At 43.8% G+C, this 1153433-nt stretch overlaps 5 protein-coding genes and 1 long non-coding RNA gene across 11 annotated transcripts in view; 4 read left to right on the top strand and 2 right to left on the bottom strand.

Annotated features, from left to right (window-relative positions):
• SCAF8 (SR-related CTD associated factor 8) overlaps window positions 1-13866 on the top strand; it is a 238204-nt gene extending 224338 nt beyond the window's left edge. The window contains exons 21-23 of the transcript XR_005778450.1: window positions 11253-11343; window positions 12006-12263; window positions 12390-13866. The gene's annotated coding sequence lies outside the window, so the exon portion shown is untranslated. The remainder of the gene's footprint in view (window positions 1-11252; window positions 11344-12005; window positions 12264-12389) is intronic.
• A 210730-nt stretch (window positions 13867-224596) lies between these two features.
• On the top strand, window positions 224597-633623 carry TIAM2 (TIAM Rac1 associated GEF 2). 5 transcript variants are annotated; one of them, XM_040429382.1, is made up of 28 exons: window positions 224597-224718; window positions 328237-328320; window positions 427996-428080; window positions 432857-434042; window positions 434811-435246; window positions 443375-443547; window positions 449708-449932; window positions 486960-487145; window positions 492715-492861; window positions 493458-493529; window positions 524399-524563; window positions 534860-534964; window positions 538999-539077; window positions 542659-542751; window positions 553144-553404; window positions 569018-569124; window positions 599568-599747; window positions 602099-602167; window positions 603014-603139; window positions 609183-609291; window positions 610772-610951; window positions 615764-615882; window positions 615958-616066; window positions 621195-621253; window positions 622855-622960; window positions 625168-625255; window positions 628921-629075; window positions 631571-633623. In XM_040429382.1, exons 3-28 carry the CDS (start codon window positions 428073-428075, stop codon window positions 632233-632235), a joined length of 5208 nt encoding a protein of 1735 aa, XP_040285316.1. In that variant the 5' UTR covers window positions 224597-224718; window positions 328237-328320; window positions 427996-428072; the 3' UTR covers window positions 632236-633623. The 5 variants fall into 5 exon arrangements, with proteins under 5 accessions (XP_040285316.1, XP_040285318.1, XP_040285317.1 ...); XM_040429384.1 differs by lacking the exons at window positions 224597-224718; window positions 328237-328320 and adding an exon at window positions 390094-390146; XM_040429383.1 differs by lacking the exons at window positions 224597-224718; window positions 328237-328320 and adding an exon at window positions 406026-406275.
• LOC120998640 lies at window positions 598876-624310 on the bottom strand. Its single transcript, XR_005778449.1, has 3 exons — window positions 624280-624310; window positions 620670-620672; window positions 598876-598969 (listed from the first exon to the last, which is right to left on the bottom strand). It is a non-coding gene; the product is annotated as an uncharacterized LOC120998640 (long non-coding RNA).
• A 786-nt stretch (window positions 633624-634409) lies between the features above and the next one.
• Window positions 634410-787969, bottom strand: TFB1M (transcription factor B1, mitochondrial). 2 transcript variants are annotated; one of them, XM_040429381.1, is made up of 8 exons: window positions 787854-787969; window positions 775845-775980; window positions 773246-773397; window positions 741541-741649; window positions 722333-722484; window positions 715838-715957; window positions 646115-646242; window positions 634410-635078 (listed from the first exon to the last, which is right to left on the bottom strand). In XM_040429381.1, exons 2-8 carry the CDS (start codon window positions 775957-775959, stop codon window positions 634835-634837), a joined length of 1020 nt encoding a protein of 339 aa, XP_040285315.1. In that variant the 5' UTR covers window positions 775960-775980; window positions 787854-787969; the 3' UTR covers window positions 634410-634834. The 2 variants fall into 2 exon arrangements, with proteins under 2 accessions (XP_040285315.1, XP_040285314.1); XM_040429380.1 differs by having other exon boundaries at window positions 787900-787969.
• Window positions 696357-697022, top strand: CLDN20 (claudin 20). Its single transcript, XM_040427517.1, has one exon. It carries the CDS (start codon window positions 696357-696359, stop codon window positions 697020-697022), a length of 666 nt encoding a protein of 221 aa, XP_040283451.1.
• A 241075-nt stretch (window positions 787970-1029044) lies between the features above and the next one.
• NOX3 (NADPH oxidase 3) lies at window positions 1029045-1152162 on the top strand. The gene is made up of 13 exons (XM_040427287.1): window positions 1029045-1029086; window positions 1033736-1033831; window positions 1060476-1060586; window positions 1060684-1060768; window positions 1072231-1072376; window positions 1075534-1075715; window positions 1118319-1118448; window positions 1132899-1132991; window positions 1134247-1134500; window positions 1136692-1136854; window positions 1138410-1138556; window positions 1144859-1144983; window positions 1152036-1152162. The coding sequence occupies exons 1-13, from the start codon at window positions 1029045-1029047 to the stop codon at window positions 1152160-1152162; spliced, it is 1701 nt and encodes a 566-aa protein (XP_040283221.1).
• Window positions 1152163-1153433: the final 1271 nt, after the last annotated feature.

Below are 1153433 nucleotides of genomic sequence, written 5' to 3'. Positions count from 1 at the left end.
AAATCCAATAAGTGTATATTTATTGGTTTGCGCAAAAGTTATAGCGTTTACAAACTATGGTACAAAAATGTGAATTTCCGCATTTTGAAGCAGCTCTGACTTTCTGAGCACCTGTCATGTTTCTTGAGGTGCTAGAATGCCAGGATAGTATAAATACCCCCCAAATGACCCCATTTTAGAAAGAAGACACCCAAAAGTATTCGCGGAGGGGCATGATGAGTTCATGTATGATTTAATTTTTTTTCACAAGTTAGCGGAAAATGACACTTTCTGAGGAAAATAAATAAATAATAAAGTTTCCATTTCTGCTAACTTCTGGCAAAAAAAATAAAAATCTCCCACAGACTCACTATGCCCCTCACACTGAATACCTTGGGGTGTCTACTTTCCAAAATGGGGTCATTTGTGGGGTGTGTTTACTGTTCTGGCATTTTGAGCGGGGCTAAATTGTGAGCAACCCTGTAAAGCCTAAAGGTACTCGTTGGACTTTCGGCCCCTTTACGCACCTAGGCTGCAAAAAAGTGTCATACACGTGGAATCGCCGTACTCATAAGAAGTAGGGCAATGTGTTTTGGGGTGTATTTTTACATATACCCATGCTGGGTGAGAGAAATATCTCTGTAAATTGTAAATGACAACTTTTTCCATTTTTTTATACAAAGTTGTCAATTTACAGAGATATTTCTCTCACCCAGCATGGGTATATGTAAAAATACACCCCAAAACACATTGCCCTACTTCTCCTGAGTACGGCGATACCACATGAGTGACACTTTTTTGCAGCCAAGATGCGCAACGGCACGGTCGTGTGCATGAGGCCTTATATTGAGCATACAAGAAAATAAAAAATGAACGGCACAGATTTCTTCATTCGCATCGATCAATGTGGATGAAAAAATCTGCCAAAAAATGTGCAAAAAAAAAAACCTGCGATCGCTAATAAAGATCCAAAAAGCTCAAAAGTGATCTTTAGAGCACCGCAGCGATTTTACGGTGTTTTTGCAGTGATCAGAAAAAATATATTTCTGTCACTGTGGTGGGGCGGACTGAACGCAAGTGTGCGCACAAGATCAGGCCTGATCGGGCGAACACTGCCTTTTTTGTAGAGCCTAAGGTGACCCTAATGTACTGATATAGATCTGATTGCGATCAGTCTTGATCACTTACAGATACTATATAGTACTAGTGCTGATTAGCGACAGCGATGACGCTATTCAGCGACTGCGGTGCGGTGGGCTGGGCGCTAACTACCTAACAAGTAGCTAACTAACTGGCGGTGATAAGGGACCCTTAGGCCCCATTTACACGTCCGCAATTCTGTTCCGCATTTTGCGGAACGGAATTGCGGACCCATTAATTTCTATGGGGACAGACTTTGTCCCGCTCGGATCCGGAATTGCGGACAAGAAAAGGCATTTTCTATATAGTTCTGGCAATGTGCGGATCCACAAAATGTGTAAAGCACATTGCCGGTGTCCGTGTTTTGCGGATCCGTGGATCCGCAAAACACATACGGACGTCTGAATGGAGCCTTACAGGGGGGTGATCAATGACAGGGGGGTGATCAGGGAGTCTATATGGGGTGATCAGGGGTTAATAAGTGACAGGGGGGGTGTAGTGTAGTGTGGTGCTTGGTGCTACTTACAGAGCTGCCTGTGTCCTCTGGTGGTCGATCCAAGCAAAAGGGACCACCAGAGGACCAGGTAGCAGGTATATCAGACGCTGTTAACAAAACAGCGTCTAATATACCTTTCTGATGTTAAAAAAATCGCATCTACAGCCTGCCAGCGAATGATCGCTGCTGGCAGGCTGTAGTTCAACTTGTTTACTTTGCGATCAAGCGCGCGTTCACAGGAAATCTCGGGTCTCACGGCATATCAGTGTTACGGCGTATCGGCGTTACGTGTGCGGCAAGTGGTTAAGGTATTAAAGAGGTTTTCAAAGTCTTTTATACTGATGACTTATGCTCTGGATAGGTCTGCAGATCAGCCGTTTGGGAAGGCATCGGCGCTCACCAAGCACAGTACCATACATTGTATAGCCCCTCTGCTTGATATCTCAACTCAGCCCCTTTCACTTCAATAAAAACTGCATTTACTATGCCCGTTTTAGTGTACATGCTGTATTACTAAAAACCCTTACCTCGTCATCCGAGAATCAGAATGTGGGTAGTAGTTCAAACAGCAGTTGCAGCATCAGTTGTCCTGCCAGTAGTAGTAGTAGTAGGCTCCAATTTTCCCTCAATTCATATTAGTGGCAGGGGAGTCTTCCGGTAGATGACTTTTTTTAAAAGCGACAGCATTTTGACTGCCATGAGGAGGACGTTTAAGCGGAGGCAGAGGGGCCCATGCATTGGTAGTGGTCTTGGTAGTAGTAGTGGCACTTGTAGCCATTGTGGTGGTAGTAGGTGCAGTGGTAGCAAAAGAGGCACTCGGGGTGAATACAGAGCAGGGAATCGGAAGGGGGGCCATGGAGCCCAGGATGATATATCACAGTCTGATAAAAGTGGCAAGGAAGCTGACCACTATGATGACGATTGTGTTTTATACCTGAGAGCCGGATCAGGGTGATGAGGAGGAGGAGACTTGGTGGTTTACTATGGTGCAGGCTGAAAATGTACCAGATCTAAGTTAAGCTGGGCTGCCGCAAGCTCTGTGCCGGTATCTTCCGTATAGCGTTTTTCTTCCATCAGACTGGCACACAAAGCCACATCTGTGTGTAAGGTTTGCAGGATTAAATAAGCGCCGGGTGTTCAAACACAAACATAGGTACCAGGGCTCTATTGCAGCACATGAGGCGGCATCACCAGATCCAGTGGGAAAATCGAGCATTCCCAATCTGTCCTCCTACTCCTGGTCTTCTTTATGGCAGTCAGGCCACATGCCCAAGCAGTACAGTGTCTTGGTCATCATCATCACTGCTTTTTTTCCTACTCAGACTTCTACTCCTCCTTGTCCTATTCTACATAGTGAGACAATCATAACTGTATGTGTAGCCATGAGAAAACTATTTTTGACACGCCATTAGCTTGTGTGCAAGCTGTATTCCTACCTGGCAAAGTTGCTGGAGGTGCAGTTGAGAATTTTTACCCCCAGTTGAATGAATAGATATACCATTTATCTCTGGCTATTTATGTCTATCCTCATAATGCTATTACCGTTGTCTAACTACCTACCATCATATTCTGTACCGTATGCCTGCTGCTTGCATTGCCTCCGCTTCTACTCCCTGCTAATCCCTCTACTGCTACTTCCATTATCCCTGCTGCCACTACCATTACCCCCACACAGTCGCCACTACTAAGACTACTACCCGAACACTGCTGCACACACTTCTACTTGCCGCCTTGTCTGTTCCATGCTGTTCTACTACTGATGGTGCTACTGTTACACCCTTTCCACATACACATTGTACTGCTGCTCCCAAATAAAAGGAAGAATTTTTCCAGGCTGGTTCAACTTCAGAACAAGCCACAGTTTCTTCTGACAATTAATTAGGTTTCTAATATTAAAAAGCATAACAGGCATGACGGGCAGTGTGTTTTTAAATATGCTGTTTGTTAACACTGTCAACCATGCGTTTACCCATAGCTATATACTGTATGTCAGTGTCTCTCTGACGTTATCTGCTATTGCTCTCGTTGCGTTAAAGAGCTTAAAGAGGACCTGTCACCTCTCCTGACATTCCTGTTAAATAGCTTCATGCATTCCCCATGTAATAATAATTATGGAACATCTGTTCTTATGGCTGTATGTTGTGTCATTCCTTTATTATTTCTACTAAAAGTTATGAATGAATTGGTAGCAGTCTGAAGTAAGGGTACAGAGGGGAGGTAACCAGTTGGGGGGGGTACCTGCACAGCCTGAAAATGGCAGCACTGATTGGATAGAGTGATTCTGTGCAGGTACACACCCCAACTGGTTACCACCCCTCTGTACCCTTACTGCAGACTGCTAGCAATTTATCCATAACTTCTAGTAGAAATAATACAGGAATCGCACAACATTAAGCCATAAGACTAGATGCTCCAGAATTGTTATTACATGGGGAATGCATGAAGCTATTAAAACAGGCATGTCAAAAGTGGTGACATTTCTCAAAAAAAAATAAAGCAAAAGAGAACAAGATATAAATAATCCTTAGAAGAGCTCCGAGTGTCATATAGCCATTTTTAAGCCAATCAAAGCACATTTGATTTGTGTTGAATCAATTCGACCATGAATTGAATTTTTGGGAAAATGCATCGAATCAGACACAAAACAAAGTTCAAGAAGTTCGCTCATCTCTAATATAGTATATTTAGTTAGTCTCCAGCAAGATGCAAACGTTTGTCTTTTAGGACTGGTGGCAAATTTACCATTAGACGCTCATCGTAAAATAGCTGTTGGTCATCTATTTTATATTGCCTGTAAACTCATAGCCTGTCACTGGATTCAACCAATTTGCCCTAGTAGAAGGGAATTCATAGATAAAGTAAATACCTTGTTAATGTATGACTGAATATTATATAAAAAACGAGGGGCTTATGCTAAACCCAGGTATGACCGCCAACATTTGACACTTCATTCATTACATTCAGTACTGTAAGATCTGGTCAGTTTCCAATTTTCATCTTTTTTATATCTAATCTGTGAGTCTAAATGGCTGTTGTGACATATCTTTTTTAAGATCCTCAAGCAGAAATTAAGATCAACATTACACTTTCTTGTTTTTGGATACTGTGATCTCCTTATGTTCCCTTTTATATGACAAGAGATGCTAGCTCTTATACATATTTTCTTTTAAACTGGAGAGGGGAGGGAGGGGGAGGTTTGGGAGTTGGGTTATGTTTGTATTTTCATGCTTTAAATGTTAACCTTTTGAGGACATGGCGATTTCTCGGTTTTCATTTCATTTCCCAGAGCCATAATTTTTTAACATTTTCCATTAGTATACACGTTTGAAGGCTTGTTGTACTTTCTAATGTCACATTTTAATATTTCATATGATGTAGTAAGAAGCTGGAAAAAGCTGGACAGGATAGGTCATCAATATCAGATCGGCGGGGGTCCGACTCCCGGCATCCCCGCCGATCAGCTGTATGAGGAGACATCGCAAGCAGTGCTGTATGTCTATGGGACAGCAGTAGCAGACAGGAAGAGAGAAAGGAGATGGCCTGTGAAAAAGCCCGGACAACCCCTTTAATACCCAAAAAAATAAAAGACTTTAGAAAAAATATTTTTTTCTTTGCATCACCGTATTCTGACCCCTAACATTTTTTTTATATTTCCATCTCCAGAGCAGTGTAAGGGCTCATTGTTTGTGGGGTGATCTGTCGATTTTCTTAATACCATTTTGGAGTGTGTATGACTTTTTGATCACCTTTTTATAAAATTTTTAGGGGAGGTGAAGCAACAAAAAAATTGCATATCAGCTATTTTTTTTTTTTTTTCCGTTATGGCATTTACTGTATGGCATGAATACGTTTATATTTTAATAATTATAGCATTTTGGGATGTGACAGTGCATATTATCTTTATTTTTTTTATTGTTTATTTGTATTTGTATTATGGGGAAACGAGGTGATTTGAATTTTTATATTTTTTTTATATTTTAAAAAACTTTTAAACTTTTTTATGCTCCCTGCAGGACCTGAATGCGCAATACACTAATGTGATTTAATACATTAGTGTATGAGAAATTCTGTATATTCCAATGCAGTACTGCCACCTGCAGGCCTACACTGGAATGTACCTATGATAGTCCTGGTAGCCACATACAGGCTCCGGCCCATCACTACCAAAGAATGGCCTACCTGATTTTAGAGCATTTTTAAAGAGATGGCATCCGCCATTAGTTCACATGTACACTGGCTCCTATCTAATGTAGATTTGAATTTCTTCTGCCAGAAGATGCGCCAAATGTATTAAGAGACCTGTTCACCAAGAGGCTTTAGACCTTGACTGCCATATGAAACACTAGTCTTAGTGTATCTGCCACACTGTGTCTTGCTTGTAGGCAGATTTGGCAAGACACAGAGACCTGCCCAGGCTAATTTTATATTTTTATTTGGTTTCATGCCACTGTGGTTGGCATGACTAATAATAAGACATTAAGTGCCTTGACTGTAGTGATCTCTGTCAGGTTGTAAAACAGGGCTACCTCAGGTGGTGGCATGCATTAGAGAGAGCATATCATTTCATGAATTACCATCTTGTTGATTCTGACACCTATCAATTGTGTGAAGTGTTCTTCTAGAATGTCCTGCCTTCTGTTTGGGTCCTTTGTTTTGTGCGTTTATAGTTATTATTTATTCATAATGATAAGAATAATCTTTTTTTGCCAACATATTTCACAATGCTTTACAATCAAGGGGTTTATATACAAACAGAGTCATAAATAACATAGCAACAAACAAGTCAATAATTAAAACAAGAGGAATGAGGGCCCTGCTCATAAGAGCTTACAACTAATGAGGAGATAGAGGTGACACAAAAGGTAAAAAGTGCTTGTTTTGTACAATGGTCCGACCATCTTAACAAAGGGTTGTTGAGATAAAGCTGCATGAGCCAGTCACCAACAGTGCTGCTGAGTACATGGAGTGTGGTGGATACTGATGTATGATGGATCAGGTTCTGTAGAATGAGGTTGAGAGGAAGGGGGTGAATAGAGGAGAGTTAGATTAGGGGATGTAATAGGCCACCCTAAAAAGATGTGTTTTTAGGGAGTGACTTAGGGTCCATTCACGCATCCGTTGTTTCTTTCCTGATCTGTTCCGTTTTTTGCGGAACAGATCTGGACCAGATCTGTACCCATTCATTTTCAATGGGTCCTGAAAAAAAATCTGACATTGAGCTGTCCGATTTTTTTCAGGACCCATTGAAAATGAATGGGTACAGATCTGGTCCAGATCTGTTCCGCAAAAAACGGAACAGATCAGGAAAGAAACAACGGACGTGTGAATGGAGCCTAAAACTGTGGATGTGGATATTCCAGAGAACTGATGCAGCTCTGGAGAAGTCAATACATCATTTTCAAAGTGTAGAGCATAGGTAGGATAGTAGACAAGAATGAAGGAGGAGATGTAGTGGGGTGCAGAACCTGCGAAGAACTTTGTTGGTGAAAATGAGCTAGTTCAAATTTCATTCTGTACTGTATGGGTAAGCAATGCAATTGACTGGCTGAGGCGGGAGGCATCCGAGTAGCAATTACACAGATAGATGAACCTGGCTGCTGCATTCAGCATAGATTCAAGAGGGGAACGTCTGGTGAGGAGGAGACCAATTAATAATGGGTTACAGTAATTGAGACGAGAATGGATCAGGGGCAACAATGATAGTTTTGTTGCTTCCATAGTAAGAAAGGGCAGATAATAGAGATGTTTTTGAGGTGCAGACGACATGAGTGGTTAAGCAATTGGATATATAGGGGGTGTGAAGGATAGACAGTATTAAACATAACACCAAGACAGTGGTTATGCTAGAAGTGATAGTGGCGCTACACAGTGAGAGTGAGATATCAGGTTTAAGTATGTTGGTAGATGGAGAAAACATAAGTAGTTCCATTTTTGAAAGATTGTTCAGGTAGAGAGAGGACATGTTTCTTATTACCCAGTTCCTTTAAAATCTTACATCTTACAACTCTTTTCAGCGTCCTTTAATCTAGTAATGAATCTAGTAATGAATCTGAGTAAGATTGTTACACCAGTGGCATAGCTATAGGGATTTGAAAAGTTGCCATTGAAATCAGGCCCAATCTTCTAAGCCCACCTATATGTTTCCCTGATATAAGAAGACAGTTCTGCGGTGTATAATGCAACTTTCATAATTATGTAATACTGTACATACTTGTGCATCTCAATAAATTAGAATATTATCGAAAAGTAAATTATTTCAGTAATTCAATTCAAAAGTGAAAGTCATATATTTTATAGGATCATTGCAGAGTGATTAATTCAAGTGTTTATTTCTTTTACTGTTGATGATTATGGCTTACAGCTAAGGAAAAGCCAAAAGTCAGAGTCTCAGAAAATTAGAAGTTCAATATTGTAGACTCATGGTGTCACACTAATCAACACAAAACACCTGCAAAGGTTTCTTACGCCTTTAAATTGTCCCTCAGTCTGGTTAAGTAGGTTTACACAATCATGGGGAAGACTGCTAACTTGACAGTTGTTCGAAGACAGTCATTGACACCCTCCACAAGGAGGGAAGCCACAAAAGGTCATTGTGGTAAAAAAGTGTGGTAGAAAAAGGTGTACAAGCAACAGGGATACCACAGCCTTGAAAGGATTGTCAAGAAAGGATTCACAAGGAGTGGACAGCGACTGGAGTCAGTGCTTCAAAAACCACCACAAACAGACATATCCAGGACTGGGCTACAACTGTTGCATTCCTTGTGTCAAAACACACTTGACCCTAGAGACCAAGTCAAAAGCGTCTTACCTGGGCTTTTTTCATTTCATTGGAAATCAAGGTCCCAGAATCTGGAGGAAAAGTGGAGAGGCACACAATCAAGTTGCTTGAGGTCCAGTGTGAAGTTTCCACAGTCAGTGACTAGTTTGGGAGCCATGTCATCTGCTGGTGTTGGTCCACTGTTATATTAAATCCAAAATCAGCACAGCTGTCTACTAGGAAATTTTAGAGCACTTAATGCCTCCTCTGCTGACAAGCTTTATGGAGAGGCTGATTTCATCTTCCAGCAGGACTTGGCAACTGCCACACTGCCAAAAGTACAATACCTGGTTTAATACCACAGTATCACTATGCTTGATTGGTCAACAAACTCGCCAGACCTAAATCCCATAGAGAATCTATGGAGTATTGAAAAGAAAAAAGAGAGACACCAGACCAAACAATGCAAACGAGCTGAAGGCCGCTATCAAATCAACCTGGACTTTCTAACATCTCCTGTAGCCATAGACTGGTTGCCTCCATGGTAGGCTGCATTGATGCAGTATTCATGCAAAAGGGAGCCCCAAACACAAGATGATTGAGGCATATACTGTGCAAACTTTTCAGTAGACCAACATTTCAGTATTAAAATATTTTTTTTTAATTGGTCATATATAACCTAAAAAATTATCTGAGATATCATTATTTTAGGTTTTCGTTAGCTGTAAGCCATAATCATCAACATTAAAAGAAATAAACACTTGAAGTACACTGTCTGTAATGGATCTCTATAATGAGTTTCACATTTTGAAATTAAATTACTGAAATAATTAACTTGATGATATTCTATTTTATTGATATGCATCTGTAGCTTTATGCAGGTATATCAATATAGAGATGCATAATTACAGGGTGTTTACCATAATGTATAGTGATGGACATATCGCTAGCATATGTCATCACTTTATGATGTGCAGGAGTCTTTCCAATGGACCCTCACTAACCCTAAGAATAAAGGGGGCCATTGTGTCAGTTTCCTATGGCTCTCACTTTCTTCTGGGATTCGCCTCCCTACCTATCCCTTGGTTGAACTTGATGGACGTATGTCTTTTTTAAACCGTATTAACTATGAGTGAGGCTGTTTCTGCACCATATGCATGGATTGCTGCAAGTCCCATTCATATGATTGGGGACAGCCGCAGAGGTTTTTGAAACAAATCTACTTTGCATGAACTTACTCTTCAAAACCATGTGCCATAAATGTATAGGCTGTTGTAAGACTGGTACATCTTCCTTAACAGGTTAAGGCTCATTCACACGTCCGCAATTTCGTTCTGCATTTTGCGGAACGGAATTGCGGACCCATTCATTCCTATGGGGCAGCATGATGCGCTGCCGGACACGGAATTGCGGATCCGCACTTCGGTGTCCGCACTTCCGTTCCGCAAAAAAAATAGAAACATGTCCTATTCTTGTCTGCAATTGCGGACAAGAACAGGCATATTCTATTAGTGCCGGCAATGTGCGCTCCGCAAAATGCGGAACGCACATTGCCACTTTCCGTGTTTAGCGGATCCGTGTAATCCGCAAAACACGTTGCGGACGTTGTGAATGGAGCCTAAGAGTTTTCCCATTTTATAAAGTGATGGCATATCTATGGGGATCTGACATTTAGGAACACCATCAATACTGGTGTAGCACTGCATTTCCTTTACTGTTTTTCCCTACAAAGCAATGGTTGGCCCTACAAATGGACCGGCTGCAGTTCCTTGCACAGTTGGGATCACTGTAATGGATCGGGGTAATGGACCCCTACCATTTTTTAAGTGCACTTTAATATAAATAAATGAATACACTATGGGGCACATTTTAGTTGCTGGTCCTAATAACCCCCAGCGCTGGCGGCGGATCGCAGAAGTTATGTAGGAGGCCACCGGCCTCTACAAACGTTGGCGTATCCACTGCCGATTCTAAATGTAAGACGGCTTCCTTGCTGTCTTACTTTAGACATTTTCTACGCCTAAGGCTACATGCACACGAACGTTGTTTGTTTCCGTGTCCGTTCCGTTTTTTTTTGCAGATAGGATGCAGACCTATTCATTTCAATGGGTCGGCAAAAAATGCGGACAGCACACCGTATGTCCGTTCCGTAGCCCCGCAAAAAAAATAGAACATGTCCTATTCTTATAAGTTTTAGGCATTGTTACAATGATTCCGCAAAAAAAAAAAAACGGATGGCATACGGATGTCATCTGTAGTTTTTTTTTTTGCGGATCCGCAACTTGCGGACCGCAAAACACATACTGTTGTGTGCATGTAGCCTAAACCAGACCACCATGCCCCCTTTTTTAGTCCTGGCGTGAGCAGGGAAGAAGTCACAGATTCTGCCACAACATGGTTTGCGACAGGATCTGCGTCAGATATGCACCACAAAAGTGGTATATATCTGTTTGTAAATGACCCCCTATGGTCTTATTTTACTATAGTAATTTAAAGGGTCTCTGAGTTTTGTAAAACTAGAAAGATGGAGGGGGCACTCAGCACTCCAACTCCCTTTGATATGATCAAAAAGTTTTATGAAAACTCAGTGACCCTTTATACTCCTAAAAGGCAAGTATTTGTCATCAGACAAATACTTTTCTTGCACAAGTCAAAAGGAAAAATAAAATATTGCAAGTTGAATTAAAATACTGTTTAGTGAAGGTGAGGATAATGTTTTCCATACAAAGTTCTTTAGTTGAAGGTTGGTTCAAGTAATATAATAAAGCTTTCCAGTCCCTTTAATCATTTGAAATCTGATGAAGCAAATATGTATACTTATATATATCTCATTCCACATGATTCGTTGTTAAAATGGAATGTGTTCTTTCTCCATATTAGGTGGTATTTGTTTCTTGGAAGACAGAAGGAAAATTGTGGAATGAGAGTCAACACCAACATGGCTGAGATAAACCATGGTCACGTTGATCATGTAAGTCTGTAATGACCTCTGTTTTTTATTGATCTCATAAATTATAACTTTGATATGCAACATGGAATAATATAATATCAGAATGATTGCACTGGGTGACAGTACTGTACAATTTTGTAATTCTCAAGACAGCTTGAGTAAATGTAAAGTAAGCCAGCCTTTGTGAGTACATCTTATGTATTTCAGGAAGTCAGTATGCTGATAAGTCATGGCATTTCAAATCTGGAGGAGTCATAACATACTGTATTTTATTGCAAGCAAATACTTTTACTTGTAATTATATATCTATAGTTATGATGATATATCTTAGGCTTCGTTCACAATCACCGTTTAGGGCTTTCCGTTATTTTTTGTATCCGTTCAAAATACTGAAAAGGAATGCAAACAGATACCAACGGAAAGCATCTTTTCCGTTATTTTAACAGATTGATGAAACGGATCCGTTAAAAAACGGACACAATGCATCTGTTTGCTTTCCGTTATTTTCTGTTATTTGTTGTTTTGTAACGGATACTTATTTTTTTTTGTTACCTCCCTCTTTTTGCTGTGTATATATATATATATGGATATTTCTGAGTAGAATATTAGTTGTGGCTTTTCTATTCAAAGCAGAAAATGCTGCCGGCTGATCTCTTGTTTTCATTGGATTATTTTATCATAAGGATGCAATGGAGACAAATGGAAAGACAAGCACGCTGAAAAAGATATTGGGTTCATCCAATTACCTCAGCACGATTCACAAGAGGCGTATTCTCCACTTTATATCAAGATCTTCGCTGTCAATCTGAAAAATGTTTGGATTATCTACGGATGAGTGTGTCAAGCTTTGATGAGCTTGTGCAGAAACTTCACCTACGTAGAAGGAATACCAAATTCAGACTAAGTGTGTCACCCGAAGAATGCTTAATGGTTATCCTAAGGTAAATTTTTCTATTCCAATTTACATTCGCTTTGCTGAGGTTTGATATGATGTACCAAATTTTGTAGAAAATATGGTACTTGGAGCAAACAAAGAGAACTTAAAATTATCTTTCTTTATATTTTAGGTTTCCTTGCCACTGGAGAAAGTCTATCAAGTCTTCACTTTCAGTTCCGTCTGGGTAAATCAACCATTTCCTACATAGTACAAGACACGTGTAAAGCAATATGGGATCTGCTTCATGGTGATTACATTCCACACCCAACAACACAACAGTGGAATGAAATAGCGGCAAAATTTGATGATAACTCAATTTCCCAACTGCCTTAGAGCAGTTCATGGTAAACATGTTCGGATTTTAAAACCTCCGGGAAGTGGTTCATTGTATTTTAACTATAAAAAATATTGATCAGTAATTTTGATGGCCATCACGGATGCGCAGTACAAATTTGTGGCAGTGGATATTGGAGCCTACGGCCGGACCAACGACTCTAAAGTCTTTAAAAACTGTAATATGGGTCGTAGAGTATACTCCGGTAACTTTGGTTTCCCCAATCCGCATCCTTTACCAGGAACAACTGAACCTAATATGCCATTTGTGTTGGTTGGCGATGAGGCCTTCCAAATGTCTGGTAATCTGCTGAGACCGTATGCAAATCGTGGACTAAATGATCGTAAAAGAATCTTTAACTACAGACTCACAAGGGGACGGCGTATGGTCGAATGTGCGTTTGGGATACTGACCAACTGATGGAGAATATTCACCAGACCTATTCAATTGAAAACAGACTGTATTGATGATGTTATTAAAGCCTGCGTCATACTTCATAACTATTGCCTAACACATGAACCGTTGAATATTGACTCCGTGCCCTCAGTGTCTGACACTACACAAGAAAATGCCACTGGTCCACGTTCAACCACAGCTGTTAACCGTATGCGGGACAGCTTTGCCCAATATTTTATGTCCCCTGCTGGTTCTGTTCCTTTGCAGGAACAAATGATATAAATACGTACAGTAACAAATTCTTGTAATAATTTTTTTGGTAATGACAATGATGGAGATTTCTCAAACTGGTTTAAAGTAGAAATGGCTTGGTTACCCATAGCAACCAATCAGATTCCAACTTTCAGTTTTTCGCATCTACTTTGGAAAATGAAAGGTGGAATCTGATTGGTTTCTATGGGTAACCAAGTCATTTCTTCTTTACACCAGTTCGAGAGATCTCCCCCAATGTATGTATGTAGCAGAGTACAATTGGTGAGTTTTCACATGCTTTATGGCTGTGATTGAGTTACTCTGCTGCATCTGTATATGTGAATATCACGTCAGCTATGTTCCTCATTATGGTTGTTGTGGAGAGGGGTGTCACCTGGGAAAAAATAATGCACCATGTGTCAGCATTATGGTGTTTTAGGACTGTTGCACAAAAGCAAGTTGATTTGGTGAATCCTCCATTCTGGTCTGTAGGAGAGCAAGGCATTATCGCTATTGATAATCCTATGTGCCTCTGCATTATTTTTACTTAGGGTCAATTTACACGTCCGCAATTTCGTTCCGCATTTTGCGGAACGGAATTGCTGACCCATTCATTTTCTATGGGGCCGCATGAAAAAAATAGAACATGTCCTATTCTGTCCGCAATAGCGGACAAGAATAGGCATATTCTATTAGTGCCGGCGATGTGCGGTCTGCAAAATGCAGAACGCACACTGCCGGTTTCCGTGTTTTGCGGATCAATCGTGATAATGATGTGCACTCCGGCAAGACAAGCTGTGTCCAGAACGGAGGATTACGTTTGCGATTAACAAAATGGACTTGTTAAAGCCATGATTTTATAATGGTGTGTGTATGTCTCTGCATCACCTGACTCTGACAAATTATTTTGACGCCATTATGTCAGTACAGTCTGAAGGTGTCAGGTCCTTGTGACATATATATCGATCTTTAAAAGTTTGTTAATTTTTGTCAATGTGAGAAAGTCTATAATGTTTTGTTTTTAATTGTTGGGGGAAAAAACACAACTTGATGGTTTTTCTAAAATAAATGTTCTTTTATAGTTGAAGTATATTAAAGAACTGTAATAAAACTTTATTGTAAAAAAATAATTATTTAAGAATATCATATAACAGTCCCCAACTTGGGCAAACATCATTGGTACTGCCCAATGTGGGCATAATATAGAACTGCCTTGCAGAGCCTTTCTTCTATTTTTTATTGGCAACATTATTGCGCATGATCACTGCTGGACCCTCTGTCAGTGTTGTGATTTTCCAAAAGGGCACTCATGAATTAATCACCCGAGGTTGGGGAGTGTGCAGAGACTCAGATTCAGAAATGGGAGAAAAATGGGGTGAATGGAAGGTAAAAGGAGTTAAAAAAGAGTCAGGAGGAGGAAAGAAGAATGCACATTATCCACAGAATAGGATGGGGTACTGGAACTGGAGGGGGGATTGGATTGGGAAGTGGAGAGAGAAGTGGAAGGAGGATACGATATGGGTGGGTCGGAATAGGATGGGGCATAAGACTGTGGTTGGGGAAAGGAAGGCTGTGACAGTTGGTAGCATTGGGATGGGGGATAGGATTGGGAAGGGGGATAGGAATGTGGTGGGGGGAAAGGAGGGTTGTAGGGGTAGGACCGGGATGGGGGCGGTGCACAAAATTGTGCGAGTCAATGCCATCTGACATTGACAATTTTTTTCCAGAGACAGATGATCCATCCATGGAGAGAGAGTTAAAAGGAAACTCTGATGCGGAGTAAGAAGATCCGGCCGCCACGCCCCCTCCAGCTGCCAGATGTGAGTGAGAAGCTCCTCCTTATTCCGAATCATATTTTCCTCCACTCTTTTTAATGTGTCTCTCACTATGTGAGCGAGATCTTTTATCTTTGCGAATATTCTCCTACCTGTTCCCCGCCTCCTACGTACTCCCGCAAAAGCACTTTCAAAGTGATGTGTGGCAGTTTTCGTAGGGGCAGAGGGACCAGGTAGGGGATCTTCTGTCTCTGGAACAAGATTGTCCATGACAGAAGGTCCAGCAGCCTGTTCTAGTTCTTCTTCTTGGGGCCGAAGAGTGCTTGAATGAGTCCTAGAAAGAAGAAACATTTTTTAACTTTTTTGCCATTCCGAAATGGAATCCCAAAAATATGAAACTATTGGAATACTTACTGCCTCAACTTGCGTTTCTTGCCCTGGAGCCACTAGGAACTGATCTTTCCGCGTGGAGGTCCCGGATAAATCTGTCCCGCATGGATCTCCATGGACGGTTATGATCTCTCCTAGTTACTGTTGAGCGAACTTGTGTTTTAAGTACTTTAGACGCCGAACTTAAAACACAAGTTCGCTCAACACTACTCCTAGTACATTAAAACGCTTATTAAGTAAATGTGCAAATAATAATCACAGGTTCTGTTTTTTGTCATTTAACTCACCACAAGCCTGTTTTTCCCTTTTGCTCATTTGGTCCCAGTTTTCCAGAAGGGCCCGAAATATTTTGTCCACATGCGCTGGGTAGCTACGTGGTCAGCGTGAAGCCGCTGGGACTGGTCCCACAGTGCAGGTCTCTCCTCCACTAAATAAATGAGGAGTTCCTGGTCGAATGTGATGTTTGGTTGAGTATCATCATCAGAGAGGCTTCTAGAACCCTACAGTGATAGTTATTAAAGAAGTTATTGAGCTGTGATGGGCAACCTCCGGCACTCCAGCTATGGTGAAACTAAGACTTCCAGGATGCACACTTTATTAGCTGTTCTAAGAACAACATACAAAACAATGGAGAGTTTAAAAAAGTGAATAAAGCTCAAAATCTTTCTAATAGCTTTTATTTCTATACACACATGCATTGGGAACACTACACATTCTATTTCAAATCAAAACATGAAGAAAAATATATCAAATTTGTATTGTTCCTCTAAAGAAATTGAAGAAAAATTAATATTAGACTGTTCAAAAAAATAGCAGTGTTTGTATTCTTCTTTACAAACTCAAACATTCACTATATAAACTAAAAAATGTTTGAAGATTTTGCTTTCCTTTGAATCACTAAACTAATATTTAGTCGTATAACCACTGTTTCTGAGAACTGCTGTACATCTGTGTTGCATGGAGTCAACTAACTTCTGGCACCTGTGAACAGGTATTCCAGCCCAGGATGATTGGACTACAATCCACAGTTTTTCTCTATTTCTTAGTTTTGCCTCTGAATTTTTGATGTCACCCCACAAGTTTTCTATTGGATCAAGATCTGGGGATTGGGCTGCCCACTCCATAACGTCAATCTTGTTGGTCTGGAACCAAGATGTTGCACGTTTACTGGTGTGTTTGGGGTCGTTGTCTTGTTGGAACACCCATTTCAAGGGCATTTCCTCTTCAGCATAAGGCAGCATGACCTCTTTAAGTATTCTGATGTATTCAAACTGATCCATGATCCCTGGTATGCGATAAATAGGCCCAACACCTTAGTATGAGAAACATCCCCCTATCATGATGCTTGCGCCACCATGCTTCACTGTCTTCACAGTGTACTGTGGCTTGAATTCAGTGTTTGGGGGTAATCTGACAAACTGTCTCCGGCCACTAGACCCAAAAAGAACAATCTTACTTTCATCAGTCCACAAAATGTTGCGCCATTTCTCTTTAGGCCAGTCAATGTGCTCTTTGGCAAATTGTAACCTCTTCAGCACATGTGTTTTTTTTAACAGCGGGACTTTGTGGGGGCTTCTTGCAGATAGCTTGGCTTCACATAGGTGTCTTCTAATTGTAACAGTACTCACAGGTATCTTTAGACCTTCTTGAATCTTTCTGGAGCTGATTGTTGGCTAAGTCCTTGCCACTTTACCATTCGAATGGATAGAAGAATAGCCAGTTTTTCGCTTTCTTCCACGTCTTTCAGGTTTTGGTTGCTGTTTTAGAGTAAATCTTTTTTATTGGTGTTTTCAATGGTTGGCAAATTGAGCCATAATTCGCAAAATTAGAAAGCATAACAATATACGCCTATACAATAGGCTTGCTGATGAGACATTTGGATACATCAATGGTTTGCATTTTGCATAATAGTATAAAAGTAGGGTCCGCAACATTTGGACCTTAATATCAAAATGTAAAAGTTAAAGGAGGGAGAGGGAAGACCGGGGAGGGAAAGAGGGGGAAGTGAGGTAGTCCAATCTCAGTTTGTCTTGATTCAAAGGGCCCTTTCTACTTTGTTCATATTGCTACACTCAAATTTCAATCCAGGCCTAGGGATCTTCTATTGTTCAGGATGAGTAATTAGAGTTATTGAGCCATGGGCTCCAAGTGAGTAGCCTAGACTTCAGGGGTAGAATCGTGGAAGGTATTAAACTTTCATACCTACAAGACTTGTTAATCTCTAGAATAACCTCTGCTATAGTTGGTGAAACTGTTTGTTTCCAGTAGCGTGTGATAACCAATTTAGTGCTAAGTAGGATGTGTCCAACTAGGTTCCTGCATTCAGGGGGGATTTGTGTATGCCTAAAAACAAAAGAGCCAGTTCGGGACGGGGGTCAACAACCTGAGAGGTTATCTCCGTGATCAGATCAAAAACACTGCGCCAGTATGGGGTAAGTATGGGGCATGTCCATAAGATATGGAGTAATGAGCCTCTAGCTCCGCATTCCCTCCAGCAGTTGGGGGAGGATGATTGGTTGCTGTTTTAAAGCATTTGTGATCATTTTAGCTCCGCAGCCTATCATTTTCTGCACTTCTTTATATGTTTTTCTCTCTCCAATCAACTTTTTAATCAAGGTACGCTGTTCTTCTGACTAATGTCTGGAACGACCCATTTTCCTCAGAATTTCATAGAGAAATGCACTGTAACCAGCATGTACAACATTTGCTGCCTTCCTTCCTTAAATTAGGGCAATAATTGCCACCTGTTTTTAAAAGAATGAATGACCTCACTCATTGAACTCTACACTGCTATTATTTTGAACATGCCCCTTTCAATAAGTGATTGATTTACAGAGAATCAGCAGCATGCATGTCATGACTGTTGGGTCTGTTTCTATTACTCTACGACACCTGCTAGTAAATTATTTGCCATGTAGAAATATAATTTCTACCAAAAACAGTGATTGATCAGGTTAGTGATGTCTGACTGCTATTATTTTGAACACAACTGTATACTCACAGTCCCACGTCGACCACTGCCCTGACCATCAGGAGCCGATCTCTTCCTGCGACCCCTAGCAACTGAGACACTCGTTCGTGATGCTTGATGAGCAGCAGATTGTGTGTTATCCTAAAGCAGTGCTTCTCAAATAGTGGGGCGCGCCCCCCAGGGGGGGCGCCAGGCTCCGTAAAGGGGGGCTCGTTCAGGGCCAGCCTTTGGGGTGTGCGGGCTGTGCGGCCGCACAGGGCGCCATAGCAACAGGGGCGCCGGGCGGCCGACAGCTCGCAGTGTAATATGCGGCAGGGAGATGAGCGCTTCCATTGTGGAAGCGCTCATCTCCCGTCTGATCAGAGGCCGGCGCTGGACGCGATGTACGGAGCGGGGGCCGGGGGAGGGACTGGGAGGAGGAGCTGGGGGCCGGCAATAGCGGTGGGGCGGTGCGGTCACTGTACTATAGCCCCGCCCCAACGCTCCCTCCGGTATACTAATATAAAATGTATTATTGAATTAAAAGTTATTAAACATGCCCCCCTCACTCCTAATAGTACCGTATATCCAAATTCCTTCTGTATAATGCCGGCAGGCAGGCCGGGCGGCCGGCGCGTCCCCTCAGTGATGTCACGTGCCTGCGCCGCCTGCTTTATGAATGAAGCAGGCGGCGCAGACAAGTGACGTCACTGAGGGACGCGCCGGCCCGCCTGCCGGCATTATACAGAAGAAATTCGGATATACGGTACTATTAGGAGTGAGGGGGGCATGTTTAATAACTTTAAACGGCGGCGGCGGGCACACGGAATCTGTGGATGGCACAGTTAAGGGGTGGGGGTCTGTGGATGGCACTGTTATGGGCTGGGGGGGCACTGTGGATGGCACTGTTATGGGGTGGGGGGTCTGTGGATGGCACATATATAACAGTGCCAGCCACAGATCCCCCTGTAACAGTGCCAGCCACAGATCCCCCCCATAAGTGTCCGTCATCCACAGATCCCACCATAAGTGTCCGTCATCCACAGATCCCCCATAAGTGTCCGTCATCCACAGATCCCCCCCATAAGTGTCCGTCATCCACAGATCACCCCATAAGTGTGTGTCCGTACCACATTTCTTTATTTTTTTATTCTCTTATACGTTAATAAGGATACAGTGTTATGCAGAGGTGTACTTATAACAATTTTATAGACAAATGATACTATTTACAGTCGCGCGGGGGGCGCGAAATGTTTTCTTCTTCCTAGGGGGGGCATGACAGAAAATAATTGAGAAGCACTGTCCTAAAGTGAACAAAAATGGGTAAAAATGATTATGCCATCAACTTTATTAACTTCCCATTGAAAATATAATATACCTGGGTTGGCTCCAGAGGCTGTGTACCGCTGATTTCCTCTACTGCAGTTCCAGACTGTGTTTGGCTTGACTCCTAAAATAAAAAGTTTTTTTTTCAATTAGGGAACTATTAAAACGCATTTACTGAGTATGGTATGTCACATTTTTTAAATACATACTGTCTCCATTTCAGAAGCTTGAATCACCCCCATGGCATCTCCTGAACCGCTAGATGGTGATTGCTCCTGAAATATTGTGTGAAAAAAAATAGCTTGTAGAAATTATATATATATATATATATATATTATAAAAGAAAAGAGAAAGGAAGAAAGAAAAAATAACAGCAGCACTGCAAATCCCACAATGGTTCCTGGACATGGAACGGTGAATAAAGTGGAAAAATGAAGGCATCACTCCGGTCTTCAGGTGAAAAGGTGAATTTTATTACACCCAACTGCTATATAAACAGTGCTGCCCATAATTATTCATACCCCTGTCAAATTTTGACTTAAAGTTACTTTTATTCAACCAGCAAGCAATTTTTTGACGGGAAATGATATACCGTATTTTTCGCTTTATAAGACGCACCTGATGATAAGACGCACCTAGATTTTTGAGGAGGAAAATAAGAAAAAAAAATTTTTAACCAAAAGGTGTGCTTTTGGAGGGGTTTTGAACTAATGGTGGTCTGTGGATGACGCACTGTTATGGGGGGACCTGTGGATGACGCACTGTTATGGGGGGACCTGTGGATGACGCACTGTTATGGGGGGACCTGTGGATGACGCACTGTTATGGGGGGACCTGTGGATGACACTGTTATGGGGGGACATGTGGATGACGCACTGTTATGGGGGATCTGTGGATGACGCACTGTTATGAGAGGGATGTGTGGATGATACACTACTACGGGGGATGTAGCATCATATATAGCATCTTATGTAATGGGGGTCACTATTCACACAGGGACAATATACTGTGACACATATGATACTGTGACCAGCATAAGATGATCTTATGCTGGTCACAGTATCATATGTGTCACAGTATTTTGTCCCTGTGCGAATAGTGACCCCCATTACACCACAGGGCACACAGTAGATTTTATATGTAAAATCTTTTAATGGCTCTGCTTCCTTCTATAACAGTACTCACTATAAAAGCAGCAGTCTGGCCAGCACGTGACGTCACTCACTCAGTCAGTCACGCTCCTGCCAGCTTCATTAATGAAGTGGGAGGAGCATGACCGAGTGAGTGACGTCACGCGCCGGCTGGACCGCTGCTTTCATAGTGAGTACTGGTATAGAAGAAAGCAGAGTGTAATGAAGCCGTTTTCATATGTAAAGTCTATAATCTTCAAGCAGTATCTCTGCTTTAAACTAGGGCAATCCTCTGTAGTAGTACAACTCACTATGAAAGCGGCAGGCAGGGCGGCAGCGTAACCTCGCGATTCTCACTCATTCACGCTCCTCCCACTTCCTTCCCATGAATGAAGTGGGAGGAGCGTGAATGAGTGAGCATCGCGAGGTTACGCTGCCGCCCTGCCTGCCCCTTTCATAGTGAGTTGTACTGCTACAGAGGATTGCCCTAGTTTAAAGCAGAGATACTGCTTGAAGATTATAGACTGTACATGTGATAATTGCCGTGAGCGGGGTCCGATGTATTACAGTACAGTTACTGCACCGGGCCCCGCCGCGAGTGTTGCCAGCCTCCGTCCCCTCCTCCCACCCCTCTGATACATCGCGGCTTGCGATGTATCAGCGTGACCAAAGTAAACATGGCAGTGTTCGCTTTATAAGACGCACTGCCATCTCCCCCCCACTTTTGGGGGGGGGGGGGAAAGTGCGTCTTATAAAGCGAAAAATACGGTAGGTGTCTCCCAAAAGATAAGACGATGTACAAGAGGCATTATTGTAGGGGAAAAAAATTCTCAGCTTTTATTTACTGTACATTTGAGCAAAAAGTGTCCAGTCCAAAATTATTCATACCCTTCTCAATAATCAATAGAAAAGCCTTTATTGGCTATTACAGCATTCAAACGCTTCCTATAATTGCAGACAAGCTTTTTAAATTTCTCCACAGGTATTTTTGCCCATTCATCTTTAGCAATGAGCTCCAAATCTTCCAGGTTGGAGGGTCTTCTTGCTATCACACTGATCTTTAGCTCCCTCCACAGATTCTCAATTGGATTCAAGTCTTGACTCTGGCTGGGCCACTCCAAAACGTTAATGTTGTTGTCTGCTAACTATTTCTTCACCACTTTTGCTGTGTGTTTTGGGTCATTGTCATGCTGAAATGTCCACTGGTGCCCAAGGCCAAGTTTCTCTGCAGACTGCCTGATGTTGTCATTGAGAATCCTCATGTTATGCTCTTTTTTCATGATGCCGTTTTCTGTGATTAGGTTCCCTGGTCCATTGGCTGAAAAACACCCCCAAAGCATTAGGTTCCCACCACTATGTTTGACAGTGGGGAGGGTGTTCTTTGGGTTCAAGGCTTCTCCTTTTTTACGGCAAATGAAGGAAACATCCTTGTGACCAAACAATTTTTTTTTTGTTTAATCTGACCATAACACAGAAGACCAGAAGTCTTTTTCTTTGTCCAGATGAGCTTTTGCAAAGGCCAAGTGAGCTTTTGTGTGCCTGGTCTGCATCCGTGGAACCCAGCAGTGTGCAGTGTTCGTTGGATTGTCTGCCTTGAGACATTGCCACCAGCAGAGCCCAGATTCACCAGGATGGCCTTGGTGGTGATCCTTGGATTCTTTTTCACCTCTCTAACTATCCTCCTGGCCTGCACAGGTGTCACTTTTGGCTTCCGACCACGTCCTCTGAGATTTTCCACAGAGCGGAACATCTTGTATTTTTTGCTCAAATGTAAATAAAAGCTGAGAAATGTTTTTTTTCCCACAATAATGCCTCTTGTACATCGTCTTATTATCTTTTGGGAGACACCTATGTCATTTCCCGTCAAAACATTACTTGCTGGTTGAATATGCCAGGGCGGCACTGTATATATATATATATATATATATATATATATATAATGAGAGAGAAAAAGAGAGATATGGTTTTCATTTACCACAATCTCCACTGAGGTGTACTGCTGTCACTGCTGTTGTTTGACATTTCTGGAAAACAATAGGAATACATGATTTGGTTTTTATAAATACACATAAATTGACATAAATTTTTCAACATCTGTCATCTTGAAAAAGAAAGAATACAGACCAGTTCCCGTAATAGGAACATTGCACTAGCTAGATAGCTTACTATATTTGAACCATGTACTGTAAGACACTCTCCTGTTCTGCGATCCACTGGGGCCCCCAGGGGTCCTTGTGGGGCTCGGCATACGGGGGACCCCGTTGGAGTAGCGGGACATGTCACACATGTGCCTGGGGAGTCTTTGGTTCCGACTCCTTTGCGGGCAGACGCGATAGTGCGTCCGCATGGTCGCTGGAGGGGAAGACCGCCGGGGTCTCGGAGGCAGATTGACCGGACTGGTGGCTGCACGCAGCGGCCGGTCCTGTCTCCGGCATCACCTGCGGGTTCCGTTCCGACATCCGTGCCGATGCGATCGTGTATTCATGCTGGGCCGCTCGAGCGTCTGCATGCACGCTCGAGAGGAGGTTCGCAAAAGGATACACGGCCAAACGTACGCACATCTTATTCGTTACGCCGGCAGCTGACGGGGAAAATACCTGTACGTAAATTGGTCCAACAGAGGATGAACATCTCTGCTGTGAATCTCAATAAGATCCATGCACAACTGGCAACAGTCGGGGACGAGCTTAAACTCCTCCTTCAGGGAGTTCAGGGGTTGCCCGACCCAACTCCAGCAGAACGCCCAGTGGAACCCAATATACCTCTACCTGAGTTTTTTTCAGGAAATCGACAGGAGTTTCTCAACTTCCGTGATTCCTGCCGCTTATATTTTGAACTGCGCCCTACATTTTCAGGTAATACCAAGCAGAAAATCGGCATAGTTATGTCTCTTATGAGGAAGGACCCGCAACGTTGGGCCTTTAACCTCCCGGCGGGAGATCCTGTATTTGGCTCAGTAGAAGCCTTCTTTCATGCCATGAGTGTATTTCATGATGATCCGGACCGCACTCCTACTGCTAAGACCCAGCTAGAACACCTCCAACAAGGACGACGCCCATCGGAAGAATTTGCCGCAGAATTCCGACGCTGGGCCTCTTTTACCAATTGGGGGATGCCGCTCTCCGGCACCGATTCCGGTTGGGACTCTCTGACTCTGTCAGAGACTTGCTATTATCTCTACCATCCCCACCATCACTAGATGTGGCAATCCAGCAAGCAATCGACGCTGATCGTCGAATTCGGGAACGTCGTCTGGAGCGGGCTTCTCACCCCCTATCATCCAGCCCATCTCCAAGACCCAGTAAACCGGCTGAGGAACCCATGAAACTGGGGTCCTCTCGTCTTACCCCTACTGAGAGGGCTCGTCGTTAAAACGAGGGTCTTTGTCTATATTGTGGAGGAGTTGGTCACCAGCTAAAGAAATGCCCATTACTCCTGCCGGGACAAAGCCTAGTGGGAATCGAGGAGAATCCACTAGGTACTCTGCTGCCTCCTCTTAACAGAAGTCGGTTTCTCATACTCATTTCTATTGAGTGGCAAGGGAGGGACCATCCTATTTCTGCCCTACTTGACTCGGGAGCTGCCTGAAATTTTGTCGACTCTTCCTTAGTTTGACAGCTACAGATTCCAGTCTACAAGCCGGAAGCAGCCATTTCTGTCACCGCTGTGGACGGGTCTCCCTTTTCAAGAAGGCCGGTCGTTGTGGATGACACCCGGGTTGCAGGTAACAGTGGGGGCTGGTCACCGAGAGGTCTTAAACCTTTTAACCCTGGACATGCCACCCACTCCTGTGATTTTGGGTCTCCCCTGGCTGAGACTTCATAATCCAGTAGTGGACTGGCGCTCCGGACAAATTTGCAAGTGGAGTTCTGATTGCTTCACTAGGTGCTTTTGTCCAGTGTTGCCACTTGCATCCACAGAAGTGCTGATTGCGTTACCTACCTCTACCAAGATGTCTCTGTTCAGGTGCGTGGGGGGCAGTGACCCAAGACTCCTCTCTGGCAGGGGCCTCCACTGACTCACTAGTGGTGGACCAATGGTTCCAGGATAGCTAACCCATTTGGTTGTTGGCGCGGCGGAATCTTCGTAGTGTGGTGGCACAACAGAAAAGATTTGCTGATCGGCATCGCACTGCAGAGCAAGAGTTTATGGTAGGAGATCCAGTGTGGATCTCCACCCGGAACATTCCCTTGCGCCAACCGCCTGCCAAGTTGGGGCCTAGATTCATTGGTCCATACCCGTTCACACAGAAGATCAACCGGGTTACTTACAAGGTTGCTCTTCCTCCGTCAATTCAAGGAGTAAATACCTTCCATGTTTCACTGCTCAAATCAGCAGCAGAGTCAGCTCCCTTCATCCGAACTTCATCTCCGGTGGAGGTTCAAGGGGAGCCTGAATTCGAGGTCCATAAGATTTTGGACTCCCGTTTTGTCTAGAGGTCTCTCCAGTATTTAATGGACTAGAAGGGTTATGGAGTGGGTGTCTTCCGTATCCGTTCCGTTTTTGCTGAACCATCTATTGAAAATGTTATGCCCAGCCCAATTTTTTCTATGTAATCACTGTATACTGTATATGGCATACGGAAAAACGGAACGGAAACAAAAAACGGAACAACGGATCTGTAAAAAACGGACCACAAAACACTGAAAAAGCCATACTGTCGTGTGCATGAGCCCAAAGATGGATGCTGGGATGGTCAGCTGATGGTCACATGATCTTTTTTCCATCACTAGAGAACTTTTGCAGACAGAAGGTAATTTGATTTGAGCATGCTCAGAAAGAAAAACAGAACATAAAAACGAATTGCATAACGGATCACATACAAAGCAATCCATTACAATCCATCAGTCATTGACTGTAATGCAAAAAAAACGGATCCATCACCAATCCATTATTGTAAACGGGAGCAAAAGTCCTGCATGTAGGATATTTTTTTTCGTCTAAGAAAAACGCAAAACGGACGGAATGAAGCGAAATGGAGTGAAATTGACACTTTCTTACTTTAATAGAAGTGAATGAGATTTTAAACTGACCCGTTTATTTCCGTTTTATTCATCCTTTGAATGGATGAATAGAACGGAAATCCTAACGTGATGTGAACAAGCCCTTAAGGTGAATAGGAACTAGCTGTACCATTAAAGTCAATTGGGAGAGTAGAGCTATAATTTGACCTGCTCGTATAAGCAATGTGTTAACTTCACACAGCTGATCAGCAGGGTGCCGTCCTGCCTTTCAAACATGCTTATGTAACAAAACTAAGAAAATAGCTAAACCAGCCTCACATCTACTAGCAACTAGCTCTTTCAGGACAAAACCCTTTATCAGAGCAAAGCTAACAGGAATAACTTTTTAACTTGCAAGGCCTTAGGGGAAACATCTGGGTGGGTACTATTTCTATGATGTGATGACTATTGTAGGCTCGACAACTTGTCTTGATTTCTGGGGAAAATATATGCAAATTATCATGTCTAACATCTGCTGGCATCCCATAGGCTTAGGAAAGGTAATTTGAATATCTTTCCCAGAAACACAGAGGGGCATTGCCTGGCCTACAATACTGCGCACATGTAGTCCACATACTAGGGTCTCTCCATAATGAGTAAGAATACCCCTTAGACAATGCATATATATTGTTAAGAAATACAGAGGTCTCCCATCCTCTCCCCCTCTCGTGTCACATAACATAACTATGCCTTTATTATGAATATCCAGTCCTCTAATACTGAGAAATGCTTCTTTTCCATTTGTGTGCAGTTAAAGTCTTCAGTGCACCATGAGTGTGGCCACTCCATTCTGTGAATCTGGTTTCGTCTTATCTCAGGTACAGTCAACTAAACAAGAGAGGAGGTGCTAGGCAGTATTGCTGGCAGAGCAATGGTGCACCAAATGGACTCATTCCCCCCACGGTGCACCAAAAACCTTATTTGCTTAAAAATAAAAATAAACATTCAAGGATTAGAGGACCAGATTTTCAGAAGAAATGTATGGTATGCTTACTTTGAAACTGATTTTAAAGGTAACAGACAGGGCTGGGCAGGAAATAGAATGCATATGCAGACAACACCTGTTTATTATAAAAATGACTTAGGATACACACATACAGGCTACAGTATCTCACAAAAGTGAGTACACCCTTCACATTTTTGTAAATATTTTATTATATCTTTTCATGGGACAACACTGAAGAGATGATACAATATAAAGTGTACAGCTTGTATAACAGTGTAAATTTGGTGTGTCCTCAAAATAACACAACGCACAGCCATTAATGTCTAAACTGCTGGCAACAAAAGTGAGCACCATTAAGTGAAAATGGCCAAATTGTGCCAAATTAGCCATTTTCCCTCCCCGGTGTCATGTGACTCGTTAATGTTACAAGGTCTCAGGTGTGAAAGGGGAGCAGGTGTGTTAAATTAGGTGTTGTCGCTCTCACACTCTCTCGTACTGGTCACTGGAAGTTCAACATGGCACCTCATGGCAAAGAACTCTCTGAGGATCTGAAAAAAAGAATTGTTGCTCTACATAAAGATGGCCTAGGCTATAAGAAGATTGCCAATACACTGAGTATGAGCTGCAGCATGGTGGCCAAGACCATACAGTGGTTTAACAAGACAGGTTCCACTCAAAACAGGCCTCGCTATAGTCAACCAAAGAAGTTGAGTGCACGTGCTCATTGTCATATCCAGAGGTTGTCTTTTAAAAATAAACATATGAGTGCTGCCAGCATTGCTGCAGGTGTTACAGGGGTGGGGGGTGAGCCTGTCAGTGCTGAGACCATACGCCGCACACTGCATCAAATTGGACTGCATGGCTGTCGTCCCAGAAGGACAAGAGAGCACGCAAACAGTTTGCTGAAGACAAGCAGACTAAGGACATGGATTACTGGAACCATGTCCTGTGGTCTGATGAGACCAAGATAAACTTATTTGGTTGAGATGGTCTCAATTGTGTGTGGAAGCTACAAAGTGCCTACAGTCAAGCATGGTGGTGGGAGTGTCATGGTTTGCAGCTGCATGAGTGCTGCCGGCTGTGGGGAGCTACAGTTCATTGAGGGAACCATGAATGTGACATAAAGAAGCAGAGCATGATCCCCTCTCTTCAGAAACTGGGCCGCAGGTCAGTATTCCAACATGATAACGACCCCAAACACACCTGCAAGATGACCACTGTCTTGCTAAATAAACTGAGGGTAAACGTGTTGGACTGGCCAAGCATGTCTCCAGACCTAAATCATATTGAGCATCTGTGGGGCATCCTCAAACGGAAGGTAGATGAGCGCAAGGTCTCGAACATCCACCAGCTCTGTGATGTCGTCATGGAGGAGTGGAAGAGGATTCCAGTGGCAACCTGTGAAGCTCTAGTGAACTCCATGCCCAAGGTAGTTAAGGCAGTGCTGGAAAATAATGGTGGCCACACAATTTGACCATTTTTTACTTAGGGGTGTATTCACTTTTGTTGCCAGTGGTTTAGAGATTAATGGCTGTGTGTTGAGTTATTTTGAGGGCACATCAAATTTAGGCTACTTTCACACTGGCGTTTTGTTTCCATTTGTGAGATCCCTTCAGGGCTCTCACAAGCGGTCCAAAACAGATCAGTTTTGCCCTAATGCCTCAGTTTGCCTCTCTTCCGTCTCCATTCCGCTTTGGAGGCGGACACCAAAACGCTGCTTGCAGTGTTTTGGTGTCCGTCTGACGAAACTGAGCCAAACAGATCCGTTCTGACACACAATGTAAGTTTTCTATGACACAATCTGGCACAATAGAAAACGGATCCGTCCTCCATTGACTTTCAATAGTGTTCAAGACGGATCCGTCTTGGCTATGTTAAAGGGAATACAAACGGACCCGTTCTGAACGGATGCAGACAGTTGTATTATCTGAACAGATCCGTCTGTGCAGATCCATGACGGATCCGCACCAAACGTGAGTGTGAAAGTTGCCTAACACTGTTGTACAAGCTGTACCCTGACTACCTTACATTGTATCAAAGTGTCATATCTTCAGTGTTGTCCCATGAAAAGATACAATAATATATTTACAAAAATGTGAGATACTTGTATGTGATGATAATGGCAGTGTCCCTTTGAGACAGACCAGATTGTGACAAATGTATTTAGAGTTCCATGCCTTTTAATAAATTTGGCATATTTTGCTTCAACAAACATCCGTTTAAGACTGACGTAAGAAACAATCGCTTTAATAAATTTCCCACTGTGTGTAAAACCAGCCTTACATTTAATCTTTATTTCCTCCAACAGGTGAACTTCTGATGGCCAAATACTAAATATAGCTACAAGAAACTTGCCAACCAAAACTGTTCTTATGAACTTTCAACTAAGGTTCTTCTTCTGTTCTTACCTACCATAATGCCATTTTCATCCACGATTTTATGTTCTCAGTAAGAATTAACATTATGCCTCCCCAGCAGTACTAACTTTTGACCTGTAGATGGCACTGTTTCTAATGTTGTCTAAGAGAAGCAGTGAGAATTGTGCACTTCACACCCACGTTTTACTTTGCAAAAGTGAAGCATACAAAAATCTGTTGCATGCCGATACTTTTAAAAATAACACTGTTAACATTTTCTAAATAGTAAGCAATACTATAAAGAGCATCTCATTTATAACTAATAGTGGTGGGCCCACAGATGAAAGAACTATTTCTCTGGTATACTGCATATATACTGGCTGAAATAGCCATACGGTAGTGTGAAAGAGGTCTAAGAGTCCAGTCCACTTAAGGCCTCTTTCACACTACCGTATGGCTATTTCAGTGTTTTGCGGTCCGTTTTTCACGGATCCGTTCTTCAGTTTTTTTGTTTACGTTATGTTTCCGTTCCGTTTTTCCGTTCCGTTTGTCCGTATGGCATAAACAGTATACAGTAATTACATCGAAAAAATTGGGCTGGGCATAACATTTTCAATAGATGGTTCCGCAAAAACGGAACGGATACGGAAGACATACGGATGCATTTCCGTATGTGTTCTGTTTTTTTGCGGACCCATTGACTTGAATAGAGCCACGGAACGTGATTTGCGGGCAATAATAGGACATGTTCTATCTTTCAACGGAACGGAAAAACGGAAACGGAATGCATATGGAGTACATTCAGGTTTTTTTGCGGAACCATTGAAATTAATGGTTCCCTATACGGACCGTATACGGAATGCAAAAAACGCCCCGCAAAACTGAAAAAAAACCGGTAGTGTGAAAGAGGCCTTAGGCTGCATGATTCTGATAGTCAGTCACATGGCACAAAGAATAGAGTGGAGGTTGATAAATCAGGAATAAAGGGGGTCCTTTATGAACAGATATACACCACTTTTGTGGTGTATATCTGGAGCAGATTCGGTCGCACTCCATATTGCTGCAGAATCTGCGACTTCTTCCCCACTCACGCCAGGTCTAAAAAAGGGGACGGGTCGGTATGTTATACCTTTTTTTTTACTGTATTAAAAGGTGTAGTTTTATATTTTTTGTGTCTTTAAACATGGCGCCCACTCGCACGTGCAGCCGGCACCATAGCTGTTGGGTTTCTGCTGACCCACAGCACATATATGTGATCAGCCATAAGGCTGATCGCATAAATTTTCCACCTCAGATGCAGTGGTCAAATGTGACCACGGCATATGATCAGTCCGGAAGCGGAAACTGTGCACTCCCGCTTCGGGAACAGCGTTCCCCGGCTAAGAACAGGGAACCTGTTACACTGCATTAATAGCACGAATTCTCAAGCAGTCTTCAGAAGCTATTAGATGAATATACCAATACAGGCCATATATACAGGCTACTAGGAGGCAGTACTGTATTGTTATATTGAAAATGAAGTGTTCAATGATGGCTATATAGCCATCACAGAACACAATGGGCAATCTAATGATTGCCAGTTATAGTCACCCAGGGGGACTTAAAAAAAAGTAATATAAAAAGTTAAAAAATCAAATCACCCCCCTTTCCTTAAAATAAAAATACAATTATAATGTAACTATATTAATGCATTACGACAAATGGCTTAAAGGGGTTATCCCATGACTAATGTAAAAAATGAAAAACAGACATCATATAGTACATGACAATTTATTTATAACAAAGCTAGAACCAGCCCTGTACCTTACATGGAAAAAACAGCAGGTGGCGCTATACAGATATATTTTACTGAATAACTCAGTGGTTATGGTACATTTTTATTTACATGCAATTACAAAAGTATTCAGATACAGGTGCTGTTTTAAAAACTGTAGAATATTTTTCGTGGGACAACCCCTTAAACAGAAAAAAATTAAAACAGCCAATTTACCATTTTTTTGTCACTTCAACTCCCCAAGAATTTTTTATAAAAAGTGATCAAAAACTCTCACACACTTCAAAATGGTATCACTGAAAAGTACAGATTGCCCCGGAAAATATAAGCCCTCATAAAGCTATGTGAACGAAAAAATAAAAAAGTTAGGACTATGGGAAGCCGAGGAGTGAAAAACAAAAATGGAAAATCGCAATGTCCTCTTAAGGTTAATATTGTTGCTTTATTTGATGACAAGGTCTTACAAGGCAAACATCCTTTAGGTGACATCTTTGGAAACTGCAGCAATAAGATGTAAGGTTATTAGTAATACGGCATAATTTGTTATTTAGAGCAATTAATGAAGAAATGCAAATTGCATTTTACCCCCTAACGGTTAATGGTGTGAAATAATAAATCAGAACTGGAAGGAAATCCTGGGAGCTCATCAAAAGGGATTAGGGCTTCATATCGATCTGTACCTGCTTTGGTATTTTTTAAGCTCATAGCACAAGTATCCCCTTTACACAGCAGGAGCATCTTCTGAAAATCAATCCTGGGGCGGGTCATGTAGCTCCAGCCAGTCAGCAGAGGAGTTAGTGCTTATGGGAGGTGAGATTGAATAGAATTATTTTTCTTCTCCTGGCACATGCGTGGGCACCGTACTCCACACTGTGTTCTGACTCATGTACGACGCAATCTCCATTTTCTTTCTTTGACACTTACTGTATAATCATTTACTTCTAAATGACTAGTTTGAAAAGATCCTCCAACCTAATATGACTGTGTGACGGATTCTTCTCAAGCTGTTATTTATAGGTTATTTTGTTCCTGTATAATAAATTGAGTAAAGATCCCTGAGCATGGATTATTTTTGCAATTATAAGCCTGAATATACTGTATTTATGGCAAATATGTTTGTGATCCAGATGATTTAAAGGTTGAACACCTCAGAAGGTTTTTTTATCATCACATTTTACTCAGTTTGGGCTAAAAATCTTTTTTTTTTTTTCACTTGGTCTTAATTTAAAAGGCATCTGTCAGCAGATTTGTACCTATGTGTCACGGCGGACAGGATATAGAAACACAGATAAATAAACAAACAAGTTTCTAGGCGAGAAGCTGGGGATCAAGGTCACCTCCTGATAAATCCCTGCCAGCTCTCCCTATACTGCTAAGCCCACGTTCAGACCCTTAAGGTGGGAATAACGTGTCCTCGTGCCTGCGCTGAGAATACCCTAAAAATCCCTAAGATGATGAAAGGGGGAATAGAGGCAGCCTGCTCCCTCCGAACCTGGAGGGGCAGGCGTCTCTCTAACAGCCTAGACAGCAAACCACAAGAGAACAAAAAACCAACTTATCTTTTGAGCAGGAACAGCCAATCCTTCCTTCCTTGCAAACACAGAGCCAGACAGAGGCTATAACCCGCAGGGAACACTGGGAGTGGGTGTGATTTAAACTGAAACCAACGACCCCACCCAGTGCACCTAAAGGGAGGCGGATCTAGCTTGACTCCAAAACAAAACAAAAGGCTAGACACGTGCTGCTAATCTGGCAGACCTCCGCACATAGCCTGAGCAGGGCATGACACTATGAAACTGGATGACCTGTTGGATGTGCGCTTGGCAGCTGAAGGCATCTGTGTTGGTCCCATGTTCATATGTTCCCTCACTGCATAGAAAAATGATGTTTTAATATATGCAAGTGAGCCTCTGGGGGTTACCCCTTTGTTGCCATTACACCTAGAGGCTTCACTTTTTCCACCCTCTCCAATTTGATTGACAGTGCCAGACAGTGAAAACATCATCACGTCTGGCCCTGTCAATCAAAGTGGAGAAGGCGCAGCATTTGCAGAGAGAGCAGAGCCTCTAGGTGTAACGTCAAAGCCCCTGTTGCTCCTAGAGGCTCATTTGCATATATATAAAAAAAATCTCAGTAATGTAGACACATATGAACATGGGACCAACACAGATGTTTTCAGCTGCCAAGAGCATGTGCAAAAGCTTTCATAGGTACAAATCTGCTGACAGATGCCCTTTAAAAATTTCAAACGTTTTTGTTCTAAAGCCTTTACAGAGGCCAAAGCATCTACACTTTCTGTGTACCTGCAACCTAGCCTGCTTTCTGTGTTACAGATAATGCACAGGAAGCTGCTCTAATGGCTCCATGCATAGCCCTTATCTCATACACCTCATAAATACTCATCATAGCAAAAATTCTTATTGTACAGTGTGTAGGTGGAGTGATATTTAGAGGGTATTGTGGGTTTTGTATAGTGTTATTATTGTATTAGTAGTGTTGTAGTTTTTGTGTATATACAGTGCTGCCCATAATTATTCATACCCCTGGCAAATTTGGACTTAAAGTAACTTTTTTCAACCAGCAAGTAATTTTTTGATGGGAAATGACATTGGTGTCTCCCAAAAGATAATAAGACGATGTACAAGAGGCATTATTGTGGAAAAATAACATTTCTCAGCTTTTATTTACATTTGAGCAAAAAATACAAGATGTTCCGCACTGTGGAAAATCTCAGAGGACGAAGCCAAAAGTGACACCTGTGCTGGCCAGGAGGATAGTTAGAGAGGTGAAAAAGAATCCAAGGATCACCACCAAGGCCATCCTGGTGAATCTGGGCTCTGCTGGTGGCAATGTCTCAAGGGAGACAATCCAACGGACACTGCACAATACAGACCAAGGAGGACGCCATTTCTCCAGATAAGCACATCCAGATAAGCACATTTTGCAAAAGCTCATCTGGACAAAGAAGACTTCTGGTCTTCTGTAGAGTTGAGTGGACATCTGGATGTTCTGGTTCAACGGGTTCGGCCGAACTTCATAAAAAAGTTCGAGTTTGGAACCCGAACTTGATCCCGAACCCCATTGAAGTCAATGGGGGCCTGAACTTTTGAGCACTAAAATGGCTGTAAAAATGTCATGGAAAGGGCTAGAGGGCTGCAAATGTCATCAAAGTGTGGTTAAGAGCACGGAGAGTGCTCTGCAAACAAATGTGGATAGGGAAATGACTTTAAATAACATAAAATACGTAAAAATAAAAAATAATAATCTTGATCTAGGAGGACAAGGTCCATATGGAGTAAGAACTTGAGGAGGCGGTGGATGTGGCGGTGTAGGTGGAAGTGGCAGTGGAGGAGGAGGCGATAGCCTACGCTGCTTTTTGGTTTAATTTTTATTTAATTTTTTTTAAATTAGGGTACACCCCAAAACATTGGGAAATATAACCCTCCAGTTGTGCTAAACACACGTTCAGACATTACACTGGCTGCAGGGCAGGGCAACACCTCCAAGGGGTAAAGGGCAAGCTCAGGCCATGTGCCCAATTTGGAGACCCAGAAGTTGCAGGGGCTGACCCCTGTCAGTCAGTTTGTGTAGGCGTGTGCATACTTACTGCCCCACCATGTCGCACGTCCCCGTGATGTTCACGATCCAATTTGATATCTGCTCTATCAACTTTCGATGTTCTTTTATGCGCCTACCATGGTGATCACGGGTTGCGGGGAATCAGGGTTCCAGGCCGGAGAGGGAGTGTGAAAAAGAGAGACCACATCCAAGGGAGGATTACTTTTTTCAAATTCAAAATTATAGTGCGGAAATATGGGACAAAGTATTAGGCCCCTTTCACACGGGCGAGTATTCCCGACCGACCCATTCATTTCTATGGGGCTGTTCACATGAGCGGTGATTTTCACGCATCACTTATGCGTTGCGTGAAAATCGCAGCATGCTCTATATTCTGCGTTTTTCACGCAACGCAGGCCCCATAGAAGTGAATGGGGTTGCGTGAAAATCGCAAGCATCCGCAAGCAAGTGTGGATGCGGTGCGATTTTCACGCATGGTTGATAGGTGACAGTCTAGTCACTGTATTATTTTCCCTTATAACATGGTTATAAGGGAAAATAATAGCATTCTGAATACAGAATGCAAAGTAAAACAGCGCTGGAGGGGTTAAAAAAAATAAAAAATAATTTAACTCACCTTAATCCACTTGATCGCGATGTCGCCATCTCCTTCTGTCCCCTTTAACTGAATAGGACCTGTGGTGAGCATTAATTATAGTTCAAGGACCTTTGATGACATCACTCCGGTCATCACATGGGACGTCACATGATCTTTTACCATGGTGAATCACCATGGTAAAAGATCATGTGACGTACCATGTGATGACCGGAATGACGTCACTACAGGTCCTGTTGCTGCACAGAGTTTAGATGAAGCCAGAAGGAGATGCCGGGCCACGAACAAGTGGACTAAGGTGAGTTAAATTTTATTTATTTATTTTTTAACCCCTCCAGCGATGTTTTACTATGTATTCTGTATTTAGAATGCTATTATTTTCCCTTATAACCATGTTATAAGGGAAAATAATACAATCTACAGAACACCTAACCCAAACCCGAACTTCTGTGAAGAAGTTCGGGTTTGGGTACCAAACACGCGCGATTTTTCTCACGCGAGTGCAAAACGCATTACAATGTTTTGCACTCGCGCGGAAAAATCGCGGGTGTTCCCGCAACGCACCCGCACATTTTCCCACAACGCCCGTGTGAAAGGGGCCTTAAAGCGTAAAAGTGGGACAACTTTTTAAAGTTTAAGCATTGAATGAAAGGATGTGTCGCGCAACAATTAATGAAGAATTTCTTAAATTTTATTCCCTGTCAACTATGCAGAGCAGGAGTTTCTATCAGGCACATTTGAAAAATGTCACCTGACAATGTAATTGACGATTTATAAAAATTTATGTTCCTGTCACCTATGTAGAGGTGCCCCAGTGACATCCACCCTCCATTTGGATATCTTCTCTATCAATTTTCGATGTTTTTTTCTGAGCCTACCATGTTGATTACGGTTATCGGCGAATCAGGGTTCCACGCCGGAGAGGGAGTGTGAGAAAAGAGACCAAATTTAAGGGAGATAAATTTATAAAAAAATAATTGGATCGAGCGGAAATATGGGAAAAGTTATTGAGGCGCAAATGTAGGACAAATTACAGAAGCCCAAATGTGGGCCAAAAGAGTAAAGCGGAAATATGGGAAAAGTTATTGAGGCGCAAATGTGGGACAAAATACAAAAGCCCAAATGTGGGCCAAAAGAGTAAAGCGGAAATATGGGAAAAGTTATTGAGGCGCAAATGTGGGACAAATTACAGAAGCCCAAATGTGGGCCAAAAGAGTAAAGCGGAAATATGGGAAAAGATATTGAGGCGCAAATTGGGACAAATTACAGAAGCCCAAATGTGGGCCAAAAGAGTAAAGCGGAAATATGGGAAAAGTTATTGAGGCGCAAATGTGGGACAAATTACAGAAGCCCAAATCTGGGCCAAAAGAGTAAAGCGGAAATGTGGGACAAAGTATTGAAGCGCAAATGTTGGCCAAAAGAGTAAAGCGGAAATGTGGGACAAATTATTGAAGCGCAAATGTGGTACAACTTGTTAAAGTTTAAGCATTGAATCAAAGGAGGTGGCGCGCATCAATTAAAGAAGAATTTCTGAAATTTTATTCCTTGTCACCTATGCAGAGCAGGGGTTTATTCACGTCTAAAATTGTATAATGTCAACCCAAGAATGTAACAGAAAAATTACAGAAATGTATTAACCTGTCTACTTGGTAGAGCAGGGGTCTATGACAGAAAAAAATTGTTTATTGTCACCCGAAAATGTAAAAGAAAAATTATTGAAATTTATTAAGCTGTCAACTAGGTAGAGGAGGGGTATATTACACCCAAAAATTTGTGAATTTCACCCAAAAATGTAACAGACAAATATATATATTTTTTTACCTGTCTACTCGGTATAGCAGTGGTACATCACACCCAAAAATTGTTGAATTGCCACCGAAAATGTAACTGACCATTAATATTTTTTTTTTTACCGGTCTAATCGGTATAGCAGTGGTAGATCACACCCAAATATTGTTGAATTTCAACCGAAAATGTAACAATTTTTTATTTATTTTTTTACCGGTCTAATAGGTATAGCAGTGGTAGATCACACCCAAAAATTGGTGAATTTCACCAGAAAATGTAACTGATAGTTGTTGTTTTTTTTACCTGTCTATTAGGTATAGCAGTGGTACTTCACACCCAAAAATTGGTGAATTTCACCAGAAAATGTAACTGACAATTTATTTTTATTTTTTTTTACCAGTCTACTAGGTATAGCAATGGTACTTCACACCCACAAATTGGTGAATTTCATCCGAAAAATGTAACTGACAAATTTTTATTTTATTTTTTTACCGGTCTAAAAGGTATAGCAGTGGTACATCACACCCAAAAATTTGTGAATTTCACCAGAAACTGTAAATGACAATTTATATATTTTTTTACCTGTCTACTAGGTATACCAGTGGTACGTCACACCCAAAAATTTGTGAATTTCACCAGAAAATGTAACTAACAAATATTTTTTATTTTTACCGGTCTACTAGGTATAGCAGAAATTTATTAACCTGTCTACTTGGTAGAGCAGGGGTCTATGACAGAAAAAAATTGTTTATTGTCACCCGAAAATGTAAAAGAAAAATTATTGAAATTTATTAAGCTGTCAACTAGGTAGAGGAGGGGTATATTACACCCAAAAATTTGTGAATTTCACCCAAAAATGTAACAGACAAATATATATATTTTTTTGTGTACCTGGCGTTTGTGGGTGCAGGAACCCACCCTCGGAGCCACTTGGGAATGACTGGCCGGAAACCGTACAAAATGATCCCTCTTCCTCCTCCTCCTTCTGTGTCACATCCTCTTCCATCATCGTCAGCAGCGTTTTTTCAAGGAGGCATAGAAGTGGGATAGTTATGCTAAGAACGGCGTTGGTGGAGTACTCAAGGAACACAGGTCTCGCATGGAGGCCCAGTCATTGGTGGTGAAGTGGTGCTGTTCCGCGGAGCGACTCACCCGTGCGTGCTGCAGCTGAAACTCCACTATCGCCTGCTGCTGCTCCCATAGTCTGGCCAGCATGTGCAAGGTGGAGTTCCACCTTGTGGGCACGTCGCATATGAGGCGGTGAGCGGGAAGGCCGAAGTTACGCTGCAGTGCTGACAGCAGGGTGAGAAGGCTGAAAGCGCGCACAGACGGCCCGCACTTTATGCAGCAGCTCTGACATATCGGGGTAATTTTTAAGGTATCTCTGCACCACCAAATGCGCCAGGCAAGGGATGTGCGTCAAACCGGCTAGTCCCAGAGCTGCTACGAGATTTCGCCCATTATCGCACACCACCAGGCCGGGCTTGAGGCTGACTGGCACAAACCACTCATCGGTCTGTTGTTCAAGGCCCATCCACAGCTCCTGCGCGGTGTGGGGTTTGTCCCCCAAACAGATATGTTTTAAAACTGCCTGCTGTCGTTTACCCCTGGCTGTGCTGAACTTGGTGGTGAAGGTGTTACGCTGACCGGATGAGGAGCTGGTAGAGGATGGGGAAGCAGAGTAGGAGGAGGAAGCAACAGGAGGCAAACTGAAGCGCCCTGCAATCCTCGGTGGTGGAAGGACATAGGGTTGTTGCGGGTATCGAAATTTCGATACCCAATCGATACTTTTGTCCCGGTATCGATACGATACCGGGATTTCCGTTTTTTCGATACTGGGCTGCGCTTCTGCGCAGTCTAGTATCTCTGAACATGAGCGCGCTGCTATCGGCGCGCTCATGTTCTCTCAGCAGCACGGGTAGAAGGAAGCAGTCCTCCCTCCCCCTGTGCTGCTGCCGCTGCCACCAATGAGAAGAGAGGGGCGGAGGAGGGGCGGCAATGAGAAGAGAGGGGCGGAGGAGGGGCGGCAATGAGAAGAGAGGGGCGGAGGAGGGGCAGGCGCACTGCGCCACCAATGATAGGATTACTATCGGAGCGATGGGAGGAGACATCAGCTTCACTAGTGGGCGTTCCTTCTTCCTGCGCTGCGATTGGACAGCGCTACAGCCAGGGAGAAGGAACGCCCACTAGTGAAGCTGATGTCTCCTCCCATCGCTCCGATAGTAATCAGCAGCATGTGGAGCAGGAGAGGAGACAGTAATGGGGCACTGCGGGCGAACGGAGCGGCGCCCAGGACTAAATGGTGAGTGCTGAGACATCGCTGGGCGCCGCTCTGTGTGGCCTAATAGTGAAAGTCTGGACTCATATACAGTAGTCAGTCTTTAACACATACAGGAGGCGGGTGCCGGCAGCAGAATCGCATTGCCGGCACCCTGCCCCTGACAGGGAGCTGCGATCAGCGGCAGTTAACTGCCGCTGATCTGCTAGTACCCGCCTCCTGTATAAAGGGGTAAAATCATTGGTGGTGCAGTGTGCCCCCCCCCCCTCAATCCCCCCATCCCATTAAAATCATTGGTGGCACAGTGCGCCGGCCCCTCTCAACCCTCCAGTATTAAAATCATTGGTGGCAGTGGCCACAGGGACCTCTCCACTCCCCCTCATTGGTGGTGCAGTGGCAGCTTCTGATCGGAGCCCCAGCTGTGTAAGCCTGGGGCTCCGATCGGTTACCATGGCAGCCAGGACGCTACAGAAGCCCTGGTTGCCATGGTAACATCCCTGATGCTGTGTGCACAAAGCACAGAGCAGCAGGGACAGTGTGGAGTCCTATTCACCCTGATAGAGATCTATCAGGGTGAATAGGAAAAGGGATGAAAGATCCCAGGTTCTAGCCCCTAAGGGGGGAAATAGTTATTAAATAAAAAGTGAAAAAAAAAAAACACTAAAATATGAAGTATAAATCACCCCCCTTTTCCCAATTTCACATATAAAATATATAAATAAACATATTACATCGCCACGTCAGAAAAGTCCAAACTATTAAAATATAAAAAAAAAATCTAGGTGGTGAATGCCGGAACAGAAAAAATAAAATAAAAACTGCGCGATTCGCCATTTTTAAAAATGAGGAATGCACGTGGCTTTTTTTGTTTATTTTTTTCGCGTGGTATCGAATGGTATCGAGTATCGCAATACTTTTTCATGGTATCGAAACCGAATCAAAAATTTGGTATCGCAACAACTCTAGAAGGACATGCTCCAAACTGCTATCCACCTCAGGCCCAGCCGCCACTGCATTTACCCAGTGTGCTGTTATGGAGATATAACGTCCCTGACCGTGCTTACTGGTCCACGTATCCATAGTGGGGTGCACCTTGCCACAGATGGCGTTGTGCAGTGCACACCGGATTTTGTCCCCTACTTGTTTGAGCAGGGAAGGGATGGCTCGCCTGGAAAAGTAGTGATGGCTGGGACAGCCACCGCCATAAGGCCTTTTAAACTATCTGTCTCCACCAGACGGAATAATAGCATTTCAAAGGCTAGTAATTTAGGAATGCTGGCATTCAGGGCTAGGGATCGCCGGTGGGTAGGGGGGTACTTCCTCTTCCTCTCCAGTGTTTGGGAGATGGAGAGCTGAACGCTTCCGTGGGACATTGTGGAGATGCTTGGTGACCAAGGTGGTGGTGTTGCTGGAAGATCCTCTGTTTGCGGGGTGGGAGGTGGCACTGTCACTCCAGAGGTAACTGAAGAGGCCGAGACTGCAGAAGAAGAGGAAGCAGGAACAGCCAGAGATCTTTCTTGGTTTTTGAGGTGTCTACTCCACTGCAGCTCGTGCTTAGCACTTAAATGCCTGGTCATGCAGTTTGTGCTCAGGTTGAGAACGTTTATGCCTCGCTTCAGGCTCTGATTGGACAGCGTGCAAACCACTCCTGTCTTGTCGTCAGTACATTGTCTGAAGAACTGCCACACCAGGGAACTCCTTGGAGCTGGCTTTGGTGTGCTCGGTCCCTTGCTGCGGTGGGCATTAGCAGGCGTACTGTCTAGAGGACGGCGCTCCGCTTTTGCACCCTGCTCCCTCTTCTGCTGTGCTGGTGGCTCTGTGCGACCACCGCCTCTTTCTCCAAACTACATAGGTCACTCGCATGGATTCCTTTATCGCTTTCCGTTATAACATGGTTATAATGGAAAATAACGGAATGCCCAGACAGAATGCAAAACAGAAGCCTTTAAAAGGCATTCCGTTTGCTTTCCGTCCTAATAGAAGTCTATGGGAAAGCATAACGGATCCGTCTGGGTCCCGTTATGCAAGACGGAAAACAAAGTCCTGTCGACAGGACTTTGTTTTCCGTCTTGCATAGTGGGACCCAGACGGATCAGTTTTGATTCCCATAGACTTTTATTAGGACGGAGAGCAAACGTAATGCCTTTTAAAGGCTTCTGTTTTGCATTCCATCATAATACAAGTCTATGGCCAGAAGAACGGATCCGTCCTTCCATCCTATGGATTCCGTTATTTTCCGTTATAACCATGTTATGACGGAAAGTCATAATGGAATCCCCAACACTAGTGTGAACCCACCCTTACTTAACCATGGGAAAAAACATATATGCATATTACATTAAGCACTTTATATGCAGCCTTCTGAAATAAAGAATTCTAAAGTAGGTGTTTTTCCACTGTTGATAAAGTTTGCTCTATTTTCATGGTTGCTTTCAAAGTTTCCACTAACACTTTCTTGAGGTGAAATGCAGCAAAAGCCAGAAGAACCTTTTTTTCTGAACCTGATCCTCCACCAAACGCTCTATTGCACTCATACACCCAGGAGCACTACAGATATTGGCTGGTGACTGGCTCATGCAGCTCTCCTTTTTTCCCAAGACGGCTGGACCATCATACAAAACAAGCACTTTTACCTTTTGTGTTACCGCTATCTCCTCAGATTATAAGCTCTCGTAAGCAGGGCCCTAATTTCTCTTGTTCTAATTGTTGACTTGTCTGTTAATATGCTATTTATGACTTGAATAAACTGACCGTTATAAGCACTTGCGGAAAAATACACATATTTGGTATCTTCGCATCTGTAATGACCTGCTCTATAACAAAAACACATGATCTATCCTGTCAGATGAACCCTGTAAAAACCATGAAATAAAAACTGTGCCAGTACCAGCCATTTTTGGTTACTTTGTTTAACAAAAAGCATAATATTGAGCGATCAAATATCATATGTATACAAAAATAGTACCAATAAAACTGTCACCTTATCCTTGAGTTTCCAAAATGGGGTTATGTTTTGGGAGTTTCTACTGTAGAGGTGCATCAGGGGGTCTTCCAAAGAGACATGGCAACTTGTAACAAAAATTATCCCAGTGAAATCTGCCCTCCAAAACCATATGGTGCTCTTTCCTTTCTTAGCCCTGCGTTGTGCCCATACAGCAGTTTATGAACACATACGGGTTGTTTCTGTAAACTGCATAATCAGGGTAATAAATATTGAGTTTTGTTTGCTTGTTAACCCTTGCTGTGTTACAGGAAAAATTGATTAACGTAGAAAATCTGCAAAAAAAAAGGGAAATTTCACCTCCATTTTCATTTAATTCTGTGGAACACCTGAAGGGTTAACAAAGTCATTTATGGGCGGTTTCTACTATTTAAGCCCCACAAAGTGACTTCATAACTGAACTGGTCCTTAAAGGGAGTTTTGGAAATTTTCTTAAAAATTTAAGAAAAAGCTTCTAAAATTCTAAGGCCTCTTTCAGACGGGCGTTGCGGGAAAATGCGCGGGTGAGTTACGGGAACACTCGTGAGTTTTCCGCGCGAGTGCAAAACATTGTAATGCGTTTTGCACTCGCGTGAGAAAAATCACGCATGTTTGGTACCCAAACCCGAACTTCTTCACAGAAGTTCGGGCTTGGTATCGGTGTTCTGTAGATTGTATTATTTTCCCTTATAACATGGTTATAAGGGAAAATAATAGCATTCTGAATACAGAATGCATAGTAAAATAGCGCTGGAGGGGTTAAAAAAGAAAAGAAAAAATAATTTAACTCACCTTAATCCACTTGATCGCGGAGGCCGGAATCTCCTTCTGTCTCCTTTGCTGATCAGGACCTGTGGTGAGCATTCATTACAGGAAAATGACCTGTGGTGACGTCACTCCGGTCATCACATGATCCATCACATGATCCATCACCATGGTAAAAGATCATGTGATGGATCATGTGATGACCGGAGTGACGTCACCACAGGTCATTTTCCTGTAATGAATGCTCACCACAGGTCCTGTTCAGCAAAGGAGACAGAAGGAGATGCCGGCATCCGCGATCAAGTGGATTAAGGTGAGTTAAATAATTTATTTATTTTTTTTAACCCCTCCAGCGCTATTTTACTATGCATTCTGTATTCAGAATGCTATTATTTTCCCTTATAACCATGTTATAAGGGAAAATAATAAAGATCGGGTCTCCATCCCGATCGTCTCCTAGCAACCGTGCGTGAAAATCGTACCGCATGCGCACTTGCTTGCAGATGCTTGCGATTTTCACGCAACCCCATTCACTTCTATGGGGCCTGCGTTACGTGAAAAACGCAGAATATAGAGCATTCTGCGATTTTCACGCAACGCACAAGTGATGCGTGAAAATCACCGCTCATGTGAACAGCCCCATAGAAATCAATGGGTCGGTATTCAGTGCGGGTCCAATGCGTTCAACTCACGCATGGCATCCGCGCGGAATACTCGCCCGTGTGAAAGGGGCCTAAGCCTTCTAACATCCTAAAATATATTCAAATTTAAAAAATTGTAAATTTTTTCAAATTTTCTGTAAATTTTTATTTTTTTTTATAAATAAAGGTAAAACATATTGATTACAGTTGAGCAAAGCGAGCTTCAGATGATTAATCCGAAGCGGCTTTGTTCAAAACTTCGGAATAATACTGTACGGAGATTGGTCTCCATAAAGTATTAAGAATGTATGGGCTCCGATGAGCCGAAGTTAGTTATTCACGAAGTTGCGCGTGACTTCATTGAATAACATCGATAGTTGATTTTTAAAGTGGAAAACCACTTTAAAACTTGAAACGAAACTCGGATTCAGTTCCAACTAGTACCTCGGGCCCAGTTATGCAACTGCTGCTGTCTACTTGTTCATCATGTATGCTGTCTACTTGTTCATCATGTACCATATTGTACTGCAGCTGCTCCCTCTGCTGCCACTACTAGTTCCCCTAAATGGTTGTACATCTCCTACCTTATCCATGAGGTTCTACACTGCACTATACTGCTGCTGCTGCTCCCAAACAATGGGGAATTTATGGGCGCTTATTCAGAACAAGCCACTGCTTTTTCTGATACTACCATGTGTGTATAAACATTGGCAAGCATCTTCCCCCAATAAGGGATAATGTTTGGAATGTTTTTCATTTTAAAAAGCATAACAAATGCAATGATACAGTATGTTTTTAATTAGGGTGTTTGTTAAGACTGTTAACCTTGTATTTACCCATAGCTATAAAAGTCACTTCCACTCTGACATTATTAACTATTCCTGTCATTGCATTAAAGAGCTTGGGAGGGGGCAGGAGAAAAAGAAAGAGAAAGTTTGATAAAATTTAAAAAGAGAGAAAGGCAAGAGAGAAAAATGTCATAGGAGACCTCAGAGTGTCATATACCACTTTTCAGGCCAATCTGAGTACTTTTGACTTGTCTGCAGCTTGTTTCAAAACAAGACATATATTTTGTTGGCATTCAAAAAATTTAAACTTATATGGCCTACTAATTCTAAATTAGTAGAAACATTTTTTCCTCAAAGCCTTAGTGCTGATCAGGAAGTGTGATATGTGTTACATGCATCACACCACAGCCACTCTGAGGGTTATTTAATGTTGATTGTGAGTTTGGCGAGCACAATATTTTACAAAATGTAATAAAACCAAGCAATGTAACAATCTATAATGTGATGAAGCCATTCGCTTCTATGCACTTGAATTTGATTTTATGGTTTGATAATAAAGTACTGAAAAAATGAATTTGGTTCTGGTTTTCTGATCTGCTATAAAACTTTTTTTTTAAATCAAGTTAATAAATTATTGAAACACTAGATAAAGTGCTACACAGTAGCCCAGCTAGCCCAGTTCACTCTATTTTAGCAGTTTTTAGACATATGCAACTACTTTGGCATACAGTTTCATATGGTCTTATATAGTTAAGCGTGCATTTTTGTAGGGAAAATATACATACTGTATATACTACTTAGAGATATTTGGCTTGTGGGCAAAATTTTAGGGTGAATCTAAAAAGCACTGTAACCTGAATTTAATGTGACCTTCTCTAAACTTCTGAATGCACATGTCCAACTGTTCAATGTTTCAGTACTTTTTGCACAACTTGCTGTTCTCTAACAAGGAGCATAACAGCAAAATTCACAACAGGTGTTTGATCCATGAATCGCTGAATAAATTTCCTGGTTCAATTAGAATTGGTATTTAAACAGTCCTCCTCATCATGCTGGGTCTGATGAAGCACACTGCCCCCGCCCTCCCCAGTCTCCAGACAATGATTGACAGTTTTCTGTCCTATGCACAACCGGAAAACTATTCAGTCAGTTATCATCCAAAGGCAGGGGACAGTGTGGGCAGAGTTCTCCATCGGACTCATCTCTTTTGTAGTGCTGGCTCGCTGCTGGCTTTAGTAGGTCAGTACTATAACACTTCTGACTGTCATTGTAGGAGTAACAGAACTCTGAGGGCAGCGTACGAGAGCTCATAGGTTCCGTTTAAGCCAATCAGTTCATCATAGAGAGGATGTGATTGGCTTATTTAAACACATTATAACACCAGGAAGGACAGTTAACGCCCAAAAATTGCAACAGCCAACAGAGAGAAGGAGCTTGAGACATCATGCCACAGCCTGCACCATCATAAAATAGGCTGCGTAAAGTAAACTTCACATCTTGAAATGGATTCTAAAGAGTACATAGGCATATATACTTTATTTTATTTGGGCTAAGAAAACTAATGTAAAACTGCTTTATATTTAAAATACACACTACTACAACTATTTGGATAATTACAGAGATGGTGAAAAGGAGCCTATGAATTATTATTAATATACTGTATATAACTTAGCATTATTGATTTTATTGACACTGGTCCATAATGCAAGGGCAGTACACAGTAATAACCCTTCTGGATACCAGCTGATATGCTAGTGCTTCTAATTGTTTTTATCATATGTTTTTGTGACGATACCGCACCTCGCAGCCCCACCTGATGTCACACTACTTCGGGATCACGTGGTACAGTTTTGTCCCTGGGTATCAAGACGTAATGTTACGCCCTCCCTGGGAGTACGTAAGGTCAGCTTGGCACAGTTTACACAGACACCTCCTGTACACACGGACACATGGAAGTACGGGAAGTGAGAGAGGGTGGTCGACACAACCTTCGGCGTGGCGCAACACTCGCTCACAAGCCTGACAAGCTGAGAGGGTCCTTTTACTGCCCCAGTGAAACAGAGCCCTTGCAGCCTGGTAGACTGCCATCAGTTCCTCATTCGATTTAAGCCTGGTACGTTAACAGGATTATATCGGTTCAGAACCAACACGAGTAGCGTATAACATTATGCCGAGAAACAGATGTGGGTATTCGTGATCGAGATACTGTCACGGATGATGTTGCAGATAGCTGGAAGTTATGGATAAACATCCGACTGGCTTGATCCCAAACTAAGGAGCATAAAGGTGACCCCTATAAAACCCTAAGAGCTCACCCTGACTGCTAAGCACATACAAGGGTCTCAGAGGTAGACGATTGCATGCCCTCGTACCTAGACTGTGTGACACCTGAAAACCCTATAATAGTGAGGGGACACGACCACCGGCTCCCTGCACTTAATACGGAGGGAGTCAGGGTCACCTAGAATCAAGCCAGCAAGGAAACACAATACATGAAAGGACTTATCTGAACAAGCAGTAACAGAAGACTCCAGCAGTGAACACATCAATCCAGGAAGTAGTATAAACCGCAAAGCGAGGCAGTATGGGAGGGAATATAAAGGGAGGCAATTAGTGTAAATAGGTGACAGCGGGGAGAAGGAAAGGAGATGACAAAGTGAAACCAAAACAAAGAACATCATGCAAGAGGTACAGAAGAACGTCTGCCAGAGCTTCTCAGAGAGCTGGCGGTGACAGTACCCCTCCCTCTACGAGTGGACTCTGGACACTCAGAGCCCACCTTCTCAGGATGGGACCTATGGAAAGCCCTGATGAGATGAGTGGCCTTAATGTCCGCCACTGGGACCCACATCCTCTCCTCAGGACCATAACCTTCCCAATGAACGAGGTACTGGAGAGAACCGTGGATAATGCGAGAATCCACAATTCTAGAGACCTGAAATTCAATATTACCATCAACAACAATCGGAGGAGGAGGCAAAGAGGAGGGTACAGTGGGTTAGACATAAGGTTTTAATAGGGACCTGTGAAAAACATTATGGATCTTCCAAGTCTGAGGAAGATCAAGACGTAAGGCAACGGAATTGATGACGGACAAGATCTTGTAAGGCCCAATAAACTTAGGACCCAACTTCCAGGAGGGAACCTTCAGTTTGATATTCTTTGTAGACAACCACACCAGATCACCCACATTCAGGTCCGGACCAGGCACACGTCTCTTATCCGCCACACGCTTATATCTCTCACTCATCCTCTTCAGATTACCCTGAATCTTTTGCCAAATAAATGACAAAGACGAGGAAAATCTCTCCTCATCAGGTAAACCAGAAGACCCCTCTCCAGAGAATGTCCAAAACTGCGGGTGAAACCCATATGCACCAAAAAATGGTGACATATCAGAGGACTCCTGGCGACGGTTATTTAAAGCAAACTCAGCAAGGGACAAAAAGAATACCAATCCTCCTGATTCTCTGCCACAAAACAGCGCAGATATGTCTCCAGATTCTGATTGACGCGTTCGGTCTGACCATTCGACTGCGGGTGAAAAGCAGAAGAGAACGACAACTGAACCCCCAAGCTAGAAAAGAAGGCCTTCCAGAATCTGTAAACAAATTGCGTGCCCCTATCAGAAACGATGTCTGAAGGAATGCCATGCAATTTGACAATGTGATCAACAAATGCTTGCGCCAGCGTCTTAGCATTGGGTAACCCAGGAAAGGGAATGAAATGCACCATTTTGCTAAAACAGTCCACTACTACTAGAATCACAGTCTTCCCCGAGGAACGAGGCAGGTCCGTAAGGAAATCCATGGACAGATGCGTCCAAGGACGGGAAGGAATGGGTAATGGGAGGAGAGAACCCGATGGCCGTGAATGAGGGACCTTGGCACGAGCGCAGGTCTCGCAGGCTGCCACAAAACCCTCAACCGTCTTACGAAGAACCGGCCACCAGAATCTCCGAGCAATGAGATCCACTGTGGCTCTACTCACCGGGTGCCCAGCAAGGACAGTATCGTGGTGCTCCTTAAAAACCTTCATATACAAAAAATATATACCTCAATGCACCAGGTGCATATGTGCAGAGATATGTCACACCTCCTATAAACTTATTTACCATATGTGGACTGAGTATATATAAAATTTAACTTTTACTGTAATTTCACTTAAAAACGTTGGTGGTAGCAGTGAGACAAAGACAAAATAAACATACATACACATAAACACTTATTTTGCCACCTTGTAAGACCACGGTAAAGTAATACTGGGTGGGTCTTACCCCGTCCTGTAGGTACACGGTCAGGGTTGGTGGGTGGCGGCAATGCTCCAATGTGGTCACAGGCACTGGTGTCCAGTTGTTAGGTTGATATGGCAATCTGGATACTCCTATAATGCCCTGGTCTAGAGACCTCCCTATATGGATGGTCAAGGGCTATCCTCATAGACCTGCCTCAACGACACGGAGCACCCGCCCCGACAGGGGCGACCCCATACGGAACCTGTCCCTAAATGGGGCCTATTCCCTAAAGGTCCCTTACTGTATGGCCCTACATGCCATGTTTCGTTCCATAAAATGGAGCTCATCAGGGGCTCATTGAAATCAGAATGTTTCTACAGAAAATACACAAAAAGAAATATGCATAGCGTGGTCACTACCATGCCCCTATTTAGATACACATTTAGACAGCATTAGGTATGTAGTCTCAAACTTACTGTTTCAGTAGAGAGTTGCTTGTAAATACAAAGTGGTGTGGACGGTCAGTGGTACGCGTCCCTGCCGGGGTATGGAGAAGTGTCCCCAGTACTACCCTCGCCTCACCTCACTGCTGAATGCCGGCAGTGTGAGAACACAGCCCATTCAGCCGCCTAACCTTTTAAAATCAGCGCCTCCAGCTGTTTCCGCCCTCCTGCTCCACCTTCCTCCGGTGGAACGCACATGGAACGCACGCTACCACCAACGTTTTTAAGTGAAATTACAGTAAAAGTTACATTTTATATATACTCCTTAAAAACCTTGTGTCGTAAAGCGAGAGGCACAAACAACCTCCCAGGAGGACAAAGATCAGGAGCCTCTGCCTGGGCTGCCTGAACCTCTGCCTCCAAATCAGGATAAAGAGCCGAGACGACCACCCCTTCAGCCAAAATGGGACCCGTGTCTTCAAAGTACCCCCCTCCTGGAAAACAACGTGACAGGGCATCAGCCTTCACATTTTTAACCCCAGGGCGGAACGTGACAACAAAATTTAACCTAGAAAAGAATAAAGAACATCTGGCCTGTCTCGGGTTCAAACGCTTGGCTGATTCCAAGTAGGCCAGATTCTTATGGTCGGTAAACACAGTAATAGGGTGTCTGGCTCCCTCTAGCCAATGGCTCCATTCCTCAAAAGCTAATTTGATGGCCAACAACTCCCTATCTCCCACATCGTAATTTCTCTTTGCGGAAGAGAGTTTCCTTGAGAAAAAGGCACATGGTCGCCATTTGGCAGGAGAGGGACCCTGAGATAAGACCGCACCCACATCCTCCTCAGAAGCGTCCACCTCAACAATGAAAGGTAGAGAGACATCAGGTTGTACCAAAATGGGAGCGGAAGCAAAACTCTCTTTGATACTAGAAAAGGCCTTAAGCGCATCTACCGACCAGGAGGAAAAATCTACCCCCTTTTTAGTCATATCAGTGAGTGGCTTAACAACAGAGGAATAATTCAAAATGAACTTTCTGTAATAATTGGCAAAACCCAAAAACCGCATCAGCGCCTTCTGATTCTCAGGAAGCTCCCAATCAAGCACAGCACGGACCTTCTCAGGGTCCATGCGAAAACCAGAAGCGGAGAGAAGAAAACCAAGAAATTGAATCTCCAGAACCGCAAACACACATTTTTCCAGTTTAGCATACAATTTATTCGCCCGCAGAATGAGCAAGACCTGACGTAGGTGGTCCCTATGAGTTTTGAAATCAGGAGAAAAAAATCTAAATGTCATCTAGATACACCAGTACAAAATTCCCCATTAAATGATAAAAAATGCTGTTCACAAAATGTTGGACGACGGCCGGAGCATTCATCAAACCAAAAGGCATAACCAAATTCTCGAAATGACCCTTAGGGGTATTGAAGGCCGTCTTCCATTCGTCCCCTTCCCTGACCCTGACTAGGTTGTGTGCCCCTCTTAAATCCAACTTAGAAAAAACTTTAGCCCCAACAATATGGTTAAACAGGTCCGGGATCAGAGGAACCGGATATGGGTCACGAATTGTGATACAGTTCAGCTCCCTGAAATCCAGACAAGGTCTTAAAGAACCATCTTTTTTCTTAACAAAAAAAAAAACAGCGGCAACAAGTGACTTCGAGGGTCGGATGTGTCGCTTTCTCAGGCTCTTTCAAGTTGGGAGAGATTGTATAAACGTGATTTTGGCAGCCTGGTGCCTGGGATGAGATTAATAGGGCAATCGGGAGAAAAGATGGTACAGTCTTGGTAGAAACCTCTGAAAGAGACGCCATGAGGCAATTCTCTCTGCAAAAGTCACTCCAGCCATTTATTTGCCTTGCTTGCCAATCAATGGTGGGGTTATGTTTAGTGAGCCAGGGTAGCCCCAACACTAGAGGAGTAGGTAATCCGCTTAGGACGAAACATGACATATCCTCAACATGAGCATCACCCACAGTCAAACGGATATTGTGAACTATGCCCTTTAACGATTTTTGAGAAAGTGGAGCGGAATCGATAGCAAAAACAGGTATATCCTTTTCCAAAGTGCATACCTGGAAACCATGTGTTATAGCAAATTGATTATCAATGAGATTGACTGCTGCTCCACTATCTACAAAAATCTCACAAACAATGTTCTTGCTATCTAGCGCCACCCTGGCAGGTAGGACAAAACGGGAACTACAAGCAAACGTCAAACCTTCAATTTCCGCATCAACCTTGCCAATAGTAGCAAATGGAAAGTTTTTAGAGGGTTTTTTTCTTTTTGTTTCTTTATTACCCTCAGAAAACTCCCTGTATCTCCTAGAGGGGCAAACATTAGCCAAATGATTTATACCCCCACAACAGAAACAAACCCTCCTCTGAGAGCTGAATCCTCTACTATCAGAGGCAAGCAAACCCAGCTGCATGGCCTCCTACTCAGAGGGGATTGAGAGAGACTGAGGCCCCTGCGCACTGAATGAGACCGCCCCACTGTCCTTGGACTAAATATGACTGGAAGGAGTGGTCTCTCCTCTCTCTCTAAGACGCCTGTCAATACGAACAGCTAGAGACATGACAGACTCCAAGGAGGCAGGTCTCTCATGAAAAGCAAATGCATCTTTCAATCCCTCCGAAAGACCATGGCAAAATTGACTTCGGAGTGCAGCATTATTCCAACCAGTATCAGCTGCCCATCTCCGAAATTCAGAACAATATATCTCTGCGGACTGTTTACCCTGGCATAAAAGACGCAGTTTAGATTCAGCCAGAGCAATACGATCTGGGTCATCATATATCTGCCCCAGGGCTACAAAAAATTCATCCACCGATCGGAGGGGCCGTGCTCCCCACCGGCAGCGAAAAGGCCCAAGACTGAGCGTTATCCCTGTGCAGCAAGATGATGATCCCCACCCTCTGCTCCTCATCACCAGAGGAATGGGGAAGTAAGAGAAAATGGAGTTTGCAAGCCTCTCTAAAGCGAACAAAATTCTCACTACCCCCAGAGAACGTATCCGGAAGCGAGATCTTAGGCTCGGAAAACAAACTCCATGAACGCAAGCAGAACCAGTCACCTGAAACTGAGACACAGTTTTACGGAGATCTGCTACCTCCAGTGAAAGACCCTGCATTCGGTCAATCAAGGCTGAAACCGGATCCATGCTTAAGACGGTAATGGCGGTTTATAATGTCACGGATGATGTTGCAGATAGCTGGAAGTTATGGATAAACATCCGACTGGCTTGATCCCAAACTAAGGAGCATAAAGGTGACCCCTATAAAACCCTAAGAGCTCACCCTGACTGCTAAGCACATACAAGGGTCTCAGAGGTAGACGATTGCATGCCCTCGTACCTAGACTGTTTGACACCTGAAAACCCTATAATAGTGAGGGGACACGACCACCGACTCCCTGCACTTAATACGGAGGGAGTCAGGGTCACCTAGAATCAAGCCAGAAAGGAAACACAATACATGAAAGGACTTATCTGAACAAGCAGTAACAGAAGTCTCCAGAAGTGAACACATCAATCCAGGAAGTAGTATAAACTGCAAAGTGAGGCAGTATGGGAGGGAATATAAAGGGAGGCAATTAGTGTAAATAGGTGACAGCTGGGAGAAGGAAAGGAGATGACAAAGTGAAACCAAAACAAAGAACATCATGCAAGAGGTACAGAAGAACGTCTGCCAGACCTTCTCAGAGAGCTGGCGGTGACAGATACAGAACAGTGCAAGATTAATTTATATATTTAACTTCCTTAACTACCTCCTGACCGCCTAACGCACGGATGCGTCCTGGAGGCGGTCGATTCATTCCTCCTAGACTCATCCGTGCGTCATCTCGCGAGATGCGAGATTTCGGTTAGAGCCGGCCCGCGCATGCGCATTGCGGGCCGGCAAAAGTTCAAGGAGTATTTCGTCAGCAACCTGCCAGCCAATGATCGTTGCTGGCAGGTTGCTGATTTTTAAAAAATCTAATCACAAGCCATCTAACACCTTATATTTATAAATATAAGGTGTTAAATGGCTTCTCTGCTCCTCTGCTGGTCCTTTTGGTCGGTTGGTTCCAGCAGAGGAGCAGACATCACAGTGAGTACCCACCAACACCACACTTAGCCCCAGATCACCCCCCATCACCCCAATCAACCCCTTGATCACCCCTGTCAATAACCTAGTGAAAGGGAAAAAAGTGATCAGTGTAAACTGTCACTTTTTTTTATCCCACTGGTATTGACTGATAGGTTTTAGGATAGTTTAGGCCCCTTGGTTAGGTAGTTAGCGTCAGTTAGCGCCCAGCCCACCGCACCGCAGTCACTTATTCGCTGATTAGTATCGCTAATCAGCTTTTGTACTTTTATAGTATCTGTAAGTGATCAAAACTGATCACAGTCAGATCTATAATTGTATTAGTGTCACCTTAGTTCACCCTCCACCCAAAACGCAGTGTTTGCCCAATCAGGCCTGATCGGTCGCCCACACGTGCGTTCACCCACGCCCGCCCCTCCGCAGTGCCAAATTTTTTATTTTTTTTTGATCACTGCACAATCACTTTACAAGCGCTGCGGCGATAAAAAAAAATCTGTTTTGATATTTTTTATCAATCGCAGCGGCCTCCGGTACTTCGCTAGCCTCCCATTTGTAAGACAGGCTTGCTTTTTTTCTTGGGTAGTCTCAGGGAATACCCCTAAATTTAGTAGTCCAAATGTCAAACAGGGGGTATTCTTCTGAAGAGGCCTACAGGATTCTGACCCAGTCGGATGAGGAATGGGAACCCTCATCTGATGAATCTAGCGGGTCAGAATATGAACCTGTAGAAAGCAGTGGCAGTCTGACCCAAAGTTCGGACGAGGAGGTTGAGGTCCCTGATAGCACCAGGCGTACCCGGCCCCGTGTCGCTAGACCACAGGTTGCGCAGGATCCGTTTCAAGGGCAGCAGAGTGGGGCTGGCGCTGTCGGATTACGTGGTGAGGCATACACCAGAAGCGCAGCCCATCCTGGACCTAGTACCAGCACTGCCGTACAACATGGTGAAGTGGCGAGCACCAGAAGGGCAGTTGAAGCTGGTACGGTGGCAGTTGCAATAGTTACCCCGTCGCAGCCACCGCACAGACAGGCCCGTAGAGCCCCTAGAGTCCCTAAGGTGCTGGCAAACCCTGATTGGCAGTCCCCAACTTCAACCGCACCTGTAGTTCCCAATTTCACCGCCCAGTCTGGAGTTCGGGTTGAGACAGCTCAGATCGGTTCGGCACTGGGATTTTTTGAGCTGTTCTTGACTGCGGAGCTCTTGGACTTAGTCGTGGCAGAAACAAATCGGTATGCCACTCAATTTATAGCCGCCAACCCGGGAAGCTTTTATGCCCAGCCTTTCCGGTGGAAACCAGTCCAAGTTTCCGAAATTAAAATTTTTCTGGGCCTTCTCCTCAACATGGGTCTAACCAAAAAGCATGAATTGCGGTCATATTGGTCCACGAACCCAATTCATCACATGCCCATGTTCTCTGCTGCTATGTCCAGGACACAATTTGAGACCATCCTGCGTTTCCTGCACTTTAGCGACAACACCACCTCCCGTCCCAGATCCACCCAGCTTTTGACCGGCTCCACAAAATTCGGCCCCTCATAGACCACTTCAACAACAAATTTGCAGATTTGTATACCCCTGAGCAAAACATCTGCGTAGACGAGTCCCTTATACATTTTACCGGGCGCCTTGGCTTCAAACAATACATCCCAAGCAAGCGCGCCCGGTATGGGGTCAAATTGTATAAGCTCTGTGAAAGGGCCACAGGCTATACCCACAAATTTCGGATCTATGAGGGAAAAGATCAGACCCTGGAGCCGGTCGGTTGCCTTGACTACCTGGGGAGCAGTGGGAAGACAGTCTGGGACTTGGTGTCACCCTTATTTGGCAAGGGGTACCATCTTTATGTGGACAATTTTTACACAAGTGTGCCCCTCTTCAGGCATTTGTTCCTAGAACAGATTGGCTTCTGTGGCACCGCGCGACCTAGTCGCCGGGGCTTCCCCCAAAGGCTCGTTATTACCCGTCTTGCAAGGGGGGAGAGGGCTGCCTTGTGTAACGAAGAACTGCTCGCGGTGAAATGGAGAGACAAGCGTGATGTTTACATGCTCTCCTCCATTCACGCAGACACGACAATACAAATTGAACGGGCAACCAGTGTCATTGAAAAGCCCCTCTCAGTCCACGACTATAACCTTCACATGGGAGGGGTGGACTTCAATGACCAGATGTTGGCTCCCTATTTAGTTTCCCGACGCACTAGACGCTGGTATAAGAAGGTGTCTGTATATTTGATTCAATTGGCTGCATATAATAGTTTTGTTCTCTACAGTAAGGCTGGGAGAACAGGATCCTTCCTCAAATTTCAGGAAGAGATCATCGAGAACCTCCTGTATCCAGGAGGTTCCGTGGCCCCATCCACCAGTGTAGTGAGCCGTCTACACGAGCGATATTTCCCCAATGTCGTTGCTGGCACCTCAACCCAACCGTCACCCCGAAAAAGATGTTGTGTCTCTAGCAGGAGTGGAATAAGGCGTGACACCCGCTATTTCTGTCCTGACTGCCCTGACCACCCTACCCTATGCTTAGGGGAGTGTTTCCGGAAGTACCACACACAGGTACACTTAGCATAGGGATTGCATCTCACAGGACAGGCACACAGGGCTATTAGGGCCCTTACACTCACAGCTGCTGCAAACCTCTCCTTTCACCTGGGATAAAGTGCATAATGTACTTTGCCACATCTTTGGGCGATTTGCGCTTTGCACATTGTCCCATGGGGAAGGAGAGGTTTGTCCTATAAAGGTAAAAAAAAATCACCGGTAAGCAAAAAAGTTAACGTTCAGTTCAAAAAGTAAAATAAAGTTTATATGTTCCGTTCAAATTTTATTATAAAGTTAATAAATTCATTGCGTTGCGGCCTGTTTTTTTCTTTTTTGTTTTGTTTTTTTTACCTTCCAGGTGGACCAACCGATCGACTAGCTGCAGCACTGATGTGCATTCTGACAGAAGCATTGCGCTGCTGTCAGATTACACAAAAGTCGGTGTATGCGGCGCTGCAAGATGAGATTTCTCCTCTGCAGTAAAAGATACGTTTGCCGAGGCATATGAGCTGAGGAGGCAGTGGTGTTCATATACTTTGGCAAACACTTTGTATATAAAAAATAAATAAAAAAATCCCGGCAATGATTTATTCATCCGCATCGATTGATGTGAATGGAGAAATCTGGTTTGCCAGGGCATACGAGCTAAGTGGGTATGGATGTTGGGCGGAGCTCCTATGTCCTGGCAGATGCCTTTCCCCTCCTTTTTTTTTTTGGGCAGAGATTTCTTCATCCACATTGATCGATGCGAATGAAGAAATCTGTGCCGTTCATTTTTTCTTTCAGACCAGAGGCTGAACGGAAAAAAATAATATCATTACCCGTATGCTTAATATAAGGAGAATAGCAGAAACTCCTAATGCTGGCCATACATGTAATGATTGCGGAGACCCTCAAATGCCAGGGCAGTACAAACACCCCACAAATGACCCCATTTTGGAAAGAAGACACCCAAAGGTATTCGCTGAGGGGCATATTGAGTCCATGAATGATTGAAATTAGCGGAAAGGGAGACTTTGTGAGAAAAAAAAAATCAATTTCCGCAAACTTGTGGCAAAAAAAAAATAATTTCTATGAACTCGCCATGCCCCTCATTGAATACCTTGGGGTGTCTTCTTTCCAAAATGGGGTCACATGTGGGGTATTTATACTGCCCTGGCACTTTAGTGGCCCTAAAGCATGAGAAGAAGTCTGGGATCCAAATGTCTAAAAATGCCCTCCTAAAAGGAATTTGGGCCCCTTTGCGCATCTAGGCTGCAAAAAAGTGTCATACATCTGGTATTGCCGTACTCAGGAGAAGTTGGGGAATGTGTTTTGGGGTGTCATTTTACATATACCCATGCTGGGTGAGAGAAATATCTCGGTCAAATGCCAACTTTGCATAAAAAAATGGGAAAAGTTGTCTTTTGCCGAGATATTTATCTCACCCAGCATGGGTATATGTAAAATGACACCCCAAAACACATTGCCCAACTTCTCCTGAGTACGGCGATACCAGATGTGTGACACTTTTTTGCAGCCTAGGTGGGCAAAGGGGCCTAAATTCCAATGAGTACCTTTTAGGATTTCACAGGTAATTTTTTACACATTTTGATTTCAAACTACTTACCACACATTAGGGCCCCTAAATTGCCAGGGCAGTATAACTACCCCACAAGTGACCCCATTTTGGAAAGAAGACACCCAAGGTATTCCGTGAGAGGCATGGCGAGTTCCTAGAATTTTCTATTTTTTGTCACAAGTTAGCGGAAAATCATGATTTTTATATTTTATTTTTTTCTTACAAAGTCTCATATTCCACTAACTTCTGACAAAAAATAAAAACTTCCATGAACTCACTATGCCCGAAATACCTTGGGGTGTCTTCTTTCCAAAATGGGGTCACTTGTAGGGTAGTTATACTGCCCTGGCATTCTAGGGGCCCTAATGTGTGGTAAGTAGTTTGAAATCAAAATGTGTAAAAAATGACCTGTGAAATCCTAAAGGTGCTCTTTGGAATGTGGGCCCCTTTGCCCACCTAGGCTGCAAAAAAGTGTCACACATCTGGTATCACCGTACTCAGGAGAAGTTGGGGAATGTGTTTTGGGGTGTCATTTTACATATACCCATGCTGGGTGAGAGAAATATCTCGGTCAAATGCCAACTTTGTATAAAAAAATGGGAAAAGTTGTCTTTTGCTGAGATATTTATCTCACCCAGCATGGGTATATGTAAAATGACACCCCAAAACACATTGCCCAACTTCTCCTGAGTACGGCGATACCACATGTGTGACACTTTTTTGCAGCCTAGGTGGGCAAAGGGGCCCACATTCCAAAGAGCACCTTTCAGATTTCACAGGTCATTTTTTGCACATTTTGATTTCAAACTACTTACCACACATTAGGGCCCCTAAATTGCCAGGGCAGTATAACTACCCCACAAGTGACCCCATTTTGGAAAGAAGACACCCCAAGGTATTTCGTGATGGGCATAGTGAGTTCATGGAAGTTTTTATTTTTTGTCACAAGTTAGTGGAATATGAGACTTTGTAAGAAAAAATAAAAATAATCATAATTTTCCGCTAACTTGTGACAAAAAATAAAAAGTTCTATGAACTCACTATGCCCATCAGCGAATACCTTAGGGTGTCTACTTTCCGAAATGGGGTCATTTGTGGGGTGTTTGTACTGTCTGGCCATTGTAGAACCTCAGGAAACATGACAGGTGCTCAGAAAGTCAGAGCTGCTTCAAAAAGCGGAAATTCACATTTTTGTACCATAGTTTGTAAACGCTATAACTTTTACCCAAACCATTTTTTTTTTTACCCAAACATTTTTTTTTTAGCAAAGACATGTAGAACAATAAATTTAGAGAAAAATTTATATATGGATGTCTTTTTTAAAAAAAAATTTACAACTGAAAGTGAAAAATGTAATTTTTTTGCAAAAATTTCGTTAAATTTCGATTAATAACAAAAAAAAGTCAAAATGTCAGCAGCAATGAAATACCACCAAATGAAAGCTCTATTAGTGAGAAGAAAAGGAGATAAAATTCATTTGGGTGGTAAGTTGCATGACCGAGCAATAAACGGTGAAAGTAGTGTAGTGCAGAAGTGTAAAAAGTGGCCTGGTCATTAAGGGTTTTTAAGCTAGGGGGGCTGAAGTGGTTAATGGAACACTAGACACAACACTATATACACACAGATATATACAAAGATCAGATGTGCAAATATAGATTGTGGTACAATCAGTTAGCAAATGAAAGTCAGTTACCGGATATGTAGGTGGTTCTTGAAAGCTGTAGTCACATGGGGGCAGTGATGTCAGCAGAGTTTCCCAATGTCCATCTAAACACGTTACAGAACGTGACCCCCTTCAGAGAAAGACTATGGCCTCTCCCCTGCACGGACACTTTAACCCTTAGCCAGTCATGCCCCTCCCTCTCCCTGGGAGGATTACACTTCCCCTTCCTGGTCCTGGTAGCCAAAAATCCACAAAACCCATTATGGGTCATAGCTCCACACCAGAAGGTCCTAGGGAAATGGTTCTGGGACCAACAGATCCAGCTGGGTTCTGGGTGCAATTTGAGACCAAACATGGCACCGTTATTTGGTTCCTACTAGGATTTCTCTGTATCCCCCTTCCCTCTGCTTTGCATGCAAATGAAGGCCGGGGGAACGTACGTCTTGGTCCCAGGGTCGCAGAGACGTAAACGTTTTCTGTATGTGATGGACGGTTAGTTCATAATTACTTATGAACTGCCGTTTCCAGGATGTCTACAGAATTTTCCTTGTTGTTGGCCAAGTCAGCCCCCCACAGGCATTTATCCTGCCAGAGAAGCTGAACTGCCAGTGTGGCTGAGTGGGGTGTGAAATGTAAACAGGTGGCCGGGCTTTGAAACAGGGCCACCTGTGGAGCATGATTTCCTTTGCCCACCCCTGCAGCAAATAACTCCACATATTTCTCACAGTTGATTTTAATTATTTTATTTTTAAGTTTATTTTTTATTTGTTTATACCACTAAGGGTCCATTCACATGACAGTATTTCTGGGTCCGCATCCGTTCCGCAATTTTGCGGAACAGGTGCAGACCTATTCATTTCAATAGGGCCGCAAAAGATATGGACAGCACACAGTGTGCTATCTGCATCCGTAGTTCTGTGGCCCCGCAAAAAAGATAGAACACTTCCTATTCTTGTATGCAGACAAGAATAGGCATTTCTATTATAGTGCCGACCACAAAACACCTACGGTCATGTGAATAGACCCTAATACAGTGTATACATAATATTTTGTTTAGCAGAAAACTTACTAATTGACAACACAGTGTGTTTTACCCGTCTATATAATAAAATAGAACTACTTGGTGAATACTGTGTAAAGCATTGAATGCCATGTAGCTCACTGTATGATATAAACTGTTGCTGATATGCTAAGCAACTTCCATCCACATTCTGTTTATCCAGCTCTTTTCTTCCTCACTGCTGCTCCTGTAAGCAGTGGCTGTGGCTCTTACATCTAACATCAATGTATGGCTGTGTGGCCACCCCCTGCCTGTCCATCTAGCATTGCATTCTCCGGTCCTTTTTTCTACTGCGCAGGCTCCACAACAAGCCTTCAGCGTCTCCATGAACAAGGGCTTGCACAGTGCACATGCCCCTGACACTTCACTGGTCAGCTGCGCACATATGATGTGACTCTGTAGGCAGAGAAGAATGTTTACGCTGTTCAGGCGCCGATCGTCTTTTATGCAGCCTGCACAGTAGAAAAAAGGGCGGGAGGGCTCAATGTCAGATGGACCACATTGGTAAAACACACTACAGCCACTGTTTACAGAAGCGTCAGGGAGGAAGAAAAGAGCTGGATAAATAGAATATGGATGGAAGTTGCTTAGCACATCATCAGCAGTGACCATCATACAATGAGTTACAAGTAAACTCTGCAAAGTGGCCAACCCCTTTAATTATATAGTTCTGGTGGTATACAACTTATTTGCGCACTTGACTTCACAGATTCTATATCCACAGAATATGTAATGCAGTAAGGGATTATGTGTACCATAATGTTGGAGGGGGCATTGTGCTTCTTAAATAATTTTGGACAAATAGGTACCCTTTTAAGTCACATACAGAGGCATAGCTTAAGAGGGTGCAAAGATAACATCAATTTTCTGGTGTCTGGGTGGGCCCAAAGGCCACCAAAATAAAACATTAGTATTATAAATGCATGCACATGGTGGGCTATCGCAGATTTTGCTTTGAGACCCAGAAATGTATATTTCTTGCCACACAGTCTCATGTGACCGTGTACCTACCACGAGTGGTATTATGGAACATGGTTCCAGCATTAAAAACAAGGAGCCATGAATCATATATGACTCATAAATGGCAAAGAAAAGAATGTAAAGCATGTAACATATCTAAATGTAGAGACTAAGGGCTGTATTACACTAACAGATCATCCAACAGATTTTCTGACCAATCATTGGTCAGATGGCCGTTTACACACAAAGATCTTTTGTTATACACACCAACTATTCCCTTACGTCCTACCAGCAGCACAGATGGGGTTACCTGCCCCCCGTGGACTGGTAGGACCGGCGGAATTTTTAATGAGCCCAAGAGTAACCAATGAAAGAACTCCAGCTCCCTTAAAAGGAGGGGTTCACCCCCCAGCCCACCGTGTTTTTCTCTGTCCTTTGGACAGGTGGACTGGCGAGTTTTCCTCTCCCTTTGGGGAGTTTGGAGACGCTTCTGACTCTATCAGAGTTATCCTTTGTCTCCTTTTCTTTTAAACATAGAAGCGCTTATATTTGCGCTTTATTTTTTATAATTTTTCCCCCAGTTGATCGCGCTGCGGTACCTGGGGGCATGCTTGCCTCATCTATGGCTCCCCTCCTGCGATGTGACTCTGCGGCGCTCCGCTGCCGGAGTGGCATGGGCGCCGCCATGACCGGAAGTGACGCGCAGCCCAACCACGGCGTCACTTCCGGTCTCTCGGCCCGGCCGTCGGCATCCTCGGTCAAACAAACTGAGGATGCCGGCCGGGTTCTATTCCACAGGGGGGGATGTGATGGTTCTCCCCTCACTTAGGCATAAGTTTTTTTTAAAGAAAAAACAGGATAATTCAGCAGTATCGTTTAGGAGGAGGGTTGTCATAGGAAACCACTCCCCTAGGCGGAGCTTCTCTATTTAAGCTCCCTAAGTTCCTTCAGTCGGTCTCTGGCTGCGCTGCTTGATAAGCTAGCTCCAGAGTCTCCTGTGCCGACTGAGAATTTCTGCTATTTACTGAATTTTCAGATTCTAATATTTCTATTGCCTGTCTTCAGGGCCGTCTTTAATATTGATTGGACCCTGGGCAAAGATTTACTTGGGCCCCCTGGATCCCGCTTTCCCACACCCTAGCATGCAATCACACCCTCCACCACAATACACACACAAAAAATCCACACATCTGGTAGAGTACAGTGAATGACTGTAAATACTTCCAGTTCTGAAGACTCCAGCGGCTCAGGGTCAGTGCTCTAGGCAGCTGGGTTCAGGCTGGAAGTGGGCACCGCTCTGCAGGAAGGAGACCGGGGCTCGGATCACCCTAGTGTTCCAGTGCACCCCAGCACCCCACAGTATGCAGTATAGCACCCTATAGTATACAGAAACCCACAGTATGCAGTATAGCACCCTATAGTATACAGCACCACACAGTATGCAGTTTAGCACCCCACACTATACAGTACCCCACAGTATATAGTAGAGCAGTATAGCAGCCCACAGTATACAGCACCCCACAGTATACAACACCCCAAACAATACACGATACAGCCCCCCACACTATACAGTACAGCAGTATAGCACTCCACACTATACCGCACCCTCTGTATACATTATACAGACCCCCACAGTATACAGTACAGCAGTATAGCCCCCCCACACTATACAGGCCCCCACACTATACAGCCCCCCACAGTATACAGGCCCCCACAGTATACAGGCCCCCCACAGTATACAGTCCCCCCCCCATAGTACACAGGCCCCCCACACAGTATACAGGCCCCCACACAGTATACAGGCCCCCACAGTATACAGCCCACCACACAGTATACAGCCCACCACACAGTATACAGCCCACCACAGTATACAGTCCCACACAGTATACAGCCCACCACACAGTATACAGCCCACCACACAGTATACAGCCCACCACACAGTATACAGGCCCCCACACAGTATACAGTCCCACACAGTATACAGTCCCACACAGTATACAGTCCCACACAGTATACAGCCCCCCACAGTATACAGCACCCCACTATACAGTAGTTTACAGTATATTAACATAACAGCCCCTGTCACCTTTTTCTGATGTAATCTTCACACAAAAAAGCTCCACAGTTAACTTCTGCAACACTCCACAGGACCTGTGATTACCTCATAGCCATGTGACCAGTAATTGCTAGGTTACTGGTCACATGGTGATGATGTCATTAAGGTCCTAAATCACAACTTTAACACAGTACGATCTTGATGCCTGGAATCCTGGTAGAGCTGACAGCCTGACACCCGGGGCAGTGGCTAGCAGGGCTCAAGAGGCAGCTGCCTTGGGCCCCCCAGGAGCAACTGGGCCCGGGGCAGCTGCCCCTTTTGCCCCTTGGTAAAGACGGCCCTGCCTGTCTTACTCCTCTGGTTCGTGCCGTTACACATGTGTTAAACTCCCCTTGAGTTTTAGGGATGTTTTAATCCTCTCTTTTCGTTTCAGCTATGGCTTCTCCTAGAGATTCAGACCAGCAGCGAAAATCGGCGGCCAAGAGGAAACACCTGGCCTGCTATGATTGCAATACGCCTTTAGACGATTCTTGCCCCTATTCCAGGTGCGACAGTTGCCGTTCCGGCTCTACTAAGGAACCCACGATGCAGGACATGTACCAGTGGGCCAAGACGTATGTGGATGATTCCATCAAGGGGGTCGTAAGCCTGCTGAATGAGAGACTACCTGGCTCCTCCCAGATGCCCATGGATGTTGCCGACCCTACCGTCAGACCCACCCCCCTTTCTGTGGGGTCATCTTCCTCTGAGGAGGAAGAATCTACTTCATGTTTTTTCCCTCCCGAAAAAACATAGAAGCTATTGAAGTCCATCAGGTCGGGGGACCATGATGTTGACATAGGGGAGTCCTCCGATCCCGCCTGTCGGACTCAGCGAGTCTTTAAGGCGGATGAGACCCTCCTTTCTGTGATGCGCACAGAATGGAAAAAACCGGAGAAAGGTCCAGTCCTCACCCGGAGATTCAAACAGATGTTTCTGATAACTAAACCCTTAGTGGAATCATGGGGTTCCATTCCTAAGGTGGACATGGCTATAGCCAAGTTGTCCAGGCGCACCCTAGTTCCAGCAGACGATGGGTCTAGCCTGCAGGACCCTCTAGATAGGAGGACAGCGTGCACCCTGAGAAGGAGCTACTCGGCGGCCACAGCTTCGGCCTCAACTTCTATCGCAGCCACAGAGGTTACTTACTTCTTACGGTCCAGGCTGAACCAGATTCAGACCGATGTTGACCAAAGTGTCTCCCGGGACGACATCCTGGCCGCGTTTAAATCCATAAATCTGGCCATGGATTTCCTATGTGATACATCCCAATTACAGCTGAAATTGTCAGCCAAGACAATGGCTCTAGTGTCAGCTGCCAGGAGACCTCTATGGCTAAAGCCCTGGAATGCGGATAACGCTTCCAAATATAATCTCTGTGGGCTCCCTTTCGAACCAAACCGTTTACTCGGTTCGGAACTAGACACCATCATGGAGGGACTCTCCGATAAAAAGGGAAAGAGTCTCCCCCAACAGCCGTTTCGGACCCGAGGCAGACAAGATCGTGGAGGCAGATCCGGACAGCAGGCTAAACGTAGAGATTGGGGGGGGGGGGCAGTCTAGAAGATTTTCTAGACGCTCCCGAAAACCCACCAAGGAGTCAAAACCCTCCTAACTTTGGGCCTCTCTGAGGCTCTTGGATTAACCCTGCTACCCCTGTCGTTACGCCTCTGGTTTTTCCCGTAAACCTCCCTCACCTTCCAGAATGAGGGGGTCGTCTTTCTGTTGCAAACCTATGGGCCCAGTAGATCTTGGATCCCTGGGTCCAAAGCATAGTAGCTTCGGGCTATCTAATAGACCTCGTTTCTCTCCCCCTAGAAAGATTCATCGCCACGCGCAGTTTTTTGCCGGCCAGACAAAAAGAAAAAATAAATCTTAGAGTCCTATATCCAGGACTACCTTTCCAAGGGAAACCTGGAGGAGGTACCGGCAGGGGAGAAGGGTCTAGGGATTTATTCTCCAGTATTTCTGGTACCCAAAAGGACAGGAGATCTTCGGATGATCATAGATTTGAGATTCCTCAATCGTTTCGTAAGGAGAACCAGGTTCCGCATGGAAACCATAAGGTCAGTCAGCCGCCTCCTCAATCCTGGGGATGTGATGGCTACTCTGGACCTCAAGGATGTTTACCTCCACATCCCGATCCATCCTTCCTCCTGGAAATTTCTCAGGATCGCGGTCCAGATGTCAGGAGTGTGCAGGCATTTTCAGTTTGCCGCCCTTCCCTTCGGAATCTCATCTGCCCCCCCTGATCTTCACCAAAGTGGTAGTATCGGTAGTGGCAGTTTTGAGACTCCAGGGTCTGACCATTGTCCCTTACCTGGACGACTGGCTTCTTCTAGCCCCCTCAGTCCCTCTACTTTCCCATCATCTTCATGTCGCAATTTCCTTTCTGCTCCGCCTAGGCTGGATTATCAACTGGCAGAAGTCGAACGTGAGCCCTTCAACTTCTATCCATTATCTAGGATTCATAATCGACTCTCTGGAGATGTCCCTCCAGTTGACGCCAGAAAGAAGAACGCGGATTCAGGACCTGGAAGGTTCCTTTATGTACCACGACGAGTCTCTATACGGACCCTCATGAAGATGGTGGGGCTCATATCAGCGGCTGCGGATGCAGTCCCTTGGGCTTTATGGCACCTCCGACCTCTTCAGTCGGAGGTCTTAAACAAATTGAACGGCAGCCCTACGGGGCTAGATTCCCTGTGCTCCCTATCCAACCAAACCCGAAATTCCCTCAGGTGGCGGTTCCATCTACCAGAAGGGAAGTCTATGACCCAACCAGTTTGGCTCATATTGACCACGGACGCATCCCTTGTAGGCTGGGGCGCCCATTTAGACGGATCCCCAGTTCGGGGATCCTGGTCTCCTCAGGAGCTGCATCTTTCTTCGAATCTCCGCGAGATGCGTGCTATCCGGCTAGCCCTCCTTCACTTCGCCCCTCAGATTCGGGGCAAAGCAGTGAAAGTCCAGTCAGACAACATGACTGCTGTGCTTTATATAAACAAGCAGGGAGGCACAAGATCCTTACCCCTTCTTTCAGAGATTGGGGTAATTCTGCGGTGGGCAGAGCTGAACCTATCCCATCTATACGCCACTCACATCCGAGGCTCCCTCAACGTCATCGCGGACCTCCTAAGTCGCGGCTTACCGACCATGGAATGGTCACTGCATCCGGAGATCTGCAAACAGTTAGTCCTCTGATGGGGATGCCAGAGGTAGATCTCATGGCAACCAGGTTCAACGCCAAGGTACAGAGGTTCTGTTCCCTATACAGGGAGGACAACCCCCTGGCGATAGATGCTCTGACAATACAGTGGAGGTTCAGGCTGGCATACATCTTCCCTCCTTTTTCCATGATTCCGAGGGTATTGATGAAAATCCGTCAGGATCAGGCCTCGGTAATAGCCATCATACCATTTTGGCCCAGGAGATCCTGGTTTACCCAGCTCATTCAGATGAGTCGGGGACAATATTGGAGACTCCCCCCGGAGCAGACCCTGGTGTCGTGGGACACTCATCTCTGCCCAGATCTGCACAGATTCAACCTGACAGCCTGGAGGTTGACCAGTCCCTTCCCAGAGTGCATGGGCTCTCTGAGTCGGTCCTGAGAACTTTATCGCATTCCAGAGCAGAGTCTACCAAGAAGGCCTACTCCCGGATCATGAGGATCTTCACCTCCTGGTGTAGCTCCAACCAGGTGGCGTCTGCAGATCCGCCCCTCACAGCGATCTTACAATTCCTTCAGGATGGGATAGACAGAGGTCTGTCCCCCTCTACCCTGAAGGTCCAAGTTTTTTTGCCATCTCGGCCTGTCTCAACAGGCCATATTCTCGGGACCCGCTCATCAAACGCTTCCTTAAGGGAGCGGAAAGATTGAAGCCTACAATACTGAAACCCGTTCCTCAATGGGATTTGTCAGTTGTTCTCAGGGGGTTAGCATCCCCCCCCTTTGAACCTTTGGAGGAGACAAGCTTTAAGTTTTTAACTCTTAAGGTGGTTTTTCTCCTGGCTATTACTTAGCCAAAAGAATTTCTAAGCTGCAAGTTTTTCCGCTTTGCACTCATATATTATTTTTATATAGGACAGAGTCCTTCTAAGATATCTACCTTAATTTTAGACCTAAGGTTCCAACCTTTCAAAATATCAATCAGGTAATTTCTCTACCTGTATTATTCTCCTCCTCCTCTGATGTTCCAGTCAGACATCCACTGGACATATCGAGATGCCTCCAGATCTATGTGGATAGATCCAGAGAATTCAGGATAGATGAGAACCTCTTCTTCCTGTTTGCCGGTAAGTTTAAAGGCCGTATGGCGTCTAAACTACTATTAGTCGCTGGTCAAGGAAACCATTAGGGAAGCTTTCACCTCCCAATCCTTAAATCCTCCGGAGTGTGTAAGGGCCCATTCTATTAGGGCCGCAGCTACCTCTGTCGCGGAGAGAAGTCTTCTCCCCCTAGAGTTGATCTTTAAGGCGGTTTTTCCTGGAGCTCTGAAATCAACCTTCATCTCTCATTATAGAATAGATGCTAAGGTAGCAGAGTTTTCGGCCTTTGGGCAGACAGTTCTTATTTTCTGCCAGGCATGAGGACCCTTCCTAGGGGATTCTTCTTGCTATCTCCCCATCTGTGCTGCTGGTAGGACGTAAGGGAATCGTTAATTTCTAACGATAATTTGTTTTCCCTTAGTCCTAACAGCAGCACACAAATTTCCCACCCTAAAGTACTTTCTTGTTATAGACACGGTGGGCTGGGGGGTGAACCCCTCCCTTTAAGGGCGCTGGAGTTCTTTCATTGGTTACTCTTGGGCTCATTAAAAATTCTGCCGGTCCTACCAGTCCACGGGGGGCAGTTAACCCCATCTGTGCTGCTGTTAGGACTAAGGGAAAACAAATTATCGTTAGAAATTAACGATTGGTCTGATTGGACAGAAAATGGTCACATAATCTGTTGGTGTAATACAGCCCTAAAGGATTTGCTGATTTTTTAACATGTCAAAAGATTTGGATTGCCCCATGAACGAGGCAATCGGAGGCAGTATTACACTGCCAGATGATCGCTAACAAGCACTACTACGAACACTTTTTAGCAATCATCTGCCGAAAAATACACCCTTAAGCTACAAACTGTAAGAAAACACTAACATCTACGTACAAACTCCTTACCCCATATTCTGAAACCTAGAAAATATTGTTCAGAAGTCTCCAAACAATATGTTAATTGACATTATCTTTATTTCAAGCGTACTAGTCTTCTCTATAAATAGCCCAAAAAGAAAATAACACATTTACTTTGTTTTCACAGATGGTTTTAAGCTTACATTGTTATTTTTTATTTTTTTTACATGTTATTGACAGTACACGATTTGTTTGTATATGGTAGAATGCAAATAAAATGCAATACTTCAAATGACATGAAGTTCTCACTTCTTCTATGAGACCATTTTCATCACCTCAGTTCCAAATTCCTGAAAAAGAAGCAAAATGTACTTTCAAACTCAAAAGAAAACACAGACTGCACATCCTCATGCTACGCATTGATTTAATTGTTTCTCAGCATAATTTAGAAACTGTACACAAGGCATTTTGCATACTTTTTGATCAAAATGCTCAGGCCCACCCACCACATCAAGGTGGCCTCTTTCAAGTTGGTCCCTACAATAAATTGGCATAGCACCCCATGGTGACCAGTGTCCACCACCGCTACAAAACCGCACCTGCAGGCAGCACAGCCCAACAGCATCCCCGCTGTCAGGCTAATCCCAATTTGGCACTGGAGCACAGCACCACAGCAATAATAGCCACTATGTAGCTCTGCACCATGTGAACAGAACTCAAATACTCACCTTTCCATATGGTCTTCAAAACTGAACTGGGACCAAGTAGGTATTAGCCCTTGTGCAGTCTCCTACTAATTAAAACTTGAGTGGTAATACCATGAGAAAATAAATTGCAAGGCCAAATTAGAATAGGCCATCTTCACCTGGTAAGTGGGTCTATGCAATTTGATCAAAACATATACAAAGTGTCCTGTTTTTTTGTTTATAACTAGCAACAGATTGGAGCAATACATGATATGTGGATATGTAAGCCATGACTTTTTTCTACAGATTGCCATATTTGCAGTTCTATCCCCCCATTTTTTGTTTTTCATGACCTGACGCTCATTAGACAACAAAAATAGAGAAAACGGCGGCCTCAAAACAACCACCGCACGTTCACGTCATCAAAAACAGTATAGAGGTGCTCAAGCCCTCATAGAAATTGCAATGTTCACTAATATAGAAAATGAAAAGGGCGGCACTCACCACTCTTGTGTTGTAAAAACAGTCCTTTAATCTTGAAAGGCAATTTTAAGGGTAAAAGGCAGGGGCGGTACGCATACATCCCACACACATAAGCCGCGACGGTTGTCATGGACACATGTCACAAACAAACCCTGGTGCACATATTTAAAACCAATAACTGTTGCAATATTAAATCAAAGTAGAGTGCAAACTTACAGAAAAACACTCAAATCATTTCTATCATTAAGTCCTAACTTCCCTAGTGCTTCTGTACGTAGAATCCATCTGGCTTCCTTCTGCAGCAATAGACGATGTCTATCGCCCCCTACTGGAGGATTAGGGACTAATTCAATGCCAGCCAACTTAGTCTTACAACTTCCATCATGTACTTCCCTCATATGTTTAATGAATCTAGGGCATCCTTTTCCTGATTGTACGGAATTAATATGCTCCCTAACTCTCTCGAACAGACATCTAATAGTTTTCCGTATATAAAAGTGGCCACAGCTGCATGTAAGTAAATACACTACAAATGTACTCCTGCATGTGAGGAAATCCTTAACTCTGTGTTGCACACCTCCAAAATCTAGTAATTTATTCTGAGAGCTAAACGAACAAAAGGAGCAGTTCCCACATTTAAAATTCCCCTTCGGTCTACTATCACATAGCCAATTCCTTTTCGTCGCCTCTATAAAGCGGCTTCTGACCAACTTATCCTTAATAGTATGGCTCTTCCTGAATGTCACTAATGGTTTATCACCGTAATCAGTAAAGCAGGCATCCCTCCTAAGAATATCCCAGTGTTTATAAATGGCCCTACGCATATCATTCGCCATTGGCCTAAATTTAAAGGAGAACACAAATCTCTTATGGGATTTTTCACCCTTAATCACATTCTGTCCTTTTCTTTTTTGGCATTTAGTATTGTGAGAAAGTAAATAAAGCTGGGGAAAACTCCCAGCCTTCTGCATAGCAGTGTCTAACATCTTCACGGGATTGCCCCTCTTCATAAGGCGTTCCTTTAATTGAACAGCCTGTTCATCAAAACCCTCTTTAGTACTGTTAATGCGTCTCAGCCTAATAAATTGTCCATAAGGGACAGATATTTTAACATTAACAGGATGAAAGCTGTCGTGGTGTAGCAAAGAGTTAGTCGCCGTGGGCTTGCGAAAACCCCTAGTGACCAACTCACCGCCTACCACCTCAACAGCCACATCCAAAAATTCAAGGCTATCACCTCCATATTTGAGGGTGAAGAACATACCCATACTATTGTTTTCATTCAGGAAAGTAACAAAATCTACACATTCGGCCTCAGTACCTGACCAGACCATGAAGATGTCGTCCACATAAAGTAAAAACAGTTTAATATCACAAAGATGTGGATTACTAGTAGAGAATATGTGACGATCCTCTAACCTAGCCAGATAAAAGTTGGCGAAAGTATATGATACGGGAGTACCCATAGCGGTACCGCACTTTTGCCGATACCACTGATTCCCGAACTTAAAAGCTTTGTTGATTAAGATAAACAAAAGTGCCTCTTTTATAAAATCACAAAATAAAGTGCTCTTACCTATGTTCTCCAAGATGTCGAGAACAGCTGCAACACCCGCCCCATGCGGGATACGGATGTACAGGCTCTCAGCATCTAAGGAAACTAAACTGAAACCCTTCTGCCAATAAAAAACACCCAATAACAGGAGAAAATCGTTGGTATCCCGTAGATAAGCAGGGGCGCTCGCCAAAAGAGGCCTCAATAACCAATCAATGTACTTAGAAAGGGGTTCCGTCACTGAGCCAATACAATAGGGCGGCCGGGAGGTTGGCTCAGTGACTTATGGATCTTAGGCAAAAAATACCAACAAGGTTTAGGGGGAAAAAATGGTATGAGTTTCTCGGCTCTTTTGCTAGAAATGAAATCCTTCATAACATACTTCTGTAATAGACTCCTAAGCTGTTGTTGTATACCTGGTAAAGGGTCCTCCCGTATCATCTCATAGGTCTTTTTATCCTTGAGTTGTCTATGGGCCTCCAATATGTAATAATCTCTGGTCATCAGAACCACGTCTCCTCTCTTATCGGCAGGCTTCACCACCATGTCATTATAGGACCTAATCCAATTTAAAGCAAATTTTTCCTCCTTACTGATATTATCAGAAACATATGGGGATAGTAAAGCCTTTATGTCCTTCAGGAAGGTACAGATCAATCTCAAAACCCACAGGGTCGAATTGCTCAACGAGGCTGTAACCAAGCCCTATATTGAGGGCTGAGATACTGCCCGGAGGCAAATCGTATCCCGTGAGGTTAATCACAACGTTATCTTCTATATCAGGTGTCACTGTCTCCAAGAGACGATTTTCTGATTGCCTTTTGTTTCTCTCCGGCCCCTTCTGACATTTCGTCTAAAGGGCTTGGAGACTGTGCTGCATTAACAGGATCAATATGATTGCCTGAATCATCGGATGGGCTAGAATCTGAATCCGTAGTCCAGTATTCACTCCTGGTACGGTTACGATACCTCTTCTTAAAGTGCTTCCTTCTATTCCAGTCAAACACATATCATAATCCTGCCTATCTCTAAAAAATGTGTCCTTTTTACTTTCTTTAGCTTCTGCTTGCGTAACAACCAACTTCTTATTTAGCTTATCAAAATTTAACAATTGGGAATCAGTTAGCTTTGTTTGTAACCCTTTACCGGGTATAAAACAACAGCTTAGGAGTCTATTACAGAAGTATGTTATGAAGGATTTCATTTACTAGCAAAAGAGCCGAGAAACTCATACCACTTTTTCCCACTAAACCTTGTTGGTATTTTTTGCCTAAAGTCCATAAGTCATTGAGCCAACCTCCCGGCCGCCCTATTGTGGCGGGCATTGGCTCAGTGACGGAACCACTTTCTAAGTACATTGATTGGTTACTGAGGCCTCTTTTGGCGAGCGCCCCTGGGATACCAACGATTTTCTCCTGTCATTGGGCGATTTTCATTGGCAGGAGGGTTTCAGTTTGGTTTCCTTAGACTCTGAGAGCCTGTACACCCGTATCCCACATGTTGGAGAACGTAGGTAAGAGCACTTTGTTTTGTGATTTTATAAAAGAGGCACTTTTGTTTATCTTAACAAAAGTTTTTAAGTTTGGGAATCAGTGGTATCGGCAAAAGTGCGGTACCGCTATGGGTACTCCCGTATCATATACTTTCGCCAACTTTTATCTGGCTAGGTTAGAGGATCGTCACATATTTTCTACTAGTAATCCACATCTTTGTGATATTAAACTGTTTTTACGTTATGTGGACGACATCTTCATGGTCTGGTCAGGTACTGAGGCCGAATGTGTAGATTTAGTTACTTTCCTGAATGAAAACAATAGTATGGGTATGTTCTTCACCCTCAAATATGGAGGTGATAGCCTTGAATTTTTGGATGTGGCTGTTGAGGTGGTGGGCGGTGAGTTGGTCACTAGGGGTTTTCGCAAGCCCACGGCGACTAACTCTTTGCTACACCACGACAGCTTTCATCCTGTTAATGTTAAAATATCTGTCCCTTATGGACAATTTATTAGGCTGAGACGCATTACCAGTACTAAAGAGGGTTTTGATGAACAGGCTGTTCAATTAAAGGAACGCCTTATGTGTAGATTTAGTTACTTTCCTGAATGAAAACAATAGTATGGGTATGTTCTTCCCCCTAAAATATGGAGGTGATAGCCTTGAATTTTCATCCTGTTAATGTTAAAAGATCTGTCTCTTATGGACAATTTATTAGGCTGAGACGCATTAACAGTACTAAAAAGGGTTTTGATGAACAGGCCGTTCAATTAAAGGAACGCCTTATGAAGAGGGGCTATCCCGTGAAGATGTTAGACACTGCTATGCAGAAGGCTGGGAGTTTTCCCCAGCTTGATTTACTTTCTCACAATACTAAATGCCAAAAAAGAAAAGGACAGAATGTGATTAAGGGTGAGAAATCCCATAAGAGATTTGTATTCTCCTTTAAATTTAGGCCAATGGCGAATGATATACCTAGGGCCATTTATAAACACTGGGATATCCTTAGGAGGGATGCCTGATTTGCTGATTATGGTGATAAACCATTAGTGACATTCAGAAAGAGCCATACTATTAAGGATAAGTTGGTCAGAAGCCGCTTCATAGAGATGACGAAAAGGAATTGGCTACGTGATAGTAGACTGAAGGGGAATTTAAAATGTGGGAACATCTCCTTTTGTTCGTTTAGCTCTCAGAATAAAGTACTCGATTTTGGAGGTGTGCAACACAGAGATAAAGGGGTTCTGCACTTTGTTTAAACTGATGATCTATCCTCTGGATAGATCATCAGCTTCTGATCGGCGGTGGTCCGACACCCGGGACCCCCGCCGATCAGCTGTTTGAGAAGGCATGGGCGCTCCAGCAGCGCCGCGGTCTTATCACTGTTTACCGCTGGCCGAGTGACGTCACGACTTGTATCAACTGGCCTGGGTGGGGCTAAGCACCATTCAAGGGAACAGAGCTTAGCCGCGCCCAGGCCAGTAATACTAGTCGTGACGTCACTGGGCCTGCGGTAAACAGCTGATCGGCGGGGGTCCCGGGTGTCGGACCCACGCCGATCAGAAGCTGATGATCTATCCAGAAGATAGATCATCAGTTTAAACAAAGTGCAGAACCCCTTTAAGGATTTCATCACATGCAGGAGTACATTTGTAGTGTATTTACTTACATGCAGCTGTGGCCTTTTTTATATACGGAAAACTATTAGATGTCTGTTCGAGAGAGTTAGGGAGCATATTCATTCCGTACAATCAGGAAAAGGATGCCCTAGATTCATAAAACGTATGAGGGAAGTACATGATGGAAGTTGTAAGACTCTGAAGTTTGCTGGCATTGAATTAGTCCCTAATCCACCAGTAGGGGGCGATATACATCGTCTATTGCTGCAGAAGGAAGCCAGATGGATTCTACGTACAGAAGCAGTGGAGAAGTTAGGACTTAATGATAGAAATGATTTGAGCGTTTTTCTGTAAGTTTGCACTCTACTTTGTTTTAATATTGCAACAAAGTTGTTGGTTTTAAATATGTGCACCAGGGTTTGTTTGTGACATGTGTCCATGGCAACCATACCCAGGTTGTTAAAAAGACAGCGCGAGAGTATGTGCTGACGTCGCCGCTTATGTGTGTGGGATGTATGCGTATTGCCCCTGCCTGTTACCCTGAAAATTGTCTTTCAAGATTAAAGGACTGTTTTTACAACACAACAGTGATAAGTTTCTGCCCTATTCATTTCTTTATTAGTGGACACTGCCTCTCATTAGACCCAGGTGTTTTTGATTAGCAGGAGATTGCATAAATATTAATACCTACTTGGTCTCAGTTTGGTTTCTGAGACCGTATGGAAAGGTGAGCTTTTGAGATCTGCCATCATGGGACAGTGCTGCACGGTGGCTGTTGTTGGTGTGACGATTTGTTCATGGGGCCCAGTACTAAATGGGCCTAGCCTGATATCAAGGGTGTTGTTGGACTGCTGGGTATCACCACCTCCTGGTACTGTGTTTCAGCAGCGGTGGTTACCATGTGGTGCTGCCCCAAATTAGAGTAGGGACCCACTCAAAAGAAGTCACCTTGATGTGGTAAGCGGGCCTATGTATTTTGATCAAATTATATACAAAATTCTTTGTGTACATGTTTATAAATTATGCTAAGCAAAAGATTAGTGCATGATATCTGTGAGCCTTCTCTTTTTTTTCTACAGATTGGCAAAGAAAAGTTTATATATCTGCAGTTTCTGCTTCATGTGAAGTCAATGCTATGGGCTAAAGTGAAACCATAGGAAGTCTTGATGTTTCAGATTTTCCAGCAGAATTTTCTGCCGCGTGTGAAGGAACTCTAGAAGGTTTAATCTCAGTGATTAAACCTTTAGCTTCATGAGCTCTAAAACAAATGCTGTTGCCTGGTGGTCACCAAGGTAAGTGGTTCATGCAACTTCATGGGCCAAGAGTGCAGGCAGTTTCTATTTTGAGTGGAAGAAGTTTGATCCAGCTCTCATATATAAAGAATTAAAATCCAACTTTAAAGGGTTGTATTAAAGGGGTTCTCCGAGAATCCTTTTTCAGATGGCCAGGTCGGGTGAAAATGTTAAAAAAATATATCACCTGTCACTGGCATCCCGGATACAGTGCAGAGCTCTCTTCTACTCTGCTTCTGGTTTCCGCTGGACTGAAAATGTGATGTGCTGGGTACATGCACGTGACCTCTGCCGACCAATAAATAGCCTTATATAATTTTGCATCTTTGGAAAACATGTTTGACAGTACTGCTGTCTGTGCAGTATACACGTGAGATATTTATTAAAGGGGTTCTCCGGGAATTAAGAAAATTAAAATACTTAAATATTATTTGATTATAAATATATTCCCAAAAACCTTTAATTAGTTATAATAGCTCGTTTTGTCCGGGGAGCAATCATTAGGAAAAATAAAATGGCCGCCACCCTACTAGTCCACACAAAACCTATCGTAATTACACAGGAGGACAAGTTAAAGAGCTGCGCCATCTTTCTCTCTTGTCCAGGATTATGATCCTGAATACAGTTTAATATTATCTTCAGATGAATCTCTGTAGGAATGAAGTTCATTAGGAGACATGAAGTACAGAGAGGATAGTGGGGGTGTAGATAATGAGCAGCACTTGTATGCAGTCTCCATTACCTCACATTACCACAATCTGTCCTGTCCGTCCTCTCTGTACTTCTTGTCTCCTCATGAACTCCATTCCTACAGAAATTTAGCTGAAGATCTTATCATCTGTATTCAGGATAATAATTCCTCACAAGCAGAGCAGAGAGGAGGATGAGGCAGCTCTTTACCTCAGTGTTGTAAGGTAACTTGCCCTGCTGTGTGATTAGGACAGGTTTTGTATGTGCTGATAGGATGGCGGCCATTTTATTTCTCCTAATGATTGCTCCCTAGACAAAATGAACCATTATAACTAATGAAATGTATTTGGGAATATATTTATACTAATATAAAGTAATATTTAAGTATTTTCATTTTCTTAATTCCCGGAGAACCCCTTTAAGCAAAATGCAGAAGTAAGCCAACCGATAGGTAGTGTAAAGGTAGATAAAGGAGGAGTTATTATTTTTATACAGCAAAATTGGAATACATAATTCTAAATTTTTGGTGTAAGTGTTGTTTTTCGCCAACAATTGTGACTAGAGAAAGCAGCAGCTCTCTCTGCAGGCTAATTCACTTAAAGGCGGTGTCCTATAGAAAATATTCTACATTGTTCAAACCAGCGCATGGATCTGAATACTTTTTTCTTTTGTGAGATAAGCCACCTAGAAGTCTCTGACAGCAGCCTTCCTCTCTCCCCCATGAAATACACATACATTTTGAGCCAAGCCTAATGTGCATGTGTATAGGGAAACTAGGAGGGAGCAAGAAGAGACAGCTGATCACTCAGCCAATAGCTATTGAATGTTTATGGCCACCCTAAAATTTTGGTAATTCCTGCAAATTTTGCAAAACCCGCTACTGCCCCAGGTGCCGTTCACTGAGGAAACAATTTTGCACCTGTTTTGCAGGTGCCTCTTCACATGGAGTGTGTTGGATCTCACATCTCCCCTATATTTCAGTGTGCCTCTCCATCTCTCTGCATTTGCTGTCTAAAAGACAAACTAATTGATGTCCATAGCAACCAATCACAGCACAGATTTTATTTTTGCCCATATCAGCCAATCACAGCAAAGGTTTTATTTTACCACAGCACTTCCTACCATACTGTAGACCTAGGTTTTCCAACCTGCGGCTGTCCAACTGTTGCAAAACTACAACTCCCATCATACCCCAATTTCCCATACAAAAGGCACTTACTAATTCTAATTTGTCAACAGAACTGCCTCCTTCTATGGTTTCTCTTGACTGTTCTACCCGCTTTTACTCTGCATATCAGGGGATACAACCACAGTTGCAGTCTATCAGTGGGGGCCGCTTGCCCAATGCAGGGAACTCTTCCTGCATATGTGGTGGCTGGAATTGAGGGAACGTGCATTGAGATGCATGCACACCAACTCCCTTTCCGGCCACCTCGCATCTGGGTGTTAAGTTTCTGTTTCTGTAGAACAGTGTCAAGGCAAGAACAGTAGCCCTGGAGCTGTACTACACTGTTCCTTTCCTGACTGTGTTGATTCTGCTAATAAAAATACTTCAATAGCAGCAGTGGGAACACACAGGTCCAGGTCAGCAGCACAATGATGTCATCAAATGAACGCTGGACTGTGCTGTCAATCAGAAGAAAGAGATCCACCTCCAGCAGAGGCAGGAAGAGAAGACCACCCGCAGCTGAATCTGTGAGGAGAAACAATTCCTTTAAGCTAAAACTTGATCTAATTTTTATGGTGAATGAATTGCCAAAAACTTGCCATAATCGCAAAGGTTAAACAGGCCAATGTCTATATATAGAGCTCAGAGTTGCAGAGATAAACAAAGATCCATATGTCATACCTGTGTGCAGTTTCCCTTTATCTACAAAGTTCCTTCATGGAGTTCATGAAATATACCGTAAGTGCCATTAATGTGTCTTTATACCAAGAAAATATATTGGAAATATGCTCTTAGTGACCAGTGTATGGCTCACATGTCAGTATTGGAGATAATGTTGTTCCTGGCCATTTAACTTCTCTAATGCCATAGTCAATAGTGACTGTGGCATTTGATAGGTAAGACAGAGGGAGTGTGCTGCAGGGATTAAAAAAAAGGTAAAGTAAAGATTAGCTGAAGAAAGTTTTAAAAATATTTTTAATCAACATATAAAAATGTAAAAAAAAGTAAAAATTTGTATCACCTCATCCAAAAATGAAAATGTCATGTTATTTATCATGTGAACGCTTTTTTTTACCTTGTCTCCCAAAAAACAGATGAGCAAAAATCACATTTATGCAAAAATGATGTAAAAAAATGCAGCTCACTCCACAGAAATGAGCACTCCATTGGTAGAAAAATGTAAAAGTTACTTTTTTTTAAAAGTAGCAAAACATAACGAATTTATATAAATTTGATATTGCTGTAACAGTATTGACCCACGGAATAAAGTTAAAGAGAAAGTTCAGTCCCAAAATTAAAATAGTTTTTTTTGCTCCTAACACCCCTCACAATGCATACAGTGCTGTGAAAAAGTATTTGCCCCCTTACAGATTTAGGGCAAATGTACACGAACGTATGTATTTTTCGGTCTGCAAAAAATACGTATGACATCCGTGTGTATTCCGTATTTTGCGGAATGGAACAGCTGGCCCTTCATAGAACAGTACTATCCTTGTCCATAATGCGGACAATAATAGAACATGTTCTATTTTTTTGTCGGAACGGAAAGACGGACTTACAGATACCGAATGCACACGGAGTAACTTTCATTTTTTTGGAGGACCCATTAAAGTGAATAGTTCTGCATACGGTCCGCAAAAAAACGGAATGGACACAGAAAGAAAATACGTTTGTGTGCATGAGCCCTTATTTTGTTTTTGCACATTTGTCACACTTGAATGTTTCAGATTATTAAACAAATTTGAATATCAGATGATAACCTTAATAAATGCAAAAATTAAGTTAAAGCTATCCAAACCAATCTGGCCCTATGTGAAAAAGTAATTGCACCCTAAACCTAATAAATGGTTGTGCCTTCCTGAGTCCCTTGGCAGCAACAACTGCAATCAAGCGTTTGTCATCTCACATCTCTTTGGAGGAATTTTGGCCCACTCTCCTTTGCAGAATTCAGCCACATTGGAGGGTTTTCCAGCATGAACGGCCTGTTTAAGGTCATGCCACAGTATCTCAATCTAATTTAAGTCCGGGCTTTGTCTAGGCCACTCCAAAACCTTTATTTTTTCAGCCGTTCAGAGCTGGTGTTCTTCGGATCATTGTCATGCTGCAGAAGCCAAGTACACTTCAGCTTAAAGGGGTTGTCCTGGTTCAGAGCTGAACCCGAACATATCCCCTTCTTCACCCAGGCAGCCCCTCTGAGATGAAATTGCGCAGGGCAAGGGCTTTTTCAACAGATCCAGTTACATACCGGCAAGGGCTTTTTCAGCAGATCCAGTTACATACCGGACTCGGCTAGGCGGAGGATTAGCAGTGTAAGTTTGCAAACAAAAAGTAACGGAGCATTTCATGCTCATCTCAGAGGGGCTGTCTGGGTGAAGAAGGGGATATGTCTGGGTTCTGAACCTAGACAAACCCTTTAGTTTCAAAACATATTTATTGGTTTGATGGCAAGGGTGGAGAAAGTGTACATGGTATATAAGCGTACAGAATGGATGATCATAGTTCTCCAGTAATATTGAATAATTATCAAACATAGTTTAAAGTACAAAGTAATAAAACAACATATGTAGGACAGTAGGAACCCTTTCTACGTCATGAGTTACAAGAATAAAACAGTACAGAGTAAAAAGGGTTCAGCTCTTGTGACTCTCCCAGTCAGAAGTAATAGAAGGAATAAGGGGGATGGGAACAATCAGGTGAGTCTTCCAGGCCCTAAAGCAACTATTTAGAGGGATAGGAAATACTGTAAGTTAGGAGAGTTGGTACAGTTTAACCAGGGGTTTGATATTTGTGAGCAATGTTCCCTAGTATAATTCAAAGTGGCATTTCATTTTTCGTATAAGGCAATGCGGTTAACTCTGAGGATAACCGCTGATACCGAGAGGGAGACCGCCACCTGGAAGTAACATGAATCCTTGCAGACATCAGGGTGTATTGTAGAAGCTTATAGGCAGTGTTGTTGAATGTTGACGGTTTAAGGCCTAGCAGATATACAGGTGCCGACAAGGGGAGGTCCTTCCCGAACACCTCAAATAGTCCTCTTTTGGTGTTGGTTCAAAACCGTCTCACTATGGGACAAATCCACCAAACATGAAGGGTGATACTGGTTTCTTGGCAACCTCTAAAGCATAAAGGAGAGACCATTGGATAAATGAGGTGTTATCTAGAGGGCACCATATAGACTCTATGAAGTATCTTTAAAGAAGTCTCCATTAAGGTAACCTGCAATTTCACTTACTGATCATCGTACAACACCCATGCCACTGCTCCAATGTGAGGGCCTCCCCTAGATTCATCTCTCAGCCATGCATAAAGGCCAACTTGGTATCAGAAAGTGGTGAATTCAGGGTAGAATAAAGTAGGGAGAGAGTATCCCTCTCTAAAGCTCTATATTTGCAGAGCCTTTCAAACACTGTGAAGTCTATTTTGCTGTTTGTTAAGACCTGGGAAGATAGAAAATGTAATTGTAATTCTAAAGAGTTCAGAAGCTGGAGGGGAGAAAGTGGAAAGGAAATATGCTCTGGACATGAGTTTAGAGTTGATTAAGAGGTCACCAACAGAGCGTAGCTTAGTATGTTTCCACCAAACAAACGCTGATGGTGATAATCCAGGTGGGAAGAGAGGATTTCTGAATATAGGGAGCATTGGGAAGATAGGGCTTTGCAATCTATATTTAAATCAAACTTTTCTCCATAGTTGTAGCATAAGGTAGGGGATTTTTGCTGAAGGGTCAACTATTCCTAAGGCGATATAAGGTGACCAAATCAACGCTAGCGGGGACACTAGCATCAACAAATCTGATTTCAGTAGGACCCATTGCAGAGGTTTAGGGAGTGGATGGAATGATACTATTTTCGTATTTTCGTATTTACGTATTTTCCGGCATATAAGACGCCTGGGCGCATAAGATGACCCCCAACTTTTCCATTTAAAATATAGTGTTTGGGCTATACTCGCCGTATAAGACTACCCCTGCCTGCCCAGCCCTCCCTGTCTCCAAGACGATCTTCTCCAGTCCAGGGAACTGACCATGGCAGCCAGGGCTTCAGTAGTGTCCTGGCTGCCATGGTAACCTATCTTTTTCTTTTCACATTCCCAGTTTCCCACATAGGAACTACTAGGGGCTGGGAAAAGATGGTGGGTCCATTGCCATGGGGGATCCATGGACGGCACTGTTATGGAGGGGATCTGTGGATGGCACTGTTATGGAGGGGATCTGTGGATGGTACTGTTATGGAGGGGATCTGTGGATGACACTGTTAATGGGGGGGGGGGGGCTGTGGATGGCACTGTTATGGGGAAGGGGATCTGTTGATGGCACTGTTATAGGGAGGGGGATCTGTGGATGGCACTGTTATGGGGAGGTGTCACGGATGATGTTGCAGATAGCTGGAAGTTATGGATAAACATCCGACTGGCTTGATCCCAAACTAAGGAGCATAAACCCTAAGAGCTCACCCTGACTGCTAAGCACATACAAGGGTCTCAGAGGTAGACGATTGCATGCCCTCGTACCTAGACTGTGTGACACCTGAAAACCCTATAATAGTGAGGGGACACGACCACCGGCTCCCTGCACTTAATATGGAGGGAGTCAGGGTCACCTAGAATCAAGCCAGAAAGGAAACACAATACATGAAAGGACTTATCTGAACAAGCAGTAACAGAAGTCTCCAGCAGGGAACACATCAATCCAGGAAGTAGTATAAACCGCAAAGTGAGGCAGTATGGGAGGGAATATAAAGGGAGGCAATTAGTGTAAATAGGTGACAGCTGGGAGAAGGAAAGGAAATTACAAAGTGAAACCAAAACAAAGAACATCATGCAAGAGGTACAGAAGAACGTCTGCCAGACCTTCTCAGAGAGCTGGCGGTGACAGGAGGGGGATCTCTGGATGGCACTGTTATTGGGGGGGGGGGGTCTGTGGATGGCACTGTTATGGAGGGGATCTGTGGATGGCACTGTTATGGGGAGGGGGATCTTTGGATGGCACTGTTATTGGGGGGATCTGTGGATGGCACTGTTATGGGAGGGGGATCTGTGGATGGCACTGTTATGGGGAGGGGGATCTGTGGATGGCACTGTTATGGGGAGGGGGGTCTGTGGATGGCACTGTTATGGGGAGGGGGATCTGTGGATGGCACTGTTATGGGGAGGGGGATCAGTGGATGACACTGTTATGGGGGGATCTATGGATGACACTATATAGCATCTTATGCTATATGTGTCATCCACAGATCCCCCTCCCTATAACAGTGTCATCCACAGATCCCCCTCCCTATAACAGTGCCATCCACAGATCCCCCTCCCTGCCGCTCACAGGAGTATACATTTATAAACTGTAATCCGTAGCTTTAACTTTAAATCAGCGCTCATCTCTTTAGTACCTTACTCTCAGCTCCGGTAACAGGCAGTGCGAGCGGCGCTCACTCACTGACGTCAGACGCCAGCGCCTCCTAGTGGGAGGCGCAGGCGCATGACGTCAGTGAGTGAGCGCCGCTCACACTGCCTGTTACCGGAGCTGAGAGTAAGGTAGTAAAGAGATGAGCACTATTTTAAAGTTAACGTTATGGATTACAGTTTATAAATGTATACTCCTGTGAGCAGCGGGGCCCTGTATATTCTAACCCCCAGGCAAGCGTCCCCATCACAATGGGAACGTCTGGGGGTTAGAATATACCATCGGATCTGAGTTTTCACGATCTCACTGAGATCGTGAAAAACTCAGATCTAATGGTATATTCTAACCCCAAGGCAAGCGTCCCCGTCACCAGGGGAATGCCTGGGGGTTAGAATATACAGGGCCCCGCTGCTCACAGGAGTATACATTTATAAACTGTAATCCATAACGTTAACTTTAAAATAGTGCTCATCTCTTTACTACCTTACTCTCAGCTCCGGTAACAGGCAGTGTGAGCGGCGCTCACTCACTGACATCAGACGCCAGCGCCTCCTAGTGGGAGGCGCAGGCGCATGACGTCAGTGAGTGAGCGCCGCTCACACTGCCTGTTACCGGAGCTGAGAGTAAGGTAGTAAAGAGATGAGCACTATTTTAAAGTTAACGTTATGGATTACAGTTTATAAATGTATACTCCTGTGAGCAGCGGGGCCCTGTATATTCTAACCCCCAGGCAAGCGTCCCCATCACAATGGGAACGTCTGGGGGTTAGAATATACCATCGGATCTGAGTTTTCACGATCTCACTGAGATCGTGAAAAACTCAGATCTAATGGTATATTCTAACCCCAAGGCAAGCGTCCCCGTCACCAGGGGAATGCCTGGGGGTTAGAATATACCATCCGATCTGAGTATACCAGGCGTATAAGACGACCCCCGACTTTTGAAAATAATTTCTAGTGTTAGAAAGTCGTCTTATACGCCGGAAAATACGGTAATTGTGATAGTCTAGCTGCTAGATAATACTTATATAGATGGGGCACTGAGATCCCACCTACCCTCTTAAGCAAGTGCATAATATGTCTGGCTATTCGAGGTCTCCTATATGCCCATAAAAAGCTAAAGATTTAATTCTGTAATGATTTAAGGGCAGAACCTGTAACTGGTACAGGAAGGGAACGAAAGAGATATAATATCCTAGGCAAAGTGACCATTTTAATAGTGTGTATTCTGCCTATCCACAAGAGAGTAGGGAAATTCCAGGTAAGCAGTTCCTGGCAGAGTCTAGGGATGAAATGGGCGTAATTCCATCTGAAAGTGGTATCAAGAGTTTTCGGCAAATTAATCCCTAAATAAGGAAGATAAAGATCCCTGTTTTTAAAACCGAAGTTGAGTGTGATTAAGTCTCGAACAGAAAAGTGTGTGTTACAGTGTAAAATCTCTGATTTAGTAGCATTTATCCGAAGGCCAGAGAAACGACCAAATATAATCAGACAGTCCAATAAATTAGGTAATGTAGTTAAGGGGTGCGTAATAGTAAGAAGCATATCATCTGCAAAGAGACTTACTTTGTATTTGCGGGGGCAAGTCTTTACCTCCATTATATTTGGATTGGTGCAGATCATTATGGCCAGCGGTTTAATAGCCAAAGCAAAAAGGGCAGAGGAGAGGGGGCAACCCTGATGCATGCCTCGACTGATGCGAATAGGAATCGGATAAATTGTGGGCAATTTAAGGAAGGCAGTGGGAGTTGTATAAAGAGTTTGTATAGAGCGCAAAAAGGCTCCTGAGATACCCATAGTGGTCATAACCTGGTAAAGGTAAGACCAAGAAAGGCTATCAAAAGCCTTTTCAATGTCTAAGGCAAACAGTGAGATAGGCTGAGATTTTGTATTAGCCCACTGGATAACATTACATACCTTCCTTACATTATCTGGTGTTTGTCTACCCGGGATAAATCCCACTTGATCAGAATGTATCAAAGCAGGGAGGTAGCGATTGAGGCGTTTAGCTAATATAGAAGTAAAAACTTAATGTCTACGTTGAGAAGAGAGACGGGATGGTAACTCGCAGGACTCAAGGGATCCTTATCGGGTTTAGGGATCACTGTAATTTAGGCAGTGAGCATATCTAAGGGCAATGCACCCCCTTGGAGGATATGATTGCACAGGCTTTTAAATTGGGGTGCCAAAATATCTTTAAACATCCGGTCCTGGTTATTTATCATTTTTAAGGGACATTTTTGCTGCATCTATTTCCCCGCCGTAAAATCTTGATTAATAAAATCCACTTCAGACGAGGATATGGTCGGGATAGGTAAAGTCGTAAGAAAAGAAGTGAGGTCTGTGGTAGGAGGGTCCATAGGTGGGGAGTATAGCTTCTGATAAAAAGCATGGAATTGTTGGTAGATTTTAGCAGGACTAGAAGTGACCTGCCCCATTGCATCTTTAATTTGATATACCATGTTAAGACGTTGCCGGGCTCTTAATTTAGCTGCTAGCATTTTGTCCAGTTTATTAACTAACTTGTAAAACTTTGCCTGAGTCCACCTCAGGACTTTCTCAGTGCGGTGCAGAAGGGTGGCATCAAGCTGAAGCTTCTAATTGCTTTAATTGAGATACAGGGAGGGTTGTCTTTGATTAGCTAGTTCTAAACGAAACAGTTTAGACTCCAGGTCCGACTGAACCCTAGAAAGCTCTTTCTTCAGTTTAGATGCTTCAGCTATGATGACCCCTCGGATGACTGCTTTATGGGCAGCGCAGTTAACTGCAGGGGTGGTATGAGGGTAGACACTAATACTGAAGTATTCCCTGAGTGCTGCAGATATATGGTTGGTTATAAAAGGATCTGTGAAGAGTAATTCATTCAATCTCCAGGTGAAGGGACACCTAGAGGGAGAATCTAAGTTAAATTCTGACAATACCAAGTCATGATCTGACCAGGTGCAGGAAACATTTCTGGCATATAAAATATGTGGGAGGAGTCATGTGGAGGCTAATATTCAGTCTATCCTGGTGTAATGGTGGTGTGCAGGTGAAAAGTAAGTGTAGCCGCGTTGTGCTCCCTCCAACAGTCAGCAGTATCCAGCCCTTGCATAACCTGTTGTATATAATTCTTGACTTAGAAGACAATTTATCCACCACAGCAGATGACCTGTCTAGTCGGGCATTGAATGTCATGTTAAAATCACAGCATCAGACAATTAATGAAGAGTAGTACTGTTCAAGTAAAAGGTGCGAAAGAAAGAGACAGGCTGACTGTTAGGGGCATAAGAGTTAACTAAACATAAAGGAGTATTGTATAAGGAGCCTACCACAATAATATATCGTCCATCAGGGTCGATAATAGTGTATTCAATCTGGAAGGGCAAGGAGTTCTTAATAAAGATAGCAACGCCCCTGCTGTTAGTGGGTAACGGTGCGTGAGCCAACATGGCATATCAGTTATGGAAATACCTTGGACATGAGATCGGACTAAAATGAGATTACTGAATGCAAATAATATCGGGTTTAAGCCGGTCATATTGAAGGAAAGCCTTACATCTCTTTAAGTGACAAGGTAGCGCATGGGCCCTGAAACAGGGAATCATATCCAGAGCATAATAAAAGACAAAAAGGAAAGCAATAGGAGGAGAAAAAGAAGAAGACCATGAGAGCCTGTCGAGAGCCACGCATCAGTTTCATAAGAAAGAAGTCATTAACTCGCAAAGACAAACATAACAGAACTACTTGAACATTAACAGTCAGGAGCCACTCGTCAAACAAAATGTGTCAACGTCGTGTCCTGAAACACTTAAAGCGTGGGGGGATCATGGAATCCAGATAGGTGGCAATCATTAGAAAGATTTGAAAAGTGTAAAATAGGGAGGGGAGGGAGTCATAAATAAATAATAAGAATTAAAAAGTAAATAGAGCAAAAAATTTTAAGGAAGGAGAGGGAAAAAAAAAAGAAGGGGGGGGGGGCAAGAGGAGGTAAAGAGGGGAGGCCCCACACACACACACAGCATCCCAGGAGAGCCGTGAACAGAGTCTCAAAGCATGATAGAGCAAAACATATTATGCTTACTAAAGAATGTGGTGGGTGATGTGGATCCTCCATTATATACCCGGAAAGTATATTCAAGTGAAGAACAACAACCATATTATGGCTAAGTCGTTAATTCTAGGGGGACCCCAGCATCCGCCATGCATCTGCATCTACAAAGCCATATGTGAAGTCAAAAACCCTAGGTATATTGCCCCTAAGTGTATTAAACAATAAAAAAAGCAAAGTGACCTATCTGCATAGGAATGTGAGGTGACCCCAGTCGCCCAGGAGGCAGTCCCGGAACGGGCATCTCTAAGTACTAAGTATACCTATCGCTAACCCATCCTGCGCTACAGGGCAAGGGGTCACCTCATGAACAGGATTTAAAGAAGCTCAAAAATCAATGCACACTGAAGGCACAGGTAAGACGGTAAACCCCATTCCCCAACCAGTAACAGTGGATCGGGTGTAAAATATTCACCTATCACCACCTCAAGTCGCAACCTGTGGTAAAAGGGAACACTGTCATAACCGATCATCAGCATAAAAGACACGGATTAAAGAAACAAAACCCTGACAATCTCTTAACCACAATTTTGAAGTCAAATCAGTCAGTCGGCATAAATATACAGTTCTGCAGGGTCAGAACCTTCTTTGTAACTACAGGGAAGTTTATCTTCTCCGTCGATCCTTCAGAATGCTAAGAATGCCCGAAAGGGCTCGGAGGGTGTCCAGGAGGCTCTGGTAGAGCAGGAGGCTGCCTACAGACTTTCCATGATCTCATTGGTCGTTGCGGTAAAGGAGCAGAAGCGGCAGGCTGATCAAATGGGATGCCTTCCCGTTGCAGCATTTCAAAACCTTCCTTGGGATCCTTGACCGTGTAATCATGGTTTCCAATCTTGCAGGTTACATGGAAAGGAAAGCCCCATCAATAGCGTATTTGAGCTCTTTGAAGAGCCATAGTCAGTGGTTGCATTGCTTTTCATTTTTCCAATGTGGCTGGAGCTAAATCAGCGAACAGTTGTACGGAAGAGTCGACCCCTGGAAGGGCCTGTAAATTGCGAGCCGCTGCTAGAAGTTTATCCCGCATCTCAGGGTAGTACAGCTTCAATATAATGTCTCGAGGAACATTAGGATTCCTTGGACGTCCCAGAGCTCTGGGAACCTGATCCATCCTAAACATGTTAGTGTCACAATGTAGGGGGAGGGGAGGAACATAGAATGACAACAGAAGGAAAATGACCAGAAACTAGGCCTCATGGCTAGGGAAAGGGAAATGGTCACCACCTAAAAAAAAACTAAACATAGCCCTGACTCCTGTCAGTATGAATAGACCCTGAATAGCCCTAGGAGTAGTGACAGGGTCTGAGACCACTGGTTCCATCCCAGATGAACGAACCAACATCTCCCTGAGGCCTAGTAAACAACGAGCAAATGGGAACAACAAAATACAAAGGGAAGTACACTTATCTTCAATATAAAATAGATGAGCAGGAACTCAGATGAGGACCACACACCAGCTCTTCCAACTCCAGGTAGAGAATATCAACCACATGGTATGAAGTGTGAGTCCAGACTAAATAGAGGAGCAGTAATGACCACAAAACACCTGAGACAAGAGGTGTGGTCATTACTGTAACGTATCCGCTTCCGTTTATGGACGCTTCCTAGCTTGCGCCAAGGACCACAAGCACCGCACTGGACACCACGACCACCGCAGACTCCACAACCGCCGTAGCTTAACTGGAGCCGCACCGTCTTCCTTCCACCCTGAAAGAATCTCCAGCATTCAGGACCGTGTGGGAAAGATCTCTCCTCCAGGGAATATGCAGAGCATAGCAATCCCCAGCGTGATGCAGAAATTCCCTCCAATAACGAGACAAGGCTGCATTTTGAAGGGTTAGCAAAACATGAACTTCCTGTACTTCACGTACAGCCTCTTTTATTCACAAACCAAAAACATAGTACTGCCCACAGGGGTTTGAAATACAACCAATCAATATATTACAACACATCCCCACAAAATCCTCCCCTCTGTCCGTGATAGAATTACCTCACACTGGGTTGATGCAATCATCACAGACAGACGAATACATAATATCCTCTGTCCTGGAGACAACCGAGAAGTAATTCAATTATCTCTCAGGACAAAGGACATCGCCAATACACATGTGCAGACAACAGGACGGGAATCCCCACCCAAACACACAAAATCCTCCCTTTCTGTCTGTGATATAATTATGGATTAACATAACTATCACAGACAGTAAAAATACCGTTTTTAAACATACACTGTAACTTTAAAACCATACATTCCATCTCCATAAAAATTACATATTTAAACTCAGCTTACATCAAACATAAACACTTCCAAAAATCACACAAATCCCTCCAGCGGATTAAAAGTTTAGTGGAAGTCCTTTATGACCGACTGCAAGCACAATTTCCTGCCCAAAACAGTTCCATAGATTCTTTAGTATACACCGCTGACCGCGTTCGGTCCTAAGAACAGTCCAGACATGCGGCATAGTTCTGTTCTTGAAGGGTAATATGTCCCGGGGCCATAGTCGTAGGGCAGGAGGCTAGCCATCAGTCCTCTACAATGCCCAGTGGCAAATGGCAGTTTGTCACACATCTCCCCTTTGGGGGGAAGACTAACCAGGCACCTGACCTTCTGTCGGTCAGTGCCTCCGTTAGTCGATCCACCAACCCACAGTAACCAGATGCCCGAGTAGCCCACCCACAACAAACAGGTACAAGGGTGACCCACCCACAAGAAACAGTTACTGCACCTGGGTATTTTGCTGTGGTGATGGGGCAACATGCTGTGGGGACTTGAGGGAGGGCAGAGGCCGACTGCACTCTGCCCAGCTGCCAGCTCTTCTGCTGGGGTGCTGAGACCATAGTCCGGCTCAGTAGCCAGAGGAACATGGGAGTCAGCAGGGGTTAACATCGCCTCTGTTAACCCTGAGGCCACGTTAGGAGTTAACTGGGGAGGGGAATTTGTACTTACCCCCTCCTCCTGTTGTCCTGGTGAGGGTAGTGGGGGATTTGGACAGGCTGTCCAGCATCCCGGTAGGTCAGGCGCAGAGACCACGGTCCCATCTGTGCCGTCTGGGCGATTGGTGTCTCCCCTTGTTAGGGTAAGCTGCCGCTGGGGAGAGAGGGTGCTGCGCTCCTCTCCCTGTAACACAGGCTGCCGCTGGGGAGGAAGGACGACACCTTCAGCTCCCTGGGGTACACACTGCCGCTGGGGGGGAAGGACGACACCTTCGGCCCCCTGGGGTACACACTGCCGCTGGGGAGGAAGGACGACACCTTCAGCTCCCTGGGGTTCACACTGCCGCTGGGGGGGAAGGACGACACCTTCGGCCCCCTGGGGTACACACTGCCGCTGGGGGGGAGGGACGACACCTTCGGCCCCCTGGGGTACACACTGCCGCTGGGGGGGATGGACGACACCTTCGGCCCCCTGGGGTACACACTGCCGCTGGGGGGAAGGACGACACCTTCGGCCCCCTGGGGTTCACACTGCCGCTGGGGGGGATGGACGACACCTTCGGCCCCCTGGGGTTCACACTGCCGCTGGGGAGGAAGGACGACACCTTCAGCTCCATGGGGTTCACACTGCCGCTGGGGGGGAAGGACGACACCTTCGGCCCCCTGGGGTACACACTGCCGCTGGGGGGGAAGGACGACACCTTCGGCCCCCTGGGGTACACACTGCCGCTGGGGGGGATGGACGACACCTTCGGCCCCCTGGGGTACACACTGCCGCTGGGGGGGAAGGACGACACCTTCGGCCCCCTGGGGTTCACACTGCCGCTGGGGGGGTGGACGACACCTTCGGCCCCCTGGGGTTCACACTGCCGCTGGGGAGGAAGGACGACACCTTCAGCTCCCTGGGGTTCACACTGCCGCTGGGGGGGAAGGACAACACCTTCGGCCCCCTGGGGTACACACTGCCGCTGGGGAGGAAGGACGACACCTTCAGCTCCATGGGGTTCACACTGCCGCTGGGGGGGAAGGACGACACCTTCGGCCCCCTGGGGTACACACTGCCGCTGGGGGGGAAGGACGACACCTTCGGCCCCCTGGGGTACACTCTGCCGCTGGGGAGGGAGGACGACACCTTCAGCTCCCTGGGGTACACACTGCAGCTGTGGGGGAAGGACGACACCTCCGGCCCCCTGGGGTACACACTGCCGCTGGGGGGGAAGGACGACACCTTCGGCCCCCTGTAACTCACGTTTTTGCTGGGGCACAGGGACGGAATACTTCGCCATCTCTGCCCGATATTCTGCTTCCTGCTGCAGATACTCCGCCAGTTCTCTCCTCACTTCCGGTACCAGTTCCTCTGTTAGGTGGGGCCCGTAGATAGCCAACCGCCTCTTCAGCATAGCGTCAAACCGTACGTGGCTATACCAATACTCCAGTTTTGCTTGGTGTTCCCAGGATGCTGCTCCTCGCACTAGGGAAGCCATCCCACCGCTTGCCACCAATGTAACGGATCCGCTTCCGTTTATGGACGCTTCCTAGCTTGCGCCAAGGACCACAAGCACCGCACTGGACACCACGACCACCGCAAACTCCACAACCGCCGTAGCTTAACTGGAGCCGCACCGTCTTCCTTCCACCCTGAATGAATCTCCAGCATTCAGGACCGTGTGGGAAAGATCTCTCCTCCAGGGAATATGCAGAGCATAGCAATCCCCAGCGTGATGCAGCAATTCCCTCCAATAACGAGACAAGGCTGCGTTTTGAAGGGTTAGCAAAACATGAACTCACTGTACTTCACGTACAGCCTCTTTTATTCACAAACCAAAAACATAGTACTGCCCACAGGGGTTTGAAATACAACCAATCAATATATTACAACACATCCCCACAAAATCCTCCCCTCTGTCCGTGATAGAATTACCTCACACTGGGTTGATGCAATCATCACAGACAGACGAATACATAATATCCTCTGTCCTAGAGACAACCGAGAAGTAATTCAATTATCTCTCAGGACAAAGGACATCGCCAATACACATGTGCAGACAACAGGACGGGAATCCCCACCCAAACACACAAAATCCTCCCTTTCTGTCTGTGATATAATTATGGATTAACATAACTATAACAGACAGTAAAAATACCGTTTTTAAACATACACTGTAACTTTAAAACCATACATTCCATCTCCATAAAAATTACATATTTAAACTCAGCTTACATCAAACATAAACACTTCCAAAAATCACACAAATCCCTCCAGCGGATTAAAAGTTTAGTGGAAGTCCTTTATGACCGACCGCAAGCACAATTTCCTGCCCAAAACAGTTCCATAGATTCTTTAGTATACACCGCTGACCGCGTTCGGTCCTAAGAACAGTCCAGACACGCGGCATAGTTCTGTTCTTGAAGGGTAATATGTCCCGGGGCCATAGTCGTAGGGCAGGAGGCTAGCCATCAGTCCTCTACAATGCCCAGTGGCAAATGGCAGTTTGTCACAATTACCAACAACAACACTGCAACAAATAAGCTGTCAGATAACCTAACGTGCAGCCAGTCTCTCAGACCTTCTAACCTCTGTCACAGGAGGGACCGTGACAGTACCCCCCTTCTACGGGTGACCTCCGGACACCCTGGACCGACCTTATCTGGATGAGCCCAGTGCAAGGCTTTCATATGGGGACTGGCATTAACGTCGGCCGCTGAAACCCGCATTCTCTCCTTTGGACTGTAAGCCTTCCAGTGAACGAGATACTGGAGGGATCTATGAAGAATTTGTCCACTATCCTGGCGATCTGAAATTCAAGATCGTCATGACAGGAGCGGAAGGCAAGGGGGACGGTTCAGCAGGTTCAACATATATCTTAAGCAATGATTTGTTGAAAACATTATGAATTTTTAAAGCCTGCAGAAGTTCAAGGAGAAAGGCTACTGTGTTAATAATGGCAGAGATCTTATATGGACCAATAAATCTTGGACCCAACTTCCAAGAAGGTACCTTCAACTTAATGTTTCTTGTGGACAGCCACAAAGAATCGGCCACTGTCAGGTCCGGACCACTTATACGTCTCTTGTCAGCCATCTGCTTATACTTGTTGCCCCTTTTTATTTATTATTATTATTTTTAATTTTCCGCCAAATAGATGACAAAGAAGAGGAAAATCTTTCCTCTTCAGGTATACCAGAAGTCTCAGTACCAGAAAATGTGCCAAACTGCGGATGGAACACATATGCCCCAAAAAACAGCGACTTATCAGTGGACTCCTGCCTACAGTTATTTATGGCAAACTTGTCCAAAGACAAAAATGAAGACCACTCCTCCTGATTCTCTGAGACAAAACATCTCAAATAAGTCTCAAGATTCTGGTTAGTGCGTTCAGTCTGTCCGTTCGACTGAGGATGAAAGGCCAAAGAGAAGGACAATTGTACCCCCAGGCGAGTACAGAACACCTTCCAGAATCTGGAAACAAACTAAGTCCCCCTATCAGACACCACATCAGGGGGAATACCATGTAGCTTCATGATGTTATCGACAAACACTTGTGCGAGAGTTTTAGCATTAGGTAGACCTGATAATGCTATAAAGTGCGACATCTTGCTGAAGCAATCAACAACCACTAAAATCACAGTCTATCCTGAGGAATTCGTCAGATCTGTGATAAAGTCCATGGACTGTGATAAAGTCCAGGCAGAGAATATCAACCGCATGGTATGAAGTGTGAGTCCAGACTAAATAGAAGAGCAGTAATGACCACAAGCTACACTTGAGAAAAGAGGTGTGGTCATTACCAACAACAACACTGCAACAAGTGAAAACAGATAGGCTGTCAGATAACCTAATGTGCAGCCAGTCAGTCTCTCAGATCTTCTAACCTCTGTCACAGGAGGGACCATGACAGTTAGAGTCCACTTGGGGCAGTAATGCCTGGAAAAGATTGAGAACTGTGGGGTGTAGTGCAGTAATGGATTCTGGCATACCTTTGATCTTGAGGTTGGCTCTGTGGTTACGGCTTTCCAGGTCTTCCAATTTATATTCCAGCGCCTCCAGTCTTTGTGCATGTTCATCCAGGCGGGAGTTATCAACTTCCATGGCATCCGCTACCTCATCCATCCTCTCTTCCAAATCAGAGACTCAGGAACCCAGGTCCTGGATTTGCTTAGTGATGTCTGCCACTACTTTGGATAATTCGGGAGTAAAAAGGGATTTAATGTTTGCATAGAGATCAGATGGGTCAAAGGCTGGAGCTAGAGAATCTGTTGCAGGTTTAGGTTCAGAGGGCAGCAGCTAGCTAGTACTGCCCATTGGGGGTCAGGACGTTCCATATGCGATGGCTGTGTGGTGTGGAAGAGGTCTGGAAGGGTTTGCAAGGAGGAAAAGTGCCCTTGCGATTTCTTTTTTTGTGACCTTGCAGGCATGTTTTGCTCAGGTGCTTAGAATAGATATGTATTTAGGCCATAGGTAAAAAAATAAAATAAATGTTAACGGAAACCAAAGGAAGAAAAGGGAACAATGCAAAAAACAATCATGCCGCGGATGGGTGGGGTATGTCAGCAGGAGTTAGACACCATAGTCCTTATTTCCACAAAATATGCAATATTGCAGAATAGGACCTGCAGGTGGTGCTCTAGGTCCCAGAAAATGGCAGAGATAATAGTGACCTCAGCTAGGGGTTAAAAAGAGAATAGCTGTACCTTTATGTCCAGGCAAGTCTACTTTTGTCAGAAGGTGCTGCCTATGCTCCTTTGGCAAGACGATTGCCCCCTCTACATAAAGTGAGCTCAAGATATACAGCAGTGTCCAGTAGGGAGTTCTGGTCCAGGGGCTGTAGAGGTAGGAATGTGCCTCCAGATAATGGCTTTCCCTTTCGTCCTAACCAGCAGCACAAATGGGGATTTGCCCCTGTGAAGCTGGTCAGGACAGGCAGAATTTTTATTGAACAAAAATCTCTGCCAAGTATCATTAATTAATTAATTGATGTCACCCCTATATAACCCGCCCCCTGTCTGGACGGGGTTGCTTTTTTTCTGTCCTGTGGACTGTGAATGGACAGGCTAAACTCCTTTCAGGAGTTCTCCCCTTGTAGGGTTGAGTTATTAGTTTGTTTTACATTGTTATTTGTTTTACAGGTCCGCTGCCTGCTGCTGCAGACGATGGATCCCGGCCTGGATAATGAGGACCGTCCGCTTCAGATGTCTTTTCTTTCCCCCTTCCCCCTTTTCCCTTTCCGGCGCTTATATAGCCTTACCCTGCGCTTTCGTAAGCCCGGAAGTGCCTCATTTGCATCACTTCCGGTCTCGGACGCCGTTCGTGCGCTCCAATAATAATAAAACTAGAGGCTGAGTCCACTGGGGTTTCTTACACTCAGCTGCACAGGGTATTACGTTGCAGGTACTCTTAGTCTGATAAAAATCAAACAGATTATCAGTACCTCAGAGGGCTGGGACGGGGGGAGGGGAGCGTGCCCTACAGCCTTATTTAAACCACTAGGTGCTAGAGGTCAGAGTTGCACTCAGTCTTGTGTGCAACTGACGTGTGGATCGAGTGGTGTTTTTTGTCTCTCTCCAGCATGTCGACCAATCCAGATCCCTCTATGCCCTCTCTTGGTAAGGTGGAGGTCATCTTTTGTCCTAAGCGAGGTGAATTGCACCTATATTAACTGTATTATTATTATTATTCCTAGGGAAGTCTACGCACAAGCAGAGACATCTGGCTTGTTCTAACTGTAGCACCCCCTTACCTGATGGATATGAGTTCCACCGCTGTCCAGGTTGTCGACCCAGACCTGCGAATCCAGAACCTACTATGGTGGAGATGTTCTCCTGGATGAAAGAATTCATGGACACCTCCGTCGCGCAGATAAAAGGCGCGGTTTCTAATAAGAGACCTAGAGAGGGGCCAGTCCCCATGTTAGAAGAAGTCATCTCCTTAGAAGATAATTCTTCCACTGAAGATGAGGACGCGCCATTTCTCTTCCCGGGCCGAAAAAACTCAGAGGTTACTTCGCTCCATCAGGTCAATGTTAAGCATGGGGAAGCTCCACAATCCACCTCTAGGGGGCCAAGGGCTTTCAAAATGGATGATTCTTTGAAAAAAATGATGGCCTTTGAAAAAAATGATGGCCTTTGAAAAAAATGATGGCCCCGGAAAAAGGTCCGGTCCTGACAAAAAGATTTAAATTAATGTTTCCTCTGCAGGAGGAAGATTCGCAGGGTTGGTTTCCACCTCCTAAAGTGGATATGGCAATATCTAAGCTCTCTAGGAGAACTTTAGTTCCCTCTGACGATGGAAGTAATTTAAAAGACCCCCTAGACAGACGAGCTGAATGTTCGCTTAGACGTAACTACACTGCTGCTGCCGCCTCTGCCTCTGTGGCTATTGCCGGCAGTGAAGTTTCAAATTTGATCCGCGCCCGCACACTTAGAATCCAGTCTGATCTGGATTCTGGGGATGCCAGAGATGATATACTGGACCAGTTCAAGACCCTTTTGTTAGGGATAGATTTTTTAGCTGATGCATCCCAGCAGCAGCTAAAATTAGCTGCTAAATCTATGGCACTTTCTTCGGCCAGCAGACGTCCCCTTTGGCTGAAACCATGGGCAGCAGACAAGACGTCAAAATTTAACCTCTGCTCCCTTCCCTATGAGCCAGGCAGGCTGTTCGGTTCTGAGCTGGATCGCTTAATGGAGGACCTCGCTGATAAAAAAGGGAAGTCCGTTCCTCAGCAGTCCTTTCGGGGTCGAGTAAAAGAGGTAGACCATCAAGGTTCCAGAGGGGAGACAGGACCCAGAGGCGCCCTGAAGGAAATAAAAGAGGCAGAGGCTGCGGTCGTGGAAACCGCAGGGCTGAACCATGACCCTCAGCAGCCCGACGGCTTCCCGTCCCCACCCAATGTTCCAGCCCCAAACCCTCAGTTCTTTCCTCCAGTTGGAGGTCGTTTAAGTTTATTTAAAAATTTTTGGAATCAAAAAATTCCAGACCCATGGGTGTTAGAAGCCATAACATCAGGGTACAAGATCGACTTTATTTCCCTACCTCAGGAGAGGTTCATCCTGACGAGGGTTTTGACTCCCACCAGGCAGTTAGTCCTGGAGGATTCGGTACGGAGTACGTACAAAAGGGGGCACTGGAGGAACTTCCTCCGCACGAGCAAGGTCGGGGAGTTTATTCTCCCATATTTCTGGTCCCAAAGCCATCTGGGGATTGGCGTATGATCATCGACCTACGCTATTTAAACAGTTTTATCAGAAAGAAGCGTTTTCAGATGGAAACCATTCGTTCAGTTCTAAACATCCTGAACCCAGGAGATATGATGGTGACGATAGATCTGAAGGATGCTTACCTTCATGTTCCCATCTATCCAGCGCACAAAAAATAGCTCAGAGTTGCGGTGACCATAGGCGGTGTAGTGAAGCACTACCAATTTGCTGTGTTGCCCTTCGGCATCTCCTCTGCCCCGCACACCTTTACAAAGGTGGCGGCTCCTGTTGTCGCGCATTTAAGGCTTCTAGGGTTAGAGGTCGTCCCCTATTTAGATGACTGGCTGCTAAAAGCCGCCTCCGCAGCCGTCTTGCAGGCTCACCTCTAGCAAGCTCTCCACACTCTGCAGACTCTAGGTTGGCTTATAAACTGGGACAAGTCACAGTTGATCTCATCCACCACGAGAACATTCCTAGGGTTTGTGATCAACTCACAGCGCATGATCCTGTTCCTGTCGCCAAAGAGGAAAGACAGAGTAATAAAAGCGTTTTCTACTTCCACCCAGACGGGTGTCTATCAGGGTTCTCATGAGGATGTTAGGCCACATGTCAGCATCTGCGGAGGCAGTTCCGTGGGCCCTATGGCATCTATGCCCACTTCAGGACGAAGTGTTAACGGTTTGGAGTCGCAAGCCAAAGGACTTGGACCGGATGCACTCCCTGTCTGTAAAAACCTGTTCTTCACTCAAGTGGTGGAGGAACCTAACAGATGGGAGGTCCTTGATCCAACCTCGCTGGATTACATTGATCACAGACGCCTCCCTTCTAGGTTGGGGAGCCCATCTGGAGGACAATCCAGTACAAGGTACCTGGAGTCCTCAGGAGAGACTCCTCTCTTCCAATTTGAGGGAGTTGAGAGTGGTCAGACTAGTCCTCAATCATGTTGCTCCTCTCATCCGCAGTCAAATGGTGAGAGTCCGGACCAACAACACAACAGTGGTGGCTTACCTAAACATACAGGGAGGAACAAGATCCCAGACACTCCTGAGGGAGGTGGGTCTAATTCTCGCTTAGGCAGAGACCAACCTATCGCACTTAGTGGCAGTTCATATCAGAGGAGACCTCAATGTGGTGGCAGATCGCCTAAGTTGGGGCCTTCCCATTCCAGGGGAATGGTCATTGAACGAGAACATCTTTTTCAGGATTGTCCAGCGTTGCGGTACTCCAGAGATCGATCTGATGGCAACTCCATTGGACGCCAAGGTGAACAGGTTCTGCTCCCTTTACAAAGAGGACAACCCTGTAGCAATAGATGCTCTGTCCATAACTTGGAGGTTCAGGCTGGCTTATGTGTTCCCTCCAATTTCCATGATACCAAGGGTATTGATGAAGATCAAGCAAGACCAGACCTCAGTAATATCCATCATACCATTCTGGCCTAAGAGGTCTTGGTTCACCCAGCTCTTGCAGATGAGCCAGGGCACATATTGGAGACTTCCCCTAATACAGGACCTAGTGTATCAGGACACAGGTCCCTGTCTAGATCTGAGGAGGCTCAGTCTGACAGCCTGGAGATTGACAGGTCCCTTCTAGATGCTAGAAGGTTATCTGCAGAGGTCTTGAGAACAATCTCACACTCCCGGGCGGAGTCCACAAACAGGAAATACTCCAGGATATACAAAATCTTCATTCTATGGTGTACTGAGAGAGAGGTAGTTCCCTCAGATCCTCCTCTCTCTGCGATCCTACAGTTTCTTCAAGATGGTCTAGACAAGGGTCCAAGCCCATCTACGCTCAGAGCTCACGTCTCTGCTTTGTCGGCATGTATTGGTAAGCCAATTTCTCAAGACCCCCTAATCAGGAGGTTCCTTAAAGGAGCTCAGAGACTTAAACATAGCATCCTGAGACCGACCCCTGAGTGGGATCTAGCAATAGTGCTAAAGGGGTTGTGTGTTCCCCCCTTTGAGTCATTAGAGGAGGTAGACGTGAGATTCCTATCTCTCAAAGTCACCTTTCTATTAGCCATTACCTCGGCTAAAAGAATTGGGGAACTTCAAGCTCTAGGAGCGGCAGAGCCATACCTAACTTTCCTCCAGGACAGGGTCCTGTTGAGGTTTCTGCCAACCTTTCTGCCGAAGGTGCCTTCATTTGCAAATATTAACCAGACGGTAACATTACCAAAGTTTTCCCCTGCTCCAACGTCTCCAGAGGAGGAGAAGTTACTCACCCTGGACATTCTAAGGGTTCTAAAAATATATTTGCACAGAACACTGGACTTCAGAAGATCTGAGAATCTCCTTGTAACCTACTCAGGGAAAAACAGAGGGCTTAAGGCCTCCAAGCCTACTTTGAGTAGATCGATCAAGGACACTATTCGTTTGACCTTTCTATCACAAAATCTGTCACCGCCGTCATTTGTATCTGCCCATTCGACCAGGGCAGTATCCACGTCGTATGCTGAAAGGAAGTTAATTCCATTGGACCAGATTTGCGCTGCCGCCTCTTGGAGTTCCCAAAACACCTTTATCTCTCACTACCGTATAGATTCAAGGCGAGCTGAAGGAGCTGCCTTTGGACACTCCGTTCTAAGTGCTGCGCTCCCTTAGACTGAGAGAAATTATTTGTTGGTATATATGTTCACACGTAGAGTTTTGCCCTCCCGGATTTGTGTAAAGTCCTTGCTACTTCCCCACTTGTGCTGCTGGTTAGGACAAAAGGGAAGCATCAATTTTGACGTAAATTTGTTTTCCCTTAGTCCTAACAGCAGCACACAAATTTCCCACCCTTTTGGTTGTGTGGATTACTTGTTAAGAGATCAACCCCGTCCAGACAGGGGGCGGGTTATATAGGGGTGACATCAATTAATTAATTAATGATACTTGGCAGAGATTTTTGTTCAATAAAAATTCTGCCTGTCCTGACCAGCTTCACAGGGGCAAATCCCCACTTGTGCTGCTGTTAGGACTAAGGGAAAACAAATTTACGTCAAAATTGACGCATCCCCTATCAAGGGCTGTGGGTCCAGGCGGCCTGGGCACTAAAACGCCGGCTGAGCGCACATTTTCACCTCCTCAAGGGGACACACAGAGCAGCGGTCCGCTAGGGTTAAATCTAATATGAAGTGGCCAGGCCGGATGCAAGCGGGAAGCCGCGTCAGTACTTCAGGGAGGCGCCGCTCCACACCACTAGGCCTTACCTCTCCAGGGACCAAGAACAGGGGACCGGATGAGCGGTCCAGGGCTTCCAGAGGTTGTCACACAGAGAGGTGTCCAATGGAGATGAGCCACTGCCGGATAGGCATAGATAGCGATCGGCAACACAGAGCCCTCAGGATCTGCGTCCTTCAACCATGCCCGCTAGCCACGTCCCCCCAGACAAACCCTTTAAGGTCATAAACTGATGGCCAGACATTCTCCTACAGGATTTTCTGGTAGAGAGCAGATGTCATGGTTCCATCAATTACAGCAAGTTGTGCAGGTCCAGAAGCAGCAAAGCAGCACCAGACCATCACACTGCCACCAGTATGTTTGACTTTCACAATGATGTTGTTTTTCAGAAATGCTGTGTTAGTTTTACACCAGATGTAAGGGGATGCACACCTTTCAAAAAGTCCCACTTTTGTTTTGTCAGTCCACAAAATATTTTCCCAACAGGCTTGGGGATTATTAAGATGCTTTTTTTGGCAAATGTGAGATGGGCCTTTGTGTTCCAGTGGTTTCTGTCTTGGAACTCTCCCATGGATACCATTTTTGCCCATTTTCTTTCTTATTGTTGAATCATGAACATTGACCTTAATTGAGGCAAGTGAGGCCCGCAGTGCTTTAGATGTTGTTCAAGGATCTTTTGTCACCTCCTGGATGAGTTGTCGATGTAATTTTGATAGGCAGGCCACTCCTGGGAAGGTTCACCACTGTTCCATGTTTTCTCCATTTGTGGATAATAGCTCTCACTGTGGTTTACTGGAGTCCCAAAGCCTTAGAAATGGCTTTGTAACCTTTTCCAGACTAATAGATGTCAATGAATTTCTTTTTCATCTGTTCTTGAAATTCTTCAGAAATTGTGGTCTTCAGAGCGAAATTACCGGCATTCGGTAGGAAGCAGGAATTTTTTATTACCACGTTCACTATGCAATAAAACTGACTTGGGCTATTCATTTTCCAGGTCAGTACAAATCTGGCGATAGCATATACTGTATGTATAGTTTTTCGTTAGTGGGGGGAAAAAAACTTTGGAAAAAATTATTATAATTTTTTCATTGTAATATCCTGCCGCCATAACCTTTTTATATTTGTAATACCATTTTGGGGTGTGTATAACTTTTTGATCATCACTTTTTATTCTAATTTTTGGGGAGATAAAGTGCTGAAAAAATGGTGAATAAGCGTATGGGCTTACTTTTTTTTATATTTTAATAGTACGAGCATTTTCATCCATGATGTTATTTTTATTATTATTTATTTTGATTTTGCAGAAAAGGGGCAATTTGAATTTTTTTATAATTTTTTTTCTTTTTTAACATTTATTTATTTATTTTTTACTTTTTATTAGGTCCCCAAGTGGACCACAACTTACAATAATCAGATTGCAACTTGTACAGAATAATGGAAAATGGTCCATTATTCTGTTCAGAAATTACTATATCCCAGTTCAGTGTTGCCCATGAACTGGGACAGGGCGCTTTCCCTGATCTCCACCAGGTTAAAACGCGCCAGGCCCGGAAGTGCACACTTCCGGGTTTTAGCCTCCTCAGTCACTGTTCACATTTGACCACGGCATCTGAGGAGTTAAATGTCCGTGGTTGGCACTACTTCTGATCACGGACATTAGCTGTGGTTGCCTGCTGTATGAAACAGCAGGCACCCAGCAGCTATGGCGCTTGCTCATCTCCAGAGCGGACGCAAACTTTAAAGACACAACTACAGTGGATGTTGGGAAGGGGTTAAATACTAAATGTTGCTGTAGCTTCCACAGTATTTCACCTATTATTATAAGGGCTTATGTATTAAATATACACCGTATATATAAATATATATATATATTGTCAGGGATAGCTTTCTTTCAGGGGATCATCCTCACAGATACGGCTTCAGGACACCAGGGTTAAGGTCCAAACAATGCATTTATTGTGGCACACCAGCAAAAGCAGTACAACAAAATAATAAATACTCGCCCGTCCAGGCTCTAACTAATACATTAATAACGTGTCCCTGTCTCACCTTGTGTAACACAGTTCACACCCGTGATGAGATGCAGCTTTCCCAGCTCAACCTCCAGCAGCCTCCACGATGCTCCCACACCAGTATCTCTTGGGGGATAGTGGTCTCTCAGCCCTCCCGGCTCAGACAACACAGAACCACTCCAGCTTTCTGTGTGCAAGAACCCCCCCCCTTTTTCACTCTGAGGATTCCTTTATCCCATGTGATTACTGCACCTGGTCTTGCTTCAGACCTGATGATTGTGGGGAAGACACAGCAAATCCTGCCATATATCTCCCCTAGCAACCATGAGGCCTGTCACTGCCTCACATACCCCCGTCCTCTGTTCAAACCCATGGGGATTAACTGTCACGACTATGTTCATGGTCGTGACTCTTAGAGTTGCATGCAGTTGCCAGCGGTCAGTTTGGTTGTTCACCGCAGGTGAGGGCTGTGAGTTGTTTGCCTCACGTGTGGTTGCCGCTGGCAACATAATGTTGTTGGCAGTGTAGCAGCCTGAGCTGACTGCTGGGCTGCTCACTGTCTATGCATGCGGTTGCCTCTGGCAACTTGTCTAGTGTATGTGTGCATTTTCCTTGTTTGGTGTGCACGGGGTTTAGTTGTGTGTGCATTTCCCCTTTAAGTGGCTTCACTACCCTGTCTGGTGTTGGAAGGGTTAACTCCCATCCTAGTGTGTGTGAGTGGGTGTGGCTGCTTGGGCTATTTAGCTTCCGCTGAATGCCTGAAGGAGGGGGGTACTCCAGCCATGCTGTATGCTGGAGTCATCCTCCTGGTCTTCTTATGCCATATGTCCAGTGAGGGCCACCCTTTTGGTCATAAGTAAATGTCATGATGTTAAGCTTATGTTCCGCTGCAGTCTCACCTTAGTGCAGCTATGGTGTCCTGATTTCCTGTGTGATTTGTTGATGTGTGCTGTGTCCTTTTATGTTGGTGTGGACATCAGCACTTGTGCACGGGTTCCAGTCAGTGTGTCTGTGGCAGGTAGGGTGGAACTGGTTTAACTTACCTGCCATATCCATATGCTGTATATGTTCCCTTCTCCTTGCAGCTTGGCCAGTTGGGACTCCTGTTCGTCCGTGATGTGGAGGAACAGGTTGTCTTACTCTGCTCCTAGTCCAGGAATTTTCTGAGGGCTAGTAGGGACCTGAGGTTCCGGGGTATGAGCCCTCCTACCATCTGGGTTGACTCATACGGTTAGGAGTCAGGGTCAGAATTAGGGACGTTTTAGGAGGTGACCTGCTCCCTGATCCTGTCGTCCTGGCCTAGCAGCTTCCTTATTCCTTTAACATCGCTCGGTGGGGGGTTTTCCCCACTCTCCGCCATGACATTAACACCTGCACAACCACAGGATGTCTGTGAGAGGGCATCCACCTTACCTACATTCTTCCCTTTGTTTTGCCATACCCAGGCCAACAAAGCTCGGTTTGTCACGAATACTTGCTTTCTACCTACTAGATCGTGTTTAAGGGACTCCTCCGTCTTCTCTTTGCTGGAGGATTTCTTCCTAGGTCTGCGGCCTGTCAGGAAATCTTTTATTGCCTGGGCACAGCTTTCAGAGACCTCTGCTTCTTCAGCGGCTTTTTCCACTTCGGCAGACTCTCCTCTGATCTCGGCAGTGTTTGAGGATTTCTTCCACTAAAATACATTGGCCTTAGCTTCTTCAGCCTTTATCTTTTTGGAGTCTCCATTGACTTTGTTAGCCTTCTCATTCTTCTCAGACATGGCATCATATACGCGCACTCTTAACTCCACCTCCTCTTTCCCACCGAGGTTAGAGGTACCGGGGACCCCGGGGTCTTTAACAGACTCTTTGTCTTCTGGCATTCCCTCCAGAGGGTCAGCCAGGGCCTTGTTCTCCATTCGTGCAAGCTCCAGGAGAGCCCTCCCACCATAGTAGACAGCATCTGCAGGCTGGTCGTCTGTCTCCTCGTATTTCTTCCCCAGAAGGCTGCCGACTTCCTGGAAAGCATTGATGACAGAGCGGATGTCTTTCATGGCCAGCTCCTGGCCACTCACTGCTATAAATCTTTTGTCTTCTGCATCATTATCAGCCCCATCAACTTGTTCAGCAGAGATAACTTCCATCAGGCCGGCACCGCAGTGCCACCATCTCCAGACCATTCTCAACAGGCTCTGGCCTGGACTTCTTGGCATCTTTCAGAGGACTCTCCCCTTCAGGTTTCTCATTTTCCTTTGATTGAGCAAACATGTCATCTCGAGAATCTCTTGCCTCTAACTCTTCAGGCTGAGTCCTCATTTCTTCCACCTGCTGCTCGAGAGTACACTTAGACTTCTCCAACTCATGGACGTTCTTCTCGATGTCATCCTTTGAGCTTATAATATCTTCCAACTCTGCTCTAAGGTGTTTTTCCAGTCCTTCACCTTTACTTCGCTCCTCAGGCGCTTCCTCAAGGACCCCTGCCAGAGAGATAGCCTTATTTTCCTTCCCTTGAACATTGGCAGACACAGGAGTACCCCATTTTCTTTTGGCAACCCTGTGAGAGTTCCACTCAGGGACTCTCCAAGCCCTTTGTCGATGTCTACTGTAGTCCTTTGTGTTTTTCTGGAGTCTTCTCCTGGGGATCAGGCAGTAGACCATTCCGTTCACTCATCTCTTTCTGGGTCTCCTTCTTTGACCCCTCTGAAACCTTCCTCAGTTGCTCTGTGAAGACAGCTAGTCCCTTCTCTATTGTATCTAGGGACGGTGTGGAGAGAGAGAATTATCCTCCTCATTGCAGCTGTACTGCTGATAAAGTAGCCCTAAATTAGAGCATTTGAGATACACTCTAGTGCTCCAAATCAATGTACCCCCAGGGGGTTAATATCCACGCGTGGTTGAGAGACTGGACACTGACACAGAAACTGGTCAAAGAAATCTCTAATTTATTACAGAAAGTAAGTGGTATATGTATCTTCAGAAAAGGGCAGTACTTTCTGAGGCCCAGTGTAAAGGGGGAATATTAATCACCAATATTTATGCAAATATCGATAATTAATATTCATAAATGGGAGGAGCCATCTAGTGATAACTCCGCTCATTTATGCCTTTATAAAATAATAACAATACCTTCGCTATGCTTCACACTGATCACTATGCTAGCTGCATGCGCCTTACTAAACTAACTATCGCCAATAACCACACGCCACACAGATAGTTATAAACCAAACACAGTATTTATTACTAACAATACACTACACAGCCCAATCCCAAATTCCACCCCACACACTATCTATATAATATAATAATACATTTATACACACAAATATCAATAACCTACCCGCCTGACTAATCACTGTCCCTATGGGTTACAAGGAGTTAAACACAAGGGTGGCTCTGCAGGGGATTAATACCTGCAGGCCAAGGGACACAGGGTTATGAGTTATCAGGGCAGCGGTAGCAGGGATAAGGCATTGAAGGGGTTAATGGTCAGGACTCTGCAGGGACAGGGCATTGTAGAGGTTAATGCTCTGCAGGGATTTATTCACACACTATATGTCACAGTCTAATATTTGCTTATAATTATATATATCTATTTCAATGGAATAGATATATATATTTATAGCAGCACACAACAATATAAGTAACAATACACTATTACGGTACTAACTACACTAACACATTCCCATATTCCACCCATAAACTAACTAGACAATTCACACATACAAGTATATAACAATCCCACCCGTCTGTCCTGTACACTGTCCCTACGGGGTATGACAAAGGGTTATAAGGATTTGTTTGCAGAGCAGAAGCATGCTCTACAAAGGAACCAAGGCAGGGAAACAGGGGTTATTCAGGGTTCAGGGGTCTATGGGGGGTGAACCAGGGGAGAGCAGGCACACAGGGAACCAGGGGTAACCAGGGGAGACCAGGGGTGTCTGTACTCACTGTACCTACGGGGTTAACGGGGGCACTGCAAGGGAGTGCAGGCCACAGACACTATAGATTCAGCACTGCAAGGGTTACTTGCAAGTGAGTGCTGAGGTTTACCAGGGGTACAGCAGGGATCAGGGACACAGCAGGGAGTGGGGGTAATCAGGGGTACTAATAGGGCCACAGGATCAGGGGTACAAACAAGGATGCAAGGGTTTGGGGGTTACAGGACCAGGGGTGATACTTAGGCCTTATCCAGATGGTCATCATGGAGCTCCTCTCTCCTATGCGTCTCTGAATCTAGTCTGGTTGCAAGAGAGCGCACCTCTGGCCGGTTCGGGGTTTTATAGCCCAAAAGCAACCCCCTCCTCCTTCCTCAGGGATGTGACATCATAGTGTCACTGTGACGTATGCCTGCCTACAATCCCCAGAGTCCCCCCCCCCCCCTAGTCCCAAAGATGCTGGGAGTAGTAGGATGGAGTTTTAGCCATGGGCAGAGGTGTGGAAAAACAGGTTCTCAGGTTCTTGATGTCTGGTTAGAAGGTCGCCTCACAAACGGTGCCAAAGCGTCTGATTGCTTTGGGCCTGAACAAAAGGGGACTAGATGCTAATCAGCTGTTATCCTACAGGCTATAACAACTCTGTAGATAACAGTTGGAATTGCATATATGCATATATATATCCACAGATGCTTGGGGGCTCATCTATAAACACATACAAAACCGGGGGTATGAATGGGCAGCAATAAGCCCACATACATACTGTCATGCTGACATAAGTGTATATACATAGACACGTGTGCAAATATATACACACATATCTATATATACACACACCCTCGCATATATCTGGGGCATACAGGGGACATATATAAGAGGGCACATATATATACTAATATAAGGGGGCACAGCTTCCAGGGACCACATATTTCCCACAGGGGCCACCATGAGCCCCTGGGGATCACCATGGGCAGACGTGCGCAGATGCTGGGCACATCTGCGCACATCACCCCATGATGCGGTGGTTAATGTATGCATATATATACCATACATGCCCGCACGTGTTTGCAGGCATGCATGGATATATATGCATACGTCTCAACCGCTCCTCAACAATCCCCCTGTTGTTGGAATATAATACGACAATATAATGGGGGAACGGGTTGAGATATGTTTGCCCCCCTTCAACCCCATCTTTGGTGGAAGTTCAGGAAGAACTGTAGTGCACACTGATCTTTAGGTACTTAGACATCCCCAATCCAGCTTCCTCCGACCTGCCCTTCTGTCTTTACAAGGCAGGTCAGACTCTCAAGCGGCGATGTCACAGTACCTAAATTCTACTGCGGAGAACACCTCCGCCACACTACACCTCTAGCCCTTCCCTTAAGAACCTCACCGTTCCAGGGTTCAAGGTGGCAAATGAATGATGCCTGTCCCTATCGTGACCTAACCTTATCCCCATTCACACAAAACACATGTCACATCCCTCCCAACACCACCAAATTCCATTAAATGTGTGTACCCATAGAGACTCATGCAACCTTGCATATCTCTACACCTCCAAAGACACAGGTAGGTCGCAGACCCCTGTGTCAATGGGAAACGACTATAGGATGCAAATGTGTACAGCCAAATTATAACTCACCGCAATGCGTTGGGCGAGTTTCTATAGGCTGTCACACATTTGTACCTAGAGTGTCTATGGGTACACAATCAACCAACAAACATAATCAATATATATACAATACAATGTGCTATGGGGTTTCAGGGTAGTACATGTTATACGTTCCGAACCCTCATAGGAAACAAAGTGTCCATAAAATATTTGGCTACAGGACAAAGTTGGAGTTATGTCCTGAGCCTCCTCCTCTGGATAGTTCTGTAAAGTTCTGTCTGGTTCTGGTGTATTTGGTCAGTAAGTCCCTTGACCCTCCGATTACGATGACCAGAACCAGAAGAAGTTTCACTGGGTGAAACAATTGAATAAGTTCTTCCACCCGAACGTCTCCCAAGTCTTCCTCCAGAGCCTAAATAATGCTCCCGCTGGATTGTGGCAGTCTTCTATAACACCTCTAGGCAGAGGTCGCTTTGTTGCCAAAATCCAGTGGGATCCTCTGGAGCTTTCACAACAGTGTCAGGGGGAATAGCTGGTCTCTTCTGTGGCATCTCCTGAGTTTTTCTTCCGCTCCATATAAAATCACACCTATGGCAGAAGAAAATACCAGGCGCTCCCAGGGGAATTTCTCCCCTAACAGTGCAATTAATGTGAAAATTTCCAGCACCAATACCTTTGACCCATGGGTAGAGAAAGGTATTGAGCTGCCCTTTATCTCACAGGACCCCTCGTTATCCCAACACTGGTGTCTGAACACCCTACCTTCAGAGGATTGCATCCTCTGCTGCACATCCCTCTGCACCAACAGATAAGGATGGCCACCCTACTAGGTTGGGATGACTGGAGTTCTGTGGACAAAGCACCATCTTGTTATTGATGGCACCGCATCCCTGTCCACTCACGTGTACCCAGGCTGATTTCCCCCTGTGATCCCGCCTTGTGGAGGCCCGCAGAACCAATGGCATAGTCATGCCCTGGCTCCCCAGGACCCCACAACACAAGAACACAGTCCACACTCTGCTGCCAAACACTCTGCGTCCAATCCCTATCAGAGCTGTGCTACCTGACCGGACTAGAATTAAGTGCGCAGCACAACATTATACCAATGTTGTCTGTCCGCCCCAGTCCCCAGCGCAACACAGTCCTACCGAAAACCTTGAGCAAAACAGTGTTGTCTGTATCGATCTGAGACCCTGGCTGCCCAGAATAATATCACATCATCCTTTGTGTAGGATTTCCCGTGTGAAATTATCTGCTCGCAAGCCTATACGTTCTCGATCCACAGTATAACACTGTTCCACTGCAATGGGACACAGAATGAAACAGACAGCAGATGGGACTTACACCACTACATAAATCAGCATGGTAGAACACATCCGCAGACAAGGACTACCACCATCAACATCAAGAAAAACTCAAACAGATAACAAAAACACACAACATGGACATACACAGGGAACAAACGGTGTAACAAATCGTACAGGGGTGTCAAATGTTGCCTAGCCTAGCCTGGTCACTCTGACCCCTCAGCAGCTGGTGATGCTGCGAGAGGTAACCCCGTTATGGCCAGTCTGACTAGACCCTACTGCACAATTTGTTATCTGGCTGATACTGTTGGACACATTGCAATTACCTGCACAAGGGCAATTCCTTGCAATGTGTCCTTTGTTCCCACACCTGAAACACGTGACTTGGTTTCCTGTCCTGTGTGTTATGTTCCCATCTGTTTCGCAGTGTCTCGCTATGTGACCTAGGCCACCACATGCAAAACATCTGATGTTTGCTCTGCATGGCCCAGGTCCATCTACACTGCATCCGTGCTCCCTTCTCCTGAATTGTTCCATCCTCAGGGACGCACTCTTCACCACAGTTCTTTTTCCCAAAGTCAGGGAAAAATCTCTGTTAGTCTGGACCGGCTTGACCTGATGATCAGACCGGTCACAGACTACTCTCCCCCCTTGTGGCCCTGCACAGGGCAACGTTTTGGGAGATTCCGACCCTGGCTTTACGGAAAAAGAAAGGGCCGGCACCAACTTGGTGATAACCTGTTGCATGCCAGACATTAGCTGGGACCTTACAGCAACCTGAGCTTTCAATTTGGCTACCGTCACGTCAGTAGAGGCAGCCCGCTCCTTGAAGGCTTTGACTTCAGTATAAGACTGAGTCAACTTAGCCTCAATTTCCTCCTTCTGCCTCTGCAGCTCTACCAACTGTGACTCTATCCTAGCCACCTGCGCATCTCGGTCAACAGTAGACTGCACATTCTCTGCCAGCTGCGCCTGCAATGTCGAAACCTGGTCCGAATTACTGGCACAGCACTGGCAGTGAATGGCCGGAGGAATTGTCTCCGTTGACCGAGACACCAGCGCAACTTCCTTTGGCTTACAGATGCTAGCCTCAAACGTATGAACGAGTTTGGCTAGCATCCGAAGCCGTTTGGTGGCCTTGTTCAAAACCGTCCGTTTGTTAACACAAAGCTTGTCGTAACTACAAGCCTGTGCTAACAAATCGGACCACAGCATTTCTGCTGACTTGTATGTAGTGGGGAGGATGGGGTTAAATGTGCTGTGTTTGCTCAAGTGTTGCAGTGTGGGGAAGTCCATACTCACCGTTTGATGAGTGTCCATCTTCTCCTTGGCGCCGTACCTCGCAGCTGCTTTGAAGAAGTCCATTTTCCCGGATCGCCTCTTCCCGACCAGCCTGACTTGTACGCCGCTCCCACGAAGATGGATCTCCTTCAGTGACGTGTGCTCTTCTCCCTTGCAATTACTTGAGCGATGCTTGTTGGTGCTGTACTTTTCCGTGTCTTCTTACCCCAGCAACGGTGACCGTGTAAAGCAAATACAAAAATATTAGTAACACAGAACAATTATAGATTCTCTGCAAAAGATTTTGTTTTATTTCTGGTACTCTAAGGGAAGTATCGCTTCTCCTGTACGAATTATCGGGTCCTAGACGCTCAGACACTCCGCTGACCGCGTCTCTCCTGCCCGCTAATTCACAGTACTAGCGACCCTCAACCTTAAGACCAAAAATAAGCGCAAAATCCACGCAGTGGGCCTGGCTCGCCAATGTAAAGGGGGAATATTAATCACCAATATTTATGCAAATATCGATAATTAATATTCATAAATGGGAGGAGCCATCTAGTGATAACTCCGCCCAATTATGCCTTTATAAAATAATAACAATACCTTCGCTATGCTTCACACTGATCACTATGCTAGCTGCATGCGCCTTACTAAACTAACTATCGCCAATAACCACACGCCACACAGATAGTTATAAACCAAACACAGTATTTATTACTAACAATACACTACACAGCCCAATCCCAAATTCCACCCCACACACTATCTATATAATATAATAATACATTTATACACACAAATATCAATAACCTACCCGCCTGACTAATCACTGTCCCTATGGGTTACAAGGAGTTAAACACAAGGGTGGCTCTGCAGGGGATTAATACCTGCAGGCCAAGGGACACAGGGTTATGAGTTATCAGGGCAGTGGTAGCAGGGATAAGGCATTGAAGGGGTTAATGGTCAGGACTCTGCAGGGACAGGGCATTGTAGAGGTTAATGCTCTGCAGGGATTTATTCACACACTATATGTCACAGTCTAATATTTGCTTATAATTATATATATCTATTTCAATGGAATAGATATATATATTTATAGCAGCACACAACAATATAAGTAACAATACACTATTACGGTACTAACTACACTAACACATTCCCATATTCCACCCATAAACTAACTAGACAATTCACACATACAAGTATATAACAATCCCACCCGTCTGTCCTGTACACTGTCCCTACGGGGTATGACAAAGGGTTATAAGGATTTGTTTGCAGAAGCATGCTCTACAAAGGAACCAAGGCAGGGAAACAGGGGTTATTCAGGGTTCAGGGGTCTATGGGGGGTGAACCAGGGGAGAGCAGGCACACAGGGAACCAGGGGTAACCAGGGGAGACCAGGGGTGTCTGTACTCACTGTCCCTACGGGGTTAACGGGGGCACTGCAAGGGAGTGCAGGCCACAGACACTATAGATTCAGCACTGCAAGGGTTACTTGCAAGTGAGTGCTGAGGTTTACCAGGGGTACAGCAGGGATCAGGGACACAGCAGGGAGTGGGGGTAATCAGGGGTACTAATAGGGCCACAGGATCAGGGGTACAAACAAGGATGCAAGGGTTTGGGGGTTACAGGACCAGGGGTGATACTTAGGCCTTATCCAGATGGTCATCATGGAGCTCCTCTCTCCTATGCGTCTCTGAATCTAGTCTGGTTGCAAGAGAGCGCACCTCTGGCCGGTTCGGGGTTTTATAGCCCAAAAGCAACCCCCTCCTCCTTCCTCAGGGATGTGACATCATAGTGTCACTGTGACGTATGCCTGCCTACAATCCCCAGAGTCCCCCCCCCCCTAGTCCCAAAGATGCTGGGAGTAGTGGGATGGAGTTTTAGCCATGGGCAGAGGTGTGGAAAAACAGGTTCTCAGGTTCTTGATGTCTGGTTAGAAGGTCCCCTCACAAACGGTGCCAAAGCGTCTGATTGCTTTGGGCCTGAACAAAAGGGGACTAGATGCTAATCAGCTGTTATCCTACAGGCTATAACAACTCTGTAGATAACAGTTGGAATTGCATATATGCATATATATATCCACAGATGCTTGGGGGCTCATCTATAAACACATACAAAACCGGGGGTATGAATGGGCAGCAATAAGCCCACATACATACTGTCATGCTGACATAAGTGTATATACATAGACACGTGTGCAAATACATACACACATATCTATATATACACACACCCTCGCATATATCTGGGGCATACAGGGGACATATATAAGAGGGCACATATATATACTAATATAAGGGGGCACAGCTTCCAGGGACCACATATTTCCCACAGGGGCCACCATGAGCCCCTGGGGATCACCATGGGCAGACGTGCGCAGATGCTGGGCACATCTGCGCACATCACCCCATGATGCGGTGGTTAATGTATGCATATATATACCATACATGCCCGCACGTGTTTGCAGGCATGCATGGATATATATGCATACGTCTCAACCGCTCCTCAACACCCAGGCATTGGCTCAAAAGGAAGAAGAGATAAGAGAGAGGAGATAACACCCTGGCATCTGCGCACTGGGCACTACTTTGGAATGTGAACTAATGTAAACATCTGGTTACCGTCGCCATTTTGTAATGGAGTTTATCCTAACAATAATACTGCATACTTCATATGTGACACTTCAAAGAGGTGCTTCTCTATAGGCAGTGAATAATATATACATATCATCAAGCCATATGATTGGCTTATGCATTCCTTCACACTCTATATACCTCCCTTGGGACACCTGTACAAGGATGAGAAAACAGACACTTCTCACAGCACAGCTCTTTGCCCCCCCCCCCCTCCCTCTCTTCTCCAGCCTTGAAACAAAGAGGGGGGTGGGAAGCACTTGAAAAAGAAAAAGTTAACTCATTACAGTCCTAGAGATACAAAATATAGAAAAAAATTCACACATCTTTAACAGTCCCCCCTTGAATTTCATTCACTCCCTAAACCTAAACATCTGTCCCAATGCTCCGACATCCTCTTCACCAGCTTCCACGACAAGCCATTCCTAGCGAACAGCCTCCCGTGACACTGGATTTGAGCACGGGGAAGTCAGATGATCTTTCCCTAACTGGCGTTGACATTATATGGGGGAGACTGGAGGTCATCAGTGCTTCTGATTTGACTGGACCGAAGTTTTCATACAATTTTCCTTATTCTTTTGAGTCATGATCAACAGTCACACAAGGGAAAACAAGTCTCAACACTTCCTTGAAATCAATCCAATTATGCTTTTCTTTGAGCTTCACTGTGCTTGTGGTCAACAACACCATCAAACCAGGGTTTTAGGACTTTTCTAACGTGTCTTTTACTACCACCCAATCTCCAGACACAAGTGGGTGGGTTCCTGGTACTTTATCAAGACCTGGAAGTGAAGCAAAAACTCGAAAATGTACTTTAGTCAAATGCTTGTACAAAACTGATCACATAATCTGTCAGACAACCATGTTGCATCTGGAGCTGCTCTGGGAAATAAAATCCTATCCTAGGGGCTGACCCAAAAAGGACCTTATAGGGACAAAGGCCTGTCTCACGGTTAGGCGTATACCTTACTAAAAGAGGGCTACCAGCAGGCACTGTATTAAGGCTTTTGAATCTTTAACTTAGTGTCCCATTCAGTTCCTTTTCCCTACTCTACTGCTGCTTTGTGGATGGTACAAAGCATGTAAGGCCTGTCCTACACCCAAAACCTTCATCATCTCCTGCATCACTTCACCTGTGAAGTGAACACCTGTGTCACTTTCAATGATCTAAAGTACCCCATACCTGCCCACAACTTTGGCCATAATCTTCTTTACTTCTTTGGGTACGGTTTTGGCCATCCTGAAAACAAGTCATCACATATCAATACATACTCATACATGCCCACCTTGGGTAGTTGAAGGTAGTCTGCAAACATTGAAACAGATACAAAAAGCAAGACGTGTTTCTTGGGTACCTTAACCACCATGCCCACGTTGTTCTGGGCACAAATCATTTATTCTTGAGTATGTCTGACTGTAACAGTGCTGAACCCTGAGGCGTACCATATGCTACGTACTAAATCACACATAGCAGTTTTTGTCTGGTGCATCACTCCATGATTTGCCTGTGCCATCGTGGAGTAGAGGGACCTGGGAAGGCAAAGTTTCCCTTCTTATTTGTAGTCCCCCCTTTTCCATCCACCAGTCCCTTTGCTCCTTCCCCATCTGGTTCTGTAAGGTCTTAAGAACTTTCGGGAGACAGGAGGAGTTATTTCAGGGACGTGAACTGTGGCCACTTAAGACAGGGGTCTACTTAGGTAATTTGGCAGCCATTTTTGCCGTCTGATCTGCCGTGGCTTTCCCCTTTGCCTTCTCTGCATCTGTTTACAGTGGCCTTTCGTTGCTATCATCACCTCTCATGTTAGTGACAAGAGGGCTTCCATCAGAGACCTCACTGCTTCCCCATTTTCGATGGGTTTACCTGAAGCGATCAAGGAGTCTCTGGCTTTCCATATGGGCCCATAGTCATGGACTATCCCAAAAGCACATTTGGAATCAGTGTAAATGTTGGCTGTTTTTCCATCTGCATATCTGCAAGCCATCTTCAAAGTCTTTTAGCTCCACTTCTTGAGCAGACATGTGTGGTCGTTCACGTTTAATCACCACTGCCCAACCTGTGTAGTACCTGCCATCCTGACCATACCTCGATCCATCCACAAAGAGCACATGATCTAGATTACCTAATGGCTGATTTACCAAATCCCACTACCTCTTGTGACATCATCTGCAAACAGTCAGGAGCCTCTTCCTTTGAATCTGGAAGAAAAGGTTAAAGTGCGGTGCCCTAACTCTTCCCTCCCCCCTTGATCCAGAGGCAACAGGGTGGCTGGGTCCAAAGTATTACACCTTTGGAGAGCAACATTGTCAGGCAACAAAATGGAACACTGCATTCTCAAATAACGGGCAACAAAACAATCATTTGGATTGTACGTTCATGAGGATAGATGTAATATCACCATCACTTTGTGGTTCAGAACTATCTCAGAGCTTTCATCAAGCATAGCTAGTACAACTACTACAGCTCTGATGCAGAAAGGGGCACCTCTGGCCACGGGATCAAGTCTGACTGAATAATATGCTACGGGGCGTTATTGCTGGCCATGCAGTTGGGTGAGGACAGCTGAGTCATGGCCACTCACTTCATAACAATACAATCTAAATGTAATAATCTGACAGGCCCAGGGTGGGGGAACACAAAATTGCCAGCTCTAGGCATAAAAAGCATCTACCACCTCATCTGTGAGGCGGTAGGGACTAAAGGACAAATCAATCACAGTGGAGTGAGTAGGGGTAATGAGCCAACAAGGTGTGTGTGTGTGTGTGTTGGGCACGATGTGGGTGTTAGAAACTGTGGCTTCATTAACGGCATGTAGGTCATGTACCATCCAATGGTGAGTGGTTTTGCTTTTCTCAGCTTCTGGGAGTACTGATACAAACATGGACCAGGGAATTTTATCACTAATGGCCAACAAACAAAGTTCCTGGTCATTGAGGGCACCTGTAAGCTTCACAGTGCCGTCCTCCTGATATGAGATACCAGAATGTACTTTTGCAAGCAAATCTGCACCCAGGAGGCAACAAGGTGCTTTACCACTGACCAGCAAACAGGCAAGCGCATCTTGGTTAGGGGCAAATACACTGCGTGCAGAATTATTAGGCAAATGAGTATTTTGACCACATCATCCTCTTTATGCATGTTGTCTTACTCCAAGCTGTATAGGCTCGAAAGCCTACTACCAATTAAGCATATTAGGTGATGTGCATCTCTGTAATGAGAAGGGGTGTGGTCTAATGACATCAACACCCTATATTAGGTGTGCATAATTATTAGGCAACTTCCTTTCCTTTGGCAAAATGGGTCAAAAGAAGGACTTGACAGGCTCAGAAAAGTCAAAAATAGTGAGATATCTTGCAGAGGGATGCAGCACTCTTAAAATTGCAAAGCTTCTGAAGCGTGATCATCGAACAATCAAGCGTTTCATTCAAAATAGTCAACAGGGTCGCAAGAAGCGTGTGGAAAAACCAAGGCGCAAAATAACTGCCCATGAACTGAGAAAAGTCAAGCGTGCAGCTGCCAAGATGCCACTTGCCACCAGTTTGGCCATATTTCAGAGCTGCAACATCACTGGAGTGCCCAAAAGCACAAGGTGTGCAATACTCAGAGACATGGCCAAGGTAAGAAAGGCTGAAAGACGACCACCACTGAACAAGACACACAAGCTGAAACGTCAAGACTGGGCCAAGAAATATCTCAAGACTGATTTTTCTAAGGTTTTATGGACTGATAAAATGAGAGTGAGTCTTGATGGGCCAGATGGATGGGCCCGTGGCTGGATTGGTAAAGGGCAGAGAGCTCCAGTCCGACTCAGACGCCAGCAAGGTGGAGTACTGGTTTGGGCTGGTATCATCAAAGATGAGCTTGTGGGGCCTTTTCGGGTTGAGGATGGAGTCAAGCTCAACTCCCAGTCCTACTGCCAGTTTCTGGAAGACACCTTCTTCAAGCAGTGGTACAGGAAGAAGTCTGCATCCTTCAAGAAAAACATGATTTTCATGCAGGACAATGCTCCATCACACGCGTCCAAGTACTCCACAGCGTGGCTGGCAAGAAAGGGTATAAAAGAAGAAAATCTAATGACATGGCCTCCTTGTTCACCTGATCTGAACCCCATTGAGAACCTGTGGTCCATCATCAAATGTGAGATTTACAAGGAGGGAAAACAGTACACCTCTCTGAACAGTGTCTGGGAGGCTGTGGTTGCTGCTGCACGCAATGTTGATGGTGAACAGATCAAAACACTGACAGAATCCATGGATGGCAGGCTTTTGAGTGTCCTTGCAAGGAAAGGTGGCTATATTGGTCACTGATTTGTTTTTGTTTTGTTTTTGAATGTCAGAAATGTATATTTGTGAATGTTGAGATGTTATATTGGTTTCACTGGTAAAAATAAATAATTGAAATGGGTATATATTTGTTTTTTGTTTAGTTGCCTAATAATTATGCACAGTAATAGTCACCTGCACACACAGATATCCCCCTAAAATAGCTAAAACTAAAAACAAACTAAAAACTACTTCCAAAAATATTCACCTTTGATATTAATGAGTTTTTTGGGTTCATTGAGAACATGGTTGTTGTTCAATAATAAAATTAATCCTCAAAAATACAACTTGCCTAATAATTCTGCACTCCCTGTATAATATGGATGGTTTCTGTTGAAAAGTGAGCGTACTACTTTCCCATCCACTTCTACCCAAAGACTGGTGTCCTTGGAGAGTAAATCAGGGGAGGCCATGTTTGCTGTGCACAACTGTCTTGGCTGCTCCAGTATCAATCAAAAATGGGACTACTTCTTTATCACCCAGAGTGAGGGATATCATTGGGCCAGACTGAATCTGCTAAAAATGTTTAAAAGTAGAGCCGATACTGGATTTCCTGTTTACTAATCTTGATCTAACTCCTTGATCTAACTCCCCCCCCCCCCACCTCACCTATCTTTGTGTTTTCCTTATGACAAAAAAACATGGGTGTCTGTGGGGACGGACAGTGATCTGGGCATGGTCAACATAGAATACAATCCTCTCGTGTGGTGTGGACGAGGAGTACCACACACAGCACAACACTCTCTCTTCTGGGATCTGGGTCCCACAGACTCTGCAGGCCCATCTCCCAGGACCATTATAGGGTGGCAGACTAACTTTTTCCTCACTTCAATGAGGCGTTTGACATCAGGGCTGAAGCAATGCCAAAGGAACACTACCTATGGTTGGCACCACTGAACCACCCAATGCTGCTTAATGTTACTCTGCATTTTGGCTTACAGAAGTATCCAACTTTCCCTATCGTGGAATTAATAGACTGGAAAACAGGACTTCTCATCTTCCATGGGAGTGTCTTATAACTAGGGGATGGTCACAAGGGCTGTCGTTGTCTGTAATGTCCACCCCTATCCTCCTCCCTCCGCTCTGAGTCATCTAAGTCCACCCCTTTCAGTCGGACGCTGTGGTCCTCCTTTTGTCCGTCAGTAGTGTCCCAGCTATCCATAAGAACAGAGCTCTGATGTTAAGCACAACACTTAACATGTAACACGTAACTTCAAACATTGAAACAAACAGATCTGACAATACAGACATGAACACACAAAGGGCCCATAAGAAACTTTTCATTGACTTCAATAAAAAAAAAAAATGTACAGCTCAATCAAAACTGTTGGCACCAATAAAAAAACTAAAATCTTCCAAGAAAAAATAAAAAAAATAAAATCCTCAATGCGCATATTATTTAAAAAAACAAATATCGTACTCCATACACATTCACATTTTCATGTACTCATTTTCACAAACAGCTCATAACCACGCCCTTATACATAAAATATGAATTGCATTCACAGCACTGCTAAAAACATCCATCAGTCTTCACACATTTTCGACTCAACTACAACTCAAAGCCACACCCATTCACATTCCACTGAATCATTTGTCTTCCAACCCTGCCACATAGTTTGCTTTGTTTCATCCCAAAACTTGCAGCACAGACAAACACAGCTTTCCTGGAAACAGATAGCCACACCACACCCAGAATTGCTGATGGTCTGTCGCTGTTGTGCTGTGTTTTCCAATGTCTTCTGGTCTTCACTCTGTGATTAATGAACTCTTATAAGAAGACAATATACATGTTATAATCATACAGTCATTTTGTTAAAAGCTGGATTCCCACATTACACTGTTTGGGAAAGAAGAAAGAAAATTATTGAACAATTCTTCGTCTTGTATAATATATTACACATCACTTACTCTGATTCCCTCCCCCCTACTCCTTTGCCCGTTTCTCTTATCTCAGGAATGTTTCTGTGTGAAGGCAGGGGGCAGTGAATCTCTGTAGCTCACACTAGGTACTTTCTCAACCGCAGTATTTCAGACTGACACACACACAAAACAGAGGAGTGATCAGCACCTTTAACCCTTTCCTCCGCAGACAAAGGATTCACCCTCCCCTCTGGTTGGCTCAAAATCTGACTATCACGTCTGACTAGTCATCTGGGACTCCCCGCACGTCTCAGGCGGCTCTGTCGCATCTTCCTGGGGTCAGGTCAGGTGGAGAATATCTACACAGTCTTCCCTGTTAAGGGTCATGAGGCTCCACGAGTCTTCCTGGCCATGTCAGCCGGAGTTTAGTTTGTCCCACACCTCGGCGCTACAGCGCCCACTTCCAAACCAGGAGGTTACTGTCCCCTCCCTTTGTCTGTGGTCTTACCGTCTGTGCTCAACTCACTCCTCAGATAAATCACAGACACACACAAAACATATACACATCAGAGTGATCTATAAATTCAGAATATTGGTTCTATAGACTCCAAGCTTTCAGCATTACAGCCGACTACTATACTTACATCGGTACCACCTCACAGCAGACTGAGCTATCTGAGCATGACAAAGTAAATAGCAGAAAGGCAGATGAGATAAAAAAAAGTTTTCTCACCTTTCTTTTGAGGCTGCGGTCCTCTCCCCTCTGCCGTTCGTCAAGCTCAGGGCTCGTCTGGTCAGCTGTTGGATGCTACCTTCGCTCAGAGTCCCATCTGGGGTGCCATTTAATAAAGTAGCCCTAAATTAGAGCATTTGAGATACACTCTGGTGCTCCAAATCAATGTACCCCTAGGGGGTTAATATCCACGCGTGGTTGAGAGACTGGACACTGACACAGAAGCTGGTCAAAGCAATCTCTAATTTATTACAGAAAGTAAGTGGTATATGTATCTTCAGAAAAGGGCAGTACTTTCTGAGGCCCAGGCATTATTCCATAGGCTCAAAAGGAAGAAGAGATAAGAGAGAGGAGATAACACCCTGGCATCTGCGCACTAGGCACTACTTTGGAATGTGAACTAATGTAAACATCTGGTTACCGTCGCCATTTTGTAATGGCGTTTATCCTAACAATAATACTGCATACGTCATATGTGACACTTCAAAGAGGTGCTTCTCTATAGGCAGTGAATAATATATACATATCATCAAGCCATATGATTGGCTTATGCATTCCTTCACACTCTATATACCTCCCTTGGGACACCTGTACAAGGATGAGAAAACAGACACTTCTCACAGCACAGCTCTTTGCCCCCCTCCCTCTCTTCTCCAGCCTTGAAACAAAGAGGAGGATGGGAAGCACTTGAAAAAGAAAAAGTTAACTCATTACAGTCATAGAGATACAAAATATAGAATAAAATTCACACATCTTTAACACTGCAATCTCAGACACTAGGCTGACTTCTCCCCACTTAACTCTCGCCTCGTCAGGTATAACTGTCGTCTGGTCGCTACTAGTAACCACCTTAGTTTTGCAGGACCTTGACAAGGTAGCTTGACTTTCTGAGTTGCCATCGGTCACAGCACATACGTCACATTTACCGCTAGTGTCATTATTAATCCTGACGTCTGGGGGCACCGATGAGCTAATCCCCACCTGGGACACTTCCTTAGTAACCATAAAACACTGTGAAGACTGCATATCCACCACTGGTAGAGTGCAGTACACCCTCTAGCCCTACCATATTTCCTTACACATTAACCAAACATTGAGTTGGAGCTGTGCTTCGCTCCACACTACTTATATGCAATTCTTCAAATCTCTTGATCAAGTCATATAGTTCTTCATGAAAAATAGCAGATGAAGAAAATATAGCTTCATCATCATTTACATTTTTACCACCAGGGGGCGCTTCTCCCCTGACACAATCTGCAAAGGAAAAGGCATGTTATCAGCATCACATATTTCACATGACATCCCACTTTCATTATGCATTTACGCCAATTTGGCACAATCACCTTGCACCTTATCCGCACCATTGTTTCTAATGGTCCCTTCACTTAAAGGATTAGGTACTAGTTCTGCAGGAATTTCGTCACTGACTGCAGAAGTGTGTCCACTTCCCCACAAGTCACAGAACAACGGGAAATCACAGCCCAACATTCCCTCATGTATGAGTGTATTTGCATCACCAACTTCATAAGTCTCGGTTTTCACTGGAGTCTCACACATAGTGACAGCCCCCGGATAGTTCATGCTATCCCCACGAATGTCCCACACATAGTTCCCAGCCACCTGGCTGGCAGGTACCAGGATCACCTGGCTCTCTGCGTCCAACACCGCCTGAAGGTCACACATTTGTGTAGCAGTCTCTAGTCCTGGTGTTTTTACACCGACTGGTTCAGCAGATATCGACTGCTGCCGGCTCATACCACAACTCAGGGCTTCTGTGGTATTTGGGCACTGGTCAGCAACATGCCCAACCTTCAGAGCCCCATTCACTGTCACTTTGTCTGCTATACAAGTTATAACTGGAACGCTCTTACCCAATGTCGTCACGGGTGCAGTCGCCTCGGAAGATGAGGGAGCTCCAGGTACCTCTCTATCCAGTTCATTGTCTTTCTCCTGGATCCTGGGAACCGTCCACCCAGGATCGTATGCAGACTCCACAACAGCCGCAGCAACTTCCGATTTCGCAATCCTGCTTCCTCTTATGCGGGCTAGCATGGGATCTTTGAGATTTGCCATCCCCCAGTAACTTCTGGTAACTGATGACACCGGTAAAGCTGTCACTTTCTCCAGGTAGTGGTTGCTGCTATCAACGTCATTACGGCATACACACTGACAGGGAACATATTCACTCCGGAATGACACACTGCTCTCCCTCTCACTTGGTTCCAGTTGTTTGCCCTTAGCAACGGCCCACATCTTTGTCTCTGGAACTCCAACCGCAGAACTTGAAGCATTCTCTCCGCTCCATAGCTGCAAAAACAACGGAAAGTCTTTGCCTAGTATGAATTCCTCCCTCAGGGTCTCACATATCATTAGCTCCCATTGTACAGAGCCACAGTCCATTACAAAGGGCAGGGCCACCTTGGTATCTGTTTTTGGCCCCATCTCCAGAAATTCCAGAACTTCGGGCATGACCCGAGACACTTGTTGGCTGGAGTCTAGCGTGACCCACGCCGGGAGTCCCCTAATCACCATCTCGCTGGATCTCTCCCATGGGCTCCACCAGCCGCAGCCGTTTCCACCGGTCAGTCTCTCTCACTGGGCTTCTGGCCCTTTAAATCCACACAGCTTTTGTTTGCAGCACAGCAGTATACAGCAGCACCTGCTCTTGTCGTTGCCCCTAGCAACACTTTGCTTTTTTAACATGGACACTGCCCTTGTTGGTGCCCGCAGGTGCCCTGAGTGCACGCATCCTCCACCAATTGTCAAGGATAGCTTTCTTTCAGGGGATCATCCTCACAGATACGGCTTCAGGACACCAGGGTTAAGGTCCAAACAGTGCATTCATTGTTGCACACCAGCAAAAGCAACAAAATAATAAACACTCGCCCAACCAGGCTCTAACTAATACATTAATAACGTGTCCCCGTCTTACCTTGTGTAACACAGTTCACACCAATGATGAGATGCGGCCTCCAGCAGCCTCCACACTGCTCCCACACCAGTATCTCTTGGGGGATAGTGGTCTCTCAGCCCTCCCGGCTCAGACCACACAGAACCACTCCAGCCTTCTGTGTGCAAGCCCCCCCCCCCCCCCCCCTTTCACTCTGAGGATCCCTTTATCCCCTGGTGATAACTGCACCTGGTCTTGCTTCAGATCTGGTGATTGTGGGGAAGACATAGAAAATCCTGCCATATATCTCCTCTAACAACCATGAGGCCTGTCACTGCCTCACAATATACAGTATATATATTGTGGGGACTCACTCTGGTAGACAGGATTAGCGGACGCAGTATAGAGGCAACAAGTTCTTTGGATCAAACAGTTCAGTGTTTTATTCTCACTTAAGTGACAAAACATGCAGTCATATTCAAACAAAAAAGTCACTTTGAGGGGTTGGTGGTAATTCACACCATGCGGCAATTCTTCCTCAAAGAGTCCTTGCTCATAGCAGCACCAACCTGTTTTCAAACCAAACAGGTAGCAAGCCTTCATCCAGACACAAGGCTCCCAGATCCCAAAACAGAGACCTCGCTTCTGAGCCTAGCTGCCTATTTAAGGACAGCCAGGTGCTGCCAAAACCCAGACCGGCATTTAAAATCCGGTCCGGTATTTGACCTCACCTGGCTGTAAATCAGACCAGCAGCACATGCTGGGAGGAAAATACCTGTTTTCCCAGACCAAACCTCTCACTGTGTCACAATATATATAAAATCCCCTTTCCGACATGCACCTGCTTGCCTGTCACTGACAGCCGGTCCTCTGCTGTATCCGCTGGAATTGCTAGAATCGCAGATGCCGGCAGATTAACCCATTAGATGCTGAACCACATCTATGAGTTTTCCAGAGGGAGTTGGCTCCCTCTCACCCCATAGGGTCCCCACGCTGCAATGGCAGACCAATGACTTACACCGGCCTCGGGCCTGCCAGCTACAGAGGCCCATAAAGCCCAGCCCCTAGGCACACTGTCAGTGTAATACTGACAGACTTAATGAAGTACTATATTATACTGCATATTATACTACATTGAACCATGGATCAAACCCTGAAAAGTTGAACTCCCATTGTGGGACAAAAATAAAAATGTAAAAAAAAAGTGTTTTTTAAAAACAAAAATAAAATTTAAGCAAAAAAAAAAAAAGAAGGACCCTTTCTCCTCAAAACATAGAAACATAGAATGTGTCTGCAGATAAGAACCATTTAGCCCATCTAGTCTGCTCAATATACTGAATACTATGAATAGCCCCTGGCCCTATCTTATATGAAGGATGGCCTTATGCCTATCCCATGCATGCTTAAACTCCTCCACTGTATTTGCAGCTACCACTTCTGCAGGAAGGCTATTCCATGAATCCACTACTCTCTCAGTAAAGTAATACTTCCTGATATTACTTTTAAACCTTTGCCCCTCTAATTTAAAACTATGTCCTCTTGTAGCAGTTTTTCTTCTTTTAAATATTCTCTCCTCTTTTACCTTGTTGATTTCCTTTATGTATTTAAAAGTTTCTATCATATCCCCTCTGTCTCGTCTTTCTACCAAGCTATACATGTTAAGGTCCTTTAATCTTTCCTGGTGAGTTTTAACCTGCAATCGATGTACTAGTTTAGTAGCTCTTCTCTGTACTCTCTCCAAAGTATCAATATCCTTCTGGAGATATTGTCTCCAGTACTGAGCACAATACTCCAAATGAGGTCTCACTAGTGCTCTGTAGAGCGGCATGAGCACCTCCCTCTTCCTACTGGCAATTCCTCTCCCTATACACCCAAGCATTCTGCTAGCATTTCCTGCTGCTCTATGACATTGTCTGCCTACCTTTAAGTCTTCTGAAATAATAACCCCTAAATCCCTTTCCTCAGATACTGAGGTTAGGACTGTATCACTGATTGTATATTCTGCTCTTGGGTTTTTACGCCCCAGGTGCATTATCTTACACTTATTAACATAAAATTTTAGTTGCCAGATTTTTGACCATTCCTCTAGTTTTCCTAAATCCTTTTCCATTCGGTGTATCCCTCCAGGAACATCAACCCTGTTACAAATCTTTGTGTCATCAGCAAAAAGACACACCTTACCATCGAGCCCTTCTGCAATTTCACTGATATTAAACAATATGGGTCCCAGAACAGATCCCTGAGGTATCCCACTGGTAACAAGACCATGGTCTAAATATACTCCATTGACTACAACCCTCTGTTGTCTGTCCCTCAGCCACTGCCTAATCCATTCAAAAAATGACCCTTCCCCCTATGTACAATAAAAATATATAATGTCTTGGGGGAACCCTAAATTCCACCCGCGCCTATCTCTGCCTACTTGCACGACCACCCTAAGTGGCAGACCACGACTGGTCAACGGTCCCTGCTTATTTCCATGCTGGGGCTTACCAGGGAAAAGCAGAGGGAAAAAACAATGAATAAAGCGACAGGGAGTCAAACGTACCAGATCAAACCAAGAGAGAACAATGAAGCCAAATCAGAAAGCAGATCACTAAACAATACAAAGCCAAGGTCATAAATGAGCGACCACATCCAGGTCCAAATATGTCAGGCAGAAGCAAGTCCAAGAAACAAGCCAGGTTAGACCAGGAGATTCAGAAAAGCCAAATCAAAATCCAAGAACCAGGGTCAATCCACAAGCGCTGGTGAGGTTTATAGAACCAATGTGACCAGCAGATTGCCTGTTTAAATACCCCACCCTTCCTTGTAACGTCATACACTGCCTGGTCAAGTGATATGCCTGGCGCCACGTGACCTGACGTGGGAGATCAGACTGTCGGCAGGTACGAGTAGAATCTGCTGGAGCTGGTAGTAACATATAAGGTTTCGCCACGTCCCTCTCTATAAAAATATCACATAATCTACACCGTCAGTTGAATAACGTAAAAAAATAAATACAAACAGTACCAAAATAGCCATTTTTTGGTCACATTGCCTTACAATAAGTGTAATAGTAAGTGCTCAAAAAATACTATGGATCATAAAATGGTTTCCAACTCATGCTGCAAAAATTGAGCCCCTACACAAGATGATCAGCAGAAAAGTAAACAAAATATGGCTGTCAGAAAATGGTGACACAAAAACAAGATTTAAAGAAAAACTGCTTTTATTGTGTAAGATTGCTCATTAACCACCTCAGCCCCCAGTGCTTAAACACCCTGAAAGACCAGGCCACTTTTTACACTTCTGACCTACACTACTTTCACCGTTTATTGCTCGGTCATGCAACTTACCACCCAAATGAATTTTACCTCCTTTTCTTCTCACTAATAGAGCTTTCATTTGGTGGTATTTCATTGCTGCTGACATTTTTACTTTTTTTGTTATTAATCGAAATTTAACGATTTTTTTGCAAAAAAATGACATTTTTCACTTTCAGTTGTAAAATTTTGCAAAAAAAACGAGATCCATATAGAAATTTTGCTCTAAATTTATAGTTCTACATGTCTTTAATAAAAAAAAAATGTTTGGGTAAAAAAAAAATGGTTTGGGTAAAAGTTATAGCGTTTACAAACTATGGTACAAAAATCTGAATTTCCGCTTTTTGAAGCAGCTCTGACTTTCTGAGCACCTGTCATGTTTCCTGAGGTTCTACAATGGCCAGACAGTACAAACACCCCACAAATGACCCCATTTCGGAAAGTACACACCCTAAGGTATTCGCTGATGGGCATAGTGAGTTCATAGAACTTTTTATTTTTTGTCACAAGTTAGCGGAAAATGATGATTTTTTTTTTTTCTTACAAAGTCTCATATTCCACTAACTTGTGACAAAAAATAAAAACTTCTATGAACTCACTATGCCCATCACGAAATACCTTGGGGTCTCTTCTTTCCAAAATGGGGTCACTTGTGGGGTAGTTATACTGCCCTGGCATTTTAGGGGCCCAAATGTGTGGTAAGGAGTTTGAAATCAAATTCTGTAAAAAATGACCTGTGAAATCCGAAAGGTGCTCTTTGGAATATGGGCCCCTTTGCCCACCTAGGCTGCAAAAAAGTGTCACACATCTGGTATCTCCGTACTCAGGAGAAGGTGGGGAATGTGTTTTGGGGTGTCTTTTTACATATACCCATGCTGGGTGAGATAAATATCTTGGTCAAATGCCAACTTTGTATAAAAAAATGGGAAAAGTTGTCTTTTGCCAAGATATTTCTCTCACCCAGCATGGGTATATGTAAAATGACACCCCAAAACACATTCCCCACCTTCTCCTGAGTACGGCAATACCAGATGTGTGACACTTTTTGCAGCCTAGGTGGGCAAAGGGGCCCATATTCCAAAGAGCACCTTTCGGATTTCACAGGTCATTTTTTACAGAATTTGATTTCAAACTCCTTACCACACATTTGGGCCCCTAGAATGCCAGGGCAGTATAACTACCCCACAAGTGACCCCATTTTGGAAAGAAGACACCCCAAGGCATTCCGTGAGGGGCATGGCAAGTTCCTAGAATTTTTTATTTTTTGTCACAAGTTAGTGGAAAATGATGATTTTTTTTTTTTTCATACAAAGTCTCATATTCCACTAACTTGTGACAAAAAATAAAAACTTCCATGAACTCACTATGCCCATCAGCGAATACCTTGGGGTCTCTTCTTTCCAAAATGGGGTCACTTGTGGGGTAGTTATACTGCCCTGGCATTCTAGGGGCCCAAATGTGTGGTAAGGAGTTTGAAATCAAATTCTGTAAAAAATGACCTGTGAAATCCGAAAGGTGCTCTTTGGAATATGGGCCCCTTTGCCCACCTAGGCTGCAAAAAAGTGTCACACATCTGGTATCTCCGTACTCAGGAGAAGGTGGGGAATGTGTTTTGGGGTGTCATTTTACATATACCCATGCTGGGTGAGATAAATATCTTGGTCAAATGCCAACTTTGTATAAAAAAATGGGAAAAGTTGTCTTTTGCCAAGATATTTCTCTCACCCAGCATGGGTATATGTAAAATGACACCCCAAAACACATTCCCCACCTTCTCCTGAGTACGGAGATACCAGATGTGTGACACTTTTTTGCAGCCTAGGTGGGCAAAGGGGCCCATATTCCAAAGAGCACCTTTCGGATTTCACAGGTCATTTTTTACAGAATTTGATTTCAAACTCCTTAACACACATTTGGGCCCCTAGAATGCCAGGGCAGTATAACTACCCCACAAGTGACCCCATTTTGGAAAGAAGAGACCCCAAGGTATTCGCTGATGGGCATAGTGAGTTCATGGAAGTTTTTATTTTTTGTCACAAGTTAGTGGAATATGAGACTTTGTATGAAAAAAAAAAAAAAAAAAAATCAGCATTTTCCACTAACTTGTGACAAAAAATAAAAAATTCTAGGAACTCGCCATGCCCCTCACGGAATACCTTGGGGTGTCTTCTTTCCAAAATGGGGTCACTTGTGGGGTAGTTATACTGCCCTGGCATTTTCCAGGGGCCCTAATGTGTGGTAAGTAGGTAAATGACCTGTGAAATCCTAAAGGTGCTCTTTGGAATGTGGGCCCCTTTGCCCACCTAGGCTGCAAAAAAGTGTCACACATGTGGTATCGCCGTATTCAGGAGAAGTTGGGGAATGTGTTTTGGGGTGTCATTTTACATATACCCTTGCTGGGTGAGAGAAATATCTTGGCAAAAGACAACTTTTCCCATTTTTTTATACAAAGTTGGCATTTGACCAAGATATTTCTCTCACCCAGCATGGGTATATGTAAAATGACACCAGAAAACACATTCCCCACCTTCTCCTGAGTACGGCGATACCAGATGTGTGACACTTTTTTGCAGCCTAGATGCGCAAAGGGGCCCAAATTCCTTTTAGGAGGGCATTTTTAGACATTTGGATACCAGACTTCTTCTCACGCTTTGGGGCCCCTAGAATGCCAGGGCAGTATAAATACCCCACATGTGACCCCATTTTGGAAAGAAGACACCCCAAGGTATTCAATGAGGGGCATGGCGAGTTCATAGAAATTTTTTTTTTTTGGCACAAGTTAGCGGAAATTGATATTTTTAATTTTTTTCTCACAAAGTCTCCCGTTCCGCTAACTTGGGACAAAAATTTCAATCTTTCATGGACTCAATATGCCCCTCACGGAATACCTGGGGGTGTCTTCTTTCCGAAATGGGGTCACATGTGGGGTATTTATACTGCCCTGGCATTCTAGGGGCCCTAAAGCGTGAGAAGAAGTCTGGAATATAAATGTCTAAAATGGTGAGTTCATGTGAGATTTTATTTTTTGACACAAGTTTGTTGCGTTTTGCGGATCCGATCCATCTATCAGTGGATCCGTAAAAATCATGCGGACGTCTGAATGGAGCTTTACAGGGGGGTAATCAATGACAGGGGGGTAATCAATGACAGGGGGGTGATCAGGGAGTCTATATGGGGTGATCACCACAGTCATTGATCACGCCCCTGTAAGGCTTCATTCAGACATCCGTATGCGTTTTGCGGATCCGATCCATCTATCAGTGCATCCGTAAAAATCATGCGGACATCTGAATGGAGCTTTACAAGGGGGTAATCAATGACAGGGGAGTGATCAGGGAGTCTATATGGGGTGATCACCACAGTCATTGATCACGCCCCTGTAAGGCTTCATTCAGACGTCCGTATGCGTTTTGCGGATCCGATCCATCTATCAGTGGATCCGTAAAAATCATGCGGACGTCTGAATGGAGCTTTACAGGGGGGTAATCAATGACAGGGGGGTAATCAATGACAGAGGGGTGATCAGGGAGTCTATATGGGGTGATCACCACAGTCATTGATCACGCCCCTGTAAGGCTTCATTCAGACGTCCGTATGCGTTTTGCGGATCCGATCCATCTATCAGTGCATCCGTAAAAATCATGCGGACATCTGAATGGAGCTTTACAGGGGGTTGATCAATGACAGGGGGGTGATCACCACAGTCATTGATCATGCCCCTGTAAGGCTTCATTCAGACGTCCGGATGCGTTTTGCGGATCGGATCCATCTATCAGTGCATCCGTAAAAATCATGCGGACATCTGAATGGCGCTTTACAGGGGGGTGATCAGGGAGTCTATATGGGGTGATCACCACAGTCATTGATCATGCCCCTGTAAGGCTTCATTCAGACGTCCGGATGCGTTTTGCGGATCCGATCCATCTATCAGTGGATCCGTAAAAATCATGCGGACGTCTGAATGGAGCTTTACAGGGGGGTAATCAATGACAGGGGGGTAATCAATGACAGAGGGGTGATCAGGGAGTCTATATGGGGTGATCACCACAGTCATTGATCACGCCCCTGTAAGGCTTCATTCAGACGTCCGTATGCGTTTTGCGGATCCGATCCATCTATCAGTGCATCCGTAAAAATCATGCGGACATCTGAATGGAGCTTTACAGGGGGTTGATCAATGACAGGGGGGTGATCACCACAGTCATTGATCATGCCCCTGTAAGGCTTCATTCAGACGTCCGGATGCGTTTTGCGGATCGGATCCATCTATCAGTGCATCCGTAAAAATCATGCGGACATCTGAATGGCGCTTTACAGGGGGGTGATCAGGGAGTCTATATGGGGTGATCACCACAGTCATTGATCATGCCCCTGTAAGGCTTCATTCAGACGTCCGGATGCGTTTTGCGGATCCGATCCATCTATCAGTGCATCCGTAAAAATCATGCGGACATCTGAATGGAGCTTTACAGGGGGGTAATCAATGACAGGGGGGTGATCACCACAGTCATTGATCATGCCCCTGTAAGGCTTCATTCAGACGTCCGGATGCGTTTTGCGGATCGGATCCATCTATCAGTGCATCCGTAAAAATCATGCGGACATCTGAATGGAGCTTTACAGGGGGGTGATCAGGGAGTCTATATGGGGTGATCACCACAGTCATTGATCATGCCCCTGTAAGGCTTCATTCAGACGTCCGGATGCGTTTTGCGGATCGGATCCATCTATCAGTGCATCCGTAAAAATCATGCGGACATCTGAATGGAGCTTTACAGGGGGGTGATCAGGGAGTCTATATGGGGTGATCACCACAGTCATTGATCATGCCCCTGTAAGGCTTCATTCAGACGTCCGGATGCGTTTTGCGGATCCGATCCATCTATCAGTGGATCCGTAAAAATCATGCGGACGTCTGAATGGAGCTTTACAGGGGGGTAATCAATGACAGGGGGGTAATCAATGACAGGGGGTGATCAGGGAGTCTATATGGGGTGATCACCACAGTCATTGATCATGCCCCTGTAAGGCTTCATTCAGACGTCCGGATGCGTTTTGCGGATCCGATCCATCTATCAGTGGATCCGTAAAAATCATGCGGACATCTGAATGGAGCTTTACAGGGGGGTGATCAATGACAGGGGGGTAATCAATGACAGGGGGGTGATCAGGGAGTCTATATGGGGTGATCAGGGGTGATCAGGGGCTAATAAGGGGTTAATAAGTGACGGGGGGGGGGGGGTGTAGTGTAGTGTAGTAGTGCTTGGTGCTACTTTACTGAGCTACCTGTGTCCTCTGGTGGTCGATCCAAACAAAGGGGACCACCAGAGGACCAGGTAGCAGGTATATTAGACGCTGTTATCAAAACAGCGTCTAATATACCTGTTAGGGGTTAAAAAAAACACATCTCCAGCCTGCCAGCGAACGATCGCCGCTGGCAGGCTGGAGATCAACTCTCTTACCTTCCGTTCCTGTGAGCGCGCGCGCCTGTGTGCGCGCGTTCACAGGAAATCTCGGCCATCGCGAGATGACGCGTATATGCGTGACTGTGCGCAGCGCTGCCACCTCCGGAACGCGATCCTGCGTTAGGCGGTCCGGAGGTGGTTAAAGAAGTTGTCCGGTCCCAAAATCAAAATTATTTTTTGTGCTCCTAACACCACTCCCTATGCATAAATATGCTCCAAATACCTGTTTTTCATGTCTGTGCTTTCCTTCTGCCTGTCTGGGCATCAGACTATAATGGAAGATCTGTTTATTTTTTCTGCTTCCTATTTTGTTAAATATATAATTTTATTAATAAAAAAAAAAGCCTGGGTACATTGCACAGTGATGAGTAACCGACTGGACATGCCCCCTACAGTGTTCAGTCTGCAGGAGCTACACCCACTATAACTCCTGTGGCCATGTTACTACAGCTTTCATGAATCCTGCTAGTCTACTTCTCACCTAGTGTCTAAATCACATCACTGACAGTTTATAGGCTCTTCCCTCTTGTTTTGTGCGATAAAGAGTTTGAATCAGCAAGCACATCCAAACATATCTGTATCTAATCTGATCATGTATGATACAGCATGTTGTTTAAGATAAAGCAGCAGTGTCCAGCTCTCAGGTCGAGAGGTCAATTGACCAATTCAGCACGGATCTGGGTGGTATTCACAACCTGCAGTAATTCCAGAAACAGACGTAGGATCCAGCGAATAAAATAAAACAATTATTTATTTCTTCCTTTAAAAGCCTGTTTATTTTGTTCTAAAAGCATGTACAGTGATCCCTCAAGATACAATACCCTCAGGGTACAATATTTTCAACATACAATGGTATTTTCTGACCCATCGTAAGTTGAAACTAACTGCAACTTATCTGGTAAAATAGCTGTATTAGTTACTACTTAGCAGCTATTCCTGACTAATATATGGAAGGACTTGTTTTATTTGTCTTAGTTATCTGCTTATTTTTCTTAAATCTCCATTTTCTCTTACCTTGGATTACATTTTGGTGCTTTGGAACAGATTACTCAACTTACAATGGTCTCAATATACAATGGTCATCTGGGAACCAATTAATATTGTAACTTTAGGTACCACTGTACAAAAGTCCCTCCTGTACATAAGATCTGACACATTTTGACCTGTACAGGTCTTAATCATAGATCAAGTAAAATGAAATGAGAAGCATGGCTAGGAATGGCTAGCTATTGAAAAATAAATTTAAAAAAAGGCAGCATGTTGTGCCTGATACTGCCTGCTGAGCTGTGTATCTGATCCTATCTTGTACTATACTGTCTGGTGTGGTGTGCATCAAATCTATCAAGTACAATCAGGGACGTACATAGAAATCATTGGGCCCCATAGCAAGAATCTGAATTGGGCCCCCCTAACTCTGCCCACTACCCACCCTGGCCCATCCCACCACCTGTCCTGGCTCCTCCCCTGTCACACCCCCGTTGTATTCTTACTGACCAGAGAATGAAGGGCACAGGTCAGTTTTACCACAAAGGGAACACCATAGGAACAAACCCGTAAAATGGTAAAGGAATATTTTAAAAAATTTTATTCCACCCCATTTGGAATTTTTGGCTGCTTCCCCCTACATTGTATGCCAAGTACAACTTGTACCTCAAAAAATAAGCCCTCATATGGATATGTGAACGGAAAAATAAAACGTTATGGCTCAAGGAAGATAGGAAAGAAAAATGAAAAAATGAAAAAACCTCCAGTATCTCAATGGTTAAAAGGGTTATCCACCCCTATTATGCCTCCCAAAATGCAACAGTTCTTCACCCTTATGGCCCCAGACATCTGAGAGTGTTAAAAACTGGATTCCTCTTCAGGCACGCTTTCCCCCAGCAGAGATTGGGGAAAGCACCCTGTTCTAAAAATAAGCCATAGCCTGTACCAGGCTTCCAGGCTCATTGTTAGTATATCCCAGTTTAGTAGAAAAAAACAGACTGAAAGGCTCAAAATATCTGGATATAGTATGGAATCAAGGCCGGCGTCAGCACCCGGCATACTCGGGCAAGTGCCGGGGCCCACAGCACAGCTGCCAGAAGAGCAGATGGAAGCGCTCATTGCTGGAGCGCAGGGATCTGGGTACTGTCACTCACCGCTCAGCTACCTGCGGTCCTCTCCTCCTTCAGACCGCGCAATGAATGGTGAAGCAGGAAGACTTCTTCCTGCTTCACCAGTGTTGCTACACTTGCGGTTGCCCGCGGCAACGTGTTGCTGTGTGTGCATGCGGTGGCAGTGATTCGGCCTTCTGGGTGATTGCCGGGACATGGTTGCCACGCATGCTGTTGCCGGTGGTAACATGTGGATTGGTATGCTTGTGTGTGCACTTCCCCTTTAAGTGGCTTCCTTCCCTTGTCTGGTGTTGGAAGGGTTAACTCCCTTCCTAGTGTTTTGTTAACACTGGGTTTATGTGTGTGTGGGTGTGGCTGCTTGGGCTATTTAGCCTCTGCTGGATGCCTGAAGCTGAGGGCTACTCCAGCCATGGTGTATGCTGGAGCTATCCTCCTGGTCTTCATATTCCATCTGTCCAGTAAGGGCCACCCTTGTGGTCATAGATATTTTTATGGTGTCTCACATTTATTGCAGCTATGGTTGTCCTGGGTTCCTGTGTGGTTGTGGTGTGTGCTTTGTCCTTTTAATGTTGGTGTGGACACTAGCACTTGTGCACGGGTTCCAGTCAGTGTGTCTGTGGCAGGTAAGTGTGTTACTAGTCTCGCTTACCTGCCATCTCTATAGCTGTATGTGTTCCCCTCTCCTTGCAGCTAGGCGTTTAGAGACTCCTGTTCCTCCGTGTTGTGGAGGAACAGGTCGTCTTTACCCTGCTCCTAGTCCAGGGATTTCTTGAGGGTTAGTAGGGCCCTAAAGGTTCCGGAGTATGAGCCCTCCTACCATCTGGGTTGGCGCTCATACGGTTGGAGCTAGGGAGAGGATTAGGGATGCAATAGGAGGTGACCTGCTCCCTGATCCCGGCGTCCTGGCCTAGCAGCTAGCCTTTTTCCCTTTGATACCGCACGGTGGGGGGTTTTCCCCACTCCCCACTGTGACAGGTAAGTAGTTACTGTGTTTTTTTGTTTTTAATACAGAGGGGGCACAGAGGACTTTAATACCATGGAGGGGGCACAGAGGTCTTTATTACTATGGAGGGGGCACAGAGGTCTTTATTACTATGGAGGGGGCACAGAAGTCTGTATTACTATGGAGGGGGCACAGAAGTCTTTATTACTATGGAGGGGGCACAGATGTCTTTATTACTATGGAGGGGGCACAGATGTCTTTATTACTATGGAGGGGGCACAGAGGTCTTTATTACTATGGAGGGGGCACAGAGGACTTTATTACTATGGAGGGTGCACAGAGGTCTTTATTACTATGGAGGGGGAACAGAGGGCATTTCTATTATGGAGGGGGCACAGAGGGCATTACTACTCTGGAAGCGGCACAGGTGGCATTACTAATGTGAAGGGGGCATAATGGTAGTTTCTACTATGAAGGGGGCACAGAGACAGAGGAAATTATTACTGTGAAGGGGGCACATTGGGCATTATTACTGTGAAGGGGGCACAGTGGGCATTATTACTGTGAAGGGGGCACAATGGGGATTTCTACTATGAAGGGGGCACAATGGGGATTATTACTATGAAAGGGCACAAAGGGGATTATTACTATGAAGGGGCACAATGGGGATTATTACTGTGAAGGGGGCACAGATAGGGCATTACAACTGTGAAAGGGTCAAAGAGAGGGCATAACTACTGGGAGAAGGTACAATGTGGGCATAACAACTGTGAGGGGGCACACATCTGTACAAAAGTACTGTGAAGGTTGTACAATAAGGGCAATACAACAATTTTTTTTTAAGTATGGGGGGTGCTAGAGAAAGAAACCGCCCCAGGTGTCAAACACCGTAGGCACACCACCGAAGCAGGGAACTATTTGCTCCCCGCTCCACCATTGAGCCGCCAGCGCTCCACAGCAGCAGCAGCACAATGTCCTCACACATCGTTCTGCTGATCTGTGTAGGAGTAGGAGTGGGGCAGGCTGGGGATCAGCCTCTGCTCCTCCTACACAGCAGCGCGATGTGTCACAGTATCCTGCTGCTGCTAATGGGGAGTGCAGATCATTGGAGGAGCCAGGCGACTGGGACGAAGAGTATTTATTGTTCACTTCCTGTGAAGGGGGCACTGGCACATATTTTGGCATATCCATTGTAAGAGAGCACATATCTTGGCATATCTACTGTGAGGAGGCACATATCTTGGCATATCTACTATGAAGGGGGTATATCTTGGCATATCTACTGTGAGTGGGCACATATCTGTGAGTAGACCTGAGGGACTGAAACACTGGGTAGAAAATAAAAGTAGGCACATAAGGACTGATTCACATGTATCCGCTCTGTAGCATGCTCTGTGTAAGGTATTTAATCTATAATACATGCAGTTTTATTTCTGTAAGCACAGTGCAAAATGCCACAAGGGGGCCCACTGGGACTTTATAGCCCAAGGGATCACATGAACCTGGAGCCGGCCCTGTATCGAATAAAAAAATGACAAAACATTAGCAAACAAATTACTATACAAATTTATAAAAAAAACTGTTTAAATCATAACTGGCTAAAATAGATTAGTACACACAGTTAATAACACATACCAACCGGATTCCAAAAAAGTTGGGACACTATACAAATCGTGAATAAAAACTGAATGCAATGATGTGGAGGTGCCAACTTCTAATATTTTATTCAGAATAGAACATAAATCACGGAACAAAATTTTAAACTGAGAAAATGTACCATTTTAAGGGAAAAATATGTTGAATCAGAATTTCATGGTGTCAACAAATCCCCAAAAAGTTGGGACAAGGCCATTTTCACCACTGTGTGGCATCTCCCCTTCTTCTTACAACACTCAACAGACGTCTGGGGACCGAGGAGACCAGTTTCTCAAGTTTAGAAATAGGAATGCTCTCCCATTCTTGTCTAATACAGGCCTCTAACTGTTCAATCGTCTTGGGCCTTCTTTGTTGCACCTTCCTCTTTATGATGCGCCAAATGTTCTCTATAGGTGAAAGATCTGGACTGCAGACTGGCCATTTCAGTACCCGGATCCTTCTCCTACGCAGCCATGATGTTGTGATTGATGCAGAATGTGGTCTGGCATTATCTTGTTAAAAAATGCAGGGTCTTCCCTGAAAGAGATGACGTCTGGATGGGAGCATATGTTGTTCTAGAACCTGAATATATTTTTCTGCATTGATGGTGCCTTTCCAGACATGCAAGCTGCCCATGCCACACGCACTCATGCAACCCCATACCATCAGAGATGCAGGCTTCTGAACTGAGCGTTGATAACAACTTGGGTTGTCCTTGTCCTCTTTGGTCCGGATGACATGGCGTCCCAGATTTCCAAAAAGAACTTCGAATCGTGACTCGTCTGACCACAGAACAGTCTTCCATTTTGCCACACTCCATTTTAAATGATCCCTGGCCCAGTGAAAACGCCTGAGCTTGTGGATCTTGCTTAGAAATGGCTTCTTCTTTGCACTGTAGAGTTTCAGCTGGCAACAGCAGATGGCACGGTGGATTGTGTTCACTGACAATGGTTTCTGGAAGTATTCCTGAGCCCATTCTGTGATTTCCTTTACAGTAGCATTCCTGTTTGTGGTGCAGTGTCGTTTAAGGGCCCGGAGATCACGGGCATCCAGTATGGTTTTACGGCCTTGACCCTTACGCACAGAGATTGTTCCAGATTCTCTGAATCTTCGGATGATGTTATGCACAGTTGATGATGATAGATGCAAAGTCCTTATCCACCTTTCTGATATTGCTCCACTATCTTTCTGCGCAACATTGTGGGAATTGGTGATCCTCTACCCATCTTGGCTTCTGAGAGACACTGCCACTCTGAGAAGCTCTTTTTATACCCAATCATGTTGCCAATTGACCTAATTATTGTTAATTGGTCTTCCAGCTCTTCGTTATGCTCAAATTTACTTTTTCCAGCCTCTTATTGCTACTTGTCCCAACTTTTTTGGGATTTGTTGACACCGTGAAAATTGGAATCAACGTATTTTTCCTTTAAAATGATACATTTACTCGGATTAAACGTTTGATCTGTCATCTACGTTCTATTACAAATAAAAATATTGACATTTGCCATCTCCACATCATTGCATTCAGTTTTTATTAACAATTTGTTTAGTGTCCCAACTTTTTTGGAATCCGGTTTGTAATTGATAAAATAATTAGTACATACGGTAATTAATAACACATAATTAATAGCACCTGCATAAGAACATCCTCATACATTAGATAAACATTTTCAATACTTCATAAATTTGTCCATAGGCAATTGAAGGTCCAGTTAATATTATCATTTAGGTTAGTACTGTAATTTGAGATATGATGATACAATCAGAGTACTTTATCATATGATAATCTTGTTGTAAACAATGTCCAGCTCACCTGCTGTCTCTATCCCTTGTATCAACTTCCTGGATGCACGGAAACCTTGGTAAGACCGTGAAATAGTAGAAATAAAGCGATGGATCCAGCATCGAAGTTAGTAAATATCGTTTGTTCGAAACTCGTAGACGTTCATTTGGAACACTGAGGTGATGCTGTCACTGTATGGATTTGTACTATACTGAATAAAGGAACCCACGATATTTACTAACTTCGATGCTGGATCCATGGCTTTATTTCTACTTTATCATATGTTGCTAATCATGGTTTCAAAAGAAACATGATTGCAGCAATTTGTTGAAAGCGAAAGAACAATGGAATGTTCATATAATCGTAACACTTGTTGAATATGGTGATAGCAGGTTGTTGGAAAAAAGGACCGCAGCATCAATCTGTCAGCAAATCATGTTTTAGTCATATATACAGTACAGACCAAAGGTTTGGACACACCTTCTCATTCAAAGAGTTTTCTTTATTTTCATGACTATGAAGGCATCAAAACTATGAATTAACACATGTGGAATTATATACATAACAAACAAGTGTGAAACAACTGAAAATATGTCATATTCTAGGTTCTTCAAAGTAGCCACCTTTTGCTTTGATTACTGCTTTGCACACTCTTGGCATTCTCTTGATGAGCTTCAAGATGTAGTCCCCTGAAATGGTCTTCCAACAGTCTTGAAGGAGTTCCCAGAGATGCTTAGCACTTGTTGGCCCTTTTGCCTTCACTCTGCGGTCCAGCTCACCCCAAACCATCTCGATTGGGTTCAGGTCCGGTGACTGTGGAGGCCAGGTCATCTGGCGCAGCACCCCATCACTCTCCTTCATGGTCAAATGGCCCTTACTTTCAAAGTTTTCCCAATTTTTCGGCTGATTGACTGCCCTTCATTTCTTAAAGTAATGATGGCCACTCGTTTTTCTTTACTTAGCTGCTTTTTTCTTGCCATAATACAAATTCTAACAGTCTATTCAGTAGGACTATCAGCTGTGTATCCACCTGACTTCTCCTCAACGCAACTGATGGTCCCAACCCCATTTATAAGGCAAGAAATCCCACTTATTAAACCTGACAGGGCACACCTGTGAAGTGAAAACCATTTCAGGGGACTACCTCTTGAAGCTCATCAAGAGAATGCCAAGAGTGTGCAAAGCAGTAATCAAAGCAAAAGGTGGCTACTTTGAAGAACCTAGAATATGACATATTTTCAGTTGTTTCACACTTGTTTGTTATATATATAATTCCACATGTGTTAATTCATAGTTTTGATGCCATCAGTGTAAATCTACAATTTTCATAGTCATGAAAATAAAGAAAACTCTTTGAATGAGAAGGTGTGTCCAAGCTTTTGGTCTGTACTGTAGATTGGAAATGTTAAAGTGGCCACTTAATAAAAAGTCACCAGGTGATAGGTTAAAAGATAGGTTCCATTCTCAATATAGAAAGACTGAACAGATTATAAAGAAACATTGGTCCCATCTATTAAAAGATAAAATTTGGGGGCCCATCTTACCATCATTCCCACTTATCACTTATACTAGAGCTCCCAATCTAGGGATCAAAATTGCCCCTACTACAAAAGGAAGTATTGTACATAACTGACTATCCTTAATGGGTTTTTATAGATGCGGCAGATGCAGCAACTATAAGACTACCAATTTTCCTAGAAAAACTCAACCCATAACAACTTTAGATTTGTTATTAAAGACATGTTAACTTGTGATACAACAGATGTGATTTATATGTTGGAGTGTCCATGCCACAAACAATATATAGGACGCACAAAAAGACAGTTGAAGGTAAGGATAGCGGAACATAATAATAACATTAAGAAAGGATATGAATTACATACAGTATCTAAGCATTTCAAAGACTATCACAATCAGGATCCATCACAATTACAGTACGTAGCACTTGAAAAATAAAAAGATCTTGGAGAGGGGACAACCATATGGCAAACATGTCAAGGGCAGAATCAAGAATTTGATTCATTACAACCAAAGGGTTTAAATGAAGATAAATAAATAGCATAGAAGATCGCGTTGCTTTCAAACACCACCTCCTTCCTCAGCAAGGGGTTAAAATGGAAAAGACACGAAGGCAGGTGGGCGATTTCTGTGCATGGCTTGTCTGTGACTTTTATGCTTTTAACAAGTTTACGCTTGAGTGTCGACCAAAGGAGGGATACTATTGTGTGAGATCTGGTGATCCCTACCTTCGTGTCTTTTCCATTTTAACCCCTTGCTGAGGAAGGAGGTGGTGTTTGAAAGCTGCGCGATCTTCTATGCTATTTATTTATTGGATTCTGTGATATCTACCCACATCACATCGGAGATCTGCAGCGCAAACATGGTGGTGGCCTTCCTGGGGACAGGACATCACTGTCTGGCTGCATATGAGCACAGTGCTCTCTTCTCCCTGGTAGGCCACCATCCCCCAATTACCATCTTATTATATTTTCTTATTATTTTTTATTTTTTTTATTATTATTTTTTCCTATTATCATTTTTTCTTATTATTATTTTTTCTTCTTCCTATTTTTTCCTACTTTTGTCTTCTCTACTTTGTGTCATTACTATGTTATATTTTTTACATGTTATATTTTTTATTATATATATATATATATATACAAGGTGGGCCATTTATATGGATACACGTTAATAAAATGGGAATGGTTGGTGAAATTAACTTCCTGTTTGTGGCACATTAGTATATGTGAGGGGGGAAACTTTTCAAGATGGGTGGTGACCATGGCGGCCATTTGAAGTCGGCCATTTTGAATCCAACTTTTGTTTTTTCAATAGGAAGAGGGTCATGTGACACATCAAACTTATTGGGAATTTCACAAGAAAAACAATGGTGTGCTTGGTTTAAAACGTAACTTTATTCTTTCATGAGTTATTTACAAGTTTCTGACCATTTATAAAATGTGTTCAATGTGCTGCCCATTGTGTTGGATTGTCAATGCAACCCTCTTCTCCCACTCTTCACACACTGATAGCAACACCGCAGGAGAAATGCTAGCACAGGCTTCCAGTATCCGTAGTTTCAGGTGCTGCACATCTCGTATCTTCACAGCATAGACAATTGCCTTCAGATGACCCCAAAGATAAAAGTCTAAGGGGGTCAGATCGGGAGACCTTGGGGGCCATTCAACTGGCCCACGACGACCAATCAACTTTCCAGGAAACTGTTCATCTAGGAATGCTCGGACCTGACACCCATAATGTGGTGGTGCACCATATTGCTGGAAAAACTTAGGGAACGTGCCAGCTTCAGTGCATAAAGAGGGAAACACATCATCATGTAGCAATTTCGCATGTCCAGTGGCCTTGAGGTTTCCATTGATGAAGAATGGCCCCACTCTCTTTGTACCCCATATACCACACCATACCATAGATTTTTTTCCAACAGTCTTAGAGGGATCTATCCAATGTGGGTTAGTGTCAGACCAATTGCGGTGGTTTTGTTTGTTAACTTCACCATTCACATAAAAGTTTGGCTCATCAGAAGCACAGAGGTTAAGAAATGATAAGCTCAGAGTCCTGTCTACAAATGCTCGCAGTTTAGGTAAAAAAATCAATGAACTTGGGTCAATAATGGCATCTGAGAATGTAGATTTAGTGGCTGTTACGGAGACATGGTTTAATGAAAGAAATGACTGGGACATAACCATACCAGGGTACTCTTTATACAGAAGAGACAGAGAAGGCAAGAAAGGAGGAGGAGTGGCCCTGTATGTGAAAGATAGCATTAAATCTAACCTAATACAAGTTGGTGAGGCCAACATAGAGTCAGTTTGGGTTACGTTGCAGTTTGCTAACCATGCAGTAACTCGTGTAGGTGTGATATATAGACCACCTGGTCAAGTTAAAGAACTAGATGATCTACTAGTTGAAGAAATAGCTAAAATGACAATGAAAGGAGAAGTTATCATTATGGGAGATTTCAATCTTCCAGATATAAACTGGAAAACCAAAATAGCAAGTTCTACCAGGAGTACAGATATTCTAAATTCCCTACTGGGGTTATCTCTACAACAAGTGGTTGAAGAGCCAACCCGGAGGGAGGCCATTTTGGATTTGGTATTCACAAATGGGGATTCGGTATATGATGTCATTGTAGGCGAAACCTTGGGATCTAGTGATCACCAGTCAGTGTGGTTTAATATTATAAGAACTGTGAAAGAGTCCCACCACACAAAAACTAAAGTTTTAGATTTTAGAAAAACAGACTTTTCAAAAATGAAATTAGTCATAAATGAGTCCTTATCAGACTGGAACGGATTACATGGAGTCCAGGAGAAATGGGACTACTTAAAAGGTGCATTATTGAAGGCAACAGAAAATTGCATTAGACTTGTCAGTAAAAGCAAAAAAAGAAAGAGACCACTGTGGTACTCAGCAGAAGTGGCCCAAATCATTAAAAATAAAAAGCTAGCATTTTGTAATTATAAAAAAACCCAGAGCAATGAAGATAAGGAAATCTACAAGATTAGGCAGAAAGAGGCCAAGCAAGTTATAAGAACTTCTAAAGCGCAGGCAGAAGAAAAACTAGCTCAGTCTATGAAAAAAGGGGATAAGACATTCTTCAGATATATAAATGAAAAAAGGAAATTAAAACAAGGAATAACCAAATTAAAAACAAAGGACGGAAGGTATGTAGAAGAGAATAAAGGGCTAGCCGACTGCCTTAATGAATACTTCTGTTCAGTTTTTACAAAAGAAAAAGAAGGAGAAGGACCTCCACTAGAAAGGATGACTAATAAATCGTTTGATGCATGTGTCTTTACAGAGGAAGATGTTCTAAGTTTGCTGTCTAAAGTGAAGACAAATAAGTCACAGGGGCCTGATGAGATACACCCAAAATTTTTAAAAGAGCTTAGTGGCGAGCTGGCAAAACCGTTAACAGATTTATTTAACCAATCATTAGTAACAGGAGTCGTCCCAGAAGATTGGAAATTGGCAAATGTCGTGCCCATTCACAAGAAAGGTAGTAGGGAGGAATCGAGCAACTATAGACCAGTGAGTCTGACATCAATAGCAGGCAAATTAATGGAAACCCTATTAAAGGATAGGATTGTGGAACATCTAAAATCCCATGGATTGCAAGATGAAAAACAACATGGGTTTACTTCAGGGAGATCATGTCAAACAAATCTTATAGATTTTTTTGACTGGGTGACTAAAATAATAGACGGTAGAGGTGCAGTAGACATCGCATATCTAGATTTTAGTAAGGCTTTTGACACTGTCCCACATAGAAGACTTATCAATAAACTGCAGTCATTGAGCATGGACTCCCATATTGTTGAGTAGATTAGGCAGTGGCTGAGTGACAGACAGCAGAGGGTTTCAATGGAGAACATTCAAAACAAGGTCATGTTACCAGTGGGGTTCCACAGGGATCTGTACTGGGACCAATTTTGTTTAATATCTTCATAAGTGATATTGCAAAAGGCCTCGATGGTAAGGTTTGTCTTTTTGCTGATGACACAAAGATATGTAACAGGGTTGATGTTCCTGGAGGGAAACGCCAAATGGAAAAGGATTTAGGAAAACTAGAAGAATGGTCAGAACTCTGGCAACTCAAATTTAATGTGGATAAGTGCAAGATAATGCACCTGGGGCGTAAAAACCCAAGGGTAGAATATAGAATATTTGACACAGTCCTGACCTCAGTATCTGAGGAAAGGGATTTAGGAGTAATTATTTCAGAAGACTTAAAGGTGGGAAGACAATGTAATAGGGCAGCACGAAATGCCAGAAGAATGCTTGGATGTATAGGGAGAGGTATAAGCAGTAGAAAGAGTGAAGTGCTTATGCCGCTGTACAGAACACTGGTGAGACCTCACTTGGAGTATTATGCGCAGTATTGGAGGCCATATCTCCAGAAGGATATAGATACTCTAGAGAGAGTTCAGAGAAGAGCTACTAAACTAGTACATGGATTGCAGGATAAAACTTACCAGGAAAGGTTAAAGGACCTTAATATGTATAGCTTGGAAGAAAAAAGAGACAGAGGGGATATGATAGAAACTTTTAAATACATAAAGGGAATAAACTCGGTAAAGGAGGAGAGCATATTTAAAAGAAGAAAAACTACCACAAGAGGACACAGTTTTAAATTAGAGGGGCATAGGTTTAAAAGTAATATAAGGAAGTATTACTTTACTGAGAGAGTAGTGGATGCATGGAATAGCCTTCCTGCAGAAGTGGTAGCTGCAAATACAGTGAAGGAGTTTAAGCATGCATGGGATAGGCATAAGGCTATCCTTCATATAAGATAGGGCCAGGGACTATTAATAGGATTCAGATATATTGGGCAGACTAGATGGGCCAAATGGTTCTTATCTGCCGACACATTCTATGTTTCTATGTTTCATCACTGAACAAAATTTTCTGCATAAACTGAGGGTCCTGTTCCAATTTTTGTTTTGCCCATTCTGCAAATTCAGTGCACCGATCTGGGTCATCATCGGTGAGATGCTGCAGTAGCTGGAGTTTCTAAGGGTGCCATTTGTGAGTAGCTAATATCCGCCGAAGGGATGTTCGACTAATGCCACTCTCCAGTGACATGCGGCGAGTGCTACGCTGTGGGCTCTTGCTGAATGAAGCTAGGACAGCCACTGATGTTTCTTCATTAGAGACAGATTTCATGCGTCCACATTTTGGCAAATCCAACACTGAACCAGTTTCACAAAACTTAGCAAGCAGTTTGCTAACTGTAGCATGGGAGATGGGTGGTCTCGTAGGGTGTCTTGCATTGAAATCTGCTGCAATGACCCGGTTACTGCGTTCACCAGACATCAACACAATTTCTATCCACTCCTCACGTGTTAACCTCGGCGACATGTCAATGGCTGTAAACAAAGAGAAACTTGTAAATAACTCATTGTTTTTCTTGTGAAATTCCCAATAAGTTTGATGTGTCACATGACCCTCTTCCTATTGAAAAAAACAAAAGTTGGATTCAAAATGGCCGACTTCAAAATGGCCGCCATGGTCACCAACCATCTTGAAAAGTTTCCCCCCTCACATATACTAATGTGCCACAAACAGGAAGTTAATATCACCAACCATTCCCATTTTATTAAGGTGTATCCATATAAATGGCCCACCCTGTATATATATATATATACACTGTGTGCAGAATTATTAGGCAAATGAGTATTTTGACCACATCATCCTCTTTATGCATGTTGTCTTACTCCAAGCTGTATAGGCTCGAAAGCCTACTACCAATTAAGCATATTAGGTGATGTGCATCTCTGTAATGAGAAGGGGTGTGGTCTAATGACATCAACACCCTATATTAGGTGTGCATAATTATTAGGCAACTTCCTTTCCTTTGGCAAAATGGGTCAAAAGAAGGACTTGACAGGCTCAGAAAAGTCAAAAATAGTGAGATATCTTGCAGAGGGATGCAGCACTCTTAAAATTGCAAAGCTTCTGAAGCGTGATCATCGAACAATCAAGCGTTTCATTCAAAATAGTCAACAGGGTCGCAAGAAGCGCGTGGAAAAACCAAGGCGCAAAATAACTGCCCATGAACTGAGAAAAGTCAAGCGTGCAGCTGCCAAGATGCCACTTGCCACCAGTTTGGCCATATTTCAGAGCTGCAACATCACTGGAGTGCCCAAAAGCACAAGGTGTGCAATACTCAGAGACATGGCCAAGGTAAGAAAGGCTGAAAGACGACCACCACTGAACAAGACACACAAGCTGAAACGTCAAGACTGGGCCAAGAAATATCTCAAGACTGATTTTTCTAAGGTTTTATGGACTGATGAAATGAGAGTGAGTCTTGATGGGCCCGTGGCTGGATTGGTAAAGGGCAGAGAGCTCCAGTCCGACTCAGACGCCAGCAAGGTGGAGGTGGAGTACTGGTTTGGGCTGGTATCATCAAAGATGAGCTTGTAGGGCCTTTTCGGGTTGAGGATGGAGTCAAGCTCAACTCCCAGTCCTACTGCCAGTTTCTGGAAGACACCTTCTTCAAGCAGTGGTACAGGAAGAAGTCTGCATCCTTCAAGAAAAACATGATTTTCATGCAGGACAATGCTCCATCACACGCGTCCAAGTACTCCACAGCGTGGCTGGCAAGAAAGGGTATAAAAGAAGAAAATCTAATGACATGGCCTCCTTGTTCACCTGATCTGAACCCCATTGAGAACCTGTGGTCCATCATCAAATGTGAGATTTACAAGGAGGGAAAACAGTACACCTCTCTGAACAGTGTCTGGGAGGCTGTGGTTGCTGCTGCACGCAATGTTGATGGTGAACAGATCAAAACACTGACAGAATCCATGGATGGCAGGCTTTTGAGTGTCCTTGCAAAGAAAGGTGGCTATATTGGTCACTGATTTGTTTTTGTTTTGTTTTTGAATGTCAGAAATGTATATTTGTGAATGTTGAGATGTTATATTGGTTTCACTGGTAAAAATAAATAATTGAAATGGGTATATATTTGTTTTTTGTTAAGTTGCCTAATAATTATGCACAGTAATAGTCACCTGCACACACAGATATCCCCCTAAAATAGCTAAAACTAAAAACAAACTAAAAACTACTTCCAAAAATATTCAGCTTTGATATTAATGAGTTTTTTGGGTTCATTGAGAACATGGTTGTTGTTCAATAATAAAATTAATCCTCAAAAATACAACTTGCCTAATAATTCTGCACTCCCTGTATATATATATATATATATATAAAAACATGTATTCAGCTGACTATCCTATCATAGAATTATTGTTAATGTTTGTTACATTTATAAATACTTATGATACTATATAAAGATTTTGGAGCCCAATTCTATAAAAAACGCATTGAAAGAGCATATGCGTTTTATGTGCGATTCTCTCAAGAAAAGCACTATTGGTTATATGTTAGATCTGCAAGTATTGAAGAAAACAAAGAATGATGGTTTTTTTTTAATTCATATTGCATATACATGGTCTGTTAAAATGCATCAGGAGAATTTTTGTTATTATTAAGCTATATTTTTCATTATTTCTTTATTATAATAATTTTTATCATTATTATAAAAAAAAAAACACGTACTCAGCTAACAACTTTATTATAGAGTTATTACTGGTGTTTGCTACATTTATAAACACTTGTGACACTATATAAAGATTTTGGAGCCCAATTTAAAAAAGAAAAAACGCCATGAAAGCGCATTGAAAACGCATATGCGTTTTTTGTACAATTCTCTCAAGAAAAGCATTATTGGCTATATGTTAGATCTGCAAGTATTGAAGAAAATAATTAATTATGTTTTTTGACCTATATTGCACATAGTTTGTTAAAAAATACATTATGAGAATATATATGTGTTGTGGTTTGACTATATAAACATATATGGCAGGGCTGGCCAATCTGCGGCTCTCCAGCTGTTGTAAGACTACAATTCCCACCATGCCCTGCTGTAGGCTGATATTTGACAGTCTGGGCATGCTGGGAGTTGTAGTTTTGCAACAGCTGGAGAGCTGCAGGTTGGCCATCCCTGATATATGGGAAACAAAATGATCCATTAAAGGAATCCAGACCACTTTTTTTAAAAAATACAGAGTTTATTTAATATTCATCGCCCCTCCAATAGATGGGCTCCCTTATAAATAGCCACATCTACCAAATCACTGCTAACCACTGAGGAAGGAGTGTGACACTCCAAAACTCGTCTGGATCCGAAAAAGCAGTGTGACAGTAAAGCCTCTTTCACACGGGCGTTGCGGGAAAATGTGCGGGTGCGTTGCGGGAACACCCACGATTTTTCCGCACGAGTGCAAAACATTGTAATGCGTTTTGCACTCGCGTGGGAAAAATCGCGCGTGTGTGGTACCCAAACCCGAACTTCTTCACAGAAGTTCGGGCTTGGGATCGGTGTTCTGTGGATTGTATTATTTTCCCTAATAACATGGTTATAAGGGAAAATAATAGCATTCTGAATACAGAATGCATAGTAAAACAGCGCTGGAGGGGTTAAAATAGATAAATAAATAATTTAACTCACCTTAGTCCACTTGCTCGCGTTGCCGGCATCTCCTTCTGTCTCCTTTGTTGAATAGGACCTGTGGTGAGCATTAAATACAGGAACAGGACCTTTGATGACGTCATCCCGGTCATCACATGATCCATCACCATGGTAAAAGATCATGTGATGGATCATGTGATGACCGGAATGACGTCACCAAAGGTCCTGTTGCTGCACAGAGATCAGATGAAGACAGAAGGAGATGCCGGGCTACACGATCAAGTGGACTAAGGTGAGTTAAATTATATATATATTTTTTTTAACCCCTCCAGCGCTGTTTTACTATGCATTCTGTATTCAGAATGCTATTATTTTCCCTTATAACCATGTTATAAGGGAAAATAATAATGATCGGGTCTCCATCCCGATCGTCTCCTAGCAACCGTGCGTGAAAATCGCACCGCATCCGCACTTGCTTGCGGATGCTTGCGATTTTCACGCAAGCCCATTCATTTCTATGGGGCCTGCGTTACGTGAAAAACGCACAAAGAGGAGCATGCTGCGATTTTCACGCAACGCACAAGTGATGCGTGAAAATCACCGCTCATGTGAACAGTCCCATAGAAATGAATGGGTCGGTATTTAGTGCGGGTGCAATGCGTTAACCTCCTGCATCGCATCCGCGCGGAATACTCGCCCGTGTGAAAGGGGCCTAAGGCAAACGCCTGACAGCTAGAGGTCTGATCCTGCGATAGAAACCATCATTATGTGCCGGGAATAAGCAAGACGCTCTACGCCAGGGGTGGCCAACCTCACAGACACAAAGAGCCCAAAAAAAAAAAAACGTATGACTGCCAGGAGCCACAAGTTATACATTTACACACGAGTCACCATTTTTTCGCCCTACAAGATCCACCTAGGTTTCATCTGATCTGAGGTCTGATAAAAAATATTTTTTTATTTTTCTTTAGCAGAGAAAAAAAATTAAAAATATATTTTTCATCAGACCTTAGATAAGACTCCTAAATCAGATACCCAATCCTATTCTGACCTAAAATAAGATCCCCAAACCTCATCAGACCTCCAAATCAGACCTCCAAAATAAAACTCCCAATGCTCTGATCAGACAAAACAAATCAGACTCCCAGTGTCAGACCCTCAGTGCTCAGATCTAACCCCCCACGCTCAGACCTGACCAACCCATGCTCAAACAAGACCCCCTAGGCTCAAATCTCAACCCCCATTCTCAGATCCCCCCTCCATGCTCAGATCAGACCCCCATGCTCAGCTCAGGACCCCCCCATGCTCAGATCAGAACCCCATTGCCCAGATCAGGACACCCCCCCATGCTCAGATCAGAACCTCCCATGCTTAGATCAGACCCCCATGCTCAGTTCTATAATAAAAAAATAAAATATAAATCTCTTCCCTCTCCTGATCAGGCACTGGGCTCCTGCTCGGGCACCTGCTACTCTGCAGGTCTGACACGCTCTCCACTGTGACCTGATGAGCACAACGTCAGGTCGTAGTGTGTGTTTCCGCGTACTACGTTCTCACACTGTGTGCATCAGGACGTAGTGGAGAGTGAGCTGAAGCTGCAAAGTAGTAACAGTGCCCGATCAGGGAAAGAGATCTGAGCATGGGGTGGAGAGTGAGCCGCTGACTGCTTCCCGGCTCCATAGCTAGAGCCGCACTTGAAGAAGCAAAGAGCCGCATGCGGCTCAAGAGCCACAGGTTGGCCACCCCTGCTCTACGCTTTAATTTCAGGCTGTTCCGAAGTTCCAATTACGTGGGATGCAACGTGGGACGCCATGTGATAGACTACGTGAGACGCCGGCGTCTCCTTCATCCAGCCAGGCACCACTCCATATATCTAAAGCTGAGACGGGCACCCCAGTCAGAAAGGAGGGGTAATGTAAACTATGCCGCCGGTTTAATATATTCTTATTTTCTTTTAACCTATCACCTGGTGACTATGTGTTATTAACTGTGTGTACTAATCTATTTTTAGCCAGTTCTGATTTAAACAATTTTTTTATAAATTTGTATAGAAATATTTTTGCAAAATTTTTGTCATCTTTTTATTCCATACTATATCCACATATTTTGAGTGCCTTTTCAGTCAGTTTTAAAAAAAAAAAAATTCTGCCCCGGCATTGGGCGTTGCCGTTGAAAGTGAGCACCTGGTATATGTTGTGAGGTGAGTGAGCCACTACAAAATTACAATTATTGCATATCCCAGTTTAGCCCACTAGATGGTAGTACTGAACTGTAATATAGTGATTTCTATACAGGCTAATGGAGCAATTTACATCTGATGATTGTAAGTTGTGGTCCACTTGGGGGACCTAACAAAAAGTAAAAAAAAAAGTTTTGAAAATATAAAAAAAAACCATAAAATTTTAAATCACCCCCATTCCCCAAAATAAAAAGAAACCAAAAAAATAGCATTATGGGCATCGCCAAATACGAAAACTCCCAAACTCTTAAAATATTTTAAATAAAAAGTTAGCCCATATGGTGAATGGTGTAACAGAATATTTTTTTTTTTAAATCCCGAATTGCGTTTTTTTTTTTATCTCTTTATCTAGCAATAAGTGATCAAGTTATACACACCCCAAAAAGGTATTTTTAAAAATGACAGATCGTCCCATAAAAATATAGCCCCACATACATCTCCGTAGACATAACTATTAAAAAGTTATGAGGGTCAGAATATCGCGATGAAAAGAAAAATATTTTTTATGAAGTGAGTCCTGTGTATTTAAGTTTTATTTAGACTCTATTTTTAAAATGTTTCTGTGGGAATTTGAACTTACAACCATCTGCATTAAAGGCAAGAACCTTAACTACTGAACTATAGAGCTTAATGCTAACTCATTGCTAAAAAACCTCATAGAAGTTCCTCTTGTATGACAAATGTTTTTGAGGTTTTTCAGTAATGACTTAGCATTGAGCTCTATAGCCCAGTCGCTAAGGTTCTTGTCTTTAACCCCTTAAGGACCGGGCTCATTTTCACCTTCAGGACCAGGCCATTTTTTGCAAATCTGACCACTGTCTCTTTATGTGGTGATAACTTTAAAACGCTTTGACTTATTCAGGCCATTCTCAGATTGTTTTTTTCGTCACATATTGTACTTCATGACACTGGTAAAATGGAGTAAAAAAAAATTCATTTTTATTTATAAAAAAAATACCAAATTTGCCAAACATTTTGAAAAATTTGCAAATTTCCAAGTTTCAATTTCATTACTTCTATAATACATATTAATACCTACAAAAATAGTTATTACTTTACATTTCCCATATGTCTTTTTCATGTTAGGATCATTTTGGGAATGACATTTTATTTATTTATTTTTGGGGGACGTTACAAGGCTTAGAAGTTTAGAAGTAAATCTTGAAATTTCTCAGAAATTTTCAAAAACCAACTTTTTAAGGACCAGTTCAGGTCTGAAGTCACTTTGTGAAGCTTACATGATAGAAACTACCCAAAAATGACCCCATTCTAGAAACTACACCCCTCAAGGTATTCAAAACTGATTTTACAAATGTCGTTAACCCTTTAGGTGTTCCACAAGAATTAATGGAAAATAGAGATACAATTTCAAAATTTCACTTTTTTGGCAGATTTTCCATTTTAATATTTTTTTTCCAGTTACAAAGCAAGGGTTAACAGCCAAACAAAACTCATTATGGCCCTGATTCTGTAGTTTACAGAAACACCCCATATGTGGTCGTAAACTGCTGTACGGGCACACGGCAGGGCGCTGAAGGAAAGGAATGCCATACGGTTTTTGGAAGGCAGATTTTGCTAGACTGTTTTTTTTTGACACCATGTCCCATTTGAAGCCCCCCTGACGCACCCCTAGAGTAGAAACTCCAAAAAAGTGACCCCATTTTAGAAACTACTGGATAGGATGGAAGTTTTGTTGGTACTAGTTTAGGGTACATATGATTTTTGTTTGCTCTATATTACACTTTTTATGAGGCAAGGTAACAGGAAATAGCTTTTTTGGCACCGTTTTTTTTTTGTTATTTACAACATTCATCTGACAGGTTAGATCATGTGGTATTTTTATAGAGCAGGTTGTCACGGACGCGGCGATACCTAATATGTATACAATTTTTTTATTTATGTAAGTTTTACACAATGCTTTCATTTTTGAAACAAAAAAAATCATGTTTTAGTGTCTCCATAGTCTGAGAGCCATAGTTTTTTCAGTTTTTGGGCGATTATCTTAGGTAGGGTCTCATTTTTTGTGGGATGAGATGACGGTTTAATTAGCACTATCTTGAGGTGCATATGATCGCTTGCTATTACACTTTTTGTGACGTAAGATGACAAAAAATTGTTTATTTAGCACAGTTTTTCTTTTTTCTTTTTTACGGTGTTCATCTGAGGGGTTAGGTTATGTGATATTATTATAGAGCTGGTCGATGCGGATGTGGCGATACCTAATATGTATACTTTTCTTTTATTTATGTAAGTTTTACACAATAATATCATTTTTGAAACAAAAAAAATCATGTTATAGTGTCTCCATAGTCTGAGACCCATAGTTTATTTATTTTTTGGGCCATTGTTTCATGTAGGGGCTCATTTTTTTCAGGATGAGGTGACGGTTTGATTGGTACTGTTTTGGCGTACATGTGACTTTTTTGATCACTTTTATTACCTTTTTTAGGAAGTAAGGTGGGCAAAATTTCAATTTCCTCATAGTTTTTATTTTTTTATTTTTATGGCGTTCACCGTGCGGGAAAAGTAACATGACCGTTTTATAGATCAGGTCGTTACGGACGCGGCGATACCTAATATGTGTAGTGTATTTAATTTTTTTAATTTTTATTCAGTGATAAATGTGTTTTTTTTATCTTTACTTTTTTCACTTTTTTTAACATTTTTTTGACCCAGACCCACTTGGTTCTTGAAGATCCAGTGGGTCTGATGTCTGTATAATACAGTACAGTACACTATATAGTGTATTGTACTGTATTTTACTTACACTTTGTCTGAACAGATCAATGCCTTTAGCACAGATCTGTTCAGCACCATGGACAGCAGGATGCCTGAGAAGGCGTCCTGTTGCCATGGGAACCTCACCCGTCTGCCACAACTGAGCAGACGGGGAAGGAGGGGGCTCCCTCCCTCTGTGACACCATCATGTCTGGGGGCTGCAAAGGCACAGCAGCCCCCCGATGGGAGAGGGAGGGAGCTCCCTGACTGTTAACCTTTTCCATACAGCGGTCCGTATGGACCGCGGTATGTAAAGGGTTGAACGCCTGACATCACAGCACAGATGTCAGCCGTTTATACCAGAGTGTCAGCAATGTGCTCTGCCTCCCGCACCGCCCGCACCGCCTGCAAAACCCCCCCTCCGCCTGCACCACCCGCTGGCATAAAATCATTCAGGGGCGCAGGGGGGTGAAAAAATCTTTTATTTTGGCATTTTAAAGTTTCTGATCCACCGCGGGGATCAGAAACTGCAGAAAGCGCTGCAAACCACAGGTCTGAATTGACCTGCGGTTTGCTGCGATCGCCGATACGGGGGGGTTACATGACCCCCCGGTGTTGTGACAGGATGCCCGCTGAATGATTTCAGCGGGCATCCTGTTCCGATTAACCCCCGCCACGCTGCAATTGCTTTTTAAACCCATGACGTACCGGTACGTCAAGTGTCCTTAAGGACTCGGGAAACATGCCGTAATGGTACGTCATGTGTCCTTAAGGGGTTAATGTAGATGGTTGTGAGTTCAAATCCTCACAGAAACCTTTCAAAAATAGAGTCTAAATTAGACTTGTATACGCAGGGTGTCCCCAAAGCATAGTGACCATGCTTGGGAATACCCCTTTCATGTTCATAACACTGACTCCATATATGGAGTCAGAGCAGGGACGCCTAAGCCGTGAAATTCCCAACTCAGGGGCCCTGACTGAGCATAGGGGAAGCAAGCAGTGCCTGGAACAGAAGAAAAGTGGGCGGGGCTTTCCTTGTGCTCTGGGCCCCAAAGCAGCTGCGTGGTCCGCCTATATTGGCAGTACGCTACTGCGTTCAATATGTGTGCATGATACACAGCCTGTTGTGACAGCTTGCTGAAGTGTATATCTAATCCCATCTTATATGATACTGCCTGCTGAAATGTGTATCTAATCCTATCTTGCATGATACTGCCTGTTGAGCTGTGTATCTAAATGCTGCAAAGTACCGTATCCATTTTACGGTCTGCAAGTCACCGATCTGCTAAATAAGTATACTATCCGTGCGCAATCCACAATTTTTTGCATTCCCAATGAGTTCTATGGATTTGAGGTCTGCATTTTGAGGACCAGAATAGGACATGTTCTATCTTTTGTGACGTGGAAAAGACATGGACGTCATCACATCCATATGTCAGTTCTATTTGCAGACCACAAAACGGATATGGTTGTGTGCATGAGGCCTAATCTTTTTTGGTCCTGCGTGCTGCAGTGTTTATCTTGGCCTATCATGTGTGATACACCGTGTGATATACGACCATGATCAGCCCAGGGAACACGATCCGCGTGCACGCCGCATCTCCCAGGCCGACTGCACTCACTTGACCTCAACTGACTGTATGACAGTAATTTATGGTACAGTCGGTTTCTAGGGACATGTGTCATTTGCATGAGCCCTATAACTTATACTGAGCCCCCATAACAATGTCATCCACCGCTACCCCATAACAGTGACATCCACAGTGTCCCCATAACAGTGTCATCCACCGCGCCCCCCATAATAGTGACATCCACAGAGTCCCCATAAACAGTGACAGCCACAGAGATACCTATAACAGTGTAACAGTGACATCCACAGCATTCCCCATACCAATGACATCCAAAGCGCCCCCATAACAGTGACATCCACAGTGCTCCCATAACAGTGACATCCACAGTGTCCCCATAACAGTGACATCTACAGCGCCGCTATAACAATGACATCTACAGCACCTCCATAACAGGGACATCTACTGAGACCCCAATGTTCCATCCACAGTGCCCCTATTGCCATCCACAGTGCACCCAGTGAGACCCATAGCATAGCAATCAGCCTTTGTGGCTGATGGCTATGCAGTCACCAATGCACAGTATTTACATTGTGCTGTGCATGAGTCAATACAGGCTTCACACAGAAGCCTGTACACTGTAAAAATAGGTGGCCAGAGGTCCCACGCATGTGCACTTACATTCAGCCTAGTGCACTTACTGTATGTGGGGAGTGAAGACGTCCGGCAGGAGCTTTCTCTTGTAGGAGGTGGTGACGTCATTTGTGACGAACCGTCTCCTGCTGAAGAAAGGAAGAGAAGAAGATGAAGTTTTACCAGAAGACCAGAAAACCCGACAGGAGCAGTCACGTCACCGGGAGTCGGATGTTGAAATGGGCTGCACTGTGGAAGATGAGTATCAGACCAATATTCTTCCCTCCACAGGTTAGAATTATGCTGCAGAATTTAGGTTAGCCCGGAGAACCCCTTTAATTTCTGCAAAACACCTGTGGTGTAAAAATGCTCACTCCACCCCTTGATAAATAACCTGAGGAGTCTAGTTTCTGTAACACCCCAGAGTTGTGTTACGACACGCCTCTACCCTGCTACTGTCTCCTACGAGCCTTTACCTTGTCATCTGATATGATTTTGCTCATGTCTTAACAACTGTGCATTTAAAACTATGTTAAATGTGACTTTCCTTGTAATTTTCCATGTTGGTAAGGAACTAGTTACAGTTTAGTGTATCTAGGTTGGAATGGTTCATTCCATCCTAGCTCCCTCTCTGTGGAGGTGTGTACTGTTCCCACATCCTGCACCTTGGGGGGAGAAGGAAGTTAGGTTCAGTGTAGCCCACCCCCTGCTAGGGGTAGGGTGTGTGTGTAAGGAGATCCCCTGCATAGGGAAGAAAGCCAAGATCTCGTCTCGGCTGAGACATTGGTCAAATACCAAGACTTAGCCCTCCAGTCTCAGCTGGATGACAAGAAAGCAGACAACCTCCAGAGTTCCAGGACAAAAGCATTCCCTGAGAGCCTCTCTGAGAGTCACGTCCAGAGACCTAGGAGAAGCCATATTCCTCCTCAGCTAGTCTGTCCCCACAAAGCAGAAGGTACAGTTCAAAGCAGAAGCATTTATTCCTGCCAACCATTGCCAAAACCTGCTGGGACCAAAGTCCAAAGCTGTATTCTGTTTGGATTCAAGTTATCCTCAGTAAAGAAAAGTTTGAACTTCACCTAAAGGTCTGGACATAATTTCTGCTGCAAAATTCCTCTATTACTCCTATTATCACTACACTCAATTTATTGCAAGTGAGCCAGGAGTCCAGCCGTACCCAGGTAGGAGGAAAAGGGTTGAGCGGCACTCCTTGGTAAAGAGTGGGCGGTGCTCAAATATTTGATGTACCCAGGTAGGAGACACCGTTGACACCATTATCACCACCATACAATCACCACCATACAGAGACATTATAGGCCACTATACCACTCTGGCATTCCTAACCTGGGACGTGCGTTATAACACATCTTGCATGATGTATGCAGTCCTGGAACAGCCGTTCCAGGGTGAATTTCTTTGTTCAAGATGTGAGCAAATTACCCGTTTGGAATCGCTAATCGAGTCTCTAAATGGGCAAGTTGCAACACTGAGAGGCATTGACAATTTGCAAAAAAGTTTGCTTCTCACCGAGCAAGCACTCTTTGGGGTAGATGAGGGAGAGGGTGACAGAGAGGAGGCTGAGGAAAGTGAGGTAGCTAGCTGGGTAACATTTAGAAAGCGGGGTAGAGGGAAGAGTGCCAGGGAGGCTAGCCCTGATCTGACACACCCCAACAAGTTTGCACGTTTGGCAGATGAGGGGGATGTCAGTCCAGGGACGGCACTGCCGCAGCCGGACACTTCCTCTGCCAGTCAGGGGAATGTCAGCTCCGGTAAGCAGGGGACCAGGAGAGCAGGGCAGGCCAGACAGTTGCTGGTAGTGGGAGACTCAATTATTAGGGGAACAGATAGGGAAATCTGTCACAAAGACCGTGATCGCCGAACAGTGTGCTGTCTTCCTGGCGCTAGAGTTCGACATATCGCGGATCGGGTTGACAGATTACTGGGAGGGGCTGGAGAAGATCCAGCGGTCATGGTCCATATCGGAACCAATGACAAAGTTAGGGGTAGGTGGAGAGTCCTTAAAAATGATTTCAGGGATTTAGGGCAAAAGCTTAGGGCAAGGACCTCAAAGGTAGTATTTTCCGAAATACTACCGGTACCACGGGCCACACAAGAAAGGCAGCGGGAGATTAGGGAAATTAACAAGTGGCTCAAGAATTGGTGTAGGATGGAGGGGTTTGGGTTCCTGGAGAACTGGGCCGACTTCGCTGTCGGCTACAGCCTCTATCGTAGGGACGGGCTGCACCTCAATGGGGAAGGAGCAGCTGTGTTGGGGAAGAAGATGGCTAGAAGGTTGGAGGAGTGTTTAAACTAGGGACTGGGGGGGAGGGTAATTACACTATAGAAGGGGAAGATAGTGCAGATAGAGACCGGGGGCAAGGTAGTGGGACTGGGGGAGAAATGGAAGGAGGGACAAGAACAGTTCAGAAGGAAAGGTGTAGGGTAAAAAATATACATAAACCTCTCATATGTATGTATACTAATGCCAGAAGTCTGACTAATAAAACTGGTGAACTGGAATTAGTGATGTGTGAGGAGGACTATGACATAGTGGGAATAACTGAGACATGGCTGGATGATAGCTATGACTGGGCAGTTAATGTACAAGGTTACAGTCTGTTCAGAAAGGATCGTCAAAACCGGAGAGGTGGAGGGGTCTGCCTTTATGTAAAATCTTGTCTAAAGCCCACACTCCGTGAAGATATAAGTGAGGGACATGAACATGTGGAGTCACTGTGGGTAGAGATACATGGAGCTAAAAACAACAATAAATTACTAATAGGAGTCTACTATAAACCACCTAATATACCAGAGTCCACAGAAAATCTACTACTAAACGAGATAGACAAGGCGGCAAATCATAATGAGGTGGTTATTATGGGGGACTTCAACTACCCAGATATAGACTGGGAAACTGAAACTTGTATATCTCATAAAGGAAACAGATTCTTGGCAATAACCAAAGACCATTATCTCTCCCAACTGGTTCAGGACCCGACTAGAGGGACGGCCATACTGGACTTAATATTAACCAATAGACCTGACAGAACAACAGACGTGCAGGTTGGGGGACACCTGGGAAATAGTGACCATAAAGTAATAACCTTCCAATTATCATTCAAAAGAGCGTTTCTACAGGGATAAACAAAAATACCAAACTTCAAAAAAGCTAAATTTAGCCAACTAAGAGAGGCCATAGGCCTAACTAACTGGGACAAAGTCCTCAAAAATAAAAATACAGCCAAAAAATGGGATAGCTTTAAAAACATCCTAAAATCTCATTGTGATAGGTACATACCGTATGGGAATAAAAGGTTAAGGAACAAAAAGAAACCAATGTGGATAAACAGAACTGTAAAGAAAGCAATAAATGACAAAAAGAAAGCATATAAAACCCTAAAACAGGAGGGTAGCACGGAAGCACTGAAAAACTATAAGGAAAAAAACAGAACATGTAAAAAACAAATAAAAGCGGCCAAACTAGAGACCGAGAGATTAATTGCCAAACAGAGTAAAACTAACCCTAAAATGTTCTTCAATTATATAAATGTTAAAAAGTATAAATCTGAAGGTGTCGGCCCTTTAAAGAGTAATGAGGGGGGAGTCGCAGAGAGCGACGAGGAGAAAGCAAAGCTGTTAAATATTTTTTTCTCCAATGTATTCACTGAGGAAAATAAACTGTCAGATGAAATGCTGAATGCTGAAATAAATTCGCCATTAAAAGTGTCCTGTCTGACCCAGGAAGAAGTACAACAGCGACTTAAAAAGATCAAAATAGACAAATCGCCAGGACCGGATGGCATACACCCCCGTATCCTAAGGGAATTAAGTAATGTCATAGCCAGACCCTTATTTCTGATATTTGCGGACTCTGTACTGACAGGGAATGTCCCACAGGATTGGCGCATGGCAAATGTGGTGCCAATATTCAAAAAGGGTCCAAAAACAGAGCCTGGAAACTATAGGCCGGTAAGTTTAACATCTGTTGTGGGTAAACTGTTTGAAGGTTTTCTGAGAGATGCTATGTTAGAGCATCTTATGGGAAATAAGCAAATAACGCCATATCAGCATGGCTTCGTGAGGGATCGGTCATGTCAAACTAATTTAATCAGTTTCTATGAGGAGGTAAGTACTAGACTTGACAGCGGCGAATCAATGGATGTCGTGTATCTGGACTTCTCCAAAGCATTTGACACTGTACCTCATAAAAGGTTAGTATATAAAATGAGAATGCTCGGACTCGGAGAAAACGTCTGTAAGTGGGTAAGTAACTGGCTCAATGATAGAAAACAGAGGGTGGTTATTAACGGTACATACTCAGATTGGGTCACTGTCACTAGTGGAGTACCTCAGGGGTCAGTATTGGGCCCTATTCTCTTCAATATATTTATTAATGATCTTGTAGAAGGCTTGCATAGTAAAATATCAATTTTCGCAGATGACACTAAACTGTGTAAAGTAATTAACACTGAAGAGGACAGTATACTACTACAGAGGGATCTGGATAGATTGGAGGCTTGGGCAGATAAGTGGCAGATGAGGTTTAACACTGAGAAATGTAAAGTTATGCACATGGGAAGGAATAATGCAAGTCACCCGTACATACTAAATGGTAAAACACTCGGTAACACTGACATGGAAAAGGATCTAGGAATTTTAATAAACAGCAAACTAAGCTGCAAAAAACAGTGTCAGGCAGCGGCTGCCAAGGCCAATAAGATAATGGGTTGCATCAAAAGGGGCATAGATGCCCGTGATGAGAACATATTCCTACTACTTTACAAATCACTGGTCAGACCACACATGGAGTACTGTGTACAGTTCTGGGCTCCTGTAAACAAGGCAGACATAGCAGAGCTGGAGAGGGTCCAGAGGAGGGCAACTAAAGTAATAACTGGAATGGGGCAACTACAGTACCCTGAAAGATTATCAAAATTAGGGTTATTCACGTTAGAAAAAAGACGACTGAGGGGAGATCTAATTACTATGTATAAATATATCAGGGGGCAGTACAGAGATCTATCCCATCAGCTATTTATCCCCAGGACTGTGACTGTGACGAGGGGACATCCTCTGCGTTTGGAGGAAAGAAGGTTTGTACACAAACATAGAAAAGGGTTCTTTACGGTAAGAGCAGTGAGACTATGGAACTCTCTGCCTGAGGAGGTGGTGATGGTGAGTACAATAAAGGAATTCAAGAGGGGCCTGGATGTATTCTGGAGTGTAATAATATTACAGGCTATAGCTACTAGAGAGGGGTCGTTGATCCAGGGAGTTATTCTGATTGCCTGATTGGAGTCGGGAAGGAATTTTTTATTCCCCTAAAGTGAGGAAAATTGGCTTCTACCTCACAGGGTTTTTTTTTTTTTGCCTTCCTCTGGATCAACTTGTAGGATGACAGGCCGAACTGGATGGACAAATGTCTTTTTTTCGGCCTTATGTACTATGTTACTATGTTACTATGTTACCTTGGGAGGTCCCTGTGATAGTACACTGCGCACGCTGGAATTGGCGTCACAAACAAATACAGACTATTATCCACCCATATCCTGGCCCACTGCATAAGTGGCGTCAGTGTTACCCCATATCCTGCTCATTGCATTTCCAAAATAGGGGTACTGTTACGGGGATTCCACAGTACAGGCATCTCAGGGGCTTTACAAGTGTGATGAGCAAATGAAAATCTTTCCAGCAGAATCTACGCTCCAAAAACCATATGGCACTCCTTTCCTTCTGAGCCCATGTGCCCATACAGCAGTTTCCATCCATGTTTATGGCATTAATGTACCCAGTAGAACCCACCTATCTATTCAGGTTGTGTGGTGTGATGGCACCAGCTGGGTATAACATACTGGGCACTGTGATGTCATATCTGTGGAAAAAGTTGCAATTTTCATTTTGCACGGTTGCAAAATATCTGTGGTGTCAAAATGCTCACTCCACCCCTCCATAAATACCTTGAGGGGTGTAGTTCCCAAAATGGGGTCACTTAGGGCTTCCATTTATTATTTCGTAAATCACCACATTGGACCTCAAATGTGCATCGTGTCCATTTACTCCTGAGCCTTCTTGTATGTCCAAGCAAAAGATTAGGGCCACATGTAGCATGTTTCTAAAACCAGGAAGCACAGTATAATAATAAGAGGGCTTGCTTTTCACACTGGTATATGGACACTGAGATGGCATAGTTGTGTAAAAATTGCAATTTCCACTTTGCACCATCTGTGTGAATTAGGATAACACATGTGAGGTCAAAATGTTCACTACACCCCTTGGTAAATACTGTAAGGGTTGTGGTTTCTAAAATGAGGCCAATTCTTGTTAGAAATTGCATAACAAATTGTAGGGTCCTTTCTCTCCTGTTACACCTTGCGAAAATGAAGAATCTAGGGCTACAACAACATTTTATTGGAAAAAAATAAATTTTTCATATTAACAGCCAAGTATTTCTAAATTCTGATCCACAGCCATTATGACCACAAATGGGGCGTTGGGTGTTCAGGAGAAAAAATTAGGGATTTTTAAAAAATAAACTAGAAAAGCTACAATTTCTGGGGAAATTGTGTGAAGTGTTCTTGCCTCCACCAGTAGTCTACAACTGGAGTGGGTGGAGTAACTGGGTGGAGTGGCTTGAGTAACTGTTGTGTGGTTGGAGTGGCTGGAGTAACTGTGGAAAGGTTGGACTGGGCAGAGTAACTTTATGGAGTGGGCAGAGTAACTGTGTGGAGTGTTTGGAGTGAATAAAGATAGTAAACATTACAATAACCAATTGATTGATCAGATTTAAAAAGTGCACATGGCAAGCTTGATAGAGTGAGAAATGCATTTCAACTTTTATTTATTTATATAGCACATTTAATTGCAATATTGTTGCCCAAAGTGCTTCACAGTTACATTAAAACATACATTTATAAAAACATTAGCAGCCGATTTGTGTAGGTGGGCTTGAAAATGAGGGAGTGGTGGCAGTTTAGAAATCATGTCCTGATTTTTCAGCTCACACTCAAGCTTTTGTCACTCAGCTGGCTACTCACACACCTGGATTCCTATGGCACCTCACTCTACAGCAAGGGCAGAGAATAGCGGTTAAAAACAAACTGCTCCAACTTGCTCACTTCACTGGCGGTTGCCATCTTCAAACGGTTGTAGTTTAAAATTATAAATCCTACAGCGAAGAGCTTTATATTGTGAGAATTACAAGACCCAGACCTACATTTTGATGTTTCTAAAATATTACAAATGAAGGCACAGTCGCAGATTAGAAATTGCCCTTTAAATTTGAGGTGGCTAGAGTGGAGTTTCAATGAATGTCAATGGGTGGCATGAGTTGCAAACAAATGGTCATATTGTGAAAACTATCAGGACTATGGCTTAGCCGTGGACATTTTTTGTGGCAGCGGGGATAGCTGAACGTTTGGATATAAGATTTGTGTAGAAGGGCTTGAAAATGAGGGAGTGGTCCTGATTTTTCAGCTTACACTCTAGCTTTTGTCAGCTCCCACTCTAGTTTTGAACATTCCGCCATTCATTCCTATGGGACCAATTTCGCCAAAAAAACTTGCAATATTTTGTTAACCATTCTGTGAAACGTTCCACAAAGTAATAGGACACCAATTGGGAACAATCCGCACGTTTCGGTATATTACTGTCTATGTAGTGTAAAAACTGTAGGAGGAGTTAGGGTGGTAAATTTGGCTATAATAATAAGAATATATATGTGAGATAACAGTAAGTGTTCTTGCCATGCAAGAACACTTAAAAAATGTAAAACATGTAGACTCAAATTTACAAATAACGTGAAGTATGATGTGTCACGAGAAAACATTTTCAGAATCGCTTGGATAAGTAAAGGCATTCCAAAGTTATTACCACATAAAATGACATGTCAGATTTGCAAAATTTGACCGTGTCCTGAAGGGGTTAATGTTCCTGATAGTATTTAAAATGTCATATCGTTGTCATATATAAAATGTTGTCACCATGTTGTAAGGGCTATGAGACCAAGCAGGAGAGTGATGGAATGCTGCATCAGATGACATGGCTTCCACAATCACCCGACCTTAACCCAATTGAGATGGTTTGGGATAAGTTTGTTATGCAAGCAGGTGTGGACCCACTGCACCACTGACTGGCTATACTCTGGAGGGGTGTGACTAAACAACTACCTGGTCTTTACTAGAGCCTCTGATGGTGAGGATAGACTTGGGCCATTAGGGTGGTTACCAGGTGCCACTCCAGAGCAGTCCCTGAGTCAATGGCAGCTTACCAGGCTGTCAGAGATACTGGTGCAAGCACCGAATGGAAGGACGTGTTCAGGAAGTCCGAAGTCACGGCAGGCAGCAATCAAGCAAAGTCCATAAATGAAGTCCAAGGTCAGAGGCAGTCAGCAAACAAGCAAAATCCGTTAAATCAAGATGCAGGTTCCGGTACACAGAAAAGCAGAAACTAACAAAACGCCTTCACACTAGGAACTAGACAAGTTAGTGACCAAGATTGCTCAGGCGCCTTCCTGGGGCAGGAAGCGCCTTTAAATACTTCCTGCAACCCAGCAATAGGCTGAGGAGATAGAGGGCGTGTATGTGCTGCTTCACAAGGGAGGAGAGACACGCCCAGTACAGGACTCGAGCAGGAAGTAAGCTCTGGTATGGAGCGCAGATACAACAGTTTAGCTATCTGCTGCCCAAGCTTGTCAGCAGGGTGCACGGCAGCAGGAGGGAAAGAGGGAGCCTGGCGCCTGTGCCTGTGGGTAGGAGCAGCGACGCATGCACGGACTGCTGGGCTAACAAAGTTGGATTGCAGAGCACCTCTGGAAACTCCTTCAAGACTGTTAGAAAACCATTACATGCGACTACCTCATAAAGGTGAACCAAGACTACTTTGAAGAATCTAAAATATGCTGGCTTGTTTAACACTTTTTTGTTTACTATTCAATTCAGTTTCTTTATTGTTCATGTTTTCTTTCTTTCAAATTTCTTTTTATTGATTAAGTAGATCAATAAATAAACAATACAAACATATTAGGGGCAACATACCCCTGGATCATAAAGCGGTATACAAATGAAAATGAGCAAAAATATACAGCCATAACAGATTCATCATTACAAACACAGATATGTGCTGCAAGACCTAGCGAGGAGAGAGAGGGGTGACCATATCTCCAATATGCGAGAGACATATAAACAAACAAATGGGGAAGGACCCTCCAAGAGACTATTAGAATAGCTGATGTGCTGATGTAATTCATCCATGGGGAGGGGTGTCTCACGAGTTATCCAACCATTTGGCCCAGGTGACCATAAACTTATCATGAGACAAAGTCTCCCAGCTAGATAACTCTTCGAATCTACAGATTTCCTGTACTTTGTCCCTCCACATTTGCACAGTTGGAGCATGTGTGGAGAGCCATTTCAGTGGAATAAGGAGCTTGACCGCGGCTATAAGGTGGGAGAGCAAGGAGTGTTTTCTAAGGGGACAACTAAGGCTTGGTAAATTCAGAAGGACAGCTGTGGCTGATAGAGTTATGTTGGTAGAGCAGATTTTCCTGATCTCACTCTCCACTCCATCCCAAAATGGGCGGATGTTAGGGCAAGACCACCAAACATGCAGAGCTGTGCCTTTTTCTGCAGAGCATCTCCAGCAATCGGCGGACACCTCTGGAAACATCTTATTTAACAGATCTGGGGTGCGATACCATTTAGTTACTATTTTAAAAGCGTTTTCCTGTATTGATATGCATCGTGAGAAACCGTGTGAGTGGCTAAGGATCCTATCCGCATCTGAATCCGAGAGGTGTATGCCAAGGTCAGATTCCCACTGGTTGATGTAGGGAGGTTTTCTGGTATTTCGAGGTTCTAGTATTTTATTATAAAGACAAGAGAGCAGCTTGTTTCTAGGATTGGGAGACTGCAAAATGACATCATACCAGGAGGGAGTATAATCTCTCCGAGCTTTGCCCAAGTATTCCAAACAAATTTTACTGAAGTGAAGGTAATGTAAGTGCGACCATTTGTATACCCCATAGGCCTCTTTTAACTGTTCTAATTCCGGTTGTACATTATCCTTAAGTACATCCCCCACAGCTGCGTTCCGGAAACTAGGCCATAGATTAAAGTCGTCCCTATAGCCAGCCTGAAGGCAATATGGGACCAATCGGATAGGCGTGAAAGGAGAGGGACCTACAGGAAGCGACAGTAGAGAGGAGAATTTTGTCCAGGCCTTAAGCACCCTTATAAAAGTAGGATTTGATGGGTTGCTTCCAATGGCATCTGACGACGGGTTTGCCCATAGTCTAGCAAGTTCTGAGGGATCCCATGAGTTGTTAACTATTTGGCAGCCTAGTTTGCAAGGGTAAGGATTCAGGATTTCTGAGTGCAAGCGGATCAGATGAGCCAAGTAATAGTTTTTGATATCTGGGAGGCCAAAACCACCCCTAGAGATCTGTTGGGACAGGAGGCTATAAGATAACCGAGGCCTATATTTCCTCCATACAAAGGCTGAGAAATTTTTTTGTGCCAGGGACAAATATGAATTAGGGAGAGAGATCGACAGGGTCTGAAAAAGATAAAGTAGTCTAGGAAGGACATAAGTCTTTAGGAGGTTCTTTCTACCTATCCAGGACAGAAAGGGGATTTTTAGGTCCTCTAGTTGTGCTTTAATATCTGTAAGTAGAGGAGTATAATTTAAGCCAAACCATTGATTGGGTGTGGACGAGATATTGACCCCTAGGTATTTATTGTGCGAGGAAGACCAATGGAAGGGAAATGAACCGGACAAGGTAGCGATGGTGTTATTCGGTAGATTAATACCTATGGCCGAGCATTTTGGGAGATTTATTTTAAAATTCGACAAGTGACCGAATTCCTCTAATAATTTCAGAATCTCTGGGAAAGCTGTGGTGGGATCATTCAAAATCAGCAGCATGTCGTCGGCAAAGGCCGCCACGTTGTGATGCGTGCCGCCAATTTTGACCCCCGTGATGGCATTGTTCTGTCTAATTGCTTGCATAAGGGTCTCTAAGCAGAGTATGAAGAGGGAAGGGGACAGCGGACACCCCTGTCTAGTGCCAGTTGATATATTAAAGTAAGGGGATAATACACCATTGACCCTCACTCTAGCATGAGGGACCGAGTACAAGGACATCACAGCCTTCACAAATGTCGAGTGAAAACCGAACTTGTGTAGAGTGGCTTCCATAAACCCCCAGTCCACCCTATCAAACGCCTTTTCGGCATCCGTGCTCAAAAGGGTCAGACTGTTCCTATGTCTCAAAGTATGTTGTATTAACATCTGTACTCTAAAAGTGCTGTTCCTGCACTCACGCCCCCCTACAAAACCGGTTTGGTCAGGAGAGATAATATTTTTTAAGAATGGTGCAATTCTATGTGCCAGAAGTTTGGCCCAAAGTTTAGTGTCGGTATTTAGAAGGGAAATGGGTCTATAGCTAGAAGGGACCTCTGGGTCTTTATTTGGTTTTGGAAGGACCACAATATGAGCTTCCAGTGCCTGCTTTGCCGGAGGGGCGCCTTCAAGCAATGAGTTAAAGTAAGTCGTAAGGTGGGGACATAGTATATGGAAGAATTTCTTGTAGTAAACGATCGGTAGGCCGTCAGGGCCTGGACTTTTACCTAAAGGGGTAGAATTAAGAATTTTTTGGATCTCTACCAATGTGATAGGGGTGGTTAGAGATTCGTTATCTACTTGCGACAGTGTAGGTAAATGGAGCGATGCCAAGAAGTTTTTAGTGAGGGCTTCCCGGTTAGCAGTGGAGGGTTCACTTTTACGCAAGTTATATAGAGCGGTATAGTATGAGTTAAATATTTTGGCTATGCTTGGGGTGTCCGATACCATCAGACCTTTCTCAGTACGCATTTTGGCAATGTAAGATTGTGCGTTCCTCTTTTTAATAAGGGCAGACATCAATTTGTTTCCCCTATTTTCCATGTGCATACTGTTTGTGCCTGATTTTTAGATAGGCCTTAGCCGCTTTGGCATTTAAAAGGTCCTTCAATTCCCTTCTAAGAACTATTAAAGCCTCTAAATCTGTGTCTGACATGGATTTCTTATGAGCTTGTTCTAGTAAAGAGATTTTGGAAAGTAGGGAACACAGGAGTGCCTCACGTTTCTTTTTCAAATGAGAGCCCAAAGCTATGAATTCTCCCCTCACAACGGCTTTGTGGGCTTCCCATATGGAAGCCGAAGAGGTCTCAGCTACAGTATTAAGTGTAAAATATTCCGACAGCTTCTTCCCAAATGAGTCCGTGTCAGTGTGAGAATTGAGAAGGGTAGGGTTAAGAGACCATATCCACTCCCTGTTAGTAGACCCAGGGACATTGAAGGATAGGGATACTGGGGGCATGGTCTGAGACTGTGAGATTGTGTATTTCAGCTTTACCAACCTGGGGCAATAACCAATCAGAGATGATAAGTAATCGAGGCGTTGGTAGGACTTATGGGATGCGAATAAAAAGGAATATTCCTTTCTGTCAGCATATATGGATCTCCAGACGTCACTCAAACCCATGGTTCTAAGCTTGTTAAGAATCCCCTTAGCACCCGAGGAGACCGCGGATCTGCTAGTGGAGGGCACCAAAGGGGGATGTAAGGATAAATTGAAGTCCCCTCCTATAATCAGCATACTGGAGGTAAAATTGATATTTTTATGCAATATCTTAGATAACCATTTAGAGGTGTTGTTGTTAGGGGCGTATAGATTACATAGGTGGCCTCTACCCCACCCAATTAGCCTTTCAGAGAGTAGATACCTCCCCTCGGATCCGCAATCTCCCGCCATTACACACAAGGGGACACTTTTGTGTACCACCAATACTGACGCCTCTGGATGACGCAGAAGGTTACATGAGTGATACCAGGTTTGAAAAGGAGGATCGAGCAAGGTTAGGAACCTGACCTTTCCTGAAATGCCGTCTCCTGCAACATGACTATTTCTGCTTTACCTGACCTCAAGATCTGAAGAACACAGCTTCTCTTAATAGGATTATTGCACCCATTCACATTGAAGGTGGTCACATTTAGGTTTAGAGCTAGTTATGATCCAACTTAAAGAACCAAACAATAAATGAAGGGAGCCTTTCATAACTTAAAGCTCCGTAGGTGCGCAGCTCCAGCTTGCGCAAGAATATATGTGAAAAGAACAGTAACCAAAACATCGGTAAGATTCTGAAGTGAGTGATCACATCATACGGTGTGTAAACGTTCCGGGGAACGTGACATGTGGGGGAGGGTTTCAACAAACTCATAACCTAATCTGCCCAAGCTGCACATAATTTAGGCAAATAAGTAGAAAACTTAATAACATTTCTATGGTCTAATTCCACTTAATCACTATAGCAGGCACGAGGAGGGGAGGGGGTAAAAAAGAGGGTAAAGATAAAGATAAGGCATTACAGGTATGGAATGAATAGGCACAGGGAAAGAGGATAAAGGAGGCTGAAGTTGTAGGATGGCGGCCGACAACCACTACTGTATAATGGGCCCCTTCAGAGGCAACAGTAGTTACTAACCGCCATAATCAGAAATAAGTATAATCATGCAATGATCATATGTAAGGAGATGGTGACTCCAGACATGCAATCAAGCGAACTGCGGCAGTCAGCAGGGTGCACGGCAGCAGGAGGAAAGAGGGAGCCTGGCGCCTGTGCCTGTGGGTAGGAGCAGCGACGCATGCACGGACTGCTGGGCTAACAAAGTTGGATTGCAGAGCACCTCTGGAAACTCCTTCAAGACTGTTAGAAAACCATTACATGCGACTACCTCATAAAGGTGAACCAAGACTACTTTGAAGAATCTAAAATATGCTGGCTTGTTTAACACTTTTTTTGTTTACTATTCAATTCAGTTTCTTTATTGTTCATGTTTTCTTTCTTTCAAATTTCTTTTTATTGATTAAGTAGATCAATAAATAAACAATACAAACATATTAGGGGCAACATACCCCTGGATCATAAAGCGGTATACAAATGAAAATGAGCAAAAATATACAGCCATAACAGATTCATCATTACAAACACAGATATGTGCTGCAAGACCTAGTGAGGAGAGAGAGGGGTGACCATATCTCCAATATGCGAGAGACATATAAACAAACAAATGGGGAAGGACCCTCCAAGAGACTATTAGAATAGATGATGTGCTGATGTAATTCATCCATGGGGAGGGGGTGTCTCACGAGTTATCCAACCATTTGGCCCAGGTGACCATAAACTTATCATGAGACAAAGTCTCCCAGCTAGATAACTCTTCGTATCTACAGATTTCCTGTACTTTGTCCCTCCACATTTGCACAGTTGGAGCATGTGTGGAGAGCCATTTCAGTGGAATAAGGAGCTTGACCGCGGCTATAAGGTGGGAGAGGCAAGGAGTGTTTTCTAAGGGGACAACTAAGGCTTGGTAATTCAGAAGGACAGCTGTGGCTGATAGAGTTATGTTGGTAGAGAAGATTTTCCTGATCTCACTCTCCACTCCATCCCAAATGGGCGGATGTTAGGGCAAGACCACCAAACATGCAGAGCTGTGCCTTTTTCTGCAGAGCATCTCCAGCAATCGGCGGACACCTCTGGAAACATCTTATTTAACAGATCTGGGGTGCGATACCATTTAGTTACTATTTTAAAAGCGTTTTCTCTGTATTGATATGCATCGTGAGAAACCGTTGGAGTGGCTAAGGATCCTATCCGCATCTGAATCCGAGATGTGTATGCCAAGGTCAGATTCCCACTGGTTGATGTAGGGAGGTTTCTGGTATTTCGAGGTTCTAGTATTTTATTATAAAGACAAGAGAGCAGCTTGTTTCTAGATTGGGAGACTGCAAAATGGACCATAATACCAGGAGGGAGTATAATCTCTCCGAGCTTTGCCAAGTATTCCAAACAAATTTTACTGAAGTGAAGGTAATGTAAGTGCGGACCATTTGTATACCCCATAGGCCTCTTTTAACTGTTCTAATTCCGGTTGTACATTATCCTTAAGTACATCCCCACAGCTGCGTTCCGGAAACTAGGCCATAGATTAAAGTCGTCCCTATAGCCAGCCTGAAGGCAATATGGGACCAATCGGATAGGCGTGAAAGGAGAGGGACCTACAGGAAGCGACAGTAGAGAGGAGAATTTTGTCCAGGCCTTAAGCACCCTTATAAAAGTAGGATTTGATGGGTTGCTTCCAATGGCATCTGACGACGGGTTTGCCCATAGTCTAGCAAGTTCTGAGGGATCCCATGAGTTGTTAACTATTTGGCAGCCTAGTTTGCAAGGGTAAGGATTCAGGATTTCTGAGTGCAAGCGGATCAGATGAGCCAAGTAATAGTTTTTGATATCTGGGAGGCCAAAACCACCCCTAGAGATCTGTTGGGACAGGAGGCTATAAGATAACCGAGGCCTATATTTCCTCCATACAAAGGCTGAGAAATTTTTTTGTGCCAGGGACAAATATGAATTAGGGAGAGAGATCGACAGGGTCTGAAAAAGATAAAGTAGTCTAGGAAGGACATAAGTCTTTAGGAGGTTCTTTCTACCTATCCAGGACAGAAAGGGGATTTTTAGGTCCTCTAGTTGTGCTTTAATATCTGTAAGTAGAGGAGTATAATTTAAGCCAAACCATTGATTGGGTGTGGACGAGATATTGACCCCTAGGTATTTATTGTGCGAGGAAGACCAATGGAAGGGAAATGAACCGGACAAGGTAGCGATGGTGTTATTCGGTAGATTAATACCTATGGCCGAGCATTTTGGAGAGATTTATTTTAAAATTCGACAAGTGACCGAATTCCTCTAATAATTTCAGAATCTCTGGGAAAGCTGTGGTGGGATCATTCAAAATCAGCAGCATGTCGTCGGCAAAGGCCGCCACGTTGTGATGCGTGCCGCCAATTTTGACCCCCGTGATGGCATTGTTCTGTCTAATTGCTTGCATAAGGGTCTCTAAGCAGAGTATGAAGAGGGAAGGGGACAGCGGACACCCCTGTCTAGTGCCAGTTGATATATTAAAGTAAGGGATAATACACCATTGACCCTCACTCTAGCATGAGGGACCGAGTACAAGGACATCACAGCCTTCACAAATGTCGAGTGAAAACCGAACTTGTGTAGAGTGGCTTCCATAAACCCCCAGTCCACCCTATCAAACGCCTTTTCGGCATCCGTGCTCAAAAGGGTCAGACTGTTCCTATGTCTCAAAGTATGTTGTATTAACATCTGTACTCTAAAAGTGCTGTTCCTGCACTCACGCCCCCCTACAAAACCGGTTTGGTCAGGAGAGATAATATTTTTTAAGAATGGTGCAATTCTATGTGCCAGAAGTTTGGCCCAAAGTTTAGTGTCGGTATTTAGAAGGGAAATGGGTCTATAGCTAGAAGGGACCTCTGGGTCTTTATTTGGTTTTGGAAGGACCACAATATGAGCTTCCAGTGCCTGCTTTGCCGGAGGGGCGCCTTCAAGCAATGAGTTAAAGTAAGTCGTAAGGTGGGGACATAGTATATGGAAGAATTTCTTGTAGTAAACGATCGGTAGGCCGTCAGGGCCTGGACTTTTACCTAAAGGGGTAGAATTAAGAATTTTTTTGGATCTCTACCAATGTGATAGGGGTGGTTAGAGATTCGTTTTCTACTTGCGACAGTGTAGGTAAATGGAGCGATGCCAAGAAGTTTTTAGTGAGGGCTTCCCGGTTAGCAGTGGAGGGTTCACTTTTACGCAAGTTATATAGAGCGGTATAGTATGAGTTAAATATTTTGGCTATGCTTGGGGTGTCCGATACCATCAGACCTTTCTCAGTACGCATTTTGGCAATGTAAGATTGTGCGTTCCTCTTTTTAATAAGGGCAGACATCAATTTGTTTCCCCTATTTCCATGTGCATACTGTTTGTGCCTGATTTTTAGATAGGCCTTAGCCGCTTTGGCATTTAAAAGGTCCTTCAATTCCCTTCTAAGAACTATTAAAGCCTCTAAATCTGTGTCTGACATGGATTTCTTATGAGCTTGTTCTAGTAAAGAGATTTTGGAAAGTAGGGAACACAGGAGTGCCTCACGTTTCTTTTTCAAATGAGAGCCCAAAGCTATGAATTCTCCCCTCACAACGGCTTTGTGGGCTTCCATATGGGAAGCCGAAGAGGTCTCAGCTACAGTATTAAGTGTAAAATATTCCGACAGCTTCTTCCCAAATGAGTCCGTGTCAGTGTGAGAATTGAGAAGGGTAGGGTTAAGAGACCATATCCACTCCCTGTTAGTAGACCCAGGGACATTGAAGGATAGGGATACTGGGGCATGGTCTGAGACTGTGAGATTGTGTATTTCAGCTTTACCAACCTGGGGCAATAACCAATCAGAGATGAATAAGTAATCGAGGCGTTGGTAGGACTTATGGGGATGCGAATAAAAGGAATATTCCTTTCTGTCAGCATGAATGGATCTCCAGACGTCACTCAAACCCATGGTTCTAAGCTTGTTAAGAATCCCCTTAGCACCCCGGAGGAGACCGCGGATCTGCGAGTGGAGGCATCCAAAGGGGGATGTAAGGATAAATTGAAGTCCCCTCCTATAATCAGCATACTGGAGGTAAAAATTGATATTTTATGCAATATCTTAGATAACCATTTAGAGGTGTTGTTGTTAGGGGCGTATAGATTACATAAGGTGGCCTCTACCCCACCCAATTTGCCTTTCAGGAGTAGATACCTCCCCTCGGGATCCGCAATCTCCGCCATTACACACAAGGGGACACTTTTGTGTACACCAATACTGACGCCTCTGGATGACGCAGAAGCGTTACATGAGTGATACCAGGTTTGAAAAGAGGATCGAGCAAGGTTAGGAACCTGACCTTTCCTGAAATGCGTCTCCTGCAACATGACTATTTCTGCTTTACCTGACCTCAAGATCTGAAGAACACAGCTTCTCTTAATAGGATTATTGCACCCATTCACATTGAAGGTGGTCACATTTAGGTTTAGAGCTAGTTATGATCCAACTTAAAGAACCAAACAATAAATGAAGGAGCCTTTCATAACTAAAGCTCCGTAGGTGCGCAGCTCCAGCTTGCGCAAGAATATATGTGAAAAGAACAGTAACCTAAACATCGGTAAGATTCTGAAGTGAGTGAACACATCATACGGAGTGTAAACGTTCCGGGGAACGTGACATGTGGGGGAGGGATTTCAACAAACTCATAACCCTAATCTGCCCAAGCTGCACATAATTTAGGCAAATAAGTAGAAAACTTAATAACATTTCTATGGTCTAATTCCACTTAATCACTATAGCAGGCACGAGGAGGGGAGGGGGTAAAAAAGAGGGTAAAGATAAAGATAAGGCATTACAGGTATGGAATGAATAGGCACAGGGAAAGAGGATAAAGGAGGCTGAAGTTGTAGGATGGCGGCCGACAACCACTACTGTATAATGGGCCCCTTCAGAGGCAACAGTAGTTACTAACCGCCATAATCAGAAATAAGTATAATCATGCAATGATCATATGTAAGGAGATGGTGACTCCAGACATGCAATCAAGCGAACTGCGGCAGTCAGTCGTTGGTGACCATATTTGAGGGCTTACGCCTGTTGGGTCTTTGCCTCTGGACGGTGGTCCACGGAGCGGGAAGCGGAGGAGGGTCGCCATCTTGTTGGACAGGTAGCCATGACGGGATGTCCATAGGGGGAATCCGAAGGGCTCCCCACAATTCTTGCAAATCTTCAGGAGCGCGAATGGTAAGCCTTTTGTTCCCAGATGTGATTAAGATACCAAACGGGTATAGCCACCGATAGGGGATCTTAGCGGAGCGAAGTGCCTCTGTAAGGGGTCTCAGCATCCGTCTTTTCTGGAGGGTGGAGGGCGCCACGTCTTGGTACAGCTGGACAACGGAGTCCGCTATCTTCACCTCCGGTAAGCTCCTGGCTTTTTCAAGTATAGCCTCCGTGTCTCGGAAGCTCAATAGGCCACAGATGATATCTCTCGGGCCCTCTGTGGGAGGGGGCTTTGGGCGTAGGGCTCTGTGCACCCGTTCCACCACTATGGATTTGGCTCTGTCGGACCCCCACAGGTAAGCAAATAGATCTTGCATGGTGGCAAAAAGGTTTTCCTTGTCCTGTGCTTCAGGAAGGCCGCGGATCCTTATATTTTTTCTGCGGCTGCGATTCTCCTGATCCTCGATCATTAGGAGAGCGGTGTTAAGTGCAGCCCTGTGTGAGTCCAGGCTACTAGCTGTGGAAGCTGCGTAGGAGTGTAAAACGTCCTGTGATTGTTCAAGGGCCTCTACCCTGTTGCCTATTTGGCGAATATCAATCTTAATAGAAGATAGGTCTGCTGCAATTGGGGCCAGCGCCCTGTGAAGCGCCGAATCAAAGTATTCCTTTGAGAGAGGACAATTATCGCTTACCCCCTGGCTGCATCGGGGATCGGGATCCATACTGAGGGATCTTCGTCCGCTCCTTCATCCTGCTGGCGGTGATGTCCCTTCTCATATAGCGCCATCTTGTCCACACATGTGGGGAGCTGAGGCGATCGCTTGTTAAGGTATTTCTCCATCTTTTTACTGGGCGCAGGAGCCGTTAGGGCGCTTGCAGTATCACCCGATCCAGGTTTAGGCTGAATTTTAACCATCTCTCGGGAATTAGAGTGCTTTAGGCGCTAATAAACAGCTTGGCAGCGGGAGCGCTTCTCTCAAGCAGCCGCCATCAAGCGCGGTCAGACTCCGCCCCCCATTGTTCATGTTTTCAATATGAATTTACAATGTAGAAAAAAAAATGAAAATCCAAAGGTGTGTCCAAACTTTTGACTGTTACTGTATGCAAGGGTGGACTGACTCTACTGCAATGATTCCTGATGGGCCAATAATCAGTGGGCCACCTGACGCCACTGCACAGCTGTCAGTCAGGTACATAATGATTTGGTGCACCCAGCGTTAATTAATGCTGAGGGGACCAGGCACTTAAGTACCAGGCCAGTGGCTGCAGGTCTCCCTCCTGGATTCAACTGTATCGTGGACCTGAGGATGGAGATATAGTTGTATACTGCCACAGGGCATGGGGACCAAGGTTTCCCTCCCCCGCCATTCACCCTCATAAGTAGGGTAGGTCTGAGGCCTATGAGGCAGTACATCGACACAGGCAGTCGCAATTACTGGCAATTAATTCCCTCACTTTTCTACTCTTACTGCCTATTACTCTCAAAAGAGAATAAACACAAATGAGTTTACACCTGAGGCTGAGACTGCATTTTTGTCCATCAAGCAGGCCTTCTTGTCTACTTTGATTCTGCACCATCCAGATGTCTCTAACAAGTTCTTCCTGGAGGTGGAGGAAATTATTCCATTGAAGGCAGATAACTGCTTGCTATCAAGATGGCTCTGGAGGAGTGGCATCACCTCCTGGAGGGCACCTGTCATCCTATTATCATTTACACAGATCATAAGAATCTCATGTATTTCCATACTACCCGTTGACTTAATTTTTGCCAAGCCCCGATGGTCACTACTTTTTGCTTGATTTGGTTTTGTCTTACACTTCTGCTCATATAAACTACAAATTGGCGTGGTAATGAAAAGCAGGAAGTGCTCAACCCCATATGCAGTGGCGCATCTATACAATAGACATCCTACACAGGATAGCAAATGTGTTGATGTGATAAACAATAAAACAAAATATCAATAACTTTTACAAAGACAGGTGCACTCTGCGGTCTTACTAAACCCTCTTACTGATGTAAAATTGAGAGATTAGCCAACATATCCTACAGCTACTGGGATCCTAACTTGCTTTCCAGACCTTGTCGATTCCACATACCAGGACAGTAATCTTGTAAATACTATTACACATACTATGCCTGCCTTGACCTCGGCCAGTCCCTGTTTACGGTTTTGCCTGATCACTTGATGCTGTTCACTGATGTCTCTTGATCCCCATATGTCAACCATCACTGGAACAGAGACTACACCAAGAAGTAGTGGCCCGGTGGTTGCCTTGGTGTGGAGTCCAGATCCCTATATAGGGGCTAAAAGGTAAAGACCTGGGGATGGAGATGAACACATTTCTTTAAATTTGTTTGAGGTCTGATTCTAATGAATCGGTAAATTTTTTTATCCAGGGCCAAATCGATTTCGCCCTAATCAATAGTGCACTATTTGGACTTAAAATTGGTATATGACACTCTGAGATCTAGGACTCCTATTTTTTTATTTCTTGTCTGCATGTTTTACATTTTTTTTCTCTCTCTCTCAATCTCCCTCATCTTTTAAGCTCTTTAATGTATTGACAGCAATATTAAATTATTTCAGTGACACTGACATATATAGCCATGAGTAAATGCATGGTTGATGGTGTTAAACAGCCATTTAAAGAGTTTACAAACACACTGCACCATTGCATTTGTTATGCTTTTTAAAAATATAAACCATTCCATTATCCATTATTGGGGACAGATGTCGGCCAGTGTTTATACACACAGAGTAGTACCAGAAAAAGCAATAGCTTGTTCTGAACAAATGCCCCAAAATTATCCCTTTTTTGCAGCAGCAGTAGCATGGCAGTGCGGAACCTCATAGACAAGGCAGGAGATACGCAGCTGTTTACGGGTGGTAGTAGTAGTAGTGGCACCAGGGGGAGTAGCAGCTGCAGCACAGTATGGAACACAATGAACAGGCAGACAATGGCAGTTTCATCATGAGCCAGCAATAAATAGCTACTGTTAGTAATGGCAAATCTATATATTGTAACCAGCCGGAGATGTGTGGAAATCTTCCTCAGATCTATGTGCTAGATTCATTTTGACAAAGGTAGTGTTTTGGACACTTACGTAGAACAATTTTGCCTGCTTAATTGTGACAATTCTACCGAACTTGGTGAATATCCCCTCTGACAGTACACTAGAGGCTATACAAGACAGTACACTGATATCAAACTGGGCCAGTTTCCGCCACTGTTCCAATCTACCTTCCCAGAAGTCCCTGAGGTCAGGGAACAGGGTATGTGCTAAAGAAAGAGCACAATCATTTAGAAAATGAGACAATTTTAAAGAGTTTTTTAATTTAAAAAAAAGGGACAGCTGACCAGAAGTATGAATATCCTAGAGCATAATAAAATTTTAATGTAGGTGCAGAACTGCATGAAATTTGGAGAACGAGATAATCTTAACGGATAGTTGGCAAGAAGTACTAATGCCATAGAGCACAATAAAATTTGGGTGAAGGCATGGAAATGCATTACATTCAGAAAACGGGACAATTTTAATGGACAGCTGGCAAAACGTTCTAATGCCATAGAGCAGAATAACATTTTGGTGAAGGCATGGAACTGCACATTTGGAAAAGGAGACAATTTTAACAAACAGCTTTGCAGAAGTACTAATGCCATGCAGCAGAAATCCATTTTTATGAAGTTGCGGAACTGCACGACATTTGGAAAACGTGCCAAGTTTAACGGGCAGCTGGCTAGAAGTACTAAATACTCCAAAGACATACTGATAAGGACCTTAGATTGTGAACCCCATTGGGGAAAGTTGGATGCTAATGTCTGTAAAGTGCTGCGGACTATAGTAGCGCTATATACAGTGAGGTCCATAAATATTGGGACATCAACACAATTTTAAAATTTTTGGCTCTCTATACACCACCACAAATGGATTTGAAATGAAACTAGCAAGATGTGCTTTAACTACAGACTGTCAGCTTTAATTTGAGGGTATTTACATCCAAATCAGGTGAACGGTGTAGGAATTACAACAGTTTGCATATTTGCATCCCACTTGTTAAGAAACCAAAAGTAATGGTACATAATAATAATCATAAATCAAACTTTTTAATACTTGGTTGCAATTTATTTGCAGTCAATTACAGCCTGAAGTCTGGAACGCATAGACATCACCAGAAGCTGGTTTTCATCCCTGGTGATGCTCTGCCAGGCCTCTACTGCAACTGTCTTCAGCTCCTGCTTGTTCTTGGGGCATTTTCCCTTCAGCTTTGTCTTCAGCAAGTGAAATGCATGCTCAATTGGATTCAGGTCAGGTGATTGACTTGGCCATTGCATAACATTCCACTTCTTTCCCTTAAAAACCCTTTGGTTACTTTTGCAGTATGATTTGGGTCATTGTCCATATGCACTGTGAAGCGCCGTCCAGTGAGTTCTGAAGCATTTGGCTGAATATGAGCAGATAATATTGCCCGAAACACTTCAGAATTCATCCTGCTGCTTTTGTCAGCAGTCACATCATCAATAAATACAAGAGAACCAGTTCCATTGGCAGCCATACATGCCCATGCCATGACACTACCACCACCATGCTTCACTGATGAGTTGGTATGCTTAGGATCATGAGCAGTTCCTTTCCTTCTCTATACTCTTCTCTTCCCATCACTCTGTTACAAGTTGATCTTGGTCTCATCTGTCCATAGGATGTTGTTCCAGAACTGTGAAGGCTTTTTTAGATGTCGTTTGGCAAACTCTAATCTGGCCTTCCTGTTTTTGAGGCTCACCAATGGTTTACATCTTGTGGTGAACCCTCTGTATTCACTCTGGTGAAGTCTTCTCTTGATTGTTGACTTTGACACATATACTCCTACCTCCTGGAGAGTGTTCCTTATCTGGCCAACTGTTGTGAAGGGTGTTTTTTTCACCAGGGAAAGAATTCTTCGGTCATCCACCACAGTTGATTTCCGTGGTCTTCCAGCTCTTTTGGTGTTGCTGAGCTCACCGGTACGTTCCTTCTTTTTAAGAATGTTCCAAACAGTTGTTTTGGCCACGCCTAATGTTTTAGCTATCTCTCTGATGGGTTTGTTTTGTTTTTTTCAGCCTAATGATGGCTTGCTTCACTGATAGTGACAGCTCTTTGGATCTCATCTTGAGAGTTGACAGCAACAGATTCCAAATGCAAATAGCACAGTTGAAATGAGCTCTGGACCTTTTATCTGCTCATTGTAATTGGGATAATGAGGGAATAACACACATTACAAAAATATTAGAATTGTGTCGATGTCCCAATATTTATGGACCTTACTGTCAGTGCATAAAATAAATAAATAAATAAATAAGGCCTTTAGAAAAAGAGACAATTTTAATGGACAGCTGACCAGACGTACTAATGCCATAAAGCATAATTACATTTGGGTGAAGGAGCAGAACTGCAAGAAATTTTTCACAATTAAGTGGGATGGCAGCAAATGCACAGCCAACAACTTAGACAGGTGGTAGTTCGGCTTGCACACAGGATAATTGCTGGTTGTGAATAATTTTCTCATGGCAACACATTCCGTTATAAATGTCTTGATGGAGTGGAGAAGGAGTCTTAGCAGGAGAAGAAGTAGCTGATGACGATGACAAGGACTCTGTATTGCTTGGGGATACGGCCTGGCTGCCACAAAGAAGACCAGGAGAAGGAGGACTGTCTTGTTCCGTATGCTGGCCAGTTCTATTATCCCACTAGATCTGGTGATACTGCTTCATGTGTTGCAATAGAACTCTGGTACCTATATTTGTGTTTGAATGCCCACGGTTCATTTTCATCCTGCAGATCTTGCACATTGCAGTGGTTTTATGTGCCTGTGGAGAAAAGGTGACGTTAAAATAATAAAGAAAGGTTATCCAGGGCGCTCACTGGATAGGCAAAAGTGTATATAAAAAATTATTAAATACAAGGAACAAGGTAACACGTTTCAAAGAAGGTCTCCCTTCATCAGAACCATGCAAAATCAGTTTGGTGCTCAATTTAGGCTACTTTCACATTAGCGTTTTTTGCGGATCTGTCATGGATCTGAAAAAACGCTTCCGTTACAATAATACAACCGCATGCATCCGTCATGAATGGATCCGGTTGTATTATGTCGTATATAGCCATGACGGATCCGTCATGAACACCATTGAAAGTCAATGGGGGACAGATCAGTTTTCTATTGTGTCAGAGAAAACAGATTCGTCCCCAGTGACTTACATTGCAGCGTTATTCTGTCTGCGATAGGGGTACAACCAAACGGAACGGAATGCATTTTAGTGCATTCCGTTTCGTTCAGTTCAGTTTTGTCCCCTTTGACAATGAATGGGGACAAATCTCAAGCGTTTTCTTCCGCTATTGAGATTCTATGATGGATCTCAATAGCGGAATTGAAAACGCTAGTGTGAAAGTAGCCTTATACTACTAATGCAGGAAATACAAAAACAAGAAATACAAGAACAGAAAATGCAACAACATAAGAGATTACACTAAAAACAGCAATCAATCCCATTAACATGTGTTTGGGTTGGTATTTGGAAAGTTGGAAATCAATGAGCTAACGTTATTTAACCCCTTAAGGACCAGGCTCATTTTCACCTTAAGGACCAGGCCATTTTTTGCAAATCTGACCAGTGTCACTTTATGTGTGAATAACTAAAACTCTTTTACTTAGGCCTCTTTCACACTACCGTTTTTTGTTTTTTTTCAGTTTTTCGGGCCGTTTTTGGCGTTCCGTATACGGAACCATTCATTTCAATGGTTTTGCAAAAAAAACGGAATGTACTCCGTATGCATTCCGTTTCCGTATTTCCGTTTTTCAGTTTTTCCGTTCCTTTGAAAGATAGAACATGTCCTATTGCCCGCAAATCACGTTCCGTGGCTCCATTCAAGTCAATGGGTCCGCAAAAAAAACGGAACACATACGGAAATGCATCCGTATGTCTTCCGTATCCGTCCCGTTTTTGCGGAACCATCTATTCAAAATGTTAAGCCCAGCCCTAAAATGTAATTACTGTATACGCCATATGGAAAAACGGAACGGAAACACAACGGAAACAAAAAAAACGGAACAACGGATCTGTGAAAAACGGACCGCAAAACACTGAAATAGCCATACGGTAGTGGGAAAGAGGCCTTATCCAGACCATTCTGAGATTGTTTTTTCGTCACATATTGTGCTTTATGACACTAGTAAAATGGAGTCCCAAAAATTCCTTTTTATTTATAAAAAAAATTCCAAATTTACCAAAAATGTGCACATTTCCAAGTTTCAATATCTCTACTTCTATTATACATAGTAATACCTCCAAAAATAGTTATTAATTTACATTCCCCATATGTCTACTTCATGTTTGGATCATTTTGGGAATGCCATTTTATCTTTTGGGGATGTTATAAAGCTTAGAAGTTTAGAAGCAAATCTTGAAATTTTTCTGAAATTTTCCAAAACCCACTTTTTAAGGACCAGTTCAGGTCTGAAGTCACTTTGTGAGGCTTACATAATAGAAACCACCAAAAAATGACCCCATTTTACAAAATACACCCCTCAAGGTATTCAAAACTGATTTTACAAACTTTGTTAACCCTTTAAGTGTTCCACAAGAGTTATTGGCAAATAGAGATGAAATTTCAGAATTTCTATTTTTTGGCAAATTTTCCATTTTAATCCATTTTTTCAAGTAACAAAGCAAGGGTTAACAACCAAACAAAACTCAATATTTATGGCCCTGATTTTGTAGTTTACAAAAACACCCCATATGTAATCGTAAACTGCTGTATGGGCACACGGCAAGGCGCATAAGGAAAAGAATGCCATATGGTTTTTGAAAGGCAGATTTTGCTGGACTGTTTTTTTGACACCATGTCCCAGTTGAAGCCCCCTGATGCACCCCTAGAGTAGAAACTCCAAAAAAGTGACCCCATTTTAGAAACGGCACCCCTCAAGATATACAAAACATATTTTTCTAACTTTGTTAACCCTTTAGGTGTTCCACAAGAATTAATGGAAAATAGAGATGACATTTCAGAATTTCACTTTTTTGGCAGATTTTCCATTTTAATAAATTTTTTCCAGTTACAAAGCAAGGGTTAACAGCCAATCAAAACTCAATATTTATGGCCCTGATCTTGTAGTTTACAGAAACACCCCATATGTGGTCGTAAACTGCTGTACGGGCACACGGCAGTACGGGCTCACTGAGATAATTTTAAGCTGCCATGTCACCTTTGAAGACCCCCTGATGCACCCCTAGAGTAGAAACTCCAAAAAAGTGACCCTATTTTGGAAACTACGGGATAGGGTGGCAGTTTTTTTGTTACTATTTTAGGGTACATATTGAAGGGTTAAATAAAGCAAGCCATATGCTATGTAGTGAGGAGTTTTATAAAGAAATGCTATTTGATCTGTACCAAGGACAGCAGTCAAGTATGTTTGCAAAAGTCTATATAGGGAATTGTTTGTACTCAGCAACCTTGTATATGTAAACCACACCTGTTAATGATTGTTAGAATGAATGTATATAAGACTGAGAGAACACAGATAAAATCAGAGTTATTTGTAGTGACACTAGAAGCGTGTATCTGTGTCTCTTTGAAATATACTCTCTGGACGTCCGAAGGGAAAGCAGGGTGCAGAAGAAAGACCCTTTCAGCTGGGGGCTCGAGTCCGGGATAGAACATACAGGAATTCGGTAAGTATGGAAAATCCCTGCCTTCAGGATTGGGAGATTTCGATGCTTTCCAAAAATTCACTGTTGTTTCTATTTTGAATCCACTTCAGATACACTGAAAGGAATAGTATCTATCTTTAGGCAAGATAGAATAGTGGCCAAGTCTAAAAGATAAATTCTTTTGGTAAGCATTTAATAGCGCAATCCTTTCGGTAAGAATTAATCTATCTTTTGGCAAGGTAGACTTTTATATAGACTAATGGCAGATAGAGCAATCCTTTTGGGAAGGATTTAGAAAACAGGAATTCTTTTGGCAAGAATTCAAATATTGTCTGCACCCTGGTCTCTCTTGTCACCCCATGTCTGCCGCTTCTTATCTGTCGCTTTCTTGTGCTCTCTGTTATGTTATGATGTTATGAAACATTAAGTAATTTTATTTTATGCTGAAGGTAAGCAGCCAATGATATTGTAAAAAATGTACTAACTTTATTGTGTTTGTCCTGGAGAACCGTAAGACGCCCCACCACTCTGGCGAGGGGAAACCCGCTAACCCAGAAACTGGTGAAAGCAAGTGACGGTTTTTAAGGGATAATACTAATAGGCAGTTGAGAAGGAAGTTGAGCACAGACATAAGTCCTCTACCCAGTTGACAGGACTTGTCAGAGCCTTCACGGTTCAATACAGCCAGTCCTGGAAAGAGTTCTGCACTGCTTCCGTCTCAATTAAATTATAAAAAATGAGTGCAAAGCAAGGAAAAGTCTCTCCACCCCCTCCGCATGTGGGAAAAACATGCAAGGATTATGTAGCCCGGGTCTGTGGGACTAATCATTATTTAGTTACTCCCTAGGTGGGTTATATGGCAGGATGGACAGAGGGGATGAAGAGTATAAATCCGTTCCCTTGGGAAGGGGCTAATGACACCTTCCATATGGACATGGTAAAAGGGTTATGTTTGGGTGACATTGAAGCTTACCCATATTATGGGCCAGACCCTCAGTGGGACATGCAGTATATGAAGTTAGGAGGGGAAAATTGGCTTACTAATGCACCATATTGGTATGACAGATCAAATAAAAAGGTTAAGAAACAGAAGGGAGAGAACCAGGAGGGATATAAAAAGAAACATGAGTTAGAAAAAGAATTGACAAGGGGTTCACTTCAGAAGCCCCCTCCTCCCTATTTAGCAAATATCCCAAAGATATATCCATCTCTCAAAAGATGATTTAGATCTACTGGCAGCGTATACTGCTGCTAACATTCAACCACCTACAGCTCCCCAGCTCCCGCAGCCGCCTCCGCAGTTGCCCCAACCTATGCCTGATCAAAGTGGTCAGGATCCAGCGGCTGGTGCTGTTGGTGATGGGGATGTCATATCTCCCATGCGCCTTAGATCACAAAAGTATTTTCCCAAACCTGAACATATACCTCTTCCTGACATTGACCCCGAGGAACAGTTCCCTTTTATGACTGTAGGGGATATCTTGTTAAAGAAACCTCTTGATGTAGATGATATTAATAAGATTGTCAAGCACTGCCCTAAACCCTCTTCATCTTCATCTGGGACATTTCATTATTTGAAGAGAGCTTGTAAAGGGAGATGTCTGACACAGGAGGATATGCGCCTTATAATAGATGGGATAGGGATTGGAGCAAGGTTCCCTCTATAAGCACTATAGAGCCCCCGAATACCCCGGCTGGAAATTATAAATTAAATACTGAGGCGGGCATAGACACAATGTGGGAAGAAATTAAGTGTGAAATGGAGAGGTGTTTTCAGACTAGGTCCTCGCTGCCGACTGCTGTAGCCTGTAAACAAAAATCAGGAGAGTCTGTTATAGACTTTTGGAAAAGGTTTAATGAAGTTTGGACTCTGGAGGCAGGAATGAGTATTCAGGATAATATGCATTCTATGCTCATTCAGACTTTCCTTACCAATCTACAGCCATATCTCCAGCTTACTGTTAAACGAATGATCTCCGAATGGCCTAGTCTTAATAGAGATCTATTCCAAAATAAGTTAATGGAAAAAGATGCGGCTGGTTGTTTTGAAATGGTGAGACCTAAAGAGGCCCGTTTCCAAACTCAGGATAGGAATTGTCCCACGAATCAGCCCAATAAGGGAAGGGGTAGAGGGCAATACTCTGGGAAAGGGGGGTATAATATAAATCGTCCTGCAGGTTGCTTTAATTGTGGTAAGACTGACCACTGGATCAGTCGATGCCCTTACCCACTCAGACAACATGCCCCAAATGATACCCAAGCTCAAGGCTCCCAAAGATATCCACAAGTTCAGATCCGAGATCTTCCCCCACCACTGCCACAGCCCCAGAATAATACCCCTCGCTTTCCTGTAGCCTGGGGGCAGCAGACATCACAATGAGGATGCCCGGGGGACAGTATCCCAGCACTCACTCTCATCACAAACCACTATAAGGAATCACCACTGATAGTGTTAACCATAGAGGGAAGTCCACTCCCTTTTCTTGTAGACTCTGGTGCTACTAGTAGTACTATATGTGAGGATTATTATAGCGGTCCAAGAGAGAATGCTGAGCCCTCTGTGGGAATTAATGGGATACTGACCAGATCTTACAAAACTCCTCCTCTCTCGATCCAACATCCATACAATCACCAGTCAATGTTCACACACAGTTTTAGGATCATTCCAAATTGTCCTGTGAATTTATTAGGGAGAGATTTGTTTGTTCTGTTGACGTTGCAGTTGGGGATTAGCAAGACGGGACACCTACATGTCACATCCTCAGTTATGCCCATTCATGTACCAAAGGGTAATTGTTTTCTATACAGGGAGTGCAGAATTATTAGGCAAATGAGTATTTTGACCACATCATCCTCTTTATGCATGTTGTCTTACTCCAAGCTGTATAGGCTCGAAAGCCTACTACCAATTAAGCATATTAGGTGATGTGCATCTCTGTAATGAGAAGGGGTGTGGTCTAATGACATCAACACCCTATATTAGGTGTGCATAATTATTAGGCAACTTCCTTTCCTTTGGCAAAATGGGTCAAAAGAAGGACTTGACAGGCTCAGAAAAGTCAAAAATAGTGAGATATCTTGCAGAGGGATGCAGCGCTCTTAAAATTGCAAAGCTTCTGAAGCGTGATCATCGAACAATCAAGCGTTTCATTCAAAATAGTCAACAGGGTCGCAAGAAGCGTGTGGAAAAACCAAGGCGCAAAATAACCGCCCATGAACTGAGAAAAGTCAAGCGTGCAGCTGCCAAGATGCCACTTGCCACCAGTTTGGCCATATTTCAGAGCTGCAACATCACTGGAGTGCCCAAAAGCACAAGGTGTGCAATACTCAGAGACATGGCCAAGGTAAGAAAGGCTGAAAGACGACCACCACTGAACAAGACACACAAGCTGAAACGTCAAGACTGGGCCAAGAAATATCTCAAGACTGATTTTTCTAAGGTTTTATGGACTGATGAAATGAGAGTGAGTCTTGATGGGCCAGATGGATGGGCCCGTGGCTGGATTGGTAAAGGGCAGAGAGCTCCAGTCCGACTCAGACGCCAGCAAGGTGGAGGTGGAGTACTGGTTTGGGCTGGTATCATCAAAGATGAGCTTGTGGGGCCTTTTCGGGTTGAGGATGGAGTCAAGCTCAACTCCCAGTCCTACTGCCAGTTTCTGGAAGACACCTTCTTCAAGCAGTGGTACAGGAAGAAGTCTGCATCCTTCAAGAAAAACATGATTTTCATGCAGGACAATGCTCCATCACACGCGTCCAAGTACTCCACAGCGTGGCTGGCAAGAAAGGGTATAAAAGAAGAAAATCTAATGACATGGCCTCCTTGTTCACCTGATCTGAACCCCATTGAGAACCTGTGGTCCATCATCAAATGTGAGATTTACAAGGAGGGAAAACAGTACACCTCTCTGAACAGTGTCTGGGAGGCTGTGGTTGCTGCTGCACGCAATGTTGATGGTGAACAGATCAAAACACTGACAGAATCCATGGATGGCAGGCTTTTGAGTGTCCTTGCAAAGAAAGGTGGCTATATTGGTCACTGATTTGTTTTTGTTTTGTTTTTGAATGTCAGAAGTGTATATTTGTGAATGTTGAGATGTTATATTGGTTTCACTGGTAAAAATAAATAATTGAAATGGGTATATATTTGTTTTTTGTTAAGTTGCCTAATAATTATGCACAGTAATAGTCACCTGCACACACAGATATCCCCCTAAAATAGCTAAAACTAAAAACAAACTAAAAACTACTTCCAAAAATATTCAGCTTTGATATTAATGAGTTTTTTGGGTTCACTGAGAACATGGTTGTTGTACAATAATAAAATTAATCCTCAAAAATACAACTTGCCTAATAATTCTGCACTCCCTGTATGTGGAATGCCAACTACAGGATCCGCTACTTGATCAGGTTCCTCCTAAAGTTTGGGCAAATACTGACCAAGATGTTGGCCTTATCTCTTGTACACCATATAAGGCAATGCTTAAGCCCGGCGCTGCACCTGTTTATATTAAACAATACACCCTTTCCCCAGAAAAAGAAAAGGGGATTGAGTCTATGTTGATGGAATTCCTAGAGGCAGGGGTAATTGAGGAAATTATTTCCCCCTATAATACACCTAGTGAGAAAGGCTGACAATACCTTTAGGTTTGTCCAGGATCTTAGAGCGGTAAATGCACAGATCATACCCATAGCCCCTGTGGTTACAGACGTACCATCTCTGCTATCAGCTATTCCTGCCCATGCAGAGTTTTTCTCTGTTATTGATTTAAAGAATGCATTTTCTTCTGTCCCAGTGGACAAGGAGACAGACCACTCTTTGCTTTCACATGTAAATTTCGCCAGTATACTCGGTGTAGAATGCCTCAGGATTATGTAGACTCCCCAGTAGTCTACTCCATTGTCCTGTAAGCTACACTGCGCCCTTGGACTGCCCCTCATGGTTCTGTCCTTCTACAATATGTGGACGATCTCCTGATATGTAGTTCTACTCGGGAGGCTTGCCAGGCAGATTGTGTTAGTTTATTACTGTGGTTATGCGAATGTGGTCACAAAGTTTCTAGGAAAAAATTACAATGGTGTATGGACAGTGTTGAATACTTGGGCTTTGTTCTCAGTAAAGGTGAGAGGAGAATCAGCCATGCCAGAATTACTGCCGTACTGGGTCTGCCCCGCCCACAAACCAAAAAAGACATGTTAACCTTTCTTGGCATGATTGGTTACTGCCGCCAATGGATTGCTGATTGTTCCTACTATGATAATATTCTGAGACAAGCCACTCATACTGATATGCCTGACTTCATTACATGGTCTGATGAAATGTTACAAGCTTTTAGTCATTTGAAATGTGCAATGGTTTCAAGTCCTGGTTTGGGCCTACCCGACTATGGCGTGATGTTTCACTTATTTGCCAGGGACAATTGTAAAACCATGGCGGGAGTCCTGGCGCAAGACCATGGAGGCAAATTCCGCCCTGTTGCCTTTTTCTCAAAGGTGGTTCCCGTACAGGTTCAGGGCATGCCTGCGTGTCTCAGGAGTTTGGCAGCTTGCGCTATGGTCGCTGAGATGGCTACGCCTGTCACCCTAGGTCATCCTACCACTCTGCATACCTCACACAATGTTCAGGCCCTGTTGAAGAACATACATACTCAACATATGTCAGCACAAAGACTGAGTGGATATGAAGTTTTGTTGCTCTCTAATCCTCAACTTCATATCAAATACTCAGCCCCCACATTCGGTCCAATGGCTATACTGAATGCCCTACTGGGATACAAGGGAGAGCAGGATGATTTGCCTCCTCCCCATGTCTGTACTGAGCTTATACATGAACATACCTCACCTAGGCCTGACTTACAGTCCACATCCATTGAAGGAGCACCTGATGTTTTTGTGGATGGATCCTGTTCCCGCCCTAATGACAACACTTATCATGCAGGATACGCTGTGGTTCAACTCCCTGATGTCATTCTGGAATCAAATCCTATACCTGTTCAGTCAGCCCAAGCAGCTGAACTGATTGCCCTCACTAGAGCTTGTTGTCTTTTTGAGGGAAGAGATGTAAATATATACACAGATTCCAAATATGCCTTTGGGGTTGTCCATGATCATGGGGTAATCTGGCAGAGAAGAGGCTTCATAGCTGCAGATGGGAAGCAAACCTCACATTCCACCCTAGTACATGATCTCCTGGCCGCCATCCAATTACCACGCAAAGTTGCTATTATCCATTGCAGGGCACATACTGGTCTCCAAACGCTCATGGCTAAAGGGAATGCCCTGGCTGATCAGGCAGCAAAAGTAGCTGCCATTAGAAAGCCAGCGACTGTTCAAATGCCCTCCCTAGTTCCAGAAATTACCCTCACTGACAATCTATTGCTCAGCCTCCAGGATTTGGCTACCAGTAGTGACAAGATGGAATGGCAGTCGGTAGGTGCAGTACAAGACCCTGATACGGGTCTTATCTGCAAAGAGGGGAAACCATGTATCCCAGTTGCAAGCGCCCCAATTTTAATTGCACAATATCACGGTCTTGGCCATAGGGAAGCACAGGCAACCACTGACCTCATTCGGAGAGATTTTTTTATACCACATCTTAGGTCAAAGGTACAATCTTATGTTTCACGGTGTATTATATGTCTCAGAAACAACCCAAATAATTCAAAGAAGGACCAACACCAGCATCTGAATTACCCAACTTCGCCATTCACTCACTTACAAATTGACTTTACCCATATCCCAAAGACAGGAAGTAAGCAGGAGTATGCCCTTGTAATTGTGGATATGTTCTCTAGATGGCCGGAGGTTTTTCCCACTACCAATGAAACCGCACAAACTGTGGTAAAAAATCTTGTTACAAGAGATCATCCCCAGATGGGGGTGTCCTGTTCAAATTAACTCAGATAATGGCCCAGCTTTTGCACCTCCCGTATCACCCAGAGAGTTCCGGAGTAGTAGAAATAATGAATCGAACAAGTAAAGAAAAGATAAGGAAAATTACTGGAGGCACATTCACTAATTGGAAAAAGTTCTTGCCTATAGCCCTAGCAGAAATTAGGATGCAGCCTAAAAAGAATACTGGCTACTCACCATTTGAGGTCCTAATGGGAAGACCCTTCCCCACTCCTTGGGGTCCAAAAGCCCCCATAATAGAACAAGGGGATCTAGAAGTAGTACAGGCAGAATATGTGAGGAAACTTGTAGAAACTTTAGATCAAATTGAACAAAATGTTGCTTATGCCTCTCCTTTCTCTCCAATGGAACCTACGCATCCTTTCCAACCAGGAGATGTGGTGATAGTCCAGCGCCTGGCAAAAGGACGAAAACAGATTGAGTTCCCGTTTGGACCAACCCACCCGAGTGGTAGCAGTCACCAGAACAGCGATTCTCACAGAAGAGGCTCCAATCTGGATTCACGTTAGCAGGATAAAAAGGGTCCCAGAGGCTTCCTCTCCGGTGACGAATAAAGACAAAGAGGGTGAAGCAGGTGTGAAATCCCTGAACAAAGAGGGGAGCTCAGAAAAAGTTCCCCTGAAAAGTGCCTTGCCACAGGCTGAAGATGATGACACCACAATATTCTGGGAGATTTGTTTGTCTGCTGATAATTATTAGTCTTTGTGTTTTCTTGCCAGTCGGGCTTATTACTACATGTATTTATCACCCAGAGGAGAGGAGTTTCTTCTATGGTGCACTAAATAATCAGACAGTACATAAAAGAGCTCAGGAACAAGATCCCTTTGCTTCTGGCCCCTTTTATTCTGAACAGAACAGTATAGTTAGGATGGCAAATGCCCTAAATGTTAGTTCATTGTGCCTTAAAGACTTGCAGAGCCCACAGGATCTTGTACAAACATGTGTTATTGCTGTGCCTACACCCGATGAATCCCTCCTTGAAGTTTGGTCAATGGCTAACAATACACAATTATTCCCTTGTATGACCTCTGTGGGGAGTGCCAGAAATTAGGAGATAGCTGGGATAATATTAGGATAATTACTATCAATGTGACTGCTGCAGAGGCCTGTTTCACTTTTTCCCAGGATAAGACTTTATATTGTGATGGTAGAGACATAAAAAGTGGATTACCTAAGAATAGTGTATATGATTACATTGATGACACCTGTAAAAAGGATAGTAGGCTTGCTAGCTCCCTGAATAATTCCATGAGTTGTAATAAAACCATTGTGACTCCTAGTATTATCTATAATTTAATGCTCCCTAAGGGATGGTTTTTGTCTTGTGGTAACAGCACTTACAATTACATTCCTGCTAACGTTATTGGAGGTCCCTGTGCGTTAGCCAGGCTGACTCTGGCCCTTCCCAGTCAACCCCCTATCAGGAGAGCTCACAGATCGGTTACCAAGACTTTATCAGAAGACTGTGACTCTACTTTACCCCTTCTCAGCCGTGCAGAATATACAAGTTTGGGTGCCTCTATATTAGGAGTGCCAGGACTGGCTATATATAATGCTCGTACTATAAATTCTATTGCATGCGCCTTGGCTAAATCTCTGAATCATACCTCTATCGCTTTATCAGACATACTTTTAGATTTACAAGGCATAAGAGGAGCAGTGCTAGAAACTAAGTTTGCTGTAGATTATCTGTTACTTAAACATAATACAGGATGTCAAGATTTCAAAGGAATGTGTTGCTTTAATCTATCTGACCATTCCAGATCAATCCAGTCCCATATTCAAGCGTTACATGAAATTGCTAATAATATTAAGAAGGATGTTGATTCATCCTCCTGGTGGGACTGGTTATTGAGCTGGGTGCCAGATTTGAGTTGGTTAAGAACATTATTTATCAGCTTTATAATCATAATTGCTTCCTTGATTATCATATGCTGTTGTATTCAATGTATTTTTTCTCTCATTCAGATGTTTTATGCAATGTGTCCAAAACCCACAGATCCTGGACAACCATATGCTACTTACCTCTCTTTGAGAGAAAGAAGATAAGTCATATTCATGACTTAAGAGGGGATTGAAGGGTTAAATAAAGCAAGCCATATGCTATGTAGTGAGGAGTTTTATAAAGAAATGCTTTTTGATATGTACCAAGGACATCAGTCAAGTATGTTTGCAATAGCATATATAGGGAATTGTTTGTACTCAGCAACCTTGTATATGTAAACCACACCTGTTAATGATTGTTAGAATAAATGTATATAAGACTGAGAGAACACAGATAAAATCAGAGTTATTTGTAGTGACACTAGAAGTGTGTATCTGTGTCTCTTTAAAAAATATACTCTCCGGACGTCCGAAGGGAAAGCAGGGTGCAGAAGAAAGACCCTTTCACATATGATTTTTGGTTGCTCTATATTACACCTTTTGTGAGGCAAGGTAACAAGAAATAGCTGTTTTGGCACCGTTCTTATTTTTTATTTACAACATTCATCTGACAGGTTAGATCATGTGGTATTTTAATGGAGCAGGTTGTCACAGATGCAACAATACCAAATATGACAACTTTTTTGGGTTGTTTGTTTCAGTTTTACATTTCAGTTTTAAAATTATTCTTTAGTGTCTCCACATTCTGAAAGCCATAGTTGTAATTATTTTTTTGGGCGACTGTCTTGTGTAGGGGCTAATTTTTTTTGGGATTAGATGACGGTTTGATTGGCACTATTTTGGGGTGCGTATTACTTTTTGATCGCTTGCTATTACACTTTTTGTGATGTAAGATGACAAAAAAATAGCTTTTTTTACATTATTTTTTTTTTTTACGGTATTCACCTGAGGAGTTAGGTCATGTGATATTTTTATAGAGCAGGTTATTACAGACGCGGCGTTACCTAATATATCTGCTTTTTTTTTCTTTAAGTTTTACACAATGATTTCATTTTTGAAACAAAAAAAATCATGTTTTAGTATCTCTATAGTCTGAGAGCCATAGTTTTTTCAGTTTTTGAGCGATTATCTTGGATAGGGTATGATTTTTGCGGGATGAGATGACGGTTTGATTGCCACTATTTTGGGGTGCGTATGACTTTTTGATCACTTGCTATTACACTTTGTTATGTAAGGTGACAAAAAATGGCTTTTTTTACACCGTGTTCACCTGAGGGGTTAGGTCATGTGATATTGTTATAGAGCAGGTTCTTACGGACGCGGCGATACCTAATATCTATACTTTTTTTTATTTACTTTTTATTTTTGTTTTACACAATAACAGCTTTTTTTTTTTTAAATGATGTTTTAGTGTCTCCATATTCTGAGCCATAGTTTTTTTATTTTTTTTGGGCGATTGTCTTAGGGGGTTAGGGGCTCATTTTTTGTGGGATGAGGTAACGGTTAGATTGGTACTATTTTGGCGGGCATACACCTTTTTGATCGCTTGCTGTTGTACTTTTAGTGATGTAAGGTGCCAAAAAAATTGTTTATTTAGCACAGTTTATATTTTAATTTTTTTACGGTGTTCATCTGAGGGGTTAGATAATGTGATATGTTTATAGAGCCGGTCGATACGGACGCAGCGATACCTAATATGTCTACTTTTCTTTTTTTCCCTATTTTTTTTACTTTATTTGGGGAAAATTTTTTGGGGGGAAAACTTTATTTTTTCGACTTTTTTTCACTTTCTTTTTTATCCCACTTTGGGACTTCAACTTTTGATGGTCTGATCCACTTTACAATGCATTCCAATACTTCTGTATTGGAATGCATTGGCTGTATGTGTAATACAGTGTGTATTACTCATACAGCTTCCTGCCTGTGAGATCCAGGGGGCTGGATCTCACAGGCTCTTCACCGGAAGGCAGCCCCGATGCCTAAGGAAGGCATCGCGCTGCCTTCCATGCCATCGGGTCCCAATTACAGCAGCACGGGGACCCGATGGCAGCGCCGATCACCGCCGGAATGACCTGTAAACGCTGCAAACCACAAGTCTGAATTGACCTGCGGTTTGCAGCGATCGCCGTCACGGGGGGGTCACAGGACCCCCCTTGACATTGTCACAGGGTGCCTGCTGAATGATTTCAGCAGGCACTCTGTTCCAATCACCGCCTGCCGCGCGGCGGTGATTGGAAATACACAGGGCGTACAGGTATGCCCTGTGTCCTTAAGGACTCGGACATCAGGGCGTACCTGTATGCCCTGTGTCCCTAAGAGGTTAAGTAGATAGAAATGATAAAAATGTAAAATACAGGGAGGATGTGATAAAAAGACAGGAAGTGATGTAATGGAGAGGGGAAGTAATTAAAATGATGGAGTGGAAGAGCAAGTAATAATGAAACCGTGAAGACAAGTGAGAAGCACCAGTGAGTGAAATAGTGATACAAGGGAGTGAAAGGCAAATAGGGGACTAGAAGGAACTCAGAGAAAGTTTTATTAGAAAGTGTACATACATATATGATCATACATGTGTTTTCATAAATGTATACACATATAAAACAATACATATTAACATGCATATATACACAGATAAAACAAAGTAAAAACAACAAGAGACAATATTATGTAGAGAGTGTGAACACAAATAAATGGAATCTAGCCAGCAGTGAAGTGCAGTCCAAGTAACCAAACAGTGAGACAAAAAGCCTGATGGTGAAAATAAAATAAAGGTACTGGTTGAAAAACAGTAAATTAAAAGACATATTATTTCTTTTTAAGTAAAAAGTGGAAAAGAAAAGAAAAATTACCCCGAGCAAAAAGAACCAGAGGGTGGAAATGTGAGGAAATATGTGCAAAGAACACAAACAACAAAAGGAGACCTACTGAATAATAAAACATGGACAGACTAAATAAATATTTTTGGTTTTGATATGGTGAAAAATGGCAAGAAAGCTATATGTGCAGAATAGGATCAAATTAATCCACATAAATAGGTAAGAAAAAAAGTCCAGGACAAATCCAAGTGAGAGAGAGGGGAATTCCAGGACAAATCCAAGTGAGGGAGAGGGGGTTCCAATGAGGGGAACTGAAATATAAATTAATATTTTAAATACGACCATTTTAATACAAAGATTAAATAATTCAATCAAAACCACAAATAAAAAACACATAAAAGGGCTACAAGGCAGTTTTGGCTCTCGACATGTCGCATGACCAAAGATTGCAGGAACATGCTACATTACCACCAGTGAAAGTAAATAGGTTTGCATCGCAACACACAAGTTGCCATGACCCGACAGTTGCGAGAAATCTCAAAATGCTGGATTTCCTGGAACTATTGGGTCACTCCAACTTTTGAATGCAATAGAAAATTGTGTTAGTGCAAAAATTAAGAAATGCTCATATGCTGGGTATTACAGGAATAATTCTAAAATACTGCTACCCGTTGTTTCTGTTGAACAGCCTTCCTGTGTTCACGTCAGTAAATTTGTCAAAGTAGACACACGTCTTGCCTTTCTCAGCACAGAGTTCCCTGGTGTTGTGAGCGGCTGCTTCTGAAGCTGTACCATCTTCTCTGTGTCAGCAGAATCACAGAGACAGAGTTACAGTAATTGCTGAGGTGGACACAGAAAGGCTGCTCAATAAAAACATTATTCTAACATTATTCCTGGAATATCTGGGAATTTTGCAATACTGGGCTGGATTTAACTATAAACAATATTTAATGATACAATATTGTGCAAAATTCTGAAAGGTAAAAATGCTTTGAAAAATAGTAATGGAGGACATTCTCGGGGAGCGTTATCACGGTTGGACGCACTGTAGGGGGCAGTATTACTATGGGGGCACAAATTTTTCTTCAGGATAGTATTAGGGGGCACAGCGAGCAGCAGGATAACACTGTGGGGACTCCAGGTTGGGGGATGATGATAGAAAAGTGAGGAAGCTAAGATGTCTGTGTGTCACACTCTGCAGAGACGAGGTGGCTAAAAGAAGTTGCATGGACCAAATGGAGAAGATGATAAGAAGATCTAAATCGGAGGAGACGTGACCTGGAGGCACTGGATGTGAGAGGTATGTGCTGCTGTATAGCAAGTACAGTTAAATGCGGCGTGTGGGGGAAGTGTTGGGGGGGGCGACTTAGAGAACTGGGCCATATTCACTGGGGCTTGGGTCCTGGATCTTTTCAGACCCTAGCAACACCCCTGGTGGTTAGTTCCCCAAGATGTTTGAAACAACTTCCCTGCCAAGTTCCTTCAAAAACTGTGTGCAAGTGTACCAAGAAGAATTGTTGCTTTTTTTGAAGGAACAGAGTGATCACACCAAATATTGATCTGATTAAGATTTCTATTGTTCATTCACTTTGCATTTTGTTAATTGCTAAAATAAACTACAACCTCAATTGCAAAAAAGATAGGACGCTGTGTAAAGCATAAATATAAATAAAAACAATGCAATGATTTGCAAATCTCAAAGACCCTTATTTCCATATTTTATTTACAATAGTTCATAAAACGCATATCAGATGTTGAAAGTGTGACATTTTACCATTTAGTAATAGGCAAATTCATTTGCCGTATTTGTGGGAGGGGAGGCTGATTGACGGCCCTACTTAGGCTCACCTGTGTCCTCAGGCTGACATCGGCTCAGCGATTTTCTGTTTCTGGGTCGGTGGCAGGGCGAGTGCGGCGGCATCGTGCGGCGTTTTTTATGTCAATGGAGTGTGCAGCGGAGGAAGTGGTAGTCATATCGGGGGAACCACTGCAGTTGAGGTAGGATTGGGGCTTGACGGAGGGAGGGGGGATGCATGTGACGATCCGGGGCGAGCAACGTAAAGGAGGGGAGTTGGTTGATCAGCAGGATTCAGGCATCGTTAGCAGAGCAGGTGGTGCGGGAAGGGGAAAAAAATGGGGGTGCCTTGTTCACAGCAGTCACGCTCCAGGCGCGTACCTTTCTGTTGGGGGACCGGGTTCAGTAGTTGGCCCGCTAACAACCAGCGGGCGACGCGGGGCATGCGCACTGGGTTGGTCTGCCGTGCTGGATTTCATGTGTTCGCGCAGCAGGGGACTGCGCAGCACATGCGCACTGGGGGGTGGTGTTCAGGGCATGCGCTCTGGGCCCTCCATCGGTGCCGGATTCAAGTGTCCATGCAGCAGGGGACCGAGCAGCGCAGGTGTACAGGGGGTGGATAAAAAAAATAAAAGGGGGGGAAGAAAATTTTATCAAATCAATAAGATAGAATTAGTTAGATTTTGGGGAACACGCAGTGGATAATGCCATGTATTTATTACATGGTCCAATAAATAGGGCATGGGTCCAACCGCCAGCAGCAGAAGATACGGCATGTTTTATAGTTTATCTATAAGAATCAAGTGTAAAAAAAAAATGTCATGTCACAAGCGGTGTCCCACATTTCAATACACATTCATGATGGATTGTTTCAACTTATACAGGGCAAGTTGGCGGTTGTTCTGACTGCTGATCCAACGGCAGGGGCACGGTTCTCAGTTACAGTTCGGCTCCTGACGAATTGGGAGTAGGAGTTAGTCGGTCTGCCAGGACAAGGCAGCAGCGCTTAGAATTACGTTAAATCGGGTGTGTATTACTGCACCTACTTACTGGGCGAGTGATAAAAAATAAATAAAAAAATCACCATTAAGAAAATACCTTCTTTGTCCATAGTACGGTTGTGTCCGTGGGTGCTGTGGTCGGACAGTTTAGTGTTGTGTCACGGATACGACTGGTCAGACGGTAGGTATGGTCTTGTTGGGTCAATATTGGGGGGCACTAGGTTGCACCTAGATGCGCCAGGGTTGTTCAAACCTGTAACGGCTATAGGCACGGTATTACGAAGTCTGTCTCGACTACAGGCACGATGTTTAAGTCCTGTCACGACTACAGGCACGTTATTATAAACTCTGTCACGACGATAGGCACGATGTTTTAGGCCCGTCAGGACTACAGGCATGAGATCACGTAGTCGGTCACGACTACAGGCACGGTTATAGGCATGATATCACGAGGTTGATCACGACTAACAGGCACCGGAGTACGACAGTTCGGTCATGTCTACCACTAGTAATGGATGGGATACAGGCATGATATAGAACAGTCACATTACAACTACAGGCATGCTTCGGGAGCTTCACACGTCATAGGCACCAGGTGGCTTGTGTCTGTTAGACGTGTCAATTCTAGGGGGCTGCTTCAGTTGGTTACTTTGTCACTTGTCTTGTGTTAGTTGCACGATGTCACATGACTCGGACATCGAGGGTACATCTTCATTTCAAGGAAGTATGGATCTACAGTCTTTACGGGGCACTGTTCCTTCAATAAGGTTGTGGACTATTCCCAAGCTAATGGCGGAATTGTTGAAGAGAGGAATTCCTTTCACAGCAACAGCTAGGAAAGCGGAACTTTACCGCCTACTCTCTTTGAAGTCGCCAGGTCCTACTCAGGACGTAGTGTCCATAAACCCTATACAGACTTCCCTGACCCAGCTGCATGCAGTCATCAATTTTATGGCCACGTCCATTTCAGATGTCCAGGCTAGGCTGGAGATGGTGGAAAATAGGGGTGTGGCATCTAGTTTAGTGGTGCCAAGACCTTCAGTGGCCTCAACATCTCAATCTAGTGTTGCTGGTGGTTTAATTAATATTCCCAGTATAGCACCATCACATTTCATCCCAACCAACATTCGCCAGGACATCCTCGAGGGTAAGGATGTTAATTTAGTATCATTACTTATAGCAACGCACGAGGTTCCTGATAATAAGACGATAGCCTGTGGGGAAGTGTCCATTATTCTAAAATCCAAAGATGTCAAACTCAATAGGAAGCTAAGTGTTGCAGAATTTGTCCTAGCGTTTAGTTTATTTCGGGATGTTGTCTGTTCTGTTAGCCCACATAGGAGGGAGGAGTTGGATATTTATTTATATAAGGTAGTGGATTTAGGTTATAAATACGGTGGTACGGTGTTTTAGGATTATCACCGTTCATTTCCAGCCAAGGCAGCGGCCACTCTGGCGCAGTTCCAACACGTCATTGACTGGTCGAACGTCGATACGGAGCTGTTCTGCCACCACTTCGCGGGCCTTAGAGCCCCGGCGTGTGCCACGTGTAGTTTCTACTCGCATACAACTGAATGGTGTTCCAGTCTTAATGTACCGACAGAGACCTCACAGTCTAGGAACATTTCGGGTCCATCGACTAGCAATAGCAGGATTGTTTCAGGGGTGGATAAATTGGGCCGACCAATTAAATATCTGGGTAGGTCACAAGTGTATAATAATTTAAATTTCTCCGCGTGTCACTACAGTCAGTGTAGGTTGTTACACTTGTGTTCGATTTGTTTTAGGGCTCATCCCCGTGTGGCTTGTCCTCAGAGGAATAACCACATGGTATGACTAGGCGTGGTAGACGCTGAACTGCTTAATTCTTATTTAAGAGACCATCCGGAGCCCGGCTGGGTTAAATATGTGGTGGATGGCTTGATTAATGGTTTTCATACGGGTCTAGTTGCACTACCTCAGTTTTCTTATGAGTGTAAGAACCTGCTGTCGGCCCTTGAAGACCCAGGGTCAGTCTCGGAGCTAATACAGACCGAATTAGAGAAGGGGCATTTGATAGGTCCATTTAGTCAGCCCCCCTTTGACTATTGGAGGGTAAACCCTGTGGAGGTGGTAACCAGGAAATTCTCCAATAAAAAAAAGGTACATTTACGATTTGTCAGCACCACATTCCTTACCTATATCTAGTCTGAACTCCTTGATACCATCAGAGGAGTTCTCTATGAAGTGTGGCATGCCAGAACTGCAGGGGCTACACGTGAGGTGCACGGTGGGCCGATGAGGGGCCAGTAATAATATAGTTCATCGGTTTACTCATGGTTAGCAGAAAGCCTCTCTGGGCCAGCAGCACAGTGATGAGGAAGACAGCACGAAATCCTCCGGGGCACACTCTGTGGTAGGGAGGCACCAGCCTAGATGGAGGTTGAGGTGCCCTTGATGGCAGTGGTGTTTAGGGTGCTTGTGGAGGCTGGGTCCCTTGGTGGTATTTGTCGTGACGCCAGTACCGTTAATGGTGGTACAACCAGTTGTAGTGGTAATATTGAAGAATGAAGTAGACAGTGGTAGGACACAACTCACAACTTTTACTGTGGTTGGTGAGGTTGAGTAATTTGGTGAGGTTGCCTGTGGCCAAATAATCCTTCAACTGAATTCCCAAAGGTCTTTGATGCCCGGGTAGTGGCTATTATCCTTTGGTCCTAAGTCTTTCCTTTCTTTGTCCCTTCTTGGACTAGACTTTTTCCTGAGCAGATGTGCTTGATCTCCACTCTCTCAAAACTAACTACAGACTGACCACAGATAAGACCTGAGCTGGGCTGGATATCCCAGAGTAGTGCTATCCCCATCTAGTGGTGGGATGTATAAAGCACACTTGACCAGCCTATGAACAGGGATACAACAGGAGATGTAATGCAAAATGACATGCAACACAGTAATGCAATTTTACAATAATTTTGCAGTTCCCACATGTCCTGAGTGGGACGCTGCATACACCCATGGTAAAACATGAGTCGACCTCAACACATTTTTGACTCGATGTTGTATCTTCCTGTAAGATATAAAAGAAGGGAAAAGCATGCATGCATAGGAAATAATACCATAACTCCATTCTTGTACTCCTTGTATCTGAAAGTAAAATGGGTTAGGCAAACATATCTCAGGCAACAACGAAATGTGACAAAAGGTGACAAATGGGGTTGCAATTTATCCTCTGAAGACTGGTGATGTAATGGCAAAACCAGGATAGTCCATAATGAGGTGGAAAAAGGAAAAAACCAAAAATAACATCTCAGGAGGCTCACAGGGTATGAGTCCGTTTCCTGGGCACAGGAAAATGTCAAAAGAGCATATTATGGAGGCTCAGGTGCGTGAAAGTCTATCTCCGGGTGCAGGCTTGAACGTTTCAAAATGGATGAAAAGGTAAACAGTCCCTTAAAAAGTCCTTTAAGGAAATAAAACATAATAAAAAACGTAGATCAGTCTCTTTATTAAATTCTGCAACTCCAGACAATGTAAGGATATGCTCAACGATGAAGCGGCAGAGCTGGAAGTTGTCTTCTCGGCTGCCGGGGCAGGAAATCTCTATAACGGACAGGTGGTTGTCCTCTTGTAATCCTGTCGGATCTATGAAGCGGCTGAGACGCTACAGGCCTTGTTTCAAGGGAACTTGGTGTTTCCTGAGCTGTAGTAGTTACTTCCTGAGTTAACTCTTCCGGTTGAAGTGCGGTTGTGTTGGTCTTGGCAGGCACTAAGATATTAAGCCATGGAGTTAAGAACCATTGTAACGGATCAGAGTCTAATAACGTTTTTCCAAAAAACTGTATTGATTCCTCTGAATCAAATGATTTTACAGGCTCTGGTTCTACGAATTGAGTTTCCTCTTGAACAGCTTCTTCTTGAAGAGTTTCTCCTTGAGTATCTTGCTTGAGACACAACTTAAGGCGATTTCGATGCACTACACGTGATTTGTCGTCTTGGGTGATCTCATAAGTATCAGTCTCTGGATTGAGAATAACGGTAATGGTGTAAAGATCTCTCTCCCATTTGCTATCTAATTTGCTGGTACGATGGTTGTTTTTAACCACACACGATCACCAACTTTGAGAGGTTCTGCTTTGGCAGATTGGTTATAATCTTTCTGTTGTTTTTCATGAGCATGTTCCATGCGTTGTTGAACAATTTCTTGTGCATCAATCAAACGTCTTTGGTGCTCACTCACCCAATCAGTTATTGGTAGAGGGTTGATTGCATCAGGCACTTGTACGCCCAAAGTATGATCAGCAGGTAGTGTACCTTGTCGGCCAAACATAAGATAATAGGGTGTATACCCAGTAGAACAATGAATCGTGTTATTGTAGGTGTACATCAATTGAGGCAGTAGAGTAGGCCAATTATTATTATTATTTATTATTAAAGCGCCATTCATTCCATAGTGCTGTACATATGAGAAGAGGTATACATACATAATACAGACAATTGCACTAATCATGAACAAGACGAGTTACAAACTGGTTCAGAAGGAGAGAGGGCCCTGCCCGTGAGGGCTTACAATCTACATGGTATGGGAGAAGGACACAGTAGGTGTGGGTGAAGTTGGTCATGGCGGTATGGAGGCAGCAGGGTCACTGGTTGTAGGCTTGTCTGAAGAGGTGGGTTTTCAGGTTTCTTTTGAAGGATTCCACTGTAGGTGAGAGTCTGATATGTTGGGGTAGCGAGTTCCAGAGTATGGGGGATGCACGGGAGAAATCTTGGAGTCGATTGTGGGAAGAGGCGATAAGAGGAGAGGAGAGAAGGAGGTCTTGTGAGGATCGGAGAGTGCGTGTGGGGGTGTATCGGGAAAGTAGCTCAGAGATGTAGGGAGGGGACAGGTTATGGAAGGCCTTGTATGTATTTGTTAGTACTTTGAAGTGAATTCGCTGGGCAATGGGGAGCCAGTGAAGGGATTGGCAGAGGGGAGAGCAGAGGAGTAATAGGGTGAGAGGTGGATTAGTCGGGCAGCAGAGTTGAGGATAGATTGGAGGGGTGCGAGAGTGCTAGATGGAAGGCCACAGAGAAGAGTGTTGCAGTAGTCTAGGCAGGAGATGATGAGGGCATGTACAAGCATTTTTCGCAGATTCAAAGTTAAGGAAAGCACGGATGCGGGAGATGTTTTTGAGTTAGAGGCGGCAGGTGGTGGAAAGTGCTTGGATGTGCGGTCTGAAGGAGACGGCAGAATCCAAGGTCACTCCAAGGCAGCGGACTTGGTTGACAGGGGAGAGTGTACAGCCATTGATCATGATAGATAGGTCTGTTGGGGGGGTTGAGCAAGATGGGGGAAAGAGGATGAATTCTGTTTTATCCATGTTAAGTTTTAGAAAGCGAGAGGAGAAGAAGGATGATATAGAAGATAGACATTGTGGGATTCTGGATAGTAAGGTGGTGATGTCTGGACCAGAGAGGTAGATTTGTGTGTCGTCAGCGTAGGAGTGATACTGAAAGCCATGGGACTCTATGAGCTGTCCCAGGCCAAAAGTGTAGCTAGAGAAGAGCAGGGGTCCTAGGACAGAGCCTTGCGGGACACCAACAGAGAGGGAATGAGACGAGGAGGTGGTGCAGGAGTGGGAGACGCTAAACGTCCGGTCTGTGAGGTATGATGTGATCCAGGAGAGGGCCAGGTCAGTGATGCCAAGAGATGAGAGAGTTTGCAAAAGAAGGGAGTGGTCAACAGTGTCGAAGGCAGAGGACAGGTCAAGGAGAAGGAGGACAGAGTATTGTTTCTTGGTTTTGGCTGTCAGTAGGTCATTGGTGACTTTGGTGAGGGCAGTCTCAGTCGAATGGTGGGGTCTGAAGCCAGATTGTAGGTGGTCAAAGAGGTAGCAGGAGGAAAGGTGAGAGGACAGTTCAAAATGGACATGTTGTTCAAGGAGCTTTGAGGCATATGGAAGCAGTGATATGGGGCGATAACTGGACAAGGAAGATGGGTCAAGTGAAGGATTTTTAAGGATGGGTGTAATGGTAGCGTGTTTAAAAGCAGAGGGGAAGACACCAGAGGTTAGTGATAGTTTGAAGAGATGAGTTAGGGCTGGGATAAACACTGTGGTGAGGTTAGGGATGAGGTGGGATGGGATTGGGTCAAGTGCACAGGTGGTGAGATGTGATCTGGAGAGTAGAGTGGAGAGTTTTTCTTCTGTAATGGTGGAGAAGCGGGTTTTGGGAGAAGAGGACCGAGCAGTTGTGTAGAGGGTCTGTGGGGACTGTGTAGTGAAGCTTTCTCTGATGTTGACTATCTTTTGTTTGAAATATTTGGCAAAGTCCTCAGCTGAGAAGAGAGGAGAGGGTGGGGGACTGAGAAGGGAGTTAAAAGTGTTAAAAAGTTGTTTAGGGTTGTGGGCCAGGGAAGATATGAGAGATGAGAAGTAGGCCTGTTTTGCATCAGCAAGTGAGGATTTGAATATGAGGAGGGATTGCTTGTATGCGGTGAAATTATCTTTTGAATGGGATTTCTTCCATCGCCGTTCAGCAGCCCTGGAAGCTTTTCTGAGTTTTTTGGTGAGGTTGGTGTGCCAGGGTTGTGTGTCAATTTTTCGGGTTTTGTTGTGTGTGAGGGGGGCAACAGTGTCCAGAGCTGTAATTATTGTGGTGTTATATAGGGTGGTAGCAGCATCTGTGTCTTGGAGGGAACAGATGGTAGAGAGTGGGAGAAGAGAGTCAGAAAGCAAGCGAAAGTCTAGATGTTTAAGGTTCCTGCGGTGGTGTGCTAGTGTGTGGACCGGGGAAGCAGCAGAAGAGACCAATGAAGAGAAGGTGAGTAGGTTGTGGTCGGATATGGGGAGAGGTGAATTAGAAAGGTTAGATAGGGAGCAGAGGCGGGTAAAGATAAGATCTAAAGTGTGACCATCTCTGTGGGTGGGAACTGAAGACCACTGTGATAGGCCGAAGGAGGAAGAGAGCGATAGGAGTTTAGAGGCGGCTGAGTGGCAGGTGTCAATAGGGATGTTGAAGTCACCCATGATGATAGTGGGGATGTCGGCAGAAAGAAAGTGTAGTAGCCAGGTGTTAAAGTGGTCAAGAAAGATGGTGGCTGGGCCTGGGGGGCGGTAAATGACGGCTAATTGGAGGTTGGAGGGAGAGTAGATGTGAACAGAGTGTACTTCAAATGAGGTGAGCGTAATGGAGGGTGGCAGTGGAGTTGGGCTGTAGGAGCAGGTCACTTCTTGTAGAAGGTGGTACCGCTCTTAACATCTCAATTAAAGTTTGGTTAATTTTTTCGCAAAGCCCATTCCCTTGGGGATGGTAGGCTGTGGTCCTAATTTTCTGGCAGTTGTGAAATGTGCACAGTTCTTTAAAGAGTTGCGACTCAAAGGCAGATCCCTGATCTGTAAGGATTCTTTCTGGGCATCCATACGGCAACAAGAAATGTTTCCAGAAGGCATCTGCAGTTGTTCTAGCGGTCAAGTCCTTGACGGGTACGGCTACAACAAACTTAGTATAATGATCAATGATGGTCATAGCGTATGTGTAACCTGAGCATCTTGGTTCCAGCTTCACATGGTCAATTGCAACTATTTCTAGCGGTGTTCGGCTTGCAATGGGATGTAAGGGTGCTTTTTGGTCATGTTTCTCATTTCTTCCAACAGCACAGGTGGAACACTCTCGACACCACTTTTCAATGTCTCCTCTCATTCCGATCCAGTAGAATCTTCTACGGATGGTGGCTTCTGTTTTCTGCATGCCAAAGTGTCCTGATTGATCATGGTACGTCTCAAGAATTATTCTTGCATCTCGGCATGGTATTAAGATTTGGTACAGACGAACCCAGGTAATTGGATCTAAAGTCCTTCTTAATAGTAGGCCCTTCTGTAGAAAGAGGTGTTTTCTGTGTTCCCATAGTTTTGATAATTCTGGATCAGCATTCCTCCTGCGGATTCTTTCTGGTGTTCTTCCGCTGGTGAAGAAATCTTGCAGTTCACCCAACATTCTGCTTTCATTTTGCAGCTTGATCCATCTTTCTTTGTCCACTTGAGATTTTGGATCCACTTGTTGTTGAAGGTTAAGGACATTTTTCTCTTTGATGGTGATGATGTCTTGGTGGGCAACATTTTTGTAGAGGGATGGCATTTCTACCTCTTCCCAAACATCTTCTTGTGTAGTAGGGTCTTCTTGGGTCGGCAGACGGGATAGTGCATCCGCATTTTCATTTGCTTTTCCTGTTCTGTATTTCACTGTGAAATTGTAGTTAGCAAGGAGTGAGGCCCATCTTTGTTCTAATGCTCCCAACTTGGCGGTGTTAAGATGCGCTAGCGGGTTGTTATCTGTGAAGGCCACGAATGGTGTTGTGGCAAGGTAATCTTAAAATTTCTCTGTAACAGCCCTCACTAGTGCGAGGAATTCCAATTTGAAGGAACTATAGTTTTGGTCGTTTCTAGCGTAGGAAATCTTTCTTTACCTTCTTGTATTTGCGACAAGACAGCTCCCAGGCCTTTAATACTGGCATCTTTGTAAAGATGAAATGGCTGGATAGCCTAAGATTGGTGGTTCTGTTAACTACTTCTTCAGGAGCTGGAAGGGAATTTCTCTTTCGGTGTTCCATTCAACGGGTATCTGAGATTTCTGATACCTTTTAGGATGTCCTCTTAGAAGTTCTAATATTGGTTCTGCAATTTGGGCAAAGTGAGGAATGAAGCGCCTGTAATATCCTGTGAAACTGAGGAAGCTTCTCACTTCTTTCACCGTAGTAGGAGTAGGCCAATTTCGGACTGCGGCTATCTTCTCTGGATATGGTTTAACACCTTCAGAGCTGACAATATGCCCCAAGTATTTGACTTCTGGCTTCAGTAGATAACACTTAGATGGTTTGACTTTGAGTCCATGTTTAATGAGGACTTGAAAAACTTCGGCCCAGACAACGCTCCATTAATCTTTTAAAAGTTCCGGGCGCATTGGAAAGTCCAAAAGGCATGCAGTTGAACTCAAGGGGTGGTAAATGCAGTCTTCTCACGATCTTCAGGTGCCATTGGTACTTGCCAGTATCCACTGGTTAAATCAAGAGTAGAGAAGTAGGCTGAAGATCTTAAAGCTGTCAAGGATTCCTCTATGTGTGGTAAAGGGTAAGCATCTTCGTGAGTTATCTGGTTAATTTTTCTGTAATCCACACAGAATCTGATGTTACCGTCTTTTTTACGGACAAGGACTAGCGGTGCAGCCCATGGGCTATGGCTGTCTTTGATGATATTGGAGTCCTTCATCTCTTGGATCATTTGCTTTACGGATTGGTACATAGTTGGTGGTATAGGCCGATACCTTTCCTTGATCGGTGGGTGTGAACCTGTAAGGATGGAGTGCTTTATATCTACTTCTCCGTAGTCTGTAGAATGCTTACTGAAGGCACGGTGATGCTCCTTCACAATTTTCAGTACTCCCTCAAATTTGTGTTCTGGCGTTGAAGCATCTCCCACAAGAAGTTCTTTCCACCAGGGGGTGCTTAAATTTTGGTCCTGTGGGTGTTGTTTCTTGGTAAGTTGCTCCTTGGTATCGGTAGCCACACTGATGACATCTTGAAACGTAACTTGGATTAGCTATGGAATGGGACGGTATTTTGTTAGTGTTACACTGCTATCACTCAAGTTTAGGAGACAAATGGGCACTTTACCTTCAGAGACGGTTACTAGGCTTCTTGCAGCTCTAACTAGAGGATGGTCTTCCAAAACAACCGGCTCTACCAGGGCTTGGTAGTCTTGACCCTGAATTGCGACTATAGCTCGGCACCACAAGAGGGTTTCGGTATTGGGCTTGAGAATCACAGGTTGATTATCTCGGATGCGGACACAGCAGATTTCTCCTTTTTCGTTGGCGAATCTCTGTTGCGCATTTAGTACACAGATGGTTTGTTGGATCACTTTCCTAGACGCAGGAGAGGCAGTAGGCACTGACTGGTGCAAGGCTTCCAGCATCTCACCATAACAGTTCCTGAGGACATAAATAGAAAAACAGGCCAGCACTACTCACTGTTATTACAATAATTCTAATACGTGGTGGTGCCTGCAGCGTTGAATCCTGGTCCTGGGATTCCCGTAGTAGCCAAAGAATGTATACAATAAGCCACGGCACTCCAAAGGGATCCAATCGATTTCTTTATTACACCTTGTGCAGCAACGTTTCAACCTAATGGTCTTTATCAAGCTCCCAATACACAGATAACAAAGTGAACTTTAAATACAATCCCATGGCCCCACATTGGTTATTGCTAAGCCCTACCCATTAACCCCCTCATTACTTCCTAAAAACATTCACATATTGCTAACTCCATAATCAATCCCTGATGACATACTTTTATCAGCCCCATCGCCATGCTGTAGGAGACTCCGTCCAGCCCTCATCACTTCATGTGCATGCCGATGTTCTCCCGCTGTTCCATGAGGCCTCGGCGTCCCTAGATCCAATCTGCGCAGGCGCGACATCATCTGCGCAGGCGCGTCATCATCACTTCCGCCCTCTCAAGCGCACTTCCGCCAGGCTATGCCCTGCTTTCCGACCACATGACCCTGTCGCTCCAGTGACGCGGTGTCACATGATCATGCGTCGCTATCTTCATGTCACTAGGCGCTGGGGCTCAGTTATATTAGATTTTAGAGCAAACCTACAGGTAGAGGCTCCCGATTGGATGAAATGGGCTGCCTGGTGCACACCATAGAAAAAAACTAATATTTTTAACCATTTATCAAATCATTATAATACACAGGTTACTTCAGTGAAGAAGCTGCAACCATAAGGTCCATCATTACATCCTTATTTAGGGGTGCTTTCATCCCAACTCGAGAAGCTACAGAGTGAATAACATGGCGTTTATTCAAAGGCTGTTCATGCAGGTTTTCCATCATTCATCCGGTGGCTGGTATATAGGGCAAGTGTTCCAGGGGTGATAAGCCCTCAGTCCACTAGCCCATCCAGTCCCATGTTGACACTCATTCTACAGAGAGGTTGGAATGGGAATATATGGAGTTACCCTCCTTTAGGGAAGGTCTCCATCAACCTCTCACAACCTCACAATTTTTATGGTTAATCCCGCTATATCATTATTCAGCTCCGACACCATTTCACTCTATTGTCCTTTTAAATTAGGTAGATAGATTCTCAAGTTATACAAAATATCAAAAACTGGGCCCTTCCGGTTGCAGTCTCTATACACTATATAAATTATATATAAATTATATTATATCTGGTGCAGACCTTAACAGCCTCACATCTCCATCAGGAGATCCACATAGCAAGTTCCCCTACTCCCTCGTCAGCTATAGAACTTTCTTTTAGAGGCATCGTGAAGGCCAAAAAGACGGTTCTCCCACAGAATGCGTGTTTTCTCCATCTAGGGAAAGAAAAAAATAAAATAAACTAATACCATAAAAATGGAGATGCAAACAGAATAAGGGTTAAATATTATACATATATATAGGCTGTAGGAGAGTACCTGGGGTGGTCGTAAACGGGAGGTACGTGCCAGCGGGGGTCCTGGCCCCGCTGGAGTAAGAGCCGGAAAAGTGCATTTTGCAGCGGTTACGCTGTTAACAACGGATCCGGGCCGGCTCTTATTGGGAGCAGGCAGATATGCGGGCGGGTGCCTGTCTCCCCACGGTCCAGGCCAGGTTTTGCAGGGAAGGGTTAAAACCTGACCAGCAACAAGGGTGTGGTGCACAGTGTGGAGCTTGTGGGTTCTCTGGCTGTGAGAGTGAGGAGTGGAGGTGAGCTGGGCTGCGTGCTGAGGGCTGTAAAGGAGTGTGCAGGGACCCGCAGCTGGCTGAAGGGGGAGGTGTTGGCTCGTCTTGGGGTTAATACCTATGTGCGTGCCCATCGAGTCTACCAGTGGGCCTTCTCTGAGTCCCGGCCTGCTCGGTCCCAGGCCTATGACCTGTTACACCTAGTAAAAAAATGGCTGCAGCCTGAGACATTGAGCCCCTCGCAGATGGTGGAACGGGTGGTGGTCGATCGTTTGGTGCGGACCCTGCCAAGGGCCATACAGCGCTGGGTTGGTCAGGGAGACCCCGGCAACCTGGATCAGTTAGTAAGCCTAGTCGAGAGGTATGTGGCGACCCAGGACTTGGTGCGGGACTCAACGCAGGTACGGGAATCCCGTCAGGCTCCCTCTCAGGCTAGGGATCCGGGAAAAGGGTCCCAACCACAAAGGGGGGGGAAGGCTAGTCCTGCTCCAGGGAAGAGAGACCGGGGAGGGACCACGGGGATTCAATGTTGGCACTGCCACGGCCTGGGACATAGGACAGTTCGCTGCCCTATGTCCCAGGCCGTGGCAGTGCCAACATTGAATCCCCGTGGTCCCTCCCCGGTCTCTCTTCCCTGGAGTAGGACTAGCCTTCCCCCCCCTTTGTGGTTGGGACCCTTTTCCCGGATCCCTAGCCTGAGAGGGAGCCTGACGGGATTCCCGTACCTGCGTTGAGTCCCGCACCAAGTCCTGGGTCGCCACATACCTCTCGACTAGGCTTACTAACTGATCCAGGTTGCCGGGGTCTCCCTGACCAACCCAGCGCTGTATGGCCCTTGGCAGGGTCCGCACCAAACGATCGACCACCACCCGTTCCACCATCTGCGAGGGGCTCAATGTCTCAGGCTGCAGCCATTTTTTTACTAGGTGTAACAGGTCATAGGCCTGGGACCGAGCAGGCTGGGACTCAGAGAAGGCCCACTGGTAGACTCGATGGGCACGCACATAGGTATTAACCCCAAGACGAGCCAACACCTCCCCCTTCAGCCAGCTGCGGGTCCCTGCACACTCCTTTACAGGCCTCAGCACGCAGCCCAGCTCACCTCCACTCCTCACTCTCACAGCCAGAGAACCCACAAGCTCCACACTGTGCACCACACCCTTGTTGCTGGTCAGGTTTTAACCCTTCCCTGCAAAACCTGGCCTGGACCGTGGGGAGACAGGCACCCGCCCGCATATCTGCCTGCTCCCAATAAGAGCCGGCCCGGATCCGTTGTTAACAGCGTAACTGCTGCAAAATGCACTTTTCCGGCTCTTACTCCAGCGGGGCCAGGACCCCCGCTGGCACGTACCTCCCGTTTACGACCACCCCAGGTACTCTCCTACAAGGCATATTAAAAAACACGGCTACTAAGCCTAATGTTTAAATCATATCAGCGCACATCCTGATCGCGAGTTCAGAAGAGGGAACCAACCTTAAATTCCCTGTTCAAGCCTTTCGGCTCCATTGTCTCCAACTCGTAGATCCATCTTAGTTCCTCCTGTTTAAGCAGCTTCTCCCTATCTCCACCCCTCCTCAAAACTGGAACACTATCAATGATCCTATATCTCAATTGAGAGACATTATATCTATATTTCCAAAAGTGTTCAGGTACTGGTAACTCAGCTTCATCTTCACATTCCTGGTTTTGCTGATTCTCTTTTTCTTTTTTAGCTAACAGCTTACGTATTGTGTACCGATGCTGATTTATCCTGTTTTTACAGGGCTGTGTCGTCTCTCCAATATAGAGAAGGCCACACGGGCACTGTAAGCTGTAGATAACAAAATCTGTGTTACACGTATAGTGTCCTCTAATGTCATATTTCTTCCCCGTTCAAGGGTGGCAGAAGGAGTCACCCTTGATTAGGCTGCCGCAATTGCAGCAGCCCAAGCAAGGGTAACACCCCCTTCTACCAACCTCTTTTTTCTTAACTTTTACATCCGCTGATGTTAGGCTATCTTTAAGATTTCTGGGCCTCTTGTATGACATCAGCGGGGGGGATTGGAATTCAATTATCTTTGGGAAGGAATCTGTTAGTATATGCCAGTTATGTCTCAATATGCCAGAGATACGATTACTCATTTTACTATAAGTTGACACAAATGGGATCCTACTTATTTTTTGTTCTTCCCTCTTTGTTGTTATAGTTAATAGTTGCTGTCGATCACCATTCCTGGCTTTTTCCAAGTGCCTATCTATCAAATTTTTGGGGTATTTCCTATCCCTGAATCTTTGTCCCATTTTTTTCAATCTATCATCAACCAAATTCTCTTCTGACACTATTCTTCTTGCTCGTAAGAACTGACTAAAAGGCAAGGATTCCACTGACCTCCTAGGATGTGCACTATCAAAGCATAACATGCTTTTCCTGTCCGTTGGCTTAATAAAGAGGTCGGTTTCCAATTTACCTTCCCTTACATAAACCAACGTATCTAGGAATTGTAAAGATTCCGCTGAGTACACTTTTGTGAATTTCAGTTGATCATGTAACTGATTAATATATTCATGAAATTCATGCAGTTTTTCTTCCGTGCCATTCCATATTAGGAAAATATCGTCTATATACCGCATCCACCCCCTCACATTACTGTAGAAGGTGGATGGGTATATAGACGTCTCCTCTATGTTTGACATGTATATATTTGCATATGTCGGGGCCACGTTGGACCCCATCGCGGTGCCCCGACATTGCTCGTAAAATACATCCTCAAACAAAAAATAATTATGATACAGTAAAATTTCAAGTAGGGAGATTAAAAAGGATTTTGTATCAGACCCAAAGTCCGACCTCTCTAGGGCCCATTTAATGGCCTCCAATCCCAGTTCATGTTCAATACTGGTATAGAAGCTGGTTACATCAAATGAAACCAGTAAGTCTCCCTCTTGAAATTCTAGTGCATCAATTTTTAACAAAAAATCTGTAGTGTCCCTCACATAGGATCTGGCCTCCATTGCATAAGATCTTAAGACTTTATCGAGAAAAGTTGCTGCATTGGAGAAGACTTACCCCATTCCCGACACTATGGGGCATCCTGGGGGGTCTATCAACCCTTTATGTATCTTAGGGAGGGTATACAAGAGAGGAGTCACCGGGTTCTGTGGCACAAGATAAGTATGTAAATTGGCATCAATCAGGTCATTTGCGAAAGCGTTATCCGCCAATAACCTGATCTTGCGCATAATATTCCATTTTGGATCTTGACTTAGAGGTTTATATACTTCCTTATCATTCACTTGTCTCATCACCTCCATTTTATACTTCTGTGTCCATCCCCTTCTCGAGTTGGGATGAAAGCACCCCTAAATAAGGATGTAATGATGGACCTTATGGTTGCAGCTTCTTCACTGAAGTAACCTGTGTATTATAATGATTTGATAAATGGTTAAAAATATTAGTTTTTTTCTATGGTGTGCACCAGGCAGCCCACATCATCCAATTGGGAGCCTCTACCTGTAGGTTTGCTCTAAAATCTAATATAACTGAGCCCCAGCGCCTAGTGACATGAAGATAGCGACGCATGATCATGTGACACCGCGTCACTGGAGCGACAGGGTCATGTGGTCGGAAAGCAGGGCATAGCCTGGCGGAAGTGCGCTTGAGAGGGCGGAAGTGATGATGACGCGCCTGCGCAGATGATGTCGCGCCTGCGCAGATTGGATCTAGGGACGCCGAGGCCTCAAGGAACAGCGGGAGAACATCGGCATGCACATGAAGTGATGAGGGCTGGACGGAGTCTCCTACAGCATGGCGATGGGGCTGATAAAAGTATGTCATCAGGGATTGATTATGGAGTTAGCAATATGTGAATGTTTTTAGGAAGTAATGAGGGGGTTAATGGGTAGGGCTTAACCAATGTGGGGCCATGGGATCGTATTTAAAGTTCACTTTGTTATCTGTGTATTGGGAACTTGATAAAGACCATTAGGTTGAAACGTTGCTGCACAAGGTGTAATAAAGAAATCGATTGGATCCCTTTGGAGTTCCTGAGGACATTCATTCCTAGGACTATTGGAGGGTTATTGTTATTTTCTTTGACTTGTACCCCAATAATACCTTGTCGAGATAGTGTAGTTCCTCCTACTTGAATGGTAGGTTCCCAATAACCATGTATTGGCACGGGTTTGCCGTTACTGGCTATAAGACTCAGCCAGGATTCTGGGGGCTGGGTAAGCTGATTTTGGTCCCAGTATTTTTCAAATGCTGCTTGTTGAATGGTAGTGACTTGGGATCCTGTGTCAACTAGGGCAACAAAAGGAACTCCATTTATTTGAAGTGCTACTTCTGGACAGGATCCTTCGTATCTTGGCATCCAATAGGGATCTTCTGGACCTATTGAGTTACCTCCCGAGGGGTGGTCCTTGGCCTCGGGGGTCACCCGTTTAACTGCCAGCAGGTTGCTTCAGTATGGGCTGGCTTGTGACAGTATGTGCTGGCTTGTGACAGTATGTGCAGATAGGCCACTTAGGGGTACTGGTGCGGTCAGGAGGGCGTCCACCCGAATTTCTGGAATAAGTCTCTTTACAGTCAGGAGAGAAGAGCCTTCTGGACACAGGTTTCTCATCCTCCAGCAATAATGTTTTTTCCCACTGTTCCAACTTTTGGTGAACTTTCTCCAGGCTTTTAGTCAGGAATTGGACTTTAAAGTCTAAGAAGGCAGCACTTGGATGCTGGGCGGCTAGCATTCTTAGCTGGCTCTTTAAATTGCAAAGCTTCTGAAGCGTGATCATCGAACAATCAAGCGTTTCATTCAAAATAGTCAACAGGGTCGCAAGAAGCGTGTGGAAAAACCAAGGCGCAAAATAACTGCCCATGAACTGAGAAAAGTCAAGCGTGCAGCTGCCAAGATGCCACTTGCCACCAGTTTGGCCATATTTCAGAGCTGCAACATCACTGGAGTGCCCAAAAGCACAAGGTGTGCAATAGTCAGAGACATGGCCAAGGTAAGAAAGGCTGAAAGATGACCACCACTGAACAAGACACACAAGCTGAAACGTCAAGACTGGGCCAAGAAATATCTCAAGACAGATTTTTCTAAGGTTTTATGGACTGATGAAATGAGAGTGAGTCTTGATGGGCCAGATGGATGGGCCCGTGGCTGGATTGGTAAAGGGCAGAGAGCTCCAGTCCGACTCAGACGCCAGCAAGGTGGAGGTGGAGTACTGGTTTGGGCTGGTATCATCAAAGATGAGCTTGTAGGGCCTTTTCGGGTTGAGGATGGAGTCAAGCTCAACTCCCAGTCCTCCTGCCAGTTTCTGGAAGACACCTTCTTCAAGCAGTGGTACAGGAAGAAGTCTGCATCCTTCAAGAAAAACATGATTTTCATGCAGGACAATGCTCCATCACACGCGTCCAAGTACTCCACAGCGTGGCTGGCAAGAAAGGGTATAAAAGAAGAAAATCTAATGACATGGCCTCCTTGTTCACCTGATCTGAACCCCATTGAGAACCTGTGGTCCATCATCAAATGTGAGATTTACAAGGAGGGAAAACAGTACACCTCTCTGAACAGTGTCTGGGAGGCTGTGGTTGCTGCTGCACGCAATGTTGATGGTGAACAGATCAAAACACTGACAGAATCCATGGATGGCAGGCTTTTGAGTGTCCTTGCAAAGAAAGGTGGCTATATTGGTCACTGATTTGTTTTTGTTTTGTTTTTGAATGTCAGAAATGTATATTTGTGAATGTTGAGATGTTATATTGGTTTCACTGGTAAAAATAAATAATTGAAATGGGTATATATTTGTTTTTTGTTAAGTTGCCTAATAATTATGCACAGTAATAGTCACCTGCACACACAGATATCCCCCTAAAATAGCTAAAACTTAAAACAAACTAAAAACTACTTCCAAAAATATTCAGCTTTGATATTAATGAGTTTTTTGGGTTCATTGAGAACATGGTTGTTGTTCAATAATAAAATTAATCCTCAAAAATACAACTTGCCTAATAATTCTGCACTCCCTGTAGAACAACTGTAGTTGTAGACACTTTTTACGCTGCGTTGCTATGGGCAACCGCTATCTTGCGGGTGTATGGCCCTTTAAGAAACTTGGTGCCGGCTGAGTGCAGTGTTTGAACAGCACTTGTTTGGATCTCTGACGGCGCTCCTTATAATTAGTAGGGGTAAATCGGAGTACTCACAGGTTGCGATTACTACTTGGGGGACGGCAAGCAATGAGATCCTTTCCTCTCCGTTAGTTCGCATGTGAAAACTCGTGATTTTTTGGGTATGCGCACGTCACACACTCCTCCCGTGCGCGGTGTCTCACTTTGATGCGGCTGCAAACAGAGGAGGCGGCACTGCGTTTGCATATAGGGTCGGCCTCCCAGAATTGACACAGCAAAAGGTAGGAAGGATTGGCCGGACAATTTTGCATAAATGGGCGGCACTAGGTTTTCCCGCTCTTTAGGGGGTGTCACTAACTTATCCACAGTGATGGCGCAGTATTTTTTTCAAACAAGAAGGCCTCCGGCGGCCATCTTAAGTGCATAGAAACAGTCCATTCAATAGCACACAAATATCAGACTCTCACTTTTGACACTGCGATTTTTATGCTGATGACTGGTATAACACTTCCATGCAACTTCCAAACAGTTTAAACAGTTCAGTGGCCCAATACAGCGTGCAATAAGTAAAAGTCTCTCAATGAAGCAAAGGGGCTTATTCTCATGCGACAGTCTTCCAAATAAGGCGCAGGGGTTGAAATCCTGTTCGTGACGCCATAATTAAAGATGTGGCGTGCCAGAACCGCAGGGGCTAAACGTGAGGTGCACGGTGGGCCGATGAAGGGCCAGTAATAATACAGTTCATCAGTTTACTCACGGTTAGCAGAAAGCCTCCCTGGGCCAGCCGCACAGTGATGAGGAAGACAGCACGAAATCCTCCAGGGCACACTCTCTGGTAGGGAAGCACCAGCCTAGATGGAGGTTGAGGTGCCCTTGATGGCAGTGGTGTTTAGGGTGCTTGTGGCGGCTGGGTCCCTTGGTAGTATTTGTCGTGACACCAGTACCGTTAATGGTGGTACAACCAGTTGTAGTGGTAATATTGAAGAATGAAGCAGACAGTGGTAGGATACAACTCACAACTTTTACTGTGGTTGGTTTTAGTTGCGGCATATACATCCAGACAGAATACAGTCTTTTGATATTTAGAGGAATTCTGTTGATCCACTGTTAATAGGGTTGGCTAGGTTCTGACTTTGCTTCAAGGTCCCTTTTGAACCAGAGTAATTTGGTGAGGTTGCCTGTGGCCAAATAATCCTTCACTTGACTTCCCAAAGGTCTTTGATGCCCGGGTAGTGGCTATTATCCTTTGGTCCTAAGTCTTTCCTTTCTTTGTCCCTTCTTGGACTAGACTTTTTCCTGAGCAGATGTGCTTGATCTCCACTCTCTCAAAACTAACTACAGAATGACCACAGATAATACCTGAGCTGGGCTGGATATCCCAGAGTAGTGCTATCCCCATCTAGTGGTGGGATGTATAAAGAACACTTGACCAGCCTATGAACAGGGATACAACAGGAGATGTAATGCAAAATGACATGCAACACAGTAATGCAATTTTACAATAATTTTGCAGTTCCCACGTGTCCTGAGTGGGACGCTGCAGAAGTACTCTTCCATTGACAAGGCTATCCAGGTGATACTTATCTTAGGTAAAGGCACATGGTTGTCAAAAGCAGACATTACAGACATTACCTTTAAATTGCTTCCCTTACAGCCCGAGTTATGGCAGTGGCACGGTATCAGGTGGAAAGGTCAGTATTTTTTTTCTGATAAGTTGACCTCCGGTTCAAAATCCAGTCCGTGGTTGTTTGACCAATTTGCTAAGGCCCTACGCTGGATTTTGGCAAATAGATTCCATGCTAACCATGTCATTCATTACTTGGGTGATTTTTTGTTAATTGAACCCCCGTCACAAGCCCCTCGGGATTTGCACATATTACGTACCGTATTCAGAGATCTCAGAGTACCATGACACCGCATAAGATAGAAGGCCCTAGTACTTCAATTACCTTCTTGGGTCTACAGCTGGATTCAGTAAAGATGCAGGCCAGTCTTCCGCAAAATAAATTGTGCAGAATCAGAGAGGTGGTACACAGGTTAGCACATGTTAGGGTCACCACGAGGCCGAACCTCCAGTCCCTTCTGGGTATGTTGAATTTTGCCATGCGTATTATTCCTTAAGGGAGAACGTTTATTTCTAGGCTGCTAAAAACTGCTTCCATCAGCCCCAGATCAAGACCATTTAGATCAACAAGCGACGGTCGATTTACTGATGTGGGACACCTTTTTGACACAGTGGAATGGTATTTCCTTATTTGTACCTGCAGTGTCAAATCAGTCCCCCTTGGTATATACAGATGCGGCTTCGTCAGTAGGGTACGCTGCCATATGGGGAAGGCACTGGTTGGCTAGTCATTGGCCACCTGAGGTAGCGAACATTCCGGGGTTTGGTCAGTCATCCACTTTATTTGAGATCTATACCATAGTGGGGGCAGCGCAGGTCTGGGGAAGGCAATGAAGAAACCACACAGTCTTGTTTTTGACAGATAATGCTGTTACTGCAGCCATTCTTATGAAGGGCAGATCAAGTTCCATAGAGATAATGTCGTTTGTTAGAAAGTTTGTTTGGCTGGCACTACAGCATGGTTTTCATTTTATTTGTACACATATTAGTGGTGTAAAGAATGTAGCAGCAAATGCTCTTTCCTGGCTTAACTTTCAGCTCTTCTTCCAGGTATTTCCAGAGGCAGACTCCTTGCCGACTCCAACTCCTCATCACAGTCAACTGGTGATGGATTAGCATTACACCTCGCTACAGCTAGGAGTCTTGTTGCTAGGTCATTGTCTAGCAACACGCTTAAAGTATATGAGACTGCTTGGGGTTTGTTCAACAAGTTTAAGGAAATTTATCCACCTGGTGGCACGGGGCACATATCCTACTTGATGGCTTTTGTTGCTTTTTGCCACTCTCACCTCAAGTTAGCACATAGTACCATCAAAGTATATCTTGCTGGCATACAGCTCTACTGTTATGTCCAACACCCCGATCAGCCATCTATGTTTGCAGCACATCCTATCAAAGCCTTGTTGAAAGGTATTCAGAAGGCGACAGCTAAAAGCCATCTTACTAGACAGTCGTTATCAGGGAGGATGTTTAGATCTTTGTCTGACTTATTGCAGAACAAGCCCTTCGGCCATAGCACTAGCCTGTTGATTAAAACGGCCATGTATTTGAGTTTTTACGGGTTCCTCAGGCCTAGCGAGTTTACACGTTCCGTTTCATCTAAGGCTACTTTCACACCTGCGTTAGGTGCGGATCTGTCTGGTTTCTGCACAGACGGATCCGCACCTATAATGCAAACGCTTGTATCCGTTCAGAACATTTGCATTACCATGAACAAAAAATAAAAATTGTACCATATTGTGTCAGTAAAAACGGATCCGTCCCCGTTGACTTACATTGTCAGTCAGGACGGATCGGTTTGGCTCCGCATCGTCAGGCGGACATCAAAACGCTGCAAGCTGCGTTTTGGTGTCTGCTTCCAGAGCGGAATGGAGGCTGAACGGATGCATTCTGAACGGATCCTTATCCATTCAGAATGCATTGGGGCTAAATTGATCAATTTTAGGCCGCTTGTGAGAGCCCTGAACGGATCTCACAAGCGGACCCAGAAACGCCAGTGTGAAAGTAGCCTAAGGCGTTCTTAAGTAAAGGACAACTTGTGTAGAGCAACACTTATGTCTTGATCTTAAGCTCTTCAAAAACAGCTCAGCCTGGGGAACTGGTAGAGGTGAAGTATTTTCCCATGGGGAACAGTTGGTGTCCAGTCAGGGTTGTTCATGAATGGTTGCAGTTAGTCAGGGCTGCTTCAGCAGACTTGCCGTTGTTGGCCTCCAATGCTGCCCCCCTTAGTACTCAGACCTTCATGAAATATATCCGAGTACTGTTAGTGAATACGGGGGTCAATCCTAAGTCGTTCACGGGCCACTCCTTCAGAATTGGAGCAGCCTCTAAAAACAACGTCCCAGCGCATGTTATTAAGAGATTGGGTAGATGGAAATCATCTTGCTATGTACGATACATTCCAGACCCTCATAATGAGATGTCTCTTGCTTTTCAGATGTTGGTGATCAGTGCAGTTTCTAGGTAAAATTTCTCTCAGGGCGAGTGTCAAAAAAACTCCCCCCTTTCCCCCAATAAAACTGCTCGATGAAATCATATCAGAAGAGTACTTGCAACCGTCTCACCATATTATTATTATATTTTTTTATGCTTAACACAAGATTTATTGAGAGCAAAAGAAAATCATAAATTACTGCTTAAACTGCTAAAAGTCGCAGGCAGAGTGGTACAGGAGAACTGCAGTATAAAGGAAGGCAATACCCTTAGAAGAGTAGTCATGAAATACAATCAATAATGTACAAAACTAAAAAACTGTCATGTTAGCATTTAATAACTAATTAAAACCCAATCACAGCAGGTTTCAACTAGCACACGCAAGTAAATGTACAAAAACCAAGTAAGGCTACTTTCACACCTGCGTTCAGGTGTCCGCTCGTGAGCTCCGTTTGAAGGGGCTCACGAGCGGTCCTGAACGCAGCCGTCCGGCCCCAATGCATTCTAAGTGGAGGCGGATCCACTGAGAATGCATCCGCCTGCCAGCGCACAGCCTCCGCTCCGCTCAGTGAGCGGACACCTGAACGCTGCTTGCAGCGTTCGGGTGTCCGCCTGGCCGTGCGTAGGCGAGCGGATCCGTCCAGACTTATAATGGAAGTCAATGGGGACGGATCCGCTTGAAGATGACACCATATGGCTCAATCTTCAAGCGGATCCGTTCCCCATTGACTTTCAATGTAAAGTCTGAACGGATTCGCTCAGGCTACTTTCAGACTTAGAAAATTTTCTAAGTAATAATGCAGACGGATCCGTTCTGAACGGATGCAAACGTCTGCATTATCGGAGCGGATCCGTCTGATGAAACATCAGACGGATCCGCTCCGAACGCTAGTGTGAAAGTAGCCTAACATATAAAACCAGATTCAAAGCATAGATGGCAAGGCGGATTACTGTATACTGTACATAAAATGTATGGAGGTTACACCTCTGTGCCATGCTGTACAATAAACAGTATAACCCCTACACAGTGTAGAGGTATACTGTATATTGTGTGGCACAGTATGCTATATGTGTAAAACATAAACATACTCCACATGAAAACTTACAATTACTTGGCTTGGCCCTTGGGGATCTCGGACACCACTTCAACACTTGGCTGGGGGGCTCGGCGGAGCTGATGTTGTGCTTTATCCTAATGAGAAAGATTTCATAATAAGGATTTGGAGAAGGGGCAGAGGGATAGCAGAGCAGGGAGAGTCTGGTGCTCCTACTAGGGGGTCATACCATGGGGGAGTAATAAAGCACACCATAATGCCCCCCCCAGTAGAAATAATTCTCCTTATAATGTGCAAAACATACCCCCTTGTAATGCCCCCAGTTGAGCTAATGTTCCCATAATGTGCCAATATAAAATACCCCTTCTCAGTGCCCCCGTAAATGACCCCATAGTGCTCCTCTCCCCCCTTCCCCATAGAACCCACCATAATGTGTCCCAATAGCCCCCCTTATGTGCCAGTAGCTCCCCTTATGTGCCAGTAGCCCCCTTATGTGCCAGTAGCCCCCCTTATGTGCCAGTAGCCTCCTATCATGTGACAATAGCCCCCCCAATGTGCCAGTATCAAGTGCCTCTCTCCTTTCCACCCACCCCGCATGTGCCAGTATCATAGTGCCATCTCCCCCCCATGTGCCAGTATTAAGTGCCTCTCTCCTTCCCCCCATATGTGCCAGTATCAAGTGCCTCTCTCCTTCCCCCCCCCATGTGCCAGTATCATAGTGCCAACCCCCCCATGTGCCAGTATCAGGTGCCAACCCCCCTCCCCCCATGAGGCAGTAACAGTCGGGTATTTAAAAAAAAAATAAACACTTCTACTTACCTCCATGTCAGCGATGCGATGCAGCCTCTTCCGGCATTAGTCCCGCGCTGTATGTCCATATATGGTGTCAGTGCTTGTGTATTTCAGAAAAGTTTCTGCTGGGACTCAAACCCACGACCTTCTGTATCAGAGGCAAGGCACTTAACCACACAGCTATAAGAGCTGCATAGCCCCTGACTGAAAAAATATGAGACTTCTACTGTAGACTCGTTTATAGCTTTGATAACTAGTGTACATCCATACACATGACAGCTGCCCCAGCGCACTCAGCTCTGCTATATCTCTATATGACAGCTGCCCCAGCACACTCAGCTCTGCTACATCTATACACATGACAGCTGCCCCAGCACACTCAGCTCTGCTATATATCTATCTACTGTATAGTAATACTTAGAGATATATAGATATAGCAGGCTGAGTGTGCAGGGGCAGCTGTCATGTGTATAGTTGTAGCAGAGCTGGGTGTGCTGGGGCAGCTGTCATATATAGAGATATAGTAGAGCTGAGTGTGCTGGGGCAGCTGTCATGTGTATTAGATGTAGCAGAGCTGGGTGTGCTGGGGCAGCTATCATATATAGAGATATAGCAGGGCTGAGTGTGCTGGGGCAGCTGTCATATAGAGATATAGCAGTGCTGGGTGTGTTGGGTCAGCTGTCATGTGTATAGATGTACACTGGCTATAACAGCTATAACAGAGTCTACAGTAGAAGTCTTATATTTTTTCAGTCAGTGGCTATGCAGCTCTTATAACTGTGTCGGTAAGTGCTTTCCCTCTGATACAGAAGGTCGTGAGTTCAAATCCCAGCAGATACATCTCTCCCTCTCCTGAGGACGGCAATACAGATGACTATGCCTGGGATTCGTCCTATTGGAATCTTGTAAATGAGAAGCGTGCAAGTTGTGACACAGGCAGGGCGTCTATAAAAGTAGTAAGGGCGCTGCCGGAAGGTGAGAGAAGGCCGCCGCCGTCCTGCATGTTGTTACAGTGTGTGGTGTTTGTGGCAGTTGCTACACCGGCCAAGGAGCCTCCTCGCTGTCGGTGCTGCCAGTGCCCCCCTTCTGACAGCGCCCCGGGCGTCCAAGAAACGGCCCTGTTGGTGATGTAACAGCGTGTTGATATAAATATTTTTCTGAATCTATGGTCTGTTTATTTTTGCCCCCTTTAGGCGGCCCTACTCCGGCAGTTGTGGCATAACTCTACTGCTAAACGTAGCTAGGGTAAGATAGCGTAGGTACTTTCTGATAGCCGATCTGAGCACAAATGAAAAAAGTTGGGACAGGGGAAACAAAAGGCTGAAAAAGTAAGTGGTACTAAAAAAAACAACTGGAGGAGCAATAGGCAACTAACTCACATGACTGGGTATAAAAAGAGCATGTTAGAGAGGCAGAGTCTCTCAGAAGCAAAGTCGGGCAGAGGTTCACCAATCTGCAAAAAACTACATCTAAAAATTGTGGAACAATTTCAGAAAAATGTTCCACAACAGTTCGGGTTCGTACCATACTTTGTGAGTTCGGGTAACCGAACCCGATCCTGGACCTTTTCACTGAAGTTCGGGTTCGGAGTTTGGGTGATTTTATTATTTCCCATTATAACATGGTTCAGAACCAAGTTTTAAAATCGTTTTCAAGTTGAAAAATAAAATCCTGAAGTTACACACCAAAGTCCCGCGAGCCTTCGGTGATAACCAATTTCTCTCGCGGGAGCCTATACGTTTTAATTGCTACATGCAAAGAGGCCATATGTTAACATGATCCAGAAATGTCACTGTCTTCCCTGAGTCAAAATGGAAAACTGTTCTGTGGTCAGATGAATCAAAATTTGAAATTCTCTTTGGAAACCACAGACTCCGTGTTCTGTGGACTGAAGAGAAGAGGGACTTTTTATCAGCTTGTTATCAGCACACAGTTCAAAAGCCTGCATCTGTGTTGGTATGGGGTTGCATTAGTGCCTATGGCGTGGGCAGCTTACACATCTGGAAAGGGGCTATCAATGTTAAAGGGCTTCTCCGGACTATTAATATTGATGACCTATCCTCAGGATAGAGCATCAATATAAGATCAGCGGGGGTCTGACACCACAGCACATGTGCACTGTGTGCGCCGTCTCCCCATACAGCTGATTGGCAGGGGTGCCAGGTGTTGGACCCCCACCGATCTGATATAGATGACCTATCCTGAGGATAGGTCCTCAATAGAAAAAGCCTGGACAACCCCTTTAATTAGCAGAGATTTTCAGACCCATTTTGGTGAAAAAAATGATGGACATTTGCTTTAAGTTTTGGCCACAGTGGCAAATTATGCAACAAAACATGGGGATTTTGGTGTGGAAACACTGTGGATCTGCATTACGAAAGGAAAATCCCTACCGCCTAATAGCAACCAATTTATGTGATGAGCAGAGAGAGCTCCGGATCCTGGATCTGAAGTCGCTTCGCTGAAAACTTCTGATTAATGCTGTACAGAGATCTGTCTCTGTACAGCATTAAAATGTACGCCCTCCGATGAGTCAGTTATTCACGAAGTCTCAGCTTTGGTTCCAAGGTCCCAGTCAGAACCAAAGCTGAGTTCGGATCCAAGTTTTAAAGTCTCTTGCGAGACTTCGCGACTAACTGACTTTGCCGTACATTTTAATGCTGAGCGGAGACAGATCTCGCTCAACGCATCACCTCTTTTCAAAGTATGTACAGATCCTGCTGCGGACACTTTCCACATCATGTGCATGGGATTTATGAAAATATCACGTTTTGCCCCATGGCTCTCGATTGTGCCTCAAACTACTGTATAGCGGCCATTATCTGGAAACCTTGCCTTAACAATGTCATCAGCTTCACATCTCTCCTTTTAGCTTTATGTTATTTTAATAGGTGATCTGCTTAGAAGTTATCAGAGGTCCTTTACCATTACTTTCAGTCACTATTTCAGTACTGTGGAAGGCATGTGGAGATGTAAGGACAATGAAAAGAATCATAAAAAAACACTCATTGACAAAAAATAACACACCAAGAAGCTCCCAGCTTCACCGTTTTATATAACTCTGTGTCCTTAGAACACAGATACAGTTGAAATCGGGATGTACCGCAGCCCCCCCAGGACCCTGGGACAGTCCTGCTGGATCCGGGATGGTGGGGAGATTATAGGGATATTCCCGTTATGAGAAGTTATCCCCATCCACAGCATAGGGCAGGGATCAGCAACCTAACAACAGCTGGAGTGTCAGATAGGGGATAGATCGATGGGTGTCCTAGGGCTGGAACTCCTCCTGATCATGAGAACAGGGACCCTGTATGCCTGGGACACCATCAAATGAACAGAGCTGCAGATCGGGCATGTTTGGTCGGTCTGTATGGTTAAGGGCCACACCATCATTAACAATGCAGCGCAATCCTTTCAATTAGATCGCACCGCAGCTCATACAGCCAAAATTTGCTGTGGGTCCCAGTCATTTCTAGTTATGCCACTGATACAGGCGATACTCGACAACACAGCGGCTCCGTCACAACCACAACATAATTGCGATATGTGGTCGTACAAAAGGCTAGATGTAGCCTCGGCGCCCTGGGCTAGACGTAGCCTCGGCGCCCTGGGCTAGGTGTAGCCTCGGCGCCCTGGGCTAGGTGTAGCCTCGGCGCCCTGGGCTAGGTGTAGCCTCGGTGCCCTGAACTAGATGTAGCCTCGGCGCCCTGGGCTAGATGTAGCCTCAACGCCCTGGGCTAGGTGTAGCCTCGGCGCCCTGAACTAGATGTAGCCTCGGCGCCCTGGGCTAGATGTAGCCTCAACGCCCTGGGCTAGGTGTAGCCTCGGTGCCCTGAACTAGATGTAGCCTCGGCGCCCTGGGCTAGGTGTAGCCTCGGCGCCCTGGGCTAGATGTAGCCTCAACGCCCTGGGCTAGGTGTAGCCTCGGTGCCCTGGGCTAGATGTAGCCTCGGCGCCCTGGGCTAGGTGTGGCCTCAACGCCCTGGTCTCATTGTTCAGTGACATGAGCTGCTTACAGATTTACCACAGAGTGGCTGTATGGTACAGTAGAAGGCAATGTCCTAGGGGGAGAAGAGTGAATGTCTAGGAGCAGGGAGGCCTACACAGAGCTCCATATGTAAAGCCCCTATGTGACACACTGCCCACCATCCCAGCCGCGGCGCACACTGTATGCAAATGACTAAGCTCTCAGCGGCTGCGGATTGGTAGATGGGCTTTGTGGAGGCGTGGCTATGCAGGAGGTGTACAATGTCCCCTAGTAGACATTACGCGGACTCAGAGAAGAGAGCGCCGTATGTAATAGAGAGCGGCTTTCTCCATAGAGCGCCGTGTACACTGTATAATATAATATAATAGAGAGCGGCGTTCTCCATAGAGTGCCGTGCACCGCGGGAAACTTTCTGCATCTGCCGGATTGTAGAGGTAAGTGGAGATGCTTCTGAATATGGAGATCCAGAGCCGTATAGTCGGGGGTCTCCTGTGGCGCCTGTGTACATGCAGCAGAGCTCAGTTTGTCATGTGGCACATTCATTGCCCGTAGGTTGTGAACAGGACTGCAGGTAATTGTCATGAAGAAGAAACCATGCAGCTGTAAAGAGTTGAGCCCTTCAGCTCTGCTACATCTGTACATGTAGGTAGCCATGATTGATGCTGTCGTGTTGTTGCACTGCTGGAATGTGTGTATGTTATGGGATTTCTTGTCCTGCCTGGCTCCAGGTTGCTGATCCAGGGGGGCTCTGGGGGGGTTACAATTATTTGGATTAGATGTTTTCATGGCTCTGGTGCCTGGAGTCTGCTCTATAAATGACAGCTGTTGCAGATCTGAACATTGCAGGCAGTGGGGGACTCTACACATGCAGCTTTCAAAGCCAGGAGTGGACTCTTTCCTGTAAAATCCACTCAAAAACTGCATGCTAATGACACATGTGAAGCCCCCCATGCCGATCCCCAGGGCGCTGCAGTTATTGCGGTGTGTGGTATATCGGGTCTGGTGCCAGATCTCAGTCCTGAGGTATACTGGTGGATTTATTCTCTCTAGATCATCAGTGCTCCCATTCAGTGCCCAATAAAACCGGTGCCGACAAGTTGCTTTAGGTTAGGACTACACGGCGACATGTATCGCAGAAAAGTCGCCGAGTATTATTTATACCGCATCCGAGTTGTATTTCTGTGCGACACCATTGACTATCATTGTGAAGAATGTCACAGTGTAGTTGTACCTTTTTTGTTGCGCGACTCATGCCGTGCAGCCTTAGTCCTTTTATGTCATTCCATGCCATGTATTCTTCTGAATCGGCCACAGACGCTGCATGTGCTTTAAGGTATGTATGAGCGGCACCTAAACATCATCGTACCAGTGATTTGCTGGGTAGTCATACAATGAGAATCTGGTAGCGGCATCCAATGTTGTCCGCAATGTGGAATGTACAGTATCTGACGTAGCACTGATCCTAATAACGAAACATTGTTAGTAGGGATGAGCGAACTTGTCTTTTGAAGTTCAGCGTACAGGTTTGGGTTATCAAAGAATCCTGCTTTGGATTCCGCTACCACGGACCATAATGCAATTCTATGACGGCATTCACCACTGAAGTCTATAAGAGGCATTCCGAAATAATGGAAGTCTATGCTGGCCATAGACTATGCCGACTATGATTTTTCCATAACCCGAACCTGTACGCCGAACCTGAAAACACAAGTTCGCTCATCACTGTACATGAGCCCTTGTACTGAATCACTCATTGTTAGGGGTGCACCTAGGTATAATCTGTGGCAAACATTAGGCCTCGTGCACACAGCCGCTTGTATTACAGACCCCACAATACTGACACCTTCTGCGTGCGCTCCGCATTTTTCTCACTCCCATCAATAGAAATTACTAGTATTGTCTGCAGTGAGGACCTGAACATGTCATTCTCTGTAATTTGTGCAACGGCCACATGGATCTACAAAAAAAGTCAGATGTGTGATTGGCCCCATAGGAATTAGTGGGTCAGTGTACTATCAGAACATGTGAGTAGCACACAAACGAAAAGTATGCATGTGTGCATGAGGCCTAAGAGCAGTAACCAGCGGATCTCCCAGGAATATATTCTAGGACGTTGTGTTAAAGGGCTTATCTCCCTTCAGCAAGAGAAAGTTAAAAGGGTTATGGAACCCCTCTAATGACCCCACCCCCCAATGCCCTGGCCCCTCATATAGGTTATACTTACCCACTCCCCGTCACCCATGTCGCTTCTGCTTTCCGCACAGCTGCCGCTGCATCTCCCCGGCGAGCAGATCAAAACATCTGGCGCATGGGGGGATTGGGGAATCAGCAGTAGTAGGAAGTGACGGGGACGAGCCTCCCTAGCATCACGTGTGACGCTAAGGAGGCTTGTACCCGTTGCGGCCTGCTATTGGCTGCTCCCCCATCGCCAGATGCCGGCCCCCAGCCCCTGTATTGGGGGTCATTCACACTGCAGGGACACTGTTATGGGGGGGATCTGTGGGTGGCACATAGCATAGGATGCTATATATGTGTAAACCACAGATCCCCCCCATAGCAGTGTCATCCACAGATCCCCCCCATAGCCGTGTCATCCACAGATGCCCCCATCACAATGCCATCCAGAGATCCCCATAACAGTGCCATCCAGAGATCCCCAATAATAGTGCCATCCACAGATCCCCCGTAACAGTGCCAACCACAGATCCCCCGTAACAGTGCCAACCACAGATCCTCTCCATAGCAGTGTCATCCACAGATCCCCCCCATAACAGTGTGTCATCCACAGATCCCCCATAATAGTGTCATCCACAGACCACCATTAGTTCAAAATCCACCAAAAGCACACCTTTTGGTTCAAATTTTTTTTCTTCTTTTTTTCCTCCTCAAAATCCTATGGGCAGAAAAATATGGTATATTACCTTATATTATTGCTGCTGACTATGGTGTTCTTTAAAAAGTGCCTGTTTGTTCAGTGTTCGGAAAATCTTATTTTAATGAACACATGTTCTTATATCTATTCTATTTTATTTATCTGTTCTGTGCAGTGCTATTAAGAAAATGGCAAGTTTTGTATTTTGTTCTTTTGCAGTAATGCAAATATGTTATTTACTTTAGTAAAATATGTTTTATTTTGAAAAACACTGTGCATTTCAGTTCTTGAGTTGAGCATAACTACATTTCAGCATTATCAGTAATTTGTGTGTGATTTTGCCTTGAAAATCCAAGCAAATAGACCTCTAGCACAATTCCCTTAAAATATCACATCGCATATCGTTATCGCAATTTTTAGGGCCCTAATCGCAATTGCACAAAATTCCCATATTGTGCAGCCCTAGTGTCAATACCTTCCAACCATCTCAGATCCAGCAGAACATTCCCGAATTTCGGCTTCTGTCCCGTGGTCTTGGGATGGCTGCTACATGTCCCGACTTCAACTCTATTTGTGTTCACAGGTTGCAGATACAGTTAAACGCAATGGTGAAGCAGGGAGCTGACAGCCATTCCACTACACCATTCCAATGCCAGTGGTTCAGTGCAGCCAGGTGCAATACAGTGACATCATCATGCCTGCTGTGCTGATACACAGAGGAGGGGATTTATCAAACTGTTGTAAAGGAAATTGGCTTAGTTGCCCATAGCAACCAATCAGATTCCATTTTCCAAAGGAGCTGTAAAAAGTGTAGACCAGAGATTAGGACCAGAGCAGTCCTGCTCTGGAAACATAGAATAGGTGAATATTCAAGCTAAGGGGGCATCACTTATGGGGGTCTCATACTGTGCATAGTGTGGCACTTATGGGTCCTCCTACTGTGTATGTGTGGGAGACACTTATGATGTCCTCATTCTGTGTTATGGGGACACTTATGGGAGCCTAAGACTGTGTGTGGGGCACTTATGGTGTCCTCATGCTGTGTTATGGGGGCCTCACACCATGTAGGGACACTTATAGGAGCCTTAGGCCTCTTTCACACGGGCGATGCGGGTGCGTTGCGGGAAAATGCACGATTTTTCCCTGCGAGTGCAAGGCGTTTTAATGAGTTTTGCACGCGAGTGAGAAAAATCGGCATGTTTGGTACCCAGACCACTAGGGAAGAAAAAGGGTCACCACCTATAAAACCCTGCTCCTGGCCCTAACTCCTATCCGTATGGGCACCTCTCACAGGTGCCCATACACAGGAACCTAGAAAACCCTGGTGGCCCTCAGATGCCCTAATAGTAATGACAGGGCAGAGACAACCCTGGTGAAGGAACCAGCGTCTCGCTGAGGCCTAGTAAACAACAAAGGTGGGGGGGAATACAAAACACAACAAGCGGAACACTTAACTTCTGAGGCTGATGGATGATGGACGAACAGGACTTCACCACGAACCACACTCCAGCTCTTCCAAAAACCAAATGAAGCTATCCAGAGCAAGGAGTGATGGGTAAAGTCAGACTAAATAGGGGGAGGTGAAGGTCACATGATCCACACCTGAACAGGGGGTGTGGACATACCAGCAACACACAGACAAAGTGAAACCAAAAGAGGCTGTCAGATAACTAATGTGCAGATAATCTTTCAGACCTTGTCAAACCTGTCACCGGCGTGACAGTACCCCCCTTCTACGGGTGACCTCCGGGCACCCAGGACAGACCTTATCAGGATGAGCTCTGTGGAATGCTCTCACCAGACGGCTAGCATTAACATCGGTCGCTGGAACACACATCCTCTCCTCTGGTCCGTACCCTCTCCAATGAACGAGATACTGGAGGGATCTCCGGAGAACTCGGGAGTCCACAATCCTGCTTATCTGAAATTCTAAATTGCCATCCACCATGACAGGAGCGGGAGGCAAGGAGGACGGTTCAACAGGTTCAACACATTTCTTTAACAACGATTTATGAAATACGTTATGGATTTTCAATGCCTGAGGAAGTTTAAGACGGAAGGCTACAGGGTTAACAATGGCAGTGATCTTATATGGACCAATAAATCTTGGTGCCAACTTCCAAGAAGATGCCTTAAGTTTAATGTTTCTTGTAGACAGCCACACAGAATCACCCACTCTAAGGTCCGGACTACTCATACGTCTCCTGTCAGCCACACGCTTATACCTGTTGCCCATCTTTTCCAGGTTATTTTGGATTTTCCGCCAAATAGAAGACAAAGAAGAGGAAAATCGTTCCTCCTCAGGAATGCCGGAATTATGAGCACCAGAAAATGTACCAAACTGTGGATGGAACCCATATGCCCCAAAAACGGGCGACTTATTAGTGGATTCCTGTCTACGGTTATTTATAGCAAACTCAGCTAATGACAAAAATGAAGACCACTGTTCCTGATTCTCTGAAACAAAACATCTCAAGTGAGTCTCCAGATTCTGATTAGTGCGCTCCGTCTGTCCATTCGACTGAGGATGAAAAGCCAAAGAGAAGTACAATTGTACACCCAGACGAGTACAGAACGCTCTCCAGAATCTGGAAACAAACTGAGTCCCTCTATCGGACACCACATCAGAGGGAATACCATGTAGTTTCACGATGTTATCGACAAACACCTGCGCAAGAGTTTTAGCATTGGGTAGACTAGGTAATGCAATAAAGTGTGCCATTTTACTAAAACGATCGACAACCACTAGAATCACTGTCTTTCCCGAAGAATTCGGTAAAATCCGTGATAAAATCCATGGACAAATGGGTCCAAGGTCTGGACGGAATGGGTAATGGAAGCAGAGATCCGGAAGGCCAAGTATGTGTCACCTTAGCACGTGCACAGGTACCACAGGCTGACACATAGTCCTCAATACACTTACGCAACCCCGGCCACCAGAATCTGTGAGAGATGAGATCGACAGTCGATCTGCTCCCAGGGTGCCCAGTAAGCACCGTACAGTGATGTTCCTCGAACACCTTGTGAAGTAATTCGGAGGGAACAAACAATTTCCCCTGAGGACAAGAGTCCGGAGCATCCTCCTGTGCCTCCAACACCCTGGCCTCGAGATCAGGATAAATAGCGGATATAACTACCCCTTCAGATAAAATGGGACTAGGATCATTAGACTCACCCCCCCAGGAAAGCTACGTGACAAAGCATCTGCTTTGACGTTCTTAACCCCAGGGCGATAAGTGACGATGAAGTTAAATCTGGTGAAAAACAAAGACCATCTGGCCTGCCTTGGGTTCAGTCGCTTAGCCGACTCCAAGTAGGCCAGAGTCTTGTGATCCGTAATTACCGTAATAGGATGAATTGCTCCTTCCAACCAATGCCGCCATTCCTCGAACGCCAACTTAATGGCACGCAATTCCCTATTCCCCACATCATAATTCCTTTGAGCAGTCGAGAGTTTTTGAAGAAAAAAAATGCTCCTACCCCAACCTCAGACGCGTCAACCTCAACAATAAATGGCTGAGACACGTCCGGTTGCACCAGAATTGGGGCCGAAGCAAAACATTCTTTCAAAGCAGAAAAGGCCTGTAATGCTGCATCAGACCAGATAGAAATATCAGCACCCTTCCTAGTCATGTCTGTTAAAGGTTTAACCACCGATGAATAGTTCAAGATAAATTTACGGTAGTAGTTGGTAAACCCCAAAAACTGCATAAGCGCTTTCAGTCCAACAGGGAACGGACCTTCTCTGGATCCATACAAAAACCTGAGGATGAGAGCAGGTAACCCAGAAATTGCACTTCCTGTACAGCAAATACACACTTTTCTATCTTAGCATACAACTTATTCTCTCTTAGAATCTGTAACACCTGTCTCACATGATCCTGATGAGTCTCCATATTAGGCGAATAAATTAGTATGTCATCAAGGTATACAACGACAGACCTCCCCACCAGATGATGAAAGATGTCATTGACAAAGTGTTGAAAAACCGCAGGAGCATTGGTTAACCCAAAGGGCATGACCAGGTTTTCAAAATGACCCTCAGGGGTATTAAATGCGGTCTTCCACTCATCCCCCTCCTTGATCCTTACCAGATTATATGCCCCCCTCAGATCCAAATTAGAGAACACCTTGGCACTGACAATTTGACTAAACAAATCCAGAATCAAAGGAAGGGGGTAAGGATCACGGACGGTAATGCGATTGAGCTCACGGAAGTCCAGACATGGTCTCAGGGTACCATCCTTTTTCTTTACAAAGAAAAATCCAGCAGCCACTGGGGACTTGGATGGTCTAATATGTCCCTTTGCCAAACTCTCGGTGATATATTCTCGCATAGCCTTTCTTTCGGGTACCGAAAGATTATACAACCGAGATTTGGGCAATTTAGCTCCGGGAATAAGATTGACGGGACAGTCATACTCCCGGTGCGGAGGCAACTCCTGATTACCACTCTCAGAGAAAACATCAGAAAATTCTGAAATGAACGAGGGTACAGTTTTAGTGGTAACCATAGAGAACGATGCATTAAGACAGTTGTCCATGCAAAAATCACTCCAATCGAGAATCTGTCTTGCTTGCCAATCGATGTTAGGGTTATGTTTGCATAACCATGGTAAGCCCAACACCGACGGAGCAGGCAGACCCTCCAACACATAGCAGGAGATAGATTCCTGATGCAAATCACCCACTCTTAAATGAATGTCATTCACTACCTGCGACAGGCATTTTTGGGTGAGAGGTGCTGAGTCAATTGCAAAGACAGAAATACTATTCTCTAATGCATTAGTAGTCGACCCGTGAATGCGTACAAACTGTCCATCAATCAAGTTAACTCCTGCCCCACTGTCGATAAATGCTTCGATTTTCACAGTTTTGGACTCTAGCGCCACCTTGGCAGACAGGAGAAAATGGGTACTACCAGTAAAAGACAAATGTAGATTTTCTTGCTCCCCATCCACACTACCAATAGTAATTTGGGGATTAAACGTTTTTTTTCTTTTTGTTTACACCTTGATGCTGCAAGTACGGACAGATATTCACAAAATGTCCCTTCTTGCCACAACAAAAGCAGACTCCTTTCACATGACCCAAGCTTTTGCCAATAGTTCCAGGAGTAGCTCCTCCTAACTGCATAGGCTCATCACAAGGCACAACCCCCCGTGTCTCTCCACCATAAGTGTCAAAGGAAGCAGTACCCTTATTGGACAGTACGTCCTGAAGGTGAGGACCCCTAGATCTCTCCCTCAGGCGTCTGACAAGACGTACAGCAAGGGACATAGCTGCTTCCAATGAATCAGGATTTTCATGAAAAGCCAATGCGTCCTGCAGTCTCTCAGAGAGACCCTGGCAGAATTGGCTACGGAGAGCAGAATCGTTCCACTCTGTATCCGTAGCCCATCTCCTAAATTCTGAGCAATAGGTCTCCGCAGAACGTTCTCCCTGCCGCAAACCCCGTAACTTGGTCTCGGCCTGAGAGATCCGATCCGGGTCATCATAGATAAGACCCAAGGCTCTAAAGAATTCATCTACCGACCGGAGGGACGGTGATCCGGTCGGCAGAGAAAAAGCCCAAGATTGGGCGTCCTCTTTTAGCAATGAAATAATCATACCCACACGTTGACACTCATCCCCAGAAGAGTATGTACGCAGCCTAAAGTATAATTTACATGACTCCCTGAACCGGATGAAATTGTCACTACCCCCGGAAAACCTGTCCGGGAGAGCTACCTTTGGTTCAGGGCAGGCCTGGAACCCACCACCGGAACCAGCACCTGTGGACTCTGAATCTGCAAAACCATCGCACGGAGGTCTGCTACCTCCAAAGTCAAATTTTGTAGCTGTTTGACCAGTGCAGTCATAGCATCCATAGCTGCACAGATCAGAACAAAAAAAAAAATGGCGGTATTGGCTTTGGATAATGTCACAGATGTTATAGGGGAGAACAAAAGACAACAGGAAGGAAGGGAAAAGACACTAGGCCTCACCGCTAGGGAAGGAAAAGGGTCACCACCTATAAAACCCTGCTCCTGGCCCTAACTCCTATTCGTATGGGCACCTCTCGATGGTAGAGATGCCAATACACAGGAACCTAGAAAACCCTGGTGGCCCTCAGATGCCCTAATAGTAATGACAGGGCAGAGACAACCCGCTCCTTCCCTGGTGAAGGAACCAGCGTCTCACTGAGGCCTTGTAAACAACAAAGGTGGGGGGGGGAATACAAAACACAACAAGCGGAACACTTAACTTCTGAGGCTGATGGATGATGGACGAACAGGACTTCACCACGAACCACACTCCAGCTCTTCCAAAAACCAAATGAAGCTATCCAGAGCAAGGAGTGATGGGTAAAGTCAGACTAAATAGGGGGAGGTGAAGGTCACATGATCCACACCTGAACAGGGGGTGTGGACATACCAGCAACACACAGACAAAGTGAAACCAAAAGAGGCTGTCAGATAACCAATGTGCAGATAATCTTTCAGACCTTCTCAGCGTGACAACATGGTTATAAGGGGAAAAAAATAGCACCTCATCTACTTGTTCGCGCAGCCCGGCTTGTGTTCTTTCTTCTTCTTTGAGGACCTGGGAGAAAAGGACCTTTGGTGACGTCACTACGCTCATCACATGATACATCACCATGGTGATGGATCATGTGATGGACCATGTGATGAGCGCAGTGACGTCACCAAAGGTCCTTTTCCTCCCAGGTCATCAAAGAAGAAGACAGAAGACGAGCCGGGCACCACGAACAAGTGAATGAGGTGAGTTTAATTATTATATATATTTTTTTTTAACCCCTCCATCCCTAATTTACTTAGCATTCTGTATTAAGAATGCTATTATTTTCCCTTATAACCATGTTATAAGGGAAAATAATAATGATTGGGTCCCCATCCCGATCGTCACCTAGCAACCATGCGTGAAAATCGCACCGCATCCACACTTGCTTGCGGATGCTTGCGATTTTCACGCAGCCCCATTCACTTCTATGGGGCCTGCGTTGCGTGAAAAACGAACAATATAGAGCATGCTGCGATTTTCACGCAACGCACAAGTGATGCGTGAAAATCACCGCTCTTGTGCACAACCCCATAGAAATGAATAGGTCCGGATTCAGTGCGGGTGCAATGCATTTACCTCACGCATTGCACCCACGCGGAAAACTTGCCCATGTGAAAGAGGTCTAAGACTGTGTGTGGGGGACTTATAGGGGACTCATACTATATGTGGAGGGCACCTATGGGGCCTCATACTGTGTTGGGGGCACTTATGGGGCTCCTCATACTGTGTGTGAGGGGCACTGACGGGGGCTGCGCAGTGGTTTTCTTCTCGGCGATTCTTTGCATATTTGCCGGGTTGCAGCCGGATATTCATTATAGTTTAATGGGGCTGGACGGCAACGCTGCCAATATCGGATCCAGAGAGACCGGGCAGGCTGTCCTTGCCGGAACAGTCTGCTGAATCTCACACTGCTAGTGTAAAACTAGCCTTAATGTAGAAAAAAAATGTCTGCTATGTGCACCGTTGATATTGTCCCTCCTTGGGCTTTTCAAAAGTTGGGAGGTGTAGTATTACATAGTCTGCATTCACTGCACGTGGAGCGGACTCCAGAGCCATAATTGTATGACATATGTTGCTAAGGAATTAAAATCCACACCAGGTCAATTTACGTTGCAGATTTTTTCCTGTAGCGCGTGGATGACTTTTCTTCAAATATTACTACTTGGCTGGTGCTGTAAAGTGCTGTGGATTTGCTGCATGCAGATGTGCAACTTTTCTGTCCTTCTGGATGGACCATAAAACTGTTGCATGAAGTGTCGGTGTAGTCCATAACTGCCAGTCATATTCTAATTTTCAAAAACGGAATGGATACGGAAGACATACGGAGTACATTCCTTATGTGTTCCGTTTTTTTGGCGGACCCATTGACTTGAATGGAGCCACGGAATGTGATTTGCGGGCAATAATAGGACATGTTCTATCTTGGAACGGAAAAACGGAAACGGAATGCACACTGAGATACTTCTTTTTTTTTGCTGACCCGTTGAAATGAATGATTCAGTATAAGTAACGCATACTGAACTAAAAAAACGGCCAGTATACTGAACACAAAAAACGTTTGTGTGCATGAGCCCTAACACTAATCTCATTAGCAATCCGCTGGCCTTCAGCTGCGGCTCAGCCCTGACCGTGGCGGCCACTGGTTGGGAACATCACTCTCAGTACTTAGGACGTATTCCCTATCTTGTCAGTATTAGCTTTTGGCTAGACTAAGGGTACATTCACACTAGTGCTAATGTTTTGGCTTGGCACCATTGCCACCTTGTGTGAAAATCCACATTAACTAACAGCATGGAGATTTGTTCCGTACTTCACTTCACTGTTGGAGGGCACAAGCATTGTATTTTGTAGTCCCATAGAAGTGAATGGAATTTAGGTCACACCTGCGCACAACCACTTCATTCTCATGGGGCACTCCAGGGGTCACAACCTTTAGTGATCAGATACCCCTCCTTTGTCCTGTCGAAAGTGCCCCTTTAACCCCTTCAGCCACCGTGACGTATCGGTATGTCACTGTGGTGCAGAGGATGTATGGAGCGGGCCTCTGCAGTGGGGCCGCTCCATACGCCGCATTTGCCCACTGTATTTTACAGCCAGCACCTGGCCGCTCCTGTCATTTGACCCCTCAGGTACCGCAACTGTGAGGAAAGGCAGAGGGATGAGTTACATATTAAACCCCTTTAATAGTGCGCAGCCAGTTCTGTGCCTGGCAGAACTCTCACTGAATGTCGGTGGGGCCTCTGGAAAAAGGGGAGACCTTCTGGTCTCCTGAAAGGGTTCTGCAGAAACCTGGAGACCAGCCCTACGTGTGGCGCCAGGATGCTGCATCCTCAGACACACATTGAGGGACAGGACTGTGCTGGAGGAGGCACCTACCGTATATACGCCGCACTTTCAGCCTTCCTGGGTCAGTCTTAGCAGAGATGACAAGTACCGTATTTTTCTCCCTATAAGACGCACCGGCCCATAAGACGCACCTAGGTTTTTGAGGAGGAAAATAAGAAAAAAAATATTCTAAACCAAAAGGTGTGCTTTTGGTAGGTTTTGAACTAATGGTGGTATGTGGATGACACTATTATGGGGGATCTGTGGATGACGCACTGTTATGGGGGTCTGTGGTGGACACACTGTTATGGGGGTCTGGGGATGGCACTGTTATGGGGGCTTCTGGGGATGGCACTCTTATGGGGGCATCTGGGGATGGCACTCTTATGGGGGCATCTGGGGACGGCACTGTTATGGGGGCATCTGGGGATGGCACTGTTATGGGGGCATCTTGGGATGGCACTGTTATGGGGGCATCTGGGGATGGCACTATTATGGGGGCATCATAAAGCAGGCGGAGCAGGCGCGTGACGTAGTGAGTTACGCTGCCGGCTCCCGCCCACTCGCCCGGCCTCCTGCCTGCTATGCAAGTTAGTAGTAAGTACCGTACTACAGCCTGGATAGGAGTTGAATTAACATTGCCTATATGATTACTACAGTGAGCGGCGCGGCCGGCATGTGTATCAGCGGGAGGGAGGAGGGACTGGGGGCCGGCATCTTGTTTTTGTTGGCAGCATGGCCCGGTGCAGTCACTGTGCTCTACTACACCGGGCCCTGCTGCCAACCAAAAAAAAAAGATGCCGGCCCCCAGTCCCTCCTCCCTCCCGCTGATACACACGCCGGCCGCGCTGTGTGGCAGCGTTGTATCACTATAAAATTGCAGCATTCGCCCCATAAGACGCAGTGCTCCCCCCCACACTTTTGGGGGGGAAAAGGTGCGTCTTATAGGGCGAAAAATACGGTATTCCTTTTACTGTAATTTCAATGTCTCTTGTCATTAGTTTATTTTTGGGTTGTAATCCCTTTTGTCATATTATAACAGCGGCATGTACTGTACAGTTCAGTGTCTTCTCTGATGTGCTAGCAGGAAGCTATACAAATACCACTTATTACTAGGTGTTGACACTAACACCACAGTGGGCGAATCACCCTGAACACATTGTTCAGAAACGGCTGAAGGACATTTAATATCATGTAAAACTGAAGCAAGGCTGGAACGTGCTTGTGAAGACATAATTATAAGACACTGCACTGAGGTGCTGTACAGCTAGGTCCATAAATGACTGAAAATCTGCAACGTTTCTGCAGAAAAAACACCATCTGGTCCATGTGTTGGGGTTGGATTTCATTGTGGAAATGCTGCTGACTTAATGCCGATTTCAACCTTTAAAAACTGCTCCACATGCCAATTTCCACTGCAGATTTTATTCTTCAGCGTGTGGATGAGAATTGCTTAAAGGGGTTATCTGTTAATTAATATTAATAATCTATCCGTCAGTATAGGTCATCAATATCAGATCGGTGGGGGTCTGACACCCAGGACCCCCACCGATAAGCTGTTAGAAAAGACCCGCACCCTGTGAGCTCCGCTGCCTGTTCCTAAGCCATATGATGTCACCGCACAACGGTCTCATAGAAGTGAATGGGGCTGAGCTGTAGTACCAAGCACAGCCGATGTACTGTGTACGGCGCTGTACTTGGAGAGATACTCGGAGCCGCCTGTAGTCACCAGAGCTCCTGTGAGGTCCATGTAACAGCTGATCTGCAAGGGTGCCAGGATGGTGACCTATCAATTTCTGGGTAACCCCTTTAAAACTTATTCACTTTGCTGGTACTTTACAATGCTGTGGATTTGCTGTGTGAAAATCCACAAAGGTAAATCCGCAGCATTACAGAATTTTCAGTCTCATATACAGTGCGAACGTTTTCTGCATGGAAATTTACCTGTGTTGTGGATTTTGAAATCCGCAGCGTGACAAAGGTTTGTGCAGATTATACCCTTTGCAATGTAAAGCATGAGATCTGTAGCAAATCCGTAGGTAAGCCATGCAGATTTTGGTGTGAAAACACATGAAAATCTGGCTAAAATATACTGCCGTGTGCATGTACCCTAGAAGAGTGTCTAATATACAGCATACATGTGCCTGAAGGAACCTGTAAGACACAATCTAAGAAAAAGACTAAGGGGCACTGTCTATGTTTAGAAGGTAGTTTTGTGAGATACAATCGGTTAGATTTACTAATCCTGTCTAATATGTAGATGTGTAAAGGCTGTGGAGTCTGAGTCGAGGAGTCGGAGGCAATTTTGGGTACCTGGAGTCGGAGTCGGCAAAAAATGAACCGACTCCGACTCCTACTAGATTTAAATAGGAATAAAAAATAAAAAAAGCAAGTTTAAATGTCCCAATTCGCAAAAAGTTATAATTACCGTATATACTCGAGTATAAGACGAGTTTTTTGGCACATATTTTCGTGCTCAAAAAGCCTCCTCGTCTTATACTCGAGTCTAGTCTAGCTCCGGTAATACAGGCAGTGCGGGGGGCGGCGCTCACTCACTGACGTCACGCGCATGCGCCGCCTAGTGGGAGAAGGCGCGTGACGTCAGTGAGTGAGCGCCGCTCCCCGCACTGCCTGTATTACCGGAGCAAAGACAAAGTAAGAATACTGTGAGCGTCGGGGAGGGGGATCTGTGTATGGCACTGTAGGGGGATCTGTGTATGGCACTGTAGGGGGATCTGTGTATGGCACTGTAGGGGGATCTTTGTATGGCACTGTAGGGGGATCTGTGGATGGCACTGTAGGGAGATCTGTGGATGGCACTGTAGGGGGATCTGTGGATGGCACTGTAGGGAGATCTGTGGATGGCACTGTAGGGGGATCTGTGGATGGCACTGTAGGGGGATCTGTGGATGGCACTGTAGGGGGATCTGTGGATGGCACTGTAGGGGGATCTGTGGATGGCACTGTAGGGGGATCTGTGGATGGCACTGTAGGGAGATCTGTGGATGGCACTGTAGGGGGGTCTGTGGATGGCACTGTTTAGGGGGGAGATCTGTGGATGGCTCCCTGTATTTAATGCAGAGTGTGTGTGTATATAATGCACACACTCTGCATTAAATACAGGGAGTCACCCTCTTGCAGATGTGTGTATATAATGTAGAGTGTGTGCATTATATACACATACACTCTGCATTATAGCTGCATTTCCCACCCTAGTCTTATACTCGAGTCAATAATTTTTCCCATTTTTTGGGGGTAAAATTAGGGGCTCGGCTTATACTCGGGTCGGCTTATACTCGAGTATATACGGTAGTTACCGTAATTTTCGCCCTATAAGAAGCACCTGCCCATAAGACGCACCTAGGTTTTTGAGGAGGAAAATAAGAAAAAAAAAATTTGAACCAAAAGGTGTGCTTTTGGTGGGTTTTGAACTAATGGTGGTCTGTGGGGGCATCTGTGGATGGCACTGTTATGGGGGCATCTGTGGATGGCACTGTTATGGGGGCATCTGTGGATGGCACTGTTATCGGGGCATCTGTGGATGGCACTGTTATGGGGGCATCTGTGGACAGCACTGTTATGGAGGCATCTGTGGATGGCACTGTTATGGGGGCATCTGTGGATTGCACTGTTATGGGGGCATCTGTGGATGGCACTGTTATGGGGGCATCTGTGGATGGCACTGTTATGGGGGCATCTGTGGGTGGCACTGTTATGGGGGATCATTGTGTGGATGACATGACATATATATAGCATCTTATCTTATGTGTCATCTACAGATCCCCCCCCATAACAGTGTCCCTGTGTAGTGAATGGGGGCCGGCATCTGTTTCTGTAATGGTAGCGGGGCCCGTTGCCTGCTTCATTCATAAAGTAGGCGGAGCAGGCACGTGACATAGTGAGCTACGCTACGAGCGCCCACCCGGCCTCCTGACTGCCAAGAAGTTAGTAGTAAGTAGTACAGCGCTAGATTTAAGATGATTGGAATACTTTAACAATACCCACAAGTTAGATATGATTACCATATACTACAGTGAGCGGGGCCCGGTGTAGTAGAATACAGTGACTGCACTGGGCCCCACTGCCATTACAGAAACAGATACCGACCCCCAGCCCCTCCTCCCTTTCAGCCTATTCACCGGACGGTCGCAGCATTCGCCCCATAAGACGCACTGCTATTTTCCCCCCCACTTTTGCAAAAAATACGGTACTTCTCTACTGAAGGAATAAAGGCCAATGCATGCAGTGCGTCAAGTTACCGCAAAACGAACACGTTAAGTGACCGTGAAGAAGCATGCTTTTCATATGCTTCACTATATGGCACGCAACGCACAGTTAAGGAGCGGCAATACTTATACTTTCCATAATGTTGTGTTCCTCTGTTACAGGGAACGCAACGCCCATGGTTAACCTAGCCTCTCACTGATAACTGATCAAGTAAATATGTTTTTTGCAGGACTAGACACTTGTATAAGTGAAGGGAATTGATGGTCAATAGTTCAAGACAGAAGCTGTAAACCATTTGAAAGACTGCTGTCACTCAGCTAAGGCTATAAAAACTTGTAAACTCAGATTGTTAGCTTAAACTTTAAACATGACTATGGGATTCTACTAGGGAAATCATGTTTTACAATAAATGCCCCTTCCCCTGCCCCTTTCTGGATCCTCCCACCGCCCTATCTTCAGCAGAAGATCAGCACACAAAGGAGAAGGCAGCAGCTTCCTAGCCAGTAGTTCTGTGGTAATGACATGTATGTTGCCTTTCTTTCCTTCAAGGAATGTATAAAATACATTTGCATATTAAATACAGAGGAGTTGGGGAGTCGGAGTCGGAAGTACCAAAAACTGAGGAGTCGGAGTTGGAGTCGGAGCATTTATCTACCGACTCCACAGCCCTGAGTCACTGTAAACTTAAAGGGAACCTGTCACCGGGATTTTGTGTATAGAGCTGAGGACATGGGTTGCTAGATGGCTGCTAGCACATCCGCAATACCCAGTCCCCATAACTCTGTGTGCTTTTATTGTGTAAAAAAAAACGATTTGATACATATGCAAATTAACATAAAAGAGTCATATCTTACTTGTGTGACCAGAGAAGAGTCATATTTTCAAGCTCTGACTCATCTCAGATTAATTTGCATATGTATCAAATCGTTTTTTTTTCCACAATAAAAGCACACAGAGCTATGGGGACTGGGTATTGCGGATGTGCTAGCGGCCATCTAGCAACCCATGTCCTCAGCTCTATACACAAAATCCCGGTGACAGGTTCCCTTAAGCAAAGATGCACCAGATTTATCACAGTGGCTCGTGCCGGATGGTAAGTTTGGTGCATGGATAGACACCTTTGTCTAACTTGAAATCAACTAGGGGTTGGCTAAATGTGCGACATAATGTTGTGCCGACACATGTTCGCCTGTGAGGCCGTGCCTCTTTTTTGAGTCATGTCCTTTTTCACTAAGTCACCCTCTTAGCATGCTAGCTTTTCTAAAACTAGATGTGCCAGATTGTGCCATATTTTGCCACCTTTTGAAACAAGGTATAGGCATTTTAGAGTTCGTCTTTTAACGTGTACTTAGTCGCCCAAGGTTTCCAAGCACAGTAAAATTCGTATGGCCTCTACTACAGTGTGCTTGCCTTTCACAGAGAACGCGAAAATGTATAGATTTCTGTATATTGAATCCACATCTCAGTTTGAATCTTTTTTTCAATCCATTTTTTTGCAATGAATTTCCTAGCATTGAAAAGGAGTTTTACCATAAGAAGCATGTTACTGCCATGTCTTATAAATAGCCCACAACAGACGTATCTTGGGGTCTAGTCCTTATCCTAATACAGGGTGGGCCACGTCTCCTTGTGTGGTTTGTACAGGATAATCAGACCTCATCCATCGCAAAGTTTTTGCACTGTACCCTGTACAAACCACACAAGAGAAACAGGGTTCTGGTTTTTTTTTGTGGTCCACTATGTTTATTACCAATGATATTGTAGGACAGAGGCAAATAATTTTTTTTGCCATTTTTCCCATTTTTTATGAGTACAGATGTCATGGGCCTATAGTGAATTAGGAGATTTTGCATGCCTTTTTTTGAGTTGTGCTTGTGCATTTATAGTGACAGAATGTCTCATGTTCAATGTCGAGCGCCTTTTTGCCTTAGCCATCTCTGTAGTGTTAGCTCAGCTCCCCGTACCTGCGATTCTGTCCCAACACGCAGGTACAGGCGCTAGGCTTCTTCACTCCTCCCTGCTGACAGGCGCGGGCAGCGGGGTTCTTAGCCGTGGTCTGCACTCCTGCCACCAGCATCTCCCTTCCTTGTGTGTATTTAGGGTATGTGCAGGCGTGTCTCTCTCACTTTGTGAGGCAGCCTGCGCAGGCCCTCTATCTTCCCTGCCTATAGCTGGTCTGCAGGAGGTATTTATAGGCGCCTCCTTCTACAGGAAGGCGCCTGAGCAACTTAGGTTCCTAGCTTATCTAGTTTACTGTTTGTGCAAAGGTGTTCTGTTAGTCCTGGTCTTTCTGTGTACTGGACTTTGGATTTCGTATTATGGCCTTTGCTTGATTGCCGCCTGTCTCCATCTGATCAGTCTCTGGCCTCCCAGCATCCACTGGGTGTATTTTGTCACCTGGAGGTCAGTCCAGTGGGTTCACACTCTGGTCCCGATTCCCTTGTATTTCGATTCCCCTCTGAGGTTTCACCTGGTACTCCCCTTTGGAAAGTCTCTTCTCACCACCAGAGGTACTGTGTGAAGAACGAGGGGTGTGCTCAGACATTTCCCTCAGAGGGAGTTGGTCACATGGAGCCGCTGGTCATAATATATAGGAGTTGAAAAACACCTGAAAATTCTGTTTAAACGTGGCAATAAAAGACTATGAAAAAATCCTAAAACTGTACTGTATTTTTTCCACCAAAGAAAGAGAAATGCAATAATGAGGGAAATTGTCAGCTTTGCAGGAATCTATTGTTGCACAATATTTGATGCACTTTGTGCATCTTTAACCCTTTGAGTGCCAGGCCACTTTTCACCTTAAAGGGGTTGTCTCATCATGGACCTGCACCTATATCGAGAGCCCTGCAAGGTGGTTCTGAAGGACTCTGCTCCAGCCACAAACAAGCTGGCTCCCCATAGAAGTGAATGGGAGCGTACCGCGCATGCGCGGCCCCCGCTCTTATTCATTTCTCTGGGGCCGACGGTAATAGCCGAGTTAGCGCTCAGCTGTTTTTGCTGGCCCCATAGAAAATGAATGGAGGCCGGCTGCGCATGCGCAGTGCGCCCACCTTCACTTGCGGGGCTCCGTTATAGATATAGGTGAGGGTCCCATCGGTGGGACCCGCGCCTATAAGACAATGGGGGCATATTCTAGCGATATGCTCCCATTGTCCATGATGAGACAATCCCTTTAAATCCCAGGCCGATTTTTGCTAATCTGACGTGTCATCATTTTATGTGGTAATAACTTTGGAACGCTTTTATTTATCGAAGCCATTCTGAGATTGTTTTCTAGTGACACATTGTACTTCATGACAGTGGTAAATTTGAGTCGATATATTTCACCTTTATTTATAAAATAATCCAAAATTTACCAAACATTTGGAAAAATTCACAATTTTCTAAATTAGAATTTCTCTACTTTTAAGGCCTCATGCACACGGCCGTTGTTTTGGTCCGCATCCGAGCCGCCGTTTTGGCGGCTCGGATGTGGACCCATTCACTTCAATGAGGACGCAAAAGATGCATCCGTTGCTCCATTCCGTGGTCCACAAAAAAAAATAACCTGGCCTATACTTGTCCGCGCTTTGTGGACAAGAATAGGCAGTTATATTGAAATTGCGGAGCGCACACGGAAGCCATCCACGATTTGCGGACCGCAAAACACACAACGGTCGTGTGCATGTGGCGTAAGACAGATAGTAATACCTCATAAAATGGTTATCAATCAACATTCCCTATATGTCTACTTTATGTTGGCATAATTTAGTAAATGTCATTTTATTTTTTTAGGATGTTAGAAGGCTTAGAAGTTTAGAAGCTATTTTTCTAATTTTCAATAAAATTTCCAAAACCATTTTTTTAAGCACCGATTCAGTTATAAAGTGATTTTGAGGGGCTTACGTAATGGAAACTACCCATAAATGACCCCATTTTATAAACTACACCCCTCAAATTATTCAAAACTGATGTTGCAAACTTTGTACCCCTACAGTAGAAACCCTGAAAAAGTGATGCCATTTTGGAAACTACACCCCTTAAAAAATATATTAAGGGGTGTACTGAGCACTTTAATCCCCTAACTGTTTTACGGAATTTGGAAACTTGGCTGTAAAAATAAAAAGTTTCATTTCTTCCAATAAAATGACGCTTAGCCCCAAATTTTTTATTTTCACAAGGGGTAACAGGAGAAAAAGCACCCCATAATTTGTTACCCATTTTCTCCTGAATGCGGCAACACCCCATATGTGGTGGTAAACATGGGGCACATGGCAGGACTCAGAATGGAAGGCGCGCCATATGGCTTTTGCAGGACAGATTTTGATGGATAGGTTTTTATTTTTTAAGTGATTGTCTTATGTGGGGGCTTATTTTTTGCAGGATGAGGTGATGCTTTGATTGGTACCATTTTGGGGTACATATGACTTTTTGATTGCTTGGCATTAGGGTACTTTCACACTTGCGGCAGAGGATTGCAGCAGGCAGTTCCTGCCGGATCCATCAAAACGTATGCAAACTGATGCCATTTGTCAGATGGATCAGGATCCTGATCCGTATGACAAATGCATTGAAATGCCGGATCCGTCTCTCTGATGTCATCTGGAAAAACGGTCCGGCATATATATATTTTTTTTTTACATTTTTGGCTGTCTGAGCATGCGCAGACTGCAATGCCAGATCCGTTTTGCCGGAACACTCGGGGCCTTCATTAATGCATTTCGGCAAGTGTTCCGGAATTTTGGACGGAGATAAAACCGCAGCATGCTGCGGTATTATCTCCGTCCTGAAAAGGCAAAAAGACTGAACTGAAGACATCCTAATGCATCCTCAACAGATTGCTCTCCATTTAAAATGCATTAGGATAAAACTGATCAGTTCTTTTCCGGTATTGAGCCCCTAGGACGGAACTCAATGTCAGAAAAGAATAACGCTAGTGTGAAAGTGCTCTTAAACTTTTTGTGAGGCAAGGTGAAAAAAATTGGCTGTTTTGGCATAGTTTTTTTTATAGCATTCACCTGAGGGGGCATATAAGGTGATATTTTTATAGAGCAGGTTGTTACGGACGCGCGATACCTAATATGTCTATCATTTTTATTTTTGTTAAGTTTAAGGGTCCATTCACACGTCCGCAGAATGGGTCCGCATCCGTTCTGCAAATTGCGGAACGGGTGCGGACCCATTCATTCTCTATGGGGCAGGAATGGATGCGGACAGCACACAGTGTGCTGTCCGCATCCGCATTTCCTAAGCGCGCCCCCGATCTTCCGGTCCGTGGCTCTGGAACAAAATAGAACATGTCCTATTCTTGTCCGCATTTGCGGACAAGAATAGGCAGTTCTATGGGGGTGCCGGCCGGGTGTATTGTGGATCTGCTATTTGCGGATCCGGAATACACTACGGACGTGTGAATGGACCCTTACACAGTGAAATCATTTTTCAACAGAAAAAAATCTTATTTTTGTGTTGCCATTTTCTGAGAGCCCTATTTTTTTTTTTTTTTTAGGGGATTGTCTTAGGTAGGGGCTCATTTTTTGCGGGATGAGATGATGGTTTGATTGGTACTATTTTGGGGTACATAAGACTTTTTGATCGCTTGGTATTACACTTTTTGTGAGGCAAGGTGACCAGAAAATTGCTTTTTTTTAAACAGTTTTTTTATTTATTTTTTACAGCGTTTACCTGACGGGGTGGATCATATGATATTTTTATACAGCTGGTCAATACAGATGCGGCGATAATATGACAACTTTTTTTTTTTCTATTTTTTACAATTTTTTTATACTTTATTTTGGGTAAAGGGCGCTTTTTTTTCACTGAAATTTTCTTTTTTTTTTTTTTTAACTTAATTTTTTGAACTTCTGTTTTTCACTTCTTTTTTTTTGTCCCACTCTTTTGGGGGTCTGATCCTCTGTACAATGCATTACAATACTTCTGTATTGTAATGCATTGGCTGTAAGTGTATTACTCACTGTAATACACTAATACACTTACAGCTTCCTGCCTGTGAGATCCAGGGGGCTGGATCTCACAGGCTCACACGGAAGGCAGCCACGATACCTAAGGAAGGCATCTGGCTGCCTTCCCTGCCATCAGGTACCAGTTACAGCAGCAGGATACCGCACGTGCCGCGGTCAATGCTGACCGCGGCAGTGCATGGGTTAATGGGCCAGCATCTGTGTTTTAACTGATGTCGGCGCATACAGCATGGGTCCGGCTATCAGTGACTGCCGGACCCTTGCAGCTAATCAGGCGGGCACAGCTCCTGTGCCCACCCGATCAGAGCGCCGTAGCTGTACAGCGCTGGGATTTATGTCCCTGTTTCCAGCGCCGCACATGTATGGAGCTGGTATCCTACGGGTTAAAGGGAACCTGTCATATTTAAAATGCAGTGTAATTGGACAGCAGCATGTTATAGACCAGAAGGAGCTGAGCAGACTGATGTATAGTTTTTTGGGGAAAGATTCAGTAAAACTTGTATATCAGTCATTTAAATTTCTGCTCATTCTTGGCTTTGAAGTCAAGGAGGAGGTCCTGTCAGTGATTGACAGCCTTCCATCTATGATTGTGTATACAGAGATAGCTGTCAGTCACTGACAGGACCGCCTCCTTGATTTCAAAATACTAGTGAAAGGTTGACATTGTGGAGGTAGTCCTTTGGAGTGCAGGGTTTGATAACTCTCCATTATGTGTGAAGGATGCCTACATTTGGCTATTCCAATAAAATTCAAACCCAACATGCAGCAACTCTATGGTCTTCAGACACTTCAGATAAAAGATCTACAAATCTACAAATGTGTCTGTTTTCCTGTTTCAAGAACGCAAGACACTATAGAAGTATGCTCATCCAAAATCCTTCATGGAGCCTCTTTGCTTTGTCCTTCTGGCATGTTCTTGTAGCATCCACTATGGTGCTCCCCCACCTCAAGTGTGAGATCCATAACAGCCTTGCTTGCCCAACAGTAAGTTGCACTATGTTCTCCAGCAAGCAGATAGGATAAGTTTAGTGCTCCTCTAACACAACTCTCATCCTCTTTTTTTCCTCCTAATTTTCTTCTCATGTGAAACCTCGGTGTGGTTTTTTAAACAAGAATGCGAGCAATAACAATCCTAACCTCAAAATTGTAAGTCTGAGCTGAACTGGAAAGGCACTAGCTGTGTGTCAGTGCTGCCGCTACACAAAAGAATAGCTCCACTCGAATAGAGGAAACACGTCAGCATAAGCAGCAGGCTCCTCGGCTGATTGCGGGAATGGGAAATAAGACTGCATTCTTTAGAGTCAGCAGTAAGAACTTGAGCTGTGCTTAGTGTCTGTACAAAGGAAATTCCATCTTCACATGTAGTGGGTAATAGAGGACTGGAGCAGTTCAGCCTAATTAGACAGCTAGATTCTGCCTTCAGCACCTTGAAATGAAGGAACTGGCTGGATATTCCATTCAAGACTTTTCTCCGTAGGTATAATTTAAGCTACATGTTTCCAGCCTAGTGCCTTAATAAGCATGTGGCATTGTGCTCCACCATCTTGCTTGGTTCTATATTTGCAAAGTGCAAGCCATTAAAATAAAGTATGGTGTGCTCCGAACGTGCCACTTTGTATGAACTAGACAGGTGTCAAATTTTCTAATATTTTAGCAGTAGCAAAGTTGACATGGGTAGAAGTGAAAGCAAAAATTCTTACCGTTCCAAATTAAATTATACCTCTCATTATTTTAAAGTCATGCCAATTCTCAATTACACATTCTGGCTTTGGGGTGACTTTATTTTGCTGGGATTTTTGCATATCTACTGCAAAATAATACATTGCTTTAAAATACCCGATGTTGACGAGGGTCACATGGCCGCTGCAGCCAATGACTGGCAATGTCACTGGGTCACGTGATTGTTAGCCATTGGCTGCAGCAGCCATGTGACCCATGCCAAACAGTGACAACGTAGACACCCGGTGATCCGAGACCTGCAAAGCCTGAGGGGGAGCGATGGAGCCGGTTAATATGATTCCCACCCCAAGTCTGGCTGTCCTGGGGGGGGGGGGGTCTGGAGAAAATGCCCCCCAGGGGTGAACAACTCCTTTAAGACTTCAAGCACTGGATCTGAGTTTGAAACCAGCCAAGTGGTGTTTTTAGTATAAAATGAGTGATTCCAGTTCTGACTGATTTACAGAGTAGGAAAATGGACATTATTTTGTGGGACTGCTGGATCACAATTTAATATTTTGTCTGTTTGCTTTGCAGTATTGTACCTTTACCATATTGCTTATTGGATGACAAGTTTTCTTTTATCACATTGTTCTCTTGTGAATGTTTGTTCCAGGTCTTTGAACTGGAAAAATGGGATAAAATGATTGAAATGATGTCAGAGGCCGTCTCATCCCACAATCTATCTGCACTGTAGAAAATAGAATCCATTGTATACTCAGTTGAACAACTTTTCCCAGCTCATGCAAGTTGTAGGAATGACTGCCTATTATTAGCATCATCAAACTAGCAGATATGCAGATCTTGACGTAGGAGGTGTGGAAAGTATCTCCCATTTACAAATCTTTCACTCACTGAATGTTAAGGAACTGCAAGGAAAAGGAATTGCAACAGACACATCTACTCAAGGAGAGGAATGGGTAATATCAGGAGTCTAGGGCCCTAGAACGACTTTTACTGGTGGGTCCAAGGCACCTCAGTCCTACACTGGTGGCCCTGATGAAGTGCTGTGTCACAATGTACTCCCTCAGGCTTTTGCTCTCTGGGGATCGGTACAGTGGAATTATAGTACTGAAGAACATAAGTCTTTTTTACTAAGTGCAACATAGAACTTGAAATACATACAGTAGCAGCAATTCTTCTCTGGCACCAGCAAGGATATGGAGATAGGTTGGTGATACTGGCCTAGTGGTTGTTTGGTGATGGGTGGCTTGGCTGTAGGTGATGGGTGGCTCACCTTATAGCAGTGTCTGTAGATGCAGATGTAGCAGTTAACTCTACTGTCTGGAATCTCATGGCTTTACTTGAGGACAGTTTGGAGTAGTTCTCTCTGGAGAAATCTGTAACAGGAGCAGGAGCACTGCAGTCAGCTTCCTCTCCATTCTGTTGCTTCTCAGCAACTCCCCCTCTTGGGAGGGAGCAAGACCAGCCCACTCCTACTAAGCGGGGAGGAACAGGGTGGTTAACCTTGTTCCTTCCAACCTTTGCCAACCTTTTCGTGCTGGTAGTAAGGGACAGGAGCACACAGTGAAATGCATAACATGGCAATATAAACAATTTATAGTATCCCCAAGTATGGGGCACTACGCTTTTCATATTACTTACTATGGCGTGTTTAACGAAGTCCTCATGCGCAAAAAATATGGATGACATCCCTGTGCATTCCGTATTTTGCGGAATGGAACAGCTGACCCCTAATAGAACAGTCCTATCCTTGTCCGTAATGCGGACAATAATAGGACATGTTTTATTTATTTTTTCAGAACGGAAATACGGACATACGGAAACGGAATGCACACGGAGTACCTTCCGTTTTTTAATGGCGGACCCGTTGAAATAAATGGTTCCGCATATGGTTCACAAAAAAAACGGAACGGACACGGAATGAAAATATGTTCATGTACATGAGGCCAAACAAAGGACTTACCATGCACATAAACTCCCTTTAGTAATGGGGTTTTCCAAAAGAATGTACACATCCCTGCCATTTCCAGTGCTGCTGCTCCAATCTTCTCCAATCCACCACTATGTCAGTGATGTCACCTTTTTGACTGTAGCGATGGTGTGTCTGTATACCTGAACACCGCTGGAGCCAGTCACTGATATACAGCTCAAGACTGTTGAAGCCAGTGATTGGCTATAGCAAAAGTACCACTTGTGTGCCCTGCCTTACAACCTCCATTGGATTCTAGGTGTATGGTGCAATGTTATTTGGAGAGAATTTCTCTGTAGATGTGTGTTGTCCGATGGAGCATATAATTATTTTTCCCCCCCTCTAATTCATAGAGAATCTTACAAAATAAAACTTTGTATTCGTACATATGAAATTGGAAGCATGTGGCAATACAGTAGAGGGCTGATGCACCTCTGTGGAAACCCTATCAGAGGGTTTTACAAGACAGCTATAATACAACCTTGTGCATGAGCCCTAAGGTTCAAACCACAACCAAAGTAGTGTTGCAGGATCAGAATACAGTGGCAGCTCATTTATTATATGTAGCTGATCAGGGTTGATGCCTCCAGCAGCAAAAATGATCCACTTGTATGAGGAGAACCTGTCGTGAAACTGTGTTTGTCATACTAAGAAACCTTGAGCACCAATGGAGCTGGCAGTGGTTAGCACTGGTAGCAAGTCAGATTGGCGGTGATACTTAGGACAAATGTACATGGTCTAAGGACTGGGGTAGTGATAAAAATAAACTGAAACAACAGTTACACATTAAGAAACATAAACCAGAAATGTATGGGTAAGAAAGAGGAATTATGCGTAAGAAAGAGGGAGAAAAAGAGAAAAGGATAAGGACGATGCATTAGTGTAATCCTTTGGAGGAGCTGCTGCTATAAAGATCGAAGAGAGGTCCAGCACTGTTAGGCTAGTTTCACCCCAGCGCTAGGAATCCGGCAGGCTGTTATGGCAGGGAACTGTCTGCATTTTGGCATTACTGGGAGCTTGAACGTCACTGTCTGGCCCCATTAACTATAATGGGGGCTGGCGAAGATACGGCTGCAACCCAGAAAATATGCTGAGAAGAAAACAGCTTAAAGGGATTGTCCGGTTAAGAGCTGAACCTGGACATGACCCCTTCTTCCCCCATTCAGCCCCTCAAAGTTGAGCATCGGAGCATGCTCTCACTTGCTCTGCACTGTATAGCCCTGGGCTATACTAGGTGAAGGCTTCTGTCTAGCAGTGAGCCCGGTGACATCACAGGTACTAATGGGCAGTCTTTAGCGCTGCTCTCTAGCTAGGGCAGCGCTAAAGACCGCCCATTCCACCTAGCAGTGTAAAATGGTAAACAAATGGCATGAAAACAGCATGAAATTCTCCGATGCTCAAATCAGAGGGGCTGAGTGGTGGAAGAAGGGGTTATGTCCGGGTTTAACTCTGAACCTGGACAACCCCTTTAATTTAAAAGCAGTACCCATTGAATAGCTAATGTTTCCAGACAATGTGCATATGTAAGTTTAGTATTTGTCCATGTAGCTTATAAGAAGGGTTAGAGTCGAAGCTAATCTCAAACTTTTTCCATGAATTTCCCTGCCTACTTACTCAAATTTCATTAATGGCAGCCTTTGCATAAAGTGTCTTGAACATGAAACTTAAATTTGTTTATAAGCGTATTCATATGTTTTTATAGATTCTGATATCGTCTTCTACATTGGACTTGTTTGTGTTCCTGCCAAACAAGGGAGGAGACCAGTGACAAATGTAAAGCTACCTAAGATGGGAATACGGCCTGCATTTCAACCCTCGTCTTTTCTGCATCCTGTTTCAGTTGCCATAACACAGAGAGACTGAAAGCTAGCCTTGTCTAACCGCAGAGAGTAACATCACTACTGGGCGTGTATAATAGCTCTGGAAAAGTGTGCCTGTTATTAAAATTCCATAACATCTATCAGCCAAACTTCAACCCAGAAAACAATTCCAGTGCTGAACATATGTATATTATTATAGCATAATCACGTGTTTCCTGCCAGGTCTTACTCTGTTACATACTGTAATGTTCTAGGATTTATCAAGAATGTTTTTTCCAGGCAAAATATGTTGGCCGGCCTAAAACCCTGACGTGCTATTCAAAGCCCTGCAGAGTTTAACAGTCTCTGATAGCGTTTAATCAGAGTCGCATGGTGCGTCAGGACAGCAGTAGCTGAATTAAAAGCATTCATCAAGTTTTTGTCCACTAAAATGCCTAACAGGCTTTAATTAGGACACTTTGTAAGAAAATGATATAGTGTTACAATACAGTCTACTTGTTACAGTGTTACATAGCAACAAATTTAGCATAAAGCGCCAGAATAATCCTAAATTGTCTATAGAACAGCAAGTAGCAAGCAGAAAAGTACTACTCTATTAGGAAACGGTGGCTACAATAAAAACAACACTGCTTAGATTTTGTATTCTTAAAATAGGAAATAGGACTCGACCTTCACGTAAAAAACATAGAAAGTGAAGACGAGCACTGTGTAGCCTGGGGTGACTATTGTGACTACAGAGGATTGGAACCTCCTCATGTCTGTTGACTCTATGTTGTGTCATTCCTTTATTATTTCTTTTAGAATTTATGAATGAATTGCTAGAAGTTTGCAATGAATGTTTAGCTTGGTGTTACCAGTAGGGGGTGTGGCCCTGCACAGTCTGACACTGGCAGCACTGATTGGATAATATTAAACTGTGCTGGGCCACACCCCCAACTGAGAACACCCAGCTGGACCTTCATTGCGGATTGCTAACAACTCATTCATAACTTCTAGAAGGAATACTAAAGGAATGACAGAATTTTTATTACATGGGGGATTCAAGAAGTTGCTAAAACAGACATGTCAGTAGAGGTTGCGGGTCCTTTTTAAATGGGTTGGCCAGTTTACATTACTAGGTGCACGTGTGCTGTGCATGCAGCTATTGATAAGCTTTATTAAACCTTCAACACTGATGGTTTGATAAGACTAATTCATATTTACATGTAGATCCGCTCATCTGCTTCCAGTTGCTTCTGTCCAAACACGGCCGCTGATGGGGATTCCGTCAATCAGCAGCCTCCATTCACTTACATTGAACAGTAGAACTAGTGGATGCTCGGTCCTGTTCCACAGATTAAAGCGGTTATTCTCATGAGTAAGGTAAAAAATGAAAATCAGATATAATGCATGAAAGTATGTTTGTAACAAGCTTAGAACCAGCCCTGAACCTCCCATGGATCCAGAGATATTCCCATTCATTGCTCTGCTAGATTACTTAAAGAGGACCTTTCATCGGTCCAAACATTGCAAGATAATTATCAGGCTACATAGAGCGGCGCCCAGGAATCTCACTGCACTTACTATTATCCCTGGGCACCGCTCCGTTCGCCCGCTGTGTCCTCCGGTATCTTCACTGAATTGGTTCGACTAGGCGGAGTCTGCCTGTTTCACACCCTGGGTGTTCCTTCTCCCAGGCTGTAGCGCTGTCCAATCGCAGAAAAAAAACCTCCCAGGGTGAAACAGGGCAGACTTCACCTAGTCGAACCAATTCAGTGAAGATACCGGAGGACACAGCGGCCGAATGGAGCGGCGCCCAGGGATAATAGTAAGTGCAGTGAGATCCCCGGGGGCCGCTCTATGTAGCCTGATAATTATCTTGCAATGTTTGGACTGATGAAAGGTCCTCTTTAAAGCTCTCAGCTCAGTTGTGTGAAATTTCTCAGGGGGCATATCCTTTCTACTGCAGCTGATAGAAGTTGATCGATGGAACTAAGCATTTATTTCAACCTCAGTGAGCTGGATAGAGAATTTTGAAAAAGTGCAAAACAGCAGGGTGGCACTGTACAGATAGATTTCAGTGAATAACTCTGTGGCTATAGGAAATATGTGCAATAACAAAAATATTCAGATCCAGGTGCTGGTTTGAAAAATGTAGAATATTTTTTGTGGGGTAACTCCTTTAAGTGAATGTAGGCTGCTGAAGGATGTACCCTTTCATTAGTTGCCATGTTTTAACCACCTCAGCTCCCCTAGCTTAAACCCCCTTAATGACCAGACCACTTTTTACAATTCTGCACTACACTACTTTCACGGTTTAATGCTCGGTCATACAACTTACCACCCAAATAAATTTTACCTCCTTTTCTTCTCACTAATAAAGCTTTCATTTGGTGGTATTTCACTGCTGCTGACATTTTAACTTTTTTTGATATTAATCAAAATTGACCGAAATCTTTGCAAAAAAATGACATTTTTCACTTTCTGTTGTAATTGTTTTTAAATAAAAACACATTTCTATATAAATTCTTTTCTAAATGTATTGTTCTACATGTCTTTGATAAAAAAAAAATGCAGAGATATTTCTCTCACCCAGCATGGGTATATGTAAAAATACACCCCAAAACGCATTGCCCTACTTCTCTTGAGTACGGCGATACCACATGTGTGACACTTTTTTGCAGCCTAGGTGCGCAAAGGCGCCCAAATTCCAAAGAGTACTCTTTAGGAGGGCATTTTTTAGACATATGGATTCCAGACTTCTTCTCACGCTTTAGGGCCCCTAAAATGCCAGGGCAGTATAAATACCCCACATGTGACCCCCATTTCGGAAAGAAGACACCCCAAGGTATTCTGTGATGGGCATGGCGAGTTCATAGAAGATTTTTTTATTTGGCACAAGTTAGCGGAAATTGATATTTTTTTGTTTATTCTCACAAAGTCCTCCTTTCCCGCTAACTTGGGACAAAAGTTCAATCTTTCATGGACTCAATATGCCCTCAGCGAATACCTTGGGGTGTCTTCTTTCCAAAAATTGGGTTATTTTGAGGGGTGTTTGTACTGGCCTGGCATTTGAGGGTCTCCACAATCATTACATGTATGGCCAGCATTAGGAGTTTCTGCTATTCTCCTTATATTGAGCATACGGGTAATGAGATTATTTTTTTTCGTTCAGCCTCTGGGCTGAAAGAAAAAATGAATGGCACAGATTTCTTCATTCGCATCGATCAATGTGTGATGAAAAAATCTCTGCCAAAAAAATGTGCAAACCCGATTTCTCTATTCACATCAATCGATGTGGATGAATAAATCATTGCCGGAATTTATTATAATTTTTTTTTATATACAAAGTGTTTGCCAAAGCATATGACACTGCCCCTCAGCTCATAAGCCTCGGCAAACGTATCTTTTTTACTGCAGGAGGAGAAATCTCGTCTTGCAGCTCCGCATACACCGACTTTTGTGTAATCTGACAGCAGCACAATGCTTCTTGTCAGAATGCACATCAGTGCTGCAGCTGGTTCATCGGTTGGTCCACCTAGAAGGTAAAAAAACAAAACAAAAAAAACAGGCCGCAACGCAAAAAATTTATTAACATTAACTTTATATAACATTTGAAACAGAACATTAACTTTTATAAACTTTATTGAACTTTTGGAACATGAACTTTTTTGCTTACCTGTGATTTCTTTTTTGTTTTTTGTTTTTTTACCTTTATAGGACAAACCTCTCCTTCCCCATGGGACAATGTGCAAAGCGCAAATCGCCCAGAGATGTGGCGAAGTACATTATGCACTTTGTCCCAGGTGAAAGGAGAGGTTTGCAGCAGCTCTGTGTGAAAGGGCCCTAAGACCCCTGTGTTGCCTGTCCTGTGTCACGCATTCCCTATACTAAGTGTACCTGTGTGTGGTACTTCCGGAAACACTCCCCTAAGCATAGGGGCAGGGTGGTTAGGGCAGTCAGGACAGAAATAGCGGGTGTCACGCCTTATTCTACTCCTGCTATAGACACAACATTTTTTTTAGGGGTGGCGCTTGGTTTGAGGTACCAGCAACGACATTGGGGAAATGTCGCTCGTGTAGACGGCTCACTACACTGGTGGATGGGGCCACGGAACCTCCTGGATACAGGAGGTTCTCGATGATCTCTTCCTGAAATTTGAGGAAGGATCCTGTTCTCCCAGCCTTACTGTAGAGAACAAAACTATTGGTTACTAGCCAATTGAATTAGGTATACAGACACCTTCTTATACCAGCGTCTGGTCCTGCGGGGAGAGTAAATATGGAGCCAACATCTGGTCATTGAAGTCCAACCCCACCCATTAGCAAATTATAGTTGTGGACACAGAGGGGCTTTTCAATGACTCCAGTTGCTCGTTCAATTTGGATTGTCGTGTCTGCGTGAATGGAGGAGAGGGATGTAAACGTCACGCTTGTCTCTCCATTTCAACCGCGAGCAGTTCTTCGTTACACAAGGCAGCCCTCTCCCTCCTTGCAAGCCGGGTGGGTAACGAGCCGTTGGGGGAAGCCCGGGCGACTAGGTCGCGCGGTGCCTACAGCAGCCAATCTGTTTTAGAAACAAATGCCTGAAGAGGGGCACACTTGTGTAGAAAGTGTCCACATAAAGTGGTACCCCCCCCTTGCCAAATAAGGGTGACACCAAGTCCCAGACTGTCTTCCACTGCTCCCCAGGTAGGGCAACCGACCGGGCTCCAGGGTCTGATCTTTACCCTCATAGACACGAAATTTGTGCGTATAGGCCTGTGGCCCTTTCACAGAGCTTATGCAATTTGACCCCATACCGGGCGCGCTTGCTTGGGATGTATTGTTGAGCCAAGGCGCCGGTAAAATTTATCAGGGACTCGTCTATGCAGATGTTGTTTGCTCAGGGGTATACAAATCTGCAAATTTGGTGTTAAAGTGGTCTATGAGGCGCCAAATTTTGTGGAGCCGGTCAAAAGCTGGATGGATTCTGGGACGAGAGGTGCTATTATCACTAAAGTGCAGGAAACGCAGGATGGTCTCAAATCGTGTCCTGGGACATGGCAGCAGAGAACATGGGTATGTGATGAATTGGGTTCGTGGACCAATATGACTGCAATTCATGCTTTTTTGTCAGGCCCATGTTGAGGAGAAGGCCCAGAAACAGTTTTAGATTCGAAAACTTGGACGGGTTTCCACCGGAAAGACTGGGCATAAAAGCTTCCCCGGGTTGGCGGCTATAAATTGAAGTGGCAAACCGGTTTGTTTCTGCCACGACTAAGTCTAAGAGCTCCGCAGTGAAGAACAGCTCAAAAAACCCCCAGTGCCGATCCGATCTGAGCTGTCTTCAACCCGAACTCCAGACTGGGCGGTGAAAGGGGGAACTACTGGTGCGGCTGAAGATGGGGGCTGCCAATCAGGGTTTGCCAGCACCTCAGGGACTCTGGGGGTTCTACGGGCCTGTCTGTGCGGTGGCTGGCGACGGGGGAACTACTGCACATGCCACCGTACCAGCTTCAACTGCCCTTCTGGTGCTCGCAATTTCACCATGTTCTACGGCAGTGCTGGTACTAGGTCCAGGATGGGCTGCGCTGCTGGTGTATGCCTCACCACGTAATCCGACAGCGCCAGCCCCACTCTGTTGCCCTTGAAGACGGATCCTGCGCAACCTGTGGTCTAGCAAACACGGGGCCGGGTACGCCTGGTGGTATCAGGGACCTCAAACCTCATCGTCCGAAACTTTGGGTCAGACTGCCCACTGCTTTCTACAGGTTCGTATTCTGACCCGCTGGATTCGTCAGATGAGGGTCCCATTCCTCATCCGACTGGGTCAGAAATCCTGTAGGCCTCTTCAGAAGAATACCCATTCCTTGCCATTTGGTCAACTAAATTTAGGGGGTATTCCTGAGACACCCAAGAAAAAAAGCAAGACTGTCTTACAAATGGGAGGCTAGCGAAGTACAGGAAGCCGCTGCGATTGATAAAAAATATCAAAAACTGATTTTTTTTATCGCCGCGCGCTTGTGTAGTGAATGTGCAGTGATAAAAAAAAAATTACATTTTTGTCAATGCGGCGGGGCGGGGCGTGGGTGAACGCACGTGTGGGGCGACCGATCAGGCCTGATCGGGCAAACACTGCTTTTTGGGTGGAGGGCGAGCTAAGGTGACACTAATACTATTATAGATCTGACTGTGATCAGTTCTGATCACTTACAGATACTATAAAAGTACAATGCTGATTAGCGATACGCTAATCAGCGAATCCAGTGACTGCGGTGGGCTTGGGCGCTAACTGAAGCTAACTTACAAAGGAGGGCCTAAACTAATCTAAACCCTAACAGTCAATACATGGTGGAAAAAAATAAGTGACAGTTTACACTGATCACTTTTTTAGCCTTCACTAGTGATTGACAGGGGTGATCAAGGGGTTAATTGGGTGATGGGGGGGGGGGGGGTGATCTGGGGCTAAATGTGTTGTGCTTGGGTGTACTCACAGTGATATGTGCTCTCTGCTGGGACCAACCGACGGAAAGGACCCAGCAGAGAGCACAGGGAACTCCTTTCCCCCCCAGGTACTGACTTACTATTTGTACCCCTTTAGCCGGCTGTCACTGTGGCAGAGCGCATTCAGGGCCGGGGGCAGATCTTCACAGCAATGGGACTGGGCCTGGACTGGTGACGCTGCTGGATCAAGTAGCAGGCCTGGACTGGTCAGTCTGGTCACAGTGACGCCTGCTGGCAGAGGACCAGGGTCGGGCACAAGCTAGTTTGGTGCCCCAGGCAGATTGGGGGAATGGCGTCCCCTTTGTAGAAAACTACCTTTCTTGCTAATAAAATTAATTTTACATTTTACAAAGAACCTCATAATACACACATCAGCTGCTGCAGAACCTCCTAATACACACATCAGCTGCTGCAGAACCTCCTAATACACACATCAGCTGCTGCAGACCCCTAATACACACATAAGCTGCTTCAGAACCTCCTAATAACAGCATCAGCTACTGCAGAAGCACAAAACACTCACCTCAGCTTCTGTAGAACCACCGAATACACACATCAGCTGCTTCAGAACCTCCTAATACACTCATCAGCTGCTTGCAGAACCTCATAATACACACCTCAGCTAGTGCAGAACCACATAACACCTCAGCTTGTTGCAGAACCTCCTAATACACACATCAGCTGCTGCAGAACCTCCTAATACACACATAAGCTGCTTCAGAACCTCCTAATACACACATCAGCTACTGCAGAAGCACAAAACACTCACCTCAGCTTCTGTAGAACCACCGAATACACACATCAGCTGCTTCAGAACCTCCTAATACACACATCAGCTGCTGCAGAACCTCCTAATACACACATCAGCTGCTGCAGAACCTCATAATACACACCTCAACTACTGCAGAACCACTTAACACTCACCTCAGCTGCTGCAGAACCTCATAATACATACCTCAGCTGCTGAAGAACATGATAATCTGATGCTACAGAACACAAGTCTTTGATCACATCTGTGTTTGGGGCCTCAGTCGCAGATCAGGTCATAAACACTGGACACAATTTTGCAGCCTGCCAGGCTCTATGATGGAATCCCGTCAGATCTCATCATAGTCAGCAGGATCCATCAGGTTTTGTCGCCCATTATGTGCCAGATCTAGCATACCTGGGATTTTCATTGTTAGCCTCCTACTAGGGGAACAACGAAAGTCACTAGCGCGGTTGCATTGTACTCATTTTGAGCTAAAAAAATAATTTTTTGATCTTTAATTAAAAATAAGGGTAAGTTAACAATTTTTTCCGAAAAAAACCCTTTTAAGAAAAATACATTGTGAGCCACAGTGAAGACGGGGAACTGATTGTGAGTATTAGTGCCCGAGCAATATGATAGAGTATGTCAGTAACCAAAAATCTCTCTATTTTGCTTTCTTTTCATTGATTTATGTACTTTTACTGATTTACATATATACCTTTTAACTTGATGACATTTTTAATAGAAGACCTTCATCCTCCTTGACTACCTCAGAATAACTCCCACATGCTTGTGCATTATTAGTCATTTATTTTAATCCCTTGCAGCCTAGCTGGTGATGCAACAGCATGAGATTTATACAAAGCCCTGAACTACACAGAATAGGTTTGGTGGTAAAGGGAACCTCTCATGTTGAACATGCATTCTGATCTGCCAGCAGTGTGTTAAGAGCAGATTGATGCATAGTATTTGTAGAAAAAGATTCAGTATCATTTTTAAATTGCTGATTGAAATACCTAGCTTTTTTGTATGTCTAGGAGTCCAGTGGGACGGTCCTGTTAGTGACTGTTACCTCGGTGTACTCCTAAACAAAGAAATAGCAGCTACACTGAATTTTCCATCAAAACTATATATAATCTGCTCAGCTCCTTCTCCTCTATAACATTCTGTTAAACCACATTTTCAGTTCTCCTTTAAAGGCTTATTCTCATCTCAGACAATGGGGGCATATCGCTAGGATATGCCCCCCATTGTCTCATAGGTGAAACATGCCCCCATTGGTCTCATTGCGCAACCGCCTTCCATCGTTTTCTATAGTGCCATTGAAAATAGACGAGGGCTGGCTTGGCTATTTTCATCGTGGCCCATCAAAGTAAATGGGACCGGTGGCCGATCATGCTGGATTGGTCTGGATTGGAGCATATGCTGTTCTAAAATTTTTATATACTGTTTAGCATTGATAGTGCCTTTCCAGATATGTATGCTGCCCACATCATTGGCACTAACTTAGCCTGATACCATCAGAGATTGCCTTTCAACTGTGTGCTGATAACCATCTGCATGGTCCTTCTCCACTCTTGAGTCCACAGAACACGGCGTCCGTGGTTTCCAAAAGGGATTTTCAATTTTGATTCATCTGAAAAGTTTTCAATTTTGCCACAGTCCATTTTAAATTGGCCCAGAGAAGTGATGCCATCTCTGGATCATGTTGACATATGGCTTCTTCTTTGCATGATTACTACTTTAACTTGCATTTTAGGATTCACATACAATGAATTCTGGAGGTGTTCCTGAGTACACAAAAGTGATCCTTTGCACACATGGATTTCTCCAGATTCTCTGAATCTTTTGATGATATTATGATACTGTAGATGGTGGAGTATTCAAAGTCCTCAACATAAAGTTGTAATTTTATGTTGAGGAACATTTTTATAAAATTATTTCACAATTTTTAGGACAAAGTTTTTTTGCAGTTTGGTGAACCTCCTCCCATCTTTGCTCCTGAGAGACTCGACCTCTCTCTAACATGCTCTTTTTATACCAAGTCATGTACTTTGTAACAAATTTCTCCTCTACTGGTTTTTTAATACCACTGACTTTTCCAACCATTTGTTGCCCCATCCCAACTTATTTTTAAATGACTCATGCCATGAACTTCTAATTTTTTTTTCAGGAAATGGTAAAATGTCTCACTTGCAGTATCTGATGTTTTCTATGATCTATTGTGAATAAAATATAGATCTATGAGATTTGCAAATCATTGCATTCTGTTTTTATTTACATTTAGTCCCAACTTTTTTTTGCTATTGGGCTTGTACTTATTACATCTAAGGCCATTTTCACACAGTCAGTGTTTGATCAGGTGATTTCCTTCAGTGACGGTGAACTAAAACCAAGATTGGAGCCTTCACAGAGATGAGGTGTAATGGAAAGATTTGTTCCTGTTCTGCGTTTTTGACCTGAACCTGGTTTTGGCTCACAATCACTGATGGACATCACTGACCAAACACTCTGTGAAAATGGGCTAATTCAGAGTTGTAAAAGAACAGATCTTAGTACAAATATACCAACCGTATATATATGGGGAACAGGCATCTGCTAGTCCGGTTCAATGTCTTGTGTGCAGCTCTGTCTGTTCATCCATGGACTAACTCCATATGGGGAACATGCATTCGTGAGATGGCTTCTGGGTTCTCCTGAGAGAGGACATCTAGTCTATGTGCAGATCTGCCTGTGACCGCTATGTGTCGTTCCGCATGGGGTCCAGGCATCTGCTTGTCTGCCTGTTTGGACAGCTACCCTGTGACCGCCATGTGTTGTTCCGCATGGGGTCCAGGGATCTGCTTGTTTGCCTTTGTGGCAGCTCTGCATGTGACCGCCATGCATCTGTTCCGCATGGAGTCCAGGCATCTTCTTGTCTGCCTGTGTGAGCAGCTTTGCCTGTGACCACCATGCATCCGTTCCGCATGGAGTCCAGGCATCTGCTTGTGTTCTGGTTCCTGTTGTCTTGTCTGAACTGTGTCTTGTGCGGTTATTTGGGTTTCAGTTCGTGTGCCTGGGTTCCAGTCCTTGTTTTGTATGGCCCGCTTGTGCTTGCACCATTAGTCTCTGCAGGTAAGTGGCCAAGTGCACTGGGACCATCCTGGAGGTGCGACCAGTAAGCCCTCGGCTAAGTTCATCCCCACCTTCAGGGGGCTCTGTGAAGGCATGTTACTGTAATGGGACAACCATTGGCTTGCAGGCTAAATATATATCGTTTTTTTTGGCAGGGTAGTTATTTGACATATGTATCCCAGGGGCTATTGCCTGTAAAACTCCAGCTGGATTTTCAATATTAAATATTGTTTATATAGTTGTTATCATAATAATTGTCCCTAGTTTCAGACAAGTGTAATACCAAGGATCGTATGAGCCGAACTAACAGCATTATAGATCCCTGTCATGCTTTTATCTCCCTGTCATGACCCCCGGTGTAGCATGAGCACAAAAATGCACCCAGATTACGCTTGTCCGAAACCAGCCTTAAAGGGGTTGTCTTACTTCAGCAAATGGCATTTATCATGCAGAGAAAGTTAATACAAGCCACTTACTATGTGTTGTGATGTTATCATTGTCCATAGTGCCTCCTTTGCTGGCTTGATTCATTTTTCCATCACATTGTACATTTGCTCGTTTCCATGGTTACGACCACTCTGTTATCCAGCAGCAGTGGCCGTGCTTGCAACCTATAAGAAAAAGCATGGCCTCTCTTTTAGCCGGGACTGGGTGAGCACATATAGGCTGGTGCTTTTTGCTATAGTGGACAAAAATGAATCCAACCAGCAAAGGAGGCAATATGGACAATCACAATACATTAGTAAGTGCCTTGTATTGTTTACATGATAAATGCCATTTAATGAATATATGTTAATCCTGAAGTTTTTATACTGAAAATCATATTCCTATTTAATTTTTTCGTTTAAAAAAACCGTCAAATTTTAGGGCGAAACAGTTCATAGGTTCTTTTGTAAGAAATAATTAAGGTTGGTTTTTGTTGCTTTCTAAAATAATTTCTCAGTAATAACATTGAAATGTGGACTTGTGTGTAGAATTCTTTGTTAGCGTTTTTTAAGCAGTGATTCCTAATGACATAAGTAAACCTGCCTAATGACATACATCTTGATTGTAAATGCTGTAATACAAAAGACTAATTATCTGTATTTCATATGTAAATTTTAATCTCTCACTTCTGTCTTTTTGGTTCATAGCCTTCTCTTATTATTATTCATTCTTTTGCTTTCACTAAAACCACTCTATTTTAGCAGTACATGCATTTCATTTCCTCTCTATTTTTATCACTAATTTTCCATTCACTGCAAATAAAGATATCTGCTTTAGCGCTTGAAGTACAGAAGGCAGAGAGATATAGGTTTTGTTTTTTGGGGGTGAATTAGTTTTTAGGAAATCCACAGTATGTCCAATTGTTTGTGCAGATTTTCATTGCAGATTTCACCCTTTGTGAGGAGAGAGAGTAGACGCGTTCATAGGGAGGACCATAATGCAGGAGGTGCATTGTAATTGCACAGGGGCTTACCTCAATAGGTTGTGCAGAAGGCACAACACTCTGCAAGGCGGAAAGAAGAGGCCGATTTGTAGCTTGGGTACCAGAGGAGGAAAAGAAGAAGGTCCGGGCGCTGCTCGTATTGGAAGGTACGTGACAGAACGATAAATGTTTATGTATCTTTTATTAGGATGTCAATGGCACGTTTTGGAGCTCCTTCTTCAGATTACACCCAATACAGATTATATAAAAAGTAGTTATATTTAAGGCTCTCTGCACACAAACGTGTGCGCCCCGTGGCCGTGCTGCGGGCCGCAATGCACGAACACCCACCCTGGGGCAGCCGCAGCGGATCGCGGACCCCATTCACTTTAATGGGTCTGCGATCCGTCCGTTCCGCAAAAAGATAGGACATGCTCTATCTTTTTGCGGAACGGAAGTACGGGACGAAACCTCACGGAAGCACTCCGTGTGCTTCTGTAGGGTTCCGTTCCGTGCTTCCGTTCCGCACCATTCCGCATCTCTGGACCCATTGAAGTAAATAGGACCGCATCCGTTATGGGGAATGCACACGGAACGGTGCCCGTGTATTGCGGATTCGCAAATGCGGTCCGCAATACGGCCACGGAGCGCACACGTTCGTGTGCTATAAGCCTAAGAGTAAAAAGACCTCCAAAAGCAACAGGGTGGGGAAGGAGGAGGGAGGGGCAGAGAGGGACAAGAGATGGACAGGACGTAACGGTAAGTAAAACAGAATTAACCCTTGCATAGGCCTATAAGTTACAAACTATGTTTGCAATTAAAAGGCAATATTTTAATAATACAAGCAAAAAGCAATATAAGCTAAAAAAAAAAGGGGTTTAAAGGTTAATGTAGACAAAATTAGTTAACATAAAACATGGATTAGAAGAAGGAGCCTGTTTGGATCCAAAACGTGTCATTGACATCCTAATAAAAGATACATATACATTTATCGTTGTGTCACATACCTTCCAATACGAGCAGTGCGTGGACTTTCTTCTTTTTTCTCCTCTAGTACCCATCATTTCACCCTTTGCAATTCATAGATTGAGATCTGGGGCAAAGCCCCATCCAAATTTGTGACAAAATATGCAAATAACACATGCAGATTTCCCCAGACTGTGGAGAAAAGGATGTGGATCACACATCCACTTGCTATGCATTGATCTATTACTTCTCAGCATAATTTAATATACATTATAAACACCTTCCCTGAGACACCTCATGTATGTTTTGATCAAAATGCACGTCAAGCTGGCATCTGCTGAGTGGGTCCCTACTGTAACTTGGCACAGTGCTACATGGCTATCACTGCTGCTATAACACAGCACCTGCAGGCGGTGAGACCCAGCAGCCCAACAGCACCACTGCTGTCAGGCTAAGCTCCACTAGCCCACGTACACAGTATCACAGTAGCAACAGCCATCATGCAGCACAACACATGCAGAACTTGGTGCAGAAAAACTGCAAAAAACACCTGAAAAACCAAGTGAAAATCCACATAAATTACACTGCTGCGTGCACACATACTTAGGGCGCCTTCAGAATTTTTTTTTCCAGAAATTTCGGTGACTTAAAGTTTTATTCATTTGAATAGGACTTGTGGAAATCCATGTTTGCCATTCAGATGAATGGAACTAATTTTCATTTGCAGAAATATCTTCAACGAAATCTGCCTTCTAGTGCATCAAGTCATATACATTAAGCTTTCATTGCTTTTTGATGGCCACTATTGTACGTGTTTGGGATCAGTCCAGACCTGTTACAAAGATCATAACATCCTGTAATATGGAAGCAGTGACACAGAGTGTGGTGCTATAGTCACATCATATCTGGTGTGTGCTAGTTGAGGGTATATGGCAGGAAAATCTTCCAGTGTATACCTCGACAATAGGCACATGCCTGTCCATAGGTTGGGCAGGACCATTACAAATGGTTCAGACGAATGGAGTATCTTAATGTGGTGTACTTTTTATATGAGCCTGTACCATGCATAATGGTTATGTTTTTTTTTTTTTTAGGTGTATGCTTATTGTACTATAGACTGATTTAGAATCTTTTTATCCCGATCAGTAGAGTAAGACAAGCTGCAAATATATAAAGTTATTGTGCATTTAGTGCTACGGGCTGACTAACTTTTTGAGGAATGCTGTGTCTAGTTGTATTCCCTCCCTGTCCTCTGAAAAACTAGACAGTCACCTAAATCGGTCTGACAAGCTCCTAAATTCTATATAAGTTTGTTCCTCTTGCCAGACAGAGTGTGATTAACATGTTAAACTATCTGAATCTTGGCAGCGAACAGAAATTTAAATGAGTTGTTCAATAAATATTTTAGATGGAAATTATGAGCACAACAAATTTATAGGGGGGATTGCTAAATTGCTTTGAAGCAAAAATGGTACATAGGCAAGATGGGGTTTATTTTAACCAAATAAAAAAACTTAAAAATAACATTTTTGGTTTGATGTCTTTTTATATAAAAAGACATGAAACACAGATTTTTTTCCTTGCTTTGTATGGTTTTATTCTCAGTAATTTACAACAATAATTGTCAATCTTAGGCTTTGTTCACATCATATTTGGGCTCAGTGTTTAAAAGGTAACTCTGCACCCTCAGAAAACGTTTCATATGTTATAGGGACATATCAAAAGTTTTGATCAGTGGCAGTCTGAGCGTTGAGACCACCACAATCTCTAAAATGAGGGAGCAGAAGATCTCTTTTAACAAGCTGTCTCCTCCATGCACGAATGGGTCCATAGACTTTCTATTGCATCCATCTTGCTTCTTTTCCTGCATCGAGGAGAGAGAACGTGCTAAGCAAGCTCTTCTTTGTCCTTGTTCTAGAGATCGTTGCGGGTCTCAGCGCTCAGACCCTCACGATCAAAACTTTTTGATATGTCCCTATAACATATCTAAAGTTTTCTGAAAGCACAGTGACCCTATAATGTATATTGCTGATGTACCTATATATTTTATGGGAAAAGCACATTGCAAAACTTTTGCCTTGCTGATATGTTGATATACGTTTTTCAGCTGTATTGAAAAGCATGGAAGACTTTGCTTTTTAATACAGTAGAATTGACAATGGAAGGAGTGGGCACTGTACAAACATGCCCAAATGCGGTATGAACAGACCTTTTTAAAGTGTACCTAATCTTTCAACAACTTATCCCACATAAGATAAGCCCTCATATGGCTATATGAACGGAAAATTAAAAATGCTATAGTTATTGGAATGTGTGGAGGAAAAAACTAAAATGGGCCCAGTACTTAAGGGGTTAAGACATTTCATAAAGCACCAAGCTTTCTGGATTGTCCCAGCAGTAGGTATACCGCAAAAATAGTTCATAGAGCACCAAGGTGTACCAGGGCATGTACCAGGGCATGTTCCAGGGCAACCAACAGATCCTGTGTAAAGGGGAACTCTAAAGACTGATGTTTCAGGGTTATTACCTCACATCAGTGCAGAGCATAGAGATTGACTTAACTGGATGAGAGGCCTTAGTCGGGATTCAGGGAGTACTATTTTTCCTTGTGGAGTGTAGTAGGCGTAAGGTATAATAGGCCATGCAATGCATACAAGGGAAAAATATATGCATAATAATTCTCTTACCAAAAGAAAAGAACGCTGTGTCTCTGGTACCACCAAATAGAAGGTAGCTATTCTATAAGTCAGTGTTCAGCCTTTTAAACAGGACTTGTGACATAATTTAGGATTATAGCTAAAAGGTCATTGACCTATAAGATAGCTACCTTCCATCTGGTGGCACCAGAGGCACAGCTTTCTTTTGTTTCAGGAAAGAGAACTCATTTACATACTGCAAAAAAGTATTGCATGCAGTACTTTTTTGCAGTGCGGAGGCACAGTCAGAAACACCACGACAGCACTCCGTAGTGCTTCCGTGGGGTTCTGATCCATGCTTCCGCACCGCATCTCCGGGTTTGCGACCTATTCAAGTGAAAGCGAGCCGCAATACGGCCACGGCAGGGCAACGGCCGTGTGCATGAGCCCTAAATCTCATGCTGTTATTATTAGCTTGAATATATCTATGGAAATCCTCAAACTGTGCTTCAGATCCAGACCACACCATACAGATGTCATCAGTAAATCTCACAAATAATTTGATGCACCTGGCAAATGGATTACAAGGATTAGAGATATACTGTTCCTCAAAATAGACCAAAAAGATACTAGGAATGATGTCCTTAGGTTTTGCAAACTCCAAAATGTGTTTTCATAATGTTTTTTCTTTAAGCAATGCTGCTAATAAAACCCCACTCTGGGGAGTGTATGGCTTATGGTGGTCCTATGGACAGATACTTCCATCTCTGCTGTGGAGCTCCTTCATCGTTATCATTGGTGTCCCTGATAAATGTCCTCCATGCCTGGTCTGTGAGTTTTGGTGGTTGACCTTCTCTTGTCAGGTTTATAGCGGTGCACCTTGGAATGTTTAACATTTGGGAATTTATTTTAACACAAATCTGGTCGATAATTCTCCACAACTTTGTCTCAAACCTGTTTGGAGAGCTTCTTGGATGTTGGATGTTGTTTCCTCAGGGGCCATTCAGAATAGCTGTATGTATACTCAGATCATGTCACAATTTAAATATACACAGAGGGGCCTTATTCAACTAACTAAGTGACTTATGAAATTAATTGGTTGGACCAGACCTTATTTAAGAGTTGCATAGCAAAGGGGATGTACAGTCAGGTCCATAAATATTGGGACATCGACACAATTCTAACATTTTTGGCTCTATAACACCACCACAATGGATTTGAAATGAAACGAACAAGATGTGCTTTAACTGCAGACCGTCAGCTTTAATTTGAGGGTATTTACATCAAAATCAGGTGAACGGTGTAGGAATTACAACAGTTTGCATATGTGCCTCCCACTTGTTAAGGAACCAAAAGTAATGGGACAATTGGCTTCTCAGCTGTTCCATGGCCAGGTGTGTGTTATTCCCTCATTATCCCAATTACAATGAGCAGATAAAAGGTCCCAGAGTTCATTTGAAGTGTGCTATTTGCATTTGGAACCTGTTGCTGTCAACCCTCAAGATGAGATCCAAAGAGCTGTCACTATCAGTGAAGCAAGCCATCATTAGGCTGAAAAAACAAAACAAGCCCATCAGAGAGATAGCAAAAACATTAGGCGTGGCCAAAACAACTGTTTGGAACATTCTTAAAAAGAAGGAACGCACCGGTGAGCTCAGCAACACCAAAAGACCCGGAAGACCGCGGAAAACAACTGTGGTGGATGACCGAAAAATTCTTTCCCTGGTGAAGAAAACACCCTTCACAACAGTTGGCCAGATCAAGAACACTCTCCAGGAGGTAGGTGTATGTGTGTCAAAGTCAACAATCAAGAGAATACTTCATCATAATGAATACAGAGGGGTTCACCACAAGATGTAAACCATTGGTGAGCCTCAAAAACAGGAAGGCCAGATTAGAGTTTGCCAAATGACATCTAAAAAAGGCCTTCACAGTTCTGGAACAACATCCTATGGACAGATGAGACCAAGATCAACTTGTACATGAGTGATGGGAAGAGAAGAGTATGGAGAAGGAAAGGAACTGCTCATGATCCTAAGCATACCACCTCATCAGTGAAGCATGGTGGTGGTAGTGTCATGGCGTGGGCATGTATGGCTGCCAATGGAACTGGGTCTCTTGTATTTATTGATGATGTGACTGCTGACAAAAGCAGCAGGATGAATTCTGAAGTGTTTTGGGCAATATTATCTGCTCATATTCAGCCAAATGCTTCAGAACTCATTGGACGGGGCGCTTCACAGTGCAGATGGACAATGACCCAAAGCATACTGCAAAAACAACCAAAGAGTTTTTTAAGGGAAAGAAGTGGAATGTTATGCAATGGCCAAGTCAATCACCTGACCTGAATCCGATTGAGCATGCATTTCACTTGCTGAAGACAAAACTGAAGGGAAAATGCCTCAAGAACAAGCAGGAACTGAAGACAGTTGCAATAGAGGCCTGTCAGAGCATCACCAGGGATGAAACCCAGCATCTGGTGATGTCTATGAGTTCCAGACTTAAATGACACTGACAGGCCCTATAAACATATTTAGTTATTCCTATGCAGCCATAGATCTATTAAAGTGTATTCCAATGATATAAGAGTACCCCCTGTCCGCATTGTAAACCATGTAAAAACAACTTTATATTGATCTGTCAATGACATTTCTTTATGCCCAAGGGGCGTTTTTTTCACATTTCTTTATGCCCAAGGAGCGTTTTTTCTCCTACCTTCGTGCCCAGCCGCGCCTCAACTGTCGATTCCTAGCGCCGCCCAGCTCATTATTATTCACTGCGCTGGGCGGCTCTTACATTCCCCGATCCTGTCAGTTCCCGCACATGCCCAATAGATACTTATGGGCATCGGCCTCAATCGGACCATCTGCGCATGCGCCGGCACCCTCCCAAGCCTGTAATTGAATCCAGCGCTCTTCTCTCGGGTGACAGGATCGGGGAATGTAAGAGCCGCCCAGCGCAGTGAATAATAATGAGCTGGGCGGCGCTAGGAATCGACAGTTGAGGCGCGGCTTGGCACGAAGGTAGGAGAAAAAACGCCCCTTGGGCATAAAGAAATGTGATTGACAGATCAATATAAAGTTGTTTTTACATGGTTTACAATGCGGACAGCGGGGACTCTTATATCATTGGAATACACTTTAATAGATCTATGACTGCATAGGAATAACTAAATATGTTTATAGGGCCTGTCAGTGTCCCTTTAAGGCTGTAATTGACTGCAAAGGATTTGCAAACCAAGTATTAAAAAGTGAAAGTTTGATTTATGATTATTATTCTGTCCCATTACTTTTGGTTCCTTAACAAGTGGGAGGCACAGTTCACCTGATTTGGATGTAAATACCCTCAAATTAAAGCTGACAGTCTGCATTGTGGTGGTGTATAGAGCCAAAAATGTTAGAATTGTGTCCATGTCCCAATATTTATGGACCTGATTGTATGTACATGGACTCATGACTTTCCTGTATGTACCGCATAACCCAAAAGTAGGGGAAAATTGACAGTCTGTTATGGAAGTGGCCATCAGCATACAGAAGGCAAGGGGAGCGCTGCACTGGCTCTACTTACCCTCCCTGTTCTTCCTCCAGGACCCACTCTGGACGCAGTGCGCATAGGTGCACACTATGACCTGAGACTGTACAACGTCAGGTCACAGTGCAGCCCCGGATGGAAGAAGACCAGAGAGGGTGATGGAGCTTGGGGGTCTGATTCTGCAGTCTGATCTGAGGTCTGATGAAGAATGGCGGTTTGATTTGGGGGTCTAATGAAGATTGGAGGTCTGATGAAAAATATGTTTTTTCTTATTTTCCTCTTCTACATCCTTGGTGCATCTTATAGTCCGGTGCGTCTTATAGTTTGAAAAATAAGGTATTTATTTTTAAATTAAGGATTTTTTTTTTATTCTACACCCTGTACAGAATTATTAGGCAAATGAGTATTTTGACCACATCATCCTCTTTATGCATGTTGTCTTACTCCAAGCTGTATAGGCTCGAAAGCCTACTACCAATTAAGCATATTAGGTGATGTGCATCTCTGTAATGAGAAGGGGTGTGGTCTAATGACATCAACACCTATATTAGGTGTGCATAATTATTAGGCAACTTCCTTTCCTTTGGCAAAATGGGTCAAAAGAAGGACTTGACAGGCTCAGAAAAGTCAAATAGTGAGATATCTTGCAGAGGGATGCAGCAATCTTAAAATTGCAAAGCTTCTGAAGCGTGATCATCGAACAATCAAGCGTTTCATTCAAAATAGTCAACAGGGTCGCAAGAAGCGTGTGGAAAAACCAAGGCGCAAAATAACTGCCCATGAACTGAGAAAAGTCAAGCGTGCAGCTGCAAGATGCCACTTGCCACCAGTTTGGCCATATTTCAGAGCTGCAACATCACTGGAGTGCCCAAAAGCACAAGGTGTGCAATACTCAGAGACATGGCCAAGGTAAGAAAGGCTGAAAGACGACCACCACTGAACAAGACACACAAGCTGAAACGTCAAGACTGGGCCAAGAAATATCTCAAGACTGATTTTTCTAAGGTTTTATGGACTGATGAAATGAGAGTGAGTCTTGATGGGCCAGATGGATGGGCCCGTGGCTGGATTGGTAAAGGGCAGAGAGCTCCAGTCCGACTCAGACGCCAGCAAGGTGGAGGTGGAGTACTGGTTTGGGCTGGTATCATCAAAGATGAGCTCAACTCCCAGTCCTACTGCCAGTTTCTGGAAGACGCCTTCTTCAAGCAGTGGTACAGGAAGAAGTCTGCATCCTTCAAGAAAAACATGATTTTCATGCAGGACAATGCTCCATCACACACGTCCAAGTACTCCACAGCGTGGCTGGCAAGAAAGGGTATAAAAGAAGAAAATCTAATGACATGGCCTCCTTGTTCACCTGATCTGAACCCCATTGAGAACCTGTGGTCCATCATCAAATGTGAGATTTACAAGGAGGGAAAACAGTACACCTCTCTGAACAGTGTCTGGGAGGCTGTGGTTGCTGCTGCACGCAATGTTGATGGTGAACAGATCAAAACACTGACAGAATCCATGGATGGCAGGCTTTTGAGTGTCCTTGCAAAGAAAGGTGGCTATATTGGTCATTGATTTGTTTTTGTTTTTGAATGTCAGAAATGTATATTTGTGAATGTTGAGATGTTATATTGGTTTCACTGGTAAAAATAAATAATTGAAATGGGTATATATTTGTTTTTTTGTTAAGTTGCCTAATAATTATGCACAGTAATAGTCCCCTGCACACACAGATATCCCCCTAAAATAGCTAAAACTAAAAACAAACTAAAAACTACTTCCAAAAATATTCAGCTTTGATATTAATGAGTTTTTTGGGTTCATTGAGAACATGGTTGTTGTTCAATAATAAAATTAATCCTCAAAAAATACAACTTGCCTAATAATTCTGCACTCCCTGTATTACATACAATCTAAATTGCAACCCATTTTAATTTCCGGTTATTAAGCCCACAAATTAAGGCCAAACAACATGAAGAAAGGGTGTATGTGCAAAATGTTAGAATTTTTTTTTTTTTATACCAATTCTTGCCTGGGGAAACTTTTTTTTTATGTATCCTGGACAAGGCATTTAATTATATCTGAAATGATACTGTTATCATGGTTTTCATGATAGTATAGATCCGTACTAACGCTAGCCCAAGTGTGCCGCCAAAAGTCCGCCACCATGTGCCACCATGGTGATGGATCATGTGATGGACCATGTGATGAACGCAGTGACATCATCAAAGGTCCTATTCCTCAAAGAAGAAGACAGAAGAGATGCCGGCTGCGCGAACAAGTGGATTAAGGTGAGTTAAATTATTTTTTATTTTTTTTTAAACCCTCCAGCCCTATTTTACTTAGCATTCTGTATTCTGAATGCTATTTTTTTCCCTTATAAACCATGTCTATAAGGGAAAACTAATACAATTCTACACAAACTTGAACCCAAACATGAAATTCTGTGAAGAAGTTAGGGTCTGGGTACCACAGTCAGTTTTTTATCATGCGCGTGCAAAACACATTAGCACCAGCGCGATAAATAAACTGACAACGGAACGCAATCGCAGTCAAAACTGACTGCTATGGGGTACCTACTCGTGCGCTTTGCCGCATCGCATCCGGACCTTATCCAGGACTACGCTCGTGTGAATGAGGCCTAAAACAATCAGTCTGCTTCAGATTGGGTTGTCCTCCATTGGAAAGCAGTTCCATTGATTATGGTTACTTTTCTTTATAATTACATAGATCTCTATTAAAACCATTTATTTCTCCTTCGTGAAATGATGTGTACAGGGCTGCATGTGAACAGCACAAAACCAAGCCGTGATTACAACAATAATAATCATACATTTAAAGGGGTTGTCTCATTTCAGCAAATGGCATTTATTATGTAGAGAAAGTTAATGCAAGACACTTAATGTATTGCTGGCTTGACTAATTTTTCCATCACATTATACACTGCTTGTTTCCATGGTTACAACCGCCCTCAGGGCTCCAGACTAAAAAAAAATATCAAGCAGCCATTGGCTCCTAACCTGAAAAATATAGGAGCCAAATTAAAATTTTTAGTCGCCAAATTTAAAATTCATATAATTACGGTATAATAAAAAACAAAAAACAAACACACGTCTTACCTAGGGTTGTCACGATACCAAAATTTTTACTTGATTTCGATACCATAAAAAAGTATTGCGATACTCGATACCACGTAAAAAAAATAAAACACCAAAAAAGCCACGTGCATTCCACATTTTATGGAACGCCTGGACATAATAGAACAGTCACCATCCTAATTTTGTCGGGACAAGGTGACAAAAAATGGCAAATTGCACGTCACCGCACTAGGAGATACTTTTAAATATTTTATAGTTCGCGTGGCGATATGTAATATTTATTTATTGTTTATATATTTTATATGTAAAATTGGCAAGGGGGGTGATTTTAACTTAATATTTTTTTATTTATTTTTTAACCTTTTACTTTTTATTTAATAACTATTTCCCCCCTTAGTGGCTTATAACCTGGGATCTTTTTATCCCTTGTCTATTCACCCCGATAGAGCTCTATCAGGGGTGAATAGGACTGTTACACTCCCCTGCTGCTCTGTGCATAGTACACACAGCAGCAGGGAGCTGAACATGGCAGCCAGGGCTTCAGTAGCGTCCTGGCTGCCATGGTAACCGATCGGACCCAGAGATTTCACTGCTGGGGCTCCGATCAAAAGCTGCCACTAATGAGGAGGGGGGAGGGAACCCTGTGGCCACTGCCACCAATGATTATAATAGTTATAATACTGGGGGGGTGCACTGTGCCACCAATGATTCTACTTTATAATACTAAGGGGGTGCGGGTGCCTCACCTGAGGGGTTAATTGTGGCGGATCGCAGCACGCAGCCATAGAGGCCGGGTGCCAGGTATGGGATATGGCCGGCACCCGCAGCATGCGTTTGTATTCAGGCATAAACTACGTATATTCATTGGTGGCGCAGTGGTCACAGCCCCTCCCCTCCTCCTCACTTCTGTCAGCCCATTGGTGGCAGCGGCACAGGGGGGAGGGACTGTCTCTTTCTCCCCTGTGCTGTTGAGAAGAACATGGCACGCGCTGACAGCAGCGCGTGCATGTCAGTTCCTGTGTGTGTGAGGCAGAGCAGCGGAGGGTCTAGGCGCAAATGGCGACAAGACTACAAAGTCTTGTCGCCATTTAGCAATTCTAAGTCGCATTGGCGACCATTTTGGTCGCCATCTGGAGCCCTGGCCCTGCAATCCAGCACACTATAGGAAAAAGTGCTGGCCTATGTGCTCTCTTATGGTCCCTGCCACCAGAGATGCTTACGCTTTTTCTCTAGTGTGCAAGCACAGCCACTACTGATGGAATGCTGGGTGGTCAGAACCATGGAAAGTATATAATTTGATGTGGGAAAATTAATCCAGCCAGCAAAGGAAGCAATATTGACAATCACAATACATTAGCAAGTGTCTTGTATTAACTCTCTCTAGATGATAAATGCCATTTGCTGAAGTGAGACAACCCCTTTAAGCATAAGAGACACTTGGTCCTCTTAGCAGCTACGATATGTGCAGGATGGGGACCAGATGAAGTATAACTCACTAGGGAAAGATGCACAAACATATGTATTACGCATTTAACACTTTGCATATGTGTACATTGGGGAGATGTATAAATAACCGGCCCGCTCTTGTTTCCATTTTAGGTCTATTTCCTTTTTTTAAAAGTGATGTCATATAGAATCACTATAGCACTGAAGCCCATGTGTTGTGTATTTCTATGTATACAAGCAGAGATGTAGCTAAAGGGGGATGCCAGAGATAGCCGTACGCACATTGGTTCCTAGTGCCTGAGTGGGCTACTTTATAGGTGGACAATAGTTTTATAAATTGCACTGGTGGAGTTGGCGCTGTTAGGCCCCTTACACACGAGCGAGTTTTCAGCGCGGATGCGATGCGGGAGGTGAACGCATTGCACCCCGCACTGAATACTGACCCATTAATTTCTATGGGCCTGTTCACATGAGACGGTGATTTTCACGCTATACTTGTGCGTTGCGTGAAAATCGCAGCATGCTCCTCTTTGTGCGTTTTTCACATATGCAGGCCCATAGAAATGAATGGGGTTGCGTGAAAATCGCAAGCATCCGCAAGCAAGTGCGGAATGCCTGTTGCGATTTTCACGCCGGTTGCTAGGGAGACGATCGGGATGGAGACCCGATCATTATTAATTTTCACTTATAACATTATTATAGTAAAACAGCGCTGGAGGGGTTAAAAAAAATAAAAAATTATTTAACTTACCTTAGTCACATTGATCGCGTAGCCGGCACCTCTTTCTGTCTCCTTTGTTGAATAGGACCTGTGGTGAGCATTAAATACAGGAACAGGACCTTTGATGACGTCACTCGGTCATCACATGATCCAACACATGATCTTTTACCATGGTGATGGATCTTGTGATGAACGGAGTGATGTCATCAAAGGTCCTTGACCGGTAATGGACGCTCACCGCTGGTCCTGTTCAGCAAAGGAGACAGAAGGAGATGCCGGCATCGCGATCAAGTGGACTAAGGTGAGTTAATTTTTTTATTTTTTTTTCTAACCCCTCCAGCGACTGTTTACTAAGGATTCTGTATTCAGAATGTATTATTTTCCCTTCTACCCCATGTTATAAGGAGAAATAATACAATCTACAGAACACCGATCCCAAGCCCGAACTTTCCTGCTGAAGAAGTTCGGGTTTGGGATACCAAACATGCGCGATTTTTCTCACGCGAGTGCAAAAGCACATTACAATGTTTTACACTCGCGCGGATAAATCGCGGGTGTTCCAGTAACGCACCCGCCACATTTTTCCCGCAACGCCGTGTGAAAGAGGCCTTAGAGTTTTGTGTTGGGGCATGGGAGCTTAACCCTTAGTACCACACACATTTTTTTATAAAATTGCATTCCAAGAACATATAACTTTTTAGTTTTTTCATCAATGTACTTGTATGAGGTCTTATTTTTTGCAGGACAAGTTATAGTTTTTAATGCACCATTTTAAGTACATGTAATGATTGATTAAAGCAAGCTGTTTAGCTAAAACCCCAGTAAAAAGGTTGTTAGTGTTCACTAAGGGTTAAAGGGATTGTGCAACTTTTGAGAGTTTTGGCAAACCCTCTCTCCCTGAGCAGACTGCAAAGAGAAGCATAGTTACCTGCATCCCAGCACTGGCTCCTTCACCACATGGCCTTCACTGCTCCTCTGCACTCCTGTATTTAAACTTCCGTCACCTTTTGTCATGATGACAAGAGGAGCAGGTCACCGATGCGGCCAGCGATTGGCTGCAGTGGCCAGTTTAAACAGGAAATTTACATAGAGGGATTGCAGCAGAGCAGCCGAGTGTGGGGAGCAAAGGAGCAAGGACCCAGCGCCATGAAGAAGTTAGGCCTCTTTCACACGGCGCGAATTTTCCACGCAGGTGCAATGGTGAGGCGGAACGCATTGCACCGCACTGAATCCGGACCCATTCATTCTATGGGGCTGTGCACATGAGCGGTGATTTTCACGCATCACTTGTGCGTTGCGTGAAAATCGCCAGCATGCTCTACTTTGGCGTTTTTATCACGCAATTCAGGCCCCATAGAAGTGAATAGAGGGGGCCGTGAAATTTGCAAGCCTCCGCAAGCAAGTGCGGGTGCGATGTGTTTTTCACTGATGGCTGATAAGAGATGTTGTTTGTAAACCTTCAGTTTTTTATCATCCGCGATAAAAACATCAAAACGCATTGCACCCTGCGCGGAAAAAAACTGAACAACTGAACGCAATCGCAGACCCAAACTGACTGAACTTGCTTGCAAAATTGTGCGAGGTTTTACTGAACGCACCCTGAACGCATACCAGAGCCAATCCGTCAGGCTCGTGTGAAAGAGGCCTTAAGTATGCTTCGCTTTACAGGTCTGCGCAGGAGGGGGAGTTGCCAAAGGTGCACAAGCCCTTTTCTGTATATAAGAACGTGTGAATATCACAAACACAAACTGGGGTGAAGTTATGGAAATTTTTATATAAAGAAAAACTTTTGATTTCATGCTTAGTGAGTTATCGTCAGGGACTGTCTGCAGATCTATATTTTACCAATTTTTAGGACTCTGTGAATACTTACTATATACATTTTACTTTTTTACCCCCAGCAGAATTTAAAGATATTGTCCAGGACTAGGAAAAAGATAACTGATTTCCTCCAAAGCTAGCACCACACCTGTTTGTTGGTTGTGTGTGGTATTACAGCTCAGCCTCACTTCAAAGAGCTGAGCTGCCAATACCAGGCACAAACAATGGTGCTGTTATTTGTCTGGTTGCCACGAACATCATGGTTAACGATTTGTGGGTCCAAGAACAAAAGCTTTTACGGTTAGGATTGACAACACAAGAATTTTGGCGCACAATTAGGCTACATTCAAATGGCCATTTTTGACAGGCACAGACCGACAGCCCCGTATCATTGAAGGGGACCGTTGTTTTAATGGCCATTTCACAGAAAAGTAGCAGTGAAAAAAATGGCAGTTAAAAAAGGACAGTTTTGCTGCTTTTAAGGCCTCTTTCACACTACCGTTTTTTTTTTCCGTTTTGCGGTCCGTTTTTTGCGGTCCGTATACGGTCCGTATACGGAACCATTCATTTCAATGGTTCCGCAAAAAAAAACGGAATGTGTTCTGTATGCATTCCGTTTCCGTATTTCCGTTTTTCCGTTCCGTTGAAAGATAGAACATGTCCTATATTTGGCCGCAAATCACGTTCCGTGGCTCCATTAAAGTCAATGGGTCCGCAAAAAAAACGGAACACATACGGAAATGCATCCGTATGTCTTCCGTTTCCGTTCCGTTTCCGTTCCGTTTTTTCTGAACCATCTATTGAAAATATTATGCCCAGCCCAATTTTTTCAATGTAATTACTGTATACTGTATATGCCATACGGAAAAACGGAACGGAACGACGGAACGGAAACGGAAACACAACAGAACCAAAAAACGGAACAACGGATCCGTTAAAAACGGAACGCAAAACACTGAAATGGACATACTGTAGTGTGAAAGAGGCCTAATGGACATTTTTCACTGTCATGTGAATGTAGCCTAAGGCAAACAGATCCATCCGTCAAACAGAGCAGCCTGCTGGATTTCACTGGATCCCGTATTGCTCCATTGACTGTAACAAGTTCTGGCGGCGATCTGACCGTTATCTAGCATAAGGGTCCATTCACATGTCCGTATGAATGGGTCTGCATCTGTTCTGCAATTTTGCGGAACGGGTGCGGACCCATTCAGTTCAATGGGGCCGCAAAAAATGTGGACAGCACACCACTGTGCTGTATGCATCCATAGTTCCATTCCGCGACACCCTCAAAAAAGATAGCGCCGTCTATTTTTGTCTGCAGCCACGGACAAGAATAGGCATTTCTATCACAGGACCGGCCATGTGCGGAACGCAAAACACTTGTGGACGTGTGAAAGGACCCTAAGGCTTCATGCACACGGCCTTTGCCCAGCCGTGCCCATATTGCGGGTCCACAATCCGGTAGGTGCTTCCGCTGGGTTTCTGCCCGTGCCTCCGCACCACAGAAAAAATAGTGCGTGCACTGCTTTTATGCGGTGCGGACAGAACACTGACCCATTCAAGTTGAATGGGTCTGGATCCATCTTCAGAATCCGCATGGATGTTGACCACAAACTGTCAGGCCTTTTTTTGTCCGTCCGACACCCGGCATTTTTGCCAGATCAGGCAGCCGGATCTGCTTGAAGGAGATGTGAATGAGGCCTAATATAGATGTTGTGCCCGCAGTACCTGCTGGAGAACCTTCATTAAATACTGTCACTTGCTCCTGGGTTTGTCTTACTCCTAAAGTCTGCACTGATCTCTATTAGAAGATATCCAGAAAAGGTGGGTACATCAACAATTCTTTAGGTATGGCTCTAGATAAATATTTGTTATAATAGATCTTAGTGCTGATTTCTATCATTTACTGTTAACCAGAAACAATAATATTTCATAGGCCGCGTTTCAAGCTTTTCACCTTATATGGAAGGTTGCCTGTAACGTATCATGCCAGAAGTAGTATTTGCTGTTGCTGTCACATTCCTTGAAGCTAGAAGTTCTCGAATAGCTATGATCTCATGCTAAACATGTAGAGATTCCATTCAGTATATCTTTTTGGCGCAGACTATCCATTTCAATAGGAGTGAAAACATTGTTGTGATACATTTATGGTTATTATGCTGTTTTTTATCGCAACTTTCTATATTGTTTCACGCTATTTAAAACTTATTCTAAAGATTACATACAAAAGAAACCTAGGATTTGGATTTATATAGAGAGGATGAAATGAGGTACAAGGCTTGTACTGACAGAATACAGCTGCCATAACAACTATGCTTAGATGGTCTGGAGGGCCTACAGAAACATGTTCACTAGATCACATTGTAAGGCCATCATGCACATGACCTTATGTGTTTTGCGGTCCGCAAATTGTGGATCCGCAATACACAGAAGGCGTCCGTGTGCGTTCGCAATTTGCGGAACGGCACGGACAGCCCATTGATATAAATGCCTATTCTTGTCTGCAAAACTGACAAGAATAGGACAGGTTATATTTTTTTTTGGACCACGGAACGTGAAGCAACGGATCGCGGACAGCACACGGAGTGCTCTTCGCATCTTTTGCGGCCCCATTGAAGTTATGGGTTTGCATCCAAGCCGCAAAAAACTGCGGCATCGGATGCGGACCAAAACAACGGCGTGTGCACGAGGCTAAAGCTGTCTGCTGTTTTGGAATTACATGCAGATTCAGATTTCTCACTTCAGCAAAAAAAATTATATACATTTTCTGTTCCATGTAAGGTTTCAAAAGTGTGAAACTAGCCAAAAGGCCGAAGATGTGCACAAGTTATTTTTGCGTTTGTAGCAGATGTGTAACCACTGAAGCATTTTCAATAGATTTACAATAGAAGATTAAAGGGGTTTTCTGGTTCTTTTATATCGAATGCCTATCCCCAGAATAGGCCATCAATATTTGATCAGTGGGGGTAGAATACCCCACACCCCTGCTGATCAGCTGTTCTACAGTAGCTCTGGTGCCAGAACTGCATAGCTTTATCCATTGTGTAGTAGACAGAGGTTGTTACTGTAGCGCTACTCCAATTAAGTGACTTTCAGATCTGGAGTTACTGCAGAACAGCAGATTGGTAGGGTTGGGGGGTTTCGTATCCCCACCTGTCACGTACGCACCCGCGTCTGGCAACTAGGGATGGGTCTGCCAGGGGACAGACTATCTCCAAGCTCTCACTCTGCGTACACCATACACTCAGGCCGCAAAGTGAGTGTAGATCACCCCCAAACACGCACAGACCCAACACCCCAAACACCAGCTGCCACCACGTAAGTCGGAAACGATGCCCCATCCACTTATATACGTTGTGCTCACAAGCAATCACACAGTCACAAAAAATAGTGCAGTGCTTACAAAAACAGCTGTAAAATGAGACAAAGTAAAAATAACGTACACACAGTAAAAGTAAAATAAATGGGTAAAAACAGTAATTAGAACTTACTGCCCCCGGGAGAAGAGAAAGAAATGGCTACCCGCCAGCTCGGCTGTGACTCCTGCACGGTGTAACAACTGAAATATGTCCATGCACCATTTTTATAGAACCAGGATTGGTTTCCAGTTTCCGGTCGGCCCAGTCATTGACTAACCAAATCCCAGTTCTTCCATTAGGGGGCAATTAATATTGAAATCTCTTTGTTTTAAAGTTTTCAAATCTCCATCCAAATTGAGTCCCCTTCCTCAGGTATCCGGTTTAGCAGGGGGGAGCAGATGCTTCTTTGAAGTTAGTTTCTTGCAGCCAGAGGTGTTAGATACGACGGGATGATGAGGAGAACTGTCCATCTGCTTCTCTTGTAGCAGAGGCATAGCCTGCCCGACTTCACCCTTCTGGGATAGAATGGAGGCTTCAAAGCAGTCAGCCATTTAGCGAATGACCCTTCTATCCAGCAGAAATCACACCTTATACAACAGAAGCACAACAGATATAATTCTATAATAGCTACTACAAACAGGGGCGTCGTTAGGTCAAAACATTCGGGGCTGGGGGTTGTGCCACAAATTTAAATGTATCACACCCAACAGATATCACTGTTATATCATTTCCCCCCAAATACAACTATTTATCAAAACTACCTTATTCTAAAGTTATTAGATTACCATTGCACTCTGTGGCCAATCTGTTTCTATATTCAGTTAGTAGGTTACATCCTGCATTGGAGACTTGTAATACCGGATGCTCAAGCGTCATTGGTAAGAATGAGTGATGTGGCTAGAGTCACATGATCTTCTGATGTCAGGACTTCTCTCACTACGACAAGGCATGAAGGAACAGTAGACACATGACAAACCAATAAGTAAGATTCAAGCATGGGGGATAGGAGAAAACTGCAAATAAGGTACCGTATTTTTCGTCCTATAAGGCGCACCGGCCCATAAGACGCACATTGGTTTTAGAGGAGGACAATAATAATACAAATATGTTTCATTACACCTCAGGTCAGATCACCAATGTTAATCATACCTAAGCTGACAGCCCCAATCAGACCCCCAATGTTAATAAGACCCCAATCAGACCTCAGATAAGAGCCCCATGCCTTTCATCAGCCTCCATGCCTCTCATCAGCCCCCATATCAGCCTCTATGCCTCTCATTAGCCGCCATATCAGCCCCTATGCCTCTTATCACCCCCATATCAGCCCCATGCCTCTCATCAGCCCCTATGCCTCTCATCAGCCCCCATATCAGTCCTTATGCATCTTATTAGCCCCCATTATCAGCCTTATGCTTCTTATTAGCCCCCATTATCAGCCTTATGCCTCTTATTAGTCCCATTATCAGCCTTATACCTCTTATTATCACCCATTATCAGCCTTATGCTTCTTATTAATCCCCATTATCAGCCTTATGCCTCTTATTAGCCCCCATTATCAGCCTTATGCCTCTTATTAGCCCCCATTATCAGCCTTATGCCTCTTATTAGCCCCCATTATCAGCCTTATACCTCTTATTACCCCCCATTATCAGCCTTATGCCTCTTATTAGCCCCTTTTAACAGCCTTATGCCTCTTATTAGCCCCCATTATCAGCCTTATTCCTCTTATTAGCTCCCATTATCAGCCTTATGCTTCTTATTAATCCCCATTATCAGCCTTATACCTCTTATTACCCCCCATTATCAGCCTTATGTTATGCCTCTTATTAGCCCCCATTATGCCTCTCATCACCCCCATTGCCTCAGCCCCAAGCAATCTTATGTTTTATAAAATAAAAAAGACACTCACCTCTCCTGCTCCTGGACACCTCCGCTCCCCACCGCCTGCGATCTGCTTCCTCCTGCTGTCGGCTGTGCTGGGAACTGGAGCGCACAGCGTGAGGTCACAGAGCGCCCTCACGCTGTGCGCAGCCACTGCACAGGCGCCAGCGGAGGACCAGGAAGCGGTAAGTACAGAGCCTTCACCGCTTCCTGGTCCTCCGGTACTAATGAGCGCTTCAATAATTGAAGCGCTCATTAGTATTCGCCTCATAAGACGCAGGGGCATTTCCCCCCCACTTTTGGGCGGGGGGGGGGGAAATGCATCCTATGGGGCGAAAAATACAGTAGATTTGAAAAAAAGTTCAGTTTTGGAAGCCAAAATCAAGAGTGGCTCATAAAAGGAGAGAAAGTATGAAGAACAAATTATACTTATCCTCTTTTATGAATTCATTCCTAGTTTTGAATGTGTAGCCGTACCCTAATAATGATAATTCACCCCTTTTCACTTCACAGGGGGTTGTATGAAAGGCGAGCACTGATCAACTTGTGTATGGTTGACCGATACTCATTATTGACATGTGTAGGAAGATACTTAGTTGTATTTTAGGGATAGATTAGCTCTCAGAATTCATTTTGTGATTTTGATATTTCAGTTTATACTCTTCCTTTAGTCAAAGGGGTTGTAAGCTGAGATATGACACCTCCAGAAAAAAACTGCTACTCTTAACCCCATAAGGTTTTACTTTTTATTTAATGGTAAGTCACAGTTTGAGCTCTCTGCAGCACCAGCATGAACAGTTTTAAAGCCCAGACCTTAAATGAAGCTGCTCTGTCTACCTCTAACTCAGCAGGAAGTCACAGCATGATCAGAAACACCAATCATCAGCTAATCAGCCATCTTTACAGAAAGTCCTTGCTCTCATCACTTCCCAGGGCACACAAGCTTTTGCAGGTGACAGCCTTTTCTGTGCTCAGGACAGATGCGGTTTGACTTCTATAGGGTGCTTTACAATGTATTTACAATGTATCCTTCCTTTCCGAAAGAGGGATTTTTATTTGGATATGCATAATATACATAGGGGACAATTTGGGCATGATGCATATAAAGAGTTATGTGACAAAGTAAAAATAATGGGGCATTTATAATTAGAATATTACAACAGCACCACTCAGTAAGCATAATCATACTAATAATAGTAGAAGCACTTCTCCACTAAGTCACTGATGCAACTACAATTAGGCTTGACAAGTGCTTCATGATGACGAGCTAAATACATCAAATGAATTAACGTAGTTTACTGGAAAGAAAGGATCAAAAGGTCTAGGATCTCTGGAAGAAATCATCATAGCTGCCAAATGTATGAATGTAACCAACATGTCTCTAACTATTGGCATAGACGCTTACTGTAAACTGTTATTTTGGTAGACTGAGAGCTATCTATGGAAACCAAAACAGAATCTCTGTGTGCTGGATATAGACTCTCTTTTTATAAAGAGAATATGACCTAAGAGGGACACACAAAACTGGGCTGCATGTTGCCACAATTTGTTCCGCTGGGAGGATCAGGAAAGCACATTGAGAACCAAACCTTCTGTTACTGAAGAATTCTGAAGTGTGAACAGTAGCCACACATTTAGTTTCAGTTTAGAGTTAAGCAGGATCAGAGTTGTCAATATGCTAGTTCAGATGCTGCTTCAAAGAAGGAGGTATCAATGGCAATTATAGTACCTATTATGTCCAAAATGCTATTTTATATGTGGGAATGATCTTATAATAAATAGAAAGGCTGCAGGATACTTCAGTGATCTACATACATAACTTGCTTTGTCTTAATGATCATTTTTTTTAGTTATAATCCATGTTATATTACAATAGATTACGTTAAAGGTGTTAATTTAAATGGTATTCTCATCACATAATTTTATGACATGCCACTCATGTGTGCTATAACACTATGGCCCCTTTCACACGGGCGAGTATTCCGCGCGGATGCGATGCGTGAGTTGAACGCATTGCACCCGCACTGAATCCTGACCCATTCATTTCTATGGGGCTGTGCACACGAGCGGTGATTTTCACTCATCACTTGTGCGTTGCTTGAAAATCGCAGCATGCTCCTCTTTGTGCGTTTTTCACGTAACGCAGGCCCCATAGAAATGAATGGGGTTGCTTGAAAATCGCAAGCATCCACAAGCAAGTGCGGATGCGGTGCGATTTTCGCGCACGGTCGCTAGGTGACGATCGGGATGGGGACCCGATCATTATTATTTTCCCTTATAACATGGTTATAAGGGAAAATAATAGCATTCTGAATACAGAATGCTTAGTAAAATAGGGTTGGAGGGGTTAAAAAAATATATTTATAATTTAACTCACCTTAATCCACTTGCTCGCGCAGCCCGGCTTCTCTTCTGTCTTCATCTGTGCTGTGAGCAATAGGACCTTTGATGACATCACTACGCTCATCACATGATCCATCACCATGGTGATGGATCATGTGATGGACCATGTGATGAACGCAGTGACGTCATCAAAGGTCCTATTGCTCACAGATGAAGACGGAAGAGATGCCAGCTGCGCGAACAAGTGGATTAAGGTGAGTTAAAAAATTTTTTTTTTTTTTTTAACCCCTCCAGCCCTATTGTACTATGCATTCTGTATTCAGAATGCTATTATTTTTCCTTATAACCATGTTATAAGGGGAAATAATACGATCTACACTACAATTAACCCAAACCTGAACTTCTGTAAAGAAGTTCAGGTCTGGGTACCACAGTCGGTTTTTTATCACGCGCGTGCAAAACACATTGCACCCGCGCGATAAAAACTGAACATCGGAACGCAATCGCAGTCAAAACTGACTGCAATTGCGTTCCTACTCGCGCGGGTTTGCCGCAATGCACCGGGACGCATCCGGACCTAATCCGGACACGCCCGTGTGAAAGAGGCCTAATAGATGGGGGACAAACCTATTGAACCCACACTGACCCTCAAAGAGTATTGCTGTGCTCCTAGCAGTTTCCTGCACAGCAGATGTTTGAGAGAGTCACTGTAGAGGGACTTCAGCACTGAACTGTGACCCCTTATTTCTGAGGATTGGTGGGGACATGGCCGTAGCATTCCTACTGATCAACAAACGATGGTATGTTCTAGCAACAGATGCCTATATATATATAAATTTCCAAGGGCAGATTTCACTGGGATAATCTTAAATTGCCATATGACATTTAAAGTCCCCCTGATGCACCCCTGGATTAGAAGCTCAAAAAAATGACCCCATTTTGGAAATTATGGCATAAGGTGACAGTTTTATTGGTATTATTTTGGGGTACATATGATTTTTGATTGCTCTATATTACACTTTTTGTGAGGCAGGATAACCAAAATGGCTGTTCCTGGCACAGTTTTTATTTTTTGTTTTTTACGGTGTTCACCTGACAGGTTAGATTATGTCATATTTTTATAGAGCAGGTTGTTACGGAAGCGACAATATCAAATATGTCTACTTTCATTTTTCTTTTGTTTCAGTTTTACATAATAAAGCATTTATAAAAAAAAATCATGCTTTTGTGTCTTCTTTTTCTGAAAGCCATATATATATATTTTTTTAGGCGATTATCTTATGTTGGGGCTCAGTTTTTGCGGCATGAGGTGACGGTTTGACTAGTACTATTTTGGGGTACATACAACTTTTTGATTGTTTGGTATTACACTTTTTGTGATGCACGTTTTTTATTTAATTTTTGTTTACGGGGTTCACTTGACAGGGTAAATCATGTTATATTTTTGTAGAGCAGATTGTTATGGACGCGGCGATACTTAATTTGTCTATTTTTTATATTTATTTTGGTTTTACACAATAAAAGCATTTTTCAAAGAAAAATAATCATGTTTTTGTCTCCATTTTCTGAAAGCCATATCTTTTTCATATTTTGGGCGATTGTCTTAGGTAGGTCTCCCTTTTTGTGGGATAAGATGATGGTTTGATTGGTAACATTTTTGGTCACATAAGAATTTTGATCACTTAGTGATGTAAAGGTGATAAAAAAATGGCTTTTTGGCACATTTTTTTATTTTTTTTACGGAGTTCACCAGACGGGTTGGATCATGTGAAATTATTAAAGAGCAAGTCGTTACGGATGCGGCGATACCTAATATGTCTGTTTTTTTTTAAATATATATTTTGGTTTTACACAATAAAAGCATTTTTGAAACAAAAAAAAATTATGTTTTAGTGTCTCCATTTTCTAAAAGCCATATCTTTTTTTATTTTTTGGGCAATTGTCTTATGTAGGCTCTCATTTTTTGCAGGATGAGATGACCGTTTGATTGGTATTATTTTGGGGTACCTATGACTTTTTGATCACTCGGTATTAGACTTTTTTTTATGTAAGGTGACAACAAATGGCCTTTCTTGGCACAGTTTTTATTAAAAAATGTTTATGGCGTTCACCAGACGGGGTGGATCATGTGATATTTTTTATAGAGCTGGTCGTTATGGACGCGGCGATACCTAATATGTCTGTTTTTTTTTTTTACTTTTTTATGTGTCTTTTTTATGGGAAAAGGGATTTTTTTTTTAACTTGAAACTTTACTTTTTTTTATTGTTGAAAACACTTTTATTTCACTTTTTTTTTTTTGTCCCACAATGGGACTTCAACATTACAGGTTCTGATCCCTGTTTCTATGCAGTACAATACATCTGTACCGTATTGCATTGACTATCAGTGTATTACACAGTGTAATACACTGATAGTTTGCCTATGAGACCATCCTGGGTCCCTAAGCCTTTGAAAGGCTTGGGGCTGCCATGGCAACCACCGGGCCCCCGCCAACGCAGCGCGGGGGGCCCGATGGATCAGGAGAGGGGAGCGCGAACCTCCTATATGCCGCGGTTAATCCACCGGTAGCAGCCGAGCCCCTGCTGCTGATCGTGGCACCACACATGGGGCAGAGGAAGGACTGCAGGACGAGAATGCTCATCCTGGGGCGAAAAGTAACGGCCATTTAAGACGAGCATTCTCGTCCTAGGTCTTTAACCTGTTAATATTAATAGTAAGAATTATAATAGGTTAGAATTATTTTTATAAAGTGATTATACTAATAGACATTATTTTTACAGCGGCTCAGTGATTAACACTGTTAACTTGCAGCACTGGGTCCTAGGTTCTCCCCATGTTTTCATGGGTTTCCCCTGGGTACTCCTGTTTCCTCTCCAAAGACATACTGATAGGGAACTTAGATTGTGAGCCCTATTGGGGACAGCGTGATACTAATGTCTGTAAAGCGCTGGCAGAATCTAGTAGTGAGTAAAAAAAATAATATAAACACATAATAAAATAATACAAAAGAAAGATCCCGCTTTCCAGGCATATACAGATGTAGCAGAATTAAACATGAGTGTGATATCACGTCTGACTGTGATATCATGACACAAAAGCCATTGAAAGCCACTGAAAAAGTTAATTAACATCTTTTGTGTAATTCATTTTATAGCAGTAACTTATTTTTTTGTATTTATTTATAGAGTTTTATATTACAATCATGCAATGTACCGTTAACATGAGAAACAGTTGCCCATAGGTAAGGCAAAAAACTAAATATTAGAGTGATGTATAATCATCCATCCAATCAAAAAGGCAATAAATAAAAAAAAGGAAAAGAACAGAGAAACTGCTCTCTCCACTTCTTATCACATACACTGACATATCTGGTAAAAGGGTAATCCAGTAAGACCTCAAAATCCATAAGTAGCATCAAATGGTTCCCATGTATCCCAGATCTTGTGAGAAAGTGCTATAAGATATTCCATAATCTAAAGGAATATAAATCTGAGCGTGATGGTGAGTTCGATCGTTTCCAGAATAAGGCGATGAGACATTTAGCTGCTGTTAAGATGTGGAGGAGCAGCCTGGCACCAGAACTCCCCAGACCTGGCAGCGGCACCTTAAGAATAAGAGTAGAAGGATCTAAAGGGATCGGTCGATGGAGTAGGGAACCTAGCAATAAATAGCAGTAACTTTGTAATGCCGTAAACTCAAACCAGTCATAATTCCTTATCTGGTGATTCTGTTCCTGCAACCACCAGTGATCAAGCTGGAGAAAAAGAAAGGGTGTATATAAAATTCAATGCTGTGACATTTAACATATTTGCAAAATACGGTATGTCATCCCTTAATGTAAAGTTAATTGTTGTCTTTGAAAAACTCACATGAGATGAGTGTGTCCAGCTTTCCCTTTGTTCCTTTATGTCAAACTGTCCTGATGAATAGCGATTTTCAGCTTACATGTTTACCAGTGAATGAAAGGCTGCATACTGAGTGCAGTGTTTATGCATAGCAAGATGGAAATTTGCTTTGTTTTTCGGTTAAAAGAGAAAAGGCCGAGCATAAGAAATACATCTGAAGTTTCACAGCTGCTGCTCAGAACAAGTCCCTGAACTCTGTTATTCTTTTATGTCTGAGAGCATGTTAGTGTTCTAGCTGGTCCTATTATTAACTGAACGTCTGAGGGGCCTTTTGATAAAAGCAAGCGATTACCCTTACTCCTTCACATTAGGTGCTTGCTGAGCTGAAAATGCAGAATAAATGTAGACTTTAGAACACATACAGTACTGAGTTGACACCACATTTCTGTACATCTAGTCTCCAGAACTTAAAAAAAGTGAATTAAGTGAAGTTCAAACTCTTTCACACAACAGGGTTTTAGTCAGTATTTTGCATCAGTATTTGGCCTCATGCACACGACCGTTGTTTTATTCCGTGTCCGTTGTTCCGGACGCGGAGGCACACAAGATTGTCGTCCGCGCGTCCGCGTCCGTTTTTTTCCTATCATTTGCATGGCAAACTTGACTTAGACTTTTTTTTTTACTTTCCTTCATGTCTGGTGATCCTCCAAAAATAAAGGATGACACACGGAAACAAAAACGGATCACGGAACAACGGAACCCCATTTTGCGGAACGGAACACAACAACGGTCGTGTGCATGAGGCCTTTCATAAGTCACAGGAAGAATTGGGTCCAACACAATTGGCTCCATCTGTGTGAGGCTTTGAACCCATGTTTTGGCTTACAAATACCAATGCAATGCACTGACCACTAATATGTTAAGTGACCTTTGAATAAGATAGGCTACAGTATATCATCAATGTTCCCTATTTTTAGAAAACCTGCCGCCCAGTATCCTTCAACAAGCTACCGCCAACACATTGTGCATCACTCTTTGCAGACGTGCTATGGTTTGCAGTTTTCACTACAGTGGATCACAGAAGGATGAGCCCTAGTGTCGTTTAATGGAGCAAATCCTTATACTGACATGCAACATATTTCTTCTGTTGAAAATAATGCCAGAAATCCAAGAAGAGACGTCCCCTGCACGACTGAGGCCAGTGATTGGCTGCAGCGGTGACCTGTGCACAGAACATAACTGCTGCAGCCAAGAGAATGGAAGAAACATGATAGAAAACAAACGAATGTCCATTCTTTTGTTATTTTAGGCCATTTACAGGGGTTGCCCAAGTTTTTTCTATAACTCCGATAACCCCTTTAAAGTGACCATCCTGGCCCAGCTGGTGTGAAAATAATGTAGATGTATAAACATACAGTACATTTTATCATAATACAGTTGTGACATTTAGCAAATGGCAGATACAAGTATTTGCTCTTGGCCATAGTTATGGCAACCGGATTGAAAATGTCTATTGTATACATTGCTGACAACTCACAGAACGAGAATCTGATGTACAATATAAACAGGGCCTCATTTTTCAAAATTGGCTACAAGGTGTTGTCCATAGCCACCCATCAGATCTCCGCTTTCATTTCTTGAACTGCTCTTGAAAAGTTAAAGCTGTGCTCTGGCCGGTTGCTAAGGGCAACAAACTCAATTTTACTGTTTAATTTCCTGACTAAACAGCCTTATTGATAAAACATAAAAAACAAACCAGGTTTAGAACCCACAACCCCTTTTATATCTACTGCAACTGATTGACTTCTGAATGAGCAGTGCAAGTTTTCACAAAAAAATCTGACTGTTAATGAGTTTATGTCAAAATTCTGGCGGACAAGGCTTCCCCTTAAAGGGAACCTGTCAGCTCTACTACGCTACCCTCACTGAGCATTTCCAAATGTTCATTGTGTTACACTAAACATATAAATTACCCTTTTAATTTCATTTGCAGACGAATTCAATAAGTATTATGCATTTTTGTACTTCTCGCCTTTTATGCAAATTAACATAAAAGAGTCATATCTTACTTGTGTGACCAGAGAAGAGTCATATTTTCAAGTTCTAACTCATCTCAGGTTAATTTGCATATGTATCAAATCGTTTTTTTTACACAATAAAAGCACACAGAGCTATTGTGTAGTGCGGATGTGCTAGAGGCCATCTAGCAACCCATGTCCTCAGCTCTATACACAAAATCCTGGTGACAGGTTCCCTTTAATATGGTAGTATGCCAAAATAGGGGGACTGGTGGGTGGAGAACCCTCCAGGTCTCACCTATTTCTGAATAAAACCCTTTTGGGCGCCAGTAGTGGTTGATTGATAATGGTGGTTTAGCAAGTTAAGTATGTAATAGGTTTTGCATCAGCTTTATATTTGTAAAAAAGGAGTGAAGGTAAAGGGATGTGTATAGAGATATCAATGTTGTAGGATAAAAATGTATAAATATACACACACATATGTAAAAAATCTGCATAAGAGATCAAATGATTGGGCACATATATAAATATATCAATTCTGCTGAAAGGATAAAAAGGATAAAAATTGTACACATAGGTAGGATCACTGCATACCGTCTCGAGTGCCTGAGAGGACCATGTTCTGCAGTATCGTACACAATATAGTGTGGTACAGTTTAGGCAAATCAAATAGGTAAAACAATTTTTGTTTAAAAGGATACCAATATATATATTAATGTGGTATCGTGGGTAAATTACTCACTTCACGAGGGGGGGCGGTTTACAGGATAAGCATAATACACCTGTAAACCGAGTACCCCCCCAGCCTGGATCGCTTCTAGAGTTTTAACGGATAAAGGCAGCCAATCACCACGGGTTGCTCCTCTTCAAAGGTCTTTATAGCATGTACATATATATCCGTGCTCAATGCGTTTCTGGACAGGCATGTACCATCATCAGGAGCAATAGTGTCCCTGTGAATGGTCACAGGTATTTATACCCTAAATGTCCTATAGAAATGTTTGTTTAAAAATGGCCACTAATTGGCAGATGGGTGGCAAAAAAACAAAAAACCGGCGCCAAAATTGTATTGGGGGACCGCCCATGTGTGGTAAAGGGCGTTTCTAGCCGATCTGTGCGGCCCCGGCCGGAAGGGGGAGTGTCCCGGTTGCGCTTTTTTCACATGACCGGAAGTTGGTGCGTTCCAAGCTGGAGCGCATTGTAGCTTCCGGGCGTAGCGGCGCCTGAAGTAATATCGGGGGACCGCCCATGTGAGCTAGAGGGCGTCTCTCGCCGATCTGTGTAGCCGGCCGGAAGGAGGAGTGTGTCCCGGCTGCGCTTTTGCGCATGACCGGAAGTTGGTTGCCTTCCAAGCTGGAACGCATCGTGGCGTCCGTTCTGGTGATGGTTTCCTTGATGTCTTTCTAGGGGCGTGCATATATCCGGAAGTTCGGCTTTGCGTTCCAAGCTGGAACGCATATGGGGCTTCCAGTTTTAGCGATCTTTACTTTCTCTACTTTTTTATAAATAAATAAGGAAATATTCCAAAAATATTTTAAAAAGTATTAAAAAAAATATTTTAAAAAGTTGAGAGATATAAATATAAAAAAAGTGGTGAAAGTGAAAATAAAAATGGGAATGGTTCTGATGATGAGGTCGTTTCACCTCAGGGTACAATGGGTTCGAGTTTTAATGGTCCGAGGACATATTTGTTTAATATTTTAATAAATTAATAAATGAATGTGAAATCAGTTTGCTCTATTTGTGTTGTTTTTTCTTAATATCCTGTGTGCATATATATATGTATATATAAGCAGATATATGTGTGTGTATATTCATATGTATATTCTCTTCATGTGTGGTCAGCTTTCATCGCTCTATGCTAGACCTTTTTCTTTTTATTGTGTTTACATACTCTGTTTCATGTTTTATATAGGGATTTTTATATTTATAATACTTCAGTGTTTTGATCTGAATACGTTAAGCAATTTAAAATTGGTGGGAAATGAATGTTAGTTGGGCAGTGTGGGGTCGGTGGCGGGTGGTATTGTTGGGTCTGGCTATTTTGATGAATTTTATATTTAGTAGTAGTTGTTGATTAGTAGTTGGCGTGTTCCAGTGTTTCGTTTAAGGCCAAATAGAGTGAGGTGTGTTCAGTTTAAAAATCCAGAACATTTTCCTCTCCTACAGAGTTGTTGGTAGGAAGGGGTTTGCTCTAGGGGGATAACCTTTAAAGGGGATTGCCTTCGTGCGCTAGTGTAAAGTGGCGTAAGACGCTGTGTGTCGTGATTTTTCTTTTATGTTTGATCTGTGTTCATTCATTCGCTCTCTCAGGGTTTGTGTCGTGCGGCCAACGTAATAGATGTTGCAGGGGCATTGGGAGTAAGTAAATGACGTTCCTTAAGAGATACGTCATCACGCTCCCATCCCTACCTCAAAGACTCAGCACACCTTATCCAGAGCCTAAAGAAAGTCACGTGCAAGAAGATTTCATCTGGGCCACGCTGGATGTAACATCCACTATACAGCAACATCATACACTCATTAGGCCTCAATGCTACAAATATATATTTGGATAAACGATACAGTCATGACACCAACCCAAAAAGAATTCATCCTGAGATCCATAGAATTCATATTAGACCACAACTATTTACATACAAAAGACAATTTCTTACATCCAAACCAAAGGAACAGCTATGGGCACCCTCATATGCAAATTTATTCATGGGGGCTTTCGAGGACCAACATGGTCTACTAAAGCACCCACAACATCAAATTTTACAAGAGATACATAGATGATATCATCTTCATCTGGCAAGAAGTAATAATGACCTCAAAACATTCGTACAGACCCTCAATCAAAACAATTGGAACATCAAACTCACACTAGAATCAGACCCGACTAACGCAGTTTTCCTAGACCTCCACCTCAACAGTGAAAACAACATTATCTCCACTAGTACACACTTCAAAAACGTAGACGCCCAATAGCTTCCTAGATTTTAACAGCTGTCACTACCATAAATGGAAACTAACATTACCGTTTTAGACAGATGAAAAGAATAAGACGCAAATGCACAATCACGGACACCATGAAAACACAAATAGAAACCCTAAGCCAAAGATTCCTACAAAAGAATTACCCCCCACAACTCATCAAAAATTATTCGAAAAAGAAAATCTCACAAATAGACCAGAAAGAAAGCCTTCAACCAAGAATAAAAGTAACCAAAGAAACTCCCTTCATAACCAGGATTAATCACCAGATACAATAAAAACCACCAAATAATTAGACAAATTTTAACTAAACACTGGTCAGTTATTACTAAAAGACCCCATATTAGGCAAAGAAATTCCGAAAACACCAAGACTTACCTTTCCGAAGAGCCAAAACCCTTAAAAACTTTCTAGCCCCATCATGCCCAAACAAACCACACCCCAAAAAACGACGACACAGACAAAAATTAATAAACAAACATCAGAATTCAAGGGATCTTTAAAATGCGGCGTGAAAAAAATGCAAAATCGCTTCCAGATGATTAAAACAGCAAACAGAGAGATAGACATTCCACACCCCATAGGCAAAATCTCATTCCTACACCAATGACCTGTGCCAGTAGAAACGTCATGTACTTACTTCCAATGCCCCTGCAACATCTATTACGTTGGACCGCACGACAAAAACCCTGGAGAGAGTGAATGGAACGAACCACAGATCAAACATAAAAAGAAAAATCACGACACACAGCGTCTCACGCCACTTTACACTAGCGCTCAAAGGCAATCCCCTAGATTTAAAGTTATCCCACTAGAGCAAACCCCTTCCTACCAACAAAACTCTGTAGGAAGGAAATGTTCTGGATTTTTTAACTGAACACCCTCACTACCATTTGGCCTTAATGAAACCACTGGAACACGCCAACTACTAATCAACAACTACTACTAAATATAAATTCATCAAAATAGCCAGACCCAACAATACCCCCCCCGCCACACCCCCCACACTGCCCAACTAACATTCATTTCCCACCTATTTTAATTGCTTGACGTATTCAGATCAAAACACCGAAGTATTATATATATATAAAAATCCCTAAATAACCTGAAACAGAGTATGTAAACACAAAAAAAGAAAAAGGTCTAGCATAGAGCGATGAAAGCTGACCACACATGAAGAAAATATAAATACAAATATACACACAACATATATCTGCTTATATATACATTATATTATATATGCAACACAGGAATTAAAGAAAAAACAACACAAATAGAGCAAAACCTGATTTCACATTCATTTATTTATTTATTTATTTATTAATTAAAATATTAACCACTTAAGGACCACAGGTTTTATACCCCCCTTAGTGACCAGGCCCTTTTTTACAAATCGGCACTCCACAACTTTAGCGGTTTATTGCTCGGTCATGCAACTTACCACCCAAATGAATTTTTACCTCCTTTTCTTCTCACTAAATAGAGCTTTTATTTGGTGGTATTTCATTGCTGCTGACATTTTTACTTTTTTTGTTATTAATCGAAAATTTAACGATTTTTTTGCAAAAAAATGACATTTTTCACTTTCAGTTGTAAAATTTTGCAAAAAAAAACGACGACATCCATATAATAAAATTTTGCTCTAAATTTATTGTTTCTACATGTCTTTGATAAAAAAAAATGTTTGGGTAAAAAAAAATGGTTTGGGTAAAAAGTTATAGCGGTTACAAACTATGGTACAAAAATGTGAATTTCCGCTTTTTGAAGCAGCTCTGACTTTCTGAGCACCTGTCATGTTTTCTGAGGTTCTACAATGCCCAGACAGTACAAACTCCCCACAAATGACCCCCATTTCGGAAGATACTCACCCTAAGGTATTCGCTGATGGCATAGTGAGTTCATAGAACTTTTTATTTTTTGTCACAAGTTTAGCGGAAAATGATGATTTATTTTTATTTATTTTTTTTCCTTACAAAGTCTCATATTCCACTAACTTGTGACAAAAAATAAAAACTTCCATGAACTCACTATGCCCATCAGCGAATACCTTGGGGTGTCTTCTTTCCAAAATGGGGTCACTTGTGGGGTAGTTATACTGCCCTGGCATTCTAGGGGCCCAAATGTGTGGTAAGGAGTTTGAAATCAAATTCTGTAAAAAATGACCAGTGAAATCCGAAAGGTGCTCTTTGGAATATGGGCCCCTTTGCCCACCTAGGCTGCAAAAAAGTGTCACACATCTGGTATCTCCGTACTCAGGAGAAGTTGGGGAATGTGTTTTGGGGTGTCATTTTACATATACCCATGCTGGGTGAGAGAAATATCTTGGCAAAAGACAACTTTTCCCTTTTTTTATACAAAGTTGGCATTTGACCAAGATATTTATCTCACCCAGCATGGGTATATGTAAAAAGACACCCCAAAACACATTCCTCAACTTCTCCTGAATACAGAGATACCAGATGTGTGACACTTTTTTGCAGCCTAGGTGGGCAAAGGGGCCCACATTCCAAGGAGCACCTTTCGGATTTCACTGGTCATTTTTTACAGAATTTGATTTCAAACTCCTTACCACACATTTGGGCCCCTAGAATGCCAGGGCAGTATAACTACCCCACAAGTGACCCCATTTTGGAAAGAAGACACCCCAAGGTATTCCATGAAGGGCATGGCGAGTTCCTAGAATTTTTTATTTTTTGTCACAAGTTAGTGGAAAATGATGATTTTTTTTTTTTTTCTTACAAAGTCTCATATTCCACTAACTTGTGACAAAAAATAAAAACTTCCATGAACTCACTATGCCCATCAGCGAATACCTTGGGGTGTCTTCTTTCCAAAATGGGGTCACTTGTGGGGTAGTTATACTGCCCTGGCATTCTAGGGGCCCAAATGTGTGGTAAGGAGTTTGAAATCAAATTCTGTAAAAAATGACCAGTGAAATCCGAAAGGTGCTCTTTAGAATGTGGGCCCCTTTGCCCACCTAGGCTGCAAAAAAGTGTCACACATCTGGTATCTCCGTATTCAGGAGAAGTTGGGGAATGTGTTTTGGGGTGTCATTTTACATATACCCATGCTGGGTGAGAGAAATATCTTGGCAAAAGACAACTTTTCCCATTTTTTTATACAAAGTTGGCATTTGACCAAGATATTTATCTCACCCAGCATGGGTATATGTAAAATGACACCCCAAAAATGACACTTTTTTGCAGCCTAGATGCGCCCAAAGGGGCCCACATTCCTTTTAGGAGGGCATTTTTAGACATTTGGATCCCAGACTTCTTCTCACGCTTTACGGCCCCTAAAATGCCAGGGCAGTATAAATACCCCACATGTGACCCCATTTTGGAAAGAAGACACCCCAAGGTATTCAATGAGGGGCATGGCGAGTTCAAAGAAATTATTTTTTTTTTGGCACAAGTTAGCGGAAATTGATTTTTTTCGTTTTTTCTCACAAAGTCTCCCTTTCCGCTAACTTGGGACAAAAATTTCAATCTTTCCTGGACTCAATATGCCCCTTAGCGAATACCTTGGGGTGTCTTCTTTCCAAAATGGGGTCATTTGTGGGGTGTTTGTACTGCCCTGGCATTTGAGGGTCTCCGCAATCATTACATGTATGGCCAGCATTAGGAGTTTCTGCTATTCTCCTTATATTGAGCATACGGGTAATGAGATTTTTTTTTTCCGTTCAGCCTCTGGGCTGAAAGAAAAAATGAACGGCACAGATTTCTTCATTCGCATCGATCAATGTGGATGAAAAAATCTCTGCCAAAAAAAGAAAAAGGAGGGGAAAGGCGTCTGCCAGGACATAGGAGCTCCGCCCAACATCCATACCCACTTAGCTCGTATGCCCTGGCAAACCAGATTTATCCATTCACATCAATCGATGTGGATAAATAAATCATTGCCGGGATTTTTTAATTTTTTTTATATATACAAAGTGTTTGCCAAAGTATATGAACACCGCCGCCTCCTCAGCTCATATGCCTCGGCAAACGTATCTTTTACTGCAGAGGAGAAATCTTGTCTTGCAGCGCCGCATACACTGACTTGTGTGTAATCTGACAGCAGCGCAATGCTTCTGTCAGAATGCACATCAGTGCTGCAGCTAGTCGATCGCTTGGTCCACCTAGAAGGTCAAAAAAAAACAAAAAAAAAAACAGGCCGCAACGCAATAAATTTATTAACATTAACTTTTATAAACTTTTGAAACAGAACAATAACTTTTTTGCTTACCGGTGATTTTTTATTTTTTTTTACCTTTATAGGACAAACCTCTCCTTCCCCATGGGACAATGTGCAAAGCGCAAATCGCCCAGAGATGTGGCAAAGTACATTATGCACTTTGTCCCAGATGAAAGGAGAGGTTTGTGGCAGCTCTGTGTGAAAGGGCCTTAATAGCCCTGTGTGCCTGTCCTGTGTCACGCGATCCCTACACTAATAGTGTACCTGAGTGTGGAACTTGCGGAAACACTCCCCTATGCATAGGGCAGGCTGGTCAGGACAGTCAGGACAAAAAACGGTGGTGTCACGCCTTATTCCAGCCCTGCTGCAGACACGACATCTTTTTCTTGGGGAACGTTGAGTTGGGGTACCAGGATAGACAGACGGGAAGTGTCTGCCATGTAGCAGGCTCACTACATCAGGGCCTTGGGGCACGGACCCTCCTGGATACAGGAGTTCCGAAATGATCTCTTCCTGGAATTTTAGGAAGGATCCTGTTCTCCCAGCCTTACTGTAGAGAACAAAACTATTATACATCGCCAATTGAATTAAATATACAGACACCTTTTTATACCAGCGTCTGGTGCGTCAGGAAACTAAATAGGGAGCCAACATCTGGTCATTGAAGTCCACCCCTCCCATGTGAAGGTTATAGTCATGGACAGAGAGGGGTTTCACAATGACTCCAGTTGCCCGTTCAATTTGGACAGTCATGTCTGCGTGAATGGTGGACAGAAGGTAAACACCCCTCTTGTCCCTCCACTTCACCGCGAGCAGTTCTTGGTCACACAAGGCAGCCCTCTCCCCCCGTGCAAGTCGGGTACTAACGAGCCGTTGGGGGAAGCCCCGGCGACTAGGTCGCGCGGTGCCACAGCATTGAATTCCGACTAGATGTAAGTGCCGAAAGAGGGCCACACTTGAGTAAAAATTGTCCACGTATAAGTGGTACCCCTTGTGGAGTAAGGGTGACACCAAGTCCCAAACAATCTTGCCACTGCTCCCCAGGTAGTCAGGACATCCGACCGGCTCCAGTTTTGAGTCTTTTCCCTCATAGACCCTAAAACGATATGTATAGCCTGTGGCCCTTTCACAGAGCTTATACAGTTTGACCCCATAACGGGCGCGCTTGCTGGGGATGTACTGTTTTATGCCAAGGCGCCCGGTAAAATGTACTAGGGACTCGTCTATGCAGATGTTTTGATTAGGGGTATACGCATCTGCAAATCTGGATGACAAATGGTCTATGAGGGGCCGAATTTTGTGGAGCCGGTCATAAGCATGGAACGCACCAACTTCCGGTCATGCGCAAAAGCGCAGCCGGACACACTCCTCCTTCCGGCCGGATACACAGATCGGCGAGAGACGCCCTCTATCTCACATGGGCGGTCCCCCAATATACTTCAGGCGCCGCTACGCCCGGAAGCTACAATTTGCTCCAGCTTGGAACGCACCAACTTCCAGTCATGCGAAAAAAGCGCAGCCGGACACTAACCCTTCCGGCCGGCCGCACAGATCGGCTAGAAACGCCCTTTACCACACATGGGCGGTCCCCCAATACAATTTTGGCGCCGTTTTTTCGTTTTTTTGGCGCCCTTCTGCCAATTAGTGGCCATTTTAACAAACATTTCAATAGGACATTTAGGGTATAAATACCTGTGACCATACACATGGACACTATTGCTCCTGATGATGGTACGTGCCTGTCTCGAAACGCATTGAGCCGGATATATATGTACATGCAATAAAGACCTTTGAAGAGAAGCACCCGTGTGATTGGCTGCCTTCATCCGTTAAAACTCTAGAAGCGATCCAGGCTGGGGGGGTACTCGGTTTACAGGTGTATTATGCTTATCCTGGTAAACCGGCCCCCTCGTGAAGTGAGTAATTTACCCACGATACCACATTAATATATGTATTGGTATCCTTTTAAACAAAAATTGTTTTACCTATTTGATTTGCCTAAACTGTACCACACTATATTGTGTACGATACTGCAGAACACGGTCTCTCAGGCACTCGAGACGGTATGCAGTGATCCTACCTATGTGTACAATTTTTATCCTTTTTATCCTTTCAGCAGAATTGATATATTTATATATGTGCACAATCATTTGATCTCTTATGCAGATTTTTTACATATGTGTGTGTATATTTATACATTTTTATCCTACACATTGATATCTCTATACACATCCCTTTACCTTCACTCCTTTTTTACAAATATAAAGCTGATGCAAAACCTATTACATACTTAACTTGCTAAACCACCATTATCAATCAACCACTACTGGCGCCCAAAAGGGTTTTATTCAGAAATAGGTGAGACCTGGAGGGTTCTCCACCCACCAGTCCCCCTATTTTGGCATACTACCATATTCTATACAGGCAGACACCTTTGTCCACCTGTCTAAAACCGGAGCAGCCTCTAGTACCTAGCACCCAACTTTCTTTCCACCCCACTCCTATAAACCCGAGGCGCCTCAAGTTTTTCAGATCTAGTGGAATTCCCTCCAATAGATCTGTCTGACCCTCATACTTTCTTTCTCTCTCTTATACCCAGGTTCCCTTTAAGCCATGCCCTCACATATTACTGTGAAGTTAGGTGTTGTGATGGTTTACAGATTTGATATACATTTTTTTAGTCCTGGTCCCCAATACTTTATTCTGCTTTATATATATTTAGGCTATTATGGTAGCCTTATTACTGTGCTACTGGTGACCACTTGTTGATATAGAGATTCAATTGATAATATGCATTTGCACTTTGCTGTGCTATTGGTAACTATCGGTTGATATGAAGATTTAATTGACAAACATGTACTTGCACTTTAGACCTGCTGGGTGTTATATGTACGTATATATATGTAGCAGGGAAATGATGAAAATGGAGATTTGATCAAATCCCTAAGATGAAAATGTTGATTTGATTAAATCCCTAAGGGACATGATCAATTCACGGAAGGTGATGTTCCCTAAAGAAAGTAAGTGATTTGATCATCAAATCCCTTAACTGTTTTAGTGAAAAGTTTAATATTTGTAACGGGGTTCCGAAGGTGCACTCGGTCTCCCATTAGCCGCAGACCTGCTGCTTAGCTTCAGGAGCGAGGATCTGTGTTTGACCTCGTTCCCAGGGCGGCTTTGCTAGCTGGGAGGCCCCCTGCTCCTAAGTCTGCCTTGAGCGCTGAGCTGATCACTCGGTGCTCGACTGGTTGGTCTGTCGGTCATGTGACGCTGGCCACGTCACATGACCCTCACTCCCCACTATAAATACAGGCAGCCTGCTGGCCACAGGTTGCCTGTTAATTTAGGTTCCACCTGTGATTTGGTCTTTCCTGGCGTACTTACCTCCTGCTGAATTCCTGACGATCCTCTGCCTGCTCCTTGTATACTTTGCTGCTCTCCTGATATTCTGACCCCGGCCTCCTCCTGACGATCCTCCGCTGACTCCTTTGGTACTTCACGACTCTCCTGGTATTTATGACCCCGGCTTCTCCTGACAATTCTCTGCTTGCTCCATTTGTAATTTGTAGCTTTCCTGGTATTGACTCGGTCCATTCACGTTCTGTTGTTTGTCTGTCTGTCATCCCTGCACTTATTCTAAGCTAGGGATTGCTGTCCAGTTTTCCCCTGTCATTAGGACTCGCGAGGCAAGTAGGCAGGGCCAGGGGTAAGGGTGGAGCGCAGTGGTCACTTCCCTCCCCCCTGTGTGTGTGTGTACGCGACTGTTACAGATTAACAGGCCCAATAACCACTGTATAATGAATCCTCTGGTGACCCTGACTGACCATGTCTCTAATCTGACGCAGATGGTGCAGGAGTTAGGGGAAAAACTCAGTTCTTTTGAGTTAGGGCAAGGTTCTTCCACTCCTCAGGCTTCCAGTCCGCATTTTGAGCCCCAGATTAAGCTCCCAGAACCCTTTTCTGGAGACCGGAAGAAGTTTCTCTCTTTTAAGGAGAATTGCAAACTTTACTTCCGTTTGTGCCCCGTGTCCTCTGGCCCCGAGAGTCAACGCGTGGGCATTATCATTTCCCAACTACAGGGTGATCCCCAGGACTGGGCGTTCTCTTTACCTGCTGGCGCCAGTTGTTTATCTTCTGTGGAGGGGTTCTTTCAGGCCCTGGGTACCCTCTATGATGAACCAGTAGCCGAGACGGCTCTAAAGGCACTGGTTCAGGGCAATCTACCTGCGGAGGATTATTTCACCCAATTCAGAAGGTGGTGTGTCCCCTCAAGATGAAACGAATCAGCCCTGAAGAGGTAGTTCAGGTCAGGTCTGTCTGATAATTTAAAGGATCTTCTGGTCAGTTATCAACTTCCAGAGACCTTAGAGGAGATGATGACCCTTGTTGTCTGACTTGACCGACGGGTTAGAGTGAGACGACAGGAACAACAGTTCTCTTCCCAGATGGTGGTCCAGCCAGAAGCCTATCCCAAAGACAATGCTGAGGTCTCCACCGAGGAACCTATGCAGGTTGGCATGACCCGAGGGAATCTTCGCCGCAGACGTGAAGAATGCTTTTACTGTGGAGATCCTGACCATTGGATCAACCAGTGTCCTAAGAAGGTCCTCTCTGTCAAGCCTCCTAAGGCAAGGCAACCTAAAGACCAGGTACACCCTAAATGTAAGATTTTGGTACCCATTACGATTTCTCTGGGAGTAGATAAATGGCTGGGTAAGGCCTTTATTGATTCTGGCTCAGCGGCCAGCTTTATTGACTGAGTATGCTGTAAGATTGGGTATTCCAATGTTTGCTTTACCAACTCCTATCCATGTCATGGCTATTGATGCTACTCCTCTTATTGGTGGTACGGTGAGCTCATGTACCTCGGAGATTTCTCTAACCGTGGGTGTGTGCCACTCAGAGAGATGTTCCCTTTTAGTCCTGGAGAACCTACCGGCTGAGGTGGTACTAGGGTTGCCTTGGCTCCGACTACATAACCCCACTATAGATTGGTCCAATGGGGAGTTGGTGAGATGGGGGCCTAAGTGTGACTCGTGCTTGTCCGTGGTACAGGCTGGGGTCTCAGTAAAGTCTGATACTTTACCCACTATTGTTAGGGAATATTCTGATGTATTCTCGTCGCCAACCCCGGAGGTTCTACCCCCCCATAGACCTTATGATTGTACTATAGAGCTAGTAGAGGGGGCCAAGTTTCCTAAGGGGCGAATTTATAATCTTTCTAAGCCCGAACGCAAGGCCATGGAAGATTATATTAAGGAGAGCCTTGGTAAAGGGCATATTAGACCTTCTGTCTCTCCTATGGGGGCGGGGTTTTTCTTCGTTAAGAAAAAAGATGGTGGTCTTAGGCCATGTATCGATTACCGGAGATTAAATAAAATCACTGTCCAGAATAGATACTCCCTCCCATTGATCCCGGATTTATTTAACCAGGTTCTGGGGCAACCTGGTTTTCCAAAATTGACCTGAAAGGGGCATACAATCTAATCCGAATCAAGGAGGGAGACGAATGGAAGACGGCGTTCAATACTCCGGTAGGACACTTTAAATATCAGGTGATGCGTTTTGGACTCAGCAATGCCCCAGCTGTGTTCCAAAACTTCATGAATGACATTCTTAGGGAGTTCTTAGGTAAATTTGTTATTGTCTATCTTGACGACATTTTGATATTCTCTCCTGACTTCGAATCCCATGTGTCTCATGTTAAACAAGTATTAGAGGTGTTGAGGGAGAATCAGCTATCCGCTAAGCAAGAGAAATGTGTCTTTGGTGTACAGGAGATTCTGTTTCTAGGGCATGTTCTGACTCCTCACGCCTTCAAGATGGATCCTGGTAAGGTACTAGCAATTAAGGAATGGGTAAGACCTTCATCCTTAAAGGCCTTACAACGGTTCTTCGGTTTCGCCAATTACTATCGTAAATTTATTATGAATTTTTCCGTAATTGCTAAACCGTTGACCGACCTTACTAAGAAAGGGGCGGATTTGGAGAATTGGTCTACTGAGGCCATTTCTTCATTTGAAAAATTAAAAAAGGCATTCAGTAGCGCTCCCATTCTGATCCAGCCTGATCAGGAGAAACCTTTTATTGTGGAGGTGGATGCGTCCGAGGACGGCGCAGGAGCAGTCCTTTCACAAGGTCCTGCTAGCCTCACTAACCTGAGACCATGTGCCTTCTTCTCCAGGAAATTCTCTCCCACGGAGAGAAACTAAGACATAGGGAATAGGGAGCTGCTGGCCATTAAATGGGCATTTGAGGAGTGGAGGCATTTTCTGGAGGGGGCAAGGCATTGTGTAACTGTTGTCACTGACCATATAAGATCACGGAGGTGATTAACCCAGTATAATTTAGGTTGGAGCTGCCCGAGTCATTCCACATTCATAATGTGTTCCATAAATCTCTGCTTAAAAAATATTTTGAACCGGTAGTACCATCGAAAGCCTTGCCTCTGCCGGTTCTTGTTAATGATGCTGTCGAGTATGTGGTGTCTAAAATAGTGGATGTCAGGAAGGTGCGTAATTCCTTGCAGTACCTGATTCACTGGAAGGGGTATGGACCTAAAGAGAGATCTGGGGTACCTGCCAGGGAGGTTCATGCTCCTAGACTTGTTCGAAAATTTCATTTAGAACACCCTGAAAGGCCATCGCATGAAGTCTTGGGTCCAGTGGCCCCTCGTAAAAGGGGGGGTACTGTAACGGGGTTCCGAAGGTGCACTCGTTCTCCCATTAGCCGCAGACCTGCTGCTTAGCTTCAGGAGCGAGGATCTGTGTTTGACCTCGTTCCCAGGGCGGCTTTGCTAGCTGGGAGGCCCCCTGCTCCTAAGTCTGCCTTGAGCGCCGAGCTGATCACTCGGTGCTCGACTGGTTGGTCTGTCGGTCATGTGACGCTGGCCACGTCACATGACCCTCACTCCCCACTATAAATACAGGCAGCCTGCTGGCCACAGGTTGCCTGTTAATTTAGGTTCCACCTGTGATTTGGTCTTTCCTGGCGTACTTACCTCCTGCTGAATTCCTGACGATCCTCTGCCTGCTCCTTGTATACTTTGCTGCTCTCCTGGTATTCTGACCCCGGCCTCCTCCTGACGATCCTCTGCTGACTCCTTTGGTACTTCACGACTCTCCTGGTATTTATGACCCCGGCTTCTCCTGACAATTCTCTGCTTGCTCCATTTGTACTTTGTAGCTTTCCTGGTATTGACTCGGTCCGTTCACGTTCTGTTGTTTGTCTGTCTGTCATCCCTGCACTTATTCTAAGCTAGGGATTGCCGTCTAGTTGTCCCCTGTCATTAGGACTCACGAGGCAAGTAGGCAGGGCCAGGGGTAAGGGTGGAGCGCAGTGGTCACTTCCCTCCCCCCTGTGTGTGTGTGTGTGTACGCGACCGTTACAATATTTTTGATAATATAATAATAATATGAAATAATATTGTTTAGATATTGAAAGTATTTATTGAGTAAACCATGCATTAATAAATGTAGAGTAGGTAATACAACAATAGTCATTGAAACACAAATTAATAAAGAAAGTAACTGATTTGATCAAATCCCTTAACTGTTTTAGTGAAAACTATTCCACTAAATAGGGTACATAAGTAGAATGGTCACAGAAGTAAATTACCCTTAAAACATTACCTTTATTAAATACTATAATAAAATAGATATTTCCTCAAAAAAGTGATGTGTATATATATACAGATATAAAGAAAAATCCGCCTGAATAGGCGTGATTTAGTGATCAATCCAAAATACCTCTAACATTGATAAACAGTTACATAGAGGTAAATGTGAATAAGTAGGAGGATGCAGGGCACCAATTACATAACATAATAAACAGATACCGTATCATAGGGGTTAATACCCTTTAGTAACAGAACGGCTAAAAATACATAACAGAATTGATATAACTGTTAGCAGCCATGTGCTAGTTACTCACGGTACCCAGGTATGATATAGTGGTGATCGCAGATGAAAGGATGTTAGTAGTCGATGATTGGAAATTCCTTTTCACCTTGATGCCGGCGACAACTGAAATGATGCTGAGGTGGTATAGTTGAAGCCAGCTGAGTGGAGGTCAGGGAAGGTATAACCCTAAATATCCCTAGGGGTCTCCCTACCTAACTGTGGAGCACCCGCCCCGAAAAGGGCGACCCCACTCAATCGACGGCTCACCCTAATGTGCCCTGGATGCCCCTAAAGACCACATTAGTAATGCTAAAAGTCGTCCCGACGCGTTTCCCCAACAGGTCGCGAAGGTTCCGCAGGGGACAAGTAATTATCTGGTGGTCGATATGATTGAAATCGATGATCTGCAACTAGTAAATCAAGAAAAATTCGAGTACATTACCACTCCACGCCGAATTGGATTTTCCTTTGTCCTGCAAGGACCTTACGCGGTGTCCCACGTGGTCTCTTGCTTTATCACGTGGCATCCCACGTGATTCTGGCGGGGCAGTGCGTCACTCAAACCGAGATTTTTGATACTGTAGGTTCTTTTGGTTTCAAAGTTTCAGAAGGGATGCGATTGTAAATCTTCGCTTGATGTAATTAGTTACGAATAACTTCGATATTAAAAGGTTGTCCCAGTCTTTATAATCCTCACTGTTTCTTTGGAGCAACACTAGGAGATGTCGCGCTCATCCACAGGAAGCCAGGAGCCCGGACCTCGCCCTGAACCTTAGGCGCACAACGGATCCCAATAAAAAGAAAGACGGTCCAGCTTCACTGAAAAATACTTGAGGCTTTATTTAATCCCGTGCAGATAAAAACCAACATACAGCAATGCAGAAAATCGACCGGTTTCGGATCACTGTAGATGTGGATCCTTAGTAGATCCTTCTGCATTGCTGTATGTTGGTTTTTATCTGCACGGGATTAAATAAAGCCTCAAGTATTTTTCAGTGAAGCTGGACCGTCTTTCTTTTTATTGGGATTCACTGTTTCTTTATACCAAACGCTTTTCGGGGTAAATTCTTGCCCCTTCCTCAGTGGTTAGTAGTGATGTACTGGGAACAAGTGAGGGTTTATATATGGTGTTTTCTTAGAAGGAGGTGTTTCCTAAGTCATATTGGGTCTTTTCTAAGTCCTGGACTGGATATTTTGTTCTAGGTATATGGAGTTCAATGATGATAATATAGTTTTGTTTGTAATTATCATCACTGGATACATTATATAGTATAATGTCCGTAAATATTCAATTTGATATACAATTCAGGATATTCGATTTAATATACGATTTAAAATAGCAAAAAAGTTGCTAAATAAATCGATGTGGTTTGCATGCGGCTTCTGTGCGATTTTTCCATTTCTTGTTTTTATAGGTGTTATTCATTGTGATCCTTGTACTATTATTGATTATTTCGATGTTCCAGTATGTGTTGTCTAAATTCTAATTTATTCCTAAGAATTTATACTTTATGATGTGTTATTCGGTTTACTTTATTTCATGTGTACCTTGAACTGAAATTATAATCAATTTTGATTCAATAATCGTGAGATACATCAATGCACTTGGTATGCGATTTCTGTGCGATTTTTTTGTTTTTGTCGTTTTTGTAAATTTTTCGTTTTCATCATTATAGTGTTGGTATCTGTTTAATCATTCCAACTCATATTATCTGAATTGTGGTTAGTGTTCCTGTGTATTTCGATGATTGATTTTGTTCTATTCAGTATTTTCATAAAGGGGTGAATCTCTTTTTGTGTTTAACCATAAGTTCGTGTCTATATATTCTTCTAATAAGTTTTCATATACACAGCATGACCGGTTTGGCATTGGGTCAGTAATGATGTGGGGTGGTATTTCTTTCGAGGGCCGCACAGCCCTCCATGTGCTCGCCAGAGGCAGCCTGACTGCCATTAGGTACCGAGATGAGATCCTCAGACCCCTTGTGAGACCATATGCTGGTGCGGTTGGCCCTGGGTTCCTCCTAATGCAAGACTATGCTAGACCTCATGTGGCTGGAGTGTGTCAGCAGTTCCTGCAAGACGAAGGCATTGATGCTATGGACTGACCCGCCGTTCCCCAGACCTGAATCCAATTGAGCACATCTGGGACATCATGTCTCGCTCTATCCACCAACGTCACGTTGCACCACAGACTGTCCAGGAGTTGGTGTCACGGAACCATGAACCAGACGTACAACAAGAGATAAGTGAAAATAAGAAGGCTTTATTGAAAATAAAGCTGTAAAGCAAAAGTCCAAACGAATGGTGAAACCGAAGCAGAGTCTTAGAGAGGCCAGAGATCAGGAACCAGAAGGGTAGTCAGACGAAGCCAGGATCAGGAACCAGCAGGGTAGTCAGACGAAGCCAGGATCAGGAACCAGCAGGGTAGTCAGACGAAGCCAGGATCAGGAACCAGCAGGGTAGTCAGACGAAGCCAGGATCAGGAACCAGAAGCAGCAGCAGTCTTAGAAGCATGTGAACACAGGAGGACCAAGCAAGGAACTGAAGCCACAGACCTCCTATATATATGAGCTAGGCATCCAGCTCCTCCCAGTGGAAAGGAGGAGCCGCAGGGTGGAAGCCGCAGGGTGGAAGGCTACAAGAAACCCAGAAACCAAGATGGCCGCCAGCACATGTCAAACGAAGGAGAACGGTTTCTGAGGGAAGCGTGCGTGGAAGGCTCGGAGCAAGGCAGGAGCATGGACATCTGCGGAGGGAACCCAGGAACGCTCCTCTGGACCATAAACACGCCAATGGACCAAAAACTGCACCCGACCGCGGACCAGGCGTGAGTCCAGGATATTGCTCACCTCATACTCCTCATGATTGCCCACTCGGACCGGACGAGGCCGAGGAACCGAGGAAGTGAAACGATTACACACCAGTGGCTTCAACAGGGAGACATGAAACACGTTAGAGATCCGCATGCCAGGAGGAAGCGCAAGGGCATAGGCTACCGGGTTTACCCTGCGAAGCACTCGGAAGGGACCAACAAAGCGAGGCGCCAGCTTGGGAGTGGGCACTCGAAGGTTGAGGTTGCGGGTGGACAACCATACACGGTCTCCGACCTGGTAGGAAGGAGCAGGCGCTCGTCTGCGATCAGCCTGGAGTCTCTGGCGCTGCGCAGAGGCCTCAAGGGACTTCTGGATCTGTACCCAAGAAGCACGTAGGACGGAAAGGTGATCCTCCACAGCCGGAATATCCTGGGGAGAGAATACCTCCGGTAACACGGCAGGTTGGAACCCATAATTGGCCATGAAGGGAGACGTCCCAGAGGAAGAGTTCACCGCCGTGTTCCTGGCAAACTCAGCCCAAGGCAGAAGGTCAACCCAATTGTCTTGGTGATCGGAGACATAGCAACGAAGGAATTGCTCCAAGGCCTGATTGGATCGTTCTGCGGCCCCATTGGACTGAAGGTGGTAGGCCGAGGAGAAGGAGAGATGAATCCCCAACTGGGAGCAAAAGGCGCGCCAGAACCTGGACACAAACTGACTCCCCCGATCCGACACAATCTCCTTGGGCAAACCGTGCAACCGGAAGACCTCCCTGGCAAAAATCGTGGCCAACTCTTGTGCAGAGGGTAACTTCTTGAGAGGAACACAGTGGCACATTTTGGAAAACCGATCCACAATCATGAGAATGACCGTATGGCCTCGGGATGCAGGGAGGTCCACAATGAAATCCATCCCCAGGTGTGACCATGGGCGCTCCCCGGTGGCTATGGGTTGCAGAAGGCCCAACGGAAGGTGCCGAGGGGACTTACTCTGGGCACAAACGGAGCATGCCGCTACATATGCGGCGATGTCGGAACGTAGGGAAGGCCACCAGAACAGACGTGAAACAGCCCAGGACTGCTGATTCTTTCCAGGATGCCCCGCGGTCTTGGAGTTATGGTAGGTTCGCAACAACCGAGTGCGCAACTCCTCAGGCACAAAACATCTGCCGTTGGGTCTCCCAGAGGGAGCACCAGATTGAGCCTCCAAAATCTGCTCACCCAGGGGAGAGGTCAGGCTGGTGCGAATGGCGGCCAGGATCTGATTCGGAGGTATGACCGAAGTCGTAATCGACTCCTCCCTGGACAGCTCGGAGTACTGCCGTGATAGGGCATCTGCCCTGATGTTCTTGGAACCGGGTAGGTAGGAGACCACGTAATTAAAACGTGACAAGAACAGAGCCCATCTGGCCTGACGTGGTGTCAATCCCTTGGCCTCAGAAAGGTAGGTCAGATTCTTATGGTCCGTCAGGATGAGAACCGGAACCACCGAACCCTCGAGCAAGTGCCTCCATTCTTTAAGGGCCTGCACGATGGCCAATAACTCCCTGTCACCAATCTGATAGTTGCACTCCGCGGAAGACAGTTTCCGGGAGTAAAACCCACAAGGAAGCAGAGGACCCTCTGGTGTTCTACGCTGAGACAGAAGGGCGCCTACTCCCGTCTCAGACGCGTCCACCTCGAGGACAAAGGGCAACCCAGCGTTGGGATGCGACAGAATCGGAGCCGACACAAAAGCGGACTTTAGGGCCTCAAAAGCTCGGATGGCCTCGAGCGGCCAGACCTGGGAATTACTGCCCTTCCTGGTCAGATCCGTGAGAGGCTTGGCCAGCATGGAAAAGTCCCTGATGAACTTCCGATAATAATTGGCGAAGCCCAAAAAGCGCTGCAGGGAACGAAGACCACTGGGCTGGGGCCACTGTAAGACAGCCGAAACCTTCTCAGGATCCATGGAGAACCCCTCAGCGGAAATGATGTAACCTAAGAAGGTTACCTGGGATCGGTGAAATTCGCATTTCTCAAGCTTACCGAACAGCTTGTTCTCTCGTAACCGTTGCAACACTCGTCTGACATCCAGAATGTGGGCCTCCATGGATTCAGAATATACCAAGATGTCATCCAAATAGACCACCACACACTGCTGCAACAGGTCACGGAAAACATCGTTGATGAATTCCTGAAAGACTGCGGGCGCATTGCACAACCCAAAGGGCATAACCAAGGATTCATAATGACCGGTCCTGGTGTTAAACGCGGTCTTCCACTCATCGCCCGCCTTGATCCTTACCAGGTTATATGCCGCCCTCAGGTCGAGTTTGGTAAAGACCGTGGCCCCTTTAAGGCGATCGAACAGCTCGGAAATCAAGGGTATCGGGTAAGCGTTCTTGATCGTGATGCGATTGAGATCCCTGTAATCGATGCAAGGCCTCAACTCACCGCCCTGCTTTTTCACAAAGAAAAATCCAGCCCCTGCCGGGGACGAGGATTTGCGAATGTGTCCGCGTGAAAGCGCCTCCCTCACGTACTCCTCCATGGCCTCATTCTCCGCTACCGACAGTGGATAGACTTTGCCACGAGGAGGAACGGCACCAGGTTGTAACTCTATGGCACAATCGTATGGGCGGTGCGGAGGTAGGGCAACCGCGCGCACCTTATCGAATACATCCCGGTACTCCTCGTATTCAGGAGGCAACAGAGAGTCCGAGGAAGTACACAGCAACTTGACAGACCCATGGATGCAACTAGCCCCACACTGCGATGACCACGAGAGGATCTCGGCCGATCTCCAATCGAAAGTCGGATTATGCTTCTGGAGCCAGGGGTAGCCCAAGACCACCGAGTAGTGTGGAGACGAAATAACCTGGAGGCAGACCGACTCTCTGTGAACGGCACCAATGGCTATCCCCACTGGAAGGGTCTCATGAGTCACGTGTGACGACAGAAGGGGTCTGCCGTCTATCGCCTCAAGAGATAGTGGGGAACCTCGAGCCTGCAGAGGAATGGAATTGGCGGCAGCGAACACATTATCAATGAACAAACCACCAGCACCAGAGTCCACCAACGCCTGGGTCGTCACCGAGCCCCCGACCCAGGAGAGGACAACAGTGATCAGTGGTTTGTCAACACGGGAAACCGGGGACGAGGAGACTCCACCCAAGATCTGCCCCCGACAGGATCTCAGGTACGAGCGTTTCCCGGACGGTTCGGACATGCCAACCGAAAATGCCCACCGAGACCACAGTACATGCATCGACCCTCGCGTCTCCGGAGTACCCTCTCCCCCTCGGACAGGCGAGCAAACCCCAGCTGCATGGGTTCACCCCCAGACAAGTCATCCCCAGGAGGCGTGGGAGGAGAGGGAAGCACGGGTGGGACAGCAAACGTAGGCGCCAATCTGTTAGAAGACCTCCGCAGGCTCTCCTTAAAGGAAGGTCTCTACCTGAGTCTGGTGTCAATCAAAATCAGGAAAGAAATAAGAGACTCGAGCTCCACTGGTAGGTCCTTAGCTGCAACCTCATCCTTCAAGGCATCCGAGAGACCATGAGAGAAAGCAGCGACCAGAGCCTCATTATTCCAGCCCACCTCTGCTGCCAGGGTACGAAACTCAATGGCGTATTCAGCTACAGATCGTGAACCCTGTCTGATGGACATAAGGAGCTTCGCAGCAGAGGCAGCACGAGCCGGCACATCGAATACCTTCCGAAGAGAAGCAACAAAACCGGAAAACTCGGCAACCACCGGATTGTTGTTCTCCCATAAAGGGCTGGCCCAGGCCAAGGCCTTGTCCGAGAGCAGCGAGATCAAGAAGCCCACCTTTGATCTCTCAGTAGGAAAGGCATATGGCAGCAACTCGAAATAAATGCCCACCTGGTTAAGGAAACCTCGGCACTGAGTTGGCTCTCCCCCAAAGCGCTGTGGAAGAGGGGCAGAACCGGTCATACCCCGAAACACCGCAGGCGCAACAACAGGTGTAGACTCTGACGCAACAACCGGAGCGGCAGTAGGAGCGACAACCGACCCATCGGCAACGGGAGCGAAATGAGCCGTGCGTTCAAGCAGGGTTTGCAACGCCACAGCGAACCGACCCAACAGGTGATCCTGCTGATCAAGTCTGGCAACCAGCATGGGTAGCGAGGATGGCCCTGTACCGTCAGAACTCATGGCTTGGTCCTAATGTCACGGAACCATGAACCAGACGTACAACAAGAGATAAGTGAAAATAAGAAGGCTTTATTGAAAATAAAGCTGTAAAGCAAAAGTCCAAACGAATGGTGAAACCGAAGCAGAGTCTTAGAGAGGCCAGAGATCAGGAACCAGAAGGGTAGTCAGACGAAGCCAGGATCAGGAACCAGCAGGGTAGTCAGACGAAGCCAGGATCAGGAACCAGCAGGGTAGTCAGACGAAGCCAGGATCAGGAACCAGCAGGGTAGTCAGACGAAGCCAGGATCAGGAACCAGAAGCAGCAGCAGTCTTAGAAGCATGTGAACACAGGAGGACCAAGCAAGGAACTGAAGCCACAGACCTCCTATATATATGAGCTAGGCATCCAGCTCCTCCCAGTGGGAAGGAGGAGCCGCAGGGTGGAAGGCTACAAGAAACCCAGAAACCAAGATGGCCGCCAGCACATGTCAAACGAAGGAGAACAGCAAGAAGGTAAGACCATGACAGTTGGCAGATGCTTTAGTCCAGGTCTGGGAGTAGATCCCTCAGGAGACCGTCCGCCACCTCATCAGGAGCATACATAGGCGTTGTAGGGAGGCCATACAGGCACGTGGAGGCCACACACACTACTGAGCCTCATTTTGACTTGTTTTAAGGACATTACATCAAAGCTGGATCAGCCTGTAGTGTGTTTTTCCACTTTAATTTTGAGTGTGACTCCAAATCCAGACCTCCATGGGTTGAAAAATCTGATTTCCATTTTTATTTTTGTGTGATTTTGTTGTCAGCACATTCAACTATGTAAAGAACAAAGTATTTCAGAAGAATATTTAATTAACTCAGATCTAGGATGTGTTATTTTTGTGTTCCCTTTATTTTTTTCAGCAGTGTATATGTATATATATAAATAAAAAGCTCCTGGGCAGCACCACCAAACCAAAGTACAGTCGGAGTGCCAGCGGTTAAAGCGGTGGTCCTACCACCTGTACATCCAATAAAAAATAAGAATACCGCGGCACTTCCAATAAAGTGACATGTGCTTTATTCACCAATAAGGCGCAACGTTTCTGTTCACTCCATGGAAACTTTTTCAAGCAGTGATAAGCATGTAACGAGGCGCTGAAGGCGCACTCGCTCTCCCATCAGCCGCAGACCTGCTGCTTAGCTTCGGGAACGAGGATCTGTTTTCGGCCTCGTTCCCAGGGCGGCTTTGCTAGCTGGGAGGCTCCCTGCTTCTAGGTCTGCCTTGAGCGCCGAGCTGATCACTTAGTGCTCGACTTGTCTGTCTGCCGGTCATGTGACGCTGGCCACGTCACATGACCCTCACTCCCCACTATAAATACAGGCAACCTGCTGGCTACAGGTTGCCTGTGATTTTGGTCCCTTAGGCTGTGTATTATTATTGTTATTTAGCTTACCTTTGGATTTGACTCGATCTGCTTCCCGACACCTCTTCTGCCTGCTCCCTGAACTTTGACACTACCTCTCGGATTTTGACCTCGGCTTGCTTTTGGATTTTGTTTTTGCCTCTTCTCTTGTACTGACGTGACCTCCTGGACTGACCCCGGCTAGTTGACCCGCCTCGCCCTTCCGTTTTTGGTGGTACCTTGCTTGTTCCACCTCTCTGTCTGATCGTGTGCTACCTCTCATTGGCTGTCCGCTTCCCTGCTGTCTCTATCTCTCTGCTTGCACTTACTCAGGTCAGGGACTGTTGCCCAGTTGCGCCCCGTCACCTAGGGCGGGTGGTGCAAGTATACAGGGACAGGGGACCGGGTGGCAGCTCAGTGGGTGCACCTCTGCTCTATGTTTATACCCGTGACGCTACACCGTGACAGCACATGTCACTTTATTGGAAGTGCTGCGGTATTCTTATTTTTTATTGGATGTACAGGTGGTAGGATCACCGCCTTAACCGCTGGCACTCCGACTGTACTTTGGTTTGGTGGTGCTGCCCAGGAGCTTTTTATTTATATATATATATAGTCCAAAAAGATCACAGGGCAGCACTCCCAGCTTCAGGTGATGTAGGTGCCAGCATATTGACCTTGGTCCTAAGGTCCAAACACAATCCAAATAAGTATAACGCAGCACTCTTTAGATAAAAAAGTGTGAAAAAATGTGATATTTATTCAACACATGTTGATAAAGGCAACGTTTCAGCTCTCTCACAGAGCCATTCTTATCTAAGGAGTGCTGCGTTATACTTATTTGGATTATATATATATATATATATAGAAAGAGAAGAAAATCCAGCGGGAGCACCATTAACGGTGTGGGTGCAACGTCCGGCACAGGGCAACGGCAATACCCCAAGTATTGTAGAGATGAAAGAAGTCGGACTGCACTCCAAAAAATAGTGAAATACACGGTTTTATTCACCCATAGTATGGCAAACTTGCGACGTTTCGGCTCACAAGAGCCTTCCTCAAGCTAGGCTTGAGGAAGGCTCTTGTGAGCCGAAACGTCGCAAGTTTGCCATACTATGGGTGAATAAAACCGTGTATTTCACTATTTTTTGGAGTGCAGTCCGACTTCTTTCATCTCTATATATATATATATATATATACACTCACCTAAAGAATTATTAGGAACACCTGTTCTATTTCTCATTAATGCAATTATCTAGTCAACCAATCACATGGCAGTTGCTTCAATGCATTTAGGGGGGTGGTCCTGGTCAAGACAATCTCCTGAACTCCAAACTGAATGTCAGAATGGGAAAGAAAGGGGATTTAAGCAATTTTGAGCGTGGCATGGTTGTTGGTGCCAGAAGGGCGGTCTGAGTATTTCACAATCTGCTCAGTTACTGGAATTTTCACGCACAACCATTTCTAGGGTTTACAAAGAATGGTGTGAAAAGGGAAAAACATCCAGTATGCGGCAGTCCTGTGGGCAAAAATGCCTTTTGGATGCTAGAGGTCAGAGGAGAATGGGCCGACTGATTAGATAGAAGAGCAACGTTGACTGAAATAACCACTCGTTACAAGCGAGGTATGCAGCAAAGCATTTGTGAAGCCACAACACGCACAACCTTGAGGCGGATGGGCTACAACAGCAGAAGACCCCACCGGATACCACTCATCTCCACTACAAATAGGAAAAAGAGGCTACAATTTGCACGAGCTCACCAAAATTGGACTGTTGAAGACTGGAAAAATGTTGCCTGGTCTGATGAATCTCAATTTCTGTTGAGACATTCAAATGGTAGAGTCCGAATTTTTCGTAAACAGAATGAGACCATGTATCCATCCTCTGATGGCTACTTACAGCAGGATAATGCACCATGTCACAAAGCTCGAATCATTTCAAATTGGTTTCTTGAAACATGACAATGAGTTCACTGTACTAAAATGGCCCCCACAGTCACCAGATCTCAACCCAATAGAGCATCTTTGGGATGTGGTGGAACGGGAGCTTCGTGCCCTGGATGTGCATCCCTCAAATCTCCATCAACTGCAAGATGCTATCCTATCAATATGGGCCAACATTTCTAAAGAATACTCAGGGCTCCAGATGGCGACCAAAATGGTCGCCAATGCGACTTAGAATTTACAAATGGCGACAAGACTTTTTAGTCTTGTCGCCATTTGCGACTAGACCTGCCGCCGCAGCTCTGCTCAATTCAGCGGCGGGCACAGGAGATGATAGTTCTCAGCAGCGCAGGAGGAGTCTCTCCCTCCCCCCTGTGCTGCTGCCCCCGCCGCTGCCAATAAGAAGAGGCAGGAGGAGGAGGGGAGGGGCTGTGGCCACTGCTCCACCAATGAAGAAAACTGACCTGTAATGCAAATACAGGAGGCGGGTGCCGGAATCAAATAGCCGGCACCCGACCTCTGTGACAGGGAGCTGCGATCAGCTGCAGTTGAGTTAACCCTTCAGGTGCGGTACCTGAGGGGTTAATTGTAGCTGATCGCAGCCCCCTGTCACAAAGGTCGGGTGCCGGCTATTTGATTCCGGCACCCGCCTCCTGTATTTGTATAAGAAACGTTGGTGGCACAGTGCCCCCCCCCCCCCCCCCCCAGTATAATAAACATTGTTGGCTCAGTGGGAAGTGCCAATGAGGGTTAAAAATAATAGAAGAAAATTAACTCACCTCCTCCAGTTGATCGCGTAGCTGCCGGTCTCCTGTTCTTACTTCTTTCTTCAGGATCTGTGGTGACGTCACTGAGCTCATCACATGGCCCATTACCATGGTGATGGATCATGTGATGAGCACAGTGATGTCACCACAGGTCCTGAAGAAAGAAGTAAGAACAGGAGACCGGCAGCTACGCGATCAACTGGAGGAGGTGAGTAAATTATTTTTTTATTTTTTAACCCTCATTGGCACTGCCCACTGCGCCACCAATGTTTATTATATTGGGGGGGGGCACACTGCGCCACCAATGTTTATTATATTGAGGGGGGGCGCACTGCGCCACAAATGTTTATTATACTGGGGTGATGGGGGGGCACACTGCGCCACCAATGTTTATTATTTTGAGGGGGGGCGCACTGTGCCACCAATGTTTATTATATTGGGGGGGCACACTGCGCCACCAATGTTTATTATATTGAGGGGGGGTGCACTGCGCCACCAATGTTTATTATTTTGAGGGGGGGCACACTGCGCCACCAATGTTTATTATATTGAGGGGGGCACACTGCGCCACCAATGTTTATTATACTGGGGTGATGGGGGGGCGCACTGCGCCACCAATGTTTATTATACTGGGGTGATGGGGGGGCGCACTGCGCCACCAATGTTTATTATACTGGGGTGATGGGGGGGCGCACTGCGCCACCAATGTTTATTATACTGGGGTGATGGGGGGGCGCACTGCGCCACCAATGTTTATTATATTGGGGTGATGGGGGGGGCGCACTGCGCCACCAATGTTTATTATACTGGGGTGTTGGAGGGGCGCACTGCGCCACCAATGTTTATTATATTGGGGGGGCACACTGCGCCACCAATGTTTATTATATTGACCTTCTACTATACATTCTGTATTCAGAATGCTATTATTTTCCCTTATAACCATGTTATAAGGGAAAATAATACAGTGAATAGACTTTCATCCTAGGAACCATGCGTGAAAATCGCACCGCATCCGCACTTGCTTGCGATTTTCACACAGCCCCATTAACTTCTATGGGGCCTGCGTTGCGTGAAAAACGCACAACAGAGCATGCTGCGATTTTCACGCAACGCACAAGTGATGTGTGAAAATCACTGCTCATGTGCACAGCCCCATAGAAGTGAATGGGTCCGGATTTAGTGCGGGTGCATTCCGGTATTTTGAATGCCGGATCTGGCACTAATACATTCCTATGGGGAAAAATGCTGGATCCGGCATTCAGGCAAATCTTCATTTTTTTTTCGCCGGAGATAAAACCGTAGCATGCTGCGGTTTTATCTTTTGCCTGATCAGTCAAAATGACTGAACTGAAGACGTCCTGATGCATCCTGAACGGATTACTCTCCATTCAGAATGCATGGGGATAAAACTGATCAGTTCTTTTCTGGTATAGAGCCCCTAGGACGGAACTCAGTGCCGGAAAAGAAAACCGCTAGTGTGAAAGTACCCTAAAATATTAAGTTTAAATCCCCCCTTTCCCAATTTTACATATAAAATATATAAACAATAAATAAATAAACATATTACATAGCGCTGTCCAAACGATTAAATTATTCAAAAATATCTCCTATGCGGTGAGCATTCGCCATTTTTTAGTCACCTTGTCACCCCAAAAAATAGCATAGGACTGTTCTATTATGGGCCGAATGTTTCATAAAATGCGAAATGCACCCAGCTTTTTTTGGTGTTTTTTTTTTTTTTGCGCGGTATTGAGTATCGCAATACTTTTTTATGGTGACGAAAGCGAATCAAAATTTTGGTTTCAAAACAACCCTACGCCGATCTGATCGGCGTAGCGTTGTCACGATACCAAAATTTTGATTCAGTTTCGATTTGGCGACTAAAAATTTGATTTGGCTCCTAAATTTTTCAGTTCAGGAGCCAATGGCTACTAGGTATTTTTTTTAGGCTGGAGCACTGGTACTATCAGCACCTTGTTGAATCAATGCCACATAGAATTAAGGCAGTTCTGAAGGCAAAAGGGGGTCCAACACCGTATTAGTATGGTGTTCCTAATAATTCTTTAGGTGAGTGTGTATATATATATATATATATATATATATTTTGTTTTTTTTAATTTATTTTTTTACTCACATTTCCACTAATCCACAGTCACTTATCAAGCAAGCGGCAAAAATGTCTAAGAAACCTAATAAATCTGGCACATGGAATTCTGGTGCATTTTCATAAAAAAATCTACTCTACTATCCTATTTGCTTTTGTGTCCACCATCTACAGAAAATATAGAGGAAGCTGTATCATTCACTATAACACTTCTTCCCAACAAATGGGGGACACAAGAATCCTCTTCCTTGGATCCGGGGTATCTCAGCAATCAGACTCCTTCCGTTTAAACTGTTATGGCACAGAGCAAAGTTGTAATGATAGTGAATGTGATCGTAGAGCTTTGTGCTGTACACTCTGGATCCAGGAGCCACAAGATGACCACCTGAGGGCTGTTAGTGCTCCCAGGCCGCCAGATGGCCACCACTGTCATGCATAAGATCAAAATCTTCTTATTGCCTCTAAAAATCAAGACCAACCTTTATTTCAGTACAAGCCCTTAAATCATGCTGTTAAATATCTCTATTGTATTGTCCTATGGTATATTCAGATGCTAGACTGAAAAATATCCAGACAAAGAGACGAAAATCCAGAACTTTGATGCTTGTCAGATCTTCATCCATTAGCGTGGGGTAGAATGTATGTTATATGACACACTGCAAGCACTTAACATGACTCAATGAACTATGATGTAAAAGTACAAGGATTTGATTTTGCTCAAGTACGGCAGTATATAATCTGAGAGTCTGGGCTGCAGGCCTGCTGAATAAAACATGCAGAGTACAGAAAATTCCTGCACTTAAATAGATTAACATAATGTTCAAGTTTTTGATCCAATGCATATGTAAAGAGTGGTAACTATTTATGGTCCTTTAACCCCTTTCTGACATGGAGATTTTCCATTTTTGCTTTTCAGTTTTTTACTCTTTGCCTTCCCAGAGCCATAACTTTTTTTATTTTTCCGTTCATGTAGCCATATGAGGGCTTGTTTTTTGTGAGACAAGTTGTTTTTTTCTAATGCCTACATTTATTATTGCATACGTGCATATGATGTAGTGGGAAGCTGGAAAAAAATTCTAAATGTGGTGGAATGGGGAAAAAAATGCAATTCCGCCACAGTTTTATTGAGTTTTGTTTTTATGGCGTTCACTATGTGGTAAAACTGACCTGTTCCCTTCATTCTCTGCTTCAGTACGATTACGGCAATACCACATTGATATAGTTTTTTTTGTGTGTTTATACAGAAAAAAAATTAGATTTTTATTTTTTTTCATCTCCATATTCTGACCCCCATAACTTTTTATAGTTACTTCTACAGAGCCGTGTGAGGGCTCATTTTTGTTCGGGACAATCTGTAGTTTTTATTGATACTATTTTGGGTATTTTTTTCTGTTACGCCATTCACTGTATAGGAAAAATGTTTTTACATTTTAATAGTAGGGGCGTTTTCAGACACAAAGATACCTATGATGTTTATTTTTTTGATTATTTTAATTTTGGGGAAAGGGATTTTGGACTTGAATTTTTATATTTTTATTTTTTAGGCTCCCAAGTGGACCACAACATGCAACCATTAGATTGCAATTTATATAAAGTAATCAAATATTATCCATTACGGTATACAAAGATCAATATATTCCAATACAGTGCTGCCACCTGCAGTTCTGAATTGGAATATACACATCATTTTATAGACAATCATCTTGGTTATCTCATACATAAATTGGACTTACAACTATTTAGCATATGATTAGTTATGCAGATTCATGTCATGTAACTACATTATTACTGTTTTGCTCCTGGTGGTAGTACAATTGTTTTCTTCTTGTATACTACAAGTTACGACCGGTTCTCACATTCCCTAATAGCTCCGTTTGTTATTAGGTTGATCCCCAAGCGAAAGGTCACAGGTTTGAATCTAGGAGCAGCCATGAAGAAGATTTCCCAAGAAAAGAGAAACAGCATCATCCAACTCATAAATAGCTGTGTCTTGACCCAGAAAATTGCCAAACTGCATCATGCGAATGCCATGACAATTGGAAGAATATGAAATGAAGTACGTCCATCCATTCCAAAGCCAAGAGGTGGATGTCTAGGCAAAATATCGGCTCATCACAATGTCTGTCCGTTCTGATGTGACAATCACGGCAGTGGAGGTAGCTCGTATGCTTCGTAATAGCGAGCTCACAGATGTCCATGCAAGCACCATGTGAAGCGCATTACACAAGTCTGGAGTGGTGGCCCAAAAAAAGGCGAAAAAGCCTCAACTTCAATATCGTCATAAGAAGCATTGGCTTGAGTTTGCAAAAAAGTACGAACAGTGGACAGTACAAGATTGGAAATTGGTGATTTGGAGTGATGAGATGAAAGTCAATAGACTGGGCTCTGATGCGTGCAAATGGGTCGGGAAGAAACAAGGGAAAAGGGGGCTTATGGATTGAGAAATTGAAGAAACTGTAAAGTTTGGTGGAGGAAGCCTGATGATATGGGGTTGTTTCACAGCCAAAGGCATTGAATACTTGACAGGGATCAATTGTGGTCTCAATGCTGAGCTATATGTGAGTATCCTACAAGATGAGTTACTTCATACACTCGAGTACTATGAGTATGAAAAGGACGACATAGTGTTCCAGCAGGACAATGACCCGACTTATACGTGGAGATTGTCGAAGAAATGGTTCAATGACAATGAAATAGAGGTGCTGGATTGGCCCCGACAGTCCCCAGACCTCAACCCAATCGAACACTTGTGGGTAGAGTTGAAGAAAAAGCTGTATTCTTACCCAAGTGAGTCGACCAGTATACACCAATATTGGAAACATGTAAAAGAGACCTGGGAACAGATTTTGGTCGAGGCATGCTTGAATCTGATCGACAGCATGCTCAGAAGGACTCTGGCAGTGTTGAAAGCCAAAGGTGAATTACAAAATACTAACAAAATAATAAAATTAAAATTTAGAATTTTAAGAGCAAAACAGTAACAATGCAGTTACATGACAAGAATCTGTATAACTAATCATATACTGAATAGTTGCAAGTCCAATTTATGTATGAAATAGCCAAGATGATCATCTATAAAACAATGGTAGTCTTACGTTTGAAGCTGTAGTGGATGGTGAGATATGGAGCCTGAAAGTCAAAAGTTTAAAACATTGTTACCCTTTTGCTCATCAGTATACCAGTACTAAGCCTAGAAGCCTAGTACAGGCTCTGGCTTATAACTACAATAGAACACCTTCTCCGATCTCAGCCCAGGGGAGGCGTTCTTGCCCGGCAAAAGCGCTTCTAGGTTTTCGGTCTTTCAGATGCCATGGTCACATTTGACCACGGCATTTGAGGGGTTAAATGTCCACAATCAGCATTACCAGGTGTCTACTGTGTGAAACAGCAGGCACCCGGTAGCTATGGCGCTCGCTCCGCTCCAGAGTGGGCAATTCGGCGTACATGTACAGTGGACCCAACATTCGGCATACATGTACAGTGGATGTTGGGAAGGGCTTAATACAATACTCCCAACTTTTGAAAATTGCAGGGGGACAATATGTGCGGCGCACACAATATTTTTAATGCTAGGCCACGCCTCTAACTCCGCCCAAAGCATAACTATACATACCTAGTCCTCTTATTCCCCCACATAGTAATTATTTTTCTTTGTGCCAGTAGTAACACTGTGCCCCTTCACATTAGTCATGCCCACACTGTGCCCCCTTTACAGCAGTCATGCCCACATTATGCCCCCTTCACAGTAGTAATGGTCACATGTTCCCCTTTCACACTAGTAATGCTCACATGTGCCCCTTCACAGTAGTAATTCCCACATTGTGCCTCTCATAGTAGTTATGCCCACGTTCGCCCTTCACAGTAGTCATGCCCAAATTGTGACCCCTACACAGTAGTTATGCCTGCATGTGCCCCCTTCACAGTAGTTATGCCCCCATGTGCCCCCTTTACAATAGTCATGCCCAAATTGTGCCCCTTTCATAGCAGTAATGCTCACTTGTGCCCCTTCACAGTAGCTTTGTCCAGATGTGCCCTCCTTTATAGTAGCTATGCCCAGATGTGCCCCTTCATATTAGCTATTCCCAGATGTGCCCCTTCATAGTAGCCATGCCCAGATGTGCCCCCTTCATAGCTTTGTCCAAATGTGCCCCATTCACTGTAATTATACCCAGATGTGCCCCCTTCACAGAAGCTATGCCCAGATATGTGCTCTCTTCATAGTAACCTTGCCCAGATTTACCCCCTTCAAAATAAATAGGCCAACATGTGCCCCCTTCATAGTAGCTTTGCCCAGATGATGTGCCCCCTTCAAAATAGCTATGCCCACATGTGCCTCCTTCATAGTGGCTTTCCCCAGATGTGCTCCCTTCATAATAGTTATGCCCACATGTGTATTTTCCTTATGAATCAGCAGCAGGTGGGAGGAGAAAGCCAAGAGCTCCTGAATATAGGGACTTGTTCAGCATGCGCTGGAGCTGTTTAGCACAAGATTTTAGCAAAATGGCCAATTAATGAGTCAATTAAAGAAAGTGACCCAACATTTTGCTAAGGAGACTTGTCCTGGTTTACACTGCCCTTAGTTGGGACACCATAACCTTGGTGACAGATTCCCTTTAGGCCTCATGCACACGACCGTTGTGTGCATCCGTGGCCGTTGTGCCGTTTTCCGTTTTTTTTCGCGGACCCATTGACTTTCAATGGGTCCGTGGAAAAAACGGAAAATGCACCGTTTGGCAGCCGCATCCGTGAGCCGTGTTTCCTGGCCGTGAAAAAAATATGACCTGTCCTATTTTTTTCACGGCCAACGGTTCACGGACCCATTCAAGTCAATGGGTCCGTGAAAGAACACGGATGCACACAAGATTGGCATCCGTGTCTGTGATCCGTGGCCGTAGGTTAGTTTTTATACAGACGGATCCGAAGATCCGTCTGCATAAAAGCTTTTTCAAAGCTGAGTTTTCACTTCGTGAAAACTCAGAACCGACAGTATATTTCTAACACAGAAGCGTTCCCATGGTGATGGGACGCTTCTAGTTAGAATACACTACAAACTGTGTACAAGACTGCCCCCTGCTGCCTGGCAGCATCCGATCTCTTACAGGGGGCCGTGATCAGCACAATAAACCCCTTCAGGTGCGGCACCTGAAGGGGTTAATTGTGCTGATCACGGCCCCCTGTAAGAGATCAGGGCTGCCAGGCAGCAGGGGGCAGACCCTCCCCCCCTCCCCACTTTGAATATCATTGGTGGCCAGTGCGGGCCCCCCCCCTCCCTCTATTGTAATAATTCGTTGGTGGCACAGTGTGCGCCCCCCCCCTCCCCTCTATTGTAATAATTCGTTGGTGGCACAGTGTGCGCCCCCCCCCCTCCCTCCCTCTATTGTAATAATTAGTTGGTGGCACAGTGTGCGCCCCCCATCGGCCCCCCCTCCCTCTACAGCATTAACAACATTGGTGGCCAGTGTGCGGCCTCCCATCTCCCCCCCCCTAACCCCCCCATCATTGGTGGCAGCGGAGTTCCGATCGGAGTCCCAGTTTAATCGCTGGGGCTCCGATCGGTAACCATGGCAACCGGGACGCTACTACAGTCCTGGTTGCCATGGTTACTTAGCAATAGTACAATAGTAGAAGATTCATACTTACCTGCTGCTGGCTGCTGCTGCGATGTTCGTGTCCGGCCGGAGCTCCACCTACTGGTAAGTGATAGGTCTGTGCGGCGCATTGCTAAATGAACTGTCACTTACTAGTAGGAGGAGCTCCCGCCCGGACACGAACATCGCAGCTCCCAGGTAAGTATGATCTTTTACTATTGTACTATTGCTAGTAACCCGCTGCCACCAATGATCGGGGGGGGGGGGGGGAGATGGGAGGCCGCACACTGGCCACCAATGTTGTTAATGCTATAGAGGGAGGGGGGGCCAATGGGGGGCGCACACTGTGCCACCAACGATTTATTACAATAGAGGGAGGAAGGGGGGGGGGCGCACACTGTGCCACCAACGAATTATTACAATAGAGGGAGGAAGGGGGGGGCACACTGTGCCACCAACGATTTATTACAATAGAGGGAGGAAGGGGGGGGGGCGCACACTGTGCCACCAACGAATTATTACAATAGAGGGAGGAAGGGGGGGGGCGCACACTGTGCCACCAACGAATTATTACAATAGAGGGAGGAAGGGGGGGGGGCGCACACTGTGCCACCAACGAATTATTACAATAGAGGGAGGAAGGGGGGGGCACACTGTGCCACCAACGAATTATTACAATAGAGGGAGGAAGGGGCGGGCACACTGTGCCACCAACGAATTATTACAATAGAGGGAGGAGGGGGGGGGGTCTGCCCCCTGCTGCCTGGCAGCCCTGATCTCTTACAGGGGGATATGATAGTACAATTAACCCTTCAGGTGCGGCACCTGAGGGGTTAATTGTGCTGATCACGGCCCCCTGTAAGAGATCGGATGCTGCTAGGCAGGCAGGGGGCAGTCAATGTACACAGTTTGTAGTATATTCTAACTAGAAGCGTCCCCATCACCATGGAACGCCTCTGTGTTAGAATATACTGTCGGAAATGAGGTTTCACGATCTAACTCATATCCGACAGTATATATCTAACATAGAGGCGTTCCCATGGTGTGGGGGGACGCTTCAAGTTAAAATATACCATCGGATTGGAGAAAACTCCGATCTGATGGTATAAAAGGGACTCCAGACTTTACATTGAAAGTCAATGGGGACGGATCCGTTTGAAAATGGCACCATATTGTGTCAACGTCAAACGGATCCTCCCCATTGACTTGCATTGTAATTCAGGACGGATCCGTTTGGCTCCGCACGGCCAGGCGGACACCAAAATGACTTTTTTTTTCATGTCCGTGGATCCTCCAAAAATCAAGGAAGACCCACGGACTAAAAAACGGTCACGGATCACGGTAAAACGGAACCCCGTTTTGCGGACCGCAAAAAAATACGGTCGTGTGCATGAGGCCTTAATGGTTGAAAACGTCTGCTTTCCTTTAAAAACAGCGCTACAGCTGTCCACAGGTTCTGTGTGGTATTGCAGCTTAGTTCAGTTGAAATAAATGGGGCTGAGCTGCAATATCACACACAACCACTATTTTTAGAAGAAAGCAGGCTTTTCTAATTGTATACAGCCCATTTAAATTCCAGACACAGCTATACAAATTACTGTATTTTATATGTAAAATTGGGAAATGGTTGATTTGACTTTATCTATTTTTAGTCCTGCTTGGGGACTTGAACATGAAATAGCTGGATCGCTTGTACCATACCCTGCATTACTTAAGTATTAATAATAATCTTTAGTTATATAGCGCCAACTTATTCCACATCGCTACACAATCGTGGCATTCATGTGGCATTCATGTACAAACAAAACCATACATAACATAGCAACAAACAAGTAAACTATTAAAACAAGAAGAGTGAGGGCTCTGCTCACAAGAGCTTACAATCTATGAGGAGATAAAGGTGATACATAAGGTTAAAAGTGCTTGTTTAGTACAATGTCAGGCCATCTTAACACAATAGGGATGTAGTTATAAGACTGCATGAGCCAATTACCAGCCACCATCTCTAATGCATAGGGTGTGGATATTTGATGATGGATCAGGTTCAGAAGAATGTTGATGAAAGGGTGGTGAATGAAGAAGAGTTAGATTAGGGGATGTGATAAGCCAACCTAAAAAGATGAGTTTTTAGGGAGCTCCTTTAAACTGTGAATGTTGTGAATTAACCTAATTGCTTAGCATAGGGCATTCCAGAGAACTGGTGCAGCTTGGAAGAAGTCTTGAAGATGGGAGTAAGAGGTTCGGATTATGGCAGAGAGCATGGTTAGGGTGTTAGACAGAGATGAGGGAGGAGATGTTGAGGGGTAGTGCACTGTGCAGAGCTATGTAGTCTCTGGTGATTGTGACAACTTCCTATTAAGCCCTTCCATAGCCAGGGCTTAACAGGAAGACTACTATGGCAGGCATGGCAGCCTTGACAGCCTGCCATGACAACAGATTGGTAACTCCTGATTTAGCTGCAGGGGGAGGGGGTATTTGTCATCTGCATCAAACTAATTGAGTGTTCTCAATACAGTACATATTACCAAACTTGGTTACTGTAATCCAGACAGGAATACAGGAGATCTAAAATACTTTTTCCGATAACTTTAAATACATGCAACCATTTAAACGGTTTAAAATTGCCCAAAGTTTGTTAAAGGGGTGTGAGATCATTTTCAGTAAGGGGGGGTTCGCAGTCGCATTATAAATTTCATTATAATAGAGTTATAGTCCTAAAGTCCTGTTGTCATGAATAACGTAACTGTTATATGTGCCTATAGAGATGTATTAGGACAGAGCAAAAGTGAATGCCTCTTAAAGGTTTCCGTTTTGCTTTCCGTCCTAACATTCCGTTATAATGGAACCCTATAATGGAATTTATAATGTGAATGTGAACCCACCCCTACTTGCGTGTAAAATATGTAACAGTTATCATTACAAGGGCTTATAATTCTAATCGATCTATCCATCCACCTGTCTCCATTTGAAAGTACATTATCTATCTATCTATCTATCTATCTATCTATCTATCTATCTATCTATCTATCTATCTATTAGTCTATCTATCTATCTATCTATCTATCTATCTATCTATCTATCTATCTATCTATCTATCTATCTATCTATCAGATATCAGGTATTTAATCACTGAAGAAAATATTATGCTGTTATCATTTCATGATATAACTTGATAGAGTTAAGCTGAAGGGTTAAACATTGTTTTCTATTTTGCTCCACCAAATTCTGTGGACCTCAAATTTGCTAACTGAAGCTTGAAAATCTTGAAGACCCTTTGAATTCTTGCATCTGCTACTGATGTGCTTCATTCTTTCTCATCTTCTTGTTTTTCAGACCTACAGTAGATTGGAAGAGTTAGCAGAGACTACATGTTTAAGTGCAATATGCTGTGCCTTTCAGAAGAGGAGGCTACAGTCTGTAAGTATATACAATACGACTGTCTCTTTTATTATTAGTTTCCTGGGAGTTAAGTGTTTTGTTGCTTCACATTTACTTTGTATTTATTATGGTTTAGTGATAAAACTGTGATTTTACAAAACTCCATTTCATGATACAGTGGAAAATACCATGACTCTTCAAATCTACTGTAAGGGTGGTTCACATGCACAAAGCTTCTATTTTAGTGCATTTTTTGGGTCCAAGTCATTTTTCCAAACTGCTGCTTGCCAGACTTTTTTAGGCTTTCCAATAGGCTTCTCTATAGAACTTGACGCCTGAAAGAAACACACACCAAAAACTGCAGAACTGTTCACAAAAAAATAAATAAAAAACCCTATGTGTGACAGCAGCTATTGGGTCATGAGATTTGTTTTACCGTTATGCCATAGAAACCATACTGCATGCATTTTTACTGGCCCCTTTTCTTAAAACAAATGTGTGGATAGCATGTTTTTTCAGGCATTCTTTCCCTATAGAGAAGGAGATAATAAAATGCCATAGCTTCAACATGCTGCATTGGAAAAAAAAAAAAAGACAGGTGACACACTAATTAGAAAAAAACAACAACACCATTAGACAAAAAACAAAAAAAAAAAAACATGTCTTCAGCATAAAAAAAAAAACCCCAAAAAATTGTGAAAAAAACCCCACCAGAAATTACCCATGTGTGAATGCACTCTACGGGCCCCTACACACATGAATTTAACGTCTCTTGCACATGAACGTATTTTCATTCTGTGTTGGTTCCGTTTTTTTGCGTACCGTATACAGAACAATTCATTTCAATGGGTCCGCAAAAAAAATGTAAAGGTTCCGTTTCCGTATTTCCGTTCCGCAAAAAAATAGAACATTACGGACAAGGATAGTACTGTTCAATTAGGGGTCAGCTGTTCCGTTCCGCTAAATATGGATTGCACACGGATGTCATCCGTATTTTTTGAGGATCCATTTTTTGCGGACCGCAAAATACATACGGTCGTGGGCAAGAGGCCTAAATGGTAAAAAAAAAAAAACACAGAAAGCTTACATTGTTTCTTTCCAAACCATGTGTGTTTTTATGGTTTTCTTTTTACTTTTTTCAAAACAAATGTGTGAATGGTGTGTTTTTTCAGGCATTTTTTTTCTTTATAGAGAAGAAGGTAAAAAACACCTGAATAAAAATACAAGGCTTCAACATGCTGCTTTTTCAAAACAACTTCAGACAGACAAAAAAAGCCAATAGCCAAAAAATGACTGTATGTTTCCAGACATTCAGCTGACATCTGGATCTGGTATTTTTTCAGGAAAAAACACGGGTAAAAAAGACCACAAAAAACACAACAGTGCTGAAAAATTCACAAGATACCTATGTGCGAATCCAGGCTATGTTCACACATGACTGAAAAGATGTGGATTTGCCATTGTGGATTTTCATGTGGCAAATCCGGAGCACTGTACAGTACCAGCAGTGTGGATGACATTATAAGAAATGGCATGCACATGCTCTCCAAGAAAACCACAACCTAAAATTATGCTGTGGATCTCCACCTTGGATTTTATTCTGTGGAATGGAGAGTGTGAAATTCACAGCTATTTCCACAGCAAGAACTGCATGTAATACATTTGTTTTTTGCCATGGTTTAGGGTACTTTCACACTTGGGGCAGAGAAACTGCCTGCCGGATCCGTCAAAACGTATGCAAACTGATGGCATTTGTCAGACGGATCAGGATCCTGATCCGTCTGACAAATGCATTGAAATGCCGGATCCGTCTCTCCGGTGCCATCCGGAAAAACTGAGCCAGCATTTATTTATTTTCACATTTTTTGTGGTCTGAGCATGCGCAGACCGCTATGCTGGATCCGTTTTGCCAGAACACTCGGGGCCGGATCCGGCATTAATGCAGTCCTGGGCTTTTTCTCTGCCGACCGGTTCACCATCGGTGGATGAATTTTTTAGAGCCTTGGGCTTGATTTATGATGACCCAGACCCGGTCTCTATAGCTGAATCTAAGCTGCGTAGTTTGTTACAGGGAGAACGTACTGCGGAGTCGTATTGTGCAGAATTTAGAAGATGGGCAACTGACTCGGGGTGGAATGATCCTGCACTCTGGAGTCAGTTTTGTCAGGGGCTATCTGAGAGGTTGAAAGATGCCCTTGCTTTTCATCAGTATCCCGATTCATTGGAGATGGCCATGTCTTTGGCAGTGCGGCTTGATAGACGTCTTTGAGAGAGGTATAAGATTCCTCTCGAGCGGGGGGTCCTGTCTGTAAGTGGATCCGTCCCACCTAGTCCCCGGGGTAATATGACTTTTGAATCTGGGGCAGGAGAGGAGCCTATGCAGTTGGGCCAGGTTTCCTTTCGCTCAGGTGATAGGGATTTTAGGAAGCTGAATAAGCTATGTTACTTCTGTGGAAAAAAAGGTCATTTTGTTTGTGCGTGTCCTTTTGTTAAACCTCAAAGCGGTAATGAAAAACTGCGGAGGTATTCACATAAAGAGAAAAAAAGACTTCCCTGACTCTTGGTAGTGTGAATGGGGAGTCTGAGCATGCAAATATGCATTCTCCCTGCAATACCCGTTTCCTCCTGTCCTGCCGTGGTGGCGCTAGACTCAGGAAATTTTGATTTTGAGGTATTTGTTGACAGTGGTGCGGGGGGTAAACCTTATTGATTTTCAGTTCCTCCAAAATCTTGGTTTTAGAACTAGCACTTTAGATAAAGAGATACCACTGTTTGCTATTGATTTCTCCCCTCTCTCACAAAAGAGTCTTACTCATATCGTTCATGACATTCAGTTAAGGGTGGGTGATTCACATGTTGAGTCCATTTCTTATTTTGTTATGAAGGGCTTGCCTGCTCTGATGGTTCTGGGTTTACAGTGGTTGATAAAGCATAACCCTACTATTGACTGTCAAACAAGACAAATCAGTAGCTGGAATGAATTTTGTCTGCCTTTGTGCTTCTATCTCAGGGGTGTCAACTACTGTCCTACCTCAGTTTCTCTCTGAATTTGCGGACGTATTCTCGGAGGGTGGAGCCCAAGAGCTGCCTCCCCATCGAGAATATGATTGTCCGGTCAATCTAATCCCTGGAGCTAACCTGCCAAAATCTCGACTATACAACCTTTCCCAACCCAAAAGAGAAGCTATGCGGAAGTATATTGAAGAGAGTTTGGCAAAGGGACATATTAGGCCATCTAAGTCCCCTGTGGCCCGCTGGCTTCTTTTTCGTAAAAAAGAAAGACGGATCACTTAGGACCGTGTTTAGATTTCCGGGAATTGAATCTCATTACGGTCCGTGATCCGTATCCCCTTCCTTTGATTTCTGATCTATTTGATCAAATTGTCGGAGCCAAGGTGTTCTCCAAGTTGGATTTAAAAGGAGCTTATATTCTGATCAGAATTAAGGAAGGAGATGAGTGGAGAACGGCCTTCAATACACCCGAAGGTCATTTCGAGAATCTTGTCATGCCCTTTGGTTTAACTAATGCGCCAGCGGTCTTTCAGCGATTTGTTAATTATATTTTCCATCATTAAGTGGGAAGGTTCATTGTTATTTACCTTGATGATATACTAATTTGCTCACCCGATTTGGAGACCCATCAGGATCACGTGAGACAGGTGTTGTCGATCCTTCGGGAGAATAAATTGTATGCAAAATTTGAAAAATTTGTATTTGCTGTCCAGGAGCTACCGTTTTTAGGATACCTGCTTTCTGACTCTGGTTTTCGTATGGACCCCGAAAAGGTCCGGGCGATACTGGAATGGGACCGGCCTGAGAATCAGAAAGCAATGATGCGGCTTTTGGGTTTTACCAATTACTACAGAAAATTCATCTTGAATTATTCCACCATTGTAAAACCTTTGACAGCTTGTGAGACCTGTGCACGTGCGGAAGGTGGCTCACACCGGCTATAGGATCCCTTCTTCCTTTATCCATCCCATCTCGTCCTTGGACGGATTTGTCCATGGACTTTATTACCGATACCGAGTGGGTAGATGGCCCACTTTGTACTGTTGCCTAGCTTGCCCAATGCCAAAACTCTTGCTCAGGTTTTTATTGATAACATTGTGAAACTACATGGCATTCCCTCTGATGTGGTGTCTGATAGGGGGACGCAATTTGTTTCCAGGTTTTGGAGGGCGTTCTGCTCTAGTCTGGGAATTCAACTGTCTTTTTCTTCGGCTTTTCATCCCCAGTCGAATGGTCAGACAGAGCGCACTAACCAAAACCTGGAGACCTGTTTGAGGTGTTTTGTTGCCGAGAACCAGGATGACTTGTCATCGTTCTTGTCTCTAGCCGAATTTGCCTTGAATAACCGTAGACAGGAGTCCACTGATAAGTCGCCATTTTTTGGCGCATATGGTTTTTACCCACAGTTTGGTACTTTTTCTGGGACTGGATCCTCTGGGATGCCAGGAGAGGAGAGATTCTCTTCCGCCTTGTCATCTATCAGGCGGAAGATTCAAGTTAATTTGGAAAAGATGGGTGAAAGATATAAACGGATGGCTGACAGGAGACGTATGACTCGTCTGGAACTGTGTGTGGGTGATTCGGTGTGGTTGTCCACTAGAAACATTAAGCTGAAGGTACCATCTTGGAAATTGGGTCCAAGATTTATTGGCACTTACAAAATCTCTGCGATTGTTAACCCGGTGGCGTTTCGTCTGGATCTTCCGCAGACCTGGAAGATCCATAATGTGTTTCACAGGTCTTTATTAAAGAAATATGTGGAACCTGTGGAACCATCTCCATTACCACCTCCCCCTGTCCTGGTGGATGGCAATTTGGAGTTTGAAATCTCTAAGATTCTCGACTCACGTGTTCTTCGGGGTTCCCTCCAGTACCTGGTGCACTGGAAGGGATACGGTCCCGAGGAAAGAATGTGGGTTTCGGCTGCTGATGTCAGTGCTAGCTGCCTGGTGAGGGCCTTTCACAGGGCACACCCGAATAAAGTTGGTCCGGGGCGTCCGGAGGTCACCTGTAGAAGGGGGGGTACTGTCACGCCTTGACCGTGAATGTGCGGAGGTCTGTCAGACTGGCTGCACATGTCTGAATCTCTGTTTGTTTTGTTTTGGTTTGAGCTGGATTCCACCTTCCCTCAGGTGGTACTGGGTTTCATTGTTAGTGAGGCTATTTATCCCTCCTTCCCGCAGTGGCCTGTGCGAGTTATAGTTCTTTCCTGGGAGCTCTTGATTTGTGGTGGATCGTCTGCTCCAGCTTTGCTCAAGATAAGTCCTCTCCTTTATTTACCTTTGTGTGTTTTATCTAGGCCTCTAGGGAGACGCTTGCTTCCTCCTGGTTTGAAGAAGCAGGTTGCCTCTTCCCTTTTCCCTGCTGCTTAGGGTTTGCCCAGGGTGTTTAGGTTTAGGCACGAGGGCATGTGCATATCCATCCTAAGGGTATGCACATGGGCACAGCAGTTTAGGGAAAGCTTTTAGGGATCGCTAGGAAGTGATCCTTTTCTCCCTAGCTTTTGGGCCTAGTCGCTTGTTCTGTTTCTTTTCCCGTGTTTGGTTATTTCCCCGCTTACCTATCTATCGTGACACTGAGTTATTTTCATCAATGAATTTTTATTTGTATTTTTGTATGGAAGAACATCAATTACACCAAAGGTTGTACGAACCCTTCAGCACATTTACAGAGCCACATTGGCAGTACTGATATTGGTTCGTGACATAGAAATAAAGATAAGTAAATATGACAAATAACACAAAGTTCCTAGCAAATATACCACAATGACATGTTGAATTGCACTACTCATGTGCGTATACAGAGAACGGCAATTTTAACCCCCAGGTTCTCCTCACTACAAGAGGTAAAAAAGGAAGTGGGTCAGCATAAGGGCTAGACAGCCACAATAACCATGAATTATGCACTGACACTCTGTGTTGTACCGTATAGGCAAACACAAACTCACAATGCATATGAAAATTCACCAATCTAACTACCTCTTTGATTAAAGGGTTTCTATCACTTCGTATCACATATTTAGGTGTCAGACACTAGCGATCCGCTAGTGTCTGCTCTAGCAAACCATCCTAATATGATAGGTTTTGGGGCAGCCGTTTCGCTAAAATAACAACTTATATCTATATGCTAATGAGCCTCTAGGTGCTATGGGGGCGTCATTAGCACCTAGAGGCTCCGTCTACCTTCATAAACTGCCGCCGCCCAGCGCGTCCCTCCAGCCCGCCCATCTCCTGCTGAATGCGATCCTCTCCGTGCGCGTCTCTGTTCGGCGCATGCGCAGTGAATGTCTGACCGCTTCCCTGCTCAGACATCTCCACTGCGCCTGTTCCTCGGAGCACTATGATGTCATCGGCGCAGGCGCAGTGGAGATGTCTGAGCAGGGAAGCGGTCAGACATTCACTGCGCATGCGCCGAACAGAGACGCGCATGGAGAGGATCGCATTCAGCAGGAGATGGGCGGGCTGGAGGGACGCGCTGGGCGGCGGCAGTTTATGAAGGTAGACGGAGCCTCTAGGTGCTAATGACGCCCCCATAGCACCTAGAGGCTCATTAGCATATAGATATAAGTTGTTATTTTAGCGAAACGGCTGCCCCAAAACCTATCATATTAGGATGGTTTGTTAGAGCAGACACTAGCGGATCGCTAGTGTCTGACACCTAAATATGTGATACGAAGTGATAGAAACCCTTTAAAGGGGAGTTTGCTTCCTTCCATTGACGTGCTATCACCTTTTTTGAGGCGTTAAGGATATGGGCTACAGTGCCCCTAGCAGAGTGAGGTAAGTCCGCTAATCCAACATTTAAAATGGCTAATTCAAGTTGTAGTATTCCCTTTGTCCCCGTCACCTCATCAAGGACATTAGACACTGAGTTCCAGAAATGAGTAAGTGAAAGACAGAGCCACCACATATGATATGGAGTGTCTACTTGACCACATCCCCTCCAACATAGGGGGGAATACCCCAGTATGATGTGGGATAGTCTATTTGGTGTTAGATACCATCGTAGTTGGACTTTTGTGTTCTGCTCTGTGTGGTTAATGCATCTCGAACATTTCATTGACCAGTGCATGGCATCTGTCCACGAGTCTAAGGTGAATTCTTTCTCCATTTCGACCTTCCACTTACCAGTCATGAAAGGTTTTTTGTAGCCTTTACGTAAGAAGCGCATACCAGACTGAAAGACTGGAGCAAGAAGGAGTGCCTACTTTAAGTAGGTCGCAGAGTGTACCATCGTCTTCTCCCCCTGCCCGAAATGGGAGAGAGGAGAGAAAATGGCGAATCTACAGGTACTGGTAGAATCGAGAGTTTGGCAAGTCGTAGGTGGAATGTAGCGATTCAAAAGGCTTCAAGAGGGTTTGGTCAAATAGGCACCGCAGAGTATCAATCCCACAATTCAGCCAATTTGTAAGCAATAGTGTAGGAATATGGTATTCCAAAACGGAGATAGGAAAGAGACCATAATCTAGGGGGAAGGGAGTTTTAAGCTTAAACAGTTGTGCCCAGGCGGAGAGGGTAGTTTGAATAGTACCCAGGGCCAGAGGGAAGGTAAGGGGCTTTAGCAGGTATGCTGCTAATAGTGCTCTCTGGGAACCTCTTTTTACGAAGTGTGCTTTGATTTGCAGCCACTGATGAAGTGTGGATGGGGACCACCATACCATGGCCTGGTCTAACAAATTGGCTAAGTAGTATTTGTTTAGATCTGGAACGCCCAATACCCCCTTACGCAATGAGGGATAAAGCGTTCTCCTGCTAACTCTGGGTCGGGATTTGCTCCAAATAAAACCCAGCATATCCTACTGTATGCGTCCAATGAGCTTTTTCAGGATTTTAAGGGGGATACATCTGAACATGTTCAGGATTTTTGGGAGGATTAGCATCTTGACTGTGTTTATTTTTGCTATCCATGATAGCTGTACTTTGCTATATTTTGAATAATCTTTTTGAAGTTCAGCTCTTAAGTTCTTAAAGTTGAGGGGAACGATCTCAGATATTGAACCAGTTAAATCCACTCCTAGATACTTAATTGATTCATTAGCCCAATTAAATGAGTGCTGTTTGCTGATTTCATGCCTCACCTTGTCCGGTACATTGATGGGTAAAACATTAGTTTTAGTAATATTGAGTTTGTAATATGATACCAAGGAGTATTGGTGAAGTATTTCAGTTGCCGCGTTCAGTGAGTTAAGCGTATTTGTCAGTGTTAGGATGACATCATCGGCATATAGTCCGATGCAATGGGAACGCTTATGTCACGGCTGAGGATGGGGAAAACCCTCAGCCGTGCGATGCCACGAGATGTTAGTGGCTGCTCGGCCAGGACAACAGAATAAGGGAGCAGGTCACCTTCTAATGCATCCCTAATCTGACCCTAACTCCTAGCTGCATGAGCCGACCTTGAAGGTAGGAGGGCTCATGCTCAGGAACCTCGGATCCCTACTCGCCCTCCGCCGATCCCTGAACTAGGAGCTGGGTAGACCACCTGTTCCTCCTGGATACGGAGAAACAGGAGTCTAAACTGGCCGGGCTGCAAGGGGAACAGAAACAGACATATGGCAATGGCAGGTAAGTGCAACTAGTACCACACCTACCTGCCACACACACAGAGCCTGGAACCCAAGTATAAGTGCTGCTGTCCACAACAACACAAGAGACAGAGCACACACCACACAGGAACCCAGGAAACCATACGCTGCAATAAATAAGCATAACACAAACACATCTTCATAACATCGTGTATCACAATTTATGACCACAAGGGTGGCCCTCACTGGCAGGTGGTATAAAAGTAGGAGGATGACTCCAGCAGACCATGGCTGAAGTACCCCTCTGACTACTGCTCTCAGCAGAGGCTATATAGGCCCAAGTAGCCACACTCACACAGACACACCCAGTGCTCACATACTAGGAAGGGAATTAACCCTTCTCACACCAGGGAAGGGAAAACAGCCACTTAAAGGGGACGTGCACATATAAATAAACTCGTGCACAACAAACAGACAAAGTGCATACACAAAACTACACGTTGCCAAAGACAACCGCATGCATGGACAGCGAGCCGTTCAGCAACCAGCTCAGGCTGCTCCACTGCCCAACAACCACAAGTTGCCAGCGGCAACCACAAATGAGGCAAGATACTAGCCCTCACCTGTGGTTGACAACAATACCAGACCGCGGGCAAATGCATGCGGCTCCCAAGGAGTCACGACCATGGTCGTGACAGCTTACCTACCAATATCCCTGAGATCTGGCTACATGTGTGGATTTTTTCCGCCAGAGGTTCCATAACTAGTGCAAAGACCAGGGGTGACAATGGGCACCCCTGTCTAGTGCCATTAGTAATCGAGAAAGATTCTGATGAGAACCCTGATGCCAAGACTTTCGCGGATGGGGATGAATATAGTCCTAATATAGCTTGTAGAATATGCCCATGGAAACCAAATTTCTTAAGAACCTGGTCCAGGAACCCCCAGTGCACTCTGTCAAACAATTTTTCGGCGTCCAAGGAGACAAAGATCGAAGGGGCCCTGGACCATTCTGCAATTTGGATTAAATTAATCATTTTCCTAGTGCCATCCCTGCATTGCCTACCTGGCACAAATCCAACTTGGTCAGGGCCAACCAATGAGGGTAATACACTATTCAGGTGGGAGGCTAAAATCTTTGCGAACAATTTGAGGTCTGCGTTTACCATTTGGCATTAGGGGGTTTCTCGGTTTTGGGCAAAGTCACCACTGTGGCTCCCAAGATTTGAGATGGGATATTTCCAGATACTAAGAAACCGTTATACAGCTTGGTCAGGTGGGGGAGCAGAATGGAATAAAAGGTTTGATAATATTCCGCTGGGAAGCCGTCCGGTCCAGGAGATTTATTAGATGGGGTGGATTTGATGGTAGCTAGGATTTCCTTAGAGGTGATTGGTCTGTTTAGGATGCTTAAATCATCTGCTGACAGTTTGGGGAGAGAAAGGGAATCTAAAAAAGATGATATAGCTTCTGAAGTGGGCTGTATAGTGTCACTATCAAGTCGTAAATTATACAGGGAGGAATAATATGATGCGAACGCATTAGCTATTTCTTGAGGGTGAGTGTACATAGTATTAGCATGTTTTAGGCTAACTATTCTAGCTTCAGCCTTCCTACAGTTTAATCTGCGTGCCAGTAGAGTGCCTGCTCTATTGCCTGTGTGATAGAAATGGGCCTGTAAGAGTTTCATACCTATTTCTTGGCGGTATAAGAGTGAGGTTCTCAGGGCGGATCTGCATTCTTGGAGGAAGGCTAAAGTCTGGGGGTTATTAAGAAATGTATGGTTTTTTTCTGCTTCTTGCAATATGCCTTTTTCCTATTTCTGTTCAGTTTCACAGCAGACTGTAGTATGATCCCTCTCATATATGCTTTATGCGTGAGCCATAAGGTATTAACATTAATATCAGGGGAGTCGTTGAATTGTATGAACTCTTGTAAGTTAGCAGAAAACCTCTTGACTCTTTCAGGGCATTTGAGTAGGTATGGGTTCATTCTCCACTGTGGCTGAGGGGGACTAGGGAGGTTGTCCTCAATAATTATGCTCACAGGTGCATGATCTGACCACGTCGCTCCACCAATGTCAGACCTCAAGACCCTGTGCAGAAGACTTCTCGACACTAATATGTAGTCGATGCGAGACTGAGATAAGTACGCAGTTGATATGAATGTGCAGTCATGCTCGTCACTGTGCTGGTAACGCCAGATATCATGGAAGGGTGACTCATGGAACGTTGTTTTGAGGTCTATATGGCGACTATCATTTGCAGATCTATAATCTAAGTCTGAGTTGACCGGGACATTAAAGTCCCCTCCTATAATTACATCGCCCACAGCTACTTTTTGTACTTTGTTAAACAGTCTTCTGCAGAAGGCTACCTGTCCGACATTGGGAGCGTATACAGACACCAACGTGAAGGGTTTATTATCCAGTGCACATATCAGAATAACATATCTCCCTCTCAAATCAGTTATACAATCCTTTAAAGAGAAAGTAAGTGTAGATCTTATACCAATAAATACTCCTGCCTTCCTTTGTGTGAGAGTGATACAGTACAGGAAAATTCCTGTGTGTACATCTGTGAGCATCTTTTTCTAATAGATGCGATTCTTGTATGAAAACTACATCACATTTAGATTTGAGGATTTCTGACCATAGCTGTGTGCGCTTGTATGGATAGTTTAGCCCCCGAATGTTAAATGAGAAAACTTTTATCCCCAGGTTAAATAGCTATAAATACCCTGTGTAGTGCATTGTCGCACTATAGTGTGACAGAAATGTGAGATCAAGCTATATACCCTGTAGAGCACATTCATGGCATTTGCAGGAACAAACTTAAAAACAAAACATAAAACATTTAAAATGAACTGAAAAATTACGGAACATGTTGAGGTCATCATGGCCGAAACAGCCTAACCGAAAATTAGGGGTCAAAACGACCAGGGTAAGTCCGGTTGGGACAGAGAAACAAAAGCTCCCTGCCGCAGACCAACACTGAATTCTTACAATTAGATGCACCCGACTAATGGGAGACTCACTCATCAGGCAGTGTCCCAATCTGGAGGAATCTTGTCCGGGCGTGATGTGTTGTCCTTCACCAGCTGGGAGTCCTCGGTAATGAGGCCCCATTCAAGCAGTCGGCGAGATGCTTCTTGCGGCGTGTGGAGGACCTGCAGTGTTCCTTTGTAGGTAACTAGCACCTTTACTGGGAAGACCCAGCGGTATTTCATTTGGCGCTGTCTCAGCACTGCAGTGATCGGAGCAAATTCTTTTTGTTCAGCGAGCGTTGCTGCGGAGAGATTCGTATAGACAGATATGCCCTTGAAAAGATGAGATGGGGTAGGGTTTTGTCTCAGATCCCTCAGAAATGCTTCTTTGATAGCGTAAAAATTGATCCTTGCGATAACATCACGAGGCAGGGATGCGTCCAAACCCTTTGGCTTGGGTACTCTGTGAATACGGTCAATTATCAAGTCCCTTTCTGTGGACTCTGGAAGTGCTGCTTTAATAAGCTGTTGGAGAAGAGGTTCGAGTTCCCCTGATTCTGCCGATTCCGGGATCCCTCGGATCCGGATATTGTTGCAGCGATGTCTATCTTCCAGATCATGTAGCTTGATGAGGTGCGTAGGTTGTCAAGCATAGACCGCATAATGTCTGCTGTGAGGTGGTTAGCTTCATAGGCTTCCCGCTCGGATCCATGTCTGTCTGCGGAGTTGTGTGGGGATGGTAATGGCGTTCCCGCCGGGGAGGCCAGTGAGCTCGTTGGCGGTGAGGCTCCCTATTTGGCCTGTCTCTGTTTGCCCCGATTTACCAAAAAACTCGGTTAGTTTCGCTGGAGCAGGATGCCTCCTCACCTTCCCCATGCCTGGCATTCAGCGTGGCAATTCAAATCGCTGATTTAGTTGTCAGGAGTAAGTGCTGTGAGCCGCTATAGTGTTTTAGTCCGGAGCAGAAGCGCTATGTGACCAGCACCATCAATGTGCAGGCCACACCCCCGTAACACTGAGTTATGTAAAAAAAATGCAGTTATGTAAATCTGATGGCCAGCAATATATCCATAAGGTAAGCAAGTTTTAGGCAAAAAAAAATCAATTTCCTCATTTCCCTAGTTGTCTTCTGGCCATTTGTTTACCTACAATAATAACAATCTTTGAGGTTTTCCTTATGAATATTTGTGGGCCGCAACAAAGACTGCTGCCCCTCCCCCTGCTCTGCAAAGGAAGTGAATAAAAGTGCTGCCTTGATTGAAATGTCTAACTCTTGGGATACTTTTGTTGTATGTGTAGTATGTGAAGTCCCAGCTGTACAGTACAATGACATTGCTGATACACACAGGATCTTCCCCCTACCTGTTCTTGTCCAGTGCTCTGCAGAACTCCTCCAGCCTGTCAGCTCTGTGTCTGCAGGATGAAGAAGGAGGATTATGTGCCCACCATTGGTCTCTTCACTGCCTGCAGCTGCACAGCAAAGCCTCCAGCCCTGAGTCTGTGCTGGTGATAGTAGAAAGGGTTAAACTTTGCAAAAGAATTCAGTAGAGGGGAGACACAGGGCAGACAGGGGCTCGGCCAGTGCAGGGGGTGGAGTGTCCAGCACAGTGACGTTCTGTTCACAGAGGCAGACCTTCTCTTCTGGGTCCCTCAGGCTTGTGCACGGAACAACATCATAGCAGGAAAAGAAGCTGACATCACAGGTTATGAGTAGCGATGAGCGAATCAAAGTTGACCAAGTGGAATTCGATCCGAATTTCAGGAAAAATTCGATTCGCACCGAATCCGAATTTCCTCACACTTCGTGGTAACGAATCACATTTTTTCCTAAAATGGCTGCTGCTTGTGTTAGGACATGGAGCAAAGAACTCTGGGAACAAGGGATCACCCACAATGCCATGCATGCAGCCAATCAGCAGCCAGCCCCTGTGATGTCACAGCCCTATAAATAGCCTTAGCCATTTTGGATTCTGCCATTTTCCAGTGTGCTTGGTGCAGGGAGAGACGTCTAGGGGCAGTCTAGGAAAGACTTTATTGTGCTGAAAAAACGATTTACAAGTTCAGGGAAAGATTAGTCTAAGTGTAGGGAAAGGATAGGGAGGAATTATTCTGCTGTTTTTAGGTTTGCAATAGATGATACCCCTGTAATTCCAGCAAACCTTGCTTATTATTGGGTTGCAAGTGCTGTGAGATAAAGCCATTAACAGGGTGTATTACTAGGAAATATTTGTACGTCTTATTAGCCCTTGTGCAGTTATATGTTTTTAAGCCTTTTTTGGGGTTTATTAGTGAAAAAAAATGGCTTATTTGCTGTTGTGTGTTGAAGTGACAAAATTGCAGCCTTTTAGTGGAAAAAAAAACTTACTTGACATTCAGCGGTGCAGTTATATGTTACAAAGCCTTTTTTGTGGTGTATTAGTGGGAAAAAAATGGCTTATTTGCCATTGTGCTGTGAAATGACAAAATTACTGCCTTTTTGGGGTGTATTAGTGGAAAAAACGTGTTATTAGCTATTCAGCCGTGCAGTTATACACTCACCTAAAGAATTATTAGGAACACCTTTTCTATTTCTCATTAATGCAATTATCTAGTCAACCAATCACATGGCAGTTGCTTCAATGCATTTAGGGGTGTGGTCCTGGTCAAGACAATCTCCTGAACTCCAAACTGAATGTCAGATTGGGAAAGAAAGGTGATTTAAGCAATTTTGAGCGTGGCATGGTTGTTGGTGCCAGATGGGCCGGTCTGAGTATTTCACAATCTGCTCAGTTACTGGGATTTTCACGCACAACCATTTCTAGGGTTTACAAAGAATGGTGTGAAAAGGGAAAAACATCCAGTATGCGGCAGTCCTGTGGGCGAAAATGCCTTGTGGATGCTAGAGGTCAGAGGAGAATGGGCCGACTGATTCAAGCTGATAGAAGAGCAACGTTGACTGAAATAACCACTCGCTACAACCGAGGTATGCAGCAAAGCATTTGTGAAGCCGCAACACGCACAACCTTGAGGCGGATGGGCTACAACAGCAGAAGACCCCACCGGGTACCACTCATCTCAACTACAAATAGGAAAAAGAGACTACAATTTGCACGAGCTCACCAAAATTGGACTGTTGAAGACTGGAAAAATGTTGCCTGGTCTGATGAGTCTCGATTTCTGTTGAGACATTCAAATGGTAGAGTCCGAATTTGGCGTAAACAGAATGAGAACATGTATCCATCATGCCTTGTTACCACTGTGCAGGCTGGTGGTGGTGGTGTAATGGTGTGGGGGATGTTTTCTGGGCACACTTTAGGCCCCTTAGTGCCAATTGGGCATCGTTTAAATGCCAAGGGCTACCTGAGCATTGTTTCTGACCATGTCCATCCCTTCATGACCACCATGTACCCATCCTCCGATGGCTACTTCCAGCAGGATAATGCACCATGTGACAAAGCTCAAATCATTTCAAATTGGTTTCTTGAAAATGACAATGAGTTCACTGTACTAAAATGGCCCCCACAGTCATCAGATCTCAACCCAATAGAGCATCTTTGGGATGTGGTGGAACGGGAGCTTCGTGCCCTGGATGTGCATCCCTCAAATTTCCATCAACTGCAAGATGCTATCCTATCAATATGGGCCAACATTTCTAAAGAATGCTATCAGCACCTTGTTGAATCAATGCCACGTAGAATTAAGGCAGTTCTGAAGGCAACACCGTATTAGTATGGTGTTCCTAATACTTCTTTAGGTGAGTGTATGTTCTAAAGCCTTTTTTCCGGTGTATTAGGGGAAAAAAAAAGGGCTGATTAGCCTTTTGTCACGTTCGGTTGTGGGAGGGAAATATCACACCGAACATAGGAGGGAAAGGGGTGAGGGAATAAGGCCTGGAAACTAGGGAAAAGAGATGGACACCTCCTAGTAAAACCCTAATTAAAGTCCTGACTAACTACCAGTATGAACAGACCCCAGAGGTAGGTGAGTTCATACACCGCAATACCCAGTGTCCTAACTGACCCTATAGGACCCTGGTATTAATGTGAGGACTGAGCCAACCTGTTCCTCCAAGAGAAGGACGAACAGGAGTCTCCCTCAGGCGTTAATACAAATGACAGGAAAATGCAACTCACAAAATAACCCAAACAAAATACAAAAGGGAAAGAAAACATCTAACTTCTAGTGGCTATGGAAGCACGAGGAACTCAGCCGAGATCCACACACCAGCTATCCACAACTCCAACAGAAGCTATAAACCGCATAGCATAGTGGGAGAAACAACAATAAATAGAGAAGGTTAAATGACCATTGTGGCGAAACCAACCTCGCCACTGGGTTTCGGAGGGGCCTGGCTACCAGCCTCTTGCCTTAGGATTATGGCCCATACTAACTTTAAAGGAGAAGACAGACCGGCCGCACAGCTTAAATCTGTCTTTGGAATTGTATTTTATGTTATGTGAGGGTATCCCTCAATAAAGAGTGCCTGTTTTATCCTTCATCATGTTGAGGCTGGTGTTTGGGTAACTGATCAACACTGGGGGATTGCTATACGCTGAAGATTTGCTATACTCCCCTGGCTTTACTACTAGCTCTTGTAAGAGCTGTTCCTGCTCTCTGGTTTTAGGAGAGGTTCACCCACTGGAGCCTGGAGCCTTGTCGTAGGTCCAGGATGGGTAGGAGACATTGAGATCTCAACCAAGCTTCGGCGGTTCGTGGGGTCTGCAGTGCGTACGGTGTCAAGTGGAGTGCTTGGAGTCCTCGGAAAGCACTAGGAGCAACTATCAACGGAGGTACCCGGTCGGGATGCCAGGAGATCCGTTACAACCATAATAGCCACACCTGGGGAAAGAAGGTGTGGCAAGCACCAGAAACAACACAGATGTCATTTGATCCAAATGGAAAATATGTCAGATCAAACCACGTGTTGCCAGTCTCACTGATCTCCTGCCATCTGTTGCGGGAACGTCCGTGACACCTTTGTGCAGTGAAGGGACAAAATTTCAGCCTTTTTTTGGGTGTATTACATTTTTGGGGTGTATTAGTGGAACAAAAGTGGCATCAGCCATTCAGTGGTGCATTTATATGTTCTGAACCCTTTTTTCTGGAGTAATAGTGGTAAAAAAAAGGTGGTATTTGCTGTTCATCAGTGCAGTTTTATGTTCTGAGGCCTTTTTTCGGGTGTACTAGTGGTAAAAAAAAGTATTATTTGCCGTTCAGTGGTGCAGTTATATGTTCTAAATGCCTTTTTTGGGGTGTATTAGTGGAAAAAAATGCTTGTTAGTCGTTGTGCGGTGAAGTGACAAAAATTACAGCCTTTTTTGGGGTGTATTAGTGGAAAATAAGTGTTATTAGCCGTTCAGCGGTGCAGTTATATGTTCTGAAGCCTTTTTGGGGGTGTATTAGTGGAAAAAAGAGCTTATTAGCCTTTGTGAGCTGAAGTGAGAAAATTACAGCCATTTTTGGGGTGTATTAGTGGGAAAAAGTAGAATTAGCAATGCCGCGGTTGCAGTTATATGCTTCTGAAGCCTTTTTGGGGTGTATTAGTGGTAAAAAAATGTCTTATTTGCCATTCAGCGGTGCAGTTATTTGTTCTGAAGCCTTTTTGGGGTGTATTAGTGGGGAAAAAAAGTCTTATTTGCGTTCAGCGGCAGGGCTGTGGAGTCGGTGAAGATAAATGGTCCGACTCTGACTCCGATCTCAGTTTTTGGTACTTCGACTCGACTCCCCGATCCTCTGTATTTATTCCTGAAGTAAAGAAAGGAAAATACATGTCATTACCACAGAACATACTGGCTAGGAAGCTGCTGCCTTCTCCTTTGTGTGCTGATCTTCTGCTGAAGATAGGGCAGTGGGAGGATCCGGAAGGGGCCAGGGGAAGGGGCATTTATTTTAAAACATGATTTCCTAGTAGAATCCCATAGTCATGTTTAAAGTTTAAGCTAACAATCTGAGTTTACAAGTTTTTATAGCCTTAGCTGAATGACAGCAGTTTTTCAAATAGTTTACAGCTTCAGTCTTGAACTATTGACTACCCATTCCCTTCAGTAATACAAGTGTCTCTAGTCCTGCAAAAAACATTTTTACTTAATCGGTTATCAGTGAGAGGCTAGGTTAACCATGGGCGTTGCGTTCCCTGTAACAGCGGAACACAACACAATGGAAAGTATAGGTATTGCGCTCCTTAACTGTGCGTTGCGTGCCCATATAGTGAAGATATGAAAAGCATGCTTCTTTTATGGTCACTTAACGTGTTCGTTTTGCGGTAACGTGACGTACTGCATGCATTTGCCTTTATTCTTACAGAGAGAAGTAACGTAGTTTTCGCAAACGTGGGGGAAAAAATAGCAGTGCGTCTTATGGGGGCGAATGCTTGCGACCGTCGGTGAATAGGCTGAAAGGGAGGAGGGGCTGGGGGCCTGCATCTGTTTCTGTAATGGCAGCGGGGCCCGGTGCAGTCACTGTATTCTACTACACCGGGCCCCGCTTACTGTAGTATACGGTAATCATATCTAACTTGTGGGTATTGTTAAAGTATTCCAATCATCTTAAATCTAGCGCTGTACTACTCTACTACTAACTTCTTGGCAGTAGGAGCCGGAATGGGCGCTCGTAGTGTAGCTCACTACGTCACGCGCCTGCTCTGCCCACTTTATGAATGAAGCAGGCACCGGGCCCCGCTGCCATTACAGAAACAGATGCCGGCCCCCATTCACTACACAGGGACACTGTTATGGGGGGGATCTGTGGATGACACATAAGATAAGATGCTATATATGTGTCATCCACAGATGCCCCCACAATGATCCCCCATAACAGTGCCACCCACATATGCCCCCATAACAGTGCCACCCACAGATGCCCCCATAACAGTGCCATCCACAGATGCCCCCATAACAGTGCCATCCACAGATGCCCCCATAACAGTGCCATCCACAGATGCCCAAATAACAGTGCCATCCACAGATGCCTCCATAACAGTGCCATCCACAGATGCCTTCATAACAGTGCCATCCACAGATGCCCCCATAACAGTGCCATCCACAGATCCCCATAGGACGACAATAAGTCGTACGCTCCATAGAGTTGGGCTTTATGGCAGAGTGGCCAGAAGAAAGTCATTACTTTCAGCAAAAAACAAAAAGGCATGTTGTGAGTTTGGGAAAATGCATGTGGGAGACTCACAAAATGTATGGAGGAAGGTGCTCTAGTCTGATGAGACTAAAATTGAACTTTTCAGCCATCAAAGAAAACACTATGTCTGGAGCAAACCCAACACATCACATCACCCAAAGAACACCATCCCCACAGTGAAACATGGTGGTGGCAGCATCATGCTGTGGGAATGTTTTTCAGCAGCCGGGACTGGGAAACTGGTCAGAGTTGAGGGAAAGATGGATGGTGCTAAATACAGAGATATTCTTGAGCAAAACCTGTACCACTCTGTGCGTTATTTGAGGCTAGGACGGAGGTTCACCTTCCAGCAGGACAATGACCCAAACACGCTGCTAAAGCAACACTTGAGTGATTTAAGGGGAAACATGTAAATGTGTTGGAATGGCCTAGTCAAAGCCCAGATCTCAAATCAATAGAAAATCTGTGGTCAGACATAAAGATTGCTGTTTACAAGCGCAAACCATCCAACTTGAAGGAGCTGGAGCAGTTTTGAAAGGAGGAATGGGCAAAAATCCCAGTGGTAAGATGTGGCAAGCTCATAGAGACTTATCCAAAGCGACTTGGAGCTGTGATTGCCGCAAAAGGTGGCTCTACAAAGTATTGACTTTAGGGGGTGAATAGTTATGCACATTAACTTTTTCTGGTATTTTGTCCTATATATTGTTTGCTTCACAATAAAAAAACAAATACAAACATCTTCAAAGTTGTGGGCATGTTCTGTAAATTAAATAAGGCAACTCTTCATACAATCCATGTTTATTCCAGATTGTGAGGCACCAAAATACGAATAAAGTCAAGGGGGGGGGGGGGGGGTGAATACTTTTGCCCGGCACTGTATTTAATTTGCTCTAACATTATGTATCAGACAGAGAAGTGGACAGGCCCTGAACAGGGGACAGGCAGAGGCCTAAATGTTTCTGCCACAGGTGCAGGTCATAGCAGTGTAAGGGGGCATGGCAGAAGGGGTCACTTCGAGAGGTTTAAGCTCCAATTCAGTGGTTCTTGAATGGTTGACTCGGTCATCCACTTTGTTTCAAGTGACATCAGACAACCCCAGCAAGGAGTCGGTGGATTCGTCAAGAACAACCTTTAGTTAGCAGGCCCTGTGTCCTCCCCTGTCCTCAACCTGCCTCTGTCCTCTTCTGTTCCCTCAGCCAGACAAGTATTAAATGCTGTGGGCTCAGCTCCAGTATACAACAAGGACGAGCTACTAGAGGACAATCAGCAGCTACTGGCCAGCCAAGATCTGGAGGAGACATCCGCCGCCTCCTCCGGTAGGCGGGCAAGTATTGATGAGGAGAGTGGCGTGGGAGCTGGTGTTGCGAGCGGTCAAGCTCCTGGCTCAGAGACCATAGAGGAGGACATCAGTGACGTGCAGACAGTACTCAATGATGATGTAGTCGATCGCAATTGGGAGCCGGGTGACGAAGGGTCTTCATCATCATCATCGGGAGAAGAGGGTGGCAACTTGCGCGTGAGGCAGCGGCGGAGTCAGCAAGTCGGTAGCGTGGCCGGGAGTCAGCAGGGTGGCGGCAGTGGGAGGCGGGAGCCAAATGTGCCCGGGGTAGACCACCCGCTTCGCAGGAGCCTACATGCCCTGAAAGTAGTGGCGCAGTGTCACGGATGGTGTTGCAGAAAGCTGGAACTTATAAATAAACATCTTGATCACAAACTAAGGAGCATTTGGGTGAGCCCTTTAAAACCCCTAGAGCTCTCCCTGACTGCTATGCCCATGCAAGGTCTTTATGGTAGCGATTGCATGCCCACGTACCTTATACTGTGGACACCTGAAAAACCCTATAATAGTGAGGGGACACGACCACCGGCTCCTGCACTTAATACGGACGGAGTCAGGGTCACCTAGAATCAAGCCAGTAGGAAACACAAATAAGGAAAAGGACTTATCTGAGGAATCAGCAGTAGCAGCCTCAGCAGTCGAACAACTCATCCAGGAAGAAGTATAAAACCGCAAAGTGAGGCAGTATGGGAGGGAATATAAAGGGAGACAATTAGTGTAAATAGGTGACAGCTGGGAGAAGGAAAGGAGATGACAAAGTGAAACCAAAACAAAGAACCTCATGCAAGAGGTAGAGAAGAACGTCTAACAGACCTTCTCACAGAACTGGCGATGACACGCAGGGGTTCACGAAGGCAGCGGCAGTCAGTCAGTGCGGAGTGTTGGGGGTAAAATCACCCACTCGGCGATGTGGCAGTTTTTTGTTAAGCCGCCAGAGGAGGTGAACATGTCCATTTGCCGAATCTGTGGGCCGAAAGTGAAGCGTGGCCAGGGCACCACGGCCCTGCGTCCACATATGCAGCGTCACCATAAAGTGGCCTGGAAGAACCGTGGCTCCGATGTGGTGCTCCAGCCTGCCGCATCAACCGCTGCATCACCCAGTGGCACGCACCCAATTTCAGGCAGTCAAGGCTCCACCACCTCAGCCGAACTGAGCTGTCTGTCCTTCCCATCATCTTCCGGTCCTGATGCTCCTGCTCCTCGTCCTCCTACTCCTCGTCACGCATTTCATCAGCAGTCGATCACCGAAGCGATTGTCAAGAGACAGCAATACGCGTGTGGTCTTTCAACGGCTCAGAAGCTGAACGTGCTCCTGGCCCAAGTTGCTGGTGCTGCAGGTCCCCCTTTTCTAAGTGGTGGACCTCTGCACCTTCAGAGAACTGATGGCTTGTGCTGAGCCAAGGTGGAGAGTCCCAAGCGTCATTTCTTTGCCAAAAAGGCCGTACCAGCCCTGACACATATGTAGAACAGAAGGTGGGGCAGTCCTTGGGCCGGTCGAATATCTGCCAAAGTGCACGGCAGCGCTGACGTGTGGAGCTGTAACTATGGGCAAGGACAATATATGTCCTTTACGGCCCACTGGGTAAATGTGGTTCCTGCCCAGCCACACCAGCAACTTGGCCAGATGACACTGCTTCCACCTCCACTTTCTCACGCCGTTGGTCTTGTGACAATTTCCCCCTCCTCATCCTTTACCGTGTCCTCAGCCTCCACTACAGGGACAATTCACAGTGCCCCTCCAGCATACCACATGTGCAGGGCACGGCGGTGTCACGCTGTTCTACACCTCGTTTACCTGGGCGAACAGAGTCACACAGGGGAGGAACTTCTCTGTGTCCTTAATCAAGAAATCGAATCCTGGCTTTCTCCGCAACAACTCAAAATCGGAACCATGGTGACCGACAATGGGAAGAGCATGGTGTCTGCATTGCGTCAAGAAAGGCTGAGCCATGCGCCCTGCATGGCGCACGTGTTTAATCTAGTTGTCAAGCGCTTCCAACCTTCTGCAAGACATCCAAAAAATGGCCAGGAAACTTTGCATGCCCTTCAGCCAAGCACACCCTCCTTGAGCTGCAGCGGCAGAACGGCATCCCCCAACATTGCTGATATGCAACGTTTCCACCCGTTGGAATTCCACCCTCCATATGTTGGACCAAGTATATGAACAGAGAGGCCATAAACGATTTCTTGATGATACAGGCGGACAGAGGTACTCCCCTGTGTAACTTCGATGTTAGCCAGTGGCAGCTCATGTGTGACACCTTCCGTTTGCTCAGGCCCTTTGAGGATGCCACGTTATTTGTCAGTCGCCAGGACTACGGGATGAACAATGTCATTCTACTGATTTATATTCTGGAACAGATGCTGGTAAATCTGGCTGGTCAGGGGACTGGAGACGTGGCGCCTTCATCTCACGGCCACATAAGCCCTGTGGGGACTGAACTGGAGGAGGAGGAGGACATTGGAGCACAAGCAATGTATAACGAAATGGGCATTTTTTTTTACACAGGTGACAGGAGAGGAGGAGAAGGAGCAGCCGGAGAAGAAAGAGGGAGATGAGGAAAATGAGGCAGATGACCCAGGCACACCATGGCAGTATGCAGTGCAGATAGAGGCAATGAGTCCCTCCGAGTCACTTGCGCAAATGGTCCGCTACATGCTCACTTGCTTGGGTAGTGACAGCCGAATTGTTACCATTCGGCAGAGGGATGACTTCTGGCTCTCCACCTTGTTGGAACCTCGATACCGGTCCAAAATTGGGGCCTTTTTTACACCAGCTGAGAGGGAAGACAAACTGAACTACTATAGAGACATCCTATGTAGTCAGTTGGCCGCTGCCTATGTGCGCCATAGCCCATCCTCTCGCAGCTCGCAGCTCTGATCGGAGGGGCCTCTGCACTCACGTTCCACTGCTATGGCTGCTGTGGAGGGGCTGCTGGGGTGGGGGGGTAGGAGCAGTACTAGCTCCATCAGCAGCAACTTGAGTCTAGAGTCGCTGATGAGCAGTTTTCTTTACCCGCCTAGTGAAGAAACTACTCACCAGCAGCTAGACCTGGAGCAGAAGCTGAACCAGCAGGTGGTGGCAAACTTGGATAGCACCCTGCCATCCCACATTGAAGATCCGCTGGACTACTGGGCAGCTAAATTGGTCGAGTTTGCCCTGGAAAAGCTGTCCTGTCCGGCCAGTAGTGTGGCATCGGAGTGGGTGTTTATTGCAGTTGGGGCCATAGTTACCCCAATGAGAACTAGCCTATCCTCCCAAAATGTGGAGAGACTGACCTTTGTCAAGATGAATCAGGCGTGTATCAGCCAGGATTTCCACCCACCAATGCCTGATGCATCAGATTATGCTGCCTCACCTAAACCTTGACAAAAGAGACCGGTTTCTGGCTACCTGCCTCAGCTTATATTCTGATGCTGCCACCCGCCTGATGCTATACACATCTGATGCCAAGTGCTCCTTCTTACACCCACCATCGTCAGCGAGTACTCTTGTTGCCACCCACCTCCCCACTCTGTCACCTGGTCACTCTGTGGTCTCCTGATGCTGCTGCCACCTCAACACTAAAGTCTCCTCATGCTGCTGTTGCCACCTCCACTCTATGTCATTGTGCCACTCTGTGGTCTCCTCATGCTGCTGCTGCTGCCACCTCCACACTCTGTCATTGTGCCACTCTGTGGCCTCCTCATGCTGCTGCTACCTCCACACTATGTCACCTTGCCACTCTGTGGTCTCCTCATGCTGCTGCCACCTCACCACTCAGGTCTCCCCATGCTGCTGCTGCCACCTCCACACTATGTCATTGTGCCACTCTGTGGCCTCCTCATGCTGCTGCCAACTCACAACTCTGTCTCTGGGCCACTGTGTGGTCTCCTCATGCTGCTGCTTCCACCTCCACACTCTTTCATTGTGCCACTCTGTGGCCTCCTCATGCTGCTGCTGCCACCTCCACATTCTTTAATTGTGCTACTCTGTGGTCTCTTCATGCTGATATCACCTTGCCACTCTGTGGTCTCCTCATGCTGCTGCCACCTCCACACTCTGTCATTGTGCCACTCTGTGGCCTCCTCATGCTGCTGCTGCCACCTCCACATTCTTTAATTGTGCTACTCTGTGGTCTCTTCATGCTGATATCACCTTGCCACTCTGTGGTCTCCTCATGCTGCTGCCACCCCCACACTATGTCATTGTGCCACTCTGTGGCCTACTCATGCTGCTTCCAACTCACAACTCTGTCTCTGGGCCACTCTGTGGTCTCCTCATGCTGCTGCTGCCACCTCCACACTCTGTCATTGTGCCACTGCGTGGCCTTCTCATGCTGCTGCTGCTGCCACCTCCACACTCTGTCATTGTGCCACTCTGTCGCACATAGAGAATATTGACCAACTAACCTAGTATACCATATACAAACACCACCGGTCTACCGGTTAGGGGAGTGGACCGGTGGTGTTCGTATATGGTATACTAGGTTGGTCAGTATTCTCTATGTGCCTATTACATTTTTAGTTGCTCTATTGCCTCAGTCAGCCCTTGTGGTGTGTATTATCACCCACATGCTCTGGCATCTGTTGTACAAATATGCATATGGGTTTCATTGTACTATGTATTTTTGAGCCATAGTGGTTTGGTGTAATATACCTCTCTACTAGTGACCAATCATAATTACTGCACTTGCACTTTATAAACATATACCAACAGTCCACCATCGGTCCCCTTGGTTTTTAATACCCTCATGTATTGTGACCTGTGTTAAATGTGCTTTGTGACTTGTGCCAATTATGTCCTTTTGTGATTTTCAATAAAATTATGTTATTTTTTGATTACCTCAGTATTATAAGTGTCTTTGTACTTAATTGACCCATTCCTTTTGGTTGGTTTTCATGATATAGTTAGGGGTGGGTGCTGGACTTTATTTTGGGCTATATATAGGTTTCCTGTTATTATTTTAGTTATTTAGGTAGATGTACCTGATGTACAGCAGGGATCAGCAACCTCTGAGACTACATATGTGGTGAAACTATGACTCCCTATCTGCCTGTTTGCTTGCCCGTTGGCAAAACTCCCATGGAAGTGAGTAGAGACTGCTGGGATTTGTAACTTCACAACAGCTGGAGTGCCAGATGTTGCTGACCCTGGATATGGAGGATGGGGTTAAGAGCGCTGTTTCTATTTTTGCGGTTAACACCACTAGACTAAATTCTGATTGCAGTGTTTACACTAGACTATTTTCTGACTGACTGCAGTGTTTACACTAGACTATGTTCTGACTGCAGTGTTTACACTAGACTATGTTCTGACTGCAGTGTTTACACTAGACTATGTTCTGACTGCAGTGTTTACACTAGACTATGCTCTGATTGACTGCTGTGTTTACTCTAGACTATGTTCTGACTGCAGTGTTTACACTAGACTATGTTCTGACTGCAATGTTTACACTAGACTATGTTCTGACTGCAGTGTTTACACTCGACTAGGGTTGTTTCGGGTATCGAACTTTCAATATCCAGTCTATACTTTTGTCCCGGTATCGATATGATACCGGGATTTGCCTTTTATCAATACTAGGCTGTGCTAATGCACAGCCCAGTTGTAACGGTCGCGTACACACACACACAGGGGGGAGGGAAGTGACCACTGCGCTCCACCCTTACCCCTGGCCCTGCCTACTTGCCTCGCGAGTCCTAATGACAGGGGACAACTGGACGGCAATCCCTAACTTGGAGTAAGTGCAGGGATGACAGACAGACAAACAACAGGACGTGAACGGACCGAGTCAATACCAGGAAAGCTGCAAAGTACAAATGGAGCAAGCAGAGAATTGTCAGGAGAAGCCGGGGTCATAAATACAGGAGAGCAGAGAAGTACAAGAGGAGTCCTAAGAGAGTAGTCAGGTGGGAGCCGAGGTCACAATACCAGGACGGATGCGCAGTACAGGAGGATCAGGCAAAAGGATGGTCAAGGAACAGGATCAGGTAAGTATTCAGCAGTCCAACAAATAGCCAGGAACCTAGTATTTATAGTGGGGAGTGAGGGTCATGTGACGTGGCCAGCGTCACATGACCGACAGACAACCAGTCGAGACAGAGTGATCAGCTCGGCGCTCAGGCAGACTTAGGAGCAAGGAGCCACCAGCTAGTAAAGCGCCCTGGGAATGAGGTCAAACACAGAACCTCATTCCAAAAGCTAAGCAACAGTTCTTGCGGGGCAATGGGGGACCGAGTGGCACCTTCGGAACCCCGTGACAGTACCCCCCCTTTTACGAAGGGCCACCGGACCCAGACTTAGGCGATGGCTTTTCAGGGTGTTCTAAATGAACTTTACGAACAAGTCTAGGAGCATGAACCTCCCTGGCAGGTTACCAAGATCTCTCTCAGGTCCTACCCCTTCCAGTGGATCAGGTACTGCAAGGAATTACGCACCTTCCTGACTCCACTATTTTAGACACCACATACTCGACAGCATCATTACAAGAATGGCGGAGTGTGAGGCTTTTGATGGTACTACCGGTTCAAAATATTTTTAAGCAGAGATTTGTGGAACACATTATGAATGTGGAATGACTCAGGCAGCTCCAACCTAAAAGATACCGGGTTAATCACTTCCGTGATCTTATATGGTCAATAAAACGAGGAGCAAATTTTTTAGAAGTTACTTGAGAGATAGATTCTTGGAGGACAACCATACTTTATCCCCAACCTGAAAGTTTACCCCCCTTGAACGTCTCCTATCGGCCTTGAGTTTTTGAGAACATTGAGCCTTTTCTAGGTTCGATTGAACCCGGCCCCAAACTGTGCACAGTTCGGAGGAGAGTTTATCAGCTTCAGGGTTAGAGGAGGAGACGGACGACCCAGAATGAAACGGGGAATGAAAAACCATGGTTACAAAAGAAAGGGGAGACCCCAGCAGAAGAATTGACACAGTTATTCAGAGCAAATTCAGCCAACGGAAGGAATTTGACCCATAATTGCTGGTCATCAGCAACATACAACCCTCAGGGAATTGTTCACAGACTGATTAAGGCGTTCAGTCTGCCCTTTACTCTCAGGATGGTAGGCGGAAGAAAAGACAAAAAATTTTAATCTTTGACAGAAGGCTCCCGATTTGGACACAAACTACACACCCCTGTCCGAAACAATATTTTCGGGATACATGCAATCGAACAATTTCTTTCACAAAAATAGACGCCAGGGTTTTGGCATTCGGGAGATTAGACAGGGGAATGAAATGGACCATCTTGCTAAAACCTATACACCCATACCCACACTACGTTTACCCTCGCAGCGGTAGGTCAGTTATAAAGTCCATCGAGATATGGGACCAGGGTCTACTGGGAATGGGTAGGGGTCGTAGGTTACCAGCAGGGCAAGTCCTAGGTGTCTTGGACCTGGCACAAACCTCACAGGCTGACACATAGGACTTGACATCCCTAGTTAGAGTGGGCCACAATAAGATCTAGAAACCTAATCCTTAGTGCCCTCAACACCCGGATGTCCACAAAAGGCAGAATCGTGACACTCACCCAACAGCTGGAGACGAAAATTGTCGGGAACAAACAACTTATCTGTTGGGTGGATACGGTGCCAGATGTTGTTCCGACCTAATGCGAGCCGAGATATCCTGGGTAAGAGTGCTAAGAAGATTTTTGCTGGTAGGATGGATTCAGGTGGTACCTCAGTAGGTTGAAAAGCCTGGAAGTCCCGAGATAATGCGTCCGCTTCACATTTTTACTTCCGGCCTGAACGTGATGGAAAAAATCAAAACGAGTAAAAACAGAGCCATCTGGCTTGAGGGATTCAACCTCTTAGCAGACTCGAGAAAAATAAGGTTTTTTATGGTCAGTGACAACAGTTACACAATGCCTTGCCTCAGAAAATGCTCCACTCCTCAAATGCCCCATTTACTGGCCAGCAGCTCCTATTCCCCTAAGTGTAAGTTTCTCTAGTGGGAGAGAATTTCTGGAGAAGAAGGCACATGGTCTCAGATTAGTGAGGCTGGCAGGACCTTGTGAAAGGACTGCTCCTGCGCTGTCCTCGGACGCATCCACCTCCCACAATAAAGGTTTCTCCTGATCAGGCTGGATCAGAATGGGAGCGCTTACTGAATGCCTTTTTTAATTTTCAAATGAAGAAATGGCTCAGTAGACCAATTCTCCAAATCCGCCCCTTTCTTAGTAAGGTCGGTCAACGGTTTAGCAATTACGAAAATTCAAAATAAATTTACGATAGTAATTGGCGAAACCTAAGAACCGTTGTAAGGCCTTTAAGGATGAGGTCTTACCCATTCCTTAATTGCTAGTACCTTACCAGGATCCATCTTGAAGGCGTGAGGAGTCAGAACATGCCTAGAAACAGAATCTCCTGACACCAAAGACACATTTCTCTTGTTTAGCGGATAGCTGATTCTCCCTCAACACCTCCTAATACTTGTCTAACATGAGACACATGGGATTCGAAGTCAGGAGAGAATATCAAATGTCGTCAAGATAGACAATAACAATTACCTAAGAACTCCCTAAGAATGTCATTATGAAGTTTTGGAACACAGCTGGGGCATTGCTGAGTCCAAAAGGCATCACCTGATATTCAAAGTGTCCTACCGGGAGTATTGAACGCCGTCTTCCATTCGTCTCCCTCCTTGATTCGGATTAGATTGTATGCCCCTTTCAGGTCAATTTTGGAAAACCAGGTTGCCCCCAGGACCTGGTTAAATAAATCCGGAATCAATGGGAGGGAGTATCTATTCTGGACAGTGATTTTATTTAATCTCCGGTAATCGATACATGGCCTAAGACCACCATCTTTTTTCTTAACGAAGAAAAACCCCGCCCTTATAGGAGAGACAGAAGGTCTAATATGCCCTTTACCAAGGCTCTCCTTAATATAATCTTCCATGGCCTTGCGTTCGGGCATAGAAAGATTATAAATTCGTCCTTTAGGAAACTTGGCCCCCTCTGCTAGCTCTATGGTACAATCATAAGGTCTATGGGGGGGTAGAACCTCCGGGGTGGGTGATGAGAATACATCAGAATATTCTCTAACAACAGAGGGTAAAGTATCAGACTTTACTGAGACCCCAGCCTGTACCACGGACAGGCACGAGTCACACTTAGGCCCCCATCTCACCAACTCCCCATTGGACCAATCTATAGTGGGGTTATGTAGTCGGAGCCAAGGCAACCCTAGTACCACCTCAGCAGGTAGGTCTCTCCAGGACTAGACGCGAACATCTCTCTGAGTGGCCACACCACGGTTAGAGAAATCTCCGAGGTACATAAGCTCACCGTACCCACAATAGCGATTAGCATCAATAGCCATGACATGGATAGCAGTTGGTAAGGCAAACATAGGAATACCCAATCTAACAGCATACTCAGAGTCAATAAAAGCTAGCCGCTGAGCCAGAATCAATAAAGGCCTTACCGGCCATTTATCTACTCAGAGAAATCGTAATGGGTACCGAAAGCTTACATTTAGAAAAATTCAGGGTGTACCTGGTCTTTAGGTTGCCTTGCCTTAGGAGACTTGACAGAGAGGACCTTCTTGGAAACTGGTTGATCCAATGGTCAGAATCTCCACAGTAAAAGCATTCTCCACGTCTGCGGCGAAGATTCCCTCGGGTCATGCCAACCTGCATGGGTTCCTCGGTGGAGACCTCAGCATTGTCTCTTGGATAGGCTTCTGGCTGGACCACCATCTGGGAAGAGAACTGTTGTTCCTGTCGTCTCTCTCTAACCCGTCGGTCAAATCGGACAACAAGGGTCATCATCTCCTCTAAGGTCTCTGGAAGTTGATAACTGACCAGAAGATCCTTTAATTTATCAGACAGACCTGACCTGAACTGACTCTTCAGGGCTGGTTCGTTCCATCCTGAGGGGACACACCACCTTCTGAATTGGGTGCAATAATCCTCCGCTGGTAAATTGCCCTGAACCAGTGCCTTTAGAGCCATCTCGGCTACTAGAGCCCTGTCTGGTTCATCATAGAGGGTACCTAGGGCCTGAAAGAACCCCTCCACAGAATATAAACAACTGGCGCCAGCAGGTAAAGAGAACGCCCAGTCCTGGGGATCACCCTGTAATCGGGAAATGATAATGCCCACGCGTTGACTCTCGGGGCCAGAGGACACGGGGCGCAAACGGAAGTAAAGTTTGCAACTCTCCTTAAAAGAGAGAAACTTCTTCCTGTCTCCAGAAAAGGTTTCTGGGAGCTTAATCTGGGGCTCAAAATGCGGACTGGAGGCCTGAGGAGTGGAAGAGCCTTGCCCTAACTCAAAAGAGCTGAGTTTTTCCCCTAACTCTGCACCATCTGCGTCAGATTAGAGACATAGATCAGTCAGGGTCACCAGAGGATTTCATAATACCGTGGTTATTGGGCCTGTTAATCTGTAACGGTCGCGTACACACACACACAGGGGGGAGGGAAGTGACCACTGCGCTCCACCCTTACCCTGGCCCTGCCTACTTGCCTCGCGAGTCCTAATGACAGGGGACAAACTGGACGGCAAGCCCTAACTTGGAGTAAGTGCAGGGATGACAGACAGACAAACAAAACAGGACGTGAACGGACCGAGTCAATACCAGGAAAGCTGCAATGTACAAATGGAGCAAGCAGAGAATTGTCAGGAGAAGCCGGGGTCATAAATACAGGAGAGCAGAGAAGTACAAGAGGAGTCCTAAGAGAGTAGTCAGGTGGGAGCCGAGGTCACAATACCAGGACGGATGCGCAGTACAGGAGGATCAGGCAAAAGGATGGTCAAGGAACAGGATCAGGTAAGTATTCAGCAGTCCAACAAATAGCCAGGAACCTAGAAATTAACAGGCAACCTGTAGCCAGCAGGCTGCCTGTATTTATAGTGGGGAGTGAGGGTCATGTGACGTGGCCAGCGTCACATGACCGACAGACCAACCAGTCGAGCACCGAGTGATCAGCTCGGCGCTCAAGGCAGACTTAGGAGCAAGGAGCCAGCCAGCTAGTAAAGCCACCCTGGGAATGAGGTCAAACACAGAACCTCATTCCAAAAGCTAAGCAACAGTTCTGCGGGCAATGGGGGACCGAGTGCACCTTCGGAACCCCGTGAAACCAGTATCAGAGAACATGAGCGCGCTGCTATCAGCGTGGCCATGTTCCCTCAGCAGCACGGGGAGAAGGAAGCAGTCTCTCCTTCCCCCTGTGCTGCTGCTGCGCTGCCCTGATGAGAGCGCAGAGGGGCGGAGGATGGGAGGGGGAGGGGCTGTGGCCACTGCGCCACCAATGATAACTAACGTTTAATACATTACAAATACAAGCGGCAGAAACACATTGCCGGCACCCTGCCTCTGACAGGATGCTGCAATCCGCTGCAACTGAGGGGTTAACTGCTGCTGTTCGCAGCGCCCTGTCAGAGGTCGGGTGCCAGCAATGTGTTTCTGCCGCCAGCTGTATTTGTATATTAAACGTTAATTATCATTGGTGGTGCAGTGCAGGTATATGGTGCAGTCCAAAATATGAAAAAATCTCTCTTATGTGTTGAACACTGTAAAAGAAAAAAAAGAAAAAGAAAAACTGCGCGATTTGCCTTTTTTTTTGTCACCTTGTCCCCCCCAAAAATAGGATAGGACTGTTCTATTATGGGCCGGACATTCCATAAAATGTGGAATGCACGAGGCTGTTTTTGGCGTTTTATTTTTTTCTCGTGGTATCGAATGGTATCGAATATCGCAATACTTTTTTATGGTATCGAAACCGAATCAAAATTTTGGTATCTAAACAACCCTACACTAGACTATGTTCTGACTGACTGCAGTGTTTACACTAGACTATGATCAGACCGACTGCAGTGTTTACACTAGCTTGTGCTCTGACTGCAGTGTTTACACTACACTATGCTGTGACTGACTGCAGTTTTTACACTAGACTATGCTCTAACTGACTGCAGTGTTTACACTAGACTGTGCTCTGACTGACTGCAGTGTTTACACTAGACTATATTCTGACTGCAGTGTTTACACTAGACTATACTCTGATTGCAGTGTTTACACTATGCTGTGACTGACTGCAGTGTTTACACTAAACCTGTGATGGTAACCTCTGACACTTAAGCTTCTGGTAAAACTACAATTCTAATATGCCACTGCTTGACTGTTCTCAGAACCCATAGAAATGAATGGAGCATGCTGGGAGTTGTAGTTTCACCACAGCCAGAGTGCCGGAGGTTAGTCATCACTGTGCTAGACTATGCTCTGACAGACTGCAGTGTTTACACTAGACTATGCTTTGACTGACTGCAGTGTTTACATAGAGTGTTGCGATACCAAATTTTTGCATTCGGTTTCGATACCATGAAAAACTATTGCGGATACTCGATACCATTCGATACCCCACGCGAAAAAAATAAACAAAAAAAGCCACGTGCATTCCTCATTTTTAAAAATGGCGAATCGCGCAGTTTTTATTTTATTTTTTCTGTTCCGGCATTCACCACCTAGATTTTTTTTTTATATTTTAATAGTTTGGACTTTTCTGACGTGGCGATGTAATATGTTTATTTATATATTTTATATGTGAAATTGGGAAAAGGGGGGTGATTTATACTTCATATTTTAGTGTTTTTTTTTTTTTTCACTTTTTATTTAATAACTATTTCCCCCCTTAGGGGCTAGAACCTGGGATCTTTCATCCCTTTTCCTATTCACCCTGATAGATCTCTATCAGGGTGAATAGGACTCCACACTGTCCCTGCTGCTCTGTGCTTTGTGCACACAGCATCAGGGATGTTACCATGGCAACCAGGGCTTCTGTAGCGTCCTGGCTGCCATGGTAACCGATCGGAGCCCCAGGCTTACACAGCTGGGGCTCCGATCAGAAGCTGCCACTGCACCACCAATGAGGGGGAGTGGAGAGGTCCCTGTGGCCACTGCCACCAATGATTTTAATACTGGAGGGTTGAGAGGGGCCGGCGCACTGTGCCACCAATGATTTTAATGGGATGGGGGGATTGAGGGGGGGGCACACTGCACCACCAATGATTTTACCCCTTTATACAGGAGGCGGGTACTAGCAGATCAGCGGCAGTTAACTGCCGCTGATCGCAGCTCCCTGTCAGGGGCAGGGTGCCGGCAATGCGATTCTGCTGCCGGCACCCGCCTCCTGTATGTGTTAAAGACTGACTACTGTATATGAGTCCAGACTTTCACTATTAGGCCACACAGAGCGGCGCCCAGCGATGTCTCAGCACTCACCATTTAGTCCTGGGCGCCGCTCCGTTCGCCCGCAGTGCCCCATTACTGTCTCCTCTCCTGCTCCACATGCTGCTGATTACTATCGGAGCGATGGAGGAGACATCAGCTTCACTAGTGGGCGTTCCTTCTCCCTGGCTGTAGCGCTGTCCAATCGCAGCGCAGGGAAAAGGAACGCCCACTAGTGAAGCTGATGTCTCCTCCCATCGCTCCGATAGTAATCCTATAATTGGGGGCGCAGTGCGCCCGCCCCTCCTCCGCCCCTCTCTTCTCATTGCCGCCCCTCCTCCACCCCCTCTCTTCTCATTGCCGCCCCTCCTCCGCCCCTCTCTTCTCATTGCCGCCCCTCCTCCGCCCCTCTCTTCTCATTGGTGGCAGCGGCAGCAGCACAGGGGGAGGGAGGACAGCTTCCTTCTCCCCGTGCTGCTGAGAGAGAACATGAGCGCGCCGATAGCAGCGCGCTCATGTTCAGAGATACTAGACTGCGCAGAAGCGCAGCCCAGTATCGAAAAAACTGAAATCCCGGTATCGTATCGATACCGGGACAAAAGTATCGATTGGGTATCGAAATTTCGATACCCGCAACAACCCTAGTTTACACTAGACTATGTTCTGACTGACTGCAGTGTTTACACTAGACTATGCTCTGACTGACTGCAATGTTTACACTAGACTATGTTCTGACTGACTGCAGCGTTTACACTAGACTATGCTCTGACTGACTGCAGTGTTTACACTAGACTATGTTCTGACTGACTGCAGTGTTTACACTAGACTATGCTCTGGCTGACTGTAGTATTTACACTAGACTATGCTCTAACTGACTGCAGTGTTCACACTAGACTATTGTCATAGATGAGGTAAAGGAGTAAACACCACACTGACAACCAGGGGGGAAGGGAAAAGTCACTAGGCCTTAACGCTTGGGAAGGGAAAGGGTCACTACCTAAAGAACCCTACACCTGGCCCTGACTCCTAACCGCATTGGCACTGCTTGAAAGTAGAAATGCCCTTGCACAGGAACCTGGAAGCCCTGGAGACCCTGAGGAGCCCTAAAGATATTGGCAGGGCTAAGACAACCTGTTCCTTCCCAGATGAAGGAACAAGTGTCTCCCTGTGGCCTAGTAACAAAAACCAAGGGGAAAAGACAAAATACAAACAAGCTAGACACTAAGCTTCTGTTGTAGAAGGATGAGGAGAAACTCAGGGAGAACCACACTCCAGCTCTTTCCAAAACCAAATGAAGCAATCTACCACATAGTCAGAAGGGAAGGGTCAGACTTTAAAGGGTAGAAGTGATGACCACTAAGCAACAGCTGAGACAAGGGAAGTGGTCATTAACCCTATCAACACTGAATCAAGAGAATTCAAGGAAGCTGTTAGATTCCTCCACGCTCAGCCAGTCTCCTTGATTTCCTGACATCAGTCACCTGAGGGACAGGGACAGTACCCCCCTTCTATGGGTGACCTCTGGGCACCCAGGACCGACCTTATCAGGATTGGCTCGGTGAAAGGCCTTCACCAGACGATTCGCATTAACATCGGCCGCTGGAACCCACATCCTCTTCTCTGGTCCTTCCAGTGGACGAGATACTGGAGGGATCTACGGAGAACTCGGGAGTCCACAATCCTGCTGATTTGAAATTCTAAATTACCGTCCACCATAACAGGAGTGGGAGGCAAGGAGGACGGCTCAACAGGTTCGACACATTTCTTCAACAACTTAGGAAATACATTATAAATTTTCAAAGCCTGAGGAAGTTCAAGACGGAATGCTACAGGGTTAACAATGGCAGTGTTCTTATATGGACCAATAAATCTTGGGCCCAACTTCCAAGAAGGTACCTTAAGCTTAATGTTTCTTGTGGATAGCCATACAGAATCACCGACTCTCAGGTCCGGACTATTCATACGTCTCCTGTCAGCCACACGCTTATACCTGTTGCCCATATTTTTCAGGTTATTTTGAATTTTCTGCCAAATCGAAGACAAAGAAGAGGAAAATCTTTCCTCCTCAGGAATACTGGAAGTTTGAGAACCAGAAAATGTGCCAAACTGCGGATGAAATCCATATGCCCCAAAAAACGGTGACTTATCAGTGGACTCCTGTCTACGGGTATTAATGGCAAATTCAGCTAATGACAAGAATGAAGACCACTAATCCTGGTTCTCCGAAACAAAGCATCTCAAGTAAGTCTCCAGATTCTGATTGGTGCGCTCCGTCTGTCCATTCGACTGAGGATGAAAAGCCGAAGAAAAGGACAATTGTACCCCCAGGCGAGTACAGAATGCTTTCCAGAATCTGGAAACAAACTGAGTCCCCCAATCAGACACCACATCAGAGGGAATGCTATGTAGTTTCACGATGTTATCGACAAACTACCTGTGCAAGAGTTTTGGAATTAGGTAGAGCAGGCAACGCTATAAAATGCGCCATTTTGCTTAACTGATCAACTACCACCACGAACACAGTTTTTCCCAAAGAATTAGGTAAATCAGTGATAATGCGTCCAAGGTCTGGACGGGATGGGTAACTGAAGAAGAGATCCAGAAGGCCGAATATTTGTCACCTTTGCACGTGCAAAGGTACTACCAGTTGACACATAGTCCTCAACACACTTACGCAACTCCGGCCACCAAAATCTGAGCGAGATGAGATCGACAGTGGATCTACTCCCAGGGTGTCCAGCCAAAACAGTACAGTGATGTTCCCAAAATACCTTTTGACGTAACTGAGGGAACAAACAATTTTCCTGGAGGACAAGAGTCCGGTGCATCCTCCTGGGCCTCCAACACCTTAGCCTAAAGATCAGGATATGACTACCCCTTCAGACAAAATAGGACTAGGATCTTTAGAATCAACCCCCCCCCCCCCCAAGGAAAGCTGCGCAACAAAGCATCCACCTTGATGTTCTTAACCCAGGGCGGTAGGTGACAATGAAGTTAAATCTGGACCTTCTGGCCTGTCTTGGATTCAGTCGTTTAACCGACTCAAGGTAAGCCAGATTTTTATGATTAATAATTACCTAATAGGACGAATTGCTCCTTCCATACAATGGAGCCATTCTTCAAAAGCCAACTTAATGGGCAGCAATTCCCTATTACCCACGTCATAATTTCTTTCAACAGTCGAGAGTTTTTTAGAAAAAAAAAAGCACATGGGTGCCATTTACTAGGTGAAGGATCTTGCGACAAAAACTGCTCCCACCCCTACCTCGGATGCGTTAACCTCTACAATGAATGGCTGAGACACGTCCGGTTGCACCAGAATAGGGGCTGAAGCAAAACGTTCCTTCACAGCAGAAAAGGCTTGTAATGCCGCTTCAGACCAAACAGAGAAATCAGCCCCCTTTCTAGTCATGTCTGTTAAAGGTTTAACCACAGTCAAATAGTTCAAGTTGAGTTTACGGTCGTAGTTAGTGAATCCCAAAAAATGCATAAACGCTTTCAGATTATCGGGTCTATCCCAGTCCAACACCGCACAGACTTTCTCAGGATCCGTACGAAAACCTGAGGATGAGAGCAGGTAACCCAGGAATTGCACTTCCTGAAATGCAAATACACATTTTTCCATCTTAGCATACAATTTATACTCTCTTAGGATCTGTAGCACCTGTCTCACGTGATCCTGATGAGTCTCCATGTCAGGAGAACAAATTAGTATGTCATCCAGATATACAACAACAAATCTCCCCACCAGATGATGAAAGATGTCACTGACAAAGTGTTGAAAAACCGCTGGAGCATTGGTTAACCCAAAAGGCATGACCCGATTCTCAAAATGACTCTCAGGCGTATTAAAGGCTGCTTTAAGACGGTTACGGCGGTTTATAATGTCACGGATGATGTTGCAGATAGCTGGAACTTATGAATAAACGTCCGACTGGCTTGATCCCAAACTAAGGAGCATATAGGTGAGCCCTAAAAAACCCTAAGAGCTCTCCCTGACTGCTATGCCCATGCAAGGGTCTCAATGGTAGACAATTGCATGCCCACGTACCTAAGACTGTGTGACACCTGAAAACCATATAATAGTGAGGGGACACGACCACCGGCTCCCTGCACTTAATACGGACGGAGTCAGGGTCACCTAGAATCAAGCCAGAAAGGAAACAAAATACATTAAAAGACTTATCTGTGCAAACAGCAGCAGCAGCTTCCAGCAGTGAACACTTCATCCAGGAAGTAGTATAAACCGCAAAGTGAGGCAGTATGGGAGGGAATATAAAGGGAGACGATTAGTCTAAATAGGTGACACCTGGGAGAAGGAAAGGAGATGACAAAGTGAAAGCAAAACAAAGAACGTCTGTCACGACCATGCTCAGGGTCGTGACTCCTGGACCCGCATGCTGTTGCCGCGGTCTGGTCTTTTTATCAATCACAGGTGAGGGCTGAAGTATGTGGCCTCACGTGTGGTTGCCGCTGGCAACATGATGTTATTCGCAGTATAGCGGCCTGAGCTGTTGCTAGTTAGCTTGCTGTTAAGGACATGCGGTTGCACCTGGCAACCTGTCTTTGTAGGTGTGCCTGTTGTCTGTATGGTGTGCACTGTGACATTTTCCCTTCACTTGTGGTTGCTCGCGGTAACGTGTGGTGTTGTGTGCATGTGGTGGCAGTGTCTCGGCCTTCTGGCTGATTACCAGGACATGGTTGCCATGCATGCCGTTGCCGGCGGTAACAGGTGGAGTGTGGTGTTTATGTGTGTATTTCCCTTTAAGTGATTTCCGTTCTTTGCCTGGTGTAGGAAGGGTTAACTCCCTTCTTAGTGTGTGAACACTGGGTGTGTCTGTGTGTGGGTGTGGCTACTTGGGCTATTTAGCCTCTGCTGGATGCCTGTAGCTGAGGGGTATTTCAGCCATGTTTATGCTGGAGTCATCCTCCTGGTATTATACCATCTATCCAGTGAGGGCCACCCTTGTGGTCATAAGATATGTTTAGACATTGTTGTTCTGTTATTATTATATGTCTAGTGGTGTCTCTATGTTTATTGCGGCTTATGGTTGTCTGGGTTCCTATGTGCTTTGTGTGTGTGCTGTGTCCTTTTGTGTTTGGTGTGGACATTAGCACTTGTGCACGGGTTCCAGTCTCTGTTTCTGTGGCAGGTAGGTGTGGTACTAGTTTCACTACCTGCCATTGCCATATGTCTGTATATGTTTCCCTTCTCCTTGCAGCTTGGCCAGTGAGACTCCTCTTCCTCCGTGTTTAGGAGGAACAGGTCATCTTACCCTGCTCCTAGTCCAGGGTTTTCCTCAGGGCTAGTAGGGACCCCAGGTTCCGGAGTATGAGTCCTCCTACCATCAGGGTTGGCTCATATAGTTAGGAGTCAGGGTCAGAATTAGGGACCCGTTAGGAGGCGACCTGCTCCCTGATCCTGTCATCCTGGCCTATCAGCTACCCTTATTTACGACACCGCACGGCTGAGGGTTTCCCTCACTCTCAGCCGTGACAACGTCATGCCAGAGGTAAAGGACGTCTGCCAGACCTTCTCACAGAACTGGCAGTGACAGTACCCCTCCCTCTACGGGTGGACTCCAGACACTCAGAGACCACCTTCTCAGGATGAGACCTATGGAAAGCCCTGATGAGACGAGTGGCCTTAATGTCCGCCACTGGGACCCACATCCTCTCCTCAGGACCATAACCCTCCCAATGAACGAGGTACTGGAGAGAACCGCGGATAATGTGAGAATTCACAATCCTAGAGACCTGAAATTCAAGATTACCATCAACAACAATCGGAGGCGGAGGCAAAGAGGAGGGTACAGTGGGTTGGACATAAGGTTTTAATAGGGACCTGTGAAAAACATTATGGATCTTCCAAGTCTGAGGAAGATCAAGACGGAAGGCAACGGGATTGATGACGGACAAGATCTTGTAAGGCCCAATAAACTTAGGACCCAACTTCCAGGAGGGAACCTTCAGTTTGATATTCTTTGTAGACAACCACACCAGATCACCCACATTCAGGTCCGGACCAGGCACACGTCTCTTATCCGCCAAACGTTTATATCTCTCACTCATCCTCTTCAGATTACCCTGAATCTTTGCCAAATAAATGACAAAGACAAGGAAAATCTCTCCTCATCAGGTAAACCAGAAGACCCCTCTCCAGAGAATGTCCCAAACTGCGGATGAAACCCATATGCACCGAAAAATGGTGACTTATCAGAGGACTCCTGGCGACGGTTATTTAAAGCAAACTCAGCAAGGGACAAAAAAGAATACCGATCCTCCTGATTCTCCGCCACAAAACAGCGCAGATATGTCTCCAGATTCTGATTGACGCGTTCAGTCTGACCATTCGACTGCGGGTGAAAAGCAGAAGAGAACGACAACCAAAACCCCAAGCGAGAACAGAAGGCCTTCCAGAATCTGGAAACAAATTACGTGCCCCTATCAGAAACGATGTCTGAAGGAATACCATGCAATTTAACAATGTGATCAAAAAACGCTTGCACCAACGTCTTAGCATTGGGTAACCCAGGAAAGGGAATGTAATGCGCCATTTTGCTAAAACTGTCCACTACTACCAGACTCACAGTCTTCGCCGAGGAACGAGGCAGGTCCGTAATGAAGTCCATGGACAGATGCGTCCAAGGACGGGAAGGAATGGGTAACGGGAGGAGAGAACCCGATGGCCGTGAATGAGGAACCTTGGCATGAGCGCAGGTCTCGCAGGCTGCCACAAAACCCTCAACTGTCTTTCAAAGAGCCGCGGCCACCAGAATCTCTGAGCAATGAGATCCACTGTGGCTCTACTCCCCGGGTGCCCAGCAAGGACAGTATCGTGGTGCTCCTTAAAAACCTTGTGTCGTAAAGCGAGAGGCACAAACAACCTCCCAGGAGGACAAAGATCAGGAGCCTCTGCCTTGGCTGCCTGAACCTCTGCCTCCAAATCAGGATAAAGAGCAGAGACGACCACCCCTTCAGCCAAAATGGGACCCGGGTCTTCAAAGTTCCCCCCTCCTGGAAAACAACGTGACAGGACATCCGCCTTCACATTTTTAACCCCAGGGCGGAACGTGACAACAAAATTAAACCTAGAAAAGAACAAGGACCATCTGGCCTGTCTCGGGTTCAGACGCTTGGCCGAATCCAAGTAGGCCAGATTCTTATGGTTGGTAAACACGGTAATAGGGTGTCTGGCTCCCTCTAACCAATGGCGCCATTCCTCAAAAGCTAATTTGATGGCCAACAACTCCCTATCTCCTACATCGTAATTTCTGTCTGCAGAGGAGAGTTTCCTTGAGAAAAAAGCACACGTCGCCATTTGGCAGGAGAGGGACCCTGAGATAAAACCACACCCACTTTAGAAGCGTCCACCTCAACAATAAAAGGTAGAGAGACATCAGGTTGTACCAAAATGGGAGCAGAAGCAAAACTCTCTTTGATACTAGAAAAGGCTTTAAGCACATCTACCGACCACGAGGAAAAATCTACCCCCTTTTTAGTCATATTAGTAAGTGGCTTAACAACAGAGGAATAATATGAACTTTCTGTAATAATTGGCAAAACCCAAAAACCGCATCAGCGCCTTCTGGTTCTCAGGAAGCTCCCAATCAAACACAGCGCGGACCTTCTCAGGGTCCATGCGAAAACCAGAAGCGGAGAGAAGAAAATCAAGAGATTGAATCTCCGGAACCGCAAACACACATTTTTCCAGTTTAGTGTACAATTTATTCTCCCGCAGAATCAGCAAGACCTGACGTAGGTTGTTAAGCCACTTACTAATATGACTAAAAAGGGGGTAGATTTTTCCTCGTGGTCGGTAGATGTGCTTAAAGCCTTTTCTAGTATCAAAGAGAGTTTTGCTTCTGCTCCCATTTTGGTACAACCTGATGTCTCTCTACCTTTTATTGTTGAGGTGGACGCTTCTAAAGTGGGTGTGGTTGAGTCTTGAAATCAGGAGAAAAAATCTAAATGTCATCTAGATACACCAGAACAAATTTCCCTATTAAATAATAAAAAATGCTGTTCACAAAATGTTGGAAGACGGCCGGAGCATTCATCAAACCAAAGGGCATAACCAAATTCTCGAAATGACCCTCAGGTCTTCCATTCGTCACCTTCCATGACCCTGACTAGGTTGTATGCCCCTCTTAAATCCAACTTAGAAAAAATCTTAGCCCCAACAATCTGGTTAAACAGGTCCGGGATCAGAGGAAGCGGATATGGGTCACGAATTGTGATACGGTTCAGCTCCCTGAAATCCAGACAAGGTCTTAAAGGGAGTCTGTCACCATATTTGAGCATATTAGACTGATCAAATAGCGTTATATGTGCCACCCAGAACTTAAAAACGGTACCTTTGTTGTATCTAATGGAGTTTTCTTTCAGCCAAAAATGAACTTTTAAGATTCTGTAAATGCTCCCTCTCAAGTTCCCAGGGCGGCGTCAGAATCGTCCGAGCCCCAGGCAGCACCTCCTCAATGGCTCATAACCCCGCCCTCCATGTGCCTCTGCCCACCCGTTTACTCTCCTCCTCTCTCCTTTTCCACTGCGCTACGAATTTGACCGCGCAGCCGCAGTGGAAAAGGAGAGAGGAGGAGAGTAAACGGGCGGGCAGAGGCACACGGAGGGCGGGGTTATGAGCCGCTGAGGAGGTGCTGCCTGAGGCTCGGACGATTGAGACGCCACCCTGGGAACTTGAGAGGGCGCATTTACAGAATCTTAAAAGTTCATTTTTGGCTGAAAGAAAACTCCATTAGATACAACAAAGGTACCGTTTTTAAGTTCTGGGTGGCAAATATAACGCTATTTGATCAGTCTAATATGCTCAAATGTGGTGACAGACTCCCTTTAAAGAACCATCTTTTTTCTTAAAGGGTTTCTACCACCTCATTTTTACCTTATTAGCTCTCAGACACTAGCGATCTGTTTTGTCTGTGCTGCCTTCCCTGTTTTTTTGTTTGTGCAATAAACTCTTATGTGTCTGTACCTGATTTCCGTTTGTTTATTGCTTGACGACGCGGTGGTCTCTCCTGGGACCTCCAACTCGTGACAGGCGGTTTATAATGTCACGGATGATGTTGCAGATAGCTGGAACTTATGAATAAACATCCGACTGGCTTGATCCCAAACTAAGGAGCATATAGGTGAGCTCTATAAAACCCTAAGAGCTCTCCCTTACTACTATGTCCATGCAAGGGTCTCAATGCTAGACGATTGCATGCCCACGTACCTAAGACTGTGTGACACCTGAAAACGCTATAATAGTGAGGGGACACGACCACCGGCTCCCTGCACTTAATACGGACGGAGTCAGGGTCACCTAGAATCAAGCCAGCAAGGAAACACAATACATTGAAAGACGTATCTGAGCAAACAGCAGCAGCAGCCTCCAGCAGTGAACACTTTATCCAGGAAGTAGTATAAACCGCAAAGTGAGGCAGTATGGGAGGGAATATAAAGGGAGACGATTAGTCTAAATAGGTGACACCTGGGAGAAGGAAAGGAGATGACAAAGTGAAACCAAAACAAAGAACGTCATGTAAGAGGTAGAGAAGGACGTCTGCCAGACCTTCTCACAGAACTGGCGGTGACAGTCCCCCTCTTTGATCCTTACCAAATGATATGCCCCCCTCAGATCCAATTTAGAGAACACTTTGGCAACGACAATTTGATAAAACAAATCCGGAATCAAAGGAAGGGGGTAAGGATCATGGATGGCAATACAGTTGAGCTCACGGAAGTCCAGACATCGTGTAAGGGTACCATCTATTTTTTTTACAAAGAAAAACCGAGCAGCCACTGGGATTTGGATGGTCTGATATGACACTTCGCCAAGCTCTCGGTGATATACTCTCGCATAGCCTTTCTTTTGGGCTCCAAAAGATTATACAACCGAGATTTGGGCAGTTTAGCTCCAGTAATCAGATTCACGGGACAATCATACTCCCGATGTGGGGGTAACTCCTGGTTACCACTCTCAGAAAACACAACAGAAATTTCGGAAATGAACGAGGGTACAGTTTTTGTGGTGACCACAGAGAAAGACGTATTAAGACAGTTGTCCATGCAAAAATCACTGCAATCGAGAATCTGTCTCGCTTGCCAATTGATGGTAGTGTTAGGTTTGCTTAACCATGGTAAGCCCAAAACCATCGGAGCAGGATGACCCTCCAACACATAACATGAGATAGATTCCTAATGGAAATCACCCATTCTTAAATGGATGTCATTTAGCACCTGCCACATTTGGTGTAGGATGGGAAAAGGGCAAATAAAAAAAGAGCCACTCTTAAGGTAACCAGGAGGGACAGAAGGGACTGTTATCCGGTCAGCAGAGAAAAAGCCCACTACTGGGCGTCATCTTTAAGCAAAGAAATGATCATACTCACACATTGACTATCGTTGCCAGAAGAGTATGGACGCAGCTTAAAGTATAATTTACATGACTCCCTGAAACTGATGAAATTGTCACTACCTCCAGAAAATCTGTCCGGGAGAGCGACCTTCAGTTCAGGGCAGTCCTGGTACCCACCACTGGAACCAGCCGCCTCTGGTTTCTGAATCTGTAAGACTGTCGCGCGGAGGTCTGCTACCTCCAAAGACAGCCCCTGCATCTGTTCGACCAGTGCAGACATAGAATCCATAGCTGCACTGACCTGAACAAAAAATGGCGGTAGATTATGTCACAGATGAGGTAAAGGAGTAAACACCACACAGACAACCAGGGGGGAGAGAAAAGCCACTAGGCCTCAACGCTAGGGAAGGGAAAGGGTCACCACTTAAAGAACTCTACTCCTGGCCCTGACTCCTAACCGCATGGGCACCCCTTGAAGGTAGAAATGCCCATACACAGGAACCTGGAAGCCCTGGAGACCCTGAGGAGCCCTAAAGATATTGGCAGGGCTGAGACAACCCGTTCCTTCCCAGATGAAGGAACAAGCGTCTCCCTGAGGCCTAGTAACAACAACCAAGGGGAAAAGACAAAATGCAAACAAGCGAGACACTTAGCTTCTGTTGTAAAAGGATGAGGAGAAACTCAGGGAGAACCACACTCCAGCTCTTTCCAAAACCAAATGAAGCAATCTACCGCATAGTCAAAAGGGTGGGGCCAGACTATAAAGGGTAGAAGTGATGACCACTGAGCAACAGCTGAGACAAGGGAAGTGATCATTAACCCTATCAACACTGAATCAAGAGAATTCAAGGAGGCTGTTAGATTCCTCCACGCTCATCTAGTCTCCTTGATTTCCTGACATTAGTCACCTGAGAGACCGTGACAACTATGTTCTGACTGGAGTGTTTACACTAGACTATGCTCTGACTGACTGCAGTGTTTACACTAGACTATGTTCTGACTGACTGCAGTGTTTACACTAGACTATGTTCTGACTGACTGCAGTGTTTACACTAGACTATGTTCTGACTGACTGCAGTGTTTACACTAGACTATGTTCTGACTGCAGTGTTTACATAAGACTATGTTCTGACTGCAGTGATTTCCTGACATCAGTCACCTGAGGGACCGTGACAACTATGTTCTGACTGCAGTGTTTACACTAGACTATGCTCTGGCTGACTGTAGTGTTTACACTAGACTATGCTCTGACTGACTGCAGTGTTTACACTAGACTATGTTCTGACTGGCTGCAGTGGCTGCACTAGACTATGTTCTGTGGGGCACGAAAACCATGTCTTCTTGCCCAACCATTCACTCTGATAGGCGACAGGCATTTGGCCCGACGCCTGTCTGAGGCAAGTACAGTCGGCACAACGATGTCATCATCATTCTGAGCCACACTATAAGCAGCTTAGGATGCAGTTTGGAAGAGGCCTGTGTCCTGCACAGATGGCTGGACCTGATGAAGTGAGCATTCTTCCCCCGTGTCGCGTAGTCTAAAAAAAGATAATCTTAGGATCCAACTCCCAGCTAACGAGTATTTCCTGGCAGCCAGGTCACGATACCTGATAATCCTATTGCTGTACTATGTGAACTATGGACTGACTGACCGCAGTGGTTACACCAGACAATTTTTTGCGGAACCATTGAAATGAATGGTTCCGTATACGGACTGTATACGGAAAGCAAAAAACGGCCCGCAAAACGGAAAAAAAAAATGGTAGTGTGAAAGAGGCCTAAGGGTCCATTCACACTTCCGCAAATGGGTCCGTTCCGCAATTTTGGATCCATTCATTCTCTACGGGGACGGAATGGATGCGGACAGCACACAGTGTGCTGTCCTCATCCGCATTTGCGGAGCGCGGCCCCGATCTTCGGGTCCGCAGCTCCGCAAAAGATAGAACATGTCCTATTCTTGTCCGCAGCTGCGGACAAGAATAGGCATTTCTATAGGGGTGCTGGGCGGGTGTGTTGCCGATCCGCAATTTGCAGGTCCGCAACACACCATGGACGTCTGAATGGAGCCTAAGTGTTGAATGCAGCACAAAAATGCCCATGCGACGAAATATCTTCGCATAGGTGTTTAAAAAGTCACAAAAATGGGAGGTATAATATTTTGACTCCAAAAGCTGGTTTAAAATATTTGTAATTGACCCCCATTGTGCCTGCTTTAACAATGACTTTCTTGGTGACATTCCCTTTAAAAATACAGATTCCCATGTTTCCAGTCATAGTACTCATTTTCAGTGGTATTTTAGCAGCATTGTGTGAAATGAAGAGTAACTGTGCTCAGTCTTAGGCCTCTAACACACGGCCGTTTTTGTTTTCCGTTTACGGGCCGTGTTTTGCGTTCCTTATACAGTCCGCATATGGAACTATTCATTTCAATGGTTCTGAAAAAAACCTGAATGTACTCCGTATGCATTCCGTTTCCATATTTCCGTTTTTCCGTTCCGTTGAAAGATAGAACATGTCCTATTATTGCCCGCAAATCATGTTCCGTGGCTCCATTCAAGTCAATGGGTCCGCAAAAAAACGGAACGCATACGGATACGCATCCGTATGTCTTACGGATCTGTTGCGTTTTTGTGGAAACATCTATTAAAAATTTTATGCCCAGCTTAATTTTTTCTATGTAATTACTGTATACTGTATATGCCATACGGAAAAACAGAACAGAAACACAACGGAAAAAAAAACTGAACAACGGATCCGTGAAAAACGGACAGCAAAACATTGAAAAAGCCATACGGTCATGTGAAAGAGGCCTAATGCTGATTTACATGATCCATGCTGTTTTCTCTGTACAAGCAGATTGAATACTGGTTGCGTATGAAAATAAATGGCAGTTTACTTCCCCTGACAGGCACGTGACCAGACAGCTTTGTGTGTCACGTCCAGTATCGCTCTCACAGTGCACTGGGATCTTGTAACAGGAATTATTCATAATGTTTTAAACAATTAGGAAATATGTTTTATCAGTGAGCAATTTATTGTGAGAAAACGTTGAGCATTCTGGAAGAATTATTTGACCACTTAGGGTATATGGTACGGTATTAGCATGTTTTCCGCGCTGTTTTTAGTGATTTTTTTTAAGCAGTTTTTGGTGCGAATTTTTACATTTTTATGTTCTTTTTAGGCATCCCATTGGCTTTAATGGGAATTTCCACACAGAATCCACATCAAGAATGAAAATGTTTTTTTTCCTGCAATGTGGATAAATCAACTGAAAAAAATGCAGCCATGCCTACTGTATAAGGTAGCTCCACCTATATTTCCAATCATATAGAATATTAACCTTTATACATATGATCTTCCACATCTGCGGAAATAATGGAAGCTGCAGTTGCTGTAGGTTCCTCCATTCATAATCAGGAGGAATATCACTTCTATGGTCCAGGGGCTGCCACTAAAGCAAATTATTGAAAGGGGTTTTCCGAAATAATTTAACTGATGAATTATTTTCTGCGTCATGAAATATTATTTAATGTATTGGGTAAAACAGCCCTGCAGATTATACACCTGCGCAGAATCCAAGTCTCTAAAATGAAGCTTAGGCAGTGACTTCTCGGGGACTTGGTGTTTATCCCATGTGGGCTAAATGTGTTTTCAGCATGAGCCTTGTGAAGCTATGAGCTGTTGATGGCATTACCAGCAGTAGCTGACTTGTGACAAGAAGATAGCACGGATCTGACCCCCCAGCTATCCACAATCGAGCGCGGTTTAACTGAACATTCACTGGAAATGTGGGCAGTGCCTCCCCGACATCTGTGTGATGGCAGAGAAGAGGGTTGCTGTATAGTAGGTGCATCTTTATTAATGTCCTGTCTATATCTTTCACTATGAAATCACGCCATACTCTGCAGCATGTGCTGTATGTGGAATTAGGCCATTTATGTCTATTTTCTTTTCAAGATACTTTTGCAGCAGAAAAATAAGTGTTTGGTATGTGTATGGTATGTACCAATTATGTTGTACAAACTGGCTGGGCATTGTGCGGCCGCAAGTTACAGGCATGTCAGACAATAGGGGGCGAGCCTTCTGCTTCTAGGCATTGACACAAGTGGTGGCCCTGGATTTCTTTCTCTCAGAGTCATGCTGGCAGTTTATTGGGGGATCAACTCCTATAGTTTCATTAATGAAATGGTCATTGGTGCTTCCTGTAGATCTTCTTGCTCGTGGGAGGAAATAAGAAATGTCATTAAATGGTTAATAAGTTCCCTTGCTTCTCAAGTGCACAGCAATGCAACACGAGTGGTTTACTGGATTCTACCTGTAGAGCTGACAGGATTTTGTTACATGAGATTATTAGGCAGGTTTATTGGTGGGGACAGTTCCTGTGTCCTTCTGTGGCGGTACAGGGTGCACACACATCTGCCCCTTCCATATCTGCATAGGAATACTGGAGATACTTCCTAATAGTCTTAGAGCAGCAGATAAGTGCCCATATTGGATCATGGCGCACATTCAAATAAAGTAGCCCTCGAGGGTCAACTACTCTTCGTGGTTCTCCACTTTTTCCAATAGATGAGGATCTACAGTGGGCCCTAGTGTACTTTATATTGAGACAACCTTTTTAAAGGGGCATTCTAATCACAGATAGATGTCTTATAAACATTTAGGACCTACACTGGTTGAGGGAAGAGGCTGAATTACCGTCTGTTGAGGTGGCCACTAGCTGCCACATCCAAGTAAAGTATGATTTAATAAGTGGCCACGCATGTGCTTGACTGTGTTCCTTCACTTTAAGCAGTGCTTTAGAGATAATATCGTCACTTGCTGTTCCCAATGGAGCTCACAATCCCAATTCCCTATCAGTGTGTCTTTGGAGTGTGGGAGGAAACCAGAGTACCCAGAGGAAATGCATGCAAGCATGGGGAGAAGATACAAACTCCATGGGGGTGACGTTCTAGAACCCTTTAACGCTGCAAGGAACCAGACTATGGCCACTTTCCCACAGTCAGTGTTTGAGACAAAACCAGGAATGCTAACTACACAGAATTGAGACACACAGGAAGGATCTGCACCTGTTCTGTGTTTAGACCCGCAGCTGGTTTCGGCTCACAATAACTGATGGAAATCACCGACTGTGTGAATGAGGACTCACAGTAGTTTCATAACTTAAAGATAGAACAGGACTTCCTCAGCTGCATGCGAACAAGGAGCACCTCCAGATCCCCAGTTTACTCCTGCCTGATGCTCTAATTTGTCACGTTTTACAGACTCTACAATAGAGGCACCTAACAGAGCGTCCCACGCAGGTGTGGGCACAATTCAGATGTATATGTTTTATATTGACCTCAGTGACCTAAATGTGAATGCATGACCAGATTTCTCTTTAGAAGGATCTCTAGTTGCATTTGTATTTTTGCATAAACCTGATTTACAAATGTCTTCAATCTCTTTACTGTCAGATTTACATGGTGCATTTTGCCAAAGCAGCTGTGTTCCAGGGATCTCTTTAACCCTTATGAATTTCTAATTGACTAATTAAGCAATTATGCCACAAATGTAGCAGCAGATGGAAATGGATTGAGTATTAGGTAGTGTGGCTTGTTGTGGGATGCTTGCCATTTGAACCTTCTTGCGTGGGGAACAGATGACTCTGATAGCTCTTTCAATCAGGCACCTGATTCCAAGCAGATAGATGATCTGGTCCCACATTCTGCTGGACAGTGTGTGATTCTGGCAGCCTGGCATGCGTTCAAGTAAAATGAAGTCATGGCATTCTTTTTACTATCTTGTGATGCCTGTGACTTGTACATCTGGCCAGATCCGTCAGGTCACATGATGATGTCTTTAGAACAGGACTTATATTGTTACGTGGTCGAGAAGGGATAATTGTGCGGACCTGCCAGCCCTTTACTTTATTCCACTATCCTTGACAAGTGAAATTCACTTTGGCAGAGTTCTGTAGTGACAGCAATTGTGCTATTGTGTGTGTTGCTAGGCATCGTATTTAGTCTCCGATCGTTGTGGGTTCATTACACCTCATTTAACGACAAAGGCGCGTCACAAAGTGGAACATGTGCTCCTCAAAGAAAACGCTGTGGCTTGACTCATTGGGAAAATGAGTCACTTTGATGTGTTTATAAATTTCTATATTTCTGTTGGGCACAAAAGGGACATTTTCTCAATTTATGTGTGTGTTTTAGTATATTGTGCAATATCTGTGTATAAATTAAAGATACTGTAGATGGATAGGCCTATTGATTTTTGCCTACAAGGATTCATCCTGTCCTAGCAACTGTTGCAGTCGGTAGACTGAGCAGTGTAAGGCCTCTTTCACATGAACGTGTGCGCCCCATGGCCGTGCTGCGGCCCACAAATTGCTGGCCGCAATGCACAAACAGAGCGGAGCCGCAGCGGATCACGGACCCATTCACTTTAATGGGTCAGCGAATCGGCCGTTCCACAAAAAGATAGGACATGTTCTATCTTTTTTCGGAACGGAAGTACGGGACGAAACCCCACGGAAGCACTCCGTAGTGCTTCCGTAGGGTTCCGTGCTTCCGTTACGCACCATTCCGCATCTCCGGATTTGCGGACCCATTGAAGTGAATGGGTCCGCATCCATGATGCAGAATGCACACAGAACGGTGCTCGTGTAATGCTGATCCGCAAATGTGGTCCACAATACAGCCACGGAGCGCCGTATTGCGGACCTAAGGCTGAGTTCACATCAGCGTTCAGCCTTTCCGTTCTCCTGATGCTTTATAGGAGCAGGATAACAGAAAGGACGGATTCGGCACATAACTGAGCCAAACGGAGCCTACGGGCCCCGTAGACTATAATGGAGTCCATTAGGTTTTCGCTCGGAGCAATATTTTTGAAGCACAGACAAAAGTCGTGCATGCAGGACTTTTGTCTCCGCTTCAAAAATCTTTCTCTGAGCGGAAACCTAATGGACGCCATTACAGTCTATGGGGCCCGTAGGCTCCGTTCAGCTCAGTTCTGTGCCAAATCCGTCCTTTCCGTTCTTCTGCTCCTATAACGGAGCAGGAGAACGGAAAGGCTGAACGCTGATGTGAACTCAGCCTATGGCCTCTTGCACACGACCGTATGGCTTTTTCAGTATTTTGCTGTCCGGAACGGAACAGCTGGCCCTGATAGAACAGTACTATCCTTGTCTGTTATGCGGACAATAATAGGAAATGTTCTATCTTTGAACGGAACGGAAATACAGAAACGGAAGGTATACGGAGTACCTTCTGTTTTTTTTGCCGATCCATTGAAATGAATGGTTCCGTATACGGACCGCAAAAAAACGCCTATGGCCTCTTGCACACGACTGTATGGCTTTTTCAGTATTCTGCGGTCCGCAAAAAATGGATCTGCAAAAAATACGGATGACGTTGTGTGCATTCCATTTATTGCGAAACGGAACAGCTGGTCACTGATAGAACAGTACAATCCTTTTCCGTTATGCGGACAATAATAGGACATGTTCTATCTTTGAATAGAACGGAAATACGGAAACGGAAGGCATACGGAATACATTCCCTTTTTTTTGTGGATCAATTGAAATGATTGGTTCTGTATACGGAACGCAAAAAACGGAACGTAAACGGGAAAAAAAACTTTCGTGTGCAAGAGACCTAAGGGTTCTTTTAGACAGGAAGATGTATTTTCCCTTAACCACTTCCAGACCTGGCCATTTACCCCCTTCCTGACAAAGCCTAGTTTTGCAAATCTGACATGTCACTTTATGTGGTAATAACTTTGGAACGCTTTTACTTATCCAAGCCATTCTGAGATAGTTTTTTCGTGACACATTGTACTTCATGTTAGGCCTTGTTCACACGTCAGTTATTCAATCAGTTATTTCCATCAGTTTTTGTGAGCCAAAACCAGGAGTGGAGGCTACACAGAGATAAGGTGTAATGAAAAGATCCGCACCTGATTTTCTCTCACAATAACTGATGGAAATAACTGATCAAATAACTGACGTGTGAACAAGGCCTTAATGGTAAATTTGAGTCAATATGTTTTACCTTTATTTATAAAAAAATCCAAAAGTTAACGAAAATTTGAAAAAATTCACTGTTTTCTAGATTTGAATCTAGGCATTGTTACAATGTATCCGCCACCCAAAAAAACGGATGACATATGGATGTCATCCGTTTTTTTTTTTTGCGGATCCGCAATTTGCGGACCGCAAAACACATACAGTCGTGTGCATGTCGCCTTAGGGTCCATTCACACGTCCGTAGTGCATTGCGGACCCCCATAGAAATGCCTATTCTTGTCCGCAATTGCGGACAAGAATAGGACATGTTCTATTTTTTTCCGGAGCTGCGGACCGGAAGATCGGCGGCGCGCTCCGGAAATGCGGATGCGGCAGCACACTGTGTGCTGTCCGCATCCATTGCTTCCCCATAGAGAATAAATAGGTCCGCACCCGTTCCGCAATTTGTGGAACGGATGCGGACCCATTATTACAGACATGTGAATGGAGCCTTAGACAGATTTTTTGGATCCATTGAAAAGAACGATTTATCATTCATGGTTTGATCACTTCAGGCTATTACATACAAAACAAAACAAAAAAATTGCACTTACTGATTAAAATGTCAGTAGCAAAAAAACACTAGTTGTGTGTTCTGCTTTTGATATTTCCCATAGACTTTCAGCTACTGCCCAATCTTTTGTTCTCTCTTCTTCCCACTCACTAAATATGCATGCTCAAGGTGAGCCGAGAGGTAGCTGTTATCCAAATGAGTGTTTGGTCAACTTCTCATATTTATGGTCAGCTTTCGGCTGGGTCGACACGTACCGGGAGATTTATCTCCCTGCGCCAAAAAAGTGGCATAAAAAAGTTGCATGCAAGTTTTCAGTAAGTTTCCTGTGGCAAGAGCCGGAAGGGCCATGGCCAGCAGCAGCAACAAATTTATCTTAATTTATGCCAGTTTTCTGGTGCAAATGAGAAAGAAATCTTCGGCAGCTCACAGCTTACACATAAATTAGGCGCAGGGGATATGAAGATCTTGATCTTGATAAGTCTTCCCCTTAGACTTTTTGCAGCACTTTTGATTGATTTTCACTACTGAGCTACAGCTGTAGTACAAAGAAGTACATTGACTTGTATGCAGTCTTGTGCACTGCAGTGGTCACTCGAGTCTCAGCCTCTCAATTTGTTCCATCCATCCATGAACATAAATAGCAGGAGTTTCTCATAGTTCTAAACATCTTAAAACCAATGCACTATATGGAGAATCTGTCATCACATTTTGGCACCCCCAGCTGTATAGCTGCGAGATCCCTGATTCGGAAGATGTAATTACTTTTGTGAAACGCACCTTGTGTGATCTTGCAATAATTCTCCCTCTGTGAGTCCTGATGAGTCCTCCTAATGATGTGCATCAGCTCAGCAGTCCTGTAATGCAAATAGATAGTACTGAGGCCGTCCCATTGGCTCTGATATACAGTATTCCAGCCAGTTCACGAGCAGCTAATTAAGAATAACCAAGACGTGTGGCATATTGTAGGGAAAAAGGCGTGGTTTACTCGTGATTGACATGTACAACTCTGAACCTTTTCAAGCAAACTGTGAGCAAAGTAGAATTTAGAAAGGATTTCTACCTTTTATTTGCGATTTTATGCATGTACATTTATATAAATATCATATGTGACTTTTTGTAGGTGCTTTATCTATCTTATGTGATTTTTTACAGGTGTTTATACTTGCGATTTTTTACAGGTGTTCATATTTGCGATTTTATATACTTGTGATTTTATTCAAGTGATCTCATCTGTGATTTTATACACACTATATTCATTACCTAAGTGTTCTTATTCGCTATTGTATGAACCACCCTACATACAACTTACCTCACTTTACAAATAAAGTCCAAATTCATGGCCTCAAAGGTTGAGTGCCAGTCACATCATTTTATATCCAATTCTTGTTATTTCAAAGAGCTTGTTAAGGATCTCAACTGTGAAAAAGATAGGTAAATACTCTTCATTACACATATTGGCCAATCTTATAGAGTATTCTCTAGATTATTGCCCCAAGTGGATTTCAAAAATCAGTTTGAGGCATTTTGGAAACATAAAACACTTTACATGTTAAAAACAATTTGTAAATGATTTTTCCGGTGTTTTAATCTCCAGAAAATAAGAATTTGTGGAGAAGTGTTAAGTTGTAGACACACAAAGTGACCACTGTGTGGTTGCAGTGCAGACAAGCTGAGCCGACATGCAGTTTTATAGCAAATAAGTTCAATTTTCAAATGGTTGGTAACGTCCTGGTGTTTTTTTTGCAGGACTGCTAAGGGTCAGTTTAACAGTTGCCTATATCAGAAGGTGGGATCATTACACCTAGTAGCCATACTTTGGAAGACATTTAGTTGAAGCATACCACCAATGTACACAGTCAAGTCACATTATTAGGTCCACTTCCTATTTTCTACGTCGGCAGCTCGTAGCTCATCAAGAATAAAATGTGGTTTGTTTCAAATTATTCAGTGTTTTGAAGAGCTGATATAATTTGTATACTTTAAAGAGGGATTATTAAAAAACTAAAACAACTGATTGGATACATTTGATATGACACTACCCAAAACTGTTCCGATTCTGTCAAGAAGTATCTACCTGTGGGGTTAGGGTTCCCCCAGTCCACGTGTGTGTTTTGGGATATGTTTAGGATTCCAATGAATATTTAATACATTCCTTGTTTTTATCAATTATTGTTTGTGGCATGGATATCTTCAATATCTCTAACTTCGGTTGGAAAAAGTCAATGCTAATAAACAGGAATTGCAAATGAACTTATTTAGAGCTAAAATCAAAAGTAAGGTATGGTATGAAATAAGCTTATAAGGTAAAACCTTTGATAAGTAACTTTTTTTCTCTTTCTTCTTCTTTCTACTTCTTCTTAAGGGTGGGGACAGTGATTGCCATGTTGATATAATAAATATATTTTCATTTTGGCTTTTTGTATTAAGAATATTTAATATAGAAAAATAAAGTTAATATATAGTTATATATTTTTTAAGAAAAAGAAGAGTGAGAACTTGGAAATAATCTAGTGCACATGATGGTAAAATATGACCTTAGAAGCTTTAAACATATGCTGCAGCTATTTCCGCTGACCTCAAGATCAGAAGGCTTGTTAAACTCTTTAGTGTGGTGGAATGAGATGAAACATTATTGATTATGTTAGGTTCAACCACTATGGACCAAGATGTCAGCCCTTTGCCCTGGACTATCCATCTTAGTCCTCCTGTGTAATTTCTCGCATTGCAAGTCCCCGGGAATAATGGTCACCAGAGAGAAGCATGCATATTAGGCTGTAGGACTCGTATCTATTACTCAGAGGAATATAACTATGTATAACTATTTTCTTTTGTGCTAATTTACTTAGACCCATTGTAAGTTGGAGCAAACAAACATTAGTGTTTATTACAAACTTTGACAACATAAAATCACAAACGTATATTGCTGTTGATATTACAGACGACTGAGGTACAAATATACAGTCTATGCACTTGGAAAGGATGACATGTGCAGAACAGTTTTCACTTAAGGAGCTTTTACATGACCCAATCATCGCCTACTTGTAAGCAGTTTTTTCATGGAGCAATGATCAGGGCTGATGTTGCTCAGTGGTCATTACTACAGTTGTTTCTCCCCATGCAGTTTCCTTGTTTGTTGACAGCACATCTGTTTGTACAGGCACTGTGCCGCTGACACATGTGACATTGGGTGCCGCATGAAGATACTAGGGCAGTTATCGAGAATGAGTGTTCATGTGAATGCTCATCCCCACTAATTGTTCTGATCCTCCGCCCATGTAAAAGAGTCTTAAACAGAATTGTCCAACCCTGAGGATAGGCATCATTTGCAAACGGTTGAAAACCCCTTTAGCCTTACCTTACACAGGCTTGAGATGTCGGAGCAGACCAGTTCCACCTCAGCTGCAAGGTGGAAATGATTTAAAAATAGTAGCTAGAAACTATACATCATGGGATAGTAAATATTATAACAATATGTTATTCCTACAATTGGTTATACATGTTTTTTTCACAATTTTTAAAAGCACCATGTAAGATCAATGTACAAACCAAATCAAATTACAGTACAATACATGTGAAAAACGCCATCCACAGTGTGGCAGAAAAATCCACAAAGAAAAGCAAGCATGCTGTGGATTTTTAAAGGGCATCTGTCAGCAGATTTGTACCTATGAAACTGGCTGACCTGTTACATGTGCACTTGGCAGCTGAAGGCATCTATGTTGGTCCCATGTTCATATGTGTCCACATTACTGAGAAAAATGAAGTTTTAATATATGTAAATGAGGCTCTAGGAGTCATGTGGAGTTGCCGTTACACCTTGAGGCTCGTCTCTCTCCAACTGCTGCGCACTGGTGCCCTTTGATTGACAATCCAAGTGTAGAGGATGCGGCAGTAGTGCAGAGAGCAGAGCCTCAAGGTGTAATGGCAACGTCCATGTTGCTCCTAGAAGCTCATTTGCAATTTAGGCATATGTGGAAAATGGATCTAACAAAAATGCCTTCAACTGCCAAGCGCACATGTAACAGGGTCAGCCAGTTTCATAAGTACAAATCTGCTGACAGATGCCCTTTAAATCCAAGCATGTCAATTATGATGCTTATTTTCACCATGGGTTTCATCCCTTCGGTGTATAGGGGTGAAATCCTCAGTCAGTCCACAGCACAATGCACATGCATATTTTGCTTCAGTATCGCAGTGCAAATATTCCACTGTGTGTGGATTCGACCTTAAGATTCCTAAATGGGAAAGCTTTCCAGGGACACTGTGAAATGTCCCTGATGAGGTGTGAGTAGCTGGGCCAAAATATAAATGTTGCTTCGGTTGCTTCAAAGACTACTTTCTTGTATCTTAGCTATTTGTTATTGCACTTCTTCTAAGGCCTCATGCACACGACCGTTGTTCTGCTCCGCATCCGAGCCGCAGTTTTTGCAGCTTGGTTGCGGACCCATTCACTTCAATGGGGCCGCAAAAGATGTGGATAGCATGTGACACATGCAAACTTATTGGGAATTTCACACGAAAAACAATGGTGTGCTTGGTTTTAACGTAACTTTATTCTTTCATGAGTTATTTACAAGTTTCTGACCACTTATAAAATGTGTTTAATGTGCTGCCCATTGTGTTGGATTGTCAATGCAACCCTCTTCTCCCACTCTTCACACACTGATAGCAACACCGCAGAAGAAATGCTAGCACAGGCTTCCAGTATCCGTAGTTTCAGGTGCTGCACATCTCGTATCTTCACAGCATAGACAATTGCCTTCAGATGACCCCAAAGATAAAAGTCTAAGGGGGTCAGATCGGGAGACCTTGGGGGCCATTCAACTGGCCCACGACGACCAATCCACTTTCCAGGAAACTGTTCATCTAGGAATGCTCGGACCTGACACCCATAATGTGGTGGTGCACCATCTTGCTGGAAAAACTCAGGGAACGTGCCAGCTTCAATGCATAAAGAGAGAAACACATCATCATGTAGCAATTTCGCATATCCAGTGGCCTTGAGGTTTCCATTGATGAAGAATGGCCCCACTATCTTTGTACCCCATATACCACACCATACCATCAATTTTTTTGTTCCAACAGTCTTGGAGGGATCTATCCAATGTGGGTTAGTGTCAGACCAATAGCGGTGGTTTTGTTTGTTAACTTCACCATTCACATAAAAGTTTGCCTCATCACTGAACAAAATCTTCTGCGTAAACTGAGGGTCCTGTTACAATTTTTGTTTTCCCCATTCTGCAAATTCAGTGCGCCGATCTGGGTCATCTTCGTTGAGATGCTGCAGTAGCTGGAGTTTGTAAGGGTGCCATTTGTGATTAGCTAATATCTGCCGAAGGGATGTTCGACTAATGCCACTCTCCAGTGACATGCGGCGAGTGCTACGCTGTGGGCTCTTGCTGAATGAAGCTAGGACAGCCACTGATGTTTCTTCATTAGAGACAGATTTCATGCGTCTACATTTTGGCAAATCCAACACTGAACCAGTTTCACGAAACTTAGCAAGCAGTTTGCTAACTGTAGCATGGGAGATGGGTGGTCTCATAGGGTGTCTTGCATTGAAATCTGCTGCAATGACCCGGTTACTGCATTCACCAGACATCAACACAATTTCTATCCGCTCCTCACGTGTTAACCTCGGCGACATGTCAATGGCTGTAAACAAAGAGAAACTTGTAAATAACTCATGAAAGAATAAAGTTACGTTAAAACCAAGCACACCATTGTTTTTTGTGTGAAATTCCCAATAAGTTTGATGTGTCACATGACCCTCTTCCTATTGAAAAAACAAAAGTTGGATTCAAAATGGCCACCTTCAAAATGTCCGCTATGGTCACCACCCATCTTGAAAAGTTTCCCCCCTCACATATACTAATGTGCCACAAACAGGAAGTTAATATCACCAACCATTCCCATTTTATTAAGGTGTATCCATATAAATGGTCCACCCTGTATATCCGGGCAGTTTGTGAGCATCTCTGCATAGATGTTTTAAAATGTCTGTATAGAGATCGCAGCTGCATGCTAATCATTCATCTTCGGGAGCGTATTACCCTGCACTCAATTGCTGCTTCCTGCTTCAGTCCCTAGCCTGGTCACTGCATGTGCTGCTGGATCTTAGCAGACCCAAATCAGCTCTACAGAGAGGTTGTACAACCTCAATGTGGGCTGTATTCCTCCTGTAACTGAGGCTACTATATCAGCCATAGTTATAGGAGAAATCAGCAATTAAAAAAAAAGGAATGTTAAGTGTCCAACTTGTATGACCAAGTGTAAAAGAATAAATAAATTAGTTTAAAAAATAAAAATAAAGAAAATAGTAAAAAAAAGTCACCAATGCCATCTTCAAGCTCCACCCCCAGCAACCCTAAATCATGAATCCCATATAAAAGTGAGCATTACTGAAAGGGGACATAATTAAAATAATTGAAAAAAACGTAAAAACATGTTATTTTTTCATTCTCCTAGCCATAAAAACAAAAAATACTAAAATAAAAATGACAAAAATAAAACCCCATATATCACCGAAAAAAGGTGCAAAAATCATTTACGTAAATCCAACAGAAAAATTGTACCGTAAATGCACCTGGTCAGAAATGGGGGGGTTGTTTAAGTGGTTAATCAGCAAGTTGACGATTGCATGCATCCAGTTTGGTTCCTTGTCCAGTAGGTTCCTATGAATGATGCTTCCAAACACCGTCAGCTCCAAGTGCCAACAGTGCCATATATGATTTTATAATTGTTGTTGTCTCTACACGACAACAAGAGGTCAAGCAGATCTTACTGTACACATTTGTGACACTCCTTTCTGTGAGGTTACTACTCAATGTAGTACCGGGCGCTTTTTTTTATGTTTTACTTATAAAGGACAGATCGGAATGGGGGTTGACACTGTAATATTCAGTGTTGATCCTACATAATGCATGAGTTTTTTCTGCACCTCTGCCTAATTTTTTGAATAAAGATGTATTATTTATACCGTTAGTTCAAATCTAAATGAGATATTTAACTTTAGTGTGCCTTCAATCCACTTTGTGTCATGTCATAATTTATGTTGGAGAAGTTCCTCACTTATATCAATAACAGTATGACCCGTGTTATGTTTATGTGACTTGGTCTCTGAGGTAAAAAGTCTTCAAAAGCCCCACATACAGTTAAATAACGTGTAAGTACAAACCAAAGTTCAAAAAGTTGGCTTTCTTCACATTAAACACTGCTTTTCCTTTTGTAGTCTCTATCTAATGATACTTTAATGGTAATTAGCTTAGAGTTAAGACTTAGAAATAGTTAACTTAATAGTCTGTGGAAGACCTTTTAAAATAAGAGAGCTCAGGGCAAGGAGGGTTTGACATACATCACTTTCCTGTTACTTGAAAGGCAACGAATGGTTGGAAATTTGGACGATCGAGTTGTCAGTTCTATAGAAATGCATTGGTAAAGCAAAACCATGTTTTGTTTGACAGCCATAGCACCATTTTTGTTAGATCAGATGTACAAGAAAATGCACCCCATATGTTCTGTACCCTTGTGAAGAACAGGTTTAGATCATTTGGAAAGACACCAATTCACATTAGGCTGGAGCTTTACCTAAACAGCATTTTGTGGCTCTACTTATTGATTATAACTATTGAGCTACAGTTGCAGTACAAAACAGTAAATTGAGTTGTATGTTACCTTGTGCCTACAGCTGTCACTCCTTAGTTAAAATCAACCAGTAGTACCACAAGAAGTCTACGTAGGTGTAGCCCCAGCCTTAGGCATTATGGTAGATTGGGGGTATGCTTCAAGGGACATGGTCCATAGGTGCTAAATGCCAGGGGAGGCATCAACGAGCCACCCTGTCTATACCACAGTCTTAGGATAATGGGCTAGGTGTCACGGCGGGCGTGCACTCAGTATGACAGATAACGAACCAACCAGGCTCTGGGCGAGAGACAGGGAAGGGTCACCTCCTAGCTAATCCCTGACCTCTTTCTCTGCACTGCTCAGCCCATCTACAGATCTTGAAGGTAGATCTGAGATGTCCCCGTGCCTAGGCTGACAAAACCCTGAATTCCCTGAGATGGTGAAGTGGGAAATAGGAGCAGCCTGCTCGCACAGAACCTGGATGGGAAAGATGACACAAAACAACCAACTAGAAACAACACTTATCTTCCTGAGCTGGAGCAGACAGCCAACCTTCCTTCCTAGCTTCCAAGATCACAATAATGAATATAATCCGCTCAGGGCACTGGGCAGAGGAGCTATTTAAACTAATGACTCCACCCAGTGCACCTGATGAGGGGCGGATCCAGCACGACTCCAAAACAAACACTAAACTCGTGCTGCAACCCTGGCCGACCTCCGCACATCGTCAGAGTGGGGCATGACACTAGGGCAGCAAACTGAATTCTGAATATATATATATATATACAGTACAGACCAAAAGTTTGGACACACCTTCTCATTCAAAGAGTTTTCTTTATTTTCATGACTATGAAGGCATCAAAACTATGAATTAACACATGTGGAATTATATACATAACAAACAAGTGTGAAACAACTGAAAATATGTAATATTCTAGGTTCTTCAAAGTAGCCACCTTTTGCTTTGATTACTGCTTTGCACACTCTTGGCATTCTCTTGATAAGCTTCAAGAGGTAGTCCCCTGAAATGGTTTTCACTTCATAGGTGTGCCCTGTCAGGTTTAATAAGTGTGATTTCTTGCCTTATAAATGGGGTTGGGACCATCAGTTGCGTTGAGGAGAAGTCAGGTGGATACACAGCTGATAGTCCTACTGAATAGACTGTTAAAATTTGTATTATGGCAAGAAAAAAGCAGCTAAGTAAAGAAAAACGAGTGGCCATCATTACTTTAAGAAATGAAGGTCAGTCAGTCAGCCGAAAAATTGGGAAAACTTTGAAAGTAAGGGCTATTTGACCATGAAGGAGAGTGATGGGGTGCTGCGCCAGATGATCTGGCCTCCACAGTCACCGGACCTGAACCCAATCGAGATGGTTTGGGGTGAGCTGGACCGCAGAGTGAAGGCAAAAGGGCCAACAAGTGCTAAGCATCTCTGGGAACTCCTTCAAGACTGTTGGAAGACCATTTCAGGGGACTACATCTTGAAGCTCATCAAGAGAATGCCAAGAGTGTGCAAAGCAGTAATCAAAGCAAAAGGTGGCTACTTTGAAGAACCTAGAATATGACATATTTTCAGTTGTTTCACACTTGTTTGTTATGTATATAATTCCACATGTGTTAATTTATAGTTTTGATGCCTTCATAGTCATGAAAATAAAGAAAACTCTTTGAATGAGAAGGTGTGTCCAAACTTTTGGTCTGTACTGTATATATATTTATAATATTTCTATAGTTATTGCAGATTACAGCATTTATCTAGAGTCGTTCATTTTATGTGAAATGTGTAGCTCGCGTTAGCCTAGTAAAGGAGTAGGCAGTGCTCAGTGTGATTTGAGGTATGAAATGAAAATACAGATCCAGGGAGGAGGCCAAGGAAACTGACTAATGGGTGTAGGCAGCAACTAGTGGAAAAAAATGTATAGAAATAACAAGCTTCACCTTCCACAATTCTTAGCTTATATCGATTGTTGAGCCAAGTAATGCAGACTCCCACACCCATTGCAGGAGAGCAGTGAGCGCTCTATACACACAAGCAATGCCTTCCTTAACACACTGATTTATTACCACAGCTCATTTCACTGTGGGTTTCCTTTTTCTTCCCTGCCAGTGAGGAGTAATGTTCCACAAGCAGATATATTCAGAGAAGCCTGAAAACAGAGGTGATCCTATTCCAGCACGTGTTAAATGTAAGTATATGGATCCTAATAGAAAGATGAGGAAACATCTTCTTTACAACTATCTAGTGTGCTTTTCCTGCTTTGCTATTACATTTATGTGGTTGCTACAGAGCTATTAGCTATTACATAACTTGATAATATAAATTTTTTAGATTTTGTGCTGTATTTCTAAAACACTGGGAGGGATATATCAAAACTGGTGTAAAGGAAAACTGGCTTAGTTGCCCATGGCAGCCAATCAGATTCCACCTTTCATTTCCCAGAGGATCTCTGACAATGAAAGGTGGAATCTAATTGGTTGCTATGGGGCAACTAAGCCAGTATTTCCTTTACACCATTTTGATAAATCCCTCCCAGTGTGGTGTTAGTAAATTAAGAAGACAGACAACAAATACAGAAAATATTGTTAAAGTGTTACCTAGTAAAACAAGTAGTCATCATAGTTTTTCCACATGGTGGCAGTCATAATGCTTTAAGCGGCCTGTACCTAATTGGCTACAGTGAATATTAGCAGTTGCACTGTTTAGATATTGCCCGCAAAAATTCATATAGTCAGTGCATGCATCATTTTTGAAGGTTTTCTGTGCTGTTTTTTCTGGCTTTTTGAAATCCTAGTGGCCCTAGCTCACTAAACTGCACTGCAAAGTACAGGTCTGCAAGCTGTGTACATAATAGTCTTTAGTATAGAAGCTTTAGAACTTTTATAAAGCCAAGCGCTATGGGACATGATCACATGATCAATTTACATACATCTTCATTTGCCTAATAAAATGGTTGTTTCCTTGACAATATTTCCAACGTAGAATGATCTTTCCTTGCCATTCTAACTTTCCACTAACACATTGCCACATACACTGTAAATCAGGGGTCCATGCGATTGGGTGGAAGATCTGCATGGGCAGTTTCACTGGTATAATATCTGTATTACTGAAGTACATGCACTGATTGGCTATCTAGGGCTACTTTCACATCTGTGGCAGGAGGATCTGGCCGCCAGTTCCGCAGAGAGTGCCAGGAATCGCTGGACACAAACAGCAGCGTGCGGCGGTTTCTGTTAGGGCATTTATCAGGCATTTTTGCAGGATTGCGGCTGGCGGGAATTCCAGTTGTATCCGCGGTGCTGAGTCCATAGAACTCTGGCAGACTGTTCTCTGCCGGAATTGCTGCCACAGATGTGAAACTAGCCTAGTAGCACTTCTCTACAGTACACTTTAGTACTACATGTTCTGTTCTGCCTCTTTACCTGTGCCAGGATGAGCTGTCCCATTGGACAATCAGGTGAGGGTGACATGTAAAGACTCTTTTCCTCTAGGTTTCAAAAGTAGCTATTAACCACCAGCAGCTCTTTCTGAGTTTTTTTTTGTTTATGTATTGGTTAATATGCTTATTTTATTTACATTTTTTTACGAGTTGACATTTTGGGGGCGTTGGGACCAATGATTAGTTTTCCATAGAGGTTATGGTCTCAAGTTACAGTGGTTTAACTTCTATTGTCCACCCCCGGATCAAATTAATATTGAAACTTTAGGGACCCCAGTACTGAAAATGATTCTAAAATTAACTGTAACTGGACACGACATGCAGATTTCACCTGGTCACACCTATTTTACATGTAATCTGAAAAGTTGGTGTGAAATCTGTGTTCTCCTTCAGCCTAAAAGTAAAATTGTATGTTGTACTTGATTAAAGAGAATGAGTGAGCTATGTCTATGGTTTACTAAGAAGCATTGCTCAGTGATTGTATACTGTGTGTTCTGTCACATTGTTCCTAATGAGTGGAAACCTCCCACAGAATTGATGCATAATTCAAGCCATTGGAGACTTGACAGTTCTAACAATGGTGCATCAATTCAGAAAATGCGTTGGGGCACAGAGACACCCTGGCAGATGTTAGGATCTCCCTTGTTGTCATCTGCTCCAGGCTGATCACCTTTTTAGCAGCTGAGTTTCCAAGCATCATACCCTACAAGAAACTTAACAAAGTGGCGTGCTTCTAGCTGCCAAACCAGTTTGAGAAGCAGCATATCACATAACCACCTTGTTTTGGTGTCCTGCTGGATCACATGTGTTGGGAACGGAGCTTTCTTACACCTCCCAGTATATGTACATGATATGACTAATATACAGTATAATACGCTGCAGATGTCTCTGTTACTTTAGGTCCCATTGTGATGCAGAAAAAATACACCACCAAGTAGATTGATCTATGGTGGTTATAGAGTTAGATTTGAATTCTGTTTACCAGGAGTGCTTTATTAGAAATCTCGAGATGTGGCACCAAAGGCTAAAGCTTTCCTATTGGAGTCCTCAGCTTCTGAGTACAACTGACAGTGATCACTACCCTTCCTTATGTTGCACAGGTCAATCGGAAATCAATAGATTTTCCTGACAGCAAGAATATTACCTCTGTAAGAAAAATATTTGCCTTTGTAGCTGTTTAGCTATGGAAAGCTTTATTGACTAGAGCTAAATAGAGTTTACCTTCATTTATTGCATGTCAGATTCACATGTTCGAATGTTCAGAACTTGTGCAGCTACATTTACTGGAGGAAGAGCCTTAGGAGAATGTATAAGAGGATATTGCAGCATAATGAATACAAAGATGTCTGAGTAAAAAAAGGTAACTGTGTCCTCTTATACAATCTCCTAAGGCCCCTTTCACCACGGGCGAGAATTCCGTGCGGGTGTAATGCGTGAGGTGAACGCATTGCACCCGCACTGACCTGGACCCAATCACTTCAATGGGGCTGTGCAGATGAGCGGTGATTTTCACGCATCACTTGTGCGTTGCGTGAATATTGAAGCATGTTCTATATTCTGCGTTTTTCACGCAACGCAGGCTTCCATAGAAATAAATGGGGATGTGTGAAAATCGCAAGCATCCGCAAGCAAGTGCGGATGCAATGCGATTTTCACGCATAATTGCTAGGAGATGATGTTAGTAAATTGATAAAAGTCAATTTAACTCTATTATTTTCCCTTATAACATGTTATAAACGAAATTAATAGCATTCTTAATACAGAATGCTTACTAAAAATGTTGCTTGAGGGGTTAAAAAAATTTTAATTAACTCACACATCATCCTGTTGTTCGTGCAGCCGCATGGTCTTCTTTTCTTCATCTTTCAGGACCTGCAAAGCGACCTTTAATGACGTCAGCGCAGGTCCTGCTGAATAAAGATAGAAGATCAAGTGGTGAGCGCGATTACTGTCATCAAAGGTCCTTTTGCAGGTCCTGAAAAGAACCATGCCGGCTGCGCAAAACAACAGGATGAGGTGAGTTAAATATTTTTTTTTAACCCCTCAAGCAACATTTTAGTAAGCATTCTGTATTAAGAATGCTATTATTTTCCTTTATAACCATGTTATAAGGGAAAATAATAAAATATGCAGAACACCTAACCTGAACTTCAGTGAAGAAGTTCGGGTCTGGGTATCACATTCAGTTTTTTTCTCACGCGCGTGCAAAACGCATTGCACTCGCGCGGAAAAAACTTTCGGAAAACATCGGAACGCAATCGCAGTCAAAACTGACTGCAACTGCGTGCCTACTCGCGCGGTTTTCCCGCAATGCATGCGGAGCAAATCCAGGACACCCGTGTGAAAGGGGCCTAAGGCTGTTTTCTAGTACATGTAGCTGCACAGGTGCTGAACGTTCCAACATGCAATAAATGTAGGTAAACTCTATTCAGCCTATAGTATTATTTTGGAGGTCAAGTCTTCCACAGGGCTCATCTACTCAAACACTGGGCAGATATGCTATAATAACATTTTAATTTGGTGGGGCACAGTATTAACACTGCATTCTGGGTGTTTAAGCAGTATGGTGCCCAGCACCAAGTTAACTATCTCTTAACAAGTCATACCTATCTGTAAGAATTTGACTGACAGGTTAGTCTTTGATCTGAGACTCACAACAATTCCTCAATACAGGTGGTTGATGTTCTTACTCTAGGAGCCACTTTGTGCTGTGTCCAGAATGAGGAATGCATACACAGAGTTTACTATATGTGCCGAACAAACTGGACATAAACAGCCAGAGATATGACTTTCCAGGTCCCCAATCTGTGACAGGGACACCCAACAAGCATGTGCATTTATAGCATCTATAACCTATCTTACCCTCTAGCTATACCTGCAAATATTTGAATATATTGATATACAATATACATGGTTCAGCATAACATTAAAACCACTGAAGGTTAAGTGAAAATGATTGATTATCTCATGACAATGGCACTTGTCAGGTTACATAAGAATTATTAGGCAGCAAGTAAACAGTTCTTGAAGTTAAAGGGGTATTCCAGGTGTGACATGTTACCCCCTATCCATAGGACAGTGGATTAACTATTAGACCAGTGAAGGTCCTACCTCCAGGACCACTGATCACATTTTGGGGGCTCCAGGATGTACATGTTTCCATTGTTATGATTGGTGGGGGCTCCAGAGGTAAGGCCTTCACCTATCTAATAGTTTCCTTTATCCTGAGGATAAGGGGTAATTTGTCACAACCAGAATACTTATTTAATTTGTTGAAAGCAGGAAAAATGGAAGAGCATAAGGATCTAAGCAGTTTTAAGCATAATTGTCGGCTAGATGACTGGTCAGAGCATCTCCAAAACTACAGGTCTTGGTATGCAGAGGTTAGTACCTACAAAAAGTGGACTAATGAAGGAGAAAACCAAAGGGACTTATAGGCTCACAAGTCCCGTTTGAATTGCCATTTGGAGTGACGGTTAGCCTGTCTGGTCTGATCCCACAAAAGAGCTACCATTAGCAAAATTTACTGAAAAAGTTTACGCTGGACTTTTCAGAGGTCTTGAGGAGTACATGACTCAGCTGTGCCCAGGAACTATTTTGATGATATGAGGAGGACCTACAGAATATTAGGCTGGTGTGAATCTTATGAAGGATCGATCTATTAGCACATACATTTCAATTTATAATGTATTAGAGAAACTCATTAATAACCTCTTTACTAACCCTATACAGTTTACACAGTATAGTAGTCAAAGCTTGTTATGATAAAAAATAAATATGGTGGGGTTCAAGATAATGCAGTTTTTATATCTGCTACAGTCACGCATGGGCTGTGTACATTAGACCAGTTCTCCCCCCCTCCCATTTTTTTATCTGCTATTAATGATGTAGCAACCATTGTAACAACCATACATGGTTCCCAGATGTGCCACCTTATACTCATCAATGTTTGATGCTGTATGAGTTTTATAAATATTTTAACAGCTTTGATTTGTGATTATGCAGTCACTCGAATAATTTTTGAATTGTTAATGATTTTACGGACTTTATTATTTTCAACAATTTTAACACTTTAAAAAAATAAAAACCGCACATAATGTTGATGAGAAAACTACATATACTTATTTCTCCTTTGTTAATGTTTTCAAACATTTCTGTATGAATGTATGAAAATATAACAATTTAAAGAGGACTTTTATCAGTTTTGTGGTGTATATATTTTTTTCAACCCCCCCCCCCCCCCCCGTTCGTCCGCTGTGGTCCCCCGATATTTTGGCGCACATGTAATGTAATGAGCTGTAACTTCGCGACGTAACTTCGCGCTCACAGCCAGGGAGGAGGAGACGCCCACAGCAGAGACTGAGTCCCGTTGCGAAGTTACAGCTCATTACAATGCAGCGCGCCAAAATAACGGGGGACCACAGTCGGAGGGAGGGGGGGTGGTTTGGGTTTGAAAAAAAAATACACCCATGGCATTCAGTGGGGCCGTCCTACAAGGTAATACCATAATTAGCCTATGTCAAAACTGATGAAAGGTCCTCTATAAAGGCATATACCTGTTTCATGTAAATGAAACACAATTTATGCTTCCTCCATGAATGGTGCTGTGAGTTTTTATGTTTAGTGGCATAATCTGGATGTGGATTTGTGGGGGCTGACAGGAGACATTTTGTGTCGCTGCTGGAGGTTTTCCTGAATTCTGTTTATATAAGCAGCACTTTCACAGCGATAGCTAAAATGTCTATGTACAGATAAAGTTCTTGTTCCCGGTACCATGGCAACGGTTTCCAAGTATTGGCTAGCCCATATACCAGTGAATACTCATTGCTTATTGTATTATACCATACATGAATCATGTAAGAGTCTTGTGCACATCATAGAAATTTTCTTCCTGCCTAATATTAATATCCTAATATGTGATGATTTCATTACTTTAAACTGATATAACTTCCAAACATGACTCTGGTATTTCCTCTAGAACTTCTCTTTTGTCTGCCACACGAAAGACCCTATCAGCATGATTCTAATCATGCACGTCTAAAATCCAGTACAAATTTGGACAGGTGACACTGACATCGTCTCACACACTTCCGACACAAATTGTTCTTTTGCTTCCTGTTGTCTGGTCTCGGGTAGTACCCAACGATTTACAATCACAATTACAGTTTTCTTCCTGATTTACAGTAATGCATCTGCGTGTCATTTTGTTCCCCCAGGTATCTTCCAGAAGTTTAGAAGTCAACTGTAGCTTTTGCACTGAACAAAACTACAGTGCAACAGCTTTGTCAGGGGGTTCAAATGCCCCATATGAGGAGACCACATAATATTTTTGGGGCCAGGAACTTACCCCTCCAATCTGAGAGCATTTAGTTGTGATGATTTTTTTAGTGCAACTTTGTAAGACTGTAGAATCTGCGGTAGTGCCCTTTCACGTGACCGCATTTTTGGTCCGCGCCTGATCTCCATTTTTTGCGGATTGGATGCAGACCCATTCATTCAGTGGGGCCAAAAAATGCAGCAGCACATCCAGTTTGTATCCGTTGCACTTGTCCTACTCTTGTCTGTTTTGTGAACACAAATTGTCATTGTTACAGTGGGTCCCACAAAAAAACTAAACGGATGCAATGCGGACATAATGTCACAAAGGGTTAACTGTTTTTCCAGCTGTGTGAATCTTACTTTCACTTTGTGCTGTCATCTAACAACCCTTATCTCTAAATTAGGCCTCCTGCACACAAACGTGTGCTGTCCGTTGCCGTATTGCGGACCCGCAATATATGGGCGCTATTCCGTGGGCATTCCGCATCACGGATGCGGACCCATTCACTTCAATAGGTCCGCAAATCCGGAGATGCGGAACGGAAGCACAGAATGGAACCCTACGGAAGCACTACGGAGTGCTTCCGTGGGGTTTCGTCCCGTACTTCTGTTCCGCAAAAAGATAGAACATGTCCTATCTTTTTGCGGAACGGGTGGATCGCGGACCCATTAAAGTGAATGGGTCCGCGATCCGCTGCGGCTGCCCCACGTCGGTGTTCGCAGCGGTGATTGTGTGCAGGAGGCCTTACTAAGAGGTCATAAAGACTTATTTAATGCCACATTCTTATCAGTAAGATGAGGATTGAGCTGAGATAAGGAGCCTGTCAGCTAGCTGCCTGAGGGATCCTGCTAATACGTATACCAGCCTCTGTACAACGAAAAAGGTTTCTATATTTTTAATAAAGAACAATTTAAAAAAGGATTTTTACCTCATAATTAGTACAATGCAATAATAAAAAAGTGCCCCCAAAGATGTACATAGCCTTTAATTCTTTTCTGAGCAGTAATCCGGTATACAGGTATGTGTATCAAAGTGACCATGTTGTTTCCTCTGTGGGAGATACACCTATGTTGTTGCTTTAATCTATAAATCTTAGGAGCATGTTGTATGTTGTGGTGGTTAATCAATGCAACCATGTAAGGGCTTAGTTTTGTATGACAGACAATCCACCATTACTTTGCAAAATTCCATTCATATTCAGGTCCTAGAATAATTATGAGGAGACTCAGCCTTTCATATTAGCAATTCACTACTGCTGGGGAGCCATGCAATTATGACACTGTGGGAGGAGCCATGCTGAGGCTTTTATGTCTGGTCTCATTGGTAGTCACTGAATATCAGCAATTAGACCTTATAAGTCATCATTTCACTGCTCAGATGTGAAGTCAGCCATCTTAAATGGAATATTATCTACATCAATTTTGAACAGATCCATAAAATAGTTTCATATTTTATGGTTAATCAGGCCCTTTTCCATTACATACAATGCATTTGAAAAGTCTTCAGACTCCTTCAGTTTTCACATTTTATTATGTTGCGGCCTTTGCCCATCAGTCTGCACTCAAACCCCATAATGTGGGAGGAGTAAAAACAGAGGGGGTCAGCTTAGGGCTTTATTAAGGCCGCGTCTAAAACGCCGTCTTAATAAATGTGCCCCAGAATTTTAGACATTTTTGCAAATGATTTAAAGAAAAAAATAAAATTTGGCATAGACTTAAGTATTCAAACGCTTTGCTATGACACTTGAAATTTGCCTCTGTGGGCCTCCAATTTCTCTTGATCATCTTTGAGATGTTTCTTGTAATGCTTGTAGATAGGGACAGACATGGACAGTGAGCCTTAACCTGGAACCAAGCCCATTTTCCCTACCTACATGCAGTTCAATCCCTAGGTAGCAAGACTACAACTAGTCGATGGTCCATATGCTACTAAGGTGCAGAGACAGACAAACACCAATGGAAAAAAGCAACACAAAGGAATAATCTACATGATTGGGTCAGAACCAGGCGGACAACGCAGTACAAAAACGAGAGACAGTAGTGAAAAGACAAGCCAATATCAAATACCAGATGGGATGCACAGTACAAATCAATTGAGACAGAGAGTGATGAAAAGACAAGCCGAGGTAAAAACAAACAAATCCAAACGAATTCAAGAACCAGGAACCTAGCTAGTGAGCCCAAACAAGATTGTCATTGTGCTGGTATATGGCCAGGAAGGGGTTTAAATAGAGTCCCAGGATCAGAACCTGATAGTCATGACTCGACTCTTCATTAGTCAGAACACTAGCACACAGGAATAAAGCAGCTGCGCAATCAACCCAGTGCTAGTCGCCTCCAGCACAAACCCGCTGTGGGGAGAAATGTAGCATTGCATCCTGTCGCTAAGGATGCTGTCACGTCACCAGGGGCATGACTTAGCAGCACCTCTCTTCCGGTGTCGCACCGAAGTTGGAGATCTCACAAGGTGGGGCCCAGACAGGTAAGTTTGTGACATTACCCCCCTTTTAAGAGGGGCCACCGGACCCTCAACATGGGGAGCAGGCTTTGATGGAAACTTGAGATAAAACTCTCTTATTAAATGAGGAACATGAACATCCCGAGCCGGCACCCATGTTTTCTCCTCAGCACCATATCCCTTCCAATGTATTAGGTACTGCAGAGAGCCCGGAACTCTCTGAGAGTCAAGGATTTTCTGCACTTCATATATAACCTCACCTAGAATTACCACTGCATCAGGAGGTTTATGTGGAGCAATGATTTATGAAAAACATTATGTATCTTGAACGAGGATGGTAATTGAAATGAAAAGATTATTTATGATAGCATCCACCGAGGGATTTGCAGAGTTTGACCCAGAGACTGAAGAAAAGCACGGATTAAACCCATAATTGCAATAAAAAGGTGAGATGCCACTAGAGGAGCTGACGTGGTTGTTAAAGAAGACCTTTCACCAGAATAAAGTATCTAAACTGACTATATAGACGTGAAGAGCGGCGCCCAGGGATCCCCCTGCACTTACTGTTATCCCCGGGCGCCACTCTGTTCTCCGGTTATAGCCTCCGGTGTGTTTGCAGTTAGGCTCCACCCAGTTGAGCCTGCCGCGGTCTCCTTCTCCTATGCTGTAGCGCTGGCCAATCGCAGCGCTCAGCTCATAGCCTGGCTATGAGCTGAGCGCTGTGATTGGCCAGCGCTACAGCATAGGAGAAAGACGCCGGCAGGTTCTCCTGGGTGGAGCCTAACTATGAACATACCGGAGGCTATAACCGGAGAACGGAGCGGCGCCCGGAGATAACAGTAAGTGCAGGGGGATCCCTGGGCGCCGCTCTACACGTCTATATAGTCAGTTTAGATACTTTATTCTGGTGAAAGGTCCTCTTCAATAGCCAACTCTGCTAGGGGCAAAAACCTCTTGCACGTGTTCTGACAGTAAGAAACAAAGCATCTTAAAAACTGCTCCAAAACCTGGTTGATCCTTTCAGTTTGTACATATGTATCCAGATGGAACACAGATGAAGAGGAGAGTTTGATCCCTAAGGCTACTTTCACACCTGCGTTTGGTGCGGATCCGTCTGGTATCTGCACAGACGGATCCGCACCTATAATGCAAACGCTTAGATCCGTTCAGAACGGATCCGTTTGCATTACCATGAACAAAAAAAAAAAAAAAATGTTTTCTTTTTTTTTGTTCATGATAATGCAAACGGATCCGTTTTGACTTACATTGTAAGTCTGGACGGATCCGTTTGCCTCCGCACGGCCAGGCGGACACCCGAACGCTACAAGCTGCGTTCAGGGGTCCGCCTGCTGAGCGGAGCGGAGGACAAACGGTGCCAGACTGATGCATTCTGAGCGGATCCGCATCCACTCAGAATGCATTAGGGCTGGACGGATCCGTTCGGGGCCGCTTGGGAGAGCCTTCAAACGGAACTCGCAAGCGGAGCCCCCGAACGCTAGTGTGAAAGTAGCCTAACCTGTTTCTAAATTCTCTCCAGAATCTCAAGACAAATTGGACACCGTTATCTGAGACAATGGACTCGGGTATCCTATGTAATCTAAAAATATTGGAAACAAACAAAGCAGCCAATTCTTTGGCGTCAAGAAGTTTCTTTAATGGAATCAGATGACACATCTTAGAGAATCTAACAGTGACCAACCAGACAACCATCTTTCCCCAGGAGGGTGGAAGGTCTGTAATGAAAACCTTTGAGATGTGGGTCCAAGGTCTTTGTGGAATGGGCAAGGGGCAAAGTAAACCCGCAGGATGTCTCCTAGGTACCTTGTGCAAAGAGAAAAAAAGGTTTTGGAGACGGAATATTCTGCACAGATGTACAAAAATAGGGGGGGGGGGGGGGGGTTGGGGAAAAGTGGAATGAATAAGGCGCCAAGAGATAACCACAAATTGGTGGGGAAAAAAAGGACAGAATTGAGAGGAATGTATATAGAATGGAGAGAACTAGGCAGCTCCCCAAGGACCCCCTAGAAAAAATGGGGGGAAATTCAGTACCAACTGGTGGACTGAAGTTAGAATAGGTTGCTGGTGAGCCGGGTATCACAGGAGTCCTGATGATACCCAGGGGGCGCCACATAAACACCAGTGCTATTAATAAAATTGTACAGTTATAGTGGAATACACTATTATAATCTTGATAAAAAGTTGCACTTACTTCACCCGGGGAGGAGGGCATAGGATAAAGCTCAAGACACCTATACCTCAACCTCCCCCGCCGAGGTCGCTTCAAATGATGTAGTAATAGCTTCCTGGTCCCAAAAGGATGACACCGGGGCTCCAATGTATATAGGAAGTCTTTTATTAATTCAGCTCGATGCGTTTCGGGAATATATCCCTTTTTCAAGAGCATATACATATAACAGAGAGACACAAACTTATATAGGGGAATACAAACACATGGTATAAGGTCATCCTCCTTAGGGGAGGAGAAAAGGCCAAAAAAAATGGGGTCATTTCCTGTCCATTATTTCATCCACTTATTGTAGTGAAAAAAAAACAATCCCTTCAAGAGATTCCTATTCGCTCTTTATACAGAATGTCCAATTTATTCATAAGTAGACAATATTTGAGTGGCTGTCCCTAAAAACCAAAGAGAAGGAGTGGGACCAGTCCCACTCCTTCTCTTTGGTTTTTAGGGACAGCCACTCAAATATTGTCTACTTATGAATAAATTGGACATTCTGTATAAAGAGCGAATAGGAATCTCTTGAAGGGATTGTTTTTTTTTCACTACAATCAGTGGATAAAATAATGGACAGGAAATGACCCAATTTTTTTGGCCTTTTCTCCTCCCCTAAGGAGGATGACCTTATACCATGTGTTTGTATTCCCCTATATAAGTTTGTGTCTCTCTGTTATATGTATATGCTCTTGAAAAAGGGATATATTCCCGAAACGCGTCAAGCTGAATTAATAAAAGACTTCCTATATACATTGGAGCCCCGGTGTCATCCTTTTGGGGACCAGGAAGCTATTACTACATCATTTGAAGCGACCTCGGCGGGGGAGGTTGAGGTATAGGTGTCTTGAGCTTTATCCTATGCCCTCTTCCCCGGTGAAGTAAGTGCAACTTTTTATCAAGATTACAATAGTGTATTCCACTATAACTGTACAATTTTATTAATAGCCCTGGAGTTTATGTGGCGCCCCCTGGGTATCATCAGGACTCCTGTGATACCCGGCTCACCAGCAACCCTATCCTGGGTACCTTGGCCCTAGGAGACCATGTAGGCCACCAGTAGGCTCTGGAGACCAGATGTTTAGTCCCAGCAATACCCGGATAACCTGCCAGTACAGAGCAATGAGATTCCTCTAAAAACTTAACGTGAAGATTTGGAGGAACAAACAATTTACCAGAGGGAAGGTTACTAGGAGCCAGATTCTGACAACATTGTATTTCGGCGGCAAGATCAGGACTAACGGCAGTAATGACAACACCAGCGGTAGGGATATTACCAGGTTCATTATCGATAGAATCAAAAGTGCCAAAACTACGTGATAAGGCATTCGCCTTCACAATACTGGATCCAGGACAAATCAAGTGTCGCCGCTCCTTAAAGGCCCATTTGATGGCCAACAGTTCTCGATTGCCAATGTCATAGTTCCTCTCAGCTGAGAATTTTCTGGATAAAAATACACATGGATGCAAAATAGTTAGGGAAGACGACACCCCCTTCAGCACCCACTTCTAACTCAAAAGCTTCTACCTCAACAATGAAAGGGTTGGTCACATCCGGCTAAATGAATACAGTTGCCTGAATGAAACTTTATTTAAAGGAGATGTGTCACCAAAATTTTTATCTGCCAGTTAAAATTATATAGTAGCACATATTTCTTCTAATTTGTTTTTATTTTCTGATTTTTTAATTTTATTTCCTGAAAATTATTATGGTGGCTGTCATCTTGCTTGATCTGTTCTTAACAGCATTTACACAGCATTAAAAAGTAGTTCTATAGCAGCTCCATGGGCCATAGACACAATGGACAGGAGGAGACCTTATTGACTTACATGAGAAAGTTTTCTAGGCATGCTCTGTGACCTGTGCATTGCACAAGGAAAGAATAGATAAACTTTGACAATCACCTATTGTGAATGGTGGATCCTGTCATATCTATACACAGAGATTATATCATTACAGGCAGGATTAGAATAAAATATAACTGCAGTAAAGTGATCTGCACAAACCAAGAAGTGGCGCCAATTATTAGACATAGTGGCCCGTGCAACAACGGCAGGAACCTAGCTAGTGAGCCCAAACAAGACCATCACTGGCACTGGTATATGGCCAGGAAGGGGTTTAAACAGAGCACCGAGTCCCAGAATCAGAACCTGATAGGCCATGACTCGGTGCTCTATTAGTCAGAACACTAGCACGCAGGAATAAAGCAGATGAACAATCAACCCACTACTAGTTTCCTCCAGCACATTCCCACTGTGGGGAGAAATAGAGCATTGCATTCTGTTGCTAAGGATGCTGTCGCGTAACCAGGGGGCGCCAAAGCTGGAGATCTCACCACTAGAGGCTTGACAGGTAAGTTTGTGACATTTCTGCACGTTGATTGGAGTCCACCTGTGGTAAATTCAGTTTATTAAACATGATTTGGAAAGACACATCCCTGCCTGTATAAGGTCTCACAGCTGACAAAGCATATCAAAGCAATAACCAAGCCATGAAGAGGAGGGAACTGCATGTAGAGCTCAGAGACAGGATTATGTCAAGGCACAGAACTGGAGATGGGTACAAAAAATTTCTGCTGCAATGAAAGTTCCCAAGAGCACAGTGGCCTCCATACTTCTTAAATGGAAGAAGTTTGGAACAATTAGGACTCTTCCTAAAACTGGCCGCCACACCAAATGTAATCAGAGGAGAAGGGCCTTGGGAAGAGAGGTGACCAAGAAACCAATGGTCACTCTGGCTGAGCGCCAAACATCCTGTGTGCAGATGGCAGGAACTTCCAGAAGGTCAACCATCACTGTAGCATTGTCACGATACAGGGTAGGGATAAGTGCAGCCCTAAACTCCACCCCACCTCTGTCCCCGCCTATTTGCACGGCCCGTCCTAACCGACGGCGTACAACTTGGCGGCAGTCCTTCGCTTAGACATGTGCAGGGGCCTAAGAAGATAAAGAAGTACCGTAACAGAGTAAGGAAAGCCAAGGTCAAAGCCAGGAGGTCATGCACGTACACAGGGAGAAATACAATAACGAGGTCAAAACACAATCCGGAGTCAGAAGCCAAGATGTCACGTCAATTCCAGGGAGGTCACAAGGTCGAGGTCAAAAACAAAGCCGAGGTCCAAACACACACAGAAAGGCGCAATACAAAATGCTGGTGAGGGTACTAAGACCAATCACAGGCAACCTGTGGCCAGCAGGCTGCCTGTTTAAATAACTCCTACAGGTGAGTCACATGATGTGGCCAGCGTCACGTGACTCTGATTGCTCATAACATCGGTGCTCAGATCCCCTGCTGCTCGTTGTCTAGGGGACAGAGGACGCCGGCCACGCTGAGGAGGCGTGCGCAGCCGGGTCCTCCCTGCCCCCTGGTCCCCATGGAGACGAGGATGCCAACCGCTGTATGCACGGGATGCCGGCGGTGTGGCAAATTAAGAGTACACCGCCGGCTCCCCGTGACAAGCATTCCATATATCTGGGCTTTATGGCAAAATGGCCAGAAAGAAGCCTTTCCTCAGTAAAATACACATGTAAACCTGCCTGGAGTTTGCAAAAAAAAAAAGCACCTAAAGGACTCACAATGTGAAATCAAGATTGAGCTTTTTGAACTCGGTTCTAAGCATCATGTCTGGAGGAAACCAGGCACTGCTCATCATCTGCCAATATAATTTCAATAGTGAAGCATGGTGGTGTCAGTTTTTTTCAGCAGCTGGGAGAGGGAGATTGGTCAGGGTTGAGGTAAAACTGAATGGAGCAAAGTACAGTGATATTCTTAATGAGAACCTGATCCAGAGTGCTTTGGACCTCAGACTGAGCTGAAGGTTTGCCTTCTAGAAAGACAATGACCCTAAGCACACAGCCAAGACAACACCTGAGTGGCTTAAGTACCTCGGCTAGCCAAGCCAGAGCCCTGACTTGAACCCAGTTTGAACGTCTGTGGAGAGACCTGAAAATGGCTGTCCACCAAAAGTCCCATCCAACCTGACAGAGGTTGAGAGGATCTGTAGAGAAGGTGTGTAGCCCTTGTGGCATCATACCAAAAAAGACTGGAAGCTGTAATTCCTGTCAAAGGTGTTTCAGCTAAGTACTAAGTAAAGGGTCTGAATACTTATGTCTGTTTAATATTTAAGATTTTCCTTTTCAATAAATTAGCAAATATTTCAAACATTTTGTTTTCACTTTCTCATTATGGGGTATTGAGTACAGAATGATGGGAAAACCTGATTATTATTATTTTTTTATTTGAGCACAAGGCTGTAATATAGCACAATGTCAAAAAGTGAAAGGGTCTGAAGTCTTTTCGAATGCATTGTTCCTTGAGGAGGTGTCTTAAAGATGACCCTGTTCCTAGTTCAGCACAGTATAAGTGTATTGGATTGATACCAGGACACAGTGCTTGTGTTAGTCTTTATTACTTTTTAAAAAGCTCTAGGGGCTGACTAGAAGCAAGCGACCGTTCATTCAGAGGATTCAGTACAGTAGTCCCTTTCCTCCAGCAGCCACATGGTAATTTTGGAATGCAGGGTCAAACAACAAGCTCAGTCATTGGAGTATTCCCTGGTGACTCCCAGATTGTGTGCCAGGCCATCCAGGCTAATCACTTCAAGTGCTTTGTGGAAACACTGCTTTTGCTTAGGTCTGCATGATACTGTTCCACCAGTGGAAAAACATAAGCATGATGAGGGGTGTAGTTGGCAGACAGAAATATCTCAACAGACTACATTCTCCTTTTAGCTTTCCACACTTGAAAGTGTGAGCAGCATTTACTCTTCTGTAAAGCGACAGAAGCACAGACTTCCAGGAGAACTGACTTCACTTGAAGACTCCTTATCCTTGCAATCCTTGAGTTACGGATGACGGCAGTTTAATAGGTATGTTGAGCAGACACTTCTCTTGGATTTGAGCTTTTTGTTGGCTGCTGTCACTTTAAAGGTCTTTTAAAATAGGCGGATGTTTAACCCTTTCTTTAATCGTGTTACAACTAAGCTGCAACACTTTTTTTCCTTGCTAAATGCTAGTCACTGATTCCTGGTTGCTAGGGGGGTGGGTGTACATGCACTGATGTGCCAAATGTTCAACTGCTTGGGTGTAAAATTGTTGTTGCCTTTCTCTTTTGTGTTAGTCCTTGGCTCATTTTCTTATTGCATTGTGGCTGCACCTGCTGGAAGATAACATTAGCATAGTCACTGATTGTGATACTGAAGACGAACTAATGCTCTCATTCATATAAATTGGAGCTATGAGGGTCTGCGTCTTCTCAAAATGTTGTATGACAGTAAATATGCTTCATACCTTGGAAATGGCTCTACCAGTGTGTGAAGGTCTGTGTTGGGAAGTGAAAGAAATCACTTTATATTTTGAGTCCTTTTTTTAATTTTTATTTTTAGTCATAGCTAGTGAATTTTCCAGCTTTAGTTCTTCACTGTAAAATTGCTTGGTATAATTTTCGTCAGTACTTGGTGATGTGGTGACTCAGAATGAATGCTGTTGCTAGGTTAAACCAAAAGAAAACCGTTACTAATGTTTGCCTCACTGACTGGGCACCACATGTGCAAATATCCGGAAGTGGAATTCCTCTTTTTCTTTAGATGTTACAAATTTGCTTATGGTCAGAATGTATCACATTTTCAAAGTATGTCCTGGTCTCGTTGATTCATACAGCAATTTCAACATTTCTGGCCAAGCTGTGTCATTCGTAATGGTGTAAGGAAAAAGTCAGTCATTCTCCCTTCTGCACGTAATACTTCAGTCAGTCCTTACTTATTAGCTGCAGTTTTGTATTTTGTTTCAATTATTTTTACATTTTTTATTTTATATTATCCACTTCTCTTATATTCAGCTTATTTTAAACTATATAATTAAAGGAATGTTCCCATCTTAAGGCTTATCTTATGTCTGATAGATGCAGGTCCCTTTGTGACCTGTACCTACCTCTAGAACTCCGACCTCCTCCCACCTGGAGGTGGTCAAGGCTACAGAAACAGCAGAGTGGGTTGTGCTGCACTGTTTTCATTGATCCTATACAAGGGAACAGTGTTGGAAATATTTAAAGTGTAAAAAAGACAGCATTACATATGATTAAGAACCCCATTGATAATGCTTGAATCTGTCAAAGCTGGGCTAAAAACTGTACGCTCCCATAGGCTTCATGAAAGAGACGACTGTAGTTAGAGCGTTTCTGCACCTACATTTATGTTTAGAAAAACCTGATGCCGCTGTACGGAGATGGAGAATAATACAGGACCTCTTCACTTTCGACAAGCTGCTTCTCTCATTTTTTGACAGACTGGTTGCTAGGGAGGCGCTGCCTCACAACCACAGTCTTTTCAATATTGTTTTAGGCAATGCATTAGCAGCAACCAGTTCACCAAAGATTCCAAGATCACCAAAAAGAGAGTCCTTGTGTTCTTCACTACCCCCTCAGGCTATACAAAGGTCATTTGCGGGAGAGGCTTCTGACATTGTATGGCTGCCTAGGTAACCATACCATCTGCTTCTCATGTTCTGATGTCAGTTTTAAACTTCAGGTACAAAACACAGGATCAGTGAAGAATGTTGATAAAATTAAACTGAATGTAGGACATAGAAACTGGAGAACATTGCTGCTACCATGCTGTCGGTTCCTTCTTAAGAACAATGCGGTTTGCAACTACTGTAGATTGGTGGCCCAGCAGGTCACTGGTTAGTAGCAGGTCTGCAGTAGATTCTGGAATTTGTATGTTCTCCCCATGTCAATATGGGCTTCCTCTAGTTTTCTCCTGCAGTGTAAATACATAGCCATCGATCATTTGGTATCCCATGAAATTGTCCATAATAATGTGAGTGACTACAATCTGCATATATTGCTGGAGAATATATTTGAATATATTAAAAGTCATAGGAAATAAGTAATCTGGTTAACATGCATACTACATTTATGATGTACATGACTTTATGTGTCAAAGATATCGGGCACTATACTGTGAGTAAATCTTCAGGCTGTCCCCAGCGTGACCATTCTGCCTGAGGCTTCTTTTGTCTGAAGGGATGGTGCAGGGGGCTTATAAAAACCATTCAAAAGGCCTAGCCCTCTATGCAATTTTTACATCCACGAACCACCCCTCAGAACAGCTAGCATGCCTGACTTGTTTATATACGTGTCCAGCACATTCTGGAAAATTGAGGATACAGATAGAGGAAGCAAAGTGGAGAGGGCTATAGCATTGGAACAGTAAAAAAACGAAGATGGCATAAGCTTCCGTGTCTCTGTATGTGATATCCTGCTCCTGTTATATTGATTAAATGCTTAATACATAGTGTTAGCGTTACATTATTTGTATGACTTTTCAGAAGGAATAGCCCTTCCTGGACAAAGATGACTGCAGGTAGTTTGCATGATTTACATATCATTAGCACATTACTGGTGTTTATACAATCCTCTAATCCCAAGGTGTGAACCACACCAAATGTACAATGTCTAAGTTGAGCTAAAAATACTTTAAATGTGCTAGGACCGTGAGAGAGGAATGGTAACTGTACGTTGAGAGTTTACATCAGTAACCTTAGATTTTTGCCCTTGTCTGCTAGAGCTTGCAGTAAGTGAATGTGGGCTAAACAGAAAAGGTAGACACTTTAGCATTGTGCATGTGAATCAAATATTATCAAATACTTAAAGGGAGTCTTTCACCTATACTGACCGTTATAGAACACTAACACCATTATCAGCATTATAGTCCCCATATGTGAATGCTACTTACTGTTTAGCTGGCCGTCGCTTATTTTCTTCAAAAAACACTTTTATTCAATATGCAAATTAGGTCTGAAGGTGCCCAGGGGCGGCGTTCAAGCGGACGGTGCCCAGGTCCCTCGTCGCTATTCATATGAAACCCCTCCCCTTTCACCCCTCTGGCCCGCCCTAGGTTCTTCATAAATCCAGCGCCAGCGCCGTTCACAAGATTTGCCGCGCCTGCGCACTTCATTCCCCATTCCGGCACATGCGCATTAAACGCTCTTGTGCCTCTGCCCATAATGGGGAATGAAGTGCGCAGGCGTGGCGAATCTTGTGAACGGCGCTGGCGCTGAATTTCTGAAAAACCTAGGGATGGCCAGAGGGGTGAAAGGGGAGGGGTTTCATATGAAAAGCGACGAGGGTCCTGGGCACTGGCCGCTTGAACGCCGTCCCTGGGCACCTTCAGGCCTAATTTGCATATTGAATAAAAGTGTTTTTTTAAGAAAATAAGCGACAGACAGCTAAACAGTAAGTAGCATTCACATATGGGGACTATAATGCTGATAATGGTGTTAGTGTTCTATAACGGTCAGTATAGGTGAAAGACTGCCTTTAAAGGGGTTGACCAGAATTTTGATATTGATGGCCTTTCCTCAGGATAGATCATTATTATCTGATTGGCGGGGGCCCCATACCCCCATGATCAGCTGTTTTGTTGTAGCTCCAGTGTCAGCTCTACACATTACCATCCATTGTGTAGTGGACATAGTATCGAACTGCTCCCATTGAAGTGAATGTGAGCACCGCTGTAGTTATCGGCTCTGTCTACTACACAATGGATGGAGCTACTGCAGGACAGATGATTGGCAGGGGTTTGTGGGAGTCAAAGCACGCTAATCTGATATTGATGGGCTGCGGACAAGAATAGGCATTTCTATCGTAGGGCTGGACTTGTGCGGTCCGCAAAATGCAGAACGCACATGACCTGTATCCGTGTTTTGCAGAGTGCACCGTAATCTCGTGCATGCGCCTATGTTACACACATCTGGGCCTGTGCGGTGTCCTGGCAGCTGCCTCATCCAGGGGAATCGCGCATGCGCCAGCTGTCTGCGCACTCTGCTATTCCTTTCAGCTGAAGTGTGCAGACAGCTGGTACATGCGTGATTCCCCTGGATGAGGCTGCTGCCAGGACACAGCACGGGCCGGGACGTGGAGATCAAGGGCGCATGTGCGAGATTACGGTGCACTGGGGGAAAAAAAGCAGAGGAGAGGAGTGAATAATTAACAGCAGGGCAGCGCCGGGCTCCAAGATAAGGGGCGCGGCTGGGCCCCAATGGCCAGAAGGACAGCCCCTTGGGCACCTTATGAAGATAATTAGCATATAAATAAAAGCGATTTTTATCAAAAATGAAAGGACAGGTGGGGGTGATACTAGTATATTTTTATTTAGATAAAGCAGACTGATATGATGATATGAACAGCTCTGTATCGAAAATCTGGCTGACAGAATCCCTTTGATATACTGTCTGTAGCTTGCATTGCATTTTGATGATGACAGGTTCCCTTTAAGGGTAATATAAATATTGTAATTCCCTAATACAGCATTATTGGAAACACCTCTTTTATGACCACAGAGTTTCCATTATACATATACCATAAAGATGTGGGGATCAGCTGAGATAGCCCACAGTCTCAAGTTCATTGTCTATGGTTGATGCCCAGCTAGCAGAGCAAGTGGTTTTAAAGGGACATTTTAATAGTTGTGCAGCTTACATGTGACTTTTGTGTTACTTCATGTTCACCCAGTGTTTTACTTCTTGATATCTTGATGTTGATTTTGGGAAACTTGCATATGTGTAAATGTACAGTATCTCACAAAAGTGAGTACACCCCTCACATTTTTGTAAATATTTTATTCTATCTTTTCATGGGACAACACTGAAGATATGACACTTTGATGCAATATAAAGTAGTCAGTGTACAGCTTGCATAACAGTGTAAATTTGGTGTGTCCCAATTAGCCATTTTCCCTCGCTGGTGTCATGTGACTCGTTAGTGTTACAAGATCTCAGGTGTGAATGGGGAGCAGGTGTGTTAGATTTGGTGTTATCACTCTCATACTCTGTCATACTGGTCACTGGAAGTTCTACATGACACCTCATGGCAAAGAACTCTCTGAGGATCTGAAAAAAAGAATTGTTGCTCTATATAAAGATGGCCCAGGCTATAAGAAGATTGCCAACAACCTGAAACTAAGCTGCAGCATGGTGGCCAAGACCATACAGCAGTTTAACACGACAGGTTCCACTCAGAACAGGCCTCCCCATGGTTGACCAAAGAAGTTGAGTGCACATGCTCAGCATCATATCCAGAGGTTGTCTTTATCAAAATAGACATATGAGTGCTGCCAGCATTGCTGCAGGGGTTATAGGGGTGGGGGTGGGGGGTGAGCCTGTCAGTGCTCAGACCATACACCACACATTGCATCTTCTAAAGTTTCTTCTAAAGATGATGCACAAGAAAGCCTGCAAACAGTTTGCTGAAGACAAGCAGACTAAGGACATGGATTACTGGAACCATGTCCTGTGGTCTCATGAGACCAAGATGAACTTATTTGGTTGAGATGGTGTCAAGCGTGTGGGGCGTCAACCAGGTGAGGAGTACAAAGACAGGTGTTTCAAGCATGGTGGTGGGAGTGTCATGGTTTGGGGCTGAATGAATGCTGCCGGCTGTGGGGAACTAGAGTTCGTTGAGAGAACTGTGAAGGGCAACATCTACTGTGACATACTGAAGCAGAGCATGATCCCCTCCCTTCGGAAACTGTGCCGCAGGGCAGTGTTCCAACATGATAATGACCCCAAACACCTCCAAGACGACCATGGCCTTGCAAAATAAACTGAGGGTAAAGGTGCTGGACTGGCCTGTCTCCAGACCTAAAGCCTATTGAGCATCTGTGGGGCACCGCTGAGTTGAGGGCGTTTCAGAGCTGTGCAAACAACACTTCCCATGGTGCCATGTGCTGTCTGCTCACCAAACTGTAAATGCCTACTACACCTCTTCTTCAACAGTGAACCCCACCCACTGCGTCTTCCATCTTCCATTGATAGGAAGTTAGAAGATCGGTCAGTGGATGGAACAATGGTAGAAGGAAGTTTCATCCCGGACATCCCCTTTAAGAGAAACAAAATAAGAGCCTTGCAGGTATGATACCTTTATAAATAACTCTGCAAGAACATATATGTGTCCTGCAAAATTAGCTGTTGCATGGCTGACCGAGGAGGAGTAAGAAGGTAGAACCATCTGTTGCGGCTGCTGGGCCCAAATATTGGGCGGATTTCCTAATCCCATAGATAGCATAAATTTTGGCTACTTTCACATTAGCAGTTTTTGTAGCTTTGTCATGGATCTGCAAAAACGCTTCCATTACAATAATACAACCGCATGTATCCATCATGAACGGATCTGGTTGTATTATGTCTTCTATAGCCATGACGGATCCGTCATGAACACCATTGAAATGGTCTATTGTGTCAGAGAAAACGGATCTGTCCCCATTGACTTACATTGTGTGTCAGGACGGATCCGTCTTGCTCCGCACAACATTGCGGATAGAAAAATGCTGCTTGCAGCATTTTTCTGTCCACAATGGGGACGGAACGGAACAGAATGCATTTTGGTGCAGTCCGTTTCGTTCAGTTTTGTCCCCATTGACAATGAATGGGGACAAAACTCAAGTGTTTTCTTCTGCATTTGAGATCCTATGACGGAATTCAATAGCGGAATTTAAAACGCTAGTGTGAAAGAAGCCTTAGACAGACTGTCTAGACATAGACCACATTTATCACAGTGGCTCATGCCGAATAATAATTTTGGTGCAGGACTAGACATTTTGATTTAACTTAAAAATACAATCTACAGTATTAGTTGACTTTGCAGCACAATTTTACACCAGAATTGTGTTGGAATTTTCTATAGAATTTTGCCATTTAAGCCACATCCGCTTTCAAGCCAAGATGTGTCCCATTTTTTTTAATGGTAGATTGTTCTAAAATGAGATGTGTCAAGTTGCGCCAAATTACACAAAATTTTGGTGCACTTTATGTCAATGTCTAGGTGCACTTGCATTAGTAAATGTTGGCCAGTATTGTAATATGTATGATCACCTAGAATAATATTTAATATTGAAGAATAAATCATAGAAATATTAGTGAAATGTTGCTACCCATAGCCCTAGTGTCAACCATTAACCTAAGTTGGGAGCCGCTTAAGTGAACAAAACGTGCAAAAGGTAGTTACGTTTCGGCTATCACATAGCCTTTATCAAACACCATGTGTACTCCAAAAGATCCTGTTTAAAAACCCTAAACCACACCCACTCACATTGCTGTAACCAATTACCCATTCAGTAAATTGCTCATTATACCTTAGGTGTATGCATACACATTAGCAGTGTCATAGTGTTCGCCCACTTCGATCCAGCTATCCACATACCTACATGATGCAAGTTTCTAGAGCATCCTCCGGCAGTCAGTGCGCATGTCTGGGGAGGCGGGGCCATGTAATCACATATCCGTCGCGAGTCACATGATCGCAAGCGAAATCCGCCCAAGCGATCATTGTGACGTCGGAACTCCTCCCCCTCCTCCCCCAGTCAGCGCATCGCTGCTAGGGACGCACACAGAGCCACCCGCCCACATCTCTGCCGTCAATGCAGGAATCCCATGTCTATGCGTCAGAGTTCCTAGCAGAGGGGGGACAGTGCTCCAATAAGGTACACTATAGATCAATGTCATACCCTAAGTTGGACGTTTCAGATGCGTCCTCCAGCGATTAGGGCGCATACCAGGGGAGGCGGAGCAATGCAAACACATATCAGTCACCGGTCACCCGGTCGCCAGCAAACACGCCCATGCGACCATGGTGACGTCAAGACTCCTCCCAATCCCCATCAAATCAGCTCATCGTTGCTAGGGACGCACAGAAAGACGTCCGCCCATGTCTCTGCCGCACATGTAGGGATCCCATACATGTACACCAGGGATCTGAACGGAAGGGGATCAGCGTTTCGATCAAGTGCACCATGTAGCAGTATTGGCTGGAATAAAGATGGTGCATGTGAAAATAGGTGAAAAAACAAGTATCAATTAAAAACACTATACAGATAACAGATTCCTATAGAGGTCACTAGGGTCACCTACACATTCCCCACATAGAAATCCAGGTTCATCCCAAAGGGTTGGAGTGCCCTCATTTCAAAGATCCACTTTAGCTCCTTTTTGCATAGGATCCGATCTTTATCGCCCCCCCGCCTCAATTTGCCAACTGAATCTATGATTCGGAACCTAAGCTGGTTGACCGAGTGTCCACGTTCCAAGAAATGTTTAGCCACAGGCTTGTCAACTTGGGCCCTCCTGATGTTACTCTTGTGAGAGTTAATCCGTTCACGGGCTTCCATTGTGGTCTCATCTATGTGGATGAGGCCACACGGACACGTGATCAAATACACTACATCCCGTGATCTGGATGTAAAAAAATCTTTGCTCTTGTAGGTTTTGCCACTGTAGGGACGGGCAAAGGTATCTCCCTTCACCATGTTGCCGCAGTTGCAACAGCCAAGGCAAGGATAGCATCCTAACTTCCTTGGCGCCAGATACCTCTGCCCATCCCCACGGGGCCCCCCAACCTCTGTCTTTACCAACTTACGTAGGTTGGCACCTCACTTTTTTGTACCGGACATGCTGCCTCCATCCTTATTCATTGGACTGTATGTTCAGGGGCCCTGATGGATCTAGGACTCCAGGCAGGCTGCTGCATTCCGGATGACCACAAGTTCTGGTGAGTGCGACTCCACAACATTTATTTTGAACCATTAACCTAAGAACACTACCTTATTCATATTATACGTGTAAGGCTACTTTCACATCTGCATTTTCATTATGTTTTTTTTTTTTTTTTTTGTAAATTCTTTATTTCTGAAGATTTTTTAATAGGTAACAGACATGAAAAGATCTACACAGAGTAATAAAGTACATGAGATACATGAAGTGCCAAAGGCTCAATACAATAGTCATATCACCGTTTTGTTGAGACAAGCATGAATCTAAATGCAGTGAAGGAGAGCAGTAAAGCATGTGTTAAATAGTTTGACTATTTTCTCAAAAAAACCAATCCTGCAAGGCACAATGTGAGTCTGGATGCCAAACCATATCTTGATCATGTATGTAGCAACATTTGATTTGGCTAACAGTGAGTATCTGTATAGTCGATCCAAAACATAACATAAACATAACACATGAAACTGAAACTTAACTGATGGGTTGTCTCAGCTCAGAATAAAAGGCCTGGGAGTACTCTTGTAACAAGTGCGTAAGATATATTGTAGGTCAAGTTAACCAAAGTCACATTAGAGTGTGTTTGTTGAAGCACGTATTTATAGGGGGAAGGTTCACTAAACGCAATACTTAGAGGTTAAGAAGGAAGTTCCCTTTTGTATAGATACTTATGGGTCTAAATACTGGATCAGCTAGAGGCTGTTCATTAGTGTACTCATGAAGGGAGGGTTCATTATGGGTTTTGAGAACCGGCAGAGGATATCAAAACCACAGGAAAGTGCATCCGTTTGAATAATACAACCGGCTGCATCCGTCCAGAATGGATTCGGTTGTATTATATCTAAAATGAACATACCAGATCTGGCATCAAAAAACATTTTAAGTCTATGGGCACCGGATCCTTTTTTTTGTGTCCGAAAAAAAACTGATCTGGCACCATTGACTTACATGGAATTTGGTGTTCAGTTTCCCATGCCGCACACAAAAACGCTACTTGAAGCGGTTTTGTGTCTGGCATGGGAACGCAACAGACGTAATTCTGGTGCACTCTGTTCCAGTTTGTTCAGTTTTGTCCCCATTGACAATGAATGGGGACAAAACTGAAGCGTTTTCCTCCAGTATTAAGATCCTCTGCTGGATCTCAAAACCGGAAAGGAAAACACAGATGTTAAAGTAGTCACAATTCACAACAGGGAGAACCAAAATGAGTACTTCAAAACGTGTACTTTGGTATAAATAGGTCACTTAAAAAATGTCAAATAAATCCTGTTTATATTTACAGAAGCATGGAGACAGCGCCTTGTAGGTAATGAATTAATGATCCAGATCAAAACTTGGATAACCTATAAAATGAAAAATTTATTGCCATGAGGTACCAAAACTGGTAAATAGTGTCTGGCCATGAAGGGTTTAAAAAGATTATAACCATTAAGTGGAAAAAAATGTACCGTAATCCACATCAATCTACCTGTGATCATTAAACCTCAGAATAAACATGTCTCAGCCAGACATTTAAAGTCCCACCTTGCATTTCATATGAATGATCCAGAGCTTCTTCAAGGTGTGTTCTTGAGGCAGAAGGTGTGTAATGGAGCAGCACACTTCCACTAAATATATGCTGAAGTGTTATTTCCTTGCCTATTACTTTTGCATTCACCCGTACCAGCTTCTTGCCATTCGCCATCTGGTATGTAGCCACCCAGGTTTTAATAACAACCAGAAGGCAGATGTGAAGCACATTTTAAAGTGATATCTTAAGACTCTTTGAGAATGTTCTTTTAAAAAGTTAAGATTTTTAGATATGTTGTAAAAGATAAATGTATATAAATATATATAAACTGTGAAAGAGGTTTAGGCAGGTGTGGAAAATGCTGCTTTCAAAAGTAGAAGTGGAACGGTTGCCAGCATGAGATCAGGCTCAGAGCTGGGGGCAGCTCCCGACACACCAGACGATTAGCGTGACTCGTGGTGTGCACCCTCACAGAATACCAAGTGCAGCGCCATCCATTGGATAGCAGCTGTTCTTTGTTTTTCATCTAAGCCGCATTCACTTGAATGGAACTAAGCTGCGCCTAAGCCATGTGACCAATGAATGTGACATCACATGGCCTACGAAGAGGCGTAAGCGCTTACGGTGCTCTGCAGGCCCTTTATGTTGTTGATCAGCAGAGGTGCCAGGAGTAAGACTGATCTGATATTGATGACTTCTCTTGAGGAGAACCCCTTTAATAGTTTATTTTTATCAATTAACAAAATGCAAAGTGAATGAACAAAAGAAAAATCTAGATTAAATTAATATTTGGTATGACCATTTTTTGTCTTCAAAACAGCATCAATTCTTCTCGGTATACTTCCACACACAGTTTTTGAAAGAACTCGACAAGGAGGTTGTTCCAGTTATCTTGGAGAACTAACCTCAGATGATGTGTGGATATGTACTTGCTTAAATCCTTATGTTTCTTCATGTAATCCCAGGCAGAGTTGATGATGTTGAGATCAGGACTCTTTGGAGGCTATATGTCACGGCTGTATGTGAGCAACAATAGTATACACAGTAAAAGAGCTACTGACCGGACCCAAACTAGGGAGGATAAAGGGTGACCCCTGTCAGACCCTCAAAGCTCTCCCTATGCTGCTAAGCACATGCCCGGATCCAAATGGCGGAACGAGGCATGCCCACGTACCTAAGACTGATGACCACTGTAACCCCTACAATAGTGGAAGGGGCACGGCCACCGGTGCCCTACTCAGTATATGGAGGGAACCGTGGCCACCTCAGATCCAGTCAGAAAATAATCTGGTACACAACAATGTCTGTACACTTAGCTGAAGGTGTTGCAGCCGCAGAGAAGACGGATCCAAGGACAGCTGGCAATATCCGGAGTGCTTGCTGCAGCAGAACACAGGTCCAGTGAACTGATAGCTACAAGTGAAGATACTAAAGCAAGAGCTACAACTGAAATGAGAACTATAATCCACGCCCTACAATAGGAGGAGGGGTGATATAAAGAGAGGGAAATCAAACGCATGAGGAACAGCTGGGAGGAAGGAAACCAAAAGTAAACAGAGCAGTGAGAACTCCTCCCAGCTCTAGTAGTGACATCATCACAGGGGTGGAGAAACAGAGCTGTGAGAACGTCCCAAAGCTCAGGTAGTGACACTATATCATCACTTCCGGAACTCCTTGTTCTCCTTTATGCAGAAGATGGTTTTTATTGACAATGGATGTATTTTTGGGATTGTTGTCCTGCTGCAGAATACATTTGCAGACAATCAGGTGCCTCTCTGATGGTATTGCACGATTAAGGCTACTTTCACACTAGCGTTCGGAGCGGATCAGACGGATCCACTCCGATAATGTGAAAGTTGTCTGAGTGGATCCGTTCAGACTTTACATTGAAAGTCAATGGGGAACGGATCCGCTTGAAGATTGAGCCATATTGTGTCATCTTCAAGCGGATCCGTCCCCATTGACTTCCATTATAAGTCTGGACGGATCCGCTCGCCTCCGCACGGCCAGGCGGACACCCGAACGCTGCAAGCAGCGTTCAGGTGTCCGCTCACTGAGCGGAGCGGAGGCTGAACGCTGGCAGGCGGATGCATTCTCAGTGGATCCGCCTCCACTGAGAATGCATTGGGGCCAGACGGATGCGTTCGGGGCCGCTCGTGAGCCCCTTCAAACGGTGCGCACGAGCGGACACCCGAACGCTAGTGTGAAAGTAGCCTAATAAGTATTTCTGAGCATTGAGGCCATTTTTAATCCTGACCAATTCCCCAACACCTGAAATGCAGCCCCAAAGCTACAAGAAACCTCCACTTCCTGCAGACACTCATTATTGTACCGCTTTTCAGCCCTTTGCGAACAAAACTGCTTTCTCTTACAGCTGAATTGATGCTGTTTTGAAGGCAAAGAGTGGTAACACATTTTTTTATTTAGATTTCTTTTTTCTTCACTCACTGCATTTTGTCACACAAATGTTGCACTTATGGGTACAGTTCTATGAACATTTCCATTTTTTAAAGGCATCTTTACTTTGCAGCATTTTGCAGCATTTGAGGATCAGTTGTTAAATAAGGGATACTTAAAAAAACTAAACATAATACTGAAAATAAAGTGAAAAGTGATTTTAACATACTACATGTTACAATTGGACAATCCCATTTTGCTTGTAAGCTATTTTAAAAGTAAGCTGATCACAGGGTATCGTACCTCTGGGACCATAATAATTAGACGTAATATTAATGGGGCACCATAGCAGCTACTGTTTAGTGGCTCTGCATCATCACAGGAAATGAATTTAACTTCCTAAAAGTCACAATAAAATTGGGAAAAAACTCCCAAAAATGATTATTTCTTTTATTGTGGATTTTTAATATATGTGTGACGTAAACACAGGAGACACAATTGCATTTTTAACTCCTCAGTGACGTAACAGATTTTAGTCTGGACCAGGACCAGTAACATTTTCTCCCTCTGAGTTCCAGCAGTCATTACTTTTTCATATTTTTACATAAATATCTATACTATATTCTTCTAAATAGTTTTCTTGATTTTGCGGGGGATGAGGTTTTGGGGTACATATAGTGTATTGAATAACTTTAAGATAAAAACAGCAATTTTAACATTGCTTTGTGTAATTTATTTACGGCGTTCACTGTTTGGTATAATTAACTTAATATGTGGGTCAGTACAGTAATAATAATGCCAATTTTATATATATATATATATATATACAGTACAGACCAAAAGTTTGGACACACCTTCTCATTCAAAGAGTTTTCTTTATTTTCATGACTATGAAGGCATCAAAACTATGAATTAACACATGTGGAATTATATACATAACAAACAAGTGTGAAACAACTGAAAATATGTCATATTCTAGGTTCTTCAAAGTAGCCACCTTTTGCTTTGATTACTGCTTTGCACACTCTTGGCATTCTCTTGATGAGCTTCAAGAGGTAGTCCCCTGAAATGGTTTTCACTTCACAGGTGTGCCCTGTCAGGTTTAATAAGTGGGATTTCTTGCCTTATAAATGGGGTTGGGACCATCAGTTGCGTTGAGGAGAAGTCATGTGGATACACAGCTGATAGTCCTACTGAATAGACTGTTAGAATTTGTATTATGGCAAGAAAAAAGCAGCTAAGTAAAGAAAAACGAGTGGTCATCATTACTTTAAGAAATGAAGGTCAGTCAATCAGCCGAAAAATTGGGAAAACTTTGAAAGTAAGGGCTATTTGACCATGAAGGAGAGTGATAGGGTGCTGTGCCAGATGACCTGGCCTCCACAGTCACCGGACCTGAACCCAATCGAGATGGTTTTGGGTGAGCTGGACCGCAGAGTGAAGGCAAAAGGGCCAACAAGTGCTAAGCATCTCTGGGAACTCCTTCAAGACTGTTGGAAGACCATTTCAGGCGACTACCTCTTGAAGCTCATCAAGAGAATGCCAAGAGTGTGCAAAACAGTAATCAAAGCAAAAGGTGGCTACTTTGAAGAACCTAAAATATGACATATTTTCAGTTGTTTCACACTTGTTTGTTATGTATATAATTCCACATGTGTTAATTCATAGTTTTGATGCCTTCATAGTCATGAAAATAAAGAAAACTCTTTGAATGAGAAGGTGTGTCGAAACTTTTGGTCTGTACTGTATATATATATATATATATAAATTTTATCTTTTTTCCTGCAGGCTGTCAGCTCCCCAACTGCCACCCATTGTCCTCCAGACTGAAGAGGGGCATCTTTAGCTGCTCATATCTCTGGATTGGTAGCATCTAGAAATATGGGCCTAGTCTTGTTTGAAAGCATAATCTCCACTATATCAGAAGATATAGCTTTTGGAAATAAGGTTGGCAGTGAATTCAGCTGAAGTAACAGCTGGTTTCACGGCTTTCATTCCTGACTCGATTTCTAACAGCAATATCTCCCGATTTAGTGAATTGTGGAGTGTGCTGTGATTTTGGTCTTGAATGAAATCTTGGAATACCAGCTTTCAAACAAGACCAGGCCGAATCCAGAAGTATAGGCAATTTGAAGTCAACTGTGAACTACTCACAGTTGACTTCAAATTCCCAAATAGGATATTGAAAGCTTTTTTATTTTTTAACCAAACCGAAATATGGGGATCATCAAAAAGTGTCTCTGGATCAGGACTGCCCAAAACAGCCGAAGCAGAAATCACTGCACGAGCAGCTCTTGTTCATGTGGGCTCAGTGAGCCATGTGTTCAGGGCATATCTTTAGAGAACATACTGGTAGCAGCCACACTTCAGCCCTGGTGCCTGAGGTGCCAAGCCCAAAAGCTATTCTGCCACATAAGATGAAACCAGTATAACAGATGAACATAGTAAGAGCACTGTTACAGGGTTTTTTATGTAGCAACTACTGCTTTGGTTTTGCTCAAGCTATTTATTGGTCTATTATACATCTAATGTAAACAGGGTCTCACCAATCAGCTAGATTTGTCAAGCACATTTCTGCTTTCCTTAGTATTTATGCAGTATACAGAGGCATCCCCAGAACATCTCCTGTAAAGAAGGAGATTGACAGCAACTAGTTTACAGTGGTCTTGCCAAATTCTATTATACTTTTTGATCTATCAAGACACTTATACCCCTGATACGTTGTTTTACTGCCTTGTTATTAATCTGGCTACTTGTGAACTGTTTTTACTAGTACAAGGATATACAGTACATGCCACCCAAACCCATTTATTTACACATTTGTGTGTGCACTTAATAATTCAGTGTTGATGGATGTCACCTCTAGCTAGCTATTTTTGTCTTAGCCTTAGGTGAGAACATGGAGTTCTACAGAGGTTGTTATCACAACAGTAAATTCGGTTTTCTTAAAATCAATGTACAAGAATTTTATAAGTAATATTAATATACATTGCCCTTTTTAATAAGAAAGCTTGATAGTAATTAGTAGCACCTTAAGAAACTGAGATTAATATTCCAACCTAAAAGGAATACAAACCGGGTAATATGAAGTCTAGCATAAGTCTTTTCTGACATAGCATATAACTGTTCGGTTTCAGTCGTGGAGGCTGTATACCCGCAGGAAAAGTTCTGTTTGTACCTATTTTTGGAAAGTATGCTCACTGCTCAGAGTGGATTAAAACCACACACAGAAACAGGAAAGTTTTTGTCATCACTCAAAATCTGACTTCATTTCAGTATTCATGGATTTTAATGGTACAACGTTCCTTTCTTTGAATCCCACAGTGGGGCCCCATTAGATAAAAACCAGTGATACAGCATTGAACCCAATGACAACCATTTGTAATGTGCGTTTCTCACCCAAGGGACTCAAAGCTTAGTTTGGAAATTCCTGTTGTTATGTGTAGAGTTGTGAAGCAGGGGAGTCAGTGACTGCCATCTAGTTGCTTATTCCATCATGGTCAGTTTTTAAAGCAAGCCAAATAACCTATTATTGTGTTTTTTTTGGAATGTGGGAGAGAACTAGAGTACCTGGAAGAAGCAACCATAGAGAACATTCAAACCTGATGCAGATATGTTGTCCTTGATCGGTTTCAAAACTGAGACCCCAGCACCCTGAGTCATTGTGCAGCCCAAATAGTCATCTCTATAGATGGTTTTATGGATATGCCATAAAACTCAGTAGCAGGAAAACCCCTATAATGGGAATCTGTCATGTTGTACATGCAGTCCTATCTAGTTTTGTGGAAAAATATCCAGTATAATTTTTGTTTTTTTCAATAACTGCTCTTTTGATGCTTAGGAGTTCAGTGACGATCCTTCACAGTGATTGACAGCTATCTCACTGAATAGGACCACCTTCTGGATTCCAAAACATTGTAAGAGCAGAGATTTCAATGAATAAAATGCAAGTTTTGATAAATCTTTTCACCCAATTTTTTTTTATCAATCTACTTAGCTCAAATGACAGGTTCCTTTTAAGCTTCTGTGGAAAGTTAGGTTTGATGCTATATTGACTTACATAAGGAGGCCGTCATGCAATATTTTTATATAACTTGGAGATAACTCAGAAGGGATTTACTAAGATATTTGAGTAAAATGCCAAATAGGCACACTTTTAATCTATCAAATGTTGATGAACTTTGTTCCGGATCCCTCTTTCATAAACTCCAATCAGGAGCCACTAGGAATGACTGGGCCTTCATTTAGACTTGAATCTCAGTCTGCAATATGGTGTGCCCTAGAGCAGTGTTTCCCAACCAGTGTGCCTCCAGCTGTTGCAAAACTACAACTCCCAGAATGCCTGGACAGCCTTTGGCTGTGCGGGCATGCTGGGAGTTGTAGTTTTGCAACAGCTGGAGGCACACTGGTTGGGAAACACTGCCCTAGAGAACCACATTATGCACCATAACGTTCTATCGATGCCTTATAGCACAGCAGATTTCTAGAAGCAGTGAAAGCAGAGCATCCATGTAAGGGAGGAATATGGTTTATTTTACAGGATATAACATAACACGCATAATAGAACACGTATTAAAAAACATACCGTACATACACATAGAATAAGGGCTTGTATTGCCGTATTGCGGATCTGCAATACACGGGCACCGTTCCGTGTGCATTTCACATCAGGGATGTGGACCCAGTCACTTCAATGGGTCTGCAAATCCGGAGATGCGGAACGGAAGCACGGAACGGAACACTACGGAAGCCCTACGGAGTGCTTTCTGGGGTTCCGTTCCGTGCCTCCGTACCGCAAAAAGATAAAACATGCTTTTTCTTTTTGCGGAACGGAGGGAACACAGACCCATTCAAGTGAATGGGTCCCCAATCCCCATACGGCTGGGCCACGGTCGGTGCCCGTGCATTGCGGACCGAAATTTGCGGTCCACAGCACGGGCTTCACACGGTCGTGTGAACGAGCCCTAAGTACTATACTATGCATAGTATACACCTGTAGTAATAACTGCCATTAGATGAGAATTGCAGACGTATAAAAGTATTCCAATATATGTCAGGTTTATGTGGGAATTTTGTTGCATGGTATAAGTGCATTTCTGTGTCTACCGTCTAATAATGCCATACCGTAGTTTATGTGAAATATTGTAGGATCTGTAATAAGACTGGCACTCAACTTATGTGTATCACATGGAAAGATCACAATTTATTAAAAATGTACTTCTAAAACTGAAACAATAAAAATACAAATACAAATACTATGTTAATAATATAGCATTGAATCACTATATATGTCACTAATAGGCTCCAATGGAATCAGCTATGGGCTAATAAAAATGCATATCCACTAGTAGTAGGTGAAATGGCAAGCCATCTACATAGGCACAAATGGATCACAAGAGATCTTCCAAAGACCGTATATAGTCCCTTTGTTAATTATGCAGCAGAGGGAATCCAACGGCTATAATACAGAAATCCTCCTCTGGATTCTAAGGGTATCTGATTGTGGGCAACAATGTCCAGGTCTGAACCTGAGGAGGGAGATCTCTCCACAGAGAAAGCACAGAGGACCTAGGTTAGTCCAATCCTGCCAGGAGTCAATTCGATATACGTAGTGCAGATTTTATCAACAAAACTGTTTAGGCCAGATATGTTGATGGTAGTTGGCTAGAGGTGGTAAACAACGTGGTGTTAGATGTCTTACCGGTGGCGTCTCAGGGCCGGTAGCACTTGGTTCTGTACCACAAGCTACTAATCACCGCACCACCCGTCTCACTGTTTCCCCGTCGGCGTCCTCGCTTACCACTGGTTATCACGTGGTTTCCGTCAGGGATCGCGAGAGCAGCCTTTCAGTTTGCGTATTCGGGTTGTTGACTTACACAATCCTAGGAATGTAGTACTTTTTGGAGCGCTCCAATTTTTATGTGATCAGTCCATCCAAGGATATTGATGTATCCAGGTAATAAAAGTTCACCCCTGAACTTTTATTACCTGGATACATCAATATCCTTGGATGGACTGATCACATAAAAATTGGAGCGCTCCAAAAAGTCCTACATTCCTAGGATTGTGTAAGTCAACAACCCGAATACGCAATCTGAAAGGCTGCTCTCGCGATCCCTGACGGAAACCACGTGATAACCAGTGGTAAGCGAGGACGCCGACGGGGAAACAGAGAGACGCGTGGTGCGGTGAGTAGTAGCTTGTGGTACAGAACCAAGTGCTACCGGCCCTGAGACGTCACCGGTAAGACATTTAACACCATTTAACACCACGTAGTTTACCACCTCTATCCAACTACCATCAACATACCTGGCCTAAACAGTTTTGTTGATAAAATCTGCACTACGTCTATCGAATTGACTCCTGGCAGGATTGGACTAACCTAGGTCTTCTGCGCTTTCTCTGTGGAGAGATCTCCCTCCTCAGGTTTAGACCTGGACATTGTTGCCCACAATCAGATACCCTTAGAATCCAGAGGAGGATTTCTGTATTATGGCCGTTGGATTCCCTCTGCTGCATAATTAACAAAGGGACTATATACGGTCTTTGGAAGATCTCTTGTGATCCATTTGTGCCTATGTAGATGTCTTGCCCTTTCACCTTCTACTAGTGGATATGCATTTTTATTAGCCCATAGCTGATTCCATTGGAACCTATTAGTGTCATATATAGTGATTCAATGCTATATTATTAACATAGTATTTGTATTTGTATTTTTATTGTTTAAGTTTTAGAAGTACATTTTTAATAAATTGTGATTTTTCCATGTGATACACATAAGTTGAGTGCCAGTTATATCGTTTTTTTCCATTTTTTGCCATTTGTCCTCTGATTGGGTGATCAGTCAAGACTAGAGCACCTACTCTGTACTAAAAGGGGAGTGAGCTATTCATGCTAACTACATCCAACTTAAGGATCTGTAATACCACTGACTTCCTTGCTTTCTTATAAACAGGATATGCATTTCCTTTATGACCTGAGTAGCACCGAAGGTTTCTATACAGAATACATGTCCTTTCTATAATTCTTAGTACTGAGTCAAGATAAGAACTGAATTTAGTCACCTTATTAAATGGATTATTTTAAATGTAATGTAGACTTTTATCAGCCAGAATGGTTCATGAATGGAAAACAGTGACGTTATTTCCCATCTTCTGACTGAATTGCCACAAAATTATCTTCATCTTTGAAACCAACTTTTTTTTAAATATTGCTTTAAAGGGAACCTATCACCGGGATTTTGTGTATAGAGCTGAGGACATGGGTTGCTAGATGGCCGCTAGCACATCCGCAATACCCAGTCCCCATAGCTCTGTGTGCTTTTATTGTGTAAAAAAATGATTTCATAGATATGCAAATTAACCTCAGATGAGTCCTGTCCCTGACTCATCTCACGTACAGGACTCATCTCAGGTTAATTCGCATATGTATTAAACAGTTGTTTTTTTTACACAATAAAAGCACAGAGAGCTATGGGGACTGGGTATTGCAGATGTGCTAGCGGCCATCTAGCAACCCATGTCCTCAGCTCTATACACAAAATCCCGGTGACAGGTTCCCTTTAATGCACCAAAAATAAAGAATCAAGCAACTTTGCACAATTTTAATTAAGAAATCTCCTACAGTTTTGTATATACAGCTATTATGCAGAACTGTTTGGGGGTCATTTATCAAATCTGCCAGTTTTGTGTTGAAAAAATTGCAAGTGATGCCCACATGCAACATTTGGTGTATATTTTTGCAACGTTTGGTCAGATTTCACATTTGTTGAGCCTCATCACTTTTAGAAGTGTAGTGAAAAGTAGGTAGTATTTCATATTAGAACACCTCAAGTCTCATTTATAATGTGCAACGTTTAAAAAAATTACCAAAAAATTCCCATCTCCACACCAGGCAACCCCCTGGTGTACTTTTACAGACATAAGTGTATACCACATTATACTACTGTAGCTGCAAATATATTATAACTTTGCACTATTTCATTCATTTGGTGCTACCTCACAAGGCAAAGTCAGACTAAGGCCTCTTTTACACTGGCGTGTGGCGGCCCATTGCCGTATTGCGCCCCGCAAAATGCGGGCGCAATACACGAGCACAGTCCGTGGAGCAGCCACAGCGGATCGCGGACCCATTCACTTGAATGGGTCCGCGATCTGGCCGTTCCACAAAAAGATAGGACATGTTTTATCTTTTTGTGGAACGGAAGTATGGGACGAAACCCCACAGAAGCACTCCGTAGTGCTTCCGTAGGGTTCCGTTCCGCACCATTCCGCATCTCCGGATTTGCGGACCCATTCAAGTGAATGGGTCCGCATCCGTGATGCGGAATACCCACGGAACGGCACCCGTGTATTGCGGATCCGCGAAAGCGGTCCGCAATACGGCAACTGGGCGCTCACGTCAGTGTGAAAGAGGCCTTAGGCTGCATTTACATGTCCATGGAACACGGACCGTGAGATACCGGACTGGCATCCTGCTTAGTGCAGAAGCGCACAGCGCCATTGGTTGCTATGATGCCGTGCGCTTCCTGCTGTCACCGATGTACAGTGATACACTCGTATGATCTATACCAGTGTATTACTGTACTGCGGCTGCAGCAGGAAGCGCACGGCGTCATAGCAACCAATGCAGGATGCCAGTCCGGTATGCACTAAGCAGGATGCCAGTCCGGTATCTCACGGTCCGTGTTCCACGGACATGTGAATGCAGCCTTAAAACTGACACCAAAACCACTGCTAATGATAAACCCCCCCACCACCACCCCTTTGTCTCAATGCAGTCATGCTCCTCTATTTCTTTCTAACCTTCCAAATGCATGCTAGCATTGGAAGGATTAAAATTGTGAAGGTGCACATTCACTGAATTAGGGATGTTTGTACAAATCCCATAAAATGTGAATGTTGTAGGATCCCAAAAACAGAAGTTTCCCACTTTCCATTCTTGGGAAGTGATTTGCTGTAGTTAATGTTCTGAAACAATTCTGTAGTATTGTATTCAGTTCCGCTGCAAAGTCATTATCTTGGCCTCCTGTATCTGACGTGTTGGATTTTGTACTTTACAGACTAAAATACTGGTCTGCATATTAATGCATGATATAGAACCTCACTGTAGTCTGCACCTTCTGATCATTGTCGACTTTTTTCAGGATATTTCACAGATTCATTAAAAGAAATCATGATGGGATCCTTTTCAACTGTGAATTATATCTGGATATAGCTCCAAATGAAACGGTAAGTAATGTACCGTAATTGCTGCAAAATACTTGCGTTAGCTATCAGAAATCACCACCATCACAACCTGATATGCACAAACACATACAGTAATATAAACATTTGAATAATATTATATTATAATAAATAATAATATATAATAATATCATATATACATTATAATATATACATAAAGTACTGTACATACAGAAAGTCGCAATAAATCCAGCACTTGGGCACATGGTCATTTCTGGATTTGAAAGAAGAATCATTTGCACCATATACCCACCTCAGATAGGAAGCAGTGGCTCATGAGAGATCATTGCAGTTTTAAACGGTACCTATCTTTTTCAAAACTTTTGACATGTCAGACGTTTTAATTAGTGTGGGTCTGGATTCTGAGACCCCCAATGATCCCTAAGCAAGGCGGTAGAAGTGCTCAGCTGGGTACTGTACCCCTTTCTTTCTATTTTGCTCTTCTGCTCTCCCTGAGCAATCCATAAGACTTTCTATGAATCTGTACACTGCTCATATGAACATGGGACCATGCAGGCTCATATGAACATGGGACCATGCAGGCTCATATTAACATGGGACCATGCAGGCTCATATGAACAGGAGACCATGCAGGCTCATATGAACATGGGACCATGCAGGCTCATATGAACATGGGACCATGCAGGCTCATATGAACATGGGACCATGCAGGCTCATATTAACATGGGACCATGCAGGCTCATATGAACAGGAGACCATGCAGGCTCATATGAACATGGGACCATGCAGGCTCATATGAACATGGGACCATGCAGGCTCATATGAACATGGGACCATGCAGGCTCATATTAACATGGGACCATACAGGCTCATATGAACAGGAGACCATGCAGGCTCATATGAACATGGGACCATGCAGGCTCATATGAACATGGGATCATGCAGGCTCATATGAACATGGGACCATGCAGGCTCATATGAACATGGGACCATGCAGGCTCATATTAACATGGGACCATGCAGGCTCATATGAACAGGAGACCATGCAGGCTCATATGAACATGGGACCATGCAGGCTCATATGAACATGGGATCATGCAGGCTCATATGAACATGGGACCATGCAGGCTCATATGAACATGGGACCATGCAGGCTCATATGAACATGGGATCATGCAGGCTCATATGAACATGGGACCATGCAGGCTCATATGAACATGGGACTAGGGCTGAAACGATTACTCGATTAAATCGAGTAATTCGACACAAAAAAATCCTCGATGCAAATTTTTTGCATCGAAGATTAGTTTGTGTCATGTGACCATGGATCGGGAGTGAAGCGCTTGCTATTACTCCCGCTCCGTGGTCTCCTGCGGCGCTTGGAATACTTACCTTTCCAGCAGGCGGCCTCCGGACACTCCACAGTACGTCCATGGTCCCGCGCTGCTCTGACCTCCTGACGTACGCACGCCGTGACGCGACGCACTGTGTGACGTCAGGAGCAGAGCAGCGCAGAACGATGGAGTGTCGGCAGCGCCCCTGCTGGAAAGGTAAGTGGATGAAACCGAGGGGGTGGGGGCGCAACTAAGGCCAGGCGCCTGGAGTGCACAGCGTCATAGAAACCAGTGACGCTGTGCACTACGGGTGTCAGGAGGAGCATGGCAACAGAGCTCATGGCACAATGGGGGCAGAGCTCATGGCACAATGGGGGCAGAGCTAAGGGGGCAGAGCTGCTGATGGCACAAGGGGGCAGAGCTGCTGATGGCACAAGGGGGCAGAGCTGCTGATGGCACAAGGGGGCAGAGCTGCTGATGGCACAAGGGGGCAGAGCTGCTGATGGCACAAGGGGGCAGAGCTGCTGATGGCACAAGGGGGCAGAGCTGCTGATGGCACAAGGGGGCAGAGCTGCTGATGGCACAAGGGGGCAGAGCTGCTGATGGCACAAGGGGGCAGAGCTGCTGATGGCACAAGGGGGCAGAGCTGCTGATGGCACAAGGGGGCAGAGCTGCTGGCACAAGGGGGCAGAGCTGATGGAACAAGGGGGCAGAGCTGATGGCACTGGGGGGAACTGATGCACTTGGGCTGATCGCACAGTGGGGAACAAAGGGTGTTGGGGGCTAATGGCAGGGCGTCTGAGTTTTTATAAAGGAAAACAGTATTATTTTTTTCTTATTAGATTACTCGATTAATCGTAAAAAATAATCGATAGAATACTCGATTACTAAAATAATCGTTTACTGCAGCCCTACATGGGACCATGCAGGCTCATATGAACATGGGACCAAAACGGATGCCTTCTGCTGTCAAGCGCACATGCAACAGGGCAGCCAATTTCATAGGTACAAATCTGCTGATCTGGGAAAGCTTGATACACTATACGGTCCATCAAAGAGTAACTTGATGGAAAAGAAGTATCCTCCACCAGGTTCCAATAATAGTTATATGTGGTTAATGCTATTTATGAAAGGTCAGCCTACACTTCAAATTAAACTTAAAATTTCAATTTTCTAAACAGATTATTATTATCATCAAACTTGACCTTATAGAAAAAGATAATTTCTTTTAGTTGAATTAAGTGCTATCTTTGAATATGTTGTTTGTTCCCTGCATGTACATATAAATCAGGTCTTGCGTCACAGGCACTGCCATTTAATTATGGTTTTCAAACCTTTCAGCAGTAGAAGATTAGGTACATTTTGCTGAATGTGTGCATTGATAGACAGCTAATTTGTCTGAAAGGTTTGTGCAATTAAAAACATCTGCCGGCAGCATTTGTAAGAGGAGGCCCGCTAATCCTATCCGCGGTGTTACTGCCATGATGGGATAACCTGAGACTATGTGACAGCTATAAGCTATGTAACAGAAACGTTTGCAATGAATGAATGAAAAATGTACAATATTTGTTGCTTAAAAGTCTTAACAAACATGGAATATGAGCATAAATATAACTTTATGTAGAATGTGTACTGAGCCATAAACCACGCATTATCCTTTTTACGCAAACAAGATTTAAAAGCCCTCTGCAAATGTTAATATGGATTATTAATTTAAATATTGCTATGTTCATTATATAAATGAATATGAGGTACTTGGAAAATATTTTGAGCCCATCTGTCCCCAGCTAGGCGACCTCTTATAGATGGGACTCTCCACTAAAATGGCTAACCTTTCATTTTGCATACACCTCTAAATGAAGTCAGAGAAAATAGGATCCAGCTATATCCTGCTCTAATTAAAGATAGCCTTGGACCGATAAGGGTACTTTCATACTTGCGGCAGAGTGATCCGGCAAGCAGCTCCGTCGCTGGAACTGCCTGCCGGTTTCGGCAATCTGCATGCAAACGGACAGCATTTGTAGACGGATCCGGATGCGGATCCGTTTCACAAATGCATTGCAAGAACGGATCCGTCTGTCCGTTTGTCATACGGACGAACGGATCAGTTTCTATTTTTTTTTTTTTAAATTTAAAGGTCTGCGCATGCGCAGACCAGAAGGGCGGATCCGGCATTGTGGTATTTTCCTATGGAAAAAAATGCCAGATCCGGTATTCAGGCAAGTGTTCATTTTTTTGGGCCGGAGATAAAACCACAGCATGCTGCGGTATTATCTCCGTCCTGAACAGATTGCTCTCCATTCAGAATGCATGGGGATAAAACTGATCAGTTCTTTTCCGGTATAGAGCCCCTAGGACGGAACTCTATGCCGGAAAAGAAAAACGCTAGTGTGAAAGTACATTAAGATGTAAGACAAAGGTGGATGCAGCCACACCCCCATATGTACAGTGCAAAGACAAAGTTAGTCATCACATGCTATAAGATGAAACAAATGCAAAGTTGCACCTATACCATGACTGTGATACAAAAGCAAACAAAAGATGCTTAGGTACTCTGCAAACATTGACTATATGGACTATTGTACTGATGATATATTCACCATATAAATGAATCTGAGGTCTTAGCAAATATTTGATCAAAGTAAATGAGCCCATTCACCATGAAAAGGTGACCTCTTCTAGATGGGATCCTACTCAAATACAACATACCTCTCTTAAGATCTAGACTTCAAATGCAGGGAAAGTAGAATCTAGCTGTATTTTACTTTAATTAAAACACCTTGGACCGATGGATATCCTTTTCTATGCAGCCAAAAAATATTCAGGTGATTCGTAAAGGGACCATGTCTGACTCATATATCCTAGACCAGTGATGGCAAACCTCCGGCACTCCAGATGTGGTCAAACTACGACTCCCAGAATGCTCCATTCCTTTCTGTGGAGTTCTGAGAACAGCCAAGCAAGTGTGCATCTTGGGTGTTGTAGTTTTAACACGGCCGGAGTGCCAGAGGTTAACCATTACAGGCCTAGACTATATTCTGAGTGAAAGACAAGAAAAATGCAGCAAGCAATATGCCATGTTTAGTCCAGGTCTCCTAGCCTTGTGTCAGTTACCAAATGAAGGTCACAATTGTGACCAAATCAGTTTTTCTTTTGTTTTAGTAAAATTGAGTACACAATGGCCAATTTAGTAGTTGAACTCGTGTGGTTGAGCTCTTTAGACTGGGTTTCCACAGGCAGCCAAAACCCTATCCATCCGTGTTGGCTTTTTTTTTTTTTTTCATTTTAAGCATTAACTGTTATACCAGTTTTTGTCATGGCCTGGATGAAAGTGACAGACATTTTAGAAAAATTGCTGTGTTACCTAATGTATAAAGCCCACAGATCAAGATGAAAAACAAGCAGCTGTTTCCTATTTCATCATCAGCATTATTGCAATAAAATTTAACTTTCTTTTATTTTACAGAGAAATGGGGAACTCAGAAAGTCAGTACAGTGTTCAAGGGACACGAAGTCCAGGAGGAAGTCCCTTGTCAGATGGCAAACAGAAGAGCTGCTCTTTGAAAATTCATAGCATTCACGGAGAGGAAGAAAAGAACTGGCCTTCTCCTGGATGGGGACGGACAAGCAGCAGTGCTAGCTACAAATCTCGTTCCTTAGCAAGGACCTGTCTGTCTCAGTGTAAGAGTAATCCACCGTATTCATCAAGACATGGTGATGTTGTGCTCAAAAGCTCTAAAAGTTGCACCCATCACAAGCAAAGAGCTAATCTAGCTGGTGAATGTTGCCAGGCAAATAACAACACATATATACCAGACAACAGTTATCATTATGTTGGTGTTGACACCCCAGTAGACCATAGGGGATGCAATGGACATATTTTAAGCTGCTATGAAATTCATGATAGCATGTCTGCTGCACTGCAAGCTGAAGAAAGGAAAAGCCCAAAGGTCTTGATAAAAACACTTGGAAAACTGGATGGTTGCCTCAGAGTTGAATTCCACAACAGTGGGAATGGTGTACCATCTGAAGAGTCTGATGGACCTGTTCAGCTACTTAGGTACTCGCCTGCAATGGAAATGAAGGATATGACCCACCGTGACCCTCGGAGAAATTCTGGCATGGAGTATACTGCAAGCCATGGTCTGTCAGTAAGTGATTCTGGACTAAGATCAAGCAAAGGGAGTTCATTAAGTTCTGACTCTTCTTGGTATGATTGCCCGTGGGGAAACAATAGAGACATTAATGACTTGGATGGCTCATACCTGACTAGGAGTTCCATAGACACTAGTGTACATGGAGGACTTACCCCAACTGAGAGTAGTATACTTTTCCATCAGAGATCGTCTCTGTCTTCACTCCGTGAGTTATACAATTCTGATTTGCACGGTGGGTTAACCCCAGGTCGACTTTCAGATGAATACATAGGTGGCCATCCTACTTTAAGCAACAGAGTTTCATTTGCCTCAGATATTGATGTTACATCGAGAGTAGAACACAGAGGACCTTCTCATTATTCTTCATACACTCTACCCTGCAGAAAATCAAAGCCTTTAACAGAGGATGCATCAAAAAAAGATACACTTAAAAGTCGAATGAGGCGCATTAGTGATTGGACAGGTAGTCTTTCAAGGAAGAAGAGAAAGCTGCAGGTACGTAAAATATATATTTTAAAGTTGCTAAATACTGTAAGAATTATTGTACAAAGGTTCAGATTTCTAAGGCTAATATACAAAATTGATATCATATAGTTTTCTTAAAAGTATTGCCTATTTACCTGACTAAAATGAATATCTGTAGGAACTTTGAGCATATGCATGTTTCTCAACTTTTAGTAGTTTAAAGGGGTTGTGTAGTGGCATAATATTGGTGACCTATTCTCATGATCATCTGGTCATAAATTTCCCAGTTTAAAGGGTTGATAGCGCTGGTTCCTCTTCAGTATTTCCCTGCACGCCGTCTCCCTTGTAGCTAGAGTGCAGTGTAATTACAATTGCTTGTCCCATTCACTTGAATGGGAGGAGTAGTTGCAATTATGCTGCATTGGTGCTACAAGGGAGATAGTGTGCGGGGGAATATTGAAGGGAACACAGTGTTTGCATGAGCACTGAATCCTGTTCAAGAAGCTGATTGGCAGGAGTGCTGGGTGTCTGACCCCCGCTTGTCAGATATTGATGACCTATCCTGAGGATAGGTCTATAGTGCATTGCCAACTCCTATAGTGCAGCAACAATAACAAGAGCAATGTCAATGAGCTAAATATATATATATATATATATAATATATATATATATATATATATATATAGTATATTAGCATGTTAATCTTTCCATATGGTTTCTCTATAATACAGTCATATTCTTTTTTTTAGCATAGCAAGTGCTTCTAGATTTTGTTACCTTTATACAATTTTTTACTAGGAACCTAAATGTAAGGATGCAACTGAATGTTTTGACAGTGGAATTGATGGCTTTACTGCAGAAACAAGCTCTCCTCCACATCTCTCCAGCATATTGTGGTCTGGGGGCTCTGGGCCTCTTATGCAGCCTAGAAATGAACATACTAGTGTTATTGGCAGTGATGCTGTAAGGCAGAACATCTATGAAAATTTTATGAGAGAACTGGAATTAGAAAAAAACAATGTGGAGGAAACTGCTACGTCAACAGGTACAGAAGATTCAAGTAATGACTCTCTCAGTTCATTGGACCAACTTGACTTACTCTTTGAGAAAGAACAAGGAGTTGTTCGCAAGGCTGGATGGCTATTCTTCAAACCCCTTATTACCCTTCAAAAGGAGAAGAAACTGGAGCTTGTAAACCGCAGAAAGTGGAAGCAATACTGGGTGACACTTAAAGGTAAGCCGCATAGTTATGTGCTGTTAAAGGTGCTCCTTGCTTCATCATGACTACAGACTCTGCAGAATTGAAATGGATTACTCTCTATACCATATTTGCTAATGTAATCTTTGACTTCAAATTGCATACCATATTTTTCGTACTATAAGACGCACCTAGGATTTGGAGGAGGAAAATAAGAAAAAATATATTTTCCATCAGACTTCAGAGCAGACCCCCAAATCAGACCCTCATTCTTCATCAGACCTCAGATCAGACCCCCAATTATCATCAGACTCCCAAATCAGACCCCCATTTTTCATCAGGCCTCAGATCAGACCCCTGAGCACTATCAGCATCAGATCAGACCCCCCAAAGTCCATAAGCCTCGCATCAGATCCCCTAGCCTTCGTCACCTCCCATCAAACCCCCCAGTCTTCATCAGCCTCAGATCAGACCCCCATCAGGCTCCCCAGCCTGCATAAGCCTCTGGTCAGATCCCCCAGCCTCCATCAGCCTCAGATCAGACACAGTCCTTACCGCAACACAGTGCACAGTGGACCCGGAAGAAGCGCAGTGCTTCTGCTTCAACTGCAAAACGGAGAAAATTCCGCAAATTGCTGCAGAATCACTTTATGGGCCAGTTTGTAGAAGATCACACTAGTGGCGAAGCATTGTTGGATCTAATAATTGCTAACAATGCACAGCTTGTTGGAAATGTTACTGTTCATAAAACACTTGGTAATAGTGATTACAATATAATTACAATATAATTATAAAAAGCAAACTCTGGCAGAGAGAGCAAACCCACAGAATTTTAAAAAGGCCAATTTCCCTGGCATGAGGGCAACATTTCAGGGCATAGACTGGGAGCAGCTTCTGTCACATAATAATATTGAGGATAAATGGGAGAGCTTTAAATACCCATTGGGTAATTACACTACAAAATTTATACCTGTAGGTAAAAAGTATAAACAGCTAAAATTAAACTGCACATGGCTTACTGCTACTGTAAAAAGGGCAATAAATGAGAAAAAAGGGCATTAGCATTTGGACTATAAGATGCACTGCCACTTTTTCCCCACTTTGGGAGTGAAAAAGTGCCAAAAAATATGGTAGTTCTGTACTTAGAAGAAGCTGGCAAATTTTCCTTAAGAAACAGCCATTTTAACATTATTGAAAAGGAGATTCCCAGTTAATATAGAATTTTCACATATTTTAATGGCAAATAATGAAATCCATGAGTTGTTCTTAATGTTTGCAGGGTGTGTTAGTAAAATATCAATGTCACTAAAGATATTTCATGGCAGAGCAAGGAGTATTATGAGTAGTGTCAATAACATTCTAGCCCCTAGGCTCCAACATGCTTTGTCAAGCTCTCAAAATATTCACTTTGCTTTAGGTGAAATTAGATATCAGGCCAAAATCCTCTTGTAACATTTTTGTATTAGAAAGCTTTTCAGTCCAAGGTGAAAACCAAAGCACACAGTGCATGTGAAATAGAAATTTTGGGGAAAAAAGCAGAACTTATGTTGCTTCAGTACCCTGCCTAGTTATTGATCTACAGAAGAAGGCTGTCTCAAGAAGAAAAGATGGGAACTACTAGCGGCTCTCCTGGGAAAAGAAGATTCAATATGAGTTTTAGAAGATGATTTAGGCCCCTTTCACACGAGCGAGTTTTCCGCTCGGGTACAATGCGTAACGTGAACGCATTGTACCCGCACTGAATCCTGACCCATTCATTTCAATGTGTCTGTGTACATGAGCGTTGTTTTTCACGCATCAGTTCTGCGTTCTGTAAAAATCGCAGCATGTTCTATATTCTGCATTTTTCACGCAGTCCTGGCCCCTTAGGGCGAGATTTCCGCGCGGGTGCAATACGTGAGGTGAACGCATTGCACCTGCACTGAATCCGGACCCATTCATTTCTATGGGGCTGTGCACATGAGCAGTGATTTTCACGCATCACTTCTGCGTTGTGTGAAAATCGCAGCATGCTCCTCTTTGTGAGTTTTTCACGTAACACAGGCCCCAATAGAAATAAATGGGGTTGCGTGAAAATCGCAAGCATTCGCAAGCAAGTGCGGATGCGGTGCGATTTTCACGCACTGTTGCTAAGTGACGATCGGGATGGGGACCCGATCTTTATTATTTTCCCTTATAACATGGTTATAAGGGAAAATAATAGCATTCTGAATACAAAATGCATAGTACAATAGGGCTGGAGGGGTTAAAAATAAATAAATAATAATTTAACTCACCTTAATCCACTTGTTCGCGCAGCTGGCATCTCTTCTGTCTTCTTTTGTGAGGAATAGGACCTTTGATGACGTCACTGCGTTAATCACATGGTCCGTCACATGACCATCACCATAGTGATGGATCATGTGATGAGCGTAGTGACGTCATCAAAGGTCCTATTCCTCACAGAACAAGACAGAAGAGATGCCGGCTGCGCGAACAAGTGGATTAAGGTGAGTTAAAAAAAATTTAATAACCCCTCCAGCCCTATTGTACTATGCATTTTGTATTGAGAATGCTATTATTTTCCGTTATAACCATGTTATAAGGGGAAATAATACAATCTACACAACCTTGAACCCAAACCTGAACTTCTGAGAAGAAGTTCGGGTCTGGGTACCACATTCAGTTTTTTATCACGCTCGTGCAAAACACATTGCACCCGCACTGAATACCGACCCATTCATTTCTATGGGGTTGTTCAGATGAGCGGTGATTTTCACGCATCACTTATGCGTTGCGTGAAAATCGCAGCATGCTCTATATTCTGCGTTTTTCACGCAACGCAGGCCCCATAGAAGTGAATGGGGTTGCGTGAAAATCGCAAGCATCCGCAAGCAAGTGCGAATGCGGTGCGATTTTCACGCACGGTTGCTAGGAGACGATCGGGATGGAGACCCGATCATTATTATTTTCCCTTATAACATAGTTAGTAAAATAGCGCTGGAGGGGTTAAAAAAATAATAATAATAATTTAACTCACCTTAATCCACTTGCTCGCGCAGCCTGGCATCTCCTTCTGTCTCCTTTGCTGAACAGGACCTGTGGTGACGTCACTCCGGTCATCACATGATCCATCACATGATCTTTTACCATGGTGATGGTAAATCACCACTCATGTGAACATTGAGAACATAGAAATGAATGGGTCGGTATTCAGTGCGGGTGCAATGCGTCCAACTCACGTATCGCATCCACGCGGAATACTCGCCCGTGTGAAAGGGGCCTTATAGGTGCAAAATAATGCTTTTTGAGATTGCACTGATCCCTTCGTCAGGTAAGACACGGGTGAGGTTGTTTTGTACCAATTAATCATCTTTTGAAACTCACATCGAATCTTCTTTTCCCCGGAGCACTGCTAGTAGTTCCCATCTATTCTTCTTGAGACAGCCTTAGGGTACCGCTGGATTCCGGCAGCCAGTTCTGTCTCTGGAACTGCCTGCCGGGGGCGGCAATCTGTATGCAAATGGATACCATTTGTAGACGGATCCAGATGTGGATCTGTCTCACAAATGTATTGCAATACCGGATCTGTCTCTCCGGTTGTCATCCTGAAAAACGGATCCGGTATTTATCTTTTTTACATTGCGCAGACCGCAGAAGCTGATCCGTTTTTTTTTTTCAGAACACTTAGGCATTCCGGCTAGTGTTCCAGAATTCTGGACGGAGAAAATACTGCAGCATTCTGCTGTATTTTTTACATCCAAAAACCGTACACTGACAGAACTGAATACATTCTGATGCATACTGAACGAATTGCTCTCCATTCAGAATGCATGAGGATAAAACAGATCAGTTTTTATTCCGGTATTGAGCCCTTAGGACGGAACTCAATACCGGAAAAGAAAAACGCTAGTGTGAAAGTACCCTTATTCTGTGTATTTCCGGACCCTCACGGACATTGGAGGGACGGCATGCAGCAGCTGAGACCTCAGATCTTGTACACCCGCAAAACTGTTGTGTGCTCAGCACAACAGTGTTAGGGGAGTAGCCACTCTGTGAGCCCTTACTCGCTCTGCCAGACGGTCTTGTTAATATTGTTATCCTCTGCTCTCTTCTCAAGTGCTTTATATACTAGTGTAAATGGTAGAAAAAAAGGAAAAGGAGCTCATGTTACCAAAAAATATATATATTGTTTATTAAGGCATAATTAAAAAATGACATAAATAAAGCCAATAATAAATGGTGCCATGGACATGATGAAAAGTCGGAGCGGAGGACAGAAAAAGAAACGCCACCCCGGAAGAACAAGCACACGGATCAACAAAGCATGGTACAGTGTATAATAAAGAGACATGGAAAACAATGCAGAGACAATGCTCTAAACCATGTACTGAATGTTACTGGAATAAAGTACCAGGTGAGACACATGTCAACCGCAGGGACTTACCGAATGAAGAGCCGTGTGCTAAAAAAAAACCAGGGTAGCGCCACCCTGGTTTTTTCTTAGCACACGGCTCTTCATTCGGTGAGTCCCTGTCTCCGCTTGTTCCCCTTTGTTTTATTGTCATCACCATTACTCTTATTTTCTATTGCTCATTGGTCTACAGCATTACTTTTTGTTTTACTGTCTGCTTGCATACCAATGATCTATTTACAGAGGTGTTCATGCGGTTGACATGTGTCTCTTCTGGTACTTTATTCCAGTAACATTCAGTACATGGTTTAGAGCATTGTCTCTGCATTGTTTTCCATGTCTCTTTATTATACACTGTACCATGCTTTGTTGATCCGTGTGCTTGTTCTTCCGGGGTGGCGTTTCTTTTTCTGTCCTCCGCTCCGACTTTTCATCATGTCCATGGCACCATTTATTTATTGGCTTTATTTATGTCATTTTTTAATTAATCCTTAATAAACAATATATATATTTTTTGGTAACATGAGCTCCTTTTCCTTTTTTTTCTGCCAGTTTACTCGGGAGCTTCTTACCGAGTCTTATCTTTATGTGTCCCTCCCCGGGGTTTACTATTCCAGTAAAAGGGTGGATATCATCCCCCGCCCCCTCTTTTGGGACATTTGGGGTTATTTTTTGTTTCGTAATGTAAATGGTAAATTGAAACCACAATTTTCTTAGATAACACATTATCACAAAGAATGTAGTACAAGTAGAATCTAGTACAAATTGCTTTGAGCCTTTAACACATATTTTTCAGGATATTAAACACTGAAGAAGGACCTGTGATATTTCCTGCCTATGTCTATGTTAGTAAATACTTGTACTTCTTATAAAATAACAGTCCAGTAGCATCATCTTAGATCACTGATTGGAAGAAGTTATCCAGAAATTGATATTGATAACCTATTCTCAGGATAGGGCAACAATGTCTGATGGGGGGTGCAACTCTTCCTAGACCAGTGATGTCACCGTAGATCGGTCACATGACCTAGTTGCAGCTCAGTTCCATTCCAGTCAATGGGCAATACCAAGCAATACTAAGGATGGGTCATCGATATCAATTCCCAGATAACACCTTTAACACCTATCCTGCATATAGGTAAACATTTGTTGTTTCTTGGAAAACCTCTTAAAAAAATTATAATCACATTTTCAATATATAAAAAGGTTTGTTTATATGTCTTGGCTGATCTCTTTTATGCAAAAAAAAAAAGGAAAAAATGTAACCACAAACAAATCTACTCAGATGCACCCTTGCAATTACTTTTACTAGAGGCCCCATGCAGTTTACTTAAAGTCTATGGACACCTTTGGGAGCAAACTGAATTCTACTCAGTTTGAGCTAAAAAACTTTTTTTTTCAATTGGTCTTTATTTTTTAAAAAAAGTCAGCCCCATTCATAACAAATGCAACCGGTTGTATTATCCTAACAGAAAAGTTTTTGCTGATCCCTGCCGAATCCAGCAAAAACGCAGATGGTAAAGTAGCCTAACACGCATTATAGCTCAAGTCTTATCTTACTAAGTGTTTATGAGCTGTTAGTAGTTCAGAGATAAGGGCTTTAAATATCCATCAGATGATGGCTCAAAGTGAAAATAAAAGTAAAATGCTCACAGCTAGGCTCAAATTTAACCTTTTATGACAAAAACTGATGCACATTTTTAATAAAAAAAACTATTGAAAAAATGATTTTAGACCAAAATGAGTAGAATGCGAATCATTAAAAAATGTAATTGCACTTTTGGGTATATTTAGTGAGTGCCCTTAGTTCTGGATGCTGTGACTCTTTCAGATGACTGCAGTTTTTATGTTTATTGTTGATGACAGATGCGCATTAAGTCATAATGAATTTTATCCATTATCACTAATCTAAGGTTTTTACCTATTAATGCATCACTTCATACAATGGCAACTTTAATAACCGTTTTGTTAAAAGTGGATTAGTAAACCCCCTGGGCCCTCCCTACAGGTGTGTTGCCAATGATATGGTATTTTACATGCATACAAGACAATTACAAAGTATAAGAAGCTTAATATACAATGAGGAAAGATTACCTAGAAAGTATAAAGTTTAAGTCATATTAATAATTATATAATTTTGCTTAAGGACTGTGAGAAGTTTTTATGAAGCTGTAGAATCTTGGTGGGAAAAATGGCCTTGGCCTGAAGCTGGTTCAGCAACTTTTTTAATGTCATGATATAACTCTTCTAGTTGGTGGATGCCTACAGTTCAGGGTTGTCCCAGAGGTGTTTTCTTAGGCTAGATAGTAACCAAATTAAAAAAGATTCTCGCATGGATGTATCATGCATATTTACATATATGTATATTTCCGCAGAGAAACGGCATACAGATTAATACAAATTTTTAAGACATTTCTTCAATGCTCACCAGAAGACATTTCTTGATGTGGGTCACGTAATATGATCCATTTCAATCCAGCTGAAATATGTGTGAGGCCCATTGGGACATATTGTGGCTCTGTAGGCAAATTGTAGTTGTTTTCCGTTTCTCACCGAGTACAACTTAAATCAGTCTGCACTACTTATTTAGGGGCTAAACGTAGCAACATGTCATTGTGTAGTCTTGGTCCATAAAAATACTGCTAAACAAAAGCATCAAGGCTCATAATAATAAGGCTAGAACCGAAGGGCGAGGTGGTATAATACCCACAAAGTACTGCTTATCTGGGTCCCACAATCTCCAACCTACTTTCTGTCTAAGCATAAAATTATAGTTGCCTCTACAGTTATGCCAACCCTTTCTCTGTATGAAAAATATTTCCTTTGCTAGATATTACAATATCCAACATACTGAGTATTTTTATAAAGATGATTATGGAGACCGTGGCAGCAATCCATATAAATATGATGTTGGACAGTAAGACATCTTGAGATTTATCATGGGGTATTTATATCCATGAATTCTGGTGAAATTCTAAGGATCTTTTGGTTAATAAAATAAAAAATAATTTGTGTGCAAAATCACGAAGGGTTCTAAATTCTTCAGTGTGTATTTGTTTTACATTCATGTCAATGTTGAGATTTATCATTGGGTATTTATAGCCATGACGTCCAGTGAAATTCTAAAGATCTTTAGATAAAATTATTTCCCTACAAACTCCTACTCAATTATAGTGAAATAACATAGCTTTTCTTAATATACTTAATTTAAGATAAGTAGTTTGGCATAAAGCACAGTCTTCTTAAAACAGAAGGTATTCACATGCTTACTCTCATCACATATCCATACAACAAGGAGATGATTCCTCATTCTGGGGTAGTGGGACGAGACCTGCAAATTGTTTCTTTCTATCTATTGTGGCCAAAGATGCAACCAGAACGAGGGCTGTAGCACATATTCAGCATAATAAATGCAGTGACAATTATTTTTACCTGAATAAAGTTGTGTTTGGCTACAGGATGGGTGATAAGTGTCTGATAACTGCAGGCCCCAAGGATGGGAGCATCAGTTATCTTTGAATGTAGCAGTGGTCAGGAATGTCTGCCTCTCCATTAAAACACCCTGGGACTGCAATTTGCATTAGTACACAAGCACTTTTGCATATTTTACTTCAATATTCAGAGTCAAGCTTTGCCGTTACTAGGTCTTAATTGTCTATGTTTAGAAATCATGGGTTTTCTGGTGCCCAGTCACTTTTTTATGTAAATTATTAATGATGTTTATAATGTCTAATACCAACATGTCTTTCCTCTTTCTCTTATTAATCAAAGGTTGCACCTTGATGTTTTATGAGACCTATGAGGGAAATTCCACAGAGCAGAGTACTTCACCGAGATATGCTCTGTTTGCCGAAGATAGCATTGTGCAATCGGTTCCTGAGCATCCGAAAAAGGAAAATGTCTTCTGTCTCAGCAATTCCTTTGGAGATGTTTACCTATTTCAGGTTGGCCACTCCTTTCACTTGATTTAGTTGGTATCATATAGCTTGGGATTTTTTCTGATATGTTAAATAGATTTAGAAGTGATTTTTTGAAAAGGCAATTATTACAACTTACAGGGGATTTCCAAATTTTAGATTTTTTGGCAATACTGGTGAAACTTGAAAAATTAGAATATGGTGCAAAGTTAATTTATTTCAGTAATCCAACTTAAAAGGTGAAACTAACATATGAGATAGGCCTCATGCACACGAACGTGTTTTTTTGCGGTCCGCAAAAACGGGTCCCGTTTTTCCGTGATCCGTGACCGTTTTTTCGTCCGTGGGTCTTCCTTGATTTTTGGAGGATCCACGGACATGAAAAAAAAGTCGTTTTGGTGTCCGCCTGGCCGTGCGGAGCCAAACGGATCCGTCCTGAATTACAATGCAAGTCAATGGGGACGGATCCGTTTGACGTTGACACAATATGGTGCCATTTCAAACGGATCCGTCCTCTATTGACTTTCAATGTAAAGTCAGGAGTCCCTTTTATACCATCGGAGTTTTCTCCAATCCGATGGTATATTTTAACTTGAAGCGTCCCCATCACCATGGGAACGCCTCTATGTTAGAATATACTGTCGGATATGAGTTAGATCGTGAAACCTCATTTCCGACAGTATATTCTAACACAGAGGCGTTCCCATGGTGATGGGGACGCTTCTAGTTAGAATATACTACAAACTGTGTACATGACTGCCCCCTGCTGCCTAGCAGCATCCGATCTCTTACAGGGGGCCGTGATCAGCACAATTAACCCCTCAAGTGCCGCACCTGAAGGGGTTAATTGTACTATCATATCCCCCTGATCAGGGCTGCCAGGCAGCAGGGGGCAGACCCCCTCCCCTCCCCAGTTTGAATATCATTGATGGCCAGTGCGGCCCCCCCCCCTTTCTCCCTCTATTGTAATAATTTGTTGGTGGCACAGTGTGCGCCCCCCCGCCCCCCCCTTCCTCCCTCTATTGTAATAAATCGTTGGTGGCACAGCGTGCCCCCCCCCCTCCCTCCCTCCATTGTAATAAATCATTGGTGGCACAGTGTGCAACCCCCCCTTCCTCCCTCTATTGTAATAAATCGTTGGTGGCACAGTGTGCGCCCCCCATCGGCCCCCCCTCCCTCTATAGCATTAACAACATTGGTGGCCAGTGTGCGGCCTCCCATCTCCCCCCCCCCCCCCACCCCGATCATTGGTGGCAGCGGGTTACTAGCAATAGTACAATAGTAATAAAAGATTCATACTTACCTGCTGCTGCGATGTTCGTGTCCGGCCGGGAGCTCCTCCTACTGGTAAGTGACAGTTCATTTAGCAATGCGCCGCACAGACCTGAGGCTGTCACTTACCAGTAGGTGGAGCTCCCGGCCGGACACGAACATCGCAGCAGCAGGTAAGTATGAATCTTCTACTATTGTACTGTTGCTAAGTAACCATGGCAACCAGGACTGTAGTAGAGTCCTGGTTGCCATGGTTACCGATCGGAGCCCCAGCGATTAAACTGGGACTCCGATCTATGCTATAGAGGGAGAGGGGGAGGGCACTGTGCCACCAACGAATTATTACAATAGAGGGGGGGGGGGGCCGCACTGGCCATCAATGATATTCAAACTAGGGAGGGGGGGGGTCTGCCCCCTGCTGCCTGGCAGCCCTGATCTCTTACAGGGGGATATGATAGTACAATTAACCCTTTCAGGTGCCGCACCTGAAGGGGTTAATTGTGCTGATCACGGCCCCCTGTAAGAGATCGGGTGCTGCCAGGCAGCAGGGGGCAGTCTTGTACACAGTTTGTAGTGTATTCTAACTAGAAGCGTCCCCATCACCATGGGAACGCTTCTGTGTTAGAATATACTGTCGGTTCTGAGTTTTCACGAAGTGAAAACTCAGCTTTGAAAAAGCTTTATGCAGACGGATCTTCGGATCCGTCTGTATAAAAACTAACCTACGGCCACGGATCACGGACACGGATGCCAATCTTGTGTGCATCCGTGTTCTTTCACGGACCCATTGACTTGAATGGGTCCGTGAACCGTTGGCCGTGAAAAAAATAGGACAGGTCCTATTTTTTTCACGGCCAGGAAACACGGATCACGGATGCGGCTGCAAAACGGTGCATTTTCCGATTTTTCTACGGACCCATTGAAAGTCAATGGGTCCGCGGAAAAAAACGGAAAACGGCACAACGGCCACGGGTGCACACAACGGTCGTGTGCATGAGGCCATAGACTCATTACATGGAAAGCAAGATATTTCAAGTCTTTATTTGGTATCATTTGGATGATTATGACTTACAGCTTATGAAACCCCAAAGTCACAATTTTGAGGAACCCTTTGCTCAGGGGGTATGGATTAATTAGCTGAGTAGAGTGTGACACTTTGAGCCTAGAATATTGAACCTTTTCACAAAATTCTAATTTTAAGCTGCATTAATGCAATTCCTTTTACTTTGCATTACTGAAATAAATGGACTTTTACACAATATTCTACTTTTTCGAGTTTCACCTGTATAGAAGGTTACATCAATTGGAGTCCAAAAGATCTCTACATGTACACTCACCACTTCAAGCTAATAGAAGTTATCAGAGGCCTACAATTCAGAAGGTTTTTGAATTTGTTGATGATTAAAGTTCTTGGATCCCACCTGTGTAATCTTCTGAAATAAATAAATGAAATGTTAGATAATTCATTAAGGCTAGGTTCACACCATTTTTGGTGGGCCATTTGAGAGCTTCTGCCAAACGTGCTTAAGATGTACGCATCTGTATACCTACAGTTTATATGTCTGCAATGGACTCCCATTAGTATATTTTTTCCATGCATTTCTTTTGATATATGTAGTCTTAATTCTTCACAGGATAGGCGATAAGTGTCTGATTCAAACTCTATGGGATTGCTGGAGATAGCTGATTGAATGCTGTACTCTGCTACTTGTATCTCCAGCAATTCCATAGATGTGGAAATTAATATGCTCATCCACCGCTCTATTGATATGACGGACACAGGAACACCAGTCAGACACTTAGATACGTAATCAGTTGTTACTTTGGGGAAACCCCTTTGGGTCTATTGGTACACAAACATGTATGTTGCCTATAGACCGAATGTTAACCACAGACTTAAACTAATACGGTATTTTAGCCCTGAGCTAAGTTGGAGAAGTTGCACTCCTTCCCATTTTAGCTGGCCAAACTATTTGCACTTAAAGAGGACCTGTAACCAATCCTGATGTCACTTTTTGTAGCCAAAATTTTGCATGAGATTACAATATTGTGTGTTACCATTTGGGGATCTGTCCATGCACTGTTTGACACTGTCTTATCAGTGCTGCTATTGTCAGAGCGTGCAGAGACACCCCCCAACTGGCAACACCCAGATGGACCTTCATTGCAACCTGCTGGTTATTCACTCATAAACTTCTAGTAGGAATAATAAAGGTATGGCACTATAAAGTTATGTGAAAAGATGAATTGTTATTGTATGGTGAATGCAAGTAATTACAAAAAAAAAGACATGTCAGGAGAGGTGACAGGTCCTCTTTAATAATAAATCAAATCCGGAAAGCCCCTTTTATATAACTGTACAGTCTGGGGGAAATATTAATTTCTTATATTTTAAAGTGATTCTCCGGGAATTAAGAACATGCAAATATGTAACTATTACTTTATTATAAATACACTGCTCAAAAAAATAAAGGGAACACTTAAACAACACAATGTAACTCCAAGTCAATCACACTTCTGTGAAATCAAACTGTCCACTTAGGAAGCAACACTGAGTGACAATCAATTTCACATGCTGTTGTGCAAATGGGATAGACAACAGGTGGAAATTATAGGCAATTAGCAAGACACCCCCAATAAAGGAGTGGTTCTGCAGGTGGTGACCACAGACCACTTCTCAGTTCCTATGCTTCCTGGCTGATGTTTTGGTCACTTTTGAATGCTGGCGGTGCTTTCACTCTAGTGGTAGCATGAGACGGAGTCTACAACCCACACAAGTGGCTCAGGTAGTGCAGCTTATCCAGGATGGCACATCAATGCGAGCTGTGGCAAGAAGGTTTGCTGTGTCTGTCAGCGTAGTGTCCAGAGCATGGAGGCGCTACCAGGAGACAGGCCAGTACATCAGGAGACGTGGAGGAGGCCGTAGGAGGGCAACAACCCAGCAGCAGGACCGCTACCTCCGCCTTTGTGCAAGGAGGAACAGGAGGAGCACTGCCAGAGCCCTGCAAAATGACCTCCAGCAGGCCACAAATGTGCATGTGTCTGCTCAAACGGTCAGAAACAGACTCCATGAGGGTGATATGAGGGCCCGACGTCCACAGGTGGGGGTTGTGCTTACAGCCCAACACCGTGCAGGACGTTTGGCATTTGCCAGAGAACACCAAGATTGGCAAATTCGCCACTGGCGCCCTGTGCTCTTCACAGATGAAAGCAGGTTCACACTGCATGACCGGTTTGGCATTGGGTCAGTAATGGTGTGGGGTGGCATTTCTTTGGAGGGCTGCACAGCCCTCCATGTGCTCGCCAGAGGTAGCCTGACTGCCATTAGGTACCGAGATGAGATCCTCAGACCCCTTGTGAGACCATATGCTGGTGCGGTTGGCCCTGGGTTCCTCCTAATGCAAGACAATGCTAGACTTGATGTGGCTGGAGTGTGTCAGCAGTTCCTGCAAGACGAAGGCATTGATGCTATGGACTGGCCCGCCCGTTCCCCAAACCTGAATCCAATTGAGCACATCTGGGACATCATGTCTCGCTCTATCCACCAACGTCACGTTGCACCACAGACTGTCCAGGAGTTGGCAGATGCTTTAGTCCAGGTCTGGGAGGAGATCCCTCAGGAGACCGTCCGTCACCTCATCAGGAGCATGCACAGGCGTTGTAGGGAGGTCATACAGGCACGTGGAGGCCACACACACTAGTGAGCCTCATTTTGACTTGTTTTAAGGACATTACATCAAAGTTGGATCAGCCTGTAGTGTGTTTTTCCACTTTAATTTTGAGTGTGACTCCAAATTCAGACCTCCATGGGTTGAAAAATTTGATTTCCATTTTTTTATTTTTGTGTGATTTTGTTGTCAGCACATTCAACTATGTAAAGAACAAAGTATTTCAGAAGAATATTTAATTAATTCAGATCTAGGATGTGTTATTTTTGTGTTCCCTTTATTTTTTTGAGCAGTGTATATTATAAGTATATCACACCCCCCTATATTACACCTATCGATAGCACACCTATACCAGTCCTTAAAGGGACTTTTGTGGCCCTATTAGCTAGCGTTTGGTGTCCCTAACAGTCTCTGCTCCAAAATGCAACCTCTCCCTACACTGGCAAAACACATAATGTAAAATGGCTGCCAGATCGGGTTCTGTTATAGGGTTCGCCGTGTGTCTATGTGCTGAAACATCTCAATTGGCTGTCCTGTCCCACCTTATGGATGTGTCATGGGTCAAAGTTCGGCGCTATGCAAAAACATATGGCGCGTGCGAATATTGCCATATGTTCGCATGTTCGGCGAATCGCGAACGAGTAAAGTTTTCAGCTAAACGACCGCCGAGCGAACCGCAAGGCCATCTCTAATCATAATCCCTGACAAGCAGAGCAGAGAGGAGGATGAGGCAGCTCTTTACCTTAGTATTGTGAAGTAACTTGTCCTCCTGTGTGATTAGGACAGGTTTTGTGTATACTACAGTGGCCATTTTGTTTTTCCTTATGATTGCTCTCCAGACAAAATGAGCCATTATAACTAATGTAAGGTATTTGGGAATATATTTATAATGAAGTAATATTTAAGTATTTTCATTTTCTTAATTCCCGAAGAACCCCTTTAAGATCAAGTTCATATGTACCTCACAGGCCTTTCTCCACCCTCTCTGGACAAGCACCATCAGAACTTTATGGACTTGTGCTGTTTTTACTGGTCTACATCGTGGTCATCAAGGCCTTTGTTTAGAGCTAGCTGGAAACTGCTGTGAAAAGTTACATAAGTATATAATGTACGCAGAAGTAGAATATAACCTGTAATCCTTTTTTCTTTGATTTTGTTCAGGTTATTGCACTCTCATCGCACTTATGATCTTTTTTTGTCATTGACTTTAGCGCCATCGATTTGTTTTATTTCTATTTGTCCTGTAGGCCACCAGTCAAACAGATCTAGAAAACTGGGTTACAGCAATTCACTCTGCATGTGCCTCACTTTTTGCCAAGAAGCATGGGAAAGAAGACACAGTCAGGCTGCTAAAAAGTCAAACCAGAAGTCTTATGCAAAAAGTTGACATGGACAGTAAAATGAAGAAGATGGCAGAGTTACAACTTTCTATAGTTAGTGACCCGAAGAATAGAAAAGCAATAGAAAACCAGGTATGTTTAATGCTATAAAGACAGAGGGTTATTTATGACTTGGTTGTATAGATTTTTATGAAGCAAGATCTTATATCGTTTTACTAATCAAAATGCTCCAGAATGTAGTTTGCATGCACCACATCATTTAAATAATACCTAACTTTTCAATGAACGTTGCATTAAACAATAGTAAGTGTGTGTACATGAGAAATAACACTATTTCTGCACATTGTATGACTTTTAGCTGGCATTTTTCTAGCGGTTTTCCCCTGTGCATGTTGAAAGTCTAGCTTATAGTTCTCCCAGTGATAATGGGTGGAAACTAGCTGCCATCCACTGCACACAGAAAGTAGAGGACAATCTGCTTCCTAACCGTCTCTTACTCACTCAGAAGCAGCCCCAGGATCGAGGAGGACATTACAGGGAAGTACTGACCTGTATGGTTGTGAATAAAGCACTTGTGCTGAGATATAAACTTCCTATTTAGCTGCAGCAGTCTCTTTGTTGTCTCTTCGTCAGTCCTGTCTCACTCATGCCCCTGCTTACTCCTTCTCCCTCCCCTCTCCATAGAATTGTATTGACATGTGTAATATGATCCTTCTTTGAAGCTGATCTGTCCTGAGTAAAGCATTTAGCAAGGGGGGCTAAACAGCTGATAACTTGAGAACCAGCCATTTCTCAACGATAATGTATTACAAGGTTTTTTGTGGTCGCTTGAACTATTGATTTATGCAAAGTTGTATGAAAAGTTAGTGACCTTTTAAATGTTTTAGACAGTTTTGCCATGTTGTCCAACAAGGGGTGTTACATAGTCTGCTGAAGAGGGACATGGAATACAATGCAACATTGTGCACCAAAAATGCGGTCTAAGTAATACCCTGTCTAAATCTTAGACAAGATTAGTGAATCTGCCCCATCATTAAAACTACAATTAAAGGCAGTTGATTTTCTTTTTTTACATAGATAGATAGATATCATGGGTGTAACTTCCAAGGTAGCAGGCATAGAAGCTGCTATTGGACCCAACAACTAAAGGGGCCCATATCCTCTCAAACACACAGTATGGTGTAATTTGTAATGAAGTGTATAGTATGTAAAGTGGCATGAAAAATTTAATGCAACCCCAGTCTAAATTTTACTATAGAGACCCATGCACTTTAATCCTGTGCTACGCAGTGTGGTGTGCTGTATGCCTGTACCATGACATCACTGTATAATTCTTTGTTATATCTTCACTGAGCAGCATATCACTGTGCACATTATCTTGCCATTGTTACTCCTGTATGGTGACATCACTGTGTTTTGTATACCTGTATAGTGACATAACTATTTGCTGTACATTATCTCTGTACTGTGACATCACTGTGTTTATTATTCCTGTCTTGTGATATACCTGTGCTTTAAGTAGACCAGTCATAAACTTTTCTGAAAATGCTGATGGAAATGGTCATGTAAAGTGGGAACCCATACCAAGCTTTGCTATGGGACCCCCTGGTGGATATTTCTACTTCATAAACTTGATATGTCCATTGCTATCTATGAAGATACCCCATATAGAATATATATGTGTATATATACAGTATATATATATATATATATATATATACTTGAGAAAGGCTCTGATATAGAGCCAAAACGTCGCCATTGCCACTGAGGTGAATAAAGTACTTTTTTAATTGTAATTTTTTGGAGTGCTGCCTTTTTCCTACTTATTGTTGTGGGATTGACTTTTCCCAGTGGGCCGTGCACCCATTACCGTCTTGAGACTGTGCTGCCCATTTTTTCATTATATCTAATTCACTTTTTTTCTACCTGTGGATGTATTGTTCTTTTAATGTTCTCTTTTCCGTAAACCAGTTGTGTTCCCATGCTAACACAATCTAGAAAATGATCTGCCATGGTGTCAAGGTGTAGGGGGTGTAACAACTATTGTTACTTACATCATGAAGTTTTTACATTAAATGTGACTCACCACAGCTTCCCTGTCCCTATAGTCTTCCTACAGTGATTTAAATTATTAGCCTTCTTATTTCTGTGGGACATAAATTTGCTGATAAGATTGCAAGGTGATGCTCCTAATGTCATAGAAGAGACAGCCACAGTACATGTCTTTGAATATCCAGCGGTATTCCAAACAGAGTTGTCAAATTTGAGTATATGGTGTGAGATTTGCTTGGGATCACCTTTGCTGGGGTCAAAGAACAAGTGTCTGTTTTTATCCAAATCAGACCGATAGCAAAGAATAGCTTTAAGGCTACTTTCACACTGGCGTTTCTGGGTCCGCCTGTGAGATCCGTTTCAGGGCTCTCACAAGCGGCCCAAAACGGATCAGTTCAGCCCCAATGCATTCTGAATGGATAAGGATCCGTTCAGAATGCATCAATTTGGCTGCGTTTGGTCTCCGTTTCGTTTTTTAGACTGTCACTAAAACGCAGCGTGCAGCGTTTTGGTGTCCGCCTGACGATGCGGAGCCTAACAGATCCATTCTGACTGACAATGTAAGTCAATGGTGACGGATCCGTTTTTCACTGACACAATATGGTGCAATTGAAAATGGATCCGTCCCCCATTGACTTTCAATGTAAGTCAAGACGGATCCGTTTTGACTTAGACTTTTTTTTTAATGAATAATACAAACGGATCCGTTATTAACGGATACAAGCATTTGCATTATTGGTGCGGATCTGTCTGTGCAGATACAAGCTGGATCCGCACAAAACGCGAGTGTGAAAGTAGCCTAAGCTAAGGCCTATTGCACACGACCGTATGTCTTTTTCAGTGTTTTGCGGTCCGTTTTAAACGGATCCGTTGTTCCGTTTTTTGTTTCCGTTGTGTTTCCGTTTCCGTTCCGTTTTTCCGTTCCGTTTTTCCGTATGGCAAATATAGTATACAGTAATTTCATAGAAAAAAATGGGCTGGGCATAACATTTTCAATAGATGGATCCGCAAAAAACGGAACGGATACGGAAGACATACGGATGCACTTCCGTATGCATTCCGTTTTTTTGCGGACCCATAGACTTTAATGGAGCCACGGAACGTGATTTGCGGCCAAATATAGGACATGTTCTATGTTAAAACGGAACGGAAAAACGGAAACGGAATGCATACGGAGTACATTCTGTTTTTTTTGCGGACCCATTGAAATCAATGGTTCCGTATACGGACCGTATACGGACCGCAAAAAACGGCCAGTAAACGGGTAAAAAAAACGGCCGTGTGAAAGAGGCCTAACATGTAGTCAGGTTTTATTGAGAAGGTTGCAAAAATAAAATAAAACAGCAAAAGAGATCCTGTCCTGCCCGGCCCTTACTGTACAGATATGGCTACTTTCACACCTGCGTTCGGGTGTCCGCTCGTGCGCTCCGTTTGAGGGAGCTCACGAGCGGTCCCGAACGCAGCCGTCCAGCCCTGATGCATTCTCAATGGAGGCGGATCCACTGAGAATGCATCCGCCTGCCAGCGTTCAGCCTCCGCTCCGCTCAGTGAGCGGACACCTGAACGCTGCTTGCAGCGTTCGGGTGTCCGCCTGGCCGTGCGGAGGCGAGCGGATCCGTCCAGACTTATAATGGAAGTCAATGGGGACGGATCCGTTTGAAGATGACACAGTATGGCTCAATTTTCAAACGGATCCGTCCCCCATTGACTTTCAATGTAAAGTCAAAACGGATCCGTTTGCATTATCATGAAAAAAAATGTTCATGGTTATGCAAACGGATCCGTTCTGAACGGATGCAAGCGTTTGCATTATAGGAGCGGATCCGTCTGTGCAGATACCAGACGGATCCGCTCCTAACGCAAGTGTGAAAGTAGCCTATGACATCCCTCGCTAACAGCTGGAGAGCTTCTCCCTGTCAGCTTGCAAACCCCCCACTTCCAGCAACCTTTTTACTCGCACTTGCCTGTCTCAAAGCAAGGCTTGCTGTCCCCAGGCAGAGATAACTGCTAGCTCTGTTAAGTATCCTCCCTCTGCGTTAAGGCCTCTTTCACAAGACCTTATGTATTTTTCAGTATTTTCCGGTCCGTTTTTCACGGATCCGTTGTTCCTTTCTTTGTTTCCGTTGTGTTTCTGTTTCAGTTCCATTTCCGTTCCATATTTCCACAAAAAGATCTCCTTATGGTTTCCGTATGCGATCCGTTTTTTTGCGGATCGGAAGCATAAAATTTGTAATCATTACTGTAATGTACTTTATTGTTTGTAAACAGTAAACACGTGGGCAAAGTGGGCATGGATCCGCAAAATACGGATGAAATACGGATATGTTCCGTATGCATTCCGTATTTATTTCAGACCCATTGACTTGAATGGAGCAACGGAACGTTATTTGTGGACAATAATAGGTTCTATCTTTTAGCGGAACGGATATATGGAAATACGGAAACCGAATGCACACGGAATACATTCCGTTTTATTTTGTGAACCATTGAAATCAATGGTTCCACAAACGGAAACCGCAAAAACTGAACGGAAACAGAAAAAAAATATGTTCGTGTGAAAGAGGCCTTAACTAATTTCCTCACAGGTCAGAGTCTGTCGCCTACTACTTCACATAAGGCTGGGTTCACACTTGAGCGTTTTACAGCGCGTTCAAACGCGCTGTAAAACGCTCAACACATGAAAACCAATGCTTCCCTATGGCCCTGGTTCTCACTTGAGCGTTTTACAGCGCTGAAAAACGCGCTGTAAAACGCCCTACGCTCAAACAAGTACTTGAGCTTCTTTGGGGCGTTTTGACGCGCGTTTGTGGCCATAGGACATTGCAGTCAATCACACAAACGCGCGTCAAACGCGCGTTTACTATTGCAAAAAACGCTCGTCAAAAACGCGCGTCAAAAACGCGCGTTAAACGCGCATATCAAAGACGCTCAGGTCTGAACCCAGCCTAAGAGAGAGATCTTGGAGAAATATACTGCCCCTCCACAACCAATCATGCCTTAGGCTGGGTTCAGACCTGAGCGTCTTTGATATGCGCGTTTAACGCGCGTTTTTGACGCGCGTTTTTGACGAGCGTTTTTTGCAATAGTAAACGCGCGTTTGACGCGCGTTTGTGTGATTGACTGCAATGTGGTATGGACACAAACGCGCGTCAAAACGCCCCAAAGAAGCTCAAGTACTTGTTTGAGCGTAGGGCGTTTTACAGCGCGTTTTTCAGCGCTGTAAAACGCTCAAGTGAGAACCAGGGCCATAGGGAAGCATTGGTTTTCATGTGTTGAGCGTTTTACAGCGCGTTTGAACGCGCTGTAAAACGCTCAAGTGTGAACCCAGCCTAAGTGTCACAATGGAAATAGAGAACACAACAGGCAGCTGTTGGTGTTAGGCTGCATTCACATGACAGTGAAAAAAAAGTCAGTTTTTCATGACCATTCTGGCAGTGTATCCTTTTTTAATGACCTTTTTGCATCCATTTTACATCAGTTATTAATAGATACTTTTTTGTTTTACATCCCCTGAAGTGCCCTCAGTATATTTTATGCCCCCCACAGTGCCCTCTGAATGCCCCCATAGTGCTCCAGTATGAATAATGGCCCCATAGTGCCCCCGATATGAATAATTGCCTACTTAGTGCCCGCTCAGTATAAATAATGGCCCTTTAGTGCCCCTCATTATATATATCTTTGTGCCCCTAGTATATATAATCATCAGCCCTGTTAGTGTCGACAGATCCATAAAAAAAAAATACTCACCTCATTCACTTGCACTTGAACACTCACTCCTCACTGTGCTCCCAGAGTGATGACGTCATCTCATGTGACGTCACCATGCTTGGAGCACCAGGTCCTAAAGCCTGGTGCTTGCAGTAAGAAGCAAGTGTCCCTGTGCGGACAAATGCATGAAGTGGGTATTTTTTTTATTTTATTTTAACCCCTGAATGACTTTTGGTGTACTCGTTCTTAATGTCCTTTAGGTGGGTGCACTCCTGCCTAAATGGCCGCTAAAAGATGGTCCCATTGATTTCAATGTCTGGTTGTAAAAATGGGCCAAAAAATATTTTTTGACCGCTGCTATTTACGACCGTGAGAAAAATATCTATATATGAATGGCCTCATTACCTTCAATTGGTTCTAAAAACAGCCGTGTGGTGTCAATTACAAAAGCTGCCATCACACGTCCGTTTTTTTTTTTACTGTTGAGTACATGTAGCCTTAGCAAGCAGGCCGCTCTTACCGCGTATTATCACCTGCTTGGATCTTAATTTTTGAAATAAAGAAAGAAGATTTTATTTGGTGAGTGCCGCAATCTTTTGTACTTTTCTACACCACATACAGTATTATACTGATTGGTTATGAAGATTATTTATTGTTTGGAGTGCAATATGTTGTGATTTTTCATCTAGTATCCACACACTAGAGTGTTATATGGAGTGTTATGGATTTTCGTGACACATAATGAAATAATTATCCTAATAATAATGTACATTTTTCCCAGGACTACTACAAAAGGACCAGCAACATTTCTTTCCCAACACACCCTCCACAATAGATACTGTTGGCTCATTCTTCTGTGATCTATTACTTTTGAAGTCTAAACGTGTTCTCAGCAGCCATTTATCCCGGATAATCTGCTGCGTTAGGATTTTCTGTGCTCGGTCATAAGACTAAGGCGTCATATTTTAACATTCTCAAGGAACAGCAGCTCACTGTCTCAGTACAATTACTATATTATTACCCTATTATGCTTTTCTTACCTCTTTGATCTGTAGATAGATTTTCATCTGTTATTTAAAGCTTTGGTAAGAAAAGTCATGCAACTGTAAGCAATGGCACAATACTCTTTAAATCCTTTCAATGTACTGAACCACATGTGCAAATTTCAATGAACAAAAACATGGCACCTTGGATTATTCATTAGCTTTTTACACAGAGGGGCAGGATAGTCATGTATAAATTCTTCTATTTTTAATATAGTGTTGCAATCTTAAAGGGAATCTGTCACTAGCATATTAGCATTTTTTTATTTTTATGAATCCATGTGTAATAAAGTACCTTATTTCCATATGTCTTGTTCTTTTTAGTCTGTGTCTTGTCATTTCTTCAAAAAAACGCTTTTTATGATATTCAAATGAAGCTGTAAGGAGCCCAGAGGGGCGTTATTCTTTCTCCACGGTGCCCAGGAACGCCCCTCTGAAGTGCCGTGCCCGCCTAAATTTGAAAACTAAGAACTCCTCCAAGATCGCCTAAATCGCCTCCCAGAGGCGAGGCTAAGTGCTCCCCCCCACAGCGCTGCGCTCTGCGACAAACACCCCCGATCCTCCTCTCGCCCGCATCCGAAATCCCAAGCAGACGCAGTGCCGGCGATTGCCTGCGCGATGATAAGACGACTGAGGGCAACAGCTTCAACAGCGTCACTGGGCATGCGCCGATCCCAGCTGGCTGAGGAAACAGCGAACACGTCACTGGGATCGGCGCATGCCCAGTGACGCTGTTGAAGCTGTTGCCCTCAGTCACCGGCACTGCGCCTGCATGGGATTTCGGATGCGGGCGAGAGGAGGATCGGGGGTGTTTGCCGCAGAGCGCGGCGCTGGGGGGGGGGGGCACTTAGCCTTGATTTAGGCGGTCTTGGAGGAGTTCTTAGTTTTCAAATTTAGGCGGGCACGGCACTTCAGAGGGGAGTTCCTTGGCACCGTGGACAAAGAATAACGCCCCTCTGGGCTCCTTACAGCTTCATTTGAATATCATAAAAAGCATTTTTTTGAAGAAATGACAAGACTCACAATAAAAAGAACAAGACACATGGAAATAAGGTACTTTATTACACATGGATTCATTAAAAAAATTTTTTGCTAATATGCTAGTGACAGATTCCCTTTAACCTCTTCCCCTGTATGCATTTTGCACCTTAATGACCAAGAATTTTTTTTACATTTTTTTGATTGTCGCAAAAGCTACATCCTTTTTTATTTTTTTCTGTTGATTTAGCCATATGAGAGAGCTTTTTTTTTGCGGGACAAGTTGTAATTTTTTAATGACACCATTTTGGGATAAATGTAATCATTGATTGACTTTTAGTGACACTTTCTGGGGTGGAATGGAGCAATGCCACATTGCCTTTTTACATAGTAAATTTTGCAACATTCACTTTGCAGTATAAATAACATGATAACTTTACTCTCTGGATCAGTACGCTTAAAGCAATACCAAATACATACAGGTTTCTTCTAAGTTTTACCATATTTGCACAATAAAACCACTTTTTTAAATAAAAAAAGAAAATGTTTTAGCATTGCTGCATCCCAAGACCCATAACTTTTTTATTTTTCTTTCTACGGATCTATATGATCTTTCTACTGATCTCAAAGGGCAAGTCACTCAAACTGCCCCAGATAGAGTTCCTATCAGAAGGCCTCCGATTCATCCTAGAAAACAACTTTTTCATATACGACAATAACACCTATCACCAACGGACCGGGACCGAGATGGGGACGCGGGTAGCGCCGTCGTTCGCTAACATATTCATGGGGGAATTTGAAGAGCTACACATATGGGGGCACCAGATATATAGAAACAATGTCATTTATTACAGAAGATACATAGATGATCAGTTTATCATCTGGAATGGTGATGAAAAATCTGCCCTCGATTTCTGCAGCAGCCTCAACCTCACCACCTGGGGCATTACTTTCACACCAAAATTCAGCAGAGAAGCAATAGAATTTCTGGATATTATCATTACCAACCAGAACAATAAACTAATCACAAAAACCTTCTTCAAAACAGTAGACACGAATAGCTACATTTAATATTCAAGCTTCATCACAAAAAATGGCTTAGAAACATCCGCTACAGCCAATACAAACGTATACAGGCTCGGACTGGCTCACCGGGAAGCCGGTGAAATGCCCGGTGGGCCCCTTGCCTGTCTGCTTATACTACAGCCAGAGCCACCAGCAGGGGCAGGGCAGTTACTATACTTTCAGGCGCCTGGCTGTTATCAGGTGCTGGACTGCAGCACTGGCACGCCGCACACATATCATTTTACTTTGGTGAAAGGGACAGCACAATACTTTGCAGCGCTTGTTCCTTTCTCCAAAGTAAACTTCACCGACCCGACATGAGCAGACAGCTCCCCCCCCTCCTCTCTGCAGTGTGAGATTCCATCATGTGTGAGGAGGGGGTGGAGCCAGAGGAGCCGACAGCCGAGGCATCAGCAGGAGATCATGGAGACGTTGCTCTCTCTGAGTCACTGTGCCTCCCTCCAGTATAAAGTGCAGTCCTCTTCTCTGGTCCCACTGCTCCACACAGCAGCACTGGGGTAAGTTACTGTCGGAGGGAAGTGGGAAGTTAGGAGAGTCCTGAAGCTGCTGCCCCTGCACATCTTGTGTCCCTGTTCCAGCCCCTCACAGGCCTTTCCCACCAACTATCTCACCCAGGGCTGGCCTTAGGTGTCCAGGCGCCCTGTGCGAGCTAACCTTGTGGCGCCCCCCCCCCCCCAAAAAAAAATAAAAAACACTGCTTGTTGCTGGCATCATGGCATAGGCTGGCTGACTATCCAACCAAGTAGTTACCAGCCCACACACCCCAAAGGCCGGTGTAATGTTATACTTCCCTACTTCGTGAGATTTCCCTACCCTCGTCACTTCCAGTCGCACCGGACATGACGTGAGGAGGTGTGCAGCGCCGCGCAGGCGCACAACGACAGGTTAGGGAAGTTTCACAGCAGAGTGCGCATGTGCCAGGAGCCTCACCAGCGGTTAGGGAAGGGAAAAATTACGTACAGGCCAGTGCTTTTTCCCTACCCTAACCGCTGGTGAGGCTCCCAGCGCATGCGCAGTGTCGGCCGGTGTCCAGCTGAGAACATCCATCCGATCACCGCACCTGTGCACTGGCCCATAATTTTTCCCTACCCTAACCGCCGGCGAGGCTCCCAGCGCATGCGCACTCTGCTGTGAAATTTCCCTAACCCATCGTTGTGCGCAGTGCGCCCCCCCAATATAATAAACATTGGTGGCGCAGTGCGCCCCCCCAATATAATAAACATTGGTGGCGCAGTGCGCCCCCCCAATATAATAAACATTGGTGGCGCAGTGCGCCCCCCCAACACCCCAGTATAATAAACATTGGTGGCGCAGTGCGCCCCCCCCAATATAATAAACATTGGTGGCGCAGTGCGCCCCCCCAATATAATAAACATTGGTGGCGCAGTGCGCCCCCCCAACACCCCAGTATAATAAACATTGGTGGCGCAGTGCGCCCCCCCCAATATAATAAACATTGGTGGCGCAGTGCGCCCCCCCCAATATAATAAACATTGGTGGCGCAGTGCGCCCCCCCTCAATATAATAAACATTGGTGGCGCAGTGCGCCCCCCCCCAACACCCCAGTATAATAAACATTGGTGGTGCAGTGCGCCCCCCCCAGTATAATAAACATTGGTGGCGCAGTGCGCCCCCCCAACACCCCAGTATAATAAACATTGGTGGCGCAGTGCGCCCCCCCCCCCCCCCCCAATATAATAAACATTGGTGGCGCAGTGGGCAGTGCCAATGAGGGTTAAAAAATAATTAACTCACCTCCTCCAATTGATCGTCTTCTGTTCTTTCTTCATGACCTGTCAAAGGACCTGTGGTGACATCACTGGGCTCATCACATGATCCATCACCATGGTAATGGGTCATGTGATGAGCTCAGTGACGTCACCACAGGTCCTGAAGAAAACAGGAGACCGGCAGCTATGCGATCAACTGGAGGAGGTGAGTTAATTTTTTTAAATTATTTTTTAACCCTCACTGGCACTTCCCACTGTGCCACCAATGTTTCTTATACTGGGGTGTTGGGGGGGGGGGGGGGCCGCACTGTGCCACCGTTTCTTATACTGGGGTGTTGGGGGGGGGGGGGGCGCACTGTGCCACCGTTTCTTATACTGGGGTGTTGGGGGGGGGGGGGGGGCCGCACTGTGCCACCGTTTCTTATACTGGGGTGTTGGGGGGGGGGGGGGGGCGTACTGTGCCACCAACGTTTCTTATACTGGGGGGGGGGGGGGGGCGCACTGTGCCACCAACGTTTCTTATACAAATACAGGAGGCGGGTGCCGGAATCAAATAGCCGGCACCCGACCTTTGTGACAGGGACCGCACCTGAAGGGTTAACTCAACTGCAGCTGATCGCAGCTCCCTGTCACAGAGGTCGGGTGACGGCTATTTGATTCCAGCACCCGCCTCCTGTATTTGTATTTCAGGTCAGTTTTTTTCATTGGTGGCGCAGTGGCCACAGCCCCTCCCCTCCTCCTCCTGCCTCTTCTTATTGGCAGCGGCGGGGGCAGCAGGCAGGTCAGACAGGGGAGGGGGAGATGGAGGGGGCGCCCCGACGGAGAACACAAGTGCAGCCTCGCCTGCCGCAGATTACATTGCGAGCTGTCGGCCGCCCAGCGCCCCTGTTACTATGGCGCCCTGTGCGGCCGCACAGCCCGCACACCCCAAAGGCCGGCCCTGATCTCACCTATACTTTATACAGGGCAAGAAGTCATGTCTCCCAGTGTCCCCCTCTTCCCTTTCATCAGTGGCATTTCACACTTTCCCAGCCCCTCACCCCCACATAATATGTAATGTCTCTGGAGCAGTGGCGTGCACACAATCCATGGGGCCCCGGTGCAAAACTGAACCATGGGGCCCCCCTCCCCATCCCCCCCCCCAACCTCCCTCCACCAGCAGCAGAGTTAGGCTACTTTCACACCTGCGTTAGGTGCGGATCCGTCTGGTATCTGCACAGACGGATCCGCACCTATAATGCAAACGCTTGTATCTGTTCAGAATGGATCCGTTTGCATTACCACGAACAAAAAAAACAAGATAATGCAAACGGATCCGTTTTGACTTACACTAAACGTCAATGGGGGACGGATCCGTTTTCAATTGCACCATATTGTGTCAGTGAAAACGGATCCGTCCTCATTGACTTACATTGTAAGACAGGACGGATCCGTTTGGCTCCGCATCGCCAGGCGGACACCAAAACGAATCTGCACAGACGGATCGGCACCTATAATGCAAATGCTTGTATCCGTTCAGAACAGATCCGTTTGGCTGCAAGCAGCGTTTTGGTGTCCGCCTCCGGAGCGGAATGGAGGCTGAACGGAGCCAAACTGATGCATTGTGAATGGATCCTTATCCATTCAGAATGCATTGGGGCTAAACTGATCCGTTTTGGGCCGCTTGTGAGAGTCCTGAAACAGATCTCACAGGCGGACCCAGAAACGCCAGTGTGAAAGTAGCCTAACTCTGCTATATTTCTGTAGCCTGCAACCTCTGACTGCCCAGTTGGGCTGAAACTACTACACCCAGCATGTTCTGGCAGGAATAGTAAATGGATATTGGTGCAATTCTGAGCTACTAGTCTATATAATATTATATAGACTAGTAGCTCAGAATTGCACCAATATCCATTTACTATTCCTGCCAGAACATGCTGGGTGTAGTAGTTTCAGCCCAACTGGGCAGTCAGAGGTTGCAGGCTACAGAAATATAGCAGAGCTAGTTATAAAGCCAGCCCCCATCAGACCCCACTCTGAACTCACTGACCATAAATGTGGTGAGCAATTATAAGGACCTTTTTTTTTTTTTTTTTTTTTTAACAAATCTTATCTTCACTTCCGGACCGGCACCGGCTTCTTCACGCTCTCCCGAAAGCTTTTCCGGCGCCTTCTCCCTGCTGCGTCTCGGCGTTGTTGTGCGCCTGCGCAGCCTAGGGAAACGTCTAGCCACGCCGCACCCGCACGGGGAGGAGAATCAGGGGAAGGAGACTCTCACTCAAGGAGGGTAGGGCTGGCCTGGCCTGGCACTGCAGCGCAGAAACGCAACACTGGGTGGCGGGCCCCAGGTCGGCCGCCCGGGTTAAGGCTGTTTCGCACGAGCGAGTCCATTTCGGGAATCACGCTCCGTGTGTGAGTGTGATCCTCCGCTCTGGACTTGCAGGAGCGCACGGCATCATCATGATTTATAATGCTATGTGTCTCTGCTTGACCTTATTTCTACAGAATCATACTGACAGCTTTATGTCGCTATGTCCAGAGCGGAGGTTCACACTCACACGTGTGAAACACTCACTCGCTCGTGTGAAACAGCCCTTATACAGGCAGGCACAGCACTACTGCAGGGCGGGGCCAGGGGTCCACAGGCAGCTGGGCCCCCTGGAGTGCCGGGCCCGGTCGCAACTGCGACCCCTGCATGTACGCCCCTGCTCTGGAGGTTATATCAGTACTGGAGCGATATAAGAGGAGCGGCTGATATCAGTCACATAGGATGTAATGTCCCTGAAGGTTATATCAGCAGTGGAGCGTTATAAGAGGAGCGGCTGATATCAGTCACATATGATGTAAAGTCTCTGGAGGTTACCGTATTTTTCGCCCCATAAGACACACTTTCCCCCTCCCCCCCAAAATGGGGGGGGAAATTCCCCTGTGTCTTATGGGGCGAATGCTGCCATTTTTACATCGCAGGCTGCGATGTATGAGCGAGCGGGGAGGGACTGGGAGGAGGAGCTGGGGGCCGGCAATTGCGGCAGGGCTGGTGCAGTCACTGTACTCCGGCCCCGCCGCTCCAGTGCTGCAATAGTCAAATATAAAATGTCTTATTCAATTAAAAGTGATTAAACATGCCCCCCCCCCCCCCACACTTTTAATATTACCGTACACCCTAACAGCTTCTGTAGAATGCAGGGCGGGCGGCAGCATAACTCCCTGATGTCACTTGCCTGCGCCACCTACTTGATGAATCAAGCAGGCGCTGAGTGACGTCAGTGAGTGACGCGCTGGCCGCCCGGCCTGCCTGCCTGCGTAGTACAGAAGCTGTTAGGGTGTACGGTAATATTAGGAGTGAGGGGGCATGTTTAATCACTTTTAATTGAATGAGACATTTTATATTTGTATACTGCAGCACTGGAGCGGTGGGGGGGGGGTTCTGTGGATGACAGTTTTATGGGGGACATCTGTGGATGGCACTGTTAAGGGGTGGGGGGGTCTGTGGATGGCACTTTTATGGGGTGGGGTGGTCTGTGTTGGCACATCTATAACAGTCCCATCCACAGATCCCCCATAACGGTGCCATCCACAGATCCCCCATAACAGTGCCATCCACAGATCCCCCATAACGGTGCCATCCACAGATCCCCCATAACGGTGCCATCCACAGATCCCCCATAACGGTGCCATCCACAGATCCCCCATAACAGTGCGTCATCCACAGATCCCCCCATAAGGCCTCATGCACACGACCGTTGTTGTGTTCCGTTCCGCAAAATGGGGTTCCGTTGTTCCGTTTCCGTTTTTGTTTCCGTGTGTCTTCCTTTATTTTTGGAGGATCACCAGACATGAAGGAAAGTAAAAAAAATCTAAGTCAAGTTTGCCATGCAAATGATAGGAAAAAAACGGATGCGGACACATGGACGTGGATTACAATCTTGTGTGCCTTCGCGTTTTTTCACGGTCCCATTGACTTGAATGGGTCCGCAAACCGTTTTCCGTGGAAAAAATAGGACAGGTTATATTTTTTTGAGGGACTGGAACCACGGATCACGGACGCGGATGACAAATGGTGCATTAGCCGAGTTTTCAACAAACCCATTGAAAGTCAATGGGTCCGCAGAAAATCACGAAAAACGGAACAACGGACACGGAATAAAACAACGGTCGTGTGCATGAGGCCTAACAGTGCGTCATCCCCAGATCCCCCCATAAGTGTCCTTCACAGATCCCTAGTAACAGTGCCATCCTCAGACCACCATTAGTTCCAAACCCACCAAAAGCACACCTTTTGGTTAAAAATATTTTTTTTCTTATTTTCCTCCCCAAAAACCTAGGTGCGTCTTATGGGCCGGTGGGTCTTATAGGGCAAAAAATACGCTATAGCAGTACTAGAGCGTTATAAGAGGAGCGGCTGATATCAGTCACATGTGATGTAATGTCTCTGGAGGTTATATCAGTGCTGGAGCGTTATAAGAGGAGCGGCTGATATCAGTCACATATGACTGTGGATAGGTCATCAGTATCTGATTGGTGGGGGTATGACACCCGGGACTAGGGATCAACTGATATCCGAGCCGATAACCTGTGAACTTTCAGGCCGATAGCCGATAATTTATACCAATATTTTGTGCATTTTCACAAATTCCTACACAAATCTGTTGTTAAATGAAGAGATGCCATTATATATCTAAGATTAAATATTTATACTTAATATTTTGGTGTTTTTTTTTAATTTAATAACTATCTCCCCCGTAGGGGCTAGAACCTGGATCCCTTGTCCTATGCACCCTAATAGAGCTCTATCAGGGTGAATAGGACTTCACACTCTCCCTGCTGCCCTGTGCATAGTACACATGGCAGCAGGGAGCTGACTATGGCAGCCAGGGCTTCAGTAGCGTCCTGGCTGCCATGGTAACGATCAGAGCCCCGCAATTACACTGCTTGGGCTCTGATCAGAAGCTGCCACTGCCACCAATGAAGATAACTTGCCCATTAATTAAAATATAGCGACACCTGACCTCTATGAGAGGTAGCTGCGATCCGCGACAGTTAACCCCTCAGGTGCAGCTATATGATTCACCCGCCTCTTATATTTGAATTAATAACTGAGTTAAGATCATTGGTGGCGCAATGGCCACAGCCCCTCCCCTCCTCCTCCCCTCTTGCCTCTCACTGGTGGCAGCAGCGGCACAGGGGGGAGGGACCGCTTCCTTCTCCCCTGTGCTGCTGAGGGAACATTGATCGCGTTGATAGCAGCGCGATCCATGTTTGCGATTCGTTATCGGCATATCGGCAAGGTTAGATGCTGATACCGATAACTTTGAAAATCCTGAATATCGGCCGATAATATCGGTAAATCCGATAATCGGTCGATCCCTACCTGGGACCACTGCCGATCAGCTGTTTGAGAAGGCACCGGGGCTCCTGTGAGCTCTGTGCCCTTCTCTGTGATTTTTCTGGGCCATGTGATGTCACGTTCAATGATCAAGTGGCCTAGAAGCAGCTCAGCCCCATAGAGGTGAAAGGGGCTGAACATGATACCAAGCACAGCGGCTATAGGATGTACGGCGCTGAGCCTGGTGAGCTGTGCGGAGGCCGGGCACTACTGCCAGCACTTCAATAAACTTATCCTTCTGAATATGCAGGAAACATTTCCTTTACTTTGGATATTGTTTAGGCTGACTGTGTGACTGCTGTCCAAACTACTGACTGTAAATAACAGATACAGTTATCAACTAAATGAGTTGCTTAAAGGGAGTCTGTCATCAGTTTCACCTTTTTAACCCATCCCATAGCTTTCGAGCAGCATTACAGTTGATAAAAACTTTACCTTTATAAGCAATCGTGGACTTATAAAACTGGCAAATCATCTTAGTAGGATATGCAAATGAGGGCTCGCAAGTGCCCAGGCGCGGCGTCAACCTCGTAGGTGCCGAGATCCCGCGCCTGCGCACTGAGTCCATCGGCCGGCGCATGTGCACTGCGATGTCCATTCCTGGTACGGCATCACAGTAATTAATGCGCATGTGCCGGCTAACGGACTCAGTGCGCAGGCGCGGGATCTTGGCAAAAGAAGAAGTAAGAAGATGGGCGGGCAGAGGGAAAGGATGAGCGGGGGGAAGCGACGATAAGGCAGAGCTGCCTGGGCACCTACGAGGTTGACGCCGCCACTGGGCACTTGCGAGCCCCCATTTGCACATCCTACTGAGATGATTTTTGCCAGTTTTATAAGTCCACGATTGCTTATAAAGGTAAAGTTTTTATCAACTGTAATGCTGCTCGAAAGCTATGGGAAGGGTTAAAAAGGTGAAACTGTGGTGACAGACTCCCTTTAAAGAGAAACTATTTGATATAGTGCAGTGCACAATACTGTTCTGTTTAGCATACTGTTACTGTATTGTGTGCTAAAATGCATACATTCATGTGTGCGAGACTGAAAAATGAACAAGTTATATCTCCAGCTCTAGGGTGGGCCCCCAAAATCAATTCCACTGGTGGGCCCTAGGCACCCCAGTCCGACACTGAACGTATAAGACATAATTGCACCAACGATACAGACTTTACCATACAATCCAAGATACTGGAAAAGAGATTCAAAGAGAAACAATACCCCGAGAAGATTATACATGATGCATACAAAAAAATCCAGAAACTAACCCAAGCAGAATGTCTCAAACCAAGTGCAAAAGAACCCACTACTCTGGATACCCTACACTTTATCACACAGTACAGTACATCGAATTCTACCATTTTACAGATCTTAAGAAAACATTGGCATATCCTATTACAAGACCCATACCTTAGAAAGTATCTCCGAAACAAACCCAAAATCACATACAGACGGGCCCCTACTATCCGAAACTTACTAGCACCAAGCAAACCGAAACACCACTTGAAAGGAGACGCTCCCACAAATACAAACAAAGGACACGCCCCCAAAAATACCAATAAACCTGGCAGCTACAAATGTAATACCCCACACTGCCTCTGTTGCAAAACCATCACTCACAAAAAAAATATTTCTCTTTAAACTCAAACAAAACCTCCTTCAAAATCAAACACCATTTGACATGCCAATCCTCATATGTGATTTATATGATTGAATGCCAATGTGGTTTACAATATATAGGACGCACAACCCAACCATTGCACTGCCGTCTAAATCAACACCGCCATAATATACAGAAATTGTATCCAAGCATAGCCTAGCCAAACACTGCGCCAATACTCCAGAAAAAGAAGAACTCTCGATACAAATTACCCCAATAGACTTTATACCTCCCAATCCATACAATAGATTTGACCTTCTCCAAAAACGAGAATTATACTGGATTTACCAATTAAACACCCTCACTCCCCACGGCCCCAATGAAATACATGAAATGATAAAATAATTATGAAACCACAGTTAAACACACACCAACAAATACAGGGAGTGCAGAATTATTAGGCAAGTTGTATTTTTGAGGATTAATTTTATTATTGAACAACAACCATGTTCTCAATGAACCCAAAAAACTCATTAATATCAAAGCTGAATATTTTTGAAAGTAGTTTTTAGTTTGTTTTTAGTTTTAGCTATTTTAGGGGGATATCTGTGTGTGCAGGTGACTATTACTGTGCATAATTATTAGGCAACTTAACAAAAAACAAATATATACCCATTTCAATTATTTATTTTTACCAGTGAAACCAATATAACATCTCAACATTCACAAATATACATTTCTGACTTTTAAAAACAAAACAAAAACAAATCAGTGACCAATATAGCCACCTTTCTTTGCAAGGACACTCAAAAGCCTGCCATCCATGGATTCTGTCAGTGTTTTGATCTGTTCACCATCAACATTGCGTGCAGCAGCAACCACAGCCTCCCAGACACTGTTTTCCCTCCTTGTAAATCTCACATTTGATGATGGACCACGGGTTCTCAATGGGGTTCAGATCAGGTGAACAAGGAGGCCATGTCATTAGATTTTCTTCTTTTATACCCTTTTTTGCCAGCCACGCTGTGGAGTACTTGGACGCGTGTGATGGAGCATTGTCCTGCATGAAAATCATGTTTTTCTTGAAGGATGCAGACTTCTTCCTGTACCACTGCTTGAAGAAGGTGTCTTCCAGAAACTGGCAGTAGGACTGGGAGTTGAGCTTGACTCCATCCTCAACCCGAAAAGGCCCCACAAGCTCATCTTTGATGATACCAGCCCAAACCAGTACTCCACCTCCACCTTGCTGGCGTCTGAGTCGGACTGGAGCTCTCTGCCATTTACCAATCCAGCCACGGGCCCATCCATCTGGCCCATCAAGACTCACTCTCATTTCATCAGTCCATAAAACCTTAGAAAAATCAGTCTTGACGTTTCAGCTTGTGTGTCTTGTTCAGTGGTGGTCGTCTTTCAGCCTTTCTTACCTTGGCCATGTCTCTGAGTATTGCACACCTTGTGCTTTTGGGCACTCCAGTGATGTTGCAGCTCTGAAATATGGCCAAACTGGTGGCAAGTGGCATCTTGGCAGCTGCACGCTTGACTTTTCTCAGTTCATGGGCAGTTATTTTGCGCCTTGGTTTTTCCACACGCTTCTTGCGACCCTGTTGACTATTTTGAATGAAACGCTTGATTGTTCGATGATCACGCTTCAGAAGCTTTGCAATTTTAAGAGTGCTGCATCCCTCTGCAAGATATCTCACTATTTTTGACTTTTCTGAGCCTGTCAAGTCCTTCTTTTGACCCATTTTGCCAAAGAAAAGGAAGATGCCTAATAATTATGCACACCTAATATAGGGTGTTGATGTCATTAGACCACACCCCTTCTCATTACAGAGATGCACATCACCTAATATGCTTAATTGGTAGTAGGCTTTCGAGCCTATACAGCTTGGAGTAAGACAACATGCATAAAGAGGATGATGTGGTCAAAATACTCATTTGCCTAATAATTCTGCACGCAGTGTATTGTCTAAATATACCTCACACCCGGCAACCACAGCTATATACTCATACCATCAAACATTGTCTGAATACACCCCACTATGCCTCCAAAAGTATCAGATATACACCGAGTATACAGTCAGGTCCATAAATATTGGGACATCGACACAATTCAAAAAAATTTGGCTCTATACACCACCACAATGGATTTGAAATGAAATGAAAAAAGATGTGCTTTAACTGCAGACTGTCAGCTTTAATTTAAGGGTATTTACATCCAAATCAGGTGAACGGTGTAGGAATTACAACAGTTTGCATATGTGCCTCCCACTTGTTAACCCCTTATGGACGCATGACGTACCGGTACGGCATGTTTCCCGAGTCCTTAAGGACCCATGACGTACCGGTACGTCATGGGTTTAAACCGCGTTTGCGGCGCGGCGGGGGTTAATCGGAACAGGATGCCCGCTGAAATCATTCAGCGGGCATCCTGTCACAACGCCGGGGGGGTCATGTGACCCCCCCGTATTGGCGATCGCCGCAAACCGCAGGTCAATTCAGACGCAGGTTTGCAGCTTCACCTGCGGCAGCTGTGCGGCGGTGCCCTCGGGTCCCCATGCAGCTGTGGGGGGGACCCGATGGCATGGAAGGCAGTGCGATGTCTAAGGAAGGCATCACGCTGCCTTTCGGTGAAGAGCCTGTGAGATCCAGCCCCCTGGATCTCACAGGCCCCGGAAGCTGTATGCAGTGGCGTACCTACCATATAGGCAGACCACGCAGCTGCTATGGGGCCCGTGAGGAAGAGGGGCCCGTAGTGGAGGAGGAGAGGCCCCGCCCCCTAATTGCTCCTGTTTATCTTTCTAAAGCTAAAGGACCTTTGATGATGTCATCACAGGTCCTGTAAGGGAACTGCACAGTGTAAAGTGTAGTTCCCAGGTTAGAACAGTACATCTGCCAGGACCTGTGATGACATCATCTTCAGCATCACAGGTCCTGCAGAATATAGCAAGGGAACTGCACCAAAAATGGTGTAGTTCCTAGGTTTGAAAGGTACATCTGCCAGGACCTGTGATGACATCATCACAGGTCCTTCAACCCCTAACAGCAAGTATTAGACATTCACAATCAGCTCTGCATTGATCCATACAGACTGGAATGGAGTGGTAAGAGGAGGTCCTCCACTTCTTGTCATTTACCCCCCCCCCCATGCCCTGTTTTTACTGATTGCTCATGTATAATACTTCAGACAGGTACAGTGACCACTACCTCATGTACCTCCCACACAGTGACTATAATGCATAACTGACCACATATTTCTATAAACACTGCATCTACAGTATTATACCTTGTATACCTCACATCTATATATATATATATATATATATATATATACACACGCACACACACACACACTGCATATATTAAACAGTATTATAGATGCAATATGTACAGATATATAATATATATTGCAGTGTACTGATATGTGAGGTACAAGGTATAATATATGCAGTGTGTATAGATATATTGTATATACAGCAGTGTATTGATATGTTAGGTACGAGGTATAATAGATGGTGTGTACAGGTATATTGTATATACAGTATTGGATTGATATGTGAGGTACGAGCTGTAATTTATACCTCATATATCAGTACACTGCTATATTTACTATATACCTGTACACACTGCATCTATTATACCTAGTACCTCACATATCAGTACACGGCTATATATACAATATATCTGTACACACTGCATCTATTATACCTAGTACCTCACATATCAATACACTGCTGTATATACTATATACCTGAACACACTGCATATATTATACCACGTTCCTCAAATATTAGTACACTTCTGTATACACTATACATCTGTACACACTGCATCTATTATACCTCTTTTGTGTGCCAGGCCTGTTTTGTAATCCCAATCCGGCCCTGGTGGCATAAATTATAAAACAGCAGCGAACATAGTTCATGGAACAAAGAGAGAGGCCTGGAATGGGTAGTGGGAGGGGCTATAAAAGGGGAATGGGGACCCAATTTAGATTCTTGCTATGGGGCCCAGTGATTTCTATGTACGCCCCTGGCTGTTTGAGTAATACACACAGTATTACTCATACAGCCAATGCATTCCAATACAAAAGTATTGGAATGCATTGTAAAGGAATATACCCCCAAAAGTTCAAGTCCCAAAGTGGGACAAAAAATAAAGTGAAAAAAAAAAGGTTGAAAAAATAAAGTTTTCCCCCCAAAAAATTTAAAGTTTCAAGTAAAAATAAACAAAAACTTCATTTTCCCCAAATAAAGTTAAAAAAAAATAGGGGAAAAAAAAAGTATACATATTAGGTATCGCCGCGTCCGTAACGACCGGCTCTATAACATATCACATGACCTAACCCCTCAGATGAACACCGTAAAAATAAAAACTACTAAATAAACCATTTTTTTGTCACCTTACATCACAGAAAGTACAACAGCAAGCGATCAAAAAGGCGTTTGCCCACCAAAATAGTAGCAATCTAACCGTCACCTCATCCCGCAAAAAATGAGCCCCTACCTGAGACAATCGCCCAAAAAATAAAAAAACTATGGCTCAGAATATGGAGACACTTTTTGTTTGAAAAAAGCTGTTATTGTGTAAAACTTACATAAATAAAAAAAAAGTATACATATTTGGTATCGCCGCATTTGTATCGACCAGCTCTATAAAAATATCACATAAAAAATTTAAAATAAAAACTGTGCTAAATAAACCATTTTTTGTCACATCACAAAAAGTGTAATAGCAAGCGATCAAAAAGTCACACGCACCCCAAAATAGTGCCAATAAAACCGTCATCTCATCCCGCAAAAATCTACCTAAGGTAATCGCCCAAAAACTGAAAAAATTATGGCTCTCAGACTATGGAAACACTAAAACATGATTTTTTTTGCTTCAAAAATGAAATCATTGTGTAAAACTTACATAAATAAAAAAAAAGTATACATATTAGGTATAGCCGCATCCGTGACAACCTGGTCTATAAAAATATCACATGATCTAACCTGTCAGATGAATGTTGTAAATAACAAAAAATAAAAACGGTGCCAAAACAGCTATTTCTTGTTATCTTACCTATCAAAAAGTGTAATATACAGCAACCAAAAATCATATTTACCCTAAACTAGTACCAACAATACTGCCACCCTATCCCGTAGTTTCTAAAATGGGGCCACTTTTTTGGCGTTTCTACTCTAGGGGTGCATCAGGGGGGCTTCAAATGGGACATGGTGTCATAAAAACCAGTCCAGCAAAATCTGCCTTCCAAAAACCTTATGGCATTCCTTTCCTTCTGCGCCCTGCCGTGTGCCCGTACAGCGGTTTACGACCACATATGGGGTGTTTCTGTAAACTACAGAATCAGGGCCATAAATATTGAGTTTTGTTTGGCTGTTAACCCTTGCTTTGTTACTGGGAAAAATGAATTCAAATGGAAAATTTGCCCAAAAATTTAAATTCTGAAATGTCATCTCCATTTGCCAATAACTCTTGTGGAACACCTAAAGGGTTAACGACGTTTGTAAAATCTGTTTTGAATACCTTGAGTGGTGTAGTTTCTTAGATGGGGTCACTTTTATGGAGTTTCTACTCTAGGGTTGCATCAGGGGGGCTTCAAATGGGACATGGTATAAAAAAAAACAGTCCAGCAAAACCTGCCTTCCAAAAACCGTATGGCATTCCTTTCCTTCTGCGCCCTGCTGTGTGCCCGTACAGCGGTTTACGACCACATATGGGGTGTTTCTGTAAACTGCAGAATCAGGGCCATAAATATTGAGTTTAGTTTGGCTGTTAACCCTTGCTTTGTTACTGGGAAAAATGAATTCAAATGGAAAATTTGCCCAAAAATTGAAATTCTGAAATGTCATCTCCATTTGCCAATAACTCTTGTGGAACACCTAAAGGGTTAACGACGTTTGTAAAATCAGTTTTGAATACCTTGAGGGGTGTAGTTTCTTAGATGGGGTCACTTTTATGGAGTAACTTTCTACTCTAGGGGTGCATCAGGGGGCTTCAAATGGGACATGTGCGTCAAAAAAACCAGTGCAGCAAAACCTGCCTTCCAAAAACCGTATTGCATTCCTTTCCTTCTGTGCCCGTACAGCGGTTTAAGACCACATATGGGGTGTTTCTGTAAACTACAGAATCAGGGGCATAAATATCGAGTTTGGTTTGGCTGTTAACCCTTGCTTTGTAACTGGAAAAAAATTATTAAAATGGAAAATCTGCCAAAAAAGTGAAATTTTGAAATTGTATCTTATTTTCCATTAATTCTTGTGGAACACCTAAAGGGTTAACGACGTTTGTAAAATCTGTTTTGAATACCTTGAGGGGTGTAGTTTCTTAGATGGGGTCACTTTTATGGAGTCTGATCACAAGAACGGAGGCCCTATACCCCCTGCAGCCCCCTGAATTAAACAGAGTGGGCGGTTGGGCATGCGTGCTGCCACTCCATTAATTTCTGTAGGAGTTCTGGAGATAGCCAAATACAGTGCTCAGCTATCCCCGGAATTCCCATAGAAATGAATGAATCTGCCATGTGCATGCCGACCGGCCACTCCGCTTATTTCTGGGGGGTTCAGGGCCCCCGTTCTTGTGATCGGTGGGAGTCGCAGTGGTAGGGCCCCCACTGATTTAATAGTTATCCCCTATCCTTTAAGGGGTTGTTTGCTTTTTTCTATTAATGACCTATCCTCAGGATAGATTATCAATATCATATCGTTGGTTTTCCGACTAGTGGCAGTCCCGCCGATCAGCTGTTTGAAGAGAAAGCAGCACTCGTACGAGCACTTCCTTCTCTTCTCTGTTTACCTGCTTGGCATTGCAACTGCAGTGGTGAGCACTGTAATCACAACTTTGTCCGTCCCCACTCACTTCTATGGGACGGCTCTGTCCTATTCACTCAAACAGACAGGAGCCGTCCCATTGAAGTGAATAGGGATGCCAAAGTTTTAATTACACCTGCTCTCTGCTGTAGTTGTGAGGGTGAGCAGGTAAACAGAGAAGAGAAGCCAGCGTTTGAGCGCTGATTTCTCTTCAAACAGCTGATTGTCTGGGAGTCGTATCCCCGACTATCAGATTTTGATTACCTAGCCTGAGGATAGAACATTAATAGAAATCACCGGACACCCCCTTTAATGTAACTGTAATACCCCTTCAAGTTTTTGATGAAATTTTTATTTATTGAGATGCATCATCATTGATTCTTTGTTGGGAAATTGTTACACTGATATATTGCCAGATGCAATCAATCAAAAAAATATACCTTTGATCTATATGTGCGTCACCGACATCAAATATATAACCTTTAAAACAGAGTATGTCCACACAGACATAGGCAAAAACACTTTGTCAATCAATATAGAGACCTATACATATAGGCTGGTTGAAATATATCCCATATAAAGGGTTACATGTTGCTATACTGTACTTTAGATATAGATATAGACATACTGTAAAACCTCTTGGTGGCTGGTGCTCTTGGGTGCATGTTTCATTTTGTTTGTTATCTGGGTGTACCCTATCACAGAGTGATTATCTCTTGAATTCTCATATAATTATTTGAATTTCAGAAGTTATCATCACCTGCAATAGTGTGCAGCGATCAAATGCCAAACAAATCTTCCTGTCTGATAGGACCCTTATACAGTACATTCCCTACTAGTTATCTTTTGTGTTTATACAGCCCTTGAGTAAAACTATTGACATATGGACATTAAATGTTTCACTCACATGCCACAGAGTGTTTAGCTACTTATCCTGCTGTCTGTCTGCTAGCACTAAGCTGCATTTATGTCAGTTTTTGTCTGGACACAGGATCTGTGGCTATCTAAGCCTTGCTAGCTGCCTCTTTTGGGTGGAGGATAACGTGCACAGGTTTTGCATATGGCTTTATACATTTTGTAATTACTCCCCCCTCCAGTGCCATTACCATTTATTTACCAATGATTAGACACAAATGCTGGAATTATGGGGCAGCTTTATTAGTTTCAAAGTTAAAATAAGGTGAAACACATGCTACGATTTATTGTAGATTAAAGGATTCAGGGCCTGATCAGGAAACTCTTGAGGATCACATCTGGCATAGATTTAGATATATTGATTGGTTCCAGACTGCTTCTTTGTGATACCCCATGGCACAGAGCAGACACCAGCCTCTATGCAACTAATTATCTGGGTTTCTGAGTTGAAAGATTTTAGTTTCTATTACTTTGATTTAGAAGGTTTCTTTTTCCGGTCATTTTACATTTCATGAAAACCTTGATCAAAAAGAAAAGATGTTTGACATGGTTATGTATAACTATCCTTATTTTAATATGGGCTTTTATTATATAATTATGATATACTACACTTACTATAGTTGTGTTGTACAACATACACTACTCACAAAAACTTAGGGATATTTGGCTTTCACTCTACAGTGATATCAGATCATAAAAGTAGGGCTTTTAAGTAGAAGCATGCTATGGTGATTTCCTCATCTCAAACAATTTATTGAAACAAAAGTCAACAGCGGTAGGTATACCCCCACAAAATGTCAATATCCCAATAAATTGTCTTGTGGCCTTGAGCATCAATTACAGCTTGACAACGACGTCTCATGCTGTTCACAAGTTGACTTATTGTGGCATGGCATCCCATTCTTCTTGAAGGGCGGCCCCAGGTCATTGAGGTTCTGGGGTACAGAGTTACGAGCCTCTACACAGCAACTCAGCTGATTTGATAGGTTTTTAATGGGATTAATGTCTGGAGAAAGTGCAGGCCACTCCATTTGAGGTACTCCAGTCTCCAGCAGCCGTTCCCTAATGATGCGACCTTGATGAGCTGGCGCATTGAAGTCCATGAAGATGAAATTAGGCCTGTGTTGTTCATTCAGAGGAAAAATGGCCGGATTAATTATGTTTTTTAAGTAGTATGGGTTTGTTACTGTACCATTCACAAAGTGTAGGGCAGTTCTGTATTGACTAGGCACACCTGCCCACACTGTAACACCATCACCGCTGGTGACAACAGTGGCTGATGCTTAGCGCTCTCTTTGACGTCCTCAACATCGTTGGCGGTCATCATTTCTGCTTAGTGTAAATTGACTGTCATCAACCCACTGGTCCCTCATCCAGCGTAGATGCTCCCTGGCCCATGCAAGATGATGACACCTGTGGTCAGGTACCCTTGTAGGTCATCTAGCACACAGACCACACTGATGTAAGCGGTTTTCAATGATCTGGCCTAACACTTGTGTGCCTCTCACTTCCTTTAATTGTGCCTGGAATTGTGTGGCATTCATCATCCGCAGGGCATTGTTCACAATGAAGCAGTCATCAATGAGGGATGTGTCCAAAGGACTCAAAAACAACATAGCTTGTTGTGCCACGCTGTTTCGGTAGTTCTCATGCACAGCACGGCTGGGAGGTGGTTGGGATTGTTTTTCATCTCTCTTTAGTAACAGCAAGATGAGACAACCCGTTTAATTAATGCTAGGCTCATCAGGTACTTATTAAACTGGCTGGCGGCAGAAAGTGCCCTCCTACATTCAACTGTATTGCAGTCCTCAGGATAGCGATACAGTTGAATACTGCTTCTGGGTCAGCAGTATTTTATGCTGCACTGTCATATTTGATTCTGTTTTATTTATTTTTTTGGTGCACTACAGTATTACTGGCCCCACCTACTTATCATGGCCCTGCCTTCTGTCAATTTAGACCCGTCTACAACATCGGTCCATTTTTAGTTTTCTCCCTTGGGATCTGATGTCCAATACTTTACATGCAGCTCCACTGACCTGCGTGTCGGTGCTGCACTGGTTACATGGCCGCTGATGGAGGATCTCGTCCATCAACAGACTAAAATCCAGAGCGTACTTTTCCTCTGTATCTTCAGTCAGATGTGGAGTTACCTTCAAAAATCACCCATATGCTAAGTTGATCTTACCTAGCAAGCTCTTAGAAACCTTATTAAAGGGCTTCTGTCATCAAAAAATCGTTATGTAGCTGGCTGACATTAGCGATATGCTAAGGTCAGCAGAACATAACTTTATGACTTATATATTCCGGCCTGTTGCCGTTAGCGCTAAATAATGACTTTTGTAATATGCTAATGAACCTCTAGGTGCTAGTGGGGTGTTGCTGCAGCACCTAGAGCTTCGTCCTCTCACCGTTTTGCACGCCCTTGTATCAGTGATTGACATCCTCTTTCTCCTCTTTGCCCGTAAAATCCTGCGCCCGCGCCGCCCAGTTTAGAATTCGATGCAGGTCACTAAACATGATGGCGCAGGCGTGGGATTTTACGGGCACAGAGGAGAAAGAGGATGTCAATCACCGATTCAAGGGTGTGCTAAACGGTGAGAGGACGGAGCCTCTAGGTGCTGCAGCAACACCCCACTCGCGCCTAAAGGCTCATTAGCATATTACAAAAGTCATTATTTAGCGCTAACGACGGCAGGCAGGGAGATATAAGTCATACAGTTATGTTCTACTGACATTAGCACATCGCTAATGTCAGCCAACTAAAATCTTATCTATTTCTGAGAAAGGCAGAATGTTGGACAGCTAGGTGACAATCTTTATATGAGTTTCATATGAGTTTTAATAATTTCTTGCATACAGTTGTACTGAAATGTAGTCAACTGTTCTTTTCAATACAATGAGGTAACTATCCTGACATATACAAGACAACCATGTGTCAGAAGGTTCCTTTTTGGGCATAGTTTGACCTTTGAAGTCTGTGGCCAACATTGGATGTTTATGTCGGAAGATCTACATTCTTTACATCTTTTTATTTTATGTTGGCAGTGGGTTCAGTAAATTCACCTTATTATATTTGCATAACCAGCAACTCTTTACTTGAACATATTTGAACATATTCTTGGTATCACCTCTCTGTGCTGATCTGCATAAGTGTATAACACAAATATCAATCTCATGCAATAAAATTGTTTGTCTTCACGCCAGAAGAATGGTTTGACATTTTGTGGCTATCAAAATACCTTGGCTGTTTTTCTTGTGTAGCCCTAAATACTGACATTTAATAATATTGGGTGGAATTGGTGGAATGGCCATCTTCTTATCAGTGTACCAATGAATGTTTTTTTATTGTTTTGTTCTACTTGGATGATTATTTTTTCGAGATAATGCAGGCAGCATTTTCAGAAATGAAATATAATGTGCAAAACAGTAATAAAATCACTCGGATTTCATGAATAGCAGAAGGGCCAGCCTAAAAATCCTGTGATAGTGAATGATGGAGGAAATTGAATAGAGCTAGTTATAGCCTCTTCCTATAGGTGGCAGCACTTCAGCAGCTGCTTTTTCCTGCTTCCTTATTTCCCTTCAAGTGCAAAAAGTATAAGGCCCCTTGCAGACAAGTGGATTAGGTTTGGATGCGTTGCGGATGCGCTTAGTGAAAAATGCGCGATTTCGCAAGCAAGTTCATTCAGTTTAGTATGCAATCGCGTTCAGTTGTTCAGTCCCCACTGGTGAGACTCCTGTGACCAGCTGAACTGCTTGGAATCAGGTAATTTTCCCTTTTATTTAAAGCTTTGTGCACACCTGTGGCCAGATTCTGGCATATGCTGTCACCCAAAGGATCCTAGTCGCTATAATGGGGTCTATCAGATTTCCACCATTAATACCTGCATTTTGCCAGACCCAATACTGCTGGTCTTTCATACTTTTTTTTTTTTTTTTTTGTGCCAGAGTCTAAGATTGAGACTCCTTCTAGCACCTTTGCCATCGTTGTGAATCCAGCGTAGCCTTACTATGCAGTGAAAATAAAAATTAATGGCACCTATCAAAATCAATAAGTATTCCTCTGGAGTGAGAGCTTCTCTTTAAGACAGCTTTTCCCTTTGGCTAATAATCAGAGAAGAGATGGGTCCAGAATCATGGCGCATTCCCCAAAAGACTGTAAAGTACAGTCAATACTGCTTCACTAGTTTGAGCTGTTGCTTCAAGGTGAGGGGTTGGTGCTGCCGAGATAGTTTTTTGGTCCTCTGGGTTGCGGTTGCCAGCCAGAGGGGTTCAGAGGAGATACTGGATACACAGTAGTGGATGAATTAGGTTATACCCCAAATGGTAGGCTCATGGGCGGAAACAATGTTACAGAAACAAAACTACTTTATTGGGAAGTATATCTCAAGTAGACAACATGTTTCAGGGTTCTGGGTCCCCTTTCTCAAGTCTTAAGTTGTTAGTGGATGATAAACCACAATTGAAGGTGTCACTGGCAGCTGTTGGATAACTGAGCTGAGCAGCTAGAGGCCCTGGGAGAGCCTGTAGGACAGCCTATGTGGACCAGTCTGTGTCCAGCTGCTTTCAGAAGGCTATGTGGCTCATAATGGCAGGCTTTGTTTGATGAACTTCCTTCTATTAACACATTATGACCTTATAGAAGTAGAGATTGGATGGTTGCTCACAAATCTAAAGGCCCCCGTACACATAACAGATTTCTGCCCCTTAACGAGATGTCATGTCTAATGGTGCTCGATAAATGGTGTTTACATGCAGCAATCATTGAGAGTATGGAGATCAGTGATTGGTAATCTGATTGATTGCTTCCATAAAATTTTCATTTGTTGCCACCACATCCCCTGTTTACATGAAATCAAATTCTCAGGCGTTTGTTTACTAAATAAACAAAAAAGAAGGCGCACCATAGGGTGAAAACGTAAGGAACAAGGTAAAATAAACTCCAAATTGGAGGCTCACCTTAAATGGTTGTGCAAGCGATAGGCACAACACTACTGTCGGCGTGTAGGGAATAAAATCAATCCCCAAGAGAGAGGTTGGTATGCAGCCACGGATGCAGGTCTCCTCGGATGAGCGTGCCTGGGCCCTCATGGAGAATTAGTACATGATGAAATGAAGAAACATCCCTCGGCGCAAAGAACCAAACAGGTGCAGATGAAAAATCTTCAAAATGTTTATTGCAGAATCACTACGCGTTTTGGGGACCACTTCCCCTTCTTCAGGTCAATAGTGTTGCATAATAGACTTACCAAACAAGCTGGATATATACAGTTGCAAGAAAAAGTATGTGAACCCTTTGGAATTATATGGATTTCTGCACAAATTGGTCATAAAATGTGATCTGATCTTCATCTAAGTAACAACAATAGACAATCACAGTCTGCTTAAAATAATAACACACAAATAATTTTTATTGAACACACCATGTAAACATTCACAGTGCAGGTGGAAAAAGTATGTGAACCCTTGGTTTTAATAACTGGTTGAAACTTCTTTGGCAGCAATAACTTCAACCAAATGTTTCCTGTAGTTGGAGATCAGACGTGCACAACGGTCAGGAGTAATTCTTGACCATTCCTCTTTACAGAACTGTTTCAGTTCAGCAATATTCTTGGGATGTCTGCTGTGAATCGCTTTCTTGAGGTCATGCCACAGCATCTCAATCGGGTTGAGGTCAGGACTCTGACTGGGCCACTCCAGAAGGCATATTTTCTTCTTTTTAAGCTATTCTGTTGTTTATTTACTTCTATACTTTGGGTCGTTGTCCTGTTGCAACACCCATCTTCTGTTGAGCTTCAGCTGGTGGACAGATGGCCTTAAGTTCAACTGCAAAATGTCTTGATAAACTTCAGAATTCATTTTTCCTTTGATGATAGCAATCCGTCCAGGCCCTGACGCAGCAAAGCAGCCCCAAACCATGATGCCCCCACCACCATACTTCACAGTTGGGATGAGGTTTTGATGTTGGTGTGCTGTGCCTTTTTTTCTCCACACGTAGTGTTGTGTGTTTCTTCCAAACAACTCAACTTTGGTTTCATCTGTCCACTGAATATTTTGGCAGTACTGCTGTGGAACATCCAGGTGCTCTTGTGCAAATTGTAAACGTGCAGCACAGGTTTTTTTTGGACAGCAGTGGCGCCCTCTGTGGTATCCTCCCATGAAATCCATTCTTGTTTAGTGTTTTATGTATCGTAGATTCGCTAACAGGGATGTAAGCATATGCTAGAGACTTTTGTAAGTCTTTAGCTGACACTGTAGGATTCTTCTTCACCTCATTGAGCAGTCTGCACTGTGCTCTTGCAGTCATCTTTACAGGACGGCCACTCCTAGGGAGAGCAGCAGCAGTGCTGAACTTTCTCCATTTATAGACAATTTGTCTTACTGGACTGATGAACAGCAAGACTTTTGGAGATACTTTTATAACCCTTTCCAGCTGTATGCAAGTCAACAATTCTTAATCGTAGGTCTTCTGAGAGCTCTTTTGTGCGAGGCATCATTCACATCAGGCAATGCTTCTTGTGAAAAGCAAACCCAGAACTGATGTGTGTTTTTTTATAGGGCAGGGCAGCTGTAACCAACACCTCCAATCTCATCTCATTGATTGGACTCCAGTTGACTGACACCTCACTCCAATTAGCTCTTGGAGATGTCATTAGTCTAGGGGTTCACATACTTTTTTCACCTGCACTGTGAATGTTTAAATAGTGTGTTCAATAAAAACATGGTAACATTTAAATATTTGTGTGTTATTATTTGAAGCAGACTGTGATTGTCTATTGTTGTGACTTAGATGAAGTTTAGATCACATTTTATGACCAATTTGTGCAGAAATCCATATCATTCCAAAGGGTTCACAGACTTTTTCTTGCAACTGTATATACATACAACCATATACAAACAGTTAGAGCCTACAATAACCCAAAAACTGAACCTCACTCCCCAACTTACTGCAACTTGTACAAAAAAAGAGCAAGGATTTAACAAGGTAAAAAAATCTCATTTTATTCAATATAAATTACATAATCATTACAGGTGAGACTCAAAAGGGACAGAACATGGAGACTGGGCCACAAGAGGGCTCTGCAATGTTGAGAATCACAATGGGGGATAATGTGACCATATACAGCAGGTAACAGACAATTAACAGAAGCTGTGAATATTGGAGTAGTTGCGGGTGCAATTGCTGTCCCCTAGTGTTGAACAACTACCTAGCTCTTATTCACAGCGTCCCAGCAATGGATGCTGTAGGGTGTAATTGGACGGTGCAATACTACTCATAAAGATGGCATATAACAATGACTGTAACTCACTAGTCCCACCCTAATCCAGATACCATGTTACCTACCCATGCTGCTGCTGAAAAATGGTGACACGGTTCCCCCACTGCTTCGACCTCAACACGTGTTTCGCCACGTAGGCTTCGTCAGGAGGTACAAACACACTAAGACAAATTTGGGCATATAAAGGCTAAAGAGGAGGGATTAATTATCACTAACCATGATCATCTGTACCAAGGGTATTCATGTTGTGAGACAGCCTCCTTCAGTGCTCCCTGGTCATTAATGTGCAACCTGATTCCAGCACTTCCGGGTGGCAATCACACAGCACATATGTCAGCCAATCACATAATCGCTACCTGGTCACATGGTCCTGATGTCATGGACATGTGACCATCTCCTAGGGCCTTCAACCATAGTTAAAAATACTCCCAGGTCCTGTATACAGCTAAAGCTAATTATCTATAACTCAAAACACCTCTCAATTATCTTCATATCAGCTCATAGATCAATTTATAAAATACAAATATAATAACAGAATCATCTCATAGAAGAATATATATTTTTGCATTACCATGGTTAAGTTATAGAGAGAAAGAGTCATATGATTGCTATCTGGTCACATGGTCCTGACGTCATGGACATGTGACCATCTCCCAGGTCCTTCAGCCATAGCTAATATGCTCCCAGGTCCTAAATACAACTACTATAAGCAACCACCAATCGGACTATAGCTAATTATCTATAACTCAACACACCTCTCAACTATCTTCATATCAGCTCATAGATCAATTTATAAAATACAGAATATTTGTATTCTGTATTTTATAAATTGATCTATGAGCTGATATGAAGATAGTTGAGAGGTGTGTTGAGTTATAGATAATTAGCCATAGTCCGATTGGTGGTTGCTTATAGTAGTTGTATTTAGGACCTGGGAGCATATTAGCTATGGCTGAAGGACCTGGGAGATGGTCACATGTCCATGACGTCAGGACCATGTGACCAGATAGCAATCATATAACTCCTTCTCTCTATAACTTAACCATGGTAATGCAAAAATATATATTCTTCTATGAGATGATTCTGTTATTATATTTGTATTTTATAAATTGATCTATGAGCTGATATGAAGATAATTGAGAGGTGTTTTGAGTTATAGATAATTAGCTTTAGCTGTATACAGGACCTGGGAGTATTTTTAACTATGGTTGAAGGACCTGGGAGATGGTCACATGTCCATGACATCAGGACCATGTGACCAGGTAGCGATTATGTGATTGGCTGACATATGTGCTGTGTGATTGCCACCCGGAAGTGCTGGAATCAGGTTGCACATTAATGACCAGGGAGCACTGAAGGAGGCTGTCTCACAACATGAATACCCTTGGTACAGATGATCATGGTTAGTGATAATTAATCCCTCCTCTTTAGCCTTTATATGCCCAAATTTGTCTTAGTGTGTTTGTACCTCCTGACGAAGCCTACGTGGCGAAACACGTGTTGAGGTCGAAGCAGTGGGGGAACCGTGTCACCATTTTTCAGCAGCAGCATGGGTAGGTAACATGGTATCTGTATTAGGGTGTGACTAGTGACTTACAGTTATTGTTATATGCCATCTTTATGAGTAGTATTGCACCGTCCAATTACACCCTACAGCATCCATTGCTGGGACGCTGTGAATAAGAGCTAGGTAGTTGATCAACACTAGGGGACAGCAATTGCACCCGCAACTACTCCAATATTCACAGCTTCTGTTAATTGTCTGTTACCTGCTGTATATGGTCACATTATCCCCCATTGTGATTCTCCACATTGCAGAGCCCTCTTGTGGCCCAGTCTCCATGTTCTGTCCCTTTTGAGTCTCACCTGTAATGATTATGTGATTTATATTGAATAAAATGCGATTTTTTTACCTTGTTAAATCCTTGCTCTTTTTTTGTACAACCATATACAAACAATCAGGGTCAAAGGGGAGGTGGGCGGATTCCAAAAAACAACCCCAAGACTTATTACTGGAGACAGTTTGAAAAACTATTAGACAAAGGCAGATACACAATGCCACAGGGGGCCCTTAAGTTATGAAATATATTTAATGGTTTTATAAACAGGGGTACTGCTACCAAAAGGTACTTGAGCGCCACCCTTTTATACCGGAGCATCGCTGACCTCGCCGGGGGTCGTGGCCAAAAGTTTTGAGAATTACATAAATATTGGAAATTTGAAAAGTTGCTGCTTAAGTTTTTATAATAGCAATTTGCATATACTCCAGAATGTTATGAAGAGTGATCAGATGAATTGCATAGTCCTTCTTTGCCATGAAAATTAACTTAATCCCAAAAAAAACTTTCCATTGCATTTCATTGCTGTCATTAAAGGACCTGCTGAGATCATTTCAGTAATCGTCTTGTTAACTCAGGTGAGAATGTTGACGAGCACAAGGCTGGAGATCATTATGTCAGGCTGATTGGGTTAAAATGGCAGACTTAACATGTTAAAAGGAGGGTGATGCTTGAAATCAATGTTCTTCCATTGTTAACCATGGTGACCCGCAAAGAAACGCGTGCAGCCATCATTGCGTTGCATAAAAATGGCTTCACAGGCAAGGATATTGTGGCTACTAAGATTGCACCTCAATCAACAATTTATAGGATCATCAAGAACTTCAAGGAAAGAGGTTCAATTCTTGTTAAGAAGGCTTCAGGGCGTCCAAGAAAGTCCAGCAAGCGCCAGGATCGTCTCCTAAAGAGGATTCAGCTGCGGGATCGGAGTGCCACCAGTGCAGAGCTTGCTCAGGAATGGCAGCAGGCAGGTGTGAGCGCATCTGCACGCACAGTGAGGCGAAGACTTTTGGAAGATGGCCTGGTGTCAAGAAGGGCAACAAAGAAGCCACTTCTCTCCAAAAAAACCCATCAGGGACAGATTGATCTTCTGCAGAAAGTATGGTGAATGGACTGCTGAGGACTGGGGCAAAATCATATTCTCCGATGAAACCTCTTTCCGATTGTTTGGGGCATCTGGAAAAAGGCTTGTCCGGAGAAGAAAAGGTGAGCGCTACCATCGGTCCTGTGTCATGCCAACAGTAAAGCATCCTGAGACCATTCATGTGTGGGGTTGCTTCTCATCCAAGGGAGTGGGCTCACTCACAATTTTGCCCCAAAACACAGCCATGAATAAAGAATGGTACCAAAACACCCTCCAACAGCAACTTCTTCCAACAATCCAACAACAGTTTGGTGAAGAACAATGCATTTTACAGCACGATGGAGCACCGTGCCATAAGGCAAAAGTGATAACGTTGACATTTTGGGTCCATGGCCTGGAAACTCCCCAGATCTTAATCCCATTGAGAACTTGTGGTCAATCCTCAAGAGGCGAGTGGACAAACAAAAACCCACTAATTCTGACAAACTCCAAGAAGTGATTATGAAAGAATGGGTTGCTATCAGTCAGGAATTGGCCCAGAAGAGAGCATGCCCAGTCGAATTGCAGAGGTCCTGAAAAAGAAGGTCCAACACGGCAAATACTGACTCTTTGCATAAATGTCATGTAATTGTCGATAAAAGCCTTTGAAACGTATGAAGTGCGTGTAATTATATTTCACTACATCACAGAAACAACTGAAACAAAGGTCTAAAAGCAGTTTAGCAGCAAACTTTGTGAAACTAATATTTGTGTCATTCTCAAAACTTTGGCCACGACTGTGTATATATATATATATATATATATATATATATATATATATATATATAGCTTGTTTGGTAAGTCTATTATGCAACACTATTCACCTGAAGAAGGGGAAGTGGTCCCCGAAACACGTAGTGATTCTGCATTAAACATTTTGAAGATTTTTCATCTGCACCTGGTTAGTTCTTTGCGCCGAGGGATGTTTCTTCCTTTCATCTGTTTACATGAAAGCCCTTTCTCCTCTCTTCCCATTGACAACATGCACTGAGTATTCATGTGTATGGGGAAGTCGTGAGGAATAGCTGTCGGCCGAACTAAACATTCAGCCATGCATCTTTTTGCGGCGCTGGCCCAGTCACTCTGCTACTGCTAATTCACAAAGTGCAACGGGGACGTACCGTCACATGACCACTGCAGCCAATCACTGTCCTTAGCAGTGATGGTCCATAAACCTGCACATTACTGTGATGATGCAGACAGTCACTGTTGGTAGACCACTTTGGACAGTAATTGGCTACTAAGGATTTTTAATTATTTTGGTGCCCTATACTTTCAAATTATGTCGGCTAAATGCTTGTATGACTTTGAGCTATTCCTCACTTCCCCATAAACTTGCTCGCTCTGCTTGTCCAAGATTTTAATTATGTCAGGCAACCCCTTTATTGCTCTGTTTGGTCTTGATAAGTTTCCAGTGCAGACTATACATAGCCAAGAGGTCATAAAAGTTTTTTGGGTAATTCACAATGGTAAAGCATATCTGTGTGAAGCACCGTGTAACAGTTATTTGCAGTATTGCAGCCAGTCTGAGCAAATTCCCATTGTGGCTTGCATTTCTTAACATCTTGTGGCCTATGATTTAAAAAATATATAAAACCTGACTTTGCTGACAAAACTAAAACTTTGTTACAGATTCAACAGTGGGAACAGAATTTGGAAAAGTTTAATATGGATCTCTTCCGTATGCGCTGCTATTTATCCAGCCTGCAAGGAGGGGAGCTGCCAAACCCTAAAAGTTTACTAGCAGCTGCTGGAAGACCATCAAAACTGGCACTGGGAAGGCTGGGTATATTTTCAGTCTCCTCATTCCATGCGTTGGTAAGTTGATGTATGTTCACTGCAAGCTTACTGCCTTACTGCTTAGTCACTCTGCTTGTGAAATGTATTTAACAGTGCAAAGTCACTCAGTTTAGTCAATTCACATAAAACATTGCTGTTCACAATCACCACTGCAGTGCTACTTCATGTTTCTTCTTTGGTCTTTTCACAGAATCTGGGAGTAGCATCACTAACTCATGCATATACTAAAGGTCCTCACAAAGCAAACGCTTGCAGTATATTTTGTTAGAAATCTGATCCTTGACAAAGGGGTTAGGGCTTTTGAGATATTCCCCTGCTGCTGGCTCCTCTTGGGCTCTATAGATGTTTTCACATGCCACGGCAGGTATCTCACTGCTAAGGCCTCATGCACACAGCTGTTATGCGGCCATTCTGTGCATTCGGTCCCCAATGCACGTGGAATATCCGTGCGGTGGCCGGGACGGATCGAGACCCATTCAACTTGAATAGATCCATGATCCGTCCGCACCGTAAAAAATAGAACTTGTTCTATTTTTTTGCGGTGCGAAGGCACAGACAGAAACACCACGGAAGCACTCCGTAGTGCTTCAGTAAGCTTCTGATCCGTGCTTCCGTTCAAGGGAATGGATCCGAATCCGTGATGCGGGGAGCACATGGCTGTTGCCCGCATATTGCAGACCCGCTGTTTGCCGTGAGACCTAACTGCCAAAATGAATAAACTTAAACACAGATGTGCAAATGCCATGGTTTGAAATACATCAGGACAATTTCTATGACACATAAAAGAGATAAAATAGATGGGAGAGAAACAGATGAGTATGAAAAACTGGATTAAAATCATCCATTGTGCGTGTCCACGTTATTGTTTCAGAATAAAGGCTATATACTCTCACGTCAGCTTTTTCTTAGTCTGTATGGAAAAACACTGAAAGGTCATCATCAGTTTGTTTTTCTTACTGTACTTACTTTATTGTCTTGTATATGGTACTAGAATTTGTAACTAAGGTTTTGTTCACATCACCCTTTTTTTCCTTGTTCTTCTAATCCATCAGAATAGCAGACATTTTTATTTTAATTTTATTTGAGCATCCGTTATTTTTGACGGGAGAAAAAGTCCTGTGAAATGCACAAGAGTCTATATTAACTTTGTGCATGATGTGTCTGAAAGAAAAGTTTTAATAAAACTGAAATCAAGTACAAATAGCAAAAAAATAAATATATATATATACAGTACAGACCAAAAGTTTGGACACACCTTCCTATTCAAAGAGTTTTCTTTATTTTCATGACTATGAAGGCATCAAAACTATGAATGAACACATGTGGAATTATATACATAACAAACAAGTGTGAAACAACTGAAAATATGTCATATTCTAGGTTCTTCAAAGTAGCCACCTTTTGCTTTGATTACTGCTTTGCACACTCTTGGCATTCTCTTGATGAGCTTCAAGAGGTAGTCCCCTGAAATGGTCTTCCAACAGTCTCGAAGGAGTTCCCGGAGATGCTTAGCACTTGTTGGCCCTTTTGCCTTCATACTGCGGTCCGGCTCACCCCAAACCATCTCGATTGGGTTCAGGTCCGGTGACTGTGGAGTCCAGGTCATCTGGCACAGCACCCCATCACTCTCCTATTCAGTAGGACTATCAGCTGTGTATCCACCTGACTTCTCCTCAACGCCACTGATGGTCCCAACCCCATTTATAAGGCAAGAAATCCCACTTATTAAACCTGACAGGGCACACCTGTGAAGTGAAAACCATTTCAGGGAACTACCTCTTGAAGCTCATCAAGAGAATGCCAAGAGTGTGCAAAGCAGTAATCAAAGCAAAAGGTAGCTACTTTGAAGAACCTAGAATATGACATATTTTCAGTTGTTTCACACTAGTTTGTTATGTATATAATTCCATATAATGTTAATTCATAGTTTTGATGCCTTCATAGTCACATATGTGGGAGGCACATATGCAAACTGTTGTAATTCCTACACCGTTCACCTGATTTGGATGTAAATACCCTCAAATTAAAGCTGACAGTCTGCAGTTAAAGCACATCTTGTTAATTTCATTTCAAATCCATTGTGGTGGTGTATAGAGTCAAAAATGTTAGAATTGTGTCAATGTCCCAATATTTATGGACCTGACTGTATGTAGATATGTGACGGGGAAGGTAATTTGATAGAGGCATTGGAGAATGATAAACTGTACCTGTACGGTTTATGTTATCCATAATATTTGAAAAAAAATGTAATCTTTGAACCACAAACATATAGGGGGACATTTATTAAGACCAGCGTTTTCCACTCTATATACTGACGTGGAAAAGGATAAATGAGCTGGACCTGCCGACCTGCCCACTTCCCCGCACATGCCATGCCCCCTTTACCTGCCACTTTGGCGTGAGTGACATGAGCAGGGCAAAACTACGCAGATTTTGATACAAAGTAGTGTGCGACAGAATCTGCGACTTAAATATGCTGTGGCATATATCTGGTAGTAAATGTCCCCCATAATCTTTATACGCCAATTTGGGGTATCTTTTTCTGAATTTCAAAGGTAATATGGGGTTCCAGACAGTTTTCGGATTAATTATATAAGTTGCATTATCTAATCAAGGTCTTAAGTAAGGACAGAAGATTCATCAATTTTTGAAGATATAGATATCTTCACCATAGGTTGTCAAAATCCTCCAATCTCTGAAAGAAAAATGGGAAGTAGAATTGGGCCAGCTGTGTCTCAATATTTTTTTATTACATTTATATTCCAGCGTTACTGTCTAAATATCATGCTAATACGGTGTTGTTATGCCATATATGTAAAATGGCCCCCGGGAATCTTATTAATATAATTTGACGATGCCCCAAACTGAATCGTTTTTGTATTTCAGAATTAGAACAATTAAACGGCTTTCCATGTTGAGCTGACTTAGATCCATTATTATATTTGTTTGGGATATCTGCGGAATCAAATGTATCTAAGAAAGTACAAATTGGGGTCAATAAGACCCTATTTGTTGCTAGGAAAATAATATTGCAATTTTGGTTATCAGATAGGATTCCAGTATTGAGAGGCTGGGTAGCAAATATGTGTAATTATATTTTTAGAGAGCATGTATTATCTGTATAACAATACGTAATTATTTGACGCAGGTATGGGGGCAAATCATGCAGATACAGTTGCAAGAAAATGTGAACCCTTTGGAATGATATGGATTTCTGCACAAATTGGTCATAAAATGTGATCTGATCTTCATCTAAGTCACAACAATAGACAATTACAGTCTGCTTAAACTAATAACACACAAAGAATTAAATGTTACCATGTTTTTATTGAACACACCATGTAAACATTCACAGTGCAGGTGGAAAAAATATATGAACCCCTAGACTAATGACATCTCTAAGAGCTAATTGGAGTGAGTGTAACGGTCACGTCCACACACACACAGGGGAAAGGATAGTGACCACTGCGCTCCACCCTCACCCCTGGCCCTGCCTACTTGCCTCACGAGTCCTGATGACAGGGGACAACTGGACGACAGTCCCTAACTTAGGATACATGCAGGGAAGACAGACAAGACAAAATAACAAGAACTACGCAGTACAAAGGGTTAAGCAAAGAATGGTCAGGAGAAGCCGGGGTCAAATACCAGGAGAGTAGAGAAGTACAAGAGGAGTCCAAAGAGAGTAGTCAGGTGGGAGCCGAGGTCACAATACCAGGACGGAGGCGCAGTACAGGAAGAGCAGGCAAAGGATCGTCAGGGAACGGAATCAGGTGAGTATTCAGTAGTCCAACAAATAGCCAGGAACCTAGAAATTAACAGGCAACCTGTGGCTAGCAGGCTGCCTGTATTTATAGTGGGGAGTGAGGGTCATGTGACGTGGCCAGCGTCACATGACCGACAGACCAACCAGTTGAGCACCGAGTTATCAGCTCGGCGCTCAAGGCAGACTTAGGAGCAGGGAGCCACCCAGCAGTAAAGCCGCCCTGGGAATGAGGTCAAACACAGATCCTCATTCCTAAAGCTAAGCAACAGGTCTGCGGGTAATGGGGGACCGAGTGCACCTTCGGAACCCCGTTACAGTGAGGTGTCAGCCAACTGGAGTCCAATCAATGAGATAAAATTGGAGGTGTTGGTTACAGCTGCCCTGCCCTATAAAAAACACATACCAGTTCTGGGTTTGCTTTTCACAAGAAGCATTGCCTGATGTGAATGATGCCTCGCACAAAAGAGCTCTCAGAAGACCTACGATTAAGAATTGTTGACTTGCATAAAGCTGGAAAGGGTTGCAAAAGTATCTCCAAAAGCCTTGCTGTTCATAAGTCCACGGTAAGACAAATTTTCTATAAATGGAGAAAGTTCAGCACTGATGCTACTCTCCCTAGAAGTGGCCATCCTGTAAAGATGACTGCAAGAGCACAGCGCAGACTGCTCAATGAGGTGAAGAAGACTCCTAGAGTGTCAGCTAAAGACTTACAAAAGTCTCTGGCATATGCTAACATCCCAGTTAGCGAATCTATGATACGTAAAACACTAAGCAAGAATGGATTTCATGGGAGGATACCACCAAGGAAGAAACTGCTGTCCAAAAAAAACATTGCTGCACGTTTACAGTTTGCACAAGAGCACCTAGATGTTCCACAGCAGTACTGGCAAAATATTCTGTGGACAGATGAAACCAAAGTTGAGTTGTTTGTAAGAAACACACAACACTATGTGTGGAGAAAAAGAGGCACAGCACACCAACATCAAAACCTCATTCCAACTGCGAAGTATGGTGGTGGGGGCATCATGGTTTGGGGCTGCTTTGCTGTGCCAGGGCCTGGACGGATTGCCATCATCGAAGGAAAAATTAATTCCCAAGTTTATCAAGACATTTTGCAGGAGAACTTAAGGCCATCTGTCCACCAGCTGAAGCTCAACAGAAGATGAATGTTGCAACAGGACAACGACCCAAAGCATAGAAGTAAATCAACAACAGAATGGCTTAAACAGAAGAAAATAAGCCTTCTGGAGTGGCCCAGTCAGAGTCCTGACCTCAACCCGATTGAGATGCTGTGGCATGACCTCAAGAAAGCGATTCACACCCGACATCCCAAGAATATTGCTGAACTGAAAGAGTTCTGTAAAGAGGAATGGTCAAGAATTATTCCTGACCGTTGTGCACGTCTGATCTGCAACAACTACTTCACATACTTTTTCAACCTGCACTATGAATGTTTACATGGTGTATTCAATAAAAACATGGTAACATTTAATTCTTTGTGTGTTATTAGTTTAAGCAGACTGTGATTGTCTATTGTTGTGACTTAGATGAAGATCAGATCACATTTTATGACCAATTTGTGCAGAAATCCATATCATTCCAAAGGGTTCACATACTTTTTCTTGCAACTGTATGTGACTCTCTGCCGAGTATTTCATGTGAATGTTTTTTTTCTTCCTTTCTGGATTCCTTCGTGGGGGTGGGATTATTTGTGGTTGATAGAGATCATATATTTTCATCTAAGGCTATTTGTTTACAATGTAATAAAGATAAAATAAAAAGTAAAACTGAACTCATTTTGTTCTCTATGACTTTTTTAAGATTTGCTCTCGAGACGAGTCTGCTTTTCGGAAACGGACATTTTCTCTGTCACATAAAGTACAGATAAAGAAGAGTTTGTTTTCTTCCCTTAAAGGACTGGATACCCTGGCAAGAAGGGGGAAAGAGAAACGACCTTCTATAACCCAGGTAAAATAAGGAACAACGGCAACATAGGTTAGAAAACCATGGCCCAGATATTTCAGCCTCTTATTCTCTATTGTTGATACAAGTGAAGGAAGAAAACACCTGATATGAAACAGTAGTCAAGTCAGAAACTAATTTTAATAGGTAAAGTGACTATCCAGTCAGGAGCTCAAAAATGATATATAACTCAGTACATACAGGGGAAGATTACTTGCAATTTATTTTCCTCAAAGCTTGCTGCTTGTCTGCAGAACATACTAACTGAAAGCATTAAATGGAGCTGCATATGTGCATGTATTTTATTTTATACTCCTTTACTTTGAATTGTTCCGAATAAGTGACCCTATACTGTATAATGTATGACCAGAGTAAGAAATAGGTGGTTTCAGTAAAACTTTATGCCTTTTGCAAGCATAATTAGCAACGTGCATTATGACAACAGTGATGTCTGCCACTCTGCACTGAATGATAGGGGTTTTACTCTGCTACATAAGATCGAGATATGGGAATGTATAATGCAGAAACATTTATTAATGCTAATTTGCATATTACGTTTTTTTATTATTCTAAAAAATTTAAAAGTTTTATCCTTTGTCTAGGTTTTTGATACTAATGGGAGCCAATCAGGTCCTGGAACACAGATTCCATCTAATTTAGGCGGCTCCAACGAGGTAAGCTGTACTTCTAAGACTGCTTGTTGATAACTGTAGATAACTGTAATCATGGCATTAACACATACCTAGTACCACGGGCATAGCATAAGCTGCGTGGGCCCCTTGGTGTTGCTAGCACATGTGATCATGCTACAATCCCGAGACACAAGAGCTTCTTTAGCAGAATACCTGTGTTGTACAGCACTGATTGGAATATGCTAGAATTGTTTGGCCATTTTAAGTCTTCAGAAGAAAACCCACACAGATTTGAAGGTCTAGAATGCGCATGTTAAGACTTTGCCTGTCTGGTGGATTGACTGCCAGATAGGTGTGAAATGAAGGATAGCTAGAGAGTTGTGGTCATTCAGAGGACCAGTGTAGGAGCTTTATCTGCACAGTCTAAATGATAAAACACATTTGTTATTAGTGGCTGAATTAGAAGAGATTTTTGAGATTTGTTTCCGATTTAGACAATGTATTTCAGCTCAAGTATATTAAAATGTGTCCTTACATTGACATTGAACAGATTCTGCTAAACTATGGACTTTAAAAAAAAATGGGGCCAATTTTTCTTTACAATTTATTCTCTGCTGGATCCATCACAAGACGGATACCAATGGTGCCAGACAGACCCATTTATCCTATACAGACATGGAGGCAGACAGTGTAATTGCCATGGGACCATGGGGGCCTAATGCTGAACTACTTCTTCTGTTCCCAACATTGATCCACAGCATTTTCCAGCAGCTGCCCCTAGGGGAGCTCAGTGCATAGAGATTTTTACGGCTTCCATTAAGTTGTCCCTGTGGCACACCGAGCATGAGTGGCACGAAGGCCATCTACTGTCTGGAACTGTTGTCCATTTTTGGAAACTTCCCTTGCCATCCATCCCCAAAGGTTCTCAATTGGATTTAGATCAGGGGAACACGCAGGATGGGCCAAAAGAGTGATGTTATTCTCCTGGAAGAAGTCCCTTGTCCTGTGTACTGTAGCGTTGTCCTGTTAAAAAACCCAGTCGTTACCACACAGACGAGGGCCCTCAGTCATGAGGAATGCTCTCTGCAACATCTGGACATAGCCAGCGGCCGTTTGACGCCCCTGCACTTCCTGAAGCTCCATTGTTCCACTGAAGGAAAAAGAACCCCAGACCATTATGGCGCCCCCTCCACTGTGGCGCGTAGAAAACATCTCAGGTGGGATCTGCTTGTCATGCCAGTAATGTTGGAAACCATCAGGACCATCAAGGTTACATTTTTTCTCATCAGAGAATAAAACTTTCTTCCACCTTTGAATGTCCCATGTTTGGTGCTCTCTTGCAAAGTCCAAACGAGCAGTTCTGTGGCGTTCAAGGAGACGAGGTCTTTGAAGACGTTTTTTGTTTTTGAAGCCCTTCAGTCTCAGATGCCGTCTGATGGTTATGGGGCTGCAGTCAGCACCAGTAAAGGCCTTAATTTGGGTCGAGGATCGTCCAGTGTCTTGACGGACAGCCAATTGGATCCTCCGGCTCAGTGCTGATGACATTTTTTTGGGTCTTCCACTTGACTTTTTTGTTCCATAACCCTCAGGATCATTTAAGAACTTCCAAATGACTGTCTTACTGCATCCCACCTCAGCAGCGATGGCGCGCTGTGAGAGACCCTGCTTATGCAGTTCAACAACCCGACCACGTTCAAAAAGGGAGAGGTTTTTTGCCTTAGCCATCACAACGTGTGACTACCTGACAGAAAATGACAATGAATCCACATCTTTGCACAGATTTGGCCTTTTAAAGGCATGTGGTCCTAAAATTTGGATCAGCTGAAAAACAGCCTGTTTCAGTTTAATCGTTATTTTCAATTAATTGAATGCTCAAAAAATGCTTTGTCTCACTCTCATTTCTTCTTGTTGCATGTTGAAGCTCTATTTGGAACCTTGTTAAGATCCAACAATGTAAAATATGATTTGATCAGGGCTGTATTATATCATAAGATATAGCTGATTTCTCAATGAATATAATGATAATAGTCTATGTTATTGTCATTGCTAACATAATGAATGCAGTGATTTTCTCTCTGAAAAATATTGTTATCAAAATGAAATCTGTGAGTAATGTTCTTCCAGGAAATCTGTTGAGTAAAATATTCCGATGGAATTAGTTGTATTATACACAGTGTTCAGAACAACACTTGGGCCCAGATTTTGAGCAGCTGAAATAATTAGCGGAGTGGAAGAAAGAACACTGGAGGGTGGGGTCTACTGTATATAAATTCAGACTGCTTTGTAATATCAGATATGATAATTATATTGATAAGAAAACATAAAGGTTCACAATTTTCAAACAAAATTAATCAGATTTGATATATGCTTAATTTTATAGTGTTCCCGTGAAGGGAACTTCCAGGAAAAAAAATAAAGGGGGTTATTTATTAAGACCAGCGTTTTATACGCTGGACTTAATAAATCCCTATACCTGGCGGATCCACCGCCGTTTCTAAATGTAAGACCTCTTCCAAGCTGTCTTACAAATAGACCTTTTTTTACACCTGAAACAGACGTAGAAAATGGTAGGTGAGACGGGGCTGCCGGCCCGCCCCCTTCCCCTCCTACTTTTTTACACCTGGTGTTAGCAGGAAAAAGTCGCTGTAGCGCCGCAATCTTCGCCTGAAATACACCTAATATAGGTGTATTTCAGCTACATAAATGACCCCCAAAATTATTAAATAACTTTAGTTAGCAGAATACCCATCTTTTATGTAGGAGACAATCAGTGTAGTAAACTAAAATGGCCGCCGACCTGTGAAACAGTAAGAAACCTGTCCTAGAATATAACTAGCACTACCCCCTGATGAAGCATTGAGCGAAACGCGCATCGGGACGCGGGAGATACAGATTTTACATGTACGTATACCTATGTGACCATGTGGGTATCTAGGAGGTTGGGATTATCTATCCATTCGTAATGAGGCACTTGGCACTTTATGTGATGATTTTGTGAAGTGGTGGCTTTATACCCTATTTATGTATGACCAACCCAAACTTTGGCACATATACTGTTTGTTATCTCCTGTGAGGGCATTTTACTGCCTTATGTGCGTCTGCACCACCAACTTATTTTAAGCTGTATTTTATGAATTTTGTATGAATAAAGGTATTTTTTTTTTTTTTGTAACTTATCTTGGGGTTATGTCCGGATAGTGTTGTCTTTTTCCCCATAAATATTGGTGTTTATTTCTAGAATATAACTAGGCTGGGCATTGAGACCTGTGTGTTGGAAGAGAAGTTCTACTATCCGCTATGGAGGTGGCAGCTGTAATCAGCTGTTCCTAGCCACTGTGGCAATTTATTGGTCTTACTTGTCTCCAAGTAATGCACTGATTCACAGTTTTACAAGTGAAATGAGGACACACGTTGGTGATCGTTCGTATGGGCTAGATTTATCATAACCGGTGGCATACGCTGGGCCATAATAACCAGATGCTCTGCAGGATGCTGCACCTGATTTATGATGAGGTGTACGCCCCCTGGCTGGTGTAGATTTCAGTCTTCTTCCATGCCAGAAAACTAGTATAGTAGATGATAAATGGGACAGGGCCACCAGCCCCGCCGCCCTCGTCATGAACCCTTTTTGGAAAGTGGCAAGGCTGGTGGATTAGGCTACTTTCACACTAGCGTTTCTGCGGATCCGTCATGGATCTGCAAAAACGCTTCCATTACAATAATACAACCGCAGGCATCCGTCATGAACGGATCCGGTTGTATTATGTCTTCTATTGTGTCAGAGAAAACGGATCCGTCCTGACACACAATGTAAGTCAATGGGGACGGATCCGTTTTCTCTGACACAATAGAAGACATAATACAACCGGATCCGTTCATGACGGATGCCTGCGGTTGTATTATTGTAATGGCAGCGTCTCGCTCCGCATTCCAGGACGGACAGAAAAATGCTGCAGGCAGCATTTTGGTGTTCGCCTCCAGAGCGGAATAGTGACTGAACGGAGGCAAACTGATGCATTATGAGCGGATCCTTTACCATTCAGAATGCATTAGGGCAAAACTCATCCGTTTTGGACCACTTGTGAGAGCCGTGAACGGCTCTCACAAACGGAAAGCCAAAACGCTAGTGTGAAAGTAGCCTTAGCGGCACTTCCACAAAAAGCTTTACGCAAGTACCTTTAAAAAAGTTGCATACACGCTGGTTGCAGCTTTCACACCACAAAGTGGCATATCTGAATGGAAAGTGTGGCACTACTTTCTTTTACACTGGACTCCTTTCTGTGACTCTACAGCTGTGTTGAGACTACAACTCTCAGCATGCCCTAATAGTTGCATGCTGTCAGGGTATACTGGGAGTTGTAGTCTTACAACAGTTTGAGACCCCTGCTTTTTAGATGAGCAGGTATTTTTATATTCTAGATTGATGTGAAATAGACAAAGAGGCTTATTTTTGCTTCAAGGGCTCAAAACCGTCATTGTTATGTTAGGAATGTCCTTTACATCACGTAACTGAAAACTCCATGTATTCAGTGTTACAGTGAGCAGCCTTTTATAGGATGTCTGAGAAATAAACCTCCTCTGAAAATAGACTATATTCCAGGTCACGTTTTTCAGTATATAAAATATTTCTGTTATTAATTTCTATTAATGTCAACAACCATTAGAAAACTGTTCTTGTTTGCCGGAATTTAATAATTCAATTGCAGACGTCTGCAATTCTAATAGGAAATTTGTCCAGCCTTTAAGAAAGACCGAAAGTAAGTAAAAGTGTTGTCACCATGATCGAATTAAGGGAGTGAATGCTTATTTCCCTAGTGCCTCCACAACACAGCTGACAGAAGGTTCACCCCACCTCCCCAGAGACAGGAAACAACGTAGAAGCCCAAGATAAAAAGTCTACTTCTTCTTGCTTCAGTATTTTTATTTTCTGTCCCCTTGGTATTTATGGGAGCCTTTAGTCAGCATGTGCTTGCTGCATTGCCCAATTTTCCTTTCCCCATCTTGTCTGGTAGGCCTGGGGAGTGAACAGAGGCTCCGGGAGGGGCGAGTGCTCTCTTTCACTGTTCTAGGCGTAAGCCCTTCGGTGAAGGCAGCCCTGGGCTGGATGTGTCGATGAAGACACGTGGGATCAGGCATGTGGTGCATAACCATGGCAAACCAGAATCACCTCCTACTTCCGGGGACAGACTTCTAGCGTAGTAATGACCTTGGCTGGCATGGACGGTCCTTAGAATTCATGTGGAAGGTGCAGCAGGCTTTGTACTTATGGAAGCCTCCTGTGAGTTCCCCTACTTTGATTCTGCCTGCCAGAGATATGTCTCAACCTGGGGTTTCCCTCTGACCTTCCCGGCGGGTCTGCACATCCCCTCAATACCGTCTGCACTGTAAGCCTCCACCTTCTGCTCTCTTACTAATGTTTCTGCACCTTGTTTGGAGCGTCTGGGGGTTTGGTAACTACGCTTATTGATCCTCCCTTGGTTGAGGTCTTCTTTTTTTAAACGGTTTGGTGATTGTTTTATATGGTAACAGTTCCCTTATTATGTTCCAGACTATGGAGGCCTCTTCTGTTAAATCCTCAGGTGGTGAAGACCCCTGAAAAAAATTTGCCTTATGCAGAAAAACTCTATCTTCTCTTTAAAAGAGTTCAGGCTACACTGAAAAACTGGTGGTAAAGGAGTCTCCCTTCTTTATGGATAATATGAGAGCCCTAATAAGAAATGAAGTTAATTAGGCTATTGACCAGAGAAAGATTTCTCCTTCTCATCAGTCCTAGAAAATTTTACTTTCCAAGTGGATCTCGATGATAGTGAGGTGTTCTCTGACGTGGAATCTGACTCATCTGATGATGGCTCAGGTCACCTCCTTTGTCCTTCAGAAGATATGGAGTTCCGCCTTAAAACAGTGAGCACTACCATGAAGCTGGAGGGTCAGATGTTCCAGGGTTTGAGGGAAAGTAGAAAGAGAGTTTTCCCTATTCACAATAATAATTGTCACAGAATGGAAAGAGCCACAAAAGAGAACAGGGATTTATAAAACATTCAAGAGAAAATATCCTTTTGTTGATAAGGACTCGGAGCTATGGCCCAAAAAGTAATTCCTTGGTGGCACAAATTTCAAAGAAGTTCTCTCTTTTGTTTGAAGATATGGGGCTCCTAAGGGGCCCCATAGATAAAGAATTAGGAGGCCTTTTAAAACATTCCTGGGAGACAAGCATGATTATGTTGAGACCAGCTTTAGCAGCAACTTGTATGTCAAGATCCCTTTCCCTGTGGTTGAACCAGTTGAAGAATTACTTTAGTGCGAGTACCATCAGAGAAGAGATTATATATTTTCTTCCGGTATGGAAACAAGCTTCTAATTTCCTGGCAGGTGCTTCAGCTCATAAGATGAGGACATCTGTGGCTCTTTCCAATGCCACCCACAAGGCATTATGGCTGATTACCTGGTTTGATGATGCAGGTTCGAAGAGTAGGTAGTGTTCTATACCCTGCAAAGGCAACAGACTCTTCAGCTCTGTTCTAGAGGATATCCTGGATAAGGCATCTGATAAGAAAAAAACGTTTTCAGTCAGAATCTCATATTTTTTCACCAGAGACAGGCCTTTCATAACCAGGGTTGTAGCAGGCTGGAACAGAAGGGAAGGCTGTAGGAATTGGCATGCAATCCTGACAACTTCTCCAAAACATTACAATGATGCCATGTGTCCCGTAAGAGGCAGACTCGGGTTGTTCCACCATGCCTGGAAAACCGTCAGTGCTTCCTCCTGGGTCTTAAATACAATTCAGTGGGATTATTGCATAGAATTTCCGTCTGTACCACCAAACAGATTAATGATCAACAGACGCATTTCTGAAAGCTACAGTCAATCAGCATTGGACTTGTAAATTTCTGCTCTTTCTTTAGAAACAGGTTCTTACCCCCGTTTCTGAGGAACCAGGATTTGACCCTTTGGTTTTCCTTGTCAAGAAACCAGGTGTTTTTTTCAGAGCAATTGTCAACCTCAAATCCCTAAACAGGTTCATATACTAAAGAAAATTCAAGATGGAATCCATCAAGCCCCCAGTGAATCTTCTAAATCAGCACTGTTTCACAGTGACTTTGGACTTGTCAGATGTATACTACCATGTTCCTATCCACAAGGTCTTTCAAAAATTCTTGCACTCTTCATAGGGGCATCTGAGATCCAGAGTTAAGTTGGGCCTCTTCAAACTGACAGAAATTGATGGCAGTGTTTTCTTCAGTAGTAAATCTCTAGCTTCTCATTGTTGCCCACCTCATAAAACTCTCCATTTCAGCTGTCTACCTCAGGGGCAAAGACAACCTGTTGGCTGACTGTATCAGCAGATAGACCTCAAGGAAAGGAGAATAGACTTATAATATAGAAGTATTTTTTCAAATAGTGGAAAAATGGGGCACCCCTACTCTGGATCTGTTTGCCACCAGAGAAAATAGTCAAGTCTCTGCTTTCTATTCTCTGTCCTTCATGGAGCAGCCTCACCTTGTAGGCACCTTCTGTATGTATGCTTCTGGAGACTTCTGTATATGTTTTCTTTAATTTCAAGAAATCTAATGAAAGCCCTGTAAGAGGAGGCTCAGGTGGTAATGATTGCCCTGTGTTTGCAAAAATGGCCTGGTTTCTCCTTCTGCTAAAACTATCTTCAGGAGAATTCTGAACTCTACCAACAATCACCAACTTTTGAAGTGTCCAGTGCTTCAGTATTTGTCAACTATGTCTGACTGCTTGGAGGCTGAAGGTTCATTTTAAAAGGGAACGGTCTCTCTGATTCGATAATCTCTAACTTGCATTGGGCTTGAATGGGCCTGAGCTGCTCCTATGCCACGTGACGGATAAACGTGTAGTCACTCACTGTAGAAAAATCTGAGAAAAGGCTGCGGCGCTACTGCTACTGGCGCTGCCTTCTCAAACAACAAATCGTCGGAAGTCCCGGATGTCGGGATACTGATGACCTATCCAGATCAGTAAAAAAAAATCTTAGAAAACTCCTTTAAAGCAACTTTACAGCAAACAGTGATTATAAGCAAATTGTGCAAAATTCTAATTTGTAACTATAACACACACTCTAGTAGTCATGCAAATAAAATGTACTCTGCAAAAACTATAATGTTCATACAGCACATACCACTCATGTCTACATTCACTGCTGCATGTGTTAAAGAAATGCAAAAAACACAGTATGCATGCAAATATTGGTAATATACATATATATTTCCATATATATACACTGCTCAAAAAAATAAAGGGAACACAAAAATAACACATCCTAGATCTGAATTAATTAAATATATTTCTGAAATACTTTGTTCTTTACATAGTTGAATGTGCTGACAACAAAATCACACAAAAAAAATAATATGGAACTCAAATTTTTTAACCCATGGAGGTCTGGATTTGGAGTCACACTCAAAATTAAAGTGGAAAAACACACTACAGGCTGATCCAACTTTGATGTAATGTCCTTAAAACAAGTCAAAATGAGGCTCAGTAGTGTGTGTGGCCTCCACGTGCCTGTATGACCTCCCTACAACGCCTGTGCATGCTCCTGATGAGGTGGCGGACGGTCTCCTGAGGGATCTCCTCCCAGACCTGGACTAAAGCATCTGCCAACTCCTGGACAGTCTGTGGTGCAACGTGACGTTGGTGGATAGAGCGAGACATGATGTCCCAGATGTGCTCAATTGGATTCAGGTCTGGGGAACGGGCGGGCCAGTCCATAGCATCAATGCCTTCGTCTTGCAGGAACTGCTGACACACTCCAGCCACATGAGGTCTAGCATTGTCTTGCATTAGGAGGAACCCAGGGCCAACCGCACCAGCATATGGTCTCACAAGGGGTCTGAGGATCTCATCTCGGTACCTAATGGCAGTCAGGCTACCTCTGGCGAGCACATGGAGGGCTGTGCGGCCCTCCAAAGAAATGCCACCCCACACCATTACTGACCCAATGCCAAACCGGTCATGCTGGAGGATGTTGCAGGCAGCAGAACGTTCTCCACGGCATCTCCAGACTCTGTCACATCTGTCACGTGCTCAGTGTGAACCTGCTTTCATCTGTGAAGAGCACAGGGCACCAATGGCAAATTTGCCAATCTTGGTGTTCTCTGGCAAATGCCAAACGTCCTGCACGGTGTTGGGCTGTAAGCACAACCCCCACCTGTGGACGTCGGGCCCTTATATCACCTTCATGGAGTCTGTTTCTGACTGTTTGAGCAGACACATGCACATTTGTGGCCTGCTGGAGGTCATTTTGCAGGGCTCTGGCAGTGCTCCTCCTGTTCCTCCTTGCACAAAGGCGGAGGTAGCGGTCCTGCTGCTGGGTTGTTGCCCTCCTACGGCCTCCTCCACGTCTCCTGATGTACTGGCCTGTCTCCTGGTAGCGCCTCCATGCTCTGGACACTACGCTGACAGACACAGCAAACCTTCTTGCCACAGCTCGCATTGATGTGCCATCCTGGATAAGCTGCACTACCTGAGCCACTTGTGTGGGTTGTAGACTCCGTCTCATGCTACCACTAGAGTGAAAGCACCGCCAGCATTCAAAAGTGACCAAAACATCAGCCAGGAAGGATAGGAACTGAGAAGTGGTCTGTGGTTACCACCTGCAGAACCACTCCTTTATTGGGGGTGTCTTGCTAATTGCCTATAATTTCCACCTGTTGTCTATTCCATTTGCACAACAGCATGTAAAATTGATTGTCACTCAGTGTTGCTTCCTAAGTGGACAGTTTGATTTCACAGAAGTTTGATTGACTTGGAGTTACATTGTGTTGTTTAAGTGTTCCCTTTATTTTTTTGAGCAGTGTATATAATTTTCCATCCCCCTATACACACTGTAATCTTAAAGGGATTTTTTTGGATTATTATGGTTTGTAACAGATATGCTCATGTAGTTAATTACTTCATGTACATCTTTCCCATACTTTTTTCAATTTTGACTCTCCTGACCTGTTTTCACCATGTAAACAAATCTTTTCTTTCCATTCTGTACTTAGCACTTCCTTTTGCTGTATCCAACCAAACCCATGATGCACGTCTCCTTTTTCTGCCACAGCTCTATCACCCGCCTAACAACACCCAGCTTGTTTATAGCTCCTTCCACCCAGCTAGTTTGACACTCTCCTATCACTGCCCCTTGTTTCTGCTTTCACACACCCATGGACATAACATCACAGGAAATAAGAAGAGCTGCTTGGACATAGTCATGTGACCTCAACCCAGATTGGAAGACAGGAGTTGGGAGTTAAAAAAATACAAAATTAAACCTACCTTCATAAATGAATATTTTTAAGGATACTAAAACTGGAAAATCCCTTTAACCACTTAAGGACCACAGGTTTATACCCCCCTAGTGACCAGGCCCATTTTTTACAAATCGGCACTTCACAAATTTAACGGTTTATTGCTCGGTCATGCAACTTGGCACCCAAATGAATTTTACCTCCTTTTCTTCTCACAAATACAGCTTTCTTTTGGTGGTATTTGATTGCTGCTGAGATTTTTAGTTTTTCTGATATTAATCAAAATAGACCGTAATTTTCTCAAAAAAATAGTATTTTTAACTTTTTCTGGTAGAATTGTTCAAATATAATTACATTTCTATATAAGTTTGTGTCAGAATTTATTGTGCTACATGTCTTTGATTAAAAAAAATCCTATAAGTGTATATTTATTGGTTTGCGCAAAAGTTATAGTGTTTACAAACTATGGTACAAAAATGTGAATTTCCGCATTTTGAAGCAGCTCTGACTTTCTGAGCACCTTTCATGTTTCTTGAGGTGCTAGAATGCCAGGATAGTATAAATACCCCCCAAATGACCCCATTTTAGAAAGAAGACACCCCAAAGTATTCGCGGAGGGGCATGGTGAGTTTATGTATGATTTAATTTTTTTTCACAAGTTAGCGGAAAATGGCTTCTGGCAAAAAAATTTTTTAGCTCCCACGGACTCACTATGCCCCTCAGTGAATACCTTTGGGTGTCTACTTTCCGAAATGGGGTCATTTGTGGGGTGTGTTTACTGTTCTGGCATTTTGGGCGGGGCTAAATTGTGAGCAACCCTGTAAAGCCTAAAGGTACTTGTTGGACTTTCAGCCCCTTTACGCACCTAGGCTGCAAAAAAGTGTCACACATGTGGTATCGCCGTACTCAGGAGAAGTAGGGCAATGTGTTTTGGGGTGTATTTTTACATATATCCATGCTGGGTGAGAGAAATATCTCTGTAAATTGACAACTTTGTATAAATATTTTTAAAAAGTTGTCATTTACAGAGATATTTCTCACACACAGTATGGGTATATGTAAAAATACACCCCAAAACACATTGCCCTACTTCTTATGAGTACAGCGATACCACGTGTGACACTTTTTTGCAGCATAGGTGCACAAAGGGGCCCAAATTCCAATGAGTACCTTTAGGATTTTACAGGGCATTTTTACGCATTTGGATTCCAAACTACTTCTCACGCTTTAGGGCCCCTAAAATGCCAGGGCAGTATAAATACCCCACAAGTGACCCCATTTTGGAAAGAAGACACCCCAAGGTATTCCGTGAGGGGTATGGTGAGTTCATGTAAGATTTTATTTTTTGTCACAAGTTAGTGGAATATGAGACTTTGTAAGAAAAAAATATAAAACATTTCCGCTAACTTGTGCAAAAAAAAAACAACTTCTATGAACTCGCCATGCCCCTCACAGAATACCTTGGGGTGTCTTCTTTCCAAAATGGGGTCACTTGTGGGGTATTTATACTGCCCTGGCATTTTAGAGGCCCTAGAGTCTGAGAAGTAGTTTGAAATTCAAATGCGTAAAAAATACCCCTTTTTTGACATTTTGGGCTAACTAAATTTAGGGGGTATTCCTCTGAGACTACCCAGGAAAAAGAGCACACCTGTCTAGTAAAAAGGAGTGCTTGCGAAGTAAAGCTGCGATCGCTAGTAAAGATCCAAAAAGCTCAAAAGTGATCTTTATAGCGCCGCAGCGATTTTACAGTGTTTTTGCAGTGATCAGAAAAATAAAAATTCTGTCACTGCGGTGGGGCGGACTGAACGCAAGTGTTGGCACAAGATCAGGCCTGATCGGGCGAACACTGCGTTTTTTTGTAGAGCCTAAAGTGACTCTAATGTACTGATATAGATCTGATTGCGATCCGTCTTGATCACTTACAGATACTACAGGGAGTGCAGAATTATTAGGCAAGTTGTATTTTTGAGTATTCATTTTATTATTGAACAACAACCATGTTCTCAATGAACCCCAAAAACTCATTAATATCAAAGCTCAATATTTTTGGAAGTAGTTTTAAGTTTGTTTTTAGTTTTAGCTATTTTAGGGGGATATCTTTGTGTGCAGGTGACTATTACTGTGCATAATTATTAGGCAACTTAACAAAAAACAAATATATACCCATTTCAATTATTTATTTTTACCAGTGAAACCAAAATAACATCTCAACATTCACAAATATACATTTCTGACATTCAAAAACAAAACAAAAACAAATCAGTGACCAATATAGCCACCTTTCTTTGCAAGGACACTCAAAAGCCTGCCATCCATGGATTCTGTCAGTGTTTTGATCTGTTCACCATCAACATTGCGTGCAGCAGCAACCACAGCCTCCCAGACACTGTTCAGAGAGGTGTACTGTTTTCCCTCCTTGTAAATCTCACATTTGATGATGGACCACAGGTTCTTAATGGGGTTCAGATCAGGTGAACAAGGAGGCCATGTCATTAGATTTTCTTCTTTTATACCCTTTCTTGCCAGCCACGCTGTGGAGTACTTGGATGCGAGTAATGGAGCATTGTCCTGCATGAAAATCATGTTTTTCTTGAAGGATGCAGACTTCTTCCTGTACCACTGCTTGAAGAAGGTGTCTTCCAGAAACTGGCAGTAGGACTGGGAGTTGAGTTTGACTCCATCCTCAACCCGAAAAGGCCCCACAAGCTCATCTTTGATGATACCAGCCCAAACCAGTACTCCACCTCCACCTTGCTGGCGTCTGAGTCGGACTGGAGCTCTCTGCCCTTTACCAATCCAGCCACGGGCCCATCCATCTGGCCCATCAAGACTCACTCTCATTTCATCAGTCCATAAAACCTTAGAAAAATCAGTCTTGAGATATTTCTTGGCCCAGTCTTGACGTTTCAGCTTGTGTGTCTTGTTCAGTGGTGGTCGTCTTTCAGCCTTTCTTACCTTGGCCATGTCTCTGAGTATTGCACACCTTGTGCTTTTGGGCACTTCAGTGATGTTGCAGCTCTGAAATATGGCCAAACTGGTGGCAAGTGGCATCTTGGCAGCTGCACGCTTGACTTTTCTCAGTTCATGGGCAGTTATTTTGCGCCTTGGTTTTTCCACACGCTTCTTGCGACCCTGTTGACTATTTTGAATGAAACGCTTGATTGTTCGATGATCACGCTTCAGAAGCTTTGCAATTTTAAGAGTGCTGCATCCCTCTGCAAGATATCTCACTATTTTTGACTTTTCTGAGCCTGTCAAGTCCTTCTTTTGACCCATTTTGCCAAAGGTAAGGAAGTTGCCTAATAATTATGCACACCTAATATAGGGTGTTGATGTCATTAGACCACACCCCTTCTCATTACAGAGATGCACATCACCTAATATGCTTAATTGGTAGTAGGCTTTCGAGCCTATACAGCTTGGAGTAAGACAACATGCATAAAGAGGATGATGTGGTCAAAATACTCATTTGCCTAATAATTCTGCACGCAGTGTATATAGTACTAGTGCTGATTAGCGACAGCGATGACGCTAATCAGCGACTAATCAGTGACTGCGGTGCGGTGAGCTGGGCGCTAACTACCTATCAAGTAGCTAACTAACTGGCGGTGATAAGGGACCCTTACAGGGGGGTGATCAGGGAGTCTATATGGGGTGATCAGGGGTTAATAAGGGGTTAATAAGTGACAGGGGGGGTGTAATGTATATGTGGTGCTTGGTGCTACTTACAGAGCTGCCTGTGTCCTCTGGTGGTCGATCCAAGCAAAAGGGACCACCAGAGGAACAGGTAGCAGGTATATCAGACGCTATTTACAAAATAGCATCTGATATACCTATTTGATTGTTTTTTTAAAAAAATCTACAGCCTGCCAGCCAATGGTCAGCGCTGGCAGGCTGTAGTTAAACTTGTATACGGCGCGATCCTGTGAACGCGCGCTCCTGTGAGCGCGCATTCACAGGAAATCTCAGGTCTCACGAGATGACGCCAATAGGCGTCACTGAGACCTGAGAGCGTTGCCGTCCGGACGCCTGTCGGCGTTACCGTAACGGCAAGAGGTTAATAAAATTTATAAATCCTTAAACCAAATATAATGGAAATGATTTACTTCAGCCTTAGGGTACTTTCACACTAGCGTTTTTCTTTTCCGGTATTGAGTTCCGTCCTAGGGGCTCAATACTGAAAAAAACTGATCAGTTTTATCCTAATGCATTCTGAATGGAGAGCATTCCGTTCAGTATGCATCAGGATTCATCAGTTCAGTCCCTCTTACGTTTCTTGGCCGGAAAAAATACTGCAGCTTTCTGTATTTTTCTCTCCAGCCTAAATTCCTGAACACTTGCCGTAATGCCGGATGATCGGATCCGGCATTAATCTCCATTGAAATGTATTTGTCACATCTGTGACAGATCTCAGAAGGTCTGAAAGATTATCTACGCATTAGTGATCTGACAGCCTCTTTTGGTTTCACTTTGTCTGTGTGTTGCTGGTATGTCCACACCTAAATACCGGATCTGTTTTTCCGGATGACACCGGAGAGACGGATCCGGTATTTTAATGCATTTGTCAGATGGATCCGTCTGACAAATGCCATCCGTTTGCGTCCAGATTGCCGAATCCGGCAGGCAGTTCCAGCGACGGAACTGCCTGCCAGAATCCTCTGCCGCAAGTGTGAAAGTACCCTAATTCGCACATTGTTTTGGTTAGTGTTTGGCATCAATGATTGTTATTGAAAACCAAGGATAGAACCTCCAACAAGATAAGGAACGATTTGCTCCTGATCTGTGTTTATGACCATAGCATTGACATCTGCATTAGGCCTTATTAAAATATCTGTGTCTGGAATGATGTCCGTGAAAATATACGGTAGTCATTGTTTCATTCATGAAAATATCTGTGATGGGTTCATTACTTTTTTTTCCACTCTTTGTCTTCCATAATCCATGTGCAGTTGCACTGATAAGCTGAAAAGCACGTTCAGAGTGAGAGCTTCAGGTATATGCAGCTCCTACATCACCTTGCTGTGTCTAGGTCTGTATCACAGCTAGAATCTTAGGGGGTCATTGATCAAGACTGGCGTTTTACATACCTGTCTTAATAACCCATTGTGCTGGTGGTGGATCCGCCGAAGTTATGCAGAGGCACTGGCCTCTACATAACTTTAGCACATCTACCGCCGGTCTTAATCAAGGAAGGAAGCAAGAAAGCTGGCGTAGATTTAGAAAATTTTCTAAAACAGACATATAAAATTATAAATGAGAGACCTCGTGACCCGCCCAACGCCCCCTTGTTTTAGACCTGGTGTGGGTGAGGAAAAGTTGCAGATTTCAGTGCAAATAACCTTTGTGCCTGAGTCTGCAAGTCTGTAAATTACCCTGTTAGTGTTTGTTTTAAATTTTAGATTCATGGCTTTAAAACAAGCTGGGAAAGAACCATTAGTAGCAAGGACCCATCTCATACATCCCTGGCTACAGAGCACCTGACCCATCTCATAGATCCCTGGCTACAGAGCACCTGACCCATCTCATACATCTCTGGCTACAGAGCACCTGACCCATCTCATACATCCCTGTCTGCAGAGCACCTGACCCATCTCATACATCTCTGGCTACAGAGCACCTGACCCATCTCATACATCCCTGGCTACAGAGCACCTGACCCATCTCATACATCCCTGGCTACAGAGCACCTGACCCATATCTCATACATCTCTGGCTACAGAGCACCTGACCCATCTCATACATCCCTGGCTACAGAGCACCTGACCCATATCTCATACATCTCTGGCTACAGAGCACCTGACCCATATCTCATACATCCCTGGCTACAGAGCACCTGACCCATCTCATACATCCCTGGCTACAGAGCACCTGACCCATCTCATACATCCCTGGCTACAGATCACCTGACCCATCTCATACATCCCTGGCTACAGAACACCTGACCCATTTCATACTCCCTGTCTGCAGAGCACCTGACCCATCTCATAGATCCCTGGCTACAGAGCACCTGACCCATCTCATACATCTCTGGCTACAGAGCACCTGACCCATCTCATACATCCCTGTCTGCAGAGCACCAGACCCATCTCATACATCCCTGTCTGCAGAGCACCTGACCCATCTCATACATCCCTGGCTACAGAGCACCTGACCCATATCTCATACATCTCTGGCTACAGAGCACCTGACCCATCTCATACATCCCTGGCTACAGAGCACCTGACCCATATCTCATACATCTCTGGCTGCAGATCACCTGACCCAGCTCATACATCCCTGGCTACAGAGCACCTGACCCATATCTCATACATCTCTGGCTACAGAGCACCTGACCCATCTCATACATCCCTGGCTACAGAGCACCTGACCCATTTCATACATCCCTGTCTGCAGAGCACCTGACCCATATCTCATACATCTCTGGCTACAGAGCACCTGACCCATCTCATACATCCCTGGCTGCAGAGCACCTGACCCATCTCATACATCCCTGTCTGCAGAGCACCTGACCCATCTCATACATCCCTGGCTACAGAGCACCTGACCCATCTCATACATCCCTGGCTGCAGAGCACCTGACCTGACCCATCTCATACATCCCTGGCTACAGAGCACCTGACCCATCTCATACATCCCTGGCTACAGATCACCTGACCCATCTCATACATCCCTGGATACAGAGCACCTGACCCATATCTCATACATCCCTGGCTACAGAGCACCTGACTCATCTCATACATCCCTGGCTGCAGAGCACCTGACCTGACCCATCCCATACATCCCTGGCTACAGAGCACCTGACCCATCTCATACATCCCTGGCTACAGATCACCTGACCCATCTCATACATCCCTGGATACAGAGCACCTGACCCATATCTCATACATCCCTGGCTACAGATCACCTGACCCAGCTCATACATCCCTGCCTACAGAGCACCTGACCCATATCTCATACATCCCTGGCTACAGAGCACCTGACCCATATCTCATACATCCCTGTCTGCAGAGCACCTGACCCATCTCATACATCCCTGGCTACAGAGCACCTGACCCATCTCATACATCCCTGTCTGCAGAGCACCTGACCCATATCTCATACATCCCTGTCTGCAGAGCACCTGACCCATCTCATACATCCCTGGCTACAGAGCACCTGACCCATCTCATACATCCCTGGCTACAGAGCACCTGACCCATCTCATACATCCCTGGCTACAGAGCACCTGACCCATCTCATACATCCCTGGCTACAGAGCACCTGACCCATCTCATACATCCCTGGCTACAGAGCACCTGACCCATCTCATACATCCCTGGCTACAGAGCACCTGACCCATTTCATACATCCCTGTCTGCAGAGCACCTGACCCATATCTCATACATCTCTGGCTACAAAGCACCTGACCCATCTCATACATCCCTGGCTATAGAGCACCTGACCCATCTCATACATCCCTGGCTGCAGAGCACCTGACCTGACCCATCTCATACATCCCTGGCTACAGAGCACCTGACCCATCTCATACATCCCTGGCTACAGAGCACCTGACTCATCTCATACAATCCTGGCTGCAGAGCACCTGTCCCATCTCATACATCCCTGGCTACAGAGCACCTGACGGTTCTGACCCATCTCATACATCCCTGGCTACAGAGCACCTGACCCATCTCATACATCCCTGGCTACAGATCACCTGACCCATCTCATACATCCCTGGCTACAGAGCACCTGACCCATATCTCATACATCCCTGGCTACAGATCACCTGACCCAGCTCATACATCCCTGGCTACAGAGCACCTGACCCATCTCATTCATCCCTGGCTACAGAGCACCTGACCCATATCTCATACATCCCTGGCTACAGAGCACCTGACCCATCTCATACATCCCTGGCTACAGAGCACCTGACCCATATCTCATACATCTCTGGCTACAGAGCACCTGACCCATCTCATACATCCCTGGCTACAGATCACCTGACCCATCTCATACATCCCTGGCTACAGAGCACCTGACCCATCTCATACATCCCTGGCTACAGAGCACTTGACCCATCTCATACATCCCTGGCTACAGAGCACCTGACCCATCTCATACATCCCTGTCTGCAGAGCACCTGACCCATATCTCATACATCCCTGTCTGCAGAGCACCTGACCCATCTCATACATCCCTGGCTACAGAGCACCTGACCCATCTCATACATCCCTGGCTACAGAGCACCTGACCCATCTCATACATCCCTGTCTGCAGAGCACCTGACCCATCTCATACATCCCTGGCTACAGAGCACCTGACCCATCTCATACATCCCTGTCTGCAGAGCACCTGACCCATCTCATACATTCCTGGCTGCAGAGCACCTGTCCCATCTCATACATCCCTGGCTACAGAGCACCTGACGGTTCTGACCCATCTCATACATCCCTGGCTACAGAGCACCTGACCCATCTCATACATCCCTGTCTGCAGAGCACCTGACCCATCTCATACATCCCTGGCTACAGAGCACCTGACCCATCTCATACATCCCTGGCTACAGAGCACCTGACCCATATCTCACACATCCCTGGCTACAGAGCACCTGACTAGTGTTGAGCGAACTTCTGTTTTAAGTTCGGCGTCTAAAGTTCGGCTTCCGGTTAGCGGAGAATCCCGATAGGGATTCCGAATTCCGTTGTGGTCCGTGGTAGCGGAATCAATAATCGGCCATTATTGATTCCGCTACCACGGACCACAACGGAATTCGGAATCCATATCGGGATTCTCCGCTAACCGGAAGCCGAACTTTAGACGCCGAACTTAAAACAGAAGTTCGCTCAACACTACACCTGACCCATATCTCACACATCCATGGCTACAGAGCACCTGACCCATCTCATACATCCCTGGCTACAGAGCACCTATCAGCATAATCAAGCGTATTAAACTAGGCATATTGCCTGGTAGGGTTGATCATGATGATTAAATCTGTCTTATGGTGATATAATCAACTGCTGCAGCAATATATTTTTATATTTATGTAAATGACCTAGTTCAAGCACTGAGGGTCTGGCAGTAGCCCTTGGAAGACCACTACTGATATGTCCCTGTGCTTTGTACACTTCCCCCTTCCCTTTGACTGACAGGGCTAATAGCCCTGTCTTCTTGTGCCTGCACTGTGACTTGCTGGTCCAATGTCAATATGTTATATCCAGTCATTGGTGTCAGTGTGTATTAGCAAAGTCATGCATTCCACATCTCCTTCTCTATAGGAAACATTTTTTTTTCAAATTTCTGTGTTTTAATGGGAAAAAAACAAAAACGCCAGAGCAAATCTGTGTTTGGGTACAGACCCTAAACATTATAATTCTTCCTCTCTGCTTGACTGCTAATACTGGAAACTTAATTTTAGCACTTCTTGGATAGTTCTAATAATGTCCTGTTGAAAAATATTAGAATTGTATTAGGACTGTAATCTGGAATCCTTGTGTATAGCATTCTTAGGCTACTCCACATCTGTAGTCCCTACAAAGGATCAGTGGCCAGTAAACGCTATGTAATTAAGAAAGGCAGCCAGTGGTTATTAGCCTGTGAAACTAATGCTATTATAAAGGGCCTTCCTTTCCAAAATTCCTTGGAAGCAAGCTGTTAAACCAGGCCAACATTTTTCAGCAGACTGGGTTTGGCTTGACACTGTGAGTTAAAGTAAGCCACCCTGATTACCATGAGTAGACATCGAGATCCCTCTAGACTGAAAGGGTGTCTTTGTACTTCAAGCTGCCAGAAATAACCAGCATACCGCATTTGTTCTGGATTGCTAGTCTGCAATAGAGAACTATTTTCTGTACAAACTTGTGTGTGTGAGGGAGGGGATTTAGTACGAAAGCAGCTGTCACAACGGAGTGGAGCTTGTTGACAAGGCATTGTAATAGGCTTGTAAACAACGCCTGCTGCAGCTCTGGCGTTGTTTTATTTGTTGTGTGAGCTGTTATTATGTGCATTCTACATTTTTTTCATTCTGTCCCTTTTTGAAGGAACATTGGTATCTTGGTACATAGAAATCAGCTTATACCCATGAAAATAATGCATCTTTTTTCCAGGAGATAAGGGTAGTTTTTTTTCCCATATATACAAATGTTTTTAAGATGTTCGCCCTCTCCATGGATGACAAAGTAAAGTGCTTCTAGCTATCTATTGTGGACTCTCACAGTGATACTCTAAGTATGAAGCTGTGTTCACATGATATAGCCTAGATGGGTGTCAGGTAATATTTCCTCCCAAGTATCTAATGAACACGTCCGTCTATCACAATAAGAGAGCTAAATAGAGGGTGTTTTGCCAATAATCGTTATTGTAGTGAAGACCTCAAGTTAAGGGCCATTCGACTTCTGTGATCACCAAGTGCGATATTGTTTTTTATTGTTGTAATGTGTTATGCACAAGCAATTAACCCCTTCCCAACCTATGACGTACTACTACGTCATGGGAACCACTGCGTTCCTGCAATTTGACGTAATAGAACGTCATGGTGATCGCGCGGGCGCCGGAGCAGTGTGAGCACGATCACTGCAGATGTCCGGCAGTCCCTGGTAGCTGTAAAAGCCGATGCCGGCGGATTAACCCCTTCTATGCCGCGGTCAGCGCTGACCGCGACATAGAAGGGGTTTGTGTCGGGTGAGTGATCTCATTGAGTCCCCGTGCTGCTGTGGCGGCGACCCGATGCGTGACAAGGCAGCCCGATGCCTTGCACGGCATCGGGAACTGCCTTCTACGGTGCAGAGGAGATCCAGCCTCGGGCTGGGTTTCCTAGGCAACCTGTTAGTGTATGACTCAGTGTCATACACTAACAGGCAATGCATTACAATACAGATGTATTGTAATGTATTGCAGAGGGGATCAGACCCCCAAAAGTGAACATCAGAAATAAAGTAAAGAAAAAAAAGTTAAAAAAGTGTTTTTAATAAAATAAATAAATAACAATAAAAAAAGAAAAACAAAAACAAAACCCACACTGTTAAAGGGGAGTATTAATTACCAATATTTATGTCAATACCAATAATTAATATTCCTAAATAGGTGTCCTCTACACACACATATTAGGTATCGCCGCGTCCGTAATGACTGGCTCTATAAATATATCACATGAACCACCCTGTCCGATAAACACCATAAAAAAATTACATCACAAAAAGTGCAACACCAAGCGATCAAAAAGGCGTATGTCCCACAAAATCGTATCTATAAAACCGTCACCTCATCCTGCAAAAAATGAGCCCCTACCTAAGACAATCGCCCAAAAAATAAAAAAAACTATAGCTCTCAGAACATGGAGACACTAAAGCATCATTTTCTTTTGTTTCAAAACTGCTATTATTGTGCTAAAGTGAAATACATAAAAAAATATATACATATTAGGTATCGCCACGTCCGTAACAACAGGCTCTATAAAAATATCATATGACCTAACCCCTCAGGTGAACACTGTAAAAAAAAAAACTGTAAAAAAAAAAATTGCAACAGCAAGTGATCAATAAGGCGTATGCCCCCAAAATAGTACCAATGAGACCGTCACCTCTTCCCACAAAAAAATTAGACCCTACCTAAGAGAATCAGTCAAAAAATAAAAAAGCTATCACTCTCAAAAAATGGAGACACAAAAATATGATTATTTTTTGCTTCAAAACTGCTATTATTGTGCTAAAGTGAAAAAAACGTCCATAACATGTCCGTAACAACCAGCTCTATAAAAATATCACATGACCTAACCACTCGGATGAACACCGTAAAAAAAAAAGGGAAAAAAAAGGCATTTTTGTCACATTACATCACAAAAATTGCAACAGCAAGTGATCAAAATGGTGTATGCCCCCCTAAATAGTACCAATCAGACCATCATCTCATCCTGCAAAAAATGAGACCCTACCTAAGAGAATTGGTAAAAAAAATAAAAAAAGCTATGGCTCTCAGACTATGTATACACTATTGCTATTATTGTGTAAAACTTAAAGAGGACCTTTCATCTGTATAAACGATGTTAACTGAGTATGCTGCCATATAGAGCGGCGCCCGGGGATCTCGCTGCACTTACTATTATCCCCGGGCGCCGCTCCGTTCTCCCGTTATAGGCTCCGGTACCTTTGCTTCTTAAGTTATAGTAGGCGGGTCTTCTCTTGTCCTGTGGGCGTCTCCTTCTCCTAGGCTGCAGCGCTGGCCAATCGCAGCGCACAGCTCACAGCCTGGGAGGTTTTTTACTCCCAGGCTGTGAGCTGTGCGCTGCGGTTGGCCAGCGCTGCAGCCTAGGAGAAGGAGACGCCCACAGGACAAGAGAAGACCCGCCTACTATAACTTAAGAAGCAAAGGTACCGGAGCCTATAACGGGAGAACGGAGCGGCGCCCGGGGATAATAGTAAGTGCAGTGAGATCCCCGGGCGCCGCTCTACATGTCAGCATACTTAGTTAACATCGTTTATACAGGTGAAAGGTCCTCTTTAAATAAATAAGAAAAAGTAGACATATTAGGTATTGCCATGTCCGTAACGATCTGCTCTATAAAAATTCACATGACCTAATCCCTCAGGTAAACGCTGTAAAAAGAAATAAATAAAAACTGCTCCAAAACAACAAATTTTCTGGTCACCTTGCCCCATAAATTATAATAATAAATTATCAAAATATCATATGTACCCGTAATTGGTGCCAATAAAAACGTCTTCCTGCAAAAAACGAGCCCCTGCACAAGACGATCAGCAGAAAAAATAAATAAATAGGGCGTTCAGAAAATGGAGATACAAAAACCGAATTTCTGTTTTCAAAAATGCTTTATTATGTAAAACTCAAACCAACATCATAGAAAGTAGACATATTTGATATCATTGCGTCCGTAACAACCTGCTCTATAAAAATAGCTCATGATCTAACCTGTCAGATGAATGTTGTTAAAAAAAATATATTTAAACGGTGCCAAAACATCCGTTTTTTGGTTACCTTGCCTCACAAAAACGTAATATAGATCAATTAAAAATCATATGTACCCCAAAATAGTACCAATAGAACTGCCACCTTATCTCGTAGTTTCCAAAATGTGGTAACTTTTTGGAGTTTCTACTGTAGGGGTGCATCAAGGGGGGCTTCAAATGGGACATGGCATCTAAAAACCAGTTCAGCTAAATCTGCCTTCCAAAAACCATAAACCATATGGCGTTACTTTCCTACTGCGCCCTGCCGTTTGCCCGTACAGCAGTTTACGATTACATGTGGGGTGTTTCTGTAAACTGCAGAATTGGGGTAATAAATATTGAGTTTTATTTGGCTGTTAACCCTTGCTTTGCTACTGGAAAAAATGAATTTAAATGTAAAATCTGCCCAAAAAGTGAAATTCTGAAATTTCATCTCCTTTTTCCATTAATTCTTGTGGAACACCTAAAGGGTTAACAAAGTTTGTAAAATCAGTTTTGTATATTTTAAGGGGTGTAGTTTCTAAAGTGGGGTCATTTTTGGGTGGTTTCTATTATGTAAGCCTCACAAAGGGACTTCAGACCTGAACTGGTCCTTGAAAAATTTCAAGATTTGCTCCCATACTCCCCGTGGGCCCCCCTGACTTAGGGGCCCGATCGCAAGTGCGACCGCTGCGACCCCTATAGCTATGCCACTGCTTTACATTCCCCATATGTCTACTTCATGTTTGGATCATTTAGAAAATTACAATTAATTTTTTGGGGACGTTATAAGGCTTTTCTAACGTCCCCAAAAAATAAAATGTAATTTTCTAAATGATCCAAACATGAAGTAGACATATGGGGAATGTAAAGCAGTGGCGTAGCTATAGGGGTCGCAGCGGTCGCACTTGCGATCGGGACCCCCAGGAGAGACGGAGTAAAGCCCTGACTCATGGAGGGCTCTGACGGGCCCGGCATGAAGTACAGTGACAATGCCGGGCCCCGCCTGAGCGCTCTTTAAACATGTACTGTATAATATGAGATGGGGGAGGGGGAGGTTGGCGCAGAGGCAAAGGGGGGCGCGCGCACTCACACACCCATCAGTTCTTGTCACTGCCAGGCTGTATCCAGAGTGAAGCAGGGCTCCAGCGCTCCCCCTGCTGGCCGCACATCGCGCTGCTGGCTGTGGGAGGAGCGCTGAAAGACCAGGAATGAGTGTGGGAGCACGTCATCAAGGAAGGAGGTAAGCATGTGGTTTTTTTTGTTTGTTTTTTCCCTAAAGCTGCAGACTGGGGGAGGGGGGAAGGAAGCCACTGATGATGATGCCCCCTGTGCAGTGTGTGGTTCCCTCCCTGGTACTGATGATGATGATGGTGCCCCCTGTGCAGTGTGTGACTCCCTTCCTGGCACTGATGATGATGATGGTGGGCATCTCTAATCTGCCATAACTACTTCGAGGGGGCACCTAATCTGTCATAACTGCTGTGAGGGGGCACATAATCTGGTATAACTACGGTGAGGGGCACATATCTGGTATAACTACTATGAGTGGGCACATATCTGGATATAACTACTGTGAGGGGCACATATCGGGCATAACTACTGTGAGGGGCACATATCTGAGAATATCTTCAGTGAAAGGGCACATATCTGGATATAACTACTGTGAGGGGGCACATCTGGGCATAACTACTGTGAGGGGGCACATATCTGGGAATATATTCAGTGAGGGGGCACATATCTGGCTACAACTACTGTGAGGGGGCACATATCTGGGCATCGCTACTATGAAGGGACACATATCTGGTATAACTACTGTATGGGGCACATATCTAGTATAACTACTGTGAGGGGGTACATATCTGGATATAACTACTGTGAGGGGCACATATCTGTGCATAACTACTGTGAGGGGCACATATCTGGGCATAACTACTGTGAGGGGCACATATCTGGGCATAACTACTGTGAGGGGGCACATCTGGGCATCGCTACTATGAAGGGACACATATCTGGTATAACTACTGTGAGGGGCACATATCTGGGCATAACTACTGTGAGGGGGCACATATCTGGGAATATCTTCAGTGAGGGGGCACATATCTGGCTACAAGTCAAGGTTTGCACTGGGACCCATAACAGTCTAGTTACGCCCAGGATGTAAAGTAATTACTATTTTTGGAGGTATTACTATCTATTATAAAAGTAGATAAATAGAAATTTGGAAATTTGCTAATTTTTCTAAATCTTTGGTACATTTTGTATTTTTTTATGAATAAAATTTTTTTTTTTTTACTCATTTTTACCACTGTCATGAAGTACGATATGTGACGAGAAAACTATCTCACAATGGCCTGTATAAGTAAAAGCGTTTTAAAGTTATTACCACATAAAGTGACACATGTCAGATTTGCAAGCTGTGGTTTTAATTATTAATAATGAACAACAACAAAAAAACATTCCACATGCTTGTAACTATTTTCACATGAGGTGCAATCGCTATGTGTGAATGAACCTTTCGGCCATATTCACATGCTGGTGTGTTCGGCTGATATCAATCATCATCTGAGTACAGTACAATAGCCCCGCAATCAGATAGGAACTAACTGCATCATAGAACACTATAATGCAGTCATTTTGGATCGGGGAGCCACATTCGGTCTTGGAGATGCGGCCGGCACATGGACGGTGTTTGCCGGACCAAGCATGGTCGTGTGAATAAGCCTTAAAGTCACTAACTTCTACAGTGAGTGTAGTCTGAATCCAATAATTAATAGACATATTGTTGAGGATGTAATTTTATATATATGCGGATATATTGTATATATCCGCATAGAAGGTACTAATTGCAAAAAGACAGGAATCATTTACAGAATACAAGTTATGGATGGAGGCCTTCTTTGGAGCAGTGGCAGCCAAAGAAGAGGTTCCATTGCTGTGTGCTGCATTTGGGATCTTCATGTAGTTGGGTGGGAAAGGGTTGTGATATTAGTCATAGTGGGTATGCTATAAATACTTTACATCATGTGGTTTGGTTTCTGTAGAAGGAAAGATTGCATAAAATGAAGGGCTTTTTAACCACAATTTCAAAATAATGTCAGGAACAGAGTAATAATATGTTTCTCATCCAATTGTATGAATAAAAGTGCTTATTGTCAAATGGGAAGATCAATGCTTCGGGCTTGTTGTAAGGAATAGCTAATGATCAGATAAATTCCTGTGTTTTAGTATGACAGAGATGTGCAAACAACAATTGAAAGTAACAGTTCCTAATAATCATGATATAAAGATCATTTTTGTAAAATGTATAATAATATATTAAGTATATTAATATTGCTGTGTAATATTTCCAATTCCGCTTTAGTATCAAGTTTTCTATATGGATCTTCTTAAAGATGTTGCCCACGTAGGGCAACTCTTTTCTTGAGATGGCCACCCCTAAGGGAAATCTGACCACGGAGGATGAAACTGCTGGTTAATCCACTTTTGCTGCAGTGGAAATGACATTACTGGATGACCTTGTAATATACTGTATGGCTGTGCCAAATTCTTCTGTCTTTACAGTGGCTTTCCACTCTCTAAGGGCTCATGCTCACAGCTGTTGCCCAACTGTTCCCCTAATTGCCGCCCGCAAACAGTAGGTCTGCAATATGCAGGCACCGGCCATGTGCTCACCGCATCACCACAAAAAAAATTGAACATCGGATGTTGCCTGTGCATTGGAGACTGCAAATTGCGGTCCACAACGCACAGAATGGCAGAGCAGCTGCCGTGTGCATAAGGCCTAATAGAGAGTCGTCTTTGGAGGGGTTAAGGATAAGGACAGTGGTTGTCCTGCGCAGACAATGCTTTTAAGCTTTTTAATCATAAGATAACTGTTGGAAAAGAATGTTCAGCCCACAGTTATTCTTTGCCTTCACCGCAAACATGTCCGGTGAGCATTGCAAAATGTACATTACTTCTATGCAAGGAGTAAGTGGCTGCATGGGAAACAAAGAATCACACAGATTTCCTCTCGAAATGCTGGGTCCATAGACTTTTGACAGCCAGCAAATATTCAAAGTCTGTGCCCAGCATTATGCACGGCATAAAAAAAAATATTGCTTTGATCCAAGTTCAAAATGTACACATTGCCCTAGATTTACTGCAGTAGACATCTGTCTAAGGCTGTGTTTACATCATGTTTTTACCAATTTTTAACATATACACATGCTGCATCCGTTAAATGGACGCCATCACCCTAGGGATAGTATCTGTTTAATGTATACTTTTTTGCTGTACTCTGCAAGATGTGTCTGAAAGCAAGCCAAGCAGTGTTTGGTTGGTGAAGAGTTAGACAAAAGATTGTAGCCATATTCCAAATGTATCATCCAGCCTGATAAACCTAGTGCACGTCTAGACAACTTGTCCAAAGTTCCTTTCACATGGTTCAATAATCTGAGCAATTATCGAGGATTCGTGTTTGTAGAAATGTCCATTCCGGATAATTGGCCCATGTAATGGTGCCAGCAATCATCCAATGAGCGCCAAACCTTTGTTCATTAGGTGATCATGTCTTTCAGCTGGCACCAAACTCAGCATTTCTGGGCAGCAGATTGTCCTGTGTAAACTGTGATCCTCTGCCCAAAAACAATGAATTTATTTGGGGATGAGGGACTGCTATAGTGATCGCTAGTCCCCATACAGAGGAGTTGATTGCTGCCTATAAATGCATCTTCATCTCTGCTGATGAGCAGGCAGTTATTGGCAACCATAAGTTTGTTCCCAATAATATCCTGTAACATCAGTCCATGTTAAAGGACAAATCGCTAAAATAAAGCGGCCTAAATGGGAGGAAATGCTCTAAAACCCCAAACACTGTAGCGTGTTTATAACCGGGGAGCAATTCCTCCGCATGTGATCCATTGCTAGCGGCAATCCCCAGCAAAAAATGCATACAGTGGAGGATGTCGGCAGCGGACCACATGTACCACAAAGGCATCCTACACAAGATGGAGTAAGTAGTGTGTGGATGAAAATATACAAATACATAAATCACTGCAAAAGGTGCAGCACAATGAAATGCAACTGCCAACACTGGCTAATCCCTCAGGCTGATGTTAAAAACTGAGACTTTAGCCAATGTATTCCAGTCAGGAACATAACGGAGCCCTTTTTCCACCACCGTCAAGGTATCTCAGTGTGGCATGGGTCCTAACACTAGACTACCTACGGTGTGTGAACACTGTCTGAATGGTTCTAAGATACAACTCACAGCCAAGCTCCCACATACCTCCATAGTGAGATCACTCATGCAGTGGGAGGGGGAATAGGGCTGCAAGCCCCACCTATAACAGGCCATTGGCAGTTGCATATCATTGTGGTGCACCTTTTGCAGTGATTTATGTATTTGTATATTTTCATCCACACACTGCTACATCTTGTGTAGGATGCCTTTGTGGTACATGTGGTCCGCTGCAGACATCCTCCATTGTATGTATTTTTTGCTGAGGATTGCCGCTAGCAACGGATCACATGCAGAGGAATTGCTCCCCCGGTTATAAACACTCTACAGTGTTTGGGTTTTTTGAGCATTTCCTCCCATTTAGGCCACTTTATTTCAGTGATTTGTCTTTATATGTATGGAATGTGCCATTGTGCACTGCTGGTAAGATTCTAGTGCACCTGGTAGCCTGTGTCACATGGCCTGTTATAGATGGGGCTTGCAGCCCTATTCCCCCTCCCACTGCATGAGTGATCTCACTATGGAGGTATGTGGGAGCTTGGCTGTGAGTTGTATCTTAGAACCATTCAGACAGTGTTCACACACCGTAGGTAGTCTAGTGGTAGGACCCATGCCACACTGAGATACCTTGACGGTGGTGCAAAAGGGCTCCGTTATGTTCCTGACTGGAATACATTGGCTAAAGTCTCCGTTTTTAACATCAGCCTGAGGGATTAGCCAGTGTTGTCAGTTTCATATTATTGTCCTTTTACATGGACGATTCTTCAAGCATTCATTGGTGCTGCTTGTTCACGATAATTGCCTATTTATCTGCAGAGATTAAGCTGCATTTACAGGTAGCAATCATCTCCTTTGTATGGGGACAAGTGATTGCTACAGGGATCCCTTGTCCCCATACAGATTCACTGTTTCTGGCTAGTATACCACAATTTACACAGGACAATCTGCTGCTCAGAAACAATGATGGGTGCCGCATTACCAGTGTTTCTACAAATACTCATCCGTGATAGTTGACCCAATGATCAGCCCGTGTAACAGGATCATCTGTAGGATTAGAAATCCTACTTATTTATTTTGTACTTCACTTATTTATTTTGTACTCCTACAGACCAATATATGGCCTAGTTCCCTTTAAGACTTTCCCCAACCAAAATGTTTAAAACCAAGATATGGTGACCAATTCAAATGAATCAATTCTGTGCAGCCCTGTGGAATATGTCAACACTATGGAAAAGATAAATATAATAATTATAATGCCTCCATTTTTCAGCTAGCAGATGACACAGCCTTCGTTCTCTCTCTTGCGTTCATCATTGGCAGTCTGTGCTGTTGACTTCCTCTTGTTTTTCCGCCCCCAGATGAGCAGTGTTATCAAGTCATTCTGGTGTGTGGGTCGTTTTCATAAAAACAGCCTAGTTCTCCACAGTGTTCTGAATGGCTAGCGTAGTTGCTGAGAAGCTGGGCAGCTTTGGAAGGACAATGTGCTGGCACACTGTATGCGTCACATTTACTCGTATGCTGAGATTTTAGATCGGATCATTTTAATGGCATTCATGTGACCTGAAACAGGTTCTGATTCTTTTCCTCTTTAGGAAGTTTGAGCTCATTTTTATTATATAAAATAATAATAATTTGTTTTCTATTATTATCATCTTCCCCTTCTTTCACCTTGAATTATATAGTGCCAACCTATTCCACAGTGCTGTACAGAGAATATACTCACAAATGTCTAAGTTCACATTATGATTTAAAATTCACAACATACAGATGTGATTTTTATCGGTTATAATAGGATGGATTTTTACATAGGATAATCAGCAGTCTTCACTCTGACAGTGCTCAGAAACTGGTTTGATACAGAAGCGCAGCGCAGTGCGGAGCACATCATCAGTACTGGTGCTTTCTGGGTTAGGAAACGAGGCTCCTAAGGTGACTGTACAGTGAAAGAGTTTTGAGTGCATTGTGTTCCACAACCTACACAACAACATCTCTTTTTTTTTTCCTATTATAATTTTTATTTATTTTTGCGTTATATAAACGCCATCCATCAGCTAATCCACAGTGACCTCTAGTGGAGAAAAGTATATTTGTGGGGCTTCAGAATCTGTTCATGCAGTTCCAAAATGTGTTTAATAAAAGGTTATAAAATAGTAAAATGTATTTTAATGTGAAATTATTGGCGCAGGATTACCAAAGATTTTGAATGAAAACATAAGGAATCATGTTCACACCTCACAGTTTTGTTACAGTGATTTTTTTTCCCTGGTATTGCCAGTCTTTTCGACAGAAACATGCAATGTGTGATTACTTCTGCCAAGCAATAGGTGGTATAAGTTAAACAAAAGTGTTTAGCCATGCACCAAATATAAAGTTGGCATATCTTAGACAGGCTGTCTAAGCTTATGCTATCTATAGGATTAGTAAATCTGCCCAATTATTATGTTTCATATAAAGAATGGATTTTGAATACATGCATAAACTGAGATGCATTATATTGTTACTTACAGCACGTTGAAGACTTGGTGGCTGTCTATAACTCAGTCCCAGAAGTTGTCCCGAAAGAAAGTTCTTGGGAAATCCCATTATTTGTCCACTTCTACGATGGGCATGGTGTTACAGTGAATCTCAGACCGGAACACAGAGTGGAAGACATCTTAGACTTTGCGTGTAAAGTAAGTTGTCTTTTAGGTACAATAATAGGAATATGTATAGCCTAATATTAGGAACAAAGAGGTGAATATATATTAGGTAAGAAAATAATGTATGCAGAAATCAGGGGCTTTCATGAAATTATATTTAGTTATAATGGAAAAGGTTGTTTATGTAGTGTCATTTGCAGGTTACTAGCAAACTGTATGGCAATAAATATTTGTTCTTTATCAACAATATAATGGGGCAATATCACAATTTTTGTTGTCTTTGTTGACCAATCTCAGCACAGTTTTCATTTTACTAGAGCAGTATCTGAAATAAAAGCAGAGCTCTGGTTTCTATGGGTAACAAAGACAGTTTTTTGTTTTGGCTAGTTTCACATATGCAGTAAGAAATGGTACCGGAATGCCCGCTGGCCCCAATAACTAAAATGGGGTCTGGCGTAGATCCGGCCATTACCGATAATCGTCAGGACAAAAAATGCTGCGTGCCGGAACAGCCTGTCGGATCTCTTACCACATATGTGAAACTAGCCTTAGACAGTTTTAATAAATAGGGCCCCACGTGCGAGAGAGCAGCCTGAGTGTCCCCTGCGGTTTGAGGAAAAATGGATCAGGTCTGCAGGAATTTACCATGCCTGATCCATTATTTCCATATGAGATAAGTTAATGTCATACGTGTATGATGGCTGCTTAGACCATTCTCATTCTAAACATGGACATTCGGCTAACTGAACCATGCATATTTATAGAGGAGTCAAGTAAAACATCTATTGTTATGTGTCTTTTGGTGACTTTACAGCTTTAGTGCTCTGTAGAACTTAGCCTTAACCTACAGAACATAGTTGCCAACTGTCCCGAATTTGCTGGGACTGTCCTTGTTTTTCAGAGACTGTATCATCAAATTTGGGTTGTCTTGGGGAGTTGGGGGTGTTCCGTTGCAGGGTGTATAGATGCCCCATATTTACCAACTTAAACTTTGGTAATTATGTTATCAGCGCCATACTGTAGGTTTGCGTAGTATGCATAGCCTGGATTAAGGTCTGTGTCTATAATCAGGGTGCTATGAGGACATAATGATTTAGTTAAAACACTAGTTGGTATGGGGTGGCTTAAGGGTTTTCCAGGTTTTTACTATTGATGACCTATCCTCAGGATAGGTCATCAAAATCACATTGGCGGGGGTCAGACACCCGGCACCCCCACCGATCAGCTGTGTGAAGAGAAGGCACTCACTGTGCGCACGTGCTGTCTCCTGTCTTTCTTCCTGCTTGCCATAGACATAGCAGCAGCGAGCAGGAAGAGAGACAGGAGACGGCACGCGCGCTTGGCGCGTGCCTTGTCTTCATACAGCTGATAGGTTATCAATGTCAGCGGGTCTGACACCCCGCACCCCCGCCGATCTGACATTGATGACCTATCCTGAGGATAGGTTATCAATATTAAAAGCCTGGAAAAACCCTTTAAGACTGGGCTCTGTAGCTTCTGATAAAGTTCTAATACAGTTATCTTCTTGAATATGCAGCAGGTAAAAGAGTGAAAAAAAGTTGACCATACTCTGAAAACTGCATCAAATTCAAAGGTTTCTACTAAAGAATAAAAAAACTGTCATGCAGTACAAGGCTTTAGGCTTCATGCACACGACCGTCTCCATATTTCAGGCAACGGATGAACGATCTGTAAGATAGATAATTTCAGTGTTCATTCCCCACTTTTCTCACTCGTCCACAATACACACAAGAATAAGATGGAACGGCTACACAGATCCACAAAAAACAAGGGTGTGTGCGTGATCCCCTAAAAATCAATATGCCAGTGTGCTAGCCACAAAAAATATGGACAGCATTCGGATGAAAAATACAGTTGTATGCATGAGATATTAGAAATATTTATTATGTAACATACTGCAGTGTATATCCACTCTGATCATTCCTGTTGGCGTTCACAATGTCCATAAGCACACACAGTTACCAGGGAGAATTTTTTAGAAAGCATGCTAACCTAAGCATGATTTTAATATTATAAGAATCCATTATATTTCATATGGTTATGCTCTCATAGTCGTACCACTACCCCTGTGAAGGAGGAACACTCCAGGCAGTGCCTTGAAAGATGTCCACAAGATGGCAGACACAATTCAACTTGCATTTTCTGTTCTCCAGGAGCTCTATTACTTCAACAGCAATTATACATTAATTAATAAAATAATTGCCTGAGAAGACGATAACTTTGTAATTATGGTTTTAAATTCATGCGTGCAAAGGTGAAATGAGATAGAACCTAAATGTCTTGTACATGATTGAACTTGAGATGAAGTATTAACTGTCTTCTCGCTTCTTAGACTAGACCCATGACAAGGGCATGTCAGTGGCGCTCTGTGACTGCTCATATACAGTAGCTGTTACACATGAGCCTTTTTTTTCTCAATTTACTAATAACCAAATGAGTAATTTGAGGGCAAAAAAACTAAAGAAAATATCCAGCTTCCCTTTACAAGCTCTCAAACATGACAGCAGATTTATACAGGCCAAAAACATATGTCTGTGATAATAGGTAAAGTATGAATCATGTATGATGATCTTCGAACTCTTATGTGTTATTTTTTATTTGAAAGTTAAATCCTGCACATCCACTATCTGCATATATATGTCCTAATTGTCGATGCAGTGTCTAAACTCTGCATAAAAGAGCTTGGGTCACAACTTTGTCAGTCCGAACCTACAAAAGAGACAGGGAGTTAAATTGATCAACTCTCAAATAAAGTGCTTATAATAATCTTTATTTACATAGCGCCAACATAGTCTGCAGCACTATACCATCAGAGGGTACATGTGCAAAAACAATCAGACATTACATGGTAACAAAGTAATCAACAATCCAAAAAAATAGGTGTTAGGGCACTGTTCTTAAGAGCTTACTGTCTATGAGCAAAGCACTCAAGGTGATTCCAAAAAGCAGCTAGTGGCAGGACATAAGAATGCCCTAAGGGTACTTTCACACTAGCGTTTTTCTTTTCCGGCATAGGGCTCTTTCACACTTGCGTTATTGTCTTCCGGCATAGAGTTCCGTCGTCGGGACTCTATGCCGGAAGAATACTGATCAGGATTATCCTAATGCATTCTGAATGGAGAGTAATCCGTTCAGGATGCATCAGGATGTCTTCAGTTCCGGTACGGAACGTTTTTTGGCCGGAGAAAATACCGCAGCATGCTGCGCTTTTTGCTCCGGCCAAAAATCCTGAAGACTTGCCGCAAGGCCGGATCCGGGATCAATGCCCATTGAAAGGCATTGATCCGGATCCGGCCTTAAGCTAAACGTCGTTTCGGCGCATTGCCGGACCCGACGTTTAGCTTTTTCTGAATAGTTACCATGGCTACCGGGACGCTAAAGTCCTGACAGCCATGGTAAAGTGTAGCGGGGAGCGGGGGAGCAGTATACTTACCGTCCGTGCGGCTCCCCGGGCGCTCCAGAGTGACGTCAGGGCGCCCCAAGCGCATGGATCACGTGATCACATGGATCACGTCATCCATGCGCATGGGGCGCTCTGACGTCATTCTGGAGCGCCCGGGGAGCCGCACGGACTGTAAGTATACCGCTCCCCCGCTCCCCGCTCCTACTATGGCAACCAGGACTTTAATAGCGTCCTGGGTGCCATAGTAACACTGAAAGCATTTGGAAGACGGTTCCGTCTTCAAATGCTTTCAGTACACTTGCGTTGTTACGGATCCGGCAGGCACCTCCGGCAACGGAAGTGCATGCCGGATCCCAAAAACGCAAGTGTGAAAGAGGCCATAGAGTTCCGTCACAGGGGCTCTATACCGGAAAAGAACTGATCAGGTATATCCCCATGCATTCTGAATGGAGAGCAATCCGTTCAGGATGCATCAGGATGTCTTCAGTTCAGTCATTTTGACTGATCAGGCAAAAGAGAAAACTGTAGCATGTTACGGTTTTATCTTCGGCGAAAAAAACTGAACACTTGCCTGAATGCCGGATCCGGAATTTTTTCTTTTAGGGATGTATTAGTGCCGGATCTGGCATTCAAATTGCCGCATTGACGAATCCGGTATTCCGGTCTGCACATGCTCAGACCTTTAAAAATGTGAAAAAAATAAATACCAGATCCGTTTTGCCTGATGACACCGGAAAAGATAGAATGATGTCCCTCTGATCCCTCTTCCACTTTATGACTTCAATGAGGAGGAACCCAGATAGAGTTAATTTCCATCTGACAACTGAGCTTGTGCAGAGGTTATTCTTATGTCCATGAAGGATTGTATCCAGTGGGGAATCAGATCTTCTTAAATCATTTTCCTTTTCTTGGAGGATGCTGGAAAGTTTCTCATTGACCATAATCTAAGACAGTGTATGTTTTACACAATCTAGGTTAATTGGGGGAGTCTTCCATGCTATTGTGATTATAGCAGTTGGGTTTACTCAGTAATGCTTCCCTGGGGGACTTACAGTAAGCGTATCCAGAAATGGTGTACTTTGGGAAGTCCATCAGATATGTAATAATGGACCCTCACCTCCACGGCAGTAGGATATTTTCATTTAAGATTATTTACAAAGTCGCTTCATTTTAAAATTCTAGATGATTTTGAGCAATGAATAATAGGTTGCACTTAGCCATGAGTGCTTAATTTTGATATTAATTTGGATTCCTGGACCCATGTGAATATGACTTCATAAACTTAAAGGGAGTTACAAATGAATTGAATGTAGTTATAATTTTGTATCTATCTGGTGTAGGGGCTCACCAGCCTACGAGTCCCTAACATGAGTGCAGTTAGCTTGATGCCAAAAATCATGAATACAGATACACATACATAAACTGGGGCTCAAGTACGCCATTAATTTGCAAAAAAAAAATATAGGGTAGTAAAATACAAATTTGTAATATATTTATATATTATAGGTATAATAAAATTGGAGGATGAAAATACACTTCATAACACAAAATAATTGTTATGGCAGTGGGTGTGGAATCGCTGGGTCAACCAACCGTTTGACTTTGGGTTAAATCTAAGGGCATTAACCTGGCAGTCCCCTGGTGTTCACCCTTTATCCCCAGCACAGAGATCTTGACTTTGCTGCAGGGGAGCCATCAGGCAGCTACTAAGGGTCAGAGACACTAGTTCAGAGCACTGAGTGGTTAGGAAAAATGTTAGTCAGTAACAGGATGGAGTCAGGGCAGACCGTGTTCATTCAAATACGTAAAACTCATCAGAGTGCAGGCAGCAAAGGGTCAAAAACGGTGCAGAGGGTTGGATAGAGGAAACGGGCAGAGGTTGATACACGGGCAGCACACCTTGCAGAATCTACAGAACCTTATTGCTCAGACAACTTCCTGGGGAAAGTGCCTTAAAGGCTATGTACACCTTTGGGGGGCAATTTTTTTTTAATTATTGCATTATACTTTATTTTGAGCTAAAAATAATTTTTTCAATTGGTCTTTATTAACAATATGGAATCCTTTTTTGTGTACAGAACTGACTAGCTCTACTAGCTGCCTGTGGATTTTTTGTCCTTTCCTTCATCTGAAGACCAGACGGCTCCTTATCTCTGCTCTCTCACATCATAAACACTCATTATAGCTTAATCCTTATCTTACTGATAAGAATGTGGTTAAGGCTACATGCACACGAACGTTGTTTGTTTCCGTGTCCGTTCCTTTTTTTTCTTTTTGCGGATAGGATGCGGACCCATTCATGTGCTGTCCGCATCAGTATGTCCGTTCCGTTGCCCCGCAAAAAGAAAATAGTGCATGTCCTATTTTTTCTAGTTTGCGGACAAGGATAGGCATTATTACAATGGATCCGCCAAAAAAACGGATGTCATACGGAACCTCAGCCGTATATTTTGCAGATCTGCAATTTGCGGACCGCAAAACACATATGGTCATGTGCATGTAGCCTTATATAAGTGTTTATGTGTTCTCAGTAGTTTAGAAATAAGGGTAATTAGATGACTGGCAGAAAGTGAAAGTACCACTCACATAGTTAGAAAAACAGTTAACCCTTTGTTAACAGCTCAATATTTTTAATAAAGGCCAATTGAAAATATGATTTTTAGCCAAAAATAAGTTAAATGCAGTCATAAAAAAAATTGGTGTACATAGCCTTTAAATCTCACAGGTTTTCAGCTATTGGCTAGTGAAGATTGGGATGCGTATTGGGCCTTTAAGAGTTGGGGTAGCATGCACACACTTTGGTTCAGTGGAGAGGCTGACTGACAAGCAGGCCATGGCCTGTGCGAGGAGGCAGAGCGGGCCAGCTGCCAGGCCCAGCCGGTGGAAGGCAGCAAGAGGTGGCTCTGGCCTGCCGGGTAAGCTTCATGAGCTGCCACAGCTGTAACCATAATATAGAATAGATAAAATGAAAACTAATAATTCCAAGTGTAAAAATGATTACAATATGAAATATTAGTATATTCCATGTACATTTGCACAATCCAGGAGACAAATGGCCTTATAGCAGCGGGGCCCTTGCGGTCAAAGCGGTGGTGAGAGAAACCTGTGGGTCATATACTGATTGCATTTTAAATGGTTTTAGATTAGCTCCATGGTCCACTATAACAGTTATTGGGGTACTTGAAAGCCCGTTTACCGTATGTATGTGCAGTTTAGCATTTGCTACCTTTTCAAGGTCCTTTGAAAAGAGTCTGTTGGGAAATGAAGTGAGGTACATTATTGTTTAACGTTATTTCATTCTGCAAACTTCAACCAATACCAATTTCTCTGTGAACGTATGTATCTAAAGACTTTATTATTTTTGATGATCTCCCTGGATAACAATATTTCTATAACTGTTTTTTATTTACTGCATCATGTTGTTCAGCAAGTCTGTGCAATGATTTATTGTGTCTGCTATCTATGTCTAGTGATTGCTTAGGCTCTCCTCGGCTTATGCTAAACGGAAACCGCACTGCAAATACGAAAAACGCAGCTATGTAGCTAATGAATTGCTAGTGTTATCAGTCAGCGTCTGTGTGACATCTGTGCACCAATGTAGCAGTGACTGTTTGATTTAAACATTTTCCTTTTTTTCTGTCTTTTTTGTGCTTGAAAGTTTATCATAGCCGTGTATAGTGCTGACTCCTTTCTTCTACATCTTTCCTGGTTCTTTTTCCTCCTTACATTTTCTTACTGGTCTGGTGAGTGCAAGGAATCTTAATTCGTTTTGCACACTGCACAGTAGTTCTTTAAAGGTTTAAAACAACTTTTGATCTATGATGTAGGACAGTTTATTCTCCTGTCTGTATCAACTGATGCATGAAGCAAGACATGTTTATTCCAGACATGTCTATGTGCACAACATCAGACATGAGATATGTAGGTGTCTAGAGCTAGCCATACACACCAGGAATACACAAATCTGAAGGTTAGAAGGGTTCTCCCGGCTATAGATGATGATAGGTCATCAATATCAGATTGGTGGGGGTCAGACACCCAGCACCCTCACAGATCAGCTGTTTTGGCTGCCGAGGCGCTGGATGATAGCAGTGCACAGAGTGGAAGCAGAAGACTACTTACACTGTGTGGTTTCCAGTACAGCATACTGAAGCTTAGGTCCTGTTGATGGGAAATATGCCGCAGTACCCTGGCACTGCCACTTCACAGTGTATGGAGCTGTCTGCCTTTGGTTTCCATCAGCATGGCACCCTGCAAAAGCTGATCAGTCCAGGCGCCGGGTGTCAGACCCTTTCCAATCTGATATTTATGATCTATGCTGAGGATAGGTCATCAATATCTGTAGCCTGGAGAATCCCTTTTACTCCACTAAACATTTTATCTTTTAACCTTTGCCAGCCCCAAAGCCTGGTTTATGAGATAGCAAACATTTCGGTTGGAATCTAATCTTGTGCCTTTAGAAAAGGTAGGGTTAGTCATCAGGTCTGCTCAAGCAGAGAACCTGGGAGGGTGGAACTGGAAGGATGAATGTCCAGTGCAAATTAACTATACTCTTTTTGATTGCCCTTAAAGGGTTTCTGTCACCCCACAAAACTCATTTTTTTTTTTTTGGATAGTTAGATTCCTTATAGGGCGATATAGGAGAATATAATAGTCTTACTTACTTTCATGTGGCCGATTCTTTATAAAACGAAGTTTTATAATATGTAAATGAGGGCTCTACCAGCAAGTAGGGCGTCTACTTGCTGGTAGCCGCAGCAGAAATCCGCCCCCTCGCCGTGTTGATTGACAGGGCCAGCCGGGATCTCCTCCTCCGGCCGGCCCTGTCAGTAATTCAAAAATCGCGCGCCTCTGGTCATTCGGCGCAGGCGCTCTGAGATGAGGAGGCTCGTCTCCTCGGTGCGCCTGCGCCGATGACATCACCGAAAGAGAAGACGTCATCGGCGCAGGCGCACTGAGGGAGTGCTGAGGAGACGAGCCTCCTCATCTCAGAGCGCCTGCGCCGAATGACCAGAGGCGCGCGATTTTTGAATTACTGACAGGGCCGGCCGGAGGAGGAGATCCCGGCTGGCCCTGTCAATCAACACGGCGAGGGGGCGGATTGCTGCTGCGGCTACCAGCAAGTAGACGCCCTACTTGCTGGTAGAGCCCTCATTTACATATTATAAAACTTCGTTTTATAAAGAATCGGCCGCATGAAAGTAAGTAAGACTATTATATTCTCCTATATCGCCCTATAAGGAATCTAACTATCCAAAAAAAAAAAAAAGAGTTTTGTGGGGTGACAGAAACCCTTTAAAGAGTATCTGTCAGCCTGGCCCTGTCAATCAAAGTACAGAGGGTGCGGCAGTTGCAGAGAAAGCGGAGCCTCTAGATGTAACGGCAAAACCACTGTTGCTCCTAGAGGCTCATTTGCATATATTAAAACATAATTTTCTTAGAAATGTGGACAGATAGGAACATGGGACCAACACAGATAGGTCAACCAGTTTCATAGGTACAAATCTGCTGACAGATGCCCTATCTGAGGGCAGCATAAACTGGTGACAGGGACCCTGATTAAAATTCTGGGTCACTCATTTGTTTCGACCCTGTCATTTACCTAAAATTCCTGGTGTGACCCAAACACTAAAGTCCTGATACTCATAAGCTCTGGCTACCCTTACCCTCCCGGTGAGGATTTACAGCCCACTTTCTATACTGTGTATAGGAAGAGGGTTCCTAGTCGGGGGCTGAGCTGAGTCTTCTGCTTTCGGCTTCGTCCACTGTTTCTGACGCCAGGAGCCGCCAGGTGTTGGACCTCCACCAATCTGATATTGATGACTTATGCTGAGGATAGGTTATCAATATCTCCAGGCTCGAAAACCTGTGTCTTATGTTGGTCATATGCAACCTGCATGGCTGTACAGAACAGGTGGTCAGGTGTCTTCTCCACTCACTTGTCTCTGGTGATGTCTAGTATTAGTTTCCAGTTTAGCCTTTTGTGTGAGAAAGGTTTAAGAATACTTTAATTGAATATGTACAATGGGTAGAAGTTGTAGTCTCGCAATTACATCATCTTGATAAGCGATAAAATTACATAAATCCCTGCATGTGTACATTGATAAATATTACTCAAAATAGGGAAAAGAATCTTGACAATTATTTCAAGAATTCCAGTAGAAGATCAGTTTGTTCTGCAGGCTCCATTACAATGTAAATTCAGCAGATACTCAGCCTCTAATTTGTACTACCGATGACCAGCCACGGACTACATTTTGTATTCCTGCCTCATCTGGTTTGACTACTCGTAATTTAGAGTGAATTATTTTTTCAGACCGTTTACACTAGAGAATATTATTTTTATTTATTAGAATAATGCTGCCTTAGGGCTTATTACACATTTAATATACCAAATAATTGCAGATAAACAGATTTTTAGACCTATCAACTGATAAACATGTCTTGTCGTGTAAAAGTCCTCTTTTATTTTAATATTTAAAGTTTAAAAAAAGGTTCTGAACACTCCATTTGTTGAGAATTTGCTAATCATTTATATATTTTCACAAAAAAATTCAGTTTTTACATTAACCAACATAATCCATACACATTGCATGTGGTATTTGCCAGTATGATATCTTAGAAAACTAGGCAATTAAACACCAATTAATATTATACTGTATGTGCTTGCTTTGTATTTGTAATGGATGTGTGTTTTTGCTGAGTACATTGTTGTCACGCGCTTTGTGTGTATTATTGTGCATTCTGCAACCCCTCCTTCCTCTCTGTACATATGATTGTGGTTAATTTGAAACAAAACCTTGAGATTTCACTACTAAATAAAATAACCTCTAGAAGAACTGTGACACATGTTGCTAGCTTTAGCTAGCCATGACATCTTTTAGTGACGGATGTCTTTCTCTTAGGTTCGACAATTGGACCCTGGCTTTTTTGGATTGCATCTAAGAAGAAATGTTGGAGAAAATGTTGAGTATTATGTCCCTTCACCAATGGACTATATACAAGATCAGGTATTTTTCATTGCTAATAACAATTTAATAAATGTTCTATAAGTGAACTGTTTTCTTTCATAGGCTAAAATGAAGGCCAGCAGAGTACTAACCAAGCAACCACATTAATGTATCCTATCTCCAGTTTAGCTGTGCTGAGATATGAGAGGTGACTGTGCAAACATTTAGAATGTCATTCTTAGGGCTGTTTCACACAAGCGGATGCCGTGCGTGACATCCGCTCCGTGAATGACAGCCAAGACCCGATGCACACTGGAGAAGCACGGAGCATTAACATGACTGATAATGCTCCGAGCCTCTCTGTGATCTCTTTACTACGAAATCACAGTGACAACTTTATCTCACTGTTATTTCGTAGTAAAGAGATCACAGAGAGGTTCGGAGCATTATCAGTCATGTTAATGCTCCGTGCTTCTGCAGTCCGCATCGGGTCTTGGCTGTCATTCACGGAGCGGATGTCACGCACGGCATCCGCTCGTGTGAAACAGCCCTTATAGAAATGCATAGAAAAACTAACTTCTGTTCCATACAACAAATACTGTAGGACAGGGTTCAGCAACCTCCAGCACTCCAGCTGCTGTGAAACTACAACTCCCAGCATGCACACCTATTCGGCTGTTTTTGTAACTTCCATAGAAGTGAATGGAGGGTTCTGGGAGCTGTAGTTTTAGAACAGCTGGAGTGCCGGAGGTTGCTGATCCCTGCAGTAGGATCTGGCTGAGAAGTCCTCCCAGAGGTGGTTGGCAGTGATTTATCTTCCCCTCCTCATTGAAATAAACATGAATGTTTTGACTGTCAATGAACACATGTTTATGGAGTGAGCAGAAATAGTTGTAAGACTGTGCTAAGAACTGTCATGATTCCTCATTACTACTTAAAGGGAATTTATCCCCAGCAACCTTCCTATTCAACTGTTTGCAAAGACACATAGCCGTGGTTCACATGATTAAAACACCATTTTTTCGTTTGCCGATCCGAGGCTCCGTTCCTGAGCTATGTTACTTTTTATTCATATGCAAATTAGGTATTTGGTGCAATGAGGACATCACTATTGCCCCTGTTGCAACCAAGCTCCACTCTTACTATTTCTGTGGCCAGACCCTTCTGGCTGCTATGATTGACAGGGCCAGGTAGGGGCAGGTAGGTTTAATGGCCTGAAGCAACGGTACTTTGGACTATTGACATTTGCCCTATTGCTACTATGCAAAGCCATAAAATCACTACTTTAGTGAAATTGGGAAGGTTAAAGGGCTTTGCTATGTCAGGGCCTGGACGGATTGCTATCATCGAAGGAAAAATGAATTCCCAAGTTTATCCAGACATTTTGCAGGAGAATTTAAGGCCATCTGTCCACCAGCTGAAGCTCAACATAGGATGAGTGTTGCAACAGGACAACAACCCAAAGCATAGAAGTAAATTAACAACAGAATGGCTTAAACAGAAGAAAATACACCTTATGGAGTGGCCCAGTCAGAGTCCTGACCTCAACCCGATTGAGATGCTGTGACATGACCTCAAGAAAGCGATTCACACCAGACATCCCAAGAATATTGCTGAACTGAAACAGTTCTGTAAAGAGGAATGGTCAAGAATTACTCCTGACCGTTGTGCACGTCTGATCCGCAACTACAGGAAAAGTTTGGTTGAAGTTATTGCTGCCAAAGGAGATTCAACCAGTTATTAAATCCAAGGGTTCACATACTTTTTGCACCTGCACTGCGAATGTTCACATGGTGTGTTCAATAAAAACATGGTAACATTTAATTCTTTGTGTGTTATTAGTTTAAGCAGACTGTGATTGTCTATTGTTGTGACTTAGATAAAGATCAGATCACATTTTATGACCAATTTGTGCAGAAATCCATATCATTCCAAAGGGTTCACATACTTTTTCTTGCAACTGTATATGGACTCTGCGTACATTGGCAATTATATTAAGTCCAATACTGAAAATTGCTGTTTGGGGGTTGACAGAAGCCCTTTAACTTTCGCTATGATTTATTCCATTGTTTACACTAAGGCCTCATGCACATGACCGTTGTGTGCATCCGCGTCCGTGGTTCCGTTTTTTTTCACGGCTCCATTGAATTTCAATGGGTCCGTGGAAAAATCGGAAAATGCACCGTTTGGCAGCCGCATCCGTGACCCGTGTTTCCTGGCCGTGAAAAAAATATGACCTGTCCTATTTTTTTCACGGTCAACGGTTCGCGGACCCATTCAAGTCAATGGGTCCGTGAAAAATCACAGATGCACACAAGATTGTCATCCACGTCCCTGATCCGTGTCCGTGATCCGTGTCCGTTTTTCCTATCATTTTCAATGCAAACTTGACTTTTTTTTTTCACTTTTCATGTCCATGGATCCTCCAAAAATCAAGGAAGACCCACGGAAGAAAAAACGGTCACGGATCACGGAACAACGGAAATCCGTTTTTCGGACCTTAAAAAAAACGGTCGTGTGCATGAGGCCTTATGCTGTTTTATATTGTTGAACTGAATATATATGTTTCTTGTAATATATCATGTTTATTTGCACTTTTAGTACACCTTATTTGCAGTGCATGGCACTGTGGAAAAGGGTTAATGCACAGCCAGCTAATATTGAGAAACTTTCTATCTATGCACTGAGACGTTAGAAATCTTCCACAGTTACAAAAAGGAACAATGAAAAGTTTTGGAGAAAAAAACAAAACACTGAACTTTTGACTGTCTGGTTTAGCTCTGTTTTTTATGCCTCAAGACTGGAAAAACTGCTTAGTTGTGCCATAGACTTCTACTGAAACGCTATACAAGTCTATGACAGACTGAAACTGCAACATTGTTTCTGTTTAAGCTGTGCTTCTTCACTGCACCCCACCCTCTAGAAGGTTCTAGTTCCATTAGAAACTGTATAAAAGCAGAGCAGTTAGAGTCTCTAGTTGTTTGCAGATGGGGACTAGTGTTTAGTAGAAGATACTGTGCCAGACTGCATGAGTGACCAGAAGAAGATGCTAAGATGGGAATGCTCAGCCACAGACTCTAGGTCACCAGCCCTTTGACCAGGGTACCAGCCTTCAGAGAGAGAAGGACAGCTAGTTCAGGCCTTTTCTAAGCACAGAACCTTCTTCTGCCAGGGAAGAGACTGAAAAGCCAGCTCAGTGTCTTGCTTGTACTGACATAGAAATGAGCGAAGCATGGGTGCAATAAGAGCCATGGTGACTCCCTCACTGCCCTAAAGGCCTAATTTGCATATTAAGAGAACGTATAATAACTCAGGAACGAAGCCTTGGCTCAACAAAAGAAAAACAGTGTTTTATTAAAGTGAACCACAGTTATGTATCCTTGCAAACAGTTATATACAGTGGTCGCTGGTGACAGATTTGCTTTATAAGTTGAGCACATTCACACATGTGTTTTGACCACTGAAATATTTTACCAGAGTAAGGGTGGGTTTGCATTGGCGTTATGGAATTCCGTTATTAAAGAGTAATAATGAAATATAACGGAATTCTAGGATGGAATGCAAAACGGAAGCCTTTATGAGGCATTCCGTTTTTATCCATCCTAATACATGTCTATGGGGACAAATAACAGTTCCATTTGGTTCCGTTATACATAACAGAAAATATAGTTCTCTTGACAGGATTATAATGGAACGTATAACGGAATTCCATAACGCCAATGCGAACACGCCCTTATTAGATTATATTGCAGTGCACAGGAATGAAAAATGTATGTTAATCTGTAAACTGCAAGGAATCTCTAGAAAACTGAAACATATCCTTAAAATATTGTAGGTTTGGACTGCAGTGTGTCAATCAGATGTTGTATATCCTTCATTCTGCAATGTATAATCTGGCTGCTGTGATAAAATACCAGTGTGGCAAAAGCACGAGAAAGGGCACATGTGAATGTACCATGAAAGTTGAGCATAACAAAAACTGACTTATTGTGCAGAGTTAGTATTGGTAGTAAGATTAGCTTTTTACTATTTTAAATATTATTGAAGAAATGTGAAGACCAAATGTACAGTAACAAAACTGCCATGCTTTACAGGTGTTTGATGAGCTAGAAATATTCCCTTTGGGCATTTACAATGTGCATCTTGTCAAGTCCGGAGGAGAAACTGATTTTGGTAAGTTAAGCTCAATTCAGATAAATAGCAGAAAAGAGAGTGCAATATCGGGGTGAAATGTTATTCAGATAGAACTGAACACACAAAAGGGAATTTATCACGAGGGGAATATTTGAAGTCAGTTTTGCTTGAATCTGTGAAAACAGTAAAACAAAAAGTAAAAAAAAAATATGCAAATCACCCCCCTTTCCCAATTTTACATATAGAAATAAAAAATAAACATAATAGGTATTGCTGCATCCGGAAATGTCTGGACTATTAAAATATAAAAATATTTTTTCTATGCGTTGTATGCCATAATGGAAAAAAGAATAAAAAAGGTTTTTATTTTTTTTGAAAGTAGTAAAACAAATAAAAACTATACAAATCTGGTGTCACAGTAATCGTATTGACCTGCAGAATAATAACATCATGTTATTTTTTGCACACAGTGAACTCTGTAATATCAAAACCCAAAAAAACCTTGCCGGAATTTTGGATTTGTTTTCAATTTCACCCCACAAATCCTTTTTTTTAATGGTAAATTAAATGGTACTATTAAAAAAAATACTTGTCCTACAAAAAAATAAGGTCTCATGGCTATTTAATGGGAAAATGTAAAAGTTGGTATGTGGGGAGAAAAAAATGAAAATGCATAAACAAAGGGGTTGAAGTCAAGAATTGTATTGGATCCCATTATATAAGATTATACCTACAGGAGCTTCTATAACATCCCATTCTAAATCTATAAGCAATAATATGCAGTTGGCGGACCTTTGCAGCTAAAATAGCTTCCATTCTCCTGGGAAGGCTTTCTACGAGATTTTGTGAGGTCAAACACTGATGTTGGACGAGGGCACCTGGATCACAATCTCCGTTCTAGTTCATTCCAAAGGTGTTTGATGGGGTTGAGTTCAGGGCTCCGAGCTGCGCTGTCAAGGTCCTCCACACCAGACTCATCTAACCATGCCTTTATGGTCCCTGCTTTGTGCACTGGGGCACAGTCATTCTGGAACAGAAAGGGCCTTCACCAAACTGTTCCCACAAAGCTGGAATTATACAATTGTCCAAAATGTCTTGGTATGCTGAAGAATTAAGATCCCCTTTCGCTGGAACTAAGGGGTCTAGGCCATCCCCTGAAAAACAACCCCACAGCATTATTTCTCCACCAACAAACTTTAGAGTTGGCATCTGCCGTCAGACAGGTAACGTTCCCCTGGCATTCGTTAAACCTAGACTCATAGGATGTAATGCTTGCATGGAGCTGCTTGGCCATATAGCTCCTAGTGCGCACTTTTTGTGCTGATGTTAATGTCAGAGGAGGTTTGGATCTCTGCACCTATTGAGTCAGCAGAATGTTGGTGACTTTTAAGCATATGTGCCTCAGCACTCGGCAGCCCCACTGTGTAACCGTACGTGGCTGAGTTGTTGTGGTTCCTTAAAAGCTATGTACACCTTTGGGGGCATTTTTGTTTATTATTGCATTGTACTCATTTGGAGCTAAAAATCTTTTTCTAATTGGTCTTTATGACAAATATGGAACCCTTTTTTCTGTACATGACTGAGAGGCTTTAATAGAGGGATCTGAATTTTCTCCCTGCTCTGTCAGCCAGCTAATCTGACAGCTCCTTATCTCTGCTCTCTGACATTATAAACACTCATTATAGCTTGGTTCTTATCTTACTGATAAGAATGGGACTTAAATAAGTGTTCATGACCTCTTAGTAAATCAGCGATAAGGGTTATTAGATGACCAGTACAAAATGAAAGTAAAAAGTATAAAAAACAGCTAGAAAAACAGTTAACCCTAGGACCAATTGAAAAAATGATCTTTAGCGCAAAATGAGTAAAATGCAATCATTAAAAAAATTGCGTCCAAAGAAGTACATAGCCTTTAACACTCCTCTTTTGCAATAACACTACACACAGTTGATGGTGGAATATCTAGGAGGGAAGACATTTCATAAAGTGACTTGTTGCAATGTTGGCATCCTGTTACATTACCACACTCACATTCAGTCAGTTTTTCTGAACAACCCGTTCTTTCACGGCAGACTTCATGGCTAGCTCTGTGGCTAATGAGACGGAACAAAACACCCAAATTCAGTGACTAAGAGGTGTCTGACTCCAATGCCTTTGTCCAAATATTCCTAGCTTTTGCATAGAGTCATATAACGTGTGTGAGCCTTACAATTGTTAGTATCAGGAATTCTAGCTGAAATGATAAGAAAACCACATTGTTAAAGACTAATAAATAAAACATTAACACTCACATATTGCATATATACTCATTTATACTGCTGTACAGTTCTCATATACTGTCACCAGTCAGTGACCAAACAAGGTTGTACTGCCATATGATGCACTGCGCAAGCAGCACCCCATACAGAGTTCCAATAATACTGTCCCATAGTGTCAAAATAATATTGCTGTCTAGTGCACATCATATTTACTAAGGGCTCTTTCACACTTGCGTTATTGTCTTCCGGCATAGAGTTCCGTCGTCGGGACTCTATGCCGGAAGAATACTGATCAGGATTATCCTAATGCATTCTGAATGGAGAGTAATCCGTTCAGGATGCATCAGGATGTCTTCAGTTCCGGTACGGAACGTTTTTTGGCCGGAGAAAATACCGCAGCATGCTGCGCTTTTTGCTCCGGCCAAAAATCCTGAAGACTTGCCGCAAGGCCGGATCCGGGATCAATGCCCATTGAAAGGCATTGATCCGGATCCGGCCTTAAGCTAAACGTCGTTTCGGCGCATTGCCGGACCCGACGTTTAGCTTTTTCTGAATAGTTACCATGGCTGCCGGGACGCTAAAGTCCTGACAGCCATGGTAAGTGTAGTGGGGAGCAGGGGAGCAGCATACTTACCGTCCGTGCGGCTCCCCGGGCGCTCCAGAGTGACGTCAGGGCGCCCCAAGCGCATGGATCACGTGATCACATGGATCACGTCATCCATGCGCATGGGGCGCTCTGACGTCATTCTGGAGCGCCCGGGGAGCCGCACGGACTGTAAGTATACCGCTACCCCGCTCCCCACTACTACTATGGCAACCAGGACTTTAATAGCGTCCTGGGTGCCATAGTAACACTGAAAGCATTTGGAAGACGGTTCCGTCTTCAAATGCTTTCAGTACACTTGCGTTGTTACGGATCCGGCAGGCACCTCCGGCAACGGAAGTGCATGCCGGATCCCAACAACGCAAGTGTGAAAGAGGCCTAAGAAATACTGCCATACATTTTTCAAAAACAATATACACTGCAAAAATAATAGTTTCCTTTGCCCATATAATTATGCTTCATAGTGTTGAAATAATACTGCCACACAGTGACCAAATATAATAGAGTGACAACACATTCTTCCAAACAAACCTCAAGTAATACCACCATGTGAAGCTGACAAATTGTGGGATTTACACTGAAAATAGTTTACATCGCAATATTCCATTCAGTGACAGAAATCAGAGATTTAGCAAATGAGGAATGCAGGAGTTTGCAGAACTATTCATTGTTCAGTGGTTGATACATAAAAGCTCTTTAACTGGTAATGATGAAACAATGGTGTATCGCTGCTAATATACAGCACACATCTCTTCTAGGTTTTGCGGTTGCTGCTCAGGTTGATGATCACAACAGTCTTACTCACATCTATGTAAGTTATGTTCACCCTGACGGACTGGCCTACAGAGAAGGTAAATATATGCATTGGGTTCTTTTTTTCTTTTGCTGTTCCAACTGCATTAGATTGCACTAGAAGGGAGCAATGGAGGATCTGTCATCTCTCCTGACATGCCTGTTTTAATAGCTTCATGCATTCCCCATGTAATAACAATTCTGGGGTATCTATTCTTATGTCTGTATGTTGTGTGACATTCCTCTGTTATTTCTACTAGAAGTTACACCCACAACTTGTTACCTCCCCTCTGTACCCTTACTGCAGACTGCTAGCAATTCATTCAGAACTTCTAGTGGAAATAATAACGGGGTGGCACAACATAGAGCCATAAGAATAGATGTTCCAGAATCGTTATTACATGGGGAATGCATGAAGCTATTAAAACAGACATGGAGGAGTGGTGACATGTTCTCTTTAAGTTTGCTAGATTATCTTACAACAAGATCTATCTATCTATCTATCTATCTATCTATCTATCTATCTATCTATCTATCTATCTAATATCTATATGTATTTATCTTTCTATCTATGTATCTATCTATCTATCTATCTATCTATATATCTATCATATATCTATCTCTATCTATCTAATATGTATCTATCTGATAGATATCTGTCTGTCTACATTCATCCAAATCCAATGTCGCTGCTACATGTGTTTAAAAGGAACCTGTCACCATGAAAATGCACCATTTTCTGCAGGCAGCATGTTATAGAGCATGAGGAGCTGAGCAGACTAATATGCAGCTTTATGGAAAAATATTCAGTATAACCTGTATTTTATTCAATTCCTGCTCATTCTGGGCTCTGAAGTCAAGGAGGCGGTCCTGTCAGTGACTGACAGCTCTCTCTGTATACACAGTCATAGAGGGAAAGCTGTCAATCACTGATAGGACCTTCTCCTCGACTTCAAAGCTCAGAATGAGCAGGAATTTAAAGGAATAAATTAAAGTTTTGCTGAATCGATTTTTATAAAACTATATATTATTTTGCTCAGCTCCTCCTGCTCTATAAAATGCTAACCTCAGATTAGGGTCCATTCTCACGACCATAGGCTGTCTGTGCCCGTATTGCAGACCATAAATTGCGGTTCTGCAATATACAGGTGAATCATGGATGCGGACCCATTGACTTGAATAGGTCCGCAATCCTTAAGATGTGGTGTGAGCAGAGCAGAAGCACAGATCGGAAAGCCCACGGAAGCGCTTCCATGAACCTATTAGTCCATGCCTCTGCACCACAAAAGATAGGACATGTTCTATCTTTTCCCGTATATTGCAGATCATGGACCCATTCTAGTTAATGGGTATACACTTCAATATGGGATTCACACGTGGTCCACAGCACGGGCATTGTAACGGTCACGTCCACACACACACAGGGGGAAGGGTAGTGACCACTGCGCTCCACCCTCACCCCTGGCCCTGCCTACTTGCCTCACGAGTCCTGATGACAGGGGACAACTGGATGGCAATCCCTAACTTAGGATATGTGCAGGGAAGACAGACAAGACAAAATACGGAACATGAACGGACCGGGTCAGAACCAAGAGAGCTACGCAGTACAACGGATTAAGCAAAGAATGGTCAGGAGAAGCCGGGGTCAAATACCAGGAGAGTAGCAAAGTACAAGAGGAGTCCTAAGAGAGTAGTCAGGTGGGAGCCGAGGTCACAATACCAGGATGTATGCCCAGTACAGGAGGAGCAGGCAGAGGATCGTCAGGTAACAGGATCAGGTAAATATTCAGTAGTCCAACAAATAGCCAGGAGCCTAGAAATTAACAGGCAACCTGTAGCCAGCAGGCTGCCTGTATTTATAGTGGGGAGTGAGGGTCATGTGACGTGGCCAGCATCACATGACCGACAGACCAACCAGTCGAGCACCGAGTGATCAGCTCGGCGCTCAAGGCAGACTAGGAGCAGGGAGCCACCCAGCTAGTAAAGCCGCCCTGGGAATGAGGTCAAACACAGAACCTCATTCCAAAAGCTAAGCAACAGTTCTGCGGGCAATGGGGGACCGAGTGCACCTTCGGAACCCCGTGACAGTACCCCCCCTTTTACGAGGGGCCACCGGACCCAAGACTTCAGGCGATGGCTTTTCAGGGTGTTCTAAATGAAATTTACGAACCAGTCTAGGAGCATGAACCTCCCTGGCAGGTACCCAAGATCTCTCTTCAGGTCCATACCCCTTCCAGTGAATCAGATACTGCAAGGAGTTACGCACCTTCCTGACATCCACTATTTTAGACACGACATACTCGACAGCATCATTAACAAGAACCGGCGGAGGCGAGGCTTTCGATGGTACTACCGGTTCAAAATATTTTTTAAGTAGAGATTTATGGAACACATTATGAATGTGGAATGACTCGGGCAGCTCCAACCTAAATGATACCGGGTTAATCACCTCCGTGATCTTATATGGACCAATAAAACGAGGATCAAATTTTCTAGACGCTACCTTGAGAGATAGATTCTTGGAGGACAACCATACTTTATCCCCAACCTGAAAGTTCACCCCCCTTGAACGTCTCCTATCGGCCTTGAGTTTTTGAGAACTTTGAGCCTTTTCTAGGTTCGATTGAACCCGGGCCCAAACTGTGCACAGTTCGGAGGAGAGTTTATCAGCTTCAGGGTTAGAAGAGGAGACGGACGACCCAGAATGAAATAGGGGATGAAAACCATGGTTACAAAAGAAAGGGGAGACCCCAGCAGAAGAATTGACATGGTTATTCAGAGCAAATTCAGCCAACGGAAGGAATTTGACCCATAATTGCTGGTCATCAGCAACATACAACCTCAGGAATTGTTCCACAGACTGATTAAGGCGTTCAGTCTGCCCATTACTCTCAGGATGGTAGGCGGAAGAAAAAGACAATGAAATTTTACATCTTTGACAGAAGGCCCTCCAGAATTTGGACACAAACTGCACACCCCTGTCCGAAACAATATTTTCCGGGATGCCATGTAAACGAACAACCTCTCTCACAAAAATAGACGCCAGGGTTTTAGCATTCGGAAGTTTAGACAGGGGAATGAAATGAACCATCTTGCTAAACCTATCGACCACTACCCAAACCACAGTCTTACCCTCCGCCAGCGGTAGGTCAGTTATAAAGTCCATCGAGATATGGGACCAGGGTCTACTGGGAATGGGTAGGGGTCGTAGGTTACCAGCAGGGCGAGTCCTAGGTGTCTTAGACCAGGCACAAACCTCACAGGCTGACACGTAGGACTTGACATCCCTGGTCAGAGTGGGCCACCAATAAGATCTAGAAACCAGATCCTTAGTGCCCTCAATACCCGGATGTCCACAAAAGGCAGAATCGTGACACTCACCCAACAGCTGGAGACGAAATTGTACGGGAACAAACAACTTATCTGTTGGGGTGGATGCCGGTGCCAGATGTTGTTCAGCCTTAATGCGAGCCGAGATATCCTGGGTTAGAGCCGCTAAGAAGATGTTTGCTGGTAGGATGGATTCAGGCGGCGTCTCAGTGGGTTGAAAAGCATGGAAGCTCCGAGATAATGCGTCTGCCTTCACATTTTTACTTCCCGGCCTGAACGTAATGGAGAAATCAAAACGGGTAAAAAACAGAGCCCATCGGGCTTGTCGGGGATTCAACCTCTTAGCGGACTCGAGAAACATTAGGTTTTTATGGTCAGTGACAACAGTTACTCGATGCCTTGCCCCCTCCAAAAAATGTCTCCACTCCTCAAATGCCCATTTAATGGCCAACAGCTCCCTATTCCCTATGTCGTAGTTTCTCTCCGTGGGAGAGAATTTCCTAGAGAAGAAGGCACACGGTCTCAGGTTAGTGAGGCTAGCAGGACCTTGTGAAAGGACTGCTCCTGCGCCGTCCTCGGACGCATCCACCTCCACAATAAAGGGTCTCTCCTGATCAGGCTGGATCAGAATGGGAGCGCTACTAAATGCCTTTTTTAATGTTTCAAATGAAGAAATGGCCTTGGTAGACCAATTCTCCAAATCCGCCCCTTTCTTAGTAAGGTCGGTCAATGGCTTAGCAATTACAGAAAAATTCATGATAAATTTACGGTAGTAATTAGCGAAACCCAAAAACCGTTGTAAAGCCTTTAAGGATGAAGGCCTTACCCATTCCTTAATTGCTAAAACCTTACCAGGATCCATCTTAAAGGCGTGAGGAGTCAAAACATGCCCTAGAAACAGTATCTCCTGTACACCAAAGACACATTTCTCTTGCTTAGCGGATAGCTGGTTCTCCCTCAACACCTCTAATATTTTTTTGACATGTGACACATGAGATTCGAAATCAGGAGAGAATATCAAAATGTCGTCAAGATAGACAATAATAAATTTACCTAAGAACTCCCTAAGAATATCGTTCATTAAGTTTTGGAACACAGCTGGGGCATTGCTGAGTCCAAAAGGCATCACCTGATATTCAAAGTGTCCTATCGGAGTATTGAACGCTGTCTTCCATTCGTCTCCCTCCTTGATTCGGATTAGAATGTATGCCCCTTTCAGGTCAATCTTGGAAAACCAGGTTGCCCCCAAAACCTGGTTAAATAAATCCGGAATCAATGGGAGAGAGTATCTATTTTGGACAGTGATTTTATTTAATCTCCGGTAATCAATACAAGGCCTAAGACCACCATCCTTCTTTTTAACAAAGAAAATCCCTGCTCCCATAGGAGAGACTGAAGGTCTAATATGCCCTTTAGCAAGGCTCTCCTTAATATAATCCTCCATAGCCTTGCGTTCGGGCCCTGAAAGATTATAAATTCGACCTTTAGGAAATTCGGCACCCTCAATTAGCTCTATGGCGCAATCATAAGGTCTATGGGGGGGTAGAACCTCTGGAGTAAGGGACGAGAACACATCAGAATATTCCTTAATAACAGAGGGTAATGTATTAGACCTTACTGAAACCCCAGCCTGGACCACGGACAAGCATGAGTCACACTTAGGTCCCCATTTCACCAACTCTCCTTTGGACCAATCAATTGTGGGGTTATGTAAACGGAGCCAAGGCAACCCTAGTACCACCTCAACCGGTAGGTTCTCCAGGACTAGAAGAGAACATCTCTCAGAGTGGCACACACCCACGGACAGAGAAATTTCAGAGGTACATGACCTCACCGTACCACCAATCAGGGGAGTAGCATCAATAGCCATGACATGGATAGGTGTAGGTAAAGCAAACATTGGAATACCCAATTTACAAGCAAACTCAAAGTCAATAAAGCTGGCCGCTGAACCGGAGTCAATAAAGGCCTTACCCGGCCACTTATTAACCCCCAGAGAAATTGTTATGGGTACCAAAAGCTTACCTTTAGAAAAATCAGGGTGTACCTGGTCTTTAGGTTGTCTTGCTTTAGAAGACTTGTCAGAGAGGTCCCTCTTAGGACACTTGTTGATCCAATGGCCAGGATCTCCACAGTAGAAGCACTCTCCACGTCTGCGACGAAGATTACCCCGGGTCATGCCAACCTGCATGGGTTCCTCGGTGGAGACCTCAGTGTTGTCCCTGGAAAAGGCCTCTGGCTGGACCACCATCTGAGAACTGAACTGTCGTTCTTGTCGTCTCTCTCTAACTCGTCTGTCAAGTCGGACAACTAGGGTCATCATCTCCTCTAAGGTCTCAGGAATTTGGTAATTGACCAATAGATCTTTTAAATTATCAGATAGACCAGACCTAAACTGACTCTTCAGGGCTGGTTCATTCCATCCTGAGGGGACACACCACCGTCTGAATTGGGTGCAATACTCCTCCGCAGGGAGATGGCCCTGAACCAGTGCCCTAAGAGCTGTCTCGGCTACCAGGGCCCTGTCTGGTTCGTCATAGAGGGTACCCAGGGCCTGAAAAAACCCCTCCACAGAAGTTAGACAACTGGCCCCAGGAGGTAACGAAAATGCCCAGTCCTGGGGATCACCCTGTAGTAGAGAAATGATAATCCCCACGCGTTGGCTCTCGGGACCGGAGGACACGGGGCGCAAACGGAAGTAGAGTTTGCAATTCTCCTTAAAGGAGAGAAACCTCTTCCGGTCTCCAGAAAAGGGTTCTGGGAGCTTGATCTGGGGTTCAAAATATGGACTGGAGGACAGAGGAGTGGAAGAACCTTGCCCTAACTCACAAGAACGGAGTTTCTCTCCTAGCTCCTGCACCCTCTGTGTCAAGTTAGAGACATGGTCAGTCAGGGTAGTAAGAGGATTCATGATACAGTGGTTATTGGGCCTGTTAATCTGTAACGGTCACGTCCACACACACACAGGGGGAAGGGTAGTGACCACTGCGCTCCACCCTCACCCCTGGCCCTGCCTACTTGCCTCACGAGTCCTGATGACAGGGGACAACTGGACGGCAATCCCTAACTTAGGATATGTGCAGGGAAGACAGACAAGACAAAATACGGAGCATGAACGGACCGGGTCAGAACCAAGAGAGCTACGCAGTACAACGGATTAAGCAAAGAATGGTCAGGAGAAGCCGGGGTCAAATACCAGGAGAGTAGCGAAGTACAAGAGGAGTCCTAAGAGAGTAGTCAGGTGGGAGCCGAGGTCACAATACCAGGATGTATGCGCAGTACAGGAGGAGCAGGCAGAGGATCGTCAGGGAACAGGATCAGGTAAATATTCAGTAGTCCAACAAATAGCCAGGAGCCTAGAAATTAACAGGCAACCTGTAGCCAGCAGGCTGCCGGAATTTATAGTGGGGAGTGAGGGTCATGTGACGTGACCAGCATCACATGACCGACAGACCAACCAGTCGAGCACCGAGTGATCAGCTCGGCGCTCAAGGCAGACTAGGAGCAGGGAGCCACCCAGCTAGTAAAGCCGCCCTGGGAATGAGGTCAAACACAGAACCTCATTCCAAAAGCTAAGCAACAGTTCTGCGGGCAATGGGGGACCGAGTGCACCTTCGGAACCCCGTGACAGGCATGGACGGCTTACGTTTGTGTGAATGTACGCTAACACTGCATTTCATGTTGGCAGGTTCCCTCATCGGCAGCAGATTTGTGCCTATGAAACTGGTTGACCTGTTGCATGTGCACTTGGCAGCTGAAGCCATCTGTGTTGGGCCCATGTTCATATGTGCCCACATTGCGGAGAAAAATTATGTTTTAAAATATGCAAATGAGCCTCTAGGAGCAACGGGGGCGTTACCATTACACCTAGAGGCTCTGCTCTCTCTGCAACTGCCTCACCCTCTGCCCTTTAATTGACAGGGCCTTGCAGTAAAAATGTCATCATACCTAGCCCTGTCCATCAAAGTGTTTATGCCAACAGTCAGTGAGTGAACATGTCCTTTCTAGCTGTCAGAAATGTTTTAGATATTCAGTTCTAATACTAATCATTATCGTCATCACTGTAGCTTGTAGCGGGTATTGCTAGAGAAGCAGTCTGCATATTTTATGCTAAAGATTGGTTATGGACAGGATAGGGACGGTGTAAAATGGAAACTTGATTGATGTGAGTTATTTGATTCTGTCATCTGGACGCTGGTAAAGGTAGAGGATCAGCAGTCTGTCAGCACATACCCTCTGCCTCCTCTACTGCTCCAGTCTGCCAGGCCAGCTGATGGAGGGAGTCTGCCTCAGGCCTCTTTCACACGACCGTATGGCTTTTTCAGTGTTTTGCGGTCTGTTTTTCACAGATCCGTTGTTCAGTTTTTTGTTTCTGTTGTGTTTCCGTTTCTGTTCCGTTTTTCCGTATGGCATATACAGTATACAGTAATTAAATAGAAAAAATTGGGCTGGGCATAATATTTTCAATAGATGGTTCCGCAAAAACAGAACGGAAGACATACTGATGCATTTCTGTATGTGTTCTGTTTTTTTTGCGGACCCATTGACTTGAATGGAGCCACGGAACGTGGTTTGCGGGCAATAATAGGACATGTTCTATCTTTCAACGGAACAGAAATACGGAAACGGAATGCATACGGAGTACATTCAGTTTTTTTTGCGGAACCATTGAAATTAATGGTTCCGTATACGGACCGTATACGCAACACAAAAAAAGGCCCGTAAACCGAAAAAAAAAAACGATTGTGTGAAAGAGGCCTTAACTTGATATGCAAACAGTAGTATATGCAGACTGATTCTCTAGCGATGCCCGTTACACGCTACTGTAATAGCGATAATGAGTATCAGTAATATATTTCTGACGGATGGAAAAGATTTTCAGCAGCGAGAAAATACACTTTTGCTCAATGACTATTACTATGAGTGATCATTTTCAATTACTTTAGTACTCAGCCACTTTTCAGATGGTTGTAATGCAAATGCTTTTTTATGCCCACATTATGGCTGCCACACCTGGACTTCCCATGGTTCAGCAGACCCAGCGTTATGTGCCCTAACTGCGGGAGGTTCAGGTGTTGTGTCCATAAAACAGGAGCAATAAAAACCCTGAATTATACCCGTCTTATATTAGGAAATTTCCATTTCTTTAATCAATATTACAGTTTGTATAGGGGATTGAAAATTATATACCTAATTTCACTCCAAATACTTACATGCAAAAGTTAGTTGTAATTTTTACATTTATGTATGGGTGGGGCTAGTCAATTTTTTTATTTTGTAGTTTAGATTTCATTTGTACAAGTCATAATCTAGAAAATTGTCCTGGCCAACTTTCCTGGCAATAAAAGGGTATTTTCCACCTTTTAGATATTTGATGACCTATCTTCAGGATAAGTCACCAATATCAGATCTGTTGAGGTCTGACACTTGGCACCCCCACGATGAACTGGTTGTGGCCGCCACCTACACCGGAAACATAAGAGTGGAGAGTGCCAGAAGCAGAAGTCTCATCCACAGTGTAGGGGCCATGTTGTTGCTCAGCAGCTCATCTCCTATTCAAGTGAACAGTTAGAGATTAATGAAGGATTACAGATCAACTGCATTGGAATTGAAAGATGCCATTCTAGTTTCCTGCAGTCACCTCTAGGGGGAGCTAACTGCATACTGTGTCATTGAGTTGAATGTCTAAGTAAGAAAGCTGCTTATCAGAAAAACAGAGCTCTGACCACTAGAAAGATATATTAAGAAATGAATCAACATTGAACTTCTAAGAGTAGGTGTGAGTGTCCAGATGGGTATCACAATGGGCCAAATTTACTAATGTGATTGAGCCTAGACCTTGTCGGAAAATCTGCCAAAATTAATATTACATCCAGTTTTAGACTAGTTTATGAAAGAAATTTGGCCACAAGTTATTCTTCTGCGTCTCACTCTTAGGGGATGTGGCTTAGCAGGAAAAAGAGTCTTATCAAAATGGGGGTATAACTTAAGATTTGACAACATGCACCAAAATTGCTACAAAATTTGGTGCAAAAAAAGCCAACAACAGCCTTAGCCACTGTGATTTGGCGCACCTTTAGGCCTCTTTCACACGGGCGTCCCGGATTTGCTCCAGATGCGTCACGTGTGCATTGCGGGAAACCCTCGCGAGTAGGCACGCAATTGCGGTCATTTTTTACTGCGATTGCATTCCGATGTTCATTTTTTTCCGCGTGAGTGCAATGCGTTTTGCACACACGTTAGAAAAAACTGAATGTGGTACCCAGACCCGAACCCGGACTTCTTCACTGAAGTTCGGGTTTGGGTTAGGTGTTCTATTCATTTTATTATTTTCCCTTATAACATGGTTATAAAGGAAAATAATTATATTCTTAATACAGAATGCTTACTAAAATGTGCCTTGAGGGGTTAAAAAATAAAAATTAACTCACCTCATCCACTTGATCGCGCAGCCGGCATGGTCTTCCATCTTCATTCAGCAGGACCTGCGCTGACGTCACTGCGCTCACCACCTGGTGAGTGCGATTACGTCCTCAAAGAAGAAAAAAAAAAAAGACATGCCGGCTGCGCGAACAAGAAGATGAGGTGAGTTAATTTATTTTTTATTTTTTAACCCCTCAAGCAACATTTTAGTAAGCATTCTGTATTAAGAATGCTATTATTTTCGTTTATAACCATGCTATAAGGGAAAATAATACAGTAAATTGACTTTTATCAATTTACTAACATCATCTCCTAGAAACCATGCGTGAAAATCGCATTGCATCCGCACTTGCTTGCGGCTGCTTGCGATTTTCACGCATCCCCATTTATTTCTATGGGGCCTGCATAATATGCAGAATATAGAACATGCTGCGATTTTCACACAGCGCACAAGTGATGAGTGAAAATCACCGCTCATCTGCACAGCCCCATTGAAGTGAATGGGTCGGGATTCAGTGCCGATGCAATGCGTTCACCTCACGCATCGCACCCGCACGGAATTCTCGCCCGTGTGAAAGGGGCCTTAGACTGCCTGTCTGAGCTTATGCTGCCTACATTTTAGACAGGAATAGTAAATCTGCCTCAATGTGTTTACCTCTCCAGTCCTGACCAACATATCTTACATGTCTCTTTCTTAGGCCTTCGCACAAAAAATGAAATTCTCTTTATTAATGGAGAATCGGTTACAGACCTTGATCTAAGGAAAATGGAGTTTTTATTCTCTGAGAGGAGTGTCTTGCTGTCGTTGAGGTCTTGTCACGCTGATGTCAAACCATCACTAACCTCACCCTGGCCAGAAAATTACATTTGCAAAGATCAGATGAGACCTGTACCACCAATGAACCAGTCACAGCTCCTAGAAGAATTCCTGAATACTTTCCGTAGGAATTCAATGAAAGGTAAGGCAAATGTATACACATATTATTGGAGAGTACTCTCTGATTCTATTGTCCAGGTCAATGCAAAGAAATATTTAGGTGTTTTCCATCTTCAGGGGCTTTTCGACCAGACCCCCCCACCCCCACATAGTCGAACCTATGGTGAGAAGCATAACTACCTGCCCTCTGCACTGGGTCCCGGTTTCTTCGCTCACCCAATGCTCAACCAGAGTTCCAGTACCCCTCCAGCCATTTGGGGGGGTGTCTGCCCAAAAGGCCCCTGAAGAAGGAAAAACCTTTTAAACCTCATGTTAAGGCCCCCTGTACACGAACGTGTGCTTCCCGTTGCCGTAATGCGGACCCACAATACACGGGTGCTGTTCCGTGGGCATTCTGCCTCACGGATGCGGACCCATTCACTGAATGGGTCCGCAAATCCGGAGATGCGGAATGGTGCGGAACGGAAGCATGGAACCCTACGGAAGCACTACGGATTGCTTCCGTGGGGTTTCGCCCGTACTTCCGTTCCACAAAAAGATAGAACATGTCCTATCTTTTTGCGGAACGGCCAGATCGCGGACCCATTAAAGTGAATGGGTCCGCGATCCGCTGCAGCTGCCCCATGGACTGTGTTTGTGCATTGCGGCCAGCATTTTGCGTTCGTGTGCAGGGGGCCTTAAGTAAAACAAGTGAATACGGTAAGTAAAACATGCATTTATTTAACCATTTGTGCCCTCTTCTATGGCTAATAATTAGTGCATATGTGTCCTCTCCTGACATGTCTGTATGTCTAAGTACTTGTATTTCCTTTGAAATAAAAAATTTGGAGCTTCTCGTCTTATAAATAAATGGACAACTGGGTTTTACCGTTTACCTTCTCAAAAAAGGAGTGTCCCTACACCGTATGACTCTATTAGCAATGATTGGGAAACACCCCAAATGGTAACACTCAGTTGTCAATTTATAAATACTTTTCCAGGAGGAGTAAAGAAGAGACCGCGCAATGCAGAGTTCTAAGAAAAGATTATTTTTTTTATGAGGAATTCACTAAAAACAGGCAGATCAGGAGAAATAACAGGTCTTCTACTGACTAAACCACTGACAGAACTAACACTGCACTGACTAAACCACTGACAGCACTAACACTGTACTGACTAAACCACTGACAGCACTAACACTGCATTGACTAAACCACTGACAGCACTAACACTGTACTGACTAAACCACTGACAGCACTAACACTGTACTGACTAAACCACTGACAGCACTAACACTGTACTGACTAAACCACTGACAGCACTAACACTGTACTGACTAAACCACTGACAGCACTAACACTGTACTGACTAAACCACTGACAGCACTAACACTGTACTGACTAAACCACTGACAGCACTAACACTGCACTGACTAAACCACTGACAGCACTGGGTAGTGTTGTCAGTGGTTCAACAAACATTTAGAGCCTCTAACATCAAAGGAAAAACACTAATGCTCACTGAGCGGAGCGGAGGCTGAACGCTGGCAGGCGGATGCATTCTCAGTGGATCCGCCTCCACTGAGAATGCATTGGGGCCAGACGGATGCGTTCGGGGCTGCTCGTGAGCCCCTTCAAACAGAGCGCACGAGCGGACACCCGAACGCTAGTGTGAAAGTAGCCTTAGTCCACTTGCTCGCGCTGCCGGCATCTCGTCTGTCTCCTTCTTTGCTGAACAGGACCTGTGGTGAGCATTCATTGCAGGAACAGGACCTTTGATGACATCACTCCGGTCATCACATGATCCATCACATGATCTTTTACCATGGTGATGGGTCATGTGAAGAAGTTCGGGTTTGGGTACCAAACATGCGCGATTTTTCTCACGCGAGTGCAAAACGCATTACAATGTTTTGCACTCGCACGGAAAAATTGCGCGTGTTCCCGCAACGCACCCGCACATTTACCCGCAACGCCCATCTGAAAGAGGCCTTAGGGTTTTCCAGGATTAACTTATTGATGACCTACCCTTAGAATAGTTCATACATATTAGATGGACAGAGGTCCAACTTCTGACACACCCAGCAACCAATTGTTGTAACTAGCTTCTGTTCTGAAACCAGGAACCGAAACCACACCACTCTGTACACTGTGTCATGGCTTTGCCTGGTTACTGCATTCTGCTCCCATTCACTTGAATGGTAAGAGTGTTATGCCTCATGCAGACGTCCGTGTCAGTTTTGGATCAGTGGTAACACGGACCGTGTTCAATCCGTGTTTTCTTCCGTGTTGGGTCCGTTTTTTGCTGTCCGTGTTGCATCCGTGTTTCACTAACCCTTAACAGCTGAAAAATAATTTCCAAAGAATCTCTTGAAACACGGATGCAACACGGATGGCATCTGTGGTTTTCATGGACCCATAGACTATAATGGGCGTGATGCATCAGTGGTAAAAAAAAACGGACCCTGGAAGGGTTGATCATGCTGATAAAAACAACACCAGAATTATGACTATCCGTGGCCCTATTGCTGAGAAAATGCATTTTTAGTCACATGCAAATTACCTTCCTCTTCAAGCAATGCAGAAGACTAGATGTCTAACCCTGTTAATCCAAGGGAAAGGGGGAGGGACTAAAACAGAAGGGTGGCTGCTAAGAGGGCTCTGGCCAGCTCCTCAGTGCTCCAGTTAGGTCATTTGCATATGAACAAAAATGCATTTTTCTCAGCAACTGGGCCAAGAATAGTCATAGTAAGGGTATAATTTTTTTATCAGCATGATAAACCCTGCCAGGCTGTATGCCTGGTTTAATAGGGTTGATCATGCTGACAGCTGCTATTTAAGGTTCCTGTTAAAAATAAAAAGGTCAGACACTAGCGTTGCACTGTTGTAAACTCACTGTGATTGAAAGTATTTCCAATGATTCTGTCATAAAAGATCTAAAGAAAATTTCTCTGCAGCTTTTACATTCCTTGTAAACAACTGAATTACGAATGCAAATGAGATGAATTATTACTTCTAATTAAGTCCTTGCTGCATCTCTTGTGAGGAATATTAGGAAGTGGAAATCAATCTGTAGTATCAGAATGTTATTAAAATCCCAAATCCCCTGATAACTTCCAAATAATGCTTCCAGAGATAATGGAATAGTTTATGGCGCAATCTTCATGCTGGTACCTTCCTTTGTTTAGGGTGTTTTTTTCCTTCCACATTATGGATATCTGGAACATGTTCACTGTTGCATCATTAGGCGGTGGGTGGTGTGGGATGGATGATGTCAGAAGGAACAAAACAAGCTCTGCCGCCTTAGGAAAACATTTGTTTTTATAAAGCCTTTAATTAAATATATGTCCTTGAGCACAGACGTGATCCAAGTTTAGTTCTTAAACCCTTCTCCCCAGAATTTCAGTCTAATAGCGGTTCAGTATACAAAGCATCACAATTAGAGATGAGCGAATTTCAGGTTATGAAATTCGTTCACGATTCGTTTACTGGTAAAAGGTGAATTGCGTTATGGATTCTGTTACCACGGACCATAACGCGATTCTATGACGGAATGCCTTTAGAGGCATTCCGTCATAATAGAAGTGTACGGGCTACAAAACGAATCCGTCCGGTTTCCGTTATTCAGGGCAGTCCTCTCCTGCATAACTGAAACGGGACGGATCCGTTATGCAGCCCATAGGCTTCTATTATGACGGAATTAATAATGGCATTCCGTCATAGAATTACGTTATGGTCCGTGGTAACGGAATCCATAACGCAATTCTGCTTTTACCACCAAACAAAGCGTGAACAAATTTGTAAATATGAAATTCGCTCATCTCTAATCACAATGTATGTTGTGTACAGTATGCAGACAATTCTCTGCTTCATGTGTCTGTTATGAACGACCTATTAATGTTGAAGCTGCTAGCAACGCTTGGTTGTGTGACTCGGTAATATCACAGTATTATCACAACATAACCTTAAAGGGAATGTTTCATCAGAAAATTGCATATTGTTTAAATCACATTTTTATGTTTATCATATTTTTTAAGAATTTTAGATTATTTTAAATTTTCCAAATCAATATCTATATTTAAACAAAAACCATAAAATCCTGCAGTTTTCACACTGGCGACTAAGCCTAATAATAGATGCTGCTTTTTGGTCTGTGCAGATCACTTTACTGTAGTTACCTGCTTATCTGTTATTCTCATCCTGCCTTTAAGGCCCCTCTCACACAAGCGAGTTTTCCGTGCGAGTGCAAAGCGTGACGTTAACGCATAGCACCCGCACTGAATCCTGACCTATTCATTTCAATGGTTCTGTGTACATGAGTGGTTTTTTTTCACGCATCACTTCTGTGTTGCGTGAAAAACGCAGCATGTTCTATATTCTGCGTTTTTCACGCAGCCCTGGCCCCATAGAAGTGAATGGGGCTTCAGTGGAAAACACACTACATCCGGAAGCAAGTGCAGATGCAATGTGTTTTTCACTGATGGTTGCTAGGAGAAGTTGTTTGTAAACCTTCAGTTTTTTATCATGCGTGTGAAAAACACATCAAAACACATTGCACCCGCATTGAAAAAACGGAACCACTTAACGCAATCTCAGACAAAACTGACTGAACTTGCTTGCAAAATGGTGCGAGTTTCACTGAACGCATCCGAACCTAATCCGTATCGTTCGTGTGAAAGAGGCCTAATGATATCACTTCTGTGTATAGATAAGACACCAATAGGTGACTGTCTAAGCTTATCTATTTGTTCCTTGTACAATGACCTCTCCACTGATAACAGTATATCTAGAAAACTCTCCCATAGAAGTCAATGGGGTCAGGTCCTGTCCATTGTGTGCATGGCCCATGGGGCTGCTGTAAAGCAGTTTGTTAAGAACAGCTCAGGCAAGATGGCGGCTTACATAATGACAGACACTTTCTTGATTTAGCGCACAGGGTGGTTTAACAGTCTTAGGCCTAGTTCACACAAACGTTTTTTTTGCGGGTGTACGGTCCGTTTTTTTGTGTTCCGTATACGGTCCGTATACGGAACCATTTATTTCAATGGTTCCGCCAAAAAAACGGAATGTGTTACGTATGCATTCCGTTTCCGTATTTCCGTTGAAAGATAGAACATGTCCTATATTTGGCTGCAAATCACGTTCCGTGGCTCCATTCATTTCAATGGGTCCGCAAAAAAAACGGAACACATACGGAAATGCATCCGTATGTCTTCCGTATCTGTTCCGTTTTTGCTGAACCATCTATTGAAAATGTTATGCCCAGCCCAATTTTTTCTATGTAAAACGGACCGCAAAAAACTATAAAAGCCATACGTCCGTGTGAACTAGGCCTTAGCTTTTTTATTTGACTAGCAGAATAAGTTTTGCAATTTTCCACGTGACACCTAGAGCTTTTTCTAAAAAAAATTTTTAGAGATTTTTTTGTTTCGTGTTTTATTTGGGGAAACCTACAGCTCCTTATTCTTTAAATATGCAAACTGACACCAAAATAAATTATTAAAATGGGTTCCCTGTGTGTTGTTTTGCTGTGCTAATGTCAGCTGAAACTAACAGTATTTGTCCCTTCTTTCTATGTGCCTCTATTTTTGAGAAGAATTAACCTTTATTTTTTGCAAATAAACCAGTTTTCCTTTACACCTTTTTGATAAATCTCCCCCAAAGTGCGTATGCAGCCATCATATACTCAGACTAATGTCTTAAGCCTCATTCACATCAGTGATTTCCATCAGTGATTGTCAGCCCAAACCAGGATTGGAGCCTTTCAGACGAGCGTATTTAAAATCTGTCAGTATTTTGGCTCAGGATCCTGATTAAATACCATCAGTATTGTCATCGGGATTGCTTCAGGATTTACATGCGTATTTCTTCCTTCCTTCATTATTCATGCACTGCACATACTGAATGTGCGTATTTGGAAACAAATCCGCACGAAACTCGGATATGCTGCAGATTTCAAATATTGACGGAAATTATACGTCCATCTGAATAGCTCCATTCGTTAACATTAGCAGTGGATTTTGGTACATTAAATCCGAACTATATATGCATTGCAAATATGCTTGTCTGAAAGCGGCCATAAGGTATAAGGCAAAGATCATGTGAATGAGGCATAAGGCCTAATGTACACGACCATGTGCTGGCCATGTTTGTATTGTGGCCCGCAAACAGCAGGTCCACAGTACATAGGCACCGACAGTGTATGGGGTCCGCGATCTGCATCCGACGATCCGCACCACAAAAAGGTAGTGTATGCACTACTTTTTTGCGGTGCGGAGGCAAGATCCGATCCGTGCCTCCGTTCCGCACCGTATCTCTCCCCCGAATTGAGTACTGATTCAAGTAAATTGGTCCACATCCGTTATACAGTGCGCACACAGCCGGTGCCCATATATTGCGGACCCCCTGTTTGCAGGCCACAATACGGGCACTGTTGGCACCCGGTCGTGTGCATGAGGCCTACGGCACATAAAATACACATACTCCATATATGAAAATACAATCCTTAGCCTAGCATAACAGCCCCCCCATTCATTCAATTCACCAGGGAGTACTGACTGAACTGTTGCCGGGCCCAGTTTAGTTGAAAGTATGCCTGCCACAGAAAGGGACGCCAGACGCATTACATGATATTACCCTGCATGTGGCAGCATAAATAATAAAGCCAAATCTTGAAATGTTGTGTTCTCACAACTTAGGCCCCTAGTAATAAAAGGCATAGGCACAGATAAATATCTGCCATATAGGCTAGCTGTATATTATTAGTTTCCATACAGGTAGTACCTAAGGCCTCGGCCACATTTCCATTTTTCACTTATGTGTGCTGTCCATGGATAGCGCATGCACCCACTGATTTGAATGTCTACACACAACAGGGTCAGTAAAAAAAATCACTACTTTAGTCCGTGATGCGGATCAAACGCGCCCATTGGGGAAATCACTGGCACAACACAGATGACATCCGTGGTGTGTCTGTTTTTCATAGAAGATGCTCTGGAAATTAAATTTTCAGCTGAGCAGAATCTGTGGATTACAGATGACACACAGAAGGTAAAAATGGTCAAACAGACCAAACACAGATCCTTCACGGACATCTTAACAGATGAAACAAGGACACTTTTTTCATGGACTTGAAAATGACGCGGAAATGTGGACGAGGCCTTACTCAGTCCTAAAACTCCATGTTTAGGCTACTTTCACACTAGCGTTCGGGGCTCCGCTTGTGAGCTCCGTTTGAAGGCTCTCACAAGCGGCCCCGAACGGATCCGTCCAGCCCTAATGCATTCTGAGTGGATGCGGATCCGCTCAGAATGCATCAGTCTGGCTCCGTTTGTCCTCCGCTCCGCTCAGCAGGCGGACACCTGAACGCAGCTTGCAGCGTTCAGGTGTCCGCCTGGCCGTGCGGAGGCAAACGGATCCGTCCAGCCTTACAATGTAAGTCAATGGGGACAGATCCGTTTGAAGTTGACACAGTATGGCTCAATTTTCAAACGGATCCGTCCCCCATTGACTTTCAATGTAAAGTCAAAACGGATCCGTTTGCATTATCATGAAAAAAAAAAAATGGTAATGCAAACGGTAATGTTCATGGTAATGCAAACGGATCCGTTCTGAACGGATCTAAGCGTTTGCATTATAGGTGCGGATCCGTCTGTGCAGATACCAGACGGATCCGCACCTAACGCAGGTGTGAAAGTAGCCTTACATACCACTTCATATCAAGTTACTACACAAATACTGTTAAACGTATGATTCCGTTACAGAAAGGTCGGACAGAGGCACACAGCTTTATCAAATCATGATAATGCCGTACGCTTCCGTAGTCCAGACCACACGATCCCTCTCTCACATGGAGCGTGATTCCCGCAAGGCCCGTGTAAAAGAGCCCATATTGTGAGCCATAACCAGTAGTGAAACCTACTCAGACATAAGGTATAAGGGAAAGATCTGCACCCCGCATCTGTGTTCCGCTCCTAGTTTGGCTCACAATTAGGGATGAGTGAACTTCTGTTCTCAAGTTCGTCATAGAAGGTTTGGGTTATCTAAGAATTCCGTTATGGTTTCCGTGGTAGTGGAATCCATAATGGAATTCTTAGATAACCCGAACCTTGTACGCCGAACTTGCAAACACAAGTTCGCTCATCCCTACTCACAATCACTGACAGAAATTACTGACCAAGTAACTGAAGTGTGAACTCAGCCTTAGTTGCCCATAGCAACCAATCAGAGCTCACCTTTCATTTTTTCAGAACACTTTAAGAAATGAAAGCTGAGCTTTGGTTGCTATGGGCAACTAAGACAATTTTCAAGCTAGACAGTTTTGATAAATGAGACCCAAGGTGTGTGTCCTGTAAAAGGAGCAGCGTCCAGAACAGGAAACCATGCTCCCACATGGAGTGTGTTTTCTGCAGTGGATATGCTCGTCTGAAATAAGTCTTGGGGTGCGGAGACACAGTCAGGTTCCCTGACGCAGTTTTGGAAGACAAAACCAGGAGTGAATTCAGGAAGGAGGGGAGATTATCTGTATATCTGTGTTTAGGCTAGGACTACATGGTGATCTTTGGCGCGACAGCTGTTGCGCTACCAAGGATCGCAGTTCAGCCATAGAAACTAATGGGGTCACAGAGCGACTCACAGGTTTGCAGCAACCACAGCATCGCAAATAATTCAGCTGCGATAGAGTGTTAGCAATTCTAGGGTCGCAGCATGATGTGACCCCAATAATTTCTGTGGCTACACTGCGATCCGTAGTTGCCTGACAGCTGTTGCGCCAAAGATCACCGTATAGCCTCATTCTTTCTCTCCTTTTTTGATCTTCTCATGTTTTTGGCCTCCAAAACTGCATCAGGAAACCTGTCTGTGTGGCTGTGTCCTTAGGAAGGAGGATGGTACTAGATTAAATCTGGGTGTGTCTGGTCCCAGGTGGAGTTCTGAAGAGTAGAAATAAGTAAGTTTAGATGTTTCTTGTGTAGGTAGCTGTTCATCACGTAAGTTATAGGGAGGAAGGCAAAATAGAAAAAGATGTTTATTGACTGTAGGTTTCTTTTACTTTAAATACTATTTAAAAACACATTTTTGGAAGAATGGTCAAGGTTCACCATCAATCTCCCCGCCATAGTATGAAGGTTATTTTTCATACTACTTCAGGGTATATCTACTATTGTTGAACGTGCGAACAACATTTAGAAGCACAATCCCATTTCTACATGCAATGTTTACTCTGTTTTTCTGCATCCAAGCCACATTTTTTTTGTGGACCACACTTGGACCCATTCCTTTCTGCGGAGGCACAAAAAATGTAGATAGCACATGGATGTTTATCCGTGTGCTATCCACGGCAGTTCTGCAAATTATATAACATGTCTTATTCTTGTCAGTTTTGTAGACAAGAATAGCCATTTCTATATAAGTCTACATGCACACGACCATATGTGTTTTGCAGTCCGCCAAAAAAAAAAGATGACATCCGTATGCCATTTATTTTATTTTTTTGCGCATGCATTGTAACAATACCTAAAATGGACAAGAATAGGACGTTCTATATTTTTGCTACGGAACGGACATACTGATGCGGACAGCACACGGTGTGCTGTCCGCATTTTTTGCAAACCCATTGAAATGAATGGGTCTGCATCCTATCCGCAAAAAAAACGGAACGGAAACAAACGTTCGTGTGCATGAGGCCTAATAGCAAGGAAATTGTGGGATGCACATGGCCGGTGTCTATATTTTGTGGATCGCAAAAAAGCATTGTTGGAAAATTACCTAAATTTTTGTGTTATAACATTAATATTTTTTTTTTGTTTTTGTTTTTCATGGTACTGGGGTAGATTTATCAAAACTGGTGTAAAGAAAAGTGGCTAGTTTTCCATAGCAACCAATCAGATTGGAACAAATGAAAGGAGAAAGCTGGTTGCCATGGGCAACTAAACCACTTTGCACCAGTGTTGATAAATCTGCCCCCTAATATTTCCTATAATTGCCTGATCATTGGGCAGAGGAGGATCGATATTGAAATGCAGCAACCAAAAAAAGTACAACCATAAAAATGTTAAGTTCCCTTTAAGGGTACATTGATACAGATATTTATTTTATTCGTTTTATTTCACTTATATAGCGCTGACATATTCCACATGGCTTTACAGACATTAGGCCTCATTTACTAAAACGAACAGAAAAACTGGCTTAGTTGCCCATAGCAACCAATCAGGGCTCACCTTTCATTTCTTAGTGTTCTGAAAAAATAAAAGGTGAGCGCTGCTTGGTTGCTACAGGCAACTAAGCCAGTTTTTCTATTCAGATAAATGAGGCCTTTTATCATTGCTTGCTGTCCCCAATGGGGCTCACAATATCAGCATGACTTTGGAGTGTGTGAGGAAAGCCCAGAGGAAACTCCGCAAACATGTGGGAGAATATACAAACTCCATGCAGATGTTGTCCTTCGTCAAGTTTAAACCCAGGACCCCAGCGCTGCCAGGCACCAGTGTTAGGGCTCATGCACACAAATGTGCAATTTGCGGTCCTCAATGTACGGGCACCATCTGTGTGGTTTCCGCAGACCCATTTAAATTGATGAAGTGATCGTCCGCACCGCAAAAGAACATGTACTCCTTTTTTGCGTTGCAGAGGCATGGAGTAAAAACCCTGTGGAAGCACACGTATATTGTGGACCCGCTGTTTGCGGGCACGGCCGGCACACGTTCGTCTGCATGAGTCCTGAACCACCGTGCTGTAGATAATGTCCACCTGCAGCATTCTATACTAGCAGGAGTGTAGATAATCTCATCCATCCGCAGTACAACATTTCTGCTACAGAATCCACACATAATTTGACCTTGGGTGCCGCAGGTCAAATGGTACGGTATGTTACAGTTTTCACCCTTTGCAATGTGGAGAGTGAAATCTGTGACATTTGGTGCAATTTTGCTACTGCAAATTTTCGATCAATTCACAAGGGACCAGTCCCAAATAGACCTACCTTGAGGCTTCAAGCACACCGCCGTGTCTATGTTTTAGTGTACTATCTGCAAAAAATGCGAATAGGACACGGAGGAGGCCTTAAAGGAGTTGCCGGGGATTATATACCTGCTTAAAGGGCATCTATCAGATTTGTACCTATGAAACTGGCTGACCTGTTCCATGTGCGCTTGGTAGCTGAAGGCATCTGTGTTGGTCCCATGTCCATATGTGCGTGCATTGATGAAAAAAATGACATATTAATATATGCAAGTAAGCCTCTTGGAGCAATGAGGGTGTTGCTGTTACACCAAGAGTCTCCGCTCTCTCTGCATCTGCCATGTCCTTTCCACTTTAATTGAAGGGGTCAGGTGTTGTTGTATCGCAGTCACATGACATTTTCTGCTGTGTTGGTTCCCTGTCCCGATGACCTCCTTCTATATCTGAAGCGTGGTTAGGGTTGCCACCTTTTCTTAAAGCCAAACCCGAACAGAAGGGAGGGAGGGTGGGCGTGTCTGACGTCAGCGCCACCCTGGGCTAGCATCGCATCACTCCCAATGATCGCTGTACCCGGGCACAGGATTACAAACCCGGACTGTCCGGGTCATTCCCGTACGGGAAGGCTCTATGCCCCATAGACACAACATCATCAATAACTCTGCCTCTGAGGGCAGTGTTCTTCCCATTCTCTTGGACTCTGCCCTGTAGACCTGATGTCAGCAATGATGCTGTGTCTTGGGCCTGTTTCACATGAGTGAGTTTTCTGTCCAGATGCGATGGTTATGGCAAACACATGACGTCCGGACTGAACCATGCATTTCATTGGGTCTGTGTACATGCATCACCCTAATGGCACTTTCAGGGTATAGTCATACGTTGCACCTGAATATAGCAGGCATGGCCAACCTGCGGCTCTCCAGCTGTTGTAAAACTGCAACTCTCACCATGCCCTGGTGTAGGATGATAGCTGTAGACTGTCCGGGCATGATGGGAGTTGTAGTTTTGCAACAGCTGGAGAGCCTCAGGTTGGCCAGCCCTGGAATATAGCCTAAAACTCTGCATACAGCATTTGAAGAGGTTTTAATTTCTATTCTAACAAGCTCAATGGGGTAATGGCTGACTGTACAATAAAAGGGCCTCAGCATTTACAATCCAGTGCTCTGCATAGTCAGTACAAAATATGTCTGGTGCACCAGCGCGACATGGCTCTTACGTATAAGACTCTTTATTTGTGTACAGCTCCATCCACCAGAATATTTAGGTCTGGTTGACAGAACAGTAAAGACACGTTCTCATGGTAATCCATTCGTCATTATTGCTGATATTCTGGACTGATCTGACTGCACAGTAATTACAGGCTTGGAATGTGTTAAATGACTGAACAATAACGGGGGTTTTTGCATTTCCCTACTCTTGTGGATGAAGGCTCTGCATGGTGGGTGATAGTGACATATTCCTACTCCCTCTGCTTCCCTTTGCCTCTTATGACTCAGTCTCTGTATTGTATCAAATGATCATAAGACACAGGATACTTCTTAGAATGACTGGAGCATCAGGGGAGCATGGATTGTATGTCTTCGCAGGCTACAGGCCCCCCTGATGGGGTCATAGGCTTCAGTGGGTACAGCGCGGTGGAAACTGTGCAGATAATAACTTTGCTCCAGTGGGGTTCACTTTGTCCCTGTAGTTGCCTAGAGCGAGCTGAACGCTGCAGTGACTACTATTACACAAGGTGCATGTAGGCAGGTGACAGCGGCAAATCAATAGCATGACATATGCTTAGTACTGCGCTTTATGTTCCTGGAGGTTTCTGAAGATAGAAGGGAGAGATACTCTGGACATAGGAATTCAAGCTGAAATAAAATATTTATAGACTTAGGCCTCTTGTACGCCACCGTATGGCTTTTTCAGTTTTTTTGCGGAACGGAACAGCTGGCCCCTGATAGAACGGTACTATCCTTGTCTGTTAGGCCGCATGCACACAGCAGTTGTGCGGCCGTTCCGTGCATTGGGGACCGCATTGATCCGCACTGATGGTTGCTAAGAGATGTTGTTTGTAAACATTCACTTTTTTTTTTTAACACGCGCGTGAAAAACGCATTGCACCCGCGCGGAAAAAACTGAACGCAATCGAAGACAAAACTGACTGAACTTGCTTGCAAAATGGTGCGAGTTTCACTGAACGCACCCTGAGCTAATCCATCAATACGCCTTAGGACCCTTTCACACGGGTGCAATGCGTGAGGTGAACGCATTGCACCCGCACTGAATCCGGACCCATTCATTTCTATGGGGCTGTGCAGATGAGTGGTGATTTTTTTCACGCATCACCTGTGCGTTGCGTGAAAATCGCAGCATGTTCTATATTCTGCTTTTTTTCACGCAACGCAGGCCCCATAGAAGTGAATGGGGCTGCATGAAAATTGCAAGCAAGTGCGGATGCGGTGCGATTTTTCACGCATGGTTGCTAGAAGATGATAGGGATGAGCAACCCCAGACCCCATTAAAGTCTATTCACTGTATTATTGTCTCTCATAACATTGTTATAAGGGAAAATAATAGCATTCTTAATACAGAATCCTTAGTAAAATGTTGCTTGAGGGGTTAAAAAATAAAAAAAAATTAACTCTCCTCATCCACTTGTTTGCGCAGCCAGCATAGTCTTCTTTCAGGACCTGCAAAAGGACCTTTGACGTAATCGCGCTCACCACGTGGTGAGCGCAGTGACGTCAGTGCAGGTCCTTCTGAATGAAGATAGAAGATCCTTCTATCTTCACTCAGTTTTTTCTCACGCGCATGCAAAACACTGAACTTCGGAACGCAATCACAGACAAAACTGACTGCAATTGCGTGCCTACTCGCGCGGGTTTCCCGCAATGCACCCTGAAAGGCATCCGGCCCTCACCCGCGATGCCTGTGTGAAGGGGGCCTTGGGCCTCTTTCACACGAGCGTAACGGATTGGCTCCGGTGGCATTCAGGGAGACTCGCACCATTTTGTAAGCAATTTCAGTCAGTTTTGTCTGCGATTGCGTTCAGTTTTTTCTGTGCGCGTGCAATGCGTTTTGATGCGTTTTTCATGCGCGTGATAAAAAAACTGAAGGTTTACAAACAACATCTCTTAGCAACCATCAGTGAAAAACGCATCGCATCCGCACTTGCCATGCTTTCTTGACCAAGCTCCTGCATATTGTAAACGTGCTTAAATAAAGGACTTTACATGCAGTGTAGGACTCCATATAAGGCCTCCTGCACACGGCCGTTTTTTTTTCCCGTTGACTGGCCGTTTTTTGCGTTCCGTATACGTAACCATTCATTTCAATGGTTCCGCAAAAAAAACGGATTGTACTACGTATGCATTCCGTTTCCGTATTTCCGTTTTTCCGTTCCTTTTTAACATAGAACATGTCCTATTATTGCCTGCAAATCACGTTCCGTGGCTCCATTCAAGTCAATGGGTCCGCAAAAAAAACAGAACACATACGGAAATGCATCCGTATGTCGTCCGTTCCGTTTTTTGCTGAACCATCTATTCAAAATGTTATGCCCAGCCCAATTTTATCTATGTAATTACTGTATACTGTATATGCCATACGGAAAAACGAAACGGAAACACAACGGAAACAAAAAATGGAACAATGGATCCGTGAAAAACTGACCGCAGAACACTGAAAATACGGTCGTGTGCAATAGGCCTAAACAAGTAATAATGGTATAGAACTGGCCTGACCCCTAGTGGCTGGATCTGTAAAATTTGTGAAATTAAGAGTTTTCCGAGATTCTGATATTGGCAGATAAGGGTGACACGTGGGACCCTTGCCAATCTGCTGTTTGAGCTCCTCGTAGCTTACCAAGCACGGCTTAGTCTATTGGATAGTATCTGTGCTTGGTATTGCAGCTCTGTCCCATTCACTTGCATGGCACTGAGCTGCATCTACGGTAGGCCACATGACCGATTGAGTTTGACATCACTGGCCTAGGAAGAATAGCTTCACCCCACCGATCTGATACTGATGACCTATTCTGAGGATAGTTCATCAGTATCAAATTCCCAGACTACCCCTTTAACAAGCAATAACTTTTAAATGCTAAATCCTAGAAGGGGCATGGGGGGTTATGTTAAGACAATGAGGATGTTCATTTAAAGGAAACCTATCACCAGGAAAATGCAGTGCAGTGTGCGGGCGGCATGTTATGCACCAGGATAATCTGAGGAGGTTACTGTATAGTTTGGTGGGTAAGATTTAGAATAACTTGTGTTTTATTTATCTGAGCTTAGTAGTCCGGTAGATGGTACGATGTAGTAATTTACAGATTTCTCTATGTACTCTGTCAGTCACTGAGTAGGACCACCCCAGGGCGCCTAAACTTAGAATGAGCCTGAATTTTAATGTATAAAATACAAGTCATACTGAATCTTTTCCCATAAAACTAAAACGGCCTCACCCTTATCTATAACACCTGCCTAATTCTTTGTGCCAACTGAAATTGTGTTATTTTGGGTCCTGCATGGAGTTTGTATGTTCTCCCCGTGTTTGGATGGGTTTCCTCCCACACTCCAAAGACACACAGATAGGGAGCTTAGATTGTGAGCCCCATTGGGGACAGTGTGATGCTAATGTCTGTAAAGCACTATGGAATAAAGTAGTGATATATAAGTGCATAAAATAAATAAATTAATAATCATTTCTTTGTTATTTTAGATTTAAGCAATGTACCTGATGTCACCATTAGCACTTTGAAAAGGAGCAGCACGGATGATGCTTTAGATCAGGCTCAGTGCAGGCCACGGATTGATCAAACCTATAAGGTAAGGAGTTTGTTGTTCATATGAGAGAGAAAATGTTGGCCTTGTCTCATTTTACACATTTATTTCATTTAAAAGTATGTTCATGCCTCTAGTGAAATGAGGGGTGTACACAGATCTCATAGGGCCCCATAGCAAAACTTAGTATGGCCCACACTAAGTGCAATGCCCCCTGATTTCTGACAAATTTACTTTTTGATGTGGGAGAAATTTAAATAAAAAAAGGACTCCCTGTACCATATTTCTCTATGTATTCACATACAGTACATCTGCAGCCACCACCAGGGGGAGCTCAGTGCGCAGGAATTTACACAGTAACTATTCACTGGAAGCTGAAATAATCTCCCCCTAGTGGCGCCTGCATCAAAATGCAGTGCTTTTACATCATGAAGAGAAAGGAGGAGTTCAGCCTGGGTCCCCCTTTCCCAAAATGGTCTGCCTCCATTGGAGGTATGCCACTGAGTGAAAATAAATTAAATGCATACTGCTTGACATTCCTAATGAGTCCATGAAGATGTGTGGTGTGAATATTAGCACAGATTCTCTTCAAGAAATGACTTCCCTTGTCACAGTATTTCCCCCTGTTCTAGTTGGGTGCTTTGCCAAATGACCATGAGAAAAGCAAAATGGAAATTAAAGGGGTTTTCCAAAAATGTTATACCGATGACTGACTAATTCTCTGGATAGGTCATTAGTATCTGATCGGTGGGAGTCTGACAACTGGGACCCCCGCCGATCAGCTGAGAAGACACCAGCGCTCACAGTAACGTATTCTCTCGGCTTACCAAGCAGTGTTGTATATTGTAAAGTGGTTGTGCTTGGTATCGCAGCTCTGCCTCATTCCCTTCAATGGGGCTGAGCTGCGCCTAGACCATGTGACTGATGAACGTGACATCAAACTGTGAGAGGGTTGTGGTGCTACTGTGATCTCCAGTGCCTTCTCATACAGCTGATTGGCGGGCGTCCCAGGTAGCGTTGTGGCCTTCTCGCAGCTTAGCCTAGACCATATGACATCACGATTATTGGTCACATGGCCTAGGAGCAGATCGGCCTCATTGAAAGGAATGGGGCTGAGCTACGATACCAAGCACAGCCACTATATGATGTATGGCTCTGTGCTTGGTGAGCTGGGAGAAGGCCATGTCGCTACTGCACTTGCTTTGACTATAAATGGTATCAGCGAATTAAGATGGATATGCGCAGAGGTAGTCCATGTAGGGTTTGCGTGGTACATGGTATTTCATTGATTTGGGTTTGATGGCTTCTTTGTTGGGTTTGTCTAAAAAGTTGTTAGACTACTTTCACACTGGCGTTTTTTCTGGATCCGGCAGGGTTCAGCAAAAACGCTTCCGTTACTCATAATACAACCACCTGCATCCGTTATGAACAGATCCAGTTGTATTATCTGTAACATACCCAAAACGGAACCGTCATGAACTCCATGGGGGATGGATCTGTTTTCTATTATGTCAGAGAAAATGGATCTGTCCCCAAAGACTTGCATTGGGCGTCATGCCGGATCCATCTTGCTCCACATCCCAGGACGGAAAGCAAACCGCACCACTATAGCGGTTTGCTTTCCGGTATGAGAACGGAATGGAATGCATTTTGGAGCTCTCCCTTCTTTTCAGTTACATTTTGTCCCCATTGACAATGAATGGGGACAAAACGGAAGCGTTTTTTAACGGTATTGAGAACCTATGACGGATCTCCAATACCGGAAAATATTAATGCTAGTGTGAAAATAGCCTTAGCTGGTGAGAAATGGAAAACCTTTGGAATTTTTCAAACGCTGCACTCCAACTTCAAAGAGTCACAAAATAGTGCTTTGCGCAAAAAAAACTGACATTTTGAATTTTTACACCACTCACTCCAGTTTTGAATAGTGGGTGGGAACTTGGCATGGTTAGACTGTCAAGCTGATTTTAAGTCAGCTTTTTGAACTATTGCAAAAACTCTCAATCGTTACCCCAGTAAGGCTGCGCTCACACGGGCGAGATTTCCGCGCGGGTGCAATGCGGTAGGTGAACGTATTGCACCCGCACTGAATCCCGACCCATTCATTTCTATGGGGCTGTTCAGATGAGCGGTGATTTTCACGCATCGCAGCATGCTCTATATTCTGCGTTTTTCACGCAAGGCAGGCCCCATAGAAGTGAATGGGGTTGCGTGAAAATCGCAAGCATCCGCAAGCAAGTGCGGATGCGGTGCGATTTTCACGCACGGTTGCTAGGAGACTATCGGGATGGAGACCAGATTATTATTATTTCCCCTTATAACATGGTTATAAGGGAAAATAATAGCATTCTGAATACAGAATGCATATTAAACAGCGCTGGAGGGGTTAAAAAAATAAAAAATAATTTAACTCACCTTCGTCCACTTGATCGCGATGCCCGGCATCTCCTTCTGTCTCCTTTACTGAACAGGACCTGTGGTGAGCATTCATTATAGGTCAGGGACCTTTGATGACGTCACTCCGGTCATCACATGATCCATCACATGATCTTTTACCATGGTGATGGATCATGTGATGACCGGAGTGACGTCATCAAAGGTCCTTTACCTGTAATTAATGCTCACCACAGGTCCTGTTCAGCAAAGGAGACAGAAGGAGATGCCGGGCTGCGATCAAGTGGACTAAGGTGAGTTTTATTATTATTAATTTTTTTTTAACCCCTCCAGCGCTAGTTTACTATGCATTCTGTATTCAGAATGCTATTATTTTCCCTTTATAACTATGTTATAAGGGGAAATAATACAATCTACAGAACACTGATCCCAAGCCCGAACTTCTGTGAAGAAGTTCGGGTTTGGGTACCAAACATGCGCGATTTTTCTCACACGAGTGCAAGACGCATTACAATGTTTTGCACTCGCGTGGAAAAATCGCAGGTGTTCCCGCAACGCACCCGCACATTTTTCCGCAACGCCCGTGTGAACCCAGCCTAAGGCTGGGTTCACATCACCATTTAGCGTTCCGTTCTTCTGATCCATCAAAAGGACAGGTAAATAACAAAAATGGCTCAGTTAGCATCAGTCTGCACTGAAAATAACTCATCATAAGTGATGCTCAAAAAAGATATCAGTTATTTTTAGTGCAAACTGATTCTCAAAATAACGGATACATTTTTTTTAATTTTATTTTCCTGTCCTTTTGATGCAGTAGAAATACGGAAAGCGAAACAGTGATGTGAACTCGGCCTAAGGGTACTTTAACATTAGCGGCAGGGGAGTCTGGCAGGTTGTTCCGGCGGATGAGCAGCCTGTCGGATCTGTCCTGCTGCTAGTTCACGTGTACCCCCAGACTGCCGCTGGAGCTCTGCCCCGCCCCTATTATAGTGTGAATGAGGCATATGGTAAGTTTAGTTTCACGCTGCTGTTAGTGTTTCAGAGTGCAATATGCTGGAGCTCTCGGTATCCGGCATTGCCAGATGTTACTGGAATGCCTCTGATCCCTATAAGGCCCCTTTCAGATGAGCGAGTACCCGGCCTGAACTTCCAGCACTGCCGGTGTCACATAGCATCATAAATGAGTATAATACTATGCAGGGGTGTTGCTAGGGTCGAAAAAGATCTGAGTCCCAAGCCCCAATGAATATGGCCTAATTCTCTAAGCTCCCCCCACCCTTCAGGTGACGTTTTCTCTGATGTAGATCTTCTCTGTCATCATCTTCTCCATTTGGTCTGTACAACTTCTTTCAGCTGCACCTCGTCTCTGCAGAGTGTGACACACAGACATCTTAGCTTCATCACTTTTCTGTCATCATCCCCCAACCTGGAGTCCCCACAGTGTTATCCTGCTGCTCGCTGTGCTCCCCAATACCCCCAAATACTATTCTGAAGAAAAATAACTGCCATACAGATAGACCCCCCCCCCATAGTAATAGTGCTCATAGTCCCACCAATAGTAATTCCCTTCTAGAATGCCCTCATTAGTAATACTGCCCCCAACAGTGATAAGGCTCCCCAAGAATGTCCCCATTAGTATAACCTGTATATAATGTATAACCTGTATATAATGTCCCCATTAATATAACCTGTCCTATTCTTGTCCGTTTTTGCGGAAGGAGTTAGGGATGGAGGAGTTAAAAAATTAAAAATAATTAAACTCGCCTCATCCACTTGTTCGCGCAGCCCGGCTTGTCTTCTTTCTTCTTCTATGAGGACCTTGGTGAAAAGGACCTTTGGTGACGTCACTGCACTCATCACATGGGCCATCACATGGTGATGGACCATGTGATGAGTGCAGTGACGTCACCAAAGGTCCTTTTCTCCCAGGTCCTCAAAGAAGAAGAAAGAAGACAAGCCGGGCTGCGTGAACAAGTCGATGAAGTGAGTTTAATTTTTATTTTTTAACTCCTCTATCCCTAATTTTCTTAGCATTCTGTATGAAGAATGCTATTTTTTTCCCTTATAACCATGTTATAAGGGAAAATAATAAAGATCAGGTCCCCATTCCGATCGTCACCTAGCAACCATGCATGAAAATCGCACCGCATCCGCACTTGCTTGCGGATGCTTGCGATTTTCACGCAGCCCCATTCACTTCTATGGGGCCTGCGTTGCGTGAAAAATGCACAATCTAGAGCATGCTGCGATTTTCACGCAAACGCACAAGTGATGCGTGAAAATCGCCGCTCGTGTGCACAGCCCCATAGAAATGAATGGGTCAGGATTCAGTGCGGGTGAAAAGCGTTCAACTGACGCATCGCATCCGCGTGGAATACTCGCCCGTGTGAAAGGGGCCTTACATAGCATCATAAATCAATATAAGGCTATGTGACCCGGCAGTGCTCTGGAGTTCAGGACGGGTGCCTCGCTGTGAGTCCGCAGCGAGACTCTCGCTAGTCTGAAAGGGGCCTAATAGAGTCCGGTGGAGATCCGGTCGCTACCTGGGAAATATGCTGGGATTCGGCCGGACAAAAACCACGGCAGATGGCTGGAACTACTAACGACATTGTAAAAGAAGCCTTAGATTTAGGATGCACTAAATTTAGCAAACATCATGCAGCATTTTGTAAATTTGTTGCAAATTATGATCACATATTCCCACAGAATTAAAAAATTACCCTCATCATAAATATCCCCCCACGTTTGAGTATTTGCAGTGTGATCTCAGTTCTCAGTGAGACATCACAGTGGGTGCACTTACTAAAGTGTTTGCGCCTGTTCTTAGTCCAAAAAAATGCTGTTTTCAGACTGTCTTGTGTGTTTTGTTTTTTTTTGTTTGTTTTTTATTTACTACTGAAATTGCTCCTGTTTTGGAGGCTTTTGCGCCTTGTTCGACTGTTTTTATTTTTTATTTTTTTTAAGACTAATTCAACTTGCAGGGTAACATGCTGAACTGGATGGACAGATGTGTTTTTTTCAGCCTTGTAAACTATGTTACTATGTAATTCAGACATTTTCTAACTTATGCAACTTTTCCTGACCTATTTATGTAGGTGCACCTTTCTTCTTCTTGTCTAATTTCTACTCCACCCCAGGGCTGGTTAACTTTTTCTTCATCTGTTTTGAGTGGTGAAGGGTGACTTTTTTTAAATTTATTTATTTATTTTAATTTTAATTAAGAGTCGCACTTTCCGAGAGACCTGTGAATTTTTATGTCCAAATAAATTAGACCAGTCTAACTGAATATGAACCTTTCTAACTGAAAAGCAACCACCAGAGGTCAGACTAAGGCCTCATGCACACAAACCTATTTTCTTTCTGTGTCCATTTTATTTATTTTTTTAATGTACGGAAAAATGAAACGGAAGTTACTCCGTGTGCATTCCATTTCTGTATTTCTGTTCTGCAAAAAAATAGAACGAGAACATGTCCTATTGTTGTCCACATTACTAAACAGGATAGTACTGTTCTATTAGGGGCCAGGTGTCCTGTTCCACAAAATACGGAGTGCACATGGACGGCATCAGTATTTTTTGCGGACCACAAAATACATACGGTCGTGTGCATGAGGCCTAAGAAAAATATGCCTAGTCTAATTCATCAACTGCTGTGCGACTTTTACTAAATACTCGGCAAAAGACAGACAAATTAAATACGCCAGTCTAATTTTATGGCCAAAAACAGGTGAGCTTGATAAATGTGCATCAGTAAGTTAACAACTGCAGAGATCTACAGTGAGGAACAGAAGTATTTGAACACCCTGCGATTTTGCAAGTTCTCCCACTTAGAAATCATGGAGTGGTCTGAAATTCACATTGTAGATGCATTCCCACTCTGAGAGACAGAATAAAAAAATAATAATAATAATCCAGGAAATCACATTGTATGATTTTTTTTTTTTTTTTAAGGAATTTATTTGTCTTGCACTGCTGAACATAAGTATTTGATCACCTAAAAAAATCAGTGTTAATATTTGGTACAGAAGCCTTTGTTTGCAATTACAGAGGTCAACGTTTCCTGTAGTTCTTGACCAGGTTTGCACACACTGCAACAGGGATTTTGGCCCACTCCTCCACACAGATCTCCTCTAGATCTGTCGTGTTTCGGGGCTGTCACAGAGCAACATGGAGTTTCAGCTCCCTCCAAAGATGTTCTATTGGATTTAGGTCTGGAGAGTGGCTAGGCCACTCAAGAACCTTGATATGCTTCTTATGGAGCCACTCCTTGGTTATCCTGGCTGTGTGCTTCTGGTCGTTGTCATGTTGGAAGACCCAACCACGACCCATCTTCAATGCTCTGACTGAGGGAAGGAGGTTGTTGCTCAAAATCTCACAATAAACTGCCCCATTCATCCTCTCCTTAATACAGTGCCGTCGTCCTGTCCCCTTCGCAGAAAAGCATGATGCTTCACAGTAGGAATGGTGTTTTTGGAATGCAACTCATCCTTCTTATTTCTCCAAGCACGACGAGTGAAGTTTAGACCAAAAAGTTCTACTTTGGTCTCATCTGACCACATGACTTTCTCCCATGCCTCCACTGGATCATCCAGATGGTCATTGGCAAACTTCAGACGGTCCTAGACATGCGACTTGAGCAGGGGAACCTTCCGTACAATGCATGATTTGAAACCATGACAGCGTAGTGTTCTACCGACAGTGACTGTTGAAACTATGATCCCAGCTCTCTTTCATGTCATTGACCAGCTCCTCCCTTGTAGTTCTGGGCTGATTCCTCACCTTTCTTATCATCAGTGATACCCTACGAGGTGAAATCTTGCATGGAGCCCCAGTCCAAGAGAGACTGACAGTCAGCTTCAGCCTCTTCCATTTTCTGCTTCAACAGTTGATCTATTTTCACCAAGCTGCTTGGCAATTGCCCCGTAGCCCTTTCCAGCCTTGTGGAGGTCCACAATTTTGTCTCGTGTCTTTTGACAGCTCTTTGGTCTTTCCCATGGTAGTAGTTGGTGTCTGACTGACTGTGGGGTGGACAGGTGTCTTTTTAAAGAGCTCAGACAGGTGCTGCTAAGTTAATTTAATGAGTGGAGTAGAGGTGGACTTTTTAAAGGCACAGTAACAGGTATTTGAGAGCCAGAATTCTTGCTGTTTCACAGGTGTTCAAATACTTATGTTCAGCAGTGCAAGACAAATAAATTCTTTAAAAATCATACAATGTGATTTCCTTTTTTTTTTTCTTTCTTTTCTGTCCGAGTGGGAATGTACCTACAATGTGAATTTCAGACCCCTCCATGATTTCCAAGTGGGAGAACTTGCTAAATCGCAGGGTGTTCAAATACTTCTGTTCCTCACTGTATGAAAACTAGGCCAAGGGTAAAATGGAGGAGTTGTCCATAACATTAATTAGCTATCTGCTTTCTTCTACCCTCAGAAAAATGAGCCAGTTTTGCTGCTATGGGCATCATTCCCACCTTTTTTTTTTTTTTTTGCAAAGTAATTTTGTGTTCTGCAGGATTTACTGGACAAAGTCTGAAAAGCTCCATCAAGGGCAAGAGAAAGGACAGCTGACACATCTATACATAAGGGCTCATGCACACGAATGTGTGCCAGCTGGGCCCATATTGTGCAATATACAGGCCCCAGCCGTTTTTGCACTTCGTCACGGATGCGGACCCGTTCAATTTAATCGGTCCACAATACGGAAAGTCCGGTGCTGAACGGAGGCACAGAACCCCACAGAAACACTACGGAGTGCTTCTGTTGGGTTTCTTCTCCATGCCTCCACACCACAAAAAAGTAGTGCATGCACTACTTTTTTTGCGGTGCAGACGGATGTTGCCTGTGCATTGGTGACCGTAAATTGCGGTCCCCAATCCACGGAACGGCCGAGCAACGAAATGTGTGGGTGTTAACTGGGCTACTTCTTTTAGCAGTCTGTCGCCTTTTTGCTGGCAGTCATAGTTATGACATGCCGACCCTTGCAGCACGCGCCAGTACAGCAGGAGAGATGAGTTTGAGGCTTGCTGACCTCACCCCCTCAATCCTCCAGACCTTGCGTGACAGGAAAGAAACCTGGGGGATGAGGAAAGGACAACCAGTCTCATTGGACTCATTTCCCTCTCAGGACTGGTGCATGCTTCAAGGTTCAGCATGTCGGTACTATAAAAGTACGGACTGCCAGCACGAAACTGACAGAATGCTGAAATAAGTGGTCTGTCACTATACCACACTGAGGGCAACATAGTACAGGTGACAGGTTCCCTTTAAAGGGGCTGTCCAGATATATATATTCTGATCTTTGGGGGGTCTGACATTCGGCACCCCTGCCAATCGGCGCTTCTTCCTGTTCATTACACTGCGTGTCGTCTCAGAACTGCAGTGTAATACAAGTACTCACTCCATTCAAGTGACTGGAACGAGCGCTTGTAATAACACTACCCCACTGCTCCACAGGAGATGACTCGTAGTGTACGGCATACATATTAGGACATCCTCAGACATCATCCACAACTCCCTCCTGCGTCAGCCCAAACTCCCTCTCCCTAACTCAAAAGTCCCTCGTCCCTCAGATGTCAGTAAAACAATACCTCCTCCATCAGCCCTCAGCCCAAACACCATCAGGTGTCAGCTCTCAGCCGTCACGGGTCAGATATTAGGTGTCAGTCCTCAGCCTAAACTCCGTCAGGGGTCAGGTGTTAGACATCGGGTGTCAGACATTGGTTATCTGGGGAGGGGGAGGCACAAACAGTGGCGTACATACAGGGGTCGCAGTTACGACCGGGCCTAGCTCACAACTTTATAATCCCTGCTCAGCCGCACTGACTGCAGGGGCCAGGGGGGTCCACAGGCGGCCGGGCCCCCTGGAATTTCGGGCCTGGTCGCAACTGCGACCCTTGTATGTACGCCACTGTTTGTGCCGCCCCCTCCCCAGATAACCAATGTCTGACACCCGATGTCTAACACCTGACGGCTGATGGAGTTCAGGCTGAGGGCTGATGGAGGAGGTATTTTTTTTTTTTTACTGACGTCTGAGGGACTTTTGAGTTAGGGGGGAGGGAGTTTTGGCTGATGTCTGAGGGAGGAGGGAGCTTTGGATGAGGGAGTTTGGGCTGACGGCTGACGTAGGAGGGAGTTTGGGCTGACGTAGGAGGGAGTTTGGGCTGACGTAGGAGGGAGTTTGGGCTGACGTAGGAGGGAGTTTGGGCTGACGGAGGATGTCCTAATATGTATGCCGTAGAAGTGTTGCTCGCATGGAGTGTCATCTCCTTGTCAGACACCTGATTGGGGGGGGGGGGGATACTGGTTTTTGGACACCGACCGATCTGATATTGATGACCTATGCTGATGATAGGTCATCAGTATATGGCTGGACAAACCCTTTAAGTAGATAGCCAACAGGTTGATTACCCATTTGGAATATGCTGTAGTTATATATGATCAAAATTAGAGCTTAGGGTGTGGCTGTCAGGGCATGTAGGGAGCTACAGGTTGGAGACCACTGACCCACACAGATCTAAAAGCCAGAAGGGGCTGTTGAGGGACATGTCCATTAATCTTAAAGAAAAAAGGTTAGGCATTAACACCTTTGACATTCGCCAGTAATAGTTACCGTATATTTTGTAACAAGCAGGATGTCATGAGACATTTTTTTTTTGTAGAGATGTCAGGGTCCTATGTCAAAAACTGTCGATGAAACCTGTTTTTCTTGAACTGAACAGCAGCTGTATTTCACTCATCAGCAGCTCTGCAATTTAACAAAACTGTGAATTATCGGGCGCTTTCTGCTGAAGGTGCCCATTACTGTCAACGATTATTTATTTTAACCAAATATGCTTCTAGCGCAATCCATGGCTGAAACTCTGCAGCGTCAGGAACGCTGCTGCATGTGTGAGAGCTATTCAGCTTGTTAACCCTCTGATACAAGTGAAAGCTATTGCTCCGACTAAAAGATAAAAAAGGAACATTTGGTTCATGCTGTTCTGGAGCCGCACGTTTCTGTTAATCAGAGGCTTTCAGTGTTACAGTACATTGATCTATGCAATGTACTTTTCTCCAGTAAATTATTACTGACTGCCAGCGATCGGATCATTTGTATAGTAACACTAGTGTTGTGCGGACAAGGCTATAATGAAAGGGGTTGGGGAGGGTGAGGATCCCAAGTCTGTCAGGAGCTCTTCCATGAATGAGAGGTTGGTGGCGCTAGGAGAAGCAGCCAGTTGGGATGATCTCAGAGCACGGCGAGACCATTGCTCATTTACCACTTATACAACAGCTGTATACCTGATCACTTATTCTGTGTCCATGGAATCCGATTTGGTTTGCCTAATATATCAAGTAAGTGAAAATTAACCAAATGTTCGTGTTTAAATGATTTATTATGTGCGTGAGACAGTGAGATGTACTGCATCACTCATCATTTTGATAGTGTGTGTATATGTAGTTTATGTATAAATTGTGTATCAGTTTATTTAATGAAGGTTTGACCTGATGTTCTTATGATCTCATTATACTCCTGCATTCATAGACCTAATCGTATGGAGGTTGTTCTCTCTGTTGCTGTACTAGTCTTTTTCGTTATGACGTATGAGGATTATTTGACCGCACTTTTTTTTTAAGTCAATTGAAAAATGTTACCTTTTTGCAGTGAAATGCAACTCCATGTATAGTATAATGCAGCTGATCGGAGATCAGGGTATTTACTTTTAGGAGTAGTCTGTAATCCTCAATGGTCGCATGTCAGGGGCTTATACAGTTAATGAGAACCCAGTAGCAAGTAAAGAGTTAACTCTGAGTTGCTAAGGGCAACCAACAATTTCAGCCTGGTGAAGATAAATGAAAAGTGAAGCAGGGGGTACAAGTCAGAGCTTCAGCATTGAGATCTAAATCGTGCAGCTTTTTAACAGGTTTAATAAGAGGTAAATGTCAAGTACCATACGGATTTATTCAGAATTGTGTGAAGCAGTACTGGAAATGTGGACGTGGGTTTTCTTTTTACCTATGTCACAAATTGGCTCATTCAATTCTGAATTAATAAGAAAATTTAAGTAATAACAGATACATGTCCATACTTGTATTTTTTGTGTTGTAAGTCCTGTGCCCACACTGGCTGTTGGTATCGCACTAGCTTACAGAAATTGATGCAACATAAATTGGACAAATGCATTCTTTTACTTTTTTAAGCTATATTATACAATATATATGCATCAAACCTATACTTTACACAAGGCATGAGGGGTGGTGGACTATATTGTGGCTTTTTTAGTCACTTGGAGCGTTGACTAATACAGTACATAGTGAATCATTTTCCCGTTGTTGATTCTGGAAGTCTTTGTGGGCTTGTGACAGTTGACTCTAATTGGCTGCTTTTCACGCTGTCTACTGGATGCGTATTGTTCCCACAGCTTGACGGGTCCGACTCTGAACAACTGGTTCTTGGCATATGCTACAAGTAGTCAGAGTTCCTGTTTAATAATGATGGCTGCCCTCAATTATGTCAGCTTTATCTCCAGGAGGAAATGCTCCCGATGATAGTTATGTGTCTTACAATAATGAGTTTAGGGCACATAATCATTGACCTTTCTGCCCCATGAATCTTTCTTTATTCTGGTGGAATATAGCTGCAGCGGGCCCTTCTGCTTCTTAGTGCTTATCTCCTCATTATGATTGAGAAACTGCCAAATACAATTTCTAACTATCTGAAGAGCGTAGGGACTTCCAACCAGCCTTTTCGGACACTACATATTCTACTCTTTTCAGGCATTTTCTTCCAGGTATACTTTATTAAGAATGCAATGTATAACCGTGTGACCGCACTTTTGAGATTTTTTTTTTTTTATGTGAAGCATAATAGCAAAATGGAGAGAAGGTGCTCCTTTGTGTTAAGTTCCACTGAATTCATCCTAGAGTGAAAATGGACCAGTGGCGGGGCAAGCTCAAAGGTTACCAAAACCAAAGGAAGCAATTAAAGGGCAAGTAGATGACATCAAATATGTTACAAAAAACTCCAATGTCCACCACTCCTGCAGCTGTAAGGCCCCTTTCACACGGGCGAGATTTCCGCGCAGGTGCAATACGTGAGGTGAACGCACTGAATCCGGACCCATTCATTTCTATGGGGCTGTGTACATGAGCGGTGATTTTCACGCATCACTTGTGCGTTGCGTGAAAATCGCAGCATGCTCCTTTTTTGTGTGTTTTCCACGCAACGCAGACCCCATAGAAGTGAATGGGGCTGCGTGAAAATCGCAAGCAAGTGCGGATGCGGTGCGATTTTCACGCACGGTTGCTAGGAGACTATCGGGATGGGAACCCGATCTTTATTTTTCCTTATAACATGGTTATAAGGGAAAATAATAGCATTCTTAATACAGAATGCATAGTACCATTTTTTTTTTAACTCGCCTTAATCCACTTGCTCGCGCAGCCGGCATCTCTTCTGTCTTCATCTTTGCTGTGCACAGGAAAAGGACCTGTGATGACGTCACTGTGGTCATCACATGGTCCGTCACATGATCCATCACCATGGTAAAAGATCATATGATGGACCATGTGATGACCGCAGTGACGTCCTCAAAGGTCCTATTCCTCTTAAAAGAAGACAGAAGAGAAGCCGGGCTGTGCGAGCAAGTGGATTAAGGTGAGTTAAATTTTTTATTTTATTTTTTAACCCCTCCAGCCCTTTTGTACTATGCATTCTGTATTAAGAATGCTATTTGTTTCCCTTTAAAATAATAATAAAATCTACACAACACCTAACCCAAACCCGAACTTCTGTGAAGAAATTCGGGTTTGGGTACCAAACATGGCGATTTTTCTCACGCGCGTGCAAAACGCATTACAATGTTTTGCACTCGCGCGGAAAAATCATTCATTTTCCCGCAACGCACCCGCATCTTATCCAGGCCAAAAACATGATGTGTGAAAGAGGCCTAACCCTAAGTTCACACTTGCGCGTTTTACAGCGCGTTCCTACACGCTGTAAAATGCTCAACAAGGAGAAGCCAATGCTTCCCTATGGGAATGGTTCTCACCTGGGCGTTTTACAGCGTGTACGATCGCGCTGTAAAACGCCCGACGCTCAAAAAAGTTCTTGAGCTTCTTTGGGGCGTTTTGTCGTGCGTTCCCGTACATAGACTTTCGGGAACGCGCGACAATGGGCGTTCGCTTGTCTCTGTATGCGCGATTGTAAACGCCGGTACAATCGCGCATACAGAGCGCTCCATCGCAAACGCTCAGGTCTGAACCCAGGGTAAGGCTTGTAGTCACATTGAAGGCTTTGTCAGTGCCATTATTAGTAATATCTGTATTGTATAATCTAAAACTCTTGTATGGCATGGCTATATATAAACCCACGTTTACTATAAAACAACCTACTTTCTGAAATATTGAAAAGAAAATGAAGCGCACCCACATAAACCATTATACACCACCCCCACACATGCGTACTCGCATATACAATAAATACCGCCTTACTTAGTATTAAGCTAATATACATTTTTATCCAGTGTGTGAAAAAAATGACACAGTAATGTACTGGTACTTATTTTACCTGTAAAAACAAAAACAAAGAACCAAATTCATGTGTGTAAGGGCCGTAAAAAGGTTTTTCCAGCTTAACCTCACTTTTTAATTATGCTCCAGAATGTGCCATACCTAAAATCCACTCGCCTGCTCTGCTGTAGGGTCACATGCTACTTTGGGACCGGTCACCGCTGAGGCCAGTGAATGGCTGCAGCAGCGTAAGTCACCACTTCTGGAAGTTTATAGGCTGAGAGCAAGAAGCATCTCAAATGGCAAGGCACAGATGAGGTTTTCTTATTTTAGGTGGAGGAAATTCCAGGGCATACCGGTAATTAACAAGGGATGTAAAGATGGAAAACTCATTTAAAGGGAATGTATCCCTTCTATTTTTTTCTATTAAAAGCAGACACTTCTTTTTTTTTTTTTTTTTTTTTTTTTTTTTACTAATATATGATTTACTTTATTATTATATATAAAAAAAAAAAATTATTGTAGATTTTTTTTTTTTTTTTTGGTACTATTTTCTGTACATATTACAGTGGCATCCACCTGTTACCAGCATTCAAAAATGTGTTTTAAAGCAGTCTTGGACCATAGGAACATGTGGACTGGAGATGTTTATTGACTTATATGGGAGGGCATTCTAGGGATGTTCTGCACTGGAGGGAGTAGATAAGCTGTGATTCTTTTGTAAATAGTGGTTTCTGTGTTGCCTGTATATGCCTGTCTGTGATTATAATGAGATGACTGCAGAAAAGTGATTTCTACAGAAAGTGTCAGAATATTATGGCCAGGGTGAAAACTGGAAGATTTCAGGATTATTTTGTAATACAGACAGGAAGGGCCTAGATGTATTTCTGGAGTGTAATAATATTAAGGTCCCTTTACATGGGGCGACAGCGCAGCAGATTATCAAGAAGGAAGTGTTCCTTCCCGACAATCTGCTGCTCGCTCGTGGAGGAGACCTCTGCAATTACATGCAGTGATCTCCTCCAGAATATGGGAAGGAACGGTCCCGAATGCCATTGATCTTCCTCCTATTGGCTTGTTTTCCAGCAGCAGATCGTGCTATTTTTGTGTACGCACAAACTGTTTTCTAACCTGATGAACAAACTTTTATATTTACACTTTAGTAATTTATCTTTAAGGTTCTCGGCCTGTGTAAAGGGCCCTTTAGTTTTTATTATATAGATAAAGATCAGAGTCTTCTGCTTCATTAAACTTGTCGCTTGTCATTTAATAGATTCTCTCATTTGGCTATTTGAATTAGAGCTTGTAATTGTGAGATGTTATGTCTTCAAATACTAAAAATGCTGCATGACTATATTCTATCCATAACACCAAAAGTGAAACCTAAAATATCACCAGTAATAATATAAATGAGATCATTGACACAGTATAGAATGCATCAAACCTTCCCTCCTCTGATATATGGGAGATGCCTAGAGGGATCAAAATTTGTGTGAGTCTTAAAGGGAGGATATGGCCACCTCTTTAATCAAGAAGAGCGATGATGATATGTTTTGAAGTTTGCAATTCCATCCCAAGACCCCAAATGATAAAACCTTTAGATTAGGGCTGAAACAATCACTCAAATAATTCGTCCTCTATGCAAATTTGGGGATTTGATGTAAACCATATGACCATGAAGTGTGAGTGAAGAGCTTGCTGTTACTCACAGCTCCATGGTCTCGCGCCGGCACCGTGCTGGACTATTACTTCCCTTCCTTCTTAATATGGTTTGTAACATATGTTATGCATTAAGTATTCTTCTGGAATCTGTAAACCACTTGTTCCCTTTAATGTTCTAATCAGAACTTTAAAAAATTTACCAAAAAAGGCTGCATAACTAACTATTTTGCATCTTAAAACAGTGAACATTTTTTTTTTTGGTTTATTTGAAGCTATTAATGTCATTGTCCATGATTCCTTGTAATAAAGAGAAACCTTAAAATACATTTTCTCAGTGTGTCCATAGTATTACAACCACTTTACATGTTTTGTCAAGCATTTTCTAGGCAGTTTAGAGAAATAGTGGTAAAACTATAGTTGTTTGATCCAAATAATAGCCCTCAACCTCACTGTATGTTCATTGTATGTATGGTTTTCTAGTGTCATATTTATTCACGGATTTCAGTTCCATTCATGTATAATGATCGAAATCAGTCCAGTGCTTAAGGTGCCTATACGCAGGGGCAGACTGGGGATGTAAAGGTGGCCCCATGTTGCAGGGCCAAATACCACAGTCCATCACAAAATGGTGCCCCAGCAGCACTAAATAACTTCTCAGACGTTGCCCCTCTGTGATGGCCAATGCCAACTGCCACATTCTTTCCTCCTATTTCAGTTGCCTCAGGATGATAATAGAGTTAAACTTGTGGGTCAGGAGGACACCTGCTGCTGCCATTCAGGTGCGTAAGTATTTGATGCTCCCAGTGTTAATTAACTCTGGGAGCATCAGATCCTTACTTGCCTGGCTGGTGGCCATGAGGAGGGATCAGGCAGCCCCCTGGGCACTGGGCTACCAGGACGTTTCCCTGTAGGGTATACCGCCAGTTCACCCTGCTCATACACTTACAGTAGCTGTCAGCCGAACACTCTTTTAGCAGGCCGCTATTTCTCCTGACTCCCTCTTACATATACACATTTGATTCATCTCCCCCTGCTGTGTATGTTTTCATTGGGGAGAGAGTACAAAGCTCATCTCCTAGAAGAACAAAAAGGGTTGTTGAAATTCAGTGTATGTGATCTTTCTCACTTGACATCTGTCCGGGGAGGCCCATACAAATTAGATTATTGGCCGCCCCACCTCCTGCGGGATAGGTCAACATTTTCTAGGCCTCTAAAGTGTATATGGGCCAATTAGACTGAAGCACTTCCATCTGTGACCAGCTTTCTACTACATTTTAAATCATTTTCTTGTGTTTCTACCTATAACATTTACAAAATTGTGTTTCTGTATACAAATGAGAAGGTGCTTCTAGTATATTAGATTTGGATGTGTGCAGCTGTACAAGATGGTTTAGCATGTTTTGTCATGTAAATATTGTTGACTAACAGCACAATTATATTTTTATTTTGTCAAGAGAAGCTGAAATTTCAAAGCTCTCTGCATGGTTTTTTTCATATCCATAGTGTAATTGTAATGTCCTTACTAGCTACTTTAGAGACTCGAGGAGTTTTCCATGTATGACTTCAGTGCAAGAGCATGTTAAAGGCGATGACCAACAGGAGGCCTATAAACCACTTTAAACTGACATATGGTCAACGTCAAGCAAGTAATCCCAAATAATCCTGGTTTAGTTAGTAGTTGTGCAGGGCCACTCTCTTGCATGTTCTCTTCCAGTCTAATCTGGATTAGCTCTGTTGTAGAGTAAATAAGATATTTTATATGTGAGAAGGAGGACCTCAAAACGAGACTGTGGGCATTTTATTTTTTTATTATTTTACTGGAGGCAATATGGATGAAAAAATTATTTCTTTACAATTGGCAATTTTAGCAGTGAAGTTTGCTTTGAAGACCACTCTCAAAGATCTCACAACATGCCTCAGCTGTTTAGATGGTTCAGCTTCATGTTTTCCGGTACGGTAAGAAATCAGGAATTAGCTGTAGTTTTCTGTGTAGTGTCATATTGTCATACAAAATACATGTTGAAAAATGTCAGAATGATCCTTTCATGTTTATACAGACATGTATAAAGTAGATGGTACTAGCCCAGATTGGATGCCTTTTTAGAACTTCAGTAGGCTTTACTTTATTAATATAGTGTTTTAGTGTATATATTATAATGTTTTTAACTTTTTTCTCCAAATATGTAGGATACTTTCATGCATGCTATTTTTATTCTACTGTTTTTGTTAAGAAAAAAACAAACTGCTTTAGACCTCAAGTACATGGATCCTAAAGTAGGCACCTATGGAAATCTATGATCTTATACTGTACTATCACATGCCTCGGATTTCATACAGACATGCATTCTCCCCTAAAAGTTTTGTGATACAGAGGCACCGTACTACAGCAATTTACTACTGTGTTTTTCATATACTATGATCTATGTACACATTGCATTTTATGTAGAGGAGAGCCTAAACAAGAAGAATAATTCAAAGTTGGCATTTAAAAGGTTTGTCTGAGTTGAATAAAAATTCAGGCAGCAGCTGTGATTAGCCTAAAATAACAAAAGAAGCCATGCTTGCCACTTTTCTCTACTTCCTGCTGCTGTTTGTTTTCCTTGCTGTAACATTGACATTCTGCGCACACCAGGTCACCGCTGCAGCCAATCACTGTATGCAGCAGTGACGCCCCCTATACTGTTGAGGCCAGTGATTGGCTGCATAGTGACCTGTTCTCATGAAATGTCACCACTGCAACGAGGACCAGAGTACAGTTCAGGACTGGAAGTGGAGTGATCAGTATTTCCTCTTTTGTTTATTTTTGACCATTTACAGCTGTAGCACAAATTTGTATTTAACTCTGACAACCCCCTTTAATCTCAGTATTTTTCTGATCCGTTCTCAGTCCTAATGTAATGTTTTTATCTGAATTGGGTTCTTTATAAAGGCGAAGAATTCTCATTCAGAAATAATTTTTGAAATAGGCATTTTACAGTGGCCTATACTGAATGCTCACAGAAGCTGGTGCAATGTGCTGCCAAATGAAACCATGTTCTATAGATAATGCAGGAAAACAATAGGTAGGATCTTAAGTGCATTGGGATGGTCTGCACTTGCAACCAAATCACCCCACTAGTAAAGGAAGCATTTCTGGTAGTTGTTAGTCAGGTTCATAAATATTGGGACATCGACACAATTGTAAAATTTTTGGCTCTATAAACCACCACAATGGATTTGAAATGAAACGAACAAGATGTGCTTTAACTGCAGACTGTCAGCTTTAATTTGAGGGTATTTACATCCAAATCAGGTGAACGGTGTAGGAATTACAACAGTTTGCATATCTGCCTCCAACTTGTTAAGGAACCAAAAGTAATGGAACAATTGGCTTCTCAGCTGTTCCATGGCCAGGTGTGTGTTATTCCCTCATTATCCCAATTACAATGAGCAGATAAAAGGTCCAGAGTTCATTTCAAGTGTGCTATTTGCATTTGGAATCTGTTGCTGTCAACTCTCAAGATGAGATCCAAAGAGCTGTCACTATCAGTGAAGCAAGCCATCATTAGGCTGAAAAAACAAAACAAACCCATCAGAGAGTTAGCAAAAACATTAGGCGTGGCCAAAACAACTGTTTGGAACATTCTTAAAAAGAAGGAACTTCGTGAGCTTTCCCTGGTGAAGAAAACACCCTTCACAACAGTTGGCCAGATTAAGAACACTCTCCAGGAGGTAGGTGTATGTGTGTCAAAGTCAACAATCAGGAGAAGACTTCACCAGAGTGAATACAGAGGGTTCACCACAAGATCTAAACCATTGGTGAGCCTCAAAAACAGAAAGGCCAGATTAGAGTTTGCCAAACGACATCTAAAAAAGCCTTCACAGTTCTGGAACAACATCCTATGGACAGATGAGACCAAGATCAACTTGTACCAGAGTGATGAGAAGAGTATGGAGAAGGAAAGGAGCTGCTCATGATCCTAAGCATACCACCTCATCAGTGAAGCATGGTGGTGGTAGTGTCATGGCGTGGGCATGTATGACTGCCAATGGAACTGGTTCTCTTGTATTTATAAATGCAGCAGGATGAATTCTGAAGTGTTTCGGGCAATATTATCTGCTCATATTCAGCCAAATGCTTCAGAACTCATTGGACGGCACTTGACAGTGCAGATAGACAATGACCCAAAGCATACTGCAAAAGCAACCAAAGAGTTTAAGGGAAAGAAGTGGAATGTTCTGCAATGGCCAAGTCAATCATTTGACCTGGAGTCCCAGGCTATGAGCTGTGCGCTACGATTGGCCAGCACTGCAGCAAAGGACAACCCTAATACAAAAACTCCGCCCAGTACAACAGAGGGAGCTGTAGACACCAGAGCCTATACCGGGCGAACGGAGCGACGCCCAGACATACTAGTAAGTGCAGGGGGACCCCTGGGCGCCGCTCTGCCCACTGATATAGTTAGTTTTTCGTTTTTAAACTAGTGAAAGGTCCTCTTTAACTAATATTTAGTTGTATAACCACTGTTTCTGAGAACTGCTGTACATCTGTGTTGCATGGAGTTAACTAACTTCTGGCACCTGTGAACAGGTATTCCAGCCCAGGATGATTGGACTACATTCCACAGTTCTTCTCTATTTCTTGGTTTTGCCTCAAACTGCATTTTTGATGTCACCCCACAAGTTTTCTATTGGATTAAGATCTGGGGATTGGGCTCCATAACGTCAATCTTGTTGGTCTGGAACCAAGATGTTGCACGTTTACTGGCGTGTTTGGGGTCGTTGTCTTGTTGGAACACCCATTTCAAGGGCATTTCCTCTTCAGCATAAGCCAACATCTTCAAGTATTCTGATGTATTCAAACTGATCCATGATCCCTGGTATGCGATAAATAGGCCCAACACCTTAGAAACATAGAAACATAGAATGTGTCGGCAGATAAGAACCATTTGGCCCATCTAGTCTGCCCAATATACTAAATACTATGGATAGCCCCTGGCCCTATCTTATATGAAGGATGGCCTTATGCCTATCCCATGCATGCTTAAACTCCTTCACTGTATTTGCAGCTACCACTTCTGCAGGAAGGCTATTCCATGCATCCACTACTCTCTCAGTAAAGTAATACTTCCTGATATTACTTTTAAACCTTTGCCCCTCTAATTTAAAACTATGTCCTCTTGTAGCAGTTTTTCTTCTTTTAAATATTCTTTCCTCTTTTACCTTGTTGATTCCCTTTATGTATTTAAAAGTTTCTATCATATCCCCTCTGTCTCGTCTTTCTTCCAAGCTATACATGTTAAGGTCCTTTTAATCTTTCCTGGTAAGTTTTATCCTGCAATCCATGTACCAGCACAATCCATGTACCAGCCCCTTTCAATAAGTGATTGGATTACAGAGAATCACCTTATTACACCAGGAGGTCTGCTATATAATTAACAGAATTTGCTCAATAATATCAGATGAAATTAATGAAACCTGCAACAATGTATTATTTTATTATTTTCTAATCAACAACTATTAGAATTGAAGTTTGTAAATTAGTATGAGAAACATCCCCATATCATGATGCTTGCGCCACCATGCTTCACTGTCTTCAGAGTACTGTGGCTTGAATTCAGTGTTTGGGGGTTATCTGACAAACTGTCTCTGGCCACTAGACCCAAAAAGATCAATCTTAATTTCATCAGTGCACAAAATGTCTCTTTAGGCCAGTCAATATGTTCTTTGGCAAATTGTAACCTTTTCAGCAAGTCCTTTTTTATTTTTTTTATTTTTATTTTTATTTTTTTTCAACTTTATGGGGGCTTCTTGCAGATAGCTTGGCTTTACATAGGCATCTTCTAATTGTAACAGTGCTCACAGGTAACTTTAGACCTTCTTTGATCTTCCTGGAGCTGATTGTTGGCTAAGTCCTTGCCATTTTGGCTATTCTTCTATCTATTTGAACAGTAGTTTTTTTCTTTCTTCCACGTCTTTCAGGTTTTGGTTGCAATTTTAATCATTTGCGATCATTTTAGCTGAGCAGCCTATCATTTTCTGCACTTCTTTATATGTTTTTCCCTCTCCAATCAACTTTTTAATCAAGGTACGCTGTTATTCTGAACAATGTCTGGAACGACCCATTTTCCTCAGAATTTCAGAGAGAAATCCACTGTAACCAGCATGTACAACATGTGCTGCCTTCCTTCCTTAAATAAGGGCAATAATTGCCACCTGTTTTTCAAGAATGAATAACCTCACTAATTGAACTCCACACTGCTATTATTTTGAACATGCCCCTTTCAATAAGTGATTGGATTACAGAGAATCACCTTATTACACCAAGAGGTCTGCTATATAATTAACAGAATTTGCCCCATAATATCAGATGAAATTAATGAAACCTGCAACAATGTATTATTTTATTATTTTCTAATCAACAACTATTAGAATTGAAGTTTGTAAAGATCTGATCATCTATCCTCAGTCCCCTGATGAACCAGTTTTTACGATTACTGGGGAAACGTGTCGGGACAAGCTGCTAAGAAGGGACGAACATCTTCAATCCTTACAGGCAGGGTAATACTAGGTGACAGCGAGGGCTTAACCACTGAGAGGTGGGGTCACCCCTTTCGGGGCGGGTGCTCCGCCTGTAGGCAGGGGTACATTGAGGGATGTATTAAGGATTTTGTCCCCCCCCCCTGATCTATCCCCGGCCCAGACTTCACCTCTCGTCCACAGTCATCTAACTGTAAGTTGCCGTTATTTTTTATATATCTGACTGTACTATGCTGGATACTTCCAAAGTAAGGCCTTGTCTATTTATTTGACTTAGCCTAACATTATATATAGATGGGGTAATATTTTAACCAATAATAGTAAAAGTTATGTTTTAGATGAAAAGTAATTTCTCTCTGTGATTGATACTTTTCGAAACCCTATAATACTACTGTGATTTGTTTACAGAGAATCAGCAGCATGCATGTCATGACTGTTGGGTCTGTTTCTATTACTCTACTACACCTACTAGTAAATTATTTGCCATGTAGAAATATAATTTCTACCAAAAACAGTGATTGATCAGGTTAGTGATGTCTGACTATGCTATCATTTTGAACACAACTGTATATAGTTATAATGTGGTTCCAATGTTGCAATATACCTTAAAAAGATTTCAGTAAAACGCTACCTACACACGACCAGATATTGGGTCTGAGTCTAATCCGCATTATTTGTGGGCAGGGCCGGTACAAGGCAGGGGCCGAAGGAGCGGGTGCCCTGGGCGCTACCATTTGCGGACAGGAGGGGGGCGCAGGTGAAGTGCCAGCCACGGCCCCCCCTACATCATGCTGTGCCCCCCCATGTGCCCCCCCAACTAAAATGACCCCCCCCCCCAAGTGAGCAGCCGCCGCCGGGCACAGGGAGATGAGCGCTTCCATTGCGCTCATCTCCATTGTAAACTGTCTGTGCCAGCGGAGGTGCAGGGGAGGGAGAGGCGTGTCCCTTCCCTTTCCTCTGATAGGCTGCAGGCAGGCACCGAAGTGGAGGAGAGGCCCCGCCCCCTAATTACTCCTGTTTACCTTTCTAAAGCTAAAGGACATTTGATGATGTCATCACAGGTCCTGTAAGGGAACTGCACAGTGTAAAGTGTAGTTCCCAGGTTAGAACAGTGCATCTGCCAGGACCTGTGATGACATCATCTTCAACATCACAGGTCCTGCAGAATCTAGCAAAGGAACTGCACCAAAAATGGTGTAGTTCCTAGGTTTCAAAGGTACATCTGCCAGGACCTGTGATGACATCATCACAGGTCCTTCAACCCCTAACAGCAAGTATTAAAAGTTCACAAGCAGCTCTGTATTGATCCATACAGACTGGAATGGAGAGGTAAGAGGAGGTCCTCCACTTTTCATCATTTACCCCCCCCCCCTCCATGCCCTGTTTTTACTCATTGCTCACTCATGTATACTACTTCAGACAGTTACCACTACCTCATGTACCTCACAGTGACTATAATGCATAACTGACCACATATTTCTATAAACACTGCATCTACAGTATTATACCTTCTATGTGTCACATCAATACACTGCTCTGTGTATATATATATATATATATATATATATATATATATATATACACACACACTGCATATATTACACAGTATTATACATGCAATATGTACAGATATATAGTATATACCGCAGTGCACTGATATGTGAGGTATGAGGTATAATAGATGCTGTGTGTACTGATATCAGTACACTTCTGTATATACTATATATGTGAGGTACGAGGTATAATAGATGCAGTGTGTACAGATATATAGTATATACAGCAGTGTACTGATATGTGAGGTACGAGGTGTCAATACACTGCTGTATTTACTATATACCTGTACACACTGCATCTATTATACCTCGTACCTCACATATTACACTACTGTATATACTGTATACACTGCATATATTATACCCCGTACCTCACATATCAGTACACTGCTGTATATACTATATACCTGTACACACTGCATCTATTATACCCTGTACCTCACATATCAGAACACTAGGGAATATACTATATACCTGTACACACTGCATCTATTATACCGCGTACCTCACATAACTGTACACTGCTGTATATAATATACATCTGCATCTATTATACCTCTTTTGTGTGCCAGGGCTGTTTTGTAATCCCATTCCGGCCCTGATGGCATAAATTATAAAACGCAGCAGCAAGAATAGTTCATGGAACAAAGGGAGGGGCTATAAAAGGGGAATGGGGGCCCAATTTAGATTCCTGCTATGGGGCCCAGTGATTTTTATGTACGCCCCTGGCTGCAGGCACTAGGCCGGCAGCCTATCAGAGGCCGGCGCAATGACGTCATCGTGCCGCCTGAGCCTTACATTACAGCGTGGGACACAGGAAGAGGCTGCATCGCATCGCTGACACTTAGGTAAGTATAAGTGTTTTTTTTTTGTTTTTTTTTACAATAGTGTTACTGGCACATTGGGGGGGCTTATTACAAAACTGGCACATGATGATGGGGGGGACTTTATACTGGCACATGATGATGGGGGGGAACTTTATAGTGTCTGTGACTTTCAAAGTCCCACAGTCCTTTGTTCTATTGCTTTAAGTATATTCTTGTTTTGAAACAACATTGATTCTTTCTTAAAAACGGGGGGGGGGGGGGGGGGCGCAGTTTGCCATCTTCGCCCTGGGCACCAAATGGCCTTGTCCCAGCCCTGTTTGTGGACCACCCACGGACCAGACATGTGCCACTCCCACAGCACCACACCGCTGTTCTTTGGGGCCCTCTTTATTCCTCCTGCTTTCCTCCTCTCATGACTCTGCGACCAAGGTCCAAGTTTAGGACCGAAACGTCAGAATTGAAAGTCATGTGTAAGCATATGCCATTCTTCAGAACCTTGGACATTGAGTGCAACCCAAAATCTTAACCCAATAATTTTATGGGTCTGCAAAAAATATGGACAGTACACCGATGTCATCCATATGCTGTCTGCATCCATGTGACCCTTCCAGAAAATAGAGAACATGTCCTGTTTTTTGTCCATTTTTGCAGACAAAAATAGCCAGTTCTCGTGAAGGGAGTGAGAAAATTGCAGCTTGCACATGGACTGTATCTGTATTTTGCAGATCCGTGGTTTTCAGACCACAAAATGGATACAGTCGTTTACAGAATCAACGTTCAGTACTGTGTAACAGGGAAAACTAGAATGATATAAAGGGCTTATGTATTGACGCTTGATAATATCAAGTGTATTTATGTGGATAATAACATTGTTTAGTCTGATAATTATTACACTACACAGAGTAAAGTAATTGAAGGCACAAAGGGTATTTTCATCTCGTAAACCTAATTAATTAGCTTAAAACTCAGTGTGGTAATTTAACCTGGCTTTCATTAGTTTGAGTCAACTGGTTATATTTACCACTACTTCTGTATGAAATATTATACTTCAATGAAAAAGCAAGTACTGTAATTTTCGGCAAAGAATGTATGAAAATAGATATGAATTGGCACTGAAAACATTTATATACATTAGAATACTAATAAAATGCTAGTACTGTTGCCTGTATGAGGTCAATCGAAAATATATATATATTTTTTTCCTGAACTTTGTTTTTCTTCATCTTCAGTAATAACTGAGAAATACAGTTTGTGAAGCACCATGATCTTCTGTGGTGTGATTACTATGTATTGTGATGTGTAACAGACCGGGCAGTCAGATATTACACTGTTATTTTTACATTAGTTACATTATTGCGAGATCTTGAAGAATCCCAAATTATGAAAAGACATAAATTGGAGGAAGGACAGGCAGACATAGACAGGCCATATGGTTATTATTAAAGGTCCCCTCATTCTGATTCTACTTACCTGGCTCCCTGCGTTGCTGCTTCTCCCCGTGCGCGGATGGAAACGTCAGGGGCAGGTGGTGATAGGGACGAGCCTCCCTAGCATCACCCGTGCAAAGGAGGCTGGTCACCGCCTGCCATTGGCTGCACACATGAGCCCCCCCGCCCCTGACACCTAGTTTTCATCCCTGCATGGGAAATTTAGCACTGACAGCTGTGCGGGGACCAGGAGAGTAGAATCAGTGTGAGGGGCCCTAGGTGGGGCATTTCCAGCCTCAGATAACCCCTATAACATTAAATAAAGGGGTGACTGACTGGCTGAATTCAGCCAATCATGCCGTAATTAAACTTTCATCCAACCATGGCCCAGATTTCTGACCTGACAGATCAGACTTAAAAAAAAATCCCAAATTTTGGGCATCCATTATTCTCATTTTGTATCCTTTTTTTTTTTTTTGTCAGTTCCATCAGAGATGTTTTTTGTGATGGAAGAAAAATTCCTCCTCACAGAACTTTTTACTCTCGTGTAAAATAAGCGTTCTCAGGCTAAAAAAAACGGATGCAAAATTAGCATGAAGGCTGTTCGAAATTAAGGACCCATTTTTTTCAGATCAGAAGAACAACAGAAAACTAAACTGATGTGAAAACAGAAATACGAATTGTTTCAGAGTGAACATCCATCAAGTAAAATAATGAGATCTGTTGAGTCCAAAGACGACCAAACATTTTTTTTTAATTTGTAAGAAAATATAGAAACCCCTATAAATGAAGGTATTGGGTGGGATAAGTAATAACCGCAGCAGTAAATACAGGAATAACATTCAGTTTGTACTGTAGTGTGTGACTTTTTTTCAATTCAAGTTTAGAAGATGAAGACAGGATTGTTTGACTGCACCAGTATTTCAGCGCTAATTCTGAACCGTTTTTATGAAAAAAGGGCACATCATCCATGGTCTGAGTGAAGAATATTATGTAAAGTCCAGGAAATGATTTTCAGATACATGGCAAATGGTGCAGATTTGCATCAATACTGACCTAGATTACCTTTTGATTACTTGACTGTTCACAATGTGTTTATAAAATGGGTCTTTGTGGGAGGTGTTGATGAGCCATAATAGGATGGGGAATTGGAATAAGCTCTGATTTTCAGTTGATAAGTACCTTGCCTCCATAAACAAACATAAGTGAAAAGAAAAATCTGTGATAACCTTTAAAGGGGTTGTGTAAGATTAGAAAAAAAAAATTCTGCCGTCTTCCAAAAAACAGCACCACCCCTGTCCACAGGTTGTGTGTAGTATTGCAGCTCTGTCCCATTGACTCAAATGGAACTGAGCTGCAATACCAGACATAAGCCACAAGCAGGGGTAGCACTGCTTTTGGATGGAAGCAGCCATCTTTTTTTCGAATCCTGAACAACCCCTTTTAATGTTGGTTTCAAGGAACGGATACATTTTTTTGCAATGATTTCCACTGGTAGAGATCTGTAATGCTTTACTATGCACTTGTTTAATGTATGTAATGTGTATAATGTATTTTTATACACGGATGTTGGAGAATAAATGTAAAAAATCTTTTCTTAGCAATTTCTGTTATCTGTGCCTGAGAAGACGGATAACATACCTGGGCCCCCTTCCTTTAGTGCTTTGTGGTCAGGGGCAGTGAAGCACATAGCCTTCATGATGCCTGAGGCAAAAATTGAAACTGTCCCCGCCGCATGCCAAATTCTTGACCTCGCCCCCTTCCCCAGCCAGAGGTGTAACTTGACCAGCATGCACTTTCTTTAATACTAGTGTCTAATGTGGTACAAGGGTCTTTGGGCCGCCTCAGGGTACTGGACCAGGTAGCGACTGCACCCCCTATAGCTACGCCTCTGTATACCTGTATGACTGCCATTCAGGACTTTAGAACTATAATGGTAAACATTTCTACTGACCGATGAGATGTGATCACCTCTTTCTTACTAACTTAGGCCTTATTCACAAGTCCGTGACCATGATGACACTTGTGACAAGATTGTCAGTGGTTCGTCCATGAAGAATCTGTGTTTTTGTCCGTGTGTCATCCATTTTCCATGTACACTGCTCGTCTGAAAATTTATTTCAAGAGCTTCTACTAACAGAACACAGATACCGTATGTGTTGTCAGTGGCTTGCACATCTCCATAAACTTAAATGGTCCATATCACAGACCAAAATAGTGCATGTCTTTATGGTTTTTCCATTGACTCATGCACACGACCGTTGTTGTGTTCCGTGTCCGTTGTTCAGTTTTCCGTGATTCCGTGCGGACCTATTGACTTTCAATGGGTCCGTTGAAAACTCGGATAATGCACCGTTTGTCATCCGCTTCCGTGATCCGTGTTTCCAGTCCGTCAAAAAAAATATGACCTGTCCTATTTTTTTTCACGGACAACAGTTCGCGGACCCATTTAAGTCAATGGGTCCATGAAAAAACACGGAGGCACACAAGATTGTCGTCCGCGTCAGGTTTTTTCCTATCATTTGCAAGGCAAACTTGACTTAGATTTTTTTTTTCACTTTCCTTCATGTCTGGTGATCCTCCAAAAATCAAGGAAGACACACGGAAACAAAAACGGATCACGGAACCCCATTTTGCGGACCGTGAAAAAATACTGTCGTGTGCATGAGGCCTTAGTCAGTGGAAAATCACTGATGTGTGAATAAGGCCTCATGCACACGACCGTTGTGTGTTTTGCGGTCCTCAGACAAGAATAGGACAGGTTATATATTAAAAAAATTGCTGTCCGCATCTTTTGCGGCCCCATTGAAGTGAATAGGTCCGCATCCGAGCCGCCAAAACTGCGGCTCGGATGCGGACCAAAACAACGGCCGTGTGCATGAGGCCTAAACATATTAAAATCAATGGGTCTGTGAAGAACACGTACATTACATGTCTGTGACTCATTGATGTGTGAATAAGGTCTTTGGTTGGGACATACATGTACAGATTTTCACCTCAAGCAGATTGACATCCCTGTGTATTAGGATTAGGATGCTAGTCTGAGACATTTACATACAGAGAACATTTTCTAAACAATTTTAAAGAGGTTTCCTATATTATAGATATTTTAACTAATGTCCCAGCAGTTTGAAAAGGCAGCGGTTTTAGCAGTAGTACCACAGCCTTCTCCAGCTTTTTCTAGGCCAGTGACGACACGTTCATCTGTGACATGGCCTAGGCGCAGCTCAGCCCCATTGAAGTGTATGGGGTTGAGCTGCGATATCGAGCACAGCCACCATACAATATATGTCGCTGTGCTTGGTGAGATGAGACAAGGCCACGGTGATGCTACAAGCGCCGTTGTCTCTCAAGCAGCTGATCGGCAGGGGTCCCAGGTGTCTGTCCCACTGATCAGTTACTAATAAGTCATAAGTAAAAAAAATATATAAATTTTAAAAGTCTCGGAAAATCCCTTTAACAACCTATACACCTTCCATATCTGTTGAGCAACTGCTCATTTGGCATCTCCCACATGGGACAATTTCACATGAGCGTATTCAGTCCGGGAAACTCCATGTGAAAGCAGTATTTCCCGGACTGAATACTGCTCCTGTGACACGAACACACAACATTATAATGCTTTGAATTACCGTATGACCTTGGCTGTACTGAATTGTATCACAGCATTATGTGAGTACAGTTAAGTAGATCTGAGGTTGGGCAGGACATGTGAATAAGGCCTCATGCATATGGCCATTGCTCGGCCTTTTCTTGCATTGGGGACCGCAATTTGTGGTCCTCAATGCACAAGCAGCATCCGCGCGTTTTGCATAGACTGATCCAGACCCATTCTAACTTTTTAGCGGTGGGGAGGCACGGAGAGAAACCCCATGGGAAGCACTACGTAGTGGGAGATGGCACGTGCACAGTGATGGCTCCTTCCTTTCATGCAGCTGATTGGCAGGCGTGTCGGACCCCCGCCGATCTGATATTGATGACCTATCCTGAAGATAGGTCATCAATATTAAAACCCCAGAGAACTTCTTAAAGCAGAAATACAATCTTATATGGCATCCATATGCCCAAATAGAGCATATGGAAAGGGGTAGTCGAGAGAGACCAAAGCAGATGACCACTCCAGGACGCTACGCCATCATATACACAATGGAAAAACCAAAAAGAAAGTCAGAACATCTGAATAAAAAAACAAATGTGCAGATGAATGTTGCTGTGGCTGAAAATGCAAAATACTGCAAGCACTGAATATATGAATTATACATTTTTGTAATTCTGTATTCACTATATAAATATATTTCTTACGGTACACTTGAACCTGAAGGGATTCAGCTAATTCTGGCCATCTATGTGCTCTGCTAATGAAGAATATAATTACGTAGTAGGAGCTGGCCAAGAAATGCCATAATTAGTATCTCTAGAATATACCGTACTTGCCTAATATACTAGAGAGAATTGCTAAGTGTAGCCTTTGTTCCGTAGCAGCATAACAGTGGTGGGAAAGCAGGGTCTCTCCCTTCACCCCAATATGACACACTGCACTCCTGTTATAACCAGTGAACCATTTGCTTTATTACAAATCTTACAACTAATCATTGATTTATATATATTTTTTTTTTATAGAGTGCTGATCAAATCTCAGCATTGTGTCGAAGCATGCAGGAAGTCAATCAGGACATGATGGATGGGCGAAATGACAGCCCAGACCCTCCAAGGAGACCATTAGCTCGGCACTTATCGGATGCAGATAGGCTTCGGAAGGTCATACAAGAACTAGTTGATACAGAAAAATCCTATGTTAAGGTGAAGCTTATGATCAGTGTATATGTCTTGTTAGACAGTTTTTATTTTGTTCTACATGCTGTAATGCTGTTTTCTTTTTTTTTGTCTCTTATAAAGTGCCAGCATATTCTTACACACACTAGGGTATTTTTTTAACATGCCAAGCAAGAAAAAAAACAAAACAGTACAGCCATGGGGAGAACATGAAAGCTACTAGAAATTGTCTGTGGATCAAATTCATCTTATTTACAGATTAATGTTCAATGTTTGGGTGATCTTGGGTTAATAAAATTGTGATTTTCTGTCTATCATATTCTGATGCCTTAAATCACACACTATAAACTAAATGTCTCTTTAAATAGAATTCACTTCATATGGACTGTAAAAGAAGGAACAGAATGGATCTGTTTCCTCGTGAACGTATAAAATTTGCTTTATGCAGGGCCAGACTGGCACACAAACCCCTTCTGCCCACATATGATATTGCATAAAAATAATGATGCGCAATGCACGCGGTGGTGAATTTTGCTTTACTTTGTCATACCCCCATGCAAACCATCTATACTAGAAAGGAAAGAAAAGTGGAACACTGAAATGCCAAATCACATGGTCAGATAGTACAAAATACCCAAAATTATTGTCCCCTGACAACCCTTCCCCCATTAGATGAAATATTATACCTGCCAACCCTTCCTCCACTGGCAGCAGCATTGTCCCGATTTTAAATGTATCGCCTTTCTTGCGGACTTGCAGGACAAAGGCAGTAAGACTGGAATTGGAGTGAGAAATTCTCCTGCTGTTCTCAATACAGTCAGGTGGGTAAAGGACCTGTGATGAGGTCATCCCTGGTCCTGCACACTTCATATCTTAGAGAAGCACCATTGTCAGCTCAGTTCCATTACTTTTTAGAGGGTTCAGGACCTGTGATGATGTCATCACAGGTCCTTGAGCTTTGCAAGCCTCTGGACTGCACAGATGTAGGGTTTGCATAATCAGTACAGTTATTGTTTATTAATCTTGTCAGGCAGCCCTCTGACAGACTGGCCCAATGGCAATCTGCCTGGTAGGGCAGATTACCAGTTCAGGCCTGCTGAGTTCCATTGGCAGAGCAGTTCTGAAAAATTTCAAGTATGAAATCGCAGCGGTTGTTCCTGTGTAACATGGCATTTTGTATATTTGGTTACTAAATGAATAATTAAAATCAGTAAATATGCATCATATCAATTTATCTAATATATAAAGCTGAGTGTATGTTCGCTAAAGGAATCCGCACCATCTCATTTACAATCACGAAATTTGGCACACAGGTACATCAGATGTCCGGGAAGGTTTTAGAGCAGGTTTCAGCTCTCTAGGACGTACCGTTTCTGAGAAATTCCCCAAAAATGCATTAGCCAATAGAAGCTTGATCACATGACCCTTATCAGCCAATAGAAGCTTGCAGGTCCTTCAGCCTCCACATACACACAGTTTTACTCCAGGTTTCTTCACTGCTGTAGGAAATCTGGTATTGAAGTAAAGCCATGGCCTAATAGCACTTAGTACCTTATTTCAAGACGTGCCTTTGTTCCAGCAATAGATATTTTTATCTTCTGAAAATCCAGTTTATTTGATATGTAAATGAGCCAGTAAGGTGCCCAGAGGGGCGTCACTCTTGCAGGAAGGAGCCCAGACACAATGTGTCCACCCTCAAAAGACTTAAAACCCCTCCCCAGGCCCCACTAAGCCACGCCCATTATCCAGTTAGGCCACACCCACTCCTGGGCCGACCGGGATTGATAAATTTAAGTTAAAAATCAACTTTTGTCAGCTGCAGAGGTGGGAGGGAGGGTGACTTTCTCCCTGCAGATCACACTCAGACAGCACAGTGCTGCTGTCTTAGAGTGAGCTGTTCAAAAGGACATGCCCCCGATCCAGTAAAGGCCACTGTTAAGGGGGCGGGCCCCTGTGGAGGTCATTGTCAAGGGGTGGTATGCTGTGAAAGTCACTGTTATAGGGGAAGGCTGCTGTAAAGGTCAAAGTTAAGGGGGTGGGCTGCTGTGGAGGTCCAATTTTAAGGGAAGGGGCACTGTGGGGGGGGGGGGGTCCAGTGTTAAGGGGTGGGGGGCTGTGGAGGTCACTGTTTTGGGGGCGGGGTGCTGTAGATGTCACTGTTATAGTGGATAGTGTATGTTGATATCTTTTTAACGACACACATAAACATTAAATTAAATAGATTAAATATACCCGAGCAAAGCCGGGTCCTTCAGCTAGTTTACTAAATTGATGAATTATGGATGCCTGGGAATTATATATGACCCTAGGCTTTATTTTTTGTGCATTTTTTTTTATTCCTCTAAATCTATACTTCTTTTTTTTTTATTTTTTTACAGGATTTAAGTTGTCTTTTTGAATTGTACTTGGAGCCATTGCAAAATAAAACTTTCCTTACCCAGGATGAGGTAATTCAAAAACTGCCATTCTCTATTGCTAAGGCCTTATGCACACGACCGTTGTTTGGGTCCGCATCCGAGCCGCCGTTTTGGCGGCTCGGATGTGGACCCATTAATTTTAATGGGGCCGCAAAAGATGCGGACAGCACTCAGTGTGCTGTCCGCATCCGTGGCTCCGTTCCGCGGCCCCGCAAAAAAAAATATAACCTGTCCTATTCTTGTCCGCGCTTTGCTGACAAGAATAGCCTTTTATATTGCCGGCGCCCGTTCTGTTCCGCAAATTGCGGAAGGCAACATGGGCGCCTTCCGTTTTTTGCGGATCCGCCGTTTGCGGACCGCAAAAAACTGCACGGTCGTGTGCATGAGGCCTAACACAAAGGAATCATTTCCTATGTATGTGTACACTTGGCTGCAACATTTATGGTAGCTTTAACCAGCATTAGGAGTACAGTTAATCTATTTTAGCTAATAACTGTAATAATGTCAATCCATTGCTTTCAAGTCTTCTCACTGGGAACATTGTACAAATCTATTAAGCTGTTTATATTAGGGAGATCAGTAGATATCTGCATAGAGATTCAGAAGGAACATATGTCAGAGCTCATGAATATCAGATTGTATTTAGCTAACTGTGGTTATAGTTAATCTCTGACACTGCATGGCCTGGTGTGTGTGTGTGTGTGTGTGTGTGTGTGTGTATATATGTATATATAATAATTATATATTCTAATGAAATTCACATAAGTAATAATGATTGATAATTTCATTTACAATAATATTCGCCTCCTGCAGGCCACAATAAATGTCTGCCTGTCACTTCTTGATGCTAAATCTTTATTTTTTTGTTGTTTATAGATGGATTCTTTGTTTGGCAGTCTGCCTGAAATGCTTGATTTCCAGAAGATATTCCTCCAAACCTTGGAAGATGGCATTTCAGGTTCTCCTGACTTCAACATACTTGAGACTCCATCGCAGTTTCGAGTAAGTCATTAATTGGTAGTCATTGTAATTACAAACGGGCGGCTAATGAGCGTGACATACTGCTATGTGCCTGCTCTATTTAACTCTGTAGGTTCGATTATTCATGGGTATTAGAAAATATCAGCTGACTGACATCAATATGGTTTGATGGAAAATAAAAACTTTCAGTTAAGGCTACTTTCACGCTGCCATTTTGGTTTCAGTTTGAGATCCGTTCAAGGATCTCACAAGCAATCCAAAATGGATCAGGTTTGCCCTTAATGCATTCTGAATGGATAAGGATCCGCTCAGAATGCATCAGTTTGGCTCCGTTCCACCTCCATTCCGCTTTGGAGGCGGACACCAAAACGCTGCTTGCAGCGTTTTGGTGTCAGTCTGACAAAATTGAGTCAAACTGATCCGTCCTGACACACAATGTAAGTCAATGGGGATGGATCAGTTTTCACTGACACAATATGGCACAATAGAAAACTGATCTGTCCCCCATTTGACTTTCAATGATGTTCAAGACTGATGCGTTTTGGCTATGTTAAAGATAATACAAACGGATCAGTTCTGAACGGATGCATGTGGTTGTATTATCTGAACGGATGCGTTTGTGCAGATCCATGACTGATCCGCACCAAACGCGAGTGTGAAAGTAGCTTAACTTCCAAGGATATTAGTTGGTGTATGTATACATCATGAATGAGGACACTAACTGGTATGGCACTGGACATGTAATACAGTGCCTTGTGACAGTATTCGCCCACTCTCCTCCCCCCTTGGTGTTTTTCCAGTTTTTTTGTATTACTACCTGGAATTAAAATGGGTTTTAACTGGGATTTTATGTGAAGGACCTGGTTAAATAATCCAAATTGTTACAGTGGAATGAAAAAACAACCTTGTTTAAATAATAAACGGATGAACAGGAGTCTCCACCGGCCTAGCTGCAAGGAAAGGGACAGCCACAGGATCGGCCGGTATGAGCCCAGAAACAACATGCACTTACCTGCCGCGGCCACAACAACAACCGGACCCCCATGCAGACAGGAAGCATGGTGGCCCCAGGCAGAGATGTTCACAGACTTGTGATTCCCCCTCCGGGGAACCCTGACACCCCTTTCCGGAGGGGAAATGTCTAGCAAACATGCTGGAACACAGACACCCACAAGCCAGACATGTAATGACAACTAGACATACAACAGACCCTGAACATAACCCACACCAAACATTGATACAAGAGAAGGTAAAGACATGGGGGAGAAATTAAGGTGACTGTTGTCTAGCTAGGAGGCCCTCCTACTGGACAGGTGGTTTATCCAGGATAGGAGCAGCACTCCATCTCATACAAAGGCTGAAGGCAACTGACCTCTCGCTCACAACATATAAAGAGCCAAGAGGCCACACCCAAGATGCACCTAAAGCCACACCAGCCAAATAATTACCCCTCCAGCACCAGACAGGGAAGGACCCAAGGGAAAGGAGGAGCCACCTACAAGCTGCAACAACATATTGACGCAGGCAACAACATGCATGGCAACCGTGACACCAGGCTGGCTGGGTTATAATAAAGTCTCTCTTTTACTGAGTGAGTGATGGATGTCACTGTGCAAATACAAGCAGTAGGAACAGTTTTGAAGTATTTCACAGAGTAGACTTTTCCAAAAGGCTGCATGTCGGGATGGCCATGATGGTGATCCTCCCTGAGTCTCTTTCTATGGATGCATGTGATCTTCCCAAATGATGAAAGGTGTGCAATTTTTTTCAATATTTCTCTGAAATGCCCAAATGAGGGGTGTAGTCCTCGATCGGATGACCAGTCCATCTAAAAATAGTGTGGTGGTGCCAGAAGCAATATAACCCAAACCACATGCAGTAAAGTCTACAGCCATATGCGAGCAGTACCTATTTAATATTTTTGTCCAAGCCCTGTCCGTTTATGGTCCTCAACCTTCTGCAAAAATTCTGTGCTGATTTCCTTAGAGGTTGGTTCTTAGCAAAGTTGTTTTTCTGGCAGCTTTTCATTCATAGGGACTGCCAGTTATTATTGCTATTTTCTTCCCATAGTCAGCCTTTTGAGATACATAGTGCATAGATACAGTTAGGTCCATATATATTTGGACATAGACAACATTTTTCTAATTTTTGTTCTGTACATTACCACAATAGATTTTGAACAAAACAATTAAGATAAAGTTGAAGTTCAGACTTTCAGTTTTAATTCAGTGGGTTGAACAAAATGATTGCATAAAAATGTGAGGAACTAAAGATTTTTTTAAACTTAATCCCTTCATTTCAGAGGCTCAAAAGTAATTGGTCAAATTAAATAATTGTAAATAAAATGTTAATTTCTTAAATACTTGGTTGAAAACCCTTTGTTGGCAATGACTGCCTGAAGTCTTGAGCTCATGGACCTCACCAGACGCTGTGTTTCCTCCTTATTAATGCTCTGCCGGGCCTATACTGCAGCGGTTTTCAGTTGCTGTTTATTTGTGGGCCTTTCGGTCTAAAGTTTAGTCTTTAACAAGTGAAATGCATGCTCTGTTCGGTTCAGATCAGGTGACTGACTTGGCCATTCAAGAATATTCCACTTATTTGCCTTAATAAACTCCTGGGTTGCTTTGGCTTTATGTTTTGGGTCATTGTCCATCTGTATTATGAGACGCCGACCAATCAGTTTGGCTGGATTTGAGCACAGAATATGTCTCTGAAAACCCCAGAATTCATCTGGCTGCTTCTGTCCTGTGTCACATCATCAATAAACACTAGGGACCCAGTTCTACTGGCAGCCATGCATGCCCAAGCAATAACACTGCCCCCACCATGTTTTACAGATGATGTGGTATGCTTTGGATCATGAGCTATACCATGCCTTTGCCATACTTTTTTCTTTCCATCATTCTGGTAGAGGTTGAACTTGGTTTCATCTGTCCAAAGAATGTTCTTCCAGAGGTGTTCTGTTTTTTTAAGATGTTTTTTTTTAGCAAAGTCCAATCTACCCTTCTTATTCTTGAGGCATATGAGTGGCTTGCACCATGCGGTGAACCATCTGTATTTACTTTCATGCAGTCTTCTCTTTATGGCAGATTTGGATACGGATAAGCCTATATGCTGGCGAGTGTTGTTCACTTGGTTGGCTGTTGTGAAGGGGTTTCTCTTCACCATGGTAATTTTTCTGCGATCATCCACCACTGTTGTCTTCAGTGGGCGTCTAGGTCTTTTTGCATTGTTGAGGTCACCAATGCTTTCTTTCTCAGGATGTACCAAACTGTAGATTTTGCCACTCCTAATAGTGTAGCAATTTCTTGGATGGGTTTTTTCTGTTTTTGCAGATGAAGGGTGGCTTGTTTCACTTGCATGGAGAGCTCTTTTGACTGCATGTTTACTTCTCAGCAAAATCTTTAAAATGCAAGCACCACACCTCAAATCAACTCCAGGACTTTTATGTGCTTAAGTGAGAATGAAATAATGAAGGAATTACCCAACCCTGCCATGAAACAGCCTTTGAGTCAATTGTCCAATTACTTTTGGTTCCTTTAAAAACAGGGTGACATGTAAAGGAGCTGAAACTCCTAAACCCTTAATCCGATTTTAATGTAGGTACCCTCAAATGAAAGTTCATGTCCATTATATAACTATAACTTGAATATGTTTTAATAAACAGGTAATAAAAACAAAATTTGTGTCAGTATCCAAATATATATATGGACCTAACTGTAAGCCACTGTAACCATTTGTACCACTGAAAGTCGCATCTGGGTAAATATTTAATCAATTTTTAAAGTGCAAACTTTACAACATCCCACAGAGCACCATTCTATGCATTATAACAAAATGGAAAGAATATGGCACAACTTCAAACCAGGAGAAGGATGCCCACTAAAACTCTAACGGCCAGTGAGGGCATTAAAGGGAACCTGTTACGCTGAACATAACTTTCAAGCTGAAGGCAGCATGTTATAGAGCAGGAGGAGTTGAACAGATTGATATACACTTTTATGGGAAAAGATCCAGTAAGGGCCGATTCAGACGGCCATTGTGCTTTGCGGATCCGCAAAACACGAATACCGTCCGCGTGCTTTCCGCAATTTGCGGACCGCACATGGCTGCAACCATAATAAAAAATGCCTATACTTGACAGCGATTGCGGATGCAGAAAAAAAAATAAGTTTGTGTGCATGAGCCCTTATACTGAATCTTTTCCCATAAAACTATGCATCAATCTACTCAGCTCCTCCTGCTCTATAACACGGTGCTTGTAGCTTACATTGCATTTTTATGGTGACCGGTTCCCTTTAAACAGAGATTTAACAAAGAATCCAAGATAACACTGAAGAAGTTCCAAAGATCCACAGCAGAGATGAAAGTATCTGTCCATAGCACCAATATAAACCATACACTCCACAGAGGCTTTATGGAAGTGCAGTTAGAAAAAGTCATTGCTTAAAGAAAAACATAAGAAACCCTGTTTGAAGTCCACCAAGCAGCATGTGGCAGTCTCCCCAAACATATGTAAGAAGGTCTGTTTTTGGCAATCGTGGGAAATGCTATTTGCGCCATAAACCCAACACGTCCCATCACCCCAAGAACACGATTCCTATAGCAAAGCATGGGGGTGCCACATTCATGCTGTGGGAATGATTTTATTCAGCAGGAAATGGAAAACTGGTCAGAGCAGAAAGAAAGATGAATGGCAGTATGTACAGAGATTTGAGACTGGGACACAGGTTCCAGCAGGACAATGACCACTGGTTTTTGGGGAAGCATTTAAATGTCTTAAAATGGCCCAGTCAAAGCCCAGACCTCAATTCAATCTAATTGAGAACCAGTGGCATGACTTGAAGACTGTTGTACCCCAATGCAACATACTGTATGTAATGTGAAAGCATTGGAGCAGTTTTTTCTGTAAGAATGGCAAAAATCCCAGTGTCTAGATGTGCTAAGCTAATAGAGACATACCCTCTTATAATAGCTACAAAATGTGGCTCCACAAAGTATTAACTTCCAGGGAGTGAATATTTTATGGACATGAAAGTTCTCTGTTTTTGCCCTAAAGGGGTATTCCCATCTGGAAATGTATGGCATATTGATAGGAAATGCTATAAATGTGCAATATATGTGGTTCCCACCTCTGGAACCAATCCGATCTCACTCAGTGAATGGAGAAGAAGCCAAGAATGTGGGGCAACCCTCCGAGTGTGCTCGCATGGGTATTTTCGGAAGTCCCATAGCATTGAATGGAAAAGATGCGCTCGAAAAATAGTGAATGTTCTTGGAAGACCCATAGCAGGGAATGGAAAGGAGATTGCACATGCGCGGTGTACTCTCTAGTCACAGCAGAGCCCTGTTCTTGAGATATCCAATGTACAACAGGTCCTAGAGTTGTGACCCGCACCTATTGGACATATCTGGCATATCCTATCAATATCCCACAAATGTCCAGATGGAACAACCCCTTTTTAATTTGTCGCAGTAAAAAAAAAAATTGCACCTTCATATTGGTAGGCATGTTGTGTAAATTAAATGGTACAAACCAACAATAATCTGTGTTTTAATCTAGGTTGTAATGCAAAAAAAGAGAAAAAAACACCAGTGGGGTGAATACTAACTGTATTCATGCATAGTCAACAGTTGATACAGTACAAGGATGTTCTTCATGTCAGGGTTTAGGCATGCAGTCTTCTTGGGTATAGGATGTGCTTTTGCAGTTTTTTAGTTTTTGTTTTTTATATGGGGTCTTTTTCACATGTTTACACGTGCCTGGAAAGCTTCTTGTACATATATTAAACAGACCCACAGGTCCCCATTATACTGATAGAGGCCAAGAGGGTGTCTCTTTGGCCTGCTTTCAGCAGCACCCACTGGGCTTCACATTTTTCTTTTTTACGAATGGAATAGGACAGCAGGACGTGCAATTCCGTACAGAGGTATCCACAAAAATATACTGCTTAGTGGCATCCTTCAAATGTATGTCCCTGAGGTTTTCATTTAGAAATCCTCCTGACGGAAATCTTGGATGCAGAGCGTGAACACCTTATTCATTGTGATCTTTATCTTTTAGAAATTGCTGTTTTCTCTGGGAGGATCTTTTCTTTATTATGCAGATCACTTCAAACTGTACAGCGGATTCTGTGCAAACCATATAAAAGTGCAAAAAGTTCTTGAAAGAGGTAAACCAGCTTCTACTTTGCAAGACTTTTCAATAATGAAAGTTAGCATAATTAATTAATTTGGCTATAGAAAGACGTATGTCAACAGAGAAAGCTAGTCTATCTAATCTGTCTGAACATTATTTCCTTTTTACTTTTCTCTTAGGCCCCTTTGACACGGGCGAGTTTTCCGCGCGGGTGCGATGCGTGATGTGAATCCTGAGACATTCATTTCAATGGGGCTGTGTACATGAGCGATGTTTTTTTACACATCACTTGTGCGTTGTGCAAAAATCGCAGCATGTTCTATATTATGCGTTTTTCACGCAACGCAGGCCCCATAGAAGTGAATGGGGCTGCGTGAAAATCGCAAGCATCCGCAAGCAAGTGCAGATGCAATGAGTTTTTCATGGATGGTTGCTAAGGAGATAATGTGAATAAATAGGGATGAGCCCTGGGACCCCATTAAAGTCCATTTACTTTATAATTTTTTATTATAACATGGTTATAATGGAAAATAATAGCATTCTTTAATACGGAATGCTAAGTAAAATGACCATTGAGGGTTAAAAAAATAATAAAAAAATTACTTGCCTCATCCACTTGATCGCGCAGCCGTTATCGTCTTCTTTCTTCTTGCAGGACCTGCAAAAGGACCTGCGCTTACGTCATTGCGCTCACCATGTGGTGAGCGCGGTGACGTCAGCACAGGTCCTGCTGAATGAAGATGCAGTAGAACCTTCTATCTTCATTCAGCAGGACCTGCGCTGACGTCAGTGCAGGTCCTTTTGCAGGTCCTGCAAGAAGAAGAAAGAAGACGATAACGGCTGCGCGATCAAGTGGATGAGGTGAGTCATTTTTTTTAATTTATTTTTTTTAACCCTCACTGGTCATTTTACTTAGCATTCTGTATTAAAGAATGCTATTAGTTTCCATTATAACCATGTTATAATGGAAAATAATAAAATCTACAGAAACCCAAACCCGAACTTCAATGAAGAAGTTCGGGTCTGGGTACCAACATTCAGTTTTTCATCACGTGCGGGCAAAACGCAATAAAACGCTTTGCACTCACGCGGAAAAAAACTGAACAACGCAATCGCAGACAAAACTGACTGAAATTGCGTGCGCATTCGCATTGGTTTCCCGCAATGCACCTGCAACACATCCGGACCTCTTCCGCGACGCCTGTGTGAAAGGGGCCTTAGGATAGATATAGTATGTGTATCCTAGGCCTGTATTAGACCTGCAGATAGTTCGCCATAACATCTCTAACAAACGTTCATAGGTATACTTGTTAGAAATGACCTTCCTGTGTAAAAGTGATGCAGAATACCCCATGACGAGCAGGCAATTGTCGGGAAGGAACTCTTCCTTCCCGACAATCGTCGGCCTCATCTGCTGGTCTAATATAAGCCCTAGGCATTGTGAATACCGGGGTCAGTCAGATTTGTAACTTCTTATATCGTACTATAATTTCTTCCATCCATTCTATTTGCAGCTAGAACAGATCCAGCTTTTAAGGAATTTTTGGATGCCAGAAACCCCACAAAGCAGCATTCGTCTACCTTAGAGTCATATCTGATCAAACCGGTGCAGAGGGTTTTGAAATACCCACTGTTGTTGAAAGAACTGGTGTCATTGACAGACAATGAAAGTGAAGAACATTATCACCTGACAGGTACTTTTTATTTATGGTGTGTTGAAGGGAATGCGTCACCAGAAAAAGACCTATTGTTTAAATAGTTTTTATGTTAAAGAATTTTTGAGGATTTAGTCATTCCCACTAGCCGTGGTCTCTGCTTCCACTGTGTGGCATACTTTATTGTCATGCAAATTACATGAACTGTGGCAGCAATTTTCTACAAAATTTTGCTTTTATTCATGTGAAAGTTCCCGCTGCCTTTACTTAATAATCCAGGCACAACGGTTGCTGTGCATCGGTTTACTACTGTTTTATCCAAATATATGCTTAAACGGTCATAGAGTATACATCAAAAAGGCATGAGAATATACTGTTCTGAAAAACGTATCCTGTAAGGTGGCCATATAGATTAAACTTGTGCAAATAGACGATTTCAACTGTAGTGGACTTTTTCTGGGTGAAATTTAATATCAATTATTTAAGCCAATGAATGACACACTGTTACTATCTAAAAAGTAGGTGTTTAGCTTCATATGGGTCGTACAGCCAATAACTACCCCAGTAATTATCCAATATTTCAGTGATTTTTTGTACAGCCTATTCAAGAACATTTATCACTGAAATAACTTTCTATAAGAAGCATTCTTTCAGGCAGTACATCAGACATGACACATTTATTGCCACTTTCAACAACTATAATGGACCTTATTAGCTAAGGGGCCGCTCATGGCACATTTTAGGTCTCCGCCAAGCATTGCGCTGGGGAAACAAAGTATAAAAAGATTAAACTTTGGACTGTGATCTCCTTTTTCTGTCTGTGCACATTTAGTATACCACTCATTTGCGTCCTGCAAGACTGAAAAGAGGTGATTATAGATTCCAGAGTTTAAATGAATGGATCCACTGAGGGATACATATCTCAGAATGCTCAGCAGAGAGCTAAAATCTGATGTGAACAGCCCCTAAAATGTAATAAGCACCCAGTGTTCATTAAAAGGTCATACTAGAAGTCAAATACACCTCTTATTGAACGAGTTGTATCCTCCCTAAAATGTCTTTAAAAATGTGTATCAGTCAATCGGAGCTAGCAGATTAACAAAAATGGTGTTTCTGTGTCCAAACTCTCACACTGTTCAATATGATGACTGTCTTAAAATTCAATGAATAAGCGAATATGTATTTTATCTGAGTGTGATTCTTCGATTTCTGTGATAGATGTTTAATATTTGTCCTCCCTCCACACTTCTGCTACTTGCTGCTTCTTGTAGTTCCACAAGGGTGTAGTAGACTCCACCTCCAGCTATATGAACATACAGAAGTAGCCGCAGATAGTGTAGTGTGCCAGGACTCTCGTTAAGAAATCTCACTTTATTGCACTTACAAAATCAACTAATACAAGCCTAACATGTCAAAAAAGCTCTACGTGCTGCACACACAACACAAAGTACTCGCCTGACCCAGAGGCAGCTTCTTCCCGGGAAAAATCCATTAGAGTGACACCCTGGGTCAGGCAAATGCTTGGAGTGCTGGATATGGAACTGGCTGGCTACACTATCTGTAATCGCTTCTAAATATTTATAGGGGTAAAGGGGAGATGGCCTGGGGGAAGTGAAGCTTTCAGTGGGAGGTCTCCTACAACCTTGTGGAACTAAAGAAGCATCAGAAGTGTGAGGGGAGGACAAGTATAAAATGTCTATCACTGAAATCAAAGAACTTCACTCGGATACGGTCTTATTCGCTTATTCATTGAATTTAGGACAATCAGCGTATTGAGCAGTGTGAATCCGGACTACATTAAGTTGTATCCTCAGGCTTCGTTGCTATGGGAAACTGTCTTCCAAAAGAAGTTGCTCAACTCTCTGCATTCCCTGTATCAGTAAAAATGTGGACAAACGACTTCAATGGTGAAAGTACGCAACAATCAGATGCCTCGTACTGCAAACAATTTTATTGTACTCCCAAGATTCCCACAGTAAATGGCTTATAACAAATCTTAAAGTCCACATGTCAAGGTCTTCTAGAACAAGCCATTAGCCATCTAAGGTGAAACTCTAAGCGAGTTGGGCCGTGTGTGAAGATACTTGATTTAGAAAACTGCTAGCAACAAATATTGAGGATACAGCTTCACATTTATGCAGGAAACCACTGAATCACATTATAGTTAATGGGTATTCGGTGTAACACCGTTGTCTGGCAATGCCGGAAATAAGGAGCTCCGGTAGCCTGATGCTCTGTCGGATCAGGCTACTGGATTCCCAATACTGTGAATGCAGTCTTGGTCATCTGATCGTATATGCAGAAAAAAAAAGTCAACATTTGTCAGCAGCAGGTCGCCTTGTGTGTGATGTACTGCTGACAAACAATGAATCTGTATGAGGACAAGTGATTGCAGTAGCGATCATTCATCCCCATCCAGAAGCATGCTGCAGCTTAAAGGGGTTCTGCAGTTTTTTTTAAACGGATCTATCCTCTGGATAGATCAGCAGCATCTGATCGGTGGGGGTGCCGCGGCCTTCTCGCTGTTTACCGCAGGTCCAGTGTTGTCACGACTAGTATCAATAGCCTGGGCGTGGCTAAGCTCTGTTGACTTTAATGGAGCTTAGCCGCGCCCAGGCCAGTGATACTAGATCCAGTGACGTCACTGGGCCTGCGGTAAACGGCGAGAAGGCCGCGGCACTATTGCCTTCTGCCTTCTCAAACAGCTGGTCAGCAGGGGTCCGGGTGTCGGACCCCCGTCGATCAGAAGCTGATGATCTATCCAGAGGATAGATCATCAGTTTAAAAAAACTGCAAAACCCATTTAATGAGTAGGCCGTGTTCTGAATAAAAGGTTTGTTCCTGATCTTTGCCTTGTGTATCTGCCCATGTGACTAAGGCTACTTTCACATTAGCGTTTTTTGCGGATCGGTCATGGATCTGCAAAAACGCTTCTGTTACCATAATACAACCGCATGCATCAGTCATGAACGGATCAGTTTGTATTATGTCTTCTGTAGCCATGACGGATCCATTATGAACACCATTGAAAGTCAATGGGGGACGGATCTGTTTTCTATTATGTCAGAGAAAACGGATCCGTCCCCATTGACTTACATTGTGTGTCAGGACAGATCCATTTTGCTCCGCACCACATCGCGGACAGAAAAAACGCTGCTTCCAGCGTTAATCTGTCCGTGACTGGAGCGCAACCAAATGGAACGGAGTGCATTCTGGTGCATTCCGTTTCATTCAGTTCAGTTTTGTCCCCATTGACAATGAATGGGTACAAAATTGAAGCGTTTTCTTCCGCTATTGAGATCCTATGACTCATCTCAATAGCGGAATTGAAAACGCTAATGTGAAAGTAGCCTTAGATACATACTGTAGCCAAATACTTCACGTTAACCTCTAGTTACCTCCTTGATGTTTTCTATAATAAACGGCTATAGAAGTGTACATACTCTGATACGGCTTTGCACAGAATTGAGTGTATCTGCTCAATTTATGATCTACTGAATTAATGTGGGTATGGTCGCAGTTACAAAGTGTTGGTCCATCTGTTCATGCTGTCTGTGAGCATTTAGAAGCATTGACTGTTCCTATGGTGTCAAAATTCTACAGTTCTAATAAAATGCCCACATAAGGACTTTTTATAGATGTGGAAATGAGCTTTGAACAGGACTGGTGATGCTATTTGTCTTTCATCAACTACCTACTGTATATAAAGTACCATCATAAGAATCCTTAACAATTTTTTCTCCTTTTATAATGTAAAGTTTTACTCCTTTTGATTTCTTTTTGATGTTAGTGATTGTGGTGTACTCTGGTGCTTCAGGAATTAACTGTCCTTACTGTTTGGAGTGCCACGGTTACCTGGATTTGCCCATTATCAGATTGTAGACAGAGATCATGGGCTGTGATCTGTAACAGGACTCCCCATCTACCATGTGCCATTTATTGGCATTCTCAGGGCTATTTTGCCGCCCCTTAGACACAAAGGCAAGGGTGCAACTACTGCCCCCATATATAACCTACTGGTTGTAGATATGTCACATTATAATTACAATGGCCAAAATTGGGTTTATCAATTTTTTTTTTTCATCTGCTATATAGACCATGGTTCTGCTATGTTCATAGTATAAATAGTTTTCGCTCCGGTCCTAGCTAACCGTACTATATATTTTAATCACCAGCTATAAGCCCCATAATATTGGAGCCAAAATTGGGATGCGCATACTCCTAAGCAATGGCAGCTGAAGGCGTCTGTGTTGGTCCTATGTTCATATGTGCCCGCATTACTGAGAAAAATCATGTTTTAATATATGCAAATGAGCCTCTAGGAGCAACGGGGGCATTGCCGTTACACTTAGAGCCTCAGCTTTCTCTGCAACTACCACACCTTCTCCACTTTGATTGACAGGGCCAGGTATAATGAGGTTTTCACTCTCTGGCACTGTCAAAGTACACAGGGCGCGGCAGTTACAGAGAAAGCGGAGCCTTTAGGTGTAATGGTAACGCCCCCGTTGCTCCTCGAGGCTCATTTACATATATTAAAACTTCATTTTCCTCAGTAATGCGGGCACATATGAACATGGGACCAACACAGATGCCTTCAGCTGCCAAGCGCACATGTAACAGGTCAGCCAGTTTGATAGGTAAAAATCTGCTGACAGATGCCCTTTTAATATGCAGTATATGGTGTGAGTATTGACGAGTATGCCTCATTGATCTTGGTAATCCCCTTGACTGAGAGATGCACTTAATTATTTTATTAGCAATAACCACCGTATTTTATGAGTGTGCATATACAGTTCTGTTTCCATACTTGGTGATATAAACTATTACATTTTGTATCTTCTAAATTTACAGAAGCACTAAAGGCTATGGAGAAGGTAGCCAGTCATATTAACGAAATGCAGAAAATCTATGAAGACTATGGAACAGTGTTTGATCAGTTGGTAGCAGAGCAGAGTGGGACAGAGAAAGAGGTACTGTAACGGAAGTCACCAAACGAATATTTCATAGAGAGGGAACACCTTACAAATGCTGTTTTGTACTTGCAGGTCACAGAGCTCTCTATGGGGGAACTTTTGGTATATTCTACAGTTACCTGGCTTAATATCTTCCCTTCTCTTGGCAAAACAAGAAAAGACCTTGAGCTGACCGTATTTGGTAAGTATTTCATCCAACCAATGTACCAATGTATGTAAGAAAAAAGAGCAGCACTCGTTGGAAACAACAATAAGATTGGTGCAAATCCTCAGGATAAGGCTACATGCACACAAACGTATTTTGTTTCCGTGTCCATTCCTTTGTTTTGTGGATAGGATGCCGACCCATTCATTTCAAAGGGTCCGTAAAAAATGTGGACAGCAAACCGTGTGCTGTCCGCATCAGTATGTCCGTTCCGTAGACCCGCAAAAAAAAATAGAACATGGTCCTATTCTTGTCCGTTTTGCGGACAAGGATAAGGCATTGTTACAATGGATCTGCAAAAACAAAAAAAAACTGATGGCATACGGATGTCATCCGTTTTTTTTTGTGGATCCGCAATTTGTGGACTGCAAAACACATACGGTCGTAGCCTAAAGCCATCAATCCTTCGTATATTAAGTAGGAAAATAGCTAATTAAGGCTTGAGAAGGTTCCTTGTTGTATGGACTGAAATGTCGCACAAGGCTAATTAAAGTTCAAATGTTTTTGTATTTTTGAAGTAGTCTATTTTTCTATGTTATGTCTATTTCGATCTACTATACATATGCAACCACTACTATTTATTAAAAAAATTCCAAAAGAATTCTCAAAAATAGTCAACCCATGAATGTGCAGTAATGGTACTGTAAGCTGCGCTCTCACAAGACATAAGACTAGTGAGATACAATTATGAAGTTTACCTGATTCTAAAATAAGTGCTGGAACCGCATTGTAAAAGAAGGTCAGTTCTATAAATGTGATTGTTTTAGAATATTTGATAATCCAGGGCCTGTCAAGTTGCAGTGAAGGGGATGTGTATTGAATTTTTTTTTTGGCACGGATACTGTTTCCTCCAGAGGAGGAGAGACTTTTCTTAGTGGATCTCCACTGAGGCTAAGGGCTTGTTCACACAACCGTGTGAAGCCCATGCTGTGGACCGCAAATGGCAGTCCGCAATGCACGGGCACCGACCGTGGCCCAGCCGCATGGAGATCGCGGATCCATTCACTTGAATGGGTCCGCGATCCATCCGTCCTGCAAAAAAGAGCAAGTTCTATCTTTTTGCGGTACGGAGGCACGGAACGGAACCCCAGGAAGCACTCCGTAGAGCTTCCGTAGTGTTCCGTTCCATGCTACCGTTCTGCATCTCCGATTTGCGGACCCATTGAAGTGAATGGATCCGCATCCGTGATGCGGAATGCACACGGAACGGTGCCCATGTATTGCGGAACCGCAAATGTGGTCTGCAATACGGCAATGGGCAGCACACGTTCGTGTGAATGAGCCCTAATAGAGGGGTTCCTGACCACAGCACAGCAGTTTATCATAATTGGTCAACAGAACTCTATAACCAAGCTCCAGTAAGGGTATGTACACATATGACTGAAATGCAGCAGCCGCGGAGTTTTGTATGGCAAATCTCATCCCCACATTGCATACAAAAAAAAAGTGTAATTTGACTTGCGGTGCATTTGAAATCTGCATCACGTCCTCTCATTTCCGTGGCAATACTGCATGTAATACATGCATTTTTTGTTGAGGGTTTTGTTGTAGTTTTTGCTGTGGAACTGCGGCAAAACCACACTGGACTTTTCCGCTGTATTTTCAGGCAAATGTGGACTTGCAACAAGGCTATATCCACTCGTGACTGAAAATACAGCAGAAAAGTCAGCAGCGGTTATTGCCACGGTTCCTTAACAAAAAATGCTTGTTGCAGACTCCAATCTGCACGACAGGTCAATTTACACAGCATGTTGATGAGATTTATTAAAAACCCAGCCAATTTTGCTGGTACTGTACAATGCTGCGGATTTCCTGCACAAAAATCCGGAATGGCAAATCTGCAGCATTTCAGTCATATGTGGATATAGCCTAAGGCTGGGTTCAGACCTGAGCGTATTTGATATGCGCGTTTAACGCGCGTTTTTATGTGCGTTTTTTGCAATAGTAAACGCGCGTTTGACGTGCGTTTGTGTGATTGACTGCAGTGTCCTATGGCCACAAACGCGCGTCAAAACGCCCCAAAGAAGCTCAAGAACTTGTTTGAGCGTAGGGCGTTTTTCAGCACGTTCAAACGCGCTGTAAAACGCTCAAGTGAGAACCAGGGCCATAGGGAAGCATTGGTTTTCATGTGTTGAGCGTTTTGCAGCGCTGTAAAACGCTCAAGTGTGAACCCAGCCTAAAGCTCTTCTCTGCCACCTGCGTCAGTTTGAATTGCATGCAGGTCAGTGCTGGTCATGTTCACTACATGTCCCAGCTTATGCTTTTTGATCCCACCCATTGCCATGCTGCCTGATCTCTATTTCAGTGAAATGTGTATTTACAGCTTCATCTCCATGTGTCCGACAGAGGCCAAGATGATTCTTTACACACTAATTGTGCTTAATTGCTGGAATAATTATACTCTAATATAGCAAAAAATCCTTAGAAAAAAGACCTAGGCTGAATACATTTAAAACATAGCTTTTACTCATAATAATTAAAAGGATAAACCCACATAGTGCTCAAATAAACGGTGAGAAAATGTACATAAAAAAAATGACACAAATGGACATGAGATTGAGGGATATGTTTAGGGACTAGGCCCCTATAAGGGAAAGGTTCTAGACTGGGTTGTCCCTATCGGGATGGGTGCTCCGTATTGCTAGGTAGGGACTGCTTAGCCCCTATCCCAACCAGTGTCTGGGCTATGTAGTTTTATGTCCCCGGAAGAATTACAGCAATTATACGGACCCCGTCATTTGATTATCTAGGACGGTTGAAAGGTAGACATTCATCTTAGTACAATGTCAACTAATTGGTAAGACCTTTCCATTTATTTATGGCTTTTGTTTATTTTTATTATGTCCTTTTTATGTCATATTTTTTATGTACATTTTCTCACTGTTTTATTTGAGCACTATGTGGGTTTATCCTTTTAATTATTGAGTAAAAGCTATGTTTTAAATGTATTCAGCTTTAATGTATTCCGCCTAGGTCTTTTTTTTTTCAAAGTATTTTTTGCTATATTTGAGGGCTAGACCTTTTTCTATACGCAACTATCGTGTATACAGTATATAGGATTTTTGGATTGAATAATTATACTCTGGAAGATTTCCAAGTAAAAAGTAAAACTCTTAAAAAGTTTGCAAGACGCACAAACCCAAATTAAATTCAAATCCTGAAAATAACACTTAAATATATCAAATAAACCTGAACTATACCGCTGCACGGCATTATGTATAGACGTAACATCCTGAATACTGCTAGATGGATGATTGCAACCATAAATTGCCTGACTAATGCCTGCAATCATCCTGGGGTGAACACATTGCAATACAAACTACGTACTTCAATGTGGCAGTTACATGGTTATTTTTAGGCTGCTTATACACGTTCAGGATTTAATCAGGTTTTTTTAGGTGGTTTTTGAGGCCAAAACTGGGTGTGGATCATAAAGGGAGAGTAGGTATAACAGGGATATTCTTCTTCAGCTCTTTTTTGTGAATCTACACCTGTTTTCAATTGCATCAAAAAAACTGATCAAATGCTGATTGTGTACGGGCAGCCTTAGAGAGGTTGATGGTGACTTTCTGATAATAAGCCTCCTACACACAAGGCCTTATTCACACGTCAGTGTTGGGTCAGTGATTTCCATCAGTGATTCAGAGCCAAAACCATGTGCGGCTCTAAACACAGAACAGATGCAGATCCTTCCCTTATACCTTATGTCTGTGGAGGCTTGTATCCTGGTCTTGGCTCACAATCGCTGATGGAAATCACTGACAAAAACACTGACGTGTAAATGAAGCCTAACAAACCTGGCCATACACGTTAGATAGAAATTGGTTGATGGTTGAACAGCAATTGAACAAACAAACATCTGGTGAATGTTCCTTTCACAGACACGACCATACATATTTTATTCCATATTGGCCGATACAGTCGTTGACTATCAGATGGAAATATTAAACAATAATGGTCCATCATCGGTCGGCTAAAGCGACTGTCCATAAATTTCAACCAATGAACATTTGTTTTGGTTGAAATCATCCGTTATGATCAACTTTAGACTGTTTATGGCAACCTTTTAATTCAACTACATTGCTTGAAAGGGTTATTTCAAACCATTAACATGTATATATTCTTATGGGGTGTATGAATGCAGGGCAAAATATAAAAGTAATTGTGGTTATTTTTTAAAAAGAACATCGTCCTGCCTGGATAAAACTAATGGTTCTGCAAAACTCTGCCGAGCAAACTTCAAAAACAGCTGCGGTTTTTGTCTGGCTGAATCCTGGCATTTGCGGGGTAGCAGCCGGATCACCGTTGGATCCCGATATAGGCAATGGGGCCGATGGGCATTCCGGTAACATTCAGCAATGCCCGATCAAGAGATCTCTGGCCAGCCGGAAACTAAAGTGTGAAACTAGGCTAAAAGATATTCAGTTTCACATTATAAAGAACCCTAGAACATTAAACATTAAGGGCTCATGCACACGGCCATTGCCGTTTTTGTGTTCCGCAAATTGCGGATCCAAAAAACGCGGATACTGGCCGTGTGTGTTCCAGATTCTGCAGAATGGAATGTTTTATTGCGCACTGCCTCAGTATGTAATGGCTGTTGCTTGGCAACTGACATTGTAGAGAGTGGGCGACACTGCATGTTTTTGTGGTGATATGGCTTTGTTAATGCTCTGTTGGATGGAGTACATCAGTCAGTTTTCTCTTAGTGTCTTCAAAAATAATGGAAAAGTCCACCAGAAAACACACCAGATAAAGACTTCTTCCATGTTATCATATGGGGTTGAAAAATGTCACTTCCTTCCCTGTGCTCCTCTGTGGAATAACATTCTGCTCCGTAAACAATGTCTCCATTTGTTTTAATGGGGGATGTAATCTGCACCTGCGTATCTTCTGTTGGACTTTTCCGCCAGGTGTGAAGGCACTTTAAGAAGCACTAATTTGGTGCTATATTGTTATCTGCGGTGCAGGAGACCTAGTCTATGTAATAAAGAGGTGAGAAAATTTCCTATAACCCTTACGAATAACTCAGACAGAACATATTTATCTGTTGACCTGTCGGCCTAAATATCCATGTGATGCTCTTCTTTTCTGCTTCTTGCAGTGTTTAGAAGGGCCATCATTCTCGTGCACAAAGAAAACTTCAAGTTGAAAAAGAAAACGGTAAGTTCTCCAACAGACTGGACCACACATGTGGAGTCTAATCCTCGGTAGCTCTGCTCTCTTCAAAACCTCTTCCTGTAGGCATCATTCCTTCATAAAACCAGCATCTCAAGTATTGTATGTTGTCAGTGGCTTGCCAAAAACAACTGTATCTGCATAGAAAGGGAATACAATTTACTAACCAGTTCATGTCAGTAAACCTTGGGAGAAGGGCTGCATTTGTACTGGATTAGTCTGCAAACAGTCTAAGGCTGGGTTCACACCTGAGCGTTTTACAGCGCGTTCCTACGCGCTGTAAAACGCTCAACAGGCAAGAACCAATGTTTCCCTATGGGAATGGTTCTCACCTGAGCGTTTCACAGCGCGTACGATCGCGCTGTAAAACGCCCGATGCCCCAAGAAGTACAGGAGCTTCTTTGGGGCGTCTTGTCGCGCGTTCCCGTACATAGACTTCCGGGAACGCGCGACAACGGGCGTTCGCTTGTTCCGGAGCCGCGTTTGTAAACGCGCATAAAATCACGCATACAGAGCGCTCCATCCCGTACGCTCAGGTCTGAACGCAGCGTCAAAGCTCAGTCTGGAAGGTAAAGGGGATACTGAAGGGAGGGGGAGGTGTAGAATCCTCTTATAAGCATGGGAAGAAAATCAACACACGCAGTACTGTGTGTAGGTGGCACGAACAAATGTACCATTCGTAATTAGGCCCTGTATGAAAAATAGACTGCAGATTAAGATGATGACAGCATTTTACCGACACACTTATTTAATGTTCAATCAATTTTCTCTGTTATTATATGCAAAGTTCTTAAAAGGAAAGTTCCAGAATGTCACATAGAAATCAAAGCACATAACATATTATATGTAGAAGTCCTCTATGGAAGAAATCACAAACCAAAATCCTGTTGTGATAGCTACCATCTTGGTGAACATGACATTTTTGCTCCTATAATTGGCACAAAGCCCATGATGATCAGCAGTAGACCCCCATTTGTGGACCACTTGCTTTTTGCTAATTACCAGTATCTACACTTCATTTAACTGCTATTGTTTTTTTATTTATTTTTTTTAGCTACAAATCGCTAAATCCATGGGTTGGGGTTGTACATGGTTTTGTAACTGTTTGGCTGAACTGCACGGCCCATGAGCAAGAGTAGTGTTATCTCTGGAGATACAATTCACATGCTCTGTTCCTGCACTTATTTCATCACTATATACCTGTGGATAGAACTGAATATATCAACAATGGATACTTCATACACATTTAACAATGAAGCGTCAAATAATGGACAGATTGTATCCTGGTCCTAATGTAACACTGAAGCTTCACTTAGATCTATTCAGCACACTACTTTGTCATTACATGGCTGATCATGGACTGGTTTACAACACAAAATGTCACGTTATCTACAGATCTGTTTCTAAAAGAATAAAATGTAGCCAATCGCTGCAAAAAATGACGTAAAGGATCATCAGCACCCGCCTTTAGAGTAGTAGTCTATATCTGCCTTAGATTTGTGTTGCCATATTTGATGCTTACATTATGTGAGATTTTTGTACTTTGTTATTCAAGTTAAGCATTTTTTTTCTATATTTTTATACAGAGTCAGAATACACGAAGCTCTCAAACCTATAGTGATATTGATCAGTTTAAATTCCGTTGGCTGATTCCTTTGTCTGCAGTTCAAGTGAGAATGGGAAATGCTGCCGGTAAATAATGCAATCCTTGAATAGAAATATTACTGTGTGTTCTTTAAAGCATGGGAAAACTGTACAAGAGTAAAGGCTGGCTGTGTGGAATGCTGAGCAACAGACGGCCTTACTTTTTATTAGACTGGATTCACACATGGCACCTTTAAATCTATGTGCTGTTACATCTCGTTCTACCAACATTGGCAGTAAATCTATTAACTATATTATTTAAAACCTTAAACCAAATTTAACTAGTGAAGAAAAAAATGACAAGTTGAGATGAGAATAGAATATTAATTTCTAATCTTCCTCCAAACCAGTCTATATATTATGTATAGATATTTAGATATACAACACTTAATTATTATTTACTTTTAAATGCCATTATGCCAATTTACCCTAAAAGTGCAAGCCTTGCATCACCAAAAACAATGCCAAAACATGCCACCACTGGACGCTGACGCAGTGGAAACCAGTTCTGTGGCTTGACAAGTCACACTTCATTTTCTAACAGTCTGATAGAGGAGTCTAAATTTGGTGAATGCCAAGTGAACGTTACCTGCCTCACTGCTCTGTGCCAACTGTCTGGTGAAGGAGGGATAATGCTGTGGGGTTGTTTTTCATGAGTGCATTATAAGAGGAGGTATAAAACTCCCAGCATATCCAGGGTGTTGTAATGTACCCTTATATTGTAGAATAATGGCCTGGACATGCTGAGAGTTGTAGTCCTCTTCTCTTATACCGCCTATCGTAATGTACTCTGATATTACATAACAAGAGGTATAAGAGGAGAGGACTACAACTCCCAGCATTTCCTGGCACTTGCATTGAATCCATACTTGCATGGCTGGTATTCTTCTTCTTCATTACTTTACTGCACTGCTGAGCTCCACCTCCTGTTCTGGTCACATGATGGTGAGGTCATCGCAGGTCCTTCATGCCCTCTTCTCTGCTGAGCTCTGCTTCCTGCATCTGACATCATCGCAGGTCCTGTCAGCACTAGGGTAATGATTTATATGTGAGGGGGGAGACTGTACACTGCATTGTAAAGTGCAGCTGTTCAGATGTCTGCCCGTTTGCTTCCTCAGATGTTCAACTGAAGCAGGGGGCCCCTTAGACAATGGGGGCCCTGGGCAATTGTCCAGTTTGCCCCCCACCTCCCCTTCCCAACGCCGGCCCTGCCTACAAAGTATGAACTCAGAGGAATACAAATGCAAGCCACACTTTCCAAATTTTTATTTATTAAAAATGTTGGAAACCATGTATCCTTTTCTTTTCACTTTTAGACGTACGCGATATTTTGTGTTGGTCTATCACATAAAATCCAAATAAAATACATTTAAAGGGAACCTGTCACCCGTTTTATGGTGTCCTAACTAAGGGTAACATAAATAAGTGACTGATTCTCTTAGCAAAATGCTGGGTCACTTTCTTTAATGGACCCAGTCAATCTGCCAACATCTTGTATTGAAAAGCTCCAGCTGATAATGATGAGTCCTGAATATTCGGGAGCTCCTGACTCTCCCTGCCTACCTGCTGCTGATTTACAGTTTTTTTTTTCCATATGAATCAGCAGCAGGTGGGCAGGGGAGTGGCTATATCTCTGAATTAAAAAAAACGCTGGACTCACTGACATCACGCTGGACTCAAATCAGCTCATTAGCATGTTGCATCTTTGTGTGTATATTATGAGGTAACCATCTGTCACACCAGTAAGTGAATACATCTAAGGTACTTTTTAGTAGTTAATGGTTGTATATAATTAGTTAGATTATAATCAAATATCCACATGACAGGTTCCCTTTAAGTTTGTGGGTGTAACTGAAAAAATGTGGAAAAGTTTAAGGGGTACAAATACTTTTTCAAGGCACTTTATGTATTGTAATGGAATGAGGAACTTGGTTGGCTCCTCAAGGGAATTTGTTAATGTGACTAGCAATAGGTTGCATGTATCTCTGCAGATAAACCATATTTCTGTCTTGTGTCAAAATTTTTAAGGCCCAGTTCACACTTTGGGTCAGTTATTTCCATCAGTTATTGTGAGCCAAAACCAGTAGTGAAGCCTACTTGCCTACTCTTGTTCTGTGTTTTTTGACCAACACCTTGTTTTGGCTAACAATAACTGACCAAATAAGTGAGGCGTAAACTCAGCCTTAAATAGCTCCCTACAGCTGACCAATGAAAATTGATCTACCGGTAATTTTCCCTCAATTTATTTTGCACAGGTGCAGAAAACAACTGCTTGTGGGAACTTATCCATACAAAATCTGAACTCCAAGGGAGGCCAGAAACAATTTTTCAGCTCTGTAGTAGGTAAGTACAGCCAGTTTTATTATGAACTAATTGGGTCAATTACGAACAGATTTATGCCACTTTTTGGCATGTATCTGTCGCACAAAGTTTATTTCCGTTGCAATCTGCAGCTTTTTCCCCTTTTCGCTGCTCACCCCAAGTTTAAAAAAAAAGGGGTGAGTGGTGTGGGCGGGGAAAAGGGTGGGCTGGCAGTCCCGTCTCATTTATCATTTTCTACGCCTGTTTTAGGCGTAGAAAATTGTCTAAATTTAGATTTAGACAAGTGTAAAGTCTGCTTAAGTCAGGCCCCTTTCACACGTGCGAGTATTCCGCTCGGATGCGATGCGTGAGTGAACGCATTGCACCCGCACTTAATCCTGACCCATTCATTTCTATGGGGCTGTGCACACGAGCGGTGATTTTCATGCATCACTTGTGCGTTGCGTGAAAATCGCAGCATGCTCCTCTTTGTGCGTTTTTCACATAACGCAGGCCCCATAGAAATGAATGGGGTTGCGTGAAAATCGCAAGCATCCGCAAGCAAGTGCGGATGCGGTGCGATTTTCACGCACGGTTGCTAGGTGACGATCGGGATGGGGACCCGATCATTATTATTTCCCCTTATAACATGGTTATAAAGGAAAATAATAGCATTCTGAATACAGAATGCATAGTACAATAGGGCTGGAGGGGTTAAAAAAAAATAATAATAATTTAACTCACCTTAATCCACTTGTTCGCGCAGCCGGCACCTCTTCTGTCTTCATCTGTGAGGAACACAGTGATGTCATCAAAGGTCCTATTGCTCACAGATGAAGACAGAAGAGATGCCGGCTGCGCGAACAAGTGGATTATGGTGAGTTAAATTTTTTTAGATTTTTTTTAACCCCTCCAGCCCTATTTTACTATGCATTCTGTATTCAGAAAGCTATTATTTTCCCTTATAACCATGTTATAAGGGGAAATAATACAATCTACACTACAACTAACCCAAACCTGAACTTCTGTAAAGAAGTTCGGGTCTGGGTACCACAGTTGGTTTTTTATCACGCGCGTGCAAAACACATTGCACCCGCGCAATAAAAACTGAACATCGGAACGCAATCGCAGTCAAAACTGACTGCAATTGCGTTCCTACTCGCGCGGGTTTGCCGCAATGCACCGGGACGCATCCGGACACGCCCGTGTGAAAGAGGCCTTATGTAGAGGCCGGCGCCCCTACATAATTTAGGTGGATGAACTGCCAGCGCAAGAGGGATGAAGATCTAAATCGCCAGTCTTCATAAATGTCTCCCTAAGTTTTTATTCTTCCCAGTTACATATTATTTTATCCATAATGTACAGCAACATAGTGCTGAACATTTTATCCCTAAGGGTAACTGCACACGGTGTGGATTATATAGCACCAGTAAAGTGAATTTGCCAAAACTAACGTACAGTTTGTGTATTTATGTTCTGAAATTCTATAGCATGTTAATTGTTTGTGCGATTCCACACCTTACAGTATATAGAGTGTTTGTTTTTTTTCCCCATAGACTTCAATGGGATTGTAAACATAAACAGATAATGCAACCCAAAAACCGCATAAAGATTGCAATAAATAGTTCAGCTCTATGTACGGCTTTTAATGTGGATTTTCTGCATATAAATCCGCACTCTGTGCAGGCAGCCTAAGACTTTTATTTTTTTTTTCCCACACTTTATCTGCTGACTTCCTGAATTGGCATATGTGTCTCATAGGCAGCCATGTTTAAAGACACTTTTTACTGGTTGGCTCTGTCTCTGCCCCTTCATACAGTAAAAGATTGTAATCTCCAGTGTATACCCCCCAACAGAGGCCAAAAGAACCCTTTTTTTTTGCTCCCGTCAGTACAATGGGGGGGGGAGGATGGGTTGTTATGTGTCAGTTTAACATATATGCCACAGGCTTTTCCAGCACACACATTAAATGTACATTGTAGATGCAGTGTGAAAGACTCATGCACACTGCCATATTATGGCTCTCTTTTGTATAGAGCCAAAATAGGGCAACCACAGATCTGCATATGGTCTTTACTGCGCCTCTTTATGCTTTTTGATTTGTTAGAGCTTTTTTTTTCTGTTGGTAACCATATAAACATGCTTGATCAGATAAATCCAAGAGCTCTGCTCTCAAGGTTGCTCAGTTACGTGTTGTTTCATATTTAATAGAACCAAGATCTGCAGATTAAAAATCAGCCAAAAGTAATATGTATAAAAAACGTACACATTTGATAAGTCAATATAAAATGTATGCCTTTGTCAATTGGATGCTTGGAATATTTGATACAAAACTAACCACTGTGCCTACAGTGGTAGTTATTAATATACATATCACATCATGTGTCTCCTCCTAGTCTTGAGAATGCTACATATAATTATTAAGATCTTTTTATATGATCCAGTAGTAGACAATTATAATCTCAAAACCTCACAAAGCTAACATCACGTACCATGGTCCAAAAGTCTTTGATAATAGAGTCCTATATTGTTGGTAATGCTGTTCTGTGTTGTCCCAATATTAAATATGAAGCGATAATCATATACATATATATATATATATATATATATATATATATATATTTACAATAGATGGCTTTTAAAAGTCCTGTAGTATGAAGAGGGTAACTTAATACTGTTTAGGTTAACAAACTGCTAATGCCGGTTCTCTGCCCACAGAGCGTGGGCCTCAGAATAAATATAAATGAAAATAATTAATCCAGCTCAGTTTTCACTGCTCTGCAAACTGTGCTTTCCCTCATTTAAGCTAAATTCTTATCAAACTGATAAAACTTCATCTTAAATGTGTCAGAAAAGGACTACAGATCAAGCCACAGAACAGCTGACGCGTTTCATTGAGAAAGGGAAAAGAACAGCCTACTGATTCAATATAAATCTAAATGTTTTATCTGTTGATAGAGAACAATCCAAGGCAAGCTTAGTGCTTTTACTGTAAAAAAAAACAAAAAACTTTCTAGTTTAAAGGGCATTTGTCAGTAGATTTGTACCTATGAAACTGGCTGACCTGTTACATGTGCGCTTGGCAGCTGAAGGCATCTGTGTTGGTCCCATGTTCATATGTGATCACATTGCTGAGAAAAATGGTTTTAATATATGCAAGTGAGCCTCTAGGAGCAACGGGAGCGTTGCTGTTACACCTAGAGGCTCCGCTCTCTTTCTGCAATTGTGGCGCCCCCTGCACTTTGATTGACGGGGCCAGGAGTGATGACATTTACACTGCCTGGCACTGTCAATCAAATTGCAGAGGACCAACACCGATGCCTTCAGCTGCCAAGCACACATGAAACAAGTTAGCTGATTTATACCTATGAAACTGTCTGACAGATGCCCTTTAACTAGAAACTTGAACATTCAACTCTTTCCTATACAGAGGATCACTGTAAAAAAAAAAAAAGTATACTGCACAGTGCCAGTCAATAATTGATGTATGCCTATATAGTGGCACACATCAAAGCCTTCCATTGAAGATGTATACATTGGGGAAATCCCAACGTATACATCCAGTGGGAACATATAAATGTGGTTTGCACAGAGCCTAACGGGAACTCCATGTATGCATTGCGTACCTAAATTTTATGGCATGATTTCTGTAGGGTTATATAGACCTAAAATTAATATTTTTAACTTGTGGATCTTAATTCATGTAGTGATTGTGAAAGTAAGACCAGCACAATTAAAGTGATCCGTTCAATACTGAGAGAAAACCTAAGGCGGAACATTAAGTGTGACTTGCCTCTGGAGAAGCCCAATAAAGATCGACTGGGTCCGTTAAGAAACAGAGTTCCAATGTCGGCAAAATTAGGTATGTTACAAAGAAACCTTTATGGAGATTTGGAATGATTGTAATGCTGTACTGTCAAGAAGCTCTAAGCCTGAAGTAGCATCTTACAATTGAGTTTCAAAAATGTTTCTCGATGTGGTGCTGTGAGATGATGTATTTTTTAGGACTTGTGTGTTTCAGCCCAGTAAAGACATTTTATGGTTGAGAACAGAAAATTCAGGAAAAATGTTTTGAAGGTACTAGGTAACAAACTAGGCTGTGCTAGGCTCACACAATGCAGTTTTTAATGCATGTATCCAAAATAAGTACAAGTGTTTCCTTATACTTTTAGGTCTATTTAGCTTTTGGCAAAAAATAATAATAAATGCATCAAAAAGTACATTCTGTGTGACCTCCTAAGAATTCCCTAGTGGGGTAAATGAAAATATTTTTTCTAAACTTAAAGGGGTTGTCTCACTTCAGCAAATGCTATTTATCATGCAGAGAAAGATATAATACAAGGCTCTTACTAATGTATTGCGATTCTCCATATTGCTTCCTTTGCTGGCTAGATACATTTTTCCATCACATTATGCACTGCTCATTTCCATGGTTAGGGCCACCCTGCAATCCATCAGCGGTGGCCGTGCTTGCACACTACAGAAAAAAGGTCTGGACTATGCACACTACCACAGTCCCAGCCACCAGAGGCCAGCACTTTTTTCTATATTGTGCAAGCACGACCACTGCTGATCGATTTAGAGGTGGTCGGAACTATGGAAACGAGCAGAGTATAATGTGATGGAAAAATGTATCTAGTCAGCAGAGGAGCCAATATGGACAATCACAATACATTAGTAAGTGCCTTGTCTTAACTTTCTCTACATGACAAATCCCATTTGCTGTAGTGAGACAACCCCTTTCAGCTGAAGACTTTCCAACTTTTGCTTTCTGTCAGATCTACTCCTCAATTTCTAGGTCAATAATAGTTTAAGTAACAACCTGAGATTTTTCCAGATTTGACATGGTTAAGTAATCTTACAATAGGTTAATAAATGCAAACATGGTAAAACTGTACATTACACAGAGTATTACTTTATATCCCATGTCAGGGGCGTAACTAGAAAATGCTGGGCCCCATAGCCTGCTGGGCTGAGTAGGAGAGTAGACAGGAGGGGGATGATCCTCGGCCTGTGCCCTCTCCTATTCAGGGCAACAGGAACGATGATGTCACTGCATCCCACCTGCTGGAGAGAGCACAGGCCATGGAATGACACACAGTAATCATTACTGTGTGTGTACTGGCAGCTGGGGGACAAGCTCTTTTTGGCACCAAAGGCAGTGACTTCAAAATGCGCCCTCCCACACCCCACAGTCCAGAGTGATAACTGTCAAATGTACAGACATTATCGCTGCTTAGGGAAGGTGCTATTACACGTAGCATTTTTGTAATGTGTTTAAGAAGGCATTTGAAAAACTGCAGGCAATAATACATGTTTTTCTGAAAACTCACATGCATCTTATGTGTTTTTGATTGAGGATTATTATAATAGATCAAAAACATATGTTTTGATTAGCATTTTTAAAGGGAACCTGTCATCCTGAAAATGCAAAGTAATCTGCAGACAGCATGAAGTAGAGCAGGAGTGAGCAGATGGATGTATAGTTTTATAGAAGAAGATTCAGTATAACTTTTTTATTTTATACATTTAATGTCTTGCTCATTCTGGCCTGTGAAGTCAAGGAGGCGGTCCTATCAGTGATTGACAGCTATCTCTGTATTCGCAGTCAGAGGGCAGGCTTTGCAAAGTATTGATTGCCCATTGAATATATTGTTATTACCCATATTGCTTCCTTTACTGGCTGGATTCGTTTTTCCATCCTATTATACGCTGCTAGTATAGATGGTTATGACCACCCTGCAATCCAGCAGCGGTGACTGTGCTTGCACATTATAGAAAAAAGCACCAACCTATGTGCGCTCCCAAGGTCCCGGCCACCAGAGAGGTAGTCTCTTTTTCCTATAGTGTGCAAGCACGACCACCGCTGCTGGATTGCAGGGTGGTCGTAACCATGGAAACTAACAGTGTATAATGCAATGGAAAAATGAATCCAGCCAGCAAAGGAAGCAATATAGATAATACATTGTATTAACTTTGTCTACATGATAAATGCCACTTGCTGAAGTTACACAGCCCCTTTTAAGGTCCATTTAAACAAGGCAATAATCGCTCAAATAGGACAAAGCAGAAAATATGTAATAAATGTGTTGCACGCCATGAAGGCCAGTTTTTGGGGCACAAATTGCGGCAAAATTTGGGCTAATTTTCAATAGTAAACCAGTCAATATTTTATGTAGGTCTCATTGCTGGTAAACTGTATTTTCTAAGTTCTCTTTAGGCCATGTTTAGACATGGCTGCTTTTGTGTAATAAAGTACATTGTAAATCAAGTGATGGTCTGTTCTACAAGTGTGTTTCTACCAAATTCTTTCCTGTTTAACTATGCAAAAAATTATTTATTTCTTACCTTCAACAGCATCAACAAGGTCCTTAAAAGTGCTGAAGCACAGTTCTAGTACAGATTGGATCAACAGTACAAGGGACAAGGGGAATGGATTGGATTCAGATGATGGCAGTCTAAGCAGCGGTACACAAAGTAGTGGTTGTCCAACAATAGAAAGCTTACAGGAATCCAAAAATCTGTCTCCAGTCAAGCACCTAAAAAAGAATCTTGCAGCCCTACCAAATACAACAGTAAAGGAATCGGACATTCTTAGTGATGATGATGATGATTACAGGTTGTCAAATGTGACAACCAGCTCAACAAGTATGAGAAACAGCCCGAATCAAGGAATTGAAGTACACTTCCAGAACCTTAATATTTCTGAACATTCCAAAACTGAGCCAAAATATGTGGAGCCCAAAATGATTGATGTAGAAGGTAACTTCCAGCATGAGGAACACCCAAAACTTGTACGGGGCCATTTCTGTCCAATTAAACGAAAGGTTACCAGCGGAAAACGGGAAAAGGGGATTATACAAGCCATGAAGGACCACCAACAATCCCTTGACAGCCATTCTGATTCTGCAAATATTGACCTGAATGCCATCCTGGAGAGGGAATTCAGCATTCAGAGTCTAACGTCTGTAGTAAATGAAGACTGCTTTTATGAAACTGTTGGGAAATGTGGAAAGTCTTAGCTCCTTTAATTAGGTAGGAAATCCCAGCTTGTGTACATTTTATGTAATATAGCAATTACATGGATATTGGTCTCAAAATAACAGAAGCATTGAACTGAAGAAATCTGGGATTTTCTTGTTTCTTTGGCAAGCTACACGTGGACTAGAAATCTATTAAAAACTACTTACTGTATCTGTTGAATTTTATGTTGTGCACTACTTCATGTTGCCATATAAGTTATTTTTTATTTATTGTGAATTGGAAAAATAAAGCTGACCAAATTCAAAACTTTTTGAAAGGATATCAATATCATTTGATTCTAGAATGTGTAAAATGGTGATGTATGTAATATTACATTACACAGGTGACCAATGAGATGGTAGTTATATTTTTGCATAAAGCGGTTGTGGGCACAATAAAAAAAACAAAAAAACAAAAAAAAACTCAAGGCTGGTTACACTACATAATTAACATAAATCTGAGAAATTAATTATGCTCGTATGGGCGATCAGTGACCAGAGGTTTAGGGCATTTTTTTAAGGCTATTTTTGTGTTTTGTGCACCAAACTGCAGACATTTAATTTTGTACCCCACAATATGGTTTATAAAAAAATAAAGATTAAAAAAAACTATAAATATCAATGTATAAAAAGAAAATCCTGTACTGTAATATTTTGTTTGTATTTTATCTTGTACAGTAAAATTAGTTGTTGCCCTAAAATATTGTTGGATGTTTATAATTGGTGCAGGATCATTATTCTTTATGCTATTTATGAGTTTTTGCTATTTTACTCTCTGAACAGCAACCTCTTCCAGGTACCGTATTTCTGTCTAAAAGCAGCAAATGCAGAAAATGGGTAAAAGCCTTCCTCCAAACGTTTTGGTAAAACACCATGACCCTGATATCTTCAGAATTTTGGCTCCAAAAAGTCACAAAATGGGGCTTACGTAAAAAAATGTGGGAATTTTTACACCACTCACTCATTTTGAAATGGAAAAGTGGGTGTGGTTAGCTATATTAATACGTTTTGAGGCTTATGCACCATGGTTTATGTCCGCATCGGTTCTGCATTTTTTACGGCTCAAATGCAGACCAATTCACTTCAGTGGGGCCGCAAAAGATGCAGACCGCACACCATATTCTGTCTGTGTCCTTATGTCTGTTCCAAGGCCCCGCTAAAAAAATAAAATGTACGTGTCCTATTCTTGGCTCTTTTGCGGTCAAGGATAGGGCATTGTGAAGGAGTGAAAAAAATAAATGGCTGCAGGCTCTCGGCTAGTATCTGTTTTGCGGATCTGCATTTTGCGGACCTCCAAAAATGGCTATGGCCATGTGCATGAGCCCTTAACTCCAGCTTTTATCACTGAAACTTTTTGGAAAAGTCACAATCGCACTCCAGTAGGAGAATGGTGTGTGTCTCTGGCCGACCTCGCATCTACTGCATTATACTGACTGTATTTAGAGATGAGCAAATTTCAGGTTATGAAATTCGTTCACGCTTCGTTTACTGGTAAAAGGTGAATTGCGTTATGAATTCTGTTACCACGGACCATAACGCAATTCTATGACTAAATGCATTTAGAGGCATTCCATCATAATAGAAGTCTATGGGCTGCAAAAACAGATCCGTCCCGTTTCCGTTATGCAGGGGAGTTTTCTCCTGCATAACAGAAACGGGACAGATCCGTTTTGCAGCCCATAAACTTCTTTTATGACTGAATGAATAACGGAATGCATCTAAAGGCATTCCGTCCTCGAATTGCGTCATGGTCCGTTGTAACGAAATCCATAACGCAATTCACCTTTTACCAGTAAACGAAGCGTCAAAATATGAAATTCGCTCATCTCTGTGTTAGGTCAGTGCAATTCTGTAGATGCAATTCAGAGAGAGACTCATGGCATTATAAATAATTATAATGTGTGCAGTCCTGTGAAAGGAACAGTGTCTATAAAGGGAAATCATGCTCCCACAATGGACACACTCATCTGAAATTAGCCTAAGGGAAAAAAAAATACCATTCCTAGAGTATGCTACATAAAAAAAAAAAAATGTAATAAAAAAATGCTAAAAACCACAAAACCTGTGTGTAAATCCACCCTAACGCGTGCAAACAAAAAAAATTACTATCAAATCAGTAAACTATTTTAGGATAATTAGATAAAAACTCCATCTTTAACAATTCTACCAGTGAAATTACACGCAATGTCTTATCTTTACTTATCAGCCACTTTCTAAAATGTTCAATTGGCACTTGATGCCATCAGCCACATTACCAATCACGTGAAAGGGGTGGAATTTACAAGAGTTTTAATTCATTTCTTTAAACACTTTTTTTATTTGCAGCCATTATAGAATTTTTTTTTTTTTTGCAAATACAGCTTTAAATGTGTTTTTCAGATATTATACAGATTATAAATACAAGAAACAAATACATATATTTTCAACAGCATGGATTTGCAGATGTCAAAATCATGTGCTTGTTAAACTAATGTCTCATCTGGACAAAGAATTTCCTAAGTCCTGTGTCACTGTGTAGAAAGATACTGTTAAGAACAGTTTATTCTCTCTGTGTTGTAAGAGTGGCATTACTTCTGTTATTATGATGATCCTATTACAATCATAGTGTTTCACTTTCTTCATTGTTCTGGATATCTTGACCCTTCATTTTTTTCTGACGAAGTTCTTCTCTAAAGTTGTAGGAGAATAAGCTTGGATCCCGATCACACAGTTCTCTATAGGCATTACATAAACCTTGGAAATGCTTCATTGACAGTTCAGAAGGGCGCAGGGTTGGTTCGACATTAGCTAAGGTTAGAATTTGCTCTGTAAGTTTTGTGCGTTGCTCTTCAGGAAATAACAGTCTACAAAAGAGATTTATAAAAATCTAAATAAATGTATAAAACACACTTATTGGTCCACAGAATTGTTAAACAAAGTGAAACTTATTTACTAAAGTAAGCAGCGCAAAAATACAAAAAAAGTGTAAATGTTGCCAGATTGTAATGAATACATCACTTCACTGAAAATATCCAGCACTGCAACGAGAAAACATCCAGCATGGTGGTAAAGAGGTACGCTTACATGTTTCAGACCAAAAGGTCCTTAGTCATGGCATGACTAAGGACCGCAGGCTTACCTCTGTACCACCATGCTGGATGTTTTAGTGTATTCAGGATTCCCGTTACAGTCCTGGATATTTTTTTTTCTTCCTCCCTCTGAAGTTATTCTGTGCACTCAAGGAATACCTGTCTGAGGATTGGTGAGCTATATCTATTCCTTATAATATCACTTCACTGACCTAACTGCTTTAAAAATTTTAAACTCCACAGAATTTAACCAGTTCAAAACCAGGCCGTTCCCCTGCCTAAGTGCATTTTATTTTATTTTTTTATACCTGGGGAAAATGTCAAAAAAAAGTTTTCACTTTTTTTTTTTTAGGGGCGGATATATAGCTCATGCTTACCGTCTTAATAGTTTGGTGATTTGGTAATGCTCGGTAGAAGATACACGGTGCGGATTACCCTCTTCTCTCCACGTGGTGTCCTTTTTCTATCCCTGCCTACAGGTAGAGCACCTGCCTGAAAAGGACAACCTCCAACTCTGTGGCTAAGCCCTCAATCAGTCCTACAGTGACCCTAATTTCTTGGAGAATGCAGAAGTCCCAATGCGTGTGTTTCCACAACAACAAAAAACCTGGTTCATCGGGGGACCAAAAAGATATAAATAAATGTACCATTAAAAATGTAATGGTACCATCCAGTGATACTGGTACCCCAGATGAGAGATGCTGGCGATGAGGATATCAGGAGATATTATGCATGTGGCCTAAATTTGCATGTATACTATCAAGCACAGAAGGCCACCTAACCATGCCTAAATGTCAACCTTTCAGTGTTACTTATGTTCTAAATCCATTATTTTCATTGGAATTGATTTTCTGTATCAGTGTGGATGATAAATTTATTAAAATGATTTAAACCAAAGAGGTCTTTATTAGAATCATTGGTGTGACTCATTTGTCTGCAAATTGTTTTGAGTTCTTTTAATGGATCTAAAAATGGCAATTAGTGTGGCAAAACCTTTATTATATAAACGTGAGCTTAATAATGTACAAGGTCCTCTGCTAAAAATTTGATTTATGTAAATATGACCACTTATGCTCTTGATAAAAATATATATATGCATGTTTTTTTGGAAGAAAATCTATTTTATCCTTCTATTAAGTGTTCTATATCTGAAAATAAACTACGATTAGAATTAATTTTACAAAATTACCAATATGGTAGAGGAAGCTTACCAGTTACCCTGGAGCCCAGCCCACTGACCACTCCTTTCACACGGGCGAGAATTCCACGCGGGTGCAATGCGTGAGGTGAACGCATTGCACCCGCACTGAATCCAGAACCATTCACTTCAATGGGGCTATGTACATGAGCAGTGATTTTCACGCATCACTTGTGCGTTGCGTGAAAATCGCAACAAGCTCTATATTGTGCGTTTTTCACGCAACGCAGGCCCCTTAGGGCTGTTTCACACGAGCGGATGCCGTGCGCGGCATCCGCTCCGTGAAAGAGTGCCAAGACCCGATGCAGACTGCAGAGGCACGGAGCATTAACATGACTGATAATGCTCCGTGCCTCTCTACTACGAAATCACAGTGACAACTGTGATTTCGTAGTAAAGAGGTCACAGAGAGGCACGGAGCATTATCAGTCATGTTAATGCTCCGTGCCTCTGCAGTCTGCATCGGGTCTTGGCACTCTTTCACGGAGCGGATGCCACGCACGGCATCCGCTCGTGTGAAACAGCCCTTAGAAGTGAATGGGGCTGCGTGAAAATCGCAAGCATCCGCAAGTAAGTGCGGATGCGGTGCGATTTTCACACATTGTTGCTAGGAGACTATCAGGATGGGGACCCGATCTTTATTATTTTCCCTTTATAACATGGTATACACTTTTGCTATTTAATATACTGTGTGTATAATCTATATAACACAATGCATAAAAAACTGTCCCTAAGTTTACATATACATAAATATCTAAAAAAACACGCTGCAGTTTTCTCTCCGGACAAAATGTAATTGAAATGCATTAGTGCCTGATCCGGCCCCAAGTGTTCCGGCAAAACGGATCCGGTTTTGTGGTCTACACATGCGCAGACCTTTAAAAATGTGAAAATTTATACCGGATCCGTTTTTCTGGCTGACAACCGGAAAGACTGATCCGGTATTGCAATGCATTTGTGAGACGGATCCACTACCGGATCTGTCTCACAAATGCATTAGTTTGCGTCCAGATTGCCGGATACGGCAGGCAGTTCCGGCGACGGAACTGCCTGCCGGAATCCTCTGCCGAAAGTGTGAAAGTACCCTTAATTAGTTATAGACTTGCAAAGCGTCCTCACGATCTGCTATACTGTTTCAATGTGCAGTGCCAATTCTCAATTGGCTAATTTCTTATGCGCATGTGTCAATAGAACATTATTGTTAGTCCACAATTAATGTGTTACTCACGATTAGTGTTGAGCAAACTTGTGTTTTAAGTTCGGCGTCTAAAGTTTGGGTTATCGAAGTATCCCGTTATGGATTTCGCTACCATGGACCATAACGGAATTTAGAATCCATAACGGGATTCTTTGATAACCCGAACTTTAGACGCTGAACTTAAAACACAAGTTCACTCAACACTACTCACGATTTTATATCAGGACACGGAGGCTCATATTGCATTAACTCTCTCTTTACTTCTACCATAGCAGCAAAGAAAAACAACATTGAGGGTACAGAAACCATGGTAACAACCCCTCGCCTCAATTCCAGTGTATATAAGGTCTGTTCCCACTGGGATCCTCCTCTTTCTTTGCTGCTACCAGATAAGTACAGAGAAAGTTAATGTTCTATGCTTTATCTCTTTCAGCTTGTTTCTGTTGTGATATTGTTGCCCTTCAGCGTCCCTTCCCCCTTTTTGTGCCGGGGGAAGCTGGCTGGGGCATCTTATGTATTGAGGTTTTATGTTTAGATTCTTTTGAGGTCTACTGTTGTCCGATTTTATACTTTATCGGTATTAGGTTATTTTCCCCCTTTTTCTTCCTGCGGCATTGTGGCTTCAATTTGTTCTGTCGCCCCCTGCGCCTGCCGGCTGGACTTCTAACTTACTGGCCATACGGCTGCCTGGTCTGTGGTGCCATCTTAGCTCAGGGTTTCTTCTCCTCAGGGATTTCGGGGGGGGGGGGGGGGGGGGGTTTCGTTCGACGCGCCGGCTTCTCCTGCAGCTTGGGCATTGTGGACACGCCCCCGATTTTCCCACGTCTAGCCTTGTGTCTACCGTCCACCACCTCTTCCGGTCCTGCGATTGTGCTCCTGCTCTATTGCCCAGGTTGGCTCCGTTTTTTCTTCTTTCTCCTCTGTATCAGGGTCCTTTTGTCTGTAAGGTGACTTACCTCCAGCTTTCTGCTGCCATCATGTCTCTGCCACCCCCCCCCCCCCTCCTACGCTGCTCTTACCAGCCCCTGCTCCCAGAAGCCAGGTTTCTCCATCCCCAGGAGAGGGTTGGAGCCCTCTGCTTCAGAGGCTCAGGCATTGGCATTACAACAGTCAATTTCAAATGCTATTATGACGGCTATGGGCTCTATGTCCTCCGTCCTCACACACTCCATTTCCCAGGTTCTAGTAGCCCAGCCTCACGCTGCACACCAATTGCCACAGTTTCCACCTCCATCTGCCTCCAGAAATCATATGACTGATGGCTCTGCTCCATCAATGGAAAACGCGCTTGGATCGCGTAAAAGAGCCTGTCCGCGCCAGGCAGAACGCGTGCGGTAATGGAAGTCGGCGCGGTCACAGCCCGAGCCTGAGTCCGACTCCAATAGGGAGTCCGAGGAGGAGGCACAATTGCATTCTCTGCATGAGTCAGAGGAGGATTTGGCCGATATTAAGGTGGATCCGTCTCCCCAAGCAAACCCTTCCCCGAGCCGGCCGCCTACCCGGATGTAGCGTCAGGATCTGCTGTTTCCCTTATGGATCCGGCAGGGGAACCGCTATTTGATCCGGACTCCCTACACCAACCCCGATCCTCCGAGTGGCTCCCGGCCACACATGTGGCACATTATATGGAGGCAATGATACGTAAGCCTCTTAATAAAGAGGCCCGTAGAAAATTACGGGCAGAATGCCCACGGCCACTTATCCCGCATAAAATATGCGACACACCAGTAGTGGATCCCAAGATGGTACAATTTTTGGCCAAAACTGGTTTTAACCCTCGCAAGGGTTTAGATTCCGCGCTGAGGCCATGTCAGGACAAGCTCCTGGACATAACTGGCCTCCTTGCAAAGATTTTTGACATTGGCGAGGCCGCTAAGGCTGACGGCAAGCAAGTGGACATTGAAGAACTAAGGGGATGGATACAGATGGCTATCTGTATAGCCGGAAACGTGAACACGTCGCTCGCCATAGAAAGGCGGAAAGCGATTTTGATGAAGATCGAGCCCAAATTGGCCAATCTGGCACGATCAGAGGCTGGCAAGGATGCCCACGGTCTCCTATTTGGGGATTCTTTCAATAAGGAGCTGTGCAAATACGTTGGTGCCTTTACGGCTCTCGACAAAGCACAGACATCTATGCACAAGGTGTTTCCCAATCGTTTCTCCGCCAGGGCCGGCAGTTCCTGGGGCCGCCTGTCCAGCCGGTCCTCTGTTCGCACCCGAGGTTCGGGTAGAGGCTCCTACGCATACCGGGCATCTCTCCAGGATCAACACCACCAGCACGCTTTTTTTCCCATCCCGGGGCGGACCAGATCGATCCAGAGGGTTCCGTGGAAATCCAGGTGCCAGACGTCCATATGGTGAGTCCCAACCCTCTACTTTTTTCAGTTGTTTGCATCGGGGGCAGACTCAGTTTCTTTTCGCATGCGTGGGCAGGTGTCCCCTCCGACCCATGGATACTGTCCACGGTCAGAGGTTTTGAGATAGATCTCGTAGCCAACCCGGTAGGCCTCTTTCTCACGCGAATATTGGGTGTAAGGGCCGGACAAGATGCGGGTGCGTTGCGGGAAAATGTGTGATTTTTCCGCGCAAGTGCAAAGCGTTTTGCACACGCGTGAGAAAAATCATCATGTTTGCTACCCGAACCCGGACTTCTTCACAGAAGTTCGGGTTAGGTGTTCTGTAGATTTTTATTATTTTCCCTTATAATATGGTTATAAGGGAAAATAATAGCATTCTTAATATAGAATGCTTAGTAAAATCTCCATTGAGGGGTTAAAAATAATAAACAAATTTAACTCGCCCCATCCACTTGGTCGCGTAGCAGATCTCCTCTTCTTTCTACTTTCTTCAGGACCTGGCTAAAGGACCTTTGACGTCATTGTGCTCATCACATGGTCCATCACCATGATGATGGACCATGTGATGAGTGCAGTTACATCATCAAAGGTCTTTTAGCCAGTTCCTGAAGAAAGAAGAGGAGATCCGCTACATGAACAAGTGGATGGGGTGAGTTAAATTTATTATTTTTAACCCCTCAATGGACATTTTACTAAGCATTCTGTATTAAGACTGCTATTATTTTCCCTTATAACCATGTTTTTTAACATAGTATATATAAGGTCGAAAAAAGACATTTTGTCCATCCAGTTCGGCCTGTTATCCTTCAAGTTGATCCAGAGGAAGGCAAAAAAAAAACAGTGAGGTACAATCCAATTTTCCCCACTTGAGGAGGGGGGGAGGGGGGAGGGGGGGGAATTCCTTCCCGACTCCAATAAGGCAATCGGAATAACTCCCTGGATCAACAACCCCTCTCTAGTAGCTATAGCCTGTAATATTATTACACTCCAGAAATTCATCCAAGCCCCTCTTGAATTCTTTTATTGTACTCACCATCACCACCTCCTCAGGCAGAGAGTTCCATAGTCTCACTGCTCTTACTGTAAAGAATCCTTTTCTATGTTTGTGTACAAACCTTCTTTCCTCCAGACGCAGAGGATGTCCCCTTGTCACAGTCACAGTCCTGGGGATAAATAGATGATGGGATAGATCTCTGTACTGACCCCTGATATATTTATACATAGTAATTAGATCTCCCCTCAGTCGTCTTTTTTCTAACGTGAATAACCCTAATTTTGATAATCTTTCAGGGTACTGTAGTTGCCCCATTCCAGTTATTACTTTAGTTGCCCTCCTCTGAACCCTCTCCAGCTCTGCTATGTCTGCCTTGTTTACAGGAGCCCAGAACTGTACACAGTACTCCATGTGTGGTTTGACTAGTGATTTGTAAAGTGGCAGGACTATGTTCTCATCACGGGCATCTATGCCCCTTTTGATGCAACCCATTATCTTATTGGCCTTGGCAGCAGCTGCCTGACACTGGTTTTTACTGCTTAGTTTGCTATTTATTAAAATCCCTAGGTCCTTTTCCATGTCAGTGTTACCCAGTGTTTTACCATTTAGTATATACGGGTGATTTGCATTATTCCTTCCCATGTGCATAACCGTACATTTGTCAGTGTTAAACCTCATCTGCCACTTCTCTGCCCAAGCCTCTAATCTATCCAGATCCATCTGTAGCAGTATACTGTCCTCTTCAGTGTTAATTACTTTACCCAGTTTAGTGTCATCTGCAAAAATTTATATTTTACTGTACAAGCCTTCTACAAGATCATTAATAAATATATTGAAGAGAATAGGGCACAATACTGACCCCTGAGGTACTCCGCTAGTGACAGTGACCCAATCTGAGTGTGTACCATTAATAACCACCCTCTGTTTTCCATCATTGAGACAGTTACTTACCCACATACAGACGTTTTCTCCCAGTATGAGCATTCTCATTTTACAATTTTAATGGTATATAGTAACCTTTTATGTGGTACAGTGTCAAATGCTTTGGAGAAGTCCAGATATACAACATCCATTGATTCGCCGCTGTCAAGTGTAGAACTTACCTCCTCATAGAAACTGATTAAATTAGTTTGACATGAACGATCCCTCATGAAGCCATGCTGATATGATGTTATTTGCTTGTTTTCATTCAGAACCTCCAAGATAGCATCTCTTAGAAAACCTTCGAACAGTTTACCCACAACAGATGTTAAACTTACCGGCCTATAGTTTCCGGGGTCTGTTTTTGCACCCTTTTTGAATATTGCCAAATTTGCTATGCGCCAATCCTGTGGAACACTCGCTGTCAGTATAGAGTCTGTAAATATCAGAAATAAGGGTCTGGCTATGACATTACTTAATTCTCTTAGGATATGGGGTTGTATTGCCATCTGGCCCTCGCGATTTGTCTATTTTAATCTTTTTAAGTCACTGTTGGACTTCTTCCTGGATCAGACAGGGCACTTTTAATGGGGAATTTACTTTTACATTCTGCATTTCATCCGTTTATTTTCCTCAGTGAATACAGTGGAGAAAAATATTTAATAGCTTTGCTTTCTCCTCAATGCTCTCTGCAACTACCCCCTCATTGCTCTGTAGAGGGACGACACCTTCAGATTTATACTTTTTACCATTTATATAATCGAAGAGCATTTTAGGGTTAGTTTTTGCAATTAACCTCTCGGTCTCTAGTTTGGCGGCTTATATTTGTTTTTTACATATTCAATTTTTTTCCCTATAGATTTTCAGTGCTTCCTCGCTACCCTCCTGTTTTAGTGATTTAAATGCTTTCTTTTTGTCTTTTAGGATGCTTTTAAAAATATCCCATTTTGTGGCTGTATTTTTTTTTTTTGAGGACTTTGTCTCAGTTAGTTAGGCCTATAGCCTCTCTTTGTTGGCTAAAGTTAGCTTTTTTGAAGTTTGGTATTTTTGTTCCTCCCTGTAGAAACGCTCGTTTGAAGGATAATTGGAAGGTTATTACTTCATGGTCACTATTTCCCAGGTGTCCCCCAACCTGCACATCTGTTGTTCTGTCAGGTCTATTGTTTAATACTAAGGCCAGTATGGCCGTTCCTCTAGTCTGGTCCTGAACCAGTTGGTAGAGGTAATTGTCTTTGGTTATTGCCAAGAACCTGTTTCCTTTATGAGATGTACAGCTTTCAGTTTCCCAGTCTATATCTGGGTAGTTGAAGTCCCCCATAATAACCACCTCATTATGATTTGCCGCCTGGTCTATCTCGTTTAGTAGTAGATTTTTTGTGGACTCTGGTATATTAGATGGTTTATAATAAACTCCTATTAGTAATTTATTATTATTTTTGCCTCCATGTATTTCTACCCACAGTGACTCCACATCTTCATGTCCCTCACTTATATCTTCTCGGACTTTGGGCTTTAGACAGGACTTTACATAAAGGCAAACCCCTCCCCCTCTCCGGTTTTGGCAATCCTTTCTACACAGACTATAACCCTGTACATTAACTGCCCAGTCATAGCTATCATCCAGCCATGTCTCAGTTATTCCCACTATGTCATAGTCCTCCTTGCACATCACTAATTCCAGTTCACCAGTTTTATTAGTCAGGCTTCTGGCATTAGTATACATACAATTAAGAGGTTTATAAGGGAAAATAATAAAAATCCGGTCCCCATCCCAATAGTCTCCTAGCAACCATGCGTGAAAATCGCACCGCATCCGCACTTGCTTGTGGTTGCTTGCAATTTTCACGCAGCCCTAGTCACTTCTATGGGGCCTGCGTTGCGTGAAAAACGATATAGAGCTTGCTGCGATTTTCACGCAACGCACAAGTGATGCGTGAAAATCACTGCTCATGTACACAGCCCCATTGAAGTGAATGGGTCCGGATTCAGTGCGGGTGCAATACGTTCATCTCGCGCATTGCACCCGCGCAGAATTCTCGCCCGTGTGAAAGGGTCCTTATAGTTCCTTCCTCAGTGGTGAAAAGACAATAAATGGCTGCTGGAACCTAACAGCCGAGTTTTAAACCATTTTGGGTCAATTTCCGGACTGGATCATGATGGGAACAACCTGGTTCATAGGTGTCAATACATAGTATACATTTGACTACCGCACTAGATTATATTGATAATGTTAATAGATGTTATGCTATCTTTTGTATACCATTAATAAATAAAATAAAAAAAATAATTGATAGAAGTAGGGGGTGGGGGAAGGTCGCAGGAAGCATCAATGCGCTGGTATACAGCTTGGCACCGACGCTTTCTGCGTTCTGTCCCCTCAACTCGTTCATAAGAACCCGAAGATCTCTAGATCTGCATTAAGCCCCTTCGGTATCAAGGATCCAAATTCATATGTCTTCTTTGATTCACATCTAGACATCCGAGAAATAAAATCGCCCCCCACCCCCCTCCAATATTCACTGACAGATTCAAGTGCCATAAATTTCAAACCCATTGATTTACTCGCATGGTGTATTCTGAAGTGATTAGATAATGCATGTTTCTCTTATCCCTTTTTGATATTGTTGATGTGTTCGGTAATTCTTATTTTAAGGGCCCTCTTTGTTCGACCTATATACTGTTTTTGGCATGGACATTCTAGTAAATAAATGACCGATTTTACTATTACATGTAAGAGTTTCCTTTATCTCCCATTTAAAATGGTTTGTTGTAGATTTTATTACAGTAGTTTTCCTTTGAAAATCGGTTTGTTTGCAATTTTGACATAGGCCACACCTGTAAAAGCCTTTTAAGTTCATCAAATTGCTTATAGTTGCCTTCTTATTGTTGTTCCTAACTTTAGGTGCTATTTGTAGGCCTAAATTGTACAGTGTTTTTGAATAACCTTGGCTACTTTCTTATAATTTGTTTGCTGTACTTCTGTGCAATCACTTCAGAATACACCATGCGAGTAAACCAATGGGTTTGAAACTTATGGCACTTGAAACTGTCAGTGAAAATTGGAGAGAGGGCGATTTTATTTCTCTGATGTCTACATGTGAATCAAAGAAGACATATGAATTTGGATCCTTGATACCGAAGGGGCTCAAGCAGAACTGGAGATCTTCGGGTTCTTATGAACGGGTTGAGGGGACAGAACGCACGAAGCGTCAATGCCAGGCTGTATACCAGCACATTGACGCTTCCTGCGACATTCTCCCACCCCCTACTTCTATAAATTATTATTTTTTTCTTATTAATGGTAATTAAAGAAAATTGAAATTTACCCAAAATGGTTTAAAACTCGGCTGTTAGGTTCCAGCAGCCATTTATTGTCTTTTCACCACTGAGGAAGGAACTATAAGTTACGAAATGCGTCTGGTCACGGTTCCTGAACAGACGGTGTGGATTGTCATTCATTAAGAATTTCGGCATAGCGGAACTCTAGTTAGCTGCTGGCGTCTTGGCAAGTTTAACACGCATGCATTAGAAGAGGCGCAGCAAGGAGCTATACAATTAAGCCATCACAATCCAAGGCTGGTTGGAGGAAAAGCAGCGCAGACTAACACAATCGTGAGTAACAAATACAGCAAATGCTGTGGAAATTAATTGTGGACTAACAATAATGTTCTATTGACACATCCGCATAAGAAATGAGCTAATTGAGAATTAGCACTGCACATTCAAACAGTATAGCAGATCGTGAGGACGCTTTGCAAATCTATAACTAATTAAGAGGACTGTGTAATTTAGTGAATGCAATCAAACAACTACTAACATTACCAACCACACGCCCAAAGTGAAGAAATAAATAAGGAAACCGCGTTTTTTGTATATTCATACTTCTATATTTTTTTTTTTTATATATGCTTGAACTACGCATTTAAAGGGACCTTGTTTATGAAATGGACGATATGAATTGTGTTTTTTAGATATTTATGTAAATGTAGGGACAGTTTTTTAATGCATTGTGTTATATATATATATATAAAATAGCAAACGTGTATGCAAATTACTGTGAGCCAGCCATTTTTATTATTAAGATTAGAATTAATTTCATGGCGTAATAACAGGATAATAATTATAATAATATTTCACTTACGAAATTCCTCTGTAGCAGTATTTTCGTCGGAGTTGGAATACACTTTGAACTACTTTTTCTATGAGTTTAAAAGGCTGGTCTATTTTTGGTTGTATTAATGGCGTGAAATGCACAACACCAACATCTACCTGCAAAATAAAAAAAATAACAAGCTGATTTGCCAATGGAAGAAATCATATGGTCTGACAAGTACAGTCATATGGTCTGACAAGTACAGTACAGTCACTTCTGAATTTATAAAGCACCTCTTGCCTGTAGAGCATAATGCAAAAATTATTTGTTACATGTCACTAACATACTGGTAATTGAGGAGTACAATGAAACTTACAAATCACAGACATCACTCTAAGGGCCAGTTTACACAGTGTTTTTGGTGCTGCTCATTTTGGAGTATTTCTGCCTCAAAATTGGCTCCAAAAAATGTCTGAAAACAACCTCCCATTCATGTCAATAGGAAGAAGCACTTGCTTTTTTTTTTATACAAATGGAAGCAGCATGCCATATCTTGGGTCAGAATCAGCGCTAAAACTCCCATTGAAATGAAAAGGAAGCATAAAGGCCAGTTCACATGACTGTTTTCGAAAAATACGCTTAAATTATTTTTGACACTTTTTTTTTTTTTAACCAACGGGTGTTCACCTCAACACAAAGCTGAATTTTCAGCTTGAGGTTTTTGAAGGAGATTAGCGCAAAAAAAACAAGCGTAAAATGCACAAAAAAAATGCATGGACTTATATGGAGCAGTTTTTCTGCTTCCTATGGATTTCAATGGGCATGCTGCTTCTATTTTCCACGTGTAAAAAAAGTGCTGCTTCCCACTGAAATAAATGGGAGGCTGTTTTGAGGCCTTTTTTGGAGCTGATTTTGAGGCCTTTTTTGAGCTGATTTTGAGGCAGCTAAAACTGGCCCTTATAAAACTGCTCCTCACTAGGGATGAGCGAACTTCATATTTTGAAGTTCGGGTTGGGGTATATGCTGAATTGCGTTATGGATTCCGTTACCATGGACCATAATGCAATTCCATGATGGAATGCCTCTAAAGTATCCGTCCGGTTTCTGTTATGCAGGAGAAGACTCCAGCATAACGAAAACCGGACGGATCCATTATGCTGGCCATAGATTTCTATTATGACGGAATGAATAACGGAATGCCTCTAAAGGCATTCCGTTATGCATTCTGTCATGGAATTGTGTTATGGTCCATGGTAATGGAATCCATAACACAATTCAGCATATACCCCAACCCAAACTTCAAAATATGAAGTTCCCTCATCCCCACATCAAAAACCACACGAAAAAACATGTTTTTTTTCATGCTGAAAAAATGGGGATTCCATGCTGATTTTGTAAGTGTTTTTCAAAATCAGTTCTGTGAACTGACCGTTAGGCTAATTTTAGACGAGCGTGTTCACTGCGTGAAACTCGCTCCCTGTGGGAGCATGATTTCCCGTATTGAACTCCGCATCTGTGTGAGCGCACTGCAGTTCCATGAGCAAGATAGCTCCATCCAGGACTGTACGTAGCAGCTGATCAGGGCTTCGGTATATCTACTGTACTTAGTGGGAGGACTGGAGTAGTGTATGTAATGTATATAGAGGGAGGAATGGAGGAGGGTATGTAATGTACACTGAACAAAAATATAAACGCAACACTTTCGGTTTTGCTCCTATTTTGCATGAGCTGAACACAAAGATCTGAAACATTTTCTACATACACAAAGACCCATTACTCTCAAATATTGTTCACAAATCTGTCTAAATCTGTGTTAGTGAGCATTTCTCCTTTGCCGAGATAATCCATCCGACCTCACAGGTGTGGCATATCAAGGTGCTGATTAGACGGCATGAATATTGCACAGGTGTGTCTTACACTGCCCACAATAAAAGGACACTTTGAAATGTGCAGTTTGATCACACAGCACAATGCCACAGATGTCGCACCGTTTGAGGGAGCATGCAATTGGCATGCTGACTGCAGGAATGTCTACCAGAGCTGTTGCCCATGCAATGAATGTTCATGCACAAAGAATTTCTGCACAAACTGTCAGAAACCGTCTCAGGAAACTCATCTGCATGCTTGTCGTCCTCATCGGGGTCTGGACCTGACTGCAGTTCCTCGTCGTAACTGACTTGAGTGGGCAAATGCTCACATTCAATGGCATCTGGGACGTTGAGGAAACGTTCTGTTCACGGATGAGTCCCGGTTTTCACTGTTCAGGGCAGATGGCAGACAGTGTGTGTGGCGTCGTGTGGGTGAGCGGTTTGCTGACGTAAACGTTGTGGATCGAGTGGCCCATAGTAGCGGTGGGGTTATGGTATGGGCAGGCGTATGTTATGGACAACGAACACAGGTGCATTTTATTGATGGCATTTTGAATGCACAGAGATACCATGACGAGATCCTGAGGCCCATTGTTGTGCAATTCATCCACAACCATCACCTCAATAGGGTTGTTTCGATACCAAAATTTTGATTCAGTTTTGATACCATAAAAAAGTATTGCGATACTCGATACCACGCAAAAAAAATAAAACGCCAAAAAAGCTGCGTGTATTCTGCATTTTATGGAACGTCTGGCCCATAATAGAACAGTCCTATCCTATTTTTTGGGGGGACAAGGTGACTAAAAAACAAAAAAGGTGAATCGCGCAGTTCACCGCATAAGAGAGTTTTTTTATATTTTGGACTTTTCGGACATGGTGATATGTAATTATATATTTTATATGTAAAATTGGGAAAGGGGGTGAATTATACTATTTTGGTGTATTTTTTTTAAACTTTATTTAATAACTATTTCCCCCCCTTAGGGGTAGAATCTGGGATCTTTTAATCTCTTACACTGTCCCTGCTGCCCTGTGCACACAGCAGGGAGCTGACCATGGCAGCCAGGGCTTCAGTAGCATCCTGGCTGCCATGGTAACGGATCGGAGCCCCAGGATTACACTGCTGGGGCTCCGATCAGAACTGCCACTGCCACCAATGAGAGGAGGTGAGGGGACTCTGTGGCCACTGCCACCAACGATTTTAATACTGTGGAAGGTGGGGGGGGAGGGGCGCGCATTGCACCACCAATGATAATTAACGTTTAATATACAAATACAGCCAGCGGCAGAAACACATTGCAGGCACCCAGGTATCGAACTTTCAATACCCAGTCGATACTTTTGTCCCGGTATCGATACGATACTGGGATTTGCCTTTTATCGATAATAGGCTGTGCTACTGCACAGCCCAGTATCAGAGATCATGAGCGTGCTGCTCTCAGCACGGCCATGTTCCCTCAGCAGCACGGGGAGAAGGAAGCAGTCTCTCCCTTCCCCTAAGCTGCTGCTGCCGCCAATGAGATCGCAGAGGGGGGAAGGGGCTGTGGCCATTGCGCCACCAATGATAACTAACGTTTAATACATTACAAATACAAGCGGCAGAAACACATTGCCGGTACCCTGCCTCTGACAGAGCGCTGCGATCAGCGGCAGTTAATCCCTCAGTTAATCCCTCCTCCGCCCCTCTGCGCTCTCATCGGCAGCAGCAGCACAGGAGGAGGGAGAGAATGCTTCCTTCTCCCGTGCTGCTGGAGAGTGTTCTTGATCTGGCCAACTGTTGTGAAGGGTGTTTTCTTCACCAGGGAAAGAATTCTTCGGTCATCCACCACAGTTGCTTCCGTGGTCTTCCGGGTCTTTTGGTGTTGCTGAGCTCACCGGTGCGTTCCTTCTTTTTGAGAATGTTCCAAACAGTTGTTTTGGCCACGCCTAATATTTTTGCTATCTCTCTGATGGGTTTGTTTTTTCAGCCTAATGATGGCTTGCTTCACTGATAGTGACAGCTCTTTGGATCTCATCTTGAGAGTTGACAGCAACAGATTCCAAATGCAAATAGCACACTTGAAATGAACTCTGGACCTTTTATCTGCTCATTGTAATTGGGATAATGAGGGAATAACACACACCTGGCCATGGAACAGCTGAGAAGCCAATTGTCCCATTACTTTTGGTCCATTAACAAGTGGGAGACACATATGCAAACTGTTGTAATTCCTACACCGTTCACCTGATTTGGATGTAAATACCCTCAAATTAAAGCTGACAGTCTGCAGTTAAAGCACATCTTGTTCGTTTCATTTCAAATCCATTGTGGTGGTGTATAGAGCCAAAAAATTTAGAATTGTGTCGATGTCCCAATATTTATGGACCTGACTGTATACCAGAAGTGCATACATCAACAAGAGCTTACACTTGCAAACGCTGAAAAAGCATTAAAATGTATACTGTACGCTACAAACAGCTGTCATGTTACGAAAATCTGGACAGCATGTATAAAAATATAATCTAATAATTAATACACACAGCCACCATCCTGCAACTTTGCAACAAATAATGATTCTATCAAACCAAATTTGTGACTAAAATGAATACTCAAGCAAAGTCATCATTTAAAAAGAATATAGTCTGCAAAAAATTGCGAAATGTGAAGTTCAAACATGACATTAGATTCACTGCTTTATATAATATGGGTGCTTTACTGCTCTCGTATTATGCACACACCTAAACCTCCTTCATCTCATCAGAAAATGAGTTCAAGAGTTGTAACAGTCATTCTTATTAATGTCAGAAGGCACTGGTGTGGCGTCCATAATATGAGCGCAAAAAAACACCTTTCTTACACCCTTCTGAAAAGCAGATGAATACTTTATTTCAAACCATTATAACTGAAAACGATTATTTATGGTAACAGTCAGTGAATGAAAATGTATTTTCTGATGGATAAATCTTTTCCATCTGTCAGAAATATGATTCCTCTCTTGCTATAATAGTTGACACTATTACTGTAGCATGTGATAGGTATCGTTAAAGAAGTGGTCTGCATATTTTACTCTAAAAATCAAGTATGGACAGGAAGGATGGTGGACTGTACTGATGTTTGTGATGTTTTTGGTTTGATTTATCTGGGATAGAGATTTGGATGCTGGTAAAAACACGGCTTGAGGCATCAATAAACTGCTTAATTAGGAGCACAGGCGTGATTAGATGACGGCTGAAGGGCAGCCCCTTGCAGATGAACAAATCCTGCTGATGAGACAAATTCGTTAGAACTGATTGTCTCACCTTACTGCAGGTATATGCAGCTCTCACTGAGACTGGTTTCCAAAAGCTGTAACTTGGGATGTATCATGTCCTCGATCTTGGTCTTGTTTTAAAGATTGTCAGCTTTAACACAAGCCTTGACCGATATCTCTAGCTGCTACACAGTCTGAGATCCAGCCATCTGCAGCAAGGACATACGTCCTTAGCAAGGATAGTGTTTATTACTAGGAAATTTTATAGGCAAGCAATTTTGAAGTTATTCTATAGAGGAGAAAGTAGCAAGCTACTCACTTGTCTGCATCGATTTCACAGACATTTTAACTCCAGTAATTAATTTGCTCCAGCAATAGTCGCTTGACTGCAGCAATTTGGAAGCTACTCATTGTGTTCCCTATGGACTGTGATTTCACAAGGATCTTCAGTAGTGTTACAAAAAACTGTTAGTCTTGCCTCAGCTTAAAAATGTAGGAACCAGACACAAGAAAATGGAAAGATGAATATATAGAACAAATAGGAAGCTCACCATAAATAAAATAAAATAGAATGGAACATTGGATAGACCCTTTATGCTTGCTGGGTTAAATAAAAGAAATAAGATCTATCTGGGCTCACTAGGCAATCAATCATAAATGACTAGAAGAAGTTTACAAAATCATAAGTTATAAAACAAATACAGATGTAGCCTTCTCTTCAAACAGCTGATCGGCGGGGGTGTCGGACCCCAGCTGATCTGATATTGATGACCTATCCTGAGGTTAAGTCATCAATAAATAGAACTTGGACAACCCCTTTAACGCTATAACCATCAAGTTTAGCTCGGCCGCATATGTATGTATTAAAATACATAGCAAAATATTATCTAGATTACCTAAAAACTGATAGATGATAATACTAATAACTAAAAAACAGATTGTATTAGGAATACAAAAAAAGTCATTGTGATATTGTTCCTGTTGCTACTTACTACTGCTGTATGCAAGCACAGATATCCTCAGTATCTTCCTCGAGGACTGTATCTATTGGATTTGCATAGGGAGGGGGGCTCCCTCTCTGACCCCATCAGCTCACCTTGATGGGGGGCCAATGGCTTACTACGGCAACCTCAGGTCTTACAAAGGATTTGGGGCCTGCCAGCTACAGAGGCCTATGAGACCCAGGTCCCCAGGCTGGGTCTGATAGGCGAACTGTCAGTGTAAAACTGGCAATACAATACAGCATGTATTGTACTGCATGGAAAGAGGGATCAAACCCTGAAAAGTTGAAGTCCCATAGTGAGACAAATATAAAAAGTAAAAATAACCCCTCACACAAGACCATCTGCAGAAAAATGGAAAAAAAAATATGGCTCTCAGAGAATTCTTTAAAATTGCGGGGGGAAAAATTAATTTGGTATTGCTGCATCCATAATCAACTGCTGTTTAAAAATATGACATGATCTACCCAATCAGGTGAATGGTGTAAAAAAAAAAAAAAAAACGGTGCCAGAACTCCATTTTTTGGTCACCTCATCTCACAAAAAGCATAATATCGAATGATCAAAATGTTGAATCTACCCATAAATTGGTACCAATGATAAGGCCACCTCATCACACAAAAAGAAATGAGCCCCCATAATATCACTAGAAAATTTTTAGAAAAATAGGTTTTCAGAAAATGGCGATGCAAAAACATTTTTTCTTTCAAAAATGCTTTGTGTAAAAGTTGTAAAACGTACAAAAACTATATAAAGTTGGTATCTCTGGAATCGTACTGTCCAGAAGAATCGTGGACGCCGCAATAACAAAACCCAAAAAGCAATGGCAGAGTTGCTACCTTTTCTTTATCTTGCTTTGCAAAACGCTAAATAAAAAGTGATCAAAAGTTGAATGTACCCCAAAAGGTGGTCTTTTTCTTCTGGACCTGCAGCAGTTTACATCCACATTAATGGCATTTCAGTATCCAGTAGAACCCGCCTAACAATTTAAAGGGTATGGGATGTCTTACATAGCACAAGCTGGGTACAGCATATTGGGGACTGAAATGCCATATCTGTTGGAAACTTGCAATTTTCATTTCACAACATCCCCTGCTAATTAATGTATGCAAAACACCATGATAAAGGCTCAGGACGGGCCGAAACGCGTCCTTGGTTAATAACAATAAAAAGTAATTGCTGAATGAAGATAGAGAAGTGCCAGGATTTTTTGATTATCCTATTTGGGCTTTACCTGCCACGTGCACCGCTACAGCCTCTGAGTGCCAATTGGAACTGCTTGTATTTTCAATCACATCTGTGGTATTGCTGTATTCAGTAGAAATTGAAGGGTTCTTTTTATCCTGTTATCCTTTGTGAAAATGAAAAATCTGGAGCTAAACCAGCATTTTATTGGAAACGTTTTTTCTTTTTAACAGCTAAGTGTTTCTAAATTCTATCAAATGCCTGTGGGGTCAAAGCACTCATTACACACATCAATAAATTCCTTGAGGGGTGTAGTTTCCAAAATGGGGTAACTTTTTGGGGGTTTCCAGTCTATGGGTACCTCAGGGTCTTTTCAAATGTGACATGACCCCCAAAAAACATTCTGGCAAAATCTGCCCGCCAAAAACCATATGGCGCTCTTTCCCTTCCGAGCCCTGCGGTGCACTGATGCAGCAGTTTGACCACACATGGTGAGTTTTTGTAAACTGCAAGAATCAGGATAATACATATTGAGGTTTGCTGTTAACCCCTGCTGTTTTACGGGAAAAAATTTATCAAAATGGGAAATCTGAAAAAAAGGGGACATTTTTAAATGTCACCTCCATTTTCCTTTGTTGTAAAACATGTAATGGGTTAACAATGTCTGAAAAAAAATCAGATTTGAATAAATTGAGGGGTGTAATTTCTAAAATGGGATCATTTATAGGTGGTTTCTACTATGTAAACCCCACAAAGTGGTTCATAACTGAACTCGTCGTTAAAAAAGTGATTTTGGAAATTTACTTTTTTTTTTTTATTGCTTCTAAAATTCTAAGCCTTCAAACATCCTACAAATTCTTTAAATAAAATGACATTTACAAAATGATTCCAACATAGATAACATACACATGTAGACATATGGTGATTGTTAATTAATAACTATTTTATGAGGTATCACTATCCATCAGCAGAGAAATGCAACTTAAGCAACCCGAATTTTTCCACATTTTCTGTAAATTTTGTACTTTTTTAAATAGATGTAAACTCAAATTCAACACTAACAAGTACAATGTGCCACAAGAAAATCTCAGAATGGAAGCATTCCAAAGTTATTACTACATAAAGTGACATGCCAGATTTGCAAAATTTGACTGTCAGGCGGAAGAAAAATGGCTTTGCTGAAGGGGCTAAATAAACTTGTTGTTTACACATTTTCACAGCCAGACTCACTGATGTTTAGCTTCTTAAGTATGGGAGGTAATAGCTGCTAAAAATAAAATGAAATTGAAAAAAACGAAATTGAAATGCACATACTTTTTTGATATTCATTTGCCACCTATGTGTGCAAATTTCATACCAAAATTAAAGTAATTTGCAACTCCAAGCAGTAACACGTGAAAACATTAAATTAAAAAAAGGTATTTATAGAGTCAAATAACAAATAAACTAAAATGGATAAATGAAAGACAAAGTGACATTTCAAGATTAATGTTTCATTCCTGAAGGCAATTTCTGTGCCAAAATTTAAATGCACAGCGCCACCTGCTGCTGATTTAATTTTCAGTTCACTGTTTTAATTTCAATTTTACATTTTCTTTTTCAAGTTGTCCAATATTCAAATAGATGTTATTTAGTACTAGTGGGCAGAGCTCAATATGTAAATAGATGTGAATCAGCCCTGGAATGAACATAGATTGCCCTCTATTGGAATTACAGACATATGATCCGAGAACGAGTCTCAGATTCAAATAGAGGATGCTCAAAAAAAGATCTACAATAACACATTACCCTGCTAAGTCACACACAGGGTTATGAGCGGCGAGGAATATATATGGTAGGGGACGGGGCCAAATGCTTCAGGCAGGGGAAGCAAAATGTTCCAGCCCTGTGCCTGACCGAGCAGGGGATTGTGATGTTAAAGGTGTTGTGCAGAGCGCCCTCTATTGGAATCAAAGACTTGATCTTGGCAACAGCTCGCTTCTCAGAGCATAACGTATTAGCATATAGCAGTATGGTAGTACATCATAAGTATAAAATTACTTTGTAAAACAGTCATTCCTTATAAAAATGTAATAAACAATTTTATATTGAAATTTTTTTTTTTCATAAAATACATTTTATTGTGCATGCTTTACGTAAAAGCAAAAAACTACACTTATTAGGTACCAAAATAACCTGAATAAGTCATTTAACTGGTTATTCAGTGTAAAATATGCATAGTGTAAACCATGAAATAAAGCAGTCAAAAATTGCTTTTTCTATATTTCTATAATTTCTCTCACATAAAACTAGGTATAACAGCCATGTCATTGGAAAAAAAAAAAAAGTGCAAAAATTGAGTCCTTAGAATGGAGTCTCAATGAAAGCTGCATATGCCTGCAGCTTTCATTCCCGACCTGATTTCTACCTGCTCTAACTTGCTATTTATTGATTTTGTCCAGTTTTCAAGCTGAGACTGTCAGCTTTAAAACAAGACCTAGCTTGAATCGGTAGCTTTCACACAGCCCAAAATATGCCAGGAGAAAGTAGCCTTTCCCCTTCAATTAGCTGAGATGTCAGCCAGTGTGGAGGAAGAGAGGGGAGGCAGTGGGGGAAGGGGGTGCTGACAAGCTGCCGTAGGAGAGAAGACACACAGATTCTTCTATCTCCTTGTGTAACTGTACATGTCCCCAGAGGGAGGGTAACATGGACTTCAGTGCATGCTATCAGCCCCATCCACCCATCAATCAGAGAGCATACTAGGGCACAAGGCGGGAGACCATTTTAACTAAAATATGCTGTTTGTTTTTAAAGGATCTTGTAAGTACAATAAATGCTGGAGGTTTTAACTTTATCTGCGATACTTCACTATCTTTGCTCCTCTGTTTCTGGTCGTCTACAGGACGTGGTATTCGAGAGGAGTGTGGAGTTTATTTGCTTCATTAGTGATTGACTATATCAGGATATTGCTTATATCTTCAACCGTAGCCGAGACTTTTCTCTGGATATTAAGAGCAGCGCGGTTTCTTCTTGCTACCTTTGTTTAAAACTTGGTGTGAATTGGATCCACTTCACCTTAACACCTGCAGCGCTCACAGTAGAAACATTAATTTGGAACTTGACTTTTGCTATTTACTTTATATATATTATATACTGTATATATATATATATATATACACACACACACTGTATAGATTTTATATGCCTATAGAACTAAGAGCCCTTTTACATGGACCGAAGTTGGAGACAATAACGGGGATAAACATTCATTGAAAGCTTGTTTCCGATAATTGCCCAGTGTAATGGTGATGATCACTCGACAAACATGTGCTCATTTGTCAAGTGATTGCAACAATGAATCTATTTATAGTACTTGGCTGCTGCAGCAACATCCCATATACCCACATGACTACTGCAGGCAATCGCTGGCCTCCATACTGTTGTGCCATATACCATTAAAGCCAGTTATTTGCTGCAGTGGTCATGTGTATATGTTGAATGTCGCCACTGCAGCCAAGTAAAAAGAGACCAGGAATGAAGACTGAAGAAACAGCAAAGGAATACATGGATAGGTATTGCTTATTTAATAATTTTATTACATTTTCCTACCCTTGGGCAATTTTTACTCAACTTGGACAACCCCTTTAAGTAAAAGTATGCCAGCCCTTTTGAAAGTAAGCTTGGCTATACTATAACTAGTGGACCGGAGACAAATACCCCATAAACACACACCTGGACCAGACATTCAGTGTACATCTATAATATACTAGTAGACTGTAATAGAAAATGCTTTTTGTTTGTGTTACAGAACAACGACTGCAATCTATATATAGAAATATCAATGTTCACAAAAGTTACTTAGTGCAATTAGTAATAATAGTTGAAATACAAAGGTATCAGCTATTTTAAATAAACAAAATACCCAGACAATCCAACATGAAGGTTCGACTGGCCTACTTTCGTAGACAACGTGCTTGGCACAGGAACTGCTAGGCATGGCCTTCTTTGTTCTTGCTAGCACCCAAATCATTCTGTACATTACTGTACAGTGCTTCGATGAGGGCGCTGAATGCAGCAGTAGCCACTGTGCAAGGAAGCACAGTGTGATCACTGCCTAACCCCCCACTCCCAGACTTGGTACCGCACATATCAAGCTATATATCCCTGTGCAATGCTTCTCCATGGGCACTGAATGCAGAAGAGGGTCCGGCCACAGGTCAGGGCACCATGGAGTGAGTATAGATGAGACGGTTACACCCCACTTGGTACCACCCACATCACGCTGCACATTCTTGTACAGCGCTTCGATGTGGGCGTTTACTGTGAGTGTGGCAGGAGCCACTCTCCGCTACACTGGTGAGTGGATAGCAACCCCCACCCCAAACTGGTGAGTGTGGACAACAGTGTCCTATACAGTTTAAACATTTAGGTGTAAAGTCTCCCTCTATATTAACCCACGTCTATACAGTATTTTCTGGACTATAAGTCGCATCCCAGGTTTATATAATAGAAAATTTGAAATAATTTTCTACTTATTAAACCGTGCATGGAGGTTTAATGAAGTGAAAGGGTCAACGTCAGTAACTTACACACACAGCGCTGCTGCATAAACTCCTGACAAACACAGTCCTGTTACACAACTAACATACACACACAGCATGGCTGCATACACCCCATGACAAACCCAGCATTCCTACACAGCTGAGATATATACACACAGCACTGCTATACACACATATAAAAACACAGCTCTACTATATAGCTGACATACACACACAGCAATGCTATACACACCTAACAAATACAGCACTACTACACAGATGACATATATACAGACAGCACTGCTATACACAGCTAAGGGTACTTTCACACTTGCGGCAGAGGATTCCGGCAGGCAATTCCGTCGCCGGAACTGCCTGCCGGATCAGACGCAAACGGGTGGCATTTGTCAGACGGATCCAGATGCGGATCTGTCGGACAAATGCATTGAAATATCGGATCCGTCTCTCCGGTGTCATCCGGAAAAACTGATCTGGTATTTTTTTTTTTTTTAACAGATTTAAAGGTCTGCGCATGCGCGGACTGGAAGAACGGATCCGTCAATGTGGCAATTTTAATGCCGCATCCGGCACTAATACATTATAATGGAAATTAAGGCCGAATCAAACATTCCGCCAAGTGTTCTGGATTTTTGACTGGAGAGAAAAATGCAGCAAGCTGCGGTATTTTTTCCGGCCAAAAAACGTTAGAGGGACTGAACTGATGCACACTGAACGGATTGCTCTCCATTCAGAATGCATTAGGATAAGGGTCCATTCACACGTCCGTTGTTTCTTTCCTGATCTGTTCCAATTTTTGCGGAACAGATCTGGACCAGTTCTGTACCAATTCATTTTCAATGGGTCCTGAAAAAAAAATCAGACATTGAGCTGTCCGATTTTTTTTCAGGACCCATTGAAAATGAATGGGTACAGAACTGGTCCAGATCTGTTCCGCAAAAAACGAAACAGATCAGGAAAGAAACAACGGACGTGTGAATGGACCCTTAAACTGATCAGTTTTTTTCTGGTATTGAGCCCCTGTGACGGACCTCAATACCGGAAAAGAAAAACGCTAGTGTGAAAGTACCCTAACAAACACAGCTTTGCTACATATACATCTCTCTCATACACAAACATGCTATTATCTATTAAAAGATCACCTTTTTCTACACTTACACCATATTATTCTCTTCCTGGTTCTGACCCCTTCCACTTGTAATATCATCAAAGGTCCTTTAGCTTCAAGTGATCAGAGTTTTCATCTCCTTTCACTGTACCTTAGCAACTTTCAGCATGGAGATGTCTATGTTCTTTTTCAAGATCTCGCACTCTCCTGCCTGCACTTTATTATACAGATTGGTGTCAGGCAGGGTGAAAGAGAAGTGTGCAGAGGCAGACCTCTCTCATTGATCTGGCTTAGGCTACTTTCACACTTGCGGCAGAGAGATCCGGCAAGCAGTTCCGTCGCCGGAACTGCCTGCCGGATCAGGCAAAATGTATGCTAACTGATGGCATTAGTAAGACTGATCAGGATCCTGATCAGTCTTAAAAATGCCTGATCAGTCGAAAAAATGCATTGAAATGCCGGATCCGTCTTTCCGGTGTCATCCGGCAAAAACGGATCCGGCATTTATTTTTTCACCTTTTTTTCAGTCTGCGCATGCGCATACCGGAAGGACGGATCCGGCATTCCGGTATTCTAAATGCCGAATCCGGCACTAATACATTCCTATGGGAAAAAATGCCTGATCCGGCATTCAGGCAAGTCTTCAGTTTTTTTAGCCGGAGATAAAACCGTAGCATGCTACGGTTTTCTCTTTTGCCTGATCAGTCAAAACGACTGAACTGAAGACATACTGATGCAAACTGAACGGATTACTCTCCATTCAGAATGCATGGGGACATACCTGATCAGTTCTTTTCAGGTATAGAGCCCCTGTGACGGAACTCTATGCCGGAAAAGAACAACGCAAGTGTGAAAGTAGCCTTAGACCTGTTTGAGTGCTATGCCAGATTATTAAGGATGCAGTCAGGAGTGGTATATGCCCTAGCATGCCACGTGGTCATCCATCCACATGGTGGCAGTATTTCTGTTACAGACACAGGGCAACACTAAGCTATATATATAATATATTAGATTCATTTGTATTTAAATTAAAATCCATCTATTATTTACTGTCTTATTGAGCCACTTAAAGGGAGTCTGTCACCTCTTTTTTTACCAATATAACACTGCCCCAAAGAAGATTGCAGACACATTCCAAGCATACCTGTGTGCACTTTGTGTCTTTATTCCATGTTCAGCAAAATCACTTTTATTCTGCTGGAAAACAGCTCCCAAGTGCCCGTCTATGCTGCTCCAAGTGCCCAAAGCAAACCAGACTGAAGAGGGGAGGGAGTCTTTAGATGCTCATATCTTTGGATTGGTACCAGCTAGAAATATGGGCCTTGTTTGAAAGCTGGCATTCCAACCTTTCAAACTATACCAGAACCACAGCATTATGTCCACTATATCAGAAGATATAGCCGTTAGAAATCGAGTTAGGAGTGAAAGCCCTTTCAGCTGGGCACTTGGGAACTGTTTTCCAGCAGAATAAAAGTGCTTTTCCTGGACATAGAATACAGACACATAGTACACACAGGTATGCTTGGAAAGCGTTTGCAATCTTCTATGGGGCAATGTTGTTAGTTATATTGGTGAAAATTTAAACCTTAAAGGGATTAAGGTTTAAATTAAATCTGCCTGTCTCTAAAGGGTAGAGCTTCTAGTTTTATTTAGTGACTTTCCCATGGTCCGTATTTTATGAGTATTTTTCATCAGTATTTGTGAGCCAAAACCAGGAGAAGGTCTAAAACACGGAACTAATGCAAATCTTTCCATTATATTTTTATTCTGTAGGCTCAACACCTGGTTTTTATAGGAGGTTATAACGGCCAAAAATAAAATTAAAATCGAAAAGCTAAAACTGAAATGCAAATACCATTTACATTTAATTTGCCACTCATGTGTGAAAATGTTATGCCTAAAATTAAAAATTGTTAGCTATTTCATTTTAAACTCAAGCATGGGTAACATCACAAAAATAAAACAAAAAAAAATGCCTTTTGTCATTTAATTTCCATTTTTTAAATTTCATTTTGATTACCGATACTGATATTTTAAGTTAAAAAAAAAAATATCGAAATTAATAAATGCAAGGCAAAGCGACATTTTAAGATTCATTTTTCATCCCTGAAGCCAATTTCAGTGCCAAAATTAAAACGTTAATGAACAGCGCCACCTGCTGCGGATTTAATTTTCATTTCATGCTTTTCTCTTCCATTTTATGTTCAAATAACCCCCCCGCGCATTTAGCCTAGGTGCCTGCTCAATTGATTTTTTTTTTTTATAAATAAAGACAAAATATATTGACTTCAATCTACCAATGTCATGAAGTACAATGTGTCACGAGAAAACAATCTCAAAATGGCTTGGATAAGTAAAAGTAAAAGCATTCCAAAGTTAAAATTACACATCAGATTTCCAAAATTTGGCCTGTTCCTTAATGTAAAAAATGGCTCGGTCCTGAAGGAGGTTAAAGAAAAATGCTGGCATTGCTATTTTTTAGAACAGTCTAAGGCTACGTACTTTCACATTAGCGTTTTCAATTCCGCTATTGAGATCTGTCTTCGGATCTCAATAGCGGAAGAAAACGCTTCAGTTTTGTCCCCATTCATTGTTAATAGGTACAAAACTGAACTGAACGAAACGGAATGCACCAGAATGCATTCCGTTCCGTTTGGTTGCGTCCCCATCAAGGACAGAACAAGGCTGCAAGCAGCGCTTTTCTGTCCGCGATGTGGTGCGGAGCAGGACGGATCCGTCCCCCATTGACTTTCAATAGTGTTTATAATGGATCCGTCATGACTATAGAAGACATAATACAACCTGATTCGTTCATGACGGATGCATGTGGTTGCATTATTGTAACTGAAGCATTTTTGCAGATCCATGACGGATCCTCAAAAAACGCTAATGTGAAAGTAGCCTAATATTTTCTTTACTTTCTGTAAAGGATTAACACAAACTGGATAAATATTGTTATTATTTTGGAATTCAATGTGTAGTATTTCCAGTGCATTTCCATTGACGGAAATAAAAGTTTTTATAATGATCTTGCGATCTAAACTGCTATTTTTTTAACACTACTGTATGTCTGTAATTCCAATACAGGCGCTCTATGTTCAGTCTGGGACTGATTAACATCTATTTACATGTTGAGCCCATCCTACTGGTACTAAGTAACATCTGTTTGAATACTGGACAACTTGAAAAAGAAAAGAAAACCCATAAAATGGAAAAGAAAAGGGTGAAATCAAAATTCAATCAGCAGAAGATGGCCCTGCTTATTTTCTTTTTAATTTTAATTTTGGCACTGTGATTGCTTTTAGGGATAAAAAAAATGAATCTCAATTTGAATCCAGAGGAAAAAAAAAATCTGTCTGGTTTGAAGTTGCCCTGGAGCAGCATCTATATAACCAAACTAAAAACGCAAACTTATGAGCATTCACATGTTACAAGGGGAAATAATACAATCTACACTACAACTAACTCAAACCTGAACTTCTGTGAAGAAGTTCGGGTCTGGGTACCACAGTCAGTTTATTATCACGCGCGTGCAAAACACATTGCACCCGCGCGATAAAAACTGAACATCGGAACGCAAACGCAGTCAAAACTTAATGCAATTGCGTTGCTACTCGCGCGGGTTTGCCGCAATGCACCGGGACGCATCCGGACCCGCTCGTCTGCAAGGGGCCATAGGGTCCAATCACACGTCTGCAATTTCGTTCCGCATTTTGCGGAACGGAATTGCAGACCCATTCATTTCTATGGGGCAGCACGATGTGCTGCCCGGATCCGGAATTGCGAATCCGCACTTATGGGTCCGCAATTCCGTTCCCGAAAAAAATAGAACATATCCTATTCTTGTCTGCAATTGCGGACAAGAATAGGCATTTTCTATTAAGTGCCGGCGATGTGCGGTCCGCAAAATGCGGAATGCACATCGCCGATGTCTATGTTTTGCAGATCCACAAATCCGTGGATCCGAAAAACGCACACGGACGTGTGAATGGACCCTTAGGGCGATCTGTCACAGAGACCGGGATTGTTGAACAGGGTATATTTTTCCTGGTGCTCAATTTCTACATATAGTGCAGTGCCCCCAACTCTATGCTGGGTTCCCCAGGACACCATTGAGGTGTCACCACGTGTTGCTGCTCTCCAGAAGGGATGGTAAGGTGTGGTGCACCCCAATGGGAAATAAGTCCAGAGAGTCAGGGTCTGCAGTTACCAAGGTGCTTCTTTACTGGAGGAATTCAGGTGCAAAACAATACAGGAAAGACATACGGCTGGCTTCTCCAGTCTCCTCCCTGGCAGAAGAATGGTTTGATGCTGAGGAACGGCCTGAGCTAGCTGTCCCTTTCTCTCATCAGAAGGCTGGTACCCTGGTCCAAGGCTGGTGATCCATGGTCTGTGGCAGAGTATCCCCGCCTCAGCGTCTTCTTCTGGTCACTCAGTAGTCTGGCAGAGTCTCCTCTTCCAAGCACTGTTCCCTAACTGCAGCACACTAGAGGTTCTAACTGCTCTCCTTATATACAGTTTTAGCTAGACTAGAACCTTCTAGTGGGAAGGGTGGAGTGGAGAAGCTCAGCACAAACAGATACATTGTAACACTTTCCGTCTCTCATAGGCTTACACTAGAGCTTCAATGATACTCAATGGCAATGACACAGCAGTTTTTCCAGACAAAAACAAGTTTCCAGACATAACAGAGCTAAAACCAGACATTCACAAGGTCAGTCTGTCTGGGTTTGGTGGTAAACAACGTCTGTTTTCTTCCCTCCAAAACAGGCTCTTTAAACTCTATGGCAGCTTCTCATATAAAGGCCTAAGGCCCCTTGCAGACGAGCGTGAGCGGATTAGGTCCGGATGCGTTGCGAATGCGTTCAGTGAAAAATGCGCAGTTTTGCAAGCAAGGGCATTCAGTTTTGTATGCGATCGCATTCTGTTTTTATCACACGGGTGCAATGCGATTTAATGCGATTTGCACGCGCGTGATAAAAAACTGAAGGTATACAAATAACATCTCTTAGCAACCATCCGTGAAAAACGCATCGCATCCACACTTGCTTGCGGATGTGATTTTCACGCAGCCCCATTCACTTCTATGGGGACAGCGTTGCGTGAAAATCGCAGAATATAAAACATACTGTGATTTTCACACAACGCACAAGTGATGTGTGAAAAACCAATGCTCATGTACACAGCCCCATTGAAATGAATGGGTCCGGATTTCGTGTGGGCGCAATGTGTTCGCATCACGCATTGCACCCATGTGAAATACTTGCTCGTGTGCAAAAGGCCTAACAGTCTCTGAGTATTCATTAACCCTTTCCACAGAGCCTTGCAAAAACTGTGTTAATGAACAGGGTATATATCACAATATATAAAAAGCAGTAACACAGTAATAAACAGTATACGTTAACCCTTTCAAGAGAAATAAAGTAAGAAGTTTTAACTTTGCATAGGTTAAATAGGCAAATGTCCACAAATGTCCAAACATTAAACTACCCCCTGCTCCAGGGAACTACAATAGCGGACGATAATAGATTACTGGGAGGGGCTGGCGAAGACCATGCTCCTATGGTCCACATTGGAACCAATGACAAAGTTAGAGGTTGCCCTAAGCTTGTGACTTAGGTCAGAAGCTTAGAGCAAATACCTCAAAGGTAGGATTTTCTGAAATACTAACGGTACCACAAGCCAGACCAGAAAGGCATCAGGAGATTAGGGAGGTAAACAAGTGGCTCAAAAACTAGTATAGGAAGGAGGGATTTGGGTTCCTGGAGAACTGGGCCAACTTCTCTGTTGGCTACAGGCTCTATGGTAGGGATGGGCTGCACCTCAATGGGAAAGGTGCAGCTGTGTTGGAGCAAGATGGCTAGATGGTTGGAGGAGTATTTAAACTAAGGACTGGGGGGGGGGGGGGGGGGGGGGTAATCACATTATAGGAGGGGAAGATAGTGCAGATAGAGACTTGGGGAGAGGTAATGAGACTGGGGTGGATTGCAGGGAGGGACTAGAACAGTTCATAAGGAAAAGCATAGGGTAAAAAATATCCAAAAAACTCTTAGGGCTGTTTCACACGAGCGGATGCCGTGCGTGACATCCGCTCCGTGAAAGAGTGCCAAGACCCGATGCAGACTGCAGAGACACGGAGCATTATCAGTCATGTTAATGCTCCGTGCCTCTGCAGTCTGCATCGGGTCTTGGCACTCTTTCACGGCATCCGCTCGTGTGAAACAGCCCTTAATTGTATGTATGCTAATACCAGAAGCCTGACTAATAAAACAGGTGAACCAGAATTAGTAATGTCTGAGGAGGACTATAATATAGTGGGAAAAACTGAGACATGGCTGGATGATGGCTACGACTGGGCAGTTAATGTACAGGGTTACAGTCTGTTCAGAAAGGATTGTCAAAAAAACAGAGATGGGGACAGGTTTGCCTTTATGTAAAGTCCTGTCTAAAACCCACACTACAGAAAGATAGAAGTGAGGGAAATGAACATGTGGAGTCACTGTGGGTAGAAATAAATGGAGGCAAAAACAATAATAAAATACTGATAGGAGTTTGTTATAAGCCACCTAATATACCAGGAAATCTACTAAGGGAAATAGATACAAATCATAATGATTGGACTTCAATGGTGGACTTCAACTACCCAGATAAAGACTGGCAAACTGAAACCTGTGGATCTTATAAAGGAAACATGTTCTTGGTAATAACCAAAGACAATTACCTTTCCAAACTAGTTTAGGACCCCACTAGAGGGATGGCCATACTGGACTTAGTACTAACCAATAGACCTGACAAAGAAACATATGTGCAGGTTGGAGGACACCTGGGAAATAGTAACCACAAAATAATAAACTTTCAATTGTTAATGGCACAAAAATGGGAAAACATCCTTGGAAATAGGAATGCAGCCACAAAGTGGGATATTTTTAAAGCCATCTTAAACTCTAATTGTGAGAGGTACATACCATATGGAAATAAAAGGGTGAGGAACAAGAAAAAAAACAACAATGTGGATAAATAGAAATGTAAAGGGAGCAATGAATGACAAAAATGATTTAAATCACTAAAACAGGAAGGTAGTGAGGAAGTATTGAAAAACTATAAAAAAAAAATAGAAAAAATAGAATATGTAAAAGACAGATACAGTTGCAAGGAAAAGTATGTGAACCCTTTGGAATTATATGGATTTCTGCACAAATTGGTCATAAAATGTGATCTGATCTTCATCGAAGTCACAACAATAGACAATCACAGTCTGCTTAAACTAATAACACACAAATAATTAAATGTTACCATGTTTTTATTGAACACACCATGTAAACATTCACAGTGCAGGTGGAAAAAGTATGTGAACCCCTAGACTAATTACATCTCTAAGAGCTAATTGGAGTGAGGTGTCAGCCAATTGGAGTCCAATCAAGAGATGAGATTGGAGGTGTTGGTTACAGCTGCCCAGCCCTATAAAAAAACACACACCAGTTCTGGGTTTGCTTTTCACAAGAAGCATTGCCTGATGTGAATGATGCCTCGCACAAAAGAGCTCTTCGAAGACCTACGATTAAGAATTGTTCACTTGCATAAAGCTGGAAAGGGTTATAAAAGTATCTCCAAAAGCCTTGCTGTTCATCAGTCCACAGTAAGACAAATTGTCTATAAATGGAGAAAGTTCAGCACTGCTGCTACTCTCCCTAGGAGTGGCCGTCCTGTAAAGATGACTGCAAGAGCACAGCACAGACTGCTCAATGAGGTGAAGAAGAATCCTAGAGTGTCAGCTAAAGACTTACAAAAGTCTCTGGCATATGCTAACATCCCTGTTAGTGAATCTACGATACGTAAAACACTAAACAAGAATGGATTTCATGGGAGGATACCACAGAGGAAGCCACTGCTGTCCAAAAAAAAAAACATTGCTGCACGTTTACAGTTTGCACAAGAGCACCTGGATGTTCCACAGCAGTACTGGCAAAATATTCTGTGGACAGATGAAACCAAAGTTGAGTTGTTTGGAAGAAACACACAACACTATGTGTGGAGAAAAAGAGGCACAGCACACCAACATCAAAACCTCATCCCAACTGTGAAGTATGGTGGTGGGGGAATCATGGTTTGGGGCTTCTTTGCTGCGTCAGGGCCTGGACGGATTGCCATCATCAAAGGAAAAATGAATTCCCAAGTTTATCAAGACATTTTGCAGGAGAACTTAAGGCCATCTGTCCACCAGCTGAAGCTCAACAGAAGATGGGTGTTGCAACAGGACAACGACCCAAAGCATAGAAGTAAATCAACAACAGAATGGCTTAAACAGAAGAAAATACACCTTCTAGAGTGGCCCAGTCAGAGTCCTGAACTCAACCCGATTGAGATGCTGTGGCATGACCTCAAGAAAGCGATTCACACCAGACATCCCAAGAATATTGCTGAACTAAAACTGTTCTGTAAAGCGGAATGGTCAATAATTACTCCTGACCGTTGTGCACGTCTGATCTGCAACTACAGGAAACGTTTGGTTGAAGTTATTGCTGCCAAAGGAGGTTCAACCAGTTATTGAATCCAAGGGTTCACATACTTTTTCCACCTGCACTGTGAATGTTTACATGGTGTGTTCAATAAAAACATGGTAACATTTAATTCTTTGTGTGTTATTAGTTTAGGCAGACTGTGATTGTCTATTGTTGTGACTTAGATGAAGATCAGATCACATTTTATGACCAATTTGTGCAGAAATCCATATAATTCCAAAGGGTTCACATACTTTTTCTTGCAACTGTAAAAGGAGCCAAACTAGAGACAGAGATTCACTGCCAAAGAAAAGTTTTTTAATGATATATGGTAATGAGGGAGGAGTTTTAGTAAGCGATGAGGACCAAGCAAAGGTATTCCATATTTTTTTTAACTATGAGACACACCTAGGATTTGGAGGAGGAATATAAGAAAAAAAAATCCACATCAGACTTCCAAATCAGACCCCAATTGTTCATCAGACTTCAGATCAGTCCCCCAAACTCCATCAGACCTCAGATCACATTCAGCAGACCCATAAGCTCTATCAGCCTCGGATCAGACCCCTAAGCTCCATCAGCCTCAGATCAAACCCCTCTACCCTCCATCAGCCTCAGATCAGACCCGCAACAGACTCAGATCAGACCTCATCAGCCTCAGGTCAGACCTCAGATCAGACCCCATTAGTCCTTAGATCAGACATTAAAAAAAATATATACACTGCTCAAAAAAATAAAGGGAACACAAAAATAACACATCCTAGATCTGAATTAATTAAATATTCTTCTGAAATACTTTGTTCTTTACATAGTTGAATGTGCTGACAACAAAATCACACAAAAATAAAAAAATGGAAATCAAATTTTTCAACCCATGGAGGTCTGGATTTGAAGTCACACTCAAAATTAAAGTGGAAAAACACACTACAGGCTGATCCAACTTTGATGTAATGTCCTTAAACAAGTCAAAATGAGGTTCAGTAGTGTGTATGGCCTCCACGTGCCTGTATGACCTCCCTACAACGTCTGTGCATGCTCCTGATAAGGTGGCGGACGGTCTCCTGAGGGATCTCCTCCCAGACCTGGACTAAAGCATCTGCCAACTCCTGGACAGTCTGTGGTTCAACGTCACGTTGGTGGATAGAGCGAGACATGATGTCCCAGATGTGCTCAATTGGATTCAGGTCTGGGGAACGGGCGGGCCAGTCCATAGCATCAATGCTTTCGTCTTGCAGGAACTGCTCACACACTTCAGCCACATGAGGTCTAGCATTGTCTTGCATTAGGAGGAACCCAGGGCCAACCGCACCAGCATATGGTCTCACAAAGGGTCTGAGGATCTCATCTCGGTACCTAATGGCAGTCAGGCTACCTCTGGCGAGCACATGGAGGGCTGTGTGGCCCTCCAAAGAAATGCCACCCCACACCATTACTGACCCAATGCCAAACCGGTCATGCTGGAGGATGTTGCAGGCAGCAGAACGTTCTCCACGGTGTCTCCAGACTCTGTCACGTCTGTCACATGTGCTCAGTGTGAACCTGCTTTCATCTGTGAAGAGCACAGGGTGCCAGTGGAGAATTTGCCAATCTTGGTGTTCTCTGGCAAATGCCAAACGTCCTGCACGGTGTTGGGCTGTAAGCACAACCCCCACCTGTGGACGTCGGGCCCTCATATCACCCTCATGGAGTCTGTTTCTGACCGTTTGAGCAGACACATGCACATTTGTGGCCTGCTGGAGGTCATTTTGCAGGGCTCTGGCAGTGCTTCTCCTGTTCCTCCTTGCACAAAGGCGGAGGTAGCGGTCCTGCTGCTGGGTTGTTGCCCTCCTACGGCCTCCTCCACGTCTCCTGATGTACTGGCCTGTCTTCTGGTAGCGCCTCCATGCTCTGGACACTACGCTGACAGACACAGCAAACCTTCTTGCCACAGCTCGCATTGATGTGCCATCCTGGATAAGCTGCACTACCTGAGCCACTTGTGTGGGTTGTAGACTCCGTCTCATGCTACCACTAGAGTGAAAGCACCACCAGCATTCAAAAGTTACCAAAACATCATCCAGGAAGCATAGGAACTGAGAAGTTGTCTGTGGGCACCACCTGCAGAACCACTCCTTTATTGGGGGTGTCTTGCTAATTGCCTATAATTTCCACCTGTTGTCTATCCCATTTGCACAACAGCATGTGAAATTGATTGTCACTCAGTGTTGCTTCCTAAGTGGACAGTTTGATTTCACAGAAGTGTGATTGACTTGGAGTTACATTGTGTTATTTAAGTGTTCCCTTTATTTTTTTGAGCAGTGTATAATAAACTTACCTCGCTTTCTCCAGACAGCGTTGCCACTCACCCATCGTTCCCTGCTCTTCTTTCGGCCTGTACTACACTGTGACCGGACATAGCATAGCATCAGATCATAATGCGTGTCTATGTGCACTATGTCCTGATACTGTACGCCATCAGGAAACACTACAGAGTGGGGCCCGGAAGAAGACCAGGGAGGGTGAATACAGCCACGCAGCACTTCCCTAACAGACATCACCGGGTCCAGATGGCATACACCCTGGTATCCTAAGAGAACTATATAATGTAATAGACAGAAACCTTATTTCTGATATTTAAGAACTCTATAATGACAGATGTGGTGCTAATATTTAAAAAGGCTGGAAATTATAGGCCGGTTAGCCTACCATCTGTCGTGGGTAAACTGTTTGAGGGCTTTCTAAGAGATGATATTCTGGAGTATCTCAATGAAAATAAACGTATAACGCTGTATCAGCACAGCTTCATGAGGGATAGTTCCTGTCAAACTAATTTAAATCAGTTTTTATGATGACTTCAGTTTTAGACTTGACCGGGGTGAGTCAATGGATGTCATATATCTTGACTTCTCCAAAGCATTTGATATTGAGCCACATAAGAGGTTAGTATATAAAATGAGAATGCTTGGACTAGGAGAAAATGTTTGTATGTGGGTAAGTAACTGACTCATTAACGGTACACACTCAGATTGGCTCACCATCACTAGTGGGGTACCACAGGGGTCAGTATTGGGCCCTATTCTCTTCAATATTTTTTATTAATGATCTTGTAGAAGACTTGCACGGTGAAATACCATTTTTTGCAGATGACACTAAACTGTCTAAAGTCATTAACACGGAAAAGGAGAGTATACTGCCACAGATGGATCAGGACAGTTTAGAGGCTTAGGTAGAGAAGTGGCAGATGAGGTTTAACACTGACAAATGTAAGGTTATGCACATTGGAAGGAATAAGACATAGAAAAGGACCTAGGAACGTTAGTGAAGTTAGTGTCAGGCAGCTGCTGCCAAGGCCAATAGAAATAATCGGTTGCATCAAAGGGGGCATAGATGCCTGTGATGAGAACATAGTCCTACCACTTTACAAATCACTAGTCAGACCATACATGGAGTACTGTGTACAGTTCTGGGCTCTTGTGAACAAGGCAGACATAGCAGTGCTGGAGGGGGTTGAAAGAAGGGCAACTAAATTAATAACTGGAATGGGTGGACTACAGTACCCAGAACAATTGTCAAAATTAGGGTTATTCAGTTTAGAAAATGGACAATTGAGGAGAGATCCTAAAACTATGTATATAGTATATCGGGTCAGTACAGAGATCTCTCTCATGATTTATTTATAACCAGGACTGTGTCGAGGGGACATCCTCTGCATCTAGAGGAAAAAAGGTTTGTACACAAACATAGAAGTGGATTCTTTACGGTAAGAGCAGTGTGGTTATGGAACACTCTGCCGGTGTTGATGGTAAACTCATTAAAAAGAGTTCAAGAAGAACCTGGATGTATTTCTGGAGTGTAATAATATTACTGGTTATAGTTAATATTACCAGTTATTCTAGAAAGGTCATTGATTAAGGGAGTTATTCTGATTGCCTGTTTGGAGTTGGGAAGGTAGTTTCTGGTAGTGCTTTACTAAAACTAGACTTTAATACTAATAGTTGTTGAAGTGCCATCACTTTCACGCCCTTAATTGTGCATGAAAAATGACAAGCTCATGAACAATGGAAGGAAAAAAAAAAAAGAATTTCTTTATAAATTGTTTCTGCTGGAATAAATTATAGCTGCACATCATAAAACAAAGCAAATGAAAAGGAATGATGAGCAGTACAAGACAAAAAGTCCCGAAATCAATTATCACTATAGCAATATGTAGATAATTCCCTACAAAGAGATTCTCTATGAGTAAAAAGCAAGGCAGCACTTCAAACAATCGTATACCCAATGTAGCTATGGCAACTAATAGAAGAAAGAGCCATTTTATCTGTGAAAGGACACTCCAGTGAAATGACTGATCTGTGGCTATTTATTTTGTACATATTGATTAAAAGAACAGCAAAGCTTATATCTGATAACATTTAATAAAAATTTAAAAAAATGCCACACTGCTAAAGAAGAGGCACAACGGGGGTAAACTGGTAAAAGTGGCTTGAAACAGCAGTAACAAGAAGGAAATTTATTTTGGTTGGTTACATTATATACTGTTTAAGAACTTCAAATCCCTATTTATACAGGAGGAACACAGTGTTTCAGGTACAAGTAACTAGTACTAAACAAATACTGTACAAATAGTTTCTGATAGGGCTGCAGCTATCGATTATTTTAGTAATCAAGTATTCTACCAATTAATCCAACAATTAATCGAGTACTCTAATAAGAAAAAACGAATTAAAAGATCGTTTTATAGAAAAAATCATCAGCCCCCCTGCCATCAGTCTCCTCCCCCTAGTGTCATCAGCTCCCCCCAGTTCCCCCTCCAAGGCTATCATTTCCCCCTCCAATGCATTTATTTCCTCCAGCAGTGCCACGAGTTCCCCCTCCAATGCCACCATCTCCTCCTATGCCATCAGCGTGCCCCCAGTGCCACCAGCTGCCCCCCACTGCCATCAGTTCCCCCACTCCCCCTCCTAGCCATCAGTGACCAGCCGCAGCGCCAGTTAACTAAATTACTTAACTTTCCTGTAGGGGTGCTGCCGACACTCCACAGCTATTCCATCATTTTCTTCATGCGCTGCACTGGGACCTGACGTCACACAGCATCAGGTCATAGTGCGCGCTTACATGCACTACATCCTGGCGATGTTTGTACGTCAGGTTCCAGTGCAGCACTCTTCGGGCAGGCGGGTGACCACAGAGAGTGATAAATAGCAAGCTCTTCCCTCACACTCCGTGGTCACATGGTACAAACGAATCATCGATGCAAAAAATTTGCATTGAGGATTTTTTTGTGTCGAGTTACTCCATTAAGTCGAGTAATCGTTTCAGCCCTAGTTTCTAATCATGTGTCAAGCTGGCCATTCACAGTAGATTAATCCCTTAGGCTACTTTCACACCTGCGTTCGGGTGTCCGCTCGTGAGCTCCGTTTGAAGGGGCTCACAAGCGGCCCTGAACGCAGCCGTCCGGCCCTAATGCATTCTCAGTGGAGGCGGATCCGCTGAGAATGCATCAGTCTGCCAGCACTCAGCCTCCGCTCCGCTCAGTGAGCGGACACCTGAACGCTGCTTGCAGCGTTCGGGTGTCCGCCTGGCCGTGCGGAGGCGAGCGGATCCGTCCAGACTTACAATGTAAGTCAATGGGGACGGATCCGTTTGAAGATGAACGGATCCGCCCCCATTGACTTTCAATGTAAAGTCTGGACGGATCCGCTCAGGCTACTTTCACACTTGGAAATTTTTCTAAGTTATAATGCAGACGGATCCGTTCTGAACGGATGCAAACGTCTGCATTATAGGAGCGGATCCGTCTGATGAAACATCAGACGGACCCGCTCCGAACGCTAGTGTGAAAGTAGCCTTAAATTGGTTGTGCACCTAGATCTGAATTGCATGTAATTAAAAATTTAGTATAGTCACTGAGATTTTCAATAAAATGTATCTTTATGGCGCGACCTGCTTTTTGCTCTTTTCCTTTTTTACACACTTCCTCCCGCCCCCAAAGTGGGGGGAATATGTCAGTGCGTGTTATGGAGGCGCTCATTAGAACAGAAGGACTGGGGAGAGGTGAATGCAGCACAAAACAATTTTAAAAAAAATAACACCATGGGCATCGCCACATGAGAAAACGCCTGTACTATAAAAATATTTGAAAAAACGTATCCCATATGTGAATGGCATAATGGGAAAAATTGGCTGATTCTGCGTTTTTTCATCACTTTACTTTCCATAAAATGGAATAAAAAGTGATTAAAAAGTCATATGCATCCCAAAATTGTATTAGCAAATACTACAGATCGTACTGCAAAAAATTAGCCTCCCACACATATCCATAGATATAACTATAAAAAAGTTATGGGGGTCAGAATACGGCAATAACAAGAAAAAAAAATTCAAACTTTTTTTATTTCAGTATTAACTGCTTCCTTACCAGCGCCCTACTAATACGTTGCTGGCTGGGTCTTTAAACATGGTGCCCACTCCTGAGCTAAGCGGGCGCCACAGCCACGGGGTACCTGCTGTTTCATACAGCTGGTCGCGGACATTTAACATGGCATCTGAACGCATGCAAACCCGGAAGCGTGTGCTCCAGCAGTGATCGGAGGAGCTGGAGCTGGTATACAGCAGCCCCTGTCATAGAGAATGACATGAGGTTGCTGTATACTGTTTCCTATGGAGCTCTGCTACAGACAGGGGCTCCATAGGAAACTTATACATTACTCATAAACTTAGACTTTTTGGGCCAGATTTATCATTAGCTCGTCAGAGTAATGGAGTGAAAAAGTCGAAATTTTTTGCGCAATCACTAAAACTGCGCAAAAATTTGCAACTTTTTTCTGCTCTGCACTATGCTCGCCAGTTTTCTCAAAGTGGGCGTGTTTTCTTATGTAAATGAATCTCTAGACAGATTTACTATTGCGACTATTTAAAAAGTCGCAAAAAAAATGCGCATTTTCATTCCAGTGAGGACCATTCTTATCTTATGAGACTTTTTAATAGAACATGCGACTTTTTTGTAAAGATGTGCGACTTTTGTAAAGCTGCTTACTGACGGATAAACTGCTACCATCAAACCACATTTATTACAGTCTTAAAGGGCCGATCATAAATCTGACTTAGCTAAAACTGACTTTAGCCATATGTGAAAGTGGAGTGAGCTGTCAGAGTAATGATAAATCTGGCCCTATAAGAATAGCAATCTAATGATTGCTTGTTATAGTTCCCTATGGGGACTATAAAAAAAAAAGTGTAAAAAAAAAAAATTACAAATACAAAAAATCTAAAATATTAAAATTCTAATCACCCCCCTTTCCCCAAAATAAAAATAGAAAAAATAAAAAAATAAACATCATGGGTATCACCAAGTGTGAAAACACCCAGACTATAAAAATATTTTCCCCATACGGCAAATCAGGAAAAAACGTAAAAACGGCCGATTCGCCATTTTTGGTTGCTTCACTTCCCACTAAAAATGTAAAAGTGAAAAGTACAGATTGTCCTGCAAAAAAACTAACGCTCACATAGTTCCATACACATAACTATAACGAGGTTATAGGGGTCAGAATATGGCAATGAAAAAATAAAACTGATTTATTATTTTATCAGTATCAAAATGCAAGAAAAACTATACATACAAGGTATTGCCGGATTCGTACTGACCTGTAGAATGAAAGTAATGGGTCAGTTTTATTGCACATCAAATGTTGGGAGTAACAAACCCGTAAAACTGTGGAGGCATAGCTTTTCTTATTTTCTTTTTCCAATTCCACCCCATTTGTAATTTTTTCTGCTTCCCACTACATCATATGCCATATTAAAGGGGTTGTCCGGGTTCAGAGTTGAATTTTGTGCTCCGATGCTCTCCTTTGCTCTGCGCTAAATCGCGCAGGGCAAACGCATTTTCAGGAGATCCGGTTACGTACCAGGCTTTGCTTAGGGCTGCCAGACGGAAGCTTCCGCCCAGCAGCAAGCCCGGTGACGTCACCGGCACTGATGGGCGGGCTTTAGCACTGCCCTAGCCTGTAAAACAGCTAGGGCAGCACTAAAGCCTGCCCATCAGAGCCAGTGACGTCACCAAACACACTGCTGGGCGGAAGCCTCCACCTGGCAGCCCTAAGGAGAGCCCGTTACGTCACCGGATCTCCTGAAAATGCCTTTTCCCTACGCGATTTAGTACTGACCCGGAGAAGGAAGTCAATTTTACCGTGGAATTGTTTTTTTTCCCAATTCCACCCCATTTGAAAAAAAAATCCATCTTCCCTCTACATTGTATGCCATATTAAATGGTGGCATTATAAAGTACAACTTGTCCAGCACAAAAACAAGCCTTCATACAGCTATATGAACAGAAAAAGAAAAAAAGGTTATGGCTCCAGGAAGGCAGGGAGAGAAAAACAAAAACGGAAATCGCAGCATCAAGAAGGGGTTAAATAGTTTAGTAAACACAAGAAAACAATTTCAGGGCTTTAGAAGCTTCTGATCAGTGCAATTTACATAATCTGAGGTAACAGAGAGTGAACTTGTGGCAGTATTTTAAGCTATCACACCATTTACTAAAAAGACTCCAGAAATTACGGAAGCGGCGTAGCTTCCATTCACTAGACTGGGAGTTACAGAAACAGTGGCGTTCCAGTCCGCATGGCTGTTTCCGTAAGATGGCCACCTAGGGCTGGTGAGATTGGACAACCCCTGTTGGGGTATTTATTAAGTGATGAAAGATTTAGCGTTTGCACCTTGGTGATACTAACTTGGTCTAGCTTACTTGAATAGGTATTTAGTTCTCAGTGATAGCCAAAGTGGCTTATAGTTTCATTCAAAGCATATTTGTTTAAAACATAAAATAGATGAAGAAATAAAGCAATTAAAGTGTTTTTCTGAGATATTTTACCTATACTCTGAATAGGTCATCAGTATCTGATCGGTGGGGGTCTAACACCTGGGACGCCTGCCAATCAGCTGTCTGAGAAGGCACAGCGCTCACAGAAGTGCCATGGCCTTCTCACAGCTTTGCCTAGGCCAGTGGTCAGCAACCTGTGGCTCTAGAGCCACATGCGGCTCTTTAGCCCCCTGATATTGGCTCTTCCAGGTGCGGGCTCACATGTACAGTGCGATAGCATTTTCGTTGCCCGTAGCAAAAATAGGCAGGAGGGTGAAGACCAGGAAGCGGTGAGGGCTCTGTACTCACCGCTTCCTGGTCCTCGGTTGTAGGCTGTGCAGGGCTGCGCACAGTGTGAGGCGCTCTGTGACGTCACGCTGTGCACGCCAGTTCACAGCACAGCAGACAGCAGGAGGAACACAGAGCGCGAGTGGTGAGGAGCAGCGGCATCCAGGAGCCGGAGAGGTAAGTGCTTTTTTATTTTATGAAACTTGGGGCTGATCTGAGGCAATGGGGTGATGAGAATCATAATGGGGGATATGAGAGGCATCATGGATGATGAGAGGCATCATGGATGATAATAGGGATGATGAGAGGCATCATGGATGATAATGGGGATGATGAGAGGCATCATGGATGATAATGGGGATGATGAGAGGCATGGGGCTCTTATCTGAGGTCTGATTGAGGGGGTCATTTACTTTGGGGTCTGAGCTGACGTCTGATCTCAGGGAGGTCTTATTAACATTGGGGTTCTGATTAGTGGTCTGACCTGAGGTGTAATGAAAAATATTTTTTTCCATATTGTCCTCCTCTAAAACCTACGTGCGTCTTATAGGGTGAAACGTTGTGGAGTGAAAGAAGATGTAGTGTCGAGGATTGCGAAAGGTATGTTCAGATGGTTAGGAATACCCTTATGAAGTAAATAACAATGTACCTTCCTATATATTTGAAGTTTAAAAAATTTGGCTCTCAAAAAAAATAAAATCGCTGTTTTGTCGATATTTGGCTCATTTTACTAATAAGTTTGCCCACCACTGGCCTAGGCTATGTTCATTGGTCATATGGTCTAGGCCAGGGATCAGCCACTTCCCGCACTCCAGTGGTTCTAAAACTACAACTTCCAATATCCTCCTTTCATTTCTATGGGAGTTAGAAAAGCTGAGCAAGTGTGAATGCTGGGAGTTGTAGTTTCACAGAAACTGGAGTGCCGAAAGTTGCTGATCCCTAGTCTAGGTGCAGCTCAGCTCCATTGAAGTGAATCGGGCTGAGCTGCGATACCAAGCTCAGCCACTGTGCAATGTACAGCACTATGCTTGGTGAGATGAAAGATAGCGACGGCGCTACTGTGAGGATGGCTCATCAGTTAAAATATCTCAGAAAACCCATTTAGTATTTTCCTCAACCATACTGATGTAACCTTAGTAAAACAGATACATATAAGTATTTTACAATAAAGGATGTATGGCTCAACTAAATAGAGCCTATAGCTATGAGACACAGCTAACAGCTACAAAGAGCCAGTAATAGCATAAACTTGTGAGCTACGTGAACATTGTCAAGTTTAAATCAAACTTGTTTTCAAACAAAAAATATAAAAAATCCTGTCACTAATACAGCTACTGCTGCATTTTTGGTTTTGCCCTTTAGTAAAGTCTGGGGGTGGGACTGGCAGAGGAGGAAAGGAATGCTGATAAGAAGGAAGAACAGAAAATATTTCAGTTTTATTTGCAATGTAATTCAGTGCCCTAGTATTTCCTTTCTGTAACATGATGTTAAAAGGGTTGTCACTCAAAAACAACTTATTACCTACCCATAAGCGACTACTAAGACCCCCACCGATCACAAGAATAAGGTGCCGAAGTCCCCAGAGTGAATGGAGTACACTGCCGCTCCATTCAATTCTATGGGACTGCTGGAGAAGCTGAGTGCTGTATTTGGCTTCTTTTCCGCAGTTCCATAGAGTTGAATGGTGTGGCAGCATGTATGCATGCATAACCGTCACTCCATTCAGCACCTTATTCATGTAATCTGTGGAGATCCCAGCAATATGACCCTGAGGAATCAGACACTTATCCCCCATTTGTAGGGTGGATGAGTTCTCATGGTGAGGCAACACCTGTAAAAGTTCACATACACATATCCAATGTTTCTTTACTGATTTGAATAAATATAAGACTGGCACTCGCTATGTAGGTCACATCCACAGCATTTATTCACAATAAAATATCACATTAAAAATATAAATTGACAAAGTACTATTATCCCACATAAAAATATCCTATAAAATAAATAAAATACAATAAACAATACACTGGTAATGAATCCTATGTATGGGGTAAGGTCATCTATAAAAAATGTCCAATGAGTGAAGATCTTTTCAGCTGATTATGACGGTGCTGCCTGCGTCCTGCTTTTGTAGCCTATATGGTCAGCGGATTTGCATTTGGACACTGTCCCTTTAAGTATATGTATCCAGACGATGGGTCTGTTTAAAATACAATGTCCGCATAGGTTTATAATCCGGTCTTTGTCAGGCGAGAGTGCCTCTTACAAGCTTGTGAAAGTGTTGTTGGCAACAGTGTCACCTGGTGCTCGGTGTTGAGGTGGGGGGGGGGGGGGGGGGAAATCGCTTACCGGTATCTGTTAGTGCCCGGCAGTCCAGTTACCCCGCTCTCCTCTTTCCACCGCACGGCTGTGGCTGCTTCCCGGCGTCCTCGTTCTCTGGTGTATGTCACGTGATCTCTTCAGAGACAAAGGGGGGGCGATCGTGATTCTTGAGACTGTCAACTATATACAGGAGTGCTCCAGACAACTCTCTGACAGTACGACGTATGAAAAACTTGGAGCGGATCCTACTGATAAGTTTGGTGACAAGTTAAGAGAATACTGCCAGAGAGGAATTGAGATGGGCATCCTGTCTAAACAGGAATACCATTTCATTATGGGGACGCCCGGGAGATTCCCGGTCTTTTATTGCCTCCCTAAAGTGCTTAAGGACATGGAGAGTCCTCCGGGCTGCCCCATAGTGTCAGGTATAGGCTCCTTAACATCTAACCTTTTGAGATATGTGGATACGTGGTTACAACCTATGGTAAAAACTACTACATCTTACCTTAGAGACACTACCCAAATTATCGAGATTCTGGAAGGTCTAACCGTGGGAGATGACGGGATAATGACTACCTTGGATGTCCAGTCTCTCTACACGGTGATAGATCATGAATTAGGCATTGGAGCCGTAAAAGTTCAATTTGAAAATGACAAAGGAATAGAGACACAGCAAGCAGAATATATTTTAGAGGGGATCAAACACATCCTACAGCATAATTATTTTTATTTTGAGGGAAGTTTTTATCTACAGATTAGAGGCACCGCCATGGGCACCAGGTTTGCCCCAAGTTATGCGAATCTGTTTCTGGCCCAATGGGAACGGGTGGCCATTGACCCATACAGAGGGGGCAACCTGGTGCTATGGCGGCGCTATATAGATGATGTGATTTTAATTTGGAAGGGAGACCACCAAACTTTAAACACATATATATCAGAATTGAATAAAAATGATCTAAATTTGGTCTTTATTCAGAGTACCAACTCCATATAAACCGAATTTTTGGATTTATCAATTATTCAATCAGGGAAGAAATATGTATGCAAGACCTACCAGAAACCCTCTGCTAGGAATGCATTCATATTACATTCTAGCTGTCACTTGCCAAATTGGCTACTGAATGTGCCCTTCGGACAGTTCCGTAGGTTGAAACGCAACTGTACCGAAGACGCACAATTCGAAGTGGAAGCTATGAATTTGAAAGATAAATTCCTAGTTAAACAATATCCAAACAAAACATTAGAGGGATCACTAGAAAGAGTAAGGAAGTTACCGAGGAGTTCATTGCTGACAACAAAAACAACCCAGAAAAACGAGGTAGACTCCCAATTTAGGATAATCCTTCCCTACACGACACAACGCCGGAATGTGGAAGAAATAATTAAACGCCATTGGCATCACCTATTGCAGGACAAAACTATAGGTAGAGAAATACCGCCAAGACCCCAAATAACATACAAGAAAGCACCAAATTTGGGCATAAAAGTGGCCCCTTCCATTAAGACGAAACAAAATAAAACATCAGGTCTAAGTGGGTGGATTAACCTAAAGGGTTTCTACAGATGTGGTCAATGGATTTGCTGTAAAACAACTAAAGCCCCAAGAAACACTAAGAAAGTACTCTCGACCCAAAATTCTTTTATGTGGGAGATAGATCATTTTCTCATGTGCAACTCAACCAGTGTGGTCTATCTCGTCCAATGTCCGTGTTCCAGACAATACATTGGACGAACAAAAAGAGCCTTGAGAGTGAGAATATCCGAACATATTTCTAATATTAAGAAAGGATATTTAAAACACTCACTCTCAAGGCACTTTAAAGAGACTCACGGACAAGATCCCACAGGACTGACTTTTGTAGCTCTGGAGAGGATTGATAAACATTGGAGAGGTGGGAATCACATCGAGCGATTGTCAAGAGCGGAATCTAAACAGATTTACGACTTTGGGAGTATGATTCCAGCAGGTTTGAATGCGGAGCTAGAAATTTTTGGCTTCCTATGACCTGTATATCACCTGTATTAATTACAATAAGATGAAGCAAATATACAAAAAACGCATGTGTTGCCTAAAAACCGCATAGAAAACGCACCAATACCGCAATGATGAAAATGGATATTCCAGTCCAGATTTTGAAGAGGACCTATGACGGTATAAAAGGATGTGATGTTTTAGCAGGGATATAGCCACTGAGGAAGGGGAGTGAAGTCCCCGAAACGCGTCTGGCGTTATACCCCTGCTTTGGCTAGAGGATCCGGATATGATTGGGACATTTTAAAACTTGGAGCGCTCCATTTTTCTGCATTTCTTCTGCTGTGAGTATAATCTCACCTGGATACCGGAAAAAAGACACTAAACCTCGCGATATCTCTGGAGAGATCATGTGACATACAACAGAGAGCGAGGACGCCGGGAAGCAGCCACAGCCGTGCGGTGGAAAGTGGAGAGCGGGGTAACTGGACTGCCGGGCACTAACAGATACCGGTAAGCGATTCCCCCCCCCCCCCCCCAACACCAAGCACCAGGTGACACTGTTGCCAACAACACTTTCACAAGCCTGTAAGAGGCGCTCTCGCCTGACAAAGACCGGATTACAAACCTATGCGGACATTGTATTTTAAACAGACCCATCGTCTGGATACATATTATACTTAAAGGGACAGTGTCCAAATTCAAATCCGCTGACCATATAGGCTACAAAAGCGGGACGCAGGCAGCACCGTCATAATCAGCTGAAAAGATCTTCATTCATTGGAAATTTTTTATAGATGACCTTACCCCATACATAGGATTCATTACCAGTGTATTGTTTATTGTATTTTATAGGATATTTTTATGTGGGATAATAGTACTTTGTCAATTGTTATATTTTTAATGTGATATTTTATTGTGAATAAATGCTGTGGATGTGACCTACATAGCGAGTGCCAGTCTTATATTTATTCATTTCAATACATACCTTGACTGATTGGGTGATCAGTTTCAGACTAGAGCACCTTAACCATACAGAGAAAGGTGGTGAGCTATCCACGTTAATTGATTTCCAAATAGATTTTTCTTTACTGATGTACCTGTGTACATTTTAAAAAGGTATAGATACCTTTGGGGCCATTTTTATAATTGCTGCATTCTACTTATGTTGGACCAAAAATTGGTCTTTATTAAACACGGTCAACAGTTTGTCTTCTACAGCCTTCATTTTCACTGCATCTGCGGATTGCTGCTTCTCCTTCTCACTGAATTCTGTCAGAAAGCTGGCCTAACAGCTCAATCTGTGTTCCCTAAGAGCTCATAAACACTCCAGCTTTTTGGAAGTTTTTAACTATTGATAGCAGCCTGTAGTACCTGTTGAAAAAAAATGATACCTGCTCCTCACCACTCAATTCTGGCTCCCTTCATAAGTCCTTGGTCTGAAAACACCTGGACAGACAGGGTTATGTGCACCACTGAAGCCAATGATAGGTCTCAGCAGGGATGTGTCTCCATTGCTTCCAGAATGTTCTTAAGCTCCAAGAGTTGCCGTACTAGGTCCTGACATTGTCTAGAGACAGGACATAGTGTACCGCAATGTGCACAACATTCTAAAACTACTGGAGCAAGGACACATTGAGCTGCAGCAACCAAAGCTGAAGTGGAGCTTGGGAGCGAGGAGGGTTTAAAGGGGTTGTCTCATCACAGCCAATGGGGGCATATCGCTAGGTAGCATATGACTCCATTGTCTTTATAAACAAAAATATAAACGCAACACTTTCAGTTTTGCTCCCATTTTGCATGAGCTGAACTCAAACATCTGAAACATTTTCTACATACACAAAAGACCCATTACTCTCAAGTATTGTTCACAAATCTGTCTAAATCTGTGTTAGTGAGCACTTCTCCTTTACCGAGATAATCCATCCAACCTCACAGGTGTGGCATATCAAGGTGCTGATTAGACAGCATGAATATTGCAAAGGTGTGTCTTAGACTGCCCACAATAAAAGGTCACTCTGAAATGTGCACAGTTTTGCCTTACGGGGAGGGGGGGGGGGGGGGCAGAAAACTAGTCAGTATCTGGTGTGGTCACCATTTGCCTCATGCAGTGCAACACATCTATGTCGCATAGAGTTGATCAGGTTGTTGATTGTGGCCTGTGGAATGTTGGTCCACTCCTCTTCAATAGCTGTGCGAAGTTGCAGAATATTGGCAGGAACTGGAACACGCTGTCGTATACGCCGATCCAGAACATCCCAAACATGCTTACTGGGTGACATGACCGGCGAGTATGCTGGCCATGCAAGAACTGGGATGTTTTTTAGCTTCCAGGAATTGTGTGCAGATCCTTGCAATATGGGGCAATGCATTATCATGCTGCAACATGAGGTGATGGTCGTGGATGAATGGCACAACAATGGGCCTCAGGATCTCGTCACGGTATCTCTGTGCATTCAAAATGCCATCAATAAAATGCACCTGTGTTTATTGTCCATAACATACGCTTGCCCATACCATAACCCCACCGCCACCATGGGCCACTGCTCACCCACATGACACCACACATGCTGCCTGCCATCTGCCCTGAAGAGTGAAAACCGGGACTCATCCGTGAACAGAATGCCTCTACAACGTGCCAGACACCATCAAACGTGAGAATCTGCCCACTCAAGTCGGTTATGACTATAAACTGCAGTCAGGTCCAGACCCTGATGAGGACGACGAGCATGCAGATGAGCTTCCCTGAGACGGTTTCTGACCGTTTGTGCAGAAATTCTTTGGTTATGCAAACCGACTGTTGCTGCATCTGTCCGGGTGGCTAGTCTTAGACGATCATTGAGGTGAACATGCTGGATGTGGAGGTCCTGGGCTGATGTGGTTACACGTGGTCTGTGTTTGTAAGGCCGGTTGGATGTACTGCCAAATTCTCTGAAACGCCTTTGGAGACGGCTTATGGTAGAGAAATGAACAATCATTGCATGGGCAACAGCTCTGGTAGACATTCCTGCAGTCAGCATGGCAATTGCATGCTCCCTCAAACTGCACATTTCAAAGTGTCCTTTTATTGTGGGCAGTCTAAGGCTACTTTCACACCTGCGTTTGGTGCGGATCCGTCTGGTATCTGCACAGACGGATCCGCACCTATAATGCAAACGCTTGGATCCGTTCAGAACGCATCCGTTTGCATTAACATGAACAAAAAAAAAAATATATATATATATTTTTTTTTGTTCATGATAATGCAAACGGATCCGTTTTGACTTTACATTGAAAGTCAATGGGGGACGGATCCGTTTGAAAATTGAGCCATACTGTGTCAACTTCAAACGGATCCGTCCCCATTGACTTGCATTGTAAGTCTGGACGGATCCGTTTGCCTCCGCACGGCCAGGCGGACACCCGAACGCTGCAAGCTGCGTTCAGGTGTCCGCCTGCTGAGCGGAGGACAAACGGAGCCATACTGATGCATTCTGAGCGGATCCGCATCCACTCAGAATGCATTAGGGCTGGACGGATGGTCCGGGGCCGCTTGTGAGAGCCTTCAAACGGAACTCACAAGCGGAGCCCCGAACGCTAGTGTGAAAGTAGCCTTAGACGCATCTGTGCAATATTCATGCTGTCTAATCAGCACCTTGATATGCCACACCTGTGAGGTGAGATGGATTATCTCAGCAAAGAAGAAGTGCTCACTAACACAGATTTAGACAGATTTGTGAACAATATTTGAGAGTAATGGGTCTTTTGTGTATGTAGAAAATGTTTCAGATCTTTGAGTTCAGCTCATGCAAAATGAGAGCAAAACCAAAAATGTTGCGTTCATGCCCCCATTGGCTGTGATGAGAAAACCCCTTTAAACCCTCCTCACTCTCACCGGCTGTGCATGCACAGTGCGCCCTCCAAAGCTTTCGGGCTCCTTTCTCGATATACAGTCATGGCTGTAAATGTTGGCACCCCTGAAATTTTTCAAGAAAATTAAGTATTTCTCACAGAAAAGTATTGCAGTAACACATGTTTTGCTATACACATGTTTACTCCCTTTGTGTGTATTGGAACAAAACAAAAAAGTAAGGAAAAAAAGCAAATTGGACATAATGTCACACCCAACTCCAAAAATGGGCTGGACAAAATTATTGGCACCCTTTACTTAATATTTTGTTGCACACCCTTTGGAAAAAAATAACTGAAATCAGTCGCTTCCTATAACCATCAATAAGCTTCTGACACCTCTCAACCGGAATTTTGGACCACTCTTCCTTAGCAAACTGCTCCAGGTCTCTTATTGGAAGGGCGCCTTTTCCCAACAGCAATTTTAAGATCTCTCCACTGGTGTTCAATGGGATTTAGATCTGAACTCATTGCGGGCTACTTTAGAACTCTCCAGCGCTTTGTTGCCATCCATTTCTGGGTGCTTTTTGACGTAGGTTTGGGGTCATTGTCCTGCTGGAAGACCAAAGATCTCGGACGCAAACCCAGCTTTCTGACACTGGGCTCTACAGTGCGACCCAAAATCCGATGGTAATCCTCAGATTTCATGATGCCTTGCACACATTCAAGCCACCCAGTGCCAGAGGCAGCAAAACAACCCCAAAACATCCATGAACCTCCATCATACAGTCCTGATCAAAAGTTTAAGACCACTTGAAAAATGGCAAAAAGTCATATTTAGCATGGCTGGATCTTAATAAGGTTCCAAGTAGAGCTTCAACATGCAACAAGAAGAAATGGGAGTGAGACAAAACATTTTTTGAGCATTCAATTTAATGAAAACAATGAATAAACTGAAACAGGCTGTTTTTCAGCTGATCAAAAGTTTAGGACCACAGCTCCCCAAAAAAACTAAACCCCCCCAAAACAGAAATCCAACTTCCAAACATGAACTCAGTAATGAGTAGCTCCGCCGTTATTGTTGATCACTTCCAAAATTTGTTTCAGCATGCTTGATGCAAGCGTTTCCATGAGGTGAGTGGGAACATTTCTCCAAGTGGTGAAGACGGCCGCACGAAGGCCATCTACTGTCTGGAACATTTGTCCATTTTTGCAAACTTCCCTTGCCATCCATCCCCAAAAGTGGTCTTAAACTTTTGAACAGGACTGTATTTCACTGTAGGTACTGTGTTCTCTTGTTTGTAGTCCTCATTCCGGTTTTTGCTTTACCAAAAAGCTCTATCTTGGTCTCATCTGTCCACAAGACGTTTTCCCAGAAGGATTTTGGCTTACTCAAGTTCATTTTTGCAAAATGTAGTCTTGCTTTTTTTTATGTCTCTGTGTCAGCAGTGGGGTCCTCTTGGGTCTCCTGCCATAGCGTTTCATTTCATTTAAATGTTGACGGATAGTTCGCGCTGACACTGATGCTCCTTGAGCCTGCAGGACAGCTTGAATATCTTTGGAACTTGTTTGGGGCTGCTTATCCACCATCCGGACTATCCTGCGTTGACACCTTTCATCAATTTTTCTCTTCCGTCCATGCCCAGGGAGATTAGCTACAGTGCCATGGGTTGCAAACTTCTTGATAATGTTGCGCACTGTGGACAAAGGCAAATCTAGATCTCTAGAGATGGGCTTGTAACCTTAAGATTGTTGATATTTTTCCACATTTTTCTTCCTCTTTCTGTTGTCCATGCTTAGTGTGGCGCACACAGACACACAATTCAAAGACTAAGTGAAGTTCTTTCCTTTTTATCTGCTTTCATGTGTGATTTTTATATTGCCCACACCTGTTACTCGCCCCAGGTAAGAGTAACTCCTTAAGGACACAGCCTTATTTAACCTTAAGGACCAGGCCATTTTTTGCAAATCTGACCAGTGTCACTTTATGTGGTGATAAAATGCTTTTACTTATCCAGGCCATTCCGAGATTGTTTTTCTGTCACATATTGTACTTCATGACACTGGTAAAATGGAGTAAAAAAAAATCATTTTTATTTATAAAAAAATACCAAATTTGCCATAAATTTGGAAAAATTAGCAAATTTCCAAGTTTCTATTTCTCAACTTCTATAATACATAGTAATACCTACAAAATAGTTATTACTTTACATTCCCCATATGTCTACTTCATGTTAGGATCATTTTGGGAATGACATTTTATTCTTGGGTGATGTTGCAAGGCTTAGAAGTTTAGAAGAAAATCTTGAAATTTCTCAGTAATTTTCAAAAACCAACATTTTAAGGACCAGTTCAGGTCTGAAGTCACTTTGTGAGGCTTACATAATAGAAACCACTGAAAAATGACCCCATTCTAGAAACGACACCCCTCAAGGTATTCAAAGCTGATTTTACAAATGTCGTTAACCCTTTAGGTGTGCCACAAGAATGAATGGAAAATAGAGATACAATTTTAAAATTTCACTTTTTTGGCAGATTTTCCATTTTAATATTTTTTTTCCAGTTACAAAGCAAGGGTTAACAGCCAAACCAAACTCAATATTCATGGCCCTGATTCTGTAGTTTACAGAAATACCTCATATGTGGTCGTAAACTTCTGTACGGGCACACAGCAGGGCGCAGAAGAAAAGGAATGCCATACGGTTTTTGGAAGGCAGATTTTGCTGGACTGGTTTTTTGACACCATGTCCCATTTGAAGCCCCCCTGATGCACCCCTAGAGTAGAAACTCCAAAAAAGTGACCCCATTTTAGAAATTACGGGATAGGGTGGAAGTTTTGTTTGTACTAGTTTAGGGTACATATGATTTTTGGTTGCTCTATATTACACTTTTTGTGAGGCAAGGTAACAAGAAATAGCTGTTTTGGCACTTTTTTTTTGTTATTTACAACATTCATCTGACAGGTTAGATCATGTGGTATTTTTATAGAGCAGGTTGTCACGGACGCAGCGATACCTAATATGTATACAATTTTTTTATTTATGTAAGTTTTACACAATGATTTCATATTTTAAACAAAAAAAGTGTCTCCATAGTCTGAGGGCCATAGTTTTTTCAGTTTTTCGGCGATTATCTTGGGTAGGGTCTCATTTTTTGCGGGATGAGATGACGGTTTGATTGGCACTATTTTGGGGTGAATATGACTTTTTGATCGCTTGCTATTACACTTTTTGTGACTAAGGCCTCTTTCACACTTGCGTTGTCCGGATCCGGCGTGTACTCCACTTGCCGGAATTACACTCCGGATCCGGAAAAACGCAAGTGTACTGAAAGCATTTGAAGACGGAACCGTCTTCCAAATGCTTTCAGTGTTACTATGGCACCCAGGACGCTATTAAAGTCCTGGTTGCCATAGTAGTAGTGGGGAGCGGTATACTTACAGTCCGTGCGGCTCCCCGGGCGCTCCAGAATGACGTCAGAGCGCCCCATGCGCATGGATGACGTGATCCATGTGATCACATGATCCATGCGCTTGGGGCGCCCTGACGTCACTCTGGAGCGCCCGGGGAGCCGCACGGACGGTAAGTATACTGCTCCCCGCTCCCCACTACACTTTACCATGGCTGCCAGGACTTTAGCGTCCCGGCAGCCATGGTAACCACTCTGAAAAAGCTAAATGTCGGATGCGGCAATGCGCCGAAACGACGTTTAGCTTAAGGCCGGATCCGGATCAATGCCTTTCAATGGGCATTAATTCCGGATCCGGCCTTGCGGCAAGTGTTCCGGATTTTTGGCCGGAGCAAAAAGCGCAGCATGCTGCGGTATTTTCTCCGGCCAAAAAACGTTCCGTTCCGGAACTGAAGACATCCTGATGCATCCTGAACGGATTTCTCTCCATTCAGAATGCATTAGGATAATCCTGATCAGGATTCTTCCGGCATAGAGCCCCGACGACGGAACTCTATGCCGGAAGACAACAACGCAGGTGTGAAAGAGCCCTTAAGATGACCAAAAATTGCTTTTTTTTTACACCGTTTTTTTTACGGTGTTCACCTGAGGGGTTAGGTCATGTGATATTTTTATAGAGCCGGTCAATACGGACTCGGCGATACATAAATAAATAAAAAGTATACATATTAGGTAAGTTTTACACAATGATTTCATTTTTGAAACAAAAAAAAATCATGTTTTAGTGTCTCCATAGTCTGAGAGCCATTGTTTTTTCAGTTTTTCAGCGATTATCTTTGGTAGGGTCTCATTTTTTGCGGGATGAGATGACGGTTTGATTGGCACTATTTTGGGGTGGATATGATCGCTTGCTATTACACTTTTTGTGATGTAAGATGGCAAAAAATGGCTTTTTTTCACACCGTTTTTTTTTTTTTTTTTTTTACGGTGTTAGGCCTCATGCACACGACCGTATTTTTTGGCGGTCCGCAAAACGGGGTTCCGTTTTCCCGTGATCCATGACCGTTTTTTCGTCCGTGGGTCTTCCTTGATTTTTGGAGGATCCACAGACATGAAAAAAAAAGTCGTTTTGGTGTCCGCCTGGCCGTGCGGAGCCAAACGGATCCGTCCTGAATTATAATGCAAGTCAATGGGGACGGATCCGTTTGACGTTGACACAATATGGTGCCATTTCAAACGGATCCGTCCCCATTGACTTTCAATGTAAAGTCTGGAGTCCCTTTTATACCATCGGATCGGAGTTTTCTCCAATCCGATGGTATATTTTAACTTGAAGCGTCCCCATCACCATGGGAACGCCTCTATGTTAGAATATACTGTCGGATATGAGTTAGATCGTGAAACCTCATTTCCGACAGTATATTCTAACACAGAGGCGTTCCCATGGTGATGGGGACGCTTCTAGTTAGAATATACTACAAACTGTGTACATGACTGCCCCCTGCTGCCTAGCAGCATCCGATCTCTTACAGGGGGCTGTGATCAGCACAATTAACCCCTCAGGTGCCGCACCTGAAGGGGTTAATTGTACTATCATATCCCCCTGTAAGAGATCAGGGCTGCCAGGCAGCAGGGGGCAGACCCCCCCCCTCCCCAGTTTGAATATCATTGGTGGCACAGTGTGCGCCCCCCCCCCTTCCTTCCTCTATTGTAATAAATCGTTGGTGGCACAGTGTGCACCCCCCCTTCCTCCCTCTATTGTAATAAATCGTTGGTGGCACAGTGTGCGCCCCCCATCGGCCCCCCTCCCTCTATAGCATTAACAACATTGGTGGCCAGTGTGCGGCCTCCCATCTCCCCCCCCCCCCTCCCCCCGATCATTGGTGGCAGCAGGTTACTAGCAATAGTACAATAGTAAAAGATTCATACTTACCTGGGAGCTGCGATGTCTGTGTCCGGCCGGGAGCTCCTCCTACTGGTAAGTGACAGTTCATTTAGCAATGCGCCGCACAGACCTGTCACTTACCAGTAGGTGGAGCTCCCGGCCGGACACGAACATCGCAGCAGTAGGTAAGTATGAATCTTCTACTATTGTACTATTGCTAAGTAACCATGGCAACCAGGACTGTAGTAGCGTCCTGGTTGCCATGGTTTACCGATCGGAGCCCCAGCGATTTAAACTGGGACTCCGATCGGAACTCCGCTGCCACCAATGATGGAAGGGGGGGGGGGAGATGGGAGGCCGCACACTGGCCACCAATGTTGTTAATGCTATAGAGGGAGGGGGGGCCGATGGGGGGCGCACACTGTGCCACCAACGAATTATTACAATAGAGGGAGGGAGGGGGAGGCGCACACTGTGCCACCAACGAATTATTACAATAGAGGGAGGGGGGGGCCGCACTGGCCACCAACCTATTATTACAATAGAGGGGGGGGGGGCCGCACTGGCCACCAATGATATTCAAACTGGGGAGGGGGGGGTCTGCCCCCTGCTGCCTGGAAGCCCTGATCTCTTACAGGGGGATATGATAGTACAATTAACCCTTTCAGGTGCCGCACCTGAAGGGGTTACTTGTGCTGATCACGGCCCCCTGTAAGAGATCGGGTGCTGCCAGGCAGCAGTCTTGTACACAGTTTGTAGTGTATTCTAACTAGAAGCGTCCCCATCACCATGGGAACGCTTCTGTGTTAGAATATACTGTCGGATCTGAGTTTTCACGAAGTGAAAACTTAGATCTGAAAAAGCTTTTATGCAGACAGATCTTTGGATCCGTCTGTATGAAAGTAACCTACGGCCACGGATCACGGACACGGATGCCAATCTTGTGTGCATCCGTGTTCTTTCACGGACCCATTGACTTGAATGGGTCCGTGAACCGTTGTCCGTCAAAAAAATAGGACAGGTCATATTTTTTTGACGGACAGGATACACGGATCACGGTCTCGGCTGCAAAACGGTGCATTTTCCGATTTTTCCACGGACCCATTGAAAGTCAATGGGTCCGCGAAAAAAAACGGAAAACGGCACAACGGCCACAGATGCACACAACGGTCGTGTGCATGAGGCCTTAACCTGAGGAGTTAGATCATGTGATATATTTATAGAGCCGGTCGATATGGACTTAGCGATACCGAATATGTATACTTTTTTTTTTATTTATTTAAGTTTTACACAATAACAGCTTTTTTAAAACAAAAAAAATGATGTTTTAGTGTCTCCATATTCTGAGCCATAGTTTTAAAATTCTTTGGGCGATTGTCTTAGGTAGGGTCTCATTTTTTGCTGGGATGAGGTGACGGTTAGATTGGTAGTATTTTGGTGGGCATACGCCTTTTTGATCGCTTACTTTTTGTGATGTAAGGTGACAAAAAAATGGTTTATTTAGCACAGTTTTTATTTTTATTTTTTTACGGTGTTCATCTGAGGGGTTAGGTCATGTGATATGTTTATAGAGCCAGTCGATACGGACGCGGCGATACCCAATATGTCTGTCTTTTTTTCCCCCTATTTTTTTTTTTACTTTATTTGGGGAAAATGACGTTTTTGTTTATTTTTACTTGAAACTTTACATATTTTGGGGGGAAAACATTAATTTTTCAACTTTTTTTTTTCAACTTTTGGGGGTCTAATCCCTTCTACAATGCATTCCAATACTTCTGTATTGGAATGCATTGGCTGTATGAGTAATACTGTGTGTATTACTCATACAGCTTCCGGCCTGTGAGATCCAGGGGGCTGGATCTCACAGGCTCGTCACCGGAAGGCAGCGCAGATGCCTAAGGAAGGCAGTGCGCTGTCTTCCATGCCATCGGGTCCCCCCTACAGCCGCATGGGGACCCGATGGCACCGCCGCCCACCGGATAAGGTAAAACCGCAAACCGCAGGTCTGAATTGACCTGCGGTTTGCGGCGATCGCTGACACGGAGGGGGGGGGGGTCACGGGACCCCCCCCCCCCCTTGCATTTAGCCAAGGTGCCTGCTCAATGATTTGTGAGCTCTGCGCTGCGATTGGCCAGCGGTACAGCCTAGGAGAAGGAGACGCCCAGCAGAACAAGGGCAGACTCCGCCTACTATAACCAAGTCCCCTAAGTCTCCACCTACTATAACCAAGTCCCCAAACATACCGGAGGACATAACGGGAGAACGGAGTGGCGCCCAGGGATATTAGTAAGTGCAGTGAGATCCCTGGGCGCCGCTGCATATGTCATGATACTTAGTTCACAATGTCAGGATCGGTGAAAGGTCCTCTTTAAGCACCAGGACATAAGGGCGCACCTGTACACCCTGTGTCCGGAAGAGGTTAAAGGAGCATCACATGCTTGAAACAATCTTATTTATCCACAATTTTGAAAGGGTGCCAATAATTTTGTCCAGCCCATTTTTGGAGTTTGGTGTGACATTATGTCCAATTTGCTTTTTTTCCTCCTTTTTAGATTTTGTTCCAAAACACACAAAGGGAATAAACATGTGTATAGCAAAACATGTGTTACTGCAATACTTTTCTGTGAGAAATACTTAATTTTCTTGAAAAATTTCAGGGGTGCCAACATTTACGGCTATGACTGTAGGTGGGGGTTCCAGTGGTGGAACCCATTGTCTGTGATGAGACAACCCCTTTAAGGTGTCTGTTCTGAGGTCTGAATAATTTTCTTTACTATAGTCTGGGGTCTTCATTTAGGGATGTAATCTGATGTCTCCATTAATTGAAGGATTTTGGTCTGGAGTCTGATATTTTTGTGCACTACTATAGAGGCTGGGTTAGACGTGAAGGGTCAGAAATATTCTGGCAGCAAACTATGCAAGGCTGTTATAGCAGATATAGAAGAAAAGAAAAGAATGTCTACAGTCAGAGAAGACGTCACTTGTGAGTCACTAGATTTATAGAGCACCTTTCCTCTTTCCTCTGTCCTGACATGTTTGTTATAGTAAATTCTTGTATTACCTATAACAATTCTGGGGTATCCTTACTTAGAAGCTCGTGTTGCGATATTTATTTTATTCCTCTTGTAAAAGTATGAATGATGCATGGCCTAAATGGAGACTCAGTGATTAAACAAACTGTTTTGAATAATGTAGCTTAAGCAGCAATACAAAGCCATAAATTAAGTTGTCTGAAATTTGGTAGACTCAAGCTGTCATTCAATAATTAAAATCAGTAGTGCTACAGAAAGTGTAGCCCAGGCTTAATTGACAACTGGGTGTTTTATCCTTGTCAACAGAAATTGTCTCCACATAGTCTAATACTGTCAGAGATGACTGAAGACAAAGCCTTATTTAATTACATTAAGAAGTTACAGCCCCTTTTGTTAGCCATATCTTTCAGACAGAACCATTTCTCCTGTCTGTATAATTGCAACTAACAGATTAGCGGGTGCCATAGCAGACACCCAGAGGAAAAGTCTCTGATTAGCAATAACATTAATCACCAACTTTTGATCCTTCAGATGCCCTGGTCAATTGCAGCCTGTATGGCTTCTCCGTGCCAAAATCAAGAGAGCCGTTCAGTTACTATGGCAGCTTTGGGATTTCTGAAGGCTCCGAGGCCTGCCACAGCAAAGCTCCTATGGAGCCCTGTCTGTATAGGTGTGTAGTGGATCTCCCATAGGCTGCAATGTTAAATCACTGTAGTCTATGAGAGAAGAAATCATAAGATGAGGGGGTGGGCTGCTTTAAGCCTTCACATTTCAGGCTCTGTAAAAGATAGAGATGTGGTCTGGTCTTGTTTGAAATCTGTAAATCTAAGTTTTGAAACAAGACAGCAGGTGAAAGTGAAAGTAGGTTTCATCTGCTTTCACTCCTGACCCAATTTCTAAAAGCCATATGTCCTGATGTAGAGGAGATAATGCTGATAAAGCGGCACCCCCCCCCCCCCCCTAGACTGGCTGTGATCTCAGCCAGCCAGGAGGATGGGGGGTATTCGGGGAGCCTGCAGTATAGGAGATTAATTATGTTCGGGATTATCGTATGTACAGTATCAATGGCCTAAATAGTCTGACAGTTCCAGTGACTTCTTCTCTGGCTTGTGCTTCAGTCATGGAGGTAAGGTGCTGATTACATTTGCATAACTGAAGCAATAAGGTGTGGTTAAACTGCCTCTGGAGAGGTGTTGGAGTCACAGTGTAAGTGGCAGACAATAGATGTTGTGTCCCTCCACCTCTATTCAAGCTTAGTTTCTCCAACTTAATATAAATAGCTTCTTTCACAAGTAAATACAAAAATACAAGTCCAGTTGCTTTGACTTATTACTACTGATGCACCATAACCTGGATGAATAACAACCTCCACAAACAAACCCACAATAAACAATAGCATCAATGTCTTGCTTGACAATGGGAGGCATATTTTATCTGTGCATCTCGCATTTTAATTCATACATTTGAAGTTTATGCTCTGAAAAGTTTAGATGTGTTTTGAGACACAATACAAAAGTCACTTGTTTGCTCACTTAAAGGTTGGTATTGTCTCAGCATCCGCAGTGCCACAATTTCCCTTCCTTGTCATGTTTTTCCAAGTTTTGCTTGCTCGCAAATATTCCTCCAGTAAAACCCCATGGTGAACAAACTGTTTCTTCATAGAGGATGCCGACAGCAAACACACAACATCAGAGGCTTTTTTTTTTTACATTTCATGAAAAACAGTAAAGAAAACGCTACCTGCCCAGTTTCTCCTGATTTCCTATCCTTGGTACATAGAAGAAATATGATTTTCTCTTCCAGAATATGTTTGCCTCTAGCAGCCAGGAAGACATAGAACATCTCTACTTATTTACCAGTAAGTGCTTTTCAATTACAGGTGAATACTGAGATATACAGTACTTTAAACTGCGATCTTCTGCGAATGATGCAATACTCTGCTGCTCGGCATGACTTAAACGCATTGATGAGTCACTAATACAATAGTTACAGAATGCCCACTCATTGCTAAAATGCATTATTACTGTACTATTTTTACATGAAGGCTTCAAACTAATATGCTGCAATTGGCAAGACAAAGCTTTCTTCTGTAGCAAGTATTAATAATGTTAACATTGTATTCTAATTTGCCTATTGGATTAACCTTTAACAATTACAATTGAAATTCTTCCTTTGCCAGGGTGTCTGTCCCTCCATTCACTGATAATGTTACACTGCAGGTATTATACAATATCATTAAGTTTTTATCTCTAAATTCCAGACATCTATTTCTTAAAGGGGTTTCTCAGGGAATGACTTGAAATGAAACCTGTCGTAGAATGTGAGCAGGACTGGTTGCCTCCACTTGCAGAGCTGCCTAGGTGGGCATGAGAGGGCAGGGCCTCACTACGCACTATGCTCTGGCACTTGCATATGCTAGCAGCTGCTGAGCGCTCCTGTCTGGCTGCTCAGCCATGATGTTATATCATAGACAGGATGACATCACTAACATCTATTGTAGAGGAGTGTAGTGAGGCCCCACCTCTCACCCCCTAGGCAGCTCTGCAAGTGGTGGCAACAAGTCCTGCTGACATTCTAGGACAGGTGGCTTGTGGCCATTTCAATTCATTCCCGAAAAACCACTTTAATTATGAGGATGCTAGATACGAGTGCATGAGCTTTTCACACAAATATATATGTAACATTCATACTTATGTTATCAGAATTTCAGTTTTTTGTATATTTCTTTACACTGATCTACTATTATTATTTGCCATTCGCCTCCATGATAACTTTTTAATTGATACACCTCCGTTTTTCGGTGATGTACAGAACACAACATCCATCTGTAATGGAAACGAAAGCACTTGACTGTGTAAATGAAAAGCCTGCGTCTGTATAGTACATTTCTGAACACAAGATCATTTTCTATTGTAAAGTGAAGTCATCAACATCTAAATGTTCATTTTCAGAGATACACAGGTGCCATTACTGGATGAATTCATGTGACTAGGAGCTTTTAAAAAATCTACCTATACCCAAGTAACAAATGCTGGCGAGCCCATGTATCTTTGTCAGCTCAGGCTTTTACTCTTCTGAAGGTCTTGTTCTGCTAATTGAAAGAGCTCTGCATTGAAGCAGTAAGGTAATACTTATTTTGTTGCCTGCTTGCTTGCCTGTGCTCCTCATCCCCCTCGCAACAATGTCCTTTTTATTTCTCTGCAGAATTCTCCCCAGTGCTGTCTCAGTGTGGACAGAAAAGACCAGCCACCAGTAAGGAAAGGGTGAACTAGATGACGGACCATGGCATCAGTGGGGCTACAAATAACTGCATTTCTTATAGCATTGATGGCAGTGTGTGTGGCCATTTCCGCAACTTTACTACCCAACTGGAAGGTCAATAAAGAGACTGGGGGAAACATTGTGACTGCTGTCATTCAAATGCAAGGTCTGTGGATGGACTGCACATGGTATAGTACTGGTATGTTTAGTTGTACTGTGAAGTATTCCATTCTTTCACTCCCTTTGTATATTCAGATGGCAAGGACCACAATGGTACTGTCCTGTATATTGTCATTTTTCGGGATATGTGTCTCCATAGCAGGAATGAAATGTACAAAGCTAGGAGGTGACCGACAAGATAAAAGCAATATAGCTTTTGCAGCAGGAACATGCTTTTTGCTAGCTGGTGTTTTTGCCATGGTTTCAGTGAGCTGGTACATGAAAGAGATTATTTCCAGTTTCTTGGATCCCTCCATCCCAGAAAGTAGCAAACATGAGCCGGGTGGAGCAGTGTATATAGGCTTTCTCTCTGCAGGGATGCATTTTCTAGCAGGTGCGGTCTTCTGTGCATCCTGCACTAAGAAGCCGCAGGAAGAACGGGTGACTCCTCCGACAAAAAGAGCAGAGGCAGCGGCTCAGCCATCAGAAAACAGCGGTGCAGGTTACAACCTCCAGGACTACGTGTAAATGCACGTCATATTTACTATTTCATCTTCTTATTACAATAGTGTCAATTATATATTTTACTGAATCATGCTTTACTAAAAAATAATAGTACTGCAATGAATAGAAATGCACTAATCGTTTATAGATCACTGCAATAAAATGTTGTAGATGAATTGCAGTTTCTGTTTGTGTTCACGCTTATGGTTTCCAGACACTTCTTAGGCTTCTTTTACACGTCTGCGATGACAATCATGACAAGATGGTCATTGGATTATCCAAGGAGATGTCCTTGAAGAATCTGTGTTAGGTCCGTGTGTCCGTCTTTTGTCCTCCTTGTGTCATCTGTATTCCCAAAACACTTCTAGGCTGAAAATTGGTTGGTTTTTTAGAGCATCTCCTAGCAATGAGCCGTAAAAACCACAGCTAGCATCCGTGATGTGCCTGTGGTTTTCACAGACTCATGGACTATAGTGTTTGTGAGGGATCCATAAACATGGACCATGCTTTCCGTAGTGTCATCATTTACCCATGGTCTGTGGAAAAATACTTATTTGTGAATACACATGGGTAGGTGCTGTCCATGGAGATCACTGATGTGAATGTTACACAAAAGCTACTTTGCACAGCTGTATGTGTACCTGGCAACATAGCTATGGGCCACTAGTATATCCAACATGATACATGTCATTCAGAAGGACCAGGTGTCTTGGGGTTAGGTGATAAGGACAACTTGGTGGTGCATGTTTGCTAAGCCACATGTGAATGCACTGGATGAAGTGGTGGCTTGTACTAATTATGAGCTCTGCTTGGGTTCACCATTACACCACAAGACCAGCACACTGATTAACTGAATCCAATAGTGTCTGCTGTGTGGCCCAGAAGCCTATGCATGGCTATGAGGCCCACATTGAGCATCTCATAGGCTTGCACAGACAGACAGACTTTCAGTCCACACAGCAGATACTGTGCTATTGGGGTAGTGAGAGTGCAGGTTACAAGATGTAACAGCAATTCTGCAATAAAGCAGCCCATAAGATGACTGTTTGCACTTCCTTTTACCTCACATAGTTTACAAAAGGAGCAAATGAAGAAACATTTACAGAGTGCTTCTTTAATGTTACAAAGAGGAGACTGACGTTCCACAGTGGATTCCAGGATGCTTTTCTATAGATGTCTATTGGAGTTCTTGAATGTTACATCACCACCGTTTAAAAATTTAGGAGGTGGCAATCTCAAATTTGTGGTCCTAAGGGTACTTTCACACCAGCCTTAGAAGAATCCGGCAGCAGTTCCGTTGCCGGAACTGCCTGCCGGATCCGGAAATCCGTATGCAAACGGATATCATTTGTTACCGGATCCGGATGCGGATCCATTTGACAAATGCATTGCAATACCAGATCCGTCATTCTGGTGTCATCCGGAAAAACGGATCCGATATTTATCTTTTTCACAGATTTAAAGGTCTGCGCATGTGCAGACCGGGAAACTAGATCAGTTTTTCCGGAACACTTGGTGCCGGATCCAGCAATCAGCCAAGTGTTCCGGAATTTTGGCTGGAGAAAATACCGCAGCATGCTGCAGTATTTTCTCCGGCCAAATACTGTAAAAGGAACTGAACGGAAGACATCCTGATGCATACTGAACGGATTGCTTTCCATTCAGAATGTATTGGGATAAAACTGATGCGTTTTTTCCGGTATTGAGCCCCTATGATGGAACTCAATACTGGAGAACTTTAACGCTAGTGTGAAAGTACCCTAATTCCCATTTGTGTGGCCATCAGGAGAAAAGCCATAGCATTAAAATGACCAAAGCTTAAGGCCTCATGCACACGGCCGTTGTTTTGTCCGCATCCGAGCCGCAGTTTTGGCTGCTCGGATGCGGACCCATTCACTTCAATGGGACCGCAAAAGATGCGGACAGCACTCCGTGTGCTGTCCGCATCCGTTGCTCCGTTCCGTGGTCTGCAAAAAAAATATAACTTGTCCTATTCTTGTCCGCGCTTTGCGGACAAGAATAGGCAGTTATATTAAAAGCTGTCCGTGCCGTTCCGTAAATTGTGGAATGCACACGGATGCCATCCGTGTTTTGCGAATCCGCGATTTGTGGACCACAAAACAGTCGCGTGCATGTAGGCTTACTCTGTGTCGCTTTCATTTACAAAATACTATTAGTTTTGGGGTATACTTTGAAAAAGGAGGTACATGTGTGTGTGTTATTTAAATTACCATAGCAGGGTTTCTACCTAGTGGATAATGGATGGTACTGTGCCGTGCGGCCAAACTGCAGTGGTTTAGCGCAAATTGCCAAGAACAGCTGCCAGTACAGGTGATGCACATAAAAATCACATGCTTCACATGAACTTGTGGCCAGTAAGAAAGGGGGAATTCTTAAAAAAAAAAAAAAAAAAAAATACAATTTTTTTTTTCTTTCAACTGGCTTGATAAAATAATCACATGATCTACCCCGTGTAGTGAATGCCATATAAAAACTAAACTAAACACTAAGCCAGAACAGACATTTTTTGGTCACCCCGCCCCTTGGTCTCCCGTGCAGCAGGGCGTATCCGTCTCTCAGTTTGTCATACGGACAAACAGATCCGTTTCTATTTTTTTTCACATTTTTACCGGTCTGGAAGGACGGATTCGGCACTAATACATTTCAATGTAAATTAATGCTGGATCCGGCATTCCGGCAAGTGTTCCGGAATTTTGGACGCAGATAAAACCGCAGCATGCTGCGGTATTATCTCCCTCCTGAATGGATTTCTCTGCATTCAGAATGCATTAGGATAAAACTGATCAGTTCTTTTCTGGTATTGAGCCCCTAGGATGGAACTCAGTGCCGGAAAAGAAAATGCTAGTGTGAAAGTACCCTAAGGCCTCATGCACACGACCGTTGTTTTATTCCGTGTCCGTTGTTCAGTTTTTCATGATTTTCTGCGGACCCATTGACTTTCAATGGGTCCGTTGAAAACTCTGCTAATGCACCGTTTGTCATCCGCGTCCGTGATCCATGGTTCCAGTCCGTCAAAAAAATATAACCTGTCCTATTATTTTCGCGGAAAACGGTTCGCGGACCCATTCAAGTCAATGGGACCGTTAAAAAATACGGAGGCACACAAGATTGTCATCCTTTTTTTTTTTTATATCATTTCCATGGCAAACCTGTCTTAGATTTTTTTTAACTTTCCTTTATGTCTGGTGATCCTCCAAAAATAAAGGAAGACACACGGAAACAAAAACGGAAACGGATCACGGAACAACGGACCCCCATTTTGCGGAACGGAACACAACAACGGTCGTGTGCATGAAGCCTAAGAGAAATAAAACATAAAAAAGTATACACCTAATTTTTCCTCCAATAAGATGCACCAAGTTTTTGGAGGAGGAAAATAAGAAAAAAATATTTTTCATCAGACCTCAGCTCAGAGCCCCAATCAGACCCCCAATGTTAATCTGACCTCAGCTCAGACCCCCAATGTTCATAAAACCCCCAATAAGACCTCAGATCACAGCGTCAATGAGAATATGACCCCCAAGCAGACCTCAGAACAGACCTCAAATGTGAATGACCCCCAAGCAGCAAGCAGACCTCAGATCAGAGCCCCAATGTGAATGACCCCCCCCCATGCCGACCTCAGTTCAGAGCTCGAGGTGAATGACCCCCAAGCAGACCTCAGATCAGATGCCTAGGCTCAGAGCAAACATTAAAAAACAATTAACAATTACCTCTCCTGCCCCAGACACCGCCGCCGCTCCTCACATCCACATTCTTCTAGTTCAGCCTGACGTGCTGTGACATGACGCACACAGCATGAGGTCACGTTGCACCGATGTCCTCACTCTGTGTGCAGTCACAGCACAGCAAGCAGCTGAGGACTAGGATGTGGCGAGTACAGAGCCTGAGGAGCGCTGTATCCACCGCTTCCCGGTACTCCTGTATTAATAACAGCTTCCATAATAGAAGCGCTCATTGGTATTTGCCCCATAAGACGCACTGAAACCAAAAAAGTGCGTCTTATAGGGCAAAAAATAAGATACATTTTGTATTGTTATAATCGCATCAACCTGCTGAATAAAGACATCATGTTATTTACCTACATGGTGAACCTCATAAAAAACAAATACTGACAGAACTGGTGTTATTTGGCCACCTCACCCAATAATTAAATAAAAAGTGATTTGTCTGACCAATTAAAGGCTTAATTTGAGCTCAATGTTACCCTGGATGTCCCCATTGCATAGGAGGCCCATAAGGTTTATATTAGGGGATTGCTCATCTCTCTCGGGACCAAAATCAAGAGAGATTAATTCTCTGCTTTCACAGATATCAGCTTAGGGACCTACAATGGTTTGAAAAACTAATAGTTACCTATAAAACTTCCAAGCACAGGATTTATACGCTTTATTCACAGCTTCCGATACACAATACTTTTTCTACACCCCCTTCCTTACTACTCTTTGGGAACAGGAACTGGGAATTACCATACCAATGGAGCAAAGGGCATTTGTTCTTAGAAACTCACATGGTTTCTCTAGCTGTATAAAACTTCAGGAAGCCATTACAAGCATTTATCCAGATGGTATAGAACGCCTGAGCTATTGTATCAGCTTGGTTTTCTGACAGCCAGCTATGCTGGAGATGCAGCTTGGAGATGGAGTGTTTGTCCCATATATGGTGGTACTGCAAGCTCATTACCTCGTTTTGGAAAGATGTGGAGTCACACCTACCCTTGCTATATCAGTGGAATTGATAACAATAGGCCTCCCGACCACTACCTTTTACCCTTTAAAAAATAATTTAATCACATATCTCCTGGCAAGTGCAAAATGCCTCATCCCATTGTTATGGCTACAGACGCAGCTGCTTTTGGTTGCTTTATGGTTAGAGAAGATCAATCTTGGAGGAATTGACTTGTTGGCAGCCACAAACTCATGAGGCCTTTAGGCGTATTTGGGGGCAACAGTTCGCTTTGAAGAAATGTTCATCACTGACCTCTGCTCCCTCCAGGGCTCCACCCGTCTTTGTGGGTCAATCAACCAACCTCGTATATGCTTTAGTTGGTAATAGAAATACACACATATACCTGACTTCTGTACCCACCCTTGATTCCTCACCCCTTTTACTTCTCACCCCCCTTATTCCTTTTATCTACCTTTCCCTCCCTTTTTGACCCAGTTGGTCTTTTGTTCTTTGGATTATGTTATTTGCTTACACTGGTAATGGTATTTCGCTTGTCTGGCTGTTTTGGACTGCCTTTATTGTACTTGTGTCTGTGCAATATCTGTCATATATTTGTTATGTTGATGATTTAGCCATATGCCATCAATGTCCCAGATGGAAATACCCTTTTAAAAAAAAACAATCATTTTAGCTGAATCAGGACAGACTGTCATCATCTGAAAACAAGTCAGCAATGTTTGAAACTGTTGTCCAATAGTTGGACAAAAGATCTTTTTTTGAAAGAAAGTTCAATCTTGGACAAAAAATATTTCTTTGAAGGAATGTTTCCATAAAGATCCTTGTCCGGTGTCACTTGAACATGTATGACCTGTATATATGATTGTAATGGGCAATAAGATTTAATATGTGTATGGCTGAGTCTATCAGTTGTTCAACCATCAATCTACTTCTCTTTAAAGTAAAAGGCCTCCTTTAGAACAGCACCAGCATACAATGTAAATAACATGCAACAATACATAATCCCTTAAAGGGGTTATCCCATCTTAGACAATGGGGGCATATCGCTAGGATATGCCCCCATTGTCTGATAGGTGCGGGTCCCACCTCTGGGACCCGCACCTACAAGGAGAACGGAGACGGGGAGAGTTGTGGCTGGAGGACCCCAGGTTTCCAAGGGTCCGTCCACCACCAGGCGCAGCTCCCCGCCTCTCCCATTGAAGTGAATAGAAGCGCACTGCGCATGCGCGGCCACCACTCCTATTCATTTCTATGGGGCCGACGGAAATAGCCGAGCCAGCTCGGCTATTTTCGGCGCTCCATAGAAATGAATGGAGGGCGGCTGCGCATGCGCAGTGCGCCCTCCTCAACTTTCTCCGCTCCGTTCTCTTTGTAGGTGCGGGTCCTAGAGGTGGGACCCGCACCTATCAGACAATGGGGCATATCCTAGCGATATGCCCCCATTGTCTAAGATGGGATAACCCCCTTTAAAGAGCATCTGTAAGCAAGATCCACCTTATTAAAACAGGCATACCGCCTAAATACTGCCTAGTAAAACTGATCCTGCTTATTCAGATGATACCTTATTTATGGTTCTAAGTGACTCCATTCCTCAGAAAACGGGATTACACTTACTTTTCGTGGATCCTTCACAATGGCACTACAGTGAGTAAGACCTTCCTCCAACCAGGTAGGGACAGAAAGAATAAATGTGATCATCCTCCAGCACCTCCTCAGTGTCTTAACTGTCTTAATGGACCAAGAGCCTAAGAGAGTCTACTGGCATACACATGCACACACATAGCCTTCACCTAATCACCTAAAAATCATGATACGTAAACTATATTTTTTTGGGGTGGCCATCGTGGAGGGCTCATGGTTCCGCATACGGTCCGCAAAAAAACGGAACGGAAGCGGAAAGAAAATACGTTCGTGTGCATGAGCACTTAAGAAGGGGAAACACATCTCAAAGTGTCATATAGAGTGTTTTCTTTTAATAACGTTTCCAGCTGCATCAACCACCATTTAAGAGATCTTGCCACCGAGGTGGAAGCTAAATTAGGCTTAAATAAAGTGGATGCCACTTCCCAAGACATTTTGAGACATGTGTCTTCTTTTTTATCCATGGGATCCTTCAAAGATCCTATATATTCAAAGGGAAGAGTGTATGATGCAATCAAACAAACAATTGTCAGAAAGGAAGCCTTCCTTCCTGACAATTGCTTGCTCGTTAGTAGAGGTGAAGTGATGCATTTACCTGTAGTGATCACCTCCACTGTATTAGGACAAACGATGGCTACTGCTATCACCTGCCCCATACAGATTCATTGTTTCTGGGCAGCAGGTCACTGTTCAAACAGCACTATCTACAGCCCAGAAACGACAATTGAGGTGTCCGCATGAAAGATCTTGTGGCTCCTTTACACAGGCCGATTATCTGGAACGAGAGTTCATACAAAAGCTTGTTCGCGACCCGTGTATTGAGCCGTGTAAACCCACCTTAAGTGTTAATAGCCAACGTTGCCAAAGATACATCTACTTTAGGGCAATCTACCAACACAGATTCATCCTCATTATTAAAAGGATGTCTGCATTTTATTATTTTTGATTCAAGAATTAAAGTTTTTATTAACAGGAAAAAAAATCCTTGTCCTCTCTGTTCAAGACCACTGAACATTTCAGCCCGAACATTTCTTAGTATCTTTTCATCTGTCAGATTCATAGTCGCTCTCACAGCTTTGACCAACTCTTTAGTATCATCAAATGAAAGCTAATATTTTTTAATTCAGAGTCTGAACCTGAAGAATCCTCAGTGTCACAAAGAGGACATCAAATAAAATCCTTCACATCAGTATCTGTGTTTACTTTCCCTCCATCTAGACTAGGGCTGAAATGATTACTTGATTGAATTGAGTACGGCTACATGCACACAACCGTATGTGTTTTGCGGTCTGAAAATTGCAGATCTGCAAAAAAAAAAGGATGACATCCGTATGCCATCCGTTTTTTTTTTTGCGGATCCATTGTAACAATGCCAAAGGCTACTTTCACACTTGCGTCAGAGGATTCCGGAGTCGCCGGAACTGCCTGATCCGGACGCAAACTGATGCATTTGTCAGACGGATCCGGATGACAAACATATTGAAATACCGGATCAGTGTCTCCAGTGTGATCCAGAAAAATGGATCCGGTACTAGTTTTTTTCACAGATTTAAAGGTCTGGCATGAGCAGACCGGAAGAACGGATCCGTCAATTAGGCAATTTAAATGTTAATACACTAATACATTTCAATGGAAATTAATGCCGGCATTCCGGCAAGTGTTCAGGATTTTTGGCCGGAGAGAAAAATGTAGCATGCTGCGGCCCAAAAACATAAGAGGGACTGAACTGATGCATCCTGATGCATACTGAACGGAATGCTCTCCATTCAGAATGCATTAGGATAAAACTGATCAGATTTTTTCCATTATTGAGCCCCTAGGACGTAGCTCAATACCGGAAAAGATAAAAGGTAGTGTGAACGGAGATACAGATGCGGACAGCACACGGTGTGCTGTCAACATTTTTTGCGGACCCATTGAAATGAATGGGTCCGCATCCTATCCGCAAAAAAAACGGAATGGACGCGGAAACAAACAACGTTCGTGTGCATGTAGCCTAACTCTAAGTCTGCCCAATACCCCTGATGAAGCCAGATTAGCTGGCGAAACATGTTGGGGGGCGGAAATTAGGTTTTAAATCGCTGTATCTCACCGGTGCCAGACTAACCCTATGTTCTCAGTGCTAACTACTAATGTGAACAGGCCCAAAGCCTGTCAATATACGCCTCAATACATGGGGGTTAGTTAAACCAGGCACGGAGTACTATATCAGCCATCATAGTAGATAGTTGAGGAAAACCGAGCGGGTCAGTGCACCCACGCCTGGAATCCTATGGTATCCACTACGTAGGAATGGAACCTAGTGAGGTCCAGCTATTTTTAACCATCTAGATAGCTCACATAAGTTTACTTTACTTTTTCTCAAATGTTTTAATTAAAGAAGTAAAAGTTAAGTTTTAATTGTCTGGGATAAGAGAGGTTAGCAGCCAATTAGGCAAAAGTGTTTTTGTAGCCTAACTCGAAACAAAAAAATCCTCGATGCAGATTTTTTGCATCGAGGATTTGTTTGTGTCATGTGGCCACAGAGTGTTAGTGAAGCGCTTGCTATTCCTCACCTCTCTGTGGTCACCCGCTGGCCTGCACCGCGCTGCACTGTCCCTCCTGACACATCGCCAGGACATAGGGCATGCTAATGTGCACTATGACCTGACGCTGTCTGAAGTCAGGACAAAAGTGCAGCGCGCTGAGAAGGAGATGGACAAGCTGTGGAGCAGCGCCCCTACAGGAGAGGTAAGTATTTTATTTCACTGGCGTTGGGGACATGGCTAGGAGTAGAAATATCGATACCCAATTAGGGCTGTTGCGGGTATCGAAATTTCGATACCCAATCGATACTTTTATCCCGGTATCGTATCGATACCGGGATTTTCATTTTTCCGATACTGGGCTGCACTGCTGCGCAGTCTAGTATCACAGAGCATGAGTGCGCTGCTGTCAGCACGCTCATGTTCCCTCTACAGCACAGGGTAGAAGGAAGCAGTCTCTCCCTCCCCCTGTGCCGCGCTGCCAATGAGGAGAGAGGGGCGGAGGAGGGGCGGGCGCACTGCGCCACCAATATGATAGGACGACCTTTCATGGGTCTGGACTTAGTTAGCAGAACATGTAGAGCGCCTTAGCATACGGAGCAGGAGACAGTAATGGGGGCACAGCGGGCGAACGGAGCGGCGCCCAGGAATAATAGTAGGTGCAAGGAGATCCCCGGGCGCCGCTTTACATGTCCTGCTAAGTCCGAACCCACGAAAGGTAGTCTTTAACTTTTAATACAGGAGGCAGGTGCCGGGAGCAGAATCACATTTCCGGCACCCTGCCTCTGACAGGGAGCTGTGATCAGCGGCAGTTAACCCCTCAGGTGCGGCACCTGAGGGGTAAACTCTGCTGATTTTCTGCCAGTACCAGCCTCATGTATTAAAGGTTAATTATCATTGGTGGCGCAGTGCGCCCCCCACCCCCAGTATTAAAATCATTGGTGGCGCAGTGTGCCCGCCCCCCCTCAACCCCCCCAGTATTAAAATCATTGGTGGCAGTGGCCACAGAGTCCCCTCACCTCCTCTCATTGGTGGTGCAGTGGCAGCTGATCGGAGCCCCAGCAGTGTAATCCTAGGGCTCCAATCGGTTACCATGGCATCCAGGACGCTACTGAAGCCCTGGCTGCCATAGTCTGCTCCCTGCTGCACAAAGCACAGAGCAGCAGGGAGAGTGTAAAGTCATATTCACCCTGATAGAGCTCTATCAGGGTGAATAGGACAAGGGATGAAAAAATCCCAGGTTCTAGCCCCTAAGGGGGAAATAGTTATTAAATAAAAAGTAAAAAAAAAATAAAAAATATTAAGTATTAATCACCCCCTTTCCCAATTTTACATATAAAATATATAAACAATAAATAAATAAACATATTACATATTGCCACGTCTGAAAAGTCCAAACTATTAAAATATAAATAAAAATCTCCCATGCGGTGAACACCGTAACAGAAAAAAAAAATAAACTGTGCGATTTGCCATTTTTTTTGTCATCTTGTCCCCCAAAAAATAGGATAGGACTGTTTGATTATGGGCCGGACATTCCATAAAATGAGGAACGCACGCGGCTTTCTTGGTGTTTAATTTTTTACGTAGTATCGAATGGTATAGAGTATCGCAATAATTTTTTATGGTATTGAAATCAAATCTAAATTTTGTTATCGTTACAACCCTAGCTAGGAGGAGGAGATGGTGGCACTGAGGGGCAACTGGTGGCACTGAGCAGCAAGCTGGTGGCACTGGGAGGGGCAAGCTGAAGTCACTGGGGGGAATCTGATGGCACTGGGGGGCAGCTGGTGGCCCTGGGGTGAACCTGATGACACTGGGGGGCAGGTGGTGGGACTGGGGAGGAAGCTGATGGCACAGTGTGGAAGCTGATGGCACTAGGGGGCAGCTGATGGCACTAGGGGGCAGCTGGTGGCACTAGGGGGCAGCTGGTGGCACTAGGGGGCAGCTGTTGGCACTGGGGGGCAGCTGGTGGCTATTGGGGGGGGAAGCTGATGGCACATGGGGGGGAGCTGATGGAACATGGGGGGCAGCTAATGGCTCTAAGGGGGCACATAATGGCACTGAGGGGGCAGCTGATGGCACTAGTGGGGGAGCCTGATGGCACTGGGAGGCAGCTGATGGCACTAGTGGGAGAGCCTGATGGCACTGGGGGTGGGGCAGCCTGATGGCACTGGGGGGGGGGGCAGCCAAATGGCATTGGGGAAACCTGATCGCATGGGGGGAAGCTGATGGCACTGGGGGGGGGGGGGGGGAATGATGAGTTTTTATAAAGAAAAATGTTCTTTTAATTAGTTTTTTGTTAATAGAGTACTCGATTAATCATTGGATGAATTGATAAAATACTCGATTACAGAAATAATCGATAGCTGCAGCCCTAATCTAGACATGGACAGAAGTGGATCAGACACAGAAATTTCAGACAAGACAGTATTTCTTGCTTAATCAAGTCTTTTAATTTCTGTTTTAACCCTTTCAGTGCCGAGCGACTTTTCACCCCAGGCCGATTTTTGCAAATCTGACATGTATCACTTCATGTGGTAATAACCTTGGAACGCTTTTACTTATCCAAGTCATTCTGAGACTGTTTTCTGGTGACACATTGTACTTCATGACAGTGGTAAATTTGATTCGATATATTTCATCTTTATTTATAAAATAATCCAAAATTTACCAAAAATTTGAAAACATTCACAATTTTTTCTAGATTTGAATTTCTCTACTTTTAAGACAGAGGGTAATACCTCATAAAATAGTTATCAATCAACATTCTCCATATGTCTGCTTTATGTTGACATAATTTTGTAAATGTCATTTTATTTTTTTAGGACGTCCAATACCATTTTTTTAAGCACCAATTCAGTTATTTTGAGGGGATTATGTAAGGAAACCACCGATAAATGATCCCATTTTAGAAACTACACCCCTCAAAATATTCAAAATTGATTTTACAAACTTTATCAACCCTTGAGGTGTTCCACAAGAATTAAAGGAAAATGGAGGTGAAATTTCAAAATTTCACTTTATTGGTAGTTTTTTTTGTTAATTAATTTTTTCTTGCAACACAGCAAGGGTTAACAGCAAAATAAACCTCAATACACATTACTCGGATTCTGCAGTTTACAGAAATACCCCATATGTGGTGGTAAACTGCTCTATGGGCACGTGTCAGAAGGAAAGGAGCGCTATATGGATTTTGGAGGCAGATTTTGCTAGAATGGTTTTTAGGCACCATTTTGTATTTGAAGAGACCCTGACGTACCCCTACAGTGGAAACCCTCAAAAAGTTACCCCATTTTGGAAACTATACCCTTAAGGAATATATTAAAAGGAACCTGTCATCAACTTTATGCTGACCTCACTAAGGACAGCATAAAATAGTGACAGAAATGCTGATTTCAGCGGTGTGTCACTCATGAGCTAAAAGTAAGTGGTTGCCGAGAACCATCTTTATAATTATTACAGCACAGGCCTTGAAAAGAGTCCAATCTACCTGAGAAGAGTCCTGGTTATACATAATCTCCTGCTCTCCTCGCCCACCTGCTGATGATTGGCAGTTCTCTCCAAGAGAGAAAGGGAGAAAACTAGGTAGAAGACTGTCAGTCATCAGCAGGTGGGCAGGAGAGCAGGAATCCGTGAATAACCATGACTCTTCTCAGGTGGCAGTGACTCTTTCCCAGGCCCAGTCTGCAATGATTGTGATGTTGGTTCTTGGCAACCACTTACTTTTAACTTTGAAATGACAGACCGCTGAAATCAACTCACCTGTCTCTACTTTATACTGCCGTTAGTATGGGCAGCATAAAGTTGATGACAGTTTCCCTTTAAGCGGGTACTGAGCACTTTGACCCCCTAAGCATTTTACGGAATTTAAAAACACTTGGCTATGAAAATGAAAAGTTTCATTTCTTCCAATAAAGTGTTGCTTTAGCCCCAAATTTTTCATTTTCACAAGGGGTAACAGGAGAAAAATCACCCCATAATTTGTTACCCATTTTCTCGTGAATACGGCAACACCCCATATGTGGTAGTAAACTGCTGCGGGGGTACATGACAGGATTCAGAACGGAAGGAGCGCCATATGGATTTTGCAGCGCATATTTTGATGAATTGGTTTGCAGCTGCCATTGTTTTTTGAGTGATTGTCTTATGTGGGGGCTCATTTTTTGCGGGATAAGGTAACATTTTCATTGGCACCATTTTGGGGTACGTAAGACTTTTTGATTGCTTGGTGTTACACTTTTTGTTAGGCCAGGCGCTCCTTCTTCTCAAACTCACAGGTCTGTGTGGCGCATTGCTATAAGCATACGCCGCACAGACCTGTGAGGTTGAGAAGAAGGAGCGCCGCGGCCCCAGCGCAGGTAAGTACAATGCTGACTAACTGACCATGGCAGCCAGGACTTCAGTAGCGTCCTGGTTGCCATGGTAACCGATCGGAGCCCCAGCATTACACTGCTGGGACTCCGATCGGAACTGCCGCTGCCACCAATGATGGGGGGCGCACTGCCAGCAATGATTAATACTGGGGAGGGGGGATTGAGGGCGCACTGCCAGCAATGATTAATACTGGGGAGGGAGAAGGGATTGAGGGCGCACTGCCAGCAATGATTAATACTAGGGAGGGAGGGGGGATTGAGGGCGTGCTGCCAGCAATGATTAATACGGGGGGGGGGGGGATTGTGAGCGCACTGCCACCAATGATGTTTAATACGGAGGGGGGGATCCGCACTGGCCACCAATGATTGTAATACTGGTGAGGGGGGGTTAGGGCGCACTGCCCATGAATGATTTTAATAGTGGGGGGGTGGGGGCGCACTGCCCATGAATGATTTTAATAGTGGGGCGGGGGGGGGGGGGGGGCGCACTGCTGCCCGGTGGCACCCGACCTCTGACAGGGTGCTGTGATCCGCACAATTAACCCCTCAGGTGCGGCACCTGAGGGGTTAATTATGTGGATCACAGTGCCCTGTCAGAGGTCAGGTGACGCCAGGCAGCAGGGGGCCAGTATGTATGCGCCTGTTGGTATACTCTAACTTCAAGCGTCCCCATCACCATGGGAACGCCTTTGTGTTAGAATATACCATCGTATTTGAGTTTTCACGATCTAACTCAGATCCGATGGTATATTCTAACCACCAGGCGTTCCCATGGTGACGGGGACGCTTGTGGGGAGGAGTATGCCAAAGGGGTTTAACTGTACTGTTTGGAGAAAGAAAAAAAAAGACGAATATTCTAAAAAATGTCAAAACGAATATATTCGCTATAGTGCTATATCTTTTTTTTTTCAACATCTAAAGTCATGATTCCTCCCTGCTTATTGCTTGTGGGCCAATGGCTCATTGACCCACAAGCATTTTAAGCAGGGAGGAATCATTTGTTCAAATGGAAAAAATGACGAATATTCGATATAACGAATATATAGCAGTATATTCGTAATATTCGCAAATTATCGAAGTTGCGATATTCACGATTAATATTCGCTATTCGAATATTCGCACTCAACACTAGTTACGAACGCGGCAATACCCAATGGGCCAGATTTATCATTAGCTGAAGACAGAATAATGGAATGAAAAAGTCGCAAATCTTTGCGCAATCGCTAAAACTGCACAAAAATTAGCGACTTTTTCTGCTCTGCACTATGCTCGCCAGTTTTCTGAAACTGGGCGTGTTTTCTTATGTAAATGAATCTCTAGAAAGATTTACTATTGCGACTATTTAAAAAGTCGCAAAAAAATGCGCAATTTCACTCCAGTGAGGACCATGCGACTTTTGTAAAGTTGCTTACTGGCGGATAAACTGCTACCGTCAAACCACATTGATTACAGTCCTAAAGGGCCGATCATAAATCTGACTTGGCTAAAACTGACTTTAGCCATATGTGAAAGTGGAGTGAGCTGTCGGAGGAATGATAAATCTGGCCCAATGTGTCTACTATTTTTATTTTTGTTAAGTTTTACACAGTAAAGGCATTTTTGAACAGAATAAAATCTTGTTTTTGTGTTTGCCATTTTCTGAGAGCCATATTTATTTTTTATTTTTTGGGCGATTGTTTTAGGTAGGGTCTAATTTCTGTGGGATAAGATGACGGTATTTACCATTTTGGGCTAAATACGCCTTTTTGATCACTTGGTATTACACTTTTTGTGAGGCAGGGTGACCAGAAAATGGCTGTTTTGGCACTTTTTGGTATTTGACATAATACAACAGGGTTAATTAAAAACACCATACATAATGCAGGTACTCCCCTAGTAGAGTACATGCCATCACCCAACTCAGATTACTGAAGGATCGCTCAACCACAACTGCACCACAATATATGCTCTCTTAACTGAAGACCTCAGATCAGAGGGTGATATCTGCCTTAACTATGTATGCCAGAATTACTAATCAATGCCATGCCACAGTGTAATGCCACGCTGGAAAAGGCCCATTGACACTAGCAATGCCACCTCCCAGAGGCTCCCCCCTAACATCATCTGCCAGCGCCAAAGATTATAAATAGTGGAGAACTGTAAACTGGAGTGTGTCCGGTTCTCATGTGGCATTTATTTCCTGGAGCAACAGCGGACTAGAGGAAAGCACCAGCTTAAGCCAAATGTTTGACCAGCTGAAACGACTACCAAAAGTTACTGTCAACACTAACCTCTTCACCACATGGAAGGCATGTAATGACTGCAACCACCCTTGTCTGCCTCCACAGGAATGGCCCCACAGCACTGCTGTGAGCTAGACCTCTCCCCACCTGGATGAACAACAAGACACAGAGGAGGTGGTGGAGGGTCAAATTTATTCTTCCTGTCTCTATCAAGCTGGAATAAGGTCTCTCTCAATGTAGTGCAGTTGTTGAGGACGAAAGGGAAATTAAAATTTGCATTAATATGCAAATGAGGACATTGGAGTGCTAAGGGTCTGGACCTGTATTCTTGCACCTGCGCTATGGTTGTCGGGCATATTTATATCTGCATATTAAGGTCTGACAATATTAGAACCAAAATGGAGATTCACATTACCTTTAAGAGGCCAAACTCTATGTTGGAATAAGCCAGAAAAGGACAGGATAGTCACTGGCATGCAATGTATATTGTTTTAAAAGTTATTGCCAACAGATGTGGTATCTTAGAGAATATAATGGGTCTTAACTACCGGGGTCAAGAGAGGTTATTGCTTAAGACACTGGTATGCAGCATTATTCCATATAATCACCAGTATAAAGTATATATTCACGTGTGATTTTATGTAATTTTATATATTTTAACCTATGATATATAATGTTTGTATATTCATATCCAGTTACTGATAATGTATCATTGTATCCATATATATATATATATATATATATATATATATATATATATTATACCACATACAGTACAGACCAAAAGTTTGGACACACCTTCTCATTCAAAGAGTTTTCTTTATTTTCATGACTATGAAAATTGTAGATTCACACTGAAGGCATCAAAACTATGAATTAACACATGTGGAATTATATTCCTAACAAACAAGTGTGAAACAACTGAAAATATGTCATATTCTAGGTTCTTCAAAGTAGCCACCTTTTGCTTGGATTACTGCTTTGCACACTCTTGGCATTCTCTTGATGAGCTTCAAGAGGTAGTCCCCTGAAATGGTTTTCACTTCACAGGTGTGCCCTGTCAGGTTTAATAAGTGGGATTTCTTGCCTTATAAATGGGGTTGGGACCATCAGTTGCGTTGAGGAGAAGTCAGGTGGATACACAGCTGATAGTCCTACTGAATAGATTACTTTAAGAAATGAAGGTCAGTCAGTCAGCCGAAAAATTGGGAAAACTTTGAAAGTAAGGGCTAATTGACCATGAAGGAGAGTGATGGGGTGCTGCGCCAGATGACCTGGCCTCCACAGTCACCGGACCTGAACCCAATCGAGATGGTTTGGGGTGAGCTGGACCGCAGAGTGAAGGCAAAAGGGCCAACAAGTGCTAAGCATCTCTGGGAACTCCTTCAAGACTGTTGGAAGACCATTTCAGGGGACTACCTCTTGAAGCTCATCAAGAGAATGCCAAGAGTGTGCAAAGCAGTAATCAAAGCAAAAGGTGGCTACTTTGAAGAACCTAGAATATTACATATTTTCAGTTGTTTCACACTTGTTTGTTATGTATATAATTCCACATGTGTTAATTCATAGTTTTGATGCCTTCAAAGTCATGAAAATAAAGAAAACTCTTTGAATGAGAAGGTGTGTCCAAACTTTTGGTCTGTACTGTATGTATCAATAGAGTATATTCTATAGAAGCATATAAGCTGGTTTTCTACTAAGAGGATATTCTTTTAGAGAAGAGCTCAGTTATCTTAGACGCCAATTAATTAGTCATTTGGATGGCTAAGATACACAAACTGGGTAAAACTTTCTAAGGACTATTGTATTCCTATCTGCCCCATAAATTCAAGGATTAGGGAAACTTCTAATACCGCCAGTCGGTCTAAGCAAAGTGTCAGAAAGAGTACCTCCTTGGTTGAAATAATGACGAAAGGTTAAGCAAGTCATGAGAACAGGTTAGATATGTATACATTTGGCATTCCTGAACATTTAAATTTCATATGTGAAACAACAGTGCCATCAAGTGGTAGATGGGCAGAAGTTTCTAAGGAATGCCAATTAAGTGACATCATCCCCGTGATTAACATACGTCACACCCACCTTATCTAATTGGAAATCCCTAATCCAAGAGGGGATGGGCATAGATAAGGATTAGAATATCTGATCCAGTTTTGGGAGATCAAGGGGGACTTCACATATTCAGGGAGATCATCACTTCACACGTCAGGAACGTACCACAGGACGTCACAGATCACAGAACATCTTCATCACTTCCAGTCCTAAGGAAAAGCTCCCTACACCCTAAGGAATTCTTCCAGGGACACACCCGAGACTCGCAAAAGAAACTAACAGATCTAAATCTTGGAAAGCTGGGTCCCTTCTAAAAGCTCTTTATCCCAAAGCCAGGGGTAATGTATAATTTATTTCATTTGCAGTAATTATAAATCGCTCCAATTGGCATATAGTTGAGACCTCATTATTAGTGGGTCAATAGTGTTAAAACAATAATTTTATGGGAAATTTTAATGAACGTGCACATCATTAGAATTCCTGTAATATTTCTATCAGAGTGGGATCTTTGATCGGATTTTATTATCCGTAGATAGGCCAACGGGCGTATTTATAAGATGTCTCTTACTGCCATATTCTTTGATTGAGCATAAGGGACTTTCCACAGGTTAATTTCTATTGTTTTTTGTTACATTATAATATTTTGATAACCAGTATACTAATCGGTAATAATTTGATAATAATTTGAGCAGCATTGTATTGTACTTGGTGTAGTAAATTAAGTGGGCCTAGCGTAAACGGTGGAGCACCATCTTGTGGTCGATTTTGATATTATCCTTGTATTCATTTGTATGCCATTTTTACTGTATGTATTTATAATAAATTATATTTTATATAATTAATTGAACCCTGTTTCATAAGCTGCACGAATTAACTTTAGATCTCATTAATAAAAGAACTGGCGTTTATATGTCCGCCAATTAAATTTTTCATTTTTCAATTTTCATATTTCATAAAAATTAAAGGGGCGCAGCATAATTTTTATGATTTCATATCTTATATGAAATAAATACTTCAACAAGGTGCAATAATACCATTTTAGGTGAGATGTCTGGCCCTGTCAATCAAGGGAGGAGGGGGAGTTGCTCGAAGCTGTGGTGAGCATATGGTGCTCTGAGGGTTCAGACCAGACCCTGTGTTCCAACTACATCATTTGCACATTAGTAAAAACAAACTTCTCGGTATTGTGCTACATACAACTATAAATAAAATATAATTTGAATCAGCAGGATACCAGGCGGTATACCCAGTTTGATGGTCCTGATCCTGCCGACAGATGCTCTTTAAATAAGCTATAAGAACATATAGCATCTTACCTCAGGTTTTGGCACAAAGGCTCGACCAGGAATAGAAAAGCAATGCTTGACTTGGCAGAGATACTGGGTCATGATAGACAGTCTACTCCTTTGTTTACCGCCAGTGGGTGCTGTCATCCTCTGAAAAAAATTGAAGTAGCAATAAACCTCTGTGCACATTGCTTTGTATCAAGGCAAAGTTTTTCACTAATCCATTTGTCCCCATGTAAAACAATTCTTCTCAAGTTTTTGTTAAAGGGGTTGGCCTATCAGGGACATTAATAGCATATTGCTAGGATGTGCCATCAGTCAGATAGGCGTGGGTCCCACCACTGGGACCTGCTCCTATCTCCAGAACGGGGCCCCCAAAGTGAAGGAGAGCACACCATGCTGCTCTCTGTTTACTTCAGGGGCTCTGTTCTGGAAATAGGAGTGAGAGAAGGGACCCGCACCTCGCTGACATTGATGGCATATCCTAATATGCCATCAATGTCCCAGATGGAAGAAGCTTTACCACAATCACTTATCCCCGGGATAGGGAAAAGTGTCTGACTGCGTGAGGTCCGACTGCTGGAACCCCAAGAGATCTCGAAAATGGAGGTCCTGGAGTCCCCTATAAGAATGGAGTGGTGGTGCAAAAGTGTGTCTACTACTCCATTCACTTCTACGGGACTGCTAAAGAAAGTAAATGGACTGAATGATCCTGAAAATGAAAGGGGCGCAGCACTTCTAGGAGTGCCACTATGCAGGCACAAACTTTGAAGGGATACAATGCTAAACCAGTGCTGTGGCCCCTTCACTCCTGGGACCTGCACCGGTTCAGGGAGTTAGACCAATTGCAGTGATAGCATATGTATCGTTTGTTATGGAATCTCCATCCTGGCTACTAGAGGGGGTGAAAAGGACCATATGCCATGAGTTTAACATTTGCAAAGGGCTTGCTCTGGTGGCCTGCATTCAGAAGTGTCCACAGTATCCAATGGTAAACAGCAAACTTATGAATGCAGCGCAGGGTTATAATAAAGGCAGTAATGGAATGCATATGTGATGATAAATGGGCACAGCTTTAGAGACTTATTTATGAACATTTTCTCCCACTTTTACTTGCAGGATTCATCAGCAGGGGGAGTGTTCCACTGATGCATCTATTGTACTCTACTAGAAGAATGGGGGGATACTAGACCACCGCCATTATTCTTAATATAACTTGGTCATATCAAGACGATTTGGGAACATCAGCTTCTTTAAAGTGCTTCCACACATCGTTTCTTTTGAGAAGTTTTTCTTTTTTTTGCTTGCGACAAACACAGAAAAATTCATGTTTTTACAAGCGTTTTATGGGTTGGCATTTTTGGGCACACAACGTTTTGCTTGTGTTTTTTCCAACAGAAAAGTCTATGCGCGCCAAAAAAAAACACACCCAGAGCATGCTGGTGTTTGAAAAATTGTCAAGGGACAAAGGAACTGTCTTAAAACGCCACTTACAAAAAACACAGGGAGAAATCTATCAAACTTTTTATGCCTTTTACTACTGTGGCGTAAAAAAGTCAAAAATTATGGCACACACGATATAGTTCCGCCTTTTCACGTCTCTCGCCACTTTTCAAAAGTAGTGAGAAGATTGGGGGGCTTAGATGAGGGGGTGGGGCCTCCACAGCCCAAAAGATTTACTACGCAAATCTAATGTAAGCCATCTCATAGCCAAATTGATGTGCCTCTTAATAAATATGGTGCATTCTGTATTGAAAGACATTTGCAACGTTGCTCTTCGTGTATCTTCCTCACAGTGTAGTGTGTTTTATTATTTCCTATTGCCCAATATGTACAATTAAAAAAAAATACACCAAAAACGTGGCACATCTGAAAAAAAAACTAAAAACCTAAACTATACAGTATATGCAATAACCCTTAGGGTGCTGTTACACGCAGTTTGTGCTGTACTTTTATTAGGCCAAAAGCCTGACTTGTTCAGTGTTTTTATTGTGTTTTTTTTAGGTGTTTTTGCCATTATTATGTGTTTTATCACCTGGTGTCTTTAAAGTAATTTTTGTATGCTTTGTATTATTTTATAGGACAGTATGTACTCCCCTGTAGTGTTGCTTCTTTGTTAAGAGCAGTATGGAAAATGAATGGCACAAAAAATGGAATGTAAAAATTCCAACAGCCACTGCACATTTATTTTTTTTAATCACTCTCATAGGCCACTAGGCCTGAAGCCTATTAGGCAGCATAGGCGCATCTCAGGCGATGCAATAAGTGCATTGTGACCGCTTGCGCTGAGATGTGGGTAACTAAGGCCGAAAGAAGCCTGCTTTGCAGAAGGGAGCATGGAGGGTGACATATTATTGGGGGGATAAGCACTGTACAAAGTATAGTTTTGTAACTGGACTGAATACTGGCTGAAGGACCGTCTCCGTACAGAATTAAAATGTGTAGGGATCGACCGATATTGATTTTTTAGGGCCGATACCGATAATTTGTGAACTTTCAGGCCGATAGCCGATAATTTATACCGATATTCTGTGAAATTTCATTTTTGAAAAAAAATTATTCCTAGACACATCTGCTGAAAATGAATATTTTTATTGTTAATGTGTATTTATTTTTTTTGTAAATCTTTCTTTTTTATTTATACTTAATATTGTTGGTGTTTATTTTTTTACTAACTTTTAACCCCCTTAGGGACTAGAACGCTTGTCCTATTCACCCTGATAGAGATCTATCAGGGTGAATAGGAGCTCACACTGTCCCTGCTGCTCTATGCTTTATACTGGGGGTCTTGGGGGGCCACTCTGCGCCACCAATGAACATAAATCTCTCATTTATTCATATACAGGAGGCGGGAGCTGGCTGCAGAGTCACATAGCCAGCTCCCGACCTCTATGAGCGGTAGCTGCGATCCGCGGCACCTAAGGGGTTAACTACCGCAGATCGCAGCTACCGCTCATAGAGGTCGGGAGCCGGCTATGTGACTCTGCAGCCAGCTCCCGCCTCCTGTTCAATTTGAATGAATGAGTAAGTCAACATCATTGGTGGCGCAGTGGCCACAGTCCCTCCCCTCCTCTTGTCTTCTCTCCTCTCATTGGCGGCAGTGGCAGCAGCATCACAGGGGGAGGGAGACACTGATTCCTTCTCCCCTGTGCTGCTGAGGGAACACAGAGAGCGCTGACAGCAGCGCGATCCGTGTTCCCCATACGTTATCGGAAAATAGATGCCGATACTGATAACTGTCAAAATCCTGAATATCGGCCGTTAATATCGGCAAAACCGATAATCGGTCGATCCCTACTTCGGTACTCGCAAGACTTCGAACTTTTTGTCACCTCAGGTAAGTAGAATCAGTGTGAGGGGCCCGGGCATATGGGGTGGCATTTCCAGGCTCATAAAACCCTTTTAATGATAGAGAGGATAGGATTAAAATCATTAGGGTTTTTTTCAGTATTTTTTTTGGGTGTACTTGTAGAGCATAGACTAAATAACAGCATGTCAATTAGCAGCTTCTAAGGCAAGCAGCATATTGTCATGTATTAAACAAGACATGGACTTGCAGGACAGGGATGTAATATTAACACTTTACAATTCTTTGGTACAGCCTCATTTGGAATACGCAGTTAAGCTCTGGGCGCCAGTTCAAAGAAGGGATGCCCTGGAGGTGGAAATAGTACAAAGGAGAGCGACTTAACTGATAAGGGCATGGAGGGTCTTAGTTATGAGGAAGGATTAAAATAATTAAATGTCTTTATTCTTGAGAAGAGACGTCTAAGAGGGACACGATTAACCTATACAAATGGCTCATACAAAAAATATGGTGAAAAGATGTAATGTAAAATGCTCACAAAAGACAAGGGGGCACTGCCTCTGTCTCCAGAAGAAAAAGTTCTCCAGAGGCAACAAAGCTTCTTTACCAAAAGAAATTTTAATCAGTAGAATAGTCTACCTGACGGTTTAAAAAAAGGCTTAGATGAATGTTTAGATCTAAATAAGATTAAGGGTCATGTAAATGTGTAGAAGCCAGGTTCGTACTCCCCTTTCCTAAAATTCACATGCCTACCTATCCCTTGGTTGAATTTGATGGACTTAAGGAGGAACCTTGTAGCAACAATATAATTAAGGGGGCACACTAGTATAAATCAAAAACCAGGAGTGCAAAAGGTGGTCCAAAACAAACTATGCAAAATAAAAAGGACTATGATACAGTCAAGAGGACCACCACAAAAGAATGCACATCCCACAAATACCATTAAATAAAAAGGCAATATTTATTAGACAACACTGACACATAGACACATTAAAAATTGTATACAATAGAACAAAGTGTTGGTGAAAGAATAAAACCAACACTCATACAGAGTCGACTAGCGTCCAAAATTTAAGGACATAAAATGTATAGTTTAGCTATATCAAATAACAATATAAGAATACATAAAGGATTGATATTAAATATAATGTGGCATCAAATGAATCATAAATCAGACCAAATCAGGTCAAAATGTGAGAGCCATAACCTGTGAAAAAGCTGGTGAAGTGGACCTGAGCAACATGAAGAAAGACACCCCACACGTATCGCCGCCGCAATCCGGCTTTCTTAAGGGTAGTGGGCCATGTAAAAGTGTGTCATATATATACTGAATAAACTTATTAAAACAATTATATCAATAATATTATTCACCTGTGGAGTAAGCAGTATGTGTGTGAGTTCACTGGCGTCCCCAGGGTCACAGCGCGCATGCGCAAAATGGCCGAGCCACAGGAAATGTCTAGATCATGTGGCCGGAAGAAAATGGTCGCAATGGAACGCAATATGTGTTCCACCAATGCAACGCAAACCAAAAACATAGGGTCCGCTCACACAGAGCGCAACTATGTACATCAGAAGGCAGGGCAAAGATAAAGTGCTGATGCATAAAGGGGGTAAACTAATTAAAAAAACATACAGACACCATGATTGAGTACACAATAATAACGCATGATCAAGGGATACAATAGAATATCTATGGCATGATTTTACAATAAATATCAATATATAAATAAATATAAACAATAATTATATATCCTGAAGTAGAAGAAGGGGGGAAAAAATAAGTTTGTTTAGAAAAAAATTAATAGATATCCATAATCAATGATAAGTTTCATAATTAAATAAATCAATTAGGATATCACAACCCCCTAAACAAACAGCACATAATAATGTATATAAATAAAAAATATATATATATACATTTATTGGCCAATAAATATACTAAAAAAATACCTTGACTCATGAATTTTATAAAGCAATCAGGGACGAAGAAAAAGAAAAGAAATAAATAATAAAAATTTCCCTTTTTTTCTTGTTCCTTCTTCCTTCCCTCCTCCCTCTCCTCTCTTCCTCTTTTTTAAGGGGGAACCTTATTACTACTGAGATAACTTTAGGGGGACTTATCACTTCTGGGGGCACTTTCGGGGGGTACTTTAACTACCGAGGACACTACAGAGAGGCCATATTACTGCTGGGGGCCCTTATACAGGGGCCTTATTACTAATAGGGGCACTATAGAGGGGCCATATTAATACTGAAAGTCTTATTACTACTGGGGGTACTTCAAGGGAACCTGTCATCAACTTTGTGCTAACCTCACTGAGGGCAGCAAACATTAGTGACAGAAATGCTGATTTCAGCGGTGTGTCACTCATCTGCTGAGAACAAGCATCAAAATCATTGCAGCCCAGGCCTTGAAAAGAGTCCAATCTCCCTGAGAAGAGTCCTGGTTATCCATAATCTCCTGCTCTCCTCGCCCATCTGCTGCTGATTGGAAATTCTCTCCAAGAGAGAAAGGGAGAAAACTAGGTAGAAGCCTGTCAGTCATCAGCAGGTGGGCAAGAAGAGCAGGAATCCATGAATAACCAGGACTCTTCTCAGGTGGCCGTGACTCTTTTTGCTGGTTCTTAGCAACCACTTACTTTTAACTTTTAATGACAGACCGCTGAAATCAACTCGCCTGTCTCTACTTTATACTGCCGTTAGTATGGGCAACACAAAGTTGATGACGGGTTCCCTTTAAAGGCAAAACACCTCACAAATGTCAGAAAAACTCTGTGTGTGACACCAGCCTTATAGTAAAAAGCAGTTTCAAAAGAAAAGTCATGTTTAGATAACGTTTGAAGTTCTTACAGTATCATATTAGATAAAATTAGCTCATACTTGCCAACCTCTACAGATTTGTGTACTGTCAACAAAAGAAGCCCTCCTGAACCTGAGGAAGGGTGGGCAACATTCATATAAATTTTGTTGCTTTGAAACAGTAAAGGCCCATTTACCCATGAAGATCATTTTCCAATAACGAGTAGCGCTCGACGATACCTGTTTAGTTACATTTACATGCTGCAATCCTCGTTGGGTTTTTGTGTGAATTATCATTCGTTCCCCACAGTTCGCCTAAAGCAATGAGGTGATGTGCTGCCTAGAAATGATGATCTTAGTTTGCATTGCTGGACATGTTTTATCATCCTGAGTAAAACCACTGCTGTTGATCATACCTCAGCTACTTCACACTGGAATGTCAGAGTCATCTGAGTCCTGCCATATGTGAATGGACCAGTTCTGTTTGCCATCTCCTCCAGCCACTTGATGATTAGAGGTGTTGAGACACTGAAAGGCAGATTCCCAATAATATGGACATTTGGTGGATCTGTAGAATGAATAAACAGCAGAAAAATGTATCTTATTCTGGAATGCAAAATCTTTAAGCGGTTTGCACATATTTTGTCATTATTCGCTAGGTTCATTGACCGAAAAGGATTGGACAACTGTTAAAGAAAACAACATTAAAGGGATTCTGTCACCTCTTTTTACCCCATAGAGATGCGAACATGCACGGCTAGATCGCCGCTAGCATGTCTGCAGTATACCTGTCCCATAGCTCCGAGTGCTTTTATTGAGTGTAAAAAATTACTAACCGCTCTGGAGCCCAGCCATGCCCCTCTGTGAAGGAGCCCAGCACCGCCTGTACCCACGAATCTCTTCCTTGCTCACGAAGTCAGATCGCCGTAATCTCGCAATGCGCAGTGACGGCACAGTGTCCTTCCCTGTACTGGCATCAGCCTCAGGGAAGGAACTGCGCGCCGCAAGATTAGGCGATCTGACTTTGTGAGCAAGGAGGAGATTCGTGGGTACAGGCGGTGCTGGGCTCCAGAACGGTTAGTGCAGCCCCTTGGGCTCCATACCAGGCTGATTTACATATATATATCAAATCCTTTTTTACACTCAATAAAACCACACAGAGCTATGGGACAGGTATACTGCAGACATGCTAGCGGCGATCTAGCATCTCTATAGGGTAAAAAGATGTCACAGAATCCCTTTAATCTTTCAATGCATCCAGTTATTTTTTTGTTAACAAGCAGTTGAGTTGTCAATTAAGAAAATAAAAAAGATGGGTTAATCCTTTTGACTCGGGCCAGTTCAGGCCCTAAGGACCAAGCAATTTTTCTGCTTTGTCATTTTTGCAGCTCTTGTGCCCATGTAATGAGAACGAGGGACATATACGTAATTTTGCATTCAGCAGTTATCTAGGCTATTCTAACATTGAACACCATACTTTTAGTAACAGCGGTGCACTGCATTTTAGCTTTGTACCATTAACCTAAAAGGGAACAAACTGTGCTACCCTGGACCACCATTACTAAAAGTACAGAATTGAGCAGCACAAACCAATATACCAACCAAAGTAATCAACAAAGAGGCTGCAGTGTTATTCCAATTGTCTTGGCCCCTTCAAACAGCTAATCAGAGAGGGTGCCTAGAGTCAGCCCCTACTGATCTAATATTGACGAACTATCCTAAGGATAAACCGTTAACATTAAAAGGCTGGAAAATCTATTTAAGATCAGTTATGATTAGAAAATTGAAAAACAGTGCAAACTGATCTGTTTTTGTGATTCTGTGCACCATTGCGAGGGGACACTAAGGGGGCAGCACTACTGTGAGGGAGAAATAAGGGAGCAACACTATTGTGAGGGGGTACTGAGGGGGCAACACTATTGTAAGGGGAGCACTAAGAAAGCATCATTATGTTAAGGGGGGAAACTAAGGGAGTAACACTATCGTGAGTGGTTACTAAGGGGGCAACACTTTGTAAGGGGAGCACTAAGAAAGTATCATTATTGTAAGGACGGAACTGAAGGGGCAACTCTATTGAAAAGGGGCCGTAAGGGGGCAGCACTTTTGTGAGGGGTCACTAAGTGAGTATTCTACTGTGAAGGGGGTGCATTAATTAGGACATAACTACTATGTGGGGGCACTAAGCTGGATAACTACTATGTGGGGGCACTAAGCTGGATAACTACTATGTGGGGGCACTAAGGGGGATAACTACTATGTGGGGGCACTAAGCGGGATAACTACTATGTCGGGGCACTAAGGGTGATAACTCCTAAGTGACCGAGGAAAATCAAAGGGGCAGTAACGTTTAAAACATGGTATTTATTGATATCACTAAAACATATATAGTCCCCTTACAGACAAAACAAAAACAGACAGACACAGTCGGGACCTGGGTACAAGTGAGCCGCTAAAGTGCGGGTCGCGGTACACAGAGTCCCTAGGGCGAGCCCTTAATAAAGGCTGTGTGGACCCCAAGGGTCAAGAGGAGCCACAATTGGTGCCGAGAGTCACCCCAGCGTGGACGTCCTGAATCCCACTTGGAGAACAGGTGAATGTCCAATCGGGGTAAAAATAAGGGTAGATCTTACCGGTATAAATCAAACCATGCGTGTGTACAGCGGACATAGGAGTCAACCGGAAATAAGTTCTTTTCCCAGCACATGGATAAGGTGTTCCTATGCGGGGGAGGGGTTCTTCATAGGTTAGGTCATACCTAATCAAGGTCCGCAGGGAAAAGAGCTGTCCCTGTTGTGCCCTGCTTGACCTACTATGACCCTGATACCCTAACACGGGATCCGTGCCCCGCAAGGGGTGGTCCCGTCCGGAACCTTACCCTGGTATAAGGTCCCTATGAGACCCTGCCAGGGTGATGGATAGGACACCTAATCTAGTGAAACTAGAATAAATGATGACAGAACCGTGGATATAAAGGAGGTATGTTCATGTGTCCCTACGCGTTTCTTCAATAGAACATACACGGAAAGGAAATAGTACTACATACAGCCCCTAGAATCGTCAGGGGACGGGGGTAAGTACTAGTAGCTGCTGCCTAAACCACTTAGTGTCAGCGATGTGCTACTGAGCACGGGTGGAAGAGGGCAGACTGAAGTGCATCACTCAGAAGGCTTAGTCTATTTGCACTAAGAAAAACCTCATAACCAAATAAGAAACTATGCTTATGTTAGGCAGTTGGGAGGGAGGTGCTGGCTACCTCTAACCACTTATTGATAGGTAACGTGGTTAATTTGTATCTAGAGTGCGTATGGCAGAGTCCAGGTACATCTGAAACACACAAAAAAAGAGGTACAAGACGCCCTATAAACTACTGTAAGATAGTAGATATATCTGGTAGAAAAGACACAGGCAAGCACAATGACCCCCTAATGCCGATGTGTAGAGGAAGACTCAGACATCAACAAGTGATTCTACTTACAATCAGGCCTAGGTGCGTGTGGCATCCATCTGGCCGGACCGGCATCAATCGGTTTGTGTGAGGCTGGGTGTATGGCGTCTGGCAGGACAACTTTATTCCCTTTTTGTTCCTATGTGACCGAACAAAGTGGATTGGGCATGTATAGATACCATGCTCTGAGATCTGCACTGCGCCAAAACGGATGCGTCATCAGAGTTTGTGTGGATTTCAGCAGGGAGAGCCTCCTGAGATCAATCGTAAATGCGCCGACAAAGTCTCGCCGGCACAATGGCGAGATTTCAAACCCAGACATTTGAACAGTGTGGATGCTTGGCCCTGAGGAAAGGAAATTGCCATGGCATGTGTAGCGCTTATACTGACCCTCCTTGGGTTTGGGAGGAATGCATGAGGGACTCATTTGTAAGCTGGGGAGAAGGGGTAAACAAGAGCGAATTTCAATGCATCCTGGGAGGTGTAGGTGCTTGACTGTCTCATGTGAGTTGCTGCCCACCTACAGAAAAAGTACTCAGATAAGCAGATGAGTAAAAAAATTAAAAAATTGTGACCGTGGCATATGTGGTGTTAGACAGGAGTGGGAGTTACATTTTTTTTAAAAGATTAAAAATTTTAATCGCCTCATTTCCCAATATTACACATAAAAATAAACAAATAAATAAACATAAAAAGCATATCTTCATCCAAAAATGTCCAAACTGTTAAAAGATTGGTGGTGGCAGTGAATGCCATAACAAAAATTTTTTTAAAAATTAAAATTTTACATTCTTTGGTCACCTTGGACGCTCCAAACACAAACTGAATAAAAAGTGATCAAAAAGTCTTATGCCGCATTCTCACGTCAGTGTTCGGTCAGTGATGTTCATCAGTGATTTTGAGCCAAAACCAGGTGCGGTTCTAAACATAGAACAGGTGCAGATCTTTCCCTTAGGCCCCTTTCACACAAGCGAGTTTTCTGCGCGGGTGCGATGCGTGACATAAATGCATAACACCAACACTGAATCCTGATCTTAGGCCTTAGGCCCCTTTCACACGGGCAAGTATTCTGCACAGATGCGATGCGTGAGTTGAACGCATTGCACCCGCACTGAATACCGACCCATTAATTTCTATGGGGCTGTTCACATAAGCGGTGATTTTCACGCATCACTTATGCGTTGCGTGAAAATCGCAGCATGTTCTATATTCTAGAAGTGAATGGGGTTGCGTGAAAATCGCAAGCATCCGCAAGCAAGTGCGGATGCGATGCAATTTTCACGCTTGGTTGCTAGGAGACGATCGGGATGGAGACCCGATCATTATTATTTTCCCTTATAACATGGTTATAAGGGAAAATAATAGCATTCTGAATACAGAATGCATAGTAAAACATCGCTGGAGGGGTTAAAAAAAATAAAAATAATAATAATAATTTAACTCACCTTAGTCCACTTGATCGCGTAGCCGGCATCTCCTTCTGTCTTCATCTGATCTCTGTGCAGTAATAGGACCTGTGGTGACGTCACTTCGGTCATCACATGATCTTTTAGCATGGTGATGGATCATGTGATGACCGGAGTGACGTCACCACAGGTCCTGTTGCTGCACAAAGATCAGATGAAGACAGAAGGAGATGCCGGGCTACGCGATCAAGTGGACTAAGGTGAGTTAAATAATTATTATTTTTTTTAACCCCTCCAGCGATGTTTTACTATGCATTCTGTACTCAGAATGCTATTATTTTCCCTTATAACCATGTTATAAGGGAAAATAATTCAATCTACAGAACACCGATCCCAAGCCCGAACTTCTGTGAAGAAGTTCGGGTTTGGGTACCAAACATGCGCGGTTTTTCTCACGCGAGTGCAAAACGCATTACAATGTTTTGCACTCGCGCGGAAAAATCGCGGGTGTTCCCGTAACGCACCCGCACATTTTACCGCAACGCCCGTCTGAAAGAGGCCTTAGGCTTCTTTCAAAGGAGCGTGACGGATTAGGTCCGGATGTGTTCAGGGTGCGTTCAGTGAAATTTGCTCCATTTTGCAAGCAAGTTCAGTCAGTTTTGTCTGCAATTGCGTTCAGTTTTTTCAACGGTGCAATGTGATTTGATGCATTTTTTCACGCGCGTGATAAAAAACTGAAGGTTTACAAACATCTCCTAGCAACCATCAGTGAAAAACACATTGCATCCGCACTTGCTGCCGGATGCAATGCGTTTTTCACTGAAGCCCCATTCACTTCTATGGGGCCAGGGCTGGGTGAAAAAAGCAAAATATAGAACATGCTGCGTTTTTCACGCAACGCAGAACTGATGCGTGAAAAACAACGCTCATGTACACAGAATCATTGAAATGAATGGGTCGGGAATCAGTGTGGGTGCTATGAGTTCACGTCACACATTGCAAACGCACAGAAAACTCGCTTGTGTGAAAATGGCCTTAGACCTTATGTCTATGGAGGCTCCAATCTTGGCTTTGGCTCACAATCCTGATGGAAATCACTGACCAAAACACTCATGTGTGAATGAGGCTTTACAAACCTCAAAATGGTACTAATAAAAGCTACAGTTCGCCCTGCAAAAAAAAAGCCCTTACACTCTGTAGACACAAATACAAAAAAAAGTTGTGGGTGTCACAAAATGGCAATGCAAATTTTATTTTATTTTTTTCAAAGGTTTATATAGTTTAAAAGTAGTAAAACTTAATAAAAACGATACAAATGTGTTATCTCTGTAATCGTACTGACCCACAGAATAAGGCCTTATGCACATGGCCGTTGTTTTGGTCCGCATCCGAGCCGCCAAAACCATTCACTTCAATGGGGCCGCAAAAGATGCGGACAGCACTCCGTGTGTTGTCCGCATCCGTTGCTCCGTTCCGTGGCCCCGCAAAAATAAATAGGCTGTCCGTGCCGCTCCGCAAATTGCGGAACGCGCACAGACGCCATCCGTGTTTTGCGGATCCGCAATTTGCAGATCGCAAAACACACCACGGTCGTGCGCATGTAGCCTAAGTTTGTCATGTCATAGCACATAGTGAATGCTATAATAACAAAACCCAAAAAACCATGGCAGATTTTTATTTCACCCCATTAAAAAACTATTTGCTGTTTTTCAGTACAAGATATGGAAAATTAAAGAGTTTCCTTTATTGATGATCTACAATTGCCATTGTATGTGCGTGCCAGATGTTTAATCAGTATTTACATGGAAAAAATAACATTGAGACCGATCATAAGCAACTAGAGAGCGCTTTTAACCCTTTCTCTGCCAGTGATGTACATGTATGGCGCTGGAGCGATGGGCAAAAATGGTGCCAGCAGCAGGCTTGCGCTTCTGGGCTTCTTACCGGCATCCTCTGCGGCCAATGAGGATGCCAGTAATTGATTTCAATACACAGGGTTTCTCTGAAGAGACCCAGAGTAGTGAAGCTGCAATTCTTATTTTGCCCAGCAGGTGGCAGGCCAACTAAAGAAATGAGCAATTCTGTACCAATATGGATATATAATAAATAGGGATAAGCGAATCGACTTCGGATGAAACATCCGAAGTCGATTCGCTCAACCCTAATAATAAACATAATGGTACAGAATTTTTTTTTTAAATACAGTTTTGTAGCCCCAAACACGAGCTACAAAACCATAAATAAAACTGTTAAAATTTAAAAAATTAGAAAAGTTTAAATCTCCCCCCTTTCTGTAGAATAAAAAAATAAATACATAAATAACAAAAAATATAATCATCATGGGCATCACCACATCTGAAAACGCCTGTACTATTAAAATATAAAAAAATATTTTTCCAATACGGCGAATGGCGTAACAGAAAAAAGGGTCAAATGGCCGATTTGCCATTTTTTCATCACCTCTCTTACCCAAAAAAAAGTTATAAAATGTCAAACACACTCCAAAATGGTATCAATACAAACTACAGATCGTCCCCCCAAAAATGAGCCCCCACACAACTCTCTAGATATAACTAGAGATGAGCGAATTTCCGCTTATGAAATTCGTTCACACTTCGTTTACATTATGGATTTAGTTACCACGGACCATAACGCAATTCTATGACGGAATGCATAACAGAATGCCTTTAGAGGCATTCCGTTATAATAGAGGTCTATGCATAACAAACGGGACTGATGCGTTTTGCAGCCCATAGACTTCAATTATGACGGAATGAAAAACGGAATGCCTCTAAAGGCATTCCGTTATAGAATGCCGTTATGGTCCGTGGTAACGGAATCCATAACGCAATTCACCTTTAACCAACAAATGAAGTGTGAACAAATTTCAAAATATGAAATTTGCTCATCTCTAGTTATAACTATAAAAAAGTTATGTAACATCAATATGGTGATGTAAAAAAAATTTCTTTTCACAGTTTCAATGTATTTTTACACTATTTAGACATAAAAACCTATACATACAGTACAGACCAAAAGTTTGGACACACCTTCTCATTCAAAGAGTTTTCTTTATTTTCATGACTATGAAAATTGTAGATTCACACTGAAGGCATCAAAACTATGAATTAACACATGTGGAATTATATACATAACAAACAAGTGTGAAACAACTGAAAATATGTCTACTTTGAAGAACCTAGAATATGACATATTTTCAGTTGTTTCACACTTGTTTGTTATGTATATAATTCCACATGTGTTAATTCATAGTTTTAATGCCTTCATAGTCATGAAAATAAAGAAAACTCTTTGAATGAGAAGGTGTGTCCAAACTTTTGGTCTGTACTGTATGTGGTATCGTAATCGTACTGACCCAGAGAACGAAGGGCACAGGTCAGTTTTGCCGCAAAGGGAACGCAGTAGGAACAAAACCCATAAAACGGTGGAGGAATTTCGGGTTTTTTCCAATTCCACCCCATTTGGAATTTTTTCCCCCGATTCCCACTACATTGTATGTCATATTAAATGGTAGCATTAGAAAGTACAACTTGTCCCTCAAAAAATAAGCCCTTATATGGATATATGAACAGAAAAATAAAAATGTTATGGCTCAAGGAAGATAGGGAAGAAAAAGGAAAAAAATAAAATAAAATCCGGTATTCTAAGGGTTAAAGAGCATCTGTGAGCAGTATCAACTTTTTTAAACCAGGCCTACCACCTATACACCGCCTAGTAGAACTGATCCTGCTCATTCAGACGATACCTTTTTTTACCACTGTTCTTATAGGATGGCCAGACCAGAAAGAAAAAGTGACAATTTGTATCAGGGACAACAGGGGCTGTAGGAACATGGAATTCTGTAAGAAGGACACAAGATCCTTATACCAAAAAATAAGGCTGCGCCCAGAAATGTTAGCGAGGACTCCTTCTAGCCACTTAGGAATAGAAGCATGCATTCTCAGCACACTAGACATGGACTTATTTTTCTTGCCAGGATAAGATTACTTAAAGGGATTCTGTCATCCGGATTTTAGCTACAGAGCTTTCAACATCATCACATCAGTCTCCTCAATTTAGTTTAAAATATACTAATCTTACCCCCATATGTCTTGTCATTTAGGCTAAAAATCACTTTTAGGACTTATGCCCCCCGAGACATATGGTCCGTGAGCGGCATAAATCGTGTGCACGGGAGCACCAGCTATTTTTTGTTATGTTGCCTCACAAAAAGTGTAATATAGAGTAAGCAAAAATCATATGTACCCTAAAATAGTACCAACAAAACTGCCACCTTATTCTGTAGTTTCCAAAATAGGGTCATCTTTTTGGAGTTTCTACTCTAAGGCCCCTTTCACACGGGCGAGTTTTCCGCGCAGGTGCAATGCGTGAGGTGATTGCATTGCACATGCACTAAATCCTGACCCATTCATTTCAATGGAGCAGTGTACAGGAGCAATATTTTTCACGCATCACTTGTGTGTTGCGTGAAAATCGCAGCAATGCGATTTTCACGCATGATTGCTAAGGAGACGAGGGATGAGCGACCCGGGTCCCCATTTACTTTATTATTTTCCCTTATAACATGGTTATAGTGAAAAATAATAGCATTCTTTAATACAGAATGCAAAGTGAAATGTCACTTGAGGGTTAAAAAATAATAAAAACATTACTCACCTCATCCACTTGATCGCGCAGCCGGGATCCTCTTCTTTGTTCTTCTTGAAGGACCTGCAAAAGGACTTTCTCTGGTCCTTCTATCTTCATTCAGCAGGACCATTGTCCCGAACTCATATGATATTATGAGTGCAGTAACCTATGGGTTCGGGACAGTTTTTATTTTTTGTTATTTACAATGTTCATCTGACAGGTTAGATCATGTGCTATTTTTATAGAGCAGGTTGTTACTGACACGACAATACCAAATATGACAACTTTTTTGGTTGTTTGTTTCAGTTTTACATAATAATAATTTGAAAAAAATATATATGTTTTAGTGCCTCCATATTCTGAAAGCCATAGTTGTTTTTTTTTGGGCGATTGCCTTAGGTAGGGGCTAATTTTTTGCGGGATGAGATGATGGTTTGATTGGTACTATTTTAGGGTGCATATGACTTTTTGATCGCTTGATATTACACTTTTTGTGATGTAAGATGACAAAAAATGTATTTTTTTTTACGGTGTTCACCTGAGGGGTTATGTCATGTGATATTTTTATACAGCAGGTCGTTACGGACGCGGCAACAACTAATACGTATATTTCTTAAAATTTAGTTAGGTCAGGGGGTGGATCATGTGAAATTTTTAAAGAGCCGGTCATTACGGACGCGGCAATAACCAATATGTCTGGTTTTCTTTACAATTTTATGTGTTTTATTTGGGGAATTGTTTTATTTTTTTTACTTGAAACTTTTTTTTATTATGAAAAACACTTTTTTTTACATTTATTTTCACTTTTTTTTGTCCCACTCTGGAACTTCAACCTCTGAGGTCTGATCCCCTCTGCAATGCATTACAACAGCGGTCCCCAACCGCCGGGCCACGGCCTAGGACCAGGCCTTGGAGGATTGTTTGCCGGGCCGTGGCAATACAGAGGAGCGGAGACGTCCGACGCGCACATCACACACAGCGGGCGGGCGCGTCGCGTAGGGAGTAAAACAAAACAAAGATTGCTGGGTCTAATAAATAATGGGCAGAAGAAGTCTGCAACCTATGTATGCCCTTTCAGACCTACAGAGAATGCTATTAAACCTTATTCACACAAACTAGGATTGGAGCCTCCACAGACATAAGGTATAAGGGAAAGATCTGCTCCTGTTCTGTGTTTAGAGCCGCATCTGGTTTTGGCTCATAGTAACTGATGGAAATCACTGATCGAACACTGACTGTGTGAAAGAGGTTACATTCACACAACTGCATGTATTTTGCAATCCCCAAAATTCAGATACATAAAAATAAGGATGTCATCCGTGTGACGTCCGTGTTGCATGCGTTTTATTTGCAGATCCATTGTAAAAATGCCTATCCTTGTCTGCAAAATTGACAAGAATAGGACCTGTTCTATCTTTTTTGCAGGACTGCAGAGTAGAAATACAGATGTAGTTTTTCTGCAAATGAGTCTGTGTGCGAACTGCAAAAAATGCAGATCCGATGTGGACCAAAAATACGGTCGTGTAAATGGAGCCTAAGGCATAAGTCTGTAGAGACTCGGGTCCTCTGATTGCGGGGCCTGATGTTTTTGGGGGCATACATAGGTTCAAAACAAATTCTGCCCCTTGTATATTATACCGAGCAATCTCTGTTTCATATTACATCATCTCCATATCCCAGTCAGTCCAATGGTAAAGCTGAAGCTGCTGTAAAAATAGCAAAAACACTCACAAAGAAAGCTAGTAAGGATGGTAAGGATCTCTTTAAAGCTGACTGGAGGAATACCTCAACAGAAGGCACCAGCAGTGGTCCAGTACAATGGCTAATGTCAAGAAGTATCAGGACTTTACGTCCAACATCTCAGAAACTAAGCTGTAGGACTCCAAAGGTTAGAAAAAGACTGGTGGAGAACCTAACTGAAAGATGCAAAAAAACCAAGAGGGGGGGGAGGATTTATCTTGTGTAAAGTAGAACTGCCTCAGTTGCCCATAGCAACCAATCAGATTCCACCTTTCATTTTACAAAGGAGCTGTGGAAGATAGAATCTATTGGTTGCTATGGGCAATTAAGCCAGTTCTACTTTACACCAGTTTGATAAATCAACCCCCAAACGTATACTATGATAAAGGAGCCAGGGAACTTCCAGAACTAAACATTGGCCAGCCAGTGCGCATATAACCCTTACCTTAATTAACAGATTTAATTTGGCAACAAAATATAGGATATTACTTGATTTCACAAGAAAGGGAAAACAGAAGGAGTTTTACATGTGTTAACATGTCATCTTCAGGCTATTTGACAGTTGTTAAAGGGTTATTCCTATTTTGGACATTGGCGGCAAATCGCTAGCATATGTTCCCAATGTCTGATAGGTGGAGGTCCCACCTCTGGGAGGCTGCAAAGTGCCGGAGAGGGTTCCGTTCCAGCCACCATCCATGCAGGCCGTCTTCTATTCCTTTCTATGGGACTGCCTAAAACAGCTGAGCTGACTCAGCAATTTCTGTAATAACCATAGAAGTGAATGCAGCAGCGGCTGCGCATGTAAAGGCACCCTGACGGCCCTTATATATATAAATACACTGCTCAAAAAAAATAAAGGGAACACTTAAACACCACAATGTAACTCCAAGTCAATCACACTTCTGTGAAATCAAACTGTCCACTTAGGAAGCAACACTGAGTGACAATCAATTTCACATGCTGTTGTGAAAATGGGATAGACAACAGGTGGAAATTATAGGCAATTAGCAAGACACCCCCCAATAAAGGAGTGGTTCTGCAGGTGATAACCACAGACCACTTCTCAGTTCCTATGCTTCCTGGCTGATGTTTTGGTCACTTTTGAATGCTGGCGGTGCTTTCACTCTAGTGGTAGCATGAGACGGAGTCTACAACCCACACAAGTGGCTCAGGTAGTGCAGCTTATCCAGGATGGCACATCAATGCGAGCTGTGGCAAGAATGTTTGCTGTGTCTGTCAGCGTAGTGTCCAGAGCATGGAGGCGCTACCAGGAGACAGTCCAGTACATCAGGAGACGTGGAGGAGGCCGTAGGAGGGCAACAACCCAGCAGCAGGACCGCTACCTCCGCCTTTGTGCAAGGAGGAACAGGAGGAGCACTGCCAGAGCCCTGCAAAATGACCTCCAGCAGGCCACAAATGTGCATGTGTCTGCTCAAACGGTCAGAAACAGACTCCATGAGGGTGATATGAGGGCCCGACGTCCACAGGTGGGGGTTGTGCTTACAGCCCAACACCGTGCAGGACGTTTGGCATTTGCCAGAGAACACCAAGATTGGCAAATTCTCCACTGGCGCCCTGTGCTCTTCACAGATGAAAGCAGGTTCACACTGAGCACATGTGACAGATGTGACAGAGTCTTGAGACGCCGTGGAGAACGTTCTGCTGCCTGCAACATCCTCCAGCATGACCGGTTTGGCATTGGGTCAGTAATGGTGTGGGGTGGCATTTCTTTGGAGGGCTGCACAGCCCTCCATGTGCTCGCCAGAGGTAGCCTGACTGCCATTAGGTACGGAGATGAGATCCTCAGACCCCTTGTGAGACCATATGCTGGTGCGGTTGGCCTTGGGTTCCTCCTAATGCAAGACAATGCTAGACCTCAAGTGGCTGGAGTGTGTCAGCAGTTCCTGCAAGACGAAGGCATTGATGCTATGGACTGGCCCGCCCGTTCCCCAGACCTGAATCCAATTGAGCACATCTTTGACATCATGTCTCGCTCTATCCACCAACGTCACGTTGCACAACAGACTGTCCAGGAGTCGGCAGATGCTTTAGTCCAGGTCTAGGAGGAGATCCCTCAGGAGACCGTCCGCCACCTCATCAGGAGCATGCACAGGCGTTGTAGGGAGGTCATACAGGCACGTGGAGGCCACACACACTACTGAGCCTCATTTTGGCTTGTTTTAAGGACATTACATCAAAGTTGGATCAGCCTGTAGTGTGTTTTTCCACTTTAATTTTGAGTGTGACTCCAAATCCAGACCTCCATGGGTTGAAAAATTTGATTTCCATTTTTTTATTTTTGTGTGATTTTGTTGTGAGCACATTCAACTATGTAAAGAACAAAGTATTTCAGAAGAATATTTAATTAACTCAGATCTAGGATGTGTTCTTTTTGTGTTCCCTTTATTTGTTTGAGCAGTGTATATATACAAGCCAGGTCCATCGACACAATTCTAACATTTTTGGCTCTATACACCATCACAATGGATTTGAAATGTAACAAACAAGATGTGCTTTAACTGTCAGCTTTAATTTGAGGGTATTTACATCCAAATCAGGTGAACGGTGTAGGAATTACAGTTGGCATATGTGCCTCCCACTTGTTACGGGATCAAAAGTAATGGGACAGAATAATCATCATAAATCAAACTTTCACTTTTTAATACTTGGTTGCAAATCCTTTGCAGTCAATTACAGCCTGAAGTCTGGAACGCATAGACATCACCAGACGCTGGGTTTCATCCCTGGTGATGCTCTGTCAGGCCTCTACTGCAACTGTCTTTAGTTCCTTCTTGTTCTTGGGGCATTTTCCCTTCAGTTTTGCCTTCAGCAAGTGAAATGCATGCTCAATCGGATTCAGGTCCGGTGATTGACTTGGCCATTGCATAACATTCCACTTCTTTCCCTTAAAAAACTCTTTGGTTGCTTTTGCAGTATGCTTTGAGTCATTGTCCATCTGCACTGTGAAGCGCCAACCAATGAGTTCTGAAGCATTTGGCTGAATATGAGCAGATATTGCCCGAAACACTTCAGAATTCATCCTGCTGCTTTTGTCAGCAGTCACATCATCAATAAATACAAGAGAACCAGTTCCATTGGCAGCCATACATGCCCACACCATGACACTACCACCACCAGGCTTCACTGATGAGGTGGTATGCTTAGGATCATGAGCAGTTCCTTTACTTCTACATACTCTTCTATTCCCATCACCCTGGTACAAGTTGATCTTGGTCTCATCTGTCCATAGGATGTTGTTCCAGAACTGTCAAGGCTTTTTTAGATGTCGTTTGGCAAACTCTAAGGCTTTGTTCACATCACCGTTCAGCCTTTCCGTTCTCCTGCTCCGTTTAGGAGTAGGAAAACGGAAAGGACGGAGAAGGCACATAACTGAGCCAAACGGAGCCTAAGGACCCCAAAGACTATAATGGGGTCCGTTATCTTTCCACTCAGAAGATGATTTTTGAGCAGAGACAAACGTTGTGCATGCAGGACTTTTGTCTCCGCTTCAAAATCATCTTCTGAGCGGAAACATAACGGACCCCATTATAGTCTATGGGGTCCTTAGGCTCCGTTTGGCTCAGTTATGTGCCTTCTCCGTCCTTTCCGTTTTCCTACTCCTAAACGGAGCAGGAGAACGGAAAGGCTGAACGGTGATGTGAACGAACCCTTATCAGGCCTTCCTGTTTTTGAGGCTCACTAATGGTTTACATCTTGTGGTGAACCCTCTGTATTCACTCTGGTGAAGTCTTCTCAGGATTGTTGTCTTTCACTAACATACACCTACCTCCTGGAGAGTGTTCTTGATCTGGCCAACTGTTGTAAAGGGTGTTTTCTTCACCAGGGAAAGATTTCTTCGGTCATCCACCACAGTTGTTTTCCGTGGTCTTCCGGTGTCGCTGAGCTCACCGATGCGTTCCTTCTTTTTAAGAATGTTCCAAACTGTTTTGGCCACGCCTAATGTTTTTGCTATCTCTCTGATGGGTTTGTTTTGTTTTTTCAGTCTAAGGGTCCATTCACACGTCCGTGTGTGTTTTGCGGATCCACAAAACACGGACATCGGCGATGTGCGTTCCGCATTTTGCAGACCGCACATCGCCGGCATTTTCATAGAAAATGCCTTTTCTTGTCCGCAATTGGACATGTTATATTTTTTTCGGGATCGGAATTGCGGACCCGGAAGTGCGGATCCGCAATTCCGGATCCGGGCAGCACATCGTGCTGCCCCATAGAAATGAATGGGTCCGCAATTCCGTTCCGAAAGATGCGGAACGAAATTGCAGACGTGTGAATGGACCCTAATGATGGCTTGCTTCACTGATAGTGACAGCTCTTTGGATCTCATCTTGAGAGTTGACAGCAACAGATTCCAAATGCAAATAGCACACTTGAAATGAACTCTGGACCTTTTATCTGTTCATTGTAATTGGGATAACGAAGGAATAACACACACCTGGCCATGGAACAGCTGAGAAGCCAATTGTCCCATTACTTTTGGTCTCTTAACAAGTGGGAGGCACATATGCAAACTGTTGTAATTCCTACACCGTTCACCTGATTTGGATGTACCGTATATACTCAAGTATAAGACAAGTTTTTTGGCACATATTTTTGTGCTTAAAAAGCCCCCTCGTCTTATACTGGAGTCTAGGTCTGTCTTAGCTCCGGTAATAGCAGGCAGTGCGGGGGGCGGCGCTCACTCACTGACGTCACGCGCCTGCGCCACCTAGTGGGAGCAGGCGCGTGACGTCAGTGAGTGAGCGCCGCCCCCCGCACTGCCTGCTATTACCGGAGCTAAGACAAAGTAAGATACCGTAGTTACTGATTCGTTTATAAATATACTGCTGTGAGCGTCGGGGAGGGGGATCTGTGGATGGCACTGTAGGGGGATCTGTGGATGGCACTGTTTAGGGGGGAGATCTGTGGATGGCACTGTTTAGGGGGGAGATCTGTGGATGGCTCCCTGTATTTAATGCAATGTGTGTGTGTATATAATGCACACACTCTGCATTAAATACAGGGAGTCAGAGTCAGACTCCCATCAATCGGAGTCACCCTCTTGCAGATGTGTGTATATAATGTAGAGTGTGTGCATTATATACACATACACTCTGCATTATAGCTGCATTTCCCACCCTAGTCTTATACTCGAGTCAATAATTTTTCCCTTTTTTTGGGGTAAAATTAGGGGCCTCGGCTTATATTCGGGTCGGCTTATACTCGAGTATATACGTAAATACCCTCAAATTAAAGCTGACAGTCTGCAGTTAAAGCACATCTTGTTCGTTTCATTGTGGTGGTGTATAGAGCCAAAAATTTTTGAATTGTGTCAATGTCCCAATATTTATGGACCTGACACTAATATATATATATATATATATATATATATATATATAGCTATATCTTATTTAGGCCTCATGCACACAATTTTGTATCCGTGTCCGATCCTCATTTTTTGTGGATTGCGCACTGACCTATTAATTTCTATGGGTCCGCCAAAAAAAAAAAAGGCAGCACATGGATGCCATCAGTGTGCTGTCCACATCCATGTGTCCATTTCACAAATTACAGAATAAGACCTATATCTGTATTGAAACAAGAATAGTAATTTCTAGTGATGGGAGAGAGAAAAATGTGGATTGCACTTGGCTAGTATCCGTATTTTGCGGATCACAATATGGACACAGTCGCGTGCGTGAGGCCTTAAACTGTTTGTACTGCATTAGGCTAGTTGCACACTAGATATTAAGGGCTTTTTTAGGTGTGGACAATGCAATAATTGCAAGTCCACATCATTTCCGAAAAAAACTATGGTAATCACATCCACTTCTAATGGGTATAAACAAACGATCAAAGAGTTTTTATCTTGTGACTCAAGTGATGTAATTTACATCATTGAGTGCCCTTGCAGACGCCAATATATTGGAAGGACCAAGAGGTTATTGAAAAAAAGAATAGCTGAACATATATCTAAGATCAAAAAGGGATTTGAGAATCATTCTCTCTCTAGTCATTTTAAAACTTTTCATAATCAGGACCCTTCGGGACTCAAGTTCGCGCCTTTGGAAAAAGTACAGAAGGATTGGAGAGGAGGAGACCATATTGGCAGGATGTTGAGAGCGGAGACACAAAAAATCTTCGAATTTAATAGACTCCTGCCAATGGGTTTGAACTCTGAATTTGAGCTTTTTGGATTCTTGTAGGATGGAGGTGAGGTGGGTGCCACCGGCCGACGTGGGACCGTACCATAATTAAATGTGGCCGGTCCTCCCTTATTATACGACATTTTCCCCGAAGGGCATCAGAAAGTAAAATTAATATCACAATAGATGTGGTGTTATTTGGGGAGAATAAGAGTCGGTCTCCAAGCCAACAAAGAATGCCTTACACTTTGTAGATTTTTTTATGTTTTTACATCAGCTTTTAGTTTTTTAAAACACTCCATCATATAACAAGGGTTTTCCAACAGTGATAATATTCTCACTGTTGTATAATATAAACCTTTGTCAATATAAATTTTTTCGTTGACATGAAGGACTCAAGTTTTATAGATTATTACATATTTTTATATTGTATTTTAACATATTTTATATATGTAGAGATTTATATATGTTATTTATGTTTTGGTTATGTTGTAGGAGATTTTTTTTATGGAAAACGCAATGAAAACGCATTAATACCGCATATGCGTTTTTTGGGATATTTTGCGTTTTTTGGTGCAATACAATTTAGGGTACTTGTTCAATATGCCTGATGAAAATTTATGAGGAAAAGTGTCATTATGGAAATAATATGAAAGAATCAGTAATGCTCGATCCAGGTCAAATCCATCACATTGTTTGATGGGAGCTGGATCCATTGTATGTTTTGTATGTTACAAATCCCCTATATAAGGACACGGATTATGGAGGATAGTTTAACCACTGAGGAAGGGGCCACTTAGAGCCCCGAAACGCGTTTGGTTTGGATCCTCCTGCTTAACATAAAGACCACCGGCATTTACAGTTACGAACATTCTGAGAGAGAAAAAAACGCAATCAGATCGTACAAGCCTGTGCCATTCGGAGACCCGGAAACACGCAAAGAAGCCACTGGCGCCAGTGAGACAAAGCTATATTCGCCAAAAGCGGACGATTAAGAACACTATAGTGGAGACGCCCTCGATATCCCAGTAGAAACTATAAAGAATCGTATACTCTGGTGAAGTCGATACTCACGTGAGTAAGCAGTAGTGGATCTGGTTTAACCACCACGCGGGACGCCGCGGACTGTCCACCGGATTCCTCCTATATCGATCTGGCTTGTGAGTAGACACACTGCATAGAGGTAAACTAAGCATTTGTGATGGGGGCATAATCGATTTATTAGTTCGAATCAAATAACACCATTCAACTCCACAATTGAAAGACACAGTCTCGATTTGTTGATGGATACTGCACAAACCGCATAGACGAATTCAAAATTATTTACGAACATTTATTTTCGCGGCAATTATATGCGATTATTTCCACGAATTTTACAATATTAATGTGAAATTTTAGCATATTGGATCGAGAACTATATTCATCCTCAAAGATCGGGTTTTACTGGAGAACCTACACTTTTAACTTCACTATTGTATATTTATCTATTATTTATCACTTTTTAGTCTGGCCAGACTTGTCACACATATATATTTAAGATTTTAAGATTTTATGGTTGGATTAATAAAGTACCACTTACTCCAGATATAGTGAGTGCCCAGCCTTTTCTTGATATATTTAGTTGCACACTAGCCTTAGAGATCCGGCAGGCTGTTCCGGTAGGGAACAGCCTGTCGAATCTCTGGGAACTATGGCATTGCCGGAGGTGTGTAAGCCCCATTCACTATAATAAGGACCAGTGGAGATCCGGCCGCGTTCCGGCAACTATGTCAAGAATCAGCAGGAAGACTACTGCTACGTGCAGTGGTGCTCGTCCGGCCGATTCTCTGCATATTTGCAGGAATGCAGCTGGATCTTCGCCGGTTCCCATTATAGTGAATGGGGCCGGGTGGAGCCTTACACAACTCTGGCAATACCAGAGTGCACAGAGATAGAACATGCTGCAATTTTTGATCTTGCGCAAGTAAAAACACCCATATGTGTAAATCCTTAGGGGGAGATTTACCAAAATTGGTGCCAAGGAAAGCTGGGTTAGTTGCCCAGAGCAACAAATCAGATTCCACCTTTTATTTTCCAAAGGAACTGTGAAAAGGGAGAGGTGGAATCTGATTGCTTGCTATGGGCAAATAGGACATTTTTTCTTTACTTGTTTGTGTGCATGAACCCTAGAGGTAGTTATCTGCATTACACCAAAGCTAAAATGACACATTTTCTTTTTCTTTTACATAAATGGGGCTTACCATCTTCCCATGCTTTCTTCAAATGATTGGGAAATGCTCTGTCCATCCTATATGTCAGAATGTCACCATGAACAATGCGCACTTTTCCCAAGGATGCTTCATTTAACATCTGTAAAACAAGCAATTATAGTACATTAGACCACATTACAAAACATTTATGAGACCGAAAATCAGTTGAATGGAGCTTTTCAGTCGCAGAAATTTTGGCCATGTGTCAAGGTACCCTTAAAGATCACCCTATTTTGGGCCTTCAGTATTGAGTAATGTTTTTACTTACGGTAATTTTCTCATTCTTAAAGAGTCACTGTACTTTCACACAAATTCATTTAATTTAATATAGGATGGTGTAACTAGCAAATTTCTAAATCACTTCATTTAAAAAATACACCTGCATTCACCTGAAAAAAAGCTGTAAACTCATGAGCACTAGGGGTCTCACTTCCACCTATTTTGCAGTCCACTGCCTGTTGTCAGGCAAAGCACTCCCAACAAAATTTTTCATCTTCTGGACTTAGAAAGGTTCATGATGTAAACGGTAGTGCAGATAATCTTTTCATCAGTGACTGTATTTGTTAGTTATAACCTCCCTTCTGATCCTCAGATGTGTCATGAGACCAGCACTCTGACTTTCCAAATACCACAGCATATGATGTGTGGACAGGAAGCCAGTTTCTCTATGTATACCTATGAGAGCCTCAATGTCAGTCTCAGAGGAATGAATAGAGAAGTAATGAACTTCCTGTCCTGTGTCAGCTGGAGATTGATCAGAGTGCTGGTCACATGATACTGCTGAGGATCAGAAGGGAGGTTAAGACTCACATATGCAGTCACCAGTAAAAAGATTACCTTCATTACAATTTACATCATTCTAACAGGTCAGAGAATTATTTTTTTCTGGGAGTCGTCTTAAGTAACAGAGACTGCAGAGAGGAAGTGGGGGCAGGTCAGAGCTATCAGAACTTCTGAGACTGATAAAAGAACTGCTTCTACAGTGCTTCTGAATTCACAGGAGCCTCCTGAAATTAAGAGACTATATCATCTCAAAAACAAGTAACAAAGGTCACTGAGCATACACTTCCATAAACAAACATATCTCCAGTACAAATAGTCATCAGCCTGTACATAGAAACATCTTAACCCCTTAAGGACCAGGCCATTTTTTTGCAAATCTGACACGTGTCACTTTATGTAGTAATAACTTTAAAAAGCTTTCACTTATCCAGGCCATTTTGAGATTGTTTTCTCGTCACATAATGTACTTCATGACAGTGGTAAAATTGAATCAAAAAATTTAGAAAAATTAGCAAATTTCTATTTCTTTACTTCTATAATAGATAGTAATAACTCCAAAAATAGTTATTACTTTATATTCCCCATAAGTCTACTTCATGTTTGGATCATTTTGTGAATGGCATTTTATTTTTTGGGGACATTAGAAGGCTTAACGAGGGGACATCCTCTGCGTCTGGAGGAAAGAAGGTTTGTACACGAACATAGAAGAGGATTCTTTACGGTAAGAGCAGTGAGACTATGGAACTCTCTGCCTGAGGAGGTGGTGATGGTGAGTACAATAAAGGAATTCAAGAGGGGCCTGGATGTATTTCTGGAGCTTAATAATATTACAGGCTATAGCTACTAGAGAGGGGTCGTTGATCCAGGGAGTTATTCTGATTGCATGATTGGAGTCGGGAAGGAATTTTTTATTCCCCTAAAGTGGAGAAAATTGGCTTCTACCTCACAGGGTTTTTTGCCTTCCTCTGGATCAACTTGCAGGATAACAGGCCGAACTGGATGGACAAATGTCTTTTTTCGGCCTTATGTACTATGTTACAAGTTTAGAAGCAAATCTTGAATTTTTTCAGAAAATTTCCAAAACACACTTTTTAACCCCTTAAGGACTCTGGCCCTATTTCACCTTAAGGACTCTGGCCCTATTTCACCTTAAGGACTTGGCCATTTTTTGCAAATCTGACCAGTGTCACTTTAGGTGCTGATAACTTTAAAACGCTTTGACTTATCCAGGCCATTCTGAGATTGTTTTTTCGTCACATATTGTACATTACATTGGTAAAATGAAGTCAAAAAAATTCATTTTTATTTATAAAAAAATACCAAATTTACCCAAAATTTGTAAAAACTTTACATTCCCCAAATGTCTACTTCATGTTTGGATCATTTTGGGAATGATATTTTATTTTTTGGGGATGTTACAAGGCCTAGAAGTTTAGAAGCAAATCTTGAAATCTTTCTGAAATTTTCAAAAACCCAATTTTTAGGGACCAGTTCAGGTCTGAAGTCACTTTGCGAGGCTTACATAATAGAAACCACCCAAAAATGACCCCATTCTATAAACTACACCCCTCAAGGTATTCAAAACTGATTTTACAAACGTCGTTAACCCTTTATAGCCCTGATTCTGTACGGGCACACGGCAGGGCGCAGAAGGAAAGGAATGCCATACGGTTTTTGGAAGGCAGGTTTTGCTGTACTGTTTTTTTTGACACCATGTCCCATTTGAAGCCCCCCTGATGCACCCCTAGAGTAGAAACTCCATAAAAGTGACCCCATCTAAGAAACTACACCCCTCAAGGTATTCAAAACTGATTTTACAAACGTCGTTAACCCTTTAGGTGTTCCACAAGAATTAATGGAAAATAGAGATACAATTTCAAAATTTCACTTTTTGGGCAGATTTTCCATTTTAATAATTTTTTTCCAGTTACAAAGCAAGGGTTAACAGCCAAACCAAACTCAATATTTATGGCCCTGATTCTGTAGTTTACAGAAACACCCCATATGTGGTCGTAAACTGCTGTACGGGCACACGGCAGGGCGCAGAAGGAAAGGAATGCCATACGGTTTTTGGAAGGCAGATTTTGCTGGACTGTTTTTTTTGACACCATGTCCCATTTGAAGCCCCCCTGATGCACCCCTAGAGTATAAACTCCAAAAAAGTGACCCCATTTTAGAAACTACGGGATAGGGTGGCAGTTTTGTTGGTACTAGTTTAGGGTACATATGATTTTTGGTTGCTCTATATTACACTTTTTGTGAGGCAAGGTAACAAGAAATAGCTGTTTTAGCACCGTTTTTATTTATTATTTACAACATTCATCTGACAGCTTAGATCATGTGGTATTTTTATGGAGCAGGTTGTTACGGATGCGACAATACCAAATATGGTTATTTTGGTTGTTTGTTTCAGTTTTACATAATAAAGCATTTTTTATTTTTTTTGTGTCTCCATAATCGGAAAGACATAGTTTTTATTTTTTGGGTCTAATTTGACTGTCTTATGTAGGGTCTAATTTTTTTCTGTTTAATTGCTACTATTTTCATGTGAGCATTACTTTTTGATCGCTTGGTATTACACTTTTTGTAATGTAAGCTGACAAAAATGGCTTATTAGAAACACTTTATTTTTATTTTTTTACGGTGTTCATCTGAGGGTTTAGGTCATGTGATATTTTTATACAGCAGGTTCTTACGGACGCGGCAATACCTAATATGTATACTTTTTTTTATTTATTTATGTTTTACACAATAACAGCATTTTTTTATAAAAAAACAAATCCTGTTTTAGTGTCTCCATATTCTGAGAGCCATAGTTTTTTAGTTTTTTATGCGATTGTCTTAGGTAGGGTCGCATTCGGGATGAGATGACAGTTTGAGTGGTACGATTTTGGGGTGCGTATGACTTTTTGATCGCTTGGTATTACACTTTTTTTACACCGTTTTTATTTTATTTTTTTGCGGTGTTCATCTGAGGGGGTTAGATGTGATATTTGATGTGATATTTTTATAGAGCAGGTTCTTACGGACGTGGCAATACCTAATATGTATGATTTATTTTATTTATTTAAGTTTTACACAATAATATCATTTTTGAAACAAACAAAAAAAAATCATGTTTTAGTGTCTCTATAGTCAGAGAGCCATAGTTTTTTTTATATTTTGGGCGATCGTCTTGGGTAGGGGCTCATTTTTTGCGGGATGAGATTATGGTTTGATTGGCACTTGTTAGCAACTTGTAATAGTTCTCCTGCAGCCTGACATATCTAGAGACTTTTGGTGTCTGGGAGAGCAAGTAGTGCACCTCTTTTTTTCTAAACGTAACCTTTAGACCATTTTCCCACTGTTTGATGAAAGAAGGCGTAGAAGACAGTTGACCTGGTAATAATAGGGAATATAGAACAGAGATCTTACTTGGTTCCCTAACAGATAGCACTTTGGCTTTGAAAGGGGAAGGAGGAGGCATATGTGCCACCTGAAGCCCTTAATGTATTGTAAAACGTGAGAGACTTGAAAGTGTGTCAGTGAGTGGCGGGTCAAACAGTCCGCGTCCATAGTCAGAACATACCGTCCTTCCCTAAAGAGCTCCCTGACCGGGGTACTGTTAAGTTTGCTGAGAGCCGACAAAGAAGTCTGCAATGTCACAGGAGTGTCCCACAAAACATCTCTTATCTGCAGCAAGGGTGAAAAAAGAGGCGTGAGAAGAACCTTAGCCAATGCATTGTGCCATATTCTAACCGTGCTGCGGGTCATAAAATTGACAGTATGTTGAGAGATATGTTTGTCATATGAGTCTTAAGTAAGAGCAGAAAGAGCAGGGACAGCTTTGACACAGATTGTTCAATAGAGATGTCTAACCTATCAGGTGTATTCATTAGCCACTCCAATGCCTTGTATTACCCTGTAATACGAGAAGATCTCTGGAATGCCCAGACCCCCAATTTTAATAGATTGAATTACTCGGGAGTGGGACATCGTAGGGCGTAAATTGTTCCACAGAAAATGGAACAACAAGGATCAGTGTGTTAAGCAGGGATCTACGTCCGAACCAAGAGGTGAATGGCATATCCCACAACTGTAACATGGGAGATCCTTGTAATCAGCTGAAAAAAGAGAGGAGGTGTGGGAGGTAATTGTATACCCAGAAAGGCGAAGCTACTGGTAGTCAAAAGGGGTACGCCATTTCAAAGTTCCCTGAGTGTCAGGATCTATGGTCAAGCTTAAAACCTTAGACTTGTTGAAATTTATCTTGAAATTGGATAAACTACCAAAGTGGTCTAAAATAACATGCACAGCTATGAAGGCCTCGGTGGGGTTCAATATTATGAGCAACAGATCATCTGCAAATGCACCTTGTGTGAGAGTATTATGCTGGATCTCCACACCCCTCACCCTGTCATCCCTCCAGAACTCCTGCAAGAGTGGTTCGATGGTGAGAAGGAATAACAATGCAGAAAGGGGGCATCCTTGTCGTGTCCCATTAATGATGCTAAAAGTAGGGTAAAGGATAATTTTTACCAAGGCTCTTGCACTTGGGCACCTATACATAGCCATAATAGCTTCGATAAGTTTCACTGGTAGGTGAAAGGCGTGGAGAGCCCTCTGCATAAACACCCAGTCGAACGCCTTCTTGGCATCTGTACCAAGAAGAATCAAGGGCATGGATGTGTGATGTGCATACTGAATGATACTTAGAAAGTGTTCATACGTCCCTCATGGCCCACTTGCTCCATATTGCTAAATTGAGGTAGCAACGGTTGGATCCTTAGGGCCAGCATTTTAGCAAATAACTTTAGATCACTATTGAGCAAGGATATCGGGCGATAACTGGCACAGAACGTCAAGTCCTTGCCCTCTTTGGGGATGATTGTAATTTGAGCTGCTAGCATATGTGGGTGGAGACTTTGCCCTGACCATATAGAGTTGCACACTGTGAGGAGCTTGGGGAGTAATAGCGTTTTGAAAGGCATCATAATATTTCATGGGCAATCCATCTGGACTCAGTTCTTGTGCAATGGAGTGACCTTTAAGGTCTTGATTAACTCCTCCATTGTGAAGGGCAATGTTAAATTCAGTGCCTGCTCTGGTTTGATAGATGGGAGAGCCAAAATGAGAGCCAACCCAGAGGAAACCCACGCAAACATGGGGAGAACATACAAACTCCATGCAGAACTATTAAAATTTATTTTTGATTTTCTCAAAAATTCAGCAGAAGTTTTTGAGACTGGACGGCAGGCTTGCAATGCCTTACAGTACATTCAGCCTCAGCCAATCAGCAAGGGCGATATAGACATGTGTCATATGCAGACCCCAAGCAGGGAGTCTTCTCCGTCAGGTTCCATACTCAATCTATTGTTTTTTTCCAATACTACCCTGTGTGTATAAACATGGGCTGGCATCTGCCCCCATGAAGGAATAATGGGGGTAATTTACAAACAGAACTGTACCAAGTTGGAACCTATGTATAGCCCTGAACTGTCCTTGCGAATCTCCACTACTTTTTAGTTGCAATAACTTCTACTAAGAGAGACCCTGGGATTCTCAAAACCTTGCTAGATTTTTTTGCAAGACTGTGTCCTGACTCTAGGACTCTACCTTTCTCTATTCCTACAGTGCCTTCTTTTGAGAAATGTGAATCAACCGATTTAACTACCAAAGAACTCTTAATAAGTTAAAGGAGTTACCAGGGAAAATATATAAATTAGGTGCATCGATGGTAGTCATTGCGTCTGACGACATTTACACTTAAAAACAAGCGCTAATGTTGGCAAAAAATTGTTTCTTCGCCAGGCGCAAGGGCTGCCATAGATGCATCTAATTTATGACGAAGCACGATCCTCATCATGAATTAGACGAATCTTAAGGCAGCGCAAGGGGTAACTAAGATCGACATAAGACCCTGCAGGCTAACTCCTGTTTTTTAACCCTGGTCATTCTGAAAGGTCTGCCACTAGTGTGCCCGCACCAGTATTCTGTTTTAAGTTTTGCAGACATATTCTGGGTCCCTGGTAGTCTAGACAAGTCCATTCTGCCCTGTAGTGGGCTCTGCTGAATATCTAGGAGAAGCCTTTGTTTCATACTACCTAGAGAGGTTTCAGAAGGCTGGTAGAGGATTTTGGGTTCACCTGTGATGGTCTGGATGGTAGTAGTACTGAAACCAAAACTAACCAGGAATAACAATTTCAGAATTGCTTGGATAAGCGATTCTACATGAAGTGAGATCTGGTTTCAGATTTTAAAAATGGGGCTGCACTGGCTGCATTCCTAAAGTGGTAAGCCAATCTGTACCTAAAATTGTAAAGAGTACTGTTTTATGCATGTAGACATAAGCAATCCTGTACTGTACCGCAGATCTGAAGATGGAGGCCCCTGGCTGTCACGATGTTGGCAATGTCAACAAACCAGTTTTGACTGTGCTACAGTGGAGGAATCCAAGAACAGTCTGAGGTAGTCACATGAACAGTGCCATCTTGCAACCCATGGACCAGGAAGATTGAAATCGTTGATACAGGGTAGCATTTGGCTTTTAACTTCAAAGCTAGAGTGCAGTATCGCTTATGCCTGCATGCATAAAACATTATTGTTTAAGGGATTTTTAAAATCTTAGGTAGAGATCAGCATATCCTCTGCAAAACACGGACATCGGCCACGTGCATTCTGCATTTTGTGGACCGCACATGGCCGGCACTATAATAGAAATGACTTTTCTTGTCCGTGTCTGCGGACCAAAATAAGACATGTTCTATTCTTTTGCCGGGCCACGGAACGGAAGTGTGGATGCCGACAGCACACGGTGTGCTGTCCACATCTTTTGCGGCCCTATTAAAAATGAATGGGTCCGCACCTGTCCAATTTTGGGGAACGGATGCGGACCCATTTTGAGGATGTGTGAATGGACCCTAAAAACTGAGCTGAGCAGGAGCTTAAAACGGATCTTTAATTTAGAGCAGCATACTGACAGGTCTGCTTGGCTACACCAAATGACAATATAATACCGTGCCTCTTGGTTAAAGGGTTGTGCCAAGTTTAAAAGTGACCCTACGTTTACACTTGTGTAGTGAAATCTGGCAGATTGTTCCAGCAGAGGCCCCGTTCTTGATCACATGAGCATAGAGGGAGTAGGCCCATCATGACCCGGCTATTACCAACCACTCATTGTTGACAACAGGCTAACTGCTGCTTTTTCTTCTAAAATCTTATAAATACGTGTATATTTACCTAAGCGTTGTTTTGGGTATTATTGCATTAGTGAGCAGAGCTAAAATGGGTGTTTAAAGGAGCATTCCCATCTCAGGATGACCCCACTCCTCAACACCTCAGGTTTAGATACAGCTCCCGGAGGTGGTCAGAACTAAGAACACAGATCACTGGGCTGCACTATGTTGTTAATAATGCATGTGGATTTTTGCATCAAGGATTTCACCCAATTGCAACGGTCAATATCAGAGAACAGAGCAAAATCGTTAAACAAATCACAGCAATCTGAGAAAAAAAAAGCTCCCCCTCCTCATAGCAACTTGTATATCAATGCTGGCTTGCAGTCTTTTGTGATAATGTGAATGAGGCTTATTGTTTTCTTATGCGGTAAAGCATTCCTCATGGCAAAAAGCCTCCAGATCTGGTAAATGTTTTGGTTGTCCAATGCTTGAGTTCCCACTAGTGGTTCAATGATGTTGAAGTCAGGATGACCACTGCAGAACCTTCACTTTGCTGTAGCTGCTGAATGGTGTATGTTTTGGATCATTTTATGCTGCAAAGACCAAGTGCATCCCTGCGGCCGAGTGCAAATTCTATATTTTCTGATATTATGCAATTATACCTGTAGCTCAACCCCTCCCCTCAAAACAAAAAACAGCAAAGTTCTGCACTTGGCAGTGGGGTTGGTGTGCTTTAGGGTGCCTTCACACACTGCAAATGTTGCAGAATATTCCACGACTGAAAATCAGTACCAGTAACCTGAATGAGGTTTGCAGAAATCAATGAATGGAACTGATTTTCAGTTCTGCAACAAAATCTGAGGCGTATGAAGGCCCAAAGTGACTCCAGTAGGGGGGTGACGTAGAAAACTGGTGTAGCATTTCTAGACAATGGTGTTAGGTTTAAAGATGCACCAAATAAACGGATACATTTGGCACAAAGTACACCAACGCAGGCTCAGGCTAAAGTGATTTCAAATATTCCACGCATGGTAACTTTTGTACAGATTTTGCTGCGGAAATTCAGGAAATCCACAATTCTACTGTGTGCTGCCGTACTCTCAAGGGTATGTAAAATTTTGATCAAGCATCCTGTGTGATTTCAGTCAGCATTCTAAAGCTTGTGTGGGACGATGCTTGTGTACTTATGCTTCACGTGACTTTGCTTCCTCAGGTGTCAGTCTTTAAAATGACGAATAAAGGAGTGACTTAGCGATTGGTCCGGTCTGCCCTTTTATGGCCTCTCTCAGATTATCATTGGCTCTATTGCAGAGCAGCAGCGCGTTTTGCCATACCACCACAGACTCAGAAAGTCCTCCCATGCATGCTGGATTATTGACCATTAAAGGGGTTGTCTCACTTCAGTAAATGGCATTTATCATGTAGAGGAAGGTACTTACTAATGTATTGTTATTATCCATACTGCCTCCTTTGCTAGATTGATTCATTTTTCCATCACATTATACACTGCTCATTCCTACAGGTTACGACCACCTTGCAATCCAGTAGTGGTGGTCGTGCTTGCACTCTATAGCAAAAGGCGCTGACCTCTTTGATGGCTGGGACTGGTGGCTTAGGCAGCCACTGCTCCTGGATTGCCACCTAAAGAATACACACAATTCTGTGATGATGAATAGCCTAACCCCACCTATATTCCTGTTTTGCTTGTTCCCTAATATGTTCCAGAAATGGCATACATCTCCCAAATTCTGCCTGGGGTACATAACCTTCTAACTTAGCGCAGCAGTATCTAAGTAAGAGAAAGATGCACTACGCCGATTGCTTTCTACACATCTCCTGCACATAAATCGTTGGCAGATATGAAGTTATGATATTTACCATATTAATATAACCATGTTTTATCCAGCTAGAAGAGAACTGTGAAATGGCTGAAAAACGACTATTAGCATAAAAAGCCGCCTCGCTGTGCGAAGGAAATGATTCTAATTTAGCATAAAACTCAGATAATTGTAACGTATCTCCCATTGTAATTTAGTTTTCCATAGCTTTTCTATTCCTAGTCTTGTCGTGCTGTTTGAGCTGTGCATTATACACTCAGAATCGGCAAGTATTCTGCTTCCAAAGGGTGAATCACTTGCTTGATTGTTTCTCCTTCATAACATTTCTTTTCTTTAGAACATGTACATCAGAAAGGCAGCACTTTATATTTAATCCAGATATTTATTATCTTGGCAAAACCTCCAGGTTTAACTGTTTTCTTGCTGGTGCATTAATCCGTGGCTGCTCTGAAGCAGAGCTTGGCAATCATGCAATGTTATTGGGCAATTGTTCTAAAACTGTCGTCTCCCCTTCCTATGCTGCTAAGGCTAATTTCACACTAGCGGGATCCGTCATGGATCTGCAAAAATGCTTCCGTTACAATAATACAACCGCATGCATCCGTCATAAACGGATCCGGTTGTTTTAGGTCTCCTATAGCCATGTGCCAGATTGTGTCAGAGAAAACGGATCCGTCCCCATTGACTTGTTTGGCTCCGCTTCGTCAGGCGGACAGCAGCGTTTTGGTGTCCGCCTCCAGAGCGGAATGGTGTCTGAACGGAGGCAAACTGATGCATTCTGAGCGGATCCTTTTCCATTTCGAATGCATTAGGGCAAAACTAATCCATTTTGGACCGCTTTTGAGAGCCCCGAACGGATCTCACAAACGGAAAGCCAAAACGCTAGTGTGAAAGTAGCCTAACTTATAAGCTGGTGGTACATGTGATCTTGGGTGTGACAAATCCACAATAAGGCTAGGGCTACACGGAGATCTTGGGATCACAGTTTAGCAGGGCAGTCACGGAAAAGAATAGGGGCACAGCAGAAACCACAACCCCAGAATCACAAAAAGTCAAACCCTGCTGTATTTTTTATTTTATTTTTTGTCATGCTGTGACCCCATGCATTTCTATGGCTGCCCTGGTACACTGTGATCCTTGGTCAGACAACAAGTGTCACGCCCAAGATCTCCGTGTAGCCCTAGCTGGATTCTAAGTTCACACATTGTGGATTTGTAGTAGATGAAACCGCACCAAATCCACTGCTAAATCCGCACAGCAATTGTTAACTGGGAATTTACTTGCAGTTTTGAACTGTACAGACGGTAATAGAAGAAATCTACAACTAAGTTGCAAGATAATGGGCATGCTGCAGATCTGAAAGTCTAATCTGCATGGAGAAATCCACAGCATGTAGATGGGGACTGGAAAATCCCATAGACTTGCATTGTACTGTGCTGCAGATTTGCGGAGATTATTCAGTTATAAACAGAACCATGTTTTTTGTAAATGAATTAAACTGCTAATGGCTATTATACCATACAGGGGTCCGCCAGTTACGGCACAGTGCATTATAAATGAAAACGACAACACTAGTGTGACCATAGCCTTAGGGATAATTACACGACCGTGAAAAAAATAAAACGCAATTTTTCATGGCATTTATATTTTGCATTCGTGTGTGCATCCATTTTTTGGTTGTTTATCTGTTTTTAACAGCCGTTTCGCATCAGTTTTTTAATCGTTGTTAAAAAAAGAGGACCTTTCATGTATTTTTTTTTGTTTAATTAAGTACCTTTACTTGCGGGGTACCCTCCGCTGATACTGCCATCATTGTTCTTTTTTCTTCAAATACCCCTCGCTTACTCCGTTGTGGCCACCTGCAGTTTTCACACTCAGTATGTTAATACAAAGCATCAGTACAGGGAGGAGGAGACACCAGGGTTTTTCAGAGGGTGTCTCCTTCTACCTGGCTGTGACACTCCGCCGCAGCGTCTCCTCCTCCCTGTACTGATGCTCAGTATTAACATACTGGGCGTGGAGGGCACAGAGTGGCTTGCAAGGGGTATTTGAAAAAAAGAACAATGATAGCAGCATCAGCGGAGCATACCCCTCAGTTTTTCACTGTCATGTGAATGAGGCCTTAGTCATTCGGAGTCACAAATAGATACTTATATTGCTAGGATATGCCGCCAATGTCTGATAGAAGGAGAGCGGACCGCGCATGAGTGGCCACCCTCCATTCATTTCTATGCGAATACTGAAAATAGCATTCGCGACTATTTTCAGAAGTCCCATAAATATGAATGTGAAGCAGACCGCGGCCACTACTCCATTCATGTGCAGACTTATGGCAACCAATTAGATTCCACCTTTCATTTTCCAAAATAGCTGCGAAAAATGAAAGGTGAAATCAGGGCCGGCGTCATAACCCGGCATCCCCGGGCAAGTGGCGTGGCCCAATGCTCCTGGGGGGGCCCACTGAGCTGCTATGAGCACTTCCATCAATACAGATCGAATCTCTCACTGCTGTCATTTCACTTACGCAGTACCCCTTTGGTAACATGGGTCCGGCTGCTGCCTAGACTCAGAACACGCCCCTTCTACACAGGACATGCTGCCTGAGGAGAGAGACCGGCAGGGCTGGAGCAGAGAAGTGTGAAGATAGTCTGAGCCTGCACTGTGACTGTCTCTTCTCTGTGGGACAGAAGGGAAGGGGGGAGAATCTTCGATCTGCTGCTGGATGCTGCTTCATTCTATTTAGTTGTTTTACTGTTTCATTAAGCAGTTTGTCTCCATGACACCTGCCCCCCCCCCCATATCTTGTCCCATCTCATCCTCATGGAGCCCCTGCTGTCTCCTTTCCTCCCTCATGTATCCAGAGCTCCTGTCTCACCCTCCTATCTCCTATTTCTGCTCTGCACAGACCTCCTGCCACTACTTGTTGTATGATTCCCCCGCAGAGCCCCTTCCACCTACTTGCTGTGTCCACCCCTCCTGTCCATCCAGGGCACCTGTCTCACTCCTCTGCCTCTCATTATGGTGGCATCTGAACCGCATTCACCATAAGGACCTTCTAACGTCACAGGGTCATGTGACTGTGACCCCCACCCCGTACTGTGCCCCTTTATACCCTGCATTGTGCCCTCTTACCACACCCTGTGCAGTGCCCCTAGTCATTCCCTGTACTGTGCCCTCAAATACTCTTTTATCCGGTCACTGTATGGTGGTTTTATCATTGTATGGCGGTGTTATCACTATATGGCGGTGGTATCCAATAACTGCATGGCCATAACTGTATCCCTTTCCCTGCCCACACAACTTTTTTTAGACCTGGCACGAGCGAGAAAAGATACAGATTGCGGTGCTAAGGACCTTTGCGCCACAATCGGTGTCAGAAATATGCCTAATATAGACGTATTTCTATATAATAAATGACCCCCTAATTGTATTATTATTCGGGGGTAGGGCTAATATCTGTATATTATATAGATTCTAGTGTATTATACTGTGCCCTGTATTTCCCTGTAGAAAATGATGCTTGGGAAGTCCTAATCCCTGACCACCAGGACCAGGTAGCGCTCTGTCAGTACATGGCGGCCTCTCCTCTCCGCCACGCTGCTCCGCTGTGTACTGGTGCTTATTCTGACACTAGAGCTGGGTTCACATCCCATTTGTGCCATCCATTTAATGTATACCAAAAATGTAAGCGTTAACAGATGCCGTACAGTGGCGTCCGTTCACCATACAGTTCCATTGTAAAAAAAACATATACGTTAACGTATGCATTTTTTACTTGACTCTGCAGGATACAAAAACATGGAGTGCTGCACATTTGTATAGATCAAACCAAACCGATAGGAAAAACGTGATGTGAACCCACTGGGAAGGGGGGGGGGGGTCAGTTCTAGCTACATCACTGCACATCTCCTTCTCTCCTCCAGGCCTGGCCCACTGCTGCAGCGGGCCGGAGGAGAGAAGGAGCGCAGGGAGCTGCGATTAGTGAATGACAGGACCGCCGGCTCCCCTGCGCTCCAGCAATGATAGGTATGTGAGGGGGTCACTCATTACACTGTGAGGGCCCCTTACACAGTATAATGGCTCCCAGTGCCCCCCATTTAGTATAATGATCCCCATTGACCCTCCGTTTAGTATAATGACCACCAGAGCCCCCATTCAATATAATGAGCCCCAGTGCCCCCTCCATGCAGTATAACCCCCAGTGTGGGGGCGACTGGGGATCATTATTCTGAATGGAGGGCCACTGTGGGGTCATTATACTGTGAGGGCCCTTTACATAGTATAATGACCCCCAGTGTCCCCAATTTAGTATAATGATCCCCAATGACCCTCCATTCAGTATAATGACCCCCTGAATGCAGGGCCACTGGGGTTCCTTATACAGTGGGAGGGGGGGAATTGGGGGTTCATTATACTGTGTGAAGGGCCACTGGGGGTCATTATACTGTGTGGGAGCCACAGGGGGACATGTAAATGTGAAAAAAGCCTCATGGGGGCCCACTGGGATTTATCGCCCAAGGGCCCACATGAACCTGGAGCCGGCCCTGGGTGAAATCTGATTGGTTGCTATGGGCAAGTAAGCCAGTTTTCCGTTACACCAGTTTCCATATATCTCCACCACAGCATTATAAATCATTATAATGCCTGTGACCCTGTGAAACAAGCAGTGTCCATAACAGGAAATCATGCTCCCACTCGAAGAGTGTTTTCCTTGGTGGACGCGCTTGTCTGAAAGAGACCTAAGGGCTCATCCACACCACCATGATCGGCCCGGGAAACACAATCTGTATGTCGGTCGAACCTTCTGGGCCGATCACGGTTCTCCTGACCTGAGCTGACTGTATTAATGATACAGTCAGTATCTATCTGATCCCTGACATAGTTATGCCCGTTAGATGAACCCAACTCAGAGTTACGTCCCCTTAGATGGCCCTCCTCCATTTATGTCCCCTTGATGGACCCCCTCACAATGTTATGCCTCCTTAGATGACTCCGTCCCCAGTTATTCCCCCTTTAGTGGCTCTCTCACAGTTATGTCCCTTAGATGGGCCCCTTTCACAGAGTTATGAGGACCCCCCTGACATGATTATGCCCCCTTACACAGCCTCTACAGTTATTCCACCTTAGATGGCCCCTCTCACAGTTATGCCCCTTAGATACCCACCTCCCACAATTATGCTTAGATTGTTCCCCTTCACAGAGTTGTGTTTTTAGTTTTAATACTTACCTACCTCATGTCTCCTTCGCTCTGTGCTGCCTGTGGCTGAGAGAAGCAGGTGTGATGGCATCACTACACCTCGCCTGCTTGCGCTGAACTATGGGCAGCAAGGGAATGGTGAAGCAGTAAGCTGCTTCACCATCGTATGCAACTGTATTTGTGTCTTGAGGAAGCAGATACAGCTGAAGGAAGGACATGCTGGGTCCGGACAACTGGCAAACGCGGTCTATAGTAAATATTAAACACACGACAAACAAGCATTTGTTTTGTAGTGGCATTTTTTCAAATCGATGCATATACTAGGTCTGGGTGTTTTTCCTCTTTGTTTTGTAGCCCATAAACTTCCATTGTTTATTTTTGGGCAGATTCAAATAAACTAATGTGCAATGTGTGTTCCCAATTTTAATGGCATTTTTGCAAGGCCTTTTTTTTTTACCTATACCTTTTTCCCAGACAGGTCTACAGAGGAAGTAACGTTGCACATCCATTCCTTTAAAAATGCTATGCATGTAACACACTATATGGGCAAAAATTCTTTAAAAATTCTTTAAAAAGTCAGGCATTTTGCGATTTTTTTTTTTTTTTGGGGGGGGGGGGGCGGGGGGAAGAAAACAACACAGGACAATAACAATACATTAGTAAGTGGCTTGTATTAACTTTCTCTACATTATAAATGCGGTTTGCTGAAGTGAGACAACCCCCTGCTGTCTGAATGGTAGTTTGGCACTGTAGAGGGTATATGCACAAAGTGTGTATTACATGAAGATTTTCAGTGTGCATTTTAATGCAGGAAATCCCCAGCGTAATACAGTACAACCAAAGTGAAAGAGATTTGTTACGTACACAGTGTGTTGTACACGGAGACTGACCTGTGGTGCGGCTTTTAAAATCCGCAGCAAGTCAACTGTTTGTGCAGCTCCGCGGCTGATGTCTTAAACCTGTCCAGGATGGGAGCAGCTTACAGAAGGTTCATATTACACATGTCAGTACAAGTCTATGGAGAGGGGAGGGTGGGGGAGTGAGCAGGAGTTGAATCAGACACACACATAGGAAAAGCTACTGCACAGCTATGCCGAGCTTAGTTTCCCCCTCTGTTAGACTCATCTAATTAATGGCAGTTTTTCGCTGACATTTACGCCTGTTTCCAGATGTAAATGTTAGTAAATTTGCTGAAGCTGGGCCCCCCGCCACCATCACACCCAACTGGCGGACACAGTGTAAAATCAGCAACTTAACTAAATATTGTCACACTGCTGGTTAAGAGTGGGTTTGCCACTATTTTACATTTAAAATAGCCCCAGGAGGTTTCTATATCGTGTAGCACAACTACTTTATTCACAACCATACAGGTCAATACTTCTCTGTAATGTGCTCTGTGATCCTGGGGCTGCTTCTGAGTAAGGCTAGGTTCACATAGAGTATTTTGGTCGCATGCAGGACTTCTCCATTAGGTTCAATGGGTTCACACCACGATGCGGCATGCACAGGGCCAATATCCCTGATTTGCAGATCAGCAGTTTGCGGACCGCAAAACACTAAGGCCCCTTTCACACGGGCGAGATTTCCGTGCGGGTGCAATGCGTCAGGTGAAACGCACTGCACCCGCACTGAATCCGGACCCATTCATTTCTATGGGGCTGTGCACATGAGCGGTGATTTTCATGCATCACTTGTGCGTTGCGTGAAAATCGCAGCATGCTCCTCTTTGTGCGTTTTTTTACGTAACGCAGGCCCCATAGAAATGAATGAAAGCAAGTGCGGATGCGGTGCGATTTTCACGCACGGTTGCTAGGAGACGATCGGGATGGGGACCCGATCATTATTATTTTCCCTTATAACATGGTTATAAGGGAAAATAATAGCATTCTGAATACAGAATGCATAGTACAATTGGGCTGCACGGGTTAAAAATAAATAAAAAATAATTTAACTCACCTTAATCCACTTGTTCGCGCAGCCGGCATCTCTTCTGTCTTCATCTGTGAGGAAAAGGACCTTTGATAATGTCACTATGCTCATCACCTGATCCATCACCATGGTGATGGATCATGTAAATGACCATGTGATGAGCGTAGTGACGTCACCACAGGTCCTTTTCCTCACAGATGAAGACAGAAGAGATGCCGGCTGCTCGAACAAGTGGATTAAGGTGAGTTAAATTATTATTATTATTTTTTTTAACCTCTCCAGCCCTATTGTACTATGCATTCTGTATTCAGAATGCTATTATTTTCCCTTATAACCATGTTATAAAAGGGAAATAATACAATCTACACAACCTTGAACCCAAACCTTAACTTCTGTGAAGAAGTTCGGGTCTGGGTACCACATTCAGTTTTTTATCACGCGCGTGCAAAACACATTGCACCCGCGCGATAAAAACTGAATGGAAGTACGGAACGCAAACTCAGTTAAAACTGACTGCAATTGCGTACCTACTCGCGCGGGTTTGCCTCAATGCACCGGGACGCATCTGGACCTAATCCGTGTGAAAGAGGCCTAACAGTCACGTGAATGACCCAACGCATGAGTTTTTCTCAAGCTAGATGTGTCGGGAGACAAAACACTGTTGGTGAGCTTTTTGTAAATGGCAATAAAAACTAAAGGCTCTTTTATATGGACTGATAATTGGCCCATGTAAAGGTGCAACCAGTCACCCAATGAACAAGCAAAGGTAATCACGTCTTTTCGCCAGCACCAAAAATCATTGTTCCTGTATAACACATCTCCCTGTGAAAACAGCAAACACTTATTCCTTATGGGGACTCGAGATCACTATTTGCAAATACAGAGATGACTGCTGCATGTTAATGCAGCTCTCACCTCCTCTGATGATCAGGCAATTATCAGGAACTAATGGTTTGCTGCCTGTAACTACATGTAATATCGGTTCATGTAAAAAGGACCAGGAAATAGATGCCGATATGTCTTGTACATATTTTTAACTCAAACAAATCCATTTTAAATTGCTGCATTTAATGTGTTGCCATTTTTGCATTTATTAGAAAATATATCCTCATATATATCTGACCTCCTTTTCACGGGCATGTGGTGAGAACATTTACTAAAGACTGTTGTTCTGCCCAGCAGGGTTAGAGAATCATTACAGATCAAGTCTGTCTCAGTCTTGGTATTCCTGAAGTGTTTAATGTGGTTATAGCACCATCTAGCGGTGTTAGGTTGTATTACACTTTGTTTTTCCTGTTACAATACTACTGCATTGTGGGTGGTGCACTGCATTACGGAAGTGCAAGGCATCCTGGGAAAGAGAAGTCATCATCAGAGCTGTTCTATGCAGGTCTCCTTCTCAAACTTCACCATCCTTGTAAAAGCATATCTGGTGAGAGATCTACTTTTGTTTCAGGGATGTTGGGTGTTGCAGAGCTGTTCAGCTAGTTGTAATTGTTACTCAGGGAGTTGTTATTACTGTTAGCTAGCCATGCAATCTTATGTACAGGCAGACATTTTACCATGTGCTACCATGTGGCTCAGTGATAGAAAACAGAGGGTGGTTATTAATGGTACACACTCAGATTGGGTCACTGTCACTAGGGGAGTACCTCAGGGGTCGATAAGGCAGACATAGCAGAGCTGGAGAGGGTTCAGAGGAGGGCAACTAAAGTAATAACTGGAATGGGAGGACTACAGTACCCTGAAAGATTATCAAAATTACGGTTATTTACTTTAGAAAAAAGATGACTGAGGGGAGATCTAATAACTATGTACAAATATATCAGGCGTCAGTACAGAGATCTTTCCTATCATCTATTTATCCCCAGGACTGTGACAAGGGGACATTCTCTGCATCTGGAGGAAAGAAGGTTTGTAAACAAACACAGAAGAGGATTCTTTACGGTAAGAGCAGTGAGACTATGGAACTCTCTGCCTAAGGAGGTGGTGATGGTGAGTTCACTAAAAGAGTTCAAGAGGGGCCTGGATGTATTTCTGGAGTGTAATAATATTACAGGCTATAGCTACTAGAGAAGGGTCGTTGATCCAGGGAGTTATTCTGATTGCCGGATTGGAGTCGGGAAGGATTTTTTTCCCCCTTAAGTGGGGAAATTGGCTTCTACCTCACAGTGTTTTTTTTTTGCCTTCCTCTAGATCAACTTGCAGGATAACAGGCAGAACTGGATAGACAGAAATTTTTCAGCCTTATAAACTGTTACTATGTAATGTAATGTTATAGTACATGCTATGCTATGTTTAATGCTTATACATGTTTTTTGTATTCTTGTAGTTTTACCAAACAATCCTGTTTTACCAATCAATCAATCAATCAATCAATCAATCGTATATAATCAATTAATCACATATGTACGACCTGTTGACCAATAAATAAGTTAGACTACAAAGAACAGCCCTCTTATTTGGAAGACAGGAATGGTTTATGCTGAATGTCAGACTGCACAGTGTGTGAACGTGTATGAATACAGAACAGTAAAACAGATGCTAGTCACCAGCGATAGTGGATCTGACTATACGGAGCCGCCATCAGCCACGGGGTCTTGCGTACATGATTGCAGCGGCTGCCATACAGTCACAAAAAGCGAGAGTGCAGCCCCCAGCAAGCGCAGCACGATCCAGACCACACTGAAGTCCGTTTCTACATAGACTGAGTCCGCACGGAGACATTAAGCAGCCAGCAAAAGGCACACAATGTCTACTAGCCGGGCATCATCATTCAGGACCAGGTCACGAGCAAGCTGCTCTAGCAAGTCCTCAATAAAAGAAATCGCTGCTCTAGCCCGTGCAGAAGCTGAGGCAGAAAAAGTAAGGTCTTCCTTTGCCACACAAGAAATGCAACTAAAGCTAAGGAAAGCAGATCAAGAAACAGAGCATGTATGCAAGCGTCAATGGAAAAGGAGAGAGTATGCCTGCAAGCATCACAGGAAGAAGAGTGAGGACGCCTGCAAGCGTCACTGCACTGAAAGAAGAGTATCCCGCCAAGCGTCAATGGAAAAGGAGAGAATACACCTGCAAGTGTCACTGGAAAAACTCGCCGCAGAGAAAGAAGCGGCAACCGCAGTAGCCAAAGCAGAGTTCCTAGAAGCGTTGGAGTTCCTCGAATCCGAGAAACACAGCCAAGTTCTTAGGCAAGACCTAAATTAACAAGATCCAACACAGCATGTCTCAGAATACATTCATCAGCATCCCAAGACAGATGACAACTATGGTCCAGTATACCAGCCAGCTCATAAAGAGCGCCAAAGATCCTACCTTGAACCGCAGTACCTTGAGCAGGACAGTATGCAACGCTGACCACAACTACCGCCCTACAGAACGAAAGCTACAACCTTCGCTACGACTTAAAGGGACAACCGTTGCGTCAGAACGGTATTATACAGACTTCCCTAAGCCAGAAACCCCTAAAAGGTATGGTTATACACCACACACGCAGCATAACAACAGCACACCGGGTAGTATTGGAGCTAACCAGGCTGCCATAGACTTCGCTAAGTTATTTGCTAAACGTGAGCCGATTACCAAAGGACAGGGCATGGAGAGCTTCCTTCCAGAATGCCATAAGGGACTAAGATATTTCCTGTAGTGAGGAGTTAGATCTCTTGGTAAAGTGGCTTGGAAGAGAGTCTGCTGAACATGCCAAAAGAATCAGAAACATGAACATAAACTATCCGGGCAAAGGCCTAAAGGTGGTGTGGGAAAGACTTATGGGTCAATAAAAGCTATAGAAAATGCTTTATATAAGAGAATTGGGAATTTTCCCAGAATAGTGGGTAGGGGTTACCAGAAGCTCAGGGAACTCAGTGACTTGATAGAGGTACAGGTTGCTCAGGCAGAAGGAGATCTGCCAGGGCTGGCATTCCTGGACACCGCCAGAGGTTGTTGTGCCTTTTCATGAGTGTAAACATTTATATATGAGTATTCTAGTTATAATGGATATTCATTGCCTTTAAGAGCAATGTTGGTTTATTCTCATTATTTTGTATGTTTTTTAATGTAGGCCGAAGTAAGTCCATGGGAAGATTACTGCGCCGTTCAAAGAGCTAGTGTTATTGTAACAATCTATTAAACATTTTGACAGTTAGAAGATACTTGACACCTACAGATGTAGAGGCTTCATTGTATTTTTTATCTGAACATGAATTCCACAGTGTGAGATTTGTCTAGATGTTCCTCAAAATATACATTCATGTATCAAAGTTTGTCCCTCGGCTCTGAGACAAGGCCTCCAGATGTCAGAGGTGTGTAGTATTGAAAATGTCAGGCATGTATAAGTTAACCCTTCTGGTATGATGCTTATTGCTTATATAACAGTGCCACCTAGGTATGAGCAGGTAACACTACACCAGTAGCAGAAACTCTCTGCTGGGAATCTTTATATTTCCTAGTTTGATATCAAGCTGATAATTTATAAGTTTTGTTGCAATACTACCATTATCTAAGATTGGTCATCATTTTGGGCAGAGCAAGGGTTCGTATCTGTCATTTTCTTGATTGAGTTTTTTCACATAATCCATTGATTTTATATCTCTCACAGTGCCACCTAGGTATGAGCAGGTAACACTACACCAGTAGCAAAAGTGCATTCTGTGTGGTGTTATGATGTCACATTTCTTATCAATGTACTCGCCTCTCCAACAATGATTGGAAAGTTCCAAACTAGGAAGGTGACCTCATCTGATAAGTTTTGGGTTAGGAAACCAAATACCAAGAAGACAAAAAGGAGGAAAAAAACCAAAGAAAGAAAGTGAGATCTCTGGAGAAAGATTTGGATTATCAGAAAATAATAGCTTTTCTCGATACTCATGACGGCACCCATGCGAGGAGGACCTCCCATCTGGGACAGGAAACCTGAGGATATAAAAATGTTCACACCCCCACCATACCTCAGTGATTGTGATTACCGGTCTCTGGAATGTGCCAACACCACCAAGAAGAAAAAGAGATTTGACAAGAGAAAAATATATATGTATGTATACAAATATATATATATATATATATATAACCAAATCTAGAAACAAATTGTCTCTTTATATATATATATATATATATATTTATTTATATTTATATATATATATATATTTTTTTTATAGCTTTTTTTTTTGGGGGGACGCGTCGTCATTATTGAGGTTAAGCCTATAATGCTTGAAAAAGGTATGAGGCAGCCCTACAAATCTGACTAAGGGAGGCGCTAGCCCTCTCTGCCCGGAGGTGGCCACTGACCTGGTGGAATGAGCCCTGAGAGAAGCATAGGACAAAAGGATGTTTTTTTTAACCCATTTAGCTAAGATTTCCCGGGAAACCCTACGACCTTTCAGTTTACCCTGATATTGAATTAAAAGATTTTCGTCCACTCTCCAGGGAGCGGTAGATTCCAGGTAGAAGATTAAACACCTCCTGAAGTCTAGACAGTGGAATTTACTTTCCAACTGGTTGGCTGGATTTGAACAGAAGGAGGGAAGGATTATGTCCGGATTCATATGAAAATTGGAAACTACTTTAGGACGGAAGGAGGGAATGGGTCTAATGATCATTTTATCGTCCAGTATGGAAGTATAGGGCTGGAAGGCAGAAAAAGCCTGGATCTCTGAGACCCTTCTTGCTGAGGTGATGGCTATTAGAAAGGCCAGTTTATAGGAAAGGGTCTCCAAGGATAAATCCTGTAGTGGCTCAAAGGGATGCTGGAAGAGAGCCGTAAGGACTGCATTAAGGTCCCACGGAGGAGTAAAGGGCTGCAATGAGGGATGAATTCTGGAGGCAGCATTCAAAAAGCTTTTCACCCAGGGGTGATCGGCTAGCCTATAGTGCTGCCACCTGAACCTTCAAGGTGGAAGCCTTAAGCTTTTTTTCTAAGCCTGCTTGTAGAAATTCTAGAATCCTAGAAATTTCAGGCTCCTTAAGGGGGTCAGGAGAAAAACCCAGAAAGGTGGAGACAACCCCCCAGACTTTCAGATATATATTGGCCGTGGATTCTTTCCTGCTCTTAAGTAGGGTGGACACCACTTTGCCTGACAGGCCCCTATCTAGCCAGATGTTCCTTTCAACTTCCATGAAGTCAATTTTAGAATAGGGGACCCTGGAAGAGAAGATCCTCCCTTGGTGGTAGAGGGAAGGGAGGGAGGGAGGCTAACCTCTGGAGAGCTGAAAACCAGGCCCTCTTGGGCCAATATGGAGCTACTAGGATTATGGATGCTCCTTTCCGAGCTACTTTGTTTAACACCTGTGGGATGAGACAAAAGGTAGGGAAGGCATAGCCATCCTCCTGGCTCCAATCCTGAGCCAGAGCATTCACTGCTGTTGGGTCGTCTATATGGTTGAGAGAAAAAAATCTGTTTTCCTGTTGGAACGGGACGCGAAGAGGTCTATCGAGGGGTCCCCAAATTCCTGGGCAATCTGAGAAAAGGACTCGTGGTTCAGACACCACTTTCCCTGTCTTAAATCTACCCGGCTCAGGAAGTCTGCTATGGAATTGTCCTTCCTTTTCAGGTGGACAGCTGAAAGAAAGAGGCTTCTGTCTTCCGCTACCTTGAAAATATCCTGGCAGAGGAGGAAGAGAGACTGGACCCTTGTGCCCCCCTGACGATTTATGTAAGAAATCGTGGTGGAATTGTCTGAGTAAAGGAGCAACTTTTGGTTTCTTAGATGGGGCAGGGCTCTGGTTAGGGCCATCTGAATTGCCTTCAGCTCTCCTTGAAATTGGAAGACTGTCTTCTGGTCGTTAGATCCCATCTCCCCTGCCAACATCTGTTGTCTGAGGGTACGCCCCATCCCCAGGGACTGGCATCTGTTGTTATAATGGTCTGTGTCTGATAAACCCACGGGTTCTCTATCGACAGATGACCTGGGGACATCCACCATAACAGAGACGCTCTTGCTCTTGAGGACAGATGGAAATTCTGATCCAGTGATTCCTGAGACCCGTCCCATCTGTACAAATGTCTGTCTGCAAATCTTGGGAATGAAATTGTGCGTAGGGGACTGCTGGAATGGCCGATGTCATTTGACCTAGCACCGCCATAGTCCCCCTGAAGGAATAATGGTAGGATAGGAAGAGATCCCTCATCACAAAATCCCTTGCTTCTCTCTGCACTGGGTACCGCTTCCATTACTCCTTTCTCCAGGAGGGTAAGTACTTCCTTTTCCAGGGCTTCTCTTCTTTCTTTGTTTTGGGGACAAACGGTCTGAACGAAAAAATCTACCGGTAAGGATTGGAATTCCAGCCGGAACCCACTTTTTATCACATCCATAATCCAACCATTTTTTGAAATTGTGCTCCAGGCCGGCAGTAAGTAAGCAAGTCTTCCCCCTACCTGGCTTCTGGCGTCATTGGGATTTATCCTTTCCTTTATTTTCACTGGATTTGAAGAGAAAACCTCCCGACTTTCTGGGCAATCTCTCTCTCTGCCCTGGGCCTCTGTTTACTTCTTTGATTTCTAAACCCTGATTGGCGCCCTCGAAAAAAAGTTTTTTTTTCCCCGGAGTAGGAAACCTCTTATTGTCTGAAGCCTTCTCTAGAATATCGTCTAGCGAAGACCCGAACAGCCTACGGCCTTCGCAAGGGAGGGAGCAAAGGCGGGCTTTAGATCCTTGATCCCCCCTCCAGGGTCTTAACCAAACTGCACGCCTGGCAGCATTGGAAAGGGCGGCAGCCCTAGCGGAAAATCGGATAACATCTGCGGAGGCGTCCGCCAGAAAATCTGCTGCTTTATGGAAAGTCGGGAGGGAAGCTAGTAAATCCTCCCTAGGGGTCTTATCCCTAATATGGGATTCCAATTGGCCCAACCAGAGCTTTAGGGATCTAGAAACCCACGAGGCTGCAATAGCGGGTCTGAGGCTGGTGGACGCACTTTCCCAAGATCCTCTGAGGTACACGTCCGCTTTTTTGTCTAGCGGGTCATTCAGACCTCCCAGATCTTCAAAGGGGAGATCCGCTCTTTTTGCTATTTTAGCTACAGGAGCATCTACTAATCTTTTTTTGGGAGTTGTAATCACATAGCGAGCAACTGCAGCACTTGTAGTTGCCTTTTGGCAACCTCTCCTGCAACCAGTTGGTCTTTTTTTCTCCCAGGAATCTGCTTCTCACAATCTTATCTTTTATTGTGTGGCTCCATCTATATGTAATTAACGGTTTTTCATCCACTATACCTTTCAGACCCCCATCTTTTTTCAGGATATCCCAGTACTTAACTATTGCTGTTCGTAATAAATTAGGGTTCCAGCATAGAGAAAAAAAAACTAAAATCACGAATTTAATAATATCATTAAATTCGTGTTTTTTTTTTTTTCTCTATGCTGGAACCTTGATATATATTTTCTATACCCCGTGATATCTATGTTTATTGATTCTGATGGAACTTCGTAATAAATTAGCCATCGGGCTAAATTTAAATGAGAATACGCATCTTTTTTTATTTTTATTTTCCTGTTGTCCTTTCCTGTCATTTCCTCTCTTTCCTTATCATCTTGGGATAATTTCTCTGCCTCTTTTATCTTCTCATCTAATAGGTGTTCAGGATACCCCCTTTGTCAAAGCCGTTCTTTATCCCAAGATGAGTTGTTGAGAGGAAATGACAGGAAAGGACAACAGGAAAAATAAAATAAAAAAAGATGCGTATTCTCATTTAAATTTAGCCCGATAGCTAATTTAATACGAACAGCAATAGTTAAGCACTGGGATATCCTGAAAAAAGATGGGGGTCTGAAAGGTATAGTGGATGAAAAACCGTGAATTACATATAGACAGAGCCACACAATAAAATATAAGATTGTGAGAAGCAGATTCCTGGGAGAAAAAAAGACCAACTGGTTGCAGGAGAGGTTGCCAAAAGGCAACTACAAGTGCGGCAGTTGCTCGCTATGTGATTACAACTCCCAAAAGAAGATTGTAAAAATAGGTCCCATAACAAAAATGGTTACCAGTTTCATAAACTGTAGGAGTACTTATGTAGTATATGTTTTGATGTGCGATTGCAGCCATTTTTACTTAGGTAAAACCATCAGATGTCTTTTTGAGAGGATCAGGGAGCATTTTAACTCTATAAGGACAAGAAAATGCTGCCTCAGACTAATTGACCACATGAGAAAGGTTCATGGAGGGAATGTGAAAGCAGTTCAGTTTGCTGGAATAGAAGCTGTCCCACACCCAGTTCAGGGAGGAGACAGACACCGTACCCTTTTTCAAAAAGAAGCAAAATGGATCATATGTACAGGAGCAGGTCGTCAGCTCGGTCTGAATGACCGCAATGATTTGAATGCGTTCTTGTAACAGTGCATCTCTCTGTTGTAATGTGTTGTTATTTGACCTTTGTGTACACGGCGTCTGGTTTGTTATGGATCCCCATGGCAACTTGACGCCGGGTATAAGAGGTCAGCACGTAGGTACGTGCATGTGTAGTGGCCTGAGGAAGCGCGATCACTCGTGCGCGAAACGGCCGTCGCCACTTGTATGTGAATATGGCTATCTGCTACCTTGCCGCATGAATACTTATCTGCTTTGAAATAAAAGAAGCAAAAGAACCATTGGTGAGTGCTGCCTATTCTTTCTTCATCCTATATTCACAAGATACAACAGATGTTCCACTGCTTCCTCGTCAAGGAAGAACATTTGAGGTTTTTCTGGTACCGCAGCAACAACCCCAATGAAGACATTGCAGAGTACCGAATGAGAGTGCACAACTTCGGAAACAGTCCTTCCCCTGCAGTCACTATCTATGGTCTCAGACATTCAGCCCAAGAGGGTGAAGCAAAGTATTGGTCAGATGTCAGATCCTTTGTGGAAAAAGATTTTTACGTGGACTACTGCTTGAAATCCACACCAGCTGTGAGTTAATGGAGGCCTTCTCACCCAAAGACCATTCAAATGATCTAAAGGACTTGGATCTTAGCACCGACTCCCTTCCCATGCAGCGGAGCCTCGGTTTTCTCTGGGATTTAAAGGCAGACACATTCACCTTCCAAATCAGCAAGGAAGAAAAGCCCTTCATACGCAGAGGAGTCCTGTCCACCATAAATAGCGTATATGATCCACTGGGATTCGTAGCACCTGTTACCATCCAAGGTAAAATGATGTTAAGAGACTTCACCACAGAGACGTCTGATTGGGATGATCCGCTTCCCACAGAGAAAAAGGACCTGTGGACAGGTTGGAAGAAGTCTCTCGAAGCTTTGACCAGCCTTCACGTGACAGAAACCTATGCTTCTGTGCCATCAATTGAAGTCAAGATGCAAAGACTGTATATCTTCTGTCATGCTTCAGTCAAGGCGATTGCAGCCGTAGCATACCTAAAGACCATAGACGTCAAAAAACACACTCCGTGAACACACGATTCCCAGACTGGAGCTCTGCGCTGCTGTGCTTGTGCTGAGTTGGCTGAACATATAACATCAGGAATGAACCTTGAAATCGAAAAAGTCGAGTTTTATACGGAAGGCAAGTTAGTCCTAGGATATATCTGCAACAAAACCCGAGTTTTTACGTCTATGTCAGCAATCGGATGCTAAGGATCAGGAGATCCACTTGTCTTAAACAGTGGCACTGCGTGCCTACACAGCATAATCCTGCGGACCACGCGACTAGATCCATTGCACCAAGCCACCTTAAGGGCACAACATGGTTTACGGGTCCTGCATTCCTGTACTGTTCAAAGCCTTGCAGTATCAGACACGTTTGAATTGGTAGACCCAAATGCCGATGAAGAAATCCGACCTAAAGTATCTGTTCTACGTATGGTGACTTCGGACCGTCAACTCAAATCCCATAGCTTCAACAGGTTTTTCACCTGGATGTTGTTTGTTTGTGTTATAGCCTGTGTAGTTCATATAGCTCAGTCTTACAAGTCGACATTACCTATGAGTCAGAAGCCCTGCAAAGGGTAGCATCACTGCAAACACGACTTTAACGCTCCCAATATGGAAAGGTTCAAAAGTATAATAATTCGCACTATACACCCCAAATGTTATGCTAAAGAAATAGACTACCTCAGCAAAGGCCAAACAGTCTCCAAAGATAGCACTTTGAAAAGGCTCGATCCCACCATTGACCAAAATGGCTTGCTAAGAATGAAGGATCTAGTAGTGGCGTCTGTTCACGCCAGACGGGAAGTGTTCTGCCCAGCAGGGTTAGAGAATCATTACAGATCACGCCTGCCTCAATCTTGGTATTCCGGAAATGTTTAATGTGGTTATAGCACTATCTAGCGGTGTTAAGTTGTATTACAATTTTCTTTTCCTGTTACAATACTACTGCATTGTGGGTGGTGCACTGCATTGTGGGAGTGCAATGGATCCTGGGAAAGAGAAGTCTCCAGGATACATAATCAGAGCTGTTCTATGCATGTCTTCTTTTAAAACTTCACCATCCTTGTAAATGCATATCTGGTGAGAGATCTACCTTTGTTCCAGGGATATTGGGTGTTGCAAAGCTGTTCAGCTAGTTGTAATTGTTACTCAGGGAGTTGTTATTACTGTTAGCTAGCCAGGCAATCTTATGTACAGGCAGACATTTTACCATATGCTTCAGTGTTAATGTAATGTTATAGTACATGCTATGCTATATACTATGTTATTTACAATACATGTTATTTGTATTCTTGTAGTTTTACCAATCAATCTATCATATATAATAAATCACATATGTACGACCTGTTGACCACTAAACAAGTTAGACTACAAAGAACAGTCCTCTTATTTGGAAGACAGGAATCGTTAATGCTGAATGTCAGACTGCACACTGTGTGAACGTGTATGAAGACAGAACAACTGTTGTCACATAAACAGTTAATAGTCTGCCTCAGGTCTAGTTCACACCTTAGTGATTTTGTCAGTGTTTCATCAGTGATTTCTATTAGTGACTGTGAGCCAAAATGATTTTAGAATTACAATAATTTATAATCACACTGTTATAATTACAACTGTCAGCCATTTAAAGAAGTTGTGCAATTAATTTCCCTCCAGAGGTCCCTGACAATGTAATGCCAACAAGACATATTTTAACTTTTAGCTTTACTGACAAGCTTTTTAAAGGGATTGTCTGAGCTGATTGGTGTGGGTGCCGGGAGCAGAATCCATGCCGATATGATAGTGATGACCAATCCTGAGGATAGGTCATCAATATTGGAAAACGGGACAAGCCCTTTACCAGCCGCATCCTTAAAGTGTAACTGTCAGATATATATATTTTTTTATTTGTTAGTATATTAGAGCTAGGCATGTAAGCCTGAGATTGCCAAAAGATCTGTAATTACTTATAATAACAGTTTTCATTAATGTCCCCTATCCTTTTCCTCTGGTCCCTTAAAAGACCGTTGCTATGGCTTTTCTGTCTTCCCTCTGGTGTATAGAGAAGACACAGGGGGAGTCCTTCATGCTGCATGCCTGCATTAGGCTTCAGAGTGAGGAGGCATGTCTCTCAGTAACCCAATCTGATTGGCTGGCAGGAAGCTGCTGGCTAAAGCAAATGTGTGTGAGAAGTGAGGGAAGGCAATTTCTCCTCAGAACTGGCAGAGGAGCCATTTTTGAAAAAAGAAACCCTCATATTGTACAGTTCAAAACAGCCATAACTAAGGGAATAGCTGAAGGAAAACAGTGGCATGTGAAGAAAGCAGTAACATATGCTAAAATAGATTTTTTGATGAAAACATGACATTTACACTTTAAATACTTAGCTTAGCTCTTAAAATGCCTATAAAGTAAGTTTTTCAAATATGAAATTATCTTATAGGACTTCGTGTTTGCACATTTCAGCTCAGATTCATAACGGGTTAAGCCTTTGCATTAAAGGGTTTCTGTCATGAGAAATAACGTTATGTAGCAGACTGAGATTAGCGATGTGCTAATGTCAGCAGTACATAACAGTATTCTTTATAACTCCCTGCCTGCAGCCGTTCTCTTAAAATAAAGACTTTTAAAATATATGCTAATGAGCCTCTAGGTGCTATTAGGGCGTTGCTTCAGCACCTAGAGGCTCGGTCTACGCACCCTTTGGCACACCCAGGCCCAGTTGATTGACTTTCGAGTTCTCCTCTGAGTCCCGTAAATCCCACGCCTGCGCCGTTCCGTTTAGTATTCGGCGCAGTGAGTGAAGGACGTGCTGCCGGCTTCCTTCCTTACTACTAAACTCGACGACGCAGGTGCGGGATTTACGGGACAATGAGAAGAACTTGAAAGTCAATCAACTGGACCTGGGAGTGCCAAAGGGTGCGTAGACCAAGCCTCTAGGTGCTGAAGCAACGCCCCAGTAGCACCTAGAGGCTCATTAGCATATTTAAAAAGTCTTTATTTTAAGAGAACAGTGGCAGGCAGGGAGTTATAAAGCATACTGCTATGTACTGCTGACATTAGAACATCGCTAATGTCAGTCAGCTACATAAAGTTATTTCTCATGACAGAAACCCTTTAAAACAATACAGAACACGAGGCCCATGGTATGTTTTTATATAGCCTGTGGCAGAAGGGACAGTAAAAATACACAATATGTACCAAATTTATACAGTTTTTATCATATTTTACAAAAAAAATCTTTTTAGCATTACCATATTCTAACACCCATAACTTTTTATATTTCCATGTACACAGTTGTGTAAGGCTTGTATTTTTGCTCGCTGAGTGGTAGTTGTTTTTTTCGTACCATTTTGGAGTACAGATGACTTTTTGATCTTTTTTTTCTCTATTTTTTTAAGGGATGAGGCGACCAAGAATGGACAATTCGGACATTTTTATTTTTTTCCATTATTGCGTTTACTACGCTGGATAAATATTTATATAATTTCAATAGCTCACCCTTAGGGGATTTGAATTATTATTATTTTTTTTATATTGTTAAAAACTATTTTTTACTTTTAGTCCCCTTAGGGGATTGGAACATACAATTGTTTGATTGCTTATATCATGGACTGCAATAGTTTCTGATCGTAGTCTGTGGGGATTCTGCAGTCATCCTATTAGGCTGCGTTCAGACCTGAGCGTACGGGATGGAGCGCTCTGTATGCGCGATTGTATGCGCGTTTACAGACGCGGCTCCGGAGCAAGCGAACGCCCATTGTCGCACGTTCCCGCTGAAGTCTATGTACGGGAACGCGCGACAAGACGCCCCAAAGAAGCTCCTGTACTTCTTGGGGCATCGGGCGTTTTACAGCGCGATCATACGCGTTGTAAAACGCTCAGGTGAGAACCATGCCCATAGGGAAGCATTGGTTCTTGCCTGTTGAGCGTTTTACAGCGCGTAGGAACGCGCTGTAAAACGCTCAGGTCTGAACCCAGCCTTAAACCCTGCTGCAGGCAGTTTACAATGGCAGGCCTGGGAGGCTTCACAAGGTGCCATAGCAATGATTGGCACCCTGTGACTTTACCACAGAGGGTGGGATCGGAGGACAAAGGGATTCCCCTTCCATCTAATTGTTCAAAAGCCACTGTCACTATTGACTGCTGCATCTGGTAGGGGTTAAACAGCAATCCCTGTTGCTGCAGGCAGATGTCAGCTGTTTAACACAACCAGAAACTGCTCGCATATGGAGTGTCCTCAACTGGTGGGGCCACTGCTTGATCATCTTGGACATACTATACATTTAAGTAAAGGTGTGCAAACGGGTTAAAATTCCAGTAAACTTTATCTAATACTTTGACAGATTCAAATCAATGGGCTCAAGTAATGCACAGACAATGTATAGAGAGGCATTCACAGTGCCTAAAAGAGGGGGTTGTAAGAAGGGGACCTCCGAGTCTGGCAATAAAATACATACCTTAAGTCCAGGAATAAATCTAGTGTCCTTTTCAACCACCAGGAGTTCCTCGACACCAGTATTTAGTATAGCTCTTGTAATTCCTCCCGGCCCAGGACCAACTTCACATACATAAGCATTTTTTAAATTCCCAGCTTTCCGTACAATTTTATCTGAAAAATAAGAATTTTCATCAACAAGACTTTCACACATTCAGAAAAGTCAGAAACACAATCTGAATTGTGCCATCTGGCTGTGGAAAGTATGAAAACCTAATTCACTCAATGATTAACATATACTAGGAGATGCTTGATAATCGATTGTACAGTTTAAAATTATTGCTAAGGAAAGATACACTTGTGACAAACACACCTCACACTGCAATATCATGTAATTATTCAGCAGACTGTAAAAACTAGGCTTTATCCGGTCTGTGTCTCACTAACCCAGACCTAGATACCACTGAAGACTGTCACTGGCAGTCATCAGTTCCATGTCCTACATGGACATACGGACCTCACTGCGCATGAAGAATCGGCAACAACACAGACCATTGGCCCATCTGAATTCGGCCTAAGGACGCAGTGATTTTAGGATCTGAGGACACAATGGGGGAGATTTAGCAAAACTGGTGCAAAGGAAAGCTGGCTTAGTTGCCCATAGCAACCAATCAGATCGATCCTTTTATTTTACAAATGTATAGCTTTTTCTGTTTTACTACCTGTGCATAATAAAAAACTTTCTAAACCTTTTTTTTTTTATTGTTTTCGTGCTGCCATAACTTTTTTTTTACACTTTTTCATTGACATCGCTGTGTAAGGGCATGTTTTTTTTTCGCAGGATGAGTTGACATTTTTATTGTTACTATTTTGGGGTACAAACATAATTTTTCATAGCTTTTAGGCCTCATGCACACGGCCGTTACCCGGCTGTGGCCGTATTGCGGCCCGCAAATAGCAGGTCCACAATATGCTGGCACCAGCCATGTGCTCCCCGCATCATGGATGTGGACCCATCATTCACTTGAATGGGTCCGCAATCTGGAGCTGCGGTGCGGAACAGAGGCACGGAACCCCCAAGGAAGCACTACGGAGTGGTGTTTCTGTCTGTGCCTCCACAAAAAAATAGAACATGTTATATTTTTTTGCGGTGCGGACGGATCATGGACCCATTCAAGTTGAATGGGTCTCAATCCGTCCCGGCCGCCGCACAGACGTTTCACGTGCATTGGGGACCGCAAATTGCGGTCCCAATGCACGGAACGGCCGCGTGCATGAGGCCTTATTCAGTTTTCTTGGAAATGGGATAAACAAAAACAGCAAACAGAATACATATTTTTTCTAGAACGTTCACTGTGCAGGTTAAATGTGATTATTTTATGGTTCAAAACTATGTACTTTTTATAGTCTTATTTTCCTACATAATAAAGCAGTTTGTAGCGTGAAATGGACTTTTGGGTTTATTTTCGGCACAATTTAATATTGCATAAAATGTAGTAAATTCCTAATGGGGTGCAAAAAAACACGCAATTGCACCATAGTTTTACGGTCGGTCGTTCCCTTTTCCACATTTATAGAGTTTTTCTTGTGTTTTAATATTGAAATAAAAAATTTAAACTTTGGGATTTTTTTTTTCTTTGCATCACTATATTCTGACATCCATAACCTTTTTATATTTCCATCCACAGAGCTATGTGAGGGCTCATTTTTTGTGGGGTGATTAATAGTTCATATTTATACAATTTTGGGGTGTATGACTTTTTGATCACTTTTTATAAAAAAAATTTGGGAGGTGAAGTGAGGAAAAAACTGTAAATGGATTTTTTTTCTATTAGTGCATTCACCGAATGGGATAAATACATTTATATACTGTAGTTCGAGTGTATTGGGAATATTATTTTTCTAATATTTATTTTTATTATGGGGAAATATATTCTAAAGCAAGCAAATGGACCACAGACACAATAGTCTGGTGGGGACTGACTGACTTCCATGGGAACAGGTGTTTGAGAAAGCACCTGCGCTCCTGTGAGTGCCGCTGCCTTCTCCTTAGCCACCGAGCACAGTGTCATACGTTGTATAGCATCTGTACTTGATATTGCGCTCAGCCCCATTCACTTCTATGGGGCTGAGCTGCACCCAGGCCATGTGACCGATGAACGTGTCGTCACTGTCCTAGGAAAAGCCGGGGAGAAGGCCGTGGCGCTAATGCAAGCTTTTTCAAACCTTTTCAAACAGCGGATCGGCAAGGTTTCTGGGTGTCGTACTCCCACCGATCACATATTGATGACCTATCCTGAGGATAGGTCACCATTATTAAAGTCTCTGAAAAACCCCTTTAAAGCATGTTTTAAAAAAGGAAAGAGCAGAAAGTGTTGTCATGTGGACACAGTAATATAAGCTCTCAGAGAGGCCTCTTGTAACAGCCACCTCTGACTAGAAAAAAAGACTTTTATTTAACATAGATCATCTGGTAGGTCCCCTTTGGGCTCACACATCCTCTTTGCAGAATACACCTCTTCTTTACTGCGTCTAACCCTGATTTCAGCCAAGAAAACAGATGAACAATGCACAGTATGGCATCTGCAAATACGTTCCCAAATGCTTTAAAAAAAACTTACCAGTAAGTTTCAAATCGAGCAGAAAATTCTGAGACAGCTGCTTTTCCGCTCTTAAATTGTAAAGCTTTATAATTTCCCTTATAGTTGGTAACGGTGGTAAACGGTACAGAGTCATCTTTTTCTAAACATTCAGAACCTGAAACACAAAAGAACTGTGGGAAATTCATTATATGATGCACAGACAGCTTTAAAGTATAACTGTCGTATATTTTTTTTTTTTTTGGGGGGGGGGGGTATTGGATTGTGGTGATTAATATCTCCTTGCTGGCCCTATTTCAACTTTTCACTGTGTATTCAATTACCCCTTAATTCCACAGTTTTGTCCCCTGTACTGCCTACTTTTACCTGTGCTTAAAATAAGGTTGCTAGGCATGGTCCGTCTATCTGTTGAAGGACGGAGGATGCAGAAGCATGCAGCGTGCAAGGTCAGATTACTGACAGCCAGGGACTGTAAGTAAATGATTAAAGCCAGGTCCTCCCCAGCAGCTGATAACAGTGCCTGGGCTGTGTGCACTTCTCCCTGTCCCTGCGCTTGGCAGACGCTCCCTCACTCAGCAGAGCTGGAGAATGCAGAGTTGAAGCAGCGCAGACCAGGGAAGGGAGATCTGCCATCTGCTCAGTGTATAACTGAAAGCAACATGTGGTAAGAGGTAGGGATCGACCGATATAGATTTTTTAGGGCCGATACCGATAATTTGTGAACTTTCAGGCCGATAGCCGATAATTTATACCGATATTTTGGGAATTTTCATTTTTGAGAAAAAAAATATTTTCCTACACAAATCTGCTGAAAATTAATGTTTATTGTTAATGTGTATTTTTTTTGTTTATTGTTAATGTGTATTTTTATTTTTTTTAATCTTTTTCATTTATACTTAATATTTTTTTTTTTTTACTAACTTTTAGCCCCCCTAGGGACTAGAACCCTTGTCCTATTCCCCCTGATAGATCTCTATCAGGGTGAATAGGATCTCACTCTGTCCCTGCTGCTCTGTGCATAGTGCACACAGCAGCATGGAGCTGAACATGGCAGCCAGGGCTTCAGTAGCGTCCTGGCTGCCATGGTAACCGATCGGAGCCCCAGGATTACACAGTTGGGGCTCCGATCGGAGGAGCAGGGGAGAGGGGATCCTGTGGCCAATGTTTTTACTATTGGGATTGGGATGGGGTGGGGGGCGCACTGCGCCACCAATGATTAATACTGGGGGGTTTGGGGGGGGGGGGGCGCCACCAATAAAGATAAGTCTCTCAATCATTCATATACAGGAGGCGGGAGCTGGCTGCAGAATCACATAGCCGGCTCCCGACCTCTATGAGCGGTAGCTGTGAACCGCGGCACCTAAGGGGTTAACTACCGCGGACCGCAGCTATTGCTCATAGAGGTCGGGAGCCGGCTATGTGATACTGCAGCCAGCTCCCGCCTCCTGTATATGAATTAATGAAAGGCTTATCTTCATTGGTGGAGCAGTGGCCACAGCCCCTCCCCTCCTCTTATGTTCTCTCCTCTCATTGGCGGCAGCGGCAGCAGCAGCACAGGGGGAGGGAGACACTGCTTCCTTCTCCCCTGTGCTGCGGAGGGAACACAGAGAGCGCTGAGAGCAGTGTGTTCTGTGTTCCCAATATGTTATCGGTATATCGGCAAAATAGATGCCGATACCGATAACGTTCAAAATCCTCAATATCGGCCGATAATATCGGCCAAACCGATAATCGGTCGATCCCTAGTAAGAGGACCCCTTTGTGCTGCAGGAGATTAACCCTTTAGGGGGGAGGGCTCTGGTTACTGACACTTTTGGGGGCTATTGTTACTGGCTAGTAAGGGCAGGCGGGATTAGCCTCAGGGTGAGGGCAGTGGCGGCCATCTTAACTGAATAGTGAAATTGCAGTTTTATGCAGACTGGTTGCTAAGGGCTGAATCTTATTAAATATGGGGTAAGTCAGTCTAATAGTAACTGATTCTGGAATATCATGTTATTAGTAACTACATATATGAAAATTTTAATTAGGTTCTAAATGTGACAGTTATCCTTTAATAGCAACTTTTTATGGATGAGGAATTTGGGTTCTGTACGTACTGAACAATTTTACACTTAAAGTAGTACTCTCATCTTGAGATTTCTGGCATATGTTGAGAATGGGCTTCTGTGAATAAAGAGGTAATCACAGATGCATCTCCATTCACTTCTACAGGAGTTCAGAACTCCCATAGAAGCGACTGGAGAGAGTCCGTGTATATGCGTCCACCACTCCAATCACAGCCGTCACGAGAAGGGTGGGACCAGCACCTATCAGATATTTATGGCATATCCTGTGGAAATACCAAATACCATAAATGTCTAGAGTGGAAAACCTGAAACACACCCCAATACCTCTTTACATGTATATAGAAAGTATATTTTTCAGAACAAGTTTAAAGAAAACCTTTCAGGTGACTTCTGCTGCACCGAAGTAGGAGGAGAAGCTGAGCTCCATCATATATCAGCTCATGTGATAGACAATAGTAAATCCTGACAGGACTCCTAGGAGGGACAGTCCCGATTACGCCACTCGGCAGCTCTCCCTGTATCACTGTGTGGGTGACAGGTTCCCTTTAATTGATATTTAAACACAAATCGTCATTACAATATCTTAGAACAGCTTTATACTTAACCACACAACAGTCGTAACTGAGCACTTTGGGTTAATACTAGGGAAGAGCGAACTTCATATTTTGAAGTTCGTGTTCGGGCTGTGGTATATGCTGAATTGCGTTATGGATTCCGTTACCACGGACCATAACGCAATTCCATGACGGAATACCTTTAGAGGTATTCCGTTATTCATTCCGTCATAGTAGAAGTCTATGACCTGCTTAACGGATCTGTCCCTTTTCCGTTATGCAGGACAGGACTCCAGCATAACAAAAACCGGGCGGATCCATTATGCTGGCCATAGACTTCTATTATGACGGAATGAATAACGGAATGCCTCTAAAGGCATTCCGTCATGGAATTGCGTTATGGTCCGCGGTAACGGAATCCATAATGCAATTCAGCATATGCCACAGCCCGAACACGAACTTCAAAATATGAAGTTCGCTCTTCCCTAGTTAATACTAAAAAAAAAAAAATATGCGCTGCTTTAAAAAAAAAAAAAAGAAATATCACATTTTTATTTTCTTAGCTGTTGCACTGTGCTGTTAGTTTATAACGGGAACCAGAATGGGTGGCATCGCGGCATGCCTGGGGTCTGTTAGGGTCCATTATGGTTTCCATCTTTCAGATGGTAGAACAGCACAGCATGCAGCATTATTCTTCCCACGAGAGCTGCCAGAAATGGAGTGGACATAATGTAGCACATATTCTGTGCTCAGTTATTATTAATATGAAGGTAATAGAGTAAGAGTAGAAAGAATGGCACCATAGGATGCACTGTTGTGGTCGCACAGCAGCTTCAGACCGCATTGCATTACTTATGTCTGCAAAAAGGTAATGGGCATTATGGCATTGGCATGGACAAAGCAACCGTATGTCCATGTCTTGCAGTATCATAACCAAAACCAGTGAAAGCTATGCCCATGCAGCAGTGGTGTGGGCACCATGGCTGAGAGTTACCTTAATTATATGACGTCTCTATCCCTTTGCTCAAGCCCTCCCCGTTGGCATTAAAGGGGTTGTCACCTCTTGACATTAATGACATATCCACAGCCCTGTTCTTGCAATAGGCACAGGTTCCACCTCTGGAAGCTATCAGATATTTATGGCAATAAATATCCCTGATGGGACAGGCCATCTCATAGAAGTGAATGGGGACGCCATACTTGTAATTACACTGCTCACCGCTGCAATTGCTGTGGCAAGCAGAGGAGGCAGTGCTTGTACAAGCACTGCCTTCTCTTCAAATAGCTGATCGGTTGGGGTGCCAGGAGTCGGACTCCCGCCGATCTGATATTGATGACCTATTCTGAGGATAGGTCATCAATAGTAAAACCAGACAACCCCTTTAAGTCATGCTTCTTACTGTCACAAGAAATGAACTGGAGGCATACAGTGTGAACCCATACATTTCTACGAATGCTGTAATATGTCTGCTCACAACTTGGAACATGTTCAGAGCCTAACAGGGTTGTTTGCATGAGGTCGTGCTTCCACATATGCCAATGGACCCGTTTTTTTACTGCACACGTTTTACATAAAATTGATGAGTTTTAGTTGCACAGCTTTTACAGGAGAAATACGGTAAGTCCTTTCAACTGCTGCTAAAACTGCAATATGCAGTAAAATGGGTGCAGTTTTGGCACAAGGTAACTGGCTGTGCGGTAAAGAGACTGTGCCTTTCGGGACAGGTGATGTCAAAAGACAAAATATTCCTTAGGCTACATGCACACGACAGTCGAAAAGGGATATGTGATGGACGTTTTTTTAACAGCCATCACATGTCCATTTTAAGACCAATGGTAGTCTATGGGGTTATTTACACGCCAGTTTTTTTGACTGCCAATGAATAACGGACGTCAAAAAGTGGAATATGTTCTATCTTGTCCGTTTTTCGCTGACCGACTGCCCCCACACAATTGAATTTGTCAGTTTTTAACATCTGTATCTTAGAAAGGCATCAGTGAAAAAAACATCCATTTTCCATCTTGTCTGGTCAGTACTAAACTAATAATGCCGCCAACCGTAGCAATGAGCAGACTGGCAGAAGTGAAGAGACCTACAGTAACTGATAATATATTACCATAGTGCGTGATACTGTAATAGTACGTCCACACGTACCCCCAAAATGCTGTGGATATGTACGCGGCAAATCTGCTGCACTGCACAGTACTAGCAAACTGAATGAGATTCATGAAGTGTCATCCACATGCTATGGACAAACTCCTCAGAATAACCTTATCTGTGGTACAGATCTGCTGTATGGCAATGGATGCTGCAGATTTCGTTGCAATGTGTAGAATGAATTCTGCATCCAATCGGCAGCATTTCCGCAACAAAAACCACACCATTAGGGGCTTTTTTCTGCAGCACAAACGCTGCCCTAAAGGGGAGTCCAGACTCATCTGATTTGCTGTGACTATTCAGCGCCACGGATCCTTGGCAATTTACAGTACAATTTAATGTTATCGGGGTCTTCAAACCCCTATCTACACATAGTGGATGCTCTTCACTGAGAAAATGTTGATTTACAATGCAAACATCAGCCCTTCAATGTATAGGAGTGAAATCCGCACTAAATCCACATGTAATGCATTGATTTTGCTGTGGATTCGCAATGAAAACATTCCACCATGTTCAGACGTACACTCACGAAGGACTGACAAGTCAACGGCTGAAATCAAAGGCTGACCCTGCCATATATTCATGGTTCCACATGTGAATTTAGCCCCATATAATAGGATTAATCCTTTTCCCACTCGCCAGATTTCTCGTCCGCGCCATATAAACTACGGAGAGGCCTACTACTGACAGTGAGAGGTGGATCGGAATCCCTGACCAACCATGGCTCCCCTGAACTGACTGCATCAAGTCAGTTCCTATCTGATCATGGGTGTACTGTACGGTACTGATAGGATGATGTGAGTAGTGTACAACAGCCACTGACTGCACCACATGTCACTATGATGCTGTTAGTTTGGGGTACGGGGAGCCACAGACGGTCCGACACATGGACCGTGCACCCTAAAGCCTCATTCACACCTCAGTGTTTTGGTCAGTGATTTCCATCAGTGATTGTGAGCCAAGACCAGGATTGGAGCCTCCACAGACATAAGGAATAAGGGAAAGATCTGCTCCTGTTCTGTGTTTAGAGCCGCACCTGGTTTTGGCTCACAATCACTGATGGAAATCACTGACCAAACACTGACGTGTGAACGAGGCATTAGGCTACCTTCCCACGGGTGCGAGTTTTCAAACAGAATTGCCAGGTGGATTTTCATGCAGACTTCTCTGAGTTTCTGCACCAAAATCTGCATGTCTTATGTCTCATTCATCCGTCGTGGGGGTTTACACACAGAACAGGAGCAGATCCTTCCCTTATATCTTATGTCTGTGGAGGCTCCAATCCTGGTTTTGGCTCACAATTAGTGTTGAGCAAAGTGAGCTTCGGATGCTACCAAGTCACTTTGTTCAAAACTTTGGAATGAGGCTACATGCACACGAACGTTAGGGCTCAATGCCCGTGCTGCGGACCGCAAATTGCACGGGCACAGACCATGGGGCAGCCGCATGCAGATCGCGGACCCATTCACTTGAATGGAGTCCGCGATCCGAATCCGACGGTCCGCACCGCAAAAAAAGTAGTGCATGCGCAACTTTTTTTTGCGATGTGGAGGCACGGCCAGAAACACCACGGAAACACTTCGTAATGCTTCCGTGGGGTTCTGATCCGTGCCTCCGTTCCGCATCTCCGTGATTGCGGACCCATTCAAGTGAATGGGTCCGCAATCCGTGATGCGGAATTCACACGGCCGGGGGTTGTGTGCATGTAGCCTAATACTGTACGGAGATTCGACACCCGGGACCCCCTTCTCTCACCTCACCAAGCACAGTGCCATTCATTTTATAGCAGCTGTGCTTGGTGTCTCAGCTCAGCTCCATTCACTTCTATGGACCCATGAACGTGACGTCACATGGGCTAGACTAGGCTGAAGAAGGCTGCTCCCTGCGAACACAGCCTGCCTGCCTCCAGCCTTGTCATGACTGTATGTCTATTAGACTGTGCCACAGTGATAGGTGATACCAGTGCATTACAAGAGCCATGTCTACTAGTGGGACTAAAAAAAGAATAAAGTTAATAAATAAATAAAACCATTTTTTTCCATAAAAAATGCTTTTATTTAGTAAAACGCACACATTATTACACCCTGTTTGCCGCAACCCATATAATAAAGATAACACGTCATGTATACTGCCCTGTGAACATAAAAAATACAGATTTTTTTTTCCTATTCACCCTGCCCTCAAATATAAATATAAAAAGTCTCATGTACCCCCAAAAATGTTACCAATGAAAACTACATCTACTCCATCAAAAAAAATAAAAACTCATACAGCTACAGCAGCATAAGGCCTCATTCACACGGCCGTTGTTTTGGTCCGCATCCGAGCCGCAGTTTTTGCGGCTCGGATGCGGACCCATTCATCCGTTGCTCCGTTCCGTGGCCCCGCAAAAAATATAACCTGTCCTATTCTTGTCCATATTGCGGACAAGAATAGGCAGTTATAGCAATGGCTGTCTGTAATGTTCCGCAAAATGCACACGCCATCCGTAATTTGCGGACTGCAAAACACACAACGGTCATGGGCATGTAGCCTAAAAATGAAGGATTTCTGGAATGCGGAGACATAATGAGGAGTTATATTACTGTACAAAAGTAAAACACATAAAACGACACATATTTGGTATGGCCATAATCACACTGAACCAGAGAACCAGGAACTGTCATACATTTAAAGTGCAAAAAGCAAACTATTCATTTTCTGTTATCAACCCAAAAAGTAATAAAAGTTAATAAGTTATATGTACCCCAAAATGGTGTCACTAACAAATACAATAAGCCCTCATATGGCAATGCTGATGGTAAAATTAAGGTATGGGTAGAAAAAAAGACAGCTGTGTCTTATTTCGTAGCGAAACAGTCTTGGATTTCGGAGGCCAGGGAATGACGATCATGACATCACTTCATCGTGCCTGCTGCTGGGGAGGGCAGGATGAGTGAGCGCCATTCACCGGGGAATGGGGCCAGGTGGGTGGTTTTATTTTATTTTATTAACAATACAGTGGCTGGGACTAAAGGGGAGATTCTACTGTGTGGGGGGACTAAGAGGACATAACTACTGTGAAGGGGCACTACAGTGGCATTATACTGTGTGGGGCACAAAGGTAACTGAGCGGGTCTGGGGTGTGTATAGATAGACATTGGGTGGAGTTAGAGGCGTGGCTTAGCGTAAAAAAACAGCGTCCTTCCTGTCGGCTTTTTTCATCCTTAGCTAAAAAATACTCTTCAAAAATACCAAGGTGGAGATTTATTAAAACTGGTGTAAAGTAGAACTGGCTTAGTTGCCCATAGCAACCAATCAGATTCCACCTTTTATTTTCCAAAGGAGCTGTGAAAATGAAAACTGGAATCTGATTGGTTGCTATGGGCAACTAAGCCAGTTCTACTTTACACAAGTTTTGATAAATCTTCCTCTAGGGGGACGTCTACACAGTGATTTTGGCCACAACAGCTGTCGTGCAACCAAACATCACAGACTAGCGGGGGCTGCCATAGGAGTGAATGGGGTTGCTGTGACACACAAATCCCAAAAAATCAACACTGTAGAATTTTTTTACGATCCGCATTTCATGGTGACAGCATTCCTATGGCAGCCCCGTCGTGTAGACGTACCCTAAGGCTCCATTCAGACGTCCGTAGTGCATTGCGGATCCGCAATACACCCGGATGGCACATTGCGGACAAGAATAGGACATGCTCTACTTTCTTGCGGAGCTGCGGACTGGAAGTTCCAGGACCGCGCTCCGGAAATGCAGATGCGGACAGCACATAGTGTGCTCTCCGCATCTCTTCAGGCCCCATAGAGAATGAATGGGTCCGCACCTGTTCCGGATAATTGCAGAACGGATGCGGACCAATTCTACGGACGTCTGAATGGAGCCTAAGAGTAGTTTTGCTCTTCCAGAAAAAATGTAGTGCGACTTTAAAGGGGTTGTCTCACTTCAGCAAAAGGCATTTATTATGTAGAGAAAGTTAATACAAGGTCCTTACTAATGTATTGTGATTGTCCATAATGTCTCCTTTGCTGGCTGGATTCATTTTTCCATCACATTATACACTGCTCGTTTCCATGGTTACTATCACCCTGCAATCCAGCAGTAATGGTCCTGCTCACACAATATAGCAAAAAGCATCAGCCTCTCTAGCACATAGGCCAGCACTTGTTCTTATAGTATGCAAGCACGAGCACTGCTGCTGAATTGCAGGAGGTTACAACTAGAGACGAGCGAATTCCATGTTATGAAATTTGTTCACGCTTCGTTTGGTGGTAAAAGCAGAATTGCGTTATGGATTCCGTTACCCCAGACCATAACGCAATTCTATGATGGAATACCTTTAGAGGTATTCCATCATTCATTCTGTCATCATAATAGAAGTCTATGGGCTGCAAAACGGATCCGTCCCGTTTCCATTATTCACGGGAGTCCTCTCCTGCATAACGTAAACGGGACGGATCCGTTATGCAGGCCATAGGCTTCTATTATGATGACAGAATGAATAACGGAATGCCTCTAAAGGTATTCCGTCATAGAATTGCGTTATGGTCTGTGGTAACTGAATCCATAACGCAATTCAGCTTTTACCACCAAATGAAGCGTGAACGAATTTCAAAATATGAAATTTGCTCATCTCTAGTTATAACCATGGAAACGAGCAGTGTGTACTGTGATGAAAAAATTAATGAAGCCAGCAAAGGAAGCAATATGGATAATAACAATACATTAGTAAGTGCCTTGTATTAGCTTTCTCTACACCAGTGATGCCCAACCTACAGCCCGTGGGCCAAATCCAACCCGCAAACCTGTGTCATGCAGCCCGTGCGACTCCCTGCACTGATACGCCTTAGACTTTCCCCTCACATTCATCAGCGCAGTGAGCGCTCTGAACGGCACAGGCAGCGCAGCGATGCTGCCTGTGCCTGAAATAACCAATAACAAAGCTCCTTACAGCAAGGAGCTTTGTTATTGGTTGGTATTAGCGCGCCAGAGCAATACAAGTCGGGTCAAGCAGGGAAAGCCGGAGGGAGCTGGAAGGAGGAGGGGCCGGCTCCCGTGGTGTTTGTAGTAAGGAGAGCGGAGCACGCTGCCCGAAGACCTTGGGCAACATGACAGGGCCGCTGGAGAGGTAAGGAGCGTGGACTCATGTGATTGGTCCCTGGTGACCCTGCTGCCCCCCTCCTGTCACCCCACTAGTGACCCTGCTCCCCCCTCCTCCTGTCACCCCACTAGTGACCCTGCTCCCCCCTCCTCCTGTCACCCCACTAGTGACCCTGCTCCCCCTCCTGTCATCCCACTAGTGACCCTGCTCCCCCTCCTCCTGTCACCCCACTAGTGATCCTGCGCCCACCTCCTCCTGTCACCTCACTAGTGACCCTGCTCCCCCCTCCTCCTGTCACCCCACTAGTGACAATGCTCTCCCCTCCTCCTGTCTGCCCCACTCATGACCCTGCTTCCCCCTCCTCCTGTCACCTCACTAGTGACCCTGCTTTCCGCTCCCCCTCCTTCTGTCACCCAACTAGTGACCCTGCTTTCCGCTCCTCCTATCACCCCACTAGTGACCCTGCTCCCCCTCCTCCTGTCTGCCCCACTAGTGACCCTGCTCCCCCTCCTCCTGTCACCCCACTAGTGATCCTGCGCCCACCTCCTCCTGTCACCTCACTAGTGACCCTGCTCCCCCCCCTCCTCCTGTCACCCCACTAGTGACCGTGCTCCCCCCCTCCTCCTGTCACCCCACTAGTGACCGTGCTCCCCCTCCACCTGTCACCTCACTAGTGACCCTGCTCCCCCTCCACCTGTCACCCCACTAGTGACCCTGCTCCCCCTCCTCCTGTCACCCCACTAGTGACCCTGCTCCCCCTCCTCCTGTCACCCCACTAGTGACCCTGCTCCCCCTCCTCCTGTCACCCCACTAGTGACCCTGCTCCCCCTCCTCCTGTCACCCCACTAGTGACCCTGCTCCCCCTCCTCCTGTCACCCCACTAGTGACCCTGCTCCCCCTCCTCCTGTCACCCCACTAGTGACCCTGCTCCCCCTCCTCCTGTCACCCCACTAGTGACCCTGCTTCCCCCTCCTCCTGTCACCCCACAGGGAAGAAGCTGAACAGACTCCACCAACTATGATGGGATCCGTTTAGTTTCCGTTCGGGATTCTGTCTTTTTACCGGACACAAAAGTGCTGCATACAAGGCTTTTTTGTCTGGTCTTTCGACAGAATCTGCAACAGAAGCTCCAGACGCAGCCCCCAACTCAGATTTGAAGGCCTACGTATTATGTATTTTAGTAATGCTCACACGTGCCCCTTCACAGTGTTTGCATTTCTTTCTGGCAAAGCTACCTGGTTCTAGCCCACAAAATTTATACCATGTCTAGTGCGGCCCTCAGACGAAAAATGGTTGGGCACCACTGATATACACGATAAATGCTGTTTGTTAAAGTGACAAAACACCATTAAAGGGGTTGTCTCACTTGAGTAGGTGGCATTTATCATGTAGAGGAAGGTAATACAATCCACTTACTAATGTATCGTTATTGTCCATATTGCCTCCTTACCTGGCTTCATTCATTTTTCCATCACATTATACACTGCTCGTTTCCATGGTTACAGACCACCCTGCATTCCATCAGCAGTGGTCGTGCTTGCACAATATAGGAAAAAGCGCTAGCCTCTCTGGTGGCCGGGACCATGGAAGCGCACATAGGCTGGTGCTTTTTCCTATATTGTGCAAGCACGACCACCACTGATGGATTGCAGGGTGGTCTGTAACCATTGAAATGAGCAGTGTGTAATGTGATGGAAAAATGAATCCAGCCAGCAAAGGTGACAATATGGATAATAACAATACATTAGTAAGTGGCTTCTAGTAACTTCCTCTACATGATAAATGCCATTTACTGAAGTGAGACAACCCCTTTAATGATAAAACTGAAAGCAGTTTGCACAGGCAGTCATTAAAGTCCCTATCTTTTTATATATTGTTCATGCTGGCAGCTGTTGCACGCACATGTATCACAGTGCTGCATATTATGGGAGTCCTCAGTGTGAACTTACACCTGAAGCTCTCACTGCAGAGCCCCAGGGAAAAGGGCACAGCACAAAATCAGCGCAGCCCCTCACAGAAAGACGGATATTTCCCCCCTGACCACATGTGGCACTGACTGACACTACAGCCCCACTGATGGTCACACACGACACATCATCCCAACTAATCACAGTGTAAAATACACGTGATATAAAGGCAATTCAGCCTCCACTTACATTTCAATACAAAAAACTTTATTTCAGCAACAACTCATTCACTCACTGAAGAGAAGGGCGACAGCAGGGCGAACGCTACAGCCTAGTGGACTAAAGGACGGCTGTGATGATGTCAGGATCATGTGCTCGATCACGTGTGCTGTGAAAGTAGTTGCTAGATTACAGTAGGCTAAAGGACCTTTGGTGATGTCATGATCACGAGGCAATCACGTGGGTGGGAGGAGTCAGTCCCCAGCAGTTTTCATGTAGTTTATTTCTGTATGTCCTCGTAGTGATTTGTGAGCTCCATGAGCTTGTGTGTGCTGCTTGATGCGGCTTCTGCGATATGTACTTTATAGGCGCAGTCGTCTCTGCACAATGGGCTTTACACGCAGAAATATAACCTTATACAGACACACATAGCTCTGCAATGTATACCTTCTACACACACAGCTCTGCACTGTATACTTTCTACACACAGCTCTGCAATGTATACTTTATACACACACAGCTCTGCACTGTATACTTTATACACACACATAGTTCTGCGCTGTATACTTTATACACACACAGCTCTGCCCTGTATACTTTATACATACACATAGCTCTGCGCTGTATACTTTATACACACACAGCTCTGCACTGTATACTTTATACACACATAGCTCTGCGCTGTATACTTTACACACACACAGCACTGCGCTGTATACTTTATACACACACAGCTCTGCGCTGTATACTTTATACACACATAGCTCTGCCCTGTATATTTTTTACACACACAGCTCTGCACTGTATACTTTATACACACACAGCTCTGCCCTGTATACTTTATACACACACAGCTCTGCACTGTATACTTTATACATATACACATAGCTCTGCGCTGTATACTTTATACACACACAGCACTGCGCTGTATACTTTATACACACAGCTCTGCCCTGTATACTTTATACACACACAGCTCTGCCCTGTATACTTTACACACACACAGCACTGCGCTGTATACTTTATACACACACAGCTCTGCGCTGTATACTTTATACACACATAGCTCTGCCCTGTATACTTTATACATACACAGCTCTGCACTGTATACTTTATACACACACAGCTCTGCCCTGTATATTTTATACACACACAGCTCTGCACTGTATACTTTATACACACACAGCTCTGCCCTGTATACTTTATACACACACAGCTCTGCACTGTATACTTTATACACACATAGCTCTGCCCTGTATACTTTATACACACACAGCTCTGCACTGTATACTTTATACACACACAGCTCTGCACTGTATACTTTATACACACATAGCTCTGCCCTGTATACTTTATACACACACAGCTCTGCACTGTATACTTTATACACACACAGCTCTGCGCTATATACTTTATACACACACAGCTCTGCACTGTATACTTTATACACACACAGCTCTGCACTGTATACTTTATACACACACAGCTCTGCACTGTATACTTTATACATATACACATAGCTCTGCGCTGTATACTTTATACACACCCATAGCTCTGCCCTGTATACTTTATACACACACAGCTCTGCACTGTATACTTTATACACACACAGCTCTGCCCTGTATACTTTATACACACACAGCTCTGCACTGTATACTTTATACACACACAGCTCTGCCCTGTATACTTTATACACACACAGCTCTGCACTGTATACTTTATACATATACACATAGCTCTGCGCTGTATACTTTATACACACACATAGCTCTGCCCTGTATACTTTATACACACACAGCACTGCGCTGTATACTTTATACACACACAGCTCTGCCCTGTATACTTTATACACACACAGCTCTGCACTGTATACTTTATACACACACAGCTCTGCACTGTATACTTTATACACACACAGCTCTGCCCTGTATACTTTATACACACACAGCACTGCGCTGTATACTTTATACACACACAGCTCTGCCCTGTATACTTTATACACACACAGCTCTGCCCTGTATACTTTATACACACACAGCTCTGCCCTGTATACTTTATACACACACAGCACTGCGCTGTATACTTTATACACACACAGCTCTGCCCTGAATACTTTATACACACACAGCTCTGCCCTGTATACTTTATACACACACAGCTCTGCACTGTATACTTTATACACACACAGCACTGCGCTGTATACTTTATACACACACACAGCTCTGCAATGTATACTTTATACACACATAGCTCTGCGCTGTATACTTTATACACACAGCTCTGCCCTGTATACTTTATACACACAGCTCTGCCCTGTATACTTTATACACACATAGCTCTTACCTGTATACTTTACACACACAGCTCTGCCCTGTATACTTTATACACACACAGCTCTGCCCTGTATACTTTATACACACACAGCTCTGCACTGTATACTTTATACACACACAGCTCTGCACTGTATACTTTATACACACACAGCTCTGCCCTGTATACTTTATACACACACAGCTCTGCCTTGTATACTTTATACACACACATAGCTCTGCGCTGTATACTTTATACACACACAGCACTGCGCTGTATACTTTATACACACACAGCTCTGCCCTGTATACTTTATACACACAGCTCTGCCCTGTATACTTTATACACACACAGCTCTGCCCTGTATACTTTATACACACACAGCACTGCGCTGTATACTTTATACACACAGCTCTGCCCTGTATACTTTATACACACAGCTCTGCCCTGTATACTTTACACACACAGCTCTGCACTGTATACTTTCTACACACACAGCACTGCGCTGTATACTTTAAACACACACAGCTCTGCAATGTATACTTTACACACACACAGCTCTGCAATGTATACTTTATACACACACAGCTCTGCAATGTATACTTTAGGCCTCTTTCACACTACAGTATGTCCATTTAAGTGTTTTGCGTTCCGTTTTTCACGGATCCGTTTTGCCGTTTTTTATTTCCGTTGTGTTTCCGTTTCCGTTCCGTTTTTCCGTTTCGTTTTTCCGTATGGCATATACAGTATACAGTAATTACATAGAGAAAATTGGGCTGGGCATAACATTTTCAATAGATGGTTCAGAAAAAAACGGAACGGAAACGGAAGACATACGGATGCATTTCCGTATGTGTTCCGTTTTTTTTGCGGACCCATTGACTTTAATGGAGCCACGAAACGTGATTTGCGGCCAAATATAGGACATGTTCTATCTTTCAACGGAACGGAAAAACGGAAATACGGAAACTGAATGCATACGGAACACATTCCGCTTTTTTTTGCGGAACCATTGAAATGAATGGTTCCGTATACGGAACGCAAAAAACGGACCGCAAAACGGTAGTGTGAAAGAGGCCTTATACACACATAGCTCTGCAATGTATACTTTATACACACACAGCTCTCCCCTGTATACTTTATATACACACAGCTCTGCACTGTATACTTTCTACACACACAGCACTGCGCTGTATACTTTATACACACACAGCTCTGCAATGTATACTTTACACACACAAATAGCTCTGCACTGTATATCTTATACACACACAGCTCTGCCCTATATACTTTATACACATACAGCACTGCGCTGTATACTTTATACACACACAGCACTGCGCTGTATACTTTATACACACACAGCACTGCAATGTATACTTTATACACACACAGCCCTGCAACGTATACTTTATACACACATAGCTCTGCCCTGTATACTTTCTACACACACAGCTCTGCAATGTATACTTTATACACACACAGCTCTGCAATGTATACTTTATACACACACAGCTCTGCACTGTATACTTTCTACACACACAGCTCTCCACTGTATACTTTCTACACACACAGCTCTGTTCTGTATACTTTCTACACACACAGCTCTGCACTGTATACTTTATACACACACAGCTCTGCACTGTATACTCTATACACATACAGCTCTGCCCTGTATACTTTATACACACACAGCACTGCGCTGTATACTTTATACACACACAGCACTGCACTGTATACTTTATACACACAGCTCTGCCCTGTATACTTTATACACACAGCTCTGCCCTGTATACTTTACACACACAGCTCTGCACTGTATACTTTCTACACACACAGCACTGCGCTGTATACTTTATACACACACAGCTCTGCAATGTATACTTTACACACACACAGCTCTGCAATGTATACTTTATACACACACAGCTCTGCAATGTATACTTTATACACACATAGCTTTGCAATGTAAACTTTACACACACAAATAGCTCTGCATTGTATATCTTATACACACACAGCACTGCCCTGTATACTTTATACACACACAGCACTGCGCTGTATACTTTATACACACACAGCACTGCAATGTATACTTTATACACACACAGCCCTGCAACGTATACTTTATACACACATAGCTCTGCCCTGTATACATTCTACACACACAGCTCTGCAATGTATACTTTAAACACACACAGCTCTGCAATGTATACTTTATACACACACAGCTCTGCAATGCATACTTTATACATAGAGTTGAGCGAACACCTGGATGTTCGGGTTCGAGAAGTTCGGCCGAACTTCCCGGAAATGTTCGGGTTCGGGATCCGAACCCGACCCGAACTTCGTCCCGAACCCGAACCCCATTGAAGTCAATGGGGACCCGAACTTTTGGGCACTAAAAAGGCTGTAAAACAGCCCAGGAAAGAGCTAGAGGGCTGCAAAAGGCAGCAACATGTAGGTAAATCCCCTGCAAACAAATGTGGATAGGGAAATGAATTAAAATAAAAATAAAAAAAATAAAAATGAACCAATATCAATTGGACAGAGGTCCCATAGCAGAGAATCTGGCTTCACGTCAGCAGAGAATCAGTCTCTTCATGCCATAGCAAAGAATCGGGCTTCATGTCAGCAGAGAATCAGTCTCTTCATGCCATAGCAGAGAATCTGGCTTCATGTCAGCGCAGAATCAGTCTTCATGTCATAGCAGAGAATCAGGCTTCACGTCACCCACCACTGGAACAGGCCACTGTCACACATTTAGGCCCAGGCACCCAGACAGAGGAGAGCGGTCCCGTAACAGAGAATCTGGCCTTATGTCAGCGCAGAATCTGTCTTCATGTCATAGCAGAGAATCAAGCTTCACGTCACCCACCACTGGAACAGGCCACTGTCACACATTTAGGCCCAGGCACCCAGACAGAGGAGAGAGGTCCTGTAACAGAGAATCTGGCCTTATGTCAGCACAGAATCTGTCTTCATGTCATAGCAGAGAATCAGGCATCACGTCACCCACCACTGGAACAGACCACTGTCACACATTTAGGCCCAGGCACCCAGGCAGAGGAGAGAGGTCCCGTAACAGAGAATCTGGCCTTATGTCAGCGCAGAATCTGTCTTCATGTCATAGCAGAGAATCAAGCTTCACGTCACCCACCACTGGAACAGGCCACTGTCACACATTTAGGCCCAGGCACCCAGGCAGAGGAGAGAGGTCCCGTAACAGAGAATCTGGCCTTATGTCAGCACAGAATCTGTCTTAATGTCATAGCAGAGAATCAGGCTTCACGTCACCCACCACTGGAACAGGCCACTGTCACACATTTAGGCCCAGGCACCCAGGCAGAGGAGAGAGGTCCCGTAACAGAGAATCTGGCCTTATGTCAGCGCAGAATCTGTCTTCATGTCATAGCAGAGAATCAGGCATCACGTCACCCACCACTGGAACAGGCCACTGTCACACATTTAGGCCCAGGCACCCAGGCAGAGGAGAGAGGTCCCGTAACAGAGAATCTGGCCTTATGTCAGCGCAGAATCAGTCTTCATGTCATAGCAGAGAATCAAGCTTCACGTCACCCACCACTGGAACAGGCCACTGTCACACATTTAGGCCCCGGCACCCAGACAGAGGAGAGAGGTCCTGTAACAGAGAATCTGGCCTTATGTCAGCACAGAATCTGTCTTCATGTCATAGCAGAGAATCAGGCATCACGTCACCCACCATTGGAACAGGCCACTGTCACACATTTAGGCCCAGGCACCCAGGCAGAGGAGAGAGGTCCCGTAACAGAGAATCTGGCTATATGTCAGCACAGAATCTGGCTTAATGTCATAGCAGAGAATCAGGCTTCACGTCACCCACCACTGGAACAGGCCACTGTCACACATTTAGGCCCAGGCACCCAGGCAGAGGAGAGAGGTCCCGTAACAGAGAATCTGGCCTTATGTCAGCGCAGAATCTGTATTCATGTCATAGCAGAGAATCAGGCTTCACGTCACCCACCACTGGAACAGGCCACTGTCACACATTTAGGCCCAGGCACTCAGGCAGAGGAGAGAGGTCCCGTAACAGAGAATCTGGCCTTATGTCAGCGCAGAATCTGTATTCATGTCATAGCAGAGAATCAGGCTTCACGTCACCCACCACTGGAACAGGCCACTGTCACACATTTAGGCCCAGGCACCCAGGCAGAGGAGAGAGGTCCCGTAACAGAGAATCTGGCCTTATGTCAGCGCAGAATCTGTATTCATGTCATAGCAGAGAATCAGGCTTCACGTCACCCACCACTGGAACAGGCCACTGTCACACATTTAGGCCCAGGCACCCAGGCAGAGGAGAGAGATCCCATAACAGAGAATCTGGCCTTATGTCAGCGCAGAATCTGTATTCATGTCATAGCAGAGAATCAGGCTTCACGTCACCCACCACTGGAACAGGCCACTGTCACACATTTAGGCCCAGGCACCCAGGCAGAGGAGAGAGATCCCATAACAGAGAATCTGGCCTTATGTCAGCGCAGAATCAGTCTTCATGTCATAGCAGAGAATCAAGCTTCACGTCACCCACCACTGGAACAGGCCACTGTCACACATTTAGGCCCCGGCACCCAGACAGAGGAGAGAGGTCCTGTAACAGAGAATCTGGCCTCATGTCAGCACAGAATCTGTCTTCATGTCATAGCAGAAAATCAGGCATCACTCCACCCACCACTGGAACAGGCCACTGTCACACATTTAGGCCCAGGCACCCAGGCAGAGGAGAGAGGTCCCGTAACAGAGAATCTGGCCTTATGTCAGCGCAGAATCTGTCTTCATGTCATAGCAGAGAATCAGGCATCACGTCACCCACCACTGGAACAGGCCACTGTCACACATTTAGGCCCAGGCACCCAGGCAGAGGAGAGAGGTCCCGTAACAGAGAATCTGGCCTTATGTCAGCGCAGAATCTGTATTCATGTCATAGCAGAGAATCAGGCTTCACGTCACCCACCACTGGAACAGGCCACTGTCACACATTTAGGCCCCGGCACCCAGACAGAGGAGAGAGGTCCTGTAACAGAGAATCTGGCCTTATGTCAGCACAGAATCTGTCTTCATGTCATAGCAGAGAATCAAGCTTCACGTCACCCACCACTGGAACAGGCCACTGTCACACATTTAGGCCCAGGCACCCAGGCAGAGGAGAGAGATCCCATAACAGAGAATCTGGCCTTATGTCAGCGCAGAATCTGTCTTCATGTCATAGCAGAGAATCAAGCTTCACGTCACCCACCACTGGAACAGGCCACTGTCACACATTTAGGCCCCGGCACCCAGACAGAGGAGAGAGGTCCTGTAACAGAGAATCTGGCCTTATGTCAGCACAGAATCTGTCTTCATGTCATAGCAGAGAATCAGGCATCACGTCACCCACCACTGGAACAGGCCACTGTCACACATTTAGGCCCAGGCACCCAGGCAGAGGAGAGAGGTCCCGTAACAGAGAATCTGGCCTTATGTCAGCGCAGAATCAGTCTTCATGTCATAGCAGAGAATCAAGCTTCACGTCACCCACCACTGGAACAGGCCACTGTCACACATTTAGGCCCCGGCACCCAGACAGAGGAGAGAGGTCCTGTAACAGAGAATCTGGCCTTATGTCAGCACAGAATCTGTCTTCATGTCATAGCAGAAAATCAGGCATCACTCCACCCACCACTGGAACAGGCCACTGTCACACATTTAGGCCCAGGCACCCAGGCAGAGGAGAGAGGTCCCGTAACAGAGAATCTGGCCTTATGTCAGCGCAGAATCTGTCTTCATGTCATAGCAGAGAATCAGGCATCACGTCACCCACCACTGGAACAGGCCACTGTCACACATTTAGGCCCAGGCACCCAGGCAGAGGAGAGAGGTCCCGTAACAGAGAATCTGGCCTTATGTCAGCGCAGAATCTGTATTCATGTCATAGCAGAGAATCAGGCTTCACGTCACCCACCACTGGAACAGGCCACTGTCACACATTTAGGCCCCGGCACCCAGACAGAGGAGAGCGGTCCCGTAACAGAGAATCTGGCCTTAAGTCAGCGCAGAATCTGTCTTCATGTCATAGTGCAGCATACGGGTAGGTTACCCGACACTGCTAGATTGTAATGTGTATTTCCCTTTAAGCCAGTTAGGCCTGTTGCAGGCAATCTTTATTCCAGCCAGCAGAGGGAGCCCCCAGTTCAGTATAAATAGGCTAGGGCCTAGCCTAGGAAGTTAGTTAGAAGTTTCTGGAGAGAGTGCTGAGAGATTCAGAGCTCAGTCAAGAGTGCAGAGATTGCACTGCTGGTGTGGAGGGTGATACCCACCCAGCTTCCCAGGTTAGATAGACCTGAAGAACTCCAGAGATAGAGCCTGCCATCAGGAGGGAAGAAGACCTCTACCAAGTATTTGCTCAAGGGTTATTACCAAGAATTAGGTGTCTGGACCTTGAGGGTATTGCTGCAAGTAGCATAAGAGGGAATCCCTGAACCTAGGAGGCCTGTCTCGAAGTTAACCTGGTTGTAAGTAGAAGCCTGAACCACCACTGTTAACTGCATGGTAAAGTGTGGAATACCTCTTGAACTGTATTATCTGGCTGTTCATGCTACTACAAATCCATGCAGTAAAATTGACCTGTTGTATGAATACCTGGACTACTCTATTATTCCACCTATCACTACACGGTGTGTCACCGTTCAATTGGCACTGGCGTCACGACATTTATGAACTGCCTGTTCCAGTATTTACCCAGCTTGAAGACGACAGTGAATCCCAGGTTAGTGGGTTGCCCTGCACTACGACTCCCCGCATACCCAAAGCGGCTACTGACCCCCTGGGATACTGCAATAGCAGAGAATCAGGCTTCACGTCAGCCACCACTGGAACAGGCCACTGTCACACATTTAGGCCCAGGCACCCAGGCAGAGGAGAGAGGTCCCGTAACAGAGAATCTGGCCTTATGTCAGCGCAGAATCTGTATTCATGTCATAGCAGAGAATCAGGCTTCACGTCACCCACCACTGGAACAGGCCACTGTCACACATTTAGGCCCCGGCACCCAGACAGAGGAGAGCGGTCCCGTAACAGAGAATCTGGCCTTATGTCAGCGCAGAATCTGTCTTCATGTCATAGCAGAGAATCAGGCTTCACGTCAGCCACCACTGGAACAGGCCACTGTCACACATTTAGGCCCAGGCACCCAGGCAGAGGAGAGAGGTCCCGTAACAGAGAATCTGGCCTTATGTCAGCGCAGAATCTGTATTCATGTCATAGCAGAGAATCAGGCTTCACGTCACCCACCACTGGAACAGGCCACTGTCACACATTTAGGCCCCGGCACCCAGACAGAGGAGAGGTTCATTCAACTTTGGGTTGCCCCACAAAATAATGGTAAAATGAAATTAAAAATAGTATTGAATGAGGAAGTGCCCTGGAGTAGAATAATATATTGTTAAGGGGAGGTAGTTAATATCTAATCTGCACAAGGGATGGACAGGTCCTGTGGGATCCATGCCTGGTTCATTTTTATGAACGTCAGCTTGTCCACATTGGCTGTAGACAGGCGGCTGCGTTTGTCTGTAATGACGCCCCCTGCCGTGCTGAATACACGTTCAGACAAAACGCTGGCCGCCGGGCAGGCCAGCACCTCCAAGGCATAAAAGGCTAGCTCTGGCCACGTGGACAATTTGGAGACCCAGAAGTTGAATGGGGCCGAACCATCAGTCAGTACGTGGAGGGGTGTGCACAGGTACTGTTCCACCATGTTAGTGAAATGTTGCCTCCTGCTAACACGTTCCGTAACAGGAGGTGGTGCAGTTAGCTGTGGCGTGGTGACAAAACTTTTCCACATCTCTGCCATGCTAACCCTGCCCTCAGAGGAGCTGGCCGTGACACAGCTGCGTTGGCGACCTCTTGCTCCTCCTCTGCCTTCGCCTTGGGCTTCCACTGGTTCCCCTGTGACATTTGGGAATGCTCTCAGTAGCGCGTCTACCAACGTGCGCTTGTACTCGCGCATCTTCCTATCACGCTCCAGTGTAGGAAGTAAGGTGGGCACATTGTCTTTGTACCGGGGATCCAGCAGGGTGGCAACCCAGTCGTCTGCACACGTTAAAATGTGGGCAACTCTGCTGTCGTTGCGCAGGCACTGCAGCATGTAGTCGCTCATGTGTGCCAGGCTGCCCAGAGGTAAGGACAAGCTGTCCTCTGTGGGAGGCGTATCGTCATCGTCCTGTGTTTCCCCCCAGCCACGCACCAGTGATGGGCCCGAGCTGCTTTGGGTGCCACCCCGCTGTGAACATGCTTCATCCTCATCCTCCTCCACCTCCTCCTCATCCTCGTCCTCCTCGTCCTCCAGTAGTGGGCCCTGTCTGGCCACATTTGTACCTGGCCTCTGGTGTTGCAAAAAACCTCCCTCTGAGTCACTTTGAAGAGACTGGCCTGAAAGTGCTAAAAATGACCCCTCTTCCTCCTGGGCCACCTCCTCTTCCATCATCGCCCTAAGTGTTTTCTCAAGGAGACATAGAAGTGGTATTGTAACGCTGATAACGGCGTCATCGCCACTGGCCATGTTGGTGGAGTACTCAAAACAGCGCAACAGGGCACACAGGTCTCGCATGGAGGCCCAGTCATTGGTGGTGAAGTGGGTCTGATCCGCAGTGCGACTGACCCGTGCGTGCTGCAGCTGAAACTCCACTATGGCCTGCTGCTGCTCGCACAGTCTGTCCAGCATATGCAAGGTGGAGTTCCACCTGGTGGGCACGTCGCATATGAGGCGGTGAGCGGGAAGGCCGAAGTTACGCTGTAGCGCAGACAGGCGAGCAGCGGCAGGGTGTGAACGCCGGAAGCGCGAACAGACGGCCCGCACTTTATGCAGCAGCTCTGACATGTCGGGGTAGTTGCGAATGATTTTCTGCACCACCAAATTCAGCACATGCGCCAGGCAAGGGATGTGCGTCAAACCGGCTAGTCCCAGAGCTGCAACGAGATTTCGCCCATTATCGCACACCACCAGGCCGGGCTTGAGGCTCACCGGCAGCAACCACTCGTCGGTCTGTTGTTCTATACCCCGCCACAACTCCGGTGTGGGGCCTGTCCCCCAAACATATGAGTTTCAGAATGGCCTGCTGACGTTTACCCCGTGCTGTGCTGAAGTTGGTGGTGAAGGTGTGTGGCTGACTGGATGAGCAGGTGGAAGAAGAGGAGGAGGAAGCTGAGTAGGAGGAGGAGGAGACAGGAGGCAAAGAATGTTGCCCTGCGATCCTTGGCGGCGGAAGGACGTGCGCCAAATAGCTCTCCGCCTGGGGCCCAGCCGCCACTACATTTACCCAGTGTGCAGTTAGGGAGATATAGCGTCCCTGGCCGTGCTTACTGGTCCACGTATCTGTGGTTAGGTGGACCTTGCCACAGATGGCGTTGCGCAGTGCACACTTGATTTTATCGGACACTTGTTTGTGCAGGGAAGGCACGGCTCTCTTAGAGAAGTAGTGGCGGCTGGGAACAACATACTGTGGGACAGCAAGTGACATGAGCTGTTTGAAGCTGTGTGTGTCCACCAGCCTAAATGACAGCATTTCATAGGCCAGTAGTTTAGAAATGCTGGCATTCAGGGCCAGGGATCGAGGGTGGCTAGGTGAGAATTTACGCTTTCTCTCAAATGTTTGTGAGATGGAGAGCTGAACGCTGCCGTGTGACATGGTTGAGATGCTTGGTGACGCAGGTGGTGGTGTTGGTGGTACATCCCATGTTTGCTGGGCGGCAGGTGCCAACGTTCCTCCAGAGGCGGAGGAAGAGGCCGAGGCGGCGGCAGCAGCAGCAGAAGAGGCCGAGGCGGCAGCAGCAGAAGATGTAGCAGGGGGAGCCTGAGTGACTTCCTTGTTTTTAAGGTGTTTACTCCACTGCAGTTCATGCTTTGCATGCAGGTGCCTGGTCATGCAGGTTGTGCTAAGGTTCAGAACGTTAATGCCTCGCTTCAGGCTCTGATGGCACAGCGTGCAAACCACTCGGGTCTTGTCGTCAGCACATTGTTTGAAGAAGTGCAATGCCAGGGAACTCATTGAAGCTGCCTTTGGGGTGCTCGGTCCCAGATGGCGGCGGTCAGTAGCAGGCGGAGTCTCTTGGCGGCGGGTGTTCTGATTTTTCCCACTGCTCCCTCTTTTGCTACGCTGTTGGCTCGGTCTCACCACTGCCTCTTCCTCTGAACTGTGAAAGTCAGTGGCACGACCTTCATTCCATGTGGGGTCTAGGACCTCATCGTCCCCTGCATCGTCTTCCACCCAGTCTTGATCCCTGACCTCCTGTTCAGTCTGCACACTGCAGAAAGACGCAGCAGTTGGCACCTGTGTTTCGTCATCATCAGAGACGTGCTGAGGTGTATTCCCATGTCCTCATCATCAGGAAAAATAAGTGGTTGTGCGCTAGTGCATTCTATCTCTTCCACCCCTGGGGAAGGGCTAGGTGGATGCCCTTGGGAAACCCTGGCAGCAGAGTCTTCAAACAGCATAAGAGACTGCTGCATAACTTGAGGCTCAGACAGTTTCCCTGATATGCATGGGGGTGATGTGACAGACCGATGGGCTTGGTTTTCATGCGCCATCTGTGCTCTTTCTGCAGAAGACTGGGTGGGAGATAATATGAACGTGCTGGATCCACTGTCGGCCACCAAATTGACTAATGCCTGTACCTGCTCAGGCCTTACCATCCTTAGAACGGCATTGGGCCCCACCAAATATCGCTGTAAATTCTGCTGGCTACTGGGACCTGAGGTAGTTGGTTCACTAGGACGTGCGGCTGTGGCAGAACGGCCACGTCCTCTCCCAGCACCAGAGGGTCCACTAACACCACCACGACCATGTCCACGTCCGCGTCCCTTATTAGATGTTTTCCTCATTGTTCCCGTTCACCACAATTTTGAGAATGGCAAATTTGGGAATGCTTTTTCAACCCAGAACAAAAAGTCTGCTTTGACGGTCACTACAAATAACTTGACCAGCTAAAACTGTGCAGATTTGGTTGAATAGAGATGTGAGACCTGTTTTTTTTTTTGCGCTGTGTGACAGTTATAGGTTTAATCACAGAATGACACTTCTATCAGCACGCTAGCGTTTGTCTTAGGTTTTTCTGAATGATACTATCAATAACTTCAATGTAAGATTTTCTTTTTGGGATAGATTTCAAGTAGGCCTAAAATACCACAAACTAGTTATTTTCAGAATGGCAAATTTGGGAATGCTTTTTCAACCCAGAACAAAAAGTCTGCTTTGACGGTCACTACAAATAACTTGACCAGCTAAAACTGTGCAGATTTGGTTGAATAGAGATGTGAGACCTGTTTTTTTTTGCGCTGTGTGACAGTTATAGGTTTAATCACAGAATGACACTTCTATCAGCACGCTAGCGTGTGTCTTAGGTTTTTCTGAATGATACTATCAATAACTTCAATGTAAGATTTTCTTTTTGGGATAGATTTCAAGTAGGCCTGAAATACCACAAACTAGTTATTTTCAGAATGGCAAATTTGGGAATGCTTTTTCAACCCAGAACAAAAAGTCTGCTTTGAGGGTCACTACAAATAACTTGACCAGCTAAAACTGTGCAGATTTGGTTGAATCGAGATGTGAGACCTGTTTTTTTTTTGCGCTGTGTGACAGTTATAGGTTTAATCACAGAATGACACTTCTATCAGCACGCTAGCGTGTGTCTTAGGTTTTTCTGAATGATACTATCAATAACTTCAATGTAAGATTTTCTTTTTGGGATAGATTTCAAGTAGGCCTGAAATACCACAAACTAGTTATTTTCAGAATGGCAAATTTGGGAATGCTTTTTCAACCCAGAACAAAAAGTCTGCTTTGACGGTCACTACAAATAACTTGACCAGCTAAAACTGTGCAGATTTGGTTGAATAGAGATGTGAGACCTGTTTTTTTTTGCGCTGTGTGACAGTTATAGGTTTAATCACAGAATGACACTTCTATCAGCACGCTAGCGTGTGTCTTAGGTTTTTCTGAATGATACTATCAATAACTTCAATGTAAGATTTTATTTTTGGGATAGATTTCAAGTAGGCCTGAAATACCACAAACTAGTTATTTTCAGAATGGCAAATTTGGGAATGCTTTTTCAACCCAGAACAAAAAGTCTGCTTTGACGGTCACTACAAATAACTTGACCAGCTAAAACTGTGGAGATTTGGTTGAATAGAGATGTGAGACCTGTTTTTTTTTTACGCTGTGTGACAGTTATAGGTTTAATCACAGAATGACACTTCTATCAGCACGCTAGCCTGTGTCTTAGGTTTTTCTGAATGATACTATCAATAACTTCAATGTAAGATTTTCTTTTTGGGATAGATTTCAAGTAGGCCTGAAATACCACAAACTAGTTATTTTCAGAATGGCAAATTTGGGAATGCTTTTTCAACCCAGAACAAAAAGTCTGCTTTGACGGTCACTACAAATAACTTGACCAGCTAAAACTGTGCAGATTTGGTTGAATAGAGATGTGAGACCTGTTTTTTTTTTGCGCTGTGTGACAGTTATAGGTTTAATCACAGAATGACACTTCTATCAGCACGCTAGCGTGTGTCTTAGGTTTTTCTGAATGATACTATCAATAACTTCAATGTAAGATTTTATTTTTGGGATAGATTTCAAGTAGGCCTGAAATACCACAGACTAGTTATTTTCAGAATGGCAAATTTGGGAATGCTTTTTCAACCCAGAACAAAAAGTCTGCTTTGACGGTCACTACAAATAACTTGACCAGCTAAAACTGTGCAGATTTGGTTGAATAGAGATGTGAGACCTGTTTTTTTTTGCGCTGTGTGACAGTTATAGGTTTAATCACAGAATGACACTTCTATCAGCACGCTAGAGTGTGTCTTAGGTTTTTCTGAATGATACTATCAATAACTTCAATGTAAGATTTTATTTTTGGGATAGATTTCAAGTAGGCCTGAAATACCACAAACTAGTTATTTTCAGAATGGCAAATTTGGGAATGCTTTTTCAACCCAGAACAAAAAGTCTGCTTTGACGGTCACTACAAATAACTTGACCAGCTAAAACTGTGCAGATTTGGTTGAATAGAGATGTGAGACCTGTTTTTTTTTGCGCTGTGTGACAGTTATAGGTTTAATCACAGAATGACACTTCTATCAGCACGCTAGCGTGTGTCTTAGGTTTTTCTGAATGATACTATCAATAACTTCAATGTAAGATTTTCTTTTTGGGATAGATTTCAAGTAGGCCTGAAATACCACAAACTAGTTATTTTCAGAATGGCAAATTTGGGAATGCTTTTTCAACCCAGAACAAAAAGTCTGCTTTGACGGTCACTACAAATAACTTGACCAGCTAAAACTGTGCAGATTTGGTTGAATAGAGATGTGAGACCTGTTTTTTTTTGCGCTGTGTGACAGTTATAGGTTTAATCACAGAATGACACTTCTATCAGCACGCTAGCGTGTGTCTTAGGTTTTTCTGAATGATACTATCAATAACTTCAATGTAAGATTTTCTTTTTGGGATAGATTTCAAGTAGGCCTGAAATACCACAAACTAGTTATTTTCAGAATGGCAAATTTGGGAATGCTTTTTCAACCCAGAACAAAAAGTCTGCTTTGACGGTCACTACAAATAACTTGACCAGCTAAAACTGTGCAGATTTGGTTGAATAGAGATGTGAGACCTGTTTTTTTTTGCGCTGTGTGACAGTTATAGGTTTAATTACAGAATGACACTTCTATCAGCACGCTAGCGTGTGTCTTAGGTTTTTCTGAATGATACTATCAATAACTTCAATGTAAGATTTTCTTTTTGGGATAGATTTCAAGTAGGCCTGAAATACCACAAACTAGTTATTTTCAGAATGGCAAATTTGGGAATGCTTTTTCAACCCAGAACAAAAAGTCTGCTTTGACGGTCACTACAAATAACTTGACCAGCTAAAACTGTGCAGATTTGGTTGAATAGAGATGTGAGACCTGTTTTTTTTTGCGCTGTGTGACAGTTATAGGTTTAATCACAGAATGACACTTCTATCAGCACGCTAGCGTGTGTCTTAGGTTTTTCTGAATGATACTATCAATAACTTCAATGTAAGATTTTATTTTTGGGATAGATTTCAAGTAGGCCTGAAATACCACAAACTAGTTATTTTCAGAATGGCAAATTTGGGAATGCTTTTTCAACCCAGAGCAAAAAGTCTGCTTTGACGGTCACTACAAATAACTTGACCAGCTAAAACTGTGCAGATTTGGTTGAATAGAAATGTCAGGTCTATTTTTTAGGCACTGGGTGACAGGCTCTACTTGCCCCTGATGTAATATATGGCCAAAAAATAACCAGACTGTTGATGGTTAAATGCACTTCGGTGACACAGGCTCAGCCTGCAGCTGATGTAGTATATGGCCAAAAAATAATCAGACTGTTGATGGTTAAATGCACTTGGGTGAAACAGGCTCAGCCTGCAGCTGATGTAGTATATGGCCAAAAAATAACCAGACTGTTGATGGTTAAATGCACTTCGGTGACACAGGCTCAGCCTGCAGCTGATGTAGGATATAGCACAAAATAACCACACTATCGATGGTTAAATACACTTGGTGATAGCTCGTGCTGGCGCACCACAAGTCACAAAATGGCCGCCGATCACCCCAGAAAAAAAGTGATCTAAAAACGCTCTGGGCAGCCTCAAAAAAGTGAGCAAGTCAATAATAGCACTTCAATGATCCACAGCTGCAGATCGATCACAGAATGAAGTCTTTTGGAGGAATTAATCTGCCTAATCTCGCCGTAACGTCGCAGCTGCAACCTCTCCCTATACTGATCATAGCAGAGTGACGTGCGTCGCTACGTGACTCCAGCTTAAATAGAGGCTGGGTCACATGGTGCACTGGCCAATCACAGCCATGCCAATAGTAGGCAAGGCTGTGATGGCCTCTTGGGGCAAGTAGTATGACGCTTGTTGATTGGCTGCTTTGCAGCCTTTCAAAAAGCGCCAAGAAAGCGCCGAACACCGAACCCGAACCCGGACTTTTACGAAAATGTTCGGGTTCGGGTCCGTGTCACGGACACCCCAAAATTCGGTACGAACCCGAACTATACAGTTCGGGTTCGCTCATCCCTATTTATACACACACCGCTCTGCAATGTATACTTTATACACACACAGCTCTGCCCTGTATACTTTATACACACACAGCTCTGCACTGTATACTTTCTACACACACAGCTCTGCCCTGTATACTTTATACACACACAGCTCTGCAATGTATACTTTCTACACACACAGCTCTGCAATGTATACTTTATACACACACAGCTCTGCAACGTATACTTTATACACACATAGCTCTGCCCTGTATACTTTATACACACACAGCTCTGCCCTGTATACTTTATACACACATAGCACTGCAATGTATACTTTATACACACATAGCTCTGCCCTGTATACTTTATACACACATAGCACTGCAATGTATACTTTATACACACATAGCTCTGCCCTGTATACTTTATACACACACAGCATTGCGCTGTATACTTTATACACACATAGCACTGCAATGTATACTTTATACACACACAGCTCTGCAATGTATACTTTCTACACACACAGCTCTGCAATGTATACTTTATACACACACAGCTCTGCAACGTATACTTTATACACACATAGCTCTGCCCTGTATACTTTATACACACACAGCACTGCGCTTTATACTTTATACACACATAGCTCTGCAATGTATACTTTATTCACACATATCTCTGCAATGTATACTTTATACACACACAGCTCTGCAATGTATACTTTATACACACACAGCTCTGCAATGTATACTTTATACACACACAGCTCTGCAACATATACTTTATACATACTAATCTCTGCAATGTATACTTTATACACACAGTTCTGCGCTGTATACTTTATACACACACACAGCTCTGAAATGTATACTTTATACACACACACAGCTCTGCAATGTATACTTTATACACACACACAGCTCTGCAATGTATACTTTATACACACAGCTCTGCCCTATATACTTAATACACACACAGCACTGCGCTGTATCCTTTATACACACACAGCTCTGCAATGTATACTTTATACACACACAGCTCTGCAATGTATATTTTATACACACATAGCTCTGCAATGTATACTTTATACACACATAGCTCTGCCCTGTATACTTTATACACACACAGCACTGCGCTGTATACTTTATACACACATAGCTCTGCAATGTATACTTTATACACACATAGCTCTGCAATGTAAACTTTATACACACACAGCTCTGCAATGTATACTTTATACACACACAGCTCTGCAATGTATACTTTATACACACACAGCTCTGCAACGTATACTTTATACACACATAGCTCTGCAATGTATACTTTATACGCACATAGCTCTGCAATGTATACTTTATACACACAAAGCTCTGCACTGTATACTTTATACACACACAGCACTGCGCTGTATACTTTATACACACACACAGCTCTGAAATGTATACTTTATACACACACACAGCTCTGCAATGTATACTTTATACACACAGTTCTGCCCTTTATACTTTATACACACACAGCTCTGCAATGTATACTTTATATACACACAGCTCTGCAATGTATACTTTATACACACATAGCTCTGCAATGTATACTTTATACACACATAGCTCTGCAATGTATACTTTATACACACATAGCTCTGCAATGTATACTTTATACACACAAAGCTCTGCACTGTATACTTTATACACACACAGCACTGCGCTGTATACTTTATACACACACACAGCTCTGAAATGTATACTTTATACACACACACAGCTCTGCAATGTATACTTTATACACACAGCACTGCGCTGTATACTTTATACACACACAGCTCTGCAATGTATACTTTATACACACACAGCTCTGCAATGTATACTTTATACACACATAGCTCTGCAATGTATACTTTATACACACATAGCTTTGCAATGTATACTTTATACACACAGCTCTGCACTGTATATCTTCTACACACATAGCACTGCGCTGTATACTTTATACACACACAGCTCTGCCCTGTATACTTTATACACACACAGCTCTGCCCTTTATACTTTATACACACACAGCTCTGCCCTGTATACTTTATACACACACAGCTCTGCAATGCATACTTTCTACACACACAGCTCTGCAATGTATACTTTATACACACACAGCACTGTGCTGTATACTTTATACACACACATCTCTGCAATGTATAATTTATACACACACAGCTTTGCAATGTATACTTTATACACACACAGCACTGCGCTGTATACTTTATACACACATAGCTCTGCAATGTATACTTTATACACACACATAGCTCTGTGCTGTATACTTTATACACACAGCTCTGCACTGTATATCTTCTACACACAGCACTGCGCTGTATACTTTATACACACACAGCACTGCGCTGTATACTTTATACACACATAGCTCTGCAATGTATACTTTATACACACACAGCTCTGCAATGTATACTTTATACACACATAGCTCTGCAATGTATACTTTCTACACACAGCTCTGCACTGTATATCTTCTACACACACAGCACTGCGCTGTATACTTTATACACACACAGCACTGCGCTGTATACTTTATACACACAGCACTGCGCTGTATACTTTATACACACATAGCTCTGCAATGTATACTTTATACACACACAGCTCTGCCCTGTATACTTTATACACACACAGCCCTGCGCTGTATACTTTATACACACACAGCTCTGCCCTGTATACTTTATACACACAGCTCTGCCCTGCACCGTATACTTTATACACACACAGCTCTGCACAGTATATCTTCTACACACAGCTCTGCACTGTATACTTTATACACACACAGCTCTGCACTGTATACTTTATACACACACAGCTCTGCACTGTATACTTTATACACACATAGCTCTGTAATGTATATTTTATACACACACAGCTCTGCACTGTATATCTTCTACACACACAGCACTGCGCTGTATACTTTCTACACACACAGCACTATAATGTATACTTTATACACACACAGCTCTGAAATGTACTTTATCCACACACATAGCTCTATGCTGTATACTTTATACACACAGCTCTGCACTGTATATCTTATACACACAGCTCTGCGTTGTATACTTTATACACACACAGCACTGCGCTGTATACTTTATACACACATAGCACTGCAATGTATACTTTATACACACACAGCTCTGTAATGTATACTTTATACACACATAGCTCTGCACTGTATAATTTACACACACACAAATAGCTCTGCACTGTATATCTGTTACACACACAGCTCTGTACTGTATATTTTCTACACACAAGGCTCTGCACTGTATACTTTATACACACACAGCTCTGCACTGTATACTTTATACACTAACATAGCTCTGCACTGTATATCTTCTACACACACAGCTTTGCTCTGTATACTTTCTACACACACATAGCTCTGTGCTGTATATTTTATACACACACATAGCTCTGCACTGTATACCTTATACACACACACAGCTCTGCTCTGCATACTTTATACACACACAGCTCTGCCCTGTATACCTTATACACATAGCTCTACACTGCATACGTTATGCACACATAGCTCTGCCCTGTATACTTTATACACACACATAGCTCTGCCCTGTATACCTTATACACACACATAGCTCTGTGCTGTATACTTTATACACACACATAGCTCTGTGCTGTATACTTTATACACACACATAGCTCTGTGCTGTATACTTTATGCACACACAAAGCTCTGCGCTGTATACTTTATACACACACATAGCTCTGCGCTGTATACTTTATACACACACACAGCTCTGCTCTGCATACTTTATAAACACAGCTCTGCCCTGTATAGCTTATACACATAGCTCTGCGCTGTATACGTTATGCACACACAGTTCTGCCCTGTATACTTTAGACATACACACAGCTCTACCCTGTATACTTTATACACACACAGCACTGCGCTGTATACTTTTTACACACATAGCACTGCAATGTATACTTTATACACACACAGCTCTGTAATGTATACTTTATACACACATAGCTCTGCACTGTATATTTTATACACACATAGATCTGCACTGTATACTTTACACACACACACACACATAGCTCTGCACTGTATATCTTTTACACACACAGCTCTGTACTGTATATTTTCTACACACAAGGCTCTGCACTGTATACTTTATACACACACACAGCTCTGCACTGTATACTTTATACACAAACATAGCTCTGCACTGTATATCTTCTACACACACAGCTTTGCTCTGTATACTTTCTACAGACACATAGCTCTGTGCTGTATATTTTATACACACACATAGCTCTGCACTGTATATCTTCTACACACACAGCTTTGTTCTGTATACTTTCTACACACACATAGCTCTGTGCTGTATATTTTATACACACACATAGCTCTGCACTGTATACCTTATACACACACAGCTCTGCCCTGTATACCTTATACACATAGCTCTACACTGTATACGTTATGCACACACAGCTCTGCCCTGTATACCTTATACACACACATAGCTCTGCCCTGTATACCTTATACACACACATAGCTCTGTGCTGTATACTTTATACACACATAGCTCTGTGCTGTATACTTTATACATACACATAGCTCTGTGCTGTATACTTTATGCACACACAAAGCTCTGCGCTGTATACTTTATACACACACATAGCTCTGCGCTGTATACTTTATACACACACACACAGCTCTGCTCTGCATACTTTATAAACACAGCTCTGCCCTGTATAGCTTATACACATAGCTCTGCGCTGTATACGTTATGCACACACAGTTCTGCCCTGTATACTTTATACATACACACAGCTCTGCCCTGTATACTTTATACACACATATAGCTCTGTGCTGTATACGTTATACACACACATAGCTCTGCGCTGTATACTTTATACACATAGCTCTGCGCTGTATACTTTATACACACACAGCTCTACTCTGTATACTTTATACTCACACATAGCTCTGCGCTGTATACGTTATACACACACATAGATCTGCGCTGTATACTTTATACACACACATAGCTCTGTGCTGTATACTTTATACACACACATAGCTCTGTGCTGTATACCTTATACACACACACAGCTCTGCTCTGCATACTTTATACACACAGAGCTCTGCCAGGTATACCTTATACACATAGCTCTACGCTGTATACGTTATGCACACACAGCTCTGCCCTGTATACTTTATACACACACATAGCTCTGCCCTGTATACCTTATACACACACATAGCTCTGTGCTGTATACTTTATACACACACATAGCTCTGTGCTGTATACTTTATACGTGCTGTATACTTTATACATACACATAGCTCTGTGCTGTATACTTTATACACACACAAAGCTCTGCGTTGTATACTTTATACACACACATAGATCTGCGCTGTATACTTTATACACACACATAGCTCTGTGCTGTATACTTTATACACACACATAGCTCTGCCCTGTATACCTTATACACATAGCTCTACGCTGTATACTTTATACACACACAGCTCTGCCCTGTATAGCTTATACACATAGCTCTGCGCTGTATACGTTATGCACACACAGTTCTGCCCTGTATACTTTATACATACACATAGCTCTGCCCTGTATACTTTATACACACACATAGCTCTGTGCTGTATACTTTATACACACACATAGCTCTGCTCTGTATACTTTATACACACACAGCTCTGCCCTGTATACTTTATACACACATAGCTCTGCCCTATATACTTTATACACACACATAGCTCTGCGCTGTATACTTTATACACACACAGATCTGCCCTGTATACTTTACACACACATAGCTCTGTGCTGTATACTTCATATACACACATAGCTCTGCCCTGTATACTTTATACACACACACAGCTCTGTGCTGTTTACTTTTTACACACACATAGCTCTGCACTGTATACTTTATACACACATAGCTCTGCCCTGTATACTTTATACACACACAGCTCTGCCCTGTATACTTTATACACACACAGCTCTGCCCTGTATACGTTATACACACACATAGCTCTGTGCTGTATACACACACACAGCTCTGCGCTGTATACTTTATACACACACATAGCTCTGCGCTGTATACTTTATACACACACACATAGCTCTGCGCTGTATACTTTATACACACACAGCTCTGCGCTGTATACTTTATACACACACACACAGCTCTTCGCTGTATACACACACATAGCTCTGCACTGTATACTTTATACACACACATACAGTATCTTACAAAAGTTAGTACACCCCTGCCATTTTTGTCAATATTTTATTATATCTTTTCCTGGGACAACACTAAACATATGACACTTTGATCCAATGTAAAGTAGTCAGTGTACAGCTTTTATAACAGTGTAAGTCCTCATGCACACGACCGTTGTGTGCACCCGTGGCCGTTGTTCCATTTTCCGTGATTTTCTGCGGACCCATTGACTTTCAATGGGTCCGTTGAAAACTCGGAAAATGCACCGTTTGTCATCCACCTGCGTGATTTATGTATCCTGTCCGTCAAAAAAATATGACCTGTCCTATATTTTTGACGGACAACGGTTCACGGACCCATTCAAGTCAATGGGTCCGTGAAAGAACACGGCTGCACACAAGATTGGCATCCGCGTCCGTGATCTGTGGCCGTAGGTTACTTTCATACAGACGGAACCGAAGATCCGTCTGCATAAAAGCTTTTTCAGAGCTGAGTTTTCACTTCGTGAAATCTCAGAACCGACAGTATATTCTAACACAGAGGCGTTCCCATAGTGATGGGGACGCTTCTAGTTAGAATATACTCAGAACTGTGTACATGACTGCCCCCTGCTGCCTGGCAGCACCCGATCTCTTACAGGGGGCTGTGATCCGCACAATTAACCCCTTAGGTGCTGCACCTGAGGGGTTAATTGTGCATATCATAGCCCCCTATAAGAGATCAGGGGCTGCCAGGCAGGAGGGGGCAGACCCCCCTCCCTCCCCAGTTTTAATTTCATTGGTGGCCAGTGCGGCCCCCCCTCCCTCCCTCTATTGTATTAATTTCATTTGTGGCCAGTGTGCGGCCCCCCCCAGCCCCCCCCTCCCTCCCTCTATTGTATTATCATTGGTGGCCAGTGTGCGCCCCCCCCGGCCCCCCCTCTATTGTTTTAATATCATTGGTGGCCAGTGTGCGCCCCCCCCGGCCCCCCCTCTATTGTTTTAATATCATTGGTGGCCAGTGTGCGGCCTCCCTTCTCCCCCCCCCCCCCCCCCCCCCCCCCGATCATTGGTGGCAGCGGAGAGTTTAATCACTGGGGCTCCGATCGGTAACCATGGCAACCAGGATGCTACTGCAGTCCTGGTTGCCATGGTTACTTAGCAATATTAGAAGCATCATACTTACCTGCTGCGCTGTCTGTGACCGGCCGGGAGCTCCTCCTACTGGTAAGTGACAGATCATTAAGCAATGCGCCGCACAGACCTGTCACTTACCAGTAGCAACCTGTCACCTCCAAAAAACATCCCAAGTTGGCAGCAGTACCTGAGAGTAGCCAGCAGCGTGTTTGTAACAATCATTTTCTTCCTGCAGGCAGTTGAAGCAAAAGCGAAGTGGCAGGGAAGGGGGCGGGGTTACCGTGACTTGAAGCAAGGAGGCCGCTGCCTGCATGACTTCAAGCCTGACTAGAGAAGCGCGCTGGGCAGAGGATTAAAGAACGTTTTTACAGCTTTTGCTTCAACTGCCTGCAGGAAGAAAATGATCGCTACAAACATGCTGCTGGCTACTCTTAGGTACTGCTGCTGGCTTGGGATGTTTCTTGGAGGTGACAAGTTCCCTGTACGAGCCCTAATTAAAGAGGAAGTCGGAAGGAGGAATATATGTTGCTAGGGTACAAAAAAAAAAAAAGCTGTTTAAAATCGTCTGTCATACCTGCAAAGTCATTTGGCAGCAACTCAGAGAAGCGGTGATACACACCCCCAGGGTGGAAGATTGACTTCGTATCACCGAGGGATTTTACCATTCTGCGCAGTTACCTAACTCCATTGGGGCACTGGATGGAAAACATATTTGTGTAAAGAAGTCACCACACTCAGGGTCCCGGTTCTTCAATTACAAACAATTTTTTTCTGTAGTGCTGATGGCCTTGGCTGACAGTAACTACAATTTTGTAATCGGGGCCTATGGGAGCACATCTGACGCCCGCATCTTTAGTGCTTCCAGAATGGGTTAACAGCTTCAGAGAAACCAGTTTGCCCTTCCAGAGCTCAGAAGACTACCCGGATCAGCAGGTCTGCCGGCTCCATTTGTGATCGTGTCACCCCACCTGATGCGGCCCATCCCTAGACGTGATCTGGATAACCAGAAGCGTATCTTCAACTGTCAATTAACTTGCGCCCATCGGTATGTGGAGTGCGCTTTCGGAATACTGTCCACAAAGTGAAGAGTGTTCATGTCATCCATACAGATGAATCTGGACAATGCTACCCTGGTGATACAGGCCTTTGTACTCCGACACAACTTCACCAGGATTCATGATGCCTCCACAGATGCAGAATTGGGCCTAAATATGATATATATATATATAACAATTTACAAATCATAAAATTCCCTGGTAAACGGTTTAACTGAGGCCATAATATTCACCAGAATAACGTTGGACAATGGGTGGGTTGTGTGAAGCTAAACGGCTGGACTAGCTGTTCGGGCTGAGGTATTTTGTCAAATCCAAATTTTTATAATTGGTGTAAATACCTTCTAATACCTAATTTCTAATTACGGCTTAAAAAAATTATTTTATTATTTTAATGTTATTTAAAATTGGTGTCTGGGTTCACAGCTAAACACGAACAAGTCCCATTTTTTTTAATAAAAAATGGAATATGTCTGGGTTTAGCTTTGAACAAGGACAACACCAGACGTAATCAGGCCTGCATTCCACAAAGAATAAACTTCTTCGCAGACAAGGTAAGTATATAATATCAGCATTATAACCAGCCGTATTGCAGCTGTTCCGTGCACTGGGGACCTCAATTTGCGGTCCCCAATACACGGGCAACATCCATGCGGAAGCCGGGATCGAGACCCATTCAACTTGAATGGGTCCATGATCCGTCCACACCATAAAAAAGTTCTATTTTTTTTTGTGGTACGGAGGCACTGACAGAAACACCATGGAAGCACTCCCACTGCCGCTCCGGATAGCGGACCCATTTAAGTGAATGGGTTTGCGTCCACATAGAGCGGCCCTATGCTAGGTGCACATGCATAGTGGACTTAAATTTATGGTCCATAGCATGGGCCCTGCTGGAATAATTTAATGTTCATGAGCGCTTTGTATAGATAAGAGCAATGGAGTTAGCAATTGTTCCTCTCTCTAATATATATATATATATATATATATATATATATATATATATATATTGTGGCAATGTGAACATTGAGGTGTTTCCCCAGGTTCCAGTCCGGGACTTAGGGCATGCTCATGTCCAGGAATCCTATTTAATCCTGCTACTGGATATTGGGTGGGTCTCACTCTGGAGAGTGTGCAGACAGAGTCCTGGTGAGGCTCAGTGTGGTCTCAGCTAGGCAATAGCCTGGACTTTGGGGGACTTGCACACAGAAGGCTGGAGTGGCTCTGTGTGGTCTGAGCCGGGAGGGCTGAGAGACCACTATCCCCCCAAGAGACCCTGGTGTGGGAGCAGCCTGGAGGCTGCTGGAGGTTGGGCTGGGAAAGCTGCATCTCATCACGGGTGTGAACTGTGGTACGCTTTAGGTGAGTCAGGGAAACCTGTGTGTTTAGATAGGGCCCAGACGGGCAAGGTATTTTATTTTGGCTTTGTGTGTTTTTCTTTATGCCGTGTGCCACAATAAAGCACAGTTTGGCCCCTAAATCCTGGTGTCTGTGAAGAAGTGTATGATTGCAACCACCGGAAAAGAGCTAATCCCCCACAATTGGTGTCGGATGCGGGCACATGTCCGTGCTGAAAAGTAAAAAAACAACGTGGTTGCTAGGGACAACGACCTCACTGAAAGGAGCAGGTGCTGCTCATGCTGTTCTGGACACTTTTTGCTGGGTTGCAAAGGAGTTACTGTGCAGTGAATTAAAGGGCCAGTAGCCCAGAAAAAGGGGACTCGCTGCTAAAAGTTTTTCCTGCTACGAGACTGTTTGTTGCCATGGGTCTCGGGGAAGAATACGTCCGACGGACGTGGGAGATTAAACGGCAGGAAAAACTGGTAAAACAGATGCGTTGTACCCCAAGTGAGTTGGCGAAATTTGATGCTAAGCGAGAGGCTCTGGAGGCGCAGCTGCAGCTAGCCTTAAGTAGAGGGTCCTTGTAAAGGGGGAATATTAATCACCAATATTTATGCAAATATCAGTAATTAATATTCATAAATAGGAGGAGTCAACTATTGATAACTCCGCCTATTTATGCCTTTATATAATAATAACAATATTTTCACTATGCCTTACACTGATCGCTACACTAGCTGCATGCGCCTTACTAACTAACTATCGCCAATAACTACACGTTACACAGATAGATACAAATATAACAGTATTTATTAACAATACAGCACTAATTATACAGTACTCAACTACACTACACGTTCCCAATTCCACCCATAAACTAACTATACAATACACACATTCAATATTAACAGCCCACCCACCTAGTACTATAAACTATCCCTATGGGGTAGATGAAGGTTGACGGTGGTCTTACAAGGGTTACTGGGGGTGGTCTTACGACCACAAAGCATTAAAGGGTTACTGGGGGTGTGTAGGGTTACCAGGGATGTATAGGGTTACCAGGGATGTATAGGGTTACCAGGGATGTTCCAGGGGTGTATAGGGTTACCAGGGGAGTATATAGGGTTACCAGGGGAGTATATAGGGTTACCAGGGGAGTATATAGGGTTACCAGGGGAGTATATAGGGTTACCAGGGGAGTATATAGGGATAACAAGGGGGTATATGGTGGGGTGAATATCAGAGTGGGGTATATAGTAGGGGGGTATATAATGGGGTGGTATATAGTAGGGAGGTATAGTAGGGGGGTATATAGTGGGGTGGTATATAGTAGGGAGGTATAGTGGGGTATATTTAGTGTGAGTGGTGAGAGTAGTAGGGGGAATATAGGGAGAGAGAATAGTGGGGTAAATTGCAGGGGGGTCCGGAGGGTATACAGATAGTGCAGGGGGGTCCAGAGGGTATATAGATATAGATACTTAGGGTTAATGCTCGTTGTCCAGGGGTCGCTCGTTCGTCTAAGGGGGGTCTCCTTCAGCGGCGGGGGGTGGCACGGCTCTTCTTCCTCAGTGCTGGGTCCGTGGGATATTTATATCCCACGGCCCGCACTGCCCACAGGGTGGCGTGCGCGCACACACCACCATTGGAGACACGTGGGCCGGCGCAGTGAGATGATGTCACTGCGCCGGCCCGTGCGTCTCCTGAACGAGCGCATCGGGGCCGCGCTTACATGCCAACAGGCGGGGGAAGCCTTTGATCTCCCGCCTGTGGCATTCAGCATTCCGGCCAGCGAGATGTTAATTTCGCTGCCGGAATGCGCATAATAGAAGGAGAGGAGGCTTCTCCCCTTCTTCTATCATGTATAATTGTCTCCAGCGGCGCTGGTGACAATTATATCAAAGGGCTCAGATTCTGTGGAATCTGAGTCCTTTGAAGTTATCAGGATGACCGGACCTAAGTCTGGTCATTCTGATACAATCAACCAGATTGCATCTGTGTGAATGCTTGGGGGACATTCACACCGATGCATCTGGTTTCAGATGTATGGAGGGGGGGGGGGGGGGGAATATCGTATAATATATATATATCTATATATGTGTATGGATGCATAGGGCACATCCATACACATGTATACACCAACCTGGGGGGACACACATAAGAATATATATATACACACACACACACATCAGGGGGCATAAGGGGCCCAGTTATATACATGTATACATATCCTAATATGTATACACATGTATACAAGGTGCCACTGCCCTATACATATTATAAAGGGGGATTATAGAAATACATATACATATCTATATAGAACAAGGGGCCACAGTATATATGCTAAGGGGGCATATATTTCCCACAGGGGCCACCATGAGTCCCTGTGGGCACCCATGGGCAAACGTGCACAGATGCTGGGCACATCTGTGCACATCATCCCAGGATGCGGTAGTAAATGTATGCATATATACCATACATGGCCGCACGTGATTGCATGCATGTATGGGTATATATGCATACGTCTCAACCCTTCCTCAACAATCCCCCTGTTGTCGGGAATACGACAATATCTTGGGAGAAGGGTTGAGATGTATTTGCCTCCCCTTCCCCCTCAACCCCATCTTCAGTGATAGTTCAGGAAGAACTGTAGTGTCCAACAGGTTCTTAGGTACTTAGACATCACCCCTCCAGGTTTCCTCCGACCTGCCGTTCACCGTAACCTACTCCTCCATCCACCGGGCACACCATCTTCTTCTTTAGAACTTTCTTGACCTCTTTTATCTTGATCAGTCCCTCCTACTGTCATCTTGGACTTCCGGAGCGGCTTGACCCTTGCAGTCTTTGACTGGTCTTCCTTATTGGTAACTGTCTTCCGTTGTTAGCCACCCCTGGGGTTGGGGTGACCACACTCTTACTGTCTCTCAGCAATGCTGCCGATCTTCAAGTCCATCCTGCCCCAAAGGAATCTGGAGCGGGTTGACCTTCGCAACCTTAGTCTTTTACTGCGCCAACCTTCAGGTACGACTTTTGCCAACATCTTGTGTTCAGTCTGGGTAGGTGCGGTACTCCCATGGACAGGTTAGTAGGTCTTTACTAGGCAGGTCAGTTCTTCCATAGAGCAGGGTGAAGTCTCGGAACCCAAATTCTAACGGTGGAGAATACCTCCGCCACACTACACATCCAGCCCTTCCCTTATGAACTTCACCATTCCAGGGTTCAAGGTGGCAAATGATAAACAGAGGGGCCCTGTCCCTGTCGTGCCCTAATCTAATCCCCATTCATACAAAACATATATCACAATTCCCCTTCCCCTCCTCCAACCCACCCACACCCAAAAACATTTATATGCAATACTATGAGGTCTCCGGATGGGCAGGGTGTACCTCCCAAAACCTCATACGCACCAGTCCAATATACATCACATAGGGTCTCAAGATCAATTAGAGATTTTCCATCCTGAATCCCCCCCACATGAATTGTCCTGTCTTTAGAATCTTCCTCGGCTTCAGGGCTTGGTGAAATCAAGTCCTGAGCCTCCGGCGATTGTGTTCGTGAAGTGCTGTCTGGTTCGGGCTTAGTTGGTCCGTTAGTCTCTTGACCCTCCCCAGTCCTATGTACATGAGTCCGACCAGAACCAGAAGTACTATCACCGGGTGTATCAGCAAATTAAAAAACGAGGTTGCCTTAGGACTGTATCCAAAAAGACTCTCCCACCAGGAGATCTTTGAGTCCTTGTCCAACGCTGTGGCAACTGCGGTAATTTTCGTCCGGTCATGGGTAAGTCGAATAGTGGCCTGTTTCTCCGTCCCTCGAAGATGTTGTAAGATTTCTTCCTCTTGGCTGAAATCCATCAGGAGCTGTTTAAGTTCTTTGCCGAGGCCAAGGGGAATCTTCTGAAGTCTCACGGGAACATCGGGGCGGATGTCGAGTCTTCTTTCCGGGGTGATTGGGGTTCTTCCTTGCTGTCCTGCGACATCCAGACCTAGAACGGGGCTAAGGGTACAGTACGCTCCGGGGAAGAGTATTCCTCGCTCGGTACAATTGAATCCATAAATTGTATATGACCCATTATTCCCTTGGTACCAACACCAGTATCCCTGTCCCAAGTATTTTAAAGAGGATGAAGGTATTGGGTTGACCTTCATCTCACAGGTCCCCTCGGTGTTCCAACACTGGTGCCCAAGCACCCGATCTCGACCACCCTGACATAGGATGGCATCCTCTCTCAACCAACATCCTTCTGTGTCAAACAAAGAAGGATGGCCTTCTTCATAGGTTAGAACGCTCGAGGGGAGCTGGGGATGAAGTACCGTTTGGTTGTTCATCACCGTACCTAGATTGATGACACTGTATCCCTGTCTAGTGCGACCGGACACAGGTGCCAATGACGAAGCAGTACAGGTTGAATTTCGACACCCATGCCACTGAACCGCCCACCAGTTGGTATGGTTGATGGCGAAAGGAGAGATCAGTGGACTTATTCGCTGGCGGAGGTTGAATGGGAAGTGGCCGTTGTGTAGTGCTGAGACAATATGTTTAAGGTTGTCCGAGAGTTCGCTTTGGACCTGCGTACACGCCAGAGCAAGCTGAGCCCGATCCTGCTCCTCTAACAGACCCACCACTAACCTCCTAAACTTCTCACGTATAGCAGAAGATAGAGAGGTAGTGGCATCAATGTGCGAATGCTGTAAACCTTCTAGGACGTGGTTTACATCAAGCTGGGTCCTGAATCCTTCCCCGGCATGTCGCGCAACTTCCCCAAGCTTATTTCTCAGGACTTCCATATCCATAGTGTTCAGGGCGCCCACTCCCAAAGCGCCTCCGCCAAGTCCCATAGCCACTAGATCTCTCTTCCCCCTGTTCTTCCTACGTGGGGGGTCGTCTTTTCTTACCTCTTGTCCCGCCTCTATCCAACCTCTTACCATGTCAATTTGGTTCCTGACGAACTCCTCACACCTGTGATCCCAATGGTCAACTCGGAAGTCATCTACGGAAATTCTCCAGGTAAATAGGATGAATTTGGTGTCCGTGATGATTTTCCAGGGGGATGACAGTTGAGGAGCTACAGGATCTGCCAATTGATGGATAGGGGCGGTGCAAGAGTCGGAATGTGGTTTTACCGGTTGGAGATCTTCTGTATCGTAGGGGACCCTCACCACTGTTGCACAGATCTGTCCCCTTCCTTTGAAGGGGTACCATTGATCGTTTTCTCCAGCCTGTAACACTAGCTTCCCTACAGGTTTTGTTTGGGACAGATAGACCCACTGAGTAAAGGTCCAGCACCCCTCGTCTGCTGTCTCACAAAAAGGCCATTTAAACGAACCATCTATATTGATGTCAAAGTTAATATCTCTACCCCTGGGGTCCTTCCAATCGGAAGACACATACCTCCCCCGGTATTCTTCAGTCATAGGAGTACCATCCATTCATACATCCACCGTAGGGGTGTCTATCCCGTTGCACCCCAAATCCCAACTCCAGGGATTAGTGTCCAACATCACCATCTAGGTTTCTTGCTCCCAGTGAGCATAGGTGACAAAATAGTATCCTGTCACCTCAGAAACACAGTTGTCTCTCATGATGGTGATCATGAAAGACCGTATGGATGGAGATCCCCTTAACCGAATATACCTAGGGTCCTTTGCGTCGGTCCATACCTTTAAAACTGTGGCTCGATATAAGCCTTCCAGTTTTACCGGACCACTCTGATCGTTCCAGATGGCCTGACCAGAGTCACTGCAGTTTAATTTTAACATCATTATATTGGTTCGTAAATAATCAGTGGACACATGTCCCTGAACGTAACTGGATTCCCTGGTGATAATCATCTGGGAATCCCTTAACATGCAGTAAGCCTTCAGGGTGCCTTTTACTGGAATGGGCCTATCAAAATATGTCCTAACCCTTAACCTGTCTAGGCTATCCTTCTCCAGGAAGGTAGCCTTCAGGATGTGCCAACCGCTATACTCTGCCCCAGTGACATCCTCAGGACTCAGTATTCCCTTCTTGGTGCATAACACCGTGGTAGTGTTAGCTCTCACTTGCTGGTATGGGTGCAAGTGTGGGTCTTTAGATACCCATCTTAAGGATTTGATAGGTGTAGGGTCTGAGTCCTGAAAATGCCTAAATTCCTTGAGACAGAGGGCATGTAAGTCATGTTGAATGGCATGTAAGTCATGTTGAACCACCGGAAGAGGAAGTTGCTGAGTACCGGTATCGTAACACAAGATCCCTTGTTGTACAGACCAGGGGTGTTGAGGTGATTTGATGTGTGTCATTAGAAGAGGATCCTTAGATTGTTCCTCTTCAAATGACACTGGGCCGTCACTCAGATGGGTACGTGCTGCAATCCGGTGAGTTGGTAGCGGCCCCATGCCCGGTTCCCGGAGGGTACCAGACACTGCCGCTAGTTTAGCCAACTCGTCTGCCTTGTTGTTTCCCATTATCAAAGGTTCATCGCCTTTTTGATGTGCCGGGATTTTGATAATGGCTGCTTCCGTCATATGTGCCATGCCCCACTCCCACAGCTCTTTCAGGACCGACACATGAGCCAGAGGTTTGTTTTGGCTGTCTACAAAGCCTCTCTTCTTCCATATGTCAAGATGCAGGGTGAGGGAGCGAACTACATACGAGCTGTCGCTGTATATAGTTCGTTTCTCTGGGGGCTGAAGAAGCAGAGCTTCTTTGACCGCCTCTAGCTCTGCACGCTGTGCTGACATGTAACCCGGTAGCCTGACAAGACTCTGGGTACCAGTGGTCTCATCCAGTACAGCAAAACCTGTGACATATTCTCCTTCCAAATAGAATTGAGAGCCATCAACAAAGATGACTCTGTCATCTGGACATCTGTCGGTTCTGAACATCTGTGGAGAGTCGTCCAGTTCGGGTTGGCCACAGTCATGTTCGGTTCCAGTCAGGTTTAGCAACTGAGACAGAACATACTTGGCCTTATGGTCCACCTGCAGATTCCGGCCACTGAGATCCATGATCCATCTCCCGAATCTCTGTTGGGAGACTCCAGGGAGAGTATCACGGAGCAAGAGGGCTAAAGGAGAATGTGGAGTCTGCAAGGTGAGGGGTCGGAAGCCTACAATATGCTCGGTAGTCTTGACGGCATAGTGTATGGCTGCCAATTGTTTGGCACATCCATCGAACCCTCGTTCGACGGGTGAAAGTAGCCTGGAGAAATATCCCAGCGGTCGGGCCTCATACCCTACTTTCTGAAGAAGGACCGCTGCGATAGACTCCATCCCTGCATGCGCTTGTATGGCCATTTCCCCATCTGGATGTGGAGTAGCCAACACAGGTGCAGAGGATAGATCCCTTTTCAAAATTGAAAAGGCCTCTTCCTGTGTCTCGGACCAGCCTTTGATTGAGGGTTCTTCCCCTCTAAGGAGCTCATAGAGAGGTTTTGCTTTGGCAGAAAAGTCCTCTATGAATTCCCTCATAAAGTTGGCCACCCCCAGGAATTTTCTCAAATCCTGAAGAGTGCCGGGTCTGGGTAACTTCACCATGGCTTCCACACGGGCAGTCATGATTCCTTTGGTTCCAAAGGAAATTTGGACCCCAAGGAAGGTTACCTCTGCTTTGGCCAAATTTGCCTTATGGGGACTCAGCTTGAGTCCTGACTTTGTCAGGAGGCCCAGCAGCTCTTTCAACAGAACCAAATGTTCCTCTATGGTTTCTGTATGCAAGAGCAGGTCATCCACGTATTGTAGAAGGCATTCCGGTCGTGAGAACACACTCAGTACGGCCGCCAATGCCTGATGAAAATACGTGGGGCTGCTGTGTAACCCCTGAGGCAGTACAGCAAACATGTACTGTTTGTCCCCCATCGTAAAGGCAAATTTGTACCGGCATGACTCCGTGAGTTTGATGTAGAAGAACCCGTTAGCAACATCTAGAGTCGAGAATACGCGGCTTTTGCCGCTTATTCTGGCCATGATGTCGGGAGTCTGGGCCACCACTGGAGCTGACATTGGGGTGTATTTATTGAGGATCCGGAGGTCTATGGTGAGCCTCCATGCACTAGTGTCCTTTTTCTTGACTGGCCAGAGGGCATTGTTGCATTTTGAATTACCCTCAATAACCACACCCCTAGTCTTCAACTCCTGGACCGTGTCCATAATTGAATGGGTGGCTTCTGGTGGAAATCGGTATTCGCGTTGAGGTGGAGGGTCAGGACCCTGAATGTCCACCTGAACTCCAATCAGTCTGCCACAGTCATTTTTGCTCTAGGCCCACAGTTCGGGATGCTCGTACACAATAGGCTCCAGGTCTAGATTATGTGAGACCTCAGGCCACTTGTGTTCGAGCATGTCAGTAGAATTTTCTACTGCTTGCAAAGGTGGTCCCAGACAATGGCGTTGGATAACAAACACCTTAGCTCGTCTGGGACCCTTCCACACAATGCAATTTGCCAGATCCAGGATCCACCCATTTTGTGTCATTACATCGGTTCCGATAATGTTGTCAGAACCGGGGTAATACCACATGGGGATCCTAAGGGTCATGTAACTGGTGATCTGGACGATTACTTCCTCTATTCTGTGGGCCTTCACTCCCCCTTGTTGGTGATCAAATCCGATCACCACACACTGAGAGCTGTTGGGAAGTAAATCATGTTTGACATTGGTAATGGAGATTTCCGCACCAGTGTCAAGCATGATTTCAGTGTCCTGATTCTTTATTTTGGCTTTTATGTGGGGTCTCCCTGAAGAATCCAGTATGATAGGACATACTGGCGCCAGATCTTTAGGGATCCCTGATCTTCAGTCAGTTTCCACCAGACTCCCAGTAGGTACCTGTGAGGTACATACTGCCACTTGTGGGTTCTTTCTATAGACCCTTTGTGTGGATTCCAGGGATTCCACACTCATTACCGTACGCGCTGGGTCATTCACAACAGTCACACGTTTTGGTGTCTGGACCTGTGAATGTCCCAGATATTCCCCCACTGATTTGGCATAATTAGGTTTCATCTTGAAACCGTTATTATTGCCCGTTCTCTCAGGATTTGTCCGGTTACTACGTGACCATTGTGGACAATTCCTCTTTATGTGCCCGTATTGTAAACATAGGAAGCATCGAATGCCTCCCATCCTTTCCAATGGCGGGGCTGTGGGGCGAATAGCCGAGTTACCTTTTGTGTGCTGTACCCGTTCATCTTGAGATGTATCGTGTACAGGCGCACGCTCCGTCACTTTGACGGATTTCTTATTGAGCAGTGTATCCTGTCTGCACTGCTCAATAATCATAGCAGCATCCGTGAGGGATGGCTCCCTAGCTGCACTCAACCGGATTGCAGTGTCAAGGTATGGGAATTTTTCCACAAACATACGTATCATACCTTGTGGAATTCCGATACCGTGATCTTTTGTAACCCTTCTGTACATTGCTTCAAACCGACTACACATAGACAGAGGTTCGTCATGTATAGTGGGTTTGAACTTGGACAGGATATCCGGAGTGACGTCCCAATGGCCCGTTGCCAGTCTCATGAGTATGGAGAGACGTTCCTCCTTGTCATAAAACTGTCCATTCATGGGTTGCGTCCTCCCCGTTACCTCATACCTTTGGTTTAGGTGTGTAGGTAACCATAACTTGAATAACTCCATGCGATATTCATGAGCCACTGAATACTTGTTACAGTGACCCTCGAAGATATCACATGAAGTAAACGGATCTACACTGGGATCATATTTAGGGATCTCCTTGCAGATCCGTAACAGGAAGTTTATCCTTTCCATACTGGAATGGTTAGGATAAAAATCTTCCTGTCTTTCCGGACGCGTTGGCGGATTGGAAGTGGTAAATTGCCAACCACTTTCCTCTCTCCAATCGTTGCCCTGTTCCTGGGATCGGTTGCTACTATTCTCCCTGGGTGTGTGGGTGAAATGTAGCGTCCGTTCCACCTGTCCCCTAGTGTCTACTGTATCGGATGTTTGATCCGTGGAAGATCTTGGCGCTGTCGCTGCTATCTCCCCCTGTGCCATTTCCGAAACACAAACCTGTTTCGTGGGCACCATACTGTTAGCACCAGGCCGTGACAGATTCGAGATGACCTGCTGCAAATCCGCAATGGTTTGCGTTTTTGCAGCCAGGTCCTCTAGAAGTTGAACAATCATGTTATCCATAGATACCGTATTGTTCCTGAACTGGTTTATCTCAGTGTACAGTCTGAGCAGTTCCTTATCCATGTCAGAGTAGAAACTCTCCTTGTCCGAGAGTCTAGACTCTAACACGCAAATCTCCCTGCCCCTCTCGACCGTACACTGGGATTTCTCTTGTAGTTGTGTTTGTAATGTGTGTAGCTGTTTAATGTTCTCAACACAACAATTGCAGTGGAAGTTTGCAGTGTTGGAAACTTCCTGTGCCTTTGCCGTGCTGTTAAGTGTTTCCAGATGTTCCGGCTTCCAAATGATATCCTCAAAGGTGTGAACCAATTTGGCTAACATTTGGAGCCGTTTTTTGGTTTTTTTAAACATGCTGCGATTAATGCAGAGTTTGTCATGAGCGTATGCCTGGTCCAATAAAGTGGACCATAGCAGCTCAGTGGATTTGTACGTGGTGGGGATGATGGGGTTGTATGTGCTATGTTTGCTGAGGTGTTGCAGTGTGGCGAAGTTCATACTTACTTTTTGACGAGAGGCCATCTTCATTGGTGTCGTTGTTGGTTGTACTGTGTTGCTGCGTGGAGGAGGTCCTTCAATATTCGGAACGCCTTCTCCCGACCAGCCAGACGACTTCTGTTCGACTTCAATGACGATGGTTCTCTCTTCAGTGGTGTAGGTGATGACTTCTCTCCAGTGGGCGTGTAAGGGAATCAGAAAATATTAATACAGAAAAATCAGAAAAGATTTTAGATTCTCTGCTGTAGAGATTGCTCTGTGTCTGGTTCTGATTGAACAAACCGCTTTACCTGTACGAACTATCAGGCAATGGACGCTCAGAATCCACTGACCGCGTCCCTCCTGTCTGACTAGTTCACAGCGTAAGCGATTCTCTCCACCAAACCCAAACACAGAAAACAAACTCTTAGCAGTGGGCCTGGCTCGCCAATGTAAAGGGGGAATATTAATCACCAATATTTATGCAAATATCGGTAATTAATATTCATAAATAGGAGGAGTCAACTATTGATAACTCCGCCTATTTATGCCTTTATATAATAATACCAATATTTTCACTATGCCTTACACTGATCGCTACACTAGCTGCATGCGCCTTACTAACTAACTATCGCCAATAACTACACGTTACACAGATAGATACAAATATAACAGTATTTATTAACAATACACTGCGCAATACACTAACAATACAGCACTAATTATACAGTACTCAACTACACTACACGTTCCCAATTCCACCCATAAACTAACTATACAATACACACATTCAATATTAACAGCCCACCCACCTAGTACTATAAACTATCCCTATGGGGTAGACGAAGGTTGACGGTGGTCTTACAAGGGTGTAAGCCGACCACAAAGCATTAAAGGGTTACTGGGGGTGTGTAGGGTTACCAGGGATGTATAGGGTTACCAGGGATGTATAGGGTTACCAGGGATGAATAGGGTTACCAGGTATGTTCCAGGGGTGTATAGGGTTACCAGGGGTGTATAGTTACCAGGGGAGTATAGGGTTACCAGGGGAGTATAGGGTTACCAGGGGAGTATAGGGTTACCAGGGGAGTATAGGGTTACCAGGGGAGTATATAGGGTTACCAGGGGAGTATATAGGGTTACCAGGGGAGTATATAGGGTTACCAGGGGAGTATATAGGGTTACCAGGGGAGTATATAGGGTTACCAGGGGAGTATATAGGGTTACCAGGGGAGTATATAGGGTTACCAGGGGAGTATATAGGGTTACCAGGGGAGTATATAGGGTTACCAGGGGAGTATATAGGGATAACAAGGGGGTATATGGTGGGGTGAATATCAGAGTGGGGTATATAGTAGTGGGGTATAGTAGGGGGGTATATAATGGGGTGGTATATAGTAGGGAGGTATAGTAGGGGGGTATATAGTGGGGTGGTATATAGTAGGGAGGTATAGTGGGGTATATTTAGTGTGAGTGGTGAGAGTAGTAGGGGGTATATAGGGAGAGAGAATAGTGGGGTATATTGCAGGGGGGTCCGGAGGGTATACAGATAGTGCAGGGGGGTCCAGAGGGTATATAGATATAGATACTTAGGGTTAATGCTCGTTGTCCAGGGGTCGCTCGTTCGTCTAAGGGGGGTCTCCTTCAGCGGCGGGGGGCGGCACGGCTCTTCTTCCTCAGTGCTGGGTCCGTGGGATATTTATATCCCACGGCCCGCACTGCCGCACTGCCCACAGGGTGGCGTGCGCGCGCGCACGCGCGCACACCACCATTGGAGACACGTGGGCCGGCGCAGTGAGATGATGTCACTGCGCCGGCCCGTGCGTCTCCTGAACGAGCGCATCGGGGCCGCGCTTACATGCCAACAGGCGGGGGAAGCCTTTGATCTCCCGCCTGTGGCATTCAGCATTCCGGCCAGCGAGATGTTAATTTCGCTGCCGGAATGCGCATAATAGAAGGAGAGGAGGCTTCTCCCCTTCTTCTATCATGTATAATTGTCTCCAGCGGCGCTGGTGACAATTATATCAAAGGGCTCAGATTCTGTGGAATCTGAGTCCTTTGAAGTTATCAGGATGACCGGACCTAAGTCTGGTCATTCTGATACAATCAACCAGATTGCATCTGTGTGAATGCTTGGGGGACATTCACACCGATGCATCTGGTTTCAGATGTATGGAGGAGGGGGGGGAAGTATCGTATAATATATATATATCTATATATGTGTATGGATGCATGGGGCACATCCATACACATGTATACACCAACCTGGGGGGACACACATAAGAATATATATATACACACACACACACACATCAGGGGGCATAAGGGGCCCAGTTATATACATGTATACATATCCTAATATGTATACACATGTATACAAGGGGCCACTGCCCTATATATATTATAAAGGGGGATTATAGAAATACATATACATATCTATATAGAACAAGGGGCCACAGTATATATGCTAAGGGGGCATATATTTCCCACAGGGGCCACCATGAGTCCCTGTGGGCACCCATGGGCAAACGTGCACAGATGCTGGGCACATCTGTGCACATCATCCCAGGATGCGGTAGTAAATGTATGCATATATACCATACATGGCCGCACGTGATTGCATGCATGTATGGGTATATATGCATACGTCTCAACCCTTCCTCAACAGTCCTCAACGCTGTATGGACCCTGCACAAAGTTCCCAGAGGTTGGCAGTGTGTTGGGAACGCCAGAGAAAAAGCAAAGATATGCTGTTGCCAAGGGCAACCGTCGGGAAGAAAAGGAGATGGAGAGTGGTGCAGCTCTCAGGAGATCCTATGTTTCCTGCACGTGTGCGCAAAGTCCTAAAGGGTGCGGATGGAGTGACTGTCTGGAAAAAGGCTGGAGTCAAGGCCAAGGCGTTTCCCGTGGCAACTACTATATTAAGGAGAAGGGTGATGACCGTGCTGGAGATACTCCTGGACTCCCCTCATCTCCCGTGAGTGCCGAATCCGTGACGACAATCGGTAAGATCGTTCCGATTGTCCCGTGTGTAACAGAGCCAGTGACATTGAGCAGGCGGCAGTTGCTACCCGCTGGGCCGGTGGGTGATATGTCACCGAGGCTAGAAACTGTCTCAAAAGTGTGTGACCATATGGAAAGTAATATAATGCTAAGTGTACGGGACAGTCATGCAGTTAATAAGAATTGTCCGATGATTCTCACTGAGTGTGAGACTACCATGAGAACTGGGACTTATGGACTTGCTGGTAGAACTACGCTCATGCATGAGGGACTGTTGGGCCATGATTTCCCGTTGTTCCGTGACTTGTGGGGAAGTGGAAACACTTCTGCAGTCAGGGACAAAACTCCTGCAGAACTGGTACCTAATCCTTTAAGTGAAGTGACCATTAGAGACAATGGTGCGGATAAGGTGCAAGGTGATTGTGCCAGGTTAGCGGAAATGCATAATGAAAGTGGGATGTCATGTGAAATATCTGATGTTGAGAACATGCCTTTTCCGTTGCAGGCTGTGGTCAGGGGAGAAGCGCCCCCTGGTGATAAAAATGTAAATGATGATGAAGCTTTATTTTATTCATCTGCTATTTTCCATGAAGAACTTTATGAGATGTTCAGGGTGTTTGAAGAATTGCATATAAGTAATGTGAACCAGGCACCTGAAAGAGAGCCTGAGCAAGTGCAGGTGGTTCTCACTGATGGAGTCTCCAGTAAGAACTGGGTCTTGTGGACCTGATGTTACAAATATGTTCTTATATGATGTGATGTTGGGTTGTGATAACGTTTCGTTGTTATGGGGCAAGGTAGACACTTCTGCAGATAGTGACGAAACTCCTGCAGAACCTGTACTTGCCCGTGTAAATGAAGGTCTAAGGGAGCTGCACATTGACTGTCATGGGGAAAGAATATTGCCTATTGAAAACAATGGTGCTGATAAGAAACATGTGAATGATGCAGAAGTGCAGATAAATGTTGTGAGCACCGAGTGGAGCAATCCTACTCTGGTAAACGTGCAAGAAAGGGTAGCAGTCCTAGAGGGAGTATCACACGTACCAGAGGTGGACATGCAGTCTCCACAGTGTTTTATGGTCAATAAAGTAATGTCCCAGGTAGGGATTAACTCTGCAGTGCCTCTAGAATTCAGTGTTAATAATGACACCAGTGACATAGGCGATATATGTGCTGTGACCATTAGCAACTCTGAGAAGGAAGCTACCAAGTCCAAGTATTGCAAAATTCAGGCGGTCACTAGTAGCGACCAGATGACAGTTATACATGATGTGACGAGAGCTGAGTGGGGAGATGGCAGCCTAGTGTCTGAGACCCCTACCCAGACAGGGGTAGATGACCTGACACGTCAGTACAGCTGCAATCCTGAAGATTTTTCTCTCTCCACACAGTCCCTAGATATGATAGAGAAGGGACTAGATGTCTTCACAGAGTCACCGAAGAAGACTGCAGTAGATACAAACAAAGTGCTTAAAGAGACCCTGCGTGAAACCCCCACAGGGGGGAATGGTGATACTCCTACATCGGTTGCAGCAGAGCCAAGTGAAGAGCATCTGGAACAAGAGAGCCTCTCCTCGGCTCGATCCCTTGAAGAAGCACTTGAGGAGCGAGATGAATGTGAGAGGTTGAACAGACAACTCAGAGCAGGGATGGAAGATCTCATGAGCTCAAAGGATGATGTCAGGAAGAACGTCTATGAGATGAAGAAGTCTAAGCCAGAGCCTGTTAAGAATGGATCTGGAGATGGTGGCACTGTGGTGCTGGCTGTGGCAGAGAAGATAGAAGATGCTTCTGCTAAACCAGATGATGGGGCTGATGTGGATGCCGAAGACCACAGACCCGTGGTAGCGTGTAGCCTAGGCCTGGAAGACGTCCCCTCTGCATACAAGGCCTTCCAAATAGCCAGCAGGTTGCTGGGGAAGAAGTACGAGGAGGTGAACGATCAGTTTTCGGATCCGGGTTATTACGATGGGCTGTCTCTCCTGACTCCTCCCCAAAAGGAGACCGGTGTCCTGGGTGAGCCTCTGGAGAAAACGCCAGAAGACAAGAAGTATGCTGAAGACCCCAGTGCCTCCAACCTTGATGCGAAAGGGAAGGAGGAATTAAGAAAGCAAGGATATGATGCCATGTCCCTGAATGGTGAGAAGGCTAATAAAGTAAAGGCCAAAGAGACAGAGGCCAAGGAAGCTAAGGCCGAGCTCTTGAAGTGGGAGAAATCCTTGGATGTTCCAGAGATCAAGGGTAAAGCCGAAGTGGGGAGAGGCAGTGAAGAGGCAGAAGACCCTGAAACTGAGGCACCATCTGAGAAAACCACTGCTGGAAAAGAAGCGAGCGGGGGCAAGCCAGCTCTGCTGACGGAGCTTCGCAAAGACAAGAAGAAAAGGCCTAAGCGTCTGCAAGAGCCAGTGAAGTCAAACAGAGAGTCTGTCGTTTGCATAAAAATATATTCTGAAGGGAGTTCCAGAAGCCGAGATCGAAATTCTAAGAGTAAAGGAAAAAGAAATGTACGATCTGCTGTTAAAATAAAGAGACAAAAAGAGGCGAGTCATAAGAAGCGTGCTCGGCTGAAGCAGCGGTGTAAGTCAAAGAGAGAGAAAGATAAAAAAAATAGAAAGAGAGGGTCTGCCTGTCACATGGACATGGGAACATTGTAGACAATGTCTCTTGGGCAAGATGCAAAGAGAAAAGAAAAGAAAAGAGGTTGAGTGGTCCCACCAGGACTGGAGGTCCTGGGGAAAAGGCGCCAGAGGGATGGAGAAGATGTAGATGTAAATTAGAAAGGTATAAAATATCCTATAGAATGGGATAAAAGAGCACCACAAACTATGTGCCTGTTCAATGACTTGTTGGGGAAGGCTGCACAAGTGTTTTAGGGAGATGAAATTTTTTTTTTAGGGAGATGAAAAAGATTTTTCATTCCCAATGGACAAATACCAATACAAGTGAATCTAGTCTGGAGGCTCCAAAGGACAAGATGGATCCAACCGGACGGGATTCAAAAAAGAGAAAACACTGTAAAAGGCGCCACTCCCAAGGATGTGGAAGAATTAAATGTAGTGGTTAGTACCCCCTAATGCCGGAGGATAATAAATGGTGATATATAGTGAATACATGGAATACTCTCCTAAGGGGAGATTCATGATGATGACAGCTGGAGTACTCACTTCACAGGGGGGTTAGTCACAGGATAAAGCTCAAGACACCCGTGGCCAACTGCCCCCCTAGCCGGGATCACATGTAGAATGATATCAATTGATGGCAGCCAACATCAAGGCTTCTGATCAATGTGGTTTATTACAATAAAATAACCCAACGCGTTTCGGAGGTGTTATAGTCCTCCTTCTTCAGGGGTATTAAGAGAACAAAAAAAAACAAAAAAAAAAAACTTTTTTGTTCTCTTAATACCCCTGAAGAAGGAGGACTATAACACCTCCGAAACGCGTTGGGTTATTTTATTGTAATAAACCACATTGATCAGAAGCCTTGATGTTGGCTGCCATCAATTGATATCATTCTACATGAGATCCCGGCTAGGGGGGCAGTTGGCCACGGGTGTCTTGAGCTTTATCCTGTGACTAACCCCCCCTGTGAAGTGAGTACTCCAGCTGTCATCATCAGGAATCTCCCCTTAGGAGAGTATTCCATGTATTCACTATATATCACCATTTATTATCCTCCGGCATTAGGGGGTACTAACCACTACATTTAATTCTTCCACATCCTTGGGAGTGGCGCCTTTTACAGTGTTTTCTCTTTCTTGGGCAAGATGTCAGTGTGGGTAACAAACCAAGCACTGATGGCATGGGTCTGGCAAAATAAAGGGAAGCCTCTGACGCTGACCACATCTTCCAGGGGGAAGGTTGAGCCAGGCAATGGCAAGAAAATGTGGATGCCCTGTCATGAGCATCCAGTTGGTACATGTGTTCACCCCCACAGGTTTGAACAGAGGCAGGGGGATATGTGGCAATGTGAACATTGAGGTGTTTCCCCAGGTTCCAGTCCGGGACTTAGGGCATGCTCATGTCCAGGGATCCTATTTAATCCTGCTACTGGATATTGGGTGGGTCTCACTCTGGAGAGTGTGCAGACAGAGTCCTGGTGAGGCTCAGTGTGGTCTCAGCTAGGCAAGGCTGAGGGGACACGAGGCTAGGCAATAGCCTGGACTTTGGGGGACTTGCACACAGAAGGCTGGAGTGGCTCTGTGTGGTCTGAGCCGGGAGGGCTGAGAGACCACTATCCCCCCAAGAGACCCTGGTGTGGGAGCAGCCTGGAGGCTGCTGGAGGTTGGGCTGGGAAAGCTGCATCTCATCACGGGTGTGAACTGTGGTACGCTTTAGGTGAGTCAGGGAAACCTGTGTGTTTAGATAGGGCCCAGACGGGCAAGGTATTTTATTTTGGCTTTGTGTGTTTTTCTTTATGCCGTGTGCCACAATAAAGCACAGTTTGGCCCCTAAATCCTGGTGTCACTACCAGAGCTTTGGGACGTTCTCACAGCTCTGTTTCTCCACCCCTGTGATGATGTCACTACTAGAGCTGGGAGGAGTTCTCACTACTCTGTTTACTTTTGGTTTCTTTCACCACAGCTGTCCTTCATGTGTTTGATTTTCCTCTCTTTATATCACCCCTCCTCCTATGATAGGATGTGGATTATAGTTCTCACTTCAGTTGTAGCTCTGGCTTTAGTTTCTTCACTTGTAGCTATCAGTTCACTGGACCTGTGTTCTGCTGCAGCTAGCACTCCGGATATTGCCAGCCTGTCCTTGGATCCGTCTTCTCTGCGGCTGCAACACCGTCAGCTAAGTGTGCAGACATTGTTGTGTTCCTGTTTATTTTCTGACTGGATCTGAGGTGGCCACGGTTCCCTCCATATACCGAGTAGGGCACTGGTGGCCGTGCCCCTTCCACTATTGTAGGGGTTACAGTGGTCATTAGTCTTAGGCACGTGGGCATGCCTCTTTCCGCCATTTGGATCCGGGCATGTGCTTTAGCAGAATAGGGAGAGCGTTGAGGGTCGGACAGGGGTCACCCGTTATCCTCCCTAGTTCTGGGTCCAGTCAGTAGCTCTGTACTGTGTATTACTATTGTTGCCCACATACAGCCGTGACATTATAATCCACCAAAACCGTCCTTTTTTGACATGGATCCGCTTTCTGGCCTGGTTGACCGCATGCAGGGTCTTTCTTTGGAAGTAGCGGATCTCCGTCAATCTATGACTCAGCTTCAAGCATTGGGCCCTGCTCCGGCTCATGGAGTCTGTTGCGAGCCAAAGGTCTCACTTCCGGAGACGTTCTCCGGGGGCAGTGAGAATTTTGTTCGTTTCAGAGAGGCATGCAAACTCCATTTTTGCTTGTGTCCTCACTCTTCTGGTAATCAAGAGCAGAGGGTGAGGATTGTCATCTCCCTGCTCAGGGGTAATGCTCAGACTTGGGCTTTTTCGCTGCCATCAGGGGATCCCTCCCTTCGATCCGTGGAGGGATTTTTTGTGGCCCTGGGGCAGATTTATGATGACCCGGATCGTGTTGCTCTGGCCGAATCTAACCTACGTGTTTTATGCCAGAACAAACGGTCTGCGGAGCTTTATTGTTCTGAATTTCGGAGATGGGCAGCTGATTCGGGTTGGAATGATGCTGCACTCCGGAGTCAGTTCTGTCATGGTCTCTCGGAGAGATTAAAAGATGCGTTTGCTTTCCATGAGAGACCAACGTCCTTAGAGTCTGCCATGTCATTGGCGGTACGCCTTGACAGGCGTCTAAGAGAAAGAAACGAGACCTCTCTGTCCAGCCATTGTCAGTCTAGGGGAAGTGGTGCGGACTCATTCAGTGTGCAGGGGCCTCATCCTGTCTCGCTCCCCTCTGAGGAGGAGCCCATGCAGCTAGCTCGACTTGCCCCTGATAAAAGAGGATTTAGTCCTCAGAGTATGGTCTGTTTTTGTTGTGGGGGCATAGGTCATTTGGCAAATGTTTGTCCATCTAGGAGATTCTTGAACCGTACTAAGAGCGATAATAAGAGAAAAATCTCAAAAGGTAAATCATCAAGTTCTGCTTCATCTGCTACTTTGGGCAAAGTTGATGTAGGATTTGATGCTTTTCCTCTGACCTGCAGTTCCCGTTTTCTCCTGTCTGCCAGGGTGGCGCTAGAGAGCAAAGTCATTTCTTGTGAGATTTTTGTCGATAGTGGAGCGGCCGTCAATCTTATTGACACTCAATTTGTAGCCATGCATGGTTTTCAGGTTTGCACATTAGATAAAGATATACCTGTTTTTGCTATTGACTCTGCTCCACTCTCACAGAGATCTCTGAAAGGCATTGTTCACAATATCCGGCTAGCTGTAGGTGACACTCATGTGGAGGATATATCTTGTTTTGTCCTTAACGGATTGCCGTCTCCTCTAGTTTTGGGGTTACCCTGGCTCACTAGACATAACCCCACTATTGATTGGCAAGGAAGGCAAATAAATGAGTGGAGTGACTTTTGTAGAGAGAATTGTCTCACAGCGACTTTTGCAGAGGTGTCTACTAAAACGGTGCCATCATTTCTCTCTGATTTCTCGGACGTGTTTTCCGAGAGCGGTGTTCAGGAGCTACCTCCTCACCGGGAGTTTGACTGTCCCATTAACCTCATTCCCGGCGCCAAGCTGCCAAAAGCACGCCTCTACAATCTCTCACAACCGGAAAGAATCGCTATGCGAACTTACATCTCCGAGAGTCTCGAAAAGGGGCATATTCGTCCCTCAAAGTCACCTGTGGCCGCGGGTTTTTTTTTTGTTAAAAAGAAAGATGGCTCTCTGAGACCTTGCCTAGATTTTAGGGAGCTGAACCGTATCACGATTCGCGATCCCTATCCCCTTCCTCTGATCCCGGACCTCTTCAATCAAATTGTTGGGGCCAAGGTGTTTTCCAAATTGGATTTGAGAGGCGCGTACAACCTGGTCAGGGTCAGAGAGGGGGATGAATGGAAAACGGCCTTTAATACCCCTGACGGGCATTTCGAGAATCTCGTTATGCCTTTCGGCCTGATGAATGCTCCGGCCGTCTTTCAGCATTTTGTTAATAGTATTTTCTATCATTTAATGGGGAAATTTGTATTGGTGTATCTTGATGATATTTTGATTTTTTCCCCTGATGTTCAGACCCATCAGGATCATCTTTTTCAGGTTCTGCAGATTCTGCGGGAAAATAAATTGTACGCCAAGCTGGAGAAATGTCTTTTTATGGTATCGGAGATTCAATTTCTGGGTTTTCTCCTCTCTGCTTCTGGTTTTCGCATGGATCCCGAGAAGGTCCGTGCTGTACTTGAGTGGGAGCTTCCTGAGAATCAGAAGGCATTGATGCGCTTTCTGGGTTTTGCGAACTATTACAGAAAGTTCATTTTGAATTATTCCTCTGTTGTCAAACCCCTCACTGACATGACAAAAAAGGGGGCGGATTTTTCCTCTTGGTCGGAGGAGGCGCTTGCAGCCTTTTCTAAGATTAAAGAGAATTTTGCGTCTGCTCCCGTCTTGGTGCATCCCGATGTTTCCTTACCTTTTATTGTTGAGGTGGATGCTTCCGAGGTGGGTGTGGGTGCGGTTTTGTCCCAGGGCCCTTCCCCTGCCAAGTGGCGACCCTGTGCCTTTTTCTCTAAAAAACTCTCCCCGGCAGAGAGAAACTATGATGTGGGCGATAGGGAGTTGTTGGCCATCAAGTTGGCTTTCGAGGAATGGCGCCATTGGTTGGAGGGGGCCAGGCACCCTATCACAGTTTTTACCGACCATAAGAATCTGGCATACTTGGAGTCGGCCAGGCGTATGAATCCGAGACAGGCCAGATGGTCTCTGTTCTTCTCCAGATTCAATTTTGTTGTTACATTCCGACCTGGGATAAAAAATGTGAAGGCTGATGCTCTCTCTCGCTGTTTTCCGGGAGGAGGAAACTCTGAGGACCCGGGTCCCATTTTGGCGGAGGGGGTAGTTGTTTCTGCTCTATATTCCGATTTGGAGGCCGAGGTCCAGGCTGCCCAGACTGAGACACCTGCCCGTTGTCCTTCTGGGAAGTTGTTCGTGCCTCCTGAGCTACGTCACAAACTCTTTAAGGAGCATCATGATACGGTTCTTGCTGGTCACCCCGGGAGTAGAGCCACGGTGGATCTCATTGCTCGGAGATTTTGGTGGCCGGCTCTTCGTAAGTCGGTGGAGGGTTTTGTGGCTGCTTGTGAGACGTGCGCTCGCGCTAAGGTCCCTCGTTCACGGCCTTCAGGTTCCCTTCTCCCGTTACCCATTCCTTCCCGTCCTTGGACACACCTGTCCATGGACTTTATCACGGATCTTCCTCGTTCCTCGGGGAAGTCGGTGATCCTGGTGGTGGTGGACCGTTTTAGCAAGATGGCTCATTTCGTACCTTTCCCTGGTTTACCTAATGCTAAAACGTTGGCGCAAGCTTTTGTCGACCATATTGTTAAATTGCACGGCATTCCCTCTGATATTGTTTCCGATAGAGGCACGCAGTTTGTGTCCAGGTTCTGGAAGGCTTTCTGTTCTCGCCTGGGGGTTCGGCTGTCCTTCTCTTCTGCTTTTCATCCGCAGTCGAATGGTCAGACTGAGCGCCTCAATCAGAATCTGGAGACATATTTGCGCTGTTTTGTTTCAGAGAACCAGGAGGATTGGTGTTCATTTCTCCCTCTTGCTGAGTTTGCTCTGAACAACCGTCGTCAGGAATCTTCTGATAAGTCACCATTCTTTGGTGCATATGGGTTCCATCCACAGTTTGGGACATTCTCGGGAGGGGCTCTTTCTGGTTTACCTGAGGAGGAGAGATTTTCCTCGTCTTTGTCTACCATTTGGCAAAAGATTCAGGGTAATCTTAAAAAGATGAGTGAGAGGTATAAGCGTGTGGCTGATAAGAGACGTGTGCCTGGTCCGGACCTGAATGTGGGTGATCTGGTGTGGTTGTCTACTAGAAACATTAAGTTGAAGGTTCCCTCCTTGAAATTGGGTCCCAAGTTTATTGGGCCTTATAAAATCTTGTCAGTCATCAATCCTGTTGCCTTCCGTCTTGATCTTCCACGGGTTTGGAAGATACATAATGTATTTCACAGATCTCTCTTAAAACCATATGTCCAGCCCACGGTACCCTCCTCTTTGCCTCCTCCTCCGATTTTGGTTGATGGCAATCTGGAGTTTGAGGTTTCCAGAATTGTGGACTCTCGCATGGTCCGCGGTTTTCTTCAGTACCTCGTTCATTGGAAGGGGTATGGTCCTGAGGAGAGGATGTGGGTTCCGGTGTCGGACATTAAAGCCACTCGCCTCATCAGGGCATTTCATAGGGCTCATCCTGAGAAGGTGGGTCCTGGGTGTCCGGAGTCCACCCGTAGAGGGGGGGGTACTGTCACTACCAGAGCTTTGGGACGTTCTCACAGCTCTGTTTCTCCACCCCTGTGATGATGTCACTACTAGAGCTGGGAGGAGTTCTCACTACTCTGTTTACTTTTGGTTTCTTTCACCACAGCTGTCCTTCATGTGTTTGATTTTCCTCTCTTTATATCACCCCTCCTCCTATGATAGGATGTGGATTATAGTTCTCACTTCAGTTGTAGCTCTGGCTTTAGTTTCTTCACTTGTAGCTATCAGTTCACTGGACCTGTGTTCTGCTGCAGCTAGCACTCCGGATATTGCCAGCCTGTCCTTGGATCCGTCTTCTCTGCGGCTGCAACACCGTCAGCTAAGTGTGCAGACATTGTTGTGTTCCTGTTTATTTTCTGACTGGATCTGAGGTGGCCACGGTTCCCTCCATATACCGAGTAGGGCACTGGTGGCCGTGCCCCTTCCACTATTGTAGGGGTTACAGTGGTCATTAGTCTTAGGCACGTGGGCATGCCTCTTTCCGCCATTTGGATCCGGGCATGTGCTTTAGCAGAATAGGGAGAGCGTTGAGGGTCGGACAGGGGTCACCCGTTATCCTCCCTAGTTCTGGGTCCAGTCAGTAGCTCTGTACTGTGTATTACTATTGTTGCCCACATACAGCCGTGACACCTGGTGTCTGTGAAGAAGTGTATGATTGCAACCACCGGAAAAGAGCTAATCCCCCACAATATATATATATATATATATATATATATACAGGGAGTGCAGAATTATTAGGCAAATGAGTATTTTGACCACATCATCCTCTTTATGCATGTTGTCTTACTCCAAGCTGTATAGGCTCGAAAGCCTACTACCAATTAAGCATATTAGGTGATGTGCATCTCTGTAATGAGAAGGGGTGTGGTATAATGACATCAACACCCTATATTAGGTGTGCATAATTATTAGGCAACTTCCTTTCCTTTGGCAAAATGGGTCAAAAGAAGGACTTGACAGGCTCAGAAAAGTCAAAAATAGTGAGATATCTTGCAGAGGGATGCAGCACTCTTAAAATTGAAAAGCTTCTGAAGCGTGATCATCGAACAATCAAGCGTTTCATTCAAAATAGTCAACAGGGTCGCAAGAAGCGTGTGGAAAAACCAAGGCGCAAAATAACTGCCCATGAACTGAGAAAAGTCAAGCGTGCAGCTGCCAAGATGCCACTTGCCACCAGCTTGGCCATATTTCAGAGCTGCAACATCACTGGAGTGCCCAAAAGCACCACTGAACAAGACACACAAGCTGAAACACAAAGACGACCACCACTGAACAAGACACACAAGCTGAAACGTCAAGACTGGGCCAAAAAATATCTCAAGACAGATTTTTCTAAGGTTTTATGGACTGATGAAATGAGAGTGAGTCTTGATGGGCCAGATGGATGGGCCCGTGGCTGGATTGGTAAAGGGCAGAGAGCTCCAGTCCGACTCAGACGCCAGCAAGGTGGAGGTGGAGTACTGGTTTGGGCTGGTATCATCAAAGATGAGCTTGTGAGTCCTTTTCGGGTTGAGGATGGAGTCAAGCTCAACTCCCAGTCCTACTGCCAGTTTCTGGAAGACACCTTCTTCAAGCAGTGGTACAGGAAGAAGTCTGCATCCTTCAAGAAAAACATGATTTTCATGCAGGACAATGCTCCATCACACGCGTCCAAGTACTCCACAGCGCGGCAGGCAAGAAAGGGTATAAAAGAAGAAAATCTAATGACATGGCCTCCTTGTTCACCTGATCTGAACCCCATTGAGAACCTGTGGTTCATCATCAAATGTGAGATTTACAAGGAGGGAAAACAGTACACCTCTCTGAACAGTGTCTGGGAGGCTGTGGTTGCTGCTGCACGCAATGTTGATGGTGAACAGATCAAAACACTGACAGAATCCATGGATGGCAGGCTTTTGAGTGTCCTTGCAAAGAAAGGTGGCTATATTGGTCACTGATTTGTTTTTGTTTTGTTTTTGAATGTCAGAAATGTATATTTGTGAATGTTGAGATGTTATATTGGTTTCACTGGTAAAAATAAATAATTGAAATGGGTATATATTTGTTTTTTTGTTAAGTTGCCTAATAATTATGCACAGTAATAGTCACCTGCACACACAGATATCCCCCTAAAATAGCTAAAACTAAAAACAAACTAAAAACTACTTCCAAAAATATTCAGCTTTGATATTAATGAGTTTTTTGGGTTCATTGAGAACATGGTTGTTGTTCAATAATAAAATTAATCCTCAAAAATACAACTTGCCTAATAATTCTGCACTCCCTGTGTATATATATATATATATATATATATATATATATATATATATATATACACTGTAGGAAGGTGCAAGGGGCCGTCATTAATGGAAGGCATGTGTCACCGAGATTCCTGGCAAAGGTAAGAGCCGGTAGTTTTAAGTGTCAGCGGCAGCCAGTGCTGGTTTACACTGTTTGTTGTTAGTGTGGCTGTAAAGCCGATCCAGGCCGGCTCTTACTGGGAGTAGCCAAAGTGTTGGGTGGGTGGCTTCTCCCCACGCTCCAGGCCGGGTCTTTATTGGCCTATATAAAACCCAGCCAGCAGTCTCAGCTGGGTGTGGATTATCCTCCATCTGACAGTGGAGCGCTGTCAGTCTCTGTCTGTTTTAGAACTGAGAACTTGTGCCCTGCTAAAGGGCCGAGAGACGCCTGCTGGGAAACAGTCCCTAAAGCCTGCTGTGGACTATGGGTGGAAAAACTGCTGACCAGGTGAAGGCTTTTGTTCTCTGGACTTTTTATGGTGTGAACAAACACCAAGACTACAAACCGTTATTTTTTGTTTTTCCCTATGTGTGAATAAAACACTGAACTGTATAAGTTAAAGACTTTGTGGTTGCCTCTGTACTGCGTCCGCTAGCCTGTCTACCAGAGCAAATACCCACTAATATATATATATATATATATATATATATATATATATATAAATTTCCCCAGTCGTCTCCATGACAGCACAAACTGAGATTGTGTGCTTTTTCCTGTCCTATCAGAGGAAGGCAGAGAGGTAAAAACCCCACCCCCACCCCTCATCGCCAGTGTTTTTTCCTGTCCTGACAAGGAAGGAATGCCAGAGAGGTGCTGGGAGCTCTTCTGGGTTCCCTAGTCCTTTTTTTCGATTTTCACCTTTTTTTTTTTTTCTTCTCACCCCGCTACGGCGGGGTGTCATCGGATAGACCGGAGGTCGGTTCCGGGGTCCTGCTCTTCCCTCCTCCAGGTGCGGTCTATGCCCGGGTCACCCTCATTCATGGTGACCCCGGCGAAATTCCCTCTGCGGCGGCCCAGGCGGGCTTGAAGCAGTGCGGTAGGGCGGCTGGAGCGATGCTATGACGCGCTTCCCTCCAGTCGCCAGGTGATGACGTCGGACGCCGGGAGGCGTGGCCAGCGTCGTGACGTCACGGAGGCCGCGGCCGGCGGCAAATTGAAAAAGGGACACCGATTAGGACCGCTCTGAGGCCTCTACGATTCACCCTACCTGCTGACAGCAACGTAAGTGGACGGGAGCTGAGAGGATGAGTGCCCCTACCACCACTGGCTCGGGTCCTGAGCCCCCTACCACTCTGGGCGGTGTGAGTAGCCTGCTGGCACCTTTTCATATTGCATATTTTCCCTGCAGTGGTTGACCCTTTCCTCCCTTGTGTGTTGCAGGGAGAAAAGGAGTCTACCTCCTCTGTTAAATCCAAACCCAGGAAGTGCGGCGTCTGTTCTAAGCGCCTTCCTTCCTCAGGGTCCAAGTTACTGTGTAAGGACTGCACCTCTACCGTGGTGAAGGCAGAGTCCTCTAGTTTTATGGAGGAGATCAAGACTCTGGTCAGAACGGAGGTCCAATCAGCGTTGGCCGCTAGGGACCCCCCTGCCTCCCCTATACCCCAGCCCTGTCGGGGCCACAGACCACCCTCCTCCAGAGGCCTGGACTACTCCGGGAGTGATCTGGACTCGGCCGACTCTGTTTTGTCAGATGCGGGGACTTCGGCTAGATCTCAGGAATTGGAGGAAAGTAGTGAGTACAGGAGATTCCTCTTTAACCCAGAGGATATAGAAGAATTGATCCGAACCATCAGGGCTACTATTAAGATGGAGGTCCCTAAGAGGTCCAAGTCAGTCCAGGAGGAGATTTTCGGGGGTTTAGGGGAGAGGCACAAATCAGTGTTCCCGGTCCCGGACAATATCCAGAAGATGATACGGGCAGAATGGGAGAAGCCAGAGAAGGGTTCCTTTATCCCACAGGGCCTCAAAAGGCGATACCCCTTCGACGAAGCGGACTGTGCCGACTGGGAGACCATTCCCAGGGTGGATGCTCCCGTCGCTAAGGTAGCGAAACGAACGGTCCTTCCGTTTGAGGACGCAGCGCAGCTCAAGGACCCTCTAGATAGGAAAGCCGAGAGTCTGCTCAAGAGAACCTGGGAAGCTACAGCAGCTCTCCTAAAACCGGGGGTAGCAGCGACATGTGTGGCTCGTACACTCGCAGTGTGGCTTGAACAACTAGAGCACCATATAGCGAATAAGGCCCCTCGGGAGGAGATCCTGGATAGTATTCCTCTTCTTCCTTGCCGATGCCGCTGCAGAATCGGTTAGGCTTTCTGCCCGCACGGCGGTTCTGTCCATTACCACCAGACGGGTACTATGGCTTAAAGCCTGGTCGGGCGACTCCGTATCGAAAAACAGGCTGATATCCCTACCCTTTCACGGTCAGTATGTGTTCGGGTCCGACCTGGACAAAATCCTTGAGAATGCCACGGACCGTAAGAAGGGCTTTCCAGAGGACAAATCCAAGTCCAGGAGACAGTTTTTTCGGAGGCCCCAGCAGGATCCCAGGGCCGATAGGAGGAGCCGCGAGGGTCGCGGATTTACGAGAGGCGGGAGAGGAAAAGGTTTTTTCCTTAATCCCAACAGGGGAGATCCCTCTCCCTCTTCATCAAAACAATGACATCATCCCGGTCGGAGGAAGGCTCAGCTCCTTTCTAGGGGTTTGGGAACAAACCATCACGGATCCATATATATTAGGCATCGTAGAACATGGCTACACTATAGAACTGGATTCCCTTTCTCCGCAGAGGATCGTCCTGACCAAGCTCACCAGGGGCCTCGAGTCTCCCTTATCCGAGGGCGTAAGAAACTTATTACGCCTGGGGGCAGTAGAAAAGGTACCCGCCAGAGATTTGGGGAAGGGTCACTATTCCCCCTTGTTCCTGGTCCGGAAATCGAATGGCAATTTTCGGACCATCATAAATTTAAAACCCCTTAACAAACACATCACCTACCACAAGTTCAGGATGGAGACAGTCAAGTCAGCGGTGAAGTTCATCAAGAGAGGGTCTATGATGGCTACAATAGACCTCTCCGACGCATACTTCCACATCCCAATACAGGTCCGTTCCAGAAGATATCTGAGGTTCACGGTGGAGCAAGGCGGGACACTTTGCCACTTTCAGTTCAAGTGCCTCCCGTTCGGCATATCATCGGCACCCCGCATATTCACCAAAGTGATGGCGGAGGTCGTAGCCTCCCTAAGCAAGGAGGGGATCATAATCGTCCCTTACCTAGACGACCTGCTAATAGTAGCAGAATCCTCAGATCTCCTTCACAGACACATCCAGGTGGTTCTCTCGCGCCTCCAGAACTTGGGCTGGTTGATCAACCGGGAGAAGTCTGACATGTTCCCAGACCATCGGAAGGTATTCCTGGGTATTCTCTTGGATTCAGTTCTTCAAAAATCTTTTCTCCCTCCGCTAAAGGTACAGAAGCTGAGGTCAAGGGTCCTCCACTTCACCAAACAGTCCCGTTGCTCAAAAAAGGCAGGGCATGGAAATGCTGGGCCATCTCACCTCCTGCATCCCCGCGGTAGCCTGGGCCCAATTCCATACGAGGCCTTTACAGAAGCTGGTTCTAAAGCAATGGAACGGGTATCGATCATCCCTGGACCAGGGGTTGTCAGTGTCCCGGGAGGTAAAGGCTTTACTGGGCTGGTGGCTCAAGACCAAGAACCTGGAATCGGGAGTTCCATGGAGGCAGGAAAGTGTGTTTTCCCTCACGACGGACGCCAGCTCTTGGGGCTGGGGGGCCCTCACGGCTTCGGAGACTTTCCAAGGGATTTGGTCCGAGGACCAGAGAAAGATGTCCTCCAACTACAGAGAACTCCGTGCGGTGTGGGAAGGCCTCAGGTCCATCCAAATACAGGCCAAAAATCGCCACGTCCTGGTCCATTCGGACAATTCTACAGCGGTGGCATTTATCCAGCACCAAGGAGGAACAAGACACGGTCATCTCCAGAGGCTCTCAGACCGAATCTTCCTTTGGGCAGAAAAGAATCTACAATCCCTTGCGGCAGTACATCTAAAGGGATCCCTGAATCTCCAGGTGGATTACCTCAGTCGGCAAAGTCTGGATCCAGGCGAGTGGTCTTTGTCCCAGACCGCTTTCCAACAGATTCGGGACCGTTGGGGGAATCCCATCCTAGACCTGTTCGCATCAGCAAAGAATCGCAAGGTTCAGAATTTCTTCTCCCTCAATCGAAGAGACCCATGTGTGGCAATAGACGCTTTTACCCAGAGCTGGACGACTGGCCTAGTCTACGCTTTTCCCCCGATACCAGTAATCCCAAGAGTGCTCCAAAAGTTTCAGTCCGAAAGGTGCAGACTGATTCTGGTGGTCCCATTCTGGCCCAGGAGAAGCTGGTTCGGGCTCCTCAGGTCCCTCAGCCCGGAAGATCCCATTCGTTTCCGGCCGGAGGAGGGTCTTCTAACCCAGGGTCCCATACCGCACCCCAATACCAACCTCCTCAAGCTGTCCGCTTGGATTCTGAGCAATCCCTCTTGCTAGGGCTAGGGCTCTCTGAAAGAGTAGTTAAGACCCTCTTACTCAGTAGGAAGTCCAACACCTCCAAAGCGTACCTCAAGGTTTGGAGGAAGTTCGCCTCTTGGGCCGGAGTCAGGTTCAACCAGTCCACCCCTAATATCCCGCTTATCCTGGAATTCCTCCAGGATGGGCTGGATTTGGGTCTTGCACCTAACACATTGCGAGTTCAGGTGTCTGCCTTGGGGGCCCTCTATAATACCAGCCTTTATGAGGTCCCCTGGGTAGCAAGATTCCTGAAAGCGGCAGATCGACTAAAACCCAGAGTCAGGAATATGGTCGCACCATGGAACCTCAACACTGTCCTTTTAGGGCTGTCAAATGTTCCGTTTGAGCCTCTGCTCTCCCTATCTTTTAAGTGGCTCACTCTGAAAACCATCTTCCTAGTGGCCATATCCTCCGCAAGGAGGGTTTGCGAGCTCCACGCCCTGTCCATACAGGAACCCTTCCTCAAGGTGCTAGACGACAAGCTCATTTTCAAATTAGACCCCTGTTTTCTCCCCAAGGTGGTCTCCTCCTTTCATAGGTCGCAAGATATAGTTATCCCGTCTTTTTTTCCTAACCCTAAAGACGAGCAGGAATCTAGATTCCACAATTTAGACGTTAGGCGTTCAGTTCTTCATTATTTGCACGCCACAGAGGAATGGCATATCGATAAAAATGTATTTATCCAATTTGCAGGTCCAAATAAGGGTAAGAAGGCAGCTAAGAGCTCTGGATTAGATGCACCATTTCTGAGGCCTATAAAGCTTCTGGCAAGGAGGCTCCTACATCCCTTAGAGCCCACTCAGTTAGATCGGTCTCCACTTCTTGGGCTGAGAGAGCCTCTGCTTCGTTAGAACAGATCTGCAGGGCAGCTACCTGGAAGAGGGCCCACACCTTCACCAAGCATTATAGGGTGGATGTGTTTGCTGACGAGGACTTGGCCTTTGGACGTAAAGTCCTAGGTGCTGTAGTCCCCCCCCCTAAGTTACTTTGTTAGTTCTCAGTTTGTGCTGTCATGGAGACGACTGGGGAAATGAGTATTACACTCACCGGTAATCCGGTTTCCTGGAAGTCTCCATGACAGCACAACTTTGTCCCGCCCTTGTTTTTCTTTGCCAATAGACTATTTGGCTAGCTTTATGTTCTACCCCTTGTCCTAGTCCTGTTATAATACACTGGCGATGAGGGGTGGGGGTGGGGTTTTAACCTCTCTGTGTGCTTTTTCCTGTCCTATCAGAGGAAGGCAATCTCAGTTTGTGCTGTCATGGAGACTTCCAGGAAACCGGATTACCGGTGAGTGTAATACTCATATATATATATATACACATATACGGTATATAATAACCTGTGTATATATATATATAAAAAAAATACTCAGAGACATTGATTTTGAAACATATAACAATTTACTTTTACAAAAAAAAAAATATATAAAATATAAACAATTTACAAATCATAAAATTCCCTGGTAAATGGGCCAGGGGTGCTGGGTCTTTGACCAACGGTTTGACTGGGGCCACGATATTCACCAGAATAACGTTGGACAATGGGTGGGTCATCAGAAGCTAAACGAGCCGGAGGATAATATGGTATCCTATTTAACTTCCGATCTCGTGATTGATCTATACTATGAACAACCTCTTGAGGCTCTTTTGGCCCAGCAAATAAATCAATAAGTGCTGCCAAATTCGATATGCATCTTGTTTGACGTTCCACAGCCACATGATGTAAGTAAGGAGCAAGGCTTTCTAAAGCAGTCAGTTTCCTTTGTACTAAAAGTTTGATTACGATTTAAATAGTCAAGCACACGAGTATCTATCTGGCTTTGAATATCCATATCGGAATCCAACTGGCAGCGCCTCCTTCGTGTGCCTGATAAACGTCTCTCAGGTGCAACTCCTCAATTGTCTGCAATCCTGTAGCCTCCTGGATCTGATCTGAAGGCTCTTGAGGTTGTGATGCTCTGAGGAAGTTCTGGTGGTCTGGATTCAGAATCGCCAGTATCTGAGAGATATAAATCATTTATTTAACATGCAGATTAGTAGTAACGTGTTTTTTCTATAATACTGCCTTAAAAAAATTATATAATATAGGGACGAGTGATGGTATTATATTATTTTTCCCCGGCGCCTCCACAACGGCACTTACAGGAGGGTGTCCCCACCCCCAGAACAGGAAACAATGCAGAAGCACATGATTTAAAAGGCCCCCCCCCCCCACACCTTACCTATTCAGTCATTGTTTCCTGTCCTCGGGATGTGTGGAAGCTCTCCTGGAATGCCTGGAATTATTTATTTTTGCCCAGCCTTGCTTCCTTTCCCCACACATCGTGGGAGGGCTGGAGCAGGGAGCGGGAACCCCGGGAAGCGCTGCCTCCCTTACCCGTTCCTAGGCATAAGCCCAGCATGCAAGCAGCCCCAGGCTCGTGATACTCCCAGATAAGAGGAGATCACGCGGGATCTTGGCGTTTTGACATCACCAGGCGAGATTATCCTTGGGCAAGAGAATCTCATGCGCTTCCGGTGGCAGGGCATACAGGGAGATTTAAACGGAGTGAGAGTTCCCCAGTCAGAAACTACCCTTCAACGCCAGCAGTCATGCTTGTCCCGGTGGACGCGGACGCAACAAGAAAACCGGGAGATCCCGTTACCTCTGTCCTCAGCCCGATAAGCCTCCTCCCCAGTGGGGACTTATTGTGTATCCTAGACTAGGTTTCACTCCTAGTTACTTTTTAGAATTATGCAAACAGTCTCGGTTTGCCTATTTTCACGTCGGAACTGTTGTGTTTGTCCCAGTGCTTTCACCCCTGGTGTAGGTGATGGTCAAAATAAAAAAAATTATAATTTTTTTCTTTGGTCCTACAATCCTTTTTTTTTTATTCTTAGGGCCCAGAGACCATGACACCTTAGCCGGCCAGTGGAGATACAGGACTCAAAAAGTGTGCCATCTGTAGGAAATCTTTTTCCGCCAAAACAAAGAAATCCTTATGTCCAAAATGCACTGAAAAGGTGGTCACAGAAGAGTCGCCATCCTTTCTTGATTCCATAAGAGCTATAATAAAGGAAGAAGTAAATACAGCTGTGAACTCTAAAATTGCATCACAATCCTCACGGGCCCATCCATGTGGCGTTTGATCTAGATGAAGGGGAAGTAATATCTGATCCAGACTCTGACTCCTAAGACGACGGCTCAGGAATACCGTTGTTTCTCCCTAAGGAAACTGACGTTCTTCTAAAGACCATAAGGGCCACTATGAAAATCGAGGAGGAAAAAGAAATCCACTCTGTTCAAGATCAAATGTTCCAGGGGCTGGGGGAGAGAAAGAGAAGCGTCTTCCCCATTCATAACAACATAAAATCCCTGATACCCAAAGAATGGAGGGATCCTGAAAGAAGAACAGCTGTGACAAATACCTTTAAAAGCAAATATCCTTTTGTTGAGACTGAGTCAGATTTCTGGGACAATACGCTAAAAATTGATTCCCCAGTTGCTCGCATTTCAAAGAAGACCTCTTTGCCATTCGAAGACATGGGTCTCTTACCAGACCTGGGAGACAAATACGGCTATGCTGCGCCCCAGCATCACTTCTACCTGCTCAGCCAGAACTCTGTCCACCTGGTTAAATCAATTGGAACAGCACTTAGCAGCTGGTACCCCAAGGGATGAGATCCTTGTCTCCCTACCTATTTTAAAAAAGGTGTCAAATTTTTTCGCAGACGCATCTGCGGACTTAGTTAAATTCTCCTCTAGGTCAGCTGCTCTGTGGCTCGTAGAGCAATCTGGTTGCATACATGGTCAGGTGATGCTGGATCAAAAAAATGCTCAATCCCCTGTGAAGGAGATAGATTATTTTGCTCAGGGCTAGATGATATCCTGGAAAAAGACTCGGATAAGAAAAAAGGATTTCCCCTTGAGAATCATTATTTTCACCAAAGGCGATCCTTTCATAATCTGAAAAAAACTAGGCTGGATCAGAAGAAAAAAAGAAGGTTCAAGGAAGTGGCAACCTTCTAAAGGCAGAAGAAGGGGATTCCTATTAAATCCTGAAAACTCCTCCTATCCCAATCAATTAATTAATTAATAAGCTATGTCGGGGGCAGGCTAGCTTTTTCCACCTCGGCCTGGGAAGAAATAGGGGCTTCCCCGTGGGTGGTATCTATTCTAAGAGAAGGCCTAAAAATAGAGTTTTTATCCCCTCCCCCGGATCGATTTTTCATAAAACAGGAAGCTGCCTCAAAAAGAAAGACAGTCTTGTCTAGAAATAGAAATCTCTTCTCCATCCAGTCCCAGTAGATTAATACGGAAAAGGTTTCTATTCCACGGTATTTCTGGTATAAAAACCAAGCGGAGCCTTCCGTTTGATAATAAATTTTAAATCTCTGAACAGATTAATTGTTTACAAAAAATTCAAAAGTCATTTCAGAGGTCACAAAATATCTACACCTAAAGGGGATTCTGAGTGTACCATATCTAGACGATTTCCTGATCACTTCACCCTCAGAGGAAATTCTACGATCCCACCTCTCTCAAGTGCAAACATGCTTTACCACCCTGGTGTCCTTTTTACCCCTAGAAAAACGGAACAATCTACTTTAAAAAGTAACTCTGTTCTGCAGCCAAAGGACCTCCTCCATCAGAAACATTATGACCATCCTAGGCCTTCTGACGGCTACAATCCCCTCGGTCAGATGGGCTCAGAGTCACACAAGGATCCTTCAGGCCTTCCTCTTATCCTCTTGGGATGGAACAAATTCCGCCCTAGAAAAGCGCGTTGTCATTCCAAATTCCATAAAGAAGTCCTTAATGTGGTGGAGAGTGGACAAAAACTTGCGGACAGGAGTCTATTGGCGTCAGGAAAAACAGATGATCATGACAACAGACTCCAGCGGTTCAGGATGGGGAGGTCATTCAGAAGGAAGAGTAGTTCAGGGCAGATGGGGAGAAGATATGTTACAAGCTTCTCTAATCTGAAAGAACTTTCAGCCAAATACAGTCATCGTCTCCCTTCATACTCCTTCATCTCTGAAACACATAAAAGTTTTATCAGACAACACCACGGCAGTTGGCTACCTGAACAAGCAGGGAGGGACCAGTAGTAGAGTTGAGCGGACACCTGGATGTTCGGGTTCGACGGGTTTGCCGAACATCACAAAAAAGTTCGAGTTCGGGATCCGAACTTGACCCAGAACCCCATTGAAGTCAAAAGGTATCCGAACTTTGGAGCACTAAAATGGCTCTAAAAAAGTCATGGAAAGGGCTAGAGGGCTTCAAAAGGCAGAAAAATGTGGTTAAGAGCATGGCAAGTGCTCTGCAAACAAATGTGGATAGGGAAATGACTTCAAATAATATAAAATACGTAAAAAAAAAATAAATTATCTTGATCTAGGAGGAGGAGGTCCATATGGAGTAGGAGCTTGAGGAGGCGGTGTAGGTGGAAGCGGCGGTGGAGGAGGAGGAGGTAGCTGACACTGGTTTTTGTTTTCTATTTAATTTTTTTGTTCAAATTTGGTTAGACATTGAAATATATATATTTTATATAGAAATATAAAAAATAAAACAAAGAGAAAGTGCGCTGGAGTACAACAATGGCTGGGTGAGGCCGGTATACATGTCTATTGTGCACAAGGTACGGACAAATCCTGTGGGATCCCTGCCTGGTTAATTTTAATGAATGTGAGCTTGTCCACATTGGCTGTGGACAGGCGGCTGCGATTCTCTTTCATAACCCCCTCCTGCCGTGCTAAACAAACGTTCAGACAATACACTGGCTGCAGGGCAGGCCAGCACCCACTCTTTACCCCTGCCCTCCATGTCGGTCTGCAGACTGCAGAAAGCCGCAGTAGCTGGCACCTGTGTTTCGTCATCATCAGAGACGTGCTGCGGTGGTCTTCCCATGTCCTCATCCTGAAACATAAGTGGTTGGGCATCAGTGCACTCAATCTCTTCAGCTTCTGGTGCAGGGCTATGTGGATGGTTCATGGAAACCCTGCCAGCAGAGTCATCAAAAAGCATAAGAGATTGCTGCATGATTTGGGGCTCAGACTGCTTGCCTGATTTGCAAGGGGGTGAGTTGAAAGACAGATGGCCATGGGCTGTAGGTGCCAACTGTGATCTTTCAGCAGGGGACTGGATAGGAGACAATGTGAAGGAACTGGAGACACTATCAGCCACCCAATCTACTATCGTCTGTACTTATTCTGGCCTCACCATTCGTACTGTCCTAAATGCAGTGTAGGCCGCAAATGTACTTTCTAGCGCAAAAGATCAGCATTTGTCACCCAACAATGTAACAGACGAATTAGAGAAATGTATTTCCGTGTCCATTAGGTAGAGCAGAGGTATATCACAGCCAAAAATTGGTGAATGTTACCCAACAATGTAACAGACAAATTAGTGAAATGTATTTCCCTGTCCACTATGTAGAGCAGGGGTATATCACAGCAAGAAATTGGTGAATTTCACCCGACAATGTAACAGATGAATTAGGCTACTTTTACACTGGCGTTTCTGGGTCCACTTGTGGGATTCGTTTCAGGGCTCTCACAAGCAGCCCAAAACTGATCAGTTTAGCCCCAATGCATTCTGAATGGATAAGGATCCGTTCAGAATGCATCAGCTTGCCTCCGTTCAGCCTCCATTCCGCTCTGGAGGCGGACACCAAAACGCTGCTTGCAGCGTTTTGAAGTCCGCCTGACGATGCAGAGCCAAACGGATCCGTCCTGACTTACAATGTAAGTCAATGGGGACGGATCCGTTTTCACTGACACAATATGGTGCAATTGAAATCGGATCCGCCTCCCATTGACTTTCAGTGTAAGTCAAAACAGATCCGTTTCCATTATCATGAACAAAAAAAAATGTAATATATATATTTTTTTTGTTCATGGCAATGCAAACGGATCCGTTCTGAACGGATACAAGCGTTTGCATTATAGGTGCGGATCCGTCTGTGCAGATACCAGACGGATCCGCTCCGAACGCAAGTGTGAAAGTAGCCTTACTGAAATGTATTTTCCTGTTGACAATGTAGTGCAGGGGTATATCACAGCCAAAAATTGGTGAATTTCAACCAACAATGTAGCAGACGAATTAGTGAAATGTATTTCCCTGTACACTATGTAGAGCAGGGGTATATCACAGCCAAAAATTGGTGAATATCACCCGACAATGTAACAGACGAATTAGTGAAATGTATTTCCCTGTCCACTATGTAGAGCAGGGGTATATCACAGCCAAAAATTTGGGAATGTCACCCGACAATGTAACAGACAAATTAGTGAAATGTATTTCCTTGTCCACTAGGTAGAGCAGGGGTAAATCACAGCCAAAAATTGGTGAATGTCACCCAACAATGTAACAGCCAAATTTGTGAAATGTATTTCCCTGTCCACAATGTAGAGTAGAGGTATATCACAGCCAAAAATGTGGGATATGTGACCCAACAATGTATCAGACAAATTAGTGAAATGACTTAAAATACCATAAAATACATAAAAAATAAAAAAAATAATCTTGATCTAGGAGGTGGAGGTCCATATGGAGTAGGAGGTTGAGGAGGCGGTAGATGTAGCGGTGTAGGTGGAAGCGGCGGAGGAGGTAGCCAACACTGGTTCTTGGTTTTAATTTTTTTTATATACACTGCTCAAAAAAATAAAGGGAACACAAAAATAACACATTCTAGATCTGAGTTAATTAAATATTCTTCTGAAATACTTTGTTCTTTACATAGTTGAATGTGCTGTCAACAAAATTACACAAAAATTAAAAAATGGAAATCAAATTTTTCAACCCATGGAGGTCTGGATTTGGAGTCACACTCAAAATTAAAGTGGAAAAACACACTACAGGCTGATCCAACTTTGATGTAATGTCCTTAAAACAAGTCAAAAGTAGTGTGTGTGGCCTCCACGTGCCTGTATGACCTCCCTACAACGCCTGTGCATGCTCCTGATGAGGTGGCGGACGGTCTCCTGAGGGATCTCCTCCCAGACCTGGACTAAAGCATCTGCCAACTCCTGGACAGTCTGTGGTGCAACGTGACGTTGGTGGATAGAGCGAGACATGATGTCCCAGATGTGCTCAATTCGATTCAGGTCTGGGGAACGGGCGGGCCAGTCCATAGCATCAATGTCTTCGTCTTGCAGGAACTGCTGACACACTCCAGCCACATGAGGTCTAGCATTGTCTTGCATTAGGAGGAACCCAGGGCCAACCGCACCAGTATATGGTTTCACAAGGGGTCTGAGGATCTCATCTCGGTACCTAATGGCAGTCAGGCTACCTCTGGCGAGCACATAGAGGGCTGTGCGGCCCTCCAAAGAAATGCCACCCCACACCTTTACTGACCCAATGCCAAACCGGTCATGCTGGAGGATGTTGCAGGCAGCAGAACGTTCTCCACGGCGTCTCCAGACTCTGTCACGTCTGTCACATGTGCTCAGTGTGAACCTTCTTTCATCTGTGAAGAGCACAGGGCGCCAGTGGCGAATTTGCCAATCTTGGTCTTCTTTGGCAAATGCCAAACGTCCTGCACGGTGTTGGGCTGTAAGCACAACCCCCACCTGTGGACGTCAGGCCCTCATATCACCCTCATGGAGTCTGTTTCTGACCGTTTGAGCAGACACATGCACATTTGTGGCCTGCTGGAGGTCATTTTGCAAGGCTCTGGCAGTGCTCCTCCTGTTCCTCCTTGCACAAAGGCGGAGGTAGCGGTCCTGCTGCTGGGTTGTTGCCCTCCTACGGCCTCCTCCACGTCTCCTGATGTACTGGCCTGTCTCCTGGTAGCGCCTCCATGCTCTGGACACTACGCTGACAGACACAGCAAACCTTCTTGCCACAGCTCGCATTGATGTGCCATCCTGGATAAGCTGCACTACCTGAGCCACCACTAGAGTGAAAGCACCGCCAGCATTCAAAAGTGACCAAAACATCAGCCAGGAATAGTAGGAACTGAGAACTGGTCTGTGGTTACCACCTGCAGAACCACTCCTTTATTGGGGGTGTCTTGCTAATTGCCTATAATTTCCACCTGTTGTCTATCCCATTTGCACAACAGTTTGTGAAATTGATTGTCACTCAGTGTTGCTTCCTAAGTGGACAGTTTGATTTCACAGAAGTGTGATTGACTTAGAGTTACATTGTGTTGTTTAAGTGTTCCCTTTATTTTTTTGAGCAGTGTATATATATATTTTTTTTACTAGGGTACACCCCAAAACATTGGGAAACAAAAAATAAAACAAAAAGAAAGTGCACTGGAGTATAACAATGGCTGGGTAAGGCTGGTATACATGTCTATTGTGCACAAGGTACAGACAAGTCCTGTGGGATCCATGCCTGGTTCATTTTAATTAATGTGAGCTTGTCCACACTGGCTGTGGACAGGCAGCTGCGCTTGTCTGTGATAACGCCCCCTGCCATTCTAAACACACGTTCAGACAATACACTGGCTGCAGGGCAGGCCAGCACCTCCAAGGCGTAAAGGGCAGGCTCAGGCCATGTGCCTAATTTGGAGACCCAGCAGTTGAAGGGGGCAGACCAATCAGTCAGTACGTGTAGGCGTGTGCACACATACTGCTGCACCATGTCGCACGTCCTCGTGACAGCCTTGATCCAATTGGATATCTTCTCTATCAACTTTCCATGTTCTTTTATGCGTCTACCACGGTGATCACGGGTAACAGGGAATCAGGGTTCCATGCCGGAGAGGGAGCCTGAGAAAGGGATAACACATCCAAGGGAGGTCAATGGATGAAATGTGATTGAGCGGAAATATGGGACAAATTATTGAAGCAAAAGCATCAAAGTAAAGGAGGGGGCGCGCGGCAATTACCCACTCCAGACTCGGGGAGGTAGTGACGATAAATAGCAATACAGGACTCTTAAGATGCCTTGTTATTGTAATGATTAATAAAACATTACAGGGAATGTCACTGGGGTATTTTGGATTTGGAAACGTTAGACAGGAGAGGCCCTGCTGCCGCTTTGTTGACTCTAGATAACTTCTGCCTGATCGCACGTCCCTGTGACGTCCACGATCCAATTGGATATCTTCTCTATCAACTTTCGATGTTCTTTTATGCGCCTACCATGGTGATCACGGGTAACGGGGAATCAGGGTTCCATGCCGGAGAGGGAGCCTGAGAAAAGGATACCACATCCAAGGGAGGTCAATGGCTGAAATCTGATTGAGCGGAAATGTGGGACAAGTTGTTAAAGCGGAAGGATCGAATGAAAGGAGGGGGCGCGTGTCAATTAAAGACGAATTTTAGAAATTTAAGTCCCTGTCACCTATGCAGAGCAGGGGGTTTTCATCTGCAAAAATGGGTTAATGTCACACACCAATGGAACAGACGTTATTTAAAAATTTCGGTCCCTGTCAACTATGCAAAGCAGGGGTTTATTCCCAGCAAAACTGGGTTCATATCATCCACCAATTGAACAGACGATTTTACTAAATTTTGTTTCCTGTCACCTATGCAGAGCAGGGGTTTATTCACGGCAAAAATGGTAAAATGTCACCCAAGAATGTAACAGACTCTTTTGTAACATCCCAGAGTTATGTTACAAAACTCTTTTACCCCGCTACAACCTGTTAAGTGTATTTGCATTGTCATCCTGTGTAATTTAACATCACATTCTCACAAATGTGCATATTCTAAGCCTGTTAAATATATTTGCTGTAATTTCCATGTTCACCAGAAGGTGGCAGCAATGTGTTAGCAGGGCCTTAGTTCAGTTTAGCATATCTAGACTGGAATAGTTCATTCCAATTTAGCTCCCCCTCTATGAGCAGAAGTGGGCTGGCCCATGTCCTGCCTCATGGGGAGGAAAGGAAGTTAGAGTGTGTGTGCCAGCCACCTCGGCTAGGGGAATGCTGTGCTGGTAGGAGCTCCCAGTTCTAGGGATCCCAACCCAGGATTGTGTCTCGGCTGAGACCAAAGATCTTCATCCCCAGTCTGAGCCTTCAGCCTCAGCTGGTTGACAAGCAAGCAGCCACCTCCAGATCTCCAGGAAGAGCCATTCCCTGTGAGCTAACTGTGAGTACTATCCAGAGACCAGGAGAAGCCAAATTCCTCCTCAGCTAGTCAGTCCCAAACACAGCAGAAGATAGACAGAGCAGAAGGTATAGATTCCTGCCATATTCTCCAGGCATATGATAGAAGCAGAAGAGATAGTAATCCCATTGCCAATACCTGCTGGGACCCAAGACTATTGCTGTATCTCATGTGGATTGATGCTGCCTCCAGTAAAGAAAAGTTAAATTATATCCCAAGTCTGGATCTCCTTCATTACTACCAAGTTCCTCAATTACTCCTACTAGCAACACACTCATTTATTGCAAGTGAGCCAGGATCCAGGAGTCCAGCCGTACCCAGGTAGGAGACACCGTTGACACTATTACTATTACCACACAGAGACATTACCCCACTCTGGCATTCCTAACCTGGTACGTGAGTTGCAACACCTTAAAGGGCCCTGAGACTGTACCCTGCGCACGCTGCAATTGGCGTCACAAACAAAAACTATAGACTTCTATACCCATATCCGGACCCACTGCATAATTTGGCATTCGTGTAACCGTACCACGGTCCGGCTCATTGCACTTTTGCACCCTGCTTTCTCTTTTGCTGTGCTGGTGCCTCTGGCGACCACCGCCTCTTCCTCCAAACTGCACACGTCACTCGCATGACCTTGATTCCATGTGGGGTCTAGTACTTCATCATTCTCCACATCATCTTCCACCCACTCAATACCCCTGCCTTCCTTGTCGGTCTGCAGACTGCAGAAGGCCGCAGTAGTTGGCACCTGTGTTTTGTCATCAGAGATTTGCTGCGGTGGTCTTCCCATGTCCTCATCCTGAAACATAAGTGGTTGGGCATCAGTGCAATCAATCTCTTCCACTTCTGGTGCAGGGCTATGTGGATGGCGCACGGAAACCCTGCCAGCAGAGTCATCAAAAAGCATAAGAGACTGCTGCATGACTTGGGGCTCAGACTGCTTGCCTGATTTGCAAGGGGGTGAGTTGAAAGGCAGATGACCATAGGCTGTAGGTGCCAACTCTGATCTTTCAGCAGGGGACTGTATGGGAGACAATGTGAAGGAACTGGAGACACTGTCAGCCACCCAATCTACTATCGTCTGTACTTATTCTGGCCCCACCATTCGTACTGTCCTAAATGCAGTGTAGGCCGCATATGTACTTTCTAGCTCAAATGATCTGCATTTGTCACCCAACAATGTAACAGACGAATTTGTGAAATGTATTTCCCTGTCCACTAGGTAGAGCAGGGGTATATCACAGCCAAAAATTTGGGATATGTCACCCAACAATGTATCAGACAAATTAGTGAAATGACCTAAAATAACATAAAAAACATTAAAAAAATAATAATAATCTTGATCTAGGAGGTGGAAGTCCATATGGAGTAGGAGGTTGAGGAGGCGGTGGACGTAGCGGTGTAGGTGGAAGCGGCGGTGGAGGAGGTAGCTGTCACGGATGGTGTTGCAGAAAGCTGGAACTTATAAATTAACATCCGACTGGCTTGATAACAAACTAAGGAGCATATGGGTGAGCCCTATAAAACCCCTAGAGCTCTCCCTGACTGCTATGCCCATGCAAAGGTCTTTATGGTAGACGATTGCATGCCCACGTACCTTATACTGTGTGACACCTGAAAACCCTATAAAAGTGAGGGGACACGACCACCGGCTCCCTGCACTTAATATGGACGGAGTCAGGGTCACCTAGAATCAAGCCAGCAAGGAAACACAAATAAAGGAAATTGACTTATCTGAGGAATCAGCAGTAGCAGCTTACAGCAGTGAACAACTCATCCAGGAAGAAGTATAAACCGCAAAGTGAGGCAGTATGGGAGGGAATATAAAGGGAGACAATTAGTGTAAATAGGTGACAGCTGGGAGAAGGAAAGGAGATGACAAAGTGAAACCAAAACAAAGAACCTCATGCAAGAGGTAGAGAAGAACATCTAACAGACCTTCTCACAGAACTGGCGGTGACAGTAGCCAACACTGGTTTTTGGTTTCACTTTTTATTTATTATAATTTTTTTTTAATTAGGGTACACCCCAAAACATTGGGAAACATAAAAAATAAAACAAAGAGAAAGTGTGCTGGAGTACAACAATGGCTGGGTAAGGCTGATATACATGTCTATTGGGCACAAGGTACGGACAAGTCCTGTGGGATCCATGCCTGGTTCGTTTCAATGAATGTGAGCTTGTCCACACTGGCTGTGGACAGGCGGCTGTGTTTGTCTGTGATAATGCCCCCTGCCGTTCTAAACACACGTTCAGACAATACACTGGCTGCAGGGCAGGCCAGGACCTCCAAGGCGTAAAGGGCAAGCTCAGGCCATGTGCCCAATTTGGAGACCCAGAAGTTGAAGGGGGCAGACCCATCAGTCAGTTCGTGTAGGCGTGTGCACACATACTGCTCCACCATGTTGCTGAAATGCTGCCTCCTGCTAAGACGTTCCATATCAGCTGGTTGTTGTGGCATGCTGACAAAGCTTTTCCACATTTCTGCCATGCTAACCCTGCCTTTTGAGTTGCTGGCGGTGCCCCAGCTGTGTTGGCGACCTCTTCTTCCTTCTCTGCCTTCGCCTTGTGTTTCCACTGTGCCCCCGCTGTCAGGTGGGAATGCCATCAGCAGCACGTTTACCAGCATGCGCTTGTACTTGCGCATCTTATGATCACGCTCCAGTGACGGAATTAAGGACGGTACGTTTTCCTTGTAACGGGGATCCAGCAGCGTGGCCACCCAGTAATCAGCACAAGTTAGAATGTGGCCAACTCAGCGGTCGTTGCGGAGACCCTGCAGCATGTAATCGCTCATGTGTGCCAGGCTGCCCAGAGGCAACGACAAGCTGTCCTCTGTGGGATGTGTATCGTCTGTGTCCTCTGTATCCCCCCAGCCACGCACCAGTGATGGCCATAAGCTGGTTTGGAACACGGTTCCTCCTCCATCTTCTCCTCCTCATCCTCCACCTCCTCATCCTCCAGAACTGTGCCCTGGCTGGACAACTGTGTACCTGGCGTATGTTGGCACAGGAACCCACCCTCGGGGCCACTTGTGAATGACTGGCCTGAAACCCTTGTAAATTATCCCTCTTCCTCCTCCTACTGTGCCACAGCCTCTTCCATCATCGCCCGAAGCGTTTTTTCAAAGAGGCACAGTAGTGGGATAGTAACGCTGAGAATGGTGTCATCGGCACTGGCCATGTTGGTGGAGTGCTCAAAACAGCACAACAAGGCACACAGGTCTTGCATGGAGGCCCACTCATTGGTGGTGAAGTGGTGCTGTTCCGCAGAGCGACTCACCCTTGCGTGCTGCAGCTGAAACTCCACTATCGCCTGCTGCTGCTCGCACAGTCTGGCCAGCATGTGCAAGGTGGAGTTCCACCTTGTGGGCACATCGCATATGAGGTGGTGAGCGGGAAGGCCGAAGTTACGCTTCAGTGCTGACAGGCGAGGAGCAGCAGGGTGAGAACGCCGAAAGCGAGCACAGACGGCCTGCACTTTCTGCAGCAGCTCTGACATATTGGGGTAATTTTTAAGGAATTTCTGCACCACCAAATTCAGCACATGGGCCAGGCAAGGGATGTAAGTCAAACCGGCTAGGCCCAGAGCTCCTACGAGATTTCGCCCATTATCGCACACCACCAGGCCGGATTTTGAGGCTCTCTGGCACCAACCACTCATCGGTCTGTTGTTCCATGCCTGTCCACAGCTCCTGCGCAGTGTGGAGTTTGTCCCCCAAACAGATAAGTTTTAAAACTGCCTGCTGTCGTTTACCCTTGGCTGTGCTGAAGTTGGTGGTGAAGGTGTTACGCTGACCGGATGAGGAGGCAGTAGAGGATGAGGAAGCGGAGTAGGAGGAGGAAGCAACAAGAGGCAAAGAGAAACGCCCTGCAATCCTCGGTGTTGGAAGGACATGCGGCAAACTGCTATCCGCCTCAGGCCCAGCCGTCACTGCATTTACCCAGTGTGCTGTTAGGGAGATATAACGTCCCTGACCGTGCTTACTTGTCCACGTATCCGTAGTTAGGAGGACCTTGCCACAGATGGCGTTGTGCAGTGCACACCTGATTTTGTCCCCCACTTGGTTGTGCAGGGAAGGGATGGCTCGCCTGGAACAGTAGTGGCGGCTGGGAACGACGTACTGTGGGACAGTCACCGCCATAAGGCTTTTAAAACTCTGTCTCCACCAGACGGAATGACAGCATTTCAAAGGCCAGGAATTTTGAAATGCTGGCATTCAGGGCCAGGGATAGCGGGTGGGTAGGGGGGTACTTCCTCTTTCGCTCCAGTATTTGGGAGATAGACAGCTGAACGCTTCCATGTGACATTGTAGAGATGCTTGGTGACCCAGGGGGTGGCGTTGCTGGCACATCCTCTGTTTGCGGGGTGGCTGGTGCCACTGTCACTCCAGAGGTGGATGAAGAGGCCGAGACTGCAGCAGAAGAGGAAGCAGGAGGAGCCAGAGACCTTTCTTGGTTTTTGAGGTGTCTACTCCACTGCAGCTCGTGCTTTGCACTTAGATGCCTGGTCATGCAGGTTGTGCTCAGGTTTAGAACGTTTATGCCTCGCTTCAGGCTCTGATTGCACAGCGTGCAAACCATTCATATCTTGTCGTCAGCACATTGTCTGAAGAACTGCCACGCCAGGAAACTCCTTGGAGCTGGCTTTGGTGTGCTCGGTCCCTTGGTGCAGTGGGCAGTAGTAGGCGTACTGTCTAGGGGACGGCCGCTCAGCTTTTGCACCCTGCTCCCTCTTCTGCTGTGCTGGTGGCTCTTTGTGACCACCGCCTCTTCCTCCGAACTAGACAGGTCACTTGCATGACCTTGATTCCATGTGGGGTCGAGGACCTCATAATCCTCCACATCATCTTCCACCCAGTCTTCTTCACCCCTGCCCTCCTTGTCGGTCTGCACACTGCAGAAATCCACAGCAGTTGGCACCTGTGTTTCGTCATCATCCGAGACGTGCTGTGGTGGTCCTCCCATGTACTCATTCTAAAACATAAGTGGTTGGGCATCGATGCACTCAATCTCTTCCACTTCTGGGGCAGGGCTATGTGGATGGCCCTGGGAAACCCTGCTAACAGAGTCATCAAAAAGCAGAAGAGACTGCTGCATGACTTGTGGCTCAGACTGCTTGGCTGATTTGCAAGAGGGTGAGGTGAAAGACTGATGGCCATGGGCTGCAGGTGCCAACTCTGATCTTTCAGTAAGGGACTGGGTGGGAGACAATGTGAAGGAACTGGAGGTACTGTCAGCCACCCAATCTACTATCGCCTGTACTTGTTCTGGCCTCACCATTTGTAGAGCCGCATTCGGCCTTACCAAATAACGCTGAAGGTTCCGTCGCCTACTCGCACCTGAGGAAGGTGTATCACTTGTGCTTGTAGCTGACACAGATCGACCACGTCCTCTCCCTGCAACAAGGGCGCCACCAACACCAGCAGCACCACGACCGGGGCCACGTCCCTTATTTGACGCTCTCCTCATTCTTTGCGTTCACCCACCAAACTAACAGATGGTTTATGTCTGGCCACAATGTAACCGCCAATAGTCAACAATTAAGTTCACTGACAGTAAGGCAGTGCTGGTGTCATAAAGAGGAAATTTTTCTTGAGGTCACACAACAGTGTGACAGGCGAATTTTATACAATTATTTCACGGTCACAAAAAATGATAATTTGTCAACCAACAATGTAACAGCAGTATTGACTAGTTCTAATGAACTGTCACAAATGCAGCAAAGGCCCCAAATGTAGTATCTAGGATAAAATAGGTGTTTTTTTTAACCCAGAATATAACTGCAGTATTTAAAGCTTGTATTGGACTGTCACAAATGCAGCAAAGGCTGCAAAGGTACTTTATGGAAAAAAAATGAGTTTTTTTAAAACCAGAATATAACTAGAGTATTTAACGCTTGTATTGGACTGTCACAAATGCAGCAAAGGCCCCAAATGTAGTGTCTTGCACAAAATGGGTGTTTTTTTTAAAACCAGAATATAACAGCAGTGTTTAACGGTTGTATTAGACTGTCACAAATGCAGCAAAGGCTGCAAAGGTACTTTATGGAAAAAAAATATGATTTTTTTACCCACAATTAAACTGATGGATTTACTGTAACTGCTTTTCTTTCACTATCACAAATGCAGTGAAGGGCGCAAATGTACTTTTTAGCAAAAAAATTATAATTTGTCCCTAGAGAATCTAACAGATTGATTTACTTGGATTGTACTTTACAGAACAAAAAAATGTGAATATGTCACCCCCTGGGTCCCTGAACCCACAGACGGATTCCCTATATTATTTTCCCTTCCCCTGGCACATATGCAGTGCAGGTGCACTTAAAAAATGGGTATATGTTGCCCACTGAACTAAAAGAACAAGGTTAACCACTTTCCGTCCGCCCATAGGATATAAACGTCCTATGGGTGGACCTCTATTTCTGAAAGCACGTTTTAAAACGTCCTTTCGGAAATAGCAGCTGCACACTAATCGTGCAGCTGCTGATCGGGTTGCCCGCTGTCAGTGACAGCAGGGCAACCCTTAGAGAAGGCAGGGACAGTGCCCAGGTGTCCCTGCCTTCAGGATCGCTGCAGACACAGTGCTCACCGAGCGCTGTGTATGCAGAGCAGGAAGCGCTGTGCGCTTCCTGTTCCGGCCCGGCGGTCATGTGACCGCCGTGACCGGAGAGTGCAGGGGCTGTGTGAGGTCTCTCAGAAACCTCGATCAGCCCTGCTCTGAGGCTGTACAGCGCTGGATTGCTGCTGTACAGCCTCTCTAGGGGTGCATTTCTTCTGTAACTGGGGCTACTATGTCAGCCCCAGTCAGGGCTGGGATAAGGTCCACCATTAACAGAGACTGAGCTGCCAAGTGCGCCCCTTCCCCCCGCCACCATTTAGATATGTATGTTTGTTATTAATCATCATCCAGATCCCCCTCCCCTAAACAGTGCCATCCACAGATCCCCCTCCCCTAAACAGTGCCATTCACAGATCCCCCTCCCATAAACAGTGCCATCCACAGATCCCCCTCCCCTAAACAGTGCCATCCACAGATCCCCCTCCCCTAAACAGTGCCATCCACAGATCCCCCTCCCCTAACAGTGCCATCCACAGATCCCCCTCCCATAAACGGTGCCATCCACCGATCCCCCTCCCCTAAACGGTGCCATCCACAGATCCCCCTCCCCTAAACAGTGCCATCCACAGATCCCCCTCCCATAAACAGTGCCATCCACAGACCCCCCTCCCCTAAACAGTGCCATCCACAGATCCCCCTCCCCTAAACAGTGCCATCCACATATCCCCCTCCCCTAAACAGTGCCACCCACAGATCCCCCCCTTAAACAGTGCCATCAACAGATCCCCCCTCCCCTAAATAGTGCCATCCACAGATCCCCCTCCCATAAACAGTGCCATCAACAGATCCCCCTCCCCTAAATAGTGCCATCCACAGATCCCCCTCCCCTAAACAGTGCCATCCACATATCCCCCTCCCCTAAACAGTGCCATCCACAGATCCCCCTCCCCTAAACAGTGCCATCCACAGATCCCCTCCCCTAAATAGTGCCATCCACAGATCCCCCTCCCCTAAATAGTGCCATCCACAGATCCCCCCCTCCCCTAAACAGTGCCATCCACAGATCCCTATCCCCTAAACAGTGCCATACACAGATCCCCCTCCCCATAGCAGTGCCATACACAGATCCCCCTCCCCGACGCCCCCAGGAGTACATTTATAAACTAATCAGTAACTTTAACGTTAATCATTGCTGATCTCTTTACTTGGATATCTTACTCTGTCTTAGCTCCGGTAACAGCAGTAAGTGTGGGCGGGCGGCGCTCACTCACTAACGTCACGCGCCTGCGCCTCCTAGTGGGAGGAGCAGGCGCGTGATGTCAGTGGGTGAGCGCTGCCCGCACGTACTTACTGCTGTTACCGGAACTAAGACAGAGTAAGATATCCAAGTAAAGAGATCAGCAATGATTAAAGTTAAAGTTACTGATTAGTTTATAAATGTACTCCTGGGGGCGGCGTGGCCCTGTATATTCTAACCCCCAGGCAAGCGTCCCTGTCACCATGGGAACGCCTGGGGGTTAGAATATACCATCGGATTTGAGTTTTCACAATCGTGAAAACTCAGATCCGATGGTATATTCTAACCCTCAGGCAAGCGTCCCCGTCACCATGGGAACGCCTGGGGGTTAGAATATACCATCGGATCTTCTGACTCAGTGGCCTGCCTGCCGCCCAGAGGCTGGGGAGCTGGCCTGCGCCCTGAGGCTGGAGCCTCCCCAGCCTCTGTGTCGGCCCAGCCCTGGCCCCAGTTACAGGAGAAATCAACAGTGAAAAAAAAAAAAGAAAAAGTGAAGTAAATGTTCCCCAGAGGTCTTGTATGACCTTATGGGGGAAGAAAAGTGTAAAATAAAAAATAAAAATATAAAAGGTTAAAAATAAAAAATAAAAAAAAGTTTCACATGTAAAAAAAAAGTCCCCAAGTAAGGAATGAAAAAAAAAATTAAAAAATAGAAAAAATAAAATAGACATATTAGGTATTGCCGCGTCCGTAAAAACCAGCTCTATAAAAATATCACATGACCTAACCCCTCGGATGAACACCGTAAAAAAAAAAAAAACTGTGTCAAAACAAGCAATTTTTGTCACCTTGCATCACAAAAGGTACAACACCAAGTGATCAAAAATGCGTATGTCCCACAAAATGGTACCAATAAAACAGTCACCTCATCCCGCAAAAAATGAGCCCCTACATAAGAAAATCTCTCAAAAAATAAAAAAACTATAGCTCTTAGAACATGGAGACACTAAAACATCATTTTTTTGGTTTCAAAAATGCTATTATTGTGTTAAAGTGAAACTAATAAAAAAAGTATACATATTAGGTATTGCCGCGTCCGTAAAAACCAGCTCTATAAAAATATCACATGAGCTAACCCCTCAGATGAACACCGTAAAAAATAAAAAATAAAAACTGTGTCAAAACAAGCAATTTTTGTCACCTTGCATCACAAAAGGTGCAACACCAAGTGATCAAAAATGCGTATGTCCCACAAAATAGTACCAATAAAACCGTCACCTCATCCCGCAAAAAATGAGCCCCTACATAAGAAAATCTCTCAAAAAATAAAAAAACTATAGCTCTCAGAACATGGACACATTAAAACATAATTTTTTTGTTTCAAAAATGCTATTATTGTGTAAAACTTTAATAAATGAGAAAAAGTATACATATTAGGTATCGCCACGTCCGTAACAATCTGCTCTATAAAAATGTCACTTGACTGAACCCCTCAAGTGAACGCTGTAAAAATAAATAAATAGAAACTTGCCCCATAAAGTGTTATAATGAATGATCAAAAAATCATATGTACCCAAAAATAGTACTAATAAAACTGGCACCTTATCCCCTAGTTTCCAAAATGGGGTCACTTCTTGGGAGTTTCTACTGTAAGGGTGCATCAGGGGGCTTCAAATGGGACATGGCATCTAAAAACCATGTGGAGTTCCTTTTCTTCTGCGCCCTGCCGTGTGCCCATACAGCAGTTTATGACCACATGTGGGGTGTTTCTGTAAACCGCAGAATCTGGGTAATAAATATTGAGTTTTGTTTGGCTGTTAACCATCGATGTGTTAAAGAAAAAAATTGATTAAAATGGAAAATCTGCCAAAAAAGTGAAATTTAAAAATTTGATCTCCATTTTCCTTTAATTCTTGTGGAATGCCTAAAGGGTTAACAAAGTTTGTAAAATCGGTTTTGAATACCTTGAGGGGTGTAGTTTCTACAATGGGGTCATTTATGGGGGTATCCACTATGTAGGCCCCACAAAGTGACTTCAGACCTGAACTGGTCCTTAAAAAGTGGGTTTTGGCAATTTTCTTAAAAATTTGAAGAATTGCTTCTAAACTTCTTAGCCTTCTAACGTCCTAAAAAAATAAAATGACATTTCCAAAATGATGCCAACATAAAGTAGACATATGGGGAATGTTAAGTAATAAATATTTTATGAGGTATCACTTTCTGTTTTAAAAGCAGAGAAATTAAAATTTAGAAAATTGCGAATTTTTCAAATTTTTGGGTAAATTTGGGATTTTTTCATAAATAAAGGTGAAATATTTTGACTCAAATTTATGACTATCATGAAGTACAATGTGTCACGAGAAAACAATCTCTGAATGACTTGGATAAATAAAGGCGTTCCAAAGTTATTACCACATAAAGTGAGATATGTCAGTTTTGCAAAATTTGGCCTGGTCAGGAAGGGGGCAAATGGCCCAGATGGCATGTGGTTAAATTATTGTCCCTAGCACATATGCAGTACTGGTGCACTGAACTTGCACAAAATGGCCGCCGATGCCCACCTAACTAACAGACGGATAAAACTTATTTTTCTGTGTCACTGGGCTCAGGGCAGGGTACAAAAATGTTGCATTGCACCCACACAAAAAGTCGCTGTAGATCGCAGAGTTAACAACAAGTTCTGATAACAGATAGATTCTTTCCTATTCTCTCCCGCATCCTATCCCTACACTAGTAAGAGCAGAGTGACATGCGGCGCTACGTGACTCCAGCTTATATAGAGGCTGGGTCACATGCTGCACTGGCCAATCACAGCCATACCATTAGTAAGCATAGCTGTGATGGCTTCTAAGGGCACACGAGTTAAACGCTTGTTGATTGGCTGCCCTGCAGCCTTTCAAAAAGCGCCGTTAAATCGCCGAACACCGAACTCGAACCTGAACTTTTACTGAAATGTTCTGGTTCGGGTCCAGGGTTCAAAAATCCTAAAGTTCGGTACGAACCCGAACTTTACAGTTCGGGTTCGCTCAACTCTAACCAGGAGCCGTTTACTAGGGGCAGTTTCTCGGGACATTTTTCTTTGGACAGAAAATAATCTTTCTTTTCCTTAACAGCAGTCCATGTGAAAGGAGAGAACAATGTAATAGCCGACTTCCTTAGCCGCTGGATTTTGAAAGAAGGAGAATGGTCCCTGAATCCTCCAAATTTTCAGCAGATCTGCAAAAAAAATGGGGAGTCCCAGATCTAGATCAGGCAGACAACAGGCAGACCAAGGAATTTAGCTCCATCTCCTGACAGGACCAGCCGTTATGGGTGAATGCGCTATCCCAGCCATGGCCGAGAGCTATTCTTTATGCTTTTCCTCCCTTCAATTTGATTGCAAGAACTCTTATGAAGGTGGAGGAAGAAGCTGCTCAAGTAATTTTCATCGCCACTTTTTGGCCAAGGAGGTCTTGGTTCCCCCTGTTGCTCAGGTTATCTGCAGGAATATTCAGGACCTTTCCATCAACCCCAGACCTTCTTCACCAAGGACCAATATTTAATCGCAAGGTAAATCAACTCAATTTGACGTCCTGGAGGCTGAACGCTTCGCTTTAAAGAAAAAGGGGTTGACGGATGCTGTCATTTCTACGATGTTGTTAAGCCGGAAGCCTATAATGTCTAGAATTTATTTAAGAACCTGGAAAGCTTTTTTGTCCTTTTCAAATAATTGCCTTTCTCCAGACATTCCTCAGGTTCTAAGTTTTTTGCAGGTGGGATTGGATAAAGGTCTCCGACCTGCAACGCTCAAGGTACTGTACAAGTCTCAGCGTTAAGTGCCTTTCTGGATGAGAAACTGGAGGATTCCCCGCTAATTATGCGTTTTTTAAAGGGGGCGACAAGAAGTTTGCCTACCTGTCGTTCCATCATTTCCCGCTGGGACCTAGACTTGGTCCTCTCAGTCCTGACGGAACCTCCATTTGAACTAATTGTTTAAATTTCTTTAAAGATGCTTACCTACAAAACAGTTTTTCTTGTAACAATAACAACTGCTAGAAGGATTGGAGAAATCCAGGCGTTCTCTCACAAGCCTCCATATCTTACAGTCCCGGACGACCGCATAATTCTCAGGCATTGTCCTTCCTTTGTACCTAAAGTTATCTCCAAGTTTCATTGTGAGCAAGAAGTTTCATTACCTTCCTTTTATCCATCTCCATCTACGGAAAGAGATAAAAGATTCCACAACTTGGACGTGAGAAGGCGCGTGCAATACTACCTGCACACAACCAGTAAATTTAGGCAGTCCAATCATCTCTTCCTCCAATATCAGGGTCCGAATAAAGGACAAGCGACAAGCAAATCATCTATAGCAAGGTGGATCAGAGATCTTGTTGCCTTTATGCCCTTATATAAAGAGAGATCTTCAGCCCCCTTCCGGAATAAAAGCCCATTCTACTAGAGCAGTGTCATCTTCATGGGCGGAATCTACGTCAGTATCTCTAGACCAAATCTACAGGGCAGCCACGTGGGCAAGCCCTATGACTTTTTTTAATCATTATAAATTGGACATTTTCAGGAACCAGAACTTGTCCTTTGGCGGCAGAATCCTCTCTGCTGTGGTCCCTCCCTAATGTAAATTACTCTGTTAATCCTCCTGTAAGTGCCGTTGTGGAGGCGCCGGGGAAAAGGGTTAATTACTCTTACCGGTAATTGGTTTTTCCAATAGCCTCCACAAAGGCACTTGGATTTCCCTCCCTTTTTTCTCTTTTTGCCATCCTCAAATGATGTAATTTGTTGATGTTAATACATATTTTTTCTTGCATTACTTCAGTGTCCTCTCTTATTGACTGAATAGGTAAGAAGAGGAGGCCTTTTAAATCATGTGCTTCTGCGTTATTTCCTGTCCTTGGGCGGGGACACCCTCCTGTAAGTGCCGTTGTGGAGGCTATTGGAAAAACCAATTACCGGTAAGAGTATTTAACCCTATTATATATATTATATATATATATATAATATATATTATACATTGCTATCTTCCGTTGATAAATATTCATAGTCTTAGATAAGGTTTAATTTTTTGCAAGATGAGGTGACGGTTTGATTGGTACTAATTTTGGGCACATATTACTTTTTAGATCTTTTTTATACAATTTTTAGGGAAGTGAGGTGGGCAAAATTGCAATTACATCATACCTGTATTTATTTATTTATTTTATAATTTAATATTTTTAAAAATTTAAAACAAATTAATGGACTCAGAACCATTTGGTTCTTGAAGATCCAGTGGGTCTGATGGCTCTACTATACACTTCTGTACACAGTATAGGGGTATATATACAGTTGCAATAAAAAGTATGTGAACCCTTTGGAATGATATGGATTTCTGCACAAATTGGTCATAAAATGTGATCTGATCTTCATCTAAGTCACAACAATAGACAATGACAGTCTGCTTAAACTAATAACACACAAAGAATTAAATGTTACCATATTTTTATTGAACACACCATGTAAACATTCACAGTGTAGGTGGAAAAAGTATGTGAACCCTTGGATTTAATAAGTAGTTGAACCTCCTTTGGCAGCAATAACTTCAACCAAACGTTTACTGTAGTTGTAGATCAGACGTGCACAAAGGTCAGGAGTAATTCTTGACCATTCCTCTTTACAGAACTGTTTCAGTTCAGCAATATTCTTTGGATGTCTGGTGTGAATCGCTTTCTTGAGGTCATGCAACAGCATCTCAATCGGGTTGAGGTCAGGACTCTGACTGGGCCACTCCAGAAGGCGTATTTTCTTCTGTTTAAGCCATTCTGTTGTTGATTTACTTCTATGGTTTGGGTCGTTGTCCTGTTGCAACACCCATCTTCTGTTGAGCTTCAGCTGGTGGACAGATGGCCTGCAAAATGTCTTGATAAACTTTGGAATTCATTTTTCCTTCAATGATAGCAATCCGTCCAGGCCCTGACGCAGCAATGCAGCCCCAAACCATGATTCCCCCACCACCATACTTCACAGTTGGGATGAGGTTTTGATGTTGGTGTGCTGTGCTTCTTTTTCTCCACACATAGTGTTGTGTGTTTCTTCCAAACAACTTAACTTTGGTTTCATCTGTCCACAGAATATTTTGCCAGTACTGCTGTGGAACATCCAGGTACTCTTGTGCAAACTGTAAACGTACAGCAATGTTTTTTTTGGACAGCAGTGGCTTCCTCTGTGATATCCTCCCATGAAATCCATTCTTGTTTAGTGTTTTACGTATTGTAGATTCGCTAACAGGGATGTTGTCATATGCCAGAAACTTTTGTAAGTCTTTAGCTGACACTCTAGGATTCTTCTTCACCTCATTGAGCAGTCTGCGCTGTGCTCTTGCAGTCATCTTTACAGGACGGCCACTCCTAGGGAGAGTAGCAGCAGTGCTGAACTATCTCCATTTATAGACAATTTGATTTACTGTGGACTGATGAACAGAAAGTCTTTTGGAGATACTTTTATAACCCTTTCCAGCTTTATGCAAGTCAATAATTCTTAATCGTAGGTCTCCTGAGAGCTCTTTTGCGCAAGGCATCATTCACATCAGGCAATGCTTCTTGTAAAAAGCAAACCCAGAACTGGTGTGTGTTTTTTATAGGGCAGGGCAGCTGTAACCAACACCTCCAATCTTATCTCATTGACTGTACTTCAGTTGGCTGACACCTCACTCCAATTAGCTCTTGGAGATGTCATTAGTCTAGGGGTTCACATACTTTTTCCACTTGCACTGTGAATGTTTACATGGTGTGTTCAATAAAAACATGGTAACTATCAATTCTTTGTGTGTTATTAGTTTAAGCAGACTGTGATTGTCTATTGTTGTGACTTAGATGAAGATCAGATCACATTTTATGACCAATTTGTGCAGAAATCCATATAATTCCAAAGGGTTCACATACTTTTTCTTGTAACTGTATATATATATATATATATATATATATATATATATACACACTCACCTAAAGAATTATTAGGAACACCTGTTTTATTTCTCATTAATGCAATTATCTAGTCAACCAATCACATGGCAGTTGCTTCAATGCATTTAGGGGTGTGGTCCTGGTCAAGACAATCTCCTAAACTCCAAACTGAATGTCAGAATAGGAAAGAAAGGTGATTTAAGTAATTTTGAGCGTGGCATGGTTGTTGGTGCCAGACGGGCCGGTCTATTTCACAATCTGCTCAGTTACTGGGATTTTCACGCACAACCATTTCTAGGGTTTACAAAGAATGGTGTGAAAAGGGAAAAACATCCAGTATGCGGCAGTCCTGTGGGCAAAAATGCCTTGTGGATGCTAGAGGTCAGAGGAGAATGGGCCGACTGATTCAAGCTGATAGAAGAGCAACGTTGACTGAAATAACCACTCGTTACAACCGAGGTATGCAGCAAAGCATTTGTGAAGCCACAACACGCACAACCTTGAGGCGGATGGGCTACAACAGCAGAAGACCCCACCGGGTACCACTCATCTCCACTACAAATAGGAAAAAGAGGCTACAATTTACACGAGCTCACCAAAATTCCATAGATCTCATATTTTCCCATATTTCCCTCATATTTCTCAGGATAGGAAAATACAAAATGAATAATCTCTTCAGGAATTGTTGAGATTATTATAACACACCTTCCAGGAAACCCGCGGGCAAATCAGAGATTCCCGCTCTGAGATATAAAGGTTCTCAGGCACACTGTATTATCGTCCAGTCATATTTGGTATAAGATGATGCGTAAAATTGTACTGATTATCAATATCTATTTCTTGATTGGACTTACGGGTACGGAGAAACAGGCAACGCAAAGATTCTGCCAGATTTTCTCCCTATGGGGCAAAGGACTGCCCCTGTTCCAATTACACAAGGCTGGACCTGTACGAGTCATAACCACTCCCCGCTTCAGAGTGGGTAAAAACAGTGACACACTCAGGTCCTGGGTCCTTCACCTACCATCTGACGTCGACTAACATCACGACCGCCCGCTGGACACGGGCACCCCGCCATCTTGGATTATTCCTTACAAAGACTTTGCCTTTTACTGGACACTACCACGGTAATTCTGAACTTACAGACATTCTATTACCTTCCACCTCTTACCTATTTCTATCCAACCAATCTGTTCGACTGACAGGTATATTTATCTGTCAGTTTTAATGTATATCTTTTTTTATGTATAGTTTTTAGAATAAAACTAACAATTGCATCGTTCCAGTTTTGCCCTCCTCAGAGGAGACATACTACCGCATTGTCCTATTTTTATAAATTGTTAATTGGTTAGCTAGGTTGCAAATAACCATTTCTTCCCTTTAGGATTAGCTAGCCGGGGTCTCTTCGCCCTGATTCAATACGAAGAGTGGTGGCAGCAAATTAATCAGATTTCCAGCGTGAAATTGATAATTTTATTTTTCCGATTGTATCATATATGGGCACACCAACCAATCTTAAACGTCTACGGTGCTCACAGGGAATTCGCCTCCAGAAGTCTCTAGTCGACGAGACCTGTATGGCAACTGTAGCATAGTATGACAGGATTGGCGGGTGGTTTGTCACAGGGGGCCTATATTTTTGTATACAGATTACAAGGTTCTGATCGCCACTTTCACGAACTTGGCTTAATCTCTTCCAGACACATGACGTACCGGTACGGCATGATGTCCCGGTACTTAAAGGGATATTCCCATCTTCACTTTTCATACTTACCTTCGTTGAGCACGACGTTCACTTCCTGGATTCCGCTGGGCTTGATTGACGTTTTCTCCCGGCAGAGCCGCGCAATGTCCTGAACGCGCACACCGCCGCGTATTTGCCATAATGACTTATTCTTGGCCGGTATAGTACAGAGCCGCGAACGCGCACGCCGGCTCTGGACTATACAGGCCAGGAATAAGTCACCATGGCGCAAGCGCGGTGGCGTGCGTGTTCAGGACATTGCGTGGCCCGGCCGGGAGAAAATCTTCAGTCTTCTGCGCAATCGCGGCCTGGTGGGATTCGACAGGAGAGATGGCCATAACTATTGGAGACGAAAGACAACGATCAGGTAAGAGGGGACTTATTTTCTCAAAAAGGGTGGGAATTGGGTAATTAAATGTATTTACAAAAATGATCACTGTCAAATCATTAACAAATTTAACAGTGATCATTGTGATGAGACTACCCCTTTAAGGACACATGACGTACCAGGCGGCGGTGATCGGAACAAGGTGCCTGCTCAAATCATTGAGCAGGCACCTTGGGTCAATGCGCGGGGGGGTCCCGTGACCCCCCCGTGTCAGCGATCGCCGCAGACCGCAGGTCAATTCAGACCTGCGGTTTGTGGCTTTTACAGGTTGCGGCGGTCCCATGGGATCCCTGTGGGGCTGTAGGGGGGACCCGATGGCATGGAAGGCAGCACGATGCCTTCCTTAGGCATTGCGCTGCCTTCCTGTGATGAGCCTGTGAGATCCAGCCCCCTGGATCTCACAGGCAGGAAGCTGTATGAGTAATACACACTGTATTAGGCCTCTTTCACACTTGCGTTGTCCGGATCCGTCGTGCACTCCATTTGCCGGAGGTGCCCGCCGGATCCGTAACACCGCAAGTGAACTGAAAGCATTTGAAGAGGATCCGTCTTCAAAATGCGTTCAGTGTTACTATGGCACCCAGGATGCTATTAAAGTCCTGGCTGCCATAGTAGTAGTGGGGAGCAGTATACTTACAGTCCGTCCGGCTCCCGGGGCGCTCCAGAATGACGTCAGAGCGCCCCATGCGCATGGATGACGTGATCCATGCGATCACGTCATCCATGCGTGTGGGGCGCTCTGACGTCACTCTGAAGCGCCCCGGGAGCCGCACGGACGGTAAGTATACTGCTCCCCCGTTCCCCACTACACTTTACCATGGCAAACAGGACTTTAGCGTCCTGGCAGCCATGGTAACCATTCAGAAAAAGCTAAACGTCGGATCCGGTAATGCGCCGAAACGACGTTTAGCTTAAGGCCGGATCCGGATTAATGCCTTTCAATGGGCATTAATTCCGGATCCGGCCTTGCGGCAAGTGTTCAGGATTTTTGACCGGAGCAAAAAGCGCAGCATGCTGCGGTATTTTCTCCGGCCAAAAAACGTTCCGGTCCTGAACTGAAGACATCCTGATGCATCCTGAACGGATTTCTCTCCATTCAGAATGCATTGGGATAATCCTGATCAGGATTCTTCCGGCATAGAGCCCCGCCGACGGAACTCTATGCCGGAACAGAACAACGCAAGTGTGAAAGAGCCCTTACTCATACAGCCAATGCATTCCAATACAGAAGTATTGGAATGCATTGTAAAGGGGATCAGACTCCCAAAAGTTGAAGTCCCAAAGTGGGACAAAAAAATTAAGTGAAAAAAAAGTTTAAAAAATAAAGTCCCCCCCCAAAAAAAATTTAAGTTTCAAGTAAAAATAAACAAAAACGTAATTTTTCCCAAATAAAGTAAAGAAAAATTGGTAAAAAATAGGGGGAAAAAAGGAAGTTGACATATTAGGTATCGTTGCGTCCATATCCACTGGCTCTATAAACATATCACATGATCTAACCCATCAGATGAATACCGTAAAAAAAAAAAAAAAACTTGTGCTAAATAAACCATTTTTTTGTCACCTTACATCACAAAAAGTACAACAGCAAGCGATCAAAAAGGCGTATGCCCACCAAAATAGCACCAATCTAACCGTCACCTCATCCCACAAAAAATGATCCCCTACCTGAGACAATCTCCCAAAAAATAAAAATACTATGACTCAGAATATGGAGACACTAAAACATTATTTTTTTTGTTTTAAAAAAGCTGTTATTGTGTAAAACTTACATACATAATAAAACAAAAATATACATAATAGGCATTGCCGCGTCCGTGTCGACCAGCTCTATAAAAATATCACATGACCTAACCCCTCAGATGAACACCGTGAAAAATAAAAAATAAAAACTTTGCTAAATAAACAATTTTTTTTGTCACCTTACATCACATAAAGTGTAATAGCAAGCGATCAAAAAGTCATACACACCCCAAAATAGAGCCAATAAAACCGTCATCTCATCCCGCAAAAATCATACCCTATCAAAGATTATCGCCCAAAAACTGAAAAAACTATGGCTCTCAGACTATGCAAACACTAAAACATGATTTCTTTTGTTTCAAAAATGAAATCATTGTGTAAATAAAAAAAATAAGTATACATATTAGGTATCGACGTGTCTGTAATAACTTGCTATAAAAAAATATCACATGACCTAACCCCTCAGGTGAATACTGTAAAAAATATAAAAATAAAAACGGTGTAAAAAAAGGAATTTTTTGTCACCTTACATCACAAAAAGTGTAATAGCAAGCGATCAAAAAGTCATACGCACTCCAAAGTAATGCCAATTAAACCGTCATCTTATCCCGCAAAAATCATACCCTACCCAAGATTATCGCCTAAAAACTGAAAAAACTATGGCTCTCAGACTATGGAAACACTAAAACATGATTTTTTTTGGTTCAAAAATGAAATCATTGTGTAAAACTTACATAAATTAAAAAAAAAGTATACATATTAGGTATCGCTGCGTCTGTGACAACCTGGTCTATAAAAATACCAAATGATCTAACCTGTCAGATGAATGTTGTAAATAGCAAAAAATAAAAACGGTGCCAAAACAGCTAATTCTTGTTACCTAACCTCACAAAAAGTGCAATATAGAGCAACCAAAAATCATATGTACCCTAAAATAGTACCAACAAAACTGCCACCCTATCCCGTAGTTTCTAAAATGGGGTCACTTTTTCTGAGTTTCCACTCTAGGGGTGCATCAGGGGGGGTTTTGTATGTTATATTCCCCTTTTTTCCCCTCTCCTTCTCTTTCCCTTCCCTCCTACTCCCGAGGTAATAACCCGATGGTTTAATGGCTCTAGGTATTACGGGCAAGAAGGGATCACCATAATTATAGTATGGCCGAACTAAAAATGTGTACCTATAATGTGAGAGGATTGAATGCACCACCCAAGCGCACTCAAATTTGCCAGCTCCTTAACAGACAAAAAGTGAGCATTGCTCTTTTGCAGGAAACCCATTTCAAGAGAGATCATGTTCCGCGTTTGTCACACATGATATACAATCAGTGGTTCCACAGTACATCCTCTTCTGGGGCCTCAAAAGGGGTTTCTATAGCGATTCATAAAAATGTTCCGCTGGTGGTACATTCAATCCTCCAAGACGAAGAAGGCCGTTATCTGTTTTTGAAGGGATCCTTGGGTAACCAGAAAATCACAATAGGCAATCTGTATACTCCTAACGTGGCCCAGGCAATATGGATGGAAAAAACTTTAGCTAAACTGCAGGAATTCACTGAAGGTATCGTAGTAGTAGGGGGTGACATCAATGTGGCGTTAAATCCTCAGCTAGATACATCAACAGGCTCCTCGGCACTATCCCAGGTTACTATCAGGAGAATCAAGAAAAAGCTAGCTGATATAGGATTAGTAGATGTCTGGAGGGCTATGAATCCTACATCGAAAGATTACACATACTATTCAGTGGCACATGTATCCTACCAGAGGTTGGACTACATGTTTGTCCCCCCAGGATCTTTGGGTGACTGTTCTCAAACGTCAATAGGCAATATCCTATTATCAGATCATGCCCCTGTATATTTGACAATAAGGGTTAGGTCTCTCCCCCGAACGCAGTTTACTTGGAGATTAGATGAGACTTTGTTGAGCAAACAGGATTATGTTCTAGGTATACGTAAACATCTTGAGGAATACTTCAGTCTAAATGAGACGGAGGATATGTCACCGGGTCTGGTCTGGGAAGCCCACAAGGCAGTTGTGAGAGGGCATTTTTTTTTGCACTGAATTCGCATATCAAAAAGAAAAGTTTCTATTGTGTTGTTGCGGGACCAGATACAAGCATTGGAATTATTGCACAAAAAACAGATGTCGCCAGAAGTACTGGATAGATTGAACAGGTTGAGGGCGGAGCTTAAGAACGTGCTGAATAACCGGGTGGCCAAACTTTATCTGTCGGCGCAGTTTAAATACTATGCGCATGGGGATAAGGCCTCGAAGTTTATGATGTCAAGCTTGAAAAAACGTAAAGTCAAGTCGTATATACACTCTATTCAGGATGCATCGGCCAGACCACTTATGTCAACTGACCTTATGGCAAAACAGTTTTGTACCTATTATAGCTCGCTATATAACCTTAGGGAGAATAATAGTGCGACGGAAATTGGAAGAAGGTCAGAGGATATTAAACAGTGGCTTTCAGGTTTGCGCCTCCCGGTTATTTCCCATGATCAGGCTCTGTCCCTGGCTCAGCCATTCACATTGCAGGAACTGAACAAGGCGTTAAGCACGATCCCTAGACATAAGTGTCCCGGGCCCGATGGTTTAACCGCGGGATATTATACAACTTTTTCCTCGATACTGGTACCCAGAATGCTTAAAGTATATAATGAGGTGTATAAGGGTAATCCGCTACCTTCACAAATGTTGTCAGCCCTAATTACTATCCTACCAAAGGAGGGTAAGGATCATCCTGTGCAAGCTATCGGCCTATTTCGCTTTTGAATGCAGACCTGAAGTTGTATGCCAAAATGCTTGCTCTTAGGTTACAACCCTTCTTACCCAGTCTGATTAATGCGGAACAGGTGGGTTTTGTGGCTGGCAGGGAGGGAAGGATGAATACTGTTAGGATAGTAAATGTTATACATCAAGCTAGGGTAAAATCCATTCCTCTAGTCCTCCTGGGGACAGACGCAGAAAAGGCGTTTGATCGCATAGATTGGCTTTTTATGCGTCTGGCCATAGCTAAGTTCAGGATCCCGCCCCAATTCATTAATGCCACGATGGCTATGTATGCTTCCCCCACGGCTAGAGTAATGGTAAATGGCACCCTATCTCCCAGCTTTACTTTTGGCAATGGCACAAGGCAGGGCTGCCCCTTGTCCCCCTGCTCTTTATCCTTGTGGTGGAATGCTTATTTCAAGTGATCCGTCAGGAGGATAGAATCCAGGGTCTGAGGGTGGGTAACACCTATCACCAGTTGGCGGCTTTCGTCGATGATCTTTTGGTTATAATAACCAATCCATCGGAGGCGTTCCTTGCTATACAGGAATTGTTTCAGAAGTTTGGGACTTTGTCTAACTTCCTTATTAACCCCTCGAAATCTCAAGCTTTAAATGTCACGGCTGGTAGAGATTTGCAGTTGACCCTGGAGAGGCAATATGGATATGGCTGGACAACGCGCTCCATTAAAATCTTTAGGGGTAAACTTAACCTCGGACCCTAGGGATTTATTTGAGGAGAATTTTAGTAATCTACATAAATCAATATCAGCCACTATTGACTCGTGGTGCATCCCTTTCACCTCGTGGTTTGGAAGGCGCACATTGATTAAGTCGGTGTTAGTCCCCAAAATACTGTATTACATGTTGGTACTGCCAATCCACTTGCCAAAATCCTTTTTTGTCCAGTTGAGACAATGTTTTTCTAGATTTCTTTGGAAAAAATCCAGACCTCGTATTCCGCACTCGACAATGGTACAGCCTAATAGGTTAGGGGGGATGGGACTTCCTGATATGGCAGAGTATTATAGGGCAATTCAGGGGATGAGATGTCTGGAATGGATTAGAGGCTCAGAGCACAGACTCGACATTCTGGCAGAAGCCGGTGATAGGAGAATCCCTCTGAGATCATTCCTTCTTTCGCCCCCTAGAGATATGCCTCAGCAGATTAGATCACTTAGCCTCACGACGAAAAATACTTTAAATCTGTGGCGTTCGGATTTATCTAAGGTGCTACTTTCAAGCCACGAGGTGTCGCCTGTACTTCAGGTGAGGGACATTCTGTGGAGCTCTGGGGGACTCTTTGGCTCTACTTTGCCAGGTGACCTTAAGGAGCTGTCATTCCAGTTGGTTGACCTATTAGACCCAGCGGGCCATTTAATAGAAGGGTGGGACAATCACCCTAAATTGCAAACGCTATCCTTTATTCACAAACTATATATTGAACAATACTTGGGAAAAAATAAAATATCCACATTGGCCTCTACGACACAATTTGAGAAAATGTCCCTTTCTAGGGTCCCCCCTATGAAAAAAGTATCACGGCTGTATTCTGTGCTAGTTTCCCAGACCAGACCCGACTCATATGGCTTCATCCGCAAATGGGAAAAAGATTTAGATGTCCATTTCTTGGATAGGGAAATAGCGCAGATCTGCTCTAACACACCCAGGGTATCCAGATGTGTTAAATTGCAGGAGAACCTTTATAAGTTGATCACAAGGTGGTACTTCACCCCCCAAAGACTGCATCACATCTACCCAGATTGTGACTCAAAATGTTGGAGATGTCTTAGTGCAGAGGGCTCTCTAGTGCACATATGGTGGTCATGTCCTGATATCTCCAAGTATTGGACACGGATTTGCACAATATGTTCACAGATTAACGGTGTAAAGTTTGTACCCTCAGCTAAAGGGTGTCTGCTGGGCCTATTGGGAGAAATTAAAGGGAATAGACATATTATCTCCTTGCTGGGTCAACTGTTGGCGGCTGCGAGGGTTCTTATAGCTTTTAATTGGAAGAGTCGCAAAGCCCCTTCTATCTCCCAATGGACTGCGAAGTGCGATGCACTGTACAGATTGGAGCAGATTGCAGGTTGGGAATCCAAAAGGTCACAGGTGTTCGAGGCCACGTGGTCCCCATGAAAAAAATACAGAGGCTTCTCATCCTAAAAATAGACAGAGCTTTACAGCAGTTGTCTCAGGGATGTAGGAATTCCCCCCCCCCCCCCCAACATTCCTTGGTCTCCCTCCCCTTCCTTTCCCCCTCCCCTATCCCCATTATTGTAGGTACTTAAATATGTTTACATTTCTGAATGTATGATGTGTATAACAAGTGCCCCGATGTGGGGTGGAAGTATCTTTTGTATTTTCTGCTCATGATTCAGAATAAAGTATTTTCAAAACAAAAAAAAAACAAAAAACAAACAAACATAACTTATGACCACAAGGGTGGCCCTCACTGGCAGATGGTATATAACCAGGAGGATGACTCCAGCTAACCATGGCTGAAGTACCCCTCAGATACAGGCATCCAGCGGAAGCTAAATAGCCCAAGTAGCCACACCCACAAACAGACACACCCAGTGTTCACACACTAAGAAGGGAGTTAACCCTTCCTACATCAGGCAAGGGAAGAAAGCCACTTAAAGGGGAAGTGTACAATCAACTATCACACTGCAGCTGTTACCGCAGGCAACGATATGCGTGGCACCCATGTCCTGGGAAATAGCCAGAAGTCCGAGACACTGCCACCACATGTACACAACACCACACGTTGCCACGGGCAGCCACAAGTGGAGGGAAGTGTCACAGTGCACACATACATAAACCTCGTGCACACCAGACAGAGAAAGTGCATACATACACACACACATAGCCAGAGGCAACCGCACGCATTAACAGTGAGACGCCTAGCAACCAGCTCAGGCTGCTACACTGCCAACAAACACCTGTTGTCCGCGGCAACCGCACTTGAGGCAAACTACTAACAGCCCCCAGCTGCGGTTGACAAAACACCCAGACCGCAGGCAACTGCATGCGGCTCCCAGTTACAGTTACACATGTGTTTGTGTGTTTAAGGCCCAGTGCAGTGCATAGTGTCACTTCAGCGCCATTCATATCTGGTGTCACATTCGATTCCATTTAAAGAATAAAAAACAATTTTGGCTGAATAAATAGCAGTCAGTTACACACGTGTTTGTGTGTTTAAGGCCCAGTGCAGTGCAAAGTGTCACTTCAGCGCCATTCATATCTGGTGTCACATTCGATTCCATCTAAATAACTATTTTGGCTGAATAAATAGCAGTCAGTTACACACGTGTTTGTGTGTTTAAGGCCCAGTGCAGTGCATAGTGTCACTTCAGCGTAACTCATATCCTGTGTCACAGTAGCTTGCACGCATAGTACAACTTAACTAATCTAAAAAAATGACAGGCAGAGGCAGGCCAAAGGGGCCGTCGTGGTCGTGGTGCTGTGATTCCCTTTGGCCCTAGACTAATGCCCAGTGTTCAGAGGCCACGTACCCTGAACTAGAAAAGTTCTGAGGACATAGTTGACTGGCTAACACAGGACACCCAATCTTCTACAGGTTCCGCTCGGAACCTTGACGCACCATCCTCTTCCAGCTCAGCTTTGGGCACCTCTGAAGTTACCACTCGCCCGCCTCCCGCCACCACCAACACTAGCACCACAGCCGCTTCACTTGACCTGTCAGAGGAGTTATTTACACATCAGTTGGAAGAAATGAGTGATGCGCAACCATTATTGCCAGAGGATGTAGATAACAGGGATATGTCTCAGTCAGGCAGCATTACACACATGGATGTACGGTGTGATGATGATGATGTTGTACCCGCTGCTGCTTCCTTTGCTGAGTTGTCAGATACAAGTGAAGCGGTTGATGATGACGATGTGTCCGTGGATGTCACGTGGGTGCCCGCTCGAAGAGAAGAACAGGGGGAAAGTTCTGATGGGGAGACAGAGAGGAGGAGGAGACGAGTTGGAAGCAGGGGGAGGTCGTCGCAAGGAGCTAGTGGCACAGTCAGACAGCATGCATCGGCACCCGGGGTCAGCCAGACAGCACGCCAATCAACGCATGCTGTTGCCACCACCAGAATGGCGTCATTGCAGAGCTCAGCAGTGGAGCATTTTTTTTGTGTGTCTGCCTCTGACAACAGCGATGCCATTTGCAACCTGTGCCAAAAGAAACTGAGTCGTGGGAAGTCCAACACCCACCTAGGTACAACTGCTTTGCGAAGGCACATGATCGCACATCACAAACGCCTATGGGATCAACACATGAGTACAAGCAGCACACAAACTCAAAGCCGCCATCCTCCTCCTGGTCCAGCATCTTCAGCCACGTCAACCACTGCTGTCCTCCTTGCCCCCTCTCAACCATCCGCCACTCCGTATCTCGCCTTGAGCAGTTCCTGCTCATCTGCCCACAGTCAGGTGTCTGTCAAGGACATGTTTGAGCGTAAGAAGCCAATGTCACAAAGTCACCCCCTTGCCCGGCGTCTGACAGCTGGCTTGTCGGAACTCTTAGCCCGCCAGCTTTTACCATACAAGCTGGTGGCGTCTGAGGCGTTCCAAAAATTTGTAGCTATTGGGACACCACAGTGGAAGGTACCCGGCCAAAATTTCTTTGCACAAAAGGCAATCCCCAACCTGTACTCGATTGTGCAAAAGGAAGTAATGGCATGTCTGGCACACAGTGTTGGGGCAAGGGTCCATCTGACCACTGATACCTGGTCTGCAAAGCACGGTCAGGGCAGATATATCACCTACACTGCGCATTGGGTAAACCTGCTGATGGCTGCCAAGCATGGAATGCGTGGCTCTGCAGAGGAGTTGGTGACACCGCCACGACTTGCAGGCAGGCCTGCTGCCACCTCCTCTACTCCTCCTACTCCATCCTCTACCATAACCTCCTTGGCTGAGTCCTCTTCTGCTGCTGCGTCTTGCTCCACATCAACGGCACCCCCCCAGCTCCCCAGGGGCTATTCCACATCCCGGATACGGCAGTGTCTTGCCGTCATGGGGTTGACTTGCCTGAAAGCAGAGAGTCACACCGGACCAGCACTCCTGTCCGCCCTGAACGCACAGGTGGATCAGTGGCTGACTCTGCACCAACTGGAGATCGGCAAAGTGGTGTGTGAAAACGGAAGCAATTTGTTGGCGGCATTGAATTTGGGCAAGTTGACACATGTGCCGTGCAGGCTATGAGCCAGGCTATGAGCTGAGCGCTGCGATTGGCCAGCGCTACAGCATAGGAGAAGGAGACCGCGGCAGGTTCCCCTGGGTGGAGCCTAACTATGAACATACCGGAAGCTATAACCGGAGAACGGAGCGGCGCCCGGGGATAACAGTAAGTGCAGGGGGATCCCTGGGCGCCGCTCTACACGTCTATATAGTCAGTTTAGATACTTTATTCTGGTGAAAGGTCCTCTTTAAGGTAAAATAGGGCTGAGTCCTTAAGGGGTTAAATGAACGCCGTGCATTTACGGTGTTCTGGCACAGTTTTCCCCGCCGTACATGCACGGCGTTCTGAGCTAAGGGGTTAAAAGTCCACCAACCCTTAACATGCCATCATTGTCAATCAATGGGTTCAGGTTAGCAATTTGACTGTTTTTTGGAATGTCCCTCCTGTCACGGATACATTTATTTTCTGAGCCAAAGACATCCTGTTGTACACTGCGTATTATGATCATTTCACCTTCAGCAATGTCTTTTGCAGAAAGAAGCATTTGGCATATGTGCCAATCTTGACATTGAACATCGGTGTGAAAGCAGTGTGCAATATGGACTAACCTTGCGATGGTGCGTAAAAGCCTTATCCATTTGGAAAAACTTTCAAAACTTTGACAGCCCAAGACGGTTCTTTGTTCAGTTCTGGTGACAAGGGTTTTAACTTCAGGACAAATCTTTCAATCTTTGTCAGGTTCTAGAAGACTGAAGACATCAGGTGTGGGTTCTTCTGGATGATCCAGCAGGAATTCAGGACCTGTTAATCATGAAGAATTCGCAAAGACACTTGCAGACACTGGCCTGGTGGCATGATCTGCAGGATTAATTTCAGATGGGACATAATGCCATTGTTCAGGTTTAGATGATTTTCTGATTCTTTTTACACGGTTGCTGACATACACATAGAAACGTTTAGTCTGGTTGTATATGTAGCCCAGAACAACTTTACTGTCTGTGTAGAATTTGATGTCCTCTATCTGAATGTCTAGCTCACGCAGTATGAAATCTGCAATTTCTACAGCTAGCACTAGGGATCGACCGATTATCGGTTTGGCCGATATTATCGGCCGATATTGAGGATTTTGAACGTTATCGGTATCGGCATCTATTTTGCCGATATTCCGATAACGTATTGGGAACACAGAACGCGCTGCTCTCAGCGCTCTCTGTGTTCCCTCCGCAGCACAGGGGAGAAGGAAGCAGTGTCTCCTCCCCCTGTGCTGCTGCTGCCGCTGCCGCCAATGAGAGGAGAGAACATAAGAGGAGGGGAGGGGCTGTGGCCAGCGCTCCACCAATGAAGATAAGCCTTTCATTTATTCATATACAGGAGGCGGGAGCTGGCTGCAGAATTACATAGCCGGCTCCCGACCTCTATGAACTGTAGCTGTGATCTGCGGTAGTTAACTCCTCAGGTGCCGCGGATCGCAACTAACGCTCATAGAGGTCGGGAGCCGGCTATGTGATTCTGCAGCCAGCTCCCGCCTCCTGTATATGATTGAGAGACTTATCTTCATTGGTGGCGCAGTGCGCCCCCCCCCAAGCCCCCCAGTATTAATCATTGGTGGCGCAGTGCGCCCCCCCCAAGCCCCCCTGTATTAATCATTGGTGGCGCAGTGCGCCCCCCACCCCCATCCCAATAGTAAAAACATTGGTGGCGCAGTGCGCCCCCCCCCCCACCCAGTATTACTCATTGGTGGCAGTGGCCACAGGATCCCCTCTCCCCTGCTCCTCCGATCGGAGCCCCAGCAGTGTAAGCCTGGGGCTCCGATCGGTTACCATGGCAGCCAGGACGCTATTGAAGCCCTGGCTGCCATGATAAGCTCCATGCTGCTGTGTGCACTATGCACAGAGCAGCAGGGACAGTGTGAGCTCCTATTCACCCTGATAGAGATCTATCAAGGGGAATAGGACAAGGGTTCTAGTCCCTAAGGGGGCTAAAAGTTAGTAAAAAAAAAACAAACACAAAAATATTAAGTATAAATGAAAAAGATTTAAAAAAACAAAAATAAATACACATTAACAATAAACAAAAAAAATACACATTAACAATAAACATTAAATTTCATCAGATTTGTGTAGGAATTTTTTTTTCTCAAAAATGAAAATTCCCAGAATATCGGTATAAATTATCGGCTATCGGCCTGAAAGTTCACAAATTATCGGTATCGGTATCGGCCCTAAAAAATCAATATCGGTCGATCCCTAGCTAGCACAGTCCCACAAAGTTCAAGCCTAGGAAATGTGTGCTCAGGCTTAGGTGCTAACTTTGCTTTCCCAAACAGAAACCCTATGTGGGTTTGATTAGAGTGGTCTCTCACCTTGAGGTAGGCGACATCCGCTATGGCCTCAGTAGATGCATCTGAGAAGATGTGAAGCTCTTTTCTCTGACTTGCAGCAAGGGAAGCTGAGGTGTAGCAGCGTGGTATACAGATTCCATCTAAGGCATGTAGAGATTGTTTCCAGGACTCACACTTTGAAAGCTTGTCTGTTGGCAGTGGAGCATCCCAATCTTTAACAGTCTCTGAGAGCTGTCTAAGTAACAAGCTTTACCTTGTATAGTGATGGGAGCCACAAATCCCACTGGATTGTATAGGCTGTTCACCACTGACAGAACACCACGCTTGGTAAATGGCTTGTCTGCAGAGCAGACTTGAAAGCCGAAGGTGTCTTTTAATAAGTCCCACCGTAGGCCCAGACTTTTCTGTACAGGTGGCATGTCCATTCCCAGATTTAAGTCTTTAAACCCTGTGGCATTATCGCCAGGGTGCAAGGCTTTCATAACAGCAACACTATTTGAGGCAATCTTGTGTAGTCTGAGGTTAGCCTCAGAAAGCATACCTTGTGTCCTTTGGAGCAGGTCTATGACTTCTTCATCTCTAGGTAAAGATTTAAGTCCATCGTCAACATAAAAGTCTCTCTCAATGAAGTGTCAAGCATCCACAACCATACTCCTTTTCTCCATCAAGGGCAGTCCTTCGTAAACCGTATGTTGCAACAGTGGGTGAGGGACTATTTCCGAAAACATGTACCTTCATGCAGAATTCAATAATCTCATTGTCCATATTGTTGTTACGATGCACCAGAAACCTTAGGAAGTTCCTAAGGTCTTCTTGTGCAATAAAGCAGTGAAACATTTGCTCAATATCAGCAGTTATGGCAACTGGTTCTCTTCTAAACCTACAAGGTTGTTGGTTAGATTTGGGCCAGTCAGAAGAACATAATTTAGGGATACGCCTTGATGCTTGGCACTGGAGTCAAATACTATCCTGATTTGTTTTGGCTTACGTGGATGATACACTCCGAAGAAAGGCAGGTACCAGCACTCGTCGTGTCTTTGAAGTGGTGGCGCTGGTTCGGCGTGATCATTGTCAAAGATCCTTTTTTATAAAGGCAATGAAATGGTCCTTTATTTCAGGCCTTTTCTTTAGTGTTCGTTGAAGTAAGTTGAATCTGGATAGAGCCTGTTCACGATTTGTTGGGAGTTTGGCCCTTGCAGCACGAAGAGGTAATGGTGCAACCCAGATGTTAGACTCATCCTGGAAGAATTATTTGTCAATTATTTTGATGAACTCGTTGTCTTCAACTGACAAGGCTATTTTGTTGTCCTCACTTGTACTACAAAACACTGTGGTACCTAGGTTGTCATCACAAAGGACAGGAGTAACATCAGGTACTTGAATGATGTCAAGAGGCTTCTCCTTTACTTCATAATGGTGAGCGAACTGTTTGAAGTGGGATGCACGTCCGTTTCCCAACACATACGTTTTGAAGAAGTGGATCTCAGATGACGTACGCATCCTGGCCAAGCATACATCGCCCACTATTGCCCTGCCTAGGTCAAGTCTTTGTGAATAAGGGGCATGGTCAGGTCCATCACACTGGTCGTGTACATTTATGTAATCTGAGAATGTCTCTTCCTAGCAGGACTAAGATTTCAGCACTCATGTCCATCGCATGAATCTTTTTTTGTTTGATTGTCTTTTTATTAAAGTATTTGTAAAGAAACATATAAGAGTAATGCTTCTTCTATACGTTTTCCAAACAAAGAAAATTAGACATATGTGTTATGAGAGAATACAGTGAATCACCTAAACATAGATGATCTCTAAGGTAGTGCATACACAAGTTCAAGGGAACATGCAATAGGTCCATTACAGATTCATAATAGTTTTAGCATATCAATGCATAGTGTATAGTTAGCATTTATTTGCTAAATGTGATGAAAACAACCATCAGATATGCATAAAATATAAAAAAGAGGGAGACAAACTAAGACAAGACAAGACACAAAAAGGGAAGGATGTCAAAGAAGTAACGGTGAAATACTACATAAGTGTGTCAATATGCGCATCCCAAGGCTGCCAAATACCGTCAAATCGTTCCACTTGGTCTGTCATAAGTGCTGTTAGATATTCCATTCGCCTAACATCCATAATACTGGTGGTGAGGTCAGAGCGAGTGGGTCGTCCTGTTGTTTCCAAAAACTAGCTATGAGGCGTCTGGACGCTGTCAGTATATGAAGCGTAAGTAATAGGGTATGTTTTTTTAAGGTTGTAGGAGGCATATTCAACAAGTATAAAAAAGGATCTAAAGGAAAGTTGATATCAGTCAGCTGTACAAGAAATCCTTGCGTTTCCTTCCAAAAAGGCACTATGAGGGGGCACTCCCAAAAAATATGAAAAGTAGTTCCCAATCCAGACCCGCATCTCCAACATCTATCTGTTAGAGTAGGATTTAAATGTCTTCCAGTTGAGGAGTGTGGTACCAAAACATTAGGATTTTATAGGAGTTCTCCTTGTGTGTGGCACAAGTAGAAGTCAGTGCTGTCCTTTTCCATATTAGCTTCCATTCTTCCAAAAAGATTTCTCTCCCTATACACGTCTCCCATTTGGACATATACGAGTATCTAGGTATTGTGGAGGGTAATGGAGAAGAAAGAATAATGTAAATCTCAGAGATAAGTCCCTTAGTTGAATCTGAGAGTTTACATAATCTCTCGAACATTGTTGGCATAGATACCTGATTAGCATTGAATAGCGTTGTGAAAAAAGTGCTGTATTTGCATATGTTGATATCTGGAAGGCTCTGACAGATTGTATGTAGCTGTAGGGGTGTCAAAAGGTATTTGTCACGGCTGAGGATGGGGAAAATCCTCAGCTGTGCGATGCCAGAAGATGTTTGGTCGCTGCTCGGCCAGCACCACAGGATCAGGGAGCAGGTCACCTCCTATCGCGTCCCTAATACTGACCCTAACTCCTAGCTGTATGAGCCAACCCTGATGGTGGGAGGGCTCATACACCGGAAACCTTGGGGTCCCTACTAGCCCTCAGGGTGGCCCTGAACTAGGAGCAGGGTAAGATGACCTGTTCCTCCTAGATGCGGACGAACAGGAGTCTCACAGGCCAAGCTGCAAGGAAGGGGAAACAAATACAACATATGGATCTGGCAGGTGAACTAAAGCAGTTCCAAACCTACCTGCCACAGCCACGCTGACTGGAACCCGTGCATAACTACTGCTGTCCACAAACATATGAGTGACACAGAACACAACACATATCACACAGGTAATCCAGGACATCCATAGTTGCAATAAACAAAGCGACCAAAGAAACATCTTCATAACATCAGACATAAAGTTTATGACCACAAGGGTGGCCCTCACTGGCAGATGGTATATAACCAGGAGGATGACTTCAGCTAACCATGGCTGAAGTACCCCTCAGAGTCTGGCATCCAGCAGGAGCAAAAATAGCCCCAAGTGGCCACACCCACACACACACACCCAGTGTTCACACACTAAGAAGGGAGTTAACCCTTCCTACACCAGGCAAGGGAAAAAGCCACTAAAAGGGGAAGTGTACAAACAACAATCACACTGCAGCTGTTACCGCTGGCAACGACATGCGTGGCAACCATGTCCTGGGAAACAGCCAAAAGACCGAGACACTGCCACCACATGTGCACAAACCACACGTTGCCACGGGCAACCGCAGGTGACGAAAAGTGTCACAATACACACATACAAAACCTTGTGCACCACAAACAAGGAAAGTGCACACATACAAACACACCAAGCCAGGTACAACCGCATGCACTTGACAGCAAGCTGCCTAGCAACCGCTCAGGCCGCTATACTGCCAAAACATCATGTTGCCCGCGGCAACCACACGTGAGGCAACATATTAACAGCACTCACCAGTGGTTGAACAATAAGACCAAACCGCAGGCCACAGCATGCGGGTCCAAGAGTCACGATCATGACCATGGTCGTGACAGTATTATCTTAAAAGTTCTATAGTCCACAATGTCTATGAGCCGGAATAGCTTCATGGAGAACCAAAGTTTGAAAAAGGAGGCATGCATGCCTGATGGAAACAATGGGTTAAATTTAAAGGGTATCATGGAAGACTTAACATAAGCCAAGGGGAATCTTCGTCTGCAAGTCTGCCATATATCATATGTGAGGGACATAGGTCCTAATACAGGGAGTGCAGAATTATTAGGCAAGTTGTATTTTTGAGGATTAATTTTATTATTGAACAACAACCATGTTCTCAATGAACCCAAAAAACTCATTAATATCAAAGCTGAATATTTTTGGAAGTAGTTTTTAGTTTGTTTTTAGTTTTAGCTATTTTAGGGGGATATCTGTGTGTGCAGGTGACTATTACTGTGCATAATTATTAGGCAACTTAACAAAAAACAAATATATACCCATTTCAATTATTTATTTTTACCAGTGAAACCAATATAACATCTCAACATTCACAAATATACATTTCTGACATTCAAAAACAAAACAAAAACAAATCAGTGACCAATATAGCCACCTTTCTTTGCAAGGACACTCAAAAGCCTGCCATCCATGGATTCTGTCAGTGTTTTGATCTGTTCACCATCAACATTGCGTGCAGCAGCAACCACAGCCTCCCAGACACTGTTCAGAGAGGTGTACTGTTTTCCCTCCTTGTAAATCTCACATTTGATGATGGACCACAGGTTCTCAATGGGGTTCATATCAGGTGAACAAGGAGGCCATGTCATTAGATTTTCTTCTTTTATACCCTTTCTTGCCAGCCACACTGTGGAGTACTTGGACGCGTGTGATGGAGCATTGTCCTGCATGAAAATCATGTTTTTCTTGAAGGATGCAGACTTCTTCCTGTACCACTGCTTGAAGAAGGTGTCTTCCAGAAACTGGCAGTAGGACTGGGAGTTGAGCTTGACTCCATCCTCAACCCGAAAAGGCCCCACAAGCTCATCTTTGATGATACCAGCCCAAACCAGTACTCCACCTCCACCTTGCTGGCGTCTGAGTCGGACTGGAGCTCTCTGCCCTTTACCAATCCAGCCACGGGCCCATCCATCTGGCCCATCAAGACTCACTCTCATTTCATCAGTCCATAAAACCTTAGAAAAATCAGTCTTGAGATATTTCTTGGCCCAGTCTTGATGTTTCAGCTTGTGTGTCTTGTTCAGTGGTGGTCGTCTTTCAGCCTTTCTTACCTTGGCCATGTCTCTGAGTATTGCACACCTTGTGCTTTTGGGCACTCCAGTGATGTTGCAGCTCTAAAATATGGCCAAACTGGTGTCAAGTGGCATCTTGGCAGCTGCACGCTTGACTTTTCTCAGTTCATGGGCAGTTATTTTGCGCCTTGGTTTTTCCACACGCTTCTTGCGACCCTGTTGACTATTTTGAATGAAACGCTTGATTGTTCGATGATCACGCTTCAGAAGCTTTGCAATTTTAAGAGTGCTGCATCCCTCTGCAAGATATCTCACTATTTTTGACTTTTCTGAGCCTGTCAAGTCCTTCTTTTGACCCATTTTGCCAAAGGAAAGGAAGTTGCCTAATAATTATGCACACCTAATATAGGGTGTTGATGTCATTAGACCACACCCCTTCTCATTACAGAGATGCACATCACCTAATATGCTTAATTGGTAGTAGGCTTTCGAGCCTATACAGCTTGGAGTAAGACAGCATGCATAAAGAGGATGATGTGGTCAAAATACTCATTTGCCTAATAATTCTGCACGCAGTGTAATTGTGGTATTTGATTAGCTGGCAGTTGATACCATAATAGCGCATTTGGGTGTACTGGCGCAATCCATAGTTTTTCTATCTCCATCCATCTGGAATAGGAAAAGAGGTTTGTCCAAGCAGGAATTTATTCATAAGGGTTTTAAGCTCTGAAAAAAGGGTCGGGAGATTATGAGTGTACAGTGAAGCATATGACTTAGTTAAGTATATTCCTAAATATTTTAAAGTCTCATCTTTCCACTTAAATCGGAAGTTATCTCGTAAATTAGTTAACTTGTCTGATGGGACATTTAATGGTAGGGCCTCTGTTTTTGTTGTGTTAACTTTATAACCCAATAATTTGCCATAAGGTGCATTGCCCAATAGTATCTAGTTACATCAGGTACCCTAAGCCCTCCTTGTGATTTAAGGGCAGTGAGGACGCTACACGATATCCTATGTCTCTTGCCATTCCAGATGAACTTGAGAATTGAGGATTGAAGTGCTCTCAATTCCTTCCTTGGAATAGGAACTGGGAGAGTTTCCAGTATGTATAATAGCTTAGGCAGTATGGACATTTTTATTGCTGCTATACGGCCAAATAAAGAGAGAGGTAGGGGCATCCATTTATTCATGAGGGTTTTAAGCTCTGAAAAAAGGGGCGGGAGATTATGAGTGTACAGTGAAGCATATGACTAAGTATATTCCTAAATATTTTAAAGTCTCATCTTTCCACTTAAATCTGAAGTTATTTCGTAAATTAGTTAACTTGTCTGATGGGACATATAATGGTAGGGCCTCTGTTTTTGTTGTGTTAACTTTATAACCCGATAATTTGCCATAAGACTCCAACAGTTTAAATAAGTTCGGCAGGGTGACTTGTAGGTTTGTCAATGTTAGGAGGATATCATCTGCGAAGAGTGATAGTTTAAAGTCCACTTGATTGACTGTCACCCCCTGGATATCTGGGTTTGATCGAATAGCTGCAGCTAGGGGTTCAATACAGAGTATAAAGAGGAGGGGGGAAAGTGGACACCCCTGCCTAGTGCCATTGTAAATATGTATCTTTCCAGAGTGAGCATGGGTCGTTTTAATAACCCCCATGGGTTGGGTATGAAGAGCAGTAACAAAAGGACCCTCAATGCCAAAACCCTGCAAGGAAGAAAACATGAAAGGCAAGCTTAAGCGGTCAAAGGCCTTTTCTGCATCAAGACTTAACAACAGAGCTTGTTGTCCAGTTCTGTTAATAATATCAATCAGATCTATGGTCCTCCTCGTGTTGTCTCCGCCCTGTCTATTTAGCACAAATCCCACTTGATCCTTATGGACCAATTGTGGGAGCCAGTAAGAGAGTCGGTTTGCTAGGATTTTAGTAAATATTTTTAAATCTGAATTGAGGAGGGCTATAGGGCGATAGTTGGAACAATCCTAGTGGTCCCTGCCAGGTTTGGGGATTGTAAGATTGCAACATTGAAGCAGGTATTGGTGAACCCCTTAAGAAAGAATTATATAGCATAACCATATGCGGGAGGAGAATAGCAGAGAATGTCTTATAATAAAGATATGGTAGACCATCTGGTCCAGGAGATTTATTATTGGGGAGTCTTGATATCACCTTTTGGATTTCTTCCACAGTAATCTGAGCATTAAGGGAAGTTAGGGCAGCTTTCGACAGCTTGGGTAGGTTACACTGACGTAAAAAGGAGGAGAACAGTTTTTGACGCTCTATTGGATCAGTGGGTGTTTGTTGCGGGAGGGAATAGAGGGCTTCATAGTATTTTTGGAAAAGGCCTGTAATAACATTAGGATCATACGTTATAGTACCATCCGCTTGCCTTATGCGTAGAAGCGTTGGCGGGAATATAAGAGCAGCTTATCAGTCTTCGCAAATGCTAAATCTTGCAATTTAGCCCGAAGAATGACAATACACCATAGTAAATGCTGTGAGCTGCAAGTCTCTAACTGGCTCTCTAGATTCTTCAACTGGCTTTCAGTAGGTAAGGTTGTGAGGGGTGAGATGTCTGTCCTTTTAACATATATTGCTCTATTAACGTCACTACGTTTAGCTGCTGTTATCATACCTTGATGATGATTAGGATGAAGCAGGCAAGTTGGGTTCACTGAAGCTGAAGCCGGGATCTTTTCTCGCCCAGGCTTGATCACTAATGAGCCTGCAAAAGTATGAGAATGGAGGAAAGGATACTTTATAGTCTCTTTTGTATCTTGAGCCCTGTTGTGCCCATTTCTCTTGCAGGCCGTATGGCAGTTTAAACACCACTGGGTTGACACCATGAGCGGTGTCCAATAAGCTTAGTCCAGGAAGATGTGGGTCTGTCTTTGCCAACTCTAGCTCCATGAGGAGGTCACTTAGATCTTGGAGCTTGCAATAGTCTTTGTTCCCTATTTTTGGGAAGTTTTGCAATCTCTTGAATAGAGCACTTTCTATGGCTTCAGAGCTACCATAGGCTTGCTCAAGTCTTGCCCATGCAGCAACAAGACCTGCATCTATGTGGTCAATAGTGTTGAGTGCGAATATTCGAATAGCGAATATTAATCGCGAATATCGCAACTTCGCTAATTCGCGAATATTTTGAATATAGTGCTATATATTCGCTATATCGAATATTCGTCATTTTTTAACATCTGAAAACATGATTCCTCCCTGCTTCTTTCTTGTGGTTCAAGCAACTTAAGCAGGAAGGAATCATGTTTTCATATGGAAAAAAATGACGAATATTCTAAAAAACTAATATATAGCAATATGGTGAATATATTTGCGTTATTTAGAATATTCACATTTTTTTTCCCTATCTGTACAGTTGTTCGCATACTCCTCCCCGACAAGCGTCCCCGTCACCATGGGAACGCCTGTGGGTTAGAAAATACCATCGGATCTGAGTTTTCCCTGAGATCGTGAAAAATCAGATCCGATGGTATATTCTAACCCACAGGCGTTCCCATGGTGACGCGGACGCTTGTCGGGGAGGAGTATGCCAAAGTGGAATAACAGTACACATTGAAAAAAAAAGACGAATATTCTAAATAAATAATATAGTCGCTATATTGCTATAACTTCGTTTTTTAGAATATTCGTCATATTCGCTATATTGCTATAACTTCGTTTTTTTAGAATATTCATCATATTCGCTATATTGCTATAACTTAGTTTTTTAGAATATTCGTCATATTCTAAGACAAGAATATATAGCAATATAGCGAATATTTGTAAAATACACATATAGACTGAAATTTAGCTAATATAGTGCTAAAGTATTTCTTTTTAATAGTGTACATTTTTTCCAAATCTGCAGTTCAGAGGAGACAAAAAAATTAGACTATAAAAAAAAATATTATAGCACTATATTAGCTAAATGACAGTCTATATGTATATTTTACGAATATTCGCTATATTGCTATCACTTAGTTTTTTAGAATATTCGTCATATTCTAAAACAAGAATATGTAGCAATATAGCGAATATTCGTAAAATACACATATTAGCCAATAGCCATAGCCAACCAATAGGAAAGCTGTCTTATACAGTTAAAAAAAAATAATAATCACAATACGCGAATAATTAAATCGCATATTATTCGTGATAAATAGAATGACGAATACTTGATTTCGATGAATATAAGACAAATATTCAATCGAATATTCGCAAAATATTGCGAAATCAAATATGGCACCTCCTGCTCATCACTAGTGGTCAACATGTATTGTTCTCAGTCTTTTAACATGATCTGCAGATTCTGGCCCCAGCCACCTCATGAGCAAATCAAGTTCCTCCTTAGCAGTACGGTTGAGATCAGCAGCCTTGAAGGTTGATCTCCAGGCCCTGTAGCTCTCTGGACAGTCGTCAAACCTTGAGAGGCTGGTGTTAATGAGCTCACGGCGTACCATATATCTGGCAAAGTCATTCAAGTCTGATCTCTCTTCTAACTTGTGGAACCGCTTGGATGTGAAAGTTCTCTGGTGATGTAGGGTGAAGTTTACCAGGGTAAAATGATGTTGCATGAGCGTTTAACTGTGGTGTAGTCTCTAAGGCTTGTGCTGTCTGTAGCTTGAGCTGCACCCTGTCACTGGAAGTCACCTTGTTGTTGGCAGGAGTTGATGTGGTTTGCTGCGTCGATGTACTTGTGTTGTAGACTTGAAGAGGCTTAGGTATATGGAGCTGTGAAGTCTTTGTGTTGAGAGTCAGAACAGTGTTAGTAGGAGGTACAGGAGATGACTCTGTATCTTTGCAAATGTTATGCTTTAATACGTATTCAGTGGTGCGTTCGACTGGATCTTCCAATTCTGCTGGGATAAGGCTGAATTAGTACTTTGTCCCATTGCTTGTTCAAGGACTTTCAGCCTTGCTAGGGAAGCTGCTTCCTCCCCTTCCATTTTCAAAAATCTTTATTTGAGAATCTGCCTCTGCTTGTTGAGCAGCCATTTGTGCTTGGAGAGCTTTGCTTTGAGCTTCCCTTTCTGCTTGGCGAGCTTTGCCTTGAGCTTCCAACTCAGCTTGGTGAGCTACCATCTCAGCATGGCAAGCTGCCTTGTGTGCTTCTACCTCTGCTTCCTTTCTGGTAAAAGAGCTTTGCACTTTTTTTGATTCTACATCAGCATGGGCTTCTAATAGTTTGTCGCTTAATGTTGAACTTCTGGAGCGAGAGGATCTAGAAGAAAGTGCAGTGTGCTTTGTTGAGGTGGATCGGTGAGATCTGGTCTCCTGCAGTTGAGTAATGCGGAGTTCTGACTTAAACTTAGCATTTTGCACTACAAGATCACTTTGTTGGTTCAGTGCATCAGTCCTGGTCAGTTCTGCTGTAGAATCCTCTATATTAGAGTCCTGTAAGATAGCTGAGTATTTTGCAGACAACCGCTGGTAGCGTTCATACGCAGCAAATAGGTGCTCTATAGAGTCTCTTAATTCAGCTGGTTGATCATTAAAGTGTGACAAAACTGACATGCAGTGTGAGGTTCTGTCCCAGAGGTCTAAAAGATTACTGGAGAACTCATCTCTAGTGGCTTCATAGTTTTCTCTGAGTTTCTGTGTCGGTTTTATTGTACATTTGGGTCTTACACTCTGTTCGGTAATGTCTGCAGAATCTGCTCCCTGTACATCTGCCGGTTCAGAGGCATGATGTATCTGCATTGGTTCAGCCATAAAAGAGTGTTCAGAGCCTTGTCTAGACATTTTCTTTCTACGGTTTTGCAAAAAATGTTACTGTCTCTTTAAGAAGACGAACAGCAGCTTAGACAGGTGAGGTAACACAGTTCAATGTAGAGAAACTGTTTTCAACATTCACGTGAAGTGCAGTAAGCTTGTGCGACCATGTGCTTTCACAAGATGGCGGATGGCACTGAGCTTGTGTCACGGTCTTTCAGGGGACTGGTGTCAGGAGATCAGAGAGACTGGCTGAGCGTGGAGGAATCTAAGGCCCCTTTCACACGGGCGAGATTTCCGCGCGGGTGCAATGCGTGAGGTGAACGCATTGCACCCGCACTGAATCCGGACCCATTAATTTCTATGGGGCTGTGAACATGAGCGGTGATTTTCACGCATCACTTGTGCGTTGCGTGAAAATTGCAGCATGCTCCTTGATGGGCTATAAGTAACTCCATTTTGTCTTATTCAGCCACGTGTATTACATTTGGTCAGAGCACTTACAAAATCTCCCTTCCCCCTTTGGAATGTGTGAAACTTCTTGTGCTGTTTCAAGATATCCATACATTCCTTAGTTTGTAATTTTGAACAGCCTTCTAACCATATAAGGTCATTTGGCTCAACTGTCTGCTGGCCTATGTGTATATACCTGATTGGTCAAATGCTGTTACTATGAGTCATCTATTATGTTAATGCAGAGCTCATGTGTGATCGATACCATAGGTCGAATACTAATGCTAACATATGATTGGATGTCAAGGAAGCTCAACCCCCTCTATTATAACTGTTTGCCAACTGTGGAATGAACCAGAATGGATTGGAAATAGACACGTATTCAGTGCTCATCTGATTCATTCTCCCGGTACCAGTTTGACTTAATTCAAGCTGATCACCGAAATCATGTGTCAGGGACACGTTAGGCAAGGGAGTATATTGCCCAACAGCTTGGGGGCTCGGTTCCGGGATTGGGAGGGTCCTCTTCAGGTCTACAGTGAAAGACATTAATTCTTGTCCTCCTCTTGGACCTGGAGCAATGACCAAAATCTCAATCAAGTAAGTCGAACCATCTATTTATGATTTCTGTGGATTGCGGTGTCCGGGGCACGTGCAAAAGCTCTGGGAAGCTTATGTTGATTGTAAGAGGCTCAGGGAGTCCGTATCGTTAAGAGATAGTGCACTATATATATGAATAATCTGTTCCGGGAACAGAAGGTTACAAGCTTGAATTAACTCTTATGTATATATAGTATAAGTATTTTAGAAGTATTAAGATTATCTGTCTGTGTGAGATGTTGACCGGGTGGTAAGTGTACGGTCACATCCCACTGTGAAATCATTCTGTTTCCATCACTGCCAACATGTAAACTTTATGTTGCACGGTCTAGTCCCACAAATTACTTCCTAGTTAACACATGGGTAGACAATTTGGCAGGATGTGAGAATTGACAGTTAAAATGTGAAACAGAATGTTATGCCCGGCTGGCAACAGGGATGAAAAGCTGTAATAATCTGTGAAGTTAGAAGCTTACAGACAGTGTACATCAGAACTCCCGTGAAGGGGGGCTATGGTGAGTGAGAAAACACAGCAGTGTCAGGAAGTTATTTAAAAAAAAAAAAAAAAAAAGTGCCTCAGTGTCTGCAAACAGAAAGGGCTTGTGTTAAACGTTCAGAAATGAACTGGTTAAGTTTTGTTGCCCTAATGATATGTGTGTGTTTAAATAGGGACGATTTATAGCCCTAGAATTAGAGATTACAGCACTAAAAGATGAACAGTTAATGCATAAGTGTATTGATAATTGAAAAGAGAAGTTGAAGGATAATAATAGGCTGGTGCATACTGAGTTATGGTTTAAAGTGTCCATGGAATTGACTGAGAGAAATTCGAAGTTGGAGAAATGAGTAGCATTTCTTATTTCAAGATGGAGGATTTTGAATCCTATAAAGAGAAGTTTGCCATGTGGCATCCCTTCCCCCACTACATCTGCTGTAAATTCAAATAGTTCTACAAGAACTTTTCCTGTTCTGTCTGAGATGTGTTTTCAGAGAGAACTCCCTCCCATCTCATACCCCCCTCCTCTGCTCAGGAATTCCATATGGGGGGGGGGGGGGGGCTGGTGATTGGTAATGCATCAGCAGAATGTGAAGATGCTAACCTGTGTTATCTATAAGATCTTCCAGACAGGGCTCCAGTATTGGATTAGATCTTTCCAAATTGTATGTTCCGATGGTTTAAAATGTGCCTGCAGTGATGATGCTAATTGGAAGTGTCCACTCCTATCAATCTAAGGTTGCACCCATTCTAAGTCCTTATTCAGATATGAGCAAAAGTTTTAGGAACATTTGGGACAGTTGAACGTCCTGTGATTGATTGCTTTACTTCCCCTGTTTGAACATTCCTGAAATAAGAGACGCAAGGCAAAGGAAATGGGGGAGGGTAATTATATAGAATAAGTGGCGATGTGTATAACACTAAACCAAAAACCACATGGCATATAAGATGATTTGAATTTTAACAAAATGACTGTATGATTATAACGTGTATATTGTTTTACAGTGACAGACCATCAGCAATTCTGGGTGTGGTGTGGCTATCTGTTTCCAGGAAAGCTGTGTTTGTCTGTGCTGCAAGTTTTGGAATGTAACAAAGAGATTGTGTGATTGGGTGAAAGATACATGATTTGGAATATGAATGGGTGTGGTTATGAGTTGTAAGTGGAATTGAAAATGTATGAAGACTGAGATGTACGTAGCAGAGCTGTGAATGCAATTCATATTTTATGTGTAAGGGCGTGGTTATGAGTTGTTAATGAAAAAAGAGTACATGAAAAAAAAATGTATATGAATGCGTATGGAGTACGGTATTTGTTTTTAAATATGCGCATTGAGAATTTTATTTTATTTTTCTTGGAAGTCTTTGGTTTTTATTGGTACCAACAGCATTGATCAAGCTGTACATTTTTATTTATTGAAGTCAATGAAAGTTTTTTATGGGCCCTTTGTGTTTTCATGTCTGTATTGTCAGATCTGTTCGTTTCAATGTTTGCAGTTACATGTTACATGTTAAGTGTTGTGCTTAACATCAGAGCTCTGTTCTTCTGGACAGCTGGGATACTAATGGCAGAACAGAGGACGGACCAAGGCGTCCGACTAAAAGGGGTGGACTTGGATGACTCAGAGTGGGAGGAAGGAAATGTGAGCCTTCTATGTGAATTAATGGGGTTTTGAAAAAAAAAAAAAAATATTTCAAAACTGAATCACTACTACTCGAGACCATGGACAGGGAATACATCACAGATCATGTATTTAGCATTATACTAGATTGCCCAGTCAGCCTATTAGGGAGAGATTTGTTCATTAAGCTTGACTTGCAGGTATCAGCAAAGAATCAGGACATAAGAGTACACTCAGATCTCATTCCAGTCTCTACACCCGTGCCACTGATTCTTGCAAACATACAGTACCACTCAGAACTTAATAACATTAACCCTGCATTATGGTCCTCAAATGAATATGACACAGGATTCATAAATTGCACACATTGCAAAGCTACTGTGAAACCAGGTGTCATCTCAGTGTTCCAGAAACAATACCCGCTGTAAAAAGAGAAACTTGACGGACTTAGGCCAGTGATAGAAGAATTCCTACAAAAGGGAATCCTGGAAGAGGTGATTTCACCCTACAGCACGCCCGTGAATCCAGTGACAAAGGCAGATGGTGCTACCCGCTTTGTACAGGATTTAAGGGGCCATCAACAACGTCATTGTGCCTATAGACCCTGTTGTACCTGATGTCACTTAATTATTATCTGCCATTCCAGCAGACACCGTTTGGTTCAGTGTGATAGATCTGAAAAATGCATTCTTTTCTATCCCAGTTGATAAGATAACCAGACTACTTTTTGCTTTTTCCTTTGACAGACGTCAACTGACCTGGTGCAGAAATGCCCCAGGGATATGCTGATTCACCTGTAGTGTACAGCATAGTCCTCCAGGCGATGTTAAAATCATGGTACCCCCCCAAGGTTCTGTGCTGCTGCAATATGTCGATGATTTATTACTGTGTAGCATGTCAGCGGAGGCCAGCATTCAGGATGGTTTACAATGATTGTCAGGATGTGGTCACAAAGTGACACTTAAGAAAATGCAATGGTGTAAAATGCAGGTTGAATACTTGGGCTTTGTCCTCACAAAAGGTGAACGGAGAATCAGCGCAGAAAGAGTCCAGTCTATTGCGGGTTTGGTCGCCCCGCACACCAAGAAAGAAATGTTATCTTTCCTTGGTATGATAAATTACTGTAGACAATGGATTCCTGATTGCTCCCACTATTGACAATGTTTTGAGGCAAGCCACTCTGGATGGAAATCCAGATTTGATTAAATGGTCTTCTGAAATGTACAATGCATTTGATTATCTGAAATGTTCGCTCATGTCGAGTCCAGGGCTGGGCCTCCCTGACTATAATATGCCCTTCCATATGTTTGCACGCCAAAATTGTAAAACCATGGCGGGTGTACTGACACAAGAAAACGGAGGCAAGTTGCGTCCTTGTGTGTTTTTCTCAAAGGTAATGCCCACCCTTGTTCAAGGGATGCCGGCATGTCTGTGTTCTCTTGCAGCCTGTGCTATGATGGTAGAGTTGACAAATTCTTTCACAATGTGACATTACACCATTTTGCACACCACTCATGATGTTGTAGGCCTACTCAAGGGCATCCACACTCAACACAGCAGGCAGCTGAGCTCATTGCACTCACTAGGACATGTATTCTACATACTGATAGACTTGTCACCATCTATACTGAGAGTAGGTACACACATGGGGTAGTGTGGGACCATGGTATGATCTGGCAGAGGAGAGGATTCACGGCAGCGGATGGTAAGGATCATGTCTCACAGGGCAATGCACTGACAGTTAAGGTGGCGAAATGAATGGCCAAATGCAACCTCACAGGTTTGTGTAACCATTGGGAGATTCCATGTTTGGCGCCTGCAACCCCTGAGATGTTGCAAATGCTTACTGATCTTCAGTGGTATGCCACTGAACAGGAACAGCAAGACTGGTGTTATCCAGTATTGCAGAAAAATCCTCAGATAGTATTAGTCTGCGAAGAGGGGAAGTTGTGCATTCCCCAACACAGTGCTTCCATCTTAATAGCACATTTCCACAGAGTAGGACATAAACAGCATTGAGATACTCATGGGTAGGCCTTTCCCCACACCATGGGCAAGACGCCCCCTGGTAGTGCAGGAAGGGGACTTGGACCTGATCAGAGAGGAGTAATAATCTGATCAAGGTCCTCAGTAAAACTGAAAAAAAAATAAGTTGCTTGTAAGTCTCCTTCTCTTTCACAGGAATCAACCCGTCCATTCCGGATAGGCGACCAGGTGATGATCACGATCTTAAAGAAGGGAAAGGAACCAGGAAGCTTCACCTACGGACAACCCACCGAGGTAGTCGCGATCACCGGAACAGTAGTCCTCACTGAACAATCGCCCACGTGGATCCACGCCACAAGGATTAAGTTGGTGAAGAAAAGAGAGGTACTAACGGGGGCAGATAGCCCTGACCTCCAACGAGGCCCAGAGGTACTAACGGAGGCAGACAGCCTTGACCTCGAAGAAGATACAGAAGGGGTACTAACGGAGGCAGACAGCCTTGACCCCCAACGAGATGACGCAGTCGGGAAATTCCTCGAGATGGCTGAAATGTAGTGCTTTGATAATTGCAGTTTTGTGTCTCCTACTTACTGTCCCATGGCTGTGGAACAGACAGATATACTTGAAAACAGAATGCAGACGGGAAGACAGTCTATAGAAGACAAAGGAGAACTTATGGCTGTACCTGGCCAAAACTCTGAACTTAACTGACTTTTGTCTCCAAACCACTTTATCTGTATTTAACATTTTGGAGACATGTCTGGTAGCAGTCCCCACCCCAGTAGATGTATGGACGGAGCTACTACGTTCCCAATGGAATGACACAGACTTGGAGGATCTTGATGTTAAATATGGATATGTAAATCCTTATCATACTTGTTATAACTGTCCTACATATGAGACTCTGCAGAGTAATATGATAGAAATAATTACAGGTCTTGTTACAGCCACAGAAATATGTTATAACTTCACCTGTGATGAGACACTATTGCCTCCCTGCATACAAGCAAAAATGCAGAATAAGACTAAACCAAATATTTGTGATAGAGATTTAGGTAGTTGTAAAAAGATAGTATCAGAAAAAAATATGCAATGTAATATTACAAAAACAGTACCATCCCTAGACAAACATGTACCTCTACCAACAGGATGGGTATTGGCCTGTGGGAATACTAGTTACACATACATACCGGCCAATATTACAGAGGGACCCTGTACAATAGCTAGGTTGACATTAGCAATGATACCACTATTCCCAGCAATGCAGACACGACACACGAGAGACACTTCCCTACAGTTACCAGAAAATTGTGATTATAATGTGAATCTCCTCTCTAGATCAGAATATATGAGTTTAGGGGTATCTTTGATAGGAGTACCAGGTTTGGCCATATATAACCACAGGACAATATCAAAACTTGCCTGTTTTATGGTAAAACAGATAAATGTCACTAGTGCAGTTCTGCAAGATATGCTGCTGGATATACAATCGTATGAAAAGGCTATCTTGCAGAATAGGGCAACTATTGACTATTTATTGCTCCAACATGGTGTAGGATGCTCAGCGTTCGCAGGGATGTGTTGTTTCAATCTATCAGATCACTCCCGTGGAATAAAAGATAAAATAGGCCAATTAGAGGATATGAGAAAACATATAAAACAGGATGTTGACCAAGGTTGGGGGGACTGGCTTTTTGGCTGAATACCTGACTTTGGTCAAATAAGATATGTTTTAGGAGTGGCACTCGCCGTGATCGCTGCAATAGTGAGTGTCTGCTGTTGTCTACAGTGTGTGCCCTCACTTCTAGCCATATGTCAAAAGGTGGCCGAAAGAGGGGTACACTCAACATTCCTCTATACTCCGGTAGAGGTAGAAGAGGCAAACACAACCTCAACAAAGCCTGAGGATTATACTCCTGAAGGGTATATGGAATACCTAAAGGCTTACAAGCAAGCAAAGGAAGAGCAGAGAAAGAACCATATAGTATTAGGTATATACAGTACAGACCAAAAGTTTGGACACACCTTCTCATTCAAAGAGTTTTCTTTATTTTCATGACTATGAAAATTGTAGATTCACACTGAAGGCATCAAAACTATGAATTAACACATGTGGAATTATATACATAACAAACAAGTGTGAAACAACTGAAATTATGTCATATTCTAGGTTCTTCAAAGTAGCCACCTTTTGCTTTGATTACTGCTTTGCACACTCTTGGCATTCTCTTGATGAGCTTCAAGAGGTAGTCCCCTGAAATGGTTTTCACTTCACAGGTGTGCCCTGTCAGGTTTAATAAGTGGGATTTCTTGCCTTATAAATGGGGTTGGGACCATCAGTGGCGTTGAGGAGAAGTCAGGTGGATACACAGCTGATAGTCCTACTGAATAGACTGTTAGTATTTGTATTATGGCAAGAAAAAAAGCAGCTAAGTAAAGAAAAACGAGTGGCCATCATTACTTTAAGAAATGAAGGTCAGTCAGTCAGCCGAAAAATTGGGAAAACTTTGAAAGTAAGGGCTATTTGACCATGAAGGAGAGTGATAGAGTGCTGTGCCAGATGACCTGGCCTCCACAGTCACCGGACCTGAACCCAATCGAGATGGTTTGGGGTGAGCTGGACCGCAGAGTGAAGTCAAAAGGGTCAACAAGTGCTAAGCATCTCTGGGAACTCCTTCAAGACTGTTGGAAGACCATTTCAGGGGACTACTTCTTGAAGCTCATCAAGAGAATGCCAAGAGTGTGCAAAGCAGTAATCAAAGCAAAAGGTGGCTACTTTGAAGAACCTAGAATATGACATATTTTCAGTTGTTTCACACTTGTTTGTTATGTATATAATTCCACATGTGTTAATTCATAGTTTTGATGCCTTCATAGTCATGAAAATAAAGAAAACTCTTTGAATGAGAAGGTGTGTCCAAACTTTTGGTCTGTACTGTATATAAGGTTCTTAGAGAGGATTGATGGGCTATAAGTAACTCCATTTTGTCTTATTCAGCCACGTGTATTACATTTGGTCAGAGCACTTACAAAATCTCCCTTCCCCCTTTGGAATGTGTGAAACTTCTTGTGCTGTTTCAAGATATCCATACATTCCTTAGTTTGTAAGTTTGAACAGCCTTCTAACCATATAAGGTCATTTGGCTCAACTGTCTGCTGGCCTATGTGTATATACCTGATTGGTCAAATGCTGTTACTATGAGTCATCTATTATGTTAATGCAGAGCTCATGTGTGATCGATACCATAGGTCAAATACTAATGCTAACATATGATTGGATGTCAAGGAAGCTCAACCCCCTCTATTATAACTGTTTGCCAACGGTGGAATAAACCAGAATGGATTGGAAATAGACACATGTTCAGTGCTCATCTGATTCATTCTCCCGGTACCGGTTAGACTTAATTCAAGCTGATCACCGAAATCATGTGTCAGGGACACGTTAGGCAAAAGAGTATATTGCCCAACACTCCTCTTTGTGCATTTTTCACGTAACGCAGGCTCCATAGAAATTAATGGGGTTGCGTGAAAATCGCAAGCATCCGCAAGCAAGTGTGGATGCAGTGCGATTCTCACGCACGGTTGCTAGGTGACGATCGGGATGGGGACCCGATCATTATTATTTTCCCTTATAACATAGTTATAAGGGAAAATAATAGCATTATGAATACAGAATGCATAGTACAACAGGGCTGGAGGGGTTAATAAAAAAAATAAAATAATTTAACTCACCTTAATCCACTTGTTCGTGCAGCCGGCATCTCTTCTGTCTTCTTTTGTGAAGAATAGGACCTTTGATGACGTCACTACGTTCATCACATGGTCCGTCACATGATCCATAACCATGTTATAAGGGGAAATAATACAATCTACACTACAACTAACCCAAACCTGAACTTCTGTGAAGAAGTTCGGGTCTGGGTACCACAGTCAGTTTTTTATCACGCGCGTGCAAAACACATTGCACCCGCGCGATAAAAACTGAACATCGGAACGCAATTGCAGTCAAAACTGACTGCAATTGCGTTCCTACTCGCGCGGGTTTGCCGCAATGCACCGGGACGCATCCGGACCTAATCCGGACACGCTCGTCTGCAAGGGGCCTTACAGCCTCCTCGATTTCTCTTTATTCAGTGTTGATAGGGTTAATGACCACTTCCCTTTTCTCAGCTGTTGCTCAGTGGTCATCACTAGTGATGGACGAACATCTGCTGGGACGGTTCGCGGCGGGTCCCATTCATTTTAATGGCAGGCGAACCTGAAAAACCTTCAGCTCATATTTGCAGCTAAGAAATAATTACTAGAAGTGCACAAATAGTCCCACAACATGGACAGTGACATACCAGATGTATTATTCGAATTTGCGATCTCCATTCATTATTTTTTTCAATGTGAAATATCGGCAATATAATTTTCGTGTACGCACATGTGCAAATGCACTATACAGTACCCAAATGCACTATAAAGAAAGTATATTGGTATATAACACCCCGCTTCAATCATTTTTTTTTTGGGGGGGACTGGTATATCACACCAGTAGAAATTATTTGTCCGAATAACGCTTGTCCCTCTATATACCTGCAGTATCGCAGCAGAACCGCACACAACTGCCGCACAATACAAATGCACTATAATATACTTTCTAACATAGAAAGTATATTATAACATTGTACAAGGATGGCACTCCATTAGAATATACATAAAGATAAATCGTAACCTTTAATAATGTTACTATGAGCGTCCATTCACACATCCGTAAGTATTTTGCGGATCCGCAAAACACGGACACCGGCAATGTGCATTCCGCAATTTGCGGACCGCACATCACTGGCACTATAATAAAAAATGCCTAATCTTGTCTGCAATTGCGGACAAGTATAGGACATGTTCTATTTTTTTGCGGAAACGAAAGCACAGATGCGGAAGTGCAGATCCACAAATGCGGATGCGGATCCGCAAATGCGGATGCGGACAGCACATTCCGGCCCCATTGAAAATGAATGGGTCTGCACCCGCTCCACAAAATTGCGGAACAGATGCGGACCCATTTTGCGGACGTGTGAATGGAAAAGATATACCTCAAAATGAAAATAAATAAAATTATTAAAGTTAAGCAAAAAGCATAGATGTGGTAGGCAATAACAAGTGCTCGGCGGCACTAAATGAGAAACCATATGTCCTACCACAATCCGGGGGGTTCCAGTGCATATCCATGAATCCCGGAGGGAAAGCAAAAAACATATATCCCTGGGCTAGATGATAATGTGGTATTGAAGGACAGGGTGGGCAAAGAACTGTCCCTGATATTACCTTACAGGGGGGTGCTATTCTGGCCCTGATAGCCTAACCACAGACCACCCGCCCTGATAAGAGCGACCCTGTCCGGAACCTTACCCTATATCAAAATGGCCCTAGTAAGCCCCTAGCCCCTAGGCCCCTGACTTCCAGGTGATCACTATATAGATCTATGTGCTTTTGACTCATTACAAAAGTATATGATAAGTATATCGCACCCCTCTGTGTATCACACCTATCAATAGCACACCTATACCAGTACTTAAAAAGACTTTTGTAGCCCTATTAGCTAGTGTTTGGTGTCCCTAATAGCCTGTCCCTGCTCCACACAGCAACCTCTCCCTACACTGGCAAAATACTGAATGTAAAATGGCGGCCAGATCAGGTTTATTTATAAGGTATGTCCATGTGCTGAAACATCTCAATTGTCTGTCCTGTACCACCTGATGGATGTGTCATGGGTCAAAATTCTTCACAATGTAAAAGAATATGGCGGGCGCCAATATCTCCATATGTTCGCATGTTCGGCGAATCGCGAACACGTAAAGTTTGCCGCAAATTGACCGCCGGCCGAACCGCAAGGCCATCTCTAGTCATCACTTCCACCCTTTATAGTCTGACCCCACCCTTCTGACTATGTGGTAGATAGCTTCATTTGGGTTTGCCTGAGCTGGTGTGAGGTCGTCTCTGGTGTTCCCGTTCAATATCTACAGAAGTTAAGTGTCGCGTTTGTATTTGTTTTATTCCCTGTTGTATCTGGGCCTGAGACAGAGACTTCCATTCATCCATCTGGGGAGGAATGGGTTGTCTCTGGTCCTAAACTTATTCCAGGGCCTTGTAGGGAAATCAGGACCTAGGTATCCTGCATACGAATATTCCTACCTTCAAGGTCTATTCATATTGATAGGTAGTCAGGGCCCGGATTAGGGTTGTCTAGGAGATGACCTGTTTCTTCCCTAGTTTCCAGGCCCAGTTACTGTTCCCCTTCCCTCCTGTGTTCAGTGTGGAGTTTCCCCCCCACACTGATCGTGACAGCTTGATTGCAGATTAGGCACACACATATACACAGCAGGCTGTAGGAATTCTATGCATCTTTTGACTATTCTGACTCTGATTGTTAGCGATCTATCCCTTGTAATACCTTTATGCCTAGCCTGTATAAGCAGATATAATCACTGCGGATAATCCTCATCAGATAGCTGAACTCACCAATACCGTGTTCATCCACAAAGTTGCTTTATTCTGTATATCAGACAACAGGATACAGCATAATGAATGGATCTTAGTATTTTGCGGTCAAAAGATGATACTTTCTTTAGCGTACCATGCAGAATACATGTGTCCCTGTTACATGAGGCTTGTTAGCTGCATCCATGACACAGGAAGTGCTGTACTCCAGAAGAAGGGTGGAGCATTGAAAAGGAAATGAGTCATAGATCTCAGGGAAGGGAACATGGAAAAAAACAAGTGCATTACCAAAATACACATATAACTAACCATTGAAATATCCATAGGAAAAGGTACAAAAGAATAAACTATATAAATTCACATCTACATTAATGTAAATATCAACTGTGTAACAGCATACTTCCTCTCCGGCCAGATCTCTTATCTCGGGGTCCGGTGCATCCCAATTTTTCTTCAGCTCCGTCTGACGGCCTGGAGGTTGAGACAGCCATCTTAAAAAGGAAGGACCTTTCAGATTCAGTCATCAACACTGTTATGCGGAGCAGAAAACCGGTGACTTCGAAATTTTTCCTGACATCCTGGGAAGCCTTTTTATGTTTCGTGAAAGATGCATGGGACCCCTCCATGGTTCTGAATGTCAGATTGATCCTGGACTTCCTGCAAGAAGGCCTTGACAAGGGTCTAAGCAGGGCTGGCGCCACCTGTAAGGCGACCTAGGCAGCCGCCTAGGGCGCAATTTATCAGGGGGCGCCGGCCCCGTGCGGTTTAAAAAAAAAGCGTTTCCGCATTTTTTTTTTTAAAGTACGACGGCAGGCCCTCCCCTGCACTGGGCGGCTGCCGCACTGCCCGGGCTAGTGCATCTATGATTGTGCACTGCCCGGACGCAGCCTGAAGAGAGGGACTGACAGGAGGGAAGCGCCTCTAATGTAGTGTGGCCAAGCTCTGTTCGGTCCGCGGTACAGGAGCTTTTGTTTCCTGTACCCAGCCGGACTGACAGGAAGTGCTCACTTAGTGTACACTTTCTTTCAGTCCGGCCGGGTACAGGAAAAAAATGCTCCTGTACCGCGGACCGAACGCAGCTTGCCCATGCTACACTAGAGGTGGGGGGAATGAGACTGACAAGGGAGGGGGGGAGATGAGAGTGACAAGGGAGGGGGGGGGAATGAGAGTGACAAGGGAGGGGGGGAGGAAATGAGAGTGACAAGGGAGGGGGGGGAGGAAATGAGAGTGACAAGGGAGGGGGGGAGGAAATGAGAGTGACAAGGGAGGGGGGAGGAAATGAGAGTGACAAGGGAGGTGGGGAATGAGAGTGACAAGGGAGGGAGGGAGGAAATGAGAGTGACAAGGGAGGGGGGGAGGAAATGAGAGTGACAAGGGAGGGGGGGAGAAGAGAGTGACAAGGGAGGGAGGGGGGAGAAGAGAGTGACAAGGGAGGGAGGGGGGGAGAAGAGAGTGACAAGGGAGGGAGGGAGGGGGGAGAAGAGAGTGACAAGGGAGGGAGGGGGGAGAAGAGTGGCAAGGGAGGGAGGAGGGAGAAGAGAGCAACAAGGGGGGGAAGAGAGTGACAAGGGGGAGAGAAGAGAGTGACAAGGGGGGAGAAGAGAGAGACAAGGGGGGGAGAGAAGAGAGTGACAAGGGAGGGGGGAGAAGAGAGTGACAAGGGAGGGAGGGGGGATAAGAGAGTGACAAGGGAGGGAGGGGGGAGAAGAGAGTGACAAGGGAGGGAGGGGGGAGAAGAGAGTGACAAGGGAGGGAGGGGGGAGAAGAGAGTGACAAGGGAGGGAGGGGGGAGAAGAGAGTGACAAGGGAGGAGGGGGGAGAAGAGAGTGACAAGGGAGGGGGGAGAAGAGAGTGACAAGGGAGGGAGGGGGGAGAAGAGAGTGACAAGGGAGGAGGGGGAGAAGAGAGTGACAAGGGAGGGAGGGGGGAGAAGAGAGTGACAAGGGAGGGAGGGGGGAGAAGAGAGTGACAAGGGAGGGAGGGGGGAGAAGAGAGTGACAAGGGAGGGAGGGGGGGAGAAGAGAGTGACATGGGAGGGAGGGGGGAGAAGAGAGTGACAAGGGAGGGGGGGAAGAGAGTGACAAGGGAGGGGGGGGGTAGAGAGTGACAAGGGAGGGGGGGGGGGGGAGAAGAGAGTGACAAGGGAGTTCCCAGAGCCAGATCATCTTATTGTCCTGGTGGTAACTAGACAATGCAATATGTTTATTATTTAATTGTTTAGTTATTAATACTACTGTACATTGGAAACTAATTTACCTCACATTAAGGCTCCATTCACATGTCCGCAACGTGTTTTTGCGGAGCCGCGGATCCGCAAAATACGGAAAGGGGCAATTTGCATTCCCCATTTTGCGGACCGCACATTGACGGCACTAATAGAATACACCTGTTCTTGGGGGCGGAGCCTAGCCACCGACTGAAATGGACGTGTGAGACTGCTGCTCCTCCATAAAACACCTCTAAACTGCCTTTAATAGCGAACAGAATTATCCCAAAGATGGGAAAACACAGCAAAGAACGCTCAGGGGACCCCCCCCAGTACCCCAAAGTTGATGGGAAGTCAGTCTGACCTGCAGAAATACTGGGAACCTCAGACCGACCGGGTAGCTGCTACTGACCCCATCATGGCACTGAGAGCGGGAAACACAGGGGACCCGGCTTCCGATCTGGAGAGCCTGACAGGGAGCAATCATGGAGATCCTGCAACATCCCTCATCACCAAGGCCTTCTTAAAAAAGACCATATTCCAAGCCATGCGACCCATCGTGGAAGAATTGGCCGACATTAAATCTGACCTGCGCCAGATGAATTGCAGGGTCGAGGGTCTGGAAGCTAGGCAGGCCGATATGGGGACCCTAACTGAAACCATGTTCTCGCGCTCCGCTCAACACACAGAATATATCAACAGATCTTTCCTCCTCATAGAAGATCAGGAGAATCGGAGCAGGAGGAAAAACATAAGAATTAAACAGCTCACTGAGCAGTACGTGCCTGAATCCTTGAGGAAGGTTGCCATGGAAATCTTCCAATCCCTGCTAGGTCCGGAGAGAGCTGCAAGCGTGGTCATAGAGCACATCCATCGAGCGCTGCGACCTAAGCCCAAAAAAGGGGAGCCACCGCGAGACGTCATTTGCGGCCTTCTATCTTTTGTGGATACCGCACAAATCCTGCAAGCGGCCAGAGAAAACCACCCGGTTACCTATGGGGGTGAAGAGATGCAGTTTTACCAAGCTGTCGCCCCCTTGACGTTAGCCAAGCGGCGCATCCTGAAGCCACTCTTAGAGGCCCTGCGTGAGAAAGGCATCCAATACACCTGGCTCTTCCCGTTTGGCCTGGCCATCTGGATTAACGGGAAGAGGCTCACTGTCCACTCGCCGGACGACCTAGAAAGAGTGTGGCTTGCACTGAATATGGAGCCGCTAGTTATACCATCGTGGCTGCCCTTACCTCCGGAGGGAGATCTGCCATCGTCATCACAGAAGAACCTGGGACTGCCTCAGCGCTCGGCCGGAACATCCAGCTCTAGAAAAGGAGCTCCAGGATCCCTTTCCTCCAGAGGCACCTGATTACAGAGGAGGACTGGCTTTATACACAAGCCTGTTGCCGATCGGGTATACTGTGAGTCGCATTGCCGGGACTTTCAGGGTTAATCGTTCAGGTTCCCCCACATTGGAGGATTATCCTCCTGTTGCCCCTTCCCTACCATTGTTCCGTTGATGACCGAAAGCAACAGCGTCCAGGCAGGGCTTTATGCTTGCATGGCCTCCTCTGTTAGCCTTCTCTGATCCCGGGGCCCCTTCTTTCTCTCTCATCACTAGCAAGGGTCCACTCCTTGATCGGGTCTCTGCCTGGCTGCGCCGGATCGCATGCCTTGTGTGTGCGGGCAGCGCTGCGCTCGCTGCTTGATCTGGGAGTGGAGGTGTAGTGCCGCTCTGGGTGCTTGCTCTTTGAGTGGAGAGGCGCTGCCACGATCGGTAATTGCTCTCTACATAGCGGCGTACTGCCGCTCTCAGTATTTGTTCTGTATGTGGTGATGCGGTTCTGCACTCACTACATAACCTGTTTATACATTAAGGTGGAAATTAGCTGCATCGTTTTTCTAATGCATCGAGTTTTTTAATGATCTTGGGTTTTGGCTATGTTTTCTGGGTGTAGGTAGAAAATGCTGCCTTGCTCTGGAGTGAGCTGGCTCCCCATCATAGTCGCTACTCTCTGCTACCTCATCCATGACTTTGTCTGTCCCCATCCATCAGACATCCCCACCCTCCTTCTTTCCTCCCCCCCTCTTTCCACCCTTCCCAGCTTCAAAAGCTCTATCCAAAATGTGCAAGCTCCTTCTCTCAGCTGTCCCGCCAACTATGTTGCATATAACTGCATGAGAAAAAGGAGCTTTCGACTAAATTTTCGGCTCCTAAAAAAGCAGCCATTTTAACCAACTCCCATGGCTTCTCACGCTGTGTAATAGTGCAGGAGAACTCCTTCAAACTCACGACTAGATGGTATAAAATGCCTCCACAAATTAAACCCTTCCATATCAGATGTATGTTGGAGGTGTGGCACTGAACAGGGATCACTGTCTCACATTTGGTGGAGCTGTCATAACATACTCCCCTTCTGGCTCCAAGTTGAAACTACTATTAATCAGGTATGCTCCCCACAATATCCATTGGTACTGGACCCTAAACTAGTACTACTCTGGTGCCCAAACCAAACCTTTACCCCGTCAAAAGCTAATTTACCCACAATGCTACTCACAGCAGCCAGACTACTTGTCCCGCTGAAATGGAAATCAGATAGACCCCTGTCACAAGCGGAATGGTTGGATAAAGCAGACCAGATATACCGTCTTGAAGAGTTAGCGGCCTGGGAAATGGGAAACCGCCAGAAATTTCTAAAGGTCTGGCAACCCTGGAGGCTTTTTCGTGGCTTTGCTTGATCCTCTGAGCTTTCCAACTTTCCTACAGCGACCTTCTCTCCCTCCCCTCCCCCCTTTCCTTCTTACATGTTGCCCGCATATCAACCTACATGTTGTCTTCTGTCTACCCTTATCTACGTGTTATTGTGATCCCTAGGAACACCTTTTTGGCCACATTAGGAGCCTGACACATTTTTTGGTTCCTATCATCCTGTTTGTCCCATGATTACATATCAATCTTTATTTCAAACAAATGATGATATGTACATGCATACTGTTTGATGATGTGATTATTCAAACATTACTTGTACTTGTTAAGAAGTAATTTGTATCTTCTTGTAACATTTTGCTGCTGTTTAAATAAAAAGAAAATTGGCAAAGAATATGCCTGTTCTTGTCCGCAATTGTGGACAAGAATAGTACATGTTCTATTTTTTTTGCGGAATGGAAGTGCGGACCCGGAAGTGCGGATCCGCAATTCCGTGTCTGGGCAGCACATCGTGTGCCCCATAGGAATGAATGGGTCCGCAATTCCGTTCCGCAAAATGCAGAACGAAATTGCGGACGTGTGAATGGAGCCTAAAAGGACACTATAGTCCAGAACCAGTACAGTTTAATGTAGTGGTACTGGTGTCTATAGCCTGTTCCTGCAGAGAAAAGACACTGTGCAGTACTGGTGTTAAAGGAGCACTATAGTGCCAGGAAAACAAACTCATTTTCCTGGCACTATATAGTTGTTAGGAGTGGGGCACCCTCGTGTCCCCCTCCCACTGGGCTGAAGGGGTTAAAACCCCTTCAGCCACTTACCTTTCTCCAGCGCCAGCACTGGGAACTCTTCTCCCCGATCCTCCTCCCAGCTGCGTATGCGCATGCGCACGCATTCAAAACTATGTTCTGCGTCTTCTCACTGTAATTTTCACAGTGAGAATCGCGGAAGCACCTCTAGCGGCTGTCAGGGAGACAGCCACAAGAAGCTTGATTAACCCTAAGGGAAACATAGCAGTTCTTTTAATTTAAATGCTGAGAAAGGGGTGGAACATATGTGATGTGATGATATGGGCAGATCGTCTGGTAAGGGGGGGGGGGCAATTTTTATCTTGCCTAGGGCGGTAAAAATCCTTGCACCGGCCCTGGGTCTAAGAGTGAGTACTCTGAAGGTTCAGGTTGCGGCACTGAGTGCTTTCATGGGGGCAAAGTTAGCGGACCTGGACCTTGTTAGAAGATTTTTCAAAGGGGAAATTAGAATATGCCCCAATTTTAGATCTTGTGTTCCTCCTTGGGACTTGAAACTAGTCATCTCTGTTTTTATGCATCCCCCTTTTGAACCTATCAGTGATGTTCCCCTAAAAATGTTGACACTTAATACAGTTTTTTTTGTTGGCCATTATACTGTAACAGCTAGTTGAATAGGGGAGATTCTGGCTTTTTCTATCTTGCCACCTTAGGCTACTTTCACACTAGCGTTTTAGTTTTCCGGTATTGAGATCTGTCATAGTGTCTCAATACCGCTAAAAAATGTCAATGTGGACAAAACTGAACTGAACAGAACGGAATGCTCCAAAATGCATTCCGTTCCGTTTAGTTGCTTTCCCATAACGAAGAGCAAGCCGCAACATGTTGTAGTTTGCTTTCCGTCCTGGGATGCGGAGCAAGTCAATGGGGACGGATCCGTTTTCTCTGACACAATCTGACACAATAGAAAACGGATCCGTCCTCCATTGACTTTCAGTGGAGTTCATGACGGATCCGTTCATAACCGTTGTATTATTAGTAACAGAAGCGTTTTTGCTGAACCCTGCCGGATGCAGTAAAAACGCTAGTGTTAAAGTAGCCTCTTTAAAGATAGGATTGTTTTGAGACATTCTCCTGAATTCCTCCCTTAGGTTGTTTCTAGATTTCATTGTCAACAGGAAATCTCCCTTCCTTTTGTGCCCATGCGGTTTCTAAGAAAGAGAAGTTGTTCCAGAACCTGGACATGAGGAGATGTGTGCTTCAATACCTAGAATCGATTGAAAACCTCAGGAAGTCAAATCGAGGGAATGCAGCAAGCAAGGCGTCTATTGCTCGGTGGATTAAGTCTTGTATTGTTTTTTGTTATGACAAGAGGTGAAATTCTCCTCCTTCTGTGTTAAAGGCTCATTCCACCAGAGCATTGGCTGCGTCTTGGGCTGTAGGCTCCTCAGCTTCCATGGAGGACATTTGTCGGGCTGCCACCTGGTCGAGTCCTTGTACCTTCTTTAGACACTATAAATGAGATGTCTTAGGCCTCTTTCACACAAACGTGTGCACTCTGTGGCCATATTGCGCCATTCCGTGGGCATTCTGCATCACGGATGCGGACCCGTTCACTTGAATGGGTCCGCAAATCCGGAGATGCGGAATGGTACGGAACGGATCCCTACGGAAGCATTACGGAGTGCTTCCGTGGGGTTTCGTCCCATACTTCCGTTCCGCAAAAAGATAGAACATGTCCACTCTTTTGGCGAAATGGGTGGATCGCAGACCCATTAAAGTGAATGGGTCTGAGATCTGCTGCGGCTGCCCCACGGTTGGTGTTCGTGCATTGCAGCCCGCAATTTGCAGCCCGCAGCACGGCCACGGAGTGCACATGTTCGTGTGAAAGAGGCCTTAGCCAGCAAAGACTTATCTTTTAGCAGAAAGGTTTTGTCTGCTGTAGTCCCCCCCTGTTTGTTACTCTATTATTCCCACCCAATTATTCTCTATAGCAGATTGTTATTTTCTGTTGATTTCATATAACTAGATCAAGTTATTTTTTTCTGTTATGTTTAAATATTATTAAATTATGACATATACTTCTGAGTCCTAGGTTATTACCTGGAGAAGGTAAGAGGGAGGGGGCCTTTTATTGGCTGATCTCACAGTTGTTTCCTGTCCCTAAGAAGGCGGATTACCCTCCAGGTGGTGCCGTTATAGAGACTAAAGGAAAATCCAATTACCGGTAAGAGTAATTATCATCTTTCCCACCCAAATAAGCTTAAAAAGTTGCAAAAGCCCTATTTTGCAACTTATTGAAGCCAGAATTCTGGAGAGGAGTTATGATAAATCAGAGCCTGTGTGTTTCAATGGATTTAGACCAGACAGTGGGCATAAATACATTGATACATTTCCTTCTTCCCTTCACACAGTATATTATTTAACTGTCTGCCTGTAGCCACCACTAGGGGAAGATCAGTGCATAGGAATTAACCGCATTTACCATTAACTTGTAACGGTCACGTACACACACACACAGGGGGGAGGATAGTGACTACTGCGCTCCACCCTTACCCCTGGCCCTGTCTATTTGCCTCACGAGTCCTGATGACAGGGGACAACTGGACGGCAGTCCCTAACTTAGGATACGTGCGGTAAGGACAGACAAGACAAATAACGGAACGTGAACGGACCGGGTCAATACCAAGAGAGCTACGCAGTACCAAGGAATAAGCAGAGACTAGTCAGGAGAAGCCGAAGTCAAATGCCAGGAGAGAGACGAAGTACAACAGGAGTCCGCAAAGAATTGTCAGGTGGAAGCCGGGGTCAGAATACCAGGAGAGATGCGCAGTACAGGTGGAGCAGGCAGAGGATCGTCAGGGAACACAGGATCAGGTAAGTATGCAGGAAACTGTGGCGAAAGCCACTTCGCCACGGTGTTTTGGAGGGGGCTGTTTGCCCGCCTCCTGCCCCTGGATTACGGCCCTTTAAGATACTTTTACAAACTTTTAAACCCCTGAACCTATTCAAGTGAATTTTGTCCCCAAGTTATACTGGTTAAATTGATATAAGTTATATGTATGTACAATGTAAACTCACAAAGTTGTAACAATTTATAAGAAGTGTAACTTTTCAGCTTAGGAGATAGTTGTGTAGATACAGAAATTGACTCAATTATCTTCTAGACAGAGGGGAGGAATATGCTGGGTGTGTTTCTATTGTCCCATTGTGCCATTGTCCCATTGTGTCCGATTTGCTGCTGTACTTACATTGTATGTGTTGTAATTAGGGATGAGCGAACCCGAACTGTATAGTTCGGGTTCGTACCGAATTTTGGGGTGTCCGTGACACGGACCCGAACATTTTCGTAAAAGTCTGTGTTCGGGTTCGGTGTTCGGAGCTTTCTTGGCGCTTTTTGAAAGGCTGCAAAGCAGCCAATCAACAAGCGTCATACTACTTGGCCCAAGAGGCCATCACAGCCATGCCTACTATTGGCATGGCTGAGATTGGCCAGTGCACCATGTGACCCAGCCTCTATTTAAGCTGGAGTCACGTAGCGCCGCACGTTACTCTGCTATGATCAGTATAGGGAGAGGTTGCAGCTGCGACGTTAGGGCGAGATTAGGCAGATTAACTCCTCCAAAAGACCTAATTCTGTGATCGATCTGCAGCTGTGGATCATTGAAGTGCTATTATTGACTTGCTCACTTTTTTGAGGCTGCCCAGAGCGTTTTTAGATCACTTTTTTTTCTGGGGTGATCGGCGGCCATTTTGTGACTTGTGGTGCGCCAGCACGAGCTATCACCAAGTGTATTTAACCATCGATAGTGTGGTTATTTTGTGCTATATCCTACATCAGCTGCAGGCTGAGCCTGTGTCACCCAAGTGCATTTAACCATCAACAGTCTGATTATTTTTTGGCCATATACTACATCAGCTGCAGGCTGAGCCTGTGTCACCCAAGTGCATTTAACCATCAACAGTGTGGTTATTTTTTGGCCATATATTACATCAGGGGCAAGTTGAGCCTGTCACCCAGCGCCTAAAAAATAGACCTGACATTTCTATTCAACCAAATCTGCACAGTTTTAGCTGGTCAAGTTATTTGTAGTGACCGTAAAAGCAGACTTTTTGTTCTGGGTTGAAAAAGCATTCCCAAATTTGCCATTCTGAAAATAACTAGTTTGTGGTATTTGAGGCCTACTTGAAATCTATCCCAAAAATAAAATCTTACATTAAAGGTATTGATAGTGTGATTCAGAAAAACCTAAGACACACGCTAGCGTGCTGATAGAAGTGTCATTCTGTGATTAAACCTATAACTGTCACACAGCGCAAAAAAAAAACAGGTCTCACATCTCTATTCAACCAAATCTGCACAGTTTTAGCTGGTCAAGTTATTTGTAGTGACCGTAAAAGCAGACTTTTTGTTCTGGGTTGAAAAAGCATTCCCAAATTTGCCATTCTGAAAATAACTAGTTTGTGGTATTTGAGGCCTACTTGAAATCTATCCCAAAAAGAAAATCTTACATTGAAGGTATTGATAGTGTGATTCAGAAAAACCTAAGACACACGCTAGCGTGCTGATAGAAGTGTCATTCTGTGATTAAACCTATAACTGTCACACAGCGCAAAAAAAAAACAGGTCTCACATCTCTATTCAACCAAATCTGCACAGTTTTAGCTGGTCAAGTTATTTGTAGTGACCGTAAAAGCAGACTTTTTGTTCTGGGTTGAAAAAGCATTCCCAAATTTGTCATTCTCAAAATTACTAGTTTGTGGTATTTGAGGCCTACTTGAAATCTATCCCAAAAAGAAAATCTTACATTGAAGGTATTGATAGTGTGATTCAGAAAAACCTAAGACACACGCTAGCGTGCTGATAGAAGTGTCATTCTGTGATTAAACCTATAACTGTCACACAGCGCAAAAAAAAAACAGGTCTCACATCTCTATTCAACCAAATCTGCACAGTTTTAGCTGCTCAAGTTATTTGTAGTGACCGTAAAAGCAGACTTTTTGTTCTGGGTTGAAAAAGCATTCCCAAATTTGCCATTCTTAAAATTACTAGTTTGTGGTATTTGAGGCCTACTTGAAATCTATCCCAAAAAGAAAATCTTACATTGAAGTTATTGATAGTGTGATTCAGAAAAACCTAAGACACACGCTAGCGTGCTGATAGAAGTGTCATTCTGTGATTAAACCTATAACTGTCACACAGCGCAAAAAAAAACAGGTCTCACATCTCTATTCAACCAAATCTGCACAGTTTTAGCTGGTCAAGTTATTTGTAGTGACCGTAAAAGCAGACTTTTTGTTCTGGGTTGAAAAAGCATTCCCAAATTTGCCATTCTGAAAATAACTAGTTTGTGGTATTTGAGGCCTACTTGAAATCTATCCCAAAAAGAAAATCTTACATTGAAGGTATTGATAGTGTGATTCAGAAAAACCTAAGACACACGCTAGCGTGCTGATAGAAGTGTCATTCTGTGATTAAACCTATAACTGTCACACAGCGCAAAAAAAAAAAACAGGTCTCACATCTCTATTCAACCAAATCTGCACAGTTTTAGCTGGTCAAGTTATTTGTAGTGACCGTAAAAGCAGACTTTTTGTTCTGGGTTGAAAAAGCATTCCCAAATTTGCCATTCTCAAAATTACTAGTTTGTGGTATTTGAGGCCTACTTGAAATCTATCCCAAAAAGAAAATCTTACATTGAAGGTATTGATAGTGTGATTCAGAAAAACCTAAGACACACGCTAGCGTGCTGATAGAAGTGTCATTCTGTGATTAAACCTATAACTGTCACACAGCGCAAAAAAAAACAGGTCTCACATCTCTATTCAACCAAATCTGCACAGTTTTAGCTGGTCAAGTTATTTGTAGTGACCGTAAAAGCAGACTTTTTGTTCTGGGTTGAAAAAGCATTCCCAAATTTGCCATTCTGAAAATAACTAGTTTGTGGTATTTGAGGCCTACTTGAAATCTATCCCAAAAAGAAAATCTTACATTGAAGGTATTGATAGTGTGATTCAGAAAAACCTAAGACACACGCTAGCGTGCTGATAGAAGTGTCATTCTGTGATTAAACCTATAACTGTCACACAGCGCAAAAAAAAAACAGGTCTCACATCTCTATTCAACCAAATCTGCACAGTTTTAGCTGGTCAAGTTATTTGTAGTGACCGTAAAAGCAGACTTTTTGTTCTGGGTTGAAAAAGCATTCCCAAATTTGCCATTCTGAAAATAACTAGTTTGTGGTATTTGAGGCCTACTTGAAATCTAACCCAAAAAGAAAATCTTACATTGAAGGTATTGATAGTGTGATTCAGAAAAACCTAAGACACACGCTAGCGTGCTGATAGAAGTGTCATTCTGTGATTAAACCTATAACTGTCACACAGCGCAAAAAAAAAACAGGTCTCACATCTCTATTCAACCAAATCTGCACAGTTTTAGCTGGTCAAGTTATTTGTAGTGACCGTAAAAGCAGACTTTTTGTTCTGGGTTAAAAAAGCATTCCCAAATTTGCCATTCTGAAAATAACTAGTTTGTGGTATTTGAGGCCTACTTGAAATCTATCCCAAAAAGAAAATCTTACATTGAAGGTATTGATAGTGTGATTCAGAAAAACCTAAGACACACGCTAGCGTGCTGATAGAAGTGTCATTCTGTGATTAAACCTATAACTGTCACACAGCGCAAAAAAAAACAGGTCTCACATCTCTATTCAACCAAATCTGCACAGTTTTAGCTGGTCAAGTTATTTGTAGTGACCGTAAAAGCAGACTTTTTGTTCTGGGTTGAAAAAGCATTCCCAAATTTGCCATTCTGAAAATAACTAGTTTGTGGTATTTGAGGCCTACTTGAAATCTATCCCAAAAAGAAAATCTTACATTGAAGGTATTGATAGTGTGATTCAGAAAAACCTAAGACACACGCTAGCGTGCTGATAGAAGTGTCATTCTGTGATTAAACCTATAACTGTCACACAGCGCAAAAAAAAAACAGGTCTCACATCTCTATTCAACCAAATCTGCACAGTTTTAGCTGGTCAAGTTATTTGTAGTGACCGTAAAAGCAGACTTTTTGTTCTGGGTTGAAAAAGCATTCCCAAATTTGCCATTCTGAAAATAACTAGTTTGTGGTATTTGAGGCCTACTTGAAATCTATCCCAAAAAGAAAATCTTACATTGAAGGTATTGATAGTGTGATTCAGAAAAACCTAAGACACACGCTAGCGTGCTGATAGAAGTGTCATTCTGTGATTAAACCTATAACTGTCACAAAGCGCAAAAAAAAAAACAGGTCTCACATCTCTATTCAACCAAATCTGCACAGTTTTAGCTGGTCAAGTTATTTGTAGTGACCGTAAAAGCAGACTTTTTGTTCTGGGTTGAAAAAGCATTCCAAAATTTGCCATTCTGAAAATAACTAGTTTGTGGTATTTGAGGCCTACTTGAAATCTATCCCAAAAAGAAAATCTTACATTGAAGGTATTGATAGTGTGATTCAGAAAAACCTAAGACACACGCTAGCGTGCTGATAGAAGTGTCATTCTGTGATTAAACCTATAACTGTCACACAGCGCAAAAAAAAAACAGGTCTCACATCTCTATTCAACCAAATCTGCACAGTTTTAGCTGGTCAAGTTATTTGTAGTGACCGTAAAAGCAGACTTTTTGTTCTGGGTTAAAAAAGCATTCCCAAATTTGCCATTCTGAAAATAACTAGTTTGTGGTATTTGAGGCCTACTTGAAATCTATCCCAAAAAGAAAATCTTACATTGAAGGTATTGATAGTGTGATTCAGAAAAACCTAAGACACACGCTAGCGTGCTGATAGAAGTGTCATTCTGTGATTAAACCTATAACTGTCACACAGCGCAAAAAAAAACAGGTCTCACATCTCTATTCAACCAAATCTGCACAGTTTTAGCTGGTCAAGTTATTTGTAGTGACCGTAAAAGCAGACTTTTTGTTCTGGGTTGAAAAAGCATTCCCAAATTTGCCATTCTCAAAATTGTTGTGAACGGGAACAATGAGGAAAACATCTAATAAGGGACGCGGACGTGGACATGGTCGTGGTGGTGTTAGTGTACCCTCTGGTGCTGGGAGAGGACGTGGCCGTTCTGCCACAGCCACACGTCCTAGTGAACCAACTACCTCAGGTCCCAGTAGCTAGCAGAATTTACAGCGATATTTGGTGGGGCCCAATGCCGTTCTAAGGATGGTAAGGCCTGAGCAGGTGCAGGCATTAGTCAATTGGGTGGCCGACAGTGGATCCAGCACGTTCACATTATCTCCCACCCAGTCTTCTGCAGAAAGCGCACAGATGGCGCATGAAAACCAAGCCCATCGGTCTGTCACATCACCCCCATGCATATCAGGGGAACTGTCTGAGCCTCAAGTTATGCAGCAGTCTCTTATGCTGTTTGAAGACTCTGCTGCCAGGGTTTCCCAAGGGCATCCACCTAGCCCTTCCCCAGGGGTGGAAGAGATAGAATGCACTAACGCACAACCACTTCTTTTTCCTGATGATGAGGACATGGGAATACCACCTCAGCACGTCTCTAATGATGACGAAACACAGGTGCCAACTGCTGCGTCTTTCTGCAGTGTGCAGACTGAACAGGAGGTCAGGGGTCAAGACTGGGTGGAAGACGATGCAGGGGACGATGAGGTCCTAGACCCCACATGGAATGAAGGTCGTGCCACTGACTTTCACAGTTCGGAGGAAGAGGCAGTGGTGAGACCGAGCCAACAGCGTAGCAAAAGAGGGAGCAGTGGGCAAAATCAGAACACCCGCCGCCAAGAGACTTCGCCTGCTACTGACCGCCGCCATCTGGGACCGAGCACCCCAAAGGCAGCTTCAAGGAGTTCCCTGGCATGGCACTTCTTCAAACAATGTGCTGACGTCAAGACCCGAGTGGTTTGCACGCTGTTCCATCAGAGCCTGAAGCGAGGCATTAACGTTCTGAACCTTAGCACAACCTGCATGACCAGGCACCTGCATGCAAAGCATGAACTGCAGTGGAGTAAACACCTTAAAAACAAGGAAGTCACTCAGGCTCCCCCTGCTGCCTCTTCTGCTGCTGCCGCCTCGGCCTCTTCTGCTGCTGCCTCGGCCTCTTCTGCTGCTGCTGCCGCCGCCTCGGCCTCTTCCTCTGCCTCTGGAGGAACGTTGGCACCTGCCGCCCAGCAAACATGGGATGTACCACCAACACCACCACCTGCGTCACCAAGCATCTCAACCATGTCACACGGCAGCGTTCAGCTCTCCATCTCACAAACATTTGAGAGAAAGCGTAAATTCCCACCTAGCCACCCTCGATCCCTGGCCCTGAATGCCAGCATTTCTAAACTACTGGCCTATAAAATGCTGTCATTTAGGCTGGTGGACACACACAGCTTCAAACAGCTCATGTCACTTGCTGTCCCACAGTATGTTGTTCCCAGCCGCCACTACTTCTCCAAGAGAGCCGTGCCTTCCCTGCACAACCAAGTGTCCGATAAAATCAAGTGTGCACTGCGCAACGCCATCTGTGGCAAGGTCCACCTAACCACAGATACGTGGACCAGTAAGCACGGCCAGGGACGCTATATCTCCCTAACTGCACACTGGGTAAATGTAGTGGCGGCTGGGCCCCAGGCGGAGAGCTGTTTGGCGCACGTCCTTCCGCCGCTAAGGATCGCAGGGCAACATTCTTTGACTCCTGTCTCCTCCTCCTCCTACTCAGCTTCCTCCTCCTCTTCTTCCACCTGCTCATCCAGTCAGCCACACACCTTCACCACCAACTTCAGCACAGCCCGGGGTAAACGTCAGCAGGCCATTCTGAAACTCATATGTTTGGGGGACAGGCCCCACACCGCACAGGAGTTGTGGCGGGGTATAGAACAACAGACCGATGAGTGGTTGCTGCCGGTGAGCCTCAAGCCCGGCCTGGTGGTGTGCGATAATGGGCGAAATCTCGTTGCAGCTCTGGGACTAGCCGGTTTGACGCACATCCCTTGCCTGGCGCATGTGCTGAATTTGGTGGTGCAGAAGTTCATTCGCAACTACCCCGACATGTCAGAGCTGCTGCATAAAGTGCGGGCCGTCTGTTCGCGTTTCCGGCGTTCACACCCTGCCGCTGCTCGCCTGTCTGCGCTACAGCGTAACTTCGGCCTTCCCGCTCACCGCCTCATATGCGACGTACCCACCAGGTGGAACTCCACCTTGCATATGCTGGACAGACTGTGCGAGCAGCAGCAGGCCATAGTGGAGTTTCAGCTGCAGCACGCACGGGTCAGTCGCACTGCGGATCAGACACACTTCACCACCAATGACTGGGCCTCCATGCGAGACCTGTGTGCCCTGTTGCGCTGTTTCGAGTACTCCACCAACATGGCCAGTGGCGATGACGCCGTTATCAGCGTTACAATACCACTTCTATGTCTCCTTGAGAAAACACTTAGGGCGATGATGGAAGAGGAGGTGGCCCAGGAGGAAGAGGAGGAAGAGGGGTCATTTTTAGCACTTTCAGGCCAGTCTCTTCAAAGTGACTCAGAGGGAGGTTTTTTGCAACACCAGAGGCCAGGTACAAATGTGGCCAGACAGGGCCCACTACTGGAGGACGAGGAGGACGAGGATGAGGAGGAGGTGGAGGAGGATGAGGATGAAGCATGTTCACAGCGGGGTGGCACCCAAAGCAGCTCGGGCCCATCACTGGTGCGTGGCTGGGGGGAAACACAGGACGATGACGATACGCCTCCCACAGAGGACAGCTTGTCCTTACCTCTGGGCAGCCTGGCACACATGAGCGACTACATGCTGCAGTGCCTGCGCAACGACAGCAGAGTTGCCCACATTTTAACGTGTGCGGACTACTGGGTTGCCACCTTGCTGGATCCCCGGTACAAAGACAATGTGCCCACCTTACTTCCTACACTGGAGCGTGATAGGAAGATGCGCGAGTACAAACGCACGTTGGTAGACGCGCTACTGAGAGCATTCCCAAATGTCACAGGGGAACAAGTGGAAGCCCAAGGCGAAGGCAGAGGAGGAGCAAGAGGTCGCCAACGCAGCTGTGTCACGGCCAGCTCCTCTGAGGGCAGGGTTAGCATGGCAGAGATGTGGAAAAGTTTTGTCACCACGCCACAGCTAAGTGCACCACCACCTGATACGGAACGTGTTAGCAGGAGGCAACATTTCACTAACATGGTGGAACAGTACCTGTGCACACCCCTCCACGTACTGACTGATGGTTCGGCCCCATTCAACTTCTGGGTCTCCAAATTGTCCACGTGGCCAGAGCTAGCCTTTTATGCCTTGGAGGTGCTGGCCTGCCCGGCGGCCAGCGTTTTGTCTGAACGTGTATTCAGCACGGCAGGGGGCGTCATTACAGACAAACGCAGCCGCCTGTCTACAGCCAATGTGGACAAGCTGACGTTCATAAAAATGAACCAGGCATGGATCCCACAGGACCTGTCCATCCCTTGTGCAGATTAGATATTAACTACCTCCCCTTAACAATATATTATTCTACTCCAGGGCACTTCCTCATTCAATACTATTTTTAATTTCATTTTACCATTATATTGCGGGGCAACCCAAAGTTGAATGAACCTCTCCTCTGTCTGGGTGCCGGGGCCTAAATGTGTGACAGTGGCCTGTTCCAGTGGTGGGTGACGTGAAGCCTGATTCTCTGCTATGACATGAAGACTTATTCTGTGCTGACATGAAGCCAGATTCTCTGTTACGCGACCTCTCTCCTCTGCCTGGGTGCCTGGGCCTAAATATGTGACAGTGGCCTGTTCCAGTGGTGGGTGACGTGAAGCCTGATTCTCTGCTATGACATGAAGACAGATTCTGTGCTGACATCAGGCCAGATTCTCTGTTACGGGACCTCTCTCCTCTGCCTGGGTGCCTGGGCCTAAATGTGTGACAGTGGCCTGTTCCAGTGGTGGGTGACGTGAAGCCTGATTCTCTGCTATCACATGAAGACAGATTCTGTGCTGACATCAGGCCAGATTCTCTGTTACGGGACCTCTCTCCTCTGTCTGGGTGCCGGGGCCTAAATGTGTGACAGTGGCCTGTTCCAGTGGTGGGTGACATGAAGCCTGATTCTCTGCTATGACATGAAGACAAATTCTGCGCTGACATAAGGCCAGATTCTCTGTTACGGGACCTCTCTCCTCTGCCTGGGTACCTGGGCCTAAATGTGTGACAGTGGCCTGTTCCAGTGGTGGGTGACGTGAAGCCTGATTCTCTGCTATGACATGAATACAGATTCTGCGCTGACATAAGGCCAGATTCTCTGTTACGGGACCTCTCTCCTCTGCCTGGGTGCCTGGGCCTAAATATGTGACAGTGGCCTGTTCCAGTGGTGGGTGACGTGAAGCCTGATTCTCTGCTATGACATGAATACAGATTCTGCGCTGACATAAGGCCAGATTCTCTGTTACGGGACCTCTCTCCTCTGTCTGGGTGCCGGGGCCTAAATATGTGACAGTGGCTTGTTCCAGTGGTGGGTGACGTGAAGCCTGATTCTCTGCTATGACATGAAGACAGATTCTGTGCAGACATAAGGCCAGATTCTCTGTTACGGGACCTCTCTCCTCTGCCTGGGTGCCTGGGCCTAAATGTGTGACAGTGGCCTGTTCCAATGGTGGGTGACGTGAAGCCTGATTCTCTGCTATGACATGAAGACAGATTCTGTGTTGACATAAGGCCAGATTCTCTGTTACGGGACCTCTCTCCTCTGCCTGGGTGCCTGGGCCTAAATGTGTGACAGTGGCCTGTTCCAGTGGTGGGTGACGTGAAGCCTGATTCTCTGCTATGACATGAAGACAGATTCTGTGCTGACATCAGGCCAGATTCTCTGTTACGGGACCTCTCTCCTCTGCCTGGGTGCCTGGGCCTAAATATGTGACAGTGGCCTATTCCAGTGGTGGGTGATGTGAAGCCTGATTCTCTGCTATGACATGAATACAGATTCTGCGCTGACATAAGGCCAGATTCTCTGTTACGGGACCTCTCTCCTCTGTCTGGGTGCCGGGGCCTAAATATGTGACAGTGGCTTGTTCCAGTGGTGGGTGACGTGAAGCCTGATTCTCTGCTATGACATGAAGACAGATTCTGTGTTGACATAAGGCCAGATTCTCTGTTACGGGACCTCTCTCCTCTGACTGGGTGCCTGGGCCTAAATGTGTGACAGTGGCCTGTTCCAGTGGTGGGTGACGTGAAGCCTGATTCTCTGCTATGACATGAAGACAGATTCTGTGCTGACATCAGGCCAGATTCTCTGTTACGGGACCTCTCTCCTCTGCCTGGGTGCCTGGGCCTAAATGTGTGACAGTGGCCTGTTCCAGTGGTGGGTGACGTGAAGCCTGATTCTCTGCTATGACATGAATACAGATTCTGCGCTGACATAAGGCCAGATTCTCTCTTACGGGACCGCTCTCCTCTGTCTGGGTGCCGGGGCCTAAATGTGTGACAGTGGCCTGTTCCAGTGGTGGGTGACGTGAAGCCTGATTCTCTGCTATGACATGAAGACAGATTCTGCGCTGACATAAGGCCAGATTCTCTGTTACGGGACCTCTCTCCTCTGCCTGGGTGCCTGGGCCTAAATGTGTGACAGTGGCCTGTTCCAGTGGTGGGTGACATGAAGCCTGATTCTCTGCTATGACATGAAGACAGATTCTGTGCTGACATCAAGCCAGATTCTCTGTTACGGGACCTCTCTCCTCTGACTGGGTGCCTGGGCCTAAATGTGTGACAGTGGCCTGTTCCAGTGGTGGGTGACGTGAAGCTTGATTCTCTGCTATGACATGAAGACAGATTCTGCGCTGACATAAGGCCAGATTCTCTGTTACGGGACCTCTCTCCTCTGTCTGGGTGCCGGGGCCTAAATGTGTGACAGTGGCCTGTTCCAGTGGTGGGTGACATGAAGCCTGATTCTCTGCTATGACATGAAGACAAATTCTGCGCTGACATAAGGCCAGATTCTCTGTTACGGGACCTCTCTCCTCTGCCTGGGTACCTGGGCCTAAATGTGTGACAGTGGCCTGTTCCAGTGGTGGGTGACGTGAAGCCTGATTCTCTGCTATGACATGAATACAGATTCTGCGCTGACATAAGGCCAGATTCTCTGTTACGGGACCTCTCTCCTCTGCCTGGGTGCCTGGGCCTAAATATGTGACAGTGGCCTGTTCCAGTGGTGGGTGACGTGAAGCCTGATTCTCTGCTATGACATGAATACAGATTCTGCGCTGACATAAGGCCAGATTCTCTGTTACGGGACCTCTCTCCTCTGTCTGGGTGCCGGGGCCTAAATATGTGACAGTGGCTTGTTCCAGTGGTGGGTGACGTGAAGCCTGATTCTCTGCTATGACATGAAGACAGATTCTGTGCTGACATAAGGCCAGATTCTCTGTTACGGGACCTCTCTCCTCTGCCTGGGTGCCTGGGCCTAAATGTGTGACAGTGGCCTGTTCCAGTGGTGGGTGACGTGAAGCCTGATTCTCTGCTATGACATGAAGACAGATTCTGTGTTGACATAAGGCCAGATTCTCTGTTACGGGACCTCTCTCCTCTGACTGGGTGCCTGGGCCTAAATGTGTGACAGTGGCCTGTTCCAGTGGTGGGTGACGTGAAGCCTGATTCTCTGCTATGACATGAAGACAGATTCTGTGCTGACATCAGGCCAGATTCTCTGTTACGGGACCTCTCTCCTCTGCCTGGGTGCCTGGGCCTAAATATGTGACAGTGGCCTATTCCAGTGGTGGGTGATGTGAAGCCTGATTCTCTGCTATGACATGAATACAGATTCTGCGCTGACATAAGGCCAGATTCTCTGTTACGGGACCTCTCTCCTCTGTCTGGGTGCCGGGGCCTAAATATGTGACAGTGGCTTGTTCCAGTGGTGGGTGACGTGAAGCCTGATTCTCTGCTATGACATGAAGACAGATTCTGTGTTGACATAAGGCCAGATTCTCTGTTACGGGACCTCTCTCCTCTGACTGGGTGCCTGGGCCTAAATGTGTGACAGTGGCCTGTTCCAGTGGTGGGTGACGTGAAGCCTGATTCTCTGCTATGACATGAAGACAGATTCTGTGCTGACATCAGGCCAGATTCTCTGTTACGGGACCTCTCTCCTCTGCCTGGGTGCCTGGGCCTAAATGTGTGACAGTGGCCTGTTCCAGTGGTGGGTGACGTGAAGCCTGATTCTCTGCTATGACATGAATACAGATTCTGCGCTGACATAAGGCCAGATTCTCTCTTACGGGACCGCTCTCCTCTGTCTGGGTGCCGGGGCCTAAATGTGTGACAGTGGCCTGTTCCAGTGGTGGGTGACGTGAAGCCTGATTCTCTGCTATGACATGAAGACTGATTCTGCGCTGACATAAGGCCAGATTCTCTGTTACGGGACCTCTCTCCTCTGCCTGGGTGCCTGGGCCTAAATGTGTGACAGTGGCCTGTTCCAGTGGTGGGTGACATGAAGCCTGATTCTCTGCTATGACATGAAGACAGATTCTGTGCTGACATCAAGCCAGATTCTCTGTTACGGGACCTCTCTCCTCTGACTGGGTGCCTGGGCCTAAATGTGTGACAGTGGCCTGTTCCAGTGGTGGGTGACGTGAAGCTTGATTCTCTGCTATGACATGAAGACAGATTCTGCGCTGACATAAGGCCAGATTCTCTGTTACGGGACCGCTCTCCTCTGTCTGGGTGCCGGGGCCTAAATGTGTGACAGTGGCCTGTTCCAGTGGTGGGTGACGTGAAGCCTGATTCTCTGCTATGACATGAAGACAGATTCTGTGCTGACATGAAGCCAGATTCTCTGCTATGGCATGAAGAGACTGATTCTGTGCTGACATGAAGCCAGATTCTTTGCTATGGCATGAAGAGACTGATTCTCTGCTGACGTGAAACCAGATTCTCTGCTATGGGACCTCTGTCCAATTGATATTGGGTCATTTTCTTTTTTTTAAATTTTTTTTTAAATTCATTTCCCTATCCACATTTGTTTGCAGGGGATTTACCTACATGTTGCTGCCTTTTGCAGCCCTCTAGCTCTTTCCTGGGCTGTTTTACAGCCTTTTTAGTGCCGAAAAGTTTGGGTCCCCATTGACTTCAATGGGGTTCGGGTTCGGGACGAAGTTCGGATCGGGTTCGGATCCCGAACCCGAACATTTCCGGGAAGTTCGGCCGAACTTCTCGAACCCGAACATCCAGGTGTTCGCTCAACTCTAGTTGTAATATATTGATTGGTTGTATTTCAAAACCCTGTGGGCAGTACTATGTTTGTCGATTGTGAATAAAAGAGGCTGTACGTGCAAGTACAGTCAGTTCTGCTTGACCTCAAAACGAAGTGCCGTCTCGTTATTGGGGGAATTGGATTGTATGCTGATTGCCAGTAGTGTAAGCTGATTGTATGCTTTTCCTGTTCTGCGATTTCCAGTGTTCGTTTAGTTTGCAGTTCGGCAGACTGGTGCTTGCAGTAGCTGCCTGTGCATTGGAAAGGGGAATATCGCCTAAACTGTTTTTAACCTCTTGTGTGCAAAACGGTCCGTTACAGAAACCAAACAAACGCCAGATACCTAATTAACAGACAACCTGTGGCCAGCAGGCTGCCTGTTAAATACTGGCAGGCTGAGGTCATGTGACGTGGCCAGCGCCACATGACCTGCACCAGGGAGAACAGCCAAACACTGAGTGTCCAGCTCGGTGCTCAGACTTCGGTCCGTCCCGCCCCCTGTTACCTAGGAGACGAGGACGCTGTGCGCGTCCTCTCTCCTGTACAGCAAAGGGACGCCGACGGCGCTGAGGAGAGCGAGCGCCTCGACTTCCCGTGACAGTACCCCTCCTCTTATGCGGGGCCACCGGACCCAAGACTTCAGGCGACGGCCTTTCAGGATGTTCTAAATGAAATTTTCGAACCAGTCTAGGTGCATGAACCTCCCTAGCAGGTACCCAAGATCTCTCTTCGGGTCCATACCCCTTCCAGTGAATCAGGTACTTTAAGGAATTACGCACTCTCCTGACATCCACTATCTTAGACACCACATACTCGACAGCATCATTAACAAGAAACGGCGGAGGCGAGGCTTTCGACGGTACAACAGGTTCAAAATATTTTTTAGTAGAGATTTAGTAGAGATTTATGAAACACATTATGAATGTGGAACGACTCGGGCAGCTCCAACCTAATCGTGATCTTATACGGTCCAATAAAATGAGGAGCAAATTTTCTAGAAGCTACCTTCAGAAAGAGATTCTTGGAGGACAACCACACCTTATCCCCAACCTGAAAATTCACCCCCTTGGAACGTCTCCTATGGGCCTTGAGTTTCTAAGAACTTTGAGCCCTTTCTAGGTTCGATTGAACCCGGGCCCAAACTGTGCACAGTTCAGAGGAGAGCCTATCCGCCTCAGGGTTAGAGGAGGAGACGGATGACCCAGAATGGGTTAGAGGGGATGGAAACCATGGTTACATAAGAAAGGTGAAACCCCAGCAGAAGAATTAACACGGTTATTCAAAGCAAATTCAGCCAATGGAAGGTATTTAACCCATAATTGCTGGTCATCAGCAACATACAACCTCAAGAATTGTTCCACAGACTTATTAAGGCGTTCAGTCTGCCCATTACTCTCAGGGTGGTAGGCGGAGGAAAAAGACAATCAAATTTGACACTTTTGACAGAAAGCCCTCCAAAATTTAGACACAAACTGCACACCCCTGTCAGACACAATATTTTCCGGGATACCATGTAACCGAACTGTTTCTTTCACAAAAATAGACGCCAGGGTTTTGGCATTCGGGAGTTTAGACAGGAGAATGAAATGGACCATCTTGCTAAACCTATCGACCACTATCCAAACCAGAGTCTTACCCTCCGCCGGGGGTAGATCCGTAATAAAGTCCATTAAGATATGGGACCAGGGTCTACTGGGAATGGGTAGGGGTCGTCGGTTACCAGCAGAGCGAATCCTAGGTGTCTTGGACCTAGCACAAACCTCACAGGCTGACACGTAGGACTTGACATCCCTAGTTAGAGTGGGCCACCAATAAGATCTCAAAACCAGATCCTTAGTGCCCTCAACACCCGGATGTCCACAAAAGGTAGAATCGTGACACTCACCCAACAGCTGGAGACGAAATTGTATGGGAACAAACAACTTATCTGTTGGGGTGGATACCGGTGCCAGATGTTGTTCAGCCTTAATGAGAGCCGAGATATCCTGGGTTAGGGCTGCTATGAAGATATTTACTGGTAGGATGGATTCAGGGGGTGCCTCTGTAGGTTGAAAAGCATGGAAGCTCCGAGATAATGCGTCTGCCTTTACTTTTTTACTTCTCGGCCTGAACGTAATGGAGAAATCAAAACGAGTAAAAAACAGAGCCCATCTGGCTTGACGGGGATTCAACCTCTTAGCAGACTCGAGAAACATTAGGTTTTTATGGTCAGTGACAACAGTTACACAATGACTTGCCCCCTCTACAAAATGCCTCTACTCCTCAAATGCCCATTTAATGGCCAGCAATTCCCTATTCCCTATGTCGTAGTTTCTCTCAGTGGGAGAAAATTTCCTGGAAAAGAAGGCACACGGTCTCAGGTTAGTAAGGCTAGCAGGACCTTGTAAAAGAACTGCTCCTGCGCCCTCGGACGCATCCACCTCCACAATAAAAGGTCTCTCCTGATCAGGCTGGATCAGAATGGGAGCGCTACTGAATGCCTTTTTTAGTGTTTCAAATGAAGAAATGGCCTCAGTAGACCAATTCTCCAAATCCGCCCCTTTCTTAGTGAGGTCGGTCAACGCAATTACAGGAGGAGACGTGCACGGCCGGTCCGTCCCACCCCCTGTTACCTAGGAGACGAGGACGCTGTGCGCGTCCTCTCTCCTGTACAGCAAAGGGACACTGACGGCGCTGAGGAGAGCGAGCGCCTCGGTGTCCCGTGACATAACTGCAATGGAAGCTGGAAAATCTCTTTGCACTGAGCTCTCCCTGTTATTGGCTGCATGAAGATGCAGCATTTTCATGTCGGGAACAGATGAAAGAATTCAGTGCTTTTCGAATACCAGGAGAATGTTACCTGTATGACGCAGGTAACAACATTTCATTGTATTGTACATTGTATTACATTGTATTGTACAGTGACAATAAAGGCATCTTATCAGGTGCCAACTCTAAAGTTTGTTGGAGGAGGGATAATGCTGTGGGGTTGTATTTCAGGGGTTTGCCTAGGCCCCTGAGTTACAACAAAGGAAAATCTTAATTTTTCAGCATACCAAGACATTTTGGACAACTGTATGATTCCAGGCTTTGTGGGAACAGTTTGGTGAAGGCCCTTTCTGTTCCAGAATGACTGTGCCCCAGTGCACAAAGCAGGGACCATAAAGGCATGGTTTAGATGAGTCTGGTGTGCAGAACCTTGACAGCGCAGCTCGGAGCCCTGAACTCAACCCCATCAAACACCTTTAAGATGAACTAGAACGGAGATTGGAACACATGGGAAGGAATAATGCAAGTCACCCGTACATACTAAATGGTAAAACACTCGGTAACACTGACATGGAAAAGGATCTAGGAATTTTAATAAACATCAAACTAAGCTGCAACAACCAGTGTCAGGCAGCTGCTGCCAAGGCCAATAAGATAATGGGTTTCATCAAAAGGGGCATAGATGCCCTTGATAGTCCTACCACTTTACAAATCGCTAGTCAGAACACACATGGAGTACTGTGTACAGTTCTGGGCTCCTGTAAACAAGGCAGACATAGAGCTGGAGAGGGTCCAGAGGAGGGCAACTAAATAAATAACTGGAATGGGGCAACTACAGTACCCTGAAAGATTATCAAAATTAGGGTTATTCACTTTAGAAAAAAGACGACTGAGGGGAGATCTAATTACTATGTATAAATATATCAGGGGTCAGTACAGAGATCTATCCCATCATCTATTTATCCCCAGGACTCTGACTGTGACGAGGGGACATCCTCTGCGTCTGGAGGAAAGAAGGTTTGTACACAAACATAGAAAAGGATTCTTTACGGTAAGAGCTGTGAGACTATGGAACTCTCTGCCTGAGGAGGTGGTGATGGTGAGTACAATAAAGGAATTCAAGAGGGGCCTGGATGTATTTCTGGAGTGTAATAATATTACAGGCTATAGCTACTAGAGAGGGGTCGTTGATCCAGGGAGTTATTCTGATTGCCTGATTGGAGTTGGGAAGGAATTTCTTATTCCCCTAAAGTTGGGAAAATTGGCTTCTACCTCACAGTTTTTTTTTTGCCTTCCTCTGGATCAACTTGCAGGATGACGGCCCGAACTGGATGGACAAATGTCTTTGTTCGGCCTTATGTACTATGTTACTATTGTGATCCAGGTCGCCCAGTCCAAAATCAGTGTTTGATCTCACAAATGCTCTTCTGGATGAATGGGCCACAATTCCCACAGACACCCATCAAAATCTTATAGAAAGCCTTCCCAGGAGAATGGAAGCTGTTTTAGCGGCAAAAGGGGGACCAACCCCTATTGAGTGTCTTTGGATTTAGGATGGAATGTCATAGAAGCTCCTGTATGCAACAAAAAGATATAATATTTTAATTTTATACTGTGGGTCAGTATGATTACGACGATACCACATTTGCATAATTTGTTGTTAAAGTTCTACTTCATTCGAACCATAACCATAACCGTATTCTAAGAATATAATAACATTTGCAAAGACAGGTGCACTCTGCGGTCTTACTAAATCCTCATACTGATGTTAAAATTAAGAGATTAGCCAACATATCCTACTGTGGAGGACATGTCTGAGCCAGAGCATCGCGCCAAGGTTTATCAAGTAGCTCGGGACCTAACACTCACCTACCTGTGCCATATGGGCAATACCAGGAGCCAGCGGGCGAATTACAGGAGCGTAAAGGTTTGACTCATAGCCAACTCACTAGTTACCTCCAGCAGGTAGCCATGCTTGCAATGGGAGGAGGGAGGAGTCTGTGAGTCCCACTGAAGACTGGCTGATATGGCCCAGGCCTCGCAGGTCCACCTAAATGTAGCCTGTAGATGGAAAACAGGCACATTTAAATTGGAGTTTATACACCTCCACGCATCTCTATATACAGTACAAACCAACAGAAAAAATGGCGTGGTGTTAAACAGGCAGGAAATGCTCAAACCCATATGCAGTTGTGCATGTATATACAGGGGAGCAAATCCTACACTTGGGCTACAGTGCAGTGGGGGGGGGGCACTGTTCAGGTCAATGTTAAGGGGGCAGAACGCTGTGCAGAGCCTTGCGGGGCGGTCACTGTTAAGGGGGTAGACCGCTGTGTAGGTCACCATTAAGGGGACGGAATGCTGTGGAGGTCACTGTTAAGGGGGGCGGGCTGCTGTGGAGGTCACTGTTAAGGGGGTGGGGCCCTGTGGAGGTCACTGTTAATAGTTAGATCGTTGTGGAGGGTCATTGTAAAGGGTGCAGGCCACTGTGGAGGTCAGTGTTAAGGGGGCGGGGTACTATGGAGGTCAATGTTAAGTGGGCAAGGTGCTGTAGAGGTCACTATTATGGGGAAATCGCTGTGAAGGCCACTGTTAAGGGGTCAGGTCACTGTTCAGGTCACTGTTAATGGAGAGGGGTTCTGTGGAGGTCACTGTTAAGGGGGCAGTCTGCTGTGAAGGTCCAAGTTAAGGGGGTAGCTGCTGTTGAGATCAATGTTAAGGGGAAGGGTGCTGTGGATAGTCAATTTTAAGGGGATGGCCGCTGTGGAGAATAGTTATGGGAATGGGGGGCTGTGAAGGTGACAGTTAACAGGTTGGGGCACTCTGAAGGTCACTGTTAAAGGAGCAGACTGCTGTGGAGGTCAGTTAAGGGGGTGGGCTGCTCTGGAGGTCACTATTATAGGGAAAGGGTGCTGTAGAGGTCATTGTTATGGGGAACACTCTGGATATCATTTAACATCACACACAAACATTAAGGGCTCATTCAGACGGCCGTATGCTGTCCACGGACAGTTCAGCATGTTTACAAAAAAACGGATTGCATTCCATTTTTTTGCTGATCCATAGACTTCAATAGGGCCATGTCCTGATTTTCACTGACAAGTATAGCACATGTTTCATTTTTTTGCTGAGCCGTGCAATGGAAGAAAAGGGCCCCATAGAAGTGAATGGGACAGTATCTAATAAGCATTTTTGCGGACAGCATACGGTCGTCTGAATGAGCCCTAAATGAAATGGAAATATACCCATGCGAAGCCAGGTCATCCTGCTAGTCAGGGCTGTCTTTACCAAGGGGCAAAAGGGGCAGCTGCCTCTTGAGCCCTACTAGCCACTGCCCCGGGTGTCAGGCTGTCAGCTACACAGGGGGTGCTGCCATGCCTGCCGGCACTCCAGCCAGCGACTTGTGTCTGTGAGAGCTGTGAGTGTGATCTAGGACCTTAGATGACATCATCACCATGTGACCAGTAACCTAGCAATATTACTGGTCACATGGCTATGAGGTCATCACAGGTCCTACCAGGAGTGTTGCAGGAGAAGTTTGCCTTAACCGTGGAGCTTTTTTTTGAAGACTACATCAGAAAAAAGTGACAGGGGCTGTTATGCTAATATACTGTAAACTACTGTATAGTGGGGTGTTGTATACTGTGGGGGTCTGTTTACTGTGAGGGGCCTGTATACTGTGGGGGGGCTGTATACTGACTGTGGGGGGGCTGTATACTGTGGGGGGACTGTATACTGTGGGGGGCCTGTATACTGTGGGGGGGGCTTGTATACTGTGGGCTGCTATGCTGCTCTACTATATACTGTGGGGTACTGTATAGTGTGGGGTGCTATACTGCATACTTTGTGGTGCTGTATACTATAGGGTGCTATACTGCATACTGTGGGTTGCTGTATACTATAGGGTGCTATACTGCATACTGTGGGGTGCTGGGGTGCACTGTAACACTAGGGTGAGCCGAGCCCCGGTCTCCTTCCTGCAGAGCGGTGCCCACTTCCAGCCTGAGCCCAGCTGCCCAGAGCACTGATCCTGAGCTGCTGGAGTCTTCAGAACTGGAAGTATTTACAGTCATTCACTGTATTCTACCAGGTGTGTGGATTTTTTTGTGTGTGTTGTGGTGGAGGGCGTGATTGCCTGCTAAGGTGTGGGAAGGCGGGATCCAGGGGGCCCAAGTAAATTTTTGCCCAGGGTCCAATCAATATTAAAGACGGCCCTGCTGCTAGTATTTAATATTGTTCATTGTTTCCAATAATGACTGCTCCAATTGGTCTGCTAGATTATTATCAGCCTGGTAGCTCAGGGGGCATGTCATTTCTGCTGCAGCTCTCTCTCTGTAAGGCTGCGTTCACACGGGCGAGATTTCCGCGCGGGTGCAATGCGGTAGGTGAACGCATTGCACCCGCACTGAATCTGGACCCATTCATTTCAACGGGGCTGTTCAGATGAGCGATGATTTTCACGCATCACTTATGCGTTGCGTGAAAATCGCAGCATGCTCTATATTCTGCGTTTTTCACGCAACGCAGGCCCCATAGAAGTGAATGGGGTTGCGTGAAAATCGCATGCATCCGCAAGCAAGTGCGGATGCGGTGCGATTTTCACGCACGGTTGCTAGGTGACTGTCTATACACTGTATTATTTTCCCTTATAACATGGTTATAAGGGAAAATAATAGCATTCTGAATACAGAATGCTTAGTAGGTGATCAATTGAGGGTTAAAAAATAAAAAAAATTAACTCACCTTGTCCTCTTGTTCGCGTAGTTCTCCCGGTCTTTAGTTCTTTAAAAAGATGAACTATGGGCTAAAGGACCTTTGGTGACATCAGATCACATGCTCCAATCACAGGGTCCATCACCGCGGTGATGGACCCTGTGATTGGAGCATGTGATCTGACGTCACCAAAGGTCCTTTAGCCCATAGTTCATCTTTTGAGAAGTAAAGAAGAGACCGGGACTTACGCGAACAAACGGAGAAGGTGAGTTAATTTTTTTTATTTTTTTTAACCCTCAACTGATCACTTACTATGCATTCTGTTTTCAGAATGCTATTATTTTCCCTTAGAACCATGTTATAAGGGAAAATAATAACATCTACACAACACCGAACCCAAACCTGAACTTCTGTGAAGAAGTTCGGGTCTGGGTACCACAGTCGGTTTTTTATCACGCGCGTGCAAAACACATTGCACCCGTCGATAAAAACTGAACATCGGAACGCAATCGCAGTCAAAACTGACTGCAATTGCATTCCTACTCGCGCGGGTTTGCCGCAACACACCGGGACGCATCCGGAACTAATCCGGACACGCTCGTGTGAACCCAGCCTAACTGTCACCACACAGAACATATGGGTGGTGACAGTTGAAGATTTAAAGGGATTCTGTCATCAGTTTTGGGGCTATAGAGATACGGACATGCACGGCTAGATCGCCGCTAGCATGTCCGCAATATATGTGTCTTATAGGGCTGTGTGGTTTTAATTTCTTTAAAAAAGTAGATAAACACTAAGAATAATAATGTGTTTCTCATTGACAGCCCCTTTAATTAACTGTTCGAGGTATGTCCTTTACATAGTTGATCATTTACCTTACCGTTGACAGTAAAGAACCAAATATATTCCATACTTTACCAGCAATTTTTGTATACTTGGATGGTCTCCTTCAGTCTCTCTTGTCTACCTAGGAGAGCTGTATATAACCCAACATGGTAGTGCCACACACTGCATTGGTGTTGTGATTGAAGTAGTGCAGCATATGCAAGTGTGAGTACAATGGGATTCAAATATTATGGAGAGCAGAGGCCTAAGAGGGTAAGGAGAATTCTGTTCTTGCATATGTTTCTCAGGACAGATCATAGCTGTCCATGGCCACCGCTGCCGGGCTCTCCCCTGTGGGCATGGACTTTGTGTTACCATGCTGCTGCCTCCATGCTTCTGTCTAGTGCTCCAGCCTCTGTTTCTTTAGGGTGCTGGAAGGATTTGGAAGTACACACAATGCAGGCATGGACTGCTTCTCATGCTTTCAAAGTTGTCTTGTCCCCTAGTCTTGGGGCTGCCATGGCGCCGTAAGCATAATCCTGCTCTGGATTGGAAATACCATGGGGGAAGAAAAAGAAGGATGCTCACATGACACTGGGAGGAATTAGGGAGAAGTCTTGCACTGATTGGCTCACAGGCTGACAGACAGCCTAGATCAGCTAATTAGGGTAGAACGTAATTCTGCTGTGTACTTGTGACCGGAAGCTGTGCTGTGTGGTTCTGCCTCAGCAGACTGAAACTCTGAGCTAGGGACAGTATAAGAAGATTATAGGAAGAGAAAAGGTGATAGGGAGGGACAGTATAAGAAAATGATATATAAAGAATATTTGAGGTGTAATCAGGGGGAGATAGTGTGTATTTGCTGGCAGGCTACTGTTAGCTCATCTACTGGCAACTAGTTCTACATTTCAGATTCCTGCAAAAAGTAATTTTTCACAACTATGAGGACCTATTGCCTCACAGCATCTAGTTTTAAAGAGGTGTCGTGTATCATCACTTTTTCACTGTAAAAATATTGCAAGAGTTCTAGTGATTGAGTGTTATTCTGTGAAAGCAGCGTTTGATAATACCGTATTTCACTTCCGTAACACAAATTACAACTGTGTTAGTGAAGGCATAGTGCCTCACAGCATCTAGTTGAAAAGATGTGTTGTGTATCATTACTGTGAAAATAGTGCCCAAGTTTTAGTGAAAGCTTGCTATTCTGTAAAAAAAAGCTTAATTCTACCTCATTTTACATCTGTAACGCAAACTACAATTGTCTTAGTATAGGCATACCGCCTTACAACATCTAGTTGAAGGACGTTTAACATCACTACCCAAAAATTACATTCTCAAACCCAAGTGTTAGTGAAAGGTCTGTATTTACTGCATTAGAGTGCCTAGCTCAAACACATTTCACTTCAAAAATTGCATTATTTCCATTGTAAATTGTTAAAGGGGATGGATTTGACATATTTAAATGTACCTCTGTCTTTAAATGACAGAAAAAGCACTTGCAATTTTACTAGTGCCTTTCAATAATCTGTGTTTACCAAAGCCATGACTTTTCATTTAGAAAATCCATAACTTTTAATTTCTAGGAAACTGGTGACTTTTCATTTATATGCCTTGTGACAGACTGAACCATCACTGGGGCTGCTGGAGGAGCCCGAGGGCTAGCCTCCTTCCTACAGACTATGGACCGAGAACAATGGAGACCCCCTCAGACCTTTTGGGGTTACAAGGAACTATGAACCCTGATTTATGTGTGTAATTTATATGCCACATATTTCGTATGGCCCATTAAAAAGGCATGGTGTGGATTCAGCAACACAAAAAGGGTTAACTCTGCACTGAGACTCCCACTGATTGTGTTAGTGATGGGATTAAGATAGTTGATTATAATAGCAGCCGACTTCTATGATACATTCAGGAGATAATCCCATCACGTGTCTCCTCGTCCCCTATTCATTCATTATGGAGGGGGTGAAGATATCTGTTTGCATGTTAATTGTTGATTGCGTCAAAGACAATGCCAGTGTGTTTGTTAATTGCGTCACAGACAATGCCATTGTGTTTGTTGAATAGGGTTAGTTTTGTGTTTAAACTGTACAGGATTGGCTGCTATGTCATGTCCTCAGTATGTCATGTGTATATAAGTCAATGCTGTGTGTTCAATAAAGAGTTCCTGTTTTACCCTTCATCATGTTGAGGCTGGTGTTTGGGTAACTGATCGACACTGGGGATTGCTATACGCTGAAGATTTGCTATACTCCCCTGGCTATACCATTAGCTCTTGTAAGAGCTGTTCCTGCTTTCTGGATTTAGGAGAGGTTCACCCAATGGAGCCTGGAGCCTTGTCGTAGGTCCAGGGTGGGTAGGAGACGGTGAGACCTCAACCAAGCTTCGGCGGTTCCATGAGGTCTGCAGTACTTACAGTGTCAAGGGGAGTGCTTGGAGTCCTCGGGAAGCACTAGGAGCATCTATCGACGGAGGTACCCGGTCGGGGTGCCAGGAGAACCGTTACAGGCCTCATAATAAAATGTCTGTAAAATGGAAGATTGCAAAATGAAAGACCCAGGCCTCATAATCCGAGAGTCAGAACATGTTTAGTAGTTGCACCAGCCATTCTGACCAGTAGGTGTAGTGGCACTTGTAGCCATGGTGACAGTACAGGCACCGGTAGCAACAGGGACAGTCGGGGTAATTGCAGAGCAGGGACTCAGGAGGAGAGCCAAGGAGCCTACAATGACATATCACAGTCTGATAAAAGTGGCAGGGAGGATAAGGACTAGGATGATTTTGTGTTGGACAGGACATGGGAGCTGGATCAGGGTGCTGAGGAGGAAGAGGGCAGTGGCTGCAGGTGCAATAAACCAAATAACCTCCAAAAAATGGCAGGGCCAGATCTACTGTTTTGGTCAGCTCAGGATCCTGCTGATACTGTGTGTATAGCTCAAAACGTGCCAAACCTAGGTCAAGCTTAGCTGTCTCTAGCAACTACCATACAGAATTTTTTCTTCACAAGGCTGGCACACAATATCTGCAGGATTAAAATAAGCCGTGAGCATTCAGAATCAGAACAGGTCTATCCTCCTTCTTCTGGTCTTCTTTTTGGTAGCCAGCCCGCCTCCCCAAGCAGTACAGTGTCCTTATCATCAGCTGCTTCTTCTCCTGATCAGACTCCTAGGCTCCATTGTGAGATATCCATAACTTCTGCGCCTTCACCTAATATTAACAGTGGCCCAGACTGGCCCAATATGCTCTCTCTGTTCTATCTTGTCAAGCCTCAGAGGGTTTTCAGTGCGGCAGGGGGGAAACTGGCTCCCAAACGGACAAAGTTGTCCTCCGCCAATGTACAAAGCATTACTTTTGTCAAAAGGAATGAGGCATGAATCAGTGAGAATTTTCACACTCCTCTAGCTAAGGCCTCATGCACACGACCGTTGTTTTATTCCGTGTCCGTTGTTCCGTTTTTCGTGATTTTCTGCAGACCCATTGACTTTTAATGGGTCCGTTGAAAACTCGGCTAATGCACCGTTTGTTATCCGCGTCCGTGATCCGTGGTTCCAATCTGTCAAAAAAATATAACCTGTCCTATTTTTTTCATGGAAAACGGTTCGCGGACCCATTCAAGTCAATGGGAGCGTGAAAAAATGCGGAGGCACACAAGATTGTGATCCGCGTCCGTTTTTTTCCTATCATTTGCATGGCAAACTTGATTTAGACTTTTTTTTTACTTTCCTTCATGTCTGGTGATCCGCCAAAAATAAAGGAAGACACAAGGAAACAAAAACTGAAACGGATCACGGAACACCGGAACCCCATTTTGCGGAACAGAACACAACAACAGTCGTGTGCATGAGGCCTAAGGCTGATGATTAGATTGTCCCTCACTTACAGTGCCCCATCATGCTGTTGTCTGCCTGCCTGCCTACCCTCATGTTCTGTACCACATGGGTGCTGCTGCCATCATGCCACTGTACTGTCTGCCTGTCTACCTACCATTCTGTTCCATACAGTATGGCTGCTACTGCCACCATAGCTGCAGTTGCCATTCCCTGCTGCTAATCTCATACTGCCACTTCCATTGCCTCTACTGCTACTACCATTACCGCTACACAGTTGCCGCTACTAGTACACACATCTACTACTACACGTATCTACTTCCTTGTCTGTTCCATGCAGTGCTTCTGCTACTGCCGCTACTATTGCCATCACATGCCATGATTACACTACTCTTTCCACATTCACACTGTACTGCTGCTGCTTCTAATTAAAAGTGAGAATTTTTCGCTGCGTGTCGAGTGCTCAGATGGATCAGTTATATCATGGAAATGTCTGTTCACAGTTAAATTCCTAACAAATTTATTTATGTCCAAAATAGTAGAAAACATGTCAAAATCTACCGTAGGTACAAAATTTAGTCCCAAAGCCAGTACTATGTTAAAATGTGAGTGGATAAGTTCAATACATCCAATAATTCTCGTCTACAAGTGCAATCTTTCACTTCTTCTGCAAAAGTGTAGCCATAGGATGCGTTTTTTTTATGCTGTCGTCCTGCACGCTTTGTCAGCACTAGTGTTGACAAGTGAGCTTTGGATGCTTTATCCGAAGTCGCTTTGTTCAAAACTTAGGAATTATACTGTACGGAGATCCGTCATCGTACAGTATTAGAATGAATGGGCTCCGACGAGCCAAAGTTAGTTATTCGCGAAGTCGCCCGTGGCTTCGTTTAAATAACTTCGGTAGTTTATTTTTAAAGTGGAAAACAACTTTAAAACTTAAAACCAAACTCGGCTTCGGTTCCGACTAGTACCCTCAAGGTCTCTTCTCAGTTTAGTTGCTCTCCTCTGTACTCTTTTCAGCTCCTGGGTATCCTTACTATGGACTGGTGCCCAGAACTGATCTACATATTCTAGATGAGGCCGCCAAAGATTTGTAAAGTGGTAATATTATATCCCTGTCCTGCAAGTCCATGCCTCTTCGAATACATGATAGTATGCTACTAGCCTTAGAAGCAGCTGATTGACATTGTATGCTGTTATTTAATCTACGATCTACAAGGACACCCAAATCCTTCTCTATAAGTGACTTTCCCAGTGTTACATCCACTAGGACATATGATGCATGTAGATAATTACTACCAAGATGCATAACTTTACATTTATCCACATTGAACCTCATTTAACAAATTGATCCCCAGTTACTCAGAGTGTCCAAGTCAGTGTGTAGTTTTTGGACATCAGTACTACATAATAAATAAGTTAAATAATGGGGGACCCTGGACTGAACCTTGGGGTACACCACTTATAACCCGGGACCATTCTGAATAGCAATCAACGACCACAACTCTCTGGACACGATGCTTTAGCCAGTCAATCCAATTACAATCTAAACTTTCTAAGCCTATAGACCTTGTGGCGAAACCAACCTCGCCACTGGGTTTTGGAGGGGCCTGGCTGCTGGCCTCTTGCCCCAGGATTATGGGCCCTCTCATCAGCCAGGCCTCATTTGTTCACAAAGGACTTGAACTAACTTGAACTCCTGGTCTAATTCGTGCCATTTTGGGATGTTAAATGTCTGTGTATTGAAAAGGGTTGTGACATTGTATGTTTAAATGGTGATTTCTGTTCTGTTGTCCCCACATGTGTATTGGTGATTTCCCTTTGTCTTGAGAGATAATTGGATTACTCCTCGGGTGTCTCCAGGGCAGAGAGGAGGAAACCATGATGCATTGTGGGGATGTATTGTCTCTGTGTATCCTGAATTGATACATATCTGTCCTGTGTCGCAGTCTCCCTTCTGGTCCCCTAGGGGCGTGAACGATTGGTTGCTGTACTTACATTGTATGTGTTGTAACATATTGATTGGTTGTATTTCAAAACCCTGTGGGCGGACCTGTATTTGCAACAACTGTAATAAAAACCAGGCTGGGTGTGCCAGCACCTCAGACCACTGCTTGACCCTCAACACGGAGCCATGTCTCATTATTGGGGGGATCCACTGTATGCTGTTAGAGACTGATTGCCAGGAGTGTAAGCTGATTCCTGTTCGTCTGCTAGCAGCTTTTCGTGAGGTTCCAGTTTGGAGTGCTATTTTGTATCCAGTTCGGGAGTTTGGTGTTCTGCAGTAGCTGTACCTGTCTCTCAGAAAGGGGCATATCGCCTAAACGGATTTTAACCCCTTGTCTGCTGAAATGGTCCGTTACATTGGTGGCAAGCGGCGGGATCGTTCCTGCAGCCAGAAGGACAGCTACAGGAGACACCATTTCTGTGGATTCTACAATTTAAGGGCAACGCATGTCCCAGTACAGCGACCCAAAAAGCAACAGGATGGAACCAGCAGTGTTATACGAGGAGGAGGACCTGGATGGCCGGGATGCATTAAGGAAAGGCATCTGGTACCAGGCCCTGGATAATGTACAATACCAGCGGGGTGAGAGTCTCCCCAGTGAAGAGCAGCGGTTGCAGAAGCAAGTGGCCCTGCGGATGCCCTTCCTGGGAGAGCAGCCCCTGGAGGAATGGGTGAAGGAACTAGAGCACCGGGTATGGCAGGAGCTATGGCTGGAGGATGCCTACCAGGCGCTTTGGTGGTATATGGCACAGTATATACCCTGGACAGCCGAACATGACAAACCAGAGGGAGAGGAGTTTGATGGTCCTGGCTTGTTATGGGAGTCCTTTGCAGAGCCTGACTTCAGGAGCCCTGCACAGTCCAGACTTCAGGACATTTTCTATGAGAGGGAGGCTAGGCAGGATTGGAATGACCCCCATGAGGTAGAGCAAGACCTGGCTCACCTAGCAACCCTGGAGTGGGAACTGGAGCAGGACTACCGAGATCTCTTCCACTCCATTGGGAAGGCTCAGCAGGACAGTAAGGTGACAGACCCAGATCCAGACCCTTTCAGCTGGGCAGACATCGTAGAGTGTTACTGGGAAGGACCCCAGGTGGCCGTTAGAGATGGGACCGAGGTCTCTCCACCGGTCCTGCAGGGAATTGGGAGCCCAGTCTCCATTCCCCAGCGGCAGGCTGAGTTACAGGGGGCAGAGGTAGTTGTTCCTGCCCCCCAGCAGCAGCATTATTTTTTGGGAATTGGGAGCCCAGTCTCCATTCCCCAGTGGCCGAGTGATGTACAGGGAATTGGGAGCCCAGTCTCCATTCCCCAGCGGCCGTGTGATTTATTGGGAATTGGGAGCCCAGTCTCCATTCCCCAGCGGCAGGTGGAGTTACAGGGGGCAGAGACAGTTGGTCCTGTCCCCCAGCGGCAAAATGTCCAGCAGGGAATAGAGAGCCCAGTCTCCTTTCCCCAGCAGCAGGACACTGTATTGGGAGCGGAGACGGTCGGTCGCCCTCCCCAGCGGCTGGAAGTATGTATGGGAGAGGAGCTCGTTACCCCCTCTCCCCAGCGGCAGCTTAACGCACCAGGGGGAGACAGTAAGCCCCATAACAGTGCAGATGGGACCGTGGTCTCTGCACTTACAGCACAGGGGGTAGAGACAGTCGGTCTCCCCCTCCAACAACCAGGCTCCAACCAGGCTTCTTCCATGGTAACGCTGGCACCAGAGCAGAGTACCGCTGATCCCTGCCCACAAAGCAACCTCCACTCCAAGCCAGGGAGCAACACAGAGACCGGGAGTACCAGCTACCAACATAACCTTGGTGGACTCACTGGACAGAGACAGGCTACCAAATTCAACAGGTCCAGTATTGGGTTGTGGGTGGACTGCCAGACTAACTCAGGTACTGACCGTGAGGTCAGGTACCTGGTTAGTCTTCCCTGGGAGGGGGAGATGTGTGGCGAAACCAACCTCGCCACTGGGTTTTGGAGGGGCCTGGCTGCTGGCCTCTTGCCCCAGGATTATGGGCCCTCTCATCAGCCAGGCCTCATTTGTTTACAAAGGACTTGAACTAACTTAAACTCCTGGTCTAATTCGTGCCATTTTGGGATGTTAAATGTCTGTGTATTGAAAAGGGTTGTGACATTGTATGTTTAAATGGTGATTTCTGTTCTGTTGTCCCCACATGTGTATTGGTGATTTCTCTTTGTCTTGAGAGATAATTGGATTACTCCTCGGGTGTCTCCAGGGCAGAGAGGAGGAAACCATGATGCATTGTGGGGATGTATTGTCTCTGTGTATCCTGAATTGCTACATATCTGTCCTGTGTCGCAGTCTCCCTTCTGGTCCCCTAGGGGCGTGAACAATTGGTTGCTGTACTTACATTGTATGTGTTGTAACATATTGATTGGTTGTATTTCAAAACCCTGTGGGTGGACCTGTATTTGCAACAACTGTAATAAAAACCAGGCTGGGTATGCCAGCACCTCAGACCACTGCTTGACCCTCAACACGGAGCCTTGTCTCGTTATTGGGGGGATCCACTGTATGCTGTTAGAGACTGATTGCCAGGAGTGTAAGCTGATTCCTGTTCGTCTGCTAGCAGCTATTCGTGAGGTTCCAGTTTGGAGTGCTATTTTGTATCCAGTTCGGGAGTTTGGTGTTCTGCAGTAGCTGTGTCTGTCTCTCAGAAAGGAGCATATCGCCTAAACGGATTTTAACCCCTTGTCTGCTGAAACGGTCCGTTACAGACCTTATTTTACCTACTAAATGCTCATGAGGGAGATCCAAGAACACTACATGCACAGCTGTCCATTTGTTCAAGCTTCTTCTTACCTTCTTATAAAAACAAATCAGGTTAGTCTGACAACTTCTGTCCTTGGTAAAGCTGTCCTGGTTATCACTTATGATATTATTAAGGGTCCATTCACACGTCCACAAAATGGGTCCACATCCCATTCAATGGGGCCGCAAAAGATGCGGACAGCAAGAAAATAGAACATGTCTTATTCTTGTCCACAGACATGGACAAGAAAAGACATTTCTATTATAGTGTTGGCCATGGGTGGTCCGCAAAATGAGGAATGCACAGGGGGGGTGTCCGTGTTTTGCGGATCCGCAATTTGCGGACCGCAAAACAGTTGCATACGTGTGAATGGACCCTAACATTCACATACTCCTGTATACTCCATAAGGCCTCTTTCACACGAGCGTGACGGATTAGGTCCGGATGCGTTCAGGGTGCATTCAGTGAAACTCGCACCATTTTGCAAGCAAGTTCAGTCAGTTTTGTCTGCAATTACGTTCAGTTTTTTTCCGTGCTAGTGCAATGCGTTTTGATGCGTTTTTCACACGCTTGATAAAAAACGGAAGGTTTACAAATAACATCTCCTAGCAACTATCAGTGAAAAACACATTGCATCTGCACTTGCTTCCGGATACAATGCATTTTTGACTGAAGCCCCATTCACTTCTATGGGACCAGGACTGCGTGAAAAACGCAGAATATAGAACATGCTGCGTTTTTCACGCAACGCAGAACAGAGGCGTGAAAAAAACGCTCATGAACACAGACCCATTGAAATGAATGGGTCAGGATTCAGTGCAGGTGCTATGCGTTCAAGTCACGTATTGCACCCGCGCGGAAAACTCGTGTGAAAGGGGCCTAAGAGTCCTTCAAACATTTTTCCCATACAGACGTTACATTTTCTGGTCTATAATTACTTAAGGAATACCTAATTAAAACAATAAAAACAAATACAATTATTGAAAAAATGCTTTTCAGGCCATTTCTAACAGTTAAATATTTTTTTTTAAAGCGTAGGTATGCTTTAACAATTTTATCTGATTTCATTGTTAAATTAGTACCAATTGTATTATACTATAATGTGTCAGACTTGAACAGCCAACCAGAGGATTACAGGAAAGCTATTTCCAGTTATGGTCACATTTTTTTATGCAGTTCATTATTGTATAGAATTTGTTGATGATTGATTCGAAAAAGCACCAAAAAGTGATGCAAATAATTAGAATTCTGATGTTTTTAGTGTGGTCAATGTAAATGCAATTACAGAATACATCCACTAGATGAAGCTCTTGCTTCATTCTACATTTTCTGCATGCTTTAATTCATTAGTATCAGGAAGACTACTGTTAGAGATTTTTGGCAGTTGTAGTAATTATGGTTAATAGTTGTATGAAAGCACTATGGGGGTCATTTGTTATCCAGAAATATGCCTAGGTGTATTTCTGGTGCAGATTGCGGCGTAACTGTAAGTTGCCCTTCAATCTGCGACTTTTCCATGCTCGCGCCGGGTCTAAAAAAGTGGGCGTGGGGGAAAATGGTCTGAATGTAAGACAGCTAGGAAGCTGGCTTACATTTAGACTAGCGATGGATATGCTGAAGTTATGTAGAGGCCGGCGTCTAAAACGCTGGTCTTAATAAATGACCCCCTATATTTCTATTTGTTAAAGTTCATTTTTGGGTTTATAAACCAACATTCTTTCTACCCTTTGTGATTTGTAAAAAATATTTACAAGAAACTGTGCTAACCCAGTGAACAGGGCATATTAGTACTCTCCATATCATAAAACTATATTTAAAAATGTAATCAATTTTTTGGCAACAATAACATAAAGATATTCTGGAAGATCTGTGGAATCTGAGTTGTTGTGTTAGAGTCTGCTTCAGCTTAAAGGGTTTGACCCATTCTCACATTGGTGGCCTATCACTAGAATATGCCACCAACGTCTGATAGGTGTGGGTGGGTCTGCTCTCCTTCACTTTGCAGGCTCCATTCTGGACATAGGTGTTGGTCTCAGGGGTGGGACCCACACCTATCAGACACTGGTTGCATATCTATCACTATATATCACTAAGTTATCACTTACTAATAATGATTGTTTATCTGTAATGCCCCATTTTCTTGCACTCCATTGCGGTCACATGACATTTTCCGCTGTGTTTGTTCCCTATCTTGATGACATAAAGTCTACATCTGAGGTATAGCAAGGCTTGTAACTGTCAACACAACATGATTAGAGATGAGTGAATTTCATGTTATGAAATTAGTTTGTTTGGTGGTAAAAGCAGAATTGGGTTATGGATTCCGTTACCACGGACCATAACGCAATTCTATGACGGAATGCATAACGGAATGCCTTTAGAGGCATTTCATTATTCATTCCGTCATAATAGAAATCTATGGCCTGCATAACAGATCCGTCCCGTTTCCGTTATGCAGGAGAGGACTCCCCTGCATAACGGAAACGGGACGGATCCATTTTGCAGCCCGTAGACTTCTATTATGGTGGAATGAATAACGGAATGGCTCTAAAGGCATTCCGTTATGCATTCCATCATAGAATTGCGTTATGGTCCGTGGTAACGGAATCCATAACACAATTCTGCTTTTACCACCAAACGAAGCGTGAACGAATTTCAAAAAATGAAATTCGCTCATCTATGAACATGATCTTGCCTCTCAGGTCAGTATTCCTCTCATTCTCTTGGACTGTGCCCTGTAGACGTGATGTCAGAAATGAGGCTGTGTCTTAGGTCAGACTTTTTCTAGCAGAGCTTCAAGCAGGCTTGGGTCTGTGTTGTTAGAGCTGGTATGAGAAGGAGAGGCAGAGACCTGATGCTACAGACACTCACTGTGAGTCTTGCACTGGGATGTAAACACAGACCATATTTATACTGGAAGAGTCAAAATTCACTCAGGGCTTTATCATCTGACTTATATAATGCAGTAAGTTTCAGTGCTGGTGTTATTAATTTTGTTGTGATATAGGAAAACCTCTTTAACCCTTAGAATACCAGCGCCATACATGTATGGTGCAGAAATGTGGGACAGTAATCCCAGCGCAGTACAGGTACGGCGCTCTGATCGGTCGGGTGCAGGAACTGTCTCTGATAGCCGGACCGCTGCTGTATGCGCCGGCATTGGTGAAATCACCAATGCCGGCGCATTAACCCTTGCACGGCCATGGTCAGTGCTGACCGCGGCACGAGCGGTATCTTCACAGATGCCGGTGTCCATGGGGTCCCCATGCTGCTATGACGAGGACCCCATGGCAGGGAAGGCAGCCCGATGCCTTCCTTAGGCATCGTGGCTGCCTTCCGGGAAAGCCTGTCAGATCCAGCCCCACTGATGTGTATCAACATCACGGAGCTTGTTGGTCACCACCAAAACAAAGATGTCAATAGGTGTATTGTCATTTAGAGGAGGCATCTTCTTGGAGGGAGGACGCAAATTCGTAAAAGGCCCCTCACCAGGATTACGTAAGGTTTCTATGGGGGGGCCAGCACTAGTTTGTTCCAGGAATTTGTGGCTGTGTTGAACAACAATGAGTTGGGTTTATTCTTTACCTCTGAGATTAATGAGAGTCAGATCTCATTCTTGGATTTGACCATTGCACTTAATACTACTGGTGACATTGTGACCAGCATGTATAGAAAATCTACTGCTACAAACAGTTTATTAAGATGGGAAAGTGGTCATCCAAAAGCTCTCAAGAGAGGCATTCCTAAGGGGCAATATTTAAGAGCCCGTAGGAATTGCTCCCAGCTGACGGATTTCAGAAAGGCTGCGGGTGACCTTCGAGATAGATTTCGATCTCGAGGATATCTGTCCAATTTACTCAAACAGGCCTACCAACATTCATTGAGCCTCAATAGAGATTCGCTATTATCCCCCAAACAAAACCTTCAAGGGAGTGATGATGTGTGGATTATTGGAACTTTTGATGGTGCGCATGACCAAGTACGTCATGTACTATCAGAATATTGGGACATTCTCGGATCCGACTCGGATATAGGTCACCTTATCCCTGAGCAGCAATCACTTTCCGGCGTAGCCAGAACCTACGTGACATCTTGGTTCACAGTATGTACCAGAGCCCCAGGCAACATACCTGGTTATACAATCCTGTCTCAGGTACTTTTCCATGTGGGAATTGCAAGTTCTGTGGCTACATTAATAAAAACAATTCATTCACCGGCTATACATCTGACAGAACTTTTTTCATTAGACCATTTGTGAACTGTAAATCTACTGGTGTGGTCTATTTAATGACATGTAGATGTGCCCTGAAATATGTCGGTAAAACGATACGGGAGCTAAGACGGCGTATTGGGGAACATGTATCTGACATCAACAACTCTCAAGATACTCCGATCGCCCGTCATGTGGATGAATGCCACAGTGGCCATGCTTCGTTCATCAAATTTCAGGGCATCGACATGGTGAAGAGAACACCGCGAGGAGGTGACTTAGACCGCATTCTCCTACAAAAGGAGGCACAATGGATCTTTAGACTGGGGACCACCAAACCTAATGGTCTGAATGATGCAATTTCCTTTGTCCCATTTATATGATATATCTAGGATCCATTGATGTATACTGTGGTCATCCCTTGCCTCCTGTGACTTGGACTATACTATGTCATGGTTGTCCTTACTAGACCATACTTATATATGTGAAGTGGTTTTTATTAGTCAGACTAGCTTCATATGGTACTGGATCTTTGGCTAATCATTATTCAGATTAGCTTTATACGCTAGTGTACCTATAGATATACATTGTCAGTAGTGGTATGATCCACTACATATGGACAAGTGTACATACACACTCATCTTTGATCGACATGTGATTATAATGATGTGTGTGTATCTTTATCTGTAAATCAGCCTGTAATTTAGTTGCCACTTCCATACATGTGGTCATTTTGCAGGTGTACTATCATTTGCTGCTCCATGATCCCCTAGTTGCTCTCTGAATACTGCTGCCTATTCATATATAAGGCCACCGTTGATATTCCCTGTTACATTGTTACTATTCAGCGCTTGTGCGCTGACCTCCTGGACACATCCCTATTCCTCCGTTGTTGGTAGTGAACCAGCCCAATATGAATGACTCATGTGGTGGATTGGCTGCCGACAGGAGGTGTGTCCATGGGGGCGTGGTGTCTGCCCTTTAAATCACGGCGTCTGGCTGCCAGCTTCGCGGCCATTACAGTGCCGAGGCTATGTTTGTCAAAAGCAGCACACCGTGTCCCATACTAGGATTCGGTGTTACTCACTAACATCTTTATGTAGTTCGCCGATTCCCAGACTAGGGTATCGGGTTAGGCAGTGAAGGTGTTGTAGCTACGCAGGCTCCTGATGAAGTGCACTGATAAGGTGCACGGAAACACGTAGAGCCGTAGTTCAGTACATGCAGGTGGGCTGTCTGCTGTATGTACCCTTATGAGCAGTAGCTTTCACTTGTGCTATCGACGCACCTACATTGGGGCTAGTGTTGGAGATACGGCACAGTACACTGCCGCTCCCTGCACTAACCGTTACTGCCCAGCGATATCACTGTCACTGGCCAGTGCTATATGTTTGCTGCGTGTGGTATGTCCTATATGTATGTTGAGCAATTCAACATAGACACATTCCCAGAGGTCATACTACTCCTGTATTATCCCACCAGCACATATTATTATTGAGAGGCAGTACATATCTGATTCTGAGTGCGGTGGTTCTATACACATTTTAACATATTAGTCCGTCTATCTGTTTGTTACACCTCAGTGGGCCTCCAACACACCATAGTTGGGAGGATCCCTGCCAATACAATAATAGGTTGTACCATCTGGATAGACGGTTTTTGATTCTATGTCCTATGATTATTGTAGGTTTTCACCCCTATCCCCATTAAGCACTAATAAACTTTTTTTTATTATTTTTGCTCCCTTTTAACGTCCCTCTACCAATATTTGTTCTCACTAAAACATGATTTTTTTTTGTTTCAAAAATGCTTTTATTGTGTTAAATGTAAAAAAAAATAAAAAATTTAGATATTAAGTATCACTGCATCCTTAACAACCTGCTCTATAAAAATATCACATGACCTAAACACTCAGGTGAACACTATAAAAAAAAAGATTGTGTCAAAAAGCCATTTTTTGTCACCTTACATCACAAAAAGTGTAACCAAGCGATCAAAAAGTCATATGCACCCTAAAATAGTACCAATCAAACCGTCATCTCATACTGAAAAAAATGAGCCCCTATATAAGACAGTCTCCCAAAAAAAATAAAAAAAATATGGCTTTCAGAATATGGAGACATTAAAAAAAAATGCTTTATTATGTAAAACTGAAACAAACAACCCAAAAAGTTGTCATATTTGGTATTGTCGCATTCAGAACAACCTGCTCTATAAAAATACCACATGATCTAACCTGTCAGATGAACATTGTAAATACCAAAAAATTAAAACGGTGCCAAGACAACTATTTTTGTTAACTTGCCTCAAAAAAAGTATAATATAGAGCAACCAAAAATCATATGTACCCTAAAATAATACCAAGAAAACTGCCACCTTATCCCGTAGTTTCCAAAATGGGGTCATGTTTTTGGAGTTTCTACTCTAGGGGTGCATCATGGGGTCTTCAAATGGGATACGGTGTCAAAAAACCAGTCCAGCAAAATCTGCCTTCTAAAAACCATATGGCGTTCTTTTCCTTCTGCGCCCTGCCGTATGCCCATACAGTAGTTTATGACCACATATGGGGTGTTTCAGCAAACGACAGAATCAAGGCAAAAAATATTGAGTTTTCTTTGGCTGTTAACCCTTGCTTTGTTACTGGAAAAAACAGATTTAAATGGAAAATCTGCCAAAAATGTGAAATTCTGAATCTTCCTCTCCATTTTCCGTTAATTCTTGTGGAACACCTAAAGGGTTAACAAAGTTTGTAAAATCCATTTTGAATATCTTGCGGGTGTAGTTTCTAAACTGGGGTCATTTTTGGGTGGTTTCTATTATTATGTAAGCCTCACAAAGTGACTTCAGATCTAAACTGGTCCTTAAAAAGTGGGTTTTGGAAATTTTCTCTTAACATGCACAAAAAGACTTTTAACATCCGCAAAAAATAATATGGCATTCACAAATTGATCCAAACATGAAGTAGACATATGGGGAATGTAAAGTAATAACTATTTTTGGAGTTATTGCTATCTATTATAAAAGTAGAGAAATGGAAATTTACTAATTTGCTAATTTTTCCAAATTTTTGGTAAATTTGGTATTTGTTATAAATAAAAATGCTATTTTTTTTACTCAATTTTACCACTTTCATGAAGTACAATATGTGATGAGAAAACAATCTCAGAATAGCCTGGATAAGTAAAAGTGTTTTAAAGTTATTACCACCTAAAGGGACACATGTCAGATTAGCATAAATCGGCCTGGGATTTGGCTTGGTAGTGAAGGGGTTAAAAGGGTTTTATGGGAGATCAATAGTGATGGCCTATACTTTTGTAAATGGACTCGGGATGAACCTACTTTGACTCCTTTAATTATTATATAGTCTATCAATTGAGTTTATATATTTCTGCCTGAAAATTCAAGCCTTCTGGGTTAAGAAATTTACAAATAAATACTTGATTAGCTTATTTACTTTTTGCATCGGTAAATAAATGACCAAGTTCACAAACTTTCAAGAACTGCTGTATATGTATTTACAGACAACTTTACCACATATATGTGTACATTAGAGTCACATTATTATGACAACCAGCCATGTTCAGCACGGACAGCAGCTAGATGGGCTGTGAGTTACATCTGTGTGCAACATGGACAGCAGCTAGACAGGCTTCATCAGGAGACCAGAACGTGTAGTGGCACAATGAACAATTACATAACCGCACTGTAGCATGCGTGTGTCAGCGCTGTAGAGGCCGTGAGCGGACCAGTACAAGCCGGAGTGAAATAATGTCAGCCCCTCCTCTAGGGCGTGGGTAGTGGCGCAGGGAGCGAATCAGGAATATGGGCGCATCCTCTGACACGCCCCCGACTCGGGCACCACCCAGATATGGTAATACAGCCCGGGAGGAAGCGCGCATGCACATTGGAGGTTCGGGGGAATCAAAGTCGCGGCCCATAAAGAATGAGTAAGAGATGCTCGCTATGGTAAGGTAACCAGGTACGGTCAACACAAAAAAGATTATCAGCACCTGGAGACATCAACTGTAAAATGCAACACAGCAACATGGTGTACACTAAACAAGTGCTTAAGTGTACATCAGAGCCATATAAGGTATATACCCAATAGTCATAAAGCAGCTAATACTGTGATATCATGAATGAAGTATATGTACAGTACAGACCAAAAGTTTGGACACACCTTCTCATTGAAAGAGTTTTCTTTATTTTCATGACTATGAAAATTGTAGATTCACACTGAAGGCATCAAAACTATGAATTAACACATGTGGAATTATATACATAACAAACAAGTGTGAAACAACTGAAAATATGTCATATTCTAGGTTCTTCAAAGTAGCCACCTTTTGCTTTGATTACTGCTTTGCACACTCTTGGCATTCTCTTGATGAGCTTCAAGAGGTAGTCCCCTGAAATGGTTTTCACTTTACAGGTGTGTCCTGTCAGGTTTAATAAGTGGGATTTCTTGCCTTATAAATGGGGTTGGGACCATCAGTTGCGTTGAGGAGAAGTCAGGTGGATACACAGCTGATAGTCCTACTGAATAGACTGTTAGAATTTGTATTATGGCAAGACAAAAGCAGCTAAGTAAAGAAAAACGAGTGGCCATCATTACTTTAAGAAATGAAGGTCAGTCAGTCAGCCGAAAAATTGGGAAAACTTTGAAAGTAAGGGCTATTTGACCATGAAGGAGAGTGATGGGGTGCTGCGCCAGATGACCTGGCCTCCACAGTCACCGGACCTGAACCCAATCGAGATGTTTTGTGGTGAGCTGGACCGCAGAGTGAAGGCAAAAGGGCCAACAAGTGCTAAGCATCTCTGGAAACTCCTTCAAGACTGTTGGAAGACCATTTCAGGGGACTACCTCTTGAAGCTCATCAAGAGAATGCCAAGAGTGTGCAAAGCAGTAATCAAAGCAAAAGGTGGCAACTTTGAAGAACCTAGAATATGACATATTTTCAGTTGTTTCACACTTGTTTGTTATGTATATAATTCCACAATGTATTAATTTATAGTTTTGATGCCTTCATAGTCATGCAAATAAAGAAAACTCTTTGAATGAGAAGGTGTGTCCAAACTTTTGGTCTGTACTGTATGTCCAAAGTTTGGACTTCCCACCAGCACCATATATGATCTTTGTATACACGAGTCAGGTTTTTAAAGGAGGCAGTAATGCTCACATTTGATATCTGTGCTGATTATTCCTTTTCGAGAAATCCTCCCTCGCATCACCCAGCGAATTTTCAGAGCTTAGATCACTCGACAGAAAGCCTGCCATTCCCCAACACTTGAATGAAAAATACACTAATAACACACTACAAATCAAAATAAAAAGTGATATACGTTCAAAATAGAATTATGAATTCTCAGCCTGAAAGAACATTTAAACAAAAATAATAAACTTTCAGTAAAGGACTTTTATAAAAAATGCTAGGGGCTAAAGACAATCCAAAACCGACTAACAGGACACCTTGCATGTGCACAATGAACAATTACATAACCGCACTGTAGTGTGCGTGTTTCGGCGCTGTAGTGGCCGCAAGCGGCCCAGTACATGCTGGACTGAAATAATGTCAGCCCCTCCTCTCGGGGGTGGGTACCGGCACAGGGAGCGAATCAGGAATATGGGCGCATCCTCTGACAAGCCCCTGACTCGGCCACCACGCAGAGTTATTCGATGAAACAAGCGTATGAGATCGCTTCACTCAGTCCCTTTTGATTCACTGTCTGTAATTTAAAGATCCATTGGGTTTCCTTGCGGAGTAGTATTACATCGATATCACCTCCGTGGATGGATCTTTTTACATGATCAATCCCTTGGACTGTAATAGCATTTGGGTTACTGTCATGGTGATCGCATACATGACGTGCTACTGATGTGTCTCGGTTGTTTTTAATATCCAACAAATGCTCTCCGATTCATCTACGTAGTTCGCACTTCGTCTTGCCCACATATTGTAGTCCACATTGGCATTTAAGCATGTAAACCACCCCTGTGGATCTACAATTAATGAAAGACCTAATGACATATCTTTCATTGGTAACGGAGCTTGTAAACGATGCGCCTTTCCTTATGTTGTTGCATGCCACACAAGAGCCACAAGGGAATGTACCTGTTGTAAGGCTATTTTTTAGCCACATTGCTGATGTTGGTTGCTGATAGAGGCTATGGACCAAATGGTCACGTAAATTTGAGCTACGGCGATACGTGACATGTGGACTTGTGGGCACCAAATCTCCTATATCTGGGTCAGATTGTAGAATTGACTAATGTATCTGCAAAATCTCTTGTATTTGTTTGTATGCTTTATCATAAGTTCCTATTATTCTTGGGGTGGATTCGTCCTGTGTTGTCACCTTAGGGGGTATTCCCATCAGCAGTTTTCATAATTACCTGCGGCGAGCGCGACGTTCACTTCCTGGATTCGGCTGGGCTTGATTGACGTCTTCTCCCGGCCGGGCCACGCAAGATTTTCTACCGGCCGGGCTGCGCAATGTCCTGAACTCACACGCCACCACGCATGCGCCTTGGTGACTTATTCCTGGCCTGTATAGTACAGAGCCGGCATGCGCGTTCGCGGCTCTGCACTATACTGGCCAGGATAAAGTCATCATGGCACATGCGCGGCGTCGTGCGCGTTCAGGACATTGCACGGCCCGGCTGGGAGAAAATCTTTAGTCATGGATTGATGGAAAGCCTGTTTCAAGACCTTCTGTGTATAGCTTCGTTCAATAAACCGGGATCTAAGATCACAAGCAGCTCTTTTAAACGGTTCCTTCTTGCCCTCAAATATTGTCTCTTAGGGATCCCTTTCTTGAGGGCAGTTGGATGTCCACTCTCCCAACGCAGTAGACTATTTGTTGCTGTTGTTTTTCTGAACAGGTTGGTGACAATCTTGCCTTCTATCCCCCGAGAAATGGTGAGGTCTAGAAACTTAATTTCATGCTCATTGAGCTATGATGTGAAAAATAGGCCCAGCTCATTCACATTCAGTGTGGCTACAAATTGGACAAACATATCTTTGGTGCCTTTCCACAATACAAATACATCGTCGATATATCTGATCCAAATCAATATCGACAATGTAAATTGGTCCATAATCTTATTAAAAACCACCTCTCTTTCCCACCAGCCCAGGTAGAGATTTGCGTAGGTGGGGGCACAGGGACTTCCCATCGCAACTCCCCTAAGCTTGTGGAAAATTTGGTGGTCAAACAAAAAGACATTGTGCGTTAATGTGAATTCCAAAGGTCCTATAAAAAGGCATTATATCGGTTAAGATGTTCGCCTCTTGGTTGAAGAAAGGCCTTAATTGCCTGCCATCCAGTCTGGTGAGGTATTGAGCTATATTGGGCCTCAACATCTAAACTGGCCAACCATATATCCCCCTCACACTGGATGCCATCCAATCTTTGTAGGACGTCCATCGTGTTCCTGCACATGCAAGGTGTCATGTTAGCCCCTTCATTAAAAGTTTATTTTTTTTGTTTAAACTTTCTTTCAGGCTGAGAATTCTCTGATGTTTCTCGCCTGACATGCCAGTGTCCACCCTTTCAATGAAGCAGAAAATGTTACTCATCCGAAAAGGCACTGCTCTGTCGATTCACGGAGGTCCATTTCCAATAGTGCCATGAAAATTTAAACCTTCTTTGCTGATGTAACTTTGTTAGCAGAGATTTAGTGACCATTCGCCTGCTTTACAGCCCCTAATGCAGTAGGGTTTCCTGAACTATTGTTTTAGACACATGTCTGATCTGGTACATTTTGGTGGTGAACAGCTCCACTGTAGAGTGTCAGTCCACCCTTGTGTACCTTCATAGCCGACGTTCACCTCTTACATCTCACAACCTATTGCACAACTAATATAGACACCAGTCCAGCTCACGACACATGACTTCCTTCATGAGGTACGTGCAGGGCCGGTGCAAGGATTTTTGCCAACACAAGCGAAGCTACATTTTGGTTCCCCCCCTCCCCCTCACAGCTCACCTGGCCCTGGTCCCGTCTGCAGCAGCTGGCTTCTCCTCTGTGTGGTCCTGGTATCTTCTCTCTGATTCAGACAATCGCTGGATTGAGGACTGTATTTTTGGCCCTCTAAGACGCACCTAGTTTTTTTTTTTTATATAATCTTTATTTAATACTTATTTGGTACAAATATTCATACATTATCTTTTTCCCATTTTCATAATCTTCACAATATAAAGTATCTATACATAGTTACATACCCCATTATGCCTTCCCTGTTGTTTAGTCCTCTCCCGGAGGAAGTGGAGGAAAAAATAAATAAAAAAACTTATTGTCCCTGCTTCTCCCACTCCCCAGCTCCCTCCAGTCCCTGCTGCTGCCCGCTGCCGCGGCGGCACTCGCCACGCCAGTCACACCCCCTGACCCTGTGACCAGCCGTGCTCACTCACGTGCTGCTCTGTGAGTGAGCTGCCGCCGGCTCTGCGGTGCAAGAACTACTCGGACTTGGAGAACTCACACCGTCACACGCAAGTGAATAGATTTATTTAAAAAAATAAAAAAAGTAAATTTTTCCCCCAACCCCTTCTCTGCGACGAGTGAGCCCTAAGGCAGCCGCTTGGTCTGCCTTATGGTAGCGCCGGGCCTGGGTACGTGCTGTCAAAAGTAGGAAGTGGTCATAATAATGTGACTAGACTGTGTATATATGGTATCACATTATGTACTGTTTTTATTTCAAATTTTCTTGCTGGCTATAATGATTTCATTTTATTTGATGTACAGTTCTTGGTGAATGAGAAGATATGTTGACAGCTCTTATGATTCCTGCTTGCCAGAACTATGACTACTGGCTTCCACTTGCATGGCTGCTTACACACTACCTTCTAGCGCTTGCACATACAGTGCTGCCCATAATTATTCATACTCAAATGTAAATAAAAGCTGAGAAATGTTTTTTTTCCACAATAATGCCTCTTGTACATCGTCTTATTATCTTTTGGGAGACACCTATGTCATTTCCTGTCAAAAAATTGCTTGCTGGTTGAATAAAAGTAACTTTAAGTCAAAATTTGCCAGGGGTATGAATAATTATGGGCAGCACTGTACATACTGTATGGGTGAGTTTTCCAGTCAGGCTGCACAGCCCTAATGTCATATCGTAGGCAGCATCACATCATCACTTACTATTGTAGAGTAGTGTAGTGTGTAAAGATGCTGCTGCCCCATCAATCCCCTTGGCAGCTCTGCAAGTGGAAGAAACTAGTCTTTATTAAGGATGAGCAGACCGCTGGATGTCCGGGTTCGAGGGGTTCAGCCGAATTTCATTTCAAAGTTCGATTGGGGCTCCCAACTTGACCCCAAACAACGAACCCTATTAAAGTCAACGAGAACCCGAATGGCTGTAAAAAAGTCATAGAAAGGACTAGAGGGCTGCAAAAGGCTCCAAAGTGGGCATAAGGGCAGTACAATTGACCTACAAACAAATGTGGATAGGGAAATGACTTAAAATAACATAAAATACATAAAAATAAAAAATAACAATCTTGAACCAAGAGGCGGAGGTCCAAGTGGAGAAGGAAGTTGAGGAGGCTGCAGACATGGCGGTGTAGGTGGAAGAGGCAGAGGAGGTGGAGGAAGAAGCCAACACTCTTTCAGTTTTTTTTTTTTTGTTTTTTTTTATGTGTCTGTCAATTCTGTGATTCACACTCCAGATAAGAATTTCCTCTCCCACATTAGTTGGATGAATGCAAAATGGGTCGTCTTATTATAATTCTTAATTTTTTTTTAGGGTGGGGGGGGGTTTGGTAACTGTTGACCACCAAACATTGGGAGATGGCAAAGAGAATGCACAAAGTGCACTGCAGTATAACAATGGCTAGGTGCGGCAGGTATACTTCTCTACTCTGCCAATTTAAGACATAATAATCGAGCCTGGAGGTGGAGGTCCCAGTGCATGGGGAGGAGGCGGACGTGGTGGTGCAGGTGGACGTTGCGGTGTAGATGAAAGAGGCGGAGGAAGTCACCACCTTTTTCTTGTTTGTTTTTTGAATTATTTTTTTTTATATATTTTTGGGGTTTGTGGAGGCCCCAAAACATTGGGAAATACTAAAAAGAATGCACGAACTACACTGGAGTACAACAATGGCTAGGTGCGCCCGGTATACTTCTCTACTCTGCCAATATAAGACATAATAATCTTGAGCATGGAGGCGGAGATCCCAGTGGGGGAGGAGGTGAACGTGGTGGTGCAGGTGGAAGAGACGCCTGTTTATTTTTTTTCTTATATTTTTTTGTTTTGTTTATGGAGGCCCCAAAACATTGGGAATTAGCAAAGAGAAGGCACAAACTGCGCTGGAGTATAACATGCCTGGTTCATTTTTATGAACGTGAGCTTGTCCACGTTGGCTGTGGAAAGACGGATGCACCTGTCCGTGATCACTGTGCTAAACACACGTTCGGACAATACACTTACCGCAGGGCAGGCCCGCACCTCCAAAGCGTAAAGGGCAAGCTCAGGCCATGTGCCCAATTTGAGACCCAGAAGTTAAATGAGGCAGACGTATCAGTCAGTACGTGCAGACGTGTGGACACCATGTTGCTGAAACGCTGCCTCCTGCTAAGACGGTCCATATCAGATGGTGGTGCTGGATATTGTGGTTTGCAGACAGCTTTTACACATTTCGGTCATGCCAACCCTCCCTTCTGAGGTGCTGATAGTACCCCTGCTGTGTTGGCGACTTCCTCCTCCTCCTCCGTCTCTGCCTCGTGCTTCCACTGAGTCCCTGCTGTCAGGTGGGAACACCATCATTAGCGCCTCTACCAGCGTTTGCTTGTATTTATGCATCTTCCGTTCACGCTCCAGTGATGGAAGTAAGAAAGTGATGGAAGTAAGGACGGCACATTTTCCTTGTAGCGGGGATCCACCATGGTGGCCAACCAGTAATCAGCACCGGTTAGAATGTGTGCAACTCGGCGGTCGATGCACAGGCACTGCAGCATGTAGTCGCTCATGTGTGCCAGGCTGCTCAGAGAAAATGACAAACTGTCCTTGGTGGGAGGTGTTTAATCTGTGTCCTCTGTATCCCCCAAGCCATGCTCCAGTGAAGACCATGAGATGATTTGGGTGCCACCCTGCTGTGAATCGGGATCCTCCTCCTCATCATCATTCTCCTCATCCATTAAAACTGTGCCCTGGCTGGACAGTTGGGTACCTGGCTGCTGTTGGTGCAGGAACCCACCCTCTAAACCACTTGTGGACGACTGGCCTGATAACCGTGGGAATGATCCCTGTTCCTCCTCCTCTTCCTCCTGTACCACATCCTCATCCATCAGCTCCTGAAGCGTTTTTTTAAGGAGACATAGAAGTGGGATAGTAAGGCTGATGATGGAGTCATCACCGCTGGCCATGTTGGTGGAGTACTCAAAGCAGCGTAAAGGGCACGCAAGTCCCACTTGGTGGTAAAATGGTGCTATTCCGCAGAGCGACTCACCCATGTGCGTGTTGCAGCTGAAACTCCACTATCCCTTGCTGTTACTCGCACAGTCTCTCCAGCATGTGCAAGGAGGAGTTCCACCTTGTGGGTACGTCGCATATAAGGCGGTGAGCGGGAAGGCTGAAGTTACGCTGCAGCACAGACAGGCGAGCAACAGAGTGAGAACGTCGAAAATGCTCCCTCAATTTCTGCAGCAGCTCTAACATATCGGTGTAATTCTTCAGGAACCTCTACACCAAAAAACACATGCGCCAGGCAAGGGAGGTGCGTCAAACCGGCTAGGCCCAGAGCTGCTACGAGATTTCGCCCGTTGTCGCACACCACCAGGCCTGGCTTGAGGCTCAGCAGCATCAACCACTCATCGGTCTGTTGTTCCATGCCCGCCCACAGCTCCTGTGCGGTGTGGGGTCCAAACATATGAGTTGCAGAACAGCCTGCTGTCATTTCCCCCTGGCTGTGCTGAAGTTGGTGGTGCAGGTGTTGCGCTGATGTGATGAGGAGGCGGTAGAGGAGGAACTGGAGGAGGAGGCAACAGAAGGCACAGCGAAATGTCCAGCAATCCTTGGTGGCGGTAGGACATGCGCCAAAACGCTGTCCGCCTTAGGCCCAGCCGCCACTACATTTACCCAGTGAGCAGTTAGGGAGGCATAACGTCCCTGCCCATACTTACTTGTCCACGTGTCGGTGGTTATATAGACCTTGCCACTGATAGCGTTGCGCAGCTCACACCAGATTTTTTCCACCACTTGTTAGTGCAGGGCAGGGATGGCCCACCTGGAAAAGTAGTGGCGACTGGGAACCACGTACCATAGGACAGCTGCCATCATGACACTTTTAAAACTGTCAGTATCCACCAGACAGAATGGCAGCATTTCAAATGCCAGCAATTTTTAAATGATGGCATTCAGGGCTAGGGCTCGCTGGTGGGTGGGGGGGGGGGGAGGGGTACTTCCTCTTTCTCTCCAGTGTTTGGGGGATGGACAGCTGAACACTTCCATCGGACAGTGTGGAGATGCTCGGTAATGGTAGTGGTGGTATTGCTGCCACATTCTCGGTTTGTGGGGTGACAGGTGCCACTCTCACTCTGGAGGGGGAGGAAAAGGCCGAGACCGTAGCAGAAGAGGGAGCAGGAGGAACCGCTGATCTTTCGTTCTTGAGGTGTCTACTTCACTGCAGCTTGTGCTTTGTGATAAGATGCCAGATAATGCAAGTGGTGCTCAGGTTTAGAACATGTATGCCTCACTTCAGGCTCTGACTGCACAGTGTGCAAACCACCCGTGACCTGTCGTCAGCACACTGCCTGAAAAACTGCCACGCCAGGGAAGTCCTTTGCGCTGGCTTTGGTGTGCTATGTCTCTTGGCGCGTTGGGCAGTAGCAGGCGTACTGACTGGGGGCCGGCCGCTCTCTCCTTTTGCACCCTGCTCCCTCTTTTGCACCCTGCTGGTGCTGCATGACCCCCACCTCTTCCTCCGAACTGCACACGTCACTGGCATGACCTGGATGCCATGTGAGGTCTAAGACCTCATCATCCTCCACATCCTCTTCCACCCACTTCTCACCCCTGCCCTCCTGGCCGGTCTGCACACTGCAGAAAGCCCAAGCAGTTGACACCTGTGTTACGTCATTGTCATCAGAGATGTGCTGCGGTGGTCCTCGCACATCCTCATCTTCAAACATAAGTGGTTGGGCATCAGTGCACTCAATCTCTGTCACTTCTGGGGCAGGACTAGGTGATGTTCCACGAAAACCCTGCCGGCAGAGTCATCAAAAAGCATATGTAACTGCTGCATGATGTCATGGTCTTACCTTCTTGCTGTTCTCCTTCGTTTGACATGTGCTGGCGGCCATCTTGGTTTCTGGGTTTCTTGTAGCCTCCCACCCTGCGGCTCCTCCTTCCCACTGGGAGGAGCTGGATGCCCAGCTCATATATATAGGAGGTCTGTGGCTTCAGTTCCTTGCTTGGTCCTCCTGTGTTCACATGCTTCTAGACTGCTGCTGCTTCTGGTTCCTGATCCTGGTTTCGTCCGACTACCCTGCTGGTTCCTGATCCTGGTTTCGTCCAACTACCCTGCTGGTTCCTGATCCTGGCTTCGTCTGACTACCCTGCTGGTTCCTGATCCTGGCTTCGTCTGACTATCCTTCTGGTTCCTGACCTCTGGCTTCGCAAAGACTCTGCTTCGGTTTCGCCATCCGTTTGGACTTTTGCTTTACAGCTTTATTTTCAATAAAGCCTTCTTATTTTCACTTATCCCTTGTTGTACGTCTGGTTCATGGTTCCGTGACATTAGGACCAAGCCATGAATTCTGACGGTACAGGGCCATCCTCGCTACCCACGCTGGTTGCCAGACTTGATCAGCAGGATCACCTGTTGGGTCGGTTCGCTGTGGCGTTGCAAACCCTGCTTGAACGCACGGCTCATTTCGCTCCCGTTGCCGATGGGTCGGTTGTCGCTCCTGGGCCCGCTCCTACTGCCGCTCTGGTTGTTGCGCCAGAGTCTACCCCGACACCTGTTGTTGCACCTGCGGTGTTTCGGGGTATGACCGGTTCTGCCCCTCTTCCACAGCGCTTTGGGGGAGAGCCAACTCAGTGCCGAGGTTTCCTTAACCAGGTGGGCATTTATTTCGAGTTGCTGCCACATGCCTTTCCCACTGAGAGATCAAAGGTGGGCTTCTTGATCTCGCTGCTCTCGGACAAGGCCTTGGCCTGGGCCAGCCCTTTATGGGAGAACAACAATCCGGTGGTTGCCGAGTTTTCCGGTTTTGTTGCTTCTCTTCGGAAGGTATTCGATGTGCCGGCTCGTGCTGCCTCTTCTGCGAAGCTCCTTATGTCCATCAGACAGGGTTCACGATCCGTAGCTGAATACGCCATTGAGTTTCGTACCCTGGCAGCAGAGGTGGGCTGGAATAATGAGGCTCTGGTCGCTGCTTTCTCTCATGGTCTCTCGGATGCCTTGAAGGATGAGGTTGCAGCTAAGGACCTACCAGTGGAGCTCGAGTCCCTTATTTCTTTCCTGATGTTGATTGACACCAGACTCAGGGAGAGACCTTCCTTTAAGGAGAGCCTGCGGAGGTTTTCTAACAGATTGGCGCCTACGTTTGCTGTCCCACCCGTGCCTCCCTCTCCTCCCACGCCTCCTGGGGATGACTTGTCTGGGGGTGAACCCATGCAGCTGGGGTTTGCTCGCCTGTCCGAGGGGGAGAGGGTACTCCGGAGACGCGAGGGCCGATGCATGTACTGTGGTCTCGGTGGGCATTTTCGGTTGGCATGTCCGAACCGTCCGGGAAACGCTCGCACCTGAGATCCTGTCGGGGGCAGATCTTGGGTGGAGTCTCCTCGTCCCCGGTTTCCCGTGTTGACAAACCACTGATCACTGTTGTCCTCTCCTGGGTCGGGGGCTCGGTGACGACCCAGGCGTTGGTGGACTCTGGTGCTGGTGGTTTGTTCATTGATAATGTGTTCGCTGCCGCCAATTCCATTCCTCTGCAGGCTCGAGGTTCCCCACTGGCTCTTGAGGCGATAGACGGCAGACCCCTTCTGCCGCCACACGTGACTCATGAGACCCTTCCAGTGGGGATAGCCATTGGTGCCGTTCACAGAGAGTCGGTCTGCCTCCAGGTTATTTCGTCTCCACACTACTCGGTGGTCTTGGGGTACCCCTGGCTCCGGAAGCATAATCCGACTTTCGATTGGAGATCGGCCGAGATCCTCTCGTGGTCACCGCAGTGTGGGGCTAGTTGCATCCATGGGTCTGTCAAGTTGCTGTGTACTTCCTCAGACTCTCTGTTGCCTCCTGAATACGAGGAGTACCGGGATGTATTCGATAAGGTGCGCGCGGTTGCCCTACCTCCGCACCGCCCATACGATTGTGCCATAGAGTTACAATCTGGTGCCGTTCCTCCTCGTGGCAAAGTCTATCCACTGTCGGTAGCGGAGAATGAGGCCATGGAGGAGTACGTGAGGGAGGCGCTTTCACGCGGACACATTTGCAAATCCTCGTCCCCGGCAGGGGCTGGATTTTTCTTTGTGAAAAAGAAGGGCGGTGAGTTGAGGCCTTGCATCGATTACAGGGGTCTCAATCGCATCACGATCAAGAACGCTTACCCGATACCCTTGATTTCCGAGCTGTTCGATCGCCTTAAAGGGGCCACGGTCTTTACCAAACTCGACCTGAGGGCGGCATATAACCTGGTAAGGATCAAGGCGGGCGATGAGTGGAAGACCGCGTTTAACACCAGGACCGGTCATTATGAATCCTTGGTTATGCCCTTTGGGTTGTGCAATGCGCCCGCAGTCTTTCAGGAATTCATCAACGATGTTTTCCGTGACCTGTTGCAGCAGTGTGTGGTGGTCTATTTGGATGACATCTTGGTATATTCTGAATCCATGGAGGCCCACATTCTGGATGTCAGACGAGTGTTGCAACGGTTACGAGAGAACAAGCTGTTCGGTAAGCTTGAGAAATGCGAATTTCACCGATCCCAGGTAACCTTCTTAGGTTACATCATTTCCGCTGAGGGGTTCTCCATGGATCCTGAGAAGGTTTCGGCTGTCTTACAGTGGCCCCAGCCCAGTGGTCTTCGTTCCCTGCAGCGCTTTTTGGGCTTCGCCAATTATTATCGGAAGTTCATCAGGGACTTTTCCATGCTAGCCAAGCCTCTCACGGATCTGACCAGGAAGGGCAGTAATTCCCAGGTCTGGCCGCTCGAGGCCATCCGAGCTTTTGAGGCTCTAAAGTCCGCCTTTGTGTCGGCTCCGATTCTGTCGCATCCCAACCCTGGGTTGCCCTTTGTCCTCGAGGTGTACGCGTCTGAGACGGGAGTAGGCGCCCTTCTGTCTCAGCGTAGAACACTAAAGGGTCCTCTGCTTCCTTGTGGGTTTTACTCCCGGAAACTGTCTTCCGCGGAGTGCAACTATCAGATTGGTGACAGGGAGTTATTGGCCATCGTGCAGGCCCTTAAAGAATGGAGGCACTTGCTCGAGGGTTCGGTGGTTCCGGTCCTCATCCTGACGGACCACAAGAATCTGACCTACCTTTCTGAGGCCAAGAGATTGACACCACGTCAGGCCAGATGGGCTCTGTTCTTGTCACGTTTTAATTACGTGGTCTCCTACCTACCCGGTTCCAAGAACATCAGGGCGGATGCCTTATCACGGCAGTACTCCGAGCTGTCCAGGGAGGAGTCGATTCCGACTTCGGTCATACCTCCGAATCAGATCTTGGCCGCCATTCGCACCAGCCTGACCTCTCCCCTGGGTGAGCAGATTTTGGCGGCTCAATCTGGTGCTCCCTCTGGGAGACCCAACGGCAGATGTTTTGTGCCTGAGGAGTTGCGCACTCGGTTGTTGCGAACCTACCATAACTCCAAGACCGCGGGGCATCCTGGAAAGAATCAGCTGTCCTGGGCTGTTTCACGTCTGTTCTGGTGGCCTTCCCTACGTTCCGACATCGTCGCATATGTAGCTGCATGCTCCGTTTGTGCCCAGAGTAAGTCCCCTCGGCACCTTCCGTTGGGCCTTCTGCAACCCATAGCCACCGGGGAGCGCCCATGGTCACACCTGGGGATGGATTTCATTGTGGACCTCCCTGCATCCCGAGGCCATACGGTCATTCTCATGATTGTGGATCGGTTTTCCAAAATGTGCCACTGTGTTCCTCTCAAGAAGTTACCCTCTGCACAAGAGTTGGTCACGATTTTTGCCAGGGAGGTCTTCCGGTTGCACGGTTTGCCCAAGGAGATTGTGTCGGATCGGTGGAGTCAGTTTGTGTCCAGGTTCTGGCGCGCCTTTTGCTCCCATTTGGGGATTCATCTCTCCTTCTCCTCGGCCTACCACCCTCAGTCCAATGGGGCCGCAGAACGATCCAATCAGGCCTTGGAGCAATTCCTTCGTTGCTATGTCTCCGATCACCAAGACAATTGGGTTGACCTCCTGCCTTGGGCTGAGTTTGCCAGGAACACGGCGGTGAACTCTTCCTCTGGGACGTCTCCCTTCATGGCCAATTATGGGTTCCAACCTGCCGTGTTACCGGAGGTATTCTCTCCCCAGGATATTCCGGCTGTGGAGGATCACCTTTCCGTCCTACGTGCTTCTTGGGTACTGATCCAGAAGTCCCTTGAGGTCTCTGCGCAGCGCCAGAGACTACAGGCTGATCGCAGACGAGCGCCTGCTCCTTCCTACCAGGTCGGAGACCGTGTATGGTTGTCCACCCGCAACCTCAACCTTCGAGTGCCCACTCCCAAGCTGGCGCCTCGCTTTGTTGGTCCCTTCCGAGTGCTTCGCAGGGTAAACCCGGTAGCCTATGCCCTTGCGCTTCCTCCTGGCATGCGGATCTCCAACGTGTTTCATGTCTCCCTGTTGAAGCCACTGGTGTGTAATCGTTTCACTTCCTCGGTTCCTCGGCCTCGTCCGGTCCAAGTGGGTAATCGTGAGGAGTATGAGGTGAGCAATATCCTGGACTCACGCCTGGTCCGCGGTCGGGTGCAGTTTTTGGTCCATTGGCGTGGTTATGGTCCAGAGGAGCGTTCCTGGGTTCCCTCCGCAGATGTCCATGCTCCTGCCTTGCTCCGAGCCTTCCACGCACGCTTCCCTCAGAAACCGTTCTTTACTCCGCGGAGGAGGGGCCCTTGAGGGGGAGGTACTGTCATGGTCTTACCTTCTTGCTGTTCTCCTTCGTTTGACATGTGCTGGCGGCCATCTTGGTTTCTGGGTTTCTTGTAGCCTCCCACCCTGCGGCTCCTCCTTCCCACTGGGAGGAGCTGGATGCCCAGCTCATATATATAGGAGGTCTGTGGCTTCAGTTCCTTGCTTGGTCCTCCTGTGTTCACATGCTTCTAGACTGCTGCTGCTTCTGGTTCCTGATCCTGGTTTAGTCCGACTACCCTGCTGGTTCCTGATCCTGGTTTCGTCCGACTACCCTGCTGGTTCCTGATCCTGGCTTCGTCTGACTACCCTGCTGGTTCCTGATCCTGGCTTCGTCTGACTATCCTTCTGGTTCCTGACCTCTGGCTTCGCAAAGACTCTGCTTCGGTTTCGCCATCCGTTTGGACTTTTGCTTTATAGCTTTATTTTCAATAAAGCCTTCTTATTTTCACTTATCCCTTGTTGTACGTCTGGTTCATGGTTCCGTGACACATGACTTGGGGCTCAGACTGCTTGGCTGATGTGCAAGGGGTTGAGGTGGAAGACGGATGCCCGTGGGCCGCCGGTGCCAACTCTGCGCTTTCAGCAGGGGACCGGGTAGAAGACAATGTGAAGGACCTGGAGGCATCTCAGCTATCCAATCTACTACCGCCTCTACTTGTTCTGGCCTCACTATTCTTAAAGCGGTATTCGGGAATACAAAATGGATTTGAGGGCGTACCTGGCACAGATCGACAACGTCCTCTCCCTGCAGCAGGAGCTCCATTAGCACCAACACCAGCAGCACCACGACCACGGCCACGCCCCCCTAGTTGATGTTCTCCTCATTTTGTTACAGTCACCAACAAAATTGGCTGAGAGACGAACAATTGTATATCCATGTCACGGATGCAACAGAGGTGTTAACACAAAAAAAAAATATATATATATATGTAGGTCACACTGATACGATTAACAGGCTGATTAATTATATATCCCTGTGACGGTGGCAAGTACAGTTTAAAAACAAAAATAGGTAGGTCTCTCCGACCCAATGAACCAGCTGATTAACTATTATATATCTCTATGACAGAGGCAAGTACAGTTTTTTTAAACACAAAAATAGGTAGGTCTCACCGACCCAATTAACAGGCTGATTATTATATTTCCCTGTGACAGTGGTGAATATAGTTTTTTTCACCACAAAAAATAGGTTGTTTTTACCGACCCAATTAGCAGGCTGATTAACTATTACCGTTTTTTTCGCCTTATAAGACGCATCGACCGAGAAGATGCACCTAGGTTTTTGAGGAGGAATATAAGAAAAAATACATTTTTAACCAAAAGGTGTGCTTTTGGTGGGTTTTGAACTAATGGTGGTCTGTGCATGACACTATTATGGGGGATCTGTGGATGATGCACTGTTATGGAGGGGATCTGTGGATGGCACTGTTATGGAGGGGATCTGTGGATGGCACTGTTATGGGGGGATCTGAGGATGGCACTGTTATGGGGGGATCTGTGGATGGCACTGTTATGGGGGGGTGATCTGTGGATGGCACTGTTATGGAGGGGGATCTGTGGATGGCACTGTTATGGGGGGTGGATCTGTGGATGGCACTGCTATAAATGTGTCACCCACAGATCCCCATCCCATAACAGTGCCATCCACATATCCCCCACCCCATAATAGTGGCATCCACAGATGCCCTAATATACCATAGCTTAACCTGTGGGAGGGGGGAGGGAGGAGGGGCCGGTGTCATGCAAATTCGGCGGGGCGGTGCGGTCACTGTACTCCGGCCCTACCGCTCACTCACTGCTTTATTGCTTAAACCTTTTATAATAATAACTTTAATTGACGTTCCGATCCCCAGCCCCATCTGTACTACCGTACTTACTAAATGTCCTGTAGCAGGCAGAGCAAGGCAGGCGGCCGGCCGGAACTCACTGACGTCACGTGACAGGCCTGCGCCGCCTACTTTATGAATGAAGTAGGCGGCGCAGGCACGTGACGTCAGTGAGTTACAGCCGGCCGCCCGCCCTGCTCTGCCTGCTACAGGACATTTAGTAAGTACGGTAGTACAGATGGGGCTGGGGATCGCAACGTCAATTAAAGTTATTATTATAAAAGGTTTAAGCAATAAAGCAGTGAGTGAGCGGTAGGGCCGGAGTACAGTGACCGCACCGCCCCGCCGCATTTGCATGACACCGGCCCCTCCTCCCTCCCCCTCCAGCTGATACATCACAGTCTGCGATGCTGTAAAATGGCAGCATTCGCCCCATAAGACGCAGGGGAATTTCCCCCCCACTCTTTTTAGGGGAAAAGTGCGTCTTATGGGGCGAAAAATACGCTGCATGTATGAACGTGTTAGAGAATATTTAAGTTCAGTCGACACAGGGAAGGGATCCCCCAGACTCATTGAACATTTTTGGGAAGTGCACGCTGGAGATGCAAGTTCATTAAGATTTGCAGGGATTGAGTCTGTCCCGCCTCCTTCGAATGGAGGAGATAGACATCACCAGTTGTTGCAGTGTGAAGTGCGATGGATATTGTGGACGCAGGCAACAGGAAACTCAGGCCTGAATGATAGATTAGATTACAGTGTTCTGGTGTAACTTATATAAATGCTCTGTGATAAATATGTTAAATGTAGCAATTTGTTCTTAATTGTAACCAATGTGCATTAGCACCAAGAGAGCGTCACTGATTGCACACCTGATGCTCTGACGTGAAGTGCTTTAAGAGGTAGAGTGCAGGTGCACACACCTGTAGCAGCCTGACGTGTCAGTATTGCGTGAAAAGGCCGTCGCTGCATTCAGTGTGCAGGGAAGTGACTCCTAGTGTAGTGTACGGGAACTGTAATACCCGTCACTACCAAAGTGTCACTTGGTGTGCTGTCGTCCCTCCTAATTATGGGGAAGTTGTTATATGTCAGTTTTATAAAATGTCATGTAATGTATGTATTTTCCTGTTACTGAAACTTGCATGTACAGGCCTGCTAGGGGTGTCATTCCAGCTTCTAGTCAATAGAGGGAGCTAGGGAGCCCTAGTTTATATAAGGCCCAGTCAGGGAAGTGCAAGGGAGACGGAGTCTAGTGTCTGTAATCTACAGTTGGAGATTAGACAATGTCTGAGACAAGTCCAGGCCTGAAGCCTGCTGTCCAGGAGAAGATTCCCTCCTGAATCCCCATATGCAGAAACAGGAATATGTTAGATCAAGAACCTGAGGAAGTTTCCAGCAGCTGAGAGAGACAGAGGCAAAGATCAGGAAAGCCAGAGGTACTCAGAAAGACAGAGGAGGTACTTATAGAAGCCATAGCCAAGGATATAAAGCCAGAATTAGGTTAATGGGCCTTGGTGAAGAATTGCTGTATTCCAGGAACAGACAGAATTAGAGTGCAAGCTCCTGTGCTGCAAGTCCTGTGTTCAACACTCTGTAATTACCCTGCTATAACTGAATTGCCTGCATCGACCGAATTGCAAAATCGACTGTATGCTTAGGAACTGCATTTCCAATATTGTCTCTGCTTGCAAAACTACTAAAGTTGGAGTTCTGTTTTAAGACCACGTTTCCTCGATTTATTCCTGCATCCGCAAACGGCGTGCCACCGTTTACTTGGCACTGGCGTCACGAACTATTTCTACCTATACCTGCCCTTGCAGAGAGTCAGCTGTACCAGGTTAGTGTCTATTGCACTACATCACCCAGAAACACCTATTGCACACAACTTGAGTACGCTGCACCTTCTCTTTTGGCGTCACGAACAGGATACGCACGCTTTCTAGTGCAAGATGCGTGAACTTTGTGCCTTATACAGTTGCCCTGTGACCAAAGTGACAAATTGCCTGTTTATTGCAAGTGGACTTTGTGGACTGAAAATCATACCCAAAGTGTACCAAAAAACTCTAAAAAGCGCTGTGCAGTGTTGCGCTACACAGAGGAAGAAAATCGCCGCATTGGAGTGTGGTTTTGTGGACTTTTTACAATCCTGCTTGCTGTCAGTGAATAGACAGCGTTTATACCCAAAGATGGCTGCCGGGCTTGCTGAATTTACTGCTGCGTCACCTTCATCCCGAAAAGGCGGGAAAAATTGGCGCCTTTCTGAGGAAAAAGCGGGAAGGAGGTCAAGGGCAGGCGCCACGGCTTATCTGGACATTTGCATGTCTGCCAGCATGGACACCGCTTTCCATATACTGGAATACCTGGGGGGCGGCTCCCCAGTGCAGTGGGAGGAGCTGGCTACTCTAATTGACGCGACCCTATCGCTCTCCTCAGAAGGATCGAGCATGTTGGAAAGTGAGCAGAGTGTTACTGCAGCGTCCGCACCTGAAATTGCAAAGATGACTGACATCGGTGTAGAGCCAGAAGAGGCTCCACCGGCCTACTCTCCGGGACCGGAGCAACCCGCCTGCCGCCCAAGGGAGAAAGAACCCGAGCCCTGCTATGGCTCGTGGAGGGACTTTTTCCAACCATCTTTCAAATGGTCCTCCCTGATGGCGGAGATCCGAGAGGCCGCTATAAAGCGGAATCGGGTTCATACAGGACTATCTAACTGGCAGAGACCTCTATGTGAATCGAAGGTCTGTCAAAAGAGACTACCTCCCTTCGTACCAGCACAGCCTCCGCGAGGGAGAGGAAGTGGAGTACACCCCTGCCGAGAGCCTACGAGGCCCTTATGCGACTGCTGTGACCCGTCCCAAGCGTGCATCTGAGGACTGGGAGGCAGAAGAAGGAGAAGACTACTCTGGCTGCGAGCGAGAACCGGAACGCTCTCCGGAGCCGGCCCATCACGCCTTTCAGGAGTGGAGCTCCTTCATTGGGCCTAATGTCTTCTGGCAGCCAACCGTGTTGGAGAAATGGGTGAGCCCCTATCCTTCCCCCGAGCTGCCTCGTCGGGAGAAGACCATATCAGAGCTGGAACAGTTAAAAGGACTTAGTGCTACCTTTGAAAACATCCGGAGGGGTCGGAGACCAGACGCATCGCCAGAACCTGCAGAGGCCGAGTCCGCACCATCGGGGACTGTACCTGCGCCGGCGGCACCAGCAGATGACAGCGACTCCGACACAGAGAGCATCGGTGAGCAGATCGTCCGGCTGGAGGAGAAGTTGCGGGAGTTGCGCAAGAGGTACACCGCCAGGATCCAGACACCGCCGAGGAAGGATGAGGTAAGGGTGCCTGTCACCACCCGTAGACCGCCTTCTGTTGCCACCGCTCCGTCAGTGCCCCAGACCGGACCCGCGATTGCCGTAAACTGCTGCACCCAGAGCACCGGACCGCTTGCTGCGGCGGTGCCAAGCGCATTCCACCCTGCAGTGATCATGCAAGGACCGGCACGGTCCACCAGAGGCTTCACCCCTAGGCCTAATGGGCCAATACCTATTAGGGGCCCCTTTACCCTACAGCTGCCCCCTGACACAGTTATGTGGGCACACCCTCCTGTAGAAGAATACTACAGACGATACCTGCCAGCGGAGCCAAGTGGTTATGATATGCCACTGTAATCAGCCTGCTAGGCCTTTGATTTATTTCACTGCAGAAGTTTGATGTTAACCCTTCCAGGACAGGAGTCCTATGTTTCTGGTCCTTTGTTGCGGCTGCCAGTTTGTCCACGGCTCAGTGGTAGGTGTTGACCACTGAAATCACAAAGCTAACAAGGCCACGTTTGTTTCCAGGATCTCCTGCCTGCTTTTGTACCCCACACCAAGTTGTGCCTGTTCCTTTAGTTGCACCTTTTACCCTTCACCCCCTTTTCAGGTTGATCAGGGGTATTACAGCAATTGTCTTTGCTGTCCTTTTATTGTGCAACTTCATACTAAGGAACCGTGCCCGGAGACAGACTCAAAAGAACCTGAGCCTCTGAGATTTTTGCTCTTTTACAAGGTAATGTGCCCAGAGATGGACTCCACCGCATGAGAGCCTCTGTGATTAATAAGAAATAACCTGGGTACGGACTCATGTTTGTTCTTTGAGCCTCCAAGAACTTTTATACTGTTTTATCCATTTTGCTGTTCTATCATGGACTTATTCATTGTCATGGACTATCCTGGTTATAATGTTACGCTGTGCCAGGTCAGCGCCCCCGTTCCATTCATTATCCTGAGAGAAGAGAACGACGCCCCTTGTCACTACCCTTCACATTTGCCAATTGGACCTGATGTAAATGTAAATGCAGATGAATTACATGTATGTATGCCTGCATGTCTCTATTTTCTATTTCAGGTAGAGATTCCAGTTGGGCGACCCATGATGGAGTACGAGGTCGTACTCAGCTTAAAGCAGTGGAGTATGTAGTGTACGGGAACTGTAATACCCGTCACTACCAAAGTGTCACTTGGTGTGCTGTCGTCCCTCCTAATTATGGGGAAGTTGTTATATGTCAGTTTTATAAAATGTCATGTAATGTATGTATTTTCCTGTTACTGAAACTTGCATGTACAGGCCTGCTAGGGGTGTCATTCCAGCTTCTAGTCAATAGAGGGAGCTAGGGAGCCCTAGTTTATATAAGGCCCAGTCAGGGAAGTGCAAGGGAGACGGAGTCTAGTGTCTGTAATCTACAGTTGGAGATTAGACAATGTCTGAGACAAGTCCAGGCCTGAAGCCTGCTGTCCAGGAGAAGATTCCCTCCTGAATCCCCATATGCAGAAACAGGAATATGTTAGATCAAGAACCTGAGGAAGTTTCCAGCAGCTGAGAGAGACAGAGGCAAAGATCAGGAAAGCCAGAGGTACTCAGAAAGACAGAGGAGGTACTTATAGAAGCCATAGCCAAGGATATAAAGCCAGACTTAGGTTAATGGGCCTTGGTGAAGATATGCTATATTCCAGGAACAGACAGAATTAGAGTGCAAGCTCCTGTGCTGCAAGTCCTGTGTTCAACACTCTGTAATTACCCTGCTATAACTGAATTGCCTGCATCGACCGAATTGCAAAATCGACTGTATGCTTAGGAACTGCATTTCCAATATTGTCTCTGCTTGCAAAACTACTAAAGTTGGAGTTCTGTTTTAAGACCACGTTTCCTCGATTTATTCCTGCATCCGCAAACGGCGTGCCACCGTTTACTTGGCACTGGCGTCACGAACTATTTCTACCTATACCTGCCCTTGCAGAGAGTCAGCTGTACCAGGTTAGTGTCTATTGCACTACATCACCCAGAAACACCTATTGCACACAACTTGAGTACGCTGCACTAGCTCTGGTGCCGCGTGTGTTTTGCTTGATGCAGCAATAAAGGAATATCTTATATCTTCATAATGGTGAGTGCCGCCCGCTTTCTTTCTACATAGAAGAATATTGTCCTGGACTAATTGTTGTTTGGGCTTGTGCACCGCTGAAATCGTGATATTAAAGGAGAACCGTGTGCGATCTGGAATTTCGGGTTAAAGTTAAAGGGGAGACGTGGAGTGTGCCGCTCATAATTCTATTTAGGTCGAATGCACACGGACGTGCGCTTCATGTCGCCGCTGCACTACAGTAATACACTATGCGAGTGTATTACTGTAGTGCAGTGGCGGCATGAAGCGCACGGCGTCATGGCAACCAATGACGCCGTGCGCTCCTGCTCTGAACAGGAATCCAGCCCGGCATACCACGGACCGCTCTCGGCCGCGGAAAACGGCCGTGTGCATTCGGCCTTAGAGTGTGATTTATAACTTTGGAATGCTGCAATTCTGAGATCGTTTTTTGTGACAGATCGTACTTTAATTTAGTGGTAAATTTGGGTCGATATGTTTTACCTTTATTTAAAACACAAAATGTACAGAAACATTAGCAAAATTTGCAATTTTATAAATTTGAATTTCTCTGCTTTTAAGACAGTGATACCTCAAGTCCAGGACCTCCAAGGTAGTGTTTTCAGAAATACTACCAGTGCCACGAGCGTCACCAGAGAGACAACGGGAGCTTAGGGAGTTAATTAAGTGGCTCAGAAGCTGGTGCAGGAAAGAAGCGTTTGGGTTAATGGAGAACTGGGCCGACTTCTCTGTCGGTTACAGGCTCTACAGTAGGGACAGACTGCACCTTAATGGGGAGGGTGCAACTGCCCTGGGGGAAAAAATGGCTAGACGTCTAGAGGAGCTTTTAAACTAGGATCTGGGGGAGGGTGAGGGACCATACTAATAAGGGGGTAGATAGTGTAGATAGAGAGTGGGGTATAGAAGGGGACAGTGGGGATTTAGTGGGGGCTGATGTTAGCGAGGAAAATAGGGAGAAGACTGGGCATAGCAATACACTTATGAAAAATAGAACTGCTGGTAACAAGAACATGTTACATACAAACATCAACCAAGGTACCAAAAAAATCCTGGATATTCACTTTATAGGTATTCGTAATTTAAAATTTATTTTCTCTTTAGAAAAAAGACGACTGAGGGGAGATCAGAGTACATTACAAGAGGAGGTATGAGGAGAGGACTAAAACTCCCAGTGCGGTATGCCAGACCTTGCAGGGGAATTATGTGTGAGGTCACGGTGTGAGCAATAGGTGGGCCGAGGTAAATACTGTTCTGGTTACTCACGGTTACGTCGTCCCTGGGCAGGCTCGCATAAGTGAAAAGGAGAACGGCACAAGGATTCTCTGGGGCACACTCTGGTGTAAGGGACACTGGCCAGATGGTGGTTTGAGGTGCCCTTGATGGTCTGTATTAATGTGCCAGTGGCAAGGTCCCTTGTAGTCGTGATGCCAGTACCTTTCGTATGGAGGTACAACCATTTACTATAGTGTTAATAGAGGAACTTGAGACTGAGGCAAGCAAGATGAAATTCAAGGTGAAACTTTACTGAAGATGATTTCTGCTAACAGTACATCCAATGCATTAAGACAGTCTCTTGATACAATCCGGCATTAAGCACAATCTCCCATACATATGGGGAAAGGGAAATGCAAGTCTTCAATTAAATACAGGCTCTTGTAATACATAAGAAAGCTACTGCTCAGACTAGGCTTGTAATAATATGAAAGTCTTATACTGGTCAAAACTCCGGGCTGATTATAATCCTTAATTAAGGGTCCATTCACACGTCCGCAATTTCGTTCCGCATTTTGCGGAACAGCAGCACTGAATTGCGGATCCGCACTTCCGGGTCCGCAATTCCGATCCCGAAAAAAATAGAACATGTCCTATTCTTGTCCACAATGTGCGGTCCGCATAATCTGTGGATACGCAAAACACACACGGACGTGTGAATGGACCCTAAAGGTGCTTTTCTGAATCCTGAAACTTCTATTCCAATGTTGTTCTGACAGTTGGCCTAACTGTCCTCAGGATTTGAACTGGAGGTGTGGATGCTTTATGCTGTCTCCTACACCTACTACAAAGGTGCCTAATAAGTCCTCAGGTAATGACTATCTTGCTAATCCTTTGTCTTGCACAAACGTGATAATTCCTTAAATACTTGGCTGCATGCAGTTTAGACATTGGTCACCCTGGAAGAGCGATCTATAGGAATGGATTGCTCACCTCTAGGTAGAATAATTGCAGACCTTAACCCTGGGCTGTGGAGCCGACAGGGACAGAGCAGAGAGGCTAGGAATATGCCTCCCTCCAGGTATTCAGCTACATTGCTGTTGCTTTCTTGTAGGCTCATGAGAGAACTGGTTTGAACTGAACTCTCACTTGGATTGACCTGAGCTCATCTGAACTGGTTTGGATTGACCTCAACCAGCCAACAACTGGATTGAACTGCCTAACTTAGGTCTGAGCTAAGCTATTTATACACACTGACACTGCTCCGTCTTGTGGAGAAACAAGTGTAGTGCACCCTGACTAGGCCTGTGTAAAGGATAGTTGCATATAGAATCACATTGTGACATGGAGAATATGACAGGAGATAAAATACAAAATGCAGGCAAATGACATGACATTAATATATGATAAAAGCACATCACAACTAATAATTTATTTAAATTCTCTATATTTATTTGCATTTTTATTCATGCTTTTTATGGATGGATTAAGCACCAATATTAAAGACGATCCCTATATGTGTTTAAACAAATTCACTGCCTTTCCCCCCCCTTGTATCATACTCTAGTATATTTTTTCACCTTTTTCATAGTATACATTTTTGTATACTATGTTTTTATTTGTTCTACACATTACTTTTATTGTTATTTCTTGATCATATATATTATTTAGGGCTTTTCATGAGAAAGCACTGACTCAGCACTTTATGCCATGAATATTATGCAAATAAATTGTGATCTCCCATTAATTATGCATGAGAGAGCGTATATATTTTTAGGACTTATGAAATACATTGTATAGTATGAATTATATTACTTAGGGGTCGCGATTATATTGTACTGTGATTGTATTATTGCTATCATGTGTATATATGTGTGTACTTTTTGTAATATGTCGCAATCATGTAGTCAATTATGTTGAACCATGTGTGTCCTCCGTTCTAATATTCAGTTTTGCTTCGCTTGTCTTTATGTGCGGTTTGCGCTCCATTGGGGTTTAGTTGTGATGTGGCTCCCGGATGTGACGTCCGACGCCTCACTGCGCTTCCGCTATTTGGAACGCATCGTGGCGCTGGTGTCTTTTCCGGGAGCCATTTTGCGCATGCGCACCTGTGTTGTCAACACGCCGGCTTCGCTGGCGTCCACAGGTGCGTGTGGACCATGCACCGGGACACATCCAAGTGACCTCCATCGGCGGTTTCCCTCTGATTCCCCTACCCAATGAGCTTAACAGGTATGACCACAGCTGTTGTACATTTACCAAATTAGATATTTTAATTCACTGACTATATAGGATGAGTTCCTAGGATTAGAATGCACATGGACCTCTGAGGAAGCTAGTTCAGGCACTAGCGATACGCGTCAGGCTTTAGCGCACTCCTCTTGGATGCGTTCTGTATGCTTTGTGTGTTACCATTATGTTTGTGTTTCCACCACAGGTTTGAGGGAGGCTATTTTGCAGGGATTTGATTGTGTATCCGCTCATGCATTGCTCTCTCTGTGGGACATTACCACATGCATACATACATATTGTTATATTTCTATTGCACCATCCTTGGGGTCTGCCCCATGTAAATGTTGTTTTTAAAACCTTTATATTCTAAATAAATTGTATATTTCTTTGAGGTGCGGCCATTGTATGGTATTTCTTTGTCTGGTTTTGAGCATGTCCAGGCCATTATTATATAATATATGGGTACATTTCAACACCCTGGATATGCTGGGAGTTGTATACCTCCTCTTATAATGTATTCTGATATTACATAATAACTGCTTGGACATGCTGGGAGTTGTAGTCTTCTCTTATACCTCCTCTTGTGATGTACTCTAATATTACATAATAACGGCTTGGACATGCTTTGAGTTGTAGTCCCATCCTCTTATACGTCCCCCTGTAATGTGCTCTGATATTAAATAATAATGGCTTAGACATGTTGGGAGTTATAGTCCTCTTCTGTTATACCTCCTGCAGTAATGTGCTCTGAATTATGGCTGGGATGTTGGATAGGGGAGGGTAGTCATCTGCCTAGGGCGCCACTTCGCTACCCATAAAAGGGGGTGCACTCATGGCCGTCCAACTTGACAAGCCTCAGGCTGCTAAGCCTCAAGCCTGTGAGGCCGTAGAACAGAGCAAGAAGCCACAATGACATCAGTGCAACCTCCTGCTCTGGGTCTCGCATGATGACGTCATCACGTGAAACCTGGAGCAGGAGTAATGATGTCATTGGGACCGCATGCATCAGGAAGCAGCAACACAAGCCACAGATAAAACTGTGGTCTGCATCGCAGACAGCGGTGGGGAGACGGGAGGGAGGCTTTTTTTTTTCTTCTTTTTTTTAACTAAATGTCCACACTGCTGGGGGCACCAGGGATGGGGGGAAAAGGAGATCATTATATATACTTGGTGCTACTGGGGAGGAATGGAGGAGCATTATATACATACTGGCACTACGGTGGAATATTATATATATATTGGCACTAAGGGGGAAGCATTATATATTGGAACTAGTGGGGGGCACTACAGGAGGACATTAGAGCCACTGGGAGAATTATGGTTATATTATTACTACTAGAGTACTGTAGGGGCATTATTATTATTTGATGCAATATGGAGGGCATTGCTACTAATGGGGGCTATCTTGGGGAGTATTATCACTATTGGGGCACTATTGCTAATGAGGGCAGTTTGGGTGTATAGTATAGTGTTTGTGGACATGGGGGGAGCACAACAGGCACAGTATTGGGGGTAGGTTTAAGAGGTTCTCCAGGTTTTTTCATATTGATGACCTATTCTTGAGCTCAGTTCAGTCATTGCTGTGCTCCTGTTTATAATTTTTAAAGATTCTCAAAGTACTGGTACAGTGCCAAGTGATTAGTGCAAGGCAAATGTGGTGCCCATATTTAAAAAAGAATGAAAGTCCTTCACAGGTAATTATAGACCAGTTAATTTAACTTCTGTTGTGGAAAAAATGTTTGAAGGACTCTTAAAGGGGTTGTCCGGGTTCAGAGCTGAACACGGACATACCCTTATTTTCACTCCGGCAGCATCCCTGAGCCTAGCATCGGAGCATCTCATGCTCCGATGCGCTCCCGTGCCCTGCGCTAAATCGCGCAGGGCACGGGCTCTTTTGTTTTCAATAACACACTGCTGGGCGGTAACTTCCGCCCGGCAGTGTGTTCGGTTATGTCACCGGCTCTGAGGGGCGGGCTTTAGCTCTGCCCTAGCCGTTTTACTGGCTAGGGCAGCTCTAAATCCCGCCCATCAGTGCCGGTGATGTCACCGGGGTTCCTGTCAGCCCCATGGAGAGCCCCGGTACGTCACCGAAACTCCTGAAAATGCCTTTGCCCTGCGCAATTTAGAGCAGGGCAAAGGAGAGAATGTCAGGGGGGCTGCCAGGGGGACTATATACAGGAGTATGTGATTGTAAATAATATTATAAGTGACAACCAACATGGGTTTACCAAGGACAGAAGTTGTCAGACTAACCTGATTTGTTTTTATGAGGGGGTGAGTGGTAGCCTGGATAGAGGGGCGGCTGTGGATGTTGTGTTTCTGGATTTTGCAAAGGCTTTTGATACTGTCCCTCATAGATGTTTAATAGGTATAGTAAGCTCTATAGGCTTATAAAGTATACTTTGTAATTGGATTGATAACTGGCTGAAGGACCGTCCAGAGAGTTGTGGTCAATGATTCCTATTCAGAATGGTCCCGGGTTATAAGTGGTGTACCCCAAGATTCAGTGCTGGACCCTTTATTATTTAATTTATTTATTATTGATATCGCGGACAAGATTAATAGCACCATTTCTATTGTTGCAGATGACACCAAGCTATGTAGTACTGTGCAGTCTATGGAAGATGTCCATACACTACAAGCTGACTTGAACACTCTGAGTGATTGGGCATCAACTTGGCAAATTAAGTTCAATGTGGACAAATGTAAAATTATGCATCTTGGTAGTAATAATCTTTGTGACTAGGTGATGTAACACTGGGAGAGTCACTTATAGTGAAAGATTTGGGTGTCCTTGTGGATGGTAGTTTAAATTACAGCATACAATGTCAATCAGCTGCTTCTAAGGCCACCAGGATACTGTCATACATTAAACAAGGCATAGACTCGCGGGGCAGGCATGTGATATTACCACTTTACAAAGCGTTGGTGCAGCCTCATCTGGAATATGTAGTTCAGTTCTGGGCACCAGTCCGTAGAAAGGATGCACTACAGCTGGAAAAAGTACAGAAGAGAGCGACTAAAATGATAAAGGGGCATGGAGGGTCTTAGTTATGAAGAAAGATTAAAAGAATTGAATTTATTTAGTCTTGAGAAGAGACGTCTAAGGGGGGACATGATTAACCTCTACAAATATATAAATGGGCCATACAAAAAATACGGTGAAAAACTGTTCCATGTAAAATGTGCTCTGTGTGAGACGCTGACAGTTCAATTCAGTACAATACAGAATTGAAACAGGGATCAAACCCTGAAAAGATGAAGTCCCACAGTGGGACAAATTTAAAAAGTAAAAAAAAAGTGAAAAAAGGTGTTTTTTAATAATAAAAAAAATAAAAGTTTCAAGTAAAAAAAAAAGCGTCCTTTTTCCAAAATAAAGTTTTAAATGGCGAAAAAAAGAAAATAAGACATATTACATATCACCGCGTCCGTATAGATCAGCTTTATAAAAATATCACATGACCTAACCCCTCAGGTGAACACTGTCAAAAAAAGTAAAATAAAAACGGTGCTAAAAAAACTTTTTTTTTGTCACCTTACATCACTAAAAGTGCAACACCAAGCGATCAAAATGGCATATGCCCCCCAAAATAGTACCAATCTAACTGTCACCTCATCCTGCAAAAAATAAGCCCCTACCTAAAACAAAAAAAATAAATAAATAAATAAATAAACTATGGCTCTCAGACTATGGCGACAATAAAACATGATTTTATTTTTTTTGCTTCAAAAATATTAGTGTATAAAACTTTAATAAATATATAGGTATCCATAGTCACCTGCTGTATAAAAATATCACATGACCTAACCCCTCAGATGAACACCGTAAAAAATAAAAACGGTGTCAAAAAAGCCATTTTTGTCGTCTTACATCACAAAAAGTGTAATACCAAGCTATCAAAAAGTCATACACACTCAAAAATTGTACCAATAAAATTTTCATCTCATCCCGCAAAAAATGAGACCCTATATAAGACAGTCACCCAAAAATAAAAAATAAACTATGGCTTTCAGAATATAGAGACAGTAAAAAATGTTTATTTCAAAAATGCTTTATTACGTAAAACTGAAACAAACAACCAAAACAACCAAACCACTGTTAGATGAACATTGTAAATAACAAAAAATAAAAATGGTGCCAAAACAGCTATTTTTTGTTACGTTGCCCCACAAAAAGTGTAATATAGAGCAACCAAAAATCATATGTACCCTAAATTAGTACCAACAAAACTACCACCTTATCCCGTAGTTTCCAAAATGGGGTCCTTTTTTGGAGTTTCTACTCTAGTGGTGCATCAGGGGGTCTTCAAATGTGACATGGCAACTTAAAATTATCCCAGTGAAATCTGCCTTCCAAAAACCATATGGCGTTCCTTTACTTCTGCGCCCTGCTGTGTGCCCGTACAACAGTTTACAACCGCATATGGGGTGTTTATGTAAACTACAGAATCAGGGTAATAAATATTGAGTTTTGTTTGGCTATTAACCCTTGCTTTGCTACTGGAAAAAATGGATTAAAATGGAAAATCTGACAAAAATGTGAAATTCTGAAATTTCATCTACATTTTCCTTTAATTCTTGTGGAACACCAAAAGGGTTAACAAAGTTTGTAAACTCAGTTTTGAGTACCCTGAGGGGTGTAGTTTCTAAAATGGGGCCATTTATGGGTGGTTTCTATTACGTAAGCCCCACAAATTGAGTTCAGACCTGAACTGGTCCTTAAAAAGGGGGTTTTGGAAATTTTCATAAAAATTTCAAGATTTAATTCTAAACTTCTAAGCTTTCTAACGTCCCCAAAAAAGAGAAATGTCATTGACAAAATGATCCAAACATGAAGTAGACATATGGGAAATGTAAAGTAATAACTATTTTAGGAGGTGTCACTATTTGTTTTAAAAGCAGAAAAATTTAAATTTGTGGTAAATTTGGAATTTTTTTTATAAAAAAAAATGAAACATTTTAACTCAAATTTACAACTGTCATGAAGTACAATATGTGACGAGAAAACAATCTCAGAATTGCTTGGATAAGTAAAAGCATTTTAAAGGGATTCTGTCACCTCATTTTAGCCTATAGAGCTGCGGACATGCACGGCTAGATCGGCGAATCTCCTCTTTGCTCACAGTTAGATCGCCGAAATCTCGCTCGCACATGTGCAGTTCCTTCCCTGAGGCTGATGCCAGCACAGGGAAGGAACACTATGCCGACACTGCGCATGCGCGAGCTCGCGCATCGCGAGATTACGGCGATCTAACTGTGAGCAAGGAGGAAATTCAGAGGACGCAGGCGGTGCTGGGCTCCTTTACAGGGGGCGTGGCTGCGCTCCAAGAAGGTTAGTACAGCCCCTTGGGCTCCTTACCAGGCTCATTTACATATCTAGAAAATCATTTTTTAAACACAATAAAGGACACAGCTCTATGGGACAGGTATATTGGGGACATGCTAGCGGCGATATAGCCATGCTTTTCTGCAGATCTATAGGCTAAAACGAGGTGACAGAATCCCTTTAAAGTTATAACCACATAAAGTGACACATGTCAGATTTGCAAAAAATGGCCTGGTCCTTAAGGTGAAAAATGGCAGGGTCCTGAAGGGGTTAACACGGAAGGGAACAGTATACTGCTACAGATGGATCTGGATAGATTAGAGGCTTGGGCAGAGAAGTGGCAGATGAGGTTTAACACTGACAAATGTAAAGTTATGCACATGGGAAGGAATAATGCAAGTCACCAGTACATACTTATGGTAAAACACTGGGTAACACTGACATGGAAAAGGACTTTTAGTGAGCAGCAAACTAAGCTGTATAAACCAGTGTCAGTCAGCTGCTGCCAAGGCCAATAAGATAATGGGTTGCATCAAAAGGGGCATAGATGCCCGTGATGAGAACATAGTCCTGCCACTTTACAAATCACTAGTCAGACCACACATGAAGTACTGTGTACAGTTATAGGCTTCTGTGAACAAGGCAGACATAGCAGAGCTGGAGAGGGTTCAGAGGAGGGCAACTAAAGTAATAACTGGAATGGGTGGACTCTAGTACCCTGAAAGATTATCAAAATTGAGGTTATTCACTTTAGAAAAAAGACGACTCAGAGAAGATCTAATTAAAATGTATAAACATATCAGGGGTCAGTACAGAGATCTCTCCCATCATCTATTTATCCCCAGGACTGTGACAAGGGGACATCCTCTGTGTCTGGAGGAAAGAGGGTTTGTACACAAACATAGAAAAGGATTATTTACGGTAAGAGCAGTGAGACTATGGAACCCTCTGCTTTAGGTCTCATGCACACGACCGTTGTGTGCATCCGTGTCCGTTCCGTCATTTTTCACAGTTTAGAGGCGGTTGTATTAATTTCTATGGAGCTGTGAAAAAAAACTGATAGTCCTCCGTTTTTTCTCCGCGTCCGTGATCCGTGTTCCAGTCAAAAAAATATAACCTGTCCTATTCTTGTCAGTGGAAAACGGAGGATGGACCCATTCAAGTCAATGGGTCCGTAAAAAAAAACGGATGCACAACTGGTATGTCACCCGTGTCCGCGTCCGTGTCCGTTTTTTTCTACAAGACCTTGGTGCAATAAAATTACACTTTTCATTAACCTTCCTTTTTTCCCCCCTGTCAGACAAAAAAAAAAGGAAGACACAAGGAAACACAACTGAAGCAAAATCGGACACGGACCACTGAAGTCAAATCACTGACAGTGAAAAAACACTGTTGTGTGCATGAGGCCTAAGGAGGTGGTGATGGTGAGTTCACTAAAAGAGTTCAAGAGGGTAATGTATTTCTGGAATGTAATAATATTACAGGTTATAGTTACTAGAGAGGGGTCATGATCCAGGGAGTTATTCTGATTGCCTGATTGGAGTTGGGAAGGAATTTCTTTTCCCTAAAATGTGGAAACCTCACAGAGGTTTTTCGCCTTCCTCTGGATCAACTTGTAGGATAAGGCCCCTTACAGATGAGGGGCTCCCATCCAGAACTCCCAGCACTGCCGGGTCACATAGCATTATATTGATTTAGGATGCTATGTAACCCTTAGGCCCCTTTCACATGGGCGAGATTTCCGCACGGGTGTAATGCGTGAGGTGAACGCATTGCACCCGCACTGAATCCGGACCCATTAATTTTTATGGGGCTGTGCACACGAGCGGTGATTTTCACGCATCACTTGTGCGTTGCGTGAAAATCGCAGCATGCTCCACTTTGTGCGTTTTTCACGTAACGCAGGCCCCATAGAAATGAATAGGGTTGTGTGAAAATTGCAAGTATCCGCAAGCAAGTGTGGATGCGGTGCGATTTTCACGCATGGTTGCTAGGTGACGATCGGGATGGGGACCCGATCATTATTATTAGTCATGTGACGGACCATGTGATGAGCGTAGGGACGTCATCAAAGGTCCTATTCCTCACAAAAGAAGACAGAAGAGATGCCGGCTGCGCGAACAAGTGGATTAAGGTGAGTTAAATTATTATTTTATTTTTTTAACCCCTCCAGCCCTATTGTACTATGCATTCTGTATTCAGAATGCTATTATTTTCCCTTATAACCATGTTATAAGGGAAAATAATACAATCTACACAACCTTGAACCCAAACCTTATAACCATGTTATAAGGGAAAATAATACAATCTACACAACCTTGAACCCAAACCTGAACTTCTGTGAAGAAGTTCCGGTCTGGGTACCACAATCAGTTTTTTATAACGTGCGTGCAAAACGCATTGCACCCACGCGATAAAAACTGAACAACGGAACGCAATCGCAGTCAAAACTGACTGCAATTGCGTACCTACTCGCGTAGGTTTGCCGCAATGCACCGGGATGCATCCGGACCGTTGCGGGAACATGCGCAATTTTTCTGCGCGAGTGCAAAACATTGTAATGCGTTTTGCACTCGCGTGAGAAAAATCGCACATGTTTGGTACCCAAACCCGAACTTCTTCACAGAAGTTCGGGCTTGGGATCGGTGTTCTGTAGATTGTATTATTTTCCCTTATAACATGGTTATAAGGGAAAATAATAGCATTCTGAATACAGAATGCATAGTAAAATAGCGCTGGAGGGGTTAAAAAAATATATATATAATTAAACTCGCCTTAGTCCACTTGATCGCGCAGCCGGCATCTCTTCTGTCTCCTTCTTTGCTGATTGCAGGAAAAGGACCTGTGGTGACGTCACTCCGGTTATCACATGGTCCATCACATGATCCATCAGCATGGTTAAAGATCATGTGATGGATCATGTGATGACCGGAGTGACATCACCACAGGTCCTTTTCCTGCAATCAGCAAAGAAGGAGACAGAAGAGATGCTGACTGCGCGATCAAGTGGACTAAGGTGATTTTAATATTTTTTTTTAACCCCTCCAGCGCTATTTTACTATGCATTCTGTATTCAGAATGCTATTATTTTCCCTTATAACCATGTTATAAGGGAAAATAATAATGATCGGGTCTCCATCCCGATCGTCTCCTAGCAACCGTGCGTGAAAATCGCACCGCATCCGCACTTGTTTGCGGATGCTTGCAATTTTCACGCAAACCTATTCATTTCACGCATCGCATCCGCGCGGAATACTCGCCCGTGTGAAAGGGGCCTTACAGTTCTGTAATGTACTGGAGAACACTGACAGCATTATGTCAGTGTCATCTAATACATACCAGAACTGTAAGGGTTACATAGCATCATAAATCAATATAATGCTATGTGACCCTGGCAGTGCTGGGAATTCAGGACGGGAGCTGTGCTGCGGAATCGCAGCGGGACACACGCTCGTCTGCAAGGGGCCTAACAGGCTGAACTGGATGGATGGATGTCTTTTTTGATCCTTACAAACTATGTGTGAAAGACACCTAACCCTGAAGAAAGTAAATAGCAAATAAACACTAGTAAAACCATCTTATAGTTGTCACTGGTCAGATTACATCAGGTAAACTAGTGTCAATGGATAAACCTTTTTATACTTGGCTAAAATTAGTTTTTAACAAAGAATGGCAGGCATAGCAACCTTGTAAGGCTCATAATGTGAAATCTGCAAACCTTTTGGTTCTTTTCACAGTTCCGATTGATGCACAAAATTGAAGAAATGACCCAGATGCACTTACCTTAAAAGGTGCAAAATGAGTGTAATACTTCACTGTGTTTCTGCTAGATTAGATAATTTGACAGATTGTTAAACTGAATCAAATGCTAATAGAGACTGACCACTAATAACCTTTTCTTAAACCTTTTGCAGTGGGAAATCAGGTAGAAGTCTACTTTAATTAATAGTTTCCTTGGTCACTTCACATTGGCCATGAAACTTTAATATAAAAAGAATTGAGAGCTTCTGAAAGCAGCAGTTCCATATGGTTTTTAATTTCTATGATGGGTTGCATCTAATAAAATCATTTCTACTACTCCTCTCTTTAGATAATCAAGAACATTCCACCATTTGATGGTGATTTAAACACCTTTCAGATTCCAGAACTTCCACTTTATGTGCTGATTAGCCTACAATCAGGTCACAATGAGTATTTTTCTTAATCCCATGCATTACTTTTAGCCAGTCACAATAATGCAATATGGCTTACGCACTGATTTTATCTCCTACAGATTACAGTACATTGTTTTCATAAATTACTAATATGTAGCTGATTAAAAAAATACTAACTTTTTTCTGCCTTTGTTATTTATTTTTTTGCATTTGTTCACAGAAAAAGGAACATGATGTAATCTCAAGCCGCACGGGATTTGGGACAAAATTTTCAATCAAGATGGAGGCTGGCAGCCCGTCGCGAGCAAATGGAGCAGGTAAGTTAGATTTTTTTTTGTTTTTTATACTATTTCAGGTTATATCGATTCACTGACACGAAGCACGAGGAAATTCGGCTTCTAGGCGAATCGAATTTATCCGGAAATTCGTATCGAATTACACTTTGTGGGATTCTATTCGCTCATCTCTACTAGAGAGTCATTTGTATATAATAAAACATAATTTTTCTCAGCAATGCGGGCACATATGAACATGGAACTAACACAGATGCCTTCAGCTGCCAAGGGCACATGTAACAGATCAGCCAATTTCATAGGTACAAATCTGCTGACAGAGGCCCTTTAACCCTTAGTGACCACGTCATAGGCCTTTTTATGGTGGTCACTAAGGCTTAATTCACACGTCCGTGGTGTGTTGCGGACCCGCAAATTGCGGGTCCGCAACACACCAGCCCGTCACCCCCATTGAAATGCCTATTCTTGTCCGCAAGCTGCGGACAAGAATAGGACATGCTCTATCTTTTTGCGGAGCTGCGGACCCAAAATCGGGGCCGCGCTCCGCAATTGCGGCTGCAGACAGCACACTGTGTGCTGTCCGCAACCATTCCGTCCCCATAGAGAATGAATGGGTCCGCACCCTTTCCGCAAAATTGCGGAAAGGATGCGGACACATTTTGCGGACGTGTGAATGGAGCCTAAGAGGCCTTAGGCTGGGCCGTTTCTTTTTACAGCGGCCCAGTCTAAGCGCTGCACGGGTCTCCTGTGCAGCGGAGAGCAGGAGCTCGACCCTAACATGAGAGCCGCTCCCCTGCTATAACAGCACCGATTGGCAGAGGCACCAATCCAGGCTGTTTAACCTCTTAAATGCTGCGGGCAATGGCGCCTGCAGTATGTAAGCAATTACAGAGGGAGCATGTTCCTTTGCATCCCAACAACATCACAATAATGAAATCACAGGGTGCCGATGCTTGTGCAGGCAGACCAGGGCCTAGTGTAGGCCTCATTCCTGCCTCCAGCATTTCCCAGCAGTCTGCGCCTCTCTGGCGCAGCCTGCTGGTCAATGTCAGTGTAGCATTGACAATAAAATGCATTGCACTATAGGAATAGTGCAATGTATTTTAGAAGCGATCAAAAGATCTCCTATTATAGTCCAATTGTTGGACTCTTAAATGGTTACATAAGTAAAAAAAATCACTAAATAAAAAGTTCCATTAAAAAAAAAATGCTTTTCAATGGAAATAATTACAAAAATAAAATCTCTACATATTTGGTATAGCCGCATCTGTAATGACCTGCACGACACAATAATCATGTAATTTATCCTGTATAGTGAAAAAAAAAAAAAATGCCAGAATTGCTTTTTGCTTATTTGCCACCAAAAAAGGAATAAAAAGCGATCAAATAGCATTATGTACCCCAAAATCATACCAATGAAAACTTCAAGGCTTCCTACAAAAATCAAATCCTCACACAGTTCCGTATAAAATAAAAGTTATGGGTCTTGGGATGCAGCAATACAAATAAGATTTTCATTAAAAATAAAAAGTTGTAAAACATAAAAAAACTATATGTATTTGGTATTGCGTTAATTATACTGACCCAGAAGATAAAGTTATCTTGTTATTTATGCCAAAAAATGAACGTCACAAGATTTATAACTTAGTGAGTAAAGATGTACGATAAATAAGGATCCATTCACACGACCGCAAAATGGGTCTGCATCTGTTCCGCAATTTTGCGGAACAGGTGCGGACCCATTCCTTTTTTAATGTGGCCGGAATGTGCTTTCCGCATCCGCATTTGCGGATCCGCACTTCCGTTCTGCAAAAAAATAGAATATGTCTTATTCTTGTCCGCAATTGCGGACAAGAAAAGGCATTTTCTATGAAAGTGACGGCTATGTGTGGTCCGCAAAATGCGTAAGGCACGTTGCCAATGTCTGTGTTTTGCGGATCCGCAATCTGCAGATCTACAAAACACATACGGACGTGTGAATGGACCCTTAATCATATATATTACGAATTTCATAAAAATTCATCTGTCAAATGAATCCGCAGGCTTTTGATTTGTTTCGGATGAAACACTTAGCAACGGCGTTCTACACCATTTTACTGTAAATTTGGGCAGGGAAAACCACGAGGGATTAAGAAGATAGAGTATCACATGAAACTGGGAGGAAGCCGAGGGGAGGGCGTGCCCTGATTGACTAGGAGGCTGACATACAGCCTGGATTAGCCAATCAGGGGAAGAATTCAGGAGGGTCATGAAAACATAAGTGTACTGTAGTAGGGACACTATAGAGAGAATAGGATGATAATAGGGAGATATAATTGGGTAGATTTTAGGGAATTTGATCAGGAGCTTTAGGGAAAGCCTTAAGGGAGTGAGGGACTTGTCAACCAGTTGTGTGCTGGCAGCTAGTTCTACATTAGAAAACCCTCTGCATAATAAACTTATTTTACCTGTATATGAACAGACTTTTTTTTATTTTTATAAAAACCTCAGTTCATAGGCGTTATTGCCAACAGCAGCCAAACAGGATTCTGCTGCAAATGGTCAGCAATTTCTTCTAAAAAACATTTCAGTGTAATCTACCTGTGTTATTAAGCATTTGACATACTGCTGCAAGATATCAGGTAGTTTCATCAAAAGCAATACTGCAATAACACCATTTTACATCTGTGCATATTGCTGCGAGACATTTTACTGCAAGAGTTGCATTATTACCAAAGTAGCAGTATCAACCATCCAGCCAGTAGTAGTAGCAGTAGTAGTAGGCCACAGCTGTCTCTGGCTTCCGATAGGCACCACATTATTATCGAGATTGTTGACTGGATGGCTCAGTCCTCCTCTCAGTTACAGCAGGATGATCTGGATGTCACCTCTGAGTCTGAAAATGTGCCTTGGAGCCAGGGGTCACAGTATTCCTCTTGCTCCTTCTGTTTGCATCCCAGAAAAGCCTTTCAGTTGCATCATCTCTGTCTTCACTACCTCTTCATGGGGCTTTCTTTTTTTTGCTAAGAAGAGGCAACAAAACCCCTTGTGCCATGGAAAATACTCAAGATAGCCTCCTTGTTGATGACTTCTGTAAGACTGGACAGCCATGAGGAGGAGAGTCAGGCAGAGGTGGGGGAATCCATGCATAGCTGTATTGGTGGTAGTGGCAGTACCAGTGAAAGGACCTTTCTGGACCTGTAGCCTTTGTGGTGGTGGTAGGGGCAGTGGTAGCGAGAGTGGCACTTGGGCCAAATGCAGAGCAGGGAATCAGGAGGGGGACCAAGGAGCCCATGATGACATATCACAGTCTGATAAAAGTTGCGTGGAGGGTGAGGATTACAATGATGATGATTTTGTGTTGGACAGTAAAAGGATTTGGACCTTTCTGGACTCTACGACAACCTTGGTTTGAGACACTGACGTCAGGAGAGATGTTTCTCAGTTGCTAATAACAGACACACACAGGCATCACTGAGAAACACTCTAATTTTATTATGCTATAGCTTGGCCTTATATAGGCAGTAGAAAAGTTTGCATAACAACAGCATTAAACCAATCATGAAAGATAAACATTGGTGCGCATACAGATACTACCGGAACATGCTTTTATGGTATGTAATACGTCACATATAAGAATGTACGCAGTTGTGCCGAATGACCCTGAATGAGACAGAATATTTGTTCTAGTTCTGGGAGATTCCCAGAATCTGTCCTGAGACAGATAAGTGAACCTAAATCACAGCGGGGGGAATGTGAAGTGTGTGGGTGAGATATTATAACAATTCTGTACATGTAAGAGAAGACAAGATGGAGTCACATTTCCCTTCAATCCCCTCTTAGAACCAAATGTCTTAGATAATATGGTTCTTACCCATGCCCTTTTCCCTGTATACCGCCAGATATTTTCTATATCCTTCATGTGAGTTGTCTTCAGGATTAGGTAGCAGAGTCTCATAAAATGACATATTTGATACTCCTTTCATTATCAGTTTCCGTACACATGGTATGATACATGTTGCAACTAATGCTATTACTATAATAATTATCAGGATAATAATTCCCAACTGTACAAGTGCGTGTTTCCAGTTAGTGAACCAGCCAAAATACTGATCCCAAGGGTTATCGATACCTGAGTTTCTTTTGAGCTCGATTGATAAATCCTCGAGTTTCTTTATTGCCAGTGTGACCTTAGGGCCGGTGTTGTTGGGTATGAACGTGCAGCAGGATGAGGGGTCCGTCAATACCTTACAGACACCACCTCTTTCTGCAAGTATCATATCGAGTACCATGCGGTTTTGAAATGTCATAATGGAATCTGCCTGTAACTGTTCTGCTACACCCTGTAACGCATCCCTGGTGTAGTTTACAAACCTTTGTTGATTATAGTAAATATAGTTGATACAGTCTACATTTTTGTTGATTGTTATGTGGGGAATTATGGATTCAAATCCTGCTGCCACCTGACCTCTGGCCTTGAATTCATCAGGGACCCCGATTGCATCAATATACACCTGTGGGTCGAAGCTACCTTTTGGGAGGGCGCGACGGTTGCGTATATGTGTGTTGGTGTCTTTTTCATTTTCAGTGAAGATGTGTATGATGGCTTTAGCAAGGGCACATTCGCCTTTCCAGGAACCCTCTAGTCTAGATCTTATCTTTCCATCCCCACAGATCCAATATACATCTCCAATCGAGTATACTTGATTCTGTGTGAGGGAGGTATCTGTTTCACTGTAAGTTGCACAGTATCCTTCAGTGAAATTACCCTCTGTGGCAGGTATAGTTACCAGGATAGATATGTATACCTGCACCAGGGCGGAGAGTTTTTATGAGGAGTGGGTATTTTTGCTTCCATTCTTCACATGCAGACTGGTTACTAGATGAATTTGAGAATAATTGCAAAAAACATTCCTCAACACTAGAGGGCAATTGTCACGACGGACAGGATATCATATACACAGATAACAAAACAAACAAGTTTCTAGGCGAGAAGCTGGGGATAAGGTCACCTCCTAGCAAATCCCTACAGCTCTCCCTATTCTGCTAAGCCCACATTTAGACCCTGAAGATGGGAATAATGTGTCCTCGTGCCTGGGCTGAGAATACCCTAGAATCCCTGAGATGGTGAAAGGGGAAAAGGGAAAGCCTGCTCCCTCAGCACCAGGAGGGAACAGACGACACTTAAACAGCCTATACAGCAAACCAAAGAAATCAGACACCAACTTATCTTATCAGAGCTGGAAAAGCCAATCCTTCACTCCTTGCTTCCACAGCCTGACTGAAGCTATAACCCACACGGAACACTGGGAGAAGGAGTAATTTAAACCAATGACCCCACCCAGTGCACCTGAAGGGAGGTCGATCTAGCACAACTCCAAAACAAAACACAAGACTAGACGTGTGCTGCTAATCTAGCAGACCTACGCACATAGTCTGAGCAGGGCATGACAGTACCCCCCCTTCTACGGGTGACCTCCGGACACGCCGGACCAACCTTATCCGGGTGGGATCTGTGAAAAGCCCTCACCAGTCGGCTGGCACTGACATCCAGCACCGGAACCCACATCCTTTCCTAAGGGCCGTATCCCCTCCAGTGTACCAGGTACTGAAGGGAACCCCGAAGAACTCTTGAGTCGAGAACCCTGGAGATCTCGAACTCTAAATTTCCATCGACCAGAATCGGAGGAGGGGGCAATGGCGATGGTTCCACCGGTTTCACATATTTTTTCAGTAAAGACCTGTGGAACACATCATGGATCCTCCAATATCTGGATTGATCACCGCAGATATTTTGTACGGACCAATAAATCTTGGACCCAGTTTCCAAGATGGCACTCTCAGCTTAATATTTTTAGTGGACAACCACACCAGATCACCCACACACAGGTCCGGACCAGTCACACGTCTCTTGTCAGCCATTCGCTTATACCTCTCACCCATCTTCTCTAAATTCACTTGGATCCTCCGCCAGATAGAAGACAAGGCAGAGGAAAATCTCTCCTCCTCTGGCATCCCAGAGGAACTAGTCCCAGAAAAGGTACCAAACTGAGGATGAAAACCGTATGCGTCAAAAAATGGCGACTTACCCGTGGACTCCTGCCTACGGTTATTCAAAGCAAACTCTGCTAGGGACAAAAATAAGGACCAGTCCTCCTGATTCTCAGCCACAAAGCACCTCAAGTAGGTCTCGAGGTTTTGATTAGTACGCTCTGTCTGTCCATTCGACTGCGGATGAAAAGCCGAAGAGAACGAAAGTTGAATGCCAAGCCGAGAGCAGAACGCCCTCCAAAACCTGGAGACAAACTGCGTGCCCCTATCAGAAACCACATCCGAAGGAATACCATGCAATTTCCTGATATTATCAACAAAAATCTGCGCAAGAGTCTTAGCATTAGGCAGACTAGGTAACGTTATAAAGTGAGCCATTTTACTAAAACAGTCAACTACCACCAAAATTACTGTTTTCCCGGAGGAACTTGGCAGATCTGTAATAAAGTCCATAGACAAGTGCGTCCAAGGACGAGACGGAATAGACAAAGGGAGAAGTGAACCAGCCGGTCGAGTATGAGCAACCTTTGACCGTGCACAGGTTTCACAAGCTGCCACGTAATCCTCAATGCTCTTACGTAACCCGGGCCACCAGAACCTCCGGGACACAAGATCAAAGGTGGACTTACCACCAAGATGTCCAGCAAGGACAGTATCGTGATGTTCCTTGAATACCTTGTATCGCAGTTCATCGGGAACAAACAACCTCCCTGGGGGACAAGAACCAGGAGCCCCCTCCTGGGCTCCCAACACCTCCATCTCCAATTCGGGGTACAGAGCGGAGACCACTCCACCAGCCAAAATCGGAGCAGGATCCTCAGAATCACATCCCCCAGGAAAACTGCGAGACAATGCATCTGCCTTGATGTTCTTAACCCCCGGGCGAAAAGTAACCACAAAATTAAACCTGGTAAAAAACAGTGACCATCTGGCCTGTCTAGTGTTCAGACGCTTGGCAGATTGCAGGTAAGCCAAATTCTTATGATCCGTATAAACTGTAACGGGGTGAGACGCCCCCTCCAACCAGTGACGCCATTCATCAAAGGCCAATTTGATGGCCAGCAATTCTCTATCTCCTACATCATAATTCCTCTCGGCGACAGAGAGCTTCTTGGAAAAAAAAATCACATGGAACCCATTTGCCAGGAGATGAACCCTGCGACAGCACTGCTCCAACCCCCACTTCTGATGCATCAACCTCCACCATGAATGGCTGAGACACATCGGGCTGCACCAGAATGGAAGCAGACGCAAAACATTCCTTAATAGTCGAAAAGGCCTGCAGTGCCTCATCCGACCAGACAGAGACGTCGGCTCCCTTCTTAGTCATGTCAGTCAGAGGTTTTACAATGGTAGAATAGTTCAAAATACATTTTCTATAATAATTAGTAAACCCCAAAAACCGCATCAAAGCTTTCTGATTCTCTGGTTGGTCCCATTCCAGAACCGCCCGGACCTTTTCGGGGTCCATATGAAAACCAGAGTCAGAAAGCAGATATCCCAAAAACGGAAGCTCCTGCACAGAAAACACACATTTCTCCAATTTGGCATATAATTTATTCTCCCGAAGGATCGTCAAAACCTGTCTCACATGATCCTGATGGGTCTTCAGATCAGGAGAGTAAATTAAAATGTCATCCAAGTAAACTACCACGAACCTCCCCACCAAATGATGGAAAATGTCATTGATGAATCGCTTAAATGGTGAGAGGGGAAAAGGGAAAGCCTGCTCCCTCAGCACCAGGAGGGAACAGACGACACTCAAATAGCCTATACAGCAAACCAAAGAAATCAGAAACCAACTTATCTTATCAGAGCAGGAAAAGCCAATCCTTCACTCCTTGTTTCCACAGCCTGACTTAAGCTATAACCCACACGGAACACTGGGAGAAGGATCTAGCACAACTCCAAAACAAAACACAAGACTAGACGCGTGCTGATAATCTAGCAGACCTACGCACATAGTCTGAGCAGGGCATGACAGCAATATTAAGGGCACAGTACCTAGGTGAGGCTTAGCGGTCCCAAATATATAACAATTACTTTTTTTTACTGAAGCTGCATTGTACTTCATCCATTCTAACCATAGGTTGGCATCAGAGAACCCAGTTTCTGCTGCAAGAGCCTCCTCATATGGTGGGTCAGATATTGCTCTCATATTGTAAAAAGTTAAGATACAGGGTTTGAGGGGGTTTGTTTGTTTCTGAGGGTATGTCCATTCTTATAGTGGTTGCCGCATTTCGTGGAAGGACTGCACTTCATTATGCTGCATAAACAGAAGGAGTAAGTTGCAACGTGAGTACTGGAGGAATTGTACCAGAAGGTAGTGATTCCACCTTTCTGAGTTATAGCAACTTCAGTTTTGTTATCCTCCGGCAGAGTCATTAGGATCGTCAGTAATCCCACAGTCCAAGTGGACCATCTGTGCCATCTTCCAGAATTGAGGGAGTGCATCCTGGTGGAGGTCAGAGCTGTCTGCTCCCGTTAGTACCTCACTTTGTCCTTTTTCGAGGTCAGGACTGTCTGTCCCCGTTATTACCTCCTTTTGGGTGCCTCCTTTACCAGTTTCACTCTGGTGGCGTGGATCCAAGTAGGTACTTCTTCTGTGAGTACTGCTGTGTGGGTCGCGGCTACCACTGTAGTTGGTGGTCCGTGGGTGAAGTCTCCTGCGAATTTTCCTTTCTTTAATTTCTTTATCAGCACGATATCTCCCACTTGGAATGGGTGAGTTGGTTCCTGTGGAAGACAAGGAGACTTACAAGCAACTTTTTCCTCAATTTCACTTAGGGCTTTAATCAATCTGGTTACATTGGTGTTTGGGTTGTTCCTCAAACATGTGATACACCTTCCCACATAATCTGACACTAAGGCCTCATGCACACGGACGTTTTTTTTTTGCGGTCCGCAAAAACGGTTTCCGTTGTTCCGTGATCAGTGTCCGTTTTTTCATCCGTGGGTCTTCCTTGATTTTTGGAGGATCCACAGACATGAAAAGTGAACGGACTCATTGACTTGAATGGGTCCGTGAACCGTTGTCCATGAAAAAAATAGGACAGGTCTGGAAAAACGGATCACGGACGCGGAAGCCAAACGGTGCATTTTCAGATTTTTCCACGGACCCATTGAAAGTCAATGGGTCCGCGAAAAAAAACGGAACAACGGCCGCGGATGCACACAACGGTCGTGTGCATGAGGCCTTACTGTTTAATGCCTGTAATATAGAAATTCTGTGCCAGCAGCATATGTGTTGTTTGAATGCTGTTGTGTCCTACTCCATGAAAATGTGCAATGAACAGAGGGGAGCTGTATTGTGGTATGCATGGTTCCCCCTCTTTGCAGATTAATCCTGTCCTAGGATTCTTCTGCAAGATTGGATAACACCAATCGGCCATTTCATCGTCAGTAGCTGAGGACTGGAGATCCACAAGCATCTGAGTTAACTCAAGTGAAGGAGGTACTAATTTCACAATTTGCAATGTGGCCGGGGCCATCAGTGCAGCCTTCTTGGCCTCCGCGTCTGCCAGGGCATTGCCTTGGGACGCATGATCTTTACCACCAGTATGCGCCCTGCAGTGGACAATTGCAATCTGTGAGGGAAATCTTATGGCTTCTAAAAGTTGTATGACAAGTGAATGTGAGATGTGCTTACCATCAGCTGCAATGAGTCCTCTCCTTTGCCAAATGACCCCATGGTCCCAGACCACTTCATGTGCGTACCTGCTGTCAGTGTAAATGGTGACTGGCTTGCCTTCATGTAGTATACATGCTCTCGTGAGTGCAATCAATTCTGCTGCTTGTGCAGATTGGTATGTGATGGGTCTGGCTTCCAGAACAACATCGGGTCATGTTGTATGGCGTGTATACAATCATGTGCCTCTGTCAAGTGATCCTCAGGTCCTTTAAGTCCTAATAGGGTATTCAAGATAGGAGCTGGACCTGAGGTGTGTGTTGCGTATTTGATTTGGAGGGAGGGATTGCTGAGGAGTAGAATCTCATATCTCATGTCCCATTGTGAGTGGCGTTGCAAGCTCAACCATCATAGCACAGGCTGCAAGAGATCTCAGACAGGCCGGCATTCCTTGGACGGATGCCAGAACCACCTTTGAGAAAAAGGCACAAGGACGTAACTTGCCTCCGTGATACTGGGTCAGCACACCCGCCATGGTTTTACAATTTTATCAAGCATATACAGTACAGTTTTCTTTATTTTCATGACTATGAAATTTTTTAGATTCACACTGAAGGCATCAAAACTATGAATTAACACATGTGGAATTATATACATAACAAACAAGTGTGAAACAACTGAAAATATGTCATATTCTAGGTTCTTCAAAGTAGCCACCTTTTGCTTTGATTACTGCTTTGCACACTCTTGGCATTCTCTTGATGAGCTTCAAAAGGTAGTCCCCTGAAATGGTTTTCACTTTACAGGTGTGCCCTGTCAGGTTTAATAAGTGGGATTTCTTGCCTTATAAATGGGGTTGGGACCATCAGTTGCGTTGAAGTCAGGTGGATACACAGCTGATAGTCCTACTGAATAGACTGTTAGAATTTGTATTATGGCAAGAAAAAAGCAGCTAAGTAAAGAAAAACGAGTGGCCATCATTACTTTAAGAAATGAAGGTCAGTCAGTCAGCCGAAAAATTGGGAAAACTTTGAAAGTAAGGGCTATTTGACCATGAAGGAGAGTGATGGGGTGCTGCGCCAGATGACCTGGCCTCCACAGTCACCGGACCTGAACCCAATCGAGATGGTTTGGGGTGAGCTGGACCGCAGAGTGAAGGCAAAAGGGCCAACAAGTGCTAAGCATCTCTGGGAACTCCTTCAAGACTGTTGGAAGACCATTTCAGGGGACTACCTCTTGAAGCTCATCAAGAGAATGCCAAGAGTGTGCAAAGCAGTAATCAAAGCAAAAGGTGGCTACTTTGAAGAACCTAGAATATGACATATTTTCTGTTTTTTCACACTTGTTTGTTATGTATATAATTCCACATGTGTTAATTCATATTTTTGATGCCTTCATAGTCATGAAAATAAAGAAAACACTTTGAATGAGAAGGTGTGTCCAAACTTTTGGTCTGTACTGTACGTGGAATGTGAGTTTGTAGTCAGGGAGGCCCAAACCCAGACTTGTCATTAAAGAACATTTCAAATAATCAAATGCATTAAACATTTCCTCAGACCACCTGATGAGATCTGGCATGTCTGCCAGAGTGGCTTGTCTCATTACATTGTCATAGTAGGAGCAATCAGGAATCCATTGTCTGCAGTAGTTTATCATACCAAGGAAAGATAACATTTATTTCTTGGTGTGCGGGGTGACCAGGCCCGCAACAGACTGGACTCTTTCTGTGCTGATTCTCCTTTCTCTCTTTGTGAGAACAAAGCCCAAGTATTCAACTTGCTTTTTACACCATTGAATTTTCTTGCATGACACCTTGTGTCCACATTCAGACAACCATTTCAACAAAGATAAACCATCTGTTACATTAGCCTCCACTGACATACTGCACAAATAACAAATCATCCACGTATTGCAAAAGTACAGAACCCTGGGGGGGGTGCCATGGTTTTAAACTGGCTTGGAGGACAATGCTGTACACTACAGGTGAATCAGTATATCCCTGGGGCATCCTGCACCAGGTGAGTTGACGACCCTCAAAGGAAAAATCAAAAAGAGTCTGGTCTACTTGTCATCCGGGATAGAGAAGAAAGCATTTTTCAAGTCTATCACGCTGAAACAGACAGCATCTGCAGTAAATGGCTGACAGCAACTGAGAAATGTGTCGGCTGTCTCTGTTTACTCACATGTTGGCTCCTGAACTTTTGTAACTATGTGTGGGGGTCTGTATCTTCCTGATCTCAAAGCATCCCGCTGCCTCCTTCTCATATAAATGTTTCTCAAAGTCTTGTATTTTGTCTGAGGTCCATGAGAAAACGCTATGCTTTGCAATCAACATGAGATTGGGAAGGAGAACTAGGCTGTCACTATTTGCAGCCTTCAGTCCCTGGTTGGGAGGGGGAAACTCACACTTAGATTTTCCTCCACCCACAGTAAGAAAATTCATCAAATGACAGAGTGATAATATTACAGTGAGATATGTTCTTACACTTACCACCAGAACAATAGCTCTTACACAAACAGATGAATCTTAACACTCTATGTATCTTATACTCTAAATATAGGTATGCGTCAAACCAAGGTAGGTCAGTCTCCCTGAGACTGTTCTCTTACATGTACCCCTGGTACAAAAAAATCTCTCTGTCGACAGATAAAGTAAATAGATCTCCCTGAGATCCTGTGGTGTGTCCCTGACACAAACCAACTTACGGATAGATCTCCCTGAGACTCTATGCCGTGCATGGCACTCCAAGTGCCGGCCTTATTCATGAAAGTACTCCAAGTACTTATTATAAACTCCTGGAGTCTATTTTTAAGGCTTAACAATGTATCCCGGATACATAATAAAAACTCACGGGTAGAGATGTGGCCAGTGCCCTCGGACTGGGCAGTGGACAAAAGGGATGTCTCTTTTACCGGACACAAGAATGGCCTTCTCTATCCCGGACGAGCCCCCAAACTGAAAGGATTTGGACCTTTCTGGACCTCTACGACAACCTTGGTTAGAGACACTGACGTCAGGAGAGATGTTTCTCAGTTGCTAATAACAGACACACACACAGGCATCACTGAGAAACACTCTAATTTTATTATGCTATAGCTTGGCCTTATATAGGCAGTAGAAAAGAATGCATAACAACAGCATTAAACCAATCATGAAAGATAAACATTGGTGCTCATACAGATACTACCGGAACATCCTTTTATGGTATGTAATACGTCACATATAAGAATGTACGCAGTTGTGCCGAATGACCCTGAATGAGACAGAACATTTGTTCTAGTTCTGGGAGATTCCCAGAATCTGTCCTGAGACAGATAAGTGAACCTAACTCACAGTGGGGGGGATGGGCGGGGGGGGGGGGGGGGATGTGAAGTACGTGGGTGAGATATTATAACAATTCTGTACATTTAAGAGAAGACAAGATGGAGTCACATTTCCCTTCAGACAGGACCTGGGAGTCAGATTGGGGTGCTGAGGAGGAGGTTACATCAGAGGAGGATGTTGGTGGTAGCAATGGCAATAAAGAGCAGAGGCAACAGCCAGAACCTCTTAAAAATTTGCCAGGGCCAAATCTGCTTCTAATATAGCCAGTTCGGGAATTGGTGAAGTTGCTGATACTGTGGGTGCAGGCTCAAAATGTACCTGACCTAAACTAAGTCCAGCTGCCGCTAGCTCTGAAAGGAGTGTGTGTGAGTATCTCCTGTCTGGAAGTTTTTCTTCACCGTGCCAGAAGACAAAATCATTGCAGTGTGCAAAATCTGCAGGATTAAAATAAGCCATGCCCTATTGACACCTCCGCATTTGTATTAGTCTGGTTCCCACACCATGCACTTATTCACCTCCTCTATGTGCTCGTCCATGAACATCCTCCCATTCCCAACAGAAAGCAGAGAAGATCGTCTCTCCTACTTCCTCTCCCTCCTATCATATGTGTAAAAGTGAAGCGTTACCATGTCTTGATAGAGCTGATCATCCTGGGCGAGAGTAGCCAATCACTTGCTAAATTCCATCAAGCAGCAAACATCCCACTGGCTGTCTTACCACCAACTCAAACTGGGCAATGTGGTCAGCGACACTATGGCAAGTACAATGTGGTCACGCTGCATTTGGGGGAAATAACACATGCATCTTGCAAGGTGCACGTGATAAATATAGTCACGCAACACTTTTTGATAAAGTACAGTGGCTTGCAGAGGGTGCTGGTAATGTCCAGGAGACTGTCCTCACATTTCAGCCATTCTTATATGGCAAGTAACGCCTTCCTGGACTTGTAGGGAGAGAACGATATGCCATTGCACCGCTTAATCAGTGACGTTCCAACTCGTTGGAATTCCAACTTTCATATGCTAGAGCATCTCTATGAGGAGTGTAAAGCGTTGAATAATTTTGTCATGCACCAGACTACCTCAGCAGGGAGCATGTGTTGTTTCAAGGTCAGGCAGTGGCAGTTCATCAGAGGCCACCAAATATGTCAGTAGGGACAACTGCAGCATCAACAATGTCATCCCCCTGATAATTATCTTAGAGAAGACACTCATGTTGATGCAACAAGGGACAGCATTAAACCAGCTTACACATTTTGCTGGCTTCCCTGTAGTTGAGGTAGGGAGAAAAAAGAGAGGGTTAATCCTGTACTCCTAAAGTAGGAGATGTGGGATGAACACACAGGGCGCCAGAGGTAAAGGACACAGTGGAGTGGGGAAAAGAAAATAATTGAGTAGTAAAGTATAAGTTCTACTAAATCGGAAATAGAAGTCCAAGGAGCAGGGCAGCCTAGGTGATGAACTATCTGCAAGAAAGCAGTATAGTAAAACCGGAGAGAGATGAAGATAAAAAATCACCAGATGGCGCCAACCTCTAATAAAATGTAGTAGATGCTAAGGTGCAAAATATCCCAAAATAAGGGAAAAAAGTATAAAAGCTGTTATATATATTAGTTAAAAGCCCCTATGGGGTCACAAGAAGCAACTAGTATATAAAAAAAATAGAGTAAAAGGTGCTTGACACCGAAACTCACTTCACCAGGGAGGGGTGTAGAAGGATAAAGCTCAAGACACCCAATACAACCACCTCCCTCGCCTAGTTCGTACGTAGAGTAGTTGGAAAATACGGCAGTCCACACCAGGGGTCTTCAGGTATAATCCCTTTAATAGGTGAATGAATCAGGCTGTAGTTGTTGGGGACCCACGCCGAGGAAGTCCCATGGAGGAGAAAATGGAGGATGAGTAGCTGTTGCTGGAAGAGCAGGAGGTGGAGGGGTCGCTTGTGCAGGAGGGCGAGGCTGCTGCTGATGATGACAACACCAACACTGGCCATGATGACCAATCATCTCAGTGGGCAGTGTAGCCAGAAAGAACTGGGTTCTCGGGCACGCTGGTGAAAATGGCAAGCTGTGTGCTAGTAACAGGCGTATCCTTACCATCTAATCATAGACTTCTGCTATCAAAGCAAACTGGGGGAATGATGCTGAAAAGGAGGCCAAATTGCTTTATTGCCAGGATACACTACACAGTCGGATCTCACAGGCTCTCCCTCGGAAGGCAGCCACAATGCCTATGAAGGCATCGTGCTGCCTTCCATGCCATCGGGTCCCCGTCACAGGAGCACTGGGACCCGAATGCAACTCCAATACCCGCGAGGACATTGCATGTGCCGCGGTCAGCGCTGACCGCGGCACATCAAGGGTTAATGCGTCGGCATCAGTGATTTCACTGATGCCGGCGCATGCAGCTGGGGTACGGCTATCAGTAACTGCCGGACCCCTGCCGCGGATCGGGCGGGTCGCATCTCCTGCACCCCCACCAATCACAGTGCCGTACATGTATGTTACTGGTCCTTAAGCCACGGAAATCTGGTCCTCTACGGGTTAAGATATCATTTTTGGACGCATGGTCCCAATAAACCACTGTTTTTCCCCATAAAACCATGTGTGTTTAGACAGCATCTGTCCCGTTAAGGGGGACAGTAGGCAGGGAGATACCTATGCTGAACCCGGAGAAGCACCATAGTGTGTTCAGCTTCTGACCAGGAATGATTATGTTTGGCAGTGTATACAGAGTCTCAAACAACTATTATAGTGATAGGGACACTATGGGAAAAGAATACAGAGATATAGTGGTGTAGATTTTAGGGAATTTAATCAGGGAAAGCTTTGAGGGAGTGAGGGGTTGGTCGCAATGTGCTTAAAGGAAAAGTGTCACCAAAAATTGTATCTCAGAGTTAAAACAAGAATGCAACACATATCCTTTCTTTACACTGCGTGCAGAATTATTAGGCAAATGAGTATTTTGACCACATCATCCTCTTTATGCATGTTGTCTTACTCCAAGCTGTATAGGCTCGAAAGCCTACTACCAATTAAGCATATTAGGTGATGTGCATCTCTGTAATGAGAAGGGGTGTGGTCTAATGACATCAACACCCTATATTAGGTGTGCATAATTATTAGGCAACTTCCTTTCCTTTGGCAAAATGGATCAAAAGAAGGACTTGACAGGCTCAGAAAAGTCAAAAATAGTGAGATATCTTGCAGAGGGATGCAGCACTCTTAAAATTGCAAAGCTTCTGAAGCGTGATCATCGAACAATCAAGCGTTTCATTCAAAATAGTCAACAGGGTCGCAAGAAGAGTGTGGAAAAACCAAGGCGCAAAATAACTGCCCATGAACTGAGAAAAGTCAAGCGTGCAGCTGCCAAGATGCCACTTGCCACCAGTTTGGCCATATTTCAGAGCTGCAACATCACTGGAGTGCCCAAAAGCACAAGGTGTGCAATACTCAGAGACATGGCCAAGGTAAGAAAGGCTGAAAGACGACCACCACTGAACAAGACACACAAGCTGAAACGTCAAGACTGGGCCAAGAAATATCTCAAGACTGATTTTTCTAAGGTTTTATGGACTGATGAAATGAGAGTGAGTCTTGATGGGCCAGATGGATGGGCCCGTGGCTGGATTGGTAAAGGGCAGAGAGCTCCAGTCCGACTCAGACGTCAGCAAGGTGGAGGTGGAGTACTGGTTTGGGCTGGTATCATCAAAGATGAGCTTGTGGGGCCTTTTCGGGTTGAGGATGGAGTCAAGCTCAACTCCCAGTCCTACTGCCAGTTTCTGGAAGACACCTTCTTCAAGCAGTGGTACAAGAAGAAGTCTGCATCCTTCAAGAAAAACATGATTTTCATGCAGGACAATGCTCCATCACACGCGTCCAAGTACTCCACAGCGTGGCTGGCAAGAAAGGGTATAAAAGAAGAAAATCTAATGACATGGCCTCCTTGTTCACCTGATCTGAACCCCATTGAGAACCTGTGGTCCATCATCAAATGTGAGATTTACAAGGAGGGAAAACAGTACACCTCTCTGAACAGTGTCTGGGAGGCTGTGGTTGCTGCTGCACGCAATGTTGATGGTGAACAGATCAAAACACTGACAGAATCCATGGATGGCAGGCTTTTGAGTGTCCTTGCAAAGAAAGGTGGCTATATTGGTCACTGATTTGTTTTTGTTTTGTTTTTGAATGTCAGAAATGTATATTTGTGAATGTTGAGATGTTATATTGGTTTCACTGGTAAAAATAAATAATTGAAATGGGTATATATTTGTTTTTTGTTAAGTTGCCTAATAATTATGCACAGTAATAGTCACCTGCACACACAGATATCCCTCTAAAATAGCTAAAACTAAAAACAAACTAAAAACTACTTCCAAAAATATTCAGCTTTGATATTAATGAGTTTTTTGGGTTCATTGAGAACATGGTTGTTGTTCTATAATAAAATTAATCCTCAAAAATACAACTTGCCTAATAATTCTGCACTCCCTGTATAATCTGTTTCTATTTCCTGAACATGATTATGGTGGTTGCTATTGTGCCTGAGCTGTTCTTAACAGCATTTAAAAAGCATTAAGAAAATTGCTTTATGGCAGCCACATGGGCTGTAGACACAATGATCTGGAGGGGACCTGTGCAAAGGTCATTATAGATAAGAAGATTTGGCAATCACCTATTGTGAACGTGTCTGTAATTGGTGTGTGCCAGAGCAGCCAGACACATGGCACACGCATCCTCCTACATTACTGGCTGAGCTCACAATGGCAGTGCTGTGCTTCTGAGCTAGCACAGAGCCTGAAGGAACCAGACAATATCCTGTCCCCTAATTGGCTGACAGGCTGCTTGCAAAGTATTGTTGGCAAACTCCCCAGTCAGGGCCCCTCCTAGAGTCACGTGATATTCTGTCTTAATTTTCCCTGCCCTGTTTCCTTAGCATTTTAACTGTAAAATGACAATTGCTGTTTTGCGCGACTCGTCTGGAGCAAATTACCCAAACTTCTAATTCATTTGGCAGAAGAATTTTTGTGAAATTTGTGATTAATCCAATTTGTTTAGAATTGATTCACTCATTACCTTTATCTACTTTTAGGTCTTGTGTGAAAATCTGTTGTAGTTTTAGATCAGAAATATTGAAAATTCTGTAGGACTATTTTTATTAATAAATAGTATTAACAATATCCCACTTGACTTAACAAAGTTCATAACAATTAAGACTTACCCCACTAGTCTTCCACCCTCATAACCTTAAACATAAAATTCAAATAGTTCCTCCTTTCATACCGAATCACACCCACACAATATTTATTTACATATCTACAACACCACAAATCTACAAATTATACACTATTTCCTCCAACTTCATAACACCCCATAACATAATAAAATAATAAAAATTATAATAATAACAAATAATAATAACAAACCATAACAATCAATAATAAAATCCTAACTTATTTCCTATGCATGCTAACCTGTACCAAACCTAAACCCCAGGCAAGCTGGTCTTCCACAAAGTTCCAGGGAGTTGATGAGCTAGGAGCCAGTCCAAAGTTCATTCCCAGGTTGGACTGGGCTTAACCAGCATGCCATGTTTTTGGTTTTTTTAATAAAGAAGTTAAAAAAGTCCTCATATCCCCACAACCCCCCCTCCCCAACCTGACTGGAGCCCAAACTAAACTATTTACAAAATAAACATTTTAACATTCCGTTACAAAATAAACATATTATGCAACATATTGTCAAAAACAAAGACACATTTTCCATCACGAGCTCTGGTTCAGTAGCCTGTAAAACTTTTCATTCCTCTTTTTCAGTTCAAAACAAAAATCTAAATGTGAAAAATCCACCAAAGCCCACCACCAGGAAAGGAGTATTACTCGGTCAAAACAAAAAACCCTCCACAGACAAGAGGTCTTAGGGTCACCAAACTTTTTGTACTCGAAGAACACAATTTAATTAGGTCATCCAAGATGTTCCTATACCCCACATCCACTGTGAGTATTTTACAAACTAAGCACTGTGCACTCCATGTGTGGTACCTAATCATTGTGCTGACTAGAAACCCACCCAGGTTTCTAAATGCTCCATAGGCCCACTCTGCATAGGACAAAGCATTCAACCTAGGCCAACTGATGGAAGTTCCCACCCCACTGTAGACCTCTGTATTTAAAGGACACTGAAGTATGGTCCATGCTTTCCAGCACATCCCCACACTCCTCCTGGGAACAACCTCTTCCCTTGGAGTTCCTATATTTCACATTGTCCCTTACATACAGCTTTCCAAGGAAGCAGTGCCAAGTCACATCCCAAATTTCCTCAGGGATCCTTGCTGAATTCAACAAGTAAATTACCCTTCAGATCCTGGCCTGGGCAATCCCTCAAGGCCAGTGGAGCATGGAAGTGATAAGATAAGACCCTCCTGTACAGGAACATCCTTAACATAAGTCTCAATCTCCCGCCTAGGCCCCACCGCCTTATAATCTTTAGAACCAGGTCAACATAAGCCGAGAGATGTCCATGTGATGCATGAAGATCTTTCACTCGCCTTCCTGTCTCCCGTTCCAGGAAGAAAGGCCTAAGGAAATCCCTGTAGGTGAATAGCCACAAAGAAGCCTTCTCTATCCAAAGGTTTGCAGTGTTTATCTTCACAAAGGTATTTATCAAAAATACCACTGGGTTTACCATATCCAACCCTAGTCTCCTTGTAAGGTAAGTTACCTCTCTTGATTAGGTTTAGCCTATTCCCCCACAACATTTGGGAGAAAAGGAGATTCTGACAATACACAGACACTGCCCAAATACAATAACACAGGGATCAAGTAAGCTTTGCGCAACCCCTTCCCTAAAGGATAAAGACTATCCCTTCCATTTGTCCAACTTTTAGGTGACATCCTTTAGTCTGACTTCCCAATTTTTTGACAGTGATTCTCTCATCTGAATTCAATGTTGAGAACCTTCACTGTGTCTTGAAGCTCTGGGAGAGTGTTCTGGAGACTAAAATCAGACTCCCCTTCTCCCAACCAGAGGGTTTCACATATGTCCTGGTTGATCTTGGATCCAGAAACCTCTGAATAGCAGTCCACTTTCGACATCGCCCAATTCACCTCCTCTCCTGAAAAGACTAAAGTAGTGACATCATCCGCGCATGCTACCACCCTCTGAGATGACCTCTAGTTCCTTTTACCACCAACAGTCCATGATCTACCCTTCTAATGAAGGGATCAATCACAAACACATATAACAAGGGGCTTAAAGGACATCCCTGGCAGGCACCTGAAGCCACCTCAAAGAGATGACCCAACCAACTGTTCACCAATGGGAAACTATCTGCTCCTTTGTACAAGGTCTTTAACCACTCCACAAACCTCTCAGAAAAATGCCACAAAACTACCACAAAAAGACAAACCATAGGTCCTTAGACCAAGCTAAAGCTTTTGACCAAGTGAAACACGAGTGTGTTTCTGAGCCTTATTGGCAAAGGAAAGTGAACAGTAACTAAACAGGTGGCCTAGACCCCCCACACAATATGACCAACATGATCATACATTGCACACTTGCGTACTAAAATGTATGGGACTACCGAACTTTGGGTGCCCTTGATAGAAGATCATGATACTATCCCTTCCTATAAAGCCTGAGGAGGGAATATGAGCAACTGAGTTTCCCTGAACAGATACCATGGTTTTTCAAAACTTTGACGGGAAACTGCCTATCCTCACCATAACGACTTAACCAGATCCTAATGTACACACTAAAGAGAGATTTGTTACTAGTTAATACTATCACTCTTTTTATTGTTGACTGGCAGGCTATTGCATGGACACATACAGTCCTGATCAAAAGTTTAAGACCACTTGAAAAATGGCAAAAAAAAATCATATTTAGCATGGCTGGATCTTAACAAGGTGTTCCAAGTAGAGCTTCAACATGCAACAAGAAGAAATGGGAGTGAGACAAAAAACATTTTTTGAGCATTCAATTTAATGAAAACAACGAATAAACTGAAACAGGCTGTTTTTCAGCTGATCAAAAGTTTAGGACCACACCTCCAAAAAAAACGGAACCCCCCCAAAACAGAAATCCAACTTCCAAACATGAACTCAGTAATGAGTAGCTCTGCCGTTATTGTTGATCACTTCAAAAATTCGTTTCGGCATGCTTGATGCAAGCGTTTCCATGAGGTGAGTGGGAACATTTCTCCAAGTGGTGAAAACGGCCGCATGAAGGCCATCTACTGTCTGGAACTGTTGTCCATTTTTGTAAACTTCCCTTCCCATCCATCCCCAAAGGTTCTCATTTGGATTTAGATCAGGGGAACACGCAGGATGGGCCAAAAGAGTGATGTTATTCTCCTGGAAGAAGTCCCTTGTCCTGCGGGCATTGTGTACTGTAGCGTTGTCCTGTTGCGCGTAGAAAACATCTCAGGTGGGATTTGCTTGTCATGCCAGTAACGTTGGAAACCATCAGGACCATCAAGGTAAAAAAAAATCTTCAGAGAATAAAACTTTCTTCCACCTTTTGAATGTCCCAAGTTTGGTGGTCTCTTGCAAAGTCCAAAAGAGCAATTCTGTGGCGTTCAAGGAGACGAGGTCTTTGAAAACTTTTTTTGTTTTTGAAGCCCTTCAGGCTCGGATGCCGTCTAATGGTTATGGGGCTGCAGTCAGCACCAGTAAGGGCCTTAATTTGGGTCGAGGATCGTCCAGTGTCTTGACGGACAGCCAATTGGATCCTCTGGCTCAGTGCTGGTGAAATTTTTTTGGGGTCTTCCACTTGACTTTTTTGTTCCATAACCCTCAGGATCATTTAAGAAATTCCAAATGACTGTCTTACTGCATCCCACCTCAGCAGCGATCGCGCGCTGTGAGAGACCCTGCTTATGCAGTTAAACAACCCGACCACGTTCAAAAAGGGAGAGTTTTTTTGCCTTTGCCATCACAACGTGTGACTACCTGACAGAAAATGACAATGAATCCATATCTTTGCACAGATTTAGCCTTTTAAAGGCATGTGGTCCTAAAATTTTGATCAGCTGAAAAACAGCCTGTTTCAATTTAATCGTTATTTTCAATTAATTGAAGGCTCAAAAAATGTTTTGTCTCACTCTCATTTTTTCTTGTTGCATGTTGAAGCTCTACTTGGATCCTTGTTAAGATCCAACAATGTAAAATATAATTTTTTGCCATTTTTCAAGTGGTCTTAAACTTTTGATCAGGACTGTATCTAGACCAGAATTGCTCAAGTTCCTCCAGCCTTCAAAAAAAAAAAAAAAAAACAACATCAAACATGTAGGTGCCATAAGGATGTATGAAAGCAAAAATGTCTTTCACTGTAAAACACATCTTTAGGAGAAGCTCAACCACTTGAATCTCTAAGTAAACACCTTTCATTGCCTCTCTACCTGAGACAGGCCACATTCCTTTTGCCACCACCCCCAGCTGTAGGAAGAGTCCAAGTTGTTCCTTCCTTCATTTTCACTTGAAAGGCCAAAAGCTAATATCTCTCAGTCCAGAAAGACAAATCAACTGGTTCACCCACTACCTAATTATTTCCCCTTCCGTAAAGCCTCAAAGAGTTACCATTACCAGATCCTCCAGGCAAAGAGTCCCCTGCTCCCTGTGCAACCACCTTAGCCTAACTTTTTGAACTGTTAGCTCACCCCTCAGAGTGGCCGGGTTCACCACTGGCACCTGAGCTTCCTTTTTGGTATCCTTAGGTGCTGAGGCTGGAACGTTTACTGCATAACCTGCCAAAGTAGTTACTTCTCCTCTCACACAATTTGGCTCATACCGGTTTCCCTTGCCTGTCCGCCTATACTACTCAGCGCAATTCCAGCTGCCTGCTGACAAGCGCTGTTGTAATAAACAGCACAGCATTCACAGTGTGTATGTAGCAATCAGCCAGATGATCATGTCATCAAGCTGCTTGTCATCTTGTATTGCTGGCACAGTGATAAGGGGTCCATCTTCCTCAACTGTGGGCCCCGCCTCCTGACCTCTGCCCTCACTACGTGCATACGTCATCCCGCAGACACTGCATGCAGAGAGGGAGCTCTCCTGCCATCTGCCCTTGTTCCAGAGGCTGAGCAGAGCGTGGGAGTTCAGTGTGGGAGAGTGTGATGACAAGGCAGAAGAAGAGAAGCTGGAGGCTCTATTTCAAATAAAACTACAAAAGTGTGTCCCACCAGGCCAGTCCCCAGGTCCCTAAAGTAATGCAAGAAAAGGTATTTAATGTTAAAAAAAAGTTACATTTTTACTGTTCTTCACTCTAAAAGTTACAACTCCCAGCATGCTCTGTCAGATTCAGACTTCAGGATTAGTGTTAAGCGCGAATATTCTAAAAGCAAATTTTTATCTCGAATATCACAATTTCGAGAATTCGCAAATATTTAGAATATAGTGCTATATATTTGTTTTTCAAATATTCGTAATTTTTTTCCTTCTGAAGTCATGATTCCTCCCTGCTTCTTGCTTGTGGGTCAATGAGTCATTGGCCCACAAGTAACTTAAGCAGGGAGGAATCATGACTTCAGATGGAAAAAAATGACGAATATTCTAAAAATGAATATATAGCACTATTGCTATATATTTGTTTTTTTAGAATATTCGTAATTTCTTTCCATCTGAAGTGAACAGTCATTGGCCCACAAGCAATTAAAGCAGGGAGGAATCAAGACTTCAGATGGAAAAAAATGACGAATATTCTAAAAAAACTAATATATAGTGCCATATATTCGTTTTTTAGAATATTCGTCATTTTTTTCCATCTGAAGATAACACTGAACATTGTTCAATTCAGAGGGAAAAAAATGACGAATATTCTATAAACGAATATATAGCACTATATTCTTTAGTGCTATATATATTTGTTTTTGACCCACACCTGTATTGATATCACGGTCGGCGTGGCTATCACATACGTGACACAGAGGGAGGGAACGAGGAAGGCCCTGCCCAAGTGAGAGGGAAGATGGTGACCCCTGACTCACCTGGCGGCTGGCACCTGGCTGCCCTGACGTCCCTAGACGGGTTCCTCACCCGTACGCCGATCACGTGCCTAAAGCCCTGGCTTTCCCTGAGCTGAGCCCTAGGTAGTGAACAGGGCGATGGGAACACTAGTCCGCACCACTAACTCTAAGGGAAAACACCAAGGGGAGGACAGACAACACAGACTCAACATATATTCCCAGGTGGGCGACAACAGGAGACAACAATAAGCCCAACAGGGATCCGGAGGGTAGCACTCAGGAACGACAACCAGGATTAACCACTCCAGTGGGTCAGTATAGATGTCCAGGCAGGAAGCTCTATAACTGGCAACTAGAGAAGTGTGAGGGGAGAATATAAGGAGGTAGGGAGTGGCAGACAAGAAACAGCTGAGGAGGAGAAGCTACGGATCCCTGAGAGAGACAAAAAGGATAGCAAGGCAAACACAGAAAACAATCACTGAGAAACAACGTGATCTTTAGATATAGAGCGCGCAGCCACCCGCTGCGACTTCCTGACCCCGGGTACAACGGAGTCAGACGTGGCTCTTGATACCCTCGTGACAATTGAACGCGTAATATTAGCATATTACGTGATCATTACCTTGCCGATTTTCGAGTAAAAAAAAAAGTATAATATAACGAATATTCGAATTTGCGAATATTCTACAAAATATTTGCGAAATATCGCGAATTCGAATATGACCCCTGCCGCCCATCACTATTCAGGACCTGCTGAGAGTTGTGGTTGTCCTCACTGCAAAATGCCATACTCTTAGGGCTCATTCACACCGTATACACCATTATAGAAGCTGCTGGCTGTGGTTTCTGTTGCTATGCTGCATTGAATGGAGGTAAGCCATGAACGGATGATGTGTCAAAAGTGGACTTGTCTCTTCTTGGGACAGTTGTAGGTTTAACCGCTTCCATTTTTTCATTTTGTTTTTTTTTACTTCCAGCCCTCCCAAAGGCATAACTTTTCTATTTTACCATTCACATAGCTGTATAAAGGCCTGTTTTTTGCGGGACAAGTTATACTTTTTAACTGCACCATTTACGTTTGCATACAATGTAGTGGGAAACGGGAATTTTTATGAGTTTTATGAGTTTTGCTTTTACAGCATTTTCTACACGGTAAAAGTGACTTGTTACTTTCATTCTCTGGGTCAGTATGATTACATCTATTCCACATTAGAGATGTCACGAACATAAAATTTTCCGTTCGCGAACGGAGAACGTGAATTTTCGCAAATGTTCACGAACGGGCGAACTGGGCGAACCGCCATAGACTTCAATAGGCAGGCGAATTTTAAAACCCAACATTCCTAAATTGTTTGGAATAACGTGCTTTAAAACATCAGGTATGATGTTGTATCGATCAGGTAGTGTAAGGGTTAAGCCCACTTCACAGTGACAGACCAAACTATGACAGACCAAACTCCCTGTTTAACGCACCACAAACAACCGCAAACAGTCCATTTGCACAACCGCAAACTCCCCATTTGCACAAGGTTGGATACCAAGCTAGCCATGTCCCGTTCCTTGTCCTCACTGATGTCATTGAAGGTCTCTTCCTCCACTCAGCCACGTACAACACCAAGGGTCCCCGAAAGGTGACAACAAGCCCCCTGGGACGCCTGCTGTGTTTGGTCTTCCACCTCCTCAAAGCCACCTTCCTCCTCTGACTCCTCTTCTTCAGACTCCTCTCTCTGCGTTGCCTCTCTCTGCGTTATTATAAGGTCCCCTGTTATTATACTATCCCCTGTTAGATACCCGTTGTGCTGTGACATCACCCTTATATGCTGTGTAAAGCATACTTTTTAATTTATTTTGGAACTGCTGCATCCTTTCCGACTTGCGGTAATTCGGTAACATTTCAGGCACTTTCTGCTTATACCGGGGGTCTAGTAGCGTGGCCACCCAGTACAGGTCGTTCTCCTTCAGCCTTTTTATACGAGGGTCCCTCAACAGGCATGACAGCATGAAAGACCCCATTTGCACAAGGTTGGATGCCGAGCTACTCATGTCCCGTTCCTCGTCCTCAGTGATCTCACTGAAGGTATGTTCTTCCCCCCAGCCACGTACAACACCACGGGTACCAGATAGGTGACAACGAGCACCCTGGGATGCCTGCTGTGGTTGGTCTGCCTCCTCCTCCTCAAAGCCACATTCCTTCTCTGACTCCTCTGCCTCACACTCCTCTTCCAGCGTTGCCGGAGGTCCAGCAAGCGATGCTGATAAGGCTGTTTCTGGTGGTGGAGGTGACCACAACTGTTCCTCTTCCTCTTCACGCTCATCTACGGCCTGATCCAGCACTCTTCGCAGGGCACGCTCCAGGAAGAAAACAAATGGGATGATGTCGCTGATGGTGCCTTCGGTGCGACTGACTAGGTTTGTCACCTCCTCAAAAGGACGCATGAGCCTACAGGCATTGCGCATGAGCGTCCAGTAAGGTGGCAAAAAAATTCCCAGCTCCGCAGAGGCTGTCCTAGCACCCCGGTCATACAAATACTTGTTGACGGCTTTTTCTTGTTGGAGCAGGCGGTCGAACATTAGGAGTGTTGAATTCCAACGTGTCGGGCTGTCGCAAATCAAGCGCCTCACTGGCATGTTGATTCGCCGCTGGATATCTGAAAAGTGCGCCATGGCCGCAGAGGAATGCCTGAAATGGCCACACACCTTCCTGGTCTGCTTGAGGACGTCCTGTAAGCCTGGGTACTTATGCACAAAGCGTTGTACAATCAGATTACACACATGTGCCATGCACGGCACATGTGTCAACTTGCCCAAATTCAATGCCGCCAACAAATTGCTTCCATTGTCACACACCACTTTGCCGATCTCCAGTTGCTGCGGAGTCAGCCACTGATCCACCTGTGCGTTCAGGGCAGACAGGAGTGCTGGTCCGGTGTGACTCTCTGCTTTCAGGCAAGTCAACCCGAAGACGGCGTGACACTGTCGTATCCGGGATGTGGAATAGCCCCTGGGGAGCTGGGGGGGTGCCGTTGATGTGGAGCAAGACACAGCAGCAGAAGAGGACTCAGCCGAGGAGGTTATGGAAGAGGATGGAGTAGGAGGAGTAGAGGAGGTGGCAGCAGGCCTGCCTGCAAGTCGTGGCGGTGTCACCAACTCCTCTGCAGAGCCACGCATTCCATGCTTGGCAGCCGTCAGCAGGTTTAACCAATGCGCAGTGTAGGTGATTTACCTGCCCTGACCGTGCTTTGCAGACCAGGTATCAGTGGTCAGATGGACCCTTGCCCCAACTCTGTGTGCCAGACATGCCATGACTTCCTTTTGCACAATCGAGTACAGGTTGGGGATTGCCTTTTGTGCAAAGAAATTTTGGCCGGGTACCTTCCACTGCGGTGTCCCAATAGCTACAAATTTTTGGAAGGCCTCAGACTCCACCAGCTTGTATGGTAAAAGCTGGCGGGCTAAGAGTTCCGACAAGCCAGCTGTCAGACGCCGGGCAAGGGGGTGACTTTGTGACATTGGCTTCTTACGCTCAAACATGTCCTTGACAGACACCTGACTGTGGGCAGATGAGCAGGAACTGCTCAAGGCGAGATACGGAGTGGCGGATGGTTGAGAGGGGGCAAGGAGGACAGCAGTGGTTGACGTGGCTGAAGATGCTGGACCAGGAGGAGGATGGCGGCTTTAAGTTTGTGTGCTGCTTGTACTCATCATGTGTTGATCCCATAGGCGTTTGTGATGTGAGATCATGTGCCTTCACAAAGCAGTTGTACCTAGGTGGGTGTTGGACTTCCCACGACTCTGTTTCTTTTGGCACAGGTTGCAAATGGCATCGCTGTTGTCAGAGGCAGACACACAAAAAAAATGCCACACTGCTGAGCTCTGCAATGACGCCATTCTAGTGGTGGCAACAGCATGCGTTGATTGGCGTGCTGTCTGGCTGACCCCGGGTGCCGATGCATGCTGTCTGACTGTGCCACTAGCTCCTTGCGACGACCTCCCCCTGCTTCCAACTCGTCTCCTCCTCCTCTCTGTCTCCCCATTTAAACTTTCCCCCTGTTCTTCTTCTCTTCGAGCGGGCACCCACGTGACATCCACGGACACATCGTCATCATCAACCGCTTCACTTGTATCTGACAACTCAGCAAAGGAAGCAGCAGCGGGTACAACATCATCATCATCATCACACCGTACTTCCATGTGTGTAATGCTGCCTGACTGAGACATATCCCTGTTATCTACATCCTCTGGCAATAATGGTTGTGCATCACTCATTTCTTCCAACTGATGTGTAAATAACTCCTCTGACAGATCAAGTGAAGCGGCTGTGGTGCTAGTGTTGGTGGTGGCGGCAGGCGGGCGAGTGGTAACTTGAGAGGTGCCCAAAGCTGAGCTGGAGGAGGATGGTGCGTCAAGGTTCCGAGCGGAAGCTGTAGAAGATTGGGTGTCCTGTGTTAGCCAGTCAACTATGTCCTCAGAACTTTTCGAGTTCAGGGTACGTGGCCTCTGAACACTGGGCATTATTCTAGGGCCAAAGGGAATCACAGCACCACGACCACGACAGCCCCTGCGGGGTGCCCTGCCTCTGCCTGTCATTTTTTTTTAGATTAGTTTAGTTGTACTATGCGTGCAAGCTACTGTGACACCAGATATGAGTTGTGCTGGTGATACTATGCACTTGCAGCAGGGCCTTAAACACACAAAAACGTGTGTGCAACTGACTGCTATTTATTCACAGTCAAAATAGTTGTTTTTTTTAAATGTGATCTACTGTGACACCAGATATGAGTTGCGCTGGTGACACTATGCACTTGCAGCTGGGCCTTAAACACACAAACACGTGTGTGCAACTGACTGCTATTTATTCACAGTCAAAATTGTTGTTTTTCTTTAAATGTAATCTACTGTTACACCAGATATGAGTTGCGCTTGTGACACTGACACTATGCACTTGCAGCTGGGCCTTAAACACACAAACACGTGTGTGCAACTGACTGCTATTTATTCACAGTCAAAATTGCTGTTTTTTTTTTAATGTAATCTACTGTGACACCAGATATGAGTAGCGCTGGTGACACTATGCACTGACTGGCAGCTGGGCCTTAAACAAACAAACACGTGTGTGCAACTGACTGCTATTTATGCACAGTGTAATGAAGTCAGGCGGCACAGCGTACTGGTTGAGGGGTGCTCGGTTTGTGTGGAGGTAATCCCAAAATCAGAAGAATGAAAGAAAACCGGCACTCCCAAAAATCTTTGCTGGTGATAGATTTATTGGTCACTCATATGACGCGCGGCGTTTCGGCACTCACAGGTGCCTTTTTCAAACAAGAAGTGAGCAGCAGTATGAGTGCTGCAGTATGAGTGCACTCATACTGCTGCTCACTTCTTGTTTGAAAAAGGCACCTGTGAGTGCCGAAACGCCGTGCGTCATATGAGTGACCAATAAATCTATCACCAGCAAAGATTTTTGGGAGTGCCGGTTTTCTTTCATTCTTCTGCTATTTATTCACAGTCAAAATAGTTGTTTTTCTTTAAATGTAATCTACTGTTACACCAGATATGAGTAGCGCTGGTGACTCTATGCACCTGCAGCTGGGCCTTAAACACACAAACACGTGTGTGCAACTGACTGCTATTTATTCACAGTCAAAATTGTTGTTTTTCTTTAAATTTAATCTACTGTTACACCAGATATGAGTTGCGCTGGTGACACTGACACTATGCACTTGCAGCTGGGCCTTAAACACACAAACACGTGTGTGTAACTGACTGCTATTTATTCACAGTCAAAATTGTATATTTTTTTTTAACGTAATCTACTGTGACACCAGATATGAGTAGCGCTGGTGACACTATGCACTTGCAGCTGGGCCTTAAACACACAAACACATGTGTGCAACTGACTGCTATTTATTCACAGTCAAAATTTTAGTTTTTCTTTAAAGGGCTTCTGTCAGCCCACTAAACCGTTTTTTTTTTTTTTTTGGTTTACTAATAATCCCTACACTGCGATTTATGCATACAGCTGCAAGTGCATAGTGTCAGTGTCACAAGCGCAACTCATATCTTGTGTAACAGTAGATTACATTTAAAGAAAAACAACAATTTTGACTGTGAATAAATAGCAGTCAGTTGCACACACGTGTTTGTGTGTTTAAGGCCCAGCTGGAAGTGCATAGTGTCACCAGCGCTACTCATATCTGGTGTCACAGTAGATTACATAAAAAATAAAAATAAAATTTTGACTGTGAATAAATAGCAGTCAGTTGCACACACGTGTTTGTGTGTTTAAGGCCCAGCTGCAAGTGCATAGTGTCAGTGTCACCAGCGCAACTCATATCTGGTGTAACAGTAGATTACATTTAAAGGGCTTCTGTCAGCCCACTAAACCGTTTTTTTTTTTTTTGTTTACTAATAATCCCTACACTGCGATTTATGCATACATAAGTTAAATAATCATTTCTGTTCAGTAGAATTAGCTAAAAAGCAATTTTTAAAATATGCAAATTACCTTGCTACCAGCAAGTAGGGCGGCTACTTGCTGGTAGCAGCCGCATCCTCCGACCCTAATGACGCCCCCTCCGCATTGTAATTGACAGGGCCAGGGAACGGAATCGTTCTCTGCTGGCCCTGCCTGTTAACATTCAAAATCTGGCGCCTGCGCCGCGGCCGTACCTATCTTCAATCTGCGCAGGCGCACTGAGAGACGGCCACTTGCTCGGCCGCTCCATCCTCAATGCGCCTGCGCCGATGACGTCACATCTACACCCGGCGCAGGCGCATTGAGGAGAGAGCGGCCGCCTCTCAGTGTGCGCCTGCGCAGATTGAAGACACGTACGGCCGCAGCGCAGGCGCCAGATTTTGAATGCTAACAGGCAGGGCCAGCAGAGAACGATTCCGTTCCCTGGCCCTGTCAATCACAATGCGGAGGGGGCGTCATTAGGGTCGGAGGATGCGGCTGCTACCAGCAAGTAGCCGCCCTACTTGCTGGTAGCAAAGTAATTTGCATATTTTAAAAATTGCTTTTTAGCAAATTCTACTGAACAGAAATGATTATTTAACTTATGTATGCATAAATCGCAGTGTAGGGATTATTAGTAAACAAAAAAAAAAAAAACGGTTTAGTGGGCTGACAGAAGCCCTTTAAATGTAATCTACTGTTACACCAGATATGAGTTGCGCTGGTGACACTGACACTATGCACTTGCAGCTGGGCCTTAAACACACAAACACGTGTGTGCAACTGACTGCTATTTATTCACAGTCAAAATTTTATTTTTATTTTTTATGTAATCTACTGTGACACCAGATATGAGTAGCGCTGGTGACACTATGCACTTCCAGCTGGGCCTTAAACACACAAACACGTGTGTGCAACTGACTGCTATTTATTCACAGTCAAAATTGTTGTTTTTCTTTAAATGTAATCTACTGTTACACAAGATATGAGTTGCGCTTGTGACACTGACACTATGCACTTGCAGCTGGGCCTTAAACACATAAACACGTGTGTGCAACTGACTGCTATTTATTCACAGTCAAAATAGTTGTTTTTCTTTAAATGTAATCTACTGTTACACCAGATATGAGTTGCGCTGGTGACACTGACACTATGCACTTGCAGCTGGGCTTTAAACACACAAACACGTGTGTGCAACTGACTGCTATTTATTCACAGTCAAAATTGCTGTTTTCTTTAAAATGTAATCTACTGTGACACCAGATATGAGTAGCACTGGTGACACTATGCACTTGCAGCTGGGCCTTAAACACACAAACACGTGTGTGCAACTGACTGCTATTTATTCACAGTCAAAATTGTTGTTTTTCTTTAAATGTAATCTACAGTTACATCAGATATGAGTAGCGCTGGTGACACTATGCACTTGCAGCTCGGCCTTAAACACACAAACACTTGTGTGCAACTGACTGCTATTTATTCACAGTCAAAATTGTTGTTTTCCTTTAAATGTAATCTACTGTGACACCAGATATGAGTTGCGCTGGTGACACTATGCACTTGCAGGACCTGAAACACACGCGCGTGCCGGCAACTGACTGCTATTATATTACAGTCAAAAAAGTTTTTTTTTTTTTTTTAATGCAAGCTACTGTGACACCAGATATGAGTGGTGGCACTGGGCAAGTGGGCACAGTATACGCTGTGAGCCTGACACACACGCTGGCAGGAAACTGCAATTAGATTGATGTTCTAGCCCTAAAAAGGGCTTTTTGGGGTGCTGTCCTTACAGCAGAGATCAGATGAGTCTTTCAGGACTGTAGTGGACACTGAATACACTAGCCTAGCTATCGATTTCCCTATTAAATCAGCAGCAGCTACACTGTCCCTCCTCTCACTAAGAATGCAGCTTCCGAATTAATCTAAAATAGATGCTGTCCAGGAGGTGGGAGGGTCTGGGAGGGAGGGTATGATGCTGATTGGCTGGAATGTGTCTGCTGACTGTGAGGTACAGGGTCAAAGTTTACACAATGATGACGAATAGGGGGCGGACCGAACATCGCATATGTTCGCCCGCCGCGGCGAACGTGAACAAGCTATGTTCGCCGGGAACTGTTCGCCGGCGAATAGTTCGGGACATCTTTATTCCACATATGCATAGTTTTTGCGATTTAATACAAAAAAAACATTGCCATGTTAAGACACCAATAACCTTTTTATTTTTATGTCTATGGAGCCTTGTTATAGCCAATTTTTTGCTGGACAAACTGTATATTTTATTGATACCATGTTGGGGTGTGTACAACTGTTTGCTCACTTTTGATTCAATTTATTTTTGAACTTTTTTTTTTTTTTACACTTTTTAATAGTACCCCTAGGGAACTTGAACAAGAAATTATTAGATTGCTTCTGACATAGACTCCAATTCATTAGCATTGGAGTCCATCTGAGTTTCAGGCAGAGGAAACATAGCTACTGCATCCTTGGATCATTACGGAGTACTGAGCACCATCTAGGTACCCCGATCCCTATTAGGTTTTTAAGTTCTTAGATGCTATAGTCACATTTGACCATGACAACTGAGGAGTTAAATGTGTGTGACTGACGTTATTGTTGATTGCATACATTAGCCCTTGGTGTCTGCTGTTTAAAACAGCATGCACTTAGCGGCTATAGAGCCTGCTGCTCTCATGAGCAGGCGCCATCTTTTTAAATCTAACTCACAACGTATATTTAAAGGGGTTTTCTGAGACATTATAACTGAAGACCTATCCTCTGGATAAATGATCAGTATCTGATCAGTGGGGGGCTGACACCCGGGTCCCCCACTGATCCACTGTTTGAGAAGGTACCTCTGTGCTTGGTGAGATATGAGGAAGCTGCGGCACTGGCCGGTGCCTTCTCAAACAGCTGATCGGCGTGGGTCCCAGGTATCAGATCCCCACCAATCAGATACTGATGACCTATCCAGAGGATAAATCATCAGTAGTAAAATGTTGGAAAACTCTTTTAAGTTTATTGGAGTGATAAAGACCCTATAGGGGTAGATACCTGGTGGCGGATGGAATATTCACCTCAATAAACTTATCCTTTTGAAGATGCCAGCAAACATTTCCTTCACTTTGGATATTGTTTAGGCTGGCTGGGGGACTGGGTGGTTAATCTAGGATCGGGATGCACAACCTGCGGCCCTCCAGCTGTTGCAAAACTACAATTCTCAGCATGCCTGGACAGCCTACAGCTATTAGGGCATACTGGGAGTTGTAGTTTTGCAACAGCTGGAGGGCCGCAGGTTGAGCATCCCTGATCTAGGACATGGAATGTCCATTTGTGAGTGTTGTCCAAACTACTGACTGTAAATAAACAAAGTTATCAACTAAATGAGTTGTTTAATGGGAAACCATTTGATGCAGTGCAGTGCACAATACTGTTCTGTTTTGCACACTGTATTGTGTGCTAAAATGCATACATTCATGCACACGAGGCTGAAAAATAAACAAGTAATATCTCCATTTTATGGTAACTCTAAAGTGGGCCCCCAAAATCAATTCCACTGGTGGGCCCTAGGCACCCCAATCCGACACTGCTTCCAGACACTGCATATGGGCTTTTCTGAATATTGTCCGGACCACTGTTTGGTCCTTTGACCAGCCTTTCACAGTTACCACCCTTACCACTAAGGATTGTACCACCTGGAACCCCTTTTGTTTCACTCTCCCTATTCTTTCGCCTTGGTTCCACTTCAGGAACCAAGTTGGGTTTGGTATCAGGGTTCTTAAAAGGAACAAATTTAAATTCCACCTTCTCTCTGAAAGCCTTCAGGTTTTTTTTTAACTTTTTTCACTGGGATAATCTGGTACCTATTCAAGTCTGGGGATTCTATCTTTTTAATGCCTGATAACAATTGTACACCTGGACCTTCCTCATCTTCTCCTCTGAAGCAGACTTGGACCTTTTTCCTTGTCCCGTTGGCAGGCTTCTTAAAGTGGAACCCCCACTTTCAGATTCTGATGACACCATAGATGACTGTACTGTTGAGGCTTTAAAAAAAACTCTCTTTCCCTTTTTTCCTGTCTGTCCCCCCTTCCAGACTTGACTCTCTCATGCAAAAAAAATCTATTGTCATAAAACCATTTCTCCAAAAATGAACCTTCCCTCCTCTATTCTAAAACAGCAATGTCTTCTTTAATTTTCTCCATCCTAGAGACTTAAGGCCCCTTCTTCCATTTATACACCCACCCCGCTTGCAGTTTAAGGTTGCAATACTCAAGACTCAGTTTCTTTAATTCTTTTGCCGTTTCCTCAAATAATTTTAAGTAATATGCAATCCTGAACACAAAAATGTCCGCTGACTATTTGGAATCTAAAGCTGCCCAATTAGTCTTTAACAGTGTTACGGATCCATTGATGACAGATTAGTAGTAATGTGGAACCACTGTGCCAAGTAACCGGTTTGACATTGGGCCAAACTCTAAGTCCCCTTTCACACGGGCGAGTATTCCGCGCGGGTGCAATGCATGAGGTGAACGCATTGCACCCGCACTGAATCTGGAGCCATTCATTTCTATGGGGCTGTGCACATGAGCGTTGATTTTCACGCATCACTTCTGCGTTGCGTGTAAATCACAGCATGCTCTATATTGTTGCGATTTCCACGCAACGCAGGCCCCATAGAAGTGAATGGTGCTGTGTGAAAATCGCAAGCATCCGCAAGCAAGTGCGGATGCGGTGGGATTTTCACGCACAGTTGCTAGGAGACAATCGGGATGGGGACCCGATCAGTTTATTTTCCCTTATAACATGGTTATAAGGGAAAATAATAGCATTCTGAATACAGAATGCATAGTACAGGGTGCGCCATTTATATGGATACACCTTAATAAAATGGGAATGGTTGGTGATATTAACTTCCTGTTTGTGGCACATTAGTATATGTGAGGGGGGAAGCTTTTCAAGATGGGTGGTGACCATGGCGGCCATTTTGAAGTCGGCCATTTTGAATCCAACTTTTGTTTTTTCAATAGGAAGAGGGTCATATGACCCATCAAACTTATTGGGAATTTCACAAGAAAAACAATGGTGTGCTTGGTTTTAACGTAACTTTATTCTTTCATGAGTTATTTACAAGTTTCTGACCACTTATAAAATGTGTTCAATGTGCTGCCCATTGTGTTGGATTGTCAATGTAACCCTCTTCTCCCACTCTTCACACACGGATAGTAACACCGCAGGAGAAATGCTAGCACAGGCTTCCAGTATCCGTCGTTTCAGGTGCTGCACCATTGATGGTATGGTGTGGTATATGGGGTACAAAGATAGTGGGGCCATTCTTCATCAATGGAAACCTCAAGGCCACTGGATATGCGAAATTGCTACATGATGATGTGTTTCCCTCTTTATGCACTGAAGCTGGCACGTTCCCTGAGTTTTTCTAGCAAGATGGTGCACCAGCACATTATTGGTGTCAGGTCCGAGCATTCCTAGATGAACAGTTTCCTGGAAAGTGGATTGGTCGTCGTGGGCCAGTTGAATGGACCCCAAGGTCTCCCGATCTGACTCCCTTAGACTTTTATCTTTGGGGTCATCTGAAGGCAATTGTCTATGCTGTGAAGATACGAGATGTGCAGCACCTGAAACTACGGCTACTGGAAGCCTGTGCTAGCATTTCTCCTGCGGTGTTGCTATCAGTGTGTGAAGAGTGGGAGAAGAGGGTTGCATTGACAATCCAACACAATGGGCAGCACATTGAACACATTTTATAAGTGGTCAGAAACTTGTAAATAACTCATGAAAGAATAAAGTTAAAACCAAGCATACCATTGTTTTTCTTGTGAAATTCCCAATAAGTTTGATGTGTCACATGACCCTCTTCCTATTGAAAAAACAAAAGTTGGATTCAAAATGCCGACTTCAAAATGGCCGCCATAGTCACCACCCATCTTAAAAAGTTTCCCCCCTCACATATACAAATGTGCCACAAACAGGAAGTTTATATCACCAACCATTCCCATTTTATTAAGGTGTATCCATATAAATGGCCCACCCTGTACAATAGTGCTGGAGGGGTTAAAAAAAAAATTAAACTCACCTTAATCCACTTGCTTGCGCAGCCCGGCTTCTCTTCTGTCTCCTTCTTTGCTGAGTGCAGGAAAAGGACCTGTGGTGACGTCACTCCGGTCATCACAGGATCCATCACATGATCCATCACCATGGTAAAAGATCATGTGATGGACCCTGTGATGACTGGAGTGACGTCACCACAGGTCCTTTTCCTGCACACAGCAAAAAAGAAGACAGAAGAGATGCCGGGCTGTGCAAGCAAGTGGATTAAGGTGAGTTGAATTTTTAATTTTATTTTTTTAACCCTTCCAGCGCTATTTTACTATGTATTCTGTATTCAGAATGCTATTATTTTCCCTTATAACCATGTTATAAGGGAAAATAATACAATCTACAGAACACCGATCCCAAGCCCGAACTTCTGTGAAGAAGTTCGGGTTTGGGTATCAAACATGCGCGATTTTTCTCACGCGACTGCAAAACGCATTACAATGTTTTGCACTCGCGTGGAAAAATCGTGCATATTCCCGCAACGCACCCGCACCTTTTCCCGCAACGCCTGTGTGAAAGAGGCCTAAGGGTGTTATTCTGGAGCCTCCCTGGTATTCACCCTTTAAGCCCTATACAGGGATGTGGACTTCACTGTGAGTTAGCGACCAGACTGCTACCTCCCGTGATGGTTCAGGTCTGCTCGGCTGTTGACCTGCTGAATCAGGAACACAGACAGGATCAGGGAACACACAAGCACAGTCTGAACAGGAACCAAGACGAACACAGCACTCTGGAACAAGAGGAGGATAACACAGTCAGACCACAGCAGGAACTCAGGCAGGGACAGGTCAAACATGACAACAGACACAGACCAGACAGGCAAGGACTGGACAGAGAACAGAGGAAGAGAACTACAGACTCAGATACAGGAACAATTGCTGGGAACTACTGATGTTGCTCAGCCAAGGGGTAGGATACACGGACAGAACATATAGCTGAGCTGATTAGCCCAAAGCACCCACAGGTGCACACAAACAGACAAAGGGATTAGCCCCTTCCCGATCTCCGCTGTACATGTCTGGCGCAATGACTTCCCGACAGCTGCCTTAAATGTACGGCGCTCTGATCGGCGGGTGCAGAAACTGCACCCGCTCAATCAGCGGCAGGGGTCCAGCTGTTACTGACAGCCGAGCCCCTGCTGTATCCACCAGTATCAGTGAAAACACAGATGCCGGCACATTAAACCCTCTTATGCCGCAGTCAACACTGACCGCAGCATGCACAGAGTTTCCCTCTCTGACCCCATCGGGTCTTCGAGCTGCGGTGACTGGGGCCCAATGGCTGGTATAGCAGCCCAGTGCCTTCCACAGGCATCGGAGCCTGCCTGCTTTGGAAGCCTATGAGACCCAGCCCTCTGGCTGGGTCTCGTAGGCACTCTGTTGGTGTATAACACTGACAGGCAATGGATTAAAATACACAATGTATTGTAATGCATTGCAGAGGGGATCAGACTCCCAAAAGTTAATGTCCCAGAGTGAGACAAAAAAAAAAGAAGTTAAAAAGTTATAAAAAAGTTTTGTTTTTTAAATAATAAATCAAGCAAAAAAGAAAAAAGCGCCCTTTCCCCTCATCAAGCCATATACAATAAAAAAATAAATATACACATATTAGGTATCGCTGCAGCCGTAATAACCGGCTCTATAATTATATCACATGATCTACACTGTCATATGAATGCCATAAAAAAGCCATTTTTTATCACCTTGCCTTAAAAAAAGTCAAAGCCTTGCCCTACAAAAAGCGTAATAGCGAGCAATCAAGAAGCAGTATGTCAACTCATCCTGCCAAAAATGAGTCCCCACAAAAGACAATCGGCAGAAAAATCTAAATAATATGGCTCTAAGAAAAACAGGATTTTTTTTCAATAATGCTTTGTGTAAAAGTGGCAAAACATAAGAAAATAAAATAAAATTGGTATCTCTGTAATCATACTGACCAGCAGAATAAAGGTAACATCATTTTTCCACACAGTGTTCACCACAATAACAAAACCCAAAAAGTAATGGCAGAGTTGCCTTCTTCTCTTTATCCTGCTTCCCAAAATCTAAATAAAAAGCAACTAAAAGTGTTTTTATTAGATCTTCTCAGTGCACATTCCCATATCCCCGCTTGCAGCGTTTTTGTGTCCGGCCCCAAAACGCAACTGGACTGATATATACTGATGCATCCTGTTATGCCTCCATTATCAATGAATGAGGACACAATTGATCAGTTTAATTCAGGCTTTGAGATCCTCTGCTGGATCTCAAAACCTGAATTAAGAACACAGATATGAAAGTAGCCTGAGAGGGTTGTGTAGAGGGGGTGTTTCAAATTTTACAGCGTGATGTCTGAGGATTGGACTAAGCCCCAGAGTGGAGAACAAAGTATTAGTCTGACTGCTGGTGCCCCCACTGATCACAAGAATCGGGGCCCATGCTTCTTGTTTGAATGAAGCGGCAGTCACACATGCATGTTTGTTGCTCCATTGAACTTTATGGGATTGCTGGAGATAGCTGAATACAAGCACTCGCCTAGAGATGAATGGAGTGGCAGCATGCATGCATGACTGTTACTCTATTGAAATTGGGAAGCATGCTCTCCCATTCTCATAATTGGCAGACACTTATATGCGATCCTGTGGATAGGGGATACGTTGTCTTAATGGGTCAACCCCTCTAAATTTCACTCTTTGTCTATGAAGATCAATCAAAGTCCATTTAAAATATAGTGTAGTGAAGAGGTAGGGCCTCACCAAACTGCTCTACAATAGATGGTAATGAAGTGATTTTGCCTACGATATGCCATCATGGCTGAGCAGCCTGACAAGAATGCTCACCAAGGTGTAGTATTTGCAAGTGCTGGAGTGTGGTGTGTAGTGAGGCCCCATCTCTTCACCCCCCTAGCCAGCTCTGGAAATGCTACTTGCGGCCATTGCAAATCATTCCTGCAGAACTCTTTTAACCTTTAATTTATTTGTGGAATGATTCAAAGTTATTTTAGATGGGTTTTCTGATATTGATGACACCTGGTATCCCCACCAATCTGCAGTTTGGAGAGGGCACTGTGCTCTGGTGAGCGCCGCAGCCTCTTCCTAGGCCCATGGCATCACATTCATTGGCCATGTGGCCTAGCCGCAGCTCAGTCAGATTCAAGTGAATAGGGCTGAGCTGCAGTACCAAGCACAGCCACTATCCAATGGCTTCCTCAAACAGCTAAATGGTGGCGGTCCCAGGTGTCAGACCCCCAGCCAATCTGATATTGATGACCTATACTGAGGATTGAACATCAATATTAGAATCTCAGAAAATACCTTTAGGCATGTTAAAAATTTCTTATGAACATATTATTCAGCAGCGAGGCATTTTAATTTTTACAATTAAAGCTAAGTATATTATAAGGATACAGAGGTTACCCAGTCATGTATGAATATCACGCTTTATTTACCCAAAGGAATGACTCTGATGATAGACCACCTTTATATGCATCTTAGTCACGTGATCTTGACAGGTTGGTGATGGCCTTTTGGCAGATGCATTTTAATTAGAAAATTCCAAGAACAAAAAGATTCAGTTCAAAGCAGAAGGACAGAGACAGGACAGAGATTAGGTGCTAAAGGTCTTTCACCTTTAGCTGCTTCAGTAAAATATTTACAGCTTGAAATGGGTTACTGGGTTCTAAATGAAACAACTTCCTTGATTCTGGTAAGTGAAAGCAATAACGTATTTTTTTTGTTAAATTACTTTTTTAAATTTATTTTGTTGTAGAGACAGATTGTTAGTTATTTCTGTAATTACCATGTATATGGCAGATTTGCCTTCAAAATTTACATATATTCATATCTTAGCATACCTCCATTATTTATTACAGTTAAACTTGTGAAAGAAATCGTATTGTTTATAGTGACAAGAAATCTAAATAACTGCTTTGTGAAATTTATTATGTACCTTTTTTATGTTGGAAACTGCTGTCAAGTTTATTGGCTTCTTCAAGCAACAAATCATTTCAGCATTAAGTGGCTGCTACTGAATTAAGACACCCAAGCAAACTTATATTTCATACTGTGGATAAAAATGATCTTACTGTTCTGTATGCAAGAGTTTGTCTTCTTACATGAGAAGTCGCAGATTATCATAGGTTCCAAAGTTAGTCTTTTAAACAGATTCCAGTGTATTGTATGGTCATGGTAGTGTACATGATTGAATGCTCTGTCAAACCTCATTAAAAAACTTCCCTTTCCCCTCTGATACTGCTGAGGCTGTTATTCATGGAACTACAAGCAGCACCGATCTACTTAGACCATTTCTGCATAATAAGCATAAATCTTTATTTAATAACTCACTGGCTTTTTTAATTTTTATATTCATTAATTTCCTCCATTCTCATTAGGTGGTAATGCCATGGAAAATACTAGTAAATTCTTTTGTAATTTTAATGGCCAGCAAAAATGTAAGATACTCTCCATTATTAATATTTATTCGATACTAGTAGCATACCAAGGACTTGTGAAAGGGGTTGACGTGTGTCACAAGAACAAGTGACTAAAATTTGTATTCATGAATAAAATAAAGTTATATAATGACCAAGTAGCCTTACCACACAAATTAAATTACAAGGGGTTGTTCAGTGTTATGTAACTAAAGTGTATTCATTGCATAATGAAAAGTTGTGCAACTTTCTAATAAACTATATTTTGTTTTGGTTATTCAGCATTTTCAATATCGGCTTGTCATGTATGTATAGAAACATTCTTGTTTACGTCCAGAGGTTAACCATTTTACCCGACCGCCCAACATAAATTTACGTTGGAGTCAGGCTATTTCATACAGCAGACACCTGGCAACAATGTCTGCGACTGGCGATAATACTGATCGTGGACTTTTAACCCTCCGTAGGAACATAGTAAAGTTCTCATTTAATCCAATGCTAATGCATTGGAGTCTACAAGACAAGCAATCTGATAATTGCCTATAAGAACTATAAAAAAGTGTAAAAAAAAAGTGTAAAAAATATAAATAAATCTAAAAATTATAATCAACCCCCTTTCCCCAAAATGTAAATAAAATATTTAAACAATAAAATACACATCATGGGCATAGGCGCATTTGAAAACGCCCGTACTATTAAAATATTTTTCCCATACAGAGAACGGCTGATTTGCTGTTTTTTTTTGGTTGCTTAACTTCCCACAAAAAATTCAGTTATCAAAAAGTCGTACATTGTATCATTAAAAAGTACAGATCACCCTGCAAAAAATGAGCCCTCGCTCGGCTTCATACACAAAACTGCAAAAAAGTTAGAGGGGTCAGAATATGATGACGAAAAGAAAAAAAATCCAAAGTTTTTATTTTTTTCAGTATTAAAACGCCAGAAAAACTTTAGATATGTGGAATCCCCATAATCATACTGACCTGGAGAATAAAAGTAACAGGTCAGTTTTACTGGGAAATTATGTAAAAAAAACCCACATAAAACGGTGGCGGAATGGTGTTTTTTTTTAGAATTCCACCCCAGTTGGATTTTTTTAACGCTTCCCACAATATATGGTGCCATTAAAAAGTGCATCTTTTCCTGGAAAAAACAATCCCTCATACGGCTATGTGAATGAAAAAAATTATGGCTTTGGGAGGGCTGGAAGTAAAAATATAAAAAATTGGAAAATTTTCCTGTCATTAAAAGGCTAAAATCCACTCTATTATGTCGAGCTAAGGCCTCTTGCACACGAAAGTTTTTTTTTTGCGTTTATGTTCCGCTTTTTGCATTCCGTATACGGACCGTATACGGAACCATTCATTTGAATGAATCCACAAAAAAAACTGAAGGTATCCGTATGCCTTCCGTTTCCATATTTCTGTTTTTCTGTTCCGTTGAAAGATAGAACATGTCCTATTATTGTCCGCATAACGGACAAGGATAGTACTGTTCTATCAGGGGCCAGCTGTTCCGTTCCGCAAAAAATGGAATGCACACGGACATCATTCGTATTTTTTGCGGATCTGTTTTTTGTGGACTGCAAAATACTGAAAAAGCCGTACGGTCGTGCAAGAGGCCTAAGACAAATGCATTGCTTGTTATAACAGAGCTCTGACATGAGCTATACATACATACACTTGTGCCATTTCGACATGATCAGTACATGATCAGCCTTCGAATGTACAAAACAAATGTTTCATTATATTTGATACTTTAGACAGAACTCTATGACTCTGGCCATCCTACCGTGTACCCATACAACAATCATATCACAAAGGGCATCTGAACAACCATCAGGCACCCCCAATATTAGGGCGTGCCCGAAGGAAAGAAAGGGTGTGCCCTCCTATCACTGACTTGGTCCTAAGGAGCATCGGTAGGAAGATGGTGTATAATTACTGCCAGAGCCATTACCACTCCTGCTCCCATCCCACGCTCCTGCCCTGCAGAGCTTGCAGCAAAGTTATATGTGTGAATACTGTTTTCATGTTTTTAAATGTACACCCCCGACCTAAAAGCCTAGTAGAGGGCCAAACACAGTACAAAACTAGCCTAAGGGCTCATTCACATCCCTGCCACACTGCTACTATTCATTTCAGTTTATCCGCTCCATTATAGGAGCAGAACCACGAAAATGACGGAGGTGCCCGATCTGTTAGATAACGGACAGCAATGGTTCCCGATATACCCCATTGAGCTCCATCAAGTTTCTGTCATAGTGTCCATCATTTTATTGGACAAAATAGCAGATCACGCTGCGCTATTTTTGTCCTCCTTTTTTAGTGGAATCTGCTTTGGAGATTCCTAATGCAGATGTGGACACATCCCAGGAAGCTTTGTTCAAAACACAAATGGGCCCTTCTCCTAGTGCAGGTTCCCCCTAAACTAGGCAGGCTTGGCAGCTGATGACAGTGAGCTATTGACTGGTCCTCAGCTGTAATATCATGGGTTCTTTAAAGGGCTTCTGTCACCCCACTAAACTGTTTATTTTTTTTTTGGTTAGTTATAATCCCTATACTGCGATTTATGCATACCTACTATAATTAATCATTTCGGTTCAGCAGATTATGTTAAAAACGTACTTTTAAAATATGCAAATTACCTGGCTACCAGCAAGTAGGGCAGCTACTTGCTGGTAGCAGCCGCATCCTCCTATCCTAAAGACGCCCCCTCCGCATGTTGATTGACAGGGCCAACAGACGGGATCGTCGTCTGGCTGGTCCTGTCTGCTATCAAGATCTCGCGCCTGCGCCGTAACGGTATTCAGTCGGCACAGGCGCACTTAGAGGCGGACGCTCGCTCGGCCGCTCCATCCTCAATGCGCCTGCGCCGATGATGTCATCAAGTACACCCGGAAGAGAAGACGCCCCGGCATCGCTGGAAGGAGGTGGAGAGTGTTGTGACGTCGCTGGATGCTCGAATCAGGTAAGTATGTACGTAATAAGCATGCTGCCACAAAAACCACCAACGAAATGGGAATAAATAATTTTATAAAAATGACAGTTATTAACACTATACCACCAACGATTATTAATAATAAATCTCTTCCGGGTGTACTTGATGACGTCATCGGCGCAGGCGCATTGAGGATGGAGCGGCCGAGCGAGCGTCCTCCTCTCAGTGCGCCTGCGCTGACTGAATACCGTTACGGCGCAGGCGCGAGATCTTGATAGCAGACAGGACCAGCCAGTGGACGATCCCGTCCGTTGGCCCTGTCAATCAACATGTGGAGGGGGCGTCTAGGATAGGAGGATGCGGCTGCTACCAGCAAGTAACCGCCCTACTTGCTGGTAGCAAGGTAATTTGCATATTTTAAAAGTACGTTTTTAACATAATCTGCTGAACCGAAATGATTAATTACAGTATGTATGCAAAAATCGCAGTATAGTGATTAAAACTAACCAAAAAAAAAACTAAAACTGTTTAGTGGGGTGACAGAAGCCCTTTAACTACAATAATTCAGTGAGTATCTTGTCATTTACATTATTACTAGTTCAATTAATATATTTGTTTAATATTCAATAATTCCATAATTATATGTTGAATGGGAATAGTTAGATTTTTAATAACTGCAATAGTTCTTCTGCATCAGTGAAGATAGAAATTAATTTTAAATATTTAGGCAAACAGTACACTATCCAGCATCTTTTGTCAGCATTAAAGGGGTTTTCCAGGATTAGATAAAAACAATCAGTCCACCCCCCCCCCCCCCCAAAAAAAAACAGCATCACATTCCATGGGCTGTGTCTGATATTGTAGTCCCTTTAACCTTACAAAACCATAAATTAAACTGTGTGATTTTTACATTGTCATGGACTATCTTAGCATTATAGAAATCAAAGAAAATAATGATCTTGATAAAAATTATATTCTGTTGCAGGTAACATGGCTGGGATTAAATGCATATTTATTCATTGATACCTTTATCTGGTATGATAAAGCTGAATCATACTACTATACACGGGTGATACTAGGGGTAAGTATGAGGCAATTTTATGTAATGTTTAACCCTTTCATTACTGGGAGTGTTTGGGCCCTCATAACCAAAACAAACGTTCACCTTTTGGAATGTTGCATTATAAAGTTGCATGTTTCTGTTTCTCAGTTTCAAAAATGTATAAATCATATATATATATATCCATGAGAAAACTGTGGCAGCACTCCCTTGGAAGCTGTATAAGATGTAGGGTGCCCGCGGTGGTCCCTCGATTCAGGACGGAAGACAACAAAGAAAGTTCGCAGCACTCCTTGAAAGATAAAATGTGCTCTTTTATTCACACATATCAAGTGACAACGTTTCGGTTCTCTCACAGAACCTTTCTCAAGTCAGGTGAGAAAGGTTCTGTGAGAGGACTGAAACGTTGTCACTTGATATGTGTGAATAAAAGAGCACATTTTATCTTTCAAGGAGTGCTGCGAACTTTCTTTGTTTTATATATATATATATATATATATATATGTCAAAGCGGCTGGGCAGCACTGCAAACAATAGTAGAACAAAGTAGAAAAAGGGGTGCCAGTGGCTGTGGCGGTGATCCTCCCGTCAAACCATAAATGAAAAAGGAAATTCCACGGCACTTCCCAAAAATAGATACGTGTTTATTTCACCAGAATTTCCTTTTTCTATATATATATATATATATAGAGAGAGAGAGAGAGAGAGAGAGAGAGAAGAAAAAAGGCAGCACTCCAAATAGTGATGAAATAGTGGATGGTTTATTCACCCATCTAGCAGCAACGTTTCAGCTCTCTCATTGGAGCCTTTGTCTAGCTGAGTAACATGTGCATTGTGGCATACATAAATAGTGCAAGCAATTTACAAAATCACAAATCCATAATTAAGTAATAAAGTGCAAATGCATCAAAATATAATCAATTTTAAAAAACACAATTCATCTGTGACCATGATCGTACCTATAATAATTATGAACATCATCAAATAAAGTGCATAACGTGATCTACTGAATAGTAATATCAATGTGAATACATGATTATCAATAAATATATAATAAGTGCACAGTGGATATCAATAACACAGTGATTAAAACCTTAAAAAGCTTCGGATAGGTCACATTGAATCGTGGAGACATAGTGAAGTCTGCTTGGTGTCCGGAGGAGCGGTCTGCACATGTGCCGCTACACGTGCTCTCGCGAGACATGTGACTATGTAAGAAGATGTGGGAACCACAGTAAAGATGGCCGCTGATTAACTTTCATACAGGGCGCATGCTCGTGCCCACACAGGCCGGCAAGTTCCTTGTACAGATTCACAAAGACACACTAAATGTGTGCAACGCTCCACAGTGTAAGCAGACAAAGGGTGATCCGCAAACGGAAAACCAGCGGGCAACCACCAGTTTCCGTGCCGAAATGTCTGTACCAGGGTGGTACCACGGAGTGTCGAACTGTACATACCTCACTGCCCAGACCTGTCAGCATATCCGCTCCATGTCATAATCCCACAATAATAGGGATGGGCATCAGGGTGTCACAGTGATGTGACCCCGGATCCCTCCCCATGTCAGGGAAAGTCACGGATAAACTGGATCGGAGCAATACATAATATGCTATTTCATTTATAAATGAACCAACCCGTCACGAGTCCGTGTCACCCAAGCCCCATAGGGGGCAAGGGAGGCACAGAGTCAGAGACAGGGGTGTCCATAATCATAGTTTAATAAAAGTGGTATCCCAACATTACAAATATACTGCGCTCTACTGTAATAACGGATCGCCTGCATGGTCCCTCCAGTCTTCACCAAACATGACCAATCCTGACAATTGAATCAATAGTTGTTGTCCTGAAAAAAAGGGAACACAATAAGACATATAGCACATGTTGTTTTCCACACGAAAAGGCACAGGTAAAAAACACATGCATGACTGGTGACTAAATGACCCTAAACTCTACATTTAGACAGTGGCATCGCCAGGGGGGTCCAGAGGGGGCCACGGCCCCCCCTACATCATGCTGTGCCCCCCCATGTGCCCCCCCAACTAAAATGCCCCCCCCCCAAGTGAGCCGCCGCCGCCGGGCACAGGGAGATGAGCGCTTCCATTGCGCTCATCTCCATTGTAACCTGCCTGTGCCAGCGGAGGTGCAGGGGAGGGAGAGGCGTGTCCCTTCCCCTTCCTCTGATAGGCTGCAGGCACTAGGCTGGCAGCCTATCAGAGGCCGGCGCAGGCGGAGCGATGACGTCATCGCGCCGCCTGAGCCTTACAGTGCGGGACACAGGAAGAGTCTGCATCGCATCGCTGACACTGAGGTAAGTAATAGTATAAGTGTTTTTTTTTTTTTTGTTTTTTTACAGTAGTGTTACTGGCACATTGGGGGGGGCTTATTACAATGGGGGGGGACTTAATACTGGCACATGATGGGGGGGACTTAAAACTGGCACATGATGATGGGGGGACTTAATACTGGCACATGATGATGGGGGGGACTTAACACTGGCACATGATGATGGGGGGACTTAATACTGGCACATGATGATGGGGGGGACTTAATACTGGCACATGATGATGGGGGGACTTAATACTGGCACATGATGGGGGGGACTTAATACTGGCACATGATGATGGGGGGACTTAATACTGGCACATGATGGGGGGGACTTAATACTGGCACATGATGATGGGGGGGACTTAATACTGGCACATGATGGGGGGCTTAATACTGGCACATGATGGGGGGCTTAATACTGGCACAATGGGGGGCTTAATACTGGCACATGATGGGGGGGCTTAATACTGGAACATGGGGGGGCTTAAAACTGAAACATGGGGGGGCTTAATACTGGCACATAATGGGGGGCTTAATACTGGCACGTAATGGGGGGCTTATTACTGGCACGTAATGGGGGGGCTTATTACTAGCACGTAATGGGGGGGCTTATTACTGGCACGTGATGGGGGGCTTATTACTTGCAGTCATCTATGGGGGGCACTAAGAAGGGGTATTTTATACTTGCAAATTATGGGGGATACTGAGGGCATCTACTGGGGCACGATATATGGGGCATTTTATACTGGTACATTATGGGGGCACTAGCAGGGAGGGGGGAAAGGAGCACTATGGAGGCATTTACTGGGGCACTATATAGGGGTATTTTATACTGGCACATTATGGGGGACATTAGCTCAACTGGGGGCATAAGGGGGTATGTTTTGCACATTATAAGGAGAATTATTTCTACTGGGGGGCATTATGGTGGGTTTTATTACTCCCCCATGGCATGACCCCCTAGTAGCAGCACCAGCCTCTCTCTGCTCTACTATTCCTCTGCCCCTTCTCCAAATCCTTATTATGAAATCTTTCTCATTAGGATAAAACACAACATCAGCTCCGCCGAGCCCCCGGTCAAAGTGTTGAAGTGGCGTCCGAGATCCCCAAGGGCCAAGCCAAGTAACTGTAAGTGTTCATGTGAAATATGTTTATTTTATATATGTACACTCCTGTGAGAGGCGGGGAGGGAGATCTGTGGATGACACTGTTATGGAGGGGGAAATGGGGATGACACTGTCATGGGGTGGATCTGTGGATGACACATATAGCATAAGATGCTATATATACGGTATGTGGCATCCACAGATCCCCCCCATAGCAGTGTCATCCACAGATCCCCCTCTCTATAAAAGTGTCATCCACAGACAGCTGGATTTTTCTTCCCTGTTGCAGTTTTAGGTATTGGGTAAAGTATTGCAGCATTTCTAAGTGTACTTGTGTAAATGTATCGTTGTTATAGCTGCCCCCCCCCTACTTTTGTCCTGGCCCCCAGTGTGCCCCCCCAAAATTTGAAAGCTAGAGACACCACTGCATTTAGACCCTGTGGCTTCAGAGTTTCTAATGTGTAAATCCCAAAAAGTTCTCTTCTCTTTAATAATTTAGTCCTATCATCACCTCGTCTTAGAGAAGGTATCTGTTCTAAGATTCTGAACCGTAAATCCGTTTCTGAATGTTTGGCCTCAGTGAAGTGTTTTGATACTGGGAGATCCATTTTTTCTTCCTAATGGAATATCTATGTTGGTTGAGTCCCAAGTAGTTTCACCTATACATAAAAGGTGACAAGGACAAGTCAATAAATAAATAACATAGGACGAGTCACATGTTAGATATTGTTTCATTTTGATCATTTTGCCCGAAGCGGGGTGAATAAACAAATCGCCCCGTAACATAAGGGCACAGTTAACGCAGTTGTAACATGGGAAACAACCCTTCCAGGTGGATCCAAAATATGTTTCACAAGTTCCCTTAGCTGAACCTATATCAGAATTGACAAGTCTGTCACCCAAATTACGATTTCTCCTATATGAACATAAAGGCAAGGATTTGAATTCTTCAACATTTTCAAAATTACTCATCAATATTTTCCAGTGTTTTTTCAAAATAGCTGAAATGTTGTCACTATTGGTACTAAAGTTAACCTACAAAAGGCCACCTGTCAACTAGACAGCTACAATTGCCACTTGTAAAACATCCAGGGTAAACCAAAACGAACAAGTGGAAATGATGTATCAAAATATTATTTTATTATAAAATATAAAAAATGGAAAAACTACAAGATGACATGCAAAGATACGGAAAAAGCACAGGGTCAATGACACCACAGTCACAATGAGTCTGTGAAATATGGCACACAGAAGGTACAATCCGTAAAAAATAATGATAACAGCTCATGGAGAACCAGGATGGCCGGACGCAAAGGTCGCCGCAGTGAGGCTATGCACAAAAGGTGCAAATGACCATGACTGATGATCCATGAGCTATCTCACACTGACAAAATGCATAAATATCTGAACCAACCAAAAAAATGGGTGTTCAAAAATGAGAGGCAATGTCACGGTCAGAATAAAGAAGGTAACAATATGCACAGAAGATATATGAGGGACTCACTATGGATATAAGCAGAGATCCCTATAGGCAGTGTGGAGCGATGCTAGTGACGGGACGTACCTGAGGACATGGTGATGTCAGACCCTGAGCGCGAGACCTCGACGCGCGTTTCACCTCAACCCATTTTCTTGGTTGGTTCAGATATTTATGCATTTTGTCAGTGTGAGATAGCTCATGGATCATCAGTCATGGTCATTTGCACCTTTTGTGCATAGCCTCACTACGGCGACCTTTGCGTCCGGCCATCCTGGTTCTCCATGAGCTGTTATCATTATTTTTTACGGATTGCATCTTCTGTGTGCCATATTTCACAGACTCATTGTGACTGTGGTGTCATTGACCCTGTGCTTTTTCCGTATCTTTGCATGTCATCTTGTTGTTTTTCCATTTTTTATATTTTATAATAAAATAATATTTTGATACATCATTTCCACTTGTTCGTTTTGGTTTACTATTGGTACTAAACTCTGACACAAACGGGATCTGGGCCTTTGAGCGTGTGGTGTCACCCAGCTCTTTTCTAATAGCATCACTGGCAAGGGGCTTGATTCTACCTAAGTGTTCTTGAATCAATTTTTTGGGGTATCCCAGTGTCCGGAATTTGCAACCCATTTCTTGTAACCTAGTGTCTATTAAAGTTGGATCTTGAACAATCTTCTTGACCCTGAGTAGTTGACTAAATGGAAGTGATCTAATCATGGGTGTAGGGTGATGACTCTCAAAACGTAATAATGTGTTTTTATCTGTGCGTTTCACATACAAGTCAGTAACTAACCTGTCCTGGCATATGCTGACCTGAGTGTCCAGAAACTGTATGGTCCCCTCAAAATGCGTCAAAGTAAATTTGACACTGGGATCAATGGTATTCAAAAACTGGTGAAACGCCATGAGGGTCCTCTGTGGCACCGACCCAAATCAGGAAAATGTCGTCGATGTATCGCCACCACCCCAGCACATGGCTGAAGTGGTGGCTCACATAGATGACAGACTCCTCAAGATGTGTCATGTAAAGATTTGCGTAGGTCGGTGCCACATTGGACCCCATCGCGGTGCCACGTAATTGCAAAAAGAAATCATCTTGAAACAAGAAATAATTGCGAGTGAGTATAAACCTCAACAAAGCAATCAAAAATTGTTGACAATCAGTGCTGTATTGTGTCTTCTGTAGGTTTTCCTGAATGACCTGTATGCCCAATTCATGTTCTATAGATGTGTATAAGCTTACCACGTCAAAAGAAGCTAGTAAGGACCCTGAGGGAATGTGTAGGTTCTCAATCTTAGTCCAAAAATCATTGGTATCTCTAATGTAGGATCTGGCTGATAAAAACACATTATTACGTTTTGAGAGTCATCACCCATGATTAGATCACTTCCATTTAGTCAACTGCTCAGGGTCAAGAATATTGTTCAAGATCCAACTTTGGTAGACACTAGGTTACAAGAAATGGGTTCTAAATTCCGGACACGTAGATACCCCAAAAAATTGATTCAAGAACACTTAGGTAGAATCAAGCCCCTTTGCCAGTGATGCTATTAGAAAAGGGCTGGGTGACACCACACGCTTAAAGGCCCAGATCCCGTTTGTGTCAGAGTTTAGAAACCAATAGTGACAACATTTCAGCTATTTTGGAAAAACACTGGAAAATATTGACGAGTAATTTTGAGAATGTTGAAGAATTCAAATCCTTGCCTCTATGTTCATATAGAAGAAATCGTAATTTGGGTGACAGACTTGTCAAGTCTGATATAGGTTCAGCTAAGGGAACTGTGAAACATATTTTGGATCCACCCGGAAGGGTTGTTTCCCATGTTACAACTGCGTTAACTGTGCCCTTATGTTACGGGGCGATTCGTTTATTCACCCCGCTTCGGGCAAAATGATCAAAATCAAACAATATCTAACATGTGACTCGTCCCATGTTATTTATTTATTGACTTGTCCTTGTCACCTTTTATATATAGGTGAAACTACTTGGGACTTAAAAACCCGACTCAACCAACATAGATATTCCATTAGGAAGCAAAAAATGGATCTCCCAGTATCAAAGCACTTCACTGAGGCCAAACATTCAGAAAGGGATTTACGGTTCAGAATTTTAGAACAGATACCTTCTCTAAGACGAGGTGGTGATAGGACTAAATTATTAAAGAGAAGAGAACTTTTTTGGATTTACACATTAGAAACTCTGAAGCCACAGGGTCTAAATGTAGAGTTTAGGGTCATTTAGTCACCAGTCATGCATGTGTTTTTTACCTGTGCCTTTTCGTGTGGAAAACAACATGTGCTATATGTCTTATTGTGTTCCCTTTTTTTCAGGACAACAATTATTGATTCAATTGTCAGGATTGGTCATGTTTGGTGAAGACTGGAGGGACCATGCAGGCGATCCGTTATTACAGTAGAGAGCAGTATATTTGTAATGTTGGGATACCACTTTTATTAAACTATGATTATGGACACCCCTGTCTCTGACTCTGTGCCTCCCTTGCCCCCTATGGGGCTTGGGTGACACGGACTCGTGACGGGTTGGTTCATTTATAAATGAAATAGCATATTATGTATTGCTCCGATCCAGTTTATCCGTGACTTTCCCTGACATGGGGAGGGATCCGGGGTCACATCAATGTGACACCCTGATGCCCATCCCTATTATTGTGGGATTATGACATGGAGCGGATATGCTGACAGGTCTGGGCAGGGAGGTATGTACAGTTCGACACTCCGTGGTACCACCCTGGTACAGACATTTCGGCACGGAAACTGGTGGTTGCCCGCTGGCTTTCCGTTTGCGGATCACCCTTTGTCTGCTTACACTGTAGAGCGTTGAACACATTTAGTGTGTCTTTGTAAATCTGTACAAGGAACTTGGCGGCCTGTGTGGGCACGAGCATGCGCCCTGTATGAAAGCTAATCAGCGGCCATCTTTACAGTGGTTCCCACATCTTCTTACATAGTCACGTGTCTTGCGAGAACACGTGTAGCGGCGCATGCGCAGACCGCTCTTCCGGATGCCAAGCAGACTTCACTATGCCTCCACGATTCAAAGTGACCTATCCAAAGCTTTTTAACCACCTCAGCTCCCCTAGCTTAAACACCCTTAATGACCAGACCACTTTATACAATTCTGCACTACACTACTTTCACGGTTTATTGCTCGGTCATACAACTTACCACCCAAAAGAATTTTACCTCCTTTTCTTCTCACTAATAGAGCTTTCATTTGGTGGTATTTCATTGCTGCTGACATTTTTACTTTTTTTGTTATTAATCAAAATTTACCGAAATTTTTGCAAAAAAATTACATTTTTTACTTTCAGTTGTAATTATTTATTTTTTTAACTACATTTCTATATACATTTTTCTCTAAATTTATAAAAAAAAATGTTTGGGTAAAAAAAAAATGGTTTCGGTAAAAGTTAGAGCGTTTACAAACTATGGTACAAAAATGTGAATTTCCGCATTTTGAAGCAGCTCTGACTTTCTGAGCACCTGTCATGTTTCCTGAGGTTCTACAATGGCCAGACAGTACAAACACCCCACAAATGACCCCATTTTGGAAAGTAGACACCCTAAGGTATTCACTGATGGGCATAGTGAGTTCATGGAAGTTTTTATTCTTTGTCACAAGTTAGCGGAAAATTATGATTTTTTTTTTTCCTTACAAAGTCTTATATTCCACTAACTTGTGACAAAAAATAAAAACTTCCATGCCCATCATGAAATACCTTGGGGTGTCTTCTTTCCAAAATGGGGTCACTTGTGGGGTAGTTATACTGCCCTGGCATTTTAGGGGCCCTAATGCGTGAGAAAAAATCTGGAATCCAAATGTGTAAAAAATGCCCTGTAAAATCCTAAAAGTACTCATTGGAATTTGGGCCCCTTTGCCCACCTAAGCTGCAAAAAAGTGTCACACATGTGGTGTCACCGTACTCAGAGGAAGTAGGGCAATGTGTTTTGGGGTGTATTTTTACATATACCCATGCTGGGTGAGAGAAATATCTCTCTAAAAGTCAACTTTTCCAATTTTTTTAAACAAAGTTGTCATTATAGAGAGATATTTCTCTCACCCAGCATGGGTATATGTAAAAAGACACCCCAAAACACATTGCTCTACTTCTCCTGAGTACAGCGATACCACATGTGTGACAAATTCCAATGAGTATCTTTTAGGAGGGCATTTGGATTCCAGACTTCTTCTCACGCTTTAGGGCCCCTAAAATGCCAGGGCAGTATAAATACCCCACATGTGACCCCATTTTGGAAAGAACACACCCCAAGGTATTCCGTGAGGGGCATGGCGAGTTCATAGAAGTTATTTTTTTTTTGGCACAAGTTAGAGGAAATTTTTTTTGTTTTTGTTTTTTCTCACAAAGTCTCCCTTTCCGCTAACTTGTGACAAAAAATAAAATTTTACATGAACTCGCCATGCCCCTCACAAAATACCTTGGGGTGTCGTCTTTCCAAAATGGGGTCACATGTGGGGTATTTATACTGCCCTGGCATTTTAGGGTGCTCTAAAGCGTGAGAAGAAGTCTGGAATATAAATGTCTAAAGATTTTTACGCATTTAGATTCCGTGAGGGGTATGGTGAGTTCATGTGAGATTTTATTTTTTGTCACAAGTGAGACTTTGTAACAAAAAAACAAAAACAAAAAAAAAAATCTATTCCGCAAACTTGTGCCAAAAAAAATGTCTGAATGGAGCCTTACGGGTGGGTGATCAATGACAGGGGGGTGATCAGGGAGTCTATATGGGGTGATCACCCTCCTGTAAGGCTCCATTCAGAGGTCCGTCTGTGTTTTGCGGATCCACGGATCCATGGAACAGATCCGCAAATCACATGCAGACGTCTGAATGGAGCCTTACAGGGGGTGATCAATGACAGGGGGGTGATCAGGGAGTCTATATGGGCTATATGTCATTGATCACCCCCCTGTAAGGCTCCATTCAGACGTCCGTATGTGTTTTGCGGATCCGATCCATGCATCCGTGGATCCGCAAAACACATACGGACCTCTGAATGGAGCCAGCCTTACAAGGGGGTGATCAATGACAAGGGGGTGATCAGGGAGTCTATATGGGGTGATCACCCCCCTGTAAGGCTCCATTCAGACGTCCGTATGTGTTTTGCGGATCCGATCCATGGATCCGTGGATCCGCAAAACACATACGGACCTCTGAATGGATCCAGCCTTACAGGGGGGGTGATCAATGACAGGGGGGTGATCAGGTAGTCTATATGGGCTATATGTCATTGATCACCCCCCTGTAAGGCTCCATTCAGACGTCCGTATGTTTTTTGCGGATCCATGGATCGGATCCGCAAAACACATACGGACGTCTGAATGGAGCCTTACAGGGGGGTGATCAATGACAGGGGGGTGATCAATGACATGGGGGTGATCAATGACAGGGGGGTGATCAGGGAGTCTAATATGGGGTGATCAGGGGTTAATAAGGGGTTAATAAGTGACAGGGGGGGGGGTGTAGTGTAGTGGTGTTTGGTGCTACTTATTACAGAGCTGCCTGTGTCCTCTGGTGGTCGATCCAAGCAAAAGGGACCACCAGAGGACCAGGTAGCAGGTATATTAGACGCTGTTATCAAAACAGCGTCTAATGTACCTTTTAGGGGTTAAAAAAATCGCATCTACAGCCTGCCAGCGAACGATCGCCGCTGGCAGGCTGCAGATCAGCTAGTTTACCTCCGGTTCCTGTGAACGTGCGCGCCTGTGTGTGCGCGTTCACAGGAAATCTCGCGTCTCGCGAGAGGATGCGCCGGCGCGTCCACTCAGAATAGAACATAAATCACGGAACAAAAGTTTAAACTGAGAAAATGTACCATTTTAAGGGAAAAATATGTTGAATCAGAATTTCATGGTGTCAACAAATCCCAAAAAAGTTGGGACAAGGCCATTTTCACCACTGTGTGGCATCTCCCCTTCTTCTTACAACACTCAACAGACGTCTGGGGACCGAGGAGACCAGTTTCTCAAGTTTAGAAATAGGAATGCTCTCCCATTCTTGTCTAATACAGGCCTCTAACTGTTCAATCGTCTTGGGCCTTCTTTGTTGCACCTTCCTCTTTATGATGCGCCAAATGTTCTCTATAGGTGAAAGATCTGGACTGCAGACTGGCCATTTCAATAGCCGGATCCTTCTCCTACACAGCCATGATGTTGTGATTGATGCAGAATGTGGTCTGGCATTATCTTGTTGAAAAATGCAGGGTCTTCCCTGAAAGAGATGACGTCTGGATGGGAGCATATGTTGTTCTAGAACCTGAATATATTTTTCTGCATTGATAGTGCCTTTCCAGACATGCAAGCTGCCCATGCCACACGCACTCATGCAACCCCATACCATCAGAGATGCAGTCTTCTGAACTGAGCGTTGATAACAACTTGGGTTGTCCTTGTCCTCTTTGGTCCGGATGACATGGGGTCCCAGATTTCCAAAAAGAACTTCGAATCGTGACTCGTCTGACCACAGAACAGTCTTCCATTTTGCCACACTCCATTTTAAATGATCCCTGGCCCAGTGAAAATGCCTGAGCTTGTGGATCTTGCTTAGAAATGGCTTCTTCTTTGCACTGTAGAGTTTCAGATGGCAACGGTGGATGGCACGGTGGATTGTGTTCACTGACAATGGTTTCTGGAAGTATTCCTGAGCCCATTCTGTGATTTCCTTTACAGTAGCATTCCTGTTTGTAGTGCAGTGTCGTTTAAGGGCCCGGAGATCACGGACATCCAGTATGGTTTTACGGCCTTGACCCTTACGCACAGAGATTGTTCCAGATTCTCTGAATCTTCGGATGATGTTATGCACAGTTGATGATGATAGATGCAAAGTCTTTGCAATTTTTCGCTGGGTAACACCTTTCTGATATTGCTCCACTATCTTTCTGCGCAACATTGTGGGAATTGGTGATCCTCTACCCATCTCGGCTTCTGAGAGACACTGCCACTCTGAGAAGCTCTTTTTATACCCAATCATGTTGCCAATTGACCTAATTAGTGTTAATTGGTCTTCCAGCTCTTCGTTATGCTCAAATTTACTTTTTCCAGCCTCTTATTGCTACTTGTCCCAACTTTTTTGGGATTTGTTGACACCGTGAAAATTGGAATCAACGTATTTTTCCTTTAAAATGATACATTTACTCGGATTAAACGTTTGATCTGTCATCTACGTTCTATAACAAAATATTGACATTTGCCATCTCCACATCATTGCATTCAGTTTTTATTCACAATTTGTTTAGTGTCCCAACTTTTTTGGAATCCGGTTTGTATATATTTATTGATAATCATGTATTCACATTGATACTACTATTCAGTAGATTAGGTTATGCACTTTATTTGATGATGTTCATAATTATTATAGGTACGATCATGGTCACAGATGAATTGTGTTGGATTTGTGATTTTGTAAATTGCTTGCACTATTTATTTATTCTTCTTCACCTCATTGAGCAGTCTGCGCTGTGCTCTTGCAGTCATCTTTACAGGACAACCACTCCTAGGGAGAGTAGCATCAGTGCTGAACTTTCTCCATTTATAGAAAATTTGTCTTACCGTGGACTGATGAACAGTAAGGCTTTTGGAGATACTTTTATAACCCTTTCCAGCTTTATGCAAGTCAACAATTCTTAACCGTAGGTCTTCTGAGAGCTCTTTTGTGCGAGGCATCATTCACATCAAAAGCAAACCCAGAACTGGTGTGTGTTTTTTATAGGGCAGGGCAGCTGTAACTAACACCTCCAATCTCATCTCATTGATTGGACTCCAGTTGGCTGACACCTCAGTCCAATTAGCTCTTGGAGATGTCATTAGTCTAGGGGTTCACATACTTTTTCCACCTGCACTGTGAATGTTTACATGGTGTGTTCAATAAAAACATGGTAACATTTAATTCTTTGTGTGTTATTAGTTTAAGCAGACTGTGATTGTCTATTGTTGTGAATTAGATGAAGATCAGATCACATTCTATGACCAATTTGTGCAGAAAATCATATCATTCCAAAGGGTTCGCATACTTTTTCTTGCAACTGTATACACACACACAGTGAGAGGTTTGGTCTGGGAAAACAGGTATTTTCCTCCCAGCATGTGCTGCTGGGCTGATTTACAGCCAGGTGAGGTCAAATACCAGACTTGATTTTAATTGCCGAACCGGGTTTTGGCAGCACCTGGCTGTCCTTAATAGGCAGCTGGGCTCAGAAGCGAGGTCTCTGTGTTGGGATCTGGGAGCCTTGTGTCTGGATGAAGGCTTGCTGCTTGTTTGGCTTGAAAACAGGTTGGTGCTGCTATCAGCAAGGACTCTTTGAGGCAGAATTGCCGCATGGTGTGAATTACCATCAACACCGCAAGGTGACTTTTTGTTTGAATATGACTGCTTGTTTTGTCACTTGCCTAAACTGTTAATTAAACACTGAACTGTTTGATCCAAATAACTTGCTGTTGCCTCTATACTGCGTCCGCTAATCCTGTCTACCAGAGCGAGTCCCCACAATATATATATATATATATATATATATATATATTTATTTATTTACAGCGCATTGCAAAAGTATTCACCCCCCTTGACTTCTTTCGTATTTTGGTGCCTCACAATCTGGGTTGTTTGAGGATTTGCATAATTTAATTTACAGAAGATGCCCACAACTTTGAAGAGGTTTGTTTTTTTATTGTGAAGCAAACAACAAATAGGACAAAATAACAGAAAAAGTCAATGTGCATAACTATTCACCCCCCTAAAGTCAATACTTTGTAGAGCCACATTTTGTGGCAATCACTGCTCCAAGTTGCTTTGGATAAGTCTCTATGAGCTTGCCACATCTTACCACTGGGATTTTTGCCCATTGGTCCTTGCAAAACTGCTCCAGCTCCTTCAAGTTGGACGGTTTGCGCTTGTGAACAGCAATCTTTAAGTCTGACAAAAGATTTTTTATTGGATTGAGATCTGGGCTTTGACTAGGCTATTCCAGCACATTTACATGTTTCCCCTTAAACCACTCAAGTGTTGCTTTAGCAGTGTGTTTGGGGTCATTGTCCTGCTGGAAGGTGAACCTCCGTCCTAGCCTCAAATAACACACAGAGTGGTACAGGTTTTGCTCAAGAATATCCCTGTATTTAACGCCATCCATCTTTCCCTCAACTCTGACCAGATTCCCAGTCCCGGCTGCTGAAAAACATCCCCACTGCCTGATGCTGCCACCACCATGTCTCACTGTGGAGATGGTGTTCTTTGGGTGATGTGATGTGTTGGGTTTGCGCCAGACATAGCATTTTCTTTGATGGCCGAAAAGTTCAATTTTAGTCTCATCAGACCAGAGCACCTTTCTCTATACATTTTAGGAGTCTCCCACATGCCTTTTCGCAAATTCACAATGTGCCTTTTTGCTTTTTGCTGAAAGTAAAGGCTTTCTTCTGGCCACTCTGCCATAAAGCCCAACTCTATGGAGCGTACGGCTTATTGTCGTCCTATGTACAGATACTCCAGTCTCTGCTGTGGAACTCTGCTGCTCCTCCAGGGTTACCTTAGGTCTCTGTGTTGCCTTTCTGATTAATGCCGTCTCTTGGCAGGTTTGCTGTTCTGTCATGTTCTTTTCATTTGGTTATGATAGATTTGATGGTGCTCCTGGGGATCATCAAAGATTTGGATATTATTTTATAATCTAACCCTGACTTGTACTTCTCAACAACATTGTCCCTTCCTTGTTTGGAGAGTTTCCTGGTGTTTCCTTCAGCCTTTCAAAAAAGGTGTGTATATGTAATGAGAGATCATGTGACACTAAGATTGCACACAGGTGGACATCATTTCAATAATTATGTGACTTCTGAAGGTAATTGGTTGCACCAGAGCTTTTTATGGGCTTTGTGAGGAATATGGATTATTGTTCACTGTCAGCCATGTTCCCACACCAACCATCTGCTGAAAGGTAGCAGAGGTAGTGAGCTCCACAGGGGGGCCCTGCTTCAAAGCCAGACAGATGGCAGAGCGCCTCTAGCAGTCCACTTTTGTTTGCATTTCTCACCTCCATCCAGCCAGGAACCCAGCTAATGGAACATGAAAAACTTCCCTGCAGGGGGTCTAGGCCATTCCCCACTTCAATGAACATTATCAGACATCCTGGTACCGGCGGTTCATAAACAATTATGAATCGCCCATCCATCACAGGCATAAACCAGATACATATTTGTGTTCCTGTGGCCACAATGAAAGGGCCCATGGTCATAGCTTGGCGGTGGGATGCCAGGGAGGGGATATATACATATCTCCCCACAGAAACCAAATAACGGTACCATGCTTGGACTCTACTGGTAGTCGGAACCCAGGTGGATCCATTGTTCCCAGAAACACCTCCCTGCGACATTCTGGTCTGGAGCCAGGAGTCCTAATCGGTTTTGTGGCTTATGTGCTGCCAGCCCAGCAGAAGGGGAGTGGACCCCTCCCAGAGGCTGGGAGGAGCCGGCTACAGGTTAAAAGGCTTGTGCCAGCAATCGGGCGTGTCTTTCTCTGAAAGGAGGTCTCATTGTGCCATGTGTTTAGAGGGACCTGCAACTAGCTGACATCACTGCTTCCCATGTGACCACAGCTAAGAACTCATCACAACCCAAAGAACTCCTATACCTGGTAAACTGACTTTTATTTTACTCAACCCTGTTTGTACCTTGCCATTTGTATTTGTAACCTCAGACCACTGTATATATTCTTTGCGTGTGTATATTGTGTTAAGGCTAGTGCGCCCTTAAGGCAATTAAATATATAATTTAATCTTGTGCTGTCCTTGTATCTCGAACATGAATCCCCACGTCCGTGTTCCGGCCTAGTTAGACGCTACCGCGGGTTGGTTTCTTACCCTATATAATCCCGTTAGCGGACTGGGTTTATATCAAACAAGAAACTGGTGGCAGTATACCTGGGCTGAGAATGCTCTGTTTCACTGGGGCAGTGAAAAGGCTCTCTCAGCTTGTTGCCTCTCTGTGCCCGTGTGGACAGGAGGAGTATGTGAACACTCTACCAAGCTGACCTTACCTACTCCTCAGGGACAGCGTAACGTCACGCCTTGGTAACCAGTGACCATACAGTAACTCGCTGGCTCTACGTATTTGACGTCTGACGTCAGTCGGGGTACGGTATTTGTCACAGGCTTCCTAACAAAGGGGGTGTCAAAAGGAAAACTGGTAAAAAACTTATTTTGACCGCTTTTTCCGGCACTTGCTTGGAAGGATTCAGACCCAAGTCATTGGAGAGGGGTTAACTTTTATTTGCAGGGTAGTCAACGCGTTTCGAGGGCTTAATTGTCCTCTTCTTCAGAACTGTATACACTGAGGGGAATTACAGCACAGTTAAAACATATTAAAAATCTGAATTTTTGGCGCGCAGGCCAAGGGGTGGAGGAGAGGTAGGGGTCGAGGTGTGTTTGGGTTGAGTTGATTGACATTATCCTTCCCGTTATACATCATATAACAATAGTGTATGCTTAATTAAAACCAATAAATAAGTAAATGTATAATCTTTGCTTATAGTAGTTTTTAAAATATATATAATTTTTTTTATTTATTTTCTCCCCAGCAGCGATGTGTGTGCGGATACCTATATGTAAGGTATGTAAGGATGTCTCTTGGTTCGCATTCGTATGTATGTACAGTCGTGGCCAAAAGTTTTGAGAATTACATAAATATTGGAAATTGGAATAGTTGCTGCTTAAGTTTTTATAATAGCAATATGCATATACAGTACAGACCAAAAGTTTGGACACACCTTCTCATTCAAAGAGTTTTCTTTATTTTCATGACTATGAAAATTGTAGATTCACACTGAAGGCATCAAAACTATGAATTAACACATGTGGAATTATATACATAACAAACAAGTGTGAAACAACTGAAAATATGTCATATTCTAGGTTCTTCAAAGTAGCCACCTTTTGCTATGATTACTGCTTTGCACACTCTTGGCATTCTCTTGATGAGCTTCAAGAGGTAGTCCCCTGAAATGGTTTTCACTTCACAGGTGTGCTCTGTCAGGTTTAATAAGTGGGATTTCTTGCCTTATAAAAGAGGTTGGGACCATCAGTTGCGTTGAGGAGAAGTCAAGTGGATACACAGCTGATAGTCCTACTGAATAGACTGTTAGAATTTGTATAATGGCAAGAAAAAAGCAGCTAAGTAAAGAAAAACGAGTGGCCATCATTACTTTAAGAAATGAAGGTCAGTCAGTCAGCCGAAAAATTGGGAAAACTTTGAAAGTAAGGGCTATTTGACCATGAAGGAGAGTGATGGGGTGCTGCACCAGATGACCTGGCCTCCACAGTCACCGGACCTGAACCCAATCAAGATGGTTTGGGGTGAGCTGGACCGCAGAGTGAAGGCAAAAGGGTCAACAAGTGCTAAGCATCTCTGGGAACTCCTTCAAGACTGTTGGAAGACCATTTCAGGGGACTACCTCTTGAAGCTCATCAAGAGAATGCCAAGAGTGTGCAAAGCAGTAATCAAAGCAAAAGGTGGCTACTTTGAAGAACCTAGAATATGACATATTTTCAGTTGTTTCACACTTGTTTGTTATGTATATAATTCCACATGTGTTAATTCATAGTTTTGATGCCTTCATAGTCATGAAAATAAAGAAAACTCTTTGAATGAGAAGGTGTGTCCAAACTTTTGGTCTGTACTGTACTCCAGAATGTTATGAAGAATGATCAGATGAATTGCATAGTCCTTCTTTGCCATGAAAATTAACTTAATCCCAAAAAATAGGATCATCAAGAACTTCAAGGAAAGAGATTCAATTCTTGTTAAGAAGGCTTTAGGGCGTCCAAGAAAGTCCAGCAAGCGCCAGGATCGTCTCCTAAACAGGATTCAGCTGCGGGATCGGAGTGCCACCAGTGCAGAGCTTGCTCAGGAATGTCAGCAGGCAGGTGTGAGAGCATCTGCACGCACAGTGAGGCGAAGACTTTTGGAAGATGGCCTGGTGTCAAGAAGGGCAGCAAAGAAGCCACTTCTCTCCAAAAAAAACATCAGGGACAGATTGATCTTCTGCAGAAAGTATGGTGAATGGACTGCTGAGGACTGGGGAAAAGTCATATTCTCCGATGAAGCCTCTTTCCGATTGTTTGGGGCATCTGGAAAAAGGCTTGTCAGAGAAGAAAAGGTGAGCGCTACCATCAGTCCTGTGTCATGCCAACAGTAAAGCATCCTGAGACAATTCATGTGTGGGTTGCTTCTCATCCAAGGGAGTGGGCTCACTCACAATTTTGCCCAGAAACACAGCCATGAATAAAGAATGGTATCAAAACACCCTCCAACAGCAACTTCTTCCAACAATCCAACAACAGTTTGGTGAAGAACAATGCATTTTCCAGCACGATGGAGCACCGTGCCATAAGGCAAAAGTGATAACTAAGTGGCTCCGGGACCAAAACGTTGACATTTTGGGTCCATGGCCTGGAAACTCCCCAGATCTTAATCCCATTGAGAACTTGTGGTCAATCCTCAAGAGGTGGGTGGACAAACAAAAACCCACTAATTCTGACAAACTCCAAGAAGTGATTATGAAAGAATGGGTTGCTATCAGTCAGGAATTGGCCCAGAAGTTGATTGAGAGCATGCCCAGTCGAATTGCAGAGGTCCTGAAAAAGAAGGGCCAACACTGCAAATACTGACTCTTTGCATAAATGTCATGTAATTGTCGATAAAAGCCTTTGAAACGTATGAAGTGCGTGTAATTATATTTCACTACATCACAGAAACAACTGAAACAAAGATCTAAAAGCAGTTTAGCAGCAAACTTTGTGAAAACTAATATTTGTGTCATTCTCAAAACTTTTGGCCACGACTGTATGTGTGTGTGGTTGGCAATCTGGTGCAGTTTGTCTCATGAAAATGACAGTTTGCCTCACAGAATGGCAGTCAGGTAAAAATTTTGCCTGAAGTTAATATTTTATGTATTTTAACTATGGGGTGGTGGCAGTATATACATATACACATATGTACATACACACACGCCCCCATGCATACACATATATATGTGGCTGGCAGTCTTGGCCCTTATATATATATGGGACTGGCCGAAAAAACAGGGGTATGTGTTTGAATCTTATATAGTGATAGTATATTGGAATGGTTACCATATAACTGCCTGTAGTTGGTTGCCAAAGGATCTATAATTACCTTATGATACCTTGATGTCTCCTGTCCTTTTTCACTGCTCCTTTTCAGACAGTTGCTAGGGTTTGTTTGTGTCCAGTTAAGAAGACTGGAGGGGGAGCAGTCCCCCACACCGCATGTCTGTGCTAGGTTTCAGAGTCGGGAGGTGTGCCTCTCATTACTCCAATGTGATTGACTGGCAGGGAGCTGCTGGCTACAGTAGGTTTGTATGTGAGTAGTTTTGGCTTCAGAGAACTGGCACAGGAGCCATCTTTGAAGGTTCTCATATCGTAAATGTATATCAAAGGAGAGGAAAAATTGTGGAAACAGTATTTCGACCGCTTTTCCGGCGCTTGCTTGATAGGTTTCAAACATTGATGGAAGGGAAAGGTTTGGAGGGAAAAATAAAATAAAATAAAACCGGTGTACATATCGGAGAAATAAAAAAGAACAATGAAACCAATAGAATTGACCGTGCACTGATGTGTACTATTGTGAGGTGTGCAAGTTTTTTTTTTTTGTTAGTTTTTATTTTTTTCTATGACATCTTATCGCAGTTTTGTTCTTGTCTCTTTTGTCTGGTCAGAGCGTACTTATACACCTATTTTGTGGACTGGTTGATGTAGTATTGGAATTAGTAAATTATTATGCATTCTTGGATGTTATTTGAGGCAGACAGCTGACATCCAGAAAAAAAAAAAAGGGCAGTTATATGGTAACCATTCCAATATACTAATATACTACACATACCCCTGTTTTTTCAGCCATTCCCATATATACATAAAGGCCAAGACTGCCAGCCACACATATATGTGTATGCGTGGGTACGTGTGTGTACCCCTGTTTTTTCAGCCATTCCCATATATACATAAAGGCCAAGACTGCCAGCCACACATATATGTGTATGCGTGGGTACGTGTGTGTATGTACATATGTGTATATGTATATACTGCCCACCCCATAGTTAAAATACATAAAATATAAACTTGAGGCAAAATTTTTACCTGACTACCATTCTGTAAGGCAAACTGTCATTTTCATGAGACAAACCACCAGATTGCCAACCACACATACATACATACGAATGCGACCCCAGAGACATTCTTAGATACCTTACATATACTGTAGGTATCCGCACACGCATCACTGCTGGAGAGACACAGGGCAACCTTTGCTCTGCAAAACAAAACAAAAACAAAAATTATATATATTTTAAAAACTACTATAAGCCAAGAGTATACTTTTATTTATTTATTGATTGGTTTTAATTAAGCATACACCATTGCTATATGATGTATAACGGGAAGGGTAATGTCAATCAACCCAACCCAAACACGCCTATAGCCCTACCACCCCCCACCCCCATTGGCCTGCGTGCCAAAAATTCTGATTTTTGATATGTTTTAACTGTGCTGTAATTCCTCTCAGTGTATACCGTCCTGAAGAAGAGGGCAATTCAGCCCTCGAAACGCGTTGACTACCCTGCAAATAAAAGCTAACCCCTTATCTGTCCGATGACTTGGGTCTGAATCCTTCCAAGCAAGCGCTGGAAAAGGCTGTCAAAATACGGTTTTTACCAGTTTTCGTTTTGATACTTCCACTGTGTGCACCTCATCTGCTGGGGCACAACAATGTGACTGCGGCTGCAACCTGGAACAAGCCGGTGTGCTGGTCGGCGAACTATAATTACCAGCAAGGCTCTCTACAGTGGTTGTGACTCCTCACAACCACAGATGGTAAGCGTACCCTAACCTTTATCAAACCACTCTCTACAAAGTGACACCGCACATGTGGCGCTGCCTCCCTCTTTTCTTGTTTTACATAACAAAGGGGTTGAATACATATGCACATGCCAATTTTCTGTTTTCTGTTTCTAAACAATAGTTTTATTTATATATTTTTCTAATTTCACTTCACCAACTTAGACTATTGTGTTCTGATCCATCACATAAAATTCAGATTAACAAAACATTGAACTTAAGGCTGTAATGTAACAAAATATGAAAAAAGTCAAAGTGGGTGAATACTTTTGCAAGGCACTGTATATATATATATATATATATATATATATATATATACTTTTTTGGCACATCACATTTCTTATTATTTAAAATTAGAGTAGTTATCAATTAATTTTGAAGGCCTTCATAAGGGGCATGTTTAGAAACAAATTTCCAGATTTTTCATGATATGTCTTAATTTTTGTTCAAAAATACTGTTTACTCAAAAAACGAATCCTCTAATTCTCCTGTGCAGAACAGTAAAGTATGTGTACATTAGGTAATGTATGGCGTCACTGTAGTGTCAAAAACAATACCCTATTTTAGCTTTATATGGATCTTCCTCCCTTATCTTTAGATACTGTCTCTGTACATTGATGATAATAAAGTACTGGCATTTTCTAGATGTGTACTTTTTAGGTGGTATTTTTTTATTTATTTAATCTATTTTATTTTTTTTACATTTTACAAAATTATTTTTTTTTACTATGAGGACACAGGTTAGCAGGGAAGACTTTAGGGGGAATTTATCCTGCAGAATTTTGTACTCCAGAATTTTGTCTTCAAAAAGTCACAAGATAGGGGCTTTGCGTCTTTTTGGGGTCATTTGAACAAAATGTTTGTAACTTTTTGTATCTTTACACAGCACATTCCAGTTAAAAAATGTGGGAAAGTGGGTGTGGTCAGCTATGTTAATGCATTTCACTCCAGATTTATCAAGTGATGCCTTATTTACACAGTGTTCAGTTAGTGAGATCTTTCCCTTATACCTTATCTCTGTGGAGGTTCGAATCCTGGTTTTGGCTCACAAAAAGTTGTAAAAAAAGTATGTCAGTCCAGTAAGAGGGTGGGGTAGGAAACCTTGAGTAGCATTTTTAGACAAAAATGTTAGGTTTAGGCCTCTTTCACACGATTGTATGTATTTTCCTGTCCACAAAAAACGGACCCGCAAAAAATACAGATGACATCACATCCGTGTGCATTCCGTATTTTGCGGAGCAGAACAGCTGGCCCTTCATAGAACAGTGCTATCCTTGTCTGTAATGCGGACAATAATAGGACATGTTCTATTTTTTTACCCATTGAAATGATTTGTTCCGTATACGGGACACAAAATAAATGGAACGGACACGGAAAGAAAAAACATTTGTGTGCAAGTGGCCTTAGAGGTTCTTCAAATTTAACAAACATGTTGATACATTTGGTGCTAAGTACTCCAATGCAGACTTCTGTGAAACTGAATTCAGATATTACCCTCATGATAAATTCCCCGCATTGTCTACATGTTTTCTGCTGTTATCACATACAAATCACAGTGATCTAATGGTATCAGCCCATAGTTCACAGTTACTAATGATCTGTATACACAGTCATGCAAAAAAGATGCAGATAGTGTCTTCTCTGCACACCTACAAGCTTCTCTCTGACCGCATAGGCATCCTTACCAACTACCCGAATGCGGACACAACTCTGTGATGAGAGGTTTACTGTGATGAGTACAGGATCTACCTGTCAGCATGACAGCCCAGTCCTTCCAGTGGATCTGTGTAGTGGCATCAGTTTTACCATGTCAATGAATGGGCTGCAGGGAAAAGATCCATGCCTTTATCCATTAATGTATATGGTGTGATCCAGAAGGGGTTATTAAGAGCCACTGGGTGTCTGCTATCGGCACCTGGACCAGTGGCTGTTAGTTACAGCCATACCTGGCCTCCATCTGCAGCAGGAACCTGGCAATTGTTGCAAACTGCTGTGTATTTATGTGATATGGTTTGGAAGAGGGGAAATGGGATGCCTTACTCTGACTCTTCTCTATATGCCTTATTAGTGTATATGGACTTCATAGAGGTGCCTCCCTGTTATTAGCCAAAATGCTGTTGTCAACCTGAATGCCCATAGCTAGTTATACACATACCAGAATTGTGCTTCTACACTAGACTAAGGCCACGTTATACGTACCCAATGATTATAAATAATAATACCAGCACAGTATTTATATCTACATAGAATAACCCATATTTTGTATCTTTCATAGGTAAATAAGCATAGTTTTGTGCCAAGCAAGGTCCATAAAATAGCTCCAATGTCCCACAGAGTTTGCCAACCAGTTCACTGTCCATGCAAATGTGTCAACCAGAGCGACATGAAAAAAATTTCCTAACAACTTTTATCCAAGTGTGATATATAGTTATCACATACTGTATTAGCTTTGTACAGGGTGGCCCATGATAAAGCCCACCTCCAGTGATAGAATGACAAGATGAACGAGCAAGTAGATAACGCTTGTGAAGATGCAGATAGTGTTTGTGATGTTTTCCTTCAGTTTATCAAGGGCATGTGGATTGTGAGCGTGCACTTTCTGTTTGAAATTTCCCCACAGATAAAAATCGCATATGGACAAGTACCCCTTGCTCGCAGTTCGCTCCTCCGTAAACAATTCATTAACTCGTGCCAGTGAATTCCATGAGGCGTGGCATGTTGCCCCATCTTGTTGGAAAAAGTAGGACCTTTTTTCTTCTGCAGCATCACTGTTGAAGAGCTGCAAGCAGTATCAGCCGACATGCCCAAAGATGCATAGATGTGAACGGGGACCACTTTCAGCTTCTTTTGTGACTTGTGGGTAATAAAAAAAAAAAACAATCCATTTGCTCGTTCATCTATTGCTGGAGGTGGGCTACTTTTTCGTGGGCCACAATGTAGTTAGGCAGAAAGAATTGATGACAATTTGAGTACATTTTGTGCACCGGTCCATTGCAGCTGTGTTGCATTTCAAAACAGTACACTGGAAATCCAGAACTTTCTCACCATACCCTTTTATAAGTAAATACATTTTGAGGGCATTATATATGGTTGAAGTGATAATCACTGTAAAGAATTTCTATAGAGACTTGTATTCTAACGTAACAATATAGCTGCTATTGTATCTGTACTATCGTATGCGTCCAATGTGCCATGCGCCAATTTTTGGGGGTTATAGCTGTTGACACTGAACATTTATTTTGTTTGTCTATTTTCTAACATGGTTGTCTTCCTCTGCAGTCTACTCTAGCTTGGGCAAGAGCTTCTGCAATGTGTCTGAACTTTTATTTTTTTATAAAAAATTTTATTATAATTTTTTTTACTTCATATAACAATATATACCATCTTTAAAAAATATAAATATATCAATATTACAATAATCTTTAGATACATAACATTATATTCCCCTCCCCTCCCCCATCCCTTATTCATTATCTGCTCAAAAGAATATGAAAAAAAAATAAAAAAATTCCTCCTATCTCTGTCCCCTCTATCGTGCCCACTCCCCTCGGCCCCACCTGCAACAGCCATCATCTCCCAGAAGGAAGCTATGTTAGCCATTTCTGCCATATTCTGGCAAATCTATGTTTTTTCTTGGTATTTATCAGATGGAATTCCTCTCTGGCAAGTGAGGATCTAGTGATCTTCTCCCATTCCCTAACCGTGGGAACCGCACTACCTCCCCAATGTCCAACAATACATTTCCTAGCTTGAAAAAGGAGTTTGGAAGCAATTTCCCGATGTTGTGGGGTTTCCATTTTATCCATCACACCCAGTATACATGTCTCAAAAGAGCTAGGGACTTTAAACCGATGGTATTGCTCTATTCTGTCATTGACCTTACCCCAGAACTCTTGAATCTTTTTGCATGTCCAGAGTATGTGGACATCATCCACCCCTTCCTCCCCACATTTTAAACAACTAAACACTTTGGTTTTATAGCACTTCATTAATATCCTAGGCGGTATAATATATTAAATTGGGTAATCCTATGGGAAAAGTTCTTCGAAACTCTATTTTTTTCCTTTATAGCCAATTCCCAAAACTCTTCTTGCTGGGGGTTTATAGCGTCTTTCCATTTATACATTAAACTGTTTACTGCTTTTTTCTTGGTCTTCTGATGTAGCAAGCATTCATACATTTTAGAAATTAATTTCCCCCCTGATGTTATCTTAGAGATATTCATTAATGGCCGTGGGAGGGTATCAATTTGTGTGCCTTTTCCCAACCAAGTTCGCAGTACTTGTTTTAGTTGTAGGTAAAAAAAACTCAGCTCTAAGCTACCCAAACCAAGCTCCTTTTTAAGATCTTCATATGGTATTATGTCCCCCTGTCTCCATACCTGACCCAGTTTATGGACTCCATGTTTCCACCAAATTTTCTGCTCAATTAGTTTTAGTTCTGTAAGGTGGATATTATCCCACAATAAGGTATCAACATGGATTCCAGACTGGGACCACAGCCCTCTTGCTTCCTTCCAAACCCTATCCATCAATTCAAATATCGGAATCTTATTACTTCCCTGTTGTAACAAAACTCCCACTTCTATTATTTGGAAAATATTACTATTTTCTAACCGATAGTTTATCCCTGTAATCATAGCCTTACATCTTGCCGTGTTACTCCACATTATCATGTTTTTTATGTGGCCAGCAACAAAATAGAGTTCCAGATCTGGGACGGATAAACCACCCTCCCTCTCTTGGATGTAAAGTATTTATGCTTTTATCCTTGGTTTTTTCCCTCTCCATATAAAATCCGTTAAAAGACTAGCTATTGTTTTAAATGTTTTTTTGGGGATTATTACGGGAGAATTCCATAATATATAATTCAGGGAGGGTAATAGGCACATTTTAATCAGAGAGATCCGTCCTGCCATCGAGAAATATAATCTTTTCCATACGCCTATTTTCTTCCTAATTTCTTGTATTTTAGGGGCCACATTCAACTGAATATAGTGCTTTGGATTTGAAGTTATTTGAATACCCAGATACTTGACGGGTTCGTTAATCTTGTTAATTTCCAATGCTCCTGGTATAAAATCATTCAGAGGATCAAGCGGGATACAGGCTGATTTAGACCAATTTATTTTGAGCCCAGCATATTTACCATATTGGTCAAAAACCTGAAAAAATCTTCACTAGCGATCTATGAGAACCTACAATCAGCATAATATCATCTGCATACAATGCAATTTTTTCCTCATATTCACCAAACCTGAATCCCACAATTTCTTCATCTTGTCTCATAATATCAGCTAATGGCTCTATAGCTATAGCAAACAGCAGAGGGGAGAGGGGACCACCCTGTCTAACCCCCCTGCAGATGTTTAAGCTAATATCACTTTTGCTGAGATTTGTATAACAATCTTACCCATCATATAAAATTGTCACCAAATGCCATCTTCATCAATACTGTAATCAAGTAGGGCCATTCTATAGTATCAAACGCCTTTGAGGCGTCTATAGTAACAATCAATCGTTCACCGCAATTTGTGGGTTCAAGCTGGGTGTTCACAAAATATCGCATTATATTGTCAGTTGTAGTTTTACCTGCCATAAATCCCATCTAATCCTCATGAACAAGTCCCCGGACCACACATCTAAGTCTAGTTGCCAATATCTTAGCCAATATTTTATTATCGGTATTAATTAATGAGATGGGGCGATACTTTCGTATGCGTCCAATGTGCCATGCGCCAATTTTTGGGGGTTATAGCTGTTGACACTGAACATTTATTTTGTTTGTCTATTTTCTAACATGGTTGTCTTCCTCTACAGTCTACTCTAGCTTGGGCAAGAGCTTCTGCAATGTGTCTGAACTTTAACTGCATGCTGATTATACTACCTGTCTGTCGAAATTTTGTATCTCTGCTCAGAGGAACTAGTGCAGTAAGTAGAAAATAAGTGTAGCAACATTAGTTTATACTTCATAGCACTCTGTACACTGTGTTTTATGACGATCCAATGATTTCTTGTTTTTATTTAGTGTTGCAGAGGAGATCTCAGAAGGCTGCTTGACAAAAACATTACATTTCATCGGTTTGTTGGCTATATGATCGTACTTCATGCAGGTATATTTCTATATTGAGCAAGCTAAAATAATGATTTTAATTATCTATCTATCTTTATTTTGGAACATTATAGCACATCTTTATGGAAAATTCCATCACTGTATATGTTTACCTTTTCTTGTCATCGTAATTCTGTTGTCAACATTCTATGGATATGTATTTGTGTATAATATATTGCAAATTTGCATTGCAAGCTGGATGTCCTGGAAATTAGTTTTTAAACAAATGTTAAAACTAGTCTGCAGAGATACTCTCCCACCCGTTCTTAACTGGGGTGGAGAAAGATAACTGCACACCCATTAAGACTTTGCATTGGTCCTATTTTATAGATTAATACAGATGCATGATACTTGCTGGGAGTCATACAGTACCACCCAGCATGCAGTTGCATCTCTCAACACCCAATATCACATAGGGCAAAACAGTATTCCGGTATATATACTTTAAATAGTTATAATTTAACCACTTACCGTCACACTAACGCCGAAAGGCGTCATTTCTGCGGCGCTCCCAGGTCACACTAACGCCGATTGGCGTCATCTCGCGTGAGCCGAGATTTCCTGTGAACGCGCGCACACAGGCGCGCGCGCTCACAGGAACGGAAGGTAAGAGAGTGGATCTCCAGCCTGCCAGCGGCGATCGTTCGCTGGCAGGCTGGAGATGTGATTTGTTTAACCCCTAACAGGTATATTAGACGCTGTTATGATAACAGCGTCTAATATACCTGCTACCTGGTCCTCTGGTGGTCCCCTTTGTTTGGATCGACCACCAGAGGACACAGGTAGCTCAGTAAAGTAGCACCAAGCACCACTACACTACACTACACCCCCCCCGTCACTTATTAACCCCTTATTAGCCCCTGATCACCCCATATAGACTCCCTGATCACCCCCCTGTCATTGATTACCCCTCTGTCATTGATCACCCCCCTGTAAAGCTCCATTCAGACGTCCGCATGATTTTTACGGATCCACTGATAGATGGATCGGATCCGCAAAACGCACACGGACGTCTGAATGGAGCCTTACAGGGGCGTGATCAATGACTGTGTTGATCACCCCATATAGACTCCCTCATCACCCCCCTGTAATTGATCACACCCCTGTAAAGCTCCATTCAGACGTCTGCATGATTTTTACGGATCCACTGATAGATGGATCGGATCCGCAAAACGCACATGGACGTCTGAATGGAGCCTTACAGGGGCGTGATCAATGACTGTGGTGATCACCCCATATAGACTCCCTGATCACCCCCCTGTCATTGATCACCCCCCTGTCATTGATCACCCCCCTGTAAAGCTCCATTCAGACGTCCGCATGATTTTTACAGATCCACTGATAGATGGATCGGATCCGCAAAACGCATACGGACGTCTGAATGGAGCCTTACAGGGGCGTGATCAATGACTGTGGTGATCACCCCATATAGACTCCCTCATCACCCCCCTGTCATTGATCACACCCCTGTAAAGCTCCATTCAGACGTCCGCATGATTTTTACGGATCCACTGATAGATGGATCGGATCCGCAAAACACATACAGGCGTCTCCCTGGAGCCTTCCAGGGGGGGGGGTGATCACCCAATATAGACTCCCTGATCACCCCCCTGTCATTGATCACCGCCCCTGTCATTGATCACCCCCCCCTGTCAGGCTGCATTCAGATGTCCGTATGATTTTTACGGATCCACGGATACATGGATCGGATCCGCAAAACACATACGGACATCTGAATGGAGCCTTATAGGGGGGTGATCAATGACAGGGGGGTGATCACCCCATATAGACTCCCTGATCACCCCCCTGTCATTGATCACCCCCCTGTCATTGATCACCCCCCTGTCATTGATCACCCCTCTGTAAGGCACCATTCAGACATTTTTTTGGCCCAAGTTAGCGGAAATTATTATTTTTTTCTTACAAAGTCTCATATTCCACTAACTTGTGTCAAAAAATTAAATCTCACATGAACTCACCATACTGCTCACGGGAATTCAAATGCGTAAAATTTTTTAAACATTTATATTCCAGACTTCTTCTCACGCTTTAGGGCCCCTAGAATGCCAGGGCAGTATAAATACCCCACATGTGACCCCATTTCGGAAAGAAGACACCCCCAGGTATTCCGTGAGGGGCATATTGAGTCCATGAAAGATTGAAATTTTTGTCCCAAGTTAGCGGAAAGGGAGACTTTGTGAGAAAAAAATAAAAAATATCAATTTCCGCTAACTTGTGCCAAAAAAAAATAAATTCTATGAACTCGCCATGCCCCTCATTGAATACTTTGGGGTGTCTTCTTTCCAAAATGGGGTCACATGTGGGATATTTATACTGCCCTGGCATTCTAGGGGCCCCAAAGCGTGAGAAGAAGTCTGGTATCCAAATGTCTAAAAATGCCCTCCTAAAAGGAATTTGGGCACCTTTGCGCATTTAGGCTGCAAAAAAAGTGTCACACATCTGGTATCGCCGTACTCAGGAGAAGTTGGGGAATGTGTTTTGGGGTGTCATTTTACATATACCCATGCTGGGTGAGAGAAATATCTTGGTCAAATGCCAACTTTGTATAAAAAAATGGGAAAAGTTGTCTTTTGCCAAGATATTTCTCTCACCCAGCATGTGTATATGTAAAATGACACCCCAAAACACATTCCCCAACTTCTCCTGAATACGGCGATACCACATGTGTGACACTTTTTTGCAGCCTAGGTGGGCAAAGGGGCCCATATTCCAAAGAGCACCTTTCGGATTTCACAGGTCATTTACCTACTTACCACACATTAGGGCCCCTGGAAAATGCCATGGCAGTATAACTACCCCACAAGTGACCCCATTTTGGAAAGGAGACACCCCAAGGTATTCCATGAGGGGCATGGCGAGTTCCTAGAATTTTATATTTTTTGTCACAAGTTAGTGGAAAATGATGATTTTTTTTTTTTTCTTACAAAGTCTTATATTCCACTAACTTGTGACAAAAAATAAAAACTTCCATGAACTCACTATGCCCATCAGCGAATACCTTGGGGTGTCTTCTTTCCAAAATGGGGTCACTTGTGGGGTAGTTATACTGCCCTGGCATTCTAGTGGCACAAATGTGTGGTAAGGAGTTTGAAATAAAATTCTGTAAAAAATGACCAGTGAAATCCGAAAGGTGCTCTTTGGAATATGGGCCCCTTTGCCCACCTAGGCTGCAAAAAAGTGTCACACATGTGGTATCTCCGTATTCAGGAGAAGTTGGGGAATGTGTTTTGGGGTGTCATTTTACATATACCCATGCTGGGTGAGAGAAATATCTTGGCAAAAGACAACTTTTCCCATTTTTTTATACAAAGTTGGCATTTGACCAAGATATTTCTCTCCAAAGAGCCAATACATTTTAATGCGGAGACAGCACTAAATGCGGATATATAATCTCACACAGCAGCCCCCCCGGTATATAATCTCATACAGCAGCCCCCCCCCCAGTATATAATCTCACACATAAGCCCCCCCAGTTTATAATATCACAAAGATGTATTTATTGGATACATATTCATATTTAAGTCATTGAGCCCCTCCCTTGACAAATTTCTGCATAAGCCCCTGGGTAAGTGTAATATACTCACCTACCAAACCACACTCTCCTACCAGACCACACTCAGAATCCAAATACAAAAAAAGAACAGCCAACAAAACCTAACATAATCTCCTTATGTATGTATTTGCTTTTGTTTTTTAAGATAACTGTTGCAGACCACAGCAAATAAAATAGAAAAACAGTGCATTGTCCTCTCATGCTGCAGCCATGCTTTTTCCCCCTCCTCTCCTTCTGATGCTAGTGCATGTGAGAACTTAGGCTGGGTTCACACTTGAGCGTTTTACAGCGCGTTCAAACGCGCTGTAAAACGCTCAACACATGAAAACCAATGCTTCCCTATGGCCCTGGTTCTCACTTGAGCGTTTTACAGCGCTGAAAAACGCGCTGTAAAACGCCCTACGCTCAAACAAGTACTTGAGCTTCTTTGGGGCGTTTTGACGCGCGTTTGTGGCCATAGGACATTGCAGTCAATCACACAAACGCGCGTCAAACGCGCGTTTACTATTGCAAAAAACGCGCGTCAAAAACGCGCGTCAAAAACGCGCGTTAAACGCGCATATCAAAGACGCTCAGGTCTGAACCCAGCCTTACTGTTTAGTGTTTGAGGTCATGTATGTGCACCTAGTCATAGTGTGTTTATATTTGTTTGTGAATGTATATGTGTTTTTGTTTATGCATACATTTATTATGCAAGCATTGTTATAAACCACCTCAGGTTATATTTTTTCTGTTTGATTCTATTGTTTCCCCAGAGATAAGTATCACCAGAGGTGTTTGGGAGCCTCTTATCCTAGCTTAGGTTAACATCTGCGGCAGGTAACTCGGGTAGTCTGTTTCTGCAGAGGAACAGACTACCAGAGTTACCATATCCAGCATAGACGGACACTGCCAGCACCATTTGGCTACACTCATTATAACGGGATCCAAAGGGGATCCAGATGGTTTCCGGCATAAATGCTAGCATTCTGCTGCATAAGTAGTATTTTTCCAGCAGGAAGTTGGCATTTATGTTGGAAACCCGTTGGATCCCATCGTGGTGAATAGGAATCTGGCGTTGCTCGGTGGTGTCTGGCTATGACAGATACTGTGACTCTAAAACTCTGCTACTCTAACAGAACAGACTACTGTAGTTACAGTAGACGTGAACCCACTGTATACTTACCTGTCTTTCCAATAATATAACATGAACATTGTGCTGCACTAAATACATGATGATGGGATAGTTGGGGTTGATGTTTCTTTGCTTCAACCATATAATATATGTGGCATGGTTTTTGTGTTATATAGATAGATACATAAAGTTTGTTATCTGTTATTTCAAGTAGCTGATACATAAACTATGAGGTACACATTGAAGTTATTTCATTTCAAAGCTTATCTATAAAACCTAAAATAAAGAGCTGCGTGAAAATGATCAATTCTGAAAATATATCCTGCAGTAATCATCTCAAAAGGAGCCTTATTTTACACTATTAAAAGCAACCACTTCTTCTTTTCAAGCATTGTTTCATATAATCGGCTTTTTCTGAGCTTAAAACATACAAAGCCTACTTTATTAGCATCCACCATTATCTTGCTGCGTCAATAACAGGTTTTTCTAATAGAGGTGAGCAACCTTGAAAGAAGTGCATTTAGATCTATGTTTACATGCCAACCTTTAATTTCTCATCGGTTCTCACACTACTTCAAATGCAAGCTTTAATTGCTAAAATTGGAAAGGATGTAATTAGAGCCTGTTGGAGACAGAGCATGTTCAAAGAGGAATACACAACAATGTTATCTGTAATCAAGAGCACAATTGAAAATCCACTCCAGGGATCTGTGCTTATGTTGGCTTTTCGTCTTCACACATGCCTATGTATAATGAATGCAGCTTTGCTGTCAGAATCCCATTATTAAAGCATCCTTGCAGACGTACGTCAACATTTTTCATTTTCACACTTGCCTGGGTTAATTAATATAAGTTCCCATCAGATACATCTTTCACATAATGTGACGCTTGTGGTCCTAAATCTTCTATATGAAAGTCATTAAGAGAGAATGTTCTGTCAGTCAGGCTCCACATAGCTGTTTGTATACTTGTTTCATCTCCTTGAGAAGGTTCCATGAAGATTATGATGCACATAATTACTCATTTTAAGTGCAAATTGTCTTACAGAAATCAGTTATGTATATGTAATGGAGACAATTAAACTCTGCAGTGGATTTTCATGATCATATAAATAGGTTCATTTTTATTTTATTTTACAGGAAGGGGCTTACACATTGCCAATAGAGGTTTCAGAGCTTCCAGTCAAAAATCAGTTCCTAGAGACCCAAAAGCTTATTTGCAATGAGACAATTGCAACAATATTAGCCCACAATACAGAGGTGCAATTATGTGCATACTGAGTACAAGGTTGTAGTCACACTAGGTGAAGCTTGTTCCATGTCCTTCATCACTACATTTTATTTATATAGGTTATACACATCTTGTAGAATGTGCCATTCTTAGGCAAACTGTAGATACAGTCCTGATCAAAAGTTTAAGACCACTTGAAAAATGGCAAAAAATCATATTTAGCATGGCTGGATCTTAAAGGGTTTCTATCACTTCATATGACATAATTAGCTCTCAGACACTAGCGATCCGCTAGTGTCTGCTCTGGCCAACCATCCTAATATAACAGCTTTTGGGGCAGCCGTTTTGCTAAAAAAAGAACTTTTATAAATATGCTAATGAGCCTCTAGGTGCTATGTGGGCGTCATTAGCACCTAGAGGCTCCGTCTACCTTCATACACAGCCACCGCCCAGCGCGTCCCTCCAGCCCGCCCATCTCCTGCTGAATGCGATCCTCCGTGTGACGCAACGGACGAATTATCGCGCATGCGCCGTGCGCGGCTGTATTCGGCGCATGCGCAGTGAATGTCTGACCGCTTCCCTGCTCAGACATCTCCACTGCGCCTGTTCCTTGGAGCACTATGACGTCATCGGGGCAGGCGCAGTGGAGATGTCTGAGCAGGAGAGCGGTCAGACATTCACTGCGCATGCGCCGAATACAGCCGCGCACGGCGCATGCGCGAGAATTCGTCCGTTGCGTCACACGGAGGATCGCATTCAGCAGGAGATGGGCGGGCTGGAGGGACGCGCTGGGCGGTGGCTGTGTATGAAGGTAGACGGAGCCTCTAGGTGCTAATGACGCCCACATAGCACCTAGAGGCTCATTAGCATATTTATAAAAGTTATTTTTTTAGCAAAACGGCTGCCCCAAAAGCTGTTATATTAGGATGGTTGGCCAGAGCAGACACTAGCGGATTGCTAGTGTCTGAGAGCTAATTATGTCATACGAAGTGATAGAAACCCTTTAACAAGGTTTCAAGTAGAGCTTCAACATGCAACAAGAAGAAATGGGAGTGAGACAAAACATTTTTTGAGCATTCAATTTAATGAAAACAACGAATAAACTGAAACAGGCTGTTTTTCAGCTGATCAAAAGTTTAGGACCACATGCCTTTAAAAGGCCAAATCTGTGCAAAGATGCGGATTCATTTTCATTTTCTGTCAGGTAGTCACACGTTGTGATGGCAAAGGCAAAAAAAACTCCCCCTTTTTGAACGTGGTCGGGTTGTTGAACTGCATAAGCAGGGTCTCTCACAGCGTGCCATTGCTGCTGAAGTGGGACGCAGTAAGACAGTCACTTGGAATTTCCTAAATGATCCTGAGGGTTATGGAACAAAAAAGTCAAGTGGAAGACCCACAAAAATTTCATCAGCACTGAGCCGGAGGATCCAATTGGCTGTCCGTCAAGACACTGGACGATCCTCGACCCAAATTAAGACCCTTACTGGTGCTGACTGCAGCCCCATAACCATCAGACGGCATCTGAGACTGAAGGGCTTCAAAAACAAAAAAACATCTTCAAAGACCTTGTCTCCTTGAACGCCACAGAACTGCTCGTTTGGACTTTGCAAGAGAGCACCAAACATGGGACATTCAAAGGTGGAAGAAAGTTTTATTCTCTGATGAGAAAAAATTTAACCTTGATGGTCCTGATGGTTTCCAACGTTACTGGCATGACAAGCAGATCCCACCTGAGATGTTTTCTACGCGCCACAATGGAGGGGGCGCCATAATGGTCTGGGGTGCTTTTTGCTTCAGTGGAACGATGGAGCTTCAGGAAGTGCAGGGGCGTCAAACGGCCGATGGCTATGTCCAGATGTTGCAGAGAGCATTCCTCATGACTGAGGGCCCTCGTCTGTGTGGTAACAACTGGGTTTTTCAACAGGACAACGCTAAAGTACACAATGCCCGCAGGACAAGGGACTTCTTCCAGGAAAATAACATCACTCTTTTGGCCCATCCTGCGTGTTCCCCCTGATCTAAATCCAATTGAGAACCTTTGGGGATGGATGGCAAGGGAAGTTTACAAAAATGGACAACAGTTTCAGACAGTAGATGGCCTTCGTGCGGCCGTCTTCACCACTTGGAGAAATGTTCCCACTCGCATCAAGCATGCCGAAACGAATTTTGGAAGTGATAAACAATAACGGCGGAGCTACTCATTACTGAGTTCATGTTTGAAAGTTGGATTTCTGTTTTGGGGGGGTTTAGTTTTTTTTGGAGGTGTGGTCCTAAACTTTTGATCAGCTGAAAAACAGACTGTTTCAGTTTATTAGTTGTTTTCATTAAATTTAATGCTCAAAAAATGTTTTGTCTCACTCCCATTTCTTCTTGTTGCATGTTGAAGCTCTACTTGGAACCTTGTTAAGATCCAGCTATGCTAAATATGATTTTTGCCATTTTTCAAGTGGTCTTAAACTTTTTATCAGGACTGTATATATTGACTAGTGTTACATAGTAACATAGTTTATAAGGTTGAAAAAAGACATTTGTCCATCTAGTTCAGCCTGTTATCCTGCAAGTTGATCCAGAGGAAGGCAAAAAAAAAAAAAAAACTGTGAGGTAGAAGCCAATTTTCCCCACTTAAGGGGAAAAGAATTCCTTCCTGACTCCAATCAGGCAATCAGAATTACTCCCTGGATCAATGACCCCTCTCTAGTAGCTATTACCTGTAATATTATTACACTCTAGAAATACATCCCAGCCCCTCTTAAACTCTTTTAGTGAACTCACCATTACCACCTCCTCAGGCAGAGAGTTCTATAGTCTGACTGCTCTTACCAAAAAGAATCCTCTTCTATGTTTGTGTACAAACCTTCTTTCCTCCAGACGCAGAGGATGTCCCCTCATCACAGTCACAGTCTGGGGATAAATAGATGATGGAAGAGATCTCTGTACTGGCCCCTGATATATTTATATATAGTTATTAGATCTCCCCTCAGTCGTCTTTTTTTCTAAAGTGAATAACCCCAATTTTGATCATCTTTCAGGGTACTGTAGTCCATCCATTCCAGTTATTACTTAATTGCCCTCCTCTGAACCCTCTCCAGCTCTGCTATGTCTGCCTTGTTCACAGGAGTCCAGAACTGTACACAGTACTTCATGTGTGGTCTGACTGATGATTTGTCGAGTGGAAGCACTATGTTCTCATTATGCCCCATTATGCCCCTTTTGATGCAACCCATTATCTTATTGGCCTTGGCAGCAGCTGCCTGACACTGGTTTCTACAGCTTAGTTTGCTGTTTACTAAAATTCCTAGGTCCTTTTCCATGTCAGTGTTACCGAGTGTTTTACCATTTAGTATGTACTGGTGACTTGCATTATTCCTTCCCATGTGCATAACCCTACATTTGTCAGTGTTAAACCTCATCTTCCACTTATCTAAAATGCCGCAATCAGCAATGAATGCGGTATCTGAGGGGTTCAATGACGGGGCGGCACCATCGCCGTTCCCCATCATTGCGTCCACCACTCACAAAGAAATGCACTTTGTGATGAAGGACTTTGTCACAAAGCGAATTTCTTTGTGAAATTCGGCGAAGCAGCTGAATCAAAGTTTTGAGAACTTGGCTAATCTCTAATGTTGACCATTATTCAACATTAGACACTGCTAAGGTGTTAAGGAAGGTGACCATACACTTAGAGGAAAGTTTGGGCTTTATAAAGATATTTGGTAATATACCAACAATAGCTGAGACCAGCAATTATATACACCGCACGGCAACCAACCGTAAACCTCCTACAAAAGCAAAACCAACCCGCGGTTATGACCATATAAATCTTTATTGAACAAATATGCACACATACAAAATGAATAAAACCCAGTAGGGAGATGCAGAGAAGTGTGGATAAACACCCCCCCCCCCAAGCCAGTACATATATCAATCCATGATAATTGCATATGGTTACCACTGCATATGTGATAAACCAGGAAGTATCCAAAAGGAATAAACCAATCAATATGCTAAATACAAGTCTCATCAATAAATACATAAATTACTGCAGGCTTATACAATTTGACCCTGCGTAACTTGAAGAAGGGCCCTTTGAAAAAGCTAGTGAGCAAAACGGACGTCGGGCCGGCCCTCCAGCCAGGTTGGTTATCTGCTATTTATTGATTTATGCTGTTATCGCTGCTTATGTGTCAGTACCAGGTGCTAGTGGTACCTCACACATTTTCACGCTTATTGGTCTCTTCAAGTTACGCAGGTTCAAATTGTATAAGCCTGCAGTAATTTATGTATTTATTGATGAGACTTGTATTTAGCATATTGATTGGTTTATTCCTTTTGGATACTTCCTGGTGTATCACATATGCAGCGGTAACTAACCATATGTAATTATCATGGATTGATATATGTACTGGCTTGGGGACAGAGGGGGGGGGGGGGTTATCCACACTTCTCTGCATCTTCCTACTGGGTTTAAAGATATTTGGTACTAGATTGTTTCCTTCTCCTCATTTAAAACACATGCACCTTGGGACAAGAATTATATTTTTTTGGGCCATTGTTCACTGCATGGGTAATGACAAAATAGTGCTCTATAAGTGCATACAGCATATTTTCCAAATACCTTCATTTGTAAGTGTAATTTACAATCTCACTTTCTAAACTGAAATATTAAATGTTTATCATATCATCTCAGTTAATTATATAGACTTATCTAGAATAGGTCATTAATATCGGCGGGATATGACTCCCAGGACCTCTGCTGATCAGCTGTTTGAAGAGGCCACTGAACTCTGTGAGCGCTTAGGCCTCTTTCTAGAACACTGATGTCACCGTATGTTGGTCCCGTGGCAAAGGCCCAGTTCAGTCCCATTCAAGTGAATGGAGCTGAGCTGCAATACCAAGCACAGCTGTTATACAATGTACAGCGCTGTGTTTGGTAAGCTGTGAAGAGACAACCGCACTCACCAAAGCTCTTCAAACAGCTGATAGGCAGGGGTCCAGACAGTCAGACCTCTACCGATCTGATATCTAAGAATTCAGTTATGGATTCCACTATGACTTATTGTCCGTGGTAACGGAATTCTTAGATAACCCGAACCTTGTACGCCAAACTTGAACACAGAAGTTCGCTCAACACTAGTTCCATTATTTTAATAAAGACCAATTGAAAAAATTATTTTTAGCTAAAAATGAATATAATGCAATAATAATAAAAAAAAATTGCCCCAAAGATGTACAATAGTCTTTAAGCATCGCAAAGGAGTTGACTGATTATCAACCTAGCAGTCCCTTTGGAGCTGTTTTCATTCCTACCATCCCAAGGAAAATCATAAACTCCAAGGGGAGCAGGTGGTAAAAAGCCAATTGTACTGTTAACAAGAAGACATGACAATAGAAAATATTTCCAGAATTTATGGGGGCCTCATGCTTTAAATAATGCAGGCATTTTTCCACTTTCTTTTTTCTACAGTTCTGTTTGTAACTGTGATTGTGTGTATCTGGAAATACTAGTATATACCTACTTATTTATTTTGGAATTTTTGAATTGCAGCCATCCACATTGTCGCACATTTTATTAATATAGAACGCTACCATATGAGTCGGTCAGTAGAGGCTGGGGAATTGTGTAACATACTAGCAAACATCGGCAATCGGTCGAATGAAAATTACTTAAATCCAATTAGAAGCTACAATAAAGTAAGTTTGTTTTGTTTGTTTATTAAAACTGTTCATAGTAACTTGTGTACAATAATATACAGTAGTGTATAAACAGAAATGTTATAAACAAATATGTTGAGAAAAGGTATATGTCCAGATTAATTATTCAAGCAAATATAAATGTTCATGGACGTTAAAACTCAAAAAACTAAAAAAGTTTAATGGTATCCAGTATTAAAAAATCAAAGGGGTGTGTAGCCTCCAATGTGATATAATATTGAAAGTACAGGCCAGGCATCACATAAAATCCCTAGGGTAATCTGTGGCATCTAGTGTGTATTGCCACAATGACACACCTCTCCCTTGTAGTTCACCAGGGCTAAATGTACTGCGTAGTGTTTTTGTTGTCACACATATAATTATTGCCACATTTAAAGTGCCTGTTTACCGTCCTCTGACTCTAGGCAAGAAACCCAGTGCTTGGCACGTTAACCGCACTGCTCTCGCCACTGGGATATGAGTGTCACCCAGGAGATGGCCATGCACTATGCAATCCACCGGGAATGAAACAAAGGTGCTATACTCCTGCTAGTAGATGTACCAGCTGATATGGCTCATATATAGCCAACTATCAGCCACAGCTAGCAAGGAGTACTAGTACTGGACGGCTCGACACGTTTCTGTGCACCTGGTACGCACACTTCCTCAAGAGCATAGAGCACCAGAAATAACAGAAGAGCCCTGCCTAAGCCGCACTTCTCTAGTGTGAGAGCCGTTGTTCTAATGTGGCTTGATGTGAGCCACGGCACTATTGATTTTTTAAAGAAAATATGACAGTTATCCTTTAAAGCAGCCCCCCCTTCCCATCCTCTTCAGTGTAGATGAGGAGAGAGCCGTTACAGAGCTGAGAGGCTGCAGGAAGAGAGAAAAAACTGTAACAATATATACAAATGTGACATTATGATCATTGTACGGACCCACATAATAAAATTATGTTATTTTTACCACACAGTGAACGCCGTAAATAAATTCCACCAAAAAATTGCTGTTTTTTAATCTTTCCCCCAAAAAATAAAAGAATAAAAGTTATTTAATACACAATATATAGCCCCAGTCATAACTTTAAAAGATCTTCCACAAATATTTATTTTTATTTTGTGGGATTGGTTTATCCCACAAAATAAAATTAAAATTTGAGGAAGATCTTTTAAAGTTATGACTGGGGATGAGCGAATCGACTTCGGATAAAATATCAGAAGTCGATTCGCATAAAACCTTGTTTCAATACTGTACGGAGCGAGCGCTCTGTACAGTATTAGCATGTATTGGCTCCCGCAAGACTAATAACTTCAGAAATTGATTTATACTGTAAAAAAACATTTCCCAAACTCGGGTTCGGTTCCAAGGTACCCGAGTTCGGGAAATGTTTTTTACAGTATAAATCAATTTCTGAGGTTATTATGTGAAGTCTCGCAAGACTTCGTGAAGTAATAACTTCGGCTCAACAGAGCAAATACATTTTAATACTGTATGGAGCGCTCGCTCCATACAGTATTGAAACAACGTTTTATGCAAATCGACTTCGGATGTTTCATCCAAAGTCGATTCACTCATCCCTAGTTATGACTGCTATCACACAAAGTGGGAAACTATTATTGGTTCTTTAGTCTAACATTAATGATGTCACTAAGGGGTTAAAAATGCAATAGTGTCCCCTGAGTTGTGTGCCAACAAGATTTACTGCAGACACAGTTAAATTTTTGGGAAGGTTTTTCCAATTTTAACGTGACTGTTAGGAGGTTAATACTATTAATAATGCTTAAAACATGAATATGCTACACCTCTGACATTATTATTAGTGATGAGCGAGCACCAAAGTATTCGGGTGTTCGGCCCGAACACATTGCTATATTCGTGTGCTCATTTGCATAAACATGGGCATATGGGAAAGACATGCGAATGAGCAGAATCTGCCTTGTTTTTCAGCTGTTATAAGACTATGAAAACCAATAGATGGCGCTATTGAGTTATGAACAGCATCCTCTATTGATTTTACAGTCTTATGACAAGACAAATATTCTTGTCAGAAGACTATGAAACCAATAGAGGGCGCTGTTCATAACTCAATAGTGGCATCTATTGGTTTCATAGTTTTCTGACAAGAATATTAGACTGAGTCTTATGACATGCTTATTAGTGTAGCCTTTTGCATGGAAAATCTGCGATTAGAATATTCGCGAATCACACTAGGATGATATCTGACATTGGGAAAGCTGGGTAATAACTTGCGATCTACACTGAGTTATTTCCTAGCTTTTCCAGTGTTAGATATTATCACTGACTTACTACACAATTATTACATAATATTCGCTATATTGCTATATATTCATTTTTTTGAATATTACGAATATTCTAAAAACGAATATAGAGCAATATAGCAAATATGATCTCAGCGAATAGTCATAACACTATGCAATTAATAGAGAGCACTGTTCATGAGTCATGAATCATGACTCATGTTTCCAAACCATTTTTATGGGGTTTCCATCAATTTCTAACCTTTTTTTATGAACCAGACACCCTCTTCTCTTCCGAGCAGGGGGTGCTTGGTTGACTCCCTTGACTTCCATTATACTCGGGTGCTCGGCCAAGCACACGAATATATAGCCGAACACCCGAATACTTTGGTGCTCGCTCATCACTAATTATTATTCAAAAACTGATTGCCTAAAGCTGGAAAAAGCAGAAGGTATGGTATTGGATATTCAGAAGCTCAATTATGAAGTAAGATTTGGGTATTTTTTTTATGCACCAGTAGTGTATAGTGCAGTCAAAACCCATATGGCCCACCGCAATTATTATTTACCACAGATTACTGTGTCTTTCTCGATGTATCATGCATGGTACACTACCAGCACATGAGAACACACTGTTAATCAGCTTTGATAGCTTAAATTTAAATGATAAACCAAAACTGGTCTAAAGGTAGTCTTTTTCTAACTGGTTGAACATTTATTAGATATCAAACTTGTTTTTCCATTTTGATAGATATCTGATACTTTGGTTGATGGGAGATTGTTGCTTGTACGTGTTTCATTGAATCATGTGGCATGGCAAAATAGATAAAGTGTGGGCAACATGATCAACATGTATAAGGCATTTCCTTTTCTCATCTTATTATGTGTTTTGTTTCCAGAATATTATAAAAGAAGTGATTGTCTCTATAGCTGGCATCTCTGGCTTTGTCATCACATTGACTCTTGTGTTAATTGTAACGTCATCTACAGAAATCATAAGAAGGTCATTTTATGAAGTCTTCTGGTATATCCATAACCTATCTATTATTTTCTTCATCGGACTCGTTTTACATGGTACCGGGTAAGCCAAAAACTGCCATATTGACAATATGTGCTTTAAGTCTGTCATGAAAAAAAGAGACCAATATTAGTAGCAGTTGTTGTAATACATTGAGTCTTCCTTACAGTATTCTCTGCTCTCATATGTGTGCAGTGAGCTTCACTCTTTGGAACAAAATGCCGGGTCGTGTGCAGGACTGCCACTTGCACACTGTTAGATAGTTCCTTAAAGTGCAGATGCTGAGTCTTTACTGTAATTCTACTAGAATTTTGATTGGGCCTTATAAGTTTCTAGAAATTCATGCACCTCTCTAGTCTAGTGAGAGGGAGACCCCTTTCTGCAGATATTTTGGGCATTTAGTTCATCAGTTTTGTTTCATTTTTTTTTTACTGCATTTTGCACAGTAAAAAAAAACATATTGCTTTAATTTTCTGTCGCTGGAACTGTTTGAGAGCTTGTTTTCGATTGGGCAATTTGGGATACATAAGACTTATTTTTATCAGTTTTATTCCATTACTAGACATTAAGCCCAGTACAATAACGGGCGCTAGAACATTAGTGCATAAACATTAGTAGGAAGAGTCTATATTTAATGGCACTGGCACTGACTGGTGGCTGAGACTGGTGGCTGTGGCTGGTGGCCAAAACTGTTGGTTGAGGCTGAGACTGCTGGCACTGACTGGTGGCTGTGGCTGGTGGCACTAATTGATGGCTGAGACGGCTGGCACTGACTGGTGGTGCTGAGACTGCTGGCAGCGACTGATGGCTGAGACTGCTGGCAATGAATGGTGGCTGAGACTGCTGGCACTATGTCTGGTTGCTGTGGCTAGTGGCACTGATTGATGGCTGAGACTGCTGGCATTGTGACTGGTGCCTGTGGCTGGTGGCACTGACTGGTGGCTGAGACTGCTGGCACTGTGACTGGTAGCTGTGGCTGGTGGCACTGACTGATGGCTGAGACGGCTGGCACTGACTGGTGGCTAAGACGGCTGGCACTGACTGGTGATGCTGAGACTGCTGGCAGGGACTGGTGGCTGAGACTGCTGGCAGAGGCTGCTGTCTGTGGCTGAGAGTGCTGGGACTGTGTGGCTGTGTGATGTATGAACAGTAATGGCCGGCGCGCAGGTGCGGGCGGCGTGCAGAGCACCGCGTGATGATTGGTTGGTGCACCATGTGTGCTGGTATGGGCGGTGCGGTTGCGTGTGGGGCGGTGATGATTAGGTGGCGCGCTGGTGTGTGCTGTGCGGGCATCGTGTGGACCGCCATGTGTTGACTGGATTTGACGCGCACTTTATTTATTAGCACACACGCACGGACACACAGCCCTGAGCATGCACACAGGGCTTTTATTATAGTCGATATATATCCTCTATAATAAAATCCCTGTGTGCGTGCACGTCCGTGCGTGTGTGCCGATTCCTCTGCAGCCGAATCACACCCCGGGATCCGGGCCCTGCAACCGACGCCTGCCACAGCATATCCTTTACCTGACACCCTGCGTACCGGGCAGAGAGTGGCCCCATGCCTGCTGCAGCATCACATCCTGGAGTTCATAGAACTCCCAAAGAGCCTGGGAGGACAAAGCTGGGAGCACTGGTCCTCTGATTCTGAACACCGGGTATCTGTCAGCACAGGGGCACATGTTAGTCCCTGCAGCGGCCGCATCCTCTTGGCTACTATTTCGCCCTCACCCCGCCCACCAAAGTCAGAAAATGGCAGCACAGTAGCAAGTGAGGGAAGCTATCACAGGCAGGGAGCATTACATACGTATTACACTCCAACCCCCATCATTGTATACATATCACACAGGGATTTTATTATGTAGGATTACACTCCAGCCCCCATCATCCTACATAATAAAAGCCCTGTGTGAGTGCACTGTGTCTGTGTGTGTGTGCCGTTTGTTATACTGGGCATACGTGGCGACCTATCAGCACACAGTGCACTGTGCCCAGCTCTGCCGTGCCTCCCCCTCCCCCTCCAGCTTCCTCTGCAGCCGCCTCACACCCCGGGATCCCCATCATTATACACATATTACACTCCAATCAGGGCTGGCCTAAGATGTTCAGGCGCCCTGTGCGAGCTAATCTTGTGGCGCCCCCCCCCCCCCTCCTCACCTAAACATACACAAAGAGGAAAATAATCTTTGTAACAAACAGTTTTCTTTTATTACAGATAATTTAAGTGCAAGTGCAAACAAGTACAATAATAAATAATTGGATTGACTGGTAACAATAATGTCCCCTGCCCCCCTTAATCATACCCTGTCACCTTTACCAAGTCTCCTGCCCCCTTAATCATACCCTGTGTCACCCAGAGCCAGTCCCCTGCCCCCCTTAATCATACCCTGTCACCCTTACCCAGTCCCCTGCCCTTCTTAATCATACCCAGTGTCACCCTTACCCAGTCCCCTGCCCCCTCAATTAGACCCTGCCCCCTTAAATTAAGGGTGACAGACACTGGGTATGATTAAGGGGGCAGGGGACTGGCTATGGGTGACACTCGGTATGATTAAGGGGGGCAGGGGACTAGCTATGGGTGATACTGGGTATGATTAAGGGCCTTATAATGTGCCAGTAAAAAGGGACCCCCATAATGCCCCCCAATAATGTGCCAGTAAGTGTCCCCATAGATGCCCCCCATCATATGCCAGTATCAAGTACCTCTCCCCCCCCCACATGTCCCAGTATCATAGTGCCATCTCGCCCCCCCAAAGTGACAGTATTATAGTGCCATCTCTCCCCCCAATGTGCCAGTATCATAGTGTCATCTTCCGCACAATGTGCCAGTATCAAGTGCCTCTCTCCTTCCCACCCCCCATGTGCCAGTATCACAGTGCCAACCCCCCCATGTGCCAGTATCAAGTGCCAAAACCCCCCATGTGCCAGTATCAAGTGCCTCTCTCCCCCCCATGTCCCAGTATCATAGTGCTATCTCGCCCCCCCAAAAGTGCCAGTATCAAGTGCCTCTCTCCTTCCCACCCCCATGTGCCAGTATCATAGTGCCAACCCCCCCATGTGCCAGTATCAAGTGCCTCTCTCCTACCCCCCAAATGTCCCAGTATCAGAGTGCCATCTCTCCCCCCCCCCCAAAAGTGCAGGTATCAAGTGCCTCTCTCCTCCGCTCCCCATGTCCCAGTATCATAGTGCCGCCACCCCCAAAAGTGCCAGTATCAAGTGCCTCTATCCTTCCCCCCCATGTGCCAGTATCATAGTGCCCTCTCCCCCCCAATGTGCCAGTATCGAGTGCCTCTCTCCTTCCCACCCATCCACCCATGTGCCAGAATCATAGTGCCATCTCCCCCCCAATGTGCCAGTATTAAGTGCCTCTCTCCTTCCCACCCCCCATATGTGCCAGTATCATAGTGCCATCCCCCCCCCCCCCCCCAATGTGCCAGTATCAAGTGCCTCTCTCCCTTCCACCCCCCCCCCCCATATGTGCCAGTATCATAGTGCCAACCAGGCTCTTTGGGAGTTCTATGAATACCAGGATATGATGCGGAAGCAGGTACGGGGCCACTCTCGGCCCAGTGCGCAGGTGTGTAAGGGTGTCCGGTGAAGGATATGCTGTGTCAGGCGGCCGTTGCACGGCCTAGATCCCGCGGTGTGAGTTGGCTGCAGAGGAATACGGCGGAGCTGGGCACAGCAGCGGGCCGATGCGCAGATGCGGGCGGTGCGTGCACACCATGCACACAGGGATTTTATTATATATATACTATATACAGTCCCCTCTGTATTAAAATGAGTCATTGCTGCTGCAGTCACTCGTCCCTATAAAGAATCATTTTTTCCTGGCAACCGATGATTTCTTGTGCTACAGGAAAGATGCAATCACCCAATGAAGGATCAGTGGCACATTTACACAGATTAATTAGCAAGCACTAGCATACCTAGGAAAGCTGGTTTCCAATAATTGCCCTGATTGTCAGCCTATGTAAAAGGGCCTTAAAGGGGTTATCCCACAAATTCAAAACTTCTTTTACTCGCTTGTCTTGGAGGATTTTCTTTCCCTTCTGTGGGTGGGCTACAGCTCATCAAGCACTTACATCTTCCTGCATGCACTGCATTTAGCTCTTGTTAACTAGTTTCTCCCCATAAAAGAAAATTCCTCAAGCACAGCCCCAGAGATACACACATTGCAAAAAAATATATTTCACAGTCAGATAGAATGTCAGATTGCTGCAAATGTTGGCATGCAGTTATGTCTCAGGAAGATATGTAAATTATTGTGAAAGGGGTGGTCAATTAGACAATGGGTCTTGCCACAATAGGATGCAAAAATGCCTCCCCCACTGCCCTATAAAATGGATGGTCATTACAAAGAATTGCCCACCATCTAGGTTGTTGTGACCTAGTTGTTAGTAGGTGTTACATGAGGGTACACATACACAGTGAACAGGCTCTGCATGGCCAAACAGACCACAAGTAGAGAGGATTGTTTGATCCACTGACAAACACCAGCAGCTCCCACAGTTTCATTGCCCACCATCCAGACACTGGTGGCACCTTCATTACACACTCCTGTCTCTGCCCATCCCATATCTAGGTGTTTAGCTAACCAAAATTTGTCATTGCACCAATTACATTTCCTTCCATTGACTGCCACCCACCATCATTTTTGTTTGCAGTAGTGTCACAAATGAGAAACCTGGATTGCTATGAACTGGAGCTGTATCATCTTTAGTGACAAATCCTAGTTCTGTTTGAGATCCTACGATGGTCAGGTTCAAGTATGGAGGCCTCGTGGTGAGCCCTTCAATCCTGCCTTTGCTGTGGAATGATACACTGCCCTATTGCTGGTGTAATGAACTGGGAAGCCATCACATAAGACAATCACCGCTAGTAGTGATATGAGGGACACTGCCAGCTCAGTGATATGTGCAAGACATTCTGCAGCCATATGTGTTGCCTATTTCAACTAGCATTTTTCAGCAGGATAATGCTTGCCCACATACAGCAAGGGTTTCCAAGGAATCTCTGCCAGATTGCAACACTTCCTTGGCCTGCCTTGTGTCCAGATTTATTGTTAAGCGAACATTTATGGGACCATCTGGGACGCCAGCTTTGGCAACTTATGAGTGTGCAGTCCAAGCTACAACATCTGTGGACAAATGTGCTGCAGGATACTATACAGAACCTGTATGCCTCCATGCCCAACCATGTCTCATCTTGTATCATCATTATATTCCCACATAAAAAGTTTAATTTTGTTCCATTCAATAACTCCTTTTTGGTACATTTTTCTTTTGTCAGGGAGTGTATATATGACAACTTCTTTATACACTGTCTAGAGAAAGATATATAGCTATATATTTTGATGACTATAGAATTATGGCACACAGGCTCAGCGGGGCAAGTTTAAGTTAGCAAGTTAATTGTTTTCCGCCCCGGCGCCCCCCCTTCTCTGTGCCCTCAAGCAGCCGCTTGGGCTGCCTTATGATAGAGCCGGCCCTGATTAGCTACACCGCAGCTCATTCTACCAGAGGGTATCCTAGGATGTCATAAATGACATCTATAGATTACATGGCAACTGTCTGAGTATAATAACTATCTGAGAATATAATAATGAGTACATTTTTACACTTGGGAACTTTAAGACTGTCAAAAGAACACTGTATGAGTATGGTAGTTTTTTCCCTTTCTGCTGTGTAGGGGTGACCAGGGCCGGCGTCATAACCTGGCATCCTCGGGCAAGTGCTGGGGCCCAATGCTCCTGGGGGGGCCCACTGAGCTGCTATGAGCACTTCCATCAATACAGATGGAAGCTCTCACTGCTGTCATTTCACTTACGCAGTACCCCTTTGGTGGGTCCTCTGAGTCACATGGGTCCGGCTGCTGCAGAGACTCAGAACACGCCCCCTCTACACAGGACATGCTGCCTGAGGAGAGAGACCGCAGGGCTGGAGCAGAGAAGTGTGAAGACAGTCTGTGAGTAAGGGTCCTTTCACACTTGCGGCAGGACGGATCCGACAGGACGTTCACCCTGTCGGATCCGTCCTTCCGCTATTTATTGACTATAATGGGTACGGGGGCGGAGCTCCGGAGGAGCACGGCAGTTCACGGCGAAAGCCGCCGGACTAAAAAGTCCTGCATGTCCGACTTTTTAGTCTGGCGGCTTTCACCGTGCACTGCCGTGCTGCGCCGGCGGTCCGGCGGCACGGCGAAATAGCGGAAGGACGGATCCGACAGGGTGAACAGCCTGTCGGATATATCCTGCCGCAAGTGTGAAAGTAGCCTTAGTCTGCACTGTGACTGTCTCTTCTCTGTGGGACAGAAGGGGGGGGGGGGGACTCTTCGATCTACTGCTGCTTCATTCTATTTAGTTGTTTTACTGTTTCATTAAGCAGTTTGTCTCCATGTAGTGGCGTCGCTAGAGGGGGGCGAGGGGGGGGGCGATCGTCCCCCCCTATGTTGTTCTTTGCCCCCCCCCCCCCCCCGGTGCCCTCCTGCTGATTCCCCCAGGTGAATACTAATGAGCGCTCATTAGTACCGAAGGACCAGGAAGTGGTGAACGCTCTGTACTTACCACTTCCTGGTCCACGGCTGTCGGCTGTGCAGGGCTGCACACAGAGTGAGGGCGCTCTGTGACCTCACTCTGTGCATGCCAGTGCAGAGCACAGTCGACTGAGGAGAGAGAAAATTGCAGGCAGCGTCCGTCCAGGAGCAGGAGAGGTAAGTGTTTTTTTATTTTATAAAAAATGTGGCTGCTGGGGGCATAATGGGGGATAATTGGAGGCATATGGGGGCTAATTGGAGGCATATGGGGGCTAATTGGAGGCATATGGGGGCTAATTAGAGGCATATGGGGGCTATGGGGGCTAATTGGAGGCATATGGGGGCTAACTGGAGGCATATGGGGGCTAATTAGAGGCATATGGGGGCTATGGGGGCTAATTGGAGGCATATGGGGGCTAACTGGAGGCATATGGGGCTAATGAGGCATATGGGGGCTAATGATGCATAATGGGGCTAATGAGAGGCATCATGGGGCTAATTAGAGACACAATGGGGGCTAATTAGATTATTAGAGGCATATGGGGGCTAATGAGGCATATGGGGGCTAATGAGGCATAATGGGGGCTAATTAGAGACATAATGGGTTATGATGGGGGCTAATAAGAGGGATAATGTGGGTTAATGAGGCATAATTGCTTATAATGGGGGCTAATGAGGCATAAGGGCTGATATGGGGGCTAATGAGTGGCATGGGGGCTGATATGGGGGCTAATAAGAGGAATAATGGGGGCTAATGAGGCATAAGGGCTTATAATGGGGGCTAATGAGGCATACGGGCTGATATGGGGGCTAATGAGAGGCATGGGGGCTGATATGGGGGTGATAAGAGGCATAATGGGGGCTAATAAGAGGAATAATTTGGGCTAATGAGGCATAAGGGCTTATAATGGGGGCTAATGAGGCATAAGGGCTGATATGGGGGCTAATGAGAGGCATGGGGGCTGATATGGGAGTGATGAGAGGCATAATGAGGGCTAATGAGAGGCATAATGTGTCATCCACAGATGCCCCCATAACAGTGTGTCTTCCACAGATCCACCATAACAGTGCGCCTGCGCACTGACGAGACACAGAAAGAAGGGGAAAGAATCTGCGGAAGCAAGCAGAGGACGGCACAGCAGACGACTGAATAGCTTCTTTTGTAAGTAAATTGTTTTATTATAAATGTATCCCTGCATACCGCAATTCTCTCGTATTTTGTAATCTTATTTATATATACTTATTTTGTTTTTGCCCCACCATTTTTGACTGTGGTATCTTTGTGCCCCCCCTTTATATTGTTCCTAGAGTCGCCACTGTCTCCATGACATCTGTCCCCCCCCCATATCCTGTCCTATCTCATCCTCATGGAGCCCCTGCTGTCTCCTTTCCTCCCTCATGTATCCAGAGCTCCTGTCCCACCCTCCTATCTCCTATTGCTGCTCTGCACAGACCTCCTGCCACTACTTGTTGTATGAATCCCCCTCAGAGCCCCTTCCACCTACTTGCTGTGCCCACCCCTCCTGTCCATCCAGGGCCCCTGTCTCACTCCTCTGCCTCTCATTATGGTGGCATATGAACCACATTCACCATAAGGACCTTCTAACGTCACAGGGTCATGTGACTGTGCCCCCCACCCTGTACTGTGCCCCCCACCCCGTACAGTGCCCCTTTATACCCTGCATTGTGCCCTCTTACCACACCCTGTGCAGTGCCCATAGTCATTCCCTCTACTGTGCCCTCTTATACCCTTTTATCCAGCCACTGTATGGTGGTTTTATCATTGTATGGTGGTGTTATCACTATATGGCGGTGGTATGGCCATAACTGTATCTCCTTCCCTGCCCACACCACTTTTTTTAGACCTGGCACGAGCAAGAAAAGATACAGATTGCGGTGCTAAGGACCTTTGCGCCACAATATGTGTCAGAAATACGCCTAATATAGACGTATTTCTATATAATAAATGACCCCCTAATTGTATTATTATTCGGGGGTAGGGTTATATCTTTATATTATATAGATTCTAGTGTATTATACCGTGCCCTGTATTTCCCAGTAGAAAATGATCCTTGGGAAGCACAGTCCTAATCCCTGACCACCAGGACCAGGTAGCGCTCGGTCAGTACATGGCGGGCTCCCCTCTCCGCCACGCTGCTCCGATGTGTACTGGTGCTTATTCTGACACTAAGGCTGGGTTCACATCCCATTTGTGCCATCCATTTAATGTATACCAAAAATGTATGCGTTAACAGATGCCTCAGACTGATGCCGTACAGTGCCGTTCATTATACAGTTCCATTGTAAAAAAAACATATACGTTAACGTATGCATTTTTTACTTGACTCTGCATGATACAAAAACATGAAGTGCTGCACATTTGTATACATCAAACCGATAGGAAAAACGTGATGTGAACACACATTGGGGGGGGGGGGGGGGGGGGGGGGGGGCGGGGATATACTAAAATTTGCTGCACATCTCCTTCTCTCCTCCAGGCCTGGCCCACTGCTGCAGCACGCCGGAGGAGAGAAGGAGCGCAGGGAGCTACGGTTAGTGAATGACAGGACCGCCGGCTCCCCTGCTCTCCAGCAATGATAGGTATGTGAGGGGGCCACTGGGAGGTCATTCATTACACTGTGAGGGCCCCTTACACAGTATAATGACTCCCAGTACCCCCCATTTAGTATAATGATCCCCATTGACACTCCATTTAGTATAATGACCACCAGATCCAATATAATGACCCCCGAGTGCCCCCACCATACAGTATAACCCCCAGTGTGGGGGCGACTGGGGGTCATTATTCTGAATGGAGGGCCACTGTGGGGTCATTATACTGTGAGGGCCCTTTACATAGTATAATGACCCCCAATGTCCCCCATTTAGTATAATGATCCCCAATGACCCTCCATTCAGTATAATGACCCCCAGATCACCCTCCATACAGTATTCCCCCAGTGGGGGTCATTATTCTGAATGGGGGCGATTGGGGGTTATTATTCTAAATGCAGGGCCACTGGGGGTCATTATACAGTGGGGGGGAAATTGGGGGTTCATTATACTGTGTGAAGGGCCACTAGTGGTCATTATACTGTATAGGGGCCACTGGGAGTCATTATACCGTGTGGGAGCCACAGGGGGACATGTAAATGTAAAAAAATGCCTCATGGGGGCCCACTGGGATTTATCGCCCAAGGGCCCACATGACCCTGGAGCCGGCCCTGGGGGTGACTTCCATCTAAAATGTGTGCTGCTTGGTGGCAGGAGTGGTATCTGTGAAAGGTAGAAGGGCAGATAGAAAGATGTTGAAATTTCATATCTTTTTATAAATTTTGATTGTGAGCCAAAATCAGAACCAGGGCTTATACAGAAATATGGTATAATTAGAAGATTTGCATATGATCTGGGTTTTGGCCCTGGTTATGGCTCACAATCACTGATGGTATTCATTGAGCAAATACTGTGTGAAAGCAGCCAAAGAGCTCATTCGGTAACAACTGTTCACACATCATGCCTTTGCATAATTTTGGCGGCATTTCATAAAAAAAATGTTGGGCTTCAGTTTTTAAACACGAATACTGCAAAACTCAAGGTATGAAGAAACCATTGGTATCAGATATCACCCCATGCTCAGCCAACACCATGAAAGCACATCCCCTTTTAACCTTGCAATCTTCACCAGTATTTCTTGTTGGGAAAGATGGCAACCCTAGATTCATATACCCTTAATGATAAAAGGAACTATACACTTAATATGTTATTTATGGATCACTAGAACTGCTGTTTTCTATTCATCTACCTATTCTATTCTACCAAAAACAAAATACAAAGGATAAAAAAATTGCACCAGTAAAAACAACAAATTATTCCACAAAAAACATGCTCTCATACAGTTATGCTGTAAGAAATGTAATGGGTCTTGTAACCTGGCTACAAAAATTAAAAAAGGGTTTTTATTGTGGAGATAGTATAGTATAATAAAGACTATATGAATTTGGAATCTTTTGTACTGACCCACAAAATAAAGTTACAGTGCATGCTGTAAAAATAAGTTTAAAAAAAAGAATGTTGAAATAGCATTTTTTTTATTCACCCCCAAAAAATAATCACTAGATATGAGTGAATTTTTCAAAAATTCGATTTGCTGGTTCGCCGAGTGGTAAGTGCCAAGTAGAGCCTTCCCGACAGAGTGGAGAGGGTGTTGGCAGTAAGTTTGTGTTGACGTCACTGATTATTTTGCCCTTCCTCTGATCCGTCAGAACTATAACCCACAAAAAAACTGATCCTGTCTGTGGAGCATCCGCCTTCACTCGGTCAGCATTTTGTCAATAATCCATCAGTATTGCTAATGCCAAAAAAAACTGAAGTGGATCCAAAACAGAGATGACATGTGAACTGAATATTTGCATGTCTTCTGTGTGTTCTACCCACTCCTGCTTTTGGCTACCAAATCACAAGCCAATTCTTGTTTTGTTTTTTGTTTTTAATGGGCGAGAAAAAAAAAGTTTATTTAACCCTTTCATGACCAAGTTTCATTGATGCCCCAGTGTCCAGGTCAATTTTATAAAACTGACATGTGTCACTTTATGTGGTAATAACTTTGGAACACTTTTATTTATCCAAGCCATTCTGAGATTGTTTTCCCGTGACACATTGTACTTCATGATAGTCATAAATTTGAGTCAATATATTTCACCTTTATTTATGAAAAAATCCCAAATTTACCAAAAATTTAGAAAAATTTGCAATTTTCAAAATTTCTATTTCTCTGCTTTTAAAACAGAAAGTGATACCTCGTAAAATATTTATTACTTAACATTTCCCATATGTCTACTTTATGTTGACATCATTTTGGAAATGTGATTTTATTTTTTGGGGATGTTACAAGGCTTAGAAGTTTAGAAGCAATTGTTAAAATTTCTAAAACCCACTTTTTAAGGACCAGTTCAGGTCTGAAGTCACTTTGTGGGGATTACATAGTGGATACCCCCATAAACGACCCCATTGTAGAAACTACACCCCTCAAGTTACTCAAAACTGATTTTACAAACTTTGTTAACCCTTTAGGTGTTCCACAAGAATTAAAGGAAAATGGAGAATAAATTTCTAAATTTTACTTTTTTGGCAGATTTTCCATTTTATTACATTTTTTTCTTTAACACATCAAGGGTTAACAGCCAAACAAAACTCAATATTTATTACCCTGATTCTGCGGTTTACAGAAACACCCCACATGTGATTGTAAACTGCTGTACGGGCACACGGCAGGGCGACTTTCTTATGTAGGGTCTCATTTTTTGTGGGATGAGGTGACGGTTTTATTGGTACCATTTTGTGGGACATTCGCCTTTTTGATCGCTCGGTGTTGCACTTTTTGTGGTGTAAGGTGACAAAAATGGCTTTTTTGACAGTTTTTTAAATATTTTTTTTATGGTGTTTATTGTACGGGGTCGATCATGTGATATATTTATAAAGACTGTCGTTACAGACGCGGTGATACCTAATATGTCTATTTTTTTTTTCTTTTTAATTTTTTATAGGAAAAGGCAATTTTTTTTTTAATTACATTTTTATTTATTTATTTATTTATTTTGACTTTTATTATTTTCAATTTTTTTTTAATCAAGTCCCACTTGGATCTTGAAGATCCAGTGGGGCTGATGGCTGTACTATACTTTGCAATGCTTTTGCATTGCAAAGTACAATACTATCAAATGTCCTGTAGATGGCAACACCGGGCGCTTTTGCAAAGCGTCCGGTTGCCATGGCAACCATCGGCGCTGCAATCACAGCGCAGCAGCCCCGATGGTTGAGCGAGGGAGCCCCCTCCCTCTATTAACCCCATGGATGCCTCTACCGCGGCATCTAAGGGGTTACAGCAGAGTGTCAGCATACAGCTGACACTCGCTGCTGATGTCGGCAGCTCAGGAATGGAGGCGCCGACATCAAATAAAGCAGGGGGACCGCATAGGGGGCAGGATGTACAGATAGGGGGCAGCGCTGTAAAGGGGAAGCATGGCCAGCAGGGCACATTTGGGGGTCTCATGCATGGGGGGAACAGGCGGACCGCATCAGGGGTACAAAAAATGGATGGGGGGGGCGGGGATCGCGTCGGAGGCCGGGCTCACAGGAGGGGTGGGGAGGTTGGAGGCGCACAGGAAGGGGGCAAAGATCGGGGGCACAGATGGGGGGGCTTCATTACACATTACCTGATATCAGGCTCTGATCTGCAGAGCGCAGATCAGAGCCTGAAACCGGCGTTTCAACACTGCCGCGATCCGATTGGTTAGTCTGCACAGACTAACCAATCGGATCGATTGCCGGCAAGGGGCCACTCTGATTGGTCCCTTGCTGCCATTACTAGACTGTATGCTGTTCGTGACAGCAGCAGGGCAGGGGAAGAAGCTTTAATCTAAGCGATTTGCAGCGCTTGGATTAAAGAGCTGGCTTGACGTCTATATACCTGGTAGCTGCACGGGGTATGTGCAGCTATCACGTATATATACAGATTGCGGTCGGGAAGGGGTTAACAAACAGGACATTAATACACATAAAATACAACACAGAAGGTTCAAAACCACAAAATTTAAAAGAGAAACTGGAAAAAAAAGGTGCTTCATCAACAAGACTGGATTGACGACCAGTGTTGGGGTGACCACAATGGTAATGCATATTGATCGTGAAATGTATGGGGTTATGGCTGATAACTGGAAGACAGTCCAGCAAACACACCGACTCCAGCTCATTCCTACAGTGCAGACTACAGTCGTGGCCAAAAGTTTTGAGAATGACACAAATATTAGTTTTCACAAAGTTTGCTGCTAAACTGCTTTTAGATCTTTGTTTCAGTTGTTTCTGTGATGTAGTGAAATATAATTACACGCACTTCATACGTTTCAAAGGCTTTTATCGACAATTACATGACATTTATGCAAAGAGTCAGTATTTGCAGTGTTGGCCCTTCTTTTTCAGGACCTCTGCAATTCGACTGGGCATGCTCTCAATCAACTTCTGGGCCAATTCCTGACTGATAGCAACCCATTCTTTCATAATCACTTCTTGGAGTTTGTCAGAATTAGTGGGTTTTTGTTTGTCCACCCACCTCTTGAGGATTGACCACAAGTTCTCAATGGGATTAAGATCTGGGGAGTTTCCAGGCCATGGACCCAAAATGTCAATGTTTTGGTCCCCGAGCCACTTAGTTATCACTTTTGCCTTATGGCACGGTGCTCCATCGTGCTGTAAAATGCATTGTTCTTCACCAAACTGTTGTTGGATTGTTGGAAGAAGTTGCTGTTGGAGGGTGTTTTGGTACCATTCTTTATTCATGGCTGTGTTTTTAGGCAAAATTGTGAGTGAGCGCACTCCCTTGGATGAGAAGCAACCCCACACATGAATGGTCTCAGGATGCTTTACTGTTGGCATGACACAGGACACAGGTAGCGCTCACCTTTTCTTCTCCGGACAAGCCTTTTTCCAGATGCCCCAAACAATCGGAAAGAGGCTTCATCGGAGAATATGACTTTGCCCCAGTCCTCAGCAGTCCATTCACCATACTTTCTGCAGAAGATCAATCTGTCCCTGATGTTTTTTTTGGAGAGAAGTGGCTTCTTTGCTGGCCTTCTTGACACCAGGCCATCTTCCAAAAGTCTTCGCCTCACTGTGCGTGCAGATGGGCTCACACCTGCCTGCTGCCATTCCTGAGCAAGCTCTACACTGGTGGCACTCCGATCCCGCAGCTGAATCCTCTTTAGGAGACGATTCTGGCGCTTGCTGGACTTTCTTGGACGCCCTGAAGCCTTCTTAACAAGAATTGAACCTCTTTCCTTGAAGTTCTTGATGATCCTATAAATTGTTGATTAAGGTGCAATCTTAGTAGCCACAATATCCTTGCCTGTGAAGCCATTTTTATGCAACGCAATGATGGCTGCACGCTTTTCTTTGCAGGTCACCATGGTTAACAATGGAAGAACAATGATTTCAAGCATCACCCTCCTTTTAACATGTCAAGTCTGCCATTTTAACTCAATCAGCCTGACATAATCATCTCTAGCCTTGTGCTCGTCAACATTCTCACCTGAGTTAACAAGACGATTACTGAAATGATCTCAGCAGGTCCTTTAATGACAGCAATAAAATGCAGTGGAAAAGTTTTTTGGGGATTAAGTTAATTTTCATGGCAAAGAAGGACTATGCAATTCATCTGATCACTCTTCATAACATTCTGGAGTATATGCAAATTGCTATGATAAAAACTTAAGCAGCAACTTTTCCAATTTCCAATATTTTTGTCATTCTCAAAATTTTTGGCCACGACTGTACACAATCACAGCTGGAAGGTAACTGGTCGGTACAGACAGCAACCAAAAATCTTTATAAAGAAGCCTTAGTATGTGCAGGTCTCACAGCCGCTGTGACAGAATGGTAAGAAGCGGTATAACATGTAGTAAGTAGAGTTGAGCGAACACCTGGATGTTCGGGTTCGAGAAGTTTGGCCGAACTTCCCGGAAATGTTCGGGTTCGGGATCCGAACCCGACCCGAACTTCGTCCCGAACCCGAACCCCATTGAAGTCAATGGGGACCCGAACTTTTGGGCACTAAAAAGGCTGTAAAACAGCCCAGGAAAGAGCTAGAGGGCTGCAAAAGGCAGCAACATGTAGGTAAATCCCCCGCAAACAAATGTGGATAGGGAAATGAATTTAAAAAAAAATAAAAAAAATAAAAATGACCCAATATCAATTGGACAGAGGTCCCATAGCAGAGAATCTGGCTTCACGTCAGCAGAGAATCAGTCTCTTCATGCCATAGCAAAGAATCTGGCTTCATGTCAGCACAGAATCAGTCTCTTCATGCCATAGCAGAGAATCTGGCTCCATGTCAGCACAGAATCAGTCTTCATGTCATAGCAGAGAATCAGGCATCACGTCACCCACCACTGGAACAGGCCACTGTCACACATTTAGGCCCAGGCAGAGGAGAGAGGTCCCGTAACAGAGAATCTGGCCTTATGTCAGCACAGAATCTGTCTTCATGTCATAGCAGAGAATCAGGCATCACGTCACCCACCACTGGAACAGGCCACTGTCACACATTTAGGCCCAGGCAGAGGAGAGAGGTCCCGTAACAGAGAATCTGGCCTTATGTCAGCACAGAATCTGTCTTCATGTCATAGCAGAGAATCAGGCATCACGTCACCCACCACTGGAACAGGCCACTGTCACACATTTAGGCCCAGGCACCCAGGCAGAGGAGAGAGGTCCCGTAACAGAGAATCTGGCCTTATGTCAGCGCAGAATCAGTCTTCATGTCATAGCAGAGAATCAGGCTTCACGTCACCCACCACTGGAACAGGCCACTGTCACACATTTAGGCCCAGGCACCCAGGCAGAGGAGAGAGGTCCCGTAACAGAGAATCTGGCCTTATGTCAGCGCAGAATCAGTCTTCATGTCATAGCAGAGAATCAGGCTTCACGTCACCCACCACTGGAACAGGCCACTGTCACACATTTAGGCCCAGGCACCCAGGCAGAGGAGAGAGGTCCCGTAACAGAGAATCTGGCCTTATGTCAGCACAGAATCTGTCTTCATGTCATAGCAGAGAATCAGGCATCACGTCACCCACCACTGGAACAGGCCACTGTCACACATTTAGGCCCAGGCAGAGGAGAGAGGTCCCATAACAGAGAATCTGGCCTTATGTCAGCACAGAATCTGTCTTCATGTCATAGCAGAGAATCAGGCATCACGTCACCCACCACTGGAACAGGCCACTGTCACACATTTAGGCCCAGGCACCCAGGCAGAGGAGAGAGGTCCCGTAACAGAGAATCTGGCCTTATGTCAGCGCAGAATCAGTCTTCATGTCATAGCAGAGAATCAGGCTTCACGTCACCCACCACTGGAACAGGCCACTGTCACACATTTAGGCCCAGGCACCCAGGCAGAGGAGAGAGGTCCCGTAACAGAGAATCTGGCCTTATGTCAGCACAGAATCTGTCTTCATGTCATAGCAGAGAATCAGGCATCACGTCACCCACCACTGGAACAGGCCACCGTCACACATTTAGGCCCAGGCACCCAGGCAGAGGAGAGAGGTCCCGTAACAGAGAATCTGGCCTTATGTCAGCGCAGAATCAGTCTTCATGTCATAGCAGAGAATCAGGCTTCACGTCACCCACCACTGGAACAGGCCACTGTCACACATTTAGGCCCAGGCACCCAGGCAGAGGAGAGAGGTCCCGTAACAGAGAATCTGGCCTTATGTCAGCACAGAATCTGTCTTCTTGTCATAGCAGAGAATCAGGCATCACGTCACCCACCACTGGAACAGGCCACTGTCACACATTTAGGCCCAGGCACCCAGGCAGAGGAGAGAGGTCCCGTAACAGAGAATCTGGCCTTATGTCAGCACAGAATCTGTCTTCATGTCATAGCAGAGAATCAGGCATCACGTCACCCACCACTGGAACAGGCCACTGTCACATATTTAGGCCCAGGCACCAAGTCAGTGGTGTAGTACAGTCGATATGAACCACATGAAGTTTCACCAAATATCCAGTCTGCAGGTTTGCAATAGGGTCATACCAATATACAGGAGCTGCAGCAATGATCACTTGTTAAATATAGTTCCATATATTCATAAGCTGTTAGCAGAGAGTCAGGACATGCTAAATAAACCTCTTCAAATGTGCTATTAGATAACTGAGGAAAGTTTTAACAGACAGAGTCTTTACAGTGGACTCTTCCAGAAAGCCTCCTGTGTATTCTGCTACTTGGTTTGGTCTCCTCAGTGCAGACATTTACTGTGAAGAAGGTAGGATCTCTGTCTAAGTTCTCTAAAGCTAAAGTTCATTTATCTATTGTAAAAAGTTATAATATATACCCATAATAGTTCTGTAGAATGTAAAGAGGTGACTGTATGTTTTTTAGCAGCCTTTAAACCCTGCAGCACATGCTATGCTGAGTAGATGATGTACAGTTAGAGAGCCATGTGTTCTTCCTAAAATGGCTGCAAGACATGCTGTATTCCAGGTCACCCTGCTGCAATATCTTTGTAAATGATTTTCTCTTGTTCATTTTTCTGTATGCTTTGTTATATCCTGTAACATGTATGTGGGAATGTAATATAATGACTGCCTGTTATGATATAGGTGGGCTGGTGACCTGGCTGTATACCACATAGTGGCAGTGTTTCCCTGTTGTATTACAGGCTCCAGCCAAGTGCACTCCACCTCAATAAAGCTTTAAACCACAGAAGACCTGAGTGTCGTCCCTTAGAGTCCACTTAGAGTTTATGCCTGGAGGAGCTGGTGACCGAGTGAGTGTGAAAGCTGGAGGTGTCGCAGATGGTGCAAGGAAAAGAGGGTTACATTTGGTGCCGTGACTAGGATGTCATCATTCTGCTCAAAGTGACCAGTGAAGATACCTAAAGTCACCAGTGTGCGAGTTCTGAGGTGATTGTGCCACGGCGGAGCTGCTAGGCGGCAGATTGACCTTATTAGCGGTTTATATCCTCTCAGGAATAGAAGATGAGTGGACGAGCCAGAGCCCGCGGAAGAGCACGTGCCAGGGGGCAGCCCAGCCAAGGACAGCCTGGACAGGAGCAAGAGGCTCAAGAACCTAGACGCATTGAAAGACCCCAGCAGCCACCAGCCGAGCCTTTGCTTGTGGGAAGAGGGCGCCAGAGAGGCCCGCCAGTAGTGGAGAGACCTCCGACTGATGTTCTGCAGCTTTCAGCTGGATTTCAGGACATATCCCTCGGAGAACGGGGTGGCCGCAGGCGTGACTTCCATGACCTTGGAGTGAACACCCGGCAGACCATTGAATAGAAATGTGAGACCTGTTTTTTTTTTTCACTGTGTGACAGGTTAAGGTTTAATCTCAGAATCAGACTTCTATCTGCACGGTAGCGTGTGTCTTAGGTTTTTCTGAATGACACTATCAGTACCTTCAATGTAAGATATCCTTTTTGGGATAGATTTCAAGTAGGCCTCCAATACCAGAAACTAGTTATTTTGAGAATGGCAAATTTGGGAATAGTTTTTCAACCCAGAAAAAAAAGTGTGCTTTTACGGTCGCTACAAATAACTTGACCAGCTAAAACAGTACAGATTTGCTTGAATAGAAATGTGAGACCTGTTTTTTTTTGCACTGTGTGACAGGTTAAGGTTTAATCTCAGAATCAGACTTCTATCTGCACGGTAGCGTGTGTCTTAGGTTTTTCTGAATGACACTATCAGTACCTTCAATGTAAGATATCCTTTTTGGGATAGATTTCAAGTAGGCCTCCAATACCAGAAACTAGTTATTTGGAGAATGGCAAATTTGGGAATAGTTTTTCAACCCAGAAAAAAAAAGGGCTTTTACGGTCGCTACAAATAACTTGAGCAGCTAAAACAGTACAGATTTGCTTGAATAGAAATGTGAGACCTGTTTTTTTTTTTCACTGTGTGACAGGTTAAGGTTTAATCTCAGAATCAGACTTCTATCTGCACGGTAGCGTGTGTCTTAGGTTTTTCTGAATGACACTATCAATACCTTCAATGTAAGATATCCTTTTTGGGATAGATTTCAAGTAGGCCTCAAATACCAGAAACTAGTTATTTTGAGAATGGCAAATTTGGAAATAGTTTTTCAACCCAGAAAAAAAGTGTGCTTTTACGGTCACTACAAATAACTTGACCAGCTAAAACAGTACAGATTTGCTTGAATAGAAATGTGAGACCTGTTTTTTTTTGCACTGTGTGACAGGTTAAGGTTTAATCTCAGAATCAGACTTCTATCTGCACGGTAGCGTGTGTCTTAGGTTTTTCTGAATGACACTATCAATACCTTCAATGTAAGATTTCCTTTTTGGGATAGATTTCAAGTAGGCCTCAAATACCAGAAACTAGTTATTTTGAGAATGGCAAATTTGGGAATAGTTTTTCAACCCAGAAAAAAAAGTGTGCTTTTACGGTCACTACAAATAACTTGAGCAGCTAAAACAGTACAGATTTGCTTGAATAGAAATGTGAGACCTGTTTTTTTTTGCACTGTGTGACAGGTTAAGGTTTAATCTCAGAATCAGACTTCTATCTGCACGGTAGCGTGTGTCTTAGGTTTTTCTGAATGACACTATCAATACCTTCAATGTAAGATATCCTTTTTGGGATAGATTTCAAGTAGGCCTCAAATACCAGAAACTAGTTATTAGGAGAATGGCAAATTTGAGAATAGTTTTTCAACCCAGAAAAAAAAAAGGGCTTTTACGGTCGCTACAAATAACTTGACCAGCTAAAACAGTACAGATTTGCTTGAATAGAAATGTGAGACCTGTTTTTTTTTGCACTGTGTGACAGGTTAAGGTTTAATCTCAGAATCAGACTTCTATCTGCACGGTAGCGTGTGTCTTAGGTTTTTCTGAATGACACTATCAGTACCTTCAATGTAAGATATCCTTTTTGGGATAGATTTCAAGTAGGCCTCAAATACCAGAAACTAGTTATTTGGAGAATGGCAAATTTGGGAATAGTTTTTCAACCCAGAAAAAAAAGTGTGCTTTTACGGTCACTACAAATAACTTGACCAGCTAAAACAGTACAGATTTGGTTGAATAGAAATGTCAGGTCTATTTTTTAGGCGCTGGGTGATAGGCTCAACTTGCCCCTGATGTAGTATATGGCCAAAAAATAACCACACTGTTGATGGTTAAATGCACTTGGGTGACACAGGCTCAGCCTGCACCAGATGTAGTATATGGCCAAAAAATAATCAGACTGTTGATGGTTAAATGCACTTCGGTGACACAGGCTCAGCCTGCAGCTGATGTAGTATATGGCCAAAAAATAACCAGACTGTTGATGGTTAAATGCACTTCGGTGACACAGGCTCAGCCTGCAGCTGATGTAGGATATAGCACAAAATAACCACACTATTGATGGTTAAATACACTTGGTGATAGCTTGTGCTGGCGCACCACAAGTCACAAAATGGCCGCTGATCACCCCAGAAAAAAAAGTGATCTAAAAACGCTCTGGGCAACCTCAAAAAAGTGAGCAAGTCAATACTAGCACTTCAATGATCCACAGCTGCAGATCGATCACAGAATGAAGTCTTTTGGAGGAGTTAATCACTGCCTAATCTCGCCCTAACGTCGCAGCTGCAACCTCTGCCTATGCTTGAATCAGCAGAGTGACGTGCAGCGCAACGTGACCCAAGCTTATATAGAGGCTGGGTCACATGCTGCACTGGCCAATCACAGCCATGCCAATAGTAGGCAAGGCTGTGATGGCCTCTTGGGGCAAGTAGTATGACGCTTGTTGATTGGCTGCTTTGCAGCCTTTCAAAAAGCGCCAAGAAAGCGCCGAACACCGAACCCGAACACGGACTTTTACGAAAATGTTCGGGTTCGGGTCCGTGTCACGGACACCCCAAAATTCGGTACGAACCCGAACTATACAGTTCGGGTTCGCTCATCCCTAGTAGTAAGCACTGCAGGGATCATGTCTAAGAAATGTAAGACGTCCGTGGAGTCCCGAACATTGTGGACAAGGTCCGAGATGAGAGTCGTCCATGTGTTCAATACTGGATGTTGATGGCCAGCTCCGTGATGAATCCCAGCCCTCGGATTAGGTAGTCCTTACTGAGGAACTTCACTTTTTTCTTCACAATGCGCTGATGCCACAGATGCCGTCACCTTGACTAGCTGGGTTACTGATAAGTGGATTCTAAAGTGTCTGAAGAACTGCGAGTAAAGACATTGGAATAAATTGTCCACTTCCTCCAACGTGACCTCGTCCTTTGATTTATGAATATCATTCCATAAAGTCTTGAAGTCCTCTGTGTGGATGGCATAAGAAAAGTCCATGCGAGGTTCGACGGGCACAGAGAAAACAAGCTCTGTGGCTGTCACTGATCGAGACACGTCATACCTGGTCCACATCATTACTAGCCATGTAAGGTCCTAAGAACTGATCATCAGCTTACCGAAACAACAGTCAAAGTTTCTTTGGAACCACGTCCCTACCACGTGAGCGTCTCGGAGCCTTTATACAGGAAGAGTGGGAGGCAAGTAAATGTCTTTGGTAACACCTCCAATAGATCGTTCCTTGTGTACATCCTGCAGAACCAACCTTTCCACACAATCCAGTCCTCTGTGCTTGCCTTGGTGAGTGGAGGCTTGGATGAAATCTGTATGGGCACAGCCAATGGATCTCTGTCCTTTCCATTGAGTCCAGGTAAACAGGAAAATTTGGATTTTAGGTTCAGCTCTGAGCCCACTTCAATGGCAAGATCCTTCTGCTTCTTGGCAGCTATGTGGGCAGACAGGTGCTTGGAATATTCTTTCAATCTGGTGTATGAGAGAATATACATCGTTGTCACACTGTACAGAGTCCATTGTTTATGAAGGAGCAAAGCAGCCTGTGCCAGATAAAGAGTTTCCTCTAAGGGGGTGCACTGCGGGATTTTTCTTATAGACAAGCTTCGCATTGCAGACGGTCGATGTGCAGTGGTCAAGCTACCGGGAGGACATTCAAAACAAGGTAATGTTACCAGTGGGTTCCACAGGGATCTGTACTGGGACCGATTTTGTTTAATATCTTCATAAGTGATATTGCAAAAGGCCTCGCTGGTAAGGTTTGTCTTTTTGCTGATGACACAAAGATATGTAACAGGGTTGATGTTCCTGGAGGGAAACGCCAAATGGAAAAGGATTTAGGAAAACTAGAAGAATGGTCAGAACTCTGGAAACTGAAATTTAATGTGGATAAGTGCAAGATAATGCACCTGGGGCGTAAAAACCCAAGGGCAGAATATAGAATATTTGACACAGTCCTGACCTCAGTATCTGAGGAAAGGGATTTAGGAGTAATTATTTCAGAAGACTTAAAGGTGGGAAGACAATGTAATAGAGCAGCACGAAATGCCAGCAGAATGCTTGGATGTATAGGGAGAGGTATAAGCAGTAGAAAGAGTGAAGTGCTTATGCCGCTGTACAGAACACTGGTGAGACCTCACTTGGAGTATTGTGCGCAGTACTGGAGGCCATATCTCCAGAAGGATATAGATACTCTAGAGAGAGTTCAGAGAAGAGCTACTAAACTAGTACATGGATTGCAGGATAAAACTTACCAGGAAAGGTTAAAGGACCTTAATATGTATAGCTTGGAAGAAAGAAGAGACAGAGGGGATATGATAGAAACTTTTAAATACATAAAGCGAATCAACTCGGTAAAGGAAGAGAGCATATTTAAAAGAAGAAAAACTACCACAAGAGGACACAGTTTTAAATTAGAGGGGCAAAGGTTTAAAAGTAATATAAGGAAGTATTACTTTACTGAGAGAGTAGTGGATGCATGGAATAGCCTTCCTGCAGAAGTGGTAGCTGCAAATACAGGGAAGGGGTTTAAGCATGCATGGGATAGGCATAAGGCCATCCTTCATATAAGATAGGGCCGGGGGCTATCCATAGTATTCAGTATATTGGGCAGACTAGATGGGCCAAATGGTTCTTATCTGCCGACACATTCTATGTTTCTATGTTTCTATGATACCTCGGGCTGTGAAAATGACTGCTCCTTCGTGCCGATGACCTACTTCTTGGGGTTAACTTCCCATCGGTTGGTGTTTGCATATCCTTGCGATAAATGATGTTCCCGTTGACTGACTGTAAACAGGGATCTCGACAGACAAATGTATCAAACTCTGCTGCCATATTTCTAGGCGCCACGTCTCCAGTCCACTGACGAGCCACATTTACCAGCATCTGTTCCAGGACATGAAGCAGTGGAATTGTTCATCCCGTAGTCCTGGCGACTGATAAATAACGTGGCCTCCTCAAAGGGCCTTAGCAAACGGCAGGTGTCACGCATGAGCTGCCACTGGCTGACATCGAAGTTACATAGGGGACTACTCCTGTCCGCTTGGATCATCAAGAAATTGTTCATGGCCTTTCTCTGTTCGTACAGTCGGCCCAACATATGGAGGGTGGAAACATCGCATATCAGCTTATGTTGTGGGATGCCGTTCTGCCGCTGCAGCTCAAGGAGGGTGTGCTTTGCAGTGTACAAGTGACTGAAGTGCATGCAAACTTTCCTGGCCATTTTCAGGATGGTGTCACGGATGGTGTACAGGAAACAAGACAATACCATATAAACAATGTCTCTCTGGATCCACAACTAAGGAACAAAGGGAGACCCCTGCAATAGACCTGCCGCTCTCCCTCACTGCTCAGCCTATGCGAACACCCCAAAGGTGGATGGCCGCATATCCACGTTCCTCGGCTATCTATTACCTGAAGACCCTACAATAGTGAAGGGACATGACCACCGGCTCCCTACACTGACACGGAGGGAGTCAGGGTCACCTGGATCCAGAAAAGACAAAATCATAAATACATAAACAGCACTTATCTTGCAGACGAATGACGACTGACGACTGGGAACAGGGAACTGGGAACTGGGAACTGGGAACAGCATGCACACACACTCCAGGAAGTTGTATCAGCCGCACACTACTGCATTATGGGGAGGAACTTAAAGGGTAGCGATCAGTCTAACTGCATGACAGCTGAGATAGACTAACGAGATGAGAAACTAAACCAAAACAAAGAAATTCAAGGAGGAGGATCTGAGAAGCTCCTGTGAGCGCTTCTCAGCTGTCTGGCTGTGACAGTACCCCTCCCTCTAGGAGTGGACTCCGGACACTCAGGGCCCACCTTCTCAGGATGGGACCTATGGAAAGCCCTGATGAGACGAGAGGCCTTAATGTCCGTCACTGGGACCCACATCCTCTCCTCAGGACCATAACCCTCCCAATGAACGAGGTACTGGAGGGAACCGCGGACAAGACGAGAATCCACAATCCTAGAGACCTGAAATTCAAGATTTCCATCAACCATAATCGGAGGAGGAGGCAAAGGTGAGGGTACAATAGGTTGAACATAAGGTTTCAATAAGGACTTATGAAAAACATTATGGATCTTCCAAGTCTGAGGAAGATCAAGATGGTAGGCAACAGGATTGATGACAGACAGGATCTTGTAAGGCCCAATAAACCTAGGACCCAACTTCCAGGAGGGAACCTTCAATTTGATATTCTTGGTAGACAACCACACCAGATCACCAACATTCAGGTCCGGACCAGGCACACGTCTCTTATCCGCCACACGCTTATATCTCTCACTCATGCTCTTTAGATTATCCTGAATCTTTTGCCAAATAGATGACAAAGACGAGGAGAATCTGTCCTCATCAGGCAATGCAGAAGAGCCCTCTCCCGAGAAAGTCCCAAACTGCGGATGGAACCCATATGCACCAAAAAATGGTGACTTATCAGAGGACTCCTGACGACGGTTATTTAAAGCAAACTCAGCAAGGGACAAAAAAGAACACCAATCCTCCTGATTCTCCGCCACAAAACAGCGCAGATATGTCTCCAGATTCTGATTGACGCGCTCTGTCTGGCCATTCGACTGCGGATGGAAAGCAGAAGAGAATGACAACCGAACCCCCAAGCGAGAACAGAAAGCCTTCCAGAATCTGGAAACAAACTGCGTGCCCCTATCAGAGACTATGTCTGAAGGAATCCCATGCAATTTGACAATGTGGTCAATAAATGCCTGCGCCAGCGTCTTAGCATTGGGCAAACCAGGAAAAGGGATAAAATGCACCATTTTGCTAAAACGGTCCACCACCACCAGAATCACAGACTTCCCCGAGGAACGAGGCAAGTCCGTTATGAAGTCCATGGACAGATGTGTCCAAGGACGGGAAGGAATGGGCAAAGGAAGGAGAGGACCTGATGGCCGTGAATGAGGGACCTTGGCACGAGCGCAAGTCTCGCAAGCTGCCACAAAACCCTCAACCGACTTACGAAGCGCAGGCCACCAGAATCTCCGAGCGATGAGATCCAGTGTGGCTCTTGCCCCCGGGTGCCCAGCAAGGACCGTGTCGTGGTGTTCTTTAAAAATCTTGTGTCTCAAAGCGAGAGGCACAAACAACCTCCCAGGAGGACAAAGATCAGGAGCTTCTGACTGGGCTGCCTGCACCTCTGCCTCCAATTCAGGAAAAAGAGCAGAGACCACCACACCTTCAGCCAAAATGGGACCCGGGTCTTCAAAATTCCCACCTCCCGGAAAACAACGTGACAGGGCATCTGCCTTCACATTCTTAACCCCAGGGCGGAACATAACAACAAAATTAAACCTTGAAAAGAACAAAGACCATCTGGCCTGTCTCGGGTTCAGACGCTTGGCTGACTCCAAGTAGGCCAGATTTTTATGGTCAGTAAACACGGTAATAGGGTGTCTGGCTCCCTCTAGCCAATGGCGACATTCCTCAAAAGCCAACTTGATGGCCAACAATTCCCTATCTCCCACATCATAATTTCTCTCTGCGGAGGAGAGTTTCTTTGAGAAAAAGGCAGACGGTTGCCATTTGGCAGGAGAGGAACCCTGAGACAAGACCGCACCCACCCCTACCTCAGAAGCATCAACCTCAACTATGAAGGGTAACGAAATATCAGGTTGTACTAGGATGGGAGCGGAAGCAAAACTCTCCTTGATATTAGAAAAGGCCTTACGCGCCTCTACCGACCAGGAAGAAAAATCTACCCCCTTTCTGGTCATATCAGTGAGTGGTTTAACAACAGAGGAATAATTCAAAATAAATTTCCTGTAATAATTGGCAAAGCCCAAAAAACGCATCAGCGCCTTCTGATTCTCAGGAAGCTCCCACTCAAGCACAGCGCGGACCTTCTCGGGGTCCATGCGAAAACCAGAAGCGGAGACAAGAAACCCCAGAAATTGGATTTCTGGAACCGCAAACACACATTTTTCCAGTTTCGCGTATAATTTATTCTCCCGCAGGATGAGCAAGACCTGACGTAAGTGTTCCTTATGAGTCTTGAAATCAGGAGAAAAAATCAAAATGTCATCCAAATACACTAATACAAATTTTCCCATTAAATGATAAAAAATGCTGTTGACGAAATGCTGAAAAACGGCTGGGGCATTCATCAAACCAAAAGGCATAACCAAATTCTCAAAATGGCCCTCAGGGGTATTGAAAGCCGTCTTCCATTCGTCTCCTTCTCTGACCCTAACCAGGTTGTATGCCCCTCTTAGGTCTAATTTGGAAAAGACTTTAGCCCCAACAACCTGGTTAAACAGGTCCGGGATCAGAGGAAGCGGATAAGGATCACGAATAGTGATACTGTTCAGCTCCCTGAAATCCAGACAAGGTCTTAAAGAACCATCTTTTTTCTTAACAAAGAAAAAACCAGCGGCAACAGGTGACTTCGAGGGTCGTATGTGTCCTTTTCTCAGACTCTCAGAGATATAAGCCCGCATAGCGACCCTCTCAGGTTGGGAGAGATTGTATAAACGAGATTTAGGCAGCTTGGCGCCTGGGATGAGATTAATAGGGCAATCATACTCCCTGTGCGGAGGCAAACCCTGAACTCCACTCTCAGAGAAGACATCCAAAAATTCAGAGAGGAAAGGTGGTACAGTCTTAGTAGAAACCTCAGAAACAGATGTTATGAGGCAATTCTCTCTGCAAAAGTTACTCCAACCATTTATTTGCCTCGCTTGCCAATCAATGGTGGGGTTATGTTTAGTGAGCCAGGGTAGCCCCAACACTAGAGGAGTAGGCAAACCGCTAAGGACGAAACATGACACATCCTCAACATGAGCATCACTCACAATTAAACGGATATTGTGAACTATGCCCTTTAATGATTTCTGAGAAAGTGGAGCTGAATCAATAGCAAAAACAGGAATATCCTTTCCCAAAGTGCATACCTGGAAACCATGAGTTATTGCAAATTGATTATCAATGAGGTTGACAGCTGCTCCACTATCCACAAAAATCTCACAAAAAATGCTCTTGCTCTCTAGCGCCACCCTAGCAGGCAGTACAAAACGGGAACTACAAGCAAATGGAAAACCTTCAATTTCCACCTCAACCCTGCCAATAGTAACAGACGGAACATTTTTAAAAGATTTTTTCCTTTTTGTCTCTTTATTACTCCCAGAAAACTGCCTGAATCTCCTAGAGGGACAAACATTTGCCAGATGATTTATACCTCCACAACAAAAACAAACCCTCCCCTGCGGGCTGAATCTTCTATTGTCAGAGGCAATCAACCCCAGCTGCATGGACTCCTGCTCAGAAGGGGCTGACAGCGACTGAGACCCCTGTGCACAGAATGAGACCGCTGCACTGTCCCGGGACTGAGTATGACAGGAAGGAGAGATCTCTCCTCTCTCTCTAAGACGCCTGTCAATACGAACAGCCTGAGACATAGCAGAATCCAAGGAGGTAGGTCTTTCATGAAAGGCAAATGCATCTTTCAATCCCTCTGAAAGACCATAGCAAAATTGACTTCGGAGTGCAGCATCATTCCAACCCGTATCTGCTGCCCATCTCCGAAATTCTGAACAGTATATCTCTGCGGATTGTTTACCCTGGCATAACAGACGTAGTCTAGACTCAGCCAGAGCAATACGATCCGGATCATCATATATCTGACCCAGGGCTAAAAAGAATTCATCCACTGAACGAAGGGGCCGTGCCCCCTCCGGCAGCGAAAAGGCCCAGGACTGAGCGTTACCCCTGAGCAGCGATATAATGATCCCCACCCTCCGTTCTTCACCACCAGAAGAATGGGGAAGAAGGCGAAAATGGAGTTTGCAAGCCTCTCTAAAACGCACAAAATTCTCACTACCCCCGGAGAACGTATCCGGGAGCGAGATCTTAGGCTCAGCACAAACTCCATGAACGCAAGCTGAACCGGTCACTTGAAACTGAGAAAAAGTCTTACGGAGATCAGCTACCTCCAAAGAAAGACCCTGAAAGCGTTCAGCCAAAAGTGAAACCGGATCCATGCTTGAGACGGTTTTGGCGGCTGATAATGTCACGGATGGTGTACAGGAAACAAGACAATACCATATAAACAATGTCTCTCTGGATCCACAACTAAGGAACAAAGGGAGACCCCTGCAATAGACCTGCCGCTCTCCCTCACTGCTCAGCCTATGCGAACACCCCAAAGGTGGATGGCCGCATATCCACGTTCCTCGGCTATCTATTACCTGAAGACCCTACAATAGTGAAGGGACACGACCACCGGCTCCCTACACTGACACGGAGGGAGTCAGGGTCACCTGGATCCAGAAAAGACAAAATCATAAATACATAAACAGCACTTATCTTGCAGACGAATGACGACTGACGACTGGGAACAGGGAACTGGGAACTGGGAACTGGGAACAGCATGCACACTCACTCCAGGAAGTTGTATCAGCCGCACACTACTGCATTATGGCGAGGAACTTAAAGGGTAGCGATCAGTCTAACTGCATGACAGCTGAGATAGACTAACGAGATGAGAAACTAAACCAAAACAAAGAAATTCAAGGAGGAGGATCTGAGAAGCTCCTGTGAGCGCTTCTCAGCTGTCTGGCTGTGACAGATGGGTGGAAGACTTCAGGAACTGCTTGACAACCAGATTGAACACATGTGCCATGTAGGGCGCATGGCTCAGCCTTCCTTGATGCAGCGCCGACACCATGTTCTTCCCATTGTTGGTCACAATGGTTCAGATTTTGAGTTGTCGCAGATAAAGCCAGGATTCGATTTCTTGATGAAGGACACGAAGCAGTTCCTCCCCTGTGTGACTCCGTTTGCCCAGGCAAACCAGGTGCAGAACAGTGTGAGAGTGATGAGAGGGGTCACACATGGCTTGCATACACTACATGCCTCCAACATAATTCTTGGATCTCTACATGAAAATAATGTATTTGGTGTAAACTGTGCAAGGGGCATAGTTGGAGACATTGACTTCACAAGAGATAGAGAGCAGCTGAGTTTGCTTTGAAATAAAAAATTTCACCACTGCGTAATTCGGCCCATACAGCAAATGGAGGTGTACAGACACCCATCAATTTTAACAAAAAAAGCCAGTTTCACATAACACATTTCACCACTACGTAATTCGGCCCATACAGCAAAAGGAGGTGTAGAATCACCCCCATACATTTTCCGAAAAAAAGCCTTTGTCACATAAAGAATTTCACCAGTAACTAATTCGGTCCATACCTCAAAAGGAGGTGTACAATCACCCATAAATTTTTACGAAAAAAAGCCAGTGTCACATAAAAAATTTCACCACTAAGTAATTCCGTCCATACCGCAAAAGGATGTGTACAATCACCCACAAATTTTACGAAAAAAAGTCAGTGTCACATAAAAAATTTCACCACTAAGTAATTCCGTCCATACCGCAAAAGGAGGCGTACTGTACAATCACCCATACATTTTATGAAAAAAAAAAAGTCAGTGTTACATAAAGAATTTCACCACTAAGTTGTAATGGGGTTCCGAAGGTGCACTCGGTCCCCCATTAGCCGCAGACCTGCTGCTTAGCTTCAGGAGTGAGGATCTGTGTTTGACCTCGTTCCCAGGACGGCTTTACTAGCTGGGTGGCTCCCTGCTCCTAAGTCTGCCTTGAGCGCCGAGCTGATCACTCGGTGCTCGACTGGTTGGTCTGTCGGTCATGTGACGCTGGCCACGTCACATGACCCTCACTTCCCACTATAAATACTGGCAGCCTGCTGGCCACAGGTTGCCTGTTAATTTAGGTTCCACCTGTGATTTGGTCTTTCCTGGCGTACTTACCTCCTGCTGAATTCCTGACGATCCTCTGCCTGCTCCTTGTGTACTTTGCTGCTCTCCTGGTAGTCTGACCCCGGCCTCCTCCTGACGATCCTCTGCTGACTCCTTTGGTACTTCACGTCTCTCCTGGTATTTATGACCCCGGCTTCTCCTGACAATTCTCTGCTTGCTCCATTTGTACTTTGTAGCTTTCCTGGTACTGACTCGGTCCATTCACGTCCTGTTGTTTGTCTGTCTGTCATCCCTGCACTTATTCCAAGTTAGGGATTGCCGTCCAGTTGTCCCCTGTCATTAGGACTCGCGAGGCAAGTAGGCAGGGCCAGGGGTAAGAGTGGAGCGCAGTGGTCACTTCCCTCCCCCCTGTGTGTGTGTGTACGCGACCGCTACATAAGTAATTCGGTCCATACCGCGAAAGGAGGTGTACAATCACCCATAAATTTTACGAAGAAATGCCAGTGTCACATAAAAAATTTCACTGCAAAAGGGGGATTTACCACATATAAATGCACAGCTGAACGGCAAGTAGGCCCTTAATTTTTTCGACTTTTACACTACACATGGCTTTTCAACATATAAGTACAACGCTGAACGACGAATATATTTTTATTTTGCCTACGGAGTCCTTTTGTTATGGCTTTGCACAGGAAGCAAGAATGTTATGCACAATTCTGATGGAACTCCTGATCTTAAGAAACCGGACTTGGACTCCAAAGCAGAGGCTCTCCTGTCATGTCTTGTGTGCTGTGGAGATCAAATACAGACAGAGCAGATAAAAACACATGAATATTTTAAACTTACTGAAGCTGCTTGATTTAATTGTAAATAGATGGTAAAGGAAAGTGTTGTCATCAGCATCTTCATTTTTTACTTCAGGACCCAGAACGACGTAATTCGGTCCACACAGCAAAAGGAGGTGTACAATCACCCATGAATTTTCAAAAAAAAAAGCTTGTTTCACAGAATAAATTTTACCACTAAGTAATTCGGTCCATACAGCAAAAAGGGGTGTACAGTCACCCATGAATTTTCTGTAAAAAAAAGCCTGTTTCAACTAAAAAATTTCACGGCAACGTAATTCGGTCCATGCAGCGTAAGGAGGTGTACAATCACCCATGAATTTTCCCCCAAAAAGCCTGTTTCACACAAAAAAATTCACTACTACGTAATTCGGTCTATACAGCAAAAGGAAGTGTACAATCACCCATGAAATTTTCCCCAAAAAGCCTGTTTCACATAAAAAAATTTACCGCAAAAAGGCCTTTACCATATATAACTGCATGGCTGAACTTTTACACTACACAAGGCTTTCCAACATATGTGCAAAGCTGAACAGCGAATACATTTTTATTTCGCCACTAATACATGGCAACCAGTGCTTTAGAATATATCACTGCACCGCACACGGGCAATTAGGCCCTAATTTGTTTCTACTTTTACACAACACAAAAGGCTTTTCAACAGATAAGTGCAACGCTGAATGCCGAATATATTTTTATTTCACCACTAATACACGGCAAACTGGGCTTTAGAGTATATCACTCCACCGCACAAGGACAATTAGGTCCTAATTTTTTTTCTACTTTTACACAACACATCTGGCTTTTCAACAGATAAGTGCAACGCTGGACTGCGAATTATTTTTTTCCCCGCCACTATTACACGGCAAACTGGGCTTGAGTATATCACTGCGCCGCACAAGGGCAATTAGGCCCTTATATTTTTCTATTTTTACACAATACAACAGGCTTTTCAACAGATAAGTGCAACGCTGGGCGGCAAATATATTTTTATTTTGCCACTAATAAACATCAAACAGGGCTGTGGAATATATCACTGCACCGCTGAATGGCAGTTAGGCCCTAATTGTTTTCTACTTTTACACAACACCAAAGACTTTTCAACAGATAAGTGCAACGCTGAATGGCGAATACATCTTTATTTCGCCACTAATACACGGGCTGTAGAATATATCACTGCATCGCACAAGGCCAAATAAGACATACTGTAGAAATATTTCCTTGTAATAAACCCTGCTAATGGCTGTATCAAACAGCACTTGCACCCCAATAGCAAGAACGGTTTGCCGGAATGACAGAGCTGTATAATGGCAATTTGGATTCTCAGTCAGTGCAGCAAGGGGTAAAAGGATTGTTCCTATTACCCATTCAGTAACCTCCCCTACTAAACCCTCTTCTACATAAATGCTGTGGAATAATTCCTCCCTATCCTTTCCCTGCACTTATAAATTGTTTTTTCACCACAATCAAGTCTTTCCTAGCACTGTCCCTAGTGCCTGCAGATGTCTCTCCCTGCACTAAGTACACTGGGAAATGGCAGAATCTAAGATGGCTGCCGCTATTTATACAGCTGTGACATCACAGGGCTGGCTGGCTGTTGATTGGCTGCATGCATGGCATTATGGGTGATCCCTCCTTCCGAGAGTTCCTTCCTCCATGTCCTCACACGTGCAGCAGCCATTTTAGGAAAAAATGTGATTCGTTACAACGAAGCGTGAGGAAATTTGGCTTCGGTGCGAATCAAATTTCTTTGGAAACTCTGATCGAATTCCACTTTGTCAGCTTCAATTTGCTCATCTCTAATAATAACCAGAAGCTATAACCACTGGAACACAAGGGGGGGGGGGGGGGAGGACTTACTTATTGGTCCTTAACCCTCTCCATACAAAGGGAGTATCTCATGAATCATTGCAGGGTGGCATTTCAGTAGTCAAGGACCTTGTATATCCTTGATACTGATGGCTAGATCTCAGGCTGTGTAACAGCTAAAGAGTTAAGCCAGGTATTGACAATCCCAGCTTTAAAACAAGTCCAGGAGTTAGAGAAATTTGAATGGGGTCTCAGAGTCTTGTTTTAAAGCTAGGATTGCCATCTCTATCTGCACCGCCCTTCAGCCAGTTAAGATGTAAGTCAGCGTGGAAGAGCACAGGGGTAGCAGTGGGGGGCTTGCTGACAGGCTGCAGGAGAAGAGATAGAGATGTGTAATTGTACATATCCACTAGGAGGAAGATAACATGGAATTCTGTACATGTTATCAACCTCCTTCACCCATCAATCAGAGAGCATACTTGCTCTCTGATTCTTATATATGTTTTTTTTTGTTTTCCTTAAAAGGAGTGTGAAGATCATCTAAGCACCTCTAACTGTTGTTTACTAAACCTGTGACCCAGAAGTTTATCTGTGTATGGATCAGAGCACCAAATAAGTTGCACCAAACACACAAACATCAATAAATTTAACATTTTACACTGTCCATATGCTGTCCATGCCTGATCTATAGACTGAAATATACAGATCATTTCTCTAGCATTGAATGCTGGAGTACTAGCGATAACGATGTTTCTAGAGAGAAATATCTAATATATTTTTGGCAGAAAGTGTTGTATGCAACCACTTCATTACCAGAGTGTTTACCCCCCTTCCTTCCCAGACCATTTTTTCAGTTTTAGCAATGGACCTATCTAAAGTAAATGCAAATAACGAATTCATTTCTGAGCCAATCTACATGTATTTGATATAATCTTTCATGGGACACCTTAGACCTTTCTTTTATATTATTAAATTTTTCCTTACTTATTGTCACGGCTGAGGATGGGGAAAACCCTCAGCCGTGCGATGCTTGATGATATTATGGCTGCTCGGCCAGGACAACAGGATTAGGGAGCAGGTCACCTCCTACAGCGTCCCTAACCTGACCCTAACTCCTAGCTGCACGGGCCGACCTTTAAGGTAGGAGGACCCGTGCGCAGGAACCTCGGATCCCTGTCTCACCCTCCGGCAGGTCCCTGGACTAGGAGTCAAGATAAGACAACCTGTTCCTTCTGAATACGGAGGAACAGGGGTTTCAATGGCCAAGCTGCAAGGAACAAGGGAACTAAAACAGACTTACGGATATGGCAGGCAAACTAAATAGTTCCACCTACCTGCCACAGCCTTGCTGACTGGATCCCTGTGCACACAGGAATCCAGATCCATAAGCTGTACAATACAACATAGGAAAGTCCCAACAAAACATCACATAGACATCACACACAACATAACATAAAGTAAATGTGACATAATGTTTATGACCACAAAGGTGGCTCTCACTGGCAGGTAGAATACAACAGGAGGCTGCTCCAGCTAAGCATGGCTGAAGCAACCTTCAGACCTGGGATAACAGTGAGGCTATATAGGCCAAGAAGCCACACCCAACAGTCGGACACACCCAGTGACTCACAGACACACTGGGAAGGGAGTTAACCCTTCCAGCACCAGGGAAGGGAAACATAAATTAAAAGGGAAAGTGTCCAACTCAGTAACACACTGTGGCTGTTGCCGCAGGCAACGATATGGGTGGCAACCATGTCCTGGGAGTCAGCCCGAAGGCCGGGACACTGCCACCACATGTACACACTACAACCAAACGTTGCCACGGGCAACCACAGTGAAGGAAGGATGTCAGTGCACACCAAACATAAAACAGAGTGCACACAGACATACAAAAGTGCATACATACACGCACACAACTCCAAGGAAACCGCACACAAACAACATTATGCCTCCAGCTGCGGTTGACACTACAACCCAAACCGCGGGCAACTGTATGCCGTTCCCAAGGAGTCACGGCCATAAACATGGTCGTGACACTTATAGTTTTGCAACTGCTACAAACAATTTCAAGACAAAACATTTCTAAAACCATTACCGTATGTTTGTACCATGAAAATGGATGCTGTTTGTGTCATTTATCTACTGGCAGGGCCCATCACAAGACTTCAATAGAATACAGATTAATTTTGGCAGCCGATTTTTCTATTGCTGGTTCGTTGGTATTGTACTGCCAGTACAGATGTTGTACAGCGATAAAACATTTGAAGTTTCTTCAAAGTAACTATTTTATGTTGTCCCCCTAAGGTATTCATCTTGAAGAAATTTGGACATTTTAAGCTTTTGGCTTTCTTTTTACATTTTTTTTTGAATAAAAAAAATATGAGTACGTTTGTATATTTTACACACTCCCCCCACTATACTAAATATAGCTAAAATAAATACCTAGATTTTTTTAAGAAAGCAAAAAGGAAAAAAATGTGTATACATTTGTATATTTTACACACACAAAGTCCGCTATACTATTGTTAAAACAAATAAATATGTTTCTTTATCTTATTTTTTTATGAAAGAAAAGGGGGGAAATGTGTGTGTACATAGTCTGCTATATACATAAATACATAAATCACAAAAAGGAAACAAATAATAAGGCATATCTACATACAACACTTTATAAGTGCAATGATACTGTGTGCTATCTACAAACCGGATTCCAAAAAAGTTGGGACACTAAACAAATTGTGAATAAAAACTGAATGCAATGATGTGGAGATGGCAAATGTCAATATTTTATTTGTAATAGAACGTAGATGACAGATCAAACGTTTAATCCGAGTAAATGTATCATTTTAACCACTTGCCGCCGCGCTAACGCCGAAAGGCGTCATTTCTGCGGCGCTCCCAGGTCACACTAACGCCGATTGGCGTCATCTCGCGTGAGCCGAGATTTCCTGTGAACGCGCGCACACAGGCGCGCGCGCTCACAGGAACGGAAGGTAAGAGAGTGGATCTCCAGCCTGCCAGCGGCGATCGTTCGCAGGCAGGCTGGAGATGTGATTTTTTTAACCCCTAACAGGTATACAGGGAGTGCAGAATTATTAGGCAAGTTGTATTTTTGAGGATTAATTTTATTATTGAACAACAACCATGTTCTCAATGAACCCAAAAAACTCATTAATATCAAAGCTGAATATTTTTGGAAGTAGTTTTTAGTTTGTTTTTAGTTTTAGCTATTTTAGGGGGATATCTGTGTGTGCAGGTGACTATTACTGTGCATAATTATTAGGCAACTTAACAAAAAACAAATATATATACCCATTTCAATTATTTATTTTTACCAGTGAAACCAATATAACATCTCAACATTCACAAATATACATTTCTGACATTCAAAAACAAAACAAAAACAAATCAGTGACCAATATAGCCACCTTTCTTTGCAAGGACACTCAAAAGCCTGCCATCCATGGATTCTGTCAGTGTTTTGATCTGTTCACCATCAACATTGCGTGCAGCAGCAACCACAGCCTCCCAGACACTGTTCAGAGAGGTGTACTGTTTTCCCTCCTTGTAAATCTCACATTTGATGATGGACCACAGGTTCTCAATGGGGTTCAGATCAGGTGAACAAGGAGGCCATGTCATTAGATTTTCTTCTTTTATACCCTTTCTTGCCAGCCACGCTGTGGAGTACTTGGACGCGTGTGATGGAGCATTGTCCTGCATGAAAATCATGTTTTTCTTGAAGGATGCAGACTTCTTCCTGTACCACTGCTTGAAGAAGGTGTCTTCCAGAAACTGGCAGTAGGACTGGGAGTTGAGCTTGACTCCATCCTCAACCCGAAAAGGCCCCACAAGCTCATCTTTGATGATACCAGCCCAAACCAGTACTCCACCTCCACCTTGCTGACGTCTGAGTCGGACTGGAGCTCTCTGCCCTTTACCAATCCAGCCACGGGCCCATCCATCTGGCCCATCAAGACTCACTCTCATTTCATCAGTCCATAAAACCTTAGAAAAATCAGTCTTGAGATATTTCTTGGCCCAGTCTTGACGTTTCAGCTTGTGTGGCTTGTTCACTGGTGGTCGTCTTTCAGCCTTTCTTACCTTGGCCATGTCTCTGAGTATTGCACACCTTGTGCTTTTGGGCACTCCAGTGATGTTGCAGCTCTGAAATATGGCTAAACTGGTGGCAAGTGGCATCTTGGCAGCTGCACGCTTGACTTTTCTCAGTTCATGGGCAGTTATTTTGCGCCTTGGTTTTTCCACACGCTTTTTGCGACCCTGTTGACTATTTTGAATGAAACGCTTGATTGTTCGATGATCACGCTTCAGAAGCTTTGCAATTTTAAGAGTGCTGCATCCCTCTGCAAGATATCTCACTATTTTTGACTTTTCTGAGCCTGTCAAGTCCTTCTTTTGACCCATTTTGCCAAATGAAAGAAAGTTGCCTAATAATTATGCACACCTAATATAGGGTGTTGATGTCATTAGACCACACCCCTTCTCATTACAGAGATGCACATCACCTAATATGCTTAATTGGTAGTAGGCTTTCGAGCCTATACAGCTTAGAGTAAGACAACATGCATAAAGAGGATGATGTGGTCAAAATACTCATTTGCCTAATAATTCTGCACGCAGTGTATTAGACGCTGTTTTAATAACAGCGTCTAATATACCTGCTACCTGGTCCTCTGGTGGTCCCCTTTGTTTGGATCGACCACCAGAGGACACAGGTAGCTCAGTAATATGTTGCACCAAGCACCACTACACTACACCCCCCCCCTGTCACTTATTAACCCCTTATTCACCCTTGATCACCCCATATAGACTCCCTGATCACCCCCCTGTCATTGATTACCCCCCTGTCATTGATCACCCCCCCTGTAAAGCTCCATTCAGATGTCCGCATGATTTTTACGGATCCACTGATAGATGGATCGGATCCGCAAAACGCATACGGACGTCTGAATGGAGCCTTACAGGGGCGTGATCAATGACTGTGGTGATCACCCCATATAGACTCCCTGATCACCCCCCTGTCATTGATTACCCCCCTGTCATTGATCACCCCCCTGTAAAGCTCCATTCAGATGTCCGCATGATTTTTACGGATCCACTGATAGATGGATCGGATCCGCAAAACGCATACGGACGTCTGAATGGAGCCTTACAGGGGCGTGATCAATGACTGTGGTGATCACCCCATATAGACTCCCTGATCACCCCCCTGTCATTGATTACCCCCCTGTCATTGATCACCCCCCTGTAAAGCTCCATTCAGATGTCCGCATGATTTTTACGGATCCACTGATAGATGGATCGGATCCGCAAAACACATACAGGCATCTCCCTGGAGCCTTCCAGGGGGGGGTGATCACCCCATATAGGCTCCCTGATCACCCCCCTGTCATTGATAACCCCCCCTGTCTTTGATCACCCCCCCTGTCAGACTGCATTCAGATGTCCGTATGATTTTTACGGATTCACGGATACATGGATCGGATCCGCAAAACACATACGGACATCTGAATGGAGCCTTATAGGGGGGTGATCAATGACAGGGGGGTGATCACCCCATATAGACTCCCTGATCACCCCCCTGTCATTGATCACCCCCCTGTCATTGATCACCCCTCTGTAAGGCTCCATTCAGACATTTTTTTGGCCCAAGTTAGCGGAAATTATTATTTTTTTCTTACAAAGTCTCATATTCCACTAACTTGTGTCAAAAAATAAAATCTCACATGAAGTCACCCTACCCCTCACGGAATCCAAATGCGTAAAACTTTTTAGACATTTATATTCCAGACTTCTTCTCACGCTTTAGGGCCCCTAGAATGCCAGGGCAGTATAAATACCCCACATGTGACCCCATTTCGGAAAGAAGACACCCCCAGGTATTCCGTGAGGGGCATATTGAGTCCATGAAAGATTTAAATTTTTGTCCCAAGTTAGCGGAAAGGGAGACTTTGTGAGAAAAAAATAAATAAAATCAATTTCCGCTAACTTGTGCCAAAAAAAAAAATTTCTATGAACTCGCCATGCCCCTCATTGAATACCTTGGGGTGTCTTCTTTCCAAAATGGGGTCACATGTGGGGTATTTATACTGCCCTGGCATTTTAGGGGCCCTAAAGCGTGAGAAGAAGTCTGGGATCCAAATGTCTAAAAATGCCCTCATAAAAGGAATGTGGGCCCCTTTGCGCATCTAGGCTGCAAAAAAGTGTCACACATCTGGTATCGCCGTACTCAGGAGAAGTTGGGCAATGTGTTTTGGGGTGTCATTTTACATATACCCATGCTGGGTGAGAGAAATATCTTGGCAAAAGACAACTTTTCCCATTTTTTTATACAAAGTTGGCATTTGACCAAGATATTAATCTCACCCAGCATGGGTATATGTAAAATGACACCCCAAAACACATTCCCCAACTTCTCCTGAATACGGCGATACCACATGTGTGGCACTTTTTTGCAGCCTAGGTGGGCAAAGGGGCCCACATTCCAAAGAGCACCTTTCGGATTTCACCGGTCATTTTTTACACATTTTGATTTCAAACTACTTACCACACATTTGGGCCCCTAGAATGCCAGGGCAGTATAACTACCCCACAAGTGACCCCATTTTGGAAAGAAGACACCCCAAGGTATTCGCTGATGGGCATAGTGAGTTCATAGACGTTTTTATTTTTTGTCACAAGTTAGTGGAATATGAGACTTTGTAAGAAAAAAAAATCAAAAAAAAAAATCATCATTTTCCACTAACTTGTGACAAAAAATAAAAAGTTCTATGAACTCACTATGCCCATCAGCGAATACCTTAGGGTGTCTACTTTCCGAAATGGGGTCATTTGTGGGGGTTTTCTATTGTCTGCACATTGTAGAACCTCAGGAAACATGACAGGTGCTCAGAAAGTCAGAGCTGCTTCAAAAAGCGGAAATTCACATTTTTGTACCATAGTTTGTAAACGCTATAACTTTTACCCAAACCATTTTTTTTTTACCCAAACATTTTTTTTTAATCAAAGACATGTAGAACAATAAATTTAGAGCAAAATTTATATATGGATGTCGTTTTTTTTGCAAAATTTTACAACTGAAAGTGAAAAATGTCATTTTTTTGCAAAAAAATCGTTAAATTTCGATTAATAACAAAAAAAGTAAAAATGTCAGCAGCAATGAAATACCACCAAATGAAAGCTCTATTAGTGAGAAGAAAAGGAGGTAAAATTCATTTGGGTGGTAAGTTGCATGACCGAGCAATAAACCGCTAAAGTTGTGGAGTGCCAATTTGTAAAAAAGGGCCTGGTCTTTAGGGGGTATAAACCTGTGGTCCTTAAGTGGTTAAAGGAAAAATACGTTGATTCCAATTTTCACGGTGTCAACAAATCCTAAAAAAGTTGGGACAAGTAGCAATAAGAGCCTGGAAAAAGTAAATTTGAGCATAACGAAGAGCTGGAAGACCAATTAACACTAATTAGGTCAATTGGCAACATGATTGGGTATAAAAAGAGCTTCTCAGAGTGGCAGTGTCTCTCAGAAGCCAAGATGGGTAGAGGATCACCAATTCCCACAATGTTGTGCAGAAAGATAGTGGAGCAATATCAGAAAGGTGTTACCCAGCGAAAAATTGCAAAGACTTTGCATCTATCATCATCAACTGTGCATAACATCATCCGAAGATTCAGAGAATCTGGAACAATCTCTGTGCGTAAGGGTCAAGGCCGTAAAACCATACAGGATGCCCGTGATCTCCGGGCCCTTAAACGACACTGCACCACAAACAGGAATGCTACTGTAAAGGAAATCACAGAATGGGCTCAGGAATACTTCCAGAAACCATTGTCAGTGAACACAATCCACCGTGCCATCCGCCGTTGCCAGCTGAAACTCTACAGTGCAAAGAAGAAGCCATTTCTAAGCAAGATCCACAAGCTCAGGCGTTTTCACTGGGCCAGGGATCATTTAAAATGGAGTGTGGCAAAATGGAAGACTGTTCTGTGGTAAGACGAGTCACGATTCAAAGTTCTTTTTGGAAATCTGGGACCCCATGTCATCCGGACCAAAGAGGACAAGGACAACCCAAGTTGTTATCAACGCTCAGTTCAGAAGCCTGCATCTCTGATGGTATGGGGTTGCATGAGTGCGTGTGGCATGGGCAGCTTGCATGTCTGGAAAGGCACCATCAATGCAGAAAAATATATTCAGGTTCTAGAACAACATATGCTCCCATCCAGACGTCATCTCTTTCAGGGAAGACCCTGCATTTTTCAACAAGATAATGCCAGACCACATTCTGCATCAATCACAACATCATGGCTGGAGAAGGATCCGGGTACTGAAATGGCCAGTCTGCAGTCTAGATCTTTCACCTATAGAGAACATTTGGCGCATCATAAAGAGGAAGGTGCAACAAAGAAGGCCCGAGACGATTGAACAGTTAGAGGCCTGTATTAGACAAGAATGGGAGAGCATTCCTATTTCTAAACTTGAGAAACTCGTCTCCTCGGTCCCCAGACGTCTGTTGAGTGTTGTAAGAAGAAGGGGAGATGCCACACAGTGGTGAAAATGGCCTTGTCCCAACTTTTTGGGGATTTGTTGACACCATGAAATTCTGATTCAACATATTTTTCCCTTAAAATGGTACATTTTCTCAGTTTAAACTTTTGTTCCGTGATTTATGTTCTATTCTGAATAAAATATTAGAAGTTGGCACATCCACATCATTTCATTCAGTTTTTATTCACGATTTGTATAGTGTCCCAACTATCTATTATTGGGAACAGGCTATACCAAACTCAATGGGCTCTTATATGCCCCAGATTTTTTTCCATTACGCTATTCACTGTATGGGATAAATATTTAAATAGTATGGACCTTTTGGAAGGTAGCAATGCTAATAAAATCTTGTTATTTTTAATATGGGGAAAAGAGGGTGATTTTATATTTTTAAAAGCTTTTGTAAACTTTTTTTTACACTTATATGAAGTCCCCTTAGGGACTTAAACATATGAATATCTGATTGCTTCTTCCATAGACTGCAATGAATTACCAGAGGTCGATTTGCTATGTTCCTATGGAACCCTGCCACAGGCAGCCCTCCATTGGAAAATCGCTGTGGCAGGCCAGAGGCTACCACAAACAAATGTCTCCCTTAATCTTACCCCAGTGGAACAATTACGGCCCTAGGAGTGCAGTGCTCATGGGGTTTTACCGCTCAAATGTGGTGGTCACAATTCACCAAGACTTCTGAAGCGTTAAATGTGACTGGAGTTATCGCCAAACAAGGACATTGCCTCTGTGTGTCTGCTGTGAAAAACAGCAGAAACCCCAGCCTCCAAGACATTCTTTGTGTTAGAGTTACGGAGAACGGCTACAGAAAAACTGTTGAAATTTTTTAATAAAGGGCATCTGAAAAAAAGTGATTAAGTATAAAACACAGTACATACAAAGTTTTTTTTGGGTCAGTGGAGCATTTAAAAAAAAAAAAACTGCATGATCAGGATGTGGTGTGTTTTTAGGCATATTTCTCATAGGCATCTCAATTGGCTTTGAAAAATACCAGTAAAAAATGCAACAAAATGGAGCTGCATAAAAAATGCAATTTTTTTTAAATGCTTTTTTTTTTTCTTACAGTTTAAAACAATAACATTGTGTAAAGATGTATGGATCTTTCCAAACTGCTATATCATTTATGGCAAAATTATAAATCAACACTACATCCAGCTCTAATGAACATTTCCTTGTGTAACAAAATCTGGTATAATAAACTTTATATAATAAGAGTATATTGATAACTGTTTGCCTGTCTGCCTGTCTTCATAATTAAAGTTTAACATTTGTGTTATCTTCCCAGACAGATGGTTCGTGGCCAGACATCAGAAAGTATGTTATTACATAATCTTTCATATTGTAAAGACCATTACTATGAGTGGGGTGAAACTGAACAATGTCCTATACCAAGATTTTCTGGTAACAAACCAGCGGTAAGAATACTTGTTTCAAATTCCAGTATGTAATGTGTGCATGATGAGAAATCACAATGAAACACAATGGGGCACATTTATTAAGACGAGGCGAATCTCCTTGCACTTCGTGGTAACGAATCGATTTTCCTGAAATGGTGGTAAAAAAACAAAAACAAACATACTCACCATACGAAAACTCATTAGTGATAAAGTCATCATGTCCGACCAGCGTGATGACATGTCGTGCACGGTTTCTTCAATTAAGATGGCCGCGATTGCCTCTCCACGATCAAATGGATGAGGTGAGTATTTACTTTTTTAACCCCTGATTAACCCTTGATGCGACCCTCAATGTGACTCTAAGATGCCACGATCAGTGTTGAATGTGGCATCTGCGATTGCCGTTCCCTGTCATTGCACCCTCTACATAAAAGGGAATGCGATTTGTGACTAAATACTTCGTAACAATTCGATTTTCGTTTAGAAGTTCAGTAAAGCAGCTGAATCAATTTTTTTTTATATTTTGCTCATCACTAGTAATAAGTAAGTGCATTTGTCAATAATGTACGTTTTTTTAAGTTCAATAGCAGAAAAAAGGTAGCTGGATGCTTTAGAGTCTTTCTGAAAGGATTTAATTGTGCTCACCTACTAGCAATGTATAGCCAAAATGGTCTCCTTACAGCAATAAAATGAAGTGTTTAAATGAATTGACTTCGGATCTATGATCTGAAGCTCGAGTCGCTAAAGCGTTGTCAGATTGAGTCCTCTTTTCAATAATTGGAATGTTTGAATTTCCAGATTTTTCTCTCCCTGCTGGTCTTAAAATTAAATGTATTGCGACATTTAAGTCCATGATACTGTGTTCTGGTCCTGAGAAGTGTTTGCTCACTGGTGTGTCCAATTTTTCTTTTTTTGTGTGCCTAAGTAAATTCATTCTTGAATGTAGATTTTGCATGGTTTCTCAAACATAGATGTTGTCATTGGGGCACTTTATGCATTGTATCATGTACTAGAATCTCTGCCTGATAGAACGTTAAAGAGAAAAAAAATTAAAAGTCTTTATTGAAGAGATATCTATAAAAAAGGGCAAAATGGCCCTGATAAATCTTGACAGGCAAACAGGATACACCAGATGTACAGGGGGACTGAAATATATATGCCTTCTACATGAAGTGCATCCTAAATGAGCCGCCTGTGCAGCCCTATCATTGGATAGACTCACTTTTGTTTTAGCAGTGAGTAAAAGTCATCCTCAGGGCTTGTCCAGACTAGAAGCAGGTTATCAATGTACCGGAAGTTGATAAAAATCCCCCCTTCAGTTTAGCCATGAACAGTTTGGCATATTGTGATGACATTTTACTGTTCATGTTGCTTCTCATATATTAAAGGTATATGTCGTTTCCAAATGAAAAGTAATTATGGTGGAGCACAAACTTGATTAGTTTTAAGGTTGGCTCTGTGGATATGTTGTTCTTTTGAAGATAGTGCTGGCATGGGGCTATGCCATCCTTATGGGGAATGTATGAGTATAGTGGTTGCCAATATTGCATCCTCTGGTAGTGGACCTAGGGGTAAGAGTCTGTAGAGAATGTCTGTGGTGTGCTAGACATAACAGAGTGTCAGTTTAACCAAATGTTTTAGAATGTTTTCCACCCAGCCAGAAATATTCTCACTTATTCTCAATAACCTAAATAATTGGTCTTCCTGGGTTACCTTTATATTGTTTAGGTAACATGTAAAAGGTACTCATTTTGGGATTGTCTTGTATCAGTTGCAGTAGAGTGGATGATGTGGGATGATGTGGGATTAAACCCATTTTGTGGGGCCTTTTTTGAGCAGGGTGCAGTGTCAAACTGGGCTGTCTGGGCTGCCCAATACGGACACGTCCAAATATTACCTGCTACAAGATGATTGACTATGGGGTCCCTGCAGCAACTTTGAGAAGGCAGGTTCCTGGGAAGGAGGATACTGGCTGTAGTTTCTTAAGGTGCTGTACACTGCCTATCAATATGTATTGCAGTAAGTCTACTGTGTTATGTGCCACTTGTACAGGGGATGGATGACAAGAGGCCCACCTTGCTCAGGGGCCCACTGAGGGATTCACCTGTATCCCTGTGGGCCAGTCCGAGCCTGGCAGGGTGTAATATTTTGTGTCTGAGCACCTACTAGATGGAGACAAATTGGTGTTCTTCCTTGCTTTTTAACCTCTTAAAGGGGTTTATCAACCATAGAAACTGATGGCATATAGCATACATTTCTGGTTGGTGGGGTTGTAGCTGCTAGGCACCATATTGAATTTATATAGAGCTGTATTAAATTTTTCCATCCTTCCTTGGAAAAAAAATTCAGCTATATGATACCTCTTGCATGTGCAGCCTATTTCAGTCCCCACTACAGCATCTCAATCAGATTTTGAGCCAGACTTGATTACTAAGGAGAGAGCCATTTTTTCAAGTCATTCCTTGGGTTATTTACTGGTATGTTTGGAGTCTTTGTCATGTTGCGTGGTCAACTTTTAAATGCGCTTCGACAGTAGGTATCATAATATTCTTGAGCACCCTCTGATTCAATGAAGAGTTCATAGTTTTTTTTATGATGGTGAGCTACCCTGACCCAAACCATAACAATTTTAACATCATACTTTAGAGTAGGTATCAGGTTTTTACAGTGAAATATTGTCTTTTTTTGTTGTCAAACATGCATTTTGGTGCTGTCACCACATAACTGTCACATACAACTTTGGCAAAATTCAGAAATCACCACACTTGGGGTATAGCCAAACCTTTAATACTTTTTCTCTTTTTGTGATCCATAGCTGATTTTGGTTTCAAAAACTACATAAGAGATTCTGACTGCGTTGCCATCCCGAAAGGATGTTCACCCAGATTTTCATATTTTTTTACTTTGTAACAAATACACAAGCCAAAGATACGATATAAATCAATGTTTGTTTGTTTTACAGCTGAACATTCTGACTCTGTGAAACATCCGTCAAATAAATGAAAGTAAATAATTTTGATTAATGCCATATATTTTTAAAATATGGAATCACTAAATCACTAAAGAAAAATTGAATTAACAATATCCAAATTAGTACTTTTTGGTCCTTTTGGTACTTTGGGCTTTTGCGACAGATCAAATTCTTTAAGTCATGAATTTCACAAATGATAAATATTTTACATAAAGCTGGATCCATCTTTCTATAAGACTGGTTGACAAATAAGCTTTGCAGTACCTTGTCATGGACCATTTTTTTTTTAAATTCTTACTATAAATTTTCAATCAGATTGAGATATGGTCCATGCCATTAAGTTGATATGCACTTCCCAAAGAAAAGCTTTAACCTGCTTTATTCTGTGGCAAGATTTATTATTATTATTATCCTGAAAAATGGCTTCATTATCACTAGGCTTATTTTCTATTGATGAAATGGTTAAAGGGGTTGTCCCCCATTTTCCCCCAGACAGCTCCTCTGATATGAGCATTGGAGCCTTTCGTGAATCGCGTAGGGCAAAGGCTTTCTTAGGACATCTAGTGACGTACCTGGCTCTCCATGGGGAAAGCTAGGTAGAGGTTTCCGCCTAGCAGTGAGCCCAGTGACCCCACCAGCACTAATGAGCAGGCTTCAGCACTGCCCTATCCTGTAAAATGGCTAGGGCAACATTACAGCCTGCCCATCAGTGCCGATGATGTGACTGGCAACACTGATAGGCGGAAACCTCTGACTAGTAGTGTTAAAAACACAAACAGCCCTTGCTCTGCACGATCTAGCGCAGGGCAAGGGAGAGCATCAGAGCATGCTCCAATGCTAATATCAGGGGGGCCGGAGGGGTGAAAATGGGGGTATGTCGTCATTCAGCTCTGAACCCAGTCAACCCCTTTAAAGTGCCCACTATTTCTATGTACACTTGTGCATGAACTATTGAGGTAACAATTGCCATGTCCCCTGGTCATTTAAACATGATATGCAACTCCATAGCATAAATAAGTCGGGAAGTTTGATTGTTTTCCTCAAGCAGGCTTCTTTATACATTTCAGTAGAATGGCAAACAAAAGTTCAGCATCATTTCCTTGACAGATTTGTGAGCCATCCCTGGATATCATCCAGTCTTCTACACTCCATGATTGCTTCACTTTAGTCCACTGGCACCTGTTTTTCTTATGTTTCTGTGTTTATTGCTGGCTTTTCTAAACCTAAGGCCTCTTTCACAAGGGCATCGCATGTGAGGGCCGGACAAGATGCGTGTGCGTTGCGGGAAAATGCATGTTTTTTTCACGCAAGTGTAAAGCTTTTAAATGCGTTTTGCACGCGTGTGAGAAAAATCGGCATGTTTGGTACCCAGACCCAAACCCGTACTTTTTCACAGAAGTTTGGGTTTGGGATCAGTGTTGTGTAGATTTTATTATTTTCCCTTATAACATGGTTATAAGGTAAAATAATAACATTCTTTATACAGAATGCTTAGTAAAATGTCCATTGAGGGGTAAAAAATAATAAACCAATTTAACTCACCCCATCCCCTTGATCACGTAGCGGATCTCCTCTTCTTTCTACTTTCTTCAGGACCTGGCTAAAGGACCTTTGATGACGTCACTGCGCTCATCACGATGGTAATGGATCATATTATGGACCATGTGATGAGTGCAGTGACGTCACCACAGGTCCTTTTCATTAACCACCTCAGCCCCCATAGCTTAAACACCCTGAAAGACCAGGCCACTTTTTACACTTCTGACCTACACTACTTTCACCGTTTATTGCTCGGTCATGCAAATTACCACCCAAATGAATTTTACCTCCTTTTCTTCTCACTAATAGAGATTTCATTTGGTGGTATTTCATTGCTGCTGACATTTTTACTTTTTTTGTTATTAATCGAAATTTAATGCTTTTTTTGCAAAAAAATGACATTTTTCACTTTCAGTTTTAATATTTTGCAAAAAAAACGAGATCCATATATAAATTTTGCTCTAAATTTTTTGTTCTACATGTCTTTGATAAAAAAAAAAATGTTTGGGTAAAAAAAAAAATGGTTTGGGTAAAAGTTATAGCGTTTACAAACTATGGTACAAAAATGTGAATTTCCGCTTTTTGAAGCAGCTCTGACTTTCTGAGCACCTGTCATGTTTCCTGAGGTTCTACAATGGCCAGACAGTACAAACACCCCACAAATGACCCCATTTCGGAAAGTAGACACCCTAAGGTATTCGCTGATGGGCATAGTGAGTTCATAGAACTTTTTATTTTTTGTCACAAGTTAGCGGAAAATTATGATTTTTTTCTTTTTTTTATTACAAAGTCTCATATTCCACTAACTTGTGACAAAAAATAAAAACTTCCATGAACTCACTATGCCCATCAGTGAATACCTTGGGGTGTCTTCTTTCCAAAATGGGGTCACTTGTGGGGTAGTTATACTGCCCTGGCATTCTAGGGGCCCAAATGTGTGGTAAGGAGTTTGAAATCAAATTCTGTAAAAAATGGCCAGTGAAATCCGAAAGGTGCTCTTTGGAATGTGGGCCCCTTTGCCCACCTAGGCTGCAAAAAAGTGTCACACATGTGGTATCTCCGTATTCAGGAGAAGTTGGGGAATGTGTTTTGGGGTGTCATTTTACATATACCCATGCTGGGTGAGAGAAATATCTTGGCAAAAGACAACTTTTCCCATTTTTTTTATACAAAGTTGGCATTTGACCAAGATATTTATCTCACCCAGCATGGGTATATGTAAAATGACACCCCAAAACACATTCCCCAACTTCTCCTGAATACGGAAATACCACGTGTGACACTTTTTTGCAGCCTAGGTGGGCAAAGGGGCCCAAATTCCTTTTAGGAGGGCATTTTTAGACATTTGGATACCGGACTTCTTCTCACGCTTTGGGGCCCCTAAAATGCCAGGGCAGTATAAATACCCCACATCTGACCCCATTTTGGAAAGAAGACACCCCAAGGTATTCAATGAGGGGCATGGCGAGTTCATAGAAAAAAAAAAATTTGGGCACAAGTTAGCGGAAATTGATTTTTTTGATTTTTTTCTCACAAAGTCTCCCTTTCCGCTAACTTGGGACAAAAATTTCAATCTTTCATGGACTCAATATGCCCCTCAGCGAATACCTTGGGGTGTCTTCCTTCCAAAATGGTGTTATTTGTGGGGTGTTTGTACTGCCCTGGCATTTGAGGGTCTCCGCAATCATTACATGTATGCCCAGCATTAGGAGTTTCTGCTATTCTCCTTATATTGAGCATACGGGTAATGAGATTTTTTTTTTCAATGTGGATGAAAAAATCTCTGCCAAAAAAAAATAAAGAGGGGAAAGGCGTCTGCGAGGACATAGGAGCTCCGCCCAACATCCATACCCACTTAGCTCGTATGCCCTGGCAAACCAGATTTCTCCATTCACATCAATCGATTTGGATGAATAAATCATTGCCGGGATTTTTTTTATTTTTTTTCTATATACAAAGTGTTTGCCAAAGCATAGGAACACCGCCACCTCCTCAGCTCATATGCCTCGGCAAACGTATCTTTTACTGCAGAGGAGAAATCTCGTCTTGCAGCGCCGCATACACCGACTTGCGTGTAATCTGACAGCAGCGCAATGCTTCTGTCAGAATGCACATCAGTGCTGCAGCTAGTCGATCGGTTGGTTCACCTGGAAGGTAAAAAAAAAAAAAAAAAAATGAAAAAACCAGGCCACAACACAATAATTTTATTAACTTTGGAAGAGAACATATAAACTTTAACTTTTTGAACTGAACATTAACCTTTTTGCTTACTGGTGTTTTTTTTTTTTTTTTTTACCTTTATAGAACAAACCTCTCCTTCCCCATGGGTCAATGTGCAAAGCGCAAATCGCCCAAAGATGTGACGAAGTACGTTATGCACTTTGTCCCATGTGAAAGGAGACGTTTGCAGCAGCTGTGAGTGAATGGGCCCTAATAGCCCTGTGTGCCTGTCCTGGTGAGATGTGATCCCTATGCTAGGTGTACCTGTGTGTGGTACTTCCGGAAACACTCTCCTAAGCATAAGGCAGGGTGGTCAGGACAGTCAGGACAGAAATAGCAGGTGTCACGCCTTATTCCACTCCTGCTACAGACACAACATCTTTTTCGGGGTGACGGTTGGGTTGAGGTACCAGCAACGACATTGGGGAAATGTCGCTCGTGTAGACGGCTAACTACACTGGTGGATGGGGCCACGGAACCTTCTGGATACAGGAGGTTCTCGATGATCTCTTCCTGGAATTTGAGGAAGGATCGTGTTCTCCCAGCCTTACTGTAGAGAACAAAACTATTATACAGAGCCAATTGAATCAAATATACAGACACCTTCTTATACCAGCGTCTGGTTCTGCGGGAAACTAAATATGGAGACAACATCTGGTCATTGAAGTCCACCCCTCCCATGAGCAAATTATAGTTGTGGACTGAGAAGGGCTTTTCAATGACACGGGTTGCTCGCTCAATTTGGATTGTCGTGTCTGCGTGAATGGAGGAGAGCATGTAAACGTCAAGCTTGTCTCTCCATTTCACCGCGAGCAGTTCTTCGTTACACAAGGCAGCCCTCTCCCCCCTTGCAAGACAGGTGGTAACGAGCCATTGGGGGAAGCCCCGGCGACTAGGTCGCACGGTGCCACAGGCGCAAATCCGTTCTAGAAACAAATGCCTAAAGAGGGCCACACTTGTGTAGAAATTGTCCACATAAAGATGGTACCCCTTGCCGAATAAGGGTGACACCAAGTCCCAGACTGTCTTCCCACTGCTCCCCAGGTAGTCAGGGCAACCGACCGGCTCCAGGGTCTGATCTTTTCCCTCATAGACACGAAATTTGTGGGTATAGCCTGTGGCCCTTTCACAGAGCTTATACAATTTGACCCCATACCGGGCACGCTTGCTTGGGATGTATTGTTTGAAGCCAAGGCGCCCGGTAAAATGTATTAGGGACTCGTCTATGCAGATGTTTTGCTCGGGGGTATACAAATCTGCAAATTTCTGGTTGAAATGGTCTATGAGGGGCCGAATTTTGTGGAGCCGGTCAAAAGCTGGGTGGCCTCTGGGACGGGAGGTGGTGTTGTCGCTAAAATGCAGGAAACGCAGGATGGTCTCAAATCGTGTCCTGGACATAGCAGCAGAGAACATGGGCATGTGATGAATTGGGTTCGTGGACCAATATGACCGCAATTCATGCTTTTTAGCCTGTCTGTGCGGTGGCTGCGACGGGGTAACTACTGCACGTGCCACCGTACCAGCTTCAACTGCCCTTCTGGTGCTCGCTACTTCACCATGTTGTACGGCAGTGCTGGTACTAGGTCCAGGAAGGGCTGCGCTGCTGGTGTATGCCTCACCACGTGATCCGGCAGCGACAGCCCCACTCTGCTGCTCTTGAAGCGGATCCTGCGCAACCTGTGGTCTAGCGACACGGGGCCGGGTACGCCTGGTGCTATCAGGGACCTCAGCCTCCTCGTCCGAACTTTGGGTCAGAGAGCCACTGCTTTCTACAGGTTCATATTCTGACCTGCTAGATTCGTCAGATGAGGGTTCCCACTCCTCATCCGACTGGGTCAGAATCCTGTAGGCCTCTTCAGAAGAATACCCCCTGTTTGACATTTTGGACTACTAAATTTAGGGGTATTCCCTGAGACTACCCAAGAAAAAAAGCAAGCCTGTCTTACAAAGGGGAGGCTAGCGAAGTACCGGAGGCCGCTGCGGTTGATAAAAAATATCAAAACTGATTTTTTTATCGCCGCAGCGCGTGTAAAGTGAATGTGCAGTGATCAAAAAATATATATTTTTTGTCACTGCGGCGGGGCGGGCGTGGGTGAACGCACGTGTGGGCGACCGATCAGGCCTGATCGGGCAAACACTGCGTTTTGGGTGGAGGGCAAGCTAAGGTGACACTAATACAATTATAGATTTGACCGTGATCAGTTTTGATCATTTACAGATACTATAAAAGTACAAATGCTGATTAGCGATACGCTAAACAGCGAATAAGTGACTGCGGTGCGGTGGGCTGGGCGCTAACTCACGCTAAACTACCTAACCAAGGGGCCTAAACTATCCCTAAAACCTAACAGTCAATACCAGTGAAAAAAAAAAAGTGACAGTTTACACTGATCACTTTTTTTCCTTTCACTAGTGTTCGACAGGGGCGATCAAAGGGGTGATCAAAGGGTTAATTGGGGTGCAGGGGGGTGATCTGGGGCTACAGTGTACTGTTGGTGCTACTCACAGTTCAGTCTGCTCCTCTGCTGGATCCAACCGACGAAAAGGACCAGCAGAGGAGCAGACAAGCCATATAACAGATCATATTTACTAATATGATCTGTTATATGGCTTGTGATTAGTTTTTTTGAAAATCGCCAGCCAATGATCGTTGCTGGCAGGCTGGTGACGAAATTGTTCTTTAACTTTTGCCGGCCCGCGATGCGCATGCGCGGGCCGGCTCTGACCGAAATCTCGCGTCTCGCGAGATGACGCACGGATGCGTCCAGGAGGAATGAATCAACCACCTTCCGGACGCATCCGTGCGTTAGGCGGTCGGGAGGTGGTTAAAAAAGAAAGAACACATGCCAGGCTGAGCGTTCAAGTGGATTAAGGTGAGTTTATTAATAGTTTTTTATTTTTTAACCCCTCCATCACTATTTTACTAAGCATTCTGTATTAAGAATGCTATTATTTTCCCTTATAATAATGTTAGAAGGGAAGATAATAAAAATCGGGTCCCCATCCCGATCGTCTGCTAGTAACCATGAGTGAAAACCGCACCGCATCCGCATTTGCTTGTTGATGCTTGCGATTTTCACTGCGTGAAAAACACACAATATAGAGCTTGCTGCGATTTTTCACGCAACGGACCAGTGATGCATGAAAATCACCGCTCATGTACACAGCCCCATTGAAGTGAATGGGTCCGGATTCAGTGCAGGTGCAATGCGTGCACCTCACGCATTGCACCCGTACGGAAATCTTACCCGTGTGAAAGGGGCCTAAATCTGCCTATTTTTTATAGTTCTGTCAGAAACAGAGACTTCTGTTTCCATCCATTTCTTTTTTTTGTTTGTCTTCTATTCTCAAAGTATCTTCCTTGGTTTATATAACCCTTATAACGTTCTCATTTTATTTATATTTAACTGATTTTCTTTCACTAATGCAGTGCAGAGCGCAAATGTACTTTTTTAGCAAAAAAAATTATTTGTCCCCCCAGAATCTAACAGATGGAATTACTGAATTGATTATGCTCACATATGCAGCACATGGGTACTTTACAGAAAAAAATGTGAATATGTCACCCTCTGGTTCCCTGAACTCACAGACTGATTACCTATATTATTTTCCCTTCCCCTGGCACATATGCAGTGCAGTTGCACTTAAAAAATGGGTATATGTTGCCCACTGTGTTTAACAATTATGTGTTTAACAGCAACAAGTTCTGATATCAGATAGGTTCTTTCCTATTCTCTCCCTCACAGCAGCAGCATCCTATCCCTACACTAGTAAGAGCTGAGTGACGTGCGGCGCTACGTGACTCCAGCTTATATAGAGGCTGGGTCACATGCTGCCCTGGCCAATCACAGCTATGCCATTAGTAGGCATGGCTGTGATGGCTTATAAGGGCACACTAGTTAAACGCTTGTTGATTGGCTGCCCTGCAGCCTTTCAAAAAGCGCCATTAAATCAACGAACACCGAACTCGAACCCAAACTTTTCCTGAAATGTTCTGGTTCGGGTCCAGGGTCAAAAAATCCTAAAGTTCGGTACGAACCCGAACTTTACAGTTCGGGTTTGCTCAACCCTAGTTATGAATTAATTTGTCCCAAATTGCTATAAATAAGGTATACACAGACCAGTGGCATGCCTAGGGTGTTTGGCACTCGGGGCGAGTCCTATTTCTGGCACTCCCCCTCCCCAATACTTTAAGAAAATTGTACCCGCTCACAATAGTGTTGACCTCATTGTACAACCTTCACAGTAGTTTTGTCCTGATATGTGCCCCCTCATGGTAGTTATGCCCATACTGTGCCCCCTCAAGGTAGTTATGCCCTCACTGAACAACTTTCACAGTAGTTATGCCCACATTGTGCCCCCTTAAAGTACTTATCCCTTCATTTTGCCCCCTTCACAGTAGTTATGCCCCCCTCACAGTAGTAATGGCTTATCTGTGATCCCTTCACAGTAGTTATGCCCTCTTTGTGCCTCCCTCACAGTAGTTATGCCCTCTCTGTGCGCCTTTTACAGTAGTAATGCCCTATCTGTGCCCCCTTCACAATTTTAATGCCCTCTATATTCCCCTTCAGAGTAGTTATGCCCACACTGTGCCCCCATAACAGTAATAATGCCATCTGTGCCCCTTTACAGTAGTAATGTCCATTGTGCCCTCTTCACAGTAATAATGCCCACTCAGTGCCCCATAACAGTTATGCCCACCCACTTCACAGGAGTAAAGCTATCTGTGCCCCCTTCACAGTAGTAATGCCCATTGTGTCCCCTCATAGGAGAAAATGCCCATTGTGCCCCCTTCATAGTAGTAATTCCCATTGTGCCCCAGTTATAGTAGTAATACCCAGTGTGCTCCCTTTGTAGTAGTAATGCCCATTATTCCCCCTTCACAGTAGTAATGTCCATTGTTCCCCCTTCATATTTATAATACCCTTTGTATCTCATTTACAGTAGTAATGCCCACTGTGCCCCCTCCATAGTAGTAAAGCTGATTGTGCTCCCCTAATAGTAGTATTGCCCTCTGTGCCCCCTTTGTAGTAGTATTGCCTTCTGTGCCCCCTTTATTTTAGTATTGTCCTCTGTGCCCCCTTTGTAGTAATTCCCTCTGTGACCCTTTTTGTAGTAGTAATGCCCTCTGTACCCACTCTGTAGTAGTAATTCCCTCTGTGCCCCCTCCATAGTAGAAATGCCTTCTGTGCCCCCTCCATGATATAAATGCCCTCTGTGCCCCCTCTATACTATAAATGCTCTCTGTGCCCCCTCTATGATATAAATGCCCTATGTGCCCCCTCCATGTTATAAATGCTCTCTGTACCCCCTCCATGGTATAAATGCTATCTGTGACCCCTCCATTGTAGAAATGCCTTCTGATGAAAAACAACTAAAGCACAGTACCTTGTCCCATTCCTGAGGCTCACATCCAGCTCTTCCCTGCAGACACAGATCGCTCTGCAGCATTGTGTGGGTGGAGCTTATGCAGATTCCCGGACTGCAGGCTCCCCCCCACACATGCAGGCAACGGGATCCGTGCCTGCTGGCTGAATGGTGGATCAGGGAGAAGTCTCTATGCTTTATCATTCAGTGCAGGAGAGACTGAGTACGAGGAGCTGAGTCACAGGACTGCAGCTCCCGGAGCTCCAGCAACGAGTGATTCAATGAAGCACTCATTGCTACTAGGCTCTAGCACCTCCTGAGAGCAGGCACCCGGGGCAGACCGCCCCCATGCCCCCCCTTAGCATGCCACTGACACAGACCATTCTGCCTTAGGGTACAGCCACACTGAGCGGCCGTGCTGTGGGCTGTGTAGCCTGCAGTTGCCTTTTATTTAATTATGAAGACTGCACTGTATGGTCAGCTCTTATTGTTAATGACCGTGCAGCACCTTTAATGTACCTTTAAACAGGGGCTGTACTCACTTCTTCAACCCCAGTGCTTTCCTGCCCTACAGGTGGGGGCTCTTCCTCTGTCATCTGCTTTTCCTTCTTTTCCGCATCATCTAATATCGATGAGAATATGTCATCACGAACATCCAGCTCCACGCTATGCATCTTGCTGACTTTTCTAGGACATGGAGACTTTGAAGGATGATTTGAAAGAAGTAAAGCCAGCAAATGATGAGGATGGTCATCATAAAGACCTAGCCCTCCTAAGGGGTGCAAACTGGATGGTAATGGTTGGTACACTGTCAGTGGAATAATAAAGGATTCTATCTTAATGGTATTAAATTACATATCTTAGTTTACAGCTGATGTAGAGGAATAAGTAAATGTAGGAATAAATTAATCATTTTCAACAACACTGTCCCTAGCGCATGAGCACTTTCCATGTCTCTCCCTATGTTCAGCTCACAGGACAATGGCGGAGACCATGCCAGATGAGGGTTTTATAGGGCTGTAACATCACAGGGGAAGGCTATCTGTGGATTGCTCAGCATTATGGGTGATCTTGCGTTCCTGGGCTTCTTACTTTAATTTTCTAACACGTGCAGCCGCCATTCTAGGGAAAACTGATTACCATATTTTTCGCCTGTACTCAGGCTCTGTACTCAGCGCTTCCTGGTCCTCGGCTGTCAGCTGTGAAGTCTGCGCACAGCGTGAGTGCGCTCTGTGATCTCAGGCTGTGCGCAGCCTTCACAACACAGCCGGCGGCAGGATGAAGAGGATCGCGCTGTGGGTGAGGAGCAGCGGCATCCAGGAGCAGGAGAGGTAAGTGTTTTTTATTTTGTGATCTGAGCCTGATGGGGGCTGAAATATCACTGCTGGGGGCTGATATATGACTGGGGGCTGCTTATAAATGGCTGGGCGCTGCTTATAAATGGCTGGGGCTGCTTATAAATGGCTGGGGGATAATTATACATGGCTGGGGGATAATTATACATGGCTGGGGGATAATTATACATGCCTGGGGGCTGCTTATAAATGGCTGTGTGCTGATATAAGGCATGGGGGTCTCATCTGAGGTCTGATTGGGGGTCTTCTTTATATTGGGATCTGATCTGAGGTCTTATTAACATTGGGGATCTGATTGGGGCTGTCAGATGAGGTCTGATTAATATTGGGGGTCTGATTGCTGATCTGACCTGAGGTCTAATGAAAAATATTTTTTTCTTATTGTCCTCCTCTAAAACTAAGGGGCGTCTTATGGGCTGGTGCGTCTTATAGGGCGAAAAATGCAATAGTTATCACAAAGCGTGAAGAAATTTGAATTCGTTTAGAATCAAAGTTTTACTAAACTTCAGACCAAATTCCACTTTGAATGCTTCACTTCACTCAAAACTACTATTGACTACATCATCTAAGGAATTAAATGGCTAGGATCAGAGATAACTGAGATCCCAACAGATATGGCTTGATGTCTGTATATTACAGCCAGCTCCGTTTGCTGACGACATGAGCAGCTCCTATACCTGTACCTTACAATGGATGTGCATTATATCCTGTTGCGCTAAGAACATCACAATAAGACAGTAGTAGTGCATCCATTTGCAAGAAGGGGTAAGGTCCTGATATATGTAGGAGCATATGTAAGATATGTACTTGTTCCACCACAGAAAATTAAATATATGTGAATTTGGTTATAATTTAATAGATTATATATAGATAGATATAATGTATCACTTTTTTCAGTTCCACCACCTTTATCTGTGTATAATATTTAAATACAAAACAATATTTATATGTCAATATATGTAAAAAAAATTATACTTTTGCATTAACACAATAAACTAACTGTATTTTCTTCTTAGACATGGAAATGGGTTGTTTTCCCTTTGGTATTCTATGTATGTGAAAGGATAATTCGATTTTGGAGATCTAAGCAAGAAGTTGTCATCACAAAGGTAATAATAACGAGAGTGACAAAATTACTTATCAAGAGAACTTGTCACCACAAAATGCAGTGCAATCTGCAGTCACCATGTTATAGAGCAGAAGGAGCTGAGCAAATTGATATATAGTTTTGTTGGAAAAGATTCAGTAAAACCTGTCATTTATATATTGAAATCTATGCTCTTTCTATCAAGTCAGGTCCCCAGCTGTCAGTGTTTGACATATAGTGTGAAAAAAATTACCTTTTACAATGTTTTGTGCACGTTTCACCAGATAAAACTAAGAAAAGCGAAAACATTGCTAAAGATATAAATAAAAAGCCCAATGTACCACATGAAAACAAATACTGTATTTTTCGCGCCATAAGTCGCATTCTTCCCCCCAAAGTGGGGGGGGGGGAAATGCCCCAGTGTCCTATGGGGCAAATACTAATAAGCACGTCACACAGCTAGTGGCAGGATGAAGACAGAGCGCGGGCGGTGAGGAGTAGCGGCGTCCGTAGCAGGAGAGGTAAGTGGTTTATTTATATTAGCTGGCATGATCTGAGGCAATGGGGGTGATGAGAGGCGTAAGGACTGATAGTGGAAGCTGATGAGAGGCAAAAGGGCTGATTATGGAGGCTGATGAGAGGCATAGGGGATGATTATAATGGCCGATGAGAGGCATAAGGGCTGATTATGGGGGATGATGAGAGGCATAGGAGCTGATATTGGGGTGATGAGAGGCAAGGAGGCTGATGAGACATGGGGGATTATAAGAGGCATGGAGCTGATATGGGGGCTGATAAGAGGCATGGGGGGCTGATGAGAAGCAATGGGGGATGATGAGAAGAATATGAGGGCTGATGAGAGGCATGGGGCTCTTATCTAAGGTCTGATTGGGGTCATTTACATTTTGGTCTGAGCTGAGGTCTTATTGGGGTCTTATTAACATTGGGGGTCTGATTGGGGCTGTCAGCTGAGGTCTGATTAACATTGGGGGTCTGATTGGTGGTCTGACCTGAGGTGTAATGAAAAATATTTTTTTCTTATTGTCCTCCTCTAAAACCTAGGTGCCTCTTATGGGCCAGTGCGTCTTATAGGGCGAAAAATACAGTATTATTTTGGTAGTCCAACAAATAATACAAATAATACATTACAGTTAAAATGGTTAAACCGCCATATGCACTAATTAAAAAACAAGTGTCTGGTCATTGAGGCCCTTTCAGACCTGGTCATTAAGGGCTTAATTGATTTTGCTTCTGGTAAATATGTAATTCTTTTTCAGGTTGTCACTCACGCATCGGGTGTCCTAGAAATTCAAATGAAGAAAAGGGGTTTTGCTATGGAACCAGGCCAATATATTTTTCTTCAATGCCCTGCTGTTTCATGGCTAGAGTGGCATCCTTTCACATTAACTTCAGCACCAGAAGAACCATTTTTTAGTGTGCACGTGAAGGCTCTTGGAGACTGGACAAAAGGCCTCCTTGCAGAATGTGGGGCAAGCAGGAATATGTGTTTGGAGCCTTGGCAGCTGCCAAGGTTGGAAACCTTTTTATTAAATGCATTTTGATTCCTCCATTATATTGTTTTCATATATCTTCAGAAATGTTCCATTTAGCCTAAAACTCCAAGTATTGCTTTTAAGGATAAAGTTAGGAAAGAAATGTGGCACCATTTCTTTAGCCTAGGGTCAACTCATAAGACTTAAGGAGCTCGCGTCATAGCTTTTGCCTGCAGCTGCTACTAGGTGGATTTTTACACTTACCACTGAGTTTGAAATTAGCTGCATAAATCTGCCAGCCGTGCTTTCACATATTGATACTGTAAAGAAAAGTATTTGGAGCTCTATATGTGAAAGGCTCAGTCCTTATTAAGATCTATTATGAAGTTATGGTGGACACTAATTTTGTTAAATTTGGTAGAGTTCTCTGTAGAGCTTTCACATGGGGCCCCATGATGTCTTATTCTTTGTATGCCTTAGGTCCTCTGTTAGAGCTATTCAATGCAGAAAGTAAACATAGCTTATAGAACGCTGCCTAGACTGAATACAGGGCAAAATCTGAATGGTTTTGTGTTTAAGGATTTATACAAGAGTGTTCTCATTCACTTATGGCAAATGGAGATTGTAACATAATGTGAATTCTAAAGTTTTGAGAATAAAAAAAAACTTACACAGGCTAAGTTAATAAATATATTTACTAAGTGTGCTTAAATGTATGATAACACAAACAAATCACATACAGAATAATAAAAAGTAAATAAACATCACTAGCCTAAATATGCAACATGCAATATGGGGTGACACTCCGGTCACCATGTCGTAGCACATGGATGACACCCCAGGGTGTAGAAGAAATAGGGCAAATCGATACTTACATCCTACTAATTCATTGTTAGTGTAGATCACAGTTATTCCCATCAGACTCTCCTCCAGTGTGCGTCAGGCTTGTCTTTGAGATCACTCACGAATGTGTTCTTGCCAGCACAATGGGGGATGGGTACTACATTACAAGGCACATCATTACACAGAATGGTAATAATAAAAGGGAACAGAATTAAAGGGACAGAACCAATCAGAACTTAAAAAATACCCTTACAATACAGAAATCTGAAAAATTGCGGGGCATTTTAATACAAAATGTATTAGAATGCTGTCAAACTTTCATTGTACAAAGTTTATATTACACGAACGACCCTATTGACAAAATAGCATCTCTGGGGGTAATTACATGCCGCAATGTTCACGTACGAGCAGGTAAACAGTGAAGAAAACACTGTGGTCTCTTGAAACAGCTAAGGCTATTTTCACATCTGCGTTGTGCTGTCCGGTTTTGAGATCCGGCATAGCCATTTATTGTCAGTAGATCATTCTAGCCATTCATTGTCAGTAGATCAGCTGTGTATGGCAACAAAGTGGCAATGCTCCTTGGTAAAATAATATGCAAAGAGGTATTACCTAGAGAAAGAGATCATTCTAGCTAGTGCCATTATAGTGGGAGACTGGATGTAAATCACAATTGAGCTGTTCTGTGCCTACAATATCACCAGTATGTACCATTACATCCTATAATTTTATCTTGATTTTAGCTTACTTAAATCTGAAAATAGACAACTACTCATATAATTGTATTTAGCATTTTTGACTTCACCTGGTTGCCTGTGGGATTAAAATTGGTTAATAAGTTCTCCTTATGTGCCAGGGGATGCAGTCAACCTAAGAATCAAGCAGTCAGACACCTTTGCTGGTGAAAGGATTCTCTGCCGGGCAACACATGTAGATCCAATTTTATTAGTTATACATTGGGAGTCTAGTCACCACCCCTTTTAGCCATAATATGACCAATCAAAATCATTTAATGCAGTAACCAATCAGGAATGACGAGACAGAATACAAAAGTTAATTCATACAGCTATGTGCTAAAATCTAAAGTTTAAATGTAAATATTCTGAAATTTTGCCAAGCGTCTAATTCCTGTGTCATAATATCATGCTTGCTCAAGCAGGTACTTCCAATTTGCGATTTAAGCTTTATTTATTGTTCCTATGAATGATCGTTTTGTAATAGGTGAAAGAAGAATATAAAGTGTTTTACTTCACTTCATGAGTTCAAATTCAAATTACTGGTATAAAGATGGTTAGGAGACAAAATGGATGCCTTCTCGAAGTACAAATGTGTTCAACTAAAATCAATTTCTTTCACACTTTCTTACACAGTTATTTTTTATTCTAGATTGGCAGTTGATGGACCTTATGGATCAGCTACAACTAATGTATTCCACTATCATGTTAGTGTATGCATTGCAGCAGGGATTGGAGTGACACCTTTTGCATCTGTCCTAAAATCGGTGTGGTACAAATACTGCTCTCCGAATAGTGATATTGGATTAAGAAAGGTAATAGTTGCTGGTTTTCCTAAAATTAAATGGAATCTGTCATCAGTTTTATGGTGTCGCTTTCTTTAAGGGCTCATGCACATGGCCATTCACTTGAATGGGTCCGCAATCCAGAAGGTCAGGTGCAGAACGGAGGCACGGAACCCCACGGAAGCACTACGAAGTGCTTCCGTGGGGTTTCTGTTCATGCATCCGCACTGCAAAAAAGTAGTGCATGCACAACATTTTTGTGGTGCGTACAGACCACGGACCATTTCAAGTTGAATGGGTCTTGATCCATCTGTGGAATCTCCATGGATGTTGCCCGTGCATTGGTGACCGCAAAATTGCGATCCCCAATGCACAGAATGGCCGATCAGCTGCCGTGTGCATGAGCCAATTGCAGCTCTAAACACAGAACAGGTGCAGATCCTTCCCTTAGACCTTATGTCTGTGGAGGCTCCAATCCTAGTTTTGGCTCACAATCACTGATGGAAATCACTGATCAAAACACTGATGTGTGAATAAGGGCTCATGCACACGACCATATGTATTTTGCGGTCTGCAAAAATGGATCCGCAAAAAATACAGATGACGTCCGTGTGCATTCCATATTTTGCAGAACGGAACAGCTGGCCCCTAATAGAACAGTACTATCCTTGTCCGTAATGCGGATGTGTTATATATTTTTGCGAAACGGAATACTGACATAGAGAAACGAAATGCACATAGAAACATAGAATGTATCGGCAGATAAGAACCATTTGGCCCATCTAGTCTGCCCAATATACTGAGTACTATGGATAGTCCCTGGCCCTATCTTATATGAAGGATGGCCTTATGCCTATCCCATGCATGCTTAAACTCCTTCACTGTATTTGCAGCTACCACTTCTGCAGGAAGGCTATTCCATGCATCCACTACTCTCTCAGTAAAGTAATACTTCCTGAAAAAAAAAAACTGAATAATAAGTTCAGTTTTTTTGCGGACCCATTGAAATGAATGGTTCCACATACGGGCCTCAAAAAACCCAGAATGGACACGGAAACATAATAAGTTCGCGTGCATGAGCCCTTAGGCATGAAACTGGTGGCAGATTCCCTTTAATAGTCACGTTAATGATTAATCAATAAACAGTTTTATTGCTGTATGCTTTAGGCCTCATGCACACGACTGTGCTGTTTTTTGCGGTCCGCAAAAAACGGAAGCCGCCCGTGCGCCTTCCGCAATTTGCAAAAACTGCGGTTCGGATGCGGACCATAAATGTTTGCATGAGGCCTTAGGCGGACCCATTCATTTCTATGGGGCCGCACGAATGCGGAATGCGCATTGCCGTGTCCGTGTTTTGCGGATCCGCAAAACACGTTGCGGACGTGTGAATGGACCCTTATTGTCATGTGTAACATTTTCCTTATAGAGAATTACAGCTACTATGAGTATTCCCCAAACAGTTACATTAGGTTCTTATCTAATTATGTAACCTGAGACTTATTCTTATTAGGGTATAGTCTACTATGGAGAGTAGAAGATAATATAATAATGCAGATAAAAGTTTAAACTTGATTTTGTGTTTTAGATATATTTCTATTGGCTTTGTCGGGACACTCATTCATTTGAATGGTTTGCTGATCTCCTGATCTCCTTAGAAGAACAAATGTCAGAGCAAGGCAAAACGGACTTTCTTAGTTATCATCTTTTTCTCACCAGCTGGGATGAAAACCAGGTAAAACAAAAATGTATATGAAAAAGATTTAACTATATAACTAAAAATATTTGTCAAATTCAAGCCAACACTGACAAAGATCCGCTTTTTTGTGGACAGTTCAGCATGTCCGCAAAAAAAACAGATTGCATTCTGCATTTTTACAGACTCATAGACTTCAATGAGGGTAGGTCCTGATTTTCACTGACAAGTATAGGACATGTTTTATTTGTTTTGCGGGGCTGTGGAACAGAAGAAAAGGACAGCACACGGTGTGTAGTCCGCAACTTTTGGGGCCCCCTAGAACTGCATGGGTCCGCATCAAATCTGCAAAATTGCGGATCAGATGCGGAAAGCAACATACGGCTGTCTGAATGAGCCCTTAGTCTCATGCCCTGGGCACAGAATGGGTGCTGCACCAGAGAATTCCTGCATATGTCAGTGAAAGTATGGAAAAATGATGGATAAAAATGGTATGCCATTGGCTTTGTGAAGACCAAGGGTGAGTTACTAAACATATATAAGCATGGAGATGTATGCCGGAGATGTAGAGCTATGTACACTGGAAAGAAAAGATAACCAGAGTAATGAATGACAGAATCACAGACAGCAGAGGTGCCAGTGCAAACAGTAAACCCAAAAATCATCCTGTCTGCTGTGTTCATGGTAGATAGATATCCATCTAGGCTATTGTAACCTACCTGTTAGGTGGTGTTGGGAACAGTGGTTACATGAGGACACACACAGGAAACAGGACCTAGATGGCCCGCATAGGCCAGTGGTTTAGTTGCCCACCATCCAGGCACAGGTGGAACCTTCATTACACACTCCTTTCCCTGGACCATTTCAAGACAGTTAAGTTGAAGAAAATTTGGTGTCAGCAGTATAATGCTTATCCACACAAAGCAAAGGTTTCCCAGGAATGTCTCTGCCAGTTCACTTCCTTGGCCTGCCTGGTCTCCAGATTATGGGACTAGCTGAGACGCTCATCTGAAACAGTCCTAAGGCAAAGAAAAAACCCTGAGCAACTGGCCTCCTCCTCCCATGTCTCTACAGATTTCTCCTGCCATGGAACACCTCTGTCGTGACAATCAGCTGAATTACTTAACTGACAGAGCCCCTCTGTGTGTTGAGTGGGAGCATCACTGTGTGTAAGGTGACTGAATAAATGCCAGATTCAGCTGCAGTACCTGTCCAAGCCACAGTACTGCTGCTGCCTGTCACACAGAGCAGCTCTGTCAGTTATGATAGCTGCTGACAGAGGCATCCTGTGTATTGGGTGACTATAGCAACAATCAGCCGTTGAGGGGATGGGGTGAAAGGCAGATTTACTCATTGAAGCAATGTTGTAAATGCATTAAAGGGGTTCTCCGGGAATTAAGAAAATGAAAATGCTTAAATATTACTTTATTATAAATATATTACCAAATGCTTTTCATTAGCTACTATGGCTTGTTTTGTCAGGGGAGCAATCATTAGGAGAAATAAAATGGTCGCCGTCCTATTAGTACACACAAAACTTGTCCTAATTACACAGCAGGACAAGTTACTTCACAACCCTGAGCTAAAGAGCTGCCTCGTCCTCCTCTCTGCTCTGCTTGTCAGGGATTATGATCCTGAATACAGCTGATAACATCTTCAGCTGAATCTCTGTAGGAATGGAGTTCATGAGGAGACACGAAGTACAGAGAGGACGACCACGACAGACTGTGGTAATGGAGATGGCATACAAGTGCTGCTGCTGATCATCCACATCCCCACCTCATCTCTGTACTTCACGTTTCCTCATGAACTTAAACTGTATTCAGGATAATAATCCCTGATGAGCAGAGAAGAGATTGAGGCAGCTCTTTAGCTAAGTGTTCTGAAGCAACTTGTCCTGCTGTGTGATTAGGACAGGTTTTTTGTGTACTAATAGGATGGCAGCCATTTTATTTCACATGATGAGTGCTCCCCAGACAAAACAAGCCATTATAACTAATGAAAGGTATTTGGGAATATATTTATAATAAAGTAATATTTAAGTACTTTCATTTTCTGAATTCCTGGAGAACCCCTTTAAGGATTTTGCAGTGGTTTTTCTAAATTGGAACAAAATAATGCATGTCAGTGGCAATTTCTCAGCAACCGCAATGTGTAAAATCCAGCCTTATTATAAGGCACCAGAGCTTGCTGAAGAAGCTTTGGGAAAGTCAGGAGGGATAGGTGAGTATGAAAAAGGTATTGTTTTAATCAGTTTTTTATGTGTTGTTTGTACCTATGAAACTGGCTGACCTGTTGCATGTGTGTTTGGCAGCTGAAGGCATCTGTGTTGGAATCTGTATTTAATTAAACACTCCCCAACTTCCAGCCCTCTTCCACCATTTTATTAACCAAATAAATTCCACGGTGTTGTGTTGTAATGCAATCCATGCAATATAATCCACCAAATCCAAAGTAACCCATTTAATAGAGAAACCTGTAAAAACAAAAAAACTGAGATGCATTAAAAAGCAGTCAAATAAGAACAATTTCCTTTTCCTTTTCATATTCACCTAACTTCCCCATTGTAGCCACAATGCGGTTCTTTAAAGTTCCTGCAAAACTGCCGAATTTTGCGGCAATTTTGAAAGACTGCTGCTAAAACAATATGGAAGCCGCAAAGTGCCTCTCTTAGAATCTTTCAGTTGTTTTACTTAAATGACATCTGTCAGCAGATTTGTACCTATGAAACTGGCTGACCTGTTACATGTTTGCTTGGCAGCTGAAGACATCTGTGTTGGTCCCATGTTCATATGTGCCCGCATTGCTGAGAAACATGATGATTTAATATATGCAAAGGAGCCTGTGGGAGCAACGAGGGTGTTGGCGTTATACTTAGAGGCTTAGTTCTCTCTCGAGTTTGATTGACAGGGCCAGGCAGTGAAAACATCATCACATCTGGCCCTGTCAATCAAAGTGTACAGGGCACGGCAGTTGCAGAGAGAGCTGATGCTCTAGCAGTAATGGCAGCACCCCCGCTGCTCCTAGAGGTTCATGTGCATATATTTAAACATCATTTTTCTCAGCAATATGGACACTTATGAATATGGGACCAACACAGATGTCTTCAGCTGCCAAACGCACATGTAACAGGTCAACCAGTTTCATAGTTACAAAATCTGCTGACAGATGCCCTTTAAGTAAAACAGCTGATAGATGCTGTGAGAAGCACTTTGCAGCCACAATGCAGTTTTGGCAGCAGTTTTGCAGGGACTTTAGAGAACTGCATCGTGGCTGCAATATGTAAACCCGGAAAGTCGGAGGGAAACCAAGTGAATATGTAAACTGTCTTATATTTAGAAGTGGTGGTGGATCTGCCGAAGGAAGGTATGTAGAGGCCGGTCTTAATAAATGTGCCCCAAAAACAAGAATTAACCTGGATCACACCCCCTAATGCTATGCTTTGATCTAATAACGGCTTCTCAGCATAAGTAACATCGCTTCTCAGTACCATAAATAGTATACAAGCCCCTATGTTGCATGCTTACATGAGGCATTAGTACACATTTTGATCAAAAAGCGTAAGCCTACTCACCATGACAAGGTTGCCTGCTCGAGGGGGAACCTACTCTAAATTTGGCTCGGCACTCTGTGGCGACCACTGGCACCACAGCACCGTGCCAGCAGACGGCGGGGCTCGGCAGCCAAACAGCACACCTGCTTTTTGGCAATGCCACCCTGGCACTGGGCCCCACCAACCCACCAGCACAGCATCACAGCAACAGTGGCCCCCATGCAGCACCGCACCATGTGAACAGTTGTCAAAGCTTACCTTATCATATGCTCTCAGGATCTCCAACTGAGAGCTGGTAGGAATTTGTGAACCCTTAATGCAGTCTCCTGCTAATTAAAATCACCTTGGTCGAATGGGAGGAGTGCTAATACCAGAGTGCAAAAAATGGAAAGGAACTATAAAATATCCAAAAACAAGAATGAACCTGGATCACACCTCCTTATGTTATGCTGCTGAGTCCCGCCGTTTGCTGGTGCAGTGCTGTGGTGCTGGTGGTTGCCACACAGTGTTGCGCCAAATTTAGAGTAGGCTCCCACTCAAGGAGGCAACTTAGTTGTGGTAAGTGGGCTTACGCTTTTTGATCAAAATGTGTACTAATGATGGGTCTGTATACTATTTATGGCGCTGAGAAGTGATGTTAATTATGCTGAGAAGCAGTTATTAGATCAAAGCATAACATGAGGAGGTGTGATCCAAATTCATTCTTGTTTTTGGATAGTTAATAAATGCTCCCCATTGTTCTTGTCTGACTGTGTCTTATGCATGTCTTTTCTTTTTTGTTGTTCTAGGTGTCTCTATTAAGGCTAATGCCCACAAACGCAAGGGCTCCGTGCCTGTATTGCAAACCAGAAATGGCTTGAATTGGTCCGCAATCCGCAAGATACAGCCGAAGATAGAAAATGTCATAACTTGTGCGGAGTGGCGGTAAGGATCAGAAGCCCACGAATTGCTTCCGTGGGCTTTCAGTTCTGTGCCTCAGCACCGCAAAAGATAAGACATGTCCTATCTTTTGCCATACAGGTATCTTGCAGATTGCAGACCCATTCAAGCCGTTTATGGTTCGCAATACGGGTCAATGGGTCCATATCCATAATAGAGAGTGCAAACGGCCATTGCCCGTGTATTGCAGACCGCTATTTGCGGTCCACAGCACAGGCACGGGACCCTTACGTTCGTCTGCATGAGCCCTTAAATGGGTAACATTGCATCGATTGCACCACTGTGGAATTTATTTGGCTAATAAAATGGTGGAAGAGGGCTGGAAGTTGGGGAGTGTTTAAATACAGATGCCAACACAGATGCCTTCAGCTGCCAAGTGCAAATGAAACAGGTCAGCCAATTTCATAGGTGCAGATCTGCTGACAGATGCCCTTTAACTGACAGACCTACTCTGAGCAGGATAGTTGCTGCACAGTGTGTCAGCCAGCCACTGCAGCTAAATGAACTCCAGAAGCCACTCTGCACACAGCGCAGCTCACAGAGGGTCTATGTCTGTTAAGCAAAACTGCTGATTGCTGCTGCCAGAGGCCCCCTACGTGTAAGGCTACTTTCACACTCACATTTGGTGCGGAAACGTCTGCATCCGTTCAGAACGGATCCTTTTGTATTATCTTTAACATAGCCAAGACGGATCTGTCTTGAACACCATTGAAAGTCAATAGAGGACGGATCCGTTTTCTATTGTGTCAGATTGTGCCATAGATCCGTCCCCATTGACTTACATTGTGTGTCAGAATGGATCCGTTTGGCTCAGTTTTGTCAGATGGACACCAAAACGCTGCAAGCAGCATTTTGTTGTCCGCCTCCAAAGCGGAATGGAGGCAGAACGGAGCCAAACTAATGCATTCTGAGCGGATCCTTTTCTATTCAGAATGCATTAGGGCAAAACTGATCCGTTTTGGACAGCTTGTGAGAGTCCTGAACGGATCTCACAAACAGAAAGCCAAAACGCCAGTGTGAAAGTAGCCTAAGGCCAAGGCATTAGCTATAAATTGTACAGAAGTCCTGGAGATGGGAGATTGCTAAATGAGATGAATGTTAGAGATGAATAAAGTTTCTTGAAACTTGTTTTGTCTCTGATTCGTCAAATTTTTAAAAAAAATTCTCTCTCTCTTTCTTTCTTTTTGTCTCCTTCTCTCTGTTATTTGCCCCAAATAAATCACAAGAAATTTCAATCAGAATTTTTGGGATAATTTGGGAAAAATTCCAAATCGGTGGAATCAATTTGCTCTTCTCTTCAGTATAAGTACATTACATATTAATTCAATAGAGAAATGCTGCAATGCGTTATCATGTGCTTTCTTTAATATATTATAGCATGTTACTGTATCAGGCTAATTCATTATAGCTATTCATTATAGCTTGCCACAACTGTGAATGCGGTATAAGATAAAATAATATAAGATGATAAATTAATTGGATTCAACCCAAATTTTATAGAAATTTGAATCACATTCGAAACCAAATTTTTGGTGAGAGAAAAAAATAATAAAAGATAAATAATAATGTCTGATAATAGAGATAAAAATATGAGACCTCAGGGTGTCTAATACACATTTTTAGCCCAATAGGAGCACTTTCAATTTGGGTACAATCAATTTGGATCCGAATTTAATCTGTCTTCCAATTCGGCTAAATTGAACCCGAATCGAATTTTTTGTGATTTGCTGATCTGCAGTGATGCCTCAACAGTATAACGATCTGATAATCTCAGATTTAGGCCTAAATTGTTTTGTTTATCAGTGCTATTTTTTTTAAATAAAAAAAAAACATGTATCTTTCATTTTAGGCTGCACACATAGCTTTTCATTGTGATAATGACCTGGATGTTATCACAGGACTAAGGCATAAAACAAACTTTGGAAGACCCAACTGGAATAAAGAATTCAGATATATAGCAGACAGACATTCAGGGTAAAACACAGACAAATGGCTACTTATTTGTGCTAACTTTAGAATTATAAGGTCTGCTGACCCTAGCAGTTTTCATTTTTCATCTGTAAAAAATCTGCTAAAAAATAAGTACAGTTACCAAACATCAACTTACAAGTACATTTGACTTACTTGTAATAGGAACAGCAAATATAGGTACTTAAAGGAAATGTGTCACCAAATTGTTTTCTGCCAGTTAATACCAGATAGTAACACATTTTTTTTTTCTATTCTCTTTTTATTTTCTTATTGCAGGTTTTTAACTATTTCCTGAACATCATTATCAGGTCTTGCCTAAACTTTTCTTTACAGCATTTAGAAAGCATCAAGAAAATTGCTTTACGGCAGCCCCATGTGCCATAGACACAATAGTCAGGAGGGGACCTCATTGACTTCTACAGGAGATTTTTCTAGGCATGCCCTGTGACCTGTGCCCTGTGACCTATACAAGGATGGTGGATCCCGTCTTGTCTGTCATTCTAATCCTGCCTGTAATCAGGGGCATAGCTAAAAGCTCATGGGCCCTGGTGCAAGATTTCAGTTTGGGCCCCCTTCCCTCAGTGTATTGTGGCCAGAGGCAGGGAAGCACATAGCCTTCGTGATGCCTGAACCAAAAATTGAAACGGCACCCCCCATGCCAAATTCTTGACCTAACCCCTTCCTTTGAGCCAGAGGTGTAACTTGATCTGCATACACGTCCTATAATACTAGTGTCTTCTTATGTGGTACAAGGGTCTTAATCTGCCTCTGCACCCCCTATAGCTATACCCCTGCCTGTAATGACATCACCTCTGTGTACAGATAAGCAAGTAAATGCAGTAAAGAAGAGGATCCTATTATTAGGCTTAGTGGCCAGTGCAAAAACTGCAGAATTTTATGGTTTTTGTTTAAATATCTGTAGAGATGTGGAAAATAATGAACACCACCAAATATTCTTTAAAAATATCTTAAACATAAAAAGGTGATTTAAACAATAGGTCATTTTCTGATGACACATTTCCTTTAAACCAATGCATAGGTCAATTTGACCCTGTTGGCATTTTTTTGCAGTTCTGCTTTGTAGATATACAATTTGAAAACTAGACCACTGTATTTTTATTACATATAGATTGGAAAAGATAATAATGATGCTACATTTCATGTAGGTATTTTGCCAATTTTTTCTTTGTTTTGGTAAAATTACATCCCTGCTTCTTTTTTTGCCATGGAACTAACATTTGATGCAGTGTTTTTTATTGCTGAACTGTTTTATTGAATTAAAAAAAGGTAGATCTGAAGTAGTGACCACAATCCAATACATTCAATTTTAGAAGTTTTTGGTAAATTGGACCTTTGGTAAATTTGGTAAATATAGCAATTTAGACTTCTTTTTCTAGTATTGCTGTCACCTCGACTGCTCTGTGCATGAAGCATCATTTCAGTCAACTTTGATGTTGGCCATATCCAACAAATTATGATAATTTGGCACAGTGGATAACTATCTTGTAGATGCTGGGATGCACATTTTGTAGTATAAAGTGCACCTTATTCTATTTTTGTTTTGTTGAATTCAAATGTTCCTGTTAAAGAAAAAGGATTAGGAGCCTACTGAAAAAACATTAAGGTACGTTTAGACAGCTTAGTTTTGACACATCTACTACATACGAGCTGATATAATGATCGCAGGTTGACACTGCTAAATCGCGGTGCATGTGTCTGTGGGATGGTGTTCCCAATGAAATATTGAAGAGAAGACCGTGCCGGTCTTCTCTTCAATACTACATACGAGCCATAGTGGGCTCCAATTAACAAATTAGAACTGCACTCACTGTTTAGTTGGCCTGCATTGTTAATGACCACGCAGCACCCTCAATTCTAAATTAACAATGCAGACCAACTAAAGAGTGTGTTCCCAATTAGTTGGCACTGTACTTGACCACAGTGTGCCCATCTCACAACCGCGTCTCCACTGTGCCATGTGGTCATACCGTTAGATGTCTGGTTAAAGGCTAAGAAATCATTTTTTTGATGATCAGAAAGTCAGTTACTAATGCCTCGTTTCCACTGAGCGGATCGGTTCGGGTCGTTTAGAATGGAACGGGTTTGAATGGTCCGGTCTATTCTGGTGAGCGTTTCCACTGCAAATCGGACCGCCGGGGCCATACAGGTTTTAGAAAAAATGCCTCTCATGATGTCACACTAGTGCGACGAGAAACGTGATGCAGCGTCACTCAGCGTCAGCCAAACAACAACAACAACAATGGAGGTCATTCAGCAGCTCGTCTTTTCTCTGCTAGCCTTTTGGTTCGTAATAGGCAAAATTCATACCGCACTGTATGAGAGAAGGTTGCGAGCGGCAATGAGAAACACAGCCGAAAAGAGAAGAAAACTTTTAGCTTGGATGTGTAGCCGGGAGGAGAAGTATACATTTGTGCTGCTAAGACAAAGACGGCAGCGCTATAGGGTAAGCACAACTGACTGACTTACCTGAAACACACACACATACACTGACACACTGAAACACACACTGACCTACACACACACTGACCTACACACACACACTGACACACACACACTGACCTATACACACACTGACACACACACTGACACACACTGACCTATACACACACTGACACACACACACACACTGACACACACTGACCTATACACACACTGACACACAGACACACTCACTGACCCACACACCCTGACCTATACACACACTGACACACACACTGACCCACACACCCTGACCTATACACACTGACACACTCACACTGACCTATACACACACTGACACACTCACTGACCCACACACCCTGACCTATACACACACTGACCTATACACACTGACACACTCACACTGACCTATACACACACATACACTGACCTACACACACACACTGACACACACACTGACCTATACACACTGACACACTGCATTTTTTACAGATGCTTCTCCTTTTGGCAAAGCAGCGCCGCCGACCAGTGATTTGGGCTTTCCCTCGTGCCAATGAGTGGTGGAATGTGACCGTCCCAGGATTCACCCACAGACAGTGGGTGCAGAATTTAAGGATGTCAGAGGAAACCTTCTCATTCCTTTGTGCAAAGCTACGTCCAGTGATGGAAAAGAAAAGCACCAACTTCAGAGCCTGTTTGCCTGTAAGGAAAAGAATTGCCATTGCACTGTGGAAGCTGGCTACCAACAGTGAATACAGGAGTATAGGTCATCTTTTTGGTGTCAGCAAATCATCAGTGTGCCGGTGTGTGCAGGACTTCTGTAAGTCTGTGTGCACATTGCTAGCGCCTGAAATTGTTCATTTTCCTAACAGGGAAAAGCTCAAAGACATGGCTGAGTACTTTGAGAACAGGTGGGGCCTTCCACAGTGTGTTGGTGCTATTGATGGCTCACACATACCAATAATAGCACCACAAGAATACCACACTGACTACTTCAACCGAAAAGGCTGGCATTCCATCATCCTCCAGGGAGTAGTGGATGGCAAGGGACTATTCTGGAATGTGAATGTAGGAAAGCCTGGGAGTTTGCATGATGCTCGGGTTCTCCGATTGTCAACATTTTGGGATTGGGTTGGCCAGGGAGGCCTGTACCCTGTTAGCACTAAGAACATTTGTGGGGTGAATGTTGGCTATTATGTGCTTGGGGACTCTGCCTATCCTTTACAAAATTGGCTCCTGAAACCATTTCCAGACAATGGGCGCCTAACAACAGAGCAGCAAATCTACAACAAGAAAACATCCAGGGCACGTGTTGTAGTGGAAAATGCGTTTGGAAGACTTAAGGGTAGATGGAGGTGTCTTATGAAGAGGAATGACAGTGACATACAACTAACCAAATCCATGGTCCTAACGTGCTGTGCTCTTCACAATCTTTGTGAAAGTCATGGAGAAGACTTTGACCAGGATTGGAATACATCTCCAGAAGAGCCAGTACCAGTAATAGCAGCACAGGATATGGAAGAAGAGTGCAGTGAAATACGTCAGGCTCTGATGAGGCACCTTAACGTTAACGTTGTTACCGTGAATAATTAAAATCTTTAATTACTTTTTGCTAAATGCTAAATAAAATCAGACATACTCAGAGAAGTCGTTCTTGGTTTTTATTCCACAAAAAAAATCATCTTCCTACATATTTTGTAAAGGCAAAATTTTGATAATGTAGAAACATTGTTTACAATAAAGAGCTTGTAAAGGTTTGTTTTTTATTAAGCTAGTGCAGGGATATGCAATTAGCGGAAATCCAGCTGTTTTGCAGAACTACAAGTCCCATCATGCTTTTGCCTCTGGGTGTCATGCTTGTGACTGTCAGAGTCTTGCTATGCCACATGGGAATTGTAGTTCTGAAACAGTTGGATATCCACTAATTGCATATCCCTAAGCTATTGCATTGTTGTTTTTTTCTTCAATTTCACTTCCAATAAATGTTTTTTTTTTGTTTTCTTTGTATGAATTTCTAACTTCCTGTTCCTCCTCAGTAAGCTGTTCAATAAGCTGTGCTGACTGACTAAACACAGCTCAGATGATGTTGTCTGGTTTACTGAGAAGGAACAGGAAGTGAGAAATTCAGACCAAGAAAAAAAACATCTAAAAAGGAAATTAAAGGAAAAGGTAAACCAAAAATGCCAAGTATATTCGCAATTACATCTACAATGCAAAAATGAGAAGAAATTAAGCGATCGGGGGTGCCCTTTGTTGAAATCCAGGCTCCACCGTCCAAGGGGGGTGATAACGCAAAGGAGGCAGAAGGGAATCAAAGCAGCAGCACAAAGAAAGCCATGTGCAGCAAGGAGCAAATGTGTCCAATCTTGTGTGATCGCTGATGGCTCAAAGGAGCCTATTAAAAAAAATAAAAAATCTAACCTTTAAAACCCACTCTAATTATATATTTTTAAACGTAAACATGGGTACAGGTCCAGAGCTGCATGAAAGGCACTAATGTCTGGGTGGTGACCTGGTTTGACGATTGGCTCCAATCACTTGAACAAGCTGACCAAGGACACCGAGGAAGGCCTGGTTGAAGGTAGCCAACTGCTCCATCTGCTGCCGGGCAATTTCTGCCTCCTGGCGCATAGCTTCCTGGGCATCCTGACGTACTGCTTGAAACCGCCTCTCAGAAAGGTTATCCATTCTTTCCAGCTGCCTTTCTTCTGCTGCCCGCATATCCTCCATGACTGTGCGCAGATCCAACTGTAACCTTCTCCTTTCACCTGTAATATACAAAAGACCTAAATATTGCTTTTGGTAACATCTGCCAAACCAATACTGTAAGCTCCTTTCTCATCTGCCCCACACTGATTCACTGCCACACCTCTGTTCCCCCTGCTCATCTGCTACACCAACAATACACAGCACTGCTCATCTGCCCACTGCTGAACCCCCTTCTCATCTCTTCCACCACTGTACCTGCTGCTAATCCCCCCCTTCTCATCTCTTCCACCACTGTACCTGCTGCTAATCCCCCCCTTCTTATCTCTTCCACAACTGTACCTCCTGCTAATCCCCCCCTTCTCATCTCTTCCACCACTATACCTCCTGCTAATCCCCCCCTTCTTATCTCTTCCACCACTGTACCTCCTGCTAATCCCCCCCTTCTCATCTCTTCCACCACTATACCTCCTGCACATCTCCCCCACAGCTGATCTCCCCCTTCTTATCTATTCCAACACTGTACCTCCTGCACATCTGCCCCACTGCTGTTTTAGTTTAAGAAAATGCACAGTTAAAAATTTCTTTTTTATCATCATGTCTTACCATTGTGCCTTGGTGCATTGGGAGTACTCTGTAGTTGGCTACTCTGTGGTTGGCTACTCTGTGGTTGGCTTGAGGAAATACTGCTGCTGTTGCTGCTGAAAGACATTGAAGGTCCATCTTCTGATAAGTTTGATGCATCAGTGGAGAGTACATCAACTGTTTCTGAAAATAAACATATGGTTAGATATTATATTTTAAATGGTAAGCAGAGCGATATTCTAAGCGAAGTTTTAAAAAAAAAAAAAATTACCAAAGGGGTCTACTATGGATTCGAGAATTACAGTTGCAGAGTCCAGACCTCCCTCCCTGCCTTGGTTTGCTGGCCGATGACCGTAAATGGCGTCCATGGCGTCGTACCACCTCCAAGCAGTTGGACAGTTTCCACTACGGCTGTTGGCGTCCTTAATTTTTTTATATTGTGCTTTAAGCTTTTTAAGCTTTGCCCTACACTGGCCCGACGTCCGTTCAAATCCCTCGGCTGCCATCCGCTGCGAAATATCTTTATAGACCTTTTCATTTCTCACTGATCCATCAAGCTCACTCTGAATAACGCCATCGCCGATGATTGCTAAGAACGTAGATAGTTCCTCAGATAACCAGACCCTGCTGTTGTTTGCTGGCATCCTTCTCCTTTATATGGACTAATAAGGCGACGTGGTGATTGTTTGGCGCTTTGCTTTGACGTCAGCATTGATGTTTTCTGACCACCAATCAGTGGAAAGTACTGTGTGACGCCAGTAGCTCCGCCCTAACCGTACCGTTCCATTTTCTATGGACCCACATGAGAAGCAGGACCCTGAATGGCGCGGTACGGTTCGGTTTTATGGCACGCTTTCATAATGGAAACACCCAAAATAGCGTACCGTACCGAACCGTACCGAACCGATCCGCTCAGTGGAAACGAGGCATAATAGATCTGGTTACTTCAAACATAGGATAGCATGGCATTTTCCTTTTAAATGCACCGCTATCAAGATGATATAGGAGACAGTTCTCGTGGAATTTACTGAACTTGAGCTGAAGTTTAGCATTCCATTTTGTGGGGAGAATTGAAAGGAGTTGCCTCATTAAAATGTAGGACATACTGTATTGACATCATAAAGAACTCCTGAATATGAACCAGAAGCTATTCCTGTAATACCTGAGAACAAACATTGGTAAAGTGGTAATATATGGTATCTATAACAAAGGCTTTATTGATATATGATGGAGAGACTTTTATAAATGGCTTTTACAGAACTAAAATATGTTTCCTTATTTTCTTTTTTTTTATCTTTAAACAGAACTAGTATAGGGGTGTTCTTCTGCGGACCAAAATCTCTTTCCAAAATACTGAACAGTATGTGCCATTTGCATTCATCATCTGATCCAAGAGGAGTCCATTTTCATTATAACAAGGAGAGTTTTTAATTGTGCAGAGTCTTTTATTTGTACTAAAAATATTTTCCATGCAATCATAATCACGTCAGATACAAGTTCAATTACTGTTGTGTTAGAATACTTTCACACCACATACTGTATGTATGCTATGTCAGATGTATACCTATATTAATAAACTGTATATACAGTACCTTAAAAAAGTATTCATACCCCTTGAACTTTTACCCATTTTTTCACTTTACACCCACAAACTTAAAGGCTATGTATTTTTTTTTTTTATGTTTTTATTATTGCATTGTACTCATTATAAGGTAATTTTTTTTTTCAATTGGTCTTTATTTAAAATATGGGCTCCTTTTTTGTGTACATAGCTGAGATGCTCTAGTAGTAGCCTGTGGATTTTCTGTCTTTTCTGTCATCTGGGGAGCAGACGGATTCCTTATCTCTGCTCTCTGACCTTATAAACACACTAATTAAAGCTCAAGCCTTATTTTACTGATAAGAATGTGGCTTAAATAAGTGTTTATGACCTCTCAACAGTTTAGAGATAAGGCTTATTAGCTGACCGGCACAAAGTGAAAGTACCAGTCACACAGAAAAACAGTTAACCCTTTGTGACAGAATGGCTCAATATTTTTAATAAAGGCCAATTATAAATATGATTTTTAGCAAAAATTAGTAAAATGCAATCATAAAATTTCCTCCAAAGGTGTTCGTAGCCTTTAAATGTATTTTATTGGGATTTTATTTTATAGACCAACACCAGTATGTGTGAAGTGTGAGCATTTACGTTTGTGGGTGTAACGTGATAAAATGTGGAAAAGTTCAAGGGGTATGAATATATTTTCAAGGCACTGTATACTGCACTGAAAATGGATGAAGCTCAATACTTTGTCAGAATATATAATTTAATATTCATTTTCTAATATATCCTTAAACATGTATAGTTGCTATACAGCTGCAGATATACAATATTAATTTGATGGAATAATTTTTTTGTGTGTATAGGGAAATAAAAAGTTTTTTTTTTGTGTTTTATTCTAACTGGCATCTCATGTCTTTTTCTGGTGCTGAAAAGCATCGTAGTCTTTCCATTCCAGCACTCTCAAAAATGCTATCCAGGTATCCAACTTTTGGCATAGGTTAGCAGAATATAAGCTTCTGGTTACTCAAGTATACTTCAGCATGAATAATTTTGGTATGCATACATACAGTATATGTCAGATGTTGGGCAAGAGCATGGTGTGAACAGAGCCTGATTTGTTCTGCATATATGAAATAAATATGGAAGTAAATGCCCA

Source organism: Bufo bufo, chromosome 4 (genome assembly GCF_905171765.1).
Source record: "Bufo bufo chromosome 4, aBufBuf1.1, whole genome shotgun sequence".
Taxonomy (NCBI): Eukaryota; Metazoa; Chordata; class Amphibia; order Anura; family Bufonidae; genus Bufo; species Bufo bufo.
Note: the sequence above shows the minus strand (reverse complement) of the source record. Positions and strands in the feature narration are given on the sequence as shown.

Coding starts and splice junctions, on each gene's coding strand:
- TFB1M (XM_040429381.1), bottom strand. CDS start 775,959: ATGACTCTGTACCGTTTACCACCGTTACCAACTATAAGGGAAATTATA. Junction 773,398..775,844: donor GCTCGATTTGAAACTTACTG/GTAAGTTTTTTT, acceptor CTTATTTTTCAG/ATAAAATTGTACGGAAAGCT. Junction 715,958..722,332: donor TCCAGTGTGAAGTAGCTGAG/GTATGATCAACA, acceptor AATTTTTTTCAG/AGGATGACAGCACCCACTGG.
- NOX3 (XM_040427287.1), top strand. CDS start 1,029,045: ATGGGTTACTGGGTTCTAAATGAAACAACTTCCTTGATTCTG. Junction 1,072,377..1,075,533: donor CAATTAGAAGCTACAATAAA/GTAAGTTTGTTT, acceptor TTTTGTTTCCAG/AATATTATAAAAGAAGTGAT. Junction 1,138,557..1,144,858: donor CCAGCTGGGATGAAAACCAG/GTAAAACAAAAA, acceptor CTTTCATTTTAG/GCTGCACACATAGCTTTTCA.
- CLDN20 (XM_040427517.1), top strand. CDS start 696,357: ATGGCATCAGTGGGGCTACAAATAACTGCATTTCTTATAGCATTGATG.
- TIAM2 (XM_040429382.1), top strand. Junction 534,965..538,998: donor TGGACTATATACAAGATCAG/GTATTTTTCATT, acceptor CATGCTTTACAG/GTGTTTGATGAGCTAGAAAT. Junction 622,961..625,167: donor GAGAATGGGAAATGCTGCCG/GTAAATAATGCA, acceptor TATTTTGCACAG/GTGCAGAAAACAACTGCTTG.